Source organism: Corythoichthys intestinalis, chromosome 10 (genome assembly GCF_030265065.1).
Source record: "Corythoichthys intestinalis isolate RoL2023-P3 chromosome 10, ASM3026506v1, whole genome shotgun sequence".
NCBI classification, from domain to species: Eukaryota; Metazoa; Chordata; class Actinopteri; order Syngnathiformes; family Syngnathidae; genus Corythoichthys; species Corythoichthys intestinalis.
In genome coordinates this window covers 53,416,744-54,570,176 of record NC_080404.1, presented here as the reverse complement: position 1 = coordinate 54,570,176, position 1,153,433 = coordinate 53,416,744, and the positions used below count along the sequence as shown (strand labels likewise).

Below are 1,153,433 nucleotides of genomic sequence, written 5' to 3'. Positions count from 1 at the left end.
TGTCTATATGTCGCCACCCACCAAATTTGACACAAAATTGGCATTTGTTCATAGGTAAGTCACACTGGACTATAAGCTGCAGATATCTGAACATTTCTTGATAAAGTGAATATTTAATGGGGTGTCCTACTTTTTTCACATGACTGTATATCTTTATTTTTAAAAGGAAAAAAACAAAGTTAACGTTTACATAACACGTTTTCTCCTCCCTTATTTGGCCCTAATCCTCCGTCGTACGCAACACCGTTACGTGACTTAGGGAAAAAAAAAACGACTGGAGCCGAAATAGCGGTCGACACTCCGCCGTCGTAAAGTCGAAATCACGTAAGTCGGGTACGTGGTAACCCGGGGACTACCTGTACTTTACTCAAGTAAGAGTAGAGTTACGCCGACATATGATGACTCAAGTAGCAGAAAATTCACTCGAGTAGTCAAAGTCAAGTCAAAAAGTATTTGGTGAAAAGAATACTCAAATAATTAGTAAGTGTTTATAATCATTTACTTTGAAAATGTCATCAGCAGAGCGAATAAGATTAGCATGACTTTAAAACAAGATTACTCAATCACAAGTCAGAGTAGTCAATCCCCCCCCAAAAAATGTATTTGTTGAAAAGAATACTCACATATTCGGTCACCTGCGTTTGATTTATTTTCAAAACTGAAATGAGAAGCCAAACATTGTACTCATGTAATAGCAGCGTTACTTCCAAATAAAATCACTCAAGTAAAAATGCGTATCCATCCACAAATAGTAGTACAAGTAATAAAGTACAAGTACTGTAAATCAATATTATCAAGAGAGAAGCCATAAGATGTACTCAAGTAAGAGTAGTGTTACTTTCAAGTCTTACTCACATCAATGTAAAAGTAGTACGTACACAAGTACTAGTCAAAAAGTATTGGGTGAAAAAAATAATAACTGCTTTACTGACTCCAGTAAAGTCTTATGACATGACCTAGACAATAAATGAGAGTCAAATCATTTGATAAAAGAAAAGGAATGATTTACAGTGCCTTGCAAAAGTATTCGGCCCCCTTGAACCTTGCAACCTTTCGCCACATTTCAGGCTTCAAACATAAAGATATAAAATTTTAATTTTTTTGTCAAGAATCAACAACAAGTGGGGCACAATCGTGAAGTGGAACCAAATTTATTGGATAATTTAAACTTTTTTAACAAATAAAAACTGAAAAGTGGGGCGTGCAATATTATTCGGCCCCCTTGCGTTAATACTTTGTAGCGCCACCTTTTGCTCCAATTACAGCTGCAAGTCGCTTGGGGTATGTTTTTATCAGTTTTGCACATCGAGAGACTGACATTCTTGCCCATTCTTCCTTGCAAAACAGCTCGAGCTCAGTGAGGTTGGATGGAGAGTGTTTGTGAACAGCAGTCTTCAGCTCTTTCCACAGATTCTCCATTGGATTCAGGTCTGGACTTTGACTTGGCCATTCTAACACCTGGATACATTTATTTTTGAACCATTCCATAGAAGATTTGGCTTTATGTTTTGGATCATTGTCCTGTTGGAAGATAAATCTCCGTCCCAGTCTCAGGTCTTGTGCAGATACCAACAGGTTTTCTTTCAGAATGTTCCTGTATTTGGCTGCATCCATCTTCCCGTCAATTTTAACCAGCTTCCCTGTCCCTGCTGAAGAAAAGCAGGCCCAAACCATGATGCTGCCACCACCATGTTTGACAGTGGGGATGGTGTGTTCAGGGTGATGAGCGGTGTTGCTTTTACGCCAAACATATCGTTTTGCATTGTGGCCAAAAAGTTCAATTTTGGTTTCATCTGACCAGAGCACCTTCTTCCACATGTTTGGTGTGGCTTGTGGCAAACTTTAAACGAGACTTTTTATGGATATCTTTGAGAAATGGCTTTCTTCTTGCCACTCTTCCATAAAGGCCAGATTTGTGCAGTGTATGACTGATTGTTGTCCTATGGACAGACTCTCCCACCTCAGCTGTAGATCTCTGCAGTTCATCCAGAGTGATCATGGGCCTCTTGGCTGCATCTCTGATCAGTTTTCTCCTTGTTTGAGAAGAAAGTTTGGAAGGACGGCCGGGTCTTGGTAGATTTGCAGTGGTCTGATGCTCCTTCCATTTCAATATGATGGCTTGCACAGTGCTCCTTGAGATGTTTAAAGCTTGGGAAATCTTTTTGTATCCAAATCCAGCTTTAAACTTCTCCACAACAGTATCTCGGACCTGCCTGGTGTGTTCCTTGGTTTTCATAATGTTCTCTGCACTTTAAACAGAATCCTGAGACTATCACAGAGCAGGTGCATTTATACGGAGACTTGATTACACACAGGTGGATTCTATTTATCATCATCGGTCATTTAGGACAACATTGGATCATTCAGAGATCCTCACTGAACTTCTGGAGTGAGTTTGCTGCACTGAAAGTAAAAGGGCCGAATAATATTGCACGCCCCACTTTTCAGTTTTTTATTTGTTAAAAAAGTTTAAATTATCCAATAAATGTTGTTCCACTTCACGATTGTGTCCCACTTGTTGTTGATTCATGACAAAAAAATTAGATTTCATATCTTTATGTTTGAAGCCTGAAATGTGGCGAAAAGTTGCAAGATTCAAGGGGGCCCGAATACTTTTGCAAGGCACTGTAGATGACATTGAAGAGCAAAAAAATGAAGCCGTGTCAACACGATCGCTAACTGATGGCTGTCGTAACACAAGGTGGAATGGGGATTATCTTTAGAGGAATTTTATGTGTTGTGTAAAAATAAGGATACATTTTGTTGTTACCGGACAAGTCTGGCCAAGTGGAAGGCTTCTCAATGTTCCACAATTTGGTGCTCGAAAGAGGCTCAGAGAAGGACACCGCCCTTTCTTTCATGTCCACCTCAACTCGGATCCTCTGCACTTTGACAGGCGGATTCCATTCTCCATATTTGCCACTGGGCTTTTTGTATGTACCATACCTAAATCCAATGGTCCAACTAGCTAATTTCTCTGGCAAACAAGGGTCCACCCACACGACCCCAAATTCCCAGCCATTGTTGTTTCCCACCTCAACGTCCCACATGTGTCTTCCCGAGTCCAAAGCACCACCCAGCACACACCGCCGCATCTGGGGCCTCTCTGGATTCTTTTGACGCTGCTGCTGTACGTCTTCCCAACTCAGACTGTTCAGATCTTCAGACAGACTGATTCTTGGATTGGCCGTGTTGGGGTCCAGAATGACGGGACTGTAGGCGAGTGTCTCCTTCATCCGCTCCCACACCTTAAATTTGAGGTTGCCCACGTGTTTGGCTTTGTCCAGCAGACCTCCTGGCAGCAACTGCGGGTTTTCAGGCAGCTCCTGGATTCTGCTCATGGCAGTCTTGAACTTCTTCATGAAAGAAACATTGCCAGACGCCAGCTGCTCCTCAGTGCTTCTGATGAGATTCGAGAGAGCGGCCATTTGTCTGTCGAGAGCCGCCATCTTCTCCTTCATCGTGTGACTCTTCTTCTTCTCTTCCCCCCCTGACCGCAGCCAACCTGGCCTCCTCCTCGACATCGAGAAAGCGACGGAGCTCCTCAAAATCCTTCTTAATCTTGCGTTCGACATTCTCCCTCTGGACTTTGATGTACTCTGCTTGTTCATTGCAGTTTTCACGACAATCGTTGTAATCTTTGAGTCTTTCCTTGGCATTCTGCAGGCCTTTCTGGAGTTCCTCACGATGACCTTTCACAACTTCTTTGAGGGGCCGGAACTTGTGACCAATGTGGATTTCGGCATCTCTGCAGACGAGGCACACAAGCTCCCGGTGGTCCAAACAGAAGAGTTGAAGTTTCTCCTCATGCAAGCTGCAGATGTCTTCGGATTTGACTGAGGCTCGTGAAAGGTTCTCACACATATTCCTCAGTGCCAAGTTGGCAGGCGGATCCATGGAACTAAACTCTGTCCTACAGAGTGGACACGATCGTTCTCCTTTGTCCTTCCACTGCTGCAGACACGCACGGCAGAAGTTGTGACTGCACGGAAGAATGACAGGATCTTTGAAGATGTCCAGACAGGTGGGACATTGAAGATGGTCCTCCAGACGGTCACCTATTGTTTTAGAGCGCACAAGTTTGGAATGTCGAGCTGCAGTTGTTCTGCAAAACAAAAAGCATTCTTACCTACAATTCAAAAGGATTCTTTCATGTCCTCCCTCTATGTCCAAATGTGCACTTACTGAAGCTGGTCTCCAATTTGTAAAGAGCAACTTATATAACTTTGAAATGAAATATTACAGAAGCTTTACCCAGTGGTGACTAGCTCTAACCTTATGCTGGTGTCACACTAAAGTAGAGATCGCAAATGCGGTTTCATCTGACATTGAAGGGATGCTTCTGTTTTCAGAATGTCCAAAAGTCAACTCTGCTTTGCGATTTGCCATTCTTGGGGATTTTGGACACTTGGACTTGTGATCAAACCTTTATGATTTGCGGATTTTATGAAAAGTGAGATAAATACTGGAAGACAGAATGATATGTGATCAAAACCTTTATGGATTTATTCACTTATGGGTAAGGAGGAATTTGTACTTTGTAAGAGTAGCATGACTTCAAGTCAATTGAATAATTCGCTCGTGGCTGCTTGAAAACTCAGATTTTTTTCCCGGCATAACCTCATCTATATGAGCTATTACTGTTATTCAATAGGCTAATGCATGACCCATAATCTGCAAATCATCGATTTCCCTCTCCAGAAAAAAGGTCCTTCCGTGTTTCGGGCGTGGTTTCGGAGCTCGCCTTAGAGGAAACATCACTACTCTTGAGTATGATTCAAACTAGTAAAAAAAATCAGTTGCAGTGGACTATACGTTTCGAGGAAAATTGACTTTACGCTTTCTGCCATTAGTTGCCAAGGAGCTCAAACGAAGTGAATAGTTGCCAATAGTGACCGCGTTGACAGTTACGATTAAGAGTGGTGCTGCTAGTTCCACGATAAGTAGTCCTTTGCTTAGCGAGCTACTACACACGACAGTAGCATTTTAGCTCAACTATGACCGCTCGGTCAGCAACTTTAGTAGCATGTAGAAAGCCTTTCACTCACCGTTTAGGCTACTACTCTGCTCGCCGAAGTTCCTGTTAGTGACTTTAACATATGATGACTCAAGTGGCAGAAAATTCATTCAGGTACTGTACAAGTCGAAAAGTATTTGGTGAAACTGGTCTGACCACTTTAGAAGGGTGTGCCGAGTAATTAAGGTAATTTTTGGCAAAGTTTTTGGTGAGGCTCGCTTCATTTAGACATCAAAAATTCCAGGACGGTAGCTTATAAAAGTTGGATCAAGAATTTGGCAAAAACGTACGGTTCTCCAAAAGTTTGCAAAAAACTCGCCCATTCATTTCTAATGGGATGCCAATGACAGCCAAGTACATCCAAATTTCCCTTTCATTTTCAATAGCAGGAAAACAGGTTCTTGTGATTTTTGAGCCCTTACCATGACAGCCAACTGGCACCCAAGTAAGTCAATGCCATTGGCAGCCATGCACGTTCATGCCGTTGATGGCCAAGTACATCCAAATTTCCCGTTCATTTTCAATGGCTGAAAAACCTGTGTGGTTGTGATTTTTGACCAAAAACTTACCAATAGCGCCAATTGACATTTAATTGGCGCCCAAGTAAGTCGATGCCATTGATAGCCTTGTACGTTCAAATTTTCCGTTCTTTTTCAATGGCAGAAAAAGCCGTGTGGTTGTGATTTTTGACCAAAAACAGGAAGTGACATGATAGATCTGTATTTACCACAGCAAAGCCCCTTCGTAATTTCTCCAGAAATCGCAGTTTGTAGTGTTTGTACATTATTAGATGGGTATTTGAAAGGCAAAGGCCCATATAGTAAAATGTTTTAATTATTATTATTTTTGAATAGCGTGTCTTTTGCAAGCCGCACAGCCCAAAGTGTTGACCGATTGTCACCGTTCGAATATCAAAATAACCGGAATTTTTTCGTGGAGCAGGGCATTTTTGGAAAGAAAATAATAAATAAAATGATAAAATGATGTGCAAATGCCTGCATCTTCAAATGATGAAAATAATAACAGCCTATATCTTACCAATCTTGTAATCTCGTTGGGTCTTGTCTCCATTCCATGTCAGGTAGTCTAGGATGCACTGTTTGCATCCTGATTAGCGTCTGGCTAATACATGTTAGGTCCAACATAAAATTCCAAGCTCTTCTTCTTCCTCCAACTCTTCAAAAACTTGGATCTCCTCCCTTGCGCTCGATATATCGCTTATATTGCTGTTTGAATCATTGTTTGTACGGCAGCCGTATGGAGCGCTGCCATCGCTGTTCTCGGTGTGACGTATCACTTCCGGGTTCGTCCCCATTCAGGCTCAAACTTGGGAAACGCGATTATTTTGTCAAATACACAACATATAAATTATTTTTTCATGCTTTAGTTGTTGGACAATGTTTAATTACTTTAATTGTGACCCTATTTGGCATGTTATGAAATTACTTCACATTTCTGCTTTATGTCGGGTACGTCGTAAACCGGGGACTTCCTGTACTTTACTCAAGTAAGAGTAGCGTTACTTCAACATATGATGACTCAAGTAGCAGAAAATTCAGTCAAGTACTATGCAAGTCAAAAAATATTTGGTTAAAAGAATACTCAAGTAATTAGTAAGTGTTTGTAATCATTTATTTAGAAAATGTCATCAGTAGAGTGAATAAGAGTGGCATTACTTTAAAACATGACTCAATTACATTACATTACTCAATCACAAGTCATAGCTGTCAATCCCCCCAAAAAAAGTATTTCTTGAAAAGAATACTCAAGTACTCAGTCACCTGCGTTTGATTTACAGTATTTTTAAAACTTGAAATAAGAAGCCAAACATTGTACTCGAGAAGGAGCAGCGTTACTTCCAAATATGATCACTCAAGTAAAAGTACTTATCCATCCACAAAAAGTAGTACAAGTAATAAAGTAGAAGTACAAGTACTGTAAATCAGTGTTATCAAGAGAGACGCCATAAGATGTACTCAAGTAAGAGTAGAGTTACTTTCAAATATTACTCACATTAATGTAAAAGTAGGATGCAAACAAGTACAAGTCAAAAAGTATTGGGTAAAAAAAAAAATACCCAAGTACCGAGAAAGTGTTGATTATCATTTATTTTGAAAATTATGTCATCAGTAGAGTAGCCCAAAATGGTACTCAAGTAAGAGTAGCATTACTATTAAATAAGATGACTCAAGTACAAGTCAAAGCCATCAATCCAAATGATTTGTTGAAAAGAATACTCAAGTATTTAGTTATTTGTGTCTGATATATTTGTCCAACTTTAATGACAAGTCAAAAATTGTACTCGAGAAAGCATTAGTAAGCATTACTTTCAAATAAAAACACTCAAAGTACTTTTAAAATAAAGAATGATTGTAACACAAGTATTAAAGTCGTACAAATAAGTCAATTTTAACAAGAGTGGCCAAAAGTTGTACTCAAGTAAGAGTAGAATTCCGCCCAAATAATATTACTCACATGAAACTATAAGCTGTCTTCACACAAGTCAAAACGTATTGGAAGAAAAGAATACTCAAATGCTGAGTAACTGCTTCAAAATTTTGACTCCAGAAAAGTCTTATCACATGACCTGGTCGATAAGTGAGAGTCAAATCATTTGGAAAAAGAAAAGATATGATTTAGATGACATCAAAAAGCAAAAAGAATTACCTGTGTCAACATGATCGCTAACTGATGGCATTGGTAACAACAGGTGGAATGGGGATTATTTTTAGAGGACTTTTACGTGTTGTGTAAAACAAAGGATAGATTTTGGTGTTACCTGGCCAATTGGAATGCTCCTTAGTGTTCCACAATTCGGTGTTTGTAAGAGGTTCAGAGAAGGACAATGAGCTTTCATTCATGTCCACTGCAACTCGGATCGTCTGCACTTTGACAGGCGGATTCATCTCTACAGATTGGCCAGAGGCCGTTTTGTATTTCCCATCACAAAATCCAATGGACAAATTGCTCATTTTCTCTGGCAAACAAGGGTCCCCCCACGCGACCCCCACTGCCCAGTCATTGTTGTCTCCCACCGCAACGTCCCACACGTGTTTTTTCCCCGAGTCCAAACCAGCACCCAGTATACGCAACATTTTCTGGAATCTTTCTGGATTCTTTGGACGCTCCTGCTGTACGTCTTTCAGAGTAAGACTGCTCAGATCTTCAGACAGACTGATACTTGGATAGGCCGTGTTGGGGTCCAGAATGACTGGACTGTAGGCGAGCGTCTCCTTCATCCGCTCCCACACCTTGAACTTGAGGTTGCCCACGTGTTTGGCTTCGTCCAGCAGACCTCCCGGCAGCAGCTGCGGCTTTTCAGGCAGCTCCTGGATTCTGCTCATCGCAGTCTTGAGCTTCTTCATGAAAGAAACATGGCCAGACGCCAGCTGCTTCTCCGTGCTTCTGATGAGATTCGAGAGAGCGACCATTTGTCTGTCGAGAGCCACCATCTTCTCCTTCATCGTCTGACTCTTCTTCTTCTTTTCCTCCCTGACCGCAGCCAACCTGGCCTCCTCCTCGACGTCGAGGAAGCGATGGAGCTCCTCAAAATCCTTCTTAATCTTGCGTTCGACCTTCTCCCTCTGGGCTTTGATGTACTCTGCCTGTTCGTTGAAGTTCTTTCGACAGTCGTTGTAATCTTGGAGTCTTTCATTGGCCTTCTGCAGTCCTCTCTGGAGTTCCTCATGATGACCTTTCACAACTTCGTCGAGGGGCTGGAACGTGTGACCAATGTGGATTTCTTCATCTCTACAAACGAGGCACACAAGCTCCTGGTGGTCCAAACAGAAGAGTTGAAGTTTCTCCTCATGCAAGCTGCAGATGTCTTCTGATTTGACTGAGGCTCGTGAAACGTCCTCACAAAGATTCTTTAGTGTCAGGTTCAAAGGCAGCTCCATTGACCCAAACTTTGTCCAACAGACTGGACACGATCGTTCTCCTGCTCCCTTCCACTGCTGCAGACACGGACGGCAGACGTTGTGACTGCACGGAAGCATGACAGGATCTTCGAAGACGTCCAGACAGGTGGGACATTGAAGATGGTCCTCCAGACGTTCAGCCATTGTTTTAGAGAAGACGGTGATAGGCTCAGCGCACAAGTTCGGAATGTCGAGCTGCAGTTGTTCTGCAAAACAAAAAGCATTCTTACATAAAATACGAAAGGATTCTTTCATGTCCTCCCTCTAGGTCCAAAAGTGCCTTCCTGCTTACTGAAGCTGGGCTCCAATTTGTAAACAGTGACTTATATGACTTTGAAGTGAAATATTACAGAAGCGTTACCCTGTGGTGACTAGCTGGCGTCACACTAAAGTAGAGATCGCAAATGTGGTTTCATCCGACATTGAAGGGATGCTTATGTTTCCAGAATGTCCAAAAGTCAACTCTGCTTTGCTATTTGCTATTCTATGGGATTTTGGACAATTGGACTTGTGATCAAACCTTTATGATTTGCGGATTTTATGAGAAGTGAGATAAATACTGGAAGACAGAATTATTTGTGATTAAAACCTTTTAGGATTTATTCATTTATGGGTAAGGAGAAATTTGTACTTTGTAAGAGTAGCATGACTTCAAGTCAATTGAATAATTCACTCGTGGCTGCTTGAAAAGTCAGATTTTTTCCCCCCCAGCATTACCTCGTCTATATGAGCTATTACTATTATTCAATAGGCTAATGCATGACCAATAATCTGCAAATGATCGATTTCCCGCTCCAGACAAAAGGTCCTTCCGAGTTTCAGGGCGGTGTTTCGTAGCTCGCCTTACAGGAAACATCACTACTCTTGAATATGAGTCAAACTAGTCAAAAAAATCAGTTGCAGTGGAAAATTGACTTTACGCTTTCTGCCATTAGTCGCCAAGGAGCTCAAACGAAGTGAATAGTTGCCAATACTGACTGCATTGACAGTCACGATTAAGAGTGGTGCTGCTAGTTCCACGATAAGCAGCCCTTAGCTTAGCGAGCTACTACACACAATAGCAGCATTTTAGCTCAACTATGACCACTTGGTCAGCAACTTTAGTAGCATGTAGAAAGCCTTTCACTCACCGTTTAGGCTAATAATCCGCTCACCCAAGGTCCTGTTGGGGACTTCATCATATAATGACTCAAGTGGGAGAAAAGCCGTTCAAGTACTGTACAAGTCGAAAAGTATTTGGTGAAACTGGTCTGACCACTTTAGAAAGGTGTGCCGAGTAATGAAGGGACTTTTCGGCATAGTTATTTGTGAGGCTCGCTCTAGTTAGACATAAAAATTTCCCGGACGGTTGGTTATAAAAGTTACAGAATAGAATAAAACAGAATAAAAGATAAAAAATGTGGCAAAAACCTGCGGTTCTCCCAAAGTTTGCAAAATACTTTGCCCATTCTTTTCTAATGAGAGGCCATTGACAGCCAAGTACATCCAACTTTCCCTTTCATTTTTCATGGCAGGGAAACAGGTTCTTGTGATTTTTGACCACTTACCATAACAGCCAAATGGGGCCCAAGTAAGTCGATGCCATTGACAGCCATGCACGTCCATGCGACTGACGGCCTTGTACGTCAAAACCAATACAAAAACCAATACAGCCCATTGACATTGAATTGGCGCCCAAGTAAGTCAATGCCATTGACAGCCATGCACGTCCATGCCACTGACGGCCTTGTACGTCAAAATTTCCCATTCATTTTCAATAGCAGAAAAACCTGTGCGGTTGTGGTTTTTGACCAAAAACTTACCAATACAGCCCATTGACATTTAATTGGCGCCCAAGTAAGTCGATGCCATTGATAGCCTTGTACGTCCAAATTTCCCGTTCATTTTCAATTGCAGAAAAACCCGTGTGGTTGTAATTTTTGAGCAAAAACAGGAAATGACATGATAGATCTGTATTTACCACAGCAAAGCCCCTTTGTAATTTCTCCAGAAATCACAGTTTGTAGTGTTTATACATTATTAGATGGGTATTTGAAGGCAAAGGCCCATATAGTAAAATTTTTAATTTTTTTTTTTTTTTTTTGAATAGCGAGTCTTTGGCAAGCACAGCCCAAAGTGTTGACCGATTGTCACCGTTCGAATATCAAAGTAACCAGAATTTTTTTCGTGACGCAGGGCATTTTTTGAAAGATGCCCCAAAATTTTCCATTTGCCCGTAATTGTGGGTTTTTTGAAAAAAAAAAAAAAGAAACATTTTTTTTATCCAAAAAGCTACTTTTTTTTTTTTTTGACAAAATCACATCATTTATACATCAAAAAATCCAGGACGGTAAGGGGCATAAAAGTTTTATAAAAATACACAGCCCGTCCAAAATTTTCCAAAAACTTGCCCATTCATTTCTAATGGGTTGCCATTGACAACCATGTACGTGCAAATTTTCCAATTTTCAATGGCAGGAAAACATAGGTGGTTGTGATTTTGGACCGCTTACCATTACAGCCCATTTACATTCGACTGGGGCCCATGTACGTCCATGCCATTGACAGCCATGCAACAGGACGTATCCCTGAAACGTGCCCAAATCAACAGGAAATAACCTGATATCACCAGTAAGTGTCCCCGAAATGTCCCCACAACAGTAAGGGAACGCGTTGCTCTGTAATTCACTGCCAAGCCATTACAGTGGTGTTGTGTTGCGTTTGTGCGGGTTTGGGGGACTCGTCGAATTCCTTGGGTTTTCTCTTGGTTAGACAACAATGGCAACAGAGATGGAACGCTTGAATGTGGATCTTCAGGTCATCAACATTGAACAACAAATGTTGATGATCATACAAATGTTGAGGCGCAGGCAACCCAGAAGACTTTTGCGGAGGTGGTCTGTGCGTCAGTTGTTGCCGCACAGAGACTGGCAGTCACATTACGAATTTTAGCATCGGGTGGAAGCCAGCAACATGTGGCGGCTAGCTACAAACTGGCGTCGAGCAATGTTTCCATCGTTTTACCCGATTTCTTTGCCGTGTCCTACAACCAGCCAGTGGGAAGCCATAGCAGATTTCTGGCGGCTATGTGACTGCGTTGGAAGCCTTGATGGTAAACATGTTATCATAAAAACACAGAGGCACTCTCAATCAGTGATGATGTATCATGGGTGCAAACTGTCTGTTGTTAAAAATTAAACATCAAAACAACTCTTTTGACACAAAACCTGTGCTTTATTCTTCATATCCTTGATGATTTAAGTGCACCAACCAAAATTACAACATAAAGTGATAAAAACCTGGCAGATTTTGGCCGGCTGTGTCAACGCTTCGTTTGGCCATTCGCTTCCGAACACACACATACTTTTCTCTGAGCTTCTTCCATTTTTTATGCATTCGCTGGCCTTCGGCCCCGTATTTTTAGCAATCTCCTTCCACGAATTGCTTGCCATTCGGCAATCTTTAGCGTAGTCAGGATTTGGTGGAGGAGCAATTCAGGCGATGTTGGAGGGTCGTAAATCGGGTCTGCCTTGACGGCGTAGGTCTGCCGCAGAAGCATAACTCAGCCATAAGTCAAAAAGTATTGGGTGAAAAGACTACTCATGCCATGAGCAACTGCTTAAAATGTTGGATTTTTTCCCCAAAAACAATGGTTGAATAAACATTTGGCTCTCAAAGGCCAAACATTGCAACTTTCATGAAATTACAAGTAATAATAAAGACCACAGCATCCTGTCTCTCTATTCGCCTCCCTCTTTATGCACCAGCAGTAACACACACTTAGCCAGTTAGCTTAGCTTACTTGTGTTAATCTTACTTTAAAAAAGTAATTAATTCCAGTTACAAATTACTTCTCCCAAAAGGGAATTGCGTTAGTAACGCAGTTACCTGAATGTAAGAGTAATTAGTTACTTGGCAAAGTAACTGGTGTTAATTTTCATGTTTTTTTTCCTCAAAAAAAAAACAAAAAACAAGTCACACAATGTTAAGTGTAAAGGGTTTTTGGGACAATTGGCCCTAGCCCAATTCTCTACCCTAAACTTAACCAGACACAGGGGTATTGCGGATATTACAATAACTAAATAGTAACCTTTGCTATGTGTGGAAGGCACTTAATGTTGTGAATCAACCTCGAAAGTTGTTAAAATTACTCTAGTTCCCTTCTGTCTACTTTCGACAGATGTAAGTTTTAAACCGTTTCATCATTTGAAGATAGTTTTAAGCCAACATTTTAGTTAAAAACACTTATTTATTTATTTTTGATGTATTTATTTATTTTCCCTTCAGGCATGAACCCGAAAAGAAAAGGGCTGACGGAAGAAGCCGAAGCTTGTTGAAACCCGTCCCCAGGTAGGTTCGCTATGAAGTTTCTCTACAACAGAGCCTTTCTGAGAAGTATACTGCTTTAGATGGCGGCTGTTTACTAACACATCTAGTTCTTTACACGTGTTGCTAATGCCGCCGTGTCTGTCATTTGCATCTAGTTTTATATTATGTGATATCTACCGTAGCATCATGTGGGCGTAGTTTGTAGGCTATCGGCTACAGTCAGGTATTATTGGAGCCACCTAGCATCGCGTATGCAACGCCGTCACAACTCCTTTGCCTTCTCTCCACTCACGCTCTGCTCTCTCGTCTCCGTGAGTCCCTCTCTCTCGAACTATTCTCGTGTCATTCAACCAACATCGTAACGCATAGTAACGCATGCCTTTCCCGCCTCAGTAATGGTAACGGCGTTTGCCAAGATGAGAAAAGTAATTAGATTACTCACTAGTGAAAAAAAATAACGCCGTTAGTAACGCCGTTATATTCCAACGCCGTTATTAACAACACTGTTTGTAGGCTTGTCACCCGTCCTTTGAAAGAAGGAATTGTTCCGAATTGGCAAAGTTGTGTTCTGTATTGAACCAATACGGAATATACAGTATATAAATAGATATTGATATAAATTGACTTGCTCACGAGTGAGGGTAGGAGGGAGCGGGAGATCGACAGGCGGATCGGTGCGGCGTCTGCAGTAATGCGGACTCTGCACCGGTCCGTAGTGGTGAAGAAGAAGCTGAGCCGAAAGGCTAAGCTCTCGATTTACCAGTCGATCTACGTTCCTACCCTCACCTATGGTCACGAGTTGTGGGTCGTGACCGAAAGAACAAGATCGGCCAAAATGAGTTTTCTCCGCAGGGTGTCCGGGCTCTCCCTTAGAGGTGAGAAGCTCGGTCATCCGGGAGGGACTCGGTGTCGAGCCGCTACTCCTCCGCGTTGGGAGGAGCCAGCTGAGGTGGCTCGGGCATCTGGTTAGGATGCCTCCTGGACACCTCCCTGGAAAGGTGTTCCGGGCATGTCCCACCGGCGGGAGGCTCTGGGGAAGACCCAGGACACGCTGGAGAGACTATGTCTCTCGGCTGGCCTGGGAACGCCTTGGGATCCCGCCGGAAGAGCTGGTTGAAGTGGCTGGGGAGAAGGAAGTATGGGCTTCCCGGCTAAAACTGTTTCCCCCGCGACCTGACCTCGGAGCAAGCGGAAGATGATGGTATGGTGTGGTATGGTATAAATTAGGGGTGTCAAACGATTAAAATTTTTAATCGAGTTAATTACAGCTTAAAAATTAATTAATCGTAATTAATCGCAATTAATCGCAATTCAAACCATCTATAAAATATGCCATATTTTTCTGTAAATTATTGTTGGAATGGAAAGATGAGACACAAGATGGATATATACATTCAACATACGGTACATACAGTAAGTTCTGTATTTGTTTATTATAACAATAAATCAACAAGATGGCGTTACCATTATTAACATTCTGTTAAAGCGATCCATGGATAGAAAGACTTGTAGTTCTTAAAAGATAAATGTTAGTACAAGTTATAGAAATTTTATATTAAAACCCCTCTTAATGTTTTCGTTTTAGTAAAATTTGTAAAATTTTCAATCAAAAAATAAACTAAGCGCCCGCCATTTTTAAAGCCAATAATTACTTACACAATGTTCAATTGCTCATGGGTGCTGAAGCTTATAAAATCAGTCACACCAAAGCACCAGCAGAGGGCGTCAAAACTCTGAAAAACACAACAAGTACACATTTCATTGTGCTGTCATTTTAATGTTTGAGTGGGGCATGTGCGTTAATTGCGTCAAATATTTTAACGTGATTAATTAAAAAAAATAATTACTGCCCGTTAACGCGATAATTTTGACAGCCCTAGTATAAATAGCTACATTTCGATGCATTTTAGGAGTTTTGGGGATGTCCCTTTTTTCCCTCGCCATGGGCGGCAGAAGGGTGTCCCTTATTTTTCTTTCTGAAAGGTAGCAACCGTACTTTAAGAACAAGTCTCAAAATACTGCGGCATTTCTTTCAGTAAAAGACAATAAAAGTAAAGTAGACGAAGTGAATTTACCAGGGATTGTTGCTCCGGTCCAGCCCCCTTCCTCTGGACAGCAGTCCTGCTGTTGCAGCCTCAAACTCTTTGTGTTCGTTCACATGTTTCTTCATATCAGGTTCGAGGTATGGAAACTGATATTCCTCCACCTCTCGAAACTTTCAGGCCGCAAATCTTGCATTTAGCCATTGATTGTGATTGATGGAATTTCTATGCTGAAATATTTCCAGGCTGCCGCCATTTCTCCTGGTTTGTTTTGCCTCCATATGAAAAAGCTGCCCCGGCATTGGTTAAGAGGGGCTATTGGCCCGCTCTCATTGGTCTGTAGCAGGCCAATAGCGATAGCTGCAAGGCATGCAAAGTGATCACGTGTCATCACACAACACAGAGACAAAGTGAAGTGAGCGTCAGGAGGAAAAAAATGCTGCGGTCCAGTGTTATAATACTGGACCGGTAAATGGTATCGGCGCCCTGTTTGCTGGTACTCGTCGATAACGATACCACCATTTCATGCCGGATCGGGCCCCCCTGCCGATACTGGTATCGGTGCATCAGTAATTACTATTAAATAATGTAGCGTAAGCCAAAGTTGCGGAGAAAGTAGCGTTTCACATGTAGCTGCTAGTGCTAACAGTAGCACTATTTAGCTCAGCGACCTACTACGGAGCAGCACTTTTAGCTTCACAATGACCACTTGGTCAGCAACTGCGGTAACATGTCCAAAGCCTTTCAATCACAGTTTTGGCTTATACTCAGCTCGTCGACGGTTTCGTGAGAAACTTTGACATATGATGACACAAAATTCAGAAAATTCACTAAAGTACTGTCAAAGTCTAAAAGTATTTGGTGAAAAAAAATACTCAAGTAATTAGTAAGTGTTTATAATCATTTATTTTAAAAATGTCATCAGAAGAGTAGTCCAAAATTGTACTTGAGTAAGAGTAGCATTACTTTAAAACAAGATTACTCAATCACAAGTCAAAGTAGTAAAAAAAAAAAGACATTTGTTGAAAAGAATACTCCAGTACTAAATAATTGTAGCTGATTTTTTAAACTGTAATTGAGTTGAGGCCAAACATTGTATTTGAGTAAGAGTAGCATCACTTTCAAATAAATCACTCAAGTAAAGTCCTGATCCCCCCCCCCAAAATGACTGTAGTGCAAGTAATAATATAATACATGTAAATCAATGTTAACAAGAGAGTAGCCAAAAGGGGTACTCAAGTAAGAGTAGCATTACTTCCAAATATTACTCATATCCAACTAAAAGTAGGATGCACTCAAGTCAAAAAGTATTGGGAGAAAAGAATACTGAGTTACCGCTTGATTATTTTGACTCCAGTTAAGTCTTATCACATGATCTGGTCAATAAATGAGAGTGAAATCCAGAGGCGTAGCAAGGGTCCCCTGGGGCCCCAGGCAGCAAGCAATATGGGGCCCCTCTGAGTCATTGAGGGGGGGGGGGGGGTTGCGAGTGTGCGCTGCGTGGACGTGCGGTCATCTTGGCCAAAAAAGTGGCGAAAACTAAGCACTTTACACTGACTCATATGGATGTACTTACATTCGTTCATGGACGCAAACATTTTAACAGGTGGCCGTCCTTTGCTCGAAATGCGCACCTTACGGCTATTCTCGCTCCTAGAATACGCAGCGCTTGTGACCAGGGGTCGCGTTAACCGAATATTTTCCGTCGTTGACCGATTTTTTAAAACGGTGACGGAAAAAACTGTAGTCCATCCGTCATTTTGACCGGTTGCAATTCCCACCCCAGACCACAGGGTGGCGAGTGAGTTTATTTATTAGCTATTGTCTCTCTTGATGGATGACGTTGTTGGCCTTACTCTGAAAAATGTCAAGGCAACTGAGTGTCCAAAGTTTCTTCAAAAAGCCCCAAAACGACGATGGTGTTGATAAAAGAGGTGAAAAAACAGGGACTGCACAAGCGGGGGGCCTGCGCTTGTCAGTGACGTTCCTTATTCTCGCTATATGATTATACAACTTTAACATTTGTTAATAATACGCTCTGTGTGTAGTATCATCCATCGCTTTTCCTTTTTAAATGGGCACTTATAAGCGAACGCAAGAAGTAACAACGGGAACATTTTTAAACGGGCATTTCACGGGAGAGCATTTCGACTCTTAGGCCAATCATATAGCGAGAGCGAGTGGATAGTGAGGGGACCGCGCGCGGCTCTTAAGTGTCTCTGTCACGTGACTGTCGTAGCCGGTAACGCGGTCGGCCAAATGGACACACAAGTACGGAGGGTGAATTATGCCAAACAAAGGGTCACCACAATGTCATTATCATCATTTTAAAAATTTAATTGACAGGTAAAAATAGATCATGACCGGATTTTTATGACCCTGTCAGTCAAAATGACAGACAACGAAAAAGTCTAGCGCAACCTCTGCTTGTGACGTAGGACAATAACAGGACTGGTTGCTATGGAAACGTACGCATACCCAAGGAACTTTGCTAAAATTGCTAACACAATCGTTTATGATTATTTTAGATGCATCTATGTTTATCTTTCTTATAGAGCAGGGGTGCCCATTACGTCGATCGCGATCGACCAGTCGATCGCAACGCTAGTGTGGGTAGCTCGCGGCATCAAAAAAAATAAAATAAAATTTTTTTTTAATGTACATAGTTAATTATGTTATGTGAGCAAACATAATTTACCGTCCATTTTTTGTTTATAGTTTTTTAAATGTACACAGTTATTTTTGTTTTGTGAGCAACATAACCTCATATGTTGCTCACAAAGCATAATTACTGTAACTGTACATTTATTTTTTTTTCTTTTTTTAGTTCACCCTCCTCTCTTAAGGTAGATCGCGGGAGGTTGTCTCATTTAAAAGTAGATCTTGGAGCAAAAAACATTGAGCACCCCTGTTATAGAGCATTCGACGAGGAATATGATAGACCCATTAATAGAGTTTTTTTTGAAAAATCACCTTTTCTTTAAGTAGTCACATGAATAATGAGGCGGCCTGTGAAAATCAACATAAAACAACTCGGCAAGGACTTTCCAGAGAGTGCTTGGTGAGTCACTCTTTAAACAAGCATGTGGTATTAATAGCTGATGGGACTTTCTTAAACATGTATAATCTACATGACATGGTTAGCAGGGCCGGCCCAGCCTATACGCAGACTATGCAGCTGCTTAGGGGCCCTGACCACTAGGGGGGCCCCAATCTGGCAATTGTTTAATTTATTTTTATTTTTTTGTTTACTACAGTTTGTTTTATTTGACTTTTGAGAGTTTTGATATTTGATTACAAGCTTAAAAAAATAAAAGTTCTTCCTTAACTTCTTTCTTTCCTCTTTTAGAAAAAGGTTTGGCGCTATCTACTGTAAGTACTGACAATCATTTGGGGTGAGAAGTTTGAAGTATGCAGTGCAACAAAATCGGATTAATATACAAAATATGGACGTATGGTTTGGATTGCATGTATGGGTTTCACAGTACACTGTGACGAAATGGTGGGCCAAAAATTTGGGCCCCTTTGCATTATTTTGCTTAGGGCCCCCAAATGGCCTGATGGTTAGTGCTGATTGGGATTGATAGCAGAATCGTTAGATAACTGCCAAATGATTCCATGGTATTGAAACACTCCCTACACATGTCGCTACGACAGTGCAGTAAAGCTGCGTGTGCTAAATCTGTTGGCCCTCTGGGGGCCCCTGTTGGCTGGGGGCCCTAGGCAATTGCCTGGTTAGCCTAATGGGACGCGACGCCTCTGGTCAAATCATGTGGTTAAAGAAAAGGAATGATTGAAATGACATTAAAAAAGCAGAACATCAAGCCATGGCAACATGACCGCTAATCGATGGCAGTCGTAACACCAGGTTGAATGGGGATAATTTTTAGAGGAATTTTACTTTTTGTGAAAAAGGAAGGATACATTTGGAATTTTCTGAAAAAGTTTGAAATTGCCATAAAAGGGTCCCGAAAATTAAACAATGTGGTGTTTGTAAGAGGATCAGAGATGGAAATCGACATTCCCTTCACGCGCACTTCAAATCGGATCCTCTGTATTTTGAAAGGCGGATTCCATCCTCCATATTGGCCACCTGAGATTTTGTATTTACCATCCCTAAATCCAATGAAACAACTTTTCATTTTCTCTCTTACACAAGGGTCTCCCCACGCAAACCCCACTTCCCAGGCATTGCTGTCTCCCACCTCAACGTCCCATATGTGTCTTCCCGAGTCCAAAGCACCACCCAGCACAGACTCCTCCTTCTGGGACCTCTCTGGATTCTTTGGACGCTGCTGCTTTATGTCTTCCCAACTCAGACTGGTCAGATCTTCAGAGAGACTGATTCCTGGACATGCCGTGTTGGGGTCCAGAATGACTGGACTATAGGCGATCGTCTCCTTCATTCGCTCCCACACCTTGAATTTGAGGTTGCCCACGTGTTTGACTTCGTCCAGCAGACTCCCTGGCAGCAGCTGCTCCTTTTCAGGCAGCTCCTGGATTCTGCTCATCGCAGTCTTGAACTTCTTCATGAAAGAAACATTACCAGATGTCAGCTGCTCCTCAGTGCTTCTGATGACATCCAAGAGAGCGGCCTTTTGCTCTCCGAGAGACGCCATTTTCTCCTTCATCGTTTGACTCTTCTTCTTCTCTTCCTCCCTGACTGCAGCCAGCCTGGCCTCCTCTTCGACGTCAAGGTAGCGACGGAGCTCCTCAAAATCCTTCTTAATCTTGCGTTCGACATTCTCCCTCTGGACTTTGATGTACTCTGCCTGTTCATTGCAGTTCTCTCGACAGTCGTTGTAATCTTTGAGTCTTTCCTTGGCCTTCTGCAGGCCTTTCTGGAGTTTCTCACGATGACCTTTCACAACTTCTTTGAGGGGCCGGATCTTGTGACCAATGTGGATTTCTGCATCTCTGCAAATGAGGCACACAAGCTCCTGGTGGTCCAAACAGAACAGTTGAAATTTCTCCTCATGCAAGCTGCAGATGTCTTCTGACTTGACTGAGGCTCGTGAAAGGTTCTCACACATATTCCTCAATGCCAAGTTCAAAGGCGGATCCATCAAACTAAACTCTGTCCGACAGACTGGACACGATCGTTCTCCTGCGTCCTTCCACTGCTGCAGACACGCACGGCAGAAGTTGTGACTGCACGGAAGCATGACAGGGTCTTTGAAGATGTCCAGACAGGTGGGACATTGAAGATGGTCCTCCAGACGTTCAGCCATTGTTTTAGAGAAGACGGCGATTGGCTCAGCGCACAAGTTCGGAATGTCGAGCTGCGGTTGTTCTGCAAAACAAAAAGCATTCTTACATACAATTCAAAAGGATTCTTTGCTGTCCTCCCTCTAGGTCAAAAAGTGCACTTCCTGCTTACTGAAGCTGGGCTCCAATTTGTAAAGAGCAACTTATATGACTTTGAAGTGAAATTACAGAAGAGTTACCCTGAGGTGACGAGCTCTAACCTTAAAGCGGAAATGTGAAGTAAGGTTGGCCAACCACGTTTTTGAATAATATCAATGGCTAAACAATTATCAGCATTTTTTTTTTTTTTTTTTTTAACGCAACCCTTACAGATTCTTTGTTTAACCCATAGCAACGCCCCTGACAAGGAAAATGCTTCTCTTCAGCAATCTTCGGAAATGACGTCACACTGAGAAGTGCGAGGGAAGTCTGCCATAGAACAGTATTGTTTGTTGCATTGCTTCTCGGAAAGATGCCACGGCGGTGTGTGGCGATGTTTTGTTCTCACTCACACGAAAAGTTATATGTGTGGCCAAAGGATAGCAGGTAGGGTTGTTCTGATCATGTTTTTTTGCTCCCGATCCGATCCCGATCGTTTTAGTTCGAGTATCTGCCGATCCAGATATTTCTCGATCCGATTGCTTTTTTTTTGCTCCCGATTGAATTCCAGTCATTCCCGATAGTTTTTCCCGATCATATACATTTTGGCAATGCATTAAGAAAAAAATGAATAAAACTCAGACGAATATATACATTCAACATACAGTACATAAGTACTGTATTTGTTTATTATGACAATAAATCCTCAAGATGGCATTTACATTATTAACATTCTTTCTGTGAGAGGGATCCACGGATAGAAAGACTTGAAATTCTTAAAGGACATATGTGACTTTGTATATTGTGACTAAATATTGCCATCTAGTGGATTTTTATGAGCTTTCAGTAAATGATAATTCAGACATTTAAGTTCTGCCCAAATGCATGATGGGAAGTGCACCTATGGCTGTGCGTAGTGCAACCATTTGATATATCTTCTCTGCATTGTGAACTAACTTAAGGTGATAAGACAAAGAACAATTGCTACCTTGCTTCCCCACATTACTTCCCATGCAGTGGCGCCTCCAGAAATATTTCATAGGGGTGGTCAGATGGGGCCACTTAAAATCTTGGGGTGGCTAAAACTAAAAGCCATAATTTCTGGTTATCATTATATTATTGCAGTAAAAAGGTAAGGAGAAAACTATCAGAAGGACTTAAGGACACGGCTACTGATATACTTTGGTGTATTGTGTAATATTTGATGTTACTAATGATTGAATGTGCATGTTCATAACTGTCCAGTCAACATTTTGAATTCCGCAACAATTGTTTTATTGTATTATGTATATATTAGGCATAAGGTGTACATTTAACTAGGGCTGCCAAACGATTAAAAATTTTAATTGAGTTAATCACAGCTTAAAAATAATTAATCGTAATTAATCGCAATTTGAACTATCTCTAAAATGTGCCATATTTTTCTGCAAATTATTGTTGGAATGGAAAGATATGACAAGACGGATATATACATTCAACTTACTGTACATAAGTACTGTATTTGTTTATTATAACAGTAAATCCACAAGATGGCATTAACATTACTAACATTCTTTCTGTGAAAGGGATCCACGGATAGAAAGACTTGTAATTCTTAAAGCATAAATGGGAGTTTGTATATTGTGACTAAATGTTGCCATCTCGTGTATTTGTTGAGCCTTCAGTAAATGATACTGTAGCGACTTAACTGTTCTGCCCAAATGCATGATGGGAAGTGGTGCAACCATGACTGTGTGTGGTGGCTGCAAATGCTATATCTTCTCTGCGTTGGGTACACTAGAGGGTGTTAAGAAAAAATTCAACTCCTGTCATTCTTCCACACGTAGCTTCCCACAATATTTATGGTTGCTGCGGGAGAGATGACTAAGCTTTTGCCAATTAAAAGCTTGGCCCCAATTAATGCTTGTATCTACTCCACTCACTTGACACTGCCTCTTATCTCTGTATATAAGTAAAACGGCGCCATTGTAGGCTGTTTGCGGCAATGGGTGAATAAGTCGTATCGTGAATGTGTTAATTGCGATAAATATTTTCACGTGATTAATTTAAAAAAATTAATTACCGCCCGTCAATGCGATAAATTTGACAGCCCTACATTTAACAATTCAAAACAAATGCACTCATTTGGGATGAAATGCATAACTGATGCTCCAACAATCTAACGATATACTGGCAAGTGGGGTGGCCAGTGGGGTGGCCAACCAATTTATATGGCCACCCCCTGGTGGCGCCACTGTTCCCATGATATTTCTAATCGTAGGGAGGGGGATTGTAAGGCTTTAGCCAATTAAAAAAAGGCTTCAAAGGCTGCCAAAATTCACCCTACTCGTTATACGCTGCCTTTTATCTCTCTATATGGGTAAAATAGCGCCATTACAGTTTGAGCGCGACAATGCGAGAGTGGGGTTCGTGCAGCGCATGCATTAATTGCGTTAAATATTTTAACGTAATATATTTTTAATGAAATTAATTACCTCCGCTATCGGGATAAATTTAATAATCCTACCTTAAGCCTAAACTAAAGACTCTGGATGAGTGTGACATATTATGTTTGTAACATTAAATACAATTAGAAAACGATTTAATAAAAAAAAAAAAAAAAAAAAAAAAAATATATATATATATATATATATATTAAAAAAAGGCATGTCCGATATTTTTTTGCCGATTCGGATACTTTGAAAATGACGTGATCCGGACATCTCTAATAGCAGGGCACGTAAATGGACATCTTTCGTTCGCACTTCGATGCCTGCTCCCTTAACCGATCTGCTTATGATCAAGGATTTGCCAAAAAGTAAATGTGATTTTTGGATAGATGACTGATGACTTTGTCAAAGCAGAGCTGCCAACTGTTGTGGACTGAACCGTAGAAGCTAGCGACGTTAGCCAAAAGCTAACTCGTGGCAATCCCCGATCATAGTTGTTGTTGCGTTTGCTCAGTTAAGCGCGTTTAAATTGTGCTTCATCTACGATCTTGTCCGAAAGGGTTAATCCACTGTCAATCGGGAAAAGGGTGTGGATGTGCATATAAGCGGGTCGGCGTTGCGATAATTCACGGTCACGTTGCTGTAAGAGACACACACCGCCGGTGAGTTTGTGCACATTTATTTGTATTTGTATTATGTATTTCCACCTTCATGCTTCAAGCATTGCTTTGCATTTGTACGGTTCGGCATTCCTTTCATGGTGATCGCTTGATAGCCTTCTAGTTTGTATTTTACGAGAGCCACTGACAGGTGACAATTGACAACAAGCGTGTTGGTTTTAATTAGGGCTGTCAAACGATTAAAATTTTTAATCAAGTTAATTACAGCTTAAAAATTAATTAATCGTAATTAATCGCAATTAATCGCAATTCAAACCATCTAAAAAATATGCCATATTTTTCTGTAAATTATTGTTGGAATGGAAAGATAAGACACAAGATGCATATATACTTTCAACATACGGTACATAAGGACTGTATTTGTTTATTATAACAATAAATCAACAAGATGGCATTAACATTATTCACATTCTGTTAAAGCGATCCATGGATAGAAAGACTTGTAGTTCTTAAAAGAAAAATGTTAGTACAACTTATAGAAATGTTATATTAAAACCCCTCTTAATGTTTTCGTTTTAATAAAATTTGTAAAATTTTCAATCAAAAATTAAACTATTAGCCCGCCATTGTTGATGTCAATAATTACTTACACAATGCTCATGGGTGCTGAAGCCTATAAAATCAGTCGCACCCAAGCGCCAGCAGAGGGCGGCAAAACTTCATGAAACACAACAAGAGAGCGTTTCACTGTACTGTCATTTAAATCTGTCTGAGCAGGGCATCTGCGTTAATTGCGTCAAATATTTTAACGTGATTAATTTAAAAAATGAATTAACGCCCGTTAACGCGATAATTTTTCCAGCCCTATGTTTCAATGTCTGGCAGCGAATCAGCGAGCGTGCAGGTCACACAGTGAATCATGGGAAATGTAGTTTCGGGACAACACTGAAGTGGTGCTTTGTAATCTGTTCGCTTGTGTGAAAAAACTACATTTCCTCAAGACATTAAACACCACTTCCTGCTGAGAGCCCCAAACTGTGTTCGTACTGTGAGCTCCATGTGTTAATAAAGACACAAAGTTGTCCTGTGTTCGATACCTTTGTCAACAAAAAGCTCATAACAAGACACTATGCACGATCCGTTTAAGAGACGCTGGGAGTGGAGAGCTGTGAGTAATAGGAGGCGAGGGGAAGATGAGCGAGAAGCAAAACTTTGCGGTCGATTCCGGCGGCAGTTCGCTATTATTTTGTTTTCTTATTGTTGCCGCAATAAAGTGGAGAAAGCCATCAACGACTCATCTCCTTCTTTCCCCCCAACAATTTTATATTATTATTTCATATACACGAGAGCTGCCGGATCTGCCAAAATGAACATGAAGTCTGATTATTTTTTTTTAAACAATGTCATCAGATAGACAAAACCATAAAATGATGTGCAAATGCCTGCATCTTCAAATCATGAAAATAATAACAGCCTATATTTTATCAATCTTGTCATCTCGATGGGTCTTGTCCAGGGGTGAAAGTGGGCCAGAACGGTCAGGAACGCAGTTCCGGTATAAGATTCAGGGCCGGAATGCTGTTCCGGTGCACGGCGCTTTGATTCCGAAAATATGACGGCAACTGTCAAAATGCTATGTAAAAAAATTTATTAAATTAAAAAAATTTAAAAAGCTAAGCTGCCACACATGCATTTCATCTCCAAGACGAAAACAATCTACCAGCATCAGATTTACATACACAAGGGTTAACAACAAGCATAATAAAGTGCTTGTGTAGCGTAATCCGTTTCCACCAATATTTATTATTTATTTTATTACACGGGAGGAGGTTGGAGGGAGGGATGGAGGTTTCCTCAGCTGCTGCAGTTATCGGAGTCTGACGATGATGAGTCACATCAATGTGCAAATGCACGCAGGAAAACGCCCCTGGACTCATTTATCCGTTCAATTGGCTGACATACTGACATGTGATCAGCAGAGATAGTTAGCACTGATTGGTTCAAATGTGCATGTTTTCTGGAACAGCAAAAAAAAAAGGTTGTTGAATTGATGCGACAAAAAAAAGGGCAATGCAACATAAAATGGATCAAATCTTTAAAATCAACAAAAGAGTTGAGGTGGCTTATTTATCATAATTAGTTGTATTTGCTCAGATGGGGAGGTTCAGAACATCTTAGCTGTCAATGTGCACTTTGGACTTATATTTGTTCATTTATGTTAGGCTACTTATTCATTTCCTTATGATTTTAAAAAAAGTCAATGTTTGCGCAATCTTCAAAATATATTCCATTTCACTCTGCATAATTAAAGTAATTTGTACTTATTTTTTCTGAATGTCTTACTTTATCTTTATTATTTAAAAAAAAAACAAAAGTAAATGTTTACATTAATTTCAATTTTCATATACATCCTATGTTCTTAAGTAGTTAAAATTGAGATATGGCATTTATTATGTGAGGAAATGAGGGAAAATAAAAATTAGGAGATGAAGGTTGGGATTATTGCTGTTTTTGTTAGCTTTTATTTTGGAAATCGTTGAAAATACAATTTTGAATGAAAATCAGTTTTTGTATGTGTTATAGAAATAACTGTGCTAAAACAGTTTCCTTTGCATTTCAGTAGTTTAAGAGATTTGACACCCCAAAAGAAAATGAAAGAAAAAATTAATAAGTAAATAAAATTTCTGGCTCCGTGGCGACCTTCACGTCGGGGAGTTCCGGCAAGACATTCTTGCCCCTTTCACCCCTGGTCTTGTCTCTAGAGCTGTCCCGACTAGTCGACATAGTCGACGTCATCGATGACGTAAATCCGTCGACGAGCACAACATCCCGTCGACGGTTAATGAAGGGTTAAAAAAAAAATACATGCGTGGAAAGTTCAGAATGTCGGATGCTCTGTATGCAAGCGGGGAAAGCGGCACAAAGCCAAAAAAAGCGCACCAGAGTGTCCAAAACATTGACTTATTTCAAAGAAACAACAGAGGGTACTCTTCTGTCCTGTCTGTTCAATGCCAAGCTTGGCTGCACGTCGGCCGTGAATAAACACCTCAAGCGCCGTCACCGTTTGTAATTTTTTTTTTTTCATTTTTTGTACACCAGAGGGTACTGTCGCCTTACTGAATAATAATATTTCATTGACAATGGGCCTATAAGTGCTATTAGTATTGTCCTTATTGCTAACTGAAAGCTTTATTTCATGTTATGGTTTATTTTATGGTATAGAAAATTATATAAGGTTAAAAGGTCATAAATATATACAGTATATACAGTGATTGCACTCAAGGGAGAGATTGTCAATGATAAGGTAATAAATTAAGGTAAAGGCAATTCATTGATATATAAATAAGGTTTAAAAGGAAAAAGGTGAAAAGTTTTTGTTATTTCTAATTGTGTTGTTTTATTTGTGTGCACCATAGCTCTTACGGTGTGATTACATCAACGATGGAATAAAAGTTGTAAACCATCAGTTTAAGAGACCACCTTTTCAATCAGGGATGCTACACTAGTAAATTCTATCAACATTTGAACTAATTGTTTATTTGTGATTTTTTATTATTTATGTGTTTATTTGTACTTTAATAAATAATTTAAGTGTTCCAATATGTTTTTTGTGAATTGATAAGTATCAACAAAAATTTCATTGCTAAATTAGTAAACAAAAACTAAATTAAATTAAAACAATTTTTTTTTTTTTAATTATTAGATTAGTCGACTAATCGTAAAAATAGTCGGCTGACTAATCGGGAGAAAATTAGTCATTTGGGACAGCCCTACTTGTCTCCATTCCATGTCAGGTAGTCGAGGCACATTGTTTACATTCTGATTAGCGTCTGGCTAATACATGTTAGGTCCAACATGAAATTCCAACCTCCTCTTTTTCCTCCAACTTTTCAAAAACTTGGATCTCCTCCCTTGCGCTCGATCTATTGCTTATATCGCTGTTTGAAGGGCTTTGTATGGCGGCCGTATGTATGGCGCGCTGCCATCGCTGTTCTCGGTGTGACGTATCACTTCCGGGTTCGGCCCCTTTCAGGTTCGAACTTGGGAAACACGATTATTTTGTCAAATATACAACATATAAATTAGTTTTTCATGCTTTATTTGTTGGACAATGTTTAATTACTTTAATTGTGAACCTATTTGGCATGTTATGAAATCACTTCACATTTCTGCTTTGAGCTCGTATCTCACTAAAGTAGAGATCGCAATTGTGGTTTCGTCTGACATTGAAGGGATGCTTTTGTTTTCAGAATGTCCAAAAGTAAACTCTGCGATTCGCCATTCATGGGGATTTTGGACACTTGGACTTGTGATCAAACCTTTATGATTTGCTGATTTTATAAGAAGGCAGATATATACTGGAAGACAGAATGATTTGTGATCAAACCTCCGTGGATGCAGTATATTCATTTATGGGTAAGGAGAAATTTGTACTTTGTAAGAGTAGCATGACTTCAAGTCAATTGAATAATTCACTCGTGGCTGCTTGAAAACTCAGATTTCCCCCCCCCCGGCATAACCTCATCTATATGAGCTATTACTATTATTCAATAGGCTAATGCATGACCAATAATCTGCAAATCATTGATTTGCCCGCTCCAGAAAAAAGGTCCTTCTGAGTTTCGGGTGTGGTTTCGGAGCTCGCCTTAGAGGAAACATCACTACTCTTTAGTATGAGTCAAACTAGTCAAAAAAATCAGTTGCAGTGGACTATACGTTTCGAGGAAAATTGACTTTACGTTTTCTGCCATTAGTCGCCAAGGAGCTCAAACGAAGTGAATAATTGCCAAAACTCACAGAATTGACAGTCACGATTAACGGTGGTGCTGCTAGTTCTAAGATAAGCAGTCCTTAGCTTAGCGAACTACTACACACAATAGCAGCATTTTAGCTCAACTATGACCACTTGGTCAGCAACTTTAGTAGCATGTAGAACTCACCGTTTAGGCTAATACTCCGTTCGCCGAAGGTCCTGTTGGCGACTTCAACATATGATGACTCAAGCTGCAGAAAATTCATCCAAGTTCTGCACAAGTCAAAACGTATTTGGTGAAACTGGTCTGACCACTTTTGAAGCGTGTCGAGTCATGAAGGGACGAAGTTTGTGGTGAGGCTCGCTTCATTTAGACATAAAACATTCCAGGACGGTAGGTTATAAAAGTGGGATACAGAATTTGGCAAAAACCTACTGTTCTCCCAAAGTTTGCAAAAAAACTTGCCCATTCGTTTCTAATGGGATGTCACTGACAGCCAAGTACATCCAAATTTCCCTTTCATTTTCAATGGCAGGAAAACAGGTTCTGGTGATTTTTGACCACTTACCATGACAGCCAACTGGCGCCCAAGTAAGTCGATGCCATTGACAGCCATGCACATCCATGCCATTGATGATGATGTACAGTACGTCCAAATTTCCCCGTTCCTTTTCAATGGCAGAAAAACCTATGTGGTTGTGATTTTTGACCAAAAAGTACTATAATAGCCCATTGACATTTAACCAGCGCCCAAGTAAGTTGATGCCGTTGACAGCCATGCAACAGGATGTGTCCCCGAAATACGCCCAAATCAACAGGAAATAACCTGATATCACCAGTAGTAGCCCTTGAAGTGTCCCCACAACAGGAAGTGACCCGATATAAACAGGACGAGTTCCTCAAATGTCCCTAAATCAAAAAGAAGTGACCAGATATAAACAGCAAGTGTCCCCTAAATCAACAAGAAGTGACCTAATAGATCTGTATATACAACGGTAAAGCCCCATCGTAATTGTCAAGCCGAGATGACGAGGCATTCCCGGCTGCGGAGTTCAGGCAAAAACTTTATTCTCAAACACAGAGGTTCTTCTGCTTGCATGGCTTCTGCGTTGTGGTGATGGAGTAGCGACGGCATAGACCCTACGTCGTCAACGAGCATTCAAAGTTCTGCGTCAAGGGAACGTGTTGGTCTGTAATTCACCGCCAAGCCACTAGAGGGGTCTTTTGTTGTGTTTGTGAGGTTTTGGGGGGCTCTTTAAAAATTCCTTGGGTTTTCATTACAAGTCACTTCCTGTTGATTTTGGGTGACAGAACATGTCACATCAGTCTCATCTAAGCCTGTCGCAATATGCAATAATTCCATTTATCGCGCGATATATAAAAATGAAGGCGGTAATTTTTCCGCTGCGATTTATCGCCCCGCGTGCATGTGTGTGCGCGCGTGCGGCAGACGTGCTGTTAAAAGTTCGTTACCAACTGCGCAAAATGCATCTTCGTTCCAGGTCCGGCAGAAACTAGCGCCAGAGCCAATCGTTCCCATTATATCCTATTGTTCAACGTATACCGGCCGCGTCAGTGCTCCGGAGTGACTGTGGACCATCTATGGCGCGCCGGTGTTGTTGACGTGTGGGCGCTCCCGTCAGGAGTGACATTTCACGCGGGGCGGCTATTTTTCGGCACAACGCTGGATATTTACAACAAAGTCCTCCAAAACATTGTTACCGACTTGGCTGCTACGAATAACCTCACTTTGACAACGAACAGCTGAATGAAATTAAAAGTGCTGTGCTTCAAACTCGTCCTGTTTATGAAAGCCGTCATATGCTGGTGTAGTTATGAGCAGACGTGACTCCAGCGGCGCTTGCTAACTTTTTTTATGCGCGGTTGCGCGCACACACTAGATATCATGAAATGGCAAACTAGATGTACTACATCCCATGCCATTGGCTACGTGAGCCCAGAGTGATTATGGGACATGTAGTCCATATACTACATCGATGAATTCTAAACTTTCATTTGTCACATGAGGTTAAGAAGGCCAAATCAATCCATACCAGTGACTAAAGATAATGTTGCAAATATTGTTAATTCAGTACGTGACACAGATGGGATTCGGACCATAAATAGGATGTCTTGCTCATGTACTAAACCTGGCTGCTAAGAGAGCTGTAGCAATCAACGGTGTGCCCTGCCTCACTTTACAAACAGTAAAGATTGTTCTCAGCACTTTTATACAAATTTTTTTCATATCAGTAAGAAGTAAGCACGTAAATATTATGCACTAAAATGAATGTTTATATGATGGCAATTTAATTTTTGCTCGTTAGCAAAAAAAAAAACAAAAAAAACAAAAAAAGAAACAAAAAATACAATTGTTATTTTTTTTTTACAGAGCATTAAATGTATTGAATCGGATCGAAAATCGTATCCCCCGTATCAAAATTCGTACCGAACCGTGACTTAACTGTATCGTTGCATCCCTATGGAACACCATTGCAGAAGCTATGACGGGAAATGTTTTCATTTTCCTAAATGCTTAAGTTATTAAGTGCAATTTATTTATTTTTTTAAACACATTTTATTTATTCTGTGTTTCTGTGCAGTATCAATATTGTTGTTTTTTTACTTAAGAGGCAGGGTCTATTGTTTTTAGTTGTGATTTCTTAAAAAGTATATTTGAATTTAAGAGTAAATATTTATCGTGTTTAAATGGGTGTACTTGATCTATTAATATATACTGTATTCGCACTGTGTTATTGTAAATTGGTTAAAAAAAATTGGGGGGGGGGGGCGCAATAATATCGCATATCGCAATAATTTATGAGAATAATTATCGCACACTAAAATTTATTATCGCGACAGGCCTAGTCTCATCCTTTAATTTTGGGGTATTTTCAGTTCACCTCCTGTTGATTTAAGGTCATTTTCCCTCACTCGAACAAATCCCTGCGAGAATGTCAAGTTGGTCCTGACCTAGTTGGTGGGACTTCTTGGAGGGGGAAGATTTGGGGCCCAGTTCACACACACACAGGAAAAAATGTCTTTTAAAATAACTCTGGAGGATCTTGAGCTTCAATGAGGGCTTTAATCCAACCAGAGAAAAGGAGGAATTTTATTTCTGCTCAACATTCCAAACTTTCTGAATTGGCGGTGGCAAGGGGGGGGGGGGGGGGGAGGGGGGGTTGGGGCTGAGCTGGGCTTAGCTTCTGGCTAAGTTACATTTATGTAAATTGAGTCGTGGTTTACCCTATGTAATAATGAGACTTTTTTCTTGTAGTACCAGTGCAACTATAATCTCAGAGTCCTTTTTTTCCCCCTTCTCCTTTATTTGGCCCTAATCCTCCATTGTACTCAACACAGTTATGTGACTAAAAAAAAACAAAAAAAAAAACGACTGGGGTGGAATTGGTGGTCGAGACTCCGGCGTCATGAAGTCTGGTACGTTGTAACCCGGGGACTACCTGTACTTTACTCAAGTAAGAGTAGCGTTACTTCAACATATGATGACTCAAGTAGCAGAAAATTCACTCAAGTACTATGCAAGTCAAAATGTATTTGGTGAAAAGAATACTCAAGTAATTAGGAAGTGTTTATTTTGAAAATGTCATCAGTAGAACGAGTAAGAGTAGCATTACTGTAAAAAAATATTAGTCAATCCAAAAAAGTATTTGTTAAAACGAATACTCAAGTACTCGGTCACCTGTGTTTATTTATTTTTATAACTGAAATGAGAAGCCAAACATTGTACTCGAGTAAGAGCAGCGTTAATTCCAAATACAATCAGTCAAGTATTTATCTCTCCAAAAGTAGTCCAAGTAAATCAATGGTATCAAGAGAGAAGCCAAAAGTTTAACTCGAGTACGAGTAGTCTTACTTCCAAATATTACTCGAAATAAAAGTAGTATGCACACAAGTACAAGTAAAAAAGTATTGGGTAAAAATACTCAAGTCCCGAGCAAGTGTTGATTATCATTTATTTTGAAAATGATGTCATCAGTCGAGTCGCCCAAAATGGTACTCGAGTAATAGTGACGATTAAATAAGATTACTCAAGTCAAAGTCGTCAATCAAAATTATTTGTTGAAAAGAATACTCAAGTATTTAGTTATTTGTCTCAGATATATTTTTCCAAACTGTAAGAAGCCAAAAATTGTACTCGAGAAAGCATGAGTGAGCATTACTTTCAAATAAAAACACTCAAAGTACTTTTAAAATAAAAAATGATTGTCGTACAAGTATTAAAGTAGTACAAGTAAATCAATTAGAACAAGAGTGGCCAAAAGTTGTAATCAAGTAAGAGTAGAATTACGCACAAAAAATATAACTCACATGAAACTGAAAGCTGTCTTCACACAAGTCAAAAAGTTTTGGAAGAAAAAACATCAACTGAGTAACTGCTGAATTATTTTTTACTTAACTTGCTCCACTAAAGTCTTATCACCTGACTGGGCCAATAAGTGAGAGTCAATTCACTTGATAAAAGGAATAATTTAGATGACATTAGAGGCAAAAGAATCAAGCCGTGTCATGACATGACCGCTAACGGATGGCAGTCGTAACACCAGGTGGAATGAGGATTATTTTTCGAGGAATTGACATTTTGTGGAAAAGTAAGGATACATTTTGGTGTGACCGGAAAAGTCTGGCCAATTGGAAGGCTTCTTAGTGTTTGATGATTCGGTGTTCGTATGAGGTTCAGAGAAAACAAGTGACCTTTCGTTCATGTCCACTTCAACTCGGATCCTGTGCACATTGACAGGCGGCTTCCATTCTCCATAATCACAATTGAGAATTTTGTATTCCCCATCACAAAATCCAATGAACCAAGCGTTCATTTTCTCTGGCAAATAAGGGTCCCCCCACTTGATCCCTACTTTCCAGGCATTGTTGTCTCCCACCTCAACGTCCCACACGTGTCTTCCCGGGTCCAAAGCACCACCCAGCACACTCTTCCACTTGCGCCTCTCCGGATTCTTTGGAGGCTCCTGCTGTACGTCTTCCCAACTCAGGCTGGTCAGATCTTTGGACAGAATGTTGCCCACGTGTTTGTCTTCGTCCTGCAGACCTCCTGGCAGCAGCTGCGGCTTTTCAGGCAGCTCCTGGATTCTGCTCATGGCAGTCTTGAATTTCTTCATGAAAGAAACATTACCAGACACCAGATGCTCCTCAGTGCTCCTGATGACATCTGAGAGAACGGTCATTTGTTGGCCAAGAACTAATCTTCTCCTTCATGATGTGACTCTTCTTCTTCTCTTCCTCCCTGACCGCAGCCAACCAGGCATCCTCCTCGACATGAAGAAAATGCCGGAGCTCCTCAAAATTCTTCTTAATCTTGCGTTCGACCTTCTCCTTCTGGACTTTGACGTACTGTACCTGTTCATTGCAGTTCTCTCGACAGTCGTTGTAATCTTTGAGTCTTTCCCTGGCCTTCTGCAGGCCTTTCTGGAGTTCCTCATGATGAGCTTTCACAACTTCTTTGAGGGGCCGGAACGTATGACCAATGTGGATTTCGGCATCTCTGCAAACGAGACACACAAGCTCCTGGTGGTCCAAACAGAAGAGTTGAAATTTCTCCTCATGCAAGCTGCAGATGTCTTCGGACTTGACTGAGGCTCGTGAAAGGTTCTCACACAAATTCTTCAATGCCAAGTTTACAGGGGGATCCAGCGATCTAAACTCTGTCCTTCAAATTGGACACGATCTTTCTCCTTTGTCCTTCCAATGCTGCAGACAGGCACGGCAGAAGCTGTGACTGCACGGCAGCAGCATGACAGGATCTTTGAAGACGTCCAGACAGGTGGGACATTGAAGATGGTCCACCAGATGGTCAGCCATTGTTTTAGAGAAGACAGCAATTGGCTCAGCGCACAAGTGTGGAATGTCAAGCTGCAGTTCTGTAAAACAAAAAGCATTCTTACATACAATTCAAAAGGATTCTTTCTTGTCCTCCCTCTAGGTCCAAAAGTGCACTTCCTGCTTACTGAAGCTGGGTTCAAATTTGTAAAGAGCAGCTTTTATGACTTTGAAGGGAAATGTTCCAGGAGAGTTACCCTGAGGTTACTAGCTGTATCGTTAAGCTCGTGTCTCACTGAAGTAAAGATCGCAATTGTTGTTTCGTCTGGCATTGAAGGGATGCTTTTGTTTTCTGAATATCCAAAAGTAAACTCTGCTATTTGCCATTCTTGGGGATTTTGGACACTTGGACTTGTGATCAAACCTTTCTTGCTGATTTTATGAGAAGTGAAATAGTTACTAGAGGAGCCAAAATGACACGTGGATTACTGATCAAAACCTTTCATGGACTTTTTCCATTTAGGGGTAAAGACAAATTTGGACTCAAGTAAGAGTAGCATGACTTCAAAATAATATGTCTCAAGTCAAAGTCGTTGTCCAAATAATTCACTCATGGCTGCTTACAAAGTGCGATATTTTTCAGCATAATTTCATCTAAATGAGCCATTCCTATTATCCAATGAGCTAATACATGACAAATAATCTGCAAATCACAGATTTCCCGCTCCGGAAAAAAGGTCCTTCCGAGTTTTATGGCGGTGTTTCGGAGCTCGCCTTAGAGGAAACATCACTACTTTGGAGTGTGAGTCAAACTCGTTACAAAAAAAAAAAAAAAAAAGTCGCACTGTACGATATTTTTAGAGGAAATTTGACTTTAAAGAGCATACGACAGGAGAAAAAAAAGTCTTAAATGGCATTATTATGTGAATTGGAATCATATTTTGAGACGATTCGACTATATACAACAATTTAGCAAAGCGCAGATGACGAGAAATTAGTCTTTTAATCTGCCGGTTAGCCACGCCTACCATTATAGGGCTTTAGCGTCCCCAACAGGTGGATGACGTCAGCAGTAGACTGGGCTCATCGGTTTTACTATTCAGCCCATTGTGGGAATTATTCAGGACGAATAGAGCCGCAAAATGTCATTGTTTCAGTCTCTCTACTCCAATATTTTTACAGGATATTCTTTTTATCCAAGTATTTTTCCCCAATAGCTATATAAATGGCTTGAGAAGGACCAGTCAGCCCGTCGAGGGGGAACTATTCACAACGAGGAAAACGCGACTAAGAGAGCTGCAAAATGTCATTGTTTCTGTCTCTTTACTTCAATATTTTTACAGGATATTCTTTTTATCCAAGTATTTCCCCCCAATTGCTAAATAAATGGCATGGTCATGGCAAATAACAGTCTTGTGCTAAATGGAATATGAAATAATAAAAATGCATTTATTCAGGACGACATGGCAAAATTACTCCATAATGGTCAAAACTGTCGACTTCACCTTTACTGTCGCACCTCCCGAACGATATTTTATGACACCTAAATCAGACATATGTCATTTCCCTTCCCTGGCTTCGGAGAATGCAAACAAACCAAAAGGCGTGACAGCTAGCCGACATGCTAACCCGAAACGAGTGATGTTTCAAAGTCTTCGAAGCGGAAAATCACACAACTATCCTAGATTATTTGACATGACGACTGGGTTGTCGATTGTCATCGCGGATTGGCAAACCGCCCGGCGGAGAGCAATTTACAGTTCGTTCCCCGGTGGAGGGTGGCTGCAGTTGTTGTGCAGCTAACGTGCTGCTAATGTGCACGAGGAGAGCTTTTTACATGCCTATCAATGATCAAACGTAAGTAGTCCTTTATTTAAAGAAAGTTTGTAGTGTTTACTTTGTAATCGCTGTATTCTTATTTGACATAATACAAAACAAGATGTTTACTCACTTCCTCGTAAGTCCAATGGTCCCACAGTAAATATCCACAGTGAATGGGAACCTTTTGAAATTCCAAAAAGGCACATACGCCTCTCCCTCATCCAGAATGATTTTTCTGCAGCCGTTTGGCTGGCGTGATGCGAAAAATAAACGTATTAATCCGCAAAATCAGCTGAATCCTTCGTCCTCATACACAACAGTGCGGTGTATAGTGAGGAGGACGTCTTCTACTGTACACGTCACAGTGCCCTCCTCCTCAATGCAAGACCGAAGCCGGAAGTCACTCATTTTCATGGCGCGGGATTCAAAAAACTAAATAAATATAGCGATCGCTTCTACACACGTCCAAGCGGTCCATATCATTCAGGAGCATGAAATACCGCGTGTATTATGAAATAAACATACTTTTTCGTGTCACATGCACTTTAAGCTTTCTGCCATTAGTCGCCAAGTAGCTCAAACGAAGTGAATAGTTGCCAAAACTCCCGGCCTTGACAGTCACGATCAGGGGTGAAAGTGGGCCAGAACGGTCAGGAACGCAGTTCCGGTATAAGATTCAGGGCCAGAATGCTGTAGGGGTACACGGTGCTTTGATTCCGAAAATATGACGGCAACTGTCAAAACGCTATGTAAAAAAAATATATACAAAGTTGCCACACATGCATTTCATCTCCTCGAAGAAAACAATCTACCAACATCAGATTAGTTTAACATCTGATTAGTTCAAATGTGCATGTTTTCTGCAACAGCAAAAAAAAAAAAAGGATTAAAATCTTTAAGAGCAAGGAAAGAGTTGAGGAGGCTTATTTATCATATTTAGTTTTACTTGCTCAGGTTCAGAACAAGATGTTAACCCGGGAACTACAGTACCTGTACTTTACTCAAGTAAGAGTAGTGTTACATCAACATATCAAGTTGCAGAAAATTCACTCAAGTACCGTGCAAGTCAAAAAGTATTTGGTAAAAGGAATACTCAAGTAATTAGTAAGTTTTACAATTATTTATTTTGAAAATGCCATCAGTGGAGTAGCCCAAAGTGGTGTGCAAGTAAGAATAGCATTGCTTTAAAACAAGATTACTCACTCACAATTCAGTGTCAATCAAAAAAAAAAAAACAATTATTTGTTGAAAAGAATACTCAAGTACTCAGTCACCTGCATTTGATATATTTTTAAAACTGAAATGAGAACCCAAACATTGTAGTCAAGTAAGAGCAGCGTTACTTCCAAATAAAATCACTCAAGTAAAAGTACTTATCCATCCACAAATAGTCATACAAATACTGTAAATCGATATTATCAACAGAGAAGCCATAAGATGTACTCAAGTAATAGTAGTGTTACTTTCAAGTATTACTCACATCAATGTAAAATTAGTAAGGACACAAGTACAAGTCAAAAAGTATCGGGTGGAAAAAAATATTCAAGTACTGAGCAAGTGTTGATTTTTATTTTGAAAATAATGTCATCAGTAGAGTATGCCAAAATAGTACTCGAGTTAGAGTAGCATTACGATTAAATAAGATTTCTCAAGTACAGTGGGGCAAATAAGAATTTACTCAACCACTAATTGTGCAAGTTCCCCCACTTGAAAATATTAGAGAAGCCTGTAATTGTCAACATGGGTAAACCTCAACCAAGAGAGACAGAATGTGGAAAACAAACCCAGAAAATCACATTGTTTGATTTTTCAAGAATTTATTTGCAAATCATGGTGGAAAATAAGTATTTGGTCAATACCAAAAGTTCATCTCAATACTTTGTTATGTACCCTTTGTTGGCAATAAGGGAGGCCAAACGTTTTCTGTAACTCTTCACGAGCTTTTCACACACTGTTGCTGGTATTTTGGCCCATTCGTCCATGCAGATCTTCTCTAGAGCAGTGATGTTTTGGGGCTGTCGTTGGGCAACACGGACTTTCATGACCCTCCACGGATTTTCTATGGGGTTGAGATCTGGCGACTGGCTAGGCAACTCCAGGACCTTGAAATGCTTCTTACAAAGCCACTCCTCTGTTGCCCTGGCTATGTGTTTGGGATCATTGTCATGCTGAAAGACCCAGCCACGTCTCATCTTCAATGCCCTTTGCTGACGGAAGGAGATTTTCACTCAAAAAGTCTCGATACATGGCCCCATTCATTCTTTCCTTTACACAGCTCAGTTGTCCTGGTCCCTTTGCAGAAAAACAGCCCCAAAGCATGATGTTTCCACCCCCATGCTTCACAGTGGGTATGATGTTCTTCGGATGCAATTCAGTATTCTTTCTCCTCCAAACACGAGAACCTGTGTTTCTACCAAAAAGTTCTATTTTGGTTTCATCTGACCATAACACATTCTCCCAGACCTCTTCTGGATCATCCAAATGCTCTCTAGCGAACCGCAGACGGGCCTGGACGTGTACTTTCTTCAGCAGGGGGACACGTCTGGCAGTGCAGGATTTGAGTCCCTGGCAGCGCATTGTGTTACTACTAGTAGCCTTTGTTACTGTGGTCCCAGCTCTCTGTACGTCATTCACTAGGTCCCCCCGTGTGGTTCTGGGATTTTTGCTCACCGTTCTTGTTATCATTTTGACACCACGGGGTGAGATCTTGCATGGAGCCCCAGATCAAGGGAGATTTTCAGTGGTCTTGTATGTCTTCCATTTTCTAATAATTGCTCCCACAGTTGATTTCTTTACACCAAGCGTTTTACTTATTGCAGATTGAGTCTTTCCAGCCTGGTGCAGGTCTACAATTTTGTCTCTGGTGTCCTTCCACAGCTCCTTGGTCTTGGCCATAGTGGAGTTTGGAGTGTGACTGACTGAGGTTGTGGACAGGTGTCTTTTATATCGATAATAAGTTAAAACAGGTGCCATTCATACAGGTAACGAGTGGAGCCTCGTTAGACCTCTATGACAGCCAGAAATCCTGCTTGTTTGTAGGTGACCAAATACTTGTTTTCTTCTCTAATGTGGAAATAGATTCTTTAAAAATCAAACAATTTAATGTTCTGGGTTTTTTTTCACATTCTGTCTCTAATGTTTGAGCTTTACTCATGTAGACAATTACAGGCCTCTCCAATCTTTTCAACTAGGAGAAATTGCACAATTCGTGGTTGACTAAATACTTATTTGCCCCACTGTACAGGTCAAAGTCGTCAATCCAAACTGTTTGTTGAAAAGAATACTCTAGTTACGTCTAATGTATTTTTCAAACTGTAACGAGAAGCCAGACATTTTATTTGACTAAGAGTAGCATTACTTTCAAATGAAATCACTCAAAGTACTTATAAAATCCAAAAATGATTGTAGTACAAGTATGAAGGTAGTACAAGTAAATCAATGTTAACAAGAGAGGAGCAAAAAGTAAGAGTGGCATGACTGTATTTCCAAATATTACTCACATTAAACTAAAAGTTGTATTCACACAAGTATTGGAAGAAAAGAATACTCAAATGCGGAGTAACTGCTTCATTCTTTTGACTCCAGTAAAGACTTATCACATGACCTGGCCAATAGGTGAGGGTCAAATCATTTGGAAAAAAAGTGATTTAGATGACATTAAAAAGCAACACAAAAAAAATCAACCTGTGCCCACATGATTGCTAACTGATGGCAGTGGTAACACCAGGTGGAATGGGGATTATTTTTAGAGGAATTTTACTTTTTGTGTAAAAATAAGGATACATTTTGGTGTTACTATCAGACAAGCTTGGCCAATCGGAAGGCTTCTTAATATTCCACAATTCAGTGTTTGTAAGTGGTTCAGAGAAGGACAATGACCTTTCATTCATGTCCAGTTTGACTCGAATCCTCTGCACTTTGACAGGCGGATTCCACTCTGCATAATAATTGGCAGAGGGCTTTTTGTATATACCATCCCAAAATCCAATGAACCAACCAGTCATTTTCTCTGGCAAACAAGGGTCCCCATCCATGACCCCCACTTTCCAGGCATTGTTGTCTCCCACCTCAACGTCCCACACGTGTCTTCCCGAGTCCAAAGCACCACCCAGCACACACAGCCACTTCTGGAATCTCTCTGGATTCTTTGGACGCACCTGCTGAACTTTTTCCCAACTCAGACTGGTCAGATCTTCAGACAGACTGATTCTTGGATTGGCCGTGTTGGGGTCCAGAATGACGGGACTGTAGGCGAGCGTCTCCTTCATCTGCTCCCACACCTTGAATTTGAGGTTGCCCAAGTGTTTGGCTTCGTCCAGCAGACCTCCTGGCAACAGCTGCGGCTTTTCAGGCAGCTCCTGGATTCTGCTCATCGCAGTCTTGAACTTCTTCATGAAAGAAACATTGCCAGACGCCAGCTGCTCCTCAGTGCTTCTGATGACATCCATGAGAACGGTCATTTGTTGGCCCAGAACCACAATCTTCTCCTTCATGATCTCATTCTTCTTCTGCTCTTCCTCCCTTACCGCAGCCAACCTGGCCTCCTCCTCGACGTCGAGAAAGCACCGGAGCTCCTCAAAATCCTTCGTAATCTTGCGTTCGACCTTCTCCTTCTGGACTTTGATGTACTCTATCTGTTCATTGCAGTTCTCTCGACAGTCGTTGTAAATTTGGAGTCTTTCCTTGGCCTTCTGCAGGCCTTCCTGGAGTTCCTTATGATGACCTTTCACAATTTCTTTGAGGGGCCGGAACGTGTGACCAACATGGATTTCTGAGTCTCTGCAGATGATGCACACAATCTTCCGGTCGTCCAAACAGAAGAGTTTGAGTTCCTCTTGGTGCAAGCTGCAGATGTCTTCTGACTTGACTGAGGCTCGTGGAAGGTTCTCACACATATTCCGCAGTGCCAAGTTTACAGGGGGATCCAGCGATCTAAACTCTGTCCTACAGAGTGGACACGATCGTTGTCCTTTGTTCTTCCACTGCTGCAGACACGCACGGCAGAAGCTGTGACTGCACGGAAGAATGACAGGATCTTTGAAGATGTCCAGACAGATGGGACATTGAAGATGGTCCTCCAGACAGTCACCCATTGTTTTAGAGCGCACAAGTTTGGAGTGTCGAGCTGCAGTTGTTCTGCAAAACAAAAAGCATTCTTACATACAATTCAAAAGGATTCTTTCATGTCCTCCCTCTAGGTCCAAAAGTGCACTTCCTGCTTACTGAAGCTGGGCTCCAATTTGTAAAGAGCAACTTATAATACTTTGAAGTGAAATATTACAGAAGCTTTACCCAGTGGTGACTAGCTCTAAACCTATGCTGGTGTCACACTAAAGTAGAGATCGCAAATGTGGTTTCATCCGACATTGAAGGGATGCTTATGTTTTCAGAATGTCCAAAAGTCAACTCTGCTTTGCTATTTGCTATTCTTGGGGATTTTGGACACTTGGACTTGTGATCAAACCTTTACGATTTGCGGATTTCATGACAAGTGAGATAAATACTGAAAGACAGAATGATTAGTGATCAAAACTTTTATGGATTTATTCAGTTATGGGTAAGGAGAAATTTGTACTTTGTAAGAGTAGCATGACTTCAAGTCAATTGAATAATTCACTCGTGGCTGTTTGAAAACTCAGATTTTTTCCCCCTGGCATAACCTCATCTATATGAGCTATTAATAGTATTCAATAGGCTAATGCATGAGCAATGATCTGCAAATCATCGATTTCCCGCTCCAGGAAAAAGGTCCTTCCGAGTTTCAGGCGTGGTTTCGTAGCTCGTCTTACAGGAAACATCACTACTCACATGATTATAGTCCCTTAGTCTCCCTGAGTAAATGCATTCATCAAATCAATGAATGGATGTGCCAAGCTTTTCTCCAGTTAAATGTGGAGAAGACAGAGGTGATCATCTTTGGGCCAAAAAAGGAAAGGTCAAAGATAAGCAGGGAACTTAGCACAATGTCACTTACAGCTACAAATCAAGTCAGAAACCTGGGCGTAATTATTGACTCAGACCTGAAATTTGATAGCCATCTAAAGACCGTCACTAAATCCGCTTATTACCACCTAAAAAATATAACCAGAATTAAGGGGCTTCTGACACAACAAGACATGGAAAAACTTATGCATGCATTCATTTTCAGCAGATTGGACTACTGCAACGGTATATTTACAGGTCTTGATCAAAAATCAGTCAAGAAGCTGCAGCTAGTACAGAATGCTGCAGCCAGAGTCCTCACAAATACAAGGAAGCTGGACCACATTACACCGGTTTTGAAATCACTACACTGGCTTCCAGTGAGTCAAAGGATAGACTATAGAATACTGCCGCTCGTCTACAAAACACTTAATGGCCTTGGACCAAAATACATGCTTGACTTGTTAGATTCCTATGAGACATCCAGACCTCTAAGGTCGTCTGGAACCGGTCTTCTGCATGTTCCAAGAACCAGAACCAAGCAGGGTGAGGCAGCATTTAGTTATTATGCTCCTCACCTCTGGAACAAGTTACCCGAACCTCTGAAATATGCTCAAACTGTTAGCTCTTTTAAATCAGGGCTAAAAACGCTTTTGTTTAGCACTGCATATCCATAACTGTCTATAAATTTCAATCTACCTGCTTTCTATTCCACTTGTGCTCCATTGCTGATTTCAATCATTATTAGGAGTAGTAGTTTTTGTTTTATTATTGTATTTTTTATTTTATTTTATTTTTGTTTGTTTGTTTTATTTGTATTTATTTATTTTTATTCTGTGATTAAGTGCGATCTTTTGTCTTGGTGTTTACGTTGTATCGATTTAAATGTGATTTTTATGATCTTCGTGTGATGTAAAGCACTTTGAATTGCCTCGTGTTGAATTGTGCTATATAAATAAATTTGCCTTGCCTTGCCTACTCTTGAGTATGAGTCAAACTAGTCCAAAAAATCAGTTGCAGTGGACTATACGTTTCGAGGAAAATTGACTGTACGCTTTCTGCCATTCGTTGCCAAGGAGCTCAAACCAAGTGAATAGTTGCCAAAACTCACAGAATTGACAGTCACGACTAAGGGTGCTGCTGCTAGTTCTAAGATAAGCAGTCCTTAGCTTAGCGAGCTACTACACACAATAGCAGCATTTTAGCTCAACCATGACCACTTGGTCAGCAACTTTAGTAGCATGTAGAAAGCCTTTCACTCACCGTTTAGGCTACTACTCCGCTCGCCGAAGGTCCTGTTGGTGACTTCAACATATAATGACTCAAGTGGCAGAAAACTAATTCAAGTACTGTACAAGTGTTTGGTGAAACTGGTCTGACCACTTTAGAAGGATGTGCCGATAAATGAAGGGAGTTTTCGGCAAAGTTTGTGGTGAGGCTCGCTTCATTTAGACATCAAAAATTCCAGGACGGTAGATTATAAAGGTAGGATACAGAATTTGGCAAAAACCTACGGTTCTCCTTAAGTCTGCAAAAAACTGGCCCATTCATTTCTAATGGGATACCAATGACAGCCAAGTACATCCAAATTTCCCTTTCATTTTCAATAGGGGAGGCACAATATGTTGATGACCCCGAAACGCAGTGTCAGCAATAAAATTAAACTTACAAGAATATTGCTAATAATAGGTTGACAATGAGCGTTTTTTGTTTCGCATCATTCTTGAGGGGAATTCTAAATCAGGCTGCTTAGGCAATACTTTTCACCAAGATTGTCATCCATTGAATATGGTACGCCCGCCGGTGTCGTGCCAATGTAGTTACCCCAGTCAAAAATTGTATCCCCTGGGCGGAGCCATATGGAGGTAGATTTGTGTCTTTATTATTCAATCAAAAAAAAGTTGCTTAAATCAAAATATATATTTTCAACCTAGGGTCGGCCCAGCCTATACGCAGACTATGCAGCTGCTTAGGTCCCCTGACCACTAGGGGGCCCCCAATCTGGCAATTGTATATTATTATATATGTTTATTTATTAATTTATATTCTATTTTGTTTACTGCTGTTTGCTTTATTTGACTATTGTGAGTTTTGATACTTAATTTCAAGCTTAAAAAATAAAAGTTCTTCCTTAACCTCTTTTCCTCGTTTAGAAAAAGGTTTGGCGCTATCTACTGTAAGTACCGACAATCATTTGGGGTGAGAAGTTTGAAGTATGCAGTGCAACAAAATCTGATTAATATAAAAAAAAATATGGATGTATGGATTGAATTGCATTTATGGGTTTCACAGTACACTGTGACGAAATGGTGTGCCAAAAATATGGGGACCTTGGCATTATTTTGCTTAAGGCCCCCAAATGGCCTGGGCCGGTCCTGTTTCAACCAAAAAAAAGTCGCTTCAATTAAAAAAAAATGTTTGAATGCAAAAATAAATTTAAAACAAAAAAAAAATGCATGTGAAAGCTATTTTTCTTTGCTTTTTTTATTTATTTATTTATTTTTTCTTGAAGCAACTTTTATGATTGAAGTAATGTAGATTTCTGTTTGGGCCACATTTTGGCTTGGACATTTTGGTCTTTATTAATCAATCAAAAAATAAGTTGCTTCAAAAAAATAAATATTTTCAAAACAAAACAAAAAAAAAATCACCAAAAAAAAAAAAAATTCAATCATGGAAAAAGTTTTTGAATGCGAAAAAATATTTGAGATTGAAAAACACAATTTGAACACTTAGTTTTTGATTGAAAAAGTTTTCTTTGAAGCAATCCTTTTTGTGTTTGTGCCATATTATGAGTAGGACATTTGTGTCATTTAATCTCCCAAAAATATTTTCAATCAAATATTTTCAATCAAAGACAAAAATCATTTGAAAAATAAAATTGCCCTCCCCTATTTTTTTTTTTTTTTGTGTGTGAAAATTATATGCAAAGAAAATGACCGTCTCAGTTGCTAGTCACATGATCTGTTTGAAAAATAATTTTGACCCATTATAAAATTATATTTTTTGTGTTCATTTCATTTTTGTTGCAGTTTTATTGCAGTTTCATTACAGTTGAATGTCAATGGCTGTAATGGTAAGCAGTCCAAAATCACAGCGACCTGTGTTTTCCTGCCATTGAAAATGATTGGAAAATTTGCACGTACATGGGTGTCAATGGCAAACCATTAGAAATGAATGGGCAAGTTTTTGGAAAATTTTGGACGGACTGTATATTTTCATAAAACTTTTATGCTCCTTACCGTCCTGGAATTTTTGATGTGTAAATGATGTGATTTTGTCAAAAAAAAAAAAGTGGGACAAGTAGCTTTTTGAAAAAAAAAAAAAAAAAAGATAATAAAAATAATAAAAGTCAAACTCCGCCTATGTGTCCCCCGTATGGAAAATTGTACCGAACTGTGACTGTATCGTTGCATCCCTGTGGAACACCATAGCAGAGGCTATGAGGGGAAAAGTTTTCATTTGCCTAAATGCTTAAGTTATTAAGTGCAATTTTATTTTTTTCTCTTGAAAAACACATTTTATTTATTCTGTGTTTCTGTGCGGTATAAATATTGTTGTCTTTTACTTAAGAGGGTCTATTGTTTTTAGTTGTGTTGTGGCCTGTTGTGATGTTTTTAGTTTCTGAAAGTGATCCTCTAACTTAAATACATGTAGGCTCTAATAAACCACAATTGTTCTCTTGTACTAAAATATGTTGTTAGAAACACATAATATGTTAAATCAATGGCGATATTTTCTAATGTTTAGTCCATATTTTGACCGTTAGTTGGCGCCATGGTTTGCGGGCTCGCAGTGATGACGTCATTGGTATCTTTCGTGTTCAACAATTGCTTATTGCTGCCTAAACTCGCGAAGTAAAATGCCACGATGTGCTGCTTTTGGATGCAATTTCCAGTCAAAAGGTGGAATTATTATTTTTCGTGAATAAATGTGCATAAGTGGAAGCTTCTCCCCATTTTTGGTCCCTGTATGCAGTATCCCACCCACCAGGCGTTACAACTGGCGCCCGAACATTTTTCCTGGATCCTCAGTCAAGTAAGGGATCCATCTATTTTCTGGATCCCACGGTCCCACCGCGTCTGCAATATTGGTTTCGGATCTGTCCATTTTTTGGATTCGTCGGTCCTACAGCGGCTTTTCGGATCAGTCTATTTTGTGGAATCGACGGCCTGGTCGCGGCTACGATAGGGTGACCAAACATCCTCTTTTGCCCGGACAAGTCCTACTTTCACGTAGTATCTTCGTCGTCCGGGCAGGTTTTATAAATTCATAAAAATGTCCATTTTTTATGATTTTTCACGAGACCAATTTGAAGAGAATCCCTCCGGCCGCTGGGTGGCAGCAGTTGACATGGCTCCTACTAGAAGGGAGGGAAGGAGTAGTTCTTCTTGTTTTTGTTGGCAGTTTTACCCCTATCATTAGGCATTACCGCCATCTACTGGGTTGACGATTTGGCCACAACGCCTGCCCAGTTGTTAAGTTTTTTTTACGATAAATACGTATATAATGGCAACTGTTGACTTCTGTCGGAGCTTTAACTGTAAAATCCCGTTTGGCGTCGCATCGTTGCGCTGCCGATGATTGGAAACTTTTGTAGCAAAGTTTGATTTTTGCCTCAGCTAACTATCAGTAAGCTAATCCACGCTAGGATTTATGGGAAACGTAGTTTTGAACTGCTACGTTTGGAAACATACTGGTTGAATAGTTTGTCAGTTTTTTTTCGGTTATTGTTTGTGTGCAATCTAGAACATTGAATGAGAATATCAATTGAATGGGAATAACAATTTGTCAAGGACAATTGTCGCTATAGTAATTTATAAAAAATGTTTAGTTGGCACATAGCCTACTGTGTGTATGTGTATTGACTGGACTACATTTCCATGGGTCTTCATTATGTATATGTATATTTATATATAGAATGAAGGGGCACACTTTAAATATATTAAAGTGATATAGGCATCTTTGAGTGACTTAGTAAAATTCAAGTATCTTGAGGCCGGGCTGAGTGTCCTCTTTTTTGGAAATCAAAATATGGTCACCCTAGGCTACGACATTGTCATGGGATCGATCTAATTCCTGGATCTTCGAGTGAGTAAAAAACGCGGATTTGGATTACTATTGCTATCTTTTTTGTTGACTATTCTACGTGGGAGTTTTCCCCAAATCATACAAATTAATTAAAGCACTATGGCACGCTACAGTGACGACAGTGACTCTGACGTGGACCTGACAAAATTGTTGGAGTTCATCAGGGAACGCATGTTTGCGTACTGCTGGGCTCCCGAGTGAAGAGTGGTCAAGGTGGAAATATTATTTTTTGTGAATATATGTGCCTAAGTGGAAGCTTCTCCCCTTTTTGGTACTTTTATACACGTATCCTAGCTACCACGCTTTACAATGTACAAGACATGGATTACACAAGGTGGGCTCTTTGGCCTGTACTGTATGTAAAGCACACGACAGCTCTGGATGCTAACAATCTACATAATTATATTGGGATAAGTTTGAAAACGCAATATGCTTACCTTGAATATCTGCTAATAAAACCGGACAGCATACACTCTCGCTCCCAACCGGAGTTCCCAACAGGACTCTCTCGCATCACCAGTTTTGCCCAACTTTTGTCTCATCAGGTATTTGCTGCACGCATTTTTCCCTGAAGCTCGCCTTGTGAACGACCGACAGTGCTGTCCTGCTCTTCACTTTTCAGATCTGGTTCAAATAGGAAGGGTAGAACTGACAACATGTTGGGAAAGCTAACGAGTGACACGCTGGAATTTCGGCAACGGGACCGGTGACGTCACGAACTGCGACGTAAAAGGAATGGCGAGCTATCACTTAAAATAATTTTACAAACTTTATTAAAACAAAAACATTAAGAGGGGTTTAAATATCAAATTATTATAACTCATACTAACATTTATCTTTTAAGAATTACTTGTCTTAAAAATAGAGGATCCCTTTAAAAAGTATTTTTGAATTTAAGAGTAAATATTTATCGTGTTTAAATGGGTGTACTTGATCTATTAATATATACTGTATTCTCACTGTGTTATTGTAAATTGTTTTTTTTAAATTGGGGGGGGGGCACAATAATATCGCATATCGCAATAATTTATTAGATAAATTATCGCACACTAAAATTTGTTATCGCGACAGGCCTATGCGTTATAGGAAGAACTGCGTCAAAAGCAGATTTATCTGCTTTTCAGTGGTTTCTAAAAGGGGTTTGACCCACCCAAATTTGGGCTCCGTGGGGACCTTCATGTCAGGGAGTTCCAGCAAGAAATTCTAGCCTTCTTTCACCCTTGTATTTACCTCCATATATACTTGACAGCCAGCCATTCAAATGAAAGGGGTTTGCCTCGTCAAAGCGATGTTTGGAATTAACTGAGGCTCCGGAAGTGTGTCGCAACTCTCTTTCTACATGGCTCTTTTGGGCTAATGTAGCTGAAGAAACTGCTACTTTACGTAGCGCTTCGCCTCCGTTAAAATCCACAATATTGAAAACATCTTGTGTTTAGAATAAATAAGAAAATACTTATCTTTTATCTCTTCCACATCACATGATAATCAATCGATGTTTCTGTATTGATTGGCTTTATATTGATGCTTCGTCATAACTTCCAGGTAAGGTACATGTACGTAAAGTGAGTAGCGGTTTACCCTATGTAATAATACCACTTTTTTTTCTCGTGGTACCAGTACAACTTAAATCTAGTAGTCCTTCTTTCCCGCTTCTCTTTTATTTGGCCATAGTCCTCCGTCGTACTCAAAAACCATTACGTGACAAAAACAAACAAACAAAAAAAAACACGGCTGGAGCCGAAATAGCGTGACTCCGACGTCGTAAAGTTGAAATCACGAAAGTCGTGTACATGGTGACCTGGGAACTACCTGTACTTTACTCAAGTAAGAGTAGCGTTACTTCAACATACAGTGGGGAGAAAAAGTATTTGATACACTGCCGATTTTGCCGGTTTTCCCACTTGCAAAGCATTTAGAGGTCTGTAATTTGTATCATAAGTTCTCTTCAACTGTGAGGGACGGAATCTAATACAAAAAAACTGAAAATCACGTTGTATGATTTTGAAATAATAAATTTGCATTTAATTGCATGAAATAAGTATTTGATGCATTACAAAAAACGAACTTAATATTTGGTACAGAAACCTTTGTTTGCTATTACTGATACCAAACGTTTCCTGTAGTCCTTGACAAGGTTTGCACACACTGCAGCAGGGATTTTGGCCCACTCCTCCATGCAGATCTTCTCCAGAGCCTTCAGGTTTCGGGTCTGCTGCCGGGCAACACAGCTCCCTCCATAGATTTTCTATCGGGTTCAGATCTGGTGACTGGCTAGGCCAATCCAGGACCTTAAGATGCTTCTTACGGAGCCACTCTTTAGTTGCCTTGGCTGTGTGCTTTGGGTCATTGTCATGCTGGAAGACCCAGCCACGACCCATCTTCAGGGCTCTCACTGAAGGAAGGAGGTTGTCAGCCAAGATCTGGCGATACATAGCCCCATCCATCCTCCCCTCAATACGGTGCAGTCGTCCTGTACCCTTGGCAGAGAAGCAGCCCCCAAAAATGATGTTTCCTCCTCCATGTTTCACGGTTGGGATGGTGTTCTTGGGGTTGTACTCATCCTTCTTTTTCCTCCAAACACGACGAGCCGAGTTTAGACCAAAAAGTTCAATTTTGGTCTCATTCGACCACATGACCTTCTCCCATTGCTCTTCTGGATCATCCAGATGGTCAGTGGCAAACTTCAGACGTGTCTGGACATGCACTGGCTTCAGCAGCGGGACCTTGTAGGATTTTAATCCATGTCGGCGCAATGTGTTTCCGATGGTTTTCTTCGAGACTCTGGTTCCAGCTCTCTTCAGGTCATTGACCAGGTCCTGCCGTGTAGTTCTGGGCTGATCCCTCACCTTCCTCATGATCAGTGATGCCCCACTGGATGAGATCTTGCACGGAGCCCCAGAACGAGGCAGATTGACCGTCAACTTGAACTTCCATTTTCTTATAATCGCTCCAACAGTTGTTACCTTCTTACCAAGCTGCTTGCTTATTTTCCTTTAGCCCATCCCAGCCTTGTGCAGGTCTATTATTTTATCCCTGATGTCCTTACACAGCTCATTGTGGAGAGGTTGGAGTTTGTTTGTTTGAGCATGTGAACAGGTGTCTTTTATACAGGTAAAAAGTTAAACAGGTGCAGTTACTTCCAGTAATGAGTGGAGAACAGGAGGGGTTCTTAAAAAAGAAGAGCTGAAATATTTACTAGTTGGTAATGTATCAAATACTTATTACATGCAGTTAAATACAAATTTATTATTTAAAAATTATACAATGTGATTTTCTGGATTTTTGTATTAGATTCAGATTGATTCCCTCACAGTTGAAGAGAACTTATGATACAAATTACAGACCTCTACATGGCTGGCAAGTGGGAAAACCGGCAAAATCGGCAGTGTATCAAATACTTGTTCTCCCCACTGTAAGTGTGTGTGTATATGTATATAATTACAAACATACACACTTATATACAGTGCCTTGCAAAAGTATTCGGCCCCCTTGAATCTTGCAACCTTTCGCCACATTTCAGGCTTCAAACATAAAGATATAAAATTTTAATTTTTTGTCAAGAATCAACAACAAGTGGGACACAATCGTGAAGTGGAACAACATTTATTGGATAATTTAAACTTTTTTAACAAATAAAAAACTGAAAAGTGGGGCGTGCAATATTATTCGGCCCCCTTGCGTTAATACTTTGTAGCGCCACCTTTTGCTCCAATTACAGCTGCAAGTCGCTTGGGGTACGTTTCTATCAGTTTTGCACATCGAGAGACTGACATTCTTGCCCATTCTTCCTTGCAAAACAGCTCGAGCTCAGTGAGGTTGGATGGAGAGTGTTTGTGAACAGCAGTCTTCAGCTCTTTCCACGGATTCTCGATTGGATTCAGGTCTGGACTTTGACTTGGCCATTCTAACACCTGGATACGTTTATCTTTGAACTATTCCAATGTAGATCTGGCTTTATGTTTTGGATCATTGTCCTGTTGGAAGATAAATCTCCGTCCCAGTCTCAGGTCTTGTGCAGATACCAACAGGTTTTCTTCCAGAATGTTCCTGTATTTGGCTGCATCCATCTTCCCGTCAATTTGAACCATCTTCCCTGTCCCTGCTGAAGAAAAGCAGGCCCAAACCATGATGCTGCCACCACCATGTTTGACAGTGGGGATGGTGTGTTCAGGGCGATGAGCTGTGTTGCTTTTACGCCAAACATATGGTTTTGCATTGTGGCCAAAAAGTTCAATTTTGGTTTCATCTGACCAGAGCACCTTCTTCCACATGTTTGGTGTGTCTCCCAGGTGGCTTGAGGCAAACTTTAAGGGGCCGGGCCCGCTCTGAGAGACTGCTGTGCCCACCCTAGCCCGATTAAACTGTACTGTGTAATTAAAAAAAAAAATCTTCCACAAAAACACCCACACGGATAGGACAGCCCTCTATTCCAGTGTTTTTCAACCGATTGTGCCGCCGCCGTGAGAGATCGTCAGGTGTGCCGCGAGAAATGATCCAATGTCGCTTTTTTTAACATCGTCGGGCAAAGTTGCAGTAGAAAGGAAGGAGTAGGCAAAAAGTTCTTGGTTGTGTGCAGATGAGCGAGGCACAGCTCGTGTTGCGTTTAATAACTGCTCGGATTTCTAGCCATCAGCCACCTTGCTGTCCGCAACAATGTGGACCCCAGCACGTCTACTTTTCATCCTCTGACTAGTCAAGTGTCAATATACACAAAAGTGTCCTTTCCATTTTATCCATATATGACGACCGTCAATCCTCCCTCTGTGTTTTATCCCGACACATTATCGAGGACCGCGAGGTGGGTGATGGCTAGAAATCCGAGCAGTTCTTGAACGCGACACTAGCAGCTATCTAGCGCCATACACGTTTAAACGTCATCTCCAAATGAATGCCCGTCGCTTCAGAACTATTTTGTTCGCCTTCGTGAAAACAGAGAAATGGGCAACTTTTTTGAGAAAAACTACAAAGGTAAATAAGAAAGCCCTGAAAGCCAGTTACTTGGTTGCTAAATCCAAAAAGTCCCAAACTGTGGCAGAGACGTTAATACTACTGGCCTGCGAAGCCATTGTCAGCGAGATGACCAGCCCTGATGTGCTTAAAGACATTGCTCAAGTCGCCCTGTCTGATAATTCTAAGTTTTTCAAGCCTAACTGCAAAAAAATACAAATAAAAACAGAGAGGCACTGAGAGCTGTTGAAGAATATTCCTGCCAGTTTTTTGGCTTTGTGTTCATCTTAACAGGCTCAGGTTTCACACTGAGTAAGTATATATACTGAGAAATTATTTTAAATAATTAAATATACTGTACAGAAAGTAATTTTGGAGCATTTTGGTGTGGTGTGCCGCGAGATTTTTTCCAACGTAAAAACGTCCCGTGACTCAGAAAAGGTTGAAAAACACTGCTTTATTCATCCTATCTTAATCTGTAGTCGTTCAATTCAACCAATCTGAGCAGCTAATGAAGGCAATTTCTAGCACTGTGATTGGATAGGGATTGCTTCAGTTACAGAAATGGCGATTGAACGGCTCCTCCGTAGCTAATTTAAATATGAATGGACATCAGTGTTTTTTTTTCAAGAAACTAAAGCCGAACTCAAGCCATGACAAAGACGCGGCCGAAAGTCAACATGAACCGATAGCGCTGCCACCTCCTGCAGTTTCACTGACTGACACCATCATCAGAAAATATAACGGGTAAAAACGCCACTGTTCAGGCTAAATTTGCGTTGAAGAAGTGTGCCCCCCCCCAAAAATGAAATGCCCCCCCCCTGTAATTTCTTTCTGCAGCCGGGTCTGGTGACATCATAGCGAATTGGTATAATATTGTGCAGCATCTCCTGAGTCTATATTTTAGAATCTGCTCCATAAATAAGGAAATCATTTATCTTTTGGCTAATCTACATCACATTATAATCAATAGATGGCTTTATGTTGATGCTTCGTCGTAGCTCCCAGCTAAGTTACGTGTACCTTAAAGGGGATGTTGCGGCAAAGGGGGTGTGAGACATCAATAGAACCGTTATGCGCCAAGATAACAAATATTGATAAAGTTAACAAAAAAATCAATCACATTAATGAGCAATTATCGAAAATAGATCGAAAATGACGAACATTACCGAAAGTGTTTCGGAAACAGCCGAATGGGGCGGCGACGTCACGACAAGTGATTGAAAGTCGAGGCGGAGCTAGGTGCCATTGTTTTTTAACGATGAGAGAGTAGCGTTGGGGTTTGTTTTAGAGGTTAGATTTTGTGCCCGAACCCGAACCCGACCCGACCCGAATCGGGCCCACATTTTAAGCATTCACGTTCGGGTCAGGTCGGGTCGGGCCGCCATGCCGGACTAATAAATTATTTAAAAAAAAAAAAAAAATGGAGAGCAGGCTCTCTGTATTGCGCTTTTGCTTGTGCGTGTGCACGAACGCCGTGGCGCCGGCCGCACGGCAGAGGCGCCGCCCTCATTTTCATTTCCTTGTCAGAGAGGCGCGTCCATGTGAGAACAATATCCCACACACTCAGAAATATGTTTAACAAACTTTCCCAGCGTTATTTCGTTGTGTGAATGCTTTGATAATTCTCAAAAAATATGTAGATTATTTAAACATTAAGAAAACTTGCGTTTTTTTCTGCCAACTCGAAGAAATGAAAATAAATAGCTGCTGCTGCGTTTTTTCCGCGTCACTCAAAAAAAAAAAAAAAAAAAAAAATCGGGTTTTTCGGGCTCGGGCCTGCAAATCCAGTTAAGTGATCGAGCTCGGGCCGGGTCGGGCCTCAATACCAGCGGGCCGTGTCGGGTCGGGCTGGATTTTTTAGGCCCGAACTAGGCTCTAGTTTGTTTGACCAAAACATCACAACAATGGTTCAAAACTGCTGTGCTATGTGGTGTACAAATAGTTATTTATCGGAATATAGTATCCATGAGTTCCCGAACGCGAAAAAAAAAGCTGGACTACACAGAAAATGGGTAAAGTTCGTCCGTGCAAAGAGGGCTAATTTTCTAGACACAGCCTCCGGCACGCTTTTCTGTGGTGTGCATTTTCCAACTGAAAGCTTCTCGAACTATGGACAAGAGAAATCGGGTTTTGCTAAAAGATTGCTGCTCAAAGGAGATGCGGTGCCGACCATACAGGCACAGCCACCTAAATGTCCCAAGATATCAAGAGAGAGAACATGACTGGTAAAGGAGGCTAAAGCTAAGCAAAGGAAGGAGCAGCCAAGCTCGAAATGGCCAGAGTGAGTACTCTTTTATAATAAAAAAAAAATGTCACGCATTGGATACAGGACTCGACACATGTATAAATTATCGTTCGTAAAATATATAGAACAAATCCTCTGATCCCGTTCATATTTGTGTCTGTTGGCAGAGCCAAAAGCTATGATAGCGCAATAAATGATAATTATTCTATGCATTCCTTTATTTTGCAGTCACGGTGTATCAGCTTCACAAAAAGAAATGCAAAACAAATCATTGGTGTTTCCCACATGATCTGCTGCCGATGTTTCATCAGTGTCATTGCTCCCCTCAATGACCGTTTAATTACGCTGCATTGGCGTTCGTTTGGGCTCAAATTGGGAACCTAAAACACCGATTAAAGCTTTGTAACTCTCCTCGTCACCATTAGATGAACATTCGTTACGTCCTTCTACGTCGGATTCATTGCTGAAACTAGAAACGAAATTGTCTGCCATCATCGCCGCCATTCAGTATGAAAGCACTGAGCCTTTTTCTTGTTGAAGAAACAATTCTGAATTCTCTTTTATTGACAACGAGCGGTGTTTCTTCATGAGGGAACCTGGAATATGTGCAGGACGAACACAATGCATCAGCATAAACAGCTCAAAACACCCCTAATTCTCCCCACACTAGAAGGAATTATATAGACCCTACTCACCTACGTCACAAAATGGGCGTGTCGCTGTTTCCGGCCGCCATACTGTACCTCTTTTTCAGACCTATTCTCATTGTTTTCAATTAGTCGAGCAAGTTATAGAGCAATTCATGGAAGCCCCGGTGTTATCTGACGCTGTAAACTCATTGGATCCGTTGCATAAAAGGCGTTACGTGGAAAAGCTTCAGTTTATCCATTCGCCAGATCCGTATTTGATGCCTAAATCGATGTTTTTCGACCCGCTGGCTTCGCCTGACATCTGATACCCACACAAAATCAGCCTATTCTCACGAAAGTTTGAAAAACTTTAAGAGCTTGGAGGCTTATAAATGCTACGTTGCTGGTTAGGTGAAACACGTCCTCGTACACGAAAATTCGGCAGGAATCTTGTGCTCGGAAGGTGAGTTACGAAATTTTCAATTCAAAATCTTTTGTTCTTGCTAACATCCACTGTCAAGTCTAATGTATTTCATGTCATTTGTCAATGGAGCTAGGGCTTTTAATGTTTATATGGTTTAGCGATAGCACTAACTACATACATACGTGTATGTTGTCGGCGATTAGCCTAGCAATGATCTTAATTGTGGTTGTCAGCCCAAAACCCTCTAAATATATATTAAATGCATCTTACCAGATATAAAATGACTACTACATAATCTGTGGTAGTCGTTTGGAGCCCATTTTTCTCGTCGAATTGCAGCAGTCAATCGCGGCCTCCTCTTCGGGTCTCTCGGAATACGGTAAAAATTCAAGTCTCTCCGTCTATCTTCTCTGTTTTTGCAACCGACCGCCACACACGACTTCACCATTTTGAGTATTAATGTTGACGAGCAGTAAAACGTGCAATAATAGGAAGAATTTACGAAGCGCTAATGCATTTCTATGGCGAGTATGCGGACATCATGGCGCGGGGGCGTGGCTGTGACGTCACGTGAGTAGGGTCTATTGATGCAGACAGGCGCTGCCCCCCTAGTGGCCGGTGGCACTCTCTTCACTTGTCGTGACGTCACGCACACAATCTGCCAGATCTCGGGCGCCGGTCGTTTTAGCTTGACAATCGAGCCAAATTTCTCTCTTTTTCTTGCATGATATGAATACAAAAGGCATGCGTTTATGGATAAATGATGGAATATCAAAAATTTCCCAGGGCGCTACATCCCCTTTAAGTGCGTAGCGACTTACCCTATGGAATAACACCACTTTTTTTCTCGTAGTACCAGTGTGACTTTAATCTCGTAGTCCTTTTTTCTCCTTTATTTGGACCTAATCCTTCGTTGTACGCAACACTGTTACGTGACTTAAAAAAAACAAAACAAAAAAACGACTGGAGCCGAAATAGCGGTCGAGACTCCGCCGTCGGAAAGTCGAAATCACGCAAATCTGGTACGTCGTAACCCGGGGATTACCTGTTCTTTACTCAAGTGAGACTAGAGTTACGCCAACATGTGATGACTGAAGTTGCAGAAAATTCACTCAAGTACTATGCAAGTCAAAAAGTATTTGGTGAAAAGAATACTAAAGTAATTAGTAAGTGTTTATAATCATTTATTTTGAAAATGTCATCAGCAGAGCGAGTAAGAGTAGCATTACTTTAAAAACAAGATTACTCAATCACAATTCAGAGTAGTCAATCAACCCCCCAAAAAAAGCATTTGTTGAAGAGAATACTCACGTCCTCGGTCACCTGGGTTTGATTTATTTTTAAAACTGAAATGAGAAGCCAAACATTGTACTCTAGTAAGAGCAGCGTTACTTCAAAATAAAGTCAAGTACTTATCCATCCACAAATAGTAGTACAAGTACTGTAAATCAATATTATCAAGAGAGAAGCCATTAGATGTACTCAAGTAAGAGTAGTGTGACTTTCAAGTATTACTCACATAAATGTAAAAGTAGTACGTACACAAGTACTCGTCAAAAAGTATTGGGTGAAAAAAAAAACTCAATTAGCAAGCAAGTGTTGATAATCATTTATTTTGAAAATAATGTCATCAGTAAAAGCCCAAAATGGTACTTGAGTAAGAGTAGCATTACAATTAAATAAGACAACTCAAGTACAAGTCAAAATCATCAATCCAAATTATTTGTGAAAAAAGAATAATCTAGTTATTTGTGTCCGAGACGAGAAGCCAAACATTTTACTCGAGAAAGAGTGGCATTACTTTCAAATGAAATCAAAAAACTTAAAAAATCCAAAAATGATTGTAGTACAAGTATTAAAGTAGTATCAGTAAATCAATGTTAACAAGAGAGTCGCAAAAAGTAAGAGTAGCATTACTGTACTTCCAAATATTACTCACATTAAACTAAAAGTTGTATTCACACAAGTATTGGAATAAAAGAATACTTAGTAACTGCTTCATTATTTTGACTCCAGGAAAGTCTTATGACTTGACGTGGACAATTAAATGAGTGTCAAATCATTTGATAAAAGAAAAGGAATGATTTAGATGACATTGAAGAGCAAAAAAATGAAGCAGTGTCAAACACGATTGCTAACTGATGGCTGTCGTAACACAAGGTGGAATGGGGATTATCTTTAGAGGACTTTTATGTCCTGTACGAAAGTAAGGATACATTTTGTTGTTACCGGACAAGTCTGGCCAAGTGGAAGGCTTCTCAATGTTCCACAATTTGGTGCTCGAAAGAGGCTCAGAGAAGGACACCGCCCTTTCTTTCATGTCCACTTCAACTCGGATCCTCTGCACTTTGACAGGCGGATTCCATTCTCCATATTTGCCACTGGGGTTTTTGTATTCACCATCCCAAAATCCAATCAACAGACCAGTCATTTTCTCTGGCAAACAAGGGTCCCCTTCCATGATTCCCACACCCCAGTCATTGTTGTCTCCCACCTCAACGTCCCACACGTGTCTCGAGTCCAAAGCAGCACCCAGCACAGACCACCACGTCTGGAACCTCTCTGGATTCTTTGGACACTTCTGCTGTACGTCTTCCCAACTCAGACTGGTCAGATCTTCAGACAGACTGATTCCTGGATAGGCCGTGTTGGGGTCCAGAATGACGGGACTGTAGGCGAGCGTCTCCTTCATCCGCTCCCACACCTTGAATTTGAGGTTGCCCACGTGTTTGGCTTCGTCCAGCAGACCCCCTGGCAGCAGCTGCGGCTTTTCAGGCAGCTCCTGGATTCTGCTCATAGCAGTCTTGAACGTCTTCATGAAAGAAACATCGCTAGATGCCAGCTGCTCCTCAGTGCTTCTGATGACATCCGAGAGAACGGTCATTTGTTGGCCAAGAACCACAATCTTCTCCTTCATGATCTGACTCTTCTTCTGCTCTTCCTCCCTGACCGCAGCCAACCTGGCCTCCTCCTCGATGTCGAGGACGCGACGGAGATCATCAAAATCCTTCTTTATCTTGCGTTCGACATTCCCCTTTTGGACTTTGATGTAGTCTACTTGTTCATTGCAGTTTTCTCGACAGTCGTTGTAATCTTGGAGTCGTTCCTTGGCCTTCTGCAGGCCTTTCTGGAGTTCCTCATGATGACCTTTCACAACTTCTTTGAGGGGCCGGAACTTGTGACCAATGTGGATTTCTGCGTCTCTGCAGACGAGGCACACAAGCTCCTGGTGGTCCAAACAGAAGAGTTGAAGTTTCTCCTCATGCAAGCTGCAGACGTCTTCTGATTTGACTGAGGCTCGTGAAAGGTTCTCACACATATTCATCAGTGCCAAGTTGGAAGGCGGATCCATCGAACTAAACTCTGTCCGACAGACTGGACACGATCGTTCTCCTTTGTCCTTCCACTGCTGCAGACACGCACGGCAGAAGCTGTGACTGCACGGAAGAATGACAGGATCTTTGAAGATGTCCAGACAGTTGGGACATTGAAGATGTTCTTCCAGACGTCCAGCCATTGTTTTAGAGAAGACGGCGATTGGCTCGGCGCACAAGTTCGGAATGTCGAGCTGCAGTTTGTCTGCAAAACAAAAAAGCATTCTTACATACAGTACAATTCAAAAGGATTCTTTCATGTCCTCCCTCTAGGTCCAAAAGTGCACTTCCTGCTTACTGAAGCTGGGCTCCAATTTGTAAAGAGCAACTTTTATAACTTTGAATTCAAATATTACAGAAGCGTTACCCGGTGGTGACTAGCTCTAACCTTATGCTGGTGTCACACTAAAGTAGAGATTGCAAATGCGGTTTCATCTGACATTGAAGGGATGCCTACGTTTTCAGAATGTCCAATAGTCCTCTGCTTTGCTATTTGCTATTCTTGGGGATTTTGGACACTTGGACTTGTGATCAAACCTTTTTGATTTGCGGATTTCATGACAAGTGAGATAAATACTGAAAGACAGAATGATTAGTGATCAAAACTTTTAAGGAGTGATTCATTTATGGGTAAGGAGAAATTTGTACTTTGTAAGAGTAGCATGACTTCAAGTCAATTGAATAATTCACTCGTGGCTGTTTGAAAACTCAGATTTTTTCTCCCTGGCATAAACTCACCTGAGCTATTACTCGTATTCAATAAACTAATACATGACCAATAATCTGCAAATCATTGATTTCCCGCTCCAGAAAAAAGGTCCCTCCGAGTTTCGGGGCATGGTTTCAGAGCTTGCCTTAGAGCAGGGGTCTCAAACCGATTCCACAAAGGGCCGCAGTGGGTCCTGGTCTTTGTTCCAACAGATCCAAAACAGACAGTTCAACCAATGAGGTTTCTGCTAAAGTAAGCAGCACCTGACTGCAATTAACTGATTACACTTGTTTGAAACCAGATTGGTGAAAAGGGATTGTTCTCGTTTGGTTGGAATGAAATCCTGTACCCACTGCGGCCCTTTGAGGACCGGTTTGAGACCACTGCCTTAGAGGAAACATCACTACTCTCGAGTATGAGTCAAACAAAAAAAATCAGTTGCAGTGGAATATGTTTCGAGGATAAATGACTTTACGCTTTCTGCCATTAGTCGCCATGGAGCTCAAACCAAGTGAATAGTTGCCAAAACTCACAGAATTGACAGTCACGACTAAGGGTGGTGCTGCTAGTTCTAAGATAAGCAGTCCTTAGCTTAGCGAGCTACTACACACAATAGCAGCATTTTAGCTCAACTATGACCACTTGGTCAGCAACTTTAGTAGGATGTAGAAACCCTTTCACTCACCGTTTAGGCTAATACTGACTCAAGTGGTTGAAAATGAATTCAAGTACTGTACAAGTCGAAAAGTATTTGGTGAAACTGGTCTGACCACTTTAGAAGGGTGTGCCGAGTGATGAAGGGACTTTTCGGCAAAGTTTTTGGTCAAGCTCGCTTCATTTACACATAAAAAATTCCGGGACAGTAGGTTATAAAAGATACAGAATTTGGCAAAAACCTACAGTTCCTCCAAAATTTGCCAAAAACTTGCCCATTCATTTCTAATGGGATGCCACTGACAGCCAAGTACATCCAAATTTCCCTTTCATTTTCAATGGCAGGAAAACAGGTTCTTGTGATTTTTGAGCACTTACCATGACAGCCAACTGGCGCCCAAGTAAGTGGATGCCATTGACAGCCATGCACGTCCATGCCATTGATGAAGATGTACAGTCCGTCCAAATTTTCCCGTTCATTTTCAATGGCAGAAAAACCTATGTGTTTGTGGGTTTTGACCAAAAATGTACTATAACAGCCCATTGACATTTGGCTAGCGCCCAAGTAAGTTGATGCCATTGACAGCCATGCACGTCCATGCCTTTGATGGCCATGTACGTCCAAATTTCCTGTTCATTTTCAATGGCAGAAAAACCTGTATGGTTGTGATTTTTGACTAAAATCTTATCAATGCAGCCCATTGATATTCAACCGGCGCCTAAGTAAGTTGATGCCATTGGCAGCTATGCAACCGAACGTGTCCCCAAATCAACACAAAGTGACCTGGTATCAACAGGACGCGTCCCCCCAAAAAACAGGAAGTGACATCATTTGTATCTACCACAGCAAAGCCCCATCGTAATTTCTTCAGAAATTGCAGTTACTATTGTTTATACATTATTAGATAGGTCTTTGAAAGGCCAAGGCCCATATAGTAAATTTATTATTTTTATTTTGAATCGCGTTTCTTCGGCGCGCCACAAAGCCCAGTCTTTGACCGACTGTCACCGTTCGAATATCAAATTAGCCGGAATTTTTGCATCACGCAGAGAAATTTTCGAACAATGCCCCAAAATTTTCCGTTCACTTGTAAACTTTTTTTTTTTTTTTTTTCAAAAAGCTACTTGTCCAACAATTTTTTGACAAAATCACATAATTTACACATCAAAAATTCCAGGATGGTAAGGGGCAGAAATGTTTTATAAAAACCTCCAGTCCCCCCAAAATGTGCCAAAAACTTGCCCATTCATTTCTAATGGGTTTCCATGGACACCCATGTACGTCCAAATTTTCCAATCATTTTCAATGGCAGGAAAACATAGGTGGTTGTGATTCTGGACCGCTTACCATTACAGCCCATTGACATTCAACTGGGGCCCTTGTAAGTCAATGCTATTGACAGCCACGTACGTCCAAATTTACCACTCACTTTCAATGGTAGAAAAACCTGTGCGGTTGTGATTTTTGACCAATAACTTACCATTACAGCCCATTGACATTCAACTGGGGCCCGCCCATGTAAGTAGATGCCATTGACAGCCATGCAACAGGACGTGTCCCCGAAATGTGCCCAAATCAACTGGAAATAACCTGATATCACCAGGAATAGCCTTTGAAATGTCCCCACAACAGGAAGTGACCCGATATCAACAGAACGTGTTCCTCAAATGTCCCTAAATCAACAAGAAGAGACCTGATATAAACGACAAGTGTCCCCGAAATGTCCCCTAAAGCAACAAGAAGTGACCTGATAGATCTGTATCTCCCACAGCAAAGCCCCATCGTAATTGTCAAGCCGAGATGACGAGGCGGACTCGGATGCGGAGTTCAGGAAAAAAAAACCATCCCAAACACACAGGTTCTCCTGCTTGCATGGCTTCTGCGTTGAGGTGATGGACTAGCAACGGCGTAGACCCTACGTTGTCAACCAGCATACAAAGTTCTGCGTCAAGGGAACACGTTGGTCTGTAATTCACCACCAAGCCACTAGAGGGGTGTTGTGTTGTGTTTGTGTGGTTTTGGGGGACTCTTGTCAAATTCCTTGGGTTTTCAGGTTTTCATTACATTCCTGTTGAGTTTGAGTCGCTGCCTATTCATTCTCAGGTCACTTTCTGTTGATTTTGGGTTACACATGTCACATCAGTCACGTTCTTTAATTTTGGGGTATTTTGAGTTCACTTCCTGTTGAGTTAAGGTCATTTTCCCTTACTCGAAAGAATCCCTGCGAGACTGTCAAGTTGGTGCTGACCTGGTTGGCGGGAGTTCTTGGAGCGGGAAGATTTGAGGGCCCAATTCACACACACACACACACACACACACACACACACACACACACACACACACACACACACACACACACACACACACACACACAAGAAAAAATGTCTTTTAAAATAACTCTGGAGGATCTTGAGCTTCAGTGATGGCTTTAATCCAACCAGAGAAAAGGAGGAATGAATTTCTGCTCAACATTCAAAACTTCTGAATTGGTGGTGGCAAGAGGGGGCCGGTTGGGGCTGTGCTTGGCTTAGCTTCCGGTTAAGGTATATGTACTTAAATTGAGTAGCGGTTTACCCAATGTAATATTTAGTGTTGCACCGATACCATTTTTTGGGCCCGATACCGATACAGATACCTGGCTGTGCAGTATCGGCCGATACCATTCCGATACCACTCTGTTTGCAAAAGAAAATATATATATATACAGTGCCTTGCAAAAGTATTCGGCCCCCTTGAATCTTGCAACCTTTCGCCACATTTCAGGCTTCAAACATAAAGATATGAAATTTAATTTTTTTTTCAAGAATCAACAACAAGTGGGACACAATCGTGAGGTGGAACAACATTTATTGGATAATTTAAACTTTTTTAACAAATAAAAAACTGAAAAGTGGGGCGTGCAATATTATTCGGCCCCTTTACTTTCAGTGCAGCAAACTCACTCCAGAAGTTCAGTGAGGATCTCTGAATGATCCAATGTTGTCCTAAATGACCGATGATGATAAATAGAATCCACCTGTGTGTAATCAAGTCTCCGTATAAATGCACCTGCTCTGTGATAGTCTCAGGGTTCTGTTTAAAGTGCAGAGAGCATTATGAAAACCAAGGAACACACCAGGCAGGTCCGAGATACTGTTGTGGAGAAGTTTAAAGCCGGATTTGGATACAAAAAGATTTCCCAAGCTTTAAACATCTCAAGGAGCACTGTGCAAGCCATCATATTGAAATGGAAGGAGCATCAGACCACTGCTAATCTACCAAGACCCGGCCGTCCTTCCAAACTTTCTTCTCAAACTGATCAGAGGCCCATGATCACTCTGGATGAACTGCAGAGATCTACAGTTGAGGTGGGAGAGTCTGTCCATAGGACAACAATCAGTCGTACACTGCACAAATCTGGCCTTTATGGAAGAGTGGCAAGAAGAAAGTCATTTCTCAAAGATATCCATAAAAAGTCTCGTTCAAAGTTTGCCACAAGCCACCTGGGAGACACACCAAACATGTGGAAAAAGGTGCTCTGGTCAGATGAAACCAAAATTGAACTTTTTGGCCACAATGCAAAACGAAATGTTTGGCGTAAAAGAAACACAGCTCATCAACCTGAACACACCATCCCACTGTCAAACATGGTGATGGCAGCATCATGGTTTGGGCCTGCTTTTCTTCAGCAGGGACAGGGAAGATGGTTAAAATTGACGGGAAGATGGATGCAGCCAAATACAGGAACATTCTGGAAGAAAACCTGTTGGTATCTGCACAAGACCTGAGACTGGGACGGAGATTTATCTTCCAACAGGACAATGATCCAAAACATAAAGCCAAATCTACAATGGAATGGTTCAAAAATAAATGTATCCAGGTGTTAGAATGGCCAAGTCAAAGTCCAGACCTGAATCCAATCGAGAATCTGTGGAAAGAGCTGAAGACTGCTGTTCACAAACACTCTCCATCCAACCTCACTGAGCTCGAGCTGTTTTGCAAGGAAGAATGGGCAAGAATGTCAGTCTCTCGATGTGCAAAACTGATAGAAACACACCCCAAGCGACTTGCAGCTGTAATTGGAGCAAAAGGTGGCGCTACAAAGTATTAACGCAAGGGGGCCGAATAATATTGCACGCCCCACTTTTCAGTTTTTTATTTGTTAAAAAAGTTTAAATTATCCAATAAATTTTGTTCCTCTTCACGATTGTGTCCCACTTGTTGTTGATTCTTGACAAAAAATTAAAATTTTATATCTTTATGTTTGAAGCCTGAAATGTGGCGAAAGGTTGCAAGGTTCAAGGGGGCCGAATACTTTTGCAAGGCACTGTATATATAAGTGTGTGTGTGTGTGCGTGCGTATAACGGATGCAACGATACAGCTAAGTCACGGTTCGGTACGATTTTCGAAACAATTCAATACATTTAATGCTCTGAAACAGAAAATACAACTGTTATTATTTTTATTATTAATATTATTATTATTATTTTTTTTTTTTGCTAACAAGCAAAAATAACAGTGCCATCATATAAACAAGCATTTTAGTGCATAATATTTATGTGCTTACTTCTTACTGATCTGAAGAAAAATTTTGTATATAAGTGCTGAGAACAATTTTTACTGTTTGTAAAGTGGGTCACACTGTTGATTGCTGCAGCTCTCTTAGCAGCTATATTTAAACATCCTATTTGTGATCCGAGTCCATCTGTAACATGTACTGAATTAACAGTATTTGCAGCATTATCTATAGTCACTGGTATGGGTTGATTTGGCCTGCTTAACTTCCATTCTGTCATGGCGGTTTCTATTTAATCAATGTAGTCTATGGACTACGCGTCACTCTGGGCTCACGCAGCTAATGGCATGGGATCTAATATAGTACATCTAGATTGCTATTTGATGATGTCTAGTGTGCGCGCTGCGCCGCTTGAGTGTTTTCTGGCCACAGAAGTCACTTCTGCTCATTACTGCACAACACCAGCATATTACAATCGACTTTCATAAACAGGACGAGTTTGAAGTACGGCGCTCTTAATTTGCCACTCATTGTTCATCATGAATTCATGAGTTTGCTGAGTCTCCCACGGTCTTAAACTTTCTGATACCATCGGCACTACAACAGCAAACGTTAGCTTACGCGTGCTAATCGTTCGTGAATACCATGTTAAAGGAGCAGTGTAACATCGTGGGTATGCGTTGCAGTGTACAACCGTAATATTGAAGTCGAAGGTGTAAATTTCGTGTGGTAATTTCGAGACAAAGACATACAGATGTAATGATTTGGGAAGTTAGCTCACGTGGGGAGGACAGTAAATTTTGCGTTCAAATGATGCCAGTAGATGGTATCGTCGCCCTAAATGTTGGTACTCGTCGATACCGATACCACCAATTCGGGCCGGATCGGCCCCCCCTATCGGTATCGGTGCAACTTTAGTAATAATTCCACTTTTTTCTTGTAGTAACAGTGCAACTATAATCTCAGAGTGTTTTTTTTCCCTTCTCCTTTATTTGGCCCTAATCTTCCATTGTACTCAACACTGTTACATGACTTTTAAAAAAAAAAAAAAAAAAAAAAAAAGCCTGGGGCCAAATTGGTGGTTGAGACACCGGTGTCGTAGAGTCGAAATCACGGAAATCGGGTACATTGTAACCCGGGGACTACCTGTACTTTACTCAAGTAAGAGCAGTGATACTTCAACATATAATGACTCAAGTAGCAGAAAATTACTCAAGTACTATGCAAGTTAAAAAGTATTTGGTGAAAAGAATACTCAAGTGATTAGTAAGTGTTTATAATCGTTTATTTTGAAAATTTCATCAGTAGAGCGAGTAAGAGGAGCATTACTTTAAAACTAAATCACAAGTGAGAGTAGTCAATCCAAAAAAAATAAAAAAAAGTATTTGTTGAAAAGAATACTCAAGTACTCGGTCACCTGCGTTTGATTTATTTTTAAAACTGAAATGAGAAGCCAAACATTGTACTCGAGTAAGAGCAGCGTTACTTCCAAATATGATCACTCAAGTAAAAGTACTTATCCATCCACAAAAAGTAGTTCAAGTAATAAAGTAGAAGTACAAGTGCTGTAAATCACTGTTATCAAGAAAGAAGCCATAAGATGTACTCAAGTAAGAGTAGTGTTACTTTCAAGTATTACTCACATTAATGTAAAAGTAGTATGTATGGAGTCACAGGAGTGCCAAAATTCAAAATAAATAAATGAATAAATAAATATAAAGAGAAATATATATATATATATATATATAAATAAATGAATAGGTAAATAAATGAACGAATAAATAAATATAAAGAGAAATAGATATATAAATAAATAAAAATATAACGGTATACTTTGTCATTGACATTTACTTTTGGTCATTAACAACCACAAACGGAAAAAACAATGACAAGATTTTTCATTGACTTTTACTTTCTGTCATTGAACACCACAAATGGAAAAAACAATGACCATTTGTATTTTTTGCCTTTTCTGTTTGGCTTTTACATTGTCATGGTCACTTGTCGATCGCCTTTCCTCTTTGGGAATGTAAATGGCAAATGCGCAGAGAAACGGTCTGTCAATCAAATGACGTTGGGCGGGGCTTTCCAACCAGGAATAGTAGTCGATAACTGATTATTCCTAGTTTACCTGAAGGAAAGTGACGTCGGTTATCGAGTTGCTCGTGCGGTTTTTATGGAAAGGATAGATTGGATAGATATGGATATAGATAGACTTTTTACGTGATAGATTCAACGATAGAAATACATTTTTCTAGACCGGTAAAAAAAATACAGTGGGGAGAACAAGTATTTGATACACTGCCAATGGGAAAACAGAAAAGGCAAAGGCAAAAAATATAATTGTCATTGTTTTTACCGTTTGTGGTGTTCAATGACAAAGTAAAAGTCAATGAAAAATCTTGTCATTGTTTTTTCTGTTTGTGGTTGTTAATGACCAAAAGTAAATGTCAATGACAAAGTACACTGTTATATTTTTATTTATTTATATATTTATTTCTCTTTATATTTATTCATTTATTTACCTATTTATTTATTTATATATTTATTTATCTTTATATTTATTTATTCATTCATTTATTTATTTTTTAATTTTGGCACTCCTGTGACTGCATAAGTATGCACACAAGTACAAGTCAAAAAGTATTGGGTGAAAAAAAATAATACTCAAGTACTCAGCAAGTGTTGATCATCATTTATTTTGAAAATAATGTCATCATTAGAGTAGCACAAAATGGTACTCAAGTAAGAGTAGCATTACTATCAAACAAGATGACTCACGTACAAGTCAAAGTTGTCGATCCAAATTATTTGTTGAAAAGAAGACTCAAGTATTTAATTATTTGTCGCGGATATATTTTTCCAAACTGTAACGAGAAGCCAAAAATTGTACTCGAGAAAGCATGAGTGAGCATTACTTTCAAATAAAAACACTCAAAGTACTTTTAAAATAAAAAATGACTGTAGTACAAGTATTAAAGTAGTACAAGTAAATCAATTTTAACAAGAGTGGCCAAAAGTTGTACTCAAGTAAGCGTAGAATTACTTCCAAATAATATTACTCACATGAAACTAAAAGCTGTCTTCACGCAAGTCAAAAAGTTTTGGAAGAAAAAAATACGGAGTAACTGCTGAATTATTTTTTACTTAACTTGCTCCACTAAAGTCTTATCACCTGACCTGGCCAATAAGTGAGAGTCAAATCACTTGATAAAAGGAAGGATTTAGATGACATTAGAGGCAAAAGAATCAAGCTGTGTCAAATTAACTGCAAACTGATGGCAGTCGTAACACCAGGTGCAATGGGGTTTATTTTTAAAGGACTTTTATGCAGTGTCCAAAAGTAAGGATACATTTTGATGTTACCGGACAAGTCTGGCCAATCTTCTTCTGGCTTGTCAGTGTTCCACAATTCAGTGTTTGTAAGAGGTTCAGAGAAGGACACCGCCCTTTCTTTCATGTCCACCTCAACTCGGATCCTCTGCACTTTGACAGGCGGATTCCATTCTCCATAATCGCAACCGGGATGAATGTATTTACCATCCCTAAATTGAATGTACCAACCAGTCATAAGATCTGGCGAGCAAAGGTCCCCCCACAAAACCCCCACAGCCCAGTGATTGTTTTCTCCCACCTGGACATCCCACACGTGGCTTCCTGATTCCAAAGCACAACCTAGCACAGATAGCCCCTCCTGTGCCCTCTCTGGATTCTTTGGACGCTCCTGCTGTACGTCTACCCAACTCAGACTGGTCAGATCTTCAGACAGACTGATTCTTGGATTGGCCGTGTTGGGGTCCAGAATGACGGAACTGTAGGCGAGCGTCTCCTTCATCCGCTCCCACACCTTGAACTTGAGGTTGCCCACGTGTTTGGCTTGGTCCAGCAGACCACCTCGAAGCATCTCCAGTTTATCGGGGAGCTCTTGGATCCTGCTAAACACAGTCTTGAATTTATTCATCAAAGAATCATTGCCAGACGCCAGCTGCTCCTCAGTGCTTCTGATGACATCCGAGAGAGCGGCCGTTTGTTCGCCGAGAGCCGCCATCTTTTCCTTCATCGTTTGACTCTTGTTCTTCTCTTCCTCCCTGACTGCAGCCAACCTGGCCTCCTCCTCGTCGTCGAGAAAGCGATGGAGCTCCTCAAAATCCTCCGTAATCTTGCGTTCGACATTCTCCCTCTGGACTTTGATGTACTCTGCCTGTTCATTGCAGTTCTCTCGACAGTCGTCGTAATCTTGGAGTATTTCCTTGGCATATTCCACAACTTCTACAAGGGGCCGGAACTTGTGACCAACGTGGGTTTCTGCATCTCTGCAGATATGGCACACAAGCTCCAGGTGGTCCAAACAGATGAGTTTCAGTTTCTCTTTATGCAAGCTGCAATCGTCTTCTGACTTGACTAAGGCTTGTGAAAGGTTCTCACACATATTCTTCAGTGCCAAGTTCGGAGGCGGATCCATCGAACTAAACTCTGTCATACAGAGTGGACACAATCGTTCGCCTTTGTCCTTCCACAGCTGCAGACACGCACGGCAGAAGTTGTGACTGCGCGGCAGCAGCATGATCGGATCTTTGAAGACGTCCAGACAGGTGGGACATTGAAGATGGTTCTCCAGATGTTCAGCCATTGTCTTAAAATTGGAATTTGTCTCAGAGCACAAGTTCGGAATGTCGAGCTGCAGCTGCTCTGCAAAACGAAAAGCATTCTTAAACACAGTGCGTAAGGAGTGTTGCATGTCCTGCCTTACGGTCCGGGAGGGGTGGGTGGGGGGGGGGGGGGGGGGGGTAACTATACAGTGGGGCAAATTTAGCCAATTTAGTCAACCACCAATTGTGCTAGTTGTCCTACTTGAAAAGATTAGAGATGCCTGTAATTGTCAACATGGGTGAACCTCAACCATGAGAGACAGAATGTGGAAAAAAAACAGAAAATCGCATTGTTTGATTTTTAAAGAATTTATTTTAGGGCTGTCAAAATTATCGCGTTAACGAGCGGTAATTAATTTTTTTTAATTAATCCCGTTAAATATTTGACGCAATTAACGCACAAATGCCCTGCTCAAACATATTAAAATGGCAGCAGAGTGAAAGCTGTACTTGTTGTGTTTTTCGGAGTTTTGCCGCCCTCTGCTGGCGCTTGGGTGCGACTGACTTTATAGGCTTCAGCTCCCATGAGCATTGTGTAAGTAATTATTGACATCAACAATGGCGGGCTACTAGTTTAATTTTTGATTGAAAATTTTACAAATTTTATTAAAACGAAAACATGGAGGGGGTTTTAATATGAAATTTCTATAACTTGTACTAATATGTATTTTTTTTTTTTTTTTTACAACTACAAGTCTTTCTATCTATGGATCGCTTTAACAGAATGTTAATAATGGTATTGCCATATTGTTTATTTATTGTTATAATAAAGAAATACAGTACTTAAGTACCGTATGTTGAATGCATATATCCATCTTGTCTTATCTTTCCATTCCAACAATAATTTACAGAAAAATATGGCATATTTTATAGATGGTTTGAATTGCAATTAATTGCGATTAATTACAATTAATTTTTAAGCTGTAATTAACTCGATTAAAAATTTTAATCGTTTGACACCCCTAATTTATTTCCAAATTAGAGTGGAAAATAAGTATTTCAAAGAGGTCTAACTTCTTCTAACGAGGTCTAACGAGGCTCCATTCGTTACCTGTATTAATGGCAACTGTTTTAACTCATTATTGGTATAAGAGACACCTGTCAGTCACACTCCAAACTCCACTATGGCCAAGACCTTAGAGCTGTCGAAGGACACCAGAGACAAAATTGTAGACCTGCACCAGGCTGGGAAGACTGACTCTGCAATGGGTAAAACGCTTGGTGTAAAGCACTGGTGTCAAACTGACTCCATAAAGGGCCAAGTGGGTGCAGGTTTCCTTTCCAACCAATGAAGAGGACACCTTTTGACCAATCTGATCTCTTACGTGGGTAATCAGTTAAACTTTTGTCAGGCACTGCCTGTTTCAACAGAAAATTCATTGGTTAAACTGTTTGCCCGGTATCGGTTGGAACAAAATCCAGCACCCACTTGGCCCTTTGTGGAATTGGTTTGACTCTTATGTTGTAAAGAAATCAACTGTGGGAGCAATTATTAGAAAATGGAAGACATACAAGCAGTGTTGTTAATCTTACTGAAAAAAAGTAATTAATTATAGTTACAAATTACTTCTCCCAAAAAGTAATTGCGTTAGTAACTCAATTACCTGAATGTAAGAGTAATTAGTTACTTGGCAAAGTAATTGGTGATAATTACTTCTTTTTTTTTTTTTCCCTCAAAAAAAAATAAAATAAATAAATAAATAAATACAAACATTGGCCACACTATGTGAATTTTTTTGTGAAGGTTTTTGGTACAATTGGCCCGAGCCCAATTCTTTACCCTAATTTACCCTTTACCCTGAATCAACTGTTAAAAGTTGTTAAAATTGCTCCCATTATTGCATTAGTTCCCTTCTCTCTACTTTCGACATATGAAAGTTTTAAAACTGTTTCATCATTTAAAGATAGATTCAAGTCAAGATTTTGCCGATTTAGAAGTATTTTAGATAAAAAGTTACTTAGGTTCGCTAGGAAGGTTCTCTACAACAGAGCCGTCCTAAAAAGTCTACTGCTTTAAGATGGCGGCTGTCTACCAACGCATTTAGTGCCATGTCTGTCATTTTGCAACAACAACAAGAACGGTGAGCAAAAATCCCAGAACCACACGGGGGGGGGGGGGGACCTAGTGAATGATCTACAGAGAGCTGGGACCACAGTAACAAAGGCTACTATCAGTAACACAATGCGAGGCCAGGGACTCAAATCATGCACTGCCAGACGTGTCCCCTTGCTGAAGAAAGTACACGTCCAGGCCTATTTGCGGTTTGCTAGAGAGCATTTGGATGATCCAGAAAAGGACTGGGAGAATGTGTTATGGTCAGATGAAACCAAAATAGAACTTTTTGGTAGAAACTAGGGCTGTCAAAATTATCGCGTTAACGGGCGTTAATTAATTTTCTAAATTAATCCCGTTAAAAAATTTGACGCAATTAACGCACTTGGCCCAGCTCAGACATATTTAAATGACAGAGGAGTGAAAGGCCCACTTGTTAATTGTGTTTTGCGGAGTTTTGCTGCCCTCTGCTGGCGCTTGGGTGCGACTTATTTTATAGTGTAAGTAATTATTGCCATCAACAATGGCGGGCTACTAGTTTATTTTTTTTATTGAAAATTTTACACATTTTATTAAAACGAAAACATTAAGAGGGGTTTTAATATAAACTTTCTATAACTTAACTATAACTACAAGTCTTTCTATCCATGGATCACTTTAACAGAATGTTAATTACGTTAATGCCATCTTGTTGATTTATTGTTATAATAAACAAATACAGTCCTTAAGTACCGCATGCTGAATATATATATATCCATCTTGCGTCTTATCTTTCCATTCCAACGATAATTTACAGAAAAATATGGCATATTATATAGATGGTTTGAATTGCGATTAATTACGATTAATTAATTTTTAAGCTGTAATTAATTCGATTAAAATTTTTAATCGTTTGACAGCCCTAGTAGAAACACAGGTTCTCGTGTTTGGAGGAGAAAGAATACTGAATTGCATCCAAAGAAACCATACCCACTGTGAAGCATGGGGGTGGAAACATCATGCTTTGAAGCTATTTTTCTGCAAATGGACCAGGACGACTAATCTGTGTAAAGTAAAGAATGAATGGGGCCATGTATCGAGAGTGAAAATCTCCTGCCACCAGCAAGGGCATTGAAGATGAGACGTGGCTGGGTCTTTCAGCATGACAATGATCCCAAAGGCACAGCCAGGGCAACAAAGGAGTTGCTTTGTAAGAAGGATTTCAAGGTCCTGGAGTGGCCTATCCAGCCTCCAGATCTCAACCCCATAGAAAATCTGTGGTGGGAGTTCAAAGTCCGTATTGCCCAACGACAGCCCCAAAACATCACTGCTCTAGAGGAGATCTGCATGGAGGAATGGGCCAAAATACCAGAAATAGTGTCTGAAAAGCTTATGAAGAGTTACAGAAAACGTTTGGCCTCCGTTAGTGCCAACAAAGGGTACTTATGTATTTCCCCACTGTACTTGACAGCCAGCCATTCATATGAATGGGGTGCTCCTTTGTCGAATTGTAAAAGTAAAATTGTATAAAGGATCCCTTTGGGGGTGTCGCAACTTTCTCCACAGTAAACACTACAATTTGTCTTTAAATCAAGTATGACATAAAACATTGTATGTTCGAAATGTCAAGACTGGTGTGATTTGCTTTGAAGTTCTGACAAAAGTCCCAAAAAGACACTATCCTCCCATGAAACTTGGCGTTAACGTGTCCCTATTCAAAATAAATGATAAAAATAATTGCAATGCGATTTTTATACATGAATACACGCCTGGAAATGACATTTTAGAACAAAAGTCACGGCGGGCAAATGTCACTTACCTCCCTATCGAAATCCACACAGAAAAGGGCAGACCTAAGAAAGTGCTCCCAACTTCAAGGAGAAGGTGTCGCGTTAATAACTGACATCGAGGAAACAAACAACATACAAAGAGTTCCAACTTTGCAAGATGATCTGACGATATGGCGATACAACGATTATCGATACGTTGGTCAGGAAATCATTCTTGGATGTTCTACAAACAACTAATTAAGAGAAAAACAAGCTTCTAGTGTGCATTGGAATTAGTTTATCACTAGTAGACGTCCAATCCAGGCTAGGCTCGGCTTGGGGACGGATCTCCAGGATGTCCCATTGGGGATGATCCCAGGGTGTCTCAAAATGGGACACCCATGGTACTTCTTTTGTTTTAAAGGGTATGACAACACCTGGGGAAATTTTAATATTCCATCATATATCCATCAACGCATGCCTTTTGAATTCATATCATGCCACTTCGTGTAATTACTAGGGATGGGAATCTCTGGCATGAAGCCGATTCGATATGTATCTAGATACACAGGTTACGATTCGATTAAAAAAACGATATGTTTTTAAGGCCGAGCGATTCGATACGATTCGATACAGTTTAAGAACGATACGGTTCGATACAGAGTGAAAACGATACGATAGTAAACATTTGTTGTGTGTGTTCGAACAGTATTTTAAACATATAAAAAAAGACCACATTTCTAATAGCAAAATTAAACAACAAAATTTCATACCAATGTTATGTTTTATTTTTTTATGAAAAAAATGAATAAAAATAAGGCTTACTATATGACCGTCATTTTGTTGGATGGGATTGATAATAAAATAAAACTCCAGTGACAGACAACAATAAAGTGCAGTAAATCAATTAGTGTATTTCCTGGTGTTTTGAACACAAGAGGTAAGCAATTTAAGTGCAAACTTTCAACGTAAACATCTTACCAACAAAAAATATTAATTATATGCAGCAGCTCTAGAAAAAAAAGAATTAAACCTGCAGTGTTATCATAAATAAATAATAAATTGTGCTTCCACATTTTATTATTCCTCATCACTGTCCATATCTTTTTTGAAGGGTAGATTTTTTTCTTCAGGAAGATAAATTAATCCACATGCTAATGTTTAAGTAGACTGCGTTTCGTGGAGAAAAAATCTCTAAAGGGGCGTGCTGCCCTTTCCACCATTGTAGTGGGTTATTTTTCAGGGTTAAAAACTCACGATCCCTGTAACGCTCCTCACTTCACACTAGCTGTGTCTCATGCGAACAGATCTGGCTACCTTCCTCACTTCAAAGTCCTACTTTTGTATTTCCTGGGTGTGTTGAAAATCAATCGCTGCACGTTGCTGGCGTCGGTGCTCAAACTGTCCATTGTTTTAGCATGTTGCTTCGTTGCCACTACTAGTTTCGTTTTCGTTTTGGGCTGTGAAGAAAACGCTATGGAGCGTGCGTTACAGTGATTTTGTTAGCTCTCGCGTTGTGACACGCCCGTGACGATCGGGCAATGACGGCGACTAGTAGCGGTTCTGCCGAAATGCGTGGGAAGTAGAGGCAACCATTCCGTGAGTTGTGCTTGTCCATATTATAGCATGCGTGTGGTCTCAATCTAAGTGCGCTGTGTGGTGAATGACAGAAGCGCAGCAAGTGAAGTAAAAGCTAAATTATCATCTCATTAAGCAATGCATTGAACTAGGCATTGGAAGCCGATTCTTGTGCTCGCGATAGCCGAATTATAGCTCTACTATCGGTTCGTTGAATATTTAATGGCAAAAAATTACTGTCGAACGGTAACTTTACAGTCGATACAGCTGTATCTCTCACCTGTAAAACCGGATATCCGGTCGTATCGGTTTATCGTTCTCAAGCTTAGTAATTACACACATCGCAACACCAAGAAAATAATAGAAATTAGGTCGATTGTCAAGCTAAAAGGACCCGCCCCCGAGATGCCGGAAATCTAGCATATTGTGTGCGTGACGTCACTTTCGGGAAACAGCCAGCTCAGTGCTTAGTACTGAATGGCGGCGATGATGGCGGACAATTTTGTTTCTATTTGCAGCGACGAATCTGACGTAACGAACATTCTTCTAATGGTGAAGAGGAGAGTTATGAACCTTTCTTTGGTGTTTTGGGTTATCAATTTGAGCCCAAACGAAAGCCAATGCAGCCTAATGAAAGGATCATTGAGGGGAGCAATCACACTGATGAAACCCCGACAACAGTTCGTGTGGTAAACACCAAATGGTATGTTTTGCATTTCTTTTTGTGAAGCTGATACACCGTGACCGCAAAATAAAGTAATGTATAGAATAATTATCATTTAATATGCTATCATCGGTTTCGTACGGTGGCCGAGAGGTGTCAGGCGAAATGTAAAGTCCAAACACTTGGCAAACAGAAAAAAGCACGAACCCAAATTGCAAACGCTTTGCAAAAGAAAAAAGCACGAATGCAAACTGCCACAACACGATCCCCAATTCCTAAAGCGCGATTGCAAATTGGCAAAAGCACGAACCCCAATTGCAACAACACGACAGCAAATGGCTCGTAGCACGAATGCAAATTGTCACAACACGATCCCCAATTCCTAAAGTGCGATTGCAAATTGGCAAAAGCACGAACCCCAATTGCAACAACACGACAGCAAATTGCTCGTAGCACAAAAGCAAACGGCTGACAGCACAGCAGCAAAATCACGCAACACAACGGCAAGAGGATGACCCGGAAGTAAAAAAAAAAAAGAACGACACTTTATATGTGCTTTGTGACCATCTATAGACCCTACCCACGTGACGTCACAGCTCCGCTCTCCTGAATGGTACCGCCCACTTGTCCGTCAAAACATAGTGTTAACCTGTTACGGCTACGTACATTTCTCCTATTTACGGCGTGTTTTTCTGCTCCTTAACATTAATAATCAAAATGGTGAAGGCGTGTGTGGCTGTTGGTTGCACTAACAGAGAAGATGGAAGGAGAGACTTGAAGTTTTACCGTATTCCGAGGGATCCAAAGAGGAGAGCGAAATGGACGGCTGCAATTCGACGTGAAAACTGGGCACCAAAAAGTCACAACAGACTATGTAGTAGTCATTTTATATCCGGTAAGATGCATTTAAGATATACTTAGAGGGTTTTGGGCTGACAAATAACCACAATTAAGATCATTGCGAGGCTAATCGCCGACAACATACGACGTAGTACGACAGTTTCAAATTCAAGATGTTTGTGACTTCCCTTTCTTCCACCATCGTTATTTTTTGAATAATATTTAGCTGGTACCAAGTGAAAGAAACTGGCCTCGTCTACGGAGCTGACAAATAACCACAATTAAGATCATTGCGAGGCTAATCGCCGACAACATCCGACGTAGTACGACATAGTTTCAAATTCAAGATGTTTCTGACTTCCCTTTCTTCCACCATCGTTATTTTTTGAATTATATTTAGCTGGTACCAAGTGAAAGAAACTGGCCTCGTCTACGGGGCTGAAAAATAACCACAATTAAGATCATTGCTAGGCTAATCGCCGACAACATACACGTATGTATGTAGTGAGAGTGCTATCGCTAAACCATATAAACATTAAAAGCCTTAACTCCATTGACAAACGACATGAAATACATTAGACTTGACAGTGGATGTTAGCAATAACAAAAGATTTTGAATTGAAAATTTCGTGACTCACCTTTCCAAGCACAAGATAGATTCCTGCCGAACGAGGACCTGTTTCACCCAACCAGCAACGAAGTATTTATAAGCCTCCAAGCTCTTAAAGTTTTTCAAATTTTCGTGGGAATAGGCTGATTTAGTGTGGACAAGATAATTGTAAATATCTGCGTAGCAGATGTCAGGCAGACAGGGCGAAGACAGTGGGTCGAAAAACATCGATTTGGGCATCAAATATGGATCTGGCGACTGTATAGAACGAAGCTTTTCCTCATAACGCCTTTTATGCAACAGATCCAGTGAGTTTGCGGCATCAGAAAGCACCGGGTCTTCCATGAAATGCATTTTAAATTCCGCCATCAATTGAAAACAATGCTAGTACAGAGTCAAAATGACGGACAAGTGGGCGGAACCATACAGCGAGCACGTGGTTTTATGACGTTGGTGGGTAGGCTCTATACGGGCCTCCATGAAGTTGCCCCCCCCATCAGACGCAAATTTATATAAAATGATGTCAATCGTTTGTGCTGCAATGGTTTTGTTGATACAGTATTATGCTTTTATAGAGATATTAATTTCGAGTGGTGACGTCACTCGTAGCTTTTCCTCAGTTTAGCTCCCGCGGCTAATGGAGCGTACCAACTCTCTCAATAACAGGGGGGTGTCCTAAAAACTAGCTAGCACAAACGAATGGCACCACTTCAGAACCATTTTACTGTAAATGAGGGGCTTAGAGGGATGTCAGCACTCGAAATTAATATCTCAAGCCCCCAATTTACTGCAAAATGGACCCTAATTTGTGTTATGATCGTGCTAGTTATTATGACACCCCTCTGTTATTGAGTGAGTTGGTATGCTCCGTTAGCCGCGGGAGCTAAACTGAGGAAAAGCTACGAGTGACGCACAAACGATTAACATCATTTTTATATAAAATTGCGGGGTGGGGGCAACCTTCATGGAGGTCCGTATAGATGGTCACAAAGCACATTTAAAGTGTATAAAGTGTCGTCCTTTAAAAAAAAATTTTTTTTAACTTCCGGGTCATCCTCTTGCCGTTGTGTTGCGTGATTTTGCTGCTGTGCTGTGAGTCGTTTGCTGTTGTGCTACGAGCTATTTGCTGTCGTGTTGTGGCAGTTGGGATTCGTGCTTTTGCCAATTTGTAATCGCGGTTTAGGAAATGGGGATCGTGTTGTGACAGTTTGCATTTGTGCTGCGAGCCATTTTCTGTCATGTTGTGGCAGTTGGGATTCGTGCTTTTGCCAATTTGTAATCGCGCTTTAGGAATTGGGGATCGTGTTGTGGCAGTTTGCATTCGTGCTTTTTTCTTTTGCAAAGCGTTTGCAATTTGGGCTCGTGCTTGTGTCTATTTGCCGAGTGTTTGGAGTTTGCATTTCGCCTGACACCTCTGGGCCACCGTAGTTTCGCTCTGCCAACCGACACAAATATGAATGGGATTAGAGCAGGGGTCCCCAACCTTTTTTGCACCACGGACCGGTGTGATTTGGGTCTTTTTTTCACGGACCGGTGTCCTGTCAAATTTTGCACCCTTATGAAATTTTGCTCCCAAAGCTTTTGTGGCGGTGAAAAAAGCCCTCTTTTATATTCAGTTGGACTCTCAATGTTATCCAACGGTGCTAAAAAACTATTTACATCACAAAAATACATGTGCAACACGGAAATGGCGTAAATTAATGCGTAATGACACGGCGAAGTCGTTAAGTGAGAGGGCTACGTGCAGTTGTTGGGTGCGCCAAACATGGCAAACGTAAGTTAATATTCCTTTCTTTAAAGAAAGTTTGTAGTGTGTACTTAAGAATCGCTGCATTCGTGTTCCTTTTTAACGTTACGCGAGGGTGACCAAACGTCCTCTTTTGCCCGGACAAGTCCTACTTTCACGTAGTGTCCTCGTGGTCCGAGCGGGTTTTATAAATTCATAAAATGTCCGGTTTTTATGATTTTTTAAATGATTTTCCGCGGGACCAATTTGAAGAGTATCCCTCCGACCGCTGGGTGGCAGCAGTTGACATGGCTCCAACGAGAATGGAGGGAAGTAGTAGTTCTTCTTGTTTTTGTTGGCAGTTTACCCCTATCATGAGGCATTACCGCCATCTACTGGGTTGACGATTTGGCCACAAAGCCTGAAGTTTTTTTTAATTTTTTTTATGATAAATACGTATATAATGGCAACTGTTGACTTCTGTCGGAGCTTTGACTGTAAAATCCCGTTTGCTGTCGCATCGGCGCGCTGCCGATGATTGTAAACTTTTATAGCAAAGTTTGATTTTTGCCTCAGCTAGCTATCAGTAAGCTAAACCGCGCTAGGCATTATGGGAAACGTAGTTTTGAACTGCTACGTTTGGAAACATGCTGATTGAATAGTTTGTCAGTTTATTTCGGTTTTTGTTTGTGTGCAATCTAGAACATTGAATGAGAACATCAATTGAATGGGAATAACAATTTGTCAAGGACAATTGTCGTGATCGTAATTTATTAAAATGTTTAGTTGACACATAACCTACTGTGTGTATGGGTATTGACTGGACTACATTTCTATGGGTCTGCATTTTATATATAATGGGTCTGCATTTTATATATATATATATATATATATATATATATATATATATATATATATATATATATATATATATATTCGGGCTGTCAAACGATTAAAATTTTTAACCGAGTTAATTACAGCTTAAAAATTAATTAATCGCAATTCAAACCATCTATAAAATACGCCATATTTTTCTGTAAATTATATATATATTCTGTAAAATAAATTGTTGGAATGGAAAGATAAGACACAAGATGGATATATACATTCAACATACGGTGCGAAAGGACTGTAGTGGCCATTTCACTCTACTGTCATTTAAATCTGTCTATGCTGTCCTCACTCCGAAGCGTCTACTTTTTCCAAAGCTAGACGGCTAGTGAACGACGCCTTAATAATTACACTTCTTCCTTTTTCAACTGATTTATTAATTAAATGGCCTCAAACCATTGTCCTCTGTAGACCGTCGTAAAACTACAAAAAAAAGTACACAAGCATTGCATTAGCAACAACGTTAGCTTAGCACGCTATACAGGATCACTAAGCAAACAAAAAGCGTCTCATACAAAAAATATAACATTTCGCTTACTAACATAATATGTACATTCTTTACAACAACCATACTTACGGACAAATCTTGTCCAAGGATCATATAAGCACAACATTATCAGGCCGAGACGTCGTGCAGCCATAATGAACTGGAAAGAAAACATTTTGTGTTGGACAGCACAAAATGTCTTGCTGTAAAACTTAACAAAAGGCAGAATACTTTCTGAGCGGGACATGTGTGTTCATTGCGACAAATATTTTAACGTGATTAATTTAAAAAATTATTAGCGCGCGTTAACGCGATCATTTTGACAGCCCTAATATATATATATATATATATATATATTTTTTTTTTTTTTAATAAGTCATTTTTTTCTTTTTTTCCAAACTGCATTTTTCCATCCAGAGTGAGGGGGCACACTTTAAATATATTAAAGTGATATAGGCATCATTGAGTGAACTTCGAGTAAAATTCAAGTATCTTGAGACCAGGCTGAGGCTGGGCTGAGTGTCCTCTTTTTTAGAAATCAAAATATGGTCCCCGTACGTTACGCGCATGCTAACTTTGTCAGAACACCGGCAATGTGCGGCAGAAAAATACAGCAAATATAAAATAGCATTTGTTTTTAGCCCCGTCATGTTAAGTGCAGGGAAAAAATACAACTCACACGCTGTATCAGTGGGAGGGCTGAGTTTGTTTCGTTGAGACGAGATGGGAGAGTGAGAGAAGCTAGCATCACAAATACACGATGTTGGAAATTGTAGCACAGTTTTCTGCGCGCTCCTAGCGATGTCGGGATATTCCGAAATGATTTTAATCCAGAACTTCGGTAGAGTTGTTGTCGCAAATGTACGTTTAAGTTGCTGTGATTTGCGCTCTCTACAAGCTGATATTCCTGTTCCACAGACATGCTCGAATCACTCCATTTATTCACATACGGGTCACGAATTCACTCCTTCGCAGTTCGTGGGTCTTTTGTGATTGGGAAGAAGCATAAATTTTGTTTTCTTTGAGGTTGTAGGCACATCTTCTGGATCGTCAGGTTCCCTTTTCCCTGTAAAATTGCAAAATTAGCCCTCTTAGCACTGACGAACTTTACTCATTGTCTGCGTAGTACAGCTCTTTTTCTCGCGTTGGGGAACTCATGGGTACTACATTGCGACAAATGGCTATTTGTAAACCACATAGCATGACAGGTTTGATAAATTTTGGCGATTTTTTTTTGATAAAACACGAACGCAACTCTCTCGTCGATAAACAACGATGGCACCCGCCTCGAACTTTTGTTTCCTTGTTATGACGTCTCCGCCCCATTCGGCCGTTTCTGGAACACTTTCGGAAATGTTCGTCATTTTCGATCTATTTTCGATAGTTGCTCATTAATGTGATTGATTTTTTTTAGGGCTGTCAAATGATTAAAATTTTTAATTGAGTTAATTACAGCTTAAAAATTAATTAATCGCAATTAATCGCAATTCAAACCATCTATAAAATATGCCATATTTTTCTGTAAATTATATATATATTCTGTAAAATAAATTGTTGGAATGGAAAGATAAGACCCAAGATGGATATGTACAGTGGGGAGAACAAGTATTTGATACACTGCCAATGGGTTTTCTCAATGGCAGTGTATCAAATACTTGTTCTCCCCACTGTACATTCAACATACGGTACATAAGGACTGTCGTGGGCATTTCACTCTACTGTCATTTAAATCAGTCTATGCTGTCCTCACTCCGAAGCGTCTACTTTTTCCAAAGCAAGACAGCTAGTGAACGACGCCTTAATAATCAGACTTTTTCCTTTTTCATCTGATTTATTCATAAAATAGCCTCAAACCATTGTCCTCTTTAGACTGGAGTAAAACTACAAAGTACACAAGCATTGCATTAGCAACAACGTTAGCTTAGCACGCTATACAGGTTCACTAAACATAAACAAAAAGCGTCTCATACAAAAAATATAACATTTCGCTTACTAACATAATATGTACATTCTTTACAACAACCATACTTACGGACAAATCTTGTCCAAGGATCATATAAGCACAACTTTACAACGTAGGCGTCAGCCCGAGACGTCGTGCAGCCATATTGAACTGGTGAGAAAAAAATAAACCATGTCGCAAAGCGACCACAAGAGTTTGCTGTTCGACAGCACAAAAAGCCTTGCTGTAAAACTTACCGAAAGGCAGAATACTGTCTGAGCGGGACATATGCGTTAATTGCGTCAAATATTTTAACGTGATTAATTTAAAAAATTAATTACCGTGCGTTAACGCGATAATTTTGACAGCCCTAATTTTTTTGTTAACTTTATCAATATTTGTTATCTTGGCATATAACGGTTCTATTGATGTCTCACACCCCCTTTGCGTTTTCATACCCTTTCAAGTATTACTCACATCAATGCAAAAGTACAAGTCAAAAAGTATTGGGTGAAAAAAATTATCAAGTACCAAGCAAGTGTTGAAAGTCATTTATTTTGAAAATAATGTCATCAGTACAGTAGCCCAAAATGGTAGTCGAGCAATAGTAGCATTACGATTAAATAAAATTACTCAAGTACAAGTCAAAGTCGTCAATCCAAATTATTTGTGAAAAAATAATGTAGTTATTTGTGTGTGATATAGTTTTGTAACTGTAACGAGAAGCCAAACATTTTACTCGAGTAAGAGTAGCATTACTTTCAAATGAAATCAAAAAATGATTGTAGTACAATTATTAAAGTAATACAGGTAAATCAATGTTAACAAGAGAGTAGCAAAAAGTAAGAGTAGCATTACTGTACTTCCATTAAACTAAAAGTTGTATTCACCCAAGTCAAAAAAGTAATGGAAGAAAAGAATACTCAAATGCTGAGTAACTGCTTCATTCTTTTGACTCCAGTAAAGTCTTATGACATGACCTGGACAATAAATGAGAGTCAAATCATTTGATAAAAGAAAAGGAATGATTTAGATGACATTGAAAAGCAAAAAAATCAAGCCGTGTCAACACGATCGCTAACTGATGGCTGTCGTAACACAAGGTGGAAAGGGGATCAATTTTAGAGGACTTTTATGTCCTGTACGAAAGTAAGGATATATTTTGATGTTACCGGACAAGTCTGGCCAATCGGAAGGCTTCTCAGTGTTCCACAATTCGGTGTTCGAAAGAGGCTCAGAGAAGGACAGCTCCCTTTCTTTCACGTCCACTTCAACTCTTAGCCTCTGCACATTGACAAGCGGATACCATTCTCCGTAATTGCAATTGGGCTTGAAGTATTCCCCATCACAAAATCCAATAAACCAACTAGTCATTTCCTCTGGCAAACAAGGGTCCCCAATTATGAATCCCACTTCCCAGGCATTGTTGTCTCCCACCTCAACGTCCCACACGTGTCTTCCCGGGTCCAAAGCACCACCCAGCACACAGTTCCACTTTTGCCTCTCTGGATTCTTTGGATGCTCCTGCTGTACTTCTTCCAAACTCAGACTGCTCAGATCTTCAGACAGACTGATTCTTGGACCGGCCGTGTTGGGGTCCAGAATGACGGGACTGTAGGCGAGCGTCTCCTTCATCCGCTCCCACACCTTGAATTTGAGATTGCCCACGTGTTTGGCTTCGTCCAGCAGACCTCCTGGCAGCTTTTCAGGCAGCTCCTGGATTCTGCTCATCGCAGTCTTGAACTTCTTCATGACAAAAACATTGCCAGACGCTAGCTGCTCCTCACTGCTTCTGATGAGATCTGAGAGAGCGGCCGTTTGTTCGCCGTGAGCCGCCATCTTCTCCTTCATTGTTTGATTCTTCTTGGTCTCTTCCTCCCTTGCCGCAGCCAACCTGGCCTCCTCCTCGACGTCGAGAAAGCGACGGAGCTCCTCGAAATCCTTCTTAATCTTGCGTTCAACATTCTCCCTCTGGACTTTGATGTACTCTGCCTGTTTGTTGCAGTTCTCATGACAGTCGTTGTAATCTTGGAGTATTTCCTTGGCCTTCTGCAGTTCTTCCTGGAGTTCCTCATGATGACCTTTCACAATTTCTTCGAGGGGCCGGAACTTGTGACCAACGTGGATTTTTGCATCTCTGCAGATATGGCACACAAGCTCCAGGTGGTCCAAACAGAAGAGTTGAAGTTTCTCCTCATGCAAGCTGCACATGTCTTCTGACTTGACTGAGGCTCGTGAAAGGTTCTCACACATATTCCTCAGTGCCAAGTTGGGAGGCGGATCCCTCAAACTAAACCCTTTCCGACAGACTGGACACGATCGTTCTCCTGCGTCCTTCCACTGCTGCAGACATGCACGGAAGAAGTTGTGACTGCACGGCAGCAGCATGACAGGATCTTTGAAGACGTCCAGACCGGTGGGACATTGAAGATGGTTCTCCAGATGTTCAGCCATTGTCTTAGAGACGGAGTTTGTCTCAGAGCACAAGTTTGGAATGTTGAGCTGCAGCTGCTCTGCAAAACGAAAAGCATTCTTAAATACAATGCGTAAGGATTGTTGCATGTCCTGCCTTACGGTCCAAAAGGGTGGGGGATAACTATACAGTGGGGCAAATAAGTATTTAGTCAACCACCAATTGTGCAAGTTCTCCTACTTGAAAAGATCAGAGAGGCCTGTTATTGTCAACATGGGTAAACTTCAACCATGAGAGACAGAATGTGGAAAAAAAAAACAGAAAATCCCATTGTTTGATTTTTAAATAATTTGTTTTGGGTAAACTTCAACCATGAGAGACAGAATGTGGAAAAAAAACCCAGAAAAATCCCATCGTTTGATTTTTAAATAATTTGTTTCCGAATTAGAGTGGAAAATAAGTATTTGGTCACCTACAAACAAGCAAGATTTCTGGCTGTCAAAGAGGTCTAACTTCTAACGAGGCTCTTTTACCTGTATTAATGGCACCTGTTTAAACTCGTTATCGGTATAAAAGACACCTGTCCACAACCTCAGTCGGTCACACTCCAAACTCCACTATGGCCAAGACCAAAGAGCTGTCGAAGGACACCAGAGACAAAATTGTAGACCTGCACCAGGCTGGGAAGACTGAATCTGCAATAGGTCAAATGCTTGGTGTAAAGAAATCAACTGTGGGAGCAATTATTAGAAAATGGAAGACGTACAAAACAACTGATAATCTCCCTCGATCTGGGGCTCCGTGCAAGATCTCAACCCATGGCGTCAAAATGATAATGACAACGGGGAGCAAAAATCCCAGAACCACACGGGGGGACCGAGTGAATGACCTACAGAGAGCTGGGACCACAGTAACAAAGGCTACTATCAGTAACACAATGCGCCGCCAGGGACTCAAATCCTGCACTGCCAGACGTGTCCCCCTGCTGAAGAAAGTACACGTCCGGGCCCATCTGCAGTTCAGCATTTGGATCAGGGGTGGGCAAACCGGTCCTCGAGGGCCGCAGTGGGTCCTGGTCTTTGTTCCAACTGACCCAGCACAGATAGTATAACCAATGAGGTTTCAGCAGAAATGAGAAGCACCTGACTGGAATCAACTGATTGCACTTCTAAAACAGCTGATTGGTGAAAATGTGTCGTCTTAATGGGTTGCAACAAAAACCCGCACCCACTGCGGCCCTTTGTGGAATAGTGAAGCATGGGGTTGGAAACATGCTATGGGGCTGTTTTCCGGCAAAGGGACCAGGACGACTGATCTGTGTAAAATGGGGCCATGTATGGAGAGATTTTGAGTGAAAATCTCCTTCCATCAGCAAGGGCATTGAAGATGAGATGTGGCTGGGTCTTTCAGCATGACAATGATCCCAAACACACAGACAGGGCAACAAAGGAGTTGCTTTGTAAGAAGCATTTCAAAGTCCTGGAGTGGCCTAGGGGGATCTCAACCCCATAGAAAATCTGTGGGGGGAGTTGAAAGTCCGTGTTGCCCAACGACAGCCCCAAAACATCACTGCTCTAGAGGAGATTTGCATGGTGGAATGGGCCAAAATACCAGAAACTGTGTGTGAAAAGCTTGTGAAGAGTTACAGAAAATGTTTGGCCTCCGTTATTGCCAACTAGGCATGTGCCAGTTACCGGTTTCACGGTTTACCGTGGTATGAAAACGTCGCGGTTTCAAAACCACTAAAATTTTCCGTCTGACCTTAGTACGGTATTCGCTATTTTTCATGTGTCAAAAATGCAGGCAGAACCCAGAAGTGGCTTGGCGCGGCAGCACTCACCCCTCCCGTTTGTTGTTGTGTGTTAAAGTGACGCTATCGGCTAGACAGTCAGTGAACCCTAAAACAAATACTCCAAACATAAGGCGTACTTTTCTTCAATTTATTGACCTCTCAAATCGTGGTAAGTGGAATATACAAAATGAATACATTTAAAACGCTGTACAATTGTATTTTTCCATGTGTGAGTGGCTTCAACAGATTAGCACCATTAAAGTTCGCCAAAAACAAAGCACACATTTTCCTTTCAAATTCAATATACAAACTAACGAAAAGCTTACAAAGACGAATGTTAGCCTAGGCTTAGCAGGGAGAGAAACTTCGTCGAGTGTTATAGCCGCAGAGTGAGAAAACAAGCTTGATTCGCTTGAATGAAGAGAAAAAGGGGATAGCATCAAAGATGGCTAATTGCGAAAGATGCTCTTGCCCTAAGCACAAATCCACGTTCGCTGGATCAAGGAGAGGTCTCACTCCCAATGTTTTTTTTTGTTTGTTTGTTTAGATCAGACATGTTCAAAGTCCGGCCTGGGGGCCAAATGCGGCCCGTGGTCAAATTTCATCCGGCCCCCAGCCTCTGTCATAAAATCAATAACGTCTGGCCCGCACACAGAATTAATAAATTGGTCAGCAGTACTGCTACCAGCATATGAAGTAGCTTACACACTAAATGCTGCTTCTCATTTACCCACTAAAAGGCAGCAGCACTCTAAGCAATATTACCCCGTGTGACCCTTCCAATTTTCTAAAATGGCGATAATCAACAACAACAAAAAAAGAGTTGGCTTCAAGGATAGGTGGAAATTGGACTATTTCATCAGTAAAATATCCAACAACTGTGTCTGCCTCATTTGCAAAAAGACAGTCGCTGTTTTTAACCCTTTACATTTGATAAACCTAAAATTTCATGATTTTGAGAGTAATTGAGAATTTTGACATTTCTTTTTGGAAAAAAAAAAATAAAAATGATGCAACACGTGCATCTGCAGATTCCATGAGAAAAAAAACAGGATTTAGCTAGGGTTATAGAAACTACAGTGCTTATTACACATATTCATTTTGGCATTTCTTTTACAAATTTGGAAAGAAAGGTTTCATTACGACCTTATTTTTCAAATTTTGGGATTCTCTGATAATTGCTTCATGTTGCAGGTCTTTAAGGGTTGAAGAGTTCAATGTGAGGCGATATTACCAAACAAGATACGCTGAAATGTACGGTAAGATTACAGGGAAGATACGCAGCGAGAAATTGAAGCAACTTCAAGCTAGTTTAATTTCACAGCAGCAGTATTTCGCAAGAGCCCGTGAGTCAAATGAGAATGCCAAAAAGGCTACTTGCGAGATTGTTGAAATTATTAATTTAAAAATAAATGTAACACACAGAATGATTTGTTAAAATTTGCTTAAATATATTGTTCTACATCAGGGGTCGGCAACCTATGACACGCGTGTCAGCACTGGCACGCGAAGGGTTAACCAGTGACACGCGAGCGCATGGCAAAAAAACAAGAAAAAAGCGCCTTTTTACCTGAAATTCAGACATTTTCTGTTGCGCACCCTGTTATTTAAGCCACACACACATCCAAGGGAATTCCAGTGTAAAGCGACATGGGATTTACGTCAGTGCTTTCACGTATAAAAAGATGTCCCGCGAATGGAGCGGGTTGGACGCTTTCACAGACTTGTCCCGTATTGCGCTCTCTGTGCGGGAAGGGCCGCTGGCGCGAGTTTATAACCTCTGAGATTACGTCATTTTTGGTAGGCATCGGCTGTCACAATGTTGGTCATATCGTGTTTTATTCCAGAGTCAGCGTTCCCAACGTCGTAACTGCAGCCAATTCAATCTCATCAAGACTGTATTTAAGAGTGTTATTCCCCCACCAAGATCTGCACCTGCGGCTCCACACGGGCTGGTATGGGGCTAGATCAGTCTTCTAGCCCGCGCCTTCCTTGGGCACCACGAGAGCAAGCCTCTCTCTCCCCGGGGAAAGGCTCGCTCCTCGCGGCTCCACCCGGGCCCGCGCCCGAGCCTTTCGTGCGCACCGCAAGAGCCAGCCTCCCGGGGGCCGCGGCGGCTCCACCCTGGCCCGTGCCTCTCCCCGGGGAGAACAAGTGTCAAACGTCATTATGAGACAAAACATGAAAATTCATTCAAGGATGAGTCTGACAAGGCAGCGACATTAAAACGTGCATTGTCCAGGTACAGTAAACAAACACACCCTGAAAGCCTTTGTCACTGCTAAAAACACCGCCACTGAAGCAAGCTATCACTTTGCTCACTGCATTGCAAAGCAAGGAAAATCTGATGAAAAAAAGAAAAACTGATGGCGAATATATCAAAGAGGCGATCTTGTCAAGCTCAGAGGTTTTGGTTGATGGCTTGACTAACAAAGAGACACTCAAAAAAAAAAAGGATAAGCAGCTAAAAGTCACAAAGTACAACCCTGAAATCAAAGCTGAGCCAAGGAAAACAAGGCCAGGGATAACATTAAGGTAGGCATCTTTTAACTTTGTAATATAAAACAATATCTAAAATGCTGCATATAATTTACTGTTTAAGTTGATAGTGAACAACTAGCTAGTGAACTGTTGCACTTATTTTCAAGTTTTGACATTTTCTATAATATGCATTTATTTTTTAGTTAATTGAAAAAGAATGGTAGTTATACGATTTCAATATATGTTCATGTTGTTTTCTTTGGGGTATAATTACAGCTCTGTTGGATATAAAAAATTGGATGTGCGTCATTAATCTCGGTGTGGCACACTGATTGACAAGAAAATTTGAAAGTGGCACTCCACACCAAAAAGGTTGCTGACCCCTGTTCTACATAAAGGACGTCAGCCAAGGTCGGCCTCCCACATTTTTACCACACCAAATCTGGCCCCCTTCGCAAAAAGTTTGGACACCCCTGGTTTAGATGAAACCTTTCCACAACAATATTTACACTTTAAACTAACTTATACATTTTTTACTAACTTATTAACTTATGAATTCTTTGGTTTTTAACACATCGTCATGACATCATGTAGACTACAGCTGACACAATGGCTGAAAATGGCGAAACTTCAGTTGAGCTTTTCCACCCTCAAAAAAAAAGTCATGCAGTAGAATTTTTTAAATTTTTTATTCAGAAGTGTCTTTACTTTTTTATAGAAATTATTTTGTTCTTGCTCTAATCTTGAGCAACTTGAGCTGTGGCTGTGGGTATAGTCTATAACAGGGGTGGGCAATTAACTCCACAAAGGGCCGCAGTGGGTGCGGGTTTTTGTTGCAACCCATTAAGAGGACACCTTTTCACCAATCTGCTGTTTTACAAGTGCAATCAGTCGATTGCAGTCAGGTGCTTCTCATTTCTGCTGAAACCGCATTGGTTAAACTATCTGTGCTGGGTCAGTTGGAACAAAGACCAGGACCCACTGCGGCCCTCGAGGACCGGTTTGCCCACCCCTGGTCTATAAGTTAAATTTCTTTTAATTTTATTTAAATATTTTTTGATATTTTAACAATATATTCATGTTCCAATTTGCAACTATGTTCTGAAAAATTAAAAAAAATCCTGTTCAATGGAATTTTTTTTTTTTTTTAATCCCATACATCTCAAAATAACACATTTTGGAGCTATAATTGCAATACCGTGATACCGTGAAACTGCGGTATTTTTGCCCACGGTTATCGTACCGTCAAAATCTCACACCGGCACATGCCTATTGCCAACAAAAGGTACTTATTTGCCCCACTGTACTTGACAGCCAGCCATTCATATGAATAGGGTGCTCCTTTGTCGAATTGTAAAAGTAAAATTGTATAATGGATCCCTTTGGGGGTGTCGCAACTTTCTCCACGGCTTGTAACGATTCCACAGTAAACACTACATTTTGTCTTTAAAGCAAGGAAGACTTACATAAAACCTTGTATGTTTGAAATGACGATGTGATGTGCTTTGAAGTTCTGACAAAAGTCCCAAAAAGACACAATCCTCCCATGAAACTTAGCGTCAACAACGTGCCCCTATTTAAAATAAATGAAAAAAATAATTGCAATGCGATTTTTATACATGAATACACGCCTGGAAATGACATTTTAGAACAAAAGTCACGGCAGGCAAATGTCACTTACCTCCCTATCGAAATCCACACAGAAAAGGGCAGACTTAAGAAAGTGCACCCAACTTCAAGGAGAAGGTGTCGCGCTAATACCTGACATAGGGGAAACAAACAACATACAAAGAGTTCCAACTTTGCAGGATGATCTGACGATATGGCGATCAGTGTTGTTAATCTTACTGAAAAAAGTAATTAATTATAGTTACAAATTAATTCTCCCAAAAAGTAATTGCGTTAGTAACTCAATTACCTGAAAAAAAGAGTAATTAGTTACTTGGCAAAGTAATTGGTGATACTTTTTTTTTTTCTCAAAAAAAAAAAAAACAAAAAAAAAACATTGGCCACACTATGTGAAGTTTTTTGTACAATTGGCCCAATTTCATCATTTAAATATAGATTCAAGTCAAGATTTTGCCGATTTAGAAGTATTTTAGATAAAAAGTTACTTAGGTTCGCTAGGAAGGTTCTCTACAAAAGAGCCGTCCTAAAAAGTCTACTGCTTTAAGATGGCGGCTGTTTACTAACGCATCTAGTGCCGTGTCTGTCATTTTGCATCTAGTTATATCTATATACAGTACATGTGATATCTACCATATCTACCATAACATGCGGGCGTAGTTTGTAGGCTATCGGCTACAACAGGTATTATTGGAGCTACCTAGCGATGCATCGTGTTTGCTCGGCGTCACAACTTTCTTTACTCCTCCCCACTCCTGCTCTGCTCTGTCATCTCGGTGAGTCCGTCTCCCTCAGACTTTTCGACCAATATAATAACGCATAGTAACGCATGCCTTTCCGTCCTCAGTAACGGTAACGGCGTTGCCAAGATGAAAAAAAAGTAATTAATTAGATTACCCACTACTGAAAAAAATAGCGCCGTTAGTAACGCCGTTATATTGTAACGCCGTTATTAACAACACTGATGGCGATACAACAATTATTGATACAATGGTCAGAAAAGCATTCTAGGATGTTCTACAAACAACTAATTAGGAGAAAAACAAGCTTCTAGTATGAATTGGAATTAGTTTATCACTAGTAGACGTCCAATCCATTTGAACTGGGCAGACACAATGACCACAATCCATACTCCATGCCCCTGATTCAGTCCCTCTAAACCAGACATGTCCAAAGTCCGGCCCGTGGTCAAATTTCATCCGGCCCCCAGCCTCAGTCATAAAATCAATAACGTCTGGCCCGCACACAGACTTAATAAATTGGTCAGCAGTACTGCTAAGAGCATATGAAGTAGCTTACACACTAAATGCTGCTCCTCATTTACCCACTAAAAGGCAACAGCACTCTAAGCAACATTACCCCGTGTTGTACCCTTTATTCCCCATTTCTAAAATGGCGACAATCAACAACCAAAAAAAAAGAAAGTTGACTCTGAAGGCTGACGCTTCAAGGATAGGTGGAAATCGGACTACTGTATTCTCTAAAATATGCAACAACTGTGTCTGCGTCATTTGCGAAGAGACAGTCGCTGTTTTTAAGGAGTTCAATTTGAGGCGATATTACCAAACAAGACACGCAGACATGTACAACAAAATTACAGGGAAGATACGTAGCGAGAAATTGAAGCAACTTGAAACTAGTTTAATTTTACAGCAGCAGTATTTCGCAAGAGCCCGAGAGTCGAAAGAAAACGCCACAAAGGCTAGTTGCGAGATTGTTGAAATAATTAATTTAGGGCTGTCAAACGATTAAAATGTTTAATCGAGTTAATTACAGCTTAAAAATTAATTAATCGTAATCAATCGCAATTCAAATCATATATAAAATATGCCATATTTTTCTGTAAATTATTGTTGGAATGAAAAGATAAGACACAAGACGGATTTATACATTCAACATATCAATCAATCAATCAATCAATCAACTTTATTTGTATAGCACATTTAAAAATCCGCCAAGGAGACCAAAGTGCTTTACATAGCAAAACACAGCAAAATAAGTCACCTTTGAAAGATAAAACAAACACATAAAATAAAATAAATAAAAGACGAGGTCTTAAACTGTCATTGCACATTAAAAGCTGAAGAAAAATAAAATGTTTTAAGACGTGATTTAAAATCCGTAAGTGAGGGGGCCTGTCTAATAGTAAGTGGTAATTGGTTCCACAGCCTGGGCGCCATCACCGCAAATGCACGGTCACCCCTAAGCTTCAGCCTTGATCTTGGGACTACTAGAAGCAGGTGGTCAGCTGATCTGAGGGTTCTGGTTGGACTGTAAGGCTGAAGCAGTTCTGACAAATACGGTGGCGCAAGATTATTCAAACATTTAAAAACAAATAATAATATTTTAAAATGTATTCGGTAATGTACTGGGAGCCAGTGAAGAGATGCTAAAATTGGGGTGATATGTACACGCCTGCGGGTTCTAGTTAGGAGTCGAGCAGCAGAGTTTTGTACAAGTTGCAGACGGGCCAGTGCCGCCTGACCGACACCTGCATACAAAGAATTACCGTAATCCAGCCGAGTTGTGACAAAAGCATGAATCAATTTTTCCATATCAGAGCGTGAAACAATAGATTTCACCTTAGCAGTCTGGCGAAGCTGATAAAAACAGTCCCGAACAACACAGGAAATCTGCCTCTCAAATTTAAAATCAGCATCAAATTGGACCCCTAGATTTTTGACATAATTCTTAAGAAACGGAGACAATGAACCGAGGTCAACATTCAGGGAGGCCTGGCTACTCGGTTTGAACACCATGACTTCAGACTTACTGTCATTCAAACTTAAAAAATTACATGAGAGTCACGACTTTATATCGTTGAGGCATTCAATAAGTTGACAGAAAGTGCCATTCTGCGCCAATGGAAAATAGATCTGACAGTCATCAGCATACAAATGAAATGAAACACCATGTATTCTAAAAACAGAACCAAGAGGCAATAAATAAAGTGAAAATAAAAGAGGGCCGAGAACAGATCCCTGGGGAACCCCATGTGGAAGCGATGCCTTTTTGGACATGAAATTGCCCATTTTCACACAAAAACTCCGTTCATTTAGGTAAGACTTAAACCATTCAAGAGCGACACCTTGAATACCCACACTGTGTTCAAGACGAGAAATTAAAATCTGATGGTCTACGGTATCAAATGCTGCAGATAAATCTAAAAGAACTAAAACAACAAACTTGCCAGAGTCTGTTGCCAGAAGTATATCATTTGATACTCTTAAAAGTGCCGACTCAGTGCTGTGGAGGGATTTAAAACCAGACTGGAATGGTTCCGAAATCTGGTTTTCTTCAAGGAATGGTAGCAGCTGACTATAGATAACCTTTTCTAGTATTTTAGAGATGTATGGAAGATGAGAAATGGGCCTAAAATTTGAACAGAGGGTGGAGTCTAGGCCTCTTTTCTTCAATAAAGGTTCTACTACTGCATGCTTAAAGTCACATGGCAATGTGCCAGTAAGGAGACCACAGTTAATAATTTTTAAGACGTGTGGAGCAATGATGTCAAAAACCTCTTTAAATAAGCGAGGGGGAATTACATCGGAGGGGGAACCGGAGGGCTTTATATTACTAACAATGTTTTCGACCAAAGAAGAAGAAACATACTGTACATAAGGACTGTATTTGTTTATTATAACAATAAATCAACAAGAAGGCATTAACATTATTAACATTCAATTAAAGCGATCCATGGATAGAAAGACTTGTAGTTCTTAAAAGATAAATTTTAGTACAAGTTATAGAAATTTTATATTAAAACCCCTCTTAATGTTTTCGTTTTAAATAAAATTTGTAAAATTTTCAATCAAAACATAAACTAGTAGCTAGCCATTGTTGATGTCAATAATTGCACAATGCTCATGGTGCTGAAACCCATTAAATCAGTCGCAACCAAGCACCAGCAGAGGGCGACAAAACACCCAAAAACTAGGGCTGTCAAAATTATCGCGTTAACGGTCGTTAATTAATTTTTTTAATTAATCACGTTAAAATATTTGACGCAATTAACGAAGATTACCCGCTCAGACAGATTTAAATGACGGTACAGTGAAACACCACTTGTTAATTGTGTTTTATGGAGTTTTGCCGCCCTCTGCTGGCGCTTGGGTGCGACTGATTATATAGGCTTCAGCCATCCATGAGCATTGTGTAAGTAATTATTGACATCAACAATGGCGGGCTACTAGTTTATTTATTGATTGAAAATTTTACACATTTCATTTAAACGAAAACATTAAGAGGGGTTTTAATATAAAATTTCTATAAATTGCACTAAAATTTTTCTTTTAAGAACTACAAGTCTTTCTATCCATGGATCGCTTTAACAGAATGTTAATAATTTTAATGCCATCTTGTTGATTTATTGTTATAATAAACAAATACAGTCCTTATGTACCGTATGTTGAATGTATATATCCATCTTGTCTTGTCTTTCCATTCCAAAAATAATTTACAGAAAAATATGGCATATTTTATAGATGGTTTGAATTGCGATTAATTGTGATTAATTACGATTAATTAATTTTTAAGCTGTAATTAACTTGATTAAAAATGTTAATCGTTTGACAGCCCTACAAAAAACACAAGTAACAAGTGGACATGAAACTGTGCTGTCTTATTAATCTGTTTGAGTGGGGCATGTGCGTTAATTGCATCAAATATTTTAACGTGATTAATTGAAAAAAATTAATTACCGCCTCTTAACGCGATCATTTTGACAGCCCTAAATTAATTTAGAAAAATAAATAATAAAGCAAATGTGACACACAGAATGGCATTCTAAAATTTGCTTAAATATATTGTTCTACGTAAAGGACGTAAGCCAAGGTCGGCCCTCCACATTTTTACCACACCAAATCTGGCCCCCTTTGCAAAAAGTTTGGACACCCCTGCTCGAAACTAAAGGCACAATTCCTGCTTTACACTCAAATTACAGTTCTAAAACGCCTTTTTTTCTTCTTCAAAACAATGTACACATTTGGACCATTCTTTCTGTCGTTATGTGTGGAGTATAGGAGAAGTTCATTTGTGTAAAACGTGTCAAACTTCAAAAATAAATGTATTTAAATAAATGTAGCTTGACTTGAACTGACACAAACTGTCACAAGTCACGGAGGAGAGGCCAAATCGGCCATTGCTAGGGAATATTAGGAGTGTTTGTCTTGGAAAAGGCCAAGTCGGCCTCTGCTGGGTTTTCTAGTGTTAAAGGGCAACTGAAGAGCTTTTAGGATGAGCGCTTTACTCGGTTAAATTGGCCTGAATGCATCATTCGCAGATTTTTTTTTATAGTGTCATTATAAAATCGCAATACAATATTTGCAAGTCGACCCAACGCAAAAAAAATCGGTTTATTCATCAACTTTGAATATAGTGGAACTGAAGTTAAGAACTATTAAAAAGCATGTTTGCAGTTTTCTGGAAGTAGGCTGGAACGCTTTACCGTTCATTTTAAATGGGAAGATGACCTGAGATAGGATTAATTTGAGGGGGTGAGGGGGGGGACCGCTTTTCAATTGTTGTCTCTCGATATTTAATTGGTTTCCGGGGACACCACGCTTCCTAATCTAAACTTGTCCTTTTGTCGTTTTTTTTTTCACCCAGATGTTGTACTTCATGCACAAATCTATAATATTACCCCTGTAGTGTTAAGACTACTTTTACCAAACTAATTCCCCGTATGCCTTCAACAGAATGCAACATTAACCGTTAGACAAAACACAAAATGGTCGAAGGTCGCTTCAAGTCAACTTTCACCCGCCTTGAATTATGACCAAACGTCTTTTTACCTTTAGAAAGGGCTTCAGTTGACTCTTCCGCAGCCGCTCGTCCATCTCCCCGGTCGTCTGGGCCTATCACGTCGGGGTCACCAACTGTTGAAATTCGCCCCCCGGCCAAGACGCACGGAAACAGCGACAGCCAAAACAAGTGCCGCTCGGCCGATGCTGCCTCGCGTGCGCCAACCGCGAAGGCAGAACCCCGCGCGTTCTCTTCTTATTTTTAACCGTTTGTACTGACTCCATGTTCCAAAAGTTTGAAAAAGACTCGCAGGTTGACAATTTATTCGTCGACAATGGTCAAAAACAAGGCAAAAACAGACGGCGGAGGGACAATTCTGGATCCAAAACAAGGGTACATGTTTCCGAGCAGCAAAAATCTGTGTTATCTCAGTGTCCAGTCTTTTTAAAGTCCATGGTGAAGCGGGCCGTGCCGAAGGTGTGTCCGAAGGTGTGTCTGGGCGTTGCTTTTGGGTCTTCCTCTCTGTGGTCCGTTTTGGGCGGCTTAGGTTCGTGCGCGGATGGGACGCCCGCTATCAACTTTGCTGTCCGGGCTGTCTCTACTTGTTTTAGGACAAAGCGCTTTGTCCTTGGAGTTTGCTGGGAGAGCTGATTGCAAGAGTTGGTGCGTCAATCTTGTTTGTTACGCACGTGTTGGGCTTCTGCGATAAGACGGCATTGTGTATTTCTTCTATTTCTTCTCATTAAACACGATGTTAGATGATATGATGTTAGATGAATGTGTTAGACTAATGCAAACGATTATATGGTGTGTGCGATGACGGTACCATTTCCCTTCAGTTATAAACTTCAACTTTTTTCGTCTTTATGTCTCTTACAGTGATCGCCATTGAACTCTGAACCATCTGGTCCATGGGTCCACCCACACTCGGATGGCGACAAGTCCACCTGGAAAACCATTTGGATTCTCTGGACGCTTCTTCCTGGAATTCAATGAAGTCTTTTTCCGTGACGATGTGACAGCGAATGCCGACTTTAGGAGTCCGGACGTAGCGCCGACTTGAAACGCGCGCAGTCCGTCATGTCTTGGAAAAGGAACTACTTTGCAGCGGGTGGTAACGTGGCGACGCCAGGAGGCGGCGGTGCCGGTGATGGGACAACGGGCACGTTGACGCCTTGCACCATGACCTCCATCGCGGCCAGTAAAGGGCTGAGCAACGAGCCGGGACAAAACAGCTGCTTTTTGAATAGCGCCCTGCAGGTACATGCTCTATTAACTCATTCATGCCATTGATTAAGGGTTTGATAATATATCAAAAAGGTGATACAACCCCTCCCAAAAAGTATGGAATTACCAGTCTCGACCGAGCACTCACTCAGACATTTTATTATGTAGAACAAACTCAGATCAAAAGCTTGAAAAAAATAATGAATTAGTTCAAAATTGCAATTCTTTAGCATTCAGAAACACTAAAAGAAATGGATAAAAAACATTGTGGTGATCAGTAAATGTTACTTTTATACAACAAGTGCAGGGAAATATAGAATCACTTCTGAGGAAAAATATATGGAATCATAAGAAACAAACAAAGAAATAACAATCAAAACACATCTCTAGTTTTTAGTTGCACCACAGCTGGCTTTTATGAAAGCTTGCAGTCTCTGAGGCATGGACTTGATGAGTATTCTTTATCAATTTGGTGACAACTCTCTTTGAGGGTTGGGTTGAGATCTGGGTTATTTGCAGGCCATGACATTGACAGGATGAGTCTTTCTCCAAGGAATGCTTTAACAGTTTTAGTTCTGTGGCATCTTGGAAAAATGATTTAAATATCCCCAAACATATTTTCTATTGAAGGGATAAGAAAACTGTCCAAAATTTCAATGTAAAATTGTGCATTTAACCCCAGTGCCTTTGCCTGACATGCAGCCCTATAGAACCCACTCACATGACGTCACAACCACGCCTCCGTGCCATGTTGTCCGGATACTAGTCATGTTAATGCATTAGCGCTTCGTAAATTCCTCCTATTATGGCGTGTTTTTCTGCTCGTTAACATTAATAATCAAAATGGTGAAGTCGTGTGTGGCGGTCGGTTGCAAAAACAGAGAAGATAGACGGAGAGACTTGAATTTTTACCGTATTCCGAGAGACCCGAAGAGGAGACCGCGATTGACTGCTGCAATTCGACGAGAAAACTGGGCTCCAAACGACTACCACAGATTATGTAGTAGTCATTTTATATCTGGTAAGATGCATTTAATATATATTTAGAGGGTTTTGGGCTGACAACCACAATTAAGATCATTGCTAGGCTAATCGCCGACAACATACACGTATGTATGTAGTGAGTGCTATCGCTAAACCATATAAACATTAAAAGCCCTAGCTCCATTGACAAATGACATGAAATAGATTAGACTTGACAGTGGATGTTAGCAAGAACAAAAGATTTTGAATTGAAAATTTCGTAACTCACCTTCCGAGCACAAGATTCCTGCCGAATCTTCGTGTACGAGGACCTGTTTCACCCAACCAGCAACGTAGCATTTATAAGCCTCCAAGCTCTTAAAGTTTTTCAAACTTCCGTGAGAATAGGCTGATTTTGTGTGGACAAGATCGTTGTAAATATCAGGATATCAGATGACAGGCGAAGCCAGCGGGTCGAAAAACATCGATTTAGGCATCAAATACGGATCTGGTGAATGGATAAACTGAAGCTTTTCCACGTAACGCCTTTTATGCAACGGATCCAATGAGTTTACAGCGTCAGATAACACCGGGGCTTCCATGAATTGCTCTATAACTTGCTCGACTAATTGAAAACAATGAGAATAGGTCTGAAAAAGAGGAACAATATGGCGGCCGGAAACAGCGACACGCCCATTTTGTGACATAGGTGAGTAGGGTCTATAGAACCCACTCACATGACGTCACAACCACGCCTCCGCGCCATATTGTCCGTCAACTCGTCGTGTTTACGCATTACGGCTAAGTAAATTCCTCCTATTTATAGAGAAGATAGACGGAGAGACTTGAAGTTCTACCGTATTCCGATAGACCCGGAGAGGAGAGCGAGATGGACTGCTGCAATTCGACGAGAAAACTGGGCACCAAACGATCACCACAGATTATGTGGTAGTCATTTTATATCTGGTAAGATGCATTTAATATACAGTACTTTGCAAAAGTTTTAGGCAGGTGTGAAAAAAATGCTGTAAACTAAGAATGCTTTCAAAAATGGAAGTGTTAATAGTTTATTTTCATCAATTGACAAAATGCAGTGAATGAACAGAAGAGAAATCTAAATCAAATCAATATTTGGTGTGACCACCCTTTGCCTTCAAAACAGCATCAATTCTTCTAGGTACACTTGCACACAGTTTTTGAAGAAACTCGGCTGGTAGGTTGTTTCAAACATCTTGGAGAACTAACCACAGATCTTCTGTGGATGTAGGCTTCCTTAAATCCTTCTGTCTCTTCATGAAATCCCAGACAGACTCGATGATGTTGAGATCAGGGCTCTGTGGGGGCCATACCATCACTTCCAGGACTTCTTGTTCTTCTTAATGCTGAAGATAGTGCTTAATGACATTGGCTGTATGTTTGGGGTCGTTGTCATGCTGCAGAATAAATTTGGGGCCAATCATACATCTCCCTGATGGTATTGCATGATGGATAAGTATCTGCCTGCATTTCTCAGCATTGAGGACACCATTAATCCTGACCAAATCTCCAACTCCATCCATTTGCAGAAATGCAGCCCCAAACCTGCAAGGAACCTCCACCATGCTTCACTGTTGCCTGCTGACACTCATTATTGTACCGCTCTCCAGCCCTTCGGCGAACAAACTGCCTTCTGCTACAGCCAAATATTTCAAATTTTGACTCATCAATCCAGAACACCTGCTGCCATTTTTCTGCACCCCAGTTCCTATGTTTTCGTGCATAGTCGAGTCGCTTGGCCTTGTTTCCATGTCGGTATGGCTTTTTGGCTGCAACTCTTCCATGAAGACCACTTCTGGCCAGACTTCTCCGGACAGTAGATGGGTGTACCTGGGTCCCACTGGTTTCTGCCAGTTCTGAGCTGATGGCACTGCTGGTCAACTTCCGATTTCGAAGGGAAATAAGCTTGAGGTGTTTTTCATCTGCTGCACTAAGTTTCCTTGGCCGAGCACTACGTCTACGATCCTCAACGTTGCCCGTTTCTTTGTGCTTCTTCAAAAGAGCTTGAACAGCACATCTTGAAATCCCAGTCTGCTTTGAAATCTTTGTCTGGGAGAGACCTTGCTAATGCAGTATAACTTCCTTGTGTCTTGTTGCTGTGCTCAGTCTTGTCCTCAGTCACCTGACTATAATCCTACAAAATCCCTGACTCTGTGCAAGTGTACCTATAAGAATTGATGCTAGTTTGAAGGCAAAGGGTAGTAACTCCAAATATTGATTTAACTTAGATTTTTCTTTTGTTCACTCACTTTGCATTTTGTAAATTGATAAAAATAAACAATCATTGTTTATATTTTTGAAAGCATTCTTAGTTTACATCATTTTTTCACACCTGCCTAAAACTTTTGCACAGTACTGTATATTTAGAGGGTTTTGGGCTGACAACCACAATTAAGATCATTGCGAGGCTAATCGCCGACAACATACAGTTTCAAATTCAAGATGCTTATTTCTTCCGCCATCATTATTTTTTGAATAATATTTAGCTGGTACCAAGTGAAAAAAGCTGGCCTCGTCTATGGATCATCAGTTTAACAGGTGTTGGTGTTGTACTTGAATAGCGCTTTTCCATTGCCATCTACCTACTGGTGACGCAGCACCAGGAGCAATGTGGGATTCAGTATCTTGCTCAAGGATAATTAGGCGAGTTCATCAGGGTAGAGAATCGAACCCACAACCTCTGGGTTGGAGGACAGCTACTCTACCACTGAGCCACACCACCCTGTTGTGTCCAAACTTTGTGCAACGGGGGCCAGATTTGGTGAGGTAAAAATGCGGGGGGGCTACCTTGGCTGATTTACATAGAACAATATATTTAAACAAATTTTAACAAGCCCTTCTGTGTGTCACATTTGCTTTAATTTTTTTTTTTTTTTTTAATTCATAATTTCAACAATCTCGTCTTTGTGGCATTCTCTTTCGACACTCGGGCTCTTGCGAAATACTGCTGCTGTGAAATTAGCTTCAAGTTGCTTTAATTTCTCGCTGTGTATCTTCCCTGTAATGTTGTACATGTTAGCGTGTCTTGTTTGTTTATATCGCGTCACATCAAACTCTTTGAAAACAGCAACTGTCTCTTTGCAAATGAGGCAGACACAGTTGTTGCCTATTTTATTGAAGAAATAGTCCAATATCCACCTATCCTTGAAGCGTCGGCCATCGCAGTCAACTTTTTTTTTTTGATTGTCGCCATTTTAGAAATCACACAGGGTAATGTTGCTTAAGGCCGAGTTATACTTCCGCGTCAGACCTACGCCGTCAAGGAAGAATCAAGTTACGACCCTACGCCATAGCCTGACGCGCACCTCTCGATTTTTCTAACCTTCGCGTCGCGTAGAAAACGGACTGTGATTGGTCCGCTCAGACTGTTGTTTCCGGGCGAAAACACCGCCATTGTAGAATAGAATCAAACATTATTTTCTACACGCAAAAATGCACCAAGCCGACGGGAGTATCATCGAAGAGCAAGTCTCGTCAAGAAATTATTATTGTGACTGCCAAATGGCAAGGTCGGCGATCGAAAAAAAAAATAAATGGAAGAACCACCGAGACGTGGGTGGTCGGAATCGAGTGGCCACACGAAGCGGTGACACAGTCGGCCAAAAACTGCCAACTTTTTATCACTTTATGTCGTATTTTTGGTTGGTGCACTTCATCATTTACTGTGTACATATGTTTCAAGTATATGAAGAATAAAGCACAGATTTGGTGTCAAAAGAGTTGTTTTGATCTTTAATTTTCAATAACAGACAGTTCACACACACAATACATCATCACTGATTGAGAGTGCCTCGGTGCTTTTTATGATAACCTTAAAATCAAGCCTCCCAACGCAGTTTGGGAAGTTCCCTAGATGCCAGAAATCTGCTATGGCTTCCCACTGGCTGGTTGTAGGACACGGCAAACAAATCAGGCTGGAGGGCTTTGCAGACCTTGAACGCAGTGCTCGACGCCAGTTTGAAGCTAGCCGCCACAGCTAGCTCTCTCCACCCGAGTCTAAAACTCTCTGTGCGGCATCAAAAGTCGGCCAGACCGCCTCGAAACCGTCTTCTGCGTCGCCTGCCCGTCAACATTTGTATGTTCAATATTTATTCAGTGTTGATGAGCAGAATATTTACTTTCAAGAGTTCCATCTTGCATTGTTTATTTTTTCTCCGACTAGCGGAAGTAAACAAGCATGCCCCAAAACCGTACAAACATAACGCCACATCCCTCTAGTGGCTTGGCGGTGAATTACAGAGCAACGCGTTCCCTCACCGCAGAACTATCGAATGTCGAATGACGCCGTAGTCGCTACGCCGTCACCGCAACGCGGGAGTATAACTCAGGCTTTAGAGTGCTGCTCTTAATGTTTTTCAAAGTTTCGTAAGAATACGCTGAGTTTCTATGGACAAGATAGTTGTAAATATCAGGGTAGCAGATGTCAGGCAGAGACGGCGAAGACAGCGGGTCGAAAAATATCGATTTAGGCATCAAATATGGATCTGGCGAATGGATCGACCGAAGGTTTTCCACATAACGCCTTTTATGCAACACATCCAATGAGTTTACAGCGTCTGAAAGCACCGGGGCTTCCATGAATTGCACTATAAATTGCATAACAAATTGAAACCATTGAGAATACAGATGAGCAATGACGGCCAATGTGGTGGCCGGATACAGCGACATGTCATTGTGTGACGTTGGTGAGTGGGGTCTATATCATCAAGGGCTAAGGGAATTTTGATGTCTTCTTCAGGCAGTCATCTTTGTAAAGCTCACTGGAACTGCACCAAACAAAAGTTCCAGCATCATCACCTTGTCCAATGCAGATTCTTGACTTTGACTTTCATTGCTGAAAATACCCTTCATCCAGTCATTTACATTCCACGATTGCCTCTCCTTTGATCATTGCAGTCTTGTTCTTTTCTGTTTAATTGTCAATAATGGTTTCCTTTTAGCTTTCCTGTATGAAAATCCCATTTCCTTAAGGCGATTTTGCACAGTTCTGTCACATACCTTGACTTCAGCTTCCTCCCGTTTCTTCTTCATTTTTCTTGTTGTACATCTTATGTTTTCAAGACACATGGCCTTTAGTTGTTTGTCATGACGTTTGGATGTCTTCCTTGGTCTGCCGGTACGCTTAACTTTAACAACCTTGCCATGCTGTTTGTACTTGGTCCAGATTTTTGATACAGGTGATTGAACAGCCCACATCTTTGGCAACTATACACAATATGTGTAGCGTTTCCTTCTTCAAGAGCTTTGACAATCCTCTTCTTGGTCTCAAGAGACATCTCTTTTTTGGAGCCATGATTGGAGTCTCACTTCTATTGCAGAGAACTGTTGCTGACATGTTGCTGACATGTATCCTGATGTACTTTTCTGGACATCCACTTTTTGATAGGGTTTTCCCAGAGAGCCTCACGGTTTAGAGTCAAACGCCTTTGTTAGGTCGATGAAAACCATGTGTAGTGGTTGCTTTTGTTCCTTGCATTTCTCTTGTAATTATTGAGCCGTGAAGATCATGTTTGATGTGCCTCGGGCAGGATGGAAACCACATTGGGATTCAGGTAGGATTCCTTCAGTTGTTTGATGGAACCTCCTCAACAGAATGCGGGCAATGATCTTCCCAGTTGTGGAGAGGAGTAGGATGCCCCTGTAGTTTCCACAGCCTGCCTTGTCCACCTTTTTGAATAGGACGACAATGAGTGCATCTCTAAGATCTGCAGGTATTGCCTCCCTTTCCCACATTTTATTGATGAAGGCATGCATATGCCGAAGAAGGTTGTCCCCTCCGGCCTTCAGGATTTCAGTTGGAATTCCGTCAGGACCGGCAGCTTTGTTGTTTCGTAGCTTTGCGATGGCATCTTGAACCTTGTGAGTCATGAGTAATTCTTCTCAATTTCCTTTCTACTGAATTGTAGGTCCTTTGGCATTTAGACATTTTCCGCCGCAGCTTCCGCCAGCTGACGTCTCACAAGTGCATGGAGGACTCGTGCATCTTCTGCGCTCTGAAGGTGAAGACCCAGCCCGCTTCTTATTTTCCAAAGCCGACCCGAGCCCATGTTTTCCGTCCCCTCCAGAGCATCTTCGCTCAATTCCAGTACAGCAGTGACACGGTCCTGCCCTCGGATGCGCTCCGCAGCGCCCTGGCCAAGACGTTCCGGGATGAGCGGAGGTTCCAACTGGGCATCATGGACGACGCCGCCGAATGCTTTGTAAAATGCCCGACCGTTCCGTCTGAAGTCGGAGATGGCATGTGACGCGTGGCTTTGTTGCAGGAGAACATCTTGACAAGGATGCACTTCCACATCGCCGATGAGTCCGAGGAAGATGTCTGCACGGCCGGGCGTTGCATCCCGCACCGCAAGTTCGCCATGACGCTCTTTGAACAGGTAGGGCTGCTACAAACCGTCATTTTGACCGTTGACGAATTGCCTAATATTTTGACAATCGGTCGACTCATTTTCTCAGGTGATAGAAATGACGTGTTATGTACTGTTATAGCCAGGGGTGCACATACTGTAAGTGGTCGTGCATGCGGACTGGACGTAGACAAACGCGCTGGCCCTCAACAGCTTCCATGCGCTTTTGCGTACCGATGGCTGACCACTGTAATTGCGGAGGACACGAGAAAAGCACTTCTCAAAATGTCAAAGAGGCAGGCCCCACTGAGTAATTATTTTCGTGTTCCCCCAACCCCGTCAAAAGACAGACAGACGACAGCCACGTCACCGGAGCTACCGAAAAAAAGGACTTTTGCTGAAAAGTGGCTGCAGGAGGTACCATGGCTAAAAGCAAATGATGCTCGCACGGAAATGTAGTCCAAAATTTGCCGTGAGAATTCCAATGTCGCTGATAAGAGTAGGCATTTTATGCAGGGTCAAAGAATTTCAGCCATCCAAACGAAAAAAAACAGAGAGCATGTGGCAATTAAGCAAACTATCGATGCCAGACAGGACACCACTCGCCCTATGGACAAGTGGCGGAATAAAGTTAATGAAGAACAGCGCCATGCACTGACAAACGTGTTTTTGCCCACATTTCACAAAGCTAAACATGCACGTTCAATGAGCTCTTATGAGGAGGACATCCCACTTTTACAAAGGCTCGGAGTTAATGTGGGAGCCGCATAATGCCCTTTATTTTGATTTAGTGCTTTTATGTTTATTTCTTTGTCTTTACATTTCACTTCAAAGTAATAGCAATTTTGTTGTGTCAGTTGATAATCAAGCATTAATTGTTAATATAATTAATTAAAAGTAATTGGCTCTAAGTAAAGCTTGTAATCATAATCATAATCATAATCTTATCGCATCAGGCGGGTCGGCTCTCAAGCTCAATGAGGACCAAGTCACATTTCCAGGTCCTCCTCTGAGAACCTGGGCAAAAAAATATGTGCACCCCTGGTTATAGCAGTAAGTAAAGGTAAATTATTTGCATAGCACAATTCAACACAAGGTATTTTAATCAAAATAATTAAATAAATTATAATCATTATTGTTATGATTATGTAATAAAATTATTCTAACATTTTTTTATTTCATATTTATTTGTATTGATTTCTTTTATTCATTTTAATATTTAAAACATATACAAATTATTTTTTAAATTGTTTAAAATAATTGCCTTATAATTATTTTAGACATATTATTATTTTACATAAAAAATAAAGTAAATACAGTAAATAAAATAAAATGTAAATAAATATAATGATAAAATAAATATCATACAAATAAAATAATAGTATAAATAAATACAGTAAATAAAATAAAATAAAATAATAAGAAAAATAAAATAAATAAATGCATGTTGAGGTAATTATCGAGGTTTGATTGACAAAATATTTGCTTGATTGATTGATTGAATATTTGCTTGTGCTCATATATACCATAAATAATACATAATTGCTTTATTGATTGATTGAATATTTGCTTGTGCTCATATATACCATAAATAATACATATTGCCATATTTTTCTTACTAATATAACCAGTAAATGATTATTGCTTGCTATACCAGGTTGTAGTATAATGCTTAAGTGTTACAAAGAGTAAAAGAGGGTCGGGATGACAACTGCCTTACTTCATGGCCGCTTCATTGCGTAACTAGACCTTCCGAGGCATCTTCAGCACCTGGCGTCTGGACTTTTGTCTAGACCTTCAAGGACAATTTTCCATCCGAGGACACCTTCCATGGCCGCAGCGTTCCATAACTGAAGTGTCTGGATCATTTTTGACTGTTTACATGATTGTTTTGACTGTTTACATGATTGTTTACAATGAGCTCTTGCTTACACAAGTGTATTTACTTAGTTCCACCTACATGCACACACATATCCAATCGAAAACCACATGGGTGTCTCGAGCTAGCTCTCCCCTCCCTTAGGGCGGCATCCATCTTTGTTTAAGACAAACCCCTAAATAAAATACCAGGAGGGTTTTTTTCTTTAGATCAATTTTGGTGGCTCACGAGTCACATCTTGCTCTCCTTGGCCAAGAAAACTGAGTGTCTTCTCTCCTTATTTTTGGGTAATTTTACAATGTCTACCTAAGGATCTATTTTTGAACTTGACAATGCAGTAAAAAATAAAAATAAATAAATAAAATAATAAATAAATGCAGCAAATAAAATAAAAATAAATAAATACAATAATAAAATAAATGCAGCAAATAAAAATAAAAATACGTAAATCAATTAAATAAATGAATTGATTAATTAAAAATATAATAATAAAATAAATAAATACATTAAATAAAATAAGAATAAAACAATAATAAAATAAATAAACAAATAAAAGAAAAAATCATAATAATTGTACAAAATGAAAATGCAAAACAAAACATTTTCTGGTTTTTGTTCATTTCATAAAACGCCAAAACGGATTTTTTCCCCCTTTTTAATGAAAAAAAACTATATATATAAAAAAAAAAAACAACAACAAAAAGAATATTGACTGTTCTCTTTTTTAAATTTTAAAAATGTAAATTAAAACAATACAAAATGTTACAAATGTTAACCTCAAATAAATGAAAATATTTACTTTTTTTTTTTTTTTGGAGGGCGGTGGGGAGGGGGGGGTGTCAAAATGTCTCTAAATGATTCACTGACAGTCAAAATGTTCATTGGTTGCCACTGACGGCACTAGACGTCCAATCCGGGGCCGCTCCCAGTCTAAATGGATTGGACGTCTATCCCCGTCAATGGCGCTAAAGTATTTTCACTCACTGTCAGGCCTGATCTGTGTTGTGTTTGTGTGTGTCAGTGTGTGTGCAGCAGCTGCGGCGCCTCCTCGGACCCGTTGCCCTTCATTCAAATGGTCCATTACGTCTCCACCACCTCCCTGTGGTGAGTCCCAGCATGCATTGCTGCTTTCCGCAGTTCTCCTTTCGCACGGTCATAGCCCTAATTCCAAACGTATTCTGCAAGTTTGATGACTATCCCTTTATTCGTTCTTGAGTGATGTTAAACACAAACATGCAAACAAACTTCTGTGACCTTTGACATCATGACCTCAAAATGTAATTGCTTCTTCTATTTCATTTCCATTTTGTCCAATTGGTCTTCCGGTGATTGCACGTCTATAACTGTCAATGGCAACCTTAACGTGTATTTAAAAAAAAAAAAAAAAAGATTTTCAAGCTTTTATTTTGAACATTTGACTTTTCTTTTCTCCTGTTCCTCAGCAACCAGGCAGTGAAGATGCTGGAGTCCCGGCAGAACGCCACCCCGGGAATGTTCGGGGAGCTGCTCCGGAACGCCAGCATGGGCGATCTTCGTGATTGTCCCGTAAGTCACGGCGCGCGACTTCAAACACCCCCCTCCCCCAACTTCAAAATTTAATCTTAAGTCTCCTGTCCTTCAGAGTCAGTGCGGCCAGCAGCTACGGATGGCTCGCGTCCTCCTTAACAGTCCGGAGATTATCACCATCGGACTAGTGTGGGACTCCGACCACTCCGACCTGGCCGAGGATGTCATTCACACCCTGGGGACTTGCCTGCGCCTCGGAGACGTGAGTGCATAGAGTACTAGGGCCGCTTTCAGAAAAATGTATAGTTGCCCGATAAAAGCATTTCAAAATGATATTGGATAATTTTGACATCGGTGAGGAGGAGGAGAGTGAGAGCTAAGCTACATGCTAACATGAACTGAGCAGCTTTTCCAAGTCTCTTCCTTACCTTTCGAACACAAAAAATAGACTGTTCGAAGTAAGGACAGCATAATTCAAAATGAGGGAAAAAGTAGCGGCTTATATTCTGAAAATTATGGTAGTTTTGACACGTAGGGTTTCACGAGACTGACTTGGTGCGTGCTCCGTGCAGTTGTTTTACAGAGTAACAGAGGAGAAGGCTCGGCGGGCGGAGCTCTACCTGGTGGGCATGGTGTGCTACTACGGCCGCCACTACTCCACCTTCTTTTTCCAGACCAAAATACGACGTTGGATGTACTTTGACGACGCGCACGTCAAGGAGGTTTGCACTTTTAGTATTTGAATGACCCACCTTTTTTTTTTTTTTCATGCCGACTCGTCACATGACTTCTGGATAGGCAATGCTGATTTATTTGTAAAGCACATTTCTATCACATGAAAATCCGCAAGAAACTGTTGACAAATAGAATAAAAACTCAAATAAAACTAAAAAAACTTTGGACAACTCTATCATGTTCTGATTTTTTCCTTGTTTTTTTTTTTTCCTTCACAACTCTCTCCTGTCTGTTACATCTTCTTCTCCCGCTGGGGTCCAATGAAATTCCGTGTCCAACTCACCCGCAGCCGCTTGTGAAAATGCGGATTTCCTTCCATTGTTTTCGGGCCGAAGGTGTGGTCAGGACACTTTTTGCCCACACTGCAATCTCTTTCTCTTTGCGGGTTTCGCACACCGACGCATTTACAAGTTTGGTGGACATCCTGTTACATCTGGAGGTGTACATTTTTGGGTACCCGGAGGGAAACGGAAAAAGAATTGGAATAACAAATCAGGGAGAGGTTCGCTTTTGAAGGAAAAAAAAAACGAGCTGAGAGGAAGACGATAGTTTCTCTACGAAACGTACTTTTCGCTGCCGTGTGACGTTTTTCGGACAGTGCGTCTGGAGTGACGTGAGTGTGCTGACAACATTTCCTATGTCGTTCGTGTTTTGAACAGAATAGCCTTTTTTTGTCATTGTAGAGAGCACAACGAGATTTAAAGCTTCACCATAACCGGCAACACATAAAGCAAAAGTACAATTTGGCCAATTTTTATATATGTATTAGGGGTGTCAAACGATTAAAATTTTTAATCGAGTTAATTACAGCTTAGACATTAATTAATCGTAATTAATCGCAATTCAAACCATCTCTAAAGGAAAGATAAGACACAAGACGGATATATACATACAACATACTGTACATAAGTGCTGTATTTGTTTATTATAACAATAAATCCACAAACGGCATTATTAACATTCTTTCTGTTTAAGTGATCCATGGATAGTAAGACTTGCAGTTCATAAAAGATAAATGTTATAGTAATTTTATATTAAAACCCCTCTTCATATTTTCGTTTTAATAAAATTTGTACAATTTTCAATCAAAAGTAAAGTTAATATAATAATAAGAAGAATAAAAATAACAACAATAAGAATTGAGTGACCAAACTCTGAGTAATGCCAGTTCACTTTGCATTGTTGTTTAGTTGTATGAGAATAGGGCCTCATTACTACAGACTGAAGTGCTTTTCTTTTTGTGGACATTTTTTTGGGGGGAGATAGCAACATTATTTTTGTTGTGCTTTCACTAAATGATACTTCTATTTGTTGTTGCAGAAGCGTATGCCAATAAACGGTGCAGCCCAAAAAACGCCTGTGTCCACTCGCCTTTATAACAGCTATATCTCTGAGCATATCTTACCCAAAATACAACAAGAGACACATAATTGCCAGTAAAAGAAAGCAAACTTACCGAAATATGTGTGGAGCACAAAGCAACAGCATAAACGTCTCACAACTACTAATTCTCCCACTATTAGAAGGAATAACATTAGTATGGAACGGCGCTACGCTGCCCCCAAGCGGCCAGTGGCATTCTCTTCACTCTTAATGTCCATAAATGGCCTCATTGAAATCTGTTTGAGGCAATGCGAGAGCGGGTCATTCAGTGCATGCGTTGATTGCGTCAAATATTTTAACGTGATTAATTTAAAAAATTAATTAACGCCCGTTAACGCGATTAACGCCATTAACATTATGTATATATCAGGGGTCGCGTTAACCGGATATTTTCCGTCGTTGACCAGTTTTTTAAAACGGTGACGGAAAAAACTGAAATCCGTCCGTCATTTTGACAGGTTGCAATTCACACCCCAGACCACAGGGTGGCGAGTCAGCATATTAGCTATTGTCTCTCTTAATGCATGACGTCGTTGGCTCTTCTGTCAGAATATTGTAGCGTCACCGGGGTCTGGCGGCGGCACCGTGATTGACACATCAACGCGAGGTTCTTATTGGTGCACCCGGTGTGCCAGCGCGTCATCCAATCACCCAATCACATGACGTCACAACTCCGCCCCCCTGACCGGAGCCGCCATATTGTGTGTCAGCTTACCGCTACGTACATGCCTCCTATTACGGCGTGTTTTTCTGCTCGTTAATATTAATAATATAAATGGTGAAGTTGAGAGCGAGATGGACTGCTGTAATTCAACAAGAAGTCTGGGCACCAAACGATCACCACAGACTATGTAGTAGTCTTTTTATATCTGGTAAGATGCATTTAATATATATTTAAAAGATTTTGGGCTGACAACCACAATTAAGATCATTGTGTGACGTTGGTGATTGGGGTCTATATCGTTGCCTCTTTTTCTTTGGGGGCGGAGTTGTTGGTAAGCAGAGTAAAAAGGGAGAAAAATACCACGACTTCCGTGTCTAATTTTTCGCCGCCAAGCAAGTGTTACAATATTAATTAAAAATGAATGAAAACTAAATACTATTGAATATGTCATCATTATCATTTAAAAAATTTAAGTGACGGGTAAAAATAGACTATGACCGGATTTTTATGACCCTGTCAGTCAAAATGACAGACAACGAAAATGTCTAGCGCAACCTCTGGTATATATATACATATATATATATATATATATATATATATATATATATATATATATATATATATATATATATATATATATATATATATATATATATGCACATTAGGGCTGTCAAAATTATCGTGTTAACGGGCGTTAATTAATCTTTTAATTAATCACGTTAAAATATTTGACGCAATTAACATAGATGCCCCGCTCAGACAAATTTAAATGAGTCCAGTGAAACGCTAACTTGTTAATTGTGTTTTATGGAATTTTGCCGCCCTCTGCTGGCGCTAATAGGTTGTCCACAGGTCTCCTTAACTGATATTTATGAGAGGCGGGTTATGAGGAAGGCAAATGACATTCTTGACTGTGCCGATCACCCCCTGCATTGTTCATTTGAGGTTCTTCCTTCAGGCAGGAGATTCAGAGTCCCTTGTTTTAAGTCCAACAGGACAAAGAACTCCTTTTTATCAAGTGCGATTAGGCTGCTAAATTTGCACAATTCTCGGACTGAGAGGCAAAGCTGTTCATAGGATTTTTTAAGTTGTGGTCTTTTTCATTTTATGGGTATGTGTTATCTGTTGTTGTGAATCTGTGTGCTCACCTGCTGTAAGATAAGTTTCCCCTCCTTAGGCAAGGCAAGGCAAGGCAAAGTTATTTATATAGCACAATTCAACACAAGGCAATTCAAAGTGCTTTACATCACATGAAGACCATAAAAATCACATTTAAATCAACACAACGTAAAAACCAAGACAAAAGATCGCATTTAATCACAGAATAAAAATAAATAAATAAAAATAAAACAAAAATAAAAATAAAGCAAAAACTACCACTAATAATAATAATTGAAATCAGCAATGGAGATAAGCACAAGAGGAATAGAAGGCAGGTAGATTGAAATATATAGACAGTTATGGATATGCAGTGCTAAACAAAAGCATTTTTAGCCCTGATTTAAAGGAGCTAACAGTTTGAGTATACTTCAGACGTTCGGGTAACTTGTTCCAGAGGTGAGGAGCATAACAACTAAATGCTGCCTCACGCTGCTTGGTTCTTGTTCTTGGAACATGCAGAAGACCCGTTCCAGACGACCTTAGGGGTCTAGATGTCTCATAGGATTCTAACAAGTCAAGCATGTATTTTGGTCCAAGGCCATTAAGTGTTTTGTAGTATTTTATAGTCTATCCTTTGACTCACTGGAAGCCAGTGTAGCGATTTCAAAACCGGTGTAATGTGGTCCAGCTTCCTTGTATTTGTGAGGACTCTGGCTGCAGCATTCTGTACTAGCTGCAGCTTCCTGACTGATTTTTTTATCAAGACCTGTAAATATACCGTTGCAGTAGTCCAATCTGCTGAAAATGAATGCATGCATAAGTTTTTCCATGTCTTGTTGAGTCAGAAGGGGACAATAAACTTGAATAAACTTGGGTGCAACCGATTTTATAGGCTTCAGCACCCATGAGCATTGTGTAAGTAATTATTGACATCAACAATGGCGGGCTACTAGTTTATTTTTGGATTGAAAATTTTACAAATTTTATTAAAACGAAAACATTAAGAGGGGTTTTAATATAAAATTTCTATAACTTGTACTAACATTTTTCTTTTAAGAACTACAAGTCTTTCTATCCATGGATCGCTTTAACAGAATATTAATAATGTTAATGCCATCTTGTTGATTTATTGTTATAATAAACAAATACAGTCCTTATGTGCCGTATGTTGAATGTATATATCCATCTTGTGTCTTATCTTTCCATTCCAACAATAATTTACAGAAAAATATGGCATATTTTATAGATGGTTTGAATTGCGATTAATTACGATTAATTTTTAAGCTGTAATTAACTCGATTAAAAATTGGAATCGTTTGACAGCCCTAATATATATATATATATATATATATATAAACTTGCAGTCTACACATATTGGGAATAAAGTAAATAGCAACAACTACAGTGGTATGAAAAAGTATCTAAACCTTTTGGAATTTCTCACATTTCTTAATAAAATCACCATCAAATGTGATCTTTGTCAAAACCACACAGATGAAAAAGCAGTGTCTACTTTAACTAAAATCACCCAAACATTTATAGGTTTTCGTATTTTAATGAGGATAGCATGGGAACAATGACAGAAGGGGGGAAATAAGTAAGTAAACTCTCTGCCTAAGGAGACTTAAAGAGCAATTGAAAACAAATTTTTACCAAACAACTGAAGTCAGGTGCGTGCCCAATCACTAGTGAGTGGTTTAAAGCTGCCCTGTCCACTATGAAACACACACCTGGTAAGAATGGTCTTGCTGAGAAGCATTAACTGATGTGCGTCAGAGATGTCTGAAGACCTGCGATCAAGGATTGCTGATTTGTATAAAACTGGGAAAGGATACAAAACCATCTCTAAAAATCTGGATGTTCATCAATACAAATTACAGACCTCTACATGGCTTGCAAGTGGGAAAACCAGCAAAATCGGCAGTGTATCAAATACTTGTTCTCCCCACTGTACATGAAAACACATTTTTTATCTAGTGAATACAGACATACAGACACATATCTTCTGTCTGTCTGTCAGATCGGGCCCAAGTGGAAGGACGTAGTGTCGCGCTGCATCAAGGGCCACTACCAGCCTCTCCTGTTGCTCTACGCCGACCCCCGCGGCACGCCGGTGCCGGCCCAGGACCCAGCGCCGCGCCTCGGCCCAGAAACGCGCCGGCGCGTCGACAAGGCGTGCTACGACAGCGAGGACTCGGGTAACTACAACACGGCTAGGAGTCATAGTAGTACCACAGCCGCAGAACACCAGGTAACTAAACCGAGACTAGTTGGGGCTTTACTAGTATTTGTAGTAGTATCGTAGTACTGCTGAAGTGACATAGCCTAGCTGACGATTGCAAGTTGTCTGGGCAATTCCTTGACTTTCATGATTTATTACCATAATTTTGGGACTATAAGCCGCTACAGATAGACCCCGGGTTACAATGTACTTGACTCTTACGCAATTATGACACAAGAGTCTTGTCCACCATTTTGTCTCGTTTTTTTTTTTTTTTTTTCTAGTCGCATAAACAGTACCTTATTGTACCTCACAGTATTATTTTTTTTACTTTATTAATATGACGTGTTCTGTACTGACTAAACGTGAAGTTGTTGGGCTTGAAAGAAGGCAAACAATGCAATTGTACTTTTTGAAGCTTTTTACTTCCTTTTTTTGACAATTTATAAAACTGTAACACACATTTGTACACTTAGTCATCTGAAAAAATTAGGACACCCAATGGAAGCACGTGTGTTTTCTAACATATTTGGTCATATGGATGTTTATATTAGAGCTGTCAAAATTATCGCGTTAACGGGCGTTAATTAATTTTTTTAATCACGTTAAAATTAGGGCTGTCAAACGAATAAAATTTTTAATCGAGTTAATTACAGCTTAAAAATTAATTAATCGTAATTAATCGCAATTAATCGCAATTCAAACCATCTATATAATATGCCATATTTTTCTGTAAATTATTGTTGGAATGGAAGGATAAGACACAAGATGGATATATATATTCAACATGCGGTACATAAGGACTGTATTTGTTTATTACAACAATAAATCAACAAGATGGCATTAACATTATTAACATTCTGTTAAAGCGATCCATGGATAGAAACACTTGTAGTTCTTAAAAGAAAAATGTTAGTACAAGTTATAGAAATTTTATATTAAATCCCCTCTTAATGTTTTCGTTTTAATAAAATTTGTAAAATTTTCAATCAAAAAATAAACTAGTAGCCCGCCATTGTTGATGTCAATAATTACTTACACAATGCTCCTTGGTGCTGAAGCCTATAAAATCAGTCGCACCCAAGCGCCAGCAGAGGGCAGCAAAACTCCGCAAAACACAATTAACAAGTGGGCCTTTCACTCTACTGTCATTTAAATCTGTCTGAGCTGGGCAAGTGCGTTAATTGCGTCAAATATTTTAACGTGATTAATTTTAAAAATTAATTACCGTCCGTTAACGCGATAATTTTGACAGCTCTTGTTAAAATATTTTTAAAATATTTTACAGATTAAAATGACTGCAGAGTGTAATGTGCACTTGTTAATCGTGTTTTTGGGCGTTTTGTCGCCCTCTGCTGGCGCTTGGGTGCGACTGTGGGTTTCACCACTATGCACGAGTATTGTTTAATTATTGGCATCAACAATGGTGAGCTAGTAGTTTATTTTTGATTGAAAATTTTACAATTTTTATTAAAACGAAAACATTAAGAGGGGTTTTAATATAAAATTTCTATAACTTGTACTAACATTTATCTTTTAAGAACTACAAGTTTTTCTATCCATGGATCGCTTTAACTGAATGTTAATAATGTTAATGCCATCTTGTTGATTTATTGTTATAATAAACAAATACAGTACTTATGTACCGTATGTTGAATGTATATAACCGTCTTGTCTTATCTTTCGGTTCCAACAATAATTTCCCAAAAAATATGGCATATTTTAGAGATGGTTTGAATTGCGATTAATTTTTAAGCTGTAATTAACTCGATTAAAAATTTTAATCGTTTGACAGCCCTAGTTTATATACTATCAATTTTTAACAATCTTGAGAGATTCAAGTAATAGAACGAAACAAAACTGACAAAAAGATATTTTTTTATAACTTTCTGTAAAATGTCATTTTAAATAAATGTTTTCTGTTGAGGAATAAATTAGGACACCCCCCACATTTAATCCCGCTTAAAATGGCTAAAATCATACACAGGTGTATCACATCAGGTGCACATGATTAGAACATAATTACCCAGTGTTTTGAAGGAGGCTTGCCTTATTTTAACCTCACATCTAGTTTGATGTGCCCCTGACTGTTAAAGTGAGGGAAAACACCATGGTGAAAACAATGGAGCTGTCTGAGGCTTTCAGAAAGAAGATTGTAGATTCTTATGAGTCTGTTAAGGGAATTGAAAAGATCTCAAAAGAATATGATATCAGCCATTCCACTGTCTGGAAAATTGTCTACAAGTGAAGGACCTTCAAAAAAACTGCCAACATGCCCAGGTCTGGCCGTCCAAGCCAATTCACCCCAAGAGCAGACCGCAGTATGCTAAAAGAAGTCTCCAAAATTCTTAAAATGTCATCATGGGACCTGAAGCGAGCTCTTGCTACCGTTGATATGAAAGTGCATGCCTCAACAATCAGAAGGAGACTTCACAAGTTAAACCTTCTTGGCTGCCATTGATGATGCACGACGTCCAATCCCTTAGAACCTGGAGGGTTGGCAGCGATTGACGTTCAGCCTTCTACTATTGATAAACTCAGTGAAAGAAACTCCTTCAAAACAAAACATTCCAACAACACTTAAATTGAATGAAACCTCGAAGCAGCAAAATTCGAAACGTTTTTCTAATGGAATTCCTCGAGTTAACCCTTTAACACCTAAGCCTATTTTGGCCGAATTTGCATGCATTTGATGTTGCCTTTATATTTCACAGAAAAAATTGTTTACAATGGCCAAGTTGGGTCCCTTTTTTCAAGACACCTTGAACTTCATGTCCAAACTGTTGTTTTCTTCACTGACCAATTATAATCCACATTTTGGACCCAAAAAGACAAAAAAATCCCAAAATCTTTTTTCAAAATTTGTAATGTTGACGTCCCACTGACAACCAAACATGCTCGACCAACCGTTTTGAAGCTTGATCATATTTATTCAACTTGTTAGGATAAACATTCAATAGAAAAAATAAGATTGAATAGTTTTATGTTTGACAATTCAACACAAACAGCAGGTATGGTCATAGGCGTTTTTGGCCTTTACACATACTATGATCAAAACAGGTTATATACGATGCAAAATAGTGAGAAAAAAATTATATATATATATATATATATATATATATATATATATATATATATATAATCTAACACAAAAAGGGTTTGGAGGATATCTCTTTGTGAAGATAGGTGTTGTACCCATCACTTTATCAAAAGTATATACCTACATGCAATCAAGCTTCTCATACAAACATCTACATAAAAATTGAATAGTGAAGAAAAAATATATGTAACATTGAAAAAAAGTATTTAAAAAAATATTGACAAGTAGTTCAGTTCAATTCAAAATTTCCAGGCATGCGACCCAATATTTTTTATTTTATTTTATTATTATTTTTTTTTGCACACTCAATAAATATTGAACAGGTCACGGAGCTGCGTCACACACAATGTCACACAGCCTACTCTTCGCCGTTTGCGCGCTGCCGTCACCTCTATTCGCCGAGACGCCAACTCATGCAAAGAAAAAGACAACAAATACGGCTTATCTTCTTCCTTGAGTTAATGAAATAATGCATTAGCTTCCGCTAAATGTAGTTTTATATTCATTCTGCATGTTTCAAAGTCGCTCGCTCAATCCAACCGGCCGTTGCTTGCGTCGCATGCCTCCCTTTCATTAGTTGGCGCCTCGTTCGGAAATTTATTAAAAATGATCACATTCGGTTCATCCTTCTTGACATCAAAACGGCTCTTGGGATGTGTAGTCTTTTGTGCTGCTTTCGGTTTTGAAAAAGGACAAGAAATGATGGAAATATAGAAATATATACATGGTCCATGCAGTGTTTTAATGCATTTTTAGGAGTGCAATAAAACTATAAAACTTAAATGACATTATCTCCCGTTTTTCTTGGTCGATTGACTTCAAATAAAAACTGGTGTGGACATCAACTTCCGCACTTTCAAATGAGACCAACCAGCGGCGCGTGGGTGACGTAATTACAGCGTGACGAAGCTTCAAAGACGATATGCGTAAATGCGTCGCTGCCGACACGTTCGGTGTTAAAGGGTTAATCGATTAATCGTTGCAGCACTATCAGCGTGTGAGGATTTCTGTGAATACGTGCACATTGAGACAGCGTGTGTGCATGTTTTCATTGTGTGCGTGTAAACATTTCAATGTGTTCGCCGTAAACGGCCTCTCATAGCTTTGTCCGCTCAGGCCGCGAGCCGTCCATCTCCAGCGACACTCGCACAGACTCGTCCACGGAGAGCATCTCGTCCCGCCAGCCCACGGCCGCTCGTCGGCCCTCGGACCCTCCGACGACTTCCCGACGCTACGAGGGACCGTGCGGATCCTCGTTCTGCGGTCCGGAAGCCGTAGGTGTGACTTGACTTATTTTTGTTACGACGGTTATTTCTCAAAAGTATATGCGTTGTTGGTTACTTTTAATCGTGAAATTGTCCGACCATGACTTATTAACCAATATCTCAAGATTGTCCAAATCCAAAAAATCTGATATCAAACCAATATTTAGATTGTTATGTCCCCTCTGGATGCTTTAATAATGATAAATGTAACAACTTTTCCAAATAAAATAAACCCTCTGTTTAAAAAAAGAAAAAAAAAAAGAGAGACCAACTTCAAAAATTTTAACAACTTAAAATATGCCTTTTACTGGTCCCCGGCACACATCTATGGGTTCTCGATGGACCTACAGTTTCTCTTCATATAACAGCTTCATAGGTGCTGCGTGGGTGCCCCTGTGGTTTGGGCCTGCCCCCCTCTTAAGTTTGGGGGTGGCGGGTACAGTGCCCTCCCGGGCCGGCCCGGGCCACGTTTCCTTGCACTGAGTGCCTGGAGGGTGGGGCACTGGGGGTAGAATGGGGCTGAGGGTGGTCGGGGCCCTGGTGCTTCTCTCGCCCTGCAGTTGTTAGTTCTGGTGGGCAGGACCCCACGCACTCATCAATTTTGCACTGTAAATATCTTTCACCTCTAGCACCTACACACTCATTCATGTCTTTGGGGGGCGTACAGTCCCAGGGTAGCTCCTCCTTGATGTTAATGCATCATACACAGAGGATTTGGGGAGGCTGGGACCGGTTGGTGGGGTGGGGTGACGTAAAAGTTCCCTCCCCAGTGCAGGCCTCGCCAGTTCCTTACCTCTTTTAATGCACCACTTACATGATACTCCATTGAGGGGGCTTCGATGTGGAGCGTTGAGCTTTGCAGCGGGGAGGAACTTCCATGCGGCGGTCCCACTGCCCTCAACCGGGTTCTGTTTTTAATGCATAGACTGCAATACCCTCCCCACACAACCCCATCACGGTGCTGGGTAATGACTACCAGTCAGGGGCCTGGCAGCCACAGTAATAGAGTGGTAGGTGGGTCCAACACTTTTTCTCTATGGCGTGGCCCCCTCTTCGCCTGGCTGCTGGTTGCGGGGTTGGGGGAAGATCAAAGCTCTGGTCCCGCAGCGGCTTCTTGGCGCTCTCCAGCCTTGGGCGCAGGTCGCTGCCAGTGTGCCGGCGGGGTGTCACCCACTTCGGGTGGGGACCCTGTCCTGCCCCGGGTTTAGTTGGCCATGGGGGTCCCGTGGTGTGCCGTGTCGGTTGGGTGTTGCAGCGGCGGCTTGGGCACCGGGTGGCGGGGAGGAGGGGCGGTATAAGGGGCCGTGACGAGTCCCATCATCCCGTCCCTGAATTATTGGGGGCGCGGATAGTCCGGGGGACCACCGTAGGTCCCGGGGGAATGACAGCGGCCCCCTGGCTTGAGCTGCGGGAGGAGGGATGGGCTCCACCGTTTCACCCTCTCTGATTGTCTGGGGAGGGGCCGTGGACCTGGGGCGACCCCTGCACTGCATTTCCACTTCTCTGCAGGACTATCATACGGTCTGATGGTATTCATGCATGACTGGGTGCAATTAGACATATTCAAGTAGAGAAACTCCGTGCCAGGATTAGCGATCAAGCATCATAGAATAGGATGTCAACATACCACACCTATAAGGGATTTACACAATACTGGGTTCCACTTTGTGTGGGTTTCATTTGTGTATGCTCCACCCCAACTATTCGCTACGATATGTTTTGGTCTTTTGACATGTTGCCTCCCAATTGACACTTCCATTCCACAATTCCATGACTTCCTCTGGTCCTTCCCAGGAGAGACACTAAAAGAGCGTCGGGTTCCCCGCCCGTCCTTCTCCTCGCCCAGTGGCCGCCTCCGCGACTTGAAGGAAAGCATGAGCAACATTCTCCACAGCCGAGCCCTCTCCTCGTCCTCCCCTCTACCGGCCGCCGGGATCGTCCCCTCCTCCGAGCCCGACGGGGAATCCGAAGCGGGTTCTGCCTCGGCGAGGTGCCGCCCGTCTTGGAGGCCCCGCCGCGAGGCGCTCAACATCGACGGCGTCTTCGCACGACGCAGGCAGGGCGGCTACAGCCCGCTGGCCGCCCCTCCGACGGACCGCGGGGTGACCCCCGCCGCCGCGGAGGATGGGGGGGTCGCCGCTTTACCGACCCGGCGGGAGGGTACGCTTCCCGTCTTCGGAGAAGCGCCTTCGTCCCGACTGATCCAAAGAATGGAAAGCGGATACGAGAGCAGCGAGAGGAACGGCGGGAGCCCCGTCAGCCTGGAGCTCAACCGGTGAGAACCCTGACGTTCGTTCAGTCGCTAAAGTATATTGTCACACATTAGCTGAAATATGTGCTGTGACTTCAGACCGTCAGTGCCTTCATGGAAGAACACGAGATCCAAAAGCAGCGACGGTATTCTGAAGGAGGCCTTCTCGGCCTCTAGGGGGAGCCCCGGTACGACAAGCAGTTTTCTCTGACTTGAGGCTTCCCACTTGTATTCAATGCGTCCGCCTTGGTGAACAGTGCCCCCCGCGGGCCGCAGTGAGCTGGATGAGCTTCAGGAGGAGGTGCTGAAGAAGGCTCGGGAGGAGGAGAAACAGCGGAAGCAGGAGAAGGACAGGGAGGCCCGGCTCGGCTTCAACCCCAGACCCAGCAAGTACTTGGACCTGGACCAGCTACAAATCCAGGGTACGCTTTTGACTAACTCCCCTTTTAATCGTGGGTCATTTCCTGTTGATTTGGGGCAGTTTCTGGGTCATATCCTTCCTGTTTTTTTGGGGGGAGGGGACTGTAGATCTCTTCCTAGCGATTTGAGGGCACTTCCTATTAATTCTGGGTCACTTCCTGTTGATTTTGGGGCACTTTTGTTGTACTTTCGTTTCGATTTTGGGTCACTTGCTGTTGATTTTGGGCCGTTTCTGGGTCATTTCATTCCTGTTGTTTTTTTGTTTTTTTTGGGGGGGGCGGGGTAGGACTCTTGGTCACTTCCTGTTGATTTTAGGTCTCTTCCTGTTGATTTTGGAGCAACCCCAGGTCACTTCCTAAACATTTCAGGGCATTTCTTGTTTATTTTGGGTCACTTCCTGTTTATTTTAGGGCCCTTTTGAATAACTCCCCTTTTAATTGTGGGTCATTTCCTGTTGATTTTGGGCAGTTTCTGGGTTATATCCTCCCTGTTTTTTTTGGGGGGGGGGGGGGGACTGTAGATCTCTTACCAGCGATTTGAAGGCACTTCCTATTAATTTTGGGTCACTTCCTGTTGATTTTGGGGCACTTTTGTTGTACTTCCGTTTCGATTTTGGGTCACTTGCTGTTGATTTTGGGCCGTTTCTGGGTCATTTCATTCCTTTTGTTTTTTTTGGGGTGGTGGGAACTCTTGGTCACTTCCTGTTGATTTTAGGTCTCTTCCTGTTGATTTTGCGGCAACCCCAGGTCACTTCCTGTTGATTTCAGTGCATTTTCTATTAATTTCGGGTCACTTTCTTTTGGTTTTGGGGTTCTTTTGTATCCCTCCCTTTTGTTTTTGGGCAATTTCTGGGTCATTTCCTTCTTGTAGGTTTTTGTGAAACTCTTGGTCACTTCCTAGCAATTTCAGGACACTTCCTGTTGATTTTGGAGCAACCCCAGGTCACTTCCTAAACATTTCAGGGCATTTCCTGTTTTATTTTGGGTCACTTCCTGTTTATTTTAGGGTCCTTTTGAATAACTCCCCTTTTAATTGTGGGGCATTTCCTGTTGATTTTGGGCAGTTTCTGGGTTATATCCTTCCTGTTTTTTTTGGGGGGGGGGGCTGTAGATCTCTTACCAGCGATTTGAAGGCACTTCCTATTAATTTTGGGTCACTTCCTGTTGATTTTGGGGCACTTTTGTTGTACTTCCGTTTAGATTTTGGGTCACTTGCTGTTGATTTTGGGCCGTTTCTGGGTCATTTCATTCCTTGTGTTTTTTTTGGGGTGGGGGGAACTCTTGGTCACTTCCTGTTGATTTTGCGGCAACCCCAGGTCACTTCCTGTTGATTTCAGTGCATTTTCTATTAATTTCGGGTCACTTTCTTTTGGTTTTGTTTTTTTTTTGTATCCCTCACTTTTGTTTTTGGGCCATTTCTGGGTCATTTCCTTCCTGTAGGTTTTTGTGAAACTCTTGGTCACTTCCTAGCAATTTCAGGACACTTCCTGTTGATTTTGGAGCAACCCCAGGTCACTTCCTAAACATTTCAGGGCATTTCCTGTTTATTTTGGGTCACTTCCTGTTGATTTTGGTTCACATTAAAAACAACAGTATAAAACAAAAATCGGGTGTATCCCAAAAATAATTTGGCGGTCACAAATGTAAATGTTTATTTCCCTCTCTAGGTAAATGCGACAGTCTAGATCGGTGCCTGAAGGTGTCGGAGGCGGAGCTACTGTTGGACCAATCCGTGCGGCTGGAGCAAGCGCGCGAAGTCGCCGCCGCCCTCTCAGTGGTCAACGACGCAGTCTGTAAGATCCTCATCTTTAGTTTAGTATACTTATGAGGCTGCTTTAGCATTACCTTCAGTTTGTTTTGAAATAAATGGTGCCCTCTTGTGGCCACTACCGGCGTTTAAAAAAGCGGACAGACTCGTATTGTTTTATATTATTTTTATATTTCTACATATCATGTGTCATTTATTTTTTTAAATAAATCTCTTTGAGCTATTATTTCACACTCCTTTTATGGGCATTTATGGATCACTTCCTATCATGATTACAATATTTATAAATTATTTTTGTAAGCTGTTATGTTCAAACTCCTGTTCACATAATTGATCATCGCATTAGCATTTCCGTTTGTCTTCATTTGTCAAGTTGTTTTCTGCATCTTTTTTCTTTTCTGTTGTTCGCGTTGGCGCCGCGGCCGCGAGTAGCTAAGCTAGCGTCAGCCGGCGACGGCGTCTCGGGCGCTCACGGCCGACTGCAGCGCTGCCTGAGGAGAGCGCGCGGCCGGCAGCAGCAGCTATTGCTACTGCAACAGCAGCATCAACAACGGCAGCAGCCCAGGTACTCTAAAGTCTGATTGACCAATCAGGAGACGGCTTTAAAAACACGCAGGAAGTGAATTAGCGATGAGATGACATATGGCGGCGGTAGACAAATGTTCATACAAATGGATGGCAGCCAATCAGTTAAATCTATGAATTCATACGCAAACTTTGTCTGTCCCCGCAGTGAAAAGCCTGTCTCGCACCAAATACTTCTGACAAACACTTCCGACGAGCGATCGACTCTTCCCGCCCCGCCTCCTCCGCTTTCCCGCCTCGAACCTGACCCCGCCCCTCCAGCGCGGCGGTCCGGCAGCTTGGCCCCGCTCCCGTCCGAAATCCCCCAGCCGTCTGATTCCATTGCTACACCACCTGACTTGATGGAGGAAGAGCCTTTCCTCCCCGGACCCCCCGCCAGGAAGTGGTCCTGCTTACCATCGGACCCTCATGTCAATCAACCGATCGACTCCACCCTTGACCAAAACCTGGCTATACACCGCGCTAGCCGTCAAACTGGGACTTGTCCGAGGGGTGACGGAGCCATGCTGCCCGTTGAGCGCTGGGCACAAAATGTCAAGAGATACTACAACTCCCACAATGCAACGGCAGCGGCCGCGGGAGGAGGGGCGGAGCCTCCCGCCGAGGAGCTGTCGGAGCTGGACTCATTGTATCGGGCCAGCTTGCTGGCTCCCAGCATGCACTGCAACAACAAAACAGGTAAAAAATGCTAGATTCCTACCAAAATTTAAAAAAATAAATAATAATTAATTAATCAGTGACAAACTGGCGGCTCGGGGGCCAGATCCGGCCCGCTGCATTATATCGTATGGCCAGTGTTGTTTATGAAAATATATCATCGACTTGGACTGCAACTAACAAGTATTTTTTAGGGCTGTCAAATGATTAAAATATTTAATCGAGTTAATCACAGCTTAAAAATTAATTAATCGTAATTAATTGCAATTCAAACCATCTCTAAAATATGCCATATTTTTCTGTAAATTATTGTTGGAATGGAAAGATAAGACACAAGACGGATATTTACATTCAGCATACTGTACATAAGTACTGTATTTGTTTATTATAACAATAAATCAACAAGATGGCATTAACATGATTAACATTCTGTTAAAGTGATCCATGGATAGAAAGACTTGTAGTTCTTAAAAGATAAATGTGAGTACAAGTTATAGAAATTTTATATTAAAACTAGGGCTGTCAAAATTATCGCGTTAACGGGCATTAATTAATTTTTTTAATTAATCACGTTAAAATATTTGACGCAATTAACGCATGCACTGATTGACCCGCTCGCACATTGCCTCAAAAAGATTACAATGGGGCCATTTATGGACATTAAGACTGAAGAGATGCCACCGGCCGCTTGGGGGCAGCGCCGTTCCATACTTATGTTATTTCTACTAAACGTGGGAGAATTCGTAGTTGAGACGTTTATACTTTATTCACAATGCAATGCAAATTGCTATTTGTGCTCCACACATATTTCGGTAAGTTTTCTTTCTTTTAGTGGCAATTATGTGTCTCTTGTTGTATTTTGGGTAAGATATGTACAGATATATGCTATACAGTAAAGGCGAGTGGACACAGGCGTTCTTTGGACCGCGCCTTTTATTGGCATAAGCTTCGGCAACTCCTTCACAACAAACATAAGTATCGTTTAGTGAAAGCACAACAAAAATAATATTTCTATCTCTCCCAAAAAAAAATAATGTTCGCAAAAAGAAAAGCACTTCAGTCTATAGTAATGAGGCCCTATTCTGACAAACAGTTAAACAACAATGCAAAATGAACTGGCATTCCATATCAAAATAGCTATGCAAAATACACGTAAAACTTAGTCAGACTTTGGTCACTCTATTTTTGTTATGGTTATTTTTATTCTTCTTCTTATTATTATATTAACTCTACTTTTGATTGAAAATTTTACAAATTTTATTAAAACGAAAACATAAAGAGGGGTTTTAATATAAAATTACTATAACTTGTAACTATAACATTTATCTTTTAGGAACTACAAGTCTTTCTATCCGTGGATCACTTTAACTGAAAGAATGTTAATAATGCCATTTGTGGATTTATTGTTACAATAAACAAATACAGTACTTATGTAGAGTATGTTGTATGTATATATCCGTCTTGTATCATATCTTTCCATTCCAACAATAATTTACTGAAAAATATGGCATATTTTAGAGATGGTTTGAATTGCGATTAATTACGATTAATTAATTTTTAAGCTGTAATTAACTCGATTAAAAATTTTAATCGTTTGACAGCCCTAATTAAAACTAGCGATGTCCCGATCGATCGGCATCGTCCGATCACGTCATTTTCAAAGTATCGGAATCGGCAAAAAAATATCGGCCATGCCTTTTTAATTTTTTTTTATTTTTTAAATAAATCGTTTTCTAATTGTATTTAACGTTACAAACATAATATGTTACACTCATCCAGAGTCTTTAGTTTAGGCTTTAGGTAGGGTTATCAAATTTATCCCAATAACGGCGGTAATTAATTTTTTTTTTAAAAATGTATCACGTTAAAATATTTAATGCAATTAATGCATGCGCTGCAGGATCCACTCACACATTGTCGCGCTCAATCTGTAATGGCGCCGTTTTACCTGTATATAGAGCTAAAAGGCAGCGTAAAATGAGTAGAGTGAATTTTGGCAGCCTTTTGAGCCTTTTTTTAATTGGCTAAAGCCTTACAATCCCTCTCCCAATGATTAGAAATATCGTGGGAAGCAATGTGGGGAAAATAGATAGTAGAAGGTAGTAATTGATCTTTTTTCTTAACACCCTATGTTATTTTCCAACGCAGAGAAGATATATCAATTGGTACCACTACGCACAGTCATGGTTGCACTTCCCATCATGCATTTGGGCAGAACAGTTAAATGGCTACAGTATAATTTACTGAAAGCTCAACAAATACACTAGATGGCAATATTTAGTCACAATATACAAAGTCACATTTATCCTTTAAAAATTACAAGTCTTTCTATCAGTGGATCCCTCTCACAGAAAGAATGTTAATAATGTAAATGCCATCTTGAGGATTTATCGTCATAATAAACAAATACAGTACTTATGTACTGTATGTTGAATGTATATATTCGTCCGAGTTTTATTCATTTTTTTCTTAATGCATTGCCAAAATGTATATGATCGGGAAAAATTATCGGGAATGATTGGAATTGAATCGGGAGCAAAAAAAAAAAGCAATCGGATCAGGAAATATCAGGATCGGCAGGTACTAAAACTAAAACGATCGGGATCGGATCGGGAGAAAAAAAAACATGATCGGAACAACCCTATCAATTGCTCTTTAAGTCTTCTTAAGCAGAGGCTTCACTTACTTATTTTCCCCCTTATATCATTGTTTGCATGTTATCCTCATTAAAATATAAAAACCTTTAAATGTTTGGGTGGTTTTAGTTAAAGCAGACACTGCTTTTTCATCTGTCTGATTTTGACAATGATCAGATCACATTTGATGGTGATTTTATGCAGAAATGTGAGAAATTCTAAAAGAATCAGATACTTTTTCATAGCGCTGTACATACCTGAGAAATGTATAAAAAGAGACATTTGACATTGTTTCCTTGTTTTTAATGAAAAACAAAACAAAAAAATGCTAAATTTGAGGGGGTTGAGTCGAACGTTCATTCGCCCCCTTCCAGTTGAAATGGACATCTAGCACAGTCGGCGTCAAAATCTCAATTCCACTTTTAGCGAAGCTACCGAACTTGTTTTTGTTTCTGTTGTCACAGAAGTGAGGAGAATCCCGTCTGGGGCGCGACGTTCCAAAACGCCGACGGCAGAGATGGAGAGATGCGCCTACAGGATGCCTGTTACGCTCGCCCGCAAGGTTACCAGCCGTAAATGACGCCATTTGTGCCGTAAACGTGATGGAGAATAACTGGTAGCGTGGCTTTACCGCACGCTAGCAAGGAGACGACGATGACGGCGGCGACGCGGAGAGTTACAGCGCGGAAAACCTTCGACGCGTCACCCGAAATCTCGACTTGGGCCTCGCCCGCAACTTGGTAAGTCACGCGCTAGTCAAGCACGCGTCCTCAGTTATTCGTTCATATTTGACTCTCTTGAATATAGGAGATCTGTTCCCGTTCCTCTTCTACGCTCCCTCGTCCCGTCACCTCCTCTCCTTCGTCCGGTTATTTTCATCACGGCGTCCGGTCGCGTTTGGCACCTCCGCCAGTACACCATGTCACCTCGTCGACCTTAGGTAAACATCTCCTCTTCATCAGCATCATCATACTTCTCCACGCTAGCATTGACTTAACTCACTAGCTGCCATTAAAAAGAATATTATTTTAAATCAAATGACATGAAAGGACAAAACTGAACATCTTTTTTTATATTACTGTTTGAAATGTAATTCATAAAAAAAGCACAAAGTAAAATATTCTATTGTTGATTTAAATATTTGTTTTGTTTTGTTTTTATTTGATATTTTAAATAAAAAGCATAAAACTAATTTTAGTATTTGATATTATTTCATTCAAAAAAGGCAAAAAATTTAAATATTCTCTTGTTGATTTATGTTATGTTTTGTTTTATTTAATGTTTTAAATAAAATGACAAAACGGATCAATAATCTTTATTTTACAATTTGAAATTTCATTCATTAAAAAGGCAAAAAAAACATAATATTGTCTTGTTGATTTGTTTTTTTTTATTTAATACTTTAAATAAAATTACATAACAGGACAAAACTGATCAGTAATTTATTATTTTCTTATTAATTATTAAAAAAAAGGCCAAACAATGTAATATTATCTTGTCAATGTATTAGTTTTTAAATTTTACATAAAATTACATAAAAGGACAAAACTAATAAGTAATTATTATTATTATTAGGAGTAGTAGTATTTTTTTTATAATTATTTGAAATTCAATTATTTGAAAACGGTAAAAAAAATTAAAATATTCTCATGTCAATATATTTTATTGTTGATTTAAATATTTTTTTGTTTTGTTTTTATTTTAATTTTAAATAAAAAGCATAAAACCTGTTTTAATATTTGATATTTCATTCAAAAAAGGCAAAAAATTAAAATATTCTCTTGTTGATTTATGTTATGTTTTGTTTTTATGTAATGTTTTAAATAAAAGGATAAAACTGATCAATAATCTTTATTTTACTATTTGTAATTTCATTCATTAAAAAGGGCAAAAAAATATAATATTCTCTTGTTGATTTGTTTTTTTTTATTTGATACTTTAAATAAAATGACATAACAGGACAAAACTGATCAGTAATTTTTCTTTTTTAATTAATTATTAAAAAAGGCAAAAAAAAGGAATATTATCTTGTCAATGTATTAGTTTTTAAATTTTACATATAATTACATAAAAGGACAAAACTAATAATTATTATTAGCAGTAGTAGAAGTATTTTTTTTTAACAATTATTTGAAAGGCAAAAAAAAAATTAAAATATTCTCTTGTCAATTTATTCTTTTTGTTATATTTTTAAATAAAAGGACAAAACTAATCATTTGTTTTATTTTACTATTTGAAATTTAATTCATAAAAAAAGGGAAAAAAACAATAGTTATTAAGTTTTTTTGTTGTTTTTTGACATTTTCAATAAAATGACATAAAAGAACAAAACTGATTTTAGTATATGAAATCATTTCATTCAAAAAAGGCACACAAAAAAAAAATCTCTTGTTGATTTATATATATATTTTTAATTTAATATTTTAGATAAAAGGACAAAACGTATCAATAATCTTTATTTTACAATTTGAAATTCAATTCATTAAAAACGGCAAAAAATATAATATTCTCTTGTTGATTTTTTTTTTTTTTTTTTAAAATACCTTAAATAAAATTACAGGACAAAACTGATCCGTAATTTATTTTTTATTTTTTTTTATTAATTATTTGAAATTTAATACATTAAAAAGGCAAAAAAAAATGTAATATCTTGTCAATGTATTAGTTTTTAAATTTTACATAAAATTACATAAAAGTACAAAACTAATACGTAATTATTATTAGTACTAGTAGTAGTATTTTTTTAATAATTATTTGAAATTCAATTAATTGAAAAAGGCAAAAACATATTTATATATTCTCTTGTCAATTTATTCATTTGAAAAAAAAAATATTTTAAATTAAAGGACAAAACTAATGATTTGTTTTATTTTACTATTTGAAATTTAATTCATTAAAAAAATGAAAAAAAAACTAAAAGGACAAAATGGATCAATAATCTTTATTTTACTATTTGAAATTTCATTCATTAAAAAAGGCAACAAAAAAAAAAATTATTCGCTTGTTGATTTTTTTTTTTTAATATAAATAGAATTACATAAATGGACAAAACTGATCAGTAATTTATTTTATTTTTTTATTAATTATTTGAAATTTAATACATTAAAAAAGAAAATAATGTAATATTATCTTGTCAATGTATTAGTTTTTAAATTTCACATAAAATTACATAAAAGGACAAAACAAATTATTATTATTATTAGTAGTATTTTTTTAGAATTACTTGAAATTCAATTAATTGAAAAAGGCAAAAATTTTTAAAATATTCTCTTGTCAATTTATTGTTTTTTTTAAATATTTAAAATAAAAGGACAAAACTAATGATTTGTTTTATTTTACTATTTGAAATTTATTTCATAAAAAAAGAAAAAAACAATAATGTCTATTTATTTTTAATTTTTTTTAATTGATATTTTAAATGACATAAAAGGACAAAACTGATCAATCATCCTATTTTTATTTTACTATTCGAAATTCATAAAATTACAAAAAACAAATATTTATTTTTATTTTCATTTATTTCTTTTTTTTTCCAAAGCACAAAATTTACCTTTTTATTTTACTATTTTAGGTTTTTGCTTTTTTTATTATGAATTAAACAATCAAATATTCTCCTTTTAATTGGGCTGATTTGTTTTCTTTAATATTTTAAATTAAATGACAAAGTGCAAAATTATTAATTAATATATAATTTAAATTATTCATTATTTAAACGCATAAATAATCCCTTGTTTATTTTCCCACTGTCATTCTTCTTCTCTCGTTTGCCATTAGGTGACGGTTGGCGTTTCCGCGGTGATGAGGAGCACGTCGCCCCCCTGATTTACGGGACTCTACCTCGCGCTCCCCGCCGTTCGAACTCGACGTTCCCCGACGCCCCTCGCGGTCTTTACGCCACCACGTCGCGAGCGGGCCGCCTCTCCGCCGACGCCCGGTCTCCGCCCGACGGTGACCGGCGTGTTATCGCGGCCGCCACGTGCCCGCTGTGTCGCCGTCTCCCCTGCGAGCTGCCGCGTCCTTTCTGCCGTTCCTGCGCCGCTTTCGTGAGTCGCTACCGAACGCCACCGTGGCGGCATTTTCCACATGTGCCTGCGCCAGAGTTGCGTTCCTCTTCGTCTTCCTCGCCCGCGAAGAAGACAGACGGACGCTACTGTAGCGTGCAACACAAATAGATCTATATACGATATATATATAACATGCTAGATGTTAATGGTCCGAAAAAGTCTATTGCTGTCAATGGCGATCGATAAGCTAAATCCTGATGCTATTGTTCCAAAAAGTCCCAGCTAATGGCATGTTTTCTTCCTATAGCCTTTAACTTCACATATACTATATCCAAATATTCAGTAAATGAAAGTATATTCGCAAATATATGTATACGTATATGCACATTTGGATTGCGAGCTTAGCGATTTAGCTTCTTATTTTTCTTCATATTTAGTCAGTCTTCAGGTTTGGAATTGTGTTGGTTCTATTTTTGATGCTTATTTTTGTACTCGATAGAATTAATATGATTAAAGTATTTTAAAAATCTTTTTTTTCAGGTTGTTTTTCATTGCGCAAAATATGTCGAGGTATTATCAGCGACTTTACTGGTGGGAGCTTAGCATGTTAAGCTAAAGCTACCATAATATTACTTGTTCAATGGCGTTTCTTCCAAAATGGTGGAACCAGAAATGCCGCCAAATCAACAAAAAGTCACCCCGAAGTCCCCCGATATCAACAGGAAGTCCGGAATACCTCCAAATCAATTGGAAGTGACCCGATATCAACAAGGAGTGACTCTAGAATGCTTAAAAATCAACAGGAAGTGACCCAGGAATCCCGCAAAATCAACAGGAAGTGACCTAATGTACAGGACTTTATTTGTACATAAATATAATATTTAATATTTCAAAGGATTTGGCAGCATTTTTTTTTTTTTTTTTTTTACATAAGCTGCTCAGCAGATGAGAAAAGAACAGAATATTTTCATTGGTTTAGGTTGCTCACAATCTGAAGGGAATTAAACTGAAGAATTTTTTCGTTTTAAGTGTAATTTACTAAAATAAGAAACGTGTTATCCAAATTAAAATATATATTCTGAGATATTAAGTCGTTGCCTCGTATTGACGGTGCCGGACGTCCAATCGGTTTGGACTGGGAGAAGCGAAATGGATTGAACGTCTAGTGCCATCAACATGACAGTTTACTACCACTGTAGTTATAACCAAGGGTGCAAAGTAGTGCTGCGTGATATGGGGGGAAAAAAATCCTTTCACATTCATTTTTTACTATTAAGTTTAACAAAAAAGTTCCTTTACTCGCTTTCTTTTTTAATTGACCTGCCACAAATCTATCAAAAAGTACTGCCACCTAAAACTATCCAGGAAGTTGCAAACATTTGTTGAAATGTAAAGATATTTAATCATCAATTAATTTTGTTGTGCTAACTTGTAACACTGCTTTAAATTAAGTTAATATTAACTCGAAAACGCAATTTCTGGAGAAATTACTCTGGGTCTTGCTGTGTCAAGATACAGACCTTAGCCCCACCCAGGTATGTTTGGGGACATTTTCGGGGACAATATAAGGTCACTTTCTGTTGATTTGGGGACATTTGGGGGGGGTGTCCTGGTCATATCGGGTCATTTGGGGACATTTAGGGGGCAAGTCCTGGTCATAGGCCATTTGGGAATATTTTGGGGGGCATGTCCTAGTCATAACAGGTCATTTGGGGTCATGTCCTAGTAATATCAGGTCATTTGGGGACATATGGAGGCATGTTCTAGTCATATCAGGTCATTTGGGAACATTTGGGTGGCCTGTCCTCGTAAAATCAGATCATTTGGGGACATTTAGGGGGCGTTTCCTAGTCATATCAGGTCATTAGGGGACATTTGCGGGACATGTCTTAGTCATATCAGATCATTTTGGGACATTTAGGGGGCGAGTCCTGGTCATAGATCATTTGGGAATATTTTGGGGGACATGTCCTAGTCATAACAGGTCATTTCGGGACATTTGGGGGGCATGCACTAGTCATATCAGGTCATTTAAGGACATTTTGGGGGCGTGTCCTCGTAAAATCAGGTCATTAGGGGACATTTGCGGGACGTGTCTTAGTCATATCAGATCATTTTGGGACATTTAGGGGGCGAGTCCTGGTCATAGATCATTTGGGAATATTTTGGGGGACATGTCCTAGTCATAACAGGTCATTTCGGGACATTTGGGGGGCATGTACTAGTCATATCAGGTCATTTAAGGACATTTTGGGGGCGTGTCCTCGTAAAATCAGGTCATCTGGGGACATTTGGGGGCGTGTCCTAGTCATAGCAGGTCATTTGGGGCGTGTCCTAGTCATCAGGTCATGGGGAACATTTGGGGGGCGTGTCCAAGTCATAACAGGTCATTTGGGGACATTTGGGGGGGCGTGTCCTCGTAAAATCAGGTCATTTGGGGACATTTGGGGGGCGTGTCCTAGTCATATCAGGTTATTTGGGGATATTTGGGGGGCGTGTTCTAGTCATATCAGGTCATTTGGGGGCGTGTCCTAGTCATATCAGGTTATTTGGGAACATTTGGGGGGCTTGTCCTGGTCATACCAGGTAATTTGGGGACATTTAGGAGGCGTCTCCTAGTCATATCAGGTCATTAGGGGACATTTGCGGGACGTGTCTTAGTCATATCAGATCATTTTGGGACATTTGGGGGGCATGTCTCAATGCTCTGATGGTTGGTATACAGTGGGGAAAATAAGTATTTGGTCAACCACTAATCGGGCATGTTCTCCCACTTGAAAATATTAGAGAGGCCTCTAATTGTCAACATGGGTATGAGAGAGAGAATGTGAAAAAAAAACTGAAAATCACATTGTTTGATTTTTAAAGAATTTATTTGCAAATCATGGTGGAAAATAAGTATTTGGTCAATACCAAAAGTTCATCTCAATACTTGGTTATGTACCCTTTGTTGCCAAACGTTTTCTGTAACTCTTCACAAGCTTTTCACACACTGTTGCTGGTATTTTGGCCCATTCCTCCATGCAGATCTCCTGTAGAGCAGTGATGTCTTGGGGTTGTCGTGGGGCAACACGGACTTTCAACTCCCTCCACAAATTTTTTTATGGGGTTGAGATCTGGAGACTGGCTAGGCCACTCCAGGACCTTGAAATGCTTCTTACGAAGCCACTCCTTTGTTGCCCTGGCTGTGTGTTTGGGATCATTATCACACTGAAAGACCCAGCCACATCTCATCTTCAATGCCCTTGCTGATGGAAGGAGATTTTCACTCAAAATCTCTCGATACATGGCCCCATTCATACTTCCCTTTACACAGATCAGTCGTCCTGGTCCCTTTGCAGAAAAACAGCCCCAAAGCATGATGTTTCCACCCCCATGCTTCACAGTGGGTATGATGCAATTCAGTATTTTTTTTCCTCCAAACACAAGAACGTGTGTTTCTACCAAAAAGTTCTATTTTGGTTTCATCTGACCATTACACATTGTCCCAGTCCTCTTCTGGATCATTCAAATGCTCTCTAGCGAACCGCAGACGGGCCTGGACGTGTACTTTCTTCAGCAGGGGGACACGTCTGGCAGTGCAGGATTTGAGTCCCTGGCGCCGCATTGTGTTACTGATAGTAGCCTTTGTTACTGTGGTCCCAGCTCTCTGTACAATAGGTCATTCACTAGGTTCCCCCTGTGTGGTTCTGGGATTTTGGCTCACCGTTCTTGATATCATTTTGACGCCACGGGGTGAGGAGGGAGTTGAAAGTCCGTGTTGCCCAACGACAGCCCCAAAACATCACTGCTCTAGAGGAAATCTGCATGGAGGAATGGGCCAAAATACCAGCAACAGTGTGTGAAAAGCTTGTGAAGAGTTACAGAAAACGTTTGGCCTCCGTTATTGACAACAAAGGGTACATAACAAAGTATTGAGGTGAACTTTTGGTATTGACCAAATACTTATTTTCCACCATGATGTGCAAATAAATTATTTAAAAATCAAAGAATGTGATTTTCTTTTCTTTTTTTTTCTTCCACATTCTGTCTCTCATGGTTGAAGTTTACCCATGTTGACAATTACAGGCCTCTCTAATATTTTCAAGTGGGATTATTTGCCCCTCTGTATCTGGTCACGTCACGTTATTTTGAAGCATTTCAGGGTCACTTCCTGTCTATTTCAGGATCACTTGGGTTGGATATCAATAGGGGTGAATGCAAGTTTTTGTGCTTTTGAATGAATGTCGAATAGGGCCAGTGGAAATCAATGGGAGTTTTTGACCATTAAAATTGAATGTGGGACACCTCGAAGCTAACATGTCTATGGACTCCATCTGCTGGCCAAAATATGCATTGCAGGAAGAAGTGGCGGATGACAATTTCAATAGACATTGTTATATCAAATAGCACTAGTGGAAGGCAACAAATTACATTTACTCTTATTTGGTAACGAAGTAGGTATTCTGTAACGTACTTTTTGGAGTATTTTACATAAGTCTATTGAAGTTCATTTACTGAAATATATTTGAAAACGCTTCTGTTACAAAGTTAAACACAATAATAAATTCGTATCTGCGTGCCAGTATATAGTAGAAACCGTATTATGTCAAGAAAGGGGTTGCGCGTGGCCGCCATATTGGATGTGGCTCACCTTCACACAAGTCGTAAAAGTATGTAAGTAAGTATGTTGACTGGCGGTGATGACACAAAATCTACGGCTGCTACCGAGGGGCGCAACGTGCTAATTAGGGCGGCTAACATACAGTCGTTTACATTACATTGAGAGCAGCGCTCAGGTTTAGCAAAAAAACAAAATGAGTACCGTTACTATTGTGCTCAAAAGTGCAGCAGGGGCGAGAATGCAAAGGGGAATTTGCCATGTGGAATAATGGATTTTTGCCATGTGGCAAAGTTGATTTTGCCATTTGGCTTTTTTTGCCATGTTGCAAAATTGATTTTGCAATGTGGATTTTTTTTGCCACGTTGCAAAATGCATTTTGACATGTGGCATTTTTTTTTTGTATGTGGCAAAATGGATGCGTTGTTATGTGAAGTGTGTGGTCAAAAATCACAACCACACGTTTTTCTGCCATTTAAAACGAATGGAAAATTTGGACGTGCATAGCCGTCAATGGCATGGACGTGCATGGCCTGCAAAAATGCCACATACCCCCCAATATTCCACAACCCATAATCAATTTTGCCACATACTGTACCAATAAAAAATGCCACATGTCAAAAATACATTTTGCCACATGGCTAAAATAATGCCACAGGGCAAAGAAAAAAAGCAACATGGCAAAATTCATTTTGCCAAATGGCCAAAAAAATGCCACATGGCAAAATCAATTTTACCACACGGCCGAAAAAATGCCACATGGCAAAGAAAAAAATGCCATATAGCAAAATTCATTTTGCCACATGGCAAAAAACTGCCACATGGCAAAATCCATTTTGCCACATGGCAAAAAAATGCCACATGGCAAAATCCATTGCCACATGGCCCAAAAAATGCCAATTGGCAAAGAAAAAAATGCCACATGGCAAAAAAAATATGCCACATGGCAAAATCCATTTTGCCACGTGACAAATACCACTTTTGGTTCTCGCTCTTTTTTTGTCACGTCATTTTTCGAGTATATCATTGCACAACTACTTGAGTAAAATTTCATCGATCCAACAGTAGTTTTACTTGGGTAGATTTTTTGGGTACTTTTCCACCCCTGGTTATAACAGATTGGACATCTATTACCGTCAGTGGTAGCCAAATGCAAGCTGAAACCGTCACACATTTTGCATCATTCGCTCAGCCATTTTCCTTTTGGCTGTTGTCCAGTTGTGTCTTTTTTTGGGTGGGACGACCCGACCCTTAGGTGTCCCTCCGATTGCGACGTCCGTTTCTGGCGCTTCCTCGCTTCTTCTTCTCCTTGTCGGACATCATTTGGTAGAGCTTGTCCAGCTCTAGCGGGGCGTGGCTTCTCTCCAGCACGTCGGCGTTACTGAAGATGATCTTGAAGGTCCGGAGATGTTCCTCCAAGCCTCTCTTGAGGCGCGCCACCTCTGTCCGCAGCATCGCCGCTTCGTCGTCGTCATCCTTCATCTTCAACTTGAGCTCCTCCACGCTCTTTTCCAGCTTCCACAAGTCGCCGCCGTCGCCCCCGGGAGGTCGAGGGGACTCCCCGGAGGTTCTTGCTCCTCCTTGGCCGGCAAATTCGCGGTTCTTCGCCGTGTCGTCGGGCCACCGGGACGAAGGCTCGTCCGCTGAAAGCGCCTCTTCTGCCTCGCCTGTGAGGAGAAACGCAGTTAAGAGCGGTGTTTTATTCTGAAGGACAGAAAGTGTCTGAAAAGGAAGTACTGTAGTCAAAATGTTAAAGGCTGAACGATGTCTATGATGAGTTAGGCTAATGATAACTTGTGAATGGATGTCACTTCCTGTTGATACGGGGGGATTTTCAGGTCACTTCCTCTTAATTTCGGGGGCATTTCGGGTTCACTTCCTGTACATATTGGGTCACTTCTTGTTGATTTTGAGGATACAGAGGGTCACTTGCTGTCCATAACTGGTCACTTCCCTTCCTGTTGACATGAGGCGATTTTGAGGTCAATTCCTTTTAATTTGGTGGCATTTCAGGTTCACTTCCTGTATATATTGGGTCTCTTCCTGTTGATTTTGAAGCAATACAGGGTTACTTCCTGTTAATATCGGGACACTTCCTGTTGATATGGGGCATTTCGGGGTCACTTCCTGCAGATACAAGGTCACTTCCTTTTGATTTGGGGGTGTTTCGGGTTCTCTTGTTGTCCATATCGGGTCACTTCCTGTTGATCTGGGGGCATTTCAGGGTCACTTCCTGTTCATATTGGGTCACTTCCTGTTCACATTAGGTCATTTCTGTTGATTTGGGGGCAGTTCAGGGTCATTTGTGTTGATACTGGATGATTTCAGGGTCACTTCCTGTTCATATTGGGTCACTTCCTGATGATTTTGAGGCATAGTAGGGTCACTTCCTGTCAATATCGGGTCAGTTCCTGTTGAAATGGCGGCATTCCTGAGTCACTTCCTGTTGATATTGAGCCACTTCCCATTGATTTGGGGGCATTTCAGGGTAACTTCTGTTGATTTTGAGGCATATGAGAGTCAATTGATGTCCATATCGGGTCACTTCCTGTTGATATGAAGGGATTTTGAGGTCAATTCCTATTGATTTGGCGGCATTTCGGGTTCACTTCCTGTATATATTGGATCACTTCCTGTTGATTTTCAGGCATACTAGGGTCACTTCCTGTCAATATTGGTTCACTTCCAGTACATATTGGGTCACTTCCTGATGATTATGGGCATTTCAGGGTCACTTCCTGTCCATGTTAGGTCACTTCCTGTTGATTTGGGGCATTTCAGGGTCACTTCCTGTCACTATCGGGACACGTCCTGTTGATATGGGGTCAGTTCAGGGTCACTTCCTGTTCATATTGGGTCACTTCCTGTTGATGTTTGAGGCATAGTAAGGTCACTTGTCAACATCGGGTCACTTCCTGTTGATTATGATGCATTTCGGGTTCACTTCCTGTTCAGATTGGGTCAGTTCCTGTTGATTTAGGGGGGATTTCGGGTCACTTCCTATACATATTGGGCCTGTTGATTTTGAGGCAATCCAGGGTCACTTGCTGTCCATATCGGGTCACTTCCTGTTGACATGAGGCAATTTCGAGGTCCATTCCTGTTGATTTGGTAGCAGTTTGGGTTCACTTCCTGTACATATTGGGTCACTTTCTGTTGATATGGGGGGATTTCGGTCACTTCCTATTGATTTGGGGGTAGTTCAGGGTCACTTGCTGTTCATATTGGGTCACTTCCTGTCAATACTGGTCACTTCGTGTTGAAATGGCGGCATTTCGGAGTCACTTTCTGTTGATTAGGGGGCATTTTGGGTTCACTTCCTGTTCATATTGGGCCACTTCCCGTTGATTTGGGGGCATTTCAGCAACACTTCTGTTGATTTGGGGCATTTCAGGGTCACTTCCTGTCAATATCGAGTGACTTCCTATTTATATGGGGGATTTCGGGGTCACTTCCTGTTGATTTGGGGGCATTTTGAGTTCACTTCCTATACATATTGGGCTACTTCCTGTTGATTTTGGAGCAATCCAGGGTCATTTGCTGTCCACACCAAGTCACTTCCTGTTGATTTAGGGAGGATTTCGGGTCACTTCCTGTACATATTGGGTCACTTCCTGTTGATTTTGAGGCAATCCAGGGTCACTTGCTGTTGATATTGGGTTACTTCCTGTCAACATTGGGTCACTTTCTGTTGATATGGGGGGATTTTGGGGTAACTTCCTGTTGATTTGGGGACATCACAGGTTCACTTCCTGTGCATATTGGGTCACTACTTGTCGATATTGGATCACTTCCTGTTGATTTATGGGCATTTCAGGGTCACTTCCTATTCATATTGGATCACTTCCTGTTGATTAGGGGGCATTTTGGGTTCACTTCCTGTACATATTAGGTCACTGCCTGTCGATATTGGGCCACTTCCTGTTCATTTTGGGTCACTTCCTGTTGATATGAGGTGATTATAGGGTCACTTCCTGTACATATTGGGTCACTGCCTGTCGATATCGGTTCCTGTCAATATCGGGTCACTTCCTGTTGATTTGAGGGCGTCACGTGTTCACTTCCTGTACATATTGGGTCACTGCCTGTTCATTTCGGGTCACTTCCTGTTGATATGAGGGGATTATAGGGTCACTTCCTGTACATATTGGGTCACTGCCTGTCGATATCGGTTCCTGTCAATATCGGGTCACTTCCTATTGATATGGGGGGATTTCAGGGTCACTTCCTGTTGATTTGAGGGCGTCACGTGTTCACTTCCTGTGCATATCGGGTCACTGCCTGTCGATATCGGGTAACTTCCGGTTGATTTGTGGGCATTTCAGGATCACTTCCTGTTCATATTAGGTCACTTCATGTTGATTTGGGGGCAACTTCCTGTTCATACTGGGTCACTTCCTGTTCATTTAGGGGCATTTAGGATTAACTTCCTGTTGGTTGTGAGTCACTTGGGTTGGAAATCAATAGGAGCAAATTGAAGTTTTTGTGCTATTGTAATATATGGCAAATAGCTTTTGAATAGATGTCCACTCTTGTGACAGAAAGGGTGTGTTCAAGTTCATAACTCGTATAGCAAATAATAATTCTCCACACAAGAGATAAGCTTGGTTGTGCCTTTGAGGGGTGTGGTCTAGGCAGTGACATCATCAACTATGACTCTTAACTCCAACCTGTTCCTTGCTGGAGGCTCTGCCTTAGGCTCCTTATGTCCTCCCTGATCGCGGGGATGGAGTGCGCCTCCTGGTCGTGAACGGGCCACTCCAGGAACTCCAGGACCTCCTCGCCCAGCAGGATCTCCAGAACGTCGCTGTGGCGGATGGCGTCCTTCAGCAGCGAGTTGAAGGACGCCGATAGACGCTTCATCTCCATCTGCACACGTTTCACTTCTTCTGACGGCTCCCCGGCTGACGGGGGCGCGCCGTCTGACACCCGCTTGTCCTGCAGCTGGACGGACAGTAGACGCACGGCTTCCTCCAAGGTGCCCGTCCTTTCCTCTTTCGACGTGATCTGCTCCTCCAACTGCCAGAAAACAAAAAGGTCGGTGAAATAAGATTCAAGATCTAATGTATTGGACGTCATGGACATGGTAGAAGTGTGAAAAGACCTTCCATTGACTCTACCAACATGGCTTCAGGGCAGCCATGTTGGTAGGGGTGACGTCCCCATTAAAGCTGACATTAAGTTAAGGTCATAGCTAGCTTATTACATTCCAGGGTCACTTCCTGTTGTTATGGGGGATTTTCAGGGTCACTTCCTGTTCACATTGGGTTGCTTCCTATTTAATTTTAGGGCATTTTGAGGTCATTTCCTATTGATTTTGAGACATTTCGGTATCACTTCCTGTCTATATTGGGTAACTTCCTGTTGCTATTGGAGGACATGGGCTTACTTCCTGTGGATTTAAGGGAATGCATATTCATATTGTTCATATTGGGTCACTTCCTGTTGGTCTTGAGGCATTCCAGGGTCACTTCCTGTCCATATAGGGTCACTTCCTGTTTATTTAGGGGCATGTCAGGATCACTTCCTGTCAATATCGGGTCACTTCCTGTTGTTATGGGGGCTTTTCAGGGACACTTCCTGTTCATATTGGGTTACTTCCTGTTTAATTTTAGGGCATTTTGAGGTAATTTCCTGTTCATCTTGAGTCACTTCCTATTGATTTTGAGACATTTCAGTATCACTTCCTGTCTATATCGGGTCACTTCCTGTTGATATGGAGTCACTTCCTATTGCTTTTGAGACATTTCAGGGTCACTTCCTGTTGATATCACTTCCTGTTGATATGGAGTCACTTCCTATTGCTTTTGAGACATTTCAGGGTCACTTCCTGTTGATATGGAGGGACATAGGGTCACTTGCTGTTGATTTGGGGGGAGTTCGGGGTCACTTTCTGTTGATACCGGGGGATTTCAGGGTCACTCTGTTGATTTTGAGGCATTCCAGGGTCACTTCCTGTTGATAATGGATGATTTCAGGGTCAATTCCTGTTGAATTGGTGGCTTTTCAGGATCACTTCCTGTTCATATTGAGTCCCTTCTTGTTGATATGGGGGCAATTCGGGTTCACTTCCTTTTCATCTTGAATCACTTTGTATTGATTTTGAGACATTTTATAGACACTTCCTGTCGCTATTGGGTCACTTCCTGTTGATATTGGAGGACATGGGCTTACTTCCTGTGGATTTAAGGGAATGCATACTCATATTGTTCATATTGGGTCACTTCATGTTGGTCTTGAGGCATTCCAGGGTCACTTCCTGTCAATATCGGATCACTTCCTGTTTATTTAGAGGCATTTCAGGATTACTTCCTGTTGATTTTGCAGCATTTCTGGGTCACTTCCTGTTCATATTGAGTCACTTGTTGATATGAGGGCAATTCGGGTTCACTTCCTATTCCTCTTGAATCCCTTTGTATTGATTTGGAGACATTTTAGGGTCACTTTCTGTCGATATTGGGTCACTTCCTGTTGATATTGGAGGACATGGGCTTACTTCCTATGGATTTAAGGGAATGCATATTCATATTGTTCATATTGGGTCACTTCCTGTTGGTCTTGAGGCATTCCAGGGTCACTTCCTGTCCATATAGGGTCACTTCCTGTTTATTTAGGGGCATGTCAGGATCACTTCCTGTTGATTTTGAAGCATTTCTGGGTCACTTCCTATTGATATGGGGGGACATGGGGTCACTTCCTATTGATTTTGAGGCATTCCAGGGTCACTTCCTGTTGATGCTGAAGGATTTCAGGGTCACTTCCTGTTCATATTGGGTCACTTGTTGATTTGGGGGCATTTCGGGGTCACTTCCTGTTCACCTTGAATCACTTTTTGAGGATTTTGAGACATTTCAGGGTCACTTCCTGTTGATATCGGAGGACATTGGGTCACTTCCTTTGGATTTAGGGGAATTTTGTGATCACTTCCCATTTATATTGGGTCACTTCCTGTTGATTCTGAGGCAGTTCGGGGTCACTTCCTGTCAATATCGGATCACTTCCTGTTTATTTTGGGGCATTTCAGGATGACTTCCTGTTGATTTGGGGCAGTCCGGAATCACTTCTGTTGATATGGGGGCATTTCAGGGTCACTTTCTGTACATAGTGGGTCACCTCCCTCTGATTTTGAGGCTTTCCAAGGTCACTTCATGTCAATATAGGGTTGCTTCCTGTTTTGATTTTGGGGTATTTCAGCGTAAAGTCGTGTTGATTTCAGGGCATTTCCAGACATACAATCTTGGACATCTACTCGCGATGAACTCATTAAAATTCACTTGGCACTCAAATTTGCTAGCCGGCGTACCTGCTCTAGGCTAACGCGCACCGCTTCCATGGCTGCCTCCCGTTTGCTCGCCGCCCTCCGCGCCTCCTCCAAAATCAGACTCTGCTCATTTGCTAGCTCTGTCACATTAGCCACGCCCCTCTCCAGCTGGGCTAGTGCCTCGTCCAAATGCTGGCAGTCACACGACGAGGAGGCGTTCTTGTAGAGGGTGTTGTAGAGGTAGTCCACGTCGACGTCCATCTCGTGGAGGCGCTGGCCCTGGCGGCTCAGGTTGCCCGCCAGCTGCTCCACGCGGTCCAGAACCGCCACTTTGGCCGCCTCCACCTCCAGACCCGTCTCCATGAAACGCACCTGGCCGTCGCGCGCCACCTGCTTGATGCGCTCTCCCAGCCCCTGGTTCGCACGCCGCAGCCCCTCCAAACCGTCCGACGTCACCGCGAGCTCCTCCGCCAGGTTGTCCACCTGAAGCGGCGCAGAAATTCCAAAAGTCAAGATTTGTTGTGACCGTTATCATTTGTATTTTGCGCTGGTTCACCTTGACGGTGTTGTTGATCACCATCCTGTCCAGACGTTCGATGGCCTCCCAAATGGCGGTGGAGGAGGCGGAGCTCTGTGGCATTACGGGGTCCGCCTCCACTTCCTGGTCCTGTTGCTGTTCTTGCTCCATTTCCTGGTCCAGCTTGATCTCTGCCAGAGTGGCATTCATAGCTTGCAAACTAGCCTGAACAACAACATAAAGTCGAGGTAAGCAAAGGTCAGCTAACGCTTTCAAGAGGTGAGACCTGTAGGTACATTCCGATAAGATTTGTTATATAAAGATGATCTCACAAAATGGCGATTCATCAATAATCAAATACACAGTTCAAGAAATCAATCTACGATCTCTGATAAAATTAGTATGACCCCCCCCCCCCCCCCCTCCTCCAATGCCTGGGGGATATCCTCTCAGATCTGGACCTGGGCACCACTGAGCTCCTGGACAATTTGAAGATCAATCTGGCTCTACCAGATGGACCTGAACATAATGTCCCAGAGGTGCTCTATTGAGTTTAGGTCAGGCGAACGTGGGGGCCAGTCAATGTTATCAATTCCTTCTTCCTTCAGGATCTGCTTGCATACTCCAGCTACACTAGGTTGGACATTGTCGTGGACAACAAGGAACCCAAGTCCCGCTGCATAAGCACAGCTTTTGACAATGGCTCCAAGTATATCATCCCGATACCTAATAGCAATCAAGGTGCCATTATCTAACCGGTAGAGGTCTATGTGTCCTTCCTGGGATATGCCTCCCCTGAACATCACTCACCCACCACCAAACCGGTCATGCTGAATGATTTTGCAGGCAGCATAACGTTCTCCACGGCATCTCCGGACCCTTTCACGTCTGTCGCATGTGCTCAGGTTGAACCTGCTTTCATTGGTGAAGAGCAAAGAGCCAGTGGTGTAGTTATAAATTCCGGTGGTCTATGGCAAATGCCAATCGAGCTCGATGGTACTGCGTCTCTAAAGGACGTCGAGCCCTCAGGCCATCTTCATGGAGCCCGTTTCTGATTGTTTGGTCAGAAACATTCACACCAGTGGCCTACTGGAGGTCATTTTGTAGGGATCTGGCAGTGCTCATCCTGTTCCTCCTTGAACAAAGGAGAAGATGCCGATCCTGCTGAGGGTTTAAGGACCTTCTATGTCCCTGTCCAGCTCTCCTGGAGTAACTACCTCATCAGTATCTACCGCTTAGTCCGAGGTCGGGTTGCGGAGGCAGCAGCTTTAGCAGGGAAGCCCAGACTTCCCTCTCCCCAGTCAATTCAACTAGCTCCTCCGTCAGGATCCCAAGGCGTTCCAAGGCCAGCCGAGAGACATAGTCTCTCCAGCGTGTCCTGGGTCGTTCCCGGGGTCTCCCACTGGTGGGACATGCCCGGAACACCTCTCCAGGGAAGTGTCCAGGAGGCATCCGAACCAGATGCCCGGATGACCGAGCTTCTCACCCTATCTCTAAGGGAGAGGCCGGACACCCTGTGGCGAAAACGTATTTCTTGGGATCTTGTCCGTTCGGTCACGACCCACAGCTCATGACCATCGGTGAGGGTAGGAACGTAGATCAACTGGTAAATCGTGAGCTTCGCCTTTCGGCTCAGCTCCTTCTTCACCAGTACGGACCGGTGCAGAGTCCGCATGACTACAGACGCTGCACCGATCTGCCTGTCGATCTCCCTCTCCCTCCTACCATCACTTGTGAACAAGACCCCAAGATACTTGAACTCATCCACTTGGGGCAGGATCTCATCCCTGACCGGGGGAGGGCATGCCACCCTTTTCCGACTGAGGACCATGGTCTCAGATTTGGAGGTGCTGATCTTCATAACTACCTTTGTAACTACCTGTCTCCTGGAATCTCCTACAGCAATGGTCTTCAATCTGGTCCTCAAAGGCCCGCTGTGGGTGCAGGATTTCATTCCAGCCAAACAAGATTACTACACTTTTTCACCAATCTGGTGTTTTACAAGTGCAATCAGTTGATTGCAGTCAGGTGCTGCTTGTTTTAACGGAAACCTCATTGGTTCAACTATCTGTGCTGGATCGGCAGGAACAACAACCACAACCCAAAGCGGGCCTTTGAGGACCGAGTTGGAGACCACTGTCCTACAGGCTTCCAGGTTGCTCCTCAGACTGTCCAGGTAATGCTCTGGTCCAGATATGGGAGGATTGAATTCCTGGCCCATGTATTGATAATTGTTGTATCGCCATATCGTGAGATATCGAGGTGTGGTGGATGCAAGCTGTCTTTTTACCACTTCAACCTTCATTGTTCCTTATATCGCTAATCGTATTGTATCATGAGGTGCGCAGGGCTTCCCACCCCAAGTCACGCCCTTTAGGTTAACATAGAAGCTGTGTAGTTACCTGCAGCATCTTGTTGTGCCGCTTGATTTTAAGGTCCAAATCCGTCTTGAAGTTGCTGATGTTGAAATGGAGCATGGCACGTTGTGAGTGCAGCCTACTCTCCAGCTCCCTCCGAAGCTCAGCCACCTGCTGGGCACCACGCTCCACTTCGGCGTCCACTCGCTTCCGCCGCTCGGCTTCGTCTTCCTCCCGCCGGCGCCGGGCATCCTCCAGGCGAGCAGCGTCGCGGGCCAGTTCGTCCATCCGTTGTTCCAGCCGCTCCAACGAGCGGTTGAAGTGCTGCAGGGTGGGCTGCAGCTGCGACATCAGGAGCGCCACCGTGTGGGGGAGGGCTAGCGCCGCATCGGGATGGGACGCGGGTAGTCCTTGGTAGAGGTAAGGACATAAAACTGTCACTTGAGGGCTCAAATACTCACATGTCAACCTTTGCAAAGTGGACACTTTAAACTGGAGCTCTAAGGTGTGGAGCGGTGGCAGGAAGTCCTGGTGTCTAGGGAGCAGGCCGAGGGTCAAAATCAAACACCGTAGGTCGGCTGGTTTGTCCCTTACAAGCGTCAACCTGATTTACGCCACTGAGGCCGAGACTTCCTGTCCACGCGGGCGAACGCACAAGCGGCCTTTGTGTGCTTCTGACATGTTTTATGAAGCTAGAAACGGAAATACTGCGGTTTAGCCAAACAGGTTTTGCTAAGATTAGTGTGTAGCCTTCTCTGTTGGTAGGGGTTAGAATCCCACATCTGCAGTTTTAAAATGGTATAATAAAACAGGTTGTTCAGGATTAGGGTTGCCAACTGTCCCTTGAAAAACTGAATCGTCCTGTATTCAGAAACAAAAGTACACTTCGTCCCGAGCTTTCAACTGACACGTATAATAGCGAAACTCGAAAATAGTGTCTTATTTTTAGAACAAACAATACTGTTACGGTGCTTTACAAGAATATTCAGGGAAACTCTTCGCTCCCCTGTCCTACTTTTTGACCAATGAGCTGACAAAACAATGACACTCCGAAAAAAAAAAGGTGCTCAAGTCGTCATCATTAAAACATTTTTTCAAAACGCTACTTGTCCTACAATTTTTGACCAAATCGCATAACGTACAAATCAAATATTCAACTATGGTAATGGGCATAAAAGTTTTGAAGAATTGGGCAAAAATGTACAGTTTCCCAAGAATTCGCCAAAAACTGTCCAATTCATTTCTAATGGGATGCCATTGACAGCCATGTACGTCCAAATTTCCCATTCATTTTCAATAGCAGGAAAACAGTTTTTTGTTATTTTTGACCATTTATCATTACAGCCCACTGACATTTTGTGACCTAATGTCAACAGGACGTGTCCCCGTAATGTTCCTAAATTAAAAGAAAGTGACCTGATATCAACAGATGTGTCCCCCAAATGGATATCAACAGGACGTTGCCTTGAAATGTCCCCACACCAACAGGAAGTGACCTGATATCAACAGGACATGTCCCCCAAATGTTCCCAAATCACAGGAAGTGATCTGATATCAACAGGATGTGTCCTCCAAATGAATATCAACAGGACATGTCCCCCAAATGTCCCTAAATTAACAGGAACTGACCTGATATCGACCAGACCTGTCTCCAAAATGTCCCCAAATTAACAGGAAGTGACCTGATATCAACAGGACGTTGCCCTGAAAAGTCCCCAAACCAACAGGAAGTGAACTGATATCAACAGGACGTGCCCCCAAAATGTCCCAAATTAACAGAAAGTGACCTGATATCAACAGGACGTGTCCCCCAAATGGATATCAACTGGCCATGACCCCGAAATGTCCCTAAAGTAACAGGAAGTAAACTGATATCAACAGGACGTGTCTCCCAAATGTCCCCAAATCAACAGGAAGTTACCTGATATCAACAGGACGTGTCCCCCAAATGGATATCAAGAGGACATGTCTCCCAAATGTCCCCAAATTAACAGAAACTGACCTGATATCAACAGGACATGTCCCCCAAATGTCCCCAAATCAACAGGAAAGTTACCTGATATCAAAAGGACGTGTCCCCCAAATGGATATCTACAGGACATGTCCCCCAAATGTCCCTAAATTAACAGGAATTGTCCTGATATCGACCGGACCTGCCTCCAAAATGTCCCTAAATCAACAGAAGGTGACCTGATATCAACAGGACGTGTCCCCCAAATGGATATCAACAGGTCATATACCCGAAATGTCCCTGAAGTAACAGGAAGTGACCTGATATCAACAGGACGTTGCCCTGAAAAGTCCCCAAATCAACAGGAAGTGAACTGATATCAACAAGATGTGTCCCCAAAATGTCCCCAAATTAACAGAAGGTGACCTGATATCAACAGGATGTGTCCCCCAAATGGATATCAACAGCTCATTTCCCTGAAGTAACAGGAAGTGAACTGATAAAAAACAGGACGTGTCCCACAAATGTCCCCAAATCAACAGGAACTGACCTGATATAAACAGGACGTATCCCCCAAATGGATATCAACTGTTCATGTCCCCGAAATGTCCCTGAAGTAACAGGAAGTTAAACTGATATCCACAGGACGTGTCCCCGAAATGTCACCAAATCAACAGGAACTGACCTGATATCAACAGGACATGTCCACCAAATGGATATCAACAGGACATGTCCCTGAAATGTCTCCAAATCAACAGGAAGTGACCTGTTATCAACAGGACGTGTCCCAGAAATGTCCCCAAATTAAAACGAAGTGACCGGATTTCAACAGGACGTGTCCCCGAAATGTCCCCAAGTCAACAGAAAGTGACCTGATAGATTTGTATCTACCACACCAAAGCCCTTTCATAATTTCCCCAGAAATTGCAATTTTTAGTTGTGAATGAGAAGCTGCTAAATTGATTTTACCTGGTGAAATAAAGGTTATATACATACAAAATTGGTCAGAACTCTTGAGTGACTGCATTCACAGAAAATCTGAATCAAAGAGGATTTACTATCAAAAGCAAGAAGGGAGAAATAATAAGCAGATAACAAAAAAAAAAAACTCCCCTAAACGATGATGTCATACTTGCATTGTAGGTTAAGTCAAGGGTCAGAGAGACGGGTTATACAAGGAGCACAGGAAGTGATGTCATGCTGACCTGTCATTTATCTCCATGGCCATTGTGTATGCTCAAACACACACATGCTTTTCTTTGGCCGTGTCCACACGTAGCAAGGTATTTTGCAAAAAGAAGAACTTTTTTCTATGGTTTGGCCTATCATCCACACGCACATTTTGGGCATTGAAAACGAGGGTTCTTAAAAACGCCGACCAAAGTGAAGGTGTGTGAATTCTGCGTTTGTAGCGCAATCATATGGACACTAATAACCAAAGACTTAAATGTGGAAACATCACTGTCTGTACAAACTTTGTTCCTACATCACACATGAGACCAATGTTTACGTTTGGAGCCAACTTGGATACTTTCGCACAATATCAGTGTTTCTAAAACACCGAATGTCAAAATTCGACAAATTTTTGTGAATGAAATGTATCCATTATCTTCAAATACAACTTCAATTATGTATTTTTTTTCCCCAAAAAAGATGTTTAAATCATGAGATTCAAATTCTTTAAATTTCCCATTTTCAGTAAAGGCAAAGGAATTTCACAATAATATAGTTAAAAAATTGTTCAAAATTCTTAAGGCTCCGCTTTACAGCAACACTATGTAACTTATCAGTTTTGGTCGATTTTAGCGATGTCGGTGGACAAAAGCGGTAGTGTTTAGCTTTAAAGGGAACCACGGATAGAAGGACATGTAGTTCTTAAAAGATAAATGTTAGTACGCGTTATAATAATTTGATACTAAAATCCCTCTTAATGTTTTCATTTCAATAAAATTAGCAAAATTATTTTAACTAGTAGGTCGCCATTGTTGTTGACGTCGCAGAGCGGTGACGTCACATGGCAACGCTGCCGGTGTTCTGACAAATTTTGCACCCCATCAAAAATTGCAACTTTGCGGTTCTGCGCATGCGCGTAATATAAACAAAAATGGCTGCAAATGCAGCGGTTCCAAAGTAAACATTACAAACTTTCTTTGAAGAAAAAAATATGTACTTATGTTTGATAATGGACGGACATGTAAAAAAGTTCTCCTCAGACACATTCTGCCATGTTAGCTGCACACAACAATTTCACGCTGCTCTCTCACTTTTAATGTCTTCGCTGTGTTATTAAGCAGTAATTTTAGGGGTGTCAAACGATTAAAATTTTTAATTGAGTTAATTACAGCTTAGAAATTAATGAATCGCAATTCAAACCATCTATAAAATATGCCATATTTTTCTGTAAATTATTGTTGGAATGGAAAGATAAGACACAATATGGATACATACATTCAACATACGGTACATAAGTACTGTATTACTTTATTATAACAATAAATCAACAAGATGGCATTACCATTATTAACATTATGTTAAAGCGATCCATGGATAGAAAGACTTGTAGTTCTTAAAAGATAAATGTTAGTACAAGTTAGAGAAATTTTATATCAAAACCCCTCTTCATATTTTCGTTTTAATAAAATTTGTAAAATTTTCAATCAAAAAATAAACTAGTAGCCCGCCATTGTTGATGTCAATAATTACTTACACAATTCTCATGGCGGCTGAAGCCTATAAAATCAGTCGCACCCAAGCGCCAGCAGAGGGCGGCAAAACTCAGAAAAACACAACAAATATACCTTTCACTGTGCTCTCATTTAAATCTGTTTGAGCGGGGCATTTGTGCGTTAATTGCGTCAAATATTTTAACGGGATTAATTTAAAAAATTAATTACCGCTCGTTAACGGGATAATCTTGACAGCCCTAATTAATTTACGTCATATTCGTGTTGCACATGTATGTTTATGATGTAACTTGTTTATTTAGCTACTTTGGAAAACATTGAGAGTCCAACTGAATGTAAAAGACGGCTTATTCACCGCTACAAGAGCTTCGGTTGCAAACTCTGATGAGGGTACAAAATTTGTCAGAACACCGGGATTCCACGTGTCACTTTAGAAAAAAAAGTGTCATCCTTTAATTATGAAAGGTAGTGATTTAAATATGCCACAAAGTGTCAATGGCGAGTTTTAAATTATAATAGGGATCAAGCCAATGACGACGTTTTGTCCCTTGACTGACGAAGTAGTTTTCCTTTAATCCACAGTGGGGTACAAGGCAGAGAGAAAGGAGAGTGGCATAAGCTTCGGCAACTCCTTCACAACAAACATAAGTATCATGTACTAAAAATACAACAGAAATAATATTCATATCTCTCAAAAAATAATGTTCACAAAAACAAAAGTGCTTCAATCTGTATTAATTAGGCCCTATTCTCACACAGTTAAACAACAAAGCAAAGAGAACTGGCTTTCACAAATTCACAATCAAAATAGATATGCAAAATACACATAAAACTTACTCAGACTTTGGTCAAACTCTATTTAAACATTTTAGCAACTCGTTTAACTCAACAAATACACCAAACAACAATATTTAGTCACAAAATACAAACTATAATGCTGGGAGCCATTATCAGGAGTCTTGCTTGTTGTGAGTGCAACACTCAAATAAACGTAAATCACAATGGACCCGCACTAAACAGGAAACTACGGCGTCAGTTGAGGGACAAAATGCTCTAATTGGCTTGATCTCTTATTAATTTAAAGGGGAACTGAAGAGGTTTTCAGATTTCGCTCTTAAGTGTTTTACTCAGTTGAATTTTATTAAATGCGTCATTCGCTCTCTCAAAAAGTCACTTAAAAAAAAAATAATAATAATTGACCGCGTAGTTTTTGAGTTATGGCCATAGCAACACCATAGCAACGAGGGACGCGCCGTCCTGCCGACCCCTACCTCGTGACGTAACTTCCAGGAAGCCTCGCCACCACTCTGAACACGGAAATATAGCACCACGCCATCCTCGCCATATATTGCAAACATTTTTTGGGTTTTACTCGCGGGATTCGTCATGCCATCTCGATGTGTAGCGATATGAATTACTCACAGGAAGACTCGAGACTCTAGGAGTGGTCCAAAAAAAAACTTCTCCTGCAAAGGTTTGGACCGTTTTTGTTAGCATGCATACAGGTCCCCAATCGGCTCATTGTTTTCATCATTTCAGCCACGACAGCTTTGAAAACCTACAACAATGCAACCTTGGTTTTCCAAAGACGTAAGTAGAACATTAATGGCTTTTTTTTTTTTTTATAAACGAGGGAGACTCCTACTGCCAGTTTGTTGAAGTGCGACATTTTTTTTTTTTGCTGTTGGCCTGTCGTAAGTAGATAGGTTGGCTGACATGTCGTCTACTCATGTGATTTTATTACTATATCAATAGGTGTTATGTAAATTCAAATGTCCCCAGCACCAAATAGGTCCTTGGCTCGTTGTTTTTTTTATATTTCAACATCAAGGTCTGCCTATTTGAAGAGGGAACAATAGCATCAAATAGATGCTGGTATGACTGGGGCATTATTATTTGATCACCAAGAAATTATTATTAAATTAAAATTAGGATTCATCCAATATTTTCATTCTGCTGTGATTTTTTTTTTCCTCCAGGAAGCCAAACATAAAAAATTAAGTGGCGGAAACCCTCAGCACGATGAAAAAAGCGTTGCAAGTCAGTTGCCACCCAGTTTCCCAAAATCAAGAGAGAGTGGGTCGAGTCATATGATGACCGAAGTGATGCGGTGTCCAGCGATGACGACTGAAGAGATCCTATGAGGCCTGCCAGATGCTGAATTTCTTCCGTCTGCGACATCAGATGACGATGATTTAGGAGAAATAAATGTAGCAAATTTTGATGACATGAAATCATAAACTAGTCATATATACAGTACACATTTTTTAAAAGAAAAATCAAGTTACCTTCATATTTTAATGATAATGCATTATCTTTGTATAGAGAACACTTCATGCTACAGAAAAGAGTAAATTCATATTTCCCACTGCCATTATCATTTTTCAATGTTGCGCTAGTCCGTTGCTATCCTAACTTTGTGTTGCTTACTAAAATTATGCTCTTTGATGTGTGCCGTTTTGTGCTTGGTATAACATATTGTGTCACAATCTGACAACGAAAGCTAATGCTGATTCAACATAAACCTGGTATCATTATTGCGGCCTATTGAATATTTTTTCAGAATGTAATATAATTACAATATTTTATATAATAATAGAATACATTAAACAGTCAACAAAATGTGTCAATGTTGTTAACAATTTATGGTTTTATTTTTTTAAATGAAATTCATGCCCCTGTCAGTGCTTCAGCCTCTGCAAGTTTGGCTCTCACGTCTGGGATCTCCTGATGACACAGGCATACTCTTGGAAGGGTAATTACTTGATGGTTTACAGCAACACCTGGAAAATAAAATGGTTTTGTCATTTATTTTGAAATATCAATAACATTTAATTCATTTACCCACATTTGGGCTAGCTTTACCATATTTAGATCGGTAGGAGCTGTCCCATTACCTAATATCCAGTTTTAGCTATGTGTAGAGCATGGAAAAATATACAACCATGTAATCGCATTCTAATAAAAAAAATCACGATGCTGGACTTACCACTCACTCTCCCGTTCGTGAAGTGTCGAGCTGTCAATTGGCGTCATGACGCCATCTGCTGTGTCAAGTAAATCGCCGTCATCTGACGCCTCAGGTTCAAACATGTAGGGATTAATTGTAGTTCATCTTTCCTGGGAGCCTTTGCCATCGGTAGCGTCACGAAAGAGCGATCTTGAATGGTTACCTTTGGTGGAAATATCACTGACATCGTTGTTGCTGCTATGTTAGCTGTGGGTAGTCTTCTGTTGCCTACGTCACACTTCCGGGTTTGCGAAGGGACCATTAACGGAGTGCAAAAAAAATAAAAAAACGCAAATTATCCTTACAATTACGTGTTGATAATGTCATGGTTGTTTTGAGGAACTTGTCCCAAGTTTATATTCATAAAATTACACCAAAATCCGGAAAGGTCTTCAGTTCCTCTTTAAATCTCGCCATTGACTAGTGTTGTATCGGTCGCGAACGATTCGTTCTTTTTGAACGAATTGTTTGGGTGAACGAGACCGAACTAATCACCATCTGCACTGATTCGTTCTATGAAGTTGGTGGCGCTTGTTCGCTGCGTGGGAGGGCGTTGAGCAAGCGGCAGCGTCTTCTGACATCGCACACGACCAATCAGACGCCAGCCTCATCGCGGGCAGGGGAGGGAGCGGAAACAGAATCATGGCGTATGTCACTCATTTCCACGTGTGGCCAATAAGCAGCCAGCGTACAGGCAGGGGGGAAGACTGAGTTTTGTCACTTCCCGTTCAGTGATTCGGTCCTCCGGTTCCTGACCTAGCTTGCTGCTAACTTGACTTTCCAGTAATGACTATGCGGTGAACGAGTCATAAAATGAAAGGAAACGACTTTGTCACATATTTGTTAACGTGGAGCCTATCAAATGCTGCTCAAAAAGACAAAAACACCACACAAATCTAGCGAGCATGGTTTAGTGTTCTACTTTTCTCAACAGACTCGGGACTGTGCCTATGACGATATACTATCAAATTTACAGTAATTTAAAACACGCATAGCTACGAGGCAAGCAAAACCTGAGCTGCGGTCGCGTGACGGCAGTGAAGCGGGCAGAGAACTGTCACTATATGGAGGCTTCATGGCAGCGATATGTACCTCATATGTGCACAGAAAAAAAATAATATTTAGTATGATCACCATAATACTGATTTGCAATGAAACTGTATATACATGTCAATTTTTTCCGAGTGTTTTTTTTTTTTTTTTTCCGTGTCAGAGGGTGTCGGTTGGTTTGACAAATTATGTCAATCCGTCCATCATGTGCTACTCAAGCGCCCCAAAAACAAAGCGCGCGGACACGGGAGATGTCGCAATATGTCTACATTTTTCTTAACAGACTAATGAGAGTAGAAAGGCGAAATCATAAAGCAAACAATTATTTCTCGTCAGCATTTGACGATCTGAGATGCGGGGACGACAGGGGAGCTGACCGGATTATTTTATTTATTAATACCAGTGCAAAAATTCAAAACGATCATCTTAATAATAAAAAAACAAAAATACAACAGAGCGAGAGGTTAATATGATGTGTTGGCCGTTCCATAATTAGAAATTAAACTTTCGATTTATTTTTATTTTCGTGACAGCAGGCATGCCGCGTTGGCTGTTAGCAGCAGCATTGTATATGTGAGCAAGATCATGCTAAAGAAAGTCCGTGCGCCCCCTACCCCAAACCCCGACTTCCCCCTCAAAAGGAAAATGTTTAACCGTGTCCTAATTCGAAATGCAAGCACGAGCCATGACTTTGAGCCCATAGAACTAGGACAGACGACGCGGAAGTTCTCCCTCGCTTTTGCAGCAGCGGGAGGGAGACGAGGCTGTCTCTGAGAGCAGAATGATATCGCCTGTCACTCATTTCTGAAACTACGACGAGTGGTCAATGTGCAAGAGAGGGAGGGACCAAGCAATGTCACTTCCCGTTCAGTTATACTGCGAAGCGGTCTTTGGTGATTCGTTCGGCAACGTCACTTCCCGTTCACTAACCGAACGATTCATTTGGGTGGGGAGGGAGATGAGGGGGGCGAACGATTCGTTGAACGATTCGTTTGAACGAATCGTTTTACTGAACGAACCGGAATGGATTCGTTTACTCAAGTGAACGACAGATCCCGTCACTAGACACCTCGTGGTGTATTTAAATCACTGTGAGTGACACTGTGAAGTACTGCAGCGTACCATGTGACGTCACCGCCCTGCGACATCAACAACAAGGGCGAGCTACTAGTTCATTTTTTCAATTAAAATTTTACAAATTTTATTAAAACGAAAACGTTAAGAGGGGTTTCAATTAGGGCTGTCAAATTTATCGCGTTAACGGGCGTTAATTAATTTTTTAAATTAATCACGTTAAAATATTTGACGCAATTAACGAAGATGGCCCGCTCAGACAGATTTAAATGACAGTGCAGTGAAATGCTCACTTGTTGTGTCTATGGAGTTTTGCTGCCCTCTGCTGGCGCTTGGGTGCGACTGATTTTATAGGCTTCAGCTCCCATAAGCATTGTGTAAGTAATTATTGACATCAATGGCGGGCTACTAGTTTATTTTTTGATTGAAAATTTTACAAATTTTATTAAAACGTATAAAATTTCTATAACTTGTACTAACATTTTTTTTTTTTTTTTTTTTTTAAGAACTACGAGTCTTTCTATCCATGGATCGCTTTAACAGAATGTTAATAATGTTAATGCCATCTTGTTGATTTATTGTTATAATAAACAAATACAGTCCTTATGTACCGTATGTTGAATGTATATATCCATCTTGTGCCTTAGCTTTCCATTCCAACAATAATTTACAGAAAAATATGGCATATTTTATAGATGGTTTGAATTGCGATTAATTACGATTAATTAATTTTTACGCTGTAATTAACTCGATTAAAAATTTTAATCGTTTGACAGCCCTAGTTTCAATATCAAATTATTATAACTTGTACTAACATTTATCTTTTAAGAACTACATGTAGGTCTATCCGTGGATCCCTTTAAGGAAGACTGAGTTTCCCATGAGGACCAGCGCACACCCGCACAGTGTTGTAAAATCATGATCTCCCTGTCACCTACAGATGGATTAATTGACATTTCTGTTTCCAGCAGCTATGTGAAGGATGAGAAGGATGAATGGTGATAAGGTAATGAATACAGTTGTGGCTAAACAATAGCATATGACGGTTAGCAACCGTGTGGTTTAGTGTGGCTAATCCCCCCACCCCACCCGATCAAAGATGTAAACATTCAAACTCACCAAGACGCAGGTGCTCCTGATGCTCATGTTTCCTGGGTGGCACGTGGTCCTGTTTGTGGACAGGAATAGGATTCTGAGCGGTGTCCCGTTCCTGGACAAGGACTGGATACTGAATGTGGTCCTGGTTTGGGACGTGCCCGGTATGTTGAGTGGGGTCCCAGTTTGGTCTATAGACAGGATACTGAACGTGGTCTTGGTTTGGCACGTGTCCCGAATGCTGAGTGTGGTCCCGGTTTGGTACATGGACAGGATACTGAACGTGGTTCAAGTTCGGTACATGGATAGGATGCTGAAAATGGTCCTGGTTTAGAACATGTTCAGGATGATGATTGTGCTCCTGGCGGTGAACGTGGTCCTGGTTTGGCAAATGCACAGGATACGTTGCTTTACTGACATTGTGTGATGTGTTGACAGCCCCCTGGTGGTCATTCTGCTCTCTGTTCGGGTTTAGCTGATGCGGTAATATGCCTGAAACGAGTCAAAATTGAGATTTATTTGCAAGCAGAGTTACATCACATGTTGATTTTCCGTTCTCCTCACGACAGTGGCAATCAAAAGGCAAGAAATCGATAAAGTCAAGGTAATGCATTTACAGAAAGTTTGGCTGACACGGCTTTATTTGTTGGACTGAAGATTCTAGGATTGGGAACAAGTCTTTCAGGATGGTGCAGCAGCACGGGTAGTCGGGTACTACATTCAGGTTGTAGTTGACGCTGCTAGCAGGAGCTGACTTTCTAAGGATAGTAGGTAGGAATAGTCATACACTGCTCACAAGTTCTTCATTGCAAAGCAGAAGAGGAAGCGAAAACAAAGATTGTGAGACAGAGGGACGGATGGGAAACACGGGAATGTCTTTCTCTCTGCTGACAGTGCAAATTTGGTTTCTGTGAGTCAGCAACAGAATCATCCGGAATACACTACTACCCTACGTTAGTGACCTTTTGTGCGAGAAGGGGTCACAGATTCCGCTGTCAAGTGATGCGGATTCATCGCATTGACTTCCACTTTTATGGACGTTCAGACTGTTTGATGGAGGGATATGCGAGTGTGTTTCCACTTCCATGTCATCCCACTTCTGACAGTTGATTTTGTGATGGCTTGTACTAAGTCTTGCATGTTTTGAGGAACTCTTTAATGGAAAGGGGTATCAAAATCAGAAAGGATCTAGCTGACTCATGGTTTGGAGTTCCCCTGATTGTGTCTGGTGTCTCTCCAGGGCTGGTGACTTCATTCTGTCGGCTTGGCAGGAAGCGCTTTGAATCAGAGGTGTGGTGGGAGCAAGCTGTCACCTTCATTGTTCCTTTCCCCTCTCCACACAATGGTCAGAATGGCCGAGCAGTCCGCGGGGCTATGTTCTACTTTTTAGGCAAGGCATTAAGATTTTGATTGCTAAGCTTGACCAAGGGTACCTGTTCATGTTGCGAGATGCTGCTCAGCTCTATCGCAAAACCAATGCTTAAAGTGTATATGACACCTATACTATAGCGGGCATTAGGGGGCCGTGCCCGCCCTGAGGGACGGCTGTGCCCGCCCTAGCTCGATTAAACTGTACTGTGTAATTTATTTATTTATTTTTTTAAATCTTCCACAAACACACACACACACACACACGGGGAGAATGAACCCTATATTCCAGTGTTTTTCAATCGATTGTGCCGCCGCCGCGAGAAATTATCCAATGTTGCTTTTTTTTAACATCGTCGGGCAAAGTTGCAGTAGGAAGGAAGGAATGTGGAAAAAGTTCTCGGTTGTGTGCAGATGTGTCGTGTTGCGTTCAAGAACTGCTCGGATTTTTAGCCGTTAGCCACCTTGCTCTCCGTAACAATTTGGACCCCAGCACTTCTACTGTTCATTATTTGACTTGTCAAGTTTGCTCTCCGTAACAATGTGGACCCCAGCGCTTCTACTGTTCATTATTTGACTCGTCAAGTGTCGATATATACAAAAGTGTCCTTTCCATTTTATCCATATGTGACGACCGTTAATCCACCCTCTTTGTTTTATTCCAACACATTATCGAGGACAGCTAGGTGGGAGATACCTAGAAATCCGAGCAGTTCTTGAACGCGACACGAGTGGCTATCTAGCGGCATGGCGCCATACAAGCTTAAACTCACCTCCAAATGAACCCCCGTCGCTTCAGAACAAGTCGATGGATTATTTTGTACGCCTCCGTGAAAACACAGAGAAATGGGCAACTTTTTTTGAGGAAAACTACAAAGGTAAATAAGAACGCCCTGAAAGCCAGTTACTTTGTTGCTAAATCCCAAAAGTCCCAAACCGTGGCAGAGACGTTAATACTACCTGTCTGCAAAGCCATTGTCAGCGAGACGACCAGCCCTGATGTGCTTAAATGCATTGCTCAAGTCCCCTGTCTGATAGTTTTTCTGCCTAATTGCTAAACGTTTCACACTGAGTAAGTATAAATACTGAGAAATTATTTTATAATTAAATATACTATACAGAAAGTAATTTTGGAACATTTTGGTGTGGTGTGCCGCGAGATTTTTTCCAACGTAAAAACGTCCCGTGACTCAGAAAAGGTTGAAAAACACTGCTCTAGTCATCCTATCTTGATCTGTCGTCACAATCAGAGCAGCGAATGTAGGCAATTTCTAGCCAATCACAGATAAGGGGGGCGGGCTGAGTAGCCGGTGTTGTGCCGAAAAATAGCTGCCCCGCGTGAAATGTCCCCCACCCCTTTTTCTTACCAGTCGATGGACAGGGAAACGACTTTCTTATACCGTGAATATATGTATTATTTTACTCTGCTTGAACTAAATGTCATAACTGTGTGATTGTCATTGAGATATCGTGGTGAAAATCTGTAGACTAATACATTTCTGTTCAAAGATGGTTTTGTGGCCCAGTCCACGATTTGTTAGTAAAATAAAGTACTAGTATTTTGTCTAATTTATTTATTTAAAAGTGATTTTACAGTCGTAAATCCATTACTGTAACGAGTCCATGAAAACATTTGATGTTTTCACCTCAATAAAGCGTTATAAATAAGCGTTACCGTCAGGGGGGACATTTCACGCGGGGCGGCTATTTTTCGGCACAACACCTGCCATTGTGTACTGCGATTGGATAGGGATAGCTCCAGTTACAGAAATGGCGATTGAGCGGCTCCTCCGTTGCTAATTCAAATTGGAATGGACATCCGTGTTTTTTTTTCAAGAAACTAAAGACGAACTCAAGCCATGACAAAGACGCGGCCGAAAGTCAACATGAAGGGATAGCGCTGCCACCTCCTGCAGTTTCACTGACTGACACTATCATCAGAAAATATAACGGGTAAAAACGCCACTGTTACGGCTAAATTTACATTGAAGAAGTGTGCCCCCCCCCCAAAAATGTAATGCCCCCCCCTGTAATTTCTTTCTGCAGCCGGATCTGACTATAGCATTATTATTGTAATTAAACTCATATATTGAGACGATTCAACTATATGCAACAATTTGGCAAAGCACAGATGAGGAGAAATGCGTCTTTAAAGCTGCCGTTTAGCTCATCCTGTCATAATGGCGCTCAGGCGCCTCCTTCTTTGTGATGACGTCACTAGGTGAAGTGTTTAGCACAATTGAGGAGGAAGTGTTTTTCAGCAATTCTGGTTCAAGTGTCGATTTTTCAAACGATATTGTCGATCCAGAGGAAGTGTGTGACATACAGCCATATATGTTTGAGCCGCATTTGGAGGAGAAGGAAGATTCATAACGAGAAAAGGCGACAGAGACAACAAACACGAGGCTGATGACTAGGTGACAGGCTAACTCGAACCGAGCGGCTCTTCCAAGTATTTTCCTCGCCTTTTGAAAATGAAAAAATCGCATAATACTAACCCGACTCATGTCAAACTAGGCGGCGGGAGTGATTGCCTTCACCGATCGGCCAGCCTCCGGCGGCGAGCAAGTTTAGGCTCATCGTTTTGCTGCGGCCCCGGCAGGCAGGCAGTGCTCGTCGTCGGAGACGCAGAGGGGACGAATGCCGAAAATGGCGCATTCTCGGTGGACAAACCGGCCGACATCGAAGCGCGTGGTTGCCCGGGCCCAAGCTGGGTATAGCGCTCTCTAGGCGGCCAAACAAAGGGGGCCATGGGGGGTGGAAGTCTCGACATAATCAAGAACCGGAGACAAGAGCGGGGGGCTCCCCGGGGCCCAAACCGAGTATACTGCAATAGGTGGGTGTAACCAGTGTGTCTGTGCCACATCCGCATTCCGATCCCACCTTGACCGCAGGTTAACACTCGAACCTAACCCGCGTTCACTCGGCAGGCGGTCATACTAACCGCTAGGCCATAAGCTCGAGCTGAGCCGCGCACCCACATGAAGGCATCGGAGGGAAGGTTCTTCAATGCACACGAACCTGCGTGTACCCGTTACAATCACCCCCCAAAAATCTTTGCTGCCGATCCGGGTCACGGCACCATTGTAGCCGGTGTGTCCGCACCCGCGTTCTGTTCCCACCTCGCTCAGGTGAAGTCTCGAACCCACACCACACGACGCGTCCACTCGGCAGGCGGAAACACTAACCGCTAGGCCATAAGCTCGAGCTGACGGCCTACTCGCCAACACACCCACATGAATGCCTCGAAGGATTTTCCACGCACCGCTCACACACGCGGACCTGCGTGTACCCGTTACACGGGCACGACTTTATCGGCCGCCGACCATGGTATGCGACAAGCCGCCGGTTGTCGGCCGAGTGGCGTTCTCGCTGGACAGGGAGCATTGTCACCCACAAAATGCAAGGCACCTCATGAAAACATTTGCCATGATCCCAGTATTTGACATAACATAAAACACATAGCTTACTTGTCATCCATCCAATGGTCTCTTGATTGTAAGACTTCTTTTGCCAATTTTTCGCTGTGTACAAGATCTTTTGGATATCCAAAATATCTAAGACCACTCTCCCTGGTGTAGCAACAAAAGCCTGCAGCGCATTGGGCTGGTGTGACGCAAAAAATAAACAATCCGCAAAACCAGATGAAACTGCAGTACCTCTGCATACAATAATAATGGCTGTATTGTGAAGATGATTAGTCCGCTGACGTCACATTCGCCTTCTTCCTCAATCCAGGAAGTCGGTCATTTTCATGGCGCCTGATTAAAAAGAATTGAATAAATATATCGATCGCTTCAAGACACATCCAAGCGATCTATTTCATTCAGGAGCACAAAATACCTCGAGTATTATGAAATAAACATGCTTTCTGGTGTCAAGCACACTTTAAGATGCTGGCCTGTCATTGGTTGATAATGTCAGAGTGGTCAAAGACGCTACATTTGGGTCATTGTCCACACTGTAGGTAGGGTTTGAACACCACTCTTGACCAACATCTGACTTCTGATAGGTGGTCAAAAGCGTTTTAATCCACGAAATTGAGTGTCTACTCTGCTGTAGGTGCAGGATTTAATCCAACTTCTGACACTGTTCTTTAGGAATGGAGTGGTTTGTCAGGGAGACCTAAGCACATCTGTATGCTCAGTTATGCAAGAACCTTTATCAGTCAAATCTGACATCACCTTCCTGTTGTGATCACAAAGCTAAACACATGACAACCTTTTTCTTCTCTGGCCATCAGAAGGAACAAAATATTTTCATTGTATCACGAAAGAAACGTGGTGTCAGTGTGTAACGTAACGTAGCACATGCAGACACCTTTGGACCTCTACATCTGCTAGCGTGGGTCCCGGAGAGATCGGCCACGCCCCTAAAAGTGGATGTTTGGTTGACTTTAAATAAAATCATGAAAACAAAAATGCTCAGAGCCGTACGCTTCCACACCCATGTGTGCCGGATGCTGTTAAAAATATGCCTGGCCTCTTGTCAGGTTACTACAACCTTTAAATTCCTCTATCGGCTGTCAACTTTTGCCCGGAGGAAGGATGGGAGCTCAGTGACCTTGAGAGAGACAAGTGGCGGACATGGTTTTCCGAAACCTTCCTCCCACGGGGGCGTTTGGACCTTCTGGTGACCTGACGCTCACTTTCTGAACCGTTTAGCTTCCGCGCTTTCCTGGTATTCTCGGAACAATGCACGTGTGTTGCGGATCTGATTCTCCCCGTTCTTACTTACAAGATTAATCTCGTGACTAACCTGCCGAGTGTATCGTAGAAGCTGTGTGGAGATTTCCCGGTTCTGTCTGGACATTGGATCTACCGATTGAAGAGGTTTCCAAGTCAATCCGTGCGTCGGCAACTGTATGAACATATAAAAGTACAAACATAATAATGTGTGCCTGATAAAAACCGGACAGGAAATGGCTTTTATTTACGTCTGGCTCCATCCTCCTCCGGACTAGGACATAACATGGCTCTTTCCCACAAAACAAGTGAGCACTTATTTAAACTGCTTTTACGGGTCCTGAATAGACTCCATTAGGGGACACCAGGAGAAGAATTTTAAAAATAGATCCCAGTGGAAACAAAACTCTCTGTTTGGAGAGACTCTTTTAGCACAAAAACACAAGCAGAAAATAGAGTTCCTTGAATACTCTTGTTGTTTGTTCAGTTTCCTTCGTTCACATATCTTAAAACTAACTTCGAGTTTCGTTTCAATGAATTTCAAGTGAAATTAAAGACTTTTAAAGTGCATATGAAATGACAAAAAAATCTTAAATAGCATTATTATTGAAATTAAAATCATATTTTGAGACTATTCAACTATATACAACAATTTGGCAAAGCGCAGATGACAAGAAATGCATCGTTAAATCCAGTGTTGTCAGTAACGCGTTAACTTTCTTCACGAGTAATCTAACTAGTGCTGCAGCTATCGAATATTTTAGTAATCGAGTAATCGACGGAAAATTCTATCGATTAGTCGAGTAATCGGATAAAACAAATACATTTTTAGGTGAAGAGCAATTATAAATATACATGAGAAAACAAGACATTTCATCAAATCTTGAACCATTTTCAGTCAATCAGTGTCTTTATTTTCGATGCATATTGTTGAAAACCGCCAACAATTGCATCTCAGATGTAACTAGAATAAAAAAAAGACTAATTCACTGCTTTCACTCAAAAAACCTTTAGACCTTATTAAAATATATATATATATATATATACACCTAAAAATGCCTTTACGTTTGATAACACACATCACTTAAAAGTTAGGATTTTTTCCATCGTGTTTCAATTGAATTTCTATTTGTGTCAAACCATTTTTAGGTTCTAGTTAAGTTGTAAGTTAGTCTAAACTGTAAGTCCTGATAGGATTTTGAATCTTTGCAGTGTTCAAAATAAATGTATGATACAGGCTGTATTGGAGCACATTAGGGACTAGTATTACTTGGTGTTTTATCCAGCAATGACTACTGAGCTAAAATTGATAGTTAGCATTATTGAGTTTTTATTTTACATCATCACTCCACAACGCTATGTTATGTTAAAGCCTGTATGTAAGACACGTTAGCCACGCATCGAAAGTGGTCATAATTAATAGAAACCTAGCCCTCCGCAGGGCTAACGTTACGCAATTAACGCAGATGCCCCGCTCAGACAGATTTAAATGACAGTACAGTGAAACGCTCACTTGTTGTGTTTTATGGAGTTTTGCCGCCCTTTGCTGGCACTTGGGTGCGACTGATTTTATAGGCTTCAGCACTCATGAGCATTGTGTAAGTAATTATTGACATTAACAATGGCGGGCTACTAGTTTAATTTTTGATTGAAAATTTTACAAATTTTATTAAAACGAAAACATTAAGAGGGGTTTTAATATAAAATTTCTATAACTTGTACTAACATTTTTCTTTTAAGAACTACCCTCTATCCATGGATGGCTTTAACAGAATGTTAATAATGTTAATGCCATCTTGTTGATTTATTGTTATAACAAACAAATACAGTCCTTATGTACCGTATGTTGAATGTATATATCCGTCTTGTGTCTTATCTTTCCATTCCAACAATAATTTACAGAAAAATATGGCATATTTTATAGATGGTTTGAATTGCGATTAATTACGATTAATTAATTTTTAAGCTGTAATTAACTCGATTAAAAATTTTAATCGTTGGACAGCCCTAGTTTTTTAGCTTCTAATATTTTATTTTAATTCAAATAATATGGGACCTTAATGAAAAAAAAAGAGAAAAATCCAACCTTCAATACAAATGCATTCATTCAGTGGGGAAAAAATTCCACATGAAGAAAAAATGCTGAAAAGCACCTCATACCCACTGTGAAGTATGGGGGTGGGTCAGTGATGCTGTGGGTCTGTTTTTCTTCCAAAGGCCCTGGGAAGCTTGTTAGGGTGCATGGCATCATGAATGCTTTGAAATACCAGGACATTTTAAATCAAAATCTGTTGCCCTCCACCCAAAAGCTGAAGATGGGTCGTCACTGGGTCTTTCAGCAAGACAATGACCCTAAACATATGGCCAAATCTACACAGAAATGGTTCACCAGATACAAAATGAAGCTCCTCCCATGGCCATCTCAGTCCCCAGACCTTGTTTTGTTGGCAAAAGGGGGTTGTACAAAGTATTAACACCAGGGGTGCTAATAATTGTGACACACATGATTTGATGCTTAATATTTTTTTCTTTATGTGGGATTTTTCCCTCACTGAATGATTGCACTTGTATTGAAGGTTGGATTTTCTCTTTTTTTTCCATTAAGGTCCCATATTATTTGAATTAAAAAAATATATTAGAATCTAAGAAACTCATCTTTTTCAGGGGTGCCAATAATTATGGAGGGCACTGTATCTCCGTGCGTTGCAAACTTTACGCTGGCTGAAAAAGACTGTCGGCCGCAAAAAACTCTACATCCAATTCAACAAGGAAGCACTTGGAATTACAGCACAACGCGACGAAACTCGAAACAAAGCCTACAGGTAACAAGACAGCCAGCGCTTCTACAGTTTGTAACCAGCCTTTATGCGCATTTTATAGTCAGTTGCCTAAGCATGTTGATGACTCAAACAAAAGTCAAAAGTTTGGACACACCTAAACATTTTTACGTTTTTATTAGGGCTGTCAAAATTATCGCGTTAACGCGCGGTAATTAATTTTTTAAATTAATCACGTTAAAATATTTGACGCAATTAACGCACATGTCCAACTCAGACAGTATTCTGCCTTTTGGTAAGTTTTAAAGCAAGTTTTTTTGTGCTGTCTAACAGCGAACTCTTGTGGTCGCCTTGCGACATGGTTTATTGCTTTCTTGCCAGTTCAATATGGCTGCACGACGTCTCGGGCTGACGCCTACGTGGTAATGTTGTGCTTATATGATCCTTGGACAAGATTTGTCCGTAAGTATGGTTGTTGTAAAGAATGTAAATATTATGTTAGTAAGCGAAATGTTATATTTTTTGTATGAGACGCTTTTTGTTTATGTTTAGTGAACCTGTATAGCGTGCTAAGCTAACGTTGTTGCTAATGCAATGCTTGTGTACTTTTTTTGGGAGTTTTACTGGGGTCTAAAGAGGACAATGGTTTGAGGCCATTTTATTAATAAATTAGATGAAAAAGGAAGAAGTCTGATTATTAAGGCGTCGTTCACTAGCCGTCTAGCTTTGGAAGAAGTAGACGCTTCGGAGTGAGGACAGCATAGACAGATTTAAATGACAGTAGAGTGAAATGCCCACTACAGTCCTTATGTACTGTATGTTGAATATATATATCCATCTTGTGTCTTATCTTTCCATTCCAACAATTTATTTTACAGAATATATATATAATTTACGGAAAAATATGGCATATTTTATAGATGGTTTGAATTGCGATTAATTGCGATTAATTACGATTCATTAATTTTTAAGCTGTAATTAACTCGATTAAAAATTTTAATCGTTTGACAGCCCTAGTTTTTATATATTTTCACTAATATTGTAAATCTTTATGAGACAGGCGGCGATGAGGGAAAAGTTAACCCGGCTGTCGCCACTACAACAGCGTCATCTCTGTTAGTTATGTGTAAATAAATTGATACTTTGCTATCAAAAGCTCTATTTGTCTTGTTGTTTATGTTATTTTGTAAAAGGAAAACATTATTCAGATGTTTGGGATGTAACGAAAGCAAAAAATAGCTGTGTTAAAGTCAAAGTTATGTTTGTAAAAGCTCAATTTCTCTGTTTTTTCATCAGAAATTGGAAAATTGCTCAAACTAAGCTATTTTCTAATGCTGATTTCTCTTCTTTTCCTGCTGAAAGAATAGAGTATTTCTTTTGGAGGGATCCATGTTTATATACCTATGGAACAGAATTTTCTGTGGGCCTTGCAAAATCAGTCAAAATCCAGTAAAACGGCTGGGAGCGAAGGGCCTTGCTTCAGTGAAAATGGCTGGGAGTGAATGAGTTAAAACGTGTGCCATGATCCCAGTATTTGACATAACATAAAACACATAGCTTACTCACTTCCTCATCCGTCCAATGGTCCCTCAATTCCCGGATTTGTTTTCATACCACTCCCCCTGGTGTAGCAACAAAAGCCTGCAGCACATTGAGCTGGCGTGACGCGAAAAATAAACAAACCCGCAAAATCAGCTGAATCCAAAGTCCTTCTGCATGCAATAATATGGTTGTATAGTGGTGGATAAGATCTCATTCTCTGACGTCACATCCGCTTTCTTCCCTAACCCTAAACTCTGGCCAGAAGTCGCTCTTTTTCATGACGCGGGATTCAAAAAGTTGAATAAATACTGAATATCAATCGCTTTCACACACTTCCAAGCGGTCCATTACATTCAGTAAGATAAAATAAAGTGTAATATGCACTTTAAGGCACTTACAACAGATTCTGGGGCAAATTTCATGACCAACCTCGCAAAAAAATATCAATTTTAGTTAAAGATGTCCCGATCGATCGGCATCCCGGCACATCCATTCACGTCATTTTCAAAGTATCGGAATCGGCAGAAAAATATCGGACATGCCTTTTTTTAATATATATATATTTTTTTAAATTAAATCGTTTTCCAATTGTATTTAACGTTACAGACAAAATGTCTTACATTCATCCAGAGTCTTTAGTTTTGGCTTAAAGTAGGGCTATCAAATTTATCGCGTAAACGGCGGTAATTAATTTTTTAAAAATTAATCACGTTAAAATATTTAATGCAGTTAACACATGTGCTGCACGACCCACTCACGCATTGTCGCGTTCAATCTGTAATGGCGCCGTTTTACCTATATATAGAGCTAACAGGCAGCGTAAAATGAGTACAGAAAATTTTGGCAGTCTTTGGAGCCACTTTTTAATTGGCTAAAGCCTTAAAATCCCTCTCTCAACAATTAGAAATATCGTGGGAAGCAATGTGGGGAAGAACGGTAGTGGTTGATTCCTTTCTTAACACCCTATGTTACTTCTCAACGCAGAGAAGATATATCAGTTGGTGCCACTACGCACGGTCATGGTTGCACTTCCCATCAGGCATTTGGGCATAACAGTTAAATGGCTACAGTATCGTTTACTGAAAGCTCAACAAATACACTAGATGGTAATATTTAGTCACAATATACAAAGTCACATTTATCCTTTAAGAATTACAAGTCTTTCTATCCATGGATCCCTCTCACAGAAAGAATGTTAATAGTGTAAATGCCATCTTGAGGATTTATTGTCATAATAAACAAATACAGTACTTATGTATTGTATGTTGAATGTATATATTCGTCCGAGGTTTATTCATTTTTTTCTTAATGCATTGCCAAAATGTATATGATCGGGAAAAATTATCGGGAATGATTGGAATTGAATCGGGAGCAAAAAAAACAGCAATCGGATAGGGAAATATCGGGATCGGCAGATACTCAAACTAAAACTATCGGATCGAGAGCAAAAAAAAAACATGATTGGAACAACCCTACATAAAATAAATGCTAACTACATGTTTTTTTTTTTTTGTTTTGTTTTTTTGTTGCTTTTAACCAGGAATCAAGACTGTTTTACGTCGATAACTATAAAGAATTTGGGGATTTAAGCATTTATTCACAAGAATTTTTACCGGCAAAGATGAGTTTACATCAGGCGGCCGCTAGCTACATTTACTAACAGACTAGCATTGTACTTCGACATATGTACGTAAAATAAATGAATTTTCAACGAAAAAAGCTCTTTGTCTGTGATTCCACTCAGTCAGCTTTGACGGCCTCGCCAACAATTTTAATCCGAACCCTCATCGCATTGAAGAAATTTTTGTCCATGCAAACATACCCATTGTAAATGGCAGCGAACGAGTCAAGGAGTTTAGACAAGGTGGGTGTGGTTAGTGGGAGGAGTTTTGGTGGTGGGGAGGCAAGGACTGAGACTCAAATTTGCACTTACTCACTTTTTTTTAACCAGTGTCGAAAAGCCGTCAAAACAAGAAATGTAAGCAGAGAAAAGAACAGAACAAGTGAGATGAGATGAGAGCTAATGCTACATGCTAATGTCTAATGATCAACTCAAAGACAGATTTAATACTGCAGATCAGTCGTTTTAGAAATAAAACATCACACATGATCTAAAATGTTAATAATATAAATGCCATCTTGAGCATTTATTGTCATAATAAACAAATACAGTACTTATGTACTGTATGTTGAATGTATATATTCGTCCGAGTTTTATTCTTTTTTTTCTTAATGCATTGCCAAAATGTATATGATCGGGAATGATTGGAATTGAATCGGGAGCAAAAAAAAAAGCAATCGGATCGGGAAATATCGGGATCGGCAGATACTCAAACTAAAACGATCGGGAGCAAAAAAACATGATCGGAACAACCCTAATTTTAGTGCATTTTAGAGGATTTAAGATCATGTTGATGCCATGCTGGTGAGGTTGCTAAGTTACCTGTGTCATCACAGTTGTCTCCTCCGTGTCCGGGACAGCATCTCCACAACAGAGCTGTGATCACCTTCTGCTTCTGCTTATAGAGCGGACGAGTGGACAGCTTGTACCTGCATGCGTGTAATACATTTAGAGTAGTACCAAATACCCAAGAAAGCGATTGTTGTGGTCTCCTTACATGACCAAATGGCAGTCCGGCGTTCCGCTGGGACACGGACTTTGGGACTTGATGGTGTACTTCTCCGTCCCGCACGCCACCGCCATGCTCACCATTCGTTTCTGAACAAACGCGCACCAGTTCCTGGAAAAGCACGAAAACAACCCGTTTGTTAAAAACAATCGGCATGATATACCACGGTTATTATCGTTATGCTTATTATCTCAGCTCTTCTGGACGCAAATATTAACTCGAAATCTGCCAGAGACAACTCTTCAAATCTAAACAGGTGGAATGTTTGAACAGCTTCATGGTCCGCAATCCATATTTTTCTGTGCGCTCATGTCTTCCTGCTGCCTGTGGATAAATGACCGATGGAAAAACATGACTTCATACAACGCTTGGGACTTTGATTCCTCCATTGTTTCTTTCACTTCCTGTTGAAGGGGGGCCAGGACAAACTATCCCACACTACTACTGTGCGTACTGAGCATTTGTGTGGAAGAATTACGACAATTCAACGTCAAAATGATTGCAGCAAGATCGTTTAGGAGAGTTTCTAGCTAGCACAATAAGAATTGGAGGTTTGTGCTGACTCGGCATCAAAGCGGCGCCGCCTGCGTGATGAAAATTCTGATTAGAAGCTTCTCCCATTCTTGTTTGGACGCTCTCATGTGCCAGCTGGGAGCTTCAAACGACACGTTCATGCTTCACTGACAGGATCGAGATCAAACAGGTTGCTAGACTGAGATCTTGAAGCCATCTTCAATTCATTCAATATGAAACGGAACTATGGCAAATCAGAAGCGATCTAGATCAGAGATGATTGGTTTAGAAGAAGTCAAGATCGGAAACTGGTGTAATTGTACATGTGATCTGTATCAAAACCAATATTAAAATAGATCAAATGACAACTAATGTGAGTCCAATTCTATCTAAATCAGAACTACTGAAAATCAGACAGATTGTGGACAAGAAGTGATCTGGATCAGAACCAATATTACAACACTTCAAATGACAACTGATGTGAATCCAATTCTGATCCAGTTCTATCTAATCCAGAACTGCTGAAAATCAGTGGGACTGTGAGTTATAACTGATACGTGATCTGGATCAGAACCAATATTATGATACTACAAATGACAACTTATGTGAATTCCATCCTATCGAAATAAGAACTACTGAAAATCAGAAGGATTGTGAAAAAGAAGTGATCTGGATCAGAACCAATACTGTAATACTTTAAATGACAACTGATGTGAATCCAATTCTGAACCAGTTGTATCTGAATAAGAACTACCGAAAATAAGAATGATCATGAATAAGAAGAGATCTGGATCAGAACCAATATTATAATACTTCAGATGACAACTGATGTGAATCCAATTCTGGTCCAACTTAATCTAAATCAGAACTACTGAAAATCAGAAGGATTGTGAGTAAGAAGTGATCTGGATCAGAACCAATATTATAATACTTCAAATGACAACTGATGGGAATCCAATTCTGATTTATTTCTATCTAAATCAGAACTACTGACAATCAGAAGGATTGTAAGAAGTGAACTGGATCAGAAACAATATTATAATAGTTCAAATGACAACTGATGTGAATCCAAATCTATTTAAATCAGAACTACTGAAAATCAGAAGGATTGTGAGTATGAAGTGATCTGGATCAGAACCAGTTGTATAATACTTAATAAGACAACCGATGTGAATCCAATTCTTATCTAGTTCTATCTAAATCAGAAGGATTTTGAGTAAGAATTGATCTGGATCAAAAACAATATTATAATACTTCAGATGACAACTGATGTGAATCCAATTCTGGTCCAATTCTATCTAAATCGGGACTAGACTAAATCAGAAGGATTGTGAGTAAGAAGTGAGCTGGATCAGAACCAATTGTATAATATTTAATAAGACAACTGATGTGAATCCAATTCTGGTCCAATTCTATTTAAATCAGAAAAACTGAAAATCAGAAGGATTGTGAGTATGAAGTGATCTGGATCAGAACCAATTGTATAATACTTAATAAGACAACTGATGTGAATCCAATTCTGTTCTGGTTCTATCAAAATCAGAACTATTGACAATCAGAAGGATTGTGAGTAAGAAGTGATCTGTATAAGAACAATATCATAATACTTCAGATGACAACTGATGTGAATCCAATTATTTCCAAAACAGGACTACAGTAAATCAGAAGGATGGTGAGTAAGAAGTGATCTGGATCAGAATCAATTGTTTAATACTTAATAAGACAACTGATGTGAATCCAATTCTGGTCCGATTGTATCTAAATCAGAACTACTGAAAATCAGAAGGATCATGAGTAAGAAGTGATCTGGATCAGACCTAAAATTATAATACTTCAAATGACAACTGATGTGAATCCAATTATGATCCAATTCCAAAACTACTGAAAATCAGAAGGATTGTGAGTAAGACGTGGTCCAGATCAGAACCAATTGGATTAGAAGTAACCATGATCAGACACTGATGGGAATCAGAATCTGAAGTATTTTGTATTAGATCTGAATCCCGTCTGGATCAGAATCAATATCAGTGAGAACTGAGAAGATGTTCAATTGACCCCTGATGTAAACTCAACTATATTAAAGTCAGAAACAAAGTGCAAAATACGAATCTGATGGCTCTTTCATCAGTACTGATGTGAATCAGAACTAAAGTGAATCAGAAGAAATGGAGGACACGATCTCGATCAGAACCAGTTGGATCAGAAGTCAACAAGATCAGAAACTGATGGGAATTAGAATAGGAAGCAATTAGTAGCAGATCTGGATCTGGTCTGGATCACAATCAATATCAATGAGAAGAGGTTCCAATGACAACTGATGTAAATTCAGTTCCTTCAAAGTCAGAAGCAGTGATTTGACAGAACCAATGTAAATGAGAAGAAATTAAAGACGCGATCTAGATCAGAACCAATTGGATTAGAAGTTGTAACAGATGTGAACTGGGTTTTCTCTAAAATCCTAACGATGCCGGCGACCGTTGAAAATTGACTGCTGTTTTTTTTTTACTTTAGCCCACATTATGGATCAGAAAGAATCCACATAAGAACCCATTTGAATTTGGCTGCCATTGACGGTGATATATATCCAAACCTATTAGTACTAGGAAGTCTGACAGCGATAACACTGATGTGGCGACACATAAACCCCACCTGACTCGTATCTCCATCTCCGGGTCAACGAGTCTCCAGGGAGCCTTTGACCTCTCTTCACCCCTCATTATGGAAGTTGTCAATAAAGTTGATTTATGTTTGCGTTAGGGCACTAATGGAGGATTGTTTTGCCAAAAAGCCCTCGAGGGTCTTTCTGGGTTCGTCCGCGGTTCCTGAGTGAAGCGACGCCAAAGCACGACATCCGATTCTGGGTTTTAGTCGGGACAGCTGACGCAAAGTGACGCCCACGTCAACACATTTCAAATTACACTTCAAGTGACTGCGGGAAGATTCTTTATAGGTCGGGCTCGGTCTAATACCTGAAGCGGGGCTCGTAAAGCGTCGGTGTGGGTGGTTGAGCGTGAACAACATGCTGGCAGTCAAAGCGCAAAGACTTCCTGCTTCCTCTCGGGGAAGGCGCCTCAGGTTTGGAACGGGCCCGCACGGAGAGTATCAGACACAACGCAGACATTTTTATTAAACTTTTAGCATCTTTATGCGATGTATGTTGTACTGTTGTACAGTAGGGGGTGCCGAAACACAGCCTCTGACAGCAAAAACAGTTTAAAAATGGTCAATCATTAGCACGCTAGTTTCTAGGGATCAAGTGTTATAATTAACTAGTGTCCCCAAATCAACAGGAAATGACCAAATATCAATAGGACGTGTACCCCAAATGTCCCCGATTGCATTGACGCTTATGAAGGGTGATGCCATTGACGGCCATGGACGTCCAAACTTCCCATTCATTTCCAATGGAATTTAATGATGTTTTTTCATTCTATTGGTGCCAATATACTTGGATTCCATTGACATCTATGTAAGTCAATAACATTGACGTCCATGGGCATCCAAATTTTTTCCCATTCATTTTCAATGGCAAAAAAAAAAACAATGTCCCTAAATCAACAGTAAATAACCAGATATCAATAGGACATGCCCCCAAATGTTCCCAAATGACCTTATACGATCAGGCCATGCCCCCTAAATGTTCCCAAATGACCTGATTTGATCAGGCCACGCCCCCTAAATGTTCCCAAATGAATATGACAAGGCCACGCCCCCCAAATGTTCCCAAATGACCTGATATGAATAGGCCACGCCCCAAAATGTCCCTAAATGACCAGGCAATGCCCCCCAAATGTTTCCAAATGACCTGTAATGATCAGCCCACGCCCCATAAATGTCCTCAAATCAACAGAAAGTGACCTGATATTGTCCTCGAATTGTCCCCAAACCAACCTGGGCGGGGCTAACATCTGTATCTCCACACGGCAAAGACCAGAAGTAATTTCTCCATAAATTGCAGTTTCTAGTAGTGTTGTTCCGATCATGTTTTTTTGCTCCCGATCCGATAGTTTTAGTTTGAGTATCTGCCGATCCCGATATTTCCCGATCCGATTGCTTTTTTTTGCTCCCGATTCAATTCCAATCATTCCCGATAATTTTTCCCGATCATATATATTTTGGCAATGCATTAAGAAAAAAATGAATAAAACTCAGACCAATATATACATTCAACATACAGTACATAAGTACTGTATTTGTTTATTATGACAATAAATCCTCAAGATGGCATTTACATTATTATCATTCTTTCTGTGAGAGGGATCCACGGATAGAAAGACTTGTGACTTTGTATATTGTGACTAAATATTGCCATCTAGTGTATTTGTTGAGCTTTCAGTAAATGATACTGTGACCATCCCAAATGGGAAGTGGAACCATGACTGTGCGTCGTGCTAGCAATTGATATATCTTCTCTGCGTTGGGAAATAACTTAAGGTGTTAAGACAAAGATAAATTGCCCCCTTGCTTCCCCACACTGCTTCCCATTATATTTCTATTCATAGGGAGAGGGATTGCAAGGCTTTAGCCAATTAAAAAAAGGCTCCAAAGGCTGCCAAAATTCTCTCCACTCATATTGCGCTGCCTTTAATCTCTCTATATAGGTAAAACGCCGTCATTACAGGTTGAGCACGACAATGGGTGAGAGGGTCGTGCAGCGCATCCATTAATTGCATTAAATATTTTAACGTGGCACATTTTTTAATTAATTAATTGCCACCGATATTTTTGATAACCCTAACTTAAGCCTAAACTAAAGACTGTGGATGAGTGTAACATATTATATCGGTAACGTTAAATACAATTAGAAAACGATTTAATTAAAAAAAAAATATATATATATATTAAAAAAAGGCATGGCCGATATTTTTTTGCCGAATCCGATATTTTGAAAATGACGTGATCGGACCCGATTGATCGGCATTTCTAGTTTCTAGTAATTAACTAGGGATGCTGCAGGATTTTGACAAAGCACTACTTTTGTCTAAAAGAGGCTCCTCAACTCACGTCAACATAGTTTCATGGCAGCAAACACAACTGCTTCAGTGAAGGCGTTGTCAACGTACTCAACTCAACACACTTCAGGCTAGTTCCTTAATAACAAGATATGACAAGATTTCTGACAACTTTTGTGTAAATTAACCCTATCAGAGTGATGATGAGTGATGTCCAGGATCGATGTCCAATCATGTGGCGCCCAATAATCCTTCTTGTGTCAGTTGAAAGGATTTTATGACTAGTAGATGTCCAATCCATTTGAACTAGGAGGGTGGAACTTCTAACATCCTGATTGAGGATGTCCCTATGCCGATTTTTTTTTTTTTTTTTTAAACTTCCGATCCGATATTTTTCAAGATATGTTCTGCCGATAGCGATCCGATACCTATATTTTTAGACCAGTAAACCGAGCTCTGCTGGTACCTCCTCAACAATATTACACGATGCTCTGTTATTATCATTCATTTCTAAAGAGCAGTACACTTACTGAACGGACATATTTGCCGATTGGTTTGATCGGCAGTTGAAAAGCATGATGGTACTGAAAACACGCGACTTCTGGATCGGATACGATCTTGTCACCAAATCTGATACTTCAAAAATAGCTATATCAGGTGCTGATACTAAATTTGTGTATTGGATTGGGACTTCACGAAACATCCCTAATTGTAATCCGGATGCTGACAGTTTCCAAGATCCAAAGACCAAATCAAGTCCAAAGGTCTCAGTTTTTGGGACCAATCCATAAGTTCCTGGCACATCCTCAGAGCAAAATTTTGACACTCGATTAAACTCACCCACTTCGGGCCGGGTAGTTTCCCCCATCCTGCATGAGGGGGGTCTCCTCGGTGGCACCGACAACACCCGTCGCGTCCCCCCAATCTTCGTCCTCCTCCTGCTCCACTTCGGGGTCTCTGGCCCGGACGTCGCCGCAAGCGCTCAGTGGGAAGGCCAGAATAAGAAAGAGAATCCTGACGGTTGCCATGATCTCTCCTGAGTGAAGGAGTGGGGGCTCGCATGCCCGCCGCCTTTTTTAAAGCAAAGGAAGAGGGAGAGAGAGAGAGGGGAGGGGAGGCCACCCCCACGTTTCCCCTACAGGAAGCAACTTCACATCAAATCTTAGCGCTAACAATGATGAGACATTTTGCATCACTGGAACTAGTGTATTTTTGACCCATGATACTGATACCGAAACATGGGTGTGTTTGAAAAAATAAAAAATTTAAGTATTTCTGAATACTTACTTGACTGTAAAGTAATTATTCGCTGCCGCTGTCGTCAAGGGGCGTAGGTTTGGTCTCAATGTTGGTAGAGACAATATAACCGTAATCATAACGCACGCACACATTTTGCTGTGGACGGGACATTAATAAAACTAAACAGATTTGGTAAACGGCGGTCAGGGCTACATTCCTAAGCATCTTCCTACTCCGTAAGCAAGTTCACACAGTTTAATGTAATGGTAATGCTAAACTGTGATGCAGGTATGACTTTCAGTAGATAAAATAGTGGTGCGTTTCACAACAATTACATTTTACATTTCTTACAGCGGGCGTCGAATTGGTCCCCAGTGAGGTTGGACTCCGCCAAGGCTGCCCTTTGTCTCCGATTCTGTTCATAATTTTTATGGACAGAATTTCTAGGCGCGGCCGAAGCGTTAAGGGGGTCCGGTTTGGTAGCCTCAGAATTCCATCTCTGCTTTTTGCAGATGATGTGGTGCTGTTGGCTTCATCAAGCCATGAACTCTAACTCGCACTGGAGTGGTTCGCAGCCAAGTCCTCAGTCAGAAAGGGGTGGCGTGCCCTCTCCAGGTCGGGGATGAGATCCTGCCCCAAGTGGAGGAGTTCAAGTATCTTGGGGTCTTGTTCACGAGTCAGGGTAGGAGGGAGCGGGAGATTGACAGGCGGATCGGTGCAGCATCTGCAGTATTCCTGATTCTGCATCGGTCCGTAGTGGTGAAGAAGGAGCATAGCTGAAATTAGAAGCTTTCGTTTCACCAGTCGATCTACGTTCCTATCCAGAGGCGTAGCAAGGGTCCCAGGGGGCTCCAGGCAACATGGGGCCCTTCGAGCGTGTGCAAGTAAGGGGGACAGTTGGACTTAATAAAAGTCTAAATGATGCCTCGGTCTCATAGAGCGCTTTTTAGGACACTCAAAGTGCCCCCCCCCCCCCCCCCATTGCATTCTTCATAAAAGTGGCGAAAAACACTGACTCATATGAATGTACTTACATTTGTTCATGGACGCACACATTTTAACAGGTGGCCGTCCTCTGCTCGAAATGCGCACCTTACGCCTATTCTCGTGCCCAGAATACGCAGCGCTTGTGACGTAGGACAATAACAGGACTGATTGCTAAGGGAACGTACGCATACCCGAGGAACCTTGCTAAAAGGAGTAATAAAATTTCTAATAAAATCGTTTAGGATTATTTTAGATGCATATATGTTATATTTTTCTTATAGAGTATTCGACAAGGAATAGGACAGAGCCATTAATAGACTTTTTTGGAAAAATCACCATTTCTTTAAGTAGTCACATGAAAAATGAGGTGGCCTGTGAAAATCAATGTAAAACAACTGGGCAAGTTCTTTCCAGAGAGTACTTGGTGAGTCACTCTTTAAACAATCATGTGATATTAATACCTGATTGGACTTTCCTAAACATGTATAATCTACGTGACATAGTTAGTGCTGATTGGGATTGATAACAGAATCGTTAGATAATCTGCCAAATGATACAATGGTATTGAAACACTCCCTACACTTGGACAGTGCAGCAAAGCTGTGTGTGCTAAATCTTTTCCCCCCCTGCTGGCTGGGGGCCCTCGGCAATTGCCTGGTTTGCCTAATGGGATGAGACACCTCTGTTCATACCCTCACCTATGGTCACGAGCTGTGGAAAATTGTTGTTTCACCTATTGCTCAAGAAAAAAAAAGGATGAATAATTAATATAAATGAAAATATCAAATAATTGATATTTTAAATATAATTAAATATTTTTGTTTTTGAAAAAAATAATCTTGTAATATCATGCAAATTGTGTATAAAAAACAGGTAAATCCATTTTTGCGTTCCTTAAAAATCCTGCTTTAATCCGGTGAGATTATTACAGGTTTCCTACCCAATGTGATCTAATTCACAGGCACAAAATCAGGCATTTTTTGCCCAGAATCCAAAGATTCCTCGTTGATGTAAGCAGTCCCTCGCTATCGTTCTAGAGGTATTTCCTCCTCCACCTCCAAGGAAGTTCACCTCCTAGTTCCTTCCTCCTTGGCCAACCACACAAATCGCTGGCTCTATTTTCCTCTCGTTCCATCTTCAGCCTCTTCCTGTGCCGCGATAAGGACGGACAGGAAATCTACTCAGCAACTTCCTGTCACGTTCTGGATGGAGAGAAGCCATCGAAAGAAAGGTTCAACATCCTTTAGGCTTCACAGGTTACACACATCTTTGAGCTTATTTTTTTGCCTGGCATTGGTGGTTATAGACGTCCAATCCATTTGAAGTGGAAGAGCTGGCAGCGAATTAAGCATAAAATAAAAAAATGTTATAATAACTAATATTTGAGCACAAATTCAGAAGATTTGAGAAATTCCTTTCCTACTTTGAGGCTGTTTATTTGACTTCCGAGGATTGTTGCAGCCAAAGCCTCGAAGGGGGCTGAAGTGTCATGTGACTAGAAGAAGTCAAACAAGAAAGTAACAACCGATTTTTTTAGGTGATCATTTGGAGTGAATTCCATTATATAAACCAGATTTAAACATTTTAAGTGTCTTTTAGTGCTACAGCAACATCCAAACATCTCGACAGCAACTTTTCTTGCAACCTCACATCGTCTTTTTCCTACTTACAATGAAATAGAACGTAATTTATTTGTAATTTTAATTTGTACACGTAAGTAGTTTTTTGTTTTGTTGGGATGTGTGATAACAAAGAAGGTACTGTACTGCATTTTTAAATCGAAACAATGCCAAGGCTGCATTTTCAGTCTTTGGACAGTAGATGGCAGCATGTTCCTTTAAATACTGTCCAACAACGTCACACACTTAACCACGAACACACATAAATTGAGGATAAAAATTATCATGTCAGCGTAAAATCGACTATTAAGAGTTCAGATGTAACAGTGATGTTAATAAACAAGCACTAAGTCCGCTAAGATAATCAAATTTCCTGGAATTTGGGGGAAATTAGCAGGCGGCTCGAATAAAGGCATGGAGGTGTTTTTCCGGGTATGCGCAGTAAAGCTGCGCAGAAATACAATTGCTAGGAAAACATTGTCATTACCCGATCTTTAAAGATGATGCTGCTTTCACCCGCTAATTAGTCATTACGAGTGTGTTCTGTTCGTGTGCTTTTGTTGTCGAAGCAAAATAAAAAAAATCATACAAAACAAACAAACAAAACATTTCAAACAAAGACTTTTCGTTTGTTGCGAGGCCCAAACTGTTTTCGACACATTAATTTTTACTACAAGATATCTAAATACGTTTTTGTTACTGAACATTTTAGCAAATACTTGGTTAAAAAATAAGAGTTTATCAACGTTTAGATTACGTTATTGTGCTGAGAAAAAAAACTTGCAAATTGACTATACAGTAAATCTTCTTTAAAAACTTACCTTTCTTAGTACAATTCACCAGTCTAGTTCATCGCGTGCCGCTAATTTGAAAAGAAAAAGGTCCACCCATCAGGGAAATCATTATAAAATCCCAGTTCTCCGGTTGAAAATATATAGGGCTAAAAAAAATATTTTTTAGACTAATCTAGACCCATAAAAATACGATTTGAGGGGCGTTCAAATGCAATTTGCGACTCGGCATGTAATATTTCCTATAATTACGACACCACATGAATGCAGCATAATAAACGACAGGTGTACGGTGACAGAATCTACACTCGCGTACTAATGAAGTGGAAAAATACAATATATAATTTAGAAAGGTATGGATGAACATTTTTGGTCTAAAATAGCTTTTTAGGAAAGCAGAGTTTGGAACATGTTCAAATATTGATGAGAATTACAAATTACACGGGATTAAAGGAAAGAATTTGGGTATAAATAGTTGCTATGCAGAACTGGAACGGAAGGAGGCGGTAATGCTCCAGTATTTTGGCTGCCAACCGCCGTAAAGAAGAAGAGGAAGCTGTGCAGCAATACAACTAGGTAGGTGAGGTCTCGTGTTTTGGTAGTTACGTTCCAGCGGTTTCGATTTATCTCCGCCGTTCAACGCATCAAAAATTACAAGTAAGAAGCCTTTTTAAAAAAGCTTTTCTACCAATGCACAAAATAATACATCTGATTTTTTTTTTCTATATGCATGTTTTAAAGAACCGTCGAAAAAGTGAACGTTTGCTTAATCAGTCTGCTGTCTGATAGTTATGCATTGTTAACTTGAGGTCACGTAAGGACACGTCAAACATGTCTAATAAGTGAACATATTTGATTTAAAGTGCACAGTTTATTATTTTTTTACGTGAATATTTAGCTCAATCTGTGTCATGTGGGGGCAAAATTTGTTATTCACTTGCAGATGTGCATTCTAGTTGACTTTAAAAAGTTGATAAATGTTCAAAAGTTATTCACGCAAACTATTTGTGCATTTTTATTGTCACTTATTTGTCATGTTAATGCATGAAATGTAATGCAGTAAAATTCTGTCATATGCATTTTCTTTTGTGTTTTTTCCTGATTATGTAAGCAGAAACCAGTCACAATGACTAAGCAAAATCAGCACAATCAGATTAAAAAAAAAAAAAAAAATTTACATGTACACATTTTTTTTTCTTTAATGAAAGTTTAAGCATTCTAGGAGATATCACTCATTGCTCAAATCGCTTTTAAAAATGTCTGGAAGCATGATTGCAAGACCTGAATCTTCACGGATAAAATTTTCAATGACATGCACACTGTTTGCAGCAAGTGTGTAACTACATTTGTCAAATATTAGACAAGATTTTACACTTGCTGGATACGGATTCCAATAACAGCTTGCGCTTATTTGACCAGACAATGGGTTTTTTGTTTGTATTTGTAGAACACATAAAACACGGATCATGCTTGCATTTGCGTATGACTTTCATGTCAGCATGTCATGTAAACAAAAACATTTGTGTTGTAAATGTACTGAAGTGACATGGTATTTATGCTAACATGCTAATCGATAATCATAATCACACCTGCTTTTATTGTATTAGGTATTAAAGTAATACAAGCAATAAAAGAAGGTAGGCTACGTTTATGACTATTCATTTGCATTTTAGCAAAAATTACGATTTGCCTTCACTACATTTTCAACACAAATGTTTTTGTTAACATGACACGCTCACATGAAAGTCATACGTAAATGCAAGCATGATCCTTTCTGTTTGTCACAGACTTCATAATGATATTGACTGGTCAGTGTAGGGGGCCATCCCACAATCCGCTTCAGGTATTCGCAGTATGTCGCAGTGACACAGGCAGCGATCCAACGCCGGATTAAGGTTGAAAAAGTAGGAAAGCTGTACGGCATACAAACAGGAAGGATTGTCTCAGGAATGATTTGTTCGAGAACTCAAGGTATTTATTTATTTATTTTTTCACAAGACTTTTCAACGTAAAAAGGTCTCCGTTGTAAGGCTGCCACCACATTGACTAACACGCTAGCATCATACTTCGACATATTTACGTAAAATAAATGCTAACTGCATGTCTTTTTGTTGTTGTTTTTTTGCTTTTAACTAATAATCGAGACTGTTTTACGTTCATATCTGTAAAGAATTCAGGGATTTAAGCATTTATTCACAAGAATTTTTACCGGAAAGGTTCTGTTTACATAAGGTGGCCGCCACATTGACTAACAGAATAGCATCATACTTTGACATATTAAGGTAAAATAAATACTAACTGCACTTTTTTTTTTAAAAATTGTTTTCTTTTTTTTTTTGCTTTTAACCAAGAATCGAGACTGTTTTGTGTCCGTAGCTATAAAGAATTCAGGGATTTAAGCATTTATTCACAAGAATTTTCAATGAAGAAAGCTCATTGTCTGTGATTCCACCCGGTCAGCTCTGACGGCCATGCCAACATTGCAGGCCCTCTATTAATCGGCCCAGTGTCCCGTCAATATCATTATGAAGTCTATGTATTTGTGGAGGAAGAAGAAAAACGTTGTTTGGTCAAATAAGCGCAAGTTGTTATTGGAATCCATATCCAACAAGTGGAAAATCTTATCTGTCTCATACTTGACAAATGTAGTTACACAATTGCCGCAATTAGTGTGCGTGTCATTGAAAATTTTATCCGTGAAGATTCACATCTAACAACCGTGTTTTCGTGTTTTTCTGAATGGTAGTTCAGCAATATTTCCTAGAATGCTTAGGCTGTCATTAAAAAAAAAAAGGTGTTTAAAAAAAAAAAAAAAAAAAAAAAATTGCTAGCATGCAGGGAATGAATTCTGATTGTTCCTAGTTTTTGCCGAGTCATGGTGACTTGTTTCTGCTTACGTGATCAGAAATACGAATGAAAAGAATAGACTAGAATTGGTCTTTATTGTCATTGTCAGCAACAGAACATTGTGAACAACCAAATTGGACGTGGCACTCCAGTATAAACATATGTATTTGATAAATAAAATAAATAGAAGAATATACTGTATGCTTTAGAGCTATAAGTGCATAATTATAGCTTACTTACAATGTGATATGTACATGATGGAAAAAGTGACATGCTGTCCTAATTTTAGCAGCGTCATTTGTACAAAGAGTAAAATATGAATTAAAAAAAGAAGAAAAATTCTAATAAATAGAAAAGTGGTCCAAGTAATGTGCACGTTCAAGTTAAAAAGTGTTTCTTAGGAGTTCATAGTTTTTTTTTGTGTTTAAGGTAGCCAGGGAAATTGTATTTTTGCTAACATGTTAATCGATAAACCATAAAACTGCTTTTATTGCATTAGGTACTTAAGCAACACGAGCAATAAACGCAGGTATGTTTATGATTATCGATTAGCATGTTGGCAAAAATACAATTTCTCTTCAGCACACATAAACGAATGTTGAGGTTGGCCTGCATTTTTTCTCAACGGTGGAAACAAATTATTTTTGTAAATATTTTACCTTTGTCACTTACAAAGTTACAAAAAATAAACTAAAGGCCATTTGGGAAAATATTTTTATTTGATCTTTTTAAATAAAATTTAAAAAATGGAAACAAAAGTGAATAGTTTTTTTTCTCCCTTGTTTCTTATCCATTAAAATAGTATAAATATTAGAAATATAGAGAATATTTTTCCTTTTTTTTTATATATTGAAAATGTAACATAGGATAAAAACAAAGCAAAACTAAATAATAAGAGAATATTTAATACGAAGACACTCAAAAAAGAGCATTTGAATCATTATAGGCGAACAATTTCTCTTAACGATTCATTGACTGTCAAAATATTAGTTGATTTATTTGATATCAATCATCTGAGGTCACAAATTTGTTTTGTTTTCTAAAAAAATAAAACCGTAAAACCAATGCTGTACTTGTTTTAATAAAAAAAAAAAAAAAAGCCATAAAAAAATTTAAAAATACATGAATAATAAAAAATGTTTTTTCTCACTTTTTTGTTTTTTATTTTAAAAATGTAAAAAAAAAAAACATCCTAAATAAAAACAAAAAAAGTGGGAGGATATGGCAGCGAATGAACAAACATTACCGGTAGTTTGCTGCCATCCCTCTCAGTTCAAACGGATTGGACGTCTACGAGTGATAAACACATTTCAATTCACATCAGAAGAATAATTAGACGACGCATGATTGGACTTCTATCACTGTCAACGGCAGTAATAGAATGAATCTTTTCCCATTTCTTTACGTCCACTCGCTTTAGTGCTGTCCAGCAGGGTCGTCTTGGTAACGGGCGGCAACAAAGGCATCGGTAAAGCCATCGTGCAGGCCCTCTGCAAGGAGTTCCAAGGGGACGTCTACCTCACCGCCAGAGATGAGTGCGTCTTCTCGCGTGCCACTCAGGTGACCGCCACGAAATACTCACAGCTGTTTTTTCCTTTACACAGGGGGCGTGGCCAGGAGGCGGTAGCGTCCTTGAGCGCCGAGGGGTTAAAGGCCAATTTCCTCCAGCTGGACATCACCGACGTCACCAGCATCACCAGGGCGGCCGACTTCTTTAAACAAAAGTACGGCGGCGTGGACGTGCTAGTCAACAACGCTGGCATCGCTTTTAAAGGTACTGTAGAGATATTTGTTCCCGTACAGTAACGAAAATAAGTATTGATATTTTTTATTTATTTATTTATTTAATTTAATAAACCTGTCCTGTTCAGCTGTTTGACACAGAGAGTTGAAGTCTAAGTGTCCGGTTGGTCTAAACAGTTTTAATGTTTTCACATTGAGAGTATCACCTACTCCCAGCAAACAAGAAAAGAAAAATAATAACACACAACAACAAGAAATACATTAAACTTTTACACTAACTATGAATATGTTGGTGTGATTGTCAGCTAGATATATTTCCGGTTGACACTAGAGCTGGGAATCTTTGGGCACCTAACGATTCAATTACGATTACGATTCAGAGGCTCCGATTCGATTATAAAACGATTATTGATGCACCCCACTCCCTTTTTTTTAAATTTGTTTTGTACATTTGTTCCAAAATTGTTCAAAAATCCTCTCAGGCTAAACCAAATTACTATTTCAGTATCAAGTTAAAATATAGCAGTAAACAAATATACAAAAATAACAGTAAATAAAAAACTCCAGTCCCCATTCTATATCAGCAGCTTTAAACTACTTTCAATTAATTTAATGTTGTGAATCAACCGTTAAAGTTGTTAAAATTGCTCCTGTTATTCCATAATTTCTCTTTTGTCTACTTTCAACATGTTAAAGTTTTAAAACTATTTTAAAGATAGATTCAAGTCAATATTTTACCGATTTAGGAGTATTTTAGATAAAAAGTTAATTAGGTTCGCTTGGAAGGTTCGCAACAACAGCCTTGCAGGGAAGTGTACTGCTTTAAGATGGCGGCCGTTACTAACGTCCGCATCTAGTTTTTTGTAGATGTGCTGCTAACGATACCGAAGCTATAATGCATCTAGTCCTATATAAATGATATCTACCGTAACATAATGTAGCTTGTAGCAGCTTTTCGGCAGCGGTCAGGTATGTTGTTGGTTTTTTTTTAATCTCGTGGCATGAGTTGAGCTAGAGCCGTGAGTTGAGCATTGGCGTTACCCGAGGGGCCGGGTAATGAGAAGCATGATGTTTAGCTACTCTCGCTCCGTCTCTAATTGCGTACCGAAGACCGCACGGCGCGCTGAGTGTGTCGTACTTCTGCTTTACTTGGCATATTTCAATAATCGGAATTTGGATGTTTGTGAATCGTTCTCGAATCTTCCACGGCCGAATTGCGAATAATCTAAGAATCGGAAATTTTGCACACCTCTAGTTGACACCATGTGGGGCTCTGTTAACCAGGGAAAGAAGGGTGGGGGGAGTCTATGAGATAAGTGATTGGGAGGGGTGGAGTTTACACAAATCAGCTCTGTGATCTAGAAACCAGTAATCGTGTGAATCCCTTTACTGTAAGCCCGTTGGCAACCGACCGTACGTTGCCCCATCGCCAGTCCTGGCACCGAGGTCCCCCACCTGGGCGCGCCCAATCACATTCAGCCATGTGCGACCCCCACCAAACATGCAACAGCCACGTAGGCGAGCGCCTCCCTTGACTGTAAGCCCGTTGGCAACCGACCCTACGTTGCCCCATCGCCAATCCCGGCACCCGCGTCCCCATCAACCGGCCTTGAGGGATGGGAAAGGGGATGCACCACCAACCCCACGCCCACTTGAGAAAATCAATGTTAATATTTGGGACAGTAGCCTCTGATTACAATTACAGAGGTGAAATGTTTCCTGTAACTTTTCAACAGGTATGCACAGACTGCAGCAGGAATTTTGCACCACTGCTCCTCACAGCTCTTCTCTAGATCAGTCAGGTTTCTGGGCTGTCACTGAGAAATATTGAGTTTCTCCAAAGATTTTCCATTGGGTTTTGGTCTGGAGACTGGCTAGGCACCTCCAGAATCTTGATATGCTTTTTACAAAGCCAATCCTTGGTCATCCTGGCATGTTAGAAGATCCAATCATGACCCATTTTCAATGCCCTAACTTAAGGAAGGAGGTTAATCCCCTAAAATCTCACAATACATAGCCCTGGTTTTTAGAGCTGGGAATCTTTGGGCACCTAACGATTCGATTACGATTCAGAAGCTCCGATTCGATTATAAGATGATTATTGATGCACCCCCCTCCTTTTTTGTACATTAGTTCCAAAATTGTTCAAAAATCCTCTCAGGCTAAGCCAAACTACTATTTCAGTATCAAGTTAACATATAACAGTAAATAAATATACAAAAATAACAGTAAATAAAAAAACTCCAGTCCCCATTCTGAATCAGCAGCTTTAAACTACATTCAATTAATTTAATGTTGTGAATCAACTGTTACAGTTGTTAAAATTGCTCCAGTTATTCCATCATTTCCCTTCTGTCTACTTTTGTCAAAGTTTTTAAACTATTTCATCATTTAAAGATAGATTCAAGACACGATTCTGCCGATTTAGGAGTATTTTAGATAAAAAGTTAATTAGGTTTGCTACAACAGAGCCTTCTAGAGAGGCTGCTTTAAGATGGCGGCTGTTTACTTACGCCGGATAGTCTGTCATTTCGCATCTCTGTTCAATAATACATGTTCTAACACCGACGTCGTCTGTCTTTTGCATCTAGTTCTACATATATATGATATCTACTGTAGCTGTATGTTTGTTGCAACTAGCAACTGGCCGACTTTTTTTTTTTTTTTTTATCTAGCGGCATGAGTTGAACATGATATTTACTCTCTGTCCATTCCTCATTGATTCCCAAAGACCGCGCTGACTGTGTTTTACTTCCGCTATACCTGGTATAATTCAATAATCGGAATTTGGAAATTTGTGAATCGTTCTCGAGTCTTCCACGGCCGAATCGCGAATAATCTAAGAATCGGAAATTTTGCACGCCTCTACTGGTTATCCTCTCTTTAATACAGTGCAGTGGTCTAGTCCCAGAAAAACAGAAAAACGCACCCAAAGCATGATGGTACCGCACCCATGCTTCACAGTAGGGGTGGTGTTCTTAGGATGGTACTCACCGTTCTTCTTCCTCCAAACACTAGTGACTAGATTAAATCAGGAAGTGACGGCGACATGACCACTTCCTTTTCCCTAAACCAAAATCAATAGGAAATGACTTGTAAATGACACTAAATCAACAGGAAGTGACTAGTAATTGCCCCAAAAGGAAAAGGAAGTGACCCAAAATGAACTTATTGCCCAGCATTGACTGCCACTGGCGGCCATAGACGTCAAACGTTCTTGACCCATGTATCGATAATTGATATATCACCATATCGTGAGATCGTTATTTTGAGGTACCCAGGTTCCTGATGCTAACCACTTGCAATTTCCGTACTATCCTGTTTAGTGGCCGATACGACTCCCTTTGCCGTCCAGGCCGAAGTGACGCTGCGGACCAACTACTTCGCCACCCGGGACATGTTGACCCACTTCCTGCCTCTTATCAAAGCTGGAGGTGAGTGCAATATTAAGTCCTTGAATTGGCACCATTCAAACACCATTCGTCTCCTCCAGGCCGCGTGGTCAATGTGTCGAGCTTCGTCAGCGTGCGCAGCCTGAACATGTGCAGCCCGCAGCTACAAGAACGTTTCCGCAGCGAGGACATCACCGAGGAAGAGCTGACGGGGCTGATGGAGGATTTCGTGGCGCTCGCCAAGAAGGGCGAGCACAAGCTCAAGGGGTGGCCTGAGACCGCCTACGGGGTTTCCAAGATCGGCGTGACGGTACGACGCAAACACGTGGCCGCTGAGTTGCTGGACTCTAGTATCACCAGGCAGGGGGAAAAACATTAGCGTAGCGAGAAACCTACAAGTACGGAACAAAACGATTGGACAAAAGTATTGTGACACGTACAGAAAATGTTTTTTTTACATACGTTGCTAGAGCCTGCGACTCAGGTGCGACTTATACAACCCCTAGCAAAAAGTATGGAATCACCAGTCTCAGACGAGCACTCACTCAGACATTTTATCATTTAGAAGAAAGCTTGAAAAAAATAATGAATTAGTTGAAAAAGTGCAACTGTTTAAAATTCAGAAACACTAAAAGAAATGAATAAAAAACATTGTAGTGGTCAGTAAATGTTACTCTTTATAAAGCAAGTGCAGGGAAATATATATGGAATCACTCCTTTCTGAGGAAAAAAATATGGAATCATTAGAAACAAACAAAGAAATAACAATCAAAACACATCTCTAGTATTTAGTAGCACCACGTCTGGCTTTTATGACAGCTTGCAGTCTCTGAGGCATGGACTTGATGAGTATTCTTCATAAATTTGGTTCCAACTCTCTTTGATTGCAGCTGCCAGATCATCCTTGCTGTGGACAATTTTAAAGTAGGGTTGAAACCTGGACTATTTGCAGGCCATGACATTGACTGGATAAGTCTTTCTCCAAGGAATGCTTTAAGTTTTAGCTCTGTGGCAAGATGCATTGTCATCTTGGAAAATGACAAACATATATTCAATTGACGGGATAAGAAAGCTGTCTAAAATTTCAATGTAAACTTGTGCATTTATTGAAGATTTAACCACAGCCAGCTCCCCAGTGCCTTTGCCTGGCATGCAGCCCCATATAATCAAGGACTGCGGGAAGTTTGATGTTTTATTCAGGCAGTCATCTTTGTAAATCTCACTGGAACAGCACCAGACCAAAGTTCCAGCATCATCACCTTGTCAAGAGTCAAGAATCTCCATTGGAGTCCATGCCTCAGGGATTGCAAGCTGTCATAAAAGCCAGACGTGGTGCTACTAAATACTAGAGATATGTTTTGATTGTTATTTCTTTGTTTGTTTCTCATGACTCCATATTTTTTTCCTCAGAATGGAGAGATTCCATATACTGTATTTCCCTGCATTTGCTCTATAAAAGTAACATTTACTGACCAACACAGTCCTTTTCAGAAGTACTTTTCTAGTTCATGTTGCAACCTTATTTTGGAGTTGAACCTTATAAGGATTTGCGATTTTTTTTTTTTCTTCTTCTCCCTATGCTGTACTAATAATTAGTGTTGGGCATCGATGGGACCCGGTTCTAACACTCCAATGGTCCCGGAACCGTTCGAATTTTAAAATTTTGATTCCATGTTTCGATGCTCTGACCGCCGAGCGGAAAAAAATTGCTGCCAAAAACCACGAAGAAGCCACAAGAAGCGCGTGTTTGTGCACTGCAAGTTGATTATAACCATGGATACGGTGTGGCGGTGCTCAAAAGTTGGGCTGAACTTTACAAAAAAAAAGACCAGTCAGTTCACTGCAACATTTGCAACACAACTACAGTCCGTGACAAAAGTCTTGTCGCTTATCCATTTTATAAAAACAGTTACTAATAACCTGACTTTTAATTATTGAATTGGTTTTAGAAATGGCTCATATGAAAGCGAAGAACCTCCCAAATCATGTTGAATGTACAAAAATATTTTTTTCATTGAAAATTTATCATTTAATGAAGACAGAGGTCAAATTTTGGCAAGACAAAAGTTTTGTTGCCTACAGAAAGTAGTGTGAAAATTGAACAAAAAATGTACTTCAAATACAAAAATATGTTACATAACATAAGCGAATTAAGTAGTGGTGCTGTGAGATCCAAATTTGATATTTTGTATGACTTCCATGGGCTTGAAGGACTGCATCCACGCGGTTCGGCAAGGATTCATACAAGTCATCAGAAACCTCAAAAAAGCAGTATTGCATGCTTCCTAGAGTTCATCAGCATTCTTGGGTTTCGTCTTCCATGCTTCCTCTTTCATCCTGTTTATGTCTGGTGACTGAGCTGGCCAGTCCTGGAGGATCTTGATGTTCTTTGCCTTGAGGAACTGTGAGGTAGAGATTAAAGTATCCGATGGAGCACCATCCTGCTACAGAATTTGTCCCTTTTTATGGTTAGGAATGTTAGAGGCAGCTAAGATTTGTTGATATTTCAGACTATTTATGTTGCCGTCCACCCTGCAGATCTCTTGCACACCCCCATACTGGATGTAATCCCAGACCATGATTTTGTCAACACCAAACTTCACTGTTTTCTGAGTGAATCTCTGATCCATGCAGGCTCCAGTAGATCTCCTGCAATATTTGCGTAGACTGTGGTGTATTTCAATGGAAGATTCACCTGAAAAATCCACCTTTTGCCACAAAACAGTGAAGTTTGGTGGTGGCAAAATCATGGTCTGGGGTTACATCCAGTATGGGGGTGTGCGAGAGATCTGCAGGGTGGAAGGCAACATAAGTAGTCTGAAATATGAACAAATCTTAGCTGCTTCTTCCATTCCTAACCATAAAAAGGGACAGATTCTGCAGCAGGATGGTACCCCATCGCATACTTCAATCTCTACCTCAAAGTAAAGAAGATCAAGATCCTCCAGGACTGGCCAGCCCAGTCACCAGACATGAACAGGATGAAAGAGGAAGCATGGAAGACGAAACCCAAGAATGTTGATGAACTCTGGGAGGCATGCAAGACTGCTTTGTTAGATGTTCCTGATGACTTCATCAATATATTGTATGAATCCTTGCCGAACCGCATGGATGCAGTCCTTCAAGCCCATGGAAGTCATACAAAATATTAAAATTTGGATCTCACAGCCCCACTACTTACTTCACTGTTATGTTCTGTAACATATTTTTGTATGTGTATGTTGTTTGTATGTGATCGGGAGATCATTCTGTGTCTTAATTGATGTGTATCTGTGTGTTTATTTAGACTTTATCCATGATACATGCCAGGCGTCTTTCCAAGGAGAGGCCAAATGATAAGGTAAGGAGCTGGCATCCTCTGAAAGTCTCTAATATAGGGGTCAGCAACCTTAGATACTCAAAGGGCTGTTTTAAGTGTATCCCACCAAAAAATAAAATACCAGGAGCACCCCCAACACACACACAAACTTGAGTTAAATCCATAGTTTGCCTATTAGAGGCCAAATATTATATATTTTTTAAGAGCGGCCATGTTGGTAGGGGCGACGTTCCCATGAAAGTCAATGCACTGACATTGAAATGAAATTATAACTACCCTAATTTTCGGACTATGAACCTCCACATTTTGTCTTCATTTTGAACCCTGCGGCTTATAGTCCAGTGCGGCTTATTTGTTGATTTATTTGTGGTAATTGGTAACACTTGATGTGACTGCGGTGTCATAAGAGTGTCATAAGACTGTCATATTATGACACTATCATGGGCATTACTGAATGCTTATGACAGATGTCATTTAAGTCTCATCCGGCAAATTATGTCACTAACTCCAATTATCAGTTTGGATCTTCTATATCCATTCAAAAGTGAGATCATTTGCCGGATAACACTAAATGACATCTACTATAAGCATTCATTAATGTTAATGACAGTGTAATGTCATAATTATGATTGTCAAATGACAGTCTTACGGCGGCACTGTCAAAGTATTACCAAATAGCATAACTAGCAATTAATGAAACAAATGGAACAGTAACTGAAGAAATAATTAGCACAGAACATGAGTTTTGATTGTTATGTATATTAGGGCTGTCAAAATTATGGCGTTAACGGGCGGTAATTAATTTTTTAAATTAATCACGTTAAAATATTTGACGCAATTAACGCACATGCCCCGCTCACACAGACTAAAATGACAGTATAGTGTAATGTCCACTTATTACTTGTTTTTTGGTGTTTGGCTCCCTCTGCTGGCGCTTGGGTCCAACTGATTTTATGAGTTAGTACCATGAGTGAACATGCTGTAATTATTGACATCAACAATGGCGAGCTACTAGTTTATTGTCTGATTGAAAATTTTACAAATTTTAATAAAACGAAAACATTAAGAGGGGTTTTGATATAAAAATTCTATAACTTGTACTAACATTTATCTTTTAAGAACTACAAGTCTTTCTATCCATGGATCGCTTTAAGAGAATGTTAATAATGTTAATGCCATCTTGTTGATTTATTGTTATAATAAACAAATAAAGTACTTATTAGAGCAGGGCGGTAAACCGAAAATTTACAGTCACCGAAATTCTTAACGATGACCGACGTAATTTTGACCATGTCGGTAAATTCGGTAAATTAATAAAACAAGAAAATATAGTCTTTTCATCCCGCTTTGATTCTGTGTTGTTCGTCTATGTTCATTCCCCTTTAAGAAAGCAGTGAATGTGCTTACGTAGGGAGTCACGTGATCATCAGGAAGCCAATCAAATAAAAGCCCGGTAAGCTAACGCTAGCAGCTAACGCTACAAGCAAAACGTGATGGAGTGTGGCTTAAGGGAGGTTCACCAAACTTTCAACCGACATTTAGTAGACTCTTGGTGGCATCCAGACGGGCTTTCACCCGCTGTCCTCCTTTGTTCTCACGATTTCCGGAGATGGTGCTTTCAGTGCTTTCTACTGGTAGCCAGGCTAACGCTAGCTAGCGGCTAACGCTACAAATGAACGTAATGGAGTCGGATAGCGACTCTAACTTGTCGAAACGGCTGAACTTAATGAGTGGATTGGGCACGGACTGCATCTAGCAATTACTATGTGGCGTTATTTTGTATCTGTCTGTGTGTGATTCCTCTGATAGCTTTTGTGATGGTAAAGCATTCAGCATAAAGTACAATCCAACGGCAAAACTTATAATGACCGAGAAATGGCCCCGGCTATTTTTATTGTGCGTGCATTTATTAAAAAATGCACTGGGGGGAAAAAAACCCTTAAACCATAAAGTAAACACTTGTATTTAATAATTATGTCACAGCAGCCATTAACAATAAGTTGTCTTTTTGAAGTGTACTGTTCAAGCTGCAAGTCATTTGTGTTACAATTACATGTTTGCACAGGCATATTGATTTTGACAATGTACATTGTTCAAGTCATACACGCTGTTATAAATGTTCATACTTGAATTCTTTTTGCTTACAATACATTTTTATAAACTTAATGTTTAGACTGCATGTACAATTGTTAAATACAGTATATCAAATTGAATGCTGGTAAATAAATCAACAAGAAATAGTTAATCTGTATTTCATGCATTGATTCAGATTTTCAAATTATATAACAGTCCGCTTGGGCGAATTTATCGTCATTTATCGTTATCGAGATAAATCTGCTCAATTTATCGTGATACATGTTTAAGGCCATATCGCCCAGCCCTAGTACTTATGTACCGTATGTTGAATGTATATATCCGTCTTGTCTTATCTTTCCATTCCAACAATAATTTACAGAAAAATATGGCATATTTTATAGATGGTTTGAATTGCGATTAATTACGATTAATTAATTTTTAAGCTGTAATTAACTCGATAAAAAATTTTAATCGTTTGACAGCCCTAATTAATGTCTGTAGCGCTGCAATGAATGCTAGGAAGCATGTTGGACAACAACAGTGTTGACAGCAGGTGGCAGCAGAGATTGACTGTCTCCCCCAGGGGAGCAGTGATGGCCAAATGAATCAATGAAGCTTTGCAGCCAATTGGTTCAAAGCTTCATGGTGGTTCATTTGACAGTCGAATGATGCAACTGTCAAATAAAGTGTTACCGGTTAATATCTTTTGGTGTAAATATCCCATAATACAGTGAGGACAGCTGCGGCTTAGTCCAGTGTGGCTTATCTATGAACAAATGCTGTTTTCGTGTCAAATTTGGTGGGTGTGGCTTATAGTCAGGTGCGCCTGATAGTGCGAAAATTACAGTAGCTTATTTCTCAACAGATTATTTTATCAATGTCAAAGTATTTGTGATTTACTCAGTGCCTGCTGTTGATGGCGCGAGACGTCTAATCCAGGGGTTTTCAACCCAGTCCTCAAGGCACACTGTGGGTCCTGGTTTTTGTTCCAGCCGATCCAGCAGAGACAGTTGAACCAATGAGGCTTCTGCTAAAACAAGCCACACCTGACTGCAATCAACTGATTGCACTTGTAAAACACCAGATTGGGGAAAAAGTGTTGTCATCTTGTTTGGTAAGAATGAAATCCTGCACCCACAGTGTGCCTTAGTGGAATAGGTTGGGAACCCCTGGTAGATTGGACGTCCACTAGTGATAAACTTAATTCAGGTCACAACAGAAGAATGACTGGGTGTCTATCGTCGTCAATGGCACAAAGAGCCACATTCGGCTCTGGAGCCGCAGGTTGCAGACCCCCTGCTCTAACGTCATCGTATGAACTTCCCGACCAGATCCTAGTGAACGCGTGCTGTCCCGGCTGGGTGCGCACCGATATGGCAGGCCCGAAAGCCACCAAGTCTCCAGAGGAGGGCGCCGAGACGCCCGTCTACTTGGCCATGCTGCCCGCCGGCGCTTCTGAGCCTCACGGCAAGTTCGTGTCTGACAAAACAGTCCACAAATGGTGAAGTCCACGACGTTGCCCAAACCTCGTTGGATTGTTTTAAAGGGATTTTTTTTTTTTTTTAAGATTTGAAATACACTAACAATTTGCACATTTATTACCGACTATTTCTTGATTAACCCATCAATGCCTGAATTTACATTAAAATGGATTGGACATCGCCGTCTGAAATTAGAGCATTCATTGATTTTTACTTTCATTTTGACTGTTTAGCGTTGCCTTTTTTTGAGGACTTTGATGGATTTGTGGAGTGATTGATGTGAAAACTTTGTGAAATTCTTAAATAAAGTACAATTGAACTCAGTTTTGCTCCCGCTGCGCACCTGTTAGCGCGCATGTAAGCGTATGTTTTTCATGTGCCCAGTAATGCGGTGCATCTTGTGTGTATGTTACAGTGTATCACAAAAGTGAGTACACCCCTCGCATTTCTGCAGATATTTAAGTATATCTTTTCATGGGACAACACTGACTAATAGAGCTGAAACGAATACTCGAGCAACTCGAGTTTAAAAACTGATCCGAGTAGTTTTATTCACCTCGAGTAATCGTTTGACAGCTCTAAGCATCACGTTTTGCTCGGACTACTTTTAATGCGGCACAACGCGCTGATGTCACGTGCGTAGAGGAAGAAGCACAAAAAAAAAAAAAAAAAAAACTTACTGCAACCGACAGCCGCTACAAACGACGCCGACATTGCTAAATACTAGCCCGCATGATGCTACGTTGGCAGCAGATAGCGTCTGATGCGTCTCATAGAGATCACATGTATGTTGAACTAGATGCTAAATGACAGACTCGGCGGCGTTTGGGCAACGTTAGTAAAAGCCGCCATCTTAAAGCAGTAGAGCGCTAAGCGCCAATAAATAAGATTAGGGCTAGGTTTCTATTAATTATGACTACTGTCGATGCGTGGCTAACGTGTCTTACATACAGGCTTTAAGATAACATAGTGATGAGGGTGTAAAATCGTAATAATGCTATCATTTTTAGCTCAGTAGTCATTGCTGGATAAAACACCAAGTAGCACTGGTCCCTAATGTGCTCCAATAGAGCCTGTATCATACATTTATTTTGAACACTGCAAAAACTCAAAATCCTATCAGGACTTTCAGTTTAGACTAACTTAAAACTGAACTACAATTTAAAAATGGCTTGACACAAATAGAAATTCAATTGAAACACGTGGGAAAAAATCCCAACTTTTAAATGATGTGTGTTATCAAGCGTAACGGCATTTTTAGGTAAGATATATATATATATATATATATATATATATATATAATTTTTTTTTTTTTTTTTTTTTTTTTAATCAGATCTAAAAGTTTTTTGAGTGAAAGCAGTGAATTAGTCTTTTTTTTTGAAAATTATTCTAGTTACATCTGAGATGCAATTGTTGGCTGTTTTCAACAATATACATCGAAAATAAAGACATTGATTGAAAATGGTTCAAGATTAGATGAAATGTGTTGTTTTCTCATGTATATTTATAATTGCTCTTCACCTAAAATTATATTTGTTTTATCCGATTACTCGATTAATCGATAGAATTTTCAGTCGATTACTCGATTACTAAAATATTCGATAGCTGCAGCCCTACTGACTAAATGACACTTTGACACAATGAAAAGTAGTCTGTGTGCAGCTTATATAATAGTTAATTTATTTTCCCCTCAAAATAACTCAAAATTTAGCCATAAAAATCTAAACCCCTGTATTCGGCGTATTCGTATTTGACATAATACAAAAGATGTTTACTCACTTCCTCGTAAGTCCTATAGACCCTATCCACGTGACGTCACAACTCCACTCTCCTGAATGGTCCCGCCCAATTGTCCGTCAAAACATAGTGTTAACCTGTTACGGCTACGTACATACCTCCTATTTACGGCGTGTTTTTCTGCTCCTTAACATTAATAATCAAAATGGTGAATGCGTGTGTGGCTGTTGGTTGCACTAACAGAGAAGATGGAAGGAGAGACTTGAAGTTTTACCGTATTCCGAGGGATCCAAAGAGGAGAGCGAAATGGACGGCTGTAATTCGACGTGAAAACTGGGCACCAAAAAATCACAGACTATGTAGTAGTCATTTTATATCCGGTAAGATGCATTTAAGATATACTTAGAGGGTTTTGGGCTGACAAATAACCACAATTAAGATCATTGCTAGGCTAATCGCCGACAACATACACGTATGTATGTAGTGAGAGTGCTATCGCTAAACCATATAAACATTAAAAGCCTTAACTCCATTGACAAACAACAAATACATTAGACTTGACAGTGGATGTTAGCAATAACAAAGGATTTTGAATTGAAAATTTCGTAACTCACCTTTCCAAGCACAAGATAGATTCCTGCCGAATTTTCGTGGACGAGGACCTGTTTCACCCAACCAGCACGAAGTATTTATCAGCCTCCAAGCTCTTGAAGTTTTTCAAATTTTCGTGAGAATAGGCTGATTTTGTGTGGACAAGATAATTGTAAATATCAGCGTAGCAGATGTCAGGCAGACAGGGCGAAGACAGTGGGTCGAAAAACATCGATTTGAGCATCAAATATGGATCTGGCGACTGTATAGAACGAAGCTTTTCCACATAACGCCTTTTATGCAACACATCCAGTGAGTTTATGGCATCAGAAAGCACCGGGTCTTCCATGAAATGCATTTTAAATTCCTCGATCAATTGAAACCAATGCTAATACAGAGACAAAATGACGGACAAGTGGGCGGAACCATACAGCGAGCACGTGGTTTTGTGAGGTCGGTGGGTAGGGTCTATAGTCGGGCTTGTTTTGGTCAATATCCACGGTGAATGGGAACCTTTTTGAAACTCCAAAAAGGCGCATACGCCTCTCCCTCATAAAGCAAGATTTTTCTGCAGCCGTTTGGCTGGCGTGATGCGAAAAATAAACGTATTAATCCGCAAAATCAGGTGAATCCTTCGTCCTCATACACAACAGTACGCTGTATAGTGAAGAGGACGTCTTCTACCGTACACGTCACAGCGCCCTCCTCCTTAATGCAAGACCGAAGCCGGAAGTCACTCATTTTCATGGCGCGGGATTAAAAAAACTAAATAAATATAGCGATCGCTTCCGCACACATCCAAGCGGTCCATATCATTCAGGAGCATAAAATACTGTGTGTATTATGAAATAAACACGCTTTTTCGTGTCACATGCACTTTAAATTCATATATTGGAAAGTCTATTTTATGCAATGCCATTTTCGGCCACCGGGAGGGGCCAGCCCCCCCATTTCCGTATATGTTTATAAAATATATTATTCCCAAAATCTCATATTTAGCACACAGGCATTAAAAAAACAAATACACACCAGTAGAAGTTTTACAGCAGTGATTTCCCTGGCATTGAACGCATCGTCTGGAAATTTAATACCTAATTTTCCATTAAGACAATTTAAAACCTTCATTATGCGGATTTTAAATTTAGGACATTTTAAGACTTTTTAAGAACCCGCTTGAGGTTCCCACCCCTAATTTCAATATACAGTAATTCTGCTCTAATTCGAACCTGATTCAATTACACAAGAATATCATGTTTTTAACAGACTGCCATCAAATGCATCCAAAATGTCTTCCAAAAATAGTATCACATTGGGTGACATGTTTGTGTAGCGTTTGTTTTCCCCGTCTCTTAAAAAAAACCCACATGAAGTCAAAATGTCGAAAATGTCAGCGCAAATCTTATCACGTCGTGTGACATGTTGCTCCGGAGTGTCGACACAATGCGAGCCGCGTTGTCAACACAATGACAAGAAAACACAGAGTCCACTTTAGGAGAAGCTCAGCACTCCGGGAAAAAAAGCTTGTTGGCGAGAAAAGAAAAGTCAAGGAGCTTCCGACAAATGCCACAGAGGGCTTTTTTTCCCCGCCGCACAGAGGCAATAATAAAAAGGGACTGGTTAATATCGTGCGCTGTGACAGTTTTTTTTTTTTTTTTTTTAATGATAAAAGTTAGGAGGTAGTTGTTGACAAGCTAGGCTAACAAGCTAATAGGGGTGGGAACCCCTGGGGAGCTCACGACAACAATAATTTCAATGAGTTTATCGATAGCCCAATCGGTTTGAACCATCCCTCCCACTTCAAACCGATTGGACATCTACAGTCCCTGACAAAAGTCTTGTCGCTTATCCATTTTGTAGGAACAATTGCTAATAACTAGGGCTGTCAAAATTATCGCGTTAACGGGCGGTAATTAATTTTTTAAATTAATCACGTTAAAATATTTGACGCAATTAACGCACATGCCCCGCTCAAACAGATTAAAATGACAGCACAGTGTCATGTCCACTTGTTACTTGTTTTTTTGTCTCCCTCTGCTGGCGCTTTGGTGCGACTGATTTTATGGGTTTCAGCACAATGAGCATTGAGTAATTATTGAGAACAAGGGCGAGCTACTAGTTTATTTTTTGATTGAAAATGTTACAAAAAGTTTTAAAATGAGAACATTAAGAGACATTTTAATATGAAATTTCTATAACTTTTACAATTTTTAACAATTAATGTAACATGGAACAGTAACTGAAGAAATAATTAGCACAGAACATGAGTTTTGATTGTTATTTATTATAGGGATGTCAAAATTATCGCGTTAACGGGCGGTAATTAATTTTTAAAATTAATCACGTTCAAATATTTGACGCAATTAACGCACATGCCCCACTCAAACAGACTAAAATGACACTATAGTGTAATGTCCGCTTGTTAGTTGTTTTTTGGTGTTTGGCTCCCTCTGCTGGCGCTTGGGTCCGACTGATTTTATGGGTTTGTACCATGAGTGAACATGTTGTAATTATTGACATCAACAATGGCGAGTTACTAGTTTATTTTTTGATTGAAAATTTTACAAATTTTATTGAAACGAAAACATGAAGAAGGGTTTTAATATAAAATTTCTATAACTTGTACTAACATTTATCTTTTAAGAAATAAGTCTTTCTATCCATGGATCACTTTAACAGAATGTTAATAATGTTAATGCCATCTTGTTGATTTATTGTTATAATAAACAAATACAGTACTTATGTACAGTATGTTGAATTTATATAACCACCTTGTGTCTTATCTTTCCATTCCAACAATAATTTACAGAAAAATATGGCATATTTTATCGATGGTTTGAATTGCGATTAATTACAATTAATTTTTAAGCTGTGATTAACTCGATCAAACATTTTAATAGTTTGAATGCCCTACTAATAAGCTGACTTTTAATTATTCAATTGGTTTCAGAAATGGCTCATATGAAAGTTAAGACCCTCCCACATGACGTTGAATGTACAAAAATATATTTGTTTCACTGAAAAAAGATTTATCATTTAATGAAGACATAAAGGTCAAATTTTGGCAAGACAAAAGTTTTGTCGCCTACAGAAAGCAGTGTGAAAATTGAGCAAAAAATGTACTTCAAATCCAAAAATATCTTACATAAGCCAATTAAGTAGTGGTGCTGTGAGATCCAAATTTAATATTTTGTACGACTGCCGTGGGCTTTGGCAAGGATTCATGCAATTTATTGATGAAGTCATCAGGAACATCAAAGAAAGCAGTCTTGCATGCTTCCCAGAGTTCATTAACATTCTTGGGTTTCGTTTTCCATGCTTCCGCTTTCATCCTACCGCAGACATGCTCAATGATGTTCGAGTCTGGTGACCGGGCTGGCCAGTCCTGAAGGATCTCGATCTTCTTTGCCTTGAGGAATATGACGTATGCGATGGAGCACCATCCTGCTGCAGAATTTGTCCCTTTTTATGGATAGGAATGTAAGAGGCAGCTTAAGATTTGTTGATATTTCAGACTATTTATGTTGGCTTCCAAAATGGTCTGTAACCCAAGACCATGATTTCGTCACCGCCAAACTTCACTATTTTGTGGCAAAGGGTGGATTTTTCAGATGAATCTTCCATTGAATTACACCACAGTTGCTGCAAATATTGCAGGAGACCTACTGGAGCATGCATCGATGCGAGATTCGCTCAGAAAAGTTGTCCCTTTTTATGGTTCGAAATGTAAGAGGCAGCAAAGATTGGTTGATATTTCAGACCATTTATGTTGCCTTCCACCCTGCAGATCTCTCGCACACTCCCATACTGGATCTAACCCCAGACCGTGATTTTGCCACCACCAAACTTCACTGTTTTCTGAGTGCATCTCTGATCCACGCGGGCTCCAATAGGTCTCCTGCAATATTTGCGGCGACTGTGGTGTAATTCATTGGAAGATTCATCTGAAAAATTCACCTTTTGCCACAAAACAGTGAAGTTTGGTTGTGGTAAAATCATGGTCTGGGTTTACATCCAGTATGGGAGTGTGCGAGAGATCTGCAGGGTGGAAGGCAACATAAATAGTCTGAAATATCAACATATCTTAGCTGCCTCATACATTCCTAACCATAAAAAGGGAATAATTCTGCAGCAGTATGGTGCTCCATCGCATACTTCAATCTCTACCTCACAATTCGTCAAGGCAAAGAAGATCAAGATCCTCCAGGACTGGCCAGTCCAGTCACCAGACATAAACAGGATGAAAGAGGAAGCATGGAAGACGAAACCAAAGAATGTTGATGAACTCTGGGAGGCATGCAAGACTGCTTTCTTTGATGTCCCTGATGACTTCATCAATAATTTGTATGAATCCTTGCCAAAGCCCATGGAAGTCGTGCAAAATATTAAATTTGGATGTCACAGCACCACTACTTAATCTGCCTATGTTATGTAACATACAGTATTTGAAGTACATTTTTTGTTCAATTTTCACACTACTTTCTGTAGGCGACAAAACTTTTGTCTTGCCAAAATTTGACCTTTCCGTGAAACATATTTTTGTACATTCAACATCATTTGGGAGGGTCTTAGCTTTCATATGAGCCATTTCTGAAACCAATGGAAGAATTAAAAGTCAGGTTATAAGCAAGTGTTTCTACAAAATGTATAAGCGACTAGACTTTTGTCAGGGACTGTATGGCCGTCAGTGGCAACCAAAAGGTGAATATTTTGAAAGAAGTGGGTCAAGAGCCTGGTGGTATCGGCCTCACTGATACAGCATCCAGAGTGTTTGTTATTATGAATGGATTTACTCCTGCCGTGGACGGGTGTTAAATGGATCTTCCCGTGTAGATAATCCTAATTGGACAGCATGTGAGAGGAAATAATCGGATGAAGTGTCAAATGCCTGCCAACAACGGCGACATCATCTACATGACATCATGCAATGGCCTGCATCAGTGTTAGAATCACCATATTAATCGCAGGCGCGCACACACATACTTGCCAGAAATCTTATTTATGTGTACTAACATAAACTATATGTATAGGCATCTTCCATTTGTCTGTGTCAATCAAAGTGAAGGTTTAAGCCAGGGGTCATGAATTAAAAATACTCTGCGTCCGAAATTAATCTGGGTCCGGAAATATTTTTAATGCTTCTTTTTTTCCCAAAAATACAAACTTATTTCTACGTGGCCATGCTGATAATTACAACATTCAAAAATGTAAATAAAATATAAAAGGTGCATAAAACTAAAGTGATTTAATTGAATCATTAAATAGCAACATAAGACAAGTTCAAGACTTTTTTTTTTTTTTTTTAATTGTGGATGCTGACAGGGGAATTTGCTTTATTTTTTGACTGACCTCTTCTTTTTGCTTTACATCAACAAAGTTTCAGCAACTACACTCATACAATCTTTGACAATCGGTGCGTCACTGAAAGACTTTTTGTTTTGACCCAATAGCCACGCTATTCTGAGGGAGAATTCATTTGCGAGTTGCTGTGCAGTGAATAAATGAACCATGAGCCTTGAGGTGCGATCATATTGAGCCCTTAATTCCGCTATTTTTTGAGAACGGATGTCAGAGTTCATAGGGAAACTGCAAAAAAAACGGGCTTAGTCTCATAGTGCCTTTTCAAATTGACGCTTTTTACAAGCGCTACCGTCTCTGAATGAGTCTCAGATGAGGCATAGCGGTCTTGTGCTGCCGCCAGGTAAAATGAACAAAAATGTGTTGGTCCACTCCTCCTTAAACACTATGTTTTCAGCATCAATCTTGCGTAGTTTTGAGCACGCCATTTGCCGTACCTTTTCGCCTCTTCCTCCAACTTCATTCGGCTCAGTTTTTGGCTGTCACTCCGCGGAGTCTGGAAGCGAGTGTGAGACATGCTGTTCTAAAAATAACTTTCAAATGCTTCACTCCCATTGGCTGGCTCACGCGCGTCACCGCTAAGGTTTTTGTTTGTTGCCCGCCTCCACTCTGCAAACCCGCAGAAAAAAAGATTTTTGTTGTTGCAACGTGTATTAGTCCGGACAGCTTGAGATCTGGTCCAGATGGCTTGGGGGTCCGGAACCGGACCGAGGTCCGCGGTTCCGTGACCTCTGGTTTAAGCGATAGAAGCGGTCGCCCTGCTGATTGTATTAACGCTATATATAGTACATACAGTGCTGGCCAAAAGTATTGGCACCCCTGCAATTCTGTCAGATAATGCTCAGTTTTGCCCAAAAAATGATTGCAAATGCTTTGTTCGTAATATCTTTATTTATTTTGCTTGCAATGAAAAAACAAAAGACAATGGGGGAAAAAAAAAACAAAAAAACATCATTTTACACAAAGCTCCAAAAATTGGCCAAACAAAAAGTATTGGCACCCTTTGAAAAAATCACCTGTTACTTACCTGTGGCACATAAGAGGTGGTGGCAAGAACTAAATCACACTTGCAGCCAGTTAAAATGGATTAAAGTTGACTCAACCTGTCCTGTGTCCTTTTGTGTACCACATTGAGCATGGAAAAAAGAAAGAAGACCAAAGACCTGTCTGAGGACTTGAGAAGAAAATTTTGAGGAAGCATGGGCAATCTCAAGACTACAAGTCCATCTCCAAAGACCTGAATGTTCCTGTGTCTACCGTGCGCAGTGTCATCGATAAGTGTAAATCCCATGGCACTGTGGCTAACCTACCTATATGAGGACGGAAAGAAACATTGACGAGAGATTTCAATGAAAGTTGTGTGGATGGTGGATATAGAACCTCGACTAACGTCCAAACAAGTTCAAGCTGTCCTGTAGTCCGAGGGTACACCAGTGTCAACCTGTACTATCTGTCGGCGTCTGGGTGAAAAGGGACTCTATGGTAGGATACCCAGGAAGACCCCACTTCTGACCCGGAAACATAAAAAAGCCAGGAGTTTGCCAAAACTTACCTCAAACAACCATAAAACGTTTTGGAAGAATGTTCTCTGGTTAGATTAAACAAAAGTAGAGCGTTTTGGGAAAAGGCATTGACATAGAGTTTAGAGGGAAAACCCCGAGGCCTTCAAAGAAAAGAACACGGTCCCCACAGTCAAACATGGCGGAGGTTCCCTGGTGGTTTGGGCAGAGGCGTCGCATCCCATTAGGCAAACCAGGCAATTGCCTAGGGCCCCCCAGCCAGCAGGGGCCCCCGGAGGGCCAACAGATTTAGCACATGCAGCTTTACTGCACTGTCGCAGCGACAAGGGCCCTAAATTATTCTGCAAAATTTGTTGGTAATCTTCAAACTTCATAATGCCATGCACACGGTCAAGCAGTCCAGTGCCAGAGGTAGCGAAGCAACCCCAAAACATTAGGGAACCTCCGCCATGTTTGACTTTGGGGACCGTGTTCTTTTCTTTGAAGGTCTCGGTTTTTTTTTCTCTAAGCTCTATGTCGATGCCTTTTCCCAAAAAGCTCTACTTTTGTTTAGTCTAACCAGAGAACATTCTTCCTAAACGTTTTTGGCTGTCTGAGGTAAGTTTTGGCAAACTCCTGGCTTTTTTATGTCTCTGGGTCAGAAGTGGGGTCTTCCTGGGTATCCTACCATAGAGTCCCTTTTCACCCAGACGCCGACAGATAGTACAGGTTGACACTGGTGTACCCTCGGACTACAGGACAGCTTGAACTTGTTTGGACGTTAGTCGAGGTTCTATATCCACCATCCACACAACTTTCATTGAAATCTCTCGTCAATGTTTCTTTCCGTCCTCATATAGGTAGGTTAGCCACAGTGCCATGGGATTTACACTTATCGATGACACTGCGCACGGTAGACACAGGAACATTCAGGTCTTTGGAGATGGACTTGTAGCTTTGAGATTGCCAATGCTTCTTCACAATTTTGCTTCTCAAGTCCTCAGACAGTTCTTTGGTCTTCTTTCTTTTCTCCATCCTCAATTTGGTACATACAAGGACACAGGACAAAGGTTGAGTCAACATTAATCCATTTTAACTAGCTGCAAGTGTAATTTAGTTGTTGCCACTCCCTGTTATGTGCCACAGGTAAGTACCAGGTGCTGTTAATCACAGAAATTAGAGAAACATCACATTGTTTTTCAAAGGGTGCCAATACTTTTGTCCGGCCCAATTTTGGAGTTTTGTGTAAAATGATTTCATTTTTTTCCCATTCTCTTTTGCGTTTTTTCATTGCAAGCAAAATAAATGAAGATATTACTACCAAAGCATTTGTAAATGCAATCATTTTCTGAGAAAAACTGAGCTTTATCTGACAAAATTGCAGGGGTGCCAATACTTTTGGCCAGCATTGGATGTGTGTGTATGTATATATACTGTACATATACATGTATATATACACAACATGTATATATATACAACCTTCAGTAACCTTCCACAGCCATGAAGAAATAAGTTGAATTACCAGTTTAATAAAATGTTAGTTTGATCCTTTTTGGGAAAAGAAATCTTGGCCAAAATGTTCTATTATGAACTCATTGGCTGCCAAATGCCAGAAGAAAATGTCAGCTGACAGATGAAAAGTGAAACAATAAAAACGTGAAAAACAAACAAAAAATCCTCTGCAGACTCTTGCAGAGATGTCAAATGAGATCAGTCGACTTGACCCCACACTAACCCTTCGTAAGAACCCCCCCCTACCAACCGGCATGAATGACTATAACATCAGCACAGAACACTTGACAGCCAAGGCACAAACAAGCAAAGGGGGGTGTTATTTGTTGGGAAATGGCGCACTCTTGTGGACACTTGCGTTTTTTTAAAAAAAATTTAAAATCCTTGTGCCTAGTGTTGCACGATACCATGATTTTTAAAATCCAATTTTCTTGAGCATGTGCACCAACTTGTGGTATACTGAAAGTAGCGTGGTTTGGAAAAGCATTATTTTGCGTGGTGAAGCTTGGGATCCGGAAGTCCTCCGGGCAGAAGATACCTGACCAACATTTGGCGAGGATGCGAGCTCAGGTGGACCTTTTCGGCTTTCGCGTTGCATCTTGTCGCGGGCCACTCGGCACATATGTCGCATGAGCGGGGGGCCGCTTCCAGCGATGTCAGTGTAATGTTCCCTTCAAACCTAGAAAGCCATCGCATTAACTCACTGGCTGCCATTGATGGTGCTGGATGTCCAATCCATTTAAACTCGAAATAGATTGAAGATCGTGGCGCCATCAATTGGTTGCTGCAAAAACACTTCCATGTTACTCAAATCTTTAGCACACACACACAAAAATGTTGCAGTAGTTTGCCCTAGCTAACACAATGCCTTGCTGTGAGAACATATTCAATTTAAAAAAAATAATTCAAGTGTTTTTGTTTAGCTGCTGGAAAAAATCATTTCAGCGATAAGAGTGGCAAGAGTTGATTTCTTTCTCGTGTGTAGCTTGCAGGCAGTGAAGCCATGGTCTGTAAGTGGACTGGCATTGACTGGCAACAGTTCATTGATTGTCAAAATGTGACTTGACAGGGACCGGTTTGTTGTTAGTTCGCATGTCCTGACTTAAAAGAGCTCTGACACTAAACCAATGAGGTAGAAAATGAATGGACTTGATGCTGGTTAAAGATGCGCACTCTCTATTTTTTTTAGAATTGCGCGATATCGATCAAGAGGTCATAAATCATCCATCAACATGTTCATCTTTGACAGAGGCCAATATTTAAGAATGTCTTTTACATAACAGCACTACGAATACCGTGTCCTATATCAGTAGCTAGCATGCTAGATATCTAGATAGCCTGTATTGGCCCTATTGTCTTTTTCCAATATTTAACAGTTTTAGCGGGTGCATTGTCCTAAATCACGAAATAATAAATAATCAACATGTTTATATTTGACAGACGCAAGCCAAGAAACTTTTTTTTTTTTTTTTACATTAAATATCTTCAAAAATGTGTATCTATGTAAATTGTACAATATTTTAACAGTTTTAGTGGGTGATTTGTCTGAAATTGATCAAAGGGTCATAAATCGCCAATAAACATGTTCATCGTTGACAGACAATATTTAAGATTAGGCATGTCCGAAGTCCGGCCCGGGGGCCAAATGCGGCCCGTGGTCAAATTTCATCCGGCCCCCAGCCCCTGTCGTGAAATCAATAACGTCTGGCCCGCAGACAGATTTAATAAATAAATAAATAAAAACTACTGAAATGCAAAGAAAACTGTTTTGCTCAGTTATTTCTATAATACATACAAACACTGATTTTCATTCAAAATTGTATTTTTTTTCAACGATTTGCAAAATAAAAGTTAACAAAAACAGCTATAACTCCAACCTCCATCTCCTAATTTCTATTTTCCCTCATTTCCTCAGATACTACATGCCAAATCTCAATTTTAACTACTTAAAAACATAAGATGTACATTGATATTGAAGATAATGTGAACATTTACTTATTGTTGTGTTTTTTAATAATAAAGATATAAGTAACATACATTCAGAAAAAAAATATTATTATAAAATTATAAAATGTATTTATTATTATGCAGAGTGAAATGGAATATATTTTGAAGATCGCACAAACATTTACTTTTTGAAATCATAAGGAAATGAATAGGTAGCCTAACACAAATTAACAAATATAAGTCCAAAGTGCACATTGACAGCTAAAATGTTCTGAACCTCCCCATCAGAGCAAATAAAACAAAATATGATAAATAAGCCACCTTAGATCTTTCCTTGCTCTTAAAGATTTGATCCATTTTCTGTTGCATTGCCCTATTTTGTTTTTGTTTTTTTTGTTTTTTTGCTGTTTCAGAAAAAATACACATCTAAACCAATCAGAGCTAACTATCACTGGTGATCACATGTCAGTATTTTAGCCAATTAAAAGGATAAATGAGTCCAGGCGTTTTGCTTTGCTGCGTGGATTCGTCAGCAGCTGGGGAAACCTCCATGCCGTCCGTGGAATAAAATAAATAATAAATATTGGTGGAACCGGATTACCCGACACAGAACTTTATTATGCTTGTTGTTAGTACTTGTGTATGTAAATTTGATGTTGGTAGATTGTTTTCTTCTTGGAGATGAAATGCATGTGTGGCAGCTTTGTATTTTTCTTTTTTTACATAACGTTTTGACAGTTGCCGTCATATTTTCAGACTCAAAGCACCCTATACCGGAACAGCGTTCCTGCCCTGAATCTTATTCCGGAACTGCGTTCCAGCCCTGAATCTTATACCGAAACTGCGTTCCTGACCGTTCCCGCTCACTTTCACCCCTGACATTACCCCCATGCTAGATCGATCATAACTATCCATCCATCCATCCATCCATCCATCCATCCATCCATCCATCCATCCATCCATCCATCCATCCATCCATCCATCCATCCATCCATCCATCCATCCATCCATCCATCCATCCATCCATCCATCCATCCATCCATCCATCCATCCAACTTGCTAGCTAATTTACATCTTTAGCTAGTTATCTAAATCTATTTTTCAAGCTAACTAGCCAGCCAGCGATAGATAGATAGAGATAGCTATAGCCTTTAGATAACTAACAGGCTGGCTAGTTAGCTTTAAAAATAGATTTATAGATAGATAACTAGCTAAAGATGTAAAATAGCTAGCAAGTTAGACAGCTAGATAGCTAGATAAATTAAGATATAGATCATAAATCGTCAACATTTTCATGTTTGGCAGAAGCTAATATTTAAGATCGTCTTACACATAACAGCACTACAAAATACTGTGTCCTTTTTCAGTAGATAGATAGATAGATAGATAGATAAAGTTATAGTATAGATAACTAGCTAGCTTATTATCTATTTCTATCTTAGATAGATAGATGGATAAAGATACAGTGGATGTAAATAACTAGCTCGCTAGCCTGTTATCTATTTCTATCTTTAGATAGATAGATAGATAGATAGATAGATAGATAGATAGATAGATAGATAGATAGATAGATAGATAGATAGATAGATAGATGGATAACCTTTATTGTCCCATTCCAATATTCAAGTTTTAATGGATGATTTGTCTGAAAAAGATCAAGGGGTCATTTGTCAATGAACATGTTCATCTTTGACAGAAGCTAATTTTCGGATTGTCTTTTACATAGAAGCACTACAAATACTGTCCTTTTCAGCGAGATGTCCAGCAAATTAGCTATAGATGAAAACTAGCTAGAAAGTTAAGTAAATAGCTAGCTAGATAGATAAAGATAGCTAGATAGATAACTAGCCTTGACATGCCCATTTTTTTTTTACATCCTGTCGGGGCGAATTTGGATGGATTGATGGATGGATGGATGGATGATAGGCTTTATCTTCCCATTCCAGTATTTAACAGTTTTAGTGGGTGGGTTGTCCGAAATCAATCGTGGTGTCATAAATCTGCAAACATGTTTATCTTTGACAGATGAGAACTTTTAAACTAGCCTTTTCCATAATGCTAGCACTGAGAAATATGCTTTTTTATGTCATTTGTATATAAAATAACAGTTTTACTGTGTAGGTTATCCTGAATCAATCAATCAAGGGTCATAAATCAATCAACATATTTGTCTTTGAATGACTTAATTTTTAACTTTTTTTGTAATGTCATCACAAGAGAATGTTTTTCAATGCTAGTCTTGGGAGAGGTTTTTGTTCAGGGTTGACAGAGTAAAATATTGATCTTAACAGATGTCATAAATCAATTATTACAATTTTGACACAAACTATCCTTGCTAATGCTTTTTAAAAACGTGATTGTCTCAAATATATCTTAACGGTATATGGTCACAAATGCATTTTTGTCCACACACCTTTTTAAATAAAGCATTCAAACATAAAAAGATAACTTTACTTACTTGATAATCCTTTATCTATTTTTAAAAGTTGTGCAAGTTCGCTAATAATACTGCCATTTTTTTCTTCCCAGTAGAGTAATGACAAGCGCTTGTGTTCCCATAGTTTTAGGGATAGGGTTTATTTGTAGGACGTATTGGAAACCCGGAGGTGTTCCCTTCATATTTTGTGTGAATGTAAACATTACGTCACGCGGCAGACAGCAAATGTGCCTTTTTGTCGATGATGAAGTGGCGCGCTGGCTTTTTTCTCCTTCCCTCTGCTTGGCAAACTTCACACAGCCCGAGTTCTGTAATTGGAGCGCGGCGGCGCCGTTGAATGTCATTAAATGTCAGCGGCCTATAAATAGCCTTTCATTAGCAAAAGACAGCGACGCCATCAATCCGGCGGCAACGCAAATTTTCACTTGTGATGCTCGCTTTGCGTACGCGCCACAAAGTATACCATTCAAAGGAAGTACAGAACTCACTGGTTGCCATTGGTTCATTTGCCCCATAACGGATTGGACGTCTATTTCTGTGAATGGCACCGAAATATGAGCGTTCACAGCTAGCGCTTGCAATATAGGTGAATTGAACATCTGTTGTTGCCAATAGAAGCTAAAGCGTTATCTTGGCAATCTGGGGTCAATATTATGAATGATTTACTGTTGATTTTGGGGCATTTCCAGGTTATGTCCTGTTTATTTTGGATCACTTCCTGTTGGTTTTGGGACATATAACGCAAATATTTCGTCAACGAACAATTATTAATGACGATGACGAGACGATAACAAGCTAAAAACATGCCTTGGGAAACTAAAAGGTAACGACATGAATGCCAGTTTCGTCTGACGAGACCAGAACCTGACGAAAATGTGCCATAGTTTCTGTCACATGTTCACAATGTGTGTCATTTTATGTGTAGTTAGCCTGCATCGTAGCAGTGTCTAGTTGTGTCACTCATGTGACGTGCTGCACCCCCCCTCACTCACCCACTAGTGTCCTCTCTAGTCTCCTCTCTTGCTTGTTTTGAGACACACACTATAAGATTTGTCTTCTTAACACACTAAATATAACTCGTAATGTAACCACAAGCATCATACTCCACCAGGGAGCTTCTGCGAGGGGCAGTGGGACGGGCAGCGTGGTAGAACTACCATTCGGAGGTCCAACTGCCCTAAGCCGGGCTCTCATATTTGAATGCATACGTTGCACTACTACACTACTACTTCTCTTCAAATTGGTCCCGTGAAAAATCATTAAAAAAAAAAATCATGAACTTATGAAACCCAGCCGGACTCTCCGGAGAGCACGTGATAAGAGGACTTGTCCGGGAAAAAGAGGACGTTTGGTCACCCTAACCCAATGCGGTCCGTTTCTCATTGCGTCCCGAAGACCGCGCTGTGTATTAGTTCCGCTTTACTTGACATATTTCAATAATCGGAATTTGGATGTTTGTGAATCGTTCTCGAATCTTCCACGGCCGAATCGCTCAAGGATGTAATGACGGCTGGGCATGTTGTATCGTGGTTCTAAGTGTTGGATGGTGCTTCTTTACTCACGAGAGAAAATGGCTCGTCATCCAGAATGAATTCTTCGGCAATGACTCTTGTTATTCCCTGGGTTTTTGGACTGTCGGGTGTCAGTTTGTCACGCATAGCAAAAGTTTCTGCCAGTGTTAGTTGCGTAGGACCTTTCTTTTTGTCTTCGGTTTTCTTAACATACTCCTTATATTGTTTGTGGTGGTATTTCGCTAAACGCTTGATTAGGTTGGTTGTGTTAAAACTTCTTACAGCTTTACCACTACGCTTGACTTTATTGTGGCATATGTTGCACTCTGCCTCTTCGTCCTTTAAGGTGAAATGATCCCACACAGCTGACGTTTTTACCGATAAAGTCTCTCGGTAAATTGGGAGACGGTAATGTAAATATAGTGTGTTGAAGGTGTGCCGTAAAATGCGGACCGGATTTTGGGAAACCAAAGCAAAAACTGGAATGCATTATGTAAACGGTGCGCTGGAAAACGCGGACTGGACTTTTAAAAAAAACTGGATCAGAAGTCTGGATCGGAATTTTTCCGTGTTTTGATCCGATACCGATGCGCATTTTTTGCCCATATCGGCGTCCGATCCGATATTTCTCAAATACAAACTGCTCAGACCAGTCGGACACTCAGATTTCCATTCTTTGTGTCAAGCAGCTGAACAGGACAGGTTACAAAAAAATTGTTGGTCAATAATTAAACAACATCTTACCCTCAACGTCAAATATTAAGACTTACACAGTGAAGCTACAACATAAAGACATTTATTTCTTGTTTCAACACTCAAACAGCCAGGCCACAAGGTGGTGCCGCTTGTCAACCCACGTGGATGAAAAATCAAATGAAGAACAATCAGAAAATGTGCTTCCTTCCCTCCCCGTGACTTCACTTGGCGTGTCCTTGTCCGTTTTTGTCTCGTTCGTCGTACAAAACGGAGAAGAAAAAAAAAAAGACGTACATCATTCCTGTCATTGTTCTTCGACTTGGTCACTTTTTGAATTCCGTATATTTATATCCATATATCATATTTATATATATATATATTCATATATTCTTTGTACAGTGAAAACCAGCACGGCGCGACGGGTTATTTGGTATGTTTTTCGTCGTGTATTTTTTCCTTCCTTCCCGGCGGCCATTTTGCGTGTGTACAGAATTCCGTGTTTTCTTCATTCGGACGAGAGCGCTTTTTCCTGTGTGTTTATTGGTCCGGCTCTCTTAATAACTGAGTGTGCGTAGCTCCGCCCACGTTGAGGTCGAGGACGCAGACAATTTCTCTTGCTCGCGCCGGTCCGCCAACGGGGGCGGCGCGACCGTCCTCCGTCCGCCGCCTCGCCGAAACGCGTGGCCGCCTCGCTTCCAGCTCCTCGTGCCGGCGCTCTGGCGCCGAGCGCTCGCAGACTTCGTTCGATGACATCAATGTGGTTTGCATACAGGAAACCTCGTAATCGTGGCGACCCCGCACGGATGGGATGATGAGGACGGAGGCCGGGCGGCGTGAATCGCCGCCGCCGCATTGCATATTTGCCAGGACTTGGCGTCCGGGCTCCATCCGGCGAGGAGCTTCTTGATGGACGTAACTGTACAAGAATTAAAAAAAAAAAAAAGAAGGGGGTTAAACCGGCTGTTTCAAACTCAAGGACCAGATCTGACCCAGTGTCGGTTTCATCAACAATGACGATAACAAAAATATTTCGTCAACGAACAATTTTTTCATGACGATGACGAGATAAAAACGTGGCTTGCCAGTTTTCGTCTGACGAGACAACAACCAGACGAATGTGCCACAGTTTCTGTCATATGTTCACAATTTGACAGAAAAGCTTTGCCCAGGCACGGGGCTCTCCCACGGGCCCACTTTCGCCTGGCGCTCCCAGGAAAAAAATCTCAGCAGAAGCATCTTAGCATAAGACACTCTAAAACATAGGCAAAAAAAATCTTTGTTTCCCGAAAACGTTAAACTACAGGTAGTCCCCGGGTTACGAACGAGTTCCGTTCCTACGCTGGCAACATCACCCGAATTTCCGCGCAAGTCGGAATTTACCCTTTAAATCTCAAAATAACTACAAAAAGTCCAAAATTATAGTATTTTTCTTAATGATAAAGGATACACTGCTTTCTGGTGGCAAAGTTGGGTCCGGCTGGATTGTTGCCTTGTATGACTGAGAAGCAGACTCAGACATCTGACACTGATAAATGATAGCTGTGCTCTGGTTTGGCCCACATAAGGCTGTAAGTTGTTTTAGCTAATATATTTTTGTGCATGGATTTTTTTATTAAGTGTACACTTTGTGTGTGGAGTTACGTGTGAGCAATATCCGTCTTGTGTCTTATCTTTCCATTCCAACAATAATTTACAGAAAATATGGCATATTTTATACAGGCATGAAATTCGCCGTTTTGAAGTAAAAAAGGATGACCTACGTGAATCGTGTAGATCTGAGGAGAAAACTTTTAAGGGGGGTGGGGGGGGTCGGGTGTAGGCATGTGCCGGTGTAGGCGCACTATCCTGTTACCTTCACGGTTTACCATGCTATGAAAACGTCGCGGTTACAAAACCACTAAAAATTTCCGTCATACAGTAGTACATATAGCTCCCGTTAAGATCGCGTCAAGCTTGTGTATTTAACGGTAATATAAAAGCAGTGTTGTGAGTAATTTCCTCCACACCTTTCTCACCTTTTTAACCCCTGACCCATTTTCATGCCTGTTTATAGATGGTATGAATTGCGATTAATTACAATTAATTGATTTTTAAGCTGTAATTAACTCGCTTAAAAAATTTTAATCGTTTGACAGCCCTATTTTGAACATAGGTGAGTTGCGAGTTTCGCCTAATTTCCCGAACAAAAGTCCAATAGCATAAATGCTACAAATGCTAATGTAATTAAAATTATCTTAGCAAATTGCTCACATGTAACTCCACAAACTGTGACTGTAAACTTAATTACAAATGCATACACAAACATTTATTAGCTGAAACAACTTACAGCTTTATGTAGGCCAAACCAGAGTGAGCTATCCTTTATTTATGTCAGACGTCTGAGTATGCTCTTCAGTCATACAAGGCGACAGTCCAGCCAGACCCAACGCTGCCACCAGGGGGCAGTGTATCCTCCATCATTAAACAAAACACAATACTTTTTGGATAGTTATTTTAAGATTTATTTAAAGGGTTAGTTCCGATTTCAGGGTCCCCCCAGGATTGATAAATCTAAATTCAAGACTTTTAAGACCTTTTTAATGCCATTTCAACTGAAAATTAATACTTTTCTCGCACACATTATTTAGATAATATTGAATTATATTAAAAAAATAAAGCACTGAACATCAAATTTAACCTTAATTACTAAGTGTGTTTGACAAAAGAATGCACATATATTGAAGATACAATTAAAATACATTTAAATATAAGGTCTTTCAGAATTTTTTCCCCCAGGATAAAATGGATTTTACACTATTATTGTAAAGCAATTTCAGAAATGACATTTACAATAAAACAGGTTTCCCTTTTAAGAGGACCTAGTCAAGGTGGTAGGTAGGTGATTGTTAAGTTGGCCACCTTAACTGTAAAGTGCTTGCAATTGGCAGTGAAAGTAAAAAAAAAACAGCCACTAAATGGCAGTAGTTTACCATTAATTACCACAAAATAAAAAAGCTACACATGACCATTTCCCTTGGTAATTGTTTTTTTCTAATCACATTACAAGAAGTATAAAAAACACATGTTAATCCTTTGTTAGCTATTGAAGACATTTCTTTTAATTAGAGAAAATCCATACTCTTATTTAATCAAGAAAAACATTTAAATATACCAGGAGGTGTTTTATTATCACCTACATTATAATTTGCCTATCACCATGTCCAATAATAGACAGTGTCAACCGTGTTGTGTATCTGAGAGTGATGGTGAATCTACGACTCGGGTTTATCCATGCTAAGGCTAGTGCACCTGCCAATACCCCATTGAACATGGCTAACTCTTGAGTTAAAACTGCGAAATTCACATTCATTCGAAAGGCAAACCGTGCAGAAATACATTATTGCATCTAACACATTTTAATTGGAGAAATTGGAAACTTACTTTGAAATGTTAAGCAGGTCCACTGCCTTCGCATGACCCATAGCATCTGGATGCGACTTGGTCGCCGATCCAATACCTCACATGCTGGTCCAACTGTTTGGACTTGGTTGTCTTGTTGAGGCTTTCGTCGAACATAACAACTAAGGCATCTGAGCAGTTCCTTGCGTTAGCACACAGTACTGTGCGATTGCCTGCTGTTGATGCTAATGATGCTAACGGCGCGCACGCACGAGGTGCAGCGCATCTTAAAAATTCTACGCGTCATCTTGGATTAAAAAAAACAAACTTCATCACGGATATAATTTAGGTTGCACTGAAATGTTCTTGAAAATTAAAACCACTGTGAAAAAATTCCAGACTTACGACAGCTAATTTAATGCTTTTAATACCTTTAATCATGGAAAACTAAATTCAATGCTTTTTTTATACTTTTAATAACCCGCGGGTACCCTGGATTTACGCAGAAATTCGTTAGTAACCCAGGGACTACCTGTAGATCAAACTTGCGGTGTATTTTTATCAACAATAAAGTTGGCCCCCTGTCCGCACCAGTTCTAAACCAGCTGCTAGGGAGGCCCCGTTTATGCTCATCCCACCCGGGCCCTACTCACATTTCTTCCCCGACCGATTGGACGTCTAGCGCCGTCAACGGCACAGAAAGATGCTTATCCTCTGCCAAATCTCAAACGGCATCCTGGAAGCTCGTCGACGCTGAAAGGAAAACCTCGGCGGCTTTTCCGGTCTGGCGGCGCGGATCCCCGCGGAGATGACGCGGCCGATAAAGGAGGATGATGCTGACTGGCGAATGCTAATTCTCGAGATAACGCTCGCCGACAAATCCCGCGTGATGCGCCGTCAGATGGAAATCGCTGCGAGTTCACGCACCGGGGGAGACGTCGACGACGAGAGGCGCACTTGTGACGCTTTTATCTCTCGGGAAACTTATTACACACACGTGTGCAAACAATACACAAGATAGACAAGTACACGCTAGCACAAAGTTAACTTGTTCACGGCTGTCAATTTCAATGTAGTAGACGTCCGATCCGTTTGAAGTGGGAGGGTGGCAGCGAATGAACGAATTTTTGGGGCATTTCACATCCTGAAAAGGAAGTGACTCAAGAATGTCCCAACGGAATAGGAAGTGAATCATAACCAGTGTTGTTAATCTTACTTTAAAAAAGTAACTAATTAGTTACAAATTACTTCTCCCATAAAGTAATTGCGTTAGTAACTCAGTTACCTGAATGTAAAAGTAATTAGTTACTTGTCAAAGTAACTGGTGATCATTTTCTTTTCTTTTTTTAACCATTACAACAGTTACTCCCGAATCCTCCTGTCCAATCCACAAACAGACAATAATCCTAAACACACCACACAATGCGAAGTTTAAAGGGTTTTTGGGACAATTGGCCCTAGCCCAATTCTTTACCCTAAACTTAACTAGACACTGGGGTATTGCGGATATTGCAATAACTAGATAGTAACCTTTGCTATGTGTGGAAGTGATTTAATGTTCTGAATCAACCGTTAAAGTTGTTAAAGGGATCCTCTACTTTTTAAGACAAGTCATTCTTAAAAGATAAATGTTAGTATGAGTTATAATAATTTGATATTAAAACCCCTCTTAATGTTTTTGTTTTAATAAAGTTTGTAAAATTATTTTAAGTGATAGGTCGGCATTCTTGTTACGCCGCAGTGCGTGACATCACCGGGCCTCTTGCCGAAATTCCAGCGTGTCACTCGTTAGCTTTCCCAACATGTCGTTGGTTCTACCCTTCCTATTTGAACCAGATCTGAAAAGTGAGGAGCAGGACAGCACTGTCGGTCGTTCACAAGACGAGCTTCAGGGAAAAATGCGTGCAGTAAATACCTGATAAGACAAAAGTTGGGCAAAAGTCTCAATGACAACAGAGCGAGAGAGCGTATCTCACACAGTTAAACAACAATGCAAAGTGAACTGGCATTCCCATCAAAACAGATATGCAAAATACACATAAAACTTACTCAGACTTTTGATTCTTATTATTGTTATTTCTATTCTTCTTATTATTATATTAACTCTACTTTTGATTGAAATTTTTACAAATTTTATTAAAACGAAAACAGGAAGAGGGGTTTTAATATAAAATTACTATAACTTGTAACTGGAACATTTATCTTTTAAGAACTACAAGTCTTTCTATCCGTGGATCACGTTAACAGAAAGAATGTTAATAATGCCATTTGTGGATTTATTGTTATAATAAACAAATACAGTACTTACAGTATGTACCTTATGTATGTATATATCCGTGTTGTGTGTTATCTTTCCATTCCAACAATAATTTAAAGAATAATATGGCATATTTTAGAGATTGTTTGAATTGTGATTAATTATTTTTTAAGCTGTGATTAACTCGATTAAAAATTTAATCGTTTGACAGCCCTAATTTTTAAATAAAAGTGCAATTCTTTAGCTTAAATGCTATAAAATGCAATTTTTGTTGTTCTGTTTTACAATACACTTAACCAATCGTTCAAGCACGTTTCCACAAAAAAACAGCTAATCTATAATCTCAATTACTTAGCTTATGTTGGTCTTAACAGGGAGCAGCTAGATTCAGCCATGTTATGTTATGAGTTATGTCATACTCACTGTTGCCACTAGAGGGCAGTGTATCCACCCAAATCAATAAAACTAAATGCAAACACTTTCAAAACAAACCATCATAGCGCCACTTTAAACGAATACTCGAAGCAGCAAATTTAGATTTGATTCGTAGCTTTTTTTCTAATCGAATACTCGAGTTAATCGATTCATCGTTGCAGCCATAGATTAATCGACAACTCAAATAATCGATAGCTGCAGCCCTAAAGAGTACACATTGCACAGTATTGGCACATCATTTTCTTGAACTACCCGATACAATGACGTCATCTTTCTGTTACTGATACCGTCCTTACCCGTGTGGAGGTTCCGCCTCCCTTTCAGTAAGCTCCGCCTCTCGGAGGTGCTGATAGGCCAGACCGAAAGCCTTGGCGCATCCTCTCGAGATGGGCGGGGTCTTGCGGCCGCTCGACCAACGGGCCGCGAGACTCCTCTGCTCTACGCTGGGTGGCAAAAAAATGACAACAACTCTCAACGCAAAAGTTGAAAAGACTTGACGATGTTCTGTTTTTGTGTACACACGTGAGCTTCAGGCTGCTTCTGATTGGCATGAAGCTTGAGTCACACGCAGGAGGATGTTTACAATACTGCTGAGAGGAAAAAAAACAGCAGAGGATGAAAACCGATCATCATTTATATGAAGATGAATAAAATGATGATGAGAAGGAGGCGACCTGCTGCATTCTGATGTCGGCTTTGCAGTTTCTCTTGCCGTACAGGACGTTGGTGACATTTGTCGCGTAGTTTTCCCCGCTTCGACTTTCTTTCAAGTGAGCTTGAAGCTTCTCCCGTCGACGCCTGCGTGCACACAAAAATATAGTGAAGAAAGCGCGCAGAGAATTTACATCTATGAATTGACTATTGATTGTCCACGGTGATAGATGAACCATTTCGATATAGTCATGGGAAAAAATGTGTTTTCTAACATACAGCAACATATGTTGTGGAAGGCAACATAAATAGTCTGAAATATCAGCAAATCTTAGCTGCCTCTTACATTCCTAACCATAAAAAGGGACAAATTCTGCAGCAGGATGGTGCTCCATCGCATAGTTCAATCTCTACCTCAAAGTTCCTCAAGGCAAAGAAGATCAAGATCGTCCAGGACTGGCCAGCCCAGTCACCAGACATGAACATCATCGAGCATGTCTGGGGTAGGATGAAAGAGGAAGCATGGAAGACGAAACCCAAGAATGTTGATGAACTCTGGGAGGCATGCACGACTGCTTTCTTTAATGTTCCTGATGACGTCATTAATAAATTGTATGAATCCTTGCTGAAGTCCATGGAAGTCGTACAAAATATTAAATTTGGATCTCACAGCACCACTACTTAATTCGCTTATGTTATACAACATATTTTTGTATTTGAAGTACATTTTTTGTTCAATTTTCACACTACTTTCTGTAGGCGGCAAAACTTTTGTCTTGCCAAAATTTGACCTTTATGTCTTCACTAAATGATAAATCTTTTTTCAGTGGAATAAATGTATTTTTGTACAATCAACATCATTTGGGAGGGTCTTAGCTTTCATATGAGTCATTTCTGAAACCAATTGAATAATTTAAAGTCAGGTTATTAGCAATTCTTTCTACAAAATGGATAAGTGACAATATTTTTGTCAGGGACTATATTTGGACATATGGATATTTAAAATCAATTTTAACAATCTTGAGAGATTCAAGTAATACAACTAAACAATTAAAATTGAAAAAAAGATGTTTTTTTTATTTTTTTATAGCTGTTTAAATAAATGCAATTTCTGTTGTGCAATAAATTAGGACAACCCCCCACCCCCCCATTCAATCCCACTTAAAATAGCTAAAATCACACGCAGAGGTCTCACATCAAGTGCACATGATTAGAACATCATTACCCAGTGTTTTGTAGAAGGCTTGCCTTATTTAAACCTCAAATTTAGTTTGGCGTGCCCCTGACTGTTGAAGTGAGAGAAAACACCATGGTGAGGCCTTCAGAAAGAAGATTGCAGATGCTTATGAGTCTGGTAAGGGATTTCAAAAGATCTCAAAAGAATATAAAATCAGCCATTCCACTGTCCGGAAAATAGTTTAAAAGTGGAGGACATTCAAAACAACTGCCAACATGCCCAGGTCTGGCCGTCCAAGCAAGTTCACCCCGAGAGCAGACCGCAAGATGCTAAAAGAAGTCTCTAAAAACCCTAAAATGTCATCACGGGACCTACAGCAGGCTCTTGCTACTGTTGATGTGAAAGTGCATGCTTCTACGATCAGAAAGAGACTTCACAAGTTTTGCCTTCATGGGAAGAAACCTTTGCTCTCCAAGAAGAACATGAAGGCCAGACTGAAGTTTGCCAGAGTGAGTGTAGACAAAGACCAGGACTTCCGGAATAATGTTCTTTGGACAGACGGCTAAAATTGAATTATTTGGACACCAGAACAGAGGAGATGTTTGGCGTAAACCCAATACAGCATTCCAGGAAAAGAACCTCACACCAACTGTGAAGCATGGAGGTGGTTTGGGGATGCTTTGCTTCAGCAAGACCTGGCCAGCTCACCATCATAGACTCCAGCTGTTAGGTTTTGTGTTGGTTTTCTCCTAGTGTGACTTGTCCCTGTGATTGCCCATTGATTTCACCTGTTGTACCTCCTACTGTATCCCCAAACTGCATCCTCCTGTGCTCACCTGTTCCTCATTATGTCGTTACCCCTTGTCTGTGTGTGTGGATATAAGCTCCCAGTTTCTTTTCACTCCTTGGTGCGTCATTGTCTATGTCAATGTAGATGTCGAAGTCCTGTCCAAGCCCTCGTGTATTAGTCCTTCAGATAAAGTAAGTTTTGTTTGAACCTTGCCTTTTTGATCCCCAGTCCTTTTGGTTGTACTTTGTGCTTTTTGTTAGTTATAATTAAAACCTTGTTTGAGGTCTCTGTCACCTGCCTTGCATTATTGATTCCCTGCATTTGGGTCCACACAACCTGCCTGCCCACGCAGGGCACTGGGGATCAAAAAGGCAAGGTTCAAACAAAACTTACTTTATCGGAGGGACTAATACACGAGGGCTTGGACAGGACTTCGACATCTACATTGGCATGGACAATGACGCAACAAGGAATGAAAAGAAACTGGGAGCTTATATACACACACACACAGACAAGGGGTAACGACACAACGAGGAACAGGTGAGCACAGGAGGATGCAGATTGGAGGATACACTAGGAGGCACAACAGGTGAAATCAATGGGCAATCACAGGGACAAGTCACACTAGGAGAAAACCAACACAAAACCTATCGTGTATCAGAGGGTGCTTGAGGAACATCTGTGAAACTAAACCCTGCAACATGACAGTGACCCAAAACATACCAGTAAATCCCCCATGGACTGGCTAAAAAGGAAGAAATGGAGAGTGGTCGAGTCAAAGCCCGGATCTTAATCTCATTGAGATGCTGTGGAGTGACTTGAAACAGGCTGTGCATGAAAGAACCCCCTCAAACAACTCACAGCTGAAAGTATTCTGCGTTGAGGAGTGGGGCAAACTTTCTTCAGCCCGATGTCAAAGACTGGTAGATGGCTACGAAAAGCATCTAACTGAAGTTATTTCAGCCAATGGGGTTAACACTTGCTATAAGTTGGTAGGTTGTCCTAACTTTTTCTTCAGTTAGAATATGCATTTTTGTTGATATACTTGGTTTAATGAGTAAAACAATGTTATTTTTTGTTGTTTACCTGCAATTAAATCACTTTCTTTTCCAGAGATTAAAAACAAAAAACAAAAAAAAACAAGATCAGATATTGATATGGGAACATTTCTTTATGAAGGTGATAGTACCTTTTCTCGTAGGCACCGTCTAACTGTTTGCATTACTCTAACACACTTAATATAAAATAAATAGCACTTACTAACCATAGTTTAAGGAAAACAAGCAGAATATAGGGCATAAGAGATCAACAACACGTTCTTATCACGGAAGCCCAGCGCGTGGGTCATACTACTGACTGAGCAAGATTGACGCACCAAGTCGCAATCACTTCTCCCGGACAGTCCAGAACAAATGGCGGGACGCTCTGTCCCAACACAAGAAACACCAGAGAACGCCCGATAATCAACTGATAACATGACTGACAAGACTCCGAGAGCCCCTTTGATGCTGAGGTGGCAAAATCCACAACCCTCGTTGCCTGGACAACAATTACTCCTGAATCCTTCTGTCCAATCCACAAACAGACAATAATCCTAAACATACCATTCTTCCTGCCCACAGCCCGCCCCGCAGAACCCTCACTGAATGTTTAACTAATCGTGGTCATTTTTCTTGGGAACCTTTTGTTGACGTGTGATAGGGTTACTTTGCCTCCCCGCCCGAGTGTTTCTGTTTGGCCTTTCCGTTTTGATCGCTGTCGATCTGAATAAATTGTAAACTTGTTTTCGGTGAGGCTTCTTTAAACCTTTCAAAATCGAGTCAGTACAAAGGGTTAAGACTAAGGTGAACGCGCGGAGTTTGGGCTTCTGGCCGGATTGTCGGCCTCTCGCCAGCCTGGGACGTTGGAGCTGCGCCAGCGCATGTCCGGCAGTTCAGTTGGCGCGATTCCGGCAGTCTGGATAGAAGGTCAGATTCCTTCAATAATAAAGAACTGAATATTTCATGGAGTGTCCCAATTTTTTTAACATGACTGTATTGTCACACCCCTTATACACACACAAGTTCATCATGCATGTTTGTATGTTTAGCCGTCAACTGACTTGTTTCGGCAGTAGAGGGCGACACAAAGCACTCCCAGGAGGCCGATGGCCATGGCGATGGACGTGATTGACAGCAGCTGCCTTTGGTACACCTCCTTTTTCTCTGCACAGAAACATACGTATCACATCAGATCTCTCTCAGTACCATTAATGATAATAGACATCCAATCACGTGGTTCTTAAAAATAAACTAAAACTCTTTAAATGAGGTTGTCACTAGTAGACGTCCAATCCATTTGTAGTGGGAGGGATGGCTGCCACCCACATCCATGGATTGGACGTCTATGGCCATCAGTGGCAGCCAATGCAAGGTAATGAGGTCATTTTGATGTCATTTTCATTTTTTTTTTTTTTTTTACCTGTCATGTTCAGCTGTTTGACACGAAAAATGGAAGTCTAAGTGTCCCGTTGGTCTGAACAGTATTAATGTTTCACATTGAGAGTATGACATACTCCCATTGTGATCACTCAACATACCTCGTTTATTATGACAAAGCAGCGAACAGGAAGCAGTTATGGGGGAACAGAATAAAATAAAATAAACACAAAATAAAGAAAACAAACAAACAACAGGAAATACATTGAACGCCTACACTAACTATGGATATGCTGGTGCTATCGTTAGCAAGATGTATTTCCAGTAACACCGTGTGGGGGGCCTGCTGACCAGGGAAAGACGGGGATTGGGGTGTGGGGGAGTCAATAGGATAAGTGATTGGAAAGGGTGGATACTACACAAATCAGCTCTGTGATATAGAAACCAGTAATCGTGTGAATCCCTTGTGAGTGTAAGGCTGTCGGCAACCGACCCTACGCCACCCCATCGCTACTCCCGGCATGTGAGCCTCCAACCTGAGTGCGCCAGCCGCGTGCGAGCCCCACCAAACATTCGACAGCCACTCAGACAGGTGGAGGCAACATCCGAGGGCCCAGGGGTGGCCCAGGGGTGGCCCAGCGCAGCCCAGCAAAGGAGTCATCATCACCCCCTGGGATCCAGGGTGGTCCCTCAGGCCACCCGCATCCCTATCGACAGGCCTTTAGGAATGGGTAGAGGGGATGCACCACCAACCCCACGCCCACCTCCGCCCGCTCACTGGGCTAATGAGCCAAAGCCGCAGCCCCCCAGCCGACATGGCTACCCCACGGGACCCTCAACGGCCCACCAAGCCCAGGGCAGGGTCCCTGGCTGAAGCAGGTGACATCCAGCCGACACACCGGCGTTTAGCCAGCGACTCGCAACGGAGCGCAGGGTGGATACCCAGGCAGAGCAGAGAGGGGAAGGCGGAAGCAGGAGAACACAGAGGAGCTGCCGCGGGGCGACGTGAGATCGGAGCCTTGACCTCCCCCGTGACCAGCAGCCCAGGCAGAGGGGAGACCACGACCCGGGAGCCACGCCATAGAGAAAAAGTGTGGTTTCTTGTTGATTTTCGGTATTTCCTTTTGATTTTGGGGCATTGCGGGTCATTTCCTGTTGATTTTGGATTACTGAAAAGGAGGTGACTCAAGAATGTTCCCAGATGACTAGGAAGTGACTTCAAATCAACAGGAAGTCACCTGTAAATGCCCTACAATGAACAGGAAGTGACCTGTAAATACCCACAAGACTCAAATGCCATTTCAGTTCAGTTTTCAGTGCCATAGATGGCGCTGACGTCCAATCCAGTGAAAATGAATTCTCGCGCCGTCAATAACAGCTAGTGAGCTAACATAGACACTATTCTAATGAAAGATTTTGGTAGCAACCTGTTGTTTTTTTTTTTTCGTCTTCTATTTTTTATGTTAAACAGTGACCCTTTCCCACCTCAAATGAATTGGATGTTGAGAGCCAATAAGTTAAAGACTAAATTATAATTCTCCAATTTGGAGAAAAGACTCAAAGAAATATGAGAGCTTTTCAAGGCTCTGATGAAAAAAGAGGATTGCACATGTTGGCGGTTTCATCAAATGTCTCTCACAGCCGCCTCCTCCCTGTTCTGGCCGTCTCCATGGCGACTGCAGCACATTTGCATTGGATGGGACATGTCCAACACACACACACATACGCACACATAGGGCAATCTTACCCATGAACTCGATGCCCAGGTGGTCTGCGCAGAACGGTGGGGGATGAAAGAGGAGAGAGAAAGATTGGTTAGCATTATTAGCATGTAGCATCTGCATTACTACTTTTTCAGTTTGATTGTGTAGGTCATGTTTCCTCTGATTACAAACTTGAGCAGATTGAAAACAAACCCCAAAAAATTCTTTGGGAATATACATTTTTTGAGAGTAAAGATTAAAAAACAGCCTTCTACTTGTTTCTGGTGTTATGAAAGGAGATGAACAGAAAAATAACTTTTATTTTGAATGTTGTGTAGCTGTAACCAAGTGAATTCAGCAGTCAGTGCTTTGTGGGATCGTCAGGTGTGCAGTCGAGAGAGTTATTGCTCGTGTCGCGTTCAAGAACTGCTCTTTCTAGCCATTAGCCACCTTGTTGTCCACCACAATGTGTTGGAATAAAAAGCAGGGGGGGATTGACGGTCATCACAAATAGATAAAATGGAAATGACACGGTGCATATCGACACTTGACGAGTCTAATCAAATGATGAACAGTCGACGTGCTGGGGTCCACATTGTCGAGGACAGCAAGTTGGCTATAATTCCGAGCAGATCTTGAACGCAAGACGAGCAATTACCTCTCTCGCTCAGGGTTTCCCCTTCATATTAAGATTGTGGCGCACCGCCAGACCAAAACAAAGGCGGCCAAGCATTGCAAATGCGATTTTTTTAAAGGTTTAAAGTAAGGCTGTCAAAATTATCACGTTAACGGGCGGTATTTAATTTTTAAAATTAATCAAGTTACAATATTTGACGCAATTAACGCACATGCGCCGCTCAAACCGATTAAAATGACAGCAAAGTGCAATGCCAACTTGTTACTTGTGTTTTTTGGAGTTTTGTCGTCCTCTGCTGGCGCTTGGGTGCGACTGATTTTATGGGCTTAAGCACCCATGAGCATGGTGTAATTATTGACATCAACAATGGCGGGCTACGAGTTTATTTTTTGAAAATGTTACAAATTTTATAAAAACGAAAACATTAAGAGGGGTTTTAATATAAAATTTCTATAACTTGTACTAACATTTATCTTTTAAGAACTACAAGTCTTTCTGTCCATGGATCGCTTTAACAGAATCTTAATAATGTTAATGCCATCTTGTTGATTTATTGTTAAAATAAACAAATACAGTACTTATGTACCGTATGTTGAATGTATGTATCCATCTTGTGTCTTATATTTTATAGATGGTTTGAATTGCGATTAATTACGATTAATTTTTAAGCTGTGATTAACTCGATTAAAAATTTTAATCGTTTGACAGCCTTAGTTTAAAGATAAATTCTAATTTATAATTTGTATTATTTAACAATACATCTAAATCAGTAAGGTTAAGAACCCAACGAGTTACACAGGTGCATTCACCGAGCCCTTCGGAATTTAATTATAACGCCGTTTTTTAACAAATTCAAATCTTAGTAAGCTATCATCTAAGTGAATTCCTGTTCAAATTTCTTCTAGATTTCAAATTCACGCCAAATAATTATGAAAAATAATAATAAAATGAAATTCAACTCATTAAATTTCACACTGTTCCCACTATTTGTTTTCATGTCTAAAGTCTTCTGGACGACAATACTTGTTAGTCTTAGTCATATTTTAGTCTTCTCAAAATGTGTTTGTCTTTGTCTACACGAAAATTCAAGACTCATTTCGTCTAGCTGTAGTTGATGTTTAATAAAAATGTTTTCGTCTGTAAAATGAAAAAAAGAAAAAAAAGAAAAAAAAAAGAAACATCAGGACGCCGACGCAGAACTGTATGTTAAAAAAAAAGTTGTCTGAGAGTTTAAGAGGACGCGCACCATTAGCAATAGCCTGATGCTAATGCGAACGTGAATGCTATGCTAACACTACGAGTTATAGTGTGTGATGATCACTCTGCACAGAGTTTAAGAGGAGGCTTGCCGTTAACAATAGCCTGATGCTAGTGTGAACGTAAATGCTATGCTAATGCTATGAGTTACAAATAATGTGTGACGATCACTCATCACAGACAGTTTAAGAGGACAATCGCCGTTGACAATAGCCTGATGATGACGAGAACATGAAGCTATGCTAACGCTAGGAGTAACCTTTAGTGTGGGATGATGACTCAGCACAGACCTTAAAATGCTAAAGCAAAATTGCATATTCTCTCTTCTTGCCAAGAAAAGAAGACTACAACAAACATTCTTAATGTAAACGAGCCTCTAATTCATGGATTTTAGCTGTAAGAAAAGTGAATTTTGAAAGACATTTCTGATGAGAAAACCACGTTTTTTTTTCAAACTAAAAACATAGTATCTTAGCCATAAAGTTTTTTTCTTTGCAGAAAGCAAGGATTTGAAAAAAAAAAATATATGGCGGAAAACACAGACGAGACTGAAAAAGCAGTTTTTGCTCTTGCACTCCTCTTTAAAATTAACTGCTGTATTTTAAGCCAAAACAACTGTTGTTTTTGATAGAACAATATGTCTATATGCTGCCATAGTAGATTCGTGGCGCATTAAGCCTCCAAACTATTTTTAATTTGCCCGTTTTACCCTGAAAACCCCCGTTTACAGACGTCGCGCAACCGTTTTTGTTTCAACCCAGCCATGAAACGAAGGTAATCAATTAAATATTCATTATTCAAAATGTCTGTCATTTTTAGCTTAGAATCATTAATTGATGTCTAATATTTCGTTTAAAAAAAAAAAAAACTTAAAAAAAATTATTCACTCGCATGTTTTAAACTTTTAAACAAATGACGTCACAATGAAAATAATGGCGTCTGTAAAAAAAAAAAAAGTCACGCATATCTACCTCATAACTATCGCTTAATTGTATTTTTTTTGTTACTGTTGCATTTTCTCCGATATGTTAGATGATAAATAATCGATCCAAACAGAGAAAAAAAAAAAAGTTTAAAAGGGTAAATATATGAAAAAGAAAATCTCGACCACCCCTTGATGTCTGCAATTTCTGCATCGCGACCTTTGTTATATGACCATGTTTCACCCATAAAATCCCCCCAAAATCCAGCTGTGGCCATTCACAGCTGTGTCTTGACTCTCATTGATACATTGTACATGCAGTTTTTGGATCGAACCAAGGTAAGTATGCGATAATATCTCGTTAAAAGTCATGGCGTCTGTAATTCTGCTCTCGCGTGTTCTCACCTCCAGATAGGGTTTTGCTGTTTAGAAAACATGAAAAAAAAAAAAAAAAAAATCCCTCGCGTTCAAAATTTTTCTTCCCCCGAAAATTGAGATTTCAAGCTTTCCAATGATGTATCACACATGCATCTCAGACAATTTTGAAAGTTGGCCAAATTCGGAACTTCAGGTCACCTGAGTGTTTCCCGCCATATACAGTGAGGAGAACAAGTATTTGATACACTGCCAATTTAGCTGGTTTTCCCACTTGCAAGCCATGTAGAGGTCTGTAATTTGTATCATAAGTTCTCTTCAACTGTGAGGGACGGAATCTAATACAAAAAAACAGAAAATCACGTTGTATGATTTTTAAATAAATTTAAATTTGTATTTAACTGCATGAAATAAGTATTTGATACATTACCAACTAGTAAATATTTCGGCTCTTAGTTCTTTTTTAAGAACCCCTCCTGTTCTCCACTCATTACCGGAAGTAACTGCACCTGTTTGAACTTGTTACCTGTATAAAAGACACCTGTTCACATGCTCAAACAAACAAACTCCAACCTCTCCACAATGAGCTGTGTAAGGACATCAGGGATAAAATAATCGACCTGCACAAGGCTGGGATGGGCTACAGGAAAATAAGCAAGCAGCTTGGTGAAAAGGTAACAGGTGTTGGAGCGATTATTAGAAAATGGAAGAAGTTCAAGTTGACGGTCAATCTGCCTCGTTCTGTGGCTCCATGCAAGATCTCACCTCGTGTGGCATCACTGATCATGAGGAAGGTGAGGGATCAGAAGGATGAGTACAACCCCAAGAACACCATCCCAACCGTGAAACATGGAGGAGGATACATCATTTTTTGGGGCTACTTCTCTACCAAGGGTACAGGACGACTGCACCGTATTGATGGGAGGATGGATGGGGCTATGTATCGCCAGATCTTGGCTGACAACCTCCTTCCTTCAGTGAGAGCCCTGAAGATGGGTCGTGGCTGGGTCTTCCAGCATGACAACGACCCAAAGCACACAGCCAAGGCAACTAAAGAGTGGCTCCGTAAGAAGTATCTTAAGGTCCTGGAGTGGCCTAGCCAGTCACCAGATCTGAACCCGATAGAAAATCTATGGAGGGAGCTGAAAGTCCATGTTGCCCGGGAGCAGCCCCGAAACCTGAAGGCTCTGGAGAAGATCTGCATGGAGGAGTGGGCCAAAATCCCTGCTGCAGTGTGTGCAAACCTTGTCAAGGACTACAGGAAACGTTTGGTGTCTGTAATAGCAAACAAAGGTTTCTGTACCAAATATTAAGTTAGATTTTTGTGATGTATCAAATACTTATTTCATGCAATTAAATGCAAATTTATTATTTAAAAATCATACAACGTGATTTTCTGGATTTTTGTATTAGATTCCGTCCCTCACAGTTGAAGAGAACTTATGATACAAATTACAGACCTCTACATGCTTTGCAAGTGGGAAAACCAGCAAAATCGGCAGTGTATCAAATACTTGTTCTCCCCACTGTATATTTTGAAAGTCCCGTTTACTATCTGAAGCCAAAGTAGAGCCGATTAAAATCCAACCGATTTTGAGCGACGAAGGGCAAAGGAGAATGTTGTGGCTTTAATGTGAAAATCCGCGCTATCAGATGAGGCAAACATCTCATTTTTCACATCACGACTGCCCACCGAAAGTTGTAAACAACGCGCCGCGTCTGTTTTCCCGCCGATCGCCGGTCTTTTATCTGGCGTCCGACACATTCATTTAACGGGCTTCGGGTGGTCCGGCCGTCCGACCTTGACGGACGACCGCGTTGATCTCGGGGTTACAAACTCAATTTCCCGAGTCGGCTCGGTCGCTAGCCGGCGGCGCTAAAGGCGACGCGCATCCGTCAGGAGGGAACGAGACGGACGCCCCCACGCGCCGGACATACGTCGCCTTAAATAACAAGCGGAAGAAGAAAAATGACCTCCGCCAAGGCCAAACTTCTGCAAGCGTCTTCTAAATCAGTGGTTCTCAAAGTTCTCTGTTGGGTTTTCTGGAACTTAATTGTCATTTTCTGTTGATTTTGGATCACTTTCTGATGATTTTGGTTCCATTCATTTTGGGAAGTTTTTTTTCTGGTGGAAAATAATGACCACCAATTTTTTGCTTTCTTTTTTTCTTTAACCTCTTGAACTACTGAATATATGTTTTATGAGTATGCATGAACCCGCCATGACATATGGACAAAAATAGAAACCAAAAATTAATTTAAAAGTTTTTCAAAATGGCATTGAGTGAGTGCCCCACACCACAGACTTCATAATGTATTGAAATATGGGGCCTGCATTGTTGCCAAGGCCCTCAAAGCTGACCGAAAGGAATCACAAACAAAGAGCTTTTTTTGTTGAAAATTCTTGTGAATAAATGCTTAAATCCCTGAATTCTTTATAGATATGGACGTAAAAGTCTCGATTCTTGCTGAAAAGCAAACGGTGCAGTTAGCATATATTTTACGTAAATATTTAAAAGTACAATGCTAAGCTGTTAGTAAATGTAGCTAGAGGGCGCCTAATGTAAACAGAGCTTTTTTCGTTGAAAATTCTTGTGAATAAATGTTTAAATCCCTGAATTATTTATAGGTATGGATGTAAAACAATCTTGATTCTTAGTTAAAAGCCCCAAAAAAAACATGCAGTTAGCATTTATTTTAAGTAAATATGTCAAAGTACAATGCTAGCCTGATAGTAAATGTAGCTAGCGGCCGCCTTATGTAAACAGAGATTTTCCGGTGAAAATTCTTGTGAATAAATGCTTACATCCCAGAAATCTCTCAGAAGTCTCCGCGACCCTCGTGAGGAATAAGCGGCATGGAAAATGAATGAATGAATGAATGTAAAAGTACAATGCTAGTCTGTTCGTAAATGTAGCTAGCAGGTGCCTTATGTAAACAGAGATTTTCCGGTGAAAATTCTTGTGAATAAATGCTTACATCCCAGAAATCTTGACAGATATGGATGTAAAACAGTCTCGATTCTTGGTTAAAAACAGAAAGAAAAAAAAAACGTGCAGTTAGCATTTATTTTACGGTATGTCAAAGTACAATGCTAGTCTGTTAGTAAATGTAGCTAGCAGCCGCCTTACGTAGACAGAGCTTTTCTGGTGAAAATTCTTGTGAATAAATGTTTAAGTCCCTGAATTATTTATAGATATGGACGTAAAACAATCTTGATTCTTAGTTAAAAGCCAAAAAACCATGCAGTTAGCATTTATTTTACGGAACTATGTCAAAGTACAATGCTAGTCTGATAGTAAATGTAGCTAGCAGCCGCCTTACGTAGACAGAGCTTTTCTGGTGAAAATTCTTGTGAATAAATGTTTAAATTCCTAAATTATTTATAGATATGGGCGTAAAACAATCTTGATTCATAGTTAAAAGCCAAAAAAACCATGCAGTTAGCATTTATTTTACGTAAATATGTCAAAGTACAATGCTAGCCTGATAGTAAATGTAGCTAGCGGCCGCCTTATATAAACAGAGCTTTTCTGGTGAAAGATTCTTGTTAATAAATGCTTGAATCTCCGAATTCTTAATAGCTATGGACGTAAAACAGTTTCGATTCTTAGTTAAAACAAACAAAAAAAACCCTGCAGTTAGCATTTATTTTACTTAAATATGTAAAAGTACAATGCTAGTCTGTAAGTAAATGTAGCTAGCAGCCGCCTTATGTAGTAAGAGCTTTTCCGGTAAAAATTCTTGTGAATAAATGCTTAAATCCCCCAAATTTTAAAAGATATGGACGTAAAACAGTCTCGATTCTTGGTTAAAAGCAAAAAAAAAAAAAAAAAAAACCCAAAAAAACGTGCAGTTAACTTAGCATTTATTTTAAGTAAATATGTCAAAGTACAGTGCTAGTCTGTTAGTCGATGTAGCTAGCAGGCGCCTTATGTAAACAGAGCTTTTCCGGTGAAAAATTCTTGTGAATAAATGCTCAAACCTCCGAATTTTTAATAGCTATGGACGTAAAACAGTTTTGATTCTTGGTTAAAAAAAAAAAAAAAAAAAACCTGCAGTTGGCATTTATTTTACGTAAATATGTAAAAGTACAATGTTAGTAAATGTAGCTACCAAGTGCCTTATGTAAACAGAGATTTTCCGGTGAAAATTCTTGTGAATAAATGCTTGTATCCCAGAATTCTTGACAGATATGGATGTAAAACAGTCTCGATTCTTGGTTAAAAACAGAAAGAAAGAAAAAAAACGTGCAGTTAGCATTCATACACGGAACTATGTCAAAGTACAATGCTAGTCTGTAAGTAAATGTAGCTAGCAGCCGCCTTATGTAGACAGAGCTTTTCCGGTAAAAATTCTGATGAATAAATGCTTAAATCCCCAAATTTTTTAAAGATGTGGACGTAAAACAGCTTCGATTCTTGGTTAAAACAAAAAAACAACAACCTGCAGTTAGCATTTATTTTACGTAAATATGTAAAAGTACAATGCTAGCCTGATAGTAAATGTAGCTAGCGGCCGCCTCATGTAAACAGAGCTTTTCTGGTGAAAAATTCTTGTGAATAAATGCTTAAATCTCCGAATTCTTAATAGCTATGGACGTAAAACAGTTTTGATTCTTGGTTAAAACAAACAAACAAACAAACCTGCAGTTAGCATTTATTTTACGTAAATATGTACAAGTACAATGCTAGTCTGTTAGTAAATGTAGCTAGCAGCCGCCTTATGTAGACAGAGCTTTTCCGGTGAAAATTCTTGTGAATAAATGCTTAAATCCCTAAATTCTTTAAAGCTATAGACATAAAACAGTTTCGGTTCTTGGTTAAAATGCAAAAAAAAACGTGCAGTTAGCATTTATATTACATAAATATGTCGAAGCACAATGCTAGTCTGTTAGTGAATGTAGCTAGCGGCCACCTTATTGAAACAGCTTTTCTTCTGTGACTAAATGCTTAAATCCCCGAATTCTTTATAGATATGGATGTAAAACAGTCTCGATTCTTGGTTAAAAACAAAACAAACAAAAAAAAACGTGCAGTTAGCATTTATTTTATGTAAATATTGCAAACTATGAAGCCAATGCAGTAGCGGCCAATTTCTCCCATTGATTTTTTTCACAAGGTTTCAAAATGCATGCATCGTACGAAAATTATAATAATTACTTTGAACCCTCGAACAAATCACTCCTGAGACAATCCTTCCTGTTTGTATGCGGTACAGCTTTCGTACTTTTTCAAAAGAAATCCGGCGTTAGACCGCTGTGTGTGTTTGTGAATGACTCTTCTAGATGGTTCACTTACTAATTTTTCCCCCTTCTCTCATTGTTTGCATACAATACTCCTTAAAATATGAAAACTAGGGCTGTCAAACGATTAAAATTTTTAATCGAGTTAATTACAGCTTAAAAATTAATTAATCGCAATGAATCGCAATTCGAACCATCTATAAAATATGCCATATTTTTCTGTAAATTATTGTTGGAATTGAAAGATAAGACGCAAGATGGATATATACGTTCAACATACTGTACATAAGTACTTTATTTGTTTATTATAACAATAAATCAACAAGATGGCATTAACATTATTAACATTCTGTTAAAGCGATCCAGGGATAGAAAGACTTGTAGTTCTTAAAAGAAAAATGTTAGTACAAGTTATAGAAATTTTATATTAAAACCTCTCGTTATGTTTTCGTTTTAATGAAATTTGTAAAATTTTCAATCAAAAAATAAACTAGTAGCCCGCCATTGTTGATGTCAATAATTACTTACACAATGCTCATGGGTGCTGAAGCCTATAAAATCAGTCGCACCCAAGCACCAGCAGAGGGCGACAAAACTCCGAAAAACACACCAAGTACACATTTCACTGTGCTGTCATTTTAATCTCTTTGAGCGGGGCATTTGTGATTTAATTGCGTCAAATATTTTAACGTGATTAATTAAAAAAAAATAAATACCGCCCATTAACGCGATAATTTTGACAGCCCTAATGAAAACCTATAAATTGTTTGGGTGGTTTTAGTTAAATCAGACACCTTTTTTTCCATCTGTGTGATTTTGACAAAGATTTTGACATTTGATGGTGATTTTATGCAGAAATGTGAGAAATTCCAAAAGGTTCAGATACTTTTTCATACCACTGTGTATTTATCAGAAATAATCAAATACAATTATTTAAACTCACTGCCAATGACAGCAATAGACGTCGAATACATTTGCACCATCGCTGAAGCATAGAACAACATCCAGGTCTATTTTTTGTAGAAACCGCACTCACTTTTTTCTCAGTTTGATCGAGTGTCCAACACTTTTATTCAATAAAATAAGCAACAAAGTAAATATAGTCTCTCGCTAATTAACGCTAAAACTCGACATGCGCCAGATGCTCAGAGAAACACTTTCATTGGGAACACTGACTTTCAAAAAAATTCTCTTTACTTTTCACGGCCGCGTGCGCCAATTATGCCTTGGCATCCGCGAGCTGACTACCGCTCCAATTAATTTCATATACAAACATAATTCAGGAATGTTCCAAATCAAGGGGTGGCCAACTTTGGTGCTCGGGGGACAGCTTTAAATGCGAATGAGAACAGATTGCCAAGATCGTCCGGAGAAAGTTGGAGTTATGAGAGATTGCTGACTTTATTTTTTGATCGTACTTAGCGTTATCATGCGAAAATCCGATAAGGTTTTCCGTGTTATGTCAGAGATTTCACTTTACATCTCCCGGTTGGTCTACGTGACCTTAATTCGCTCAATGTTATCAGAAATTTCTCTATAGAAATTGCCCGCTCTGATGATGGATGGTGTTGCCAGCTCGCTTCGCGCCGAGTTAACGATGACATTTTGAGCTCATTGTGTCCTTGTTGGAGCGCTAATGGCAGCGATCTTAAAATGATAGAATCCTGAGAAAAAAAGTGGATAAATGTTTCAGTGTCATTGGTAGTGATTGACGTCCACTCTAATCGGACTGGAAAATCCTAGCAATATTGTTTGCCTGATGGGCCAAAACATGACATGGCAGCCAATGAGTTAATTGAGTTAGTGTGATATACAAATGTTTCGGGAATAATAGTCCATGAAATTCCCCAAATATTAGATATACCTCAATGCTAATGGACCTTTCACAAACTCCAACTCCTAAACACAAACACATATTAGCTGAAACAACTTACAGCCTTATTTGGGCCAGAGTGCAGCTACAGTCATGGACAAAATTATTGGCACTAGGGCTGTCCTAGACGACTAATTTCCTCCCGATTAGTCAGTCGACTATTTTTACGATGAGTCGACTAATCTAATAATTAATTTTTATTCATTTTTTTACTAATTTAATAATGAAATTTTTGTTGAAGCTTATTAATTCACAAAAAAACTAGGGCTGTCAAAATTACCGCATTAGCGAGCGGTAATTAATTTTTTAAATTAATCACGTTAAAATATTTGACGCAATTAACGCACATTCCCTGCTCAAACAGATTAAAATGACAGCACAGGGTCATGTGCAGTCATGTTACTTGTGTTTTTTGGAGTATTGTCGCCCTCTGCTGGTGCTTGGGTGCGACTGATTTTATGACCATGAGAATTGTGTAATTATTGACGTCAACAATGGCGACCTACTAGTTTATTTTTTGATTAAAAATTTTACAAATTTAATTAAAACGAAAACATTAAGAGGGGTTTTAATATAAATTTTTCATAACTTGTACTAACATTTATCTTTTAAGAACTACAAGTCTTTCTATCCATGGATCGCTTTAACAGAATGTTAATAATGTTAATGCTATCTTGTTGATTTATTGTTATAATAAACAAATACAGTACTTATGTACCGTATGTTAAATGTATATATCCGTCTTGTGTCTTATCTTTCCATTCCAACAATAATTTACAGAAAAATATGGCATATTTTATAGATGGTTTGAATTGCGATTAATTACGATTAATTAATTTTTAAGCTGCAATTAACTCGATTAAAAATTTTAATCATTTGACCCCCCTAATTTTTGTACATTCAACGTCATTTGGGAGGGTCTTAGCTTTCATACGAGCCATTTCTGAAACCAATTGAATAAATAAAAGTCAGGTTATTTGTAGGGCTGTCAAACGATTAAAATTTTTAATCGAGTTAATTACAGCTTATAAATTAATTAATCGCAATTAATCGCAATTCAAACCATCTATAAAATATGCCATTTTTTTGGTAAATTATTGTTGGAATGGAAAGATAAGACACAAAATGGATATATCCATTCAACATACGGTACATAAGTACTGTATTTGTTTTTTTTTGTAACAATAAATCTACAAGATAGCATTAATATTATTAACATTCTGTTAAAGCGATCCATGGATGGAAAGACTTGTAGTTCTTAAAAGATAAATGTTAGTACAAGTTATAAACAATTTATATTAAAACACCTCAATGTTTTAGTTTTAATAAAAATTGTAAAAATTCACTCAAAAAAATAAACTAGTAGCTCGCCATTGTTGATGTCAATAATTACACAATGCTCACCCATAAAATCAGTCGCACCCAAGCGCCAGCAGAGGGCGGCAAAACTCCATAAAACACAATTAACAAGTGGGCATTTCAGTGTACTGTCATTTAAATCTGTCTGAGCGGGGCATGTGCGTTAATTGCGTCAAATATTTTAACGTGATTAATTTAAAAAATAATTAGCGTCTGTTAATGTGATAATTTTGACAGCCCTAGTTATTAGCAATTGTTTCTACAAAATGGATTAGCGACAATACTTTTGTCAGGGAATGTATGGTTATTTTGAGATTTAGGGGTACTTAAAGGGTAATTCCGATTCATGTGGAAATTCGGGTGACGTCACCAGCATAGGAGCGGAACTTATTCGTAACTCAGGGACTACCTGTACTTATTTAAGCAAGATTCATTTCTATCTTTCCTTGGTGAGAACACTAATGAAACACAGAATTAATTTTGTTAGGTACGTTCAAGAGATGCATATGCATCGATTCATTTTTTTTTTTTTTTAAACACATTGGCGGCCTCTGACGGCAATAAACGCCCTCCCCCAGCATTCTTTCTTCTTATACTTTCTTCAAGTTGTTATCGTTGGCATCTCTCTTGCGTGAAAAAAAAAAAAGTGTGGTTGACAGCTGTAGCGTGAACAATCGTTCACGGGCTTTGAGCGCGTGAAGACGGCGAGATGCAAATGAAAAAGGAGCTGAAAAACAAAACGGAATCTCAATTCCGGTCTTTACATCGAGAGCGGCAACCTCTAAGGCGGGTTGAACGCCGCCTCACACGCTCGGCTTCCCGCCGTCGCGGCAGAGCGAGTCCCAATGACAGAAAAGTGCTTTCGGTCGGCTTTAAAGTTGTTTGGCCTGAGACTGATTGGTCAGATTATCAAAGAGAATTTTGGATGTACTCCGGGAGAGGCATTTGGTGTTTATTTTTCTTTCCTTTTGGTGTCTTTTTGTGCACTTTGGGGCCTTGAAGTGAGCCAGAGTGGCACTTTGCGGAATTTTAAAGCATTACAAACCGGAGCTAGCATTTTTCATTTGTTTGTTGGGAAGCTCCGATTTCGAACAAAAACATCTATGTACTTTTTACGACTCAAAATAAAACCTGGAACAACTGTATTTAATAGGTTCATTGCCAACATTGCCATCTATTGGTTAACTGGAGCAACTACATGTGACAAGTCCGCAATTAATCTACAATTAACTCTTTCGGCGCCATTGACGATAGAGGTCGGTACCGCACGATACGATTTGCGATGCAAGGCTCACGGTAACGATCTCACGATATGGCGATACAACAATTCGCTGCCATATTTCCCATTTCAAACGGATTGGACATCTATTTCCGCCAGTGGCTGCCAATCCAAGGCAATTTTGGAGCATCTCACGTCATTTCCTGTTGATTTTCGGTCACTTGATTTTGCTTTCGGGGCATTTTTAGGTCACTTCCTGTTCATCTGTCAGCTCCTGTTGATTTCAGGGTTATTTACGAGTCACTTCCTATTGATTTTAGCTCACTTCCTGTCCATATTGAGTCATTTCCAGGTCAGTTCCTGTATTTCGGTCACTTGCTATTGATTTCCGGGTAACTTCCGATTGATTTTGGGTCACTTTCTGTTGATTTTAGGACATTTCCGGATCAATTCCGATTGATTTCGGTCACTTTCTGTCAATTTTGGGGCATTTTGGGGTATTTTTCTGTTCATTGGTCACTACCTGTAGATTTCAGGGTATTTACGAGTTATTTCCGATTGATTTCGGGTCACTTTCTGTTGATTTTGGGTCATTTCCGGGTCTTTCTATAAATTGGTCACTTCCTATATTGCTCTTGGCTCACTTCCTGCACATATGGGGTCATTTCCGGGTCACTTCCTGTACATCGGTCACTTCCAAACGATTTTAGGGCATTTCCGGGTAACTTTCAATTGATTTTGGGTCACTTCCTAATGATTTTAGGGCATTTCCGGTTAGCTTCCGATCGATTCAGGATCGCTTTCTGTTGGTTTTGGGGCATTTCCGGGTATTTTTCTGTTCATTGGTCACTACCTGTTGATGTCAGGGTATTTAGGAGTTATTTCCGATTGATTTCGGGTCACTTTCTGTCGATGTTGGGTCATTTCCGGGTCTTTCAAAAAATTGGTCACTTCCTATTGATTTTAGGGCAATTCCGGGTAACTTCAGATTGATTTCGGGTCATTTTCTGCTAATTTTGGGGCATTTTCAGTTGTTTTTCTGTTCATTGGTCACTTCCTGTTGATTTCAGGGTATTTTTGAGTCACTTCCTATTGATTTTGGGTCACTTTCTGTCATTGTCGGGGCATTTCCGGGTCTTTTTCTATACATTGGTCACTTCCTTTTTATTTCAGGGCATTTCCGAGTAACTTCCTGTTATTTCGGGTCACTTCGTATTGATTTAAGAGCATTTCCGGATAACTTCCATTTGATTTCGGGTCACTTTCTGTCCATTTTTGGGCATTTATGGTGATTTTTTCTGTTCATTGGTCTCTCCCTGTTGATTTCAGTGTATTCACGAGTCACTTCCTATTGATTTTAAGGCATTTCCGGGTAACTTCCTGTACATCGGTCACTTCCTATTGATTTTAGGGCATTTCCAGGTAACTTGCTGTTGATTTCGGGTCACTTTCTTTTGATATCAGGGCATTTCCGGATAAATTCCGATTGATTTTGGGTAACTTTCTGTAGATTTTGGGGCTATATCAGGGTATTTTTCTGTTTATTGGTCACTTCCTGTTGATTTCAGGGTTATTTACGAGTCACTTCCTTTTGAATTTACTCACCTCATGTACATATTAGGTCATTTCCGGGTCACTTCCTGGACATCAAACACTTCCTATTGATTTTAGGGCATTTCCGGGTAACTTCGGGTCACTTTCTGTTGATTTGGGGTATTTACGGGTCTTTTTCTGTTCATTGGTCACTTCCTGTTGATTTGGAGTATTTGGGAGTCACTTTCTTTTGATTTTAGCTCACTTCTTGTACATATTGGGTCATTTCCTGTTGATTTTGGGGCATTTCTGGGTCACTTCCAGTTCATTCTCTCTTCCTATTGATTTTGGGGCATTTCCAGGTAACTTCCAATTGATTTCTGGTCACGTTCTGTTGATTTTGTGGTATTTACGAGTCACTTCCTATTGATTTTAGCTCACTCCCTGTACGTATCGGGTCATTTCCTGTTGGTTTTGGGTCATTTCCGGGTCACTTCCTGTACATCAGTCACTTCCTATTGATTTTAGGGTATTTCCGGATAAATTCCGATTGATTTCTGGTCACTTTCTGTCGATTTTGGGGCATTTCCGTGTATTTTTCTGTTCTTTGGTCACCACCTGTTGATTTCAGGGTTATTTAGGAGTCACTTCCTATTGATTTTAGCTCACTTCTTGTACATATTGGGTAATTTCCGGGTCACTTCCTATACATCGGTCACTTATCATTTTTTAGGGCGTTTCCGGGTCACTTCCTGTTGATTTCAGGTCACTTCCTATTGATTTTAGGGCATTTCCGGATAAGTTCCGATTGATTTCGGGTCACTTTCTGTCGAATTAGGGCATTTCCAGGTATTTTTATGTTCATCGGGCATTTCCTTTTGATTTCAAGTTATTTACGAGTCACTTCCTATTGATTACAGGTCACTTTCTGTCGATGTTGGGGCATTTCTGGGTCTTTTTTTGTACATCGGTCACTTCCTTTTGATTTCAGGGCATTTCCGAGTAACTTCTGATGGATTTCAGATAACTTTCTGTCAATTTTAGGGCATTTCCAGGTATCTTCCTATTGATTTCAGGTCACTTTCTGTTGATTTCTGGGTATTTACCAGTCACTTCCTATTGATTTCTGGTCACTTTCTGTCGATGTTGGGTCATTTATGGGTCTTTTTCTGTACATCAGACACTTCTTATTGGTTTTAGGGCATTTCTGGCTAACTTCCTGTTGATTTCGGGTCACTTTCTGTTGATTTTGGGGTATTTCCGGGTATTTATCCGTTCTTTGGTCACTTCCTGTTGATTTCAGGGTATTTATGAGCCACTTCCTTTTGATTTTTAGCTCACTCCCTGTACATATTGGATCATTTTCGGATATCTTTCTTTACATCGGTCACTTTCCTATAGATTTTAGGGCAATTCCCGGTAACTTCAGATTGATTTCGGGTCACTTTATGTTGATTTTGCGGAATTTCCGTGTCACTTTCTGTACATCGGTCACTTCCTATTGGTTTTAGGGCTTTTCCAGTTAACTTCCTGTTGATTTTGGGTCACTTTCTGTCAATTCTGGTGCATTTCTGGGTATTTTTCTGCTCATTGGTCACTTCCTGTTGATTATGGGGTATTTGGGAGTCACTTGCTATAAGATTTTAGCTCACGTCTTGTTCATATGGGATCATTTCTGGGACACTTCCAGTACTTGGTCTCGTCCTATTGATTTTAGGGCATTTCATGGTAACTTCCTATTGATTTCAGGTCACTTTCTGTTGATATTGGAGTATTTACGTGTCACTTCCTATTGATTTTAGGGTATTTCCGGACAACTTCTGATTGATTTCGGGTCCCTTTCTATCGATTTTGAGGCATTTCCGGGTATTTTTCTGTTCATTGGTCACTTCCTGTTGATTTCCGGGTTATTTACGAGTCACTTCCTATTGATTTCGGGTCACTTTCTGTCGATGTTGAGTCATTTCCGTTTTTTTTTCTGTCCATTGGTCACTTCCTGTTGACTTCAGGATTATTTACGAGTCACTTCCTATTGATTTTGGGTCCCTTTCTGTCAATTTTGGTGCAATGCTAGGTATTTTTCTGTTCATTGGTCACTTCCTGATGATTTCAGGGTTATTTACAAGTCATTTCTTATTGATTTTAGCTCACTTCCAGTACATATTGGGTCATTTCCTGGTCACTTCCTGCACATCGGTCACTTATTATTGATTTTAGGGCATTTCCGGACAACTTCCATTTGATTTCGGGTCACTTTCTGTCGATGTTGGGTCATTTCCGGGGTTTTTTTCTGTTCATTGGTCACTTCCTGTTGATTTTGGGGCATTGACGAGTCACTTCCTATTGGTTTTAGGTCACTTCCTCTAAATATTGGGTCATTTCTGGGTCACTTCCTGTACATCGGTCACTTCCTATTGATTTTAGGGTATTTCCGGGTAACTTCTGATTGATTTCAGATCACTCTCTGTGATTTTGGGGAATGTCTGGGTCTTTTACTGTACATTGGTCACCTCCTATTGATTTTAAGGCATTTCCTGGTAACTTTCAGTTAATTTCGGGTCACTTTCTGTTGATTTTGGGGCATTTATGTGTCACTTCCTCTTCGTCGGTCACTTCCTGTTGATTTTGGGGCATTTACGAGTCACTTCCTATTGGTTTTAGCTCACTTCCTGTACATACTGGCTCATTTTTTATTTATTTTTGGCATTTCCGTATCACTGTTCACCGGACACTTCCTGTTAATTACGGCTCACTTCCTGTTTTATTGGTCACTTTCTGTCAATTCAAGAGTAACTTTCTATTGATTTTGGCCTCACTTTCTATTGATTTGGGGTCACTTTATGTTGATTGTGGTGCATTTGCAGGTCACTCAGTGTTGATTTTGGGTCACTAAAAGGGAAGTGAAGCAAGAATGTCCCTGAATAAATAGGAAGTGATTCAAAATCAACAGGAAGTAAACTGTAAATGCCCTAAAATAAACCGGAAGTGAGATGTGAATTCCAAAAACACTGGCTTTGCATGCTCTGATTTCAGCGCTAATGGCGGCGCTAGATTTCCAAACCAGTCAAAATGAAATGGACGACCTTTTCCTTTTGGTGTATTTATAGGTCACTTCCTGTTCATCGGTCACTTCCTGTTGATTTTGGGGTTTTACAAGTCACTTCCTGTACATTTTGGGCCATTTCTTGTTGATTTTAGGGTAATTCGGGTAACTTCCAATTCTACAATCGACAATTGTACCATCAAAACGAGCTACGTAACTGAACTCATTACATAATGCAAATAAGGTTGCTTAAAAGTTGCTGGGGACAATTTGAGTATCCTGAAACGTTGGAAGTGTTATGTCCCTACTGTCCCTATGCAAACCTACGCCTTTGTTTGATATATTGTCCCACCCTTACTACTCACTGTTGTTGTTGTCACGTTAAATTGTTTTTCAATGTAATTCCTGTGAGCAGTACGCAGGATAAAAAAAAAAACCTAAAAAAATCCTGCATTGTCACTTTATTTTATGACATTTACTGAAAAATGGTCTCGGCAATGGGAAAAAAGTCAAAATGATGAATGAACAGTCAAGAAAAATGAATGGCTTTAATGATTCAAATGTTTCAGTCGTTGTATCTCAACGCTTAACTGATTTCATTTTCAATGTATTCCTGTTAAAAGTAAACGCCCGACTCAGCGGTTTTGTTCCCTGTTTGGCCTTGTCCTCATTCACCCCCAATTAGCCTTCCTCCGCACCCCCGATCCGCAGAGACTGATGAACTTTTCTCACACCTGATAGCGTGTCGATACGCGTTAGCCGACGAGCTGCGCGAGAAGTGCAAGGAACAGAGTTGTATCAGTGGCACGGAAGATTTCAAGAATGGAGGAATAATTTATATGATTTACATGAAAAGGTTATATAAGTATAAAATATTTATTTATATACCATGTTGGCCTGAATATAAGACGGCCCTGATTATAAGATGACCCCTCTTTTTCAAGACTCAAGTTTGAAGACTTTTTGAACACCAAATTTTCATACAGAAAATAATTAAAGTATATCCGAAACAAATGATTATAGCAATTAGGGCTGTCAAAATTATCGCATTAACGGGCGGTAATTAATTTTTTAAATTAATCACGTTAAAATATTGGATGCATTTAACGCACATGCCCCGCTCAAGCAGATCAAAATGACAGCACAGTGTCATGTGCACTTGTAACTTCTGTTTTTTGGGTGTTTTTTCGCCCTCTGCTGGCGCTTGGGTGCGACTGATTTTATGGGTTTCAGCACCATGAGCGTGGTGTAATTATTGACATCAACAATGGCGAGCTACTAGTTTATTTTTTGATTGAAAATTTTACAAATTTTATTAAAACGAAAACATTAAGAGGGGTTTTAATATTTATATATTTAAATATATATATTTAATCCTGAACAAAACCAAAAAAAAGTGGATAAATGTTTCAGTGTCATTGGTAGTGATTGATGTCCAATCTAATCGAACTGGGAAATCCTAGCAATATTGTTTGCCTGATGGGCTAAAACATGACATGGCAGCCAATGAGCCAATGGACCTTTCGCAAACTCTAACTCCTAAACACAAACACATATTAGCTGAAACAACTTACAGCCTTATTTGGGCCAAACCAGAGTGCAGCTACAGTCATGGACGAAATTATTGGCACTAGGGCTGTCCCAAACGACTCATTTCCTCCCGATTAGCCAGTCGACTATTTTTACGATGAGTCGACTAACCTAATAATTAATAAAAAAAAATTTTTTTTTTTAAAGTAATTTAATAGTGACATTTTTGTTGAAGCTTATTCATTCACAAAAAAAACTAGGGCTGTCAAAATTATCATGTTAATGGGCAGTGATTAATTTTTTAAATTAATCACGTTAAAATATTTGACGCAATTAACGCACATGCCCTGCTCAAACAGATTAAAATGACAGCACAAGGTCATGTGCAGTCATGTTACTTGTGTTTTTTGGAGTATTGTTGCCCTCTGCTGGCGCTTGGGTGCGACTGATTTCATGACCAAGAGAATTGTGTAATTATTAATGTCAACAATGGCGACCTACTAGTTTATTTTTTGACTAAAAATTTTACAAATTTTATTAAAACGAAAACATTAAGAGGGGTTTTAATATAAAATTTCTATAACTTGTACTAACATTTATCTTTTAAGAACAACAAGTCTTTCTATCCATGGATCGCTTTAACAGAATGTTAATGTTAATGCCATCTTGTTGATTTATTGTTATAATAGACAAATACAGTACTTATGTACAGTATGTTGAATGTATATATCCGTCTTGTGTCTTATCTTTCCATTCCAACGCTAATTTACAGAAAAATATGGCATATTTTATAGATGGTTTGAATTGAGATTAATTACGATTAATTAATTTTTAAGCTGTGATTAACTTGATTAAAAATTTTAATCGTTTGACAGCCCTAATAACAATATATTTGAGAGAAAAAGCATGTTATTTTGCCTCATTCAAATCTTAATATCTGAACATTTAAATATGTAAACTAAAGTGCAATCACATTCGTAAATGAATGGCTTCTGGTTTTTGAAATGTAAATAAACCAATCTATTGTGATAAAACAACAAAATTGCAATAACTGCATTAACCATCAAAGTGAAGTCTAACTGTAACTGTAGTCTTGAAACAAATCTGAATAAAGAAAAACATTGCAATAAAATAATGCAAACTCGTTAAACTTGAGAGTAGCTGAGATCTGTCATGACAGAACATTGCTTCAATGATATCTGGCGCCATCTAGCGTCGTGAATGGATATAATGTCTAGACCGCGAATATAAAATGACCCCCTCTTTTTCAGTGAAAAAAACACCGTCTTATATTCGGGCCAATACGGTATTTAAATTTATGATAATTATCATCAAGGACAGCCGTCCTATTTCGTGTCCTGTAGGCCAATGTGACGTCCCAACATGTGGACGGCAGGTTGCCCTACCCAAGATGGCTGCCAGCTACACAAAAAAAAAAGGAGCGCTTGTCGCCCTTCCTGAGATTATGATGGGCTTCCAATCATCCTCCTGCTGTGAATTGAAATGAGTTTATCGCGAGCAGACATCCAATTCGTCTGAATTGGAAGGGTTGGCCATAGACTTCCTAATAATGTTGACGGGACACATTCCCCAGACACTGCGCCACGCCTTCAAGTAGGGGGGCGTCCCACACTCCGCTTAAGTCGGTCTCAGTTATTCTCAAACACATGCAGCGTTCCAACGCAGGATTTAGGTTGAAAAAGTACAAAAGCTGTACCGCATACAAACAGGAAGGAGTGTCTCAGAATTGATTTGTTCGAGGATTCAAGGTAATTATTATATTTTTTGAACCATGCATGTATTGTGAAAAAAGTCACTGGGAAAAATTAACTGCTACGGCGTCATAATTCACAAAATCGCGGCTACTAGCTACATTCACTAACAGACTAGCATTGTACTTCGACATATTTTCGTAAAATAAATGCGAACTGCACTTTTTTTTGCTTTTAACCAAAAATCGAGACTGTTTTACGTCCATATCTACACAGAATTCGGGGATTTAAGCATTTATTCACAAGAATTTTCACCGGCAAAGCTGAGTTTACATCAGGCGGCCGCTAGCTACATTTTTAACAGACTAGCATTGTACTTCGACATATTTACGTAAAATAAAAGCTTACTGATTTTTTTTTTGTTGCTTTTAACCAAGAATCAAGATTGTTGTACGTCCATATCTATAAAGAATTCAAGGATTGAAGCATTTATTCACAAGAATTGTCACTGGAAAAGCTCTGTTTACTTCAGGCGACTACTATCTACATTCACTAACAGACTAGCATTTTACTTTGAGATATTTACATAATTAAAGATGTCCCGATCGATGCTGATCGATTGGGCCCGATCACGTTATTTTCAAAGTATCGGAATCGGCAAAAAAATATCGGACATGCCTTTTTTTAATATATATATTTTTTTAATGAAATCGTTTTCTAGTTCTATTTAACGTTACAGACAAAATGTCTTACACTCATCCATAGCATTTAGTTTTGGCTTAAAGTCGGGCTATCAAATTGATCGCGTTAATGGCGGTAATAAATTCTTAAAAAATGAATCACACTGAAATATTTAACGCAATTAACGCATGCGCTGCACGACCCACTCACGCATTATCGCGTTCAATCTATAATGGCGCCGTTTTACCTACATATAGAACTAAAAGGCAGCGTAAAATGAGTATAATTTTGGCAGTCTTTGGAGCCTTTTTTTAGTTGGCTAAAGCCTTAAAATCACTCTCTCAACAATTAGATATATCGTGGGAAGCAATGTGGGGAAGAAAGGTAGTAGTTGATCTTTTTCTTAACACCCTATGATATTTCACAACGCAGATAAGATATATCAATTGGTGCCACTATGCACAGTCATGGTTCCACTTCCCATCATGCATTTGGGCAGAACAGTTAAATGGCTACAGTATCATTCACTGAAAGCTCAACAAATACACTAGATAGCAAAATTTAGTCACAATATACAAAGTCACATTTATCCTTTAAGAATTACAAGTCTTTCTATCCGTGGATCCCTCTCACAGAGAGAATGTTAATAATGTAAATGCCATCTTGAGGATTTATTGTCATAATAAACAAACACAGTACTTATGTATAAAATGTATATGATCGGGAAAAATTATCGGGAATGATTGGAATTGAATCGGGAGCAAAAAAAAAAAAGCAATCGGATAGGGAAATATCGGGATTGGCAGATACTCAAACTAAAACTATCGGATCGAGAGCAAAAAAAACATGATCGGAACAACCCTACATAAAATAAATGCTAACTACACGTTTTTTTTTTTTTTTTTTGCTTTTAACCAGGAATCAAGACTGTTTTACGTCCATAACTAAAAAGAATTCGTGGATTTAAGCATTTATTCACAAGAATTTTTACCGGCAAAGATGAGTTTACATCAGGCGGCCGCTAGCTACATTTACTAACAGACTAGCATTGTACTTCGACATATGTACGTAAAATAAATGAATTTTCAATGAAAAAAAGCTCTTTGTCTGTGATTCCACTCAGTCAGCTTTGACGGCCTCGCCAACAATTTTAATCCGAACCCTCATCGGATTGAAGAAATTTTTGTCCATGCAAACATACGCATTGTAAATGGCAGCGAACGAGTCAAGGAGTTTCGACAAGGTGGGTGTGGTTAGTGGGAGGAGTTTTGGTGGTGGGGAGGCAAGGACTGAGACTCAAATTTGCACTTACCCACTTTTTTTTAACCAGTGTCGAAAAGCCATCAAAACAAGAAATGTAAGCAGAGAAAAGAACAGAAAAAGTGAGATGAGATGAGAGCTAATGCTACATGCTAATGTCTAATGATCAACTCAAAGACATATTTAATACTGCAGATCAGTCGTTTTAGAAATAAAACATCACACATGATCTCAAATCAAGTCGCGTTAAATATTTATGATCTGACAAAAATGTGTCGTTTTCACCGTTTCTGTGTTTTTATACTGTGTAGAGTAAGAATATACTATGACTCATTAATAGCGTGAGAGGATCAAAATCATAATTGTTATTAGTGCCGCAACGATTAATCGATTAAGTCGTGTAATTCCGATTAGAATAAGCTTCGAATCAAATTTTGCTGCTTCGAATATTCGTTTAGAGTGCCATTGTCATGGTTTATTTTGAAAGTGTTTGGATTTAGTTTTATGGATTTGGGTAGATACACTGTCCTCTATTGGCAACAGTGAATATGATATGCGCCCTGTTAAGACCAACATAAGGTAAATTGTTATTTGAACTAATACGCATGCTTGTTCATGCATTCGTATAAGGTATATTTAGCCATTTTTGTGGGAATATGTGTTTGAGTGAGTTAATGTAAAAAAAACAAAAAACAAGTGAGCATTTTTAGCATTAGCATAGCTAGCCGACTTTTGCTATGCAAGTTAGCCAATTGTTCTTTTGTAGTACTTAGATCCTAATTTCTTTATTTTTAATACCATTTGACTAATTTGAGGATATCAGGTATTTTATTCCTTTTAAAAAAAAAAAAAAAATGAAAGTGCAATTCTGCATAGTTTGAAGAAACACTCTGGAATTTTATTTTGAAAGTCCAATCTTAGCAAGCCTTTGTTTTACCCCCCTAAAATTTATTCTGCAACGCATTAAATGTTCCTAATCGGATTACTCGATTATTTGAATTTACTAGTTCATTAAAATAATCGATAGCTAAAAAAAAAAACAAAAATACTTAGCATTTATAGCATTCAAGCTAGCGGACTATTGCTATGCAAGTTAGCCAATTGTTCTTTTATTGTACTTAGGTTCTCATTTATTTTTATTTATTTTATACCATTTGAGGCTGAACTAAGATATTTAAATTTATTTTTAAATGAAAGTGCGATTCTGCATAGTTTAAAGAAACATTCTAGAATTTATTTTGAAAGTGCAATCTTCGCAAGCCTTTGTTTTACCTCCCTAAAATTTATTCTGCAACGCATTAAATGTTCCTAATCCGAACACTCAATTATTTGAACAAACTAGTTCATAGATTAATTGACTACTAAAATAATCAATAGCTAAAAAAAAGAAAAAAAAAAAGAAAAATAATCGATAGCTAAAAAAAAAAAAAAAATCCCTAGCATTTTTAGCATTTAAGATAGTGGAGTATTTCTTTTCAAGTTAGCCAAATGTTCTTTTATTGTACTTAGGTTCTCATTTATTTTTAATTGTTTTATACCGTTTGAAGCTAAACTCATATATTTAAATTTATTTTTAAATGAAAGTGCAATTCTGCATAGTTTGAAGAAACACTCTGGAAATCTATTTTGAAAGTGCAATCTTCGCAAGCCTTTGTTTTACCTCCCTAAAATGTATTCTGCAACCCATCAAATGTTCCTAATCCGATTACTCAATTATTCGAACAAACTAATTAATAGATTAATGGACTACTAAAATAATCGATACCTAAAAAAAAAAAAAAAAAACATAAAAATAAATGTTAGGATTTTTAGCATTTAAGCTAGTGGACTTTTGCTGTGCAAGTATGCCAATTGTTATTTGTTGTCGCCTATTTAGATGCTCATTTATTTATTTATTCATTTTTAACCTTTTGAGGCTAAGCTCAGGTATTTTATTTGTAAATGAAAGTTGTTATTGTTATTATTGACAAATTTGAGAGGATTTGAGAGGACGAACGGAAATGAAAATTTTGTTAGCAAAGAGTCGGCAGAGATGCTAATGACGATGCCCCGCTCGGATTCCTTTTTTGGACGTCGTGCAACATTTGATTATTCGGGAAATAGATTTTGATGAGTTTGTGCTACAAAATAAAATTCGACGTGTCGTTGCGTCTTACTTGGATCGGACAGGATGGAGTCGGTCTTGGGGAGGAACTGGTCGCAGCGGATGCCCTGGTAGCCTTCTCGACACCTGGTGGACAAAAAAAGACAGACATGACCGTTTTAATTTGGACGATTCTGGCATGTTCTGTTGCTTAGGGACATCCAATCCATTTGGACTGGGAGGTGATGGCACCGAATGTTCATCGCCGTCAATGGCGACATCAACACTGCTCTGAATTTCAATGAGTATATCACATCTAGACGTCCAAATTGTTTGAACTGGAAGGGTGGCAGCGAACGAACCCTCATCCCCGGGCCCCCCCTTAACCAACACATAATATCCAGACAGCTTTCTGATCAGATGCAACCCAAACCACTTAATCTGGCTTCTTCTGTAAGACCTTAGAAATTGCCCTGTATTGTATTTTCTGATAGTATTTCTTGAGACTCTGTTGTAGGTTGAATTATGATAGTCAAACAGTAAAATAATGGGAACCCCCCCCCAAAAAATCATGTGTTTTACAGTCACATGTTTTTCTGTTTAAAAATATTGTCTTGTTCCTCCTTAGCAAACTCATTGTCATTTATGTGCAGTACATGTCTGAACGCATGCATCCTTATATACAACATGTAATGTCTTCAATAAGAGATGAAGCACGCATTCATGCGTGGGAATGTTTTATGGTGATAACAACAAATGTAATATGGATTCCAGGTGGCGGGAACCTCCAGAAACAATACCATTTGTGATTAAAAAAAACAAAAAGAAAAAAAAAAGCTAAGCCTGTACCGCTCGTTGATTGACTACGAAGCACCAGTTCTTGATCTGTGAAGATGTTTACTGCGTATCAAAACGCCACAACGTATAACTAAAGTTCAAACATACAAAACAAGAAAACGCATGTACAGTATTACTAGGGTGACCATATTTTGATTTCCAAAAAAGAGGACACTCAGCCCGGCCTCAAGATACTTGAATTTTACTCGTAGTTCACTCAAAGATGTCTATATCACTGTAATATATTTAAAGTGCACCCCCTCACGCTGGATGGGAAAATGCAGTTTGAAAATTAAAATAAATAAATAAATAAAACAATGACTAAAATATAATATATATATAAATATATATATATATATATATATATATATATATATATTATATATATATATATATATATATATTAGGGGTGTCAAACGATTAAAATTTTTAATCGAGTTAATTACAGCTTAAAAATTAATTAATCGTAATTAATCGCAATTCAAACCATCTATAAAATATGCCATATTTTTCTGTAAATTATTGTTGGAATGGAAAGATAAGACACAAGATGGATATATACATTCAACATACAGTACATAAGTACTGTATTTCTTTATTATAACAATAAATCAACAAGATGGCATTACCATTATTAACATTCTGTTAAAGCGATCCATGGATAGAAAGACTTGTAGTTCTTAAAAGATAAATGTTAGTACAAGTTATAGAAATTTTATATTAAAACCCCTCTTCATGTTTTTGTTTTAATAAAATTTGTAAAATTTTCAATAAAAAAAAACAACAACTAGTAGCCTGCCATTGTTGATGTCAATAATTACTTACACAATGCTCATGGGTGCTGAAGCCTATAAAATCAGTCGCACCCAAGCGCCAGCAGAGGGCGGCAAAACTCAACACAACAAGTACACCATTCACTGTGCTGTCATTTCAATCTGTTTGAGCGGGGCATTATTGCGTTAATTGCGTCAAATATTTTAACCTGATTAATTTAAAAAATTAATTACCGCTCGTTAACGCGATGTATATATATATGTAATGCAGACCCATGGAAATGTAGTCCAGTCAATACACATTTTTAACATTTTTATAAATTTCTATCACGACAATTGTCCTTGACAAATTTTTCTTCCCATTCAATTGATATTCTCATTCAATGTTCTAGATTGCACAAAAACAATAACCGAAGTAAACTGACAAACAATTAAACCAGCATGTTTCCAAACATAGCAGTTCAAAACTACGTTTCCCATAATGCCTAGCGTGGTATAGCTTACTGATAGCTAGCTGAGGCAAAAATCAAACTTTGCTAGAAAAGTTTACAATCATCGGCAGCACAACGATGCGACACCAAATGGGATTTTACAGTCAAAGCTCCGACAGAAGTCAACAGTTGCCATTATTTACGTATTTATCATTAAAAATTTAACAACTGGGCGGGCGCTGTGGTCAAATTGTCAACCCAGTAGATGGCGGTAATGCCTCATGATAGGGGTAAACTGCCAACAAAAACAAGAACTACTCCTTCCCTCCCTTCTAGTAGGAGCCATGTCAACTGCTGCCACCCAGCGGCCGGAGGGATTGTCTTCAAATTGGTCCCGTGAAAAATCATAAAAACCGGACATTTTTATGAATTTATAAAACCCGCCTGGACGACGAGGATACGACGTGAAAGTAGGACTTGTCCGGGTAAAAGAGGACGTTTGGTCACCCTAAGTATTAAACTTTGTACAGGGTTAGCATTAGGGCTGCAGCTATTGATTATTTTAGTAGGCGATTAATCTGTCAAGTAGTTAGTTCGAATAATCGGCAGTGGTGGATAAAGTACTCCGTATTTTAGATGGGGCTTTGCAAGGCAAAGGCCCATAAAGTAAAATTCCTTTAAAAAAAAAAAAAAAAAAATTAAATACAAACAGTTTCACCGACCGTCACCGTTCGAATGTCAAAATGACCAGAGTTTTCACGCGATGCAGGGAATTTTTTGAACGACCCTCCCCAAATTTTCCGTTCACTCATTAACGTGAATTTTTTTTTTTTTTTTTTTTTTTTTTTTTTGAAAAGACAACATTTTTTCCTACAATTTTTGACCAAATGGCATAAAAAATTCCAGGGCGGTAAGGAGCATAAAAGTTGTATACAGAATTTGGCAAAAATGTACAGTTGCCCAAAATTCGCCAAAAACTGTCCCATTCATTTCTAATGGGATGCCATTGACAGCCATGTACGTCCAAATTTCCCATTCATTTTCAATGGCAGGAAAACATGGGTTCTTGTGATTTTTGACCATTTACCATGACACCTTATTGACATTTTGTGACCTGACATCAACAGGACGTGTCACCCAAATGAATATCAACAGGACCTGTTCCCCAAATGTCCCTAAATTAACAGGAAGTGACCTTATATCAAGAGAACGTGTTCCCAAAAATGTCCCAAATCTATAGGAAGTGTTGATTGATCTCCCACGGCAAAGCCCCATTGTAATTTCTCCAGAAATTGCAGTTTCTAGTTTACTTAAGTAAAAGTACAGCTACAGGTGCAAAAAATGATTTGTTAAAGTAAAATTATCTAAGAAAAAAATTGACTGAAGTACAAAAGTATTTGCTTTAAAATGTACTTTACAAGTAAAAAGTGAAAGCATTTCCTCCCAATGCAAAAATGTAATAGACGTGTGTGTGTGCATGTATATATAGATATCTATAACTTCTTCTAACAAGGTCTAGCTAGGCTTCACTCGTTACCTGTATTAATAGCACCTGTTTTAACTCATTATCGGTATAAAAGACACCTGTCCACAACCTCAGTCAGTCACACTCCAAACCCCACTATGGCCAAGACCAAAGAGCTGTCGAAGGACACCAGAGACAAAATTGTAGACCTGCACCAGGCTGGGAAGACTGAATCTGCAATAGGTAAAACTAAAGAAATCAACTGTTCAATTATTAGAAAATGGAAGACATACAAGACCACTGATAATGTCCCTCGATCTGGGGCTCCATGCAAGATCTCACCCCGTGGCGTCAAAATGATAACAAGAACGGTGAGCAAAAATCCCAGAACCACACGGGGGGACCTAGTGAATGACCTACAGAGAGCTGGGACCACAGTAACAAAGGCTACTATCAGTAACAACCAGGGACTCAAACCCTGCACTGCCAGATGTGTCCCCCCGCTGAAGAAAGTACACGTCCAAGCCCATCTGTGGTTTGCTAGAGAGCATTTGGATGATCCAGAAGAGGACTTTGAGAATGTATTATGATCAGATGAAACCAAAATAGAACTTTTTGGTAGAAACACAGGTTCTCGTGTTTGGACGAGAAAGAATACTGAATTGCGTCCGAAGAACACCATACCCACTGTGAAGCATGGGGGTGGAAACCTCATGCTTTGGGGCTGTTTTTCTGCAAACGGACCAGGACGACTGATCTGTGTAAAGGAAAGAATGAATGGGGCCATGTATCAAGAGATTTTGAGCGAAAATCTCCTTCCATCAGCAAGGGCATTGAAGATGAGACATGGCTGACCGTTCGTTCCGTTGAATCGATCGGGTTGCGGGTCTCACAAAATGCGCTACTGCCCTCCAGTGGCCAGTTTTATTGCTTTGAAATGGATTTTCAGCATTGTGCTTTGGAGCTAAGTTGCATCAAAACCTAGAGATATCTATTGTGAAAAAAAAACCCAAAAACAGACGTATAAATACGTCTTTGGGACACTGAAACAATTAAATATAGAACGTATTTATACGTTTTTGGGAGCAAATAAGTTCAAGTATCTAAGAAAAAAATTGACTCAAGTACAAAAGTACTAGCTTTAAAATTTACTTTATAAATAAAAAGTGAAAGTATTTTATCCCGATGCAAAAGTGTAATAGACGTGTAGATACATATACCACACCTGCCGGTAATTGCCTCATTAGGCAACACCTGATGAGGCAATTACAATCAAGGCACTTTCCCATAAAGACTCATGTCGTGGGAGCTACCCCGAGGGAGTGAGAGACTGGAGAGGCATTCCACAGCACGGCTGTGAAACCCAAGGACAAAGGTTTTGGTTCGTGTTGCTTTGTTGATTTTGTACCTTTTGCTTTTTGTGAAATAAATGTGGGCCACAAGAGCCCAGTGTGTTCGAAACCTCCACCTGCATTTCCTCCTTCTGACCTGGTATTTTACATTAAACACACATAAATACAGAAATCTGAGTCAATATTCAAAAAAAGAACCAGAAAATTTGTGCAGAATGACAAAAAAAAAAACAAGCAATAAAATTAACTGCACAGTAAACAGAAGCTTAACATACTCCAAATATTGCAACTATCAGGTACATACCGCCACCTACTGTGCACGAGTGTGGTGGTTTTTATCGGTCAATATCTTGTTCACCTGCCTAATCTTGTTTGTACTCGTGTTGCTGCCTCTAGTGCTCAGTTATGATATACTGAAGCTGCATGGGGTTTATCGATTGCACTGGAAACGAAATGAGAATCAATTCACAATTAGAACACAAACTAAAGTGACGTGAAATGCAGGAGACAATTTGAAAATAGTGGAATAAAAATTACAGATACCTGCTGTAAAATGTAATGAAGTACTAGGGCTGTCAAAATTATCGCGTTAACAGGCGGTAATTAATTTTTTAAATTAATCACGTTAAAATATTTGACGCAATTAACGCACATGCCCTGCTCAGATTAAAATGGCAGCAATGTAATGTCCGCTTGTTACTTGTTACCTGTTTTTTGTTGTTTGGCACCCTCTGCTGGCGCTTGGGTCCAAATGATTTTATGGGTTTGGGGAGTGAGCATGGTGTAATGCCATCAACAATGGCGAGCTACAAGTTTATTTTTTGATTGACATTTTTAGAAATTTTAATAAAACGAAAACATTAAGAGGGGTTTTAATATAAAATTTCTATAACTTGTACTAACATTTATCTTTTAAGAACTACAAGTTTTTCTATCCATGGATCGCTTGAAGAGAATGTTAATAATGTTAATGGCATCTTGTTGATTTATTGTTATAATAAACAAATACAGTACTTATGTACCGTATGTTGAATGTATATATCCGTCTTGAGTCTTATCTTTTCATTCAATAATTTACAGAAAAATGTGGCATATTTCATAGATGGTTTGAAATCCACCACTCCTAATTGGAGTAGGAACATTTAATGCGTTGCAAAATAAATTTTCAATGTAAAACAACGGCTTGATCAGGACTTGATTCTCAGATAAATGACGAGTATAATGCAGTTGGGCTGCTTCGGTCGGGTCAAAGTGTGCTGAGGTTTGAACCCGTGGACTTTGTGAATAAAACATGGCCGCCAACGCGTGTCTCGCAAGGCTTTCAAGGGAGCAAAGAGCTTTTTCAATTATTCAAAGGCGCTCCCGAAATTCCACCCCCCCCCAAAAAAAAAACTCACTTTACACACTTTTAGGTCATCGCCGAAGTTACGGTGACGGGATTTCTTTCACTATGCAATTTTTGGGGGGGGTCCCACAGTGCTGCCCAAAAGTATTGGCACCCGTGCAATTCTGTCAGATAATGCTCAATTTCTCTCAGAAAATGATTGCAATTACAAATGCTTTGGTAGTAATACCTTCATTTATTTTGCTTGCAATGAAAAAACACAAAAGAGAATGGGGAAAAAAAAAAAAAAATCATTATTATTTTACACAAAGCTCCAAAAATGGGCCGGACAAAAGTATTGGCACCCTAAGCTTAATACTGGGTAGTACAACCTTTAGCCACAGTGCCATGGGCTTTACACTTATTCAGGACACTGCGCACGGTAGACACAGGAACATTCAGGTCTTTGGAGAAATTGCCCATGCTTCCTCACAATTTTGCTTCTCAAGTCCTCAGACAGTTCTTTGGTCTTCTTTCTCTTCTCCATGTTCAATGTGGTACACACAAGGATACAGGACAGAGGTTGAGTCAACATTAATCCATTTTAACTGGCTGCAAGTGTGATTTAGTTATTGCCACCGCCTGTTATGTGCCACAGGTGCTGTTAATTACACAAATTAGAGAAGCATCACATGATTTTTCAAAGGGTGCCAATACTTTTGTCCGGCCCATTTTTGGAGTTTTGTGTAAAATGATCATGATTTAAAAATGTTTTCCATTCACTTTTGTTTTTTTTTTTTGTCATTGCAAGCAAAATAAATGAAGATATTACTACCAAAGCATTTTTAATTGCAATCATTTTCTGGGAGAAACTGAGTATTATGTGACAGAATTGCAGGGGTGCCAATACTTTTGGCCAGCACTGTAACTCAAAAGTTTAGAAACTCTACTTTAAGAACAATAACAATATATACATATTTTTTAAAATACAAAATTAAAAGAAATAAACTTTAATTTGGCTATTTCATATGTGTAAAAATTATGAAAATAAATACTGAAAAAAACAGTACTCACAGTATGTGTATAAATATTAAATGTATACTAGTATTATTTACTTGAAAAATTGTTTTAATTAAAAAAAAGATTCATTTTAAACTATTGTTTTAATATTTAAAAAAGGCCATGTTACATGGTTATCCAAAATATAGTAAAAATTACATAATTTTTAAAATGAAAAATATTTTAAGTCACTTATTGTTATTATAATTACTAGTACCATAGTCCCCAGGTTACGAATGAGTTCCATTCCTACGCTGGTGATGTAACCCAAATTTCTGGAATTAGTTGGAATTAACCCTTCAACTACCCCTAAATCTCAAAAGAACTATCCAAAAACTCCAAAAGTGCACTGCCCTCTGGTGGCAGTGTTGGGTCTGGCTGGACTGTCACCTTCTATGACTAAGGAGTAGACTCAGATGTCCGTCATAAAGGATAGCTCCTGAAGAAATCCGCCCCCCCGGCCAAGCTGCACGGAAACGGCGACAGCCGAACGGAAATGGTGCTCCGCTGCTCACCGCTTCCGTGCGCCAACCGGGAGGACGGATATTCCGCGCGTTCACCTCTTATGTTAACCCTTTGTACTGACTCCATGTTCCAAAAGTTTGAAGAAGACTCACCGAAAGCAGGTTTTACAATTTATTCATCGACAATAGTAAAAAAACAAGGCAAAAACAGCCGACAGAGGAACAATGTTAAATCCAAAACAAGGCTACATGGAAAAGTCTCCACGCAGCAAAATCTGTGTTATCTCAGTGTCCAGTGTTTTTTAAGTCCGTGGTGGAGTAGGCAGGGCCGAAGTTGTGGCTGAGTGTTGTTTCGGGGCCATCCCTCTGTGGCCGGTTTTGGGCGGGTAGGTTTGTCCTTGGATGGGACGTAGTTGCCACAGCGACCGACGCTGGTCTTGACGTCCCAAGCGCCTGCTATCAACTTTGTTATCCGGGCTGGCTCTACTTGTTTTAGGACAAAGCGCGCTGCTCTTTTGTCCTTGTTGGTGTTCGGGAGAACTGATTGCAAGAGTTGTTGCGTCAGTCTTGCTCGTGACGCACACGTTGGGCTTCTGTGATAAGATGGCGTTGTGTATCTATTCTGCTTCTTTTCATTAAACTATGGTGTGCTATTTATTTTATATTAGGTGTGTGTTAAAATGGTACAGTCCTACAGTAAATATGAGAAATGATACTATTCCCTGATTAATTATATTACGTGTGTTAGAGTAATGCAAACAGTTAGACGGTGCCTACGAGAAATGGTACCATTTTTCCATTTCCCCCTCATGAGCCCTGATAAGGTGATTTACTTTACTGTGTCCACGGGCATGGAGTGAAGTCTGCCTAAACTATAGTTAGATTAATGTGTTAGACTAATGCAAACAATTATATTAATGTGTTCGACTAATGCAAACAACTATATGGTGTGTGTGAGAACGATACCTATTCCCTTCACTCCGCTTGGATTTGGCCTACATCAGGCTGTCAGTTGTTTCAGCTAATATATTTTTGTGTATGCATTTGTATTTAAGTTTACAGCTACATTTTGTGGAGTTACGTGTGAGCGATTTGCTATGAGAATTGTAAATACGTTAGCATTCGTAGCATTTACACTAGCTGAAACTAGTTGTCAGGAAAATTGGGCTAATTTAATCTACTAAATTTGCAAATTAACCAGATTAGATGGACGTTTGAACACCAATTGTTTTGTGTCAAGTGTTTCAGGGCTTTGACAGGATACTATCAACAACACTGGGATAGACAATGACCGGACAATTTTCAGTAGAATACTCGATTACTAAAATATTCCATAGCTGCAGCCCTATTTAGTTGTACTACTGTTGAAAATAAATATTTCAAGAAATCAGTCATTCACAAAACACTGATTACCAAATGATAATTCGTCATAAATGTTGGTCTTTACACATTAAATAAACCAACAAACTGTAAGAAAAACGAGTTGACAGTACAAACTTTGTAAGAGGCCACAAAAATGTTTTTTTTCTTTTAGCGTTTCCATCCTCGAGTGCTTCCGACATGCGAGCAAGCATCTAAAACTGTATAAAAATATGCTCTGCATGAATAATAGATGATAGCACGGAAGACTTTTTAGTCTAGAAGGGAGGGGAAAAAACCCCTACAAAGTCTTTCTGGGAGGGCGGTGCTTCGTTTTAGGGAAAAAAAAAAAAACTAAACACATTTGCTTCATTCATTTACTCATCCGGAGTGTCTGGAAGTGAATGATCATGTTTTTGTGCCATTGACGGCGCTAAATTTTACTTCGGATGTTGAATGGATCGTATGTTGAGGTACCACTGTACATAACTGCTGGAAAACCTAGTCTAAATGTTAATATCTGATCATTTTGTTGGTCAAGATGGAGGCGCATAAAGAGAACAGAGGTCTTGTTTCACTCACCTGCGTGTCTATATAGGTTTGCTTTTCACTTTTGTCTTTGTCCAAGATGCTGTGTTACGCTGTTAGTTTGCCATTTATGTTCATTAGCCATGTTAAATGTGTTTTTCCTGTTAATCCAGCCTGTATTTCTCTTTTAAGAACAGTCCCCGGGTTACGAACGAATTCCATTCCTATGCTGGCGACGTAACCCGAATTTCCACTCAAGTTGGAATTAACCCTTTAAAAAAATAACTATCCAAAAAGTCCAAAAGTATTTTGACACAATTCTTGCTTTACACTTAAATTGCATTTTTTTTTTTTCAAAACAATGTAAACATTTGGGCCATTTTTTTCTGTTGTTGCGTGTGGAGTATAGGTGAAGCATATTTAAAACATGTATAAAAAAGTGTAAAACTTCATAAATAAATGTAGCTCGACTTGAACTGACACAAACTATCACATGAATAGTTCAACCGTGGTGTGTTCCCCTCCGTTCGGGCCGCACATCAACACAACGTATGTCTTGTGGTTGCATGTACATATGAATCGTTGCTGCCTTTCAGACAACGACTTGCGAATTCAAAAGCATTTGGGTCATTTTGGACACCTCTGGATTTCTTTGGAGGAGAGGCCAAATCGGCCATTGATTGGGAATATTACGAGAATTTGTTCAGGGAAAGGCTGAGTCGGCCTCAGTTGGGGTTTCCCCTTCAAAATAACTATCCAAAAAGTCTAAAAGTATTGTATTTTGTTTAATGATGGAGGATACACTGCCATCTTTTGGCAGCGTTGGGTCTGAATGGACTGTCGCCTCGTATGACTGAGAAGTGGTGTCGTTTTTGGCAGCCATTTTAATTTTCGTCTTAGTCTTTTGGACGAAAATACTAATAAATAAATAAATATATATCAACTGTTCAAAAGTTTGGGGTCGCTTTAATCCCAAACTTTTGAACCGGAGTGTACATAATGAAAAATTCCACATGATGCACTGCGGTTCAAAAGTTGGGGTCGCTTTGACTTGTAGTCATTTAAAAAAAAAATTCAAAAAAATTGTTCGTTGACGAAATATTTTCGTTATCGTCATCGTTGACGAAAACAACACTGCTGAGAAGCAGACTCAGACGTATTTATGGATAAAGGATTGCTGTGTTCTGGCCCTCATAAGGGTGTAAGTCGTTTCAGCCAATATACTGTAGGTATGTTTGTGTATGCATTTGTAACTTGAAACTGCAATTAAATTAGAAATTACAATGGACAATTCCTGTTGATTTGAGGACATTTCGGGGACACTTCCTGCTGATATGAGGTTACTTCCTGTTGATTTGGGGACATTTCAGGGACATGTCCTGGTGATATTAGGTCACTTCTTTTTGATTTGGGGACATTTTGGGACAGGTTTTATTGTTGCCATTGAAAATGAATGAGAAATTTGGACATCAATGGCATCGACTTACATATGTGTGCTAATGGAATCCAAGTACATTGGCATCAACAGAGTCGAAATATATGGCCGTCAATGGCATGGACGTGCATAGCCCTCATTGGCATCTGTGTACATGGGCATCAATGAAATGTAAATGTCATTGGGAATGAATAGGAAATTTGGACGTACATAGCCGTCAATTGCATGGACGTGCATGGCTGTCAATGGCATAGACTTACTTGGGCGTTAGGTGAATGTCAATGGGCTGTCAAGGTAAATGGTCAAAAATCACAAGGACCTTGTTTTTCTGCCATTGAAAATGAATGGGAAATTTGGAGTTTACAGCTAGTCCAATATGTATATGCAGTATATTAAATTTTGGCAACAAAACAACAAACAAACAAAAAAATATATTAAAATGCATTATTCATTGAAACATCCACCTTGAAAAACTTCTAAATTCATTCTAGGGCTGTCAAAATTATCGCGTTAACGGGCGGTAATCAATTTTTTCAATTAATCACGTTAAAATATTTGACGCAATTAACGCACATGCCCCGCTCAAACATTAAAATGACAGCACAGTGAAATGCGTACTTGTTGTGTTTTTCGGAGTTTTGTACCCCTCTGCTGGCGCTTGGGTGCGACTGATTTTATAGGCTTCAGCACACATGAGCATTGTGTAAGTAATTATTGGCATCAACAATGGCGGGCTGCTAGTTTATTTTTTGATTGAAATTTTTATCAATTTTATTAAAACCAAAACCTTAACAGGGGTTTTAATACAAAATTTCTATAACTTGTACGAACATTTATCTTTTAAGAACTACAAGTCTTTCTATCCATGGATTGCTTTAACAGAATGTTAATAATGGTAATGCCATCGTGTTGATTTATTGTTATAATAAACAAATACAGTACATATGTACCGTATGTTGAATGTATATATCCATCTTGTGTCTAATCTTTCCATTCCAACAATAATTTACAGAAAAATATGGCATATTTTAAAGATAGTTTGAATTGCGATTAATTGCGATTAATTACGATTAATTAATTTTTAAGCTGTAATTAACTCGATTAAAATTTTTAATCGTTTGACACCCCTAATTAATTCATAAAAGTGATTTACGGCCCAGGCAGAGCAGTTTAGTTTTGAAAAAAATGAAAATAAGAATGGCACATCTGGCTCTCTAAAGGTGCACGAAAGGGTCTTTGGGTCTCCTTTCCGTAAACATCTCCACCATAATGTAACACTGGCGTGTGATTTCCCCCGCGATGGCGTCCAGTCGATAACGCGGCTCAATAAATGTCCGGCAGATTGTTGTTCCCTGACGCAAGCTTCTACTGGTCTTTGATGTATTGTCGTGTTTACGCTTCCAACATCATAAAACCCTCAGACAAGATGCCAGATGATGCCTTGCTTGAAAATACTTTGGGAGACTGAAGACTAAGTGGCACCGATGACATGACAGGGGTTTCAAACTCAATGTATCCTGGGCTTAATTGTGATAGAAACAATATATTCCATTAAAAAATAAGTTTTAAATGTTAGAAAAAAAAAAAAAAAAACTGTTTCAAACTCTCGGCCTGGGGGCCAGATTCGGCCCGCCACATCATTTTGCGTGGTCCGCGGAAGTAAATGATGTGCATCGACTTCAGTGGAGGTTCTAGGATTCTTCTGAAACGGGCCAAGAAGGGGCCACATGTCGCTGCCATTTTTGTTCAGTGTTTGTGTTGGTCAACAAGGCAATACGCGGATTGCCCTGCAAGTGGTTATATGAACCAGTTAAGTTTGTAACAATGGCGTGCCGCACGAATGCTATTTTTAGACGGTACGTCGCCATCTTAACCCGGATGTGGGTCTACATAGACACGCCGTCGCATACAACTCATGCTATTACTCCTTTTTTCTGTCGGTAATCTTTCAAAAAAGAACATGCTGTGTAAACACTGCTGCTATGGAACTTGTAGAAACGACTCTAGACATTACGAAATATGAAGGATGTTTTCTTCATACGTTTCCCGAAGCCAAAAACTCGGAGGAAAAAATGTGAAGAATGGATCAAACCAGGGGTGAAAGTGGCTAGAATTTCTTGCCGGATCTCCCCGACGTGAAGGTCGCCATGGAGCCAGAAATTACATATATATATATATATATATATATATATAATTTTATTATTTTTTTCTGGTGGGGGGGGGGGGGGGGGGTCAAACCTCTTAAACTACTGAAATGCAGAGCAAACTGTTTTAGCAAAGTTATTTCTATCACACATACAAAAAGTGATTTTCATTTAAAATTGTATTTTTTCAATGATTTGCAAAATAAAAGTTAACAAAAACAGCAATAACCCCAACCTCCATCTCCTAATTTTCATTTTCCCTCATTTCCTCACATACTAAATGCCAAATCTCAATTACTACTAAAGAACGTAGGATGTATATTAAAATTGAAGTTAATGTAAATATTTACTTTTAAAAAAATACCGTATCGGCCTGAATATAAGACGGCCCTGATTATAAGACGACCCCCTCTTTTTCAAGACTGAAGTTTGAAAAAAGACTTTTTGAACACCAAATTAATTTTTATACAGAAAATAATTACAGTACATCTGAAACAAATGATTATAACAATATATTTGAGAGAAAAAGCATGTTATTTTGCCTCATTCAAATCTTAATATCTGAACATTTAAATATGTAAACTAAAGTGCAATCACATTCGTAAATGAATGGTTTCTGATTTTTGAAATGTAAATAAACCAATCTATTGTGATAAAACAACAAAATTGCAATAACTACATTAACCATCACAGTGAAGTCTAACTGTAACTGTAGTCTTGAAACAAATCTGAATAAGGAAAAACATTGCAATAAAATAATGCAAACTTGTTAAACTTGAGAGTGGCTGAGATTCTTCTTCGTGTCAGGGGTTCGCTTTGGCCTGGAGAGTCAAGTTCAGCATTCGCTTCAATGATATCTGGCGCCATCTAGCGTCGTGATTGGGTATAGCGTCTTCTAGACCCCGAATATAAGACGACCCCACTTTTTCGGTCTTGTTACAATGCATAAAACCACCATCTTATATTCGGGCCAATATGGTATATTGGTGGAAACTGATTACGCTACACAAGCACTTTATTATGCTTGTAAATCTGATGTTGGTAGAGTGTTTTCTTCTTGGAGATGAAAGGCATGTGTTGCAGCTTAGGTATTTTTTTATTTTTAAAAAATGTTGTTGTTTTTTTACATAGTGTTTTGACAGTTGCCGTCATATTTTCGGAATCAAAGCACAGTGTACCGGAACAGCATTCCGGCTCTGAATCTTATACTGGAACTGCGTTCTGGCCCTGAATCCGGAACTGCGTTCCTGACCGTTGTGGCCCACTTTCACCCCTGGATCAACCCGTGCGGATGTCAAAAGACCAGTTTAACGCCAGCATAGTGAAGCCATTCACCTTGAAAGGTGGAAAAGCGCTATATAAGTATAACACCAACCAACCAACCTTCATATGCAGTCAACATTTTGTTGAGGGCCATGGTCCAACAGAGGACGAAGAAGCCATTTTGATATTTGTACTCATTTTTTAGCGTGGCATTTTGCCGTGCTGCTTCTGTCTGGCAATGAATGACATGAAAAAAAATTATAATTTTATCTGATTGCTACGGTTGTTACCTTTTCTGTTGTAAAAAAACAACAACTTTATTAAGGGTGTTATTTGTTAATTGTTAAAAAAAAAATCAAACATTGTTAGAAACTTTCACAATGTTACTCATTACTGGAGTATTTTTTTTTACCAAATACTTTTTTTTACTTGTACTTGAGTACATTTTTTGGATGACTGCTTTTACTTTTACTTGAGTAATATTATTTTGAAGTAACGCTACTCTTACTTGAGTAAAATTTTGGGCTACTCGACCCACCTCCGCTAACTAACTAACTAACTAACTAACTAACTAACTAACTAACAACAATCCAATCCTGTTTTTTATTGAACGGCAAATGTCAACGATGCTTCCAAAGTCTTGTTAGAGCCTGACCTCTTCTAAAGGGAGGGGAGGCGAACTTGTCACCTTGTTTCCATTTAAAGTCTTACTTACCTTCTGTTCACACATAGTCTATTTTGATCTTTCTGTGTGAGGCTGTTATTTTCTAATTACAGTTCTTAGCCAATTAGCTATCTTGAAGGAGAACTGTCAACGTCTTTCACTAGTGTGTAGTCGTGCTAGATTTAATAAAGTACAAAAACACAGTGACTTTCATTTATTATAATGCTGTTGAAGGCACTATATGCATTGGTTAGAGTGGGGTTTGACAGGTTGGGGAGCCCTAAAATTAAGTATTGCGGATATCTGTACAGGTAGTCCCCAGGTTACGATATACAGTCCCTGACAAAAGTCTTGTCGCTTATCCATTTTGTAGAAACAATTGCTAATAACTAGGGCTGTCAAAATTATCGCGTTAACGCGCGGTAATTAAATTCTTTAAGTAATCACGTTAAAATATTTGACGCAATTAACGCACATGTCCCGCTCAGACAGGATTCTGCCTTTTGGTAAGTTTACAGCAAGGCTTTTTGTGCTGTCTAACAGCGAACTCTTGTGGTCGCTTTGCGACATGGTTTATTTTTTTCTTGCCAGTTCATTATGGCTGCATGACGTCTCGGGCTGACGCCTACGTTGTAATGTTGTGCTTATATGATCCTTGGACAAGATTTGTCCGGAAGTATGGTTGTTGTAAAGAATGTACATATTATGTTAGTAAGCGAAATGTTCTATTTTTTGTATGAGACGCTTTTTGTTTATGTTTAGTGAACCTGTATAACGTGCTAAGCTAACGTTGTTGCTAATGCAATGCTTGTGTACTTTTATTTTTGTAGTTTTATGACGGTCTAAAGAGGACAATGGTTTGAGGCTATTTTATTAATAAATCAGATTAAAAAGGAAGAAGTCTGATTATTAAGGCGTCGTTCACTAGCTGTCTAGCTTTGGAAAAAGTAGACGCTTCGGAGTGAGGACAGCATAGACAGATTTAAATGACAGTAGAGTGAAATGCCCACTACAGTCCTTATGTACCGTATGTTGAATGTACAGTGGGGAGAACAAGTATTTGATACACTATCAAATACTTGTTCTCCCCACTGTATATATCAGGGGTGGGCAAACTGGTCCTCGAGGGCCGCAGTGGGTCCTGGTCTTTGTTCCAACTGATTCAGCACAGACAGTTTAACCAACGAGGTTTCAGTGGAAACAAGAAGCACCTGACTGCAATCAACTGATTGTACTTGTAAGAAACCAGATTGGTGAAAGGCTGTCCTCATGATGGGTATGAACAAAAACCCGCACCCACTGCGGCCCTTTGTGGAATAGTTTGCCCACCCCTGGTATATATCCATCTTGTGTCTTATCTTTCCATTCCAACAATTTATTTTACAGAATATATATATAATTAAAAGAAAAATATGGCATATTTTATAGATTGTTTGAATTGCGATTAATTGCGATTAATTACGATTAATTAATTTTTAAGCTGTAATTAACTCGATTAAAAATTTTAATCGTTTGACAGCCCTACTAATAACTAGAGCTGGGAATCTTTGGGCACCTAACGATTCGATTACGATTCAGAGGCTCCGATTCGATTATAAAATGGTTATTGATGCACCCCCCTCCTTTTTTCTTTTTCTTTTTTTAATGTTTTGTACATTAGTTCCAAAATTGTTCAAAAATCCTCTCAGGCTAAACCAAATTACTATTTCAGTATCAAGTTAACATATAACAGTAAAAAAATATACAAAAATAACAGTAAATAAAAAACTCCCCATTCTGTATCAGCAGCTTTAAACTACATTCAATTAATTTAATGTTGTGAATCAACTGTTACAGTTGTTAATATTGCTCCCGTTATTCCATAATTTCCCTTCTGTCTACTTTTGTCAAAGTTTTAAAACCATTTATCATTTAAAGTGATCCTCTAACTTAAATACATGTAGCCTCTAATAAACCACATTTGTTCTTTTGTACTAAAATATGTTGTTAGAAACACATAAAATGTTAAATCAATGGCAATATTTTATAATATTTAGTACATATTTTGACCGTTAGTTGGCGCCATGGTTTGCGTGCTCGCAGTGATGACGTCATTGGGATCTTTCCAAATGTGTAGCGTGTTCAATAATTGCTTATTGCTGCCTAAACTCACAAAGTAAAATGCCACGATGCGCTGCTTTTGGATGCAATTTCCAGTCAAATGGAAATAAGGGGAGTGAAGTGAGTGGTCAAGGTGGAATTATTATTTTTTTGTGAATAAATGTGCATAAGTGGAAGCTTCTCCCCCTTTTTGGTCCCCGTATGCACGTATCCTACCCACCACGCGTTACAACTGGCGCCCGAACATTTTTCCTGGATCCTCAGTCAAGTAAGGGATCCGTCTATTTTCTGGATCCGACGGTCCCGCGTCTGCAATATTGGTTTCGGATCTGTCCATTTTTTTGATTCGTCGGTCCCACAGCGGCTTATCGGATCAGTCTATTTTGTGGAATCGACGGCTGCGACATTGCCATGGGATCGGTCTAATTCCTGGATCCTCGAGTGAGTAAACGCAGATTTGGATTACTATTGCTATCTTTTATGTTGACTATTCTTCGTGGGAGTTTTCACCAAATCATACTAAACAATTAAAGCACTATGGCACGCTACAGTGACGACAGTGACTCTGACGTGGACCTCACAACAATGTTGGAGTTCGTCAGGGAACGCGTGTTTGCGTACTGCTGAGCTCCCGAGTGAAGAGTGATCAAGGTGGAAATATTATTTTTTGTGAATAAATGTGCATAGTGGAAGCTTCTCCCCTTTTTGGTACTTAAACACATATCCTAGCTACCACGCGTTACAATGTACAAGACATGGATTACACAAGGTGTGCTCTTTGGCCTGTACTGTAAGCACACGACAGCTCTGGATGCTAACAATCTACATAATTATATTGGGATTAGTTTGAAAACGCAATATGCTTGCCTTGAATATCTGCTAATAAAACCGGAGTTCCAAACATCATACACTCTCGCATCACCAGTTTTGCCCAATTTTTGTCTTATCAGGTATTTGCTGCACGCATTTTTCCCTGAAGCTCGTCTTGTGAACGACCGACAGTGCTGTCCTGCTCTTCACTTTTTAGATCTGGTTCAAATAGGAAGGGTAGACCTGACGACATGTTGGGAAAGCTAACGAGTGACACGCTGGAATTTCGGCAACAGGACCAGTGACGTCACGCACTGCAACGTAACAAGAATGGCGACCTATCACTTAAAATAATTTTACAAACTTTATTAAAACAAAAACATCAAGAGGGGTTTAATATCAAATTATTATAACTCATACTAACATTTATCTTTTAAGAATTACTTGTCTTAAAAATAGAGGATCCCTTTAAAGATCGAGTCAAGACAAGATTTTGCCGATTTAGGAGTATTTTAGATGAAAAGTTAATTAGGTTCGCTACCAAGGAGCCTTCTAGAGAGGTCTACTGCTTTATGATGGCGGGTGTTTACTTACGCCGGAAAGTCTGTCATTTCGCATCTCTGTTCAATAATACATGTTCTAACACCGACGTCGTCTGTCATTTTGCATCCAGTTCTACATATATATGATATCTACTGGAGCCGTATGTTTGTAGCAGCTAGCAACTGGCCGTTGTTTGTAGCGGCTGTCAGCTTGCAGTCAGGTATGATTGTTTTTTTATCCAGCAGCATGAGTTGAACATGATATTTACTCTCGGTCCGTTCCTCATTGCGTCCCGAAGACTGTGTTTTACTTCCGCTTTACCTGGTATAATTCAATAATCGGAATTTGGATATTTGTGAATCGTTCTCGAATCTTCCACTGCCGAATCGTGAATAATCTAATAATCGGAAATTTCGCTTGCCTCTACTAATAACCTGACTTTTAATGATTCAATTGGTCTCAGAAATGGCTCATATGAAAGCTAAGACCCTTCCAAATGATGTTGAATGCACAAAAATATACTTGTTTCACTGAAAAAAAGAGTTATCATTTAATGAAGACCTAAAGGTCTTGTCACTAGGAACCGGTTCAGAATTAGAATCAGATTTCGATTCGCATCCCTACTGATATGTGCAGTCAAATTGCAAAAATGCCTCGATTTTCCCTCACGTGCGCGCCATCAATCACCCGTCAAGGTCGCTTTCGATGTCAAACGCGGGCTTTTTTTTTTTTTTTTTGTGTGCGACATCTTTGACATTGAGTGAAACAAACGAATGCACTATCGCCCCAGCGACTGACTTCTAGTACCTCCCGCGCGTCTCCATTTGTTCTCATTTTGCCTCCCGTTCACTCCGATTACCTGCGGCGTCTACGGGGGGGATTTTTTTTTTTTTTAATGTCGTGTCATCTACTTTTCCGTCCAGGTCCCCACGGGGCAATTTAAAGCGGCTGTCGCCTCCACGCCGTTTCCATGGCGACCCCCCCCACACTTGCCATTCCTTCGGCACCATCTCGCACGATGCGTGGGAGGTACGGGGGGGAACACACGGCATTGCTGGGGAGGACACGCGTGGCTGACGTGCAGCTCGTCTGTCAATTTCAGAATAAAAAGTTACTCAAAATGGGCCTCATGGAATATTTAAGGAGCAGAAATGAACTAAGATTGGATGCAAGACCGGTTTTGAATTCCAAGTGGGAACATGGCAATTTTTGTATCACAAAATTAGGAATACTAATGTAATTGATGTAGTGAGGGTGGCACAGTGAGCTAGTGGTTTGCATGTCTGTCTGGCACGCAAAAGCTCCTCAGTGCAGTGTAATGGGTTCCTATGTAAGACCTGCGATTGATTGGATATACAGTATTTACAGTGGGGCAAATAAGTATTTACTCAACCACCAATTGTGGAAGTTCGCCTACTTGAAAAGATTAGAGAGGCCTGTAATTGTCAACATGGGTAAACCTCAACCATGAGAGACAGAATGTGGAAAAAAAAAAAAAAAAAAACCTGAAAATCACAATGTTTGATTTTTTAAATAATTTATTTCCAAATTAGAGTGGAAAATAAGTATTTGGTCACCTACAAACATGCAAGATTTCTGGCTGTCAAAGAGGTCTAACTTCTTCTAACGAGGTCTAACGAGGCTCCACTCGTTATCTGTATTAATGGGACCCGTTTTAACTCATTATCGGTATAAAAGACACCTGTCCACAACCTCAGTCAGTCACACTTCAAACTCCACTATGGCCAAGACCAAAGAGTTGTCAAAGGACACCAGAGACAAAATTGTAGACCTGCACCAGGCTGGGAAGACTGAATCTGCAATAGGTAAAACGCTTGGTGTAAAGAAATCAACTGTTGGAACAATTATTAGAAAATGGAAGACATAAAAGACCACTGATAATCTCCCTCGATCTGGGGCCCCATGCAAGATCTCACCCCCTGGCGTCAAAATGATAACAAGAATGGTTAGCAAAAATCCCAGAACCACACAGGGGGACCTAGTGAATGACCTACAGAGAGCTGGGACCACAGTAACAAAGGCTACTATCAGTAACACAATGCGCCGCCAGGGACTCAAATTCTGCACTGCCAGAAGTGTCCCCCTGCTGAAGACAGTACACGTCAAGGCCCGTCTGCGGTTTGCTAGAGAGCATTTGGATGATCCAGAAGAGGACTGGGAGAATGTGTTTTGGTCAGATGAAACCAAAATAGAACTTTTTGGTAGAAACACAGGTTCTAGTGTTTGGAGGAGAAAGAATACTGAATTGCATCCGAAAAACACCATACCCACTGTGAAGCATGGGGGTGGAAACATCATGCTTTGGGGCTGTTTTTCTGCGAACGGACCAGGACAACTGATCTGTGTAAAGGAAAGAATGAATGGGGCCATGTATTGAGAAAATTTGAGTGAAAATCTCCTTCCATCAGCAAGGGCATTGAAGATGAGACGTGGCTGGGTCTTTCAGCATGACAATGATCCCAAACACACAGCCAGGCCAACAAAGGAGTGGCTTCGTAAGAAGCATTTCAAGGTCTTGGAGTGGCCTAGCCGGTCTCCAGATCTCAATCCCATAGAAAATCTGTGGAGGGAGTTGAAAGTCTGTGTTGCCCAACGACAGCCCCAAAACATCTCTGCTCTACTAAATAACATGTTTTCTTTAGGGCTGTCAAACGAAAATTTTTAATCGAGTTAATTACAGCTTAAAAATTAATTAATCGTAATTAATCGCAATTCAAACCATCTATAAAATACGCCATATTTTTCTGTAAATTATGGTTGGAACGAAAAGATAAGACACAAGACAGACATATACATTCAACATACAGTACATAAGTACTGTATTTGTCTATTATAACAATAAATCAACAAGATGGCATTAACATTATTAACATTCTCTTACAGCGATCCATGGATAGAAAGACTTGTAGTTCTTAAAAGATAAATGTTAGTCCATGTTATAGAAATTTTATCTTAAAACCCTTCTTAATGTTTTCGTTTTATTAAAATTTGTACAATTTTCAATCAAAAAATAAACTAGTAGCTCGCCATTGTTGAAGTCATTACACCATGCTCACTTCCCAAACCCATAAAATCATTTGAACCCAAGCGCCAGCAGAGGGCGCCAAACAACAAAAAACAAGTAACAAGCGGACATTACACTGCTGTCATTTTAATCTGAGCGGGGCATGTGCGTTAATTGCGTCAAATATTTTAACATGATTTATTAAAATAATCAATTACCGCCCGTTAACGCGATAATTTTGACAGCCCTAATTTTTTTTATTAGCTAAAACAAAAAGATCAATCATTCCAAAACTGAAAAAGCATCTCTTGAAAAAGTGCAAAAATAAATACTCACTCATTGTTTCAATGACTTCAGCCTTGGACTACAGCAAAATAAAAATTTCCTGATTCGAACACATAAAAAAGTGCAAGTAATACTACATTTGATTGTTGTCATCTCCTGTACATGCGTCATAACTTTCCTAGTCATAATCAATGATAACTTCTTTTTTTGTTTGACTTTTTTTTTTCCTGTAATGCCGGTTGTTGGTTTTGGTGCAATACTTCCTAGTGAACAGTTTTTTCGCAGGCCCCTCAAGACGATCGTCCAGTGTGTGTGGGGGGTGTAATTTTTCGCGGCTCCCTCCAGACAACCAGGCAGAGATTTTTTTAACACTTAAAGTGCATGTGACATGAAAAAGCATGTTTATTTCAAAATACACGCGGTATTTTATGCTCCTGAATGCTATGGACCGCTTGGATGTGTGTGGAAGCGATCGCTTTATTTATTTAGTTTTTTGAATCCCGCGCCATGAAAATGAGTGACTTCCGGCAACAGTCTCGAGTTGAGAAAGAGGGCGCTGTGACGTGTACGGATAAAGGCGTCCTCTTCACTATACAGCCGTACTGTTGTGTCCGAGGACTAAGGATTCAGCTAATTTTGCGGATTAATACGTTTATTTTTCGCATCACGCCAGCCAAACGGCTGCAGAAAAATCTTGCTGTATGAGGGAGAGGTGTGTGCGTCTTTTTGGAGTTTCAAAAGGTTCCCATTCACCGTGGATATTGGCCAAAACAAGCCCGACTACTTTGGGACCATAGGACTTACGAGGAAGTGAGTAAACATCTTGTTTTGTATTATGTCAAATACTGGGATCATTTTAATACGGAGGTGGCTTGCATTTTGTGGCTGACATGCTCCATGTAGCAAATACCCCCGCCGGGCGAGCACTATACTCGGCATTTGCACTCTTGGTGTGCCCGATGTTCTGTCAAATTTTCCACCCGATCAGAAATTGCAACTTTGTGTTAAAAATAGCCGCGAATACAGCGATTACAAAGTGAACACTACAAACTTTCTTAAAATAAAGGACTACTTATGTTTGATCATTGATAGGCATGTATAAAGCTCTCCTCATGCACATTAGCTGCACATTAGTGTAACATCCAGACGCGCCATCACACCATGTCATAGGGATTACTTGTCATATCGCGAGATTTGTGGGACGTACTTGCGTGATCCATCATGGCCGAGTAAACAGACCAAGCTCCATCCACGTTCCACTGTCTTTCTTTATTGGAATTAAACATCTTTAAGCCAAAGGGTAAAATATAACAGTTAGCTGCACAAGAACTGCAGCCACCCTCCTCTGGGGAACGAACTGTAAATTGCTCTCCGTCGGGCGGTTTGCCGATCCGCGAATACAATCGACAACCCAGTCGTCATGTCAAATAATCCGGGCTAGTTATGTGTGATTTTCCGCTTCGAAGGCTTTGAAACATCACTCAGTTCGGGTTAGCATGTCGGCTAGCTGTCACGCCTCTTGGTTTGTTTACATTCTCTGAAGCCGGGGAAGGGAAATGACATAAGCCCGATTTAGGTGTGATAAAATATCGTTCGGGAGGTGCGACAGTAAAGGTGAAGTCGACAGTTTTGATCATTATGGAGTAATTTTGCCATGTCGTCCTGAATAAGTGCATTTTTATTATTTCATATTCCATTTAGCACAAGACTGTTATTTGTCATGACCATGCCATTCATTTAGCAATTGGGGAAAATACTTGGATAAAAAGAATATCCTGTAAAAATATTGAAGAGACAGAAACAATGACATTTTGCAGCTATCTTCGTCACGTTTTCCTCGTTGTGAATAATTCCCCCTCGACGGGCTGACTGGTCCTACTCAAGCCATTTATTTAGCTATTGGGGAAAAATACTTTGATAAAAAGAATATCCTGTAAAAAATGGAGTAGAGAGACTGAAACAATGACATTTTGCGGCTCTCTTCATCGCGTTTTCCTCGTTCTGAATAATTACCCCTCATTGGGCTGGATAGTAAAACCAATGAGCCCATTCTCCCGCTGACGTCATCCACCTGTTGGGGACGCTAGAGCCCTATAGACCCTACTCACCTACGTCACAAAATGACGTGTCGCTGTATCCGGCCGCCATATTGTCCGTATTTTTTAGACTTATTCTCATTGTTTTCAATTAGTCGTGCAAGTTACAGAGCAATTCATGGAAGCCCCAGTGTTATCTGACGCTGTAAACTCATTGGATGCGTTGCATAAAAGGCGTTATTTGGAAAAGCTTCCGTTTATCCATTCGCCAGATCCATATTTGATGCCTAAATCGATGTTTTTCGACCCGCTGTCTCCGCCGTCTTTGCCTGACATCTGCTAGCTGCCCTGATATTTACAACTATCTTGTCCACACAAAATCAGCCTATTCTCATGAAAGTTTGAAAAACTTTAAGAGCTTGGAGGCTTATAAATACTTCGTTGCTGGTTGGGTGAAACAGGTCCTCGTCCACGAAAATTTGGCAGGAATCTATCTTGGAAAGGTGAGTTACGAAATTTTCAGTTCAAAATCTTTTGTTATTGCTAACATCCATTGTCAAGTCTAATGTATTTCATGTCGTTTGTCAATGGAGCTAGGGCTTTTAATGTTTATATGGTTTAGCGATAGCACTCTCACTACATACATATATAATATGTAATAAATATGAAGTGCGATAGCACTACTCCAGATTGTCCTCAGTTGAATTTATTTTTTGGCTTTTGACCTCAATAGTGAAATTGTAAATTAATTGTATGACAACTGTCTGATTATCCCCTTATAATTATATATTTTCAGGTAGTTCATTCACAACGTCTGAGTGTATGTTGTCGGCGATTAGCCTAGCAATGATCTTAATTGTGGTTGTCAGCCCAAAACCCTCTAAATATATATTAAATGCATCTTACCAGATATAAAATGACTACTACATAATCTGTGGTAGTCGTTTGGAGCCAAGTTTTCTCGTCGAATTGCAGCAGTCAATCTCGGTCTCCTCTCCGGGTCTCTCGAAATACGGTAAAACTTCAAGTCTCTCCGTCTATCTTCTTTGTTTTTGCAACCGACCGCCACACACGACTTCACCATTTTGATTATTAATGTTAAAGAGCAGAAAAACACGCCATAATAGGAGGAATTTACGAAGCGCTAATGCATTAACATGACGAGTATCCGGACAACATGGCGCGGGGGCGTGGCTGTGACATCACGTGAGTAGGGTCTATAATGGTAGGCGTGGCTAACCGGCAGATTAAAAGACTAATTTCTCGTCATGTGCGCTTTGCTACATTGTTGTATATAGCCGAATCATCTCAAAATATGATTGTAATTCACATAATAATGCTATTTAAGAATTTTTTTCTCATGCCGTAAGCTCTTTAAATACTATATGACAGCCCCGTGCATCACCTTTTGTTTGACCATCCCCTTACCCAACCACGCCCACTTTGCACCTGCAAACTGGGACGCTTAGGGGCGCGGGCCCAGGTGCGGTTGCACCCTCAGCACCCGCCTAAGTTCCGCCCCTGGACTGCTGCACTACTGAGTCCAGTGTGTTTTTTAACCATGCTTTATGGTCAGTCTATTCTTGTTTTGTAAATTTTGTCTCTAGTTTTTTTCTACACTTTTTTGTTATATTTATCATTATTTTTACTTTTAGATTTTAGTCTCTGGTCCCAATACCTCACTAGCTACCATTGACGGCGATAGACGTCCAATCCATTGGAATTGAAGAGGCCTGACAGCAACCATTAAATGCAGACCCACACATTTTGGCAGTCACATACACATTAAAGCAAACAAAAACTGACACACACGCCCACCCCTATATTGATGCAAAAACTGACACACACTGATATACACACATACACACAACGTCAAAACAGGAAAAAAACGCACACTGACTCACACATGATTGTCTTTGATGTTTTGTGTAGTGAGTGCATGCGTGCTGTTCTAATGGGATTTAAAAAAACAACAAATGTTGGAGGCTTACTGCAATGCATTGTGGGATTTTCAGCACAGAAGCTCCGAGCGCTCAACATGAATGATGTCATCGCTGACCCCAGTGGAGCGCCCCTACGCGTTACGTCATCCGCACGCACGCAAAAGGAGACTTGTTTTAAATACAAGATCACGTTCGTCACGAGCAGATGTCCAATCCATTTGACGTGAAAGGGTTGGCGGCCAAAGAACACCACCCACTTCAAACGGATCGGACGTCTACTAGTGATAATTCAATTTGCGGGTTTTTTTTCCGTAAGGGTATGTCTGTCAGTGTCCCATGTGTATTTTCAGTGTGCTTGTTTGCATACCTTCTATTATGTAAGATTGCACACAGAGCCAGGTCACACATGTATTGCTTAGCAAACACATCAGGTGAGGCTTTACGTAACATGCGCGCACACAGCACTGTCTGTACTTGATCTATATAGTGAAGTGGACAAACATCTCATTTTCATTCCATCACCTCCGCAAAGGCCACAAAGTGATCCGAATGGAAACTAGCATTTGCAGTTGGACACGTAGCTTTACGCAACCCTCAAGACAAACTCGACAGTAGTTGGGCGCAAGCGAGGCTAAACGGTGGACTGAAGTGCAACAAAATAAAAGCCGAGAGCAGCAGTGATGAACGCGACCTCACTCTAAGAGGAAGCTATTGCATTGATACGTGCCCACACACAATGAAAAATGTAGCCGGGTCCATCTGTCTAATGTAAGTGCTTCAATATTTGCGAGCAATTGGACACAATTTGGAAGGAGACGTTTGTCAGGAACAGGCGCCAATAACCAAAATGCATCTGATATGACTACTTCAAACTAAAATGGCTGACGACTTGTGTGCTTTCGGGCACGCTTCTTCGGAAAATTTTCATCAGCATGTCGCTAAATTAAACTGGCTTCAGTTCAAGTCCAAAATGCAGATATAATGACAGCTTCAAACTAAAATGGCTGACTTTGTGTGTCTTTTCAGGTACAGTGGGGCAAATAAGTATTTCGTCAACCACCAGTTGTGCAAGTTCTCCTACTTGAAAAGATTAGAGAGGCCTGTAATTGTCAACATGGGTAAACCTCAACAATGAGAGACAGAATGTGGGAAAAAAAGAAACAGAAAATCACATTGTTTGAGTTTGAAAGAATTTATTTGCTATTCATGGTGGAAAATAAGTATTTGTCCTAGTCATAACAGGTCATTTGGGGACATTTGGGGGGCATGTCCCAGTCATATCAGGTCATTTGGGGACATTTGGAGGCGTGCCCTAGTCATATCAGGTCATTTGGGAACATGGGGGGGGGGGGGGGGGGGGGCGTGTCCAAGTCATAACAGGTCATTTGGGTGGCGTGTCCTCGCAAAATCAGGTCATTTGGGGACATTTGGGGGGCGTGTCCTAGTCATATCAGGTCATTTGGGGACATTTGGGGTCGTGTCCTAGTCATCTGGTCATGTGGGAACATTTGGGGGGCATGTCCAAGTCATAACAGGTCATTTGGGGGGCATGTCCTTGTCATATCAGGTCATTTGGGGGGGGCGTGTCCAAGTCATAACAGGTCATTTGGGGACATTTGGGGGACGTGTCCTAGTCATATAAGGTCATTTGGGGACATTTGGGGGACGTGTCCTGGTGATATCAGGTCATTTGGGGACATTTGGGGGCGTGCCCTAGTCATCAGGTCATGTGGAAACATTTGGGGGGCGTGTCCAAGTCATAACAGGTCATTTGGGGACATTTGGGGGGCGTGTCCTAGTCATATCAGGTCATTTGGGGGGCGTGTCCTAGTTATATCAGGTCATTTGGGGGGCGTGTCCTAGTCATAACAGGTCATTTGGGGACATTTGGGGGGCGTGTCCTAGTCATATCGGGTCATTTGGGGGGCATGTCTCAATGCTCTGATGGTTGGTATACAGTGGGGCAAATAAGTATTTGGTCAACAACTAATTGTGCATGTTCTCCCACTTGAAAATACTAGAGAGGCCTGTGATTGTCAACATGGGTAAACCACAACCATGAGAGACAGAATGAGGGGGAAAAAAACAGAAAACCACATTGTTTGATTTTTAAAGAATTTATTTGCAAATCATGGTGGAAAATAAGTATTTGGTCAGTACTAAAAGTTAATCTCAAGACTTTGTTATGTACCCTTTGTTGGCAATAACAGAGGCCAGACATTTTCTGTAACTCTTCACAAGCTTTTCACACACTGTTGCTGGTATTTTGGCCCATTCCTCCATGCAGATCTCCTCTAGAGCAGTGATGTTTTGGGGCTGTCTTTGGGCAACACGGACTTTCAACTCCCTCCAAAGATTTTCGATGGGGTTGAGATCTGGAGACTGGCTAGGCCACTCCAGGACCTTGAAATGCTTTTTACGAAGCCACTCCTTTGTTGCCCTGGCTGTATGTTTGGTATCATTGTCATGTTGAAAGACCCACCCACATCTCATCTTCAATGCTCTCGCTGATGGAAGGAGATATTGACTCAAAATCTCTCGATACATGGCCCCATTCATTCTTTCCTTTACACAGATCAGTCGTCCTGGTCCCTTTGCAGAAAAACAGCCGCAAAGCATGATGTTTCCACCCCCATGCTTCACAGTGGGTATGGTGTTATTCGGATGCAATTCAGTATTCTTTCTCCTCCAAACACGAGAACCTGTGTTTCTACCAAAAAGTTCTATTTTGGTTTCATCTGAACATAACGCATTCTCCCAGTCCTCTTCTGGATCATCCAAATGTTCGCTAGCGAACCGCTGACGGGCCTGGACGTGTACTTTCTTCAGCAGGGGGACATCTGGCAGTGCAGGATTTGAGTCCCTGGCGGCGCATTGTGTATTCTGATAGTAGCTTTTGTTACTGTGGTCCCAGCTCTCCGTAGGTTATTCACTAGGTCCCCCCGTGTGGTTCTGGGATTTTTGCTCACTGTTCCTGTTATCATTTTGACGCCACGGGGTGAGATCTTGCATGGAGCTCCAGATCGAGGGAGATTATCAGTGGTCTTGTATGTCTTCCATTTTCTAATATAATTGCTCCCACAGTTGATTTCTTTAAACCAAGCGTTTTACCTCTTCAGTTTCAGTCTTCCCAGCCTGGTGCAGGTCTACAATTTTGTCTCTGGTGTCTTTCGACAGCTTTTTGGTCTTGGCCATAGTGGAGTTTGGAGTGTGACTGAGTGAGGTCGTGGACAGGTGTCTTTTATACCGATAATGAGTTAAAACAGGTGCCATTAATACAGGTAACGAGTGGAGCCTCGTTAGACCTCATTAGAAGAAGTTAGACCTCTTTGACAGCCAGAAATCTTGCTTGTTTGTAGGTGACCAAATACTTATTTTCCACTCTAATTTGGAAATAAATTATTTAAAAATCAAACAATGTGGTGTTCTGTTTTTTATCCACATTGTGTCTTTCATGGTTGAGGTTTACCCATGTTGACAATTACAGGCCTCTCTAATATTTTCAAGTAGGAGAACTTGCACAATTGGTGGTTGACTAAATACTTATTTGCCCCACTGTATATATATATAGGAAAGTCAATTACATGCAATGACACTCTTCGGCCACCAGGGGTGGCCTGGCCCTCCTTTAAACTCCGCTTATGACTTTAAGGCTCCCCTGATGCAGGTTTACGGTCAATAGTGTTTTTCCCCTAGGAGCAGGAGCCTTTCTACTCAAAAAAGATGTTTCCTGTTCCCAGCAGGGGGCGCCAGGCCAAATGGGTAATATTTCAGTCCTGTTGTGTTCAAGCTGGGATACCTCTCATACATGCCTGATATGAAAAACACTGAAACCATAGAACCAAAGACTCAACGTTGTTTGTGGGTTTGCGTTTTGTTCTGTTTCAGGCAAGGCATCATTTTTGTAGATCTGCTCATGACCGACATGTGCGCCGATTTTCATGCTGCTGAGTCAAACTGCCTGGCTGTATTTTCAAAAGAATCCAGGAGTGGCAAAAAGACTCCCATTCATCTATTTTGAGTCAATTATCTTAGCTATGTCAGCCCTTTGAAGCGAAAAGCAAACGTAACCCCGAAATGACTTGAACTCTGCTGACAAGATCTTAATTGTCTCGTTAATGGGACGTGCAGGATCAACATTCTCGCCGCTCTTGCTAACGAGCTAGCCGCCGGAGGCTACCGCGGGAGATTAGTGCACATTGGATGTAAAAATTGGGGGAAATGAGGTTGGCGGCAATGCGCGTTAACACTTTAATTAAACAATGGGCTAATCTGGTTAGTCTCACTCGTCCGACACGACCCGGGAAAACATTGACTGATGATCGTTATCGACGCCGGTGACACGGCGGATTAAAACCAGATTATTGCACTCCCGTGTTGGATTAGCGTGAGATTGGAACTCCTGACATCGACGATTTGAGATCAATTGTGTAAAATGGGCGTAATGTGCGTGTCAGCATGTTGATTTAGAAAGGACTCAAATTGTTGACATTTTTAGTTTGCATCTTGTGACAGCCCCGTTGAAAACGAATAGCCAACACAAGAGTGCGCTGCTAGCATACAGTAGGACAAATGAATGCCCTTCGTCCCTACGTCCATATCCATAAAGAATTCAGGGATTTAAGCATTTATTCACAAGAATTTTTGCCAGAAAAGCTCTGTTTACACCAGGGGGCCGCTAGCCTCATTCGCTAACAGAGTAGCATCGTACTTTGACAATATACATAAAATAAACGCTGTCCAAGAATCGAGACTGTTTTACATCCATGTCTATGAAAAATTCGGGGATTTAGGCATTTATTCATAAGAATTTTCGCAAGAAAAGCTCTGTTTACGCCAGGTGGCCGCTAGCCTCTTTCACTTACAGAGTACCATTGTACTTCGACAATACAGTATACGTAAAATAAACGCTAACTGCATGGTTTCCTGTGTAGAATGATTATAAAGGGCTATTATATTCTATAATAAATTGTGATTGTATATAGAATGTATTAATAATCTACTTACATATTATTTATAATTGATTCTGCATGTTTTCCTCAAGTATTATGTTCCTGATGTTAAATTGAGTGATTTATTAGCTGTTGAAAACTTGCAGTAAATTAAAAAAAAAAAAAAAAAAAAGTTGCTATTTTGGCTAAAAACTAATATGATATGTTAAGTATTGCTATTGATCCCGAAAATATAGGTGATTATCTTGGCATTCTTGTGTACTTAGTGTAAAATCTGAGACTTTTATAGCCATTTTAAGTTGTGTTATACTTATATAGAAAATAATTAATCTGGATTTTATAAGGGAACGACTTTGAATTTTTTGATGCCGCTGCTCATGGAGACTCATGTATGGCTGGCAGGGATTTTGGCCCCCATGAAAAGACATCACTTTGGGCTCCACCACCAGTGCCGGGACACACACACACACACACACATTTAGAGTATCAACTACGTAAGTTCCTGCATTCTGGTGAATCTTTACACACTAATTTGTGCATTTTCTGTATTAATTTAAGATGAAAATATATTTATGTAAACATACAGCGTATAGAGCAGTTATGAATCGACTGATTTCATCTATAAGAAATGTACTGAAGGCCATCATTTACAATCTAAATATATTTTTATTAGAAATATTCTCAAAGCACATACCATAATGAATGACTTAGAATAAATGTTTTGTTTTAACTATACTACAGTATACATTACAGTATACAACTGTTTTAGTATGACGAGCTTGCTAAGGGTTTGCCTGCTGTACTGATTAAATGTAAGCTAAAAGTGGGGCAAACACTAGCTAGCAAACAATTACAGTATTTCATTATGGAGTAGGCTTAGCCCCATCTGGAATCTAGTGATCTCCACTGTAGGCAACAGCTACAGCTCCGAAGCGAGGTCCCTTGTTACCAAACTAAATTCAATTGATGACAAACTAAATTCAATAAATTCTTGACAAACTGGATTCAAGCTGATTTTAAAAAAGAAAAATTCCACACCAACTTTCTATTAACATCTGGAGGATACCAAAAAATGGGAGTTCGCTCAACCAGTCTACATGTGTTTTGTGGATTTGGAGAAGGCGTTCGAGCGTGTGCCTAGTCCTGTGGAGGGTGCTCCGGGAGTACGGGGTACCGAGCCCCTTGGTAAGGGCTGTTCGGTCCCTGTACGACCGGTGTCAGAGTCTGGTCCGCATTGCCGGCAGTAAGTCGAATTCGTTCCCAGTGAGGATTGGACTCCGCCAAGGCTGCCCTTTGTCACCGATTCTGTTCATAATTTTTATGGACAGAATTTCTAGGCGCAGCCGAAGCGTTGAGGGGGTCCGGTTTGGTGGCCTCAGCATTGCATCTCTGCTTTTTGCAGATGATGTGGTGCTGTTGGCTTCATCAAGCCGGGACCTCCAACTCTCACTGGGGCAGTTTGCAGCCGAGTGTGAAGCGGTTGGGATGAAGATCAGCACCTCCAAATCCGAGACCATGGTCCTCAGCCGGAAAAGGGTGGCATGCCCTCTCCGGGTCGGGGATGAGATCCTGCCCCAAGTGGAGGAGTTCAAGTATCTTGGGGTCTTGTTCACGAGTGAGGGTAGGAGGGAGCGGGAGATTGACAGGCGGATCGGTGCAGCGTCTGCAGTCATGCGGACTCTGCACCGGTCCGTTGTGGTGAAGAAGGAGCTGAGCCAAAAGGCGAAGCTCTCGATTTACCGGTCGATCTACGTTCCTACCCTCACCTATGGTCACGAGCTGTGGGTCGTGACCGAAAGAACAAGATCCCGGATACAAGCGGCCGAAATGAGTTTCCTCCGCAGGGTGTCCGGGCTCTCCCTTAGAGATCGGGTGAGAAGCTCGGTCATCCGGGAGGGGCTTGGTGTCGAGCCGCTACTCCTCCGCGTTGAGAGGAGCCAGTTGAGGTGGCTCGGGCATCTGGTTCGGATGCCTCCTGGACGCCTCCCTGGAGAGGTGTTCCGGGCATGTCCCACCGGCGGGAGGCCCCGGGGTCGACCCAGGACACGCTGGAGAGACTATGTCGCTCGGCTGGCCTGGGAACGTCTTGGAATCCCGCCGGAGGAGCTGGCTGAAGTGGCTGGGGAGAGGGAAGTTTGGGCTTCCCTGCTAAGGCTGCTGCCCCCGCGACCCGACCCCGGAATAAGCGGAAGATAATGGATGGATGGATGGATACCAAAAAATGACGTCATTATTTGGAATTCATGTAGGTGAATGTCGCTCATTGAGGCCTGGAAAATCCCAAATTTCTTACGGAGTGAGCTGGTCCTCGCTTCGGAGCTAAGAAAACAGGTTAATTTTCAGCACTACACTGACACAAGACACCAACCTTCCTTTGTGAAGTACTTTGTCACATCCTGTTGGCTTTTTCTACCTATCTCCTGTTTTGCTTTGTTTTCTTTCCTCTTTTGAAAACCCGATTTTTGTTTTGAAAACATTTCTGCAGTAAATGGGCACCGCTGCTCCTGGTCTGATTGAAGTAAGGGAGGACCAAACCATTTAATGAAAATACGGGGGGGGGGGTCTGGCAATACATATGCTCTCTGGGTGTTTACTTTTTGCCAAAAACAAAACAAGAAAAATAAACCCTTCGTTTTATTCCTGTTAAAATTACAATGATTAATATTTAAATTTGCAAACCATTACCTAATGTTCTAATTTTCTTTGTGGGCCCCCATCAGGGCTTGGGCCCTTAGAATCAGTATCATTTTCCACCCCTATACGGCGCCCCTGTATATGGCTTAGGTAGGTGCCTGTTTTGGTTTTAGGTCGTTAGCAGCTTTGGTTTTGAAAATATTTGAAGTTTTTGAAAATTCTCGTGTCATGTCATTAGGTTATGAAATCTATGAGCTAACGCAAACTAATTAGCAATTTATTCATTTAAAAAAAACAAAAACTGCCCGTGTCTGTACGTTAGCCATTGCTAACACAGCAAGGCTCTATCGTGAGGCATTAATTCGCCGCTTGTTCGGCCTTGGTTAGCATTTTTACATACTTTTATTTGAGTATTGGCAACAACCGTAAATATTAATGATGCGTCTAGGGAGTGGAAAACGTAAGACTTTAAGAGGTAGGATAGATCATCTCCACCTGTTGTCTGCTAGCAGGAGAATTAGCGTGTAGTCGGGGCGCGTACTGATGACAAATGAGGAGATTAATTGGCAAACGAGCGCTATTAACGAGGCTGAGGCGGCTTTCCGCACATCAGCATGAAAGTGGATTAATTTCGTCTGAGGAGTGGAGAAGCCGCCGTGATGCTGAGGGGCTTAGCTTGGACGGCCCACCTTGTCTGGGTCGGCCACCCGCGAGCCATCAAATGGTGTTTGGCGTCTGCAGAGGGTGGCCTTTTTTATTTGCCAATATTAGCCAATCCACATCCAACTCAAAACAAAATCCAACATTCGCCGCAATATGTCCGCTTTAAGAGAATTCACACAAACTCCTGTTATTAAATATTCATCACGTTAGGTCACTTCCTGTCTTCGGCGGCGACAGAGAAGGCGAGAGCGAGCCGTTCCTGGTTCGCCCAAGGGGAACGCGACAGGCGTGACCTTGGCCAACCAGAACCTTCACCTCGTCTCCGCCGAGCGCTAAATATTCCCGGGAAGTGTCGAAGGCCGAGAGGGCCAGACGACTCGCGGGCGGCCGAGCATGACAATGATTCCCCGTTGCGCTACATTTTAAAACTTGCTCATATAGAGGAACAAACTTCACTAGTAGATGTCCAATTCATTTGAATTGGTAGCATATTAGCTTTAGCTTATTTGCAACCGACCCTCCAACTTTAAATGGATTGGACAACGTGTTAATCATTGGAGAATTGTTGTGCTTCTACAAGCCGATAAAATATTGAAAGGCTTTAATGTGAGCGCTCTTGTTCTAGCAAAACCTTGTTTGTTGCAAGAGTTTGCATTTAGTCTCGGCTAAATTATAAATGAATCAAGTCCAAGTGGGAGGAGAAGCGAATAATAGGATTTTTTTTTCATCGAGATGAGAACGCATTTGGGCAAAAAAGGTCCAATAGCAATGTTTCATCATTCGTGATGCTGCTCCACTGTCCGCTTCAAGCTTTAAGACAATTGCATTTCCGCAATCAGGAGTAGGACTATGGACGAACAAATAGGACATACCGTATTGGCCCGAATATAAGACGGCCCTGATTATAAGACAACCCCGGGCCTGTCGCAATATGCAATAATTCCATTTTTCGCACGATAAATAAAAATGAAGGCGATCATTTTTCCGCTGCGATTCATCGCCTCGCGCGCACACATGCTGTTAAAAGTTCGGATTCCTTGTTACTAACGGCGCAAAATGCATCTTTGTTCCAGGTCCGGCAAAAAAATAGCGCCGGGGCCAATCGTTCCCATTATATCCTATTGTTCAACGTATACCGGCCGCGTCAGTGCTTCGGATTGACTGCGAACCATCTCCGGCGTGCCGGTGTTGTTGACGTGTGGGCGCTTCCGTCAGGGGTGACATTTCACGCGGGGCGGCTATTTTTTGGCACAACACCGGATATTTGAGTGGCAAATTAAGAGCGCTATGCTTCTAACTCGTCGATTGTCATATGCTGGTGTTGTTCAGTAATGAGCAGACGTGACTTCTGTGGCGTTTGCTAACTTTTTTTAATGCGCGCACACACTAGATATCTTGTAATAGCAAACTAGATGTGCTACGTCCCATGCCATTGGCTACGTGAGTGATTATGGGACACGTAGTCCATATACTACATCGATGAATTATAAACCGCCATGACTGAATTGAAGTTAAGAAGGCCATACCAATCCATAGCAGTTACAATAGACCCCACTCACCAACATCACACAATGACGAGTCGCTGTATCCGGCCACCATATTGTCCGTCATTGTTTATCCGTATTCTCAATGGTTTCAATTTGTCGTGCAATTTATAGCGCAATTCATGGAAGCCCCGGTGATTTCAGACGCTGTAAACTCATTGGATGCATTGCATAAAAGGTGTTATGTGGAAAAGCTTCAGTCTATCCATTTGCCAGATACATATTTGATGCCTAAATCGATATTTTTCGACCCGTTGTCTTCGCCGTCTCTGCCTGACATCTGCTACCCTGATATCTACAACTATCTTGTCCACACAAAATCAGCCCAAAAGCAGCAATCTAAGCAACATTACCCCATGTGACCCTTTACTTCCAATTTTCTAAAATGGCGACAATCAATTAAAAAAAAAAGTTGACTGCGAAGGCCGACACTTCAAGGATAGTTGGATATTGGACTATTTCTTCAATAAAATAGCAAAAACTGTGTCTGCCTCGTTTGCAAAGAGACAGTCGCTGTTTTCAAAGAGTTCGATGTGACGCGATATTACCAAACAAGACACGCTAACATGTATAACATTACAGTGAAGATACGTAGCAAGAAATTAAAGCAACTTGAAGCTAGTTTAATTTCACAGCAGCAGTATTTCGCAAGAGCCCGAGTGTCGAAAGAGAACGCCAGAAAGACGAAATTGTTGAAATTATGAATTAAAAATAATAATAATAAAGCAAATCTGACACACAGAAGGGCTTGCTAAAATTTGTTTAAATATATTGTTCTATGTAAATCAACCAAATCTGGCCTCCTTTGCAAAAGGTTTGGGCACACCTGTTTAACTGATGATAGACGAGGCCAGCTTCTTTCACTTGGTACCAGCTAAATATTATTCAAAATGTAATGATGGTGGAAGAAATAAGCATCTTGAATTTGAAACTGTATGTTGTCGGCGATTAGCCTCGCAATGATCTTAATTGTGGTTGTCAGCCCCAAACCCTCTAAATATATATTAAATGCATCTTACCAGATATAAAATGACTACTACATAATCTGTGGTGATGGTTTGGTGCCCAGTTTTCTCGTCAATTGCAGCCGTCCATCTCGCTCTCCTCTACGGGTCTCTCGGAATACGGTAGAACTTCAAGTCTCTCCGTCTATCTTCTCTGTTACTGCAACCAACCGCCACACACGCCTTCACCATTTTGATTATTAATGTTAACGAGCTGAAAAACACGCCATCACAGGAGGAATTTACGTAGCGGCAATGCGTAAACACAACGAGCTGACCGACATAATGGCGAGGAGGCGTGGTTGTGACGTCATGTGAGTGGGGTCTATAAATAATGCTGGAAATATTGTTAATTCAGTACGTGACACCGATGGATTCGACCACAAATAGGAGGTCTTGCTCATGTCGTAAACCTACCTGCTAAGAGAGCTGTAGCAATCAACAGTGTGCCCCGCCTCACTTTAAAAACAGTAAAGATGGTTCTCAGCACTTTTATACAAAATTTCGTCAGATCAGTAAGAAGTAAGCACATAAATATTATGCATAAAAATGCATGTTTATATGATGGCAATATAATTTTTGCTCGTTAGCAAAAAAAAAAAAAAAAAACCCGAAACAAAACAAAAAATACAATTTATTTTATTTTATTTTTTTTCCAGAGCATTAATGTATTGAATCGGATCAAAAATTGTGTCCCCCGTATTGAAAATCATACTGAACCATGACTTAACTGTATCATTGCATCCCTATGGAACACCATTGCAGAAGCTATGAGGGGAAAAGTTTTCATTTGCCTAAATGCCTAAGTCATTAAGTGCAATTTTATTATTATTTTTTTTTTTCTTGAAAAACACATTTTACTTATTCTGTGTTTCTGTGCGGTATTAGTATTGTTGTCTTTTACTTAAGAGGCATGGTCTATTGTTTTTAGTTATGATTTCTTAAAAAGTATTTTTGAATTTAAGAGTAAATATTTATCGCGTTTAAATGGGTGTACTTGATCTATTAATATATGCTGTATTCTCACTGTGTTATTATTATATTATATTATATTATAAACTGTTTTTAAAAAATGTGTGTGGGGGGGGGCACAATGATATCGCATATCGCAATAATTTATGAGATAAATTATCGCACACTAAAATTTGTTATCGCGACAGGCCTACGACCCCCTCTTTTTCAAGACTCAAGTTTGAAAAAAGATTTTTTGAACACCAAACTAATTTTTATACAGAGAATAATTACAGTACATCCGAAACAAATCATTATAACAATATATTTGAGAGAAAAAACATGTTATTTTGCCTCATTCAAATCTTAATATCTGAACATTTAAATATGTAAACTAAAGTGCAATCACATTCGTCAATGAATGGCTTCTGGTTTTTTAAATGAATATAAACCAATCTACTGTGATGAAACAACAAAATTGCAATAACTGCATTAACCATCAAAGTAAGTTTAACTGTGACTGTCGTCTTGAAACACATCTAAATAAGGAAAAACATTGCAATAAAATAATGCAAACTAGTTAAACTTGAGAGTAGCTGAGATCTGTCATGACTAGAGGTGGGAATCTTTGGTTACCTAACGATTCGATTACGATTCAGAGGCTCTGATTCGATTATAAATCCCTGTCAATGTTTTGTACATTTGTTCCAAAATAGTTTAAAAAAATCCTATTACGCTAAACCAAACTAACATTTCAGTGTCAAGTTAACAGTTACAGTGCGGTAAATAAGTATTTAGTCAACCACTAATTGTTTGATTTTTAAAGGATTTAGTTGCAAATCATGGTGGAAAATAAGTATTTGATCAATACCAAAAGTTCATCTCAATACTTTGTTATGTACCCTTTGTTGGCAATAACGGAGGCCAAACGTTTTCTGTAACTCTTTACAAGCTTTTCACACACTATTGCTGGTATTTTGACCCATTCCTCCCAGACCTGTTAAGTTTCACGATTTGGTCGGGAGACTCCCGATTTTGACCCCAATGCTCACGCCTCACAATTACAAAGCCAAATCTCCCGATTTTCCAAAAATGTCAATTTTTTTTATTTTTTTTTACGTTTTTGTTTGTCACCGTTTTGTAACGATACCATTCGGCCCGATTCGGAAAGTGACCAACAACGAATAGCCTGGCCGTCTCCGACTTCCCTGCCCTCACTCCCCTTCAGAGCTGGAAAAGCCCAATCAATCATCTGACAGGGAGGGAAGAGGCGAAGCACCACCGACTTCCCAAGATGCTGGCACTAATAAACCGGCTTTTAGACTGGTTCAAGTCTTTATTTTGGAAGGAAGAGATGGAGCTGACCCTGGTCGGCCTCCAGTATTCGGGAAAAACGACGTTCGTCAACGTAATTGCCGTAAGTCTTACCTGCCAGCGATAGCTAACTAGCCTAATGCTAATAGCATTGGAGCTAATGATGGGAGAACGATGAGGAAGAAGTCGCTGCTTTACTCTGTGTTTTCGTGGATCAAACGTCATGGAATATTAAACCACTGCGGTCCTACCCCCACAATATATGAATTTAAGTGAGAAAGCATATCGTTACTTACTTGAAGTTTAATCATTTAGATTCGCTATTATGCTAAAGCTAAGGTGTATACTATACACTTTATTACATCATTATTACTGTGCTGAAACAAAAAATATAAAGTTTCAATTCTAGGTTACAATTCAATTAAAAAACTGCCATGACAAAGATACTTTTAAAAACAAATATGATTAATTTTCTAAATGATGTAATTAATGTTTTTAATCTTGCTGATTTAGTCTGACGAAACCCTAATTGGAGTGATGGTTGATGAAATGAAGAGGCTGCTGAGGAAGCTGATGTCCAAATTTGTGCAAATGGATGTGATCAGGAAAGCTGAGGATATCCTAGATGTTGATTACAGGAACAAGGAGAACTGGCATGACACAGGCAACATAGCAGTATCACATGATGCCAGACAATACATGGAGCAAGTTGAAGACTATCTCTGATGCCACCAAAAAGAGGTTCTTTGACAGTGTAGTTAATTTTTACACAAGTGTTGTGACCAAAATGAACTTGAAAAAAAATGGTTGCATTTTGTCTTAGCGATTGTCGTGCACGCGCGCGTCATCGGGGTTGGCAAACAGAAATCTCCCTAATTGCAATTTCTACAACTTAACAGGTATGTCCTCCATGCAGATCTCCTCTAGAGCAGTAATGTTTTGGGGCTGTTGTTGGGCAACACGGACTTTCCCTCCTCACCCCGTGGAGTCAAAATGTTAACAAGAACGGTGAGCAAAAATCCCAAAACCACACGGGGGCACCTAGTGAATGACCTACGGAGAGCTGGGACCACAGTAACAAAGGCTACTATCAGTAACACAATGCACCGCCAGGGACTCAAATCCTGCGTTGCCAGACGTGTCCCCCTGCTGAAGAAAGTACACGTCCAGGCCCGTCTGCAGTTCGTGAGAGAGCATTTGGATGATCCAAAAGAGGACTGGGAGAATGTGTTATGGTCAGATGAAAAAAAATAGAACTTTTTGATAGAAACACATAACCACAGTGGGTATGTTATGGTAAAAAATAATATACGATAATTATGGAGGGCACTGTATTTATGTCCAGCTCGGCTCTTTTACATCCGTTTAAAAAAGTGAGATAACTTGCTGGACACCCAAATCAAAAAAACTAAATGCAAACACTTTCAAAACAAACCATTACAACATCACTTTAATTAAACGGATACTCGAAGCAGCAAAAATTGAATTCAAATCTTATTTTCTAATCGAATACTCGAGTTTAGGGCTGCAGCTATCGATTATTTTAGTAGTCGATTGATCAATGAACTAGTTAGTTCTAATAATCGAGTAATCGGATAAGGAACATGAAAAATGAAAATACCTGAGCTGAGCCACAAACGGTGTAAATAAATAAAATGAATAAGGATCTATGTACAACAAAAGAAAAAATGGCTAACTTACATAGCAAGATTCGGCAAGTTTAAATGCTATAAAATGCTAACTTTTTAAAAATTTTTATTACAATGCTCCTAACAAATGGTTCAGACACATATTCCCACACACAAAAAAAAACAAAAAACGGCTAAATATACCTATAAACTAAATTACAAATGCATTAAAAAACAAGAGCTCAAACAAAAACTTAACTTACATTGGTCTGAACAGGGAGCAGTTGGATTGGGCCATGTGAAATGAGGCAGACCAGAGTGTAGTGTATCCACCCGAATCAATAAGATCAAATGCAAACACTTTCAAAATAAACCATAACAACGCCACTATAATTAAGCGAATACTCGAAGCAACAAAATTTAATTCGAATATTTTTTTTTTGTAATCGAATACTCGAGTTAATCGATTAATCGTTGCAGCACTACTCGAGTTGTTTGATTAATCATTGCAGCCCTACTTCATTCGCTGTCACACATCCCACTTCAAATGGATTGGACATCTACTAGTAATAATGTCATATTTGTTTGAGTTCTGTTCTTTTTTCCTATATTCAGCACCTGATTGAGCCAGATGGGTGTGGTAATGCGACACACCTGTGCTGCATTAGGAAAGCTTGATATTTAAGGAAGCCTGTCACCATCTGCAAGTGTCGGACTATTACATGCCAACCTGCTTGCTTACCGCTGTGTGCATCTCGAGTTCTACTTGCCATTTACGGTTGTATTCTTTGTTATCATATTGTTGTGCTAGTATTTTTGTTGGACTTTGCTGTCATTTAGTTTAGCCTTTTTCCGGCCCTTGCGCCTCCTCCTTAGTTTACTCGCCGACTAGGTTCGTGCCATTTTTATTTTGTATTTTGTCTCGCGTTTTCTGGCGTGCTCCCTTAGTTCTCATTTTGTAATAAATACGACAAACTTCCACCTCTGTGTTGGACCCATGCTTAACGGCTTGCCGTATCATAACAGAATAGTCCGACCACATGGATCCCACAGACTTGGAGGGTGTTTACAATGCTCTGGCTGGTCACGACCGCATGATCGGTAAACATGAGCAATCGTTGCGCGAATTAGTGCGTTTGATCGGTTCTTTAACCACAAGAATTGAAAACATGGCATCCCCTAAACAAACTAGTGCTACTAGTAATATGGCCGCGGCGTCTGAACAATCCACCCCACCGGCGTCATTTCGAGAGCCGGTACTGCCACACCCCTGTCGTTACGAAGGCGAGCCTGGCGCATGCCGACAATTTTTACACCAGTGCTCCCTCGTCTTCGATCAACAGCCATACACGTTTGCTAGTGACAGATCCCGGGTAGCGTACGCTATGAGTCTACTTACCGGTAGAGCAGCTACATGGGCCATGGCGGTAAGCAACACAAGGCCCGCGATCCGTAATTCATTTGAAACTTTTGAGGCGGAGTTCGTGACAGTTTTTGATCATCCGGTTAGAGGCAAGGAGGCAGCCAGCCGCCTGCTGGATTTTTTTCAGGGCAGTCTGTCCGCAGCTGACTACTCCGTTCAGTTCCGCATTTTGGCGGCGGAGTGCGGGTTTGGTGACGCAGCACTGTGTGGAATTTTTCGGCGAGGGCTGTCTTCTAAAATCAAAGATGAGCTGGCTTCCCGGGACGAATCTTCAAGTCTGGAGGAGCTGATTTCCTTATCAGTCTCTCTGGATGGTCGGCTGAAGGAACGCGAGAGGGAACGGGCCATGGAGCACCGGGGATATCCGTGGTCGTCGCCGAGGGGCTGCCCGACTGCCATCGGTGAGGACGGCTTCGTTGAGTCACCGGTCGTCCGGGCGCCGTCGCAGAGTCCGGGCTCGATGAGGGAGGAGTCCATGCGAATCGGCGGTGGGCGTCTCTCTGCAGCGGAGCGACGGGGACGGATGAGAGCAGGTGTGTGTCTGTACTGTGGTTTGCCGGGGCACCGTCTCGCCACCTGTGACGTGATCCCCTCGCGTCGACCTGGATCTGCTCCCCCTGGGGTTCGCCTTCCCCGAGGGGGGACAAGGTTCGTGCACGACAACATCCCATCAAGTGAGTCTCATCACGGAGAGTTAAAAGAACAAATAAAACCCCAGGATATTACGCGACTGCAATTACAGGGGGAGATGTCGCATGGTGGGGTTAATATTGGGATTACTGCTCTGATTGATTCAGGGGCAGATGATTGTTTTGTAGACCGGAGTGTTGTAGAAGCTCTCAAATGTCCTTTAATAAAGCTAGCTAGACCCAAAATGGTTTTGGACCTCGATGGGCGCTCCCTGGCGGACGTGAGGTTTATTACGGCGCCACTCAAAATTAGACTTTCGGGGAATCATTTTGAAATCCGTAGCTTTCTGGTTATGCCATGTAAATCGGCTCCAGTTGTGTTGGGGCTCTCCTGGTTAAAAGTGCACAACCCTAATATTGACTGGACCAAAACACAAATATTAACATGGAGTACATTTTGTTATTCGCACTGCTTGCGCTCTGCAAGTTTACTTCCTAGCCGAGCGCAGGCACCTACCGAGCCAGTTGATTTGGGGAATGTTCCGGCCGAATACCATGACCTCAAACAAGTTTTTAGCACGGAGTGTGCTAAGACACTGCCACCTCACCGTCCGTACGATTGTGCGATTGAATTGTTGCCTAACGCCCCGCTACCTAGCTCTAGATTGTACCAGGTCTCTAAACCAGAGCAAGAGGCGATGAGGGAATACATCTCCTCTTCCTTGGCTGCTGGCCTTATACGCCCTTCATCTTCTCCTTTGGGGGCGGGGTTTTTCTTTGTCGGCAAAAAAGATGGGGGCCTTAGGCCGTGCATCGACTACCAGGGTCTCAATGAGATTACAGTTAAAAACAAATATCCACTGCCGTTGTTAGATTCGGCTTTCGCCCCATTAAAATCGGCCACCATATTCACAAAATTGGATTTGCGCAGTGCTTACCACTTGGTCAGGATTCGTGAGGGAGATGAGTGGAAAACCGCCTTTAAAACCCCGCTCGGGCATTTTGAGTACCTTGTCATGCCTTTTGGCCTCACAAACGCACCTGCTGTATTCCAGTCTCTCATAAATGATGTATTGCGTGATATGTTAAACGTTTTCTGTTTTGTATACTTGGATGACATTTTAATTTTCTCAAGAAATGAGCAGGAACATTGCCAACATGTCCGCATGGTTCTACAAAGACTTCTCGAGAACAAATTATTTGTCAAGGCCGAGAAGTGCGAGTTTCACTGTGGGTCAATACAGTTTCTGGGTTTTGTAGTGGAAAAAGGAAAGCTCAGGCCTGATCCAGCTAAGATCCAGGCAGTGGCAGATTGGCCGACTCCCACGTCACGTAAACACTTACAAAGGTTTCTTGGGTTCGCCAACTTTTACAGACGTTTTATTCGAAATTACAGTATGAGGGCCGAGCCGCTTACTAGACTGACTTCGAACAAACGGCCCTTTGCATGGTCTTCTGCGGCTGAGGCCGCATTTGTAGGTCTAAAACGTGCATTTACGAGCTCACCTGTCCTAGTCCACGCTGATTCTGATCTTCCTTTTGTGGTCGAGGTTGATGCATCGAGTTCCGGAGTGGGGGCCATTCTATCCCAGAGGTCTACGGTTGACCAGAGACTGCACCCCTGCGCATACTACTCCCGCCGCCTCAGCCCTGCAGAAGCAAATTATGATGTCGGCAACCGGGAGCTGCTCGCTATCATACAGGCTTTGCAGGAATGGAGGCACTGGTTGGAGGGGACGGAAGAGCCGTTCCAAATACTCACGGACCACAAAAACTTGGAGTATCTTCGGGCTGCCAGGCGCCTCAACTCCCGCCAGGCCCGTTGGGCGTTGTTCCTGACCCGCTTTAACTTTGTGATCACTTACCGTCCAGGGTCGAGGAACGGGAAGCCCGACGCCCTGTCAAGGTTGTATGAACCATTGGAGGAGGGTCCTTCGGATGAGCCGGTGGTGCCAGAGAACCTGATCGTTGGAGCACTGCGGTGGGAGGTCGAGCGTCTGGTGGAGAAGGCCTTGCGGGGTGTAAGGGTGCCTGGAGGCTGTCCCGTTGGCAAGTTATTCGTACCAGACGCACAGCGCGCAGGAGTGCTTAAGTGGGGCCACATTTCGAAGTTTGCCTGTCACCCGGGCGTTTCCCGCACATACTTTCTTGTGTCACAGAGGTTCTGGTGGCCAGGCATGCGCAAGGACATCATGGACTATGTCTCCGCGTGTACCATCTGCGCTCGAGGCAAGGCAGTTCATCGGCCACCTGCGGGATTGCTGAATCCACTCCCTGTTCCATCTCGCCCCTGGTCTCATGTTGCACTGGACTTCATCACTGGTCTCCCACGATCCAGGGGCCATTCCGTCATCTTGACCGTGGTGGACAGGTTCTCAAAGATGGCACACTTCATCGCGCTCCCCAAATTGCCTTCAGCTCTAGAGACTGCTGACCTTTTAGTGACTCATGTATTTCGCACTCACGGCATTCCATGTGACCTTGTGTCGGATAGAGGACCACAATTCATCTCGCGGGTTTGGGGATCATTCTGCAAGGCCTTGGGTGCCACGTCAAGCCGGTCCTCTGGTTACCACCCGCAGTCGAATGGGCAGACGGAACGGGTCAACCAGGAGCTGGAGGCTGCCCTTCGCTGTGTTTGCCAACTGCATCCATCCTCCTGGTCATCACACCTCCCTTGGGTGGAGTATGCCCACAACACCCTCGTTTGCTCGGCCACAGGGAGGTCACCATTTATGACCGCATACGGGTTCCAGCCTCCGTTGTTCCCGTCCCAGGAAGCAGAGGTGGTTGTGCCTTCTGTCCAGGTCCACCTGCGGAGGGCCCATAAAGTCTGGAGGGACGCAAGGGCTGCACTGGTCCGCACAGCAGCCCGCAACCGACAGATTGCTGATCGCCACAGAAGGCCTGCTCCAGTCTATCAACCGGGCCAAATGGTCTGGTTATCGACGCGGGATTTGCACCTTGCGGGGACGTCCAAGAAGTTGGGCCCTAGGTTCGTGGGCCCTTTTGCTGTGGACTCGGTGGTGAACCCCGTCGCGGTCAGGCTGAAGCTTCCTAATTCAATGAAGATTCATCCAGTCTTCCACGTGTCTCTGCTCAAGCCAGTCTCCACCTGTCCCCTGAACCCTCCGCCAGTGCCTCCTCCTGCTCCTCGTGTGGTCGATGGTGGGCCAGTGTATACAGTACGTACCATACTTGATTCTAGGAGGCGGGGTAGGGGTGTGCAGTACCTGGTCGACTGGGAAGGTTATGGCCCTGAGGAACGCCAATGGGTCCCCCGCTCCTGGATCCTCGATCCGTCGCTTCTGCGGGATTTCCACTCCCTCCATCCCACGAAACCAGGTGGTCCGCCAGGGGGCGTCCGTTGAGGGGGGGGTTCTGTCATATTTGTTTGAGTTCTGTTCTTTTTTCCTATATTCAGCACCTGATTGAGCCAGATGGGTGTGGTAATGCGACACACCTGTGCTGCATTAGGAAAGCTTGATATTTAAGGAAGCCTGTCACCATCTGCAAGTGTCGGACTATTACATGCCAACCTGCTTGCTTACCGCTGTGTGCATCTCGAGTTCTACTTGCCATTTACGGTTGTATTCTTTGTTATCATATTGTTGTGCTAGTATTTTTGTTGGACTTTGCTGTCATTTAGTTTAGCCTTTTTCCGGCCCTTGCGCCTCCTCCTTAGTTTACTCGCCGACTAGGTTCGTGCCATTTTTATTTTGTATTTTGTCTCGCGTTTTCTGGCGTGCTCCCTTAGTTCTCATTTTGTAATAAATACGACAAACTTCCACCTCTGTGTTGGACCCATGCTTAACGGCTTGCCGTATCATAACAAATAAACTCATTCCAATTCACAGCAGAAGGCCTAGAAAAGCCCATTTTTTTTATTTTTTATTATTTTTTGTCTCAGGCCAGATTAATTTAATTAATTGTGGCATTACTGCGTATTTAGGAGTTCACCATTAGAGGGAAGCCTTCAGCCTGTATAGTACACTAGTCCTTAGCTACAAAACAGGATTACGTCAAATGTCAACACAAAATACTTTAAAAAAAGGTAATTCACGCCAATGATAATCCAATTTATTTGAATGACAAAACAATTGTTCAATCCATTTTAACCGTGAGGATTCATAACATTTACCTGAACTCCAAGATTAGCATCTCTTGACACGCGATTGGCTCGCCGTCTTTAAATATCGCCCGGTCACGTCTGGGCTCAATCTGCTACCGATCTCGCAGGTGTTGTGAAAAAGTGGTCGAGATGCAATCGGGCGAGATGTCGTCAATTAGCCGCGATGAATATTCAGCGCCGCTTTGCATCTATTTACACAAATCCGTCACGTAGATTTTCCTGGCGGAGCTTCCTCGCCGCTCGCCTCCGCGAGCCAATTTGGAAGCGACGGCGAGGCGCGCGCTTCCAGCCGTCGACGGCGCCGATAATGTCGGAATCTCGGCGATATACTTCATCCGTGGAATCAAACTGATTGTGGATTGGCGACGTCGTCATGCTAAAATAAGCATGCGGGGCGAGGTTGGACTGGAATTCTCACTTTTGATTAGCATTTGGCGTACGTCCGATTATTCTTTGCGAGAACTTGGACGGCGAGGAAACTGCAGTTTGTTGTTTTGAACACACTTTGACTTGAGACGTACAATCATTCTTCTGTTGTGAATTGAAACGAGTCTATTGCTTTGTAGACGTCCAATCCGTTTGAAGTGGGAGGGATGGCAGTGATGGCCGTCAGGGGCAGCCCATAGACTTCATAACCTATTGACATGACACGGCAAACGGGGCCGATTTGTAGGGAGCCTATTTTCAAAGCTTTAAATAGCACTTTAAATTCAGCTATTTTCAAAGAAAAAGCTGCTACCGACCTAAAACCAAAACAGGCACTTACCTTAGCCATATATGAGTCTCCACGAACAGCAGCATCAAAAAATTCAAAGTCGTTCCCTTATAAAATCCCAATTATTTTTTGTATAACACAACTTAAAATGGCTATAAAAGTCTCAGATTTTACAGTACATGCACAAAAAACCCCAAATGCAGAGATAATCACCTATATTTACAGGATCAATAGCAATATTGAACATATCATATCTTTAACATATCAAGTTTTTGACCAAATTTTTTTAAAAATTTACAGCATGTTTTCAATAGCTAATAAATCACTCAATTTAACATCAAAAACTTGAGAAAAACATGCAGAATCAATTATAAATAATTTGTAAATAGATTATTAATACATTCTATATACAATCACAACTTATTATAGAATAGAATAGCCCTTTATTATCATTATAGGCCTACATTATATACTGTTAGCGAATGAGGCTAGCGGTCACCTGACGTAAACAGAGCTTTTCTGGCGAATATTCTCGTGAATAAATGCTTAAATCCCCGAATTCTTCATAGACATGGACGTAAAACAGTTTCGATTCTTTGTTAAAAGGAAAGAAATCATGCAGTTAGCGTTTATTTTACGTATATTGTCGAAGTATCATGCTACTCTGTTAGCAAATGAGGCTAGCGGCCGCCTGGCGTAAACAGCTTTTCTGGCGAAAATTCTTGTGAATAAATGCTTAAATCCCCAATTCCTTATAGATATGGGCGTAAAACAGTCTTGATTCTTGGTTAAAAGCAAAGAAACCGAGCAGTTAGCGTTTATTTCCTGTATATTGTCGAAGTACAATGCTACTCTGTTAGCAGGATTCAAAATGCGGGAAAAAGTAGCGGTTTATAGTCCGAAAATTACGGTAATACATTGTGTCTGTAAATCTGACGTTAGCACATTGTTTTCTTGGAGATGCGTGTGTGGCAGCCTGACGTTTTTTTTTTTCTTAACGTGGAGGTTTGACAGTTGCCGTCATATTTTCGGGATCAAAGCTCCGTTCTGCCCCCAAATGTTATACCGGAACGGCGTACCGGATTGTTCCGGCCCACTTTCACCCCCGACTGTAGCTGTTGCAATTGGCTAATGACATCCCTATTTGAAATAAAACCACTGCCAGACATGCTAGCCCGTTAGCCGCGGACATTCCACTATGAAATATGACCCTTCTGTTGTTTACACACGTTAGCCTGAGTGTCGTTGCCGCAAAGTGGTGAGTTACGTCGGTGTCGTTGTTGTGTTTTCTCTTCGCGTGTGCGCGCTCATAAGATTCTCACCACAGGCCACCATGTGTGACTAATGCCTGCCAGCTAGCAGTTGACTGCACTCCAACACACAACATACACAAATGTAAAAATGTAAATGAGGCTAATTACAGTCAAAGTGATGATAGAGGCCGCGCGGAGGGGCGGATAGCTTACACGATGACGCGGTGGCGTTTAAACACTGCGGCGTTCAGAAAAAGAGACAGGGAGCTTCTAGTGACAAGATGTTAGAGATACAAGTGACTAGATGTAGGTAGGGTAGCCAAAATTTTTACCCAAGTAAGAGTAGCATTATTTCAAAATAATATTACTCAAGTAAAAGTAGTCATCTCAAAAAATTTACTCAAGTACAAGTAAAAAAGTATTTGGTGAAAAGAACAATCACAAAATAACTAACATTATGAGAAACAGTTTTTTTTTTCCCTCATTAATTAATGTGCATTAAAGAAAACGTGCATTAGTAAAATAATGAAACAACTTGATTCGTCTAGCTCATGTGCAGCTTCTTGTTTGAGTCCCTGCCAAATCAAATTGATGACGACTGTTTCAGGGTCATTGCTAAACTGTGGGTACAGATTACTAAATTGTGGGTACAGTTTAGTAAACGTTGGGTACAGTTTACTAAACTGTGGGTAATTATTACCAAACTGTGGGTTTATATTACTAAACAGTGGGTGCAGATTACTAGATTGTGGGCACAATTTAGTAAACGGTGGGTACAGTTTACTAAACTGTGAGTACAGATTACTAAACCGTGGGTAGATATGACTAAACCGTGGGTACAGATGACTAAATTGTGGGCACAGTTTAGTAAACGGTGGGTACAGTTTAGCAAACTGTGGGCACAGATTACTAAACCGTGGGCCCAGTTTAGTAAACTGCGGGCACAGTTTGGTAAACTGTGGGTACAGATTACTAAACCGTGGGTACAGATGACAAAACGGTGGGTACAGATTACTAAACTGTGGATACATATTACCAAACTGTGGGTAAATATTACTTAACAGTGGGTACAGATTACTAAATTGTGGGCACAGTTTTGTAAACTGTGGGTACAGATGACTAAAATGTGGGTAGAGATGACTAAACCATGGATACAGATAACTAAATTGTGGTTACAGATTACTAAATTATGTGCACAGTTGAGGAAATGGTAGATACAGTTTAGTAAACTGTGGGTACAGATTACTAATCCGTGGGTAGAGATAAATGAAACCTTGGGTACAGATGACTAAACCGTGGGTACAAATTACTATACTGGGGGTAAATATGACTAAACCGTGGGTACAGAACAGATTACTAAACAATGGGTACAATTTAGTAATCTGTGGGTAGAGATGACTAAACTGTGGGTATAGATTACTAAATTGTGGGCACAGTTTTGTACACTGTGGGTACAGATCATTAAACCGTGGGTAGAGATGACTAAACCGTGGGTACAGATTACCAAATTGTGGGCACAGTTTACCAAACTGTGGGTATACATTGCTTAACCGTGGGTACAGATGACTAAATTGTGGGTACAGATGACTAAATTGTGGGCACATTTTAGTAAACGGTGGGTACAGTTTAGTAAACTGTGGGTACAGATTACTAAACAGTGGGTAGAAATGACTAAACCGTGGGTACAAATTACTAAACTGTGGGTACAGATGACTAAACTGTGTCTACAGATGACTAAACGGTGAGCACGGATGAAAAAACTGTTAACTGTTAACTTTGGGTACAGATTACTAAACAGTGGGTACAGTTTAATAAACTGAGGTTACAGAACACTAAATTGTGGGTACAGGATACGAAACCCACAAATTACTACGCTGCAAAAACACTCCTCCTTAAATTTCCTTGTTTTCAATGTAGATCTACTAGAAATAAGTGAAATTATATGACAGTGGCGTGGACATGCATGGTCGTCAATGGCATGGACGTACATGACCATCAATAGCAAGGACCTACATACACTGTAGCTGTCAATGGAATTCGAGTACATTGGTATCAGTGGGTACAGTTTAATAAACTGAGGTTACAGAATACTAAATTGTGGGTACAGGATACGAAACTGTACCCACAAATTACTACGCTGCAAAAACACTCCTCCTTAAATGTCCTTGTTTTCAATGTAGATCTACTAGAAATAAGTGAAATTATATGACAGTGCATCATGTAAATGTTACTTACCTAGATTTCTTGAAATAAGAAAAATAGCTGAAAAAAAATAGCTGAAAATAAGTTTAACAGATTTATCTTAAGCAATAAATTAGTATGTCTAATCTTTAAAAAAAAAGCTTTGAAATGTCAAAATGTTTTTAATTGTGTGATATTATTCAAAACATTAGTTGAAAGCAAATGTCTCTTGATTAAAAGTGAAAAAATTACTAACTTTTAGATGTACGGGCTTAATAAGAACAAATAGTAATAATTACGTGAAATAAGTGGAATAATCTGACCCATAATCTTTTAACTAGTCTTTAACACTCAAACAATATGGAGAAAATTATTTGACTAGATTTAATTTAAATAATCTGATTAAGATATTATAAATTTGCAGTGTAAAACTCTGGGTACAGATTAGCTATGAAATGTATATTTTTCTACCCTGGCACCTGGGGGCGCTGTACCTCCCAAATGAGTCCCAATCGGCAGCATGTACCCGATACAGAATAATGACACCGATTTTTTTCTTAGGCTGTAAAGTTTGCTCAACATTTCCAGCTGTAAAAAGACATCCGAGCCCGAGAACTAGTTGGAAAGAAAAAAAAAGTTCAGAGACTGCAGCTTGGCCGCCGATATTTCCACTTTTATTTTCCATCTGTGGACGATTGCTCCTTTCGACTCTCCGCATTAGCTGCAAATCAGATTTTTTATTTGCCTCCACAAGCGGGCCAATCCCGGCTCCGGCGCACGCTCTGTTGTTTAAACCCTCATCATGGAGCAAACCCGTCAACGATTCCTCGCTTAACGACGAGCGCATGCAAACGGAAGCGCTTCGATAAAAGTGCGCCTGTGCGCGCGTGTCTTTACTGTCAAAGACGTCTTTGATCGCGGCGAGCATTAGCAGTCCGACGGCGGCGGTCAGGAAGCAGAAAAAGCTCTTTGAGTGAAACTTCCGCATACGCAGGTGGACGCCACGGAGAGAGGCTCCATTTGAATCCAAATACCTTAACACTTTCCCCAGTTTTCAATCTGAGGTCCCTCAAATGTAGCAAAATGTCTTTTTTTGACTTGGTCCATAGCAACATTTTTTTCAGAATAATATTCAGAAAATGCAATTTCTGGAGAAATTGTGATGGTAGCTTTGCGTTAGCAGGTAAACCCCTTGGGGTCACTTGCTGTTGATTTCAGGTCACTTTCTGTTGAGATTTTGACATACCTGGCCATCAATGACATGGACGTAAATAGCTGTCAATGGAATCCAAGTACAATGGCATCACTAGAATCGACATGCATGGCCGTCATTCGAGTGGATGTGCATGCCCGTCAATTGCAAGGATGTACATGGCTGTCAATGGCATGTACGTACATGGCAACAAATGGCATGGACGTACATCAGTGTCAATGGCATGGACGTACATGGCTGTCAATGGAATCCAAGTACATTGGCATCACTAGAATCGAAATGCATGGCGGTCATTGGCAAGGATGTACATGGTTGTCAGTGGCGTGGACGTACATGGCCGTCAATGGCATGGCCGTACATTGGTGTAAATAGCATGGACGTACATAGCTGTCAATGGAATCCAAGTACATTGGCATCACGAGAATCGACATGCATGGCCGTCATTGGCAAGGACGTACATGGCTGTCAATGACATGGATGTACATTGGTGTAAATAGCATGGACGTACTGTAAATGGCTGTCAATGGAATCCAAGTACATTGGCATCGATAGAATCGACATGCATGGCCGTTATTGGCAAGGACGTAGATGGCTGTCAATGGTGTGGACGTGCATGGCTGTCAATGGTGTGGACGTGCATGGCTGTCAATGGCATGGACCTACATCGCCATCAATGGCATGGACTTACATGGCCATCATTGGCAAGGACGTACATTGTTTCAATGGCATGGACGTACATAGCTGTGAATCCAAGTACATTGGCATATCTAGAATCGACATGTATGGCCATCATTAGCAATGACGTATATTGCTGTCAATGGCGTGGACGTGCATGGCTATCAATGGCATGGACGTACATGACCGTCAATGGTATGGACGTACATACACTGTAGCTGTCAATGAAATCCAAGTACATTGGTATTACTAGAATTGACATGAATCGCTGTCATTGGCCAGGACGTACATGGCTGTCAATGGCGTGGACATGCATGGCCGTCAATGGAATTGACGTACATGACCGTCAATGGCAAGGACGTACATGGCTGTCAATGGCAAGGACCTACATAGCTGTCGATGGCATGGACGTACATAGTCGTCAATGGCATGGACGTACATTGGTGTCAATGTCATGGACGTACATAGTCGTCAATGACGTGGACGTGCATGGCTGTCAATGGCATGGACATAAATCCAAACACATTGGCATCGCTAGAATCGACATGCATGGCCGTCATTGGCAAGGATGTACATGGCTGTCAATCGCGTGGACATGCATGGCTGTCAATGGCATTGACGTACATGACCGTGAATGGCAAGGACGTATATGGCTGTCAATGGCATGGACATAAATCCAAATACATTGGCATCGCTAGAATCGACATGCATGGCCGTCATTGGCAAGGACGTACATGGCAGTCAATGGCAAGGACATACATGGCTGCCAATGGCATGGTCGTGCATGGTTTTCAGTGGCATTCACTTACTCGGGTGCCAGTTGAGTGTCAATGGGCTGTAATGATAAGTTTTTGGTCAAAAATCACAACCACCCATGTTTTTCCGCCATTGAAAATGAAAGGGTAACTTTGGCCATTAGAAATGAATGGAAGGATGAACAAGGCCGTTAATGGTGTCCCACTAGAAACGAATGGGAAAATTTTCACTTCCTGTTGATTTAGGGGCATTTTTAGCACTTCCTGTACATTTCATGGTATCTACCTCTCATTTCCTATAGATTTTCGATCATTTTCTGTTGATTTTAGGGCATTTCTGGGGCACTTTGTTTTAATTGGTCACTTCCTGTTGATTTTGGGGCATTTTTCGGGTCACTTCCTGTGTACATTTTGGGGTATCTCAGTCTCGCTAGACTTGAAAGACACACACTGGCTGACACGAAGGGCGGCGGAAGCTCGCTGACAAAGAGGAGTTAGGGGCAAGAAGCAAAAAGAAAAAAAAAAGAAGCAGGGTGATGAAGGGCATATTGAACGTGCGACATCGATCGCTGCACTGCAGCAGAAATGGATGCCTGGCATCTTGCACGGATTCAATTAAAGTCTGATAATCAGCCTCGGCACACAGAGACCGCTATACATTTGCATACAATATATACAATGGAGACACTTGGAATGTTAATGCGGTGTGGGAAAAAAAAGGAACAGTCTTCTTGTCACTTATCCAGTCAATGATCACATTTGTTCATTCGTCCCTCCCAGACAAAATGGATTGGACGTCTAGTGCCATCACATATCTTTTAAAATATGAATACATATCGGAACAATTTCCCTTTTTATTCTTTTTATTTAAAATATTTTAAAAACAAACGTCCATTTGCCCCCTCCAAGTGAAAATAGATTTGACGTCCAGCGCTGTCAATGGCACTGGAAGGTGACCATCCCTAGCCAGTCCTCACAATTAAACACGCACAAACCAACGACTGCCTTTCCTACAATTTACGTCCAAATCCCATCATTTATACATCGAAAAATTAAGGTATCTAAAGAGTTCATACAGTTTCTGTTTAAAACGTACGGTTCATTCAAAATTTGCCAAAAACATACCCATTCATTTCTAATGGCCAAAATTTCCCATTGATTTCCAGTGGCCTGATTCGCCATTCATTTCAGTAGCAAAAAAAACAACCCAAGTGATCCGGTATCAACAGGAAGTGACCCTGAAATGCCTTCAAATCAACAGGATGTGACCCAATATTTACAGGAAGTGAATCCGAAATCCCCCCATACACACGGGAAGTGAAGCCGAAATGTCCCAAAATCAACATGAAGTGACCCAATATCTACAGGAAATAAACCTTACTTGTCCCCATATCAACAGAAAGTGATCAAATATGAACAGGAAGTGACTCTGGTATGACCCCATATGAACAGGAACTGACGCAATGCAAACAGGAAGTGAAGCCTGAATGCCCTAAATCAACATGAAATGACCCAAAATCAATAGGATGTGACCCTGAAATGCCCCCATAGGAACAGGAAATGATCCTGACCTGCCCCCATATCAACAGGAAGTGATCCAATATGAACAGGAAGTGACCCTGAAATGCCTCAAAATCAATAGGGAGTCACCTGACATCAACAGGAAGTGACCCCTTAGTGCTTCCATATCAACAGGAAATAACCTAATATGAACAGGAAGTGACCCTGAAATGCCCATATATGAACAGGAAGTAACCCAATATGAACAGAAAGTGACCCTGAAATACCCACATATTAAAAGGAAGTGACCCGATATGAACAGGAAGTGACCCAATATAAACAGGAAGTGACCTTAGAATGCCCACATATCAACAGGAAGTAACCCAATATGAACAGGAAGGGACCCTGAAATGCCCATATATTAACAGGAAGTGACCCAATATGAATAGGCAGGGACCTGAAATGCCCCTATATCAATAGCAAGTGGCCCAATATGAACAGTAAGTGATCCTGAAATGCCCATATATCAACAGGAAGTGACCTAATATGGACAGGAAGTGACCCTGAAATGCCAATATATCAACAGGAAGTGACCTAATATGGACAGGAAGTGACCCTCAAATGCCCATATATCAACAGGAAGTGACCCTCAAATGCCCATATATCAACATGAAGTGACCCGATATGAATAGGAACTGACCTTGAAATGCCTATATATCAACAGGAAGTGACCTAATATGGACAGGAAGTGACCCTGAAAAGCCCATATATCAGCAGGAAGTGACCTTATATGGACAGGAAGTGACCCTGAAATGCCCATATATCAACATGAAGTGACCCGATATGAATAGGAACTGACCTTGAAATGCCTATATATCAACAGGAAGTGACCTAATATGGACAGGAAGTGACCCTGAAAAGCCCATATATCAGCAGGAAGTGACCTTATATGGACAGGAAATGACCCTGAAATGCCCATATATCAACAGGAAGTGAACTAATATGAACAGGAAGTGACCCTAAAATGCCTCAAAATCAATAGAAAGTGACCTGATATCAACAGTAGTGACCCCTTAGTGCTTCCATATCAACAGGAAGTAACCCGATATGAACAGGAAGTGACCCTGAAATGCAACTATATTAACAGTAAGAGGCCCAATATTTACAGGAAGTGAGGCCAATATGCCCCACATTCAACAGAAACTGACCCTGAAATGGCCATATATCAATAGGAAGTGACCCAATATCTACAGGAAGTGACTCTGAGATGCCTCCAAATCAACAGGAACTGACCCGATGTATAAACCATGACAGCAAATTTCCCCATTTCCTCGTTGCTAACATTTTTTTTTTCACAAAAAAGGACACCCAAAGGCACGCTACAAAACCCAGCGCTGATTTTGTAGTCACTCGAGGTGATTGAAACCAACCGATTATTGCAGTCTTTGCAATTTACAAAAGAAACGTGACTCGCGACAGAGGCGCTATACAGTTAGCGCTGGCGTTTAGCGTACTAGTACCCATTGTCGCGCGCACTTATTTATGTTCGGCGTTGTCCTGCTTGTGGTGATGAAGTGGCGCATTAGCAGCCCCCTCGTCCCCAATGGCAGATTGAAGGCGCTATTGCAAAAGCTTTTATAGGCCTGTTAATCGCAGCTCAGTCCATACGACGTCCAAATGTGTAAATAGGACATTGATCTCCCTCCCTTCGTCTTCATTCCCTCCATCCGCCCTCCTCCATCCCTCAATCCTCCTCCGAGCTCGCCCTTCAATAAATATGACTAATGAATTAGTGATGAGACGAAATAGGCTTAGAGAGGCAATACTGGAAGTCAAGACAAGGAGAAAATCTGTTTTTTTTCTTTTCCGCTTAGATCCCTTCTATGTACATACATCAGATTAACAGAAAACAAGTAGGATGCGCAGTTTGGCTGCTATTGTTGCCGTTGAATTCATTTGAGACGCCTTCATTTCCAGTCATGTCGCCAATTCGCCCTTTTAATGCAGGAAGTGAAGCCGAAATCCCCCCAAGTAAACAGGAAGTGACCCAATATAAACAAAGTGAAGCTGAAATGCTCCAAAATCAACATAAAGTGACTCAATATCTACATGTAGTATCCCTGAAATGTCCCCAAATCAATAGGAAATGAACCAATATCTACAGGAAGTGACCCCGAAATGCCTCAAAAACAGGAAGTGACCCCAAAATCCCAATATATACAGCAAGTGATTCAATATAAACAGGAAGTGTCGCTGAAATGCCCCCAAATCAACAAGAAATGAACCAGTATCTACAGGAAGTCACCCAGTATATAAAGGAAGTGACCCTGAAATACCTCCATATCAACAGGAAGTGACCCGATATAGACAGGAAGTGAAGCTGAAATGACTCAAAATCAACATGAAGTTACCCAATATCTACAGGAAGTGTCCCTGAAATGCCCCCAAATCAACAGGAAAGGAACTTATATCTACAAGAAGTGACCCAATTTGTACAGGAAGTGACCCTGAAATCCCTCCATATAAACAGGAAGTGATTCAATATGAACAGGAAGTGTCGCTGAAATGCCCCCAAATCAACAGGAAATGAACCAGTATCTACAGGAAGTGACCCAGTATATAAAGGAAGTGACCTTGAAATGCCTCCATATCAACAGGAAGTGACCCAATATAGACAGAAGGTGAAGCTGAAATGACCCAAAATCAACATGAAGTTACCCAATGTATACAGGAAGTGTCCCTAAAATGCTCCCAAATAAACAGGAAATGAACCAATATATACAGGAAGTGACCCAATTTCTACAGGACGTGTCCCTGAAATGCCCCCAAATCAATAGGAAGTGACCCCGAAATCCCCATATAAACAGGAAGTGAAGCCGAATTGCCCTAAACTCAACACAAAGTGACCCAATAAATACAGGAAGTGACCCTGAAATCCCTCCATATAAACAGGAAGCGATTCAATATGAACAGGAAGTGTAGCTGAATTGCCCCCAAATCAACAGGAAATGAACCAGTATCTACAGGAAGTGACCCTGAAATGCCTCCATATCAACAGGAAGTGACCCAATATAGACAGGAAGTGAAGCTGAAATGACCCAAAATCAACATGAAGTTATCCAATATCTACAGGAAGTGTCCCTAATATGCACCCAAATCAACAGGAAATGAACCAATATCTACAGGAAGTGACCCAATTTGTACAGGAAGTGAAATGCCTGAAATGCCTCCATATCAACAGGAAGCGACCCAATATAAAAGGGGAGTGAAGTTGAAATACCCCACATTAAGTGACCCAATTTACACAGGAAGTGTCCCTGGAATGCCCCCAAATCTACAGGAAGTGACCCTGAAATACCTCAAAAACAGACACCGAAATCCCCATTCAAACAGGAGTTGAAGCCGAATTGCCCCAAAATCAACATGAAGTGACCCAATATATACAGGAAGTGACCCTGAAATCCCTCCATATAAACAGGAAGTGATTCAATAGAAACAGGAAGTGTAGCTGAAATGCCCCCAAATCAACAGGAAATGAACCAGTATCTACAGGAAGTGACCCAATATATACAGGAAGTGATCCAAAAATGCCTCCATATCAACAGGAGGTGACCCAAAATGAACAGGAAGTGTAGCTGAAATGCCCCCAAATCAACATGAAGTGACCCAATATCTACAGGAAGTGACCCGAAATCCCCATGCAAACAGGAAATGAAGCTGAGGAAGTGACCCTGAAATGCCTCCATATCAACAGGAAGTGACCCCAATATAGACAGGAAGTGAAGCTGAAATGACCCGAAATCAACATGATGTGACCCAATATCTACAGGAAGTGTCCCTGAAATGGCCCCTAATCAACAGGAAATGAACCAATATCTACAGGAAGTGACCCAAAAATGCCATCATATCAACAGGAAGTGACCCAATATGAACAGGAAGTGTAGCTGAAATGCCCCCAAATCAACATGAAGTGACCCAATATCTACAGGAAATGACCTGAAATCCCCATACAAACAGGAAATGAAGCCGAAATGCACCAAAATCTACAAGAAGTGACCCAATATATACAGGAAGTGCCCCTCCATGTCATCAGGAAGTGACCCAATATAAACAAGATGTGAAGTTCAAATAACCCAAAATCAACATTAGCTGACCCAATATCTACAGGAAGTGACCCCGAAATGCCTCAAAAACAGGAAGTGACCTGAGAATGCCTTAAAATCAACAGGAAGTGACCCCGAAATCTCCATATAAACAGGAAGTGAAGCCAAAATGCCCCAAAATCAAGATGAAGTGACCCAATATATACAGGAAGTGACCCAAAAATGTCTCCATATCAACAGGAAGTGACCCAATATAAACAGGAAGTGTAATTAAAATGCCCCAAAATCAAGATGAAGTGACCCAATATCTACAGGAAGTGAACCCAAAATCCCCCCATATAAACAGAAGGGGTAGCTGAAATGCCTCAAAATCAACATGAAGTGACCCAATATCTACAGAAGGTGTCCCTGAAATGCCCTCAAATCAACATGAAATGTGCCGATATCTACAGGAGCTTTACTCTGAAAGAACTGTTGTGTTTGATAGAACAATATGTTTATATGCTGCTATAGACCCTACCCACCTACGTCACAAAACCACGTGCTCGCTGTATGGTTCCGCCCACTTGTCTGTCATTTTGACTCTGTATTAGCATTGTTTTCAATTGATGGCGGAATTTAAAATGCATTTCATGGAAGACCCGGTGCTTTCTGATGCCGCAAACTCACTGGATCTGTTGCATAAAAGGCGTTATGAGGAAAAGCTTTGTTCTATACAGTCGCCAGATCCATATTTGATGCCCAAATCGATGTTTTTCGACCCACTGTCTTCGCCCTGTTTGCCTGACATCTGCTACGCAGATATTTACAATTATCTTGTCCACACAAAATCAGCCTATTCCCATGAAAATTTGAAAAACTTCAAGAGCTTGGAGGCTTATAAATACTTCGTTGCTGGTTGGGTGAAACAGGTCCTCGTTCGGCAGGAATCTATCTTGTGCTTGGAAAGGTGAGTTACGAAATTTTCAATTCAAAATCTTTTGTTATTGCTAACATCCACTGTCAAGTCTAATGTATTTCATGTCGTTTGTCAATGGAGTTAAGGCTTTTAATGTTTATATGGTTTAGCGATAGCACTCTCACTACATACATACGTGTATGTTGTCGGCGATTAGCCTAGCAATGATCTTAATTGTGGTTATTTGTCAGCCCCGTAGACGAGGCCAGTTTCTTTCACTTGGTACCAGCTAAATATTATTCAAAAAATAACGATGGTGGAAGAAAGGGAAGTCACAAACATCTTGAATTTGAAACTATGTCGTACTGCGTCGTATGTTGTCGGCGATTAGCCTCGCAATGATCTTAATTGTGGTTATTTGTCAGCCCAAAACCCTCTAAGTATATCTTAAATGCATCTTACCGGATATAAAATGACTACTACATAGTCTGTGGTGATTTTTTGGTGCCCAGTTTTCACGTCGAATTGCAGCCGTCCATTTCGCTCTCTTTGGATCCCTCGGAATACGGTAACACTTCAAGTCTCTCCTTCCATCTTCTCTGTTAGTGCAACCAACAGCCACACACGCCTTCACCATTTTGATTATTAATGTTAAGGAGCAGAAAAACATGCCGTAAATAGGAGAAATGTACGTAGCCGTAACAGGTTAACACTATGTTTTGACGGACAAGTGGGCGGTACCATTCAGGAGAGCGGAGTTGTGACGTCACGTGGGTAGGGTCTATAGCAGATTCATGGCGCAATAAGCACCCAAACTATTTTTTATTTGTCCGTTTTACCCTGAAAACCCGTTTACAGACATCACCCAGCATTTTTAGCTTAGAATTAGGGTTGTTCCGATCATGTTTTTTGCTCCCGATCCGATCCCGATCGTTTTAGTTTGAGTATCTGCCGATCCCGATACTTCCCGATCCGATTGTTGTTGTTTTTTTTTCATATACATTTTGGCAATGCATTAAGAAAAAAATGAATAAAACTCGGACGAATATATACATTCAACATACAGTACATAAGTACTGTATTTGTTTATTATGACAATAAATCCTCAAGATGGCATTTACATTATTAACATTCTTTCTGTGAAAGGGATCCACGGATAGAAAGACTTGTGACTTTGTATATTGTGACTAAATATTGCCATCTAGTTGTTGTTGAGCTTTCAGTAGATGATATTGTAGCCATGCCTAAATGCATGATGGGAAGTGAAACCATGACTGTGCGTAGGGCTACCAATTGATATATCTTCTCTGCGTTGGGAAATAACATTAGGTGTTAAGAAAAAGATCAATGGCTACTTTGCTTCCCCACATTGCTTCCCATTATATTTCTAATCGTAGGGAGAGGGATTGTAAGACTTTAGCCAATTAAAAAAGGGCTCCAAAGGCTGCCAAAATTCACTCTACTCATTTTACGCTCCCTTTTATCTCTCTATATAGGTAAAACAACGCCATTACAGATTGAGCGCGACAATGCGTGAGTGGGTCGTGCAGCGCATGCATTAATTGCGTTAAATATTTTAACGTCATACATTTAAAAAAAAAAAAACTTATCGCCGCTATCGGGATAAATCTGATAACCCTACCTTAAGCCTAAACCAAAGACTCTGGATGAGTGTAACATATCATGTCTGTAATGTTAAATACAATTAGAAAACAATTTAATTATAAAAAATATATATTTATTAAAAAAAGGCATGGCCGATATTTTTTTGCCGATTCCGATACTTTGAAAATGACGTGATCGGACATCTCTACTTAGAATCATTAATTGATCTAGCCATTAATATCTAAACCCCTGGCAACAAAAGTGAGTACACTTCTTAGAAACTACATCCCTACATGTCCAAATTGAGTACCGCTTGTCATTTTCCCTCCAAAATGTCATGTGACTCGTTAGTGTTACTAGGTCCAGGTGTGCTTAGGGAGCAAATGTGTTCAAATTTGTAGTGTAGCGCTCACACTCATACTGGTCACTGAAAGTTCCAACATGGCACCACATGGCAAAGAACTTTCAAAACACGTCCAGGCCATAACACATTCTCCCTGTCCTCTTCTGGATCATCCAAAAGCTCTCTAGACATATTGTTCTATTAAACGCAACAGTTGTTTTGGCTTAAAATACTCCCGTTTCTTTTAAAGAGGAGTGCAAGAGCAGAAACTGCTTTTTCAGTCTTGTCTGTGTTTTCTGCCATATAGGTTTTTCAAATGCTACATTCATAGCATTAGATCTCATGTGGGCCGGACCATTTTTTAAAAACTCACTGGCTGCCATTGACGACACTAGATATCCAATCCGTTTTGAGTGGGAGAAGCGAATGAACGTTCGTTTGCAGGTGTTTTGGTAAATGGAAGCCAAGGAGGAAAAAATGAGAAGAGCACAGCGCGAGTGAAGGTCAGAGAGTAATTAGCCGAGCTGTGTCCGAGCGAGGAGAGTGTCGGGCCTCGGGGATGAGAAGTGATTACACGCGACTCGCGGGGTAATTGAATTCTGGAGAAGGAAAAAAAGAATTTATCAGTGAACGGTATTCAAACACGTGCTGAAAAGATTCAATATGTTCAGCACACATCAAAGAAAAACACCTTCATTTCCCGTCATGTCACCAATTAAATAGAGCGCGATAACGAGTCGGAAAGCTACGCAACTTGGCTGGAATTGGGTAGTGAGGGAAAGCGTTTCAGTGCTTTGGATGGTGCTAGAAATCCAATTCTGGACGTCTTATGTGGTTATTGAGTTAATGAAGGCATGATGTACACTAGGTGTGTCAAACATACGGCCCGTGGGCCAGAAGTGGCCTGCAAGGGGGCGCCAATCCAGCCCGCGGGGTTGTTCTGCCTGATAGGCACATTGCAGCTCATTCATACTGTATGTACAGAATCACATGCTTTTATTTTGACATTGGCGTAGTAAAACCAGAGATTCTGGATGTGGTTGATTTGATCAAGTGCATGCACGGCTGATATTGGCTCACTTTTTTTGTTCACAGACACATTCGGTCATTTGCCCCCTCGCAGTCAAAATAAATTGGAAGTCTAGCGGCGTCAATAGCAGCCAATGAGTTATCCGATCCAATACCGAAAAACTACAACACTGCAAATTTATAAGATCCTTGGTCCTCCATTAGTACTAGGGATGGGAATTGATAGGATTTTTACGATTCCGATTCCATTATCGATATTGCTTAACGATTCGATTCTTTATCGATTCCCTTATCGATTCTCATTTGGGGAAAAAGAAGAACAAACGTTTTGATTGGCATCGAGTTTGTTTAATCAGAAGTCAAAACCTTACAAATAGGGTTGTTCCGATCATATTTTTTTGCTACCGATCCGATCGTTTTAGTTTGAGTATCTGCCGACCCCGATATTTCCCGATCCGATTGCTTTTTTTTGCTCCCGATTCAATTCCAATCATTCCCGATAATTTTTCCCAATCATATACATTTTGGCAATGCATTAAGAAAAAAATGAATAAAACTCGGACGAATATATACATTCAACATACACTACATAAGTACTGTATTTGTTTATTATGACAATAAATCCTCAAGATGGCATTTACATTATTAACATTCTTTCTGTGAGAGGGATCCACGGATAGAAAGACTTGTGACTGTATATTGTGACTAAATATTGCCATCTAGTGTATTTGTTGAGCTTTCAGTAAATGATACTGGAGCCATGCCCAAATGCATGATAGGAAGTGGAACCATGACTGTGCGTAGTGCTACCAATTGCTATATCTTCAATTGCTACCTTGCTTCCCCACATTGCTTCCCATGATATTTCTAATTGTAGGGAGAGGGATTGTAAGGCTTTAGCCAATTAAAAAAAGGCTCCAAAGGCTGCCAAAATTCACTCTACTCATTTTATGCTGCCTTTTATCTCTCTATATAAGTAAAACAGCGCCATTACAGATTGAGCGTGACAATGCGCGAGTGGGTCGTGCAGTGCATGCATTAATTGCGTTAAATATTTTAACGTGATACATTTTTTAAAAGATTAATTACCGCCGTTATCGGGATAAATTTGATAACCCTACTGTCAAGTTCAAAAATAGACCCTTAGGTAGACATTTGTAAAATTACCCAAAAATAAGGAGAGAAGACACTCAGTTTTCTTGGCCAACGAGAGCAAGGAGGGACTAGACAGAGAAATGCTAGATTACGCTGTACAGTCACCAAAATTGATCTAAAAAAAAAACCCCTCCTTGCTCTTTCTTTTATTAGGAGTTTGTCCTAACACAGAAGGGTGCCGCCCTAAAGGGAGGGGGGAAAGCAAGCTGGAGACACCCATGTGATTTTGGTTGGCTATGTGTGAGCATGTAGGTGGAACTAACTAAATACACGTGTGTAAGCAAGGGCACTAAGGTAAAGTGGTCAGAATGACCCAGACACTTCAGTTATGCAACGCTGCAGCCATGGAAGATGTCCTCGAATGGAAGATTGTTTTCGAAAGTCTAGACGAAAGTCCAGACGTAAGATGCTGAAGATGTCCTAGAAGGTCTAGTTACGCAATGTTGCGGCCATGAAGCAAGGCAGTTGTCACCCCGACCTTTTTTAACACTTTGATGCGTCTGGACAACAAGACAGTCACGACACAATATGCGTCTTTAGGAATCGTTAAGGCTTTTTCATTGTGATGTCGAGGCCTCGAAACACTAGGAACCAGTTCGGAATTGGAATCTGATTTCAATTCCCATCCCTAATTACTACCGACCTCTGATTACGAATAAACATGAAATAATGTTTATCTAATGAAAACCTACTTTCAAGCTGATTAAAGTTGCTTTGTGACAAGGGATACCGACGTCCCTGGTGAAGGTAACCGATTCAAATATAAGAAGCCCTCAGAATAGAAGGATAAAATACAGATACATTCAATGCATATCCGTGTTTACTCCTTCTATAGCGTCTGCGAGCCTTTGAAGTGCGGCCGCAATTATCCGGCTGAAGAAAAGTGAAATTCTTCCTCAATCAACATGTGAGCATGAGAATATCATTAACACGCCGTACGCATGTGCAATCATATTAATGAGCTGTTCTCGCTTTTAAGACCCACAAAGCCGACACGTGAATTTGTCAGCCTCGGGGCTGTTTTTTGCAGCCTGCCACGTGCGCCTGCGTTTCTGTGTGAGCGAGTGAAATTTCAAGAATTTTCACAACTTTCTGTTGGGATGAGCAGGAAATAATAGATATATAAGCTAAGCTAATAAATGTCGAACTAGATAATCTGCAGCAATGGTTCAACGCAAATAAATGATCTCTAAATCTTGATAAAAACAAACAAACAAAACAAAAACAAAAAATATATATATGCTATTTGGCTGAAAAGGTCTTGAGGAGCACTTAAACTTACAAATAAACCATGTGACAATACAGCGAGTTAGAAAACACAAAGTCTTAAGAGTAGACAACTTTTACCTGGATGCTGCTTTTTTCTTTTTGTTTTACAAATTTTAATTTTTAATTTGTTGTGTGTTAAACAAAGCTTACTGATGTTGTTTTACTGTAAATAGTTAAAAGCTTATAAATATACACAATCAGAGAAAAAATGTCAAAAAATGGCTCAGTGGCGCCCCCTGAAATTTTTAAAAAAGGCCTCTCCATTTAGGTTTTTTCAACGTAGAGCGATGAAATTTGGGGGGGTCGATACCTTGGGCTAAAATGCTTCAAAAAGTCTCTTGCACCCATATTCCAAACCCAACAGGAAATCGGGTATTTTGGATTGAATATTGAAAAACATGCCATTTTTGTCGAAAATCAGGGTGCACGTTTGAGACCATTGCGCCGAGGCAGTTAGTTGGATCCTCCTCAAAATTGGTGAGACTCTTCATGAGACATATGAGATGTTGAGTTATCAAAATGGTGAGTTTTCATTCACAGGCCTGACCTGGGCGGAGTACCAAAGTCGGGCTTATTTGGGGATTAGAGTTAGGGTTTAGGGTTAGGGCTTCTTCAGGGCCAATTAAAATGGCCAATTTGAAGTTCTGAACATGCTCGAAAACTCACTAAAATTTGCACATATCAAAATGGTGAGTTTTCATTCACGGGCTGACCTGTGCGGGGCGTTTTTTTTTTTTTTTTTTTGTGTTAGGGTTTAGGGTTCACACTCTGCTACTTCTTCTGTGGGAGAAAAAAAATACTATGTACTTTTCAATGACATATATTAGGGATAAAACTACTTCTGTGGGAGAAAAAAATACTATGTACTTTTCAATCAAATATATTAGGGATAAATTGGTTCATCTGATGACAGCAGTGAAGAACTGCTTTGACTCATTAAGGCTGTTGCTTCACACTCTGCTACTTCATCTGTAGGAGAAAAAAAAGATACGATGTATTTTTCAACGTGCCAAAGTCGATGAGGTGCCAAAGTCGGACATTTTTTTGACAAAACACCAAATTCAGAAAATGACTAATAACTCCCCCATACAACGTTCAATCTTTTTCATATTTGGCATGTACGTGATGTATCCCAGCCTGAACTCGACTTCATTGAAATATCACCCATTAGGGCTGGCGCCCCCTGCTGGGAACAGGAAATAGCTTTTTTACGAGACCGACTCCTCCTCGAAGGGAAAAAAACCTAATGACCCCCCCAAAAAATCACCAAAAAGAAATTGGAGAAATCAACACTGGACTCCCAAGGGCCCGTTGAGTCCTGCTCACAGGGCTAGTTATATTTATTTTTTTTATTATGAGGATCCTCACTGACACCGCTACTAAATTGATAGCAGTAAATTGCCATAGCAGAAAATTAAAATTTTCATCAGTGCCGACTGGGGTGGCAATTGAGGATTTTTTAAAAGTGGCAGTCCCCCCTACATACCACCCTAGTGAATCCTCCCCTGCTTAGAAAACCCCAAATATTTAAACCATAACTTAGACTTGAAACCCTACCTTAAGGAACGAAAAAAAACTCCCTCCCAGTAAAGCATAGTGAGAGTCCGCCTTTGACAATCTGATCTACGATCAACTTCCAAATGAGCGTCCGTTGGAATTCGCCCGCCGAGTGTCTCAATATTCACTCTTTCTTTCATTTGCTTCCACCTCCCGAAGCGTGCCGGCGCATCGCTCTCACTCTATTACAGTCAGAGATACGCACCCCAACCCCCCCACTCCGACCCCCCCACTGCTCCAGGCACAGATGGTGAAGAGGAAGATGAGGAGGGCCGTGGCGAGGAGGAAGAGGAAATGAGGAGGCCGGCCGCATGGGAACGCGCGAGGAGAGGCGGTAAATAGCAAGGAAAGACAGATTGACAAAAATATGCCAGCGGATTGAAGACAAGAAATTGACCGTTTGGTAGACCTGAAAGTGAATAACGTTTCAGTTCGTTAAGTGAAATAGCGTTTAGGGGTCAATTCCTGTGGATATCTGGTCACTTCCTGCTGATGTGGGGACATTTTGGGGTCACATCCTGTTGATATCAGGTCACTTAGGTTGGAAATCAATCGGAGTGAATGGAAGATTTTGTGCTATTGAAATGAATAAAAAATAGGGCCGTTGGGAATCAATGGGAAATTTTGCCCATTAGAAATGAATGGGTAAAATTTTGGCAAATTTTGGCTGAACTGTACGTTTTTAGCCAAAACTGAACTGTTGATGTCAGTTCACTTCCGGTTGAAATCGAGTCACTCCTTGTTCATTTGAGGGTGTTTCGGGGTCATTTCCTGTTGATATATGGTCACTTCCTGTTATTTTGGGGGTCGGGGTCACTTACTGTGGATATTGGGTCACGTGGGTTGGAAAATATTAGGAGTGAATGGAAGATTTTTTGTGCTATTGAAATGAAAAATAGGGCCATTGGGAATCAATGGGAAATTTTGCCCATTAGAAATGAATGGGTAAAATTTTGGCAAATTTTGGCTGAACTGTACGTTTTTAGCCAAAACTGAACTGTTGATGTCAGTTCACTTCCGGTTGAAATCGAGTCACTCCTTGTTCATTTGAGGGTGTTTCGGGGTCATTTCCTGTTGATATATGGTCACTTCCTGTTATTTTGGGGGTCGGGGTCACTTACTGTGGATATTGGGTCACGTGGGTTGGAAAATATTAGGAGTGAATGGAAGATTTTTTGTGCTATTGAAATGAAAAATAGGGCCATTGGGAATCAATGGGAAATTTTGCCCATTAGAAATGAATGGGTAAAATTTTGGCAAATTTTGGCCGAACTGTACGTTTTTAGCCAAAACTGAACTGTTGATGTCAGTTCACTTCCGGTTGAAATCGGGTCACTCCTTGTTCATTTGAGGGTGTTTCGGGGTCATTTCCTGTTGATATATGGTCACTTCCTGTTATTTTGGGGGTCGGGGTCACTTACTGTGGATATTGGGTCACGTGGGTTGGAAAATATTAGGAGTGAATGGAAGATTTTTTGTGCTATTGAAATGAAAAATAGGGCCATTGGGAATCAATGGGAAATTTTGCACATTAGAAATGAATGGGTAGATTTTTGGCGAATTTTGGCCGGACTGTACGTTTTTAGCCAAAACTGAATAAAACTTAACTGCACCTTAGCATCCTGAATTTTTTGATGAAGGGAATACTATCTTTTCTCATATTTACCGATTGACTGTTTGTATTACTCTAACACACCCAATATAATATAAATAGCACTTACAGCATAGTTTAAGGAAAACAAGCAGAATATACTGCATAAGAGACACATGACGCCTTCTTATCATGGAAGCCCAACGTGTTCGTCATTGAACTGACTGAGCAAGATTGACGCTGGCGAGGTAAGACACCTACAAGCCCACGTCTGCACCACCAACTCTCGCAATCAGTTCTCCCGGACAGCCCAGAACAAATGGCGGGACGTCCTGTCCCAACACAAGGAATGCCCGATATCCCACTGATAACATGACTGATAAGACTCCAAGAGCCCCTTTGACGCTGAGGTGGCAAAATCCACAACCCTCGTTGCCCTGACAACAGTAACCCCTGAATCCTCTTGTCCAATCCACAAACAGACAATAATCCTAAACAAAGCCCAAGCACACCCTTCTTCTGCCCACAGCCCGCCCCGCGAGAGTCTTAAAAAAGACTGAATGTTTAACTAATCATTGTCATTTTTCTCGGGAACCTTTTGTTGACTTGTGATATGGTGACCTTGGAATGAATCAGCCTCCTCACCTGAGTCTGTTTCTATTTTACTGTGCTATATGATTGCTGTCGACTTGTGTTTCAAAGCCTTTTTCCAGCTTTCAAAATGGAGTCAGTACAAGGGTTTAAGACTAAGGTGAATGCGCGGAGTTTGGCCTTTTGGCCGGATTGTCGGGATTTCGCCGGCCCGGGTCGTTGGAGCTGCGCCAGCGCGGTTTCGGCGGTTCGGCTGGCGTAATTCTGGCAATCTGGCTTACCTTCAATGTATGAATAAAAAGCAAAACAAAATAAACCTACAACTCTACTGAAAAATGCACAAGTACTTAGATGTATATCACTGTCAATGGGAGCTAATGAGTTAATAAGCGATGCTACATTATGACAATATCAAGACATTTTCTTCTCATTGGAAAATAAGTCTGGCACCAAAACAGAACCACACAGTCAAAATAGCACTAAAACATGATCTATCATGTCATGAAGAAACACCAATTTGCACTCACGGATGCCAAATCAATCCCTGAGAGGTGTCATGTTATGACGCTCCCTTTACGCACAAACAAAATCATTATGTTGCGTTCAATCCCCATGACAACGTGCGACATATGTGTGCATGTCACATGTATATTGCACATGAGCGTCATACATATGGAGATGTTTAAGTACATAGATATAAAAGGAACAGAGCATATACATGAAACAAAACAAGACTATCAGTCCTGAAATTCGGCTAAACGTGCCCTATAAACCAAAATGGGCGACTTAGAACAGAAACGTCAGATTTGTGAATTTGTGTTTTTCTTGTTCTAACATTCTTTAAGTCACAGTTTATGTGCAAAAATAGACAACACACCGTTTTTTGTAGGGGTTGACTCAGGTAGCAGTTAATATCAATACTACCATTTCCAATGTGGAATTACATACAGTTAATTGTAAACCGGACAGGTGGTCACCCTACTGAGAATGCTTGATTTTCTTTCTGTGCGCCAAATGAGCAACATTTCAAGACAGGTAGTTCCGTTCCTACCCTGGCGACATTACCCGAATTTTCACGCAAGTCGGAATTCACCCTCAAAAGTACCCCTAAATACCTCCTCAATCTCAAAATAACTATCCAAAAACATGTTTTATACATCAATGTACATACGTACATATGGCGGAAAACACAGAAAAGACTGAAAAAGCAGTTTCTGCTCTTGCAACCCTCTTTGAAATGAAAACTGCTGTATTTTAAGCCAAAAGAACTGTTGTGTTTGATTGAACAGTATGTCTATATGCTGCCATAGCAGATTCATGGCGCATTAAGTCCCCGAACTATTTTTAATTTGTCCGTTTTACCCTGGAAACCCCCATTTACAGACGCCGTGCAACAGCTTTTGTTTCAACCTAGCCACAAAAAAAGGTAAGTAATCGTATTATTATTCCAAATGTCTGTCATTTTTAGCTTAGAATCATTAATTGATGTCTAATATTTACGTAGCAGTGCGATACGTCCCCTCCTGCCGCAGCTCCAGCAAGGGGGCTGCCGTCATCCCCCGGGGACCCAGGGTCGTCCCCCGTCCCATTCGCGCCCCCCCAATAACCAACCTTCAGGTAAAGGATGAGGGGACGTGCCGCCGCCCCCCACCACGGTCCGCCCATCCGTCCCACCAGCCTGTACTGCAACTCCCCCCAAAAAACAGATATGAAAAAAAAAATCGGAATTGTGTATTAAGACCAGCAGTATGAACCTAGCCTTAGTGAAATTCAGCCATTTTTTTAGGCCCCGAAAAAGGCAATTAACTCATTTGCTCCCAAAAATGCATAAATACGTTCTAATTCTAATGGTTTGTGTCCAAAAGAGGTATTTATTAGGGCTGTCAAACGATTAAAATTTTTAATCGAGTTGATTACAGCTTAAAAATTCGTAATTAACCGCCATTCAAACCATCTATAAAATACGCCATATTTTTCTGTAAATTATTGTTGGAATGGGAAGGTAAGACACAAGACGGATATACTGTATATGTTCAACATACGGTACATAAGTACTGTAATTGTTTATTATAACAATAAATCAACAAGATGGCATTAACATTATTAACATTCTGTTAAAGCGATCCATGGATAGAAAAAATTGCAGTTCTTAAAAGATAAATGTTAGTACAAGTTATAGAAATTTTATATTAAAACCCCTCTTAATGTTTTCGTTTTAATAAAATTTGTAAAATTTTCAATCAAAAAATAAACTAGTAGCTCGCCATTGTTGATGTCAATAATTACACAATGCTCATTCATGGTGATGAAACTCATAAAATCAGTCGCACCCAAGCGCCAGCAGAGGGCGACAAAACACCAAAAACACAAGTAACAAGTGGACATGACACTGTGCTGTCATTTTATTCTGTTTGAGCGGGCCAAGTGTGTTAAATGCATCAAATATATTAACGTAATTAATTTTAAAAATTTATTACCCGTTAACGCGATCATTTTGACAGCCCTAGTATTTATATGTCTCTGGGACGTTTTTTTTCTACCACAAGAGACATCTCTAGGTTCTGATGCAACTTAGCTCCAAAGCACAATGCTGAAAATCAATATAACTGGCCACTGGAGGGCAGTAGTGCATTTGTTAAGACCCGCAACCCGACTCAATGGACGAACGGTGGGGCCGCACAGCCGGGGCGCCGGCGGAAGACGACAGAATGGACGTCCCGGATGCCAGGCGGCGGACGACTGAGCAGAACAACCGGGAGGACACCCGGGATGCCAGGCGCTGGACGACCGAGCAGAACGACCGGGACCACCGTTGCAGCGGACAATGCCGTTGAGTCCGTGCTACTCGCTGAGAAGAGCCCGCGCCGCCGTGCTCGGCCATTTGCGTCCCCCCACAACCCCCAGTGTCCCGCCACTCAGCCAGAAACGCACACGGCCAAACCAGTTCCCCCCCAGGAACACAAGTTCCCCAGGTGAACTTCGCCACGAGGCAGTGTTCACCACAAAAGAAAGACAAAAAAAAAATCCATCTTGATGAGACAGGCGGCGATGAGGGAAAAGTTTACCCCGGCTGTCGCGGACACAATAGCGTCATCTCCAGTGTTGTTAATCTTACTGAAAAAAGTAATTAATTATAGTTACAAATCACTTCTCCCAAAAAGTAATTGCGTGAGTAACTCAATTACCTGAATGTAAGAGTAATTAGTTACTTGGCAAAGTAATTGGTGATAATTACTTTTTTTTTTTTCCTCAAAAAAAAAACAAAAACAAAAAAACATTGGCCACACTATGTGAAGTTTTTTGTGAAGCTTTTTGGTATAATTGGCCCGAGCCCAATTCTTTACCCTAATTTACCCTTTACCCTGAATCAACTGTTAAAAGTTGTCAAAATTGCTCCCATTGTTGCATTAGTTCCCTTCTCTCTACTTTCGACATATGAAAGTTTTAAAACTGTTTCATCATTTAAAGATAGATTCAAGTCAAGATTTTGCCGATTTAGAAGTATTTTAGATAAAAAGTTACTTAGGTTCGCTAGGAAGGTTCTCTACAACAGAGCCGTCCTAAAAAGTCTGCTGCTTTAAGATGGCGACTGTCTACTAACGCATTTAGTGCCATGTCTGTCATTTTGCATCTAGTTATAGCTAAATACAGTACATGTGATAGCTACCATGTCTACCATATCTACCATAAAATGCGGGCGTAGTTTGTAGGCTATCGGCTACAACATGTATTATTGGAGCTACCTAGCATCGCGTTTGCTCGGCGTCACAACTTTCTTGCCTCCTCCCCACTCCTGCTCTGCTCTGTCGTCTCGGTGAGTCCGTCTCCCTCAGACTTTTCGACCAATATAGTAACGCATAGTAACGCATGCCTGTCCGTCCTCAGTAACGGTAACGGCGTTGCCAAGATGAGAAAAGTAATTAATTAGATTACCCACTACTGAAAAAAATAACGCCGTTATATTGTAACGCCATTATTAACAACACTGGTCATCTCTCAGTTCAATAGTTTAGTTATGTGTAAATAAATTGTTACTTTGCTATCAAAAGCTCTATTTGTCTTGTTGTTTAAGTTATTTTGTAGAAGGAAAACATTACACAGATGTTTGGGATGTCACAAAAGCAAAAAAATAGCTGTGTTAAAGTCAAAGTTATGTTTCAACTGTATGCTTTTACAAAAAGCTCAATTTCTCTGTTTTTTCATCAGAAATTGGAAAATTGCTCAAACTTAACTATTTTCTAATGCTGATTTCTAACAAAATGGAAAAAGATATGAACCAACTTTTGTCCTGCTGAAAGAAGAGAGTCTAATCTTTCTTTTTGCGGGTTCCATGTTTACCCTAATTTTCGGACTAAAAGCCGCTACTTTTTTCCCTCATTTTGAATCCTGCGGCTTGTAGTCCAGTGTGGCTTATTTGTTGATTTATTTGGGTTAATAGGTAACACTTTATTTAACAGAGGCGTCTGTCATAACTGTCATAAGAATATCATAACTATGACATGACACTATCATGGGCATTACTGAATGCTTATGACAGATGTCAATATGTGTCATGTGGCATATTATGTCACTAAATCCACTTATGTCCTGCTCAGATCTTTTACGTCCATTCAAAAGTGAGATAATTTGCTGGATGACACTAACTGACATCTATTATAAGCGTTCTTTAATGCTTACGACAGTGTCATGTAATAATTATGACTGTCTTATGACAGTATTATGGCACCACTATCCAAGAAAATGTTACCAAATACCATAACTAGCAATTAATGAAACAACTGGAACAGAAACTGAAGAAATAATTAGCACAGAACATGACTGTTATTTACATATGTAGCGCCGCCATGCATGCTAGGAGGAATGTTGGATGACAACAGTGTTGAGAGCAGGTGGCAGCAGAGGTTGACTGTCTACCGCAAGGAAGCAGTTATGGCCAAATGAAGCTTTTAGTGACAATAAGGCTTTGCAGCCAATTGTTTAAAAGCTTAATGGTGGGTTATTTGGTCTCATGACAGTCTTACGGTGCCATTGTCAAATGAAGTGTTAACAGTTAATATCTTTTGGTGTAAATATCCCATAATACAATGAGGACAACTGCGGCTTATAGTCCAGTGCGGCTTATCTATGAACAAATGCCGTTTTCATGTCAAATTTGGTGGCTGGCGGCTTATAGTCAGGTGCGCCTTATAGTCCAGAAATTACGGTATATAGCAATAGAACAGAATTTTCTGTGGGCCTTGCAAAATCAGTCAAAATCCCGTAAAACGACCGGGAGCGAAGGGGGTTACACCGGTGAAAATGGCTGGGAGTGAATGAGTTAATTCATATAAAGAATAATCATAAGTAATGCTCAAGTCCTGAAACTGCCAACGACTGTGAACTTATGGAAAAAAATAATAACATTAACTTTTAATTTCCACACAAACGCGGGTGTGTAAATCCAGTCAGAGGTTAACGAGCGGACTCGCTCGGCTAACTCGAGCCGCTCGGTCACCGCTTCCCTGTGGCGGTGCGAAAATGTAAAAAAATAAATAAATGTAATGTGATTTATTAGGGTGAGGAGGAATAGATAAACAGCTGGGGTGAAAAGAGTGGGGGCAAAAAAAAAATACATTTGTTGGTTCTTTGGCTCAACAGAGACAATTAGCGACGCGCTGAAGAGAGAAATGAGATTATTTGGCAAAGAGCAAATGTTTAAATGTACTTTGAAATACACTCGCGGGCTGCGATCACAAATTTTAGCATTCTTGCAATACTCTTTTAACTCACTAGAGGACCCTCCCGGTCAAAATGGATTGGACCTCTAGTGCCGTCAATGGTATTAACAGCCAGTCCTCGTAGTTAAAGTCAATCATTGTCGGTGGAAGCCAATGAGTTCATTTTGGCTCACTTTCTTGTAAATTTGGAGTACTTATGGGTCACTTCCTGTACATTTTGGATCATTTCCTGTTGACTTTAGGATGTTTCCGGGCCACTTCCTGTTCATTGGTCACTTCCTGTTCATTTTGGAGCATTTGTGGGTCAAACCCTGGACATTTTGGGGTATTGTAGTCGCAACTACTGTACAATTTGCGTCATTTCCTGTTGATTTTAGGGCATTTCTGGACCACTTCCTGTTCATTGGTCACTTCCTGATGATTTGGGGTCATTTCCTGTTGGTTTTGGGTCCCTTCCGGTTTATTTTGGGGTATTTTTTGGGTCAATCCCTTTACATTTTGGGGTATCCCCCACTTTCTGTAAAATTTGGATGATTTTTTGGTGATTTTAGGGCATTTCTGGGCCACTTCCTGTTCATTGGTCACTTCCTGTTCATTTCGGAGCATTTGTGGGTCAAACCCTGGACATTTTGGGGTATTGTAGTTCCAACTACTGTACAATTTGGGTCATTTCCTGTTGATTTTAGGGCATTTCCGGACCATTCATTGGTCACTTCCTGATGATTTTTAGTCATTTCTTGTTGGTTATGACACACTTCTTGTTTATTTTTGGGTATTTTGGGGGTCAATCCCTTTACATTTTGGGGTATCTCCCACATTCTGAAAAATTTGGATGATTTTCTGTTGATTTTAGGGCATTTCTGGGCCACTTCCTGTTCATTGGCACTTCCTGTTAGTTTTGGATCATTTCCTATCAATTTTAGGTTATTTGTTCTTGATTTTGGGGCATTTTTGGGTAACTCCTTGTACATTTTGGGGTTTCTCAGTTTGATATCTTGTACAATTTAGGTTATTTCCTGTTGATTTTAGGGTATTTCTGGGCCACTTCCTGTTCATTTTTCCGTTCCTGTAAATTTTAGGTCACTTCCTGTCGGTTTTTGGTTTACTTCATTTTGATTTTGGAGGATTTTCTGTTGATTTGTTTTTTTTTTTTTTGCATCACTCCCTGTACTTTTCGGGGTACCTCAGTCTCACTTCCTTTACATTTTTGGATCATTTCCGGTTGATTTTAGGGCATTTCTGGACCACTTCCTGTTCATTGGTCACTTCCTGAGGATTTTATGTCATTTCCTGTTGGGTTTTGAACACTTCTTGTTTATTTTGGGGTATTTTTTGGGTCAATCCCTTTACATTTTGTAAACTTTCCCACTTTCTGTAAAATTTGAATGATTTCCTGTTGATTTTAGGGTATTTCTGGGCCACTTCCTGTTCATTTGTCCCTTCCTGTAAATTTTAGGTCACTTCCTGTCGGTTTTTGGTTTACTTCCTTTTGATTTGGGGGGATTTTTGCATTGCTGCCTGTACATTTCGGGGTATCTCAGTCTCACTTCCTTTACATTTTTGGATCATTTCCGGTTGATTTTAGGGCATTTCTGGACCACTTCCTGTTCATTGGTCACTTCCTGAGGATTTTATGTCATTTCCTGTTGGTTTTGGAACCCTTCCTGTTTATTTTGGGGTATTTTTTGGGCCTATCCCTTTACATTTTGGGGTATCTCCCACTTTCTGTAAAATTTGGATGATTTTCTGTTGATTTTAGGGCATTTCTGGGCCACTTCCTGTTCATTGGTCACTTCCTGTTCATTTCGGAGCATTTGTGGGTCAAACCCTGGACATTTTGGGGTATTGTAGTTCTAACTACTGTACAATTTGAGTCATTTCCTGTTGATTTTAGGGCATTTCTGGACCATTCATTGGTCACTTCCTGATGATTTTAAGTCATTTCCTGTTTGTTATGACACCCTTCCTGTTCATTTTTGGGGTCAATCCCTTGAAATTTTGGGGGATCATTTCCTATCAATTTTGGGTTATTTCTTTTTGATTTCAGGGCATTTTTGGGTGACTCCTTGTACATTTTTGGGTATCTTAGTCTCATATCTTGTACAATTTAGGTTATTTCCTGTTGATTTTAGGGTGTTTCTGGGCCATTTCCTGTTCATTTGTCCCTTCCTGTAAATTTTGGGTCACTTCCTGTCGGTTTTTGGTTTACTTCCTTTTGATTTTGGGGGATTTTTGCATTACTGCCTGTACATTTCGGGGTATCTCAGTCTCACTTCCTTTAGATTTTTGGATCATTTCCAGTTGATTTTAGGGTATTTCTAGGCCACTTCCTGTTTGTTGGTCACTTCCTGTTGATTTTGCGTCATTTCCTGTCGATTTTGGGTCACTTCCTGTTAATCTTGGAGCATATTTGAGTCACGCCCTGTACATATTTGGGTATCTTAGTCTCATACTCTGTACATTTTTGGATCATTTCCAGTTGATTTTGGGGCATTTCCAGGGCACTTCTTGTTCATTGGTCACTTCCTGTAAATTTTGGGTCACTTCCTGTCGGTTTTTTGTTTACTTCCTTTTGATTTTGGGGAATTTTTGCATTACTGCCTGCAGATTTCGGGGTTTCTCAGTCTCAGTTCCTGTACATTTTTGGATCATTTCCGGTTGATTTGAGGGTATTTCTGGGCCACTTCCTGTTGATTTTGCGTCATTTCCTGTCGATTTTGGGTCACTTCCTGTTAATTTTGGGGCATATTTGAGTTACGCCCTGTACATATTTGGGTATCTTAGTCTCACACTGTTCATTTTTGGATCATTTCCAGTTGATTTTGGGGCATTTCCATGCCACTTCCTGTTCATTGGTAACTTCCTGTTAATTTTGGGTCACTTCCTGTCAGTTTTGGTTGACTTAAATATTTATTTTGGAGCATTTTTGCAACTCTGCCACTACATTTTGGGGTATGTCAGTCCCACTTTCTGTAAAATTTGGATCATTTTCTGTTGATTTTAGGGCATTTCTGGACCACTTCCTGTTCATTGGTCACTTCCAGATGATTTTGGGTAATTTCCTGTTGGTTTTGGATCACTTCCTGATGATTTTGGGTCATTTCCTGTCAATTTTGGATCACTTCCTGGTGGTTTCGGGGCATATTTGAGTCACACCATGTACATTTTTGGGTATCTTAAGTCTCACACTCTGTACATTTTTGGATTATTTCCAGTTGATTTTGGGGCATTTCCAGGCCACTTCCTGTTCATTGGCCACTTCCTATTAATTTTGGGTCATTTCCTATCGATTTTGGGTTATTTCCTGTTGATTTTTTATTTTTTTGCATCACTCCCTGTACATTTCGGGGTATCTCAGTCTCACTTCCTCTACATTTTTGGATCATTTCCGGTTGATTTTAGGGTATTTCTGGGCCACTTCCTGTTTGTTGGTCACTTCCTGTTGATTTTGCGTCATTTCCTGTCGATTTTGGGTCACTTCCTGTTAATTTTGGGGCATATTTGAGTCACGCCCTGTACATATTTGGGTATCTTAGTCTCACACTCTGTGCATTTTTGGATCATTTCCAGTTGATTTTGGGGCATTTCCAGGGCACTTCCTTTTCATTGGTCACTTCCTGTTAATTTTGGGTCACTTCCTGTCAGTTTTGGTTGACTTAAATATTTATTTTGGAGCTTTTTTTGCAACACTGCCACTACATTTTGGGGTATGTCAGTCCCACTTTCTGTAAAATTTGTTTTAGGGCATTTCTGGGCCACTTCCTGTTAATTCTGGATAATTTGCTATCAATTTTGGGATATTTCCTGTTGATTTCGGGGCATTTTTGGCTCACTCCCTGTACATTTTTGGGTGTCTCAGTCTCACTTCCTGTTCATTTTGGATCATTTCCAGTTGATTTTAGGGCATTTCCGGGCCACTTCCTGTTCATTGGTCACTTCCTGATGATTTTGGGTAAATTCCTGTTGGTCTTTGGGTCACTTCCTGTTGATTTTGGCGTATTTTTTGGGTCAATCCCTTTACATTTTGTGATATCTCCCACTTTCTGTAAAATTTGGACCATTTTCTATTGATTTTAGGGTATTTCTGGGCCACTTCCTTTTCATTGGTCACTTCCTGTTAATTTTGGATCATTTCCTATCGATTTTGGGTTATTTCTTCTAGATTTCGGGGCCCTTTTGGGTCACTCCCTGTACATTTTGGGGTATCTCAGTCTCACTTTATTTGGATCATTAAAATTCTTTATAGGTAATTTACGAGCCACTTTCTGTTCATTTGTCACTTCCTGTTGATTTTTGGTCGTTTCCTATCGATTTTGGCCCACTTTCTGTTGATTTCGGGGCATTTTTTGGTCACTCTCTCAACAATTTGGGGTATCTCGGTCCAACTTTCTGTTTATTTTGGATCATTTCCAGTTGATGTTCGGGTAGTTCTAGGCCTTTTCCTGTTCATTGGTCACTTCCTGATAATTTTGGGTCACTTCCTGTTGATTTCGGGGCATTTTTTGAACACTCCCTGTAGATTTATGGGTATCTCAGTCTCACATTCTATACATTTTGGGATAACTTCCAGTTGATTTTAGGGCAGTTCCGGGCCACTTCCTGTTCATTGGTGACTTCCTGTCGATTTTGGGTCACTTCCTGTTGATTTTGGGGCATTTTTTGAACACTCCCTGTACATTTATGGGTATCTCAGTCTCACACTCTATACATTTTGGTATAACTTCCAGTTGATTTTAGGGCAATTCCGGGTCACTGGCCTGTTCATTCCTGATAATTCTGGGTCATTTTTTGGGTCACTCTCTTTACATATTGGTCTTCCTGTAAATTTTGATCATTTTTAGTCGATTTTAGGGCATATGTGGGCAACTTCCCGTTGATTTGGGGTCAATTCCTGTTGGTTTTGGGTCACTTCTTTGTTTTTGTTAGGGAGGGGGGAGTGAATGTAAGTAAGCCAAGTGCAGTAGTGTACAAACAGGAGTACTCACTCAGCTCAACCAGTGTTGACAATGCTAGCAAACGATACGTTTCCACGGTAACAGAGGAAACCTTTTTTTGCCGGAATGGGCGCAATAGACCCTACCCACCGATGTCACAAAATCACGTGCTCGCTGTATTGTTCCGCCCCCTTGTCCGTCATTTTGTGTCTGTATTATCAATGGTCTCAATTGATCGAGCAATTTATAATGCATTTCATGGAAGACCCGGTGCTTTCGGATGCCGTAAACTCACTTGATGCGTTGCATAAAAGGCGTAATGTGGAAAAGCTTCAGTTTATCCATTCGCCAGATCCATATTTGATGCCTAAATCGATGTTTTTCGACCCGCTGTCTCCGCCGTATTTGCCTGACATCTGCTAGCTACCCTGATATGGACAACTGTCTTGTCCACACAAAATCAGCCTATTCTCACGAAAGTTTGAAAAACTTTAAGAGCTTGGAGGCTTATAAATACTTCGTTGCTGGTTGGGTGAAACAGGTCCTCGTCCACGAAAATTCGGCAGGAATCTATCTTGTGCTTGGAAAGGTGAGTTACGAAATTTTCAATTCAAAATCTTTTGTTCTTGCTAACATCCACTGTCAAGTCTAATGTATTTCATGTCGTTTGTCAATGGAGTTAGGGCTTTTAATGTTTATATGGTTTAGCGATAGCACTCTCACTACATACGTACGTGTATGTTGTCGGCGATCTTAATTGTGGTTGTCAGCCCAAAACCCTCTAAATATATATTAAATGCATCTTACCAGATATAAAATGACTACTACATAATCTGTGGTAATCGTTTGGAGCCCAGTTTTCTCGTCGAATTGCAGCAGCCCATCTCGCTCTCTCCTCTCCGGGTCTCTCGGAATCCGGTAGAACTTCAAGTCTCTCCGTCTATCTTCTCTGTTATTGCAACCGACCGCCACACACGCCTTCACCATTTTGATTATTAATGTTAACGAGCAGAAAAACACGCCGTAAATAGCAGGAATGTACGTAGCCGTAACAGGTCAACACGATGTGTTGACGGACAATTGGGCGGCACCAGTCAGGAGAGCGGAGTTGTGACGTCACGTGGGTAGGGTCTATAAAGAGTGACTAACATTCAGTCATGATCGCCCCCTGCTGGACTTTTGAGAAAAGCGCAGCGGGGCATCGCAGCCGCTGGCAGGAAATGGCGACTGAAAAGCTAATTTTCTGGCGTCAAGTCGCAATGACGAATCGCACGCCAAATCAAGCCACCGAGTCTATTTATCCCCATTAAAGCTTTTCATTGATCTCACGGCCGCAACCTGATTTGTCTCAATTTGTCTCCGCGATTATGTATCGATCCGCAGTCACGTAGAGCTGGTCGGGCTCTTTTTTTTCTTCTTTTCGCGTTCTCTCTTCAACAACACTTCAAACTTCAGCGGCGTCCAAATGTGTAAAAAATGTCGACACGGCTTCTGACTCGTTCTGGCGTGTTCTCGTTTCCTCTCGTGAATTGGATGTCACACAGCAGGAAAAAAAACGGAAAAAGACAGCAGACCTTTAACATGTGCCAGCTGAGCCTCAACAGCTCAGGTCCAGGATACGTTATGATCTACTAGTATATTGATTTTTTTTTATTGAATTCATGACAGAGTGTATATTATCACCAAACTAAAATGTTTAAAATAGATGCATATTTCATATTTAGGGTGGTAGTGTGAGAGCTCTATTGTAATGCAAAGGATTATAACTAATTAATCGTTAAAATGGCAAATTTGGAGACCTTAACATGCTTGAAAATTTACCAAAATTTGCACATACATGCAGCTTGGCATAAATTTCCATAATTTTGTGACCTTGTGAAATAAAATTAACCAAATGGCCCAGTGGCGCACTCTTGAAATTTTCAAAAAGGCCTCACCTATTAGGTTTTTTTTCAACGAAGAGCAATGAAATTTGAAGAGTCGATACCTAATTCAAAACTGCTCCAAAAAGTCTATGCACTCATATTCCAAATCCAACAGGAAATTGGGTATTTTGGATTGAATGTGAAAAAATATGCAGTTTTAGTCGATATGCAGGTGCACGTTTGAGACCTTGGCACTTAGGGAGTTAGTTGGACCCTCTTCAAAATTGGTGAGACTGTTAATGAGAAACAAGGTTTTCAGATAGTAAAATGGTGAGTTTTCATTTAGGGGCCTGATCTGTTTTTTGTTAATACCCCGAATTAAGTAAACGACTAATAACTACCTGATCCAAGGTCCAGTCTTTTTTATATCTAGCATGTATGAGAGGTATCCCAGAATGGACATGACTGCATTGAAATTAGTGCTGCAACGATTAATCGATTAACTCGAGCATTCGATTAGAAAAAGAAAGATTCGAATTAAATTTCGCTGCTTCGAGTATTCGTTTAATTATTGTGGCGTTGTCATGGTTTATTTTGAAAGTGTTTGCGATCTGTTTTATTGATTGGAGTGGATACACTGCCCTCTAGTCTGCCTCATTTCACATGGCTGAATCCAGCTGCTCCATGTTAAGACCAACAAAAGCTAAGTTTTTGTTTGCGCTAATGTTTTTTAACGCATTCGTAATTTAGTTTATGGGTATATATAGCCGTTTTTTGTGGGAATATGTGTCTGAACCATTTGTTAAGAGCATTGTTAATAAAAAAAAAAGTTAACGTTTTATAGCATTTAAGCTAGCGGACTTTTGCGATGTAAGTTAGCAAATTGTTCTTTTGTTGTACATAGATCCTTATGTAATTGTTTTTTTATACCGTTCGAGGCTCAGCTCAGGTATTTTAATTTTCTCTTAATAATAAAACTGGCCACTGGAGGGCAGTAGCGCATTTGGTAAGACTCGCAACCCGATTCAACGGAACGAACGGCTGGGCCGCACCACCGGCGGAAGACGACCGAATGGACGTCCAGGATGCCAGGCGAGGGAAGTCAGAGCAGGACGATCGGGTGGACGTCCGGGACGCCACGCAACGAACAACCAAGTGCGACAACCAGGAGGACGTGGAGGAAGATGCCAGGCGGCGGACGACCGAGCAGAACAACCGGGATGCCAGGCGCTGGATAACCGAGGAGAACAACCGGGACCACCGGTGCAGCGGATGATGCCGTTGAGTCCGTGCTGCTTGCCGAGCAGAGCCCGAGCTCGCGTCCCCCACGACCCTCCAGTGTCCCAAGACTGAGCCGGAAACGCGCACGGCCAAACCAGTTACCCCCCAGGAACACAACATACCACAAAAGAAAGACTCAAAAAAATCCATCTTGATGATGATGAGACAGGCGGTGATGAGGGAAAAGTTTACCTTGGCTGTCGCAGCCACAACAGCGTCATCTCTCAGTTCAATAGTTCAGTTATGTGTATATAAATTATTACTTTGCCGTCAAAAGCTCTATTTGTCTTGTTGTTCATGATATTTTGTTGAAGGACAACATTATTCAGATGTTTGGGATATCACAAAAGCAAAAAATTGCTCTGTTAAATTCCAAGTTTGCTTTTACAGAAAGCTCAATTTCTCTGTTTTTTCATCAGAAATTGGAAAATTGCTCAAACTAAGCCATTTTCTAATGCTGATTTCTAAAGAATGGAAAAAGGTATGGACTCCTGAAAGAAGAGAGTCTGTCTGATCTTTCTCTTGGTGGGTTCCATGTTTATATAGCAATAGAACAGAATTTTCTGTGGGCCTTGCAAAATCAGTCAAAATCATGTAAAACGGCCGGGAGCAAAGGGGGTTGCACCGGTGAAAATGGCTGGGAGTGAATGAGTTAAAAGGCTCTCAGATCGACCATACAGCATGTCGAAGCAGGCATATTTTAAATTCATATAAGACAAACAAGAAGCTCCCATGTGGAGGCAACAAAGATGTCAGTTATTGATTGCAATACACACATGGAAATCAATGCAAAAGGTGCCCGTGTTCTTTGTTCAGCTATCTCAGGTGCCTCGGTGTCCTCAAGACGACGTTGTCACCGTGGCAACAGATGTACGCAAGAACAGAACACCCCGCCTCACCTTCACCGCAGACCGCGCATAGTTTAAACTGGGGCATCGTTGGACTTTGCCTGACTCGAGTGCGGATTACGGCGCGAATAAAAGAGGCGGGCGCGTTTGAAGGCGTGCGCCGCATGCTTAAAAAAGCGGCAAGTCTGACCTCCGTGCGCTCGCGCCGCTGTGCTCAAAGTCAAATTGAGAGACATTTTGGGGAAAGCGGAAGAAAAAAGAATCTCAGTCTTACTTGCAGTGCTTGTGAGGTCCGCTGAGGGTCTCGATGACGAAGCATTCTCCGCCGTTCAGGCAGTAGGCCAAGTCCTTGTCGTGACACGGCTTGAAATGCTCCGAGCGCACAGGCGGCACTGTCGGGGACACTGAAACGCAACCAAACAAATACACACATGTCATCGTTAATTATTACAGATCATAAAAGTAGTTATCAGGCCACTTTCTGTGCAAAATTTACACACAAAAAGTTTGTCATGATAAGTAGTAGAGGTGCTGATAAAAGCATTTTAAAACATCAGTTTTGGGCCAATATGTGTGTTGCCTTTGAAGGGAATAGTATCTTTTCTCGTATTTACTGTTGGACTGTTTGTATTTGTGTAAAACACTCAATATAAAATAAATAGAGCCGCCAAAATTACCGCGTTAACGAGCGGTAATTAATTTTTCGAATTAATCACGTTAAAATATTTGACGCATTTAACGCACATGCCTCGCTCAAATAGATTAAAATGACAGCACAGTGTAATGTCTACTTCTTACTTGTGTTTTTTTGGTGTTTTGTTGCCCTCTGCTGGCGCTTGGGTGAGACTGATTTTATGGGTTTCAGCACCAATGAGCATTGTGTAATTATTGACATGAACCATGGCTAGCTACTAGTTTATTTTTTGATTCGAAAATTGCACAAATTTTATTAAGACGAAAACATTAAGAGGGGTTTTAATATAAAATTTCTATAACTTGTACTAACATTTATCTTTTAAGAACTACAAGTCTTTCTATCCATGGATCGCTTTAACAATGTTAATAATTAGGGCTGTCAAACAATTAAAAATTTTAATCGAGTTAATTACAGCTTAAAAATTGTAAATTGTAATTAATCGCAATTCAAACCATCTATAAAATATGCTGGAAAGATAAGACACAAGACGGATATATACATTCAACATACGGTACATAAGTACTGTAATTGTTTATTATAAAAATAAATCAACAAGATGGCATTAACATTATTAACATTCTCTTACAGCGATCCATTGATAGAAAGACATAGTTCTTAAAAGATAAATGTTAGTACAAGTTATAGAAATTTTATATTAAAACCCCTCTTAATGTTTTCGTTTTATTAAAATTTGTAAAATTTTCAATCAAAAAATAAACTAGTAGCTCGCCATTGCTGATGTCAATAATTACACTATGCTCACTCATTGTACTAACCCATAAAATCAGTTGGAAACACCACACTGTACTGTCATTTTAATCTGTTTGAGCGGGACATGTGCGTTAATTGCGTCAAATATTTTAACGTGATTAATTTAAAAAATTAATTACTGCCCGTTATTGCGATATTTTTGACAGCCCTATTAATAATAATAATGCCATCTTGTTGATTTATTGTTATAATAAACAAATACAGTACTTTATTGTCCGTCTTGTGTCTTATCTTTCCATTCCAACAATAATTTACAGAAAAATATGGCATATTTTATAGAAGGTTTGAATAGCGATTAATTACGATTAATTAATTCTTAAGCTGTAATTAACTCGATTAAAATTTTTTATCGTTTGACAGCTCTAAAAATAAATAACATTTATATCATAATTTAAGGAAAACAAGCAGAATATATTTGACGAAGGGCATAAGAGATACATGACACCTTCTCTGTCAAGTATTGCGGGCAGGCCGGTGGTGTGTGGACCCAAGTGCAGGGAAAAGGAAGCTGAGTCAGAATAGGCGGTGCAATAATGTTTTAATTAATGCCAACAGAAATACAAAGTACCAACAAAACAACTGGGAAATCCAAAAACCCTTAACAAACAAAAGTCAGGCTAAGAAATCAACTTACGTTTGAATCAGGATAATGAACATGAGGAACTGGGAAAAACGCTGACATGAACGTGTACATGCACAAGACTCAACAAAAATGGGGAGCTTATATAGACACAGACACGGGGTAACGAGTCAACGAGGAACAGGTGGGTGACACAGGAGGATGTAGGTTGGAGGATACCCTAGGAGCAGGTACACCGGGTGAAACCAATGGGCAATCAAAGGAATAAGGAATAACACTAGGAGGGGAAAAAACACCAAACCTAACATTCTCACCACGGAACGCGAGGGTCATGCAGCTGACTGAGCAAGACGGACGCTGACAACCAGGTAATAGGCAAGGCATCTACAAGCCCACGTCTGCAACACCAAATCCCACAATCAGCTCTTCAGGACAGTCCAGAACAAATGGCGGGATGTCCTGTCCCAACACAAGGAACACCGGAGAACGCCCGATATCCAACTGATAACACGATTGATAAGACTCCAAGCGTCCCTTTGACGCTGAAGTGGGCAAAATCTCCCACTGCGGTTCCCCAAGTAACGGTGACTCAGCAACTGTGACGCACAAACTAAACAGCCATAACTGCGATAAAAGATTATCCTAAACAACGGCCAAACACACCCTTCTTTTGCACCACTGCCCGCCTCACCAGAGCCTTTAAAAGACTGAATGCTTAACTAATTGTGGTCATTTTTCTGGAGAACTTTTTGTTGACTTGTGATATGATGACCCTGGAACCAGTCTTCCTCCTCGCCTGGGTCTGTTGCTGTTTTGACTTGTCGTTTGATCACTGACGACCTGAATAAATTGTCAACTTGTGTTTCGAAGCCTTTTTCCAGCTTTCAAAATGGAGTCACTACAGGCATTTAAGACTAAGGTGAATGCGTGGAGTTTGGCCTTTTGGCCGGGTTGTCAGGTCTCGCCGGCCCGGGTTGTTGGAGCTGCGCCAGCGCGGTTTTGGCCGTTCGGATGGCGTGATTCCGGCAATCTGGCTAAAAGGTCAGATTCCTTCACCTTCAAAGTGAATGTAGCAGCCTTCTGCCTTTGTTCAAGGGCTGGTCTCAGCTTAGCAAAGCAGTTACGCCCATTGACCATTAGATGTTTCCAAAATAAGATGCTTGGGATTTGTTATGTGCGATTAACATTTGCATTTATAGTGCAAAAATTAAATGAACAATAAGTGATTAAAAAATAATGAATTACCAACTCATTACATACCTCATTCACTGTACTGAAGCTATTTACCTTTGTTGTTGTTTTGAGCCAGAAGCATTGTGTAAACCATACGTGATATGGCAGTGCCTTATTGGCACTTTGCACTAGCGCTTGATCCAAAAAATTGATGTTTGCACTATTTTGATTTCAACAATAAATATAGTGGTGCAATATAAGCTTTTTTCCATAACTTCAGTTGAAGTTGTTCTCTGATTATTCACAGAATGTTTATTTGGAAAACCTTGAAGTTTTTACATTTATCATTATTAAACCTCCAGTGAGGCACACAATAAAATTAGCCATAATACGTTAAGTACACGACCGCATATATTGGTATCGGTTTGACATCGGATTTCTGCAGTTAGACAATGTCAGGATATCCGTTAAAAAGTCATTCTCGGACAACTCTTATAATTAGAAAATTTGCCTATTTCAATTAAAAGGCAGCTATTTGAGTATTTACTATTCAGATGTTAGATGTCGCATGTACTGTAAGCTAACATTAACATCAAAGTCAACATTTCGCTTCACGTGTTTCTTTCGAAAAGCTAATTATCTAAGATTTAGGTGAAAAGGAACGACCGATTCCTAAAGAACGGAAAAGTCTTCTTTTATTTATATTTGAACCAAAGAGTATGTTAGCTGCCATGGTGGAAATAGACGTTCAGTCCACCTAGAGGTTAAGGTTTGATTGTTCCTCCATGTCAGATAAAAACAAAAACAAAAAAAACAAAAATAACCAAAAGTGTTTTGCATTAAAAAGGCTAATTTGGCCATTACAACAACATAATTTTGCTTGAGCAGGACAGATTCCCACGGGAATACAATATTTGAGCACTGATATATAATACTGGCATTAGAGATATTTGATATTTTATTATTAAAACTCACAAATAAATCACGTTTTTTTGTTACTGTCCCAATACTTTTTCGCGTCCTCAAAATGGCCGCCGGTGATGTCATGTACACTCATGTCATTTGGCAACGCTGCGGCGTCTCCTTCGAAGCATTTCTAATTAGAGCACAAGAGAGGGAAATCCCTCCAGCTGCGGCGGCTCTGTCTAATTCCTGGATACTCGCCTCTGGTCGACACCGGCCTGCCATTCGTCGCACTCGCTCTGCTCTCGCTTCACAGACGGCGTGAGAGGAAAGCCTGGGAGGAGGCTAATGTCGAACATTGTGTCGGGACTGCCCCTGCGACAACTAGGGGTGCGAACTTCTGAGCACGTCACGATTAGGTTCGCAGCTATCGATTATTTTAGTAATCGATTAATCTATCAAAAAGTTAGTTTGAATAAACAAGTTAACAGATTAGGAACATTTAATGCGTTGCAGAATAAATTTTAGGAGATGTAAAACAAAGGCTTGTTAAGATTGCGCTTTCAAAAGTGCATGAACTCATTTGCTCCCAAGAACGTATAAATACCTTCTATTTTTAATTGTTTCAGTGTCCCAAAAACGTATTTATCCGTCTTTTATGTTTTGTTTGTTTTTTTTTAACAAGAGGCATCTCTAGGTTCTGTTGCTCCTAAACTGCAATGCACAAAGCTCAAAACTCATTTTAAAGCAATAAAACTGGCGACTGGAGGGCAGTAGAGCAGTTGGTAAGAACTCATCTCGGGCCAAGAAAGAAAGTGAAGAAAAATAGTCAGGAAACGGAAGTTGGAAGGATCTTGTAAACAGTGGCGGACTTGGCAATTTTGGGGCCTAAGGTGAACATATCCAGGGGCCCTCTTAATGGATCAGGGGTTAAAAAGGTGAGAAGCGTGTGGAGGAAATATGTTCCGGTACACTAGGGCTGTTCTAAACGACAACTTTTCTCCTGATTAGTCAGCCGACTAGTTTTACGATTAGTCGACTAATCTAATAATTTGCTTTTTTTTTTTTTTTTTTTTTTTTACTAATTTAGCAATGAAATTTTTGTTGACGCTTCACAAAACTATTTTGGAACACTTAAATTCTTTATTAAAGTAAAAATTATCATGTAAATAACAATAATTAATCACAAATAAAAAATGAGGTTAAATGCTGATAGCATTTACTAGTGCAAAAGAATCGAAAGTAAACATTCAGAACACTGACTTTGCCTTTCCAACATTATTCAAAACAATTCTTAAAAAAAATTCTAGCAGTATTATTATAGTATACTACTATATATAATAGTAGTATAATAATTATAATAATTACTGATTGCCAATCATATTTGTCATAGTGTTGTTTGAAAGCTATTCTTAGTGTAGAAACTGTATTCTGTAGCATTTACTCAACATATTATAATATTAATTCTGAAGTATGTGGGATTAACTCCAGAAATTGTTATTTATATGACGAACATGACGTGCTTTTATTTTGAAATGTTCACCGGAGGTATGTTCGCTAAATCGCTAACCAAAAGCTTTACACTCCGTAAAAAAACATTCTTCATCATTGCTTGAGGTGTCACTAATAGATTTTTTTTTTCGTTAGCAAATGCTGTATACCAGCTGTTGAGTGTTATTGTATGACTGATTGGAACTGTACTGCATTGTTTCGCCACAGGGTGTGCTGTCGTGTATTTTATTTTCGGTGTGAAGAAGAAGAAGAAGGAAGTTAAAAGAGACATTAGCGGCCTGTTCTCAACTTCTCCCTCGCTGCACTTTGGCTCTCATGGAGAGCACGTTCACTCATGTGTTCGAAATAAACGATAGCCGACGTGCAAAGTAGCAAGTGAGCTGTAAAAATAGCGAGTTTCGTGGCGTAAAAAACGCGGGAGACCTAAGTGAAGCTAACGAACAGCTAAGCGGAGCTAAGCGATGCTAAACGGAGCTAAGCGAAGCTAAACTGCGCTAAAGGAAGCTAAGCGACTGATACTCAGTCCGTCATCGTGAAACAGTCCATTGTAGTTCGTGTGTGTGTGTGTGTGTGTGGGGGGGGGGGGGTAGTTGGGGGTGCTGCTGGCTCCGGTTGCCCAAGCCCTTGCTCGTTGGGGCAAGGGCAGTTGGTTGGGGGCCCCCTACTGGTTGGGGGCCTAAGGCGATCGCTACTTCGCCTGAATAGTAGATCCGCCTATGCTTGTAAAGACGCATGAGAACTTGAGAAAAATGTGGAGAACGATCGGAAAAAAAAGGCAAACGACACTGGAGGAGTGTTTTGAAAAGAAAACGAAACCATCGTCAAAGATGGATTCAAAAAAATCTATCTTGATGAGACAGACGGTGACGGCCCAACAGCGTCAGGTTCCACACGCGTTCTGCGGAGCTCACGTTGCGTTACTCCTGAGCCCGAGCTTGAAACCAATGATGAAGATAATGAAAAAAGTGAGACCGTTTTTGATTCGGACTCATCAGATGACTGGGAGCCCCCTCATTCAACCGGGAGCAGCCGAGAGCCTTCCCCATTGTTATGTGCGCAAATAGTTCAACAGTTCAATAGTTTAGTTATGTGTAAATAAATTGTTACTTTGCTATTAAAAGCTCTATTTGTCTTGTTGTTTGTTATTTTGCAAAAGGAAAACATTATTCAGATGTTTGGGATGTCACAAAAGCAAAAAATAGCTGTGTTAAAGCCAAAGTTTGCTTTCACAAAAAGCTCAATTTCTCGTTTTTTTCATCAGAAATGGGGAAATTGCTCAAACTAAGTTATTTTCTAATGCTGATTTCTAAAGAATGGAAAAATATATGTGAACCAACTTTTTTTCTGCTGAAAGAAGAATGTCTAATCTTTCTTTTGGTGGGTGCCATGTTTATACTGTATAGCAATAGAACAGAATTTTCTGTGGGCCTTGCAAGATCAGTCAAAATCCAGTAAAACGGCTGGGAGCGAAGGGCCTTGCTGCGGAGAAAATGGCTGGGAGTGAATGAGTTAAATGCGAATACCAAAATAAAATTCCAGTGTTTCTTCAAACAATGCAATATTGCACTTTTATTTTAAAAAAATGCATGACAATACCTGAGTTCAGCCTGAAACGGTATAAAAAAAATTAATGAGGATCTATGTACAGGAAAAGAATGATTGGCTAACTTACATAGCAAAAGTCCGCTAGCTTAAATGCTATAAAATGCTAACTTTTTATTTTTTAACAAAGCTTTTAACAAATCGTTCAAACACATATTCCTACAAATAACTGTTCAATGTACTTCTAAATTAAATAACAATTGCATAATTAAACATATTAGCTCCAAAAAAAACAAAAAACAAAAAACAAAACATACCTTATGTAATCATAAGCGTTCAGGGAGCAGCTGGATTCAGTCATGTAAGATGACCAGAGGGCAGTGTATCTACCCAAATCAATAAAACTAAATGCAACACTTCAAAACAAACCATGACATCACTCTAAATGAATCCTCCAAGCTGCAAAATTTGATTCGAAGCTTATTTCTCATCAAATTACTCGAGTTAATCAATTAATTGTTGCAGCACTAGTGCAAATGTTGTTTTCTATTGGCATGCTAGCAAACCGCAATGAGTCCTGCTAGCTTAGTCACTCCGGAGCTCTGAAACTAACAAAAATGAGGATCTAAGTACAACAAAAGAACAATAGGCTAACTTGCATAGCAAAAGTCAGCTAGCTTAAATGCTATAAAATGCGGACTTTTTTTTAATGCTCTGAACACATAGTTTAACATATATCCCACAAAAAATTGCAAAAAATACTTCTAAACCAAATAACGAATGCATAAACAAACATATTAGCTCAAACAAAACATACCTTATGTTGGTCTTAACAGGGAGCAGCTGGATTCAGCTATATTAAATCATATTCACTGTTGCAACTAGAGGGCAGTAAATCAGTAAAACTAAATGCAAACACTTTCACAACAAACCATTACAACACCACTGTAAATGAACGAATCCTTGATTCGAGGCATTTTTCTAATCGAATTACTCGAGTTAATCCATTGTTGTATTGCCATATCATGAGGTCATCGTCAAATTGTACCCAGAGGTAAGTGATAGTCCTGTAAAGATGTAAGAATGTGGAACTATCCCTACTAGCTTTTGCTAGCTTGGAGTGAACCTCGAGAGAGGGCTACTATTGGTCCATATTAATGACACAGTTATAATGTTGGGATCTCCCTAATGGGGTCCCCTATTAACTGTATCTGGCTTTTAGGGAACCTCAAGAGACGGCTGCTCTTGGTACAAATCAAGGACACAATTAAAAAAAAAACACTTAGAGACATTGTAATTACATTTTAGTAGGGTAACCCTATGAGAGACGACAGCTATTGGCCCAATTGGGACAATGGGATTTACTGGGGCTGTTTTGAAGGCACCTTCAAAAGACGACTGCTATTGGTCGATATCGCTAACGCAATTAAAATCCCTTTAGTGATGTGTAGGATTAGGAAATCTCCGAGATTGGACCCTCCTACTAATTGTTGCTGATTAAAGGGGAACCCCAAGAAATGACAGTCATTGGTCCAAATCTGAGATTATCTTAAAATTGTCATTTCCGATGGTGTTGTCCGATATTAGCCGGCAACTGATAATACCAGCTGATTTAAGCAATTTAAAATTATATGAGATAATATTGGTCCAGGTTTTTTCATTGATGGGTTTTGGCTGATATGCTTCCTGCCTTTGAACAAGGGCTGGTCACGATTTAGCACAGCAGTTTTGCTAACTGACCATTAGATGTCCACAAACTAAGATGCTTAGGATTTGTTATGTGAGCAGACCAATTGTATTAGTGGTGCCAAATTAAAATGAACAACAAATGATTGGAGAATAATGAAGTATAAACATATTACATATAACTACTGTGTTACCAGAAATAAATAGTCAATAGGAAAACGAGAAAAGTAATAAAATACAAAAATCTGTGGACAAGCCCAGCAAAACGCATCTTAGGAATTGTCATTGGCATGTCCTGTGATTGCCTGCCTGTATTTGTAATGCTTTGGTCACCCCCTGGTGGCTCTTTGGGGTAACTACTGTAAACGTGATTTCGTTGTGAATGATTCCTTTAATTTAATGATGGGCATTTTGGCTCATTTCAATTATTATTAATCATATGGGACATTTATTTTCTAATATTTCAGTCGAAGTTTTCTCTTAATTTTCGCAGAATGTTTATTTCGTTATTTCGCAATGAGGAACGGAGCGAGAGTAGCTAAACATCATGCTTCTCATTACCCGGCCCCTCGGGTAATGCCAATGCTCAACTCACGGCTCTAGCTCAACTCTTGCCACGAGATGAAAAAACACAACAACATACCTGACTTCCAGTGTTGTTAATAACGGCGTTACAATATAACGGCGTTACTAACAGCGTTATTTTCTTCAGTAGTGGGTAATCTAATTAATTACTTTTCTCATCTTGGCAACGCCATTACCGTTACTGAGGACGGAAAGGCATGCGTTACTATGCGTTACTATATTGGTCGAAAAGTCTGAGGGAGACGGACTCATCGAGACGACAGAGCAGAGCAGGAGTAGGGAGGAGGCAAGAAAGTTGTGACGCCGAGCAAACGCGATGCTACGTAGCTCCAATAAAACATGTTGTAGCCGATAGCTAGTACAAACTACGCTCGCATGTTATGGTAGATATGGTAGACATGGTAGATATCACATGTACTGTACATAGATATAACTAGATGCAAAATGACATACATGGCACTAAATGCGTTAGTAGACAGCCGCCATCTTAAAGCAGTAGACTTTTTAGGACGGCTCTGTTGTAGAGAACCTTCTAAAAAATACTTCTAAATCGGCAAAATCTTGACTTGAATCCATCTTTAAATGATGAAACAGTTTTAAAATTTTCATATGTCGAAAGTAGAGAGAAGGGAACTAATGCAATAATGGGAGCAATTTTAATAACTTTTAACAGTTGATTCAGGGTAAAGGGTAAATCAGGGTAAAGAATTGGGCTCGGGCCAATTGTACCAAAAACCTTCACAAAAAACTTCACATAGTGTGGCCAATGTTTTTTTTTTTTTTTTTTGAGGAAAAAAAAAAAAAGTTATTATCACCAATTACTTTGCCAAGTAACTAATTACTATTACATTCAGATAATTGAGTTACTAACGCAGTTACTTTTTGGGAGAAGTAATTTGTAATTATAATTAATTACTTGTTTTCAGTAAGATTAACAACACTGCTAACTTCTGCCGACAGCTGCTACAAAGTACCACATAATGTTACGGTTTTATATAATTTATATAGGACTAGATACAATATAGATTCGGTAGCGTTAGCAGCACATCTACATAAAGCTAGATGCGAGCGTTAGTAAACGGCCGCCATCTTAAAGCAGTACACTTCCCTGCAAGGCTGTTGCAGCGAACCTTCCAAGCGAACCTAATTAACTTTTTAATCTAAAATACTCCTAAATCGGTAAAATATTGACTTGAATCTATCTTTAAGATAGTTTTAAAACTTTCACATGTCGAAAGTAGACAAAAGGGAAATTATGGAATAACGGGAGCAATTTTAACAACTTAACGGGTTATTCACAACATTAAATTAATTGAATGTAGTTTAAAACTGCTGATACAGAATCGGGACTGGAGTTTTTAATTTACTGTTATTTTTGTGTATTTGTATACTGTTATATGTTAACTTGATACTGAAATAGTAGTTTGGTTTAGCCTGAGAGTATTTTTGAACAATTTTGGAACTAATTTACAAAACATTAGGAAAAAAAAAAAAAAAAAAAAAGGAGGGGGGTGCATCAATAATCGTTTTATAATCAAATCCGAGCCTCTGAATCGTAATCGAATCGTTAGGTTCCCAAAGATTCCCAGCTCTAGAAACTACCCACATAAGGCCCCTGCTAACAGTTTCTGTCTTGTAGGTAACTTCAGATACAGCCTCTATTGCTACATATCAAACACAACTGCAATGACTTGTCGAAATTTGACATTAATGGCGGCAGGAAGGAAATGATTGGATTCCATTTGACGACTAGAAATCACTGCATCATTAGCTTATTTGGCATCAACTATTCATTTAAAGACATATTGGTTTGATGTCATATTTTTGAAAGAAACGCTCCTCCTTCGTCACGAGTTCTGGTTTGATCAACGTTCGACCGCCGCTGCCTTGAAAGTCCTGTGGGCAGACGTCAATCACCGTGCAGGAAAACTGTCCAATTTACCAGGAAGACTGACGGAAGACTGAGGCAACGGAGGGGATCGATAAAACATCCGAGCTGGCCCACGCTAGCTCGGGTTTCCCGGGGGAACCGTTCGGCGTGTATGCGGGAAGAAAATATACAGTAGCGCTTCACACAATCTCATCTCCATTCACACATTTCCTTCCAAGTGATTTCCAGAGTCAACATCATCCATTAAAGATTAAAAACATGCAGCACATTATCAGAGCGGAGGAAGGCCGACTTCTCAATGCGGGCGACTCTGTCAATCAACTTGAACGATATGCTTTTTTTATCTAATATCACCAAATTTTGCACATCTCAATACTTGAGCAAGACATTTTAGATTGTGATTGAAAAGCATGATTTGTTTAACTCATTGTCTGCCATTGACGCGTTACAATCTTTATTTCTCCTTTTGAGGCGCACAGCAGTGACGTTACACAACACCCCAGCCCATGTGACTGGCCATAGACATCATTACTATTGACGTGTCAATTCATCATCTTTGCACGTCGCCTCATTCGCTAACATCGTAGCATTGTTCTTCGTCAATATACGTAAAATAAATGCTATCTGCAGGGTTTCTTTGCTTTTAATCAAGAATCGAGACTGTTTTAGGTCCATATCTATGAAGAATTCGGGGATTTAAGCATTTATTCTCAAGAATTTTCGCCACCAAAACTTCATTTACGCCAAGCGGCCGCTAACCTCATTCGCTAACATAGTAGCATTATACTTCGTCAATGTACGTAAAATAAACGCTAACTGCATGGTTTCTTTGCTTTTAACCAAGAATCGAGACTGTTTTACGTCCATATCTGTGAAGAATTCGGGGATTTAAGCATTTATTCACAATAATTTTCGCCAGAAAAGCTCCTTTTACGTCAGGCAGCCGTTAGCCTCATTCGCTAACATAGTAGCATTGTACTCCGTCAATATACGTGAAATAAACGCTAACTGCACGGTTTCTTTGCTTTTAAGCAAGAATCGAAATTATTATTTGTCCATATCTATAAGGAATTCAAGGATTTAAGCATTTATTCACAAGAATTTTCACCACAAATTCTCTGTTTACGCCAGGCGGCCGCTAGCCTCATTCGCTAACATAGTAGCACTGTACTTCATCAATATAGGTAAAATAAGCGCTAACAGCACGGTTTCTTTGCTTTTAATTAAGAATCGAGACTGTTTTACGTCCATATCTATGAAGAATTCGGGGATTTGCGCATTTATTCACAAGAAATTTCGCCAGAAAAGCTTCTTTTACGTTAGGCAGCCGTTAGCCTCATTTGCTAACATAGTAGCATTGTACTTTGTCAGTATACATAAAATAAAAGCTAACTGCACGGTTTCTTTGCTTTTAACCAAGAATCAAGACCGTCTTACATCCATATATTTAAAGAATTCGGGGATTTAAGCATTTATTCACAAGAATTTTCGCCAGAAAAGCTCCTGTTACGCCAAGCGGCCGCTAGCCTCATTCGCTAACATAGTAGCATTGTACTTCATCAATATACATAAAATAACCGGTAACTGCACGGTTTATTTGCTTTTAACCAAGAATCGAGACTGTTCTACGTACATATCTATGAAGAATTCGGGGATTTAAGCATTTATTCACAAGAATTTCTGCCAGAAAAGCTCCTGTTACGCCAGACGGCCGCTAGCCTCATTCGCTAACAGTATATAGTGTATAATGATAATGAAGAGCTATTCTATTCTATAATAAGTCGTGATTGTCTATAGAACTTATTAATAATCTATTTACATATTATTTATAATTGATTCTTCATGTTTTCGTCAAATATTAAGCTTCTGATGTTAAATTGAGTGATTTATTAGCTGTTGAAAATTTGCAGTAAATTTTAAAAAAAAAAAGCCGCCAGCAGCCAGTTAAAATGGATTAAAGTTGACTCAACCTCTGTCCTGTGTCCTTAAGTGTACCACATTGAGCATGGAGATAAGAAAGAAGACCAAAGAACTGTCTGAGGGACTTGAGAAGCAAAATTGTGAGGTAGCATGGGCTATTTCAAGGCTACAATTCCATCTCTAAAGACCTGAACGTTCCTGTGTCTACCGTGCACAGTGTCATGGCTTTGTGGCTACCCTCCTTAGATGTGGACGGAAAAGAAACAAGAGAACATTCTTCCAAAACGTTTTGGCTTTTTTATGTCTCTGGGTCAGAAGTGTGGTCTTCCTGGGTAACCTACCATACAGTCCCTTTTCATTCTGACGCCAACGGATAGTACAGGTTGACAATGTTGTACCCTTGGACAGCTTGAACTTTGTTTGGATGTTAGCCGAGGTTCTTTATCCACAATCCGCACAATCTTTCCTTGAAATCTCTCATCAATTTTTCTTTTCCGTCTACATCTAGAAAGGTTAGCCACAGTGCCATGGACTTTACACTTATTGATGACACTGCGCACGGTAGACACAGGAACATTCAGGTCTTTGTCCTTGTTTTTTTCTCCATGCTCAATGTGGTACACACAAGGACACCGGACAGAGGTTGAATGAACTTTAATCCACTTTAACTGGCTGCAAGTGTGATTTAGTTATTGCCACCAACTGTTATGTGCCACAGGTGCTGTTAATTACACAAATTAGAGAAGCATCACATGATTTTTCAAAGGTTGCCAATACTTTTCTCCGGCTCATTTTTCAGAGTTTTGGTTTTAAATGATAATGATTTCATTTTTTTTTTTAATTCTCTTTTGTGTTTTTTTTCATCACAAGCAAAATAAATGAAGATATTACTACCAAAGCATTTGTAATTGCAATCATTTTCTGGGAGAATTTGAGCATTATCTGACAGAATTGCAGGGGTGTCAGTACTTTTGGCCAGCGCTGTAATATATGTTTTTAGATAGTTAGTTTGAGATTAAGGGGTATTTAGGGGTACTTAATGGGTTCATTCTGATTTACGCGGGAATTCGGGTTACGTCGCCAGTGTAGGAACTTGTTCTTAATCCGGAAACTACCCGTATTGTCACATTTCTACTTTAAGTAGGGCACTATTGTTATTTTCACCAGAAGCCATCCATATTGTAAACAAATAACCGCAACTGCAGTTTTATTTAGTAATATTTTTTTTAGCTTTTTTTTTTTTTTGGTTTATTCCCAACAGGCATGCCTACCGAATTCCAACCTGCCCACCAAATATAGTGTTTTGAAGCCAAACTAACGTTTCCGATTTTAAATATATTCCATTTTATTGCCTTTTTTTCTTCTGAAAATACCAATTTATTGGCCCTGCAGCGAGGTGACATCATCATCATCTTTTGAGACACACGCCGCCGTCCGGTCACTGGCGTTTGTCTGCATTTATTGTGCGCAGCCTGAGGGCGTCCACGCTCGTCGCCGCTTTATGGGTCCAGATGAGCCCGGAGCGCGCGTGTGTGTCACTGCTGAGCATCTGCATTGCAGAGGCTGCTGTGGATTATCAGAGTGTGCTGCCCCTTAGAGACCACCACACTCGCAGACACACACTGGTGTCATCTCACACATACGCGCATAACGCTGCGCGCCTCCTTAAATATGCCAATAAATGTATTATTCGCAATTGTTTACCGACGGTAATTGGTTGATTTATGATAGGGTTTATTCCGAGCTGTGTGTCACATTTACTGAATTACTGTATTGGGAAACATGTAGGAGCCGGTTTATGAGGCAAATAATAGCAAACATTTCAAGATTTAAAACATATTTGTGATTTATAATGCAAGGGCGTAGGTTTGGTCTCATCACTGATAGGGACGATATAACAGCATAACCTGCGTGTACATTTTTTGCTCGGGTTGGGACTTTAACAAGACCAAACTGATAGGGTGAATGGGGTTCAGGGCTTCATTTCTCATTAATATGAACCTAATTAATTAATTATTATTATTTTTTTAAACCTGTCCTGTTCAGCTGTTTAACACGGAGAATGGAAGTCTTAGTGTCCGGATGATCTGAACAGTTTTAATGTTTCAGATTGAGAGTATGACATACTTTCATTGTGATCATTCAACATACCTCATTTATTATGACAAAGCAGGAAGGGGTTATGGGGGAACAGAAGAAAAGAAACACAAGACAAGAAAGAAGAGAAACACAAACAACAACAAGAATTACATTGAAAGCCTACACTAACTATGAATATGTTGGTGCTATCGTCAGCTAGATGTATTTCCGGTTGACACCATGTGGGGGGCCTGTTGACCAGGGAAAGAAGGGGAGGGGGATGGAGGAGTCTATAAGCTAAGTGATTGGGGAGGTGGAGTGTACAGAAATCAGCTCTGTGATTTAAAAGCCAGTAATTGTGTGAATCCCTAGTGAGTGTAAGCCCATTGGCAACCGACCCTACGCCGCCCCACCACCAGGACCCCCACCCGAGCGCGCCCAATCACATCCAGCCGCGCGCGAGCCCCACCAGACACGCGACAGCCACGCAAACGAGCGGAGAATATCGCCAACCCTGGGCCACGGCCCCCACCCAGCCAGCCCGGGGAGGGCGGGCGGTTGGGTATGGAGGGGGCATCCCAGGGGGAGGGCGCAGCCCGTCCCTGCTCCCGCGGTCCAGCAAAGGAGCCATCGTCCCCCCCCGGGATCCAGGGTTGTACCCTGGGCCACCCGCGCCCCCATCAACCAGCCTTCAGGGATGGGACTAGGGGACGCACCCTGTTGAGTTAATTATCGAGGGTTGATTGAATATTTGCTTGATTGATTGAATATTTGCTTGTGCTCATACATACCTAATACATACATAATACATATTGCCATATTTTTTTCTTATTTGATATAACCAGTAAATGATTATTGCTTGCTATTCTAGGCCGTAGTATAATGTTTAAGTGTTACAAAGTGTTAAAAAGGGTCGGGGTGACAACTGCCTTGCTTCATGGCCGCAACATTGCGTAACTAGACCTTCTAGGACATCTTCAGCATCTTAGGTCTGGACTTTCGTCTAGACTTTCGAGGACAATCTTCCATTCGAGGACATCTTCCATGGCCGCAGCGTTGCATAACTGAAGTGTCTGGGTCATTCTGACCACTTTACCTAAGTGTCTTTGCTTACACACGAGTATTTAGTTAGTTCTACCCACATGCTCACACATAGCCAACCAAAATCACATGGGTGTCTCCAGCTTGCTTTCCCCCTCCCTTTAGGGCAGCACCCTTCTGTGTTAGGACAAACCCCTAATAAAAAGAGCCAAGAGTGTTTTTTCCTTAGATCAATTTTGGTGACTATACAGCGTAATCTAGCATTCCTCTGTCTAGTCCCTCCTTGCTCTCCTTGGCCAAGAATACTGAGTGTCTTCTCTCCTTATTTTTGGGTAATTGTACAAATGTCTACCTAAGGGTCTATTTTTGAACTTGACACACCCCCAACCCCACGCCCACCCCTGTCACAGCCCCAGCCCCCCAACCGGCACAACACGCCACGGGACCCCTGATGGCCCACCAAGCCCAGGGCAGGGCAGGGTCCCCCGCCGGAGCAGGCGACACCCAGGAGATACACCTTTACAGATACACATTTAGTGAGGACAGACCATGTCATTTTAATAAAGTAAAGTACAAACATAAGGTACTGCTAGGTACAACAAGGTACTGTTCATGGGGCAAAAAAAAAAAAAAAAAAATGACTGGAGACAGAATGACGGACGAGGCATAAAGTCGAAATTGCGTTAGTCAAGTAGGTCATAACCCAAGGGCTACCTGGCTACTGTTCTGCACGGGTTACACCACTACAGGAAAGGCACGCGTTGAAACCTCTTCAAGTCGTTCACGGTGGAAAATATTCAATTATATCTTATCTGATCCTCCCTCCTCTTTTGCAACGCATTAATAGCACTAAGAGACACTTATCGATAACATCTAGCATAATGAGTCACTCAGATGCCTGCTGCATGTTAAATAATTGTCTGTAGCTTTGAACGTCATGCAAACTACACGAAAAACAAAAATCCTTTGTATATTATATGAATTACCAATCTGACACGTTTTTTTATGCGCCACCCAGCCAACACCGTTTGACCTTTTTACAACGTTCTTACTTAGGGGCGTGCCAAAAATTCCCACGTTTACGGTTACGGAAAAAATGCCGGTTTTGCCCCATTCATTTGAATGGGCCAACTCATTTTCAGTGGGGGAAAAATTTGGGGAGAATCTGATTTTTAAAAACGCTTCTTGTCCTACAGTTTTTATCCAATTCCCATAAGCCATACATAAAAAATTTCAGGAAAGGCACACAAAAGTCCGCCCCCCAATTTTGCTGAAAACTTTCCCATTCATTATCAACAGCACGAAAATTTTCCATTCACTTTGATTGATTTGACAATGACCCTAAACATATGGCCAAATCTACACAGAAATGGTCCACCTGACACAAAATCAAGCTCCTCCCATGGCCACCTCAGTCCCCAGACCTTATTTTTTTGGCAAATGGGGGTTGTACAAAGTATTAACTCCAGGGGTGCTAATAATTGTGACACACATTATTTGATGTCAAATAATTTTTTCTTTATGTGGGATTTTTTCCCCCACTGAATGAATGCACTTGTATTGAAGGTTGGATTTTTCTCTTTTTTTCCCATTAAGGTCTCATATTATTTGAATTAAAAAAAAATATTAGAAGCTAAAAAACACATCTTTTTCAGGGGTGCCAATAATTATGGAGGGCACTGTATATACTTAAATATCTGCATAAATGCGAGTGGTGTACTCACTTTTGTGATACACTGTACAAAGTAATCACTTCACAGATACACTCTCATAAATAAAAGTAAAAGGTTTAATAAATAGGAGCTCGATTAAATGACTTCATTGAGTGGCCTTTGAAGGGTTAATAACCACAAAAATGTAACGTATGTAAAGGGCTTTGCAGACATTTTTTTTTTTTAAATTCCCGCTTGACGTATAGTACTATTCACTCTGTGAATTTCTTGTTTCTTTTTTTGTCCAATGGCAGAGTTACTCGGCGGACAAATCCCCGCTAATCCCCAGAGAAGGAAGTCATCCAAAGTTGAAAGTCTGAGGTGTCTAATGCTTCAATTAGCTCAATGACTCAGTCGGCACAAACATGAAACAAGAGCAGTCTTATGTCCCAATAAGGAATTTTAAAAAAAAGAAAATTGCGACCATACGTGCGCAGGTTGCACATTCCATCCGATTGTTTCCGTGCAGAGGATTTCGACGTAGCGTAATAAGAGCAGATTTGCCAAAGCTCCGCCGCAAAAAGTCCTCCATTATTCATGGCGGTTTGTTGTGCCGCAAAGCTACGGGATTTGGACGTGCTGACAAACAGCAGGTAAATTAGGCAGATGAGATAAAGGGTCCGAGGAGACCCTCGAAAAAGCATTTTTTTGTGTTTGACCTCCTGACACGGATCAAAAGGATTCCACGCGTGCACGGAACACAGATTCAAAGGCGACATTTACAACCGCCGCTTTAAAGTCATTTCCATTTCATGCCGTTTTGCCGGGAAATTGTACATAAGCCTATTTACATAAACATGCAATATGCACACAAAATAGCTGTATGCAATCAATACTCCATCAAAATTCGAAAAGGTACCAAATACATTGTGAAAAGTCGGACTGTAATTTCCCATGTGTAGTAGGGGTTTGCATTGTGATAATTTATTGAAATGGTTATACAGTGGGGCAAATAAGTATTTAGTCAACCACCAATTGTGCAAGTTCTCCTACTTGAAAAGATGAGAGAGGCCTGTAATTGTCAACATGGGTAGACCTCAACCATGAGAGACAGAATGTGGAAAAAAAAAACAGAAAATCACATTGTTCGATTTTTAAAGAATTTATTTCCAAATTAGAGTGGAAAATAAGTGTTTGGTCAACAATAAACAAGCAAGATTTCTGGCTGTCAAAGAGGTCTAACTTCTTCTAACGAGGTCTAACGAGGCTCCACTCGTTACCTGTATTAATGGCAACTGTTTTAACTCATTATCGGTGTAAAAGACACCTGTCCACAACCTCAGTCAGTCACACTCCAAACTCCACTATGGCCAAAACCAAAGAGCGGTCAAAGGACACTAAAGACAAAATTGTAGACCTGCACCAGTCTGGGAAGACTGAATCTGCAATAGGTGAAACTAAAGCCGATCGATCGGGTCCGATCACGTCATTTTCAAAGTATCGGAATCAGCAAAAAAATATCGGACATGCCTTTTTTTAATGTATATATATTTTTTAATTAAATCGTTTTCTAATTGTATTTAACGTTACAGACAAAATGTCTTACACTCATCCAGAGTTTTTAGTTTTGGCTTAAAGTACGGCAATCAAATTTATCGCGTTAACGGCGGTAATTATTTTTTTTAAATTAATCACGTTAAAAATATTTAACGCAATTAACGCATGCGCTGCACGACCCACTCACGCATTGTCGTGTTCAATCTATAATACCGCCTTTTTACCTATATATAGAGCTAAAAGGCAGCGTAAAATGAGTAGAGTGAATTTTGGCAGTCTTTGGAGCCTTTTTTTAATTGGCTAAAGCCTTACAATCCTTACCTCAACAATTACAAATATCGTGGGAAGCAATGTGGGGAAAAATTGTAGTAGTTGATCTTTTTCTTAACACCCTATGGTATTTCCCAACGCAGAGAAGATATATCAATTGGTGCCACTATGCACAGTCATGGTTGCACTTCCCATCATGCATTTGGGCAGAACAGTTAAATGGCTACAGTATCATTTACTGAAAGCGCAACAAATACACTAGATGGCAATACTTAGTCACAATATACAAAGTCACATTTATCCTTTAAGAATAACAGGTCTTTCTATCCGTGGATCCCTCTCACAGAAAGAATGTTAATAATGTAAATGAGGATTTATTTTCATAATAAACAAATACAGTACTTATGTACTGTTTGTTGAATGTATATATTCATCCGAGTTTTATTCATTTTTTTCTTAATGCATTGCCAAAATGCATATGATCGGGAAAAATTATCGGGAATGATTGGAGTTGAATCAGGAGCACAAAAAAAAGCAATCGGATTGGGAAATATCGGGATCGGCAGATACTCAAACTAAAACGATCAGGATTGGATCGGGAGCAAAAAAACATGATGGGAACAACCCTAGGTAAAACGTTTGGTGTAAAGAAATCAACTGTTCAATTATTAGAAAATGGAAGACATACAAGACCACTGATAATCTCCCTCGATCCGGGGCTCCATGCAAGATCTCAAGCCGTGGCGTCAAAATCATAACAAGAACTGTGAGAAAAAAATCCCTGAACCACACGGGGGGGGATCTAGTGAATGACCTACAGAGAGCTGGGACCACAGTAACAAAGGCTACTATCAGTAACACAATGCGCCGCCAGGGACTCAAATCCTGCACTGCCAGACGTGTCCCCCTGCTGAAGAAAGTACACGTCCAGGCCCGTCTGCGGATCGCTAGAGAGCATTTGGATGATCCAGAAGAGGACTGAGAGAATGTGTTATGGTCAGAGGAAACCAAAATAGAACTTTTTGGTAGAAACACAGGTTCTCGTGTTTGGAGGAGAAAGAATACTGAATTGCATCTGAAGAACACCATACCCACTGTGAAGCATAGGGGTGGAAACATCATGCTCTGGGGCTGTTTTTTAGCAAAGAGAACAGGACGACTGATCTGTGAAAAGGAAAGAATGAATGGGGCCATGTATCGAGAGATTTTGAGTGAAAATCTCCCTCCGTCAGCAAGGGCATTGAAGATGAGACATGGCTGGGTCTTTCAGCATGACAATGATCCCAAACACACAGCCAGGGCAACAAAGGAGTGGCTTCGTAATAAGGTCCTGGAGTGGCCTAGCCAGTGTCCAGATCTCAACCCCATAGAAAATCTGTGGAGGGAGTTGAAAGTCCATGTTGCCCAATGATAGCCCCAAAACATCACTGCTCAAGAGGAGATCTGCATGGAGGAATGGGCCAAAATAGCAGCAACAGTGTGTGAAAAGCTTGTGAAGAGTTACAGAAAACATTTGGCCTCCGTTATTGCCAACCAAGGGTACATAACAAAGTATTGAGATGAATTTTTGGTATTGACCAAATACTTATTTTCCACCATGATTTGCAAATAAGTTCTTTAAAAATCTAACAATGTTATTTTCAATTTTTTTCCCCCACATTCTGTCTCTCATGGTTGAAGTTTACCCATTTTGACAATTACAGGTCTCTCTAATATTTTCAAGTGGGAGAACTTGCACAATTAGTGGTTGACTAAATACTTATTTGCCCCACTGTATATCGTGATGCCGCCAAGAAAAAAAGGAGTCACTGTTTTAAAAAACAAACGTTACATGGGCTCCCTGCCGTTCTTCCACAGTGTCTTTAACTACGTAAGGTAGTGATTGAAATACACCGCAAGGTGTAAAAAGCGAGTTTTAAATTACTTAGAAATCAAGCCAATGAGTGTGTTTTGTCCCTCGACTGACGCCGTAGTTCCCCGTTTCCATTGTACTTTATAGTCATTTGAGTACTGGCTTCACAACATACGAGACCTCTGATAGTTTGTATATTGTGACTAAATATTGCCATCCAGTGTATTTGTTGAGCTAAACGAAATGTTTGAATAGAGTTTGACCAAAGTCTGAGTCAGTTTTATGTGTATTTTGCATAGCTATTTTGATTGGGAATGAACATTATTTTTTTTGAGAAATAGGAAAAATATTTTTGTTGTGCTTTCACTATAGGAAAAATATTTTTGTTGTGCTTTCACTAAATGATACTTATGTTTGTTGTGAAGGAGTTGCCGAAGCTTATGCCAATAAACGGCGCGGTCCAATGAACGCCTGTGTCCACTCGCCTTTCTCTGCCTCTTAGCTCTCAATGTGCAAAAAACAGCGTCATTAAAATCTGTTCAAGGCAATGCATGAGCGCGTCATTCCGTGCATGCGTTATATGCGTCAAATATTTAAACATGATTAACATGCTAAATTTGACAGCACTAGTTAAGACCAGGGGTGAAAGTGGACGGGAACGGAAAGGAACGCAGTTCCGGTATAAGATTCAGGGCCGGAACACAGTTCCGGTTTAAGATTCAGTGCATGTTTTCTGAAACAGCAAGGGAAAAAAAGGGCAATGCAACAGAAAATGGATCAAATCTTTAAGAGCAAGGAAAGAGCTAAGGTGGCCTATTTATCATATTTAGTTTTATTTGCTCTGATGGGGAGGTTCAGAACATCTTTGCTGTCAATGTGCACTTTGGATTTTTATTTATTCATTTAATTTAGGCTACTTATTCATTTCCTAATGATTTGAAAAAGTCAATGTTTGCGCAATCTTCAAAATATATTCCATTTCACTCTGCATAATATTACGTAAATCATTTGTACTTATTTTTCTGAATGTATGTTACTTATGTCTATTATTAAAAAAACTAAGTAAAAGTTTACATTAACTTAAATTTAAAAATACATCCTATGTTCTTAAGTAGTTAAAATTGAGATTTGGCATTTAGTATGTGAGGAAATGAGGGAAAATAAAAATTTGGAGATGGAGGTTGGGGTTAGAGCTGTTTTTGTTAACTTTTATCTTGCAAAACATTGAAAAAATACAATTTTGATAGAAAATCAGTTTTTGTATGTGTTACAGAAATAACTGACCAAAACAGTTTTCTTTGCATTTCAGTAGTTTTGACCCCCCCCCCCAAAAAATTTTTTTTTAAAATAAAATTTCTGGCTCCGTGGCGACCTTCACGTCGGGAAGTTCCGGCAAGAAATTCAAACCACTTTCACCCCTGGTTAAGACTAAGGTGAACGAGCGGAGTTTGGCCTTTTGGCCGGGTTGTCGGCATGTTGCCGGCCTCGGTCGTTGGACCTGTGCCAGCGCGGGTCCGGCGGCTTGGCTGGTGTGATTCCGGCAATCTGGCTAAGGGGTCAGATTCCTTCAGTCACAGGTAGTGACCCATAAGCCACTTCCTGTTGATTTTGACTTACAGAACAGGAAGTGACTCATAAACGCCCCCAAATCAACAGGATGTTTTGCATAAATGCCCCAAAATCAAATGAAGTACCTTGAGGTTCCCACACCTAATGTGGAGCACGCATTTTTTGTACCCCCCCCCCCCCCCCCTAACAAATATGCTGCTAATGATGTCACCAGACATCCAATCCATTTTTACTGGAAATGGATGTTTATGTGTTTGGCAAGCTAGTTAGCCCAACTGAACCGGCTATATTAGTCCCTTTTTTTGCCCTAACCCAGCAGGACACGTGACAGCCAAAATGGCGTGCGGAGGACGTGTTAGGGATGTTCTGCTTACGCGCCCGCTGACAGCACCGCACCCGAGGGGGCCGCCGCCGCCGAAAGAGGACATGCGCTCGTCACGCTTGCCGTGAAAGCTCCTAGCGACGCGCTTTCCGCCCCAACTTCAAATACACTCCATTTTTAATAAGACAGCCTGGATGAACTATGACTTAATACCATGAATCATTCAGAAAATGCAAACATTATTGAAGCCGGGAGCACAAAAGAAGACATTTTGACAGCATACGTCCCATCCGTTTCAACAACGAGGGCTGGCAGTCAATGATTGGACATCTAGCGCCTAGGGGTGGGAACATCTGAGTACCTCACGATACGATTTGCGATACAAAGCATGTCAAATGGAAGGAAACACATCCAAAACCTTCGTCCTTCTCAAACGGCTTTAATGTTATTTCACAAATGAAAGTATGAGCTGCCTTTGACGATGATAGACATCCATGCTAATGGCGGCCATGTACATCCATGCCGTCGGCGCCCTTGCACGTCCATTTGACGCCCATGCATTGTACTCAACTATGATTACTTGTACTTGTAACTTACAATTTATGTATTACTTGTGTGTAAAGTGATCACAAGTACGTGTACATGCGTGTATAAGTACTACAAGTACTTGTACTTATGTGTGCTTGTAATAAAAATAAAAAGTAGGTCTGTCAAACGATTAAAAATTTTAATTGAGGTAATTACAGCTTAAAAATTAATTAATCGCAATTAATCGCATTCATGCAGTCCCTCAAGCCCAAGTACCCTTTGTTGGCAATACCGGAGGCCAAACTTTTTCTGTAACTCTTCACAAGCTATTCACAAACTGTTGCTGGTATTTTGGCCCATTCCTCCATACAGATCTCCTCTCGAGCAGTGATGTTTTGGGGCTGTCGTTGGGCAACACGGACTTTCAACTTCCTCCACAGATTTTCTATGGGGTTGAGATCTGGAGACTTACTGGGCCACTCTAGGACCTTGAAATGCTTCGTACGAAGCCACTCCTTTGTTGCCCTGGCTGTGTGTTTGGGATCATTGTCATGCTGAAAGACCCAGCTACGTCTCATCTTCAATGCCCTTGCTGATGGAAGGAGATTTTCACTCAAAATCTCTCGATACATGGCCCCATTCATTCTTTCCTTTACACCAGGGGTCCCCAAACTTTTTCCTGTGAGGGCCACATAACCCTTCTCTTCTCTGATGAGGGGCCGGGGTCAGTTTGTAACAGAAAAAGTGTGACGATTGCAGGCGTGCCTAAATGTAAAAATGTATTGTTTTTCAGAAAGCCACAATCAATAACCCTTTCTGGATTCTTCACGGAACCAAAGTAAATAAAATAAAAATGATATAATATAATATAGTATAATATAATATAATATAATTAGGGCTGTCAAATTATTAAAATTTTTAAGCGAGTTAATCACAGCTTAAAAATTAATCGTAATTAATCGCAATTCAAACATCTCTAAAATATGCCTTATTTTTCTGTAAATTATTGTTGGAATGGAAAGATAAGACAAGACGGATATATACATTCAACATACTGTACATAAGTACTGTATTTGTTTATTATAACAATAAATCAACAAGATGGCATTAACATTAATATTCTGTCAAAGCAATCCCTGGATAGAAAGACTTGTAGTTCTTAAAAGATAGATTTTAGTACAAATTATAGAAATTTTATGTTAAAACCCCTCTTAATGTTTTCGTTTTAATAAAATTGGTAAAATTTTCAATAAAAAAAAATTAACTAGTAACTCACCATTGTTGATGTCAAGAATTACACAATGCTCATGGTGCATAAAATCAGTCGCACCCAAGCGCCAGCAGAGGGAGACAAAAAACACAAGTAACAAGTGGACATGACACTGCTGTCATTTTAATCTGTTTGAGCGGGGCATATGCGTTAATTGCGTCAAATATTTTAACGTGATTAATGAAAAAAATTAATTACCGCCCGTTAACGCGATAACTTTGACAGCCCTTAATATCATATCATATCATATCATATCATATCATATCATATCATATCATATCATCAGGGGTGCACATAATTTTTTTGCCCAGGTTCTCAGAGGAGGACCTGGAGATGTGACTTGGTCCTCATTGAGCTTGAGAGCCGACCCACCTGATGCGATAAATTTATGACAAGCTTTACTTAGAGCCAATTAACTTTGATTAATTATATTAACAGTTAATGCTTGATTAACATCAACTGGCACAACAAAATTGCCATTACTTTGAAGTGAAATGTAAAGAAATAAACATAAAAGCACCAATTCAAAATAAAGGGCATTATGCGGCTCCCACATTAACTCCAAGCCTTTTTAAAAGTGGGATGTCCTCCTCATAAGACCTCATTGAATGTGCATGTTTAGCTTTGTAAAATGCGAGCAAAAACACGTTTGTCAGTGCATGTCGCTGTTCATTACCTTTATTCCGCCCTATTCCGCCACATGTCCATAGGGCGAGTGGGGTCCTGTTTGACATCGATAGTTTGCTTAATTGCCACATGCTCTCTGTTTTTTTCGTGCTTTTCAAAGTTTGGATGGCTGAAATTTTTTGACCCTACATAAAATGCGTTGCTCTAATCGGCGACATTGGGATTCTCACGGCACATTTTGTACCGCATTTCCGTGCGAGCATCATTCGCCTCTAGCCATGGTACCTCCTGTAGCCACTTTTCAGCAAAAGTCCTTTTTTTCGGTAGCTCCGGTGACGTCTCTGTCGTCTGTCTGTCTTTTGACGGGGGTGGGGGAACACAGAAGTAATTACTCAGTGTGGCCTGCCTCATCGACATTTTGAGAAGTTATTTTCTCGTGTCCGCCGCAAATAGAGTGGTCAGCCATCGGTACGCAAAAGCGTATGGAAGCCGTTGAGGGCCAGCGTGTTTGTCTACGTCCAGTACGCATGTGCGGACCACTTATGTGCACCCCTGAATATAATATAATATAATATAATATAATAATACTGTATTAATTAAATAGATAATAACCAAATAACCATTGCTCAGTTCTTCACAGAAAAAAGCCAGGACATAAATAACTCTATTGAAAAAAAAAAAAAAAAAAAAAAAATTTTTTTTTTTTTTTTTACATTTTTTTTTTTGTTTTGTTCAGGGGGCCGGACCAAATGTGGCTGCGGGCCGTATCCGGCCCGCGGGCCGTAGTTTGGGGACCCCTGCTTTACACAGATCAGTCGTCCTGGTCCTTTTGCAGAAAAACAGCCGCAAAACATGATGTTTCCACCCCCATGCTGCACAGTGGGTATGGTGCAATTCAGTATTCTTTTTCCTCCAAACACAAGAACGACACATTCTCCCAATCCTCTTCTGGAATATCCAAATGCTCTCTAGCGAACCGCAGACGGGCCTGGACGTGTACTTTCTTCAGCAGGGGGACACATCTGGCAGTACAGGATTTGAGTCCCTGGCAGCGCATTATGTTACTGATAGTAGCTTTTGGTACTGTGGTCCCAGCTCTATGTAGGTCATTCACTAGGTCCCCCCGTGTGGTTCTGGGATTTTTGCTCACCGCTCTTGTCATCATTTTGACGCCACGGGGTGAGAAAGGAGTTGAAAGTCCGTGTTGCCCAACGACAGCCCCATAACATCACTGCTCTAGAGGAGATCTGCATGGAGGAATGGGTCAAAATACCAGCAACAGTGTGCGAAAAGCTTGTGAAGAGTTACAGAAAACGTTTGGCCTCCGTTATTGCCAACAAACGGGTACGTAACAAAGTACTGAGATGAAATTTTGGTATTGACCAAATACTTATTTTCCATTATGATTTGCAAATAAATTCTTTAAAAATCAAACAATGTGATTTTCTGTTTTTTTTTCCACATTCTGTCTCTCATGGTTGAGGTTTACCCATGTTGACAATTACAGGCCTCTAATATTTTCAAGTGGGAGAACTTGCACAATTAGTGGTTGACTAAGTACTTATTTGCCCCAGTGTAAATATCAGCTCAATTCAATGAGAATGAGAAATACATTTTGTCCCGGAGGAGCGTCTATTGTCTTGTAAGAGTGTTTTATTATACTACCACAGCAGTTACTCTGAACAATCCTTTATTTTGGTGTTCCCAGAATATTCCTATCTTTGTGGAGCAACACCTGCAGAGACGTCAGTCCGGTCGCGTGCTCGTCTTCCGTCAATCCATTTTCAACCGTGGGATTAAAAGCTGATTTGTTTGCGCTGGGAATTGCTTTGAAATGAGATGCAAATCTGCGCCGAGCGCCTCTCGCCGCCTTTAATATATTTCTACGCTTATAATGTCGTCTTATTCGGCGCTCGCTGCAGTAGAAGTAAAAATGAGTAACAGGTGAATGTAATCACTGTTATAACAAGGATTCTTTAGTTTTTTTCTTTCGTGGGCAGACGGTGGCGCCGACGCCGAAGGTCGGCTCGGCGGTCAGAAAGTAGCGAGGATGCTTAATCGCCTTTCGTCTTCTTCAGTCTTGTTTGCGGCTCGCCGGGATCAAAAGATGGACCTTGGCCGTGGGCAAAAATCAACGCCTGTTGGATGTCTCACAGTTGGACTCATTTAATTTATTCTCCTTCACTTATTAAAAGATGCACAAGTTGATTGGACTTCATTAAGGAGACCTCAAATCTAGGAACAGTTAATTGACGCTAGCGGAAAAAAAGAAAATCTATGACGGATGTTCGCGATAAGACATGGGATAGACTTCATCATGATATTGACGGGTCACATTCGCCAGACACTGCGCCACGCCTTCAAGTAGGGGGCCGTCCTACACTCTGCTTCAGTCGGTCGCAGTTATCCTCAAACACATGCAGCGATCCAACGCCGGATTTAGGTTGAAAAAGTACGAGAGCTGTACCGCATACAAAAAGGAAGGATTGTCTCAGGAGTGATTTGTTCGAGGATTCAAAGTAATTATTATTATATTTTTCGTACCATGCATGCATTTTGAAACGTTGTGAAAAAAAACCAATGGGAGAAATTAACCGCTACGGCATTGACGTCATAATTTGCAATATTTACGTCAAATAAATGCTAACTGCCCGGTTTTTTGCTTTTAATTAAGAATCGAGAACGTTTTATGTCCGTATCTATAAAGAATTCAGGGATTTAATCATTTATTCACAAAAATTTTAACGTAAAAAAGCTCTTTGTTGTGATAAAGCGGTGCCACAGTGGCTTAAAGACTAGCAGCACATTCGACATATTTATGTAAAATAAATGTTAACTACCTGTTTTTTTGCTTTAAACCAAGAATCGAGATTGTTTTACGTCCATATCTAGAAAAAAATCAGGGATTTAAGCATTTATTCCCATAAATTTTAATGTAAAAAGCTCTTTGTTGTGATAAGGCAGGGCCACAGTGGCTTAAAGACGAGCAGCACATTTGACATATTAATGTAAAATAAATGCTAACTGCCCGTTTTTTGGGTTTTAACCAAGAATCGAGACTGTTTTACGTCCATATCTAGAAAAAACTCTGGGATTTAAGCATTTATTCCCATAATTTTTAACGTAAAAAGCTCTTTGTTGTGATAAGGCGGGGCCACAGTGGCTTAAAGACTGGCAGCACATTCGACATATTTATGTAAAATACAGTGGGGAGAACAAGTATTTGATACACTGTCAATGGGTTTTCCACTGTAAATGCTAACTGCCCGTTTTTTTGCTTTTAACCAATAATCAAGACTGTTTTACGTCCATATCTATAAAGAATTGAGGGATTTAAGCATTTATTCCCAAAAATTTCAATGTAAAAAGATCTTTGTTGTAATAAGGCGGCGCCACAGTGCCTTAGACTAGCAGTAGATTCGACATATTCACGTAAAAAAAAATGCTAACTGCCCCTTTTTTTTTTTTTTTGCGTTTAACTAAAAATTGAGACTGTTTTACGTCCATATCTAGAAAAAAAATCAGGAATTTAAGCATTTATTCCCATAAATTTCAACGTAAAAAGATCTTTGTTGTAATAAGGCGGCGTTACACTGGCTTAAAGACTAGCAGCACTTTCGACATATATATATGTAAAATAAATGCTAACGCCCATTTTTTTTTTTTTTGCTTTTAACCAAGAATCGAGAAAGTTTTACGTCCATATCTATAAAGAATTCAGGTATTTAAGCATTTATTCCCAAAAATTTCAATGTAAAAAGCTCTTTGTTGTGATAAGGCGGCGCCACAGTGGCTTAAAGACTAGCAGCACAATTGACATATTTATGAAAAATAAATGCTAACTGCCCATTTTTTTTTTTTTTTTGCTTTTAACCAATAATTAAGACTGTTTTACGTCCATATCTATAAAGAATTGAAGGATTTAAGCATTTATTCCCAAAAATTTCAACGTAAAACGATCTTTGTTGTAATAAGGCGGCGCTACAGTGGCTTAAAGACTAGCAGCACATTCGACATATTTATGTAATGTGATAAATGATTGCCTATATAATGCTCATGTTTACCAGATTGTTTCTGGTGCCATCTGGAAAATATTACCATTATATAGCATTTAAGCTAGCAGACATTTGCTATATAAATTAGCCAATTGTTCCTTTGTTGTACTTAGATCCTCATTTATTTATTTTTTTTATATTGTTTGAGGCTAAGCTCAGGTGCTAGTTGAGTCCAAGATTAAAGTAAAGCTCAACTAAATCGATCTCTTAGAATTTTCAACATGCAAAAAAACTGCTGGTGTCTGATGCGCACCTGTGCTTAGCCTCAAACGATATTAAAAAAACAAATAAACGAGGATCTTACAAAAGAACAATTGGCTAACTAACTTGCATAGCAAAAGTCTGCTATCTTAAATGCTATATAATGCAAATGTTTACCAGATTGTTTCTGGTGCACAACAAATTGTTTCCCGTTGATTTTGGGCGACTGAAAAGTAAGGCTGCAACAACTAATCGATTATAATCGATCAACTAATTTCTCTGAAATGAGCCACATGGTCGGACGTCTATCACTTTCAATGGCAGTCAATGAGTAATATAAACACAATATGATACTGTGCGCGCGCCACGGCTGACTTCAGACTGCTTGATTAGTCGAGTTGCGCGCGCCCTCAATAATGCATGACCACTTACAAAAGTGGAGCAGGCAGGGGTCTTTGCCTCCATCTTAGCGCCTAGCATAGCATCCATTATGCACGCGTAATCACATGTAGACGTGGCCTCTGCGAGGCGAGCGTCCTAATTAGACGCAAAAAAATGCTAGCGGGAAAAATAAACACAACAAGCCGGTCACAACATCAGAGAGTTCACGATCATTCACGCTGGTTTTTTTTGTCTGTGATGATACATTAGCTTCTTGCTAAGACTGCGCTGAGACCAACCGCGTCGAACGAGGTGTAGAACATTATCGGATAGACTTGAAACTGCAACTTCTGGAGAAATTACTCTGGGTCTTTGCTGTGTCGAGATACAGATCTTAGCCCCACCCCGGTCTATTAATAGAATGGACAAACATGTCCGTCAATGGCATTAAACAAAGTAAAAGCCATTAGAAATGAACAGGAAATTTGGATGTCCATGGCCGTCAATGGCAGCATCCTTCATAAGTGTCAATGGAATCGGGGAAAGTTTGGGGCACATGTCCTATTGATATCTGGTCATTTCCTATTGATTTGGGGACATTGTTTTTTTCCCCCCATTGAAAATGAATGGGGAAAATTTTTGGACGTCTATGGCCATCAATGGCATCGACTTACGTAGGCGTCAATGGAATCCAAGTACATTAGCATCAAAAGATTTGACATACATGGCCGTCAATGGCATCACTGCAATGTAAATTCCATTTGAAGTGAATGGGAAATTTCCCATTAAAAATGAATGGGAAAGTTTTTGACAAATTTCCAGGGAACTGCAATTTTTTTTCCAAATTCTGTATTCAACTTTTGTGCCCCACACCGTCCCGGATTTTTGATGTACAAATTATGTAATTTGGTCTAATATTATAGGACTAGATACATTTTGGAACTTTTTTCCGTTCCGAAATATCGGCGTCTATGGGCGAACAGAATTTTTTTTTGGTGCTGTTTGAAAAATTACCTGCTTTGCACGAAAATTCTGGTCGTTTCGGTACTAGAACAGTGCCGCTCGGTCAAATGGTTCGGGCTGTGCGACGCGCCGTTTTTCCCATTAAAAATGAATGGGAAAGTTTTTGGCAAATTTCCAGGGAACTGTCATTTTTTTCCAAATTCTGTATACAACTTTTGTGCCCCTCACCGTCCCGGATTTTTGATGTACAAATTATGTAATTTGGTCAAATATTGTGGGACTAGATACATTTTGGAACTTTTTTTCGTTCTGAAAAACCGGCGTTTATGGGCGAATGGAAAATTTTTTGGTGCCGTTTGAAAAATTACCTGCTTTGCGCGAAAATTCCGGTCGTTTCGGTACTAGAACAGTGCCGATCGGAAATTTCCCATTAAAAATGAATTGGAAAAATTTGGGCAAATTCCAGGGAACTTTTTTCCAAAGTCTGTATACAACTTTTATGCCCCTCACTGTCCTGGAATTTTTGATGCCCAAAGTATGTGATTTGGTATAAAATTGTAGGACTAGATACATTTTGAAATATATATATATATATATTTTTTTTTTTCGAAAAATTTGTGAAAAATTGGCGTTTACAGGCGAACGGAAAATTTGACAAATAACGTTGAAGTTTTATTAACAACATGCAATTCTTGGGATTTGCTCAGTAAATGAATTTATGCATATCATTACTTTATTTTATACATTTTTAAAAAATGTTATTACATTATTTTCTATACACGAGAGGTGCCGGATCTGCCCAAATAAGTCCCGGAACACAGGGAGGCCAAAATCAAGAGGTGCCGGATCCTGTTCCGGCAGGATCCAGTACAAATTAACCCCTGCTTAATAGTAAATGAATGTAAATGTGTACGAACGAGATGTTTACTGAGCTAAACCTACCAATTCTGTCAAAAAATGATGGCCCTGGTGCCAAATTCACTGGTAAAAATGTGGAAGAACATACAAATGTTCAGTTAATAGATGCCTTGAGTGTCGAGGGATGAAAAAGACGAGCCGACCTGATCCATAGTTAGCTTTTTTATCGGCACCTTTTTCTTGTGTGCATTGCCTCACGCAACTGACAACATTCTCCTGTTTCAACAATCTATCCTTGACCACCACATGCCCTGTCTGTCTTATATATTATATTCTCTGGTTGTTTTACGTCGCTGACCGTTCTTGGGGGCTATTTACATTGCTATTTTTGTGTAGCGATCGCAAATGCTAGTTAGTGACAGCCAACGAACACTTTTAATTTTTTCATTAATAACAAATCTTATTTTCTATAATTTACTAACACTTTCCCCTTACTAAAGTAGTTTTTTTTACAACAGAAAAGGTAACAGTGGCAGTCAGATACCATTGTAAATTTTTTCAGGTCATTCATTGTCAGACAGAAGCAGCATGGCAAAAAGACACGCTGAAAAATATGTAAAAATATCAAAATGGTTTTCCTCTTCGTCCTCTGAAGGACCATCGCCCCAAACAAAATGTTTACTGCATATGAAATGTGAATGGCTTCACCTTGCTGGCGTTAAACTGGTCTTTTGGACTTATGCACAAGTTGATCCATTGTTCACATTTTTTCCTCCGAGTTTTTGGTTTCGGGAAATATATGAAGAAAACATCCTTCATATTTCGTAATGTCTAGAGTGGTTTCTACAAGTTCCATAGCAGCAGTGTTTGATCGGCATGTTCTTTTTGAAAAATTACTGGAGAAAACAAGCAGAAATAACATGGTTTGTATGTGAGGGCGTGTCCCACTTCCACCTTACGATGTCGACGTCACGGTCTAATAATAGCATTCATGCGGTACACTATTTAGATTGTCTTCACATATGGTGTCAGGATAGAATAGACCCTACTATTATTATGTGAATTATTTTCATTATGTTCAGACTTACGTTTTATCCCTTTTCACATGCTGAATGTGCCAGTCCATTTTTTTCCCCTCAAACGCACGTTTGATTGGCTGATGACTTGACCCCTCCACCCTCTCCTCCTACCACACAGATGCACACACACACTCACAAAACCCCGCCGACAAAAATGCAACAATGCCTCTTCCTCCACCCCCTTCGAAGAGGAGAGATAATAGAAGTTTTTTCGGCCAGCACAAGCCACCGTAAGTAATGTAAAAAGACGTCAATGTTGTGGAGGTGGGGGAAACATCACTAATTTTGCTACTAAAAGTCTGACCTGCGTTAGAGTTAGCATAGCATTAATCTGTGGGAATCTGCTAACTTGCAAAACTACTGCTGTCAGGCCAGCCTCCACAAGCAAGAAAAAACTCATCCCTCTTTTGGAGCATTGTTTGCATAATGTGCAATAATCGTTTATTCATTTGTTTGGTCTTAATGATGGTGTACATGTGCGTTATGCTGTTATATCGTCCCTACCAATGTTGAGACCAAACCTACGCCCTTGTTAAATCAACACTGAAAAATCTAAACTCTAATCTGTCAACTGTTGACAAATTTTAATCACGATTAATCTCATGATTTCCATAGTTGATTTGAGATTAATTACATTTTTACGGAGCCACCCAGTCATAACGGTTTGGACGTATAGCAGCCAATGAGTTCATAGATTGCAATACGGAGTCATAATTCATGCATGAAAGTGCTAATATTATGCTATTCTGTAATCCCATTTGCTCACAATTATTAAAGAAAATAACAAATATTAGCAGGCGAGCAGTTTTATCGGTTCAATTTCTACCTTCAGACTGATGTATTCAAACCTTAAACATGCGATTAAGTGAAAAGTGACTGCATATTCTCTGCTGCCTTTGCCCCACAAAAACACTTTTATTTTTATACTTTGGAGCGAGCACAGAGCAAGAGGTGCTGGACGCTCGGCGTTGTGTTAAAATCCCATATGGTGCCCAAGCAGGTGGTAGGCCAAACAGGCACTGACGTATTTACAGCATCTTTGTCTTTGCAAAGCTGTTAGTGAGTGCTGTGTACTAACTAGGGGTGGGAACACCTGGGTACCTCGCGATACGATACAGTTTTACAGTTTCTTTTACAGACGAAAACATTTTGAAATTTTCGTCGACTAAAACGAGACAAGACAAAAATATTTTGTAATGACTAAAATATGACTAAGACTAAAATACGGTGGCCAAGAGGTGTCAGGCAAAATGCAAAGTCCAAACACTTTGCAAATAGAAAAGCACGAACCCCAATTATAAACACTTTGCAAAAGAAAAAAAGCACGAATGCAAACTGCCACAACACGATCCCCAATTCCTAAAGTGCGATCGCAAATTGGCAAAAGCACGAACCCCAATTGCCACAACACAGTAGCAAATGGCTCGCAGCACGAATGCAAATTGCCACAACACAATCCCCAATTCCTAAAGCGCGATTGCAAATTGGCAAAAGCACGAAGGCCAATTTCCACAACACGACAGCAAATGGCTCGCAGCACGACCGCAAAAGGCTCGCAAGACAATTGCAAAGACGATGACCCAGAAGTTAAAAAATAATGATAATAATGAAAAAGACGTCACTTTGTATATTGCTATATGTGCTTTGTGACCATCTCTACGAGCCTCCGTAAAGTTGCCCCCCCATCAGACACAAATTTATATAGAAATGATGTTAATCGTTTGTGCTGCAGCAGTTTTGTAGATACATTATTATGCTTTTATTGAGATATTAATTTGGAGTGGGGACGTCACTCGTAGCTTTTTCTTAGCTTAGCTCCCGCAGCTAAGGGAGCATACCAACTCTCTCAATAATAGAGGGGTGTCCTAACAACTAGCACGAACAGAGCACAAAAAAATTCGGGTCCATTTTGCGGTAAATTGGGGGGCTTGAGATATTAGTTTTGAGTGATGATGTCACTCTAAGCCCCTCATTTACTGCAAATGGTTCCGAATTTGTGCCGTTCGTTTGTGCTAATTGTTAGACACCCCTCTGTTATGTTATGTTAATGGAGCGTACCAACTCTCTCCCTCTGTTATTTTAATGAAGCGTACCAACTCTCTCAGTAACAGAGGGGTGTCCTAACAACTAGCACAAACGAATGGCACCAATTCGGAACCATTTTGTAGTAAATGAGGGGCTTAGAGGCACATCATCACTCGAAACTAATATCTCAAGCCCCCCAATTTACCGCAAAATGGACCCGAATTTTTTTGTGCTCTGCTCGTGCTAGTTGTTAGGACACCCCTCTATTATTGCGAGAGTTGGTACGCTCCATTAGCTGCGGGAGCTAAGATAAGAAAAAGCCACGAGTGACGTCCCCACTCGAAATCAATATCTCAATAAAAGCATAATAATATATCTACAAAACCATTGCAAGACAAACGATTAACATCATGTTTATATAAATTTGCGTCTGATGGGGGGGGCAACTTTACGGAGGCCCGTAGAGATGGTCACAATTTTATAGCAATATACAAAGTGACGTCTTTTTTATTTACCGTATTTTTCGGACTATAAGTCGCAGTTTTTTTCATACTTTGGCTGGGGGTGCGACTTATACTCAGGAGCGACATGTGTGAAATTATTAACACATTTTTATATCATTTCACATGTTATTTTGGTGTTTTGGAGTGAAACTGATGGTTTGCTAAACTTGTTTAAATGTTCTTTATGCTATAGTTATCTGAATAACTCTTAATAGCTATGTTACGTTAACATACTGGCCACGTTCGCATTTTGTTGTTCATGCATCATGTAACATTATCATACTGTACACCTATTCAGCATATTGTTCTATATTGTATTTTTTATTTTAAATTGCCTTTAAAGATGAAATATCTGTTCTATGTGCTGGATTTTATCAAGTATATTTCCCCCAAACATGCGACTTATCCTCCAGTGCGACTTATATGTTTTTTTCCTCTTCATTGGGCATTTTATGGCTGGTGCGACTTATACTCAGGTGCGACTTATAGTCCGAAAAATACGGTAATTTATTTTTTAACTTCTGGGTCATCGTCTTTGCAATTGTCTTGCGAGCCTTTTGCAGTCGTGCTGCGAGCCATTTGCTGTCGTGTTGTGGCAATTGGCCTTCGTGCTTTTGCCAATTTGCGATCGCGCTTTAGGAATTGGGGATCGTGTTGTGGCAGTTTGCATTCGTGCTTTTTTTCTTTCGCAAAGCGTTTGCAATTGGGGTTCGTGCTTTTTCTATTTGCAAAGTGTTTGGACTTTGCATTTCGCCTGACATGTCTCGGCCACCGTACTAAAAAGTATTTTCGTCCAAAAGACTTTGACAAAAATCAAATGGGCTGCCTATAACAACACCGCTATGAGTTAAACGGGATTATTGGTAACACAGATTATCTACCAGGCCCACCGTGTGACAATGACGTGCATATGTCAGTCTTTCCTGAATTGGAATCCATTGATGCATTTTATAGGACAAGCTGGAAGCCGAGGAGGCCCGCCGAGACAACAAGAAGAAGAACAAGAGTATGGAAGCGCAATCGAGTGTGTGTGTGTGTGTGAATTAGTCACAGCGCTCTCCTCATCATGGCGGATTAGCGCGCGTGTGCCTGATTCGGCTTGTTTAATTGCGTCCGGCGGGAACGCCAGCCAGCCAATAATCGGGGCCCCCACCAGCGCCTCCGAGGTCCTCGTACTCAGACGGGGGCTTCCTTTTTAGAGGTGGCAAAAGTACAAGTACAGGCGCAATATTTGGAGAAATTGCTAGGAGGTGCTTTGCTCTGCAAGTTGGTAACTTTTTCCCAAATCCCATTGGAATTGAGGGCTACATATGATATTGACGGATATACAGCGTTCATACCTCTTTCCATGTCCAAATTCAAGCATTTTTTAAAGATTTTCAAGAGCAATTTGCCTTCTCATAAATACGTAAACATCTTCCAAAATGTTTTACCACTCCGGAGGTTGGAGAAATTTAGTTTGAAAGGTGCCGATTCTGAACTTCCCGGCGGCAGTGATCGTTTTGTGGTCAACTCTGAGAACGTCCAATAGCAGAGGTGCCGGCGTAGTGATAGCAAGCTGTTCGGTGGACGGAGAAACAAAAGTCACGGCCGAGGAAACCTTAATAAATGCGGTTTCTTGAAGTTTGTACACTGGAATAACATCTCTCACTCCTCGAATTGCTAAACTAAATGATATCTGGATGTACGTTTGTGTGGAACTGTTGTACACAACAACAAGAAAAAACTATCCTGTTCTTGCCAAAACTAGTAAACCATAGGCAGAGTTTGACTTTTGTGGGATGGGGGGGCAAACATATTTACTGTTTGACTGTTTGTATTACTCTAACACACCGATATAAAATAAATAGCATTTATATCATAATTGAAGAAAAACCGGCTGAACATATTTGACATCATGAACAGCTGGACTTGGAATGATTAGAACTTGCAGCGCCAAGACAACGGGCAGATAAGGACAGAAAGATACAGGACGCCTCCTGACCACGGAAGCCCAACGTATGCGTCATACAGCTGACGGAAAAATATTGACGCTGACAACCAGGTGATAGGCAAGACATCTACAAGCCCACGTCTACACCACCAAACCGCAATCAGCTCTTCCGGACAGTCCAGAACAAATGGTGGGACATCTTGTCTTACCACAACGGACATCTGATATAGAGGAAGCCGCGACCGAGAAGTGAACACTCAGCACTCACTTGGCGCTGAGGATGGCAAAATCCTTAACTCTCGCTGCCCTGACAACAGTAACGTCCGAATCCTCCTGTCCAATCCACAAACAGACAATAATCCTAAACAACGCCCAAACACACACTTCTTCCGGACCACAGCCCGTCACACCAGAGTCTTTATAAGACTGAATGTTTAACTAATCGTTGTCAACAATAGTTTCCCGGGAAAAATGACTTGTGATACGGTGACCCTGGATCCAGTTTGCCTGCTCGCCTGGGCCTCTGCTGTTTTGCCTTGCCATTTGATTGCTGTCGACCTGAAAAAATTGTCAAGTTGTGTTTCTAAGCCTTTTTCCAGCTTCCAAATTGGAGTCAGTACAAGGGGTTAAGACTAAGGTGAACGCGCGGAGTTTGGCCTTTTGGCTGGGTTGTCTGTTATCAGCTGGCCTGGGCCGTTGGAATTGCGCTAGCGCAGTTCTGGCGGTTCAGCTGGCATGATTCCGGCAATCTGGCTGAAAGGTCAGATTCCTTCACTATAAGCCGCCAACCACCAAATTTGACACAAAAACAACATTTGTTAAAAGATAAGCCTCAAGACTATATGCAGCAGCTGTCCTCATTGCATTTATGGGATATTTACACCAAAACATATTAACCGGTACACTTTATTTGACAGCAGCATCATAAGACTTTCATAGGACCAAATGAACCACCATGAAGCTTTGAACCAATTGGCTGCAAATAAATAAATGTTAGGACAAGTTATAAAAATTTTATATTATAACCCCTCTTAATGTTTTTGTTTTAATAAAATTTGTAAAATTTTCAATCAAAAAATAAACTAGTAGCTCACCATTGTTGATGTCAATAGTTACACAATGCTCACCCATAAAATCAGTCGCACCCAAGCGCCAGCAGAGGGGGACAAAACTCCAAAAAACACAAGTAACAAGTGGTCATTGCACTGTGCTGTCATTTTAATCTGTTTGAGCGGGGCATGTGCGCTAATTGCGTCAAATATTCTAACGTGATTAATTAAAAAAAAATAATTACCGCCTGTTAACAGGATGATTGTGACAGCCCTAGTTTTAATATTAAAAAATTCTATAACTTGTACTAACATTTATCTTTTAAGTCTTTCTATCTATGGATCGCTTTACCAGAATGTTAAAAGTGTTAAGGCCATCTTGTTGATTTATTGTTATAATAAAAAAAATACAGTACTTATGTACCGTATGTTGAATGTATATATCCATCTTGTTTCTTATCTTTCCATTTCAACAATAATTTACAGATAAATATGGCATATTTTATAGATGGTTTGAATTGCGATTAATTACGATTAATTAATTTTTAAGCTGTAATTAACTCGATTAAATGGTAAATGGTGTTACACTTATATAAAGATATAAGATAGATTCAAGTCAAAATTTTGCCGATTTAGGAGTACTTTAGATAAAAAGCGAATTAGGTTCGCTACAACAGAGCCTTCTAGAGAAGTGTACTGTTTTAAGATGGCGGCTGTTTACAATGCGGCAGCTACTAAACGGCATACGCGGAGTTTAAGGGGGGCAGGGGGGCCAGGCTCCCCTTGGTGGCCGAAAAGTGTCTTTGCATGTAATTGACTTTCCTATATATATATATAAATATATATATATAAGTTGTAAAGCAATGTTGAATGTATATATCCATCTTGTGTCTTATCTTTCCATTCCAACAATAATTTGCAGAAAAATATGGCATATTTTAGAGATGGTTTGAATTGCGATTAATTACGATTAATTAATTTTTAAGCTGTAATTAACTCGATTAAAAATTTGAATCGTTTGACAGCCCTATAATAAAGTAATCAGTAAATATACCATATTACTTTTATGAGGCGTAATCAGTAATTAAATGACTTTTTCAAGAAATCTTTGACAACACTGGATCCCGTCTAGACGTCTAGAGCCGCCAATGGCAGCCAATTAATGACAGCTTCTTTTCCCACCACCGTTTATTTACACGTCGCTAATTTACACAATCCGCGTGCACTTTCCAACCCGGAGCGCACTTGATCTCCCTTGAAAAATGTAGCGAGTCAGACTAGGCTTTTTCTTTTGAATTCAAGGTGAGGCACCGATACGTCTATTCAGCGGCGAGGACGGCGGGAAAAGAAAAGCCGCGCCGCCGCGGAAAATGATGAAAATGATTCAGCCAATGTTCTTTCCCTTCAGTCGTTTCGCTCGTTAACGAAGGCGGCGGCGGCTAAACGAGCGGAGAGGTCGACTCGCCTGAAAGGAGAGGTCGCGGCAATGGGAAGCGCTTGTTAGGTGGGTGGCGAGAAGCGCATGTATTGAAAAGTAAAACACATTTACTTGAAAGAAAAAGAAAAATCACTGTTTGCTTTCCCCTTTTTGATTGACACCGACAACTTTGGGCCAAACAAGTTGAGAGCCGTAACAAGTTGTGCTCATCAATTCTGTGTTTAGGTCTTTAAAAAATGTCTGACGTCAGCAGAGCGATCGGGGATAGAAGAGGGTGGGAAAAGTTTACAAGGTGCAGAGAGTCTCTTTTATGGTCAAACTTTTCATTTTGCCAAATAAAAACCATCGTGTAAAAAATAATATATATTTTCTGCGACTCTCTGCAGGGTCAGTTTGGACCGTAAAATAATTCTTTTGCAGGAATGCGGCACTGCTGTGCTCTGTGTGTGTGTGTGTGTGTGTGTGTTTGTGGATTTAACTCGCTCGAATTCATTTTGACCTGGGAGTGGTTTAAGACATGCTCATATCTCAAATTTTTGTTTGTATGTCAAGACAAGTACAGAAAAAGTATTGTACTTTGTACATTTGTCTACATTGAAGATTTCACTTGGATTAAAATGCATCATTTTCTAACCATGACATCCGATCAATGGTACATAATCATTCACTGTCAGCGTTATTTAATTGTATTGGACGTCCATCGCCGTCAATGGCAGAGCTCACAGATGTTCTAATAGAAAATGAGGCCTCAACTCGAACTACTTTTTGGAATTTGTTCTGCTTTTGGCCACCCAAAAAGTCCGTCCGTCCCTTTCATTTGATGGACGTACGTCTAATAATTGCAAAGCGCTTTTCACGCCACATCATTTGTATTTAATTGCCAATCATAAAATATGCATGGACTATAAAAACCACAAGCCGAATAGTTTGCGCGCGCGTGCAACAGTTGTTGGCTCACTAGCCTCGATAAGACATTATGAGGGAGGATTAGCGGATGTTTTAGCGCCTGTACTAGCAGGGATGCTAATACGCTGTTAGCCCACCCAAAATTGCCATTTGATTTTTAATACATACATAATCAAATATATATTTTTCAAATTGTGGTGTTATATTTATTATTTTACTTTATTAGAAATTTGTTTTTATTTAAATTTTTTGAATTTGTATTTATTCGTGTAAATTGTTTTTTATTTCAACATTTGAAATGTAAATATACGTCAAAACAAAACAAATTCAAACTACTTAAAGAAAAATAAAATAAATTTAAGGAATAACTCCTATAGAAAACTACAAATAAATGTAGAAATAAATAAAAATGGAAATGTATGAATCAATGTTAAACATATCCTGCAAGTTTGGTAATAATCCCTTTTTTTTGTTTTTTGTTCTTGAATTATCTTAAACACACACATATTTCTGACCTCTGTGACCTTTGACCTTATTCCCCCAAATTTAATCACCTCTTCTGTTTCATTTTGAAAACATATTCTAAAGGCTAGATCATAATCCTTTTATTTGTTCTGGAGTTAATTTCAACAAAAGGTTTTCTGTGACCTTGACCCTATGACCCCCAAAGTTGACTTCTTTTAATACTACAAACATGCTAAAAATTTGCTTTATTCATTCTTAGGTTATCTCAAACACATATTTCTGACCTCTGTGACCTTTGACCTTATTACCCTCAAATTTAATCACCTCCCTGTTTGATCTTGAAAATACATTCTGAAGGTTTGATAGAAAGCATTTAATCTATTCTTGAGTTATCTTAAATAGACTTCTGTGACCTTTGACCTTATTACCCCCAAATTTAATCACCTTTTCTGTTTCATCTTGAAAACATATTCTAAAGGTTAGATCATAATCCTTTTATTTGTTCTTGAGTTAATTTCAACAAAAGCTTTTCTGTGACCTTGACCTCATGACCCCCAAAGTTGACTTCTTTTAATACTACCAACATGCTAAAAATTTGCTTTATTCATTCTTAGGTTATCTCAAACACATATTTCTGACCTCTGTGACCTTTGACCTTATTACCCTCAAATTTAATCACCTCCCTGTTTGATCTTGAAAATACATTCTGAAGGTTTGATAGAAATCATTTTATCTATTCTTGAGTTATCTTATATAGACTTCTGTGACCTTTGACCTTATTACCCCCAAATTTAATCACCTCTTCTGTTTCATCTTGAAAACATATTCTAAAGGTTAGATCATAATCCTTTTGTTCTTGAGTTAATTTCAACAAAATCTTTTCTGTGACCTTGACCCCATTACCCCCAAAGTTGACTTCTTTTAATACTACAAACATGCTAAAAATTTTCTTTATTCATTCTTAGGTTATCTCAAACACATATTTCTGCCCTCTGTGATCTTTGACCTTATTACCCTCAAATTTAATCACCTCCCTGTTCGATCTTGAAAATACATTCTGAAGGTTTGATAGAAATCATTTTATCTATTCTTGAGTTATCTTAAACAGACTTCTGTGACCTTTGATTATTATTATTGTTATCATTACCCCAACGTTTAATGACCTCTCTTCATATTACAAAAATGCTGAAAGTTTGATTTATTCGTTTGAGAGTTATCTTAAACACAAACATATTTCTGACCTCTGTGACCCTTGACCTTATTACACTTATATTTAATCACCTCTTCTGTTTCATCTGAAAACATATTCTGAAGGTTTGATTTTAATCTTTTTATTTGTTTTTCAGTTATCTTGAACACAATGTTTTCTGTGACCTTTGACCCCATGACCCAACGTTTCATGGCCTCTTCGTTTTCGGATCAAAAACATGCTGAACGTTTGCTTGATTCCTTCTAGAGTTATTTCGACCAAACATATAGTTTTGCTCACTGTGAACTTTGACCTAATTACTTCAAATTTAGTCACCGCTTCGGTTTCATCTTGAAAATATATTCTGAAGATTTGATAATCTTTTTATCTATTCTTGAGTTGAGAATCTTCAACACAAAGACTTCGGTGACCTTTGACCCCAAAGTTTAACGACCTCTTCTTTTTCATAGTACAAACATGCTGGAAGTTTGCTTTATTCGTTCTTGAGTTTCGAGTTTTGAACTTGAAACACAACTATAGTTCTGACTTCTGTGATCTTTGACCTCCTGACCGCAAACTTTAATCACCTCTTCTGCTTCGTCTTGAAAACATATGCTGAAGGTTTGATAGTAATCTTTTAATTTGTTATTAAGTTAAACACAAACAAACACAAAGAATCGTGTGACCTTTGACCCCCCAACCTCAAAGTTGAGTGCCCCCTTACTTTTCATATTACAAGCATGATGAAAGTTTGATTTATTCGTTCTTGAGTTATTTTCACCACAAATATAGTTCAGACTACTGTGAACTTTAACCTCATGACCTCAAACTTTAACAACCTCTTCTGTTTCATATTACAAACATATCCTGCAAGTCCAATAATAACCGGACTATTTGTCCTTGCGTAATCTCGAACACAAACATGCGAAAGTTTGTCAAAAGTAGCCATAATCGGACTGGAAAAGTATTTAAGGGGAGTAAAATATTTGTAGTTGATGTCTGTGGTTTATTTCAGAAGCCGTTAGAGTGATGTCACCGGCAATCAGCCCCCATTTTGTCAGCGCATAACAATGATTTTCCGAAGAAGCTGCTGATGAAATATGAAAATCCTCCGAGTGTGAAGCGGTAATGAGAAGATGAAATGATTGAAGATGAAACACAATCCATCACGCCCAACCATGTTAAGAGTTTATTTATTTGCGCGAATGCTGAGCGAGCCAAATGCTGAAGCGCAGCCGTTATTCAAGCCAGTCAAACTCAATCAAAGGCGAACTTACCCGCGACGGCTGGAATATTGTTTTTCCGCGTCTTAAACGCTAATCGCTTGTGAAATATGACAAAGACTTTGGCCGAGTCAAAGAAAAGACGGGACGAACTACGGCAATCGTATTGCGTTCGAAGTTGATTGGACGTCTCTCTCCATCATTGGAAGCTTATGAGTTAGTGAAATTTCATAACGAGAGATTTTCGGAAAATTACAACTTTATTCTCCCAATTTGACCCTGGGTTACGAAAGAGTTCCGTTCCTACGCTTGTGACGTAACCCGGATTTCAGCGCAAGTCGGAATTAACCGTTTTAAAATTTTAAAATAACTACTCAAAAAGTCCAAAAGTATTGTATTTTGTTTAATGATGGAGGATACACTGCCATCTAATGGCAGAGTTGGGTCTGGCTGGACTGGTGCCTTGTATGACTCATGAGCAGACTCAGATGTGTGACATGTATAGCTGCGCTCTGGTTTGGCTCACATAAGGCTGTAAGTTGTTTCAGCTAATATATGTATGCATTTGTAATTAAGTTTAGAGTTACACTTTGTCGAGTCATGTGTGAGCGATAGGATACACTGCCCTCTGGTGGCAGCGTTGGGTCTGGCTGGACTTTTGTTCTGTATGACTCCGGAGCAGACTCAGATGTCTGACATGTATAAAGGATAGCTGCCCTCTGGTTTGGCTCACATAAGGCTGTAAGTTGTTTCAGCTAATATATGTTTGTGTTTGCATTTGTAATTAAGTTTAGAGCTGCAGTTTGCGAAGTCATGAGTGAGTGATTAGAAAAAAAAAAAAATGTTAACATTCAGAGCATTTTAGCTAGCTTTTTTTGTTTGCAAAGGGAAATGGTATTTTTGCTAGTATGCTAATCAATAATCATAAACATACCTGCTTTTATTGATGATATGTGAGCGATTGGAAATACGTTAGCATTCATAGCATTTAAGCCAGGGGATTTTTGTTTGCAAATGGAAATTGTATTTTTGCTAACAGGCCAATAGATAATCATAAACATACCTGCTTTTATTGATGACGATATCCATGATTATCGATTAGCATGTTAGCAAACATACCATTTCTGTTTGCAGAAAAAATTCACTAGCTTAAATGCTATGAATGCTAACGTATTTACAATTGCTCATACATCATCAATAAAAGCAGGTATGTTTATAAGGCTGTAAGTTGTTTCAGCTAATATATGTTTATGTATGCATTTGTAATTAAGTTTAGAGTTACACTTTGTCGAGTTATGTGTGAGCGATAGGATACAATGCTCTCTTGTGGCAGTTTTGGGTGAGGCTGGACTTTCGTTTTGTATGACTCCGGATGATAATCAGAACATACCTGCTTTTATTGATGATGTATGAGTGATTTTGGAAATACGTTAGCATTCATAGCATTCAAGCCAGGGGATTTTTGTTTGCAAAGGGAAATGGTATTTTTGCTAACAGGCTAATCGATAATCATAAACATACCTGCTTTTATTAATGATGTGTTAGCGATTTTATAAATAAGTTAGCATTCATAGCATTTAAGCTAGCGGATTTGTGTTTGCAAAGGGAAATGGTATTTTTGCTAACATGCTAATCGATAATCATAAACATACCTGCTTTTATTGATGATGATAACCATGATTAATTACAAATGCATACACAAACATATATGAGCTGAAACAACTTACAACCTTATCATAAACATACCTGCTTTTATTGATGTTGTGTGAGCGATTGTAAATATGTTAGCATTCATAGCATTTAAGATAGCGAATTTTTTCTGCAAACAGATAAGGTATGTTTGCTACCATGCTAATCGATAATCATGGATATCGTCATCAATAAAAGCAGGTATGTTTATGATTATCGATAAGCCTGTTAGCAATAATACCATATCCCTTTGCAAACAAAAATCCGCTAGCTTAAATACTGAACAATAAATAAATAATGAATCCTAACGAATTTACAATCGCTCACACAATCACTTCACAAACTGTAGCTCTAAACTTAATTACAAATGCATACACAAACGTATTTTAGCTGAAACAACTTACATATCATAAACATACCATATTTTTCGGACTATAAATCACAGTTTTTTTCCCCCATAGTTTGACAGAGGGTGCGTCTTATACTCTGGAGCGACTTATGTATGAAATTATTATATCATTGTTGCTTGCTAGCATGTTCTTTATTCTATAGTTATCTGAATAACTCTTATTAGCTATGTTACATTAACATACCAGGCAGGTTCTCAGTTCATTGTTTGTACGTCATGGAATGTTAGCATACCGTACACTTATTCAGCCTGTTGTTCTCTATTGTATTTCTATTTTAAATTTCTTTTCAAGATGATATGTCTATTCTTGGTGCTGGATTCTATCACATAAATTTCCCCCAAAATTCGACTTCGGTACGACTTAGAGATGTTTTTTTCCTTTTCATTGCGCATTTTTTGGCCGGTGCAACATATACTCAGGTGCGACTTATAGTCAAAAAATTATGGTACCCGCTTTTATTGATGATTATCGATTAGCATTAGGGCTGTCAAACGAGTTAATCACAGCTTAAAAATTAATTAATCGTAATTAATCGCAATTCAAACCATCTATAAAATATGCCATAATTTTCTGTAAATTATTGTTGGAATGGAAAGATAAGACACAAGACGGCTATATACATTCATCATACCGTACATGAGTACTGTATTTGTTTATTATAATAAATCAACAAGATGGCATTAACATTATTAACATTCTGTTAAAGCGATCCATGGATAGAAAGACTTGTAGTTCTTAAAAGATAAATGTTAGTACAAGTTATAGAAATTTTATATTAAAACCCCTCTTAATGTTTTCGTTTTAATAAAAATTGTAAAATTTTCAAACAAAAAATAAACCAGTAGCTCGCCATTGTTGATGTCAATAATTACACAATGCTCATGGTGCTGAAACCCATAAAATTAGTCGCACCCAAGCGCCAGCAGAGGGTGACAAAACACCAAAAAACACAAGTAACAAGCGGACATGACACTGTGCTGTCATTTTAAACTGTTTGAGCGGGGCATGTGCGTTAAATGTGTCAGATATTTTAACGTAATTAATTTAAAAAATTAATTACCGCCCGTTAATTTGATAATTTTGACAGCTCTAATTAGCATGTTTGCAAAAATACCCTTCAAAATCTTGTAACTTAACTTCTTTTATCTGTTTGAATAGGGAACATAGCTTTTTAAAAATTTTTTTTATTTCTAATACAATTGCTGTCACCGAACGATTTATTAAAAAAAAAAAAAAAATCAACAAAATTTGTGTTTTTTGCGTTTGCTTGATTGGATTCATGAAATTTCAGTTCATTTCAATTGATAAAATGAATTTGCTATGGATGAATCATGACAGAACCCAATAAGTCAATATTCCACATTTGGTTCTTGGCTAATTTCAAGATTGGATTGCGGTTATACTAGCCGGAGCCGAATCACTGGTGCAACAAAAAGTAGTGAGAAGCGAACAGCAAGGTTTGTCAGCGCCCCCCGGAGACCTCCACTACCAGTCTTGATGAATCCGAACTGTGTGATGAAAGTCCTCGTGAAGGTTAATCGTCAATCCATTCTCACTGGCGGCCTTCGCGGGAGGAAATCTCCCTTTATCCGTCATCCCCCTCCCCTCGGTCGACGTTCGCGTTGACTTTTTCCGCAAGAACTGATGTATTTGTGTTCTTCTCCGACCGGAGTGAAATGTCACCTGTCAAAAGCTGCTGTCAGACTTCTCCGCCGGCCAAATTCTGACAGGGATGTTTGTTCTGTGTGTATCGCGTCCGGTGCGTTTAAGTCGCCACGGGACAAATGAGCCTAGAAGAAGACGAGTGCGCACGTTTCCAGTGGATGGCGCGAGCTGGCCACGAATTTAACCAACGCCCTTGGGGGGCGAGAATCAGTGTTACGGCACTCGACTACTTGAGTAATATTTTGAAGTAATGCTACTCTTACCTGAGAAATTTTTTTGTCAACTCTACCTACCTCTAGTTGGGCGCGTGAAACGTTTTCGTCTTCCTGCAGGGGCGTAACAGAAAATAATTGAGAAGCACTGCCGCAAGGGAAGCTGAGCTTCCCCCAAAATATATAAAAATAAGTGATCAAATGTATACTGTTGTGCGTACATGTCATTTGAGAGACAGCGAAAACCAAAAGTGGTATTTGCCATGTGGCAAAATAGATTTTCCCATTGGGCTTTTTTTTTTTTTGCCATGTGGCAAAATGGATTTTGCCATGTGGCATTTTTTTTTGCCATGTGGTAAAATGGATTTTGCCATGTGGCATTTTTTTTTTTGCCATGTGGCATTTTTTTGCCATGGGGCAAAATGGATTTTTCCATGTCGCATTTTTTTTGCCATTGGGCAAAATAGATTTTTCCATGTGGCATTTTTTCGTTGCCATGTGGCATTTTTTCGTTGCCATGTGGCAAAATGGATATTGCCATTTGCCATTTTTTCTATGCCATGTGGCAAAATGGATTTTGCCATGTGGTATTTTTTTTTTGCCATGTGCCAAAATGGATTTTGCCACGTGGCATTTTTTTGCCATGTGCCAAAATGGATTTTGCCATGTGGCATTTTTTTTTTTTTTTTTTTGCCATGTGGCTTTTTTTGCTGTGTGGCAAAAAGGATTTTGCCAAGTGGCATTTTTTTCTTTGCCATGTGGCATTTTTTTGCCATGTGGCAAAATGGATTCTGCCAGGTGGCATTTTTTTTTTGCCATGTGGCATTTTTTTTGCTATGGGGCAAAATAGATTTTTCCATGTGGCATTTTTTTTGCCATGTGGCAAAATGGATTTTGCCATGTGGCATTTTTTTGGACATGTGGCATTTTTTTTGCAATGGGGCAAAATGGATTTTGCCATGTGTCATTTTTTTTGCCATGTGGTAAAATGGATTTTGCCATGTGGCATTTTTTTTGTCATGTGGCAAAATGGATTTTGCCATGTGGCATTTTTTTTTGGACATGTGGCATTTTTTTTGCAATGGGGCAAAATGGATTTTGCCATGTGTCATTTTTTTATTGCCATGGGGCATTTTTTGGGCATGAGGCAAAATTGATTTTGCTATGGCAATTAAAAAAATAAAAATAAATAAACAAATAAACACAATTATTTATCCTTATGTTTTATGATTTCTTTGTAATTTTATCATTTCTTATTTTAATCGTTAGGTGTAGCGTTTAGGGCCTTTCAATTTCCTTTTTATCTGTAGTAGGGCTACAGGTATCGATTATTTAAATTGTCGATTAATCCATCAACTAGTTAGTTCGAATAATCCAGTAATCAGATTAAGAACATTTAATGTCTAGCAGAATAGCAGTTTCCCATCATTCTTGAGGGGAAATCTAAATCAGGCTGTTTAGGGCAGCTATACTTTTCGCCAAGATTGTCATCCATTGAATATAGTACGCCCGCCAGGGGATACAATTTTTGATGGGGTTAACTACATTGGCAAGACACTGGTGGTGGCTCTGTTGTACAATTAGTGTCTTTAGTGGGGCGAATTAAAACTCGGCTCTCCATTTTGGTGGTGCTCTCTGGCGTTTCATGGTCCACATTTTCAATCCTTGGTTCTTGCTCAGTAGTTGTCGTTTTTAAAAGCTTAGGTTTGAAAAAATTACGTATATCCATCTTGCTTCTTTGGTCCTCGAGTGGATTTGGCTAAGCAAAGCAAATGACCATGTAAGGGGCTAGTCACATGATCTGTTCGAAAAATAATTTTGACCCATTATAAAAATATCTGGATTTGTTCAAGTCATTTATTTTTGTTGTTTGTTTTATTGCTTTACAACTTTTATAGACAATACTTTACCGGAAAACTATAAAATCATACAGTATATAAGAAAGTCAATCACATGCAATGACACTTTTCGGCCACCAGGGGGCCTTCCCCCCCTAAACTCTGCGTATGCTAAGCTTAGCCTCAAACGGCATAGAAAAAAAAAATAAATGAGAACTTAAGTACTACAAAAGAACAATTGGCTACCTTGCGTAGCAAAAGTCTGCTAGCTTAAAAGCTATAAAATGCTAAAAAAAAACTTTTTTAAAGCTCTTAACAAATTGTTTGAACACATATTCCCACAAAAAAACAGGTAAATATACTAGGGCTGTCAAAATTATCGTGTTAACGGGCGGTAATTAATTAAAAAAATTAATCACGTTAAAATATTTGACGCAATTACCGCACATGCCCCGCTCAAACAGATTACCGTAAATCTTGGACTATAAAGCGCACCTGACTATAAACCGCCATGGATTAAATTTGACACAAAAACGACATTTGTTCATAGATAAGATGCACTGGACTATAGGACGCAGTTGTCCTCACTGTATTATGGGATATTTAATCCCCAAAAATATTAATCGGTAACACTTTATCCGACAGCAGCATCATCATCAGACTGTCATAGGACCAAATGAACCAACATGAAGCTTTGAACCAATTGGCTGCAGAGCTTCATTGCTTCAAGAAATCTTCATTTGGCCATCACTTCTCTCTTGGGGGAGACGGTCAAACTCTGCTGCCACCTGCTGTCAACATTGTTGTCGACCAAAATGCCTCCTCGCCTGCATTGCAGCGCTGCTGATGTAAATAGCCATCAAAATTAATGTACTGTGCTATTTCTTCAGGTATTGTTCCAGTTGTTTCATTAATTGATAGTTTTGGTGTTTGGTAACACTTTATTTGACAATGGCACCATAAGACTGTCATAAGACAATCACAATTATGACACTGTCATGAGCATGAATAAATAATTATAACAGATGTCATTTAGTATCATCAGGCAAATTATCTCACTTTTGAATGGATGTAAAAGATCTCAGCTGGACATAATGACATAATATGCCGGATGACATTTAATGGCATTTGTCATAAGTATTCAGTAATGCCCATGATAGTGTCATGTCATAATAATAATGTCATACTTATGACGGTCTTATGACAGTCTTATGACGCCACCGTCAAATAAAGCGTTACCTATTAACCCAAATAAATCAACAAATAAGCCACAGTGGACTATAAGCCACAGGATTCTAAATGAGGGGAAAAAGTAGCGGCTTATAGTCCGAAAATTACAGTAAAATGACAGTACAGTGTAATGCCCGTTTGCTACTTGTTTTTTGGTGTTTGACGCCCTCTGCTGGCGCTTGTGTCCAACTGATTTTATGGGTTAGTACCATGAGTGAGCATGGTGTAATTATTAACATCGACAATGGCGGGCTACTAGTTTATTTTTTGATTGAAAATTTTACAAATTTTAATAAAACGAAAACATTAAGAGGGGTTTTAATATAACATTTCTATAACTTGTACTAACATTTATCTTTTAAGAACTACAAGTCTTTCTATCCATGGATCGCTTTAAGAGAATGTTAATAATGTTAACGCCATCTTGTTGATTTATTGTTATAATAAACAAATACAGTACTTATGTACCGTATGTTGAATGTATACATATCCGTCTTGTGTCTTATCTTTCCATTCCAACAATAATTTACAGAAAAATATGGCATATTTTATAGATGGTTTGAATTGCGATTAATTACGATTAATTAATTTTTAAGCTGTAATTAACTCAATTAAAAATAAACTAAATTACGAATGCATAAAAAAACTCTTTTAGCTCAAACAAAAACGTACCTCATGTTGGTCTTAACAGGGAGCAGCTGAATTCAGCCATGTTAAATGAGCTATGTCATATTCACTGTTCACCCAAATCAATAAAACTAAATGCAAACACTTTCAAAACAAACCATACGACGCCATTCTAATTAAACGATTACTTGAAGCAGCAAAGAATTACTCGAGTCAATTGATTAATCGTTGCAGCAGTAACTGTAGCACTTTTCTGTAAAACACTATTTTTTATGTAGTTATTTATTCCTCCATTGATTTATGTTTAGGAATATGGCGGTGAATGCTGTTGGCCCTCCCACTCAAATTGGATTGGACGTCTTGTGCCGGCAACGGCAGCCAATGAATTAAAAGCGAATCTCTGACTGCGAGGGTTCCTGACGCGTTAGACGTTGACGTGACGAGCCGGCGGCTTGGTGGATAGTCACGGCCCAAAGACTTCTAAACTAATGGACTGTTAGCCTAGAAGAAAGCTCTGCCCTCTAGGCGGAAAATGGCAGAAGGTGGAAGGAGGATGAAAGTGTCAAAATGGCTCTCGGGCCTCGGGGGAGTTTTAAAAAGTAGAAAATGTCCGTCTCTTTACAGACGGCGCTCTTATTACACTAGTGCAAACACTTCTCTCTACGCGCTTTTAAGTGTCTAATCCCATTGCTCTGATGTTCGTATTGCTTACAGCCCATAGGGGACGTATTTGCATGCTTTGCCGGCCTTGCTTTTTTGCCGTGATGGGATTTGACGTATGACACCGCCGAGATCCTACACTGTCCCGGTAACTCGATTTTCAATTGCAGAGTGTTTTTATACCGTTCGGGTCCACGTTGTAAAACCGACATAAAAAATTGTCCTGATTTTGAAAATAGCATCTTCCATCGCTGTTAAAGATCTTTGAAATCATGCTAGATTTCTGACTGGCCCGAAACATTATCTCACCATTCTATATTTGCAAACTATTATCATATCTGCTAGCATAATGCTAACATACCATGAGGGAACCTCGGACTCAGACCCGTGCCGACCATAAAGCAATTTAAGCAACCGCCTAAGGGCGCACCAGCGTCCAAAAAGGCGTCAAGAAAAATATTCAAATAATATCTGATGAAAGCAGTATTCAAAAAATTATACGAAACAATAAAACAAAAGAACAAAAAATAATTATTTAAACTCATAATAATGTTTATGTTTCAAGAACTACAAGTCTTTTTATCCGTGGATCCCTTTAAGTAAAAAATTAGAACAAACTGCGTCGCATACAGTGTTGTTTTTGGTAGCCCTTCTAATTTTCGTCTGAAGTGTTTCGGACAAAAATATTTCTTAATCTTAGTTAGGGTGACTACCTGTACGGTTTTAAGACAGACGCTTAACCTTTTGGGTGAGAGAAGCTCGGTCATCTGGGAGGGACTTGGAGTTGAGCCGCTACTCCTCCACGTTGAGAGAAGCCAGCTGAGATGGCTCGGGCATCTGGTTTGGATACCTCCCTGGAGCGGTGGAGGGAGGCCCAGGGGATGACCCAGGACACGCTGGAGAGACTATCTCTCAGCTGGCCCGGGAACGCCTTGGGATCCCGCCAGAGGAGCTGGTTGAAGTGGCTGGAGAGAGGGAAGCCCAGACTTCCCTGCTAAAGCTGCTGCCCCAGCGAACCGACCCCGACTTAAGCGGTAGATGATGGACGGACAGACGGACTCAGCCTTTTCAGTGATGTGTCTATCATCCGGCACAACCCATTAGCCGGACACTATTTGTCCAGCTTTTAAAGAAAATGAGCCACGGTTCAGTTTATGTGACGCAACTCAGTCTCACGGTTTTCCCAGCTGGTCTGTGATTGACCAAAAGGGCCATCGGTTAAAAACGTCCTTTATTATTCGTTCAATAAAATGTAAACAAAGCCCTTTGGTGGCAGCTTTGGGTCTGGCTGGACTGTCAACCTTGTATGACTGAACAGCAGACTCATCTGACATGGATAAAGAACAGCTTTGCTCTGGTTTGGCCCGCATAAGGCTGTAAATTGTTTCAGCTGATATATGTTTTGTGTATGCATTTGTAATTAAAGTTTAGAGCAGTGGTTCTTAACCTGGGTTCGATCGAACAGCAGGGGTTTGCTGTGTAATTCTTAGGGTTTTGGCGAAGGTAAAGAAACGGAGAGCCCTATTTTCGTACGCTATATAAATCTAGGCAAAGTGGCTTTTTGGACTACGTTTTGGACTGGTTTGCTCCTAATTTACAGGCTTAATTCATTTTCTTTTTTAAACTGCTAGTCCTCGATCTAATGGGAGGAGGAACTAGTTTGCTCAGTGGAAGGTTGACTCGCACTTGGTTAAGGGAATTACAACAGAGCAATGGGCAGCGTGGTCTAAAATTTTGACGTGTTTCTAAAACATGCAGTCAAAATGAGAAGAATTCCGAAAGGGAGTTTGCTAAATTATTAGCTTAGATAGCCTAGATATATTGCTTTTGAATTTGAAGACAATTGCTCTATTATCTAAATTCGAAGGGTTCGGTGAATCCACGTGTAAAACTTGTGGGGTTCGGTACCTTAAGCAAGGTTAAGAAACACTGGTTTAGAGCTACAGTTTGTGGAGTTACTATATGTGTGAGCGATTTGCGATGAAAATTGTAAATAAGTTAGCATTCTTAGCATTTAAGCTAGCGGACTTTTGTTAGCCAAATTGGGCTGATTTAATCTGCTAAATTTAAATATTGATCAGACGAGATGGACGTTTGAACACCAATTATTTTGTGTCAGGTGTTTTATTGTTAAAATATGTGTCGTTTTGAACATAAGTGTACATATATGTGTTAAAGCTTTACAAATTGTCAAAAGGAAGTAAAAAGTTTCAAAAAGCACATTGCCTTGTTTGCTGTCTGTTAAGCCGAACAACTTCACGTTTAGTTAATACATAAAGTAAAGTAAAAATTAAGATACTGTGAGGTACAATAAGGTACTGTTTATGCAACTGAAAAAAAAAACAAAAAACAACTGGAGACAAAATGGCAGAAGAGACTCCGGCGTTGTAAATTCGCAATCACGAAAGTGGAGTACGTCCTAACCCGGGGACTACCTGTATTGTCACATACCGATGAATAAGCTATCTTATGAATATGTTATGACCATTGCCTCTGATTGTGCACTAGCCTAGCGGGCATGTCCCACCGAGAGGGGGAATAGAAATATATAAATAAATAATAAAACACCAGAAGGGCGTGTTTGGGTGGCGCCACCACGGCGGACAAGCTGCAACGCTGCGGGCGGAGACAGCTGCGTTCAGGCGCTCACGTGGGCCCTCGCAGAGCAGCATTGCAGAAGGTACGCACACTAACGCTGAGGGAAGAAGCTCACCACAGGCACATTGCAGTCACCGCAGTTGAGTTAAGCTGAAATTTGTCATCGTGGCAGGATGCTCGCATTCATTGTCACGCTTGACTTTCAAAAAAAACTCACATGGGAATAGAGACGCTATGCTACCTTGACTTAGGAGTTTCATTAGTTCCGTCACCGGATTTAAAAATTCAAGGGAGTGTCTGCGTTGTAGCACAGATTTAGAAGCTCTTGTCTGTTTGAGTGTTGCACCGATATCATATTTTGGCTCCCGATTCTGTGTTATGATATAGATTGTTTGAAAATACTGTCTATATTTTTTCCTTTAATACTAAATTAAAAATTTGAAATACTCACTTGAATGTCAATGCTATCATGACTTGGTCTGATACTGCATAAATCATGTCTCCGACAGCGTTAGACGTCCAATCCAAGTGGGTGGGTTGGCAGCGAATAAACGAAAATTCATTTGGCGCTGACCTCCAACTCCATATGGGTTGGACATGTATGAGTGATAAACTCTATACCACTTGCCCATAAGATAATATATGTATTGCCATTTCTTTTCAAGGTCGTGAGAAATCAATTGTCGTATCTTCCAGGAATCATTGGACGTATGTATTTTATTCTTTGTTAAGTATTTGAACTGTGACATGTCGGTAAGTACCTGGATGGGGTCAAAGGTCAAGGTTAAAAGTGCGTGTGAGGCTAATAATAGCCTTGAAGTTCTGTGTTGAATTTTCCTTGTGGATAACTTCGTTAAGTTTAGAAGATATGTTATGGTAGTGGCTTAATATTTTTAGATTTTAGGTCAAATAGGGGCAAGGTCAAGAGGTCAGCAGTAATTCTAGTCAAGATTAGTCATAGACTTCATTACCTATTGACTCGACACTTCGTCATTCTTTGCGTAATGCCTTATCAGAGGGGGCCGAGCTCAATTTAGTACCGTAATTTCCCGAATATAACACGCACTTTTTTCCCCCCAAATCAACTGGTAAACTCATGGTGCGCATTATAAACGGGTACATGGATGGAGACAGAAATATATATGTATTACATATATATATAAACCGATTTTTTTTCATTGACACGGCCACGTTGTGTTGAAGAAACGTATGCGGCGACCCGTTGTCGACCATTACGGTACGTGACGTCACCGTTTTGTTTCGGTAATACTTCACTCTAATCGGCCGAATGATTTCGTCTGTGTTCAATTCTGCTTTTTTCACTCTTCATAAAGCACAGAATTTAGTTTCTTGAACTCATTTGAATCGACGTTTATTGCAGCTCCGCAATTCGGACCTTAACAAATGTAAGGACACACACTTCCTGTGTCCGTCAACTATATCGGTCCCTCGGGAAACTCAAACCCAAATAACAATAGTTCCTTTGGTTACTGTCGTGTTGACAGCTATGAGCTCTCACGGATTTCCGACTTACGTTCTCACATTCATTTTACCGTATCAATCCATGGAAGAAACATTTATTCATCATGAGGAAACGAGCAAGTTATACAGCAGCCTTTATAAGAAAAGTCACATCTGTTTTGTTTTCTCCTAGATTCTGGTAAGTTGGAGAAGTTGTCAAATCATATTATTACCGTAAATATTGTCAGTTCACGTTAATGTTTTGAACTACCAATGTGCTATGCTTGTGCTGTGTTTCACCAATCAGTAAAATGACATCTCTGTATCTGTACACAAGCTCTGTTTTCTTGTATTCTTCTATTTATTGGTGCTAAAATTAGGGTGCGCGTTATAAACGGGTACAATAATTTTCCCTAGATTTTACAAGTAAATTTGGGGTGCGCATTATACACGGGCGCGCCTTATATTCGGGAAATTACGGTAATAGCCGAAGATGGTAAATGCTCATGTCGGATTTAAGCTTGGATTTTTGTAGAACTACGAAAGCTGTACCGCATACAAACAGAAGGGATCGTCTCAGGAACGATTTGTTCGAGGATTTAAGGTAAATATGATATTTTTCGTACCATGCATGCATAAGCGGATTTTATGGGGGGGCCAGGGGGACCAGGCCCCCCCTGGTGTCCGAAAAGTGTCATTGCATGTAATTAACTTTCCTATAAATATATAAGAAGTTGAAAAGCAATAAAACTGCAACAAAAATGATTGAAATGAACAAAAATATACTTTTTATAATGGGTGCAAATTATTTTTCGAGCACCTTAGACGGTCATTTGCTTAGCATATAATTAAAAAAAAATAATTTTTTTGATAAAAAATATTTTAAAAAATTATTGGATTGAGGCAATTTTTTGGGGGGATTGAATGATTTAGACACAAATGTCCTAATCACAATATAACCCAAACACAAAAAGGATTGCTTCAACCAAAGAAAACGTTTTCAATGAAAACTTAAGTGTTCAAATGCAAATTTTTCAATCTCAAATATTTTTTCGCATTCAAAGTTTTTTTCTATGATTGAAATTTTTCTTTTTTTGATTGAAGAGATTTTCTTTTTTCAAATCTATATATATATATATATATATATATATATATTTTTTTTTTACAGATTTTATACTTATTTTTTCATTGAATAATATTGACCAAAATGTGGCCCAAAAACACATCAACATTACTTCAATCAAAAAAGTTGCTTCAAACAAAAAAAGTTGACTTCAATAAAAAAATCAAAGAAAAATAGCTTTCACATGCATTTTTTGGGGGGGGTTGAGTTTCAAATTTATATTTGCATTCAAACACTTTTTTAAAAAAAATTGAAGTGACATTTTTTTGGTTGAATAATAAAGACACAAATCTACCTCCATATGGCTCTGCCCAGGGGGATACAATTTTTGACTGGGGTAACTATATTGGCATGACACCGGCGGGCGTACCATATTCAATGTATGACAATCTTGGCGAAAAGTATTGCCTAAGCAGCCTGATTTAGAATTCCCCTCAAGAATGATGGGGAAAAAACACTAATTGTCAACTTATGATTATAAATATTCTTGTAAGTTAATTTTATTGCTGACACTACGTTTCGGGGTCATCAACATGTTGTGCCCCCCCTGCCCCAAAAGTAAAACTCCGCCTATGTATGCATGCGTGATTGAAGCATTTATTCGCAGGAATTTTCTTCTTTGTTTACTCACGGAGGCGGCTAATTTTCGTAACTGAAACGATAGTCGGCAATATTTACATGAAATAGATGCTACCTGCACATTTTTTTGCTTTTAACCAAGAATCGAGCCTGTTTTACGTCCATATCTATAAAGAATTCAGGGATTTAAGCATTTATTCACAAGAATTTTCGCCAGAGAATCTCTGTTTGCGCCAGGCGGCCACTAGCCTAATTCGCTAACAGAGTAACATTGTACTTTTACGTCCATAACGTCCATATATATATAAAGAATTCGGGGCTTTAAGCATTTACTCACAAGAATTTTCGCCAGAAAAGCTCTTTTTATGTCAGATGGCTGCTAGCCTCATTCGCTAACAGTATATAGTGTAGGCCTATAATGATTATAAAGGGCTATTCTATTCTATAATAAGTTATGATTGTATATAGAATTGATTAATAATCTATTTACATATTATTTATAATTGATTATGCATGTTTTCCTCTAGTATTAGGTTTCTGATGTTAATTTGAGTGATTTATAAGCTGTTGAAAATTTGCAGTAAAAAAAAAAAAAAAAAAAGAAGTTGCTATTTTAGTCAAAAACGAATATGTTAAATATTGCTATTGATCCTGAAAATATAGGTGATTATCTCTGCATTTGGAGATTTTTGTGCATCTAGTGTAAAATCTGAGACTTTTATAGACATTTTAAGGTGTGTTATACTTATATAAAAATAATCTGGATTTTATAAGGGTACGACTTTGAATTTTTTGATGTCGCTGCTCATGGAGACTTATACTGTATATGGCTAAGGTAGGTGGCTGTTTTGGTTTTAGGTCGGTAGCAGCTTTGGTTTTGAAAATATTTGAATTTGAAGTTTTTGAAAATAGGTCCCCTAATGACTTATTGGCTGCCAATGACAAAGATTGTGAACATTCCGTTCAGTTCAAATGGATTGGACGTCTATTAGTAATGAATGTATTTCAGTTCACAGGACAAAGATGATTGGATGCAGGGGTGGCGCTTTGGGTTGGCACCAGAGGTTGCGCTAGACTTTTTCGTTGTCTGTCATTTTGACTGACAGGGTCATAAAAATCCGGTCATAATCTATTTTTACCCGTCACTTAAATTTTTAAAATGATGATAATGACATTGTGGTGACCCTTTGTTTGGCATAATTCACCTTCCGTACTTGTGTGTCCATTTGGCCGAGCACGTTACCGGCTACGAGTCACGTGACAGAGACACTTAAGAACCGCGCGCGGTCCCCTCACTATCCACTCGCTCTCGCTATATGACTGGCCGAAGAGTCGAAATGCTCTCCCGTGAAATGCCTGTTTAAAAATGTTCCCGTTGTTACTTCTTGCGTTCGCTTATAAGTGCCCATTTAAAAAGGAAAAGCGATGGATGATACTACACACAGAGCGTATTATTAACAAATGTTAAAGTTGTATAATCATATAGCGAGAATAAGGAACGTCACTGACAAGCGCAGGCCCCCGCGAGTGGATAGTGAGGGGAATAGGATAGTGCGCCTACAGCTAACAAGACACTTAACATTGCATACCGCTTCAACATATTCAATTGTATTTAGTTTTCATTCATTTTAAATTAATATTCTGTCCGAACAAGCTTAACAGAGAATCCACACCGTGCCATCACACATCAAGCAGATGAATATGTAACTTTTTCTCCGCAGTGACAAAAACAGCTGACTGTGGCCCCAGTATGTAGGTAGCCTACCATATGTAGCATATGAAGCAATGAAATTAACAGTTCACCTGCTGTGGCCTGAACGTCGTCTCACACTTTCCTCCTGGTGCGCATCGACGTGAATTGCGTGCCCGCTTGTGCAGTCCCTGTTTTTTCATCTCTTTTATCAACACCATCGTCGTTTTGGGGCTTTTTGAAGAAACTTCAGACACTCAGTTGCCTTGACATTTTTCAGAGTAAGGCCAACGACGTCATGAATCAAGAGAGACAATAGCTAATTAATATGCTCACTCGCCACCCTGTGGTCTGGGGTGTGAATTGCAACCGGTCAAAATGACGGATGGACTTCAGTTTTTTCCGTCACCGTTTTAAAAAATCGGTCAACGACGGAAAATATTCGGTTAACGCGACCCCTGGTTGGCACCCAATGGGCCCTGGTTTGCAGGAGTAAATGGGGCGTGCTTGGGAGAGAGGAGGATCAAACAGAAAGGTAAGATGATGCACGGAGCTGTAAATAGTGTTTAAGTGTTAAAAATACACACATATACACGTGCACACACGCGTTTTTGAATGTCGCCCATTTTTAAGCGCAACGCTTTTTCCAGCCGCGCTTAAAAGAAGACGTGACGGCATGTCATTTAAGGTAACGCTGCCGCCTCATCTCATCTCTTCTCGTCTCACCGCGCGCGAAAACAACTCTCAGCCACGCAGCTGGGCGTAAAAAAGCTGCGAGTAAAGGATTAGCCGCTTAGCTCCACGACTGGAGGTGCGTTCAAAACTCTCCAGATGCGTCTCCTCTCACGCGTCGCGCAAATTAGGTCGCGACGACTCACGGCCCCTCCAGTCACGTTAGCTCAGCGTCATTTAAGTGAAAATATAAGCCGCTCTGGCCATGTCAGCAGATATAGAAACAAACGGCGAGCCAATGTGTTGAAGCGATCGTATGTCAAAGTACCACTTTATAGGTTGAAAAAGGTTTTTTTGATGTTAATAACATGGTCACCACCTGACACCTTGCTTGCTTGCTGAATAAGGCACTATAGGAACGGAAAAGTTAACTGTTGACAGGTGAGGCGTTAATACGGCGCAAAAACAAATTAGCAATTGTTTTCGCTACAAATTCTGATAATTATTAAATGGTTATTAAATATTTGCTTTTACCAATAAAGGCTCGTAATAAAGTATTGATTGCTATAATAGGATTAGAGCTGAAACGAATACTTGAGCAACTCGAGTAACTCGAGTTTAAAAACTGATCCGAGTAATTTTATTCACCTCGAGTAATCGTTTATTTTGACAGCTCTAAGCATCACGTTGTGCTCGGACTACGGGACAACGCGCTGATGTCACGTGCGTAGAGGAAGAAAAAAAAAGAAAAAAAAAAACTTACTGCAGCCAACCGCCGCTACAAACGACGCCGACGTTGCTAAATACTAGCCCGCACGATGCTACATTGGTAGCAGGTAGCGTCTGATGAGTCTCATAGAGATCACATGTATGTTGAACTAGATGCGAAATGACAGACTCGGCCGCGTCTGGGCAGCGTTAGTAAACAGCCACCAACTTAAAGCAGTAGAGCGCTAAGCGCTAATAAAGAGCGCTAAGCACTAATAAATAAGATTAACGTTACTGTCACTAGCTCACGTAACGTTAGCCTTGTGGAGGGCTAGGTTTCTATTAATTATGACCACTGTCGATGCGTGGCTAACGTGTCTTACATACAGGCTTTAACATAACATAGCGATGTGGAGTGATGAGGGTGTAAAATAAAAACTCAATAATGCTAACTATCAATTTTAGCTCAGTAGTCATTGCTGGATAAAACACCAAGTAGCACTGGTCCCTAATGTGCTCCAATACAGCCTGTATCATACATTTATTTTGAACACTGCAAAAACTCAAAATCCTATCAGGACTTACAGTTTAGACTAACTTAAAACTTAACTAGAACTTAAAAATGGCTTGTCACAAATAGAAATGCAATTGAAACACGTGGGAAAAAATCCTAACTTTTAAGTGATGTGTGTTATCAAGCGTAACGACATTTTTAGGTATGTATGTATACATATATATATATATATTAATAAGATCTAAAGGTTTTTTGAGTGTAAGCAGTGAATTAGTCTTTTATTTTTTATTCTAGTTACATCTGAGATGCAATTGTTGGCTGTTTTCAACAATATACATCGAAAATAAAGACATTGATTGACTGAAAATGGTTCAAGATTAGATGAAATGTCTTGTTTTCTCATGTATATATATATATATATATATATATATATATATATATATATATATACAGGGGTGCACATAATTTTTTTGCCCAGGTTCTCAGAGGAGGACCTGGAGATGCGACTTGGTCCTCATTGAGCTTCAGAGCCGACCCGCCTGATGCGATAAAATTATGACAAGCTTTACTTGGAGCCAATTACCTTAAATTAATTTTATTAACAATTAACACTTGATTAACATCAACTTGCACAACAAAATTGCCATTACTCTGAAGTGAAATGTAAAGACATATACAGGGGTACGCATATTTTTTTTTGCCTCCCACATTAACTCCAATCCTTTGGCGCTGTTCTTTATTAATTTTATTCCGCCACTTGTCCATAGGGCGAGTAGGGTCCTGTCTGGCATCGATAGTTTGCTTAATTGCCATTATGCTCTCTGTTTTTTTCGTGATTTTCAAAGTTTGGATGGCTGAAATTCTTTGACCCTACATAAAATGCGCTGCTCTTATCAGCGACATTGAGATTCCCACGGCAAGTTTAGCACCACATTTCCATGAGAGCATCATTTGCTTCTAGCCATGGTACCTCCTGCAGCCACTTTTCAGCAAAAGTCCTTTTTTTCGGTAGCTCTGGTGACATCTCTGTCGTCTGCAGTGTTGTTAATTTTACTTTAAAAAAAGTAATTAATTACAGTTACAAAGTACTTCTCCCAAAAAGTAATTGCGTTAGTAACTCAGTTACCTGAATGTAAGAGTAATTAGTTACTTGGAAAAGTAACTAGTGGTAATTTTTTTTTTCTCAAAAAAACAAAAAACAAAAACAGGTCACACAATGTGAAGTTTAAAGGGTTTGGGGGACAATTGGCCCTAGCCCAATTCTTTACCCTCCACTTAACTAGACACAAGGGTATTGCGATAACTAGATAGTAACCTTTGCTATGTGTGGAAGTCATTTAAAGTTGTGAATCAACCGTTAAAGTTGTTAAAATTGCTCCTGTTATTTCATTAGTTCCCTTCTGTCTACTTTAAACATGTGTAAGTTTTAAAACTGTTTCATCATTTAAAGATAGATTTAAGTTAAGATTTAACAATTGTTCAGACGCATATTCCAGCAAAAAATACTGCTAAATAAACCTATAGATTAAATTACGAATGCATTGAAAAAAACATTAGCTCAAACAAAAACTTGGCTTATGTTTGTCTTAACATGGAGCAGCTGGATTCAGCTATGTGAAATGAGGCAGACTAGAGGGCAGTGTATCCATCCAAATCACTAAATTAAAACACTTTCAAAATAATCCTTTACAATGCCACTTAAATTAAAGAATACGCGAAGCAGCAAAATTTAATTCGAATCTTTTTTTCTAATCGAATACTCGAGTTAATCGATTAATCGTTGCAGCACTATTGTATATAGAGTTTATTAATAATCTATGTACATATCATTTATAATTGAGTCTGCATGTTTTTCTCAAGTATTACGTTTCTGATGCTAAATTGATTGATTTAGCTGTTGAAAACTTGCAGTAAAAAAAAAAGTTGCTATTTTGGTCAAAAACTAATATGTTAAATATTGCTATTGATCCTTAAAATATGGGTGATTATCTCTGCATTTGGTGATTCTTGTGCATCTAGTTTAAAATCTGAGCCTTTTATAGCCATTTTAATTTTTGTTATACTCACTTAAAAACAATTAATCAGGATTTTATAAGGGAAGGACTTTGAATTTTTTTTTTATGCCACTGCTCATGGAGACTCATATATGGCTAAGGTAGGTGCCTGTTTTGGTTTTAGGTCAGTAGCAGCTTTTGTTTTGTAAATATTTGAAGTTTTTGAAAATAGGTCCCCTACGAATCGACCCCGTGCCATGTCAATAGGTTATGAAGTCTATGGCAATATTTACTAAAAGTAAGTGGAAGAATCTGACGCATTAATCTGTTAACTAGCCTTTAACACTCAAAACAAGATGGAGAAAATTATTCGACCAGATAAATTATCAGATTAAGACGTTATACTGTGAATTTGCAGTTCGAAAGTTAGGTTAAATCAATATAGATTTATTTTGCATTAATCATTTAGCTTATCAATTCGTTAGGTTCTTATTCGTGGGAAATGTAGCCCTGACCGCCCAATCTGTTTGGTCTTATTAATGTCCCATCCCCAGCGAAACGTGTACATGCAGGTTATCTTGTTACATTGTCCCTACCAATATTGAGACCAAACCTATGCCCTTGCTGTCTTTGTAGTAGCCTAGTAGTAGTACCTAAACTATCCAGCATGCGTGTGTTCTGCCATTGTACACACCAAATTTGGACCTAAACAGGTGTTTTTGGATAGTAGAAACAGAATAAGATCCTCAGCCGCCCCGGCTGTGAGTGAATCCCAGCCCCCCTGTACATGACAACACATGAACTGAACTTACCTGTTAGCGGTCAAGTAGTCCGGTCGCAATCCAGCGGAGCGCAAAAGAAGCAAAAGAGAAAACAGAAAGGGATGGTCAGTCAAACATCTGGAAGTAAACGACTTCCCATTTGCGCAACGGTGCATTAAATGGCAACGGAGCCAAACATCAACATAACAAAACACCCGCATGCAAAACATTTTTTTTTCAGAGGGGCGCCTCACGCTTCGACGTGCGCCGGAGAAGCTGTCAGAAAATATTGCTTCATGATACGCGCTCACGGGACGCATGCAAAGTAGCGCCATGACACGGATCCAATTGAGCAGTCATTCATTCATTATGCATGCGGCTCCTGGAGAGCGACTCGCAATCACCTTTACATTCAGTGCGCAACTTCTCACCGCCACTACTCCACTCTACATTTGCCCTTTCCGACATATTTGACAGTTCGCACGCTCATTTCCCTAATGTGCACGTTGCATTTATATCGTTTTCATTTACAATTTTCGGCTGTCACTCAACAAACTTGTCTTTACGAGCAGTCCGGGAAACACAAGTGGGATATTTCATAACAATGCGTGAGTAACGCTCTATTAAAATGTCGAAACAGAATGTTGGGAAAATTAGGACATCACCGTCAGTAGCAGCTGATGAGTTAAATGCAACACGGTATCGTATAAAATCATATCGTGACAGATAGGGTTGTTCTGATCATGTTTTTTTGCTCCCGATCCGATCCCGATCGTTTTAGTTTGAGTATCTGCCGAGCCCGATATTTCCCTATCCGATTGCTTTTATTTTGCTCCCTATTCAATTCCAATCATTCCCGAAAATGTTTCCCGATCATATACATTTTGGCAATGCATTAAGAAAAAAATGAATAAAACTCTGACGAATATATACATTCGACATACAGTACATAAGTACTGTATTTGTTTATCATGACAATAAATCCTCAAGATGGCATTTACATTATTAACATTCTTTCTGTGAGAGGGATCCACGGATAGAAAGACTTGTGACTTTGTATATTGTGACTAAATATTGCCATCTCGTGTATTTGTTGAGCTTTCAGTAAAGGATACTGTAGCCTGCCCAAATGCATGATGGGAAGTGGAACCATGACTGTGCGTAGTGCTACCAATTGATATATCTTCTCTGCGTTGGGCATTATTTAGGGGTGTCAAACGATTAAAATTTTTAATCGAGTTAATTACAGCTTAAAAATTAATTAATCGTAATTAATCGCAATTAATCGCAATTCAAACCATCTATAAAATATGCCATATTTTTCTGTAAATTATTGTTGGAATGGAAAGATAAGACCGAGATGGATATATACATTCAAAATACGGTGCATAAGAACTGTATTTCTTTATTATAACAATAAATCAACAAGATGGCATTACCATTATTAACACTCTGTTAAAGCGATCCATGGATAGAAAGACTTGTAGGTCTTAAAAGATAAATAAACATAATAAATATATAAATATATAAATAAATAAAATATATAAATATTTATAAAATTTTATAGAAAATAAATAAAAGATAATAACTAGTACAAGTTATAGAAATTTTATATTAAAACCCCTCTTCATGTTTTCGTTTTAATAAAATTTGTAAAATTTTCAATCAAAAAATAAACTAGTAGCCCGCCATTGTTGATGTCAATAATTATTTACACAATGCTCATGGATGCTGAAGCCTATAAAATCAGTCGCACCCAAGCGCCAGCAGAGGGCAGCAAAAGTCCGAAAAACACAACAAGTACACCTTTCACTTTGCTGTCCTTTTAATATGTTTGAGTGGGGCATTTGTGCGTTAATTGCGTCAAATATTTTAACGGGATTAATGTAAAAAATTAATTACCGCTCGTTAACGCGTTATTTTTGACAGCCCTAGCATTATTATAAGGTGATAAGAAAAAGATCATTTACTACCAATTAAAATAAGACTCCAAAGGCTGCCCAAATTATTTCTACTCATTTTGCACCTTTTATCTCTCTATATAGGTAACACGGCGCTATTACAGATTGAGCGCGACAATGCGTGGGTGGGTCATTAATTGTGTTAAATATTTTAACGTGATACATTAAAAAAAAAAAAAAATTACCGCCGTTATCGGGATAAATTTGATAACCCTACTTTAAGCCTAAACTAAAGACTCTGGATGAGTGTAACATATTGTGTTTGTAATGTTAAATACAATTAGAAAATATTTAATTAAAAAAATATATATATATTGAAAAAAAGGCATGGCCGATATTTTTTTGCCGATTCCGATACTTTGAAAATGACGTGATCGGACCTGATCGATTGGCATCCCGGACATCTCGAGTGACAGACTTTGTAATATCGGCAAATATTGCATCGCAAGGGCATAGGTTTGCATAGGGACGGTAGGGACATAACACTAACAACTTTTCAGGATGCTCAAATTGTCCCCACCAACTTTTAAGCGATCTTATTTGAATTTTACAATGAGTTCAGCTATAAACGTAATTTAGATTGTCTTCCCTTGTGTTGTTAGGATTAAAATGAGCCCTACCATTATTAAGTGAATGACTTATGTCAGGGGTGTCCAAACTTTTTGCAAAGGGGGCCAGATTGGGTGTGGCAAAAATGTGGGGGGCCGACCTTGGCTGAAGTCCTTTACGTTGAGCAATATACAGTATTTAAGCAAATTTTAGCAAGCCATTCTGTGTGTCACATTCACTTGATTATTATCTTATAATTAATCATTTCAACAATCTTGCAACTCTCCTTTGTGGCGTTCTCGCTCGACTCTCAGGCTCTTGCGAAATACTGCTGCTGTGAAATTAAACTAGCTTCAAGTTGCTTCAATTTCTCTCTGCCTATCTTCCCTATAATCTTGTCGTACATGTCAGCGTGTCTTGTTTGGTAATATCGCCTCACATTGAACTCAACAGTGACTGTCTCTTTGCAAACAAGGCAGACACAGTTGTTGCGTATTTTAGTGAAGAAATAGTCCAATTTCCATCTATCCTTGAAGCGTCGGCCGTCGCAGTCAACTTTCTTTTTTTTTGTTAGTTGTCGCCATTTTAGAAAATTGGAAGTAAAGGGTCACACGGGGTAACGTTGCTTAGAGTGCTGCTGCCTTTTAGTGGGTAAATGAGGAGCAGCATTTTGTGTTTAAGCTACTTCATATGCTGGTAGCAGTACTACTGACCAATTTATTAAGTCTGTGTGCGGGCCAGACGTTATTGATTTTATGACAGAAGCTGGGGGCCGGATGAAATTTGACCACGGGCCGCATTTGGCCCCCGGGCCGGACTTTGGATATGTCTGACTTATGTTATGCTCAGACTTATGTTCACCCATTTTCACTTGCTGAATGTGCCGGTCCATTTTTCCCACTCAAACACACGTTTCATTGGCTGATGACTAGAACACCCAATTTCACACAATCCCGACAGAAATACATGTCAATATGCCGCCTCCTCCGCCCCCTTTGAAGAGGAGGGATATTAGAAGAGGGTTTTTTTTTTTTCGGCCAGCAGCAGCCGCTTTAAGTACTGTAAAAATATGTCAATGTTGTCAGGGCCGGCCCAGGCCATTTGGGGGCCCTAAGCAAAATAATGCAAAAGGGCCCATAGTTTTGGCCCACCATTTTGTCACAGTTTACTGTGAAACCCGTACATGCAATCCAACCCATACGTCCATATTTTGTATATTAATCAGATTTTGTTGCTCTGCATACTTCAAACTTCTCACCCCAAATGATTGTCAGTATTTACAGTGGATAGCGCCAAACTTTTTTCTAAAAGAGGAAAGAAAGAAATTAAGGAAGAACTTTTTTTTTCAAGCTTGTAATCAAGTATCAAAACTCACAAAAGTCAAATAAAGCAAACTGTAGTCAAGAAAATAGAATATAAATTAAACAATTGCCAGATTGGGGCCCCCTAGTGGTCAGGGGCCCTAAGCAGCTGCATAGTCTGTGTATAGGCTGGGCCGGCCCTGATGTTGTGGAGGTGGGAAATATGCCACTAATTGCTACTGAAAGTCCAACCTGCATCAGAGTTTGCCTAACATTAAACAGCGTGACCTTGCTAACTTGTGAAACTAGAAAGCTGCTTAGAGGTGTCTTTCTATATGTTTTCTACTGTCAACTTTAATTAAACTGTGCATTTTGTGCATTTATTCATTGATTAAAATGTATTTATTTTCTACATCATTTTTAAAAAAAAGTATATTTGCAGCCTATGCACGTTTTTTTCACCCCCCCCCCCCCAAAAAAAAAAAAAAAAACACAAAAACACAACCACTGTAAATTTCTTTGAAATTAAGGAAGCATTGTGAAAAAAAATGACTCTCTCCCTATGAAAATGACTTTTTTTTTCATTTTAACGTAGTAACCAGCTATTTTTTTTTTTAGAAATGTATCCAATCTGTTTGGTCTTATTAATGTCCCGTCCCCAGCAAAAAGTTTACATGCAGGTTATGCTGTAATAGCGTCCCTACCAATGTTGAGACCAAACCTACGCCCTTGTTGCATCGGTATTGTCATGAAACTGGTGATTTGCAATGAAATTGGCAATTCCGCCCTTTTGCATAACACATGAGTGTAACAGATTTCTTGAGTACGCCTCATTATTTTGTCCTCTTTTTTCAATTCCAGCTTGTATTTCTGTCTCGCGGCAACACTGTTGTGAATTGTGTTGAGTGGATTTTCATGGCATCGCTTTAATATGCATGGCAATAATCATAGGTGGAGTTGACTTTTGGGGTAGCCTGCCTGGGATGTACCACCGACCGATAACTTAAGTGGCAGATCTGAACCAACCAATGGTTAAAGAGGGCTGGAATGAAAGATAGCACAGAAGCACAGATCATAACACCACAGGAGCAGGCCTTGAGAACCAGAGCAATAGAGGCTCAGATATACCACACCAGGGAGGATCCCAGGTGTAGGCTCTGCAAATAGGCCCCTGAAAAAGTCGAGCACATATCAACAAGGTGTAAGGCATTGGCAGGAAAAGAATACATGGAACGCAATAACCAAGTAGCTGGTATAGTGAACAGAAACATCTATGGAGAGTATGGACTGGAGACCCATAGATCTCAATGGGGAGCACCTCCCAAAGTGGTGGGAAATGATAGGGCTAAGATAACTGTGGGACTACCAGATGCAGACTGTTGGTTGTGGTCAACCAACTGGACGTCGTGCTCGTGGATAAGCAGCAAAGGACAGCCGTTCTGATCGATGTATCCATCCATCCAGCCATCATCTGCTGCTTAATCCAGGGTAAGATCGCGGCAGCAGCCCAGACTCCTCTCCCCAGCCACTTCAACCAGCTCCTCCGGCAGGATTCCAAGGTGTTCCCAGGCCAGCCGAGAGACATAGTCTCTCTAGCATGTCCTGGGTCATCCCCAGGGCCTCGCGCCGGTGGGACACGCCCGGAACACCTCTCCGGGGAGGCGTCCAGGGGGCATCCGAACAAAATGCCTGAGCCACCTGAGCTGGCTCCTCTCAATGCGGAGGAGTAGCGGCTCGACGGCGAGTCCCTCCCAGATGACCGAGCTTCTCACCCTATCTCTAAGGGAGAGCCTGGACACCCTGCGGAGGAAACTCATTTAGGCTGCTTGTATCCGGGCTCTTGTCCTTTCGGTCATGACCCACAGCTCGTGACCATAGGTGAGAGTAGGAACGCAGATCGACTGGTGAATCAAGAGCTTTGCCTTTTGGTTCAGCTCCTTCTTCACCACTACGGACGGCTGCACCGATCCGCCTGTTGTTCTCACTCGTGAACAAGACCCCAAGATACTTAAACTCCTCCACTTGGGGTAGGATCTCATCCCCGACCCGGAGAGGGCAAGCCACCCTTTTCCAACTGAGGACCATGGTCTCTGATTTGGAGGTGCTTATCTTCATCCCAACCGCTTCACACTCTGCTGCGAACCGCTCCAGTGAGAGTTGTCGGTCATGGCTTGATGAAGCCAACAGCAACACATCATCTGCAATAAGCAGAGATGTAATGCTGAGGCCACCAAACAAGACCTCCTCTACACTTCCCTGCAATCAATGTAGCCATCCCAAATGATGGCAATATTAGGAAAAAGAAACACGAGAAACTAGAGAAATACCATGGGCCCAAGGAAGAGCTGGAGAGAGCCTGGAAGGTGAACGCAACAGTGGTGCCCATTGTCATAGGAGCACTGGGGGTTTCCCCCACACTGGAAAAGTGGCTCCAGCAAATACCTGGAAAAACATCAGTCATATCCATCCAGAAGAGCGCAGTCCTAGGAACAGCAAAGATACTGCGCAGGACCCTCAAGCTGCCAGGCCTTTGAGAGGAGACCCGAGCTTGAGATGAACAGCTACCCACCCTACTAGGGGAGATGGGGGGTTTTGTGCTTGTACGCCACGTTCACTTACATCCTGTGCATCACATGGTGGCTAAGCCTCCCCCTGTTCTTAAAGCCTAGTGACGCCCCTGCAATAATGTATTCTGGCTATATGACGCAACACTCTTCTTTGGGTGTGTGAGATACTGTACGTTAGGATGCCACAAGTCGGAAATATATTCTGTGCATGTAAAAGTCAAAGGAATGAAGGAAAGTGGACAATCTTCCATTAATGGATGGAGAGTGCTCAAAATGATATGGTTTGCTGTTGTTTTTTTCTTCTTCTTGCTCCAGTTCTATTATTACCGCTGATGGGCTATAAAACTTACTTTTGTCTTTTGCGGCTCTCCGGAGCCAGATATGTTTTGCAGAAGTATCAAATCAATCAGACTTGTGCAATATGCCCACATTTTCACCAGCCTCGGATGCGAGGGGTGAAAATGTATGTCATTTTCAAATGGTACTTGTGCCATTTTTCATGCATAATACATCAGGGTTTCTACAGGTATCAGAAAATCTCATTTATTGCTTTTTAATGCCGCTCAAATTTTAAAAGTGCATATGACATGATGAAAAAAAAATCTTAAAATAGCATTATTATTGGAAATAAAATCATTATTTTCGGATTTAACTATATACAACAATGTGGCAAAGGGCAGATGACGAGAAATGCTTACAGACATAATATGTTACACTCATCCAGAGTCATTAGTTTAGGTTTAAGGTAGGGTTATCCAATTTATCCCGATGACGGCGGTAATTAATTTTTTAATAATGTAACACGTTAAAATATTTAACGCATTTAATGCATGCGCTGTACGACCCACTCAAAAATTGTCACACTCAACCTGTAATGGCGCCATTTTACCTATATAGAGAAATATAAGGCAGCGTAAAATGAGTAGAGTGAATTTTGGCAGCCTTTGGAGCCTATTTTTAATAAGCTAAAGCGTCACAATCCCTCTCTCTACGATTAGAAATATCATGGGAAGCAATGTGGGGAAGCAAGGTAGCAATTAATCTTTGTGTTAACACCTTATGTTATTTCCCAACGCAGAGAAGATATATCAATTGGTAGCACTACGCACGGTCACGGTTCCACTTCCCATCATGCATTTGGGCATGTCTACAGTATCATTTACTGAAAGCTCAACAAATACACTAGCTGGCAATATGTTTTAGCACAAACTTCATTGGTTAAACTGTCTGTGCTCGATCGGTAGGAACAAAAACCAGGACCCACAGCGGCCCTTGAGGACAGGTTTGGACACCCATGTTCTATAGCCTGTCCGTCCTGGGAGTGGATTTCTCCTGACTTTGGTTCTCCCCAAGGTTTCCCTTTTTTCCCATGGGATTTTTTGAGTTTTTCCTTGCCGTCATGGAGAGTCTAGGGATGGGGGATGCCCAGGACTTGAACTCATCTAATTCATCTACTGTATCTGATTGTGTATCATTTTGACTCTGGAAAGCCCTCTGAGACAGCCTTGTTGTGATATAGGGCTATACAAATAAAATTGGATTGTTCAAATACTTATTAGGAGCAGTACAATACAAATAAATTGTTTTTAAAAAAATTAAAAATCGTATTTGGAGGAGGAGGAAGAATCAAAACGAGAAAAAAAGCGACAGAGACAAAAACATGAGGCTAATGACTAGAGTAGACTGCAAAATGTCATTGTTTTTATCTCTCTACTCCAATATTTTTTTTTACAGGATATTCTTTGTCTCTAAGTATTTTATCGCCCAATTGCTATTTAAAATTGTATGGTCATAACAAATAACAGTCTTCTGCTAAATGGAATAAGACATATTACATATGCACTTTTTCCCCCAAAGTATAATAAAAAAAAACTAAAAAAAACAAAACAAAACTTTTGTATAGGGTGGAAAACACAGACAAGGCTGAAAAAGCAGTTTCTGCTCTTGCACCCCTCTTTAAAATACACTGCTGTATTATAAGCCAAAAGAACTGTTGCGTTTGATAGAACAATTTATCTATATGTTGCCATAGATGTTTCATGGCGGATTAAGTCCCAAACTATTTGTAATTCGTCCGTTTTACCCTGGACACCCCCGTTTACAGACACCGCGCAACCGCTTTTGTTTCAACCCAGCCATAAAAAGAAGGTAAGTAATTACATTCAATATTCGAAATGTCAATCATTTTGAACTTAGAATCATTGATGTCTAATATTTAGTTTAAAAATTAAGACTATATAAAATTATTCACTGGCATATTTTAAACTTTTAAACAAATTATCTCACTATGGAAAAAATAGTGTCTGTAATTAGGTCACTGATATCTACCTCATAACAATCGCTGAGTTGAATTTTTTTGTTCGTTTTGTTACTGTCGCATTTTCCCAGATATTTTAGATGATAAATAATCGATCCAAACAAAGAAAAAATGGGGGGGGGGGCTTTAAAAGGGTAAATATTTGAGAAAGAATATCTCGAACGCTCCTTGATGTCTGCGATTTCTGCATTGCGACCCTTGTTATATTACCGTGTTTCACCCATAAAATCCCCAAAAAGTCTGTGGCCAATCACAGCTGTGTCTTGACACTCGGTGAGACACGCTACATGGAGTTTTTGGATTGAAAAATATCTCGTTAAAATAATTGTGTCTTTAATTATGCTCTCTCATGCTCTCATCTTGGGTTAGTGTTTATTTCATTTAAAAAAATTTTTTTAAATGCCTTCCTGTTCAAAATTTTTCTTCCCCCAGAAAATTGAGATTTTAAGCTTTCCAATGATGTATCACACATGCATATAGAACAATTTTGAAATTAGGCCAAATTGGGGGTCTCAGAGCGGAACTTCAAGTCACCTGAGTGTTTTCCGCCATATTGTTTTTTAAGCCTTTCAAATGTAATAATTATTAAAAAAAAAAAAAAAAAATATATATATATATATATATATATATATATATATATATATATATATATATATATACTGGACTGTCTCAGAAAATTAGAATACACAATATTCTAATTTTTTGAGACAGTCCTGTGTATATATACAGGACTGTCTCAGGAAATTAGAATACACAATATTCTAATTTCCTGAGACAGTCAGGAAATTAGAATATTGTGTATTCTAATTTCCTGAGACAGTCCTGTATATATACACAGGACTGTCTCAAAAAATTAGAATATTCTGTATTCTAATTTTCTGAGACAGTCCAGTATATATATATATATATATTAGGGCTGTCAAAATTATCGCGTTAACGCGCGGTAATTAATTTTTTTTTTTTAATTAATCACGTTAAAATATTTGACACAATTAACGCACATGTCCCGCTCAGAAAGTAGTCTGCCTTTTGGTAAGTTTTACAGCAAGGCTTTTTTTGCTGTCCAACAGCGAACTCTTGTGGTCGCTTTGTGACATGGTTTATTATTTTCTTGCCAGTTCATGATGGCTGCACGACATCTCGGGCTGATAATGTTGTGCTTATATGATCCTTGGACAAGATTTGTCCGTAAGTATGGTTGTTGTAAAGAATGTACATATTATGTTAGTAAGCGAAATGTTATATTTTTTGTATGAGACGCTTTTTGTTTATGTTTAGTGAACCTGTATAGCGTGCTAAGCTAACGTTGTTGCTAATGCAATGCTTGTGTACTTTTATTTTGTAGTTTTACGACGGTCTAAAGAGGACAATGGTTTGAGGCCATTTTATTAATAAATCAGATGAAAAAGGAAGAAGTGTAATTATTAAGGCGTCGTTCACTAGCTGTCTAGCTTTGGAAAAAGTAGACGCTTCGGAGTGAGGACAGCATAGACAGATTTAAATGACAGTAGAGTGAAATGCCCACTACAGTCCTTATGTACCGTATGTTGAATGTATATATCCATCTTGTGTTTTATCTTTCCATTCCAACAATTTATTTTACAGAATATATATATAATTTACAGAAAAATATGGCATATTTTATAGATGGTTTGAATTGCGATTAATTGCGATTAATTAATTTTTAAGCTGTAATTAACTCGATTAAAAATTTTAATTGTTTGACAGCCCTAAATATATATGTATATACTGTATATATATGGTAAATGGTAAATATTGTTATACTTATATATATATATATATATATAAACATATATATTTTATTTTTTATTTTTTGAGTTTTAAACATGTTACTCTCCCACCGAATTATTTTTAAACAAGAATAAAGTAGAAAAATGCTCGTCTTTATTACATACTTCATTGAGTGAGTCCACTCAAGTCCGCTCAAGCTGCTTACACACAATGAGTTACCACATCAACTGTTAAACAAGTTAAACGATGATTGACGCATGCGGCACTTTGAAGTTTCGGCTTCCAAGCGTCACTGGCAAGATCAAACCTTAACGTCTGTCAGTGCACTGACTGAACATGAAAAGCAGCAGGAGGGAGAGTGAGACTAAGTGATCGGTTCGGGCAGCATTTATTTTTCTAATTGAAAAAAAAAATCCGCATGGACTGAGGGCATGAAGTTTGAAGCGCAAAGTAGCAAGGCATCACTGTACTGCATGAAGGTCAACACTGCCGACTTCTTAAACCTTCCGAACAGTATTTTATGCCACCGGAGTTAGTCCGGCTCTTATCATTTCCCAGCTGGCGACTCGGAGACTGAAGCGTGAGCACTAGGATACATGCTAACCTGAACTAAGCGGCTCTTCCAAGTCGCTTCCTCGCCTTTCGAACATGAAAAATCACACAAAACTACCCCAGCTCATGTCACACACGGCGGCAGGGGTAGATTGCATTCACCGATCAGCCAGCCCTCGGCGGCTAGCAAGTTTAGGCTCTTCGTTCTCACGGGGGCTCTAGGCGGGCAGGTGAAGAGGGCCAAGGGGGGGTGGACATCTTAACAAAATCAAGAACCAGAGACGAGACGGGCGCTCCCGCCTTTATCGGCTGGCTAACATGGTATGCGACAACCCGCCGGTCGTCGGCAATGGGAGGCGGGCACTCCTGCCTTCTCGGCGGACAAACCGACTAATTAAATCCCCGCTAACTTGAAGATTAAGCCTAATGTCAAAAAGTCAGACCTTCCTCTTTAAGTAGTCAATGAGGTCATGCTTTGTACCCACCCTTTTTTTAATCCCAAAATATCTTGAAAAATGACGTTTACACGATTAACATGAGCAAGGCAGAGGTTTGTTTGGTTTGAATCTCAGCTTCTGCTGCCTGCGGAGTACAAACGGCTGAAGATAATTAGAGCTTACCTTAGTATACGGACTAGCACACGCACACCGGGGGAGAGAAAAAATGTTGGCGCTGCAAGTCCAGCAGTGTTATTTAAGATTAATGGAAGCGCTTCTTTGTCCAAAACATGGCTGGAGTCGGCACATTTCCTCACGTCATTAGCGAAGGCGCAACACACAGGCTGTATGTAAATGTGAGACTATTTGATGTTCTTTTTTTCACCTTACATGTCTGGAAGTGCGATTGTGTGACTAATCTTGGATATTTTTCACATGCTGAAGGCATCTCCATTCTGAGAGCGGAAGCAAACCAACGGACAAATCGATGGATCTGGCGCTTGGGTGCGAACGTGGAAGAAACGGGAAGGATAGGTGGTCAATATTTTAGACTCAATTTTAGACATCTGACGGCTTTCAATCAGATTTAGGGTATTCTTATCTTTTAACTGTTGTGTTCAGTTGCTTAGACATGGAGAATAGGAATCTAAGTGTCATTATGGTTTGAACAGGGTTAATGTATCACATGGGAGTTAGATATTATACTCCCATTATGTTTTATTTACTCGGAGAAAGCAGCAAACTGGAAGGCTTTACGAAGGGACAGAAAGGAAGGAAGCAGACTGAAGAGAAGAACAAACATTCATTCATTCATTCATTTTCCATGCCGCTTATTCCTCACGAGGGTCGCGGAGGTGCTGGAGCCTATCCCAGCTAACTTCGGGCAGTAGGCAGGGGACACCCTGAATTGGTTGCCAGCCAATCGCAGGGCACAAGGAGACACACAACCATTCACGCACACACTCACACCTATGGACAATTTAGAGTGTTCAATCAGAAGAACAAACAACAATGAGAAAAACAATTTTACACACCTATGCTACTTATGAACATAGTGGTGTTCTCGTTAGCTAATTATATTTACCCTTGGACACCATGTGAGGGGCCTGATAACCCAGGAAAAACACCATGGAAGGTAAGTCAAAACCAGTGTAGATATTGAAAATATTTTGTCAATGAACACTTTTTTCATGACGATGACGAGACGATGATTAGCTAAAAATGTGTTTTAATAGATTAAAGACTAATTTATACTTCTGCGCCGCGGTGACAGAGTAGCGACGGCGTAGACCCTACGTCGTCAACGAGCATTCAAAGTTCTGCTTCAAGGGAACGCATTGCTCTGAAATTCACTGTTAAACCACTACAGGGTTGTTGTGTTGTGTTTGTACATTTTTAAGGGAACTTGTCGAATTCATTGAGTTTTCTTCCGGTTTGACAACAATGGCAACGGAAATAAAACGCTTGAATATGGATCTCCAGCTCATCAATGTTGAACAACAAATGTTGATCATACAAATGTTGAGGCGCAGGCCACGCAGAAGACTGTTGCGGAGGTGGTCTGTCCGACTGTTGATGCCGCACGGAGACTGGCAGTCTGATGGGGGAAAATATTATGTGATGCCTTAACATTAGCACATTATGCCTTTGTGATGTATGATTGCCTCTGTGACCTAGATTGTAACAACTTCTCCTTGTTTCACCTTGGGTTCCATAGTTAGGAGGGAATCTCACGAGATAACTTGTTTTGCATCATAGCATTGTTTTTTACGCGCTTGGGTTCCATAGTTAGGAGGGAATCTCACGAGATAACTTGTTTTGGACCCATAATATTTACCGCGGGGACAGAAAATCTGTTACCAGGACTGCACAACTTGTTGACCATGTGAGAAGCCCTTTTTCAAGGGGCTGAACCAAAAGTAGCTTTAATATTTGTCATTGGGCAAGGCACGCGCCGCCTGGGGGCGCGTTCCTACAAAAACCGGACATTTCCGAGCGACCCGTGAAGTCCGCTGGAGGATCACGTACGGATCGCTCAGCTTTGTTCCTTCGCCGTTTTACCGGAGCGTTGGCTCCCCGCTCATTTGTCACGGTAAGTGATTTTCATTGCTAAGGAACATCTTGTTGTGCTGTAACGGTAGCACGGGGATTCTGGGATTGACAAGCTAGATCTAGCGTCATCGTCACCACTTGTTTTGATGTGTGCATGCTTGCTGTTGTGGGATTGTAATCAATAAATCTCATTTATCCTGCATTTTCTAATCAATAAACATCGTATATTTCACAAAAGTGTGCCCGTTACTGACTCACTGCGAACCCGGAAATTTCGGAAAACGCATTACAAATTCAAGCCTTGGGTGGAACCCAGCAAGCTGTGGCGGCTAAAATTAAAATTAAACATCAAAACAACTATTTTTGACACCAAACATGTGCTTTATTCTTCATATATTTGAAGTGTAAATGTAAATAAGTCAAAGACTCACAACAAACATACAGTCCCTGACAAAAGTCTTGTCGCTTATCCATTTTGTAGAAACAATTGCTAATAACCTGACTTTTCACAATTCAATTGGTTTCAAAAATAGCTCATATGAAAGCTAAGACCCTCCCAAATGATGTTGAATGTACAAAAATATATTTGATTCCCTGAAAAAAGATTTATCATTCAATGAAGACAAAAAAGTCAAATTTGGGCAAGACAAAAGTTTTGTCGCCTACAGAAAGTAGTGTGAAAATTGAACAAAAAATGTACTTCAAATACAAAAAAAAAAGTTACATAACATAAGCGAATTAAATAGTGGTGCTGTGAGATCCAAATTTAATATTTTGTAAGAGGCAGCTAAGATTTGTTGATATTTCAGACTATTTATGTTGCCTTCCAACCCTGCAGATCTCTCGCACACCCCATACTGTATGTAACCCCAGACCATATTTTGCCACCACCAAACTTCAATGTTTTCTGAGTGAATCTCAGATCCATGCAGGCTCCAGTAGGTTTCCTGCAATATTTGCGGCGACTGTGGTGTAATTCAATGGAAGATTCATCTGAAAAATCCACCTTTTGCCACTTTTCCAGCGTCCATCCTTTTAACCGGCTGTGGGCCTTGGCAAATGCCACACAGTTTTTAACTGTCTGCACCCTGAGAAATCTGCAGGGTGAAATATCAACAAATCTTAGCTGCCTCTTACTTTCCTAACCATAAAAAGGGAAAAATTCTGCAGCAGGATGGTGCGCCATCGCATACTTCAATCTCCACCTCAAAGTTCCTCAAGGCAAAGAAGATCAAGATCCTCCAGGACTGGCCAGCCCAGTCACCAGACATGAACATCATTGAGCATGTATGGGGTAGGATGAAAGAGGAAGCATGGAAGACGAAACCCAAGAATGTTGATGAACTCTGGGAGGCACGCAAGACTGCGTTCTTTGATGTTCCTGATGACTTCATCAATGAATTGTATGAATCCTTGCCAAACCGCATGGATGCAGTCCTTCAAGCCCATGGAAGTCATACAAAATATTAAATTGGGATCTCACAGCACCACTACTTAATTCGCTTATGTGATGTAACATATTTTTGTATTTGAAGTACATTTTTTGTTCAATTTTCAAACTACTTTCTGGAGGCGACAAAACTTTTGTCTTGCCAAAATTTGACCTTTATGTCTTCATTAAATGATAAATCTTTTTTCAGGGAAACAAATATTATTTTTGTACATTTAACATCATTTGAGAGGGTCTTAGCTTTCATATGAGCCATTTCTGAAACCAATTGAATCATTAAAAGTCAGGTTATTAGCAATTGTTTCGTCAAAATGGATAAGCGACAAGACTTTTGTCAGGGACTGTATATTTGAAATATTTAATATAGGGCTGTCAAATTTAATTTAATTTTAAAATTTTTAATCGAGTTAATCACAGCTTAAAAATACTTAATCGTAGTTAATTGCAATTCAAACCATCTATAAAATATGCCATATTTTTCTGTAAATTATTGTTGGAATGGAAAGATGAGACACAAGACGGATATATACATTCAAAATACTGTACATAAGTACTTTATTTGTTTATTATCACAATAAATCAACAAGATGGCATTAACATTATTAACATTCTGTTAAAGTGATTCATGGATAGAAAGACTTGTAGTTCTTAAAAGATAAATGTTAGTACAAGTTATAGAAATTTTATATTAAAACCCCTCTTAATGTTTTCGTTTTAATAAAATTTGTCAAATTTTCAAACAAAAAATAAACTAGTAGCTCGCCATTGTTGATGTCAATAATTACACAATGTTCACTCATGGTACTAACCCATAAAATCAGTTGGACCCAAGCGCCAGCAGAGAGTGACAAAACACCAAAAAACGAGTGACAAATGGACATGACACTGTGCTGTCATTTTAATCTGTTTAAGAGGGGCATGTGCGTTAAATGCGTCACATATTTTAACATGATTAATTAAAAAAAATTAATTACCGCCCGTTAAGGCAATCATTTTGACAGCCCTAATTTAATATGTTAAAGTTTCCAATAGAGATGTCCTGATCGATCGATCGGGTCCGATCACGTCATTTTCACAGTATCAGAATCGGCAAAAAAATATCGGCCATGCCTTTTTTTAATATATATATATATTTTAATTAAATCGTTTTTTAAATGTATTTAATGTTACAGACATAATATGTTACACTCATTCAGAGTGTTTAGTTTAGGCTTAAGGTACCGATAACGGCGGTCATTAATTTTTAAAAAAATGTATCACGTTAAATATTTACCGCAATTAATGCATGCGTTGCACGACCCACTCACGCAATCTGTAATGGTGCCGTTTTACCCATTTAAAGAGATAAAAGGCAGCATAAAATGAGTAGAGTGCATTTTGGCAGCTTTTGGAGCCTTTTTTTAATAGGCTCAAGCCTTACAATCCCTCTCTCTACGATTAGAAATATCATGGGAAGCAATGTGGGGAAGCAAGGTAGCAATTGATCTTTTTCTTAACATCTTATGTTATTTCCCAACGCAGAGAAGAAATATCCATTGATAGCACTACGCACAGTCATAGATCCACTTCCCATCATGCATTTGGGTTGAATGGCTGCAGTATCATTTACTGAAAGCTCAACAAATACACTAGATCAGGGCCGGCCCAGGCCATTTGGGGGCCGTAAGCAAAATAATGCAAAGGGCCCTATATTTTTGGCCCACCATTTCGTCACAGTGTACTGTGAAACTCATACATGCATTCCAAGCCATACGTCCATATTTTGTATATTAATCAGATTTTTTTGCATTGCATACTCCAAACTTCTCACCCCAAATGATTGCCAGTTCTTACAGTATAGCGCCAAACTTTTTTCTAAAAGAGGAAAGAAAGAAGTGAAGGAAGAACTTTTATTTTTTTTAGGCTTGTAATCAAGTATCAAAACTCACAAAAGTCAAATAAAGCAAACTGTCGTAAACAAAATAGAATATAAATTAAACAATTGCCAGACTGGGGGCCCCCTAGTTGTCAGGGGCCCTAAGCAGCTGCATAGTCTGCGTATAGGCTGGGCCGGCTCTGCACTAGATGGCAATATTTTGTCACAATATACAAAGTCACAAGTCTTTCTATCTGTTGATCCCTCTCACAGAAAGAATGTTAATAATGTAAATGCCATCTTGAGGATTTACTGTCATAATAAACAAATACAGTACTTATGTACTGTATGTTGAATGTATATATTTGTCCGAGTTTTATTCATTTTTTTCTTAATGCATTGCCAAAATGTATATGATCGGGAAAAATTATCGGGAATGATTGAACCCTAGTTTCTAAGTATATATCGAGGAGAACGTAATATTTAATCAGACAATGATTTAAAAAAAAAAATATATGTGAATGTAAAGTAAAATAAATTAAGGGTCATTCAGGGACCCCTATGGTCTTGTGGCCCGGGACAACATACATGGTTGCCCCCCCCCCCCGTCGACGGGCTTGGTCACACCCCTACTCCCCACCTCCGCAACCGAAGAGCTGGCCCCGCCATCCAGAAAAGTGTGGGACCGACCTCCCGCCCTATTACTGTGGCTGATTAGGGTGTTTTTTGATTGAATTCTGTCATGTTAGTGCAGCGTTGTTAGACTCAAGGCCCTGGGATCAGATCATTTTGGTTCGCTGCAAAAAAATGACCATTACCGCTGACTTCATGCATTTTAGTTTACAAATTTAACACTTCTAACCATTTCTCAATTACAATTTACCTGGACTGAAAGCCATCTGTTCCTCTGTCGTTCTCACCTTGCTGCGACATAAATTCTTCACGTACTGTACGCGCGTCAACAAGTACCTGCAGGGTTGTTTTGTCCCTACAAGCTCATGCGATGTCATTACAAGTTGTTATTTCAAGACACGCTTTGGTGCTAGCGGGTCCTCGCTCATGTGCGATAGAAACAAATTGGAACTCCGCGCGCTAATCTTCCCTTCTGCCAGCGGTTCGCCAATAACCTCAAAGTCCTGATTCTTTTCCCGCAAAAATAATGGTCATAAAAAAGCGAAAACTTCAGAGGCGGCGCAGATCTGCGGGACAGTTGGTGGCATTTCGTCCTACTGCTGAGTGAGTCATATCCAAACAAAACATTTGACCTCAATGGGTACGCCAACATTTTCTGCACCTGTCCGTGATGGATAATTGCCAGATCAGTGAATAAAAATGATCTAAATTCTTTATTTATTTTTCTTTTAGCCTAGTAGCTGCTAGCCCTCCCAGTCCCAATGGAAAAAAATAACGACTTGAGACAAATTAGCGGACGAGACTCTAGCGTCGGGAGGTCAAAATCACGTAAGTCGGGTATGTCGTAGCCCGTGGACTACCTGTATATATTTTAAAGTACTGTAATTTTCGGACTATAAGGCGCATCTGACTATTAGCCGCCACCCACCAACTTTGTCATGAAAACAGCATTTGTTAATACATTGCTGGCCAAAAGTATTGGCACCCCTGCAATTCTGTCAGATAATCCTGAATTTCTCCCAGAAAATGATTGCAAATATAAAAGCTCTGGTAGTAATATCTTCATTTAATTTTGCTTGCAATGAAAAAACACAAAAGAGAATGAAAAAAAAAAAAAAAAATTAAATCATAATCATTTTACACAAAACTCCAAAAATGGGCCGGACTAAAGTATTGGCACCCTCAGCCCAATACATGGTAGCACAACCTTTTAGACCAGTGGTTATTGACCTTGCTAAAGGTATCTAACCCCATGAGTTTCACATGTGCATTCACCGAACCCTTTTAATAATGACGCTTTTTTTCTGCCAAATTCAAAAACAAAATTGCTCAGCTAGCAAGCAAAATTCCCACTGAAATATATTCAAATTTCAAATTTACTACAAAACAATTTAAGTGTTTTGACGTCGATTTTCATGTTGGAAAATGAAATTTCACCTTTACATTCTTTTATGGTATATGGTAAGACTTTGACATTGGCACCATAAGACTGTCATAAGACAATCATAACTATGACATGACACTGTCATGAGCACTAATGAATGCTTATAACCAGTGTTGGGAGTAACGCAGTTATAAATAACGCCATTACGTAACGGCGTTATTTTTTTCAGTAACGGGGTAATCTAACTAATTACTTTTTCCGCCGTTACAACGCCGTTACCGTTACTGACGGTCAAAAGCGGTGCATTACTTACTCTGAATAAATTGAAGAAACTACCAGCCGTGTCGAGTCGACTCTCTGCTCTGTTGATTTGTCATCCAAGACTTGGGGTGCGTTCAGGTTCCAGAATAGCGCACGTACTTCGGACTCCAAGCTGTTTGTCCCTGCTCATTCAATTAGACAATGCTTTCCAAAGTTTGGTAACGTTTCTGTGTTTGCTACACCTGATGCTAGCCTCGTTCCCATCTCCCACTGTCAGCCAGCAGTAATTCTGCTTCCATCTTGAGGACGGCAGACGCTTTGAAGGTGATGTGAATTGTCAGGAAACGAGCCTACCTGAATGCCCCTCGAGAGATGCGATGGAAGTGATTGTGGTTGGCTGAGGGTTAGAGTCACGTGTCGTGGTTAGCCAATCAGAGCCGGTGATTTCACAAGCAAACTGGAACAGCGCGTGCGGCAAACACACACACGCAAAACAGATGCACAGGGTCGGGATGGCAGAGCAGTCAGAAGAAAAATTGTCCTTTGAGAGGTGGAGATATAGACACTACTTCAAGTTTTTCAAAATTAAAGGAAAGAACCTGCATGTAATGTGTAATTTATGTCCCGGGGCAAAGCTTTTGTCGACATCTGTGGTAATCAATTCAAATCTGCTGAAGCACCTAACAAGTTAACTACCTGTCTGTTCTTCTGTATTCCACTGACTCGAATACCGCTCAGAAAATTTCAAATTCTTTGACATACAACAAGTTTTTTAAAGTAACGGAAATAGTTACTTTCCCTGGTAACTAGTTATTTACTATAGAGTAATTCAGTTACTAACTCAGTTACTTTTTGGAAGAAGTAGTGAGTAATGTAACTAATTACTTTTTTAAAGGAACGTGCCCAACACTGCTTATAACAGATGTCATTTAGTGTCATCCGGCAAATTTTGAATGGATGTAAAATATCAGAACTGTAAACAAATGGAGTGAGTGACATAATTTGCCAGATGACACTTCATGACATTTGTCATAAGCATTCAGTAATGCCTTTGATAGTGTCATGTCATAATTATGACGGTCTTATGACAGTCTTATGACGCCGCTGTCAAATAAAGTGTTACCTATGAAATAAATCAACAAATAAACCGCACTGGACTATAAACCGCAGGATTCAAAACGAGGGGAAAAAAGTAGCGGCTTAAATTCTGCAAATTACAATAAATCAATGCCATTGACTGCGCTAGACGTCCAATTCATTTGGACTGGAGGGGCGAATGTATGACAGTTCAATGGGTGCTAAAGTTCGGTTGGTGCGCACTGAGGAAAGATTGTGAGCTGGCCAACAAATGATAAATGCAGTGAGGATATCTCTGTCTGGTCCAGCGCGCACAAAGTGTCACACACACACAGCGGCGCAATGGCGGTTTGGATGTGAGAAAGCTGAAAGGTTAATTGGGACCTGAGGGGGCAGTCAGAGAGTTTCTCCCCAGCGGTTGACTGTTGTCATCGGTCCACTCAGAGACCCCCGCTGAGGGTTTTCGCTCCCTCCAAAGTGAAAAGTACATTTGAAATCGAAATTAAGTGGTTCAATCAGGAATGACGGCTGGCTCGTTAGGGAGAAAAAAAAGTGAAGAGCAGAACCATTGTGAAGATTGTCAGTCCTAGCGCTCCAGTGATCAATCACGTACAGTTTGCAGCATGTCAGTGGAATTTGTTTCTGTAATATTCATTTATTTTTGATTGTGTAATTGCAGTGATTGGTTTGATGTGTCTTTTATATTGGACTGAGCCATAGACTTCATTACCTATTGACGTGACACTTTGTCATTCTTTACAGAGGGGGCCAAGCGTCATTTAGTATAGTCAGGCGAAGACGGCACACGCTCATGTCTAAGCTGGATTCAAGCTTGGATTTTTGAAGAACTACGAAAGCTGTACCACATACAAACAGGAAGGATTGTCTCAGGAGTGATTTGTTCGAGGATTCAAGGTAAATATTATATTTTTCGTACTATGCATGCATATTGAAACGTTGCTCCCACTGTAGTCGGGCTTGTTTTGGCCAATATCCACGGGTAATAGGAACCTTTTGAAACTCCAAAAAGGCGCACACGCCTCTCCCTCATACAGCAAGATTTTTCTGCAGCTGTTTGGCTGGCGTAATGCGAAAAAAAAAACGTATTAATCCGCAAAATCAGCTGAATCCTTAGTCCTCATACACAACAGTGCGGCTGGAAAGTGAAGAGGACGCCTTCAACCGTACACGTCACAGCGCCCTCCTCCTCAATGTAAGACCGAAGCCGGAAGTCACTCATTTTCATGGTGCGGGATTCAAAAAACTAAATAAATATAGTAGGGCTGTCAAAATTATCGCGTTAACGCGCGGTAATTAATTTTTAAAATTAATCACGTTAAAATATTTGACGCAATTAACGCACATGTCCTGCTCAGACAGTATTCTGCCTTTTGGTAAGTTTTACAGGAAGGCTTTTTGTGCTGTCTAATAGCGAACTCTTGTGGTCGCTTTGCGACATGGTTTATTGTTGTCTTGCCAGTTCAATATGGCTGCACGACGTCTCGGGCTGACGCCTACGTTGTAATGTTGTGCTTATATGATCCTTGGACAAGATTTGTCCGTAAGTATGGTTGTTGTAAATAATGCACATATTATGTTAGTAAGCGAAATGTTATATTTTTTGTATGAGACGCTTTTTGTTTATGTTTTGTGAACCTGTATAGCGTGCTAAGCTAACGTTGTTGCTAATGCAATGCTTGTGTACTTTTTTTTTGTAGTTTTACGATGGTCTAATTATTATGGCGTCGTTCACTAGCTTTGGAAAAAGTAGACGCTTCGGAGTGAGGACAGCATAGACAGATTTAAATGACAGTAGAGTGAAATGCCCACTAAAGTCCTTAAGTACCGTATGTTGAATGTATATATCCATCTTGTGTCTTATCTTTCCATTCCAACAATTTATTTTACAGAATATATATATAATTTACAGAAAAATATGGCATATTTTATAAATGGTTTGAATTGCGATTAATTGCGATTAATTACGATTAATTAATCTTTAAGCTGTAATTAACTCGATTAAAAATTTTAATCGTTTGACAGCCCTAAAATATAGCCATCGCTTCCACACACATCCAAGAGGTCCATCTCATTCAGGAGCATAAAATACCGCGTGTATTATGAAATAAACATGCTTTTTCGTGTTTAAAGTGCCTGTGACACGAAAAAGGATGTTTATTTCATAATACACGCGGTATTTTATGCTCCTGAATGTTATGGACCGCTTGGATGCGTGTGGAAGCGATCGCTATATTTATTTAGTTTTTTGAATCCCGCGCCAGGAAAATGAGTGACTTCCGGCTTCGGTCTTGCATTGAGGAGGAGGGCGCTGTGATGTGTACGGTAGAAGACGTCCTCTTCACGCTACAGTGTACTGTTGTGTATGAGGACGAAGGATTCAGCTGATTTTGCGGATTAGCACGTTTATTTTTCGCATCACGCCAGCCAAACGGCTGCAGAAAAATCATTCTGTATGAGGGAGAGGTGTATGTGCCTTTTTGGAGTTTCAAAAGGTTCCCATTCACCGTGGATATTTACTGTGGGACCATTGGATTTACGAGGAAGTGAGTAAACATCTTGTTTTGTATTATGTCAAACACGAATACAGCGATTACAAAGTAAACACTACAAACTTCCTTTAAATGAAGGACTACTTACGTTTGATCATTGATAGGCATGTAAAAAGCTCTCCTAATGCTCATTAGCAGCAGCACGTTAGCTGCACAAAAACTCCAGCCACCCTCCTCCGGGGAACGAACTGTAAATTGCTCTCCGCCGGGCGGTTTGAAGATCCGCAAAGACTTTCGACAACCGGGTCGTCATGTCAAATAATCCAGGATAGCTATGTGTGATTTTCCGCTTTGAAACATCACTCGGTTCAGGTTAGCATGTCGGCTAGCTGTCACGCCTTCTGGTTTGTTTACATTCTCCGAAGCCGGGGAAGGGAAATGACATATGTCCGATTTAGGTGTTATAAAATATCGTTCGGGAGGTGCGACAGTAAAGGTGAAGTCGACAGTTCTGACCATTATCGAGTAATTTTGCCATGTCGTCCTGAATAAATGCATTTTTATTATTTCATATTCCATTCAGCACAAGACTGTTATTTGTCATGACCATGCCATTTATTTAGCAATTGGAGAAAATACTTGGATAAAAAGAATATCCTGTTAAAATATTGACATATATTGAAATATAACATTTTGCCACTCTCTTCGTCGCGTTTTCGTCGTTTTTGAATAATTCCCCCTCAATGGGCTGAATAGTAAAATCGATGAGCCCAGTCTACCGCTGACGTCATCCACCTCTTGGGGACGCTAAAGCTCTATAATGGTAGGCGTGGCTAACCGGTAGATTAAAAGACTAATTTCTCGTCATCTGTGCTTTGCTAAATTGTTGTATATAGTTGAATCGTCTCAAAATATAATTCTAATTCACATAATAATACCATTTAAGACTTTTTTTCTTGTGTCATATGCTCTTTAATGTCGTATACAGGCCCCCTGCGACACTAGTATGAGTGTAACACTAAGCAATACTAAAACTAGACCAGAATATTTTAGAGAAAAAAAGCAGCAAATCTACTCTAAAAATGAATCAAAAATGAACTGAATTGAGGAAAAAAATATCGGATTTGCTTCACTGACTTTAGTCAGAGAACACGTCGCAAATACAAAACCTGTGAATTTCCGTTGTCATTTTCACAATATTTTTTTTTTGCGCTATGTGCTATTTATGCAAACATACAACTTGCTAAAACTGTATTTGTGTTTTACATGAATATTCAATTATTTTGACTTAGTAATCTGGAGATTTGGCAGGTCCACACTCACTCTTGTTGACCCACTTTGCGAGTTCTTCCACAGCCGTAATTAGTGGGCTGATTAGCGGTTGTTTTTTTCCCTCAATAGTCAGCGTGTGGGAGGTCAATGATCTCACACACCATGAGGCTTCCAAGCAGAGAGCTGTGAGAATATTGAACATGAACAACAAGTTTGACTTTGGAGTTTTTTCTTCCTCTCTCAAATGAATAAATCATTTGGCGCTCAAGAAAACTGCTGCCGCTTGTTGTTTGTTGGATTGTTGGCAGCCCCCCGGGCCAAAAACACCCTCCAACGCTGTCAACCCTCAAAAAACCCCCGACAAACATCTGGTTTGATTCGTAAACGTCAAGCAAAAGGTGGAACTGGCGCTACGTCTTGCTATTTCTATAGAATGAAGTCCCGCTTTTTCCTGTTAGATGTTTTAAATACAGTACAGTTTATAGCAAGAAACTACTTTTACATTATTAACCCTTTATACGGCACTCATTCAAATAAAATGCCCCCCCCCCCCAAAAAAATCCACTTTAGAGTCGGGTTGTTCCGATCATGTTTTTTTGCTCCCGATCCGATCCCGATCGTTTTAGTTTGAGTATCTGCCGATCCCGATATTTCCCGATCCGATTGCTTTTTTTGCTCCCGATTCAATTCCAATCATTCCCGATAATTTTTCCCTATCATATACATTTTGGCAATGCATTAAGAAAAAAATGAATAAAACTCGGACGAATATATACATTCAACATACAGTACATAAGTACTGTATTTGTTTATTATGACAATAAATCCTCAAGATGGCATTTACATTATTAACATTCTTTCTGTGAGAGGGATCCACGAATAGAAAGACTTGTAATTCTTAAAGGACAAATGTGACTTTGCATATTGTGACTAAATATTGCCATAGTGTATTTGTTGAGCTTTCAGTAAATGATACTGTAGCCATGCCCAAATGCATGATGGGAAGTGGAACCATGACTGTGCGTAGTGCTACCAATTGATATATCTCCTCTGCGTAGGAAAATAACATAGGGTGTTAGGAAAAAGATCAATTACTACCTTGCTTCCCCACATTGCTTCCCACGATATTTCTAATCATAGGGAGAGGGATTGTAAGGCTTAGCCAATTAAAAAAAGGCTCCAAAGGCTTCCAATATTCACTCTACTCATTTTACGCTGCCTTTTAGGTCTCCATATAGGTAAAACGGCGCCATTACAGATTGAGCGCGACAATACATGAGTGGGTCGTGCAGCGCATGCATTAATTGTGTTAAATATTTTAACGTGATACATTAAAAAAAAACATAATTACCGCCATTATCGGGATAAATTGGATAACCCTACCTTAAGCCAAAACTAAAGACTCTGGATGAGTGTAACATGTTATGTCTGTAACGTTAAATACAATTAGAAAACAATTTAATTAAAAAAAAAAAAAAAATTAAAAAAAGGCATGTCCGATATTTTTTTGCCGATTCCGATACTTTGAAAATGACGTCATCGGACCTGGAACATCTCTACTTTAGAGTGTTATTAGATACCATAACCAACTCATTCTTGTGTTTTATTGATATTTTATTCATTATGGTCTGAACACCAACTAGCGATAGAGCCCTATTGGAATGCAAAGGATTATTATTATTTCTTCATGGCAAATGAAAATTGCCATTTTTGAGGCTGTAACATGCACAAAAACTCACCAAAATTTGCACATACATGCGGCTTGGCGTGAATTTCAATAATTTTGCAACTCTGCGAAAAAAACGTAACAAAATGGCTCAGTGGCGCCCACTTGAAATTTTCAAAAAGGCCTCTCCTATTAGGTGTTTTTCAGCGTAGAGCTATGAAATTTGGGGAGTAGATACCTTGTGCGAAACTGCTCCAAAAAGTCTCTTGCATCCACATTCCAAACCCAACAGGAAATCAGGTATTTTGGTTCAAATGTGAACTTTTTTTATCGATTTACAGGGAGCACATTTGAGACATTGGCACCTAGGGAGTTAGTTGGATCCTCCTCAAAATTGGTGAGACTGTTCATAAGACATACAGTGGGGCAAATAAGTATTTAGTCAACTACTAATTGTGCAGGTTCTCCCACTTAAAAATATTAGAGAGGCCTGTAATTGTCAACATGGGTAAACCTCAACCATGAGAGACAGAATGTGGAAAAAAAACCCAACAGAAAATCACATTGTTTGATTTTTAAAGAATTTATATGTACCCTTTGTTGGCAATAACGGAAGCCAAACGTTTTCTGTAACTCTTCACAAGCTTTCCACACGCTGTTGCGGGTATTTCGGCCCATTCCTCCATGCAGATCTACTCTAGAGCAGTGATGTTTTGGGGGTGTCGTTTGGCAACACGGACTTTCAACTCCCTCCACAGATTTTCTACGGAGTTGAGATCTGGAGACCGGCTAGGCCACTCCAGGACCTTGAAAGGCTTCTTACGAAGCCACTCCTTCGTTGCCCTGGCTGTTTGTTTGGGATCATTGTCCTGCTGAAGGACCCAGCCACGTCTCATCATCAATGCCCTTGCTGATGGGAGGAGATTTTCACTCAAAATCTCTCGATACATGGCCCCATTCATTCTTTCCTTTACACAGATCAGTCGTCCTAGTCCCTTTGCAGAAAAACAGCCCCAAAGCATGATGTTTGCACCCCATGCTTCACAGTGGGTATGGTGTTCTTCGGATGCAATTCAGTAGTCTTTCTCCTCCAAACACGAGAAACTGTGTTTCTACCAAATAGTTCTGTTTTGGTTTCATCTGACCACAACACATTCTCCCAGTCCTCTTCTGGATCATCCAAATGCTCTCTAGCGAACCGCAGACGGACCTGGACGTGTACTTTCTTCAGCAGGGGGACACGTCTGGCAGTGCAGGATTTGAGTCCCTGGCAGCGCATTGTGTTACTGATAGTAGCCTTCGTTGCTGTGGTTCCAGCTCTCTGTAGGCCATTTACTAGGTCCCCCCGTGTGGCTCTGGGATTTTTGCTCACCGTTCTTGTTATGATTTTGATGCCACGATGGGTGAGGAGGGAGCTGAAAGTCTGTGTTGCCCAACAACAGCCCCAAAACATCACTGCTCTAGAGGAGAGCTGCATGGAGGAATGGGTCAAAATACCAGCAAGAGTGTGTGAAAAGCTTGTGAAGAGTTACAGAAAACGTTTGGCCTCCGTTATTGCCAACAAAGTGTACATAACAAAGTATTGAGATGAACTTTTGGTATTGACCAAATACTTATTTTCCACCATGATTTGCAAATAAATTCTTTAAAAATCAAACTGTGATTTTCTGTTTTTTTTTCACATTCTGTCTCTCATGGTTGAGGTTTACCCATATTGGAAATTACAGGCTTCTCTAATATTTTCAAGTGGGAGAACTTGCACAATTAGTGGTTGACTAAATACTTATTTGCCTCACTGTATTAGCTGAAACTACTTACAACCTTATGCGGGCCAAACCAGATCGCAGCTATCCTTTAACGATTTCAGACATCTATATCTGCTCCTCAGGCCATACAAGTCCAGCCAGACCCAAAGCTGCCACCAGAGGGCAGTGTATACTGCATCATTAGACAAAATACAATACTTACGGACTTTTTGGAGGGTTATTTTGGGATTTGCAGGCACTCAAAGAGTTAATTTCAATTCACACGGAAATTATGGTTATGTCGCCAGCGTAGGAAATGAACTCGTTTATAACCTGGGGACGACCTGTACTAAGAAATAATGCGCCAAAGCCATGTAATATGTCGTCTTCCAGGTTTCCAAATGTATTAGATGTGTTAATTTCAATATGTTTTCACTAGTTTTATCAACACATAATACAGTTTCAGCTAGTTTGTTTGTAGGTAAATTTTATGTCTGCAATACAATTCAACACAAGGTAATTCAAACTGCTTTACATGACATGTAAGTGAATCTGCTTAGTCTAGTCACTCGCCTGATTTAACAGAGTCATCTCAGTCTGTAGTGTTTCCAGTGACTCTGCTGCCTGGAGTAAGTCAAACGAATGATCTGAATCCACTGACTCGAGTCGCTCACTCCAGTGTTTCCAGTGACTCGACTTGGTCAATTAGAGACGATCTGACTCCACTGAGTCCGCCAACATGAGTCACTACATCATTTCGGTCTGTGCCTGTGAGTCAAGTCAGTCGACCAAATCATCTGAGCGTGCGGTGTTTCCACTAAGTCTGTTGATGCGTGTCAGAGAAGCAAGTGACCTGAGTCAGCAGTGTCTGATTCATGTCAGTGAACCATATCTGCTGTTTCCAGTGAGCTCCCCAGACTGGAGTCAGTGAACCAAGTCTCATGGTTCGATGGCAATTGCGGGGAGACTTCTGAGTTGAGACGGCGAGCCAACTGAATTATCTCGGTCCATCGTGTTTCTGTTCAGTTTGTTGACTTGCGTGAGACACAGATTTTATTGGGTTCATCTCTGTCTAAAGTGTTTCTATTGAGTCCGCTAACTCCTCTAAGGCTACGTTCAGACTGCAGGCATACTGATTCAAATGGGATTCCTCCACAAATCTGATTTTTAGGGCTCGCCGTTCTCACTGTTTCTAACAAGTGTGCAAATCGGATCTGGGCCTGTTCAGACTGGGCCAAGTGATAGACACACCTGACAGGTTGCTGTGGCAACGAAGGCGTCATCCAGAATAGAGTGACGTCACGGAGAGTCAAATCCCATCTGAGCTGTTCATACTGAGAAGCATCTTGTCCATATCTGATATGAAACTACCTCTGTATGTTTCAATCAGTTTCTCCAGGGTCCCCCCAGGATTGATAAATCTAAATTCAAGACTTTTAAGACCTTTTTTAATGCCATTTCAACTGAAAATTAATACTTTTCTCGCACTCATTATTTAGATCAGATTGAATCATATTAAATAAATAAAGCACTGAACATCAAATTTAACCTCAATTACTAAGTGTGTTTGACAAAAGAATGCACATATATTGAAGATACAATTAAAACACATTTAAAGTAACATTATAAAGTCTGTCAGAATTTTTTTTAAACACACACACGCACACAATAGTTATGGACAAAAAGAGGAGGAGGACAGGACTCAGATCTTCCATCTTCTTTAACAGGTTAGCCGCTAGCGCACCTGCCAAGACCCCAGTGAACATGGCTAACTTTTGAGTTAAAACGGCGAAATTCACATTCATTCGAAAGGCTAACCGAAATGTTTAAACAGGTCCTCTGCCTTCGCATGACCCATAAACTGCAACCTAAAGTATCTGGATGTAACTTGAGCCCCTATCACATACTACAAAACAACGGGAATATCGCGGGACTTAACCGTGCAGCAGTTGTGCGTGAAAACAATTTCCCGTGTTGACTGACATGGGAAGCAGTGTGCGTGAAAGCAGGCGTTAAATTCCCAGGTCACAGCAGATGGCTGATGACTTAAATATGATAGCGGCGGCCTATGTAACTTCTTTCCTCTTCGCAGTAAGACGAAAAGCGGTAAACAAACATCGCAATTATAAACATAGCAAGCTGGAAACAGCTAAATTAAACTGAAAACATGTCCAAAATTAAAATGTCAATTATTATGTCGGGCCGGGCCAGGGTTCTTTCTTGCTAACTTTTTGAAAAAACTATATATTAACTATGTATGGATGATAAACTAAGGAATACTTGTTATAAAATAAATAATTTGGATAAAAAAAAGAAGGCGCTGTATGGTCATTGCAGAGCCAGAGCGTGCCTATACGCCCTTTTAAATCTTCCCCTCTGCGAGTCCGCAAAACCGCATCTGTTTATTTATATTTAACAAACTTTTCCAGCGTTATTTCGTTGTGTAAATACATTTATAATGATCATAAAAATATGTAGTCTATTTAAACATTAAGAAAATGTGCGGGGGTTTTTCTGCCAACTGAGAATTCGTTACAAAAGACATTATGTAGACATCGTCACAAATGTTATCACACAAAACACTGGTCGGGCTTTAATACCCGCGGACCAGGTTGGGTCGGGCTGGATTTTTTTAGGGCTGATTTTACCTCTATCTCAAAGTCTTGATGAGCTTAAATTCGCTGCAGTTACGATGTCGGGAATGCTCCCTCCGGAAAAAAAACACGATTTGACCAACATTATGTTTAACAAACTTTTCCAGCGTTATTCCATTGCGTAAATGCATTCATAATGATCATAAAAATATGTAGACTATTTAAACATTAAGAAAATTTGCGGTTTTTTTTTTCTGCCAACTGAAAATTCGTTACAAAAGACAGTTATGACATCGGGAACCCTCCCTCTGGAACAAAACGCAATATGACCAACATTGTGACAGCTGGTGCTGACCAAAAATGACGTAATATCCGAAACATCTCCAATGGACTCATCTGAAGTATATGAATGGTGGTCTGTTTTGGTGTTCAGAATCCACAATACTTCTGCCTGCAGGGTTTTTGTTCCACCGACAAACGGACGCATTCCCGATGCAGAAGTGGATGGATTCTCCGTTTTGCTGGCTGTGGTGGTTTGGCACGCACGAGTTGCATTTCGATTTGTAGTGCAGTGCATCGTAAAAATTCTATGCGTCATCTTCGTTATGGATTTTTAAAACAACAAACAAAAAAAAACCCGTCACGGATTTAATTTAGGTTGCACTGAGATGTTCTTGAAAATTAAGACCACGGTGAAAAAAATTCCAGATTTACAACAGCTAATTTAATACTTTTAATACCTTTAATAATGGAAAACTAAATTCAATGCTTTTTTAAATACTTTTAATAACCCGCGGGTACCCTGTTCTCAAAAATCAGATTTCCATGCATTGAGACTGTTCAGAATACAAAATCCAGTTTCAATCTGGTTGGCTAGAAATCGGCCTTAGAAACCTAGTGCTGTACGATATGATGATATTTCTCGCCAAAACGACATTTTACTCTTCTGTCGTCTTTATCACCACCAGACCTGTTCCTGCAGGGTACATTTTGGCCAGCAAATGGCATCCAATTTGCACTGACTTGCTAAATTGATGGGATTTCATTTGCCATAAAAATCGGTTTACCAATCTGCCTCAAGATATCACTTAATAGGCAGCTAATTGGCTCCCCCTGCCAACCATACGTCATTAATGCATGCAAGACAATTGAAATTTGCAACAATCCTCGCAGAAGACAGACAACACAAAAGCATAGGCAGGGTTTGACTTTTGTGGAAGGGCGAGGCAAAACATGTTAATGACCCCGAAATTCAGTGTCAGCAATAAAATTGACAAACAATATGCAGGTAGTCCCCAGGTTACGACATATTTGATTTCGACTTTACAATGCCGGAGTCTCGTCCACAATTTTGTCTCCAGTCGTTCAGCTTTATAGACATCAAACAGTTTTGCTTTTCGGTGCTTTTAACTGTACTTCCTTCACTTTTGACAATTTGTAAAGCTGTAACAAACATATGTACACTTTTGTTCAAAACGACACGCATTTTAACAACACGACACAAAAAAAATTGTGTTCAAACATCCATCTAGTCTGATCAATATGTACATTTAGTAGATAAACTCATTTGCTCTCAAAAACGTATAAATATGTTCTATTTTTAATTGTTTCAGTGTCCCAAAAACGTATTTATACGTCTTTTACGTTTTTTTTCACAAGAGACATCTCTAGGTTCTGATGCAACTTTGCTCCAAAGGGTAACGCTCAAAATCCATTTTAAAGCAATAAAACTGGCCACTGAAGGGCAGGAGCGCATTTGGTAAGGACCATGAAGGAAGTGAAGGAAGAGAAATAGGAAACGGAAGTTGGAAGAAGTAAGAAGCGTGAGAAAAATGTGGAGAACGATGTAAAACACAAGGCACATGCCCCACACAAGTTCCCTAGGTGAATTCTGTGATGAGGTAGTGGTCACTACACAGGTCCCCCCCAGAATTCACCCACACAGGACGCCAAGCGTAACCCGATTTAACGGAATGGTCGGGTTGCACACCCAGGGCAACAGCCGCGGCCACAACAGCGTCATCTCTCAGTTCAATAGTATAGTTATGTGTAAATTAGGGCTGCAGCTATCGATTATTTTAGAAGTCCATTAATCAATGAATTAGTTCGAATAATTGAGTAATCGGAAAAAGAACATGAAAAATTAAAATACCTAAGCTGAGCCTCAAACGGTATTAAAAATAAATAAATGAGGATCTATGTACAACAAAAGAACAATTGGCTAACTTACATGGCAAAAGTCCACTAGCTTAAATGCTATAAAATGCTAACCTTATGGCAAAAGTCCACTAGCTTAAATGCTATGAAATGCTAACCTTTTTTTTTCCCCAATGCTCTTAACAAATGGTTCAAACTCATATTACCGCAAAAACGGCTAAATATACATATAAACTAAATTACATTAAAAAACAGCCCAAAGAAAAACTTAGCTTATGTTGGTCTTAACAGGGAGCAGTTGGATTCAGCCATGTGAAATGAGGCAGACCAGAGGGCAATGTATCCACCCTTATCAAAACTAAATGTAAACACTTTCAAAGTAAAATATTAAAACGCCACTTTAATTAAACAACTACTCGAGGCAACACAATTTAATTTGAATATTTTTTTTTCTAATCGAATACTCGAGTTAATCGATTAATCGTTGCAACACTAGTGTAATTAAATTGTTACTTTGCTATCAAAAGCTCTATTTGGCTTGTTGTTTATGTTATTTAGTAGAAGGAAAACATTATTCAGATGTTTAGGATGTCCCAAAAGCAAAAAATAATTGTGTTAAAGTCAAAGTTATGTTTGAAATGTATGCTTTTACAAAAAGCTCAATTTCAGTTTTTTCACCAGAAATTTGAAAATTGCTCAAACTAAGCTATTTTCTAATGCTAATGTCTAAAGAATGGTAAAATATATGAACTATTTTTTTTCCTGCTGACAGAAGAGAGTCTAATCTTTCTTTTGGTGGGTTCCATGTTTATATAGCAATAGAATAGATTTTTCTAAGGGCCTTGCAAAATCAGTCAAAATCCAGTGAGACGGCCGGGAGCGAAGGGCCTTGCTCCGGTGAAAATGGCTGGGAGTGAATCAGTTAAATTAGCCTAATTTGCCTAACAAAAGTCCGCTACCTTAAATGCTATGAATGTTAATGTATTTATAATTCTTATAATAAATTGCTCACATGTAACGCCACAAACTACATACACAAACCTATATTAGCTGAAACAACTTACAGCCTTATGTGTACCAAACCAGAGCGCAGCTATCCTTTATCCATGTCAGACGAGAGTCTGCTCCTCAGTTATAAGGCTACAGTCCAGCCAGACCCAACACTGCCACTAGAGGGCAGTGCATCCTCCAACATTAAACAAAATACAATACCTTTGGACTTTATGGATAGTTATTTTCGGGTACTTAAAGGGTTAATCCTGATTTACGCGGAAATTCGGGTTGCGTCACCAGCGTAGGAACGGAACTCCTTCATAGCCTGGGGATATAACGTGAGCAATAAGTACTTTTGAGATTTAGTTTCCAACCATAGATCGTCCTACTCAAGATGGCCATCAACAACACACACCACCATCAATTGTTGCCGTTCCTAAGACGATGACTGGCATCCAATCCTCTGTCTGCTGTTAATTTCAATTAGTTTAGCACTAATGGACATTCAAACCATTTGAAGCAGGATTGGACGCCTGTCACCGTCAATGACAGATAAGGAGTTAAGCAGTGTCTGACCAAGCAATGATAGAAATTACTTTACAATCGATTATGCAGTAACTTATAATAATTAGTAGTTTAAAAAAAAAACCCAAAAAACAGCTATCCGTTGAAGGAATAGTATATTTTCTCGTATTTACTGTTTGACAGTTTGTATTACTCTAATGAACCCATTATAAAATAAATAGCATTTATATCCTAGTTAAAAGAAAACAAGCAGAATATATTTGACATAGGGCATAAGTGATACACGACGCCTTCTGACCATGGAAGCCCAATGCGTGCGTCAGAGCTGACTGAGCAAGATTGACACCGACTACCAGGTGATAGGCAAGAAATCTACAAGCCCACGTCTGCAACACCAAGTCCCGCAATCAGCGCTTCAGGACAGTCCAGAACAAATGGCGGGATGCCCTGTATTATCTCAACACCCGATAACAAAAAGAACTATAAGTTTGATAGCTCAGCGTCTCTCAGACGGTGAGGCGCGCCGAACCTCTCACCCCAGTTGCCTCATTAACCATGACCCAGCAACAGTGACACATGAACTTGACCGCCCAAATCTGCAACGGAAGAAGACCCAAACACACCTTTCTTCTGCCCACAGCCCACCCCGCAAGAGCCTTCAAAAAGACTGAATGTTTAATCGTTGTCATTATTTTCTCGGGAATCTTTTGTTGACTTGTCATATGGCGACCCTGGAACCAGTCTGCCTCCTCGCCTGGGTCTGTTGCTGTTTTGCCTTGCAGTTTGATCGCTGTTGACCTGACTAAATTGTCAACTTTTGTTTCTAAGCCTTTTTCCAGCTTTCAAAATGGAGTCAGTACAAGGGGTTAAGACGAATGTGAACGCGCGGAGTTTGGCCTTTTGGCCGGGTTGTCGGTGTCTTGCCGGCCCATGGGTCCGGCTGTTCAGCTGGCGTGATTCCAGCAATCTGGCTAAAAGGTCAGATTCCTTCACAGTACAGTATCAGAATCAGCTGATACCACGCAGTCGGCTTAAGTACCGGGACCCAAAAAATATATGGTCGGTGCAACACTACCAAGCATCATTTCCCGTGTTTGTGGGATTTCTCGCGGAAAAATAATTATAAATTGCTGGCGCATATTTTTCTGTCAGAGTGTCACGCGACGGTTGCCGACGGACAGAAACAATTTAGAATCACCCAAGTCCATCATTTATTTCACGCTTCTATTGTCCTCCTCGATTTCGAGAAATCTGCCCGGAGATTGATGATATCATTTCAGTACATTTATGAAACAACTTAGCATTTAGAGACAAACTTGTGCTTGAAAGTAAGAATTCAGTGGCTGAATGGTGAGGAAATACTTTAATTGGATTTGGTGTACAGTACAGAAAAATAAATTTGACTCGTTCACGGCATTACCTGTCCAATCATCTGGCGTCCATGAAATGAAATGAGTTTATCGCTAGTAGATGTCGTAGCAGTTTTAATTCACATCAGAAGGATGATTGGACGCCACATGATTTGACCCCTTTTGTGCATAGGTGGAGACCGTGCCCCCCCGGTAACCGAAAAATGTCATTGCATGTTATTGACTTTCCTTTCAGTCAATTTATAGGAGAAGTTCAGAATTTTTAACATAAGGCATAGACTTTAGAATGTATTGGCGGGACGCGGGACCGATTTATAGGGGGCATATCTCAGTCAAAGCAGACCGAGTGGAAAAACGAAAATTCTTGTGAATAAATGCTCAAATCCCTGAATTCTTTATGGATATGGACATAAAACATTCTCGGTTTTTGTTTAAAGCAAAAAAAAACAAAACAAAAAAAACGTGCAGTTAGCATTTATTTTACGTAAATATTGAGAACTATGATGCTAGTCAGTAAGCAAATTAGCGGCCGCCATATGTAAACAAAGAGCTTTTTGTGTTGAAAATTCTTGTGAATAAATGCTTAAATCCCTGAATTCTTTATAGATATGGACGTTAAACAGCCTCGATTCTTGGTTAAAAGCACACACAAAAAAAAAAATAAATAAAAAAAATAATTTGAGGTAAATATTGCGAACAACGATGCTAGTTAGTAAAGCAAATTAGCGGCCGCCATACAGTATGGAAATGAAATAGCTTTTTCCGTTAAATTTCTATTGAATAAATGCTTAAATCCCTGAATTCTTTATAAATATGGACGTAAAACAGTCTCAATTATTGGTTAAAAGCAATAAAACCGCGCAGGTAGCATTTATTTTACAGTATGTAAATATTACGAACTTTGATGCTAGTCGGTAAACAAATTAGCGGCCGCCATATGTAAATAAAGAGCTTTTTCTGTTAAAAATTGATGAGAATAAATGCTTCAATCCCTGTTTTCTTTATAGATATTGACGTAAAACAGTCTCAATTCTTGGTAAAATGCAAAAAAAAAAAAAAAAACGTGCAGTTAGCATTTATTTTACGGTACATAGATATTGCGAACTATGATGCTAGTCAGTAAGCAAATTAGCGGCCGCCATATGTAAACAAAGAGCTATTTCCATTGAAAATTCTTGCGAATAAATACTTGAATCCCTGAATTCTTGATAGCTTTGGACGTAAAACAATGTCGTTTCTTGGTTGAAAGCAAAAAAACCCCGTGCAGTTAGCATTTATTTTACGGTACGTAAATATTGCGAACTATGATGCTAGTCAGTAAGCAAATTAGCGGCCGCCATATGTGAACAAAGACCTTTTTCCGATGAAAATTTTTGTAAATAAATGCTTAAATCCCTGAATTCTTTATTGATATGGATGTAAAACAGTCTCAAATCTTGGTTAAAACAAACAAACAAACAAAAAAACTGGCAGTTAGCATTTATTTTACGTAAATATTGCGAACTATGATGCTTGTCAGCAAATTCGTGACCGCCGTATGTAAACAAAGAGCTTTCTGAGTTGAAAATTCTTGTGAATAAATGCTTAAATCCCTGAATTCTTTATAGATATGGACGTAAAACAGTCTCAATTCTTGGTTAAAAACAAACAAACAAACAAAAAAACGGGCAATTAACATTTATTTTACATAAAAATGTCAAATGTGCTGCTAGTCTTTAAGGCGGCCCCCTTAGTACAACCAAGAGCTTTTTCCGTTGAAAATTCTTGTGAATAAATGCTTTAATCCCTGAATTCTTTATAGATATGGACGTAAAACAGTCTCGATTCTTGGTTAATAGCAAAAAAACGAGCAGTTAGCAGTTATTTTACGTAAATATTGCGAAGTATAATGCCAATGCTGTAGCGGCTAATTTCTCCCATTGTTTTTTTTTTTCCACAACATTTCAAAATGCATGCACGGTACGAAAAATAATTACCTTGAATCCTCAAACAAATCACTCCCGAGACAATTTCCTGTTTTGTATGCAGTACAACTTTCATACTTTTTCAACCTAAATCCGGCGTTAGATCGCTGCATGTGACCGACTGCTAATAAATGAAGCGGAGTGTGGGACGGCCCCCTTCGGGAAGGCGTGACGCAGTGAATGGGGAATGTGTGTGTATTATGAAGTCTATGCATAAGGCTTAATCTTCGAGTTGGCAGGGATTTAATTAGTCGGTGGAGTTCAACAAATTCATTTTAGTGCCATATTGGTACGAGAACTAGTATCAGTTATATCAACTTTAACGCCATCTGGAGTTTTCTGCAGTTTCCTTGACATTTTTAATGACGATTCTTGGTAAAAACTGGGAATTTGATCTTAGTTTAAAGCTTTAACCGTGGGCAAAATTTCTGACCTGCTTCCATTTTTCCTATTTTTGGAAGCAAATTTAACCAAAGGACGATAAACAGTGTTTAAAATATTCAAACAATCAAGCAAATTGAATTCAATTGGACTTATTCTAAGGGCCGCCGCGCTTCGGTTTCAATTATTTACGCACTGATTAGCCAACATATGACGCCGTAATCAAGATTTATGACAACGCACGGCAGCCGTTTGCTTTGACAGAAGAGATATTAATACCAAGTTCTATACATCACATCGCACGTGACGCGTAGATGAATACAAACGAGGTCGACGGTGTTTCAACGCGCGTTTAAAAAGTCATAAATTCATTAGGGTGAGTAAGTTGAAGCGAAATTGCCGCTAATTTGAAGCGGATGCGCTCCGAAGGGATGCTCGTGTTTGCTGTCCGAGGGTGTATTCCCCGCGTTTAATTAATGACTCTTGCGCAGAATTGGTATTACCACCGACTAAGGCTATTCTCCAAACTAAAGCATCGTTTTCTGTACGATAAAATAAAGCATAACAGTGGCGGTTCTAGAAAAAATCTATAGCCGTCAATAGCAGACAATGAGTTAAGCAGTGTTTGACCAAGCCATGATAGTAATTACTCTACAGTCAAGTGAATATACAAGAAAACCATAGACCTCAAAGTTCCCCAAGGCAAAGAAGATCAAGATCCTCCAGGACTGGCCAGCCCAGTCACCAGACATGAACAGGATGAAAGAGGAAGCATGGAAGACGAAACCCAAGAATGTTGATGAACTCTGGGAGGCACGCAAGACTGCTTTCTTTGATGTTCCTGAAGACTTCATCAATTAATTGTATGAATCCTTGCCGAACTGGATGGATGCAGTCCTTCAAGCCCATGGAAGTCATACAAAATATTAAATTTGGATCTCACAGCACAACTACTTAATTTACTTATGTCATGTAACATATTTTTGTATTTGAAGTACATTTTTTGTCCAATTTTCACACTACTTTCTGTAGGCGAAAAAACATTTGTCTTACCATGTCTTCTCCATTTAATGATAAATATTTTTTCAGTGAAACAAATATTTTTGTACATTCAACATAATTTGGGAGAGTCTAAGATGAGCCATTTCTGAAACCAATTGAATAATTAAAAGTCAGGTTATTAGTAGAGATGTCTGATCATGTCATTTTCAAAGTAACGGAATCGGCAAAAAAATATCGGACATGCCTTTTTTTACATATTTTTTAATTAAAACGTTTTCTAATTGTATTTACCGTTACAGACATAATATGTTAGACTCATCCAGAGTCTTTAGTTTAGGCTTAAGGTAGGGTTATCAAATTTATTCCGATAATGGCGGTAATTAATTTTTAAAAAAATGTATCACGTTAAAATATTTAACGCAATTAATGCATGCGCTGCACGACCCACTCACTCATTCAATCTGTAATGGCGCCGTTTTACCTGTATAGAGAGCTAAAAGGCAGCATAAAATGAGTAGAGTGAATTTTGGCTGCCTTTGGAGCCTTTTTTTAATTGGCTAAAGCCTTTCAATCCCTCTCCCTACGATTAGAAATCTCGTGGGAAGCAATGTGGGGAAGAAAGGTTGTAATTGAAAATAAAGGTAATTAATTATAATTATTAGGGTTGTTCCGATCATGTTTTTTTGCTCCCTATCCGATCCCGATCATTTTAGTTTGAGTATCTGCCGATCCCGATATTTCCCGATCCGATTGCTTTTTTTTTGCTCCCGAGTCAATTCCAATCATTCACGATAATTTTTCCTGATGATATACCTTTTGGCAATGCATTAAGAAAAAAATGAATAAAACTCGGACGAATATATACTGTACATTCAACATACAGTAGATAAGTACTGTATCTGTTTATTATGACAATAAATCCTCAAGATGGCATTTACATTATTAACATTCTTTCTGTGAGTAGGATCCACGGATAGAAAGACTTGTAATTCTTAAAGGCCAGATGTGACTTTGTATGTTGTGACTAAATATTGCCATCTAGTGGATTTTTATGAGCTTTCAGTAAATGATAATTCAGGCACTTAACTTCTGCCCAAATGCATGATGGGAAGTGCACCCATGACTGTGCGTAGTGCTACCAATTGATATATCTTCTCTGCGTTGGGAATTAACATAAGGTGTTAAGACAAAGATCAAGTGCTATTTTGCTTCCTCACATTGTTTCCCATGATAATTCTAATTGTAGGGAGAGGGATTGTAAGGCTTTAGCCAACTAATAAAGGCTCCAAAGACTGCCAAAATTCACCCTACTCATTATACGTTGCCTTTTACCTCTCTATATGGGTAAAACAGCACCATTACAAATTGAGCACGACAATACGAGAGTGGGTCGTGCAGCGCACGCATTAATTTCATTAAATATGTTAACGTGACACATTTTTTAAAAAATCCATTACCGCCGCAGCAGGATAAATTTGATAACCCTACCTTAAGCCTAAACTAAAGACTCTGGATGAGTCTAACATATTATGTCTGTAACGGTAAGTACAATTAGAAAACGTTTTAATCAAAAAAATATATAAAAAAAAAGGCATGTCCGATATTTTTTAACCCTACCTTAAGCCTAAACTAAAGACTCTGGATGAGTGTAACATATTATGTTTGTAACCTTAAATACAATTAGAAAACGATTTAATTATATATATATATATATATATATATATTCCGATACTATGAAAATGACGTGAATGGACCCGATCGATCGGCATCGATCGAGACATCTCTAATAATTATTATTCAAAATGTCTGTTTTTAGATTAGAATAATTGGTCATAAAGTCATGGCGTCTGTAATTCTGTTCTCGCGCGCTCTCACCTCCTGTTTTCCGAAATTTCCGAGTTCGCGGTGAGTCAGCAACAAGCACACTTTTGCTCAATAGACAATGTTTATTGATTAGAAAATGCAGAATAAATGAGATTTATTGATTACAATCCCACAAGAGCAAGCAACAAGTACCAAAAACAAACACAACAAGGGTAACGATGACGCTAGATTGAGTGTGTCAATTCCAGAATCCCTGCGCTACCATTACAGCACAACCAGGTGTTCCTTAGCAATGAAAATCACTTACCGTGACAAATGAGCGGGGAGCCAACGCTCCGGTAAGGCGACGAAGGAACAAAGCCAGGCGATCCGTACGTGACCCCCTGGCGGACATCACTGGTCGCATGGTAATGCCCGGTTTTTGTAGTAACGCGCCACACGGGGGCAGAGACGGCCAACCTCCGCTCCCAGGCGGCGCGGCCCCATCCAATGACAAACATTAAAGCTACTTTTGGTTCAGCCCCTCCAAAAAGGGGCTTTTCTTTGCGTGGTTCCCAGCTTGTGCCGTCCGGTAGCAGATGTGTTGCCACGGTAAATATTCTGAGTGCAAAACAAGTTATCTTGTGAGATTCCCTCCTAACTATGGAACCCAGGCGTGTAAGAAACAATACTATGGTGCAAAACAAGTTATCTCGTGAGATTCCCTCCTAACTATGGAACCCAAGGTGAAAAACAATACTATGGTGTCGAAGTGACGGACAATCTAGGTCACAGAGGCAATCATACATCACAAAGGCATAATGTAATATTTTCCCCTATCACCTCCAGATAGGGTTTTTCTGTTTAAAAAACATAAAAAAAAAAAAAAAATGCCCTCCAGCTCAAAACTTTTCTTCCCCCAGACAATTGAGATTTTAAGCTTTTCAATGATATATCACACATGCATATCGGACAATTTCGAAAGTTGGCTAAATTGGGGGTCTCAGGGCGGAACTTCAATTCACCTGAGTGTTTTCCGCCATATACATGTGATACATCAACCCACCATTCCGCCATTCATCATTCCCTCCATCCATGAATCCTGCTATCTCTCAGCATTTAGAACCGACGTCAAAGATCACACCGGCTAGCCAATTAGCATGCGGCTCACGTGGCCCCCGTTAACGTGTCTGTGTGTGTTTTTAATGGCTGGATAATACAATAGTTTTTTTACGAGTGATCCCGGAGTGGCTAACACTGCTATTATTTCAATAAAAAGAAGCAATTTCAGGTGAACAAAGGCGATTCACCAGCGCAATCAGTTTAAGCGACGCCTGAAACGACCGAGCTGACATTTGTCGGTGATGGCGGCTGCTGCTGGTTAACTCTTGCAGTGCCATTGACGATAATAGAAGGACGTCAAAACACGGGACTGTTTTCCATCCTCTTGCTGTGAATTGAAATGAGTTTGTCACTAGTGGATGTCCAATCCATTTGATCCGAGAGGGCTAGTGCACATATCGATGCTTATATATTCATGGCTATTTCGTGGAGTCTATTAGAGGGACATGACTTATTCAGGCGAAGGTTTTGATTGAAGCTCCTTCTGTCTTCTCTTCCCACGGCTTTTACCTCCTCGACCCCGCCGGCTCCTCTCAGTCTCCGATTGGACGTGACAGATTAGATCCAATTCGGCTCGGGTGTTGACGAGAGGAAGGTTTTGACCTGCCGCGAACCGCTGATGAGGGAAGATTCGGGTCGCGGCTTCACATCCATAATGGATCGTGAAGGGGGGGGGGTGGATTATTGGGAGTTAATTCGGGACAACCTGGATCAGGATTCCTGTTGAGAACCTCTGAAACGGAGGGAACACGATGGATGTATACTAGTGGCGATTGCTTCAAGACCGCAATGCAGTACTTCTCAAATAGAGGGGCATAGAGAAATGCCGGGGGTGGCGCATGTGACCTGGGGGAGCATACTTTTTTCCGTACTAGAATAAAGTGAAATTGCACATCAGTGTTGTTTTCGTCAACGATAACGAAAATATTTCGTCATTGAAAAAATTTTTTCATGACGAGATGATGGCGAGCTAAAACGCGTCTTGGGAAACTAAAACATACCGAGCTGGATGCAAGTTTTCGTCTGACGAGACAAGAACAAGGTGAAAATTCGCCATACTTTCTGTCATAAGTTCACAATGTGTGAAATTTTCTTATCGTATGTGTAGTTAGCACGCATCGTAGCAGTTTTTATATTTATTTTTAGGGCTGTGATGTGGGAAAATATTACATTATGCTTTTGTGATGTACAGTATGATTGCTTCTGTGACATAGATTGTCTACTGTTTTTCACCTTGTTCCCATAGTTAGGAGATGCGCTTGACAATCTCACGAGATAACTTGTTTTGTACCATAGTATTGTTTTACTACACGCCTGGGTCCCATATTTAAACGCCTTGGTCCCATAGAGATAACTTGTTTTGCACCCATAATATTTACCATTTGTTGGCATCTGTTTTAGCACAGCTCATTTGTCCCATGTGAAAAGCCCTTTTTCAAGGGGACTGAACCAAAAGTAGCTTAAATGTTTGTGATTGGATGGGGCTGCACCGCTGGGGGGCGGAAGTTGGCCTCTCCGCCTCCGAGGGGTGCGTCCTTACAAAACTGGACATTTCCGGGCGACCCGTGAAGTCCGCCAGCGGGTCACGTACGGATTGCCTGGCTTTTGTCCTTTTGACGCTTTGCTGGCGTGTTGTTGGCTTCCCACTCGTTTGTCACGGTAAGCGATTTTCATTTCTAAGGGACAACTAGTTGTGCTGTAACGTAACGCAGGGATTCTGAGATTGACAAACTCAACTCTAGCATCATGTTACCATTTGTTTGCTTGTTTTTGATATCTGTTTGCTTGCTTTTGTGGGATTGTAATCAATAAATCTAATTTATTCTGCATTTTCTAATCAATAAACATCGTCTATTGAGCAAAAGTGTGCCTGTTACTGATTCACCGCGAACCTGGAAATTTCGGAAAACAGGCTGTCAAACGATTAAAATTTTTATTCGAGTTAATTACAGCTTAAAAATTAATTAATCGTAATCAATCACAGTTCAAACCAGCTATAAAATATGCCATATTTTTCTGTAAATTATTGTTGGAATGGAAAGATAAGACAAAAGATGGATAAATATTCAACATACGGTACATAAGTACTGTATTTGTACTGTATTTTTTTTATTATAACAATAAATCCACAAGATGGCATTAACACTATTAACATTCTGTTAAAGCGATCCATGGATAGAAAGACTTGTAGTTCTTAAAAGATAAATGTTAGTACAAGTTATACAAATTTTATATTAAAACCCCTCTTAATGTTTTCAATTTAATAACATTTGTAAAATTTTCAATCAAAAAATAAACTAGTAGCCCGCCATTGTTGATGTCAATAATTAGACAATGTTCATGGGTGCTGAAGCCCATAAAGTCAGTCGCACCCAAGCGCCAGCAGAGGGCGACAAACCTCCAAAAAACACAAGTAACAAGTGGACATTGCACTGCTGCTGTCATTTTAATCTGTTGGAGCGTTAATTGCGTCAAATATTTTAACGTGATTAATTTAAAAAAAACCGCCCATTAACGCGATAATTTTGACAGCCTTTTCAATGGCAGGAAAACATACACTAGGTTCTTATAATTTTTGACCATTAAACATGACAGCCCATTGACATTAAACTTGCGCCCAAGTAAGTCGATGCCATTGGTAGCCATGCATGTCCATGCTATTGACTGCCATGCACGTCCAAATTTCCTCATTCATTTCCAATGGCATTTACTTTGGATTGATGTCCATGTACACAGATGCCAATGAGGGCTATGCAGGACAATGCCATTAACGGTCATGTATGCTGATTCTATTGATGCCAATGTACTTGGATTCCATTGACGCATAAGTTGATGCCATTGACGACAATGCACGTCCAAAATTCCCATTCATTTTCAACGGCTGGAAAACATACACTAGGTCCTTGTGATTTTTGACAATTTACCATGACAGCCCATTGACATTAAACTGGCACCCAAGTAAGTTTATGCCATTGACAGCCATGCACGTCCATACCATTGACAGTCATGTACGTCCGAATTTCCCATTTATTTCGAATGGCATTTACATTGCATTGACGCCCAAGTACACAGATGCCAATGAGGTCTATGCACGTCCATGCCATTGACAGCCATGTATGTCGGTTCTATTGACGCCAATATATTTGGATTGCATTGCTTCATACAGTATGTAAGTCGATGTCATTGACGACAATGTACGTCCAAATTTCCCATTCATTCCCAATGGCATTAACGTTGGATTGATGCCCATGTACACGGATGCCAATTAGGGCTATGCAGGACAATGCAATTAACGGTCATGTATGCTGATTCAATTGATGCCAATGTACTTGGCTTCCATTGACGCATATGTAAGTCGATGCCATTGACGAAAATGTACGTCGAAATTTCCCATTCATTTTCAATGGCGGGAAAACAAACACTAGGTCCTTGTGATTTTTGACCATTTACCATGACAGCCCTTTGACATTCAACTGCCGCCCAAGTAAGTGGATGCCACCTACGGCCATGCACGTCCATGCCATTGACGGCCATGTACGTCCAAATTTCCCATTCATTTACAATTGCATTTACATTGCACTAACGCCCATGTACACAGATGCTAATCAGGGCTATGCACGTCCGTGCCATTGACGGCCATGTATGTCGATACTATTAATGCTGATGTACTTGGATTCCACTGACATATAAGTTGATGCCATTGACGACAATGCACGTCCAAAATTCCCATTCATTTTCAATGGCAGGAAAAATACACTACATCCTTGTCATTTTTAACCATTTACCGTGACAGCCCATTGACATTAAACTGGCGCCCAAGTAGGTCGATGCCATTGACGGCCATGCACGTCCAAATTTCCCATTCATTTCTAATTGCATTTACATTGCATTTATATCCATGAACACAAATGCCAATGAGGGCTATGCAAGTCCGTGCCATTGATGGCCATGTATGTCGATACTATTGATGCCAATGTACTTGGATTCCATTGACCCATAAGTTGATGCCATTGACGACAATGCACGTCTAAATTTACCATTCGTTTTCAATGGCGGGAAAACATACACTAGGTCCTTGTGATTTTTGACCATTTAGCGTGACACTCCATTGACATTAAACTGGCGCCCAAGTAAGTCGATGCCATTGACAGCATTCACGTCCATGCCATGTACGGCTATGTACGTCCAAATTTCTCATTCATTTCCAATGACATTTACTTTCCATTGATGCCCATGTACACAGATGCCAATAAGAGCTATGCACGTCCATGTATTTCGAGTCTAATGATGCCAATGTACTTGGATTCCATTGACGCGCATGTAAATCGATGCCATTGATGACAATGTACGTCCAAATTTCCCCATTCATTTTCAATGGCAATAAAAAAAACCTGTGTGCAAAAATCAACAGTAAGTGACCTGATATCAACAGGACATGTCCCCTAAATGTCTCCAAATCAACTGGGTGGGTCTGATCTACCACAGCAAATCCCCATAGTAATTTCTCCAGAAATTGCAGGTTCAAGTTTTAATATAAATTCACACCAGATTGCGGGCAAATTTCATAGAGGCATCATTGTTGCACAAGGTACTGTATGTCAAGAACCTGCTTTATTAAGTGTGGTAATTGCTTTTGCATATAAACTATTGTTTGTTGATGCTTTTAGTAAAATGACGTGTTTGCCTGATGGCAGCAGTTTCAAGTGCGAGTGTGGCAGCCAATGAGTTAAAAAGTCACATTTTAATGTTGGGCGGAATGACAAATGCCTTCCACTTCCTCTCGTCAGCACCGAGAGACGTCTGCTCTCACCTTCGCTCAAGGTGATCGATTAAAATATTTTTTTAAAGCTTTGGCCATCCTGCACGAGATGGATGAAGTCGACGTCGTGATCACGCATTCTAAAAACAGCCGATGTGGAGAACGTCTTATCTTGCAGTTTCTCCTGAAGGATTTTCTTGCGCTTATCTAAAAAGTCCAAATTGTTTGATTCTAATATGAACAGGTGCGTTGGGAAATTCGGCACGCCAAAGGTGCGCCGCGCTACTCCAGATGTTCGGGAAACTCATCGTGTTGTTGGAATGTAATGAGACACGCGCTCTCGTTGGAGAGTTAACAAGTCACATTGAATTTCCCAACGCACCTGTGAAGCTTCAAATGCCCAAATTGTTCATGGGAATATGATCAAAGCCACAAATTAGTATTTTGTCCACACATGATAGCAGTTTCCAAGACAGATAGCAGGTCAAATGTGCACAAAATGCTCATTTTTTGCCAAAAATCAGGTACAATGTGCGTAATTTCTGATTAGTATGACTATAAACATTTTTTCACATGCTAATTAACACTAAATACATGCTTGTCATATGCCTATTTTTAAAAAAAATCCATAAATAAACCACACATTTTATAGTCTGAAATAGGGATGTCCTGATCGCATATTTTTGAACCCGAGTCCGAGTCACCTGATTTTGAGAATCTGAGAAATTTGGACCTAGAATGCTGTTTTTGGATGGTAGAAAAAAAATAAGATCCTCAGCAGAATTCCAGCGCCTCTGTAAATGACAACACATGACTGAACTTACCTGTTAGCGGTCAAGTAGTCCGGCCACAATCCAACGGAGCACAAAAGAAGAAAAAGAGAAAACAGAAAGGGTAAGTCAAACATCTGGAAGTAAACGACTTCCCATTTGCGCAACGGTGCATTAAACAGCAACGGAGGACAACGTCAACATAACAAAACACTCGCATGCAAAACATTTTTTTTTCTCAGCGGGGCGCCTCACGCTTCGACGTCCTCCGGAGAAGCTGTCACAAAATATGGCTCCATGATACGCGCTCACTGGACGCATGCAAACTAGCGTTCTGACACGGACATAGGAGGCATTAATATGGCGCACAAACGAAATAGTGATTTTTTTCTTCACAAAACCCACGAAATGTTCTCAAATTAAATTTGAGGTCTTTCACTCGCTGGCATGAAATCCCTCCCCCCACCCCCTCAACCGAACTCGTTAGCGTTGACGAGTACAGGTGGGGGTTAGCCAAACTAAGCCACATGGTTGCTAACCGTCATATGCTATTGTTTAGCCACCACTCGATTCATCACCTCATTACTTTTCATCCTTAACCCTTAACTTATTTGCTCCCAAAAACGTATAAATATGTTCTATTTTTAATTTGTTCAGTGTCCCAAAGACGTATTTATACGTCTTTTACGTTTTTTTTTTTTTTTTTTTCCTCAAAAAAGACATCTCTGGGTTCAATTTAGCTCCAAAGCACAAAGCTGAAAATCCATTTTAAAGCCATAAAACTGGCCACTGGAGGGCAGCAGCGCATTTGGTAAGACCCGTAACCCGATTCAACGGCAATGAACAGCCAAGCCGCACGGCTGGGGACGTCTACTAATGATAAACTCATTTCAATTCACAGCAGAAGCTTGTTTTTCTGTTCATTAATTGTTTGTAGAATATCCTAGAATGGTTTCCTGACCAATCTATCGATAATCGTTGTATCGCAATATCGTCAGATCATCGTTATCGTGAGCTTTGTATTGCAAATTGTATCGTGTCGTGAGGTACCAAGAGGTTCGCCCATCCCAGTCCAAATGGATTGGACGTCCATTGCCGTCAATGAGTTAAAAAGTGACCTGAAAATACCCAACAATGAACATAAAGCAATCAAAAATCTCCAGGAATTGAGCCATGAGACAGCAAACTAAATTCCTCAAAAATCTATTCCTCCACTTATCCAAACTCATCTTTTTCTCTCATCCGCCCTCCTCCGAACTTGATTCAACCATCCGTTTCCGATCCGGCAAAATGAAAACCTCTGATAACGCGCGGCTCTGCATAGCGAGCGATTTCCCTCCTCGCCATTCGACTCACGTCCACGTGTCCGTTTTACGCGTGGATGGAAGCATTTAGAGCGGCGCCGACGCCACGTAACGAGAGGCTTTAAGTGCTATCAGGTCCGTGTCGAGCTCGGGCGATGTTCCACTTTACGGCGCCGAACTCCGCTGCCAAGTGGCCGGAGTGAATGATGACGCGTGGAGATATGCCAAAAAAAAAAAAAAATCCACTTTCATCCTTCCTTCTCATTACAAGAAACTGTGGTCACTCTTGTCCATAAGCTTCCTAGCTACAAAAAAAAAAAGATGACTCCTCAAATCCTTCCCGGTCGCCTGGCTGCAATTTGTCTATCTCATCTTCCCTGGTATGAGCGAGTGTATCGTTTCAACTGCCTTCTCATTCAATATGGTGGCCGTGCCCTTAATTCATTGTCTGAATTGATTGAATTTAATAGATGACAGTTGTGGTCAAAGGTTTACATACACTTGTGAAGAACATAATGTCATGGCTCTCTTGAGTTTCCAGTTATTTCTACAACTCTGATTTTTCTCCGATAGAGTGATTGGAACAGATACTTCTTTGCCACAAAAAACATTCATGAAGTGTGGTTCTTTTATGACTTTATTATGGGTTAACAGAAAAAGTGATCAAATCTGCTGGGTCAAAAATATACATACAGCAACACGAATTAGCAATTTCTTGTGAGTGATTATTGACTTGAACAATCATTGACTTGAACAAGTCAGGAAAGTCACTTGGAGCCATTTCAAAGCAGCTGCAGGTCCCAAGAGAAACAGTGCAAACAATTGTTTGCAAGTATAAAGTGCATGGCACTGTTTTGTCACTGCCACGATCAGGAAGAAAACGCAAGCTGCTTGCTGCTGAGAGAAAATTGGTCAGGAGGGTGAAGATTCAACCGAGAATCACCAAAAAGCAGATCTGCCAAGAATTAGAAGCTGCTGGAACACAGGTGTCAGTGTCCACAGTCAAGCGTGTTTTGCATCTCCATGGACTGAGAGGCTGCCGCGCAAGAAGGAAGCCCTTGCTCCAAAAGCGGCACCTTAAGGCTCGACTGAAGTTTGCTGCTGATCACATGGACAAAGATAAGACCTTCTGGAGGAAAGTTCTGTGGTCAGACGAAACAAAAATTGAGCTGTTTGGCCACAATGCCCAGCAATATGTTTGGAGGAGAAAAGGTGAGGCTTTTAACCCCAAGTACACCATGCTGTGGGGCTGTTTTGCTACCAATGGAACTGGTGCTTTTCAGAGAGTAAATGGGATAATGAAGAAGGAGGATTACCTTCAAATTCCTCAAGATAACCTAACATCATCAGCCCGAAGATTGGGTCTTGGGCGCAGTTGGGTCTTCCAACAGGACAATGACCCCAAACACACACCAAAAGTGGTAATGGAATGGCTAAATCAGGCTAGAATTAAGGTTTTCGAATGGCCTTCCCAAAACCCCATTGAGAACTTGTGAACAATGCTGAAGAAACAAGTCCATGTCAGAAAGCCGTCAAAATTAACTGAACTGCACCAATTCTGTCAGGAGGAGTGGTCAAAGATTCAACCAGAAGCTTGCCAGAAGCTTGTGGATGGCTACCAAAAGCACCTAATTGAAGTGAAAATGGCCAAGGGACATGTTACCAAATATTAGCGCTGCTGTATGTATATTTTTGACCCAGCAAATTTGATCACTTTTTTCTGTTCACCCATAATAAAGTCATAAAAGAACCAAACTTCATCAATGTTTTTTGTGACAAAGAAGTATCTGTTCCAATCACTCTATCAGAGAAAAATCAGAGTTGTAGAAATAACTGGAAACTCAAGAGAGCCATGACATTATGTTCTTCATAAGTGTATGTAAACTTTTGACCACAACTGTATCTATTTTCTAATAAAGTTGAACCAATAGTATTAGTATCATTATCCGGCACTTAATTGATGTCACCAGTATCGAGGAATACTAAGAAACTACAGCTGCGCAATATTATCCAGATTGTTGGAATTGCCCCCCCCCCCCAGCCAAGGCGCACGGAAACAGCGACAGCCGAACAAAGTGCCGCTCTGCCGATGCTGCCCCCGCGCTCGCCAACCGGGAAGGCGGAACTCCGCGCGTTCATCTCTGATATTAACCCTTTGTACTGACTCCATGTTCCAAAAGTTTGAAAAAGACTCGCCGAAAGCAGGTTGACAATTTATTCGTCGACAATGATCAAAAACAAGGCAAAAACAGACGACGGAGGGACAATTCTGGATCCAAAACAAGGCTACATGTTTCCGAGCAGCAAAATCTGTGTTATCTCAGTGTCCAGTGTTTTTAAGTCCGCGATGTAGTGGGCCGGCTGAAGGTGTGTCCGGGCGTTGCTTTGGGATCATCCCTCTCTGGCCGGTTTCGGGCTGTTTAGGTTCGTGCGTGGATGGGATGTGGTTGCCACAGCGACCGACGCTGGTCTTGACGTCCCAAGCACCTGCTATCAACTTTGTTATCTGGGCTGGCTCTACTTGTTGTCGGAGAAAGAGCGCTTTGTCCTTGCAGAACTGATTTGTAAGTTTTGGTGCGTCAATCTTGCTCGTGGCGCACACGTTGGGCTTCTATGATAAGATGGCGTTGTGTATTTATTCTGCTTCTTTTCATTAAACTATGGTGTGCTATCTATTCTACACTAGGTGTGTCAGAGCAGTACAGCCCCACAGTAAGTATAAGAAATGATACTATTCCCTGATTAATTGTATTCCGTATGTTCGAGTAATGCAAACAGTTAGACCAGTCATATCCAAAGTGCGGCCCGGGGGCCAAATGCGGCCCGTGGTCAAATTTCATCTGGCCCCCAGCATCTGTCATAAAATCAATAACGTCTGGCCCACACACAGACTTAATAAATTGGTCAACAGTACTGCTACCAGCATACAGTGGGGAGAACAAGTATTTGATACACAGTGTATCAAATACTTGTTCTCCCCACTGTACGTATGAAGTAGCTTACACACTAAATGCTGCTCCTCATTTATCCACTAAAAGGCAGCAACACTCTAAGTGTGACCCTTTATTTCCAATTTTCTAAAATGGCGACAATCAACAAAAAAAAGAAAGTTGACTGCGACGGCCAGCGCTTCAAGGATAGGTGAAAATTGGACTATTTTTTCACTAAAATAAGCAACAACTGTGTCTGCCTCATTTGCAAAGAGACAGTCGCTGTTTTTAAAGAGTTCAATGTGAGGCGATATTACCAAACAAGACACGCTGACATGTACGACAAGATTACAGGGAAGATACATAGCGAGAAATTGAAGCAACTTGAAGCTAGTTTAATTTTACAGCAGCAGTATTTCGCAAGAGCACGAGAGTCGAAAGAGAATGCCACAAAGGCTAGTTGCGAGATTGTTGAAATAAATAATTTAGGGCTGTCAAACGATTACAATTTTTAATCGAGTTAATCACAGCTTAAAAATTAATTAATCGTAATGAATCGCAATTCAAACCGTCTATAAAATATGCCATATTTTTCTGTAAAATATTGTTAGAATGGAAAGATAAGACGCAAGACGGATATATACATTCAACATACTGTACATAAGTACTGTATTTGTTTATTATAACAAATCAACAAGATGACATTAACATTAACATTCTGTTGAAGCGATCCATGGATAGAAAGACTTGTAGTTCTTAAAAGATAAATGTTAGTACAAGTTATAAAAATGTTATATTAAAACCCCTCTTAATGTTTTCGTTTTGATACAATTTGTAAAATTTTCAATCAAAAAATAAACTACTAGCTCGCCATTGTTGATGTCAAGAATTACACAATGCTCATGGTGCTGAAACCCATAAAATCAGTCGCACCCAAGCGCCAGCAGAAGGCGACAAAACACCAAAAAACACAAGTAACAAGTGGACATGACACTGTGCTGTCATTTTAATCTGTTTGAGCAGGGCATGTGCGTTAATTGTGTCAAATACTTTAACGTGATTAATTTAAAAAATAATAATAAAGCAAATGTGACACACAGAATGGCTTGCTAAAATTTGCTTAAATATATTCCTCTACGTAAAGTACGTCGGCCAAGGTCGGCCCTCCACACTTTTACCACACCAAATCCGGCCCCCTTTGCAAAACATTTGGACACCCCTGCTCTAGTCGAATAAAATCACCGGATCAGGTTTTAAACTTGAGTTATTCGAGTTGCTCGAGTATTCGTTTAAGTTCAGTTGTTTATGTGTGGACATGCTAGATGCATGGTGTTTTTGCTGGATGATCCTAATCGTGTCCATTGTCAATGGCAGCCAACAGGTTCGCAGAAAAAGAAAAGTTCGGAGCTTTAAAGGGCCATTCGTTGGTCGATCCATTCCAAATGGATTGCGCCGGCGGTCAGTGCGATGGGCCAGATATGGAACATATGAAAGCAAAATAGTGAGAAAGCAGACAAATGGCGAGTAAAGCGTTGCGGCCCGACCTGAAATGAATTTGTGCACTGGAGACGCGTTCCATTGTAGAGGCTTAAGAGAATTCCACACTTGAGTGCTCGCCGGCTTCGCATTTGGAATTGGATCATTAGGGACCGCCTCTTATCTACTAGCCAAAGCTTTAGTTTGCATTAAGGCGCCACGTGTACGTATGGACTTCGGGGATTGACGCGAGTTTAAATACGACGCTTGTCTGCAACTTTAACTACTTTTCTTTTGAGAGGACTGAATATTTTTTGTGGTCACAGACTTTCAAAAGTCAAAACATTGCGTAAAGTGGTTAGGTCGTGAAACCCAAACAAACGGGATTATATGTACTTAAGAACGTAAAGAAAAAAGGCTCCCCAATACCAGTCTACATAGTGTTGAACGATATTGGAAAAAACTGACACTGCGACTTTTTGGGGGTTTGCAATATATTGCAATATTATTGCTTTGCAATGCATCGCCACAATGAAAATAGGTAACACATAATAACTATCCGTTTTATTAGTTAATAGATCGCTAGTAAACTGTTGATAAATGATTTATTGTTGATTTGTAAAGGATTTGTTAACAGTTTGTTAAGCATTTACAGGGTGTTCTTAACCTGAAACACAATTTGTGTAGAAACGTTTCAAGTTTTTGTATGTAATGTTTGGCATTTCTATCTTTTCAGGTTAAGAAATGCCGTTCACTTCAAAAGAACAGGCATTTTGAAAAGGCATTTTGCAGGCAGCGCTCATGTTGCACATTTAAGGAAAATCTGCCATAGAACCAACAAATAATGGTACTTTTCTTTGTATATTTAACCAATAAAACTTATGACCTTCAACATAAAGTGTAGATAGTTTTATTAAGATCCATCAACTAGCATGGGCATTTAGAATAGAGTAAACCATATTGGAACACCCTGTAAATGCTTAACAAACTGTTTACAAATACTTCACAAATCAACAATAAATCATTTATCAACAGTTTCCTAATGATCTACTAACTAGTAAAACGGATAGTTATTATAAAGTGTTACCTGAAAATTAGGGTTGTTCCGATCATGTTTTTTTTGCTCCCGATCCGATCCCGATCGTTTTAGTTTGAGTATCTGCCGATCCCGATATTTCCCGAGCCGATTGCTTTTTTTGCTCCCGATTCAATTCCAATCATTCCCGATAATTTTTCCCGATCATATACATTTTGGCAATGCATTAAGAAAAAAATGAATAAAACTCGGACAAATATATACATTCAACGTACAGTACATAAGTACTGTATTTGTTATGACAATAAATCCTCAAGATGGCATTTACATTATTAACATTCTTTCTGTGAGAGAGATCCACGGATAGAAAGACTTGTGACTTTGTATATTGTGACTAAATTTTGCCATCTAGTGTATTTGTTGAGCTTTCAGTAAATGATACTGTAGCCATGCCCAAATGCATGATGGGAAGTGGAACCATGACCGTGCGTAGTGCTACCAATTGATCTATCTTCTCTGAGTTGGGAAATAATATAAGGTGTTAAGAAAAAGTTCACTTGCTCCTTGCTTCCCCACATTGTTTCCCATGATATTTCTAATCGTAGGGAGAGGGATTGTAAGGCTTAGCCAATTAAAAAAAGGCTCCAAAGGCTGCCAAAATTCACTCTACTCATTTTACGCCGCCTTTTATCTCTCTATATAGGTAAAACGGCGCCATTACAGATTGAGCGCGACAGTGCGTGAGTGGGTCGTGCAGTGCATGCATTAATTGCGTTAAATATTTTAACGTGATACATTTTTTAAAAAATGAATTACCGCCGTTATCGGGATGAATTTGATAACCTTACCTTAAGCCTAAACTAAAGACTCTGGATGAGTGTAACATATTATATGTGTAACGTTAAATACAATTAGAAAACGATTTAATTTAAAAAAAAAATATATATATATATATATATATATATTTAAAAAAAAGGCATGGCCGATATTTTTTTGCCGATTCCGATACTTTAAAAATGACGTGATCGGACCCGATCGATCAGCATCCCGATCGATTGGGACATCTCTAGTTATTAGCAATTGTTTCTACAAAATGGATAAGCATAAAGACTTGTCAGGGGCTGTAAATTAAAAGTAGGACAAAAGTAAAAAAATAAAATAAAATAAAAAATTAAGAGGTAAAGATGGAGCATAGCTATGGATCATGGTGTGTAAGAAAGAGTAAACAGGTGTGTTTTGAGTCTGGATTTGAAAAGTGGAACGGTAGATATATTGCAAGGATCAGGGGGTAGGGAGACCCAGAGCTGGAGGGCACAGTGACTAAAAGCTTTGGAACTGAAGGTGGAGAGACGGACACGGGGGACGGAAAGGTGGGGGATAGAGGAAGAGCGAAGTGAACGGAGAGGACTGTTATATAGTCCTACAGAAATGTGGAAATGCTCCGTGGAGGCCGCCCAGGTGGTCCCAGCACCCAGTACCGCCCCTGGCAGTCAAGGGGGGGAGGCAAGCGCGGCACACCCCTCCTGCAAACGGCGGGGGGGGGGACAAAAAAAAATAAATGTGATGGTTCACTTATTTTTTCCTCTTCTGTCATTGTTTGCATACTATCCTCATTAAAATATGAAAACCTATAAATGTTTGGGTGGTTTTAGTGAAAGCAGACACTGTTTTTTCATCTGTGCGATTTTGACATTTGATGGTGACTTTATGCAGAAATGTGAGAAATTCCAAAAGGTTCAAAAGGTACTTTTTCATACCACTGTAAGCCGCAGGATTCAAAATGAATGAAAAAAGTAGCGGCCTATAGTCAAAAAATTACTGTAAATATAGGAGCTGCATCAAAATTGTTAGTTTTATGCAGTTAAGGTTTAGGAGTAGGAGTAGCTTCCACACATAACAGTGACAAATTTTCTGTCCGTCCATCATTCCATCCAGAGTGTTCTGGTAGTTTTAGAAGACACTGTATTCTGTGTACACAGTGACGAAAAATGAAATTCTCATGAGGAAACACATACAAAATACGAAAGATCTATTCTGTGTGTGTGTGTGGGATGTATAAAAAGGATTGAGTGGCACATGCGAAGGGTCTACGTCTGCCCAGCATCAGTCCCACAAGGCTCCCTGCAGCACTGTCAGTTGAGAAGACACAACTTTTCTTGCAGAAAGTCATGAGAAACTAGGCTGACATTCAGCCTTTTTACTTTTTTAATTTTACAACTTTCCTACGACATTTCCGACAAGCGACGGAATTAAGCTTTTGATTCATTTCCTTTTTTATTTTAAATCCACTGCTTTTGAGAAATTGTCAACGTTCCAAACATTCCCAGAATTGTATTGTGTTTTAAAGCGGATTTTTTTCCTGAAATCTTCGTGTATTTGCTTGACATTTGCGTGCTTTTTCTTTGTCTAAGTTGGCGAGGCGGCCAAGCGGAGGTCTTCTTCGGGCCACGAGAGAGAACCGCAGAGGTTCAGGTAGGGATAAACACACCGTTTTTAAACATTAATACATTTTTAAGTAGCTTTTTCTGGCATATCGGCAAATATGACTCACGCTAATGCAATTTGACAGCAAAAACTAACACTTTTCTCTTGCATAAAACTTCTGGATAGCGTCTGCTGCTGAGCAACGTTAGCTTAGCGCCGTTGCGTTTATGACTCCTGAGGAAGAAAAAATTAATTAGATGACGATTACTGAGGATCAAGTGCTGTGATTTTATCCCCGAGCAAAACTTTTCACTTTGTCGCCAGCAGCTTGCAGATAATTAGATGTTTAGAATCTGCCAGTTAGTCAAGTTAGCCTAGCGTCTTCACTTTCTTTGTGACACTGCTTTAAACCTTTAACTCGTTGGACTCATCGGCTGCCATTGACGGCAGTATACGTCATTTAGCGCTGTCAATGGAATTTAAGGGGGTTACAAGAAATATTCCCCCACTTTTTTTTTTTTTTTGCATTTAAATCAACCAAAACAAAATACATGTTGGATATACAGTGGGGCAAATGAGTATTTAGTCAAACACCAATTGTGCAAGTTCTCCTACTTGAAAATATTAGAGAGGCCTGTAATTGTCAACATGGGTAAACCTCAACCACGAGAGACAGAATGTGGAAAAAAACAAACAAAAAACAATCACACTGTCTGATTTTTAAAGAATTTATTTCTAAATTAGAGTGGAAAATAAGTATTTGGTCACCTAAAAACAAGCAAGATTTCTGGCTGTCAAAAAGGTCTAACTTCTTCTAACGAGGGCTAACGAGGCTCCACTCGTTACGTGTATTAATGGCACCTGTTTTAACTCATTATCGGTATAAAAGACACCTGTCCACAACATCAGTCAGTCACACTCCAAACTCCACTATGGCCAAGACCAAAAAGCTTTCGAAGGACACCAGAGACAAAATTGTAGACCTGTACCGGGCTTGGAAGACTGAATCTGCAATAGGTAAAACGCTTGGTGTAAAGAAATCAACTGTGGGAGCAATTATTAGAAAATGGAAGACATAAAAGACCACTGATAATCTCCCTCGATCTGGGACTCCATGCAAGATCTCACTCCGTGGCGTCAAAATGATAACAAGAACGGTGAGAAAAAAATCCCAGAACCACAGGGGGGACCTAGTGAATGGCCTACAGAGAGCTGGGACCACAGTAACAAAGGCTACTATCAGTAACACAATGCGCCGCCAGGGACTCAAATCCTGCACTGCCACATGTGTCACCTTGCTTAAGCCAGTACACGTCCAGGCCCGTCTGCCGTTTGCTAGACAGCATTTGGATGATCCAGAAGAGGACTGGGAGAATGTGTTATGGTCAGATGAAACCAAAATAGAACTTTTTGGTAGAAACATAGGTTCTTGTGTTTGGAGGAGAAAGATTACTGAATTGCATTCGAAAAACACCATACCCACTGTGAAGCATGGGGGTGGAAACCTCATGCTTTGGGGCTGTTTTTTTGCAAAGGGACATGAACAACTGATCTGTGTAAAGGAAAGAATGAATGGGGCCATGTATCGAGAGATTTTGAGTGAAAATCTCCTTCCATCAGCAAGGGCATTGAAGATGAGACGTGGCTGGGTCTTTCAGCATGACAATGATCCCAAACACACAGCTGAGGCAACAAAGGAGTGGCTTCGTAAGAAGCATTTCAAGGTCCTGGAGTGGCCTAGCCAGTCTCCAGATCTCAACCCCATAGAAAATCCGCGGAGGGAGTTGAAAGTCCGTGTTGCTCAACGACAGCCCCAAAACATCACTGCTCTAGAGGAGATCTGCATGGAGGAATGGGCCAAAATACCGGCAATAGTGTGTGAAAAGCTTGTGAAGAGTTACAAAAAACGTTTGGCCTCCGTTATTGCCAACAAAGGGTACAAAACAAAGTATTGAGATGAACTTTTGGTATTGACCAAATACTTATTTTCCACCGTGATTTACAAATAAATTCTTTAAAAATCAAACAGTGTGATTTTCTGTTGTTTTTTTCTCACATTCTGTCTCTCATGGTTGTGAGAAAGTGGGAGAACTTGCACAATTGGTGGTTGACTAAATACTTATGAGCCCCACTGTATGTGTATATATTTTACTTTTTTTATTATTATTATTTTTTAATTTTAAAATAATAAGGACATTTATAGGGTTTCCTCCTAAAAAAAAGAATAATAAATGATTAAGTATGTTTAGAAAAAAAAAAAAAATGAAGAAAAATAGAATAAAAGCAGAAGGTGTTTTTCATTTTTTTTTCTCCCCCCCACAGATTTTTGTATTTCTTTGATTTTATTATAAAAATGTATATGGCGGAAAGCACTCAGGTGACTTGAAGTTCCGCTCTAGGACCCCCAATTGGGCCAAATTTCAAAATTGTCCCATATGCAGGGCCGGATGTATGGGGGGGCCGGGGTGGGCACGGGCCACCCAGACGTGAGTCGTGAGAAGAAAAGGACAAGCAAATGGCTGTAAGCAATCAATCGAGGAACAGTAAAAGAAGATGGTTCCGTGGACCATTCTTGCCATTGGGAACTTAAATCCAGGCACATTAACGTTTGCAGCCAACATTTTATTACTGGTGAGTAAACTTTAATCGATTTTTAATTTTTTTTTTCGCCAATTAGCTGCTAGGATTCAATAGACTAGGCAGTGGTTATTATTACCGTAACCGACAACTCGCAAAGCGTTATGTTTCTTTTGCCGTGAACTGCTCTGATCGGTCAATCGGTATATTATTGACCTGGTGGGAATTGGTTATTTTGCCGTGACGTGTTCATGGCTAAATAACGCTTGGATGCGAATTACCGGTTATGGCAGAAAGAATCACTCCGTATATACTACCAGTTTTCTTTGTACCAAACAGTACATATTCTACGTAATTGATAAAGGTCAACTTACTGGGTTACTTTATGAGGCAGTTGTAGATGTTTCCGAACTCCACTGCAGGCCATTCATTTGGATTGTTTATCCAGCTATCAGCTGCGACTTTGTATGGGCAGATTTGCAGGCCAATACACGCTAATTTTAAGTTGTATCGCCTCATCGCGTCTGTCGGCAGTGATTAGTGATAATAACAAGTCGTGTTTAAGACGTTTTTATGAAAAAAAGACGCAAAACACAGCTGAAATATATGAATTTCAGACATTTGTCTATGGATGTTTACCTGTGCGTGCCACCATCTAAAAATGATGACACTTTACTATGCGAGATGACTTCATCGGGACATCACGCTGACTGCGAGAATAAGTAGATAGATGAATGAAAGCAAAACAAAAAAACAAATAAACCCCCCAAAAGTTAATGCAGCCTCAACAGGACACAAGCCAGTGTACTACTTGTGCCGGTTCCAAGCCCGGAGAAATGGAGAGGGTAAAAAAAAAGCCTGCATTGGAGATGCCCCCTCAAGATTTCTTAGTGCCCACTCTGGTGGGTAAACCTAGGTCCGGGCCTGGTGTGATACGTCATTGGAAAGCTTAAAACCTCAATTTTCTGGGGGGAAAAAATTTGCGAAACCCTAACTGGAGGTGAGAGCATGAGAAAGCATTAGGGCTGTCAAATGATTAAAATTTTTAATCGAATTAATCACAGCTTAAAAATTAATTAATCGTAATTAATCGCAATTCAAACCATCTATAAAATATGCCATATTTTTCTGTAAATTATTGTTGGAATGGAAAGATAAGACACAAGACGGATATACACATTCAACATACTGTACATAAGTACTGTATTTGCTTATTATAACAATAAATCAACAAGATGGCATTAACATTAATATTCTGTAAAATCGACCCATGGATAGAAAGACTTGTTCTTAAAAGATAAATGTTAGTACAAGTTATAGAAATGTTATATTAAAACCCCTCTTCATGTTTTTGTTTTAATAAAATTTGTGTATATTTTTAATCAAAAAATAAACTAGTAGCTCGCCATTGTTGATGTCAATAATTACACAATTCTCATGGTGCTGAACCCATAAAATCAGTTGCACCCAAGCGCCAGCAGAGGCCGACAAAACTCCAGAACACAAGTAACAAGTGCATATGAGCCTGTGCTGTCATTTTAATCTGATTGAGCGGGGCATGTGCGTTAATTGCGTGAAATATTTTAACGTGATTAATTTTTTAAAAAATTAATTACCGCCTGTTAACGCGATTATTTTGACAGCCCTAGAAAGCATAATTAAAGATGCCATGATTATAACGAGATATTATCGCATGCTTACCTTGCCACACATATAAACCTATCTTAGCTTAGCCCTTTTTTCCCAATGTCAAATTAAAAAAACATTTTAATCAATGTTTTTTTTTGTTTTTTTTTTTTCAAATGTAATAATTGGCAACTAATCTATTAATAATTTTTAATCGATTAGTTCTTGCAGCCTTAATTATAACCACAAATAGTGGATGATATCAATCCAAAAGAACACAGTGAAACTTCTTGTTTACTCTTTCCATTTTTCGGGTGCTTTTTTTCCCCACTTTCAAACCTCTATGATTCCCTCCTGTTTACGCTCAATATCACCCCTTGAGAAACACTTTCAGATTAAATGACACTCGAGGCTCCACGGCGGGAATGCGGTGGGCTATCAGATCCACTTTTGATTGACTCCTGGCCACGCGACAGTTTTTTATTTTTTCTTCCACCACAACTTTGCCAGCAGCGCGCTGCAGCGGATTAGTTTCACTGCATCCTGCGCTGGGTGGTAATAATAGATGAGCGTGCGTGCGTTCGTGCACTCCCAGGTTTTTGTTTCCTGTGCATTGCTGGAGCCATCCATTATGCAGCGCGCCTTTTAGCGTCGCCGCGTTTTGGATGCGCGCGCGCGCCCAGAACGCGGCTGCCCAAGGGCCGCGGGTGCCAAGGAATGAGAGCTGAATACGCCAAGGAATAACACTCATCTTTGACAGGAGGAAAAAAAAAAAGTTGGAAAAACAAAAGTAAAAAAGATATTTACGGTGAGCTTACATTTATAAATATGTAAGTAATTATAGCAAAGTTTCCCCAGCTACTTCCACTTTACTTGCACATTTCTGCTCGTGGCATCCATTTTACACGTTCTCTAACCTAAAAAACAGTGGAGCAGGAGTGGCATCACTCATCAAAATTTATGTTCATGAAGGCAGCTGTGGTAACAAGACACCATGATGATTGTAATTAAAACGATGTTTAACCATTTAACACCGGATGTGTTGGCGGCGACAATTTTACCCATATCATCTTTGAATTCTCGTCATGCTATAATTACAGTGTATCACAAAAGTGAGTACACCCCTCGCATTTCTGCAGATAATTAAGTACTGTATTGGCCCGAATATAAGACTGAAAAAGAGGGGGTCGTCTTAAATTCGCGGTCTAGACATTATACCCTTTCATGACGCTAGATGGCGCCAGATATCATTGAAGCGATGTTCTGTCATGCCAGATCTCAGCTACTCTCCCCATTCACGACGCTAGATGGCGCCAGATATCATTGAAGCGATGTTCTGTCCTGACAAATATCAGCTACTCTCAAGTCTAACCAGTTTGCATTATTTTATTGCAATGTTTTCCCTTATTCAGATTTGTTTCAAGACTGCAGTTACAGTTAGACTTCACTTTGATGGTTAATGCAGTTATTGCAATTTTGTTGTTTTATCACAATAGATTGGTTTATTTACATTTCAAAAACCAGAAGTCATTGATTTACCAATGTGATTGCACTTTAGTTTACATTAGGGCTGTCAAACGATTAACATTTTTAATCGAGTTAATTACAGCTTAAAAATTAATTCATCGTAATTATTCGCAATTCAAACCATCTATAAAATATGCCATATTTATCTGTAAATTATTGTTGGAATGGAAAGATAAGACACAAGACTGATATATACATTCGACATACGGTACATAAGTACTGTATTTGTTTATTATAACAATAAATCAACAAGATGGCATTAACATTATTAACATTCTCTTAAAGCGATCCATGGATAGAAAAACTTGTAGTTCTTAAAAGATAAATGTTAGTACAAGTTATAGAAATTTTATATCAAAACCCCTCTTAATGTTTTCGTTTTATTAAAATCTGTAAAATTTTCAATCAAAAAATAAACTAGTAGCTCGCCATTGTTGATGTCAATTACACCATGCTCACTCCTCAAACCCATAAAATCATTTGGACCCAAGCGCCAGCAGAGGGCGCCAAACAACAAAAAACAAGTAACAAGCAGACATTACACTGCTGTCATTTTAATCTGAGCGGGGCATGTGCGTTAATTGCGTCAAATATTTTAACGTGATTAATTTAAAAAATTAATTACCGCCCATTAACGCGATAATTTTGACAGCCCTAGTTTACATATTTAAATGTTCAGATATAAAGATTTGAATGAGGCAAAATAACATGCTTTTTCTCTCAAATATGTGTTATAATCATTTGTTTCATATGTACTGTAATTATTTTCAGTATAAACATTAATTTGGTGTTCAAAAAGTTTTTTCAAGCTTGAGTCTTAAAAAAGAGGGGGTCGTCTTATAATCAGTGCCGTCTTATATTCGGGCCAATACGGTAGTTATAATGGATAGTTATTATAAAGTGTTACCTAATTTTTTTTTGGATGCAAATACTCCTGTTTTCTTGTCAAATTTGGTGGGTGTGGCTTATTGTCAAGTGCATCCTGAACTGGTTTATGGTGGCATTCAAGTCCAATTGAATAAAGCCCAGCCTGTAGCCATGAAGGACGCATGCGTGCATGCGGTATGTGTGCAAGCGCGATCGTGCGCGCACATGACAAGAAAGGTCTTAATTTGACTAGTGTGTCCTACACAGCTGTGATTGGAGGTACTTTGTCACATGTCTCCACTACCGCACAAGAGGAGGAAGAGGCGTTGGGGGGGGGGGGCGCCGAACTGTGCTGGCCCGAGGTCCAATTAAGCGCAGACACGGTGACAAAGCGCTAAAGTCTCAAGTTAATGGGACTGAGCTGACACCTTTAAATTGGGGAAAGAAAGGTGGACCAGCTAAGGCTTTTTCCTTCTTGAAAACAAAGCGGTTACAATGACATGTAACGTAAAATTCATTTTACTTTCGAAATCCTTCGCTGCCATTGACGGAGATAAACGTCAAATCATCATTCGATCGCTGTCAGCCTTGCCCGGTTCTCAAACTTTTTTGAAAAACAACAACAACAAAAAAACAACAAAAAAAAAAAAAAAACAAAGTCGACAAGGAAGCCACCAAAATAGAACAAGGCAGGAAGGAACATAAATCAATGCCGCTGAAGGCAACGTGTAACATTTTTAAGCACTGCAAATTTAGTAATTATCATGTTAATGAGATTAGGGCCGCAGCTATCGAATATTTTTGTAATCGAGTAATCGACTGAAAATTCTATCGATTAATCGAGTAATTGGATAAAACTTTTTTTTAGGTAAAGAGCAGTTATAAATATACATGAGAAAACAAGACATTTCATCTAATATTGAACTATTTTCAGTCAATCACTGTCTTTATTTTCGATGTACATGGTTGTAAACAGCCAATTGCCTCTCAGATGTGACTAGGGAAAAAAAAAAAAAAAAAAAAAAAAGACTAATTCACTGCTTTCACTCCAAAAACATTTAGATCTTATAATATATATACAGTTGTGGTCAAAAGTTTACATAAACTTGTGAAGAACATAATGTCATGGCTCTCTTAAGTTTCCAGTTATTTCTACAACTCTGATTTTTCTCTAATTGGTGATTGGAACTGATACTTCTTTGTCACAAAAAAACATTCATGAAGTTTGGTTCTTTTATGACTTTATTATGGGTGAACAGAAAAAAGTGATCAAATCTGCTGGGTCAAAAATATACATACAGCAGCGCTAATACTTGGTAACATGCCCCTTGGCCATTTTCACTTCAATTAGGCGCTTTTGGTAGCCATCCACAAGCTTCTGGCAAGCTTCTGGTTGAATCTTTTACCACTCCTCTTGACAGAATTGGTGCAGTTCAGTTAAATTTGATGGCTTTCTGACATGGACTTGTTTCTTTAGCATTGTCCACAAGTTCTCAATGGGGTTTAAGTCAGGACTTTGGAAAGGCCATTCCAAAACCTTAATTCTAGCCTGATTTAGCCATTCCATTACCACTTTTGATGTGTGTTTGGGGTTATTGTCCTGTTGGAACACCCAACTGCGCCCAAGACCCAATCTTCGGGCTGATGACGTTGGGTTGTCTTGAAGAATTTGAAGGTAATCCTCCTTCTTCATTATCCCATTTACTCTCTGTAAAGCACCAGTTCCATTGGCAGCAAAACAGCCCCACAGCATAATACCACCACCACCGTGCTTGACGGTAGGCATGGTGTACTTGGGGTTAAAGGCCTCACCTTTTCTCCTCCAAACATATTGCTGGGCATTGTGGCCAAACAGCTCGATTTTTGTTTTGTCTGACCACAGAACTTTCCTCCAGAAGGTCTTATCTTTGTCCATGTGATCAGCAGCAAACTTCAGTCGAGCCTTAAGGTGCCGCTTTTGGAGCAAGGGCTTCCTTCTTGCACGGCAAGAGAGGCAAAACACGCTTGACTGTGGACACTGACACTTGTGTTCCAGCAGCTTCTAATTCTTGGCAGGTCTGCTTTTTGGTGATTCTCGGTTGAATCTTCACCCTCCTGACAACTTTTCTCTCAGCAGCAGGTGATAGTTTGCGGTGACAAAACAGTGCCATGCACTTTATACTTACAAACAATTGTTAGCACTGTTGCTGTTGGGACCTGCAGCTGCTTTGAAATGGCTCCAAGTGACTTTCCTGACTTGTTCAAGTCAATGATTGCTCAAGTCAATAATCACTCACAAGACATTACTAATTCGTGTTGCTGTTTGTATATTTTTGACCCAGCAGATTTGATCACTTTTTCTGTTAACCCATAATAAAGTCATAAAAGAACCAAACTTCATGAATGTTTTTTGTGACAAAGAAGTATCTTTTCCAATCACTCTATCAGAGAAAAATCAGAGTTGTAGAAATAACTGGAAACTCAAGAGAGCCATGACATTATGTTCTTCACAAGTGTATGTAAACTTTTAACCACAACTGTATATATATCTTACCTAAAAAAGCCATTACCCTTGATAACACACATCACTTAAAAGTTAGCTGTTTCAATTAAATTTTCAATTGGGTCAAGCTATTTTTAAGTTCTAGGTAAGTTTTATGTTAGTCTAAACTGTAAGTCCTGATGATAGGATTTTGAGTTGTTGCAGTGATCAAAATAAATGTATTGTAACATATAGTATGAGGTTATAATATGGCAGGGATTTTTGCATGCGTTCCTGAATGCACCGCGTGACGTATGGTGGTGAGGGAGGTGCGGTAGAGCGAGAGCCGTGCCTTCCTGTTGTTGTTGTCATTCTGGCAGGTGCTTGTGCGCCGGGTACCGCAGACAGCAATCGTGTGTTGGTTGTTCCACAAGTTCCCAAAAAATAAATGATTGAAACCTAACGAAGCGGGTGACTCTTTGTCAACGTTACAGTATGATACCTGCTGTATTGGAGCACATTAGGGACCAGTGCTACTTGGTGTTTTATTTATCAATGACTACTGAGCTAAAATTGACATTATTATTAAGTTTTTATTTTACACCCTCACCACTCTACAGCGCTATGCTTTCACAGATTAAATAAAGCCTGTATGTAAGACACGTTAGCCGTGACAGTAACTTTAATCTTACTGCGCTGAGAGGTTTACTGCTTTAAAATGGCGGCTGTTTACTAACGCCGCTGACTCTGTCTTTCGCATCTAGTTCAACATACATGTGATATATAAGAGACGCTTCAGATGCTGCCACGGTAGTATCATGCGGGCTAGTTTTTAGCAATGTCAGCGCAGTTTGTAGCGGCTGTCGGCTGCAGTAAAGGTTTTTAATTTTTATTTTTTTATTTTTTTATTGCTTCTTCCTCTACGCGCATGACATCAGTGCGTTGTCCCGCATTAAAAGTAGTCCGGGCAAAACGTGATGCTTAGAGCGGACAAAATTAAACGATTCCTCGAGGTGAATAAAGTTACTCGGATCAGTTTTTAAACTCGAGTTACTCGAGTAGCTCGAGTATTCGTTTCAGCTCTAAATGAGATATATATAAAAGAAAACAATGATTTGTACATGTAAACATGCAAATGTCTTCACATTTTTGGATATTTTAAATTTATTTTTTAATTGAAAACAATAAGTTTGAAGCGCGAAGGATCACTGTACTTATACTGTCAGGTAAATAGGTATTTGAACACCCTGCGATTTACCAAGTTCTCCCACTTTAAAATGATGGGCGGGTTTGGAATTTTCATGGTAGGTGCTTGTCCACTGTGAGAGACAATCTACAAAAAAAAAAAAAAAAAAAAAAAAAAAATCCAGAAATTACATTGTACAATTTTTTAACCTTTTATTTGTATTATACTGCAGCAAATAAGCATTTGAACACATGTCTATTAGCTAGAATTGTAAGCCTCAAAGACCTGTTAGTCGCCTTTAAAAAGTCCACCAAATAAGTGGAGTGAAGGTGGACTTTTTGAGTCTGACTTCTTTACCTGTTTGAGGCAGTTAACTGCATATAAACACCTGTCCACCCCATACAATCAGGAAAACTAATTCTTAACCTGGTCGAGACCAAAGAGCTGTCCAAAGACACCAGAGACAGAATTGTAGACCTCTACAAGGTTGGACGGGATTATGGGGAAATTATTAGAAAATTGAAGCTAAACATGTCTGTCAATCTCCCTCGGACTGGGGCTCCATGCAAGATTTACCTCGTAGGGTCTCAATGGTCTAAGAATGGTGAGGGATAAGGCACAAAACTACACAGGAGAAGCTGGTCAATGACCTGAAAGGAGCTGGGACAACCAGTTCCAAGGTTACTGTTGGTAATACACTTAGTCATCAGGGTTTAAAATCATGTTCCCCTGCTTAAACCAGCACGCCCAGGCCCGTTTTAAGTTTGCCAATGACCACTTGGATGATCCAGAGAAGTCATGGGAGAAAGTCATGTGGTCATATAAGATCAATATGGAACTTTTGGGACTTAATTGCAATCATAGCGTTTGGAGAACGAATGATGTGTACCATCCCAAGAACACCATCCCTACTGTGAAGCATGGGGATTTTAGCATTAGGGCTGTCCCAAACGACTAATTTTCTCCCGATTAGTCAGCAGACAATTTTTACGATTAGTTTTTTTTTTTTTTTATCTAATTTTTGAAATTTTGACATTTTTGTGGATGCTTATTAATTCACAAAACCATTTTACATTGTGGAACACTTAAATTCTTCATTAAAGTACAAATAAACAAGTCAATAACAATAATAGATCACAAATAAACAATGAAGTCAAATGCTGATAACTTCAAATAGTGCAAAAGAATGGAATGTAAACAGATTCAGAACACTGACTTCGTCTTTCCAAGATGATTCAAAACAATTCTTAAAAAAGAATAATCTAGCATTCATATTATAGTATACTACTATATAGAATAGTATTATAATAACTATATTATTCATTGCCAATCAGATTTTTCATAAAGGGTGTCATTTTAAAGCTATTCTTAGTGTGGAATATGAATTATTTATATGACGAACATGACGTGCTTTTATTTTGAAATGTTCACCGGAAGTACGCTCGCTAAACTGCTAACCCTAAGCTTTACACTCCGCAAAAAAGTTTTCGTCATTGTATGTGACGTCAGTAATACATTTTTTCAATGCTTTTTGTAAGCTAAAGTAGGTGGTCTTTTTCCCCAATTACAGGAAACATTTGACCTCTGTAATTGTAATCAAAGGTTACTGTACCAAATATCAACATTGATTTTCTCAGGTGTTCAAATTCTTATTTGCAGCAGTATAATACAAATAAATTGTGGAAAAAAAAATCATACACTGTGATTTCTAGATTGTTTTTTCTTTAAATTGTCTTTCATAGCTGACAAGTACCTACCATGAAAATTTCAAATCAGCCCATCATTTCCAAGTGGGAGAACTTGCAAAATCGCAGGGTGTTCAAATACTTATTTTCCACACTATGTAGTTCTCATAATTATTTTAATAACATGGTCCTTCGCTGCTTTTTCTTTCTTTTCTCACATAAGCTGCATTTTGCTGCGATTATTAAGTGCAAGAGTTTCTTACTTACTAAATACTCTATGGACAAACATGCGTAGAATTGAATCAATGAATAGTGGCTTTCGCAAACAAAAGTGTCGCCTAGGGATTTTTCTTTTTTTTAGGCTGTTGATTGTTGAAGTAAAATGCTGCAAGCTATTTAACTGATCATCAATGAGAAGTTTATGATTCATGTTTTTGGTCGTGTTTTGTATCTTTGACCGTTATTGATAATCATCTGTCTGTTTATTAGTAGTTGACGTCCAATCCATGATCCGCCTCAATAGATTGGATTCCCTATCTTATGCTAAGCCAATACCGTAATTTTTGGACAATAATGTACTATTTTTTTCCCCTTCATTTTGAATCCTCTGGCTTATAGTCCAGTGCGGCTTTTTTGTTGATTATTTGGGTTAATGAGTAACACTTTATTTGACAGTGACAGCTGTCACTGTCATGGGCATTATTGAATACTTATGACAGATGTCATTAAGTTTCATTTATGTCATTAACTCCATTTATGTCCAGCTCAGATCTTTTACATCCATTCAAAAGTGAGATCATTTGCTGGTTGACACAAAATGACATCTGTCATTAGCATTCATTAATGCTCATTGCAGTGTTATGTGATAGTTATGACGGTCTTATGACAGCCTTATGGCAACACTGCCACTAATGGTGTTACCAAATACCAATACTAGCAATTAATGAAACAACTGGAACAATTACTGAAGAAAAAATAAGCATGGAACATGAATTTTGATTGTTATTTACATCTGTAGCACTGCAATGCATGCTAGGAGGCATGTTAGATGACAGCTGTTTACAGCTGGTTGCAGCAGAGGTTGACCGTCTCCTCCAAGGGAGCAGTGATGGCCAAATTAAGCTTCTTGAAGCAATGAAGCTTTGCGGATTCAAATGTTCTGTGCTAATTACTTCCTCAGTTACTGATCCAGTTGTTTCATCAATTGCTAGCTATTGTATTTAGCTATTGTATTTAGTAACACTTTATTTGACAGTGGCGCCATAAGGCTGTCATAAAACCGTCATAATTAGGACATGTCACTGTCATGGGCATTAATGAATGCTTATGACAGATGTCATTAAGTGTCAAATATGTCATTAACTCCTTTTATGTCCAGCTCAGATCTCACACACATCTCACACATCCATTCAAAAGTGAGATAATTTGCTGGTTGACACAAAATGACATCTGTCATTAGTATTCATTAATGCTCATTGCAGTGTCATGTGATAGTTATGACGGTCTTGAAGCACATGAAATTACTAAGGAAAAAATAAGCATGGAACATGAATTTTGATTGTTGTTTAAATCAGTAGCACTGCAATGCATGCTAACAGGCATGTTAGATGACAACAGTGTTTAAAGCAGGTTGCATCAGAGGATGATGGCCAAATGAAGCTTCTTGAAGCAATGAAGCTTTGCAGGTTCAAAGCTTCATGGTGGTTCATTTGATCTTATGACAACTTATGATGCCGCTGTCAAAATAAAGTGTACCGGTTCAAATTTTGGGGGGTAAATATCCCATAATACAGTGAGGAAAGCAGCAGCCTATAGTCCAGTGTGGCTTATTTGTTGATTTATTTGGCTTAATAAGTAAAACTTCTTTTGACACCGGCGTCATAAGACTGTCATAAGACACTATCATGGGCATAAATGAATGCTTAGGACAGACGTCATGAAGTATCATCTGGCAAATTATGTCACTCACTCCATTTATGTCCAGCTCATCTTTTACATCCATTCAAAAGTGAGATAATTTGCCGGATGACACAAAACGACATCTGTCATAAGTATTCATTAATGCTCATAGCGGTGATATGTGATAATTATGATGTTCTAATGACAGCCATATGGCACCACTGTCAAATAAAGTGTTACCAAATACCATAGCTAGCAACCAATGAAATAACTGGAACAGTAACTGAATAATTAGCGCAGAACATGAATTTTGATTGTTATTTACATCTGTAGCATTGCTATGCATGCTAGGAGGCATGTTGGACAACAACAGTGTTTGCAGCAGGTGGCAGCAAAGGTTGACTGTCTCCTCCAAGGGAGCAGTGATGGCCAAATGAAGCTTCTTGAAGCAATGAAACATTGCAACCAATTGGTTCAAAGCTTCATGGTGGTTCATTTGGTCTTATGACATCATATGATGCCGCTGTCAAAATAAAATGCTACTGGTTCCTCTTCCTCTTGTAATTTGCTGTCTGTCGAGTAGTTTTTGTGACACCCTGATTTTTCCAAAAGACATGAAGTGAGGTCGCCGAGCAGTGGTCGCCAACACCAGTGTTAGCTTATTGTATCTCCCGGCGATGTCCTTGTGACACGCGAAATGGCCTTGGTGCATCTTTTTTTCTTTTCATCCATAATTGATTTGTGTCACATCATGTGGACGGAATCAGCCAGTGGCCACTCTGTGGCGAGTGGAACATTTCTCCAAGATCTGGTGCCCGCTTGGGGAAGCGATGGCACGGTGGCAGTCTTTGTCTTTGCTGCTGTGGGGGAGCTTCCAGGCTTCTCTCGGCATCTCGGGGGGGCTGCGGTGCAATTTGAAGGAGAAACTTGGGGTTGAGCAAAGCGGGCCTTGGGATGTACTTGCCTTTGGATTTTAATGAGGACGGCCATGAAAATGATGACTGATAATCTTTTAATATACAGTTAAAGTGTGTCATTTGTGGTGTGGTTTTTCTTCATCCACAAGATGTTTGGTTTCAAACAAATATTGCAGAATGTTTGACAATTTTCACAATTTTCAGGCCTCGCTCATCTGTCGTGGTACCAACTTGAAAAAAAAAATCTTTTAAATGACCATAGAATTTGCACAATGAAGGTAACCTGGCGACCTCTAGTAACTAAAATCAATCATGTTTGGCGATAAGATCCAGGGATGCTACTAGTGGCATAAACTCGCATAAACAGTAGCTTGTTAAAATGTATTTAAGATTAAGATTACCATTTTAAGATTAAGATGACGTGTTCCATCTGGAAGGAGGACACCGGTGAGTTAGTGGGGGTGGCACGTCACATGAGTGACACAACCAGCCACTGCTACAATGAAGGCTAACTACTATACAATGTCAAACATTGTAAACGTGACGGACACTAGCGCATTTCCTCTTCGTTTTTGTCTCGTCAGACAAAAACTGCCATTCGTCTAGTTATGTTTTAGTCTCCTAAAAACAGGTTTTTAGCTCGTTATCGTCTCGGCGTCGTCATGAAAAATCTGTTCATTGACGAAATATTTTTGTTATAGCCACTGTTGACGAAAACAACATTGAAGTGTTGATTCTCGAGCTGAAATGATTTTTTCCCCCAGTAATTCCAGTTACTCGATTTCAAAAATTTATTGAGGAATTTTCTCTGGCTCGAGGAATCGTTTAATTTTGCTAGCGCTAAGCATGATGTTTTGCACGGGCAACTTTTAATGCGGCACATCGCGCTGACGTCGCGTGCATACAGGAAGAAGAGAGAGGCGGTGGATATATTTGATTTCAACTATGCATGAATATAGAGGTAACGACGAAGAAGCTGACGAAAGCGAAAAAAAAAAAGGCACCGAGAAAAAGCAGAAAATGTCGAAAGTGGGAAAATTTCAAGCTGGACACCAAGGCGAACACTGTTGCATGCATTCACGGTAAAACCGCTTGCATAACACTACAGTACGTATTCAATGCTTCAGCTCCACCGAAGGCACCCAGTTTACTCTGAGAGCGGAGGAACGATACTTCGGACAAAGTAAAATTATGTTAACGTGGCAATAATAGATAAGATTAACGTTACTGTACCTTGGTAAAGTAACGTTAGCCATGCAGGGGGCTAGGTTTCTATTAATCATGACTGCTATCGATACACGGTGCTTCTTTCACACAAGTGATGAGGGTGTAAAATAAAAAAATAATAAAGCTAACTGTCAATTTTAGCTCAGTAGTCATTAATGGATAAAACACCAAGTAGCACTGGTGCCTAATGTGCTTCAATACAGCAGGTATCATACATTTATTTTGAACACTGCAAAAACTCAAAATCCTATCAGGACCTACAATTTAGACCAGAGGTTCTTAACCTAAGGGGTTCAGTGAGTACATTCAAGGGGTTTGGCGAAGGGCCCTATTTTTGTACACTGACTAAATCTAGGCAAAGTGGTGTTTTAGACTAGGTTTTGGACTGGTTTGTCTCCAGTTTACGGGTTTTGTTTTATTTCTTTCAACTGCCAGCCCTCTATCAAATGAGATGAGAAACTGGTTTACTTAGTGGAAGGTTGACTGTCACTGGGTATGATAAGTACAGTACAACAGACCTACTGTCAGCGTGAACTCAAATTTTGAACTATTTTAAGACATACTTTCAAAATGTGACAATCTGAAGAATTTGCTTACCGTAATTTTCAGACTATAAGCTTCTACCTCTTTCCCCTCATTTTGAATCCTGCGGCTCATAGTCCAGTGCGGCTTACTTGTTGATTTATTTGGGTTAATAGGCAACACTTTCTTTGACAGCGGTGTCCTAAGACTGCTATAAGACTGTCATAACCATGACATGACATTATCATGGGCATTAATGACAACATGAATTATGTCACTAACTCAATTTATGTCCAGGTCAGATCTCTACATTCATTCAAAAGTGAGATCATTTGCCAGATGACACAAAATGACATCGGTCATAAGCATTCATTAATGCTCATGACAGTGTCATATAGGGATGGGAATCGAAATTCGATTCCAATTCGGAACCGGTTCCGAGTGTTTCGAGGCCTCGACATCACAATGAAAAAGCCTTAACGATCCCTTTAACGATTCCTAAAGACGCGTATTGCGTCGTGACGTGTCTTGTTGTCCAGACGCATCAAACTAGCATGGCGCCAACAACCACTCGCTCCAAAGTTTGACTACACTTCACCAGGAAAGAGTGTGAAAATGAAAGGTTACGACAGGTAAGCACGAGCATTGCAGCCATAAACATAACAATGACAGCACGTAGGTTCAAACGCTCGAAAATGTGTCTTCACTTCACGAGGAAAAATTACAACAAAGCGACTTGCAGTCATTGCAAGGTGGAGATAACTGCATCGGGAGGGAATACGACTGCGCTGTCCTCACAGAGAGGCTAAGGCTCAGTCCTGGCTATACAGCTAGCTAAACTCCCAAATGACGATGCAGAAGACGTTGGTATAATTTGCTGACTTTATTCAACCATCACTTGAAGAGTGACACTAAGAATAGAAATGAAACAAATCAATTTCGTCCCCAATAACAAACAGGTTTGCATCATCGTAAATCAGCGATGATTAGCTGCTAATAACAGTAATAACAAATGGTTAGCATTTGTTCGCTAGCATTAGCACATCGTTCAAACCACTACACAACTGGATTTAAGTGTCCGATCGCGAGTGGAAACACAAAAACACAAAAGATGATACATACAGGCGTTGCCTCTGTAGATATTAACATTAACAAAGAACGTAGGCTCGTAGAAGTGTTTCCCTCTCTCACTAACTCGCTCACTCGCTTGGATGCGGCATTTCTTCTTCGGGTGTAAGCGCGCTCTTCTCCACGTGAGCGCGTTCTTCTTCGCGTGAGGAAGCGCAAGGGCGCCCCCACTTGAGCTTGTAAGCGCCACAAAAACTAAAAGGCATGCATTTCAATGTAATGGTAAATAATACACGTTAACCTAGTAGTACCCAAACTGCGGCCCGCGGCCCAAATATGGCCCGCCTCCACATTAGGGCCGGCCATTTTTAATTTTTTTTTTTTCCTCAATCGTGTTATTTATTTCCTGGCCTTTTCCTTGAAGAATTCAGAGAGGGTTATTTGGTTATTATCTATTTAATTAATAGTGTTTTTTTATTATTAATTATTATTATTATTATATTATATTATTATTTTATTTACTTTTACTTTCATTCCGTGAAGAATCCAGAAAGGGTTATTTGATTGTGGCTTTCTGAAAAACAATAATTTTTTACATTTATGCACTTCTGCAATCGTCACACTTTTTCTGTTACAAACTGACCCCGGCCCCTCATCAGAGAAGGGAAAAGTTATGTGGCCCTCACAGGAAAAAGTTTGGGGACCCCTGCTTTAACACATATTGCCAAAGGCAGAACAACAACCTATCTGCCAATATATACCAACATTTTTTATTTCTATTAGATAAATGTTTCAGTAAAATGTTACACATTCTTGTGTATTTGCCACCTATTGCCACAGTTAACATTGAGGCTTTGGGCCTCTTTTGATCTCGTTGTGAGTTTGTAAGGTTGTGACTTCTGATTAAACAAACTCGATGCCAATCAAAACGTTTGTTCCTCTTTTTCCCCCAAATTAGAAACGATAAGAGAATCGATAAAGAATCGAATCGTTAAGTAATATCGATAATGGAATCGGAATCGTAAAAATCCTATCAATTCCCATCCCTAGTGTCATATCATAATTATGACTGTCTAATGACAGTCTGTCGAATAAAGTGTTACCAAATACCAGAACTAGCAATTAATGAAACAACTGGAACAGTAACTGAAGAAATAATTAGCACACAACATGAATTTTGATTGTTATTAACATCTGTAACGATGCAATGCATGTTAGGAGGCATGCTGGATTACAACAGTGTTGACATCAGAGGTTGACTGTCTCCCCTAATGGAGCAGTGATGGCCAAATGAAGCTTCTTGAAGCAAGGAAGCTTTGCAGCCAATTGGTTCAAAGCTTCATGGTGGTTCATTTTATCTTGCGACTGTCTTATGATGCCGCTGTCAAATATAGTGTTACCGCTTAATATCTTTTGGTGTAAATATCCAATAATACATTGAGGACAGCTACGGCTTATAGTCCAGTGTGGCTTACCTGTGAAGAAATGCCATTTTCGTGTCAAATTTGGTGGTTGCGGCTTATTGTCAGGTGCGCCCTATAGTCCGAAAATTACGGTAGTTATTAACTTTCTAGCTTCTATATAACAGGTTTAGATTTTTTTTTTTTTTTATGTGCTTTGTTATCTAATTCTGAAGTGTTCAGTGAATGCACATGTGAAACTCGTAGGGTTTGGTACATTTGGTAGATTCAGATATAGAATATTTATTGTCATTGTGACGAAAAGCACAACGAAACTTTGTTTGTAGCATCCATACAGCTAAGATATAATAAATACACTTAAGTACCAAGTGTTAACATTGACACAGTATTAGACATAAGTACAAAAGAAGACTCAACAGTCAACACTCAATCTGGTAAGGTTAAGAACCACTGATTTAGACTAACTAGAAATTTAACTAGAACCTAAAACAGCTTGACACAAATGGAAATTCAATTGAAACACGTGGGGAAAACACTTAACTTGTGATGAGTGTTATCTAGCATAATAACATTTTTAGGAAATAAAAAAAAAATATTTTTGAAATTTTTTTTATATGATCTTAAGTTTTTTTGAGTGAAAGCAGTGTTTTCTTTTTCCTAGTCACATCTGAGATGCAATTGTTATAAAAAAAAAAAAAAAAAAAAAAGTAGGGCTGTCAAAATGATCGCGCTAACGGGCGATAGTTATTTTTTTAAATTAATCACGTCAAAATATTTGACGCAATTAACGCACATGCCCCGCTCAAACAGATTCAAATGACAGTGTAATGTCTGATTGTTACTTGTTACTTGTTTTTTGTTGTTTGGCGCTCTCTGCTGGCACTTGGGTCCAAATGATTTTATGGGTTTGGGGAGTGAGCATGGTGTAATTACTGACATCAACAATGGCGGGCGAGGAAGTTTATTTTTTGATTGAAAATTTTACAAATTTTAATAAAACGAAAACACTAAGAGGGGGGTTTTAGTATAAAATTTCTATAACTTGTACTAACATTTATCTTTTAAGAACTACAAATTTTTCTATCCATGGATCGCTTTAAGAGAATGTTAATAATAATGCCATCTTGTTGATTTACTGTTCTAATAAACAAATACAGTACGTATGTACCGTATATTGAATGTATATATCCGTCTTGTGTCTTATCTTTTCATTCCAACAATAATTTACAGAAAAATATGGCTTATTTTATAGATGGTTTGAATTGCGATTAATTACGATTGATTAAAAATTTTAATCGTTTGACAGCCCTGGAAAAAAAGACATTGTCTAAAAATGATTCAATATTAGATGAATATCTTGTTTTTTCATGTATATTTATAATTTCTCTTAACCTAAAAAGCAGTTTTAGCCGATTACTCTATTAATCGATAGAATTTTCAGTCAAATACTCGATTACCAAAATATTCGATACCTGCAGCCTTAGCTCATTCGCCGCCATCCCTCCCGTTTCAAACGGATTGGACGTCTAGTAGTGATTAACTCATTCCAATTCACAGCAGAAGGATGAAAATAGCTTGTTTTTCTGTTTATTAGTTGCTTTGTAGCATATAAAAGTATGATTTCTTAATATTTTTGTACGGCCATATCGTTAGATCATCATTATCGCGAGCCTTGTATCGCAAATCGTATCGTGAGCTACCCAGAGGTTTTAAATTTTTCTTCATTTAACAAGGATCAAACTAGGTTTTAACTAGTTTGCTACTAAATTGTTAGTACATAAGACCGCCAAATTGTGAAGGCCTTATTATTTTTTTTGCCCCTGGACTTGGATGCAGCTTGCCAATAAAGTTTAATGAGCTACCATAAAACACAACTAATAACTCATAAACGGTTTGTAAATTCAGCCCCCAAAGCTAGTTTGACGTAGCACAATGCCATTTTGGTAGAACACATCTATCGTGCGTTGACCCAAAAAACAGTCTTTAGAAGCCATGGCCAAGAAAAGACGCATGAAGTTTCGCATTTTGTTTGAAATCCGCCATTTTAGGTAGACTTTTCTTCATTTCCAGCCCTCCTTCAAAGACAAACTTGTCCTAAATTAGACCAATGAAATCCTCGGTTTCATTAGTCTATGATGAAGTTGGCATTAGCACAACTACAGTACATCCAAAATGTGTGCTTTTCATGTGTAGCGACACGTGTGATTCCGTGTCTCCGTTAGCTTTTAATGAAGCCCTAGCGTCGACGATGCTAACGAGCAGGGCCAGAGGAACTGCGGGCATATTTTCCCCATCCGATTTTTTCCCCCTCTATTTGTGGCTCCTGTGAAAAATCTATTCTGGTCCTCACAATTGTCTCGCTTGTTCTCGCTTCCCTCCTTGGGGGTTTTCACACATGGCGCTCTCCTGCAGGCCCTCGCTCGCCTGGCTTCCCGCGGCTCTTTCGCTAATCGTCACCTCGCGAAAATACCGAAATTCTCCTCGAGGATGAGTCCTAACCTTTGCCGACGCCGCAACCTCCACGCTGACATTTTACAGCAGGCGGCGGTCGGTGTGTGTGTGTTGTTGTTTTTTATGCCTCTCTGAGCACGCGTGCAAAATAATTAATTTCCGCCAAAGAGTGTGATGGCGCGATGCTTCCTGTGCATCTTTTTTTCTCGCCCTTCATCCTTCCTCCGCGTCAACTTATTACGGGTGAAAAGTAATGGAATGTAAAAATATACAGGCAGAAAATATCTGCTAATAGATTAAGAAAATAGACAAAAATAAATGAACAACTCCGAGCAGGGGCGTCACTAGACTTAATACAATACTGGGCTGTCAAATTTATTGCATTAACGGGCAGTAATTATTTTTTTTGATTAATCATGTTAAAATATTTGACTCAATTAACGCATGCACGGAATGACCCGTTCATGCGTTGCCTCAAATAGTTTACGATGACGCCGTTTTAGCACATTGAGAGCCAAAGGCAGAGAAATGTGAGTTAGCACAGGCGTTCATCCGACCGCGCCTTTTATTGGCTTAAGCTTTGGCAGCCACTACTAACAGTCATGGTTGCCCAACTTCCCTTTATGCATTTGGGTGGAGCAAGAGACGATATTTTTCTTAGCACACCTAATTGAACACAAAGCAGAACATACTGTATACCATTTGCAGCCACCACTGACAGTCATAGTTGCCCAACATCATGCATTTGGGCGGAACAGTTAAGTCGCTACAGTATTATTTAGTGAGAGCACAACAAAAATAATATTCATATCTCTCAAAAAAAATAATGTTCACAAACAGAAAAGCGACATGGCTGAAAACAAAAATATTAAGAGGGGTTTTAATACAAAATTACTTATTTGTACTCAAATTTATCTTTGAAGAACTACGAGTCTTTCTATCCTTGGATCCCTTTAACAGAAAGAATGTTAATAATGTTATTGCCATCTTGTGGATTCATTTTCATTATAAACAAATACAGTACTTATGTACAGTATGTTGAATGTTTATGTCCGTTTTGTGTCTTATCTTTCCATTCCAACAATAAGTTACAGAAAAATATGGCATATTTTAGAGATGATTTGAATTGCAGCGCCGCATTCGACACGGTTGATCACAATATACTACTCAGCAGATTGGAACAGTGGGTAGGGCTTACTGACACTATTCTTCAGTGGTTCACATCCTATTTACATGATAGGGATTTCTTTGTGTCAATCGGAAACTATCAGTCAGAACGAACCAAATTCACGTGTGGAGTCCCTCAAGGGTCAATTCTTGGACCACTCTTATTTAACATCTATATGCTTCCGTTAGCTCAGATAATGAAACAGTATGACATCTATCACGCCTATGCAGATGACACACAACTGTACATTTCTGTGTCCCCACATGATTATAGTCCCTTAGTCTCCCTGAGTAAATGCATTCATCAAATCAATGAATAGATGTGCCAGAATTTTCTCCAGGTAAATGTGGAGAATGCAAGGCAAGGCAAGGCAAATTTATTTATATAGCACAATTCAACACAAGGCAATTCAAAGTGCTTTACATCACATGAAGACCATAAAAATCACATTTAAATCAACACAACGTAAAAACCAAGACAAAAGATCGCATTTAATCACAGAATAAAAATACATAAATAAAACAAAAACTACTACTAATAATAATAATGTGTAATGTGGTCCAGCTTCCGTGTATTTGTGAGGACTCTGGCTGCAGCATTCTGTACTAGCTGCAGCTTCCTGACTGATTTTTTATTTAGAAGACAGAGGTGATCATTTTTGGGCCAAAAAAGGAAAGGTCAAAGATAAGCAGGCAACTTAGCACAATGTCACTTACAGCTACAAATCAAGTCAGAAACCTTGGCATAATTATTGACTCAGACCTAAAATTTGATAGCCATCTAAAGTCCGTCACTAAATCCGCTTATTACCTCCTAACCACCTAAAAAATATAACCAGAATTAAGGGGCTTCTGACTCAACAAGACATGGAAAAACTTATGCATGCATTCATTTTCAGCAGATTGGACTATTGCAACGGTATATTTACAGGTCTTGATAAAAAAAAAAAAATCAGTCAGGAAGCTGCAGCTAGTACAGAATGCTGCAGCCAGAGTCCTCACAAATACAAGGAAGCTGGACCACATTACACCGGTTTTGAAATCGCTACACTGGCTTCCAGTGAGTCAAAGGATACAGTAGGCTATAAAATACTACTGCTCGTCTACAAAACACTTAATGGCCTTGGACCAAAATACATGCTTGACTTGTTAGATTCCTATGAGACATCTAGACCCCTAAGGTCGTCTGGGACCGGTCTTCTGCATGTTCCAAGAACAAGAACCAAGCAGGGTGAGGCAGCATTTAGTTATTATGCTCCTCACCTCTGGAACAAGTTACCTGAACGTCTGAAGTATGCTCAAACTGTTAGCTCTTTTAAATCAGGGCTAAAAACGCTTTTGTTTAGCACTGCATATCCATAACTGGCTATATATTTCAATCTACCTGCTTTCTATTTCTCTTCTGCTTATCTCCATTGCTGATTTCAATTATTATTATTAGTAGTAGTTTTTGTTATATTTTTGTTTTATTTTTATTTATTTATTTTTATTCTAGTTGTGATTAAATCTTTTAATCTTTTTAATCTTTTTCAATCTTTTGTCTTGGTTTTTACGTTGTATTGATTTAAATGTGATTTTTATGATCTTCATGTGATGTAAAGCACTTTGAATTGCCCTGTGTTGAATTGTGCTATATAAATAAATTTGCCTTGCCTTGCGATTATTACAATTAATTTTTAAGCTGTGATTAACTCGATTAAAAATTTTAATCGTTTGACAGCCCTACTATATAGAGGTAGTCCCTGGGTTACGAACGAATTCAGTTCCTATGCTGGTGACGGAACCCGAATTTCCACGTAAGTCGGAATTAACCACTTTTAGTACCTGTGACTCTCAAAATAACTTTCCAAAAAATCAAAAAGTATCATATTTTTTATAACTAGCAACTGCAATTTCCAGGGAAATTACAATGGGACTGTGCTGTGGTAGATAAAGATCTATCATGTCACTTCCTGTTGATTTGGGGACATTTCGGGGACACGTCCTGTTGATATCAGGTCACTTCCTGTTGATTTGGGGACATTTCGGAGACCCGTTCTGTTGCATGGTTGTCAATGTCATCGACTTACTTGTGCGCCAGTTGAATTTCAATGGGCTGTAATAGTACATTTTTGGTAAAAAATCACAACCACACAGCTTTTCCTGCCAAATTTAGATGTACATGGCTGTCAATTGCATGGACGTGCATGGCTGTCGCTGGCATCGACTTACGAAGGTGCTAGTTTAACTCATTTGCTCCCAAAAACGTACAAATACGTTCTATTTTTAAATGCTTCATTGTCTCAAAAACGTATTTATACGTCTTTTGCATTTTTTTTTTTTTTACATGAAGCATCTATAGCTTCCGATCTGAGAAAAAAAGAACAAAGCTCAAAACGCATTTTAAAGCAATAAAACTGGCCACTGGAGGGCAGTTGCGGATTTTGTAAGACCCGCAACCCGATTCAACAGCAGTGAACGGCCGAGTAGCACGGTCGGAGCGCTGGCGGCATGATGCCAGGTGCTGGACGAACGAGCAAAACGACTGGGACCACTAGTGCAGCGGGCTCACTGAGCAGAGACTAATAAATAATCCATCTTTGTGAGACAGACAACGATGGAGGAAAAGTTTACACGGCTGACGCGGCGACAACGGTGTCATCTCGGCGACAACAGCGTCATCTCTCAGTAGTCATGTGTAAATAAATTGTTACTTTGCCATTAAAAGCTCTGTTTGTCTTGTTCTTTATGATATTTTGTAAAAGGAAAACATTATTCAGATGTTCGGGATGTAACTAATGCAAAAAAATAGCTGTGTTAAAGTCAAAGTTATGTTTGAAATGTATGCGTTTATAAAAAGCTAATTTTCTCCATTTTTTCATCAGAAATTGGAAAATTGCTCAAACTAAGCTATTTTGTAATGCTGATTTGTAAAGAATGGAAAAAGATATGAACTTACTTTTTTTCCTGCTGAAAGAAGAGAGTAATCTTTTGGTGTGTTCAATGTTTATATAGCAATAGAACAGAATTTTCTATGGGCCTTGCAAAATCCAGTAAAACGGCGAAGGGCCTTGCTCTGGTGAAAATGACTGGAAGTGAATGAGATAATGTCAATGGGCTGTCATGGCAAACGGTCAAAAATCACAAAGACCTATGATTTCCTTGCCGTTGAAAATGAATGGGAAATTTGTACGTACATGGCTGTCAATGGCATCCCATTAGAAATGAATGGGAAAGTTTTTGGCAAATTTGGGGGGAACTGTAGCTTTCGCCAAATTCGGGTATACAACTTTTATACCCCTTACCGTCCTGGAATTTTTCATGTGTAAATTTTGTTATTTGGTCAAAAACTGTAGGACAAAGTAGCGTTTCGATTTTTTTTTCCTTTTAAAAAAAACCCTGTCTTTACAGGCTAATGGAAAATTTGGAGGGGGGTCGTTCAAAAAATTCTGTTTCGGCGAAAATTCCGGTCATTTCGATGTTTGAACTGTTCCGGTCGGTCAAACGGTTCGGGCTGTGCGGCGCGCCGAAGAAACGCCATTAAAAAAAAACAAAAAAGGAATTTTGCAATATGGGCCTTTGTCTTGCAAAGCCCCATTTAATGATGGAGGATACACTGCCCTCTGGTGGCAACGTTGGGTCCGGCTGGAACGTCTTGTCTGCCTTGCAAACTCTCTGACATGGATAAAGCACAGCTGCACTCTGGTTTTGCCCACATAAGGCTGTAAGTTGTTTCAGCTAATATATGTTTGTGTATGCATTTGTAGCATTTACGCTAGCTAACACCAAGTGTGTTGTGTCAAGTGTTTTATTGTTAAAATGAGTGTCGTTATGAACATAAATTACTACCACTACAATTGTCGTTAACAAATTGTTATTCCCACTCTATTATTGTTCTCTTTCAATGTTATGGATTGCACGTACACAATAACCGAAATAAACTAACAAACAATTCAACCAATATGTTTCAGAATACAGCAGTTCAAAACTACATTTCCCATAATGCCTTGTGCGGCTTACTCACTGGTAGCCATGGCAAAATCAAACATAGCTATAAAAATTTAATCAACGGCACCTCAACAATAAAACAACAAACTGGATTTTATGGATCACACCAATGCAAAGCTCCGACAGAAGTCGATAGTTTAGCAAATTTAGCAAGTGCACAAAAATACCGATAGCCTGTGAACTTCTGTCGTGACGAAGGTTTGTTTGTGAATGAGAATTGACCGTCGACGCCATGATAAAGTCACCCTGTGACAACGCAGGCATATGAAAATTTGTATCCAAAATAAAATAATCATATTTTTGACTTAATTACCGTAATTTTCAGACTAAGCCTATACTTTTTTCCCCCTCATTTTTAATACTGCATCTTATAGTCAAGTGCGACTTATTTGTTGATTTATGTGGGTTAATAAGTAACACTTTATTTGACAGCGGCGTCATAATTATGACACTATCATAGGCATAACTGAATGCTTATGCAAATTATGTCCAACTTCCTTTATGTCCAGCTCAGATCTTTTACCTCTATCTGTTATAGGCAATCATTAATGCTCATGACAGTGTCATGTCATAATTATGATTGTCTTATGGCGCCACTGTCAAGTAAAGTGTTACCAAAAACCATAACTAGCAATTAATGAAACAACTGAAACAGCAACTGAAGAAATAATTAGCAAGGAACATGAATTTTGATTGTTATTTACATCTGAATCGCTGCAAAGCATGCTAGGAGGCACATTGGATGACAACAGTGTTGACAGCAGGTGGCAGCAGAGGTTTATTGTCTCTCCCAAGGGAGCAGTGATTGCCAAACAAAGCTTTTTGAAGCAATGGAGCTTTGCAGACAATTGGTTCAAAGCTTCATGGTGGTTCATTTGGTCTTATGATGTCGCCTTCAAATAACGTGTTACCGGTTAGTATCTTTTGGGGTAAATATCCCATAATACAGTGAGGAAAGCTGCGGCCTATAGTCCAGTGCAGCTTATCTATGAACAAACACCGTTTTCGTGTCGGATTTGGTGGGTGGCGGCTTATGGTCAAGTGCGCCTTATAGTCCAAAAATTACTCTTTTAGGTATTCTATTCTATTCTATTCTATTCATTCATTTTCCATTCTGCTTTTCCTCACAAGGGTCGCAGAGGTCCCAGCTAACTACGGGCAGTAGGCAGGGTACACCCTGAACTGGTTGCCAACCAATCGCAGGGAACAAGGAGGCATACAACCATGCATGCACACACTCATACCTATGGTCAATTTAGAGTGTTCAATCAGCCTATCATGCATGTTTTTGGGATGTGGGAGGAAACCGGAGAAAACCCACACAGGCACAGGGAGAACATGCAAACTCCACACAGGAAGGCCAAAGCCCGGGATTGAACCCTTGATCTCAGAACTGTGATCTCGACAACTGTGAGGCGGACGTGCTAACCACTCAGCCACCGTGCCGTCTATTCTATTCTATTCTATTCTATTCTAGTATTCTGTTCAAGGCATCAGTCAGTTTCAACACATGCTAATTTGTCCAGTGAAAAACAATGAGAACCGGACATCTTCATGAATTTATAAAACCCAGCCGGACGCGCCTGACAGGATATTAAAAGTGGACATGTCCGGGCAAAAGAGGACGTTTGGTCACCCTAGAACAGGGGTGTCCAAACTTTTTGCAAAGGGGGCCAGATTTGGTGTGGTAAAAATGTGGGGGGCCGACCTTGGCTGTTACGTAGAACAATATATTTAAGCAAAATTTAGCAAGCCATTTGTCACATTTGCTTTATTATTTTTTTAATGAATAATTTCAACAATATCGCAACTAGCCTTTGCGTCGTTCTCTTTCTAATCTCGGGTTCTTGCGAAATACTACTGCTGTGAAATTAAACTAGCTTCAAGTTGCTTCAATTTCTCACCGCGTATCTTCCCTGTAATCATTTCATACATGTCGGCGTGTCTTGTTTGGTAATATCGCCTCACATTGAAATCTTTAAAAACAGCGACTGTCTCTTTGCAAATGAGGCAAGACACAGTTGTTGTGTATTTTAGTGAAGAAATAGTCCACCTATCCTTGAAGCGTCAGCCGTCACAGTCAACTTTTTTTTTGTTGATTGTCGCCATTTTAGAAAATTGGAAATAGAGGGTCACACGGAGTAATGTTGCTTAGCCCTTAAATACCTGCAATATGAGCAATTATCAGAGAATCCCAAAATTAGAAAAATAAGGTCCTAATGAAACCTTTTTTTTTCAAATTTGTGAAAAGAAAAGTCAAAATGAATATGTGTAATCAGCGCTCTAATATCTATAATCCATGCCTTTTTTTTCCTTATGGAACCTGCAGATGCATGTGTTGACTTGCATCCATCATTTTTTTTTCCCAAAAAGAAATGTAAAAATTCTAAATTAGTCTGAAAATCATGAAATTTTAGGTTTATCAAATGTGATACATTTGGCAATAAAGGGTTAAAGTGCTGCTGCCTTTTAGTGGGTAAATGAGGAGCAGCATTTCGTGTGTAAGCTACATTGTATGCTGGTTGCCGTATTGCTGACCAATTTATTAAGTCTGTGTGCGGGCCAGATGTTATTGATTTTATGACAGAGGCTGTGGGCCATATGAAATTTGTCCACAGGCCGCATTTGGCCCCCGGGCCGGACTTTGGACATGTCTGCCCTAGAAAAAGCTCTTGAGTAAGAGCCTCTCACTCAAATCGCATTTGTCATTGTATTCATAGCCAGTTAGCTAAAAGACTGCAGCTAATCTGCTGCTTCAATTTGTAACCAGAGTAGTTTACTGCATTTAACTGCCTGTTACGTAAAGAGTTGAACCATTTAAATTCACAAGTCATGGGAATAACTACCAGTTATAAAAGAAGTATAGACATAAAAAAGGGAAGAAATATCCTATGAGGTTAAGAGAAATTACCTGGGAGTATTTTAGAAGTCCAAAAGGATTGGACGTCCATAGTCGTCCATGGTAGTGAAACAAGCAAAGGCTGCCGGCAGCCTTTGAGACACACAAACACCGAGGAACGAGACGGAAAAAATCAGTGCAGTGGCGTACACGCTCGAGTAGCGACACCAGCCGAGCTCGGTCGTCATCGTCTTCATCACACTGGCTGAACACGCCACACGCAACAATCCATGCTCAGTGGAGTGAGCATCAAGCCCACACACATACATGTCCTACACTTTCAAACACAGTGATATTTTGATTCAAGAGTTGAGTTTGTTCAGTTACCAAGGTGGCAAGTTAATTTACATCATGAGTCCTAGCCTGTGGGATTATTTTGCAGCCCCTTATCTAATGACTCTTAATATTAAGCTGTCAGCGAGCCATCGCATCTCACATGGAGTGGACGTCTATGACCGTCAATGGCAGCCAAAGAGTTAAAAATTAAATTTGTTCTTCTTATGGCTTGGTGCAAGTTTGAACATAATGAAAATAATTTATTTAATAATGGTAGGGTCAATTCTATCCTTACAACATATGGGAAGACAATCTAAATTACCTGTATTATTGAAGTAATTACATAATTCATATAAGGTTGCTTAAAGGTTGGTGGGGACAATTTGAGCATCCTGAAAAGTTGCTAGTGTTATGTCCCTACCTATGCAAACCTCCGCCCTTGGTTAAAAGAAACACATGGGATTTTTTTTTTTAATTTTATCTTAGCAAGCCTTTGTTTTCACCTTCTAAAATTTATTCTGCAACGCATTAAATCTTCCTAACCCGATTACTTGATAATTCAAACTAACTGATATCGACTATTAAAATAGTCGATCGCTGTATAACTTACATGTAATGCAAATGACTAGTTGCCCCAAAAGTTTTTGGGAATAAAAGGTGAAATTTCAAACCGCTACTTGTCCTAAAATTTTTTTTGTCCAAATCATATCACTTATACATAAATTTTTTAAAAAAAAAAATCATTATACTTAGGGACATAAAAGTTCCAATCTAATTTCCGCAAAAAATGTAAAGTTTGGCCAAAATTTGCCAAAAATATACCCATTCATTTCTAATTGGCAAAATTTCCCATTGGCCCTCGTCGCCTGCCATTTAATTCAATAGCACAAAAACTTCCATTCGCTCCTATTGATTTCCAACCCGAGTGACCAAACACCAACAGGAAGATACCCTGAAAGGCCCCCAAATCAACTGGAAGTGACTCGATATCTACAGGAAGTAACCCGGAAATTCCTCAAAATCAATAGGAAGTGACCCAATATGTAAATAAAGTGAACCCAAAACATCCCCTAATAAATAGGAAGTGCCCCCAAAATCCCCCATATCAACAGGTGACCAGATATCTACAGGAAGTGAATCCGAAATGCCCCAACATCAACAGGAAGTGACCCAATAACTACAGGAAGTGACCATGAAATGCCTCAAAATCCCCTCATTTATATGTACATTAAAAAAGGCACAAAAGTTCTATACAGTTTGTGCTAAAAACGTACAGTTTGATCAAAATTTGCCAAAAATATACCCGTTCATTTCTAATTGGCAAAATTTCTTATTGGTTTCTAAAGGCCCTATTCGCCTCCCATTCCTCTCGAGAACAGAAAAACTTCCATTCACTCCTATTGATTTCCAAACCGAGTGACTAAATATGTACAGGAAGTGAATCCGAAATGCCCCAAAATCAACAGGAAATGACCCCGAAATCCCTCATATCAACAGGAAGTGACGCAATATGAAAAAGAAGTGAACCCGAAATGCCCCAAACTCAACAGGAAGTGACCCAGTAACTACAGGAAGTGACCCTGAAATGCCTCAAAATCCCCTCATTTATATGTACAGTACATTAAAAAAAGGCACAAAAGTTCTATACAGTTTGTGCTAAAAACGTACAGTTTGATCAAAATTTGCCCAAAATATACCCGTTCATTTCTAATTGGCAAAATTTCTTATTGGTTTTCTAAAGGCCCTATTCGCCTCCCATTCATCTCAAGAACACAAAAACCATTCACTCCTATTGATTTCCAAACCGAGTGACTAAATATGAACAGGAAGTGACCCTGAAATGCCCCCAAATCAACGGGAAGTGACCCTGAAATCCCCCATATCAACAAGAAGTGACCAGATATCTACAGGAAGGCCGAGATGCCTCAAAGTCAACAGGTAGTGACCCAACATACCAACCATCACAGCAAAGCTACCATCGCAATTTCTCCAGAAATGGCATTTTCCAGTTTATTTTTGTTGTTCCTGTGCTTCTGTACCAATAACTATATTAATCATTCATAAAATCAGCTGATTTCATAATCAGACTCAATGTGGATTTACCAAAACATCATCTTGCCAGGTGTCGGCGGAACAGTGCATTTATATTTACGTAGCCAAAACAAGAAAAACGGCAATCCTTGATTTCAACTTCCGGCTTTTAACCACCCGAATGCCGCAGAGACCTTTTGGAAAAGCGCACGCGCACACGCACTCACGCGCCGACAGACAGGGCGAGAAACACCTCGTTACACACGCTCAGATATTGTGACAAAAAGGAGAAGAGAATCAGGCGGCGAGAAACTTTGGAAAGTCCATTTGCATAATCTCTTCCTTTCAAGAGTGCGCCAATAATAAGCTGCGGCGCTATCTGCCGCTAAACCCTCGACGTGCGCGCGCGCGTTTGCTAGGCTCAGTGCTGTTAAGTTTCGTGTCCAAGCTGTTTATTTGACCAACAGATGCAGGATTTAAGAAAAAAAACAATACTGCGGTAACACCGTTAACCTCCATTTAGTGCCTCTGTGAAAATTCTGCACACTTGCTTAAGTCTTTTCTCGCCGGTTTTACAAAGACTGCCAACTGTTTTGAGTGAATTTGGAACCGAAAAATTCAATTATAGTGCAAACAAAGGAAATTTAATGCTTGCTCAAAACTAGGGTTGTGACAAAATAGCGAAACGGTGATATATCGTGATACTTTGTATCCCAAAAGGTTATCGATATGCTCCTGCAAGAATCGAGATATCATTTTAACTCATTTGCTCCCAAAAACGTATAAATACGTTCTATTTTTATTTGTTTCAGTGTCCCAAACACGTCTTTTGCGTTTTTTTGTTTGTTTTTTTTTCCCCAAAAAAGACATCTCTGGGTCGTGATTCAATGTAGCTACAAATCACTAAGCTGAAAATCCATTTTAAAGCAATAAAACTGGCCACTGGAGGGCCTGGAGCGCATTTGGTAAGACCCGCAACCCGATTCAACGGCAACGAACGGCCGGGCGGCACGGTCGGAGCGCCGGCGGAATGATGCCAGGCGGAACAACCGGTAGGACCCCCGGGATGCCATGTGCTGGACGACCGAGCAGAACGACCGGGACCACCAGTGCAGCGGACGATGCCGTTGAGTCTGTGCTGCTCGCGAGCAGAGCCTGCAGAGACTCAAAAAAATTCATCTTTATGAGACAGACGGCGATGAGGGAAAAGTTTAACCGGCTGTCGCGGCCAGAGCAGCGTCATCTTTCAGTTAGTTGTGTATAAATTAGGGCTGTCAAAATTATCGTGTTAACGGGTAGTAATTAGTTTTTTTAATTAATCACGTTAAAATATTTGACGCAATTAACGCACAAGCCCCGCTCAGACAGATTTAAATGACAGTAGAGTGAAATGCCCACTTGTTAATTGTGTTTTATGGAGTTTTGCCGCCCTCTGCTGGCGCTTGAGTGCGACTGATTTTATAGGCTTCAGCACCCATGAACATTGTGTAAGTAATTATTGACATAAACAATGGTGGGCTACTAGTTTATTTTTTGATTGAAGATTTTACAGATTTTATTAAAACAAAAACATTAAGAGGGGTTTTTAATATAAAATTCCTATAACTTGTACTAACATTTATCTTTTAAGAACTACAAATCTTTCTATCCATGGATCGCTTTAACAGAATGTTAATAATGTTAATGCCATCTTGTTGATTTATTGTTATAATAAACAAATACAGCACTTATGTACCGTATGCTGAATGTATATATCTGTCTTGTGTCTTATCTTTCCATTCCAACAATAATTTACAGAAAAATATGGCATATTTTATAGATGGTTTAAATTGCGATTAATTACGATTAATTAATTTTTAAGCTGTAATTAACTCGATTAAAAATCTTAATCGTTTGACAGCACTAGTATGAATAAATTGTTACTTTGCTATCAAAAGCTCTGTCTTGTTGTTTATCTTATTTTGTAAAAGGAAAACATTATTCAGATGTTTGGGATATAACTAAAGCAAAAAATAGCCGTGTATGAGTCAAAGTTATGTTTGAAATGTATGCTTTCACAAAATGCTCAATTTCTCCATGTTTTCATCAGAAATTGGAAAATTGCTCAAACTAAGCTATTTTCTAATACTGATTTCTACAGACTGGAAAAAGATATGAACTGTTTTTCTGCTGAAAGAAGAGAGTCTAATCTTTCTTTTGGTGGCTTCCATGTTTATATAGCAATAGAAGAGAATTTTCTGTGGGGCTTGCAAAATCAGTCAAAATCAAGTAAAACGGCCGGGCGTGAAGGTCCTTGGTCCGGTGAAAATGGCTGGAAGTGAATGATTAATCCATTGTCTGCTACTTTGGACCAGTTCTGGCCCAAAACTGGTTCCTGATCCGGCAAGCGACTCCCGAGTTTGAGCCATTGTTCAAAAAGACACTGAGGCGGATCCATTTCACGAAATTGGGCCGAAATTTGTAGTACATCGGGCCCATGTCTGCTCAAGAAATATTTTGCTAGATATTTTACTATACTCCACAGGAGAGCGGTGGGACGGGCGGCTGGTTAGAAATTCCATGCTGCGGTCCCACTGCCCCAAGCCAAGCTCTCATATTTTAATGCATACATTGCACTACCCTCCCCTTACAATTCCATCATGGTGCTGGGTAATGGCTGACAGCCAGGAACTTGGCAGCCACAGTAATAGGGTGGGTCCCATACTTTTTTTCTATGGTGGTGCATCCCCTCTTGCCATCCCTGAAGGCTGGTTGATGGGTGCGCGGGTGGCCCAAGGGACCACCCTGGATCCCGTGGGGGACTATGGCTCCTTTGCTGGGCTGCGGGAGGAGTGATGGGCTGTGCTGAACCCCCCCAACCACGGGCTGGCTGAGTGTGGGCCATGGCCCTGGGTTGGCGCCCACGTGGTGTCTCCGATTGTCTGCGTGGCTGTCGCGCACTTGGTGGGGCTCGCGTGTGGCTGGATGTGATAGGGCGCGCTCGGGTGGGGGGTCCCGGTGCTGGGATTGGCGATGGGGCGGCGTAGGGTCGGTCACCAACGGGCTTACACTCACAAGGGATTCACATGATTACTGGGTTCTACATAACAGAGCTGATTTGTGTACACTCTCCCCCTTTCAATCACTTAGCTTACTGACTCCCCCCCCCCCAGTCCCCCTCTTTCCCTGGTTTACAGGCCCCCCACATGGTGTCAACCGGAAATACATCTAGCTGACGTTTGCACCAACATATTAGTAGTTAGTGTAGACGTTCAATGTATTTCTTGTTGTTCTTTGTGTTTCTTTTCTTTCTTCGCTTGTGTTTTCTTCTGTTCCCCATAACCCCTTCCTGTTCGCTGCTTTGTCATAATAAACAAGGTATGTTGAATGATCACAATGGGAGTATGTCATTAAAGGGATCCTCTGTTTTTAAGACAAGTAATTCTTAAAAGATACATGTTAGTATGAATTATAATAATTTGATATTAAAAACCCTCTTAATGTTTTTGTTTTAATAACATTTGTAAAATTATTTTAAGTGATAGGTCGCCATTCTTGTTACGTCGCAGTGCGTGACGTCACTGGTCTCGTTGCCGAAATTCCAGCGTGTTTCCCAACATGTCGTCAGTTCTACCCTTCCTATTTGAACCAGATCTGAAAAGTGAAGAGCAGGACAGCACTGTCGGTCGTTCACAAGACGAGCTTCAGGGAAAAATGCGTCCAGCAAATACCTGATAAGACAAAAGTTGGGCAAAACTGGTGATGCGAGAGAGTCCTGTTGGGAAGTCCGGTTGGGAGCGAGAGTGTATGCTGTCCGGTTTTATTAGCAGATATTCAAGGTAAGCGTATTGTCTTTTCAAACTTATCCCAATATAATTATGTAGATTGTTAGCATCCAGAGCTGTCGTGTGCTTACAGTACAGGCCAAAGAGCACACCTTGTAAATCCATGTCTTGTACATTGTAACGTGTGGTAGCTAGGATACGTGTATAAAAGTACCAAAAAAGGGAGAAGCTTCCACTTATGCACATTTATTCACAAACATAATATTTCCACCTTGACCACTCTTCACTCGGGAGCTCAGCAGTACTCAAACACGTGACACGTTCCCTGACAAACTCAGTACATTGTTGTAAGGTCCACGTCAGAGTCACTGTCGTCACTGTAGCATGCCATAGTGCTTTAATTATTTAGTATGATTTAGGGAAAACTCCCACGAAGAATAGTCAACAAAAAAGATAGCAATAGTAATCCAAATCCGCGTTTTTTACTCACTCGAAGATCCAGGAATTAGACCGATACCATGGCAATGTCGCAGCCGGGATTAGGCCGTCGATTCCACACAAAAGACTGATCCGAAAAGCCACTGTGGGACCGACGAATCAAAAAATGGACAGATCAGAAACCAATATTGCAGACGCGGTGGGACCGTCGGATCCAGAAAATAGACGGATCCCTTACTTGACTGAGGATCCAGGAAAAATGTTCGGGCGCTAGTTGTAACGCGTGGTGGGTAGGATATGTGCATACAGGGACCAAAAAAGGGGAGAAGCTTCCACATATGCACATTTATTCACAAAAAATAATAATTCCACCTTGACCACTCACTTCACTCCCCTTGTTTCCATTTGACTGGAAATTTCATCCAAAAGCAGCACATCGTGGCATTTTACTTCGCGAGTTTAGGCAGCAATAAGCAATTGTTGAACACGCTATACATTTGGAAAGATACCAATTACGTCATCACTGCGAGCCCGCAAACCATGGCGCCAACTAACGGTCAAAATATGGACTGAATATTATAAAATCTTACCATTGATTTAACATTTTATGTGTTTCTAACAACATATTTTAGTACAAGAGAACAATTATGGTTTATTAGAGCCTACATGTATTTAAGTTAGAGGATCACTTTAAAACTGTTCTGACCAACCGGGCACTTAGACTTCCATTCTCTGTGTCAAAAATCTGAACAGGACAGGTTTAAAATATATATATATTTTGCTATCTGGGTGGCGTGTGGCCACAGAGTATACATCTGATGTTGCTCACAGTGGTCCTCAGTGTGCTCAGGGAGCTTGTGCGTCTGCTCAGACACATGAAAATTTTGAAAAAACCTTGGATGTGGGCTACACCCTGGACTGGTTTCCAGCCAATCGCAGTGTAATTTTTCACATTTTTTGAATGTATTTAAAATGTTATATTATTTTTTGCGATGTAAAAAACCTGCACGTCGCCCTAGCAGTTTGCATGTCTACTTTACAGTCTAGAGCCCCCGGGTTCTTATTATTATTGTCATCTGAGCGCATTTGGGGAAAAAAAAAAACAGCAAATGTGACATATTAAATATGTAACAGTTATAAACAGGCAGGTATAAATTTATGTACCTCTTTCAGGTGAAGTTTGTTCCACGCGAGTGACGGAGGAAAATACACAAACCGGTGTTTTGTGCTATAAAAATACTTGTCCTCGCCATCTGTGACACGGATTTTGTAAGTGCAGCTATTACTCTACTTTATCATCCTGCGTGTGCGCTAAGGTGTGCGTATGCGTGACGGAATCACAAACTCGAGAGGAACGGTTGTCCTCCAAGCGTTCGTACGAGACCTTTGTCCACAAAATGGAGGCGGGGAGGAACGCGAGGAAAATGCACGCCAAGCTTCGTGTATTCGGCTGTTCATCCTCAATTGAGAAGCTCTTTGATCACACATCAAACAGATAAACAACACAAAACACACACTCGGAAAACGGGACTCGGCGTTCCGAGAGGATGTGGGAGGGAGTGAGGACCGAAGATGCCACGGCAGATGGGACCAGAACATGATGAGTCGCGAGCGCGAATGTTGTACGCGACTCCGTTCGCTCGTGGTTAACTCATTGGCTGCCATTGATTTTCGTCTTTTTTTTTTTTTTCAATTAATACTATTTTCACGCACTAATGTATTATTCCAATGCTTTATGTATTGTTAAATTAAGGGATGAACTCATTAGCTGCCACTGACAGCCTCTAATGGATTGCACATCGACAAGTGATAAACTCATTTAAATTCACAGCAGAAGGAGCAGAAAATAAATAGGAACATTGCAGAAAAAACTACAATAAACATAAAAACAACTAAAAATAATGAAACATGAAAAATAATATTAAATATGTAATATATATTACAGTGGGGCAAATAAGTATTTAGTCAACCACTAATTGTGCAAGTTCTCCCACTTGAAAATATTAGAGAAGCCTGTAATTGTCAACATGGGTAAACCTCAACCATGAGAAACATAATATGAAAAAAAAAACAGAAAATGACATTGTTTGATTTTTAAAGAATTTATTTCCAAATTAGAGTGGAAAATAAGTGTTTGGTAACCTACAAACAAGCAAGATTTCTGGCTGTCAAAGAGGTCTAACTTCTTCTAACGAGGTCTAACGAGGCTCCACTCGTTACCTCTATTAATGGTACCTGTTTTAACTCATTATTGGTATAAAAGACACCTGTCCACAACCTCAGTCAGTCAGTCGCACTCCAAACTCCACTATGGCCAAGACCAAAGAGCTGTCGAAGGACACCAGAGACAAAATTATAGACCCGCATCAGGCTGGGAAGACTAAATCTGCAATAGGTGAAACATTTGGTGTAAAGAAATCAACTGTTGGAGCAATTATTAGAAAATGGAAGACAAACAAGACCACTGATAATCTGCCTCGATCTGGGGCTCCATGCAAGATTTCACCCCATGGTGTCAAAATGATGACAAGAACGGTGAGCAAAAATCCCAGAACCATACGGGGGGACCTAGTGAATGACCAACAGAGAGCTGGGACCACAGTAACAAAGGCTACTATCAGTAACACAATGGGCCGCCAGGGACTCAAATCCTGCACTGCCAGACGTGTCCCCCTGCTAAAGCCAGTACACATCTAGGCCCGTCTGCCGTTCACCAGAGAGTATTTGGATGATCCAGAAGAGGACTGGAAGAATGTGTTATGGTCAGATGAAACCAAAATAGAACTTTTTGGTAGAAACACGTTCTCGTGTTTGGAGGAGAAAGAATACTGAAGTGCATCCGAAGAACACAATACCCACTGTGAAGCATCGGGGTGGAAACATCATGCTTTGGGGCTGTTTTTTTGCAAAGGGACATGAACAACTGATCTGTGTAAAGGAAAGGATGAATGGGGCCATGTATCGAGAGATTTTGAGTGAAAATCTCCTTCCATTAGCAAGGGCATTGAAGAGGAGACGTGGCTGGGTCTTTCAGCATGACAATGATCCCAAACCCACAGCCAGGGCAACAAAGGAGTGACTTCGTGAGAAGCATTTCAAGGTCCTGGAGTGGCCTAGCCAGTCTCCAGATCACAAGCCCATAGAAAATCTGTGGAGGGAGTTGAAAGTCTGTGTTGTCCAACGAAAGCCCCAAAACATCACTGCTCTAGAGGAGATCTGCATGGAGGAATGGGCCAAAATACTAGCAACAGTGTGTGAAAAGCTTGTGAAGAGTGACAGAAAACGTTTGGCTTCTGTTATTGCCAAATAAGGGTACAAAACAAAGTATTGAGATGAACTTTTCGTATTGACCAAATACTTATTTTCCACCATGATTTACAAATAAATTCTTTAAAAATCAAACAATGTGATTTTCTGTTTTTTTCCCCATATTCTGTCTCTCATGGTTGAGGTTTACCCATTTTGACAATTACAGGCCTCTCTCATATTTTCAAGTGGGAGAACTTGCACAATTAGTGGTTGACTAAATACTTATTTGCCCACTGTATCTTGTTGACTAGTCTCTTCATCACTAGTCACCCAGTGTCCCTTTTCCCCCTCCCCTCTGGGGGAGGGGCTATTTTTCAGCCACAGCCGCCTGAATATCCTGCCCCATGGCTGGATGGACATCCTTGTTGAAATCCTTCTGCTAATACCCATCATCAGTCCTGGTGCATCTATAGCCTGTCGGTCCTGAGAGTGGATCTCTCTTGACTGTGGTTCTCCCCAAGGTTTCTCTTTTCCCACTGGTTTTTGGAGTTTTTCCTTGCCGCCATGGAGGGTCTAAGGATGGGGGATGCCCAGGACATGAACTCATCTAATTCATCTACTGCAAATATGTCCAAAGTCCGGCCTGGGGGCCAAATGCGGCCCGTAGTCAAATTTCATCCGGCCCCCAGCCTCTGTCATAAAATCAATAACGTTTGGCACGCACACAGACTTAATAAATTGGACACCAGTACTGCTACCAGCATATGAAGTAGCTTACACACTAAATGCTGCTCCTCCTCCTCATTTACCCACTAAAAGGCAGCAGCACTCTAAGCAACATTACCCCGTGTGACCCATTACTTCCATTTTCTAAAATGGCGACAATCAACAAAAAAAAAAAAAAAAAAAAAAAAAAAAAAAAAAAGTTGACTGCGACGGCCAACGCTTCAAGGATAGGTAGAAATTGGACTATTTCTTCACTAAAATATGCAACAGCTGTGTCTGCCTCATTTGCAAAGAGACAGTCGCTGTTTTTAAATAGTTAAATGTGAGGCGATATTACCAAACAAAACACGCTGACATGTACGAAAAGATTACAGCGAGAAATAGAAGCAACTTGTAGTTATTTTAATTTCACAGCAGCAGTACCGGTATTTCCCCGAGCCCGAGGGTCGAAAGGGAATGCCACACAGGCTAGTTGCGAGATTGTTGAAATTATTAATTAAAAAAAAAAAATAATGAAGCAAATGTGACAAACAGAATGGCTTACTAAAATTTGCTTAAATATATTGTTCTACGTAAAGGACATCAGCCAAGGTCGGCCCCCCACATTTTTACCACACCAAATCTGGCCCCCTTTGCAAAAATTTCGGACACCCCCAATCTACTGTATCTGACTGCGTACCATATTGACTCTGCAAAGCCCTCAGAGACAACCTTGTTGTGATATAAGTCTATACAAATAAAATTGAATTGAATGTCCCGTCTTTCTTGGGACTCATCCTCAGACTTGGCATAATTCACAGCTTCTACTCGCCTGCTAAGGACGGGAGGCTCTTCTACTGGCGTTCTACACCTCTTCTACCCCTGCCTTGTCATTGTGATGCCATTTTGTTGATGTAATTGTGAGGAAAAATTGATTATTCCAGCAGAGACGTGATATGAAACATCGTGGATGCAAGATGGCGGCCACTGACGTGAACCTCAACTCACTGACTTCAAGTTAGCTCAGGAAAACTCAGTTATCGTTGAAGATGTCCCGATCGAGTCAGATCACGTCATTTTCAAAGTATCGGAATCGGCAAAAAAATATCGGATATTTTTTAATATATATTTATATTTTTTAAAAATATTTTTTTAAATATATTTTTTACTAAAATCGTTTTCTAATTGTATTTAACGTTACAGACAAAATGTCTTACACTCATCCAGAGTCTTTAGTTTTGGCTTAAAGCAGGGCTATCAAATTAATCGCGTTACAGCGGTAATTAAGTTTTTTTAAATTAATCACGTTAAAATATTTGATGCAAATAATGCGTGCGCTGCACGACCCACTCACGCATTGTCGCGTTCAATCTATAATGGCGCCGTTCTACCTATATACATAGAGCTAAAAGGCAGCGTAAAATGAGTAGAGTGGATTTTGGCAGTCTTTGGAGCCTTTTTTTAATTGGCTAAAACCTTACAATCCCTCTCTTAATAATAAGAAATATCGTGGGAAGCAATGTGGGGAAGAAGAGTAGTAGTTGATCTTTTTCTTAACACCCTATGTTATTTCTCAACGCAGAGAAGATATATCAATTGGTGCCACTACGCACAGTCATGGTTCACTTCCCATCATGCATTTGGGCAGAACAGTTAAACGGCTACAGTATCATTTACTGAAAGCTCAACAAATACACTCGATGGCAATATTTAGTCACAATATAAAAAGTCACAGTTATCCTTTAAGGATTACAAGTCTTTCTATCCGTGGATCCCTTTCACAGAAAGAATGTTAATAATGTAAATGCCATCTTGAGGATTTATCGTCATAATAAACGAATACAGTACTTATGTACTGTATGTTGAATGTATATATTCGTCCGAGTTTTATTCATATTTTTCTTAATGCATTGCCAAAATGTATATGATCGGGAAAAATTATCGGGAATGATTGGAATTGAATCGGGTGCAAAAAAAAGCAATCGGATCGGGAAATATCAGGATCGGCAGATACTCAAACTAAAACGACTGGGATCGGATCGGGAGCAAAAAAACATGATCGGAACAACCCTAGTTATCATAAGACAGTGCTGCTATCGGAGTTGAATGAAAGTGCTACAATTCCTCTATATACTGGTTGCATACTGATTGTAGAGCGTAGAGTGTAAAGACTTTAAAAAATTAATGGAGATAAAATAGCTGATGAGACTCCGGCCTTGTAAAGTTGAAATCACGTAACTCGGGTAAATCATAAACCGGGGACTACCTGTATTTATATGGGATATTTATTTTCTAGAATGTTTCACAGAATGTTTATTTTATTTGGAAAACCTTGAAGTTGTTACATTTATCATTATTAAAGTGGGGCAGCACAACACAAGTAACAATAACACGTTAAGTGCACGACCGCACATATCGGTATTGGTTTGATATCGGGTTTTTGGAGTTGGACAATATCGGGATGTCGCTTAAAAAGTCATTATCGGATTTCCCAATAATTGTGAGTTTTGCCACATGTTAAGCACCACTAAAAGGCCAACTAAAAACATTATTCGTCAGCGTATGCATTACTCCCTGCTCACACTGAAGCAAGATTCCCATTCTTCCATTCATATGGGATTTGCATAATCATCATATTTTCCCCGAGAGGGAACAAACCAGCGTGGACTCTGACATTCTCGACATAATGTACGTGGAAAGGCACCCACACGCAAACACTAGGCAACGCTCCCGTCAAAAGCGCTTTTAATGAGCGGGATAATGTAGGCGGCTGCTTTTTGAAACTTCATCCCGCTCTCCCCCTTCGCCCCCTTTCAATCTAAATCCCTTTCTTCTGCCGCCTCTTCCCGCTCCTCTGGCGAGTGGTGGCGATTGGCTTTTTAATTGCTTTCTGAGTCACCTCCTTCCTCTTGAGGTGTGCAGGGAGGCCGCTAGGGGCGAGGGGGTACAGCACGCCCCCTGAGGATTCCACTATGGGGAAATACTGAATGCCTTGGAGGAAATTTTAACATTTTCATGGACGAATATAGCGGTTTTTCAAGCGATAGATATATTTATGCGCAAATGTGTCAACTCATTGGACTAAGAGTGATTGGAATTTGCAGCACCAAGACATGGGGCAGATAAGGGCATAATACTGGATGCCTGCTGACTACGGAAGCCCAACACGCACGTCATGCATCAGAATGAGCAAGACAATCAGGTGATGGCCAAGACATCTACAAGCCCACGCCTGGACCACCAAATCCTGCCATCAGCTCTTCTTGGGGCCTACAATGGAAACTCCAGAACAATGGTGGGACATCCTGTCTTGCCACAATAAACGCCTGATAACAAGAAGACTCCACGGTCGAGAATTTGAACACTCAGCGCTCCTTTTGCGCTGAGGCTGACAAAATCAACAACTCTGGTTGCCTTGGCAACAGTGACGCACAGGTTCCTCTGCCCAATAGCAAACAGATAACCCTAAAAAAACACCCAAACACACCCTTCTTCTGGACCACAGCCCGCCTCAACAGAGCCTTGAAAAGACTGAATGATCCTGCTAGTGCTGTCTTTTTCGGAAATCTTATATTTGACCTGTGATTTGGTGAACCTGGATCTTGCCTTCCTCTTCATCTGTGTGCTGTTTTTGTCTCGTTTTTTGAGTGCAGTCGACCTGGAATAAATTGTCAATTTGTGTTTGGAAGCCTTCTTTCAGCTTTTAAAATGGAGTCTGTACAACGAGATTAAAAAAAGGTGAACACGGGGTGTTGGGCCTTTTGGCCAGGTTGTTGAGATGCGCCGGCCTGGGTTGTTGGAATTGCACTAGCGCTCTTCGGCTGGCGTGATTCCGGCAATCTGTCTAACATATATCCATTATATATATATATATATATATATTATATACATATATATACATTAGGGCTGTCAAACGATTAAAATTTTTAATCGAGTTAATTACAGCTTAAAAATTAATTAATCGTAATTAATTGCAATTAATCGCAATTCAAACCATCTATAAAATATGCCATATTTTTCTGTAAATTATATATATATTCTGTAAAATAAATTGTTGGAATGGAAAGATAAGACACAAGATGGATATATACATTCAACATACGGTACATAAGGACTGTAGTGGGCATTTCACTCTACTGTCATTTAAATCTGTCTATGCTGTCCTCACTCCGAAGCGTCTACTTTTTCCAAAGCTAGACAGCTAGTGAACGACGATCATCTGATTTATTAATAAAATGGGCCCCAAACCATTGTCCTCTTTAGACCGTAGTGAAACTACAAAAAAAAAAAAGATTAGCAACAACGTTAGCTTAGCACGCTATACAGGTTCACTAAACAAACAAAAAGCGTCTCATACAAAAAATATAACATTTCACTTACTAACATAATATGTACATTCTTTACAACAACCATACTTACGGACAAATCTTGTCCAAGGATCATATAAGCACAACATTAAAACGTAGGCGTCAGCCCGATACGTTGTGCAGCCATATTGAACTGGCAAGAAAGCAATAAACCATGTCGCAAAGCGACCACAAGAGTTCGCTGTTAGACAGCACAAAAAAACCTTGCTATAAAACTTACCAAAAGGCAGAATACTGTCTGAGAGGGACATGTGCGTTAATTGCGTCAAATATTTTAACGTGATTAATTTAAAAAATTAATTACCGCGCGTTAACGCGATAATATTGACAGCCCTAATATACATATATATATGTATATATATATATACATATACATATATTGTACATACACACTATATATAAGTGTAACAGCATTCGTCAAGGTATAGGCATCACAGTTCGGTGCAGACAGCAACTGCGTTTCACAAAATAAATAAATAAATAGATAGATAATAATAAATCATTATTATTATTATCTATTTATTTATGTCAGAGTCAGTCCTCCTCCAATCCAAGGGGTGATATGGTAATGTGTCTCAACCAACAACTGATATTACAGCAACTACGTTTGAGCAAAAAAAAAAAAAAAAATTTATACAAATAATACAGTGATTCCTTGTTTTTCGTGGTTAATGGGGACCAGAACCCGCCGCAATATGTTAGAAACCGCGATGTAGCGCCCCCACAATTTTGTTATTTTTTTGTTTGTGTTCAATGTATTTATTCAGATTTAGCATTGGAAAGAGATACATATAAGACATGATTTTTCCACTTATTTCCCCAAAGTATAATAATAATTTAAAAAAAAGGATATATATTTTAATAAATGTTTTTTATGCACTTCAAATGTACTAATTATGATAAGTTTTAAACATGTTACTGTCCCACCAAATTATTTTCAAAGAATAAAGTACTGTAGTAGAAAAATGCCTTTATGAAATGCTTCACTGAGTGAGATCACTCAAATACTCACCTACACACATTGAGTTGCCACAGCAACTGTTTAACAAGTAAAACGATGATTGACGCATACGGCGCTTTGAAGTTAGTGGAGCAGAGCAAGGGCGGGAGGGAGGGAGAGAGAGTGAGACTGCGATCAGCTCGGGAAACCTCATCTGTATTTAATTTTTTTTTTTTTTCCATTTAAAAAATCCGCGATGGACTGAGGGCGCGAAGATTGAAGTGCAAAGTAGCGAGGGATCACTGTAATAGTAATATATGTCGGGGTTAGTCCTCCTCCAAACCAGGGGGCGATAGAGCTAAAGCGTCTAAACCAACAATATTATGGGAAAAAGAAAACAAACCAAAAAAGTTATAATTGATTAGTACTGGGAAAGTTATGGCGAATGTATACAGAGTGAGATCAATCAAATGCAGTATTACAATTTTTTAAGCGTATTTATATTTTCAAATCAGGAAATGTTTATTTTTCTATAGCACCAGGCTGATGTAGCTGAAACACCGAGTGAGTGATTTTAGCAATATTTCAAGACATGCTTTTTCAGTTTAGGAAAGATTTGCACATTTTATTTTAGCGAATACAAAAATATATCTTTTGTTGGTCCTGTATGTTCGTGAAAGGAAAATAAGTCTCTTTTTATTCCGAAAAAAAAATTAAGAAATGACACCTTACCTTCACCCCATATTAACACTACCATTGTGTGCAAATATGTTTTGTATCAATATAAAACTTAAATGTGGATCCACTACCATTTACTAGCATAATATGTACTTTTTTTTTGGGGGATCTAACCAACGCCATTTTGTGCACAAAACTTTTTCTGCGACAATAAAAACCAATTGCCATACCTCAAGCTCTCATGTCCAGTTACATTTAAAAGCATTTTCACCTTTTAACTGCATCTGTACTTGGGACTCAGTGTTGCCAAGTAACAGTAAGTTGAAGCTATCATTTAGCTGTATCGTTATGACGCATTAGTATCTTGGAAATAAATTTGAAAAGGAAGAGAACTAGAATAAGATAAAAGCAGACAAATAGAAAATGTTGACGAAGGCCAACAGAGCGCCTGGCCGCCCCCTCGCTCGCTAGTAGCGTTTCGCTTCCATGTCTGCCCAACAGTTTCTGAAAATTGTGCTCAAAAGGTCGCCTGAATACAATGAGAAGCATCTGAAAAATGCTGAAAGCATGTCAATGCGCATCAAGAGTTACAGACAAAAGACTCTCAGCTCAACTTTATTAATAGAGTGCTTATAAAACAATGGCCGTGACAAAGAGACGTTCTTAAATAAAATTAGAAGAGTTACACGATTCTGAACAACTTGTGAACACATTGTGCATGATGTCACTTGCACACGTTTGAACCGAAACAAAAAAACAGAATTTCAAAAACGCCTCATTTCATATACAGTCCCAGACTAAAGTCTTGTCGCTTATCCATTTTGTAGAAACAATTGCTAATAACCTGCCTTTTAATTATTCAATTGGTTTCAGAATGGGCTCATGTGAAAACTAAGGCTACGTTCATACTACAGGTCTTAATGCACCAATCCGATTTTTTCACGTTTTTCCGACTCGAGTCAGGCATTAACTTGACGGTCTGAACGTGACAAGTCGCATAGAACTGGACCATTTCAAATCCGATCTGGGTCACTTTCGTATGTGGTTCAAATCCGATCTGGGCCACATTTTTCCAGACTGTCGCGGCGGTCTGTACTGTCCACTCTCCCAAATCGGATTTCATGCAGCAATTACGTCATCAAATAGCGAGAGAGACGCTTACCGTAGCGATGCACCTGTGCGTTATTAGCGCCTAGCTTGCAGTGAACATGGCTTTTGAGGAAGGGCTGAGCTTGACAACAGTCATAAAAAATAAAAATGGGTTGAGGATAAGCCTGAGAATGCTCAGTTTTCTCTCTGCTCCAAGTGGGCAATATTTCAACATCGCCTACACGGCCGAGGTCGGGGAAAACTGCCCGTATGTGTGTGTGACGTGCACGGACCGTGCGTGCATGCTATCGATCCATATAAACTTTGAATATAAGCCTAAACGGGGATTATTTATGTCTGTTATTTGTGTCCTCCTTTTGAAAAGCAAAATATGATATCCCTGGAATGACGGATGACGTCTGTCATTTGTTTTGATGCTTCTGCGCATGCGGGTCGTCTTGCTCAGCGCGTGTCGGACCGCGAATTAGTGCGCATGCGTAATACTTGAACGGTCTCAATGGATAAAGGCAGTCTGAACGGGCACGCCAAAAAAACGGATATGACAAAAAATCGGATTCGTGCATTAAGACCTGTAGTATGAACGTAGCCTAAGACCCTCCCAAATGATGTTGAATGTACAAAAATATATTTGTTTGTCGTTGTTCAAAAGATTTATCATTTAATGAAGACATAAAGCTCAAATTATGGCAAGACAAAAGTTTTGTCACCTACAGAAAGCATTCTTTGGTTTCGTCTTCCATGCTTCCTCTTTCATGCTACCCCAGACATGCTCAATGATGTTCATGTCTGGTGACTGGGCTTCTTCTTTGCCTTGAGGAACTTTGAGGTAAAGATTGAAGTATGCGATGGAGCAACATCCTGCTGCAGAATTAGTCCCTTTTTATGGTTAGGAATAGGGATGGGAATTGGTACGATTTTTACGATTCCGATATCGATATTGCTTAACGATTCGATTCTTTATCGATTCTCTTATCGATTCTAATTTCGGAAAAAAGAAGAACAAACATTTTGATTGGCATTAAGTTTGTTTAATCAGAAGTCACAACCTTACAAACTCACAACGAGGTCAAAAGAGGCCCAAAGCCTCAATGTTAACTGTGGCAATAAGTGGCAAATGCACAAGAATGTGTAACATTTTACTGAAATATTTTTCTAATAGAAATAAAAAATATTGGTATATTTTGGCATATAGGTCGTTGTTCTGCCTTTGGCAATGTCCCCAAACTTTTTCCTGTGAGGGCCAAATAACTTTTCCCTTCTCTGTGAGAGGCCGGAGTCAGTTTGTAACAGAAAAAGTGTGACGATTGCAGGAGTGCGTAAATGTAAAAAAAATATTATTTTTCAGAAAGCCACAATCAAATAACCCTCTGTGGATTCTTCACGGAACAAAAGTAAATAAAATAAAAATAATAATAATATAATAATAAATAATAATAGCACTATTAATTAAATAGATAATAATCAAATAACCCTCTCTGAGTTATTCACTGAAAAAGGCCAGGAAATAAATAACACTACTGAGGGAGAAAAAAAAACAAAAAAAATTCTAAATGCTCTCTGGAATTGTTCAGGGGGCCGGACCAAATATGGAGCCGCGGGCCGTAGTTTGGGGACCCCTGTTTTTATTTACCAGTATATTGAAATGCATGCCTTTTAGTTTTTATGGTGCTTTCACGCTCAAGTGGTGGCGCCCTTGCACTTCCTCACGCAAAGAAGAGCGCTCTCACGATTTGTTTAATTTCTATTTTTAGTTTCAAGTGATGGTTGAATAAAGTCAGCAAATTATACCAACGTCTTCTGCATCGTCATTTGGGAGTTTAGCTAGCTGTATAGCCAGGACTGAGCAGTCTATTCCCTCCCGATGCAGTTATTTCCATCTCGCAATGACTGCAAGTCGCTTTGTTGTAATTTTTCCTCGTGAAGTGAAGATACATTTTCAATCGTTCGAACCTACGTGCTGTCATTGTTTTGTTTACAGCAGGAATGCTCGTGCTAAACCATTGTAACCTTTCATTTTCACCCTTTTTCCTGGTGAAGTGTAGCCAAACTTTGGAGCGAGTGGTTCTTGGCGCCATGCTAGTTTGATGCGTCTGGACAACAAGACACGTCACGACGCAATATGCGTCTTTAGGGATCCTTAAAGGGATCGTTAAGGCTTTTTCATTGTGATGTCGAGGCCTCGAAACACTGGGAACCGGTTCCGAATTGGAATCGGATTTCGATTCCCATCCCTAGTTAGGAATGTAAGAGGCAGCTAAGATTTGTTGATATTTCAGACTATTTATCTCTCAGGGTGCACACAATTAGAAAACCGTGCGGCATTTGCCAAGGCCCACAGCCTGTCAAAAGCATGGACGCTAGAAAAGTGGCAAAAGGTGGATTTTTCAGATGAATCTTCCATTGAATTACACCACAGTTGCCGCAAATATTGCAGGAGACTTACTGGAGCCCGCATGGATCCGAGATTCAAGTTTGGTGGTGGCAAAATCATGGTCTGCTTATGTCATGCTTATGACAAATTATCTCACTTTTGAATGGATGTAAAAGATCCGAACTGGACATAAATAGAGTTAGTGACATAATTTGCCGGGTGACAATGACATCTTGCATATGTATTCATTAAGGCAGTGTTTTTCAACCTTTTCTGTGTAACGGCACGTTTTTACATTGGAAAAAATCTCGCGGCACACCACAAACCAAAAATGTTCCAAAATTACTTTCTGTACAGTACAGTATATTTAATTATGAAATAATTTGTCAATATTTATACTTACTCAGTGTGAAACTTGAGCCTGTATGGATGAACACAAAGCCGATATCCTTGCAGGAATCTCTGTCAACAGCTCTTAGTCTCTGTTTTTATTTTTTTTATAGCAGTTAGGCTGGAAAAGCTCAGAATTGTCAGACGGGGACTTCAGAAATGTCTTTAATCGAAAGCATCTCACTGACAATGGCTTTGCAGGCAGGTAGTATTGCCTCTTTTTGGATTCAGCAACAAGTTTAGCAACAAGGTAACTGGCTTTGAGGGCTTTTTCATTTACCTTTTTAGTGTTTCTCAAAAAAGTCGCCTTTTATCTCTCTGTGTTTTCATGGAGGCGAACAAAATATTCAATTGACTTGGTCTGGAACGAGAACGAATGCAACTGCTCGCGTCACGTTCAAGAACTGCTCGGATTTTTAGCCATCAGCTACCTTACTGCCCTCAACAATGTGTTGAAATAAAACACAGGGGGAGGATTGTCGGTGTATATTGACACTTTACGACTCTAATCAAATGATGTACAGTAGACGCGCTGGGGTCCACGTTTTCGCAGACAGCAAGGTAGCTGATGGTTAAAATTCTGAGCAGTTCTTGAATGCCACACGACCAATACATTGCTCATTTGCACACGACCGCACGCTTCTACCTACTCCTCCTTTCCTACTGCAACTTGTAACGCGTGGTAAGTAGGATGCGTGCATAAAAGTAACAAAAAGGGGAGAAGCTTCCACTTTTATTCCACATTTATTTACAAAAAAAAAAAAAAATTAATTAAAAATGTCCTGATCGATCAGGTCCAATCACGTCGTTTTCAAAGTATCGGAATCGTCAAAAAAATATCGGACATGCCTTTTTTTAATATATATACATTTTTTATTGAAATTGTTTTCTAATTGTATTTAACGTTACAGAGAAAATGTCTTACACTCATCCAGATTAGTTTTGGCTTAAAGTAGGGCTATCAAATTTATTGCGTTAACGGCGGTAATTTTTTTTTTTAATTAATCACCTTAAATAATTGACGCATGCGCTGCACGATTCACTCATGCATTGTCGTGTTCAATCTATAAAGACGCCGTTTTACCTATAGATAGCGCTAAAAGGCAGCGTATAATGAGTAGAGAGAATTTTGACTGCCTTTGAAGCCATTTTTTATGTGGCTAAAGCCTTACAAAACCCCTCTCAGCAATTAAAAATATCGTGGGAGGCTATGTGAGGAAGAAAGGTAGTAGTTGATCCTTTTCTTAACAACCTATGTCCTTTCCCAACGCAGAGAAGATATATGAATTGGCGCCCCTACGCACAGTCATGGTTGCACTTCACATCATGCATTTGGGCAGAAGTTAAATGGCTGCAGTATCATTTACTGAAAGCTCAATAAATACACTAGATGGCAATATTTAGTCACAATATACGAAGTCACATTTATCCTTTAAGAATTACAAGTCTTTCTATCCGTGGATCCCTCTCACAGAAAGAATGTTAATCATGTAAATGCCATCTTGAGGATTTATTGTCATAATAAACAAATACAGTACTTATGTACTGTATGTGGAATGTATATATTGGTCCGAGTTTTATTCATTTTTTTCTTAATGCATTGCCAAAATGTGTATGATCAGGAAAAATTATCGGGAATGATTGGAATTGAATCGGGAGCAAAAAAAAAAAAATAAAAAAAAAAAAAAAAAGCAATCGGATCGGGAAATATCGGGATCAGCAGATACTCAAACTAAAACGATCGGGATCGGATCGGGAGCAAAAAACCATGATCGGAACAACCCTAACATAAATCCACCTCGACCACTTGTCACTCGGGAGCTCAGCGATTCGCACATACATGTTCGCAGAACTCCAACATAAAAGTAAGCAGCAACAGAAGAAGAACATATTGAATGTAAATAAAGCAGCGCCATCGCGTGGTGGATGTCGGGAGGAGCACCATTTAAGGAGGTGACTGTTACAAACTCCGCCCGACGACGTAAAAAAATAAAAATATTGGATAACTTTTCGCAGTACACCTGACGATCTCTCACGGCACACGAGTGTGCCCTGGCACACCGGTTGAAAAACACTGCATTAACACGAGAAAACCCAGCAGAGGCCGACTTGGCCTTTCTCAAGACAAATACTAATATTCCCAAGCAATGGCCGATTTGGAGTCTCTTCCGGAAAAACCCAGAAGTGGCCAAAATGACCCAAGTGCTTTTGAATTAGCAAGTCGTTGTCCGACAGACAGCAACCATTCATGTGTAAATGCAACCACTAGACATAAATTGTGGTAGTATGTGGCTCAAACGGAAGGGAACACACCACGGTTGCAGTTTTCATGTGATAGTTTGTCAGTTCAAGTGAAGCTACATTTATTTATGGAGTTTTACACTTTTTACACATTTTTTAAACTCACTTCTCCTATACTCCACGCACAAAAAACAAGAAAAAATGGCCCAAATGTGTAAATTGTTTTGGAAAAAAAAAAGTGTTTTAGAACGGCAGTTTGAATGTAAAGAGGAGTTGTGTCTATAGTTTAGAAGGACTGATTCAGGGGCATGGATCAATGATTTAAAATACACATTTGGGCTATTTTTTTCTGTTTTTGACTTTGGAGTATAGGGGAAGTGAGTTAAAAAAATGATTAAAAAAAAAAAAAAAAGGTGTAAAACTCCATAAGTAAATATTGCTTGACTTGAGCTGACACAAACTATCACATGAATTGTTCAACTGTGGTGTGTTCCCCTCCGTTTGGGCCGCATACCAACACAATGTATATCTAGTGGTTGCATTTCCATATGAACGGCTGTTGTCTGTTGGACAACGACTTACCAATGGCGTACTGCACGCAAGCTATTTTTAGACCTTGACGTCGCATCGTAAACCGGAAGTAAAGCCGAAGTGGGACATTATAGACCCGCCCTCGCTGAGACACAGCGTAATTTGTGCTACTTTTCACCGGTAATCTTTCAAAAACGAACATGCCGATCACGCATTGCTTTTTTGGAACTTGTAGAAACGACTCTGGACATTACGACACATGAAGGATGTTTTCTTCATACGTTTCCGGAAACAAAAACTCGGGAGGAAAAAATGTGAAGACCGAATCAACTTGCGCGGACTTTAACACCAGCTCGGTGAATCCATTCACATTTCATATGCAGTAAACATTATGTTGGGTTGGCATGGTCTTTCAGAGGACAAAGAAGTAAGCCATTTTTTTATTTTTAACTTTTTTTTTTTTTTGCGTAACGTTGTGCCGTACTGCTTCTGTCTGACAATGACCTGAAAAATGGTATCTGACTGCCACTGTTACCGTTTCTGCTATATATATATATATATATATATATATATATATATATATATATATATATATATAAAATTATTAAAAAACAACATTAGTAAGGGGGAAGTGTAAATAAATTATAGGAATAGGATGTATTATCATGAAAAAATTAAAAGTGTTCGTTGGCTGTCAGTGAGTAGCATTTGCGATCGCTACACAAAGCTAACTAAATTACCCTCCAAGAACGGTAAGAGACGTAGGACAACCAGAGGATATATAAGAAAGACGGGCTGATGGTAAAAGATAGCTTGTTGAAACAGGAGAATGTCATTGTCAGTCACGTCGATAAAAAAGCTAAAGCTATGCTGAGGTCGGCTCGTTTTTTTCGTCTTTTTCAGCCTTCGACACTAAAGCCATCTCTTAAACTGAACATTTTTATGTTCTTCCACATCTTTGCCAGTCAATTTGGCACCAGGCGCATCATTTTCGGAGAGAATTGGTAGGCTCAGCTCTGTAAACATCTCCTTCGTACACGATTTCTATTCATTTCCTATTGGGGACAAACAGTGGCTTGTCCCGACTTAGCAACAGTAGCTAATGTCATGAATATTAATGAGCGGAAGTGACGTGTTGCTTGCGGTACGCCATTCAAAAGCACTTGGGTGATTTTGGCCACCTCTGGGTTTTTCCGGGGGAAAGGCCATATCGGCCTTGCTCGGGAATATTAGGAGTACCAGAATTCTCCGGGACTTCTAGTGTTAAGGTACCCAGAGGTTCCCCCCCTACTAGGATTTGACAGGCGTGTCCAAACAATCCACCATACGAAAGGATAAGCTCATCTCTCAAATAAGTTGCATTTTGCGGAAGGAAAAAATAGAAACGTGGAAGGAATCCACGAAGGCAGCACGCTTTTGTCGTGAGCTTTGCCAGCAAATTGCCTGGACCTTATCTCCTCCCTGTGACGCCGTTCAGTCTTCCCGCACACACAAAACCAACACAAACGTTGAAAGAACACCCATTCCGATTGATCCGACACAATTATCGTCCATCACACTCAAACACGTGTTAACTGGTACATTATTCCGCTAAGCCGCGCTTTTGTTTCTCGCCTTTAAACGCTTTAATCTGCCGGTCGGCTTCAACATGCGTTCGACGGCGTTTTGCCTTTCAGAGATAACGCCGACCAAATCCCCATCGGTCAGCGTCGCTCTTTCATGTGACATCACTCGCTGGTTAACTGGCGGACACGCAATGTTTCTGACTTCGGCGGGAAGAGGAATAATGACATATTTGGGTGCAGCGGGGACGCGGCACCCCGGAGCAAGGTTGAGCGAAACTTTGCAGATAAGCCGTTAGCGATGGCACAGGTACTAAAACGCACAAAAAAACTTAGCGGAACCAATTTAGGCATGGCAATGCTAATTTAGAGGGGCAAAAATCAGGACAAAAACAAGTGGTACCTCTACTTACGAACGTTTCTTCAAACAAAATTTTCAGGTTACGATACACCTCAACGGGACAGTATTGCCTGTTGTTCTATTGTTGTAGCGTTTACTGAACGTAACACACTTATAACCCGTGGTCAAATGAGAGGAACCCTAAAATTAACGCACCCACGTAATCTAAGCATGACGGTAACTGCATTCCGACCGAGTTGACTTCCCTGTGTTTACGTTGTTCCCAACTCTTAAAAACAATCTCAACACTCTAAAATATATAACGCCACCATTGCTATCATTTAAAAATGAAATAAAGTTGGCTGATCTTAAAACGTCTCCATCTACAGTACATGTGCATTACGTGCACTGTCACATCAGTATGATATTATGTGATTCCCCTGAGCAATGGGTCGTTTTAGTAGATGGTTGGTTACAGTTCTCATTTTCGTGGTACTGTACATACACAAATCTGAAAGAGTACTGGCCAAAGTTGGTGAATATTAGTAGTGGGGTCCTCTGACTACTCCCATATTCAAAATGATGAATTTTCACTGTACAAATATTTAGAAATTTTGAACGTAAAGTCCTACATGTGGACTTTAATCAGGGTTACAGTTCTCATATTTGTGGCACTGTAAATCCACAAATCTGAAAGAGTACTCGCGAAGGTTGGTGAATCTTAGTACAGGACCTCCCTGACTACTCCCATACTCAAAATGACTGTTTTAGACCGTACAAATATTTAGAAAATTTGAATTAAAAGTCCTACATTTGGACTTTGATTTGGTTACAGGTTACAGTTCTTATTTTTGTGGTACTGTAAATCCACAATTTTGAATAAGGTCTGGCCAGGGTTGGTGAATATTAGTAGTGGAGTTCTCTGACTACTCCAATACTCACAATGATGGATTTTCATTGTACAAACATTGAGAAAATTTGAATTAAAAGTCCTACATGTGGACTTTAATCAGGTTACAGTTCTCATAATTGTGGCACTGTAAATCCACAAATCTAAAAGAGTACTGGCCAAGTTTGGTGAATCTTAGTAATGGAACTTCCTGACTACTCCCATACTTAAAAGGATGGATTTTTACTTTACAAATATTCATGAAATTTCAGTTAAAAGTCCTACATGTGGACTTTGATTTGGTTACAGCTCTATTTTTTTTTTGGGTACTGTAAATCCACAATTTTGAATACGTTCTGGCCACGGTTGGTGAATATAAGTAGTGGACCTCCCTGACTACTCCCATACTCAAAATGATGGATTTTCACTGTACAAATATTTAGAATATTTGAATTAAAAGTCCTTCATGTGGACTTTAATCAGGTTACAGTTCTCATATTTGTGGAACTGTAAATTCACAAATCTGAATGAGTACTGGCCAAGTTTGGTGAATCTTAGTAATGGAACTTCCTGACTACTCCCATACTCAAAAGGATGGATTTTTACTTTACAAATATTCATGAAATTTCAATTAAAAGTCCTACATGTGGACTTTGATCAGGTTACAGTTCTCATTTTTGTGGTACTGTAAAGTCACAAATATAAATATGTTCAGTCCAAGGTTGGTGAATATTGGTAGGAGACCTCTCTGAGTACTCCTATACTTAAAACTATGGATTTTTAATATACAAATATTTATGAAATATCAATTGAAAGTCCTACATGTGGACTTTGATCAGGTTACAGTTCTCATATTTGTGTCACTGTAAATCCACAAATCTGAAAGTGAACTCGCCAAGGTTGGCGAATCTTAATAGAGGACCTCCCTGACTACTCCCATACTCAAAATGATGATTTTTGACCGTACAAATATTTTAAAAATTTGAATTAAAAATCCTACATGTGGACTTTGATTTGGTTACAAGTTACCGTTCTCATTTTTGTGGTACTGTAAATCTACAATTTTGAATAAGTTCTGGCCAAGGTTGGTGAATATTAATAGTGGAGTTCTCTGACTACTCCAATACTCAAAATGATGGATTTTCACTGTACAAACATTGAGAAAATTTGAATTAAAAGTCCTACATGTGGACTTTAATCAGGTTACAGTTCTCATATTTGTGGCATTGTAAATCCATAAATCTAAAAGAGTACTGGCCAAGTTTTGTGAATCTTAGTAATGGACCTCTCTGACTACTCCCATGCTCAAAGGGATGGATTTTTACTGTACAAATATTATTTATGAAATTTCAATTAAAAGTCCTAAAAGTATCACACAAAAATACACACGGTCCCAGGCTTCAACTGGGACCGTGTGCTTTGGTCAGATGAGACCAAGATTTAGCTTTTTGGCAACAAACACTCTAAGTGGGTCTGGCGTGCCACGAAAGATGCACATGCTGAAAAGCACCTCATACGTACTGTGAAGTATGGGGGTGGGTCAGTGATGCTGTGGGGCTGTTTCGCTTCCAAAGGCCCTGGGAACCTTGTTAGGGTGCATGGCATCATGAATCCTTTGAAATACCAGGACATTTTAAATCAAAATTTGTTGCCCTCTGCCCGAAAGCTGAAGATGGGTCGTCACTGGGTCTTTCAGCAAAACAATGACCCTAAACATATGGCCAAATCTACACAGAAATGGTTCACCAGACACAAAATTAAGCTCCTCCCATGGCCATCTCAGTCCCCAGACATTGTTTTGTTGGCAAGAGGGTGTTGTACAAAGTATTAACACCAGGGGTGCTAATAATTGTGACACACATTATTTGATGTCAAATAATTTTTTCTTTATGTGGGATTTTTTTCCCCACTGAATGAATGCACTTGTATTAAAGGTTGGATTTTTCTCTTTTTTCCATTAAGGTCCCATATTATTTGAATTTAAAAAAAATTATGAGAAGCTAAAAAACACATCTTTTTCAGGGGTGCCAATAATTATGGAGGGCACTGTATATATTATGTTTGAAAATCTATTTATATATATAGTATTTCATGTAGGGCTGTCAAAATTATCGCGTTACCCGGCAGTAATTAATTTTTTAAATTAAGCCTTTAACACCTAAGCCTATTTTGGCCGAATATGCATGCATTTGATGTTGCCTTTATATTTCAAAGAAAATTTTGTTTACAATGGCCAAGTTGGGTCCCTTTTTTCAGGACACCTTGAAGTTCATGTCCAAACTGTTTTCTTCACTGACCAATTTTAATCCACACTTTGGACCAAAAAAGACAAAAAAATCCCAAAATCTTTTTTCAAAATTTGTAATGTTGACGTCCCACTGACAACCAAACATGCTCGACCGACCGTTTTAAAGCTTGATCATATTTATTCAACTTGTTGGGATACACATTCAATAGAAAAAAATAAGATTGAATAGTTTTATGTTTGACAATTCAACACAAACAGCAGGTATGGTCATAGGCGTTTTTTGGCCTTTACACATACTATGGTCAAAACAGGTTATATACAGTGCAAAATAGTGAGAAAAAAAATTATATATATCATCTAACACAAAGAGGGTTTGGAGGATATCTCTTTGTGAAGTTAGGTGTTGTACCCATCACCTTATCAAAAGTATATACCTACATGCAATCAAGCTTCTCGAACACACATCTACATAAAAATGGAAAAGATTATAATAACGAAAAAAAATATATAACATTGAAAAAAAGTATTTCAAAAAATATTGACAAGTAGTTCAGTTCAATTCAAAAATTTCAGGCATGCGACCCAATAAAGTTTTTTTTTTTGCGCACTCAATAAAGCTTGAACAGGTCACGGAGCTGAGTCACACACAACGTCACACAGCCTACTCTTTCGCCGTTTGCGCGCTGCCGTCACTCCTATTCGCTGAGACGCCGACTCATGCAAAGAAAAAGACAACAAATACGGCTCATCTTCTTCCTTGAGTTAATGAAATAATCCATTAGCTTGAGCTAAATGTAGTTTTATATTCATTCTGCACGTTTCAAAGTCGCTCGCTCAAACCAAGCGGCCGTTGCTTGCGTCGCATGTCTCCCTTTCATTAGTTGGCGCCTCGTTCGGAAATTTATTAATTATGATCACATTCGGTTTGTCCTTCTTGACATCAGAACGGCTCTTGGGATATGTAGTCTTTTGTGCTGCTTTCGGTTTTGAAAAAGGACAAGAAATGATGAAAATATGGAGATAGATACATGGTCCATGCAGCGTTTGAATGCATATTTATGAGTGCAATAAAACTATAAAACTCAAATGACATTATCTCCAGTTTTTCTTGGTCGATTGACTTCAAATAAAAACTGGTGTGGACATCAACTTCCGCACTTTCAAATTAGACCAACCAGCGGCACGTGGGTGACGTAATTACAGCGTGACGAAGCTTCAAAGATGATATGAGTAAACGCGTCGCTGCTGACACATTCGGTGTTAAAGGGTTAATCACGTTAAAATATTTGATGCATTTAACGCACATGCCCCGCTCAAACAGACTAAAATGACAGTACCCCACACTGTAATGTCCGCTTGTTACTTGTTTTTTGGCGTTTGTCGCCCTCTGCTGGCGTTTGGGTCCAACTGATTTTATGGGTTAGTACCATGAGTGAGCATGGTGTAATTATTGACATCAACAATGGCGAGCTACTAGTTTATTTTTTGATTCAAAATTTTTCAAACTTTATTAAAACGAAAACATTAAGAGGGGTTTTAATATACAATTTCTATAACTTGTACTAACATTTATCTTTTAAGAACTACAAGTCTTTCTATCCATGGATCGCTTTTAGAGAATGTTAATAATGTTAATGCCATCTTGTTGATTTATTGTTATAATAAACAAATATGGTACTTATGTACCGTATGTTGAATGTATATATCTGTCTTGTGTCTTATCTTTCCATTCCAACAATTATTTACAGAAAAATATGGCATATTTTATAGATGGCTTGAATTGCGATTAATTACGATTAATTAATTTTTAAGCTGTGATTAACTCGATTAAAAATTTTAATCGTTTGACAGTCCTAATTTCATGATGTCCTATTCGGTTCTCCATAAACTACCACATAGTTGCTATTTAAACAGTCATCATTGGTATTCCCTATTACATCTTGGCAATAAGCTAAATGATTTTAGTTGTATTGTTTTCAAAATGCAGTTATTGACAATCAATTGGAACCATAAATGATTGAAGAAATGTCCCCCCCCCCTTTTACTTCCTGTTTTTGTTCTACAACCAGTATTCAAACAGCCTTTTTTGTAAACAACTCACTTTGATTTCGTTCTACCGTGTGTTCCTGTCCATCTGGTTGTGTTGTTTGAACGGAAGGAGCACTTAACGGAGACTGTGTGGCTCTCCAAGTTAGCTTTTCGCACGCTTTGGCTTTGTGCGGCTTTTGCGTTTGTGCGTGTAGTAGAATGCACAAATAGCAGCAAATCTTCCAAGACAGTGGAAAAGGTTTCTTTTTACACCTGTCAGGCGAGCAGAGCATATGGTCGCCTCCAAATACATCGCCGCGGGCGGCGAAAAGTCGGGGGGGGGGGTCGTACCTGCGCGTGTACGCATGAGCTCATTGGTGGAGGTCAGCCAGACGAGCAGCAACGGACATCTGGTGGACGTCCTGAGGTGCTCACTGATGACCTCGATGTATGCGACGCACTTTTGACCTGAGGGTTCTTTAGGGGAGATTGTCCTTTGAGGACATGGTGGGAGGAAGAAACTTAACCTAAGAAGCGGACGTCATTGGGAAATGTTGTTTGTCAAGATATGACCTTGCGGAGTTGATTAGTTTCCTGCTTCAAGCGCCGCCCACAGTGATGAGAACTTTTATCGTCTTGCATGTTTGGCAAAATGTACACGGTTATGATTTAATATCAATCAGATAAAATCTCTAGTTGCCCCCTATACAGATTCAACGCCAGGTTTTTTCGTATCGGCCGATACTAGTGTTGTCCAATATTACTTGCTAACTGAGCAGACGTTTATTTTCAACATGGTCATATGCTATTGTTTAGCCACTACTAGATTCACTACGTCATTACTATTCATCCTTCAAACAGCCACTGGAAACAGAAATATTGTTCAATCCATCTGCAGGCGACCGGGAGATCGGGATTTTACGACACTGTGCAGGGGCGCTGGAAGTGTCACAGCAAGGGGTGCCGAGGGTCCTTTTTTAGTTTTTACTATCCAAAAACAGCCGTTTCGGTCCTTATTTGTTATACTCGCGCGTTTTCTCAATTCAAGGCGTGCACAACGGAAGTACGGTCCTTCTCAAAAAATTAGCATATTGTGATAATGTGATGATTGATTCATTACACACAACTGAAGTATTTGTTTTAATATCGATAATTTGGGCAAAAATGTCAAGAAAAAACAAAAATCCCCTTCTCAAAAATAAGCATATCATGAAAAGGTACTCTAAAGAAGCTACTAACCGAATCATCTGAATCAAGGAATTAACTCAAAACTCCTGCGAAAGATTCCTGAAGCTTTTAAAAACTCCGAGCCTGGTTCATTACTCAAAACCGCAATCATGGGCAAGACTGCCGACCACACTGCTGTCCAGAAGGCCATCATTGACACCCTCGAGCAAGAGGCTAAGACATAGAAGGAAATTTCTGAGTGAATGGGATGTTCCCAGAGTGCTGTATCAAGGCACCTCAGTGGGAAGGAAAAAGTGTGGCAGGAAACGCTGCACAACCAGAAGAGGTGACCGTACCCTGAGAAAGATTGTGGAGAAGGGCCGATTCCAGACCTTGGGGAGCTGCAGAAACAGTGGACTGAGTCTGGAGTAGAAGCATCCAGAGCCACCGTGCACAGGCGTGTGCTGGAAATTGGCGACAGGTGCCGCATTCCCCAGGTCAAGCCACTTTTGAACCTGAAACAGCGGCAGAAGCGCCTGACCTGGGCTACAGAGAAGCAGCACTGGACTGTTGTTCAGTTGTCCAAAGTACTTTTTTCAGATGAAATCCAATTTTGCGTGTCATTCGGAAATCAAGGTGCCAGAGTTTGGAGGAAGACTGGGGAGAAGAAAATGCCAAAATGTTTGATTTTTAAAGAATTTATTTGCAAATCATGGTGGAAAATAAGTATTTGGTCAATACCAAAAGTTCATCTCAATACTTTGTTATGTACCCTTTGTTGGCAATAATGGAGGCCAAACGTTTTCTGTAACTTTTCACAAGCTTTTCACACACTGTTGCTGGTATTTTGGCCCATTCCTCCATGCAGATCTCCTCTAGAGCAGTGATGTTTTGGGGCTGTCGTTGGGCAACACGGACTCCACAGATTTTCTATGGGGTTGAGATCTGGAGACTGGCTAGGCCACTCCAGGACCTTGAAATGATTCTTACGAAGCCACTTTTTTGTTGCTCTGGCTGTTCATTGTCATGCTGAAAGACCCAGCCACGTCTCATCTTCAATGCCTTTGCTGATGGAAGGAGATTTTCTCACAAAATCTCTCGATACATGGCCCCATTCATTCTTTCCTTTCCACAGATCAGTCGTCCTGGTCCCTTTGCAGAAAAACAGCCCCCAAAGCATGACGTTTCCACCCCCATGCTTCACAGTGGGTATGGTGTTCTTGCAATTCAGTATTCTTTCTCCTCCAAACACGAGAACCTGTGTTTCTACCAAAAAGTTCTATTTTGGTTTCATCTGACCATAACACATTCTCCCAGTCCTCTTCTGGATCATCCGAATGCTCTCTAGCGAACCGCAGACGGGGCTGGACGTGTACTGGCTTTCGCAGGGGGGGTACGTCTGGCAGTGCAGGATTTGAGTCCCTGGCGGCGCATTGTGTTACTGATAATAGCCTTTTTTACTGTAGTCCCAGCTCTCTGTAGGTCATTCACTAGGTCTCCCCGTGTGGTTCTGGGATTTTTGCTTACCGTTCTTTAGTGCTGCAACGATTAATCGATTAACTCGAGTATTCGTTAGGAAAAAAATATTCGAATTAAATTTTGCTGCTTCGAGTATTCGATTAATTCAAGTGACATTGTAATGGCTTATTTTGAAAGTGTTTGCATTTAGTTTTATTGATTTGGGTGGATACACTGCCTTCTAGTCTGCCTCAATTCACATGGCTGAATTCAGGTGCTCCCTGTTAACACCAACATAAGCAAAATTTTGTTTGAGCTATTTTTTTTAATTTTTTTTTAATGCATTCGTAATTTTGTTTATAGGTATATTTAGCCTATGTTTGTGGGAATATGTGTCTGAACCATTTGTTAAGAGCATTGTAAAAAAAGTTTGCATTTTATCGCATTTAAACTAGCGGACTTTTGCGATGTAAGTTAGCCAATTGTTCTTTTGTTGTACATAGAGCCTCATTAATTTTTCGTACCGTTTGAGGCTCAGCTCAGGTAATTTTTCATGTTCCTTATCCGATTACTCGATTATTCGAAGTAATGGTTTATCAATTAATCGACTACTAAAATAATCGATAGCTGCAGCCGTACCGTTCTTGTTATCATTTTGACGCCACGGGGTGAGATCTTGCATGGAGCCCCAGATCGAGAGATATCATCAGTGGTCTTGTATGTCTTCCATTTTCTAATAATTGCTCCCACAGTTGATTTCTTTACACCAAGATTGCAGATTCAGTCTTCCCAGCCTGGTGCAGGTCTACAATTTTGTCTCTGGTGTCCTTCGACAGCTCTTTGGTCTTGACCATAGTGGAGTTTGGAGTGTGACTGACTGAGGTTGTGGACAGGTGTCTTTTATACCGATAATGAGTTAAAATAGATGCTATCAATTAAGGTAACGAGTGGATCCTCGTTAGAAGTAGACCTCTTTGACAGCCAGAAATCTTGCTTGTTTGTAGGTGACCAAATACTTATTTTCCACTCTAATTTGGAAATAGATTCTTTAAAAATCAAATAATGTGATTTTCTATTTTTTTCCCTCCACATTCTGTCTCTCATGGTTGAGGTTTACCCATGTTGACAATTACAGGCCTCTCTCATCTTTTCAAGTAGCAGAACTTGCACAATTGGTGGTTGACTAAATACTTATTTGCCCCACTGTACCTCTGATATATTCCTTTCCTGTCTGCAGGTGAGTAAATAAACCACCTCTGTGAACGATCATCATCTCGCATACAAATAATAAATGAGTATTGACAGCAAATATACATGAAAGGACAGAGTTGATGTTTGATGAGCTATCAAGGTGAATTGACGGACAAGCTGCCGACTCATCAAAGTCATCACGCTATTGATTCACGGTCACAACCCGACTAATCGTCCTCTTCTTTGTCACAAAAAAATCAAATGCTTAAAGGTGTGACGTTTATCTCGTCGCTTCGGTTTTGAAGAAACCTGTTTATTTATTTAAGTTCGCCTGGCGGCTCGTCAACGTCACGTTCAATCAGGCGTTCCGACGGAAAAATATTCCCAGGTTACGTGACGGAACGAAGAAGCGAGTCACTGCATTTACAGAGACGAGAGATGCGAGGAGGTGGGCGGGAGGTCTCACTCTGCTTTCAAAGGCAAAAAAAAAAAAAAAAAAAAAAGCTTCAACATTTCGCTCGTCTCCTAGTTTATTTTCTCCATCCAACGTGTCATTCCGACTACGGCTTCCGAGAGCGTTTGCACTTTGTCACCGTAGTGCTGAGAGCACTTGGACTTTGTCGAGATGGGCTTTTAACTCCCGCCGTCGTGCTCACATATAAGACCGCCACAAAAATAACGCTTTCATTCATTTAAAGTGAGGCTACGTCGCTAGGAGGACATCGAATGACGTCAAGTTGTCGCTAGCAGAATATGAAATCTTCATCTAGTAGTGTCGTGTGGGTTGTCGGTCAGCAATTTTTAATGCTAGAGTCAACGTGACTCATGTCTATAATCCGACTGACTGTGAGAGGCTTACGATACCTATGGTCTTACGATATGGCGATACAATATCCATACAAGGGTCAGGAAATCATTTTAAGGTATTCTACAAAACAACTAACAGATAACGAGCTCTTTTCATCCGTCAATGAGTTCATCACGAGTATGAACGTTCATTCGCTGACACCCTCCCACTTCAACCGGATTGGACGTCTATGGCCGTCAGTGGCAGCCAATGCCAGGTACTGAGTTAAATTTGAACCAGAACCAAGGGTGTAGGTTTGCATAAGGACGGTAGGGACATAACTAGAGCTGAAACGAATACTGGAGCAACTCGAGTTTAAAAACTGATCCGAGTAATTTTATTCACCTCGAGGAATCGTTTAATTTTGCCAGCTCTAAGCATCACGTTTTGCCCGGACTACTTTTCATGCGGGACCAAGCGCTGACGTCACGTGGAAGAGGAAGAAGCAATATAAAACTGCGCCGACGTTACTAAAAACTACGCCCGCATGTTGCTACGGTGGTAGCAACATGTTAGCAGGTAGCGTCTGATGCGTGTCATAGATATCACATGTACGTAGAAGTAGATGTGAAATGACCAACTCGGCAGCGTTAATAAAACACCCGCCATCTTGAAGCAGTACACTTGTCAGCGCTCACAAATAAGATTAACGTTACTGTCACTCGCTCACGTAACGTTATCCCTGCGGAGGGCTAGGTTTCTATTCATTATGACCACTGTCGATGCATGGCTAACTCTTACATAAAGGCTTTATTTAATCTGTGAAAAATGCGCTGTAGAGTGATTAGGGTGTAAAATAAAAACTTAATAATGCTAACTGTCAATGGCATACCGCACGCAGGCTATTTCTAGACCGTGACGTCGCATCGTAAAGTGGAAGTAAAGCCGAAGTGGGACAGTATAGACCCGCCCTCGTATGGACACAAAAACTCGGGAGGAAAAAATGTGAAGACCGAATCAACTTGCGCGGACTTTAACACCAGTTCGGTCAATCCATTCACATTTCATATGCAGTAAACATTATGTTGGGTTGGCATGGTCTTTCAGAGGACAAAGAGGTAAACCATTTTTATATTTTCAACTTATTTTTTTAGCGTAACGGTGTGCCGTACTGCTTCTGTCTGACAATGAATGACCTGAAAAGAATTACAACGGTATCTGACTGCCACTGTTACCGTTTCTGTTATATACAAAAAAAAAAAACAACTTTAGTAAGGGGGAAGTGTAAATACATTTTTGGATTAAGATGTGTTTTCAATGAAAAAATTAAAAGTGTTCGTTGGCTGTCACTGAGTAGCATTTGCGATCGCTACACAAAGCTAACTAAATTACCCCCAAGGACGGTAAGAGACGTAGGAAAACCAGAGGATATATAAGAAAGACAGGGCTGATGGTAAAGGATAGCTTGTTGAAACAGGAGAATGTCATTGTCAGTCGCATCAATAAAAAAGCTAAAGCTATGCTTAGGTCGGCTCGTTTTTTTCGTCTTTTTCAGCCTTCGACACTAAAAACAATCTCTTTAACTGAACATTTTTATGTTCTTCCACATCTTTGCCAGTCAATTTGGCACCTGGCACATCATTTTCGGAGAGAATTGGTAGGTTTAGCGCTGTAAACATCTCCTTCGTACACGATTTCCATTCATTTCCTATTAGGGACAAAAGTAGCTAATGTCATGAATATTAATGAGCGGAAGTGACGTGTTGCTTGCGGTACGCCATTTTAGCTCAGTAGTCATTGCTGGATAAAAGACCAAGTAGCACTGGTGCCTAATGTGCTCCAATACAGCAAAGCATTTATTTTGAACACTGCAAAAACTCAAACTCCTTTCAGGACTTTAGACTAACTTAAAATTTAACTAGAATTTATAGCTTGACACAAGTGGAAATTCAATTGAAACACGTGGGAAAATCACCTAACATTTTTAGGTAAGCCTTTTTTTCTAAGATCTAAAACTTCTTTTAGTGAAAGCAGTGAATTAGTCTTTTTTTTAAAGTCACATTTGAGATGCAATTGTTGGCTGTTTTCAACAATGTACATCAAAAATAAAGACATTGATCGACTAAAAATGGCTCAATATTAGATGAAATGTCTTGTTTTCTCATCTATATTTATAAGTGGTCTTTACCTTTTTTTACGTAAAGAGCAATTATAAATATAGATGAGAAATTTTCGATTTCGATAAATCGATAGAATTTTCAGTCGATTACTCGATTACTAAAATATTCGATAGCTGCAGCCCTAGACATAACACATAACTTTTCAGGACGCCTAGTTTGTCCGCAACAACTTAAGCCACCTTATTCCTAGAGGTGGGAATCTTTGGGCACCTAACGATTCAATTACGATTCAGAGGCAACGATTCGATTATAAATCGATTATTGATGACACCCACAACCCCCCCAAGTTATTAGCTGCTTTCAATGTTTCGTACATTAGTTACAAAAATTGTACAAAAAGCCTCTCAGGCTAAAATAAACGACTATTTCAGTATCAAGTTAACAGTTCAAAACAGTAAATGAAAGATTCAAGTCCCCATTCTGTATCAGCAGCTTTAAACTACATTTAATTAATTTAATGTTGTGAATCAACCGTTAAAGTTGTTATAATTGCTTCCATTATTCCATAATTTCCCTTCTGTCTACTTTAGACATGTAAAAGTTTTAAAACTGTTTTAAAGATAGTTTCATGTTAAGATTTTGCCGATTTAGGAGTATTTTAGATAAAAAGTTAATTAAATTCGCTACAACAGAGCCTTCTAGAGAAGTCTCCTGCTTTAAGATGGCGGCTGTTTACCAACGCCGGCAAGTCTGACATTTCGCATCTACTTTTCAATACATGTGTTGCTAACGCCATTGAGTCTGTCATTTTGTATCTAGTTCTGTATTCATATGATATCCATTACCTACTGTAACATGATATGGACGTAGTTTGTAGCGGCTGTCGGCAGCAGTCAGGTATTATTGTTTTTTTTTTTTTTTTTTAATCTAGCGGCATGAGTTGAGCCAGGGCCGTGAGTTGAGCATTGTCATTAGCCGGGTAATGACATGCAAGATGTTTACTCTCAATATTGATACATTACGTTCTTTTTGTGCAAATGCAGAGAAAACTATTTCCAGTGGCGCCAGCAGGGGGTGGCCACGGCCACCCCTATAAATTGGTCGGCCACCCCACTGGCCACCCCTCTTGCCAGTATATAGTTAGATTGTTGCAGCATCAGTTATGCATTTCATCCCAAATGAATGCATTTATTTTGTTTTGGTAAATGTAGGGCTGTCAAATTTATCGCGTTAACGGGCAGAAATTAATTTTTTAAATAATCACGTGAAAATATTAATCGCAATTAACGCATTCGCGGAACGACTCACTTACGCATTGCCGCACACAGCCTACAATGGCGCCGTTTTACTTACAGTGCCCTCCATAATTATTGGCACCCCTGAAAAAGATGTGTTTTTTTAGCTTCTAATATATATATTTTTTAATTCAAATAATAGTATATTTATAGGAAGTCCCATGCAAGCATATGTGTCTCATGCTGTCACCTTGAGTGAACCAGGTGGCATTCAGGTCACATGACCACATGTATGCCTGGGAACTGTAGAGCACGGGGTGGGTGGCATCTGCTTATATGGGGTGTGTGTGGAAGTGTGTATTTTCCAATGTGCATGCGTGTATTTTTGTGTGTGTGCATTACAGTGTGATGTGCGCAGTCCTATGGGACCATCAGTCATCTGCAGCGTGGGGGCGGGGTTGCAAGTTGGGGGGAGTTGAAGGCTTGACGTGTAAATATCGTCACCTTGTGCATGCGTGTGCTCTGACTTTCACCTTCCCGCCGCACATATACTGTAGAATAGACTACAATAGAATTACAGTGATCCCTCGCTACATCGCGCTTCAAACTTTGCGCCCTCAGTCGATCGTGGATTAAAAAAAAAATTTTTTTTTAAAAGAAAAAACAAAACATCAAATATAGATGAGCTGTCCCGAGCCCAGGGGTTGCCAACCCAAAATGTTGAAAGAGCCATATTGGAGTAAAAAAACAAAACAAAACAAAAACGAAAAATATGTCTGGAGCCGCAAAAAAATAAAAGCCTTATAATGAAAGAAACCCATGCCATATGTACGGTGGCCGAGAGGTGTCAGGCGAAATGCAATGTCCAAACACTTTGCAAACAGAAAAAGCACGAACCCCAATTGCAAACCCTTTGCAAAAGATAAAAAAACACGAATGCAAACTGACACAACACGATCCCCAATTCCTAAAGCGCGATCGCAAACTGGCAAAAGCACGAACTCCAATTGCCACAGCACGGCAGCAAATGGCTCGCAGCACGAATTCAAATTGCCACAACACAATCTCCAATTCCTAAAGCGTGATTGCAAATTGGCAAACGCACGAACGCCAATTGCTACAACACGACAGCAAATGGCTCGCAGCACGACCGCAAAAAGCTCGCAAGACAATTGCAAAGACGATGACCCAGAAGTTAAAAAAAAATATAATAATAATAAAAAAGACACTTTGTATATTGCTATATGTGCTATGTGACCATCTCTACGGGCCTCCGTAAATTTGCCCCCCATCAGACGCAAATTTATAGAAAAATGATGTTAATCGTTTGTGCTGCAACGGTATTGTAGATACAGTATTATGCTTTTATTGAGATATTAATTACGAGTGGGGATGTCACTCGTAGCTTTTTCTTAGCTTAGCTCCCGCAGCTAATGGAGCGTACCAACTCTCTCAATAACAGAGGGGTGTCCTAACAAGGCTAGCACGAACGTAGCGCAAACAAATTTGGGTCCATTTTGCAGTAAGAGATATTAATTTCGAGTGATGACATCCCTCTAAGCCCACAATTTACTGCTTACTATACTTACTTACTATAATTACAGTTACAAATTACTTCTCCCAAAAAGTAATTGCGTTAGTAACTCAGTTACCTGAATGTAAGAGTAATTAGTTACTGTTTTTTCTAAAAAAAAACAAAAACAAAAACAAAAAAACGGTCACATAATGTGAAGTTTAAAGGGTTTTGGGGACAATTGGCCCTAGCCCAATTCTTTACCCTCCACTTAACTATACACAAGGGTATTGCGATAACTAGATAGTAACCTTTGCTATGTGTGGAAGTCATTTAAAGTTGTGAATCAACCGTTAAAGTTGTTAAAATTGACCCGTTATTGCATTAGTTCCCTTCTACTTTCAACATGTGTAAGTTTTAAAATGGTTTCATCATTTAAAGAGAGATTTAAGTCAAGATTTTGCCGATTTAGGAACATTTTAGATTAATAAAAAAAAAAAAAAAAACAGGTTCGCTAGGAAGGATCTCTACATCAGAGCCTTCCTGAGAGGTCTACTGCTTTAAGATGGCGGCTGTTTACTAACGCATGTAGTCCTTAAAACATGTTGCCTATGCAGCCGTGGCTGTCATTTGCATCTAGTTCTATAATATGTGATATCTACCATATCATGTGGGCGTAGTTTGTAGGCTATGGCTACAGTCAGGTATTATTGGAGCCACCTAGCATCGCGTTTGCAACGGCGTCTTCCCCACTCCTGCTCTGCTCTCTCGTCTCCGTCTCTCTCAGACTTTCTTTATTCAACCAACTTAGTAACGCATAGTAATGCACGCCTTTCCCGCCTCAGTAACGGTAACGGCGTTGCCAAGATGAGAAAAGTAATTAATTACATTACTCATTACTGAAAAAATAACGCCGTTAGTAACGCCGTTATATGCTAACGCTGTTATTAACAACACTGGTTAAGACTAAGGTGAATGCGCGGACTGCGGCCTTTTGGCGGGCTTGTCGGGGTCTTGCCGGCCCGGGTCGCTTGAGCTTGAACACCACTCCCAGTTTACACTAGATACAAGGACAATTGCACCTTACACATTACTTCGTGCTTTTTACTCCAAACCTTGTCTTATAGTTGCTTTAGGGGGAAAAAAAAAAAAAAAAATCAAAGTTATTCCGGCTCGCCTTTATGTTTCTGATAAAATGCCGCGTCAGGCAGAGAAGTCGGTCGACGCAGCATCGCGCTAACGAGTCCCATTCCGGCCCGTCACGTGATGCACAAGTTCAAATGATTTTTGGTTTTTTTTTTCTAAATATATTTAATCTTTTCACCAAAGTCGATTCAAGCTCGCCGTCATAAAGATTTCATGGCCCCGCTTTGATGTTCCTCTCGTCGGCTTGACTTTTTAATATTACGACAACTCTCGTCATAAATACTTAAAGTCGGCAATTATGGGTTTTATCTGCCGTTGGTATACGATGATGACATCATATGGTTGCTCGTATAACTCAATATTTGCCTGCGGTGTTTACGGTTTAAAAAAAAAAAAAAAAAGGAAATAGCAAGCCAGCGACAGGAAGTGGGCGAACGCGGTAAGAAAGGAGAAAAGAAAGAAGGAAACGACGCTAAGCGGCTTTGAGACAACATGGGGGAGGGGGAGAAGAAAAAGGGGGACTTAGTGGTGCCCAAATGGCTGCTAACCCATTTTAGTGGCCCACATAAACACAGCCAACACAGCACAAAGTGAAGAAATGATGTGGTGCGCGGCTAAACACCGTCACGCTGGTTCATTAAGAGTTGTAACATCTGGACGACGCAGCGATAAAGCGGACGCACATGCTTGCCATATGTCAATTCGTACCGGTGATAGAGTGGACTTTTGTGAGGTCATACAAACGTTATTGTCATATATTAGTATTATTTTTATGATATAGATATATACACTCACCGGCCACTTTATTAGTTACTGACTGTCCAACTGCTCGTTAACACTTAATTTCTAATCAGCCAATCACATGGCGGCAACTCAGTGCATTTAGGCATGTAGACATGTTTTAAGAGACAATTTCCTGCAGTTCACACCGAGCATCAGTATTGGGAAGAAAGGTGATTTGAGTGACTTTGAACGTGGCATGGTTGTTGGTGTCAGAAGGGCTGGTCTGAGTATTTCAGAAACTGCTGATCTACTGGGATTTTCACGCACAACCATCTCTAGGGTTTCCAGAGAATGGTCTGAAAAACAAAAAATATCCATTGAGCGGCAGTTCTGTGGGCGGAAATGCCTTGTTGAGGCCAGAGGTCAGAGGAGAATGGCCAGACTGGTTCGAGCTGATAGAAAGGCAACAGTGACTCAAATAACCACCCGTTACAACCAAGGTAGGCAGAAGAGCATCTCTGAACGCAGTATGTCGAACTTTGAGGCAGATGGGCTACAGCAGTACTTCTCAAATAGTGGGGTGCGCCCCCCTGGGGAGGCGCAGAGCGATGCCGGGGGGGCGCATGTGACCTTGGGGAACATGCTTTTTTTTTTTTTCTTCTTTTTTTTTTTACCGTACTGGAATAAAGTGTACTTGCACATCCACTCAGTGGGTGGCTCTCATTTTCAGAGTGCGCGCAGTATTTTTGAAGTAAGGAAGAGCACTCAGCACACACAGAAAACAGATATGAAGAGCAGTGTGCCGCCGCCGTTTTCGAAAGCCGTTTTCCGACCGGACTCACTCACGCAGCGACCCACTTTATTGTCCGGTTCTCACGTTGCCGCCCGAGAAGTGCCATTTTCGGCTTGGGATCGTCACGACGACCGCCCTCACCTACGGTTCTACCTCGGCCGCCGAGAATGCGCTTTTTTTGTGCCGTTTGCCTTTTAGCTTTGACTTTTAATACAGTGGGTGATGAGGAAAGACCACTGTTTACTGTGTCTAAAAATAGTTATAGCGGACAGCCAGAGGCCAAATCAATTAAGACGCCACTTAAAGACATTAGACTCCAATCTCATTGATAAGCCGCTCGATTGTTTTTCAGTGAAAACGTGCCGAATATTGCCAACAATCGTCCTGCTTTGTTAGTGTTATATCAGTAAACCAGTGAGCATTGTTAGCATGTTCATTGCAAAATAACTCCACACCACAAGGAAGTAAATACTGTGAGCAGCAAAAATAAAAACTGTCCTTATATCCAAGGACACTCTTTTTTTCTTTTATTCAGTTTTGTTTTTTCGGTCAAATTTTTTGGCATATTGTCCTCATGAGTTCATGTTTCTAATCAATTTTAATTTGTTATTATTTATTGATTTTATTACATTTTATTTTTCTGTATCAAATGGTCAAAAATGTACCTTGAGTGTATTTTTTACAGTTTGGATGTGACTTTTTAAATTCAGGCAAATTGATGCGCGTCAAGTCTTCTCTGCTACAAACGCAACAATGTTAATAAAGTTATACTTTATTATAAGTTGATCTATGTTACTTTTTTTCTTTATTAGAAAAAAAGGACAATGTTAGGCAGATGCGTATTTATAATTGTAATTTTATAGACAAATGATACTATTTACAGTGGCGGCAGAAAGTTTGGGGGGGGCGCGAAACATCTACGTCTTCCTTGGGGGGGCGTAACAGAAAATAATTGAGAAGCACTGGGCTACAGCAACAGAAGACCACGCCGGGTGCCGCTCCTTTCAGCTAAGAACAGGAAACTGAGGCTACAATTTGCACAAGCTCATCGAAATTGGACAATAGAAGATTGGAAAAACGTTGCCTGGTCTGAGGAGTCTCGATTTCTGCTGCAACATTCGGATGGTAGGGTCAGAATTTGGCGTCAACAACATGAAAGCATGGATCCATCCTGCCTTGTGTCAACGGTTCAGGCTGGTGGTGGTGGTGTAATGGTGTGAGGAATATTTTCTTGGCACTCTTTGGGCCCCTTGGTACCAATTGAGCATCGTTGGAACGCCACAGCCTACCTGAGTATTGTTGCTGACCATGTCCATCCCTTTATGACCACAATGTACCCAACTTCTGATGGCTACTTACAGCAGGATAATGCGCCATGTCATAAAGCTGGAATCATCTCAGACTGGTTTCTTGAACATGACAATGAGTTGACTGCACTGAAATGGCCTCCACAGTCACCAGATCTCAATCCAATAGAGCATCTTTGGGATGTGGTGGAACGGGAGATTTGCATCATGGATGTGCAGCTGATAAATCTGCACCAACTGTGTGATGCCATCATGTCAATATGGACCAAACTCTCTGAGGAATGCTTCCAGCACCTTGTTGAATCTATGCCATGCAGAATTTAGGCAGTTCTGAAGGCAAAAGGGGGTCCAACCAGTTACTAGCATGGTGTACCTAATAAAGTGGCAGGTGAGTGTATATATATTTTTTTAAGTAGCAGGAAGTAGGGGTGTAACGGTACACAATGTTTTTAATAATGAAGTTACTAATGGCGTTATTTTTTTCAATGGTGAGTAAGCTAATGAATTACTTTTCCCATCTTTCCAACGCTGTTACCGTTTCTGAGGATGTGAAGGGACGCGTTGGCGGCGTTACTATTTGGTTGAATGAACAGGGAGTTGTCCAATTTTGTCACAGCTGAGGGAGGAGGACCGAAAGGGTGGTGGCGCCGTTGCAAACGCGATGCTAGGTGGTTCGGAGCTTTAGCATAGCATTTGTGTTATCGTTAGCATTAGCATTTAGCTTGGAGAGCGTCATTTTAAACTCTCGGGCAATTAATTATTTGGGGCTTTGCATTGCAAAGGCGCAGATAGTACAATTCTTTTTTTTTTTTTTTTTTTTTTTTTTTTTTTTTTTTTTGAATGGTGTTTCTTCGGCGCAGCACAGCCCGAACTGTTTGACCTATCGGCACCGTCTGAATATCGAAACGACTTTTTCTAACAGCCCCGAAATAAAATGTTTTCACTGATTTTTCAAATTTAAAAAATCTATCTATAAATCTATAAAATGTATCTAGTCCTTCAACTTTTGACCAAATCACAAGATTTGGACATCAAAAATGCATAAAAGTTGTATACAGAATTTGGAAAAAATTTACCATTCCCCGGAAATTTGCCAAAACTTTCCCATTCATTTTTAATGGGACGCCAATGACAGCCACGTAAGTCCGAATTTCCCATTCATTTCTCATGACATTTACTTCAGTTCATGCCATTGACTGTTATATATCGGATTCCATTGACGCACATGTAAGTCGATGCCATTGCAGGGTACCCACGGGTTATTAAAAGTATTAAAAAAGCATTAAATTTAGTTTTCCATTATTAAATGGAATTTTTTCACCGTGGTTTTAATTTTGAAGAACATCTCAGTGCAACCTAAATTATATCCATGATGAAGTTTTTTTTTTTTTTTAAATCCATAACGAAGATGACGCGTAGAATTTTTACGATGCACTGCACTACAAATCATAATGCACCTCGTGCGTGCGCGCTGTTAGCATCATTAGCATCAACATCACAACAGCAGGCAATCGCACAGTACTGTGTGCTAACGTAAGGAACTGCTCAGATGCCTTAGTTGTTATGTTTGACGAAAGCCTCAACAAGACAACCAAATCCAAACAGTTGGACCAGCATGTGAGGTATTGGATCGGCGACCAAGTCGCATCCAGATACTTTGGGTCGCAGTTTATGGGTCATGTGAAGGCAGTGGACCTGCTTAACATTTCAAAGTAAGTTGCTAAGTATATTTCTCCAATTAAAATGTGTTAGATGCAATAATGTATTTATGGACGGTTTGCCTTTCGAATGAATGTGAATTTCGTAGTTTTAACTACAGAGTTAGCCATGTTCAATAGGGCATTGGCAGGTGCACTAGCCTTAGCATGGATAAACCGGAGTCGTAGATCCACCATCACCCTCAGATACACAACGCGGCTGACACTATTACTGGAACGAGTGCAGGGTAACGTTGATCTGAATAACATGGCATGGTGACAGGCAAATTATAATGTAGGTGATAGTAAAACACCTCCTGGTATATTTAGATGTTTTTCTTGACTGAATAAGAGTATGGATTAAGAAATGTCTTCAATAGCTAACAAAGGATTAACATGTGTTTTGTATACTTCTTGTAATGTGATTAGAAAAAAACAATTACCAAGGAAAATGGTCATGTGTAGCTTTTTTATTTTGTGGTAATTAATGGTAAACTACTGCCATTTAGTGGCTGTTTTTTAAACTTTCACTGCCAATTGCAAGATTTTCCCAAGCACTTTACAGTTAAGGTGACCAACTTGACAATCACCAGTTAAGGTGACCAACTTGACAATCACCAAGCTACCACCTTGACTAGGTCCTCTTAAAAGGGAAACCTGTTGTATTGCAAATGTAATTTCTGAAGTTGCTTTACAAAAATAGTCTAAAATCCATTTTATCCTGGAAAAAAAAAAACTGAAAGACCTTATATTTAAATGTGTTTTAATTGTATCTTCAGTACATGTGCATTCTTTTGTCATACACACTTAGTAATTGAGGTTAAATTTGATGTTCAGTGCTTTATTTTTTTTTAATATGATTCAATATTATCTAAATAATGGGTGCGAGAAAAGTATTAATTTTCAGTTGAAATGGCATTAAAAAAGGTCTTAAAAGTCTTGAATTTAGATTTAGCAATCCTGGGGGGACCCTGCATTGACGGCCATGGACGTCCAAATTTCTCATTCACTTCCAATGGAATTTACATTGCATTGATGCCATTGACGGCCATCTATGTCGATTCTATTGATGCCAATGTACTTGAATTCCATTGACGCATATGTAAGTCGATGCCATTGACGGCCATGGACGTCCAAATTTCTCATTCATTTTCAATGGCAAAAAAAATAAACTGTCCCTAAATGACCTGATATGACCAGGACATGTCCCCCAAAAGTCCCTAAATTACCTGATATGACCAGGAAATGTCCCCAAATAAACAGGAAGTGACCTGACATGATCAGGACATGTCCTGCATAGCATTTAAGTTTTTCAATTGGCTACAACTAAACATGGATGTCTATCACGGTCAACGGCAGTCAACGAGTTCCTGTGCGGTCAGTGTCAAAACGGCTCATTTTTAGAGCAGATCGTCTATTGGTTCAACTTTCAGCGGGCTCGTCATTACTGACGTGTGCAGCCACGATGAAATGATGGCTGATTGCAGTCACAAGCAATTTCCTCGCATCAGCGCCCAATCAGGATCTCCATCGCCGTACTTCCGCCCGGTGAAATGGAGTTCGGGTTTTTGTAAAGAAAAAAAAATAGAAAAGGAGCCGTCGCTTTTTTTCCCTCGGTGTCAGATAGGCGAGGATAAAGTGAAAGTTGTATTTAAATTACGTCAAGATTGCGTACATGCTAATACAGGGCAGTCATTATGAAATATTCATGGTTTCGGTATGTCTGTCCGTTTGATTGTGTTCAAAATAATAATCCCTTTATTTCATTCTTGAGTTGTCATCAGTGTCGCATTCATGAACACGTTATTTTGGGTGAACGTTAATTGAACGCGTCATGTTTCTGTCTCATGAACATTACGGTGAACACGTTCATTCTAGCGGTTTGAGCGAGATTCATGACCTCGTTCATGAGTTTAGAGTTTTTCCGACAAAACTGCAGATAAGGAGATAGGCTAAAAACACTATGGAAAACAAACCTTAATAGCAGAAAACTATCCAATCTGACAACTCGAACCTCTGACTTAAACACTATATAATAGCTTTGCACATCTTACCTTTATTTGAGACACTCCCTTCGTCCAAACACACCCCATTTACACCCGCAAACCGGGACATGGTTTGTATTATGAAACCGAGAAGCAGTGTTGTTTTTGGCATCCCTTTAAATTTTTGTCTGAGTCTTAGTCTCTTGGAGGAAAATACTTTTTAGTCTCATATTTTAGTCATTTTAAATTGTTTTCGTCTAGTTTTAGTCGATTAAATCTCTCAAATTTTGTCAACCACAGCCATCTCCCCAGTGCCTTTGCTTGACATGCAGCCCCATATCATCAAGGACTGAGGGAATTCTGACAAGGTGATGATGCTGGAACTTTGATTTGGTGCTGTTCCAGTGAGATTTACAGAGATGACTGCCTGAAGAAAACATCAAAATTCCCTCAGTCCTTGATGATATGAGGCTGCATGTCAGGCAAAGGCACTGGGGAGATGGCTGTGGTTAAATCTTCAATAAATGCACAAGTTTACATTGTAATTTTAGACAGCTTTCTTATCCCTTCAATTGAAAAAAAATGTTTGTCATTTTCCAAGATGACAATGCATCATGCCACAGAGCTAAAATCGTTAAAGCATTCCTTGGAGGAAGACTCATCCAGTCAATGTCATGGCCTGCAAATAGCCCGGATCGCAACCCTATTGAAAACCTGTGTTGGAAATTGAAAAAAATGGTCCACAGCAAGGCTCAGACCTGCAAGGATGAGCTGGCAACTGCAACCAAAGAGAGTTGACACCAAATTGATGAAGAATATTCATCAAGTCCATGCCTCAGAGCCTGCAAGCTGTCATAAAAGCCAGAGGTGGTGCTACTAAATACTAGAGATGTGTTTTGATTATTATTTCTTTCTTTGTTTCTCATGATTCCATATTTTTTTTCCCTCAGAATGGAGTGATTCCAAATATATTTCCCTGCACTTGCTCTATAAAAGTACCATTTACTGACCACCACAACAAACATTGTGGTGGTCAGTAAATGTTATTTATTCATTCCTTTTAGTGTTTATGAATGCTAAAGAGTTGCACTTTTGAACTAATTCATTATTTTTTCAAGCTTTTTATCAGAGTTTGTTCTACATGAGAAAATGTCTGAGTGAGTGCCAATATGGACCAAACTCTCTGAGGAATGCTTCCAGCACCTTGTTGATTATATGCGACGTAGAATTGAGGCAAAAGGGGTCCAACCCGGTACTAGCATGGTGTACTTAATAAAGTGGCCGGTGAGTGTATATATATTTTTTTAAGTAGCAGGAAGTAGGGGTGTAACGGTACACTATGTTTTTAATAACGAAGTTACTAACAGCCTTATTTTTTTCCAACGGTGAGTAAGCTAATCAATTACTTTTCCCATCTTTCCAGTCTGTTACCGTTACTGAGGATGTGAAGGGACGCTTCAGCGGCGTTACTATTTGGTTGAATGAACAGGGAGTTGTCCAATTTTGTCACAGCTGAGGGAGGAGGACCGAAAGGGGTGGTGGCGCCGTTGCAAACGCGATGCTAGGTGGCTCGGAGGTTTAGCATAGCATTTGTGTTATCGTTAGCATTAGCATTTAGCTTGGCAAGCGTCATTTTAAACTCTCAGGCAACTCTTTTTTTGCATACAGTTCGTGGCGTCAAGGTGGGTACAATTAATTATTTGGAGCTTTGCATTGCAAAGGCCCAGATAGTAAAATTCTTTTTTTTTTGTTTTTTTTTGGAATGGTGTTTCTTAGGCGTAGCACAGCCGGAACTGTTTGACCTATCGACACCGTTTGAATATCGAAACGGCTTTTTCGAACAACCCTGAAAAAAAAAAAAAATGTTTTCACTGATTTTTCAAATAAAAAAAAAAACATACCGTATCTAGTCCTTCAATTTTTGACCAAATCACATAATTTGGACATCAAAAATGCATAAAAGTTGTATACAGAATTTGGAAAAAAATGTACGGTTCCCCGGAAATTGGCCAAAAACTTTCCCATTCATTTTTAACGGGACGCCAATGACGGCCATGTACTGTAAGTCCGAATTTCCCATTCATTTCCCATGACATTTACTTCAGTTCATGCCATTGACTGTTATATATGTTGATTCTATTGATGCCAACGTAGTCGGATTCCATTGACGCACATGTAAGTCGATGCCATTGACGGCCATGGACGTCCAAATTTCTCATTCGCTTCCAATGGAATTTAAATTGCATTGATGCCATTGACGGCCATCTATGTCGATTCTATTGATGCCAATGTACTTGAATTCCATTGACGTCCAAATTTGTCATTCATTTTCAATGGCAAAAAAAAAAAAACTGTCCCTAAATGACCTGATATGACCAGGACATGTCCCCCAAAAGTCCCTAAATGACCTGATATGACCAGGCTAACCCCCCACCTCTACCGAGTGGGGTGGGGGATTAGCCACACGGTTGCTAACAATCATATGCTACTGTTTAGCCGCAACTGGATTCATTACCTTATTACTATCATCCTTCACGCAGCCGTTGGAAACAAATGTTGTTTAATTCATCCGGGAGATTGATTTTTGATTGATTAATGATTTTACGATTGATTTTATGGTAAACTTAGCACTGGTCCAAATGAGAGACGCAGTCTTCCTTATGGCAAAACACTACCGGTTTTGTCCATCGGAGTCGCTAAAATCGACCAAATCCAAAAAGTTACCAAGTGTTGCTTAAACTCATGCATTGCAGGTTCACATGATGAATTGAATTTGTTCATTTATATTTGGATCACTGATTGAAAAAACAGTCATAAATACATCAAAAAATAAATGTGCTGGATGTCTTTGTTCCATAATTACCCATTGGCAGCCAATGAACATTTGTTGATTGGTTGCCAGATCCTCCCAATTCTGAAGACTGTCGAAGGCAGCCAATGAGTTAACCAGTCAGAAAATAGGCAAAAATGAAGATAGTTTGGGCTTCCCTGCTGAAGCTGCTGCCCGCGCGACCTGACCTTGGATAAGCGGGAGAAAATGGATGGATGGAAGAATGGATGATTTATCTGCAAGATTAAACTTTATCCAAATCAACATATCTTGTCATAGGGTTTAGGATTGAAAATCTTGCATTTACGTACAAAAACCTACAACTCTCATGATGCCTCGAGCTTTTAATGGATTATCCTTTTGTTTGACAATATCTCCTCAGGAATGACTGATGAGTATCCCGCTTAAAATCAGGTGCTCTCCCAAAATCCCCCTTTCTCAAAGACCACTTCTAAATGCCGTCAACACGTCCGATCGCATCTCGCATCTTGACGTCATTGTGCGATAATTGGTCACTGCGCCGGGCTGGCGCATCCCGATAGGAACGAAGCGGGATGTCAGACCGCGTTTTTTCACCGGTCTCTAATTGATCGGGAACCCCGCCTGCGGCTACGAGAGTTTTGCTCCACGAGTCCTAAAGTTCGACTGTGCTTTGCGCGGAAATCGCGTGCGAATGCAGTGAGACGCTGTCAAGCGCTTGAATTTTTCCAAAAGAGAGTAAGTGAGGATAATAACATCCATTTTTCGAGGGAGCTTGTCCTCATTCGGGTCACGCAGGAGCATTACAGCACCCTGGATTTATCTCCAAACAATGGTATACTATGTAAAAAAACAGCGGACTGGTTGCTCGTCATCTGGGAAATCTGCAGTTGTTTAAGTGAACTTTTGTTCTTGTACGGTTTTTTTTTTATTTTAACTCATTCACTCCCAGCCATTTTCACCAGAGCAAGGTCCGTTTTACTGGATTTTGACTGATTTTGCAAGGCCCACAGAAAATTCTATTCTATTGTTATATAAACATGGAACCTAAAAGAAAGATTAAAATCTCTTCTTTTAGCAGGAAAAAAAATTGTATATCTTTTTCCATTCTTTAGAAATCATCATTAGAAAATAGCTTAGTTTGAGCAATTTTCCCAATTTTTGATGAAAAAACAGAAATGGAACTTTTTGTGAAAGCATACATTTCAAACATAACTGACTTTAGCACAGCTTTTTTTTGCTTTAGTTACATCCCAAACATTTGAATAATGTTTTCCTTTTACAAAATAACATAAACAACAAGACAAATAGCGCTTTTGATAGCAAAGTAACAATTTATTTACACATAACTAAACTATTGAACTGAGAGATGACGCTGTTGTAGCTTTAAACTTTTCCCTCATCGCCGCCTCATAAAGATGGATTTTTTTTTTAGTCTCTGCGGGGTCTGCTCGGCGAGCAGCACGGACTCAACAGAATCTTCCGCTGCACTGGTGGTCTCAGGCATTCTGTTCGGTCGTCCAGTGCCTGGCATCCCGGGCGTCCTCTAGGTTGTTGATGTTCTGGGGCTGTCGTTGGGCAAGACAGACTTTCAACTCCCTCCTCACCCCGTGGCGTCAAAATGATAAGTATGGTGAGCAAAAATCCCAGAACCACACGGGGGGACCTAGTGAATGACCTACAGAGAGCTGGGAGCAAAGTAACAAAGGCTACTATCAGTAACACAATGCGTCGCAAGGGACTCAAATCCTGCACTGCCAGACGTGTCCCCCTGCTGAAGAAAGTACACGTCCAGGCCCGTCTGCGGTTCGATAGAGAGCATTTGGATGATCCAGAAGAGGACTGGGAGAATGTGTTATGGTCAGATGAAACCAAAATGGAACTTTTTGGTGGAAACACAGGTTCTCTTGTTTGGAGGAAAAATAATACTGAATTGCACCATACCCACTGTGAAGCATGGGAGTGGAAACATCATGCTTTGGGGCTGTTTTTCTGCAAAGAGACCAGGACGACTGATCTGTGTAAAGGAAAGAATGAATGGGGCCATGTATCGAGAGATTTTGAGTGAAAATCTCCTTCCATCAGCAAGGGCATTGAAGATGAGACAGGGATGGGTCTTTCAGCATGACAATGATCCCAAACACACAGCCAGGGCAACAAAGGAGTGGCTTCGTAAGAAGCATTTCAAGGTCCTGGAGTGGCCTAGCCAGTCTAAAGGTCTCAAACCCATAGACAATCTGCAGAGGGAGTTGAAAGTCCGTGTTGCCCAACGACAGCCCCAAAACATCACTGCTCTAGAGGAGATCTGCATGGAGGAATGGGCCAAAATACCAGCGACAGCGTGTGAAAAGCTTGTTAACAGTTACAGAAAACGTTTGGCCTCCGTTATTGCCAACAAAGGGTACATAACAAAGTATTGAGATGAACTTTTGGTATTGACCAAATACTTTCTTTTCCACCATGATTTGCAAATAAATTATTTAAAAATCAAGCAATGTGATTTTCTGTTTTTCCCCCCCCCACATTCTGTCTCTCATGGTTGAGGTTTAACCATGTTGACAATTCCAGGCCTCTCTAATATTTTCAAGTGGGAGAACTTGCACAATTAGTGGTTGACTAAATACTTATTTGCCCCACTATATATATATATATATATATACATATATATGGGCTGTCAAAATTAACGCGTTAACGAGCGGTAATTAATTTTTTTAATCAATCCTGTTAAAATATTTGATGCAATTAACGCACAAATGCCCCGCTCAAACATATTAAAAGGACAGCAAAGTGAAAGGTGTACTTGTTGTGTTTTTCGGAGTTTTGCCGCCCTCTGCTGGCGCTTGGGTGCGACTGATTTCATAGGCTTCAGCACCCATTGTATAAGTATTTATTGACATCAACAATGGCGGGCTACTAGTTTATTTTTTGATTGAAAATTTTACAAATTTTATTAAAACGAAAACATGAAGAGAGGTTTTAATATAAAATTTCTATAACTTTTACTAGTTATTATCTTTTATTTATTTTCTATAAATTTTTATAAATGTTTATATATTTTATTTATTTATATATTCATATATTTATTATTTTTATTTATCTTTTAAGAACTACAAGTGTTTCTATCCATGGATCGCTTTAACAGAATGTTAATAATGGTAATGCCATCTTGTTGATTTATTGTTATAATAAAGAAATACAGTACTTATGTACCGTATGTTGAATGTATACATCCATCTCGGTCTTATCTTTCCATTCAAACAATAATTTACTGAAAAATATGGCATATTTTATGGATGGTTTGAATTGCGATTAATTGCGATTAATTACGATTAATTAATTTTTGAGCTGTAATTAACTCGATTAAAAAATTTAATCGTTTGACACCCCTTATATTTATATTTATATATATACACACACACATACATACACACACATTATTTTGCACTGTTGGTCTACTGTATATAACCTGTTTTGACCATCGTATGTGTAAAGGTTAAAAATGGCCATTCCTGATGGTTCTTTTGAATGATCAAATACAAAACCATCTAATTTTTTTCTGTTGAATGTTTTATTCTAACAAGTTGAATAAATGTCACACTTCAAAACGTTTCATTGAGCATGTTTGGTTGTCAATGGGACATAAATATTACAAATTTAGACCCCCAAAAATTGGGAGTTTTTTGTCTTTTTGGGTCCAAAATGTTGATTATAATTGGTCAGTGACGAAAACAACAGTTTGGACATGAAGGTTATGGTGTCCTGAAAAAAAAGGACCCACCCAGGCCTTTGTGAATATTTTTTTCTTTGCAATTTAAAGGCAACATCAAAGGCACGCAAAATAGGTCCAGGTGTTAAAGGGTTAAATAGATTGGCCGTCAACGGCAATGAAGGATGAGCATACAGTTTTCAAGACCACAAAAACGGATCAAAATAATTGCTAATAGCACGTTTTTTGTTTTCTGGGTGGGTTGAGTTGAATCACTAGAGCAGCGAGAATGTATCTTAATATAGCTCGATGCGATGATGACCGCGCACTAAAGTGAGTCTTACTTCCCGCGGAAATGCGCGTTCAAATTGTTCATGACTAATGCGCGTTTGCGCGTGTGCGCTATCCCGCGGACGCCTTATCAATTGATCCTCAAGTGACGATTGCGGCGCCAGGCGGCGGCCGCTTATCTGCTCTCGTCCTTATCTCGCCATCTGTTTTGAGAGCGTCCCGAGCGAGTGAGCGCCCGCATTATTATTGCAGGGAAGCACTCAGGCTGCAACCGCAGACAGAGCCGCCCCGCGTCGCCACCGAAGGCCAAGTCGGACAGGCCTCCTGCTTCTAATGTCGCTGCAGATGAAGTTCTTAGAGGAACCTCCTACCAATTTTCACTTGTAGGTTGATGAATTGATTCCTAGAAATGGATGATGCCCTTGAAAATTGCTAGATATTAAACTCTGACTTTATTGATTTTTTTGCTGCATATTCATTCAAGTCATTCACTGGCACTGAGAGCAGTAGACGTCAAATGCATTCAAACTGCAATGGCTGACAATGAATGCTCATGTTTCAGTACCACTTGACGGCGCTAGATATCCCAGCTTTGTGCTGGCGACGTACCCCGAATTTCCGAGTAAGTTGAGATTAACCCTTTAAGTACACCTAAATACCTCCCAAACATCAAAATAATGATCCAAAAACATGTATTATACGTGAAGGGGAAAAGATATCGTCATCGCACACACCATATAATTAGTCTAACACATATATAGTCTAACACATACATATGGTACAGGTTCTCGTAGGCACCATCTAACTGTTTGCATTACTCTAACACATGTAATATAATTAATCAGGAAATAGTATCATTTTCATATTTACGGTAGGACTACACTACTAATGTAAAATAAATAGCACACCATAGTTTAATGAGAAGAAATAGAAGAGATACACAATGCCGTCTTATCACAAGATTGACGCACCAATCTTGTAATCAGCTCTCCCAGCAAACTCCAAGGACAAAGCGCTTTGTCCTAAAACAAGTACAGCCAGCCCGGACAGCAAAGTTGATAGCGGGCGTCCCAATCCACGCACGAACCTAACCCGCCCGAAACCGGCCACAGAGGGGAAGACCCAAAAGCAACGCCCAGAAACGCCTTCGACATGGCCCGCTTCAGTAAAGACTTTAAAAAGAATGGACACTGAGATAACACAGATTTTTGCTGCTCGGAAACATGTAGCCTTGTTTTGGATCCAGAATTGTCCCTCCGTCGTCTGTTTTTGCCTTGTTTTTACCATTGTCGACGAATAAATTGTCAACCTGTTTTCGGTGAGTGTTCAAGCTTTTGAAACATGGAGTCATTACGAAGGGTTGAAATAATAAGAGGACGCGCGAGGTTCGGCCTTCCCGGCGGGCGCACGCGAGGCAGCGTCAGCCGAGCGGCACTTGTTTTGGCTGGTGCTGTTCCCGGGTGCGTCTGGGCCGGGGGGGCAAATTTCAAATTTCAATTCAATTGATATTCTCATTCAATGTTCTAGATTGCACACAGACAATAACCGAAATAAACTGACAATTCAACCAGCATGTTTACAAACGTAGCAGTTAAAAACTACGTTTCCCATAATGCCTAGCGTGGTTTAGCTTACTAATAGCTAGCTGAGGCAAAAATCAAACTTTGCTATAAAAGTTTACAATCATCGGCAGCGCAACGATGCGACACCAAACAGGATTTTACAGCCAAAACTCAGACAGGAGTCAACAGTTGCCATTATATTCGTATTTATCGTAAAAAAACTTCAGCCATTGTGGCCAAATCGTCAACCCAATAGATGGCGGTAATGCTTCATGATAGGGGTATACTGCCAAATAGAACAAGACAAACTCCTCCTTCCCTCCCTTCTAGTAGGAGCCATGTCAACTGCTGCCACCCAGCGGCCGGAATGATTCTCTTCAAATTGGTCCCTTGAAAAATCTTAAAACCCGGACATTTTTATGAATTTATAAAACCCGCCCGGACGACGAGGATACTATGAGAAAGTAGGACTTGTCCGGGCAAAAGAGGATGTTTGGTCACCCTGACGTTGGAGCTAAGTCCTAGCTAGACAGCGAGCCAAACTCCAACATGATGATGTCCGGCGTCTGTGTGGCCTGCTGACTTTATTCAGCTGCTCATGACATCAACACTTGCAGAATTAATTTAAAATAAAAATGACATTCAATCAGTCTCATCTTCAATAAAAGCAATACAAATTTGCGTTTAGAACTAGCTGCTGATACCGCAATAACCATCCACACAAATGATTAGCATGTATCAGTAAGCATCCGCTTATCAATAAAAAACAATCACATAAACTCAGCCCCAAGTATTCAACCACAATTGAAAACGCACAATAAGCAGCGCAAACGGTGTTATATACACAGGTGTTGCTTCTGTAGATGCTTCACAAGCAACAAATGTGTGTGCAGGCTAGCAGCTGTAATATTTCCCCTCTCTCGCACTTGGCTGTGCGACTTCTTCGTGGGAGCAAATGCGTTCTTACTCGCATGTGGAAGTATTACCTGCTCTATGCTTCCTGTGCAATAATAAAAGCATGCATCACAAAAGTCAAGATTACAAAAAAAAAAAATGAATTAAAAAAACGACTGGAGACACAATGGCGGACGAGACTAAAGTAAAGTCGAAATCACGTAAGTCGGGTACGTCGTAGCTCGGGGACTACCTGTATATATATTAGGGCAGCAGCTATCGAATATTTTAGTAATCCAGTAATCGACTGAAAATCCTATCGATTAATCGGATAAAACATTTTTTAGGTAAAGACCAATTATAAATATACATGAGAAAAAGACATTTCATCTAATATTGAACCATTTTCAGTCAATCAGTGTCCTTATTTTCGATGTACATTGTTGAAAACAGCCAACAACTGCCTCTCAGATGTGACTAGGAAAAAAAAAAAGACCAATTCACTGCTTTCACTCCAAAAACTTTTAGATCTTAGAAAAAATATATATATTTCTTACCTAAAAATGCCATTACGCTTGATAACACACATCACTTAAAAGTTAGGTGTTTTTCCCACGTATTTCAATTGAATTTCCATTTGTGTCAAGCCATTTTTAAGTTCTAGTTAAGTTTTAAGTTAGTCTAAACCAGTGGTGTCCAAACGTTTTGCAAAGGGGGCCAGATTTGGTGGGGTAAAAATGTGGGGGACCAACCTTGCCTGACGTCCTTAAAGTAGAACAATATATTTAAGCAAATTTTAGCAAGCCATTCTGTCTGTGACATTTGCTGTATTATTATTATTTTTTAATTAATTTCAACAATCTCGCAACTAGCCTTCGTGGTGTTCTTTATCGACTCTCGGGCTCTTGCGAAATGCTGCTACTGTAAAATTAAATTAGCTTCAAGTTGCTTCAATTTCTCGCTACGTGTCTTCCTTGTAATCTTGTCGTACACGTCAGCGTGTCTTGTTTGGTAATATTGCCTCACATTGAACTCTTTATAAACAGCAACTGTCTCTTTGCAAATGAGGCAGACACAATTGTTGTGTATTTTAGTGAAGAAATAGTCCAATTTCCACCTATCCTTGAAGCGTCAGCCGTCGCAGTCCATCCACTTTTTTTTTTGTTGATTGTCGCCATTTTAGAAAATTGGGAGTAAAGGGTTACACATGGGTAATGTTAAGAGTGTTGCTGCCTTTTACTGGGTAAATGAGGAGCAGCATTTAGTGTGTAAGTTACTTCATATGCTGGTAGCAGTACTGCTGACCAATTTATTAAGTCTGTGTGTGGGCCAGACGTTATTGATTTTATGACAGAGGCTAGGGGCCGGATGAAATTTGTCCACGGGCCGCATTTGGCCCCCGGGCCAGACTTTGGACATGTCTGGTCTAAACTGTAAGTCCTGATAGGATTTTGAGTTTTTGCAGTGTTCAAAATAAATGTATTGTAACATATCAGGTTCTAATATGGCGGGGATATTTTCATGCGTTCCTGAATGCACCGCGTGACGTGCGGTGGTGAGTAAGGTGCGGGAGAGCGAGAGACGTGCCTTCCTGTTGTTGTTGTCGTTCCACAAGTTCCCAGTAAAGAAATAATTGTAACCTAACGAAGCGGGTGACTCTTTGTCAACGTTACAGTATGATACCTGCTGTATTGGAGCACATTAGGGGCTAGTGCTACTTGGTGTTTTATCCAGCATTGACGATTGAGCTAAATGACAGTAAGCTTCATCATATTTTCAATTTACACCCTCATCACTCTACAGCGCTATGTTTCACAGATTAAATAAAGCCTGTATGTAAGACACGTTAGCCACGCATCGACAGTGGTCTTAATAGAAACCTAGCCCTCCGCAGCGCTAACGTTGCGTACGTGAGCGAGTGAGAGTAACGTTAATCTAATTTATTAGCGCTGAGAAGTGTACTGCTTTAAGATGGCAGCTGTTTACTAACACCGCTGACTCTGTCATTTCGCATCTAGTTCAACATACATGAGATATCTATGAGACGCATCAGATGCTAACTGCTACCACCGCATCATGTGGGCTAGTTTTTAGCAACGACGGCGTAGTTTGTAGCGGCTGTCGGCTGCAGAAAGTTTTTTTTTTTTATTGCTTCTTCCTCTACGCACGTGACATCAGCGCGTTTTCCCGCATTAAAAGTAGTCCGGGCAAAATGTGATGCTTAGAGCTGGGAAAATTAAACGATTCCTCGAGGTGAATAAAATTACTCGGATCAGTTTTTAAACTCGAGTTACTCGAGTTGCTCGAGTATTCGTTTCAGCTCTAATATATATATATCATTTAAAAAGAAGGTAAATGTATCCGTGCCATTGAAGGAATTAGGTGGGAGAGATGGGAGTACATTGGAATGATAAATATGTATGTACTGTAATTTTCTGACTCTAACCCGCTACTTTTTCCCCTTCATTTTGAATCCTGTGGCTTATAGTCCAGTGCGGTTATTTGTTGATCTATTTGAGTTAATAGGCAACACTTTATTTACCGGCGGCGTCATAAGACCGTCATAATGATGACACCATCATGGGCATAAATGTATGCTTATGACATATGTCATTAAGTCATTCACTCCCAGCCATTTTCACCAGAGCAAGGCCCTTCGCTCCCGGCCGTTTTTCTGGATTTTTACTCATTTTGCAAGGCCCACAGAAAATTCTGTTCTATTGCTATATAAACATGGAACCCACCAAAAGAAAGATTAGACTCTCTTCTTTCAGTAGGGAAAAAAAGTTCATATCTTTTCCCATTCTTTAGAAATCAGCATTAGAAAATAGCCTAGTTTGAGCAATTTTCCAATTTCTGATGAAAAAACGGAGAAAATGAGCTTTTTGTAAACGCATACATTTCAAACATAACTTTGACTTTAACAAAGCTAATTTTTGCATTAGTTATATCCCAAACATCTGAATAATGTTTTCCTTTTACAAAATACCATGAACAACCAGACAGAGAGCTTTTCATAGCAAAAGAAACAATTTATTCACACGACTACTGAGAGATGACGGTTTGTCGCCAAGATGACGCCGTTGTCGCCACGTCACCCGTGTAAACTTTTCCCTCATCATTGTCTGTCTCACAAAGATGGTTTATTTTTGCGTTTCTGCGGGGTCTGCTCGGCGAGCCGCTGCACTGGGGGTCCCACTCGTTTTGCTCGGTCGTCCAGCACCTGGCCCTCCAGCCGTCCTCTCGGTTGTTTTGTTCGGTCGGAGCGCCGCCTGGCATCATGCCGCCAGCGCTCCGACCATGCTGCCTGGCTGTTCACTGCTGTTGAATCGTCTTATAAAATGCGCTACTGCCCTCCAGTGTCCAGTTTTATTGCTTTAAAATGGGTTTGGAGCTTTGTTCTTTGTTTCTCAGAGCGGAAGCTATATATACTTCTGATAAAAAAATAAATAACGCAAAAGACGTATAAATACATTTTAGGGACAATGAAGCATTTAAAAATAGAACGTATTTAAACGTTTCTGGGAGCAAATGAGTTAAATGGTTAAATAATTTGCCAGCTCGGATCTTTTACATCCATTCAAAAGCGAGATCATTTTCCGAATGACACACAATGACATCTGTCATAAGCATTCATTAATGCTCATGGCAGTCATTTCATGATTATGATGTTCTTACGACAGTCTTATGGCACTACTATCAAATAAAGTGTTACCAAATACCATAACTAGCAATTAATGAAACAACTGGAACAGTAATTGAAGAAATAATTCTAAATTGTCCGTAGGTATGAGTGTGTGTGTGAATGGTTGTATGTCTCCTTGTGCCCTGCGATTGGCTGGCAACCAGTTCAGGGTGTCCCCTGCCTACTGCCTGTAGTTAGCTGGGATAGGCTCCAGCACCTCCGCGACCCTCGTGAGGAAAAGCGGCATGGAAAATGAATGAATGAATGAATGAGCACACAACATGAATTTTGATTGTTATTTACATCTGTAGCGCTGCCATGCATGCTAGGAGGTATGTTGGATGACAATAGTGTTGACAGCAGAAGTTGACCGTCTCCCCTAAGGGAACAGTGATGGCCAAATGAAGCTTCTTGAAGCAATGAATGGTGCTCCATTTAGTCCTATGACAGTCTTATGATGCCGCTGTCAAATAAATTGTTTCCGGTTAATATTTTTGGTGTAAATATCCCATAATACAGTGAGGACAGCTGCGGCTTATAGTCCAGTGCAGCTTATCTATGAGTAAATGCTGTTTTCATGTCAAATTTGGTGGGTGGCGGCTTATAGTCAGGTGCACCTTATAGTCCGAAAATTACGGTATATACACCATGTACTAATAGGGGAAAACTGTAAATATTATTTTGCATTTTTTAATATTTATTTTTTAAATTTGTTATCCCAATTTTATTTCAAAATAGTGTTAGAATTAAACTAGAGTTTGGAATAAAAAGGAAAAAAAAATCATTTAAATATTTTTCTATAATTGTTTTTAAGTAAATGTTTCATTGCAATTACTGACAATAAATGTCAAATCCATTTGGACTGGGAGTTCTGGCAGCGTCCATCAGGTAAGCAGCACCAATAGAAAACGCAAGTGCAGACTAAATGTTTTTCCGCTTCTGGCTCAAAAGTTCCACTGTCGCGTGAATCCCGGCAGACGGCTTGGACCGGACGCCGGGACAACGCGAGCTTGGCGGCGCCACCGTGGCTTGGAAGGCAGAGAAATTAACTCGCATTGGACTCACTCGTACTTGTGTGAAAAAGTTCCGGAGCGTCACTCGCTGTCTGGCAAAATGAATTCCGATGAGTTGGAAAGCTCCAGTTCAGATCAATTGGCTTAACGCAGTACTTCTCAAATAGTAGGGTGCATGTAACCTCGGGTCACATACTTTTTTGCCGACTAGAATAAAGTGTAATTGCACATTCACTCAACAGATGGCGGTGGTGCTCTCATTTTCAGAGTGTGCAGTATTTTTGAACCGAACAAGAGCACACAGCAAAGAGCACTGGAGATATGAATTTTAAAAGGTGATTTACGACCCACAAATTTGTTTGGTTCCCTTTTTTTTTTTTTAAACTGTGACTAATTTAATGTCAGTTTTATATATATTTTTAATTTGTGTTTTGCTTCTTGCTGTTTTTTTTTTTATATGATTCAAACATGAAAACTAAAATTTGCCTTGCCTTGCAAAGCCTTCCGACACATGTCTGGTTCTCACTTGAGCCAGTTGAGTTGGAAGTCGTCTTACTTTATGAAACGTTTAGCTTCCAAACACCTCATTAGATAAAATTTGCTACAAAGTAGAACAAAGCAACAGTTTAGTGTGTAAGTTTTTCCCACCCTGACAAAGACGAATAGACGGCGGTCCGTCATTCCGGGCCGGGCGCGGCAAATGCGACGAGTCTGGCGACCCGTCGGCGGCGGGGAGGCGCCGGCGTCGCTTGTGATGAATCGGCTCTCGACGGCGGGTCCGAGGCAAGATGGAGTGCCACAATTAAAATGTCTCTTGACAAATGAACTGGCGCGCTGGCAAAGTGCTCACATTTGTAATAAACGCTGGTGATGAATGGTCACCGAGTAGCATCACAAAAAGACTCCTGACCACAAACGCCAACAAGTCGTTTGGACAAGAAGCCGATATATCGATTCTGCTCCGATATAGCACACAATGCGGTTGAGAGGGCTCATGGTTAGAACGTCCACCTCACAATTTGGCACAACTCTTTCAGTGCCATCAGAGCATAGGTGAGCTAGGCAGTTGCCTAGGGTGCCATCTAATGATGGGGGAGCCAAATTGCTTTTGGGGAAATAAAGACATCCTGAAAAATTCCCATGCAATGTTTTCCAAACATTGTCTATCATATGAAATCAAGTACAATAGCCTACATATTAAAAATATTTGCCGTTTCTAACCTAGATTGGAATAGCCACCATTTATTTTGTGGCACTCACGAAGCAGGGTGAACAGTTCACGCTTACAGCATGTAAGCAGATCCACTTCATGTATAATGCCAAATAATCAAACTACCGATTTCAGAACTAAAATTATAACAACAACAAACCAAGTAGCCTAACTGACAATTAATGAAACAACTGGAACAGTAACTGAAGAAATAATTTGAACAAAACATGAACTTTGAACGATATTTACAGCGCTGCATTGCATGCTGGGAGGCATGAGGCAAGAGTGGCGATACGTTGTACGACAACAGTATTGACAACAGGTGGCGGCAGAGCTTTTCTCTCCAAGGGTAAGTGAGCGTTTACATTGAACAATGATGGCTAAATGAAGCATTGCAGCCAATTGATTCAAAGCTTCATGGTGGTTCATTTGCTATATGCAGCTATCAGATGGTCTTAAAACCCAAGAGGTGAACAATGTTAAGAATTCTATGGCTATTTGCTTTAGAAAATGATATGAATGTGCCTCTGTTGCTATATGGACAACATGTAACAAGTGGTATAAGTTTCAATTGTTTTTCTTTAATTTTATTTAGAAATAATAGCTGTCCCCCATTGCTTTGGCTTTAAACTGTACACCCTTTAAGTTTACAAAATTTACAATATAAAAAAAAAAGTTTTTGTCATTTTGGAGGGGCTGGGGGATCCTGGCTAGGAACGACTTCCATTCCTAGGCTGGCGACGTACCCTGAATTTCTGTGTAAATCGGAATGAACCCTTTTAGCACCCCTTAATCTAAAAATAACTATCCAAAAACTCAAAACGTATCGTATTTTGTTTAATGATGGAGGAAACACTGCCCTCTGGTGGCAGAGTTGGGTCTGGACTGTTGCCTTTTATGACTGAGGAGCAGACTCAGACGTCTGACATGGATAAAGGACAGCTGTGCTCTGGTTTGTCCCACTGAAGGGAAGTGATATTAAATAGCTGATATGTAATAACATATTAAAAGAATGAAACAATGAAATGTAATTGCTACAAGGATGTTAAGACTGTTTCTCTAAGCACAGGGACCCTTTTGACAAGAGACCACTTGGGACTCGGGATGGAGGTCAGGAGGGAGGTAGCAGCAAAAGGTCATCGGGCCAAAGGAAGGCCATTCACTTTGGAAGCTCCCTAGGACCAGAGGACAACAAAGACCAACAGTCTTCAGGCCGGATGACAACTTGGGGGTGTCCAGCAGTCCGGCAACATCGACAGCAGACGTCATCGATTATCATTCATCACATGTGACAATAATGACCGGGAATTCCATGGACATAATGACTCTAATCACATGAGCACACATCCTCAGTTCTTCACTCTCATGTATAAAATACTGGGCAAGCCGGAAAGACTTTGTCAGTCTACTCCGATCTTTTTTGGGCTAGGACCAGGAGTAGTTCACTGACCCAGTATGCTGTTTAGAACTCCTCTGTCAGTAACTTAGGGCAATAAATGGTTGACTTTGAACATGTCGTCGTTATTGGAGTCCTTTTACGAAAACGAACACACATGGAACCTTGAAAATTAATCGGTAAACAGGTAATTTAAAATACAGGTTCCTTTACCCACATAAGGTTGTAAGTTGTTTCAGCTAATATATGTTTGTGTATGCATTTGTAATTAAGTTTACAGCTACAGGCTGTGGAGTCACGTGTGAGCGATTTGCTGTGAGAATTGTAAATACGTTAGCATTCGTAGTATTTAAACTAGCGGCCTTTTGTTAGGCGAATTAGGCTAATTTGATCTACTAGATTTACATATTGCTCAGACTAGATGGAAGTTTTGAACATATTGTTTCGTGTCAAGTATTTTATTGTTAAAATGCATGTCGTTTTCAACATAAGTGTGCTACAGTTTTATAAATTATCAAAAGTAAAAAGCTTCAAAAAGCACAATTGCCTTCTTTGCTGTCTGTAAAGCTGAAAAACGTCTTGTTTAGTGAGGAAAGAACACGACATATTAATATTGTAAAGTAAAATAATAAGATACTGTGAGGCAGGGGCCCCATGAAAAGATATCACTTTTGGGCCCCACCAGTGCCGGAACACACACACACACATTTAGAGTATCAACTACGTAATTTCCTGCATTCTGGTGAATTTTTAGTTTCTTTACACACTAATTTGTGCATTTTCTGCATTAATTTAAGATGAAAATATATTTATGTCAACATACAGCGTATAGAGCAATAATGAATAGACTGATATCATCTATAAGACGCAGCAAGAGGAGTGAGTTGTGCCTGTTACAACAGGCAAGGGCAGAGACAACTGTTTTAGTATGAAGAGCTTGCTAGGGGTTTGCCTGCTGTACTGATTAAATGTAAGCTAAAAGTGGAGCTAACACTAGCTAGCAAACAATTACAGTATTTCATTATGGAGTAGGCTTAGCCCCATCTGGAAACTCGCGATCTCCACTATAGGCTACAGCGAGGTCCGTTGTTAACAAACTAAACTAAATTCAAATTCTTGACAAACTGGATTCAAGCCGATTTAAAAAAAAGAAAAATTCCACACCAACTTTCAAAATCTGTAGGATACAAAAAAAAAAAATGCCGTCATTATTTGGAATTCATGTTTTTGAAAATCCCGTATTTCTTAAAGAGTGAGCTGAGACCTTGTTTCGGAGCTTCGTAATAGACATCCCGAGGTTCCAGATGGGGCTGGAGTGGGCTAAGATAACAGGTTAATTTTTAGCTCTACACTGACACAAGACCTTTTCTATCCCTCTCCTGTTTTGCTTTCTTTTCTTTCCTCTTTTGATAACCCTATTTTTGTTTTGAAAAAATTTCTGGAGTACTGCACACTCTGAGTCACTGACTGGTGTAAATGCGCACCGCTGCTCCCGGTCTGATCGAAGGAAGGGCTGATCAAACCATTTAATGAAAAAAATACGGGGGTTGGGGGGCGGGGGGAATGGCTGGCAATACATATGCTTTCTTGGTGTTTACTTGCCAAAAACAAAACAAGAAGAAACCCTTCGTTTTATTCCTATTTAAATTATAACGATTAATATTTAAATTTGCAAACAATTAACTAATGTTCTAATTTTATTTATGGTCCCCATCAGGGCATGGGCCCTTAGAAATCGTATCACTTTTCACCCCTGTACGGCACCCCTGCTGTGAGGTACAATAAGGTACCCTTTATGAGACTTCCGCAGTCACCAGAGGACTCCGGATTGCCCCAAAATATACAGACAGTGACCAGAAACCAACAAGAATTGACCCGTAAGTACAAGAAAGTTACCCACAATTCAAAATTGATTCGACGTGATAGTGATAAACTCATTTAAATTCATAGCAAAAATATCAAATGCGCCGCAAGTTTAGATGTTTATCCTCACATTGAAAGACTTAAGAGCTAGAATTACTGTTTCACGCCCTCCGGGTGGGTGCCTTGTCCTACCACGGGCCAAGTTGCCGTGTCGGGTGGCTTGTGCGTTGGGTGGGCGGTTATTGTTGGGAGTGGGCGTGGGGGGCGGTGGCGCGTCCCCTTCATCCCTTCCCTGAAGGTGGACCACTCTGGGGCCCGGGGGGGTGACGGCAGCCCCCTTTCTGGAGCTGTGAGAGGAGGGACAAGCTGCCCTGGCTCACCAGTCCTGATTGGCTGGGGGCTGGCCGTTGCCCAGGGGTGGCCGCCGCACAGCATTTCCACTTGTCTGAAGGACAATCACACGTGTGATGGGATTCATGCATGACTATGTGCAATTAAACACACTCAAGAAGAGATAGGATAACCTCCGTCTAGTCAGGCTTTATTTCGTCCTGGGCCATGTGGCCCCCATGTAGTCTATGCATTCTATTCTACGTTCTATGTTGCTTTCCTTTCTTTCCAATCCTTTTGTTTTCCCCTGAATAAAGAGGGTTTCCATTACGACAACAAGGGGAGCAGCTACTAAATTCCACAAAAGCTGCATCGACTTTCTACGTGTTCTTTCTAGCCAAGCTAGGTGTACATAAACCTAGCTTAAAATCCATAGGCGGAGTTTGACTTCTGGGCCGGGGGGGGGCACAACATGTTGATGACCCCGAAACGCAGTGTCAGCAATAACATTAACTTACAAGAATATTTATAATAAAAAGTTGACAATGAGCGTTTTTTTGTTTCCCATCATTCTTGAGGGGATTTCTAAATCAGGCTGCTTAGGTAATACTTTTCGCCAAGATAGTCATTCATTGAATATGGTATGCCCGCCAGTGTCGTGCCAATGTAGTTACCCCAGTCAAAAATTGTATCCCCTGGGCGGAGCCATATGGAGGCAGATTTGTGTCTTTATTATTCAATCAAAAAAAAAAAAAAAGTTGCTTCAATAAAAATAAATACATAAATAAATAGTTCCTTCAATCAAAATATTTATTTAAAAAAAAAAAAAAAATGTGTTTGAATGCAAAAATAAATTTTGAAACTCAAAAAAATGCATGCGAAACTAATTTTCTTAGATTTTTTTTTTTGGGGGGGGGGGGGGGGGGGATAAAGTCAATGTTTTTTTTTTGCTACAAGCAACTTTTTTGATTGAAGTAATGTTGATTTGTGTTTGGGCCACATTTTGGCTAGGACATTTTTGTCATTATTCAATCAAAAAAAATAAGTTGCTTCAAAAATAATATATATTTTTTCAAAAAGAACATTTCAATCAAAAAAAAAAAAAAAAACATTCCAATGATGGTAAAAGTTTTTGAATGCGAAAATATATTTGATATTGAAAAATTAGCATTTGGACACTTAATTTTTCATTGAAAAAGTTTGATTGAAGCAATTCTTTTTGTGTTTGGGCCATATTGTGGCTAGGACATTTGTGTCTAAATCATTGAATCCCAAAAAAAGTTGCTTCAATCAAAAAAAAATATATATATATACTGTATATATTTTCAATCAAAGAAAAAAAAGTCATTTCGTTTTTTTTTTTATTTATATGCAAAGCAAATGACCGTCTAAATTGCTAGTCACATGAGCTGTTCGAAAAATAATTTTGACCCATTGTAATTTTATTTTGTTCATTTCATTCATTTTTATTGCAGTTTTATTGCTTTATAACTTTTCTCTATACAGGAAAGTCAATTACATGCAAGGACACTTTTCGGCCGCCAGGAGGGGCCTGACCCCACCCCCCCCCCCTTAAAATCCGTTTTTGTTCAAATCTAACATTTTTTTGGTCCGCAACAGATCTGGATGACGCCAGCCAGCCAGCGAGAACTATCACCGTCAAAGTTTTGGGCAGTGCCGACCTCACGACGACCTTTTCCACAGCTAGTTTTCACTGAGAGGAGGTGATTTTTCTGGTTTTGACGCAATTCCAGTAAAAAAAAAAAAAAGACATGCTGAAGGAAGGTTTAGCTTTTGATGTACAAATCAATGTGTATGAGATAAAAAGCGCGCAATGCAGGTTATGATGCTAAGTGTACATGAACCTAGCTTCAAATCTAGCATTAAGGAAAATAGACTTTGACGGACAATGTGTACATGTGTCGTGACCCATTTTTCTGTTGTTGTTTGGTTGTTTTCCCAAGTGTACTGCTGTTTCAGCCATTTTGTATTTTCTTCCTGACGTCAACAACTTCACCCGCGTAAGTCAACATTGTGCATACGTCATGCGCATCAACGTGTTTGCCGTCTGTTTGAATGTGTGTCCGTGTGTCGAAACATGTTTGATCACAGCAGTATGTTCAAGTGTATGAATGTGAGGTATTTGCTGTTGTGTTGTAACTAGCAAGAATGTGAAACATGATAATTCACCGCTAAATCCTGAGATAAATGCAGTCGTCCGTCCTCGACGCCACAATCTTTTATTCCCATTAAGCCGCAGGAATATTTCTTATCTCCAACACATCTCTCTAATTGCGACGCGCTTATCAACGGCCGACATCTTGTTAGCGCTAATTTCGACATGACGAGCCACGGCTTTAGCTCTAAGCACCTACCAAAACATGACGCGCGCTGAAGTAAAATATTATGATAGACAATAACCATGGTATCATTAAAAAAATAAAATAAAATAAAAAACATTTTTAATGAACCACAATGACACCAACCCACAAATTTAACATTTGCTAGCGCCGTTATGAAATAATAAGATGCTATAATTCAAATCGCCTCAGCTAGTCACTTGTCAGAATCGAGGCAGCCAGTGTCTGTGACCAATCTGATTGGATTATGAACTGATATGAAACATCCCTTCAACAAATGCAAATTCCCGTTTCATACGTCATATGTCACGTGATTGGAAGCAAGCTCCGGAGCAGTGGTTCAATATAAATGTACGTCATCGCATAGAATCCACCATCAGTTGAAAAGACAGCTCCCACAGACACTGCGCCACGCCTTCCCGTAGGGGGCCGGACACAGGCAGAAGTTGAGTTGGCTTTCACTGTGATAAACTCAAACACACGCGGCGTTCCAACACCAGATTTAAGTGGAAATAGGACGAAGGTTTTACTGCATACAAGCAGGTCTGAAGTGATTAGGACGAGGATTCAAGGTAATTATTATATTTTTCGCACCATGCATGCAATTTGAAACGTTGTGAATACAATGAAATGAATGGAAAAAATGTGCCTAACTTTAGCTTGAAATATTTGCGTAAAATGAATGATAACTGCCCGTTTTTTTTTTTTTTGTTTTTTTTTTTGAGTCCAGAGTGTTTTACGTTTATATCTATAGAAATTCTGCAATTTAAGCATTTATTTACAAGAATTTTCAATTTAGAAAGCTGTTTCGTGATGGCCGGCATGTGTGATTACACAATACCGTAACATTTGGTTGAAATATTTACGCAAAACGAATGATAACTTCCCGTTTTAACCAAGAATGTGGACCATTTTACGCTCATATCTGTAGAAATTCCGCGATTTAAGCATTCATTTACAAGAATTTTCTACTTAAAAAGCTCTGTTTCGAGACGGCCGCCATGTTGGATTACACAATAATGTAACTTTTGCTTGAAATATTTGCGTAAAACGATAACTGCCCGTTTTTTGCTTTTAATCAAGAATCTAGACTGTTTTACGTTCATATCTGTAAAAATTCCTCAATTTAAGCATTTATTTACAGGAATTTTCAACTTAAAAAGCTTTTTTTCGTAACGGCCGCCATGTTGGATTACACAAAAATATAGCTTTTGCTTGAAATATTAACGTAAAATGAACGATAACTGCCCGTTTTTTGCTTTTAACCAAGAATCTAGACTGTTTTACGTTCATATCTGTAGAAATTGCGCGATTTAAGCATTCATTTACAAGAATTTTGAACTTAAAAAGATGTTCCGTTGCGGCCGTCATGTTGGATTACACAATACCGTAACTTATGCTTGTAATATTTATGTAAAATGAACGATAACTGCCCGTTTTTTGCTTTTAACCAAGAATCTAGACTGTTTTACGTTCATATCTATAGAAATTCTGCGATTTAAGCATTTATTTACAAGAAATTTCAATTTAAAAATGTTTCGTTACCGCCACCATGTTGGATTACACAATACCATAACTTTAGCTTGAAGTATTTACAAAAAATGAATGATAACTGCCCGTTTTTTGCTTTTAACCAAGAATGTAGACCGTTACATTCATATCAAAAGAAATTCCGCGATTTAAGCATTTATTTAAAAGAAATTTCAACTTAAAAAGCTCCGTTTCGTGATGGCTGCCATGGTGGATTACACAATAATGTAACTTTTGCATGAAATATTGATGTAAAATGAATGATAACTGCCCGTTTTGTGCTTTTAACCAAGAATCTAGACCGTTTTACGTTCATATCTGTAGAAATTCCGCAATTAAAGCATTTATTTACAAGAAATTTCAACTTTAAAAGCTCTTTGTTTTGTGACGGCCACCATGTTGGATTTTATGTCTCTACACAATAGCGGAATTCAACCTAAATAAGTTGAGTATTGTGTGATTGTATAAGTGATTGCATATAGAAAAATGCTAATTTTGCTTTTGTTGGGTCAAATTAAGATGATTCTGCATGCTTTCCTCAAGTATAAAGTTTCTGATGTGAAAATTGATTGCTTTATTAGCTGTTGAAAACTTAAGTCGCCATTACAGGCAAAAACTTATATGTTAAATATCGCAATTGATCCTGAAAATATAGGTGATTATCTCTGCATTTGGTGATTTGTGTGCATCTACCTTAAAATTTGAGAATTGTATTGCCATTTTAAGTTTTGTTATACTTGTATAAAAAAATAATCGGGATTTTATTCGGGGACGACTATGAATTTTTTTATGTCGCTGCTCATGGAGACTCATATATGCCTAAGGGAGGTGCCTGTTTTGGTTTTAAGTCGCTAGCGGCTTTGGTTATGAAAATATTTGAGTTTTTTTATTTTTTTTATTTTATTTTATTTTTTTAAAATAGGCCACCCTACGGAGCGGCCCCGAGCCCCGTGTCCCGTCAACTGGTAGTGATGTCTATGTTCATCGGTTCGGAGCACGTTTCGATGATTTAGTTTCAAGCTGCCATCACAACAAATTAGCATAAATTAGCATTGTGGCTAATCTGCCACCAATCGATGACAAATTCAGACTCACCAGTTCACTTGGATGTAGTGGAGCACACGCACGAACAGGTTCCCAACACAAATAAAAAGGTCTGGTTCTATAAGTCATAAAAACAGCCTTTAAACAAGTTTGAAACCCACAATTGGTTGGATACATCAAAACTTGTTTGAGGCTACCCTGCAGCTGCTACTCCTTGGCTTTTCTCCCACAGGGCTAACGAGAGCTCAAGGCAGCTTATATAGTGCCTACATGACTGGTGATTGGCTAATTGGTATAATGTGGCTTGTCATGTGATGTGATGCATTCAGGGAGTGTGTGGAAAAACAAACATTGGCTAAAAATAGGGAATCTTAAACCATGTTACACCTATCACAGTTAAAGTTACGTGCATAAATTACCATGTTAAGGAGCCATGTGCAGATTCTGTATATGGAGTGAATAGAGTAATATGACCAGTGTTGTTAATCTTACTTTAAGTAATTAATTAGTTACAAATTACTTCTCCCAAAAAGTAATTGCGTTAGTAACTCAGTTAACTGAATGTAAGAGTAATTAGTTACTTGGCAAAATAACTGGTGATAATTTTCATGTTTTTTTTTTTTTTTTTCTAAAAAAAAAAAAAAAAAAAAAACAGGTCACACAATGTGAAGTTTAAAGGGTTTTTGGGACAATTTGCCCTCTCCCAATTCTTTACCCTAAACTTAACTAAACACAGGGGTACTGCGGATTTTACGATAACTAGCTAGTAACCTTTGCTATGTGTGGAAGTCATTTAATGTGACTTAACCGTTAAAGTTGTTAAAATTGCTCCCGTTATTGCATTAGTTCCCTTCTGTCTATTTTTGGCATGTGTAAGTTTTAAAACTGCTTCATCATTTAAAGATAGATTTAAGTTAAGTTTTGCCGATTCAGGAGCATTTTAGATCAAAAGTTACTTAGGTTCGCTAGAAAGGTTCTCTACAACAGAGCCTTCCTGAGAAGTCTACTGCTTTAATATGGCAGCTGTTTACTAATGCATCTAGTTCTTTATTATACATGTTGCTAAGGCCTCCGTGTCTCTCATTAGCATCTAGTTCTGTATATATGTGATATCTACCGAAGCATCGTGTGGGCGTAGCTTGTAGGCTATCGGCTACAGTCAGGTATTATTGGAGCCACCTAGCATAGTAGCATCGCATTTACAACGGTGTCACACTCCCTTGCCTCCTCCCTATTCCTGCTCTGCTCTCGTCTCCGTGAGTCCATCTTTTTCAGACTTTTCTCGCGTCAGTCAACCAGCATCGTAACGCACGCCTTTCCCGCCTCAGTAACGGTAAGGGCCTTGCCAAGATGAGAAAAGTAATCAAGGCAAGGCAAGGCAAATTTATTTATATAGCACAATTCAACACAAGGCAATTCAAAGTGCTTTACATCACATGAAGACCATAAAAATCACATTTAAATCAACACAACGTAAAAACCAAGACAAAAGATCGCATTTAATCACAGAATAAAAATAAATAAATAAAAATAAAACAAAAACTACTACTACTAATAATAATTGAAATCAGCAATGGAGATAAGCACAAGAGGAATAGAAAGCAGATAGATTGAAATATATAGACAGTTATGGATATGCAGTGCTAAACAAAAGCGTTTTTAGCCCTGATTTAAAGGAGCTAACAGTTTGAGCATACTTCAGACGTTCGGGTAACTTGTTCCAGAGGTGAGGAGCATAATAACTAAATGCTGCCTCACCCTGCTTGGTTCTTGTTCTTGGAACATGCAGAAGACCGGTTCCAGACGACCTTAGGGGTCTAGATGTCTCATAGGAATCTAACAAGTCAAGCATGTATTTTGGTCCAAGGCCATTAAGTGTTTTGTAGACGAGCAGTATTTTATAGTCTATCCTTTGACTCACTGGAAGCCAGTGTAGCGATTTCAAAACCGGTGTAATGTGGTCCAGCTTCCTTGTATTTGTGAGGACTCTGGCTGCAGCATTCTGTACTAGCTGCAGCTTCCTGACTGATTTTTTTTATCAAGACCTGTAAATATACCGTTGCAGTAGTCCAGTCTGCTGAAAATGAATGCATGCATAAGTTTTTCCATGTCTTGTTGAGTCAGAAGCCCCTTAACTCTGGTTATATTTTTTAGGTGGTAATAAGCGGAGTTAGTGACGGACTTTAGATGGCTATCAAATTTTAGGTCTGAGTCAATAATTACGCCAAGGTTTCTGACTTGATTTGTAGCTGTAAGTGACATTGTGCTAAGTTGGCTGCTTATCTTTGACCTTTCCTTTTTTGGCCCAAAAATGATCACCTCTGTCTTCTCCACATTTAACTGGAGAAAATTCTGGCACATCCATTCATTGATTTGATGAATGCATTTACTCAGGGAGACTAAGGGACTATAATCATGTGGGGACACAGAAATGTACAGTTGTGTGTCATCTGCATAGGCGTGATGGGAGATGTCATACTGTTCCATTATCTGAGCTAACGGAAGCATATAGATGTTAAATAAGAGTGGTCCAAGAATTGACCCTTGAGGGAGTCCACACGTGAATTTGGTTCGTTCTGACTGATAATTTCCGATTGACACAAAGAAATCCCTATCATGTAAATAGGATGTGAACCACTGAAGAATAGTGTCAGTAAGCCCTACCCACTGTTCCAATCTGCTGAGTAGTATGTTGTGATCAACCGTGTCAAATGCGGCGCTGAGATCCAATAGTAGCAGAACAGATGATTTGCCTGCATCGGTATTCCGACGAATATCATTTAGGACTTTGATAACCACGGTCTCGGTGCTGTGTTGTGGCCGAAATCCAGACTGAAATGAGTCAAAAAGATTGTTTTGCATCATAAAAGTCTGGATCTGTTCAAACACAACCCTTTCGATAATTTTCCCCAGGAATGTCAGATTTGATATTGGCCTGTAATTACTAATGGTTGAGGCATCCAGATTAGGTTTTTTTAGGAGAGGTTTTATTACTGCAGTTTTTAAAGTCTGGGGAAACTCTCCTGTTTGGAGGGAAGTATTTATAATCTGAAGTATGTCTGGGGCTATGCAATGAAAAACAGTTTTGAAAAAGTTTGAAGGAAGGATGTCAAGGCAGCATGTTGTGGGCTTTAATTTCGACACCATTTCTGTTAAAGTGGCATATTCCAAGAGGCTAAACTGTCTAAGATTGACGTGGGGGACATTTTGGGAGGCGTTTAGTGTAACATTTCAATTCAATCAATTAGATTACTCGCTACTGAAGAAAATAACGGTGTTAGTAACGCCGTTGAATTCTAACGCCGTTATTAAGAACACTGAATATGACCATATTAAATAGGCACATTTGTAAAGTATTTTAATTTTTTTTTTACCTGAGAAATTTAGACAGGGGCACGTGCCCAAGTGAAATATGTCTGGCGACGCTTATGAGCAACAGTACCCAGACTTACAATGCTTTCACATTCCAAGCCGCCGACCTAAAAAGAGAACCCCAAAAAAATGGTATTTTTGTGTCAAGTGAAGCAAGAAGTGCGCTACAACTCGCACCCAGCAGTTGTCCCGTTAAGACTTTGGCTGTTGAACCAGCTGGAGGACGTGCGTCAAGAGACCCACAAGAGCGCCGCAGCAACCGCCACGCATTATACACTACAGTACACGCTATACGCTACGAGTACACAACAAGCACTCCAGTGGAGGAGCGCTCGTCAGCGATCCCAAAGCGTGGCACGCCGCGGGACGAGGAACAGATGCCGAGACGCCGGGTGCTCGTTAGTAAATAAAACATGACCGAGCCCCCCCCAGGTAGAAAAATCAATGGGATTCTTGGGATTCTAGTTTTTTACACTAAGGCTTGATAAGTTGCAGAAGGTTGAAAAAGAGGAAAAATACTATCAGCTGAAGAGATGGAAATCAATAGGGTCAAGTGTAATTATCACCATGTTAGCATTGTGCTAACGTTGCTAAGTTATTGCTGTAGTTAAGCCCGCGAAGTCGAGGCTTAGCAGTGAACTAAGCCACAAGTGTGCTGATTGCTATTAAGAGAGGTCGCGACCTTTGACCCCAGGCTTATGTTGAAGATCGCAGCCTGGAAATTGAAAGGTTTTGACTTATTCGCTATGGTTGACGGTGATGAATGTCCAATTAATTTTCATGAATGATAGAGTTTCAGTGCTTGTTTTTTTTTTTTTAAATTAAAATGTCCATATGCTCTAAAGTTTTTTCTTCTTTTATTGAAAAAAAAAAATAATAATAATCTGTGCCTTTGATGGTAATGAACATCTGAGGGCTGCAATTGCAGTGAATGATCATGTTTCAGTGCCTATTAGAATTTCTTTTAAAAACATGTAAATTACAAGGTTTCAAAAAATTATACTTAGACAGTTTGTGCCATTGACAGCAATAGATGTCCAATCCTTTTGACAGGGAGATTTGGAAAGGAAAGCTCATTTTTAAGTGCCTTTTTACTCAGATTTAAAAGAAAACATAAAACCTAAACAAATACATTTTGAAATTAAAAGAAAAAATGACAAGTAGTTTCACCGGGGTAAGTAAATATGAAGTTATTATGATACAGTATAGTATAATTTAAAATTCTTTAATCATTTTTGCAATTTTTTAATAATAAAGTAAAGGTTTTCTTTTTAATAAAGGAATGACTCTGTGCCTATTTGGGAAAAAAAAATGATTAAAAGGTTTTGAAAAAAATTCTGATGACAAAAGGTTTGTGCCATTGACAGCAATAGATGTCACTCCTTAAAATTTCCACGAGAATACAGTTACTTCTCAGTATCGTCATCATCATCGCCACGTACTGTGCGTATGAAGAAAACATCTCTCATATGTCGTAATGTCAAGAGTCGTTTCTACAAGTTCCATAGCAGCAGTGTTTACTCGGCATATTCTTTTTTTTTTTTGAAAGATTACCGGGGAAAAAAAAGGACTAATAACATGAGTTGTATGTGAGGGCGTGTCTATGTTGACCCACTTCCAGGTTAAGATGGCGATGTACAGTCTAAAAATAGCATTTGTGCGGTACACTATTACCTTGACTCCTCGACTAAATAACTCTTGAGACACTCCTGCCTGCTTGTATGCAGTAAAACCTTTGTCCTATTTCCACTTAAATCCGGCGTTAGAACACACCGTGTGTTTGAGTTTATCACAGTGAAAGCCAACTCAGCTTCTGCCTGGGTACGGCCCCCTACGGGAAGGCATGACGAAATGTCTGTGGGAGCCGTCTTGTCAACTGATGGTGTAATAATCTATGGACCACCCACTACTAAATGTCCTAACTGTGCATTAAAAAACAAGATTTGGGAGCCTCTAATGCAGTGGTTCTGAACCTGGGTTCGATCGAACCCCAGCAGTTCGGTGAGTAAGTCTAAGGGGTTCGGCGAAGGTAAAGAAACGCGGAGCCCTGTTTTTGTACACTGATTAAATCTAGGCAAAGTGGCTTTTTAGACAAGGTTTTGGACTGGTTTGCTCCCAATTTACAGGCTTAATCCATTTCTGATATTCCTCGATCTAATGGGAGGCAGTGGCGCCTCCAGAAACTTTTCAAAGGGGTGGCCAGATGGGGCCACTTAAAATCTTGGGGTGGCCAAAACTAAAATCCATAATTTCAGGTTTTAATTATATTATTGCAGAAAAAAGGTCAGGGGAAAACTATCAGAAAGACTTAAGGACACGGCTACTGATATACTTTGGTGTATTGTGTAATATTTGATGTTACTAATGATTTAATGTGCATAGTCCATAACTGTCCAGTCAACATTTTGAGTTCCACAACAATTCTGTTTTATTGTGTTATGTACAGTATATATTTGGCATAAGGTGTACATTTAACTAGGGCTGTCAAACGATTAAAATTTTTAATCGAGTTAATCACATCTTAAAAATTAATTAATTGTAATTAATCGCAATTCAAATCATCTCTAAAATATGCCATATTTTTCTGTAAATTATTGTTGGAATGGAAAGAAAAGACAAGACTGATATATACATTCAACATACTGTACATAAGCACTGTATTTGTTTATTATAACAATAACTCCACAAGATGGCATTAACATTATTAACATTCTTTCTGTGAAAGGGATCCACGGATAGAAAGACTTGTAATTCTTAAAGGATAAATGAGAGTTTGTAGATTGTGACTAAATATTGCCATGCAGTGTATTTGTTGAGCTTTCAGTAAATGATACTGTAGCGACTTAACTGTTCTGCCCGAATGCATGATGGGAAGTCGTGCAACCATGACTGTGTGTGGTGGCTGCAAATAGTATAGCTTATCTGCGTTGGGTACACTACAGGGTGTTAAGAAAAAGATCAACTCATGTCATTCTTCCCCATGTCGCTTCCAACAATATTTATAGTTGTTGTGGGAAAGATGACAAAGCTTTTGCCAATTAAAAGCACGCCCCAATAAATGCTTGTATCTACTCCACACTGACTCTTATCGCTGTATATAAGTAAAACGGCGCCATTGTAGGCTGTTTGCGGCAATGCGTGAATGAGTGGTACCGCGAATGCGTTAATTGCGATATTTTCAAGTGATTACTTAAAAAAAAAAAAATTACCGCCCGTTAACGTGATAAATTTGACAGCCCTACATTTAACAAAACAAAATAAATGCATTCATTTGGGATGAAATGCATCACTGATGCTACAACAATCTAACGATATACTGGCAAGCGGGGTGGCCAGTGGTGTGGCAGACCAATTTATAGGGGTGGCCGTGGCCACCCCTGGCCACCCCCTGGTGGCGCCACTGATGGGAGGAGGAACTGGTTTGCTCAGTGGAAGGTTGACTTGCACTTGGTATGAGGGAATACAACAGACCAATGGGCAGTGTGGTCTCAAATTTTGACCTGTCTTCTAAAAATGTCATAATGAGAAGAATTTTGAACGGGGATTCCAGCCCCCCACCGGTGGCTGAAAAGTGTCATTGCATGTCATTGACTTTCCTATATATATATATATAAAAGTTGTAAATCATTAAAGCAAACAATAAAATGAAGTAAATGAACAAAAATCAAACAAAAAAAGATTTTTATAATGGGTCAAAATTATTTTTCAAACAGATCATGTGACTAGCACATTAGATGGTCATTTGCTTTGCATATTATCCAAAAAAAAAAAACATAGGAAAGGAGAATTTTATTTTTCAAATGATTTTTTTTCTTTGTTTGAAAATATTTTTTGGGGAATTTTTTACCTTTTTGTGTATTGAATGATTTAGACACAAATGTCCTACCCATAATATGGCCCAAAAACAAAACAGATTGCTAAAATCGAAGAAAACTTTTTCATTAAAAAAATTAAGTGTTCAAATGCAAATATTTGAGTCATAAATATGTTTTCACATTCAAAAACTTTTTTTTCTATGATTGAATTTTTTTTTTTTTTGTTTTTTTTTTTGAATGAAGTCCCTCGTGAGGAAAAGCGGCATGGAAAATGAATGAATGAATGAATGATTTTTTTGTTTGAAAATATATTTTTTTTGGTTTGAAGCAACTTATTTTTTGATTGAATAATAAAGACACATATGTCCTCGCCAAAATATGGCCCAAACGCAAAACAAAATTACTTCAATCAAAAAAGTTGCTTCAATTAAAAAAAAAAAAAAAAAAAAAAAATTACTTCAATCAAAACAAAAATTCAAAGAAAAATAGCTTTCAAATGCATTTTTTTTTAGTTTCTCATTTTTTTTGCATTCAAACTTTTTTTTTTTTTGATCGAATAATGAAGACACAAATGTACCTCCATATGGCTCAACCCAGGGGATACAGTTTTTGACTGAGCTAACTGCGTTGGCACGACACCGGCGGACATACCATATTCAATGGATGACGATCTTGGCAAAAAGTATTATCTAAGCAGCCTGATTTAGAATTCCCCTCAAGAATGATGGGAAACAAAAAAAATTCATTTTCAACTTATTTTTATACATATTCTTGTAAGTTAATTTTATTGCTGACACTGCATTTTGGGGTCATCAACATGTTGTGCCCCCCCCGGCCCAAAAGTCAAACTCCGCCTATGGTCTAGCACCGTCAATGGCAGCCAATGATTTCAATGAGTGCCTGGCAAAGGTTTAAAGGCAAAGCATAATGCAAAATGTGACATTTGAACGTCTAAAAGGGGAAGAGTAGGACGACTAATGCATCGTCGTTAGCTTCATACTCCAGAAGTAGAGAAACAAACAGAGGAGTAGGCGTGGGAAGATGGCGAATGTTAACTAGGTCATCTTGCAGTTCCTCTTCCTGATGCCTGTCCTTCTTTCTCGTCTGTCTGTCTATCCGTCCGTCGGCGTGCGTGCGTCTGGCGGGCTGCCTGGTTGTCGCGGCGATGCTAATGGCTGCCCATAAAACTTTAAAGCGCGTCAATAATTGAGGAACGAGCTCTCAACGGAAAACGTACGACGTCACGTGACGTCGCATCTTTTAGCAACCCAATCTATTGGACGTCTATTGCCGTCAATGGCAGCTAGCGAGTTAATTAGGGTATACGCGGCGCCGCTTTTTAAGTAATTAAGCTAGAATTAATCATTTATTTCGAGAGTAATTTAGCTTTAATTATTCTATTTGTGTCATGATTCAGCTGTAGGGCCTAGTTATGTTTAATTATGATCATATTTTAGGGTCATTTAGATATATTTTTATTAGCGAATAATTAGGCTGCGTAGGTCATTTAGACTTAATTACTATTATATCTTATGCTAATTTCCATCTGTCCAGCTATCATTTAGTGTTGATTATATAGTGTGTTGATGTAGCTAGTATATATTTCATCTTAATTTAGCGTAAATTCTGCTAGAATTTTCAGATAGTAAGCAACTTTAATGAGTTCGTGACATGATACCGCTCAATTATGCGAACAAAAAACAAAGCCATGAATTAAATGAGTATACCACTTGCAACATTTACTCCCGCCCTTTGCTTAGATGTACAGTCATTTGAATTATGGATGGTTGCAGGGGCGAGGGAGGGGGCGTGTCCTAAATTGAGTGAGGTTGCATCTATATTAGGATGGATAATGGCCTTTAAGATTCAAATCGTTATACTACACAGCATGTCGGCTACACAAATAAACCTCTTGTCCAGATATTTTATTACACGGGCTAGAAAGCCAGCTATTTTATAAACGTCGGATACCCGGTCTTTTGTAGCCGCCAGCTAACCGTGTAAAAATCTGAGCCAACGGAAGTGAAGTCATGGGGCACGCCATCGCCATTTTTTTGCATGGTATTACGGCGTCGTAAACAATGGAGGTGAATGGTACAGATGCGGCTTTACTGCTCCTCTTAGGGTTATGTGTGAATGTGAATTATTTTTATACTACAACTACCAAGGGTGGATCAGTTGATACAAATCACTTTTGTTACCAGAGAAGGATCATCTGGCTCTAATCAACATATCTTTTGTGAGCATCCTCATTAATCATTCCCATTCACACTCGCAAAACCACAGGGTTGGATCGCTCCAATTACCATCTTGAGTGTTTGCAGGGCAGGGCTGCCTTGGCTTTTCGGACAGTGGATCGCTCAGGCAGGCAATCGGGCGGACAACCTTTTTACTGTATGTTTTGATGCCCGATTCGACAAAATTGGGAAGATATCAGAGCAATTTTTTTTGCTGGGGATTTGAGGCAAAAACTAAACTTCACTATTTTGTGATAAAAAGGTGGATTTTTTTCAGATAATTCTTCCATTGAATTACACCACAGTCGCCGCAAATATTGCAGGAGACCTACTGGAGCCCGCATGGATCTGAGATTCACTCAGAAAACAGTGAAGTTTGGTGGTGGCAAAATCATGGTCTCGGGTTACATTCAGTATGGGGGTGTGCGAGAGATCTGCAGGGTGGAAGGCAACATAAATAGTCTGAAATATCAACAAATCTTAGCTGCCTTTTACATTGCTAACCATAAAAAGGGACAAATTCTGCAGCAGGATGGTGCTCCATCGCATACTTCAATCAAGATCCTCCAAGACTGGCCAGCCCAATCACCAGACATGAACATCATTGAGCATGTCTGGGGTAGGATGAAAGAGGAAGCATGGAAGACGAAACCCAAGAATGTTGATGAACTCTGGGAGGCATGCAAGACTGCTTTCTCTGATGTTCCCGATGACTTCATCAATAAATTGTATGAATCCTTGCCGAAGCCCATGGAAGTCATACAAAATATTAAATTTGGATCTCACAGCACCACTACTTAATTCGCTTATGTTATGTAACATATTTTTGTATTTAAAGTACATTTTTTTGTTCAATTTTCACACTACTTTCTGTAGGCGACAAAACCTTTGTCTTGCCAAAATTTGACCTTTATGTCTTCATTGAATGATAAATCTTTTTTCCAGTGAAACAAATATATTTTTGTACATTCAACATCATTTGGGAGGGTCTTCGCTTTCGTATGAGCCATTTCTGAAACCAATTGAATAATTAAAATCAGGTTATTAGCAATTGTTTCTACAAAATGGATAAGCGACAAGACTTTTGTCAGGGACTGTAGACTGTTGGTTAAAAGCAAAAAAACGGGCAGTTATCGTTCATTTTACGTATATATTTCAAGCTAATTAAGCTAATTCTCTCCATTGATTTAAAATAAGATACTGTGCAGTACAATAAGGTTCTGTTTACACAGCTTAAAAAATAGCAAACGAACAAAAAAAAAAAAAAAAAACACTGGAGACAAAGGCGGATAAGACTCCTGTATTGTAATGTCGAAATCGTGTAAGTCGGGTACGTCATAACTAGCGCTGTCAAAATTATCGCGTTAACGGGCGGTAATTACTTTTTAAAATTAATCACGTTAAAATATTTGACGCAATTAACGCACATGCCCCGCTCAAACAGATCAAAATGACAGCACAGTGCAATGCCAACTTGTTACTTGTGTTTTTTGTCTCTGTTTTTTATCGCCCTCTGCTGGCGCTTGGGTGCGACTGATTTTCTGGGCTTAAGCACCCATGAGCATTGTGTAATTATTGACATCAACAATGGTGGGTGTCAAGTTCAAAAATAGATCCTTAGGTAGACATTGTAAAATTACCCAAAAATAAGGAGAGAAGACACTCAGTTTTCTTGGCCAAGGAGGTCAAACATGTGACTCGTGAGCCACCAAGATTGATCTAAAGCACAAAAAACCTCCTTGGTATTTTATTTAGGGGTTTTCCCTGAACAAGATTGAGGCCGCCCTAAAGGGGGAGGGAAAAAGCAAGCTGGCGACACCCATGTGGTTTTCGATTGGATATGTGTGTGCATGTAGGTGGAATTAAGTGATACACGTGTGTGGAGCAAGAGCTTATGTAAACAATCAAAACAATCATATAAACAGTCAAAATAATATATAAACAGTCAAAATAATGCAGACACTTTTAGTTATGCAACTTTAAACAATCAGCAAAATAGTCCAAACACTTCCAGTTATGCACCGCTGTGGCCCTGGAAGATGTCCTCGGATGGAAAATTGTCCTCGAAGGGCTAGGCGAAAGTCCAAACCCTAGGTGCTGAGGATGCCTGGAAGGTCTAGTTACGCAACGACGCGGCCATGAAGCTAAGCAGTTGTCACCCCGACCCTCTTTTACTCTTTGTAACACTTAAGCATTATACTACAATCTGGTATAGCAAGCAATAATCATTTACTGGTTATATACGTAAGAAAAATATGGCAATATGTATTATTTATGGTATATATGAGCACAAGCAAATATTCACTCAACCAACCAAGCAAACATTTAATCAATCAAACCCCGATAATTATCTCAACAGTGGGCTACTAGTTTATTTTTTGATTGAAAATTTTACAAATTTTAATAAAATGAAAACATTAAGAGTGGTTTTAATATAAAATTTCTATAACTTGTACTAACATTTATCTTTCAACAACTATAAGTTTTTCTATCCATGGATCGCTTTAACAGGATGTTAATAATGTTAACGCCATCTTGTTGATTTATTGTAATGATAAACAAATACGGTACTTATGTACCGTATGTTGAATGTATATATCCATCTTGTGTCTTATCTTTCCATTCCAACAATAATTTACAGAAAAATATGGCATATTTTATAGATGGTTTGAATTGCGATTAGTTATAATTTTTAAGCTGAAATTAACTCGATTAAAAATTTTAATCGTTTGACAGCCCTAGTCAAAACCCGTTCATTCATTAAGATCTACAATGTTGTACTTTTCTGTTCCCTTTATTTATTTTTTAACAGTGTATATCACAATACTGTTTTGTCACACCGCTAGCCACTACTATTCACCCCGTGGGCAATGCCGAACTCCAATGACTGGCACCGTAGTTGACAGGCTGTCCTTTTTCTGCACGTCAAAGGTGAAATATGAATGAGCGCGACTGGGACAAGCGCGATGAAAATGGAATTCATAGAAGTTGAGAGTCGGGCTCAGTGACTCATTACGCAAAATCAACATTACACACACCAGGAAGGAAAAGGTCAATGTCCCAAATCTTCTTTTGAGATTGCTCATCCAACTGAAGAAGAAGCGAACGCACGTGTGCCAGTGCTGTGACGAATGCGAAGCCTCCCCGTCCCCGCGGAACAATTGATCACTTCCAGCAGTTTCTTCCTGAGGCGAGGAAAACGAACACAAATCTTCTCGAGCCTCCCAGCGAGCACGTTCGGACGCACCCGAGTGTCCGCACATCACAAATGATACTCTGCTTGGTGAACATTTTAACAGAATTCTAACAACGACAAGGGCGTAGGTTGGCATAGGGACGGTAGGGACATAACACTACCATCTTTATAGGATACCCAAATTGTCCCCACCAAATTTTAAGCAAATTTAATTGCATTATAGAATGACTTCAGTTATATAGGTAATTTAGATTGTCTACCCATATATTTTAAGGATAGAAATGACCCTACCATTATTAATTACAGTACTTTCATTATGTTCAGACTTTTTACTTGTTGAATGTGTGATGGGGGAAAATATTACATTATGATTTTGTGATGTATGATTGCTTCTGTGACATAGATTGTAACAACTTCTATTGTTTTTATGTCCGTGAACAACTTCTATTGTTTTTCACCTTGTTCCCATAGTTAGGAGACGCGCTTGAGTAGGGAATCTCACGAGATGACTTGTTTTGCACCATAGTACGCGCCTGAGTTCCATAGCTAGGATGGAATCTCACGAGATAACTTGTTTGGCACCCATAATATTTACCATTTGTTGCAGCACAGCTCATTTGTCCCATGTGAAAAGTCCTTTTTCAAGGGGGCTGAACCAAAAGTAGCTTTATTTTTGTCATTGGACGGGGCTGCGCCGCTCGGAGGCGGAAGTTGGCCTCTCCGCCTCCGAGAGGTGCGTCCTTACAAAAGCGGACGTTTCCGGGCGACCCGTGAAGTCCGCTGGTGGATTAAGCGTACGGATCGCCCAGCTTTGTCCTTTTGCCGCTTTACTGGAGTGTTGCTGGCTTCCCACTCATTTGTCACGGTAAGCGATTTTCATTGCTAAGGGGACAACTAGTTGTGCTGTAACGATAACGCGGGGATTCTGGGATTGACATACTCAAATCTAGCGTCACGTTACCATTGTTTTTGCTTGTTTTTGATACTTGTTGCTTGCTCTTGTGGGATTGTAATCAATAAATCTCATTTATTCTGCATTTTCTAATCAATAAACATCGTCTATTGAGCAAAAGTGTGCCTGTTATTGATTCACCGCGGACCTGGAAATTTCGGAAAACAATGTGCCAATCCATTTTTTCCCCTCAAACGCATGTTTGATTGACTGATGACTCCTCCGCCCCCTTCGAAGACGAGGGATATTAGAATTTTTTCCCCCGCCAATAGAAGCCACTGTAAGAAATGTAAAAAGTAGGGCTGTCAAAATTATCGCGTTAACGGGCGGTAATTAATTTTTTCAATTAATAACGTTAAAATATTTGACGCAATTAACGCACATGCCCCCCGCTCAAACAGATTAAAATGACAGTGTCATGTCCATTTGTTACTTGTGTTTTTTGGTGTTTTTTCGCCCTCTGCTGGCGCTTGGGTGCGGCTGATTTTATGGGTTTCAGCACCATCTATGAGCATTGTGTGATTATTGACATCAACAATGGCGAGCTACTAGTTTATTTTTTGTCTGAAAATTTTACAAATTTTATTAAAACGAAAACATTAAGAGGGGTTTTAATATAAAATTTCTATAACTTGTACTAACTAGGGCTGTCAAACAATTAAAATTTTTAATCGAGTTAATTACAGCTTAAAAATTAATTAATCGCAATTAATCGCAATTCAAACCATCTCTAAAATATGCCATATTTTTCTGTAAATTATTGTTGGAATGGAAAGATAAGACACACGACGGATATATACATACAACATACTGTACATAAGTACTGTATTTGTTTATTGTAACAATAAATCCACAAATGGCATTATTAACATTCTTTCTGTTAAAGTGATCCACGGATAGAAAGACTTGTAGTACTTAAAAGATAAATGTTATAGTTACAAGTTATAGTAATTTTTTTTTAAAACCCCTCTTCATGTTTTCGTTTTAATAAAATTTGTAAAATTTTCAATCAAAAGTAGAGTTGATATAATAATAAGAATAAAAATAACAATAAAAATAGAGTGACCAAAGTTTTACGTCTATTTGGCATAGCTATTTTGATATGGAATGCCAGTTCATTTTGCATTGTTGTTTAACTGTCTCAGAATAGGGCCTCATAACTATAGACTGAAGTGCTTTTCTTTTTGTGAACATTATTTTTTTTGGGAGAGATAGGAATTATTTTTGTTGTGCTTTCACTAAACAATACTTATGTTTGTTGTGAAGGAGTTGCCGAAGATTATGCCAATAAACGGTCCAAAGAACGCCTGTGTCCACTCGCCTTTACTGTATAACATATATATGTACATATCTTCCCCCAAAATACAACAAGAGACACATAATTGCCACTAAAAGAAAGAAAACTAACCGAAATATGTGTGGAGCACAAATAGCAATTTGCATTGCATTGTGAATACAGCATAAACGTCTCACAACTACTAATTCTCCCACATTTAGAAGAAATAACATGAGTATGGAACGGCGCTGCCCCCAAGCGGCCGGTGGCATTCTCTTCACTCTTAATGTCCATAAACGGCCTCATTGTAATCTGTTCAGTGTTGTTAATCTTACTGAAAAAAAGTAATTAATTATAGTTACAAATTACTTCTCCCAAAAAGTAATTGCGTTAGTAACTCAATTACCTGAATGTAAGAGTAATTAGTTACTTGGCAAAGTAATTGGTGATAATTACTTTTTTTTTTTTTTCCTCAAAAAAAAAACAAAAAAAACATTGGCCACACGATGTGAAGTTTTTTGTGAAGGTTTTTGGTACAATTGGCCCGAGCCCAATTCTTTACCCTAATTTACCCTTTACCCTGAATCAACTGTTAAAAGTTGTTAAAATTGCTCCCATTATTGCATTAGTTCCCTTCTCTCTACTTTCGACATATGAAAGTTTTAAAACTGTTTCATCATTTAAAGATAGATTCAAGTCAAGATTTTGCCGATTTAGAAGTATTTTAGATTAAAAGTTACTTAGGTTCGCTAGGAAGGTTCTCTACAACAGAGCCGTCCTAAAAAGTCTACTGCATTAAGATGGCGGCTGTCTACTAACTCATTTAGTGCCATGTCTGTCATTTTGCATCTAGTTATATCTATGTACAGTACATGTGATGTCTACCATATCTACCATAACATGCGGGCGTAGTTTGTAGGCTATCGGCTACAACATGTATTATTGGAGCTACCTAGCATCGCGTTTGCTCGGCGTCACAACTTTCTTGCCTCCTCCCTACTCCTGCTCTGCTCTGTCGTCTCGGTGAGTCTGTCTCCCTCAGACTTTTCGACCAATATAGTAACGCATAGTAACGCATGCCTTTCGGTCCTCAGTAACGGTAACGGCGTTGCCAAGACGAGAAAAGTAATTAATTAGATTACCCACTACTGAAAAAAATAACGCCGTTAGTAACGCCGTTATATTGTAACGTCGTTATTAACAACACTGAATCTGTTTGAGGCAATATGCGAGCGGGTCATTCAGTGCATGCGTTAATTGCGTCAAATATTTTAACGTGATTAATTTAAAAAAATAATTAACGCCCGTTAACGCGATAATTTTGACAGCCCTAGAGCCCAATACAGATTTATTTTGCATTATATATTTAGCTATTATTTAGTTCTGTTCATATAGGTGAGAAATGTAGCCCTTACCCCCGTCGACTCAATCGGTTTTGTCTTATTAATGTCTCGTCCCCAGCAAAAAGTGTACATGCAGGTTATGCTGCTATATCGTCCCTACCAATATTCAGACCAAACCTATGCTCTTGAACAAAGAGCAGCATGAATTTGCCAAAAAATCTTCTTTGATTGTATAAACCCTGGTGGCAGCTTGTAGATTTGCTCCGAGTTACCTAGCAACGTGAAATTTGGTCCAAATGTAAGTCTGCCGTTTAGCTCTGATAGTAGCAAACGTTGCATCAGCCGAAGCCATCTTCACTTTGCGCCTTCATCAATACTTGAGCAGCAGGTCAGTACCCAGCATCGACCTCGCCGCCGTCACGTGCGTGTTCTGGCACGCGAGGCAAACGCTGCGCTCGCCCATCATGCACCTCTTCCTTCGCACCTACACCTACTGTGTAAACAATTCCTTCTGCTTACACACATTGAGCCAAAATACCTCTCAATCCAAACATTCCGCTCGGCCCGGGGTACGAGCGGCGGGATTTAGTCATTTCCTCCGTGGAATAGAGGATAAAAAGCCTCCATCCTCTTTAATTGGTCGCACCTCAGATGGGATTGAGGGACTGGAGTGACTGCGCGCATACGCAAACACAACAGGATTCTTTTTCGAGATTTCAGGCGTAATGTGATTTAAATTAGGATTGGGCAAGGGGGATATTTAACCCTTTCAGGGATGGTGGTCCACACAATGGACAGCTATTCAAAAGCAGTGTTGATAACCTTACTTTAAAAAAATAATTAATAGAGATGTCTCGATCACGTCATTTTCAAAGTATCGGAATCGGCAAAAAAATATCGGCCATGCCTTTTTTAAAATATATATATATTTTTAAATTAAATCGTTTTCTAATTGTATTTAACGTTACAGACATAATATGTTACACCCACCCAGAGTCTTTAGTTTAGGCTTAAGGTAGGGTTATCAAATTTATCCCAATAACGGCGGTAATTAATTTTTTAAACAATGTATCACGTTAAAATATTTAACGTAATTAATGCATGTGCTGCACGACCCACTCACGCATTGTCGTGCTCAATCTGTAATGGCGCCGTTTTGCCTATATAGAGAGATAAAAGGCAGCGTAAAATGAGCAGAGTGAATTTTGGAAGCCTTTGGAGCCTTTTTTTAATTGGCTAAAGCCTTACAATCCCTCTGCCTACGATTAGAAATATCGTGGGAAGCAATGTGGGAAAGCAAGGTAGCAATTGATCTTTTTCTTAACACCTTAAATTATTTCCCAACGCACAGAAGATATATCAGTTGGTAGCACTACGCACAGTCATGGTTCCACTTCCCATCATGCATTTGGGCATGGCTACAGTATCATTTACTGAAATCTCAACAAATACACTAGATGGCAATATTTAGTCACAATTTACAAAGTCACAAGTCTTTCTATCCGTGGATCCCTCTCACAGAAAGAATGTTAATGATGTAAATGCCATCTTGAGGATTTATTGTCATAATAAACAAATACAGTACTTATGTACTGTATGTTGAATGTATATATTCGTCCGAGTTTTATTCATTTTTTTCTTAATGCATTGTCAAAATGTATATGATCGGGAAAAATTATCGGGAATGATTGGAATTGAATCGGGGGCAAAAAAAAAGCAACCGGATCGGGAAATATCGGGATCGGCAGATACTCAAACTAAAACGATCGGGATCAGATGGGGAGCAAAAAAACATGATCGGAACAACCCTAGTAATTAATTACAGTTACAAATTACTTCTCCCAAAAAGTAGTTGAATTAGTAACGCAGTTACCTGAATGTAAGAGTAATTAGTTACTTTATGTTTTTATGTAATTTATGTTTTTTTTTCCATCAATAAAATAAAAAAATAAAAAAATTGGGTCACTCAATGTGAAGTTTAAAGGGTTTTTTGGGACAATTGGCCCTAGCCCAATTCTTTACCCTAAACTTAACTAGACACAGGGGTATTACGGATATTGCGATAACCAGTGTTTTCAGTAACGCGTTAGTTAGTAACGGGTGACTATAATCTGATTACTTTTTTCAGTAACGAGTAATCTAACGCGTTCATTTCTCTACACCAGTAATCTGATTAAAGTTAGCTTCCTTAGCGGCTCTGCGTTACTATTTTTTCATTGCCTCATAACGTATTTAGAATGAAAAATATTGTAGTCATGTACGAAGAGCATTTTGAATAGAAAATGCTAAAATAAAAGGTTCCCGGTACGTGTTTCTATGACAACCTCTTAGCTATTTCCTGTTTTGGTCTCGCGTCACGTGTTGTGGGACTGAGGCGGGTGGACATTCGCGCCGAGTATTGAGACGTTGCGAGGGAATGTTGATCTGTGGATATCCATGAATGAAGCTGAGTATTTTTCCTTCATTCTGGAGGGTATCAGCAAAAGGTTGGACCCCCTACATGCGTGGCCGTTTCGTAGCTTTGCCGTAGCAACAACGGGCAGTCTACGCTCCAAGTTGGCAAGCTTTGTTTACATCATATGCGTGTTGCACATTCATGTCGTGAGGTGATGTGTTTGTTAAGCATCTGTGGCATGTGTTGTAAGTCCGACTGAGTGTAAAGTGCTTAGTTGCCGCCATGTTTTGTGGCCAAATTGACCGAGTGTGTGTTGAGAGGAGTACTTCCGGGTTGTTAATGTGCACGGCTGCATGCGCATCCGCCACCACCTTTGTGTTTATTGCACTGTACAATCCACTTGTGTGTTGTTGATTATTGTGCCGTCAGTTTGCATTGTTTTACATTGGCACTGATATGTTGTTAACCATAGCCCGAAATTCAGAAGTTTTGACATTAGGCTTAATTGTAGAGTTAGTGGGGTTTAATTGGTCGGTGGAGTTGGTTTCAACAAATTCCAAGCAGTTTGTCAGATATTAATGCCTCACTCAAGTTGGAAAAACATGAAAAAATCGGATTTGTGCATTAAGACCTGCAGTATGAACCAAGCCTTAGTGCCATATGAGTGCAACACTACAAAAAAAATTAATGTCCACTTGGGCGGGCCACTGCGTCCTCACCCCTCAAAACAACCCCACCCCCTGTCCCTCCTGCTTCTTCCGTCATTGGCTGACTCCACGGTACTCTTGGCGGTAAGCAAAACAATGTTCTAATCGTCCATCTGCTTTTACGACTGATCATTTGTTTCCATCTGCACACTTTGAAAAGAAATCAGCGGTACAGTGGCTTTACTTTCACTAAATTTAAAACTGCTTCTATAATAGCAATGCTTCACTAAATGACTTACGAAGTCAATATGTGTGCGCTAAATAGTAAACACGTCAAAGTGCCTTTTTTTTTTTTTTTTAAATAAATCTTTTGTCTACAAATTCTTGACCACAAACCAAGTGGAAAACATAACATTAGCTGGGTCATTCCGAGATGGTGATAAATTTCCTCTCCATCCGCTATAAGGGGCATATATTGCCTGCCACTGACTACAATAGACATTCAATTCATTTAAACTAGGGGTTCTGGCTCTAAATGGTCGTCTTTCAGTGTCATTGATGGCGAGAGACATTCTATTCAGTCAAAATGGATTGGAATAGTCAGGGGCGCTGAAAGTCACAGCAGGGGGTGCTGAGGACCATATTTTGTTTTCCCCATCCGTTTCGGTCAAAATTTTCTCCACACAACGCGTGCACAATGGCAGTACACACGCATGCTCGTTTACATACTACTACTAGGCTACTACAAAGAAAGCATTCTATTTCACCTACAGTGTGAGTTGGAGTTTTTGTATTGGAAATAAAAGTGCCCATGTATTATAAAGTAAATCGCCACAGCTATACGGCATAATGTCATACAAACACATTTGAAAACTAAAAGATCCAACTAGTCTCGGTTTAACACACACTTTTCACATAACTCAAATAAATTGAACACAAATATCCAACAGCACTCTGCACAGAGGCAACTCAACAGGAACAACTAACAATAATATGGCTACATTGCAAGCGTGTCTTATCTATTTGAAGTTCTCCACAGTCTAAACTTCCAGCTAACTTTTCCTCGCTGAGCCCTATTATAAATGATCATAAACCTTCATTTTCGACCTTGAATTGAATTTTAGAAAGTTTTTGTAAATGTTAATGCCTCTTCTGTCAATAGTCAGCTTTTCTGTTCCAATAGCACCTTATTCAACGTAACCTGGTAGCAAGCAAGGTGTCAGGTGGTGACCATGTGTGACCAACAACAAAACTGTTAGGAATCCTGCCCCCTGAGCCCTGCTCCTCCTCTTGTGTGAGTGTGTGTGTGTTTCTACTTTGATTGCAGCATTGGACAGATGGGTGGACCTAGGACCAGGTGCAGGTCATCATCATTTACGGCTTACTAAAACCAGTACCTGGCCTCACCTCATCGCCAGATCAACAACTCAGCTCAACGAGTTCGTGACTCCAGCCTCAGTCAGAAAACCTGAAAATCTGCTATTTAGCCATTTTTTTTTTTTGTTCCCTGGATCCTGTAAAACCTGCCTGCCTGAACACCTGCTTGCCCATCTGCTCACGCACTGCAAAGGCTCACCTGACTGTTTCGACACCTTCTACCAAACCTGTCAATAAATTGTTGTCACAGCCAGTTTTGCTTATTATCTCTGCGCTTGGGTCCCCCGTTCACTCAGAAACCAACAAAAACAATATGTTTTATTTGATTTGAGAAAAAAAAAAAAAACTTTTTCTTCCCAACACCAGCACCCCACTTTCCGCGCCACTTGGATTCATCCATTCGCCCCTCCCAGTCAAAATCTATAGGATGTCGAGCGCTGTCAATGCAAGCAAACGAGTTAAACTAAATGACACATCTAAGATAATTGGCTTTTGTTATAGTTAATGGGATTCAACACAAAAAAAATGCAAGCAAAATACAGGTTATTGTGTGAGTGTCCAATTACTCACATAAAGGGAAGAGTGGGGCTCTGTCAGACGCGTTGCATCCACGAAGACTCACGTGAGGCTGGGGCTGTCATCTGATGGCGTTCATGTGATCGCATGTATCATAAACGTTGTTTGATCACATGACTACTGCAGCCTAACTTTGACACTTTCCCATCCGCTCGAGCTCAACGGATAACACACGTTTGTCTACTACTGTATATAAATAAATATTTTGCAAAAGTGTGCTTGTGTAGAACTTAAATACAAAACCGAGTGGATCAAACATAAACATATAAAATATGATCGGAGGAAATACTAGCAGTCAACAGAAAATTGGCCTCCTCTCTTCCTACCTCAATCAAACCTTCCCAGGTGGTCACAGGTGATATTAATTAGGTGACAGAGTGGAAGTGACACACCCACTCCACTCCACACACACACACATACTGATTAACCCTTCGCAACACCAAAACAAGTAGTGCTCATATTTCTGCCTCTAACACAGGTAGTCCCCAGGTTACGAACGAGTTCCTACGCTGGCGACGTAAAAGTCGGCATTAATCCTTTAAAAACCCAACTATCCAAAAACATGTATTATATGTCATATTCCCGTATTGGCCCGAATATAAGACGGCCCTGATTATAAGACGACCCCCCCCCCCCCCTTTCAAGACTCAAGTTTGAAAAACGACTTTTTGAACACCAAATTATTTTTTATACAGAAAATAATTACAGTACATCTGAAACAAATGATTATAACAACATATTTGAGAGAAAAAGCATGTTATTTTGCCTCATTCAAATCTTAATATCTGAACATTTAAATATGTAAACTAAAGCACATTCACATTTGTAAATGAATGGCTTCTGGTTTTTGAAATGTAAATAAACCGATCGATTGTGATAAAACAACAAAATTGCAATTACTGCATTAACCATCAAAGTGAAGTCTAACTGTAACTGTAGTCCTGAAACAAATCTGAATAAGGAAAAACATTACAATAAAATAATGCAAACTGGTTAAACTTGAGAGTAGCTGAGATCTCTCATGACAGAACATCGCTTCAATGATATCTGGCGCCATCTAGTGTCGTGAATGGGTATAATGTCTAGAGCGCGAATATAAGACGACCCCCCCTTTTTCAGTCTTATTTCAATGCAAAAAAAAACCGTCTTATATTCGGGCCAATACGGTAATAAAATGATGTAAAACAATGAAATCGATAGATAGATATTACTTCACTCTGGTAAGTCCGATCACACCATAATTCTTCTTACAACTAACAATTATTAATTTACCACCGTAAAACTACTACTAAACACACTACTAGAAAATAAAATACAATAACGACAAAGAGCGCACAATAATGCTATAAAGTAAATCAATTAAGACATACTGTATTTGCTTACAAAAACATACCTCAATGGCTGCGCAATATTAGCCAGGGAAATAAGGTCCAAATCTTTGGCAATTCAACAAGGAAAACGGCAGCTGTTAGTGGCACCGGTCCAGTGGTAAAAAAGGAACGCTGCTCAATAAGCTAGTGGGCTAATAGCGAGCTAACTCTTGGCATCGCCGAGCCTGCGCAGTTTACAGTTTCTCTGCCTTCTTGAAATGTGAACTGGCGTTCACCCCACTTCCTAACGTGAAAGTAACGCTCGAAAAATAGCGCTGGCGTGATGTCAAACAAGTCCGAGTGCAACAAAGGAAAGCGGACAGCACATACACTGTGGTATAATGAAATATCAGTTATGCATAGCTGTACTGTAGAAATCAGCCATTTAGATTAATTGAACTGAATAAATAACTAAATTAAATGGCAAATAATATACGGTACTTACCACCAATGCTGAGAGGTGGCGGACGAGACACTGTTCCGTGACTTAATAAAAACCTGGCGGACGAGAAACGTCGTAAATTCGAAATCACATAGGTTGGGTACGTCGTAACCCGGGACTACCTACAGTATAAGTACAGTAAAACAAGTTCATATTGAACCGCCCGGCTCCTTCTACTAGCTCATTCCCAAACTACCAACAACAAGTGCAATTAATTAATCAGCCCCGAGACAATATAAAAAGATATGTAAGGTCCCATCCCAAGAATATCCATCCATCCATCCATCCATCCATCCATCCATCCATCCATCCATCCATCCATCCATCCATCCATCCATCCATCCATCCATCCATCCATCCATCCATCCATCCATCCATCCATCCATCCACTACGGCTTAATCTGGGATCAGGTCGCAGGGGTAGCAGCTTTAGCAGGGAAGCCCAGACTTCACTCTCCCCAGTCATTTCAAGCAGCTCCTCTAGCGGGGTACCAAGGAGTTTCCATGCCAGCCAAGAGATATAGTCTCTCCAGCTTGTCCTGGGTTGTCCCCGGGGCCTCACACCAGTAGGACATGCCCGGAACACCTCTCCAGGGAGGCGTCCAGGAGGCATCCAAATCAGATGTCCGAGCTACTTCAACTGGTGCCTCTCAACGCGCAGAATTAGCAGCTCGATGCAACCGTGACCGAGCTTCTCACCCTTTCTCTAAGGGAGAGGGTTTCCCCTACATATAAAAGATTGTGGTGCACCGCCACATCAAAATAAAAGCCACCACGCCTTGCAAAAGAAATGTTTTTTTTATTTTTTAAGCCTGTTTCAAACTAACGGAAGCCTAGTGTGAAGAGTTCAGCAGCAAACTATTCATTGTGTATTGCAATGTCCGTAACTAAACGCGGCCCCCTTAAGAGATGATCGGACTGGGGAGCTGTGACGCGAGCAGGAAAACTGGGAGAATGGGCAAGATAGCGTTCGCATCTCGCGGCAGCCTGTTGTTATTTTGTCATTGTTTTTCTTTATTATTGTTGCCACAATAAAGTGGGTAAGCCAATACTGACTCCTCGCCTTCTTCCCCCCATCAATATTCTTTTGGATCGGACTTTTCAGCAAAAGTGAGCGGTGGACCGCCGTCTTGGGCGGAACGGCAAGTTGGAATGAATTTGCGCCGAAAGGCGAGGCCCAAAATAGAGCGTTGAGAGCGCCGTCTCGCTAATGTCAACAACGCATTCAATAGCAGAGGGGCAGGCGTACTTATATCTGTGCTATCAGGCTGTTTCGGCAGACGGATATACGCAATCACAGCAGACGAAATGTTGATAAAGGCGCTTTTTTTCAAGTTTCGCGAGCTCCGGGACACTCAAAATGATTCTCATACCTCTCCTTGCTAAGCTAAATGGTACCTCGATGTGCATTTGTGTGGAAAAACCATTCACCTTCTCACCGAAACTAGTAGAACTCTTCACACGGCTATTAGAATTTCCCCATACTCCTTGAAATGGGTCCCCTAACAGAAGGGCTATTATTGTTGTGGTAATATAGTACATATTTGGGCCAAATAAAAGGAAAAAGAAGGACTACGAGATGTAAGTTGTACTATTGCTACGAGAAAAAAAGTACTATTACGTAGAGTAATGTAGCTGTAATCAGCTATACATTTTACGTACATGTACCGTAGCTGTGAGCTACGACATCAGCCTGGCTAATCAAATAGATCTTTGTTATGGTTCTTCTAGGAGGAAAAAAAACGGAGAAAAAACGTCATTTGTCATGATTTGATGCAATTTCGCCATGGCATGACATAGTGAGGCTGTCAGACTTCGATACAGCCCACCACCACAGCTTAAAAAAATCCTAGGGGAAATCCTGGGGGAACCTGGACACCCTGCGAAGGAAACTAATTTCAGCCGCTTGTATCTAGGAATATACCTAACAAATTTAATTCTGAGCCAATGAGATAAAAAATCACCTACCTACCTACCTACCTGAACAACCTAACACCTTGCAGTATTTACTGTAATTACTATCTCTCATGATCGTTAGCGTACAAACTGTACATGCACATAGCGACGTTGAAATCAACTGTGTGGAGGAGTTGAGTGCAGATGTACGGAGGAGGCAAGCAGAGGGATGAAAACTAGCGATGCGGGGGGTGGGGGGCAGCAGATGCGCTTCTAGCACATTGAACGAGCGGGTGGGCTCAGGCAAGGCAAGTGGCCGCGGCGGTTAAGCCTCTTACGTGCTATTCACATGACTTCGAGGGCATATCCGCAGCATGTGGAAGTAGCGACATGCTAAAGACGCACACACACAGGCCAGTGGGCGTCATGTGACGCATTAGCGTTGCCACAGACAACCCCAAACAATCTGCTGCCAAACACATCGAGCACATTAAAGACGCCGAGGCAGCTTAGCACAACACGGGGCGCTTCATTAGCAACACTGAGCAATGACAGATTCATTGGGATTCCGTTCTATTTTTATGATCATAGACTTCATAACCTATTGACATGACATGGGAAACGGGGCCGATTCGTAGGGGGCCTATTTTCAAAAACTTCAAACTCAAATATTTACAAAACCAAAGCTGCAACTGACCTAAAACCAAAACACGCACCAACTTAGCCATATACAGTGGGGCAAATAAGTATTTAGTCAACCACTAATTGTGCAAGTTCTCCCACTTGAAAATATTAGAGGCCAGTAATTTTCAACATGGTTAAACCTCAACCATGAGAGACAGAATGTGAAAAAAAAAAAACAGAAAATCACAGTTTTATTTTTAAAGAATTTATTTGCAAATCATGGTGAAAAATAAGTATTTGGTCTATACCAAAAGTTCATCTCAATACTTTGTTATGTACCCTTTGTTGGCAATAACAGAGGCCAAACGTTTTCTTTACAAGCTTTTCACACACTGTTGCTGGTATTTTGGCCCATTCCTCCATGCAGATGTCCTCTAGGGCAGTGATGTTTTGGGGCTGTCATTGGGCAGCACGGACTTTCAACTCCCTTCTCACCCCGTGGCGTCAAAATGATAACAAGAACGGGGAGCAAAAAACCCAGAACCACACGGGGGGACCTAGTTAATGACCTACAGAGAGCTGGGACCACAGTAACATAATGCGCCACCAGGGACTCAAATCCTGCACAGCCAGACGTGTCCCCCTGCTGAAGAAAGTACACGTCCAGGCCTGTCTGCGGTTCGCTAGAGAGCATTTGGATGATCCAGAAGAGGACTGGGAGAATGTGTTTTGGTCAGATGAAACCAAAATAGAACTTTTCGGTTGTTTGGAGGAAAAAGAATACTGAATTGCACCATACCCACTGTGAAGCATGGGGGTGGAAACATCATGCTTTAGGGCTGTTTTTCTGCAAAGGGACCAGGATGACTGATCTGTGTAAAGGAAAGAATGAATGGGGCCATGTATTGAGAGGATTTTAAGCGGCCATTATGGCCTCCCCCCCTTAAAATCCGCTTATGAACGTAGAGCGATGAAATTTGGAGCGTCAATACATTGTGCAAAACTGCTCCAAAAAGTCTCTTGCACCCATATTCCAAACCCAACAGGAAATCGGGTATTTTGGATTGAATTGGACATTTTTATCGATTAACAGGGTGCACATTTGAGACCTTGGTGCCTAGACTGTTAGTTGCATCCTCCTCAAAATGTTTGAGAATGTTCATAAGACATTTTAAGTTCTCAAAACTGTGAGTTTTCATTCACGGGTCTGACCTGGGCGTGTCAAAGTTGGCCATTTTTTTGGGGCAAAACACCAAAATCAGAAAATGACTAATAACTCCCTCATACAACGTTCAATCTTTTTCATATCAGACATTTATGTGAGGTATCCCAGCCTGAACACGACTGCATTAAAATATTTCTCATTAGGCCTGGCGCCCCCTAGTGGGAACAGGAAATGCCCTTTTTTACAAGACAGGCTCCTCTTCCAAGGGAACAAAAATCTATTGACCTCAAACCTGTTTCAGGGAAGCTTTAAGACATGTGTTCAGGTGCCTGATGAAAATTATTGAGGTTTTGTTGAAGTGGACGGGTCCAAACAAGAAAGTGATAACGACCATCGCCATTTCGTCTGGCAACAAATTCTGAACAGTCATAACATGGCAGACATACAACATATCTGCGCCAAACTTCCCGTGCTTCGTGAGAGTCGTACCCTTAGGGGTCATTTGCATCAACTCTGTAGCGCCAACTAGTGGCAACAGAAAGTCAGTCATTTTATTTATACATATCCAGTTCTTTTCAGGTTGGTCTCTGTAGTATCAAGACCTTTTGTACAATTACAATTTAAGGCCCATGTCCACACGTCTCTGTCTGTTGCCGTGACGACCCTTTGCTCGACATTAAAAGGAAGTAGGGATTTAGGCAGTTTATAGACCCACAAAATTTGGCACACTTGGTCGAATTAGCCCAATTAGAAGACTCATTTTGGTTTCGAATATGGGTGTGGCTGCACAGCTCAGTAGTGCCTCCTTTTTTGTAGGACTGTCTTCAGTAGGGGCTTTATAACCTAGGTGTGTGAATGTATTTGTAACCCCAAAAAAAGTGGCGAGTTCCGAGAAAGTTAGGTTCTCAGGAGATGATGAGAAGGAGACGATCTGCCACCACCCTGACCTGCGTGTCGTCCGAGTTGCGCTGAAGTGCGAGGGCCCGTTCAGTCATGCTTGCAGGACTAGTTGCCTTTTGTATCCTGAAATTTCTTTCGTAACAAGAGGCAATACTTTCCTGTTGAGGCGTGTCGTAACCTGAAAATTCCGTATGTAGAGACGTTCGTAGGTAGAGATACCACTGCCTGATTTTGGCTGACTACAAGATAGATGTTGAGTCAGTATGGCCTTCTGTGGCTGAATTTCACAATAGATGCTAGAGGTGGTGGGCACTTCTGAGTTAATGTGTCATCCTAGCTAATCAGAAGTAGCTAACTTGTAGATAATTGCTTGGAGAACCGAGAACCACTTTGCGCCTGCATCTAGCTAGCACTGATAACTATCATTATCCCAGATGGACGAGCCTCTTCGACCCATTTTCTCAGCTACACATCCCGTAATCATCCTCGCCCTAACACACCTGTTGCCGCCAGAGACAAAGCTGTCAGGCTATGACTTAGCATCCCGCCTCCGTCCTCCCGGAACGCCAGGGTGGATAGTGATGGATGGATGAGTGGACGGGTAGAGTGACGGATGGACGCCGGAGCTCAGCGCTCTCTCCTTTTCTCATCTTCCGAGTGGAGCTAATGGCCTGAAACCCGATCTAACGTCGACGTCCGCTTCCTGTCGTGCAGGAAGACCGAAAACTCGATCCCGGCTAGGAGAACGAGAAGACGTCTTGATGTGAGATGTAAGACAGGAACAAATAGACACTGTTAAAAAGAGAGGCCTGGCAAATATGTGGTGAATTACCGGCAACAGCATTATTTTTTAATGGCGGAAGTGTAAAATGTTTACAGGTAAATTGACAACAATTTAGGAAATGGAAGTACTACTATTATTATTTTTCAGTCACTTCCCATCAAGAGCAGGGAACTGAAAAAACAAAACTTCCAGAATAAATATCTGGACTTTATTAGCAAATTTAAATTGCAATATTTGAACATAACTTTTAAAAATTATATTAAAACACACAATAAATACAAACTTGGTAATCTCTTAACTAGCCAGGAATGCTAAAAAAAAAACATTTGTCTTGAGACCACTCAATATTATCTGTCTAAATAAACAAATTCAATATAACTGAAAAAACTTCTTAGGCGCGGAATAACAATAAATAAATAAATTGAGTTTTCCTCCGGTAAAACACTACTGCTTTTGTTTTCCTTTTGTCCACAAAACAGCCAAACTCAACCAAAAATGAAAGCTCCTTTGAAATGCTTTAAGACCACATAAATTACATAGAAATGAAAATTGCGGAGAAGGGGGTAAACCTCGGTTCACTATATTTCTAAGTTTAATGTTAACAGTAGAAAACACATACAGGAGGACACTTCTCCAAATCAGCTTCCTTCTAAAGTTTTGCAGGTTAGCAAATTACCACAGTTTAATGTTATGCTAACTCTGATGCAGGTTGGACTTTCGGTAGCAAAATTAGTGGTGTGTCCCCCACCTCCACAACATTGACGTCTTTTTACATTGTTGCACGGATGCGCGCCACGATCCCCCTCGTCCAGTCAGGACTCGAACCCGTGTGCCTGACGCAGCAGGCGAGTGCTCTGACCTCTAAGCCAAAAGGCCGGGCTAGCAGCTTTAGCTGCCAGCGCACCCACTTGAAGGCATTGGGAGGGAGGTTTCCACGTACGGCACACTACGGACCCACGTGTACCTGTTACACTCACCCCCCAAAACCTTCACTACCGATCTGGGTCACGGCACCAATGTACCGTTGTTTAGATTGAACCGGATCGTGATCCGTCAACCCCCTGTCCAGGTCAGGACTCGAACACGCGACGCATTCAGCACGGCAGGCGAGTTCTCTGACCGCTAAGCCAAAAGCCCGGGCGAGCAGCCTGAGCTGCCAGCGCACCCACTTGAAGGCATCGGGAGGGAGGTTTCCACGCACCGCACACTACAGACCCGCGTGTACCCGTTACACTACAGTAGCTGCTGCTGGCCGAAAAAAAAAAAAAAAAAAAAAAAAAAAAAAAACTTCTAAGCGACATGTTGTGTTTCTGTTGGGGCTGTTAGTGGCTGTGTGTGTGTAGTGTCAAGTCATCAGCCAATTAAAACGTGTGTTTGAGGTAAAAAAAAAAATGGACTGGCACATTCAGCAAGTGAAAAGGGTAAATTTAAGTCTGAAAATAATTTACTTAATAATGGTGGGGTCAATTCTATCCTTACAGCATATCGGAAGACAATCTAAATTACTGTACATTTATGACTGAACTCATTATACAGTGGTACCTCTACATACGAATTTAATTCGTTCCAGGACCTTGTTTGTAAGTCGAAATGGTCGTATGTCGAGCAGGATTTTCCCATAGGAATACATTATAATTCCATTAATTCGTTCCAAAGCCTAAAAACATACACTAAATTCTTAATAAATACTGCTGGCACTGTTACAAATGGCAATTAAACATAGAAAAACAAATAAGTTATAAATAAATAATTCAGAATAATATAATAATAAGAAGAATAATTAATAATTATTCCTGTAAATAATGTAACGAATCGGATTCTAATATGGCGGACACTTTTTACTGTCCCTGAACGCACCGCGAAGGTGACGTCTCAGTGAGATAGGTCGGTGCGGTAGAGATAATACTTTCGTTTTCTTGAGAGCGGTCAACTGCTTAAGACAATGGCCGTTTTGTGTTGGATAAGTTCTTAAATAAATGATAAAAACGTGACGAAGCTGGCGATTTCCTTGGCAATGTTACCACAATAATAATTGTCACCTTAACTTATAAATAGTGGCGAACGGTGGTCGGAAGAGGACAATGGAGCTGTATTGTTGAGCCAGTTCAGGGACGCGCACCCCAAGCTCATATTTTTCTATAACTTGCATCTTCATTTCAAAGGTAAGCATCACTTTTTCCCTTGTTTCTCCAACTGTATCAACTTTTTTTGAAAACTGTGTTGATTTCTCACACAAGAAAATCCACCGTGCGTTCGTTTGCAGTGCTGTCATGTCGTCGTATTTCGAGCAACTCGTCGGATGTAGAAACAAATGGCGGCTCAAATTTTACGTCGGATGTCGAAAAGATCGTGTGTCGAAGTGATCGTATGTAGAGGTACCACTGTATAATACAAATAAGGGTACTTAAAAGATGGTGGGGAAAATTTGGGCATCCAGAAAAATTGGTAGTGTTATGTCCCTACCGTCCCTATGAAAACCTACACCCTTGCTTCATATTGATTTTGGAGCATTTTCGGATAACTTCCTTGTTAACTCACTGGCTGCCATTGATGGCGCTAGATCTAATACAAATGATCAGATACAAATGATTATTTACGTCTTGACCACCAGGCATAAATTGAAGTTACACACACATATATACACACAGATATACAGTATATACAGACGTTCCTATACTTCTATCTATACGTTCCAGCCAGTGCTGCAATGATTAACCGATTAACTCAAGTAATTCGATTTGAAAAAAAGCTTCAAATCAAATTTTGCTGCTTTGATAATGTTTCATTAAAGTGGCGTTGTAAAGGTTTGTTTTGAAAGTGTTGCATTTAGTTTTATTGATTTGGGTGGAAACACTGCCCTCTAGTGGCAACAATGGACATGATATAACTCATCTATTATGAGTGAATCCAACTGTTCCCTGTTAAGACCAACATATGTTTAATAATAATACTAAGTTTTTGTTTGAGCTTATGTTTGTTTATGTATTCATAATTTAGTTTAGATGTATATTTAGCTGTTTTTTTGTGGAAATATGTGTTTGAAGAATTTATTAACTCATTCACTCCCAGCCATTTTCACCGGAGCAAGGCCCTTCGCTCCCGGCCGTTTTACTGGATTTTGACTGATTTTGCAAGGCCCAAAGAAAATTCTGTTCTATTGCTATAGGGTTTAGGTTAGGAACATGGAACCCACCAAAAGAAAGATTAGACTCTTTTCTTTCAGCAGGAAAAAAGTAAGTTCATATCTTTTTCCATTCTTTAAAAATCAGCATTAGAAAATAGCTTAGTTTGAGCAATTTTCCAATTTCTGATGAAAAAACTGAGAAAATTAGCTTTTTGTAAACGCATACATTTCAAACATGACTTTGACTTTAACAAAGATATTTTTTGCATTAGTTACATCCCAAACATCTGAATAATGTTTTCCTTTTACAAAATAACATAAACAACCAGACAAATAGAGCTTTTGATAGCAAAGTAACAATTTATTTACACATAACTAACTGAGACATGATGTTTGGTGGCCGCGACAGCGGGTTAAACTTTTTCCTCATCGCCGCCTGACTCGTAAAGATGGACTTTTTTTAGTCTTTTTTGTGTGCTGACCACTGCCTTGTTAGCCTGGGGAACTTGTGTTCCTGGGGGCGGGGGACTGGTTTGGCCGTGCGCATTTCTGTGCGGGACACTGGAGGGTGCGGGGGACTCGAGCGTCAAGCACGGCAGCGCGGGCTCTGCTCGGCGAGCAGCACGGGCTCAACTACGCTGTACTGGCTGAATCGGGTTGGGGGTCTTACCAAATGCGATACTGCCCTCCAGTGGCCAGTTTTATTGCTTTAAAATGGGTTTTGAGCTTTGTGCATTCTATCTTAGATACATGTGAACCTATTGATGCCGATTGTCAAAAAAAAACAACAACAAAAACGCAAAAGACATAAATATGTTTTTGGGACACTGAATCAATTAAAAATAGAACGTATTTATACGTTTTTGGGAGCAAAAGAAGAGCTTTGTAAAAAAAAAAAAAAAAAAGTTAGCATTTTATAGCATTTACGCTAGCGGACTTTTGCTTTGCAAGTTCAAAATCAAAGTGCAATTCCGCATAGTTTGAAGTTTAGAAAGAGCAACATTAGCAAGCCAAAGTAAATGTTATTACAAGCATAAACACTTGTTTCTTTCTTTTACATCTCCTAAAACTTATTCTGCAATGCATTAAATGTTCCTAATCCAAATACTCGATTATTCAAAGTAACTAATTGATAATCGATTACTTAATCGCTAGCTGTAGCCCTAGTTCCGACCCATGAGTGCCCTATGAAGGTTTAAGTTTGTTTAGAGCTTTCTCTGTCTTTTGCTCTTATCTGAAAAAGTATCCTCAACATAACCCTAACTGCTCTCCATAAACATATCTCATAACCCCTAATCCCCTGCCAAACCTGAACCTACCTAACCCTAACTCCTAAATCCTTAGTGATGTTGGCGGGATAGAAATCTACTCTAATTTAATCTGAGCGAGGATTACGGATGAGCTCTCTGTTGTCATCGCGACGAGGCCATCGTGCCAGTCCGAGTCATTTCCACGCCGCGTTACGGCGTGTCACCTGCGGGCGTACACGATGGCCGTCGGTGTGATACCCTCGTCAATAATGCAGAAACAAACCGCGGTCGCTCCGGCGCACGCATCCGTTCCGGTTTTCGGCATCGAACCGAGCACTGCTCACGACCTACTTCCAGTGAATTGTGAACACGCCGGAAGGAATGATGATTTAATTACGCCAGCTTGTACAGTGTTGAGCGACTCCGGAGCCGAGATGACAAATCGGACAAGACGGCGGCGCTTCTCGACCCTCGCCGAGAATCATCAGGTGGTGTCGCGGTCGCTAGTTTCTGCTTCGTCGCACTTTACTCAGTCTCTTTGGACTGCATGTTGTCGCGGTTCCATTCGGCGAATAACCCTTTCAGGAACATCCGTGAAGTTGGCCCCCATCAGACGCAAATATACGGCGGAAAACACTCAAGTGACTTGAAGTTCCGCTCTGAGACCCCCAATTTGGCCAAACTTCAAAATTGTCCTGTATGCATGTGTGATACATCATTGGAAAGCTTAAAATCTCAATTTTCTGGGGGAAGACAAATTTTGAACAGGAGGGCATTTAAAAAAAGATTTTTTTTAAAACAGCAAAACCCTATCTGGAGGTGAGAGCACGCGAGAGCAGAATTAAAGACGCCATGATTTTAACAAGATATTATCGTGTACTTATGTCTTTTCGATCAAAAAAAACTCCATGTAGCATGTATCACTGAGTGTCAAGACACAGCTGTGATTGGCCACAGCTGGACTTTTGGGGGATTTTATGGGTGAAACATGGTCATATAACAAGGGTCGCGATGCAGAAATCACAGACATAGAGGAGTGGTCGAGATTTTCATTTTCATATATTTACCCTTTTAAACATTTTTTTTTTCAGTTTTTCTTTGTTTGGATCGATCATCTAAAATATTGGGGAAAATGTGACTGTAACGAAAAAAAATACAATTAAGTTATGAGGTAGATATCTGACTTTTTTACAGACGGCATTTTTTTCATTGTGACATAATTTGTTTAAAAGGTAAAATATGCGAGTAATTTCTTTGAAGTCGTTTTTTTTTTTTTTTTTTTTTTAACTAAATATTAGACATCATTTAATGATTCTAAGCTAAAAATTACAGACATTTCGAATAATACCGTATTGGCCCGAATATGAGATTGTGTTTTCTGCATTGAAGTAAGATAAAAAAGAGGCGGTCTAGAGGTTTTATACCCATTCACGACGCTAGATGACACCAGATATCATTGAAGCGATGTTCTGTTATGACAGATAATTTTTTATATTTTACATGTTACATTTTTAAAGCTTTGTTTGCATATGGCGGCCGGCACATTGACTGACAGACTACCATTGTACTTTGACATATTTACATGAAATAAATGCTAACTACACTTTTTTTTTGCTTTTAACCAAGAATCGAGACTGTTTTGCATCCATATCTATAAAGAATCAGGGATTTAAGCATTTATTCACAAGAATTTTCAGCGAAAAAGCTCTGTTTACATATGGCGGCCACCACATTGACTGACAGACTACCATTGTACTTTGACATATTTACATGATATAAATGCTAACTGCTCTTTTTTTTTGCTTTTAACCAGGAATCGAGAATGTTTTGCATCCATATCGATAAAGAATTCAGGGATTTAAGCATTTATTGACAAGAATTTTCTTCGGAAAAGCTCTGTTTACATATGGCGGCCGCCACATTGGTTGACAGACTAGCATCGTACTTTGACATATTTACATGAAATAAATGCTAACTGCACCATTTTTTTTTTTGCTTTTAACCAAGAATTGAGACTGTCTTACGTCCATATCTATAAAGAATTCAGGGATTTAAGCATTTATAGACAAGAATTTTCACTGGAAAAGCTTTGTTTACATATGGCGGCCGCCACATTGACGGACAGACTAGCATCGTACTTTGACATATTTACATGAAATAAATGCTAACTGCACATTTTTTTTAATTGCTTTTAACCAAGAATCGAGACTGTCTTACGTCCATATCTATAAAGAATTCAGGGATTTAAGCATTTAGTCACAAAAAATTTCAACAAAAAACAGCTCTTTGTCTGTTATTCCACTCAGTCAGCTTTGACGGCCACGCCAACAATGCAGGCCCCCTATTAGTCGGCCCCGTGTCCCATCAATATCATTATGAAATCTATGACTAAATTTCTACTAGATTTAGGCTAGAAATTAGCAAATTAGGGATCATCCGATTGTTGCTGGCCTCCAAATCCAAATGGATTGGACGTCTATTGCCGTCAATGACAGCCAAATGATTTAAGAAATAACCGTGCTGACGTAAGAGTTTATTCATAAATGATCTATTTGACTTTTATCTGCGGTTCTGCACACGAACACGTAACCAGCTTGTTTTAAGCATGTTACAAGCATGTTGGCCTCATATCACGGCTCGATAACCAGCCCATGCTGAAAACACCCTGCGGCTTTTGAACTCGTCCTACGATCGCCGCTACTCGAGAGGAAACTTCTTCTGGCGGTACACACATGTAGCATGTGTTCATGAACTATTCAACATATGACATTCATGCACTATTCAAGCAGAAGAACATGCGTCACACTACGTGAAGCTAAAGTAGCATTTTAATAGAACAAACAAATGTGCTGTCTTAGCTTCCTTATGCTACTGCGCTAGCCCGCAAAGTGCCGAGAGCTGACGCGGCCAACGCCCTACAGCACATGACAGGTTCTTCTTCTTCTTCGACATCCATCAAGTCGGGCGGAGTGTAATGTAAATGTAAATGAAGTGAGTGGGCACGGATGAGGGAGAGTTGTTGGGGGTGCACAGATGGATGAGAGGCTGTTTTTCCCTTCATCTTGCCCAGTGGACAAATTTCCTCATCTCGCCCCCTCAATGTGATTCCTCTTCATCATTATTCCCACCCCCTCGCCATTGGCACTTGTAGTTTTTGAAGCTTTTTCCTTCCTTCACTTTTGACAATTTGTAAAGCTGTATCACGCATATGTACACATGTGTTCAAAATGACACACATTTTAACAATAAATCACCTGACACAAAACAATTGGTGGTCAAATGTCCATCTAGTGTGATCCAAATGAAAATTTAAGTGGATTAAATTAGGCTAATTTGCCTAGCAAAAGCCCGCTAGCTTAAATGCTACGAATTAGGGTTGTTCCGATCATTTTTTTTTGCTCCCGATCCGATTCCGATCGTTTTAGTTTGAGTATCTGCTGATCCTGATATTTCCCGATCCGATTGTTTGTTTTGCTCCCGATTCAATTCCAATCATTCCCGATAATTTTTCCCGATCATAGACATTTTGGCAATGCATTAAGAAAAAAATGAATAAAACTCGGACAAATATATACATTCAACATACAGTACATAAGTACTGTATTTTTTTATTATGACAATAAATCCTCAAGATGGCATTTACATTATTAACATGCTTTCTGTGAGAGGGATCCACGGATAGAAAGACTTGTGACTTTGTATATTGTGACTAAATATTGCCATCTAGTGTATTTGTTGAGCTTTTGTTGAGGGAAATAACATAAGGTGTTAAGAAAAAGATCAGTTGCTACCTTGCTTCCCCACATTGCTTCCCATGATATTTCTAATCGTAGGGAGAGGGATTATAAGGCTTTAGCCAATTAAAAAAAGGCTCCAAAGGCTGCCAAAATTCACTCTACTCATTTTACGCTGCCTTTTATCTCTCTATATAGGTAAAACGGTGACATTACAGATTGAGCGCGACAATGCATGAGTGGGTCGTGCAGTGCATGCATTAATTGCGTTAAATATTTTAACATGATACATTAAAAAAATTACCGTCGTTAACGGGATAAATTTGATAACCCTACCTTAAGCCTAAACTAAAGACTCTGGATGAGTGTAACATATTATGTCTGTAACGTTGAATACAATTAGAAAATGATTTAATTAAGAAATATATATATATTAAAAAAAAGGCATGGCCGATATTTCTTTGCCGATTACGATACTTTGAAAATGACGTGATCAGACCCGATCGATCGGGACATCTCTAGTTTTAATATAAAATTTCTATAACTTGTACAAACATTTATCTTTTAAGAACTTAAGAAGTCTTTCTATCCATGGATCGCTTTAACAGAATGTTAATAATGGTAATGCCATCTTGTTGATTTATTGTTATAATAAACAAATACAGTACTTATGAACCATATGTTGAATGTATATATCTATCTTGTGTCTCATCTTTCCATTCCAACAATAATTTACAGAAAAATATGGCAAATTTTATAGATGGTTTGAATTGCAATTAATTAATTTTTAAGCTGTAATTAACTCGATTAAAAATTTTAATCGTTTGAGACCCCTAATAAGGACATTATTCTAACTCGGTACAGAGACTGCACGACTGCACGAGAGTCAAATTAAGGCGTTCTGCCAGATACACAGACACCACATAGTGTCCCCATAACAAAAAGTGGAGGAATTTCAGTGACTCAAGATAAGGTAGTCATAACATGCCCTGAAAATCAGCTCTGTCGCAAAGACAGAACATTCCATTTGCTGACATACGCGAATGCTTTTGAATCTTGATTAGATCTGTAACAAATTTTGTACAATGGAACTGCTTAACTGGTCACTAAGTACTTTGGACAGGATTTGTAATAAAATAAATAAATAGAAAATACTGTACTTGTACCACAATGTGAAAAGCCTACTCTGTCATGCAATGATGTGCGTCCTTTGGTTTAATGGGGACGGGATTTAATAAGCCCAGGTTTCTCCCGTCAGCCCTTGTCTTTTCTTCGGGTTAATTTTATCACAATGCTATCTTGTAACTGTCAATGATACCGATGATGATGACAATAAACAATTTCCATATAAAGAAATATTTTTGTTTTCTGAGCTTCTGACATGTTAACTCATTGGCTGCCATTACCAGGGATAGACATCAAATCCATTTGAAGTGGGCGGGAGCTGCCACTTTCCAAGTTCAAATGGCTTGGACGTCTACAAGTGACAAACTCATTTCAATTCACAGCAGAAGGATGACTATACATCACATGATGGGATAGGTTCCTTCCTGCATGCTAATTTAAACTCGAGTCAAATCTTTGGCCTTCCTGCTCGTCGACTACAAAAAAAAAATGGAAGCAAAAAAACAAACAGGCATGTGTAACATGGTGACTTTTCCCAAATAAAGCTGCACGCTCTCACGCGTCTTTGTTGTTGCGCTCTCGCCGCCGCCGCCATCGGCCGGGAAAAACAAGCCGCCTCCCACAGAGAAGCTGGCAACCATCTTTGAAGCCAAAAATAGCACACGGAGCAGAGCGAGAGCGCCAGCCGCCGCCGCCGTCACGCGCCCGACGAAATCGCTCCCGCTGGGATTCGCGGAAGGCGGGAGGGGCCGCGCCCGCTACGTCGACGGACAGTTAATTAGGAACACCCCGGGCTCTTTTTCCCGCCATCGCTTCTTCAGCGAACACTTTTCTTTAATGAGCTGTGAAGACTTTCGCTCACGGCAAATATTTATTTCTCTTTTCAAATTATCGTGAGCGTTCCTCTGCTGAATCGAATCAGGCTTCTTAGACTCGTTCAGGATTTTTGACAGCGGGGAATCTATTGTAATCCCGTTTGCAGGAAAAAGTAGGGAGAAGTTTTTAGTCCTTTCATCTCTTTGGGTTAGAACACTATCATGGGGACCAGTATTTTGCGGCCCCCCATTTGACATCAAATTAGAACATTCGCGTTGCCCACATGTCTTTTATATGCATTTCATGTATTTAAATAATTTTAAACAAAATGAAATAATACATTGAAACATGTATTTGGGGGGGAAACCTATTGAAGCATATTGCTGCCACCCAATTCACTGACCTACCCCAAAAATGTAACGTGATAATTAAAATGTAAAAACGTGATACAATCATGTAAAAACGCGATAACTACATGTAAAAACGTGACAATTATCAGGTAATAACATGGTAATGATCATGTGAAAACCTGATAGTTATGTAAAAACTTTTTTTTTTTTGTAAAAATGTGATAACAATGGAAAAGGTGATAACACTGATGTAAAAACGTGATAACTTCATATAAAAATGTGCTATCGTGTAAAAACATGATAATTATAGTACAAACGTGATAATTATCATGTACAAACGTGGTTATTATGTAAAAACTGTGATACTATCATGTAAAAACGTAATAATGATGTAAAAACATGATTATGTAAAAACATGATAACCATCATGTAAAAATGCGATAGTTATCATGTAAAAACGCAATAATTATCATGTAAAAACATGATAATTATGTAAAAATGTGACAACTATCATATAAAATCTGATAGTTATGTAAAAAAACGGTAATTATGAAAAAAACGTGATAACTATGGAAAAACGTGATAACAATCATGTAAAAACGTGATTACTTGATGTAAAAATATGCTATCATGTAAAAACATAAATATAGAACAAGCGTGATAATTATCATATACAAATGTGGTAATTATCATGTAAAAACATGATACCATCATGTAAAAACGTGATACAATCACACCAAAAGATGATAAAATCATACAAAAACATTGTAATTATCATTTAAAAACGTGATAACTATCATGTAAAACTGTGATATTATGTAAAAACATGATGTAAAAACTTGATCATTGTGTAAAAATGTGACAACTATGTAAAAATGAGATAACCATGTAAAAATGTGCTATCATGTAAATGATAATCAGAGGACAAGCGTGAAAATTATCATGTCAAAACATGATAATGATGTAAAAACATTGTAATAATGTAAAACGTGATAACTATCATGTAAAAGGTGATACAATTATGTAAAAATGTGACAATTATCATGTAAAAACCTGGTAATTATTAAGAAAAAATGTCATAACTATGGAAAAACGTGATAAAAATCATGTAAAAACGTGATAACTTCATGTAAAAAAGTGCTATCATGTAAAAACATGATATAGAACAGGCGTGATAATTACTGTATTGGCCCGAATATAAGACGGCCCTGATTATAAGACGACCCCCTCTTTTTCAAGACTCAAATTTGAAGAAAAAATTTTTGAACACCAAATTAATTTTCATACAGAAAATAATTACAGTACATCCAAAACAAATGATTATAACAATATATTTGAGAGAAAAAGCATGTTATTTTGACTCATTCAAATCTTAGTATCTGAACATTTAAATATGTAAACTAAAGTGCAATCCCATTCGTAAATGAATGGCTTCTGGTGTTTGAAATGTAAATAAACCAATCTATTGTGATAAAGCAACAAAATTGCAATAACTGCATTAACCATCAAAGTGAAGTCTAACCGTAACTGTGGTCTTGAAACAAATCTGAATAAGGAAAAACACTGCAATAAAATAATGCAAACTGGTTAAACTTGAGAGAGCTGCGATCTGTCATGACAGAACATCGCTTCAATGATACCTGGTGCCATCTAGCATCGTGAATGGGGAGAGTAGCTGAGATCCATCATGACAGAATATCGCTTCACTGATATCTGGCGCCATCTAGCGTCCTGAATGGGTATAAAGTTTAGACCGCGACTATAAGACGACCCCCTCTTTTTCAGTCTTATTTCAATGCAAAAAACACCATCTTGTATTCGGGCCAATACGGTATATGCAAACGTGGTGAATATCATATAAAACTAATACTGTCATGTAAAAACGTGATTTAAAAACTTGGTCATTGTGTAAAAATGTGATAACTTCATGTAAAAATGTGCTATCATGTAAAAACACGATAATTATAGAACAAGCGTGATAATCATCATATACAAACGTGCTAATCATCATGTAAAAACGTGATACCATCGTGTAAAAACGTGATCGAATCATGTCAAAACTTGAGTTATCATGTAAAAACATGATATCAATTGAAAACGTGATAATTATCCAGAAACGTGATAAATATCATTTAAAAACATAACTATCATGTATAAACGTGATGTGAAAATGTGATAATTATGCGAAAAACATGATAACAATCAGGTAAAAAAGTGATAACTTTCATGTAAAAACATGATGATGACGGAAAAAAGTGATATCATATCATATACCAACATGATAATTATCATGTAAAAACGTGATACAATCATGTAAAAATGTGATAATTCATGTAAAAACGTAATACAATCATACAAAAACATGATACAATTATACAATAAACATGGTAATAATCATGTAAAAACTATCGTGTAAGAATGTGATAATTATGTAAAAACGTGATAACTATTATGTAAAACTGAAACAATCATGTAAAAACGAGATACTATCATGCAAACAAGTGATAATTATTCATTTAAAAAAATGATAACTACCATGTAAAAAACGTAATACTGGACATTTTTTTTGGGGGGGGGTGGCAGCAATACACTTCTGCAGAAACCAAACAATTATTTAAATACTACTAAATGAAAATAATCATTAAAAAATAATAATATAGATATAAGAAACGTTCATCCGCGCCCAGTCATAATGGGGCTTTGTTCATCCACCCCTCCCCTCCCAGTCAAAATGGATCGGACGTCTAAGCGCCGTCAATGGCAGCCAACTCGTTCAATGACACAGTATGGATTCTTGATGCAGTTCCTCCGATATCGCCATTGCGGGCCGACATTAACAACAAAATGGTGAGGCTAACCATCTGACGGAAATAAATTGTCATCACATGGGAATACTTCGGGGTCCTCCTTTTTAAGCGTGTTTGGAAATAAACGCAGCATCAGCATCATGTCGCTCTGCGGGCTAATTACTTTGTTTACTGCGGCCTAACGAGCAGACGGCGAGTTGAATCCTTAACGAACCCGCCGCCACCTTCCAGGTAAAAGTGACCTTGTCTGAAGGCCCCATCTGTCCTCTGTCAACGGCAAGCTAACGTTAGCGTAGCCTTTTCTTCTGCTGTAGTGTTTATATATAAAACATTATTTATTTCATTGTAAGTAAATTAAAAATGACACTATAATTAACGCGGGCACTTTAATTAAACCATCTAATCCAAGATAATTGAATAATTTGTGGGAAATTAACTGTGATTTTCTGACTATAAACCACACCTATTATTCTAACCGAACAACTTTAACAAGAAAAGGAAATCTGTGGGGGTGGGAGGTTATGTTCCGAAAATTACAGTACTTTTCTATTGATAACATAGTCGATGAAAGATCATCTCAATTTTTGCTAATGAAATGAAAATACCACCAAGTTAGCATTTAGCATTTACCGTATTTTTCGGACTATAAGTCGCAGTTTTTTTTTCATAGTTTGACTGGGGGTGCAACATATACTCAGGAGCGACTTATGTGTGAAATTATTAACACATTATTATATCATTTCACATGTTATTTTGGTGTTTTGGAGTAACACTGATGGTTTGGTAAACTTGTTAGCATGTCCTTTATGCTATAGTTATCTGAATAACTCTTAATAGCTATGTTACGTTAACATACCGGCCACGTTCGCATTTCGTCGTTCATGCATCATGTAACATTATCATACTGTACACACAGTCAGCATGTTGTTCTCTTTTGTATTTTCATTTTAAATTGTCTTTCAAGATGATATATCTGTTCTATGTGTTGGATTTTATTACTTAAATTTCCCCCAAAAATGCGATTTATACTCCGTTGCGACTTATGTTTTTTTCCTCTTCGTTGGGCATTTTATGACTGGTGCGACTTATACTCAGGTGCGACTTATAGTCCGAAAAATACGGTACCCAATTTGACGTCAAAGCAGTCAAGTCTGGTTAAACCAACACAATGTTCTCAATGATGACGCGAGCTCTTCGTCATCCACATTTGGGGTGTGGCAATAAATCGAAATGGTGATGTATCGCCATATTTTTTTTTTATCTCAAAAGGTTATCGATATGCTCCTCCACCTACATCATTGGGTGCTTACAGGTCACTTTTTGGTCATTTTAGAACATTTACAGGTCCCTCTCTGTTGAGTTTGAAACATTCCTTATTCATTTGGGGAGATTCTTGGGTCACTTGTCACGTCACGTGTTCTGTAACCCAAAATAATCCGGAAGTGAGCCATAAATTCCCCCCAATCAACAGATAGTGACCCTTGAATGCACCAAAATCAACACGAAGGGACCAAATATCAACAGCAAATTGCCTGAAATTGGTTGCTATTGATTTCTAATTAGTTTGAAGTGGGTGGGATGGCAGCGACATAACAAATAGTCATTCGCTGCCACCGTCCCAGCTCAAACGGATTGGACGTCTACTAGTGATAAACTCACTCCAATTCACACCTTTCTTTTTTGTTTATCAGTTGTTTTGTAGAATATCCTAGAATGAATTCCTGACCAATGTATCGTTAATCGCCGTGTGGCCATATCGTGAGCTTTGTATTGGAAATCATATCATATTGTGAGGTACCAGGAGGTTCCCACCCTTACTCTAAACAATAAAACACTTCACAATTAGTGTTCAAACGTCCATCTAGTCTGATCAATATGCAAATTTAGTATATTAAATTAGCCTAATTTGCCTAACAAAAATCTGCTAGTTTAAATGATTCGAATGCTAACGTATTGTGACTCTAACACATTCTAACGAATGCTAACTCTCATAGCAAATCGTTCACACGTAATTCCACAAACTGTAGCTGTAAACGTAACTACAAATGCATACACAAACATATATTAGCTGAAACAACTTACAGCCTTTAGTGGGCCAAACCAGAGCACAGCTATCCATTATCTATGTCAGACGTCTGAGTCTGCTTCTCAGTCATACAAGACAACAGCCAGACCCGACGCTGCCACCAGAGGGCAGTGTATCCTCCATCATTAAACAAAATATAATACTTTAGGACTTTTTGGATAGTTAGTTGGCGATTTATTTAAAGACTTAATTCTGACTTTCACAGATTACGTTGCCAGCGTAGGAACGGAACTCGTTCAGAACCTCGGGACTACCTGTATTTGTTTTTCTTCATTTGCGTTTTTAATGAACATTTTATTCATTAATAATTGTATTAATAAATAAAAATTCATTAAAACACAATAATAGCTAAAGTTGTCCGATATTATCAAGTAGCCAATAATATCGGCCGATAAAAGCATTTTAAAATGATATCGGATAATATCGATATCGGATTTTCATGATCGGTTTTGGGCAAATATGCATGTTGTCTTAAAAATTTGTACGAGGGTTGGTCACAGCTTATCACTGCAGTTTATGCTTATTGACCATGAGATGTCTCCAAAGACGCTTGGGATTTGTGCCTCTTTTGGGGCATCAAATTACAATTAGCCATAATATGTTAAGCCCACAATCGCATATATCGGTATCGGTTTGATCGGATTTTTGATTTGGACAATATCAGGATATTGCAAATCCGTTAAAAAGTCATTATCGGACAACTCTAATAATAATGAATGATTTAAAAAATGTATATCTGTAAGTTTGTCCATTTGTTTGTCTATCTGATTGTCTACAAAATAACTCAAGAATGAGTAAAAGGATTATTACCAAACTAGTTTGTAATCAAAAGCAGAGGGAAAAATTCATTTTGGGGTCATGAGGTCAAAGGTGCCAGAGGTCAGAAAAGGAATTTTGTGATAACTCCATAATTCATTAGTGAACTCAAATTTGCGGGGTAGGTGTCAAGAATGGGCTGAAGGTCACAGAGGTCAAAATTAGGGCTGTCAAATGATTACAATTTTTAATCGAGTTAATCACAGCTTAAAAATTAATCGTAATTAATCGCAATTCAAACCATCTCTAAAATATGCCATATTTTTCTGTAAATTATTGTTGGAATGGAAAGATAAGACACGAGACGGACATAAACATTCAACATACTGTACATAAGTACTGTATTTGTTTATTATCACAATAAATCCACATGATGGCATTAACATTATTAACATTCTTTCTGTTAAAGGGATCCACAGATAGAAAGACTTGTAGTTCTTACAAGATAAATTTGAGTACAAATTATTGTAATTTTATATTAAAACCCCTCTTAATGTTTTCGTTTTAATAAAATTTGTAAAATTTTCAATCACAAAATAAACGAATAGCTCGCCATTGTTGACATTGCCGAGCGGGACGTCACATGGGCTCCCTGCCGTCTTTGACTACGTAAGGTAGTGATTGAAATACACCACAAGGTGTCAATGGCGAGTTTTAAATTAATTAGAGATCTAGCAAAGGCAAGGTCTGAGTAAGTTTTATGTGTATTTTGCATAGCTATTTTGATTGGGAATGCCAGTTGTCTCTGCATTGAGCGCTTTTCTTTTTGTGAACATTATTTTTTTGAGAGATAGGAATATTATTTTTGTTGTGCTTCCACTAAATAATACTTTAAAAGACTTAACTGTTCTGCCAAAATGCATGATAGGAAGTTAGGCAACCATGACTGTCAGTGGTGGCTGCAAATGGTATACAGTATGTTTCGCGTGTTAAGAAATAAGATTGTTTCCTGTGAGAGATAGCATTATTTTTGTTGTGCTTTTACTAAATGATACTGTAGCGACTTAACTGTTCCGCACAAATGCATGATGGAAAGTTGGGTACCATGACCGTCAGTGGTGGCTGCAAATGGTATATGTTCTGGGTTGTGTTCAACAAAGCATGATGAGAAAAAGATCGTCTCCTGTCATTCTTCCCCACATCGCTCGCCACTTTAGTTATGTTTGTTGTGAAAGAGTTGCCAAAGTTTATGCCAGTAAAAGGCGCGGTCCAATGAACGCCTGAGTCCATTCGCATTTCTCTGCCTTTTCGCTTTCGATGTGCTATAACGGCGTCATTGTAAACTGTTTGAGGCAATGAATGAGCGGGTCATGCGTTAAATGCGTCATATATTTTAACATGATTAATTTAAAAAAGTAATTACCGCCCGTTAACGCGGTAAATTTTACAGCACTAGTATTAATTGATTAAAAAAATCATTAAAAAAATTCAATAGTGAATGATTTACAAAAATGTATATCTGTATGTTTGTCCATTTGTTTGTCTATATGATTGTCTACAAAATAACTCAAGAATGAGTAAAAGGATTATTACCAAACTAGTTTGTAATCAAAAACAGAGGGGGGAAATTCATTTAGAGGTCATGAGGTCAAAGGTCCCAGAGGTCAGAAAAGGAATTTTGTGATAACTCGATAATTGATTAGTGAACTCAAATTTGCAGGGTGAGTGTCAAGAATGGGTCGATGGTCACAGAGGTAAAAATGCTTTGAATTTGGCTGCTGAGGCTAAAATCTGCTCTGTGAGTGCTCCTAGTATCGTGAGATCATCGTTATCGTAAGCCTTGTATCTCAAATTGTATCATGAGCTACCCAGAGGTTCCCACCCCTATTTCACACACTCTCAAGGCATTCTGGGCCAATTTATCAGAAGGCCGCCTTGAATAATTCAACTCCTTTGCTGGATACTGACTATGTTTCTTTTCCTCTAACTTAATATTTCATTTTAGCCCTCCCACCCGCCCCTTCTGGACATTTAAGAGCCGTGAATCAAAGTGACAGACGCTGTCTCGTCTTCTTCCCACACTTTAGCCTTATCTCAAGACTCAAGTAATGTCATTGAGTCATTTGAGGCGTTCACTAGCTGCCTTTGACGGCGCTAGATGCCCAATCCGTTTGGAGTGGGAGGGATGGCAGCAAATGAACGAATGTTCCAATGCAATAGACGTCTATCACCGTCACGCGAGGAGTCTTCTGACAAGCATCAAAAACACGAATAAGCACAGGACTCCATCCCGTATTCCCTTTTATCGTGTCATCAGCTAGCATTTTCCTGAACTAAAATTGAATCTGTTTTGCAGCGCGCACGCTGTGACGCTGGTCGCCAAGAACACGTGCGCAGGGAGCGTCCAAACAAAGCCGCTTCTAGTGCGACACATGCCATAGCATGTTTAATGGATGAGGCTTCTGAATAAACCAGCGAGACTTAAACAAGCGTATATTCACTTAAGACAACAAACACTTACAGAATTTGACCCTGAACACATGTGACACATTTTAAATCGAGTCGGGAGTTCTAACGATATTGGGGCGGTGGGGGGGGGGTTAAGTTGTGGGGGTGGTATGGGGGTGTTGTTGAACAAAAATAGTGGAGGAAAATATTTTGTGGCCGAACATTTTTTTTTTCTTGACGATGACAAAACAAGCTAAAAACGTGTTCTGGGAGACTAAAACTTTTTTTTTTACTTATTTATTTCAAAGTCCGCTAGCTTATAGGCTATATAATGCAAATGTTTACAACAATTGGCTAACTTGCATCGCAAAGTTCTGCTAGCTTAAATCAGTGGTCTCCAACCCTATCCTTAAAGGTTTCATTCGAACCAGACAAATGACAACACTTTTTCACCAATCTGGTGTTTTACAAGTGCAATCAGTTGATTGCAATCGGGTGTTGCTTGTTTTAGTGCAAACCTCACTGGTTCAACGATCTGTGCTAGATTGGCAGCAACAAAAACCATGACCCACAGCGGGCCTTTGAGGACCGGGTTGGAGACCACTGGCTTAAATGCTATATAGCCTAATGCTAATGTTTACAACAATTGGCTAACTTGCATAGCAAACATCCGCTAGCTAAATGCTATATAATGCTAATGTTTACAACAATTGGCTAACTTGCATAGTAAAAGTCCACTAGCTTAAATGCCACATAATGCTAATGTTTACCAGAAAGTGTCTGGTGCGCACTAGACACAATCTGTAGCGCATCAGATTGCTTAAATTTATTTTACTTCTGGCGATGTGCCTTTAGGGGCTCCGTAACATTCTGTGAAAAATAAGAGAAGTACTTCAACTAAAGTTATGAAAAACTCAAAAATAATGTCCAATATAAACATCTGAATAAGCCAAAATGTCCATAATTTAATTAAAGTGATCATTCACAATAAATCACATTCACACTAGTTGGCCCAAAGAGCCACTAGGGGGTGCACAAAGCATGACCAGTACAGACAGGCAACCATAGGACATGCCAATGCAATGACAATTCCCATGATGCATTTTGTTGGGCTTTTAAACAGATTTTAATTATTTATTTATCTATTTAACCCTTTAAAGCCTGCAACATGAAGCCATTATCAGAGAATCCCAAAATGTTAAAACTAAGGTCCTAAGAAACATCAAAATGAATATATGTAACTAGCTAATTCCAGATTTTTTTTTCTCGTGGAACCTGCAGACGCATGTGTTGACTTGCATCCATCGTTTTTTTTTTTTTTTTTAAATAAATTTCAAAATTCTGGAGTCTCAAAATAATAAAATTCTAAGTGTATCAAATGTGATACATTAGGCTAGCTTGGCTACATTAGGGGTTAATTATTATAGTTGTTATTATTATAAGTTTTACTACTTTTCTTAGCGACTATTTCTTTCTGGCGACACAGAAGGTATATGTATTTTAAAATTCATTATTTTTCATTTCATTTGTGCACTATGAGTGATTAGGGTCTTTCCCTTAGTTAACAAATCCCAAGTATCTTACTTTAGACACATCTAGAGGTCATTTTAAGGAGAGCTGTTGTGCTAAACTGTCACCATTTTTTTTTTTTTTTTTTAAATCGTCCACGAAAATTGCTGGATCTTGTTAAAAACTAGTCACCATTTCCGATAATGAGAGACAATTAGAAGTGACAAATGGCGCCCAGTAGAATTTGTGCAATTCGAAGACTTGGCTTCTCCACCAAATAATTCTAAGCGACACAGATCCGCTTCAGTCACTGTAAATCACAGAATAAAACGCTTGGAATGCCACTTGGATTCCCACCTAGAATGCGTGTAAAAGGCATTTCATGCGCTGCCAATGCCCTGTCTTGAGGATTCCACCATCATTAGGAAACTAAATGGAAGCCAATGACAGGGTCTGGCAGTCCGGTCCTTTTCCAAATATGTGCCTTTTCATGTTTTCTTCCCAACTCAAGCCCAAGAAGACCTTTACAAAATTTCTAAATACCTCACAGACGGCGATGGACGTCCAACTGGGCGGCAGCGATCATTCACTTAAAATATATCCATGAAAATATTTTAGTAGTAACTCTCCAGAGCAGATAGTATGGTGTCGTTTCAGTGCCGTTGACGGCAATAGATGTCCAATTCACTTGGCGTCAAATTGATTGATGAAGAGAAAATATTATAATTGAATATATTATTTGTAAAATAAACCCCAAATTAAAAATTTATTAAGATAGTATTTTTAATAGTTATGAAATATTTTAAAGGAAAAAAATGAACTTTTTTTTTTTTTTTTTTACTAGTTATTAGAATTTCATTTAACTCAGTCACTACCAAAAACGTAAAACAACGTTGTTGATTACAGAGCCCATAAAAGAACATTGACGGAAATAAAATAAATTTAAACCATCTGTACCAGCCTGCGACCTTTGTGGATGGGCTGGTGACAGTTTAGCACAGAAACTCTGCTTATGTTGACCTCTAGATGGCTCTAAACTAAGATACATGGGATTTGTTAACTAAGGGAAAGACCCAAATCACTCATAGTGCACAAATAGAATCACCAATAAATGAAAAATAATGAAATTTAAAATGCATATAACTACTGTGTCACCAGAAAGAAATAGTCACTATGAAAAGTAGTAGAACACACAATTAAAATTTGTTCAAAAACCCAACAAAATGCATAATGGGTATTGTCAATGCATTGGCATGTCCTATGATTGCCTGTCTGTACTGGTCATGCTCTGTGCGCCCCCTAGTGGCTCTTTGGGCCAACTAGTGTGAACGTGATTTATTGTGAATGATCACTTTAATTAAATTATGGACATTCTGGCTTTATTTAAATTTTTACATTGGACATTATTTTGTCGTTTTTCATAAATTTAGTTGGAATACTTCTCTTATTTTTCACAAACTGTTACGGAGCCCCTAAAGGCACGTCGCCAGAAATAAAATAAATTTAACTAATCTGGCGCGTACCAGAAACAATCTGGTAAACATTAGCATTATATAGCATTTAAGCTAGCGGACTTTTGCTATGCAAGTTAGCCAATTGTTCTTTTGTAAGATCCTCATCTATTTATTTTTATATATCGTTTGAGGCTAAGCTCAAGCATGCATCGGCACTAGCAGTTTCGGTGTGCTAAAAATGATAATACAGGATTTAGTTGAGCTTTACTTAATCTTGGACTCAACTTGCGCCTGAGGTTAGCCTCAAATGACATAAAAAAAATAATAACTGAATGAGGATCTACACTACAACAAAGTACAACAAAAGAACAACTGGCTAAGTTGCATAGCAAAAGTCGGCTAGCTCAAATGCTATATAATGCTAAAGTTTACCAGATTGTTTCTTGTGCGCACTAGCACCTGATTGGGTAAATTTAATTTATTTCCGTCGATGTCCCTTTAGAGGCTCCGTAGTTTATAATGTTCAACTGCTCATAACTAAAGAAGGAAAAAGAGTAGAAACTAACATTTTATGACGAAAGATGGCAATCTAATCTTTCTTTTTGCATATTATGTTTTCATGGAGCCAAAGAATACAATATTCTGCCGTGCTTGAAAGAAGAATCATTTTAAAAATATGTATCTAAAATAAAAATAAACTTTTTTTATTTGATTAATTGGTATAAGTAGTTAGCTAGCTTAACTCTACCAACATTATATCCATTCACTCAGAATGAATTGGACTTTTATTGCCGTCTGTCAATGTTCATCCGAGATAGTTGGAAACATTTATTTATTTATTTATTTATTCATTCATTTTTGGAGTGACATTTTTAATAAATTACAGACAAAAACATTTTTAGTAAACGTGGACTAAAACTGCACGAAATTAGTCTTGCGTTTTCGTCAACAAAAACTAGATGAAGACAAACACATTTTGAGGTGAGTAAGATATGACTAAGACTAATGATTATTATCGTCCAAATGACTAGGACGGAAAAAAAAGGGCGGCCAAAGACAACACTGCTTTAAAGATAATGTTATGGTACATGTAGTTATCTAGCTTAACTCTTCCAACATTATTTCAATTCGCTCAGAATGAATTGGATGTCTAGTACCATCAAAAGGACCCTTTCAGATATCGTTAGGGTACATGTAGTTGGCTATCTTAACGCTACCAACATTATTTCCATTCGCTCAGAATGAATTTGACGTTTAGTGCTGCAAAGGCAGCCAATGAGTTTCAGAGCGTCCTATAAAGATAACGTAATGGTACATTTACAGTGATCCCTCACTTATAGCTGTTAATTGGGACCAGAACCGACTGCATAAAGTGAAAAATTGTGTAGTGTACCCCCCTCCCACACACACACAATTTTTAACATACATGTCTTTTTTGCAAAATATCAATAAGTGTATATAAAACCCTATACGCTGTCATTAGAACATTAAAGAATAGTTTGAAACGTAAATAAAATTATAAAAATTAAATAACATACTGAACATAAAATGATTTAAAAATAATATAAATAATACGTACTGTACATTCATTCTCTCACGTCTCGGCCAATCAGCTTGCGAGTCAGGATGGATCTCTGAGGAGGCGGATGCGGGCCAGCGAATCAGGTGGATTTTGAGTTGAGCGTGTTCTCCCTGCCTTTTGCTAGCGCACGGGCAACTTTCACGCCATATTTTCTCAATTTTGAATTTTTGATGTATATTTTTTTCTCAATTTTGAATTTTTGAGTTTTGAATTTTTTTAAATTCCCTTTGAAACGTGAAAAACAACATTTTACAAGCTAAAATAAAGACATTTTTTTCGACAAGCGGTGCCGATTAATGAGTTTCATGAACGCCCTGTAAAGATAACGTTTTGGTACATATAGTTAGCTAGCTTAACTCTTCCAATATAACTTCTATTCACTCATTTTATGTTAGCAAAATCAGTCTGAACATGCTAACCAAATTTTTTCTGACCATGAAAACTCCCCTTTGAAACTCCTAGCAAACAACGTTTTACAAGCTAAAATACTTTCCTTGACAAGCGGCGTCGATTAATGAGTTTCATGAACGCCCTTTAAAGAAAATGTTTTGGTACGTATAATTAGCTAGCTTAACTCTTTCAAAGTTATTTCCATCCACTCATTTTGTGCTAGCAAAATCAATCTGAACATGCTAACCAAATTAGCTTCTGGCCATGAAAATTCCCCCTTGAAACTCTTAGCAAAAGACGTTTCACACGCTAAAATAAATACTTTCATCGACAAGGGGCGTCGACTAATGAGTTTCATGAGCGCCCCTTAAAGTTAACATTTTAGTAAAAATACGCTATTGGCCCGAATATAAGACGGTGTTTTTTGCATTGAAATAAGACTGAAAAAGAGGGGGTCGTCTTATATTCGCGGTTTAGACGTTATACCCATTCACGACGCTAGATGGCGCCAGATATCATTGAAGCGATGTTCTGTCATGACAGATCTCAGCTACTCTTAAGTTTAACCAATTTGCATTATTTTATTGCAATGTTTTTCCTTATTCAGATTTGTTTCAAGACTGCAGTTACAGTTAGACTTTGATGGCTAACGCAGTTATTGCAATTTTGTTGTTTTATCACAATAGAATGGTTTATTTATATTTCAAAAACCAGAAGCCATTCATTTACGAATGTGATTGCACTTTAATTTACATATTTAAATGTTCAGATTTTAAGATTTGAATGAGGCAAATAAATACTTTCATCGACAATCGGCGCCGATTAATGAGTTTCGTGAGCACACTCTAAAGATAACTTTTAAGTACATATAGTTAGCTAGCCTAACTCTTCAAACATTATTTCCATTCACTCATTTTGTGCTAGCAAAATCAATCTGAATATGCTAACCAAATTAGCTTCTAGCCATGAAAATTCTCCATTGAAACTCCTACCAAACAACGTTTTACACGCTAAAATACAGAGTTTCCTCGACAAGCGGTGCCTATTAATACGTTAAATGAGTGCACTCTAAAGATGTTTTAGAACATATAGTTAGCTAGCTTAACTTTTTCAACATTATTTCCATTCACTCATTTTGTGCTAGCAAAATCAATCTGAACATGCTAACCAAATTAGCTTCTAGCTATGAAAACTACCCATTGAAACTCCTAGCAAGCAACGTCTTACAAGCTGAAACAAAGACTTCCCTTGACAATCCGCGCCGATTATTGAATTTCATGAGCGCACTCTAAAGATAACGTTTTAGTACATATAGTTATCAAGCCTAACTCTTCAAACATTATTTCTATTCACTCATTTTGTGCTAGCAAAATAAATCTGGACATGCTAACTAAATTAGCTTCTGGCCATGAAAATTCCCCTTTGAAACTCGTAGCAAACAACATTTTACACGCCAAATCAAGACTTTCCTCAACAAGCGGGAACGTTTACTGAGCATCGTGTTCCTAAAATGCATCCGACTGGTGACTGGTCCAGTCCAGTCTGTCGTACTCGTTCGCAGATGGCCGCTCATTGCGCACTTAATGAAAGCAGGCGTCCGGGCCAACGTGGCCATTGGGCAGCGTCGCGTACATCGCTCTTTAATGGGCATTAATGCGAAAATGATGGCCTTGGCGAACCAAAGCTGTATGTGGGTGGTGGCGGAAGCTACTGGGCGAGCCGCATGTAGAGCTTTTCCTCTGCATGAGGCAGAGGAGGAGTGACATTTTCCCAAGCATATCTATCAAGCCGCCTTAATGGTTTCCGTGCGCACTCGCCAGAAGAGGCACTTTTTTTTCCCAATGATTAATTAATAAATGAAAAGATGTTGATGAATGGCTTCCATTTCTCCTCCCGCTAATAAAAATGATACCATTTATTCCCGTCTTTCTAATTATCTGGCAGGGGGCGGAAAGCTTTGGGCGGCGGAATCTACGGAATTTTTCATTATCGGCCCCGTAAAGGCAAAGCGTGAGTACCTTGCCGCCGCTTCCATTTTTAAATGACATTTTTTTGTTGAATACTTTATGTCCAATTAGCGTTGCGTCGGCTAATTAATAAATGGTGAACGACTTGTAACAGGCGCCCCGCAATTCTTAGTCGGGGAAAATTAAAACAAAGTTAACTATGGACTGCGTGCGATTGATGTTTTAATCGCTGGATGGCAGTAATGTTAAGATTAGATGAAATAATGAGACAGAAATCAAGATTTTTTTTTTTTTTACAAAAAAAAAAATGTGAGTTAAAGGGGAAGTTCAGAATTTTTAACATTCAGTTTAATCTTCGAGTTTAATTCGTCAATGGAGTTGGTTTCAACAAATTCTGTGCAGTTTTTTAGTTATTTGTTAATGTCAGGGCTCCTGATTGGCTAAGCATAGACTTCACTATCAGTTGACGAGACACAGGGCTCGGGGCCAATCCGTAGGGGGCCTATATTAAAAAACTTAATTTAGATTATTTTCGAAACCAAAGCTACTAGCGGCCTAAAACCAAAACAGGCAACTCCCTTAGGCATATATGAGTCTCCATGAGCAGCAGCATCAAAAAATTCAAAGTCATTCCATAATAAAATCCTGATTTATTATTTTTAGATAAATATAACAAGTTTAAAATGGCTATAAAATACTCAGATTTTATGCACAAATCACCAAATGCAGAGATAATCACCTATATTTTCAGGATTAATAGCAATATTTAACATATAAGTTTTTGCCAGAAATAGCAACTTAATTTTTTTTTTTACAAAATCCAGCATGGCGGCCATCACAGAACAAAGACCTTTTTAAGTAGAAAATTCTTATAAATAAATTCTTGAATCACGCAATATCTATAGATATGCACATAAAACACTCTAGATTCTTGGTTAAAAGTAAAAAAAAAACAAAAAAAAAACGGGCAGTTATCGTTCATTTTATGTGAAAATTTCAAGCAAAAGTTACGGTATTGTGTATTCCAACATGGTGGTCATCACAAAACAAAGCTTTTTAAGTAGAAGATTTTTGTAAATAAATGCTTAAATCGAATAATTTCTATAGATATGAACGTAAAACAGTCAAGATTCTTGGTTAAAAGCAAAAAACGGGCAGTTATCGTTCATTTTACGTAAAAATTTAAAGCAAAAGTTACAGTATTGTGTAATACAACATGGCGGCCGTCACTAAAAAAAAAAAGCTAAGTTCAAAATTCTTGTAACTAAATGCTTAAATCATGCAATTTCCATCGATATGAACGTATAACAGTCTCGATTCTTGGTTAAAAGCAAAGAATCCGTGCAGTTAGCGTTTATTTTATGTACAAATGTCGAAGTACAATGCTACTCTGTTAGCGAATGAGGCTAGCTGCCGCCTGACGTAAACAGAGCTTTTCTGGCCAAAGTTAATGTGAATACTGTATATTTTCATCTTAAATTAATGCAGAAAATGAACAAATTAGGGTGTAAAGTATCACCAGAATGCAGGAAATTAAGTAGTTGATACTCTAAATGTATGTGTGTGTCCTGACACTGGTGGTGGGGCCCAAAGTGATATCTTTTCATGGGGCCCAAAATCCCTGGCAGCGCCCCTGTCTTCGAGTGACTATTACTAAATGAAGCTCAGCCCCCTATGGTAAGGCGTGACGCAAAGAACGATAAAGTGTCAGGTCAATAGAGTCTTGAAGTCTATGATGGAGGACTGACTACGAATGCTCATCTTTCAGTGCCATTGACGGCACTGGACGTCCAATCCATTTGGACTGGTAGGGCGCTCCGTCAGTGACGGCCTATACATTAACAAGGAACAATTCACTCTGAGCTTGACTGTGAACATTTTTTTCTCGCGATTTAGTTAATGACCGTGGATTTTTTTTTCTACCTCCTCCTGTGTCTCGCTCTCCTCAAATCTTGTTATGTACACTGCGTATCGACCGTATCTGCTGCAGCGATCGATGACGCGCTGACGCCACAAACAATTCGTCCTGCGTGATAAATATCTCCCGCCTGTTCCAAATGGGAGAGCTGGCCGGGTTTCCCTTCAGTTTGGGGGGGAAAAAAACTTGGAATCCATAATCCGGTCACACGTGCTGACCTTTATTGGACCATTACAACTTGACGATGCTTTCTCATCGGACACACAGTGGACATTATTAAGTCTCGCCTCGCGCCGCTAAGCGCGAGGAAGAGTCGTTTCTCGCTGTGGACTTCATTTAAATTCGTTCATGGCGCACCACCGTAATCCGGTTCAAGAAATAGTGAAAATTAAGGAGGGTCTTTTTAATTGCTTTGTTGTACCATTTAAAAATAGAATTGAACAGGAAATTATTTTTAAAAATGTAATGGTTGACCTCCAGCAGTTGTGATATAATAAAACAAAAGGAAGAGAAATTCACAGTTAATGTGCAAAAGACAACACACCCATTTATGTAGGGATGGGCTGAGGTAACAGTTAAAGTCAGGTGGTGCGGTAAGTAAGTAGCAAGCAGGGGCATAACTATGTTTTAAGAACAGGGGGGCTTAGCCCCCAGGAGATGTAAGTGAACGTAGCGTACAAGCACAAAACTCCACAAACAGCTAATATTCCACAGTCCCTGACAAAAGTCTTGTCGCTTATCCATTTTGTAGAAACAATTGCTAATAACTAGGGTTGTTCCGATCATGTTTTTTTGCTCCCGATCCGATCCCGATAGTTTTAGTTTGAGTATCTGCCGATCCTGATATTTCCCGATCCGATTGCTTTTTTTTTGCTCCCGATTCAATTCCAATCATTCCCGATAATTTTTCCCGATCATATACATTTTGGCAATGAGATAAAAATGAATAAAACTCGGACGAATATATACATTCAACATACAGTACATAAGTACTGTATTTGTTTATTATGACAATAAATCCTTAAGATGGCATTTACATTATTAACATTCTTTCTGTGAGAGGGATCCATGGATAGAAAGACTTGTGACTTTGTATATTGTGACTTAATATTGCCATCTAGTGTATTTGTTGAGCTTGCAGTAATTGATACTGTGGCCATGCCCAAATGCATGATGGGAAGTGGAACCATGACTGTGCTTAGTGCTACCAATTGATATATCTTCTCTGCGTTGGGAACTAACATAAGGTGTTAAGACAAAGATCAATTACTACCTTGCTTCCCCACATTGCTTCCCATGATATTTCTAATCGTAGGGAGAGGGATTGCAAAGCTTTAACCAATTAAAAAAAGGCTCCAAAGGCTGCCAAAATTCACTGTACTCATTTTATGCTGCTTTTTATCTCTATATAGGTAAAACGGCGCCACTACAGATTGAGCGCGACAATGCGTGAGTGGGTCGTGCAGCGCATGCATTAATTGCGTTAAATATTTTAACGTGATACATATTTTTAAAAATTAATTACCACCGTTATTGGTATAAATCTGATAACCCTACCTTAAGCCTAAACTAAAGACTATGGATGAGTGTTACATATTATGTCTGTAACGTTAAATACAATTAGAAAACGATTTAACTAAAAAATATACATATATTAAAAAAAGGCATGCTCGATATTGTTTTGCCGATTCTGATACTTTGAAAATGACTTGATCGGACCCGATCGATCGGGACATCTCTACTAATAACCTGACTTTTAATGATTCAATTGGTTTCAGAAATGGCTCATATGAAAGCTAAAACCCTCCCAAATGATGCTGAATGTACAAAAATATATTTGTTTCACTGAAAAAATTCTATCATTTTAATAAAGACATAAAGGTCAAATTTTGGTAAGACAAAAGTTTTGTCGCCTACAGAAAGTACTGTGAAAATTGAACAAAAAATGTACTTCAAATACAAAAATATGTGAACATAACATAAGCGAATTAAGTAGCGGTGCTGTGGGATCCAAATTCAATATTTTGTGTGACTTCCATGGGCTTCGGCAAGGATTCATACAATTTATTGATGAAGTCATGAGGAACATCAAAGAAAGCAGTCTTGCATAACTCCCAGAGTTCATCAACATTCTTGGGTTTCATCTTCCATGCTTCCACTTTCATCCTACCCCAGACATGCTCAATGATGTTCATATCTGGTGACTGGGCTGGCCAGTCCTGGAAGATTTTGATCTTGAAGTATGAGAATGAAGTATGCAATGGAGCACCATCCTGCTGCAGAATTTGTCCCTTTTTATGGTTAGGAATCTAAGAGGCAGCTAAGATTTGTTGATATTTCAGACTATTTATGTTTCCCTGCACCCTGCAGATCTCTCGCACACCCCCATACTGGATGTAACCCCAGACCATGATTTTGCCACCACCAAACTTCACTGTTTCCTGAGTGAATCCATGCGGGCTCCAGTAGGTCTCCTGCAATATTTGTGGTGACTATGGTGTAATTCAATGGAAGATTCATCTGAAAAATCCACCTTTTGCCACTTTTCCAGTGTCCATCCTTTTGACAGGCTGTGGGCCATTGCAAATGCCACACATTTTTTAAAAGTTGTCTACACCCTGAGAGATCTGCAGGGTGGAAGGCGACATAAATAGTCTGAAATGTCAACAAATCTGAGCTGCCTCTTACATTCCTAACCATAAAAAGGGACAAATTCTGCAGCAGGATGGTGCTCCATCGCATACTTCAATCTCAACCTCAAAGTGCCTCAAGGCAAAGAAGATGAAGATCCTCCAGGACTGGCCAGTCCAGTCACCAGACATGAACAGGATGAAAGAGGAAGCATGGAAGACGAAACCCAAGAATGTTGATCAACTCTGGGAGGCATGTAAGGCTGCTTTCTTTGATGTTCCTGATGACTTCATCAATAAATTGTATGAGTCCTTGCCGAATCCTGCTCCCCCCGGTGGCCAAAAAGTGTCATTGCATTTAACTGACTTTCCTATATATATAAAAGTTGTAAAGCAAGAAAACACACAACAAAAATGAATGAAATGAACAAAAAAACCCATAATTTTATAATGGGTAAAAATTATTTTTTGAACAAATAAAAAAATAGGGGAGGGAAATTTTATTTTTCAAATGATTTTTTTCTCTGATTGAAAATATTTTTTTATGATTGAAGCAAGTTTTTGGGGGATTGAATGATTTAGACACAAATGTCCTACCCATAATATGGCCCAAACACAAAAAGGATAGCTAAAATCAAAACTTTTTTAAAGTGAAAATGTATGTATTCAAATGCACATTTTTGAGTCTCAAATATTTTTTCGCGTTCAAAAACTTTCTTTCTATGATTGAATTTTTTCTTTTTTTTTTGTTTTTTTTTTGATTGAAGTGATTTTTCTTTTGAAAATATATTTTTTTTTGTATGAAGCAACTTATATTTTTGATTGAATAATAAAGACACAAATGTCCAAGCCAAAATGTGGCCCAAACACAAATCAACATTTCTTCAATCAAAAAAAACAAAAACAAATAAAAACAGCATTCAAATAAATTTTTTTGAATTTCAAATTTATTTTTGCACTCAAACACATTTTTTTGATTAAAGTGACTTTTTTTTAAATTGAAAATATATATTTTGATTGAAGCAACTTTTTTTGATTGAAGCAACTTTTTTGTTTTTGGATTGAATAATAAAGACACAAATCTCCTAGCCAAAATGTGGCCCAAACACAAATCAACATTTCTTCAATCAAAAAAAAAAAAAAAAAAAAAAAAAGCTTTCAAATAAATTTTTTTGAATTTCAAATTTATTTTTGCACTCAAACACATTTTTTTGATTGAAGTGACTTTTTTTTTTTTTTTAATTGAAAATATATATTTTGATTGAAGCAACTTTTTTTGATTGAAGCAACTTTTTTGTTTTTGGATTGAATAATAAAGACACAAATCTCCTAGCCAAAATGTGGCCCAAACACAAATCAACATTTCTTCAATCAAAAAAAAAAAAAAAAAAAAAAAGCTTTCAAATACTTTTTTTTTTATTTCAAATTTATTTTTACACTCAAACACATTTTTTTGATTAAAGTGACTTTTTTTATTGAAAATATATATTTTGATTGAAGCACCTTTTTTTTTTTTTGATTGAATAATAAAGACACAAATCTACCTCCATATGGCTCCACCCAGGGGAGACGATTTTTGACTGGGGTAACTACATTGGCACGACCCGGCAGGCGTACCATATTCAATCGATGACGATCTTGGCGAAAAGTATTGCCTCAGCAGCCTGATTTAGAATTCCCCCCAAGAATAATGGGAAACCAAAAAACGCTCATTTTCAACTTATTATTACAAGTATTCTTGTAAGTTAATTTTATTGCTGACACTGCGTTTCGGGGTCATCAACATGTTGTGCCCCATCTTCCTCCAAAAGTCAAACTCCGCCTATGCCATAAACGTCCAATCCCATTTGTTCATTCGCTTCCATACAGTCTCAATTACTCTCCAATTTTATCTCTGCTGAGTTTTTCCTCTAAAAAATATCAATGCTAACAGAGTCGCATCAGTTTACTTGACGGAGGCGAGGGACGCGTTTACTTCGGGCATCTGTCTGGGCACTCAAAGGACAAAAGGGTAACCTAATCCCGGCCGCTTCCTGTTGTTCCGACAAGCCCCCCTCATCCCCCCTGCCTTCGCATCTATTGCGAAGCGCCCCGTTGAGTTTGCGCCGCTCTCCTTCATCACCACCCTTGACAGAATTAGCCGTTAATGAGCAGAAAAGTTAATTTAGTTAAGAGACAATCAACAACGCAGACGCCGGCGTGGGTGCAACCTAATTAATCCTGGTAATAAAATACACGAAAAGCAATATTTTGTGAGTTTTTCAGGTTTGGTGTCCCGCCAAGCTCTCAGCACAAGATTTTGGGGACTACTGAAGGTAACAAATTTTGTTTTGGCGAACAGCCAAGGAAGCTGATCTTCTAAACCAGGGGTGTCAAATGTACAGCCCGCCAGGGGGTCCAATCTAGTCAGCGAGGTTGTTCTGCCTGACAGGCGTGTTGTAGCTCATTCATACTGTACTACTACATACAAAATCACATGCTTTTATTTTGACATTGGCACTATAAAACATTGAATTTGTGAATGAGTGCAATACAGCACTACTGCTACTACACTGCAAAAACACACCTATTCAAAACGAGTTAAATTCCCTTGTTTTCCGTGTAAATCTACCAGAAAAAAAGTGAAATTATGTGCCAGTGCTTTATTTTACTCAGATTTCTTGAAATAAGAAAAATTGCTCGCTGGAAATAAGCTTAAAAGATTTATATTAAGCAAAAAATTAATTAAAAATTAAATTAAAAATTATTTTTAAAGCAGCACTAGGTAATTTTTCAACCTACACTAGAACTACCAAGGGTGGATCAGTTGATACAAATCCCTTTTGGATCCAGAAAAGGGTCAGCTGACCCTAATCAGAATATATTTGTGAGCATTATGTCCTCATTAGTCATTCCCATTAGGGCTGCAGCTATCGATTATTTTAGTAGTCGATTAATCGATGAACTAGTTAGTTCAAATAATCAAGTAATCGGATAAGGAGCATGAAAAATTAAAATACCTGAGCTGAGCCTCAAACGGTATAAAAAATTTTTTTTAAATGAGGATCTATATACAAGAAAAGAACAATTGGCTAACTTACATAACCAAAATCCGCTAGCTTAAATGCTATAAAATGCCACCGTTTTTTTAGGGCTGTCAAAATTATCGCGTTAACGGGTGGTAATTAATTTTTAAATTAATCACGTTAAAATATTTGACGCAATTAACGCACAAATGCCCCGCTCAAACAGATTAAAATGACAGCACAGTGAAATGTGTACTTGTTGTGTTTTTCGGAGTTTTGTCGCCCTCTGCTGGCGCTTGGGTGCGACTGATTTTATAGGTTTCAGCACCCATGAGCATTGTGTAAGTAATTATTGACATCAACAATGGCGGGCTATTAGTTTATTTTTTTGATTGAAAATGTTACAAATTTTATTAAAACGAAAACATTAAGAGGGGTTTTAATATAAAATTTATATAACTTGTAATAACATTTTTCTTTTAAGAACTTCAAGTCTTTCTATCCATGGATCGCTTTAACAGAATGTTAATAATGGTAATGCCATCTTGTTGATTTATTGTTATAATAACAAATACAGTACTTATGTATTGGACCCGATCGATCGGGATGCCGATCGATCGGGTCCGATCACAACATTTTCAAAGTATCGGAATCGGTAAAAAAATACTGGCCATGCCTTTTTAAAAAAATTTTTTTTTTTTTTAATTGAATCGTTTTCTAATTGTATTTAATGTTACAGACATAATATGTTACACTCATCCAGAGTCTTTAGTTTAGGCTTAAGGTAGGGTTATCAAACTTATCCCGATAATGGCGGTAATTAATTTTTTAAAGAATGTATCACGTTAAAATATTTAACGCAATTAATGCATGCGTTGCACGACCCACTCACGCATTGTTGCGCTCCATCTGTAATGGCGCCGTTTTACCTATATAGAGATAGAGATATAATGAGTAGAGTGAATTTTGGCAGCCTTTGAAGCCTTTTTTTAATTGGCTAAAGCCTTACAATCCCTCTCCTACGATTAGAAATATCATGGGAAGCAATGTGGGGAAACAAGGTAGCAATTGATCTTCTTTTTAATCTCTTATGTTATTTCCCAACGCAGAGAAGATATACTGTATCAATTGGTAGCACTACGCACAGTCATGGTTCCACTTCCCATCATGCATTTGGGCTTTCATTTACTGAAAGCTCAACAAATACACTAGATGGCAATATTTAGTCACAATATACAAATCACAAGTCTTTCTATCCGTGGATCCCTCTCACAGAAAGAATGTTAATAATGTAAATGCCATCTTGAGGCTTTATTGTCATAATAAACAAATACAGTACTTATGTACTGTATGTTGAATGTATATATTCGTCCGAGTTTTATTCATTTTTTTCTTAATGCATTGCCAAAATGAATATGATCGGGAAAAATTATCGGGAATGGTTGGAATTAATTCGGGAGCAAAAAAAAAAAGCAATCGGATCGGGAAATATCGGGATCGGCAGATACTCAAACTAAAACGATCGGGATCGGATCAAAAAAAGCATGATAGGAAGAACCCTAGCTTGAATCAGATTTTGCTGCTTCGAGTATTCGTTTAATTAGAGTTGCATTGTAATGGTTTGTTTTAAAAGTGCTTGCATTTTGTTTTATTGACTTGGGTGGATACAATGCCCTCTAGTGGAAACAGTGAATATGACATAACTCGTTTAAACTGGCTGAATCCAGCTGCTCCCTGTTATGACCAACATAAGGCAAGTTTTTGTTTGAGCTATTGTTTTTTTTTTAATGCATTCGTAATTTAGTTTCTAGGTATATTTAGCCTTTTATGTGGGAATATATGTTTGAACGATTTATTAAGAGCATTATAAAACAACGTTAGCATTTTATGGCATATAAACTAGCGGACTTTTTGTATGCAAGTTAGCCAATTGTTCTTTTGTTGTACTTAGATCCTCAATTATTTATTTATATTTATGCCGTTTGAGTCTAAACTCAGGTATTTTAATTTATTTTTAAATGAAAGTGCAACACTCTATACTTTGAAGAAACACTCTGGGGAATTTTATTTTGTATTCGCATTTAATGTTCTTCTGAAAGCGCAATCTTCACAAGCCTTTGTTTTACGTCTTCTGAAATTTTATTCTGCGATGCATTAAATGTTCGGATAATCCAATTACTTGATTATTCGAACTAACTAGTTGAAAGATTAATCGACTACTAAATGGCGTACCGCACGCAGGCTATTTTTAGACCATGACGTCGCATATTAAAGCGGAAGTAAAGCCGAAGTGGGACATTATAGACCCGCCCTCGCATAGACCCGACGTAATTAGTGCTACTTTTTCCGGTAATCTTTCAAAAACGAGCATGCCGATCACGCATTGCTTTTTTGGAACTTGTAGAAACGACTCTAGACATTACGACACATGAAGGATGTTTTCTTCATACGTTTCCGGAAACCAAAAACTCGGGAGGAAAAAAATGTGAAGACTGAATCAACTTGCGCGGACTTTAACACCAGCTCGGCGAATCCATTCACGTTTCATATGCAGTAAACATTATGTTGGGTTGGCATGGTCTTTCAGAGGACAAAGAGGTAAGCCATTTTTATATTTTTAACTTATTTTTTTTGCGTAACGTTGTGCCGTACTGCCTCTGTCTGACAATGAATGACCTGAAAAGAATTACAATGGTATCTGACCGCCACTATATATATATATATATATAAAACCAACTTTAGTAAGGGGGAAGTGTAAATACATTATAGGATTAAGATGTGTTATCAATGAAAAAAATTAAAAGTGCTCGTTGGCTGTCACTGAGTAGCATTTGCGATCGCTACACAAAGCTAACTAAATTACCCCCAAGAACGGTAAGAGATGTAGGACAACCAGAGGATATATAAGAAAGACAGGGCTGATGGTAAAGGATAGCTTGTTGAAACAGGAGAATGTCATTGTCAGTCGCGTCGATAAAAAAGCTAAAGCTATGCTTAGGTCGGCTCATTTTTTTTTCGTCTTTTTCAGCCTTCAACACTAAAGCCATGTCTTTAACTGAACATGTTCTTCCACATCTTTGCCAGTCAATCTGGCAACAGGCACATCATTTTCGGAAAGAATTGGTAGGTTTAGCTCTGTAAACATCTCCTTCGTACACGATTTCCATTCATTTCCTTTTAGGGACAAACGGTGACTTGTCCCTACTTAGCAACAGTAGCTAATGTCATGAATATTAATGAGCGGAAGTGACGTGTTGCTTGCGGTACGCCATTAATCCGTAGTTACCGCCCTACTCAAAATCAATCGTCCAATCCAATTTCTTCATTCAATGCCATCCGTCCCATTTCACATGGATTGGACGTCTACTAGTGAGGAACTCATCGGAATTTACAGCATTCATCCGCATGAAAAAAAGTTTTGAAATGACAGTAGCTTAAAGTTAATTTGTGTGCTCCTTTGAGTGGCAGGCGAGTGATTGACTGAATTAAATGTCTTTTGTGACCCATGACAGAGCATTTATCAAGTCCAATTTAGTTGTATTCAAGTTAAACTACAAATGATTCTGTACGGTGTTAGCATTCACTCCGCTCCGCCGTCATTTGTTTGCACGACACACGCCGGAGGCATGCAGTGTAAACATCCTGACAGATTTGGGAGCGTTCACATCGGTTCAGATGCCCTAGCGGCGCTTGTCGATGTTATCGATCGAGAGCGGAAGGGTCGCCGCCTTTGGGAATGTCAGGAGTTCAAAGCGTGAGCCGTAGAGAAGTCTCAGCTCGTCATCCTCGACAGAAACGAGAAATAATCAGCGATCGTCGACTTCATCGGCTTATTATTATCTTAATAACGTTTTATAGGGTACTGATTGAACTCATTAGGCTGTCATTGACAACGATAGACGTCCAATCTATTTAGACAACATGACAATTCAATCCATTTGGATTGGGAGTGGCGATTTAACATTTCTTCATTCACCCATGACAGTCTAAATGAGTGCCAGTAGCAGAACAAATGTTGAACCGGGCATGTTTTGATGAGTAAAAAGAGGCCCCTTGAGTGGACCGTCCGACTGGGGAGAGAGTGGTTGCTAGTCGACACTTATTCCCAGGCCCCTCCACACTTTTTCAGCCCCCTAAATAACTTTGAGGAGGGTGGCAGGAACCCTGCTACAAAAAAACTTCCGCCTGTCTCCGTTCATTATAAAGATGGAAGTCGATGCGAAGCTTTAGTGCGAATTCTGCAAAGATGGCAGAGACAAAAAGTTTTGTCTATGGAGGAAAAAAAGGGAGGCTAAGAGGATATACAGAATAAACATTGGGCCAACTTTCACTCACTGGTCAGCGCTCACGAGTTCGGGTGGAGTGGGGAAGTTAGCCACAATAACCCCCACGGTTGCTAACCATATTATGCTATTGTTTAGCCATAACTTAGATTCAGTACCTTATTCCTATTCATCCTTCACACAGCTGCTGGAAACAGAAATGTTGTTTAATCCATCTGCAGGCGACCGGGAGATTGATTGATGATTTTACAACACTGTGCGGGTGTGCGCTGGTCCTCATGGGAAATGCAGTCTTCCTTAAGGCAAAACACTACCACTTTTGTCCACCGGTGTCGCTAATATAGACTAAAGCTGAAAAGTTAACAAGTGTTGCTTTAAATGAATTGGATATCTATCGTTGTCAATGGCAAACAATGAGTTAAATATTCATTCAGTCATTCATTTTCCATGCCGCTTTTTCCTCACGAGGGTCACGGAGGTGCTGGAGCCTATTCCAGCTAACAACGGGCAGTAGGCAGGGGACACCCTGAACTGGTTGCCAACCAATCGCAGGGCACAAGGAGACATACAACCATTCACGCACACACTCATACCTACGGACAATTTAGAGTGTTCAATCAGCCTACCATGCATGTTTTTGGGATGTGGGAGGAAACCGGAGTTCAGGAGGAAACCCACACAGGCACGGGGAGAACATACAAACTCCACACAGGAAGGCAGAAGCCCGGGATCGAACCCTTGCTCTCAGAACTGTGAGGCAGACGTGCTAACCAACCAGCCACTGTGCTGCCTGAGTTAAATATTACGAAAAAAAAAAAAAAAAAATCATGGATAAGTAGTCCCCGATTTACGACGTACTGGACTTATGCGATTTCCGGAGTCTTGAGTCTGGGTCATGAGGTCAAAGGTCCCAGAGGTCGGAAAACAAATTTTGTGACAACATGATAATTGATTAGTGAACTCAAATTTGCAGGGTAGTTAATAAGAAAGCGTCAAAGGTCACAGAGGTAAAATTGCTTTGAATTTGGCTGCTGAGGTCAAACTCTGCTCTCTCAGATTGCTCCAAACATGTTTTTAATCAGAAACAGAGGGATAGATTAATTTTGGGGTCCCAGAGGTCAGGAAAGGAATTTTGTGATAATTTGATAATTGATTCGTGAACTCAAATTTGCAGGGTAGCTAATAAGAAAGGGTCAAAGGTCATAGAGGAAGAAATGCTTTGAATTTGGCTGCTGAGGCTAAACTCTGCTCTCTCAGATTGCTCCAAACATGTTTTTAATCAGAAACAGAGGCGTAAATTAATTTTGGGGTCATGAGGTCAAAGGTCCCAGAGGTCAGAAAACAAATTTTGTAATAACTTCATAATTGATTAGTGAACTCAAATTTACAGGTTAGATAATAACGGATCAAAGGTCACATAGGTTAAAAATAGCTTTGAATTTGGCTGCTGAGGCTAAATTCTGCTCTCTCAGAGTGCTCCTGGTTTCAAGGTCCTTTTGAGGTTACCTAACAGTCACACTCAACTATTCCACTTCTTCCAGGTATCAGACAAAATCCACAGATGGCACCCAGGAGGTTTCATGCAAATCTTTAGTACAATTTTAGCCGAACAGCATTCTGAAACCAGTAAATGTGACTAATTAAGTCACTGGCTGCCATTGATTGCATTAGTATGGTGTCAGATCTCCTACTTCAAATGGATTGGGCATGTACTAGTGATAAACTCATCGTAATTCAGAACAGAAATATGATTGGACGCCACGTTACTGGATATCTATCATCATAAATGACACTGAACTGAACTGCAATTGTGAAAAAGAAGCTTAGTCAATTCACTTCAAGAAGCTACCAGACAGTCGCAAAATGGCACCCAGGAAGGTCAATTAAAAGCATTCCAGAATAAGAGTAAAATCACACATTGGAAGTAAAGACAACCCTGCATTCAAATCCCTGAAATACACAAAATAAGCTCTAAAGAATGACATTAATATTTGGAAATTCAAACAAATTCACCTCTTCTCATTCCAACATTCCACTTCTGCATCATACTTGAATATACAACCACCTGATATCACTGAGTCATTTCACGTCTGAGAGGTGCCAGACTATCCCAGGAAGCCCCTCAGGCGTTTTCCTTAAGGTCTGTTGTGGTCGCATTTCAGAATATGTTCAATATGTTTACCCGACTGTGAATAACTGTTAAAACGGAGTAACACCACACAAGATATGACTAAAGCATTTCATCTGTAAGGTACTCGACCAATCCGATGAAGCGTTTCAGAATAAAAGTACAAATCTGGAACGAGACCACCTAGGAAGTTTACAGCAAGTTGTTGTGTAACCAGCTTGACTTACGTGTTTTGTGTCGTCCGTGTCTGTGTGTGGCGGCGGTGGTGGTGACGGCCCCAGTGGTGGTACGTTCCGAAGTCCACATCTGCGTGGAGTCGTTGAGCACGGTCGGATTCGACGGAGACGGACTGGACGTGGCCTCCCCTTTCCTTTGGGTGGTCCGAGGCGGCGGAGTATAACCCGGCGGAACGCGTCCGTTCCGATGTCCGTGATTGCGAGGGGTCGCCAGGCTACCGGAGGCCCCGCCTGCCCTGGGGCTAGCGGTAGTGGTGGTGGTATCGCCAGATCGAGTTCTACCCTTCCCGACCGTGACGGTTTTGGGCGCTCGCTCGGCAGTGGGAGTGCTGGCGGCAGTGGTGGTTTCGGGTCCTTTGGGAATCCCGCTGGGTTTTGAGAGGAAAATTGGGTCCTGTCCTATCCGGTTGGCATCCACCAGGTCTGTGGGTACGTAATCCCGTACGGTCCCGACCACGATCCACTTCAGAAGCATCAGACTCAAACCCAGCCCGATGAACCCGATGAGAAGAGGAACTGCACAGAGCCACGTTTGCTGGCGGGGCCACAGGGCGCACCCCAATGGACCCTGGTGTCGGGCCGGCCCCTCGCCACGGGCCCCGGAGGCGCCCGAGGTCCCCGACGGTTCCGGTTCCTCCAAGATCACCGCGCCCGTCCCGGTGGCTCCGGAACCCTCACTCATCCTTCCCGGCCCTTCTTTACGACTCATTGGGGGTTAATCCTGCGTGTGTCACAAACATTCCGGACCAAGGCGGGGACGACGGGATTCGCTGATAATCCGCGCACGGAGAAGGCCAATCGGACAAGAGGAACATGCGTGGAGAGTGTGCGGCGCGCGGACAATCAGTCAGCCTCGGAATCCCGACCCGCGCTCAACTTGGGAAGAAAGCTCAGATGACGACGACCAGGGAGCAGACGGAAGGGTGGGAAGGTTTTGTATCCGTGCACGGGAGCGTGGCGCTGCAGCAAAAAAATTCCAAACCCGATCCCTACTTAGCATGCACGCGTACGCCTCACTGTGTCCCGCTTTGTGTGTGCGGAGAAAATATTAAATTCCCAGATGAGGGATCATCCGGCAGCTTCTGCCCTGTTAGGGTCCCGGAAATCTGTCTACCTGGGGACTCGGATTGTTCCGGAATTCCTGCTTTTATTCTATCTTCTTTTTAGATTCCTCAGCTTGTCCCGACAAAAAAAGCAACAATTCAGAGTGCAGAAGCGGCGCTGATGGGAGGCGGATGAGGAGGAGGAGAAGGGCAATGGGATGGAGGGGGGTGTTGTCACGCAGCGCTATCACAGGGCGGATTAATCCGCTAAAGCAACGCATGATCCCGCTTCCTTTGCGCAGCCGGCTTTGGATCGCATTTCCCTCCCGGATGGCCAACGATCCAGTGGGAACATTCCAGTGAAAAAAAAAGATGAAAAATCCCAATTTCCAGTTTCCCGAGGGCAAAGAGTCTCCGTTTCCGCCCTGCCGAGCCTCGGCGTCACACCGCGGTGGCCGGCGACATCCGAAGACGGGTCCGGTGGTCGGGATGCTGGCTAGAGCGCGCGGCAGCCGCCTAGAGAGGCAGAGGGCGAGTGAGGAGGGAGGATGCGGAGCGCGGAAGAGAGAGAGAGAAGGGGCAAGCGAGGGAGGCTGCACCTGCTGGATGGAGCTTGGAAATGTGCCCGCCTCTATATGTCAGCAGGCGAAAAAAAAAATCGGTCACCGAAATGGATTAAAATAATACAAAATGGAGCGTGCGGATGCATCGGGAAAATTAAGAGGGAGGGACAGCCGTGGATGGCGATAGACGTCCAATCCCCTAGAAGTGGGAGGGATGGCAGCAAGGTCGTAGGTTTGGTCTCATCATTGGTAGGGACGATATAACAGCATAGCGTAACCTGCATGTACACTTTTTGCTGGGGACGGGACATTAATAAGACCGAAAAGATTATTGAACATGGCTACATTTCTCACGAATATAAACCTAATTAATTGATAGGCTAAATAATCAAGGCAAAATACATCTGTATTGACTTATACCAGTGCTTCTCAATTAATTTCTGTTAGGCCCCCCCAAGGAAGACGTAAATGTTTCGCGCCCCCCCCCAAACTCTCCGCCTCCACTGAAAATAGTGTAATTTGTCTATAAAATTACAATTATAAGTAAACCTCTGCCTAAAATTGTGTCCTTTTTTTCTATTAAAGAAAAAATATGTAACAGATCAACTTATAATAAACTATAACTTTATTAACATTGTTTTGTTTGTAACAGAAAAGACTTAACGCGCAACAATTTGCCTGAGTTTAAAAGAAAGTCACATCCAAACAGTAAAAATACACTCAAGGTACAATTTTGACCATTTGATACTGAAAAATAAAATGAAATAAAATCAGTAAATAAAAACAAATTCAATTTGATTGGAAACATGAACTCATGAGGACAATATGCCAAAAAATTTGACCGAAAAAACAAAACAATAGAAGGAGGAAAAAACTGTCTTTGGACAGAAGGACAGTTTTTATTTTCACCGCTCATAGTATCACCTCCTTTGCAATAGTGTGGGGTTATTTTGCACTGTGCATGCTAACAATGCTCACTGGTTTACTGATATAACACTGACAAAGCGGGACGACTGTTGGCAATATTCGGCACGTTTTCGCTGAAAAATAATCAAGCGGCTTATCAATGAGATTGGGGTCTAATGTCTTTAAGTGGCGTCTTATTTGATTTGGCTTCCGGCTGTCCGCTATAATGATTTTTAGACACAGTAAACAGTGGTCTTTCCTCATCTCCCACTGTATTAAAAGTCAAAGCCAAAAGGCTAACGGCCCGAAAAATTCCGCATTCTCGGTGGCCAAGGGAGAACCGTAGGTGAGAGCGGTTGTCGTAACGATCCCAAACAGAAAATAGCACTTCTCAGGCGGTGACGTGAGAACTGGAGAAGACAGTGGGTCGCTGCGTGAGTCCGGCCGGAAAACGGCGCACAGCTCTTCACAGTTCATATCTCTTTTCTGTGTGCACTCTTGCTTAGGTCAAAAATACTGCGCGCACTCCGAAAATGAGAGTGCCACTGCCACCCACTGAGTGGATGTGTAAGTACACTTTATTGTAGTACGGCAAAAAAAAAAAAAAGCGCGTCCCACTATTTGAGAAGTACTGACTTATACTAACGTTCATATCTATTGATTCAGGTGATACACTGTTCCATTCAAAGCTTTGTTTTCAAAAACTACTAAACAAACAGTTTGAAAACTTCCAGTATAAATGGCTGGATTTAATTAGCAAATTTAGATTTCAATATTTGAACATAACTCAAATTATATTAGATTACACAATAAATACAAACTTGTTCATAATCTCTTAACTATCCAGGAATGCGCAAAATAAACAGATGTCTTAAGACCACTCAACATTGTTTAGAAATTAATATAACATACAGTGGGGCAAATAAGTATTTAGTCAACCAGTAATTGTGCAAGTTCTCCCACTTGAAAATATTAGAGAGTCCTGTAACTGTCAACATAGGTAAACCTTAACCATGAGAGACAGAATGTGGAAAAAAAACAGAAAATCACATTGTTTGATTTTGAAAGAATGTATTTGCAAGTCATGGTGGAAAATAAGTATTTGGTCAATACCAAAAGTTCATCTCAATACTTTGTTATGTACCCTTTGTTGGCAATAATGGAGGCCAAACATTTTCTGTAACTCTTCACAAGCTTTTCATATATTGTTGCTGGTATAGACCCTACCCACCGAAGTCACAAAATCACGTGATCGCTGTATTGTTCCGCCCCCTTGTCCGTCATTTTGTGTCTGTATTATCAATGGTCTCAATTGATCGAGCAATTTATAATGCATTTCATGGAAGACCTGGTGCTTTCGGATGCCGTAAACTCACTGGATGCGTTGCATAAAAGGCGTTATGTGGAAAAGCTTCAGTTTATCCATTCGCCAGATCCATATTTGATGCCTAAATCGATTTTTTTTCGACCCGCTGTCTTCGCCGTATTTGCCTGATATCTGCTAGCTACCCTGATATTTACAACTATCTTGTCCACACAAAATCAGCCTATTCTCACGAAAGTTTGAAAAACTTTAAGAGCTTGGAGGCTTATAAATACTTCGTTGCTGGTTGGGTGAAACAGGTCCTCGTTCACGAAAATTCGGCAGGAATCTATCTTGTGCTTGGAAAGGTGAGTTACGAAATTTTCAATTCAAAATCTTTTGTTCTTGCTAACATCCACTGTCAAGTCTAATGTATTTCATGTCATTTGTCAATGGAGCTAGGGCTTTTAATGTTTATATGGTTTAGCGATAGCACTCTCTCGACATACATACGTGTATGTTGTCGGCGATTAGCCTAGCAATGATCTTAATTGTGGTTGTCAGCCCCAAACCCTCTAAATATATATTAAATGCATCTTACCAGATATAAAATGACTACTACATAATCCGTGGTAATCGTTTGGAGCCCAGTTTTCTCGTCGAATTGCAGCAGCCCATCTCGCTCTCTCCTCTCCGGGTCTCTCGGAATCCGGTAGAACTACAAGTCTCTCCGTCTATCTTCTCTGTTTTTGCAACCGACCGCCGCACACGACTTCACCATTTTGATTATTAATGTTAACGAGCAGAAAAACACACCGTAAATAGGAGGAATGTACGTAGCCGTAACAGGTAAACACGATGTGTTGACGGACAATTGGGCGGCACCAGTCAGGAGGGCGGAGTTGTGACGTCACGTGGGTAGGGTCTATTTTGGCCCATTCATCCATGCAGATGTCCTCTAGAGCAGTGATGTTTTAGGGCTGTCGTTGGGTAACACGGACTTTCAACTCCCTCCTCACCTCGTGGCGTCAAAATGATAACAAGAACGGTGACAAAAATCCCAGAACCACACGGGGGGACATAGTGAATGACCTACAGAGAGCTGGGACCACAGTAACAAAGGCTACTATTAGTAACACAATGCGCCGCCAGGGACTCAAATCCTGCACTGCCAGACGTGTCCCCCTGCTGAAGAAAGTACATCTTCCAGGCCTGTCTGCGGTTCGTGAGAGAGCATTTCGATGATCCAGAAGAGGACTGGGAGAATGTGTTATTGTCAGATGAAACCAAAATAGAACTTTGGGTAGAAACACAGGTTCTCGTGTTTGGAGGAGAAAGAATACTGAATTGCATCTGAAGAACACCATACCCACCTTGAAGCATGGGCGTGGAAACATCATGCTTTGGGGCTGTTTTTCTGCAAAGGGACCAGGACGACTGATCCGTGTAAAGGAAAGAATGAATGGGGCCATGTATCGAAAGATTTTGAGTGAAAATCTCCTTCCATCAGCAAGGGCATTGAAGATGAGACGTGGCTGGGTCTTTCAGCATGCCAATGATCCCAAACACACAGCCAGGGAAACAAAGGAGTGGCTTCGTAAGAAGCATTTCAAGGTCCTGGAGTGGCCTAGCCAGTCTCCAGATCTCAACCCCATAGAAAATCTGTGTAGGGAGTTGAAAGTCCGTGTTGCCCAATGACAGCCCCAAAACATCACTGCTCAAGAGGAGATCTGCATGGAGGAATGGGCCAAAATAGCAGCAACAGTGTGTGAAAAGCTTGTGAAGAGTTATGGAAAACGTTTGGCCTCTGTTATTGCCAACAAAGGGTACATCACAAAGTATTGAGATGAACTTTTGGTATTGACCAAATACTTATTTTCCACCATGATTTGCAAATAAATTCTTTAAAAATCAAACGTGATTTTCTGTTTTTTTTTTTCCACATTCTGTCTCTCATGGTTGAGGTTTACCCATGTTTACAATTAAAGGCCTCTCTAATATTTCCAAGAGGGAGAACTTGCACAATTAGTGGTTGACTAAATACTTATTTGCCCCACTGTAAATCTCTGAATCTGAATCTTTTAGATGTTTTTTTTTTTCTTATTTAGAGGGTGTTATGAGGTATATAAAGGGTTAATTCCGATTTACACCAAAATCCAAGTTACATCGCCAGCGCAGGAATGGACTTCGTTCGTAAACCGGGGACGACCGGTATTAATATCATATGGTGTTGTCATGAAATTTGTGATTTACAACGCTTACATGCAGTTGAGCGATTGTGCAAAAGACATATAGGCCAAAAATAAATCAACTGTGTTACTTCACTCGTATGGGGAAGTAGGAAATATCTTCTTTGTGTGATATATTCCCACATATGATATCCATATCAGTAGCTGGAGGATAAAAGCAGGTCGTTTCAGTCAACCTCAACACTGTAGGATAATGGAGTGGAAGTGCTGTTGGAGCTATAGGGATTATTTTATTAGACTGCTTTTTATCTCTACATGTCATCTCTGTGTTATTTCACAATATAGGCGTCTGCGTAGAGCGTCTTATCTTTTAGTGCGTCATCCGTCTCATGATACAGGGTTAGATGGGGTCAAAACGCTCGCCATTAGGACACTAAACGTCTAATCTAGCATTAAATGATCATTTTTCAGTTGCAATGACGTTCATAATCGATCAAGCTACAAAAAATGAAACTTTTATTGGTGGATTTAGTATTTTCTACAATTACACAAACACCGATTGAGTGTACAGTGGGGCAAATAATTATTTGGTCAACCACTAATTGTGCAAGTTCTCCCACTTGAAAATATTAGAGAGACCTGTAATTGTAAACATGGGTAAACCTCAACCACGAGAGACAGAATGTGGGGAAAAAACCCAGAAAATCACATTGCTTGATTTTTAAAGAATTTATTTGCAAATCATGGTGGAAAATAAGTATTTGGTCAATACCAGAAGTTCATCTCAATACTTTGTTATGTATCTTTTGTTGGCAATAAGGGATGCCAAACGTTTTCTGTAACTCTTCACAAGCTTTTCACACACTGTTGCTGGTATTTTGGCCCATTCCTCCATGGAACTCTCCTCTAGAGGAGTGATGTTTTGGGGCTGTTGTTGGGCAACACGGACTTTCAACTCCCTCCACAGATTTTCTATGGGGTTGAGATCTGGAGACTGGCTAGGCCACTCCAGGACCTTGAAATGCTTCTCACGAAGCCACTCCTTTGTTGCCCTGGCTGTGTCTTTGGGATCATTGTCATGCTGAAAGAACCAGCCACGTCTCATCTTCAATGCCCTTGCTGATGGATGATTTTCACTCAAAATCTCTCAATACATGGCCCCATTCATTCTTTCCTTTACACAGATCAGTCGTCCTGGTCCCTTTGCAGAAAAACAGCCCCAAAGCATGATGTTTCCACCCCCATGCTTCACAGTGGGGATGGTGTTCTTCGGATGCAATTCAGTATTCTTTCTCCTCCAAACACGAGAACCTGTGTATCTACCAAAAAGTTCTATTTGACCATAACACATTCTCCCAGTCCTCTTCTGGATCATCCAAATGCTCACTAGCGAAACGCAGACGGGCCTGGGCGTGTACTTTCTTCAGCAGGGGGACACGTCCGGCAGTTTGTGTCTCTGGCTGTGCATTGTGTTACTAATAGTAGCCTTTGTTACTGTGGTCCCAGCTCTCTGTAGGTCCCTCCATGTGGTTCTGGGATTTTTGCTCACCGTTCTTGTTATCATTTTGACGCCACGGGGTGAGATCTTGCATGGAGCCCCAGATCGAGGGAGATTATCAGTGATCTCGTATGTCTTCCATTTTCTAATAATTGCTCCCACAGTTGATTTCTTTACACCAAGCATTTTACCTATTGCAGATTCAGTCTTCCGAGCCTGGTGCAGGTCTACAATTTTGTCTCTGGTGTCCTTCGACAGCTCTTTGGTCTTGGCCATAGTGGAGTTTGGAGTGTGACTGACTGAGATTGTGGACAGGTGTCTATTATAGTGATAATGAGTTAAAACAGGTGCCATTAATACAGGTAACGAGTGGAGCCTCGTTAGAAGAAGTTGGACCTCATAGACAACTAGAAATCTTGCTTGTTTGTAGGTGACCAAATACTTATCTTCCACTCTAATTTGGAAATAATTTCTTTAAAAATCAAACAATGTGATTTTCTGTTTTTTTCCCCACATTCTATCTCTCATGGTTGAGGTTTACTCATGTTGACAATTACAGGCCTCTCTGATCTTTTCAAGTAGGAGAACTTGCACAATTGGTGGTTGACTCAATACTTATTTGCCCCACTGTAAGCCATTTTGATATTTTTAACTTATTTTTTAGTGTAACGTTGTGCTGTGCTGCTTCTGTCTAACAATGAATGACCTGAAAAGAACTAAAATGATCTGACTGCCACTGTTACGTTTTCTGTTGTAAAAAAAAAAAAACACAACTTTAGTAAGAGGGAAGTGTAAATAAATTATAGAAATAAGATTTGTTATCAATGAAAAAATTAAAAGTGTTTGTTGGTTGTCACTGGGTAGCATTTGCGATCGCTACACAAAACAAACAATATAAATTAAGAACGATCAGAGACGTAGGACAACCAGAGCATATAATACAGTATATAAGAAAAACAGGGCTGGTTGTAAAGGATAGCTTGTTGAAACAGGAGAATGTCATTGTTAGTCAAGTAAGAAAAAGGTGTCGATAAAAAAGCTAAGGCTTTGCTTCGGTAGGCTCGTTTTTTTTCCGTCTTTTTCAGCCCTCGACACTCAAGCTATCTCTTTAACTGAACATTTTTATGTTCTTCCACATCTTTGCCAGTGAATTTGGCACCAGGGACATGATTTTCAGAGAGAATTGGTAGGTTTAGCTCTGTAAACATCTCCTTTGTACACGATTTCCATTCATTTCCTATCGGGGACAAATGGTTGCCTGTCCCCCCTTACCAACAGTAGCTAACGTCATGAATATTAATGAATGGAAGTGACGTGTTGCATGCGGTGCACCATTAACGTTGTTCTTTCTGAACCTGAAGTTTGGAGCTGAAATTTTCCGAGATGGTGCTGCCCATGTGTCGCTCAGGAAACCTGTCTATTAAACAGCCAGACGAGCTATTTTTATATTTTTTTGTGAATTGGAATGAGTTTATCACCTATACACATCACCTTTTTGTTATATTGTCACAACCCTGCTAGCGGACACAATGGTGCCTGACAAGGTACTTATTTTCTACTCTACTTTGGAAATAATTTCTCTCAAGGTTGAGGTTTACCCATGTTGACAATTACAGCCCTCTCTAATCTTTTCGAGTAGGAGAATTTGCACAATTAGTGGTTGACTAAATACTTATTTGCCCCACTTTAGATCAACATATTATTCTCATGAATACGTTCAAAAGGTAAACAAGTCGATGTGATAGCTTAGCGTTGTCGCTAACAAGCAGATTTAGTATTTTTATTTCAGTTCATTTTCTTTTCTTTGCACTTCATAAGACCCATATGTAATGTTTTAATAATATGCGTCAGCTTTATGATCTCATTGGTATTTTTATCTTACTATTTATGGATTTTCCTCGGCTAACGACTTTCACGAATTGCCTTTTAAAAACCGTTTTAATGAGTTCATTTTTCGCGTTGAAGACTCGAAGGAGTCGCCCTATTTATTATTTTTTTTCTGATAAATCGCCGCCTTGAAGTGCCTGAAAGCTTACCGGGCCAAAAGGTTTTGGATTTTAGAAAGCAACGAACATCACGATAAAAGCAACCATGACGGATACGTGAAATCTCTCAGCTTTTTTCTACCCGCTGCTCGTATTTTCTGCTCCGTTGGCACCACTTTACATTTATTGGAGCTTTTACATGAAGACGGATGAAGGAAATCTCAGGACGTTTGTCTCTTTTACTGCAAAGAGCCTTGAATCAAGGCTTCTATTTCCGTCTTTTCCAAAACACTTTGCAGCAAATCATCTCAAAATGTTTTCCGATGTTTTTTTTTCGCGAGGGCGCCAAGAGGCTATTCTTTTTTTTTTAAACATAAAAACACATTTTTGATGAGAGGGTTTAGAGTTTAGAGGGAATACAATATCAGTGTACTTATGTTGAGTGTTGTGGGCATTTTCAGCCCATTTTTGGGTGCTGAACGACCCCTAAAATGAATCCCAGGTCATTTAGATAATCTTCAAAATGTATTTTACTTTATTTTTAAGTATTGAAAGGTAATATGACATGACCAAAAAAAACATTACATAGCATTATTTTTGGAATTTAAAGTGCCTGTGACACCAAAAAGACGTTCTTGTGTGTACCATGATAAGATGTGTGAATAAACTGAAACTGAAGCTTTTTAGATTTCCAAAAGATCCTTGTTCTCCGCGATGGGCAAAACCAGTCCGACAACAGAGGAACCATTGGATGGACAAGGAAGTGAGTAAGGTTCGTGTTTTATATTATGTCAAATACTGGGATGATGGCAAATGTTTTAACCCCTTAATGCCTGAAACATGAAGCAATTGTCAGAGAATCCAAAAATTTGAAAATAAGGTCTTAATTAGGGTTGTTCCGATCATGTTTTTTTGCTCCCGAGCCGATCCCGATCGTTTTAGTTTGAGTATCTGCCGATCCCGATATTTCCTGATCCGATTGCTTTTTTTTTTGCTCCCGATTCAATTCCAATCATTCCCGATAATTTTTCCCGATCATGTACATTTTGGCAATGCGTTAAGAAAAAAATGAATATAACTCGGACGAATACATACCTTCAACAAACAGTACATAAGTACTGTATTTGTTTATTATGACAAAAAATCCTCAAGATGGCATTTACATTATTAACATTCTTTCTGTGAGAGGGATCCACGGATAGAAAGACTTGTAAAGACTTGTAATTCTTAAAGGATAAATGTGACTTTGTAAATTGTGACTAAATATTGCCATCTAGTGTATTTGTTGAGCTTTCAGTAAATGATACTGTAGCCATTTAACTGTTGTGCCCAAATGCATGATGGCAAGTGCACCCATGACTGTGCGTAGTGGTACCAATTGATATATCTTCTCTGCGTTGGGAAGTAACATAGGGTGTTAAGAAAAAGATCAATTACTACCTTCCTTCCCCACATTGCTTCCCACGATATTTTTTATCATAGGGAGAGGGATTGTAAGGCTTTAGCCAATTAAAAAAAGGCTCCAAAGGCTGCCAAAATTCACTCTACTCATTTTACGCTGCCGTTTAGTTCTATATACAGGTAAAACGGCGCCACAACAGATTGAATGCGACAATGTGTGAGTGGGTCGTCCAGCGCATGCGTTAATTGCGTTAAATATTTTAACGTGATAAATTTGTAAAAAAATTAATTACCGCCGTTAACGGGATAAATTTGATAACCCTACCTTAAGCCTAAACTAAAGACTCTGGATGAGTGTAACATATTATGTCTGTAACGTTAAATACAATTACAAAACTATTTAATTAAAATATATATATATTAAAGAAAGGCATGTCCGATATTTTTTTGCCCATTACGATACTTTGAAAATGACGTCATCGGACCCCATCGATCGGGTCTTAATAGAACTTTTTTTCTTCAAATTTGTTCAAAAATACAACAAAACTAATATGTGTAATAAGCGCTCTAACATCTATAACCCTTTCTAAATCCTGATTTTTTTTTTCTCATGGAACCTGCAGATGCATGCGTGGACTTCATTCATCATTTTTTTAGGGAAAGAAATGTCAAAATTCTAAATTTGAGTCCCAAAATTATGAAATTTTGTATCAAATGTGATACATCAGGCAATAAGGGGTGGTGGTTTTCGTTTTGTGGGCGATAATACGCCTCCTGTTTTGTTTACATTTTCAGCGTGTCCACCGGGGCGATGCAGAAGGACTAGCCGTAACTCGCCGTAATTTTGTCTCTGGTGTCCTTCGACAGCTCTTTGGTCTTGGCCATAGTGGAGTTTGGAGTGTGACTGACTGAGATTGTGGACAGGTGTCTTTTATACCGATAATGAGTTAAAACAGGTGTTATTAATACAGATAACGAGTGGAGCCTCTTTAGACCTTGTTAGACCTCGTTAGAAGAAGTTAGACCTCTTTGACAGCCAGAAATCTTGCTTGTTTGTAGGTGACCAAATACCTATTTTCCACTCTAATTTGCAAATAAATTCTTTAAAAATCAAATAATGTGATTTTCTGTTTTTTTTTTTTTTCCACATTCTGTCTCTCATGGTTGAGCTTTACCCATGTTGACAATTACACGCCTCTCTTATTTTTTCAAGTAGGAGAACTTGCACAATTGGTGGTTGACGAAATACTTATTTGCCCCACTGTATACGTTTTTGGGAGCAAATGAGTTAAATGCTATAAAACGTTAATGTTTTTTTTTCTTAAAACACTCTTAACAAATGGTTCAGACTAGGGTTGTTCGGATCATGTTTTTTTGCTCCCGATCTGATCCCGATCGTTTTAGTTTGAGTATCTGCCGATCCCGATATTTCCCGATCCGATTGCTTTTTTTTTTTTTGCTCGCGATTCAATTCCAATCATTCCCGATCATTTTTCCCGATCATATACATTTTGGCAATGCATTAAGAAAAAAATGAATAAAACTCGGACGAATATATACATTCAACATACAGTACATTAGTACTGTATTTGTTTATTATGACAATAAATCCTCAAGATGGCATTTACATTATTAACATTCTTTCTGTGAGAGGGATCCACGGATCGAAAGACTTGTAATTCTTAAAGGATAAATGTGACTTTGTATATTGTGACTAAATATTGCCATCTAGTGTATTTGTTGAGCTTTCAGTAAATGATACTGTAGCCATTTAACTGTTCTGCCCAAATGCATGATGGGAAGTGCAACCATGACTCTTCGTAGTGGTACCAATTGCTATATCTTCTCTGCATTGGGAAATAACATAGGGTGTTAAGAAAAAGATCAATTATTACCTTTCTTCCCCACATTGCTTCCCACGATATTTCTAATTGTAGGGAGAGGGATTTTAAGGCTTTAGCCAATTAAAAAAGCCTCCAAAGGCTGCCAAAATTCATTCTACTCACCTTACGCTGCCTTTTAGCTGTATATATAGGTAAAACGGCGCCATTACAGATTGAACGCGACAATGCATGAGTGGGTCGTGCAGCGCATGCGTTAATTGCGTTAACTATTTTAACGTGATAATTTTTTTTTTTTAAATTAATTACCGCCATTAACGGGATAAATTTGATAACACTACCTTAAGCCTAAACTAAAGACTCTGGATGAGTATAACATATTATGTCTGTAACGTTAAATACAATTAGAAAACGATTTAATTAAAATATATATATATTAAAAAAAGGCATGTCCGATATTTTTTTGTCGGTTCCGATACTTTGAAAATGACTTGATCCAACATCTCTAGTTCAGACACATTCCCACAAAAAAAAAGGCTAAATTACAAATGAATTAAAAAAAAACATTAGCACAATCAAAAACTTATATTATGTTGGTCTTAACATGGAGCAGCTGGATTGCAAACACTTTCAAAATAAACCATTACAATGCCACTTAAACGAATACTCGAAGCAGCAAAATTTAATTTGAATCTTTTTTCTTAATCGAATACTCGAGTTAATCGATTAACTGTTGCAGCACTAGTGGTCATAGATAAGGAAGATAATTGACAAGAATGGCATCATTGAAACTGGACATTTAGAGTCAAATCCTAAGTGAGAGTAGATCCATTTTCATTTAGATGGAAATGTGCACAATTACTGATTACCTCCAAATACTGTACACGGCTTGCAATGAAGGCTCTTCTTTTTCTTTCCCCTGACTGACAGTTTGCACTGGTGGCTTATGGGGCGAGTGGGCGAGCGACCCGTGTCCACGAACAGACACCGACTGTTTCCCACCTTCATTAGTAAGAGGCCGACATCGCCGGTCACCATGACAACCGGAAAAAGAACCGCTCATCGGTCGCGCAAACAAGCTGGATTCTACATTACATACATTTACGTGAGTTTGGCGGCGCCGTTTCTGTCTCGCTAATTAGTCGTCGTATTCGCTCGGGCTTGCTGATCGTCGTCCCCGACGGTTGTTAGCGACGACTACTAAAGTGCCGACGCCATTTCAGGAGAACGCTCGCTTGCAGATGTGCTCAAAAACTTTTTTATTTTCCTGTCGCTAAAGTTTTCCTTTGAAAAAAAAAAAAAGACAGACAGCGTTTAGTCTAAGCTGTTATTATTTCATATATCTTGTTGATTTGTCTGCTTAGAAAGGCAACAATTGGAGTCCCCTTAACAAAGGAGCTGCTGTCTTGGAGCGTGGATGCTAATGTATGCTAATTGCTGAACAAGGTTAAACAGAGATATCCAATTTATGCAGCACACAAAACATGCTAATATAAAATGTTACCTAACGGTCTTTTCACAATCAAATGCTAAAAACCTTTTATGTATCTTGTAAAATAACAGGGTTCGAAGGAGAACAGGCAGGCGGAGGTCGCGACAACCATAAGCGGATTTTATGGTGGCCGAAAAGTTTCATTGCATGTAACTGACTTTCCTATATATATAAAAGTTGTAAAGCAATAAAAATGCAACAAAAATGAATGAAATGAACAAAAAAATATATTTTTATAATGGGTCAAAATTACTTTTTTTAACAGATCATGTGTCTAGCAACTTAGACGTTCATTTGCTTTTCATATAATTTTCCCCAAAAAAATTGGGGAAGGGCAATTTTTTTTTTTTCAAAATGATTTTTGTTGAGGTAATTATCGAGGGTTGATTTATTAAATATTTGCTTATTGATTGAATATTTACTTGTGCTCATATATACCATAAATAATACATATTGCCATATTTTTCTTATTGATATAACCAGTAAATGATTATTGCTTGCTATACTAGGTTGTAGTATAATGTTTAAGTGTTACAAAGAGTAAAGAGGGTCGGGATGACAACTGCCTTGCTTCATGGCCGCATCATTGCGTAACTAGACCTTCCGAGACATTTTCAGCACCTGGCGTCTGGACTTTCGTCTAGACCTTCGAGGACAATTTTCCATTCGAGGACATCTTCCATGGCCGCAGCGTTGCATAATTGAAGTGTCTGGGTCATTTTGACCGTTGTTTACATGTGCCTTTGCTTACATACGTGTACTTAGTTCCACCTACATGCTCACATAGCCAACCAAAATCACATGGGTGTCTCCAGCTTGCTCCCCCCTCACTCAGGGCGGCACCCTTTTTGTGTTAGGACAAACCCCTAAATAAAAATAGCAAGGAGGGTTTTTCTTTAGATCAATTTTGGTGACTAGACAGCGTAATCTAGCATTCCTCTGGCTAGTCACTCTTTTGCTCTCCTTGGCCAAGAAAAATGAGTGTCTTCTCTCCTTATTTTTTGGGTAATTTTACAAATGTCTACCTAAGGGTCTATTTTTTAACTTGACAATTTTTTTCTTTGATTGGAAATATTTTGTTTGATTGAAGCAACTTTTTGGGGGATTAAATGATTTAGACACAAAAGTCCTACCCATGATATGGCCCAAACACAAGAAGGATCGCTTCAATCAAAGAAAGCTTTTCCAATGAAAAATTAAGTGTTCAAATGCAAATTTTTCAATCTCAAATATGTTTTCGCATTCAAAAACTTTTTCCATGATTGAAATTGTTTTGATTGGTGATTTTTCTTTTTGAAAATATATATTTTTTGAAGCAACTTATGTTTTGATTGAATAATAAAGACAAAAATGTCTTCGCCAAAATGTGGCATTACATTACTTCAATCAAAAAAGTTGCTTCAATTATAAAAAAAAAAAAAAAAAAACTTGACTTCAATCAAAACTAAAGCTGTCAAAATTATCGCGTTAACGGGCAGTAATTATTTTTTTTAAAGTAATCACATTAAAATATTTGACGCAATTAACGCACATGCCCCGCTCAGATTAAAATGACAGCACAGTGAAATTTGTACTTGTTGTGTTTTTCGGAGTTTTGCCGCCCTCTGCTGGCGCTTGGGTGCGACTGATTTTATAGGCTTCAGCACCCATGAGCATTGTGTAAGTAATTATTAACATCAACAATGGCGGGCTACTAGTTTATTTTTTGATTGAAAATTTTACAAATTTTATTAAAACGAAAACATGAAGAGGGGGTTTAATATAAAATTTCTATAACTTGTACTAACATTTATCTTTTAAGAACTACAAGTCTTTCTATCCATGGATCGCTTTAACAGAATGTTAATAATGGTAATGCCATCTTGCCATCATCGTTGATTTATTGTTATAATAAACAAATACAGTACTTATGTACCGTATGTTGAATGTATAAATTCATCTTGTGTCTTATCTTTCAATTCCAACAATAATTTACAGAAAAATATGGCATATTTTATAGATGGTTTGAATTGCGATTAGTTGCGATTAATTACGATTAATTAACTTTTAAGCTGTAATTAACTCGATTAAAAATTTTAATCGTTTGACACCCCTAATCAAAACAAAAAAAAATCAGTCAAAGAAAAATAGCTTTCACATGATTTTTTTGTAGTTTTTTTAAGTTTCAAATTTTGCATTCAAACACATTTTATTTTCATTGAAGCGACTTTTTTTTAGTTGTAAATATACATTTTGATTCAAGCAACTTTTTTTTTTTTTTTTTAATTGAAGCAAGTTTTTTTGATTGAATAATAAAGACACCTCCAAATGGCTCTGCCCAGGGGATACAGTTTTTGACTGGGGTAACTACATTGGCACGACACCGGCAGACGTACTATATTCAGTGGATGACGATCATGGCAAAAAGTTTTGCCTGAGCAGCCTGATTTAGAATTCCGCTCAAGAATGATGGAAAACAAAAAAACACTCATTTTCAACAAATATATATAATATTGAAAAAAAGTATTTAAAAAAATATTGACAAGTAGTTCAGTTCAATTCAAATTTTTCAGGCATGCGACCCAATAATTTTTTTTTTTTTTTTTTGCGCACTCAATAAAGCTTCTTCTTGAACAGATCACTGAGCTGCGTCACACACAACGTCACACAGCTTCCTCTTTCGCCGTTTGCGCGCTGCTGTCACTTCTACTCGCCGAGACGCCGACTCATCCCAAGAAAACAACGACAAATACGGCTCATCTTCTTCCTTGAGTTAATTTAATATTAGCTTGCGCTAAATGTAGTTTTAGATTAATTCTGCACGTTTCAAAGTCGCTCGCTCAAACCAACCGGCCGTTGCTTGCTTCGCATGCCTCCCTTTCAATAGTTGGCGTCTCGCTCGGAAATTTATTAAAAATGATCACATTCGGTTTGTCCTTCTTGACATCACAACGGCTCTTGGGATATGTAGTCTTTTGTGCTGCTTTCGGTTTTGAAAAACGACAACAAATGATGGAAATATGGAGATGGATACATGGTCCATGCAGCGTTTTAATGCATATTTATTACTGCAATAAAACTATAAAACTCAAATGACATTATCTCCCGTTTTTCTTGGCCGATTGACTTCAAATAAAAACTGGTGTGGACATCAACTTCTGCACTTTCAAACGAGACCAACCAGCGGCACTTGGGTGACGTAATTACAGCGTGACGAAGCTTCAAAGACGAAATGCGTAAACGCGTCGCTGCCGACACGTTCGGTGTTAAAGGGTTAAAGGGTGAATTCAGACTTAAGTGAAAATCCGGGTTACATCGCCAACTCAGGAACGGAACTCGTTCGTAAACCGGGGACTACCTGTATCAGCAAAATCAGAGATGGAATAGTCTGGAGCAATGAGCTACAATGTGCCGTGCCACGGGCCGAAATGAACCCCAGGCGGGCCGCTTCCGGCCCGCGGACCGTAGATTTGACACGTCTGGTATTGAGTATCATATAAAAGTAATAAATTAAAAACCCAGGGGAAAATTAAATGCATATGTGGCTGACAGGTCCAAGGAAGTTACTAGTTTCTAGTGACTTGCCTTTATGACAAATTATTGTAGTGATTTGTCTACAATTTTGAGTCAATAACTTAATGTGTTCCATTTTGGAAGGAGAACATCAAATGTGAAGCTTTGCGACTACTACTCAATTTCATTTAATGAGACACCCTTGACAGAGCTTTTGCTGAAATTGGATGTGAATGAATTTCAGTGAAAAACAGCACATTCGTTCCATGAGAGAATTTATAGAAGTGTTGATGATTAAGATGGTGCACAATTTCTTTCTAATTGGCTGTTGGAGTCATTTCTTTTTTTTTGTTGTTGTTGCTGCCTATTCTTGAAAATCTCATCAACTTTGGTGGATGTTTTTTTTCCCTGCAAAGTGTTATACATCAAGCAACACAAGTCATTTTCTTATACTTGATATACTTTACCCGTTAGCTGCTATTGAACGTCCATCTCCGTCAATCCGGCGTGAAGGCGTCTTAGCCAAACGGCGGGAAATGGCTGCCAGCGGCTATGAAGCTCAAGTGTAAAAAGTGTTCTAACGAGTGCGTAAAATGGTGGCTCGGCTGGGTGACACAAGGCTGTTGTAAATAAGGGGCTAGCTGATGCAACCTTGGTTAGACATCATATCTGCACAAGCAGTGGAACTTGCTACCAGAAACACTTAAGGACTTGAAAGACACAGACTTTAAAGCAAGGGTCTGTAATTTTTTTTCCCACCACAGACCGGTGTGATGTGGCAGAAAAATATGCAAATACAGTGGTATGAAAAAGTATCTGAACCATTTGGAATTCCTCACATTTCTGCATAAAATCACCATCAAATGTGATATAATCTTTGTCAAAATCACACAGATGAAAAAACAGTGCTTTAACTAAAACTACCCAAACATTCACAGGTTTTCATATTTTAATGAGGATAGCATGCAAACAATGATAGAAAGAGGAAAAATAAGAAGTGAAGCATTATATTTAATATTTTGCCTCCCGCCCCTCTTTGCCAGCAGTAATTTCAACCAGATGCTTCCTGTAGCTGCATATCAGTTTGGCCCATCGAAAAGGACTAATCTTGGCCCATTCTTCTCAACAAAACTGCTGTAGTTCAGTCAGATTCCTGGGATGTCTGGCATGAATCGCTGTTAAGTCATGCCACAGCATCTCAATGAGGTTCAAGTCTGAACTTTGACTTTGCCACTCTAGAACGTCTATTTTGTTCTTCTAAAACCATTCTGAAGTTGATTTACTTCTGTGTTTTGGATCATTGTCTTGTTGCAGCATTAAGCCTCTTTTTAGCTTCAACTGTTTGACGGACGGCCTCAGGTTTTCCTGCAAAACTTTTAAATTCATTCTTCCATTAATGATTGCAAGTTGTCCAGGCCCTGAGGCAGCAAAACAGCCCCAAATCATGATGCTTCCTCCATCATGCTTCACGGTGGGGATGAAGTGTTGATGTTGATGAGCGGTTCTATTTTCCCTCCACACATGACGTTCTGTGTTACTCCCAAACAATTAAACTTTGGTTTCATCAGTCGACAAAATATCTTGCCAAAACGTCTGTGGAGTGTCCAAGTGCCTTTTTGCTAACATTTAACGAGCAACAATGTTTTTTATTAGACATAGTGGCTTCCTCCGTGGAGTCCTCCTATAAACATTATTATTGGGCATAGCTCAGAGATATCGGACCGTGCCAGTGATTTCTGTAAGTCTTTAGCAGACACGCTAGGGTTCTTTTTTACCTCTCTGAGTATTCTGCGCTCAACTTTCGGCGTCATCTTTGGTGGACGGCCACTCATTGGGAGAGAAGCAACAGTGCCAAACTCTCTCCATTTGTAGACAACTTCTCTGCCTGTCAATTATTGAACATCCAGACTTTTCGAGATGGTTTTGTATCCTTTCCCAGCTTCATACAAATCAACAATCCTTGATCGCAGGTCTTCAGACGGCTCTTTGACTGAGCCATGATGCACATTAGACCATGCTTTTCATCTAAACAATTCTTACCAGGTGTGTGTTTTATAGTGGGCGGGGCAGCTTTAAACAACTCACCAGTGAGTGGCAACACAGCTGACTTTAATTGTTTTTGGTAAAAAATTGGTTTCAATTTTTCTTATGTCTCCTTAAGCAAAGGGTTCATTTACTTATTTTTCCCCCCTCTGTCATTGTTTGCATGCTATCCTCATTAAAATATGAAAACCTATATATGTTGGGGTGGTTTTAGTTGAAACAGACACTGTTTTTACATGTGTGTGATTTTGACAAAGATCAGATTACATTTGATGGTGATTCTATGCAAAATGTGACAAATTCTAAACGGTTCAGATACTTTTTCATACCGCTGTATATAAAATATCTCCACCAGCACTCCCAATGTTCCGCCCCTGGTCATGCGTCATTCTCAAGGACAAGTACACATAGATATAAAATAATAGCTGCTAGCACCAATTTCTATGACAAATCCTATCAAGTTTTATTATTATATCTATAGAGTAAACTAGCAGATTGGTGTGTCAATAGGCACAAGCCAGAATGCGGTCATTACTAAATTATTTATTATTTCTGTGCAGCCCGGACGCAAATGCGCCACAGAACGGTACCAGTCCCCGGCCCGCTGGTTGGGGATCCCTGCTTTATCAGTTCATGAATAGTAGTCAATTCTAACAATGTTTTGTTCAATGGTTATAGTTTATGGTGACAAATGAATGGCCCTAACCTCGGACTGGTTGCCAGACAATCACAAGACATGACCTAGATACAGGACTATCTCAGAAGAAGACATCAGAGGGTCCTCTCTCATCCCGAACAAAGGGACACCTCAGTGATGTATCCTCAAACTCGACAACACCTTCACATCATTGCGCTGTCATTCACCCCATCAGCACCAGTGCCAATTTTAGCTGCGACACCACCCACGTAAGATTGGTAAGTGACAGTGAAGAATAATTCCAGAGGAGCTCCCTAGCAATAGTGTGTCATTACTCCGTCGGGCACCATTGTTGCCGCTAGCAGGGTGTGACAATATAACAAAAAGGTGATGTGTATGGGTGATAAACTCATTCCAGTTCACAAAAATATATAAAAGTAGCTTGTCTTACTGTTTAATAGACAAGTTTCCTGAGCGACACATGGGCGGCGCCATCTTGGAAAATTTCCAAACTTCCGGTTTAGAAGGAACAACATGAATTGCGGTTGAAGTAAGCAGTGTGTTGACAAAGTTAAAACTGCAAAGTCAAACCAGAGGGACCCACGGAATCTCCAAAAATGGATTCAGCACGACGTAGATGAGACTCTGAGACTTTCTGTGCTGTGCGTGATCTCCTGGAAGCGCTTAGATACAGTGCCCTCCATAATTATTGGCACCCCTGAAAAAGATGTGTTTTTTAGCTTTCAAATATTTTTTTTTAATTCAAATAATATGGGACCTTAATGGAAAAAAAGAGAAAAATCCAAACTTCAGTACAAGTGCATTCATTCAGTAGGGAAAAAAATCCCACATAAAGTAAAAATGATTTGACATCAAATAATGTGTGTCACAATTATTAGCACCGCTGGTGTTAATATTTTGTACAACCTTTTTTTTGCCAACAAAACAAGGAGGAGCTTGATTTTGTGTCTGGTGAACCATTTCTGTGTAGATTTGGCCATATGTTTAGGGTCATTGTCTTGCTGAAAGACCCAGTGATGACCCATCTTCAGCTTTCGGGCAGAGGGCAACAGATTTACTTCACAGTGGGTATGAGGTGCTTTTCAGCATGCGCATCTTTCGTGGCACACCAGACCCACTTAGAGTGTTTGTTGCCAAAAAGCTCAATCTTGGTTTCACACAAAAATACACACGTTCCCAGGCTTCATCTGGGACCGTGTGCTTTGGTCAGATGAGACCAAGATTGAGCTTTTTGGCAACAAACACTCTAAGTGGGTCTGGTGTGCCACGAAAGATGCGCATGCTGAAAAGCAAGGGGTGCTAATAATTGTGACACACATTATTTGATGTCAAATATTTTTTTCTTTATGTGGAATTTTTTTCCCCACTGAATGAATGCACTTGTATTGAAGGTTGGATTTTTCTCTTTTTTTCCCATTAAGGTCCCATATTATTTGAAAAAAATATATAATATATATATATATATATATTAGAAGCTAAATAACACATCTTTTTCAGGGGTGCTAATAATTATGGAGGGCACTGTAAATGGTTTGAAGTAGAAGGTATTTAACAGCGTCCCGCTTCAAAGCGTTAGTGTGGATCTACCTCGCCATACGCCTTAAAGAGAGCAGATCAGACAAGAAGTTAAGGATGTGATTCAAACCTAAGGATATACCTAAAAGATTGTATGATTGTTCTTATCACTTCGTTGATCATTCGTGGACAAAATTGTAACAACCTGTCATCCTGTGTTGACGTAGGTTGTAGATTGATACGCCAACCAATTGAGTGAACAAAGTGAGGTGAAATTACAAATAATATTACATTTGCTGAATGCAGAAGGGCTGACATGAATTTTGTTGTTACAAGGAAATACTACAACAGGGGTCCCCAAACTACGGCCCACAGGCCGTATAAGGCACATGTGGTCCGGCCCCCTGAACAATTTTTTTTTTTTTTTTTTTTCAATAGTGCTATTTAGTTCCTGACTTTTTTCTGTGAAGAACCCAGAGAGGGTTATTTGGTTATTGTCTATTTCATTAGTAGTGTTATTATATTATATTATTATATTTTGGGCTGTCAAACGATTAAAATTTTTAATCGCGTTAATTGCAGCTTAAAAATTAATTAATCGTAATTATTCGCAATTCAAACCATCTATAAAATATGCCCTATTTTTCTGTAAATTATTGTTGGAATGGAAAATTAAGACACAAGACGGATGTATACATTCAACATACTGTACATAAGTACTGTATTTGTTTATTATAACAATAAATCAATAAGATGGCATTAACATTATTAACATTCTGTTAACGCGATCCATGGATAGAAAGACTTGTAGTTCTTAAAAGATAAATGTTAGTACACGTTATAGACATTCGATATTAAAACCCCTCTTAATGTTTTCGTTTTGATGAAAATTTGTAAAATTTTCAAACAAAAATTCAAACTAGAAGCTTGTCATTGTTGATGTCAATAATTACTCAATGCTCATGGTGCTGAAACCCATAAAATCAGTCCTACCCAAGCGCCAGCAGAGGGTGCCAAAACACCACAAAACACAAGTAACAAATGGACATGACACTGTGCTGTCATTTTAATCTGTTTGAGCGGGGCCTGTGCGTTAAATGCGTCAAATATTTTAACGTGATTAATTAAAAAAAATTAATTGCCGCCCGTTAACGCAATAATTTTGACAGCCCTATTTATTTTTTTTATTTTTATTTATTTATTATTTACTTTTGTTCCGTGAAGAATCCAGAAAAGGTTATCTGATTGTGGCTTTCTGAAAAACAATACAATTTTACATTTAGGCACTCCTGCAATTGTCACACTTTTTCTGTTACAAACTGACCCGGCTTCTCATCTGAGAAGGGAAAAGTTATGTGGCCCTCACAGGAAAAAGTTTGGGGACCCCTGTACTACAAGCTCTGTACACATAAACAAAAATAGTATCGTATAGTTGTCTTCCCTTGCCTAACAGCATTTTCCACCTGTAAACAAAGTAACAAAAAACTTGTAACACTTGCATTTATGCGTTGACATAATTGTGCCATCCTACATGTACTGATTAGCAACAGGCTAGCAGTCAAAGCAGTTCAGTAGTTGTAGTAAATAATATTAGAGATCATCATAATTACAATCATCATCAGAATAAAATTTCAAAGGCAACAATTCGTTTCATGCGCAAGATTTTAGCTTTAGTATTTTTGGAGCACCGGACACATGAAAATCCATGGATAGGGCATCATGCGGCATCATGGCTACAAACACACCCAGTCATTGTGGTGGCACAAGCATAGACGGATCTACTATTCAGGCGAAGTAGGCGATCGTCATAGGCCCCCAACCAGTAGGGGGCCACCAACCAGCTGCCCTTGCCCCAACGAGCAAGAGCTTGGGCCACCGGAGCCAGCAGCACCCCCAACTATTCATGTATAATTATGTCAGCATACCAAACAAACAAATAACAAAACAAAAACGAAAGCCATTTGAACGCAGCATTTATATTATCTCTCCCTCACACACACGCACTACAATGGACTGTTCCACGACGACGGAATGAGTATCAGTCGCTTAGCGTCATTTAGCACCGTTTAGCTTTGCTTAGTTCCGTTTAGCATCACTTAGCTGTGCGTTAGCTTCATTTAACTCTCCCGCGTTTTTCACGTCACTAAGCTCGCTATTTTTACAGCTAACTTGCTACTTTGCACATCGGCTATCGTTTATTTCGAACACATGAGCGAACATGCTCTCCATGAGAGCCAAAGTGCAGTGAGGTAGACGATGAGAACAGGCTGCTCATGCCTCTTTCAACTTTCTTCTTCACACCGAACATAAAATACACGACAGCACACCCTGTGGCGAAACAATGCAGTACAGTTCCAATCAGTCATACAATAACACTCAACAGCCGGTTAACAGCATTTGCTAATGAAAAAAAATTAAATCTATTTGTGACACCACAAGCGATGACGAAGAATGTTTTTTTTTACGGAGTGGAAAGCTTTCGGTTAGCGGTTTAGCAAACGTACCTTCGGTGAACATTTCAAAATAAAAGCACTTCATGTTCGTCATATAAATAACGATTTCTGGAGTTAATCCCACATACTTCAGAATTAACATTATAATACTTTGAGTAAATACCACAGAATACAGATTCGACAATAAGAATAGCTTTCAAATGACACTCTTTATGACAAATATGATTGGCAATGAATAATTATTATAATTATTATTAGAGATGTCGATCGGGTCCGATCACGTCATTTTCAAAGTATCGGAATCGGCAAAAAAATATCGGACATGCCTTTTTTAAATATATATATATATATTCTTTAATTAAATCGTTTTCTAAGTGTATTTAACGTTACAGACATAATATGTTACACTTATCCAGAGTATTTAGTTTAGACTTAAGGTAGGGTTATCATATTTATCCCGATGCCGGCGGTAATTAATTTTTTAAAAAATGTATCACGTTAAAATATTTAACGCAATTAATGAATGCGCTGCACGACCCACTCACGCATTGTCGCGCTCAATCTATAATGGCGCCATTTTACCTATATAGAGAGTTAAAAGGCAGGGGTGAGGAGGGAGTTGAAAGTCCGTGTTGCCCAACGACAGCCCCAAAACATCACTGCTCTAGAGGAGATCTGCATGGAGGAATGGGCCAAAATACTAGCAACAGGGTGTGAAAAGCTTGTGAAGAGTTACAGAAAACGATTGGCCTCCGTTATTGCCAACAAAGGGTACACAACAAAGTATTGAGGTTAAAGTTTTCCCGATCGATCGGGTCCGATCACGTCATTTTCAAAGTATCGTAATCGGCAAAAAAATATCAGACTTGCCTTTTTTAATTTTCTTTTCTTTTTTTTTAATCGTTTTGTAATTGTATTTAACTTTACAGACAAAATGTCTTACTCTCATCCAGAGTAGTTTTGGCTTAAAGTAGGGCTATCAAATTTATTGCGTTAACGGCGGCAATGGCTTAAGCATTACAATCCCTCTCCCTATGATTAGAATTATCGTGCGAAGCAATGTAGGGAAGCAAGGTAGTAATTGATCTTTTTCTTAACACCCTATTTTATTTCCCAACGCAGAGAAGATATATCAATTGGTAGCACTAAGCACAGTCATGGTTGCACTTCCCATCATGCATTTGGGCATGGCTACAGTATCATTTACTGAAAGCTCAACAAATACACTAGATGGCAATATTTAGTCACAATATACAAATTCACATGTATCCTTTAAGAATTACAAGTCTTTCTATCCGTGGATCCCTCTCACAGAAAGAATGTTAATAATGTATATGCCATCTTGAGGATTTATTGTCATAATAAACATATACAGTACTTATGTACTGTATGTTGAATGTATATATTCGTCTGAGTTTTATTCACTTTTTTCTTAATGCGTTGCCAAAATGTATATGATTGGGAAAAATTATCGGAAATGGTTGGAATTGAATCGAGAGCAAAAAAAAGCAGTCGGATCGGGAAATATCTGGATCGGTAGATACTCAAACTAAAACGATCGGGATCAGATCAGGAGCAAAAAAACATGATCGGAACAACCTTAATTATTATACTACTAATATATATAGTAGCATACTATAATAATAATGCTAGAATTTTTTTTTTTTTAAAGAATTGTTTTGAATAATTTTGGAAAGGGAAAGTCAGTGTTCTGAAGCTGTTTAATTTTCCATTCTTTTGCACTAGTAAATGCTATCAGCATTTAACCTCATTGTTTGTGATTAATTATTGTTATTTACATGATTATTTGTACTTTAATAAAGAATTTAAGTGTTCCAAAATGGTTTTGTGACTTAATAACCGTCAACAAAAATTTCTTTGCAAAATTAGTTAAAAAAAAAAAAAAAAAAGAAAATTATTAGATTAGCCGATTAATCGTAAAACTAGTCGGCTGACTAATCAGGAGAAAATTTGTCGTTTAGGTACCAGAACATATTTCCTCCACACCCTTCTCACCTTTTTAACCCCTGACCCATGAAGAGGGCCCCTTGATATGTTCGACTTAGGCCCCAAAATTGCCAAGTCTGCCACTGGGCACAAGCTTGGTTCCACATCTGCCTCCATGAACATGTTGTCCTCCCCTGTCGTGATGATGCCACATGGATGCGGTATTTCCAAATATGTCCAATCCATTTGAAGCACGAGGCTTGGCAGCGACAAATCAAACATGAACTCAATTCAAGGCAAAATTCTGAATAAATAACGAGAAACGTGTGTCTGCAGTGTGGCTGAAAGAAGCCACGATAACAACGTCGTGTTCCTGGGAGTCCTCGTTTGTCGCCGGCTGCCTTCAGGCGCCGACCTTTCGCTCCCAGGCTGTCACATTGTTCGAGGAAGAGATTGACCCCTGAACGGATACGTCAGAAAGATGAGCGCCCGCTTATGCTTTCCCGGGGACACTGTTGTCATACCATGTGGGATCAAAACACAACAAAATCCATCCATCTATCTGGGAGAAGATCTAAGAAAACCGGATTTTTCGAAAGCGTCCACACGGACACGGCCTCTGCGTGTCTCGAAAGAAATAGTTCTTCTTTTATCAAATGACTTTCTCCACTTTTTTTTGCTCCATTCAGCATAAAAAAACTATTTCATCAGCATCAGCACTAAAAGGAAAATGTCTTCAGCCTTTGAAAACATGGCAGTATGTGTGGGAGTGTCATTCCCCAAAAGGTTGCTCTGCTTCTTTTCCTAGTTTGTTGGCGTCTTCTAGCTGACCTTTTTTTTTTTTGGAGAGCGCCGTGTTGTCATCACTTCGTTGCTGATGAACGAACCAACTGCTGAATGAACCGCTCGTCTGTCAATTTCAGAGCACTTAGCATTTAGTTGTTTCGATATTAAATGGACTAATCTTTGCGGCGTTAGCTCGTTGGTCTGACAGTAAGGAAAATGGAATGTTATCATGAGGTATTAGAAGTGTTTAAAGTCCAGGCAGAATGTCATCTTTGTAGCGAGTGGGATTGGATGATAACCTTTCAGCTCGCAATCGTCTCTTCTCGTCTCTTTGTCGCTCCGCACTTAAAGACTCGCAGGCAAATCTCCCGCTTTAAGAGATACGCTCAGGCAGAAAGCCAAAAGGACACTCCCGACCGGAAGGAACGCTCAGACGGTGAACGCCGCTTTCAACAGATGTGACGCGAGGGTCAAAGTTTATTCCATTCTCTTTATAGCTTTTACATTTAAACCGACACGAGCGCGCCTGACTTGCATGGTTAATGAAATACGCATTGGCATTAATAACATGGCATTAATATTTTTGTTTCACTGCAGCGATCGAATATTTTAGTAATCGAGTAATCGACTGAAAATTCTATCGATTAATCGAGTAATCGGATAAAACAAATATATTTTTAGGTGAAGAGCAATTATAAATATACATGAGAAAACAAGACATTTCATCTAATCTTGAACCATTTTCAGTCAATCAATGTCTTTATTTTCGATGTATATTGTTGAAAACACCCAACAATTGCATCTCAGATGTAACTATAGTAAAATAAAAAAGACTAATTCACTGCTTTCACTCAAAAAACATTTAGATCTTATTAAAAAAAATATATACACACACACCAAAAAATGCTGTTACGCTTGATAACACACATCACTTAAAACAGGGGTCCCCAACGACCGGGCCGCAGATCGGTACCGGTCCGGGGCGCATTTGGTACCGGGCCGCGCAGAAATCATAAATAATTTATTAACGACTGCATTCTGGCCAATTGACTTTGGCCTGTGAGGCTTAACACACCAATATCCCTGTCTACTCTAGATATACAACTACAGGATTGGAGGTCGTCATCGAAATGCATTGATTGGGCTGTTAGCACTAAATCTCGTTTTGTATATCTATGCACGCTTGGACTCGATAACAACGTATGACGTAGGTCGTCGCCAATCACATTTCTTCCCGGAAATAATTAGCCCCCACACTAGAATGACTGGATAACAAACGTCTTTGGACAGACTTTTTACGGGAAAAAGGGAACCTAACGAGCCAGAAGATGTGCCTACAACCTCGAAGAAAACAAAATTTATGCTACTTCCCAATCACTTAAGACCCACGAACTGCGAAGGAGTGAATTCGTGACCCGTATGTGAATAAACCGAGTGATATTAGCATGTCTGTGCTACAGGAATGTCAGCTTGTAGAGATCGCAAATCACGGCGACCTTAAACGTACATTTGAGACAACAACTCTACCGAAGTTCTGGATTAAAGTCATTTTGCAATATCTTGACATCGCTACGAGCGCGCTGAAAACTGTGCTACAATTTTCAACATCGTGTAGTTGTGATGCTAGCTTCTCTCACTCTCCCATCTCGGGACCATCTCGTCTCAACGAAACAACTCGTCTCAACGAAACAAACTCAGGCCTCCCACCGATTCAGCGGGTGAGTTGTAGTTTTCCCTGCACTTAACACGACGGGGCTAAAAACAAATGCTATTTTATATTTGCTGTATTTTTCTGGCGCACATTGCCGGTGTTCTGACAAAGTTGGCATGCGCGTAACGTTAAAAAGGACCGCGAATGCAGCGATTCCAAAGTGCACACTACAAACTGTCTTTAAAGAAAGGAATATTAACTTACGTTTGCCATGTTAGGTGCACACAACAACTGCACGTAGCCCTCTCACTTAACGACTTCGCCGTCTCGTTAAGCATTAATTTACGCCATTTCCGTGTTGCACATGTATGCTTATGATGTAAATAGTTTTTTAGCACCATTGGATAACATTGAGAGTCCAACTGAATATTAAAGAGGGCTTTCTTCACCACCACAAAAGCTTTGGGAGCAAAATTTTATAAGGGTGCAAAATTTGACAGAACACCGGTCCGTGAAAAAAAGACCCAAATCACACCGGTCCGTGGTGCAAAAAAGGTTGGGGACCCTTGACTTAAAAGTTAGGATTTTTTCCCACGTGTTTCAATTGAATTTCTATTAATGTCAAGCCATGTTTAAGTTCTAGTTAAGTTTTAAGTTAGTCTAAACTGTAAGTCCTGATAGGATTTTGAGTTTTTGCAGTGTTCAAAATAAATGTATGATATGGGCTGTATTAGAGCACATTAGGGACCAGTGCTACTTGGTGTTTTATCCAGCAATGACTACTGAGCTAAAATTGATAGTTAGCATTATTGAGTTTTTATTTTACACCCTCATCACTCCACAACGCTATGTCATGTTAGAGCCTGTATGTAAGACACGTTAGCCATGCATCGAAAGTGGTCATAATTAATATAAACCTAGCCCTCGCTAGCCTTAGCCCTAGGCTAACAATACGTGGGCTCGTGACAGTAACGTTAATCTTATTTATTAGCGCTTAGCGCTCTTCATTAGCGCTCTACTACATTAAGATGGCGGCTGTTTACTAACGCTGCCCAGATGCGGCCGAGTCTGTCATTTCGCATCTCGTTTAACATACATGTGATCTCTATGAGACTCATCAGACCCTACTTGCTACCAACGTAGCATCGTGGGGGCAAGTATTTAGCAACGTCGACGTCGTTTGTAGCGGCTGTCGGCTGATGTAAGCTTTTTTTTTTTATTTTATTTTATTTTTTTTGGCGTCTTCCTCTACGCATGTGACATCAGCGCGTTGTCCCGCATTAAAAGTAGTCCGAGCAAAACGTGATGCTTAGAGCTGTCAAAATAAACGATTACTCGAGGCGAATAAAATTACTCGGATCAGTTTTTAAACTGGAGTTACTCGAGTTGCTCGAGTATTCGTTTCAGCTCTAATATTTTGTTTCACTGCAGCGACAAATGGTGCACGTGGCCAGTGGCGGAACAAATGTGAACAGGGCCTGGGTGCAATGAGCATATACAGTGGGGAAAGTAAGTATTTAGTCAACCACCAATTGTGCAAGTTCTCCTACTTGAAAATATTTTAGAGGCATGTAATCGTCAACATGGGTAAACCTCAACCATGAGAGACAGAAAATCACAATGTCTGATTTTTAAAGAATTTATTTCCAAATTAGAGTGGAAAATAAGTATTTGCTCACCTACAGACAAGCAAGATTTCTGGCTGTCAAAGAGGTCTAACTTCTTCTAACGAGGTCTAACTAGTCTCCACTCGTTACATGTATTAATGGCACCTGTTTTAACTCATTATCGGTATAAAAGACACTTGTCCACAACCTCAATCAGTCACACTCCAAACTCCACTATGGCCAAGACCAAAGAGCTGTCGAAAGACACCAGAGACAAAATTGTAGACCTGCACCAGGCTGGGAAGACTGAATCTGCAATAGGTAAAACGCTTGGTGTAAAGAAATCAACTGTGGGAGCAATTATTAGAAAATGGAAGACATACAAGACCTCTGATAATCTCCCTCGATCTGGGGCTCCATGCAAGATCTCACCCTGTGGCATCAAAATGATAAGAACGGTGAGCAAAAATCCTAGAACCACACGGGGGAACCTACTGAATGACCTACAGAGAGCTGGGGCCACAGTAACAAAGGCTACTATCAGTAACACAATGCGCCGCCAGGGACTCAAATCCTGCACTGCCAGACGTTTCCCCCTGCTGAAGAAAGTAAACGTCCAGGCCCGTCTGCGGTTCGCTAGAGAGCATTTGGATGATCCAGAAGAGGACTGGGAGAATGTGTTATGGTCAGATGAAACCAAAATACAACTTTTTGGTAGAAACACAGGTTCTCGTGTTTGGAGGAGAGAGAATACTGAATTGCATCCGAAGAACACCATACCCACTGTGAAGCATTGGGGTGGAAACATCATGCTTTGGGGCTGTTTTTCTGCAAAGGGACCAGGACGACTGATCTGTGTAAAGGAAAGAATGAATAGGGCCATATATCGAGAGATTTTGAGTGAAAATCTCCTTCCATCAGCAAGGGCATTGAAGATGAGACGTGGCTGGGTCTTTCAGCATGATAATGATGCCAAACACACAGCCAGGGCAACAAGGAGTGGCTTCGTTAGAAGCATTTCAAGGTCCTGTCGTGGCCTAGCCAGTCTCCAGATCTCAACCCCATAGAAAATCTTTGGAGGGAGTTGAAAGTCCGTGTTGCCCAATGACAGCCGCAAAACATCACTGCTCTAGAGGAGATCTGCATGGAGGAATGGGGCAAAATACCAGCAACAGTGTGTGAAAAGCTTGTGAAGAGTTACAGAAAACGCTTGGCCTCTGTTATTGCCAACAAAGGGTACATAACAAAGTATTGAGATGAACTTTTGGTATTGACGAAATACTTATTTTCCACCATGATTTGCAAATAAATTCTTTAAAAATCAAACAATGTGATTTTCTGGGGGGGGGGTTCCACATTCTGTCTCTCATGGTTGAGGTTTACCCATGTTGACAATTACAGGCCTCTCTAATATTTTCAGGTGGGAGAACTTGCACAATTAGTGGTTGACTAAATACTTATTTGCCCCACTGTAGCTACCCCGTGGGCAATTATTCGTGGGCCCCTCCAGACTTTCGAAGGCCCTTCAAGACGATTCTCCAGTGTGTGCAGTGGTGTTCCTAGCCTACATGGTGCCCTGGGTGACAAGACGCTTTGTCCCCCCACCCAAAAAAAGAAATAAACACACAAAAAGCAAAAATGGTTGACCCACAAAAAACTGCATGAGGTATACATAGCAAAACCCAACAACAAAACAGGTTTTGCTGGGAATGTTACATAAATTAACACTATCAAAGTAACTGTCAGAGCACAATACATACAGTGGGGCAAATAAGTATTTAGTCAACCAGCAATGGTGCGAGTTCTCCCACTTGGAAATATTAGAGACGCCTGGAATTGTCAACATAGGTAAACCTCAACCATGAGAGACAGAATGTGGAAAAAAAAACAACTGAAAATCACATTGTTTGATTTTTAAAGAATTTGCAAATCATGATGGAAAATAAGTATTTGGTCAATACCAAAAGTTCATCTCAATACTTTGTTATGTACCCTTTGTTGGCAATAACAGAGGCCAAACATTTTCTGGAATTCTTCACAAGCTTTTCACACACTGTTGCTGGTATTTTGGCCCATTCCTCCACGCAGAACTCCTCTAGAGCAGTGATGTTTTGGGGCTGTCGTTGGACAACAAGGACTTTCAACTCCATCCACAAATTTTCTTTGGGGTTGAGATCTGGAGACTGGCTAGGCCACTCCAGGACCTTGAAATGCTTCTTACGAAGCCACTCCTTTGTTACCCTGGCTGTGTGTTTGGGATCATTGTCATGCTGAAAGACCCAGCCATGTCTCATCTTCAATGCCCTTGATGATCAAGGAGATTTTCACTCAAAATCTCTCGATACATGGCCCCATTCATTCTTTCCTTTACACAGATCAGTCATCCTGGTCCCTTTGCAGAAAAACAGCCCCAAAGCATTATGTTTCCACCCCCATGCTTCACAGTGGGTATGGTGTTTTTTTTTTTTTTTTTTAAATTTTCATTTCAGGCAGTTACAGTCATCCTCACGAATTCAGTTCTTTGCTTTCAAGAAACACAGAGAAGAAGAAAAATAAACAACAACAAAAAACACAACAAAGAAACAAAAATAAACAAAACCAAAACAAATGCCTGAAAAGGAGTGGGACGAAGAAAACTTATTAAATCCCACCCCGAGTTCTCAATTATCATCAACATAAATGTTTTCCTGCAACCTGTTTTTTTTTTTTTTTTTTTTTTTAGTTACATAGTATACATTATTCCCCGACACATGTAACGGGAGGGCAGAACCCTCAAATGCCGAGTTGCCGTGTTCTTCGGATGCAATTCAGTATTCTTTCTCCTCCAAACACGAGAACCTGTGTTTCTACCAAAAAGTTCTATTTTAGTTTCATCTGACCATAACACATCCTCCCAGTCCTCTTCTGGATCATCCAAATGCTCTCTAGCGAACCGCAGACGGGCCTGGACGTGTACTGGCTTCAGCAGGGGGACACGTCTGGCAGTGCAGGATTTGAGTCCCTAGCGTTGCATTGTGTTACTGATAGTAGCCATTGTTATTGTGGTCCCAGCTCTCAGTAGGTCATTCACTAGGTCCCCCCGTGTGGTTCTGGGATTTTTGCTCACCGTTCTTGTTATCAGTTTGACGCCACGGGGTGAGGTCTTCATACCTAAATAACTTAATAACAAATGCACACAAAAACATATATTGGCTGAAACAACTTACAGCCCAAAACTGCCACCAGAGGGCAGTGGATCCTCCATCATTAAACAAAATACAATATTTCTGGACTTTTCGGATGGTGATTTGGAAATTTCTGGGTACTTAAAGGGTTCATTCCGACTTAGGCGGAAATTAGGGTTAGGTCGCCAGTGTAGGAATGAAACTCGTTCGTAACCCGGGAACGACCTGTATAGTGAGCATTTGCACACTATCTCCCTTCAAATCACTACATTCTCTGCTTTTATTAATTATTTTGATATGATGCTAACAGTCGTAAACGATAAAAAAACAAGCTTATTAACCGGCTGGTGAGTAAGCGTGTTTGTGGGGCGGACGGCGCTGCACATCACATAAGTGACACGACCAAAAACTGCTATGATGCATGCTAACTACACATATGATCACAGAATGTCACACATTGTGAACTAATGACGGAAACTTTGCCAGTTTTCATTTCGTTCTCGTCTCGTCAGACGAAAACTGGCATTCGTCTCCTTTGTTTTAGGGGCAGTTTACATGGCGACTCTGCGACACAAAGACGCAATGACTGTGTTGCGGAGTGGCCTTGCGTTCGTATGGTGTCGGCGAAGACGGAAGGCAAAGACGCAAATCTTGGAATCCAGCCTCCAAAGTGGCTTTGTCCGCATACATATCAAAAGCTCCCGCGGCGCGGTACGGCGCCGATAACGTCAAGCACTCGTACACTTCACCTAGGGCGTGCGCATAGGTGCTACTAAACATTAAAAACAGCAAATATAGCGGAACGTCCGCTTTAATTTACTGTTTTTATAATGTCTTTAATTTAAATATGTTAAATTTCCATTTTTGTGCCTTTTTGAACAAAAGAAAATGCCATTACTTGGAGTGGGCGGGCATGTTGTCTTCCGGGCAAGGCAGGTCAAAGTGCATCATTCGCTGTCACCTTGTAAATTTGCACTGCCCCCTAGGGCCTGGCATGAATACTACATCCTTTTCATGCGGAATTTTGACATTGTTCTAATGGAGACGGAACCATATAGATGCAAACATGAAATTTTTCGTCTTCTCGAAAGAGTCACCATGTAAACTGCCCCTTAGTCTCCTAAGACACATTTTTAAGGTCGTCACGTCATCGTCATGAAAAAAATATTTTTGTTATCATTGACCAAAACAACACAGTCTTGATTCTGGCGGGTGTTTTTTCCTCAAGTCCGAGTCGAGTCATCAGATTTGCCACTCGAGTCCAATTGTCTGCAAAAAGAGTTTTCTTCAACATCATTCAGACAAAGCAAAAATGATTTCTCTGCCCCACGGATACAAAACGGACAAATTAGCAGTCACCTTGAGACTCCCTCTCTAAAACTCCATAACCGAGTTAGAAACCTAGGGGTACATTTGGACTCAGCTCTGAATTTGAATGCACACGTTGAAGCTACTATATCAGCAGCTTTTTATCATTTAGCCAAAATCAAAGAAATATTGTCAAAAGCCGACTCGGGGAGACTAAGCCGTGCGTTTGTCTCCTGCAGGTTGAACGGCCTGCTCTCTAAGCTCTTTAAACAGAGACATGTCGAAGGCATTTGAACCTTTTTGAGCTCTGAGAACTTGAAGAGTGATCTCCTGCTGATGCCCTGTGTGAGGACAGTGAAGCTGCGTTTCATTTTTACGATGATACAATCTGGAACAGACTTCAAATAGACGTGAGACAGGTTTTTAAAAAGTTCTTGGCTGTATCCGAATACAGGTAGTCCCCGGGTAACGACGTGCTCAACTTACATGATTTCGACCTTACCTTTTTTTCACTCGCACAGTACCTAATTGGAACTCACAGTATCTTAATTTTTACTTTACTTTATTAGCATGATTTGTTCTGTCCTCACTAAACGTGACATTGTTAAGCTTGACAGCAAACAGCTTTTTGAAGCATATGTACACGTCTGTTCAAAACGACACGCATTTTAACAATAAAACACTCGACACAAAACGATTGGTATTCAGATGTCCATCAGGTCTGATAATTATGTAAATTTAGCAGATTAAATTAGCCTAATTTGCCTAAGAAAAGTCTGCTAGCTTATTATGCTACAAAGGCTAACGTTTTTACAATTCTTATAGCAAATCATGTAACTCCACAAACTGTAGCTGTAAGCTTAATTACAAGTGCACACACAAACATATATTAGCTGAAACAACTTACGGGCTGATGCGGGCCAAACCAGAGCAGAGCTATTCTATATCCATGTGAAATGTCTGGGTGCTCCTGTATGGAAGCATTATTGAATGACAGTTAGTCAGCCAGACCCAATGCTGCCACCAGAGGGCAGTGTATCCTCCACCATTAAACAAAACACAATACTTTCTGGGTAGTTTTTTTTTAAGGGTTAATTCCGACTTCTGAAATTCAGGTTACCTCGCCAGCGTAGGAACGGAACTCATTCATAACCTGGGGACTACTTGTATTGGTAAACAATTATATTTTTTTATCTGTATTTCTTTCATATTTAGAAAAAAAATATAGCCAATTACAGTGGGGCAAATAAGTATTTAGCCAACCACTAATTGTGCAAGTTCTCCCACTTGAAAATATTAGCGAGATCTGTAATTGTCAACATGGGTAAACCTCAACCATGAGAGACAGAATGTGGGGGGAAAAAAACAGAAAATGACATACTCCTGCGTCTAGTTAAGTTTAGGGTAAAGAATAGGGCTAGGGCCAATTGTCCCAAAACTCATTAAACTTCACATTGTGTGACCTGTTTTTTGTTGGGGTTTTTTTGAGGAAAAAAAAACATGAAAATTATCACCAGTTACTTTGCCAAGTAACTAATTACTCTTACATTCAGGTAACTGAGTTACTAACGCAATTACTTTTTGGGAGAAGTAATTTGTAACTGTAATTAATTACTTTTTTAAAGTAAGATTAACAACACTGCAAACGAAGGACAACATTTTTTGCCATTTTTAATCCAAATGAGTGGCTGGTTGAACTCAGATTGCGCAATCAAAGAATTGTAAATATCTCAAAAACGATAGCAGCACAAACGAAACTTTTCACAGCACAAACGTAGCACAAACAATTGACATCATTTTTATATACATTTGCGTGGTTTCATGTTTTATGTAAACTAGCATTTGCAGCAATGGAGAACAGCCCCAAGACCACATTTTGAACGTCTTCATCTTTTTCTCGACTCACAAAAGTCTCAATCTCTCCGTTAGCGTGATCTTAAATGCAGCGCAAGTGTGTACTCTTCTTGTATCACTGCACTATTTTCTTGTTTCGGGCCATTCACTGGCCATCATCAAGTATTTATGAATGTGTTGATCTACACAAACTCGCATACACGCACGCATTGTGGTCAGTAGGCGTGAGGAGGCGGTCAAATGGAAAGGACTTCAGTGAGTCCCGCTGTTAGTCAGGGGCCTCTGGGTCGCACCAGCCTGCCCCGCGGCTGCACGATTAATGTCCCCGCACAAACACACAGACAGAAATGCGGCTATTATTCAGCTACACACGCAGTCGGACAGTGGGTACAAGCCTCGTGTATGCGTCATCATTAAAGTGACATGAGAGAAAGTCTTAACGCACAAAATATGGCTTTTGTGTAGGCATGCGAAGAACCTTCGGTGAGTTTATGCTCACCCAGTTAGATGACGGATGCAATTAATACATGGAAATAAATAAAATGTTGATAGTAGAAGAGCATTCTGAGAGTGCAGATCTTTGCCTAAGCAATCATATCCTGCAATATTGATCAGAATCCCGTTCTTTGTTCTCGAATTATCTTGAACAAAAACATGATCATTTCAACAATTTAGCCCTGTGACCTTTCACCTTTAACCTCATGACCCTGTCAGGGAAATTCAAGTTTGAACTCCAAGACAAATGTTACCTCGATAGCTCGATTAGAGAAATGAATATGACCAACCAAAGATTGGCTGCTTCGAAGACTTTAAAACATGATTGGGCTGAAAACACAGACAAGACTGAAAAAGCAGTTACTGCTCTTGCACTCCTCTTTAAAAGAAACTGCTGTATTTTAAGCCAAAACAACTGTTGTGTTTGATAGAAAAATATGTCTATATCAGACATGTCCAAAGTCCGGCCCGGGGGCCAAATGCGGCCCGTGGTCAAATTTCATCTGGCCCCCAGCCTCTGTCATAAAATCAATAACATCTGGCCTGCACACAGACTTGATAAATTGGTCAGCAGTACTGCTACCAGCATATGAAGTAGCTTACACACTTAATTTACCCACTAAAAGGCAGCAGCACTCTAAGCAAAATTACCCCGTGTGACCCTTTACTTCCAATTTTCTAAAATGGCGACAATCAACAAAAAAAAAAAGAAAGTTGACTGCGACGGTCAACGCTTCAAGGATAGGTGGAAATTGGACTATTTGTTCACTGAAATACGCTACAACTGTGTCTGCCTCATTTGCAGAGACAGTCGCTGTTTTCAAAGAGTTCAATGTGAGGCGATATTACCAAACAAGACACGCTGACATGTACGACAAGATTACAGGGAAGATACACAGCGAGAAATTGAAGCAACTTGAAGCTAATTCAATTTCACAGCAGTATTTCGCAAGAGCCCGAGAGTCGAAAGAGAACGCCACAAAGGCTAGTTGCGAGATTGTTGAAATCAGCATTGGCCCGAATATAAGACTGTTTTTTGCATTGATATAAGACTGAAAAAGTGGGAGTCGTCTATATTCGGGGTCTAGACATTATACCCATTCACGACGCTAGATGGCGCCAGATATCATTGAAACGAATGCTGAGCTTGAGGAGTAATGTTCTGTCATGACTGATCTCAGCTACTCTTAAGTCTAACCAGTTTGCATTATTTTATTGTAATGTTTTTTCTTATTCAGTTTTGTTTCAAGACTACAGTTACAGTTAGACCTCACTTTGATGATTAATGCAGTTATTGCAATTTTGTTGTTTTATCACAATAGATTGGTTTATTTACATTTCAAAAACCAAAAGCCATGCATTTACGAATGTGATTGCACTTTAGTTTTTCGTATTTACATGTTCAGATATTAAGATTTGAATGAGGCAAAATAACATGTTTTTTCTCTCAAATATATTTTTATAATCATTTGTTTCAGATGTATTGTCATTATTTTCTGTATAAAATTTGAACATGTCATTATTTTCTGGATAAAAATTAATTTGGTGTCCAAAAAGTCTTTTTTCAAACTTGAATCTTGAAAAAGAGGCGTCTTATAATCAGGGCCGTCTTATATTCGGGCCAATACGGTAATTAAAAAATATTAAAGCAAATGTGACACACAGAATGGCTTGCTAAAATTTGCTTAATTTATATTGTTCTACGTAAAGAACGTCAGCCAAAGTCGGCCCCCCACATTTTTACCGCATCAAATCTGGCCACCTTTGCAAAAAGTTTGGACAACCCTGGTCTATATGCTGCCATAGCAGATTCATGGCGCATGAAGACCCCGAACTATTTTTCATTTGTCCGTTTTACCCTGAAAACATCCGTTTACAGATGTCGCACAACTGCTTTTGTTTTAACCCAGCCATAAAACGAAGGTAATTAATTATATCTATTATTCAAAATGTCTGTCGTTTTTAGCTTAGAATCATTAATTGATGTCTCATATTTCGTTTAAAAAAAAAAAAAAAAAACGACTTTAAAAAATTACTCACATATGTTAAACATTTAAACAAATTACGTCACAATGAAAAAAATGGCGTCTGTAAAAAAGTCACGGATATCTACCTCATAACTATCGCTAAGTTGTATTTTTTTTGTTACTGTCGCATTTTCTCCGATATGTTAGATGATAAATAATCGTTGCAAATGAAGAAAAATTGAAAAAATTTTCTTAAGGTTAAATACATGAAAAAGAACAGCTCGACCACTCCTTGATGTCTGCGATTTCTGTATCGCGACCTTTGTTATATTACCATGTTTCACCCATAAAATACCAAAAAATCCAGCTTTGGCCCTTCACAGCTGTGTCTTGACACTCAGTGATACATGCTACGTGGAGTTTTTGGATCAAAACAAGATAAGTACGCGATAATATCTCGTTAAAGTCATGGCGTCTGTAATTCTGCAGTCGCGTGTTCTCACCTCCAGATAGGGTTTGCTGTTTAAAAAAATGCCCTCGCGTTCAAAATTTTTCTTCCCCCAGAAAATTGAGATTTTAAGCTTTCCAATGATGTTTCACACATGCATATCGGACAATTTTGAAAGTTGTCCAAATTTGGGGTCTCGGAGTGGAACTTCAAGTCACCTGAGTGTTTTCCGCCATATATCAAGAGTATAAAATGATGTGATTCAGCCAGAAGTACAAAGAAGTACAATAGAGGCTGGACATTTATACCGTTGAAAGGGCATTACCCAAGGATGCTTACAGTGAAACGATACCTATGAAAACGAAAGTGAAACTTAAGTATCAACTATGGTGGTTTTCCATAACCTGAGTGTTTTCCGCCATATATCAAGAGTACAAAATGATGTGATTCAGCTAGAAGTACAAAGAAGTACAATAGAGGCTGGACATTTATACTTTTGAAAGGGCATTACCCAAGGATGCTTACAGTGAAACGATACCTATGAAAACGAAAGTGAAACTTAAGTATCAACTATGGTGGTTTTCCATAACCTGAGTGTTTTCCACCATATATCAAGAGTACAAAATGATGTGATTCAGCCAGAAGTACAAAGAAGTCCAATAGAGGCTGGACATTTATACCTTTGAAAGGGCATTACCCAAGGATGCTTACAGTGAAACAATACCTATGAAAACGAAAGTGAAACTTAAGTATCAACTATGGTGGTTTTCCATAACCTGAGTGTTTTCCGCCATATATCAAGAGTACAAAATGATGTGATTCAGCCAGAAGTACAAAGAAGTACAATAGAGGCTGGACATTTATACCTTTGAAAGGGCATTACCCAAGGATGCTTACAGTGAAACGATACATATAAAAACGAAAGTGAAACTTAAAGGGCAACTGAAGAGCTTTTCAGATTTCGCTCTTAAGTGTTTTACTCGGTTGAATTGTATTGAATGTGTCATTCGCTCTCTCAAAAAGTCACATTAAAAAAAATAATAATAATAATTGACCGCGTAGTTTTTGAGTTATGGCCATAGCAACACCATAGCAACGAGGGATGCGCCGTCCTGCCGACCCCTACCTCATGACGTAACTTCCACTCTGAACGCGGAAATATAGCACCACGCTATCCTCGCCATATATTGCAAACATTTCCTGGGTTTTACTCGCGGGATTCGTCATGCCATCTCGATGTGTAGTGATGAATTACTCACAGGAAGATTCGAGACTCTAGGAGTGGTCCCAAAACAACTTCTCCTGCAAAGGTTTGGACCGCTTTTGTTAGCATGCATACAGGTCCCCAATCGGCTCATTGTTTTCATCATTTCAGCCACGGCAGCTTTGAAAACCTACAACAATGCAACCTTGGTTTTGCAAAGACGTAAGTAGAACATTAATGGCTTTTTTTGATAGACGAGGAGGACTCCTACTGCCTGTTTGTTGAAGTGCGACATTTTTTTTTTTTTTTTTTGCTGTTGGCCTGTCATAAGTAGATAGGTTGGCTGACGTCATCTACTCGTGTGATTTTATTACTATATCAATAGGTGTTATGTAATTTCAAATGTCCCCAGCACCAAATAGGTCCTTGGCTCGTTTTTTATACTTTAACATCAAGGTCTGCCTATTTGAAGAGGGAACAATAGCATCAAATAGATGCTGCTATGACTGGGGCATTATTATTTGATCACCAAGAAATTATTATTAAATTAAAATTAGGATTCATCCAATATTTTCATGCTGCTGTGATTTTTTTTTTCTCCAGGAAGCCAAACATAAAAAATTAAGTGGCGGAAACCCTCAACACGATGAAACAAGCGTTGCAAGTCAGTTGCCACCCAGTTTCCCAAAATCAAGAGAGAGTGGGTCGAGTCATATGATGACCGAAGTGATGCGGTGTCCAGTGATGACGACTGAAGAGATCCTATGAGGCCTGCCAGATGCTGAATTACTTCCGTCTGCGACATCAGATGACGATGATTTAGGAGAAATAAATGTAGCAAATTTTGATGACATGAAATCATAAACTAGTCATATATACAGTACACATTTTTTAAAAGAAAAATCAAGTTACCTTCATATTTTAATGATAATGCATTATCTTTGTATAGAGAACACTTCATGCTACAGAAAAGAGTAAATACATATACATAAATCTGGTATCATTTATTATTGTGGCTTTTAAATATTTTTTCAGAATGTAATATAATTACAATACATTATATACCAATAGAATACATTAAACAGTCAACAAAATGTGTCAATGTTGTTAACAATTTATGGTTTTATTTTTTTAATGTAATTCATGCCCCTGTCAGTGCTTCAGCCTCCTCAAGTTTGGCGCTCACGTCTGGGATCTCCTGATGACACAGGCATACTCTTGGAAGGGTAATTACTTGACGGTTTACAGCAACACCTGGAAAATAAAATGGTTTTGTCATTTATTTTGAAATATCAATAACATATCATTCATTTAGCCACATTTGGGCTAGCTTTATCATATTTAGGTCGGTAGGAGCTGTCCTATTACCTAATATCCAGTTTTAGCTATGTGTAGAGCATTCATTTAGCCACATTTGGGCTAGCTTTATCATGTTTAGATCGGTAGGAGCTGTCCCATTACCTAATATCCAGTTTTAGCTATGTGTAGAGCATTCATTTAGCCACATTTGGGCTAGCTTTATCATATTTAGATCGGTAGGAGCTGTCCCATTACCTAATATCCAGTTTTAGCTATGTGTAGCGCATTCATTTTGCCACATTTGAGCTAGCTTTATCATATTTAGATCGGTAGGAGCTGTCCCATTACCTAATATCCAGTTTTAGCTATGTGTAGAGCATGGAAAAAATATACAACCATGTAATCGCATTCTGATAAAAAAAAATCACGATGCTGGACTTACCACTCACTCTCCCGTTCGTGAAGTGTCGAGCTTTCAATTGGCGTCATGACGCCATCAGCTGTGTCAAGTAAATCGGCGTCATCTGACGCCTCAGGTTCAAACATGTAGGGATTAATTGTAGTTCATCTTTCCTGGGAGCCTTTGCCATCGGTAGCGTCACGAAAGAGCGATCCTGAATGGTTACCTTTGGTGGAAATATCACTGACATCGTTGTTGCTGCTATACTAGCTGTGAGTAGTCTTCTGTTGCCTACGTCACACCTCCGGGTTTGCGAAGGGACCATTACCGGAGTGAAAAAAAACTAAAAAAAACGCAAATTATCCTTACAATTACGTGTTGATAATGTCATGGTTGTTTTGATGAACTTGTCCCAAGTTTATATTCATACAATTACACCAAAATCCGGAAAGGTCTTCAGTTGTCCTTTAAGTATCAACTATGGTGGTTTTCCGTAACCTGAGTGTTTTCCGCCATATATCAAGAGTACAAAATGATGCTATTCAGCCAGAAGTACAAAGAAGTACAATAGAGGCTGGACATTTATACCTTTGAAAGGGCATTACCCAAGGACGCTTACAGTGAAACGATACATATGAAAACGAAAGTGAAACTTAAGTATCAACTATGGTGGTTTTCCATAGGAAACATCTCCAGTAGGGGAAAAAAACACCTCAAGTTATGACCTTGAACACCGGCTCTGGCTAGAACGATGATGAGCTCAGTCTGACAAGCCACAGTCGCCCATTGTATTCATTCAGGGCATATTGGATAACACTGGAACATAACAGTCCATATTTGGGCATATTGTGATACAGTCTACAATAGTCAAGGCTATTGGAAGGGACACGCAAACAAGTTAATTTAACAATGATGCTCTATGCTACAATGTTGTCATGCAAGCATAACAAAAGCATACAAAATATGATGTACAGTGCCTTGCAAAAGTATTCAGCCCCCTTGAATCTTGCAACCTTTCGCCACATTTCAGGCTTCAAACATAAAGATATGAAATTTATTTTTTTTTGTCAAGAATCAACAACAAGTGGGACACAATCGTGAAGTGGAACAACATTTATTGGATAATTTAAACTTTTTTAACAAATAAAAAACTGAAAAGTGGGGCGTGCAATATTATTCGGCCCCTTTACTTTCAGTGCAGCAAACTCACTCCAGAAGTTCAGTGAGGATCTCTGAATGATCCAATGTTGTCCTAAATGACCGATGATGATAAATAGAATCCACCTGTGTGTAATCATGTCTCCGTATAAATCTACCTGCTCTGTGATAGTCTCAAGGTTCTGTTTAAAGTGCAGAGAGCATTATGAAAACCAAGGAACACACCAGGCAGGTCCGAGATACTGTTGTGGAGAAGTTTGACGCCGGATTTGGATACAAAAAGATTTCCCAAGCTTTAAACATCTCAAGGAGCACTGTGCAAGCCATCATATTGAAATGGAAGGAGCATCAGACCACTGCAAACCTTCCAAGACCCGGCCGTCCTTCCAAACTTTTTTCTCAAACAAGGAGAAAACTGATCAGAGATGCAGCCAAGAGGCCCATGATCACTCTGGATGAACTGCAGAGATCTACAGCTGAGGTGGGAGAGTCTGTCCATAGGACAACAATCAGTCGTACACTGCACAAATCTGGCCTTTACGGAAGAGTGGCAAGAAGAAAGCCATTTCTCAAAGATATCCATAAAAAGTCTCGTTTAAAGTTTGCCACAAGCCACCTGGGAGACACACCAAACATGTGGAAGAAGGTGCTCTGGTCAGATGAAACCAAAATTGAACTTTTTGGCCACAATGCAAAACGATATGTTTGGCGTAAAAGCAACACAGCTCATCATCCTGAACACACCATCCCCCTGTCAAACATGGTGGTGGCAGCATCATGATTTGGGCCTGCTTTTCTTCAGCAGGGACAGGGAAGATGGTTAAAATTGACGGGAAGATGGATGCAGCCAAATACAGGAACAAACCTGTTGGTATCCGCACAAGACCTGAGACTGAGACGGAGATTTATCTTCCAACAGGACAATGATCCAAAACATAAAGCCAAATCTACAATGGAATGGTTCAAAAATAAACGTATCCAGGTGTTAGAATGGCCAAGTCAAAGTCCAGACCTGAATCCAATCGAGAATCTGTGGAAAGAGCTGAAGACTGCTGTTCACAAACACTCTCCATCCAACCTCACTGAGCTCGAGCTGTTTTGCAAGGAAGAATAGGCAAGAATGTCAGTCTCTCGATGTGCAAAACTGATAGAAACATACCCCAAGCGACTTGCAGCTGTAATTGGAGCAAAAGGTGGCGCTACAAAGTATTAACGCAAGGGGGCCGAATAATATTGCACGCCCCACTTTTCAGTTTTTTATTTGTTAAAAAAGTTTAAATTATCCAATAAATTTTGTTCCACTTCACGATTGTGTCCCACTTGTTGTTGATTCTTGACAAAAATTTAAAATTTTATATCTTTATGTTTGAAGCCTGAAATGTGGCGAATTTGCAAGGTTCAAGGGGGCCGAATACTTTTGCAAGGCACTGTATAATGGTTGTGTTTTAAGCATGAATAAAATGCTCTCAGACCCCAAATCTTCCTTTTAAATCCGATCAAGACCCTTATCTTAAAATATTGAAGACGTCCCATCATGTGGCTCCTTTCATCATTTTGCTGTGAATTGAAATGAGCTGATCACGAATTGACGTCCAATCTGTTTGAAGTGGGAGGCTACTACCCCTCCCACTTCAAACGCATCGGACGTCTATGGCCGTCAGTGGGAGGCCATAGTTAATTTCAGAGCATTTCACGTCATTTCCTGTTGATTTTCAGTCACTTCCTTTACATTTTAGGCAGTGTTGTTTTCGTAAACAATGACGACAACGAAAATACTTGGTCGACGAACAATTTTTTCATGACGGTGACATCACGGTGACGCGCTGAAGACGTGTTTTGGGAGATAAAACATAATGAGACCGATGCCAGTTGTCGTCTGACGACACGAGAACGAGATGAAAATTCGCCATAGTTTCCATCATGAATTCGCAATGATTGATATTTTCTTATTGTAAACGCGAACGCGTTTAGCACAGTGACTCGGTGTCTTCTTAAACTGTTGAAAAACATTTTACATACAGGTGTGGCGTCCAGGTGAGTTTAATTAATTGCAAATAATGTGCTGTTTTCCTGCTTAGTGTGTATTATCATGAAAACGATGATAACCTTGTAGACTCTACAGTCCCTGACAAAAGTCTAATCCATTTTGTAGAAACAATTGCTAATAACCTGACTTTTAATGATTCAATTGGTTTCAGAAAATTGCTCATATGAAAGCTAAGACCCTCCCAAATGATGTTGAATGTACAAAAATATATTTGTTTATATTTGTTTCACTGAAAAAAGATTTATCATTTAATGAAGACAAAGGTGAAAATTTGGCCAGACAGAAGTTTTGGTGCCTACAGAAAGCAGTGTGAAAATTTAGCAAAAAATGTACTTCAACTACAAAAATATGTTACATAACATAAGCGAATTAAGTAGTGGTGCTGTGAGATTCAAATTTAATATTTTGTATGACTTCCATGGACTTCCAAATCTTAGCTGCCGCTTACATTCCTAACCATAAAAAGGGACAAATTCTGCGGCAGGATGGTGCTCCATCACATACTTCAAGGCAAAGAAGATCAAGATCCTCCAGGACTGGCACCAAACTTCACTGTTTTCTGAGTGAATCTCGGATCCATGCAGGCTCCAGTAGGTCTCCTGCAATATTTGCGGAGACTGTGGTGTAGGTCAATGGAAGATTCATCTGAAAAATCCACCTTTTGCCACAAAACTGTGAAGTTTGGTGGTGGCAAAATCATGGTCCAGGGTTACATCCAGTATGGGGGTGTGAGAGAGATCTGCAGGGTGGAAGGCAACATAAATAGTCTGAAATATCAACAAATCTTAGCTGCCTCTTACATTCCTAACCATAAAAATGGACAAATTCTGCAGCAGGATGGTGCTCCATCGCATACTTCAATCTCTACCTCAAAGTTCCTGAAGGCAAAGAAGATCAAGATCCTCCAGGACTGGCCAGCCCAATTATCAGACATGAACAGGATGAAAGAGGAAGCATGGAAGATGAAACCCAAGAATGTTGATGAACTCTGGGAGGCATGCAAGGCTGCTTTCTTTGATGTTCCTGATGACTTCATCAATAAATTGTATGAGTCCTTGCCGAAGCCCATGGAAGTCATACAAAATATTAAATTTGGATCTCGCAGCACCACTACTTAATTCGCTTATGGTATGTAACATATTTTTGTATTTGAAGTACATTTTTTGTTCAATCTTCAAAACTTTTTGTCTTGCCAAAATTTGACCTCTGTGTCTTCATTAAATAATAAATCTTTTTCAGTGAAACACATATATTTTTGTACATTCAACATCATTTGGGAGGGTCTTAGCTTTCATGAGCCATTTCTGAAACCAATTGAATAATTAAAAGTTATTAGCAATTGTTTCTACAAAATGGATAAGCGACAGTACTTTTGCCAGGGACTGTAGTATCGTGATACATCACCTTTTTGATGTATTGTCACATTCCTACTAGAAATACTGAAATAACCATATTTTAACGACCTATTTTACTATGTCTTGAATTTATCCGTTTCATTTTGGCACTCCCGGGTCTGCAACGCTACAAAAATGAAAGCTGAAGCAATCCAGAAAACCCAAATGGTCCATTAGTGCCAGCTCACATGCACACAACCAGTAACTATTTTCATCCCCTCCACAATAGTAATAAACTCAACAATCCCCATGCGATGCGTGCCATCCAAACACGTGCCATCCATAATTCCTTGACATTTATTCAAGATTACTCAATGGAAATGAGAGGGGGGGTGAATGACAAGAAATAATCTCAAGCGCAACTTGTCAGGCAAAGTCTGAGATATCTGATCAAAAACAGGCTTTTGAAGGACGCAAAATGAAACATTTGAAAGGATCAATTCTCGCTGAGTGAAAACTGAGGAGGCGTTGTCGCTATGGCAACAAGATATTTACTGCATGCGTGTGTGTGACCTCTGCTGTTTTCGCAAAGGTGAGGGACGGGCGTGTTCTTTTGATTACTTTTAGCATTTAAATCTTTTGCCACAAAGACATTTTCCTTTTTTCTTACCGACATAAAATATAAATGACCGTCTTTTAAGAAACTCATTATGCGTTTACCCTCAGGCTAATTGGGTAAAATTCCCCCGCTGTTGGTTCAGTTTTCATAAAAGTGCGTAAATATCTTCATCGTCTGACCGCTGAAACATTTGATAACCCAACCCTACGGGGGCGCCAAAACGAGACATATTTTCTGCACTGATTCTGCCTTAACAATAGAAACCCAGACATGACATCTGTGTTGATTTTGGCAGTCATTTTAATTTTCTTCGTAGTCTTTTTGGATGAAAATACGTGTTTGTTTTTGTCATATTTTAGTCATTTCAAAATGTGTTCGTCTTCATCTAATTTTAGTCAACAATTCTCAAAATTTTTTCGTCTATAAACTTTAAAAGTTTTAGTCCGTGAATAAATACTTAAAAGTTTCCGACAATTTCGAATGAACATTGACGAATGAGCACGTAATTGTAGAGTCTACAATTACAGCAGCAAGACTATTAGCAGGAACCAATAGAAGAGAGCACATCACCCCTGTGCTCCAGGCCCTTCAGTGTCTTCCAATCGAGTTTAGAATTAAATTTAAAATCCTCTTTCTTACATTTAAGACCATTAATGGGTTGGGGCCATCTTATCTCACCGATGCTCTGGTTCCATACCGCCCCAACAGAACACTCCGCTCTCAGAATGCAGGTCTACTGGTAGTTGCCAGGGTTTCTAAAAGTACTGTCGGAGCTAGAGCCTTTAGCCACCAAGCCCCTGTTTTATGGAATCAGATTCCAGCTAATATTAAAGAAGCTGAGACAGTCTGCGCATTTAAGATTAGATTAAAAACATTCGTATTCGACAAAGCTTATGGTCAGGTTAGTTGAAGTCGGAGTAGACTCACAGTTTAGTCTAAGCTGCACTAGAAGCTATAATGCTGGGGGAAGTACACCCACTGAGTTCTATCTCCTTTTTCTCACTCTACCTACCACTTGTCTTACTTTATTTCTATTTTCCAATGTTAATATCTAGTTGTCTAGTCTCTTCATCACTAGTCCCCTTTCCCCCCTCCCCTCTGGGGTGGGGCTATTTTTCAGCTGCAGCCTCCTGACTGTCCGGACCCCTGGCTGGATGGACGTCCTCGATGCTACCCCCGTCTTATCTGGCTAGATGTACCTCTTCTTATTCCTTTAATCCACTGCATCTTTACGGACTGTAACTTCGCCTGCTAATTCCCATTAGCAGTCCTGGTGCTTCCTGTCTATCCGTCCTGGGAGTGGATCTCTCCTGACTGTGGTACTCCCCAAGGTTTCTCATTTTCTCCCAAAGACTGTGGAGTTTTTGGAGTTTTTCCTTGCCGACATGGAGGGTCTAAGGATGGGGGATGCCCAGGACTTGAACTTTATTTATTCATTTTTGTTAGTTCATTTGCTGTTTCTGATTGTGTATCATATTGCCTCTGCAAAGCCCTTTGAGACAACCTTGTTGTGATTTAGGGCTATACAAATAAAATTGAATTGAATTGACAAAGACATCAACATCTTCGTGATGATAATCAGTGTTGGGCACGTTACTATAAAAAAGTAATTAGTTATAGTTACTCACTACTTCTTCTAAAAAGTAACTGAGTTAGTAACTGAATTACTCTATAGTAAAAGTAACTAGTTACCAGGGAAAGTAACTATTCCGTTACTTTTAAAAAGAAGTTGTTGTATGTCAAAGAATTTGAAATTTTCTGAGCAGTATTCGAGTCAGTTGAATAGAGAAGAACAGACAGGTAGTTGTGTTATAGAAGCTTGTAATATTTATTGCACCTCACCGGCAACAGATTTATCCTACACTTGAAGTGCAACAAAAATAAACAGATTCAAATTGCTTACCAAAGATGTCGACAAAAGCTTTGCCCCAGGACATAAATTACACTTTACATGCACGTTCTTTCCTTTAATTCTGACCAACTTGAAATAGTGTTTATATCTCCACCTCGTAAAGGACAAATTTGCCTCTGAATGCGCTGCCATCATATCCCTCTGCATCTGTTTTGTGTATGTGTTTACCGCACGAGCTGTTCCGGTTTGTGTGTGAAACACCAGCTCTGAAGTACTTCCTATTTTTTTTTTTTTTTGTTTTGTTTTCCCGGCCCTGAAGTACGTGCGCTATTAGGCTCCAGCGTTTACGTCACAGAATGGGGGATCACGTGAGACTTGACAACAACGCAGCCATATTGGAAGAAGGTCTGGGGTCGCGGTACATTAAACTTTAACTTGCCAGTTCGATAAAGAGACAAACTCGTTACTAAGGCGAAGAACAGATATGTGATCAAACTTAAGGATGTGAACAATGTTGACCCTTACGAGCAAGCCAAAGACAACTGGAGTAAAGATGTCGACGGGCTTCCACAATTACGCGAAATGGACGTTCTGCTGTATTTAGTGTTTGGTGTATGTTACTAAACTCATCAGCGATTCCGAAATTACAAATCGCTACAAAGCTACGAACAGTTTTGCTGCGGATGGGTGCAGGACCTGCACATTATGACCATATCAAACGGCAACACTATTTCAAGTCAAAATACTTGAAGAACAGTAGGCTACGTCTACTTGACGAGTTGTCTCAGGTTGCGAGAATTAGATTTAATTGATTAAACTCACTTTATATTGTTTACTACTGATTGTTATTTTATTATATTGTTTACTGTTTATTTTTTGTTGCACTTCAAGTGTAGGATAAATCTGTTGCTGGTGTGGTGCAATAAATATTTTAAGGTTCTATAACACAACTAACTACCTGTCTGTTCTTCTCTATTCAACTGACTCGAATACTGCTCAGAAAATTTCAAATTCTTTGACATACAACAACTTTTTAAAGTAACGGAAATAATTACTTTCCCTGGTAACTAGTTACTTTTACTATAGAGTAATTCAGTTACTAACTCAGTTACTTTTTGGAAGAAGTAGTGAGTAACTAAAACTAATTACTTTTTTAAAGTAACGTGCCCAACACTGGTGATCACACAACACAGAGTAGTGTAGTGAGCATCAGGAGAAAGAAGGCTGCGGTCAAAAGTTATAATATTGGACCAGAAAATGCAAGGGCATAGGTTTGGTCTTATTATTGGTAGGGATGATATAACAGCATAACCTGCATGTACACTTTTTGCTGGGGACGGGAAATTAATCAGACTAAACATATTTGGTGAATGGGGGCCAGGGCTACATTTCTCACCAATATGAACCTAATTAATTGCCAGTCTAAATGATTAATGCAAAATAAATCTGTATTGACCTATACTAACTTTCACACTGCAAATTTATAACGTCTTAATCTGATAATTTTTGTTAAATCTAGTCAAATAATTTTCTCCATCTTTTTTTTTTTTGAGTGTTAAAGGCTAGTTAACAGATTAATGCGTCAGATTATTCCACTTACTTTAAGTAAATATTACTATTTGTTTGTATTGAGCCTATACATCTAAAAGTTGGTCATTTTTCACCCAAAATCAAGAAAAAAAATTCTTTCAAATAATGTTTTGAACAACATTCTTGAATTAAGAACATTTCTGACAAGTTTTTCTTTTAGGATTAAATATACTGTACAAACATTTTGCTTAAACTCAGTCTGTTAAGCTAATTTTCAGATAGCTGTTTTTCTTAATTCAAGAAATCTCAGTGAGTAAAATCGACTTGAAGTGTAGCAGTAGCAAAATTAGTGGAGTGTTCCCCACCACAACATTGACGTCTTTTTACATTACTTACAGTGGCTGCTGCTGCTGGCGGGGAAAAAAAACTTCTAATATGCCTCGTCTTTGAAGAGGGCGGGGGAGACGGCATGTTGCATTTCTGTCGGGCTGTGAATGGGTGTGTGTGGGGGGGGTGTTCAACTCATCAGCCAATCAAACGTGCGCTTCAGGGGAAAAAATGGACTGGCACATTCAGCGAGTGAAAAGGGGTCAGTGTAAGTCTGAACATGATGAAAGTACTGTAATTCACTTAATAATGGTAGGATCAATTCTATCCTTACAACATACAGTGGGGCAAATAAGTATTTAGTCAATCATTAATTGTGCAAGTTCTCCCGCTTGAAAATATTAGAGAGGCCTGTAATTGTCAACATGGGTAAACCTCAACCATGAGAGACAGAATGTGGGGGGAAAAAAAGAAAATCACATTGTTTGATTTTTAAAAAATTCATTTTCAAATCATGGTGGAAAATAAGTATTTGGTCAATACCAAAAGTTCATCTCAATACTTTGTTATGTACCCTTTTTTGGCAATAACGGAGGCCAAACGTTTTCTGTAACTCTTCACAAGCTTTTCACAGACTGTTGCTGGTATTTTGGCCCATTCCTCCATGCAGATCTCTTCTAGAGCAGTGATGTTTTGGGGCTGTCGTTGGGCCACACAGACTTTCAGCTCCCTCCACAGATTTTCTATGGGGTTGATATCTGGAGACTGGCTAGGCCACTCCAGGACCTTGAAATGCTTCTTACGAAGCCACTCACAGTGGGTATGGTGTTCTTCGGATGCAATTCAGTATTCTTTCTCCTCCAATCACAAGAACCTGTGTTTCTCCCAAAAAGTTCTATTTTGGTTTCATCTGACCATAACACATTCTCCCAGTCCTCTTGTGGATCATCCAAATGCTCTCTAGCGAACCGCAGACGGGCCTGGACGTGTACTTTCTTCAACAGAGGGACACATCTGGCAGTGCAGGATTTGAGTCCCTGGCGGCGCATTGTTTTACTGATAGTAGCCTTTGTTACTGTGATCCCAGCTCTCTGTAGGTCATTCACTCGGTCCCCCCGTGTGGTTCTGGGATTTTTGCTTACTGTTCTTGTTATCATTTTGACGACATGGGGTGAGATCTTACATGGAGCCCCAGATCGAGGGAGATTATAACTGGTCTTGTATGGCTTCCATTTTCTAAAAATTGCTCCTACAGTTGATTTCTTTACACCAAGCGTTTTACCGCTTGCAGATTCAGTCTTCCCAGCCCGGTGCAGGTCTACAATTTTGTTTATGGTGTCCTTCGACAGCTCTTTGGTCCTGGCCATAGTGGATTTTATAGTGTGACTGACTGAGATTGTGGACAGGTGTATTTTATACCGATAATGAGTTAAAACAAGTACTATTAATACAGGTAACGAGTGGAGCCTCATTAGAAGAAGTTAGACCTCTTTGACAGTCAGAAATCCAGCTTTTTTGCAGGTGACCAAATACTTATTTTCCACTCTAATTTGGAAGTAAATTCTTTAAAAATCAAACAATGTGATTTTCTGCTTTTTTTCCCCACATTCTGTCTCTCATGGTTGAGGTTTACCCATGTTGACAATTACAGGCCTCTGTAATCTTTTCAAGTCGGAGAACTTGCACAATTGGAGGTTGACTCAATACTTATTTGCCCCACTGTATAGGAAGACAATCTAAATGACCTATATAACTGAAATCATTATATAATGCAAATAAGGTTGCTTAAAATTTGGTGGGGATAATTTGAGCATCCTGAAAAATTGCTAGTGTGATGTCCCAATCATCCCTATGCAAACCTGCGCCCTTGGGTAAATCGTATCGGCGTCCTATTTGTTGGAAATACCACCATTTTAGTGCTGCATTCCCCCCCGCCGATACTGGTATCGGTGCATCTTTAGTTTCAACGCCATTGACAGCGATGGACGCCCACACTCCCAGTCAAATTGGATTGGACGTCTAACGTTGTCAATGGCAGCCAATGAGACACATGAGTGCTTAATAAAGGCTTTAAAGCCTAATTATCCCACTTGACAATTTAATCAAAGGTCATTTGGTCACAAATATGAAACCTGATCAAGTCAGCATGGCAAATAAGCAATTGTTGACTGCACAAAATATCTTAATGCCGTTAATTACACACACACAGACTAATAGGAGGGTCCCCTGTGAGCAGAGCATATTAGCGTGAACTTAGCAGTAGGGTCGCCCATCTTGATAAAACTGTCGGTGGGTCGCTAATTCCTCGCTAATGCACAGCGGGCCATGCGGCAGGAGCTCTTTGTAACAAGGGCACAATTACGGAAAATAAGTACGTCTAAAAATTGGCGCTTTTTCCACGTGTCCTTATATGATCAAGTGCTGACATTTCAACAATATTACATAGCCAAGCACCGTCTCATTATGTCAAGACTGAACAATAACAATGGTGTGTCGTTTCAATGCTTGTGCCAATCAGCAAATTTATCTTTTGAGGAAAATGTCAAGTGGACAAAGAAAATCGAGCCTTGTCTGACGAGTTTAAAGAAAACTATTCATTAGGTCAGGTTAATCTCAATCTTTTAAGGCGAGTTTGTCTTTGTGTTCGTGTTTTATGGACACCGAAACGGCTGGGCGCATTTTGACGAAATTTTACACAGTTGTACTTTATGTGTCTGGGAGTGTTCTTGCATCATTCGCTGGTCAAAACTCATATTACAAAAAAAGAAAAGAAAAAATTAAATTGACCGCATAGTTTTTTAGTTACTGCCATAGCAACACACTAGCAACAAGGGGCGTGCCTCACTACCTGATGACGTAATTTACAGAAGACCTCGCAGGCACTCCAATACGGACGTATTGCACTACGCTATCATCGCCACCCATATGGAAAAGAAAGAAAAACATAGATAGATAGACAAACATGTCAGAGTTTATATCAATTCCAGTAATAGATCTTTATAATTCTTATACTACAACTTACTTTTGAAAGTAGCCAAAAAATCTAATTCTTCCTCTGCCCTTTATATCGGGAAGGTAATTGGAAAAAAAGTGATATTTATCCGATTAATTGTCAAATCCTCCAATTAATCAATTATTAAAATAATCGTTAGTTGCAGCCCTACTGTACACAGTGATGGAATAGCTACTGTCCTTCTAAAAAAATTAGCATATTGTGATAAAGTTCATTATTTTCTGTAATGTACTGATAAACATTAGACTTTCATATATTTTAGATTTATTACACACAACTGAATTAGTTCAAGCCTTGTATTGTTTTAATATTGATGATTTTGGCAAAAAGTCCGGAAAAAACAAAAATCCTATCTCGAAAAATTAGCATATCATGAAAAGGTACTCGAAAGAAGCTACTAACCTTATCATCTGAATCAACGAATGAACTAAAAACCCCTGCGAAAGATTCCTGAGGCTTTTAAAAACTCCCATCCTGGTTCATTACTCAAAACCGCAATCATGGGCAAGACTGCCGACCTGACTGCTGTCCAGAAGGCCATCATTGACACCTTCAAGCAAGATGCTAAGACACAGAAATTTCTGAGCGAATAGGCTGGTCCCAGAGTGCTGTATCAAGGCACCTCAGTGGGAAGTCTGTGGGAAGGAAAATGTGTGGCAGGAAACGCTTCACAACCAGAAGAGATGACCGCACCCTGAGAAAGATTGTGGAGAAGGGACGATTCCAGACCTTGGTGGACTTGCAGAAACAGTGGACTGAGTCTGGAGTAGAAACATCCAGAGCCACCGTGCACAGGCGTGTGCTGGAAATGGGCTACAGATGCCGCATTCCCCAGGTCAAGCCACTTTTTGAACCTGAAACGGCGGCAGAAGCGCCTGACCTGGGCTACAGAGAAGCAGCGCTGGACTGTTGCTCAGTGGTCCAAAGTACTTTTTTTAGATGAAAGCAAATTTTGCATGTCATTCAGAAATCAAGGTGCCAGAGTTTGGAGGAAGACTGTGGAGAAGGAAATGCCAAAATGCCTGAAGTCCAGTGTCAAGTACCCACAGTCAATGATGGTCTGGGATGTCAGCTGCTTAAGGGCATAGGTTTGGTCTCAACATTGGTAGGCACGATACAACAGCAGAACTTGCATGTACACTTTTTGCTCAGAATGGGACATTAATAAGACCAAACAAATTAGCTGAACGGGGGTCAGGGCTACATTTCTCACGAATATGAACTTAATTGATATGCTAAATCAGGGGTGCTCATTACGTCGATCGCAACGCTAGTGTGGGTAGCTCGCGGCATCCTCAAAAACAAAAAAAAGTTTTTTTTCTTTTTATGTACATAGTTTATTATGATTACTGTATCTTGTGTTGTGTGAACAACATTTGAGGTAATGCAGCACCCATTTCTCTGTAAGCAGCTTCTTAGCTCACGTTTTTCTGGTTCTATACTTTCCAGCAGAGTTCACCACATTTCACACAATTAACGTTAACAGTAGAAAACACAAACAGAAGGACACTTCTCTCTAAGCAGCTTCCTACTTAAGTTTTGCACGTTAGCAAGTTCACAGTTTAATATTATGCTAACTCTGATGCAGGTCGAACTTCAGGTAGCAAAATTATGGGAGTGTTTCAAACCTCCACAACGCTGGTATCTTTTTAAATTACTTACAGTGGCTGCTGCTGGCCGAAAAAAAAAAAAAAAACTTTCTAATATACCTCGTCTTCGAAGCAGGTGGAGGAGGCGGCATGTTGTCGACATGTATTCCTATCGGGGCTGTGTGAGTGTGATCATGCGTGTATGTGTCGGGGGTGGGTCAAGTCATCAGCCAATCAAACGTGTGTTTGAGGGGGGGATGGGGATGGAACCGGCACATTCAGCAAGTGAAAAGTGGTAAATGTAAGTTTGAACATAATGAAAACAATTCACTTGATAATGGTTTGGTCAGTTCTTTACTTAAAACATATGGGAAGACAATTTAAATCACATGTAGAACTAAACTCATTATACAATGCATATAAGGTTGCTTTAAGTTTGGTGGGGACAATTTTAGCCTCCTGAAAAGTTGGTAGTGTTATGTGCCTACCGTCCCTATGCAAACCTACGCCCTTGCAGCTGCTGGTGTTGGTCTACTATGTTTTATCAAGGGCATTGTCAATGCAGCTAGCTATCAGGAGATTTGGGAGCACTTCATGCCTCCATCTGTTGAAAAGCTATATGGAGATGAAGGTTTCATTTTTCAGCACGACCTGGCACCTGCTCACAGTGCCAAAATCACTCATCTTCCGTCGGCGCCCCGGTCGTGCGGCCCGGCCGTTCGTTGCCGTTAAATCGGGTTGCAGGTCTTACCAAATGCGCTACTGCCCTCCAGTGGCCAGTTTTATTGCTTTAAAATGGATTTTCAGCTTTGTGCTTTGGAGCTAAATTGAATCAGAACCCAGAGATGGCTCTTATTTAAAAAAAAACAAAACAAAACAAAAAAAACGTAAAAGTCGTAAAAATACGTCTTTGGGACACTGAAACAATTAAAAATAGAACATATTTATACGTTTTTGGGAGCAAATGAGTTAAAGATCCGTATAACCAAATATGATAGAAAACATACAGGCTTCCATAGGTTGTCTTAATTTTTTTTCACATGACTGTATATTCAGTATTTACTTTTTATTTCTTAGTACTTTTTAGTATAATTTTACGATTTTCACATTATAGCTGAATTTTCTATAGTTTTTCCTTTTTTATTATTACAGGTAGTTTCGGGTTACAACGTGCTCGATTTTATGACGGCTGTCTTGTCGTTTGTTTTTTTTCAAATGTTGACTTGTTTTGTGATTCATGCTTTTATTTTGGCGGAGGAAGCATAGAATAGGTTGTACTTCCGCATACGAGCGCATGTACGTACACATCGCACACTCGCACATATGTGCAGCCAAGTGAAGAGGTGACAACCTGTGCACTTATTTGTTGTTTGTGAAGCATCCAGAGGCGCCGACTGTATATTTTTGTACTGTTTATTGTGCGTTTTCAATTGTGGTCGAATACTTGGGGCGAGTTTATGTGATTGTTTTTGATGATGCTTGGATGCTAAGTGATACAAGCTAATCGTTTCTTAGTTTTGTATCAGCAGCTACTTATAAACGGAAATTTGAGTTGCTGTTACTGGAGATGGATTGAATTTAATTTTATTTTAATTTCATTCTGCAAGTGTTGATGTCATGAGCAGCCGAATAAAGTCGGCTAAACACACGGACATCTGACATCGTCATATCGGAGTTTAGCTAGCTAGGACTTAGTTTCAGCGTCTTGACGAAACAGTACAATGACAAAAATACATGTTTTTGGATAGTTTTTTTTTTTTTTTTTTTTTTTTTAATTTAGAGGGTGTTAGAGGTATTTAAAGGGTTAATTCCAACTTACATGGAAATCCGGGTTACATCGCCAGCGCAGGAACGGAATTCGTTCGTAAACCGGGTACTACTATAAGTATGTATTCTTCCAATGATTTATTCCTATTTGTTCAATGTCGAAATCACCTGACTGAATCCCATTTTTCTGGCACACGGTACGTGTTCTTTTCAAGGCGTTTTAAGCAAACAAAAGACTCGGAGACACACCAGCGCGCCGCCGGCTTCTGCCGTCGACTGCCCCGAGCGCAGAAAAAAACCCCGACGCCGTTAAAATGACCCACCTCAAGACTTTAGTACAAATTTCAGCACCAAGGGAAGCTTTTTAGACGGCCCTTAAAGGAAGCATGCTGCTTTTTCAAAACGTACAAAATGTAACTAAAACATGTGGGCCTGACTGAGCTGTCAATCAAAACATCGCCACAGGGCTCCAAAATCAGCTCTTTAATGGACATTTGAGTCCTTTAAAGAAACATCGGTCGGTTTTCAAACTTCTCACTGCAGGGAGAAGAAAAAAATACTTTAAAGCAGATTTCTTCACACACTATGTTTGTATATTTACGTGAAAAAAAAATCACGATGGTGAAATGCGCATTACAAAAATAAAATACAAACAATTATGATGAGTAAAAATGACCCAAAAGCAGGGAAAACTACAGGGACAGACAACAAGGCAGGGTGGCGATGAACTAAAAAGAAATTCCAATAATGACTAACAAAAACATAAAGTACAAACAAAAGGCATCAAAAACTTACTTAAAGACCAAATGTGAAGTAATTTCATAAAATGCCAAATAGGGTCACAATTAAAGTAATTAAACACTGTCCAACAAATAAAGCATGAAAAAATAATTTATATGTTGTATATTTGACAAAATAATCGCTTTTCCGAAGTTCGAGCCTGAAAGGGGACTAACCCGGAAGTGACACGTCACACCGAGAACAGCGATGACACCACTCCATATGGCCGCCATACAAAGCCTTTCAAACAATGATTCAAACAGCGATATAAGCGACAGATCAAGCGCCTGTGAGGAGATCCAAGTTTTTGAAGAGTTGGAGGAAGAGGAGGAGGTTGGAATTTTATGTTGGACCGTACATGTATTAGCCAGACGCTAATCAGGATGCAAACAATGTGCCCAGACTACCTGACATGGAATGGAGACAAGACCCATCGAGATTACAAGATTGGTAAGATATAGCCTGTTATTATTTTTATGATTTGAAGCATGTCACGTAAATAAACCACCTACTATTGCCTGGGGTAAAAGAAAAGTTTTGACGAATCCCCGACCGTGTTGTGGAATGAGCGGTGGAGGCTAGCGACGTTAGCGTTTGTTTGCCTGGCAAGTTTAGGCGAACACTTCCGCCTTCGGACCCTCTGACGGGGGCGGGGGTGTTCGCCGAGGCATGTCAGGTGGATAAACCACCCACTATTGCCTGTGATAAAAGAAAAGTTTTGACGAATCCCGATCGTGTTGTGGAATGAACGGTGGAGGCTAACGACATTAGCTTTTGTTTGCCTGACATGTTTCGGCGAACACTTCCGCTTTCGGACTGAAGGGAAAAGGTACCGTTCTCGCACACACCATATAATTGTTTGCATTAGTATAACACATTCATTTAACTATAGTTTAGGCAGACTCCACTCAGTGGCCTTGAACACAGTAAAGTGAATCACCTTATCGGCGCTCATGAGGGGGAAAAGGAAAAATGATACCGTTTCTCATAGGCACCGTCTAACTGTTTGCACTACTCGAACACACGTAATATAATCAATCAGGGAATAATATCATTTCTCATATTCACTGTAGGACTGCACTACTCTAACACACCTAATGTAAAATAAATAGCACACGATAGTTTAAAGAAATAGAATAGATACACAACGCCATCTTATCGCAGAAGCCCAAAACGTGTGCGCCACGAGCAAGATTGACGCACCAAACTCTGGCAATCAGTCCTGCCGACAAATGAACAAGTCTTAGTCCTAAAACAAGTAGTGCCAGCCCAGATAACAAAGTTGCTAGCAGGCGCTTGTGACATCAAGACCAGCGTCGGTCGCTGTGGCAACCACATCCCATCCACGCACGAACCTAAACAGCCCGAAACTGGCCACAGAGGGATGATCCCAAAGCAACGCCCGGACACACCTTCGGCCGGCCCACGGACTTAAAAAACACTGGACACTGAGATAAGACAGATTTGCTGCTCGGAAACATGTAGCCTTGTTTTGGATCCAAAATTGTCCCTCCGTCGTCTGTTTTTGCCTTGTTTTTGACCATTGTCGACAAATAAATTGTCAACCTGCTTTCGGCAAGTCTTTTTCAAACTTTTGGAACATGGACTCAGTACAAAGGGTTAAGATCAGAGATGAACGCGCGAAATTCCGCCTTCCCGGTTGGCGCGTGGGGAGGCAGCATCGGCAGAGCGGCACTTTGTTCAGCTGTCGCTGTTCTGAGCGGCTTGTCTGGGGAGGCGAATTTCAACAGGACCCTCTGACAGGGGCGAGGGTGTTCGCCGAAGCATGTCAGGTAAATAAACCACCGACTATTGCCTGGGATAAAAGAAAAGTTTTGACGAATTTATAAGTGTAGGCAAAATGAACTCAATACACCTATGATCAGGGATTGCCACGAGTTTGCTTCTGCTGTTTATTCCACAACACGATTAGGGTATTGCCTCGAGTTACCTTTCGGCTAGCGTCGCTACCTTCTTCTTGTTCATTCCACAAGAGTTGGCAGCACTGCTTTGACAAAGTCATCAGTCATCTACCCAAAAATCACACTTACTTTTTTGCAAATCCTTGATCATAAGCAGAGAACACTACTCGATGATGGCGTGAAATTCATTCACTTCGTGCGAACGAAAGATGTCCATTTACGTGCCCTGCTATCCTTTGGCCACTTATACAACTTTTCATTAAATTGAAAACAATACATCGCCACACACCGCCATGGCATCTTACCGAGAAGCAATACAACAATACTGTTCTATGGCGGACTTCCCTCTCAGTTCTCGTTGTGACGTCATTTCCGAAGATTGTCGAAGCATTTTCGTTGTCAAGGGCATTGCCATGGGTTAAACAAAGAATCTGGAAGGGTTGCGTAAAAAAAAAAAAAAAAAAAAAAAAAAAAAACGAAAATATGCTTATAATTGTTTAGCCATTGATATTATTCAAAAACATTGTTGGCCAACTTTACTTCACATTTGGTCTTTAAACAGAGGACTATTTAGCTGTGCGCTTTTCCGGCCGAGTCACGAGACACTAGTGAGTTATGAGCGGCCGAACACAGCAACACAGACTCAACAACATCATCCGCTACAACAGCTTGTTTTTCGGTTTATTAGTTGTTTTGTAGAATATCCTGGAATGATTTCCTGAAGAATGTATCGATAATTGTTGTATCGCCATAACGTAAGATCATCATTATCGTGACCCATGAATCGCAAATCGTATCGCGAGGTACACGGAGGTTCCCAGCTCTAACCATAGGCGGAGTTTATAGTAGTATAGTATAGTATAGTTATAGTATAGTTGACAATGAGGGTTTTTTGTTTCCCATCATTCTTGAGGGGAATTTAAAATCAGGCTGCTTGGGCAATACTTTTCGGTGTCGTGCCAATGTAGTTACCCCAGTCAAAAATTGTATCCCCTGGGCGGAGCCATATGGAGGTAGATTTGTGTCTTTATTATTCAACCCCAAGAAATGTCGCTTCAATTAAAAAAAAAAAAAAAAAAAAAAAGTGACTGCAAAAATAAATTTGAAACTCAAAACACTCCAAAAAAAAATTAATTGAAGCAACTTTTTTGATTGAAGTAATGTTCATTTGTTTTTGGGCCAAATTTTGGCTAGGACATTTTTGTTTTTAATTATTCAGTCAAAAAATAAGTTGCTGCAAAAAAATATGGATTTTAGAAAAAGAAAATCACCTAAATCAAAAAAAGAAAAATTTCAGTCATATGAAAAGTTTTTGAATGCGAAAAAAGTTTTCTTTGATTGAAGCAATCCTTTTTGTGTTTGGGCCATTTTATGATTAAGACATTTGTGTCTAAATCATTCAATCCCCCCAAAAAGTTGCTTCAAACAAAAAAAATTTTTTTACGGTCAAAGATAAAAAAGTTAAAAAGAAAAAGTTTTCAAAAAAAATTTTTTTTTTAATTATTTGCAAAGCAAATGACCATCAAAGGTGCTCGAAAAATAATTTTGACCCATTATAAAAATATATATTTCTGTTCATTTCATTCATTTTTGTTGCAGTTTTGTTGCTTTTCAACTTTTATATATATAAATAGGAAAGTCAATTACATGCAATGACACTTTTCGGACACCGGGGGGGGGGGCTGCCCCCCACCCCCATAAAATCCGCTTATGGCCCTAACCACAACACATACTCCCTACATATGCACGAGCTTGCAGTGACAGAATAGAATACAATTTTGAAATAATAAAAAAACACAAAACAATATGACAGACTGAAAAAGTTATTTAAACAGTGAAAAAGACATTTCTTTTGGGAAACATTTGCACATTTTTCCCAAGGGGCGAAGGGCCGCCCCTTCACCTGACAAGTCGCATTGCCTCATAGGAAAACACAACACAGGAAACCTAACTGAGCTTTGAAAACACGACAAATCCCACAGAATCGTCCAATTGTTTTCCCTGAGAAAATGAGCCAAATATGATCTTTTGTCGTGGATGCAAAACAACCGGTGTCATACTCTTTCCAATCCCTCCGGAAGGAACAAGAAAAATAACGAAGCTTTGCAAAGAAGCTGGCCACGCGAGAAAAATGTCGAGGATTAGCAGGAAGTTTGTCTTCCCGCGAGGACCTTCCAACTTGAAAGAAGCAGGAAGCGACGACGGGAATGGAAAAGCGGCAAAGTCTCCCGACGCTCTTACAGACAAACTCCTCGTTAGGGCTTTTCATTCATTCGTGAACTGACGCGTTAGCTTTGTTTTCCTGTCTTCGTCGCGGGATTTCTCCTCTCATCTTTCCTAATTTGTCCTCTACGTGACCTCCGTGCATCATTAAACTCTTTGAAAGAGTTTGTCACGAGTAGACGTTCAATCCGTTTGAACCGGGCGGATTGGCAACAAATGAGCATTCGCTCACTCGCTGCCAGGCTTCCTTTCGAACGGATCTATCGCCGTCAATGGCAGCCGATGAGTTCATCTGAATTGGATTGCAGATCAATTTAAGATTGGCTTTAGATTAATCTCAAATTGGTTGTGGTTTGACCTTGGGTTGGTTGCAGATTGATCTCAGATTGGTGGCAGATTCATCTGAGTGATCGCTGATTAATCTCGGAGCCACTGTAGACTACGGTAATCTAAATTTGTTAGGGATTCAGATCAGGTCGTCCATAGATTAATCTAAAATTGGTTATAGCCTATGACAATGATTGACGTCCAGCCATTCTTCTGCTGTGAATTGAATTTTTTTCGCAGGTATAATCCATTTGAACTGGGAGGATTGGAAGCGAATGAAAAATGGAAAAAAACAGACCTGCCAATTCCAACAGATTGGACGTTTATCGCTGTCCATGGCAGCCAATGAGTTCATCTCAGATTGATTGTAGATTAATCACAGATTGGATGTGGTTTACTTTCAAATCAGTCGCAGATTGAGCTCAGATTTACTGTAGATTAATCTAGAATCGGTCGCAGATCAATTTTGGATGGACGGCATTTCATACTCAGCTCGGCTGATTTGTTGGTTGGAGATGAACTCTTCCAGTGCCTTTGCCAGACGTCAAATCATTTTTCTGCTCTGAATTGAAATTGAGTATTGCGCTAGTGCAGTGGTTCTTAACTTGGGTGCGATCGAACCCCAGGCGTTCGGTGAGTAAGTCTAAAGGCTGAGTTATACTTCCGCGTCAGACCTGCGCCGTCAAGGAAGACCCGAGTTACGACCCTGCGCCGTAGCCTGACGCGCTCCTCTCGAATTTTCTAACCTTCGCGTCGCATAGACGCGTATGACGTGGTGGAAACGGACTATGATTGGTCCGCTCAGACTGTTGTTTCCGGTTCAGCGCGAAATCACCGTCATCCTCAAACATTAATTTTCTACACGCAAAAATGGACCAAGCCGACGAGAGTATCAACGAAAAGAGCAAGTACGACAACTTCCACAATGTCTCGTCAAGACATTATGAAGATTGTCAAATGGCAAGCAATTCGTGGGAGGAGATTGCTGAAAATATGGGGCTGGAGGTCAGCCAGCGATTGAATATTTAAAAAAAAAAAAAAAAAAAAAAGGAAGAACCACCGAGACAAATACAGCATGTGTGTGTTCGGAATCCAATGGCCACACGAAGCGGTGACCCAGTCGGCCAAAAACTGCCAGCTTTTAATCACTTTAGGTCGTATATGAAGAATAAAACACTAATTTTCAACAACAGACAGTTCACACACGATACATCATCACTGATTGAGAGTGCCTCGGTGCTTTTATGATAACGTTAACATCAAGGCTTCCCAAACAGTTTGGGAAGTTCAATAGACACCAGAAATCTGCTATGGCTTCCCACTGGCTGGTTGTAGGACACGGCAAACAAATCGGGCTGGAGGGCTTTGCAGACCTCGGACAAAACGCTGGACGCAGTGCTCGACGCCAATTTGAAGCTAGCCGCTACAGCTAGCTGGTTTGCACCCGAGGCTAGAACTCTCTATGCGGCATCAAAAGTTGGACAGGCTGCCTCGAAATCGTCTTCTGCGTCGCCTGCGCCTCAACATTTGTATGATCAACATTTATTCAATGTTGATGAGCTGAAGATCCACATTCAAGCGTTCCATCTTGCATTGTTTATTTTTTTCTCCGTTAAACTAGACAAGAGGAAGTCAACAAGCATGCCCCAAAACTGTACAAACATAACGCCACGCCCTTCTAGTGGCTAGGTGGTGAATTACAGAGCAACGCGTCACCTGGCCGGAGAACTATCACATGTCGAATGACACCGTAGTCGCTGCACCATCAATGCAACGCGGGAGTATAACTCAGGCTTAAGGGGTTCGGTGAAGGTGAAGTAATGCAGAGCCTTATTTTCGTACGCTGATTAAATCTAAGCAGAGTGGCTTTTTAGACCAGGTTTTGGACTGGTTTGCTCCCATTTTACAGGCTAAATCCATTTCTTTTCATTGCTAGTCCTCAATCTGATAGGAGGAGGGACTGGTTTGCTCAGTGGTTGACTAGCACCTGGTATGAGTGAATACAACAGTCTAAGGGGCAGCGTGGTCTCAAATTTGTACCTGTTGACAAAACATGCTGTCAAAATGATAAGACTTTTGAATGGGAATTTTCTAAATTATTAGCTTGCTAGGTTAGATAGGTCGGTTTTGAATTTGAAAATAATTGCTTTATTATCGAATTCCGAAGGGTTTGGTGAATCCACATGTGAAACTTGTGGGGTTCGGTACCTTTAGCAAGGTTAAGAACTAGGGTTGTTCCGATCATGTTTTTCCGCTCCCGATCCGATCGTTTTAGTTTGAGTATCTGCCGATCCCGATATTTCCCGATCCGATTGCTTTTTTTTGCTCCTGATTCAATTCCAATTATTTCCGATAATTTTTCCCGATCATATACATTTTGGCAATGCATTAAGAAAAAAATGAATAAAACTCAGACGAATATATACATTCAACATACAGTACATAAGTACTGTATTTGTTTATTATGACAATAAATCCTCAAGATGGCATTTACATTATTAACATTCTTTCTGTGAGAGGGATCCACGGATAGAAAGACTTGTGACTTTGTATATTGTGACTTAATATTGCCATCTAGTTTATTTGTTGAGTTTTCAGTAAATGATACTGTAGCCGTTTAACTGTTCTGCCCAAATGCATGATGGGAAGTGGAACCATGACTGTGCGTAGTGGTACCAATTGATATATTTTCTCTGCGTTGGGAAATAACATAAGGTGTTAAGAAAAAGATCAGTTGCTACCATGCTTCCCCACAATGCATCCAATGATATTTTTAATCGTAGGGAGAGGGATTGTAAGGCTTTAGCCAATTAAAAAAAGGCTCCAAAGGCTGCCAAAATTCACTCTACTCATTTTACGCTGCCTTTTATCTCTCTATATAGGTAAAACGGTGCCATTATAGATTGAGAGCGACAATGCGTGAGTGGGTCGTGCAGCACATGCATTAATTGCGTTAAATATTTTAATGTGATACATTTTTAAAAAATTAATTACCGCCTTTATTGGGATAAATTTGATAACCCTACCTTAAGCCTAAACTAAAGACTCTGGATAAGTGTAACATATTATGTTTGTAACGTTAAATACAATTAGAAAACGATTTAATTAAAAAAAAAAAAAATATATATATATATATATATATATATATATATATATATATTAAAGAAAGGCATGGCCGATATTTTTTGCTGATTTCGATACTTTGAAAATGACGTGATCGGACCCGATCGATCGGCATCTCTATTAAGAACCACCGCGCTAGTGTATTCCACTTGTACTAGGAGGACTGGCAACAAATGAACGTTTGTTCATTCTGTCAATGGCAGCTAATGAGTTTATCTCAATTTGGATGGAGATTAATTTCGGATTATTTTTAGATTAATCTCAGATTGGTTGCGGTTCATTTTAGAGTAGTCGCTGATTAACCCTTAGATCGACTGTAGACTCCAGTAATCCAAAATCTGGTTGGGATTCAACTCAGATCGTCAGCAGATTAATCGAAAACTGGTTGTAGACTAACTCTTTCAGTGCTTATGATGATGCTAGACATCCAGTTGTCCTTCTGCTGTGAATTGAAATTGTTCTTCACCCGTAGACGTCAAATCCGCTTGAACTAGGAGGGCTGAACGTTTGTTCATTCACTGCCAGACCTTCCCAGTTCAAATAGATTGGGTGATTTATATCGCTGTCAACGGCAGCCAATGAGTTTGATTGAAGATTAATGTCAGATTGATTGTGGTTCACTTTAAAATCGGTCACAAATTGAGCTCAGATTGGTTGTAGAATAATCTAAAATCAGTCGCAGGTTGATCTCAGATCGACTGTAGATTAATCGAAGATCAGTCGCAGATCAATTTTGAATCAACAGAATTTTATACTCAGCTTGGCTGGAGATTAATCTCAGGTTGGTTGTGGTTCGATTTTAGGTTGGTCGCAGATTGATCTCAGATTGGTGGCAGATTCATCTTGGATCGACTAAGGACTACGGTAATCCAAAATCTGTTTGGGATTCAGCTCAGATCGTTCGCATATAAATCTGAAATTGTTTGTAGAGGAACTCTTTCAGTGCCTATGGCTGTGCTAGACGTCCAATTGTCCTTCTGATGTGAATTGAAATAGTTCTTCACCCGTAGACGTCTAATCCGCTTGAACTAGGAGGGGGCTGAACGTTTGTTCATTCACGGCCAGACCGTGCCAGTTCAAATGGATTGGATGATTATTATTGCTGTCAATGAGTTCATCTCTGATTGATTGAAGATTAATCTCAGATTGGTTGTGATCTACTTTTAAAATTAGTCACAGATTGGTTGTAGAATAATCTAAAATCAGTCGCGGCTTGATCTCAGATCGACTGTAAATTAATCCAAGATCAGTAGCAGATCAATTTTGGATTGACCGCATTTTATACTAAACTCAGCCGGAGATTAGTCTCAGGTTGGTTGTGTTTCGATATTAGATTGGTCGCAGATTGATCTCAGATTGGTGGCAGCTTCATCTTGGATCGACTGTAGAATCCAGTATTCCAAAATCTGTTTATAATTTAACTCAGATTGTCCGCAGATTAATCTAACATTGGTTGTAGATGAACTCTTTCAGTGCCTATGACGATGCTAGACGTCCAATCGTCATTCTGCTGTGAATTGGATATTGTTCTTCACTCGTTGACTTCTAATCCGCTTGAACTACGAGGAATGAACGTTTATTCATTCGCTGCCAGACCTGGCAATTCAAATAGATTGGACGATTACTATCACTGTCAACAACAGCAAATAAATTCATGTCAGATTGATTGAAGATTAATCTCAGATTGGTTGCGGTTTAGTTTTAAACCAGTCGTAGATTGATCTCAGATCGACTGTAGATTAATTTAAAATCTGTCGCAGATCAGTTTTGGATCGACAGCATTTTATCCACAGCTCAGCTGGAGATTAATCTCAGGTTTTTTGTGGTTCGATTTTAGGTCGATCGCAGATTGATCTCAGATTGGTGGCAGATTCATCTTGGATCGACCATAGACTACTGTAACACAAAATATGTTTGGGATTCAGCTCAGATCATCCGAAGATTAATCTAAAATTGATTTTGGATGAACTCTTTCAGTGCATATGACGTTGCTAGATGTCCAATTGTCCTTCGGCTGGGAACTGAAATTGTTTTTCACTCTTAAGCTATGTCTACACTAGGACAGATAATTTTCTCCAGGGTATTTTGCCGAATATTTTTATACCTGTCCACACTTCGTTTAAGGTGTGTTTGAGGGCCTTCCCGCTTCTGCGAGGTACGCCTGCATTTGCGCAAACTACGCATGCGTAAAAAGGAGAAGCCTAATCTATTACGCATCGCCCGCGCGGTTTACCTCTGAACCGGAAACTCATTTCTTGCCTGCGTCAATTTTGAAATTTCTACACCTTCTAGACTGTCATTATTTTCTGATCACTGTTTTTTTCATGATCGCAATTGAACGCAACACCCAGGAGCGAGAGTGGAAGGAAGAGCATGCTCGGCTTTTACGAGCAGGTGCCGTGTTGTGATTGAAATAAATCTTTATAAAACAACGAAAGCCTGACATCATTACTTGGGATGTTACAATCGATGCTCAGTTGCGCTCTCACCACTTGGAAAATAACAAATAGAAGCATATGGTGTGGCTCTATGTATATTTCCTGGACTTTCCAGGACTGCTTGTGCATAAAAGTGGCGATCCTGGAAGTGGCAACAGTTTTGACTGGCAGAAATGTCTAAGAAAAAAAACTGATCGCGCACCTCTTTGACTGGGGGTACCACGCAGGTCACTTTTTAGGGTTCAATTTTCATCTGCGCATTTTTATATACAGTACTCATGTTCGTTCGGCATTGAGTTGGGAGGGGCCACCCCACAGCTGGTGACAACTCGGGAGACGAGCTCTGTTAAAAAAAAAAAAAAAAAAGGCTCATCTCCACCTCATCCGAGATAGGAGGACCCCAAATGGGCACTGAATTAAAGCATATTATTGAGAACGTAGTTTGAAGGTTCAAGAAAAATGTGTGGAAAAGAAAGGAGGAGCAGGAATGCCACGTCGTGATCGTCCGCGTCCATTGTTTATGATGCTGTCATGCCGCACTAAAAATAGCGACGGCATGACGTCCCTTCCTAAACATCCGAATGTTGTACGGAGACGCATATTAGGCGGTGTGTAGGCGGTGGGTAACATTACCCGCCTACATTGTCCGTCTAACAACTAATCCGGATAATAGGCATACTAGTGTAGCCAACATGCCGTATAGTCCAACTAATTACACATTTAAGGCCATTATCCGTCCTCATGCCTTAAACGTCTAATCCGCTTGAACTAGGAGGACTGGCAGTTCAAATAGATTGGATGATTATTATCAACCAATGAGCTCATCTCAGAGTGATTAAAGATTAATCTCAGATTGATTGTGGTTTACTTTAAAATCAGTCACAGACTGATCTCTGATTGTAGAATATTCAGTCGCAGATTGATCTCACATCGACTGTAGATTTATCTAAAATCGGCAGCAGATCAATATTGGATGAACGGCATTTTATTCTGAGCTCGGCTGGAGATTAATCTCAAATTGGTAGTAGATGAACTCTTTCATTGCCTTTGACGATATAGACGTCAAATCATCCTTCTGTTCTGAATTGAAATTTTTCTGCCTGTTCAAACAGTTTGGACGGTTATTGCTGTCAATAGCAGCGACTGAGGTCATCTCAGCTAGATTGTAGATTAATCTCAAATTGGTTGTGGTTCACTTTAAAATCGGTCTCAGATTGACTGCATCTTGATCTCAGTTCAGCTGTAGATTAATCTCAGGTTGGTGGTAGATCAACTATTTCAGTGTCACTGAGAATGAAAATGTCCAAATCATGTGTCTTTTCATTCTTCTGCTGTAATATGAACGGAGTTTTTTCACTCGTAGACGTACAATCCATTTTGAACTGGGAGGACTGGCAGCAAATAAACCAATTAAACTTGATTGGTTGTAGATGAGTGACAAATTGTTTTCCATTAAAGGCATAAATCTATCAATTTTCTCCGCCGCGTGATATGACATCTATCACTGTCCATGGCACTAAGTGCAACACTATAACATACTGTATGCACATAGCCAAGGAGCTTGACGCTCCAATCCATATCATTCGCACCACAACAACATATTGTTTCGTCTTTTTTATTAACCAAGAAAGAGCAATATTGATTTTTGCCACGCCAAATAAAAGAAGTCAAAGGTCAAATTTTGACACGCATATTGTCGCGTGAACATTCTGTACCGAGGGGTACGCTTCATTTTTTTTTTTTTTCCTTTTTCTTCCACGGCAGGCCGGAGCAAGAACCGTATTGATTTGGGATCAATCAGAAGCAAGACACTTGAAGGGCCCAAGGTCATATTGATGCGTGTGGGCCAGTAATGGTGTTCTATGCCTGCAGCAGCCCGCCGAGACAGCGGTCAGCACATCCGTCTCGCACTTCAGACCTTCTGGGTTGGAATTTCAAATTCAAATTGAGCAGAACCTCGCAAGAAAGGCCTACAGGTTGGCATGATTGCCTGTAAGGGTGAGCAGTTCATGTTCAACTATATTTACCTAGACATTAATGGCCGTCAAGTGCTTGGTTGGTCAATACAACCCTGACTCCATTATTTGTTCGTATGTTCCAACTATTCCAATCAATTTTGGGCTCTGGTATTAACTCGTTGACTGCCTCTAATGGTGACGGACGACCGATCCATTTTGACTGATTCCTGCTAGCCCCTCCCACTCACAAAGGATTGGATTTATAATGCTGTCAATGGAAATTAATGAGTTAACATACAGTGGGGCAAATAAGTATTTAGTCAACCACCAATTGTGCAAGTTCTCCTACTTGAAAAGATGAATGTAATTGTCAACATGGGTAAACCACAACCATGAGAGACAATGTGGAAAAAAAACAGATAATCACATTGTTTGATTTTTAAATAATTTATTTCCAAATTAGAGTGGATTAAAAGTATTATGTCACCTACAAACAAGCAAGATTTCTGGCTGTCAAAGAGGTCTAACTTCTTCTAACGAGGCTCCACTCGTTACCTGTATTAATGGCACCTGTTTTAACTCATTATCGGTATAAAAGACACCTGTCCACAATCTCAGTCAGTCACACTCCAAACTCCACTATGGCCAAGACCAAAGAGCTGTCGAAGGACACCAAAGACCTGCACCAGGCTGGGAAGACTGAATCTGCAATAGGTAAAACGCTTGGTGTAAAGAAATCAACTGTGGGAGCAATTATTAGAAAATGGAAGACATACAAGACCACCGATAATCTCCCTCGATCTGGGGCTCCATGCAAGATCAAGTAAAAATCCCAGAACCACACGGGGGGACCTAGTGAATGACCTTCAGAGAGCTGCGACCACAGTAACAAAGGCTACTATCATTAACACAATGTGCCGCCAGGGAGTCAAATCCTGCACTGCCAGATGTGTTCCCCTGCTGAAAAAAGTACACGTCCAGGCCCGTCTGTGGTTCGCTAGAGAGCATTTGGATGATCCAGAAGAGGACTGGGAGAATGTGTTATTGTCAGATGAAACCAAAATAGAACTTGTTGGTAGAAACATAGGTTCTCCTGTTTGGAGGAGAAAGAATACTGAACTGCATCCGAAGAACACCATACCCACTGTGAAGCATGAGGGTGGAAACATAATGCTTTGGGGCTGTTTTTCTGCAGAGGGACCAAGACAACTGATCTGTGTAAAGGAAAGAATGAATGGGGCCATGTATCGAGAGATTTTGAGTGAAAATCTCCTTCCATCAGCAAGGGCATTGAAGATGAGACGTGGCTGGGTCTTTCAGCATAACAATGATCCCAAACACACAGCCAGGGCAACAAAGGAGTGGCTTCGTAAGAGGCATTTCATGGTCCTGGAGTGGCCTAGCCAGTCTCCAGATCTCAACCCCATAGAAAATCTGTGGAAGGAGTTGAAAGTCCGAGTTGCCCAACAACAGCCCCAAAACATCACTGCTCGAGAGGAGATCTGCAGATCTGGGCCAAAATACCAGCAACAGTGTTTGAAAAGCTTGTGAAGAGTTACAGAAAACGTTTGGCCTCCGTTATTGCCAACAAAGGGTACATAACAAAGTATTGAGATGAACGTTTGGTATTGACCAAATACTTATTTTCCACCACGGTTTGCAAATAAATTCTTTAAAAATCAAACACTGTGATTTTCTGTTTTTTTGTCCACATTTTGTCTCTCATGGTTGAGGTTTACCCATGTTGACAATTACAGGCCTCTCTAATATTTTCAATTGGGAGAACTTGCAAAATTAGTGGTTGACTAAATACTTATTTGCCCCACTGTACTGTAAGTTGTTGCTGCTTGACACGGAGAACGGGAATCTGAGTTTCCTATTGGTCGGAACAGTTTTAATGTATAGCATGGGAATATGATTACTATGGATTACTGCAACTCCCTCTTCTTTGGCCTCCCTCAAAAGACCCTCAATTAACTCCAACAGGTCCAGAATTCAGCCGCTCGCATCATAATCCATGACCCATTTATCCACCACATCATTCCAGTTCTCCGCCAGCTCCCTTGGCTCCCAGTCCGGTTTTGCATCCAGTTCAAAGTTCAAGTCCTCATATTCAAGGCCATCCACAACCTTGCTCATTCATACTTGTCTGACCTCCTCCATACTACAACTCCCTTTCCTGGCACGGCCAGACTGTTCTCCCTGTATTTTTCAAACACCGGGAGAACAGTCTGGGACCCCAGCTCCTCATTGGCCTCTCGAGCCAGAATGATCCGTGCAATCAGATTTGTTTATTTGCGTGACGTGTTCTTAACGAGCAACGTCACTCTTGCGCATCGGAAGTCATCTCCACAACAACACAGATGGCGAACGGGAGAGCCCAGAATAGGTTCAAATCTGCGGGAAATGCAGTTTTAAATGACCAAAAACACATCGACACAAGTCATTGACAACGGTCTGTCTCGCGCTAGCCACAATAAATAAGCTTATCTGTTCTCTGCTCTCCTCGTATGTTTACTTCCTCGCGCTAGAGTTTCTTGTCGCTTTACCAACGTCACGTCTGCCTGTCGCTGATTGGTCCACTCCGCTGTCTGTTTGCTGCCCTGGGAATTTGATCCGTGGAACGGTCGCCAGACTCCATCGCTAGAACAGCAGTGAGTCTGGAGTTCCAGGCAAACAACTCCCTCCCGTGCCCTTAGGTCCTCCACCTCCTTACACCTGTCTGTCCCCCCCACTCGCCTCAGCACCATGGGAATTCACTACCACCCAACCTCAGGAACACCGACTCACTCCCCCTTTTCCAATCCAAACTCAAAACTCACCTGTTCAGACTCACCTATCCATTATAACTCCTAATTTCTTTGTGTTCTAGTTCTCTGCTAATTATGTTTATCTATTAGTATTTCTATTGCTTTAAACGTTCTACACTTAATTACCGTATTGGCCTGAATATAAGATGGCCCTGATTATAAGACGACCCCCTCTTTTTCAAGACTCAAGTTTGAAAAAAGACTTTTTGAACACCAAATTATTTTTTATACAGAAAATAATTACAGTACAGCCGAAACAAATGATTATAACAATATATTTAAGAGAAAAAGCATGTAATTTTGCCTCATTCAAATCTTAATATCTGAACATTTAAATATGTAAACTAAAGTGCAATCACATTCGTAAATGAATGGCTTCTGGTTTTTGAAATGTAAATAAACCAAACTATTGTGATAAAACAACAAAATTGCAATAACTGCATTAACCATCAAAGAGAAGTCTAACTGTAACTGTAGTCTTGAAACAAATCTGAATAAGGAAAAACACTGCAATAAAATAATGCAAACTGGTTAAACTTGAGAGTAGCTGAGATCTGTCATGACAGAACATCACTTCAATGATATCTGGCGCCATCTAGAATCATGAGTAGGTATAATGTCTAGACCTCGAATATAAGACGACCCCCACTTTTTCAGTCTTAGTTCAATGCAAAAAAACACCGTCTTATATTCGGACCAATACGTTATTTTTACTGTTTTTAGTCTTTAATTTGTTGAATTGTTTTCAAGTGATTTTACGGTGACCTTGAGTGCCAGAAAGGTGCCTTCAAATAAAATGTATTATTATTATTATATATTCCCATTGTGATTATTCATAGTTTTGTGTTTATTGGGGGAAAGCAGCAAGCAGAAAGTGGTTATGTTGGGAGAGAAATGATGATGGAAAAGGTTAGAGAATAGAAGAACAAACAACAACAAGAAATACATTCAACGCCTACACTAACTATGAATATGGTAGTGCGATCGATAGCTAATTGTATTTCCAGTTGACACCATGTGATGGCCTGATGACCGAGGAGAAAAAGGAGGGTGGGAAAGTCGGAAAGAGATGTGATTAGGTGGGTCGGACCGTACACAAATAAGCAATGTAGGGTGTAGAACCCAGTATTATGTGAATCACTTGTAAGTGCGGATATCCTGTTCTATGATAATCTTGGCACTGATGGTTTATCTACTTGAGTGTGTCTAATTGCACCCAGTCATGCGTGAATCCAATCAGACGTGTGTCCTGTGACAAGTGGAAATTAGGGTTGTTCCGATCATGTTTTTTTGCTCCCGATCCGATCCCGATCGTTTTAGTTTGAGTATCTGCCGAGCCCGATATTTCCCGATCCGATTGCTTTTTTTGCTCCCGATTCAATTCCAATCATTCCCGATAATTTTTTCCGATCATACATTTTGGCAATGCATTAAGAAAAAAATGGATAAAACTCGGATGAATATATACATTCAACATATAGTACATAAGTACTGTATTTGTTTATTATGACAATAAATCCTCAAGATGGCATTTACATTATTAACATTCTTTCTGTGAGAGGGATCCACGGATAGAAAGACTTGAGACTTTGTATATTGTGACTAAATATTGCCATCTAGTGTATTTGTTGAGCTTTCAGTAAATGATACTGTAGCCATGCCCAAATGCATGATGGGAAGTGGAACCATGACTGTGCGTAGTGCTACCAATGGATATATCTTCTCTGTGTTGGGAAATAACATAAGGTGTTAAGAAAATGATCAATTGCTACCTTGCTTCTCCACATTGCTTCCCATGATCTTTCTAATCGTAGGGAGAGGGATTGTAAGGCTTTAGCCAATTAAAAAAAGGCTCCAAAGGCTGCCAAAATTCACTCTACTCATTTTACGCTGCCTTTCTATGCTATCTCTCTATATAGGTAAAACGGAGCCATGACAGATGGAGCGCGACAATGCGTGAGTGGGTTGTGCAGCGCATGCATTAATTGTGTTAAATATTTTAACGTGATACATTAAAAAAAAAAAAAAAAAACTACCGCCATGATTGGGATATATTTAATAACCCTACCTTAAGCCTAAACTAAAGACTCTGGATGAGTGTAACATATTATGTCTGTAACGTTAAATACAATTAGAAAACGATTTAATTAAAAAATATACGTATATATATTAAAAAAAGGCATGGCCGATATTTTTTTGCCGATTCCGATACTTTGAAAATGACGTGATCGGACCCGATCGATTGGGACATCTCTAGTGGAAATGCTATGTTGGGGCCGCCCCAGGGCCACGGCCCCTCCACAGCCAATCGGGGGGGTGAGCCATCGCAGCCCATCCCTCCAGCAAGGGGGCCACCGTCATCCCTGCGGGATCCAGGATGGTCCTCCCGGTGACCCCCCCCCCACGCCTGCCCCTACCACCGCCACCCACCCGGCCCACCAGTCACCGCCACAACTGACACGGTACATCGCGGAACCACTAACGCCCACTAGACCCGGATCAGGAGAGGTTTCTACCCCCGATTGGGCGACACCCCCCCGACCCACCAGCACTTGGCCAGCAACCAGTGCCGGCGCCCAAGGAGAATACCTGGACAGAATAGAGAGGGGAAGGCTTCCGAGAAGCCCCGATCACCCCCGCAACCGGCAGCCAGGCAAAGAAGACGCCACGCCCCGTGAGCCACGCCATAGAGAAAAAGTGTGGGACCCACCTACAGCCCTATTACTGTGGCTGACAGGTCCCCGACTGGCAGCCATTACCCAGCATCATGATGAGATTGTGTCAGTAGGGTAGTGCAGTGTATTCATTAAAATAAGAGAGCCCGGCTGAGGGCAGTGGGACCGACGTATGGAAGTTCTTCCCAGTCACACATCCCAGCGCCCCTCACCGAAGCCCCCCTTGTGGAGTATAATGTATGTGGTGCGTTAAAAGAGGTGCGGGAATGGCGGGTCCTGCTGCGGGAAGGCAACTGTCGCGTCACAACTCAACCGGTCCCAGCCGCCCCACATCCTCGGTGCATGACGCATTTAAATCAATAGGGAGCCGACCCGGGACTGTATGGCCCTTTTCTGGCTCTCCCCGAAGACATGAATGAGTGTGTAGGTGCCAGAGGTGAAAGATATTTACAGTGCAAAAGCGATGAGTGCGTGAGTTAAGAGGCAGGCTCCCGCAGAACCATCCGCCGCAGGGCGAGAGAAGTACCAGGGCTCCGACCACCCCCCACGCCAGACTATGCCCACCAGCCCCCCCTACCCATGCACCCCAGTCAGCTGTATTCATTTCCAACCCTTCAAACACAGTAGAAAATAGGACGGCTGGTCACCGTCACAGATTGTTTTAGCGTGAAATGCTAATGCTAATTCCTATAAACATCATCTGGATTGCGTCTCGCTCTTATTTAAGCATGAGTCCGTCAAGGTCAGATGACTCGCATTTGTGCGTGCGCTGAGGCGTAACCATGGCAACCGCTGGTCATGTTCATACAGCTCGGCAGCTTCAGAAGTGCCTTCATTCTGAACGGAAAGTGCTTTATTTGTACATTACGGAGCGTGACATTTGCTCTCCTTTGTATTCAAACCTGAATAGGGAATGAATTGACATCTATGGAGTGGCCTTTTCTTTTGAAGAACTTGACTATATTGCGTCCTTCACTTGATTAACAAACTCTCCGCATTGAGGAGGGGGCGTCGATAGAGTACTCGGCTAGAACCGGAATTCGGAGGACACACCTGCAACGTTTGCGGAGAGACTGAATCATTATTGCGGGGATACTTCGAAAAGCAGGAAGCCACCCGGGAATAGTGGTGGGAAGTTTGGGAAACTCCGGATACCTCACAACACGAAACCATTTGAGATAACGATTATCTCACAATATAGTGATTCAACAGTTATCAATACATGGGTCAGGAAATCAACCTTTGATATTCTACGATACAAAACCTAAACTTTCAATCATCCTTCTGATTTGAATTTATACAAGTTTGATATTTGCCCTGATAAAAATGAAGCTGTACTTATGCTGCCTTCGTGTAATGTTGTAATTATAGTAAATACCACTTGTCGAGACGAAAATTGTATGTGAACGCCCCCTTAAGTCGTATTTTTTAAGAAGAGTTATCATTAATTTGTAATTTTTTTGACGCCACTCACCAGCATCATAAAGTAGTGTGCACATTTATAAAACTAATTTTTCAACCAAGTGGTTGCTAAAACTGACAGGGTTGTACTTGTCTTGACTGATTACAGTGCACACAATGCAAATGTGTGTGTAAGCAATAATCAATGGGCAAAGGAGATGATTTGTCTTTGAGCTTTGACCAACCTTTCTTTTGAATAGGAGAGGAAACCTCTGGGTAGCTCACGATACAATTTACTGTAGTGGTGCACGCAGGACCAGGAGGGGCAGTGTGGTTTTCGTCCTGGAACAGTGGATCAGCTCTATACCCTCAGCAGGGTTTCGGGAGTTTGCCCAACCGGTCTACATATGTTTTGTGGACTTGGACCTGGAGAAGGTGTTTGCCCATGTCTCCCGGGGAGTCATCCGCTTGGTCATCCGGGAGGGAGTCAGGGTCGAGCCGATACTCCTCCGCGCTGAAAGGAGCCAGTTGCGGTTGCTCGGGGATCTGGTTTGGAGAGGTGTTCTGGGCATGTCCCACCGGCGGGAGGTCCGGGGACGACCCAGGACACGCTGTAGAGACTATGTGTTTCGGCTGGCCTGGGAATGCCTTGAGTTCCCGCCAGAGGAGTTGGTTGAAGTGGCTGGGGAGAGGGCAGCCTGGGGTTCCTTGCGGTAGAGAGTGGATGGATGGTTGCGAAAACATCCAGTTACAAACAAAACATACCGTTTGCATTTTGATTCAATCTCTTCTAATTGTAGTAGATGAATTGAAAGCTAGGAATGTAACAATATAGAATTACTGGCCGAAACCGAATATTTAATAATAATAATAATACATTTTATTTCTAAAGCGCTTTTCAAACACACAAAGACGCTTCACAAGAGACATGGAATCACAGTACGATAAAAAGGTATTAAAAGGATAAAAAATTAAAAGCACAATAAAAAGAAGTAAAAATATGACAGCTAGGGGTTATGGTAGGTAAGAAAGAGTGAACAGGTGTGTTTTCAGTATAGATTTGAAAAGTGATAGAGTAGATATGCTGCAGAGATCAGGGTGTAGGGAGTTCCAGAGCTGGGGGGCGCAATGCCTAAAAGCTCTGGAACCAAAGGTGGAGAGGCGGACACGGGGGACGGAGAGGGGAAGAATAGTGGTAGAGCGAAGTGAACGGGTTGGATTGTTTAGACGGAGAAGATCGCAAAGGTAGGGAGGGGCCAGGGCATGGAGTATTTTGAAGGTGATGATGAGGATCTTGTAGTTGATTCTTTGTTTGACGGGAAGCCAGTGAAGTTGATGGAGGATGGGGGTGATGTGTTGTGTTGCGGGGGTTCGTGTGATGAGGCATGCTGCTGAGTTCTGGAGGAGCAGCAGTTTCTGGAGGGACTTGTTAGGGAGACCGAAGAGCAGTGAGTTGCAATAATCGAGCTGGGAGGTTATTAGATTACAGACCAGGGTGGAAGCGGTATGGCGGGTGAGAGAAGGGAGGAGGCGAGAAATGTTGCGAAAGTGGAAATAGGCTGATCTGGTGATGCTGTTGACATGTGACCGGAAGGAAAGTGTGCTGTCGAGGATGACACCCAGACTCTTAACCTGAGACGAAGGAAAGATCGGTAAATTGTTAATGGTGATAGAGAACTTATGGACATTAGAGAGCGTTGCGGTGCTACCAACTAAGAGGACTTCTGTTTTGGAGCTGTTAAGTAGGAGGAAGTTGGAGGAGAACCAGGAGTTAATGTCATCTAATCAGAGGGTGAGGGAGGAAGGTGGGAGGGAGGCGGTTGGTTTTGAGGATATGTAGAGCTGGGTGTCATCCGCGTAACAGTGAAAGTGAATGTTGTGTTTGCGGAAGATGGAACCGAGGGGTAGAATGTAGATGATGAAGAGGAGCGGCCCCAGGACAGAGCCCTGGGGCACGCCAGCGGAGACAGGGAGGGAACTGGATTGATTGGGGCCAAGTTTGACGAATTGTGTGCGGTTGGACAGGTAGGAAGTGAACCAGGAAAGGGGTGTGTGGGTGATACCAATGGAGGAGAATATTTGACACATTTGGCCGAAAAACAAAATACAATATTTTATATTTCATTTTACAAAATTCATATTATTTGTCAATAAATGCCATTTACATTGACCTTTATTTATTTTAAAATCAGGCGAAGATAAAATATGGTGCCTTCTCACAAGTTGCGTTTAAAAGACGAAAACCCATAATACATTTTTAGCTATTTTTTAACCAATAGTTTTCGGCGCCAGATTTTCGGTCACATCACTAGGCAGAGCCGAGCCGGAATTACATTTTAGCATACCGTGACACCCCTAGTATTTAGCTTAGCATGTTGGTCATGTTCTACTCCACAATGTCAACCCTCACGAGTGAAACCATTCGTCGACAAACATTTGCTAGCTTGTCTGACAGAGTGCACTTCCGCTCTCTGCCTGTCGGGGGCGTTGGCGCAAATAACAACTAGCCCTTCAATGTCACTGGCAATTTCCTGCAAGTTGACGCTCTGCTTTGCTGACAGACGCTGACTTTCCTGACGGCACTCTCGCCCCTTTTTTAAACTTAATGTATTCAAAGCGTGTCGAGCTGAACGTTATTCAAAGCAACACCAAAGGATAACAGTGACGTCCCCCAACTTCCGACTCGTTTCTCCCTCTGCAAAAAGCCGTGAAGAAGGCAGATTTAATATCACACAAGGTGAGTGACTTTGACTTCTCAGCTTCCAAAATGTTTCATGGGGAGAACAATTCACTTCTGTTCCGCTTGGCTGAATTTGTAAGGAAAATGGAGGGTGATGATTCAGCCAAATACTTACTGTCAGTCACACCAACTTGTAAATGTGTTATGAACACAAGGATAATCAGAATTACAGCACGCTCAAGATGGAGTAGAGTTGACATATTTGAATTTATTCATTGCCATTGATGGTGATGGACGTCCAATCCATTCGAACTTCATATGGATTGGACGTCTACCACCGTCAGAGGCACTGAATGAGTTTAGATACCAGTGTTGTCACTACGCGTTATTGTGATTACTTTCTTTCAGTAACAATCCAACGCGATCATTTTTCCCAAACCAGTAATCTGATTAAAGTTGGTTTCCATAGTGTCTGTGTGTTACTATGTCTGGGGTAGGATGAAAGAGGAAGCATGGAAGACGAAACCCAAGAATGTTGACGAACTCTGGGAGGTGTATGAATCCTTGCCGAACCGCATGGATGCAGTCCTTCAAGCCCATGGAAGTCATACAAAATATTAAATTTGAATCTCACAGCACCACTACTTAATTTGCTTGTTATGTAACATATTTTTGTATTTGAAGTACATTTTACGTTCAATTTTCACACTACTTTCTGTAGGCGACAAAACTTTTGTCTTGCCAAAATTTGACCTTTATGTCTTCATTAAATGATAAAATCTTTTTTCAGTGAAACATATATGTTTTTGTACATTCAACATAATTTGGGAGGGTCTTTGCTTTCATATGAGCCATTTCTGAAACCAATTGAATAATTAAAAGTCAGTTTATTAGCAATTGTTTGTACAAAATGGATAAGCGACAAGACTTTTGTCAGGGACTGTATGCGAGACCGTTTCGAAGCTTTGCCGTTGTGTTACTGATAGTAGCCTTTGTTACTGTGGTCCCAGCTCTCTGTAGGTCATTCACTAGGTCCCCCCATGTGGTTCTGGGATTTTTGCTCCCCGTTCTTGTTATTATTTTGACGCCACGGGGTCAGATCTTGCATGGAGCCCCAGATCGAGGGAGATTATCAGTGGTCTTGTATGTCTTCCCAGCTCTCTGTAGGTCATTCACTAGGTCCCCCCGTGTGGTTCTGGGATTTTTGCTCACCGTTCTTGTTATTATTTTGACGCCACGGGGTGAGGAGGAAGTTGAAAGTCCGTGTTGCCCAACGACAGCCCCAAAACATCACTGCTCCAGAGGAGATCTGCATGGAGGAATGGGCCAAAATACCAGCAACAGTGTGTGAAACGCTTGTGAAGAGTTACAGAAAACGTTTGGCCTCGTTATTGCCAACAACGGGTACCTACCAAAGTATTGAGATGAACTTTTGGTATAGACCAAATACTTATTTTCAACCATTATTTGCAAATAAATTCTTTAAAAATCAAACAATGTCATTTTCTGTTTTTTTTTCTTCTCCACATTCTGTCTCTCATGGTTGAGGTTTACCCATGTTGACAATTACAAGCTTCTCTAATATTTTCAAGTGGGAAAACTTGCACGATTAGTGGTTGACTAAATACTTATTTGCCCCAATGTATATTGGTGTGTTAAGGGGCACAGGCCATTCGGCCAGAATGCAGTCTTTAATAAAATATTTATTAATTCTGTGCGGCCCGGTAGCAAATGCGCCACAGACCGGTACCGGTCCGGCGGTTGGGGACCCTGGCTTAGTCTAACTACCCATTTTTCTCCAAATGTTACTCAAGTAAATGTAACACGTTACTACCCACCTCTGACTTCTTGAAGCGATAAATGATTTACTAAGCCGTCCTGACGAATCTATGCTTAAATGTTGTAAGAATAAAAATACAATCGCATCACAAAAGTCACTCTGATTCTTCTCTCACCCAGATTATGTTAGATTACAGTCAAGTATGATGGCCCACATTTAGTACCAAAAAAAAAAAAAGAATAGGATGATGGAAAAACAACACAAATGGAATACAAACAGAAATAATCCTTTATTTTGGCTGCTTTTATAACAATGCTTAAATCCTGCTAATGCTCTGTCTTCTGGAATATTCCGCTAAAACAAATGATGCAGTAGAACAGATGGCGAGTGTCGCATACTGTCGTTACTGGTAATAATTTATTGGCTGGTATTGATGGCGCTAAACGTCCAATCCATTGGACTGGGAGTCTCACTTAGAATGCAATGGACGTTTAGTGTCGTCAGTGGTAGCCAATGAGTTCAATAAGTGCGCTGACACATAGACTTCATAACCTATTGACATGACACAGGAAACGGGGCCGATTCGTAGCGGGCCTAGTTTAAAAAATTCAAATTCAAATATTTACAAAACCAAAGCTGCTACCGGCCTTAAACCAAAACAGGCACCTACCTTAGCAATATATTAGTCTCCATGAGCAGCGGCATCAAAATATTCAAAGTGGTTCCCTTATAAAATCCCGATTAATTATTTCCTACATAAGTATAACACAACTTAAAATGGCAGTAAAAGAGATTTTACACTAGATGCACAAAAAAAATCACCAAATGCAGATAATTACCTATATTTTCAGGCTCAGTAGCAGTTTTTGACCAAAATAGCACCTAAATTTTTTTTTCTTCAAGTATTCAACAGCTAATAAACCACTCAACATCAGAAACTTAATACTTGAGGAAAACATGCAGAATCAATCATAAATAATATGTAAATAGATAATTAAAAAATTCTATACACAATCACAACTTATTATAGAATAGAATATCCCTTTATTATCATTATACACTATATACTGTTAGCGAATAAGGCTAGCGGCCGCCTGGAGTAAAAGGAGCTTTTCTACTGAAAATGCTTGTGAATAAATACTTAAATCCCCGAATTCTTCATAGATATGGACGTAAAACAGTCTCGATTCTTGGTTAAAAGCAAAGAAACTGTATAGTTAGAGTTTATTTTACGTATATTGACGAAGTACCATGCTACTATGTTAGCGAATGAGGCTAGCGGCCGCCTGGCGTAAAAGGAGCTTTTCTACTGATAATTCTTGTGAATAGATGCTTAAATCCCCGAATTCTTCATAGACATGGATGTAAAACAGTCTCGATTCATGGTTAAAAGCAAAGAAACTGTAAAGTTAGGGTTTATTTTACGTATATTGACGAAGTACCATGCTACTACGTTAGCGAATGAGGCTAGCGGCCGCCTGGCGTAAAAGGAGCTTTTCTGGCGAACATTCTTGTGAATAAATGCTTAAATCCTTACTGTGGTCCCAGCTCTCTGTAGGTCATTCACTAGGTCCCCCCGTGTGGTTCTGGGATTTTTGCTCACCGTTCTTGTTATTATTTTGACGCCACGGGGTGCGATCTTGCATGGTTCCTCAGATCGAGGGAGATTATCAGTGGTCTTGTATGTCTTCTGTTTTCTAATAATTGCTCCCACAGTTGATTTCTTTACACCAAGCGTTTTACCTATTGCAGATTCAGTCTTCCCAGCCTGGAGCAGGTTTAAAATTTTGTCTTTGGTGTCCTTTGACAGCTCTTTGGTATTGGCGATAGTGGAGTTTGAAATGTGACTGACTGAGATTTTGGACAGGTGTCTTTTATACCGATAATAGGTTAAAACAGGTGACATTAATACAGGTAACGAGTGGAGCCTCGTTAGAAGAAGTTAGACCTCTTTGACAGCCGCCAGAAATCTTGGTTGTTTGTAGGTGACCAAATACTTATTTTTCACTCTAATTTGGAAATACTTTAAAAATCAAACAATGTGATTTTCTGTTTTCTTTTTTTCCACATTCTGTCTCTCATGGTTGAGGTTTACCCATGTTGACAATTACAGGCCTCTCTAATATTTTCAAGTAGGAGAACTTGCACAATTGGTGGTTGACTAAATACTTCATTGCCCCACTGTAAATGGGGAATTTCTCCACAGACTATCTGGTGCGCAACTCTACGGCTAGGTGTCCGACTTTTAAGATTTGGGGGCGTGGTTTTACGATAGGTCTATTCACAGCAGATGGATGATAACAGCTAGTTTTAGTTATTTTTGTAGAATATTATAGAATAATTTCCTGACCCATCAATAACTGTTAGTCTCATTTCAAATTTTTCTCATTTTCTGCTCAGGGCGGAGGTTAGCGTGCCTGGATTGTCACCCGGTGAATTACACTAGTAAATGTTCCCTCATTACGCGAGCGCGACGCTGAACAATTCTTCACGAGCAGAACGACAACGTGTAGGATGCAGAAACATGTCGAACGCCTCGACTGCAGTTTTCCCCCAAAGGCTCAGCTGTCAATCATCTTGTCAGCAGTCAATCCCACAAAGGCGCGCGACACACAATGAGGAGGTGGAAAAACACAATCAGAACAACCGCAAACAACTCAACGTACTTGCAGAAACGTGCGGAGAAACTCCATTAGAGCGGCCGAGGTGCACGCCGGGAAAATTGCCGTGATCTTTGGCAGGCGTGCAGGCTGGAAGAAGGAAAGCTTAAATGAAAGGTGAAAAGATTGAAGAGCAATGATTTGAAGTTGACTTTTTGGAAGTGTTGGGGAAAACCACAAAATGGGAAAGGAACAAAACGAAACAATTATATGGAATCTGTTTAAATAATCAAAAAGTATGGCGTGCTAAAACTACTCTTATAAGTATATTCATTTAAAGCAGGGGTCGGGAACCTATGGCTCGCGAGCCATATATGGCTCTTTTGATGGCCACACCTGGCTCGCAGACAAATCTAATTATTTAAAAAAAAAAAAAGCTTCGTTATACTCCTTTACACGTTGCGCAAAACGGCGACGATCCCCGGCGACTAGAAAGCCGGTTCGCAGTTATTTTAGTGGGAAAGTGGCAGACATACAGTATAGAGAACAAGTATTTGATACACTACCGATTTTGCTGGTTTTCCCACTTGCAAGCCATGTAGAGGTCTGTAATTTGTATCATAAGTTCTCTTCAACTGTGAGGGACGAAATCTAATACAAAAATCCAGAAAATCACATTGTATAATTTTTAAATAATGAATTTGTTTTTAACTGCATGACTGCTTTTTTAAGAACCCCTCCTGTTCTCCACTCATTACCGGAAGTAACTGCACCTGTTTGAACTTGTTACCTGTATAAAAGACACCTGTTCACATGCTCAAACAAACAAACTCCAACCTCTCCAGTGTAAGGACTTCAGGGATAAAATAACAGACCTGCACAAGGCTGGGATGGGCTACAGGAAAATAAGCAAGCAGCTTGGTAAGAAGGCATCTTGCTAATGCCACTGTGTCTGTCATTTGCATCTAGTTCTATAGTATGTGATATCCAACGTAGCATCATGTAGGCATAGTTTGTAGGCTATCGGCTACACTCAGGTATTATTGGAGCCACCTAGCATCGCGTTTGCAACGGCGTCCCCACTCCTGCTCTTCTCTCTCGTCTCCGTGAGTCCGTCTCTGTCAGGCTTTTCTCGGGTCATTCAAGCAACATAGTAACGCACGCCTTTCCCGCCTCAGTAACGGTAACGGCGTTCCCAAGATGAGAAAAGTAAAAAAATAACGCCGTTAGAAACTGTTATATTCTAACACCGTTATTAACAACACTGGTAAAAACACGTGACATGTGACAACACATCTGATTTTAAACGTTTTTTTTTCTTTCTTTTTTTTGTTTGGATTGATTATTTATCATCTAACATATTCGAGAAAATGAGAGTAACAAAAAAAAATAAATAAATTAAGCGATAGTTATGAGGTAGATATCTGTGACTTTTTTACTGACGCCATTTTTTTCATTGTGACGTAATTTGTTTAAAAAATATGCGAGTGAAAGATATTTTTAAGTTATTTTGTTTAAATGAAGTATTAGACATCAATTAATGATTCTAAGCTAAAAATGACAGACATATATATATATATATATATATATATATATATATATATATATATATATATATATATATATAATACAATATAACAATATAAATTAGGGCTGTCAAAATGATCGCGTTAACGGGCGGTAATTAATTTTTCTAATTAATCACGTGAAAATATTTGACGCAATTAACGCACATGTCCCGCTCAGACAGATTTAAATGTCAGTAGAGCGAAATGCCCACTTGTTAATTGTGTTTTATGGAGTTTTGCCGCCCTCTGCTGGCGCTTGGGTGCAACTGATTTTATAGGTTTCAGCACCCATGAGCATTGTGTAAGTAATTATTGACATCAACAATGGCGGGCTACTAGTTTATTTTTTGATTGAAAATTTTACAAATTTTATTAAAACGAAAACATTAAGAGGGGTTTTAATATAAAATTTCTATAACTTGTACTAACATTTGTCTTTTAAGGACTACAAGTCTTTCTATCCATGGATCGCTTTAACAGAATGTTAATAATGTTAATGCCATCTTGTTGAGTTATTGTTATAATAAACAAATACAGTCCTTATGTACCGTATGTCGAATGTATATATCCATCTTGTGTCTTATCTTTCCATTCCAACAATTTATTTTACAGAATATATATATAAAATGTACAGAAAAATATGGCATATTTTATAGATGGTTTGAATTGTGATTAATTGCGATTAATTACGATTAATTAATTTTTAAGCTGTAATTAACTCGATTAAAAATTTTAATCGTTTGACAGCCCTAATATAAATATAGTTAACTACCTTCGTTTTATGGCTGGGTTGAAACAAATAACTTGTACTAACATTTGTCTTTTAAGGACTACAAGTCTTTCTATCCATGGATCGCTTTAACAGAATGTTAATAATGTTAATGCCATCTTGTTGAGTTATTGTTATAATAAACAAATACAGTCCTTATGTACTGTATGTCGAATGTATATATCCATCTTGTGTCTTATTTTCCCATTCCAACAATTTATTATACAGAATATATATATAAAATGTACAGAAAAATATGGCATATTTTATAGATGGTTTGAATTGTGATTAATTGCGATTAATTACGATTAATTAATTTTTAAGCTGTAATTAACTCGATTAAAAATTTTAATCGTTTGACAGCCCTAGTATAAATATAGTTAACTACCTTCGTTTTATGGCTGGGTTGAAACAAAAGCGGTTGCGCGACGTCTGTAAACAGGGGTTTCCAGGGTAAAACGGACAAATTAAAAATAGTTCGGGGGCTTCATGCGCCATGAATCTGCTATGCCAGCATATAGAAATATTGTTCTATCAAACACAACAGTTGTTTTAGCTTAAAATACAGCAGTTTGTTTTAAAGAGGGGTGCAAGAGCAGAAACTGCTTTTTCAGACTTGTCTGTTTTCAACAATACACATCCAAAATAAAGACAGCGGTTGTCTAAAAATGGTTCAATATTAGGTGAAATGTCTTGTTTTCTTGTATATTTATAATTGCTCTTTACTTAAAACTAGGGTTGTTCCGATCATGTTTTTTTGCTCCCGATCAGATCGTTTTAGTTTGAGTATCTGCCGATCCCGATATTTCCCGATCCGATTGCTTTTTTTTTTTGCTCCCGATTCAATTCCAATCATTCCCGATAATTTTTCCTGATCGTATACATTTTGACAATGCATAAAGAAAAAAATGAATAAAACTCGGACGAATATATACATTCAACATACAGTACATAAGTACTGTATTTGTTTGTTATGACAATAAATCCTCAAGATGGCATTTATATTATTAACATTCTTTCTGTGAGAGGGATCCACGGATAGAAAGACTTGTGACTTTGTATATTGTGAGTTAATATTGCCATCTAGTGTATTTGTTGAGCTTTCAGTAAATGACCATGCCCAAATGCATGATGGGAAGTGGAACCATGACTGTGCGTAGTGCTACCAATTGATATATCTTCTCTGCGTTGGGAAATAACATAAGGTGTTAAGAAAAAGATCTATTGCTACCTTGCTTGCTTCTCCACATTGCTTTTCTTGATATTTTTAATCGCAGGGAGACGGATTGTAAGATTTTGGCCAATTGATAAAGGCTCCAAAGGCTGCTAAAGTTCGTTCTACTCATTTACACTGCCTTTTATTTCTCTATATAGTGGTATCTCTACATACAAAGTTACTTCGTACTAAGACCTTGTTTGTAAGTCAAAATGGACGTATGTTGAGCAGGATTTTCCCATAGGAATACATTTAAATTCCATTAATTCGTTCCACAGCCCAAAAACCTACACTAAATCCACAATAAATACTGCTGGTACAATTATTATAAATGGCAATTAAACATAGCAAAATAAATAAATTATGAATAAAAATCAGAATAATATAATAATGATAATAATAATATTAATAATAATAATAAAAATGCTTCCGTTAATAATGTAACAAATTGGATTCTAATGTTGCGGATACTTTTTGCTGTACCTGAATGCACCGCGGGGCTGACGTCACAGTGAGATAGGTCAGTGCGGTAGAGATAATACTTTCGTTTTCTTGAAAGCACAGTCAACTGCAGAGGGCAATGGGCGTTTTGTGTTGAATAAGTTCTTAAATAAATTATAAAAACGTGACAACTTTGGCGATGTTACCACAATAATAATTGTCACCTTAACTTATAAAGACTGGCGAATGGTGGTCGGAAGAGGACCGTGGAGCTGCATTGTTGAGCCAGCTCACGAATGCGCACCCCACGCTCATATTTTTCTATAATTTGCATCTTCATTTCAAAGGTAAGTATCACTTTTTTCCTTGTTTCACCAACTGTACCAACTTTTTGGAAACCTGTGTTGATTTCTCACACAAGAAAATCTGCCATGAGTTCGTTTGCAGTGCTGTCATGTCGTCGTATTTCGAGCATGTCGTCGGATGTAGAAACAAATGGCGCGTCAAATTTTACGTCGGATGTCAAAAAGATCGTGTGTCGAAGCGATCGTATGTCGAGGTACCACTGTATAGGTAAAACGGCACCATTACAGATTGAGCGCGAGAATGCGTGACTGGGTCGTGCAGTGTACTTGCGTTAAATATTTTAACATGATACATTTTTATATAGATTTATTACCGCCGTTATCGGGATAAATTTGATAACCCTACCTTAAGCCTAAACTCAAGACTCTGGATGAGTGTAACATATTATGTCTGTAACGTTAAATACAATTAGAAAACATTTAATTGAAAAATATATATATTAAAAAAAGGCATGGCCGATATTTTTTTTTTTTTTTTTTTGCCGATTCCGATACTTTGAAAATGACATGATCGGACCCGTCCGATCACATCATTTTCAAAGTCTCTTCCTAAAACTATGTTTTATCTGATTACTCAATTAATTGATGGAATTTTCAGTAGAATACTCAATAACTAAAATATTTGATAGCTGCGAATAAGTTGAATAGAAAAAAAAATATTGAACAAATCATTCATAATAACAATTCATCTGAGTGTATTCAACAACACACTTTTATATCCTTGCCTGTTGCAATGTGTTGCTCTTCATGAGACATTTTCATGCAGAACAACAAACAATAGACCTGAAAGCATTTTTGCTAGATGCATCATGGGACATTTTTCTTAATGTACTGAGCCTCGATGATCAACCGTGTCCCATAATACATTGTGAGATACTACATTATACCCTATATTCAGAGGCTACCTTAAGCTCACTAAACATCCCGACAGCACTAAAATATGGCCAACTGACAATAGAGCGCACTCGATGGCGGATAGGGAGCGATTTCAAACACAACAGCCCGGGCGTAATCTTCTCCGTCATCCTCGGCCGCCCCCGCCTAGAGGCCACAAAAGAGCCCATCTCCATCTCGGCGCACCTGCTTTCCCTCTCGCCTACCCTCTGATAACGTCGTCCCGGCGTGAAGGAAACATCTGATGATATCTGGCCAGAAAAGCGCCGTGTGACGGCGCAGATAAAGCACGCTTGTGTGCCGGGGAGCCCCGGAGCGCGCCGCCGAGGAAGATTATGAGGGGGGACTGTTAGCGTGAGAGGCTAATGGAGCAGGCTCGGTTTTATTCACTCATGTATCAAATGGAGCAAATGTTTGTTCCTAAGTATTTGGGCATAAATAATGGGACATAGACATGGAAATTAGAGTTTTTTTTTTAAATCATTTTAAAACGGTATCGGATAATATCCATTCTGAAGAATAAAATATGGAATCACTCCATTTTGAGTAGAAAATACAGACACACCCAGTCAATTTCCTTTTCCTTAATTAGGCCCCTGCCTCGGATTAGATCTGCTCGTTAGTCAGCAGTTAAAAACAGTGCAGTTATCCATAAACGGATTTTAACCCCCCCCGGTGGCCGAAAAGTGTCATTGCATGTAATTGACTTTGACTTGTAAAGCAATAAAACTGCAACAAAAGTGAATGAAATGAACAAAAAAAAACTTTTATAATGGGTTGAAATTATTTTCCGAAAACCTTGGATAGTCATTTGCTTTGCATATACAGTATACATACATATATATACATATGTATATATATATATATATATATATATATATGACGGCTTCCATGCGCTTTTGCGTACCGATGGCCGACCACTGTATTTGCGGCGGACACGAGAAAATAACTTCTCAAAATGTTGAAGAGGCAGGCCACACTGAGTAATTACTTCCGTGTTCCCCCACCCCCGTCAAAAGACAGACAGACGACAGAAACGTCGCCGGAGCTACCGAAAAAAAGGACTTTTGCTGAAAAGTGGCTACAGGAGGTACCATGGCTAGAAGCAAATGATGCTCGCACGGAAATGCGGTACAAAATGTGCAGTGAGAATCCCACTGTCGCCGATAAGAGCAGCACATTTTATGTAGGGTCAAAGAATTTCAGCCATCCAAACTTTGAAAAGCACGAAAAAAACAGAGAGCATGTGGCAATTAAGCAAACTATCGATGTCAAACAGGATCCCACTCGCCCTATGGACAAGTGGCGGAATAAAGGTAATGAACAGCGACATGCACTGACAAACGTGTTTTTGCTCGCATTTTACAAAGCTAAACATGCACGTTCAATGAGGTCTTATGAGGAGGATATCCCACTTTTAAAAAGGCTTGGAGTTAATGTGGGAGCCGCATAATGCCCTTTATTTTGAATTGGTGCTTCTTATTTCTTTACATTTCACTTCAAAGTAATGGCAATTTTGTTGTGCCAGTTGATGTTAATCAAGCATTAATTGTTAATATAATTAATTAAAGTTAATTGGCTCTAAGTAAAGCTTGTCATAAATTTATCGCATCAGGCGGGTCGGCTCTCAAGCTCAATGAGGACCAAGTCCCATCTCCAGGTCCTCCTATGAGAACCTGGGCAAAAAAAATATGTGCACCCCTGTATATAAGTGTAACACCAATTGACTTTGACTTGTAAAGCAATAAAACTGCAACAAAAGTTGATGAAATGAACAAAAAAAAACATATTTTATAATGGGTTGAATTATTTTGATTTTGAATTTATTGAGTTATTTTCCGAAAACGTTAGACAGTCATTTGCTTTGGATATACAGTATACAGTGGGGAGAACAAGTATTTGATACACTGCCGATTTTGCTGGTTTTCCCACTTGCAAGCCATGTAGAGGTCTGTAATTTGTATCATACGTTCTCTTCAACTTTGAGGGACGGAATCTAATACAAAATCCAGAAAATCACATTGTATCATTTTTAAATAATAAATTTGTATTTAACTGCATGAAATAAGTATTTGATACATTACCAACTAGTAAATACAGTATTTCGGCTCTTAGTTCTTTTTTTAAGAACCCCTCCTGTTCTCCACTCAATACAGGAAGTAACTGCACCTGTTTGAACTTGTTACCTGTATAAAAGACACCTGTTCACATGCTCAAACAAACAAACTCCAACCTCTCCACAATGGCCAAGACCAAAGAGCTGTGTAAGGACATCAGGGATAAAATAATAGACCTGCACAAGGCAGGGATGGGCAACAGGAAAATAAGCAAGCAGCTTGGTGAGAAAGTAACAACTGTTGGAGCGATTATTAGAAAATGGAAGAAGTTCAAGTCAACGGTCAATCTGCCTCGTTCTGGGGCTCCGTGCAAGATCTCACCTCGTGGGGCATCACTGATCATGAGGAAGGTGAGGGATCAGCCCAGAACTACACGGCAGGACCTGGTCAATGACCTGAAGAGAGCTGGAACCACAGTCTCGAAGAAAACCATCGGAAACACATTGCGCTGTCATGGATTAAAATCCTACAGCGCACGCAAGGTCCCGCTGCTGAAGCCAGTGCTTGTCCAGACACGTCTGAAGTTTGCCACTGACCATCTGGATGATCCAGAGGAGCAATGGGAGAAGGTCATGTGGTCGGATGAGACCAAAATTGAACTTTTTGGTCTAAACTCGGCTCGTCGTGTTGGAGGAAAAAGAAGGATGAGTACAACCCCAAGAACACCATCCCAACCGTGAAACATGGAGGAGGAAACATCATTTTTTGGGGCTGCTTCTCTGCCAAGGGTACAGGACGACTGCACCATATTGAGGGGAGGATGGATAGGGCTATGTATCGCCAGATCTTGGCTGACAACCTTCTTCCTTCAGTGAGAGCCCTGAAGATGGGTCCTGGCTGGGTCTTCCAGCATGACAACGACCCAAAGCACACAGCCAAGGACACTAAAGAGTGGCTCCGGAAGAAGCATCTTAAGGTCCTGGATTGGCCTAGCCAGTCACCAGATCTGAACCCCATAGAAAATCTATGGAGGGAGCTGAAGGTCCGTGTTGCCCGGCAGCAGCCCCGAAACCTGAAGGCTCTGGAGAAGATCTGCATGGAGGAGTGGGCCAAAATCCCTGCTGCAGTGTGTGCAAACCTTGTCAAGGACGACAGCAAATGTTTGTTATCTGTAATAGCAAACAAAGGTTTCTGTACCAAATATTAAGTTCGATTTTTGTGATGTATCAAATACTTATTTCATGCAATTAAATGCAAATTTATCATCTAAAAATCATGCAACGTGATTTTCTGGCGTGTGGTCTGGGCACTAACAGGCTGACCCCCCATCTCTTCAATCTCTGCAGCAATGCTGACAGCATTCCTGTAACGAGTCACATGACATTTTGGATGGAAAATGACAAGCAGTACTCAATTTGGACATTTAGAGTTTAGGGTACGTAGTTTCTATGGGGTGTACTCACTTTTGTTGCCAGGGGTTTAGATATTAATGGCTGTGTTTTTTAGTTATTTTGAGGAGGAAAATAAATTAACTCTATTATATAAGCTGCACACAGACTACTTTTTAATGTGTCAAAGTGTCAATTTGTCAGTGTTGTCCCATGAAAAGATATATTTAAATATCTGCAGAAATGCGAGGGGTGTACTCACTTTTGTGATACATTGTAAACACTCAGACAGCTTTTTTTACATATAGTTTATGGCTTCCAGGTGGGTAACTCATTGAAAATATTGACGCCTATATAGGTTGATACCATTGACGTCCATGGAAGTCCAAATTTTTTTCCATTCATTTTCAATGGGAATTTTTTTTTTCCCCCCAAATCAACAGAAAATGACCAGATATCAATAGGACGTGTCCTCCAAACTTCCCCAATTACATTGATGCTTATGAAGGGTGCCGCCATTGACGGCCATGGACGTCCAAATTTCCCATTCATTTCTAATGGCTGTAATCATGTTTTTTCATTCTATTGATGCCAATGTACTTGGATTCTATTGACGCCTATGTAAGTTGATACCATTGACGTCCAAATTTTTTCCCATTCATTTTCAATGGGAATCCCCCCCCCCCCCCCCAAATCAACAGAAAATGACTCGATATCAATAGGACGTGTCCCCCAAACGTCCCAGATTCCATTAACAATTATGAAGGGTGCCGCCATTGACGTCCATGGACGTCCAATTCTCCCAATCATTTCTAATGGCTTTTACTTTGTTTAGTGCCATTGACTGGCATTATGGTCCATTCTATTGATAGACCTGAGTGGGGCTAAGATCTGTATCTCCACAGAGGAAAGACCAAGGTGTAATTTCTCCCGAAATTGCAGTTTCTAGTTGAAAATAGTGTACATGTTCAGTAAACGTCGACTAAAACTAGGCGAAATTAGTCGAGTTTTTGTCCCCAAAAAAAAAAAAAAACTAGACAAACACATTTTGAGATGACTAAAAAAAGGTGGAAACTAAAAGGTGATCAGACACCACATGATTGGTTCAGTGGCATTGTAAGAAACAATTAAATTATTGCAGGAATGCGGGAAAGGTTTGTGTTGTGACAAAAGTGAAAGGAAAATGACAGCGGCTGCAAACATCCCCCCTGCTTGTTTGTTTGTTCACCAAAACAAAACATCAATCCATATTTATCTGCATGCAGCCCGAGGACTCCAAGGTGGAGGCGGAGGTGGAGTTACGTCACCCCGGAGCCGTGATTCACATGCCGTCCAACTCCTGCCCGGGCCAATTTTTTTCCTTCGGCGGATGGTATTCCGCACCGGAGCTTTGTTGTCTTGTTTTGCACACACGTACACTTATGTGGACATCATTTTGTATTAGCATTGCGCTTCTATACCGCGATTGAACGGCAACTACAAAACACTCTTGCATCATAACAATAACATGGATGGAGGGATAGATAGATATTTCAACTTCTTGCGTCTCACTGCTACAAATGTTTTACTATCGCAGATGACCGTCCGACTGAAAAAAAAAAAATAGGACTCGATTTGAAAAATTAATCTAATTCACGACTCTAGAATGAATTCATCTTAATTAAATCGCACAATAATATCTGTCACAAAAATCTACTTGAAAAATTAGATCTTAAACTTGAGCGACTGAAACAAATATACAGAGGTGCGAATATTGGTAATGATTACAGGGTACAGCTGCTTGACACAGAATGGGGAACTGAGTATCCTATTGGTCTGAACAGTCTTAATGTGTCACATGGGAGTATGATTTATACTCCAATTGTGATTTTCCCTTGTGTTTCATTTATTAGGAGAAAGCAGCGAGCAGGAAGGAGCTATAGACCCTACCCACGTGACGTCACAACTCCTTCCTCCTGACTGGTGCCGCCCAATTATCCGTCAACACATCATGTTTACCTGTTACGGCTACGTACATTCCTCCTATTTACGACGTGTTTTTCTGCTCGTTAACATTAATAATCAAAATGGTGAAGGCGTGTGTGGCGGTCGGTTGCAATAACAGAGAAGATAGACGGAGAAGACGGAGAGACTTGAAGTTCTACCGGATTCCGAGAGACCCGGAGAGAAGAGAGCGAGATGGGCTGCTGCAATTCGACGAGAAAACTGGGCTCCAAACGATTACCGCAGATTATGTAGTAGTCATTTTATATCTGGTAAGATGCATTTAATATATATTTAGAGGGTTTTGGGCTGCCAACCACAATTAAGATCATTGCTAGGCTAATCGCCGACAACATACACGTATGTATGTAGTGAGAGTGCTATCGCTAAACCATATAAACATAAAAGCCCTAACTCCAATGACAAACGACATGAAATACATTAGACTTGACAGTGGATGTTAGCAATAACAAAAGATTTTGAATTGAAAATTTCGCCTTTCCAAGCACAAGATAGATTCCTGCCGAATTTTCGTGGACGAGGACCTGTTTCACCCAACCAGCAACGAAGTATTTATAAGCCTCCAAGCTCTTAAAGTTTTTCAAACTTTCGTGAGAATAGGCTGATTTTGTGTGGACAAGATAGTTGTACATATCAGGGTAGCTAGCAGATGTCAGGCAAATACGGCAGAGACAGCGGGTCGAAAAACATCGATTTAGGCATCAAATATGGATCTGGCGAATGGATAAACTGAAGCTTTTCCACATAACGCCTTTTATGCAACGCATCAAGTGAGTTTACGGCATCCGAAAGCACCGGGTCTTCCATGAAATGCATTATAAATTGCTCGATCAATTGAGACCATTGATAATACAGACACAAAATGACGGACAAGGGGGCGGAACCATACAGCGAGCACGTGATTTTGTGACGTCGGTGGGTAGGGTCTATAGGGGAAAGAAAGTGGGACGAAAAAGGATGAAGGGACAGAAGAGAATAACAAACGACAACAAGAAAAACATTAAGCGCTTACACTAACTATGAATGTAGTAGTGTTATCGTTGGCTAACTGTATTTCCGGTGGACACCATGTGGGGGGCCTGATGACTAGGGATGGGAATTGATAGGATTTTTACGATTCCGATTCCACTATCGATATTGCTTAACGATTCGATTCTTTATCGATTCTCTTATCGATTCTAATTTGGGGGAAAAGAAGAACAAACGTTTTAATTGGCATCGAGTTTGTTTAATCAGAAGTCACAACCTTACAAACTCACAACGAGATCAAAAGACGCCCAAAGCCTCAATGTTAACTGTGGCAATAAGTGGCAAATACACAAGAATGTGTAACATTTTACTGAAACATTTATCTAATAGAAATAAAAAATATTGGTATATATTGGCAGATAGGTTGTTGTTCTGCCTTTGGCAATATGTGTCAAAGCAGGGGTCCCCAAACTTTTTCCTGTGAGGGCCACATAACTTTTCCCTTCTCTGACGAGGGGCCGGGGTCAGTTTGTAACAGAAAAAGTGTGACGATTGCAGAAGTGCATAAATGTAAAAAATTATTGTTTTTCAGAAAGCCACAATAAAAATAACCCTCTCTGGATTCTTCACGGAATGAAAGTAAATAAAATAAAAATAATAATATAATATAATAATAATAATAATTAATAATAAAAACACTATTAATTAAATAGATAATAACCAAATAACCCTCTCTGAATTCTTCAAGGAAAAGGCCAGGAAATAAATAACATGATTGAGGAAAAAAAAAAAAAAAATGGCCGGCCCAAATGTGGAGGCGGGCCGTGTTTGGGCCGCAGGCCGCAGTTTGGGGACTGCTGGGTTAACGTGTATTATTTACCATTACATCGAGATGCATGCCTTTTAGTTTTTGTGGCGCTTACACGCTCAAGTGGGGGCACCCTTGCGCTTCCTCACGCGAAGAAGAACGCGCTCACGTGAAAAAGAGCGCGCTTACACCCGAAGAAGAAATGCCGCATCCAAGCGAGTGAGCGAGTTAGTGAGAGAGGGAAACACTTCTACGAGCCTACGTTCTTTGTTAATGTTAATATCTACAGAGGCAACGCCTGTATGTATCATCTTTTGTGTTGTTGTTGCTGTGTTTCCACTCGCGATCGGACACTTAAATCCAGTTGTGTAGTGGTTTGAACGATGTGCTAATGCAAACGAATGCTAACCATTTGTTTTTACTGTTATTAGCAGCTAATCATCGCTGATTTACGTTGATGCAAACCTGTTTGTTATTGGGGACGAAATTGATTTGTTTCATTTCTATTTTTAGTTTCACTCTTCAAGTGATGGTTGAATAAAGTCAGCAAATTATACCAACGTCTTCTGCATCGTCATTTGGGAGTTTAGCTAGCTGTATAGCCAGGACTGAGCCTTAGCCTCTCTGTGGGGACAGCGCAGTCATATTCCCTCCCGATGCAGTTATCTCCACCTTGCAATGACTGCAAGTCGCTTTGTTGTAATTTTTCCTCGTGAAGTGAAGACACACTTTCGAGCGTTTGAACCTACGTGCTGTCATTGTTATGTTTATGGCTGCAATGCTCGTGCTTACCCGTCGTAACCTTTCATTTTCACACTCTTTCCTGGTGAAGTGTAGTCAAACTTTGGAGCGAGTGGTTCTTGGTGCCATGCTAGTTTGATGCGTCTGGACAACAAGACACGTCACGACGCAATACGCGTCTTTAGGAATCGTCAAAGGGATCGTTAAGGCTTTTTCATTGTGATTTCGAGGCCTCGAAACACTCGGAACCGGTTCCGAATTGGAATCGGATTTTGATTCCCATCCCTACTGATGACCGAGGAGAAAGAGGAGGAGTGGTGTCAAATAGATATGTGATTAGGCGGGGTGGGGCATACAGAAATCAGGAATGTGAGGTGTAGAACCCAGTATTATGTGAATCACTTGTAAGTGTGGATATGTTGACATACTATTCTATGCTGCCTGATCGCTATTCCTGGAACTGATAGCCTCTACTTCAGTGTGTCTAATTGGACCCAGTCATGCATGACTCCCATCAGACATGTGATAGTCCTGCAGACAAGTAGAAATGCTACGCGGGGGCCGCCCCAGGGCCACGGACCCTTACCAGCCATTTAGGGGGGGTGAGCCATTGCAGCCCATCCCTCGTCCCAAAGCTCCGGCAAAGGGGCTGCTGCAATCCCCCCGGGACCCAGGGTGGTCCCCGGACCATCTGCTCCCCCATTAACCGGCCTTCTGGGAAGGGATAAGGCAGTGGTGTCCAAACTTTTTGCAAAGGGGGCCAGATTTGGTGCGGTAAAAATGTGGGGGGCCGACCTTGGCTGACGACCTTTACGTAGAACAATATCTTAAAGCAAATTTTAGCAAGCCATTCTGTGTGTCACATTTGCTTTATTATTTTTTTTTTAATTAATAACTTCAACAATCTCGTAACTAGTCTTGTAGCTTTCTCTTTCGACTCTCGGGCCCTTGCGAAATACTGCTGCTGTGATACTAAACTAGCTTCAAGTTGCTCCAATTTCTCGCTGCATATCTTCCCTGTAATCGTCATTTCGTCCATGTCAGCGTGTCTTGTTTGGCATTATCACTCACATTGAACCCTTTAAAAACAGCGACGGTCTCTTTGCAAATGAGGCAGATACAGTAGTTGCGTATTTTAGTGAAGAAATAGTCCAATTTCCACCTATCCTTGAAGCGTCAGCCGTCGCAGTCAACTTTTTTTGATGATTGTCGCCATTTTAGAAAATTGGGAGTAAAGAGTCACACGGGGTAATGTTGCTTAGAGTGCTGCTGCCTTTTAGTGCGTAAATGAGGAGCAGCATTTAGTGTGTATGCTACTTCATATGCTGGTGGCAGTACTGCTTTGTCACAGTGTACTCTGAAACCCATACATGCAATCCAAGCCATACGTCCATATTTTGTATATTTATCAGATTGTGTTGCACTGCATACTTCAAACTTCTCACCCCAAATGATTGTCAGTACTTACAGTGGATAGCGCCAAACCCTTTTCTAAAAGAGGAAAAAAATCAAGTATCAAAACTCACAAAAGTCAAATAAAGCTAACTGTAGTAAACAAAATAGAATATAAATAAAACAATTGCAAGATTTGGGGCCCTCTAGTGGTCAGGGGGCCTAAGCAGCTGCATAGTCTGCGAATAGGCTGGGCCGGCCCTGCCCAGAATGGGCGACACCCCACCGGCACTCAGCTGGCGACCCATACCAGGGCCCAAGGAGGATATCCAGGTAGAGGAGAGAAGGGAAGGTGGAAGCAGGAGAGTGACGAGAAGCCGCTGCAGGGTGGCGGGGGATCGGAGCCCTGACGCCACCCCCGCAACAGGCGGCCCAGGTGAACAGGAGGCCCCAACCCAAAAGCCACGCCATAAAGAAAAGTATGGGACCCACTCACCCGACTGCTCCCTGACTGCTAGCCAATTCCCAGCACCACGATGGGATTGTGGTTTTTCCAGTACCTTTTAAACAACATTCCAAATGTTTAATTAATTAATTTAATACAATCAAATGGAAAAAAATAAAAATATCGACCATGGTTTTGGGTTACTCAAAAGGAAGGGACTCAAGAATGTTCCCAAATGAATAGGAAGTGACTCAAAACCAACAGAGAGTAACTTGTGAAAAAAAAAAAACAGCCCTAAAATGAACAGGAATTAACCTATAAATGCCCACTAGACTGGCTCTGGAATCTGTGGTTTCAGTGCCATTGACGGTGCTAGATGTCCAATCCAGTCAAAATGATATGGATGTCTAGCACCATCAGTGGCAGCAAGTGAGCTAACGTACACACTATTCTAATGGATGATTTTGGTAGCAATTTTTTTTTTCCTGGTTGGACTATATCGCTAACTTTTGGCCTACAAAATATTACGATACATCACCTTATTGTCACACCCCAACAACTAACCGGCGACCAGTTAAGGGTGTAGTCGCTCAAACTCCCTACCACCCTGGCAAGGATCAGCAGTGTTGAGAATGGATGGATGATTTCATACTTGCAGAGCAGCATGATATGAATGCAGAACCGCCGTATTTTGCAGAGCACAGTTTTGAACGCGTGTTGATGAATTCTGCTGCCGGCGTTGTAGCATCACCTTTTAAAATCGCATCAGCGTGGAAACAAACAGCTTGTGTCCTACAAGACACAATGTCAATGTTTTACACGTTTCATCACAGGATTTGGTCTCCTAATAAAGTCCAAGCGCATTGAGGATGTTTTGATGGGGGGCAAATGCTCAATGAAGGCCAGGACGGATGGATGGACGGACAGACGGGCGCGCCGCTTCACCTTGATGTAAGACGTTGCCTCGTAAATCTGGGGCTCATCCTTGTCTTCGGCAAGGTTGTTTTTCTTGGGGCTACGTCATATTTACAGTAATAGTCTTTAGGTTTTGACTTGATATTGGTAGCTAGATCTAGATAATACATTCTTACTAAGCTTGAGAAGGATAAACCGATACGACCGGATATCCAGTTTTACAGGTGAGAGATACAGATGTATCGATAGTAAAGTTACCATTCGACAGTAATTAGCCATTAAATATTCAACGAACCGATAGTAGAGATAGAATTCGGCTATCGCGAGCACAAGAAGCCTAGTTCAATGCATTGCTTAATATGATAATAATTTAGCTTTTACTTCACATGCTGCGCTTGTATCATTCACCACACAGCGCACATAGATCGAGACCGCACGCATGATATAATATGGACAAGCACTACTCACAGTCGTGGTTGCCTCAACTTCCCATGCATTTTGGCAGAACCGCTACTAGTCGCCGTCATTACCCGATCGTCACGGGCGTGTCATAACAACGCGAGAGCTAACGAAACCACTGTAACGCACGCTCCCTAGCATTTTCTTCAGAGCCCAAAACGAAACTAGTAGTGGCAACGAAGCAACATGCTTAAAAAATGGGCAGTGTGTTCACCGATGCCAGCGACGTGCAGCAATTGATTTTCAACGCACCCAGGAAAACAATAGTTGGACTTTGAAGTGATGAAGGCAGTCAGATCTGTTCGTATGGGACAGAGCTTGTGTGAAGTGTGGAGCAGTACAGAGATCGTGAGTTTTTAACCCTGAAAAATAACCCACTACTATAGTGGAAAGTGCGGCATAATGTTTCCACGAAGCGCAGTCTACTTAAACATGAACATGTGGATTAGTTGATCTTCCTCAAGAAAAATCTGCCCTTCAAAAAAGATTAAAAAAAACATCATTGGTATGAAATTTTGTTAATTTTGCTATATTAGAAATGTGGTCTTTTTCTATGTTTAAAATACTGTACAAACAAGCACAACAAATATTTACTATTTTATCGTTTTCACTCTATCGAACCGTATCGTTCTTACACTGTATCGAATCGTATTGAATCGCTCGGCCTTAAAAATGTATCGTTTTTTAATCGAATCATAACCTGTGTATCTGGATACATATCGAATCGGCTTCATGCCAGAGATTCCCAACCCTAATTATTACATATCTATGCTACCAATGAACATTGTGGCTGGTGCTATTGTTTGCTAACTATATTTACCATTGGATACCATGTGGGAGGCCTAATAATTGAGGATAATTGAGGATATTGAGGAGGGAAGGTGAGTTAAAAGAAGACATGATTAGGCAGGTTGGAGCATGCACAATATAGCAATGTGAGGTGGGGTACCCGGCACCCTGATGAGGTTATGTGGGAAGGTTTGCACATCCCATCACCCCTCGTCATAGCTCTCCCATGGAGTACAATGTATGAGGTGCGTTAAAAGACGTGCGGGAATGGCGGGACCGGCAGCTGGAAGGCTACTGTCACGTCTCCTCTCACCGAACCGACCCCAGCCGCCCCACACCCTCTGTGTATGATGCAGTCAAATCAAAGGGGAGCCGGCCCGGGACTGTACAGCCCCGTTCTGACTCTCCAAGAAATTCCTGAATGAGTGTGTAGGTGCCCAAAGTGAAGGATATTTACAGTGCAAGGTGAAGAAAGCATGAGTTAAGAGGCACCGCACGTTAGAACTTCCGGCCACAGAGCGAAAGAAGCGCCAGGGCCCCGACAACCCCCCGCCCCAGACCAACCCCAGCGCCCCCCACATAGCTACCCACATCCCTGCGTCGGCGGTCATTGGATAACTACCAGCCCCACGGACTGGGAGGATCCACCAACAACCCCGCCGATAGGGCGGCAGGAGGAAAATGAGACAGGCCAAGGAGACAGAGGTGCAACCCCCAGGTAGAGAGAGGTGCACGGTATGGTACTTGAATTTTAATGCATCACACACTGACTTTGTGGGATGGCTGGGACCTGTTGGGGGCGATATTACAGTTGCCTCCTCACAGCAGGCCCCGTCATTTTCACACCTTTTTTTAATGCACCACCATTTTAATGTATATATTACACTACCCTCCCCACACAATCCCAGTAGGCCAGTAAGTTGGTCCCACACTTTATCTCTATGGCATGGCTGCCAAGGCGTGGCCTCCTCTCTGCCAGGGCTGCAGGGTTGGGGGTTGTCAGGGCTCCGATCCCACGCCGCCCTGCAGCGGCTTCTCGGCACTCTCCTCCTTCCGCCCTCCCCTCTAGTTTTTGCTTGGGTATCCTCCCTGTGCTCCGGCGCAGGTCGCTGGTTGGGTGCCGGTGGGTCGGCTGGGTATCGCCTGCTCCGGGTGGGGATCCTGTCCTGGCCTGGGCTTAGCATGCCGTTTCATGCCCATTCAGTTAGGGGGCTGCGGCGGTCAGTTAGGGTTTAGGGTTCGCTTGGGTGGCTTATGGGCCGGGTGGGTGGTGCCGCGTCCCCTCATCCAATCCCTTGATGGGGGCGCGAATGGTCCTGGGGACCACCCTGGTTTCCGGGATATGACGGCAGCCCCCTTGCTTGGGGTTGCTGGAGGAGGGACGTACTGCTCTGGCTCTCCCCCCTGATTGGCTGGGGAAGGGCTGTCGCCCTGGGGCGGCTCCGGTGCGGCCGTCCACTCGTCTGCAGAACTATCACATGTCTGATGGGATGCACACATGACTAAGTGCAATTAGACACACTCAAGTAGAAAAACTGTGTCAGGATTAGCGATCAGGCAGCATAGAACTGGATGCCAACATATTCAAACTTACAAGGGATTCACACCACCTCAAATGGCTGATTTGTGTATACTTCACCCCTCCCAATTACATATCCTTCTGCCCCCCCCCCCCCCCAACATGGTATCAACCAGAAATATAACTAGCTGATGACAGCACCGACATATTCATAGTTAGTGTTGGCGTTCAATGTATTTCTTCTTGTTGTTTGTGCTTCTTTTGTCTCTTTTTTCTTCTGTCCCCCCACAACCCCATCCTGTTGGTTGCTTTTTCCTATTAAACGAGGCACATTAAAAGATCACAATGGAAGTATGTCAAACTGTTCAGACCAATCGGACATTCAGATTCCCATTCTCAGTGTCATGCAGCTGAACAGGACAAGTTCAAAAAGGAAAACAATTTAACAAGAGGCGCAAATACTTTTTGGGGATAGAACTGTTTTCTTCTTAAGTCTAAACAAGCAAAAAAAAAAAAAAAATCTTGAAGGTTCACAGCACCGTGCTTTTCCAAGACGGCGGCAATAAAAGCAACTTTTTAAAATATCTTTATTACTCGGCTTGAGACTTGATTTGCAGGGAGAGACTGAGCTTTAACAAGACAATTTGATCACAGAAAGTCACTATCTGCGACAACATCGAGATGAGCCTTTTTCTGCCTTCTGCTGCCTTTTGTTGCCTCAATTTCTGCCAGCTCGCTTTGCAAACACACACAAAAAGAAATAACACTTGAACACACTGGGAACTCGTTGTGTGCTTAGATAAGAAACTAGTCGCTTTCCTCCATTTGGATCAGAATACCAACAATAGTCAGACTGTATTAGGGCTGCAGCTATCGATTATTTAGGTAATCGATTTATTTATTGATTAATTAGTTTGAATAATCGAGTAATCAGATAACAAATAATTTAATGCATTGCAGAATACATTTAAAGATATGCAAAACAAACAAACAAACACATGTTTTTGCTTATAAAAACATTTATTTTGGCTTGCTCAGATTACACTTTTAAAAGAGCAATAAATGCAAATACAAAATAAAAATTCCTGAGTGTTTCTTCAAATTATGCAGAATTTCATCTTCATTTCACAAGAGCCAATAAATGCATTTAAAAATAAATTAAAATTCCTGATCGATTGCAAAATCAAACCAGAGCAACACACGGAATCGCCAAAAATGATTCAGCATGGCGTAGATGAGACTCCAAGACTTTCTGTGATCTGCGTGAACTCCTGGAAGCGCCTATACACTGCTGGCTAAAATTTTTGGCACCCCTGCAATTCCGTCAGATAATGCTCAATTTCTCCCAGAAAATCATTGCAATTACAGATGCTTTGGTAGTAATATCTTCATTGATTTTGCTTGCAATGAAAAAAAAACCCACAAAAGATAAAGAAAAAAAAAGGAAATTAAATGTTTATCATTTTCCACAAAACTCCAAAAATGGGCCAGACAAAAGTATTGGCACCCTCAGCTTAATACTTGGTAGCATAATCTTTAGACGAAATACCATAACTAACAACAATCGCTTCCGGTATCCATCATTGAGTTTCTTACAATGCTCTGCTGGAATTTCAAACCATTCTTCTTTGGCCAACTGCTCCAGGTCTCTGAGATTCGAAGGGTGTCTTCTCCAAACTGACATTTTCAGATCTCTCCACAGGTGTTCTATGGCAGGGGTCACCAACCTTTTTTGGGTCTTTTTTTCACGGACCGGTGTTCTGACAAATTTTGCAACCCGTAAAAAACTGCAACGATGCAGTTCTGCGCATGCGCGTAACAAACATAGCCACGAATGCAGCGATTCCAAAGTAAACACTACAAACTTTCTTTAAAGAAAGAAATATTATGTTTGATCATGGAAGGACATGTAGAAAAGTTCTCCTCAGATACATCCTGCCATGTTAGCTGCACACAACAACTGCACACCGCTCTCTCACCATTAACGACTTCGCCTTGTCGTTAAGCATTAATTAAGAAGCCCGCTTCACAAAGATACGATGTTGGAAATTGTAGCAAGGTTTTCAATGCTCTCGTAGCAATGTCAGGATATTTTGGAATTACTTTAATCCAGAACCTCGGTAGAGTTGTTATTGTCTCAAATGTATGTTTAAGGTCGCCGTCATTTGCGATCTCTACAAGCTGCTCCTCCTGTTGCACAGACATGCTCGAATCACTCGGTTTATTCCCAAACGGGTCACGAATCCACTCCTTCGCAGTTTGTGGGTCTTCGAAGTTGTAGGCTCATCTTCTGGCTCGTCAGGTGCCCTTTTCGCCGGACAAAAATATCTCCAAAGACGTCTGTTTTCCAGTTATCTCCGCTCATGTGGGGGGTAATTATTTCCGGGAACAAATGTGCTGCGCCCGCGGCCTAGTAATATGTTACTATCCAGGACAAGCGCACATAGCTATATTATATACACAAAACAAGATGTACTGCTAGCAGTCCAATCGATGGATTTCTATGATGACATTCTAATCCATCCTGTAGTATTATATCTAGAGTATTATATCACAGCTCAACAATTACAAGAGAAATGCAAAGAACAAAAGCAACCACAATACATGGCCTTCATCAACCTATCAAAGGTGTTTGACTCTGTAAACCGTGAGGCTCTCTGGAAAATCCTATCAAAAAGTGGATGTCCAGAAAACTACATCAGGATCTTGTGGCTCCTGCATGACAACATGTCGGCAACAGTTCTCTGCAGTGGAAGTGAGACTGAGCCTTTCAAGGTGGCAACTGGGGTCAAACAAGGATGTATTATTGTTTTCCTGTTTTCCATCTTCATTGCAGCCATTCTCCACCTAGTTAGTAACAGCTTACCCCCTGGAGTCCAGATCATTTACAGAACAGATGGCAAGCTTTTCAATCTTAATTCAGGCCAAGACGAAGATCTCCAATACATCCATCGTGGAACTGCAATACGCAGATGACGATGCCATCGTCGCCCACAAAGAGAAAGATCAACAGACCATACTTGATGCTTTTGCTAGAGCATACACGCTCCTAGGAATGGCCATGAATGTTAAAAAGACCAAGGTGCTCTATCAGCCTCAACAAGATTCCACCATAACCCCGCCAACAATAAAGATCGACAACACAGTCCTTGAAAATGTGGACCAGTTTTCCTACCTGGGACGCCACCTCTCCTCGAGCGCAGACATAGACTCTGAGGTGCACCATCGAATTTACTGTGCCGGAGGAGCCTTTGCAAAGCTCCGAAGAAGGGTCTTTGAAAATCCCGACCTGCTGGCAAGGACAAAAATCCTTGTCTACAAGGCTGTTATCATGCCTACACTTCTATACGGAGCAGAGACATGGACCACCTACAGCAGGCACGTAAAAGCTCTGGAGTCCTACCACCAGAGGTGCCTACGTAAAATCTTGCACATCACGTGGAACCAGAAGCGCACAAATGTCAGTGTACTCGAGGAGACAGCATTGGCACCACTGTCATTAAACATCAACTCAGATGGACCGGCCATGTTGTCCGAATGCCAGACACGTGGCTGCCCAAAGAGGTCCTTTATTCAGAGCTGCTGACTGGCCAGAGAGCTCCTGGAGGGCAGAAGAAGCGCTACAACAGGGGTGGGCAAACTATTCCACAAAGGGCCGCAGTGGGTGTGGGTTTTTGTTGCAACCCATTAAGAGGACACCTTTTCACCAATCTGCTGTTTTACACGTGTAATCAGTCGATTGCAGTCAGGTGCTTCTCATTTCTGCTGAAACCTCATTGGTTAAACTATGAAGGGAAAAGATACCGTCATCGCACACACCATATAATTGTTTGCATTAGTCCAACACATTCATCTAACTATTGTTTAAGCAGACTCCACTACATGCCCTTTGACACAGTAAAGTGAATCACCTTATCCGAGCTAATGAGGGCGAGATGAGAAAGAATGGTACAGGTTCTCGTAGGCAACGTCTAACTGTTTGCATTACTCTAACACACGTAATATAAGGATATATAAGGTAATATCAGGAAATAGTATCATTTTCATAACTACGGTACGACTGCACTACTAATATAAAATAAATAGCACACCGTAGTTTAATGAGAAGAAATAGAAGAGATACACAATGCCGTCTTATCACAGAAGCCCAACGCGTGCGTCACGAACAAGATTGACGCACCAACTCTTGCAATCAGCTCTGCCAGCAAACTCCAAGGACAAAGCGCTTTGTCCTAAAACAAGTACAACCAGCCCGGACGAAAAAGTTGATAGCGGGCGTCCCATCCGCGCACGAACCTAAGCCGCCCAAAACCGGCCACAGAGGGGAAGACCCAAAAGCAAAGCCCAGACACACCTTCGGACACACCTTCAGCACGGCCCGCTTCATCAAGGACTTTAAAAAGACTGGATACTGAGATAACACAGAATTTTGCTGCTCGGAAACATGTAGCCTTGTTTTGGATCCAGAATTGTCCCTCCGTCGTGTGTTTTTGCCGTGTTTTTTACCATTGTCGACGAATAATTTGTCAACCTGTTTTCGGTGAGTGTTCTTCAAACTTTTGAAACATGGAGTCAGTACAAAGGGTTAAAAATAAGAAGAGAACGCGCGGAAGTTCAGCCTTCCCGGTTGGCGCGCACGGAGGCAGCATCGGCAGAGCGGCACTTTGTTCGGCCGTCGCTGTTCCCGTGCGCCTTTGCCAGGGGGGCGAATTTCAACAACTAGCTGTGCTGGGTCAGTTGGAACAAAGACCAGGACCCACTGCGGCCCTCGAGGACCAGTTTGCCCACCCCTGTGCTACAAGGACAACATAAGAAACTGCCTCAAGCAGTTCAACACCAACAGCGCTTGCTGGGAAGACCTTGCCCAAAATAGGTCTGCATGGAGAGACAGTCTATGCAAGGGAGCCACACTCCATGAACCTCTGCCGGGCTGCCACAGTCAAAAGACAGCGCAGAAAGGAGAACACATCACCACCCCCAGTAACACATACAGTACCCATGCCCACACTGCAAAAAAGTCTGTGGTTCCAGAATTGGACTTTTCAGCCATCTCAGGACCCACAAATAACCACACACCCCCGAGGAGGACTATCATACTCGACTACAAGTGATCGCCGATGATGATGATTATATCTAGAGTAGACAGGGATATTGGTGTGTTAAACAGGCGCACAGGGTTAATTCGGCCAGAATGCGGTCGTTAATGAATTATTATTTCTGTGCGGCCCGGTAGCAAATGCGCCTCGGTCCGCGGCCCGGCAGATGGGGACCCCTGTTCTATGGGATTCAGGTCTGGACTCATTGGTGGCCACTTTAGAAGTCTCCACTGCTTTCTCTCAAACCATTTTCTAGTGCATTTTGAAATATGTTTTGGGTTGTTGTCCTGCTGGAAGACCCATGACCTCTGAGGGAGACCCAGCTTTCTCACACAGGGCCCTACATTACGCTGCAAAATTTGTTGGTAGTCTTAAGACTTTATAATGCCATGCACACAGTCAAGCAGTCCAGTGCCAGAGGTAGCAAAGCAACCCCAAAACATCAGGGAACCTCCGCTATGTTTGACTGTGGGGACCATTTTCTTTTCTTCGAAGGCCTCGTTTTTTTCGTGTAAACTTTATGTTATGTTATGTTTGCCTTTTCCCAAAAAGCTCTACTTTCCTCTCATCTGACAACCTTCTTGGCTTTCTCAGGTAAGTTTTGGCAAACTCCAGCCAGGCTTTTTTATGTCTCTGGATCAGAAGCGGGGCGTTCTTGGGTATTCTACCATAGAGTAGAATTTTCCTCCCTTTTCTGTCAGACGCCGACGGATAGTACGGGTTGACACTGTTGTACCCTCGGACTGTGGGTGGTGTGGGAAAATATTACGTGCACATTATAAATGTGACCTAGATGCCCTAACATTAGCTAGAAGGGATTCACACGAGATAACCCATAGTATTCCCATAGCTAGAAGGGATTCACACAAAATAACTTTTTTTGATTGTTTTATTCCCATACCTAGAAGGGATTCACACGAAATAACTTGGTTAGAAGGGATTCACACGAAATAGCTTGTTTTGAAGGGATTCACATGAGATAACTTGTTTTGCACCATAGTATTGTTTTGCTTACACGCCTGGGTCCCATAGACTCTCACGAGATAACTTGCTTTGACTTTAACTGCTGGGAGCCTCAACTGGGGTGATTCTCATACCCTTACGGGGGGGACTCTCATGATCTCGGGTGGTGTGTTTTCGTGGGAACGAGGAGTGGCCGCCCGCGCTCTCACGTCAGACGCGCCTATAAGAGTCGGGAGATTCCTCTGACTCCCTAAAGTCTGCTGGGGATCAGACGCGCGGGTCGCCCAGCTTTGTCCCTTTCGTCGCTTTTACTGGAGTGTTGACCTGGCTTCCCACTCTTTTGTCACGGTAAGCGATTTTCATTTCAAAGGGACACTCTGATGTGCTGTAACAGTAACGCGGGGGTGTGAGGTTGGAAAACTCAGACTTAGCGTGAGGTTACTACTTGCTGTGCTTGTTTTTGATACCTGTTTGCTAGCTCTCGTGGGATTGTAATCAATAAATCACATGTATTCTGCAATTGTCATAAATAAACATTGTCTATTGAGCAAAAATGTGCCCATTACTGATTCACCGCGAACCTGAAATTTCATACAACAGTGGGACAACTTCAACTTGTTTGGTCTGGAACTTGGTTAGTCGAGGTTCTTCATCCACCATTCGCACAATCTTTACAGGAGGGTACATATTTCAGTGACGACGATATATGTCCAATCCGTTTGAACTTGAAGGGTTGGCAGCGAATGAATGAATATTCATTTGCACATCTGTTATGAAAGTGAACGCGGCTTAGCCTAGTAAGAAATTCCATTGCTAGCGCTAGCGTTGCAATTCGGGCCGAATAAACATCTTGAAGAACTCCCACCGTGATGAATTACGTGGCGGTTATCATCCAAACACATTCAAGCGTGTTGACGTTATCTCAGCGGCCATTGTAAAAAATTGAAGGCGCAAAACGCATTGACATGCCGCTGCCGTGTTTACGCTCGTGTGTCGCATGTCGCGTGTTAAGTAGGTTTACGCGCTAAATAAAAGCAGCTGGCGGCCACTGAGCTGGAATCCGAGCAGACAAGCGTGTGCGTGCGGCCTTGTTTTGCTCGCATTGTTTTTTTTTCTTTCGTTTTCTTCATCTCGCAGCACCAACCCTTCCGCTCGACCCCCCCTCCTTTCCGCTACTTTCTTGTGTTCCCTGGTTACCAGTGTGAAGCATCTCTGTCTGCTGCTGGAATATGTTTGCGCACGCACACGGTGAGAAGAGATTTAAATGATGTGTGAATGCTTGAGGGATAAAGCGAGGTTGGGATGGGAGGAGAAATTTAGGCGAGGCAAAGCAGAGGCACGTACATACAGTGAAGAAAATAAGTATTTGTACACCCTGCTATTTTGCAATTTCTCCATCTTAGAAATTATAGAGGCATCTGAAATTTTCATTGTAGGTGCATGTCCACTGTGAGAGAAAGATTCTAAAAAGAAAAATCCAGAAATCACAATGCATGATTTTTTTTAACTATATATTTGTGTGATACTGCTGCAAATAAGTATGTGAACCCCTGTTGATCAGCTAGAATTCTGACCCTGAACTACCTGTTAGTCTGCTTATGAAAAGTCCACCTCCATTTCATGTATTATCCTGAATCAGATGCACTTGTTTGAGGTCGATATCTGCATAAAGACACCTGTCCACCCCATAGATTCGGTCAGACTCAAACTTGTAACATGGCCAAGACCAAAGAGCTGTCCAAAAACCTCCAAAAGGCTGGAAAGGGCTATTGAGCAATTGTCAAGCAGCTTGGTGACAAAAGGTCCACTGTTGAAGCAATTATTAGAAAATGGAAGCTCCATGTAAGATATCACCTCATGGGATCTCAGTGATCCTAAAAAAGGTGAGGAATCGGAATTACACGACAGGAGTTGGTGAATGAACTGAAAAGAGTTGGTACCACTGTTTCCAAGGTTACGGTTGGTAATACACTAAAGCCTAAGTTAAGTTTCTGCGTTGCACTGAGGGAGTAGCGATGGCTTAGAGCCTTAGACCCTACGTCATCAACGAGCATTCGAAGTTCTGTGTCAAGGGAACGCGTTGCTCTGTAATTCACCGTCAAGCCACAAGAGGGGGGTTGCGTTGTGCTTGTGCAATTTTGTGGGACTCTTGTCGAATTCCTTGAGTTTCCTTCTAGTTAGACAACAAAGGCAACGGAGGTGGAACGCTTGAATGTGGATCTTCAGCTAATCAACATTGAACAACAAATGTTGATCATACAAATGTTGAGAAGATGATGGTTGCGGCGGTGGTCTGTCCGACTGTTGATGCCGCACAGAGAACGGCAGTCACATTACGAATTTTAGCATCGGGTGGAAGCCAGCAAGCTGCATTGTCCAGCGTTTTTTCCGATTTCATTGCCGTGTCCTACAACAAGTCAGTGGGAAGCCATAGCAGATTTCTGGTGGCTATGGAACTTCCCAAACTGCATTGGAAGCTTTGATGGTAAACACGTTATCATAAAAGCACCGAGGCACTCTCAATCAGTGATGATGTAGCAAGTGTGTGAACTGTCTGTTGTAGAAACGTCCACCGCAGAAGCATAAACCAGCCTGAAGACGTCTTGGTTTGAAATCAAGCATTTCACGGAAGGTTCTACTGCTTTAACCAGCACGTCTTAAGTTTGCCTATGACCATTTGGATTATGCAGAGGAGTCATGGGAGCAAGTTTTGTGGTCAGATGAGAGTAAATTAGAACTTCTTGGTCATAATTCCACTAATCGCGTTTGGAGGAAGAAGAATGATGAGTACTATCCCAAGAACACCATCCCTACTGTGAAGCATGGAGGTGGTAGCATCATGCTTTGGGGGTGTTTTTCTGAGCACGGGACAGGACGAGTGTATTGTATTAAAGAGTGGATGATTGAAGCCCTGTATTGTGAGTTTTTGGGGAACAACCTCCTACTCTAAATCAGAGCATTGAAGATGGGTAGTGGCTGGGTCTTCCAACATGATAATGAGCCGAAGCACAAAGCCATGAAAACCAAGAAGTGGCTCCTTAAGAAGCATGTCAAGGTTTTAGCATGGCCTAACCAGTCTCCAGACCTAAACCCAATAGAAAATCTTTGGAGTGAGCTCAAACTATGTGTTTCTCAGCGACAGCTCAGAAACCTGACTGATCTAGAGAAAATCTGTGTGGAGGAGTGGGCGGAGATCTCTCATGCAGTGCATGTGTGCAAACCCAGACCTGTTAAGTTTCACGATTTGGTCGGGAGACTCCCGATTTTGACCCAATGCTCACGCCTCACGATTAGAAAGCCAAATCTCCCGATTTTCCAAAAATGTCAATTTTTTTTTTTTTTTTTTTACGTTTTTGTTTGTCACCGTTTTGTAACGATACAATTCGGCCCGATTCGGAAAGTGACCAACAACGAATAGCCTGGCCGTCTCCGACTTCCCTGCCCTCCCTCCCCTTCAGAGCTGGAAAAGCCCAACCAAACATCTGACAGGGAGGGAAGAGGCGAAGCACCACCGACTTCCCAAGATGCTGGCACTAATAAACCGGCTTTTAGACTGGTTCAAGTCTTTATTTTGGAAGGAAGAGATGGAGCTGACCCTGGTCGGCCTCCAGTATTCGGGAAAAACGACGTTCGTCAACGTAATTGCCGTAAGTCTTACCTGCCAGCGATAGCTAACTAGCCTAATGCTAATAGCATTAGAGCTAATGATGGGAGAACGATGACGAGGAAGAAGCCGCTGCTTTACTCTGTGTTTTCGTGGATCAAACATCATGGAATATTAAACCACATGAATTTAAGTGAGAAAGCGTATCGTTACTTACTTGAAGTTTAATCATTTAGATTCGCTAGTATGCTAAAGCTAAAGTGTATACTATACACTTTATTACATTATATTATTACTGTGCTGAAACAAAAAATATAAAGTTTCAATTCTAGGTTACAATTCAATTAAAAAACTGCCATGACAAAGATACTTTTAAAAACAAATATGATTAATTTTCTAAATGATGTAATTAATGTTTTTAGTCTTGCTGATTTAGTCTGACGAAACCCTAATTGGAGTGATGGTTGATGAGATGAAGAGGCTGCTGAGGAACCTGATGTCCAAATTTGTGCAAATGGATGTGATCAGGAAAGCTGAGGATATCCTAGATGTTGATTACAGGAACAAGGAGAACTGGCATGACACAGGCAACATAGCAGTATCACATGATGCCAGACAATACATGGAGCAAGTTGAAGACTATCTCTGATGCCACCAAAAAGAGGTTCTTTGACAGTGTAGTTAATTTTTACACAAGTGTTGTGACCAAAATGAACTTGAAAAAAAATGGTTGCATTTTGCCTTAGCGATTGTCGCGCGCGCGCGCGTCATCGGGGTTGGCAAACAGAAATCTCCCTATTTGCAATTTCTACAACTTAACAGGTATGCAAACCTGGTGGAAAAACTACGGGAAACGTTTGACCTCTGTAATTGCTAACAAAGGCTACTGTACCAAATACTAACATTCGTTGTCTCAAGTGTTCAAAAACTTATTTGCAGCCGTATCACACAAATAAATTGTTAAAGAAATCATACATTGTGATTTCAGGATTTTTCTTTTCAGATTATCTCTCTCACAGTTGACATGCACCTTCGATGAAAATTTCAGACCCCTCCATGATTTCTAAGTGGGCGAACTTAGCAGGGTGTTCAAATACTTATTTTCTTTACTGCACAAATGTGCCCTCTGTCTCGAGAAAAGAAATAGGAGGGAAAAAAAAGGAAATGGTGTCAAACGTTTGTCTGTTCCTCCTCCCTGTCAGGAAAAATAGCTTCATAAGATTTTGCTTTACTTACTTGCTTTATAGACGTTGGCAAATATGTGCAGTACACCACGACTTCAAGGAGACTCCAAAGTGTCTTAATCATGTTTCAGTCACTTGCTTTAGTCCAAATACTTCAAGGTTCAACAATGAAAGTGTGTTTTTCACGGTCTAATTTTGGCTAAAGTATTTGCATTTTCATGACAGTTTTTCACAAAATAAAAGCAATAATTTGTTGTGATTAGGGGTGCGATGATAAATCAAAAAGGTGATATATCGCAACACTTTGTAGCCCAAATGGTTATCGATATTCTCCCGCCATGATAGCGATACATCGTTTAAAAAGAAAAAAAAAAAGAAAAGCAACAGGTTACTACCAAAATCTTCAATAACAAAAGTGTCTATGTGAGCTGACTGGCTGCCATTTAGGGCGCTAGACGTCCAATTCATTTTGACTGGTCCTCCCTCTTGAAGGCATTGGGATGGAGGTTTTTGTGCACCGCACACAACGGACCTGCGTGCACCCGTTACACTCACCCCCGAAACCTTCACTGCTGTTCTGGGTCACGGCACCAATGTTACCAGTCTGCATGGAGCCACGCCGCATGCTGCATCAAGCATGACAGATGAGCCCGCTAACCACTATGCCAAAAGCCCAGGCTACCAGCTTTAGCTGCCAGCGCACCCATTTTCTCCCACTTATCTGAGGTCGGGTCACGGGGGGAAGCAACTTCAGTAGGGAAGCCCAGACTCCCCTCTCCTCAGCCACATCATTCAGCTCTTCTTTGTGGATACAAATGTGTCCCCAGGCCAGCCGGGAGAGGGTCTCCCCAGCGTGTCCTGGGTCGGCCACGCGGCCTCTTCCCAGTGGGACATGCCCGGAACACCTCACCAGGGAGGCGCCCCGGAGGCATCCTGATCAGATGCCCGAGCCACCCCATCTGGCTCCTCTCGATGCAAAGAAACAGCGGCTTTACTCCGAGCCCCACCCGGATGACCGAGCTTCTCACCTTATCTCTAAGGGAGAGCCTGGACACTCTACGGCGGAAACTCATTCGGGTATCCGGGATCTTGTGCTTTCGGTCACGACCCACAGCTCGTGACCATGGGTGAGTGTAGTAACACAGATTGACCGGTAATTCAAAAGCTTCGCCCTCTCCACCACAACAGACCGAGGTAGAGTCCGTATCACTGCAGACGCAGCACCGATCCGCCTGTCGATCTCCCGTACCATTTTCTCGTGAACAAGACTCCGAGATTCTTGAACTCCTCCACTTGTGGAAGAACCTTATCTCTGACCTGGAGAGGGCATTTCACCCTTTCCCGACTAAGGACCATGGTCTCAGATTTGGAGGTGCTGATTCTCATCCCGACTGCTTCACACTTGGCTGCGAACTGTTCCAACTGCGAAGAGTTGTAGGTCGCCTGATTAAGCCAACAGAACTACATCATCTGATAAAAGCAGAGATGCAATACTGAGGCCACCAAACCGGACCCACTCAACGCCTTGGCTGTGTCTAGATATTCTGTCCATAAAAGTTATGAGCAGAACCGATGACATAGGGCAACCTTGGTGGAGTCCAACTCTCACTGGAAACGGATCCGACTTACAACATGTCATGGCTTGAGTAAAGTTCTGTTCAGTTTGTGCCCTAGTGTTTCTTGTCCATGTGATTACCCATTGATTTCACCTGTTGTGGCCTGGTCATTGTGTCTTGACAAATCCACTGTCTCTTGTATAAACCACCTGAGGCTTATTGTCTGGTTATCCAATGTCTATATTTAAGTTCCCCATGTGCTGTTTTTGTTCTGTCATTGTCTATCTGAGTGTCTTTCAGAGCATCTATTCTGCGTCCAAGCCCTCGTGTTGATCCTTGCCCTAGTAAGTTAGTATTCCTGTTTTTTTGTTGTTGTTGATACTCCGGAGTTTTTTTAAACCTTGCCTTTTGATCCCCGGTCTTTTGTTGGTACTTTGTATTTTTTGTTATTTTTCATGAAAGTATTTTTGAATTTTCCGTTCTTGCCACCTTTTGTTTCCCTGTGTTTGGGTCCTCCAAGTCCCAGACACAACCGACTATGTGGACCAAACTCTGACACTGGTTATTGAAGGAAAAGAGTTGATTCTTCCATGTTACAGGTTGTTTTATTCTTATAACGAACAGGACATGATGACAAAGAATTCGGGAATAAAAAAGAACAAGGAATTTACACTTAAAGACAAACAATTAAAGACAAGACATATTGGTACCTGTTGACAAAGAAAAGTGCTTTTCCGCTTTTCAGCTCTGACCCTTTTTCAACCCCCCAGCCCTGACCAAATTACTTACAATGCTGAGCAGACAAAGCCTGTGCAAATATGGAAGAAAGAAATGTTACATCTTTCACATGATTATGTGAATAAATTATAATATATTTCTACATTATACAGGGACCAGACCCACCGTATCAGGGATTCCAACACACCATACGCCCGGAGCACCCCCCACAGGATTCCCCGGTGGACATGGTCGAAGCTCTTCTCCAAGTCCACAAAACACATGTAGACTGGTTGGGCAAACTCCCATCACCACCCTGCTAAGGGTACTGAGCTGATCCACTGTTCCGCGGCCAGTACGAAAACCACACTCCTCTTCCTGGTCCTGTGTGCACTTGTTACAGTAAATTGTGAGCTACCCAGAGGTTTCCATACCTATTCCAAATGAATGTTGGTCTTTGAGGAAAGCTCAAAGACAAATCATCTCCTTTGCCATTGATTATTGCTTATGCACACCCACACGTTTGCATTGTGTGCACTGTAATCAGCAGATAAACTGCAGCTGTTTAACAGCATCCAGATGTTCCAAGACTTTAGAGGAGCTTTGCTTCAGGCTGTTTGCTTTTTCCTCTTTTTCTCCCCGCTGTTTGCGACTCTGGCCTCACCCCCGTGTAACCCTCCTTAATCAGCCCCACCGCTGAGGAGCAAGGTGATTCTCTTCATTCAGCACTTTTCTCGTCCCCCTCCCACCTCCTCCTCTGCCCTTGCACACTCGCGCTGCTCTATTTTTTGCTCTGCGTGAAAGCGGGATGTTCTTTTCTTTTTTCCGGGAAGTCTGCCCTGCTCGCCGTCACCATTTTGTCTCAGCCAGAAGTCGACGGGTGTGCCACTGAGATCCATCAGCCTGCAGCGTGAGGAGAAGCTCAGAGACACATGAGCACTCAGAGTAGTCACAAAGAGGTTCTGAAGTGGATATATTTAGTTGCGGGAAAGTGGAGGCGCTATCCTAGCAAGTCTGAATTTAGAAACATTGCTGTAGTACCGAGTTGTGCCACAACATACCTGGCAGCACTGAGCTAATTGTTAGACAAGATTCAGTGTAAAAAAAAAAAGGCAAGAAAGCACTTATTAATTCACCTTAGCTCATTGCCTGCGACATAACCCCAGACATGACATTAATAAAAATAGATTAAATAACTCGTTCACACGTTCAAATAGTCCATGCGCACAAGCTAATACTTTGTGCACAGGAGCTACTTCTTTGTAGGCACGAGCTATGACTGTGTGAACGAACTAGTATTTCGTGCGTACGAATTATTTATTTTAATGCACAAAATTGGTACGATGAAGATCTTGCACCGTACGGGGTAAACATATTGTTGAAATTCGCCCCCCCGGCCCAGACGCACCCGTGGACAGCACCAACCAAAACAAGTGCCGCTCGGCTGACGCTGCCCCACGTGCGCCCGCCGGGAAGGCCGAATCTCCAAGTTTCAAAAGCTTGAAGAACACTCACCGAAACCAGGTTGACAATGTATTCGTCGACAATGTTAAAAACAAGGCAAAAACAGACGACGGGTGACAATTCTGGATCCAAAACAAGGCTATATGTTTCCGAGCAGAAAAAATCTGTGTTATGTCAGTGTCCAGTCTTTTTAAAGTCTTTGCCGAGGCGGGCCTTGTCGAAGGCGTGTATGGGCGTTGCTTTTGGGTCATCCCCTCTGTGGCCGGTTTTGGGCGGCTTAGGCTCGTGCGCGGATTGGGACGCCCGCTATCAACTTTGCTGTCCGGCTGGTTGTACTTGTTTTAGGACAAGGCGCTTTGTCCTTGGAGTTTGCTGGGAGAGCTGATTGCACGAGTTGGTGCGTTAATCTTGTGATAAGAGGGCATTGTGTATCTCTTGGTGTGCTATTTATTTTATATTAGTAGTACTACCGTACTACCGTGAATACGAAAATGATACTATTTCCTGATTAATTATATTACGTGTGTTAGACTAATGCAAACAGTTAGACGGTGCCTACGAAAACCTCTACCATATGTATGTGTTAGAATATATATGTGTTAGACTAATGGAAACAATTATATGGTGTGTGCGATGATGATATCTTTTCTCCTTCAATATCGAGCGCATCTTTACAGACTCACAAACTATCGCACCTGACATGCAAATGCAATAGCGATTCCCTCTTGGTTTGTTCATTTGGCATTATACTCTCATTCATTATTTCAGCTCATCACCAGCCTAAAATCCAATCATATCTTAGTCCATGTTTTAGCTTTAGCCGAAGGAACAAAGAAAGTGCGCTCGATGTGTTGACCCACATATCCCATACGGTGCTAGATCTACTTTGTGAGCTCCCTGTCACGATTTCTTGCACATGAAATAAACACTTGCTCACGAGGTAGTAGCCCTTGCGCATGAAGTACTAGTTCGTTCGCACGAAGTAATAGCCCGTGCCCACGAAGTAGTAGCCCGTGCGCATGAAGGAGTATCCCGTGCGCATGAAGTAGTAGCCTGTGCCCTCGAAGTAGTAGCCCATGCACACCAAGTAGTAGCGCTTGTGCACCAAGTAGTAGCCCTTGCCCACGAAGTAGTATCCATCCGTCCGTCCGTCCGTCCATCCATCCATCCATCCATCAAGCCCATACGTTTTCTCTAACTCTTCACAGGCTTTTCACACACTGTTGCTGGTATTTTGGCCCATTAATCCATGCAGATCTCCTCTAGAGCAGTGATGTTTTGGGGCTGTTGTTTGGCAACACGGACTTTCAACTCCCTCCTCAACCCGTGGCGTCAAAATGATAACGGTGAGGAAAATCCCAGAACCACACGAGGGGACTTAGTGAATGACCTACAGAGAGCTGGGACCACAGTAGCAAAGGCTACTATCAGTAACACAATGCGTCGCCAGGGACTCAAATCCTGCACTGCCAGACGTGTCCCCCTGCTGAAGAAAGTACACTTCCAGGCCCGTCTGCGGTTCGCTAGAGAGCATTTGGATGATCCATAATAGGACTGGACTGAATGTGTTATGGTTAGATGAAACCAAAATAGAACTTTTTGGTAGAAACATAGGTTGTCGTGTTTGGAGGAAAATTAATACTGAATTGCACCATACCCACTGTGAAGCATGGGGGTGGAAACATCATGCTTTGGGGCTATATTTCAGCATAGGGACCAGGACAACTGATCTGTGTAAAGGAAAGAATGAATGGGGCCATGTATCAAGAGATTTTGAGTGAAAATCTCCTTCCATCAGCAAGGGCATTGAAGATGAGACTTGGCTGGGTCTTTCAGCATGACAATGATCCCAAACACACAGCCAGGGCAACAAAGGAGTGGCTTCGTAAGAAGCATTTCAAGGTCCTGGAGTGGCCTAGCCAGTCTCCAGATCTCAACCCCATAGAAAATCGGTGGAGGGAGTTGAAAGTCCGTGTTACCCAACGACAGCCCCAAAACATTACTGCTCTCGAGGAGTTCTGCATGGAGAAATGGGTCAAAATACCAGCAACCGTGTGTGAAAAGCTTGTGAAGATTCACAGAAAACGTTTGGGCTACGTTATTGCCAACAAAGGGTACATAACAAAGTATTAAGATGAACTTTTGGTATTGACCAAATACTTATTTTCCGCCATGATTTGCAAATAAATTCTTTAAAAATCAAACAATGTGATTTTCTGGGGTTTTTCTTCCACATTCTGTCTCTCATGGTTGTGCTTTACCCATGTTGACAATTACAGGCCTCTCTAATATTTTCAAGTGGGAGAACTTGCACAATTTGTGGTTGATTAAATACTTATTTGCCCCACTGTAAGCCTAGACTTCCCTCTCCCAAGCTACTTCAACCAACTCCTCCGGCAGGATCCCAAGGCGTTTTCTGGCCAGCCGAGAAACATAGTCTCTCCAGCCTGTCCTTGGTGGTCCCCAGGGTCTCCAGTCGGTGGGACATGCCCGGAACACCTCTCCAGGGCGGTGTCCAGGAGGCATCCGAACCAGATGCCTGAGCCACCTATGCTGGCTCCTCTCAACGTGGATGAGTAGTGGCTTGACCCTGAGTCCCTCCTGGATGACCGAGCTTCTCGCCTTATCTGTAAGGGGGAGCCCGGACAGCCTATGAAGGAAACTCATTTCAGCCGCTTGTATCCGGGATCTTGTTCTTTCGGACCATATGTGAGGTTAGGAATGTAAATCGACTGGTAAATCGAGAGGTTCACCTACTGGCTCTGGTCCTTCTTCTCTTACAGAGTCCAAATCACTGCAGACACTGCACCAATCCGCCTGTCCTCTCTTGTAAACAAGACCCCAAGATACTTAAATTCCTCCACTTGGGGCAGGATCTCATCCCCGAACCTGAAAGGGCATGCCAACCTTTTTCTACTGAGGACCAAGGTCTCACACTTGGAGGTGCTGCTCTTCATCTCAACCACTTCACACTCGGCTGCAAACCGCTCCAGGGAGAGTTGGAGATAGCGGCTTGATGAAGCCAAAAGCACCACATCCTCTGCAAAAAGCAGTGCATCAGCAATGCTGATGCCATCAAGTAGTAGCCCGTGACAATTTGAGCGTGCGTTAATTTACAAGTTAATTTATTTTTTTCATTCATGTCATGTCTTTTGCTCTGTAGCTTGCAATAATGGCACTAGACGTGCAATCCACTTTGACTGGGAGGGGCGAATGAACAAAGACGTGTTAGTTTAAATGAATATGACATCCATCGTAGTCAGTGGCATTGGTCAAGAAAGATCTGGGGACGTCTTCAATACAATTAAGCAATTTTGTAACAATTTGCAATTGTAGGATATTGTTTTCATTCTCCTAAAGAGTGACTGAAACCCATCTAAGAATACTTGATTATCTCTGATTGGGGAAGTATTGATGACCTTTCCACCATGAAGGCTTGTGTACATCCACAGGAAGCGAGAGCTTACGCTATTGTCCAATAATCCGCCCACGCTGTGTTCGTTTCTCGTCCTTTGGGAATAATTTAAGACGGTAAGACCACCAGCAGCAACATTTTCCAGCTGACCTCTTCTCTACCGACTGTGCATTCCCAACATCTTCTGTTTATACCTACCTGGCAGCATTAGGCTTCATATCAGAAAATATTCAGAGTAATGATGCAAAAAAATGTTAACTCATTGGCTGCCATTGACAGCGCTAGAATCATTCAAAATGAATGGGTATGTTTTTGGCAAATTATGGCCATACTGTACGTTTTTGCAAAAACTGTATTGAACTTTTGTGCCCCTTAGCGTCCTGGATTTTTGGACGTAATTTGGACAACAGATTGTAGGACAAGTAGAGTTTTGAATTGTCACTAGGGTTGTTCCGATCATGTTTTTTTGCTCCCGATCCGATCCCGATCATTTTAGTTTGAGTATCTGCCAATCCCGATATTTCCCGATCTAATTACTTTTTTTTTGCTCCTGATTCAACTCCAATCATTCCCGATAATTTTTCCCGATCAAATACATTTTGGCAATGCATTAAGAAAAAAATGAATAAAACTCGGACGAATATATACATTCAAAATATATGGGGCATAACTGCTACCATTCCACTTCAAATGGATTGGATTTCTACTAGAGATAAACTCACAGCAAACGGAAAAAAAAAACCTTGTTTTTCTGTTAATCTATGTACATGTGTATTGTAAATTTGGAGAAGGTGTTCGACCGTGTCTCTCAGAGTACTGTGGGGGGGGGTGCTTCAGGGTACGGGGGGTTACGGGGTACACTAATAAGGGCTGTTCTGTCCCTGTACGACCAGTGTCAGAGTTTTGTCTGCATTGCCAGCCGTAAGTCGAATTCATTCCCAGTGAGCAGAGGCCTAGCAAGGGTGCCCGGGGGCCACAGGCAGCAAGCAACATGGGGCCCAACAAGGGGGACAGTTGGACTTGGAGCAATAGAAGAAAGAGTATCAATACAAAAATACCACTATCGGATGCGGAGGTATATACCTTTGTGTGAAATCAGTAGTCAGATTTGCCCTACGACCCACCAAATTCAAATTATTCCATAAAAACCACTGATTGGTGGACTACCGACCGAAATGAGTATTAAATTTGCTAATTAAAATGTTTAGGATTATTTTAGATGCATATATGTTATATTTTTCTTATAGCGTATTCGACGAGGAATACGATAGAGCCATTAATAGAATTTTTTGAAAAAAATCAACATTTGTTTAAGTAGTCACATGAATAATGATTTGGCCTGTGAAAATCAACATAAAACAACTCGGCAAGGACTATCAAGAGAGTACTTAGTGAGTCACTCTTTAAACAATTATGTGGTATTAATAGCTGATTGGACTTTCTTAAACATGTATAATCTACGTGACATGGTTAGTGCTGATTGGGATTGATAACAGAAACATTAGATAATCTGCCAAATGAGTCCATGGTATTGAAACACTACCTACACTTGTCGCTGCAACAGTGCAGTAAAGCTGCGTGTGCTAAATCTGTTGGCCCTCTTGGGGCCCCTGCTGGCTGGGGGCCCTAGGCAATTGCCTGGTTTGCCTAATGGGAGTCGACGCCTCTCCCAGTGAGGGTTGGACTCCGCCTAGGTGCAATGCCCTAAAATCAACAGGAGGTGACCCATAAATGTCCCGAAAGGAAAAGGAATGCTGCATTCAAGGAAGGTGGGAAGTCGGACTTATCCCACTCAGATGGTACCAGTTGCGACCTCAAAGTGTTCTAAGCGAATGTAAACAGCAAAGATGGCTAATCACGGACGCTAGTTGTTGGGACACCCCTCTGTTATGGAGAGAGTTGGTACGCTCCGTAAGCCACTAGAGTTGAATACTGAAAAGCTGCGAGTGATGTCATCACTCGAAATTAATATCTCAGTATCTATGAAACAATAGCAGCGGCCACAAACTTTCTTACAGCACAAACGAGCACAAATGTAGCATAAACAAACGGCACCATTTCGGGTCCATTTTGCAATAAATCAGGGGGTTGCGTTGACCTCAGATTGACCTATGAAGGAATTATATCGATCTTAAAAACGATAAAGCACAAACAAAACTTTTTAAAGCACAAACGTTGCACAAACGATTTACATCATTTTGATATAAATTTGCGTCTGAAGGGGGGGGCAACTTCACGGAGGTACTTTTGGTTGAAGCAGCCATTGTTAGCTGAATTTCGGGCCAACTTCTCCAAGGGAATTATGTATCCCACTCGTAAGCTGCTATCCGAGACAGGTGATTCTAAATTGTGAATCTAATATGGGCAAAGCACGGCGTCAGAGTCTCAAGAATATTTTCAGGATTGGCCTTGAAAGCCCAGCGCAAGGACTGTTCTGAGTTTAATTTCATTTGTTTTCTTTGGCTGAGGTCGGCAAAATTTGGGATGGTTACATTTGATTTATTTGTCATTGGGAATATTGTCGCTGCAACAAAGGACAAACACAAGAGAGTGCGTGAAGCGCTGCATACAAATAGAGAAGTAACTAAGCTTCTGGCAGGTATGTCCAGTGTAAATAGAAGATGTTTGGTAGGGAGTACAAAGACAAAGCCAAACCCCTCTACAGGCTTGACGGTGAATTAAAGAGCATACCTGTCAAGTTGTACGGTTTCGGCGTAATTTGTACAAGTGAGCACAGATTTTTAAACGCCGTACATTCAAAATCTGTACGTGTTTCGGGCATTACGTTTTTTTTTTCTCCGTTCGGATTTTGTCACAGTTTCGGCAACGAGACAATGTGCGTTACTACGTTGGTTGAATGACGTGAGAAAAGTTAGACACACGGAGAAAGAAGAGCGGAAGTGGGAAGGAGGGAAGAGAGTGTTGTGACGGCGTTGCGAACGCTATGCTAAGCTAGGTGGCTCCAATATTTCCTGACTGTAGCTGACAGCCTACAATCTACGCCTAGATATCAAATGCTTATAGAACTACATGCAAAATGACAGACTCGGCAGCGTAAGTAAACAACTGCCATCTTAAAGCAGTAGACTTCTCAGAAAGGCTCTGTTGAAGTGAATCTTACTAGTGAACCTAAGTAACTTTTTTATCTAAAATACTCCTAAATCGGCAAAATCTTGACTTGAATCTATCTTTAAATGATGAAACAGTTTAAAACTTTCACATGTCGAAAATAGAAGTGAACTAATGCAAAAATGAGAGCAATTTAAACAACTTTAACGGTTGATTCGCAACATTAAATGACTTCCAAACATCGCAAAGGTTACCATGTTTTTTCTTTTTCTAATCTTGTTTTTTTTTTTTTTTTTTTAATGGAAAAGATAATGATAAATGAAAGAAAACACCAGTTACTTTGCAAGTGAGCACTGATTTTTAAATTTGTATGCCGTACGTTCAAAATCTGTACGTTTTTCGTGCATTACGTTTTTTTTCTCCGCTCGGATTTTGTCCCCGTTTCGGCAACGAGACAATGCGTTACTATGCGTTTCTACGTTGGTTGAATGACACGAGAAAAGTCAGAGACACGGAGAGAGGGTAGTGGGAAAGAGGGAGTTGTGACGCCGTTGCAAACGCGATGCAAGGCTAGGTGGCTCCAGTAATACCTGACTGTAGCTGACAGCCTACAAACTACGCCCACATGATGCTACGCTGGATATCACATGTATATGAACAAGATTCGAAATAATACATTTGCCGGCGTTGGTAAAGAGCCGCCATCTTAAAGCCGTAGACTTCTCAGAAAGACTCTTTTGTAGTGAACCTTCCTAGCAAAGTAACCTTTTATCTAAAATACTCCTAAATCGGCAAACTCTTGACTTGAATCTATCTTTAAATGATGAAACAGTTTTAAAACTTGCACATGTTGAAAATAGAAGGCAACTAATGCAAAAATGGGAGCAATTTAACAATTTAATAACTTTAACGGCTGATTCACGACATTAAATGACTTCCAAATGTAGCAAAGGTTACCATGTTTTTTTTCTTTTTTTTTTTTTATTTATTTTTTTTTTTTTGGAAAAATTAAAAAGAAAACATGAAAGGTAACACCAGTTACCGTATTTTTCGGACTACAAGTCGCACCTGAATATAAGTCGCACCAGCCATAAAATGCCCAACGAAGAGAAAAAAAACATATAAGTCGCACTGGAGTATAAGTCGCATTTTTTGGGGGGATAAACTGCAACACATAGAACAGATATGTCATCTTGAAAGGCAATTTAATATAAAAATACAATAGAGAACGACATGCTGAATAAGTGTACAGTGCATGAAAAACGAAATGCGAATATACTGTCCTCACCAGGACGCTACGGCTCGGTCCTGGCTATACAGCGAGCTAAACTCCCAAATGACGATGCTTGACATCCTAATCAATTTCGTCCTCGATACCAAACAGGTTCGCATCAACGTAAATAAATGATAATTAAGTGCTGTTACAGCAGTTTGTTACATCGAGATTGGATTACTGTAACTCCCTACTTGAAGCTTGTCCTAAAAGTTCTCTAAAAGGTCTTCAGCTTGTCCAAAATGCAGCAGCAAGACTTTTAACAGGAACCAATAGAAGAGAGCACACCACCCCTGTGCTCCAGGCCCTTCACTGGCTTCCAGTCGAGTTTAGAATTAAATTTAAAATCCTCCTTCTTACATTTAAGACCATTAATGGGTTGGGGCCATCTTACCTCACCGATGCTGTAGTTCCATATCGCCCCAACAGAACACTCCGCTCTCAGAATGCAGGTGTACTGGTAGTTCCTAGGGTTTCTAAAAGTACTGTCGTAGCTAGAGCCTTTAGCCACCAAGCCCCTGTTTTATGGAATCAGCTTCCAGCTAATATTAAAGAAGCCGAGACAGTCTGCACATTTAAGATTAGATTAAAAACGTTCCTATTCGGGCGCGCGCTGGTGTCGTGGGCGGGTGGGGGGGCCGCGCGGGTGCCGGTCCGGGGCCGCGGCCCTTCCCCGGCCGGCCGGGGTGGGGTGGGGTGGAGTTGGGGTGGGGGCCGGGGGGTGCATGCGGCAGCCATGGTTCCCTCCCAGGTCCGCCCGGCCGGAGCCGCGTCTCCCTGTACCGGGTGCCGGGGAGGTGCCCTCTGGTGTCATGCCGCGCGCCCCTCCTGGCCCGGGGGTGGGTTGTGGGGGGCGCGCTTCCGTCCCCTTGGTCTGCTTCCGGCCCTGTCCGCCTCCCTGGGCCGCGGCGGCCGCTGCTGCCCCCCAGCCGGCGGGGTCGTTGGCGGGGCCTCTTGGGGCCCGCGGGGCCTTGGGTGAGGCTTGCTGTCCCTTGCCGGTGGGGTGGACGTCCCCTGGTCGCCGGCGCTTGGTGTGGCGCCTGCTCGGAGTGCGGGGTGGGTGCTCGGTGGGGGGGGGGGGGGGGGGGGGGGGGCGGTCGCGGAGGCGCCGTGGGTGGTCTGGCGCGGAGATTGATCGGGGCCCTGACGCCTCTTCTGCCCTGCGGCCGGTGGTTCTGGTGGACGGGGCGACGCCCGCGGGAGCCTGCCTCTTAACTCACGCACTTCTCACTTCGGCACTGTAAATATTTTTCACCTTGGCACTTACATGCTCATACACTTCTCCGGGGAGAGTTGGGACGGGGCTTTACAGTCCCGGCCCGGCTCCCCCCTGTTTTTAATGCACCACACACCAAGGTTGTGGGATGGTTGGGACCTGTTGGGGGTGGGGGTACCTCACGGCTGCCTCCTCACCACAGGCCCCGCCATCTCTGCACCTTTTTTAAATGCACCACACATCATACTCCACAGGAGAGCTCTGGCAAAGGGCGGTGGGACGGGCGGCTGGGCAGAAGCTCCATGCTGCGGTCCCACTGCCCCAAGCCAAGCTCTCCTATTTTAATGCATACATTTGCACTACCCTCCCCTCACACCCCCATCACGGTGCTGGGTGATGGCTGCCAGTCGGGAACCTGGCAGCCACAGTAATAGGGTGGTAGGTGGGTCCCACACTTTTTTATATGGCGTGGCTCCTGGGGTGTGGCCTCCCCTCTGCCTCTGCTGCCGGCCGCGGGAGTAGGTTGGGGGGTCGGGTCTCCGATCTTGCATCGCCCCGTGGCAGTTCCTGGGCGTTCTCCTGCCTCCGCCTTCCCCTCTCTTCTCTGGCTGGGCATCCGCCCTGCGCTCCGTCGCGGGTCGCTGACTGGGCGCCGGTGTATCAGCGGGGTGTCGCCTGCACCGGCGGGGGACCCTGCCTTGCCTGGGGCTTGGTGGGCCGCTGGGGGTCCCGTGGCGTGCCGTGCCGGTTGGGGGGCTGTGGCTCGTGGCCCGGGTGGGCGGGCGGGGGTGGGTGTAGGCGTGGGGTTGGTGGTGCGTCCCCTCCTGCCATCCCTGAAGGCCGGTTGATGGGTGCGCGGGTGGCCCGGGGGACCACCCTGGGTCCCGGGGGGGGGACGATGGCTCCTTTGCTGGGCTGCGGGAGGAGGGATGGGCTGCGCATGGCCCCCCGCCCCCGCCCTCCCTCCCTCCCTCCCCGGGCTGGCTGGGTGGGGGCTGTGGCCCTGGGTTGGCGCCCGCGCGGCTTCTCCGCCCGTCTGCGTGGCTGTCGCGCGCCCGGTGGGGCCTGCGTGCTGCTGGATGTGGTAGGGCATTCTCGGGTCGGGGGTCCCGGTGCCGGGATTGGCGATGCGGCGGCCTCGGGTTGGTCGCCAACGGGCTTACTCATAAGAGATTCACACGATTACTGGGTTCTAGATCACAGAACTGATTTGTGTACACTCTACCCCTTTCAATCACTTAGCTTATAGGCTTATAGACACCCCCACCCCCATTCTCCTCTTTCACTGGCCAATAGGCCCCCACATGGTGTAAACCGGAAATACATCTCGCTGACGATAGCACCAGCATATTAGTAACTAGTTTAGATGTTCAATGTATATCTAGTTGTTGTTTGTGTATGTGTTTCTTTTCCTTCTTCTCTTGTATTTCTTTTCTTCTGTCCCCCCATAATCCCTTCCTGTTCGCTGCTTTGTCATAATAAAAAGGTATTTTGAATGATCACAATGGGAGTATGTCAGACTCTCAATGTGAAACATTAAAACTGTTCAGAATCTGGGCACTTAGACTTCCATTCTCTGTGTCAAACAGCTGAACAGGACAGGTTTAAAAAAAAAAAAAAAAAAAAAAAAACGTTCCTATTCGACAAAGCTTATGGTCAGGCTAGTTGAAGTCGGAGTAGACTCAAAGTTTAGTCTAAGCTGCACTAGAAGCTATAAAGCTGGGGGAAGTACAGCCACTGAGTTCTATCTCCTTTTTCTCACTCTACCTACCACTTATCTTACTTTATTTCTATTTTCCAATGTTAATATCTAGTTGTCTAGTCTCTTCATCACTAGTCACCCGGTGTCCCCTTTCCCCCCTCCCCTCTGGGGAGGGGCTATTTTTCAGCTGCAGCCGACTGTCCGGACCCCTGGCTGGATGGACGTCCTCGTTGCTACCCCCGTCTCATCTGGCTAGATGGACCTCTTCTTGTTCCTTTACTCCACTGCTTTACGGACTGTAACTTCGCCTGCTAATTCCCATTAGCGGTCCTGGGGCTTCCTGTCTATCCGTCCTGGGAGTGGATCTCTCCTGACTGTGGTACTCCCCAAGGTTTCTCATTTTCTCCCAAAGACTCTGGAGTTTTTGGAGTTTTTCCTTGCCGACATGGAGGGTCTAAGGATGGGGGATACCCAGGACTTGAATTTATTTATTCATCTTTGTTGCTTCATTTGCTGTTTCTGACTGTGTATCATATTGCCTCTGCAAAGCCCTTTGAGACAACGTTGTTGTGATCCAGGGCTGTACAGTTAAAACTGAATTGAATTCAATGACACAAACGGTTAGCATGCGTTCGCTAGCATAAGCACATCCAGCACATTCAAACAACCACACAACTGGCTTTAAGTGTCCGATCGCGGGTGGAAAACACACAACAACAACAGAAAAGATGATACACACAGCCGTTGCCTCTGTAGAGATATTTTACAAGCATAAACAATGAACGTAGGTTCGCAGCCGTGTTTCTCTCTCGCTAACTCACCCACTCACTCAAGCTGCATAGCTGTCCGTCTTCTTATGGCGTGTGAGCAGTCTTCTTCACGTAAACAAGTGCAAGTGCGCCCTCACGTGGGCGTGAAAGCACCACAAACTAAAAGCATGCATTTCAATATAAAACAGTCAATGATACAATTGAACACACATTGCCAAAGGCAGAACGCGAACGTGGCCATAGCTATTAAGAGTTATTCAGATAACTATAGCATAAAGAACATGCTAACAAGTTTACAAAACCATCAGTGTCACTCCAAAACACCAAAATAACATGTGAAATGATATCATAATGTGTTAATAATTTCACACATAAATAAGTCTGAGTATAAGTCACACCCCCAGCCAAACTATGAAAAAAACTGCGACTTATAGTCCGAAAAATACGGAACTCTGCCAAGTAACGTATTGTGGCATAGTAATGTGGCAAAGTGGATTTTGGCTTGTGGCATTTATTTGGTACGTGGCAAAATTTATTTTGCCATGTGGCATTTTTTTGGCATGAGGCAAAATTTGATTTTGCCATGTGGCATTTTTTTTGCCATGTGGCAAAATGTAATTTGGCATGTGGCATTTTTTTGCCATGTGGCAAAATTGATTTTGCCATATGGCATTTTATTGCCATGTGGCAAAATGGATTTTGGCTTGTGGCATTTCTTTTTTTGTTATGTGGCAAAATTTGATTGTGCCATGTGCCATTTTTTTGTCCTGTGGCATTTTTTTGGCATGTAGCAAAATGTATTTCGGCATGTGCCATCATCTTTTCCATGCGGCTAAATTGATTTTGCTATGTGGCATTTTTATTGCCATGTGGCATTTTTCTTTGGTATGTGGCAAAACCGGTTTTGCCATGTGGCATTTCTTTTTGCCATGTGGCAAAATTGATCTTGCCATGTGGCGTTTTTGGGCATGTAACAAAATGGATTTTGGCATGTGGCACTTTTTTTGGTATGTGTTTTTTTTTTTTTTTGTATATGGCAAAAATATTGCAATGTGGCAACATTTTTTTGGGCATGTGGCTTAATGTACTGTATTTCGGCAAGTGGCATTATTTTTCTATATTTTTCTATATTTTTTTCCCAGGGGGCAAAAAGGATTTTGCCACGTGGCATTTTTTTTTTTGCCATGTGACAAAATTTATTTTGCCATGTGGCAAAATGTATTTTGACATGTGGCATTTTTTTCCCATGTGGCATTTTTCTTTGGTATGTGGCAAAATTGATTTTGCCATGTGGCTTTTTTTTCCATGTGGCAGTTTTTGGGCATGTGACAAAATGGATTTTGGCGTGTGCCATTTTTTTGTGGTATGTGGCATTTTTTTTTTTTTTTTTTTTTTGCCATGTGGCAAGATTTATTTTGGCATGTGGCAAAATGTATTTCAGCATGTGGCATTTTTTTTGCCATGTGGCATTTTTTTTTTTTTTTTTTTTTGCCATGTGGCATTTTTCTTTGGTATGTGGCAAAATTAATTTTGCCATGTGGCTTTTTTTTTCCATGTGGCATTTTTTTGCCATGTTGCAAAATTCATCTTGCCATGTGGTATTTTTTGGGCATTTGACAAAATTTATTTTTTGTAATACCACTTTTCGTTCTTGTTGTCTCTCCGGAAAGTTCGGTTAGCGCTGTGTAAATACTGAACCTTTTCAGAAAGTCATTTGCAAGTGTTGTTGCGAGGTAGCTCTCCAACCGGACCCTGGTCCGCTTGGTCAAATTTGAAAGCGACTTCATTTAAAGACTCTTACTGAATTTTTTAAGAGCTACGCTACTGGACATCTACCACCATCAATGGCACTGAAAAAGTTTGTTTGTCATAAGAATAATAAAAAAACAGCAGTAAGATGTGATGGCACAAATCCTTGAATGTGTCAAACGTCGGCGTGAAGGAATGCGAGAATATACGTGTGAAATATAAAAGCAAAAGATAACTGTCAATGACATTTTCCCTTCGACACGTCGCCATTGTTTACGCCTACTTAAATCACCAAATCACCATGGCAACCGCGCATTAAGCCGGGTGGAATTCTTCCAGTTGGAGCCCTGACGCGTTTTCCTAAAAATTGTCGATTAAACGACGAGGAACGATCGTGGCCCCTGTAGCATCCGATACAGTGGTGTCAAACGTGTGGCTCGCGGGCCAGAGGCAGCCAGCCACGGTGTCCAATTTTGCCCACATGGTAGTTCTGCCTGACAGGCATATTGTCTCCAATTCGTACAGCACATACAGAATCACATACAGTCATGTGAAAAAATTAGGACACCACATTAAATATTCAGTTTTTTACTAAGAAATGTTTAGATATCAATATCTGATCATGTTTTTCTTTATCTCTGGAAAAGAAATTGATTTAATCGCAGGTAAACAACAATAACATTGTTTCACTCATTAAACCAAATATATCAACAAAAATGCATATTCTAACTGATGAAAAAGTTAGGACACCCTACCACCTTTTGCTAGTTTTACCACTTTTCGCTGAAATAACTTGCTTTTTGTAGTCTTTGTCTTTGACATTGGTCTGAAGAAAGTTTGCCCCACTCCTCAACGCAGAATACTTTCAGCTGTGAGATGTTTTAGGGGTTTCTTGCATGTACAGCCCATTTCAAGTCACCCCACAGCATCTCAATGTGATTGAGATCTGTGCTTTGACTCGACCACTCTCAATTTCTTCCTTTTCAGCTAGTCCTTGGTGGATTTACTGGTATGTTTTGGGTCATTGTCATGTTGCAGGGTCCAGTTTTGCTTCAGCTTTAATTTTTGTCACAAATGATCTCAAATGTTCGTCAAGCACCCTCTGATACACGATAGAATTCATGGTGGATTTTATGATGGTGAGCTGGCCAGTTCCTGCTGTAGCAAAGCATCCCCAAACCACCTCCATGCTTCACAGTTGGTATGAGGTTCTTTTCGTGTCGAAAACATTAAGAGGGGTTTTAATATAAAATTTCTATAACTTGTACTAACATTTATCTTTTAAGAACTTCAAGTCTTTCTATCCATGGATCGCTTTAACAGAATGTTAATAATGTTAATGCCATCTTGTTGATTTATTGTTATAATAAAGAAATACAGTACTTATGTACCGCATGTTGAATGTATATATTCATCTTGTGTCTTATCTTTCCATTCCAACAATAATTTACAGAAAAATATGGCATATTTTATAAATGGTTTAAATTGAGATTAATTACGATTAATTTTTAAGCTGTAATTAACTCCATTAAAAATTTTAATCGTTTGACAGCCCTACTAAATACATATTTGCCCCACTGTACGCTTCGTCATTTTTTCCTCGTCTCCAGTGCTCTTTGCTGTGTGTTCTTGTTTGGTTCAAAAATACTGCGCACCCTCTGGAAATGAAGTGGCACTGCCACTTACTAAGTGGATGTACAATTACACTTTATGATAGTATGGCAAAAAAGTATGTGCCCTGAGGTCACATGCGGCCACCTGGGAGTGGCGCGCCCCACTATTTGAGAAGTACTGGTCTGTCGCCATTATTTGCACTGAAACATGAGCATTCACAACTATAAGTGAAAAATCTATCGATGTAGTTCATTTCATTTCAAGTCGCTGTCATTTTCTTAACAAAACCATTTTCTCGAAAACGCGCTCCCAGTGTGAGACCAGTTGAACAAAAAGCAAAGACTATTAGCGTCACAACGTCTCAATCTTGGCACAGTCGCCATCTCGTCGTCCTTTGTAAGGACGCGAGAGTGAAAGCGAGCATAGTGTGAATAGATGACGCCTGGTTGCAAATCGTCTCTGACACTTGTTCAATGTCAGCGGTGGGCCGAGCCAGCGGCGTTTTCTTTTAAATCAAGCTTTCGATATGGCTTTGCATTCACCGACCGAGACGTGCTTCCATTTGCCGTTGCTTTAAAAGCCGTCAGCTAACCTTGCGCCGGCTGTGCGCCTCCTTTCGTGGAAGGAAAAAAAAAAAAAAAACATGTTAGAATTTTCTATTTGCGCCGAGTCATTTTATGCTAATGGTGCATCGGGTGTCAAACGTGGCTAGAATACCGTTATCGAGAGAGCGGGTCACATTCGAGTGGCCTTGGCGCATTTGTGTGCGTTTTGTTCGGCTACTTAAGCATTTAGCGGCAGAGCGCCGATGATGATTTAAGGAGACCCGAGAATAAAAAGGCTGCTTTTTGTTGAATGCTCCAACTTCTTTACACTCCATTAGCACGGCCGGGTCAACACACACGCATGCAATTTGTCTCCATCTCATTTGAACAACAACTACTGCACTAGGTGGCTAACTGGATATAAAAATATTGAATACTGTATGTGGACAACTTTTGGAAGTAAAAAATGACAGTTTCATACTTTACTGTCAACCAACAAAAAACAATAAAATGACCAAAATATCATGCCTCTAATTCCAATTTGCCTGCTCCAGTGATCATCTCATTGAAATTCACAGCAGAAGGATGATTGCACGCCACACGATTGGACGTCAGTCATCATCTTGGGAAAGACGACAGCCTCACCTCTGTGATGTTGGCCTTCCATCAGACGCAAATTTATAGAATGATGATGTCATTCGTTTGTGCTAGGTTTGTGCTGAAAAAAAAATAGTTTGTGTTGTAATCGTTTTGAGATGAACAACTCTTTTATACAGTGGGGCAAATAAGTATTTAGTCAACCACCAATTGTGCAAGTTCTCCTACTTGAAAAGATTAGAGAGGCCTGTAATTGTCAACATGGTTAAACCTCAACCATGAGAGACAGAATGTGGAAAAAAAAAACTGAAAATCACATTGTTTGATTTTTAAAGAATTTATTTCCAAATAAGAGTGGAAAATAAGTATTTGGTCACCTACAAACAAGCAAGATTTCTGGCTGTGAAAGAGGTCTAACGAGGCTTCACTCGTTACCTGTATTATTGGCACCTGTTTTAACTCATTATCGGTGTAAAAGATACCTGTCCACAACTTCAGTCAGTCCCACTCCAAACTCCACTATGGCCAAGACCAAAGAGCTGTCGAAGGACACCAGAGACAAAATTGTAGACCTGCACCAGACTGGGAAGACTGAATCTGCAATAGGTAAAACGCTTGGTGTAAAGAAATCAACTGTGGGAGCAATTATCAGAAAATGGAAGTCATACAAGACCACTGATAATCTCCCTCGATCTGGGGCTCCATGCAAGATCTCAACCCATGGCGTCAAAATGATAACAAGAGCAGTGAGCAAAAATCCCAGAACCACACGGGGGGACCTAGTGAATGACCTACAGCAGGGATGTCCAAACTTTTAGCAAAGTGGGGCCAGATTTGGTGTGGTACAAATGTGGGGGCCCGACCTTGGCTAACGTCCTTTACGTAGAACAATATATTTTAGTAAGCCATTCTGTGTGTCACATTTGCTTCATTATTTTTTTAATTAATAATTTCAACAATCTCGCAACCCACCTTTGTGCTTTTCTCTTTCGACTCTTGGGCTCTCGCGAAATACAGCTACTGTGAAATTAAACTAGCTTCAAGTTGCTTCAATTTCTCACTATGTATCTTCCCTGTAATATTGTCGTACATGTCAGCGTGTCTTGTTTGGTAATATCGCCTCACATTGAACTCTTTAAAAACAGCGACTGTCTCTTTGCAAATGAGGCAGACACAGTTGCATATTTTAGTAAAGTTTAGAATTTCGAAAATTGGGATTAAAGGGACACACGGGGTAATGTTGCTTAGAGTGCTGCTGCCTTTTAGTGGGTAAACGAGGAGCAGCATTTAGTGTGTAAGCTACTTCATATGCTGGTAGCAGGACTGCTGACCAATTTATTAAGTCTGTGTGCAGGCCAGACGTTATTGATTTTATGACAGAGGCTGAGGGCCGGATGAAATTTGACCACGGGCCGCATTTGGCCCCCGGGCCGGACTTTAGACATGTCTGACCAACAGAGAGCTGGGACCACAGTAACAAAAGCTACTATCAGTAACACAATGTGCCGCCACGGACTCAAATCCTGCACTGCCAGACGTGTCCCCCTGCTGAAGAAAGTACACGTCCAGGCCCGTCTGCGGTTCGCTAGACAGCATTTGGATGATCCAGAAGAGGAGTGGGAGAATGTGTTATGGTCAGATGAAACCAAAATAGTACTTTTTGGTAGAAACACAGGTTCTCGTGTTTGGAGGAGAAAGAATACACAATTGCATCCGAAGAACACCGTGCCCACTGTGAAGCATGAGGGTAGAAACATCATGCTTTGGGGCTCTTTTTCTGTGAAGGTACCAGGACGACTGATCTGTGTAAAGGAAAGAATGAATGGGGCCATGTATCGAGAGATTTTGAGTGAAAATCTCCTTCCATCAGCAAGGGCATTGAAGATAAGACGTGGCTGGGTCTTTCAGCATGGCAATGATCCCAATTACACAGCCGGGGCAACAAAGGAGTGGCTTCGTAAGAAGCATTTCGAGGTCCTGCAGTGGCCTAGCCGGTCTCCAGATCTCAACCCCATAGAAAATCTGTGGAGGGAGTTAAAAGTCCGTGTTGCCCAACGACAGCCCCAAAACATCAATGCTCTAGAGGGGATCTGGGAGGAGAATGGGCCAAAATACCAGCAACAGTGTGTGAAAAGCTTGTGAAGAGTTACAGAAAACGTTTGGCCTCCGTTATTGCCAACAATGGGTACATAACAAAGTATTCAGATGAACTTTTGTTATTGACCAAATACTTTTCCACCACGTTTTGCAAATAAATTCTTTAAAAATCAAACAATGCGATTTTCTGTTTTTTTTTCCACATTCCATCTCTCATGGTTGAGGTTTACCCATGTTGACAATTACAGGCCTCTCTAATATTTTCAAGTGGGAGAACTTGCACAATTAGTGGTTGACTAAATACTTATTTGCCCCACTGTAAGTCAATCTGACATCAACCAGCCCCGTTTTCATTGAAAATGGCTAAAAATTGTGTCTGTCGTTTGTTCTACATTTTTGCTGGTATCGTTTTTGAGATATTAATTTCAAGTTATGTCGTCACGCAGCCCCTTCCCCCCTCATTTATTGCAAAATGGACCCGAAATGTTGCCATTCGTTTATGCTTCGTTTGTGCTAAAAAATGTCATTCGTGCTTTTATAGATATTATATACCATATTGGCCCGAATATAAGACAGTGTTTTTTGCATTGAAATAAGACTGAAAAAGTGGGGGTCGTCTTATATTCGCGGTCTAGACATTATACCCATATGCCTACAAACTGCGCCCACATGATATGGTAGTGAAGGGAAAAGGTACCGTTCTCGCACACACCATATAATTTTTTGCATTAGTATAACACATTCATTTAACTATAGTTTAGGCAGACTTCACCCAGTGGCCTTGAACACAGTAAAGTGAATCACCTTATCGGCGCTCATGAGGGGAAAAGGAAAAATGGTACCGTTTCTCGTAGGCACCGTCTAACTGTTTGCATTACTCGAACACACGTAACATAATCAATCAGGGAATAGTATCATTTCTAATATTTACTGTAGGACTGCACTACTCTAACACGCCTAATGTAAAATAAATAGCACACCATAGTTTAAAGAAACAGAATAGATACACAACGCCATCTTATCACAGAAGCCCAACGTGGACGCCACGAGCAAGATTGACGCACCAACTCTGGCAATCAGTCGTCCCGACAAACGAACAAGGACAAAGACCAGCGCGCTTTGTCCTAAAACAAGTAGTGCCAGCCCGGATAACAAAGTTGATAGCAGGCGCTTGTGACGTCAAGACCAGCGTTGGTCGCTGTGGCAACCACATCCCATTCACGCACGAACCTAAACAGCCCGAAACCGGCCAGAGAGGGACGATCCCAAAGCAACGCCCGGACACACCTTCGGCCGGCCCACAGACTTAAAAAACACTGGACACTGAGATAAGACAGATTTGCTGCTCGGAAACATCTGCTACGTAGCCTTGCTTTGGATTCAGCATTGTTCCCTCCGTCGTCTGTTTTTGCCTTGTTGTTGACCATTGTCGACGAATAAATTGTCAACCTGTTTTCGGTGAGTCTTCTTTAAACTTTTGAAATATGGAGTCAGTACAAAGGGTTAAAATAAGAAGAGAACGCGCGATGTTCCGCCTTCCGGGTTGGCGCACGCGAGGCAGCATCGGCCGAGCGGCACTTGTTTTGGCTGTCGCTGTTTCCGTGCAGCTTGGCTGGGGAATCGAATTTCAACAGTAGACATGGTAGATATCATATATACATAGAACTTGATGCGAAATGACAGACACGGCGGCGTTAGCAACATGTACAGAATAGGAACTAGATGCGTTAGTAAACAGCCGCCATCTTAAAGCAGTAGACTTCTTAGGAAGGCTCTGTTGTAGAGAACTTTCCTCGCGAACCTAAGTACTTTTCAAAATTTGGTGTTCAAAAAGTCTTTTTCAAACTTGAGTCTTGAAAAAGAGGGGGGGTCATCTTATAATCAGGGCCGTCTTATATCCGGGCCAATACGGTATATCGTTTCCATATGGGTAAGCACAACAATCATTTGCAGGATATAACCCACTTGAAAGTCAAAACATTTAGAGCTCAACTAAATATGCCCCGAGAGTCGCCTTTAAATGAAGTTCTTGCAGTTCTTTATAAGTCTAAAAATGTGTAGTGTTAAACTCTAATGACTTTGAACTTTTTTGAGTTGGAAAATCTAAAAGGCCCGAGAGGGATCTTTTAGTGTCAAACATTTGGAGAAGCCATCATTACGTATGATAATTTAATGATCAGCGTCTCCATTGTATTCTCGCTTCCTACTGGTTGCTATCTCAGCTCTCCATTTGATATTAGCGAGCGCGCCAGAAGATCCCTTAACGACCGTTCGTCTCCTCACGCGTTTTACAGGAATTCTACGAGAGGACGTCTTAGCCATTAGCGCAGAAACAACACCGCTGTGTCATAAAAACATCGACAACTTTGGGGAAGACGTTAAGAATGCATGAGCAGAGAGGTTTATTGACGATCAAAATAGATGACGATTCATTTGCTAATCGCTTGATTCATCACGGCAGCCCTCGTTTTCTTTGGTTGGTTCAGAGTGTTGAAAAGTTAGCAGGCAGTTTAGAGCTGAAACGAATACTCGAGCAACTCGAGTAACCCGAGTTTAAAAACTGATCCGAGTAATTTTATTCACCTCGAGGAATCGTTTAATTTTGCCAGCTCTAAGCATCCCGTTTTGCCCGGACTACTTTTAATGCGGGACAACGCGCTAACGTCACGTGCGTAGAGGAAGAAGCAATTTTTTAAAAAACTTTTTTTTAAATTACCACAGCCAACAGCCGCTGCAAACTACGCCGACGTTGCTAAAAAACTACGACCGCATGATGCTAGTTTGGTAGCAGGTAGTGTCCGATGCATCTCATAGATATCGCATGCATTTAGGACTAGATATTTAATGACAGACTCGGCCGCGTCTGGGCAGCGTTAGTAAACAGCCGCCATCTTTAAGCAGTAGACTTCTCATCGCTAATAAATATAACGTTACTGTCACATGCTCACGTAACATTAACACTTAGGAGGGCTAGGTTTCTATTGATTACGACCACTGTCGATGCGTGGCTAATGTGTCTTACATACAGGCTTTATTTAATCTGTAAAAACACAGCGCTGTAGAGTGATGAGCGTGTAAAATTAAAACATAATAAAGCTAACTGTCAGTTTTAGCTCAGTAGTCATTGCTGAGTAAATGTGCTCCAATACAGCAGGTATCATACATTTATTTTGAAAACTGCAAAAACTCAAAATACTACCAGTACTTACAGTTTAGACTAACTTAAAACTTAACTTAAAAATAGCTTGACACAAATGGAAACTAAATTGATACACGTGGGAAAAACACGTAGCTTTCAAGTGATGTGTGTTATCAAGGGTAATTACATTTTTCGGTAAGAAATATGTTATATATATATATATATATATATATATATATATATATATATATATATATATATATAAGGTCTAGAAGTTTTTTGAGCGAAAGCTGTGAATTTTTTTCTGTAGTCACATCTTAGATGCAATTGTTGGCTGTTTTCAACAATGTACATTGAAAATAAAGACATTGATTGACTGAAAATGGTTCAATATTGGATTAAATGTCTTTTTTTTTCATGTATATGTATAATTGCTAATTGGTCTTGACCTAAAAAAAAAAAAAAAGTTTTATCCGATTACTCGATTAATCGATAGAATTTTCAGTCGATTACTCGATTACTAAAATATTCGATAGCTGCAGCCCTAAGGCAGTTGTTCGGACAGCTCACTCCTTTTGTCAGTTGGTTAGTATGCTTCAATTCGGTTCGCAATAGATGGTCTTCCCGTCGCGGATTACACGGAGATGGGCGTTACAGAGCTCACCTCGCGCGAATATATAAAAAATGCGTAAAAGTGAACTACTGTTGTACTTTCATGACCATAGGCGGAGTTTGACTTTTGGGGCAGGGGGGGCACAACATGTTGATGACCCCGAAAGAATATTTATAATAATAAGTTGACAATGAGCGTTTTTTTCCCATCATTCTTGAGGGGAATTCTAAAACAGGTTGCTTAGGCAATACTTTTCGCCAAATATCGTCATCCATTGAATATGGTACGCCCGCCGGTGTCGTGCCAATGTAGTTACCCCAGTCAAAAATTGTATCCCCTGGGCGGAGCCATATGGAGGTAGATTTGTGTCTTTATTATTCAACCCAAAAAAAGGTTCGCTTCAATTTTAAAAAAAATGTGTTTGAATGCAAAAATAAATTTGAAATTCAAACAAAAAAGCATGTGAAAGCTACTTTTCTTTGGGGTTTTTTGGGGGGTTTTTTTAAATTATGATTTCTCATCTGACCAAAGCACATGGTCCCAGTTGAAGCCTGGGACCGTGTGTATTTTTTGTGTGAGACCAAGATTGAGCTTTTTGGCAACAAACACTCTAAGTGGGTCTGGCGTGCCACGAAAGATGCGCATGCTGAAAAGCACCTCATACCCACTGTGAAGTATGGGGGTGGGTCAGTGATGCTGTGGGGCTGTTTCGCTTCCAAAGGCCCTGGGAACCTTGTTAGGGTGCATGGCATCATGAATGCTTTGAAATACCAGGACATTTTAAATCAAAATCTGTTGCCCTCTGCCTGAAAGCTGAAGATGGGTCATCACTGGGTCTTTCAGCAAGACAATGACCCTAAACATATGGCCAAATCTACTCAGAAATGGTTCACCAGACACAAAATCAAACTCCTCCCATGGCCATCTCAGTCCCCAGACCTTGCTTTGTTGGCAAAAGGGGGTTGTACAAAGTATTAACACCAGGGGTGCTAATAATTGTGACACACATTATTTGATGTCAAATAATTTTTTCTTTATGTGGGATTTTTTCCCCACTGAATGAATGAACTTGTATTGAAGGTTGGATTTTTCTCTTTTTTTTCCATTAAGGTCCCATATTATTTGAATTAAAAAAAAATATTAGAAGCTAAAAAACACATCTTTTTCAAGGGTGCCAATAATTACGGAGGTCACTGTATTTACGTTGAATCCTCGAACAAATCACTCTCGAGACAATCCTTCCTGTTGGTATGCGGTACAGCTTTCGTAGTTCTTCAAAAATCCAAGCTTGAATCCAGCTTAGACATGAGCGTGTGCCGTCTTCGCCTGACTATATGTTGAGGTAATTATCGAGGGTTGATTGATTGAATATTTGCTTGATTGATTGAATATTTGCTTGTGCTCATATATACCATACATAATACATATTGCCATATTTTTTTATTGATATGACCAGTAAATGATTATTGCTTGCTATACTAGGTTGTGGTATAATGTTTAAGTGTTACAAATAGTAAAGAGGGTCGGGATGACAACTGCCTTGCTTCATGGCCATCATTGCGTAACGAGACCTTCCGGGACATCTTCCGCACCTGGCGTCTGGACTTTCGTCTAGACCTTCGAGGACAATTTTCCATTCGAGGACATCTTCCATGGCCGCAGCGTTGCATAACTGAAGTGTCTGGGTCATTCTGACCATTTTTTACCTGTGCCTTTGCTTACACACGTGTATTTAGTTAGTTCCACCTACATGCTCACACATAGCCAACCAAAATCACATGGGTGTCTCCAGCTTGCTTTCCCCCTCCCTTCAGGGCGGCACCCTTCTGTGTTAGGACAAACCCCTAATAAAAAGAGCAAAGAGGGTTTTTTCCTTAGATCAATTTTGGTGACTATACAGCGTAATCTAGCATTCCTCTGTCTAGTCCCTCTTTGCTCTCCTTGGCCAAGAAAACTAAGTGTCTTCTCTCCTTATTTTTGGGTAATTTTACAAATGTCTATCTAAGGGACACTATACTAAATGAAGCTCGGCCCCTCTGATAAGGTGTGACGCAAAGAAAGACGAAGTGTCACGTCAATAGGTAATGAAGTCTATGTCTGTGTATATGAAAAGATGACAATAAAGCTGACTTTGACTGTGTTATCATTAAACTGTGAACTTGCTAACCTGCAAAACTCAAGTAGGAAGCTGCTCAAAGAGAAGTGTCCTTCAGTTTGTGTTTTCTACCTTTAATGTTAATTAAACTGTGAGAAACGTAGTGAACGCTGATGGAAACTATAGAACCAGAAAAAACGTGAGCAAGAAGCTGCTTTGAGAGAGACGAGTGCTGCATGACCTCAAACAGTGTATCACAAAAGTGAGTACATCCCTCGCATTTCTGCAGATATTTAAGTATATCTTTTCATGGGACAACACTGACAAAATGAGACTTTGACACAATGAAAAGTAGTCCGTGTGCAGCTTATATAATACAGTTAATTAATTTTATTAACTCAAAATACAGCGATTAATATTAGGGTTGTTCCAATCATGTTTTTTTGCTCCCGATCCGATCGTTTTAGTTTGAGTATCTGCCGCTCCCGATATTTCCCGATCCGATTGCTTTTTTTTTTTGCTCCCGATTCAATTCCAATCATTCCCGATAATTTTTTTTCCCGATCATATACATTTTGGCAATGCATTAAGAAAAAAATGAATAAAACTCAGACGAATATATACATTCAACATACAATACATAAGTACTGTATTTGTTTATTATGACAATAAATCCTCAAGATGACATTTACATTATTAACATTCTTTCTGTGAAAGGGATCCACGGATAGAAAAACTTGTAATTCTTAAAGTATAAATGTGACTTTGTATATTGTGACTAAATATTGCCATCTAGTGTATTTGTTGAGCTTTCAGTAAATGATACTGTAGCCATGCCCAAATGCATGATGGGAAGTGCAACCATGACTGTGCGTCGTGGTACCAATTTATATATCTTCTCTGCGTTGGGAAATATTGTTAAATATTGTAACGTGATAAATGTAAAAAATATTATTTCTCGCCGTTAAAGCGATAAATTTGATAACCCTACCTTAATCTTAAAATAAAGACTCTGGAAGAGTGTAATACATTATGTCTGTAACGTTAAATACAATTAGAAAACAATTTAATTTAAAAAAGTATATATATTAAAAAAAGGCATGTCCGATATTTTTTTGCCGATTCCGATACTTTGAAAATGACGTGATCGGGATGCCGATCGATCGGGACATCTCTAATTAATATCTAAACCCCTGGCAACAAAAGTGAGTGCACCCCTTAGAAACTACATCCCTAAATGTCCAAATTGAGTACAGCCTTAGTGAAAGTTGTCAATATTAACATTCAACATGTCAACTGTCAATATTTTGTGTGGCCACCGCTATTATCCAGAACCACCTTTACTCTCCTGGGCATGGAGTTGACCAGAGCTTCACAGGTTGCCACTTGAATGCTCTTCCACTCCTCCATGACGACGTTGCGGAGCTGCCGGATATTTGAGACTTTGCGCACCTCTACCTTCCCCTTGGATCCCCCAAAGATGTTCTATTGGGTTCAAGTCTGGAGACATGCTTGGCCAGTCCATCACCTTTACCCTCAGCCAGTGGCGGACTTGGCAGTTTTGGGGCCAAAGGCCAACATATCCAGGGGCCCTCTTCATGGGTCAGGGTTTAAAAAGGTGAATGTGTTCCGGTACACTAGGGCTGTCCTAAACGACAGATTTTCTCCTGATTAGTCAGCCGATTAGTTTTACGATTAGTCAACTAATAATTTTCTCTTTTTTACTAATTTAGCAATGAATTTTTTCTTGATGCTTATTAATTCACAAAACCATTTTGGAACACTTAAATTCTTTATTAAAGTACAAATAATCATGTAAATAACAATAATTAATCACAAAGAGGTTAAATGCTGAACGCATGCTCTGCAGAACCCACTCACGCATTGTCGTGTTCAATATGTAATGGCGCCGTTTTACCTATATATAGAGCTAAAAGGCAGCGTAAAATGAATAGAGTGAATTTTGGCAGCCTTTGGAGCCTTTTTTTAATTGGCTAAAGGCTTACAATCACTCTCCCTACGATAAGAAATATTTTGGGAAGCAATGTGGGAAAGAAAGGTAGTAATTGATCTTTGTCTTAACACCCTATATTATTTCCCAACGCAGTGAAGATATATCAATTGGTACCACTGCACACAGTCATGGTTGCACTTCCCATCATGCATTTGGGCAGAAGTTAAATGGCTACAGTATCATTTACTGAAAGCTCAACAAATACACTAGATGCCAATATTTAGTCACAATTTACAAAGTCACATTTTTCCTTTAAGAATTACAAGTCTTTCTATCCATGGATCCCTCTCACAGAAAGAATGTTAATAATGTAAATGCCATCTTGAGGATTTATTGTCATAATAAACAAATACAGTACTTATGTACTGTATGTTGAATGTATATATTCGTCCGAGTTTTATTCATTTTTTTCTTAATGCATTGCCAAAATGTATATGACGGGAAAAAATATCGGCAATGATTGGAATTGAATCGGGAGCAAAAAAAAAAGCAATCGGATCAGGAAATATCGGGATAACTGACTTTGACACAGCTATTTTTTGCTTTTGTGACATCCCAAACATCTGAATAATGTTTTCCTTCTTAAAAATAACATAAACAGCAAGACAAATAGAGCTTTTGATAGCAAAGTAACAATTTATTTATACATAACTAAACTATTGAACTGAGAGATGACACTGTTGTGGCCGCGGCTGTTTCGGCAGACGGGGTATATTATTTCTTCATCACCACCTGTCTCACTCATCAAGATAGATTTTTTTTAATCTTTCTTGTGTAGTGACCATTACCTGATAACAGAATTCAACTAGGGAACTTGTGTGGGGCATGTGCCTTGTGTTTTTCATCGTTCTCCACATTTTTCTTATGCTTCTTACTTCTTCCTACGTTTCCTGACTATTTCTCTTCATTCATTTCCTATCATGGTCCGATATGTCGTCTTATCAAATGCGCTACTGCCATCCAGTGGCCAGTAGTATTGCTTTAAAATGTATTTTGAGCATTGTGCTTTGGAGCCAAGTTGCATCAGAACCTACAGATGTCTCTTGTGAAAAAAGTAAAAGACGTATAAACACGTTTTTGGGACACTGAAACAATGGCGTACCGCAAGCAACACGTCACTTCCGCTCATTAATATTCATGACATTAGCTACTGTTGCTAAGTAGGGACAAGCCACCGTTTGTCCCTAATAGGAAATGAATGGAAATCGTGTACGAAGGAGATGTTTACAGAGCTAAACCTACCTATTCTCTCCGAAAATGATGTGCCTGGTGCCAAATTCACTGGCAAAGATGTGGAAGAAGATAAAAATGTTCAGTCAAAGAGATGGCTTGAGTGTCGAAGGCTGAAAAAGACGAAAAAAACGAGCCGACCTAAGCATAGCTTTAGCTTTTTTATCGACGCGACTGACAATGACATTCTCCTGTTTCAACAAGCTATCCTTTACCATCAGCCCGTCTTTCTTATATATCCTCTGGTTGTCCTACATCTCTTACCGTTCTTGGGGGTAATTTAGTTAGCTTTGTGTAGCGATCGCAAATGCTACTCAGTGACAGACAACGAACACTTTTAATTTTTTCATTGATAACACATCTTAATTCTATCATTTATTTACACTTCCCTTACGAAAGGTTTTTTTTTTTTTTTTAATATATATAACAGAAACGGTAACAGTGGCAGTCAGATAACATTGTAATTTTTTTCAGGTCATTCATTGTCAGACAGAAGCAGTACGGCACAACGTTACGCAAAAAAAAAAAAAAAAAAGTTAAAAATATAAAAATGGCTTACATCTTTGTCCTCTGAAAGACCATGCCAACCCAACATAATGTTTACTGCATATGAAATGTGAATGGATTCACCGAGTTGGTGTTAAAGTCCGCGCAAGTTGATTCGGTCTTCACATTTTTTCCTCCCGAGTTTTTGGTTTCCGGAAACGCATGAAGAAAACATCCTTCATGTGTCGTAATGTCTAGAGTCGTTTCTACAAGTTCCAAAAAATCAATGCGTGATCGGCATTTTCGTTTTTGAAAGATTGCCGGAGAAAAGCAGCACAAATTACGTTGTGTCTATGCGAGGGCAGGTCTATAATGTCCCACTTCGGCTTTACTTCCGCTTTACGATGCGACGTCACGGTCTAAAAATAGCCTCCGTGTGATACGCCATTGAAAATAGATTGTATAATACGTTTTTGGGAGTAAATGAGTTAAAAGTCTTTCATGTCATTTTTGAAAACAACAGAAGTGAGACATTCTTCTTCTAGCTGCTAACAGAGTGAAATGATGCGCAATCCCTGCCCTTTGATATGTTAGAAAATGGTATGGAAGTGTCGCATGAGAATCCCACCCCGAGTATGTCCCCCCCCCCCCCCCCCCCCCAAAAGCAATTTGGCACCCCCTCCACTAGATGACACCCTAGGCAACCGCCTAACTTGCCATTGCCCAGGGTCAGCCCCAGTGGCGCCTCCAGAATTTTTTCATAGGGGTGGCCAGATGGGGCCACTTAAAATCTTGGGGTGGCCAAAACTAAAAGCCATAATTTCAGGTTTTCATTATATTGTCGCAGTAAAAAGGTCAGGCGAAAATTTAAGAAAGACTTAAGGACACGGCTACTGATATACTTTGGTCTATAGTGTAATATTTGATGTTACTAATGATTTAATGTGCTTAGTCCATTATTTTCCAGACAACATTTTGAGTTCCACAACAATTCTGTTTTATTGTGTTATGTATATATTAGGCATAAGGTGTACATTTAACTAGGGCTGTCAAATGATTAAAATTTTTAATCGAGTTAATCACAGCTTAAAAATTAATTAATCTAAATTAATCGCAATTCAAACCATCTCTAAAATATGCCATATTTTTCTGTAAATTATTGTTGGAATGGAAAGATAAGACAAGACGGATATATACATTCAACATCCTTTACATAAGTACTGTATTTGTTTATTGCAACAATAAATCCACAAAATGGCATTAACTTTATTAACATTCTTTCTGTGAAAGGGATCCACGGATAGAAAGACTTGTAATTCTTAAAGGATAAATGTGAGTTTGTATATTGTGACTAAATATTGCCATCTAATGTATTTGTTGAACTTTCAGTAAATTATACTGTAGCGACTTAACTGTTCTGCCCAAATGCATAATGGGAAGTGGCGCAACCATGACTGTGTGTGGTGGCTGCAAATGCTATATCTTCTCTGAGTTGGGTACACTTCAAGGTGTTAAGAAAAAGATCAACTCCTATCATTTTTCCCCATGTCGCTTCCCACAATATATATAGGTGCTGTGGGAGAGAGGAAAAAGCTTTTGCCAATTAAAAGCATGGCCCAAATGAATGCTTGTATCTACTCCACTCTGCCTCTTATCTCTGTATATAAGTAAAACGGCGCCATTGTAGGCTGTTTGCTGCAATGCGTGAATGAGTCGTACAGCGAATGCGTTAATTGCGATAAATATTTTCACGTCATTAATTTAAAAAAATTAATCACCGCCCATAACATCATAAATTTGACAGCCCTACATTTAACAAAACAAAATAAATGCATTCATTTGGGATGAAATGCATAACTGATGCTACAACAATCTAACGATATACTGGCAAGCGGGGTGGCCATTGGGGTGGCCAACCAATTTTTAGGGGTGGCCGTGGCCACCCCTGGCCACCCCCTGGGGGCGCCACTGGTCAGCCCTTCCACCGCGCAATTGCAAAAAAGTCTATATAGGGTCTGAGTGAAACCTTTGGAAAAAGCATACTTTTTTTTTAGTAGGTCATCAGGTATGCAATGTGTGTCTTGGTGGGGGAGGATAAAGATGAGGAGGGTTTGAAGAGGGGAAGTGAGCGATAATGCAATCGCCGTGCGCTGACCTTTGCACAAGGTAGTCCGTCAGCACCGCAGTCCATTTGGGTCGGCGGCGATGGCAAAAAAATGCAAGTTTGACACTTGGCGCCGTCTTTTTCACCACGTTATCGCCTGCCACCAGAGCGGACACGCCTTCCTCCTCGCCTTCCTCGTCTTCCTCCGGCGGGGCGTCATCATCCATCACGTGAAGCAGCTGTCTGCCCTTTCAGATGACACCCGCCATCCATCATATGTTGAATCTGGGCCACAAGAGCACACTGGAAGTTGATAGCGTCGCAGCGGTGTCGGCAGCTATGGGAGGGGCTATGACGGTCTGATAGTTGCTTGGTTGGTTCTGTCAGTCAGACAGACAGTCTTTTTTCTAGTTAGTTAATAATAATAACTAGTAGGGTTGTTCCGATCATGTTTTTTTGCTCCCGATCCGATCGTTTTAGTTTGAGTATCTGCCGATCCCGATATTTCCCGATCCGGTTGCTTTTTTTGCTCCCGATTCAATTCCAATCATTCCCGATAATTTTTCCCGATCATATACATTTTGGCAATGCATTAAGAAAAAAATGAATAAAACTCGGCCAAATATATACATTCAACATACAGTACATAAGTATTGTATTTGTTTATTATGACAATAAATCCTCAAGATGGCATTTACATTATTAACATTCTTTCTGTGAGAGGGATCCACGGATAGAAAGACTTGTAAGTCTTAAAGGATACATGTGAATTTGTACATTGTGACTAAATATTGCCATCTAGTGTATTTGTTGAGCTTTCAGTAAATGATACTGCAGCCATTCAACCCAAATGCATGATGGGGCACCATTTGATATATCTTCTCTGCGTTGGGAAAGAACACAGGGTGTTAAGAAAATGATCAATTACTACCTTTCTTCCCCATATTGCCTCCCTCGTTAATTTTAATTGCTGAGAAAGGGAATGTAAAGCTTCAGCCAAATAAAAAAGGCTCCAAAGGCTGTCAAAATACTCTCTACTCATTATACACTGCGTTTAGCTCTATACTGTATATTGGTAAAACGGCGCCTTTATAACTGAACGCGACAATGCGTGAGTGGGTCGTGCAGCGCATGCGTTAATTATTTGACGTGATTAATTACGAAAAAATTGATTACCGCCATTAACGCAATGTATTTGAAAGCTCTACTTTAAGCCAAAACTACTCTGGATGAGTGTAAGACATTTTGTCTGTAACGTTATATACAATTAGAAAACGATGAAAAAATATATATAGATATATATATACATATATATATATATACATATACATATACATATATACATATACATATACATATATATATATATATATATATATATATATATATATACATATATATATATATATAAAAGGCATGTCCGATATTTTTTTTTTTGCCGATTCCAATACTTTGAAAATGACGTGATCGGACCTGATCGGGACATCTTTAATAACTAGTGAAATTGTGTGTGGGATGCGTTGCGCTTCCTGTGAATTTTCAGTCACTTCATAAAACTTTTTAGGCATTTTTGGGTCACTTTCTAGTTAATTCATCGGCTGGAGGGTGCTACACGTCCAGTCCCTTTGGACAGGGATTGACCAATAAACAGTGACCCATGGAATGTTCATTCACCTTTCCCAGTCAGTTTCTATTCAATTGTCAAACTTGGTGACTATAGAGTCAAAAGACAGACACATTTTTGTTTTCGTCAATGATGAAGATAACGTAAATATTTCGTCGACGAACAATTTTTGACGAGATGATAACGAATTAAAAACGTGTCTTGGGAGACTAAAATGTAACAGGATGAATGCCAGTTTTCATCTGACGAGAACAAGACGAAAATGAGCCATGGTTTCCGTCATGTGCTAAGGATATGTGTCATTTTTGGATTGTATGTGTAGTAAGCCTCCATTGAAACAGTGTTTAGTTGTGTCACTCATGTGAGGTGCTGCACCCCCCCCCCCCCCCCCACCACCACCACCACTCAGCTCTCCTGGCTTGCTTGTTTTGAAACAGATGGAAAGATCTTGGCAAGACAGAAGATGCATTCTTACTTGAGCCTTTAAAGTGCATGTGATACGAAAAAGCATGTTTATTTCATAATACACACGGTATTATATGCTCCTGAATAATATGGACCGCTTGGATGTGTGTGGAAGCGATCGCTATATTTATTTAGTTTTTTGAATCCCGCGCCATGAAAATGAGTGACTTCCGGCAACAGTCTCGAGTTGAGAAAGAGGGCGCTCTGACGTGTACGGTAGAAGGAGTCCTCTTCACTGTACAGCCGTACTTTTGTGTATGAGAAGAACTAAGGATCCAGCTGATTTTGCGGATTAATACGTTTATTTTTCACATCACGCCAGCCAAACGGCTGCAGAAAAATGTTGCTGTATGAGGGAGAGGCGTGTGCGCCTTTTTGGAGTTTCAAAAGGTTCCCATTCACTGTGGATATTGGCCAAAACAAGCCCTACTACTGTGGGACCATGGGACTTACGAGAAAGTGAGTAAACATCTTGTTTTGTATTATGTCAAATACAGGGATCATTTTAATACGGAGGTGGCTTGCATTTTGTGGCTGACATGCTCCTTGTCGCACATCCCCCCCGCCGGGCGAGCACTATACTCGGCTTTTGCAATCTTGGTGTGCCCGATATTCTGTCAAATTTTCCACCTGATCAGAAATTGCAACTTTGTGTTAAAATTGCCGCGAATACAGCGATTACAAAGTAAACACTACAAACTTTCTTTAAATAAAAGGGCTACTTATGTTTGATCATTGATAGGCATGTAAAAAGCTCTCCTCATGCACATTAGCTGCACAACAACTGCAGCCGCCCTCCTCCCGGGAACGAGTTGTAAATTGCTCTCCGCCGGGCGGTTTGCCGATCGGCGAGGACAATCAACAACCCAGTCGTCATGTCAAATGATCTGGGCTAGTTATGTGTGATTTTCCGCTTCGAAGACTTTGAAACATCACTCGGTTCGGGTTAGCATGTCGGCTAGCTGTCACGCCTCTTGGTTTGTTTACCTTCTCCGAAGCCGGGGAAGGGAAATGACATAGCCCGATGTAGGTGTCATAAAATATCGTTCGGGAGGTGCGACAGTAAAGGTGAAGTCAACAGTTTTGACCATTTTGGAGTAACTTTGCCATGTCGTCCTGAATAAGTGCATTTTTATTTCATATTCCATTTAGCACAAGACTGTTATTTGTCTTGACCATGCCATTTATTTAGCAATTGGGGAAAAATACTTGGATAAAAAGAATATCCTGTAAAAATATTGAAGTAGAGACAGAAACAATGACATTTTGTTGCTCTCTTTGTCGCGCTTTCCTCGTTGTGAATAGTTCCCTCTGGACTGGCTGACTGGTCCTTCTCAAGCCATTTATTTAGCTATTGGGGAAAATACTTGGACAAAAAGAATAACCTGTAAAAATATTGGAGTAGAGAGACTGAAACAATGACATTTTGCGGCTCTCTTCGTCGCATTTTCCTCGTTCTGAATAATTCCCCCTCAATGGGCTGAATAGTAAAACCGATAAGCCCATTCTCCTGCTGGCGTCATCCACCTGTTGGGGATGCTAGAGCCCTATAATGGTAGGCGTGGCTAACCGGCAGATTAAAAGACTGATTTCTCATCATCTGCACTTTGCTAAATTGTTGTATATAGTTTAATCATCTCAAAATATGATTCTAATTCACATAATAATGCTATTTAAGACTTTTTTTCTCCTGTCGTATGCTCTTTAAAGGCCTGTGCTAAGTGATCATTACACACTAAATGTAACTCGTAGCATTAGCGTAGCATTCACATTAGCATTTAGCGTGGCGAGCATTGTCTTAAACTCGACATTTTTTTTTTTTTGCATCCAGTTCGTGGCGTCCAGACGGGTATCATTATTGAAATTAATGTAGTTTTTTCCCGCTGAGTATGTATTATTGTCCTTGTAGATGCTTCAATATGTGCTCATTTGTCGATCCAATTTTGAAATTGTTGGAAATCTTTACTTTTGGACTGAAAATTCAGAATTTTACAGACAAAAACATTTTGAGTAATCGTCGACTAAAACTAGACGAAATTTGAGTTTTCGGCAAAGGAAAATTGGACGAAGACGAACACATTTTGAAATGACTAAAATAAGACTAAGGGCTGCCAAAAACGACGCTGAGGCTGCAAATCATCTCAGGTCAAAGTCCATCACCTCCCAGGTCAAACGTGTTGAAAACAAACCATGGTAAGTCACGTATCAAATCACAGCCCAAGATGTGAGCTTTCGAGATTCATTATTTGTGTCATTATTTTGGCAAGAAACTAAAATTAGTTCAAATAATGGAGTAATCGGATTAGGAACATTTCATACGTTGCAGAATAAATTTAAAACAAAGGCTTACTAAGATTGCACTTTCAAAAGAATACAGAATAAAATCCCTGAGTGTTTCTTCAAACTGTGGATTGCAATTTCATTTGAAAATAAATTAAAATACCTGAGCTTAGCCTCAAACGTTACAAAAAATAAAAAATAAAATAAAAGAGGATCTAAGTACAACAAAAGAACAATTGGCTAACTTGCATAGCAAAAGTCGACTAGCTTAAATGCTATAAAATGCTTTTTTTTTTTTTTTTTTTTTTTTTTTTTTTTTTTTACAATGCTCTTAACAAATCGCTCAAACACATTCCCAAGAAAAACTTCTAAATACAGTGCTGTCCAAAAGTATTGGGACACCTGCAATTCTGTTAGATCATGGTCAATTTCTCTCAGAAAATGATTGCATTTACAAATGCTTTGGTAGTAATATCTTCATTTATTTTGCTTGCAATGAAAAAACACCAAAGAGAATGGGTAAAAAAATAAAATCATTAACAATTTACACAAAACTAAACAAAAATGTGCCGGACAAAAGTATTGGCACCCTTTGAAAAATCATGTGATGCTTCTCTAATTTGTGTAATTAACAGCACCTGTGGCACATAATAGGTGGTGGCAATAACTAAACCAAACTTGCAGCCAGTTAAAATGGATTAAAGTTGACTCGACCTCTGTCCTGTTTTCTTGAAAGAAAGAAGACCAAAGACCAGTGGCGCCTCCAGAATTTTTTCATAGGGGTGGCCGGATGGGGCCACTTAAAATCTTGGGGTGGCCAAAACTAAAAGCCATAATTTCAGGTTTTCATTATATTATTGCAGTAAAAATGTCAGGGGAAAACTACCAGAAAGACTTAAGGACACGGCTACTGATATACTTTGGTGTCTTGTGTAATATTTGATGTTACTAATGATTTAATGTGCATAGTCCATAACTGTCCAGTCAACATTTTGAGTTCCACAACAATTCTGTTTTATTGTGTTATGTATATATTAGGCATAAGGTGTACATTTAACTAGGGCTGTCAAACGATTAAAATTTTCCCTTTCAAAAAGATTCCATACTTTTTGAAAGGGTTGTACTCTTAGAAGTACATTTTTGTCGAAAAAGTTACTCAAGTAATTGTAACGGAGTAATTATAATGCATTACTACCCACCTATGCCCATAACTCAATAATCCCACCTCTCCCCCAGATATGCAAACACTCACATAAAATTGTAGGTTGACATTCACGTGACAACTCGACAAGCTTCCAGTCATGTTATGTGTCAACCTTTTAAACTCGGCGTCTTGGTCACGTGACTCTCATCCGCTCGTCACCGCAGGAAAGGTGATTAATTAAAGCAATTACAGCGATGACGGCTTCAATTATAGCGCTTATGAGCTTGGAGAGACAATGCCAGAGAGGTGCGCGGCCAAAGTAATGAAAAGGAGGAGGCCGGCGCCGCGCCGACAAGAAGAATTAATTACGTCTCGCTCGGTCCGCAGCTTCTGCCTGCAGCTGCGATTGCCGTCACGTGACTAGCCCGGTCTGGGTGCGCGCTACTCCTTTGTACGCATGCTAACGCCGCGTCAGTGTTTACACCGTTGCAATATTCATCAGCGTTGCTAACGGCAATGATGGGGCTCTCAAACTCACTTGGAATTTGCCCAAAATGGCAGGATTCCTGTTCAAATCGGTTTTTAAGGTGTTTTGTGTGCCTCATTGACAAAACTGCTTATTTTCAGTCGAATTTTCCAAGGATTCTCGAAATGATGATCACATTCTGATGTCCGTCTGTTGAGGACACCGCCTTCCGATTTGGGCTCATCTGGCAAAATATTCTACTTTCAAAATGGAATTTGTTCAAGCATCAGGGTGTTACATTTGGGGCACAGGTTTTGTCCTGTTATGATGGATAACCAGGGGTGAAAGTGGGCCAGAACGGTCAGGAACGCAGTTCCTTGTAATTTCATACAAGGAACTAAGAAGGAACTATTCACTATTCAAACTAAGAACTATTTTCTCCACTAGAGAGCAATCATGTTCTTTGGACGAATGATGCTTCATTTGAGTAATTAAAAAAAAAAAAAAAAATCCTCGCTGGAATTCAATATTTTATTTATATTTCTTTGGCTTAATGTGGTTATGTAATGTAATGTGCTTATGTAACGGGTTATTGTACAGTATAGTAATAACTAGGCCTGCAGCTATCGATTATTTTAGTAGTCGATTAATCAATGAACTAGTTAGTTCGAATAATCGAGTAATCGGATAAGGAACATAAAAATATAAAATACCTGACTTGACCCTCAAACGGTATAAAAATAAATAAATAAATGAGGATACATGTGAAACAAAAGAACAATTGGCTAACTTACATAGCAAAAGTCCGCTAGTTTAAATACTATGAAATGCCAATGTTGTTTTTACAATGCTCTCAACAAATAGTTCAAACACATATTTCCACAAAAAATGGCTAAATATACCTTAAACTAAAGTACGAATGCATTAAAAAACATTAGCTCAAACAAAAATCTAGCTTATGTTGGTCTTAACTGGGAGCAGCTGGATTCAGCCATGTGAAATGAGGCAGACCAGAGGGCAGTGTATCCACCCAAATCAATAAAACGAAATGCAAACACTTTCAAAACAAACCATTGCAACACCACTTTAATGAAGCGAATACTCGAGGTAGCCAAATTGAATTCGAATATTTTTTCTAATTGAATACTCCAGTTAATCGATTAATCGTTGCAGCACTAGTAATAACATTTCATATAGATTACTTTGTGCTTGGAACACAGGTGTCAAACCGATTCCAGAAAGGGCCAAGTGGGTGCTGGATTTTGTTCCAACAGAAACATAGCGGAGAGTTTAACCAATGAACTTCCTGCTGAAACAAGCAGCACCTGACAAAGTTTAACTGATTACACATGTAAAAGATCTAATTGGTGAAAAGGTGTCCTCTTCATTGGTTGGAAAGCAAACCTGCACCCACTTGGCCCTTTCTGGAATCGGTTTGACACCTGTGGCTTAGAATAAAAAATACCATTGTTTTAAAAAAAAAAAATCAAACATTGCAAGCAGTTACTCACAATGTTACTCATTACTTGAGAATTCTTTTCACCAAATTTTTTTTACTTGTACTTGAGTACTTTTTTTTTTTTTTTTTTAACTTGAGTTATATTATTTTGAAGTAGTGCTTCTGTAGTTAAATTTTTGGCTACTCTACCCACATCTCTGCTTTTACAGTGAAATATTGGAGAATGATTTCTTGACCAAAGTATCAATAACTGTTGCATCGCCACCAGACGAATTCCAAGGAAGTTTTGGCGTCGTGTGTCTTCGCTTCTCATCCCGGTTGCAATCCAGCTGACCGATCGGCAACTAAATGAAAGCTGTTTGTATTGCTTAGCTCTCTTTTTTATTGTTATGGATCACCAGGATCAATAGTGTTTAGGAGCCTATTAAAAGCGCTCGGTCGCCACCGAATGTAAACGTGACTCACGCTCAGAGGAAGCTCTAAAATGTCCTGCTGCATTTATTTATTATAATCATCACTTCGGATGACCAGACAAGATACAAGCCATCAATTGACTGTTTTTTTTTTCTTTGGCTTGTAACTTGACACACAGTGGAGAGGTGAAGTTCACAGATTGATAATCCACATTTCCAAATTTAACATGATTTTAAATTTCACAATTCCACATTTTACTGTGATCATCTTTACAACAAAAGATGCAAAATTTATGGTGAAAAGTTGAATCATTCAAGTCCAATGTATTTATCGTTAACATGAAAATTTTTTCCTCCTTGAAGTTGGCCCCCCATCAAATGCAAATTTATAGAAAAATTATGTCATTCGTTTGTGCTGGGTTTGTGCAGAATTCTTTTGTGTTTGTGCCGATATGGTTTTTGAGATTTTAATTTCGATTGATGACGGCGAGCAGCCCCCATTTACTGCAAAATGGTCCCAAAATGTTGCTATTCGTTTATGCTACGTTTGTGCTGTAAAAGTTTTTGTTTGTGCTGCTGCGGGCTTGATATACAGTTGTGGTCAAAAGTTTACATACACTTGTGAAGAACATAATGTCATAGCTCTCTTGAGTTTCCAGTTATTTCTACAACTCCGATTTTTCTCAGATGGAGTGATTGGAACAGATACTTCTTTGTCACAAAAAACATTCATGAAGTTTGGTTCTTTTATGACTTTATTATGGGTTAACAGAAAAAGTGATCAAATCTGCTGGGTCAAAAATATACATACATGGATCTGAAAAAGCGAATCATTGACTTGAACAAGTCAGGAAAGTCACTTGGAGCCATTTCAAAGCAGCTGCAGGTCCCAAGAGCAACAGTGCAAACAATTGTTTGTAAGTATAAAGTGCATGACACCGTTTTGTCACTGCCACGATCAGGAAGAAAACTCAAGCTATCACCTGCTGCTGAGAGAAAATTGGACAGGAGGGTGAAGATTCAACCGAGAATCACCAAAAAGCAGATCTGCCAAGAATGAGAAGCTGCTGGAACACAGGTGTCTGTGTCCACAGTCAAGCATGTTTTGCATCTCCATGGACTGAGAGGCTGCCGTTGCCCTTGCTCCATAAGCGGCACCTTAAGGCTTGACTGAAGTTTGCTGCTGATCACATGGACAAAGATAAGACCTTCTGGAGGAAAGTTCTGTGGTCAGACGAAACAAAAATCCAGCTGTTTGGCCACAATGCCCAGCAATATGTTTGGAGGAGAAAAGGTGAGGCCTTTAACCCCAAGTACACCATGCCTACCGTCAAGCACGGTGGTGGTAGTATTATGCTGCGGGGCTATTTTGGTGCCAATGGAACTGGTGCTTTACAGAGAGTAAATGGGATAATGAAGAAAGAGGATTACCTTCAAATTCTTCAAGATAACCTAACGTCAACAGCCCGAAGATTGGGTCTTGGACGCAGCTGGGTGTTCCAACAGGACAATGACCCCAAACACACATCAAAAGTGGTAATGGAATGGCTAAATCAGGCTAGAATTAAGGTTTTCGAATGGCCTTCCCAAAGTTCTGACTTAAACCCCATTGAGAACTTGTGGACAATGCTGAAGAAACAAGTCCATGTCAGAAAGCCATCAAATTTGACTGAACTGCACCAATTCTGTCAAGAGGAGTGGTCAAAGATTCAACCAGAAGCTTGCCAGAAGCTTGTGGATGGCTACCAAAAGCGCCTAATTGAAGTGAAAATGGCCAAGGGACATGTTTCCAAATATTAGCGCTGCTGTATGTATATTTTTGACCCAGCAGATTTGATCACTTTTTTCTGTTCACCCATAATAAAGTCATAAAAGAACCAAACTTCATGAATGTTTTTTTAACAAAGAAGTATCTGTTCCAATCACTCTATCAGAGAAAAATCAGAGTTGTAGAAATAACTGGAAACTCAAGAGAGCCATGACATTATGTTCTTCACAAGTATATGTAAACTTTTGACCACAACGGTATATTGAGATATTAAATTCGAGTGATGACGTGACTCGCAACCCCATTTACTGCAAAATGGACCCGAAGGGGTGCTATTAATTTGTGCTACGTTTGAGTTAGTTGTTGGGACACCCCTCTGTTATTGAGAGTTAGTTGGTTCGCTTCGTCGGCCATGACGGTTTTGCTACGATTTAAACTATATATATATTCAAACATGTTTCTTTAATTTAAAAAAAAAAAGGAAAAAAAGAGGGAGGGGACTTAAAGTGCCTGTGACACGAAAAAGCATGTTTATTTCATAATACACGCGGTATTTTATGCTCCTGAATGATATGGACCGCTTGGATGTGTGTGGAAGCGATCGCTATATTCATTTCGTTTTTTGAATTCCGCGCCATGAAAACGAGTGAATTCCGGCTTCGGTCTTGCATTGAGGAGGAGGGCGCTGTGACGTGTACGGGAGAAGGAGTCCTCTTCACTTTACAGCCGTACTGTTGTATGAGAAGGACCAAGGATTCAGCTGATTTTGCAGATTAATTTGTTTATTTTTCGCATCATGCCAGCCAAATGGCAGCAGAAGGCGTGTGCGCCTTTTTGGAGTTTCAAAAGGTTCCCATTCATCGTGGATATTAGCTAAAAACAAGCCCTACTACTGTGGGACCATGGGACTTAACGAGGAAGTGAGTAAACATCTTGTTTTGTATTATGTCAAATACTGGGATCATTTTAATACGGAGGTGGCTTGCATTTTGTGGCTAACATGCTCATTGTCCCCTTGGCCGACAACCGGCGGCTTGTCGCACATTCTCCCGCCGGACGAGCACTATACTCGGCTTTTTCCCCTCTTTATGTGCCCGGCGTTCTGTCAAATTTTCCACCCGATCAGAAATTGCAACTTTGTGTAAAATATAGCCGCAAATACAGCGATTACAAAGTAAACACAACAAACTTTCTTTAAATAAAGGACGACTGACGTTTGATCATTAATAGGCATGTAAAAAGCTCTTCTCATGCACATTAGCTGTACGTTAGCTGCACAATTGCAGCCGCCCTCCTCCGGGGAACGAGCTTTGAATTGCTCTTCCCCGTGCGGTTTGCCGATGGGCGAAGACAATCAACAACACAGTCGTCATGTCAAATGACCCGGGCTAGTTATGTGTGATTTTCCGCTTTGAAGACTTTGAAACATCACTCGGTTCGGGTTAGCATGTCGGCTAGCTGTCACGCCTCTTGGTTTGTTTACATTCTCCAAAGCCGGGGAAGGGAAATGACAAAAGCCCGATTTAGGTGTCATATCGTTCGGGAGGTGCGACAGTAAAGGTGAAGTCGACAGTTTTGACCATTATGGAGTAATTTTGCCATGTCGTCCTGAATAAGTGCATTTTTATTATTTCATATTCCATTTAGCACAAGACCATGCCATTTATTTAGCAATTTGGGGAAAATGTTTGGATAAAAAGAAAAATATTGAGGTAGAGAGACTGAAACAATGACATTTTGCGGCTCTCTTCATCGCGTTTTCCTCGTTGTGAATAATTCCCCCTCGACGGGCTTACTAGTCCTTCTCAAGCCATTTATTTAGCTATTGGGGAAAAATACTTGGATAAAAAGAATATCCTGTAAAAATATTGGAGTGGAGAGACTGAAACAATGACATTTTGCGGCTCTCTTCGTCGCGTTTTCCTCGTTCTGAATAATTCCCCCTCAATGGGCTGAATAGTAAAACCGATGAGCCCAGTCTCCCGCTGACGTCATCCACCTGTTGCGGACGCTAGAGCCCTATAATGGTAGGCGTGGCTAACCGGCAGATTAAAAGACTAATTTCTCGTCATCTGCGCGTTGCTAAATTGTTGTATATAGTCGAATCGTCTCAAAATATGATTCTAATTCACATAATAATGCTATTTATGACTTTTTTTCTCCCGCCGTATGCTCTTAAAGCATTTATAATTTCTTAGTTAAGGGACACATGCGCTGCACTTTACAATAAGGGTCTAAAAAGTATTCAGTAATGGTTAATAAATGTTAAGGGGGGAGAACTTAAGTATTTATAATGTCTTAGTTAAGGGACACTTGTGCTACACTTTACAAAAGGGGTCCAAAAAACATTCAGTAATGGTTAATAAAGGTTAAGGGGGGAGACCTTTGACCCACACCAAACTTCACTGTTTGGTGGCAAAAGGTGGATTTTTCAGATGAATATTCCATTGAATTACCTTGCGGGTGGAAGGCAACATATATAGTCAGAAATATCAACAAATCTGAGCTGTCTCTTACATTCCTAACCATAAAAAGGGACAAATGCTGCAGCTTCATCACATACTTCAATCTCTACCTCAAAGTTTTTCATGGCAAAGACGATCAAGATCCTCCAGGACTGACCAGCCCAGTCACCAGACATGATGAGGATGAAAGACGAAGCATGGAAGACGAAACCCAAGAATGTTGATGAACTCTGGGAGGCATGCGAGACTGCATTCTTTGATATTCCTGATGACTTCATCAATAAATTGTATGAATCCTTGCCGAAGCCCATGGAAGTCATACAAAATATTACATTTGGATCTCACAGCACCACTACTTAATTCGCTTATGTTATGTAACATATTTTTGTATTTGAACTATTTTTTGTTCAATTTTCACACTACTTTCTATAGGCGACAAAACTTTTGTCTTGCCAAAATTTGACCTTTACGTCTTCATTAAATGATACATCTTTTTTTCAGTGAAACAAAAATATTTTTTGTACATTCAACATCATTTGGGAGGGTCCTAGCTTTCATATGAGCCATTACTGAAACCAATTGAATAATTAAAAGTCAGGTTATTAGCAATTGTTTCTACTAAATGGATAAACGACAAAACTTTTGTCAGGGACTGTAGTTCTATATGCAGGTGATATCTAGGAGTAGATTGTAGGCCAGGGGTCCCCAAACATTTTCCTGTGAGTGCCACATAACTTTTTCCTTCTCTGATGAGGGGCCGGGTCAGTTTGTGACAGAAAAAGTGTGACAATTGCAGGAGTGCCTAAATGTAAAAATGTATTGTTTTTCAGAAAGCCACAATCAAATAACCCTTTCTGAATTCTTCACTGAACTAAAGTAAATAATATAATATAATATAATATAATATAATATAATATAATATAATATATATATATATATATACATATATATATATTATATATAATATAGGGCTGTCAAAATTAACTTAATTATTAAGTTAACGGGCGGTAATTGATTTTTTAAATTAATCACGTTAAAATATTTGACGCATTTAACGCACATGCCCTGCTCAAACAGATTAAAATGACAGAACAGTGTCATGTCCATTTGTTACTAGTGTTTTTTGCTGTTCTGCTGGCGCTTGGGTGCGACTGATTTTATGGGTTTCAAAATAATCGCGTTTCCAAAGTTCGAGCCTGAAAGAGGACGAACCCGGAAGTGATACGTCACACCGAGAACAGCGATGGCAGCGCTCCATGCGGCTGCCATACAAAGCCCTTCATACAATGATTCAAACAGCGATACAAGCGATAGATCGAGCGCAAGGGAGGATATCCAAGTTTTTGAAGAGTTGGAGGAAGAAGAGGAGGTTGGAATTTTATGTTGGACCTAACATGTATTAGCCTGACGCTAATTAGGATGCAAACAATGTGCCTAGACTACCTGATATGGAATGGAGACAAGACCCATCGAGATTATAAGATTGGTAAGATATAGGCTGTTGTTATTTTCATGATTTGAAGATGCAGGCATTTGCACATAATTTTATGTTTTTGTCTATCTGATAACATTGTTTAGAAAAAATAATCCCTCCCATCCCTCCTCCCGCAGCCCAGCAAAGGAGCCCTCGCCTCCCCCCGGAATCCAGGGTGGTCCCCCAGCCCACCTGCACGCCCATCTACCGGCCCTCGGGGATGGCAAGAGGGGACGCACCACGAACTGCACACCCGTCCCCAACCCCGTCCACCCACCCGGGCCACGAGCCACTGCCGCAGCCCCCCAGCCGACACGCCACGCCACGGGGCCCCCAGCGGCCCACCCAGGGCAGGGCAGGGTCCCCTGCCGTAGCAGGTAACATCCAGCCGATACACCGCCGCCCAGCCAGCGATCCGCGGCGGAGCACAGGGCGGATACCCAGTTAGAGAAGAGAGGGGAAGGCGGAGGCAGGAGAACGGCGTGGAGCCGCGTGGGGCGACGTGAGACCGGCGCCCCAACCTCCCCGCCCCCGACACCCCTTTCCCGATTGACAGTGGATTAACCCTTTCGGACAAGATCGTAGATGACGCACAATTTAAACACACTTAACCTAGCGAACGCAACAACAACTACGATCGGGGATTGCCACGAGTTAGCTTTCGGCTAACGTCGCTAGCTTCTACTGTTCATTCCACAACAGTTATAGCTCTGCTTTGACAAAGTCATCAGTCATCCATCCAAAAATCACACTTGCTTTTTGGCAAATACTTGATCATAAGCAGACCAGTTAAGGAAGCAGGCGTCTTTGAAGTGTTTGCAGCAGAGAACACGACTCGATGATGGCGTGAAATTCATTCGCTTAGTGCGAACAAAAGATGTCCATTTACGTGCCCTACTATCCTTCAGCCACTCATACAACTTTTCTTTAGATTGAGAACAATACATCGCCACACACCGCCGTGGCATCTTACCGAGAAGCAATGCAACAATACTGTGTGTATGGCGGACTTCCCTCGCAGTTCTCGGTGTGACGTCAATTCCGAAGATTTCCGAGGATTGTCGAAGAAAAGCATTTTCGTTGTCAAGGGCTTTGCGATGGGTTAAACAAAGAATCTGGATGGGTTGCGTTAAAAAAAAAAAAATAACGAAAATATGTTTAGAATTGTTTAGCCATTGATATTATTCAAAAACATGGTTGGCCAACCTCACTTCACATTTGGCCTTTTAAAGGCTAATGCAACATTGCATATTCTCTCTTGCCAAGATAAGAAAATAATTTGTACCTTGTGTGTTTCAACGCAAGTAAGCCTGGAGAGAAAACCGGTGGGTTGGGGTGTCGCAGCGTCACAAAATAAACAACCCCTGAATTGTCATGTTTCAGTGCCATTGACAACGTTCGACTTTCGTTCATTCGCCCTTCCCAGTCAAAATGGATTGGTACTTCTAGCGCCGTCAATGTTTTTTCCTGTGGGCTCAGCTGATGTAACTAAATTAGTATCACAGTAAAACAGATGAGCGAGTGCAGCTGTTGCATTAAGAGTACAGAAAAAAAAAAAAAAAAAATCCAGACTAAATATGAACGACTGCCCTCCGAGGCCTCCCGGACTCATTAACATTCAAGCAATCATATTTCCGTACCGTATTTATATATGCAATCTGTTGTCGGCCATCAGCGGTTCCAGTTAGTAAATATTTATAATCAATTGATTAAACGTGCAGCAAATGTTTTCATTTGATTTTTTATAGCGCTTGTCTGGCTCGGTGCTCACGGCTCGTTTTTCCCCTGAAAATCAATCAAGTGTAAATATGACAAATTGGAGCGTCATATTTACGCATGTGACGCTTGTAAACACGTCAGTTGGGCAGCTGCGTGCTCGGCCCTTTAAGAGCGGGCGGGGGCGCTCGCTCGCAGACGGATGTCGTCAAAATGGCCTCCGCCGGGACCGTGTACAGAAGGGTTGTCGAACACATTCTGCTTCGCGGGCAACATTATGGCAATTAGATGTCATATGGTGTGGTGGTCAGTTAATTTTTGGCCAAATAAGTTACCTCACTGGCTGCCATTAACGGTATTAGACGTCCAATCCATTTGGTTTGGGAGGGGAGAATGAAAGAAAAATCCAGCGCTGTCAGTAGCACTAAAATATGAGCTTTCACAGCCAGTCTTCCTAGTTTGATGATGGATGATGGGAAAGAATAAAAACGCTTATTTTCAACGTATTATTACAAATATTCGTGGCTGCAATATTCAGTCAAAAAGGATGCGGGGTCTACTTCTCCACAAGGTAAAACAGAAAAACACGTGCACTCACATACGCAAGCACCGCCACAGACATATAGCTGGGATGCCTGTTTGTACGAGCATGGGCTAAGCTACTATCCGAGCATATATCCCGTAAGTTAATTTTATTGCTGACAATGCATTTCGGGGTCATCAACATGTTTTGCCCCCCCCGCACACAAGTCAAACTCTGCATAGCCAAGATAACAAAAAACCAAAACAAAACTTACCAAGCAGGACCTTACACAAGTGTTTCACAAAAGTAGCCTGGAATGGGCACACGCTTACTCACCAGCTTGTGAATAAGCCTGGGAGTTGGGCAGGAGGAGGCACAGCACGACACATGAGTGACACGACCCAACACTGCTAAGATGCGTGCTAACTACACATACGATAAGAAAATATCACACGTTGTGAACTTATGACGGAAACTATGGCGAATTTTCATCTCATTCCCGTCTCGTCAGACGACAACTGGCATCCATATCGCTATGTTTTAGTCTCCCAGGACCAGTGTTGTCACAGATTACTTAAAAAAGTAATATAATTACTGATTACACCTCAAAAAGTAATCCAGTTACTTTACCGATTACTTTATTATCAAAGTAACTAAGTTACTTTAAAAGTAACTTATCAGTTACTTTTTACCAATTTTTCTCCTTTTGCTGCCTCAACATAAAAATGACAACAAAAAATGTCATCACATGTAGTGCTGCAGCTATCGATTAATTTAGTAGTCGATTAATCGATTAACTAGTTAGTTCGAATAATCGAGTAATCGGATAAGGAACATGAAAAATTAAAATACCTGAGCTGAGTCCCACACTGCATAAAAAAAATATTAAATGAGGATCTATGTACAACAAACGAAAAATTGGCTAACTTACATCACATAAATCCGCTAGCTTAAATGCTATAAAATGCTAATTTTTTAACATTTTTTTACATTGCTCTTAACAAATGGTTCAGACACATATTCCCACAAAAAACGTCTCAATATACCTATAAACTGAATTACAAATGCGTTAAAAAAATTAGCTCAAACAAAAACGTAGCTTAAGTTGGTCTTAACAGGGAGCAGTAGGATTCAGCCATGTAAAATGAGGCAGATCAGAGGGCAGTGTATCCACCCTAATCAATTAAACAAAATGCAAACACTTTCAAAATAAACCATGACAACACCACTTTAATTAAATGAATACTCGAAGCAACAAAATTTATTTGAATATTTTTTTCTAATCGAATACTCGAGTTAATCGATTAATCGTTGCAGCACTAATCATATGTAATTGAATTTTTCACATAAGGCTTAATCTTTTGAGTTAGCGGGGGTTTAATTAGTCGATGGAGTTGATTTCAACCACCATTGACTCGCGCTAGCTTAGCCACCCTGGAGCCCTGAAACTAACAAATAACTAACAAACTGCACGGAATTTGTTCAAATCAACTCCAACGACTTAATAAACCCCCGCTAACTCCAAGATAAAGGCTAATGTCAAAAATTCTGAACTTCCCCTTTAAAATAAAGACCTAGCTGTTAAAATATTGTCTATAAAAGTTAAAAGTACGAAAATTAATGAAATCAACAAGAATCCTACAACGTATTTCATAATGGGTCAAAATCATTTTTCGAGCAGATCATGTGACTACCACCTCTTTTGCTTTGCTAAGCCAAAACTACACCTGTGGAGGCAAGATGGATATTTAGAATTTCTGTAAACCTAAGCTTTTGAAACACAACCAACAACAATTGAGCTTAAACAGTTTTATATATATGTATACATACAGTATTGGCCAAAAGTTTGGCGACACCTCAAAGGTGGACACTTTGAAGAATGTAGAATATAAAACCTGTTTTCAGTTAGTTCACTTTTTTTGCCATTCCACATGTTCGTTCATAGTTTTGATGTGTTCAGAGAGGATTTACAATAGTAGTGAAAATATATAAAATGTAAAAATGTTTAGGTGTGTCCAAACTTTTGACTTTTGTTTCAGTCATCAACATGCTTTACCCCCAGCCCCACAAAAGTAAAACTCCACCTATGGTTACAAACACTGACAATAAAATGCGCATAAAGGCTGGTTACAAACTGTAGAAGTGCAGGCAGTCTTGGTACCTGTAGGCTTTGTTTGGAGTTTCGTCGCGTTGTGCTGTAATTCCAAGTGCTTCCTTGTTGAATTGGATGTAGAGTTTTTAGCGGCCGACAGTCTTTTTCAGCCAGCGTAAAGTTTGCAACGCACGGAGATATTTTTGTCATCTTGACTGGACAGAAATGTGAAGTAATGGCTGTATTTCCAGTGAGCAAAGGCATCCATTTGCTGTATATATCCTGCCTTTCACTGTTAGCCTCGCTGCCTCGCCAGAATGCTATGTTGTTGACGGCCATGGCAGACAGCGCTCACACAGCATCGTAATACACGTGACCCGTTTTTTTTTTTCCCTGATGAGAAATGCTCTTCGTACATGACTACAGTATTCTTCATTCTACATATATTATGAGGCAAAAACAAAATAGTAATGCACAGGCACTAGGGAAACTAACTTTAATCGGATTACTGGCTTGGAAAAATGAACGCGTTAGATTACTCGTTACTGAAGGAAGTAATCAGATGACAACACTGCCCAGGACAAATTTTTAGCTTGTCATTGTCATGAAAAAATTGTTCGTTGACGAAATATTTTCGTTATTGTCATCATTGACGAAAACAACACTATCAATCATTTTTGACTGGGCGAATGAACGAATGTGACTGTGGAGACAAAAGTGCGCCTAGTGGTTTCACGGCGCCAATGTCAAAATAAAAGTGTGTGATGCTGTATGTACAGAATAAATGAGCTAAAAACATGGGACCACCTCACGGGCTGAATTGGACCACCTGGTGGGCACTGTTGCTTCTCTCCCAAGGAATGGTCGTCCACCAAAGATGCCGAGACGTTCAGCGCAGAATACTGAGAGAGGTAAAAAAGAACCCTAGAGTGTCTGCTAAACTTACAGAAATCACTGGCACAGTCCAATATCTCAACTATATGTAAAACTATGGCCAAGATTGGTGTTCATGGGAGGGCTTCACGGAGGAAGCCACTGCTGTCTAAAAAAAGAAAATTGTTGCTCGTTTAATGTTCGCAAAAAGGCACTTGGACACTCTACAGAAGTTTTGGCAAAATATTTTGTGAACTGATGAAACCAAAGTTGAATTGTTTGGGAGTAATGCACAACGTCATGTGTAGCGGAAAAATGGAACAGCTCACCAACACCTCATCCTCACTGTGAAGCATAGTGGAGGGAGCATCATGATTTGGGGCTGTTTTGCTGCCTCAGGGCCTGGACAACTCGCAATCATTAATGGAAGAATGAATTCAAAAGTTTATCGGGATGTTTTGCAGGAAAACCTGAGGCCGTTCGTCAGACAGTTGAAGCTAAAAAGAGGATGGATGCTGCAAAAAGACAATGATCCAAAACACAGAAGTAAATCAACTTCAGAATAATTTCAGAAAAATAAAATACACCTTCTGGAGTGGCCAAGCCAAAGTCCAGACTTGAAACCCATTGAGATGCTGTGGCATGACTTAAAAACAGCGATTCATGCCAGACATCGCAGGAATCTGATTGAACTGCAGCAGTTTTATGAGAAGAATGGGCCAAGTTTAGTCCTGATCGATGTGCCAGACTGATCTGCAGCTACAGGAGTTTAGTTAATTATTTTCCCCCTTCTGTCATTGTTTGTATACTATCCTCATTAAAATATGAAAACCTATACATGTTTGGGTGGTTTCAGTTTCAGCAGACACTGTTTTTTCTTCTGTGTGGTTTTGACAAAGATCAGATCACATTTGATGGTGATTTTATACAGAAATGTGAAAAATTCCAAAAGGTTCAGATACCTTTTCAAACCACTGTAACTCTCTGGCTTATAGTGACAGCGATAGACGTCCAATCTGTTTCAGTTCAGTCTACCGCCGTCAATACTCCGACAAAAAGACACTGACGCGCACAAAGCCAGCACTTTTATCCTTCCTCGTTTGATCCATTGACTCAACGTCGGCCTCCTTGTGAGTCTTGTTTGCGCGGAAGATTTGAGTTTAGACGAAAAATACTCCCGACGCAGCCGTCGTTAATCCGTCAAACTGCCGCGGCAAAAATACAACAATGTGCTAGCATTCTTTTTGTTTTCGGTGGGGGATTGAGTTTTTCACCTTCAAATAGTTTGGATCTGACTGAAGACGCACGCGCACGTCAACGCGACAGCCCACAACATGCATTGTTTTGTTTGTCGTTTGCAAATTCCACTCACCTCATCTTTTCCTGTTCCTTCCTTGCGTGGACCCCCAGGTCAAGCTGCAAAAATTCGAGATTACCTGACATTGAAAATGAAATAGAATATTTATTACTATTATTATTATTTAACCTTTAAAAAATCTTGAATAAGCCCAAATAAAGCACCACTGATCATTTTTCATGAAAAAAACAACAAAAAACCCAGAAATTTACTATACTGTTGATAGTAATCTAAATTACCGTAATTTTTGCACTATAAGGCCCGCCTGACTATCAGCCGCCACCCACCAAATTTGACACGATAACGGCATATGTTCATACGTAAGCTGCACCGCACTACACACCAAAAGATATTAAGTGGTAACACTTTATTTGACAGCGGCATCATAAGACTGTCATAAGACCTAATGAACCACCATGAAGCTTTGAACCAATTGCAAAGCTTCATTGCTTCGTGAAGCTTCAATTTGGCCATCATTGTTCTCTTGGGGGAGACGGTAGACCTCTGCTGACACCTGCCGTCAACACTGTTGTTGTCCAACATGCCTCCTAGCATGTATTGCAGCGCTACAGATGTAAATAACAAATCAAAATTCATGTTCTGTGCTAATTAGTTCTTCAGTTACTGTTCTAGTTGTTTCATTCATTGCTAGTTATGGTATTAGGGAACACTTTATTTGACAGTAGCCCAATAAGGCTGTCATTAGACGATCATAATAAGGACATGACACTGCCACGAGCATTAATGAATGCTTATGACAGATGTTATTTTTAGGGCTGTCAAAATTATCGCGTTAACGGGCGGTAAATACTTTTTAAAAATTAATCACGTTAAAATATTTGACGTAATTAACGCACATGCCCCGCTCAAACAGATTAAAATGACAGCACAGTGCAATGCCAACTTGTTACTTGTGTTTTTTGGAGTTCTGTTGCCCTCTGCTGGCGCTTGGGTGCGACTGATTTTATGGGCTTAAGCACCCATGAGCATTGTGTAATTATTGACATCAACAATGGCGGGCTACTAGTTTATTTTTTGATTGAAAGTTTTACAAATTTCAGTAAAACGAAAACATTAAGAGGGGTTTTTATATAAAATTTCTGTAACTTGTACTAACATTTATCTTTTAATAACTGCAAGTCTTTCTATCCATGGATCGCTTAATAGAATGTTAATAATGTTAATGCCATCTTGTTGATTTATCGTTATAATAACTATACAGTGCTTATGTACCCAGAGGCGTAGCAAGGGTCCCCGGGGGCCCCAGGCAACAAGCAACATGGGGCCCTTCAAGCGTGTGCAAGTAATGGGGACAGTTAGACTTGGAGCAATAGAAGAAAGAGTAGCAACACAAAAATACCACTATCGGATGCGGAGGTATATACCTTTGTGTGAAATCAGTAGTCAGATTGGCCCTACGACCCACCAAATTCAAATTATTCCGTAAAAACCACTGATTGGTCGCTAACCGACCGAAATGAGTATTAAATTTGCTAATAAAATTGTTTAGGATTATTTTAGATGCATATATGTTATATTTTTCTTATAGAGTATTCGACGAGGAATACGATAGACCCATGAATAGACTTTTTGGGAAAAATCACCATTTCTTTAAGTAGTCACATCAATAATGAGGTGGTCTGTGAAAATCACCATTAAACAACCAGGCATGGACTTTCTAGAGACTACTTGATGAGTCACTCTGTTAACAATTATGTGGTATCAAAATCTGATTGAACTTACTTAAACATGTGTTTCCACGTGACATGGTTAGTGCTGGTTGGAATTGATAACAGAATCATTAGATAATCTGCCAAATGATTCCATGGTATTGAAACACTCCCTACACTTGTCGTTGTAACAGTGCAGTAAAACTGCGTGTGATAAATCTGTTGACCCTTTGGGGGCCCCCGCTGGCTGGGGGCCCTAGGCAGTTGCCTGATTTGCCTAATGGGACTGGACGCCTCTGTATGTACCATATGTTGAATGTATATATCCATCTTGTGTCTTATCTTTCCATTCCAACAGTAATTTACAGTAAAATATGCCATATTTTTCTTTATAGATGGTTTGAATTGGAATTAATTAAGATTAATTACGAATAATTAATTTTTAAGCTGTAATTAACTCGATTAAAAATTTCAATCGTTTAACAGCCCTAGTTATTTTGTGTCATCCGGCAAATTATCTCATTTTTGAACGGATGTAAAAGATCCGAGCTGGACGTAAATGGAGTTAGTGAAATAATTTGCCGGATGACGCTTCATGACATCTGTCATAAGCATTCATTAATGCCCATGATAATGTCATACCATAATTATGGCAGTCTTACGATGCAGCTCTCAAATAAAGTGTTACCTTTTTAACCAAATGACTCAACATATGAGCCGCAGGATTTAAAATTAGGGAAAAAAGTAGCGGTTTATAGTCCGAAAATTACGGTAATTTTTTTTTTTGTGTTCATAGATAGGTTTGACGCCAAAAACTATGTACGTGGACTTTGAGGGTGGCAGGTGAGGCAGTGATGCTCCACCCCCGGTGGCCGAAAAATGTCCTTACATGTAATTGACTTACCTATACAGGTAGTCCCCGGGTTACGTCATACTCGTCAAAAAATATATAATTAATGCCAATAATACGTGTTTCTGATAACATATTTTAGTAAAAGAGAACAAATGTGGCTTATTAGAGCCTACAAGTCTTTAAATCTGAGGTTCCCTTAAATGCTTTTTAAGGCCTGAATTTTGACATAATCCATTTAATGACTTTTCATGCTTTTTAATCACCCGCATAAACCCTGATGCAACATATGCTGTTCACACTACGTGACTGGACTTGCTTGTATATAGAAGCACTGTAAATACGTACGTGAGGAAAAGTCAAAATGGAGTCAATAAAGCCATTGAGCTTGAGGGAGTTGACATCTATGCCTTGTCTCCATTTAATGGTGAGAAAGACGCTGCCCCGCAGTGCGACGCGCACGCGCACCCGCACTCAGTTATCGCATTTGTGCAGAAATGACAGGCGCCCTGTGGCTTCGCTTCTGATTTATGAGATTGACACGAGCGCCGTCTGTGTTCTCCATCGTCTCGTCGTGCTCCACACTCTCTGATAGACACACTATCTCGGCTTCGCGCGCGCGTGTAAACCATGCTCGAGAAGAAGCCGCAGCTGTCAGGAGGGAGAAAAAGTGTCGTGAGGAGAGAATGAGATTGCTGGAACAGCTCCAGTAGACAAACAAGAACGCGACGCCGTGGAAACTGAAAACAAGCCGGAACGACAAAGGAGAGTCGGACAAAAAAAAAAAGGAAAACATTGCTGATAATATACATTTGCTAGCCGTTTGGCTGGAACAAATGTGATGCTAGCAAAAATTAAGGGGTGGGAACCTTTGCCCACCTGATGATATGATATGCTATACAATATGATAGCGATGATCTTACGATCTGGCGATACAAAAGTTATTCGTCCATGGGTCTTTAGAATCATTCTACAACATCCATCCATCCATCCATTATCTACTGCTGAATCCAGGGTGGGGTCGCGGAGGCTGCAGCTTTAGTAGGGAAGCCCAGACTTCCCTCTCCCCAGCCTCTTCAACCAAGTCCTCTGGCAGGATCCCAAGGCATTCCCAGGCCAGCCGAGAGACGTAGTCTTTCCAGCATGTCCTGGGTCGTCCCCAGGGCATCCCGCAGGTGGAACATGCCCGGAACACCTCTCCAGGAGGTATCTGAATCAGATGCCCGAGCCTACCCAACTGGCTCCTGTCAACGTTCAACCAACTTCTACGGTGGAATCCCAAGACGTTCCTAGGCCAGCCGAGAAAATGAGTCTCTCCAGCATGTCCTGGGTTGTACCCGGGGCATCCCGCCGATTGGACATGGTGGGAACACCTTTTCAGGAAAGAGTCCAGGAGGTATCCGACCCAGATTCCCGAGCCACCTCAAATGGCTCCTTCTCAATGCGGAGGAGGAGCGGCTCGACCCTGAGTTCCTCCCAGGTGACCGAGCTTCTCACCCTACCTTTAAGCAAGAGCCTGGGCACCCTGTGAAGGAAACTCATTTCAGCCGCTTGTATCTGGGATCTTGTTCTTTTGGTCACGACCCACAGTTCGTGACCATAAGTGAGGATAGGAACATACACTCACCGGCCACTTTATTAGGTACACCCGTCCAACTGATCGTTAACACTTAATTTCTAATCAGCCAATCACATGGCGGCAACTCAGTGCATTTAGGCATATAGACATGGCTTAAGACAATCTCCTGCAGTTCAAACCAAGCATCAGTATGGGGAAGAAAGGTGATTTGAGTGACTTTGAACGTGCCATGGTTGTTGGTGCCAGAAGGGCTGGTCTGAGTATTTCAGAAACTGCTGATCTACTGGGATATTCACACACAACCATCTCTAGGGTTTACAGAGAATGGTCTGAAAAAGAAAAAATATCCAGTGAGCGGCTGTTCTGTGGGCGGAAATGCCTTGTTGATGCCAGAGGTCAGAGGAGAATGGCCAGACTGGTTCGAGCTGATAGAAAGGCAACAGTGACTCAAATTACAACCAAGGTAGGCAGAAGAGCATCTCTGAACGCACAGTACGTCGAACTTTGAGGCAGATGGGCTACACCGGCAGAGGACCACGCCGGGTGCCACTCCTTTCAGCTAACACAGGAAACTGAGGCTACAATTTGCACAAGCTCATCGAAATTGGACAATAGAAGATTGGAAAAATGTTGCCAGGTCTGATGAGTCTCGACTTCTGCTGCAACATTCGGATGGTAGGGTCAGAATTTGGCGTCAACAACATGAAAGCATGGATCCATCCTGCCTTGTATCAACGGTTCAGGCTAGTGGTGGTGGTGTAATGGTGTGGGGAATATTTTCTTGGCACTCTTTGGGCCCCATGGTATCAATTGAGCATCGTTGGAATGCCACAGCCTACCTGAGTATTGTTGCTGACCATGTCCATCCCTTTATGACCACAATGTACCCAACTTCCGATGGCTACTTTCAGCAGGATAATGCGTCATGTCATAAAGCTGGAATCATCTCAGACTGGTTTCTTGAACATGACAATGAGTTCACTGTACTCAAATGGCCTCCACAGTCACCAGATCTCAATCCAATAGAGCATCTTTGGGATTTGGTGTAACGGGAGATTCGCATCATGGATGTGTAGCCGACAAATCTGCACCAACTGTGTGATGCCATCATGTCAATATGGACCAAACTCTCCGAGGAATGCTTCCAGCACCATGTTGAATCTATGCCACGAAGAATTGAGGCAGTTCTGAAGGCAAAAGGGGGTCCAACCTGTTACTAGCAAGGTGTACCTAATAAAGTGGCCGGTGAGTGTAGATCAACTGATAAATCGAGAGCCTTTTGGCTCAGCCCCTTCACCACAACGGACCGGTGCAGAGTCCACATCAATGCAGATGCTGCACCGATCTGCCTGTCGATCTCCCGCTGTCTCCTACCTTTACTCGTAAACAAGACCCTAAGATACTTGAACTCCTCCACTTGGGGCAGGATCTTATCCCGGACCCGAAGAGGGTACGCCACCCTTTTCAGACTGAGGACCATGGTCTCAGATTTGGAGGAACTGACCTTCATCCCAACCGCTTCACACTCACACAAAGCCTTGGGTTTTTGGGAAGTTTTGTCAGTATACAGGCATAAACCCATACCTTTCTCCTCTTCTTGTCAACAGGAAATCTGTGGAGACTCACATCACTCAAATTGCATCCAAAAGCAGCACATCATGGCATTTAATTTTGCCATTGATTTAACATTTAATGTGTTTCTAATGACATATTTTAGTACAAGAGAACAATTGTGGTTTATTAGAGCCTACAGGTCTTTAAAATCGAGGATCCTTCTAACTAATATCTGGCATTTTTGGCAATTCTAGCAATGAATGAGTTCGTTTTGGGGTGTTTTTGGTCAGGTTTGGGCTAACTTCCTGTTCAAAACAGGATCAGTAATTGGGGCTTCTGTGTATTTAACTGCGTTGCATGGGTGCCTTTGTAAGTGTTGCCAGCCTGCGGGGCTATTTGTGTTGATGTGGAGAGGAGGGCTGTATGTTGTCAGCGTGTTGGAAGGTGTGGGTGGGTGGACGTGTTTGTGTACGAGGCCACCTAACAAGGGTCATTAACACACACGTTGTCAGATTGAGTGATGAATGTTAGCATTAGCGTCTAATCAGCGGCGCCCCCGAAAGCAAGATGGCGTCCAATGCCGTGTTTGTGTTTGACATTATGCAAATGAGGCGGGCGACAACTCGTTAGCTTTTGCTCTTAATGAGCCAGCGGCTTTGGTTGACCTCATCAACAAAGGGAGAGTTTGACTTTTATTGCAGATTGATCGTTCCCGTTCCATTTTTTTCATTTCTTTTTACATTTATCGTGTGCTATTTTGGCTGTATGTTTTGAAGAGAGAAAATAAAATTCTATTTTTAATTTATTTGTACTGCAACTGGCTGGCAACCAGTTCAGGGTGTACCCTGCCTTCTGCCCGTTGTTAGCTGGGCTTCGGCACCCCTGTGACCATTGTGAGGATTAGCGGTTAAGAAGAAAGAATGAATGAATTTATTGATATTCTTGTTTTTTAATTAAAAAAAAAAATTACAGGAAACCAAAATGAGTAAAGAGCCAAACTGGCAAACTACATCTAATTTTAACGTGACCACACCAAAATAATATACCCTGCTGACCAAAAGTACTGGCACCCCTGCAATTCTGTCAGATAATGCTCAATTTCTCCCAGAAAATGATTGCAATTACAGATGCTTTGGTTGTAATATCGTCATTTATTTTACTTGCAATGAAAAAACAATGGGAAAAAAATAGATTATTTTTTTTAAAAATCTTTATTTTATCACTAATCTGTGATTATTAAGAGATATTTGTAAACAATAAAAAGCGGTCTGTAATTGAGTCAGAGCTAGGGAAGAATCGGGCGCATATAGAATACAATTATAGAATCAACAATACAAAAAAAGTGGACATTACAATGTTGATTAGGAAGAAAAATATTATTAATGTATAACGTAAAAAGGAGTGGTCCAAGGACCGACCCTTGCGGCACCCCATTTTTAATAGTAAGTGCACTTGATTGAACACCATCAGCAGCAACAGTTTGTATTCTGTCTGTAAGGTGGGACTTAAACCAGTTGAGGGCATTAACATTCAAGCCTATGGCCTGCAATTTATGAAGTAGAATTTTATGATCAACGGTATCGAATGCTTTTGAAAGATCAATGAAAAGAGCAGCACAGAACTGTTTATTATCAAGAAAGTAGACAATGTTATTTAGGACAGAGACTGTAGCTGTAATTGTACTGTGACCTGGGCGAAAACCGGACTGTTGCGGCTGAAGTATGTTAGATGAGTCAATAAAAGAACGTAGTTGAGAATTGATCAAAGAAGAAGATCAGAAGAATTTTGGCTAAAAACAGTAGCTTGGATATTGGACGGTAATTATTGAGGTCAGAGATGTCACCATTTTTATGTAGCGGGATTACAGTAGCAGTTTTCCAAGAGGTTGGGATGCCAGAAAGAAGGGTTTGGTTAAAAATGTGAGCTAAGTATTGACTGATAAAATGAGCACTTAATTGAAGAAGATATGGATCTAGATGATCTGCACCAGCATTTTTGGAAGCCTTCGCTTTTACTCAAAATTTAAAAAATATCGGAACTTTGAAATAAGGAGAACAAAAATTTGGGTTGAGAGTTGATTTGCGAATTAAGGGCTCCGTCCAGAGGGACGTTATGATGATTGCTTTGAGTTGACATGGAGTTGACATGGTCTTTATTGTCGTTGTCAACAACAGAACATTGTGAACAACGAAATTGGACGTGTAACTCCAGTATAAACAGATGAATTTGATAAATAAAATAAATAAATAAATAGAAAAATATATGCTCGAGAGCTATAAGTGCATAATTATAGCTTACTTAGAATGAAATATGTACAAAAATCATTATTGATTTTACACAAAACTCCAAAAATGGGCCAGACAAAAGTATTGGCACCCTTTGAAATATCATGTGACGCGTGTCTAATTTGTGTAATTAACAGCACCTGTTACTTACCTGTGGCACATAACAGGTGGTGGTAATAATTAATTCACACTTGCAGCCAGTTAAAATGTGTCCTTGTGTGCACCACATTGAGCATGGAGAAAAGAAGACGAAAGAACTGTATGAGGACTTGAGAAGCTAAATTCTGAGCAATCTCATGGCTACAAGTCCATCTCCAAAGACCTGAATGTTCCTGTGTCTACCGTGCGCAGCGTCATCAACAAGTGTAAAGCCCACGGCACTGTGGCCAACCTCCCTAGATGTGGTTGGAAAAGAAAACTTGATGAGAGATTTCAACGAAAGACTGTGCTGCTGGTGGATAAAGAACTTCGACTAAGATCCAAACAAGTTCAAGCTGCAGTCCGAGGGTACAACAGTGTGAACCTGTACTATCCATCTGATTGAAAAGGGACTCAATGGTAGGATACCCAGGAAGACCCCACTTCTGACCCAGACATAAAAAAGCCAGACTGGAGTTTACCAAAACTTACCTGAGAAAGCCAAAAACGTTTCGGAAGAAAGTTCTCTGGTCAATTGAGACAAAAGTAGAGCTTTTTGGGAATAGCAATCAACATAGAGTTTACAGGGGGAAAAAAACCAAGGCCTTCAAAGATAAGAACATGGTCCCCACAGTCAAACATGGCAGAGATTCCCTGATGTTTTGGGGTTGCTTTGCTGCCTCTGGCACTGGACTACTTAACCGTGTGCATGGCATTCATGAAGTCTGAAGACTACCAACAAATTTTGCAGCAATATGCTGGGCCCAGTGTGAGAAAGCTGGTTCTCCCTGAGAGGTCATGGGTCTTCCAACATGACAATAACCAAAAACACACTTCAAAAAGCAGTAGAAAATGGTTTGAGAAAAAGCACCGGAGACTTCTAAAGTGGTCAGCAATGAGTCCAGACCTGAATCCCATAGAACACCTTTGGAGGGACACAGGAGTGACCTGGAGCAGTTGACCAAAGAAGAATGGTCTAAAATTCCAGGAGAGCATTATATGAATCTTATTGATGGATACCGGAAGTTGTTGTCCGCAGTTATTTTGTCTTAAGGTTGTGCTACCAAGTATTAGGCTGAGGGTGCCAATACTTTTGTCCAGCCCATTTTTGGAGTTTTAAGTAAAATGTAGGGCTGTCAAACGATTAAAAATTTTAATCAAATTAATTACAGCTTAAAAATGAATTAATCGTAATTAATCGCAATTAATCGCAATTCAAACCATCTATAAAATATGCCATATTTTTCTGTAAATTATTGTTAGAATGGAAAGATAAGACACAAGATGGATATATACATTCAACATGCGGTACATAAGGACTGTATTTGTTTATTATAACAATAAAACAACAAGATGGCATTAACATTATTAACATTCTGTTAAAGCGATCCATGGATAGAAAGACTTGTAGTTCTTAAAAGATAAATGTTAGTAAAAGTTATAGAAATTTTATATTAAAACCCCTCTTAATGTTTTCGTTTTAATAAAATTTGTAAAAATTTCAATCAAAAAATAAACTAGTTGCCCGCCATTGTTGATGTCAATTACTTACACAATGCTCATGGGTGCTGAAGCCTAAAAAAATCAGTCGCACCCAAGCGCCATCAGAGGGCAGCAAAACTCCATAAAACACAATTAACAAGTGGGCAGTTCACTGTACTGTCATTTAAATCTGTCTGAGCGGGGCATGTGCGTTAATTGCATCAAATATTTTAACGTGATTAATTTAAAAAATTAATTACCACCCGTTAACGCGATAATTTTGACAGCCCTAGTAAAATGATGATGATTTAATTTGTTTTTTTTTCATTCTCTTCCGTGTTTTTTAGTCGCAAGCAAAATAAATGAAGATATTACTACCAAAGCATTTGTAATTGCAATCAATTTCTGGGAGAAATGGAATATTATCTGACAGAATTGCAGGGGTGCCAATACTTTTGGCCAGCACTGTAGGCGTATCCAGGAGTTCACACAGCCACGCACAGCACAGAAAGTCTCGGAGTCTCATCTACGTCGTGCTGAATCCATTTTTGCAGATTCTGTGGGTTCTAGTAGTTTGATTTGGCAGTTTAAAACTTTGTCTACATCAACCGCAATTCATGGAGTTCTGTCTAAACCCCAAGTCCGGAATTCAAAAACAGGAAAAAAGATCAATAATCTCTCATTTCTGGAGTCCTCGATGAAAGCGAAATATCTTTGTTGTAATTACTGTATTTTTTCCAATATAAGGCCCAGTTATTGATGAGATAATCTTGCACTTAGAATCCTTTAGTTTTTTCTAAAAATGGATTACAGTGCCTTGCAAAAGTATTCGGCCCCCTTGAACCTTGCGCCACATTTCAGGCTTCAAACATAAAGATATAAAATTTTAATTTTTTGTCAAGAATCAACAACAAGTGGGACACAATCATGAAGTGGAACAAAATTTATTGGACAATTTAAACTTTTTTAACAAATAAAAAACTGAAAAGTGGGGCGTGCAATATTATTCGGCCCCCTTGCGTTAATACTTTGTAGCGCCACCTTTTGCTCCAATTACAGCTGCAAGTCGCTTGGGGTATGTTTCTATCAGTTTTGCACATCGAGAGACTGACATTCTTGCCCATTCTTCCTTGCAAAACAGCTCGAGCTCGGTGAGGTTGGATGGAGAGTGTTTGTGAACAGCAGTCTTCAGCTCTTTCCACTGATTCTCGATTGGATTCAGGTCTGGACTTTGACTTGGCCATTCTAACACCTGGATACGTTTATTTTTGAACCATTCCATTGTAGATTTGGCTTTATGTTTTGGATCATTGTCCTGTTGGAAGATAAATCTCCGTCCCAGTCTCAGGTCTTGTGCAGATACCAAAAGGTTTTCTTCCAGAATGTTCCTGTATTTGGCTGCATCCATCTTCCCGTCAATTTTAACCATCTTCCCTGTCCCTGCTGAAGGAAAGCAGGCCCAAACCATGATGCTGCCACCACCATGTTTGACAGTGGGGATGGTGTGTTCAGGGTGATGAGCTGTGTTGCTTTTACGCTAAATATATCGTTTTGCATTGTGGCCAAAAAGTTCAATTTTGGTTTCATCTGACCAGAGCACCTTCTTCCACATGTTTGGTGTGTCTCCCAGGTGGCTTGTGGCAAACTTTAAACGAGACTTTTTATGGATATCTTTGAGAAATGGCTTTCTTCTTGCCACCCTTCCATAAAGGCCAGATTTGTGCAGTGTACAACTGATTGTTGTCCTATGGAGAGACTCTCCCACCTCAGCTGTAGATCTCTGCAGTTCATTCAGAGTGATCATGGGCCTCTTGGCTGCATCTCTGATCAGTTTTCTCCTTGTTTGAGAAGAAAGTTTGGAAGGACGGCCGGGTCTTGGTAGATTTGCAGTGGTCTGATGCTCCTTCCATTTCAATATGATGGCTTGCACAGTGCTCCTTGAGACGTTTAAAGCTTGGGAAATCTTTTTGTATCCAAATCCAGCTTTAAACTTCTCCAGAACAGTATCTCGGACCTGCCTGGTGTGTTCCTTGGTTTTCATAATGCTCTCTGCACTCTAAACAGAACCCTGGGACTATCACAGAGCAGGTGCATTTATACGGAGACTTGATTACACACAGGTGGATTCTATTTATCATCATCGGTCATTTAGAACAACATTGGATCATTCAGAGATCCTCACTGAACTTCTGGAGTGAGTTTGCTGCACTGAAAGTAAAGGGGCCGAATAATATTGCACGCCCCACTTTTCAGTTTTTTATTTGTTAAAAAAGTTTAAATTATCCAATAAATGTTGTTCCACTTCACGATTGTGTCCCACTTGTTGTTGATTCTTGACAAAAAAATTAAATTTCATATCTTTATGTTTGAAGCCTGAAATGTGGCGAAAGGTTGCAAGATTCAAGGGGGCCGAATACTTTTGCAAGGCACTGTATATATTGATTCGGCTTATGCTTAAATCATTGCCCACCATTTACGGTGGTAGACGTCCAATCCATTTTGACGTTTGGACGTTTACCGCCGTCAATGGCGGCAAAGATTTAACTCATTGACTTACGTGTCAGTTAAATTTGGTCCTTCTCTCTTTATATTTGGAACTGCTTATTGTTAAGATTCCTGGAATCTCCTGCTGGGATCATTTGTTTTGTTGTCTGGGATTTACACAAAGACATAACCGAAAGAAAAAATGGTTAGTGCTGACGATGCGGTGAAAACACAAAGCAGCTGAAAGCGTCTCCACAGGTCAAAGCTGAATAATTAACACGCACGCAGCTGGGAGCTTTTGTGTTGTTGTTTTTTCCCATTAACATGAAAACAAATGCAGTGCGTGCGCCGGACAAAAATGTCACCTTTTCTTTTCATATTATACGTATCGTAACTTGCGTGTGGGTAGCAGACACGCTAATGGAACTAATGGGCCCGAACGCTAAAGTACAATAAATACAGCCGTGCTGCCAATCAAATGAGTTTTAGAAGCGCAATAAAAGGAGAACGTCAGAGAATTTCCATGGGATTAAAGTGGTAAAGTGACATTTTATTCTGCTATAAAAGGATATTTTCACATACTGTCTAAAGACACGTTGGAATTTCTGGTTTAATTGAACGTGAAGGCTGAAGTGTTGACTGAAATCACAAGGAAGCGTGATGAATGGGATGAGAATTTTGAGTCATGTAGAAATGTGGAAACTAGGGAAGAACACAGTCAGGGCCGGCCCAGCCTATACGCAGACTATGCAGCTGTTTACGGCCCCTGACCACTAGGGGGCCCCCAATCTGGCAATTGTTTAATTTATATTCTATTTTGTTTACTACAGTTTGCTTTATTTGACTTTTGTGAGTTTTGATACTTGATTACAAGCTTAAAAAAATAAAAGTTCTTCCTTAACTTCTTTCTTTCCGCTTTTAGAAAAAGGTTTGGCACTATCTACTGTAAGTTCTGACACTCATTTGGGGTGAGAAGTTTGAAGTATACAGTGCAACAAAATCTGATTAATATTCAAAAGACGTATGGGTTGGATTGCATGTATGGGTTTCACAGTACACTGTGACGAAATGGTGGGCCAAAAATATGGGCCCCTTTGCATTATTTTGCTTAGGGCCCCGAAATGGCCTGGGCTGGCCCTGAATACAGTGGTATGAAAATGAATCTGAACCTTTTGGAATTTCTCACATTTCTGCAGAAAATAAACATCAAATGTGAACAGGTGAACAATTTTGTCTCTCGTGTCTTTGGACAACTCTTTGGTCTATTTATACTAGTCCTTCTCAAAAAATTAGCATATTGTGATGAAGTTCATTATTTAGATTCATTACACACAACTGAAGTACTTCAAGCCTTTTATTGTTTGAATATTGATGATTTTGGCAAAAAAGTCCAGAAAAAAACAAAAATCCCCATCTAAAAAAATTAGCATATTTCATCCGGCCAATACAAAAAAGTGTTTTTTAATACAAAAAAAGTCAACCTTAAATTAATTATATCAGCTATGCACTCAATACTTGGTCTGGAATCCTTTTGCAGAAATGCGGCGTGGCATGGAGGCAATCAGCCTGTGGCACTGCTGAGGCGTTATGGAGACACAGGATGCTTCGATAGCGGCCTTAAGCTCATCCACAGTGTCGGGTCTGGTGTCTCTCAACTTCCTCTTCACAATATCCCACAGATTCTCTGTGGGGTTCAGGTTAGGAGAGTTGCCAGGCCAATTGAGCACAGTAATGACATGGTCAGTAAACCATTTACCAGTGGTTTTGGCACTGTGAGCAGGTGCCAGGTCGTGCTGAAAAGTGAAATCTTCATCTCCATAAAGCTTTTCAGCAGATGGAAGCATAAAGTGCTCCAAAATCTCCTGATAGCTAGCTGCATTGACCCTGCCCTTGATAAAACACAGTAGACCAACACTAGCAGCTGACATGGCATCCAAGACCATCACTGACTGTGGGTACTTGACACTGGACTTCAGGCATTTTGGCAATTCCTTCTCCTCAGTTTTCCTCAAAACTCTGGCACCTTGATTTCTGAATGACATGCAAAATTTGCTTTCATCTGAAAAAAGTACTTTGGACCACTGAGCAACAGTCCAGTGCTGCTTCTCTGTAGCCCAGGTCAGGCGCTTCTGCCGCTGTTTCAGGTTCAAAAGTGGCTTGACCTGGGGAATGCGGCACCTGTAGCAAATTTCCAGCACACGCCTGTGCACAGTGGCTCTGGATGTTTCTACTCCAGACTCGGTCCAACGTTTCTGCAGGTCCCCCAAGGTCTGAAATCGGCCCTTTTCCACAATCTTTCTCAAGGTGCGGTCACCTCTTCCGGTTGTGCAGCGTTTCCTGCCACACTTTTTCCTTCCCACAGACTTCCCACTGAGGTGCCTTGATACAGCACTCTGGGACCAGCCTATTCGCTCAGAAATTTCTGTGTCTTAGCCTCTTGCTCGAGGGTGTCAGTGATGGCCTTCTGGACTGCAGTAAGGTCGGCAATCTTGCCCACGATTGCGGTTTTGAGTAATGAACCAGGCTGGGATTTTTTTAAAAAGCCTCAGGAATCTTTCGCAGGGGTGTCGAGTTAATTCGTTGATTCAGATGATTAGGTTAGTACACAGGTGTCAAACCGATTCCAGAAAGGGCCAAGTGGGTGCAGGTTTGCTTTCCAACCAATGAAGAGGACACCTTTTCACCAATCAGATCTTTTACATGTGTAATCAGTTAAACTTTGTCAGGTGCTGCTTGTTTCAGCAGGAAGTTCATTGGTTAAACTCTCTTCACGGAATCGGTTGGAACAAAATCCAGTACCCACTTGGCCCTTTCTGGAATTGGTTTGACACCTGTGGGTTAGTAGCTTCTTTAAAGTACCTTTGCATGATATGCTAATTTTTGGAGATAGGGATTTTTGTTTTTTTCTTGACTTTTTTGGCAAAAATCATCAATATTAAAACCATAAAAATCTTGAACTACTTCAGTTGTGTGTAATGAATCTAAACTATCTAAAATGAAAGTCTAATGCTTATCAGTACATTACAGAAAATAATACAGAAAACTTTATCATAATATGCAAATTTTTTGAGTATACACACATACAGTGGTATGAAAAAGTATCTGAACCTTTAGGAATTTCTCACATTTCTGCATAAAATCAATATCAAATGTGATCTGATCCTTGTCAAAATCACAAAGATGGAAAAAAAACAGTGCTTTAACTAAAACCACCTAAACACTTATTGGTTTCCATATTTTAATGAGGATAGCATGCAAACAATGACAGTAGGGGGAAAAATAAGTAAGTGAACCCTCTGCCTCAGGAGACTTAAAGAGCAATCGAAACCAATTTTTACCAAACAATTTAAGTCAGGTGAGTACCCAATCACTGATGAGTGGTTTAAAGCTGCCCTGCCCACTATAAAACCCACACCTGGTGCCACTTACAGTCCTGGAATTTTTTACAGTGGGGCATATAAGTATTTAGTCAACCACGTCTTGTGCAAGTTCTCCCACTTGAAAATATTAGAGAGGCCTGTAATTGTCAACATGGGTAAACCTCAACCATGACAGACAGAATGTGGAAAAAAATAAACCAGAAAATCACATTTTTGATTTTTAAAGAATTTATTTGCAAATCATGGTGGAAAATAAGTATTTGGTGTATACCAAAAGTTCATCTCAATACTTTGTTATGTACCCTTTGTTGGCAATAACGGAGGCCAAACGTTTTCTGTAACTCTTCACAATCTTTTCACACACTGTTGCTGGTATTTTGGCCCAATCCTCAATGCAGATCTCCTCTAGCGCAGTGATGTTTTGGAGCTGTCGTTGGGCAACACGGACTTTCAACTCCCTCCAAAGATTTTCTATCGGGTTGAGATCTGGAGGCTGGCTAGGCCACTCCAGGACCTTGAAATGCTTCTTACGAAGCCACTCCTTTGTTGCCCTGGCTGTGTGTTTGGGATCATTGTCATGCTGAAAGACCCAGCCACGTCTCATCTTCAATGCCATTGCTGATGGAAGGAGATTTTCACTCAAAATCTCTCGATACATGGCCCCATTCATTCTTTCCTTCACACAGATCAGTTGTTCTGGTCCCTTTGCAGAAAAACAGCCCCAAAGCATGATTTTTCCACCCCTTTGCTTCACAGTGGGTATGGTGTTCTTCGGCTGCAATTCAGTATTCTTTCTCCTCCAAACACGAGAACCTGTGTTTCTACCCAAACTTTTTATTTTGGTTTCATATGACCATAACACATTCTCACAGTCCTCTTCTGGATCATTCAAATGCTCTCTAGCGAACCGCAGACGGGCCTGGACGTGTACTGGCTTCAGCAGGGGGGCACGTCTGGCCGTGCAGGATTTGAGTCCCTGCCGGCGCATTGTGTTACTGATAGTAGCCTTTGTTACTGTGGTCCCAGCTCGCTGTAGTCCATTCACTAGGTCCCCCTGTGTGGTTTTGGGATTTCTGCTCACCGTTCTTGTTATCATTTTGACGCCACGGGGTGAGATCTTGCATGGAGCCCCAGATCGAGGGAGATTATCAGTGGTCTTGTATGTCTTCCATTTTCTAATAATTGCTCCCACAGTTGATTTCTTTACACCAAGCGATTTACCTATTGCAGATTCAGTCTCCCCAGCCTGGTGCAGGTCTACAATTTTGTCTCTGGTGTCCTTTGACAACTCTTTTGTCTTGGCCATAGTGAAGTTTCAAGTGTGACTGACTGAGGTTGTGGACAGGTGTCTTTTATACCGATAATGAGTTAAAACAGGTGGCATTAATACAGGTAACGAGTGGAGCCTCGTTAGACCTCGTTAAACCTCGTTAGAAGAAGTTGGACCTCTTTGACAGCCAGAAATCTTGCTTGTTTGTTGGTGACCAAATACTTATTTTCCACCCTAATTTGGAAATAAATTCTTTAAAAATCAAACAATGTGATTTTCTGTTTTTTTTCCACATTCTGTCTTACATGGTTGAAGTTTACCCAAAACTGAAGTTGACAATTACAGGCCTCTCTAATCTTTTCAAGTAGGAGAACTTGCACAATTGGTGGTTGACTAAATACTTATTTGCCCCGCTGTATGTGTAAATCATGTGATTTGGTGAAAAATTGTAGGACTAGATACATTTTGAAACCGGCATTTATGCACTTTAAATCATTCAAAAATCACCAAAATCAGACTTCAATTTTTCGCAGTCGTCAATCGCGATTGAATGATCGTCCATCCCTAATATTGTGCCATTTATAAAACTCTTTTTGTTATGATAAATCCGATTAAAACCATTTCTATTCACTTCAATTTCCAAAAAACGATTCGACTTTGATTTGAGCATTTCCATAACAAATCAACCTTGTGTCTCACAACAGAACCGACAGAAACCATATTTTTCCAGCTCTTCCATATGCAAAAAACATCTTCACCATGGCATAATCACGAAAATGTACTTAATAATGACACAGAGTCCCACTTGTAACAATAAGTACGGTATATCATAAATATATTGCCGCATGTGTCAGCTTTCTTGTGCCGTGCCTTCATCAGCGCAGCCACACGTGAACACGCCAATGAATAATAAGCTGCTCGCGCACCCGCTCATGAATATGGAAACGTATTACATTTAATCTAACTGCCGCAAACCCTCAAGACATACAATGCACATCATTTCGCATAATGTACAGAAATATAGTCCATATATTTTTGTGTTCGGAGGATTTTCCAAGAAGACACCTGACCTTCCGCCGTGTGATGACATTTTGTTTTGGCAGGAAGGATGAAACTACTTCAAAATTTGATATGATGCCCTCACGTGGTATACTGAGAAATACGACACCAACTGGAAAGTGTCAAAGGTCGAAAAGTGCTCGCATTGCGGCAAACGCGAATAACGTGCACATATAGACGTGATGGTAATACTCAATAGCAGAAAATCCCTTTTCTGCAGAAATTGTGTAGGAACGATTTCATTCTGGTTGAGAAACAATAGATTTTGAGGCATTTTTTGGGTCAGACACACGGAACCTTTAGTTAGAAAGAGGAAAAGTGTCAATTTTTGAGAAACTGATTGTCAAGTTCAAAATTAGACCCTTAGGTAGACATTTGTAAAATTACCCAAAAATAAGGAGAGAAGACACTCAGTTTTCTTGGTCAAGGAGAGCAAGGAGGGACTAGACAGTGAAATGCTGGATTACGCTGTATAGTCACCAAAATTGATCTAAAACTAAACTCCTTGCTCTTTCTTTTATTAGGGGCTTGTCCTAACACAGAAAGGTGCTGCCCTAAAGGGAGGGGGAAAGCAAGCTGGAGACACCCATGTGATTTTGGTTGGCTATGTGTGAGCATGTAGGTGGAACTAACTAAATACACATGTGTAAGCAAAGCCACTTAGGTAAAGTGGTCAGAATGACCCAGACACTTCAGTTATGCAACGCTGCGGCCATGGAAGATGTCCTCGAATGGAAAATGTCCTCGAAAGTCTAGACGAAAGTCTAGACGTAAGATGCTGAAGATGTCCCAGAAGGTCTAGTTACGCAATGTTGCAGCCATGAAGCAAGGCAGTTGTCACCCCGACCCTCTTTAACACTTTGTAACACTTAAACATTATACTACAGCCTAGTATAGCAAGCAATAATCATTTACTGGTTATATCAAATGAGAAAAAATATGGCAATATGTATTATGTATGTATTAGGTATATATGAGCACAAGCAAATATTCAATCAATCAAGCAAATATTCAATCAACGCTCGATAATTAACTCAAAACTGATTTACACATGTATAGTAGGGGTGTGACAATACAGGTAGTCCCTGGGTTACGAACGACTTCCGTTCCTACGCTGGCGATATAACCCGAATTATCCGCGTAAATAAGAATTATCCCTTTACATCAATCTAAAAAATAACTATCCAAAAAGTCCAAACGTATTTAACTCATTTGCTCCCAAAAACGTATAAATACTGAAGGGAAAAGGTACCGTTCTCGCACACACAATATAATTGTTTGCATTAGTATAACACATTCATTTAACTATAGTTTAGGCAGACTCCACTCAGTGGCCTTGAACACAGTAAAGTGAATCACCTTATCGGCGCTCATGAGGGGGAAAAGGAAAAATCGTACCGTTTCTCGTGGGCACCGTCTAACTGTTTGCATTACTCGAACACACGTAATATAATCAATCAGAGAATATTATCATTTCTCATATTAACTGTAGGACTGCACTACGCTAACACACCTAATGTAAAATAAATAGCACACCATAGTTTAAAGAAACAGAATAGATACACAACGCCGTCTTATCACAGACGCCCAAAACGTGTGCGCAACGAGCAAGATTGATGCACCAAACTCTGGCAATCAGTCCTCCCGACAAACGAACATGGACAAAGAGCAGCGCACTCTTTGTCCTAAAACAAGTAGTGCCAGCCCGGATAATAAAGTTGATAGCAGGCGCTTGCGACGTCAAGACCAGCGTCGGTCGCTGTGGCAACCACATCCCATACACGCACGAACCTAAACAGCCCGAAACCAGCCAGAGAGGGATGATCCCAAAGCAACGCCTGGACACACCTCCGGCCGGCCCACGGACTTAAAAAACACTGGACACTGAGATAAGACAGATTTTTGCTGCTAGGAAACATGTAGCCTTGTTTTGGATCTAGAATTGTCCCTCCGTCGTCTGTTTTTGCCTTGTTTTTGACCATTGTCGACGAATAAATTGTCAACCTGCTTTCGGCGAGTCTTTTTCAAACTTTTGGAACATGGAGTCAGTACAAAGGGGGAATATAAGAGATGAATGCGCGAAGTTCCGCCTATCCGGTTGGCGCGCGCGGAGGCAGCATCGGCAGAGCGGCACTTTGTTCAGCTGTCGCTGTTTCCGTGCGGCTTGTCTGGGGAAGCGAATTTCAACAATACGTTCTATTTTTTTCTATTTCGTTTTTATTTTATTTTTTTTTTTCTATTGGTATTCACAGACACTCGACACAGACGAAAGACGCTGGATATGTGGAGGATAGCTGGGGGAGATGGTGGCCGCTGTGTCTGACCACACTCGAAGTGGAACGATATCGAGGATGTTTTCTTTTTGGTGCGCTGCTGGCTTCTGCAAGGGATTGGAGATTCAAAACCGGAATGGCGATGCAACTTACTATGAAGCTGCGCAACCTTGAGATGAATGTTCGTCGGGAGGCAGCAAGGAATGAAAACTGCGACGAGGATTAAGTCGACGAAAGGGGGGTGGCGGACACGGCCTGCCATCGGTCCAGACTCTGACAATTGTCGTACAGGGACCGAACAGCCCTTACCAATGGCTCGGTACCCCGTACTCCCGGAGAACCCTCCACAGGACACCCAGAGGTTCACGGTCGAACGCCTTCTCCAAATCCACAAAACACATGTAGACTGGTTGAGCGAACTCCCATGCACCCCCGAGGATCCTGCCGAGGGTGTAGAGCTGGTCCACTGTTCCACGGCTGGGACAAAAACCACACTGCTCCTCCTGTACTGTTCATGCGACAATAAAAAAAATAAAAATAAAAAAAAACAACTGGAGACAAAATGGCGGAAGAGACCCCGGCGTCGTAAAGTCGAAATTGTGTAAATCGAGCACTTCATAACCCGGGAACTACCTGTAATGTCTACGTTAACTCACTGGATGCCATTGACGTCACTTCCTGTTCATTTTTGGGCATTTACAGGTTACTTCCTGTTGATTTTGAGCCACTTCTTTATATATTTAGAGACATTCTGGAGTCATTTCCTTTTCAGTAACCCAAAGTCAACAGGAAGCCACCTATAAATGCCTCGAAAAAAACAGGAAGTGACCCATAAATGCCCCAAAATGGACAGGAAGTGACCAAAAAACAAAAAATTACTGTGATTATTGGACTATTAGCCACTACTTTTTTCTCTCATTTTGAATCCTGTCAGCTTATAGTCCAGTGCGGCTTGTTTTTTATTTTTGGGGGGTTAATAGGTAACACTTTATTTGACAGCGGCGTCATGAGACTGCCATAAGACCGTCATTATTATGAGATGACACTATCATGGGCATTAATGAGTGCATATGACAGATATCATTAGTGTCGTCTGGCAAATTGTGTCACTGACTCCATTTACTGTATGTCCAGCTCGGATCTTTTACATCCATTCAGAAGTAAGTTAATTTGCCGGATGACACAAAATGATATCTGTCATAAGCCTTTATTAACGCTCATGGCAGTGTCATGTCATAATTATGATGGTCTTTTGACAGTCTTATGGCGCCACTATCAAATAAAGTGTTACCAAATAATTGGTAACACTTTACAATAAGGGTCCCTTAATTACCATTAGATAATGCATTTTTAGACAATAACTAATGTTTAAGTGACATTACAATAACTAATATTATTGCTTATCTAACATTAATACCTTACTTAAGGTTAGGTTAGCAGCACCCAAGGACTCACAGAGCAATGTTTCTCATTTTAAAATGACATAATCACTTACTATTACCAGTATACATTAATAACTATTTATTAATGCACTAATGGATATGTGAATTAATGCTAGGGTTAGGGTTTATATATTATACTTATTATAGATATTATAAACTAACCTTAAGTATGGTATTAGTTCACGTGACCGTACTACATAAGTATTACTTAACCTTAATTAACCATTACTGAATGTTTTTTGGACCCTTATTGTAAAGTGTAGCACACGTATCCCTTAATTAAGAAATTATAAATGCTTAAGTTCCCCCCTCTTAATATTTATTAACCATTACTGAATGCTTTTTGGACCCTTACTGTAAAGTGTAGCACTTGTGTCCCTTAACTAAGAAATTATAAATGCTTAAGTCCAGGGCCAGCGCAGCCTATAGACAGACTATGCAGCTGCTTAGGGCCCCTGACCACTAGGGGGGCCCCAATCTAGCGATTGTTTCATTTATATTCTACTTTGTTTACTACAGTTTGCTTTATTTGACTTTTGTGAGTTTTGATACTTGATTACAAGCGTAAAAAAAATAAAAGTTCTTCCTTAACTTCTTTCCTCGTTTAGAGAAAGGTTTGGCGCTATCTACTGTAAGTACTGACAATCATTTGGGGTGAGAAGTTTGAAGTATGCAGTGCAACAAAATCTGATTAATATACAAAATATGGACATATGGGTTGGCTTGCATGTATGGGTTTCACAGTACACTGTGACGAAATGGTGGGCCAAAAATATGGGCCCCTTTGCATTATTTTGCTTAGGGCCCCCAAATGGCCTGGGCCGGCCCTGCTTAAGTCCCCCCCTCCCCCCTTAACCTTTATCAACCATTACTGAATTCTTTTTGGACTCTTATTGTAAAGTGTAGCACATGTGTCCCTTAACCAAGAAATTATAAATGCTTAAGTTAACAAACCCTAACCCTAAACCCATATAGGCCTATATATAATTTTACCAAACTATTAGTTACTGTCTGGCTATGCATTAACTATTGCATTAACTCATGTTAATTAATATATTAATAAATGTTAGATAAGCAATTATATGAATTAATAACTAATGTTTAAGTAACATTACAATGTCTTAAAATGCATTAGCTAATTCATGCATTAACTCATGTTTATTAATATATTACTAAATGTTAGATAAGTGATTAAATGAATTATTGTCATGTTATTTAAACATGAGTTATTGTCTAAAAATGCATTAACTAATGTTAATTAATGGACCCTTATTGCAAAGTGTTACCAAACAATCAACCCAGAACATTAATTTTGATTGTTAATTAGATCTATAGTGCTGCAATGCATGCTCGGAGGCATGTTGGACGACAACAGTGTTGACAGCAGAGGTAGACCATCCCGCAAGAGAGTGGTGATGGCCAAATGAAGCTTTTTGAAGCTTTATAGCCAACTGGTTAATAAATTCATTGTGGTTAATTTGGTCTTATGACTATATGATGGGGCTGTCAAAAAAGTGTAAGACCTGTTAATATCTTATGGTGTAAAGATCCCATAATCCATTGAGGACAGCTGAAGCTTATAGTCCAGTGTGGCTTATCTATGAGCAAATAACGTTTTTGTGTTAAAGTTGGTGGGTTGTGTCTGATTGTCGTAGTTTTACTAAGCCATACTTTTTATTTTTACTTGACTAGATTCGTGAAAGAGTAACGCTACTCTTACTCCACTACTTTGGGCTACACTAGTCGTTACATTTTGCCTCTTTATTCTACATTTTACGACCAGTTTCACCAATGAGACGTCGCAAAAATAATCACATGACTTCATTATACCAATCAGACTCAAGCTTGCCGTTTTATGATCATGCTAGCCTGTTCAATCACGCGGCGTCTTTAAAGCACCGTAGGAAATTAAGTATTTGAGATAGAGCGCTGTAGCCAACATGACTCGAAAGCACAGATTTTAACCTCTTTCCCAAATTTTATTTGGCCCCGATTGACCGAGGAAAATTAGAGATATGATCCTTTTAATTCCATAATAGTATCTGTTTTTTCCACTAGACGGCACTCATGCTCTTTGGACGAATGATGCTTCATATCTGTACATTTTTTCTCTCCCAGAATTTATTGATTTTTTTTTTCTTCTTTTTTTTTTTCTTTCTTTGTTTTAATGTTGTTATGTCATAGGTTATAGTCAGGGGTGCACATATTTTTTTGCCCAGGTTCTCAGAGGAGGACCTGGAGATGTGACTTGGTCCTCAGTGAGTTTGAGAGCCGACCCGCCTGATGCGATAAAATTATGACAAGCTTTACTTAGAGCCAATTACCTTTAATTAATTATATTAACAATTAATGCTTGATTATCAACTGGCACAACAAAATTGCCATTACTTTGAAGTGAAATGTAAAGAAACAAACATAAAAGCACTAATTCAAAATAAATGCATGCGGACCACTTATGTGCACCCCTGGTTATCGTACAGTATAAGTCAGTTCATTTAGAAAATTAAAAAAATCTAACATCATAAACAGTCATTCACAATGTTACTCATTACTTGAATGTTACTTATTACTTGAGTATTCTTTTCACCGAATACTTTTTTACTGGTACTTGAGTACATTTTTTTGAATGACTACTTTTACTTGAATATTCACATTCACAGACACTCGAAGATGAAGGACGCATTTTCTGCGTCCTATATGGTATACTGGAGGCGGGTTTCAATAAGCTTCAGCTTCTCCCGTCTGCCATTTTCTTTCCGGGCTGAATTAATTGTAAACATATATAAATGATGTATGTTCGGATTTGTCATGCCTGAAGGGAAAATAAATAAATAAATAAATAATGTTAGTTAGAAGTAATGCTACTCTTACTTGAGTAAAATTTTGGCTACTCTACAATTACAGTTGAATACTAAATATTGATTTTTTGATTGCTTTTATTGGACTGCCTATATGAACTTGCCAAAAAATGATGGATTGGAAAGATTGGTAACAGATGGATTGAATTTATTGCAAGCTATTGACAATGATTGACTTCAAATTCACTTAAATTGGGAGGACCATCAGTGCTAGAAATCCAATCCATTCTGACTGGGACTCCCTTTGCCGTCAATAACAGCCAATGTGTTCATGTCAGGAAATTTTGGACCTGGGAAAAAAAAAAAAGGATTCGTGCGTTGGCGCAGCGGTGCAGATGGCGATTGCCTGATGCCTGACTCGATTGTGCCTCCACAGTGACGGAGGAGTCGGCCCCGGAGGAGGTTGCCATGGCGACAGCAGCCGGAGACCAGAAGAGAAGCGAGTGAAGCCCGCCTTCCGACACCCGATGCAACTTGATAATTGTCACATTATCGCTGGTGACAAGTTCCAGGAACGCGCGCGATCCGTTCAGAAAACAAAGTGGAGATTTAACACGTAGCGTGTTAATCAATGGCGGGATTAGCTACACGCATGAGGTAACAATGGCTAGAATGGATTGGCACAGGTGGCAGGTGAAAAGGACATTGTCTTAAAGCTTGCTAAATGCCACAGCTAAAGATTTAAAAGGAAGATAAGCAGGAATGGTAAACAAGACAAAGAATGGGATCGCTATCTTAACTCTTTCAGGGCCATTGACTGTGATAGATGTCCAATCATGTGACTTTTCAACCTTTTGCTGGGAATTTAAATTAGTTTGTTGCTACTGGACGTCCAATCAATTTGAACTGGAACACATTGGACCTCTATCGTCGTCAATGGCAGCCAATGAGTTGAACACACAAAACAAAAGACTTATGATCAGTGTGGGAATGTCACGTAGTAAAAGTACTTTGTTACTAGAGGTGAGAATCTTTGGGCACCTAACGATTCGATTACGATTCAGAGGCTACGATTCGATTATAAATCGATTATTGATGCTGACAAAAGTGTTGTCGCTTATCCATTTTGTAGAAACAATTGCTAATAACCTGACTTTTAATTATTCAATTGGTTTCAGAAATGGCTCATATGAAAGCTAAGACCCTCCCAAATGATGCTGAATGTACAAAAATATATTTGTTTCACTGAAAAATGATTTATTCAATGAGGACATAAAGGTCAAATTTTGGCAAGACATAAGTTTTGTCGCCTACAGAAAGTATTGTAAAAATTGAAAAAAAAAAAAAAAGTACTTTAAATACAAAAATTTTACATAACATAAGTGAATTAAGTAGTGGGGCTGTGAGATCCAAATTTAATATTTTGTATGACTTCCATGGGCTTGAAGGACTGCATTCATGCGGTTCGGCAAGGATTCATGCAATTTATTAATGAAGTCATCAGGAACATCAAAGAAAGCAATCTTGCATGCCTCCCAGAGTTCATCAACATTCTTGGGTTTCGTCTTCCATGCTTCCTCTTTCATCCTGTTCATGTCTGGTGACTGGGTTGGCCAGTCCTGGAGGATCTTGATCTTCTTTGCCTTGAGGAACTTTGAGGTACAGATTGAAGTATGCAATGGAGCACCATCCTGCTGCAGAATTTGTCCCTTTTTATGGTTAGGAATGTAAGAGGAAGCTAAGATTTGTTGATATTTCAGACTATTTATCTCTCAGGATGCAGACAATTAAAAAAATGTGTGCCATTTGTCAAGGCCCACAGCCTGTCAAAAGGATGGACGCTGGAAAAGTAGCAAAAGGTGGATTTTTCAGATGAATCTTCCATTGAATTACACCACAGTCGTCGCAAATATTGCAGGAGACCTACTGGAGCCCGCATGGATCCGAGATTCACTCAGAAAAAAGTTTGGTGGCAAAATCATGGTCTGGGGTTACATCCAGTTTGAGGGTGTGGGAGAGATCTGCAGGGTGGAAGGCAACATAAATAGTGTGAAATATCAACAAATCCTAGCTGGCTCTTACATTCCTAACCACAAAAAGGGACAAATTCTGCAGCAGGATGGTGCTCCATCGCATACTTCAATCAAGAACCTCATGGACTGGCCAGCCCAGTCACCAGACATGAACATCATTGAGCATGTCTGGGGTAGGATGAAAGAGGAAGCATGGAAGAAAAAACCCAAGAATGTTGATGAACTCTGGGAGGCATGCAAGACTGCTTTCTTTGACGTTCCTGATGATACTATCAATAAATTCATGATCAATAAATTGTATGAATCCTTGCCGAAGCCCATGGAAGTCATACAAAATATTAAATTTGGATCTCACAGCACCACTACTTAATTCTACTTAATTCGCTTATGTTATGTAACAAATTTTTGTATTTGAGGTACATTTTTTGTTCAATTTTCACACTACTTTCTGTAGGCGACAAAACTTTTGTCTTGCCAAAATTTGACCTTTATGTCTTCATTAAATGATATATCTTTTTTCAGTGAAACAAATATATTTTTGTACATTCATCATCATTTGGGAGGGTCTTAGCTTTCATATGAGCCTTTTCTGAAACCAATTGAATCATTAAAAGTCAGGTTATTCGCAATTGTTTCTATAAAATGGATAAGCGACATGACTTTAGTCAGGGACTATTATTATTCCAATTTTTATTCATAACTTATTTGTTTTGCTATGTGTAATTGATATTTGCAATAGTAACATCAGTATTTACTAAAACTTTAGGTTTTCGGGCTGTGGAACGAATTAAGGGAATTATAATGTATTCTTATGGGGAAATCCAGCTCGACATACGACAATTTGGACTTATAAACAAGGTCCTAGAACGAATTAAACTTTGTATGTAGAGGTATCACTCTAATTCCAAAAACTCTAAAACAATAATTTTTAAAACCTTCATGAGCTGACTCAGTGGGCCTTATTAGTTTTAGAGTGTTTCTTATAGTGGGGGGAGTGTTGAAGCCTTTAAAAAATGCCAATCATAAGTGAACGTTAACTTAGTCAAAGAGATACAAAAAAAGAAGCGATTCCCGGCAGCGGGAGAGCACTTAAGAAGAATACATCTTAACTTCGCACCCACCGCTTCTTGTTCCAGGTTGACGTGAACGACAGCGACGACCGCTTAATTACGACGGCGATGGTTTGGGAGCTCTCATTTTGACGCGGACGCCGGCGTTCTGTAAATGTCGGCGCGTCCAGTGGATCACAGCTAATTACTCGTGAAAGGCAAACTCATCAGCGCGATTAGCGCACAACTAATTACGGCAACCCCTGACAAAACTACACCGTGCGGGTAGTTTGTCAAAAGGCAGGTAAATTTGCTAATTGCGGTAAGTGACATTTTGGAATTTAGGACAAATTTGATCGAACCCCAATTAAGAATCACTGATCTGAATGGATAAAATTTAGGGCTGTCAAACGATTAGAATTTTTAATGGAGTTAATTACAGCTTAAGAATTAATTAATCGTAATTAATCGCAATTCAAACCATCTATAAAATATGCCATATTTTTCTGTAAATTATTGTTGGAATGGAAAGATATGACACAAGACGGATATATACATTCAACATACGGTACATAAGGACTGTATTTGTTTATCATAACAATAAATCAACAAGATGGCATAAACATGATTAACATTCTGTTAAAGCGATCCATGGATAGAGGGACTTGTAGTTTTTAAAAGAAAAATGTTAGTACAAGTTAAAGAAATTTTATATTAAAACTAGGGCTGTCAAAATTATCGCGTTAACGGGCGTTAATTAATTTTTTTAATTAATCACGTTAAAATATTTGACGCAATTAACGCACTAGGCCCGCTCAGACAGATTTAAATGTCAGTACAGTGAAAGGCCAACTTGTTAATTGTGTTTTATGGAGTTTTTCCGCCCTCTGCTGGCGCTTGGGTGTGACTTGCATATATTATGTGGCGTAATGTCGCCCTCTGCTGGCGATTCAGTGCAGCTGATTATTCGGGTTTCGGCGCGCTTTTCTGACGTGATTATATGTCGACGCGAACTCACACTAATAGACAGTGCTATTCAGACCAGCTAACGTCTGCATCCAGTATTCAGTGGCAGTTCTCATAGCCCCATCACACTGTTTGTGTCTAATACATGCATCGCTTGTGAGTTATAATCCTCCTTTGTTTATATTCATGAGCATTAGATAGTTATTGATGATGTGTATTTGAATTTGTTCACATATATGGTGAAATGCAGTGACATTGTTAGATGCTTGTGAGCTAATTGGCTAGTGCTACTGCTCAAATGGACACGTGTGTGTACATTTTATGTTATTTTGTGATTTATGCAAGTTATTGACACATTGCCTTGTTATTTTCAGTTTTACAAAAATACAAGAAACGTGCTCCTGTCAAAAAGAGATGACTTCAGTAAAGCCCATGCAACTTTGCCACACCGTCCGATTTCTTTTTGGAACTTATGTTCGCTATCTGTCAATTTGTGTACTCACACACATTGAGGACAGAATAGGGCTACTAGTTTATTTTTTGATTGAAAATTTTACAAATTTTATTAAAACGAAAACATTAAGAGGGGTTTTAATACAACATTTCTATAACTTGTACTAATATTAATCTTTTAAGAACTACAAGTCTTTCTATCCATGGATCACTTTAACAGAATGTTAATAATGTTAATGCCATCTTGTTGATTTATTGTTATAATAAACAAATACAGGCCTTATGTACCGTATGTTGAATGTATATATCCATCTTGTCTTATCTTTCCACTCCAACAATAATTTACAGAAAAATATGGCATATTTTATAGATGGTTTGAATTGCGATTAATTGCGATTAATTACGATTAATTTTTAAGCTGTAATTAACTCGATTAAAAATTTTAATCGTTTGACAGCCCTAATTAAAACCCCTTTTAATGTTTTCGTTTTAATAAAATTTTTTAAATTTTCAATCAAAAAACTAGTAGCCCACCATTGTTGATGTCAATAATTACTTACACAATGCTCATGGGTGCTGAAGCCTATAAAATCAGTCGCACCCAAGCAGAGGGCAGCAAAACTCCATAAAACACAACAAGTGAGCGTTTCACTGTACTGTCATTTAAATCTGTCTGAGCGGGGTGATTAATTTAAAAAATTAATTACACAAAATATTAACTCATTTGCTTCCAAAAACGTATGAATACGTTCTATTTTTAATTGTTTCAGTGACCCAAAAACTTATTTATACGTCTTTTACGTTTTTTCCCACAAGAGACATCTCTAGGTTCTGATGCAACTTTGCTCCAAAGCACAATGCTCAAAATCCATTTTAAAGCAATAAAACTGGCCACTGGAGGACAGTAGCGCATTTGGTAAGAACTCATTTTGGACCATGGATATATAGTGAAGAGAAATAGTCAGGAAATGGAAGTTGGAAGAAGTAAGAAAAAAAACTGTGGAGAACGATGTAAAACACAAGGCAAATGACACTGGAGGAGTATTTTGGAAAGAAAACGACACAATCGTCAAAGTGTAGCGGATGATGTTGTTGAGTCTTTGTTGCGCGTTGAGTAGAGTTCGCGTTGCCGTGTTCGGCCGCTCGTGTCTCTCGTGACTCTCTAGTGTCTCGTGACTCAGCCGGAAACGCGCACGGCTAAATTAGCCCCCCCCCCCAGAAACACAACATGCCCCACACAAGTTCGCTAGGTGAATTCTGTAATGAGGTAGTGGTCACTACAAAAGAAAGATTCAAAACAATCTATCTTGATGAGACAGGCAGTGATGAGGGAAAAGTTTACCCCGTCTGCCGAGACAGCCGCGGCCTCAAAGCGTCATCTCTCAGTTCAATAGTTTAGTTATGTGTAAATAAATTGTTACTTTGCTGTCAAAAGCTCTATTTGTCTTGTTGTTTATGTTATTTTGTAGAAGGAAAACATTATCCAGATGTTTGGGATGTCACAAAAGCAAAAAATAGCTGTGTTAAAGTCAAAGTTATGTTTGAAATGTATGCTTTTACAAAAAGCTCAATTTCTCAGTTTTTTCATCAGAAATTGGAAAATTGCTCTAACTAAGCTATTTTCTAATGCTGATATCTAAAGAATGGAAAAAGATTTGAACTAACTGTTTTTCCTGCTGAAAGAAGAGAGTCTAATCTTTCTTTTGGTGGGTTCCATGTTGATATAGCAATAGAACAAAATTTTCCATGGGCCTTGCAAAATCAGTCAAAATCCAGTAAAACCGCCAGGGATGAAGGGGAATGCTCTGGTGAAAATGGCTGGGAGTGAATGAGTTAAATGTGATGGTTCACCTCTGTCATTGTTTGCAAACTATCCTCATTAAAATATGAAAACCTATAAATTAGGGCTGTCAAAATTATCGCGTTAACGGGCGGTAATTAATTTTTTAAATTAATCACGTTAAAATATTTGACGCAATTAACGCACATGCCCCGTTCAAACAGATTAAAATGACAGTACAGTGTAATGCCCGCTTGTTACTTGTTTTTTGGTGTTTGGCGCCCTCTGCTGGCGCTTGGGTCCAACTGATTTTATGGGTTAGTACCATGAGTGAGCATGGTGTAATTATTGAGGTCAACAATGGCGAGCTACTAGTTTATTTTTTTGATTGAAAATTTTGAAAATTTTAATAAAACGAAAACATTAAGAGGGGTTTTAATACAAAATTTCTATAACTTGTACTAACATTTATCTTTTAAGAACTACAAGTCTTTCTATCCGTGGATCACTTTAAGAGAATGTTAATAATAATAATGCCATCTTGTTGATTAATTGTTATAATAAACAAATACAGTACTTATGTACCGTATGTTGAATGTATAAATCCGTCTTGTGTCTTATCTTTCCATTCCAACAATAATTTACAGAAAAATATGGCATATTTTATAGATGGTTTGAATTGCGATTAATTACGATTAATTGATTTTTAAGCTGTAATTAACTCGATTAAAAATGTTATTCATTTGACAGCCCTACTATAAATGTTTGGGTGGTTTAAATTAAAGCAGACACGTTTTTTTCATCTGTGTGATTTTGACAAAGATCAGATCACATTTGATGGTGATTTTATGTAGAAATGAGAGAAATTCCACAAGGTTCAGATACTTTCTCATTCCACTGTAGGTGAATTATCTTTCATTAATTCTCTGCTAGCCCTCCAACTTCATATGGATCGAACATTGACCGGAGATAAAACTCATTGAAATTCACAGCAGAGTGGTGATTGGACACCACACGATTGGACGTGGCATAAACCAACATTTTGTCTAAATCCGGAAGATAAGTTCAAAAGAAACAAGCTCCACGCGAGCCGACTGGTCGCCTTTCAACACCGACCGCATTTGTCGTCCTCTGCTCGTCTTTGAAGAAACCGATCAGAAGCCACTTTATTTTCCCCAAGCCCGACATGAGGCTGGCGAGACGACAAAACTCAAAGCTGCGGGTGCGCCGCTATTGATGTCTGACAGCGGGGAGTACTTAATGAGGCGGCCGCCATCATCATCACCCACCTCCCTGCGCTGGACTTGAGCGCCGGCCAAGGGTCAAGTTTGAACTTTTTAACTTCTGGATTTGGACGAAAGGACACTGTCACGTCCAATCATACGGCATCCAGTCATCCTTCTGCTGCAAACATTAGTAGCCGTCTAATCCATTTGAACTGAATTGAAACGTTCATCCTCTGACAACTGTACCACTCTAAATAGACTGCACGACTATTTTGACGTCAATGGCAGCCAATAGGGTTGTCAAAAAGAATGTATTGAAGACAAATATTTATGTTATTTAATGTTGTTAGTTTTTTTATTTATTCAATAGATGGGGCTTTGCAAGGCAAAGGCCGGGATACAGTGCCCTCCATAATTATTGGCACCCCTGGTTAAGATGTGTTTTTTAGCTTCTAATAATTTTTTTATTCAAATAATATGGGACCTTAATGGAAAAAAATTTAAAAAATCCAACCTTCAATACAAGTGCATTTATTCAGTGGGGAAAAAATCCCACATAAAGAAAAAATTATTTGACATCAAATAATGTGTGTCACAATTATTAGCACCCCTGGTGTTCATACTTTGTACAACCCCCTTTTGCCAACAAGACAAGGTCTGGGGACTGAGATGGTCACGGGAGGAGCTTGATTTTGTGTCTGGTGAACCATTTCTGTGTAAATTTGGCCGTATGTTTAGGGTTATTGTTTTGCTGAAAGACCCAGTGACGACCAATCTTCAGCTTTTGGGCAGAGGGCAACAGATTTGAATTTAAAATGTCCAGAATCACTGACCCGCCCCCATACTTCACAGTGGGTATGAGGTGCTTTTCAGCATGCACATCTTTCATGGCAAGCCAGACCCACTTAGGCTAGGTTCATACTACAGGTCTTATTGCACGAATCCGATTTTTTTGTAATATCTGTTTTTTTGTCGTGCCCGTTCAGACTGCCTTTGTCCATTGATACCATTCAAGTATTACGCATGCGCACTAATTCGCAGTCCGACACGCGCTGAGCAAGACGACCCGCATGCGCAGAAGCATCAAAACAAATGACCACACATGCTGGCTGTCATCCGTCATTCCAGGGATATCATATTTTGCTTTTTAAGAAGAGGACACAAATAACAGACATAAATAATTCCAGTTTAGGCTTATATTCAAAGTATATGGATTGATAGCATGCACGCACTGTCCGTGCATGTCACACACATACGGGCAGATTGCCCCGACTCTTGGCCGTGTAAGCAATGTTGAGATATTGCTTATATGGAGCAGAGAGAAAACCGATCATTCTCAGGATTATCCTCAACCCATTTTTATTTTTTTTTATGACTGTTGTCAAGTCTGACCCTTCCTAAAAAGCCATGTTCAAGGCATGCTAGGCGCTAATAACACACAGCTGTACCGCTTCCGTAGTGTCTCTCTTGCTTTTTGATGACGTAATTGCTGCATGAATTCCGATTTGAGAGACTGGACAGTACAGACCGCCGCGACAGTCTGGGAAAATGTGGCCCAGAACGGATTTGAACCACATATGAAAGTGACCCACATCCGATTTGAAATGGTCCAGTTCTATGCGAAAAAAAAAAAAAAAAAAAGAAGCCTCCCCATCTTCTAATAACTTGGACGTCTATTACAATCAAAGACAGTAAGTGTGCTGCTGCTAATTATTATCAGACGCCATCACCAGTATAGTCATTGATTGTTAGCACGTTAGCCTCACGCGGCGCCGCTAATTGACAGCTGGCGCAGCCATTGATTTTTTTTTTTTGTGGGTGATTCTGTTTTGTATGACAACTAATTGTTAATCGTCGTCACGGATACCAACATTGATTGTTAGCGTGTTAGCAGCAGGCGGTAATGGCTTGCTATTGTGTCTGCCGTCGCGGCTCAGGTGCGTTTACACCTTGACGGCTGATATTGTTCTTTTAATGAGTCAGTTTGGGATTTTTCCAGTGACACTAACAAGCACTAAGATTTATTAAAAGCGTGTGCGAAGGCCAAAACGTTCCATCAATGCTATGCCACTGCAGCTTGGGGAACTCTGGGTACCTCACGATACGTTGCGATTTGCGATACAAGGCCCGCGGTAACGATTATCTGACGAGATCACGATACAATGATTATCGATACATAAGTCATGATATCACTCCACAACTATCGTAATTTTCGCACTATAGGGCGCACCTGACTATAAGCCGCCACCCACCAAATTTGGCACAAAAACGGCATATGTTCATACATAAGCCGCAGCTGTCCTCAATATATAACGGGATATTTACACAAAATAAATCAACTGGTAAAACCAAATGAACCACCTTGAGCTTTGAACCATTTAGCTGCAAAGCTTCATTGCTTCAAGAAGCTTCATTTGGCCATCACTGCTCCCTTGGGGTGGACAGTCAACCTCTGCTGGCAAATGCTGTCAACACTGTTGTTGTCCAACATGCCTCCTATCATGCATTGCAACGCTCCAGATAACAATCAAAGTTCATGTTCTGTGCTAATTGTGTCTTCAGTTACTGTTCCATTTGTTTCATAATTCCTAGTTATGGTATTTGGTAACACTTTATTTGACAGTGGCGCCACAAGACTGTCAATCATAATTATTACATGACACTGTCTGGAGCATTAATAAATGCTTATAACCAGTGTTGTCAGTAACACATTACTAAGTAACGCATTACTGTAATCTGATTACTTTCGTTCAGTAACTAGTAATCTAACGCGTTCATTTTTCGAAGCCAGTAATCTGATTAAAGTTTGTTTCCTTAGTGTCCGTGCGTTAGTATTTTGTTTTTGCCTCATGATGTATGTAGAATAAAGTAGTCATGTATTTACCATGATTTGCAAATGAATTCTTTAAAAATCAAACAATGTGATTTTCTGTTTTTTTTTTTTTTTCTCCACATTCTGTCTCTCATGGTTGAGGTTTAACCATGTTGACAATTACAGGCCTCTCCAATATTTTCAAGTGAGAGAACTTGCACAATTAGCGGTTGACTAAATACTTATTTGCCCCACTGTATGTTTGAACGATTTGTTAAGACCATTGTAAAAAAAAAAAAAACAAAATAAAATAACTAGGGCTGTCAAAATGATCGTGTTAACGAGCGTTAATTATTTTTTTTTATTAATCACGTTAAAATATTTGACGCAATTAACGCACATGTCCCGCTCAGACAGATTTAAATGTCAGTAGAGTCAAATGCCCACTTGTTAATTGTGTTTTATGGAGTTTTGCTGCCCTCTGCTGGCGCTTGGGTGCGACTGATTTTATAGGCTTCTGCACTCATGAGCATTGTGTAAGTAATTATTGACATCAACAATGGCGGGCTACTAGTTTATTTTTTTATTTAAAATTTTACAAATTTTATTAAAACGAACACATTAAGAGGGGTTTTAATATAAAATTTCTATAACTTGTACAAATATTTTTCTTTTAAGAACTACAAGTCTTTCCATCCATGGATCGCTTTAACAGAATGTTAATAATGTTAATGCCATCTTGTTGATTTATTGTTATAATAAACAAATACAGTCCTTATGTACCGTATGTTGAATGTATATATCCATCTTGTGTCTTATCTTTCCATTCCAACAATAATTTACAGAAAAATACTGCATATTCTATAGATGGTTTGAATTGCGATTAATTGCGATTAATTACGATTACTTAATTTTTAGGCTGTAATTAACTCGATTAAAAATTTTAATCGTTTGACAGCCCTAAAAATAACGTAAGCATTTTATCGCATTTAAGCTTACAGACTTTTGCAATGCAATTTAACCTATTGTTCTCTTGTAGTACTTAGATCTTTATTTTTTTTTATACCATTTTGCTCAGGTATTTTATTTTTAAATGTTGGAAGAAACACTTGGGAATTTATTTTGTATCCGTATTTAATGCACTTTTGAAAGTACAATCTTGAAATGTTCCTAATCCGATCACTCGACTATTTGAACCAACTAGTTGATAGATTAATCGACTGCTAAAATGATCGATAGCTGCAGTCCAAACTACGACTCTGAGTAAACAACACAACATAAACAAGTCCAGCAAACTCAAAACACAGTCACTTAGATTCCCATTTTCGGTTTCTAAGCAGCTGAACAGTTAAAAAAAAAAAAAAAGAAAGAAAAGGACACACAAAAAAATAATTCAATAGATCAGGAGAAAAGAAATATGAAAATTCAGTGTCTTTTCCTCAAGGTGGCGCCGCAGCAAAGACATGTTGCTATCTAACCAGAGGGGTAAAACGACGTTGGTGCGATATGCAAATGAGACGAGTGTGAAGGCGGCGAAACATCAAAAGCTGAGCGATAGCGCAGGCTTTACCAAGACTTAAAAAAAAAAAAAAAATGGATTGATCCGAGATATGAGTTCTGCTTAGATAACGCCTCGCTTAGCTAAAACCTTGAAATAAGTTTGGATCTCGCCGAAGCAAGAAGTTCCACTTAGTCTCTGCATATAGAAACCTATAGAAGGATTCTATGCAAATGCTAATCATTCGTCATCAAACGCACGCTTGGAATTTGCATAACACCGTGGTATTATGTGTTATGATTTGCATAAATCATACCATCCGACAATCGATGAGAAGAAAGCTCAACTTGATGTCTTTTCATGCAGTGCTGCCTTGAGATTAGAGCTGCGACAATGTATCGCTATTAGGGGTGCGGCAATATAAAACGAAAAGGTTGTATATTTGTAGACCAAAAGATTATCGATATGCTCCCACCAGGAATCGATACAGTGGGGCAAATAAGTATTTAGTCAACCACTAATTCTGCAAGTTCTCCCACTTGAAAATATTAGAGAGGCCTGTAATTGTCAACATGGGTAAACCTCAACCATGAGAGACCCCAGAACATCACAGTTTGATTTTTAAAGAGTTTTTTTGCAAATCATGGTGGAAAAAAAGTATTTGGTCAATACCAAAAGTTCATCTCAATACTTTGTTATGAACCTTTTGTTGGCAATAACGAAGGCCAAATGTTTTCTGTAACTCTTCACAAGCTTTTCACACACTGTTGCTGGTATTTTGGCCCATTCCTCCATGCAGATCTCCTCTAGAGCAGTGATGTTCTGGGGCTGTCGTTGGGCAACACGGACTTTCAACTCCCTCCACAGATTTTCATTGGGGTTGAGATCTGGAGGCTGGCTAGGTTACTCCAGGACCTTGAAATGCTTCTTACGAAGCCACTCCTTTGTTTCCCTGGCTGTGTGTTAAGGATCATTGTCATGCTGAAAGACCCAGCCACGTCTCATCTTCAATGGCCTTGCTGATGGAAGGAGATTTTCACTCAAAATCTCTCGATACATGGCCCCATTCATTCTCTCCTTTACACAAATCAGTCGTCCTGGTCCCTTTGCAGAAAAACAGCCCCAAAGCATGATGTTTCCACCCCCATGCTTCACAGTGGGTATGGTGTTCTTCAGATGCAATTCAGTACTCTTTCTCCTTCAAACAGGAGAACCTGTGTTTCTACCAAAAAGTTCTATTTTGGTTTCACCTGACCATAACACATTCTCCCAGTCCTCTTCTGGATCATCCATATGCGCTTTAGCGAACCGCAGACGGGCCTGGACGTGTACTGGCTTCAGCAGGGGGACACATCTGGCAGTGCAGGATTTGAGTCCCTGGCGGCGCATTGTGTTACTAATAGTAGCCTTTGTTACTGTGGTCCCAGCTCTCTGTAAGTCATTCACTAGGTCCCCCCGTGTGGGTCTGGGATTTTTGCGCACCGTTCTTGTTATCATTTTGACGCCACGGGGTGAGATCTTGCCTGGAGCTCCAGATCGAGGGAGATTATCAGTGGTCGTCAATGTCTTCCATTTTCGAATAATTTCTCCCACAGTTGATTTCTTTACACCAAGCGTTTTACCTATTGCAGATTCAGTCTTCCCACCGTGGTGCAGGTCTACAATTTTGTCTCTGGTGTCATTCGACAGCTCTTTGGTCCCGGCCATAGTGGAGTTAGTGACTGACTGAGGTTGTGGACAGGTGTCTTTTATACAGATAATGAGTTAAAACAGGTGCCATTAATACAGGTAACGAGTGGAGCCTCGTTAGACCTCGTGAGAAGAAGTTAGACCTCTGTGACAGCCAGAAATCATGCTTGTTTGTAGGTGATGAAATACTTATTTTCCACTCTAATTTGGAAATAAATTCTAGCCCCCCCCCCCCCCTTTTTAAAAAGGGGGACCACCACACCGGTCTGCCAATCCAGAGGCACTGTCCCCGATGTCCACGCGATGTTGTAGAGGTGTGGCAGCCACGACAGCCCCACAACATCCAGAGCCTTTAGGAACTCTAACCCTAACCCCGGGTTCTTAGCACCGAGGAGCTTTCCAACCACCTCAGTGACTTCAACCCCAGAGATCGAATAGCCCACCTCTGAGTCCCCAGACTCTGCTTCCTCAAAGGAAGGCGCGCCGGTGGAATTGAGGAGGGCTACGAAGTATTCTCCCCACCGACTCATGACATCCCGAGTCGAGGTCAGCAGTAAACCATCTTCACTATAAACAGTGTTAATGGTGCACTGCTTTCCTCTCCTCAGACGTCGGATGGTGGACCAGAATTTCCTAGAAGCCGTCCGGAAGTTGTTTTCCATGGCCTTGCCGGACTCCTCCCATGTCCGAGTTTTTGCCTCAGCAACCAGAATTTCCTCGAAGCCGTCCAGAAGTCGTTTTCCATGGCCTTGCCAAACTCCTCCCATGTCCGAGTTTCTGCCTCGACTACCGCAGAAGCCGCAGTCCGCTTGGCCATCCGGTACCCGTCAGCTGCCTCCGGAGTCCCACAGGCCAAAAAGGCCCTGTAGGCCTCCTTCTTCAGCTTGACGGCATCCCTTACCACTGGTGTCCACCAGCGGGTTCGGGGATTGCCGCCAAGACAGGCAAACAGCCACAGCTCCGATCGGCCGCCTCAACAATGGTGGTGCGGAACATGGCCCAGTCGGACTCAATGTCCCCCACCTCCCCGTGACAAGGGAGAAGTTCTGCCAGAGGTGGGTGTTGAAACTCTTTCTGACAGGATTCTGACAGACATTCCCAGCAGACCCTCACAATACGTTTGGGCCTGCCAGGTCTGGCCAGCATCTTCCCCCGCCATTGAAGCCAACACACCACAAGGTGGTGATCAGTTGACAGCTCCGCCCCTCTCTTTACCCGAGTGTCCAAAACATGCGACGGCAAGTCCGATGACACGATTACAAAGTCAATCATCGAACTGCGGCCTAGGGTGTCCTGGTGCCAAGTGCACATATGGACACCCCTATGTTTGAACATGGTGTTCGTTATGGACAAACCGTGACGAGCACAGAAGTCCAATAACAGAACACCACTCGGGTTCTGATCAGGGGGGCCGTTCCTCCCAATCACGCCCCTCCAGGTCTCACTGTCATTGCCCACGTCAGCGTTGAAGTCCCCCAGGAGAACGAGGGAGTCCCCAGAGGCGGCGCTCTCCAACACACCCTCCAAGGACTCCAAAAAGGGTGGGTACGCTGAGCTGCTGTTTGGTGTATAAGTGCAAACAACAGTCAGAAACCGTCCCCCCACCCGAAGGCGGAGGGAGGCTACCCTCTCGTCTACCGGGGTAAACCCCAACGTCAGGCGCCAAGCCGGGGGCCAATAAGTATGCCCACACCTGCTCACCATGGGCAACTTCAGAGTGGAAGAGAGTCCAACCCCTCTCGAGAGGATTGGTACCAGAACCCAAGCTGTGTGTGGAGGAGAGTCCAACTATTTCTAGTCGGAACTTCTCTGCCTCACACACCAGCTCGGGCTCCTTCCCTACCAGAGAGGTGACATTCCATGGCCCAAGAGTTAGCTTCTGCAGCTGGGGGTCGGACCGCCAAGGCCCCCGCCTTTGGCTGCCGCCAAACTGGATATCACCATTGAAATCAATTGGAGCTAGCATCTATTTTTTAATATCTATGTGCGCTTGGCCTCGATAATGACGTAGGCGCATCAGATTTTTTTCTCGTAAATAATAAGCCCACATGCTCGCGAAGTTAACTGATAAACAGACGTCTTTGGACAGCTTTTTACGGGAAAAAAGCCACATGACGAGTCAGAAGAGGAGCTTACGTCAAAAAAAGGTTAAATAGGTTGATTCAGCATCTGATGAGTTTCCTTTTCCCTTCACTTAACGTTCGTTTTTAGCCCCATCGCGTTATTTTATATTTACTGTATTTTTCTGCCACACATTACCGGTCTGTGAATAAAAAAGGCCCACATCACACCGGTCAGTAGGGCAAAAAAGGTTGTGTACCACTGCTCTAAACAATTAATCAATTGTCAAAAATAGCTGCCGATTAATTAGTGGATTCATCGTCATTTAAACCTTGAGTTCATTTTGTGTCGGCACGTTTCACACGGAAAAGCGACATCATAATAAACCATGTTCCTTCATCTGGCTTCAGTGTTTCGCAGTGTAAAGCTGAGAAAAGCCCTTTCATTCCTTGCCGGGTGTCGACAAACCTCGCCGTCCCAGATAGCAAACAGGAAGCCGTGATCACCTCCTTTGAAAAGCAGCCCCCTCGCTGCGCGTTTATCATTAGCGCATTAGCACAAGTGGAAATGTAATCGTCTCACAAAAGGCAGCGTAGGCCAATCAGGCGGCAATTAAAAAGGCGGCCGTGATTATTCGGCGTACTTTTTTTCTGGGCATCTGCGTGCTTTGTGTCGGCGTCAAACATTTGCGCACGTCGCGGCCCCCCCTCGCGGGCCAATAAGCTCAACTAAATGAACCATTGATCGGACACAAAGCGCTTCGTGGACGTGAATACGAATGACGATGGCGACAAATATGCTTCAAATAAACAAACTGAATACGCGGGGGAGGCTAATACCACTGTCCAATCATCCTTATGCTATGAATTTAAATGAACTCCAACTCGTAAACAAAGCCATGATCTCATCATCTGGACTTCCCCATGTTCTTTAAAGAAATAGTACATTGGATTAAGAGTACAGTGGGGAGAACAAGTATTTGATACACTGCCGATATTGCCGGTTTTCCCACTTGCAAAGCATGTAGAGGTCTGTAATTTGTATCATAAGTTCTCTTCAACTGTGAGGGACGGAATCTAATACAAAAAACCAGAAAATTACGTTGTATGATTTTTAAATAATACATTTGCATTTAATTGCATGAAATAAGTATTTGATACATCACAAAAATCGAACTTAATATTTGGTACAGAAACCTTTGTTTGCTATTACAGATACCAAACGTTTCCTGAAGTCCTTGACAAGGTTTGCACACACTGCAGCAGGGATTTTGGGCCACTCCTCCATGCAGATCTTCTCCAGAGCCTTCAGGTTTCGGGGCTGCTGCCGGGCAACACAGACTTTCAGCTCCCTCCATAGATTTTCTATCGGGTTCAGATCTGGTGACTGGCTAGGCCACTCCAGGACCTTAAGATGCTTCTTACGGAGCCACTCTTTAGTTGCCTTGGCTGTGTGCTTTGAGTCGTTGTCATGCTGGAAGACCCATCTTCAGGGCTCCCACTGAAGGAAGGAGGTTGTCAGCCAAGATCTGGCGATACATAGCCCCATCCATCTTCCCCTCAATACGGTGCAGTCGTCCTGTACCCTTGGCAGAGTAGAAGCCCCGAAAAATGATGTTTCCTCCTCCATGTTTCACGGTTGAGATGGTGTTCTTGGGGTTGTACTCATCCTTCTTTTTCCTCCAAACACGACGAGCCGAGTTTAGACCAAAAAGTTCAATTTTGGTCTCATCCGACCACATGACCTTCTCCCATTGCTCCTCTGGATCATCCAGATGGTCAGTGGCAAACTTCAGACGTGTCTGGACATGCACTGGCTTCAGCAGCGGGACCTTGCGTGCGATGTAGCATATTAATCCATGACGGCGCAATGTGTTTCTGATGGTTTTCTTCGAGACTGTGGTTCCAGCACTCTTCAGGTCATTGACCAGGTCCTGCCGTGTAGTTCTGGGCTGATCCCTCACCTTCCTCATGATCAGTGATGCCCCACGAGGTGAGATCTTGCATGGAGCCCCGGAACGAGGCAGATTGACCATCAACTTGAACTTCTTCCATTTTCTAATAATCGCTCCAACAGTTGTTACCTTCTCACCAAGCTGCTTATTTTCCTGCAGCCCATCCCAGCCTTGTGCAGGTCTATTATTTTATCCCTGATGTCCTTACACAGCTCTTTGGTCTTGGCCATTGTGGAGAGGTTGGAGTTTGTTTGTTTGAGCATGTGAACAGGTGTCTTTTATACAGGTAACAAGTTCAAACAGGTGCAGTCACTTCCGGTAATGAGTGGAGAACAGGAGGGGTTATTAGAAAAGAACTACAAGCCGAAATATTTACTAGTTGGTAATGTATCAAATACTTATTTCATGCAGTTAAATACAAATTTATTATTTAAAAATTATACAATGTGATTTTCTGGATTTTTGTATTAGATTCCGTCCCTCGCAGTCGAAGAGAACTTATGATACAAATTACAGACCTCTACATGGCTTGCAAGTGGGAAAACCAGCAAAATCGGCAGTGTATCAAATACTTGCTCTCCCCACTGTATAACGTGTATTGGTATTCGTCCCGTATCGTCACAGTACGAGCATCAAGGTTCGGTGCACGGAGTCAGACGGCGACTACATCTTGAGATAGAAAAGTTAATAATACACATTGGAGTTAATCCTCCTTTACTCCAGGTGGTGGTAGAGGTAATGCAGCTAAACCAATAACCGACATCAGGGGAAAATTCAATTCAATTCAATTTTCAATTCAAATTTATTTGTCTAGCCCTACAACAAGGTTGTCTCAAAGGGCTTTGCAGAGGCAATGTGATACACAGTTAGAAACAGCAGATGAAATAAATAGAGATGAAATGAATAAAGGTCAAGTCCTGGGCATCCCCCATCCTTCGACCCTCTATGTCGGCAAGGAAAAACTCCCAAACGGGAGAAATGAGAAACCTTGGGGAGTACCACAGTCAGAAGAGATCCACTCCCAGGACGGATAGACAGGATGAACCAGGACTGCTAATGGGAATTAGCAGACGGAGTTACAGTTTGTAAAGATGTAATAGTGTAAGGGAACAAGAAGAGGTCCATCTAGCCAGATGAGACGGGGGGCAACGAGGACATCCATCCAGCCAGTGGTCCAGATAGTCAGGAAGGCTGCAGCTAGGGGACACCGGGTGACTAGTGATGAAGTGACGAGTCAACTAGATATTAAAATTAGAAAATAGAAATAAAGTAAGACAAGAGGTAGGTAGAGTAAGAAAAAGGAGATAGGACTCAGTGGCTGCACTTCCCCCAGCATTATAGCTCCTAGTGCAGCTTAGACTGAACTGTGAGTCTAGTCCGGTTTCAACTAGCCTGACCATAAGCTTTGTCGAATAGGAACGTTTTTAGTCTAATCTTAAATGTACAGACTGGCTCGGCTTCTTTAATACTAGCTGAAAGCTGATGAATGAATGAATGAATGAATGAATGAATGAATGAATGAATGAATGAATAATTTTATTGTCATCATCATCGGTATCATTGACAATCATTGACAATTACAAAATGTGATATCATTTACCCGAAGGAACCGAAGAAGAAGACAAAGGCGGACGGGAGGAAGCAAATGCTTATTAGTTTCCCATAACCCATACAACTAAAGACGCACATTCAGGCATGGAACATACATCAAAACTGTAAAATAACACAGTCAACAATCTGGGTTTAGTAACTAAGCGTCCAGTCAAACAGCTCAATTAATTTCAGGGCGTACAAGGTTATGGCTTTGTCATGTCCCTGACATTTTTGCATCTGTTTGCTGTGGGAACATTTTGTTGTGGCTATGTGTGTGGCAAAAGTCATTATGTGTTATCACAGCTTGTGTGAGTAGCGACTCAAAATGCTTTTCTTATAAGTCTCTTGCAACAATTGGCGCACACAAAGATCACTGTAACAGTTTCATCAGACATGAATGTATGAGGAAAATCAAACAATATGTTGTACATATTTTATCCCAAGATTAATGTCTCCACAACGAAAAACATGCTTATTATTCGTTTTATACAGTATCTTTTCCATATACTCAGTAAACTAGACATTTGAATCAGGAGCTCGGTAGACACAGCAGATAATTATGTTTTTAAAGTCAGAGCCTTTGTTATCTTTAGTAGATAATCCTTAATGTGTTCAAGATTCTTGTCGAGACTCCTGTCGTTGATAAGTTTCAGCTCACCGTCCCCATCCACGAGTTGTTATACTGGTCCGCTGTGTAGTATTTACAGTTATCCAGCTACTGTAGAAGTTGTGGTCCAGAACTATGGTTTCAGATGTCATCATTAATTTTCAAGTGAGGTCAGCTGATCAAGACTCTTAACAGCTTTAATCTTCATATCTTGCATCTTGACAAGGATTCTGCAATCCGAGACCCAGGTGTTGGCTATTTTCCCAGCTTTCTTGAGTTGACGTGCTTTTCTTGCAATTTCGGCATTTCGGTGAGTCAAGTTGTCATTCAAAAAAATCTTCGACCCTTTCAGGTGGCGGCGCTGGTTAAGCAGGGCAGTCTTGGTCTTGTGGTCTGCCAGCTTCATGAGCACCGTCGCCGGTCCTCTCTCCCCAGATGGGAGCAGAAGGCAGCGACGGATGTCCAGCGGTTCCATGTTTATTCCATACTCTTTCAGCTTAGCAATTGCCAGTTGCGCCACTGTGTCACCTGGGCTAGGCGTCAGTTTTAATCCAGAAATGATGAGCTCATTTGCGCGTTGGCACTGGTCGAGATCGTCAGCAGAAATTTCCAGCCTCTTGATGCGAACATCTCTCTCCTCGACCGCCTGCTTGAGTTTTTCGTTTTCAGCGCGAATTAAATGGAGCTCTCTGACGATTTGTTGATTCTAGTTTTGAATCAAGCCAGTCAAGGAGACCTCCAACTTCTGTATGGAGGATTTTATTTCATCCAAGTCTCCAGGTTTCAAATTCTTTGGAGCCATACTGGGAGTCGAGCTTGCTGGCCCTGAGTGCTTATCGGTTAAGATAAGAGAGTGCTTCAGGAGCTCAGAGAGTGCATCTGTACACTGATTCCATAAAACAGGAGTTTGGTGGCTAAAGGCTCTAGCTCCGACTGTACTTTTAGAAACCCTGAGAACTACCAGTAGACCTACATTCTCAGGATGGAGTGTTCTGTTGGGGCGGTATGGAACCAGAACATCGGTGAGATAAGCTGGCCCTAACCCATTAATGGTCTTAAATGTAAGAAGGAGGATTTTAGATTTAATTCTAAACTCGACTGGAAGCCATTGAAGGGCCTGGAGCACAGGGGTGATGTGCACTCTTCTATTAGTTCCTTTTAAAAGTCTTGCTGCTGCGTTCTGGACTAGCTGAAGACATTTTAGAGAACTTTGTGTGGCAAATGCCACACGTTTTTTTAATTGTCTTTTGTTTAATGCTGGTTCCTGGCACTGATCGACCATGGAGGCCATTTCTAGACAGAATTCGACAGACTGTTCTGGTTGACACAGGGACTTTTTGTGACCAGGTCTCGTGGAGCTCTGCTGCAGTGGAAAAAGATCAAGATCTTCCAGGACTGGCCAGCCCAGTCACCAGACATGAACATCATTGGGCATGTCCTTGCCGAACCGCATGGATGCAGTCTTTCAAGCCCATGGAAGTCTATGAAATATTAAATTTGGATCTCACAGCATCACTACTTCATTCGCTTAAGTAACATATTTTTGTATTTAAAGTACATTTTTTGTTCATTTTTCACACTACTTTCTGTAGGCAACAAAACTTTCGTCTTGCCTTTATTCATTTCATCTCTATTTATTTCATCTGCTGTTTCTAACTGTGTATCACATTGCCTCTGCAAAGCCCTTTGAGTAAAGATGTCCCGATCGATCGGGATGCCGATCGATCGGGTCCGATCACGTCATTTTCAAAGTATCGGAATCGGCAATATCGGACATGCCTTTTTTAATTAAAGATATATTTTTTATTTAAATCGTTTTCTAATTGTATTTAACATTACAGACAAAATGTCGTAAACTCATCCAGAGTAGTTTCGGCTTAAAGTAGGGCTATCACATTTATTGCGTTAACGGCGGTAATTAAATTTTTTAATTAATCACGTTAAATAATTAATGCATGCACTGCACGACCCACTCACGCATTGTCGCGTTCAATCTATAAAGACGCTGTTTTACCTATAATTAGCGCCAAAAGGCAGCGTATAATGAGTAGAGAGAATTTTGACAGCCTTTGAAGCCATTTTTTATGTGGCTAAAGCCATACAATACCTCTCTCAGCAATTAAAAATAACTTGGGAGGCATTGTGGGGAAGAAAGGTAGTAGTTGATCATTTTCTTAACACCCTGTTTTCTTTCCCAATGCAGAGAAGATATATCAATTGGTGCCCCTACGCACAGTCATGGTTGCACTTCCCATCATGCATTTGGGCAAAAGTTAAATGGCTGCAGTATCATTGACTGAAAGCTCAACAAATACACTAGATGGCAATATTTAGTCACAATATACAAAGTCAAATTTATCCTTTAAGAATTACAAGTCTTTCTATCCGTGGATCCCTCTCACAGAAAGAATGTAAATAATGTAAATGCCATCTTGAGGATTTATTGTCATAATAAATACAGTACTTATGTACTGTATGTTGAATGTATATATTCGTCCGAGTTTCATTCATTTTTTTCTTAATGCATTGCCAAAATGTATATGATCGGGAAAAATTATCGGGAATGACTGGAATTGAATCGGGAGCAAAAAAAAAAAGCAATCGGATCGGAAAATATCGGGATCGGCAGATACTCAAACTAAAACGATCGGGATCGGATCGGGAGCAAAAAAACATGATTGGAACAACCCTAATTAAAAGTCAGGTTAATAGCAGTTGTTTATACAAAATGGATAAGCGACAAGACTTTTGTCAGGGACCGTAGAAGAGACGATATAAAAATTCTCTAAAAAAATTCTCTCATTATTGTGGCATTTAACAAAATTAAAGAATTTTGGTAGACCTGACAGACTGATTTGATTTCAGACAATAAGACAAAAACAAAATGCGTGTTTTTCCCACAGCGTATGGCAACTTTAGCTTCAACTGTAGGTATTCTAAAGAAGAACTCATTGCCAGCCATTGATCACGAGAGACAGCTAGTTCGTTTAAACTTGAAAGGACTGGAGGAATTGACGAACATTCGTTCGCCCCTCCAAGTCGAAATGGATTGGACGTCTAGCGCCGCCAACGGCAGCCATTGAGCAAACAAGGAACTGACCTAAAAAAGCTACCGCATAGTATCCTGAGGTATTGTTTTTGTTTGGAGTAAAAGGTTGATCTGACCAGTGTAACGCAAGCTAACGCGACACACCGAGCATGAAATGACTCCATGACATTTCTCCAGATGAAATCAATACGGACGAGCGATACTCGCATATCCAAAGTGGAAAGTAGAGCGGGTCGCCCTCCTGACTTTTTTATAGTTTTGTTTTTTAAACGCCTTCCATCATTCACGCCAGAGCGCTCGGCGCTAAAGCGCTTAGACGACGCCATCCTTCCTCGCCCGTCAAGTGCCATTATCCTGAGTCATTAATTGATTTGTGTCATTAAACACACAAAAGAGCGGCGCATTAGCTACGGGGGCGCCAAAATGACAGGCGAATACATTTTGCTTTGGAAAGAATGGCCTTAGCGGTTTTAGCTTAGCAACATGCTATTAAGAACGAAGACATTTCAATTACAGATGAGCATTTAGATACATAACTCATAACTCTAAAAGTTTGTGAATTGAGATGAGTAGTTATCCTATGATGTCTTTTAACAGATAACCCGATATCCGATACCGGTATACCTAACATATTATGGCTAATTGTATTGTGATCCAACTGGAAGCTTTAATAATTATAATGCTCAACAAATCCAAAGCATCTGAGTTTGGAGACATCTAATGGTTAATAAGCAGGGTAACCAAACATTTTACCCAAGTAAGAGTTACTTTTAAATAATATTACTCAAGCAAAATCCCAAAATTTACTCAAGCACATAAAGTATTAATTGAAAATAATACTATACTCAAGTAATGAGTAACATTGTGAGTAACTGCTTACAATGTCTGATTAAAAAAAAAAAAAAAAAAAAAAAAAACGGTCTATTTTTTTCCTCTGACTGTTATTATACTGTACTATAGCCCAGTGGTCGCCAACCTTTTTTGCACCACAGAGAGGTGTCGTGCCAACGTAGGTATCCCCTCTAAAAAGTGTTTCCCTTGGCAGCGGGAGTACGCATGCATTCAGGGACGGTGGAGCCACAGCACTGCGCTTAATTTGACTGATTTCAGTGTTTTGATGTTGTAGTAATCTACGAGGTTTTGCAACATGGCCAATCCACCAAAAACACGTTTTTCTTTCGTAAGATGTAACATACTGTAGAATGTTGTTATGATGATCTGTATCAAGATGGCTCGATTAGTTCACCCTGGAAAGCACATCCTTGTTTGGAAATACCATTTCTAGGACTGGGGGGTTGGGATTTACAGTGGTATGAAAAAGTATCTGAACCTTTTAGAATTTCTCATATTTCTGCGTAAAATCACCATCAAATGTGATCTGACCTTTGTCAAAAACACACAGATGAAAAAACAGTGTCTGCTTTTACTAAAATCACTCAAACATTTAAAGGTTTTCATGGGGGGGTGGGGGGCAGTGATGCTGTGGGGCTGTTTTGCTTCCAAAGGCCCTGGGAACCTTGTTAGGGTGCATGGCATCATGAATGCTTTGAAATACCAGGACATTTTAAATCAAAATCTGTTGCCCTCTGCCCGAAAGCCGAAGACAGGTCGTCACTGGGTCTTTCAGCAAGACAATGACCCTAAACATATGGGCAAATCTACACAGAAATGGTTCACCAGACACAAAATCAAGCTCCTCCCATGGCCATCTCAGTCCCTAGACCTTGTTTTGTTGGCAAAAGGGGGTTGTACAAAGTATTAACACCAGGGGTGCTAATAATTGTGACACATATTATTTGATGTCAAATAATTTTTTCTTTATGTGGGATTTTTTCCCCACTGAATGAATGCACTTGTATTGAAGGTTGGATTTTTCTGTTTTTTTCCATTAAGGTCCCATACTATTTGAATTAAAAAAAAAAAAAAATTAGAAGCTAAAAAACACATCTTTTTCAGGGGTGCCAATAAATATGTAGGGCACTGTATTTTAATGAGGATAGCATGCAAACAATGACGGGGGGGGGGGGGGGGGGGGGCTAAGAAAGTGAACCCTCTGCTTCAGGAGACTTAAGGTGGAATTGAAACCAATTTTTACCAAACGATTTAAGACAGTCATGTGCCCAATCACTGATGAGTGGCTTAAAAAGCTGCCCTGCCCACTATAAAACACACACCTGGTAAGGCAAGGCAAGTCAAGGCAAATTTATTTATATAGCACATTTCAACACAAGGCAATTCAAAGTGTACATCACATGAAGCTCATAAAAATCACATTAAATCAGAATTGTCTTGATGAGAAGCATTGTTTGATGTGCATCATGGCTCGTTCGAAAGAACTGTCTGAAGAACTCCGATAAAAGATTGTTGATTTGTATAAAGCTGGGAAAGGATACCAAACCATCTGTAAAAGTCTGGATGTTCATCAATCGACAGTCAGAGAAGGTGTCTACAAATGGAGAGAGTTTGGCGCTGTTGCTTTTCTCTCCAGGAGTGGCCGTCCACCAAAGATGGCGGCAAGATTTCAGCGCAGGATACTCAGAAAGGTAAAAAAAATAACCCTAGTGTCTGCTAAAGACTTACAGAAATCACTGGCTCAGTCCAATACCTCTGTGCACACGTCAATTATATGTAAAACTATGGCCAAGAACATTGTTCATGGGAGGACTCCACTACTGTCTAAAAAAAAAAAAAAAAAAAAAAAAAAAACATTGCTGCTCGTTTAATGTTCGCAAAAAGGTACTTGGACACTCCACAGAAGTTTTGCCAAATATTTTGTGGACTGATGAAACCAAAGTTGAATTGTTTGAGAGTAACACACAATGTCATGTGTGGAGGAAAAATGGAGCAGCTCACCAACATCAACACCTGGACAACTTGCAATCATTAATAGAAGAATGAATTCAAAAGTTCATCAGGATGTTTTGCAGGAAAACCAGAGGGAGGCAGTCTGTCAGACAGTTGAAGCTAAAAAGAGGATTGATGCTGCAACAAGACAATGATCCAAAACACAGAAGTAAATCAACTTCAGAATGGTTTCAGAAGACCAAAATACACGTTTTGGAGTGATCAAGTCAAAGTCCAGACTTGAATCACAATGAGATGCTGTGGCATGACCAAAAGAAAGCGATTCATGCCAGACATCCCAGGAATCTGACTGAAGTGCAGCCATTTTGTAGAGAAGAATAGGCCGAGATTAGGCCGGATTGATGTGCCAGACTGATCTGCAGCTACAGGAAGCGTCTGGTTGAAGTCATTGCTGCCAAGGGGGGGGGGGGGGGGGGGGCACAAAATATTAAATGTGATGGTTCACTTACTTATTTTTTTCCCTTCTGTCATTGTTTGCATACTATCCTCATTAAAGTATAAAAACCTATAAATGTTTTGCTGGTTTTGATTAAAGCCGACAGTCTTTTCATCTGTGTGGTTTTGACAAAGATCAAATCATATTTGATGGGGATTTAGTGCAGGAATATGAGAAATTCCAAAAGGTTCAGGTACATTTTCATAATGCTGTATACCACACACAGTACACAGCAGCTAAAGTTACTGATTATATTGACTCACATTGGTCTGCTATAGGTGTGCAAACACCCCAGTAATGGCGGCCAACCACTAAAGGGCAACATACGCAAATATCTACTCATACAGTGGGGCAAATAAGTATTTAGTCAACCACTAATTGTGCAAGTTCTTCCACTTGAAAATATTAGAGAGGCCTGTAATTGTCAACATGGTTAAACCTCAACCATGAGAGACAGAATGTGGAAAAAAAAAAACAAAAAAAAACTGAAAATCACATTGTTTGATTTTTAAAGAATGTATTTGCAAATCATGGTGGAAAATAAGACTGGCTAGGCCACTCCAGAACCTTGAAATGCTTCTTAAGAAGCCACTCCTTTGTTGCCCTTACTGTATGTTTGGGATCATTGTCATGCTGAAAGACCCAGCCACGTCTCATCTTAAATGCCCTTGCTGATGGAAGGAAATTTTCACTCAAAATCTTTCGATACATGGCCCCATTCATTCTTTCCTTTACACAGATCAGTCGTCCTGGTCCCTTTGCAGAAAAACAGCCCCAAAGCATGATGTTTCCACCCCCATGCTTCGCAGCGGGTATGGTGCAATTCAGTATTCTTTTTCCTTCGAACAAGAGAACCTGTGTTTCTACCAAAAAGTACTATTTTGGTTTCATCTGACCATAACACATTCTCCCAGTCCTCTTCTGGATCATCCAAATGCTCTCTAGCGAACTGCAGACGGGCCTGGTTATTGTACTTTCTTCAGCAGGGGGACACGTCTGGCAATGCAGGATTTGACTCCCTGGCCTTTGTAACTGTGGTGCCAGCTCTCTGTAGGTCATTCACTAGGTCCCCCCATGTGGTTCTGGGATTTTTGCTCCCCGTTCTTGTTATCATTTTGAAGCCACGGGGTGAGGAGGGAGTTGAAAGTCCGTGTTGCCCAACAACAGGCCCAAAACATCACTGCTCTAGAGGAGATCTGCACGGAGGAATGGGCCAAAATACCAGCAACAGTGTGTGAAAAGCTTGTAAAGAGTTACAGAAAACGTCTGGCCACCGTTATTGCCAACAAAGGGTACAAAACAAAGTATTGAGATGAACTTTTGGTATAGACCAAATACTTATTTTCCACCATGATTTGCAAATAAATTCTTTCAAAATCAAACAATGTGATCTTCTGGGGTTTTTTCCACATTGTCTGTCATGGTTGAGGTTTACCCATGTTGACAATTACAGGCCTCTCTAATATTTTCAAGTGGGAGAACTTGCACAATTAGTGGTTGATTAAATACTGATTTGCCCCACTGTATTAGTCAAGAGGCACAGGCCAGATTGAGGTCGTTAACAAATTATTCATTATTTCTAAAAAAGTGCCGACTCTCGTGTAGCCCAAAGTAGCGGCGTAAGAGTAGTGTTTTTTTCACAAATCTACTCAAGTAAAAGTATTGTGTGGTAAAACTACTCTAAGGCTACGTTCATACTACAGGTCTTAATGCACGAATCCGATTTTTCGTGTTTTTCCGACTCGAGTGAGGCATTAACTTGACGGTCTAAACGTGACGAGTCGCTTAGAACTGGACCATTTCAAATCCGATCTGGGTCACTTTCGTATGTGGTTCAAATCTGATCTGGGCCACATTTTTCCAGACTGTCGCGGCGGTCTCTACTGTCCAGTCTCTCAAATCGGAATTCATGCAGCAATTACGTCATCAAAAAGCGAGAGAGACGCCACGGTAGTGGTGCAGCTGTGTGTTATTAGCGCCTAGCTTGCCTTGAACACGGCTTTTTAGGAAGGGTCGGACTTGACAACAGTCATAAAAAAAATTCAAATGGGTTGAGGATAAGCCTGAGAATGATCGGTTTTCTGTCTGCTCCATATAAGCAATATTTCAACATTGCTTACACGGCCGAGAGTCGGGGAAAACTGCGTGTGCGTGCATGCTATCGATCCATGTACTTTGAATATAAGCCTAAACTGGGATTATTTATGTCTGATATTTGTGTCCTCTCAGTCTGGAAAAATGTGGCCCAGATCGGATTTGAAATGGTCCAGTTCTATGCGACTTGTCACGTTCAGACTGTCAAGTTAATGCCCCACTCGAGTCAGAATAGCACGAAAAAATCAGATTCGTGCATTAAGACCTGTAGTATGAACGTAGCCTATGATATCCCAGGAATGACGGATGACAGCCAGCATGTGCGATCATTTGTTTTGATGCTTCTGCGCATGCGGGTCGTCTTGCTCAGCGCTTGTCGGACTGCGAATTAGTGCGCATGCGTAATACTTGAATGGTCTCAATGGACAAAGGCAGTCTGAACAGGCAAGCCAAAAAAACAGATATGACAAAAATTCGGATTCGTGCATTAAGACCTGTAGTATGAACGTAGCCTAAGAAGTACATTTTTCTCAAAAGGTTACTCAAGTAAATGTGATGGAGTAAATGTAACATGTTGCTACCAACCCTTGTCAATAAGCATACTGTTACTGCTGTGCTAAGCTGTGACCAGCCCTTGTACAAAGGCAGGCTTCTACATTCACTTTGGAAGTAACACACATACTGCCACATACTGGTTTGAAATTATCCGATATCATTTTCAAATGCTTTTATCGACTGATTTTATCAGCTATCCGATAATATCAGACAACTCTGGAGATCAGCTTATCACTAGCAGGCAACCAATCCATTTTATGTGGCAGCAAATGAACATTCTTTCATTTGATGCCAACCCTCTCACTTCTAATAAATTTGACGTCTATACGCTGTCAATACCGGCCAGTCAGTTAAGAGTGTATAGTTTCCACCAAGCACACAAAAGCCGAACACTGAGCAAGTTGATCCGTTTGACGGTATTTCAGTTCAAGGTTGTTTTCTCACGATGCTTCATCCATTAGCTCCCCTCGGGCAGCGGACAACCTCACAGAGGCCGACCATTAGCCGTAACCCTCGGCGGTTCAAAGGCCGTGACCGAGCAACCCGCACCGATAAAGTTGACGCCTGCGAGCTCGCACGCTACCAGTGTTCATGCTGCCTTCGTTTGGTGTCTTAATTATGGTAAATACCACTTGTCGAGTGGAAAATTGCATGTGAACACCCTCTCAAGTCGTATTCTCTATTGAAGAACTGGGATTTTATTATGATACCTGAGTTTCCGAGATGGCTGTACCTTTTACTTTTCAAAATGGTGAAGTGCAAATAAGAAATTGTGAATGTAAGAAACTATAGTTGATGTTTTTTTTTTCAGGAAGATTTATTGTCAATTAGAGCATTTATTATTATTTTTTTTTTTTTTATGCCAGCATAATAATATAAAACCTCAGATTTTTTTGAACCAAGTGTTTGCTAAAATGTTCAGTTACAAACAAACAAAACTTGATGCATTTGTTGTTGTAGATGAATTCACAGTCATAGACGTCATAATCTATTGACCTGACACTTCGTCGTTCTTTGCGTCACGCCTTGTCATAGGGAGCCGAGCTTCATTTAGTAATAGCCGAAGATGGCACACGCTCATGTCGGATTTAAGCTTGGATTTTTGAAGAACTACAAAAGCTGTACCGCATACAAACAGGAAGCATTGTCTCAGGAGTGAGTTGTTCGAGGATTCAAGGTAAATATAATATTTTTCGTACCATGCATGCATTTTGAAACGTTGTGAAAAAAATCAATGAGAGAATGGGAACCGCTACGGCATAGGCGTCATTCTTCGACATATATACGTAAAATAGATGCGTAACTGCCCGGTTCTTTGCTCTTTCAACAAGACAGTTTTACATCCATATCTATAAAGAATTCAGTGATTTAAGCATTTACTGTATTCACAAGAATTTTGAACGGAAAAAGCCACTGTGGCAGCCCCCTTATCATAACAGACTAGCATCATTCTTCGACAGATTTAAGTAAATTGAAAATGCCCTTTTTTTTTTTTTTTTTTTTTTTTGCTTTTAACCATGAATCGAGACTGTTTTACATCCATATCTATAGAGAATTCACGGATTTAAGCACTTTTGACAGTTTGTAAAGCTGTAACACGCATTTGCAGACATATGTTCAAAATGACATGCATTTTAACAATAAAACACTTGACACAAAACAATTGGTGTTTAAATGTCCATCTAGTCTGATCAATATGTAAATTTAGTAGATTCAATTAGCCTAATTTACCAAGCAAAAGTCATCTAGCTTAAATGCTACGAATGCTGACATATCACCTTCTCATAGCAAATCGCTCACACGTAACTCCACAAACTGTTGCTGTAAACTTATTTACAAATGCATACATAGGCATATATTAGCTGAAACAACTTACAGCCTTATGAGGGCCAAACCAGGGTACAGCTATCCTTTATCCATGGCCAGGGGCTTAGGTTTGGTCTCAACATTAGTAGGGATGATATAACAGAATAATCTGTATGTACACTTTTAGCTCGGGATGAAACATTAATAAGACCAAACAGACTGGGTGAACGGGGGGCAGGGCTACATACAGTTTGGACTTTCAGTAGCAAAATTAGTGGTGTGTTTCTCAGCTCCACAACATTGGTGCCTTTTATAATTACATACAGGGGCTGCTGCTGGCTGAAAAAAAACTGAAGAAAAATATCCCTCCTCTTTGAAGGGGGCGGAGGAGGCAGCATGTTGTCGACATGTATTTCTGTCGGGGCTGTGTAAGTGTGAACGTGCATGTGAGAGTCGGGGCTGGGTCAGGTCATCACCCAATCAAACGTGCGTTTGAGAGGGGGAAAAAATGGACCAGCGCATTCAGCAAGTGAAAAGGGGTAAATGTAAGTCTGAACATAATGAAAATAATTAACTTAATAATGGAAGGGTCAATTCTATCCTTACAACATATAGGAATACAGTCTAAATTACCTGTACAACTGAACTTATTATATAATGCATATAAGGTTGCTTAAAGGTTGGTGGGGACAATTTGAGCATCCTGAAAAGTATGTAGTGATATATCTCTACCGTCCCTATGCAAACCTATGCCCTTCCCCATGGCGACAGTCCAGCCAGAGTCTGGCAGGTTGGGTCTGGCTGCCAGACCCAACGCTGCCACCAGAGGGCAGTGTATTCTCCATCATTAAACAAAACCGATTTACCGCCAGCGTAGGAACAGAACTCGTTTGTAATCTGGGGGCTAACTGTATTATGTTCAATTAAACCTACTTAGAAGCCACGATTTGTATGTAAAAAAAAGTTGTCCGAGTTTTAAACATCCTCGAGAGTTGCTGACCAGAAAAGTCAAGTGGCTTTGCTTTAGACTGTCCAGTGTTTTGAGAAGACTCTCGTAATTCTGAAGCTAACGCTAACATGAACACGAATGTTACGCTAAAGCTAGGAGTTACATTTAGCATCTGATGATCACTCAGCACAGACCTTCAAAGGCCAAAGCAACATTGCATATTCTCTCATGCCAAGATAAGAAACCTCAACGTTGTTCCAAACAAGCAAGATGGAGCACAGCCCAGCTTAAGATACATACTCCGGTGAGAAGGGAAAGACGCATCACATCTCACATGAGTGACCCGACCCAAACACTCCCATAAAGCAAGCTGACATACTCCACTTACAATATAAAAATGTCACGCATTGTTAACATATGACAGAAACGTCGCATTCTCGTCTAGTTGTCATCTCATCAGACGAAAACTGGCATTCATCTTGTTATGTTCTAGTCTCCCAAGCTACGTTTTTAGCTCGTCATCATCACGTCATGAAAAAATATTTTCGTTATCATTATTGTTGATGAAAACAACACTGGTAAGAACAGATCATTTTTAAAGGAACTCTGGTCCACTGATCTACTAGCAATGGCAGCCAATTAGCACTGTACGTCATGAACTACTTATGTTGAGAGAAATGTTGGGAGAAATGCTTTGTATTCATAAATGTGTCCTCAGTTGATGTTGAAATAATATGTCAATAATAAAAAGCAATAGGAAGATTATCTCTTTGCCACAAGATGGCAAGATGGGACGTAATAGTCTAAAGTGCTATTTTTATTATGTCATTTTTGTTAGACTTTGATTACCTTGATTTGTGGGATTGCCTGTGAAGACAGCAATGAGAGAGGATGTATTCGCATGTCGGGGGAAATTAAACACTCCAAGTTTTGGCTGAAAGAAAACTTATTCTCCGTCAATTATTCCTATGAATGCAATGTTAAGCTGCAATCACGAGAGCGTGCTCACGAACTGGTGATTAGCAGAAAAAGCTAACAAGCAACATGGATCCACGAGGAACAAGTAGGTTGCCTCGACTGGCATTTGACGGAGATGAAGCTAAATATGAACTCTGGGAAACTAAAATGCTGGGACATTTTCATCTAATCGGGCTAACGAACATCTACTAGGTAGCATTGATCATTATCAGTACACTCCAACAACTGTGCACGATGAACACCAGGGGACAATCGCTCTTGCCAAAAATCCTGTAAACAGACAGAGATGCAAGCACGTAGACATAAAATATAATTATATTAGATCTACTGTGACTCAGGGAAGAGTAACATTGACGTATTGTCCAACGGATGACATAACTGATATTGTTGTTAAAATTGAATAAGATTGATAGTGTTATTTTTGGAATTTGAAATGTAAAAGTTCATTCGTTTGTTAAAAAGGGCATCATCATGAGAACAAGTGGGGGTGTTGAGAGAAATGTTGGGAGAAATGTTTTGTATTCATAAATGTGTCCTCAATTGATGTTGGAATAATGTTCCTATTGCTTTTTTATTATTGACATATTATTTCTTTTCGCCACAAGATGGCAGGATGTGACTTAATTGTCTAAAGTGCTACTTTTATTACGTCATTTTTGTTAGATTTTGATTACTTAGATTTGTGGGATTACCTGTGAAGACAGCAATGAGAGAGGATGTATCCGCATGTCAGGGGAAATTAAACACGCCGAGTTTTGGCTGAGAGAAAACTTATTCTCCGTCAATTATTCCTACGAAGGCAAAGGTTAAGCTGCAACCACGACAGCGTGCTCATGGACTGCTGATCAGCGGACAAAGCTAACAAGCAACATGGATCCACGAGGAACAAGTAGGTTGCCTTGACTGGCATTTGACGGAGATGAAGCTAAATATGAACTCTGGGAAACTAAAATGTTGGAACATTTTCATCTAATCGGGCTAAAAACAACTACTAGGTAACATTGATCATTATCAGTCCACTCCAACAACTGTACACGATGACAACCAGGGGACAATCGCTCTTGCCAAAAATCCTGTTAACAAACAGAGATGCAAGCACGTAGACATAAAATATAATTTTATTAGATCTACTGTGAATCAGGGAAGAGTAACATTGGCGTATTGTCCAGCTGATATCATGACAAAACATGTAATAAAGTTGAAATTAAAAGTTTGATAGTGTTAGTTTTGGAATTTGAAATGTAAAAGTTCATTTGTTTGTTAAAAAGGGCAACATGATGAGAGCAAGTGGGGGTGTTGAGAGAAATGTTGGGAGAAATGTTTTCTATTCATAAATGTGTCCTCAGTTGATGTTGGAATAATGTTCCTATTGCTTTTTATTATTGACATATCTTTTCGCCACAAGATGGCAGGATGGGACTTAATTGTCAAAAGTGCTACTTTTACTACGTCATTTTTGTTAGACTTCAGCAATGAGAGAGGATGTATCCGCATGTCGGTGGAAATTAAACACGCCGAGTTTTGGCTGAAAGAAAACGTATTCTCCGTCAATTATTCCTACGAATGCAGCGTTAAGCTGCAACCATGACAGCGTGCTCATGGACTGCTGATTAGCGGAAAAAGCTAACAAGCAACATGGATCCACGAGGAACAAGTAGGTTGCCTTGACTAGCATTTGACGGAGATGAAGCTAAATATGAACTCTGGGAAACTAAAATGTAGAGGCATTTTCATCTAATTGGGCTAAAGAACAACTACTAGGTAGCATTGATCATTATCAGTACACTCCAACAACTGTACACGATGACAACCAGAGGACAATCGCTCTTGCCAAAAATCCTCTTAACAGACCGATGCAAGCACGTAGACATAAAATATCATTTTATTAGATATACTGTGAATCAAGGGAAGAGTAACATTGACGTATTGTCCAGCTGATATCATGACAAAACCTGTAACAAAGTTAAAATTGAATAAGTTTGATAGTGTTATTTTTGGGATTTGAAATGTAAAAGTTCATTTGTTTGTTAAAAAGGGCATCATCATGAGAACAAGTGGGGGTGTTGAGAGAAATGTTGGGAGAAATGTTTTGTATACATTAATGTGCCCTCAGTTGATTTTGAAATAATGTTCCTATTGCTTTTTATTATTGACTTATTATCTTTTCGCCACAAGATGGCAGGATGGGACATAATTGTCTAAAGTGCTACTCTAATATACATTTTTTTCCCCCTACGAATGCAACGTTAAGCTGCAACCACTTCAACAACTTGCATGCCAATTTGCATTTTGTGTACCTAATAAAGTGGCGTGTCAGAAGCGTTCACTTTGACACACGGGCCGTGCGTACGCACAAATCGTAATTAAAGAGCTCGGGATTACAATAACAAAGCGGTCCAGGGATTAGCCGGCGCGCTCGTCGCGGGCCCTCCAAATTCGCTTTTTTGTTTGCTCTTTAAATTCAATTACAAGAGTAAGCTTTCATGACTTTGTAGGGATTTTTTTTTGCACCCCCTCCTGACGGACACACGCCGGCTTTGATGGCGCCTCTGATCGACTTCATGAAACCAGTAAAGCCGTGAAAAAGACAAAATTAATACTCTAATAAAGCGGCGCTATCAAACCGGCCTTTTTTTCCCCGGGGCGTCGGAGTGAGAGACCGGCCGATCCTCCCACGGAAACGCTCCAATAACACGCAGCTGGAAAAGAATGCCGCTCGAAAAGAAGCGCTACGTTGGCGGGCGGCTCTCTTTTGTCATGCTCACGTTCGCGCTCGAACAGCCTGAAGGCCAACGCGGTCCATTCTTCTTGTGGACTAGTTGGCAGCCAATGTTCTGGAGGCATTTTACAGTACTCTCCTTCAATATCGTTTGTGTACACAACCAGAGTTTCAAACTTGTGGAAATCAGCAGTCACTGTTTTCAACTTGCATAAAACTTGTTAAAGTTTGTAATAAAAGAGTATCAAACTTAACAAGAATTTCTCAGTACACAAATCAGACAAAAGTCTTGTTCATTCAAATTCTAAAAGTAACAGTGCTTTGTGAGCATCTCTACGGACATCCATGAAGCTGTCAACCACACCCCCTATCAAACGCAAATTTATATGAAAATGATGTCAATCGTTTGTGCTGTAAAAAAAGAAAAGAAAATGTCATTTATGCTGCAATGTTTATAGATGTTGAAATATGGTGGAAAACAGACAAGGATGAAAAAGCAGTTTCTGCTCTTGCACCCCTCTTTAAAATAAACTGCTGTATTTTAAGCCAAAACAACTGTTGTGTTTGACTGAACAATACAGTGGGGCAAATAAGTATTTAGTCAACCACTAATTGTGCAAGTTCTCCCACTTGGAAATATTAGAGAGGCCTGTAATTGTCAACATGGGTAAACCTCAACCATGAGAGACAGAATGTGGGGGGGGGGGGGGGGGGGACAGAAAATCACATTGTTTGATTTTTAAAGAATTTATTTGCAAATCATGGTGGAAAATAAGCATTTGGTCAATACCAAAAGTTCATCTCAATACTTTGTTATGTACACTTTGTTGGCAATAACGGAGGCCAAACGTTTTCTGTAACTCTTCACAAGCTTTTCACACACTGTTGCTGGCATTTTGGCCCGTTCCTCCATGCAGATCTCTGTTTTGGGGCTGTCGTTGGGCAACACGGACTTTCAACTCCCTCCACAGATTTTCTATGGGGTTGAGATCTGGAGACTGGCTAGGCCACTTCAGGACCTTGAAATGCTTCTTACGAAGCCACTTCTTTGTTTCCCTGGCTGTGAGTTTGGGATCATTGGCATGCTGAAAGACCCAGCCACGTCTCATCTTCAATGCTCTTCCTGATGGAAGGAGATTTCACTCAACATCTCTCGATACATGGCCCCATTCATTCTTTCCTTTACACAGATCAGTTTTCCTGGTCCTTTTGCCGAAAAACAGCCCCAAAGCATGATGTTCTTCTGATGCAATTCAGTATTCAGTATTCTTTCTCCTCCAAACATGACAACCTGTGTTTCCACCCAAAAAGTTCTATTTTGGTTTCATCTGACCATCACACATTCCTCTTATGGATCATCCAAATGCTCTCTAGCGAACCGTAGACGGACCTGGACGTGTACTGGCTTCAGCAGGGGGACACGTCTGGCAGTGCAGGATTTGAGTGCCTGGTGGCACATTCTGTTACTGATAGTAGCCTTTGTTACTGTGGTCCCAGCTCTCTGTAGGTCATCCACTAGGTCGCCCCGTGTGGTTATGGGATTTTTGCTCATCATTCTTGTTATCATTTTGACGCCACGGGGTGATATCTTGCATGGAGCCCCAGATTGAGGGTTATTATCAGTGGTCTTGTATGTCTTCCTTTTTCTAATAATTGCTCCCACAATTGATTTCTTTACACCAAGCGTTTTACCTATTGCAAATTCACTCTACCCAGCATGGTGCAGGTCTACAATTTTGTCTCTGGTGCCCTTCGACAGCTCTTTGGTCTTGGCCATAGTCGAGTTTGGAGTATGACTGACTGAGGTTGTGGACAGGTGTCTTTTATACATATAAGGAGTTAAAACAGGTACCATTAATACAGGTAACAAGAGGAGCCTTGTTAGACCTCGTTAGAAGAAGTTAGACCTCTTTGACAGCCAGAAATCTTGCTTGTTTGTAGGTGACCAAATACTTATTTTCCACTCTAATTTGCTAATAAATTCTTTAAAAATCAAACAATGTGATTGTCTGTGTTTTTTTCCACATTCTGTGTCTAATGGTTGAGGTTTACCCATGTTGACAATTACAGGCCTCTCTAATATTTTCAAGTAGGAGAACTTGCACAATTGGTGGTTGACTAAATACTTATTTGCCCCACTGTATCTCAAATGAAACCATGACTCTGTTGACGTCATCCTCCTGTTAAGGACGCCAGAGCCTGATAATGGTAGGCGTGGCTAAACAGCAGATTAAAAGACAGATTTTTCGTCATCTGCGTTTAGCCAAATTGTTGTATATATTCGAATCGTCTCAAAATATAATTCTAATTCACATAATAATGCTATTTAAGACCTTTTTTATCCTGTCATAGGCACTTTAAAGGGTTAAGTAAAAAAAATAAATTAAAAAAATCAAACGTGAGTGGGAGTAATTATGACTGGGACCGGGAGTAATCGCGGGGATTACTTGTAATGGCGCCCCCTGTCGTCTCGCGCCAATATGCGGCGCAGTTGCTGCTCATCGTGTAGTTGCGCCACAGCCAGCGATAGACGTCCAATACCATTTCTCCCTAAGGATTGGACATCGATCGCCGTCAATGGCAGCCAGTGAGTTAAGGATTTGTTGAGGGCAACCCCGACTAAGTGACTTTGACAGCCCAACTTTTCTTTGTTTACAGAACAAATAAAGCTGTGTAAACTTTGATTAAAGCTACAGAAGCCTTGGACTCTGAGCGGGTCCATTCCATTTCACTAATGGCGCCCACGACAAAGTCATCACGAGCTGTCGACTCCAGTCCGACCGTTTGGACACTTTTTGTGTGTTTTTCCAAAGCGTACAAAATCCATTTAGCGCGGCCGGAAGAAAAACACCGGCGCGGGTTCGCGTCCCAAAAGAGTTTTCCGCGAGGGCAGAAACATTTGTAACATTGTCGGTCGTAAGTAAGAGTTGTTTTAAGCTGCGGTCGGTCGGCGCACGCGCCACCGCTAATAAAGTGTGCAGCCCGGCCGGCCGGCTCCACCGCAGCAGTTAGAAGAATAGAAACTCATTAATTATTGACGTCCTCGGCATTACGGGGCCACCAGGAACAACAGTGCTGGGACCGCACAATTGGACGAAATAAAGCTTTTTCCCATTTGATACGACAGCTCGAGACAAAAGCAGCAAAACACTTATTGAACGTGGCTGGCGTCGTGGGAGATTAAAAAAAAAACTAAGTCAGATAAATATTTTACTCAGTGGCTGCCTTTGACGGCACTAGACGTTCAATCCGTTTAGACTAGTACTTCTCAAATACAGTCCCTGACAAAAGTCACATTTCCATTTTGTAGAAACAATTGCTAATAACCTGCCTTTGAATTATTCAATTGGTTTCAGAAATGGCTCATATGAAAGCTAAGACCCTCCCATATGATGTTGAATGTACAAAAATCTATTTGTTTCACTGCAAAAAGATTTATCATTTAATGAAGACATAGAGGTCAAATTTTGGCAAGACAAAAGTTTTGTCGCCTACAGAAAGTAGTGTGAAAATTGAACAAAAAATGTACTTCAAATACAAAAATATATTACATAACATAAGCGAATTAAGTAGTGGTGCTGTGAGATCCAAATTTAATATTTTGTATGACTTCCATGGGCTTCGGCAAGGATGCATACAATTTATTGATGAAGTTATCAGAAACATCAAAGAAAGCAGTCTTGCATGCCTCCCAGAGTTCATCAACATTCTTGGGTTTCGTCTTCCATGCTTCCTCTTTCATCCTACCCCAGACATGCTCAATGATGTTCATGTCTGGTGACTGGGCTGGCCAGTCCTGGAGAATCTTGATGTTTTTTTGCCTTGAGGTACTTTGTGGTAGAGATTGAAGTATGCGATGGACCACCATCCTGCTGCAGAATTTGTCCCTTTTTATGGCTAGGAATAGGGTTGTTCCGATCGTGTTTTTTTGCTCCCGATCCGATCCCGATCGTTTTAGTTTGAGTATCTGCCGATCCCGATATTTCCCGATACGATTGCTTGTTTTTGCTCCTGATTCAATTCCAATCATTCCCGATAATTTTTTCCAATCATATACATTTTGGCAATGCATTAAGAAAAAAATGAATAAAACTCGGATGAATATATACATTTAGCATACAGTACATAAGTACTGTATTTGTTTATTATGACAATAAATCCTCAAGATGGCATTTACATTATTAACATTCTTTCTGTGAGAGGGATCCACGGATAGAAAGACTTGTGACTTTGTATATTGTGACTAAATATTGCCATCTAGTGTATTTGTTGAGCTTTCAGTAAATGATACTGTGGCCATGCCCAAATGCATGATGGGAAGTGGAACCATGACTGCGCATAGTGTTACCAATTGATATATCTTCTCTGCGTTGGGAAATAACATAAGGTGTTAAGAAAAAGATCAATTGCTACCTTGCTTCCCCACATTGCTTCCCATGATATTTCTAATCATAGGGAGAGGGATTGTAAGGCTTTAGCCAATTAAAAAATGGCTCCAAAGGCTGTCAAAATTCACTCTACTCATTTTACGTTGCCTTTTATCTCTCTATATAGGTAAAACGGCGCCATTACAGATTGAGTGCGACAATGCGTGAGCGGGTCCTGCAGTGCATGCATTACTTGTGTTAAATATTTTAACGTGATACATTTTTTTAAAAATTAATTACCGCCGTTATCGGGATAAATTTGATAACCCTACCTTAAGCCTAAACTAAAGACTCTGGATGAGTGTAACATATTATATCTGTAACGTTAAATACAATTAGAAAACGATTTAATTTAAAAATATATATATATATTTATATATATATATATAAATATATATATTTAAAAAAGGCATGACCGATATTTTTTTGCCGATTCCGATACCTTGAAAATGACGTGATCGGACCTGATCGATCGGGACATCTCTAGTTAGGAATGTAAGAGGCAGCTAAGATTTGTTGATATTTCAGACTATTTATCTCTCAGGGTGCAGACAATTCAAAAACCGTGTGGCGTTTGCCAAGGCCCACAGCCTGTCAAAAGGATGGATGCTGGAAAAGAGGCAAAAGGTGGATTTTTCAGAGGAATCTTCCATTGAACCACACCACAGTCGCCGCAAATATTGCAGGAGACCTACTGGAGCCCGCATGGATCCGAGATTCACTCAGAAAACAGTTAAGTTTGCTGGTTACATCATTACCAAAACTATGGTCTGGGGTTACATCCAGTATGGGGGGGGTTGAGATCTGCAGGGTGGCAAAAAAAAACTTTTTCTTGTTTATCTTTTATGTAGCTACATCGCATTTATTTTTTTAAAGGAGAAAAAAAGGGTAAACATTACACAATTTTTTTGTATATTTTTTAAATAATAAAAAAAAAATCTTGTTTATCTTTTATATAGCTACATTGCATTTATTTATTTTATTAAAGGAGGGAAAAAAATGGTAAACATTTTTTTTATGTTTAATAATCCGGTGCTTCACTTTAAAAACACAAAGACAAAAAAGTTATAACTACCCTCTTGATTTTATTTTTTTCTAATGAATTCTTTAAAAAACACAATATTAAAATATAAGGTCAAAGGCCACCGAGTACAGAAAAAGGAATTTTGCGATAACTTGATCACGGATTAACCTTTTTAACTCACATTAGGTCAGGAAGGTGATAAGAGCGACAGGTGTAAGATACTGCCCACTCCACCGAATATGGCATTGCTTTGAATTTGGCTGCTTTGGCAGAAGATCTCTGCCATGTTTTCTTTTTATCTTAAATTAATCCATGCATCCAACAATATTTATTTTGGGCATTGATTTGTTATGACATGACATCCTTCTGCTGCGAATTAGTTTGTCACTCATAGATGTGTATCACCATCAGCGTCAGCCCCCATTTCCTTCTCCTATCGTTTGCCTCCGAATGAACTCAAGTTCAGTCTTCTCTTTACTTGTCTATTATCTTTTATTCATGAAGTGTTATTTTTTCCCCCAAAAAATAACACCCACCTATTGGTTTACTTATATCTTCCCCTCGTGGTCCTACAGTCCACGCAGACGTGAAAATCTACAAAGATAAATTCCGCTGGTCGAATGCATTTTTTTTATTTGTCAGACTTGATGAATTCGCTCAATCCCAAATGCCAAAAAGTCACATGACAACATTGTTCTTCCCTCTTCCTTTGTGGCTTCCGTGTCTATTCCTGATGATGATGATGATGACACAATTGTGCCTCTTCCTGAGTAAATGAGAACATGCATTTGCGTCATCCTTTCTTTCCCTTCTTCATAAACACAAAGACGCTTCTTTAATGTCTCCCTTTCCGGAGGCTTGATATTTTCCTGGGTTTCTAAAAGTTCCCTCATTAGCATTCAGGTGCCACAACAAACGGTGTTTTCTTTCAAACCAAACCGCCCAATATTAATCCTGTCTAACAAGAATGAAAAATAATGCAGAGAAAGATCCGGATAGCAAAGTTGACATCTGATCACCCGCAGAGGTGGGCGGTAACCATGGGCGGAAATTAAGGGGGGGCAAGAGGAGCAGTGCACCCCGGTAGCTGAAAAATGTCATTGCATGTAACTCACTTTCCTATTAACGAATTCAATGGGGAAGCAGAGACTTCATACTATATTGACGTGACACATTCCCCCATTCACTGCGTTACGCTTTCCGAAGGGGGCCGTCCCCACTCCGCTTCATTTATTAGCAATCGGTCACATGCACTAACGCCGGATTTAGGTTGAAAAAGTATGAACGCTGTATTGGATACAAACAGGACGGATTGTCTCAGGAGTGATTTGTTGAAGGATTCACGGTCATTATTATATATTTCGTACCATGCACGCATTTTGAAATGTTGTGAAAAAAAAAAATCAATGGGAGAAATTAGCCGCGACGGCATTGGCATTACACTTTGCAATATTTACGTAAAAAGACTGCCAACAGCAGGTTTTTGTTTTTGTGTTTTGATTTTAACCAAGAATCGAGACTGTTTTACGTCTATATCTATAACGAATTCAGGGACGTCAGCATTTTTCACAAGAATTATCAACGGAAAAAGCTCTTTGTTTACATAGGGCGGTCGCTAATTTGCTTAGTGACTAGCATCATAGTTCGCAATATTTACGTAAAATAAATGCTAACTGCCCGTTTTTTTTTTTTTGTTTTTAACCAAGAATCGAGACTGTTTCACATCCTTATCTGTAAAGAATTCAGGGATTTAAGTATTTATTCACACAAATTCTCAACGGAAAAAGCTCTTTGTTTACACATGGCGACAGCTAATTTGCTTAGTGACTAGCATCATAGTTTGCAATATTTACGTAAAATAAATGCTAACTGCCCGTTTTTTTTTCTTTTAACCAAGAATCGAGACTGTTTTACGTCCATATCTGTAAAGAATTCAGCGATTTAAGTACTTATTTACACGAATTCTCAACGGAAAAAGCTCTTTGTTTACACATGGCGACCGCTAATTTGCTTACTGACTAGCATCATAGTTCGCAATGTTTACGTAAATTAAATGCTAACTGCAGTTTGGTTTTGCTTTTAACCAAGAATGGAGACTGTTTTACGTCCATATCTATAAAGAATTCAGGGATTTAAGCATTTATTCACAAGAGTACTCAACGGAAAAAGCTCTTTGTTTACATATGACGGCCGCTGATTTGATTACTGACTAGCATCATAGTTCACAATATTTACGTAGAAAATGCTAACTGCACAGTTTATTTGCTTTTAATCAAGAATCAAGACTGTTTTACGTCCATATCTATAGAATTCAGGAATTTAAGCATTTATTCACAAGAATTTTCAACGGAAAAAGCTTTTTGTTTACATATGGTGGCAGCTCATTTGCTTCCTGACTAGCATCATAGTTTGTAATATTTACGTAAAATAAATGTCAACTGCACTTTTTTTTTTTTTTTTTTGCTTTTAACCAAGAATGGAGACTGTTTTACATCCATATCTATAAAAAATCAGGGGTTTAAGCATTTATTCACAAGAACTTTCAACGGAAAAAGCTCTTTGTTTACATAAGGCGGCCGCTGATTTGCTTACTGACTAGCATCATAGTTCGCAATATTTACGTAAAATAAATGCTAACTGCCCGTTTTTTTTTTTCTTTTAACCAAGAATCGAGACTGTTTTACGTCCATATCTATAAAGAATTCAGGGATTTAAGTATTTATTTACACAAATTCTCAACGGAAAAAGCTCTTTGTTTACACATGGCGACCTCTAATTTGCTTACTGACTAGCATCATAGTTCGCAATATTTACGTAAATTAAATGCTAACTGCAGTTTGGTTTTGCTTTTAACCAAGAATGGAGGCTGTTTTACGTCCATATCTATAAAGAATTCAGGGATTTAAGCATTTATTCACAAGAATTTTAAACGGAAAAAGCTGTTTGTTTACATATGGTGGCAGCTCATTTGCTTCCTGACTAGCATCATAGTTCGCAATATTTACGTAAAATAAATGCTAACTGCATGGTTTTTTGTTGTTGTTGCTTTTAACCAAGAATCGAGACTGTTTTACGTCCATATCAATAACGAATTCAGGGATTTAAGCATTTATTCACAAGAGTACTCAACGGAAGAAAGCTCTGTTTACATATAACAGCCGCTGATTTGCTTACTGACTAGCATCATAGTTTACAATATTTACGTAAAATAAATGCTAACTGCACTTTTTTTTTTTTTTTTTTTGCTTTTAACCAAGAATGGAGACTGTTTTACATCCATATCTATAAACATTCAGGGATTTAAGCATTTATTCACAAGTACTTTGAACGGAAAAAGCTCATTGTTTACATAAGGCAGCCGCTGATTTGCTTACTGACTAGCGTCATAGTTCGCAATATTTACGTAAAAAAAAGGCTAACTGCACAGTTTTTTTGCTTTTAATCAAAAATCGAGACTGTTTTACGTCCATATCTACAAAGAATTCTGGGATTTAAGCATTTATTCGCAAGAATTTTCAACGGAAAAAGCACTTTGTGATATGGCGGCCGCTAATTTGCTTACCGACTATCATCATAGTACGTAATATTTACGTAAAATAAATGCTAACTGCAGTTTTTTTTTTTGCTTTTAATCAAGAATCGAGACTGTTTAACGTCCATATCTATAAAGAATTCAGGGATTTAAGCATTTATTCACAGGGAATGTTCAACGGAAAATGCTCTTTGTCCGTGATATGGCGGCTACTAATTTGCTTACTGGCTAGCATCATAGTTCGCAATATTTACATAAAATAAATGCTAACTGCACTGTTTTTTTGCTTTTAAGCAAGAATCCAGACTGTTTTACGTCAATATCTGTAAAGAATTGATGAATTTAAGCATTTATGCAAAAATGCAGGCCCCCTATCAATTGGCCCTGCGTCCTGTGATATAAGTTATATTATGATACATTATGAAGTCTATGAGGAAGTTCAGTATTTTTGATATACGACTTCATCTTTGAGTTAGTGGGGGTTTAATTAGTCGATTCGTTGATTTCAACAAGTTCCATGCAAAAGAAAGAAAAACACAAACAACAACAAGAAATACATTGAACGCCTACACTAACTTTGAATATGTTGGTGCTATCGTCAGCTAGATGTATTTCCGGTTGACACCATGTGGGGGGCCTGTTGACTAGGGAAAGAAGGGGAGGGGGCTGGGGGAGTCTATAAGCTAAGTGATTGGGAGGGGTGTAGTGTACACAAATCAGCTTTGTTATCTAGAAACCAGTAATCATGTGAATCCCTTGTGAGTGTAAGCCCGTCGGCAACCGACCCTACACCGCTCCATCGCCAATCCCGGCACCGGGGCCTCCCACCCGTGCACGCCCAATCACCTCCAGCAGCGCGCGAGCCCCACAAAATACGCGACAGCCACAGAGACGAGCCACGGCCCCCACCCAGCCAGCCTGGGGAGGGAGGGGGTCAGGAGTGTGGGGTAGCCAGCGTAGCCCATCCCTCCTCCCGCAGCCCAGCAAAGGAGCCATTGTCACCCCGCATCCACCGGCCTTCAGGGATGGGAAGAGTGGACACACCACCAATCCCACAATCTCACCCTCAGGGGAGAGCCGGGCCGGGACTGTATGGCCCTGTGTTTAAGTGTTAAAATAGTCACTTGGCTGGTTGCTTGGAGGGCCCGTGAAAAAATTTCCACTTGACCAATAATTGGAGGGTCCCGTTTATGCTTATCGCAGCTTGGCCCTGTTCGCGTTTGTTCCGCCACTGTCATGGGTGAAAATGAGATACCTGCTTTTTCTTTGGAAAAAAATGATATACTGTAATTATGTAACATTACTTGTCAAGAGTTATAGAACAGAAAATAGCGTGAACTGATGAGTTGTCTCAGCTCAAAAATAATCGGTCGCTGCACATGGTTTCAATAACCTAGCGTCAACGGCAGTGAAACATGATCATTGACTAGCAATGCTAAGCCGTTCAGGAGTCGGAAAGTGAACTGCAGCAACCTTTGTTTGGATCCCGGCAGATCCTTTGAGACGTTGGCGAGCATCCGTGTTGTTAAATTCGGAGCTTCGCAGATCGTGTCGGCCGCCGCGCGAGCAGACGTTCGCCGCTCTGACCGGAATGATAACGAGGCAAGGAGCGAGCCGAGTACTCCTCGTCAATGCGCTACACCTACCGACCGTCTTTATTTCCGCACGGCTTTTCATCTAGAAAGAGAATAAAAGGGAGAGATGATATGCGCCGAGCGCTAAACGATGCCGAAAGCCCGGGCGCCTTTCATGTCGACGCGACTCGACGCGGTTGTGTTAGAAAACACCTTCCTTTGTGGTAAATCTGCAAAATTAGCTCGAAACTTGGATGGAATAAATGAGCTGGCGTGGGCGAAAATGCTGGCAATTTCTCATCGCCCATCTGTCTAGTATCACTGCTTCTGACTGACATTCATTTGGAAAAATTCCCAAGTCTGACTTTTTTAAAGTTTACACTCTTGATTTTGCACAAAATGGCTTCATATCAAATTTCCAGATATGAGTCATGGAGTTTTGGATTCAACTCTTTCCGGGCCACTGATGTTGACAGAAACCTAGCATAGCAGAAGAGTGTCAATCTTTCTTCTTCCTTTGGATGAATCGGAAAATAAATGGTTGTTTGAGTGCTATAAAAATAAAATAAAACTTTAGGGCGTCCCCATCCTTTTTTCCCAGCAGCAGTGATGCAGGACGTGGGAGACAAGGGTGATACAGCACCCCCTGGTGTTGGGGAGAAAAATAGTGTGTTTTGGTTGATTTTTTTTTCTTTTTTTAAAAAATACACAATTTCCAAACAGGAAAGGGTTAGTTTTCGACGGCATTAAATTTAATTGCCTTCTCGTTGGCTGAGGCGACCCATGCAGCCTGTCAGCTGCTCCTCTAAGCCAGTGCTTCTCAATTATTTTCCGTTACGCCCCCCCCCAAGAAGATGTAAACGTTTCGCGCCCCCCTCACAACTCTCTGCTGCCACTATAATTTGTATTATTTGCCTATAAATTATTAATATACTCCTGCATAATATTGTGCTCATTTTATTATTAAAGAAAAAATATATAGCTCAACTTACAATAAAGTACTTAAATGACTGAAAGTGCATCACTTTGCCTGAATTAAAAGAAAAAAAAAAAGTCACATCCAATCTGTAAAAATACATTCACGGTACATTTTTTGACCATCTAGTAGTGAAAAATAAATGTTAATAAAATCAATTAATAAATACTAATAAATTCAAATAACAATTTAACCGTAAAAACAAAAAATAATCACAATCAATAAATACTAATAAATTCAAATAACCATTTAACCGTAAAAACAAAAAATAATCGAACAAAAACAACAGTGTCATTGGACAGTGGGACCGTTTTTATTTTTGCTATTTTGTACTGAGCAACTTGGTATGCCACCTTATAGGACGCTAACACAGCTCGCTGGTTTACTGATGTAACAATGCGAAACAAAGCGGGACGATTGTTGCCAATATTCGGCATGTCTTGGCTGAAAAAAAAAAAGGCTTATCAGTGTGAGTGGGGTCTAATGCTTTTCAGTGTTGTCCGTTGCTAACATTTTTAGACACAGACAGGTCTTTTCTCATCTCCCACTGTATTAAAAGTCAAAGCCAAACGCTACATACGCTTAGTCATATTTCCTCGTCTTAGCCCGTCATATCTCCAGTGCTCTTTGCTGTGTGCTTGTGTTTTGTTCAAAAATACTGCGCACACTTTGAAAATGATACATTATTCTAGTATGGTAGAAAACTATGTTCCCCGAGGTCACATGCGTCACCCCTGGCATCACTCTGCGCCCCCCTAGGGGGGCCCGCCCCACTATTTGAGAAGTACTGCTCTATGCAGTTGTGAAAAGGATTTTTCCCCATATCTCTCCAAATAAATGACGAATCAAAAATTGCACTTTATACAGAATTTCCCCCCTGTGTAAACTAGGAGTAATCAGCTATCGACTTCTATTCCTGTTTGGAAAGCCCCTCCCATCGCCATTTGATTGACAGACCATTCCTTTCGGTAAAAGCAAAGGCAAAGACAATGTCAAGTGAAATAGAAAAGGCAAAGAAAAAAAAATTGCCATTGATTTTTCCGTTTGTGTATTTCAATGAAAAAAGTAAAAGTAAATGTCAAAAATTGCTATTGGTTTTTTTTTCTATTCAGGATTTTCAATGACAAAAAGTAAACGTCAATGACAAATGATACTTTTATAATTTCATTTATTTCTCTTCAGATTTATTTATTTCTACCATTTATTGTTGAATTTTGGCACGCCTGTGTGTCCTTTAGTGTTGCAACGATCATGGTGTAAAAATAAAATGGGCATTAAATGATTGAAAAATAATGAATTAAATACTCATTAAGGTGGAAAAGCGCTATATAAGTATAACACCATTTACCGTAAGTACTATGTTACCAGAGAGAAATAGTCACTAAGGAAAGTAATAAAATACAAAAATATGTGCAATAACCCAGCAAAATGCATCCTGGGACTTGTCATTGCATTGGCATGTCCTGCCAGCCAATGATTGCCTGCCTGTATTTGTAATGCTTTGGTCGCCCTCAAGTGGCTCTTTGGGGTAACTACAGTAAACGTGATTTTATTGTGAATGATTCCTTTTATTTGATGATGGACATTTTGGCTCAACGTAAATTTATATTATTTATACGGGACATTTATTTTTTATAACTTAAGTTGAAGTTGTTCTATTTTTCATAGAATGCTTATTTCATTTGGAAAACCCAGAAGTTGTTACATTTATCATTATTAAAGCATACTGTGGGGCATTACAATACAATGAGCACTAACACGTGAAGTTTACGACCACATAAATCGGTATCTGTTTGATATCAGTATCGGATTTTTAAGTTGGACAATATCGGGATATCAGTTAAAGAGTCATTATCGGACAAATCTAATATATTCACAAACTATAGAATGCAATGTGAAATTGCGTGTGGATGCGTTACTATCCCATGAGTCAATTCCTGGAGATTTTGGGTCATTTCCTATTCATTTTGGGTCATTTTCAGATCACTTCGTTGGTAGTTCATCGCTGCCATTGACGGTGCAAGATGTCCAATACATTTGGACTAGAGATGTCCCGATCCGATATTTGGATCAGATCGGACGCCGATATGGGCAAAAAAATGCGCATCGGTATCGGATCGGAACACGGAAAAATTCCGATCCAGACTTCTGATCCAGTTTTTTTTTTTCTGAAAGTCCAGTCCGGGTTTTCCAGCGCACCGATTTACATAATCCATTCCCGTTTTTGCTTCGGTTTCCCTAAAATCCGGTCCGCATTTTACGGCACACCTTCAACACACTACATTTACATTACCTTTCTCCCAATTTACCGAGAGACTTTATCGGTAAAAATGTCAGCTGCGTGGGATCATTTCACCTTAAAGGACGACAAAGACGATGCGGCAGAGTGCAACATATGCCACAATAAAGTCAAGCGTAGTGGTAATGCTGTAAGAAGTTTTAATACAACCAACCTAATCAAGCATTTAGCGAAATACCACCACAAACAATATGAGGAGTATGTTAAGAAAACCGAAGACCATAAGAAAGGTCCTACGCAACTTAACACTGGGAGAAACCTTTGCTATGCGTGACAATCCGGCACTCGACAGTCCCAAAGCCCAGGAAATAACAAGAGTCATTGTCGAAGAATTCATTCTGGATGACGAGCCAATATCTCACGTGAGTAAAGACGCACCATCCAACACTTAGAACCACGGTACAACATTCCCAGCCGTCATTACATCCTTGAGCGATTCGGCCGTGGAAGATTCGAGAACGATTCACAAACATCCAAATTCCGATTATTGAAATATGTCAAGTAAAGCGGAACGGATACACAGCGCGGTCTTCGGGACGCAATGAGAAACGGACCGCATTGCGTCCCGAAAGTAAACAAAATGCTTGTCATAGACCCGGGTAATGCCAATGCTCAACTCACGGCTTTAGCTCAACTCATGCTGCTGGATAAAAAACACAAGAATACCTGACTGCTGCTGACAGCCGCTACATACTACGTCAACGTCGTTTTACTGGAGATAATAGATATCATATGTATATAGAACTAGATGCTACACGACAGACTGGACTGCGTTAGCAACATTGAAGTATTGAAAACCAGATGCGTTAGTAAACAGCCGCCATCTTAAAGCTGAAGACTTTCCTAGTAGGCTGTTGTGAACCTTCCAAGCGAACCTAATTAACTTTTTATCTAAAATACTCCTTAATCGGCAAAATCTTGACTTGAATGTATCTTCAAAACAGTTTTAAAACTTTCACATGTCGAAAGTAGACAGAAGGGAAATTATGGAATAACGGGAGCAATTTTAACAACTTTAACAGTTGATTCGCAAAATTAAATGAATTTAATGTAGTTTAAAGCTGCTGATACAGAATGAGGACTTGAGTATTTTATTTACTGTTTTAAAATGTTCACTTGATACTGAAATAGTTGTTTATTTAAACCAGAGAGGCTTTTTATACAATTTTTTGTAACTAATGCACGAAACATTAAAAGCATCTGAAGTTTGGGGGGATTTGTGGGATTTTCCACTAAGGTTGTTGGTGTGTTTTGCTTTTTTAAGACAGTTTACAATATTATTTGCACGTTTTACTGACTGACTATGCCATTTCTGTTTGTTATTTATAATGTTTTGTGTTTGTCACTGAATAAACAGGTCAGTTTCTTGTTACCAACCGTTGTGTGTTATTCAAACTCACCTAATTCAGCTGGCTAGTTGTTATCAAGAGTACTAAAACCTTTTTCAACATGAGTCTGACAACTAAGTAAGGAGGCTAAATAACTTTAAACTTTAACACATGCTCAGATAGGTCGGTATCGGCTAGTATCGGTATCGGATCGGAAGTGCAAAAACCTGGATCAGGACATCCCTAATTTGGACAGTCGAACGCTGTCAATGGCAGCCAATGAGTGGCCTGTAAAGCGCTAAGGACAATTTAGCTCACACTTCATGTGACAAAGCAAGCAGCCTAGTCTGTAACCGGACGCAGAATCATTTGTAATTGCTTTAAGACCTCCAAGTACTCTTTTTTGCGGGCAAATTGATGCAAGCGCGACTGAGAAAGGCGAGCGATTGTGTTGTGATTGCAGGAAAAACAGACTCCTTGTGAGCTATTCACTCAAAATGAAAGCATTTTCTCCAGATGGGAACTTATTTGAATGTAAATTATGGATCATTTGAAAGGGGTTTGAGGTCCAAAGTGATCCATTATGTTGCTGATTGATTGAGTCAGAGAGATACCCGTGAAGGAGCTTTTTGTTCCGGGACGGCTAATGATGTTGTCGTCGCACACCCGTGTCTATTTATGTCTGTTTTGCACGGCGAGAGGGGTTTTGTTTAACACTGTTTATCTGCCATGAAAGATGGTCGAAACGAGCCGGGCGCCGCCGTCTCCCGGCGGGGATCGATAGCGACGTGGCAAGGTTGCGTTTGCGCTTACGTAGGTCGATACCGCGTGAGTCGTGATAAGTGTCCTTTAGCGAAGTGATGTGGCGTTTTGGTCATCAATACCAAAAACCGGAACCGCTGACCAAATCATTTTGTGGCATCTTCAAGCATTTTACGCAACACTTTTGCTACTATTGTTGACATTTTAGCTTGTTGATAACGTATAGCAGATCAGATGTGTATGGATGTGCCATCCCGGAAAGAACAGATTTATATCCTCATACGAAAGAGTCTAAGATCGGATTTGAAAAAAATAACTGGACTGTTGGCACTGCATGAAAAAATCTGACACAAATTGGAGTGAGCATAGCCTTAGTTAGCAGAGTGCTTATTGTTGTTCCTTAAAACCAGTTAGTCTAGTAGCCCAAAATAAGCAGACAAAAGAGGGTTTGTTTATTTTTGTGAGCTAGGTTTAAGCATTAACACCGCACTTTGATTTGAGAAAAGAAGTATGTGCAACTAAAGGCGGAAAGCTAACCTTTACTGGCTAATTCGTAACCTACATGCAACACAGGCACCAATAAGTCCGTAGAATGGGAACACATGCCATCTAAAAAATCTACCCAGATAGCAAAATATAACTGGAGCGGACATGAACCAGATGTACTGCAAATTTCGACCCATTTTTGTAAAACGAATCCGCCCCAGTTTCTTTTTGAACAATGGGCCAAACTCAGTAGGGATTCACTTGCCAGTTTTGGGCCAGAACTGGTCCAAACTAGCAGACACGACATTAATGTACAAATGTTCCCGAATCTGGGCCAGGTTTGTATTAAAACCGTTTTCAGTATTACATTTGTTGTCCATTTTGTTTAATGCGCCATACTGTAATGTGTTAAGTAATATGTAGTGCTGTCAAAATTATCGTGTTAACGGGCAGTAATTAATTTTTTAAATTAATCACGTTAAAATATTTGACGCATTTAACGCACATGCCCCGCTCAAACAGATTAAAATGACAGCTCAGTGTCATGTCCAATGTTACTTGTGTTTTTTGGTGTTTTGTCACCCTCTTCTGACGCTTGGGTGCGACTAATTTTATAGGTTTCAGCACCCATGAGCATTGTGTAATTATTGAGATCAACAATGGCGAGCTACTAGTTTATATTTTGTTTGAAAATTTTACAAATTTTATTAAACAAAAACATTAAGAGGGGTTTTAATACAAGATTTCTATAACTTGTACTAACATTTATCTTTTAAGAACTCCAAGTCTTTCCATTCATGGATAGCTTTAACAGAATGTTAATAATGTTAATGCCATCTTGTTGATTTATTGTTTGATATACAAATACAGTACTTATGTACAGTATGTTGAATGTATATACCCGTCTTGTGTCTTATCTTTCCATTCCAACAATAATTTACAGAAAAATATGGCATATTTTATAGATGGTTTGAATTGTGATTAATTACGATTAATTCATTTTTAAGCTGTGATTAACTCGATTAAAAAGTTTAATCGTTTGACAGCCCTAGTAATATACATATAAAATTCTTTGTTAGCTGAAAGTCACGTAGGTGAGTTGTTGATCTGGCGATGATGTGAGGCCAAGGACCGTTTTAAGGAAGCTGCTGACGATGATCAGCAGCACCTGGTCCCAGGCTCACCCATCTGTGGAATCAAGGCAGTGACACAAATACACAACCACAAGGAGGAGGGGTTCAGTTTGAATAATCAAATTCAAACATTGAAACATTTACATCAACTCAGAGTACATGTTTTCTTTCTCCAGAAGTTATTATGCAACAAGTTTTGAATTACTTAACATGCAGACATGGCAGATCACTTGAATACACCGGCCATTTAATTCATGCTTGATTGAATAAATTGTTTAGCAGTCAAGAAGGCTAGTTTCATACTGCAGGTCTTAGATTTTTTCGTGTTTTTCCGACTCGAGCGAGGCATTCACTTGACGGTCTGAACGGGACAAGTTGCATAGACGTGGACGATCTGGGTCACTTTCCTACATGGTTTAAATCCGATCTGGGGCACATTTTTCCAGAATCTCGCAGCTGTCTGAACTGTCAAGTCTCCCAAATCGGAATTCATGCAGCAATTACGTCATCGAAGAGCGAGAGAGACCGGGCGCTCCGGTAGCGGTGCAGCTGGGGTTAGCGCCTAGCTTGCCTTGAACACGGCTTTTGGGGAAGGGTCGGGCTTGACAACAGTCAAAAAATAAATAAAAATGGGTTGAGGATAAGCCTGAGAATGATCGGTTTTCTCTCTGTTCTATATCAACATTATTTCAAGATTGCTTACACGGCCGGGAGTCGGGGCAAACTGTCCGTATGTGTGTGTGTGTCATGCACGGACAGTGCGTGCATGCTATCAATCCATATAAATTGTGAATTAGTGCGCATGCGTAACACCTGAACGGGCTCAATGGACAAAGGCAGTCTGAACGAGCACGCCAAAAAAAAAAAGATATAACAAAAAATTGGATTTGGCCATTACGACCTGCGGTATGAACCTAGCCGAAGTGACCTCAAAACGCAATTATGACTTTGAATAAAGCACTTACCATAAAAATATTTTGACATCGAGATGGCGTGTCCTGACTCCTGTGCGTTCTCCTGTTTAGTGTCGCTGCGGATGCCCACCTTCAGGGTGCACGCTGTTGTGACTTCACACGTCGACCGTGAAATTTCAGTTTTTTTAGCACATCCGGTCAGCACGGTCCACCCCGAACCAGTGCGTAACTCATCATTTGGACTGTCAGACTGAAGATCCTGGCCGCATCTGGCGCATTGTCGTTCAGCGGGCGTGATTGCTATGTGGATCTGGCAAGCTGACGCCGCATCCGGCGCATTGTAACCTGTGATCGGGGTGCCATTGATGGCTAAAGACGTCTACTCCATTTAGACTGGAAACATTCATTCATTCAAAGAGCATACGGCAGGAGAAAAAAGTCTTAAATAGCGTTATTATGTGAATTAGAATCATATTTTGAGACTATATACAACAATTTAGCAAAGCGCAGATGACGAGATATTAGTCTTTTAATTTGCCGGTTAGCCACGCCTACCATTATAGGGCTCAAGCGTACCCAACAGGTGGATGACGTCAGCGGGAGACTGGGCTCATCGGTTTTACTATACAGTCCATTGAGGGGGAATAATTCAGAACGAGGAAAACGCGACGAAGAGATCTTTCAAAATGTAATTGTTTCTGTCTCTTTACTTCAATATTATTACAGGATATTCTTTTTATCCAAGTTCTTTTCCCCAATAGCTAAATAAATGGCTTGAGAAGGACCAGTCAGCCCGTCGAGGGGGAACTATTCACAACAAGGAAAACGCGATGAAGAGATCTTTCAAAATGTAATTATTTCTGTCTCTTTACTTCAATATTTTTACAGGATTTTGTTTTTATCCAAGTATTTTCCCCAAATGCTAAATAAATGGCATGGTCATGACAAATAACAGTCTTGTGCTAAATGGAATAGGAAGTCATAAAAATGCACTCAATCAGGGCGACATGGCAAAATTACTCCATAATGGTCAAAACTGTCGACTTCACCTTTACTGTCGCACCTCCCGAACGATATTTTATGACACTTAAATCGGACATATGTCATTTCCCTTCCCCGGCTTCGGAGAATGTAAACAAACCAAGAGGCGTGACAGCTAGCCGACATGCTAACCCGAACCGAGTGATGTTTCAAAGTCTTCGAAGCGGAAAATCACACGTAACTAGCCCGGATTATTTGACATGACGATTGTCTTTGCGGATCGGCAAACCGCCCGGCAGAGAGCAATTTACAGCTCCTTCCCCAGAGGAGGGCGGCTGCAGTTGTTGTGCAGCTAACGTGCAGCTAATGTGCATGAGGGGAGCTTTTTACATGCCTATCAATGATCAAACGTAAGTAGTCCTTTATTTAAAAAAAGTTTGTAGTGTTTACTTTTTAATCGCTGTATTCTTATTTGACATAATACAAAACAAGATGTTTACTCACTTCCTCGTAAGTCCAATGGTCCCACAGTAGTAGGGCTTGTTTTGGCCAATATCCACGGTGAATGGGAACCTTTTGAAACTCCAAAAAGGCGCACACGCCTCTCCCTCATACAGTAAGATTTTTCTGCAGCCGTTTGGCTGGCGTGATGCGAAAAATAAACGTATTAATCCGAAAAATCAGATGAATCCTTAGTCCTCAGACATAACAATACGGCTGTATAGTGAAAAGGGCGCCTTCACCCGTACACGACACAGCGCCCTACTCCTCAATGCAAAACCGAATCCGGAAGTCACTCATTTTCATGGCGCGGGATTCAAAAAACTAAATAAATATAGCGATCACTTCCACACACATCCAAGTGGTCCATATCATTCAGGACCATAAAATACCGCGTGTATTATGAAATAAACATGCTTTTTCGTGTCACATGCACTTTAAAATAAGAGCATTCTCAGCCAGTCTTTCCGATTTTCGGGGGATTTACAGGTCACTTTTTGTTGATTTTGGAGCATTCAGAGGTCACTCCCTGTTGAATTTTGAGTAACTGCCTATTCCTTCTTTGGTCATTTCCTGTATAATAACCCAAAATCAAAAGGAAATGACCCAAAATGCTCAAAAATTAAAAGGAAGTGACCCAGAAATGCACCGTCAATGGCACTGAAACCATAACATTCACAGCCAGTCTTTTGTGGGCATTTACAGGTCACTTCTGATTCATTTTAAGGCATTTACAGGTTACTTTCAATTGATTTTGAGTCACTTCCTATTTATTTGGGGGAGATTCTTTAGTCGTGCCATTTTCAGTAACCCAAAATCATCAGGAAGTTATCCGTGAATGCCCCCAAATCAACGGAAAGTGACAAAAAAATCAACTTCAAATGACTTGAACGTTAGCTTAGTTTGAGAATCTCTGAAAGAAAGCATGACAATCATCTTTACTACTGTATGTTAGAATGTAAACCAGACCAAACTGAACACAGAAGTAAGCATTGCTTGTCCCTGTCGCAGTTTAGTTTGATTCAAGTGTCTGGTGAAAGGGGGAGAACAAGCAATAGTGAACACAAATCACTTGGAAGTGGATGTAAAAAGGCGGATTATGGGATACGGATGCTGCCGGGCAACACTTGAAATGATCCAGACCTTTGAGAGGGAACGTTGTGGGAATGGCCTCGGGCGAGCAGGCATCAGGGCAAGCGTGGGGGGTTTGATTGGTCTCAATCGGCTTCTGGTGGACAGCCATTCGAGGCGGAACGTCATTAAACGTGGCAGAGAGGGAGCAAAGAGAATTTTCACGCCGCGGTTTTGACACGGCGCCACGCTCAAAGGTTTACTTCGGAGCCCGTCGGGGGCCTTCAGTTCAATCGCTTATCGAAAAAAAATAAATATATAAAATATGACGATGTCGATGCTAGGTGTGACACGCAAACGGGAATATCATCACTCTCCTATCGTCCGGGGAAGAATAAACAACCGCGGCGGCGATCGATGGTTGCCACGGCGACACGGCTTGAGCACAGGGACGCAAACACCTGCTGTCCGTTGGGAGTCGAAATCAATAGGGATGGTGAGGGGGAATAAACCGGCAAAGTTTGGGGATCAGCTGTGAAGGCTCATCTTTCGGTGCCGTTGACAGTGCTAGAAGTCCAATCCACTTGGACTGGAATTTGTTGAGCTAATAGACATCCAATCAAAAATATTTGTTTTTTTCTAGGGCTGTCAAATTTATCGCGTTAACGGGCAGTAATTAACGTTTTGAATTAATCACGTTAAAATATTTAACGCAATTAATGCATACGTGGAACGATCCACTTACGCATTGCCGCAAATAGACTATAAAGGCGCTGTTTTGCGTATGTACAGATTTAAAAGGCAGCGTCAAGTGGGTAGAGTAGATAGGGGAAGACTGACAGGAGTTTCTGTTACTTAACACCCTGTATTGCTCCCAACGCAGAGAAGATATACTATTTGCAGCCACCACACACAGTCATGGTTACACCACTTCGCATCATGCATTTGGGCAGAACAGTTAAGTCGCTACAGTACCATTTACTGAAAGCTCAACAAATACACTACATGGCAATATTTAGTCACAATATACAAACTCATATTTATCCTGTAAGAATTACAAGTCTTTCTATCCGTGGATCCCTTTCACAGAAAGAATGTTAATGTTAATGCCATCTTGTGGATTTATTGTTGTAATAAACAAATACAGTACTTATGTACAGTATGCTGAATGTATATATCCTAGGGCTGTCAAACGATTAAAATTTTTAATCGAGTTAATTACAGCTTAAAAATTAATTAATCGTAATTAATCGCAATTCAAACCATCAATAAAATATGCCATATTTTTCTGTAAAATATTGTTGAATGGAGAGATAAGACACAAGACGGATATATACATACAACATACGGTACATAAGTACTGCATTTGTTTATTATAACAATACATCAACAAGATGGCATTAACATTATTAACATTCTCTTAAAGCCATCCATGGATGGAAAGACTTGTAGTTCTTAAAAGATAAATGTTAGTGCAAGTTATAGAAATTTTATATTAAAACCCCTCTTAATGTTTTCGTTTTATTGAAATTTGTAAAATTTTCAATCAAAAAATGAACTAGTAGCTCGCCATTGTTGATGTCAATAATTACACCATGCTCACTCATCGTACTAACCCATAAAATCAGTTGGACCCAATCGCCAGCAGAGGGCACCAAACACCAAAAAACAAGTACCAAGCAGACATTACAGTGTACTGTCCTTTTAGTCTGTTTGAGCAGTTAATTGCGTCAAATATTTTAACGTGATTAATTTTAAAAAATGAATTACCGCCCGTTAACGCGATAATTTTGACAGCCCTAATATATCCGTCTTGTCTCATCTTTCCATTCCAACAATAATTTACAGAAAAATATTGCATATTTTAGAGATGGTTTGAATTGCGATTACTTACGATTAATTTTTAAGCTGTGATTAACTCGATTAAAAATTTTAATCGTTTGACAGCCCTAGTTTTTTTTTAACTGCTGCAGAAAACTAAATTACTATATTTTTTAAAAGCTTTACTGGGGGCCATAACCAGTTTATGGAGGGGGGTTGTACAAAACTACTACTACTACTAATAATAATAATAAGTACTGGAGTTGTCTGAGAATCACTTATTAACCTTCCATTCAATGTCTTCCTCTTACTCCGCGGTCAGCAGCCTTAGCAGGGAAGCCCAGACTTCCCTCTCCCCAGCCACTTCCACCAGCTCCTCTGCCGGGATCCCAAGGCGTTCCCAAGACAGCTGAGAAACATAGTTTCTCCAGCGTGTTCTGCGTCGTCCATGGGGCTTCCCGCCAGTGGGACATGCCCGTAACACCTCTCCAAAGAAGCGTCCAGGAGGCATCTGAACCAGATGCCCGAGCCACCTTAGCTAGCTCTTCTCGACGCAGAGGAGTAGCGGCTCGACCCTGAGTCCCTCTCAGGTGACCAAACTTACACCCCATCTCTAAGAGAGAGCCCGGACACTGCGGAGGAAACTCATTTCGGCCACTTGTATCCAGGATCTTGTTCTTTCAGTCACAACCCACAGCTCATGACCGTAGGTGAGGATAGGAACGTCGATCGATTGGTAAATCGAGAGCTTCGACTTTTGCCTCAGCTCCCTCTTCACCACAACAGACCTGTGCAGAGTCCGCATCACTGCAGACGCTGCATCGATCTGCCTGTCGATCTACCGCTCTCTCCTACCCTCACTCGTGAACAAGACTCAAACTCCTCCACTTGGGGCAGGATCTCATCCCCAACTCGGAGAGGGCATGCCACCCTTTTACAACTAAGGACATTGGTCTCTGATTTGGAGGTTCATCCCAACTGCTTCACACTCTGCTGCGAAACGCTCCAGTGAGAGTTGGAGATCATTGCAATGCCGTAGCGGTTACGTTTCAAACTGCATGCATGGTACGAAAAGTATAATGATTACCTTTAGAGATGTCCCGATTGATCGGCATCCCGATCGATCGGGTCCGATCACGTCATTTTCAAAGTATCGGAATCGGCAAAAAATTATCGGACATGCCTTTTTTTAATATATATTTTTTTTTTAATTAAATCGTTTTCTAATTGTATTTAACGTTACAGACATAATATGTTACACTCATCCAGAGTCTTTAGTTTAGGCTTAAGGTAGGGTTATCAAATTTATCCCGACAAAGGCGGTAATTAATTTTTTTTTAAATGTATCACGTTAAAATATTTAACACAATTAATGCATGCGCTGCACGACCCACTCACGTATTGCCGCGCTCAATCTGTAATGGCGCCGTTTTACCTATATAGAGAGCTAAAAGGCAGCGTAAAATGAGTAGAGTGAATTTTGGCAGCCTTTTGGAACCTTGTTTTAATTGGCTAAAGCCTTACAATCCCTCTCCCTACAATTAGAAATATCGTAGGAAGCAATGTGGGGAAGCAAGGTAGCAATTGATCTTTTTCTTAACACCTTATGTTATTTCCCAATGCAGAGAAGATATATCAATTGGTACCACTACGCACAGTCATGGTTCCACTTCCCATCATGCATTTGGGCATGGCTACAGTATCATTTACTGAAAGCTCAACAAATACACTAGATGGCAATATTTAGTCACAATATACAAAGTCACAAGTCTTTCTATCCGTGGATCCCTCTCACAGAAAGAATGTTAATAATGTAAATGCCATCTTGAGGATTTATTGTCATAATAAACAAATACAGTACTTATATACTGTATGTTGAATGTATATATTCGTCCGAGTTTTATTCATTTTTTTCTTAATGCATTGCCAAAATGTATATGATCGGGAAAAATTATCGGTAATGATTGGAATTGAATCGGGAGCAAAAAAAAAAGCAATCAGATTGGGAAATATCGGGATCGATACGCAAACAAACACGATCGGGATCGGATCGGGAGCAAAAAACATGATCGGAACAACCCTAGTTATTAGCAATTGTTCCTACAAAATGGATAAGCAACAAGACTTTTGTCAGGGACTGTATGTGTGGTCAATGTCAAAACAGTTTGTTTTCATGTATTGCTATGAATTACAGCTAATCAGTTGAATTCCCCCACAGACTGTTGCACTCTCACTCGGAGTTTCCCTATAACCTGGAGAAGTGGCAGAGGAAGGCGCGTACACACTGAGCGACGGCGGCCGCTAATCCCGTTAGCCCGCTAATCGGCGTCGACGCGCGGTCCAGACAGGCGATGCGCGGCTAACGGCGTCGGCCTGCCGGGAGGGGGGCCGCGGATCCATTACCCATTATCATCTCGGGGCTCTCCGGGATTAATGCGGATCAAGCGAGGGAGCGGCGGAGAAAGGAAAAGAATAACGACTTAGCCTCATATCCCGTTGGCTTTCCGCCAGACCGTCCCGCTCGCCGCGCGGTTATTAGGCCCACGGAAAAGCCGTCCTCGCCGCGCTCTTCACTGTGACGGTAATTGAAAAGTAGATGAAGTCGCTTAATGTGTTTGCTGTCAGGGAAAAAAAAGGACTCCTGTGGCGGATACGATCTCTCTGAGCTCTTCAGAGTGCAAACGGGATTTCCCAGAAGAAGCTACGGCACGCGGTCAAAAGTAGCGATCGATCAGCCGATGGATCAATTAGAGCTTGCGCCATTAGTTGCTTTTCTGATGATTGACTGCATGTACGAGGGGCAGAAAAGAGGATGAAGTCCACGTGGAAATTTCCAACTGGGCAAGACCAGGCATCAACTGCCACTTGAGTTTTTGGGATTACAGTGGGGCAAATAAGTATCTAGTCAACCACTAATTGTGCAAGTTCCACTTGAAAATATGAGAGAGGCCTGTAATTGTCAACAAGGTTAAACTTCAACCATGAGAGACAGAATGTGGGGGAAAAACCCCAGAAAATCACATTGTTTGATTTTTAAAGAATTTATTGCAAATCATGGTGGAAAATAAGTATTTGGTCAATCCCAAAAGTTCATCTCAATACTTTGTTATTGTTGAAATTCCCCTACCCAGACAAGCCGCACGGAAACAGCGACAGCTGAACAAAGTGCCGCCCTGCCGATGCTGCCTCCGCGCGCTCCAATCGGGAAGGAGGAACTTTGCGCGTCCACCTCTGATATTAACCCTTTGTACTGACTCCATGTTCCAAAAGTTTGAAAAAGACTCGCCGACACCAGGTTGACAATTTATTCGTCGACAATGGTCAAAAACAAGGCAAAAACAGACGACAGAGGGGCAATTCTGGATCCAAAACAAGGCTACATGTTTCCGAGCAGCAAAATCTGTCTTATCTCAGTGTCCGGTGTTTTTTAAGTCCGTGGGCCGGCCGAAGGTGTGTCCAGGCGTTGCTTTGGGATCATCCCTCTCTGGCCGGTTTCGGGCTGTTTAGGTTCGTGCGTGGATGGGATGTGGTTACCACAGCGACCGGCGCTGGTCTTGACGTCACAAGCGCCTGATATCAACTTTGTTATCCGGGCTGGCACTATTTGTTTTAGGACAAAGCGCGCTGGTCTTTGTCCTTGTTCGTTTGTCGGGAGAACTGATTGCCAGAGTTTGGTGCATCAATCTTGCTCGTGGCGCACACGTTTTGGGCTTCTGTGATAAGATGGCGTTGTGTATCTATTCTGTTTCTTTAAACTATGGTGTGCTATTTATTTTACATTAGGTGTGTCAGAGTAGTGCAGTCCTACAGTGAAAATGAAAAATAATACTATTCCCTGATTGATCATATAACATGTGTTCGACTAATGAAAACAGTTAGACGGTGCCTACGAGAAATGGTACCATTTTTCCTTTTCCCCCTCATGAGCGCCGATAAGGTGATTCACTTTACTGTGTTCAAGGCCACTGAGTGGAGTTTGCCTAAACTATAGTTAAATGAATGTGTTATACTAATGCAAACAATTATATGGTGTGTGCGAGAACGGTACCTTTTCCCTTCATTATGTACCTTTTGTTGGGAATAACGGAGGCCAAACGTTTTCTGTAACTCTTCACAAGCTTTTCACACACTGTTGCTGGTAATTTGGCCCATTCCTCCATGCAGATCTCCTCTAGAGCAGTGATGTTTTGGGGATGTCGTTGGGCAACACCGACTTTCAACTCCCTCCGCAGATTTTCTATGGGGTTGAGACCTGGAGACTGGCTAGGCCACTCCAGGACCTTGAAATGCTTCTTACGAAGCAACTTCTTTGTTGCCCTGGCTGTGTGTTTGGGATCACTGTCATGCTGAAAGACCCAGCCACGTCTCATCTTCAATGCCCTTGTTGATGGAAGGAGATTTTTACTCATAATCTCTCGATACATGGCCCCATTCATTCTTTCCTTTACACAGATCAGTCGTCCTGGTCCCTTTGCAGAAAAACAGCCCCAAAGCATGATGTTTCCACTATCATGCTTCACAGTGGGTATGGTGCAATTCAGTATTCTTTTTCCTCCAAACAAGAGAACCTGTGTTTCTACCAAAAAGTTCTATTTTGGTTTCATCAGACCGAAACACATTCTCCCAGTCCTCTTCTGGATCATCCAAATTCTACCGAGTGAACCGCAGACGGGCCTGGACGTGTACTTTCTTCAGCAGGGGGACATGTCTGGCAGTGCAGGATTTGAGTCCCTGGCGGCGCACTGTGTTACTGATAGTAGCCTTTGTTACTGTGGTTCCAGCTCTCTGTAGGTCATTCAGTCGGTCGCCCCGTGTGGTTCTGGGATTTTTGCTTCTTGTTATCATTTTGACGACACGGGGTGAGGAGGGCGTTGAAAGTCCGTGTTGCCCAACGACAGCCCAAAAAACATCACTGCTCTAGAGGAGATCTGCATGGAGGAATGGGCCAAAATACCAGCAACAGTGTGTGAAAAGCTTGTGAAGAGTTACAGAAAACGTTAGGCCTCCGTTATTGCCATCAAAAAGGGTACATAACAAAGTATTGAGATGAACTTTTGGTATTGACCAAATATTTATTTTCCACCATGATTTGCAAATAAATTATTTAAAAATCAAACAATGTGATTTTCTGTTGTTTTTTTTTTCACATTCTGTCTCTCATGGTTGAGGTTTACCCATGTTGACAATTACAGGCCTCTCTAATATTTTCAAGTGGGAGAACTTGCACAATTAGTGGTTGACTAAATTCTTATTTGCCCCACTGTACTTGTAGGTGGCACAAGAAAAGCAAAGATTGATGATTCACCCGAGATCACGAATCTGGAATAAGTCAACCCCACACTCTGTTTGAGTACACTTTCATTGATTCCTCTGTTTGTGTGTCTTTTCAATTTCCTGAACATTCCTTCAGCTTCAGCGGTGTTAGCTCTACTCACACATTTACTCCTCCTCTACAGTGCATCTAATGGTGCAAATAAGTCACAGTTGGAAAATGAAGCATCCCTGTCCAACGGTGACAGGTCCCGCTTTTCTTTAATCTGCCTGTCCCTACAAGGTGCTGAGCTAAACCAAATCAAACTGGGTACAAATGTTTTCATGTGAAGATGTCCTTCTGCTGTGAGCTGAAATGAGCTTATCAAGAGTAGACGTTGTGGTTAGTTCCACAGGTGTCAGACGGCGACCTCATCAGAAACACCACGAAAAGCACAGGAATCATCAGCACCTTGGAAAGCGACTCCCCAGAGAGGCCACCACTAGAAGTGCAACAATTCATCGATAACTAATCGATTAGCAAATTAATCGACAACTATTTTGATAACCAATTAATCATTTAGGAACTTTTTCACCTTAAACTTGCCAAATTTCTTGAAATTATAACATACACAGTGGGGCAAATACGTATTTAGTCAACCACTAATTGTGCAAGTTCTCCTACTTGAAAATATTATAGAGGCCTGTAATTGTCAACACAGGTAAATCTCAACCATGAGAGACAGAATGTGGGGAAAAAAAACCCCAGAAAAAACACATTTTTTGATTTTTAAAGAATTTATTTGCAAATTATGGTGGAAAATAAGTATTCGGTCAATACCAAAAGTTCATCTCAATACTTTGTTATGTACCCTTTGTTGGCCAAAACGGAGGCCAAACGTTTTCTGTAACTCTTCACAAGCTTTTCACACACCGTTGCTGGTATTTTGGCCCATTCCTCCATGCAGATCTCCTCCAGAGCAGTGATGTTTTGGGGCTGTCATTGGGCAACACGGACTTTCAACTCCCTCCTCACCCCGTGGCGTCAAAATGATAACAAGAACGGTGAGTAAAAATCACAGAACCACATGGGGCAACCTAGTGAATGACCTACAGAGAGCTGGGACCATAGTAACAAAGGCTACTATCAGTAACACAATGCGCCAACGGGGACTCAAATCCTGCACTGCCAGATGTGTCCCCCTGCTTAGGAAAGTACACGTCCAGGCCCGTCTGCGGTTCGCTAGAGAGCATTTGGATGATCCAGGAGAGGACTGGGAGATTGTGTTATGATCAGATGAAACCAAAATAGAACTTTTTGGTAGAAATACAGGTTCTCATGTTTGGAGGAAAAAGAATACTGAATTGCACCATACCCACTGTGAAGCATGGGGGTGGAAACATCATGCTTTGGGGCTGTTTTTCTGCAAAGGGACCAGGACGACTGATCTGTGTAAAGGAAAGAATGAATGGGGGAATGTATCGAGAGATTTGGAATGAAAATCTCCTTCCATCAGCAAGGGCATTGAAGATGAGACGTGGCTGGGTCTTTCAGCATGACAATGATCCCAAACACACAGCCAGGGCAACAAAGGATTGGCTCCGTAAGAAGCATTTCAAGGTCCTAGAGTGGCCTAGCCAGTCTCCAGATCTCAAGCCCAGAGAAAAACTGTGGAGGGAGTTGAAAATCCGTGTTGCCCAACGACAGCCCCAAAACATCACTGCTCTAGAGGAGATCTGCATGGAGGAATGGGCCAAATTACCAGCAACAGTGTGTGAAAAGCTTGTGAAGAGTTACAGAAAACATTTGGCCTCCGTTATTGCCAACAAAGAGTACATAACAAAGTATTGAGATGAACTTTTGGTATTGACCAAATACATTTTTTCCACATTGATTTGCAAATAAATTCTTTAAAAATCAAACAATGTGATTTTCTGTTTTCTTTTTTTCCACATTCTGTCTCTCATGGTTGAGGTTTACCCATGTTGAAAATTACAGGCCTCTCTAGTATTTTCAAGTGGGAGAACTTGCACAATTAGTGGTTGACTAAAAACTTATTTGCCCCACTGTATATGGCGGAAAACACAGACAAGACTGAAAAAGCAGTTTCTGCTCTTGCACTCCTATTTAAAAGAAACTGCTGTATTTTAAGCCAAAACAACTGTTGTGTTTGACAGACCAATAAGTCTATATGCTGCCATAGCAGATTAATTGCGCATGAAGCCCCCGAACTTTTTTAAATGTGTCCGTTTTACCTTGGAAACCCCCGTTTACAGATGTCGCGCAACCGCTTTTGTTTCTACCCAGCCACAAAAAGAAGGCAAGTAATCGTATTTATTATTCGAAATGTCTGTCATTTTTAGCTTAGAATCATTAATTGATGTCTAATATTTAGTTAAAAAAAAAAAAACTTTAAAAAATTATTCACTCGCGTATTTTTAACTTTCAATGAAAAAATTGGCATCTCTAAAAAAAAGTCACAGATTTCTACCTCATAACTATCGCTTAATTGTATTTTATTTCATTACTGTCGCATTTTCCCCAATATTTTAGATGATAAATATTCGATCCAAACAAAGAAAAATTGAAAAATAACGTTTAAAAGGGTAAATACATGAAAAAGAAAATCTCAACCACTCCTTGATGTCTGCGATTTCTGCATCACGACCCTTGTTATATGACCATGTTTCAAATCCAGCTGTGGCCATTTACAGCTGTGTCTTGACACTCAGTGATACATGCTATATGGAGTTTTTGGATTGAATCAAGGTAAGTACGCGATAATATCTCGTAAAAGTTGTGGCGTCTGTAATTCTGCTCTCGCGTGCTCTCACCTCCAGATAGGGTTTTGCTGTTGTTATTTAAAAAAAAAAAAAAAAAAATCTTCCTCCAGAAAATTGAGATTTTAAGCTTTCCAATGATGTATCACTCATGCATATCAGACAATTTTGAAAATTGGGGTTCTCAGAGTGGAACTTCAAGTCACCTGAGTGAAAGACTGAAAAAGCAGTTTCTGCGCTTGCACTCCTCTTTAAAATAAACTGCTGTATTTTTTGCCAAAACAACTGTTGTGTTTGATAAAACAATATGTCTATATGCTGCCATAGCAGATTCATGGCGCTTGAAGCCCCCGAATTATTTTTAATTTGTCCGTTTTACCCTGGAAACCCCAGTTTATAGACGTCGCGCAACCGCTTTTGTTTCAACCCAGCCATATAACGAAGGTAATTATATTTATTTTTCAAAATGTCTGTCGTTTTTAGCTTAGAATCATTAATTGATGTCTCATATTTCGTTTAAGAAAAAAAAAGCGACTTTAGAATATTATTCACTCACATATTAATAACTTTTAAACAAATTACATCACAATGAAAAAAATGGCGTCTGTAAAAAAAGTCACGCGTATCTACCTCATAACTATCGCTTAATTGAATTTTTTTTTTGTTACTGTTGCATTTTCTCCAATATGTTAACTGATAATCGATCTAAACAAAGAAAAAATGAAAAATAACGTTTAAAAGGGTAAATATATGAAAAAGATCATCTCGACCACTTCTTGCTGTCTGCGATTTCTGCATCTCCACCCTTGTTATATGGCCATGTTTCACCCATAAAATCCCCCAAAAATCTGGTTGTGGCCATTCACAGCTGTGTCTTGACACTCAGTGATACATGCTACACGAGTTGTTGGATTGAAACAAGGTAAGTACGCGATAATATCTCGTCAAAGTCATGGCGTCTGTAATTCTGCTCTCGCGTGCTCTCACTTCCAGATAGGGTTTTGCTGTTTATTTATTTTTCTTTTTTAAGTGCCCTCCTGTTCAAAAATGTTCTTCCCTCAGAAAATTGAGATTTTAAGTTTTCCAATGATGTATCACACATGCATATCGGACAATTTTGAAAATTGGGCGTCTCAAAAAGGAACTTCAAGTCACCTGACAGACAAGACTGAAAAAGCAGTTTCTGCTCTTGCACTCCTCTTTAAAAGAAACTGCTGTATTTTAAGCCAAAACAACTGTTGTGTTTGATAGAACAATATGTCTATATGATGCCATAGCAGATTCATGGTGCATTAAGCCCCCAAACTATTTTTACATACATACATAAGTGTACATATGTGTGCAACATTTTTACAAATTGTCAAAAGTGAAGGAAGGAAAAAGCTTCAAAAACCACAATTGCCTTATTTGCTGTCTGTCAAGCATTTCGTGAGGACAGAAAACGTCACGTTAATAAAGTCATAGACTTTAAAAATCTATTGACCTGACATATTTTTTTGCGTCATGCCTTATCAGAGGGGGCCGAGCTTCATTTAGTAATAGCCGAAGACGGCACACTCTCATGATTGGATTTAACTACGAAAGTATACCGCGTACAAACAGGAAGGATTGTCTCCGGAGTGATTTGTTCGAGGATTCAAGGTATATATTATATTTTTTGTACCGTGCATGCGTGATTGAAGCATTTCTTTGCAGGAATTTTCTTCTTTGTTTACACATTGAGGCGGCTAATTTTCGTAACTGACTAGCCTCATAGTTGGCAATATTTACGTGAAATAAATGCTACCTGCACGGTTTCTTTGCTTTTAACCAAGAATCGAGACTATTTTACATCCATATCTATTAAGAATTCAGGGATTTAAGCATTTATTCACAAGAATATTCGCCGGAAAAGCTCCTTTTACGCCAGGCGAACGCTAGCCGCAGTCGCTGACATAGTAGCATGGTACTATGTCAGCGAAAAATAAACGCTAACTGTACGTTTTTTTGCTTTTAACCAAAAATCGAGACTTTTTTACCTCCATATCTATGAAGAATTCTGGGATTTAAGCATTTAATCACAAGAATTTTCGCCAGAAAAGCGCCTTTTACGCCAAGCGGCCGCTAGCCTCATTCACTAACATAGTAGCATGGTACTTCGTCAATATACGTAAAATAAACGCTAACTGTACGGTTTCTTTGCTTTCAACCAAGAATCGAGACTGTTTTACGTCCATATCTATGAAGAATTCCGGGATTTAAGCATTTATTCACAAGAATTTTTGCCAGAAATGCTTCTTGTACGCCAGGCGGCCGCTAGCTTCATTCTCTAACATACTGTAGTAGCATGGTACTTTGTCAATATAACGTAAAATAACCGCTAACTGTACGTTTTTTTTTTTTTTTTTTCTTTTAACCAAGAATCGATACTTTTTACCTCCATATCTATGAAGAATTCTGGGATTCAAGCATTTATTCACAAGAATTTTTGCCAGAAAAACTCCTTTTAAGCCAGGCAGCCGCTAGCCTCATTTGCTAACATAGCAGCATGGTACTTTGTCAATATACGTAAAATAAACAATAAATGTGCGGTTTCTTTGATTTCAGCCAAGAATTGATACTGTTATACGTCCATATCTATGAAGAATTCCAGGATTTAAGCATTTATTCACAAGAATTTTTGTGAGAAAAGCTCCTTTTACGCCAGGTGGCCGCTAGCCTCATTCGATAACATCATAGCATGCTACTTCGTCAATATACAAAAAATAAACGCTAACTGTACGGTTTCTTTGCTTTTAACCAAGAATCGAGACTGTTTTACGTCCATATCTGTGAAGAATTTGGGGATTTAAGCATTTATTCACAAGAATTTTCGCCAGAAAAGCGGTAACTATGCCAAGCGGGCGCTAGCCTCATTCGCTAACATAGTAGCATGGTACTTCGTCAATATACGTAAAATAAACAATAACTGTACGGTTTATTTGATATTAACCAAGAATCGAGACTGTTTTACGTCCATATCTATGAAGAATTCAGGGATTTAAGCATTTATTCACAAGAATTTTTGCCAGAAAAGCTCTGTTTACGCCAGGCGGCCGCTAGCCTCATTTGCTAACATAGTAGCATGGTACTTCAATAAATATACGTAAAATAAACAATAACTGTACGGTTTCTTTGATTTTAACCAAGAATTGAGACTGTTTTACGCCCATATCTATGAAGAATTCAGGGATTTAAGCATTTAATCACAAGCATTTTAGCCAGAAAAGCGCCTTTTACGCCAGGCGGCCGCTAGCCTCATTCACTAACATAGTACCATGGTACTTTGTCAATATACGTAAAATAAACCATATTTGTACGGTTTCTTTGATTTTAACCAAGAATTGATACTGTTATATGTCCATATCTATGAAGAACTCCAGGATTTAAGCATTTATTTAAAAGGAATTTTTGCCAGAAAAGCTACTTTTTACGCCAGGCGGCCACTAGCCTCATTCGCTAACAGTATATAGTGTATAATGATAATAACGGGATATTTTAATCTATATTAAGTCGTGATTGTATACAGAATTTATTAATGATCTATTTACATATCATTTATGATTGATTCTACATGTTTTCCTCAAGTATTAAGTTTCTAATTTTAAATTGAGTGATTTATTAGCTGTTGCAGTAAATAAAAAAATAAAAAAAGTTGCTATTTTGGTCAAAAACTTGTACGTTAAATATTTGGTGATTTTTGTGCATCTAGTGTAAAATCTGAGACTTTTACAGCCATTTTAAATTGTGTTATACATATAGAAAATAATTAATCGGGATTTTATAAGGGAACGACTTTGAATTTTTTGATGCCGCTGCTCATGGAGACTCATATATGGCTAAAGTAGGTGCCTGTTTTGGTTTTAGGTCGGTCGCAGCTTCGGTTTTGTAAATATTTGAAGTTTTTGAAAATAGGCCCCCTACAAATCGGCCCCGTTTCCAGTGTCATGTCAATAGGTTATGAAGTCTATGATAAAGTTGTTAATAAGATACTGTGTGGTACAATAGGTACTGATTACGCAGCAAAAAAAAACAAAAAACGAGTGGACTCATGGGCTGCCACTGACACCCGATCAATTTGAAGTGGGAGGTTTGGCAACATATTGCAACATCCACAGCTGAAGAACGAGCCAGACATTTGGCCATTTGTCATAAACGGCACACGGACAGACATTTCACCATCAGATTCCTGCAAAGAATTTCCACAAGGACGGCGGATATCCAATGCGGCTTCCCAGGCACGGCCGGGGGGCCGGGGGGCCGGGAAGCGGCTGCGGCTGTGCTCGGCGTGCTAATTTAGCCGCGCACTTGTGAGAAAATGGCGAGCGCCGGTCACGTGGCAACGCGATGAAGAAGGAGAGGGAGTTGAAGGCGGCGCCGTGTCGCTTATTAAAGATGAATATGTTACATGTGACGCACTCTCAGATTTATCATTTGGATGTTGCTCTGCACTCACAGTAGATGTGTGCTTGTTAGTGTGTGTGCGTTTCTTGGACGTGCTTGTTTTCCACAAAGCAGCCATCCTCAAACCTACATAACGCAACACTGCCATCTATGGGAGTACTCTTAAGCCACAAAACATCAGCTATGGTTTGAAGATGTTAGATTTTACTCTCGGAATTAAACAGGCACTTTTCCCAATAGTATATTTTAATAAAACATTTAAAAAAGGAAAAGGTCAATTGAGCCACAAAATCATCATGGATTGAAACTGTTTGTTTGTTTTGCCATTACAGTGATAGCATTTGCTCACAAAAATGTTCCACTGGGTTTGGAGATCTACGTTAGTCACTAAAAGGTGAAAAACGGCAACTGGAGAAAGAATAACACACACCCCAAAAAATATTCTATTCTCACTTACACTGGAAGAGCACATGTAAATGTTCTTGTGCGCTATGAGATGATAAAACAGGGCAACTACACTATAAAAAAAAAATAATTTGGTGGGTAGTAATTATTACATTAACTATATATATATATATATATATATATATATATATATATATATATATATATATATATATATATTAGGGTTGTTCCAATCAAGTTTTTTGCTCCCGATCCGATCCCGATCGTTTTAGTTTGAGTATCTGCCGATCCCGATATTTCCCGATCCGATTGCTTTTTTTTTGCTCCCGATTCAATTCCAATCATTCCCGATAATTTTTCCCGATTATATACATTTTGGCAATGCGTTAAGAAAAAAATGAATAAAACTCGGATGAATATATACCTTCAACATACAGTACATAAGTACTGTATTTGTTTATTATGACAATAAATCCTCAAGATGACTTTTACATTATTAACATTCTTTCTGTGAGAGGGATCCACGGATAGAAAGACTTGTAATTCTTAAAGGACAAATGTGACTTTGTATATTGTGACTAAATATTGTCATCTAGTGAATTTGTTGAGCTTTCAGTAAATAATACTGTAGCCATGCCCAAATGCATGATGGGAAGTGGCACCATGACTGTGCGTAGTGCTACCAATTGATATATCTTCTCTGCGTTGGGAAATAATATAGCGTGTTAAGAAAAACACTGCTTCCTGCGATATTTCGAATCGTAGGGAGAGGGATTGTAAGGCTTTAGCCAATTAGAAAAAGGCTCCAAAGGCTTCTAAAATTCACTCTACTCATTTTACGCTGCCTTTAGGCTCTCTAGATAGGTAAAACGGCACCATTACAGATTGAACGTGACAATGCGTGAGAGGGTCGTGCAGCGCATGCATTAATTGCGTTAAAAATTTTAATGTGATATATTTTTTTAAAAATAATTACCGCCATTCACGGGATAAATTTGATAACCCTACCTTAAGCCAAAACTAAAGACTCTGGATGAGTGTAACATATTATGTCTGTAACGTTAAATACAATTACAAAACGATTTAATTAAAAAATATATATATATTTAAAAAAGGCATGTCCGATATTTTTTTGCCGATTCCGATACTTTGAAAATGACATGATCGGACCCGACCGATCGACATCTCTAATATATATATATATACATATACATATATATATATATGTAATTATATACCGTAATTTCCCGAATATAAGGCGCACCCGTGTATAATGCGCACCCCAAATTTACTTGTAAAATCTAGGGGAAATTATTGTACCCGTTTATAACGCGCACCCTAATTTTAGAAGAAAACAGAGCTTGTGTACAGATACAGAGATGTCATTTTACTGACTGGTGAAACACAGCACAAGCATAGCACATTGGTAGTTCAAAACATTACCGTAAACTGACAATATTTACGGTAATAATATGATTTGACAACTTCTCCAACTTACCAGAATCTAGGAGAAAACAAAACAGATGTGACTTTTCTTTTAAAGGCTGCTGTATAACTTGCTCGTTTCCTCATGATGAATAAATGTTTCTTCCATGGATTGATACGGTAAAATAAAAGTGAGAACGTAAGTCGGGAATCCGTGAGAGCTCATAGCTGTCAACACGACAGTAACAAAAGGAACTATTGTTATTTGGGTTTGAGTTTCCCGAGGGACCGATATAGTTGACGGACATAGGAAGTGTGTGTCCTTACATTTGTTATGGTCCGAATTGCGGAGCTGCAATAAACATCGACTCAAATGAGTTCAAGAAACTAAATTCTGCGCTTTATGAAGAGTGAAAAAAGCAGAATTTAACACAGACGAAATCATTCGGCCGATTAGAGTGAAGTATTACCGAAACAAAACGGTGACGTCACGTACCGTCATGGTCGGCAACGGGTCGCCGCATACATTTCTTCAACACAACGTGGCCGTGTCAATGAAAAAAAAACGGTTTATATATATATGTAATCCATATATATTTCTGTCTCCATCCATGTACCCGTTTATAATGCGCACCATGAGTTTACAAGTTGATTTTGGGGAAAAAAAGTGCGCGTTATATTCGGGAAATTACGGTATATATATATGTATATATATATATATATATATATATATATATATATATATATATAATTATATAAGTTGTATAAATTATACTAAAAGTATTTAGCTAAGCAAGTGAACTATATTAAATTGGTTAAAATTAATTTCTCTTTACCTAATTTTAATCAGTAAAAACTTGAACAAATAAGATGATTTCCAGCCAAAAATATTAGGTGCGTGCTCAAGGCTGCGCATGCGCCAACGCGACTTCTTTGAAACTGAAAGGAGGACCGTTTGATTCGGCGGGACACTACAACTTGGATGGCATCGTACTATAGCAGGTAACTTTGAACTTATTGTTGCTTTTAAAACGGACAATGTGAAAACATTAACAAGCCTGTCATATTGCATGTCCCTATGGTAAAGTTCTTCAGAGCATAAACACAGAAAAAACACAGAAAATCACATTGTTTGATTTATAAGAATTTATTTGCAAATCATGGTGGAAAATAAGTATTTGGTCAATACCAAAAGTTCATCTCAATACTTTGTTATGTACCCTTTGTTGGCAATAACAGAGGCCAAACGTTTTCTGTAATTCTTCACAAGCTTTTCACACACTGTTGCTGGTATTTGGGCCCAATCCTCCATGCAGATATCCTCTAGAGCAGTGATATTTTGGGGCTGTCGTTGGGCAACACCGACTTTCAACTCCCTCCTCACCCCGTGGCGTCAAAATGATAAGAACGGTGAGCAAAAATCCCAGAACCGCACGGGGGGATCTAGTGAATGACCTACAGAGAGCTGGGACCACAGTAACAAAGGCTACTATCAGTAACACAATGCACCGCCAGGGACTCAAATCCTGCACTGCCAGACGTGTTCCCATGCTGAAACCAGTACACGTCCAGGCCCGTCTGCGGTTCACTAGAGAGCATTTGGATGATATAGAAGAGGACTGGGAGAATGTGTTATGGTCAGATGAAACCAAAATAGAACTTTTTGGTAGAAACACAGGTTCTCTTGTTTGGAGGAAAAAGAATACTGAATTGCACCATACCCACTGTGAAGCATGGGGGTGGAAACATCATGCTTTGGGGCTGTTTTTCTGCAAAGGGACCAGGACGACTGATCTGTGTGAAGGAAAGAATGAATGGGGCCATGTATCGAGAGATTTTGAGTGAAAATCTCCTTCCATCAGCGAGGGCATTGAAGATGAGACGTGGCTGGGTCTTTCAGCATGCCAATGATCCCAAACACACAGCCAGGGAAACAAAGAAGTGGCTTCGTACGAAGCATTTCAAGGTCCTGGAGTGGCCTAGCCTGTCTCCAGGTCTCAACCCCATAGAAAATCTGCGGAGGGAGTTGAAAGTCCGTGTTGCCCAACGGCAGCCCCAAAACATCACTGCTCTAGAGGAGATCTGCATGGAGGAATGGGCCAAAATACCAGCAACAGTGTGTGAAAAGCTTGTGAAGAGTTACAGAAAACCTTTGGCCTCCATTATTGTCAACAAAGGGTACATAACAAAGTATTGAGATGAAATTTTGGTATTGACCAAATACTTATTTTTTACTATGATTCGCAAATAAATTCTTTAAAAATCAAACAATGTGATTTTCTGTTTTCTTTTTTTCCACATTCTGTCTCTCATGGTTGAGGTTTACCCATGTTGACAATTACAGGCCTCTCTAATATTTTCAAGTGGGAGAACTTGCACAATTAGTGGTTGACTAAATACTTCTTTGCCCCACTGTATACTCAAGTAATGAATAACATTGTGAGTAACTGCTTTTTTTTTTTTTTTTTGGGGGGGGGGGGGGTAGTTTGTTCTCTCAGCACAAACTTATCTATATGAAATGTTGTTATAATGATACTGTACAATAACTCATTACATAACCACATTAAGCCAAAGAAATAAATTGAGGATAAGCTTGAGAAAAAAAAAAATCATTGAATTCTGGCAAGAGAGAAAAAAAAAAAGACAGAAATGAAGCATTATTCATCCAAAGAGCATGAGTGCCCTGCCCTCTAGTGGAGGAATTTTGTCTAAAGGGTGTGCAATCAAGTATTATGCTGAGGGTGCCAATACTTTTGTCCGGCCCATTTTTGGACTTTTGTGGAAAATGATAGTGATTAATTTTTTTTTTGTTCATTCTCTTTTGTATCTTTTCATTGCAAGCAAAATAAAGGAAGATATTACTACCGAAGCATTCGTAATTGCAATCATTTTCTGGGAGAAATTGAGCATTATCTGACAGAATTGCAGGGGTGCCAATACTTTTGGCCAGCAGTGTAGGCGCATTCTGATGATGCTATGTAGACTTAACTCATTTGATCCCAAAAACGAATGAATATGTTCAATTTGGAATTGTTTCAATGTCCCAAAGACATATTTATACGTCTTTTACGTTTTTTGTTTTTTTTCACAAAAGACATCTCTAGGTTCTGATGCAACTTGGCTTCAAAGCACAATGCTGAAAATCCATTTCAAAGCAATAAAACTGGCCACTGGAGGGCAGTAGCGCATTTGGTAAGACCCGCAACCTGACAGAACGAACGGCCGGGCCGCACGGCCGGGGCCAGGTAAGACGACTGAATAGACGACCAGGAAGCCAGGCGGCGGACGACCGAGCTGAACAACCGGGAGGACGCCCGGCATGCCAGGCGCTGGACGACCGAGCAGAACGACCGGGACCACCAGTGCAGCGGACGATGCCGTTGAGTCTGTGCTGCTTGCTGTGCCGCCGTGCTTGTCCGCTCGCGTCCCCCTCTACCTTCCAGTGTCCCACGACTCAGCCGGAAATGCGCACGGTCAAACCAGCCCCCCCAGGAACACACAAAGCCCCACAAGATTGCCGAGGTGAACTCCGCCACGAGGCAGTGGTCACCACAAAAGAAAGACCAAAAAAAAAAAATATCCATCTTGATGATACAGGCAGCGATGAGGGAAAAGTTTACCCCACAACAGCGTCATCTCTCAGTTCAATAGTTTAGTTATGTGTAAATAAATAGTTACTTTGCCATCAAAAGCTCTATTTGCCTTGTTGTTTATGTTATTTTGTAGAAGGAAAACATTATTCAGATGTTTGGGATGTCACAAAAGCAAAAAATAGCTGTGTTAAAGTCAAAGTTGTTTGAAATGTATGTTTTTACAAAATCTCAATTTATCTTCTTTTTCATCAGAAATAGGAACATTTGTCACACTAAGCTTTTTTTTTAATGCTGATTTCTAAAGAATGGAAAAATATATGAACTTTTTGTCCTGCTGAAAGAAGAGAGTCTAATCTTTCTTTTGGTGGGTTCCATGTTTATTTAGCAAAATCTTTTTTCAAAAATGGGCCTTGCCATACCTGTTAAGTTGTAGAAATTGCAAATAGGGAGATTTCTGTTTGCTAATCCCAATGACGCGCGCGCGCGCGCGCGCGCGCGACAATCACTAAGACAAAATGCAACCATTTTTTTTCAAGTTCATTTTGGTCACAACACTTGTGTAAAAATTAACTACACTGTCAAAGAACCTCTTTTTGGTGGCATCAGAGATAGTCTTCAACTTGCTGCATGTATTGTCTGGCATCATGTGATACTGCTATGTTGCCTGTGTCATGCCAGTTCTCCTTGTTCCTGTAATCAACATCTAGGATATCCTCAGCTTTCCTGATCACATCCATTTGCACAAATTTGGACATCAGCTTCCTCAGCAGCCTCTTCATCTCATCAACCATCACTCCAGTTAGGGTTTCGTGAGACTAAATCAGCAAGATTAAAAACATTAATTACATCATTTAGAAAATTAACCATATTTGTTTTTAAAAGTATCTTTGTCATGGCAGTTTTTTAATTGAATTGTAACCTAGAATTGAAACTTTATATTTTTTGTTTCAGCACAGTAATAATGATATAATGTAATAAAGTGTATAGTATACACTTTAGCTTTAGCACAATAGCGAATCTAAATGATTAAACTTCAAGTAAGTAACAATACGCTTTCTCACTTAAATTCATATATTGTGGGGGTAGGACCGCAGTGGTTTAATATTCCATGATGTTTGATCCACGAAAACACAGAGTAAAGCAGCGACTTCTTCCTCGTCATCGTTCTCCCATCATTAGCTCTAATGCTATTAGCATTAGGCTAGTTAGCTATCGCTGGCAGGTAAGACTTTCAATTCAATTCAATTCAATTCAATTTTATTTGTATAGCCCTCAATCACAACAGAAGTCTCAAAGGGCTTTACAGAGGCAATATGATACACAATTAGAAATGAAGCAACAAAGATGAATAGATGCAGTTCAAGTCCTGGGTATCCCCTATCCTTAAGACCCTCCATGCCGGCAAGGAAAAACTCCAAAAACTCTGGAGTCAATTGGGAGAAAAATGAGAAACCTTGGGGAGTACCACAGTCAGGAGAGATCCACTCCCAGGACGGATAGACAGGAACCCCAGAACGGCTAATGGGAATTAGCAAGCGAAATTATAGTCCGTAAAAATACAGTGGAGTGAAGGTGCAAGAAGAAGTCCCTCTAGTCAGATGAGACGGGGGTAGCAGCGAGGACGTCTATCCAGCCAGGGGTCCGGACAGTCAGGAGGCTGCAGCTGAAAAATAGCCCCTCCCCAGAGGGGAGGGGGGAAAGGGGACACCGGGTGACTAGTGATGAAGAGACTAGACAACTAGATATTAACATTGGAAAATAGAAATAAAGTAAGACAAGTGGTAGGTAGAGTAAGTACTTACGGCAATTACGTTGACGAACGTCGTTTTTCCCGAATACTGGAGGCCGACCAGGGTCAGCTCCATCTCTTCCTTCCAAAATAAAGACTTGAACCAGTCTAAAAGCCGGTTTATTAGTGCCAGCATCTTGGAAAGTCGGTGGTGCTTCGCCTCTTCCCTCCCTGTCAGATTTATGGGTTGGGCTTTTCCAGCTCTGAAGGGGAGGGAGGGCAGGGAAGTCGGAGACGGCCAGGCTATTCGTTGTTGGTCACTTTCCGAATCGGGCCGAATGGTATCGTTACAAAACGGTGACAAACAAAAACGTTAAAATTTTTTTTAAAAATTGACATTTTTGGAAAATCGGGAGATTTGGCTTTCTAATCGTGAGGCGTGAGCATTGGGGTCAAAATCGGGAGTCTCCCGACCAAATCGTGAAACTTAACAGGTCTGCCTTGCAAAATCCGTCAAAATCCAGTAAAACGGCCGGGAGCGAAGGCGGCTGCACCAGTGAAAATGGCTGGGAGTGAATGAGTTAAAACTCCAAAGTGTTCTATTTATTTTTACCGGTATACATTTGTCAAAAACTGCTGCTTTTTCATGTAAACAACTCTTACTTTGCCACTAGAAATGGTATTTTTGCAGGAAAAAATAGCAGTCGCCTCCAGACAAGAGCTCATCCAGTTATCCTTCGCTAAGGCGGCGCGCCACATTTCCCCGACAGCAATTCGGTGACGCGCTGACCTGCGATCCATCTCGGCCGAGGGGAGTTATTCCACCCGCTTTTTCATCGGCACTCGCTCGCCTCCTCGTCCGCCCGCTCGATGTCGGTTAATGAACAGCATCTTTATGAAGGCGTCAGCTGCCTGCGCTTGGCACACTGCTCTAATTGCAAGTAATGCTTATTGGCCACGGCGCTGATTTATTGAGCCGGAGATGAGTGCTGTGTATCAGCAAAGGCGCAAGATAGAAGGGGGGAGGCGGGGCGGGAACACAGCAGGTGGGTGCTAGAACAAGATGGTGGAAGGCGGGCGGGCAGGTGTTCTCGATGTGAGAGAAAAGACCGATCAGGGAGAGATTTGGCCCGCCCGCTGGGTCTCTCGTGGCTTCGACATTGAGTTTCTTCCTTCAGTCGCCATGTGACAAACACGGTGCGGATTCGCCAGAGTGAAGAAGCTGCTTAACAACAAGTGCTTCGGGGTATTTGAAGGAGGGTTGAAAAGTATTTGAGAACGGGAGGCGGACAAAGAATACAGTCATCCCGCTGCCATTGTAATTCAAACGATTCAAAAACTAGGAATGTGTGTGGGGTCGGTGTTGGGGCCCAAATTGTTTATTTTGTATATTAATGACATTTGCAATGTGTCTAAGTCAGGGGTGTCCAGATTTGGTGTGGTAAAAATGTGGGGGGCCAACCTTGGCTGACGTCCTTTACGCAGAACAATGTATTTAAGCAAATTTTAGCAAGCTATTCTGTGTGTTACATTTGCTTTATTTATTTCTTTAATTAATAACTTAATCTCGCAACTAGCCTTTGTGGTGTTCTCTTTCGACTCTCAGGTTCTTGCGAAATACTTCTGCTGTGAAATTAAACTAGCTTCAAGTTGCTTCAATTTCTCGCTGCGTATCTTTCCGGTAATCTTGTCGTACATGTCAGCATGTCTCGTTTGGTAATATCGCTCCACATTGAACTCTTTAAAAACAGCGACTGTCTCTTTGCAAATGAGGCAGATACAGTTGTTGTGTACAGGGCTGGCCCAGGCCATTTGGGGGCCCTAAGCAAAATAATGCAAAGGGGCCCATATTTTTGGCCCACCATTTCGTCACAGTGTACTGTGAAACCCATACATGCAATCCAACCCATACGTCCATATTTTGTAAATTAATCCGATTTTGTTGCACTGCATACTTCAAACTTCTCACCCCAAATGATTGTCAGAACTTACAGTAGATAGCGCCAAACCTTTTTCTAAAAGAGGAAATAAAGAAGTTAAGGAAGGACTTTTATTTTTTTGAGCTTGTGATCAAGTATCAAAACTCACAAAAGTCAAATAAAGCAAACTGTAGTAAACAAAATAGAATATAAATTAAACAATTGCCAAATTGGGAGCCCCCTAGTGGTCAGGGGCCCTAAGCAGCTGCATAGTCTGTGTATAGGCTGGGCCGGCCCTGGTTGTGTGATTGAGTAGTTTACAGCATCCATACTGCATTGTATGGCCAATATGTCAAATAAAAGTATCGATGCTTGGCGGGAGCATATCGATAACCGATCGTGTTGCAAAATATCGCGATATATCGGTGTATCGAGATATTGTCATACTCTTATTTGAAACCGCAACGTTTTCATACCATGGTAAACCGTGACACCGGTAACCGGCACATGCCTACTCCCCCCCCCCCCCCCCCCCCCCCCCTTAAAAAGTTTCTCCTCGGATCTACACAGTTCACGTAGGTCACCCTTTTTTACTTCAAAACGGCGAATTTCGCCGAAAGGTGAGAGATTTTCATGCCTGCTTATCTTTCCATTCCGACAATAATTTACAGAAAAATTTGGCATATTTTAGAGATGGTTTGAATTGCAACTAATTACGATTAACTCATACACTTCCATTCATTTTCACCGGAGCAAGGCCCTTTACTGAATTTTGACTGATTTTGCAAGGCCCACAGAAAATTCTGTTGTACTGCTATACAAACATGGAACCCACCAAAAGAAAGATTAGACTCTCTTCTTTCAGCAGGAAAAAAACGTAAGTTAATATCTTTTCCATTCTTTAGAAATCAGCATCAGAATAAAAGCTTACTTTGAGCAATTTTCCAATTCCTGATGAAGAAAACAGAGAAATTGAGCTTTTTGAGAAAACATACATTTCAAACATAACTTTGACTTTAACACAGCTATTTTTTGCTTTAGTTACATCCCAAACATCTGAAAATGTTTTCCTTTTATGAAATAACATAAACAACAAGACAAATAGAGCTTTTGATATCAAAGTAACAATTTATTTACACATAACAAACTGAAAGATGACGCTATTGTGGCTGCGAAGCCGGTTAAACTTTTCCCTCATTGTGCCTGTCTCAAAAAGATTAATTTTTTTGAGTGTCTACGGGCTTGCGAGCAGCACGGACTCAATGGCATCTAGTGGTCCCAGTCGTTCTGCTCGGTCGTCCAGTGCCTGCTGTCCTACCAGTTGTTCTGCTCGGTCGTCCGCAGCATGGCATCCATTTGGTCATCTTCTGCCTTTGTCCGCTAAAGACTTACAGAAATCACTTGCACAGTCCAATATCTCTGTGCTCACATCAACTATATGTAAACTATGGCCAAGAATAGTGTTCATGGGAGGACTCCACAGAGGAAGCCACTGCTGTCTAAAAAAACATTGCTCCTCGTTTAAAAAGTCACTTGGAAACTCCATCGAATTTATGGCAAAATATTGTGTGGAGTGATGAAACCAAAGTAGAATTGTTTCGAAGTAACACACAATGTCATGTGTGGAGGAAAATTGGAACACCTCACCAACATCAACACCTCATCCCCACTGTGAAGCATGGTGGAGAGAGCATCATATTTTGAGGCTGTTTTGCTACCTCAGGGCCTGGACAACTTGCAATCATAAATGGAAGAACAAATTCAAAAGTTTGTTTTACAGGAAACCCTGAGGCCATCTGTCTGACAGTTGAAGCTAAAAAGAGGATGGATGCTGTAACAAGACAATAATCCAAAACACAGAAGTAAATCAACTTCAGAATGGTTTCAGAAGAACAAAATACATGTTCTGGAGAGGCCAAGTCAAAGTCCAGACTTAAACCTCATTGGGATGCTGTGGCATGACCTAAAGATAGAGATTCATGCCAGACCTTTCAGGAATTTGACTGAACTACAGCAGTTTTGCAGAGAAGAATGAGCCAAGAATAGTCTTGATCAATGTGCCAGACTTATCTGCAGCTACAGGAAGCGTCTGGTTGAAGTTATTACTGCCAAAGGGGGGGCACAAAATATTAAATGTGATGGTTCACAAAATAAACTACAAGACAAATAGAGCTTTTGATAGCAAAGTAGCAATGTATTTACACATAACTTAGATGACGCTGTTGTGGCCGCGATAGCCGGGTTAACTTTTCCCTCATCGCCGCCTGTCTCATAAAGACGGATTTTTTGGAGCCTCTGCGGGGTCTGCTCGGCGAGCAGCACGGACTCAACAACACCGTCCGTTGCATTGGTGGTCCCGGTCGTTCTGCTCGGTCGTCCAGCGCCTGGCATCCCGGGGGTCCTCTTGGTTTTTCTGCTTGGTCGTCAGCCGCCTGGCATTCTTCCGCCGGCGTGTGCCCCGGCCGTTCATTGCCGTTGAATCTGGTTGCAAGTCTTACCAAATGCGCTACTGCCCTCCGGTGGCCAGTTTTATTGCTTTAAAATGGATTTTCAGCTTTGTGCTTTGGAGCTCAGTTGAATCAGAACCCAGAGATGACACTGAAACAATTAAAAATAGAACCTATTTATACGTTTTGGGGAGCAAATGAATTAATTACCGTTAATTAATTTTAAAATTGGGATTAAGTCGATTAAAATTTTTAATCGTTTGACAGCCCTACAAAAAAAAAACAATCATTTTCACCAGTGATCGGATCAGGACATCCCTGTTAAAACATCACAGAAAACAAAGGAAGATTCAAAGTAGTACTTGGTCATGTATTCTTTATCCTCTGCGCAGAATGACTAATTCTTCCCCTCATCAAAGGTCACGAGCTGTGGGTCGTGACCGAAAGAACAAGATCCCAGATACAAGCGGCCAAAATGAGTTTCCTCCACTTAGAAATAGGGTGAAAAACTCGGAGTAGAGAAAACTGTATTATGGATTATGATACCTCCTGCACGCCTCTCTAGCGAAGTGTTCTGGGCACATCCTACTGGGAGTAGGACTCGGGGTCAAACCAGAAAAGACGCAACTGGCTTTGAATGCTCTTCTTTCAGGGATCCAGTGAAACGGATTGACCATCGCGAATGTTGATCTTATCAGTTCATTGAGTACCTTCATGTTTATTTAGCATAAAAATGGCATTAACATTCATCCAAACTGCTTGTTTTTTTTACACCCGCACGGAGCCCATTTGGATTTTTATTCCACATGCGGTCGCTGCCAAGTCACGTTGTCAGAACGACATAAAAATAAAGGCTAGAGAGCGGCGTCGGTAATTGTGTTGATCAGCGGGAAAGTGTCGCACATGGCGGTTGTTAGTTGGAGACGGACAGACAGACCAGCAGATGGCCAAACAAACATTGGGCGGCCGCGGGGCCCGTTCGCACTGAGCTGACGACAACTGGAGCGTTTCCACGCCGATAAATAAACTGCGTGTGCTCCTGAAACACACAAATGTGGACACAATTCCCCCCAAAAAAGAGAGACAAACAAAACAAACTGTCGCTACTTCATGAACAGACTGTCATGTCTACTTTGGATTTACATAGACTCTTTGTGACACTGTTCATCAATATCAATTCGCCCAAATTTGCAGTCAACTTTGATTTGTTACTGTGAGTTTTGATATCTCGATGTTGAAAACAGGAACTGAAAAATTAAATGTGACGATATATTGAAAAGGTGATATTTCACGATACTTTGTAGCCCAAAATCAATATGCTCCCGCTAAAAATCGATATGGCGGAAAACACAGACAAGACTGAAAAAGCAGTTTCTGCTCTTGCACTCCTCTTTAAAAGAAACTGCTGTATTTTAAGCCAAAAGAACTGTTGTGTTTGATAGAACAATATGTTTATATGCTGCCATTGCAGATTCATGGCGCATAAAGCCCCCCAACTATTTTCAATTCGTCCGTTTTACCCTGGAAACCCCCGTTTACAGAACTTTGAACAACCGCTTTTGTTACAACCCAGCCATAAAACGAAGGTAATTAATTATCATTACTATTCAAAATGTCTGTCGTTTTTAGCTTAGAAGCATTAATTGATACCTCATATTTCTAGGGTTAGAGCTATCGATTATTTTATTAGTCGATTAATCGATGAACTATTTAGTTCGAATAATCGAATGAGGACCATAAAAATTTTAAAATACGTGAGCTGAGCCTCAAACTGTATAAAAAAATAAATGAATGAGGATCCATGTACAAAAAAAGAACAATTGACAAACTTAGAAAGCAAAAGTTAGCTAGCTTATATGCTATTATATGCTAACTTTTTTTTTACAATGCTCTTAACAAATGGTTCAGACTAGGGTTGTTTCGATCATGTTTTTTTGCTCCCAATCCGATCCCGATCGTTTTAGTTTGAGTATCTGCACATCCCGATATTTCCCGATCAGATTGCTTTTCTTTGCTCCCGATTCAATTCCATTCCCGATATTTTTTCCCGATCACATACATTTTGGCAATGCATTAAGAAAAAAATGACTTGGACGAATACATACATTCAACATACAGTACGTAAGTACTGTATTTGTTTATTATGACAATAAATCCTCAAGATGGCATTTACATTATTAACATTCTTTCTGTGAGAGGGATCCACGGATAGAAAGACTTGTGCCTTGTATATTTTGACTAAATATTGCCATCTAGTGTATTTGTTGAGCTTTCAGTAAATGATACTGTAGCCATGCCCATATGCTTGATGGGAAGTGGAACCATGACTGTGCTTAGTGCTACCAAATGATATATGTTCTCTGCGTTGGGAAATAACATAAGGTGTTAAGAAAAAGATCAATTGCTACCTTACTTCCCCACATTGCTTCCCATGATATTTCTAATCGTAAGGAGAGGGATTGTAAGGCTTTAGCCAATTAAAAAAAGGCTCCAAAGGCTGCCAAAGTTCACTCTACTCATTTTACGCTGCCTTTTATCTCTCTATATAGGTAAAACGGCGCCATTAAAGATTGAGCAGGACAATGCGTGAGTGGGTCGTGCAGTGCATGCATTGCGCTAAATATTTTAACGTGATACATTTTTTTAAAAATTAATTACCGCCGTTACCGGGATAAATTTGATAACCCTACCTTAAGCCTCAACTAAAGACTCTGGATGAGTGTAACATATTATGTCTGTAACGTTAAATACATTTAGAAAACAATTTAGTAAAAAATATATATACTGTATATATTAAAAAAAGGCATGGCCAATATTTCGATGCCGATACTTTGAAAATGACGTGATCGGATCCGATTGATCGGGATGCCGATCGATCGGGACATCTCTAGTTCAGACACATATTCCCACAACAAAGGGCTAAATATACCTATAAACTTAAATACGAATGCATTAAAAAAAAAAAATAGCACATAACAAAAAATATTGATGTAAAGAGACAGAAACAATGACATTTTGCAGCTTTCTTCGTCGCGTTTCCTCGTTGTGAATAGTTCCCCCTCGACGGGCTGACTGGTCCTTGTCAAGCAATTTTTTTAGCTATTGGGGAAAAATACTTGGATAAAAAGAATATCCTGTAAAAATATTGGAGTACAGAGACTGAAACAATGACATTTTGCGGCTCTCTTCGTCGCGTTTTCCTCATTCTGAATAATTCCCCCTCAATGGGCTGAATAGTAAAACCGATGAGCCGTCTACCGCTGACGTCATCCACCTGTTGGGGACGCGAAAGCCCTAAAATGGTAGGCGTGGCTAACCAGCAGATTAAAAGACTAATTTTTCGTCATCTGCGCTTTGCTAAATTGTTGTATATAGTCGAATCGTCTCAAAATATGATTCTAATTCACATAATAATGCCATTTAAGACTTTTTTTCTCATGTTGTATGCTCTTTAAAATACAGCAGCTGATTTTAAAGAGGGGTGCAAGAGCAGAAACTGCTTTTTCAGCCTTGTCTGTTTTTCCGCCATATATCGTTTTGCAGCCAAAGAGCTGATCGATCAAACTAATTTCTTGCATTCCTTCTTCATATGTATTCATAAACACAATAATTTGTGATTCTGCCAACATGCCATTTGGTGGCGCGTGTAACAAGTGCGCGCAACCCATACACCGAAGAAAAACGTAATGCTTTTTATATCTCTCTATATTACTTACCTTTACAAGCTTATTGTAAGCGGTGCGCTTCTTTCATAATAAACAATAAATTCACGCAGTTATTTTCAAGTAAGCGCCTTGATTTAATTGCTAATGACTGGATGCAAGTGCGTCGCTGGAGGCTGTGTGCTTTAGCAGGCTACAAACACTAGTTATTAATTGCCTCGTCAAACGCCAGCCGTCTGGAACGAGATCGCTTATCACAAAATAGCGCAACTTTGAAAGCCGGTCTTTGAAATGTGATTTGCTGATATAACGTAGTAGAGCCGTTTGTGAAAAAAATTCTGCTGAGCTTGATTTTTATGCTAATTACAACTAAAATTGGGGCATGATTCCACAATGGCAGTACGTTTCGTCCCTAAAAGCTTACCTGCTTACAATGTAGTCGTAATTAGAAAATGGAGGTTTTGTTGTGATAAAATAAAAAATAAAATGAGATAAATTTTGGAATTCACCTTGGGGGTGGGAACCTCTAGATACGTCACGATACCATAATATTTGCGATACAGGGCTCATGATAAAAATCTCAGAAAAGTGGGATACAACAATTAGCAATACATGGGTCAGGAAATAACAGGGTTTCCCTAACATAGAAAAGATTGTGGCACACCGCCACACCAAAATAAAAGCCGCCATGCATTGCAAATTCGATTTTTTTTTTTTTTAAAGATTTAAAGATACATTCTAATTTGTTATAATTTGTATAATTTAAAATGTCTAATAGAATATATATATCATAGACTTCATAATATATTCACAGGACACGGGGCCAATTAATGCTGTAGCAGTAAATAACACGTAATAATATATATATATATATATATATATATATATATTAGGGCTAAAAATAACATTTTTAACCGAGTTAATTACAGCTTAAAAATTAGTTAATCGTAATTAATCGCAATTAATCGCAATTCAAACCATCTATAAAATATGCCATATTTTTCTGTAAATTATATATATATATTCTGTAAAATAAATTGTTGGAATGGAAAGATAAGACACAAGATGGATATATACATTCAACATACGGTACATAAGGACTGTAGTGGGCATTTCACTCTATTGTCATTTAAATATGTCTATGCTGTCCTCACTCCGAAGCGTCTATTTTTTCCAAAGCTAGACAGCTAATGAACGACGCCTTAATAATCAGACTTCTTCCTTTTTCATCTGATTTATTAATAAAATGGCCTCAAACCATTGTCCTCTTTAGACCGTCGTAAAACTACAAAAAAAAAGTACACAAGCATTGCATTAGCAACAACGTTAGCTTAGCACGCTATACAGGTTCACTAAACATAAACAAAAAGCGTCTCATACAAAAAATATAACATTTCGCTTACTAACATAATATGTAAATTCTTTACAACAACCATACTTACGAACAAATCTTGTCCAAGGATCATATAAGCACAACATTACAACGTAGGCGTCAGCCCGAGACGTCGTGCAGCCTTATTGAACTGGCAAGAAAACAATAAACCATGTCGCAAAGCGACCACAAGAGTTCGCTGTTAGACAGCACAAAAAGCCTTGCTGTAAAACTTACCAAAAGGCAGAATACTGTCTGAGCGGGACATGAGCGTTAATTGCGTCAAATATTTTAACGTGATTAATTTAAAAAATTAATTACCGCCCGTTAACGCGATAATTTTGACAGCCCTAATATATATCACATAATAATACTATTTAAGATGTTTTCTATGCTGTCGCAGGCACTTTAAGCCTATGTTGGCCGCAGTCTCTAACGGCTAACAGCCTCACACAGCATAGTAATACACGTGACCCGTTTTTTTTTTTTTGTCCTCCGATTAGAAAACGTTACATGTGGTGTCACTCCCATACAAAAGAGCAATATTTCTATTCGAAATGCTCTTCATACATGGCCTCAGTATTCTTCATGCTACATACATTATGAGGCAATAACAAAATAGTAACGCACAGGCACTAAGGGAACTACTGTAATCAGATTACTGGTTTGGAAAAATGAATGCGTTAGATTCCTTGTTACTGAAAGTAATTAGATGACAGTAACGCATTAGTGACAACACTGTGTTCAATTTGTCATTGAAAAGTAGACACATTTAACTTTTTCCTTCTCAAGTCATTGTCTATTTTTAAAATATTGCCCGGGTTAGCATTAGCATGTGAGTCACGCGCATACAAAACAGTGTCGTGAACGTCAGCTCGCATTAAACTCGCTCCGAAAAAAAAAAACCCCCAGCAAAGTCAAGAAAAAGTGAAAAGGTGCTCTTGTGAGAGCAGACGCCTCGGTGAACACATCAGGGCGTCACTTTCAAATGTCAGCCTTGTCTTTGGATCACGTCCTAGTCTCAACAAACAAACGCACGCTCGCAGTCGCACACAACTGACGCTCTTATTAGCTCTTTTTTTGTGTGTTTTCTGGCTCGGCTCAGCAGAGGGAAAAGTTCACGAGCAAGACGACTTCCTCCGCCTCACTGCTCACTCGTGTTACCGAGGCATGAGGAAATGGAGCATGTCACCCTTCAGTAACATGCGCAAATCTGTCAACACGTACAAAACCACACATTTGAACACATTGGCTGCCAGCTAAGAATGTTTGTTACTTCGTTGCCAAATCTCCAAGTTCAAATGTACTGGATGCCTATCGTCGTCAATGGCAGTCAATGAGAAGCAGGTTGGTTTAACGTAATATCACAATATTTGATATGTTCAATCATTTTCAACAAAAGTACAGGTTTACAGATGATTAAAATGTTAATTTTTGGTATTTTCTCATATTAATATTGGGTATTTTATGAAGGTTAACTAAATATTTTTGTATTAGAGGACAATATACAGTATCAATATTCATAATTTTACATCATTAGAATGAATAGAAATGACTTTCGAATTCACATGAAATAACGAGTACTATTTTTTTCAGACTATAAGTCACACCTGTACGGTGGCCGAGAGGTGTCAGGCGAAATGCAAAGTCCAAACACTTTGCAAATAGAAAAAAAGCACGAACCCAAGTTACAAACGCTTTGCAAAAGAAAAAAGCACGAATGCAAACTCCTACAACACGATCCCCAATTCCTAAAGCGCGATTGCAAATTGGCAAAAGCACGAACCCCAATTACCACAACACGACAGCAAATGGCTCGTAGCACGAATGCAAAGTGCCACAACACGATCCCCAATTCCTAAAGCGCGATTGCAAATTGGCAAAAGCACGAATCCCAACTGCCACAACAAGACAGCAAATAGCTCGTAGCACAACAGCAAACGGCTCACAGCACAGCAGCAAAATCACGCAACACAACCGCAAGAGGATGACCCGGAAGTTTAAAAAAAAAAAATTTTTTTTTAAAAAAGGACGACACTTTATGCACTTTATATGTGCTTTGTGACCATCTATACAGACCTCCATCAAGTTGCCCCACCCCGCAAATTTATATAAAAATGTTGTAAATCGGTTTTGTTGATACAGTATTATGCTTTTATTGAGATATTAATTTTGAGTGGTGACATCACTCGTAGCTTTTCCTCAGTTTAGCTCCCGCGGCTAATGGAGCGTACCAACTCTCTCAATAACAGAGGGGTGTCCTAATAACTAGCCAATCATCACACAAATTTGGGTCTATTTTGCAGTAAATTGGGGGGCTTGAGATATTGATTTCGAGTGATGACGTCCCTCTAAGCCCCTCATTTACTGCAAAATGTGTTATGATCATGCTAGTTATTAGGACACCCTTCTGTTATTGAGAGAGTTGGTACGCTCCATTAGCCACGGGAGCTTAATTGAGGAAAAGCTACGAGTGACGTCCCCACTCGAAATTAATATCTCAATAAAAGCATAATACTGTATCTACAAAACCGTTGGAGCACAAACGATTAAGATTATTTTTACATAAATTTGCGGGGTGGGGGCAACTTCATGGAGGTCCGTATAGATGGTCACAAAGCACATTTAAAGTATATAAAGTGTTGTCCTTTTTCTTTTTTTTTTTTTTAAACTTCCGGGTCATCCTTTTGCCGCTGTGTTGCGTGATTTTGCTGCTGTACTGTGAGCTGTTTGCTGTTGTGCTACGAGCCATTTGCTGTCGTGTTGTGGCAATTAGGGTTCGTGCTTTTGCCAATTTGCAATCACACTTTAGGAATTGGGGATCGTGTTGTGGCAGTTTGCATTCGTGCTGCGAGCCATTTGCTGTGGTGTTGTGGCAATTAGGGTTCGTGCTTTTGCCAATTTGCAATCGCACTTTAGGAATTGGGGATCGTGTTGTGACAATTTGCATTCGTGCTACGAGCCATTTGCTGTCGTGTTGTTACAATTGGGGTTCGTGCTTTTGCCAATTTGCAATAGCGCTTTAGGAATTGGGGATCGTGTTGTGGCAGTTTGCATTCGTGCTTTTTTCTTTTGCAAAGCGTTTGTAATTTGGGTTCATGCTTTTTTTCTATTTGCAAAGTGTTTGGGCTTTGCATTTCGCCTGACACCTCTCGGCCACCGTACACCTGAGTATAATGAGGAAAATAAGTATTTGAACACCATGCGATTTTGCAAGTTCTCCCTCTTAGAAATGGTGGGCGGGTTTGAAATTTTCATGGTAGGTGCTTGTTTACTGTGAGAGACAATCTAAAAAAAATCCCAAAATCACAGTGTATGATTTTTACAATTTATTTGTATTATGCAGCTGCAAATAAGAATTTGAACCCCTAAGAAAATCAATGTTAATATTTGGTACATTAGCCTTTGATTACAATGACAGCAGCAGGGATTTAGCACCACTGCTCCACACAGATCTTCTCAAGATCAATCAGGTTTCTGGGCTGCCACTGAGAAACACGGAGTTTTAGCTTCCTCCTAAGGTTTTCTATTGGATTTAGGTCTGGAGACTGGCGAGGCCCCTCCAGAACCTTGATGTGCTTTTGACGAAGCCAGTCCTTGGTTCTTCTGGCGGTCTGCTTCGGAACATTGTCATGTTGCACGACCCAATCACAACCCAGTTTCAATGCTCTAACTGAGGGAAGGAGGTTATTCCCCAAAATCTCTCAATGCATGGCCCTGGTCATCCTCTCCTTAACTCATTTGCTCCCAAAAACATATATATATACGTTTTATTTTTAATTGTTTCAGTTTTAATTGTTCACATTTTTTTTCATAAGAGACATCTCTAGGTTCAGATGCAACTTAGCTCCAAAGCACAATGCTGAAAATTCATTTTAAAGCAATAAAACTGGCCACTGGAGGGCAGTAGCGCATTCGGTAAGACCCGCAACCCGATTCAACGGAACGAACGGCCGGGGCGCCGGCGGAAGACGACCAAATGGACGACCAGGAGGACGTCCAGGACGCCAGGCACGGGAAGTCCGAGCAGGATGACCGGAGGACATCCGGGATACCAGGCGACAAACGACCAAGTGCGACAACCAGGAGGACGTCCAGGATGCCAGGCGGCGGATGACCGAGCAGAACAACCGGGAGGACGCCCGGGATGCTAGGCGCTGGACGACCGAGCAGAACGACAAGGACAACTAGTGCAGCGGACGATACCGTTGAGTCCGTGCTGCTCGCCGAGCAGAGCCCGCGCCACCGTGCTCGTCAGCTCGCGTCCCTCGCTACCCTCCAGTGTCCCGCGACTCAGCTGGAAACGTGCATGGCCAAATCAGTCCCCCCCCAGGAACACAACATGCCCCACACAAATCCCCAGGCGAACTCTGCCACGAGGCAGTGGTCACCACACAAAAAAAAAAAAGACTAAAAAAAATCTATCTTGATAAGACAGGCGGCGATGAGGGAAAAGTTTACCCCAGCTGTCACGGTGGCCACAACAGCGTCATCTCTCAGTTCAATAGTTTAGTTATGTGTCAATAAATTGTTACTTTGCTATCAAAAGCTCTATTTGTCTTGTTGTTTATGTTATTTTGTAAAAGGAAAACATTATTCCGATGTTTGGTATGTAATTAAAGCAAAAAGTAGCTGTGTTAAAGTCAAAGTTAATCTTGGAATGTATGCTTTTACAAAAAGCTCAATTTCTCTGTTTTTTCATCAGAAATCGGAAAATTGCTCAAACTAAGCTATTTTCTAATGCTGATTTCTAAAGAATGGAAAAAGAAATGAACTAACTTTTTTTCCTGCTGAGAGAGGAGAGTCTAATCTTTCTTTTGGTTTGTTCCCTGTTTATATAGCAATAGAACAGAATTTTCCGTGGGCCTTGCAAAATCAGTCGAAATCCAGTGAAACGGCCAGGAGGGAAGGGGGTGCCACCGGGGAAAATGCCTGGGAGTGAATGAGTTAATACTAAGCTAGTCCCTTATGCAGAAAAACACCTGCAAAGCATGATACTACAACCACCATGCTTCACAGTAGGGATGGTGTTCTTGGGATGGTACTCATGAGTCTTCTTCCTCCAAACACAATGAGTGGAATTAAGACTAAAAAGTTCCATTTTGATCTCATACGACCGCAAGATTTTCTTTCATGATTCCTCTGGATCATCCAAATGGTATTTGCCAGACTTAAAACGGGCCTTGAGGTGTGCTGGTTTAGGCAAGGGAACCTTGCGTGATGTCTTAGTGTATTACCAAGAGTAACCTTGGAAATGATGGTCCCAGCTCCTTTCAGGTCATTGACCAGCTCCTGTTGTGTAGTTTTTTGGCTGATTCCTCATCATTCTCAGGATCATTGAGACCCTACGAGGTAGATCTTGCATGGAGCCCCAGTCCAAGGGAGATTGACAGTCATGCTTAGCTTCTTCTATTTTCTAATAATTGCTCCAATGGTGGATCTTATATCACCAAGCTGCTTGGCAATTGCCCCGTAACCCTGTCTAGCCTTTAAGAGGTCTAAAACTCTGGTGTCTTTGGACAGCTCTTTGGTATTGGCTATGTTAGGAATTTGAGTCTTCCTGATTGTATGGGGTGGACAGGTGTTTATATGTAGCTAACCACCTCAAACAGGTCAAAAAGTCAGACTCAAAAAGTCCACCTCCACCCCACTTTTTGCAGCAGTACAATACATATAATTTGTGAAAAAAAAATCATACACTGTGATTTCTGGATTCATTTACCCTTAGAATGTTTCTCACAGTGGACAAGCACCTACCATGAAAATTTCAAACCCGTCCATCATTTCTATGTGGGAGAACTTGCAAAATTACAAGGTGTTCAAATACTTCCTTTCCAGAGGAGTCATCGAAGAAAGTCATGTGGTCATATGAGATTAAAATGGAAACTTAATTCCACTCACTGTGTTTGGAGGAAGAAGAATGATGAGTACCATCCCAAGAACACCATCCCTACTGTGAAGCATGGTGGTTGTAGCATCATGCTTTGCGGGTGTTTTTCTGCGTATGGGACAAGATGACTGCTCTGTATTAAGGAGAGGATGACCAGGGCTATGTTAGTATGTTATTGTGAGATTTGGGGGGATAACCTCCTTCCCTTAGTTAGAGCATTGAAACTGGGTCATGCAACATGACAATGGCCCGAAGCAGACCGCCAGAAGAACCAAGGACTGGCTTCGTCAAAAGTATATCTGTTACGTCCGCGAATGCGGAAATAAGGTTGGACCAAGCAGCAGACAACAAGCGAGGATGGCGTTCAAGGGTTTATTAATAACAAACGAAAAACAACACGCGATTGCGGAAAGGCAGAAAAACAAAAAGGGTCCGTGACAGTAGGTCGACGGGGCTCGGTAATACAAGGGTTTATTAAGCACTAACGAAAAACAACACGCGATTGCGGAAAGGCAGAAAAACAAAAAGGGTCCGTGACAGTAGGTCGACGGGGCTCAATAATGCAAACTCGAGGGTAACTGAGACAATAGGCAGATAGCCGGTAAATACAAATTCTCAAATACCTGCACAAGGTAGAGATACGCCAAAGAGCAGCACAACAAACAAAATCCTAGGCAGGAATACGCGAGAGTAATGAGGCAATAGTGCGAAAATGCAATGGCGATCAGCAAGCAATATCTCGGCAGCTTTCTTCGGGATCAGCCGTGCTTAAATGCTGTGTTGATGAGCCGCATTGAGTGCAGGTGCGACGTCAGGAACGCCCCCCACAATGAGCTCTGTAACAAAACATAATCTAACCAGCAGCAGAACGTCACAATATCAAGGTTCTGGAGGTTCCTAGCCAGTTGCCAGACCTAAACCCAATTGAAAACCTTTGGAAAAAGCTCAAACTCTGTGTTTCTCAGTGACAGTGCTGAAACCTGATTGATCTAGAGAAGAACTGTGTGCAGCAGTGGTGCAAAATCCCTGCTGCAGACCTCTGTAATTGTAATCAAAGGCTACTCTACTCTACCAAATATTAACATTTATTTTCTCAAGTGTTCAAATTCTTATTTGCAGCAGTATAATACAAATCATACACTGTGATTTCTGGAAATTTTTTTAGATTGTCTCTCACAATGGACAAGCACCACCATGAAAATGTCAAACCCGCCCATCATTTCTAAGTGGAAGAACTTGCAAATCGCAAGGTGTTCAAATACTTATTTTCCTCACTAAAAATCATATCAGCAAAAAAAATTACCAATGAAGAGAAAAACAAAAAACATAAGTCGCATTGGGCTATAAGATGCATTTTTGGGTGGAATTTATTTGATAAAATCCAACACCAAGAACTGACATGTCATACACATAATATAATATAATACCGGTAATGTGTTAATAATTTTACACATTAATTGCTCCAGAGTATAGGTTGCACCTTCGACCATATATATGGCGGAAAACACTTAATTGACTTGAAGTTCCGCTCTGAGACCCCCAATTTGGCCAAATTTCAAAATTGTCGTATATGCATGTGTGATACATCATTTGAAAGCTTAAAATCTCCATTTTCTGGGGGAAGAAAAATTTTGAACAGGAGGGCATTTAAATTTAAAAAAAAAAAATTTTTTTTTTTTTTAAACAGCGCAACCCTATCTGGAGGTTAGAGCACGCGAGAGCAGAATTACAGACGCCACGACTTTAACGAGATTTTTTCGCGTACTTGTTTCGATCCAAAAACTTCATGCAGCATGTAGCATGTATCACTGAGTGTCAAGACACAGCTGTGAATGGCCACAGATGGGTTTTTGGGGGATTTTATGGGTGAAACATGGTAATATAACAAGGGTCGCGATGCAGAAATCGCAGGCATCAAGGAGTGGTCGAGATTTTCTTTTTCATATATTTAGCCTTTTAAACATATTTTTTCAATTTTTCTTTGTTTGGATCGATTATTTATCATCTAAAATATTGGGGAAAATGCGACAGTAACAAAAAAAAAAACAACAAACAATTAAGCGATAGTTATGAGGTAGATATCCGTGACTTTTTTACAGACGCCAATTTTTTCATTGTGACGTAATTTGTTCAAAAGTTTAAAATATGCAAGTGAATAATTTTTAAAATTATCATTATTTTTTAACAAAATATTAGACATCAATTAATGATTCTAAGCTAAAAATGACAGACATTTTGAATAATAAATAATTAATTACCTTCGTTTTGTGGCTGGGTTGAAACAAAAGCGGTTGCGCGACATCTGTAAACGGGGGTTTCCAGGGTAAAACGGAAAAATTAAAAATAGTTCGGGGGCTTATTGCACCATGAATGTGCTATGGCAGCATATAGACATATTGTGCTATCAAACACAACAGTTCTTTTGGCTTAAAATACAGCAGTTTATTTTTAAGAGGGGTCCATTAGCAGAAACTGCTTTTTCAGCCTTGTCTGTGTTTTCCGCCATATAAAAAAAACTGTGACTTATAGTCTGAAAAATATGGTCGCTCTTTCTCCCAATTAAAAAAACATAATGTATGATGATAGTGTACACATCAACAAGAACAACTGCACAAAAATCATTTCCGGAGAGAGGAATAAAGCTACATTTTAATGGCCTATCATCACCTTTCTGTGTCCTGGTTTTGATGCACTAATAGGAAAGCCTCCCCTATAAACCAACAGAGCTGAAAAGCACCACAAACTTTTAATAAAAATCAACACGTTCACCCCTGGCCCGAGATTATAAAGGAGGATTTATCATCCGGCTGAGTGTTGGATAAAAACTTCAATAAACTTCCGTGAAATTATTCTTCCTGGGGCGACTCCAATATTGTCCCTAAGCATAGAAATATATTGAAATGAATCAAGAGTCCAGATTACTTTTACTGAGGTACCATCAGACTGCGCGATTCATCGGTTTTATTTATTGTCACTTTCTTTTTTCATTACTTGTTCATTGCTTACACTAACATGGCAGGGATTAGAGTGGAGCAAATAATTCTGTGCAGTTTGTTAATTATTTGTTAGTTTCAGGGCTCCGGAGTGCAGTGTTGTTAATAACGGCGTTAGAATATAACAGCGTTAGTAACCGCGTTATTTTGCTCAGTACTTAGTAATCTAATTAATTACTTTTCTCATCTTGGCAACGACGTTACCGTTACTGAGGCGGGAAAGACGTGCGTTACTATGTTGGTTGACTGACGCGAGAAAAATCTGAGAAAGACGCACTCACGGAGACAAGAGAGCAGAGCAAGAGTGGGGAGGAGGCAAGGGAGTGTGACGCTGTTGCAAACGCGATGCTACTATGCTAGGTGGCTCCAATAATACCTGACTGTAGCCGATAGCCTACAAACTACGCCCACTTGATGCTTCGGTAGATATCACATATATGCAGAACTAGATGCAAATGACAGACACGGCGGCATTAGCAACATATATAATAAAGAACTAGATGCGTTAGTAAATAGCCGCCATCTTAAAGCAGTAGACTTCTCAGGAAGGCTCTGTTGTAGAGAACCTTTCTAGCGAACCTAAGTAACTAAAATGCTCCTAAATCAGCAAAACTTAACTTAAATGAATCTATCTTTAAATGATGAAACAGTTTTAAAACTTACATATGTCAAAAATAGATGGAAGGGAACTAATGCAATAACGGGAGCAATTTTAACAACTTTAACGATTGATGCACATTAAATGACTTCCACCCATAGCAAAGGTCATTATCTAGTTATCGCAATAGCCGCAATACCCATGTGTCTAGTTAAGTTTAGGGTAAAGAGTTTAATAACTTTATACTTAAAAAAATAATAATAACCCACACTAGTGATTGCACGAGTCATCGGTTATTATAATGCGTATAAAGTGGTATGAAAAAGTATCTGAACCTTTTGGCAGTTTCTCATAAAATCACCATCAAATGTGATCTGATCTTTGTCAAAATAACACGGATGAAAAAAACAGTGTCTGCTTTAACTAAAACCACCTAAACATATATAGGTTTTCATATTTTAAAGAGGATAGTATGCAAACAATGACAGAAGGTGGAAAAATAAGTAAGTGAGCCATCACATTTAATATTTTGTGCCCCCCTTTGGCAGCAATAACTTCAACTAGTCGCTTCTTGTAGCTGCAAAATCAGTCTGGCACATCGATCAAGACTATTCTTGGCCTATTCTTCTCTACAAAACTGCTGTAGTTCAGTCAAATTCCTGAAAGGTCTGGCATGAATCTCTATCTTAAGGTCATGCCACAGCATCTCAATGGGATTCAAGTCTGGACTTTGACTTGGCCACTCCAGAACATGTATTTTGTTCTTCTGAAACCATTCTGAAGTGGATTTACTTCTGTGTTACGGATCATTGTCTTGTTACAGCATCCATCCTCTTTTTAGCTTCAACTGTCAGACAGATGGCCTCAGGTTTTCCTGTAAAACAAACTTTTGAATTCATACTTCCATTTATGATTGCAAGTTGTCCAGGCCCTGAAGCAGCAAAACAGCCCCAAATTATGATGCTCTCTCCACCATGCTTCACAGTGGGGATGAGGTGTTGAAGTTGGTGAGCTGTTCCAATTTTCCTCCACACATAACATTGTGTGTTACTCCGAAACAATTCAACTTTGGTTTCATCACGCCACAAAATATTTAGCCAAAACGTCTATGGAGTGTCTAAGTGACTTTTTGCGAACATTAAACGAGCAGCAATGTTTTTTTAGACAGCATTGGCTTCCTCCGTGGAGTCCTCCCATGAACATCATTCTTGGCGATAGTTTACATATAGTTGATGTGTGCACAGAGATATTGGACTGTGCAAGTGATTTCTGTAAGTCTTTAGCGGACACTCTAGTGTTCTTTGTTACCTCCCTGAGTATTCTGCGCTGAAGTCTTGGCGTCATGTTTGGTGGACGGCCACTCCTTGGGAGAGAAGCAACAGTGCCAAACTCTCCCCATTTGTAGACAACAACTCTGACTGTCGACTGATGAACATCCAGACTTTTAAAGATGGTTTTGTATCCTTTCCCAGCTTTATACAAACCAACAATCCTTGATCACAGGTCTTCAGACAGCTCTTTTGACAGAGCCATGATGAAGATCAGACAATGCTTCTCATCAAGACAATTCTTACCAGGTGTGTGTTTTATAGTGGGCAGTGCAGCTTTAAACCACTCATCAGTAATTGGGTACACACCGCACTTAAAATTGGTTTCAATTGCTCTTTTAGTCTCCTTAGGCAGAGGGTTCACTGACTCATTTCCCCCCATCTGTCATTGTTTGCATGCCATCCTCATTAAAATATGAACACCTATAAATGTTTATGTGGTTTTAGTCATAGCAGCCCTTTTTTCCATCTGTGTGATTTTGACAAAGATCAGATCACATTTGATGGTGATTTTATGCAGAAATGTGAGAAATTCAACAAGGTTTAGATACTTTTCATACCACTGAAAACTGTATGTTGTTTTTTTTATTGGCATGCTAGCAAACCCCATTGACTGGCGCTAGCTTAGCCACTCCAGAGCCCTGAAACTAATAAATGACAAACTGCACGGAATTTGTTGAAACCAACTCCACCGACTAAATAAACACCCACTAACTGGAAGTTAGTTAGTTGGAATCTGACAATCATGAACATTTCTGAATGAGGTGGGAATGGAAGCTAAGTAACCCTAAGCTAGGAACCTACCTGTGCGTAAAGCAAGCCTCGCTTCATTACGTAGTTCCTTTTAATATAAAATAATCTCGTCTGTGACTCAAATTTCAAATAAATACTGGGTTTAATATGAAAAAAGTTCAACGCCGCTGACAGAAATGTATGCACCATGACATGCAGTCACACATTTAAGCTAAAATGATAACTAGGGCTGCAGCTATCGATTATTTTAGTAGTCGATTAAGCGATGAACTAGTAAGTTTGAATAATCGAGTAATCGGATAAGTACCATGACAAATTAAAATGCCTGAGCTGGGCCTCAAACGGTATTTAAAAAAATAAATAATTGAGGATAAATGTACATCAAAAGAACATTTGGCTAACTTACATAGCAAAAGTACGCTAGCTTAAATGCTATAAAATGCTAACTTTTTTTTTTTTTTTTTTTACAATGCTCTTAACAAATTGTTCACACATATTCCCACAAAAAAGGGCTAAATATATCTATAAATTAATTTACAAATGTATTAAAAAACATGAGCTCAAACAAAAACTTACGTAGTTACGTTGGTCTTAGCAGGGAGTTGGATTCAGCCATGTGAAATGAGGCAGACCAGAGGGCAGTGTATCCACCCTCATCAATAAAACTGTAAGATAAGTTGTATGCCAAATATATTTTGCCAGTTTGCTCTCCCACAGCTATTATACGCGCACTCCCAAGCTATTATGAAGAATACAGTTTTAGCCCATAATCATGTGCTTACCGGTGATTGCTCACATTCTGCTGATAAGTAGATACACACATATATGTTGATTCATCACACAACGTCTCAGTACTTTTCCACCAAGCTACAGTACTTTGAGTGCAAATGTGTGTTCAAAACAAAGATATCTTGCCTGCTCAGGAGTGTGACTTTTATTTCAATCAAGACCGTGATTGTTCAATCAATGACTAGAATAAAGAATTTGCCCGCCACGTTGGACAAGTGTTGTAACTGTATTCCGCCCATCAACAAGCCCTCAATAAAAGTTAGCAGCGCGGGAGAGTTCAGAGAGAGACTCTGATGAGACAGCATTGGTCGCGGAACATGTCTCCTGGCTCTCTCAACCTGCAGGTTGAAAAATGTCAACTCTCTGACTCTGTCTCACTTTATGCCCTGCCTTTTGTCAGCTTGCCTTGGGTAAATAACTAAGTTAAAGAACGAGTCTTAGACCCAACAAAAACTAAATGCAAACACTTTCAAAACAAACCATTACAACGCCACTTTAGTTGAACGAATACTCGATGCAACAAAATTTAATTCGAATATTTTTTCGAATCGAATACTCGAGTTAATCGATTAATCGTTGCAGAACCGGCTGCAGAAAGAAATTACAGGGGGGGCATTACATTTTTTTTGGGGGGGGGGCACTCTTCTTCAACGTAAATTTAGCCGTAACAGTGGCGTTTTTACCCGTTATATTTCCTGATGATAGTGTCAGTCAGTGTAACTGCAGGAGGTGGCAGCGCTATCCCTTCATGTTGACTTTCGGCCGCGTCTTTGTCATGGCTTGAGTTCGTCTTTAGTTTCTTGAAAAAAACACGTATGTCCATTCCAATTTGAATTAGCAACGGAGGAGCCGCTCAATCGCCATTTCTGTAACCGGAGCAATCCCTATCCAATTGCAGTACCCAATGGCCGGCTACTCAGCCCGCCCCCCCTTATCTGTGATTGGCTAGAAATTGCCTACATTCGCTGCTCAGATTGGTTGAATTGAATGAGGACCGATCAAGATAGGATGACTAGAGCAGTGTTTTTCAACCTTTTCTGAGTCACGGGACGTTTTTACGTTGGAAAATATCTCGCGGCACACCACACCAAAATGTTCCAAAACTACTTTCTGTACAGTATATTTAATTATAAAATAATTTCTCAGTATTTGTACTTAGTGTGAAACGTTTAGCAATTAGGCTTGAAAAACTATCAGACAGGGGACTTGAGCAATGTCTTTAAGCACATCAGTGCTGGTCATCTCGCTGACAATGGCTTTGCAGGCAGGTAGTATTAATGTCTCTGCCACAGTTTGGGACTTTGGGGATTTAGCAACAAAGTAACTGGCTTTCAGGGCTTTCTTATTTAACTTTGTAGTTTTTCTCAAAAAAGTTGCCCATTTCTCTGTGTTTTCACAAAGGCGTACAAAATAGTCCATCGACTTGTTCTGAAGCGACAGGCGTTCATTTGGAGATGACGTTTAAGCTTGTATGGCGCCATGGCGCTAGATAGCCGCTCGTGTCGCGTTCAATAACTGCTTGGTTTTCTAGCCCTCTCCCACCTTGCTGTCCTCAATAATGTGTTGGAATAAAACAAAGAGGGAGGATCAACGGTCGTCACATATGGATAAAATGAAAAGGACACTTTTGTGTATATCGACACTTGACGAGTCAAATAATGAACAGTAGACGTGCTGGGGTCCACATTGTTGCGGAGAGCAAGGTGGCTGATGGCTAGAAATCCGAGCAGCTCCTGAACACAACACGACTCGTCTGCACACAAACGAGAACTTTTTGCCTACTCCTTCCTTCCTACTGCAACTTTGCCCGAAGATGTTAAAAAAAAAGCAACATTGGATAATTTCTCGCGGCACACCTGACGATCTCTCACGGCGGCGGCACAATCGGTTGAAAAACACTGGAATGTAGGGTTCATCCTCTCCGTGTATGTTTTTGTGGAAGATTAAAAAAAATTACACAATTCAGTTTAATCAAGCTAGGGCGGGCACGGCCGTCCCTCAGGGCGGGCACGGCCCCCTAATGCCCGCCCATGCCGCCGGGTCTGAATCGTTGCAGCACTAATGATAACAAAAGAAATCTTTTGTTACAATTCCTTTGGATGATTATATCGCGATTCTATTAATCTACTATTCTATCATTATTTGAAAATAATAATAAACAACAAACCCTCCAACCACTTTACCAATCAAAGCGGATTGGACGTTTCTCGCTGCCAATGTTTTTTTTTTATTAATATTCAGTACAGGTAGGCTCAACGAGCATGCAATTAGCCCCGTTTATGCACACGATCCATATCGACGACACGTCGAGGAGACAAAGAAGATCCATCGAGCAAAACAGCGCAAACACGGCTTTTTGTTTGTTTTTCCCCGACAAACACCAAATACTGTGATTTTTCTTCCATTTGCGAAACGAGAGTAACTCCACAAAACAACCATTTGCCATTGCAGAGGCGTGAATGAATTAAAACAAAAAAGGAAAAAAAAGACAAGTGGCGACCTGTTGTCTGTTGCGGAGCAGATTGATGCGGCTAATGCGCGCTAAAAGCTTTCCACGGCTCTCCTCTCCGTGAAACATTTGCCCGGCTCATGTTTGAATGAAGACGTCTAAATTATGCCGCTTGTGCGCCCGCATACAAAGCGCGCGCCTAATGCCTCTTGCGCTTCGCCTTCACCCCGCATTTCCATACCTGAGAACACCCAAAGTGACTTACGGCTTTAATTTGCTCCTTTTATTCCAGCCTAAATGAATGCGACTTGAAGAAAGCCATCCCGGCTCGTAAACTTGACAAAGTGGCTTCGCTTCCCGGCTCAAATCATCCATTTTTTTTTTTTTTTTTTTTTCTTGTTTAATTGAATTTGCTTACGTTGCGTTTGGTCAATATTGAACAATTATTTTAACATGTTTTGGCCTTTCTCAGTCTTTTGTTCTTATTGTCTCCTTAAAAATATAGGTGGGGGGGGGCAATGGCGCCCCCAGGGGGTGGCCAGGGGTGGCCATGGCCACCCCTATAAATTTGTTGGCCACCCCGCTGGCCACCCCGCTTGCCAGTATATCGTTAGATTGTTGTAGCATCAGTTATGCATTTCATCCCAAATGCAAATCTGCCAGGACCTGCTTTTCCCCAGTAATTATTTTGTTTTGTTAAATGTACACCTTATGCCTAATATATACATAACACAATAAGACAGAATTGTTGTGGAACTCAAAATGTTGACTGGACAGTGTAACCTGAAAATGTGGCTTTTAGGGGTAGTTTACATGGCGACTCTGCGACACAAAGACGCAATAACTGAGTTGTGGACTCGCCTGGTGTGCATATGTTGTCGGTGAAGACGAAAAATTCTGAATCCTGCCTCCAAAGTGGAAGAATCCGGTTGTAGGGGGCTTCCTCGGCATGCATATCAAAGGCTCTTGCGGCGCAACACTGCGCCGTAACGTCAGCACTCATACACGTCACATTTTAATAATATTTTTAAATTAAATATGTTCAACGTTTCAATTTTTTTGCCTTTTTGAACAAAAAAAAAATGACATTGCTTCGAGTTGGCGGGCATATTTTTTTCCAGGCTGAGGGAGCTTGGTGGGGTCAAAGTGCATCATTCTCTGTCGCCCTGTAAATCTGCACTGCCCCCTAGGGTCTGGCATGAATACTACATCGTTTTCATGCGTAATTGCGACATTGTTCAAATGGAGACGCCAATGCAAATTTGAAATTTTTCGTATTCTCGTAGAGTCACCATGTAAACGGCACTTTAGTTTTGGTGTGCCACCCCAAAATTTTAAGTGGCCCCATCCGGCCACCCCTATGAAAAATTTCTGGAGGCGCCACTGGGGGGGGGGATCGGAGAAAGTAATCTACGACAGAGTATTAAGGCAAAATCAAATAAAATAAAGAAGGACGACGAGATCGTCCTACTGTTAGCACTAGAAAAAAAACTCGTATTATTACGTAGGGCTAATGTAGCTGAATAAGCAGCTACATACAGTAGTATGAAAACGTATCTGAGCCTTTTGGAATTTCTCACATTTCTGCATAAAATCACCATCAAATGTGATCCGATCTTTGTCAAAATCACACAGATGAAACAACAGTATCTACTTTAACTAAAACCACCCCAAAATGTATAGGTTTTCGTATTTTAATGAGGATAGTATGCAAACAATGACAGAAGGCGGAAAAATAAGTAAGTGAACCATCACATTTAACTCATTCACTCCCAGCCGTTTTCACCGGAGCAAGACCCTTCGCTCCCGGCCGTTTTACTGGATTTTGACTGATTTTGCAAGGCCCAAAGAAAATTCTGTTCTATTGCTATATAAACATGGAAGATTAGAAAGAAAGATACTCTCTTTTCAGCAGGAAAAAAAGTAAGTTCACTCATATCTTTTTCCATTCTTTAGAAATCAGCACTAGAAAATAGCTTAGTTTGAGCAATTTTCCAATTTCAGTTGAAAAAACCGAGAAATTGAGATTTTTGTGAAAGCATACATTTCAAACATAATTTTGACTTTAACACAGCGACTTTTTGCTTTAATTACATACCAAACATCTGAATAATATTTTCCTTTTACAAAATAACATAAACAACAAGACAAATAGAACTTTTGATAGCAAAGTAAAAATTTATTTACACATAACTTAGATGATGCTGTTGTGGCTGTGACTTTTCCCTCATTGCCGCCTGTCTCATGAAGATGGATTTTTTTGAGTCTCTGTGAGATCTGCTCGGCGAGCAGCACGGACTCAACGACATCCTCCGCTGCACTGGTGGTCCCGGTCGTTCTGCTCGTGCGTCCAGCGCCTGGCATCCCGGGCGTCCTCTCGGTTGTTTTGCTCGGTCGTCCGCCGCCTGGCATCCTTCCGTCGGCGCCCCAGCCGTGCTGCCCGGCCGTTCGTTGCTGTTGAATCGGGTTGCGGGTCTTACCAAATGCGCAACTGCCTTCCAGTGGCCCGTTGTTTTATTGCTTCAAAATAGATTTTCAGCTTTGTGCTTTGGAACTCAGTTGAATCAGAACCCAGAGATGTCTCTTATGAATAAAAACGTAAAAAAACGTATAAATACGTCTTTGGGACACTGAAACAATTGAAAATAGAACGTATTTATACGTTTTTGGGAGCAAATTAGTTAATATTTCGTGGCCCCTCCTTTCTCAGCAATAACTTCAATCAGATGCTTCCTGCAGCTGCAGATCATTCTGGCACATCGATCAGGACTAATCTTGACCCATTCTTCTCTGGCTGTTTAAATTATTATAAGTTTTTTAAAATGCTCTCCTGTTCCAAATTTTTCTACCCCAAGAAAATTGACATTTTAAGCTTTCCAATGATGTGTCACACGTGCATATCGGACACTTTTGAAATTTGGCCAAACTGGGGGTCCCAGAGCAGAACTTCAAGTCACCTGAGTTTTTTACAACGGTATCGGATTTTCGGAGTTGGATAATATCGGGATATCGGTTAAAAAGTAATTATCGGACAACTCTAAATAAAACTGTTCAGACCATAAAGACACTCAGACTCTTATCTATTATAACATGATGTGTTAAAAAAAAAAAAAAACATACCATATTGGCCCGAATACAAGACAGTGTTTTTTTGCATTGAAATAAGACTGAAAAAGTGAGAGTCGTCTTATATTCGGGGTCTAGACATTATACCCATTCACGACGCTAGATGGCGCCAGATATCATTGAACTTAAGGAGTAATGTTCTGTCATGACTAGGGCTGTCAAACGATTAAAATTTTTAATCGAGTTAATTACAGCTTAAAAATTAATTAATCGCAATTAATCGCAATTCAAACCATCTATAAAATATGCCATATTTTTCTGTAAATTATATATATATTCTGTAAAATAAATTGTTGGAATGGAAAGATAAGACACAAGATGGATATATACAGTGGGGAGAACAAGTATTTGATACATTGCCAAAGGGAAAACCCATTGGCAGTGTATCAAATACTTGTTCTCCGCACTGTACATTCAACATACGGTACATAAGGACTGTCGTGGGCCTTTCACTCTACTGTCATTTAAATCTGTCTATGCTGTCCTCACTCCAAAGCGTCTACTTTTTCCAAAGTTAGACAGCTAGTGAACGACTCCTTAATAATCACACTTCTTCCTTTTTCATCTGATTTATTAATAAAATAGCCTCAAACCATTGTCCTCTTTAGACCGACGTAAAACTACAAAAATAAAAGTACACAAGCATTGCATTAGCAACAACGTTAGCTTAGCACGCTATACAGGTTCACTAAACATAAACAAAAAGCGTCTCATACAAAAAATAGAACATTTCGCTTACTAACATAATATGTACATTCTTTACAACAACCATACTTACGGACAAATCTTGTCCAAGGATCATATAAGCACAACATTACAACGTAGGCGTCAGCCCGAGACGTCGTGCAGCCATATTGAACTGGCAAGAAAAAAATAAACCATGTCGCAAAGCGACCACAGGAGTTCGCTGTTAGACAGCACAAGAAGCCTTGCTGTAAACTTACCAAAAGAGGAATACTGTCTGAGCGGGACATGTGCGTTAATTGCGTCAAATATTTTAACGTGATTAATTTAAAAAATTAATTACCGCGCGTTAACGCGATAATTTTGACAGCCCTAGTCATGACAGATCTAGCTACACTCAAGTTTAACCAGATTTTATTGCACTGTTTTTCCTTATTCAGATTTGTTTCAGACTACAGTTACAGTTAGACCTCACTTTGATGGTTAATGCAGTTATTGCAATTTTGTTGTTTTATCACAATTGATTGGTTTATTTACATTTCAAAAACCAGAAGCCATTCATTTACGAATGTGATTGCACTTTAGTTTACATATTTAAATGTTCAGATATTAAGATTTGAATGAGACAAAATAACATGCTTTTTCTCTCAAATTTATTGTTACAATCATTTGTTTCAGATGTACTGTAATTATTTTCTACATAAAAATTAATTTGGTGTTCAAAAAGTCTTTTTTCAAACTTCAGTCTTGAAAAAGATGGGGCCGTCTTATATTCGGGCCAATACGGTATTATAAAACATGGAACACCATAAATGTTGCTCTGATTCTAAGGCAGCAAGTGCTTGTTATGCCGCTAACCAGCTCGCTCATTTGACACGGAGGGAACAAAGACGACACTTTGATCCTTCTGTCAATCCGAAGCCTACCAGGCAGTAAAAATGATTGACCGTTTCAGCAGCTCAATGCAAGGAAGTCAATTTACACTCAAGAATCTCCTTCAGCTCGGAAGAAAAAGAAAATTGGGGGAGGACAAGTGATAAACAAAGAGCATACAAAGCCATTTGCATCTAGTAAATATTTGATCCATTAATAGCTTGCGCCATCTGCTGCGTACTCGGAGCGCCGCTGCGTGCCCTTGTAATTCACCGCAGGCTCATCTGGATTATTTACTCCCAGCCATTAACCACTCGTTTATGCCTCTCACGTTCTACGGGATTTATGAAAGAAAGAACGGAAATAATTAACATTAGCATTTGCAGACAGGCTTTCCAGTCAAAATGGATTGAACATCAAGCGCCGTCAATGGCAGCCACTGAGTTAGTACTAGGGGTGGAAACCTCTGGGTACCTCACGATAGAATACGATTTGCGATACAAGGCTCACGATAACGATGATCTCAGCAGTTATCGATACATGGGTCACAAAATCATTCAACAATATTTTATTATACAAATAATAAACATAAAATTAGTGATGCACGATAATACAATTTTCAACCGATATCGATAACCGATATTTCCTGCCCCTACCACCCGATAACCGATAATGTCACGCCGATAATTCTATTCAAATATGTATGTAAAATTTTAAAGTATACAAAGATCAAATGTTACTGTGCAAAAATGTAATTTAGTGCTGTTACGTCCGCGAATGCGGAAATAAGGTTGGACCAAGCAGCAGACAACAAGCGAGGATGGCGTTCAAGGGTTTATTAATAACAAACGAAAAACAACACGCGATTGCGGAAAGGCAGAAAAACAAAAAGGGTCCGTGACAGTAGGTCGACGGGGCTCGGTAATACAAGGGTTTATTAAGCACTAACGAAAAACAACACGCGATTGCGGAAAGGCAGAAAAACAAAAAGGGTCCGTGACAGTAGGTCGACGGGGCTCAATAATGCAAACTCGAGGGTAACTGAGACAATAGGCAGATAGCCGGTAAATACAAATTCTCAAATACCTGCACAAGGTAGAGATACGCCGAAGAGCAGCACAACAAACAAAATCCTAGGCAGGAATACGCGAGAGTAACGAGGCAATAGTGCGAAAATGCAATGGCGATCAGCAAGCAATATCTCGGCAGCTTTCTTCGGGATCAGCCGTGCTTAAATGCTGTGTTGATGAGCCGCATTGAGTGCAGGTGCGACGTTAGGAACGCCCCCCACAATGAGCTCTGTAACAAAACATAATCTAACCAGCAGCAGAACGTCACAGTACCCCCCCCTCAAAGGGAGCCCCCTGGCGACCCACCTGGCTTCCCGGGACAGCGCGTGTGAAAATCACGGATGACCGAGGGATCCAGGATCCAGGAGCGGGGAACCCATTGGCGTTCTTCAGGACCGTAGCCCTCCCAATCGACCAGATACTGAACACCCCTGCCCCTCCTCCTGGAGTCTAAAATTGACCTCACAGTGTAAACAGGGTCCCCATCGAGGAGACGCGGAGGTGGAGGTGGTGGTTCCGGAGGGCAAAGCGGGCTGGAGGAGACCGGCTTCAGCAGGGAGACGTGGAAAACGGGATGGACACTGAGGGATGGAGGCAGCGCGAGTCTCACAGCCACCGGATTGACAACCTTATCTACCTTATACGGTCCGATGAAGCGGGGACCCAGCTTCTTTGAGACCCCAGCAATGTTCAAGTCCTTGGTTGAAAGCCAGACCTCCTGGCCCGGCTGATATTGGGGGGCTGGTCGTCGATGACGATCCGCCAACTGCTGGTTGCGCTCTGCCGTTCTTGAAAGCGCTGCACGGGCATCCCTCCAGACCCTATGGGCTCTTCGCAGGTGGTGCTGCACCGAGGGTATGGAGACGCTTGACTCCTGGGTAGGGAACACAGGGGGCTGGTAGCCGTATGCGGTCTTGAAAGGCGACATACCTGTGGCAGTGCTGACGAGCGTGTTGTGCGCGTACTCCACCCAAGGGATATGGGTGGACCAGGAAGACGGGTGCTGGTGGCAGACGCACCGAAGAGCAGCGGTGAGGTCTTGGTTTGCCCGCTCAGTCTGGCCGTTAGTTTGAGGGTGGTATCCTGACGACAGGCTTGCAGTAGCCCCAATTGCTTTGCAGAATGCCTTCCACACTCGTGACACGAACTGAGGACCCCTGTCGGATACCAAGTCAGTAGGAATGCCATGGATTCTGAACACGTGATTCACGAGTAAGTTCGCAGTCTGTAGTGAAGAAGGCAGCTTGGGAAGAGGAATGAAGTGGGCCATCTTCGAGAACCGGTCAACAACTGTCAGCACCACCGTCTTTCCCTGAGACACCGGGAGCCCAGAGACGAAATCCAAGGCGATGTGGGACCATGGACGGGACGGAATTGGTAGTGGTCGCAGGAGGCCGGAGGGAGCACGATGGGACGCCTTGCTGCGGGCACAGACAGAGCAGGCGAGAACAAACGCTCGGATGTCCATGTTCATCCCAGGCCACCAAAACTTCTGGGAGATCAGGAACTGAGTCCGAGAGACCCCTGGGTGACAGGCCACTCTGGAGGCGTGTCCCCATTGTAGTACCTCCGACCTGAGGTCTTGAGACACAAACAGTCTGTCCTTGGGGCACCCGACTGGTATGACCCCATCTTGCAACGAGTCTGTGACTTTCCTCTCCACCTCCCATTGAAGAGCGCCCACCACACGGACCGCAGGCACAATGGGTTCCGGAACAGATTCGTAGGTGACTGGACTGAAGACCCTGGACAAGGCATCTGGCTTAGTATTGCGAGACCCAGGGCGGTATGTGATGGTGAAGTTGAAACGGGTGAGAAACAGGGCCCAGCGGGCTTGACGTGAGTTCAGGCGTTGGGCTGCCCTGATGTACGCCAGGTTCTTGTGGTCCGTGAAGATCTCGAAGGGCAACGACGTCCCTTCCAGCCAGTGCCTCCATACCTGAAGTGCCAAAACGATGGCTAGCAGCTCTCTGTTCCCAACGTCATAGTTTCGTTCGGCAGGACTGAGGCGACGTGAGAAGAAGGCACAGGGGTGAACCCTCTGGTCGACTGGGGAACGCTGTGACAGAACCGCCCCCACTCCTGAATCCGAGGCATCCACCTCTACAATAAACGGCAAATCAGAGTTAGGGTGAACTAGTACAGGGGCACAAGTAAAAGAACGTTTAAGCGCTGTAAACGCGGCCTCAGCCCCTGGGGTCCATCGGAACGGAACTTTTATGGATGTAAGCCTTGTCAAAGGTTCAGCCTTCTGACTGTAGTTGCGGATGAAGCGCCTATAGAAGTTGGCAAACCCAAGGAACCTTTGCAAGTGCTTCCTTGATGTCGGAGAAGGCCACTCGACCACAGCTTGTATTTTAGCTGGATCTGCCTTTAACTGGCCCTTCTCCACAACGAACCCCAGAAACTGGACCGACTGTGCATGGAACTTGCACTTTTCGGCTTTCACGTACAACCGGTTCTCAAGTAGCCTTTGTAGGACCAGCCGAACATGCTGCTTGTGTTCGTCAAGGTTTCTGGAAAAAATAAGAATATCGTCTAGGTAAATGAAACAAAACCGGCCGATCATGTCCCTGAGCACGTCATTAACCAAATTCTGAAAAACAGCTGGCGCATTAGTGAGTCCGAATGGCATGACTAAGTACTCGAAATGGCCAATGGATGTGTTAAACGCCGTCTTCCATTCATCCCCCTCCCTAATCCTCACCAAATGGTAAGCATTGCGCAAGTCTAGAGTGGTAAAAACGGACGCAGCTTGTAAAGGCGCGAACGCCGAGTCCAGGAGAGGTAGAGGGTATTTGTTCTTGACGGTTATGTCGTTCAGACCTCTGTAGTCCACGCACGGGCGGAGGGTCTTATCTTTCTTATCGATAAAGAAAAAGCCTGCCCCGACAGGGGATTTGGATGGTCGGATTAGCCCGGCTGCAAGGGACGACGTTATGTATTCATTCAGGGCCTCCTGCTCAGGTTTCGACACCTGATACAGCCGAGAGGAGGGCAATTTAGAATTCGGAATCAAATCGATGGAACAATCATAGGGGCGATGTGGTGGAAGAGACTTAGCTAGGTCCTTGCTAAAGACCAGCTTGAGGTCGTGGTATTCAAGAGGCACCAACGACAAGTCTACCTGTTCCGGCTCACGCGGCACAGACGTCCCCGGGGAATACGAGGCCGCGCGCAAGCAATGCGAGTGACAATGAACACTCCAATTGTTTATCCTAGGGACCTCCCAGTCAATGTCTGGGTTATGTTGCTTCAGCCATGTTAAACCAAGAACAACTGGAGCCAACTTGGTTGGCATAACAAAAAACGGTCGATGCTCGACATGGTTACCGGACACAGACAGCGTTAGAATCTCTGTTTCGTGGGTTATGGTGGATATCAAGTCCCCGTTAAGATCCCGCACCTCCCGGGGGTCCTTTAATTTAATTAAGGCACCACCAAGCGAGTCAACGACAGAATAGTCCACGAAGCAGTCATCAGCTCCCGAATCGACTAACACAGTTACCTTACAGCTGCGTTCTTTCCCCGTAATAATACCGGGCAACTGTAGTCTTGTGTTCTTGAGCTTTTCAGCCGTCTTTGTGGCTGTGTGCGGGTACTCACATTGTCCCGGAGGAGTACCACTGGATGGAGACTGCATCGCTGCGTGGCCACTTTCAGACGTAGGTACCTGGGCAAGATGGCCGCCGCAGCCAGCCCGGGGTTTCGTTGGACAGGAAGCGACGTGATGGCCGGGTTCCCCGCAGTACAGGCAGAGCCGTGATGCCATGCGTCGGCTGCGCTCCCTTGCAGTGAGTCTCTTCCCGCCGAGCTGCATGGGCTCCTCGTTGGACGTAGACTGCCATCCAGGATCAGAGGAGGGAAGAGACGACGGATTGGAGACCCCCATGCGCGCCGCTGGGGCAGCCCTCCCGATGACGGCACTTGTCGAACCGCTGCGCCACTCCAAGCCTCTCTCGCGCTCCCGCTCGCGAAGTCGATTGTCCAAACGTACAGAAAGACCAATAAGGTCCTCCAGATCCCCTGCTTCATCGCGGGCAGCCAGTTCATCTTTCACCAGCGGATTTAGCCCCCTCCGGAAGATACTGCATAAAGCCGCGTCGTCAAAGCCGCTCTCTGCAGCGAGGATGCGGAAAGAGACAGAATAGTCTGCGACAGAAAGTTTTCCCTGAGTCAGGTCTAGCAGGCGACTGCCAGCTTCTTTACCCCGAATGGGATGATCGAAAACCTTCCTCATTTCCTCCACGAAACCAGGAAAGGTGTTCCGAATCTCGGGGTACTGATTGCTGATCGCCATGGACCACGCTGCCGCTTTACCGGTTAGGAGGCTCATAACGAACGCGACTCTGGATCTATCGGAGGAGTACGTGAGGGGCTGTTGGTCAAAAACCAGGGAACACTGATGCAAAAACTGGCCGCACGAACCAGGTTCCCCACCATAGCGGGCCGGGTGAGGAATGTTTGGCTCACGCAATGAAGTGGCAACCGGAGCAGATGGCGCAGCGAGGGGACCGTGCGTCGACGCCGCGGTCGCAGGTGAAACGGGACGGTAAGCGCAAACCTGATCCACCCGTGCCTCCAGAGAGCACATATTAGCGGTAAGGGCTCTTATAGCCGACATAATCTCATGCAAAACACGATCGTGCGGGCTAGCGTGCTGTCCTGGCTCGCCGTCTGCTTGGTCCATTGTTATGGCCGAGATATTCTGTTACGTCCGCGAATGCGGAAATAAGGTTGGACCAAGCAGCAGACAACAAGCGAGGATGGCGTTCAAGGGTTTATTAATAACAAACGAAAAACAACACGCGATTGCGGAAAGGCAGAAAAACAAAAAGGGTCCGTGACAGTAGGTCGACGGGGCTCGGTAATACAAGGGTTTATTAAGCACTAACGAAAAACAACACGCGATTGCGGAAAGGCAGAAAAACAAAAAGGGTCCGTGACAGTAGGTCGACGGGGCTCAATAATGCAAACTCGAGGGTAACTGAGACAATAGGCAGATAGCCGGTAAATACAAATTCTCAAATACCTGCACAAGGTAGAGATACGCCGAAGAGCAGCACAACAAACAAAATCCTAGGCAGGAATACGCGAGAGTAACGAGGCAATAGTGCGAAAATGCAATGGCGATCAGCAAGCAATATCTCGGCAGCTTTCTTCGGGATCAGCCGTGCTTAAATGCTGTGTTGATGAGCCGCATTGAGTGCAGGTGCGACGTCAGGAACGCCCCCCACAATGAGCTCTGTAACAAAACATAATCTAACCAGCAGCAGAACGTCACAAGTGCTATCTTTTGAATCATCAAATGTGAACAAGTAGTAAATTCCAAACACTAAACAATGGCAATGACGTTGTGTAATGGTAAGCTTTTGGCAACAATTACTTAGAGAGTAAACACCCAAGTTGCACAAAAATGCCTTTAAAAGTAAGCCATTCCTAACATATATCACATTACTACACTGCAAAAACACCTCCTTAAAACTAGCAGAATTGGACAAAACTGTTGATTGCGCACATTTGGAGGCTAAATCAAGTATATAATTATCGGATATCATTATCGGTTGAATTTCGTTTTATCTGGATTATCTGTGTGACGTCATAATTGCCCTTATCGGCCAATAATTATCGGTGACCGATATTATCGTGCATCTCTACATAAAATGCCATAAAGCTATAAAATGCTTTTTTAAAAAATGCTCTTCAATGGTTCAAACACATATTCCCACAAAAAACGGCTAAATATTTCTATAAACTAAATTGCCAATGCATTAAGAAAAATATTAGCTCAAACAAAAACTTAGCTTACGTTGGTCTTAACAGGGACCGGATGGATTCAGCCATGTGAAATGAGTTATATCATATTCACAGTTGCCACTAGACGGCAGAGCATCCACCCAAATCAATAAAACTAAATGCAAACACCTTCAAAACAAACCATTACAACGCCACAAACGAATACTCGAAGCAGCAAAATTTAATTTTCTTTTTTCAAATTGAATTACTCCAGTTAATCGATTAATCGTTTCAGCACTACTATGATTAATCTATTACTTAAATAACTGGTATCTGCAGCCCTAAAAACATCTATACTAAACATTGTCAAATGTTAACATGGCTACATTTAGGCTAATAGAAAAAGACAATGTACTAACCACTTTGGCCTGCAATAAAGAAATGGTAGTCTTCGCCAGAATGCAAAATTGCACTTAACTCATTTGCTCCCAAAAACGTATAAATACATGTTATTTTCAATCGTTTCAGTGTCCCAAAACTCTTCTGATTCATCAACTGTATCTGACTGTATCGGATTGACTCTGTAAAGCCCTCTGAGACAACTTTGTTATGATATAGGGCTATACAAATAAAATTGAATTTAAATGAATAGAATATCCTCGTTAAAACATGAAAACCTATAAATGTTTGGGTGGTTTTAGTTAAAGCAGACAGTTTTTTCATCTGTGTGATTTTGACCAGGCTCAGATCACATTTGATGGTGATTTTATGCAGAAATGTGAGAAATTCCCAAAGGTTTCGATACTTTTTCATAGTACTGTAATTGGATTCATTACCTCATTATTATTCCTTCACACATCCGCTGGAAACAGAAATGTATTTCAATTAATCTGCAGGCAACTGGAAAATGAGAATTTTCAGACACTGTGCGCTGGTTCTTATGGGAAACGCAGTCTTCATTAAGGCAAGACACTACAGCTTTTTTTTCCAACTGCGTTGCTAAAATCGACCAAAACTGAAAAGTTACCTAGTGTTGCTTTAAATTGCATGTTTTAAGGTTTCAATCACTATGAATAGAATCATTTTCTTCCATCATTCTTGGTTTTATTGGATTGTTTAACTGCCATGTTCATTTACGCCTCCCAGCCAAAATGGATTGGACATCTAGCGGTGTCAATAGCAGACAAATTTTGGTGTTTTTGAAGTGTCGTAACCAGCTAATTTCCAAAGAAGTTCTTGATTGCTAGTTCACTCTACCTGCGAACATCCTTGTTATTTAAACAGTGCAGTTTGGCAGTGATGTTACGAATTAAAAGCCTGTTAAACACGGTTCCCGCGTTCATTCCGTCCGACACCATTTTCACACGACTCCCACAAAAGCTCTCTTAAGGGGCCGTAAAATGTGTTTACAACACTGACAAACGCGGAATAGTAATTAAAAACAGCTCATGGATGTTATTGGCCGTTCTGAAATTTGGCCCCTTGGATGGCTAGCCTGCGTCGCTAACTCAGTTTACGTGCATATAAAATACATTTCAGTCAACTGATGGGAAGCGAATTGATTATGTGGATGTTGACGCAAGCTTGTTTTGACAGGAACACTGCATAAAAATGGTGGGGGAGACAAAAAGCTACCTTTTTTGAACAACACTTTAAAGGGAACCTTGTAGGCTGTAATAAGCCAAAATTGTTCGCTTTTACTGCAATACGTTATTAGAAACACATATATTATTGCCATTTATTTGAAAATCTATAATATTTAGTACATGTTTTGACCTACGGAGGGATGTTTTACGCGCGCAGTGCCCGCTGGGGGTGATGACGCAGTTGGGCTGGACTGGGAGAATAGCGGTGCTAGCTTGCAAGCAAAGCTAGTATGATGACTGTCATGATTTTGCCACATTCTGCTCCTGGTCAGATTGTTTTGTTACAGAGATGTGTGCGGAGTTCTCAACCTCATACCTGCATCCATTTCCAGCTCATCAGGAGTGTTTTAAACCGATCCTAGGCGGCTTGCTAAGATATTGACCTCCTGCCATTTGATAGTTTGTATATGCATTCTTTGCTAGTTGCATCATTGCCTTGTATTTTTTTTCGTTTGTCTGCTTCTCACCACGGTTTTCCATCGAGTTTTTTTTTTTTTTTTTAAAGTCTTATTGATTCCGACCTACAGTCCCTCACAAAAGTCTTGTCACTAATCCATTTTGTAGAAACAATTGCTAATAACCTGACTTTTAATTATTTAATTGGTTTCAGAAATGTCTCATATGAAAGCTAAGACCCTCCCAAAAAATGTTGAATGTATAAAAATATATTTGTTTCACTGAAAAAAGATTTATCAATTAATGACGACATAAAGGTCAAATTTTGGAAAGACAAATGTTTTGTCGCCTAAAGTAGTGTGAAAATTGAACAAAAAATGTACTTCAAATACAAAAATATGTTACATAACATAAGTGAACTAAGTAGTAGTGCTGTGAGATCCAAATTTAATATTTTGTATGACTTCCATGTGCTTGAAGGACTGCATCCATGCGTTTCGGCAAGGATTCATACAATTTATTGATGAAGTCATCAGGAACATCAAAGAAAACAGTATTGCATGCCTCCCTGAGTTCATTAACATTCTTGGGTTTCGTCTTCCATGCTTCCTCTTACATCCTGTTCATGTCTGGTGACAGGGCTGGCCAGTCCTGGAAGATCTTGATCTTCTTTGCCTTAAGGAACTTTGAGGTAGAGATTGAAGTATGCGATGGAGCACCATCCTCCAAGGGTTTAATTGCAAACAAAAAATTACACGCGATCGCGGGATAGTAGAAATAACAGTGACAGCAGGTCGACGGAGCTCAATACTACAAACTCGAAGGTTACCCAAGACGATAGGCAGCGAGCTAAAAAGCCAAAATAAAAACACTCAAATACCTGCACAGGGTAGATGTTACAAAGGAGTGCAGCACACTAACAGAAAAAAAACCCCAATGCAGGGGCATAACAAGCAAATGTAGCGAGACGATGGTGCGAGATGTCAAATGGCGATCAGCAAAGCAAATATCTCGGCAGCTCTCCGAGCTCACCCGTGCTTAAATGCTGCGTTGATGAGCCCGCATTGGATTCAGGTGCAACGTCAGGAACGCCCCCACTAACAGCCCAGCAACAAAACACAATCTAACCAGCAGCAGAATGTGACAATAATTTCATGAAAGTTGCACTGTTTGGCCTTTGAGAGGTTTAAAAGAAGTTTACTCAGTTCATTCAGAGTTTATTATTATGAACTTATTTTTACTTTCTTACTGTTGGGCTAGTATTATACTTTGTACTAGTCTTTTTCCTATTTTGCAAAGGTAAGCAACAGCCTGACAAAGACTTGATAGCAATGATTTCACATCCAATTATGTAGCGCTTTGGGGGAGAAAAAAAAAATTCTATATATATAAACGGGGTGGTATCGGTATGGTATCGGTATCGGCCGATACTGCACAGCCAGGTATCGGTATCGGGGCCAAAAAATGGTATCGGTGCAACACTAGTTGCGATTGCTCTATAAGGAAAATCATGACTTTAACGTCACGTGGAAGTATAGTCCTTTGGGCGCTTGTCTGTTGCACGGGAAACCTGGGTTCGAATCCCACTGTATACCTTTTGCTGCTCGTTTTGTGAAATATCGAAAGTCCTACTCATCACTTTTCTGCTTGGGTTCAAATTGGAAGGGCAGAGCCGATAACATGTTTATGTAGCTAACGACTGACACTGTGAAGGTGCGGCAGCGCCACCTAGTGACGTCACTACCCAGAGTGCATTGCATCATCCACAACAATGGCGACCTACTAGTTAAACTAACTTTTCAAATTTTATAAAAACGAAAAAATTAAGAGGGGGTTGAATATCAAATTATTATAACTCATCCTAACATTTATCTTTGAAGAAACAGAAGTCTTTCTGTCAGTGGTTCCCTTTAAAATAAGTGAATAAATTGGCATATACAGTAATTTACCGATTGTTATCTTGTCAAAACCTGCTCTGATCTCAAATCCAAAGTTAAGACTATGCATAGCAATCTGTTTGGCATTATATTGATTTATTGAGTTCATTTTATGGCATTTCACATCATTTCCTGCTGCTTTTCGGTCACCTCCTTTTCCTTTTGGGGCATTTACAGGTCACTTCCTGTTGATTTTAGGTTCATGAAAAGGAAGTGACTCAAGAATGTCCCCAAATGAACAGGAAGTAATTGTACATACCCTAAAATGAACAGGAAGTGACCTGTAAATGGCCACAAATGACTAGCTTTGAATGCTTTGGTTTCAATGCCATTGACAGCGCTCGACGTCCAATACAGTCAAAATAAATTGGATGTCTAGAGCCGTCAATGACAGCCAGCGAGCTAACGTAGACACTTTTTCGAATGGTAGCAATTTTGCTAGCAACCTGTTGGTTCCTTTTTTATTTTTATTTTTTTAACATAATCTCTTTCGCAAAACTTGGTAAATTAAATTTGTCATGTTCAGGTTGTTGCTGCTGAGGATCCAAAGCTTAGTTTTGTTTCTTCATTCATAATTTTAAGATTTTATACCGGGTTGAAGAAGAAGGCGGATGTGACGTGGGTGAATTAGATCATCACCACTATCCATCTATACTATTGTATGCAGAAGGACTGCGGATTCGCTGATTTTATGTGTCATGCCAGCCCAATGCGGTGCAGGCTTTTGTTGCTTCACCTTTTGAGTAGGGTTGTTCCGATCATGTTTTTTTGCTCCCGATCCGATCCCGATCATTCCCGATAATTTTTCCCGATCATATACATTTTGGCAATGCATTAAAAAAAAAATGAATAAAACTCGGATGAATATACAGTACATAAGTACTGTGTTTATTATGACAATAAATCCTCGAGATGGCATTTACATTATTAACAGTCTTTCTGTGAGAGGGATCCACGGATAGAAAGACTTGTAATTCTTAAAGGATAAATGTGACTTTGTATATTGTGACTAAATATTGCCATGTAGTGTATTTGTTGAGCTTTCAGTAAATGATACTGTAGCCATTTAACTGTTCTGCCCAAATGCATGATGGGAAGTGCAACCATGACTGTGCGTAGTGGCACCAATTGATATATCTTCTCTGCATTGGGAAGTAACATAGGGTGTTAAGAAAAAGATCAACTACTACCTTGCTTCAGCACATTGCTTCCCACGATATTTCTAATTGGTGAGAGAAGGATTGTAAGGCTTTAGCTAATTAACAAAAGGCTCTAAAGACTGCCAAAATTCACTCTACTCATTTTACGCTGCCTTTTAGCTCTATATACCTGTATAGGTAAAACGGTGCCATTATAGTTTGAACGCGACAATGCGTGAGTAGGTCGTGCAGCGCATGCGTTAAATATTTTAACGTGATTAATTTAAATAAATTACCGCCGTTAACGCGATAAATTTGATAGCCCTACTTTATGCCAAAACTAAAGACTCTGGATGAGTGTAAGACATTTTGTCTGTAACGTTAAATATAATTAGAAAACGATTTAATTAAAAAATATACAGTATATATATTAAAAAAACGGCATGTCCGATATTTTTTTGCCGATTCCGATACTTTGAAAATGATGTGATTGGACCCGACATCTTTACTTTTGGGGTTTCCAAAAGATCGTATTCACCGCGAAGAATGGGCAAAACAGGTCCGGCAATCGAAGGACCATTAGACGGACGAGGAAGTGAGTAAACTACGTGTTTTATATTTCGTTTTCCTCATGGCTCAGGATTAAAAAAGTTGAATAAATATAACGTTTCCGATATCGATCGCTCCCACTTCATTTAGAAGCATGAGATACTAAACGACCGACATTTGAGAACACGAACGACACTTACAAAGCCTTTTGGTGTCGCTGTGAATGGCTTTAGAACTAACCGTGTTGAGTGTATCTGTCATATCCGAGCACGCGGCACTTCGCTCTGATTTGACGGGATAAAAGTTGCGGGAAAACAAACACGCCAGCACAGAGCAAAGGGAAAAAGTTCAGCGGCGGCGCCAAGAAAACGATGACAAGTCTCCGGGGCGGCCAGAATCAAAGGCAAAGAGACAATCGCGAGCAGTAACGAGCACAACGGTTTCTGTTAAAAGCCTCAATTATTGAGGCGGCTGCTGATTGTCACGCATCTATAATAGATGCCATCACCTTCTATTATTCAAGCGCTGCGAGCGAGCGACGGCGTCACCGCCGAGATGTTTGCTTTCGTGCTGACATATGGCTTCAAAGCAGCCGGCTGGCGCTGATAATACGGGTTGACAGCACCACCATCAGGACTTTTTATTTGCCGTCATTCAATGAAACACAATGGCTGCCGATGAGTGTTAAAGTGCTGATTTTAATCAATTTTATACTGGATGAAATGCTTTGATGATAATTCAGGATTGAGTAAATACACAAACACACGCACACACACATAAAGGGTCAGGACCTTAAGCGTAAAATTATACAATTTTAAATTTAGCAGGATAGATTTAATTCTAGTATATTTTGTATTACAAATACACTCTATATATATATATATTATATAACTCAAATATGTACCTAATTAATGGCCTTTTGTGTAAAAATAGTATATTATTATAACCAAAAAAATCGGGCCGGACGGTTCTACCAATGAGGTGTCAAGGGTTGCAGCTATCGATTATCTTAGTAGTCGATCAATCTATCAATTAGTTACTTATATTGTGAATATTGACAACTGTATACAGTATATATATATATATATACATATATATATATATATTGTATTCTATATATTGACAATTGAATATTGAATATTTACTTACAGTATATATTAGGCCTGAACGATATATCGTTTAAACATCGCCATCGCGATGTGCGCATGCGCAATAGTCCCATCGCAAGGACGTGCGATAGTTTTTTCATTTCATTTTTTTAAATCCACAAACGTTTGTTTTGAGCAAGGAGCGAGAAAGAGAGTGCACAGTCTCTCATTCTCTCCAGCTCGCAGGAATCGGCTCCTCCCCCTCCCCCTCCCCTGCTAGAGCGGAGTGGAGGGAGGAGGGGCCGAACAGCAGAGCGGAGGGAGGAGGGGCCGTTTTCAAAGTGAAAGCAAGCAATCAAGCAGCACGTTGAATAGGGAAGACTGTCTCCAAAAGGAGTTTTGGAAGTATTTTGGCTATCGACAAGAATATAAGGAACAAAAAACAGCCCTGTTGACAGTGCCTCGCCATGGTTGCCTCAACAAGAAGTAATCCGTCGAACATGTGGGACCATTTAAAACGCAGGTATCTATGCATTCCTGCTACGAGCTTCCCATCAGAGGCTTTTTAGTACAGGTGGGAACATTGTTACGTGCCAACGTTGTTGTCTCAAGCCTGCAATGGTGGATAAACTAATAGTCTTGGCCAAAAACCTATGAGACCCAGTTGAGAATTGCTGAGCAAGGAAGGTGGACGATATGCAGACAAATACATACATTTGGGAGTTAAAATGGTTCTGTTATTCATCAGTTATTTGCTGTTATTCAGTTCAATTATTTACAAGTTCAATTGAGTTTCTGTTTCTTTTATATTTAAATTAACTGTAAATCGTATTTTTCAAATAACTATAGTACAGCTGCACATAAAGTTTTGATACTTAATATTTTTAAAATATTTTTACAACTTTGTTGCAGTTTTGCAGTTCTATATTGTTATATTTTGTGTAAACAACTCAGGGGACTAATGCACTTGCACTTTTATTTGACAGATTTAATATTTAAGTTCAAATATGTTGACAACTTTATTGTTTTACTGAGGTTCTTATTTATTGTTATAGTTTGTGAACAACTCTTATTTGTCATATTTAATATTTTTGTTCAAATATGTTTACAACTTTGTTGTTATTTTACCGAAGTTGTTATTTATTGTTATATTTTGTCAAAAACTCAGGGGACGAATGCACATGCTCTTTTATTTGTCATTTAATGTATTTGCTGCTGTTGAAGTGTCAAATATTGTGTTCAAGAAATTATCTATTTTGTGCAGACATGGCTTCCTGGATCCCTTCATAATAATACAGCAATCTTAATCATTCACAAATGAAACGGTATTATATGAATACACTGTGGTCACGGTGTGTCATGCAAAGTATTTCCAAACAGCTATTCAAGTCATCTAGTGAATATTTCTTTAAATTTTTTATTTTTTTTTTTTATTTTTATTTTTTTTTTTATTATCGCAATATAATATCGCAATATATTGCACACCTAAAAAAAAATCGCAACAATAGTTTTTTCCAATATCGTTCAGGCCTAGTATATATTGAATAATTGAGTAATAAGATTAGGAACATTTGATACGTTAGCGAATCAATTTTAGGAGATGTAAAACAAAGGCTTGCTAAGACTGCACTTTCAAAAGAGCATTAAATGCGAATTCAAAATAAAATTCCCGAGTATTTCTTCAAGCTATGCAGACTTGCACTTTCATTTAAAAAATAAATTTGAACAACCTGAGTTAAGCCTCAAACATGCATTCATAAAAATCAATAAATGAGGATCCAGGTATACAAAAAAGTCCGCTAGCTTAAATGCTATAAAAAGCTAACTTTTTTTGCAGTTCTCTTAACAAATCGTTCAAACACATATTCAAGTGTGATTAATAACTTTTTATATAAGTATAATAAAACATATATACTGTATACTTATTTATAAAATTCTCAGATTTTACACTAGATACACAAAAATCACCAAATGCAGAGACAATCACCTAAATTTTCAGGATCAAAAGCAATATTTAACATATATAGGTTTTTGCCCAAAATAGCAACTTAAATTTTTTTCAACAGCTAATACATCACTCAATTTTATCATAAGAAACTTAATATTTGAGGGAACACATGCAGAATCAATTATAAATAGTTTATAGATTAATAATAAATTCTATATGCAATCACAACTTATTATACAATAGAATAGCCCTTTATTGTCATTATACAGTTCATAGATATGGACGTAAAACAGTCTTGATTCTTGTTTAAAAGCAAAAAACAAACAAACGTGCATTTGGCATTTATTTTACATAAATATGTCTAAGTACAATGCTACTTTGTTAGCAAATGAGGCTAGCGGCCACCTGACGTAAACAGAGCTTTCCTGGTGAAAATTCTTATGAATAAAGAGTTGAATCCCCGAATTCTTCATAGATATGGACCTAAAACTGTCTTCATTCTTGGTTAAAAGCAAAAAAAATAAATGTGCATTTAGCGTTCATTTTACATAAATATGTCTAAGTACAATGCTACTCTGTTAGCAAATGAGGCTAGCGGTCGCCTGACGTAAAAAGAGCTTTTCTGGCGAAACTTCTTGTGAATAAATAGTTAAATACCCGAAATCTTAATAGATATGGACGTAAAACAGTCTCGATTCTGTGTTAAAAGCACAAAAAAAAAAAAAAAAAAAAAAAAACCCTGCATTTAGCATTTATTTTACATAAATATGTCTAAGTACAATGCTACTCTGTTAGCAAATGAGGCTAGCGGCCACCTGACGTAAACAGAGCTTTTCTGGTGAAAATTATTGTGAATAAATGCTTAAATCCCCGAATTCTTCATAGATATGGACGTAAAACTGTCTCGATTCTTGGTTATAAGCAAACATAACATGCATTTAGCATTTATTTTACGTAAATATAGCTGAGTACAATGCTACTCTGTTAGTGAATGAGGCTAGTGGCCGCCTGATGTAAACAGAGCTTTCATGGTGAAAATTCTTGTGAATAAATGCTTAAATCCCCGAATTCTTCATAGATATGGACGTAAAAGTCTCGATTTTTTGTTAAAAGAGCAAAAAACCGGGCAGTTAGGCATCTATTTTACATATACACATGCCGAAGAATGACGCCAATGCCGTAGCGGTTCCCACTCTCTCATTGATTTTTTCACAACGTTTCAAAAATGCATGCGTGGTACAAAAAATATAATACTTACCTTGAATCCTCGAACAAATCACTCCTGAGACAACCCATCCTGTTTGTATGCGGTAGAGCTTTCGTTGTTTAAAAATCCAAGCTTGAATCCAGCTTAGACATGAGTGTGGGCAGTCTTCGGCTGACTATAACTAAATTTAGCTTCAAGCTCAGCCCCCTATGGTAAGGCATGACGCAAAGAACGATGAAGTGTCATGTCAATAGGTAATGAAGTCTATGATATAGAACATAAACGAGGTGGCCTGACACTCGGTTTTGATTTTTTCACATCTCCACGATCCAGCCCGTCCCAGGGCCGGGGTGCAATCACACCGCCAGCACCCCCTCGGTACTGCCCCTGCTCATAATATGGCTCCTAGCACATTTCACTATTCAACCCTCATTACTGCCAACGAGCATCACCTGCACGGACACACCTGCTAGATTATCACTGATCTCATAAATATTCCAGAGCTTGACTTCTGCATATTGGCCAATCTGATAAACTTTGCTCCCAAAGCTTGAGTAAATAAATTCACTGACAGGGTTAAGTTTAGTTCTGCTGGACAACCTACTTCAACGCACGATGGCAACTAAAAGAACATTGGCTTTTCTGTGCTTGCTGGCAGGTAATTTTAACACTCGATGTGTATTGTTTGTACATTTATCCCGATACCAATGTTTTTGTTTTCATTCCGACAGTGTTTGCTCACTCATGCCAAGTTGTTCAAACAAAAAACTGCAGCACTCAATTGGTGGATGACCTAAAGGCGAATCTAAAGGTACTTCTTCATAAAGTGTAATCATGTCATTTGGACACAATGTTCGAGAAACATCTTTGTTCTTGTTTGGCCAATTTTGTGTAAATTTACACAGCTTCCAAGGGTTATGGCTGGAACAAACTGCACAGTAGCTGCTGACATAATTTCAAAAGTGGTGCATGACTGCACTGTGTTTGCTTATTTCTATTGACTCTAATAAAATCTAGCACCATAGCAAATGGTGGGCTGTAGAGACGAGTCAAAAAATATACTCCCTTGGACTGAAAGGTTCTAAAGACCGCAAATGAGAAATGCTTTCATTTTTATAAAAATATTGTACAAAATATAGATGTCTAAGGTTTCTGGGTGTGTTCCTGACATTGAACACCAGGTGGCAGTAGAATGCAACATAAACCCTGAACAGAAGGCCGGTTTGCTAGTCCACATGAGGAGTCTCACGCAAATGCTGCACACAAACCAGCTGCAAGGTAAAAACTATAAAACCAATTTTTTTTTTTTTTTTCTTTTTAACAAGAACATTTTGGATCCCTCCAAAATGCGCACACATACACACATTCTCAAATGTCTGATGGTTAACTGTCCTTACCATTCAGAATGCAAAGGAGCCGAGCCTGTGAATTGCACTCAACCTGAGGTTCCCCAAAACGGAGGTTTGGCATGTGCTACGGTGGCCCAGAAGCGCTTCTGCAAACCGCTATGCAACCATGTAAGTGCCACACAAATAAGTTTAACCAACAGGCATCTTTTAGGCCTCCCTTGAGCAAGGGGGTAGGTTTGGTCTCAATACTGGTAGTAGATATAACTGCATTCTCACAGTCGGACATCCGGGCATTAATGGCGACACCAGCCACAACAAAGCGTCGCCATATTGAAATGGGGGCAAAACACAAGTCACAAGCAGTTGCTCTGTCGTGCATTGTAGTACAAACGCGTTGAACTTTTGTCTTATTTGCGGTCTTTTTTAATTTTTTTCCGTCCAAATGACTAAAAGTTGCCGTGTTGCGGGTGGTAACGCAAGGAAGAGTTCGGAGGCGCATTTGAAGTTCTTAATTCTTCCTCGTGAGAAGAAAAGGACAAGCAATTGGCTGAAAGCAATCAATCAAGGAACTGTAAAAGACAGTTCCGTGGACCAGGCACATTTACGTTTGCAGTAAACTTTAATCTTTTTTTTTTTTTTTTTTTCTCCTCCAATTACCTGCTAGGATTCAATAGACTAGGCAGTGGTTATGATTACCGGAACCGACAACTCTCAAAGTTATTTTTCTTTTGCCGTGAACTGCTCCGATCGGTCAGTCGGTATATTATTGGTCTGGTGGGAATTGGTTATTTTGCCGTGACATGTTCACGGCTAAATAACGCTTGGAGGCGAATTACCGGTTACGGCAGGAATAATTACTCCGTATATACTACCAGTTTTCATAGTTCCACACAGTACAAATTCCACGTAATTGATAAAGGTCAACTTACTGCGTGACTTTATGAGTTAGATGTTTCCGAACTCCACTGGAGGCAATTCCTTTGGCTTGTTTATCCAGCTATCAGCTGCGACTTTGTATGGGCAGATTTGCAGGCCAATACACTCTAATTTTAAGTTGCATCGCCTCCTGTCGGCTGTGACTCGTGATAATAAGTCATGTTTAAGACATTTTTATGAAAAAAGACTCAAAACACAGCTGAATTTCAGACAACGTTTGTCTACGGATGTTTACCTGTACGTGCCCCAATCTCAAAATGGCGACACGTTGCTATGCAAGATGACGTCATCGTGACATCACGCCGACTGCGAGAATAACCTGCATGTACACCTTTTTGATGGTGACGGGATATTAATAAGACAATCAGATTATTGAACAGGGGTCAAGGCTACATTTCATAATATGAACCGAATGAATTGATAGATTAAATGATCAATGCAAAATCTGCATTGATTTTATACTAAATTTCATGTGTATTGGTTCAGGTGTTCAGACATTTGATTCAAACCTTTTGTTTCAAAAACTACTAAAACATTTTGAAGTGCAAGTCTGGTTTAGGGTTAACCCTTTATTAAAAAAAAAAATAAAAAACAGGGCGCCATCAAGAATGGCCCCACTTCTGGGGGACACTGGACCACCCCTAGACTAAAACTAAAGTATTGTAATACAAGTGATTTGGGGGAAATTTTCATTTTATTTTTATAAAAACGCTAGGTAACTTTTCAACCATTGTAATGCTATGTGTAATTGCCATATGTAATAGTACCAGCAGTATTTAAGGCTATAGTGTAGGTTTTCAGGCTATGGAACAAATTAATGGTGGTATAATGTATTCTTATGGGAAAATCGTTTTCGGCATACGACCATTTCGACTTGCAAACACGGTCCTGCACGAATTAACTTCATATGTAGAGGTACGAGAATTAAGTCAGTCCTGCTAAATTTAAAATTGTATAATTTAACCACTAAAGCAACACTAGGTAACTTTTCAACCTTTTTATAAAAATATTTTCATAACATTTATGATATGTTGACTGACAACTAGTTAAATGACTTCTTTTATACTTTGGGGGTCTTTCACCGGTGCTAATTCGAGGAGGGTGGAGTAATGCCACACAAAAAACTACAAATGTGCTGACTGCTTTACGGCATAAGTCACTTCCCCATTCATTATAAAGACTGAAGTTGATGCGAACGTTTTCGCGCGAATTCCGCAAAGAGAACGAAAGGGACAAAAAAAGCTACCAGGATTAAAGGATACTATAGAATAAACATTTGCCCTGCTTTCACTCGCTAGCGGGGTGGGGTAGGCCACATGGCTGCTTACTGGCATATGCTATTGTTTAGCCACAACTGGATTCAAAACCTTATTACTATTCAGCCTTCACACAGCCTCTGGAAAGAAATGTCATTTAATCCTTCTGCAGGTGTCCGGGAGATCTATTCACGACACTGTGCGGGTGTGCACTAGTCTTGATGGGAAACGCAGTCTTCATTAAGGCAAAATGCTACCGCTTTTGTCCACTGGTGTCGCTAAAATCCACCAAAACGGAAAAGTTAACAAGTGTTGCTTCAATAAAGAGACTTTCATTGCCTGGCTCTGCCAGACTATTCTCCACTGAGAGAAATAGTCTGGGAACCATCCCATTAACGGCCTTTTCGAGCAGATACAACATCAATCGACAAATCAGATTAGTTTATTTGCGTGACGTGTTCTTCATGAGCAACGTCACTCTTGCGCGTCGAAAGTCGTCTCTTCAACAACACAGATGGTGAACGGCAGAGCCGAGAAGATGTACCAGTCCACGGTAAAATCAGTTTTAAATGACCAAAAACACATCGACACGAGTCATTGACAACAGTCTGTCTCGCGCTAGCCATGTTGAATAAACTCCGCTCTCTTCGTATGTTTACTTCCGCGCGCAAGTCCCTCGTCCTGCCGTCGCCATATTACTAACGTCACGTCTGCCCGTCGCTGATTGGTCCACTCCACTGTCTGTTTGCTGTGGCTTGCTCCGCCCTGGAAATTGTATCCGAGTGAATGGTGGCCAGACTTAATAGCTGGAACAGCGGTGAGTCTGGTGTACCAGGCAAGGACTTTCACTCTGAAGCCACCGCATTGCATTATGGTAATGCACATGATGCAATGATACAAATGATGGATGGCTAGCTTGACTTCATTGTTCTTTGTGGAGGCTGGCCTGACTGCAGTAGTTTTGCAGGCTAGCAAATATACAAAGTTTAATGTTATGGTAACACTGATACAGGTCGGAATTTCAGTAGCAAAACTAGTGTTGTTCCCCCCCTCAACATTGATGTATTTTTAGATTACTAACAATGGCAGCTGATGGTCAAAACCTGTAATATCCCTCCTATTCGAAGGGGGCAGAGGAGGCGGCATGTTGTCTACATGAATCTGTCGAGGCTGTGTGTCTGTTAGGGGGGTGGAAATGGACCAGCACATTCAGCAAGTGAAAAGTCTGAAAATAATTTGCTTAATAATGGGTCTATTCTAGTCTTCCCATATGTTGTAAGGATATCTAAATTGCCTACACTATACAACGCAAATAAGGTTGCCAAAAGTTGCAAGTGTTATGTCCCAATGCAAACCTACTCTTGCCCTCAGGGTTATGACTTTGCCTTCCTGAGAAGAAGCAGAGTGTTTGAAGAGTGCAGTGCATCAACGGGTTTCAAGTGGAGTACGCAGTACATTGGTGGAAACAAGCTAGCTGTCTGTTCCGGTAAGTCCAGTCTGGTAATTCTTTGACTACAGTTTAGTACGATTGCTGTTTTTTGTGGTGTAGAATCGAATTTACAAGTATCGGGCGTCAAGACTGCGTACTTTGCCGAAGATGCAGACTGTTTGAACACAAAGCGGCGCGGACAGAGAAACAGCAGCATCCTTCAAGACTTTGTAACGGAGCTCAAGAAACACAGCGGGGTAGATGAAGTACAGTCGTCGTGTCTGCTATGTGGTTGAGCGTTCAAATAATGCAACATCATTTTGTGAGAAAATAAATTCGAAATGAAAGTTTCCAGAAATGTGTGGAAATCCTTTTAAGACAATCTGACCTTAACTACGCATCATGTTCTTGTGATTATTTTAACATTTAATTCATAATCTGTGTATTTGTCACGTGACTGTGCTACATTGGCCTTGTTCAGACTGGCAGCAAAAATGATTTGTAGCCCATCCACATTGAAACTGAATGGCTTCTGTAGTCAGGGGAGCCAAAATGATTTTTGCCAGACAATCCACATAAAGGAGTTTCATGTCAGATATGGACGATGCTTGTGACATCATTATGCTCTGACTCCTTCGTTGCCACAGCAACCTGTCAGGTGCGTCAAAAATGTGACCCAGTCTGAGCAGTCCCAGATCTGATTTGGACACTTGGTAAAAATGGCCTTAATCAAATTTGAGGAAGAATCCCCTTAGAATTTAGATGCCTGCAATCTCTACTCAGTCTTTGAAAATGAAATGGAATTACACAGACTGCACACTAGAGGACAGCAGAGCACCACACAAAATTGACAGGATTAACATAAAGACATTCCAATTTGACATTTTTCAGATCATTTTGAATTACATTAACTCGTTCAGTGCCATTCATGATAGACGTCCAATCTATTTGACCTGAAAGGCTTGGCAGCTAACATTCACCTGCTGCCACCCATCCCAGTTCAAATGGATTGAACATCTATAGCCGTCAATGGTAGCCAATGAGTTCATGACTACCTGAGTTTTAAATGTTGTTTTCGGTGCAAAAATCATAACTTGGGATTATTTACCAACAGATGGTACGCTTTTGTTGTCTTTAATGGGAAAAAGGAGGAATATGGCTCAGAACTGTGAATTATCTTGCCTAAACTGAGGGCCATCATAAAGTTTCAAAACTAGTTTGTGCATAGGAATACAACTTATTTCATCCCACCTAAGTAACAATGTACATGTAGGATTAAAGTGTTTGGGTTTGTCATTGAGTATTCCCGCATGAACATGTCGACTTGCCTCTTAATCCACAGCAACAATGCGCCGCTTCTAATGCTGCTCTCCACCCGAGAGGCTGTCCACTTTCTACGACAAACACAAAGGACAACATGACTAAAGGTCTAAAAATAAGTGCTGGTGTGGTGAACGGTACCGTGACGCGGGTAAAGATGACTACCGTACACCGCTGGCCAAAAGTACTGGCCCCCCTGCAATTATGTCCGATAATGCTCAATTTCTCCCAGAAAATGAGTTACAATTTCAAATGCTTTGGTGGTAATATCTTCATTTTGCTCGTAACGAAAAAAGAATAGGAAAATTAAATCATGATCGTTTTTACACAAACTCCAAAAATGGGCTGGACAAAAGTATTTGCACCATTTCAAAAAATATGATCCCTCTCTAATTTGTGCAATTAATAGCACCTGTTACTTACCCGTGGCACAAAAACAGGTGGTGGCAATAACTAAATCACACTTGCTGCCAGTTAAAATGGATTGAAGTTGACTCAACCTCTGTCCTTGTGTCTACCACATTGAGCATGGAGAAAAGACCAAAGAACTGTATGAGGACTTGAGAAGCAAAATTGTGAGGAAGCATGGGCAATCTCAAGGCTACAAGTCCACCTCCAAAGACCTGAATGTTCCTGTGTCAACTATGCCCAGTGTCAATAAGTGTAAAGCCCATGGCACTGTGGCCAACCTCCCTAGATTTGGACGGAAAAGAAAAATTGACAGATTTAAACGAAAGATTTTGCGGATGGTGGATAAAGAACTTCGACTAACTTCCAAACAATTTCAAGCTGTCTTGCAGTCCGAGGGTACAACAGTGTCAACGCGTACTCTCCGTCGGCGTCTGAATGAAACAGAACTCTTATAGTGGGATACCCAGGAAGACCACACTTCTGACCCAGAGATATAAAAAAGCCAGGCTGGAGTTTGTGAGAAAGCCAAAAACGTTTTACAACATAAGAGTTTACAGGGGGAAAAAACGAGCCCCTCAAAGAAAAGAACATGGTCCCCACAGTCAAACATGGCGGAGGTTCCCTGATGTTTTAAGGTTGCTTTGCTGCCTCTGGCACTGGACTACTTGACCGTGTGCATGCCATGAAGTCTGAAGACTACCAAGCCTTGCAGCATAATATAGGGCCCAGTGTGAGAAAGCTGGGTCTCCCTCAGAGGACAATGACCCAAAACACACTTGCAAAAACACTAGAAAATGGTTTGAGAGAACGCACTGGAGACTTCTGAAGTGGCCAGCAATGAGTCAAGACCTGAATCCCATAGAACACTTGTGGAGAGATCTGAAAATGGCAGTTTGGAGAAGGAACCCCTCAAATCTGAGACCTGGAGCAGTAGGCCAAAGACAAATGGTGTAAAATTCCAGCAGAGCATTGTAAGAAACTCATTGATGAATACCGGAAGCGGTTGTTTATTAGGCTGAAGGTACCACTGCCAATTTTTGGAGTTTTGTGTAAAATGATAATCCCCCCCCCCCAATTCTCTCATTTCTTCATTGCAAGCAAAATACATGAAGATATTACTCCCAAAGCATTTGTAATTGCAATCATTTTCTGGGAGAAATTGAGAATTATCTGACAGAATTACAGGGGTGCCAATACTTTTGGCCAGCAATGTACAGTGCTTCACAATCTGCATTAGTCGGATCCCGGCTCTTATGACGGAGATGACATCACAGCCTACTTACACCCTGGAGGTATTGTACTTCCATCTTGAGGGTCTCCAGCAGAAGCTCCATGTCTCTATCTTCGTACTTCTCCAGCTCTTTCTTAAGCCTGGATGAACATAAAGGGGAGCTGAACACTCTTGACGTCCATGAGGAAGGATGGGAAAAGTGTGAAAGGGCAGGATGAACGTGACATTTTAACACATTGACAGCAATGGACATCCCATCCATATTGACTGGGAGGGGCTGGCAGCAATCATTTATACTACCAGTCGAAATGGAAGGGTCAAAGGCAGTTTACACAAAATAATAAAACTCCCCATCTATTGTCATTGCCTCAGTTGCACCTCTGAGCAACCCTCAGTGACTGACTAAAAATGTCACCAACAGAGGAACCTGTTTTCACATGCCTTAATTTACTGGTAGAGTACATGGACTGAGCAATGTGAGATTAAATGTGATTAATTGGGTTATGTATAGCAGTGGTCCCAAACCACTGGGCCGCGTACCGGTCTGAGGTGCATTTGCTACCAGGCCGCAGAGAAATAATTAACGACTGCAATCTGGCCTGTGGCTCTTGACACATCAATATGCCTGTCTACTCTATAGATCCGGAGTCCTCAATTAGCGGACCGCGGTCCACAACTGGACCATGGCACACCTCTCTGCGGAACCAGTTCATATCTTTTTCCATTCTTTAGAAATAAGCATTAGAAAATAGCTTAGTTTGTGCAATTTTCTAATTTCTAATGAAAAAAAACAGTGAAATTGAGCTTTTTGTAAACGCATACATTTCAAACATAACTTTGACTTTAACACAGCTATTTTTTGCTCTAGTTACATCCCAAACATCTGAGTGTTTTCCTTTTACAAAATAAACAAGACAAATAGAGCTTTTGATAGAAAAGTAACAATTTTAGGGTTGTAGCTATCGAATATTTTAGTAATCGACTGAAAATTCTATTAATCGAGTAATCGGATAAAACATTTTTAGGTGAAGAGCAATTATAAATATGCATGAGAAAACAAGACATTTCATCTAATAATGAACCATTTTCAGTCAATTAATGTCTTTATTTTCGATGTACATTGTTGAAAACAGCCAACAATTGCATCTCAGATGTAACCAATTCACTGCTTTCACTCAAAAAACAATCTTATAAAACAAATATATATTTCTTACCTAAAAATGCCATTACGCTTGATAACACACATCACTTAAAAGTTAGGTGAAAAGGTGTTTTTCCACGCGTTTCAATTGAATTTCTATTTGTGTCAAGCTATTTTAAAGTTCTAGTTAATTTTTAAATTACTCTAAACTGTAAGTCCTGATGGGATTTTGAGTTTTTGCAATGTTCAAAATAAATGTATGATACCTGCTGTATTGGAGCACATTAGTGACCAGTGCTACTTGGTGTTTTATCCAGCAATGACTACTGAGCTAAAATTGAGAGTCAGCATTATTAAGTATTTTAGACCCTCATCACTCTACAGCGCTATGTTTTCACAGATTAAATAAAGCCTGGGTGTAAGACACGTTAGCCACGCATCGACAGTGGTCATAATTAATAGAAACCTAGCCCTCCGCAGGGCTAACGTTACGTGAGCGAGTGACAGTAACGTTAATCTTATTTATTAGCACTTACAAGTCTACTGCTTTAAAATGGCGGCTGTTTACTAACGCCGCTGACTCTGTCATTTCGCATCTAGTTCAACATACGTGATTTCTAAGAGATGCATCAGACGCTACCTGCTACCACTGTAGCATCATGCGGGCTAGTTTTTAGCAACGTCTGCGTCGTTTTTTCTTTTTATTGCTTCTTCCTCTACGCACGTGACATCAGCGCGTTGTCCTGCATTAAAAGTAGTGTGGGCAAAACGTGATGCTTAGAGCTGTCAAAATTAAACGATTACTCGAGGTGAATAAAATTACTCGGATCAGTTTTTAAACTCGAGTTACTCGAGTATTCGTTTCAGCTCTAAACAATTTATTTACACATAACAGAGATGACGCTGTTGTGGCCGCGACGGACGGGGTAAACTTTTCCCTCATCGCCGCCTGTCTCAAAGATTTTTTTTTTTGAGTCTCTGCGGGGTCTGCTCGGCAAGCAGGATTTTTTTAGTCTTTCCAGCACGGACTCAACGGCGTCGTCCGCTGCAATGGTGGTCCCAGTCGTTCTGCTTGGTCGTCCAGCGCCTGGCATCCCGGTTGTTCTGCTTGGTCGTCCGCCGCCTGGCATCCTGGACGTCCATTCAGTCGTCTTCCACCTGCGCCCCGGCCATGCAGCCCGCCGTTCATTCCGTTGTATCGGGTTGGGGTCTTACCAAATGCGCTACTGCCCTCTAGCGACCAGTTTTATTGCTTTAAAATGGATTTTCAGCTTTGTGCTTTGGAGCTAATTTGAATCAGAACCTAGAGATGTGAGATTATTTTGGAAAACGTAAAAGACGTATAAATACGTGTTTGGGACACTGAAACAATTAAAAATAGAACGAATTAAAACGTTTTTGGGAGTAAAGGCCAAAATGAGCCCAAATTTCAGACTTGTATAAGGATTAATCCAAGCAAAACAACCGTTGCTAGGTGTACTGCCCGCAGCACACAACCAACAGCAGCTCATGTTACTGTTTACATTGACTGACTCTAGGCTGCTTAAGGTGTGTAAACATCCCAGTAATAGCAGCCAACCACTAGAGGGCGACATACACAAATCTCTAGTCAGATTAGTTGAATTTTGTTGTTACTTTAACAGACTGTTTGGCAATACTGCTGCGCGTTGCCAACTACTGGACGGAAGTTGAAGTGCATTAATTATTTACACCAAAACGTGTAATTTTTCCTATTTTTTAAAACCCCTGAAATATATATATATATATTAGGGCTGTCAAAATTATCGCGTTAACGAGCGGTAATTTTTTAAATTAATCACATTAAAATATTTGACGAAATTAACGCACATGTCCCGCTCAGACATATTAAAATGACAGTAGAGTGAAATGCCCACTTGTTAATTGTGTTTTATGGAGTTTTGCCGCCCTCTGCTGGCGCTTGGGTGCAACTGATTTTATAGGCTTCAGCACCCATGAGCATTGTCTATGTAATTATTGACATCAACAATGGCGGGCTACTAGTTTATTTTTTGATTGAAAACAAATTTTATTAAAACAAAAACATTAAAAGGGGTTTTAATATAAAAATTCTATAACTTGTACTAACATTTATCTTTTAAGAACTACAGGTCTTTCTATCCATGGATCGCTTAAACAGAATGTTAATAATGTTAATGCCATCTTGTTGATTTATTGTTATAATAAACAAATACAGTCCTTATGTACCGCATGTTGAATGAATATATCCATCTTGTGTCTTATCTTTCCATTCCAACAATTTATTTTACGTAATTTATATATAATTTACCAAAAATATGGCATATTTTATAGACGGTTTGAATTGCGATTAATTACGATTAATTAATTTCTAAGCTGTAATTAACTCGATTAAAAATTTTAATCGTTTGACAGCCCTAATTTATACATATATACAGTAAATTTTAAGATGTATAAATAAAAATGTTATTATAAGGCTCAACAAAGAGGATTTGGACCATTTTTAAGTCAACAATGTTTCTTATTGAATAACTGACTGGTTAACATTGATTGCGATAAGCATCCAAGCCCAATAAACTCTGTTCATTTGCCGCTAGCCCTGCAAGTTCAAATGAATTGGAACGTCTACCTGTGACAAACTCATCACAATATTTGGAAGAATGAAAAGAACCACATGACTTGACGTCTATCACCATCAGTGGCACCGAAAGAATTGAAATAAAATCAAGATGATTGTATTCTATTTTGTCCGCGTAATTTCACGCGCCAGCAAATGTTCGAAGGCTATATGGCACGTTACACCTCTATCTTTTCAATTGAAAAGTCCTGAAACACTTGGACAACGGAGACAAAATGCCATTTTTGCAAAGGGCAGCCCTTGTGTTTGTTTTCAGGGGCTAAAAAATAACAGGGTTGTGTTCCGGGAAATAAGAATGAAACACTTAAGATGGCAATTTTCCATTGTTTATCTAACATTCGTGTACATTAGTTGTGTCTCGTGTTGCCCCTAAATCCTGTTTATGCTTTTGTGTGGGGAAAACAAAGTGCACGCGGAAGACTTTTTGAAACGACTTCTGCACTCATTCATATTGACACGCATTCAATTTCCACCAGTCGATACGCGGGGGTAAAATATGCCTCTTAAAGAGACAGCGTGGCCGGGCCGGAGCCGGGATTGATGGCTGGTGATCATAAGAATGAGCCCAGGCACATCCTCAGTACTTCCTGAGGGCCAATAAGGCCGTGGGGGAGCTAATGAAGCGCCCGCATTTAATGAGGCTGATGGATGAACGGGCCACGCTAAGCACACGCATGATTTAGGGTCAGCTCGGGGGTGGCCGGGGGGCTCGACGAAAGCCGATGGCCTGACAAAGACACAATGCAAATAGCCTCGTTTGGTGTTTGCACGGCAACGAGGACATTTTGATATTGTTATGAACAAAAGAGCAATTATTTACCGATACAGTAAATACATTTCATTAGAGCTGCAGCTATCGATTATTTTGGTTGTAGATTAATCTTTCAACTAGTTAGCTCAAATAATCGAGTAATCCGTTTAGGAACATTTAATACAGGCGTCCCCAAACTTTTTCCTGTGAGGGCCACATAACTGGTGAGGGGCCGGGGTCAGTTTGTAACAAAAAAAGTGTGACGATGGCAGGAGTGCCTAAATGTAAAAATTTATTGTTTTTCCGAAAGCCACTATCAAATAACCCTTTCTGGATTCTTCACAGAACAAAAGTAAATTAAAAAAAAATAATTATTATAATTAGAGATGATGCCGATCGATCGGGTCCCATCATGTCATTTTCAAAGTATCGGAATCGGCAAAAAAATATCGGACATGCATTTTTTTAAATATATTTTTAAAATAAATCGTTTTCTAATTGTATTTAACTCTTATTCCAAAAACACCACTTTTTATTAGAGATGTCGATCGATCAAGATGCCAATCGATCGGGTCCGATCACGTCATTTTCAAAGTATTGGAATCGGCAAAAAAATATCGGACATGCCTTTTTTGAATACATATATATATATATATATATATATATATATATATATATACATATATATTTTTTTTTATTAAATCGTTTTCTAATTATGTTTAACGTTACAGACATAATATGTTACACTCATCCAGAGTCTTTAGGCTTGAGGTAGGGCTATCAAATTTATCCCGTTAACGGCGGTAATTAATTTTTTAAAAAATTTATCACGTTAAAATATTTAACGCGATTAATGCATGTGCTGCACGGCCCACTCACGCATTGCCGCGTTCAATCTGTGATGGTGCCGTTTTACCTATATATTTTAAGAGTTAAAAGGCAGCGTAATATGAGTAGAGTGAATTTTGGCAGCCTTTGGAGCCTTTTTTTAATTGGCTAAAGCCTTACATTCTCTCTCCCTACGATTGGAAATATCGTGGGAAGCAATGTGGGGAAGAAAGATAGTAATAGATCTTTTTCTTAACACCCTATGTTATTTCCCAACGCAGAGAAGATAAATCAATTGGTACCACTACGCACTGTCATGGGTGCATTTCCCATCATGCATTTGGGCAGAACAGATGGCTACAGTATCATTTACTGAAAGCTCAACAAATACACTAGATGGCAATATTTAGTCACAATATACAAAGTCACATTCATCCTTTAAGAATTACAAGCTTTTCTATCCGTGGATCCCTCTCACAGAAAGAATGTTAATAATGTAAATGCCATCTTGAGGATTTATTGTCATAATAAACAAATACAGTACTTATGTACTGTATGTTCAATGTATATATTCGTCCGAGTTTTATTCATTTTTTTCTTAATGCATTGCCAAAATGTATATGATCGGGAAAAATTATCGGGAATGATTGGAAATGAATTTGGAACCAAAAAAAAAAAAAAAAAACAATGAGTTCAAATGCTGATAGAATTAACTAGTGTAGCATCACGATTGAAAAGGTGGTCTCTTAAACTGATGGTTTACAACTTTTATTCCATCCTTGATGTAATCACACCGTAAGAGCTACGGTGCGCACAAATAAAACAACACAATTCGAAATTAACAAAAACTTTTCACCTTTTTCCTTTTAAACCTTATTTATATATCAATGAATTGCCTTTACCTTAATGTATTACCTTATCATTGACAATCTCTCCCTTGAGGGCAATCACTGTATATACTGTATATATTCATGACCTTTTAACCTTATATAATTTTCTATACCATAAAATAAACCATAACATGAAATAAACCTTTAAGTTAGCATTAAGGACAATACTAATAGCACTTATAGGCCCATTGTAAATGAAACATTATTATTCAGTAAGGCGACAGCACCCTCTGATGTACAAAAGATGAAAAAAAAAAAAACAACTGGGTGACGGCATTTGAGGTGTTTATTCACGGCCGACGTGCAGCCAAGCTTGGCATTGAAGAGACAGGACAGAAGAGTGTACCCTCCATTGTTTCTTTGAAATATGTCAATGTTTTGGACACTCTGGTGCGGTTTTTTTGGCTTTGTGCCGCTTTCCCCGCTTGCATACAGAGCATCCGACATTCTGAACTTTCCACGCTTATATTTTTTTCAACCCTTCATTAACCGTCGACGGGATGTTGTGCTCGTCGACGGATTTACGTCATCGATGACGTCGACTATGTCGACTAGTCGGGACAGCTCTAAAAAGACGTATAAATACGTTTTTAGGACACAAATAATTAAAAATAGAACATATTTATATGTTTTTTAGAGAAAATGAGTTTTAAAAAAAAAAATCAATGAAAACACCTGAGCCTAGCCTCAAAGGGCATAAAAAAAAAAAAAAAAACAATTGGCTAACTTGCATAGCAAAAGTCCGATTTTGGTAGCAACTTGTTGGTTCCTTTTTTTTTTCTTTTTTTTTAACATTGACACCTTTTTAAAACGATATCTCAGTTCTTGGCATGAGAGTATCGATAACCTTTTGGGATGCAAAGTATCACAATACATCACCATTTCGATATTTTGTCACACCCCTAATATCTAAGGTACAGCAGTTATGGTAGATACGATACAGTGGTTGCAATCTCTTAGGAATATCGATGCATGCCGTACAAATAATATTAAAAAAATATACAACTAGCAAAGTGCAACCTTAAACAAAAAGCAGCAATAACTCCAATCTAGAAAACACAAACATGAGGATAAGATGGTGAATCTTGGGAATGACAAGTAATAGTCATTAGTGCTGCAACGATTAATCGATAATCTGGTAATTGATTAGAAATAAAGATTTGAATTTATTTAAACGAAAACTCGAAGCAGGAAAATTTAAGTGGCGTTGTAATGGTTTACTTTGAAAGTGTTTGCATTTAGTTTTCTTGATTTAGGTGGATCCACTGCCCTATTGTCTGCCTCATTTTACATGGGTGAATCCAGCTGCTCCCTGTTAAGACCAACATTGGCTTTTGTTTGAGCTACAGTTTTTTTCTTTTTTTTTTAATGCATTCGTAATTTAGTTTATAGGTATAGTTAGCTGTTTTTTGTGGGGATATGTGTCCAAACCATTTGTTAAGAGCATTGTAAAAAAAAGTTAGCATTTTATAGCATTTAAGCTAGCGGACTTTTGCTATGTAAATTAGCCAATTGTTCTTTTGTTGTACAAAGATCTTCATTTATTTACTTTTTTATTACTGTTTGAGGCTGAGATCAGATATTTTAAATTTTACTGTTCCTTATCCGATCACTTGATTATTCGAACGAACTAATTCATCGATTAATCGACTACTAAAATAATCGATAGCTGCAGCCCTAGTAGTCGTAAGTCATTGGCCGGCATTAACGGCGCTAGACGTCCAGTTCGTTTTGACTGGAACAAATCTTCATTCGCCCCTCCCAATCAAAATGGATTGGACGTCTGGTGCCGTCAATGGCACAGAAACATGATTAATTAGTGTCAGCCAAATGGATTGGATATCTATCACTGTCAGTGGTGATCGATGGTTTTATATATGTACAGTATAAGTAATAGTGCCTGGAAATCTGGTAATATTATAAAGCCTCATATAAACAATACAAAGAACAATAAATGTACGTAACACTGATTTTACAGTACATAATGTGATGTTATTGCACTGTATTTTTTCCACAGGTAGGATTGGTGTACATTTGTACTGTAAAATAAAAGCAGCGGTATTAGCAATAAGAGGCTTCCTTTGTTCCCGTAAGTTTATTGATTTTCTGTCCTTATTGAAATAAAGGTGCATCAACCTGCTGGAGCATCCAGAGGCAGCGGCGGTCATGCTCATTCAGCGCTAACCCAAAGTGACCAGTAACATCATGTTCTGGAAGTTGTTCTCCATTTTTAGCTCATGAAACAGTGCCTGTGATGCTAAAACCTCCCTCCTGGTCGGAGTTGCTGGTAAACAATCATGTTTCAGTGCCATGGCAACAGCACTACTTCCCAAGTGAACCTAATTAAATTAACCTTCCCTGAACTTTCGCAATCTTTTAGATCAGGGGTGTCAAACATACAGCCCGCGTGCCAGAATCGGCCCGGCAGGGGTCCAATAAGCCCCATTCAGTGATGTCACTCAACTGCCGATAAAAAAAAAGTTTTTCTTAAGTTTTAAACATGTTCCTGTCCCACCGTGCCACCTCATAAATGTGAATGACTATTAAGCATTTTTCTACAATGTTATTGTTTGTCTTTATTAAATGCTTCATTGAGTGAGTCCACTCAAATCCACTCACGCTGCTGAGAACAGCCTCTTACTTACACAATGAGTTGCCACAGCACACTACCGCTAGTGTGTAACAAGTTATACTATGATTGACACTAGGGGTGTGACAAAATATCGAAATGGTTATATATCGTGATACTTTGTATCCCAAAAAGTTATCGATAGGGTTGTTCCGATCATGTTTTTTTCCCTCCCGATCCGATCGTTTTAGTTTGAGTATTTGCCGATCCCGATATTTCCCGATCCGATTGCTTTTTTTTGCTCGCGATTCAATTCCAATCGTTCCCGATAATTTTTCCCGATCATATACATTTTGGCAATGCATTAAGGAAAAAATGAATAAAACTCAGACGAATATATACATTCAACATACAGTACATAAGTACTGTATTTGTTTATTATGACAATAAATCCTCAAGATGGCATTTACATTATTAACATTCTTTCTGTGAGAGGGATCCACGGATAGAAAGACTTGTGACTTTGTATATTGTGACTAAATATTGCCATCTAGTGTATTTGTTGAGCTTTCAGTAAATGATACTGTAGCCCTGTCCAAATGCATGATGGGAAGTGGAACCATGACTGTGCGTAGCTCTACCAATTGATATATCTTCTCTGCGTTGGGAAATAACATAAGGTTTTAAGAAAAAGATCAATTGCTACCTTGCTTCCCCACATTGCTTCCCATGATATTTCTAATCGTGGGAGGAGGGATTGTAAGGCTTTAGCCAATTAAAAAAAGGCTCAAAGGCTGCCATAATTCACTCTACTCATTTAACGCTGCCTTTTATCTCTCTATATAGGTAAAACGGCGTGATTACAGATTGAGCGCGACAATGCGTGAGTTGATCGCGCAGCGCATGCATTAATTGCGTTAAATATTTTAACGTGATACATTTTTTTAAAAAATTACCGCCGTTATCGGGATAAATTTGATAACTCTACCTTAAGCCTAAAATTAAGACTCTGGATGAGTGTAACATATTATGTCTGTAACGTTAAATACAATTAGAAAACGCTTTAATAAAAAACAAAAATATATATATATATATATTAAAAAAAGGATGGCCGATATTTTTTTGCCGATTCCGATACTTTGAAAATGACATGATCGGACCTGATCGATCAGCATCCCGATCGATCGGGACATCTCTAGTTATCGATATGCTCCTGCCAAGACTCGAGATATCGTTTTGAAAAGGTGTCAATGTCTAAAAAAAATAAATCAAAATGAACCAACAAGTTGCTACCAAAATCTTCCACCATAATAGTGTCTCAGTTAACTCTCAGGGTTCATTGACGGTGCTCGACGCCCAATCCATTTAGACTGGTAACATTCGTTCATTCGAAACCAGAGCATTCACAGTCATTCTGTCCGATTTTCAGGGCATTTAAAGGTCACTTGCTGTTCATTTTAGGGCATTTCCAGGTCATTTTTTGTTGAGTTTGAGTCACTGCCTATTCATTTGGGTGATTCCCAGGTCATTTCCTGTTCTGTAACTCAAAATAAACAGGAAGAGACCCATAAAATACCCCAAAATCAACAGGAAGTAACTGAAAATGAACAGGTAAATGACCCAAAATTACCTCATTGCCCGGCATTGGCCACCACTACCGGCCATAGACATTCAATCCGTTTGAAGTGGGAGGGTGGCAGCGAATGAACGAATGTTATTTTCCACCATGATTCCCAAGTTCAAATGGATTGGACATTTACTAATGATAAACTCATTCCAATTCACAGCAGAAGCTTGTTTTTCTGTTTATTAGTTGTTTGTAGAATATTCTCGAATGATTTCCTGACCAATGTATCGATAATCGTTGTATCGTCAGATCATCGTTATCGTGAGCTTTGTATCGCAAATCGTATCGTGAGGTACCAGGAGGTTCCCACTCCTAATAGAGCTGAAACGAATACTCGAGCAACTCGAGTTTAAAAACTGATCCAAGTAATTTTATTCACCTCGAGTAATCGTTTATTTTGACAGCTCTTAGCATCACGTTTTGCTCCGACTACTTTTAATGCAGGACAATGCGCTGATGACACGTGCGTAAAGGAAGAAGATGACAGTCAGCGGCGTTAGTAAACAGCCGCCATCTTAATGCAGTAGAGCACTAAGCGCTAATAAATAAGATTAACGTTACTGTCACTAGCTCACGTAAGGTTAGCCCTGCGGAGGGCAAGGTTTCTATTAATTATGACCACTGTCGATGCGTGGCTAACGTGTCTTACATACAGGCTTTAACATAACATAGCGTTGTAGAGTGATGAGGATGTAAAATAAATACTTAATATCAATTTTAGCTCAGTAGTCATTGCTGGATAAAACACCAAATAGCACTGGTCCCTAATGTGCTCCAATACAGCCTGCATCATACATTTATTTTGAACACTGCAAAAACTCAAAATCCTATCAGGACTTACAGTTTAGACCAACTTAAAACTAGAACTTAAAAATAGCTTGACACAAATAGAAATTCAATTCAAACACGTGGGAAAAACACCTTTTCGCCTAACTTTTCAGTGATGTGTGTTATCAAGCGTAATGGCATTTTTATGTATATATATATTTTTTTTTTAATAAGATCTAAAAGTTTTTTGAGTGAAAGCAGTGAATTAGTCTTTTTTTTAATTCTAGTTACCCCTGAGATGCAATTGTTGGCTGTTTTCAACAATGTACATCAAAAATAAAGACATTGATTGACTGAAAATGGTTCAATATTAGATGAAATGTCTTGTTTTCTCATGTATATTCATAATTGCGCTTCACCTAAAAATATATATGTATTTTTTTTCCGATTACTCGATTAATCGATAGTTTTCAGTCGATTACTCGATTAATAAAATATTCGATAGCTGCAGCCCTATAATAGACACATCTGTGCCTTTAATCGTAGCGCTACAGAGCCTTCACTCCAGATCAAAGCTACAAACCTGTCAATCATCGTCAACCTTAAGTAGCAAACTCTAGCTGCCTGCTGACCAAGAAAAGCAGCAGACGGGAGTGTGAGAGGCTGTACCAGCAAGAATCAGAAAAACAAATATATGGTTTTAATTAAAAACCCGATCCTTTTCACCCGATTCTGATTGTAGCTGCAGGCATTTGCATTCATGTTGAATACTTCATCCATTTGACATGTTAACCGGAAGTGCGCGCTACGTCGCTAACCGCAAGCTTTACACTTTTGTGGAGAGAGCAGTTGCGGTCGGGTTTCTCACGCATGTGATGTGCACTGTACATTCTATTTTTCTCGTCGTTGACGATGGTGTGAATGAGCAAGTTTCATGCAAATTTCACGCATTACCTTTGACTGAGAGGAGTGCGTTTGTGAAGAATGCAATTGGTTGAATACAGGCTAAAGTGATTAGTGCAACTTTGCATTGTACGGCAATTCTGTCAGATAATGTTCAATTTCTCCCAGAAAACGATTGCAATTACAAATGCTTTGGTAGTAATATCTTCCTTTATTTTGCTTGCGATGAAAAAACACAAAAGTGAATGGAGAAAAAAAATAATAAATCATTATATTTTTACACAAAACTCCAAAAATGGACCGGACAAAAAGTATTGGCACCCTTTGAAAAATCATGTGACGCTTCTCGAATGTGTAAAAACAGTACCTGTTACCTAACTGTCGCACATAACAGGTAGTGGCAATAACTAAATCCCACTTGCAGCCAGTTAAAATGGATTAAAGTTGACTCAACCTTTGTCCTGTATTCTTGTGTGTACCACATTGAGCATTAAGAAAAGAAAGATGCCCAAAGAACTGTTTGAGGACTTGCAAAGCAAAATTGTGAGGACGCATGGGCAATCTCAAGGCTACAAGTCCATCTCCAAAGACCTTAATGTTCCTGTGTCTCCCGTGCACAGTGTAATCAATAAGTGTAAAGCCCATGGCACTGTGTCTTACCTCCCTAGATGTAGACGGACAAGAAAAATTGACGACAAATTTCAACGAAAGATTGTGCGGATGGTGAATAAAAAACCTCGACTGACATCCAAACAAGCTCAAGCTGTCCAGCAGTCTGAGGGTACAACAGTGTCAACCCATACTATCCATTGGTATCTGAATGAAAAGGGACTCTATGGTAGGATACCCAGGAAGACTCCACTTCTGACCCAGAGACATAAAAAGACAGGCTGGAGTTTGCCAAAACTTACCTGAGAAAGCCAAAAACATTTTGGAAGAATGTTCTCTGGTCAGATGAGACACAAGTAGAGCTTTTTGGGAAAAGGCATCAACATAGCGTTTACAGGAAAAAAAAAAAAAAAACGAGGCCTTCAAAGAAAAGGACACGGTCCCCACAGTCAAACATGAAGGAGGTTCCCTGATGCTTTGGGGTTGCTTTGCTATCTCTGGCACTGGACTGTTTGACCGTGTGCATGGCATTATAAGTCTGACGACGACCAACATATTTTGAAGCATAATCTAGGGCTCAGTGTGAGAAAGCTGGGTCTCCCTCAGAGGTCATGGGTCTTCCAGCAGGACAATGACCCAAAAAAAACTCTTCAAAAAGCACTAGAAAATGGTTTGAGAAACCACTGGATACTTCTAAAGTGGCCAGAAATGAGTCCAGATCCCATAGAACACCTGTGGAGAGATCTGAAAATGGCAGTGTGGAGATGGCACCCTTCAAATTTCAGAGACCTGGAGCAGTTGGCCAAAACAGAATGGTCTAAAACTCCAGCAGAGCATTCTAAGAAACTCAGTGGATGGATACAGGAAGTGGTTCTTCGTAGTTATTTTGTCAAAAGGTTGTGCTACCAAGTATTAGGCTGAGGGTGCAAATACTTTTGTCCGACCCATTTTTGGATTTTTGTGTAAAATGATCATGATTTAATGTTTTTTTTCCATTCTCGTTAGCATTTTTTCCATTGCAAGCAAAATAAAGGAAATTACTACTACCAAAGCATTTTTAATTGCAATCATTTTCTGGGAAAAATTTAGCATTATCTGACAGAATTGCATGGGTGCCAGTACTTTTGGCCAGCACTTTATTTTGCCAGTAGCGTTTTTGCTGCTATGCTAAAGTTGTACATATTTAATATATGTTTTAAGTTTGAACCTAGTTCTATGGTGTTCTGGCGTGCTGAAGAGCAATAAACATCTGTGAATTGAACTGAAGCCTCCTTTGCAGTTAATGAGCGGTATACCGATCCTCTGAAAAATGGCGCGATCGGCCCGATTTCCGATCACGTGATCAGATCGGGATATCCCTATTACAAAGTGACCAAAAGTTGGCTGTAAATGCTCATATTCTAGCCTTACTGACGGTGCTAGGCGTCCAATTCATTTTGACTAGAAGGCCAATCATTGGCCTATCATAAACTGGTCTGGCCCACAAGAGATTGACTTGCCATGAATGTCACCTGCAAGCCAGTGTGAGTTGAACACCCGTTTTAGATGTCTTTCACCACCAAAGGCAGACAATTAGAGAGTTAGCAAGTGTAGCTAGCATATTTTCAAACTAAACCAGAGATTCCTGGCAAAGAAAGCAAGAAGTAATAAACTTCAGCCGAGGCATATTTCAAACAGAATGGGCTGTGATCTTGAATTCCTTGTAAAAAAAAAAAAAAAAAAAAAAGGTCCTCTCTCTCCTCTCGGGGTGTTTGTTTCCTAAAAAAAACGCCGGTCAGACATCTCGCCAGCAGTCTCCATCGCTCTTCCGATGTTAAATACACTTAAAAGCCGAGGCAGCAAATCCATCCTTGGAAGACAAACTCAAGTTAGCTCGGTTCCTGCTGGCATCCTGCTGGCCCAATGTCCTTTTGGAGCAATGTTAAAAAGCCCATTTGGTGTAATTAACTTGTCAGAGCGCCGAGGCCCCCGCCGTTAAGGTTGTCGGCTTTTTGACGATGACTGAATAAGGAGGCGGTCAGGTTGAAGCTCTTAGCCCGAATCCCACGAAATACATGACACATTTAAATATAACTAAGCATAAAGTTACCCCTCAAGGAATGAATGAAACTTTTAACCCTTCACTGGATACCTATTCAAAAGTTGTTTTCCCCTATATTTCGGGTTTCAAACTCAATTTACAGTGGGGCAAATAAGTATTTAGTCAACCACTAATTGTGCAAGTTTTCCCACTTGAAAATATGAGAGAGGCCTGTAATTGTTAACATGGGTAAACCTCAACCATGAGAGACGGAATGTGGAAAAAAAAAAAGAAAATCACATTGTTTGATTTTTAAAGAATTTATCTGCAAATCATGGTTGAAAATAAGTACTTGGTCAATACCAAACGTTCATCTTAAAACTTTGTTATGTACCCTTTGTTGGCAATAACGGAGGCCAAACGTTTTCCGTAACTCTTCACAAGCTTTTCACACACTGTTGCTGGTATTTTGACCCATTCCTCCATCCAGATCTCCTCTAGAGCAGTGATGTTTTGGGGCTGTCGTTGGGCAACACGGACTTTCAACTCCCTCCTCATTCCGTGGCCTCAAAATGATAACAAGAATGGTGAGCAACAAATCCCAGAACCACACGGGGGGGGACTTAGTGAATTACCTACAGAGAGCTGGGACCACAGTAACAAAAGCTACTATCAGTAACACAATGTGCCGCCAGGGACTCCAATCCTGCACTGCCAGACGTGTCCCCCTGCTGAAGAAAGTACACGTCCAGGCCCGGCTGCGGTTCGCTAGAGAGTATTTGGATGATCCAGAAGAGGACTGGGAGAATGTGTTATGGTCAGATGAAACCAAAACAGAACTTTTTGGTAGAAACGCAGGTTCTCATGTTTGGAGGAAAAAGAATACTGAATTGCACCATACCCACTGTGAAGCATGGGGGTGGAAACATCATGCTTTGGGGCTGTTTTTCTGCAAAGCGACCAGGACGACTGATCTGTGTAAATATAGAATGAATGGGGCCATGTATCGAGAGATTTTGAGTGAAAATCTCCTTCCATCAGCAAGGGCATTGAAGATGAGACGTGGCTGGGTCTTTCAGCATGACAATGATCCCAAACACACAGCCAGGGTAACAAAGGAGTGGCATTGTAAGAAGCATTTTAAGGTCATGGAGTGGCCAAGCCAGTCTCCCGATCTCAACCCCATAGAAAATCTGTGGAGGGAGTTGAAAGTCCGTGTTGCCCAACGACAGCCCCAAAACATCACTCACTGCTCTAGAGGAGATCTGCATGCAGGAATGGGCCAAAATACCAGCAACAGTGTGTAAAAAGCTTGTGAAGAGTTACAGAAAACGTTTGGCCTCCATTATTGCCAACAAAGGGTACATAAAAAAAGGCTTGAGATGAACTTTTGGTATTGACCAAAAGCTTATTTTCCACCATGATTTGCAAATAAAGTCTTTAAAAATCAAACAATGTGATTTTCTGTTTTTTTTCCACATTCTGTCTCGCATGGTTGAGGTTTACCCATGTTGACAATTACAGGCCTCTCTAATATTTTCACGTGGGAGAACTTGCACAATTAGTGGTTGACTAAATACTTATTTGCCCCACTGTATATTTCCACTGGAAATAATGGACTCCAGGATGTCGCTAATTCACTTTGGTTTACTAGTAATAGACCGTTTAACTCAGTCTGAATGGATTGGACGTCTACTGCTGTCAATGACACTGAAAATGAACCGTTATTTGAACACCCACCTTATGACGTCGCTGTCGGTGAAAGGTTTCTGATGGGCAGCGTGACTTTCGGCCTGCAATGCCGCTGTCGTTTCCTTGGCCTCGTTCAGCTGGCGCTGAACATCTAAACGACGATTCAGGATTCAACATTTTGATTTCCACATCATTTGCTATCGGTATTTCACCTGCGTGGATGCTTTTGAGGGCCTGCAACTCAAGATGGAGACTTTTCTTCTGTGTCAGCAAACCACTCATGTAGAGGTTGTCTTGGATCATTTCCTCCATTTCTGATTTAAAAAGTGAGAAGAAAATGGAGCGGCCGGAGCTGACAGGAACATTTGAGACGTTTCGTAACTGACCTTTGCGCAAGGAGTCCGCCTCTGTGATCAGGTTGAGGACCTCCCTGTGCGTTGGACTGCATGTCCCAGGGCAGAGACTGAATTCACTGTTGAAGCTGGAGATCTCCCGCGAGAACTCTCGCTCCTCGTCTTTAAACGCAGTTTTCATCTCAGCCTGGTGTGTGAGGTCAGACCATGAGGAGATACCGACGCTTTGAACCTATCAGATGATAGGAACCCACCAGCTGTCGTTGAAGGTCAGTCTTATCGCCGAGGAGCTCTTCGGTTCGCTTGGATATCTGCTCCTTACATTTTTTCATTAAGTTCAGCTGAAGTTCTACTGCAGACAGCTGCTGGTCCTTATGAAGAATCCCACATGAGAAGGTAAAAAAGAGATTCAAAAAATGCAACTTTTTTTTGTCAATGGCATTGAAACAGGATCATTGACACGTTTGTTGATTAATGGTGGCAGCAGGTAAATTTCATCTTCCATGAAGTCTCCCATCTTTTAGATTAAGACTAGGACAAGGTTGAGGACTAGACTGGGACTGGTATAGTATAGTCTATACTATTCTAAAGGATGTGAAAGTTTAGAATGGGACTAAAACTAGACTAGGAATAGACTGGGACTATAATAGACTAGACTCAACCAGAATGGACTGGGACTGGTCGAGTCTAGTCTAGTCTTAAGTCTATAGATGGGGTATATTCTACAGAATGGGAAAGTTTAGTCTAGACCTGGACCAGAACCATACCAGACAGGGAATGTCTAATCTAGTATATGCTAAAGGATCAGAAAGTTTAGTCTAGATTGTAACAGACTAGACTAGATTGGATGGGACTGATCTAGTCTATTCTAAAGGATGGGAAAGTTTAGTCTAGACTGGGACTGGAACTAGGGACTATACTAGACCAGACTAGACTGGGACTTGTGTTGTCTAGTCTATTTTAAAGGATGGGAAAGTTTAGACTAGACTTGGACCAGGACAAGACCAGACCAGACCAGCCTGGGACTAGTCTAATCTAGTATATTCTAAAGGATCAGAAAGTTTAGCCTAGACTGGGACTAAGACCAATACTAGGACAGACTAGACTAGATTGGATTGGACTGGTATAGTCTATCCTAAAGGATTGGAAAGTTTAGTCTAGACTGGGACTAAGACTTAGACTAGGACAGACTACACCAGATTGGATGGGACTGATATAGTCCACTCTAAAGGATGGGAACTAGACTGGGACTATACCAGACCAGATTAGACTGGGACTGGTCTAGTCTAGTCTATTCTAAAGGATGGGGAAAGTTTAGTCTAGACCTGGACCAGGACAGACCACACCAGCCTGGGACTAGTCTCATCTGAAATATTCTAAAGGATCTGAAAGTCTAGACTGGGACTAAGACTTAGACTAGGACAGACTACACCAGATTGGATGGGATTGATATAGTCTACTCTAAAGGATGGGAAAGTTTAAACTGGGACTGGAACTAGGAGTAGGACTGGGACTATACTAGACTGGCATTGGTCGAGTCTATTTTAAAGGATGGGAGAGTTTAGTCTAGACCTGGACCAGCACCAGACCAGACCAGCCTGGGACTAGTTTAATCTACTATATTATAAAGGATCAGAAAGTTTAGACTAGACGGGGACTAAGACTAGGACAGACTAGACTAGATCGGATGGAACTGGTCTAGTCTATTCTAAAGGATGGGAAAGTTTAGTCTCGACTCGGACAGGATCTCTGAGTAAGACTGGGATTATGTCTAGACTAGACTGGGACGAGTCTAGTCCAGTCTGTTTTAAAGGATCGGAAAGTTTAGTCTAGACTGGGACTTGGACTAAGACTAGGACAAACTACACTGGGTGGGAATGGTCTAATCCATTCCTGAGGATGGGAAACTTTAGTCTAGACTGGGACTGGGACTAGAAAAGCCTTTATTGTTATTGTACAGAGTACAACGAGATATCTTGCCGTTTGTCACCTTTCATGAAGAGAACGGTGTCTTCTACCAGACCATGTACACATTTCATTATTGACCTATGCCATCCTGTCAGATTCTAAATCAATAAAGCTCTCTACTTGATGAAATCATCTGTGAAAACGCATTGAGTAGCGGAGAAAGTGATGACCGCTAACTTTTGCAGACGAGCCGGTTGAAAGCCGCCGCACAGAAAGAACTAAGTGCCGGTGTCTGATCGTAACTCAAGGTGATGGTGTTTATTCCCCTCACATGGTGTGATTACACTGCCCGCCACAGAAGCAATTCAATAGAACAAGTGTTGTTTTCTTTAAGGGGCTCTTCAAAGTTTTGTCAGGTCAACTTTCCTGGACTATCACAGACGAAAGCCATTTTATCTGCTTATATGGTCAGGCCGGTGGCGAGTAATACATTTTCACACCATGATTGGAGGACCTCCGGTATAGAATAATTAGCAAACATGAGCGCAGTGCCAGAATCCCTGATCCGAGGATGTCTTTGTGCCAGCTTTAAAAAGGAAAAAAAGTTATCTTATCTTTTGAATGTGTAAATATGTCACTTTTCGTTTATTGTATTTTGTTTTGTGAAGCTCCTCTAACCCATTGTCTGCCATTTACAAATGTAATCATGCCAACACAGCTCACATTAGCCATAATCTCGAGATATGGCGATGCAACAATTATCGATACGTAGGTCAGGATATCATTCCAGGATATTCTACAAAACAACTAGTAAACAGAAAAACAAGCTTTTTTCATCCTTATACTGTGAATTGGATTGAGTTTATCACTATTTGTCGTCCAATCCGTCCTGCTTGAAACACATTGGATCTCTATGGCAGTCAGTGGAAGCCAATGCCAGTTAATTTTGGGGCATTTCAAGTCATTTCCTGTTGATTTTCAGTCATTTACTGGTCACTTCCTATTGATTTTGGGGCATTTACGGGTCACTTCCTGTTGTTTTGGGGTTACTGAAAATGACGTGATGCAAGAATTTCTCCAAATAAAGAAGTGGCTTAAAATTAGGGCTGCAGCTATCAAATCTTTTAGTAATTGAGTATTCTACTGAATATTCCATTGATTACTTGAGTAATCGGACTAGTGCTGCAACGATTAATCGATGAACTCAAGTATTCGATGAGAAAAAAATATTCAAATTCAATTTTGCTGCTTCGAGTATTCGTTTAATTAAAGTGGTGTTGTAATGGTTTGTTTTGAAAGTGTTTGCCTTTAGTTTTATTGATTTGGGTTGATACACCGCCCTGTAGTCTGCCTCATTCACATGGCTGAATCCATTTACTCCCTGTTAAGACCAACTTAAGCTGAGTTCTTGTTTGAGCTAATGTTTTTGTTCATGCATTCATAATTTAGTTTAAAGGTATATTTAGCCAGTTTTTGTAGGAATATGTGTCTGAACCATTTGTTTAGAGCATTGTATAAAAAAAAAAATTTTTTTTAAAGTAAGTATTTTTATAGCATTTAAGCTAGCGGACTTTTACAATGTAAGTTAGCCAATTGTTCTTTTGCTGTACCTAGATTCTTATTTATTTATGTTCTATACCATTTAAGGCTCAGCTAAGGTATTTTAATTTATGTTCCTTATCTGATTGTTCGATTATTCGAACTAAGTAGTTCATCGATTACTCGACTACTAAAATAATCGATAGCTGCAGCCCTAAATCGGACATAACATTTCTACATAACATAACATTTTTAGGGAAAGAGCAATTATAAATATACATGAGAAAACAAGACATTTCACTTCATATTGAACCCTTTTTGGACAATCAATGTCTTTATGTATGTACATTGTTGAAAACAGCCAACAATTTCATCTCAGATGTGACTAGAAAAAAACCCACAACAAATTCACTGCTTTCAAAACTTAACAGTTTAAATTATCGTGATTATTAGCTTTTCGATATATTATCACACCCCCAATAGGTGTGTGTGTGTGTGTGTGTGTGTGTGTGTGTGTGTGTGTGTGTGTATATATATATATATATATATATATATATATATATATATATATATATTAGGGCTGTCAAAATTATCACGTTAACGGGCGTTAATTAATTTTTTAAATTAATCACGTTAAAATATTTGACGCAATTAACGCAGATGCCTCTGCTCAGACAGATTTAAATGACGGTACAGTGAAACGCTCACTTGTTAATTGTGTTTCATGGAGTTTTGCCGCCCTCTGCTGGCGCTTGGGTGCGACTGATTTTATAGGCTTCAGCAACCATGAGCATTGTGTCAGTAATTATTGACATCAACAATGGCTGGCTACGAGTTTATTTTTTGATTAAAAAATTTACAAATTGTATTAAAACGAAAACATTAAGAGGGGTTTTAATATAAAATTTCTATAACTTGTACTAACATTTTTCTTTTAAGAACTACAAGTCTTTCGACCCATGGATCGCTTTAACAGAATGTTAATGTTGATGCCATCTTGTTGATTTATTGTTATAATAAACAAATACAGTCCTTATGTACCATATGTTGAATGTATATATCCATCTTGTGTCTTATCTTTCCATTCCAACAAAAATTTACAGAAAAATATGGCATACCATATTTTATAGATGGTTTGAATTGCGATTAATTTTAATCATTTGACAGCCCTAATATATATATATATATATATTAGGCCTGTCAAACGATTAAAATTTTTAATCGAGTTAATTACAGTTCAAAATTTAATTAATCGTAATTAATCGCAATTAATAGCAATTCAAACCATCTATAAAATGCCATATTTTTCTGTAAATTATATATATATTCTGTAAAATAAATTGTTGGAATGGAAAGATAAAACACAATATGGATATATACATTCAACATACGGTACATAAGGACTGTAGTGGGCATTTCACTCTACTGTCATTTAAAGCTGTCTATGCTGTCCGTCTACTTTTTTCAAAGCTAGACAGCTAGTGAACGACGCCTTAATAATCAGACTTCTTCGTTTTTCATCTGATTTATTAATAAAATGGCCTCAAACCATTGTCCTCTTTAGACCGTCGTAAAACTACAAAATAAAAGTACACAAGCATTGCATTAGCAACAACGTTAGCTTAGCACGCTATACAGGTTCACTAAACATAAACAAAAAGCGTCTCATACAAAAAATATAGCATTTCGCTTACTAACATAATATGTACATTCTTTACAACAACCATACTTACGGACAAATCTTGTCCAAGGATCATATAAGCACAACATTATCAGCCCGAGACGTCGTGCAGCCATAATGAACTGGCAAGAAAATAATAAACCATGTCGCAAAGCAACCACAAGAGTTCGCTGTTGGACTGCAAAAAAAGCCTTGCTGTAAAACTTACCAAAAGGCTGAATACTTTCTGAGCGGGACATGTGCGTTAATTGCGTCAAATATTTTAACGTGATTAATTAGAAAAATTAATTACCGCGCGTTAACGCGATAATTTTGACAGCCCTAATATATATATATATATATATATATATATATATATATATGCAGTGGATGTCCATCCCTATCAATGACACTGAAACACGATTATCTGAAACAGGCAGGTGACAAACACGCCGTCTTGACGCACGTTACTAGATTCGTTGGCTAATGTTATCCGGTGGAAATTAGCCATTGATCTGACGCCGGGTGCTCGCCATCGATCCGCCGCCGTGCTCATCTAACAAACGGGAGCGATTAAGTGATTTAGATCATAAAGCGGACCAGATGGTCAATATACCGATAAGCCTGACTTCTGCCGATGCGTCACTCGACACTCATACTTCATGACTGTTCATTGAGTGACACTTTACGTTTATTAGCACATTTCGTAGGGAAAAAGTGGAATGCAGAAAGAAAATCGAGGATTAAAACATCCAAGTTAGATGCAGATAAATATCCATTCACCTTCATTTCAAGTTCTTGAGTGGTCATCTGGTAGTTTTCCGTTAGAACTTTCAACTGAGTTTTGCATTTGGTTATGGCTGTTCTCACTGTGACACACATCAAAAATGTCATGAAAGACATGGTAGAAGACTAAAGATGTCATATGAGTGATAATACAGAAATAAAAATACATGACTCGCCTTCTTTTAACTTTTCAGACTGCTCACTCAAGTGTTGTTCTTCAAAGAGGAATTGGTGAATGGGTTGGCCCAAACTCATGGTGGATGTGAGGAGTGCTACAGAAACAAAAAGACATAAAAAGGTTAACGTGACAGGTTAACTGTAGGTCACAGTACATTCTTAACTAGAGGTGGGAACCTCTGGGTACCTCGCGATACGATACGATTTGCGATACAAGGCTCACGATAACGACGATCTCGCAATATGGCGATACAACAATTATCGACACATGGGCCAGGAAATCATTATACAATGTTTCACTATACAAGTAATAAAGAGGAAAAAAAGCTTTTCTCACCCTTCTTCTCTCAATTGAGTTTATTGGACGTCTCTGGCGTTATATTATAATAATTTTGGGGCATTTCAGGTCATTTGCTGTTGATTTTCAGTTATTTCCTGTTGATTTCCGGGAATATATTAGTCACTATGTGTTGATTTTGGGTTATAGAATAGAAAGTGACCTGGGAAGGAATAGGCAGGGACTCAAATTCAACGCCCCGAAATTCAGAAGACTGGCTGCGATTGGTCCGATTTCGGACAGTGACACCTTTTCACAACGATATATCGATTCTTGGCAGGAACATAATGATAACCTTTTTGGATACAAAGTATCACGATACATCACCATTTTCGATATTTTGTCACATCTTTACATTTGACAGAGAATTCAATTTGGACATTTTTGCATACTCTACACTGCTGGCCAAAAGTATTGGCACCCCTGCAATTTTGTCAGATAATGTTCAATTCTCCCAGAAAATGATCGCAAGTATTTATTATTATTATTATTATTTATTTATCTTGCTTGCAATGAAAAAACACAAAAGATAATGGGAAAAAAATTAAATCATTATTATTTTACACAAAACTCTGAAAATGGGCCGGACAAAAGTATTGGCAGTTTGGCACCCTTTGAAAAATCATGTGATGCTTCTCTAATTTGTGTAATTAACAGCACCTGTAACCTACCTGTGACACATAACAGGCAATGGCAATAATCACACTTGCAGCCAGTTAAAATGGATTAAAGTTGACTCAACCTCTGTCATCTGTCCTTGTGTGTACCACATTGAGCATGAAGAAAAGAAAGAAGACCAAAGAACTGTCTGAGGACTTGAGAAGCACAATTGTGAGGAAGCATGGGCATTCTCAAGGCTACAAGTCCAACTCCAAAGACCTGAATGTTCCTGTGTTTACCGTGCGCATTTTCATCAATAAGTGTAAAGCCCATGACACTGTGGCTAACCTCCCTAGATGAGGACGGAAAAGAAAAATTGACGAGATATTTCAACGAAAGATTGTGCAGATGGTGGATAAAGAACCTCGACTAACATCAAAAAAAGCTCAAGCTGTCCTGCAGTTCGAGGGTACAAGAGTGTCAACCCGTACTATCCGTCGGCGTCTGAATGAAAAGGGACTCTATGGTAGGATAGAACAATAGAAAGAACACGGTCCCCACAGTCAAACATCGCGGAGGTTCCCTGATGTTTTGGGGTTGCTTTGCTGCCTCTGGCATTGGACTGCTTGACCATGTGCTTTGCATTATGAAGTCTGAAGACTAACAACAAATTATGCAGCATAATGTAGAGCCCAGTGTGACAAAGTTGGGTGTCCCTCAGAAGTCATGGGTCTTCCAGCAGCACAATAACCCAAAACACACTTCAAAAAGCACTAGAAAATGGTTTGAGAGAAAGCACAGGAGACCTCTAAAGTGGCCAGCAATGAGTCCAGACTTGAATCCAATAGAACACCTATGGACAGATTTGAAAATGGCAGTTTGGAGAAGGGACCCTTCAAATCTCAGAAACCTGGAGCAATTGCCCAAAGAAGAATGGTCTAAAATTCCAGCAGAGCATTGCAAGAAACTCATTGATTTTGGCCAGCAGTGTAAGTAAACTTAATCACTTTGTGATTGTCTGAATACGGAAATGTTGTATCGAGATATGATAATTGATTGCAAAAGTATGTTTTTGCACGACTAAAGGTCTCAAGAAGTTTGTTGTCATGGGGAAAATTTGATTTTTCACAACAGTTAATGGTCATCGAGGATATTTCTGCATTTTCTCCGTTAACTCAATGGCTGCCATTGACGGCGCTAGGCATCCAATCCATTTGAAGAGGGTAGGTTGGCAGCAAATGAACAAACATTTGATAAACTAATTGGTAGTAATGTGCATATTGGCCAGAGAACAAAGTTTTGTTTTTTTTTTTGCTGCCGTTGACGGCGTTAAACGTCTACTAGCTTTAATATAGTTTTTTAGACCCACACATAATAAAATTAACATTTAATTTTGGATTTTTAATTTATGTAGTACCAAAAATTGTATTGAGTATTTAGTATCCATATGGAGTTAAAATTTTAAGTATCGTGACAACAGTACTTTTTGATGAACATAAACATCAATGACCAGGAAACTCATTTTTAACACAATACCAATGATAGATTTTCATGGCATTCTGCCAAATCCTGATAATGATTTTATATATAACTACAAATGCCTCTTTACGGGGATATATTTACTAATTGTCCATTCCCTCCTGTTTGTGCCTATATTTTTTTTTTTTTTTTTTTTAACCAGAGCCAAGTATCCTACGCGACAGTACCTTTCCACCTAATTAACTCATTTGACCATTGACAGCGATAGATGTCCAATCCATTTAAGGTGGTCACTGGTCACTCTTTCAGTTCAAATGGATTGGACGTTTACTTGTGGTAAACTTAGGGTGACCAAACGTCCTCTTTTGCCCGGACAAGTCCTACTTTCACGTAGTACCCTCGTGGTCCGGGCGGGTTTTATAAATTCATAAAAATGTCCGGTTTTTATGATTTTTCACGGGACCAATTTGGAGAGAATCCCTCCGGCCGCTGGGTGGCAGCGCCTGCCTGCGATGACATGGCTCCTAGTAGTAGGGAGGGAAGTAGTAGTTCTTCTTGTTTTTGTTGGCAGTTTACCCCTTTCATGAGGCATTACCGCCATCTACTGGGTTGACGATTTGGCCACAACGCCTGAAGTTTTTTTTAGATAAATACGTATATAATGGCAACTGTTGACTTCTGTCGGAGCTTTGACTGTAAAATCCCGTTCGGTGTCACATCGTTGCACTGCCGATGATTGTAAACTTTTATCGCAAAGTTTGATTTTTGCCTCAGCTAGCTATCAGTAAGCTAAACCGCGCTAGGCATTATGGGAAAAGTAGTTTTTAACTGCTACGTTTGGAAACATGCTGGTTGAATAGTTTGTCAGTTTATTTCGGTTTTTGTTTGTGTGCAATCTAGAACATTGAATGAGAATATCAATTGAATGGGAATAACAATTTGTCAAGGACAATTGTCTTGATGGTAATTTATAAAAATGTTTAGGTGGCACATAGCCTACTGTGTTTATGTGTATTGACTGGACTACATTTCTATGGGTCTGCATTATATATTATACGTGTGTGTGTGTGTGTATATATATATATATATATATATATATATATATATATGTGTTTTTTTTTTTGTTTTTTTTTTTTTTAAGTCATTATTTATTTATTTATTTTCAAACTGCATTTTTCCATCCAGAGTGAGGGGGCACACTTTAAATATATTAAAGTGATATAGGCATCTTTGAGTGAACTTCGAGTAAAAGTCAAGTATCTTGAGGCCGGGCTGAGTGTCCTCTTTTTTGGAAATCAAAATATGATCACCCCAGGTAAACTCATTTAAATTCAAAGCAGGATGATTGGACACCACACGATTGGACATCTATGATTGTCAATGGCAGTGAAAGACTTACAAATAAATACATCTTTAATGTAGTCTTTTTTTCTGCGTTTACAAACCTTTTTAATGATATGGAGGGAAAAAAGATACGAATTATGAAGTTTATGAATATGTGAAATATTTTCACCTGTTTTATAGTTTGGGATTTTGTGACAGTAATGTTGATTCTTCTAATATCACTGTAATCTATTTAACTCACGCCAGTTTGCCTACATGTAGTTAAAATAAGACTTGTTTTGTGTGTATGAAAGCAAATTCCTTAACGTATTCACAGAGCCAATCTACTTGACAGCTAGCTTATCCAGGCTCTAGAGTGAAAACTCAAAAACGAGCAAAATTGACCGAAAAACTTCGACAGTTTTCGCTGATAAAGTCCGAACAACTTAAGGTAAGTCATTAAATGGCTGTAAAAGAGTGTTTACCCTGATGTTACCTTCTTTCGAGAATTCGAGTTGATTTGAGGAAATGCTACAAACAAAAATGCTAGCGTTTCAATTTGGGGGTCTCAGAGTGATGACGTGAACAAGTGGGAAAATAAAAAAGACTGGTTGAGTTTCGTGTTGTGCTGTTGGCGTCAAAATAAAAAGCATACGATTTCGCCCAAAAGAGCATAACTCTTCTAGTTTATGTGTCTGACGAAGTGTTTTGCATCCACCCACACGGTCAACTATTAGCCATGTCAAAGCAGGTCTCTCGGTGTCTGAAGCTGACAACACACACATGCAATATATATATATATTTAAAACAGATACGACATTTAAGGTAGCCCGATAATCACTAAAACGCTAAGAAGGTGTTTTTTTTCTGTCTCATTTTAACTGTCATAAACGTGTAAAAGAAACGTGACTTACCGCAGCCAACTTGAATTTGCCAATTAATGCATATAAGACACAATTACAATTAGGTATAGCTGTGCTGGACACATACGTAATACAGTAATGGAATCTCATTGGCTACTTTTGACGGCGCTAGACGTCCAATCTATTTTGACTCGATCGAATGATCGCTGTCAGCTTCTCAGTCAAATTAAGTTGAACGTGTATCGCCGTCAGGGGCGCAACTACAGTACTGTGCAAAAGTTTTAGGCAGGTGTGAAAAAATGCTGTAAACTAAGAATGCTTTCAAAAATAGAAGTGTTAATAGTTTATTTTCATCAATTAACAAAATACAGTGAATGAACAGAAGAGAAATCTAAATCAAATCAATATTTGGTGTGACCACCCTTTGCCTTCAAAACAGCATCAATTCTTCTAGGTACACTTGCACACAATTTTTGAAGGAACTCGGCTGGTAGGTTGTTCCAAACATCTTGGAGAACTAACCACAGATCTTCTATGGATGTAGGCTTCCTCAAATCCTTCTGTCTCTTCATGACAGACTCGATGATGTTGAGATCAGGGCTCTGTGGGGGCCATGCCATCACTTCCAGGGCTTATTGTTCTTCTTTACGCTGAAGATAGTTCTTAATGACATTGGCTGTATGTTTGGGGTCGTTGTCATGCTGCAGAATAAATTAGGGATTTTTCTTTTGTTCACTCACTTTGTATTTTGTAAATTGATAAAAATAAACAATCATTGTTTATATTTTTGAAAGCATTCTTAGTTTACATCATTTTTTCACACCTGCCTAAAACTTTTGCACAGTACTGTACATATTCTTGTTATGGTATGCGAAATGAAAAATGGCGCCCCCCACCCACTCACCCAGCAGAGACACACACACTTTTTTGGTGGCATCTTTGCTGTTTTTTTTTGTTTGTTTTTTTTAACTGTGTTAGTGATATGACTGCCACTAACGATTACCGTAATTTTCGGACTATAAGCCGCTACTTTTTTCCTTCGTTTTGAATCATGCGGCTTATAGTCCAGTGTGGCTTATTTGTTGATTTATATGGTGTTGAAATTCGCCTCCCCAGCCAAGCCGCACGGAAACAGCGACAGCCAAACAAAGTGCCGCTCTGACGATGCTGCCTCGCCCGCGTCAACCGGGAAGGCAGAATTTCGCGTGTTCATCTCTGATGTTAACCCTTTGTACTGACTCCATGTTCCAAAAGTTTGAAAAAGACTCGCCGAAAGCAGGTTGACAATTTATTCGTCGACAATGGTCAAAAACAAGGCAAAAACAGACGATGGAGGGACAATTCTGGATCCAAAACAAGGCTACATGTTTCCAAGCAGCAAAAATCTGTGTTATCTCAGTGTCCAGTGTTTTTAAGTCTGTGATGTAGTGGGCCGGCTGAAGGTGTGTCCGGGCGTTGCTTTGGGATCATCCCTCTCTGGCCGGTTTCGGGCTGTTTAGGTTCGTGTGTGGATGGGATGTGGTTTCCACAGCGACCGACATTGGTCTTGACGTCCCAAGCGCCTGCTATCAACTTTGTTATCCGGGCTGGCTCTACTTGTTGTCGGACAAAGAGCGCTTTGTCTTTGCAGAACTGATTTGCAAGTTTTGGTGCATCATACACACGTTGGGCTTCTATGATAAGATGGCATTGTGTATTTATTCTTCTTCGAGAAATGGTACCATTTTCCTTTTCCCCCTCAGGAGCCCCGATAAGGTGATTAACTTTACTGTGTCAAGGGCACTGAGTGAAGTCTGCCTAAACTATAGTTAGATAAATGTGTTAGACTAATGCAAACAATAATATGGTGTGTGTGAGAACGGTACCTTTTCCCTTCAATGGGCTAATACAACTCTTAGCAAAAAGTATGCCAACACCAGTCTCAGACGAGCACTCACTCAGAGATTTTATCATATAGAACAAACTCAGATAAAAAGCTTGAAATAATAATAATAATGAATTAGTTCAAAAGTGTAACCTTTTTAGCATTCAGAAACACCAAAAGAAATTAATACAAAACATTGTTGTGGTCAGTAAATGTTAACTCATTCACTCCGGTGCAACCCCCTTCGCTCCGGGCCGTTTTACTGGATTTTGACTGATTTAGCAAGGCCCACAGAAAATTCTGTTCTATTGCTATATAAACATGGAACCCACCAAAACAAAGAACAGACTCTCTTCTTTCAGCAGGAAAAAATAGGACATATATTTATATAGGAAAGTGAATTACATGCAATGACACTTTTCGGCCTCCAGGGGGGCCTGTACCCCCCCCCCCCCCCCCCCTTAAAATCCGTTTATGATTGTGCCCCCCCTGCCCCAAAAGTCAAACTCCACCTATGGTGATGCCATACTTTTTGCTAAGGGATGTATATCTGCATTTACTACTGGTAGTCATTTCCTTAGCAGATGCTGTACTTAAAACCACCAACAGATGGAGCCAGTGTCCTCTATGTTTCACACAGTTTTGGACGCGTGTAATTTGCACTCTATATGCTCTCTATATATACATATTGACCTTGTTATGAATACTGCTCGCTATATATCATGTTTACCATATGACGTGCATCTTTATGGTTTGTAATCTAACAGGACTCAGTGTAAAGATGTCCAATTACAACCCAAAAATAACAACCCAGCATCAAATCCTTGTTAAAAATACAACTATAGCGTGTGTTTAGTTTTAATAGGTTTGCAAATGAGGTCGATGCTTGTGAGGGAACTTAATGAAACACTTCATAAATGCTGCGAATGGTGCTTTCGAGAGTATAGCTATGGGGGAAAAAAAGAAAAGGGGGGGAAAAAACAATGGTTATTTTCATTACGAGTACTGTTGGGACCGCGCCGCTCATTAAAGATAAATATGTATTTGCGCTCGTAATACGGCCACTGCGTGCAGGCTGTTTCTTGTTCTCATCTGGCGCCTTCTTCTTCTTCGTTGTCTTCTCGTGTGCAAGCATTGGTGGTGGTGGTGGTGGCGCACTTGAGGGGGAAGCTGGCGCGCGCTTGCTGCTCAATGCGCCACTTGGTCAGACGCGAGCATCCCGCCGGACGAGCACTAGGACTCACTGAGCTTCTCCAACGGTACTTGCGACCAACAAGTACAGAAAAGGGTTTTTTGTAGTTGTTTGGGTTTTTTTTTTCTCTTTAATGTGTCGCAATGGAATTCCTTCCCGTGGATTTAAAGTGAAGACAACTTTGCGCATTTTCTTCCAACGGGGCTTCTGTGGCGCGTAAGGAAAGAATGATGCTCGCTGGACTCTGGCTTCTTCTGCCGCTTTTAGGTACCGGTATATGTTCATGTTTTTGGGGGGTTTTATTTGGGAGGGGCGGTTTTGTCCGTGTGAGGGTTCAAAGTGCGACGTCAGAAGCAGAAAATGTGACAGGAGCTTTCGCTTTGTAGATAATGTTGAGAATCAACTTTTCGCCAAAGTTTTAAATGCAAGTTGGGAAAAATTGCATGAATTTGTGTTCTCGAATATTTAAATAATTCAAGTGCAATTTGAATTTTGAAAAGGTTTCCTGTATCGTGATACTGCTACTCGGAGGTGTTTCTAATATTTCGACCGTTTGACGCAGCCACACAAGCTCATGACAAACAAAACATAAGCAAAAATGGTTTAATGGGCAAAACAAAACACGAATATAGTGATAATATGAAGAAATCATTTTTAGTATATTGAGCCTTTTAGGGGACGATAACCAAATCGTAAACAGTGCAAATATATGCATTGTTTTGTGTAATAATACGCAAAAAAGTAGACTTTTGTCGAAAATTGTAAATCAAACATTGAAAAAATCTATGTTTACATAGGACTGGGAATTGTATTTAATGTTTTTAAATGTTAATTTAAAAAACACTATAAGTATAAGCCTTGCTATACAAAATGTATAATCAGAGAACCAGTATAGTGATACATGGTGACATTAATGAAAAGAAATTTCATGTATACTAGCTAAAAGAGTTAACCCACATATCTAAGAGACTTTCTACAATACTTTATTAAAAAAAAATAGATAATTTCAGGTATAAACATGACAATTATTATTTCTTTCCAGAATTGTATAGTGATGCTGTGATACCTCATGTTGTCATCACAATGAAGAAATGTTTCTAATTTGACTTTATAGGGGGAAAAAAAACCTTTTTCTTTCGATAATGTACACTGCTGGCCAAAAATTTTGGCACCCCTGTAATTCTGTCAGATAATGCTCAATTTCTCCCAGAAAATGATTGCAATTACAAATGCTTTGGTAGTAATATCTTTATTTATTTTGCTTGCAATGAAAAAACACAAAAGAGGATGGGGGAAAAAATCATGATCATTTTACACAAAACTCAGAAAATGGGCTGGACAAAAGTATTGGCACCCTTTGAAAAATCATGTGATGCTTCTCTAATTTGTGTAATTAACAGCACCTGTTACTTACTTGTGGCACATAACAGGTGGTGGCAATAACTAAATCACACTTGCAGCCAGTTAAAATGGATTCAAGTTGACTCAACCTCTGTCCTGTGTCCTTGTGTGTACCACATTGAGCACGGAGAAAAGAAAGAAGTCCAAAGAAGTGTCTGAGGACTTGAGAAGCAAAATTGTGAAGAAGCATGGGAAATCTCAAGGCTACAAGTCCATCTCCAAAGACCTGAATGTTTCTGTGTCTACCGTGCGCAGTGTCATCAATAAGTGTAAAGTTCATGGCACTGTGGCCAACCTCACTAGATGTGGACCGATGGTGGACAGAACCTCGACTAACATCCAGACAAGTTCAAGCTGTCCTGGAGTCCGAGGGTACAACAGTGTCAACCCGTACTATCCATCGGCGTCTATATAAAAAGGGACTCTATTGTAGGATACCCAGGAAGACCACACTTCTGACATAAAAAAGCCAGGCTGGAGTTTGCCAAAACTTACCTGAGAAAGCCCAAAACGTTTTAGAAGAATGTTCTCTGGTTAGATGAGACAAAGGTCGAGCTTTTTGGGAAAAGGCATCAACATAGAGTTTGCAGGGAAAAAACAAGGCCTTCAAAGAAAAGAACACGGTCCCCACAGTCGATTATGGCAGAGGTTCCCTGATGTTTTGGGGTTGCTTGTGATTGTACAGCTCAGATCTTATACATCCATTCAAAAGTGAGATAATTTTCCGGATGACAGGAGATGACATCCGTCATAAACCTTCATTAATGTTCATGGCAGTGTCATTTCATAATTATGATGGTCTTATGACAGTCTTGTGGCGCTTATGCTAAATGAAGTGTTACCAAATACCATAAGGAGCAATTAATGAAACAACTGGAACAGTAACTGAAGCACAGAACATGAACTTTGATTTGTTATTTACATCTGGAGTGCTGCAATGCATGCTAGGAGGCATGCTGTTGGACGACAACAGTGATGACAGCAGGTGGCAGCAGACGTTGACGGTCTCCACCAAGGTAGCAGTAATGGCCAAATGAAGCTTCTTGAAGCAATGAAGTAGTGCTGCAATGATTAATCGATTACCTCGAGTATTCGATTAGAAAAAAAAGATTCGAATTAAATTTTGCTGATTCGAGTATTCGTTTGATTATTGTGACATTGCAATGGTTTATTTTGAAAGTGTTTGCATTGTTTTATTGATTTAAGTGATGCACTGCCCTCTAGTCTGCCTCATTTTACATGGGTGAATCCAGCTGCTCCATGTTAAGACCAACATAAGCTAAGTTTTTGTTTGAGCTAATGTTTTTTTTTTAATGCATTCATAATTTAGTTTATTAGTATATTTAGCCTGAACCATTTGTTAAGAGCATTGTTAAAAAATAAAAAGTTAGCGTTTTATAGCATTTAAGCTAGCGGACTTTTGCTATGTAAGTTAGCCAATTGTTCTTTTGTTAAACATAGATCCTTATTTAATTTTTTTATACCGTTTGAGGCTTAGCTCAGGTATATTAATTTTTCATGTTCCTTATCCAATTACTCGATTAATTGACAAACTAGTTCATCTATTAATCGACTCCTAAAATAATCGATAGCTGCAGCCCTACAATGAAGCTTTTCAGCCAATTGGTTCAAAGCTTCATGGTGATTCATTTGGTCTTGTCGCAGTCTTATGATGCCGCTGTCAAAACAAGCGTTACTAGTAATATCTCTCAGTGTGAATATCCCATGATACACTGAGGACAGCTGCGGCTTATAGTCCAGTGCGGCTTATCTATGAACAAATGTCGTTTTTGTGTCAAACTTGTTGAGTGGTGGCTAAAAGTCAGGTGCGCCTTTTGGTCCAAAAATTACGGTAAATGTTTTGGCACCATCTTGCGGTGATCTTTTTTGTGGCCTGTGCGAATTTTCGCTACTATAATTTTCACGTAAATTCGTGAGCCGACTAAAAAAAAAAAAACCTGCCCTTTGACCTTTCCAGATGTGCTGCATGGGGCCGAAGAGGGCGGGCGGACATCGCGCATGGACTGCGTACGGGCCAGCGAGCAGTGCCTGAAGGAGACGGCGTGCAGCAGCAAATACCGCACCTCGCGGCAGTGCGGCACGGGCAAGGAGGGAAACTTTAGCGCCGTGGCGCGGCACGAAGCGCAGAAAGAGTGCCGCGGAGCCGTGGACGCGCTCAAGCAGAGCCCGCTCTACAACTGCCGTTGCAAGAGGGGCATGAAGAAGGAGAAGAACTGCCTGCGCATCTACTGGGGCATCTACCAGACCTTACAAGGTAGCATTGATGTTTTGGGCTTTTCAATATTCGTCTTGGTCTTTTGGATGATAATACTTTAGGGTTGTTCCGATCATGTTTTTTTGCTTCCGATCCCGATATTTCCCGATCTGATTGCTTTTTTTTGCTCCCGATTCAATTCCAATCATTCCCGATAATTTTTCCCGATCATATACATTTTGGCAATGCATTAAGAAAAAAATGAATAAAACTCGGACAAATATATACATTCAACATACAGTTCATAAGTACTGTATTTGTTTATTATGACAATAAATCCTCAAGATGGCATTTACATTATTAACATTCTTTCTGTGAGATGGATCCACGGATAGAAAGACTTGTGACTTTGTATATTGTGACTAAATATTGCCATCTAGTGTATTTGTTGAGCTTTCAGTAAATTATACAGTAGCCATGCCCAAATGCATGATGGGAAGTGGAACCATGACTGTGCGTAGTGCTACCAATTGATATATCTTCTCTGTGTTGGGAAATAACATAGGGTGTTCAGAAAAAGATCAGTTGCTGCCTTGCTTCCCCACATTGCTTCCCATGATATTTCCAATCGTAGGGAGAGGGATTGTAAGGCTTTAGCCAATTAAAAAAAGAGCTCCAAAGGCTGCCAAAATTCACTCTACTCATTTTATGCTGCCTTCTACCTCTCTATAAAGGTAAAACGGCGCCATTACAGATTCAGCGCGACATTGCGTGAGTGGGTCGTGCAACACATGCATTAATTGCGTTAAATATTTTAACGTGATACATTTAAAAAAATAAATAAATTACCGCCGTTATCGGGATAAATTTGATAACCCTACCTTAAGTCTAAACTAAAGACTCTGGATGAGTGTAACCTATTATGTCTGTAACGTTAAATACAATTAGAAAACGATTTAATTTAAAATATATATATATATATATATATATATATATATTAGAAAAAGGCATGGCCAATATTTTTTTGTCGATTCAGATACTTTGAAAATGACATGATCGAACCCGATCGATCGGGACATCTCTATTTATTGGTATTAGTCATAATTTTAGTCATCGTCTAGTTTTTGTTGATGAAAACATTTCATCTAGTTTTAATCATGGACTTCACTATGAATTTACTAGGAGCGGGAACCTCTTGGTACTTCACGATACGATACGATTTACGATGCAAAGCTCACGATAACGATATGGCGATACACCGATTATCAATACATTGGTCAGGAAATCATTCTAGGATTTTCTACAAACAACTAATAAACAGAAAAACAAGTTTGTGCTATGAATTGGAATGAGTTTATCACTAGTAGACGTCCAATTCATTTGAACTAGGAGGGTGTTCATTCGCTGCCATCCCTCCCACTTCAAACGGCTTGAACGTCTATGGCCGTCAGTGGCAGCCAATGCCAGGCAATGAGGTCATTTTGGGCCATTTAAGATCATTTACCTGTTGATTTTCAGTTACTTGCTGTTGATTTTGGGGTATTTTATGGGTCACTTCCTGTTTATTTTGAGTTACAGAACTGGACGTGACCTGGGAATCAACCAAATGAATAGGCAGTGACTCAAACGCAACAGGAAATGACCTGTAAATGCCCTAAAATGAACAGCAAATGACCTGTAAATGCCCCGAAAATCGGACCGAATGACTGTGAATGCTCTGGTTTCGAATGAACGAACGTTCCCAGTCTAAATGGATTAGACGTCGAGCACCGTCGATGGCAGCCTTAGAGTTAACTGAGACACTGTTACGGTGGAAGATTTTGGTAGCAGCTTAATGGTTCCTTTTTTTGTTGTTTTTTGTTGTTGTTTTTTTTAAAACATTGACACCTTTTTAAAATGATATCTCGATTCTTGACAGAAGCATATCGATAAGCTTTTGGAATACAAAGTATCACGATATATCACCATTTCGATATTTTGTCACACCCCTAGAATTGACGGAAACGGGGCGTGGGGCCGCTCTGTAGGGGCCTATTTTCAAAAACTTAAAATTCCAATATTTTTAAAACACGAGCGACCTAAAACCAAAACAGGCACCTCCCTTATGTCAGGCCGAGATGACGAGGCCGACTCAGCTGCAGAGGTTCAGGCATAAACTTTATTTTGAAAACAGAGGTTCTTCTGCTGACATGCGGGATAAGAAAAACAAACAAAAAACAAAAAGCGCTCCAACAGAGGAATGAATCAGGATGACTATGATCAAAAGTTCAAACAAAAAGGCACTCCAAAAGGGATAAAAGTCAAGAACACAAAACGCTCCAAATGGAGGAAAAAGTCAAAATGGCTAGGATCAAAACTGTTCAAACACAAAGCGCTCCAAATGGAGGATAATATACAGGATAACTATGATAGACTATGGCGAGAGGCTGACGTGACTGACCTGGGAAGAAAGACACTTCTGCACAAGACAGGGGAACTAGGGCATTATATACACACAAGGTAATGAGGAACAGGTGGAAACAATAGGTGATTAGTTGGCAAGAGGAAGGGCAAGTACGCGACTATGAAGAGGGTGAAGCCTTCAAAATAAAACAGGAAGCGACGTGGCATGACACCTTAGGCATATATGAGTCTCCATAAGCAGCGACATAAAAAAATTCAAAAGTTGTTCCCTAATAAAATCCCGATTTTTTTTTTTTTTTTTTTAGATAAGTATAACAAAATATAACATAAATACAATAATATAAAATATGAAATACTCAGATTTCACACTAGATGCATAAAAATCACCAAATACAGAGATACCCACCTATATTTTCAGGATCAATAGCAATATTTAACAAATCATATAGGTTTTGTCCTGAAATAGCAACTTTCATTTTTTTTTCTGCAATTTTGACATATGTTTTCAACAGCTACTAAATCACTAAATTTTCACATCAGAAAGCATGCAGAATCCTCTTAATTTTCCTCAACAAAAGCAGATTTTGCATTTTTATCTATACAATCACAACTTATTAAGGTTAAATTCCGTTGTCACTAATGCCTCAGCACGTCTATCTGGCCCTCGTCATTTTTAGATTTAATTATTACATGAAATAAAACACATAAAAGCCGGATTTTTATTTGTATGGACACAGAAACTACTTTTTGATTTTACTTTAAACTGGCAGTTGGCCAAAAAACAAATAAACCAGAAAACAAATCTTACCGTGTGTGCAAGCCTGCATGGAGACTGGCGACGAAACACTAGTGAGTCGGAAATGGGAGGATGGGTGCAGCATTTCACGAGAGACAAAACCATACAGTGCTACGATGCAAGCTAACAACACATAAAATCTCACACATTGTCAATATGTGACGGAAACTATTGCGCATTTTCATCTCGTTCTCGTCAGGCAAAAACTGGCATACGTCTCATTATGTTTTTGTCTCCCAAAACACGTTTTTAGCTCGTTAGCTTCTCGCCATCGTCGTGAAAAAAGTGTTCGTTGACGAAATATTTTCGTTGTCATCATCGTTGACACTGTTGGGAAGCCCTTTTAATCTTTGTTTTAGTCTTTTGGACGATGCTTATTAGTCTTCGTCTAGTTTTAGTCGACGTAATCTCATATAAATTTCATCTAGTTTTAGTCGACAGTCACTTGAAATGTTTTTGTCAGTAAAATTCAAATGTTTTAGTCCAAAAACAAATAAAGTTTTCCAACGACAGGTCGTCCCCCGTTTACGAACGAGTTCCGTTCCTGCACTGGCTACAGTTGTGGTCAAAAGTTTACATACACTTGTGAAGAACATAATGTCATGGCTCTCTTGAGTTTCCAGTTATTGCTACAACTCTTGATTTTTCTCTGATAGAGTGATTGGAACACTTCTTTGTCACAAAAACATTCATGAAGTTTGGTTCTTTTATGACTTTATTATGGGTGAGCAGAAAAAAGTGATCAAATCTGCTGGGTCAAAAATATACGTACAGCAGCGCTAATATTTGGTAACATGTCCCTTGGCCATTTTCACTTCAATTAGGCGCTTTTGGTAGCCATCCACAAGCTTCTGGTTGAATCTTTGACCACTCCTCTTGACAGAATTGGTGCAGTTCAGTTAAATTTGATGGCTTTCTGACATGGACTTGTTTCTTCAGCATTGTCCACAAGTTCTCAATGGGGACTTTGGGAAGGCCATTCGAAAACCTTAATTCTAGCCTGATTTAGCCATTCCATTACCACTTTTGATGTGTGTTTGGGGTCATTGTCCTGTTGGAACACCCAACTGCGCCCAAGACCCAATCTTTGGGCTGATGACATTAGGTTATCTTGAAGAATTTGAAGGTAATCCTCCTTCTTCATTATCCCATTTATTCTCTGTAAAGCACCATTTCCATTGGCAGCAAAACAGCCCCACAGCATAATACTACCACCACCGTGCTTGACGGCAGGCATGGTGTACTTGGGGTTAAAGGCCTCACCTTTTCTCCTCCAAACATATTGCTGGGCATTGTGGCCAAACAGCTCGATTTTTGTTTCGTCTGACCACAGAACTTTCATCCAGAAGGTCTTATCTTTGTCCATGTGATCAGCAGCAAACTTCAGTCGAGCCTTAAGGTGCCGCTTTTGGAGCAAGGGCTTCCTTCTTGCAGTCAGTCCATGGAGATGCAAAACATGCTCGACTGTGGACACTGACACCTGTGTTCCAGCAGCTTCTAATTCTTGGCAGATCTGCTTTTTGGTGATTCTCGGTTGAATCTTCACCCTCCTGACCAATTTTCTCTCAGCAGCAGGTGATAGCTTGTGTTTTCTTCCTGATCGTGGCAGTGACAAAACAGTGCCATGCACTTTATACTTACAAACAATTGTTTGCACTGTTGCTCTTGGGACCTGCAGCTGCTTTGAAATGGCTCCAAGTGACTTTCCTGACTTGTTCAAGTCAATGATTCGCCAAAATTGCAATTCGTGTCGCTGTATGTAAATTTTTGACACAGCAGATTTGATCACTTTTTCTGTTAACCCATAATAAAGTCATAAAAGAACCAAACTTCATGAATGCTTTTTGTGACAAAGAAGTATCTGTTCCAATCAATCTATCGGAGAAAAATCAGAGTTGTAGAAATAACTGGAAACTCAAGAGAGCCATGACATTATGTTCTTCACAAGTGTATGTAAACTTTTGACCACAACTGTATGTAACGCGGATTTCTGTGTAAGTCGGAATTAACCCTTTACTTACCTTAAAACACCCTCTAAGTAAAAAACTATCCAAAAACATGTATTATACATCATTGTACTGTCCTTGTCAAGACGTTGGAGCTAAGTCCTAGCTTGACAGTGAGCTAAGCTCCGAAATGACTATGTCGGACATCCGCGTGGTTTGCTGACATCAACACTTGCAGAATGAAACTAAAATCAAAATAAATTAAACCAGTCCCATCTTCACTAAGAGCAATTCAAGTTTGCGTTTCCATGTAGCTGCTGATACAGCAATAACAAACGATTATCATGTATCAGTTAGTGATTATCAATGTCAGTGATTAAAACAAGAGAAAGAGAGAGTTCACTGCTACAGTCGGGTTGGGTTGTTGAATTATTAATATTACAAAATGTCGAGAGTTAGATTGTCTTTTGTGTTATTAGATCCAGTGTGCCTCCGTCAGAAGCGGGTCAATGAAGCCAATTGCATTGTTTGTATTCTTTCTTGATGAGACGTTAGTACTTAGCACGGAGCGCTAAGCTAGTTAGCGATTATGCTCATCAGTGTCCTAAGTGTCCGTTTGTACGGTGATTTGGAGAAGCATATTAGCACTTGACTTATTGTGAGATAGTAAAGTTGATTGAAGAAACCACGCACATAAACCCATTTATATAACAGCTCAGAGTCTCAACACAAACTCCCTTTCAAACTGTAAATTGTCATACAAGAGAGTGTGCTTTGAAATTGGATTTTGTCTTCATTGTTACTTAAAACATGCTTAAAACAACTTTAAGTCAAACTGTGAAGGTAATTGAAAAAAGTGACATTCATCCAATTAATTGATGAATCGTTTATTTAATGGCAATCGATTATAAAAATAATCGTTAGTTGCAGCCCTACTGGGCAAGACTGTCCTTCACTTCTAACTTGAAGCACTTGAGCAACATATGCGTCGGTGTCATTAGCTGCCGAATAGAAGAGTTAGATGTAGCTCTAATTAAATGAATTATACATACACATTTGCATAATGTACCTCATGGGAAAATGACTTGGCCTTTTTGTCCTTTTTCAAATTCATGTATGAGTTATCGTCTACATCAGCTAGGCAACATGACACATTGTTACCCACTCAAGTCTTCTGACCGTGTCAATATGACACAGCTTACTCATCTCAATGACTCATGGCAGCTTTTTAAACCACAAACGTCACCTCTTTTGTCCCTTTGGGACCGCTGTAGCCTCTCTTGTAGCGGGCTAGATTAGACAGAATGTCAGCATCTATGTGTCAGAATATCAGACACATCATAGAACTGCGAGAGATGTACAAGTTCAGTGTTTTTTTTTTTTTTCTTGTATTGCCGTCTGGGAATTCCTTTATTTCTCCTGATACCAGAATGCTTGGAAACTGTTTTTTTTTGGTTCCTCAATTTCACCAATATTAACTCATTGTTGATTATTTGCTGTTAGCATATCCCAGTCAAAATTAATTGGACATCCATAGCTGTCAGTGGGTGTTTTTAATACATATACAGAGTGCCCCCAAAAAACGGGAACTTTTTAACAATCCAATGAAACCAGGAGAGATGGAGGAAAAACTATTTTCTTCATAGTAGGGCTTACACTAACGATTATTTTTATAATTGTTGAATCTTATGATTAATTAAACGATTAATCGAAACATCAGATAAATGTCACATTTTTCAATGACCTTCACAATTTAACTTGAAGTTGTTTTAAGTATGTTGAAAGTCACGATAAAGAGAAAATAGTTGGCCATTTCCTTCAAAAGAATATTGTATCACAACTTCCTGACTTAACTGTCGTCTACAACTGTACTGTTTTAAGTACATAAAACTTGTTTAAGTTTTAATTAAAAGGTCTGAGTATGAAACATAAAAACAGTACGAAACATAAAAAGAATTTATCAGTACAGAAATCAGTAAAAAGTCGTTCACTGTTCACTGTTTTGTGGTAAAAGGTGGATTTATTAGATGAATCTTCCATTGAATTACACCACAGTCGTCGCAAATATTGAAGGAGACCTACTGGAACTCAGAAAACAGTGAAGTTTGGTGGTGGCAAAATCATGGTCTGGGGTTACATCTAGTATGGGGGTGTGCGAGAGATCTGCAGGGTGGAAGGCAACATAAATAGCCTCAAATATCAACAAATCTTAACTGCCTCTTACATTCCTAACCATAAAAAGGGACAAATTCTGCCGCAGGATGGTGCTCCATCGCCTACTACAATCTCTACCTCAAAGTTCCTCCAGGCAAAGAAGATCAAGATTCTCCAGGACTGGCCGGCCCAGTCACCAGACATGAACAGGATGAAAGAGGAAGCATGGAAGACGAAACCCAAGAATGTTGATGAATTCCGGGAGGCATGCAAGACTGCTTTCCTTGATGTTCCTGATGACTTCATCAATAAATTGTATGAATCCTCGCCGAACCGCATGGATGCAGTCCTTCAAGCCCATGGAAGTCATACAAAATATTAAATGTGGATCTCACAGCACCACTACTTAATTTGCTTATGTTATGTAACATATTTTTGTATTTGAAGTTTTGTTTTTTGTTCAATTTTCATACTACTTTCTGTCGGCGACAAAACTTTTGTCTTGCCAAAATTTGACCTTTGTGTCTTCATTAAATGATAAATCTTTTTTCAGTGAAACAAATATATTTTTGTACATTCAACATCATTTGGGAGGGTCTTAGATTTCATCTGAGCCATTTCTGGAACCAATTGAATTATTAAAAGTCAGGTTATTAGCAATTGTTTCTACAAAATGGATAAGCGACAAGACTTTTGTCAGGGACTGTATTTAATCGATTAGTTATTGCAGCCTTACTATACAGCAGGGGTATCCAACTCCGGTGCTCGAGAGCCCCTATTCAGCTTGTTTTCCATGTCTCCCTCCTTGTATTTATTTATTTCATATATTTTTTATTTTTTAAATTGACGTTCTTTAAATGGCGTCCTCCTGTTCGAATGCGTTCTTGAAATCTGCTGTTCACCACTGCTAAAAGATTTTTTTTCGCTAGGACTCGGCCTTTCGACATGGCTCACTATCGACTACCCTTATTACACAAGAAGACAGCCACATATCTTATTTTAAGGAGTAGAAGAAATTGTAATAGTGTTGTAAAGAGCTTTATTAGTTTCTGTGAGAAGGGAATAGTTTTTTTGTTTTTGTTGTTGTGAACTACAATTTCACATAAACGTCCATCAAGATAACATTTAGCCTAATATTTTCAAAGTATTTCCTATGATTTTTCGTCCCAAACTTCAAGAAAGCGCGGGGGTGGGGCGGGCGTGGGGTTGGTGGTGGTCCCCTATTCCCATCCCTGAGGGCCGGTTGATGGGAGCACGGGTGGCCCGGGGGACACCCTGGATCTCGAGGGGGGGTGACGATGGCTCCTTTGCTGGGCTGTGGGAGGAGAAAGCTGCCCCCCCCCCCCCCCCCCCCCCCGCTTTTTCTCCGCTCGTCTGAGTGGCTGTCGCGTGTTTGGCGGGGCTCGCATGCGGCTGGATGATGCGATTGGGCGCACTTGGATAGGGGGGTCCCGGTGCCGGAACTGGCGGTTGGGCGGCACAGGGTCGGTTGCCAACAGGCTTACACTCACAAAGGATTCACTCGATTACTATATTCTAGATCACAGAGCTGATTTGTGTACACTCTACCCCTCCCAATCACTTAGCTTATAGACTTCCCCTCCCCCCTCCCCTTCTTTCCCAGCTCAACAGGCCCCCCACACGGTGTCAACCGGCAATCTAGCCGACGATAGCACCAACATATCAATAGTTAGTGTAGGCGTTGAATGTATTTCTTCTTGTTGTTTGTGTTTCTTTTTCTTTCTTGTGTTTCTTTTCTTCTGTCACCCCATAACCCCTTCCTGTTCGCTGCTGTGTCATAATAAACAAGATATGTTTAATGATCACAATGGGAGTAAGTTATATTCTCAATGTGAAACATTAAAACTGTTCAGACCAACCGGACACTTAGACTTCCATTCTCCGTGTCAAACAGCTGAACAGGACAGGTTGGGGAAAAAAAACAACAAAAAAAAGCATTTATCAAGGTTTCCTCGGCCGTGACGTGTGCGTCTCTGTCCACTGAACGGCACGCTGAACTATAGGGCACGCTCAGAGTTTGCCACAAAACTGCCACCGGGAACGCACTTTCGCAGGGGGTTTCAGAATCAGCACCTTTCATACGAAATTTCTTGAGCCTCTGGTGTCGTAGAATATTTTGGAAAAGTTTGCGTACTAGTGAGAAAGGACCATACAGTATATTATTTGTGCTTCAACGTAAAAAAACAAAAAACTAAAAAAACAATGCCCTAACGTTTAAAAGGTTCTGGAAGAAATTCAACCCTCTTATTCCAAAAACACCACTTTTTATTAGAGAATTCGATCGATCGGGTACGATCACGTCATTTTCAAAGTATTGGAATCGGCAAAAAAATATTGGACATGCCTTTTTTGAATATATATATATATATATATATGTATATATATATATTTTTTTATTAAATTGTTTTCTAATGGTACTTAACGTTACAGACATAATATGTTACACTCTTCCAGAGTCTTTAGTTTAAGCTTAAGGTAGGGCTATCAAATTTATCGCGTTAACGGCGAGAATTAATATTTTTTACATTAATGACGTTACAATATTTAACGCGATTAACGCATGCGCTGCACAACCCACTCACGCATTGTTGCGTTCAATCTATAATGACGCCGTCTTACCCATACAGTATATAGAGCTAAAAGGCAGCGTAAAATGAGTAGAGTGAATTATGGCAGCCTATGGAGCCTTGTTTTAATGGCTAAAGCCTTACAATCCCTCGCCCAACAATTAGAATAATCGTGGGAAGCAATGTGGGGAAGAAAGATAGTAGTTGATCTTTTTCTTAACACCCTGTGTTATTTCCCAACGTAGAGAAGATATATCAATTGGTACCACGACGCACAGTCATGGTTGCACTTCCCATCATGCATTTGGGCAGAAGTCAAATGGCTACAGTATCATTTACTGAAAGCTCAACAAATACACTAGATGGCAATATTTAGTCACAATATACAAAGTCACATTTATCCTTTAAGAATTACAAGTCTTTCTATCCGTGGTTCCCTCCCACAGAAAGAATGTTAATAATGTAAATGCCATCTTGAGGATTTATTGTCATAATAAACAAATACAGTACTTATGTACTGTATGTTGAATGTTTATATTCGTCCGAGTTTAATTCATTTTTTTCTTACTGCATTGCCAAAATGTATATGATCGGGAAAAATTATCGGGAATGATTGGAATTGAATCTTGAGCAAAAAAAAAAAAAAGCAATCTGATCGGGAAATATCGGGATTGGCAGATACTCAAACTAAAACGATCGGGATCGGATCGGGAGCAAAAAAAACATGATCGGAACAACCCTACTTTTTATTGTTAATATCAGTCGTAGGAAATCAAATTTTTTTTATTTTTTATTTTTTTTATGGCTGGTGGTGTTCATGTAAGGGAATATTTGGTCCTTGGGTTCAAAAAGGTTGAAAAACACTGGGCTAGCAGGGGTACTGTATGTGCTCGTGCAGGAGGGGGCAGGGCGCCGCAGAGGGGGGCCATCCTGGCCTGCGAGGCCACTTCCACTTGCTGACCAACCTGCCTAATCAAGCGTGAGGCTGCGGGGCAGCGGGGCTATCGACTGACCCAAATAACGACGTCACACGCGAGACGCTACGCTCATAAACAAGTTAACGACGTGCCAATAAACGGACAAGACACGTCTACGACTGTCACAAATCACGTGATTCCCGCTGCCAAAATGTATTTTGTGGCAAGGAAGTAAAGACACATGGTTTTGCGAATGGTAAACGTGACGCACGCAAACTTGCGGTTTATTCGGTGGCAGAGTAAAGCAAAGAAGAACCCGGCTGAGAACTGGCACTGATAGATGACTTTTTTTGGAAGCTGTCAGTGGCCTAGGTTGGGTGCGCTAGGTTCAAAGCTAAGGTATTATAGTAAACTAGACAATGTTTTTTCTGGAGAAATTGTTTGGGGATGCTTTGCTCTCTCTCATGGGTCGCTTCCTGTAGATTTTTGGTCAATTCCTATTCATTTTGAGGCATTTTCAGATCACTTCCTTGTTAAATCATTCGCTGCTGTTGACGGCAGGGGCGGAACTGAGAGAGGGTGCGACCAGGGCCATGTAAAGAGGTTTATGACACTCTGTGTTCCGGCTACGGGTGGTCACGTGGTTCATGTAGGGCGTGTGCAGAGGTTGCGTTAGACTTTTTCGTTGTCTGTCATTTTGACTGACAGGGTCATAAAAATCCGGTCATAATCTATTTTTACCCGTCACTTAAATTTTTAAAATGACGATATCTTGATGCAGTCACTATATGTGTATACCAGATGTTGCGCTATACTTTTTCGTTGTCTGCCATTTTGACTGACAGGGTCATAAAAATCCGGTCATAATCTATTTTTACCCGTCACTTAAATTTTTAAAATGATAATAATGACATATTCAATAGTATTTAGTTTTCATTCATTTTTAATTAATATTATGTCCGAACAAGCTTAACAGAGAATCCACACCGTGCCATCACACATCAAGCAGATGAATATGTAACTTTTTCTCCGCAGTGACAAAAACAGCTGACTGTGGCCCCAGTAGGTAGGCTACATATGGAACAATGAAATTAACAGTTCACCTGCTGTGGCCTGAACGCTGTCTCACACCTTCCTTTCACCTCTTTTATCAACACCATCGTTGTTTTGGGGCTTTTTGAAGAAACTTCGGACACTCAGTTGCCTTTTATTTTTTTGACATTTTTCCGAGTAAGGCCAACGACGTCATGCATCAAGAGAGACAATAGCAAATTAATATGCTCACTCGCCACCCTGTGGTCTGGGGTGTGAATTGCAACCTGTCAAAATGACAGATGGACTTCAGTTTTTTCCGTCACCGTTTTAAAAAACCGGTTAACGACGGAAAATATTCGGTTAACGCGACCCCTGGTGTATACACAATAATACAAAAATACTTTATAATATAAAGTAACTAACATTAGTGCAGTCATGGATTACAGTAAGCAGGCCAGTACTGTGTTTCCATATATATTTTTATTATATTATGTATATACAGGATATATATATATATATAAAAAAATTTTTTTTCCCCCAAGTGGGACCTTCCATGATCCTAATACATTTAATAATAATAAAATATTGTATAATTCCATTATATGTATATTTTTATGTATTTATTTATTTATTTATTATTATTATTAAATAAAAATGCACGTTGATCCAATTTTTTTTAAAAAAATCGTTAGAAAGTTGTATGAACTTACAATCCGCTAGCTTGTTGTTTCCTGTTGTCTTCCAAAATACACCTGGGTGACGGCGCGTCAAGTGTTCGTTCATAGCCGACGTGCTACCGTGGTATGCGAGTACAGCTTAGCAAAAAGAGTACACACAGTGGTGGCACCCTCCATATTTTCCTTGAAATAATTGCAGGGTCTGGCTAGTCTGGTCCGCTTTTTTGGCTTTATGCCGCTTTCACCGTGTTACCAATTCTGCCCTTCTTGGTAATTGGCGGCGTTTTCAACTGCTCGCCACAGTGAGGAGTGAACCGGCGATTAACTTGATTGGTTGTCATCCTTCACTGCATCAGTCCCTCTTTTTTCACCTCTTTTATCAACACCATCGTCGTTTTGGGGCTTTTTGAAGAAACTTCGGACACTAAGTTGCCTTGACATTTTTCCGAGTAAGGCCAACGATGTCATGCATCAAGAGAGACAATAGCTAATTAATATGCTCACTCGCCACCCTGTGGTCTGGGGTGTTAATTGCAACCTGTCAAAATGACAGATGGACTTCAGTTTTTTCCGTCACTGTTGTAAAAAAACGGTCAACGACGGAAAATATTCGGTTAACGCGACCCCTGGGCGTGAGTACCGTATTTTTCGGACTATACTTCGCACCTGAGTATAAGTCGCACCAGCCCAAAAATGCGCAATGAAAAGGAAAAAAACATATAAGTCGCACCGGAGTAGAGATGTCGCCGATCGATCAGGTCCGATCACGTCATTTTCAAAGTATCGGAATCAGCAAAAAAATATCGGCCATGCCTTTTTTTAATATATATATATATATATATTTTTTTATTAAATCATTTTATAATTGTATTTAACGTTACAGACATAATATGTTACACTCACCCAGTCTTTAGTTTAGGCTTAAGGTAGGGTTATCAAATTTATCCCAATCACGGCAGTAATTAATTTTATAAAAAATGTATCACGTTAAAATTTTGAACGCAATTAATGCATGCGCTGTACGACCCACTCACGCGTTGTCGCGCTCAATCTGTAATGGCACCGTTTTACCTATCTAGAGAGATAAAAGGCAGCGTAAAATGAATAGAGTGAAACTTGGCAGCCTTTGAGCCTTTTTTTAATTGTCTAAAGCCTTACAATCCCTCTCCCTACGATTAGAAATATCGTGGGAAGCAATGTGGGGAAGCAAGGTAGTAATTGATCTTTTTCTTAACACCTTATGTTATTTCCCAATGCAGAGAAGATATATCAATTGATAGCACTACGCACAATCATGGTTCCACTTCCCATCATGCATTTAGCCATGGCTACAGTATCATTTACTGAAAGCTCAACAAATACACTAGATGGCAATATTTAGTCACAATCAGAGGTTGCGCTAGACTTTTTCGTAGTCTGTCATTTTGACTGACAGGGTCATAAAAATCCGGTCAGAATCTATTTTTACCCGTCACTTAAATTTTTAAAATGACTATATCTTGATGCAGTCACTATATGTACAGTACTGTGCAAAAGTTTTAGGCAGGACACCTGCCTAAAACTTTTGCACAATACTGTATATATATTTTTTTTCATTTTTAAATTTATTAGGATCATGGAAGCTTCCACTTGGGGAAAATATATACATACAGTATATCCTGTATATACATAATATAGTAAAAATATACAGTAATGTGCAAAAGTTTTAGGCAGGTGTCCTGCCTAAAACTTTTGCACATTACTGTATATACACAATAATACAATAATACTTTATAATATAAAGTAACTAACATTAGTGCAGTCATGGATTACAGTAAGCAGGCCAGTACTGTGTTTCCATATATATTTTTATTATATTTTGTATATACGGGATATGTATATATATATTTTTCTTTCCCCCAAGTGGGACCTTCCATGATCGTAATACATTTAATAATAATAAAATATTATATAATTCCATTATATATATATATATATTTTTTTTTTTTCAAATTTATTATTATTATTAAATAAAAATGCACGTTGATCCAATTTTTTAAAAAGATCGTTAGAAAGTTGTATAAACTTACAATCCGCTAACTTGTTGTTTCCTGTTGTCTTCCAAAATACACCTGGGTGACGGCGCGTCAAGTGTTCGTTCATAGCCGACGTGCTACCGTGGTATGCGAGTACAGTTTAGCAAAAAGAGTACACACAGTGGTGGCACCCTCCATATTTTCCTTGAAATAATTGCAGGCTCTGGCTAGTCTGGTCCGCTTTTTTGGCTTTATGCCACTTTCACCGTGTCACCAATTCTGTCCTTCTTGGTAATTGGCGGCGTTTTCAACTGCTCGCCGCAGTGAGGAGTGAACCGGCGATTCACTTGATTGGTTGTCATCCTTCACTGCATCAGTCCCTCTTTTTTCACCTCTTTTATCAACACCATCGTCGTTTTGGGGCTTTTTGAAGAAACTTCGGATACTAAGTTGCCTTGACATTTTTCCGAGTAAGGCCAACGATGTCATGCATCAAGAGAGACAATAGCTAATTAATATGCTCACTCGCCACCCTGTGGTCTGGGGTGTTAATTGCAACCTGTCAAAATGACAGATGGACTTCAGTTTTTTCCGTCACTGTTGTAAAAAAACGGTCAACGACGGAAAATATTCGGTTAACGCGACCCCTGGTCACAATATACAAAGTCACAAGTCTTTCTATCCGTGGATCCCTCTCACAGAAAGAATGTTAATAATGTAAATGCCATCTTGAGGATTTATTGTCATAATAAATACAGTACTTATGTACTGCATGTTGAATGCATATATTCGTCCGAGTTTTATTCTTTTTTTTCTGAATGGATTGCCAAAATGTATATGATCGGGAAAAATTATCGGGAATGATTGGAACTGAATCGGGAGCAAAAAAAGCAATCGGATCAGGATATATCGGGATCGGCAGATACTCAAACTAAAACGATCGGGATTGGATCGGGAGCAAAAAAACATGATCGGAACAACCCTACGAGAGTATGAGTCGCATTTTGGGGGGTAAATTTATTTGATAGAATCCAGCACCAAGAACAGACATGTCATCTTGAAAGGCAATTAAAATACAATAGAGAACAACAGGCTGAACAGGTGTGTGGTATGCTAACATTACATGACGTTTGAAGTCAGATCGGGCCCCACCCGACCGAACCGCGGGTATTAAAGCCCGACGTGGCCCGAGCCCGATCAATTAACTTGATTTGCTGCCGAGCCCGAAAAAACTCGAAATGTATGTTTTATTTGTAGGCACGAGCCCGGAAAAAGAAAAAAAAAAAAAAAGTTTTATTTGTGAGGACTCAGGAGAAAGAGGAAATGCGGGAATGCGATGCCTGGTTGCATTTTGTGTGATCACGTTTGTGACGATGCCGGTGCACATATGCATGGTGATAACAAATTAATGCCTGTCTAACGAATTCTCCCATCTAAACAAGACTGTAAGATTGCAATGTTTTTCCTTATTCAGATTTGTTTCATGACTACAGTTACAGTTAGACCTCACTTTGATGGTTATTGCAGTTATTGCAATTTTGTTTTTTTATCACAATAGATTTGTTTATTTACATTTCAAAAACCAGAAGCCATTCATTTACGAATGTGATTGCATGTGAATGTGATTGATATTAAGATTTGAATGAGGCAAAATAACATGCTTTTTCTCTCAAAGATATTGTTATAATCATTTGTTTTAGATGTACTGTAATTATTTTCTGTATAAAAATTAATTTGGTGTTCAAAAAGTCTTTTTTCAAACTTGAATCTTGAAAAAGAGGGGGTCATCTTATAATCAGGGACGGCTTATATTCGGGCCAATACCAATAGACGTCTGTCACAATGTTTTCCCATTTCCACTTTTGTCGCCATCTAACTTGACGTTCTATTTGTCAGGTAACGACTTTTTGGAGGATTCTCCTTATGAGCCTGTCAACAGCCGCTTGTCGGACATTTTCCGCCTGGCACCCATCATTGGTGAGTTTTCCCGCACCGGTCTGAGAGCCTCCTGTAGTTTCTCCGGCGTTTCTCCAAATCCTTTCCCTTATCATCTCTACCTCCTCCTATTTTTCTTCACTGCTTCCCTAACCCATGGACGTAACCCCCCCCCCCCCCATAGTGGAGCTTAAGCAAGATAAGATGAAGATAGCAGCATTGTAGTGCTAGTCAGATAGGTCAACAAAGTATATGTATATGCAAATGCAAACAGCTGGATGATGTAAAGTGACTAGCATTAAATGGGTTAACCATAATTAGCATTGCAACATTTGGAGCTATGACGTTTATATCAGTCGTTGCTGCAAGCACCTCAGTGAAGTTGGCCCCCCCATCAGACGCACATGTATACAAAAAGGATGTCAATGATTTGTGCTACGTTTGTGCGGTAAAAAGTTTTCTTTGTGCTGCAAACATTTTTGTGATATTGAGATAACAATTTCAAGTGATGTTGAGTGATAGTAGTCGATTCTAACATAGTTACCCCCAGATGGCGATCTTCTGATATCCTTCACTGGTCTTTCTGACAAGGCACTGTTACAGCTGCAGGCTAAGATCGACATATCAAAGACTCGCGGAATGAAACGAGGCGCGAAGCCTCCAAGACTGGCCTAAAAACAACAACAATGCTTCTCCTACTCGCTGCGGTGACATCATGTCGTGGGTGGCAAGAGGATCAAACGACACCAAAATGCAAGAGGCCACATGCACAATTTTAGCTCATTGACAAACACATCATGACAAATCTTACCGCACACCAGAAAAGTGAAAGCTCATTGGCTAGCTGCTATTGACGGCAATACACGTCAGGTTTTAACAATAAAACACTTGACACAAAACAGCTGGTGTTCAAAGGTCCATCTATTCTGATCAATAAGTAAATTTTGTAGATTAAAAGCCTAATTTACCTAACAAAAGTCTGCTAGCTCAAATTAGGGTGACCATATTTTGATTTCCAAAAAAGAGGACACTCGGCCCGGCCTCGAGATACTTGAATTTTACTCGAAGATCACTCAAAGATGCGAATATCTCCCACTTTTTTTTTACTCAACAGGCTTTATTCTTCCTAAAAAAATAATTAAAAATTAAAAAAAAAATACCCCCCCCAAAAAAAAGAATAATTATTAAAAAAAAATAATATAATGCAGACTCATGGAAATGTAGTCCAGTTAATACACACATGGTTGGCTATGTGCCAACTCAACATTTTTTAAAATTACGATCACGACAATTGTCGTTGACAAAATGTTATTCCCACTCAATTTCTATTCTCATACAATGTCTAAATTGTACGCAAACAATAACTGAAATAAACTGACAAGCGATTCAACCAGCATGTTTCCAAACGCAGCAGTTCAAAACTACATTGCCCATAATGCCTAGCGCAGCTGGGCTCACTGATTGCTACCCTATTAGCGAATACGGGAGCCAAGGCAAAATCAGACTTTGCTATAAAAGTTTACTACCATCGGCAGCGCAAAGATGCGACAACAAACGAGATTTTACAGATTACACCAGTACAAATCTCCGACAGAAGTCAACAGTTGCCATTAAATACGTATTTATCGTAAAAAAAAAAAAAACTCATAAGCAACACAGCTATTTAGCTATACTAGCATTCAACCACTAACTAACGCAGAACAATTACAAGACTCATACAATATACTGCATCTCTGTGTACATATATAACCCTATGTACAACAGAAGACACGTGATCGACATTAACAGGAGAAACTTACAAAAAGGTGTATGGAGCCACGTCTTTTAGGTCTTTTGGTCACCTTAGCTTAAATGCTACAAATGCTAACATATTTCCAATTCTCATAGCAAATCGCTCACACGTAACTCCACAAACTGTAGCTCTAAACTTAATGACAAATGCATACACAAACATATATTAGCTGAAACAACTTACAGCATTTTGTGGGCCAAACCAGAGCACAGCTGTCCCTTTATCCATGTCAGATGAGTCTGCCCCTCAGTCATACGAGGCGACTGTCCCGACAGACCCAACGCTGCCACCAGATGGCAGTGTATCCTCCATCATTAAACAAATATAATACTTTTAGACTTTTGGGATCGTTATTTTGGGGTACTTAAAGGGTTAATTCCAACTTACGTTGGATCGTTATTTTGGGGTACTTAAAGGGTAAATTCCGACTTACACAGAAATTCGGTTTGCGTAACCCTACTCAAGATTTAAAAGAGTTCTCAGTTGACATATCATCGCAAATGGTATGAAAATCTTTTATAAAGGTTGAAAGGTTACCTTGTGTTGCTTGAAATTACACATCTGTAAATTATACAGTTACATAGTTACCTAGTACTAGTAGTCCAACTTCACTCCACTTGTACTTTTTGCACACTTCCAACTAAAACGTAAAGCCCAGAAAATACCATGATTTCATACCTGAACCGATGAACCGACTATCAGAATAATCCTACCTGGCATATTAACTGACTGACTCTGAGCCCTGGCACATTTCAAATGACGTGAGGCGGCTGGGCCAAAGAGCCTTTTAAAGGAAAATGTCTGCTGAAGAAGTATGATGAGAAAAATGTCGGAGTCAGGTGAAAAAGTGACATAATGGAACATCTGGGTAGCCGCCAGACTTTGGCGAGAAACAGATGAGATTTGCATTAGGGATTCCTAAAAGTGCCACTTAGAAACATTCCCGCTGTTTTTTCTCCCCGTCGTTTATTTGCAAGCGAGAAGGCAAGAGTAGCATCTGGGAACCTGCAGAACAAAAGTTTGTGTCTGCTACCATTGACGGCGCTAGATGTCCAATGCATTTAAAGCTTGAGGGTGGCAGGATTGGGTGTCTATTAGTATCAAACACTTTGAAATTCACAGCAGAAAGATGATTGTACAAAGGGCCGGAGCTTAGAGGGGTGCAGCTGTGCCCAGGCCTAAAAGGGGTATGATTGGGCTAGGGGAGGGTCAAACAGAAAGGTAAGATGATACGCAGTGCTGTAATAGTTTAGGGCTGCAGCTAACGATTATTTAAGCAATCGATTATGCCATCAATTAATTAGTTTGATGAATCGAGTAATTGGATAACAAACATTAAATGCTTTGCAGGATAATTTTTTGAGATGTAAAACAAAGAAGTTTACGCTTGCAATAACATTACATTTGACCTGTGCATCCATTGGCACCAGGATTGCACATTCAAAAGTAAGCCGCTTATCCTCACAAGGGTTACGAGGGTGGTAGAGCCAATCCCAGCTAACTATGGCGGGGTACACCTTGAATCGGTTGCCAGCCAATCGCAACGCACAAGGAGATGAACAACCATTTGCACACACATTCATACCTAGGGACAATTTAGAGTGTTCAATCAGCCTACCATGCGTGTTTTTGGGATACACAAACATACACTCACCGGCCACTTTATTAGGTACACCTGTCCATTTAGGCATGTAGACATGGTTTAAGAAAATCTCCTGCAGTTCAAACCGAGCATCAGTATGGGGAAGAAAGGTGATTTGAGTGACTTTGAACGTGCCATGGTTGTTGGTGCCAGAAGAGCTGGTCTGAGTATTTCAGAAACTGCTGATCTACTGGGATTTTCACGCACAACCATCTCTAGGGTTAGAATGGTCCGAAAAGGAAAAAAATCCAGCGAGCAGCAGTTTTGTGGGCGGAAATGCCTTGTTAATGCCAGAGGTCAGAGGAGAATGGCCAGACTGCTTCGAGCAGATAGAAAGGCAACAGTGACTCAAATAACCACCAGTTACAACCAAGGTAGGCAGAAGAGCATCTCTGAACGCACAGTACGTCGAACTTTGAGGCAGATGGGCTACAGCAGCAGAAGACCACACCGGGTGCCGCTCCTTTCAGCTAAGAACAGGAAACTGAGGCTACAATTTGCACAAGCGCATTGAAATTGGACAATAGAAGATTGGAAAAACGTTGCCTGGTCTGATGAGTCTCGATTTCTGCTGCGACATTCGGATGGTAGGGTCAGAATTTGGCGTCAACAACATGAAAGCATGGATCCATCCTGCCTTGTATCAACGTTTCAGGCTGGTGGTGGTGTAATGGTGTGGGGAATATTTTCTTGGCACTCTTTGGGCCCCTTGGTACCAATTCAGCATCGTTGGAACGCCACAGCCTACCTGAGTACTGTTGCCGACTATGTCCATCCCTTTATGACCACAATGTACCCAATTTCTGATGGCTACTTTCAGCAGGATAATGCGCCATATCATAAGGCTGGAATCATCTCAGACTGTTTTCTTGAACATGACAATGAGTTCACTGTACTCAAATGGCCTCCACAGTCACCAGATCTCATACCAATAGAGCATCTTGGGATGTGGTGGAACGGGAGATTAGCATCATGGATGTGCAGCCAACAAATCTGCACCAACTGTGTGATGCCATCATGTCACTATGGACCATACTCTCTGAGGAATGCTTCCAGCACCTTGTTGAATCTATGCCATGAAGAATTGAGGCAGTTCTGAAGGCAAAAGGGGGTCTAACCCGTTACTAGCATGGTGTACCTAATAAAATGGTCGGTGAGTGCATATTAGCTGAAACAACTTACATCCTTATGTGCTCCAAACCAGAGCGCAGCTGTCCTTTATCCATGTCAGACGAGTCTGCTCCTCAGTCATACAAGGCAACAGTCCAGTCAGACCCAACGCTGTCACCATACGGCAGTGGATCAGCCATCATTAAACAAAATACAATACTTCTGGACTTTTTGAATACTTATTTTGGGATTTAAGGGTTTAAATTCGGATTACGTCCCCAGCGTAGGAACGGAACTCGTTCGTAACCCGGGGCGACTACCTGTTTTTCACAGGAGCAATATATGCATTTAAAAATAAATTGAAATACCCAAGCGTAAACAATAAAACGGTATGAAAAATAAATGAGGATCCAAGTACAAAACATTTTAATGAAAACTACTTTAATCTATTAAAGAAAAAACATTTATTGATTTGCTACTCATTATGCTTATCAGTTATTTAAAATACACCTGTTCTGTCTTAACTAAAAAATCTGACGTTATTCAGCAGACAATTTGTGGTTCCTGATGTGACTTCCTTCACTTTTTCCACATTTTTTTTTTTTTTTTTTGTAAAGCTGGAACACAAAAGACTATTTCGACAAAAAACGTTTAACACAAAACATTTGGAGCTTAAATGTCTAGTTAGTCGAATTGATATGTGAATTTAGTCTAATAAATTAATCTAACTTGCATAGCAAAAGTTCACTAGCTTAAATGCTATAAAATATATATTAAATGCTATTTTTTTATACTCCCTTGACAAATCATTCTAACACATATTCCAGCCAAAAACTGCTCAATATAGCTCAAAACTAAATTACGAATACATAAAGAAAACATATTAGCTCAAACAAAAACATACTTAGGCCCTATGTTGTCCTTAACAGGGAGCAGCTGCTCTTCAGTTATAGTTATGTCATATTCACAGTTGTCACCAGAGGGCAGTGAATCTTCCCAAATCAATGAAATTAAATACAACACTTTCAAAACAAACCTTTGCAACGCTCTAATTAAACAATTAATCTAAGCAGCAAAATTCAATTTGAAGCTTTTTTTTTCGAATCAAATTACTCAATTTAATTGATTAATCATTGCAGCACTACTATAGTGGTAAAATATCTCACCCCAAAACAAGTTTTCCATTTGAACTTGCCCCCCTTTACACACACAAACTACACAATTGTCTTGAGGTGGGTCCTGCAAATAATTGTCAACTAGCAACCCCCCTTCCACTCCCCCGTCAGAAGGAACACTCGGGGGGCCCGTTTTTACTCATCTCAGCCGCCACTGATTGGACACCACGATTGGACGTCTCTCTTTGTCAATGGCACCGAAAGAGTTCATTAAAAGTAGCTCCAATCTCCGTCCATTTGCGACATCGCTTATCCTTCACAGGCGTGCCAGAGCCTTGTACGTAGTAATATGGATTATAGTACTAGTATATAGTAAAATACCTTTTTTTTTTTTTTTAATGGCATTTCTTTGAAACAACCGGAATTTTCGCGCGACGCAGGGGCTTTTTCGAACAACCGCCCCAAATTTTACGTTCACCCGTAAACGCTGATTTTTCGGAATTTTTTTTTTTTTTTTGTCAAAATGTATCCAGTCCTACAATAAAATAACCAAACCACTTAACATCAAAAATTCTGGGACTGTGAGGTTCATAAAAGTTGTATACAGAATTTGGGAAAAACGTACGGTTCCCCAAAAATTTTCCGAAAATTTATTTGCCCATTCATTTCTAATCTGATGCCATTGAAAGCCTTTTAGTCCAAATTTCCTATTCATTTCCGATGCCATTTACTTTGCATTGACGCCCAAATACACAAATGCCACTGTCGGCCATGTACTGTATGTCAATTCTATTGATGCCAAGATACTTGGACTCCATTGACGCAATATGTAAGTCGATGCCATTGATGGCCATTGACGTCCAAATTTCCCATTCATTTCCAATGGAATTTGCATTGCATTGACTCCCATGTACACAAATGCCATCGACGGCCATGTATGTCGATTCTATTGATGCCAATGCACTTGGATTCCATTGAAGCATATGTAAGTCGATGCCATTGACGGTCATGTACGTCCAAATTTCCCATTCATTTCCAATGGCATTTGCATTGCATTGACGCCCATGTGCACAAATGCCATTGATGGCCATGTATGTCGATTCTATTGATGCCAATGTACTTGGATTCCATTGACGCATATGTAAGTCGATGCCATTGACGGCCGTGTACGTCCAAATTTCCCATTCATTTCCAATGGCATTTGCATTGCATTGACGCCCATGTGCACAAATGCCATTGACGGCCATGTATGTCGATTCTATTAATGACTATGTACTCGGGTTTCATTGACGCATATTTAAGTGGATGCCATTGACGGCCATGTACGTCCAAATTTCCCTTACTTTTCCAATGGCATTAACAGTGCACTGACGCCCATGTAGCCGATGTATGTCCATTCTATTGATGCCAATGTACTTGGATTCCATTGATGCATATGTAAGTCGATGCCATTGACGGCCGTGTACGTCCAAATTTCCCATTCATTTCCAATGGCATTTGCATTGCATTGACTCCCATGTACACAAATGCCATTGATGGCCATGTATGTCGATTCTATTGATGCCAATGTACTTGGATTTCATTGACGCATATGTAAGTGGATGCCATTGACGGTTATGTACGTCCAAATTTCCCTTACATTTTCAATGGCATTAACAATGCACTGACGCCCATGTAGCCAATGTATGTCCATTCTATTGATGCCAATGTACTCGGATTCCATTGAAGCATATGTAAGTCGATGCCATTGACGGCCATGTACATCCAAATTTCCCATTCATTTCCAATGGCATTTGCATTGCATTGACTCCCATGTACACAAATGCCACTGGCGGCCATGTATGTCGATTCTATTGATGCCAATGTACTTGGATTCCATTGAAGCATATGTAAGTCGATGCAATTGACGGCCATGTACGTCCAAATTTCCCATTCATTTTCAAGGGCATTTGAATTGCATTCGTGAGGAATAAGCGGCATGGAAAATGAATGAATGAATGAATGACCTGATATCACCAGGACATGTCCCAGAAATGTCCTCAAATCAGCAAGAAGTTACCTGATATCAATAGGACATCTCCCCAAATGAACAGGATGTGACCTGATATTGTCCCAGAAATGTCCCCAAATCAACCTGGGCGGGGCTAAGATCTCCCCACAGCAAAGCCCCATAGTAATTTCTCCAGAAATAGCAGTTTCTTAGTTAAACTAAATAGTTAATAAATCAAATTAAATAGAAATTAAAAAGTACACCTTTGTGATTAAAACAGTGATTGATTAGCATTTTAAATTAAAAAAATTAAATATACATTAAAAACATTTCAGTATTTTTTTTTAAAATAATCAAACATGTTGTCCGTTATTCTTTGTTTTATAATAATTAACTGATAAGTGTGAATTAAAATGACTTTAGTGAGAATAAATAAAATGCAAGCAAATAGTTTTAAATAGGGTTGTTCCGATCATGTTTTTTTGCTCCCGATCCGATCCCGAACGTTTTAGTTTGAGTATCTGCCGATCCCGATATTTCCCGATCCGATTGCTTTTTTTTTTTGGTCCCGATTCAATTCCAATCATTCCGATAATTTTTCCCGATCATATACATTTTGGCAATGCATTAAGAAAAAAATGAATAAAACTCGGACGAATATGTACATTCGACATACAGTACATAAGTACTGAATTAGTTTAGTATGACAATAAATCCTCAAGATGGCTTTTACATTATTAACATTCTTTCTGTGAGAGGGATCTACAGATTGAAAGACTTGTGACTTTGTATATTGTGACTAAATATTGCCATTTAGTGTATTTGTTGAGCTTTCAGTAAATGATACTGTAGTCATGCCCAAATGCATGATGGGAAGTGGAACCATGACTGTGTGTAGTGCTACCAATTGATATATTTTCTCTGCGTTGGCAAATAAGATAAGGTGTTAAGACAAAGATCATTTCCTACCTTGCTTCCCCACATTGCTTCCCATGATATTTCTAATCGTAGGGAGAGGGATTGTAAGGTTTTAGCCAATTAATAATAGGCTCCAAAGGCTGCCAAAATTCACTCTACTCATTTTACGCTGCCTTTTATCTCTCTATATAGGTAAAACGGCGCCATTACAGATTGAGCGCGACAATGCGTGAGTGGGTCGTGCAGCGCATGCATTAATTGCGTTAAATATTTTAATGTGATACATTTTTTTAAAAATTAATTAGCGCCATTATTAGGAGAAATTTGATAACCCTACCTTAAGCCTAAACTAAAGACTCTGAAAGAGTGAAACATATTATGTCTGTAACGTTAAATACAATTAGAAAATGATTTAATTAAAAAAAAAAAAAAAATATATATATATATATATATATATATATATATATATATATATATATATATATATATATTAAAAAAAAAGGCATGGCCGATATTTTTTTGCTGATTCCGATACTTTGAAAATGACGTGATCGGGACATCTCTAGTTTTAAACAGTAATAAAATCTAAATTTCAAATTAAAATGGCTATAAATTTTATTTGGTTTCAATCCACTCATGGAATAATAACCTCATTTTGTAATTTTTGTGTTTGTGATTTAATGGTATTTATTAGAGTACATAGTGTGTTTAGCTATTTTTTGGGGTGTGGATGCTAACCAATTAACAAATTGACGTGAATGTCGGAATGAATGGAACAGGGGCGGAGCTTAGGGGGGTGTTAGGGGTGCGAGTGGGTCTCTAGGGGGCCCCGTTTGCAGGTGTAAAGGGGTTGGGTTGGGTGACAAGAGAGTCAAAAACAAAGGTAAAATGATGCGCGGGTTTTTTTTTGGGCTATGATATAGTGGAGGGGCTCACGTCATGAGTAGGTGCCAGCGAGTCATAAATCACTCATCTCTCCCCCTATCAATTCAAGGGGCCCGATGGTACTCATTGCACCCGGGCCCTGTTCACATTTCTTCCCCCACCGGAATGGAAGTTTGTCAACTTGTGACGATGCCCTCCGACCCCATGAGCATAAACCCTCCGGATGGATGACTTAATAAATCCATTGTAATCAGCCAATCAATTTAAAGAACATATGTAGCCCCCACGGCACTGCCAGCGTTCGGATTAGTCCCATTCCCGCCTGTGCCGGGGAGCAATTTCTTTTCCAAGCCGCGTGTTTGACAAGCATCCCTGCAGTAATTACAAAGCGTTTGCTTCCCTGGCTTGTTAGGGATCCCACCGCCCCACCCCCCTCGTTCGCCGACTGTGTGTTTAAGTGTGTTTGTCTCGCCCCCTCGCTCACACTTCAAACGCTCGTCGTCTTCCTTCGCGGAAACATCTGCCGCCGCTGGCTGCGGAGGTAGTACTGCTTGAAAAGTGGAAAATACGATTGGCAAATTCGTAGACTGCTTGCTTGTATGTGAATGCAGCTCACAGCATCCAGATGAACGGGAGCGACGTTAACTCCTTGAGTGCAGTCGATGATAACTGACCTCCAATCGTGTGGCGGTCCAGTCTTACTTCTCCTATGAATTGAATTAGGGCTGCAGCTATTGATTATTTTAGTATTCGATTAATCTATCAACTAGTTAGTTCGAATAATTTAGTAATTGGATTAGGAACATTTAATGTGTTGCAGAATCAATTTTGTAAAACCAAGGCTTGCTAAGATTACACTTTCAAAATAAAATTCGCGAGTGTTTCTTCAATCTATGCAGAGTTGCACTTTTATATTAAAATACCTGACCTTAGCCTCACACATAGATAACATCAAAAAATTAATAAATGAGGATCTAAGTATAACAACAGAACAGTTGACTAATTTGCATAGCAAAAGTCCCCTAGGTTAAATGCTATAAAATGCTAACGTTTTTGACAATGCTCTTAACAAATCGTTCAAACACATAATCCTGCAAAAAAATGGCTAATATACCCATAAACTAAATTTCGAATACATAAAAAACATACTAGCTCAAACAAAAACTTACCTTATGTTGGTCTTAATAGGGAGCAGCTGGATTCACTTATATTAAATATGTTATATCATAGTCACTCCTCCCACTAGAGGGTAGTATACCCACCCAAATCTAAATGCAAACACTTTCAAAACAAACCATTACAACATCATTCTAATTAAACGAATACTTGAAGCAGCAAAATTTGATTCAACACTATTTCCTCTACTCCCCTTAGTCGGGTGGGTTGGAGGGGGTTTAGCCACACCAAGCCACACGGTTGCTAACTCTCATGCGCTATTGTTTAGCTACAATTGGATGCTTTACCTTATTACTATTCATCCTTCACACAGTCGCTGGAAACAGAAATGTCATTTAATCCATCTGCAGGTAACCGGGAGATTGTGATTTTACAACACTGTGCGGGTGTGCGCCTCCTTACGGCAATACACTACCGCTTTTGTCTACCGGTGTCACTAAAATCGACCAAAACTGAAAAGTTACCTAGTGTTTACTATTCATTTACTGGAAAGTCAATTGCATGCAATGACATTTTTCGGCCACCGAGGGGCACTGCTAGCCCTGCCTGCCCTCAAACACCACCTATGCTGGGAGTGGCCAATGAATAGATGCCATTGTACAAGGCCCACTCAAACTGTCTCCCGTCTAACCTACAAGCTCAATTCCAACTGAGGGAATCGAATTACGGCCTAAGAGGAATCAGATTGTTTTCCTATCGGACAGTTAGGACAACCTTAAAATCTTTCTCGGTTACAAACATTGGGGCTCGCCTATGGAATACATGTGACTCAGCGCTTACGAGTATAGAATCATTTAGTTACTTCAAAAAGATCTATAAGGAAACCATTCTGAGTCGCTACTCGAACCAAAATAACACATAACTGTACTTGCACACACACAACCACAACAAAATGTTCCCACAACAAAAAAAGATGATTGAATGTCAGGGACAGAGACCAAGTCATAACATTGTACGACTTGAAGATATGCTCTGTAGCAAACTCAGATCACTAATCTACTAGTGTAAGTACCTGCTGTGTGATTTTAACGATCGTTCGAAATGGAGCTGCTTGACTGGACGATGAGCACTGGACAGAATTTTCTCAACAACGCGACCTACACCTAACCAACGGCACCTACACAAATCGACCATGGCAATCAATAACTTTTCGGAAGACAGTATAAGTGAAAAAGAAAAAAAACAAAAACAAAAAACGAAAAAGAAAAGCTCATGTAATGTGATGTATCCAACCCTACCATGTTAGACTGTGTGGCTGGCTGTAGGGGGACGGGTATTGATAAGCATATGCTTCTCCCGTCTGCCTTTGTCTTTCTTCGTTTTTTTCTTTCTTTGGGCAAATCATATCACATTTTGTAACTGTCATTGATACCGATGATGATGACAATAAACATTTCATTCATTCATTGATGAGGTAGACATCCAATTAGTGCTGCAATGAATAATCAATTAACTCAAGAATTAGAGGCGTGCGAAATTTCGGATTCTTAGATTATTCGCGATTCGGCCGTGGAAGATTCGAGAACGATTCACAAATATCCAAATTCCAATTATTGAATTATACCAGGTAAAGCGGAAGTAAAACACAGTCAGCGCGGTCTTTGGGACGCAATGAGGCACGGACCGAGAGTAAATATCATGTTCAACTCATGCCGCTAGATAAAAAAAACAATCATACCTGACTGCGGCCGACAGCCGCTACAAATAACGCCCAGTTGCTAGTTGCTACAAACATACGGCTACAGTAGATATCATATATATGTAGAACTAGATGCAATATGACAGACGATGTCGGTGTTTGAAGATGTATTATTGAACAGAGATGAGAAATGACAGACTTTCCGGCGTAAGTAAACAGCCGCCATCTTAAAGCAGTAGACCTCTCTAGAAGGCTCTGTTGTAGCGGACTTAATTAACTTTTTATCTAAAATACTTCTAAATCTGCAGAATCTTGTCTTGAATCTATCTTTAAATGATGAAATAGTTTTAAAACTTTGACAAAAGTAGACAGAAGGGAAATTATGGAATAACGGGAGCAATTTTAACAACTGTAACAGCTGATTCACAACATGAAATTAATTGAATGTAGATTAAAGCTGCTGATTCAGAATGGGGACTGGAGTTTTTTATTTACTGTTATTTTTGTATATTTGTTTAGTGTTATATGTTAACTTGATACTGAAATAGTAGTTTGGTTTAGCCTGAGAGGATTTTTGAACAATTTTGGAACTAATGTAGAAAACATTAAAAAAAAATTTTTTAAAGGAGGGGGGTGCATCAATAATTGTTTTATAATCGAATTGGAGCCTCTGAGTCGTAATCGTAATCGAATCGTTAGGTGCCCAAAGATTCCCAGCTCTATCAAATATTCAATTAGAAAAAAAGATTTGAATTAAATTTTGCTGCTTCGAGTATTCGTTCAATTAAAGTGGTATGTAATGGTTTGTTTTGAAAGTGTTTACATTTAGTTTTATTGATTTGGGTGGATACACTGCCCTCAAGTCTGCCTCATTTTACATGGCCGAATCCAGCTGCTCCCTGTTAAGACCAACATAAGCTAGGTTTTTGTTTGAGCAAATGATTTTTTTAGTGCATTCGTAATTTATTTTAAAGGCATATTTAGCCAATTTTTGTGGGAATATGTGTCTGGACCATTTGTCAAAAATAGCGTTTAAGCTATCGAACTTTTGCTACGTAAATTAGCCAATTGTTCTTTTGTTGTACATACTGTAGATCCTAGATCCTTATTTTATTTCATTTTTTTATACCGTTTGAGGCTCAGCTCAGGTATTTTAATTTCTTTTATGTGCTTTTTCGGATTACTCGATTATTTGAACTAACTAGATAATCGATTAATCGACTACGAAAATAAGCCATAGCTGCAGCCCTACATCCAATCATGAGTTTTTCACCAGTAGCCGTCCAATCCATTTGAAGTGGGAGGCTGACAGCAAACAAACATTCTTTCATTCGCTGCCATCCCTCCCACTTTAAATGGATTGGACGTCTAGCACCGTCAATGGCAGCCAATGAGCTAACAAGACCATCCAAATAACCTCCATTACTCTTAAGAGTAGTGCAAAATCAATTTACCACGTGACGACTAATTTTAGTGGCGCAAAAACGAATAAATAACTACGTATCAATACTTCTGCAATCAAATATCATATCCGGATACAACCTTTCACAAGCGATAGTTGGATACTTTTGACAACTCTATGATAAACTGACAACAAATTTGCGTAGTACTATTTTAAAAGTCGACGTTTTCACCAAATTTGTGAAGTAGACATTGTTTATTTGTTTGGTGGGCTGTATAAAATGTTTGGGTGTTGGGTTGCTAACCCCCCCAGGCCTTTGACATTTGTGTATTATGGCCTGCCAATGTGTGGAGATAAGAACGTGTGTGTGTGCGCTCATGGTAGATAAGTCAAGAAGGGAATGCGGAGGAGTTCCAGAGGTAGAAACAGGATTTATTTTGCCGTGAAGGAGCATCTCGCCTGATCTTTATTTTTATTTATTTTTCAAATTCACACTTGACAACATGGTGAGCCTCTGATATGCTTCTAGGAAGCTCACCTTAGCAACTTACGCCTTTTGAAGTTGACAGCATCGCTCTTCCTGTCTATTTCCATGTCGCTGTGTCGTATGGATGAATTTTCTGAAGCAGTGCTTATCAAAGTCTGGCACGAGTACAACAGGCGCTACGTGGGCGCCCTCTAGTTGTACGCATTTTGGGGACACGTGTTGTTAATATCGGGTTACTTCCTGTTGGTTTAGGGACATCTCAGGGACACCTCCTGTTGATTTGGGAATATTCTTTGGACACTTCCAGTTGATATCAGGTCACTTCCTGTTGATTTGGGGACATTTCGGGTGGACACGTCCTGTTGATATCAGGTCACTTGCTATTGATTTTGGGACATTTTAGGAATACGTCATGATGATATCAGGTTATTTGCTGTATATTTGGGGACATTTCAAGGACACGTCCTGTTGATATCAGGTCACTTCCTGTTGATTTGGGGACATTTCGGGGACACGTCCTGTTGATATCATGTTACTTCCTTGGTTTGGGGACATTTCAGGGAGAAGTCCTGTTGATATCATGTCACTCCCTGTTAATTTGGGGACATTTTGGGGACACGTCATGTTGATATCAGGTCGCTTCCTGTTGATTTGGGGACATCTCGGGGACACGTCCTGTTGATATCATGTTACTTCCTTGATTTGGGGACATTTCAGGGAGAAGTCCTGTTGATATCATGTCACTCCTTGTTGATTTGGGGACATTTCTTTGACCCTTCCTGTTGATTTGGGGACATTTCTTGGACAATTCCTGTTGATATCATGTCACTTACATTTGATTTGGGGACATTTCAGGGAGACGTCCTGTTCAAATCAGGTTGCTTCCTGTTAATTTGGGGACATTTCGAAGACACGTCCTGTTCAAAACAGGCTACTTCCTGTTGATTTGGGGACATTTCAGGGACACTTCCTGTTGATATCATGTCACTTCCTTTTGATTTGGGGACGTTTCCAGGAGATATCCTATTCAAATCAGGTCACTTCCTGTTGGTTTGGGGACATTTCGGAAACACGTCCTGTTGATATCTGTTCACTTTCTGTTGATTTGGGGACATTTTGAAGACAAGTCCTGTTGATGTGGGGACATTTCGACGACAAGTCCTGTTGATTTGGGGACATTTCTTGGACACCTTCTGTTCATATTATGTCACTTCCTGTTGATTTAGGGGGCTTTTCGATTCGAATTGATTTAGCATCTATAACGCTTGATTGTATTTAATTAGCTTGTACAAAATGTGCGTTGATTGTTGATCCGTTGGGTGTTTTGACACAAAAAAACATCGCAAACACTTAAAGAAGTCACCTGGGTGCTCCTCTAAATGACGGCGAAGTGAACACATTATTTCAGGTTTTTTAAGAGGGAATTGGCTGCTATTAAACTAGAAAATGAGTTCCTATGTTTTAGCGAGACAGCTAAAAGTGGCAAAAAAAATCGAAAGGCTCCCAAATGGTTTGATGAGGTTGAGCACCATCAGAACTTGAGATCTTGATGGACTCGCTGAGCCGTGAAAGGTGAGATGTTCACGCGCCGCCGTGGCTTCCGGCTGACCAACTCATTGATTTTCACCTTCCGTCCTCATCGTCACTTCCAAGAAAAGAGTCAATTCCTTGAAGCTGCCGTGACATGCTTTCGCTAAGTTACAGTTGATTAGAATTGCTGTCAATGGCAGCCAATCAGATGAAAAATATCACTTGTTCTTCCTCTGGCCCTCCGACCAATAGGTTTATTGCTAGTAAACGTCCAATCCATTTGAAGTGGGAGGGTGCCAGTGCCGTCACGAGAGGCTGAATGAATGAATGCTTTATTTTGGACTTTAGCCAGAAGAGAGAAAATAAAACAAACAGAAAAGCAATTTGAAAATCAGACAAAACCAATAAGACACTTAACATAACAGCATTAGTCAAGAGAATAATAACAGAATTTATTCACTATGCTCAAAATGGAGAAGGATGATTTGCTTAATAAAACCAATGCCCCTTTTCCATTTCTCAGTCTGTCATATTACTAGTGCTCATATTAACAAAAGACACTAGAAAATGTGTCAGTCACTTTGCGTTGATTTTGAGGCATCTTGGACTTTCTGTAGATGTTGGGTCACTTCCTGTTGATTTTGGGGGTATTTCAGGGTGGCTTGTTGTTGATTTTGAGGCATTTCATGGTCAATTTGTTTTTATTTTGGGGCATTTCAGGGTCATTTTCTGTTCATATGGGGGCATTTAAGGGTCACGTCCTGTTGATTTTGAGGCATCTCGGACTGCGTGTAGATGTTGGGTCACTTACAGTCGATTTGTGGGCATTTTAGGGTCACTTTCTGTTTATTTTGGGGCACTTCAGGGTCACTTTCTGTTGATTTTGAGGCATCTCGGACTTCCTGTAGCTGTCTGGTCAATTCCTGTTGATTTGGGGGCATTTCAAGGTCACTTTGTGTTGATTTGGGGGCATTTCAAGGTCACTTTCTATTGATTTTGGTGTACTCCAGGGTGGCTTGCTGTGGATTTTGAGGCATTTAAAGGTCATTTTATGTTCATTTGGGGGCATTTAAGGGTCAGTTCCTGTTGGTTTTGAGGCATCACAGACTGCTTGTAGATGTTGGGTCACTTACGGTTAATTTTGGGGCATTTTAGAGTCGCTTTTTGTTCATTTTGGGGCATTTTAGAGTCACTTTCTGGTGATTTGGGGGCACTTCAGGGTCACTTCCGGTTGATTATGAGGGATCTCCAACTTCCCGTAGCTGTTGGGTCAATTCCTGTTGATTTGGGGGCATTTCAAGGTCACTTTGTGTTGACTTGGGGCCATTTCAAGGTCACTTTCTGTTGATTTTGGGGTATTCCAGGATGGCTTGCTGTGGATTTTGAGGCATTTAAAGGTCATTTTCTTTTCATTTGGGGGCACTTAAGGGTCAGTTCCTGTTGGTTTTGAGGCATTTTAGGGTCACTTTCTGGTGATTTGGGGGCACTTCAGGGTCACTTCCGGTTGATTTTGAGGGATCTCCGACTTCCTGTAGCTGTCGGGTCAATTCTTGTTGATTTGGGGGCATTTCAAGGTCACTTTCTGTTGATTTCGGGGGCATTTCAGGGTCACTTTCTGTTAATTTGGGGGTATTTCAGGGTCACCATATGTTGATTTGGGGGGCATTTCAGGGTCACTTGCTGATGATTTTGAGGCATTTCAGGGTCAATTTGGCTAGGTTCATACTACAGGTCTTAATGCACGAATCCGATTTTATGTCATATCCGTTTTTTTGGCGTGCCCGTTCATACTGCCTTTATCCATTGAGACCGTTCAAGTATTACGCATGCGCACTAATTCGCAGTCCGACACCCGCTAAGCAAGAAGACCCGCATGCGCAGAACCATCAAAACAAATGACAGACGTCATCCGTCATTCCAGGGATATCATATTTTGCTTTTCAAAAGGTGGACACAAATAACAGACATAAATAATCCCCGTTTAGGCAAATATTCAAAGTTTATATGGATCGATAGCATGCACGCACTGTCCGTGCACGTCACACACACATACGGGCAGTTTGTCCCGACTCTCGGCCGTGGAGGCAATGTTGAAATATTGCTCACTTGGAACAGAGAGAAAACTGAGCATTCTCAGGCTTATCCTCAACCCATTTTTATTTTTTATGACTGTTGTCAAGCTCAGCTCTTCCTCAAAAGCCGTGTTCACTGCAAGCTAGGCGCTAATAACGCACAGGTGCATCGCTACGGTAACGACTCTCTCGCTATTTGATGACGTAATTGCTGCATTAAATCCGATTTGCGGGACAGGACAGTACAGACCGCCGCGACAGTCTGGGAAAATGTGGCCCAGATCGGATTTAGACCACATACGAAAGTGACCCAGATCGGATTTGAAATGGTCCCGTTCTATGCGACTTGTCACGTTCAGACCGTCAAGTTAATGCCTCACTCGAGTCGGAAAAACACGAAAAAATCGGATGCGTGCATTAAGACCTGTAGTATGAACGTAGCCTTTGTGTTGATTTTGTGGCATTTCAGGGTCATTTTGTGTTCATTTGGGGGCATTTAAGGGTCACTTCCTGTTGATTTTGAGGCATCTCGGACTTCCTGTAGCTTTCTGGTCAATTCCTGTGGATTTGGGGGCATTTCAAGGTAACTTTCTGTTGATTTTGAGCTATTCCAGGGTGGCTTGCTGTGGATTTTGTGGCATTTAAAGGTCATTTTCTGTTCATTTGGGGGCATTTAAGGGTCAGTTCCTGTTGGTTTTGAGGCATCACAGACTGCTTGTAGATGTCGGGTCACTTACAGTTATTTTTGGGGCATTTTAGAGTCGCTTTTTGTTCATTTTGGGGCATTTTAGAGTCACTTTCTGGTGATTTGGGGGCACTTCAGGTTCATTTCCGGTTGATTTTGAGCGATCTCCAACTTCCTGTAGCTGTCGGGTCAATTCCTGTTGGTTTGGGGGCCTTTCAAGGTCACTTTGTGCTGATTTGGGATCATTTCAAGGTCACTTTCTGTTGATTTCGGGGGCATTTCAGGGTCAATTTCTGTTGATTTAGGGGCATCTCTGACTTCCTGTATATGTCAGGTCACTTTCTGTTGATTTTGGGGCATATCAGGGTCACTTTCTGTTGATTGGGGGTATTTCAGGGTCATCATATGTTGATTTGGGGGGCATTTCAGGGTCACTTGCTGATGATTTTGAGGCATGGCAGACTGATTGTATATGTCTGGTCACTTTCTGTTGATTTAGGTGCATGTCAGGGTCACTTTCTGGTGATCTGGGGGTACCTCAGGGTCACTTCCGGTTGATTTTGAGGGATCTTCAACTTCCTGTAGCTGTCGGGTCAATTCTTGTTGATTTGGGGGCATTTCAAGGTCACTTTGTGTTGATTTGGGGCATTTCAAGGTCACTATGTGTTGATTTCGGGGGCATTTCAGGGTCAATTTCTGTTGATTTAGGGCAGACATGTCCAAAGTCCGGCCCGGGGGCCAAATGCGGCCCTTGGTCAAATTTCATCCGGCCCCCAGCCTCTGTCATAAAATCAATAACGTCTGGCCCGCACACACACTTAATAAATTGGTCAGCAGTACTGCTACCAGCATATGAACTAACCTACACACTAAATGCTGCTCCTCATTTACCCACTAAAAGGCAGCAGGACTCTAAGCAACATTACCCTGTGTGACTCTTTACTCCCGATTTTCTAAAATGGTGACAATCAACCAAAAAAACAGTTGACTGCGACGACCGACACTTCAAGGATAGGTGGAAATTGGACTATTTCTTCACTAAAATACGCAACAACTGTGTCTGCCTCATTTGCAAAGAGACAGTCACTGTTTTTAAAGCGTTCAATTTGAGGCGATATTACCAAACAAGACACATTGACATGTATGACAAGATTACAGGGAAGATACGCATCGAGAAATTGAAGCAACTTGAAGCTAGTTTAATTTTACAGCAGCAGTATTTCACAAGAGCCCAAGAGTCGAAAGAGAACGCCACAAAGGTTAGTTGCGAGATTGTTGAAATTATTAATTGAAAAAAAGATAATAAAGCAAATGTGACACAAGGAATGGCTTGCTAAAATTTGCTTAAATATATTGTTCTACGTAAAGAACGTCAGCCAAGGTCGGCCCCCCACATTTTTACCACACCAAATCTGGCCCCCTTTGCAAAACGTTTGGACACCCCTGATTTAGGGGCATCTCTGACTTCCTGTATATGTCAGGTCACTTTCTGTTGATTATGGGGCATTTCAGGGTCACTTTCTGTTGATTTGGGGGTATTTCAGGGTCACCATATGTTGATTTGAGGGGCATTTCAGAGTCACTTGCTAATGATTTTGAGGCATGGCAGACTTCCTGTATATGTCTGATCACTTTCTGTTGATTTAGGGGCATTTCAGGGTAGCTAACTGTTGATATGTGAGCATTTCAGGGTCACTTTTTGTTGATTTGGGGACATTTCAGGGTCACTTTCTGTTGATTTTGGGGCATTTCAGGGTCACTGACTGTAGATTTGGGGGTCTTTCAGAGTCACTTGCTGTTGATTTTGAGGCATCTCGGACTTCTTGTAGCAGTCATGTCACTTTCTGTTGATTTGGGGCATTTCAGGGTCCCTTTCTGTTGATTTAGGGGCATTTCAGGGTAGCTTACTGTTGATTTGTGAGCATCTCAGGGTCACTTTCTATTGATTTGGGGACATTTCAGGGTCACTTTCTGTTGATTTTGGGGCACTTCAGGGTCACTTACTGTAGATTTGGGGGTCTTTCAGGGTCACTTGCTGTTGATTTTGAGGCATCTCGGACTTGTCGGGTCACTTTCTGCTGATTTGGTGGCATTTCAGGGTCACTTCTTGTTGATTTTGAGCAATGTCTGACTTCCTGTATATGTCGGGTAACTTCCTGTTGATTCTGTGGTATTTCAGGGTCACTTTCTGTTGATTTGGAAGTATTTCAGGGTCACCTTGTATTGATTTGGGGGCATTTCAGGGTCACTTTCTGTTTATTTGTGGTCATTTCAGGGTCACTTTGTGTTGATTTGGGGCATTTCGGGGTCACTTCCTGTTGATTTTGAGGCCTCTCGGACTTCCTGCATATGCCGGGTCACTTTCTGTTGATTTGGGGGCATTTCAGGGTCACTTCTTGTTGATTTTGAGGCATCTCTGACTTCCTGTATATGTCAGGTCACTTTCTGTTGATTTGGGGTCATTTCAGGGTCACTTTCTGTTGAATTGGGGGGTATGTCAGGGTCACCATATGTTGATTTGGGGGCATTTCAGGGTCACTTGCTGATGATTTTGAGGCATGGCAGACTTCCAGTATACGTCTGGTCAATTTCTGTTGATTTTGGGCATTTCAGGGTCACTTTCTGTTGATTTAGGGGCATATCAGGGTCGCTCTCTGTTGATTTTGAGGCATCTCAGACTTCCTGTATATGTCGGGTCACTTCCTGTTGATTTTTTGGCATTTCAGGGTCATTTTCGGTTGATTTTGATGTATCTCGGACTTCCTATAGCTGTCGGGTCAGTTTCTGTTAATTTGGGGCATTGCAGGGTCACTTTGTGTTGATTTCAGGGCATTTCAGGGTCACTTTGTGATGATTTGTGACATTTCATGGTAATTTCCAGTTGATTTTGAGGCATCTTAGACTTCCTGTAAATGATGGGTCACTTTCTTTTGATTTGGGGGCATCTCAGGGTCACTTTGCGTTTATTTGGGGCATTTTAGGGTTACTTTCTGTTGATTTTGGGGTATTTCAGAGTCACTTCCTGTTGATTTTGTGGCATCTCGGACTTCCTGTAGATGTCGGGTCACCTCCTGTTGATCTCCGGGCATTTCAGGGCCACTTTCTGTTGATTTAGGGGCATTTCGGGGTCACTTTCTGTTGATTTTTGAGGCATCTTGGACTTCCTGTAGCTTTCAGGTCACTTCCCGTTGCTTCCAGGGCATTGCAGGGTCAGCAGTAAGCAGTTATTCAGTTATTCACAATGTTACTCATTTCTTGAGTATTCTTTTCAACAAATACTTTTTAGCTTGAGTAAATTTTGGACGACTACTTTCACTTGAGTGAAATTATTTAGAAGTAGCGCTACTCTTACTTGAGTAAAATTTTTGGCTACTCAACCAACCTCTGTAGAAATTCAATTCAGTCATACGCGCTTTCCAACGGGTGTCCTCTGAACCAACTTTCTTTTGATATATTTTTTGTGTATGATATGATCTGAGTCAAAGCGTCGTCGCCGCAGAAGTCCGGCTTTTTTCATTCCCCTTGTGTCCCGATCGATAGCTCGCCGTGTTAGATTGGAAACTTGACGACGCGTCTACAAGAATCTATTGATTTTGCTCTCTTTTTCTTCTTTTCTCCGCGCTGGCGGAAGCTTCCAAAGCGCCAATGTTCAGCTAGGGCCCGCCACGGACGTTTTTTCTGAGGCGGCGGCCTATCGGCATACGCTCGCGCTGACCTCGTCTTTTTTTTCTCTTTCTTTTTTGGCGTACGGGCCGCCATGCGGCACTGAGGCAGGAGAGGAGGCGTCAGCAGATTCGCGGTGAGATGAAGATTTAACACAGCGGTTGGGAACTGGCAGGTCGCGGACACTTTAGAAAGCAGAGTTTGTTATACTGCCAGATGTTTTTTGACTGATCTTTTGAGACTTACAGAGGGGATGATGGAAGCTAAATTTAATGTAAGGCAGAGTGGACTCTCTGCTTTAACTCATTGGCTGCCATGGACGGCATTAGACTAAACTGTAAAACTGTAAAAAAATTTCCATCATAACGTTCCTAAGGTATTAGTTCTTTAGTATGTCCCAAAAATGCATGGAGATATCCCTCGCTTGCAGCTGAAAGGCTCAACCCTCCCCAACCGGTTGTTGCTCAGTGTCAGTGAATCAGCTGTGCTACACAATGGCTGGAGGAGATGAAACTCCTGAACATTTTCCCCCATCAAAAAAAACAAAATGGCTGGTATAGGAATACTTTAGCTACAGAAAAGTTACAGATGGCTGCGGCTTAGAGGAGGAGGGCTAACTGACATGTAAAACATGGGTGGCTGCCGAGCAGGCAATACCTCCAATATGATTTCACATTCATACAAAATTAAAGGTTGGTAAACTCTGTCATGAGCGTTTCCCACCAGCTACGGGAGTTAACTCCAGCGTATTTAGTGTGTCTAACGGTGGTAAAACGTGTTTTTTTTCTCTCTGGCAACTGTGTGTTGAGAAAGTGTGTGGGTATAACGTAAACCAGATACATGTCCTATACATGCTTTCTAAGGAAAATAATTCAATTATTTTTGTTCTGATGGTAAGAACTTTTAGCTGTGAATACCGTGAAACCGTGATATTTTGGCTTAAAGTGATCATACCGTCAGAATATCATACCGGCCCCGGCACATACTTAGTGGCAAAATGGATTTTGGTATGTGTCCGTTTTTTTGGTATGTGGCAAAATGGATATCGGTATATGGCATTTTTATTTGGTATGTGGCATTTTTTTTTATATGTGGCAAAATGGATTTTGGTATGTTTTTGTTTTTTTTTTTTATATGTAGCATATTTTGTTATGTGGCAAACTGTTTTTTTTTTTTTTTTTTTTTTTTTTTTTTTAACATGTAGCATATTTTGTTATGTGGCAAAATGGATTTTGGTACATGGCATTTTTATTTGGTATGTGGCATTTTTTTTTTTTTGTTATTGATATGTGGCAAAATGGATTTTGATATGTGGCATTTTTTTTGGGAATATGTGTGGGGGGGGTTGTATGTGGCGATATGGATTTTGGTATGTGGCATTCTTATTTGGTATGTGGCAAAATGGACTTCGGTATGTGGCATTTTTATTTGGTATGTGGCATTTTTTTCTTGATATGTGGCAAAATGGATTTTGGTATGTTTTTTGTTTTTTTTTAATATGTAGCATTTTTTGTTACGTGGCAAAATGGATTTTGGTATGTGGCATTCTTATTTGGTATGCGGCATTTAAAAAAAATTTTTTTGGGGTATGTGGCAAAATGGATTTCGATATGCGGCATTTTGTTTTTTGAATATGTGGTGGGGTTTTTTTTGTATGTGGCAAAATTGATTTTGGTATGTGGCATTCTTATTTGGTATGTGGCAGTTTTTTGGGGGGGTATGTGGTAAAATGGATTTTGGTACATGGCATTTTTATTTGGTATGTGGCATTTTTTTTATGTGACAAAATAGATTTTGGTGTGTTTTTTTTTTAATATGTAACATTTTCTTTGTCATGTGGCAAAATGGATTTTGGTATGTGGCATTCTTATTTGGTGTGTGGCAAAATGGACTTCGGTATGTGGCATTTTTATTTGGTATGTGGCATTTTTTTCTTGATACGTGGCAAAATGGATTTTGGTATGTTTTTTTGTTTTTTTTAATATATAGCATTTTTTGTTATGTGGCAAAATGGATTTTGGTATGTGGCATTCTTATTTGGTATGCGGCATTTAAAAAAACAATTTTTGGGGGGTATGTGGCAAAATGGATTTCGATATGCGGCATTTTTTTTTAATATGTGGTGGAGGGTTTTTTTGTATGTGGCAAAATGGATTTTGGTATGTGGCATTCTTATTTGGTATGTGGCATTTTTTGGGGGGGTATGTGGTAAAATGGATTTTGGTACATGGCATTTTTATTTGGTAAGTGGCAGTTTTTTGGGGGGGTATGTGGTAAAATGGATTTTGGTACATGGCATTTTTATTTGGTATGTGGCATTTTTTTGGTATGTGACAAAATAGATTTTGGTGTGTTTTTTTTTTAAATATGTAACATTTTTTTTGTCATGTGGCAAAATGGATTTTGGGACATGGCATTTTTATTTAGTATGTGGCATTTTTTTTGGTATGTGGCAAAATGGATTTTGGTATGCGGCATTTTTTTTTTTTTAACATGTGGCTTTGTTTTTGCTATGTGGCAAAATGGATTTTGGTATATGGCATTTTTTGGGGGGACGGGGGGTATGTGGCAAAATGGATTTGGGTATGTGGTATTTTTTCATATGTGGCATTTTTGTGTATGTGGCAAAATGGATTTTGGTATATGTCATTTTATTTGGTATTTGGCATTTGGAGGAGTGGCAAAATGGATTTATGTATGTGGCTTTTTTTTTTTTAAATTTGGTATGTGGCAAAATGGATTTTGGTATATGGCACTCTTGTTTGGTGTGTGGTATTTTTATTCGGTATGTGGCATTTTTTTTTCTTGGTATGTGGCAATATGGATTTTGGTATGTGGCATTCTTATTTGGTATGCGGCATTTAAAAAAACAATTTTTTGGGGGTATGTGGCAAAATGGATTTCGATATGCGGCATTTTTTTTTAATATGTGGTGGAGGGTTTTTTTGTATGTGGCAAAATGGATTTTGGTATGTGGCATTCTTATTTGGTATGTGGCATTTTTTGGGGGGGTATGTGGTAAAATGGATTTTGGTACATGGCATTTTTATTTGGTAAGTGGCAGTTTTTTGGGGGGGTATGTGGTAAAATGGATTTTGGTACATGGCATTTTTATTTGGTATGTGGCATTTTTTTGGTATGTGACAAAATAGATTTTGGTGTTTTTTTTTTTTAAATATGTAACATTTTTTTTGTCATGTGGCAAAATGGATTTTGGGACATGGCATTTTTATTTAGTATGTGGCATTTTTTTTGGTATGTGGCAAAATGGATTTTGGTATGCGGCATTTTTTTTTTTTTAACATGTGGCTTTGTTTTTGCTATGTGGCAAAATGGATTTTGGTATATGGCATTTTTTGGGGGGACGGGGGGTATGTGGCAAAATGGATTTGGGTATGTGGTATTTTTTCATATGTGGCATTTTTGTGTATGTGGCAAAATGGATTTTGGTATATGTCATTTTATTTGGTATTTGGCATTTGGAGGAGTGGCAAAATGGATTTATGTATGTGGCTTTTTTTTTTTTAAATTTGGTATGTGGCAAAATGGATTTTGGTATATGGCACTCTTGTTTGGTGTGTGGTATTTTTATTCGGTATGTGGCATTTTTTTTTCTTGGTATGTGGCAAAATGGATTTTGGTATATGGCATTTTTATTGGGTATGTGGCATTTTTTTGTATGTGGCGAAATGGCTTTTTTTTTTTTTTTTTTTTTTGTATATGGCATTTTTGCAAGCAATGCACGTCCACGCCATTGACAGCTATGCACGTCCAAATTTTCCATTCATTTTGAATGGGAGAAAAAAGTGTGGTTGTGGTTTTTGACCATACACTTACCATAACAGTGCATTAACATTCAACTGGTACCCACGTAAGGCCATACCATTGACGGCTATGCACGTCCAAATTTTCCATGTTTTCATTTTGCCACATTAAAAAAATGCCATATACCCAAAGCCATTTTGCCTCATACCAAAAAAGTGCAACATACAAAAATCCATTGTGCCACATACCAAAAAAAAAGTGCCACATACCAAAAGCCATTTTGCCACATACAAAAAAAAAATCCACATACCAAAAGCCAAACCAAATTTTGCCAGATACCAAATATCACTTTTCATTCTCGCTGTCTCACCAAAAAGGCATGTTTTTTGAAAAGTAACATTTCAAAACGTTACATGTCCGACAACTTTTGTCAAAATCGTTAATACATCAAAAAACAGGAAGCTAAGGGGCACATAGGTTCCATACAGTTTTTGCTAAAAATGTACAGTTCGGCCAAAATTTGCCAAAAACATACCGACTCATTTCTACTGGCCAAAATTTCCATTTCATTTTCAATGGTCTTTTTCACCATTCACTTCAATAACAAAAAAGACCCCGAAAGCTCTGCATTTCAACAGGAAGTGACCCAATATGAGCAGGAAGTGAAGCCAAAATACCCCAAAATAAACGGGAAGTGACCCAGTACACCAGCTATGACAACAAAGCAAACGATTTCCAGAAATTTCATTGTCTAGTTTATTTTTTACTTCTTTGTTTTTGAATTTAAAAAAAATATATATACTGTATATATATATATTTTTTTTATTTCTTAAAAATTTAAATTAACATTTTTGAAATATTTCTGTCATCCTGGATTTTTCATTGATCATCCATTCTGTTTTTTCGACATCACTCCTTTCATCCTTTACTAATGAGTTTTACATCATTGGCTACTATTAAATGTTTAATGTTCATTCGCCTTTTCCCAGTCCGTATGGATTTGACATCTGTCGCCGTCAATGGCGCTGAAACACAGTCTTTCAACGCCAGCAATCCCAAACTCATGACCTCTTCACAATTTTTTTTTTGCTATGACTTGCAAGCCGAAATTTGAGATACAAGCGACATACACAAAATTAGCATCGCATTAGCGCTAGAAGCAAAAACGACATTATCCGCAAGGTTTTAGCGAGCCAAATTGTTGGCCTCATCTCGGTCCAGACCTCCGGTCTCTGCGGCGCACTTGCCCGTTTCCTCATGAAGTCGTCCATCATCGATCGGTCGGGCTCTGTTGCCATGGAGATGTTTACCGCCGCAGTCAGGAGAAGTGAAGCAATGCGCCATGTCGGCGAATTATTACCAGCAGGTATTAAAAGCGTTATTATCCACTTGAAATGCTTTAGCCCATCAGACTCTAATTTAAGGAAAAGCTCATGAAAGTGTCTACGGATGGAATTACTTTGGAAATGACTTCTTTTACTCTTGGTTGGAAGGCTTTGCGGAAGATCTCTGGAGATTTACAGTCCTCCTGAAATTGCTTTGTTTCTTTGTTGTTATTACTCCCTTGCCAAATGAATCTCTCCCATAAGCAAAAACTCGGAATATTTTGCAGATCCTGGCGTAAATGGACTGCTGATCGTTTGATTGCCGCTAGCCCCTTTCAGGCAAATATTATCAAATGTTTAGCTAAATTTGAATTACCAACATGGAATTTGGAGTGCGCTTCTGTCATAAGTCGGGGGCGGTAACCTCTGGGTAACTCTTTCTGAAGTGAAGTGAAGTGAATTGGAATGAATTTATGATTAGTACAACCCCGAGCAAAAAGTATGGAATCACCAGTCTCGGACGAGCACTCACTCAGACATTTTATCATGTAGAACAAACTCAGATAACACGCTTGAAAAAATAATGAATTAGTTCAAAAGTGCAACTATTTAGCATCCAGAAACACTAAAAGAAATGAATAAAAAAACATTGTGGTGGTCAGTTAATGTTAATTTTATAGAGCAAGTGCAGGGAAATATATATGGAAGTACTCCATTCTGAGGAAAAAAATATGGAATCAATAGAAACAAACAAAGAAATAACAATCAAAGCACATCTCTGTTATTTAGTAGCACCACCTATGGCTTTTATTACAGCTTACAGTCTTTGATGGACTTGATGAGTATTCTTCATCAATTTGGTGCCAATTCTCTTTGATTGCAGTTGCCAGATCCTCCTTGCAGGTCGGAGCCTTGCTTTGGACCAATTTTTTTTTCAATTTCCGCCACAAGTTATCAATAGGGTTGAGATCTGGGCTATTTGTAGGCCATGACATTGACTGGATGAGTCTTTCTCCAAGAAATACTTTAACAGTTTTAGCTCTGTGTCATGATGCATTGTCATCTTGGAAAATGACATATTTTACATTGAAGGGATACGAAAGCTGTCTAAAATTTCAATATAAACGTGTGCATTTATTAAAGATTTAACCCCAGTGCCTATGGCGGACATGCATCCCCATATCATCAAGGACTGAGCAGGCATGCAAACTGGTTAGGGGTGAAAAAGGTTACAAAGTAACATCGACACACGGAAAAGTGCATTTCATAGTGCAACCAGAGACATCTCGAATTAAACACAGTAAATAATAATTTAACATATACAAGTCTAAATCTCTCCTCCTGAAATCAGAAATAAGACGCATTAAATAGCAAATTATACAAAATCTAAATTATAAAATATACAGTATGTCCCATTTGCATTAAGCAGAGAACAGCTGTACAGTTTAAAATATGAATTTACAGGTACAGTATAAATTCCATTCACTTAACTATTATGTGTTAGATAGACAGACAGACAGACAGACAGACAGATAGACAGACAGACAAGCATACATTTCAAACATAACTTTGACTTTAACACAGCTATTTTTTGCTTTAGTTACATCCCAAAAATCTGAATAATGTTTTCCTTTTACAAAACAAGATAAACAACAAGACAAATACAGCTTTTAATAGCAAAGTAACAATTTATTTACACATAACTAACTGAAAGATGAAGGTGCTCCGGCCATAACAGCTGGTTAAACTTTTCCCTCATCGCCGTCTGTCTCATAAAGATGAATTTTTTTGAGTCCCTGTGGGCTCTGCTCGCGAGCAGCACGGACTCAAAGGCATCGTCCACTGCACTAGTGGTCCTGGTCGTTCTGCTCGGTCGTCCGCCGCCTGGCATCCATTCGGTCGTCTTCCGCTGGCGCCCTGCCGTGCGGCTTGGCCGTTCGTTGCTGTTGAATCGGGTTGCGGTTCTTACCAAATGTGCTACTGCCCTACAGTGGCCAGTTTTATTGCTTTAAAATGGGTTTTCAGCTTTGTGCTTTGGAGCTAAATTGAATCAGAACCCAGGGATGTCTTTTTTGAAAAAAAGAAAAAAAAACAACGTAAAAGACATATAAATACGTCTTTGGGACACTGAAACAATTAAAAATAGAACGTATTTATACGTTTTTTAAGGGGAAGCTCAAAGTGTGTCCACCTGTGAGTGCTTTGTGAGCTGCTCGTCAGGGTAAGAAACTAGAGTGCCAGAAGTCAACTCTGCAAAAACAAGTGGCTACAGTGTATCACAAAAGTGAGTACACCCCTCGCATTTCTGATTATTTTAGTAGTCGATTAATCGATGAACTAGTTAGTTCGAATAATCGAGTAATCGGATAAGGAACACGAAAAATTAAAATACCTGAGTTGAGCTTCAAACGGTATAAATGAGAATCTATGTACAACAAAAGGACAGTCGGCTAACTTTCAAAGTAAAAGTCTCCTAGCTTAAATGCTATAAAATGCTAACTTTTTTTTTTTTTTTTTTTTGCAATGCTCTTAACAAATGGTTCAGACACATATTCCCACAAACAACGGCTAAATATACTTATAAACTAAATTACGAATGCATTTAAAAAAAAAAAAAAAAAAAAACATTAGCTCAAACAAAAACTTTTCTTATGATAGTCTTAACAGGGAGCAGCTGGATTCACTCATGTGAAAGGAGGCAGACCAGAGGGAAGTGTATGCACCCAAATCAATAAAACTTAATGCAAACACTTTCAAAATAAACCATTATAACACCACTTTAATTAAACGAGTACTCGAAGCAGCAACAATTAATTAGAATCTTTTTTTCATAATCGAATACTCGAGTTAATCGATTAATCGTTGTAGCACTAGTATTATGGCACCACTGTCGAATAAAGTGTTACAGGATACCAGAGCTAGCAATTAATGACACAACTGGAACAGCAACTGAAGAAATAATTAGCAAAGAACATGAGTTTTGATTGTTATTTACATCTGTAGCGCTGCAATGCATGCTAGGAGGCATGTTGTATGACAGCAGTGTTAACAGCAGGTAGTAGCAGAAGTTGACTGTCTACCCCAAGGGAGCAGGGATGGCCAAATAAACTTTCTTGAAGCAATGAAGCTTTGCAGCCAATTGGTTCAAAGCTTCATGGTGGTTCATTTGGTTTTATGACAGTTGTATTATGCCGTTTTCAAATAAACTGTTACCGGTTAACCCTTAGATGCACAAGTTACTGGACCCTACACTCTTCCATAAGTGGGTCAAACATGACACATATTAGAACTAATGTGTTTTTATGCCATTTTGGTGAAGAATAATCACTTGTATATTAATTAGTATGATATTTAGGGCCACACAAGAATGATTTCATGCTTGAAATATCTTTATGATTCAATTAACATGTTTTGGGGGAAAAAAAAAAAAAAAAACAGCAATAGACTTCATCCTTCCTTGTTTTTTATCATCAGTGATGAAGAGCTCCCATGCATCTTTTTGGTGAGACAGCGGTGCTAAGCCGATTTCTGAGGATATTGTGGCTCTGTGTTCTGCCCTGGGTGGGAGGTCATTCTCTCGAGTAAGAGCCCTACCAACTCATTCTGTTGGCCATGATTTGGATACTTTCTTCTTCAGAGGACACATAAGTGGAATCTTATGAGTCATATTGATCCTGTTCAGTTGGATTTCCAGGTGGACAACTGCCACTGCCACCTGGACAATAGTCTGGGTCCTCATCATCAGAAATTTCGGACACTTGAGTCCAACCCCGTCACTGCCTCTTCACATCTGTAGGACCATTTCAGCTGTAAATCTAGCACAAATCCAATTTTTTCGTGTTTTTCCGACTCAAATGAACGGGAAAAGTCGCATAAAAGTGGACCATTTTCAAAAATTCAATCCAGGTCACTTTGGTATGTGGCTAAAATCTAGGGGTGCACGATATCCATTTTTTGAAACCGATACCGATATCAATAACTTCCTGCTCCTCAAGGCCGATACCGATACGATAAACGATAATATATATATAATTTTTCAATGTATATTCACCTGAGTTTTGAACACCTGTAGGTCAAAACTCAGGTTGATTCTGTTTAGATTTGCCTTCGACCGAACCAGAATTTTCATGATAACATGAACATTATTATATTGAACAAAACAAAGTAACAAAACTTTGCACACTGGAAAAACAGGAGTGCAAACAAACGCACAAATCCCAATCCGACACCGTGCCAAAAATATTATTAATAGGGCCGATAATATATTATGTTATGATAATTATCGTGCACCACTACTAAAATCCCAACCGGGCCACATTTTTCTAGAATATGGCTGCGGTCCGAACTGTCAACTCCCCCAAATTGGAATTCATGCAGCAATTAACACCAGCAAAGAGACAGGGTGCTACGGTAGCGGTGCAGCTGTGCATTAGCGTTAGCGCCTAGCTTGAACGCGGCTTTTGAGGAAGGAACGGGGTCGACTGCAGTCATAAAAAAAAATAAATAAAAGGGTTGAGAATAAGCCTGACAATGCTCGGTTTTCTCTCTGTTCCAAAGCTCCTGCGCATGCAGGCCAGTTTGCTCAGCGCATCTCGGACTGCGAATTAGAGCACATGTGTGATACTTGAACAGGCTCAAAGGACAAAGGCAGTCTGAACTGTTACGCCAAAAAAAACATATGACAAAAAATCGGAATTGTGCTTTAGGACCTGCGGTATGAACCTAGCCGCAGTTAGCTAGCTAGTTCTGAAGCAGGTTAATTTGTTGATAAATAACAATAAAGAGTCACACACAAAATACTATATGGACATAATAATTACAATACACGTATCAGCTCTTGCTGTGTAAGATAATCTTCTTAAGGGATGTCACTTTTTACATATCTAGTCTGTGTGGTCCACGGTAAATTTAGTCCTGACAGCCAAAGTTGATCAGAATGAAAGATTCCCATTGGATTCCATAGAAAATGCATGTGGGTCATTTTTGACCCACTTGTGGAAGCTTAGGGTATTAATAAAAAAATGATAATTTCTTCAAAAGCTCATCAAAAATTTGAATGGCATTATATCAAAAACATGTTTTATGAGGAATACCTGGAATATGAATTGATAACAATTTTTCATTCATAAGATATTTCAAGAAAACAACCTCACCTGGTCATTTTTGACCCACTTATGCATCTAAGGCTTCATATCTTTTGGTGTAAATATCCCATAATACAGTGAGGGCAGCTGCGGCTTATACTCCAGTGTGGCTTATCTATGGACAAATGCAGTTTTCGTGTAAAAAATTTAGTGGGTGGCGGCTTAAAGTCAGGTGCGCCTTATAGACCAAAAATTATGATACTCAATTATTTGAACTAATTGATGGATTCATCGATTACTTAAAGAATCGATAGCCGCAGCCCTTTCACTTTCCTTAATATGTCCCCTCAAAGAGAAATAATGCAGTGTGAGTTTCTTCACAAAGAACTACAAGAAATACTGGAGTTTCATTTGTTGTTTACGGTAAAGTGACAAGCCAACGTGTTTAATCAAAGACCAGCCACTCGCTGTCCACTCTAAAGGAAATTCCATTAAGAGCAAAGCTTCCTAAGGCTGACACTTTAATCCCGCCGGCCGACAGCTCGGAAAGCCGGGCCGGCGTCGACTTTACGCACCTGCTCGTCGGGGATAGTCGCCACTCCGACAGGCGCAATCATTCCTAACGCAGCGGGAACTATGCAAATACGGTCTAGTGGTTTCCCCTTCCCATATTGACTGCCAAGGGTGACGCCTTTTGGGGTGAGGCAATTTATTGTTGCCCCTAAAATGACACACGCACACAGGTCTGTTTATCGCGATCATGACAATAGACAGGGTCGTTCCTGACCAATTTGGTACTCAAGGCAACATATTTGCAGGTGCCCCCCCCCCCCCAACAATAGCTATATTCATCACAAATATTTAAACACTCACACTGTACTTCTTTTTCACTTGCAGTTTGTGTACTGGACTTGGCAGGCTTGGACTCGGTGCTGATGTGCATAAGGTGTAGGGTTGGGCATCATTTGAAATTGAACGATTCCGATTCCATGTTTCGATTCCGGTTCCGAATGATTCTAGATTCCGATTCTTTTAAGAGGCAGGGTCAATAAATGAATAAATTAATAAATAAAGGCAGGGTAAAAAAAATTGCATAGTTTATATTTATGTGTTCTCGATGATTTTTTTTTTAAATTATATGAACTTCTCCCAGGGCTATTTTTAACCCTTTAACACCTAAGCCTATTTTGGCCGAATTTGCATGCATTTGATGTTGCCTTTATATTTCAAAGATAAAAATGTTTACAATGGCCAAGTTGGCTCCCTTTTGTCAGGACACCTTGAGCTTTATGTTCAAACTGTTGTTTTCTTCACTGACCAATTATAATCTACATTTTGGACCCAAAAAGACAAAAAAATCCCAAAATCATTTTTTCTAAATTTGAAATGTTGATGTCCCATTGACAAGCAAACATGCTCGACCAACCGTTTTGAAGCTTGATAGTATTTATTCAACTTGTTAGGATAAACATGCAATAGAAAAAAATAAGATTGAATAGTTTTATGTTTGACAATTCAACACAAACATGGTCATAGGCGTTTTTGGCCTTTACACATACTATGGTCAAAACAGGTTATATACAGTGCAAAATAGTGAGAAAAAAGATTATATATATATATATATCATCTAACAAAAAAAGGGTTTGGAGGATATATCTTTGTGAAGTTAGGTGTTGTACACATCACCTTATCAAAAGTATATACGTACTGTACATGCAATCAAGCTTCTCGAACACCCATCTACATAAAATTGAAAAGATTATAGTGAATAAAAAATATATATAACATTGAAAAAAAGTTACTGCCCATAGGTGGCTGGGATAGGCTCTAGCACCTCCGCGGCCCTCGTGAGGAAAAAAGCGGCATGGAAAATGAATGAATGAATGAATTGAAAAAAAGTATTTAAAAAAATATTGACAAGTAGTTGAGTTCAATTCAATCTTTTCAGGCATGCGACCCAAAAAAGTTTTTTTTTTTTCGTTTTTTTTTTTTGCGCACTCAATAAAGCTTCTTCCTGAACAGGTCACAGAGCTGCATAACACACAATGTCACAAGGCCTACTTTTTCGCCGTTTGCGCGCTGCTGTCACTTCTACTCGCCGAGACGGCGGCTCATCCAAAGAAAACAACGACAAATACGGCTCATCTTCTTCCTTGAGTTAATGAAATAATGCATTAGCTTGCACTAAATGTAGTTTTAGATTCATTCTGCTCGTTTCTAAGTCGCTCGCTCAAACCAACCGGCCGTTGCTTGCTTCGCATGCCTCACTTACATTAGTTGGCACCTCACTCGGAAATTTATTAAAAATGATCACATTCGGTTCGTCCTTCTTGACATCACAGCGGCTCTTGGGATATGTAGTCTTTTGTGCTGCTTTCGGTTTTGAGAAAGGACAAGAAATGATGGAAATATGGAGATAGATACATGATCCATGCAGCGTTTTAATGCATATTTATGAGTGCAATAAAAATATAAAATTCAAATGACATTATCTCCCGTTTTTCCTGGTCGATTGACTTCAAATAAAAACTGGTGTGGACATCAACTTCCGCACTTTCAAACGAGACCAACCAGCGGCACGTGGGTGATGTAATTACAGCGTGACGAAGCTTCAAAGACGATATGCGTAAACGCGTCGCTGCCGACACGTTCGGTGTTAAAGGGTTAACTTGTACATAAATATCAGTTTTTGAACTTGAATGTGAGAGGTTTTTATCCACAGGAGTGCACTTTCGCAAAGATCTTTATTTTCCAGCAGCTTACGGAGAAAAATTTTACCGTATTTCCCGGACTATAAGTCGCAGTTTTTTTTCATAGTTTGGCTGGGGGTGCGACTTATATGTGAAATTATTTACACATGATGATATCATTTCACATGTTATTTTGGTGTTTTTGAGTGACACTGATGGTTTGGTAAACTTGTTAGCATGTTCTTTATGCTATAGTTATCGGAATAACTCTTAATAGCTATGGCCACCTTCGCGTTTTGCCTTTGGCAATGTGTGTTCAATTGTATTATTGACTTTTTTTATATTGAAATGCATGCTATTAGTTTGTGGCGCTTTCCCACCCAAGTGGGGGCGCACTCGCACTTGTTTACGCGAAGAAGAGCGCTCACTCGCCAGAAGAAGACTGACAGCTACGCAGCGTCTCTCAGTGAGTGGGCGAGAGAGAAAGAGAAACTCGGCTGCAAACCTATGTTCATTGTTTATGCTTGTAAAATATCTCTACAGAGGCAATGCCTGTGTGTATCATCTTTTCAGTTGTTGTGGTGTGTTTTCCACCCGCGATCGGACACTTCGAGCCAGTTGTGTGGTTGTTTGAACGATGTGCTAATGCTAGCGAACTAGATATGTCCGATAGGTCCGATCACGTCATTTTCAAAGTATCGGAATTGGCAAAAGAATATCGGACATGCCTTTTTTTAATATTTATATATTTTTTAATTAAATTGTTTTCTAATTGTATTTGTTAGAGACATAATATGTTACACTCATCCAGAGTCTTTAGTTTAGGCTTAAGGTAGGGTTATCAAATTTATCCCGTTAACGGCGGTAATTTATTTTAAAAAAAATTTATTACGTTAAAATATTTAACGCAATTAACGCATGCGCTGCACGACCCACTCACGCATTGTCGCGTTCAATCTGTAATGGTGCCGTTTTACCTATATATAGAGCTATAAGGCAGCGTAAAATGAGTAGAGTGAATTTTGGCAGCCTTTGGAGCCTTTTTTTAATTGGCTAAAGCCTTACAGTCCCTCTCCCTACGATTAGAAATATCGTGGGAAGCAATGTGGGGAAACAAGGTAGCAATTGATCTTTTTCTTGACTGCTTATGTTATTTCCCAACGCAGAGAAGATATATCAATTGGTAGCACTACGCACAGTCATGGTTCCACTTCCCATCATGCATTTGGGCATGGCTACAGTATAATTTACTGAAAGCTCAACAAATACACTAGATGGCAATATTTAGTCACAATATACAAAGTCACATTTATCCTTTAAGAATTACAAGTCTTTCTATCCGTGGATCCCTCTCACAGAAAGAATGTTAATAATGTAAATGCCATCTTGAGGATTTATTGTCATAATAAACAAATACAGTACTTATGTACTGTATGTTGAATGTATACGTATATTCGTCCGAGTTTTATTCATTTTTTTCTTAATGCATTGCCAAAATGTATATGATCGGGAAAAATTATCGGGAATGATTGGAATTGAATCGGGAACAAAAAAAAAAAAAAAAAAAAGCAGTCGGATCGTGAAATATCGGGATCGGCAGATACTCAAACTAAAATGATCGGGATCGGATCAGGAGCAAAAAAACATGATCGGAACAACGCTATAGCGAACGCATGCTAAACGTTTGTGTCATTGCTGTAATAGCACCTAATTATCATTTATCTACGTTGATGTGAACCTGTTTGGTATCGAGGACAAAATGAATTCAGCAAATTATGCGGCCGTCCAGCATCGTCATGTGGGAGTTTAGCTCGCTGTATAGCCAGGACTGAGCCGTAGCGTCCTGGTGAGGACAGTATATTTGCATTTCGTTGTTCATGCATCATGTAACATCATATTGTACACTTATTCAGCATGTTGTTCTCTGTTGTATTTATATATTAAATTGCCTTTCAAAATGACATATTTGTTTATGTGTTGGATTTTATCTAGTAAATTTCCCCCCAAAATGCAACTTATACTCCAGTGCGAATTATATATGTTTTTTTTCCTCCTCGTTGGGCATTTTATGGCTGGTGCGACTTATACTCAGGTGCGACGTATAGTCCAAAAAATACGGTCCATGCTTTCTTTTACCAGACATGTACCTTACCTGGGAACTACGACAAAGCATTAGTATAAATTCTTCTCTTCATTATAATTTGATGATCTTTTAATACTGTTGATTTTTAACGGAGACGGCAATGTGCTTCTTAAAATATGAAGCTTCTGATGTAGGCTTTAAAGCAGTGGTCCCCAAACTACGGCCCCTCCACATTTGGTCCGGCCCCCTGAACTTTTTTTTTTTTTTTTTTCAATAGTGTTATTGAAGAACGCAGGGAGGGTTATTTGGTTATTATCTATTTAATTAATAGTGTTATTATATTATATAATATTATATTTAGGGCTGCAGCTATCGATTATTTTAGTAGTCAATTAATTGATGAACTACTTTGTTTGAATAATCGAGTAATCGGATAAGGAACATTAACAAATTTAAATAACTGAGCCGAGCCTCAAACAGTATAAAAAAAATTAATGAATGTGGATCTATGTACAACAAAAGAACAATTGGCTAACTTACATTGTAAAAGTCCGATAGCTTAAATGCTGTAAAATGCGAATGTTTTTGTTTTTTACCATGCTCTTAACAAATGGTTCGAACACATATGCCCACAAAAAACGGCTAAATAAACCTATAACTAAATTACAAATGCTTTAAAAAAAAAAAAAAAAAAAAAAAAAAAAAAAAAAACCCTAAGCTCAAACAAAAACTTAGCTTATGTTGGTCTAAACAGGGACCGGACTGGATTCAGCTATGTGAAATGAGGCAGGCTAGAGGGCAGTGTATCCAGCCAAATCAATACAACTAAATGCAAACACTTTCAAAACAAACCATTACAACGCCACTTTAATTAAACGATTACTCGAAGCAGCAAAATTGAATTCGAATATTTTTTCCTAATCGAATACTCGAGTTAATCAATTAATCGTTGCAGCACTAATTATATTTAGGGCTGTCAAAATTATCGCGTTAACGGGCGGTAATTATTATTTTAAATTAATCACGTTAAAATATTTGACGCAATTCACGCACATGCCCCGCTCAGACAGATTTAAATGACAGCATAGTGAAACTTGTTAATTGTGTTTTGTGGAGTTTTGCTGCCCTCTGCTGGCGCTTGTGTGTGACTGATTTTATAGGCTTCAGCACCCATGAGCATTGTGTAAGTAATTATTGACATCAACAATGGCGGGCTACTAGTTTATTTTTTGATTGAAAATTTTACAAATTTTATTAAAACGAAAAAATTAAGAAGGGTTTTAATATAAAATTTCTATAACTTGTACTAACATTTATCTTTTAAGAACTACAAGTCTTTCTATCCATGAATTGCTTTAACAGAATGTTAATAATGTTAATGCTATCTTGTTGATTTATTGTTATAATAAACAAATACAGTCCTTATGTACTGCATGTTGAATATATATATCCATCTTGTGTCTTAATCTTTCCATTCCAACAATAATTTACAGAAAAATATGGCATATTTTATAGATGGTTTGAATTGCGATTAATTGCGATTAATTACGATTAATTAATTTTTAAGCTGTAATTAACTGTGATATCTACCGTAGCCAGACGTAATAATACTAGTTATAATTAGGGTTGTTCCGATCATGTTTTTTTGCTCCCGATCCGATCCCGATCGTTTTAGTTTGAGTATCTGACGATCCCGATATTTCCCGATCCGATTGCTTTTTTTTGCTCCCGATTCAATTCCAATCAATCCCGATAATTTTTCCCGATCATATACATTTTGGCAATGCATTATGAAAAAAAATGAATAAAACTCGGACGAATATATACATTCAACATACAGTACATAAGTACTGTATTTGTTTATTATGACAATAAATCCTCAAGATGGCATTTACATTATTAACATTCTTTCTGTGAGAGGGATCCACGGATAGAAAGACTTGTGACTTTGTATATTGTGACTAAATATTGCCATCTAGTGTATTTGTTGAGCTTTCAGTAAATGGTATTGTAGCCATGCCCAAATGCATTATGGGAAGTGGAACCATGATGGCGTAGTGCTACCAATTGATATATGTTCTCTGCATTGGGAAATAACATAAGGTGTTAAGAAAAAGATCAATTGCTACGTTGCTTCCCTACTTTGCATTCCATGATATTTCCAATCATAGGGAGAGGGATTGTAAGGCTTTAGCCAATTAAATAAAGGCTCCAAAGGCTGCCAAAATTTACTGTACTCATTTTACGCTGACTATTATCTCTCTTTGTAAAGGTAGGTAAAACGGCGCCATTACAGATTGAGCGCGACAATGCGTGAGTGCGTCGTGCAGCGCATGCATTAATTGCGTTAAATATTTTAACGTGATACATTTTTTTTTAAATTAATTACCGCCGTTATCGGGATAAATTTGATAACCCTACCTTAAGCCTAAACTAAAGACTCTGGATGAGTGTAACATAATATGTCTGTAACGTTAAATACAATTAGAAAACGATTTAATAAAAAAAAAATAATATATATATATATATATATATATATTAAAAAAAGGCATGGCCGATATTTATTTGCCGATTCCGATCATTTGAAAATGATGTGATCGGATCCGGGATTGGAATGCCGATCGATCGGGACATCTCTAGTTATAATAATAGTGAGATTAGAGACTGTGGTGAAATTACCGCATCACAGAAAACAGTGAAACTGGCAGAAGGTGCATTAGAAAAAGGATTTCATTATTATTTAAATACTTATTACTTTGCGTATTGTTGTTCTTTTGTTTAATCGTCTTGTATAATTTTTTTGAATACTGCTATCATCAAATCGCCTTATGGACTGCACGGGTCTGACAATAGACAGGTGAAATGTTATAAAGTTTCATACCGTTTTGGTGTAATGTACAGCAGTATATTGAAAACAATCGTTACTGCTTGGAAACAATTTTATGCTTCACTTCCTCTCACTTTTGAGGTCTGTGTTTCACAAAATGTGCAAAAGTCTACATTTGTGTCTCCACCAACAGCTTACTTTCCTTTGTTACTGTGAGTGATTTTCACCGTACCGTCAGCGTGCGCGACAAAGTTAATTGCGCGTATTTGCATGCGCGGCAGAGCGACGGCGGGCGGCCGACCCGTCGGAGCTGGCGGCGGGCCACCTCCCGCCGATTGGAGCTGTCAGCCGCGTTTATTAATGATGACAAATGGCCCCGCAGCCTCGCGGCCAATCAAAGGTCTCTCGGAGGGGCTCGCCGTAGACTAAATGATTTTCTTGGCCGGCGGTCCGACCGGCGACCCGGCCGCGCAGCTGGATGCCGCCTTTGTGACGCGCGAAAGTGATGAATTACCGGGCCTGCTGACAGGTGGAGCCGCGGGGGAGGTTGACAAAAACTGCAACGGGTTTGACCTTGACGAGGAATTAAAACACAAATTGAGAACTAATACCTTCTCATTAACTCATTGGTCGCCAAAGACAGCGCTAGACGTAGATTCAGTGGCGATTGGTCGAAGCAGGGACGTCCAGATCACTTATTTTTGCACCCGAGTCGGGGTCCGAGTCACCTGATTTTGAGAATCTGCCAATACAGACTGCCGATCCGATACCGGATTTTATATTTATTTATGGTGGAAAACACAGACAAGACTGAAAAAGCAGTTTCTGCTCTTGCACTCCTTTTTAAAAGAAACTGCTGTATTTTAAGCCAAAACAACAGTTGTGTTTGATAAAACAATATGTCTATATACTGCCATAGCAGATTCATGGCTCATCAAGCCCCCGAACTATTTTTAATTTGTCCGTGTTACCCTGGAAACCCCCGTTTACAGACGTCGCGCAACCGCTTTTGTTTCAACCCAGCCAGAAAACGAATGTGAGTAATAATATTTATTAATTAAAATGTCTGTCGTTTTTAGCCTAGAATCGTTAATTGCTGTCTAATATTTCGTTAAAAAAAAAAAAAACGAAATATATATTTCGTCTTGTTCTTGTCTCGTCTCATTATGTTTTAGTCTCCCAAGACATGTTTTTAGCTTGTTATCGTCTCGTCATCGTCCTGAATAAAATTGTTCGTAGCAATGATCATGTTTCAGTGAATTGACGCCGATCAATGTTCAATCGGGTCTGGCAACGATCGGCGTCACAGTTGTTGAATTCTTATAAACGATTAGTCAATGTCGCTACATTTGTTTCCTTGCAAATCAAGGTAAAAACCCCACAATTTGGGTCACTTGTATCTCAAGACCGCAACATACAGTGGGGCAAATAAGTATTTAGTCAACCACTAATTGTGCAAGTTCTCCCTCTTGAAAATATTAGAGAGGCCTGTAATTGTCAACATGGGTAAACCTCAACCATGAGAGACAGAATGTGGGGAAAAAAACAGAAAATCACAGTTTGATTTTTAAGAATTTATTTGCAAACCATGGTGTAAAATAAGTATTTGGTGAATACCAAAAGTTCATCTCAATACTTTGTTATGTACCCTTTGTTGGCAATAACGGAGGCCAAACACAAGCTTTTCACACACTGTTGCTGGTATTTTGGCCCATTCCTCCATGCAGATCTCCTCTAGAGCAGTGATGTTTTGGGGCTGTCGTTTAGCAACACGGACTTTCAACTCCCTCCACAGATTTTCTATGGGGTTGAGATCTGGAGACTGGCTAGGCCACTCCAGGACCTTGAAATGCTTCTTACGAAGCCACTCCTTTGTTGCCCTGGCTGTGTGTTTGGGATCATTGTCATGCTGAAATACCCAGCCACGTCTCATCTTCAATGCCCTTGCTGATGGAAGGAGATTTTCACTCAAAATCTCTCGATACATGGCGCCATTCATTCTTTCCTTTACACAGATCAGTCGTCCTGGTCTCTTAGCAGAAAAACAGCCCAAAGCATGATGTTTCCACCCCCATGCTTCACAGTGGGTATGGTGTTCTTCAGATGCAATTCAGTATTCTTTATCCTCCAAACACAAGGACCTGTGTTTCTACCAAAAAGTTATATTTGGGTTTCATCTGACCATAACACATTCTCCCAGTCCTCTTCTGGATCATCCAAATGCTCTCTAGCGAACCGCAGACTGGCCTGGACGTGTACTTGCTTCAGCAGGGCGACACGTCTGGCAGTGCAGGATTTGAGTCCCTGGCGGCGCATTATGTTACTGATAGTAGCCTTTGCTCCTGTGGTCCCAGCTCTCTGTAGGTCATTCACTAGGTCCCCCCATGTGGTTCTGGGATTTTTGCTCACTGTTCTTGTTATCATTTTGACGCCACGGGGTGAGATCTTGCATGGAGCCCCAGATCGAGGGAGATTATCAGTGGTCTTGTATGTCTTCCATTTTCTAATAATTGCTCACACATTTGATTTCTTTACACCAAGCGTTTTACCTATTGCAGATTCAGTCTTCCCAGCCTGGTGCAGGTCTACAATTTTGTCTCCGGTTGGACTTTGGAGTGTGACTGACTGAGATTGTGGACAGGTGTATTTTATACCGATAATGAGTTAAAACAGGTGCCATTAATACAGGTGAAGAGTGGAGCCTTATTAGACCTCGTTGGAAGAAGTTAGACCTCTTTGACAGCCAGAAATCTTGCTTGTTTATAGGTGACCAACTACGTAATAAATAATAATGCTTATACTATATACTAATAGTACTTAATAAATTCTTTAAAAATCAAACGATGTGATTTTCTGTTTTTTTTCCACATTCTGTCTCTCATGGTTGAGGTTTACCAATGTTGACAATTACAGGCCTTGACTAAATACTTATTTGCCCGACTTAAATATCTGCAGAAATGCGAGGGGTGTACTCACTTTTGTGATACACTGTATATTTTACCGATGTATATCGACAGTCACGAGGTAACGAGTGGAGCCTTGTTAGACCTTGTTAGAAGAAGTTAGACCTCTTTGACAGCCAGAAATCTTGCTTGTTTGTAGGTGAACAAATACTTATTTTCCACTCTAATTTGGAAATAAATTCTTTAAAAAGCAAACAATGTGATTTTCTGGTTTTTTTCCACATTCTGTCTCTCATGGTTGAGCTTTACCCATGTTGACAATTACAGGCCTCTCCAATCTTTTCAAGTAGGAGAACTTGCACAATTGGTGGTTGACTAAATACTTATTTGCCCAACTGTACATACTGTAAATTATTGAATTATGTAACCATTGTATTCAGTGGCTTTCATTGACAGCAATAGACAGCAATGGAGCTGAAACATGTTCACTAGCAATCGATATTTTGAAACTAATTTGTTTTTTTTCCCCCATGAAATTAGGTTAAAAAAACAAAACTCAAATCACCTCATTTAGATGAATACAAGCAGACTTTGGTGTCTTCGTTTACTCGCTAGCGTGCTAAATGAGGCTATTGATACATAGATTTGCATATGTTTCATCTACAAGCGCCCCCTTAACTAAAAAATCCATAACCGCGCGCCCCCAATTTGCCAGGCGGCACGGGGAAGCTTCTATTCCGGGCTCCTCGTTTGGTCAGCGCGCCCCATCGATCGGCTCAGCTCGCCAACAATTGTCGTCTTTTCAGACAGTAATCGAGGAAAACAACCCTCCCGCTTGTAGCCCTTTTGTGCTCCGTTTTAGAGGAAATTTTTCACCGCCTAGCAGATCGTTTAGATTGTTTGCAAAGATGAAAGAGAAGCAGTATACAAAGATGTTGCTGTCTGGCTTCAGGCTACTAAAAGTCACGTTAGTCAAGATCAGTACTGATCTGCTTTTTTTTTTTGCATCTGTGATATTAGCTTTGCATTTAATGCTAAAGCTACTATGTATAATATTTCCGTTTTTGTCCCACATTTTTTGTCCAAATCAGATGTTGATACATCCAAAAATTCAGAACTCTGAGGGGTACAAAAGCTCTCTACAGTTTTTGCTAAAAACGTACGGTTCAGCCAAAATCTGCCCAAAAAAAATACCCATTCATTTCTAATGGTCAAAATTTCCCATTCATTTCCAATAGCTCTGTTCGTCATTAATTTCAATGGTACAAAAACTTCCAGACTGTTCTTGATTTTCAACCCAAGTGACCCGATATCAACAGGAAGTGCTCACGAAATGCACCAAATCAACAGGAAGTGACACAATATGAACAGGAAGTGACCCTGAAATGCCCGCAAATCTACAGGATGTCACCCGATATGTACAGCAAGTCAAAGATGCCTTAAAATCATCAGGATGTGACCCGATTTACCAACCATCATAGCAAAGCTATCATCGCAATACCTCCAGAAATCACATTTTATAGCTAGATGGGAGCTTTGAAAGGCAAAGCCCATCTAATAAAATTCCTCAACTTTATTTCCGCATTTTAATCTCCAAACCGTTTGACCGACTGGCACCGTTCAAATATCAAAATGAATGGGCCCTAAAAATTTACCGTTTGCCCGTAAACGTGGGTTTAAAAAAAAAAATTCTAAACGAAAAATGTTGCAGTTTTTGACCAAATCACATAATTTACACATAAATTCCAGGACGGTAAGGGGCATAAAAATAGTACACAGAATTTGCCAAAAACTTAAGGTTCCTCCAAAATTTGCCCATTCATTTCTAATGGAATGCCATCGACAGCCATGCATGTCCAAATTTCCCATTCATTTTCAATGGTGGGAAAACATAGGTTCTCGTGATTTTTGACCACTTACCATGTGAGTCAACTGCCGCCATGCACGTCCATGCCGTTGACACCAATGTACGTCCAAGCCATTTACCATAATGGAAGTCAAAATTTCAACAGGAAATGACCTGATATCAACAGGATGCGTCCCCGAAATTTCCCCAAATCAATATCACCAGGACGCGTCCCTGAAATGTCCCCAAATCAAACGGAGTTTGACCAGATATCTACAGGAAGTGTCCCCGAAATGTCCCGTAATCAACAGGAAATGACTCCAAAATCAACTAGGTGGTTCCTAGATCTGTTTCTACCACAGCAAATTTCTTCAAAAATTGCAGTTTCCAGCAAATTTCTCCAGAAATTGAAGTTTCTAGTTATGAATGTGATTTCAAGGAAAAACACAAAAACATTAATACTGTACATTCGATTTTTGTGTTCCTGCATTCCACAAACTCTGTAAATGACTGACAATGGAAAAAAATTGTACGTACGCCCTAGGGGCGGGCTCAAAACGTCACTCACTTCATTCTTTTTTATTATGATTAAGCTAGTCCTTACTAATTTGTTGTACCGATACCATTTTTTTGAGTCCCGATATCGATTCCGCTATGTGGTATCGGCTGATGCTGCTACTGTACCGATACTACGTTACGCAGGATCCCCTGGGCCCATTTTTTTTTTTTTTTTCCAGGACTGATTTTTATTTGTCTGGAAAAATCTTTATTTGCACAATTGTTAGATGTAACGTTTGGTCGACATTTTTTAAAGTTTTGTCTTCGTCTTAGATTGGCTGGTTTCATGGATTCAGGATTTTCTTGTAGAGCATTTTTCTATTTGTAAAAGGTTAATGAAACTCATCAAAAGTCCCCTTCTCCCTACTAAACCCACTTAGCAAAATGTGAGTCAGCTTCCCAGTTTTTGTTTGGCTTTCCACTCCTTCTTCTCGAAACCTCCTCGGCCCCCTCTGGCCTCCCCTTGACTTCTGGGCTCAGGGTCCCTGAACCGACCGCATTTCTTGCAGAGGGTGCCGAACCACGGAGCGGATCAGCCACATTGTCGCCGACGAGGGGGGGCGGCCGGGCCCGGGGCCCTAAGCTGGGCCGGGGTGGGGCCTTCTCAACAGACCTGCAGGACCCCAGTAGAAACAGGAGGGCCCACCCCAATTGGGCCATATTGGGTAACTGTGTGTGTGCATGCATGCGTTTGTATTTCAACTAAGTTAAAATCAAAGCAACACTAGGTTTTCAACTAACTTTTCAACCTTTATAAAATATGTATAATGCTATATATGTAATGCTGGTGCGTACTCCTCCAAAAGTTTTTATCTTTAGGATATGTCTAATAGATGTTCATCAATGTGCACTATCCCTATAGAATAGAATAGAATAGAATAGAATAGAATAGAATAGAATAGAATAGAATAGAATAGCCCTTTATTGTCATTATACAGTTGTACAATGAAATTGTGGAGCATCTCCCTTTATAGTGCAGGACAAGTAAAAATCTCAAAAGTGACTTGCAAGTATGAAAATATAAAATCTAAATAAATATAAAATGTTTATGAGGTAGTCCTATGTTCAGGCAGTGCAAATAATCGAAGTGAAGTAGCAGCAGTTGACAGTGAAGGCATTGAATATTGCACGTTAATATTGAACATAAATAAGTATTGCACATAGAATATATGTGCATAGAAGTGAAGTTGCAGCAGTTTGACAGCGAAGGCACTGAATATTGCACGTAGTAAGTATTGCACATATTGCATGTAATGAATATTGGACATTGGGTGATGTGGTGTTACATGTGGGAGTTCAGGGTGGAGATGGCTTTAGCTAAGAAAATGTTTCTCTGTCTGTTAGTTCTTGCTTTTACCTATAGCAGGGGTCACCAAACCGGTCCTCGAGGACCGCTGTGGGCCCTGGTTTTTGTTCATACCGATCGAGCACAGACCTTTTAACCAATGTGGTTTGTACTAAAACAAGCAGCACCTGACTGCAATCAACTGATTACACTTATAAAACACCAGAATGGTGAAAAGGTGTGGTCTTAGTTTGGAGACCACTGACCTATAGCGTCTCCCAGAGGGAAGCCGTTCAAACAACTGGAAACCAGGATGTGAGCTCTCCTTGAGGATATTTAGAGCTCTGATGAGGCACCCTGAGGAGTAGATGTCCATCAGGGAGGGGAGAGGACAGCCAATGATCCTCTGCACTGCCTTGACTGTCCTTTGAAGCCTCTCCCTGTCTGCAACAGTGCAGCTCCCGTACCAGGTGGAAATGCAGTATGTTAGCAGGCTCTCAATGGATGAGTGGTAGAAGGTCAGCAGCACCTTCCTATCCAGCTTGTTCTTCCTGAGGACTCACAGGAAGTGCAGATGCATCTGAGCCTTCTTTATGATAGCTGTTATGTTTGTTGTCCATGAGAGGTCATCTGAGATGTACAGGGGCGGCGGATCGGAACTGTTCCTTCTGAAGTCCATGATGACCTCATTGGTTTTGGTGGTGTTCAGGGTCAGGTTATTGTCTGAGCACCAGGCTGATAGTTTTTGGACTTCCTGTCTGTAGTCTGCCTCATCTCCGTGTGAAATCAGTCCAACCACTGTGGTGTCATCAGCAAACTTGACGATGGTGTTGCTCCTGTGGATTGGACTGCAGTCGTAGGTTTAGAGGCAGTACAAGAGGGGGCTCAGCACACAGACCTGTGGTGAGCCGGTGCTCAGTGTGCGGGCGGAAGAATGGTGGGGCCAAGTCTCACAGTCTGGGGTCTGTTCGACAAGAAGTCTTTAGTCCAGGAGCATGTGAGGAGGGGAGGCCCAGGATGTCCAGCTGTGTAATGAAAATGTCCGGGTTGATGGTGTTAAACGCAGAACTACAATCCACAAGAAGCATCCTAGCATAGCTCTGCTGCTGTTCCAGGTGACTCAGCACAGCGTGCAGATCTGTGGTGATGGCTTCGTCTGGGGATCTGTTCGCCCGGTATGCGAACTGGTGAGGGTCGAGTGTGGGTGGGGGAGACTATCAGTGATGTGCCGGAGTACCAGCCGTCCAAAGCACTTCATAATTATTGGGCTGAGGGCAACAGGGCGGTAGTCATTTGGGCCGGATACTGGTGTCTTTTTAGGAACGGGGATGATGATAGCGGATTTCAGGCAGGTTGGGATAACTGCTTGGGACAGGGAGAGGTTGAACATCCTGCAGAAGATGTGGGACATCTGTTCAGCACATGCTCTTAGTACTTTCCCTGGTACTCCCTCCGGCCCAACCTTCCTGGGGTTCACTGACTGTAGGACATGCCTCACATGAGGCTCCTCTATGGTGAATCGGAGGGTGCTGGGTCCTGAGAGGGGTGGAGTGGGTGAGTGTCGCTGTGGTGATTCAAACCAGGCAAAGAAGCAGTTCAGCTCCTCCTTCAGCGACTTGCCCAGGTTTCCTGGTGTAATGTCCAAGCCCCTGAAGTTGGTGATGTCCTGCAGGCCCCTCCACACCTGTTGCTGTTGACGTGGGACTCTATTTTCCTCCTGTTGTCAACTTTAGCCTTTTTGATTCCCTTATTCAAGTCAGCGCGAGCTGACTTGAATAAGGGAATAAGGGTGATGCTGTAGAGAGCACGGTCTCCTGACCTGAAGGCAGATTCGCGGGCTTTGAGGAGGGAGCGGACCTGGATGGTCATCCTAGCCTGGAACTCCAGACTCACCGCTGTTCCAGCTATAGAGTCTGCGACCCAGCTCCTTATTGGCCTCTCGAGCCTGAACGAAATCGTCCGTGCAATCAGATTTGTTTATTTGCGTGACGTGTTCTTAACGAGCAACGTCAATCTTGCGCGTCGGAAGTTGTCTCCACAACAACACAGATAGCGGACGGGAGAGCCGAGAATATGTTCCTATCCGCGCTAAATTCAGTTTTAAATGACCAAAAACACATTGAGTCGCTAAAACCAACAGTCTGTCTCGCGCTAGCCATGTTGAATAAAGTTCTCCGTTCTGCGCTCTCCTCGTATGTTTACGTCCTTGCGCTAGAGTTTCTTGTCCCTTTACCAACGTCACGTCCGCCAATCGCTGATTGGTCTGTTTGCTGTGGCTTTCTCCGCCGTGGGCATTTGATCCGTGGAACAGTTGCCAGACTCTTATAGCTGGAACAGCGGTGAGTCTAAAGTTCCAGGCTATGGTCATCAGTGTTGTCAGTAACGCGTTAGTTAGTAACGCATTAGTAACGAGTAATCTAACGCGTTCATTTTTCTACACCAGTAATCTGATTAAAGTTAGTTTCCTTAGTGTCTCTGCATTACTATTTTTTCATTGCCTCATAACGTATGTAGAATGAAGAATATTGTAGTCATGTATGAAGAGCATTTTGAATAGAAAATGTTAAAATAAAAGGTTTCCGGTACGTGTTTCCATGACAACCTCTTAGCTATTTTCTGTTTTGGTCTCGCGTCACATGTGTTGTGGGACTGAAGGCGTGGGCCAAGCGGGTGGACATTCGAGCCGAGTGTTGAGACGTTGCGAGGGAATGTTGATCTGTGGATATCCATAAATGAAGGTGAGGATTTTTCCTTCATTCTGGAGGGTATCAGCAAAAGGTTGGACCCCCTACATGCGCGGCCGTTTCGTAGCTTTGCTGTAGCAACGACGGGCAGTCATCGCTCCAAGTTGGCAAGCTTTGTTTACATCATATGCGTGTTGCACATTTATGCCGTGAGGTGATGTGTTCGTTTAGCATCTGTGGGATGTATTGTAAGTCCGATTGAGTGTAAAGTGCTTAGTTGCCACCACGTTTTGTGGCCAAATTGACCGCGTGTGTGTTGAAAGGAGTACTTCCTGGTTGTGCACGCGCATCCGCGCCCGCCACCACCTTTGCAATTTTGTCCTGTCAGTTTGCATTGTTTTACATTGGCACTGATATGCTTTTAACCGTAACCTGAAATTCAGAGGTTTTGACATTAGGCTTAATCTTAGAGTTAGCGGGGTTTAATTGGTCGGTGGAGTTGATTTCAACAAATTCCAAGCAGTTTGTCAGATATTTGTTAGTTTCAGGGCTCCGGAGTGGCTAAGCTAGTGCGAAATTCTGATATTCCCCTTTAAATTCAATCATCGGAAAGTCAATTACATGTGATGAAGTTTTTCTGTTGTCATTTTTATGTTGAGGCAGCAAAGGGAGAAAAATGGGTAAAAAGTAACTGATAGATTAGTTTTAGGGTTGTTCCGATCATGTTTTTTGCTCCCGATCCGATCCCGATCTCGTTTTAGTTTGAGTATCTGCCGATCCCGATATTTCCCGATCCGATTGCTTTACATTTTGGCAATGCATTAAGAAAAAAATGAATAAAACTCGGACGAATATATACATTCAACATACAGTACATAAGTACTGTATTTGTTTATTATGACAATAAATCCTCAATATGGCATTTACAGTATTAACATTCTTTCTGTGAGAGGGATCCACGGATAGAAAGACTTGTATTTCCTAAAGGATAAATGTGACTTTGTATATTGTGACTAAATATTGCCATCTAGTGTATTTGTTGAGCTTTCAGTAAATTATACTGTAGCCATGCCCAAATGCATGATGGGAAGTGGAACCATGACTGTTCGTAGTGCTACCAATTGATATATCTTCTCCGCATTGGGAAATAAATTAAGGTGTTAAGAAAAATATCATTTGCTACCTTGCTTCCCCACATTGCTTCTCATGATATTTCTAATTGTAGGGAGAGGGATTGTAAGGCTTTAGCCAATCAAAAAAAGGCTCCAAAGGCTGCCAAAATTCACTCTACTCATTTTACACTGCCTTTTATCTCTCTATATAGGTAAAACGGCGCCATTACAGATTGAGCGCGACAATGCGTGGGTGGGTCGTGCAGCGCATGCATTAATTGCGTTAAATATTTTAACGTGATACATTTTTTAAAAAATTAATTACCGCCGTTATCGGGATAAATTTGATAACCCTACCTTAAGCCAAACTAAAGACTCTGGATGAGTGTAACATATTATGTTTGTAACGTTAAATACAATTAGAAAACGATTTAATTAAAAAAAAAAAATATATATATATATATATATATATATATATATATATATATATATATTAGAAAAAAGCATGGCCGATATTTTTTTGCCGAATCTGATACTTTGAAAATGACGTGATCGTATCCCGATCGATCGGGACATCTCTAATTAACTAAAGTAACTAGATTACTTTTTCGAGGTGTAATCAGTAATCAGTAATTAAATGACTTTTTCAAGTAATCTGTGACAACACTGATGGTCATCCAGGGTTTCTGGTTTGGGAAGACCTTGAAGGTTTTTTCCACAGCCACAGTTCCTATACAGGACTTAATGTAGGAACTGTGGCTATAAATAAGCTACTATTCGCTCCCTTAACCGATACTGCAAAAGACTGATTCGATGTCTACAAATAAGCTCACTCCTGCAACATATTTAATTGTGGGGGTTGCGGTCTTTTGTTAAAACAAGCATCATATTGATTGATAGAAAGAGGCTTAGGTCAGAGCTAATTAACGATCTGTGCTCCCGTCATCCGAGTCATCGGCAGCGGACGTCAGAGCCGTCCCCGCAGCAGATGCGCTCCAGCCCAGGAGAAAAGATGGATGGACCGAAGGGACGTGACAAATTTCTGACATTCCCGCTGTGGCGTTGGGCCATTTCCATTTTAAAGGGCAGGGCTTTTTAAGCTCCTCGCAAGCAGGCCTAAGACCTGATGGAGATGCTATCGTCTTAATCGAGTTTGCAGGGCTGACGGTGGACAGTGGGAAAATCGGTTTTAACTAAGGACGGAATTTTTGGGAGTGCAACTTGTGTAAAAGTACATCCAACAAACTGTAACACACGATTCTATAACCCTAACTTCACCCTTTGAGAAAAGAATACCGATCAAATGCTCAATCATGTCAATTTCTGAATCGGATTTTTCAGCATTGGATGAAAAACAGATCTGAATTGCAGGTCACTTGGCTTTTCTGCACTCCCAACTTTTAATCACTTTTTACCGTACATGGCGTGATTGACGCGATAAATGCCTTTCACCGCCCGACTGTTGGCAGCGCTCGCGTCTCCTCCGGGACGGCGGCATCCAGATTAATTAAAAAGGAATCCCCGCGTCCTCCGACAGGAATAAGGAAGCGGCCGACGGCTTAGCGCTAAACCCCGCCTTTCCCCTAAAATCATCATCAAAAAGCCATCCTGGCAGTAATTGATGATTGCAGCACGCCCCGAAGAGGATTTTCAATAAATGAAATGGATTGGCCGCGTTTGCTTTTCACGCCGCGCGGTGTGATTGTCACTTTTCCCTGGCTTACGCCCGCAAGAAGTGTCCACTGTTTAATATCGGCTCGTGTTTTTATTGGGGTTTTATAGCCTTTTTGTGTGCCGGAGGAAGCAGGTTAGCGTACAGGAAGAAAAAAAATATACAAACAGGATTTATGAGAGTAGATGTGAGAATTTGATGCAATTTTTCTTCATTGATTGCCAGAGTTCTTTCATTGAGACGAGAAAAGCTAAATCTAAAGCTAATTTTCTTTTTATATTTGTGTATCATGCAATGCCCTAGTATGTGTGCTTAGAAGTTGAATTACCGTAAGTTTTGTACTATAAGTCGTAGAGGCGTGCAAAATTTCCGATTCTTAGATTATTCGCGATTCGGCTGTGGAAGATTCGAGAACGATTCACAAACATCCAAATTCCGATTATTGAATTGTACCAGGTAAAGCGGAAATAAAACACAGTGAGCGCGGTCTTCGGGACGCAATGAGGAACGGACCGAGAGTAAATATCATGAGCAGCTAAGGCCGCTAGGTAAAAAAAAAAAAAACAATAATACCTGACTGCGGTTGTTAGGCGCTACAAACAGCGTCCAGTTGCTAGTTGCTACAAACATACGGCAACATACAGCTATGGTAGATGTCACATATATCTAGACTAGATGTGAAATGACAGACTTTCGCGCGCTAGTAAACAGGCGCCATCTTAAAGCAGTAGACTTCTCTAGAAGGCACTGTTGAAGAGAACCTAATTACTTTTTATCTAAAATACCCCTAAATCTGCAAAATCTTGACTTGAATCTATCTTTAAATGATGAAACAGTTTTAAAACTTTCACATGTCGAAAGTAGACAGAAGGGAACTAATGCAAAAACGACAGCAATTTGAACAACTTTAACGGTTGATTCACAACATTAAATTAATTGAATGTAGTTTAAAGCTGCTGATACAGAATGGGGACTTGAGTATTTTATTTACTGTTTTTAACCGGTAACTTAATACTAAAATAGTAGTTTGGTTTATTTAGCCTGAGAGGATTTTTGAACAATTTTGGAACAAATTTACAAAACATAAAAAAAAAAAAAAAAAAAGAAAATGGGGGGAGGGGGGCGTCAATAATCGATTTATAATTGAATCGGAGTCTCTGAATCGTAATCGTAATCGAATCGATAGGTGCCCAAAGATTCCCACCTCTAATAAGTCGATTATAACACCTTATTTGACAGGGGCATATTAAGACTGTCATAATCATGACATGACACTGTCATGGGCATTAATGAATGCTTATGACTGATTATCTTATTAACTCCATTTATGCCCAGCTCGGATCTTTTACATCCACTCAAAAGTGAGAAAATTTGCCGGGTGACAATAAATGACATCCGCCGGAAGCATTCATTAATGCTCATGGAAGTGTCATGTCATAATTATGATGGTCTTATGACATTATGATGGCGCCACCGTCAAATAAAGTCTTACCAAATACCATAACTAGCAATTAATGAAAAAAACTGGAGCAGTACCTGGAGAAATAATTTGCACAGAACATGAATTAGAACCCGAGCACCAAGTGTGCGAGAGCCCTATTATAATGCAAAGGATTATGATTCTTTCAATTTGGAGGTCTTTGCTTAAATTTCGATAATTTTGCACTGTTGCGAAAATGTAACAAAATGGCTCAGTGGCGCCCCCTGTAAGTTTTCAAAAAGGCCTCTCCTATTAGGTTTTTTCAACGTAGAGTGATGAAATTTGGGGAGTCTATACGTTGTGCAAAACTGCTCCAAAAAGTCTCATTCACCCATATTCCAAACCCAACAGGTAAATGGGTATTTTGGATTGAATGTGAATTTTTTATCGATTTACTGGGTGCACATTTGCGACCTTGGCACCTGGGGAGTTAGTTGGATCCCACTCAAAATTCGTGAGACTGTTCATGAGACATATGAGATCCTAAGTTATCAAAATAGTGAGTTTTCATTCACGGGCCTGACCTGAGCGGGGTGCCAAAGTCAGCCATTTTTTTGGCAACACGCAAAATTCAGTAAATGACTAATAACTTCCTGATACAAGGTGCGGTCTTTTTCATATCTGGCATGTGTGTGCGGTATCCCAGTCTCAACACGACTGCATTGAAATATTACCCATTAGGCCTGGTGCCCCCTGTTGGGAAAAGGAAACGCCCTTTTTTTTTTTACTAGAAAGACTCCTCCTCCAAGGGAAAAAAAATCAATTGACCTCAAACCTGCATTAGGGGAGCCTTATGACATGTGTTCAGGTGCCCGGTGAAATTTATTCAGGTTTTGTTGAAGCAGAGGGGTCCAAACAGGTAAGTGAAAATGACCTTCGCCATTTTGTCTTGCCACAAATTTTGAATAGTCATAACTTGGCAGATATACAACATATATGTGCCAAACTTTCCATGCTTGGTAAGAGTTGTACACTGAAGGGTCTTGTCGGACTCATTTGCATCAACTCTGCAGCGCCAACTAGTGGCAACAAAAAGTCACTTGTTTTATATATGTACATGTCCAGTTCTTTTCAGTTTGGTCATTGTAGTAACAGGACCTTTTGTAATACTACATTTTAAGGCCCATGTCCACATGTCTCTGTCTGTTGCCGTGATCACCATTTGTTCACCAGTGAAAGAAGGTAGATTTTTATGGCACATAGTCAGCTTATAGAGCCACAGAATTTGGCACACTTGGTCAAAATGGCCCACTTAGAAGATTAATTTTGATTTTGAATTAGCACGTGGCTGCACAGCTTAGTAGTGCCTCCTTTTTTGTAGGACCCTCTTCAATAGGGGTTTTTCCTCCTAGGTGTGTGAATGTATTTCTAATCCCCCAAAAAAGAGGTCGGTTTTCAGTTAGGTTCTCATGACAAGATGAGGGCAAGAGTTGCAGCAAACTTCGAGAGCCCGTTCAGTCCTGCTTGCAGGCGTAGTTTTTAATTGTTATTTACATCTGTATGGCTGCAATGCATGTTAGGAGGCATGTTGGACGACAATAGTGTTTAAAGCAGGTGGCAGCAGAGGTTGTCTGTCTCCCTGGCTTTGCAGCGAATTGGTTCAAAGCTTCATGGTGGTTCATTTGGTGTTATGACAGTCTTATGATGCTGCTGTCAAATAAAGTCTTTCCGGTGATCTTTTGGTGTAAATATCCCATAATACAGTGAGTACAGCTGCACCTTATATTCCAGTGAGGCTTATCTATGAACAAATGCCCATTTTCGTGTTCAGTTGGTGGGTGGCGGCTTATAGTCAGATGTGCCTTATAGTCCGAAAATTACGGTATCTGAATAGTTTTTTTTTTTTTTTGGGGGGGGGGGGGGGGGGGTGATAGTAGGGTTGTCCCTTGAAAAACAGGATTGTGCCGTGTTCAGAAAAAAAAGTACACTTTGTCCCTTATTGAGCTTTCAAGGGACACGTATTATCATAAAACTCAAAAATAGTGTCTCATTTGTAGTACCAATGAATACTGGTATGGTTCTTTACAATTCGGCGGGGTGTTGTCCACTCCGTGTAGGGGCCCTGTGCTCGCCCAGGCCTAGTGGGCCTTCTTAACTCATTCACTCCCAGGCATTTTCACCAGTGCAACCCCCTTCGCTGCCGGCCGTTTTACTGGATTTTGACTGATTTTGAAAGGCCCACAGAATATTCTGATCTATTGATATATAAACATGGAACCCACCAATAGAAAGATTAGACTCTCTTCTTTCAGCAGGAAAAAAAAGTTGAAAAGTAGAAATCAGCATTCGAAAATAGCTTAGTTTGAGCAATTTTCCAATTTCTGATGAAAAAATTGAGAAATTGAGCTTTTTGTGAAAGCATACATTTCAAACATAACTTTGACTTTGACACAGCTATTTTTTGCTTTAGTTACATCACAAACATCTGAATAATGTTTTCCTTTTACAAAATTACATAAACAACGAGACAAATAGAGCTTTTGATAGCAAAGTAACAATTTATTTACACATAACTAACTGAGAGATGACACTGTTGTTGCGGCGACAGCCATGTAACTTTTCCTTCATCGCCGCCTGTCTCATAAAGATGGATTTTTTTTAGTCTCTACGGGGTCTGCTCAGGGAGCATCACGGACTCAACGACATCGTCCGCTGCACTGGTGGTCCTGGTCGTCCAGCGCCTGGCATCCCGGGCGTCCTCTCGGTTGTCCTGCTCGGTCGTCTGCCGCCTGGCATCCTTCCGCCAGCTGCCTGGCCGTTGAATCAGGTTGCGGGTCTTACCAAATGCTCTACTGCCCTCCAGTGTCCAGTTTTATTGCTTTAAAATGGATTTTCAGCTTTGTGCTTTGGAGCTCAGTTGAATCAGAACCCAGAGATGTCTCTTATGAAAACCAAAAAACGTAAAAGACGTATAAATACGTTTTTGGGACATTGAAACAATTAAAAATAGAACGTATTTATACGTTTTTGGGAGCAAATTAGTTAATGGTAAGCATGACCTTTTTATGTTTTTCACCACCCGCACTAACCTTCTTGAGACCCGTGTCGATTTCTCTCAAAAAAATCCGCCCTACGTCTGTATTGCGGGAAAACAAATTGCGACACTGTCATAAATCGTCATATTTCGAGCATGTGGTCATATGCCGAGACCAATGATGAGTCAAACTTTACGTTAGCTGTCGAAAGGATCGTATGAGGACGCACCACTGTATGAAAAAAAAAATAATAATAATAATGAATGTATTTGTATGTATGTATTTGCCACTCCCAGTCAAAAGGGATTGGACGTCTCACTCCTCCAATGGCAGTAAATGAGTTAACACTCAAACAAAGGAAGCACATCCACAATCTAACGTCTTTAAACCATTTAAAGTATTTTTATTTTACATTTTTTACAAACTTTGGAAGTTATTATTTGTATGATTAGAGGCGTAGGTGAAAAAGCTTCCCAAAGACGACAAGCCATTCTGTTTCAAGCGCTGCCAGGCGGCGTGGCCGACTTCCATCCGCACGCCAACAACACCCGAGTGCATTCATTAAAACAACGCCTTCTTTCATCCAGCTTTTCTCATCTTGCTTATTTCCGCATGCTTCCCTTGCATTATCATATGTGCACTTGACACGTTATTCTGCAGCAAATTGCTTCTTTTTGTTGTTACAATTATTAGTCTGCCCTTTTTTTTTTTTTTTTGCCAATCTAAAACCTCTTAAGTTTTGGAAAAGAATTTTTAATTGTTCAGTACTGATTCACCCTAACCCTAAATCAACCTTTTATCAAATGATACTGAAACTACTCAAACTACCCAATGTTGAAATTCACCTCCCCAGACAAGCCGCACGGAAACAGCGACAGCTGAACAAAGTGCCACTCTGCCGATGCTGCCTCCGCGCGCGCCAACCGGGAAGGCGGAACTTCGCGCGTTCTCTTCTTATTTTAACCCTTTCTACTGACTCCATGTTTCAAAAGTTTGAAGAAGACTCCCCGAAACCAGGTTGACAATTTATTCGTCGACAACGGTCAAAAACAAGGCAAAAACAGACTACGGAGGGACAATTCTGGATCCAAAACAAGGCTACATAGCAAATGTTTCCGAGCAACAAAATCTGTCTTATCTCGGTGTCCAGTGTTTTTTAAGTCTGTGGGCCGGCTGAAGGTGTGTCCAGGCATTGCTTTGGGATCATGGCCGGTTTCGGGCTGTTTAGGTTCGTGCGTGGATGGGATGTGGTTGCCACAGCGACCCCTGGTCTTGACGTCACAAGCGCCTGTTATCAACTTTGTTATCCGAGCTGGCACTACTTGTTTTAGGACAAAGCGCGCTGGTCTTTTTCCTTGTTCGTTTGTCGGGAGGACTGATTGCCAGAGTTGGTGCGTCAGTCTTGCTCGCAGCGCACATTTTTGGGCTTCTGTGATAAGATGGCGTTGTGTATCTATTCTGTTTCTTTAAACTATGGTGTGCTATTTATTTTACATTAGGTGTGTTAGAGTAGTGCAGTCCTACAGTGAATATGAGAAATGATACTATTCCCTGATTGATTATATTACGTGTGTTCGAGTAATGCAGTTAGACGGTGCCTACGAGAAACGTTACCATTTTTCCTTTTCCCCCTCATGAGCGCCGATAAGGTGATTCACTTTACTGTGTCAAGGGAACTGAGTGAAGTCTGCCTAAACTATAGTTAGATGAATGTGTTAGACTAATGCAAACAATAATATGGTGTGTGCGAGAACAGTACCTTTTCCCTTCACCAACTACAGGTAGTCCCCAGATTACGATGTACTCGATTTTCGTGATTTTTTGAGTTTACGACGCCGGAGTCTTATCTGCCATGTTGTCTCCAGTTGTTTGTTTTTGTTTTGTACCTTATTGTACCTTACAGTATCTTATTTTTAACTTTGCTTACTAATATATCGTGTTCTGTCCTCATTAAACGCGAAGTTGTTCAGCTTGACAGACAGCAAACAAGGCAATTGCGGTTTTTGAAGCTTTTGACTTCCTTCACTTTTGACAATTTGTAAAGCTGCAACACACGTACGAACGCTTATATTCAAAACGACACAAGTTATAACAATGAACAAACAATTTTGTTTTTTTGTTGTTGTTGTTTTTGCCAAAAAAGGAAATCTAGCAACCGTTTTTTTCCATGTGAAGTTATTACTTTGCATTACCCAAATACATGTATACGCAAGTACACATACAGTGCTGGGTAAAAGTATCGGCAACCCTGCAATTCTGTCAGATAATGCTCAATTTCTCCCAGACAATGGTTGCAATTTAAATGTGAATATTTTCATTTATTTTGCTTGCAATGAAAAAACAGATAAGAGAACGAAAAAGGTTTTTAAATCAAATATGATTTTACACAAAACTCCAAAAATGGGCCGAACAAATGTATTGGCACCCTCAGCCTAATACTTGGTAGCACAACCTTTAGACAAAATAACTGCAAACAACCGATTCTTACAATACTCTGCTGGAACTTTAGACCATTCTTTTTTGGCCAACTGCTCCAGGTCTCTGAGATTTGAAAGGTGCCATTTTCAGATCTCTCCACAGGTGTTCTATGGGATTTAGGTCTGGTGGCCACTTTAGAAGTTGCCAGTGCTTTCGCTCAAACCATTTTCTAGTGCTTTTTGAAGTGTGTTTTCGGTCATTTTCCTGCTGGAAGACCCATGACCTCTAATGGAGAGCCAGCTTTCTCACACTGGACCGTATATTATGCTGCAAAATTTGTTGGTAGTCTTCAGACGTCAAAATGCCATGCAAACGGTCAAGCAGTCCAGTCCCAGAGGAAGCAAAGCAACTCCAAAACATCGGAGCCTCCGCCATGTTTGACTGTGGGGACGGCGTTCTCTTCTTTAAAGGCCTCGTTTTTTCCCCTGTAAACTTGCTGCCTTTTCCCAAAAAGCTCTACTTTTGTCTCATCTGACTAGAGAACATTCTTCCAAAACGTTTTTGGCTTTCTCGGGTACGTTTTGGCAAACCCCAGCGTGGCTTTTTTATGTCTCTGGGTCAGACGTGGGGTCTTCCTGGGTATCCTACCATAGAGTCCCTTTTCGTACTATCCGTTCGCCGATGGATAGTACGGGTTGACACTGTTGTACCCTCGGACTGCAGGACAGCTTGACCTTGTTGGGATGTTTGTCGAGGTTCTTTATCCACCATCTTTTCTCAATTTTTCTTTTCCGTCCACATCTAGGGAGGTTAGCCACAGTGCCATGGGCTTTACACTTATTGATGACACTGCGCACGGTAGACACGGGAACATTCAGGTCTTTGGAGGTGGATTTGTAGCCTTGAGATTGCCCATGCTTCCTCACAATTTTGCTTCTCAAGTCCTTAGACAGTTTTTGGTCTTCTTTCTTTTCTCCATGCTCAATGTGGTACACAAAAGGCCACAGGACAGAGGTTTAGTCAAATTTAATCCATTTTAACTGGCTGCAAGTGTGATTTAGTTATCGCCACCACTTGTTATGTGGCAGAGGAAACAGGTGCGGTAATTACACAAATTAGAGAAGCATCACGTGATTTTTCAAAGGGTGCCAATACTTTTGTCCATCCCATTTTTGGAGTTTTGTGTAAAATGATAATGATTTAACTTTTTTCCCATTCTCTTTTGTGTTTTTTCATTGCAAGCAAAATCAATGAAGATATTACTACCAACGCATTTGTAATTGCAATCATTTTCTGGGAGAAATTGAGCATTATCTGACAGAATTCCAGGGGTGCTAATTAGGGCTGTCAAAATTATCGCGTTAACGGGCGGTAATTAATTTATTAATTAATCATGTTAAAATATTTGACGCAATTAACGGACATGCCCCGCTTAAACAGATTAAAATGACAGCACTGTAATGTCCGCTTGTTACTTGTTTTTTGATGTTTGGCGCCCTGTGCTGGCGCTTGGGCCCAAATAATTTTATGGGTTTGAGCACAATGAGTGAGCATGGTGTAATTATTGACATCAACAATGGCAAGCTACTGGTTTATTTTTTGATTGAAAATTTTACAGATTTTAATAAAACGAAAACATTAAGAGGGGTTTTAATATAACATTTCTATAACTTGTACTAACATTTATCTTTTAAGAACTACAAGTCTTTCTATCCATGGATCGCTTTAACAGAATGTTATTATTTTTAATGCCATTTTGTTGATTTATTGTTATAATAAACAAATAGAGTACTTATGTACCGTATGTTGAATGTATGTATCCATCTTGTGTCTTATCTTTCCATTACAACAATAATTTACAGATATATATAGCATATTTTATAGATGGTTTGAATTGCGATTAATTACGATTACCGGTAATTAATTTTTAAGCTGTAATTAACTCGATTAAAAGTTTTAATCGTTTGACACCCCTAATAAATACGTCTTCGGGACACTGAAACAATTAAAAATAGAACGTATTTATACGTTTTTGGGAGCAAATGAGTGGACAGGTGTGCTGTAAAATGATTCCCTGATCCTGTTATTATTTTTAATGCCATTTTGTTGATTTATTGTTATAATAAACAAATATAGTACTTATGTACCGTATGTTGAATGTATATATCCTTCTTGTGTCTCATCTTTCCATTCCAACAATAATTTACAGAAAAATATGGCATATTTTATAGATGGTTTGAATTGCGATTAATTACGATTAATTAATTTTTAAGCTGTAATTAACTCGATTAAAAATTTTAATCGTTTGACAGCCCTAGCGCTAATACTTTTGGCCGGCAGTGTATGTGTGCCCCCGTATAGTGGGGGCTGAAATGTCAAATAGGGGGAGAAAAAAAAAGATATTCAAGACAGTTTTGCACTTTGAATTATTGTTTGTGTGTATGTTTATGTATTAAAATCTTACATAAAGATGATTGACTGGGCCGGGTGAATGAATGTTTCCCTCCCAGTCAAAATGAATTGGACGGCTAGTGCCCTATTAAGTGTTAAATTTGTTTTGAGCTTTCACGGTCTTTCGTTCTTAAAGTCCTTAAAAAAGAAGCGAGGACAAAACAAATGGTGAAAAAAAAAATCATAAATCAAACATTGGGTGTAAAACATGATCTATCTAGGCCTAGGTTTCCAGGGACACGGCACATCTTCGCCATCTGCCCGACATCTTTCTGGAAATTTGTCAAGTGTGCGGCACGCTCGGTCTACCTTCTCCTCGATAAACGTCTTGACGGCATCTGGACGCCGTCCAGCCGATTAATGGAGCGCGAGTGCTGAGCTCGGCTTTTTCCGCCGGCGAGAAACGGCGGCTTTTCGCGGGTTAAGGCGCAGATTTGTCTCAATCCCAAAATGAGGGGAAAACATACAATTTCATTTTTTAACATTATTACTTACATTTTTAAAGATATAAATTCTTAATGCTCTACATAGCGCTGTAATGTTATTTCATAAATTAACTCAATTAACTTAATTGACAGTGGGGGTGTGACAATACAGGTAGTCCCCAGGTTACGAACGAGTTCCGTCCCTACACTGGGGACGTAAACCAAATGTCTGTTTAAGTCGGAATTAACCCTTTAAAAACACTAAAATAACTATCGAAAAGGTCCAAAAGTATTGTATTTTGTTGAATGATGGAGGATACACTGCCCTCTGGTGGCAGTGTTGAGTCCGGCCCGACTGTCGGGACTGTTACAAATGCATACAATTTTAGCTTAAACACTGGCAGTGCCGTTTTTTTTTGTTTTGTTTTTTTCGGCTATCAAGAAAGACCAGAAGGGCGTCAGATGACACAGATACCAAACTGACTGCTTGGCTTTATCAAACAATAGACCACTCAAACAAGCAATCAAGCAGACCACCCCTCTACACACTCCTAGGTTTGAAAGGCGGGTTTCAGTCTGGATAGCTGCAATTAGCATCTTGAATATTTGCAAATCCAGGGCTTCCTTGGCTTTCTCAAGCACGGAAGAACACGGAGATGGCCAGTTGCCTTGTTCTACAATATGATTGACATGGCAACACTGAATGCATATCATATCATATGCGTATCAGGCATGCACCGGAAGTCAAGAGAGACGGTTGGATTTCTTGGTGGGTCTTGCAAAGGAATTGGCTCACTCTCATGTGGGCGCAAAGAGGACGCAGAAGGAAAAATATCTTCGGCTACAACCTCCAACACCTAGCCCGGGGAAAGGGCAAAATGTTATACTGTATGTCACCACATAAAAAATATTTTGTTTTGTTTTTTTATTACACCATCCCTTGTATACACCGTATTGGCCCGAATATAAGACGGCCCCATCTTTTTCAAGACTCAAGTTTGAAAAAAGACTTTTTGAACACCAAATTCATTTTCATACAGAAAATAATTACAGTACATCTGAAACAAATGATTATAACAATATATTTGAGACAAAAAGCATGTTATTTTGCCTCATTCAAATGTTAATATCTGAACATTTAAATACATAAAGTGCAATCACATCCGTAAAGGAATGGCTTCTGGTTTTTGAAATGTAAATAAACCAATCTATTGTGATGAAACAACAAAATTGCAATAACTGCATTAACGATCAAAGTGAAGTCTAACTGTAACTGTAGTCTTGAAACTAATCTGAATAAGGAAAAACATTTCAATAAAATAACGCAAACTGGTTAAACTTGAGAGTCGCTGAGATCTGTCATGAAAGAACATCGCTTCAATGATATCTGGCGCCATCTAGAGTCGTGAATGGGTATAATGTCTAGACCGCGAATATAAGACGACTCCCACATTTTCAGTCTTATTTCAATGCAAAAAACACTGTCTTATATTCGGGCCAATACGGTAGTTTCTTTTGTTGTCTTTTTCACATGTTTCTTTATCTTTACCTCTTTTTGTGCAAAACATGACTTCATCAGCCACGCGTCATCAGCAATATGACAATTATAGCTCCATACATATAAGAAACAGTGCAACTAAATATTCAGAGAGATTGAGACAGCTGTTCTTTCTCAATGCTGTAACATCAGACAGTCCTCTGCAACAAATCCCTAGCAAAATTAAGTGCTTTGATATCTTCCCAATTTTGTCAAATCGTGCACAATTTGACCACATTAGACATCCATACTGAGCAGTTACCAAACACTAAAACTAGGTTTGTCAAAAAATATCGTGTTAACGGGCGGTAAGTTTTTTTTTTTTAATTAATCACGTTAAAATATTTGACTCATTTAACGCTGAAGGAGAAAAGATATCGTCATCGCACACACCATATAATTGTTTGCATTAGTCTAACACATATATAGTCTAACACATACATATGGTACAGGTTTTCATAGGCACCGTCTAACTGTTTGCATTAGTCTAACACACGTAATATAATTAATCAGGAAATAGTATCATTTTCATATTTACGGTAGGACTACACTACTAATATAAAATAAATAGCACACCATAGTTTAATGAGAAGAAATAGAAGAGATACACAATGCCGTCTTATCACAAGATTGACGCACCAACTCGTGCAATCAGCTATCCCAGCAAACTCCAAGGACAAAGCGCCTTGTCCTAAAACAAGTACAACCAGCCCGGACAGCAAAGTTGATAGCGGGCGTCCCAATCCGCGCACGAACCTAAGCCGCCCAAAACCGGCCACAGAGGGGATGACCCAAAGCAACGCCCAGAAACGCCTTCGACAAGGCCCGCCTCAGCAAAGACTTTAAAAAGAGTGGACACTGAAATAACACAGATTTTTCTGCTTGGAAACATATAGCCTTATTTGGATCCAGAACTGTCCCTCCGTCGTCTGTTTTTGCATTGTTTTTACCATTGTCGACGAATAAATTGTCAACCTGTTTTCGGTGAGTGTTCTTCAAGCTTTTGAAACATGGAGTTAGTACAAAGGGTTAAAATAAGAGGACGCGCGAGATTCGGCCTTCCCGGCGGGCGCACGCGGAGCAGCGTCAGCCGAGCGGCAATTGATTTGGCTGGTGCTGTTCTCGGGTGCGTCTGGGCCGGGGGGGGGCGAATTTCAACAACGCACATGCCTCGCTCAAGCAGATTAAAATGACAGTACAGTTTAATGTCCGCTTGTTACTTGTTTTTTGGTGTTTGGCGCCCTCTGCTGGCGCTTGGGTCCAACTGATTTTATGGGTTAATACCATGAGTGAGCATGGTGTAATTATTGACATCAACAATGGTGAGCTACTAGCTTATTTTTTGATTGAAAATTTTACAAATTTTAATAAAAAGAAAACATTAAGAGGGGTTTTAATATAAAATTTCTATAACTTGTACTAACATTTATCTTTTAAATACTACAAGTCTTTCTGTCCATGGATCGCTTTAAGAGAACGTTAATAATGTTAATGCCATCTTGTTGATTTATTGTTATAATAAACAAATACAGTAATTATGTACCGTATGTTGAATGTATATATCCGTCTTGCGTCTTATCTTTCCATTCCAATTATAATTTACAGAAAAATATGGCATATTTTATAGATGGTTTGAATTGCGATTAATTAATTTTTAAGCTGTAATTAACTCGATTAAAAATTTTAATCGTTTGACAGCCCTAACTAAAACATACAGTAAAAAGGTTGTCCGCCCGATTGCCTGCCTGAGCGGTCCACTGTCCGACAATGCCAATGCAACCCTGCCCTGCAAACACTCAAGATGCTAATTGGAGCAATCTAACCCTGTGATTTTGCGAGTGTGAATGGGAATGACTAATGAAGACCTCAATGCTTGAAAAAGATATGCTGATTAGAGTCAGATGACCCTTCTCTTGGTATAAAAATGATTTGTATCAACTGATCCACCCTTGGTAGTTCTAGTTAAACAACTTAGAGCCTTATATGGGCCAAACCAGAGCGCAGCTGTCCTTTATCGATGTCAGACAAGTCTGTGCTTCAGTTATACAAGGCGACAGTCAAGCCAGACCCAACGCCGCCACCAGAGGGCAGTGTATCCTTCATCAGGAAACAGAATACAATTCTTTTGGACTTTTTGGATAGTTATTTTGAGATTTTGTCAGATTTAGTTTACTATTGGGTTTTGACTGAGAGGCCCTGGCAGTGACTCAAAATCAGGCTTGTGTGCGCATGTATGCGTGGAGGCAATAGTGAGTGCAACTAATGTTAGTGTCTACACAGCAGCTCTCATAGCATATCAAGTAGCCACAAATTGAGTGTGTCATGGAAAATGAACTCCCGCGTGCGGTTACTGACTTTGTTTGACTCCTTGGCCCGCTCAGTTCACATTGCCAGCCAGCCGCAAATCCAATTTTGCATGTCTAACTTGTATTCATTTCATTGAGTCTCAAAAGTGAAGATCTTATTGAAGCGCTAACTATGTTGACTATTTGGCTACTGTCTTTTTGTTCCTCTCCGAATCCTTGTGCTATTTATTCAAATGTTCATGAGCAGAGGTTGCGCTAGACTTTTTCGTTGTGTCATATTGACTGACAGGGTCATAAAAATCCGGTCATAATCTAGTTTTACCCGTCACTTAAATTTTTAAAATGATAATAATGTCATATTCAATAGTATTTAGTTTTCATTCATTTTTAATTAATATTCTGTCCGAACAAGCTTAACAGAGAATCCACACCGTGCCATCACACATCAAGCAGATGAATATGTAACTTTTTCTCCGCAGTGACAAAAACAGCTGACTGTGGCCCCAGTCGGTAGGCTGCATATGGAACAATGAAATTAACAGTTCACCTGCTGTGGCCTGAACGCAGTCTCACACCTTCCTCCTTGCTGCCGCTTGCTCGCTCAGTAGTTGCCGAGGGCTGATTGCTTGTTTGTCCTTCATCATCGACTGCATCAGTCCCTCTTTTATCAACACCATCGTTGTTTTGGGGCTATATGAAGAAACTTCGGACACTCAGTTGCTTTGACATTTTTCTGCAGTAAGGCCAACGACGTTATGCATCAAGAGAGACAAGAGCTAATTAATATGCTCACTCGCCACCCTGTGGTCTGGGGTGTGAATTGCAACCTGTCAAAATGACGGATGGACTTCAGTTTTTTCAGTCACCGTTTTAAAAAACCGGTCAACGACGGAAAATATTCGGTTAACGCGACCCCTGTTCATGAGAGGGGGGAAACGTTGAGTAGCTGACGATATGATAAGATTTGCAATACAAGACTCACGATAATGATGACTTCAGGATGTGGCGATACAACACTTTAGTGATCTTCATTCTTCTGCTGTGAATTGGAATGAGTTTATCGCTAGTAGATAGAGCTGGGAATCTTTGGGCACCTAACGATTCGATTACGATTCAGAGGCTCCGATTCGATTATAAAACGATTATTGATGCACCCCCCTCCTTTTTTTTTTTTTTTTTTTTAAATGTTTTGTACATTAGTTCCAAAATTGTTCAAAAATCCTCTCAGGCTAAACCAAACTACTATTTCAGTATCAAGTTAACATATAACAATAAACAAATATACAAAAATAACAGTAAATAAAAAAACTCCAGTCCCCATTCTGTATCAGCAGCTTTAAACTACATTCAATTAATTTAATGTTGTGAATCAGCTGTTACAGTTGTTAAAATTGCTCCCGTTATTCCATAATTTCCCTTCTGTCTACTTTTGTCAAAGTTTTAAAACTATTTCATCATTTAAAGATACATTCAAGACAAGATTCTGCCGATATGGGAGTATTTTAGATAAAAAGTTAATTAGGTTCGCTACAACAGAGCCTTCTAGAGAGGTCTACTGCTTTAAGATGGCGGCTGTTTACTTACGCCGGAAAGTCTGTCATTTCGCATCTCCGTTCAATAATACATGTTCTAACACCGACGTCGTCTGCCATTTTCAATCTAGTTCAGTACTTCTCAAATAGTGGGGCGATGCCGGGGGGGGGGGGGGGGGGGCGCATGTGACCTCAGGGAACATGCTTTTTTTTTTTTTTTTTCCCGTACCAAAATAAAGTGTACTTGCACATCCACTCAGTGGGTGGCAGTGGCGCTCTCATTTTCAAAGTGCGCGCAGTATTTTTGAAGTAAGCAAGAGCACACAGAAGCGAGATATGAAGAGCTGTGCGCCATTTTCGAAAGCCGTTTTTCGGCCGGACTCACTCAGCGACCCACTGTCTTCTCCGGTTCTCACGTGTCCGCGAGAAATGCCATTTTCGGCTTGGGATCGTCACGACGACCGCCCTACGGTTCTTCCTCGGCCGCTGAGAATGCGCTTTTTTCGGGCCGTTTGCCTTTTGGCTTTGACATTTAATACAGTGGTAGATGAGGAAAGACCGCTGTTACTGTGTCTAAAAATGATTATAGCGGACAGCTGGAAGCCAAATCAATTAAGACGCCACTTAAAGACATTAGACCCCAATCTCATTGATAAGCCGCTTGGCTGTTTTTCAGCGAAAACGTGCCGAATATTGCCAACAATCGTCCCGCTTTGTCAGTGTTATATTAGTAAACCAGTGAGCACTGTTAGCATGCTCAGTGCTACTGTCCTGTCCAAAAACACTTTTTTTCTTTTTTTTTTTTTCTTCTATTCAGTTTTGTTTTTTCGGTCAAATTTTTTGGCATATTGTCCTCATAAGTTAATGTTTGTAATCAATTTGAATTTGTTATTATTTACTGATTTTATTTTTCAGTATTAAATGGTCAAAAATGTACCTTGAGTGTATTTTTACAGTTTGGATGTGACTTTTTAATTCAGGCAAATATATGCGCGTTAAATCTTTTCTGTTACAAACAAAACAATGTTAATAAAGTTATACTTTATAAGTAAGTTGATCTCTGTTATTTTCTCTAATAGAAAAAAGGACACAATGTGAGGCAGAGGCGTACTTATAACAGTAATATTATAGACAAATGATACTATTTACAGTGGCGGCAGAGTTTGGGGGGGCGCGAAACATTTACGTCTTCCTTGGAGGGGCGTAACAGAAAATAATTGAGAAGTACTGATCTAGTTCTACATATATATGATATCTACCGAAGCCGTATGTTTGTAGCAACTAGCAACTAGCGGCTGTCGGCCGCAGTCAGGTATGATTGTTTTTTATCTAGCGGCATGAGTTGAACATGATATTTACTCTCGGTCCGTTCCTCATTGGGTCCCAAAGACCGCGCTGACTGTGTTTTACTTCCGCTTTACCTGGTATAATTCAATAATCGGAATTTGGATGTTTGTGAATCGTTCCATTCGAATCGCAAATAATCTAAGAATCGGAAATTTCGGACGCCTCTACTAGGAGATGGACATCAGTGGCAGCCAGTGCCAGGCAATGAGTTAAATTTGAGTTAATTTTTGTGGCTTTCACGTCATTTCCTGTTTATTTTTGGTCACTTTTCCATTAGGGCATTTATCATTTTGGGTTACTGATCATGAAGTGACTCGGGGGTTTATGTGGGTCATTAAAAAGCGTTAAAAGGATGGATTTGTCAAAATTCAGGCCTTAAAAAGCATTAAAAAGCAACATCCAAAACTATCTAAATTGGCATTCAAATATATATTATATGAATTGAATTTAAAATACAGGTCGAGTTCTGTTCCTACGCTGGTGACGTAACCCGAATTTCCGCCTAAGTTGGAATTAACTCATTTGCTCCCCAAAATGTATAAATACGTTCTATTTTTGTTTCAGTGTCCCAAAGACGTATTTATCCATTACGTTTTTTTTTTCCCCCAAAAAAGACATCTCTGGGTTCTGATTCAATTTAGCTCCAAAGCACAAAGCTGAAAATCTATTTTGAAAGCAATAAAACTGGCCACTGGAGGGCAGTAGCACGTTTAGTAAGACCGCAACCCGATTCAACGGCAACGAACGGCCAAGCAAAATAAAAGCATGCATCACAAAACAAAAGAACATTATTTACATTATTTATTTATATTATATTTTGTATATATATATATATATATATATATATATATATATATATATATATATATATATATATATATATATATATATATATATATATGATATTATTATAATGTTATAAATAAATAATAACATTATAATCAAATACGCAACGACTGGAGACAAAACGGCGGACGAGATTCCGGCGTCGAAATCACGCCACTATGGTACAATAACCCGGGGACTACTTGTATGAATTCAAATCTACCAGTTTTTTTTTTTTTTTTTTAACATATCATTTAGACAGTGGTTCTCACTGTGTGGTCCAACTACCATCAGGGGAATGCAAGCTCCTTCTTGTGGTACACCATATATGCATTTATTCATTCATTCATTCATTCAATATTCAAACTTTTCACTTTGGTCAAAATGGACTGAATGTTTTGTGCCGTCAATTGCGGCCAATTAAAGTGCCTTAGCAAATGATTGCTATTATATATATTTTGCTCCCCGCTGAGCTTTTCATCACTCTCGTTTTTAGCGACTCGTCAAACTGGGCGGCAATTATGATCACGTGATCACTTCAGTCAACTGGTCGCTCAGCGTCCGTTTATGCGCAACTCCCTGCCTGCATGTTTTATTTTTAGCCTTCGCTGGTTTCATGTTCTTCTTTGTATTAATGAGTTCAAAGCATTTCCATAATGCCAACAATACAGTCCAACAGGTGTGTGTTCTTGTTCATTAGGGCCAGAGATGCTTCACTAGAAGTCCAAACACAAATATTTTGTACAACACAATCTTGTTAACTCTTTCACTGCTAGCGCTGGCAAAAGAGGGCTGTCACCATTAATTGACTCGTCAATTAGCAATTCAAACGTCATCTATTTTGATAGGTAATCAACTATTTAGACATTGTAGACCTTAAAGGAAGAAAGACTTGTGGTTCTTAAAAGATAAATGTTAGTATGAGTTGAAATAATTTGCTATTAAAACCCCTCTTGATGTTTTCGTTTTTATACAATCTGTAAAATTAGAAAAACTTATTGGTCGCCATTGTTGTTGACATCGCATGGCGGTGACGCCACTTTCTTTTATTCGCATCGCTTGCAAATTCTTTAATCCAGCGAGTTTTCATGTTTGATGTGTCGCCTTATAACCGCAATTTTTGCATTGCGGAGAAGACTGTCAATGTTTTATAGCAGACTAAAGTGATTCGTACATTGTCTTTTTTCCATCAGCCTCAATTTAGCAATGCTAACTAGAGATGTCCCGATCGATCACGTCATTTTCAAAGTATCGGAATCGGCAAAAAAATATCGGCCATGCCTTTTACATATATATATATATTAGGGCTGTCAAAATTATCGCGTTAACGCGCGGTAACTAATTTTTTTAATCAATCACGTTAAAATATTTGACGCAATTAACGCACATGTCCCGCCCAGACAGTATTCTGCCTTTTGGTAAGTTTTACAGCAAGGCTTTTTGCGCTGTCTAACAGCGAACTCTTGTGGTCGCTTTGCGACATGGTTTATTTTTTTTCTTGCCAGTTCAATATGGCTGCACGACGTCTCGGGCTGACGCCTACGTTGTAATGTTGTGCTTATATGATCCTTGGACAAGATTTGTCCGTAAGCATGGTTGTTGTAAAGAATGTACATATTATGTTAGTAAGCGAAATGTTCTATTTTTTGTATGAGACGCTTTTTGTTTATGTTTAGTGAACCTGTCTAGTGTGCTAAGCTAACGTTGTTGCTAATGCAATGCTTGTGTACTTTTTTTTTGTAGTTTTATGACGGTCTAAAGAGGACAATGGTTTGAGGCTATTTTATTAATAAATCAGATGAAAAAGGAAGAAGTCTGATTATTAAGGCGTCACTAGCTGTCTAGCTTTGGAAAAAGTAGACGCTTCTGAGTGTGGACAGCATAGACAGATTTAAATGACAGTAGAGTGAAATGCCCACTACAGTCCTTATGTACCGTATGTTGAATGTATATATCCATCTTGTGTCTTATCTTTCCATTCCAACAATTTATTTTACAGAATATATATATATAATTTACAGAAAAATATGGCATATTTTATAGATGGTTTGAATTGCGATTAATTGCGATTAATTACGATTAATTAATTTTTAAGCTGTAATTAACTCGATTAAAAATTTTAATCGTTTGACAGCCCTAATATATATATATATATATATATATGTATTTTTTTTTTTCTTCTTTTTTTTAAATTTTTTTTTTGGTAATTAAATCATTTTCTAATTGTATTTAACGTTACAGACATAATATGTTACTCATCCAGAGTCTTTAGTTTAGGCTTAAGGTAGGGTTATTAAAAATACCCCGATAACGGCGGCAATTAATTTATCAAAAAATGTTTCACGTTAAAATAATTAACGTAATTAATGTATGCGCTGGACGACCCTCTCACTCATTGTGGCGCACAATCTGTAATGACGCCGTTTTACCTATATAGAGAGATAAAAGGCAGCGCTAAATCAGTAGAGTGAATTAAGGCAGCCTTTGGAACCTTTCTTCAATTGGCTAAAGCCTTGCAATCCCTCTCCCTATGAGTAGCTATATCATGGGAAGCAACGTGGGGAAGCAAGGTGGCTATTGACCTTTGTCTTAACACCTTAAGTTATGTCCCAAAGCAGAGAAGATATATCCATTGGTAGCATGACGCACAGTCATGGTTACACTTCCCATCATGGTTCATCTTCCCATCATGCATTTGGGTTGAATGGCTGCAGTATCATTTACTGAAAGCTCAACAAATACACTAGATGGCAATATTTAGTCACAATTTACAAAGTCACAAGTCTTTCTATCCGTGGATCCCTCTCACAGAAAGAATGTTAATAATGTAAATGCTATCTTGAGGATTTATTGTCATAATAAACAAATACAGTACTTATGTACTGTATGTTGAGTGTATATATATTTTTATTTTATTCATTTTTTTCTTAATGCATTGCCAAAATGTATATGATCGGGAAAAATTATCGGGAATGATTGGAATTGAATCGGGAGCAAAAAAAAGCAATCGGATCGGGAAATATCGGGATCGGCAAATACTCAAACTAAAACGATCGGGATCGGATCGGCAGCAAAAAAACATGATCGGAACAACCCTAATGCTAACGCTTTACAATGTTTAATGTAGAAGTGTTTCCTTATTTTGTATGTCCAAACTTTAATTCCACGGTGTGTTGATGGCCAATAAACATCTGTGAAAGCTACTGGAGTCTCATACGTAATCAACGCGCACGTGTGCCGAGTGCACGCACATATGTATGCACGCACGCACGCGGCGATAAATCGCAGCCGGGAAAATTACCGCCCTCATTTTTATTTATCGTTCGATAATTTGACTTATTGCATATTGGACAGGCTTAGTTAAATCCAATCGTAAGTAAATCCAAGCTTAAATCCGACATGAGCGTGTGCCATCTTCGGCAATTACTAAATGAAGCTCGGCCCCCTCTGATAATGCAAAGAATGACGAAGTGTCAGGTCAATAGATTTTTGAAGTCTATGGCCCGTTTGATCATCTGACCGGATTGTCTCCGTAAACTCTGCCACCTGCTGCATCGCAAAGGCAAACGGCAAATGGACGTCTGCCAAAAAAAGCCACGCTCTCGCTTCGTTCCGCTGCTTGAGTGCAATTAGTCAACTCTTTTAATGACATCGGAGTGGCTTGTTTAGCCGAGAAAAAAACACTCACGGGAGGATCAAGTGTTCTTTTGTAAAAACGTGTCGCCGCCATGTGTTTCGATCAAAATGTAGTGGGGATTCGTTTTGATGCCTCTCAGATGATTCTTCATTTTAAACACTCGTCTTTCCCCATTAAAATGAGGGAAAAGTGCATTCGTGCGTGCAAAAAATATTCAGTGTTTTTTGGTAAACAAATAAGCACTCTAAAAAGGGTGACGCCTGTAACAAGGTTATTATCATTAACAACAATAAACGAGCTGATTAAGAATTAGATTGGCAAAAAAAAAAAAAATCTGTTAACGGAAATAAATGAAAAAAATACTTTTAAAGAGGACGCAATAATTGAAACCGTAATATGTGTTCATTAAACGTAGTAACACATTACTCACAGTTCAGACACTAAACCCATCGTGATCCCAGTAGTATTTAGAAACATTAAAATGATACCAAATTCATCGTTCGTTTGAACTCAGATTTTTCAGGAAACAGAAAATGTATGAATTTGTTTATGGAATTGTGAACATATTAAGGATCAATTTTAGTCTCATTAATAATGACTTTGGTCATGTTGTTTTTTTTTAATCCCATTCCCGACAAATACCTTAAAGTAGGAACAACTAAAACTAAAAATAAATCTACACTACAACTGAGATTAAAATAAAATACACATTTCAAGAAAAAAAAAAAAGGTATTAATCTAGCAAATCCACCCGAAAATGTATTTTGTACTAACTGAACTAGACAGCCACACCTATGTCGAGAACATATGTCGTGTTTGTAGTACATGTACATGTGTGTACTTTAAGTGCATTACTGTACTTGTACTACACGTGCATGCATGTACTTGTACTTCACGCACATACGTGTACTTGTAGCACACGTATACGCGTGTACATGCACTTCAAGTAAATGTGTGTACTTGTATTACACGTACACACGTGTACTTGTACGACACATACATGCCTGTATTTGCACTTGAAGTACATACGTGTACTTATACTAAACATGCACGTGTGTACTTGTAGTACACGTGCACGTGTGTACTTGTACTCCACTTGCACGCGTTTACTTGTACTACATGTACACGCCTGTACTTGCACTTAAACGCGTGTACATGTACTACACATGCATGCGTGTACTTGTAGTACACGTGCACGTGTGTACTTGTACTACACTTGCACGCGTGTACTTGTACTTAAAGTACACATGTGTACTTGTACTACAAGTGTGTTCTTGTACTACACGTGTTTGCGTGTGCTTGTATCGACATGCTTGCGTGTGCTTGTACTACAAGTACATGCGTGTGCCTGTACTCCACGTGCACGCGTGTGCCTGTCCTATAAGCGTACGCGTGTACCTGTACTACACGTGCACGCGTGTACTTGTAGTACAGGTGCACGCGTGTACCTGTGCTACACGTGCACATGTGTACTTGTACTACACTTACAAGCGTGTACTTGTACTACACGTACACGCCTGTACTTGCACTTATAGTACACGTGTGTACCTTAAGTACAAGTGTGTTCACGTACTACAGATGCATGCATGTACTTGTATTACGATTGTGTACCTGTACTACACGTGCATGCGTGTGCTTGTATAGACATGCTTGCATGTGCCTGTACTCCACGTGCACGCGTGTGCCTGTACTACAAGTGCACGCGTGTGCCTGTACTACTTGTGCATGCGTGTGCCTGTACTACTTGTGCATGCGTGTGCCTGTACTACACATGCACGCGTGTGCCCGTACTACACGTGCACGCGTGTGCCCGTACTACAAGTGCACGCGTGTACCTGTACCACTGTTGCAAGCGTGTACCTGTACCATGCTCTACCACAACTGCACGCTTGTACCTACACCACAACTGCACGCGTGTACTCTAACCACAACTGCACACGTGTACTTTTACCACAACTGCATGCGTGTACTTGTACTACACGCGCACGCATGTACTTGTACTATACGTTCGTGCATTTTCTTGTACTACAAGTGTGTACTTGTAATATAAGTACATGTGTGTACTTTAATTCCAAGTATGTGTTTACATGTCATTTTGTATATTTTTATGAAAAAATGTAGAACTAAATAAAAGTAAACAATAATGAAAAATCCCACTTTGGTCACTATAATGATGGAGATACTGTAAGTGATTCTGAGCCGAGGTGGCTTTTTAATTTTTTTAATTTTTTTATTTTTTTTTAATATCATTATTAATCAATTTTTGGGGGAAAAATAAACTTATAAATTCACAAAATTCTGCGATTGGCTGGCAACCAGTTCAAGGTGTACCCTGCCTACTGCCCATAGTTAGCTGGGATAGGCTCCAGCACCTCCGCAACCCTTCGTGAGGAAAAAGCGTCATGGAAAATGAATGAATGAATTCACAAAATTGAATTAAAAGCACAATTTTCATGATTAAAAACAGAAACACACTCGGGGCCTAGCCATTTTGATTGGGATAGGCCAATGAATTTAACTAATAATAATAATAATAATAATAATAATAATAATAAACTCTTGGTTTTACACTATATCATTTCACCAGATAAAAAGACATCTTTTCTCCTACAAGTTTCACATTCCATTCTCCCTCTGGGGGTTAGAAAAACGTTCCCGCGAACCCGCCATCTGCATATTCTCGAGTGCGTCACGGCAAACAAGGGACGACGACGCGCGTCTTAGTCAAAGGCCGCCGGAGTCACGCCGAGACGCTAATCCGGTATAAAAATGTGGAGGAAAGCGGAGGAGGTGCAGGAAGCGGGGAAAGAAAGGCGCTCAGAGAACATATGGAGCGTGGAATTCAGCTACAAAGCGTGACAATGAATTGGAACGTAGGTCAGATATTTGCATTAACTGAGCGAAATGCAGATTTACAAGTTGTGCTGGGTAATAATTCCTATCGTCTTAATTTCCTACTATTCTCAAGTCGTTTTTCAGCCCGTTAAAGTTGTTATTGTTTTGATTCTGTGTTTACAACAGATGGCCCGACCGCCCTCCCTGCACTTATGTCTACGTCCAGGCTGCCACAACACTTTAGGCTTCGTAAACTAAAATTGCAGAAATAAGAATATGCATATACTGTATGTACATCGTGCATTTGTAATTGTACTCCAAGCACGTGTATTTTATTGTACTCAACTATCGCTACTTGTACTACAAGTGCGCGTACTAGCGTGCACGAGTATGTGTTCTTGCGTATACAAGTACGTGTATTTGCGTGTGTATGTATTTGCGTATACATGTAGTGGCGTGTATGTGCACTTTTATATACGTTTACTTGCGTGTATGTGTACTTGTGTATTCGTATACGTGTACTTGCACATACAAGTACGCCCACTTGTTTTTATGTGAACTTGTGTATAAAAGTACGTGTACTTTCATGAATGTGTACTTTCGTGTATGTAAACTTGCGTAAACATGTAGTTGTGATTATTTGTATTTGTGTATACAAGTACGTGTACTTGTGTGTGTATACTTGCATATGGCGGAAAACTCAGACAAGCCTGAAAAAGCAGTTTCGGCTCTTACACTCCTCCTTAGAAGAAACGGCTGTATTTTAAGCCAAAACAACTGTTGTGTTTGATAGAACAATATGTCTATATGGTGCCATAGCAGATTCATGGCTCATTAAGCCCTCGAACTATTTTTAATTTGTCCGTTTTACCCTGGAAGCCCTCAATTACAGACGTCGAGCAACCGCTTTTGTTTCAACCCAGCCATAAAAAGAAGGTAAGTAATTGTATGTATTATTCAAAATGTCTGTCATTTTTAGCTTAGAATCATTAATTGATGTCTAATATTTCGTGTTTTTTTTTTTTAAATACACTTTAAAAAATTATTCACTCGCATGTTTTGAACTTTTAAACAAATGACGTCACAATGAAAAAATTGGCGTCTATAAAAAAGTCACAGCTATCTACCTCATAACTATCGCTTAATTGTATTTTTTTTTGTTACTGTCGCATTTTCTCCAATATGTTAGATGATAAATAATCGATCCAAACGAAGGAAAATTGAAAGAAAAAAAAAAGTTTAAAAGGGTAAATATATGAAAAAGAAAATCTTGACCACTCGTTGACTTACTTGTGTATGGCGGAAAACACTCAGGTGACTTGAAGTTTCGCTCTGAGACACCCAATTTAGCCAACTTTCAAAATTTTCCGATATGCATGTTTGATACATCATTGAAAAGCTTAAAATCTCAATTTTCTGGGGGAAGAAATTTTTTGAACAGGAGGGCATTTTTTTTTAAAAAAAATTAGAAACAGTACAAAAGGTGTTATATACAGTACAGGTTGCCTCTATAGATGCTTCACAAGCAACAGTTGTTCAGCTTTACAAACAAACAAGGCAATTGTGCTTTTTGAAGCTTTTGACAATTTGTAAAAGTGTAACGCACATATGTACACGTATGTTCATAATGACACACATTTCAACAATGAAACACTTGACACAAACCAATTGTGTTCAAACATCCATCTAGTCTATCAATATGTAAATTCAGTAGATGAAATTAGCCTAATTTTCCTCACAAATACCTGCTAGCTTAAATGCTACGAATGCTTACGTATTTACAATTCTCATAGCAAATCGCTCACACGGAATGCCACAAACTGTAGCTCTAAACTGGAATTTCAAATACATACAGCGGAAAACACTCAGGTGACTTGAAGTTCCGCTCTGAGACCCCCAATTTAGCCAAATTTCAAAATTGTCCTATATGCATGTCTGATACGTCATTGGAAAGCTTAAAATCTCAATTTATGGGGGGAAGAAAATTTTTGAACAGGAGGGCATTTTTTAAGAAAATGTTTTTTAAACAGCAAAACCCTATCTGGAGGTGAGAGCACGCGACAACAGAATTACTGACGCCATGACTTTAACGAGATATTATCGCGTACTTACGTTGTTTCGATCTAAAAACTCCATGTAGCATGAATCACCAAGTGTCAAGACACAGCTGTGAATGGCCACAGCTGGATTTTATGGGTGAAACATGGTCATATAACAAGGGTCCCGATGCAGAAATTGCAGAAATCAAGGAGTGGTTGAGATTTTCTTTTTCATATGGTTACCCTTTTAAACCTTTTTTTTTTCCAATTTTTCTTTGTTTGGATCGATTATTTATCATCTTACATATCAGAGAAAATGCGACAGTAACAAAAAAAAAAATACAATTAAGCGATAGTTATGAGGTAGATATCTGTGACTTTTTTACAGACGCCATTTCTTTCATTGCGACATAACTTGTTTAAAAGTTTGCAATATGTGAGCGAATCATTTTTCAAAGTCGTTTTTTTTTTCGCAATATGAGACATCTATTAATGATTCTAAGCTAAAAACGACTGAAATTAATTAATTACCTTCGTTTTATGGCTGGGTTGAAACAAAAGCAGTGGTAAGACATCTGTAAATGGGGGTTTTCAGGGTAAAACGGTCAAATTAAAAATAGTATGGGGGCTTAATGCGCCATGAATCTGCTATGGCAGAATAACAACATATTGTTCTATCAAACACAACAGTTGTTTTGGCATAAAATAGAGCTGTTTCTTTTAAAGAGGAGTGCAAGAGCAGAAACTGCTTTTTAGTCTTGTCTGTTTTCTGCCGTACACAAGTACATGTACTTGCGTGTACGTGCACTTGTGTTTACAAGTACGTACTTTTGTGTACATGTACTTGAATATCCGTGTATGTGTACTTGCGTATATAAGGACTTGGATTACAAGTACGTGCGTCTACCATACTTGCATGTGTATTTTCGTATACGTGTACTTGCGATTATGTATACTTCTGTATATGTGTACTTGCATATGGTGGAAAACACTCAGGTGACTTGAAGTTTCGCTCTGAGACCCCCAATTTGCCAATTTTCAAAATCGGCCGATATGCATTTGTGATAAGTCATTGGAAAGCTTAAAATCTCCATTTTCTGGGGGAAGAAAAATTTTGAACAGGAGGGCATTTAAATTTTTTTTTTTTTTTTCGAAACAGCAAAACCCTAACTTGAGGCGAGAGCACGCGAGAGCAGAATTAAAGACGCCACGATTTTAACGAGATATTATCGCGTACCTACCTTGTTTCAATCCAAAAACTCCATGTAACATGTATCACCGAGTGTCAAGACAAAGCTGAGAATGGCCACAGCCAGATTTTTGGGGGATTTTATGGGTGAAACATGGTGATATAACAAGGGTCGCGATGCAGAAATCGCAGACAACAAAGAGTGGTTGAGATTTTCTTTTTCATATGGTTACCCTTTTAAACGTTATTTTTCTATTTGTCTTTGTTTGGATCGATTTCTTATCATCTAACATATCGGGGAAAATGCGACAGTAACCAAAAAAAATACAATTAAGTGATAGTTTTGAGGTAAATATCTGTGACTTTTTTATAGACGCCATTTTTTTCATTGTGACGTAATTTGTTTAAAAGTTTAAAATATGCGAGAGAATGATTTTTTTTAAGTTTTTTTTTTTTAAACGAAATATTAGACATCAATTCATGGTTCTAAGCTAAAAATGACAGACATTTTGAATAATAAATATTATCAATTACCTTCGTTTTATGGCTGGTTTGAAACAAAAGCTGTTGCGCGACGTCTGTAAACGGGGGTTTTCAGGGTAAAACGGACAAATTAAAAATAGTTCGGGGGGCTTCATGCGCCATGAATCTGCTATGGCAGCATATAGACATATTGTTCAATCAAACACAACAGTTTTTTTGGCTTAAAATACTGCAGTTTCTTTCAAAGAGGAGTGCAAGAGCAGAAACTTGTCTGTGTTTTCCGCCATACACAAGTATGTGTACTTGCGATTATGTAGTGAGTGTGTATATAATGCCCCATATTCTGATAGAAGATTGTTACCTTTCAAAAAGTGACATCCCATTTCATTCTGACTCTTGTTTTGTCGATTTTCACGAATGGCAAATGTTTGGTCACGACTACTTTGACTTTGCACTTGGAAAGAAAATTACATTTTTTTTTCCCTCTACTTCCCCGCTCACTTTTTAAGCTGCGAGTACATTTCAACCTTCACTTCCCCAAGTTAAGACGCACCCGCGCCGGCCGCTTTGCATGCAAATCTCTCAAGTTTAAGCACGAGCGGCCCCTTCACGCCCCTCTTTCGACGTTCGGTCGCAGAAGCTCCGGTTCAGCTCGTTGACCTTTCCTTTGTGGCGCCGTCTGTCGGACAATCTCCGACGCCTTTCGGCCTCACCTCCGTTAATGCGCACGCTCAGATTTGTGTTACGATGTGCGATAAAAGATAATCCTTTAACGGAGGTCAAATTAATCACCCGGACTTACGGCGAGAGGAAAATGGAAGGAGGAAGACATGAAAAAGCTTTTCGGCGATATGAAAACGGCGCTTTTGTTTGCATTAATCACATTCGGAGTTTATTAACTTGTTCGCTGCCGGTCAAAATGGATTGGACTTCTACTGCTGTCAATGTCAGTGAATAACAAATCCACCAAATTTTACAGTTTGGTGTAACTACCCATCTGCTTAAAAACTCACCTTGTATTTTTTTGGAATCGTTGCGAAAAACCGTAAAAAGATGGTTTACAATTTGAGGTATGAGTTCTGAGTACGTGTACTCCCTCTAGTGGTACACAAAAGAATTAGATGTTCAAACGACACTTTTTTAAATCCACAACAGTACAGGTAGTCCCCAGGTTATGAACAAGTTCCGTTCCTTGTCTGGCGATGTAACTTGAATTTCTGTTCAAGTCGGAATTAAGCCTTTAAGTACCTCTAAATACAAAATAACTGTCCAAAACAGTGGTTCTTAACCATGCTAAAGGTACCGTACCCCACAAGTTTCACATGTGGATTCACCAAACCCTTCGGAATTAGATAATAAAGCAATTTTTTTTCAAAATCAAAACCGTTATACCTAAGCTAGCAAGCTAATAATTTAGTAAATTTGCATCAAAAGTTCTTCTCATTTCGACAGCATGAATTATAAAAACAGGTCAAAATTTGAGACCACGCTGTCCATGGTCTGTTGTATTCCCTCATACCAAGTGCGAGTCAACCTTCCACTGGGCAAACCAGTTCCTCCTCCCATCAGATCAAGGAGTTAAAAGAAATTCATTAAGCCTGTAAATGGGGAGCGAACCTGTCCAAAACCTCGTCTAAAAAGCCATTTTGCCTAGATCTAATCAACATACGAAAAAAGGGCTTTACGTTTCTTTATCTTCGCCAAATCCCTTAGACCAGGGGTGTCCAAACTTTTTGCAAAGGGGGCCAGATTTGGTGTGGTAAAAATGTGGGGGGCCGACCTTGGTTGACGTCCTTTACGTAGAACAATATATTTAAGAGAATTTTAGCAAGCCATTCTCTGTGTCACATTTGCTTTATTATTTTTTTAAATTAATAATATCAACAATCTCGCAACTAGCCTTTGTGGCGTTCTCTTTCGATTCTCGGGTTCTTGCGAAATACTGCTGCTGTGAACTTAAACTAGCTTCAAGTTGCTTTAATTTTTCGCTACGTATCTTCCCTGTAATCTTGTCGTACATGTCAGCGTCTCTTGTTTAGTAATATCGCCTCACATTGAACTCTTTAAAAACAGCGACTGTCTCTTTGCAAATGAGGCAGACACAGTTGTTGCGTATTTTAGTGAAGAAATAGTCCAATTTCCACCTATCCCTGAAGCGTCAGCCGTCGCAGTCAACTTTCTTTTTTGTGTTGATTGACAGAGGCTGGGGGCCGGATGAAATTTGACCAGGGGCCGCATTTGGCCCCCGGGCTGGACTTTGGACATGTCTGCCTTAGACTTACTCTCCGAACCCCTGGGGTTCGATCTAACCCAGGTTAAGAACCACTGGTCCAAAACCATGTATTAAATGTCATATCAATAAGATAAGTAAAAAGTAAGACACTGTGAGGTTCGTTGTGTTATATACCATCATATTAAATGACTATTCGGGCTTTAAAAAGAATAAATAAATACATTTGGGCTTTACTCGGGAGTTAGTTGCTTTGCTGAGAGAAAAGGGCACTGTGGAAAGAGTAGGGAGGCGAGAGAGGGGGATATCATGGCCGCTCAGGTCACCTCTCAATGCGAGCCCGCCGTCCAAACTAAGAAAAAAAAAACGGATTGGGACACACAAGAGGAGTCGGCGCCTGTGGAGAACCAGCAGTGGCAGCAGCAGAATGAGAACCAGGAAGTGGGAAGTCCGAAAAACCAGAGTAGAACCAGAGGTTGGGGCAGGCGTCATGATGCTCCCAAGCCGAAAAGGGCGCTTCTCTGGCAGACACATGAGAACCAGAGATGACAGTGGGTGGCTACTTGAGCCCAGTCCGCTTTGTCGGCGGTCAAAGGAAAACCGAAGGTCGGGGCGGGCGTCATGACGCTCCCAAGCCGAAAAGGGCGCTCATCGGGTGGACACATGAGAACCGGAGATGACAGCGGGTGGAACCTGACGCCATCAGGAACTGTAGGACGGCGGTGACGCTGCTGGGGGAGGAGGCATGGCAAGAGCTACGTACTGTTTACACGACTAAAAAAAATACAAAAATAACACGACTGGAGACAGAATGGTGGACGAGACTTCGGCATTGTAAAGTCCAAATCGCATGAGTCGGGTAACCCGGGGACTACCTGTACATTTATCAAGTACAGTTCACTTGAAACTACAGGAGATTCACACTGAATGTTTTAGAATGGTTAGTATCTATGCTATCTTAACCCTACACGTGTAGATATCAGGGACTGTACCTCTGGACTGGCAGACCAGGATGATGGTGCCCCTTTTTAAAAAGGGGGACCGGAGGGTGTGTTCCACTCATAGGGGGATCACACTCCTCAGCCTCCCTGGGAAGGTCTACTCAGGGGTACTTGAGAGGAGGATCCATCGGAAAGTCGAATCTCAGATTCAGGAGTGTGGTTTCCATCCTGGCCGTGGAACAGTGGCTGAGCTCTATACCCTCAGCAGGTTTCTTGGGGGGGGGGGGGGTCTTGGGAGTTCACACAACAAATCTACATGTGTTTTGTGGACTTAGAGAAGGCGTTCGACTGTGTCCCTCGGGAAATCCTGTGGGGGGTGCTCAGGGAGTATGGGGTATCCCTGATATGAGAGATCTGGTCCCTGTATGACTGGTGTCAGAGTTTGGTCCGTGTATCCGGTAGTAAGTTGGATCCGTTTCCAGTAAGGGTTGGCTTCCTTATGTCACCGGTTCTGTTCATAACGTTTATGGACAGAATATGTAGGTGCAGCCAAGGCGTTGAGGGGTGCCGGTTTGGTGGCGTCAGTATTACATCTCTGCTTTTTGCAGATGATGCAGTTTTGTTGGCTTCATTGAGCTATGACCTTCAACTCCCACTGGAACGGTTCGTAGCCTAGTGTGAAGCGGTCAGGATGAGAATCAGAACCTCTAAATCTGAGACCATGGTCCTCAGCCGGGAAAAGGTGGAATGCCCTCTCCGGGTCAGGGATGAGGTCGTTCCCCAAGTGGAGGAGTTTAGGTGTCTCAGGGTCTTGTTCTCGAGTGAGGGAAAAATGAAACGGGAGATCAACAGCAGTGTGTCACAGCATCGTCTAGGTCAGGGGTGTCAAAGTCCGCTCCTCGATAACACCTATCCAGCTTGTTTTCCATTTCTCCCTCTTCCAACCCACCTGAATCAAATAATCACGATCATTATTAGGCTCCGGCAGAGCTTGCTGATGAGCTGATCATTTGATTCACGTGCGTTAAAGGACGAAGACATGGAAAACAAGCTGGATAGGGGCTCTCAAGGAAAGGACTTGGGCACCCCGGTTCTAGGTGATGCAGACTCTGCATCGGTCCGTCGTGGTGAGGTGAGCCGAAAGGCAAAGCTGTCTATTTACTGGTCCGTCTACGTTCCTACCCTCACCTATGGTCATAAGCTGTGGGTCGTGACCTAAAGAACAAGATCCCAGCTGAAATGAGTTTCCTCCGTATGGTGTCAGGACTCTCCCTCAGAGATAAGGTGAGAAACTCGGTCATCCGGGAGGGGCTCAGAGTAGAGCCACTGCTCCTCCACATTGAGAGGAGCCAGATGAGGGGGCTCGGGCATCTGATTAGGATTCCTCCCTGGATAAGTATGTCCCACAGGGAGGAGGCTGCGGGGTCAACCCAAGACACATAGTCTTCCAGCTGGCCAAGGATCATCCAGGAAGAGCTGGATGGAGTTGTTAGGAAGCAGGAAGTCTGGCCTTCTCTGCTGAAGCCGCTGCCCCCGCGACCCGACCTCAGATAAGCGGGATAAAATTGATAGATGGATGATGGATATCTTAACCATTTATATAACACTCATTTCACTAATTTGCTGCAATTGATGGCACTAGAGGTCCAATTCATTTGGACTGTGAGTGGCGAATGAAATAATATCAATGGCACTCAAACATGAACATTGAACATCTCCTAATTTGTGAAGAAGATTTTGACAGGTTTCCCACAACAGTGCAAAACATAGCTTGTTTTTTCTCTTTTAACTCATTCACTCCCAGCCATTTTCACCAGAGCAAGGCCATTCGCTCCCGGCTGTTTTACTGGATTTTGACTGATTTTGCAAGGCCCACGGAAAATTCTGTTCAATTTCTATATAAGCATGGAACCCGCCAAAAGAAAGATTAGACTCTCTTCTTTTAGCAGAAGAAAATGTCATATCTTTTTCCATTCTTTAGAAATCAGCATTAGAAAATAGCTTATTTTGAGCAATTTTCCAATTTCTGATGAAAAAACAGAAATTGAGCTTTTTGTGAAAGCATTTCAAACATAACTTTGACTTTAACAAAGCTATTTTTTGCTTTAGTTACATCCCAAACATCTGAATAATGTTTTATTTTTACAAAATAACAGAAACAACAAGACAAATAGAACTTTTGATAGCAAAGTAACAATTTATTTACACATAACTAACTGAAAGATGACGCTATTGAGGCCGCGACAGCCGGGTAAACTTTTCCCTCATCGTTGCCTGTCTCAAAAAGATGAATTTTTTGAGTCTCTGCGTGCTCTGCTCGCGAGCAGCATGGACTCAACGGCAGCTAGTGGTCCTGGTCGTTCTGCTCGGTCGTCCAGCGCCTGGCATCCATTCGGTCGTCTTCCGCCTGCGCCCCTCGTTGCCGTTGAATAGGGTTGCAGGTCTTATCAAATGCGCTAGTGCCCTCCAGTGGCCAGTTTTATTGCTTTAAAATGGATTTTCAGCTTTGTGCTTTGGAGCTAAATTGAATCACGACCCAGAGATGTTGTTTTATGGAAAAACAAAAAAAAACATAAAAGACGTATAAATACTAGGGTTGTCAAAATAATCGCGTTAACGGGCGGTAATTAATTTTTTAATTAATCACGTTAAAATATTTGACGCAATTAACGCACAAATGCCCCACTCAAACAGATTAAAATGACAGCAAAGTGAAATGTGTAGTTGTTGTGTTTTTTTGAGTTTTATCGCCCTCTGCTGGAATTTGGGTGCGACTGATTTTATAGACTTCAGCACCCATGAGCATTGGTTAGGTAAGTAATTATTGACATCAACAATGGCGGGCTGCTAGTTTATTTTTTGATTGAAAATTTTACAAATTTCAATAAAACGAAAACATTAAGAGGGGTTATAATATAAAATTTCTATAACTTGTACTAACATTTATCTTTTAAGAACTACAAGTCTTTCTATCCATGGATCGCTTTAACAGAATGTTATTATTTTTAATGCCATTGTGTTGATTTATTGTTATAATAAACAAATAGAGTACTTATGTACCGTATGTTGAATGTATGTATCCATCTTGTGTCTTATCTTTCCATTCCAACAATAATTTACAGATATATATAGCATATTTTATAGATGGTTTGAATTGCGATTAATTACGATTACCGGTAATTAATTTTTAAGCTGTAATTAACTCGATTAAAAGTTTTAATCGTTTGACACCCCTAATAAATACGTCTTCGGGACACTGAAACAATTAAAAATAGAACGTATTTATACGTTTTTGGGAGCAAATGAGTGGACAGGTGTACTGTAAAATGATTCCCTGACCCATGTATCGATAATTGTTACCATATTGTGAGATAATAGTTACCGCGATCACAAATCATATCCTATATGGTGTGGTACTTAGAGCTTCCCGCTCCCTGTGTATAGCACCAGATTACCTTTGCGTGAAAGCAGCTTCTTTGCCCGTTCTAGGCTTTGCTTGATTGAGAAACATCTGAGGAAAGCATCTTAAAGCTGCATTTCCTGAAATCTGCAAGCTCAACGACGCGGCGCGAACACTGACTGGACGGTCGCACGAAGGTGTTCTAAAAGCACCCCCGTCACTTTGTTTATCTTAGCTAACATCTTTTATAACGTGGGAAGACGTAGGCCGCTCCGGCAGGACATCTGGACCGCGTCTGGAGGACAGAAGCGCCGTCAGCCCGCAGGATTCATCAAGCTTCTAATGGGCCAGCTCCAGTACTGAAATGGAGCAATTAGATTAGGACGCGCATCTGTCGTCGCTTTAGAAGAGAGAGAAAAAAAACTCGGATTTGTGGGTAAATGCCAGCCAGGAGCCTTCAGGTGCTGCCTGTTTACACGACGTGCACTTTGTTTAAGTCACTGTCGACATTCGCGTGCGTGCGGGAGGCGCGTTTGACGAAATCCAGACCCGTGCTGAAAAGTTATTGCGAGTATAGGTGGCAGCAAGTCACAACCACGGGGTGATGGAGGATTCACAGAGACAAATATTTACTAAGTTTTATGGAAAATTATGAGATGAAAAGACGATTAAAATTTTCTAGGCCTGTCAGACAATTAAAATTTTTAATCGAGTAATGATTCGAGTTAATCACAGCTTAAAAATTAATTAATCGTAATTAATCGCAATTCAAACCATCTATAAAATATGCCATATTTTTCTGTAAATTATTGTTGGACTGGAAAGATAAGACACAAGACGGATGTATACATTCAACGTACTGTACATAAGTACTGTATTTGTTTATTATAACAATAAATCAACAAGATGGCATTAACAGGATTAACATTCTGTTAAAGCGATCCATGGATAGAAAGACTTGTAGTTCTTAAAAGATAAATGTTACTGCAAGTTATAGAAATGTTATATTAAAACCCCTCTTAATGTTTTCGTTTTAATAAAATTTGTAAAATTTTCAATCAAAAAATAAACTAGTAGCTTGCCATTGTTGAAGTCAATAATTACACAATTCTCATGATGCTGAAACCCATAAAATCAGTCGAACCCAAGCACTAGCAGAGGGCGACAAAACACCAAAAAACACAAGTAACATGTGGACATGACACTGTGCTGTCATTTTAATCTGTTTGAGCGGGGCATGTGCATTAAATGCAACAAATATTTTAACGTGATTAATGAAAAAAATTAATTACTGCCCGTTAACACGATAATTTTGACAGCCCTAAAATTTTCCCAATACTATTTTTGCAAGACTCGTTTTTTCACTCATTAGTTTGACCGGTCGACGCCGTTCGAATATCAAAACGACTGGAATTTTCACGCAACACAGGGAATCGGATCGACCCCGAAAAATTTCCCGTTTGCCCGTAAACACCGATTTTTCACAAGTTTTTTGAAAAAAAAAAACACATTTTCAAAATGTATCTGGTGCTATAATTTTTTGACCAAATCACATAATTTGGACATCAGAAATTCCGGGACGGTGAGGGGCATAAGAGTTGTAAACAGAATTTGGAAAAAATTTACGGTTCCCTTGAAATTTGCCAAAAACTTTCCCATTCATTTTTCATGGCAAAAAAATTAATGTCCCCAAATCAACAGGATATTACCAGATATCAATAGGTGGTGTCCCTCAAATGTCCCATTGACGCATATGGAAGTTGATGCCATTGACGGCCATGGACGTCCAAATTTCCCATTCATTTTCAATGGCATTTACTTTGTTTAATGCCATTGACGGCCATGTTTGTCAATTCTATTGATGCCAATGTACTTGGATCCCGTTGACGCAACTGCAAGTCGATGCCATTGACGACCATGGACGTCCAAATTACCCATTCATTTTCAATGGCAAAAAACAAATGTCCCCAAATCAACAGGAAGTGACCTGATATGACCAGGACACGCCCCCCAAATATCGCCAATTGACCTGATATGACTAGGACACGCCCAACCATTTGTCCCCAAATGACCTGATATGACTAGGATACACCTCCCAAATATGCCCAAATGACCTGATATGACCAGGCCACGCCCCCCAAATGTCCACAAATGACCTAATATGACCAGGCCACGCCCCCAATGTCCCCAAATGACCTGATATAACCAGGACACGCCCCCCAAATGTCCCCAAATTACCTGATATGACCAGAACGCCCCCAAATGTCCCCAAATGACCTGATATAACTAGGACACGCCCCCCAAATGTCCCCAAATGACCTGATATGACCAGGATGTGTCTCCCAAATGTCCCCAAATCATTTTTTTTTTTTACATTTCGGTTTTTCAGTTTGCCATAATTTTCGGGATACTTTTTTTTTCAGGGTTTTCCTGGTTTATCGATTTTTTGGGGTGAACGAATGAATGAATTGGAGGCATGTGACGAAATGAAATAGCAGGCTGAATCCAGCCTTGAGTTTGAAGTCTGTGTGGTAATAGAAATAGCTGATGTATCTGTCACGTGAAAAACTAATTCTGCTGCGCCAACTCGGCTGCCATTGACAGCTCTAGACGTCCAATCTTTAAAGAGGAAGTTCAGAAGTGACATTAGGCTTAATCTTTGAATTAGCGGGGGTTCAACAAAGTTATTTGTTAGAGCGCTTTCACGCTAGCGCTGTTTGGTCGTTTTTAAACAGACCAGAGTTCTTTTTCTCAGATAGTCCGCTTCGTTTTGTAAATGTGAACACGCATCCGAACTCTGCTTCGAACCAAAGAAATGAACTCGGGTCCGCTCAAAAATCGTGGTTCTCAGTCCGCTTCAAGCGCACCCTGCTTCGCTTGTAAGTGCAACCGAGCAGAGTGCGCTTTTGCTACTTTATGTGCTGGCTGTGACGCTTGTAAACGACAGGGTTTGAAGGAAGGACAGGCAGGCGGAGGTTGCAACCACGCTGGTTTTTAATCAACAAAAATCAAAAGTACAAAATCAACGAGCGAAAAACAAACCTCCCATCTTGCAGGATCACGGCTGCGTAGTACCCCAAGTCACACAGGCGCTTTAATCAACAAAAATCAAAATTACAAAATCAACGAGCGAAAAACAAACCTTCCATCTTGCAGGATCATGGCTGTGTGGTACCCCAAGTCACACAGGCGTGGAATCGCTCTCACTTTCGTGACTTAAAGCTGTGGAAGGCCTCTAGTCTCTTTTTTCGGGTAGCTCCCAACAACCTCTTCATAGCCCGTGGGTGCCGAGCCCCTGTGGCGAGCCCTGTGGTGCTGGGGCGCCACACACCCCCTTAGACGGAAACTGGAGTCGCTCTCGTCTCTCACGGTGGAGGGCGGCGGCTTCTTCCAGGTGCCACTCTCGTCTGTCGCGCCAGCTCCTTCTGGGGACCGCTCTGCGCTCTCTACGGCCGTCGTGCCTGTTCCTTCCAGGGGACCGCTGTGCGCTCTCTTCGGCCATCACGCCGGCTCCTTTCGGGAGCCGATCTGCGATCTCTCCAGCTGTTGCGCCGGCTCCTTCCGGGGGGCCGCTCTGTGCTCTTTGGCTGCGTCCTCCGGAGGCGCCCTCTGTCTCGGTCGGTGGCGGTTATCTCCAGGCCTCTCTCTGCTCGCTCCCTCGGCGGTGACTTAAAGAGTCGCCGTATGCCTCAGGTGCGCGTATGTGCACCAGCGACATGCATGCCTCTGTCGCACTTTGTCCTTCGCCTCGGGTCTTCAGGCAGCAGGGGACTAGCGTGCCCGCATTCTCCACCAGTATAAACGACGGGGTTGGAAGGAAGGACAAGTAGGCAGAGTTTGCGATCACGCTGGGCCTTTGTCGTCCGTTTTTAATTTTTAAAAAAATCAAAAGTACAAAACCAGCAAGCGAAAAAATCGAAATCTTCTGTCTTGGGTGATCACGGCAAGCCGTGGAATGCCTCTAGTGTCTGTTTTTGAGGTAGCCCTCAGCTACCTCTTTAAGGCAATTGCCTCATCAGACGACACCTGTTGAAGCAATCGCCCGCAGGTGGATTGGTCGCTTCCAAGGGGTGTTGCCATCCGTGGTGCAGAGCCCCTGTGGCGAGCCCTGTGGCGAGCCCTGTGGCGCAGGGACGACACACGCTACACGCAGGGCATCCTTGGAAGCGGAAGTACAGCACGCACGCTATTCAAAATCAACAATGGCAAGACGACAAATGGTTAACCATGGCCAAATGTTGTTTTGCTGCACTAAGCAGTTGCATTTGATACATAGAATCGGGTTCTAATGTGGTGGTTGTGTTTTGCATGCTGTTCCTGAACAGGCCATGTGACAGTGACCGAGACTGGCGACAATTTGACAGTCCAAAAAAATCACTAAAGTGAGAGCGATTGCACACCTGTGTGACTTGGGGTACATCGTGGTTTCCTTTCATGGTTTAAATTTCCCCTATGCATTTTTTATATACTCCAGTTTGCTCAGCATCGAGTCAGGAGGGAGCAAACCTGCCGCTGGCCGAGCGTCGATTTTTATGCTACATTACGTAAAGTGTCACAGCACCACGCTGTAACGCTAAGGGTTGAGCCTAATGTCAAAAATCCTGAACTTCCACATTAATGGATGGATGCTGTTCAACCATTTGGCATTCCGAGCCGCCGCTGTTTGTTTTCAGTGGTGTCATGCGATACGGACGTGTTTGAGTGTGTTTTATGCGTTCCTGGAGCAAATATCCCTTCTGTCCTGCGTATCCTCCGCTGTAATGCTTGTGTAATGAATATCCATAGAGCACAGGCAGGCAGGCAGGCATCTGGACAAGACGCTCACACACAAATACACACTAAACATCCGCACTACAACATTGGCGCACGGAATATACAGATGTGTCGCATGTACGACACACTTGCATATTAATGCCGTGTTCCATTTAAAGCAATCAAGCCAGTCACGCACACAACTAATCTAGCGGGTCAAGTGGTGGTTAGTGGTTGCTATGGCAACCAGAGGAAGAATGCCTCTTTGTGCGAGGTTAGCGCTTCAGCTTAGTGGTATAAAGTTGACTTTAACCCGAGGATCAAATGATCCTTACCCGTTCAAATGAATTTTACATATCTAACCCAGCTAACTACCGGCAGTAGGCGGGGTACGCCCTGAATTGGTTGCCAGGCGATTGCAGGGCACAATGAGACAAACAACCATTTATGCTTGCGCACAATTTAGAGTATTCAACTAACCTACCGTTCATGATTTGGGGATGTGCTAATCACTCTATCACCGTGTCACCATTGTTTTAATATTTAACTACTTTTAATATGTAATTGATATATGACATTGAATATGTAATTGTCGTGCAACACGAGTTCTCTTCAGTTTGACACCCCAAAAATATATTTTTCCGGAAAAAAAATGCTAGTTGTCTTACACTTTTTGTCCAAATCACATAATTTATACATAAAAAAACTAAGGAAGCTAAGGGGCACAAAAGTTGTAAACTGTTTTAGCCCAACACGTACAGTATGGCCAAAATGTGCCAAAAGCATACCCATTCATTTCTAATTCGCAAATTTCCCATTCATTTCCAATGGCCCTATTTGCCCGCCATTCATCTCGATGACACAAAAACTTCCATTCACTTCTATTGACTCAATATCAACAGGAAGTAACTCTTAAATTCTCCAAAATAAACAGGAAGTGACCTGATATCAATAGGAAGTGACCGCGAAATGAGCCAAGATCGACAGGAAGTGACCACCGAAATGACCACAGATCAACAGAAAGTGCCCGATATGAAGAAAATGGGACTCTGAAATTCCCCCTAATCAACAGGAAGTGACCCGATATCTAGAGGAAGTCCGAGATGCCTCAAAATCAACAGGAAGTGACCTGAACACTACAGGAAGTGGCCCCCAAATGTCCCGGAATCAGCAGGAAGTGACCCGATATGAACAAAGAGTGATCCTGAAATGCCCTTAAATCAACAGGAAGTGATCCAATATCGAGTGAAAGTCCGAGAGGCCTCAAAATCCACAGGAAGAGACGCAATAACATCAGGAAGTGACCCCTAAATGTCCCCTAAATCAACAAGAAGTGACCTGATATCTAGAGTAAGTCAGAGATGCCTTAAAATCAACAGGAAGTGACCCGATAACAACAAAAAGGGACCCCGAAATGTCCCTAAATCACCAGGAAATGACCCGATATACCAACCATATCAGTAAAGCGACCATCACAATTTCTGTAGAAATTGCGTATTGTAGCTTTATTAAATATGTTGGTTTTTACCATCTCTATTTGTCATTTTATTTTGTATTAAATTTTCATAACTAGCAATTTGCAATATTTTATTTACATAAAGGGATTTTTTTTCATACAAAGTCTATAAAGAAAACTCACGGTTCAATTCAATTGTGCATCTTTCACTGTCAATGGCAATGCTAAACTTTATTTTAAATTTTAAACGTTAAACTTATTTTTTATTTTACTTTACAAGATTACATAGCATTTAAGCCAGCGGACTTTTGCTATGCAAGTTAGCCAATTGTTGCATTGTTGCAATTGGCTAACTTGCATATCAAAAGTCCACAAGCTTAAATGCTATGCTAACGTGCATACCATAGCAAAACTCCACTGGGTTAAATTCTATATAATGCTAATGTTAACAACAATTGGCTAACTTGCATAGCAAAAGTCAGCTAGCTTAAATGCTATGCAATGCTAGTATTTACAATAATTGGCTAATTTGCATAGCAAAAGTCCGTTAGCGTAAATGCTATACAATGCTAAAATTTACAACAGTTGGCTAAGTTGCATAGCAAACGTCTGCTAGCTTAAATGCTATATAATGATAACGTCTAAAACAATTAGCTAACTTGCGTAGCAAAAGTCCTCTAGCTTAAATGCTATATAATGCTAATGTTTACAACAATTGGCTAACTTGCATATCAGTAGTCCACTAGCTTAAATGATATATAATGCTAATGTTTACAACAGTTGGCTAACTTGCATAGCAAAAGTCCGCTAGCTTAATGCTATATAATGCAAATATTTGCAACAATTGGCTAACATTCATGGCAAAATTCCGAGAAACAATCAAGTGCGCACAAGAAACTATCTGGTAAACATTAGCATTATATAGCATTTAAGCTACCAGACTTTTGCTATGCAAGTTAGCCAATTGTTGCATTGTTGCAATTATTTCAAGAAACACTCAGGTATATATTTGCATGTAATGCTATTTGTAAAGTGCAATTGTAGCAGTCAAAATCAATGTTATTGTAGCCATAAACACTATTTTCTTTGTTTTGCATTTCTTAAAATGTATTCTGCTTTGTTTGTAATCTGATCACTCAATTGCACAAACTAATTAATTTATAGATTGAAGGAATCTGACCTTTTCGCCAGACTGCTTGAATCATGCCAGCCGAACCGCGCTCCAACGACCCGGCCAGATACTAACAACCTGGCCAAAAGGCCAAACTCCACGCATTCACCTTAGTCTTAACCTCTTGTACTGACTCCATTTTAAAATCTTAAAAAAGGCTTTGAAACACAAGTTGACTATTTATTCAGGTCAACAGCGATCAAACGGCAAGGTAAAACAGCGACAGACCCAGGCGATGGGCTGACTGGTTCCAGGGTCGCCATATCACAAGTCAACAAAAGATTCCTGAGGACAAATGACAAACGATTAGTTAAACATTCAGTCTTTTTGAAGGCTGTCGCGGGGCGGGCTGTGGGCAGAAGAAGGGTGTTTTTGGGTCTTCTGTTGCTGATTTGGGCGGTCAAGTTCGTGTGTCACCGTTGCTGGGTCATGGTTAATGAGGCAACTGAGATGGGAGGTTCACCGCTCTTCACCGTCTGAGAGGTGCCGAGCTATCAAACTTTTCAAAGTTAGTATCAAAGTTCTTTTTGTTATCGGGTGTTGTGGTAGTACAGGATGTCCCGCCATTTGTTCTGGACTATCTTGAAGAGCTGATTGCGAGATTTTGTATTGCAGACGTGGACTTGTGGATGTCTTGCTTATCACCTGGTAGTCAGCGTCAATCTTTCTCAGTCAGCTGCCTGACACACGCGTTGTGCTTCTGTTATCAGAAGGCGTCATGTATCTCTTATGCCCTATGTCAATTATATTCTGCTTGTTTTACTTAACCTATTTATTTTATATTGGGTGTGTTACAGTAATACAAACAGTCAAACAGTAAATACGAGAAAAGATAATTTCCGTCAAGATTAATCAAATACCTAAATAATCGATAGCTGCAGCCCAATATACAAGATTTGAGAATATTTTGATTTTGCTTACAAGTTGATGCTAAATCATGTTGAGAAAGTTCATTAATATTCAACATTAAATAGTATGAATAAATACCAATAAAAACATATAGTAAATATAATATTAATAATGCATATAATTTTATACATGATGCAAATTAGGGACAACTGTAATCTTTTTTTTTTTAAGCGTCCGTTAGCCATTTTGTGTTGTAGCATTTAGCTTTGTAGCTTAGCGATAAAAAGTTGTCCGAGTGAACATTTAGCAGTCAACCTGGCGTCTGATTGACGTAAATGAATCAAGACAAAGTGCTTCTCGAGGTCTGGCAGACTTTTCATCCGAGTCATTCAAAGCTCGTTAACCGGACTCTCGCGGCATTTGCGGGCGGGTGCAAAGTAAAAGCCGCCGAGTGCTGATTGAGCGAGCGGGCCAAACGGAAGGAGGAGGCCGCCGTGATTTGCTTGAGTGCTTTCTATTTGGCTTTGATCGACAGGCAAGGTTGGACATGCTGCCGCAAGAGACTTAGAAGACAAGACGTTGGAAAAATGGACGAGGGGGCGAAATAACGTCCCGAGGCTAATGTTTTAGAGCTAAGAATAAAAGAAGTACAACTCAGGAAAGAACTGTGTTGGACTTTGAAAAAAGCTACTTTTCTTTCTTGTATTAATACGAGAAAAAAAATCGAACTACAACCCACGAGAATGAATGTCGAATTAGTAGTACGAGAATATTAAATCGTATTATTACGTAGAGCTAATGTAGCTGACTATGCAGCTAGGTAGCGCGTTGCCGCTTCTGTTAAAATCCACAATATTGAAAGCATCTTTTGTTTTAGAATCGCTTTAACAAATGAGGAAATCCTAAATATTTTTCTTAATATACATCAAATTATAATCAATAGAAGGATTTACACTAATGCTTCGTTTTTAGTACGCTTTGCATGTACGCTTTTGACTTCCTTCACTTCTGACAATTTGTAAAGCTGGTCAAAACGACACTCATTTTAACAATAAAACACTCGACACAAAACGATTGGTGTTCAAACATCCATTTAGTGTGATCAATATGTAAATTGAATAGATTAAATTAGCTTAATTTGCATCACAAAAGCCCGCTAGCGCAAATGCTATGCATGCTTACGTATTTACGATTCATATAGCAAATCTCTCACACGTAATTCCACAACTGTAGCTGTAAACTTACAATTACAATTAATTTGTAATATTACAAATGCATACACAAACATATATTAGCTGAAACAACTTACAGCCTGATGTGGGCCAAACCAGAGCACAGCTGTCCTTTATCCATGTGATATGTCTAAGTTCTCCTGTATGGAAGCATTATTGAACGACAGTCCAGCCAGACCCAACGCCGCCATCCTCCACCATTAAACAAAATACAATACTTTTGGACTTTTTGGGTCGTTATTTTGAATTTTTAAAGTCACCAGTGTAGGGATGGAACTCGTTCGTAACCCGGCGACTACCTGTACCTTTAAATACTCATCTGAAATTACAACCAGTGACATCAGCAACGAACAAATGCTATGCTAGGACGCGAAGAGTCAGGTCAAACACACGCCATAAAGAACTTAAACTTTATGTCAATGTCAGTATTAGGATCGTTTTCACAGGTTTAAACCAGAATTACATTCATTAACTTGAAATCCCTTTCTGAAAATGTTTCTCCTGATTTCCATCGCCGCGCTAACGTAGTTATGCAAAAGCTTGTAACAGGAGAACCGAAGTGATTTTCAAAATAAAGCGTGTAAAAGAACCATTTGTTTTTGACATTCTATTTCGGACAACTTCTGGCGAATAGTGCGTAAATAATGAGCTACAGTAATTTTCGGGCTATATGACACACCTGACTATAAGCCGCCACCCACCAAATTTGATACGAAAAAGACATTTGTTCATGGATAAGCGCACTAGGACTATAAGCCGCAGCTGCCCTCACTGGATTATGGGATATTTACACCAAAAGATATTAACCGGTATCACTTTATTTGACAGTCGCATCATAAGAATGTCATAAAACCAAATTAACCACCATGAAAGTGCCTGTGACACGAAAAAGCATGTTTATTTCATAATACACGCGTTATTTTAAGCTCCTGAATAAAATGGACCGCTTGGATGTGTGTGGAAGCGATCGCTATTTTTATTTAATTTTTTTTAATCACGCGCCATGAAAATGAGTGACTTCCAAGTAAATACTACAAACTTAAATAAAGGACTACTTACGTTTGATCATGGATGGTCATGTAAAAAGCTCTCCTCATACACATTAGCTGCACATGTTAGCTGCACAACAACTGCAGCCGCCCTCCTCCACTGAGTCTCGCTGTTTATGACTTCGCTGTGTAGTAAAGCATTATTTTGCCATATTCGTGTTGACCATTTGGCAGCTACACGCTCCTCCGACGTCGGCCGGTTTGTTCATCGGTCATTGTACAGCTGCTTCCCCGGCGAGCTCTGCTGTCCTTAGTAGTAGGGGAACGAGCTGTGAATTGCTCTCCGCCGGGCGGGTTGCCCATCGGCGAACACAATCGACAACCCAGTCGTCATGTGAAATGATCCGGGCTAGTTATGTGTCATTTTCCGCTTCGAAGACTTTGAAACATCACTCGGTTCGGGTTAGCATGTCGGCTAGCTGTCACGCCTCTTGGTTTGTTTACATTCTCCGAAGCAGGGGAAGGGAAATGACATAAGCCTGATTTAGGTGGCATAAAATATCGTTCAGGAGGTGCGACAGTAAAGGTGAAGTTGACAGTTTTGACCACTATGGAGTAATTTTGCCATGTCGTCCTGAATAAATGCATTTTTATTATTTCATATTCCATTTAGCACAAGACTGTTATTTGTCATCACCATGCCATTTATATAGCTATTGGGGAAAAATATTTGAATAAAAAGAATATCCTGTAAAAATATTGGAGTAGAAAGACTGAAACAATGACATTTTGCAGCTCTCTTCATCGCGTTTTCCTCGTTGTGAATAATTCCCCCTCAATGGGCTACATACTAAATCAGATGAAATCGTGACTCCGCTGACGTCATCCACCTGTTGGGGACGCTATAATGGTAGGCGTGGCTAACAGGCAAATTAAAAAACAAATGTCTCGTCATCTGCGCTTTGCTAAATTGTTGTATATACTCGAATCGTCTCAAAATATGATTCTAATTAACACGATAATCCTATTTAAGACTTTTTTTCTCCTGTCGTACGCACTTAAGCTTTGCAGTCAATTGGTTCATTGTAGAGCTGAAACGAATACTCGAGCAACTCGAGTTTAAAAAATGATCCGAGTAATTTTATTCACCTCGAGTAATCGTTTATTTTGACAGCTCTAAGCATCACGTTTTGCTCGGACTACTTTTAATGCGGGACAATGCGCTAATGTCACGTGCGGAGAGGAAGAAGGGGAAAAAAAAATAAATTACTGCAGCCGATAGCCGCTACAAACGACGCCGACATTCCTAAATACTAGCCCGCACGATGCTACGTAGGTAGCAGGTAGCGTCTGATGCGTCTCATAGAGATCACATGTATGTTGAACTAGATGCGAAATGATAGACTCGACCACGTCTGGGCATCGTTAGTAAACAGCCGCCATCTTAAAGCAGTAGAGCGCTAAGTGCTAATAAAGAGCGCTAAGCGCTTATAAATAAGATTAACGTTACTGTCACTACTAGCTCACGTAACGTTAGCCCAGCAGAGGGCTAGATTTCTATTAATTATGACCACTGTCGATGCGTGGCTAACGTGTCTTACATACAGGCTTTAACATAACATAGTATTGTGGAGTGATGAGGGTGTAAGATAAAAACTTAATAATGCTAACTATCAATTTTAGCTCAGTAGTCATTGCTGGATAATACACCAAGTAGCACTGGTCCTAATGTGCTCCAATTCAGCCTGTATCATACATTTATTTTGAACACTGCAAAAACTCAAAATCCTATCAGGATTTACAGTTTAGACTAACTTAAAACTTAACTAGAACTTAGAAATGGCTTGACACAAATAGAAATTCAATTGAAACACGTGGGAAAAATTCTTAACTTTTAAGTGATGTGTCTTATCAAGCGTAACGTCATTTTTTCAGGTAAGATATATATATACAGTATATGTATATATATATTTTTTTAATAAGATCTAAAAGTTTTTTGAGTGAAAGCAGTGAATTAGTCTTTTTTTTAATTCTAGTTACATCTGAGATGCAATTGTTGGCTGTTTTCAACAATATACGTACATCAAAAATAAAGACACTGACTGAAAATGGTTCAAGATTAGATAAAATGTCGTTTTCTCATGTATATTTATAATTGCTCTTCACCTAAAGATATATTTGTTTTATCCGATTACTCGATTAATCGAGAGAATTTACAGTCGATTACTCGATTACTAAAATATTCGATAGCTGCAGCCCTAGTTCATTGCTTCAAAAAGCTGCATTTGGCCATCAAAGCTCCCTTTGGGGGAGACAGACAACCTCTACTGCCACCTGCTGTCAACACTGTTTTCGTCCAACATGCCTCCTAGCATGCATTGCAGCGCTACAGATGAAAATAACAATCAAAAATGTTCTGTGCTAATTATTTCTTCAGTTACTGTTCCATTTATTTCATTAATTGCTAGTTATGGTATTCGGTAACACTTTATTAGAGAGTGGTACTATAAGACTGTCGTAAGACCATTATAATAATGACATGACATTTCCATGAGCATTAATGAATGCTTACGGCAGATGTCATTTTGTGAGTTCCGGCAAATTACCTGTGACATCCGAGCTGGACATAAAAGGAGTTAGTGACATAATTTGCCAGACAGCACTTAATGACATAAGCATCTGTCATGAGCATTCTTTATGAAGCGCATAAGATGATACTCAAGATTTTCTCTTTATTTATCGACACACGCAAAAGAAAGATAATGTCAAAGAGTCCAAATTTGTCTGCATTCAATGTCATCATTTGCACTTTATTGTTATTGGAACGCAGTCGTGGATATAGATCCATCGCAGAGTTGCTAATTGGAACGCGATGCTCCACTATTGATTATTTGACGCTCAAATCAATGAGCAGACTGATTGAATCAGAAATGTGTACATCATTAAAGACAATCGCGTCGGCGTACCAAACCCCGTTTGTATCTAATGTTCATTGACACGTCGATCCAGCTGTTTTTGAGAACATCCAATGTGTCCGATTTTCAGCGCCAACGTAAAGTGCAGTGGTGCTGCTATAAAAAGAAGGCAAATTGCAGCATTTATCTCCATTTACAGTTTCAAACAGACCTTGTGCTTTTGTTCATCTTGCGGGAAAGCATCAGATATTTTCATTTAGGAGTCGGTAGTCATAAAGGTCAGAGAACGCCAGCGCGTGTCGCTGAACATTTGTGCATGTTCCATTCAATGCCCCCTCCCTAAAGCAATATTTACGATAGCAGCCGCTGCCTGGCCAACAGTTATAGAAAAGGGACTTTTTCATGTCTTGCTTTTCAAATACAAGCAGCAGTATGGTCTGGCGTTGCTCAGGTTGGTCTAACGCAGACATGTCCAAAGTCCGGCCCGGGGGCCAAATGCGGCCCCTGGTCAAATTTCATCCGGCCCCCAGCCTCTGTCATAAAATCAATGACGTCTGGCCCGCACACAGACTTAATAAATTGGTCAGCAGTAGTGCTACCAGCATATGAAGTAGCTCACACACTAAATGCTGCTCCTCATTTACCCACTAAAAGGCAGCAGCACTCTAAGCAACATTACCCCATGTGACCCTTAACTCCCAATTGTCTAAAATGGTGACAATCAACACAAAAAAGAAAGTTGACCGCGACGGCTGACGCTTCAGGGATAGGTGGAAATTGGACTATTTCTTCACTAAAATACGCAACAACTGTGTCTGCCTCATTTGCAAAGAGACAGTCGCTGTTCTTGAAGAGTTCAATGTGAGGCGATATTACTAAACAAGAGACGCTGACATGTACGACAAGATTACAGGGACGATACGTAGCGAGAAATTAAAGCAACTTGAAGCTAGTTTAATTTCACAGCAGCAGTATTTCGCAAGAACCCGAGAATCGAAAGAGAACGCCACAAAGGCTAGTTGCGAGATTGTTGATATTATTAATTTAAAAAAATAATAAAGCAAATGTGACACAGAGAATGGCTTGCTAAAATTTGCTTAAATATATTGTTCTACGTAAAGGACGTCAACCAAGGTCGGCCCCCCACATTTTTACCACACCAAATCTGGTTTGGACACCCCTGGTCTAACGTGAATCGTGCTAGAGTACAGTATTGGCCCGAATGTAAGACGGTGTTTTTTGCATTGAAATAAGACTGAAAAAGTGGGGGTCGTCTTATATTCGCGGTCTAGATATTATACCCATTCACAACACTAGATGGCGCCAGACATCATTGAAGCGATGTTCTGTAATGACAAATCTCAGCTACTCTCAGGTTTAACCAGTTTGCATTATTTTATTGTATTGTATTGTATTTTATTTTATTTATCTTATTAAGTTTAAATGGTCGTGTGTCGAGCGGGATGTTCCCATCAGAAAACATTATACAGGTAGGCCCCGGGTTCCGACTTTATAATTCATGTCTTTGGATAGTTATTTTGAAATTTAGGGCATATTTGTGGGTACTTAAAAGTGTTACATGCGATTTACGCGGAAATACGGTTACGTCGCCAGAATAGGAATGGAACTCATTCGTAACCCAGGAACTACCTGTAATTCGATCAATTCGTTCCACAGCCCAAAAATCTATGAAAATTCCTTAATAAATATTGCTGGTATAATTACAAATAACAATTAAAAATGGCAAAGCAATTATATTATCAATACAAATCGTTATAATAATAATAATTAGGGCTGTCAAACGCTTAAAATTTTTAATCGAATTAATTACAGCTTAAAAATTAATTAATCGTAATTAATCGCAATTAATGGCAATTCAAACCATCTATAAAATATGCCATATTTTTCTGTAAATTATTGTTGGAATGGAAAGATAAGAAACAAGATGGATATATACATTCAACATACGGCACATACGGACTGTATTTGTTTATTATAACAATAAATCAACAAAATGGCATTAACATTATTAACATTCTGTTAAAGCGATCCATGGATAGAAAGACTTGTAATTCTTAAAAGATAAATGTTAGTACAAGTTATAGAAATTTTATATTAGAACCCCTCTTAATGTTTTCGTTTTATGTACCGCTTGTTAACGCGATAATTTTGACAGCCCTAATAATAATGTAACAAATTGGGTTCTAATGTAGCGGTTGTGTTTTGCATGCTCTTCCTGAACGCACCATGTGAATGAGAGAGAGAGAGAGAGAGAGAGAGAGAGAGAGAGAGAGAGGTGCGGTAGAGTGGGGTGTTTTTACTTTTTTTCATGTTGTTTTTAGCGTCGGCTATGGCGGACAGTAGTTTTGTTGTGTCTCACGGAAAACTGGAGAGATCACATGTCTCTCGGTTGGCCTGGGAACACCTTGGGATCCCTCCGGTGGAGCTGGTTTAAGTGGCTGGGGAGAGGGAAGTCTGGCCTTCCCTGCTAAAGCTGCTGCCCCTGCAACCCGACCCTGGATTAAGCGGTAGTTAATGGATGGATATAAATTGCTAGATTTTCAAACGACTTGTAAACATGAGGCAGTAGATGAACTACGTAGAACCTAAATTTTTTAACATCCTGCGTGAATCATAGCCATGTTAATAAGGTTTGTTAGAAACCAAACTGTTTGTCTTTTGAGATTTTAACTGAGGTAAAAATTAGGGCTGTCAAAATTATCGCGTTAACAGGCGGTAATTAATTTTTTTTAATTAATCACGTTAAAATATTTGACGCAATTAACGCACATGCCCTGCTCAGACAGATTTAAATGACAGTACAGTGAAATGCCCGCTTGTTAATTGTGTTTTATGGAGTTTTGCCGCCCTCTGCTGGCGCTTGGGTGCGACTGATTTTATAGGCTTCAGCACCCATGAGCATTGTGTAATTAATTATTGACATTAACAATGGCGGGCTTCTAGTTTATTTTTTGATTGAAAATTTTACAAATTTTATTAAAACGAAAACATTAAAAGGGTTTTAATATAAAATTTCTATAACTTGTACTAACATTTATCTTTTAAGAACTACAAGTCTTTCTATCCATGGATCGCTTTAACAGAATTTTAATAATGTTAATGCCATCTTGTTGATTTATTGTTATAATAAACAAATACAGTCCTTATGTACCGTATGTTGAATGTATATATCCATCTTGTGTCTTATCTTTCCATTCCAACAATAATTTACAGAAAAATATGGCATATTTTATAGATGGTTTGAATTGCGATTAATTGCGATTAATTAAGAATAATTTATTTTTAAGCTGTAATTAACTCAATTAAAAATTTTAATCGTTTGACAGCCCTAGTAAAAATATTAGCCAGTTGCCAACACCGCCGACTCCGATTTTGCAATCTACTTCTCTATTGAAGGAATCTGACGTTTTAGCTAGATTGCCAGAATCACCGCAGCAGAACCGCCGGAATCGCGCTAGCGCAATTCCAACGACTCGGGCTTGCGGTTACTCCAACAACCCAGCCAAAAGGCCAAACCCCGCGCGTTCCCCTTAGTTTTAAACACTTGTATTAACTCCATTTTAAAAGCTGGAAAAAGGCTTCGAAACACAAGTTGACAATTTATTCCAAGTCGGCAGCAATCATTCAGCACAGAGAGACCCAGGCGAGGAGGCAAACTAGATCCAGAGTCACCATATTACAAGTCAACAAAAGATTCCCGAGAAAAATGACAACAATTAAACAATTAGTCTTTAAAATGCTCTGGTGAGGTGGGCTGTGGTCCGGATGATGGGTGGTTTTGGGCGTTGTTTCGAATTATTCTCTGTGCGGATTAGGCAGGAGGGTTTCAGGTGTTACAGTTGTCACGGCAACGCGAGTTGAGGATTTTGCCACCTCAGCACCACGTGAGTGCTGAGTGTCAACTTTTCAGTTGCGGGTTCCTCATTATCAGATGTTCCTTATGGCAAGACAAGATATCCCGCTATTTGTTCTGGACTGTCCAGAGCTGATTGCGGGATTTGGTATTGCAGACGTAGGCTGGTAGATGTCTTGCCTATCACCTGCTTGTCAGCTGCATGACGCGTGCGTTAGGCTTCCGTGGTCAGAAGACATCCTGTATCTGTTCTGCCCTCTATCTGCCCATTGTCTTGGCACTGCATATTCTAATCAAGTCCAACTGTTCATAATATCGAACATATTCTGCTTGTTTATCTTCCACTATTATATAAATTCTATTTATTTTATATTGGGTGTGTTAAGAGTAATACAGTCAAACAGTAAATATGAGAAAAGATACTATTCCCTGATTGATACTATTAAGTGTGTTAGAGTAATACAAACAAACAGTAAATACAAGAAAAGATCGTATTCACTTCACTATATACAGGTTATGTGTAACTACAACCATATCCTTCAATATCTTGACCAAAATACAGAACTTGAATACATAACTTGGACCGGCAATGCTGACACGCACATTGTGAGCAGAGCGGTCGTTTCATAGGAGTACAATCCCCTCGCCGACCGTTCAATGGCCTTCAATATATCCCGCCGACATGCTCCAATATCTCCCAACTCGACTGGCGCGCTCCCACAGTGGATGTGAAGCCGTCTGGCGAGAAGACGGATGCGTACGTTGCGATTCCAAGCAGTATGCGGAAACTGGCACCTTTATTTGCACTCTTTTATCCTGAAACATGACAATCATATGAGCATTACAACACTTCTCTTAGGGAAAAAAAACAAACATTATTTTGGTGAAAATACTTGAAAGCATACAAATAATCTCATAAATTGACTACTTTTTAAAATTTTGTTGAGTGAATTGTTTTTTTTTTCTAGTTATAGATTAACCCAATTGATTAAGGGTGTGCCCTGCCTGCTGCTTATAGTTAGCTGGGACAGGATCCAGCACCCCCGCGACCCTTGGGAGGATAAGCGGCACGGAGGTTAAATGAGTGACTTGATTAACCCTTTATAATGCACTCTAACTGGCTGACATTAGTGGCGCTAGCATCCAATCAAATTGTGGGATTTCAAGACCGATTTAGGCCCTCAAAGTAAGGTTTCCAGTCAGTCTTAATGTGTTATACGACCAGGACACGCCCCCCAAATATCCCCAAATGACCTGATATGACCAGGACATGCCCCCCAAATATCCCCAAATGACGTGTATGACTAGGACACGCCCCCCAAATGTCCCCAAATGACCTGATATGACCAGGACACGACCCCCAAATGTCCCCAAATGACCTGATGTGACCAGGACGTGTCCCCCAAATGTCCCCAAATCAACAGGAAGTGACCTGATATCGTCCCCTACATGTCCCCAATGACCTGATATGACCAGGACACGCCCGCTAAATGTCCCCAAATGACCTGATATGAATAGGACACGCCCCCCAAATGTCCCCAAATGACCTGATATGAATAGGACACGCCCCCCAAATGTCCCCAAATGACCTGATATGACTAGGACACGCCCCCCAAATGTCCTCAAATGATCTGATATGACCAGGACACGTGCCCCAAATGTCCTCAAATGATCTGATATGACCAGGACACGTGCCCCAAATGTCCCCAAATGATCTGATGTGACCAGGACGTGTCCCCCAAATGTCCCCAAATCAACAGGAAGTGACCTGATATTGTCCCCTACATCTCCCCAATGACCTGGTATGACCAGGACACGCCCTCTGAATGTCCCAAATGACCTGATATGACTAGGACACGCCCCCCAAATGTCCCCAAATGACCTGATATGACCAGGACACGCCCCCCAAATATCCCCAAATGACCTGATATGACCAGGACACGTCCCCTAAATGTCCTCAAATGACCTGATATGACCAGGACACATCCCCCAAATGTCCCCAAATGATCTGATGTGACCAGGACACGTCCCCCAAATGTCCCCAAATGATCTGATGTGACCAGGACACGCCCCCCAAATATCCCCAAATGACCTGATATGACCAGGACACGTCCCCTAAATGTCCTCAAATGACCTGATATGACCAGGACACGTCCCCCAAATGTCCCCAAATGATCTGATGTGACCAGGACACGTCCCCCAAATGTCCCCAAATGATCTGATGTGACCAGGACGTATCCCCCAAATGTCCCCAAATCAACAGGAAGTGACCTGATATTGTCCCTTACATGTCCCCAATGACCTGATATGACCAGGACACGCCCTCCAAATGTCCCCAAATGACCTGATATGACTAGGACACGCCCCCCAAATGTCCCCAAATGACCTGATATGACCAGGACACGCCCGCTAAATGTCCCCAAATGACCTGATATGACAAGGACACGCCCCCCAAATGTCCCTAAATGACCGGATATAACTAGGACACGCCCCCCAAATGTCCCCAAATTACCTGATATGACCAGGACACGTCCCCAAATTTAAAATTCAAGTTCAGAGCTACAGTTTGTAGAGTTACATGTGAGCGAATTGCTACGAGAATTGTAAATACGTTAGCATTTGTAGCATTTAAGCTAGCGGACTTTTGTTAGGCAAATTAGGCTGATTTCATCCACTGAATTTACATATTGATAGACTAGATGGAAATTTGAACACCAATTGGTTTGTGTCAAGTGTTTCATTGTTAAAACATGTGTCGTTTTGAACATAAGTGTACATATGTGTGTTATGCCTTTACAAATTGTCAAAAGCTTCAAAAAGCACAATTGCCTTGTTTGCCATCTGTAAAGCTTAACAAATGTTGCTTGTGAAGCATCCATAGAGGCAACACCTGTGTATAACACCTTTTTAACTGCTTATTGTGCGTTTTCAATTGTGGTCGAATACTTGGGGCGAGTTTATGTGATTGTTTTTGATGATGTGCGGACGCTAACTGATACATACTGATTGTTTGTGTGGATTGTTATTGCTGTATCAGCAGCTTGTTATAAACGCAAATTTGAATTGCTGTCATTGAAGATGAAACTGATTTAATTTCATCTTTATTTTCGTTTCATTTTTCAAGTGTCTGATGTCATGAGCAGCTGAATAGTCAGCAAACCACACGGATGTCTGACATTTCAGAGCTTCGCTCGCTCTCTAGCTAGGACTTAGCTCCAACGTCTTGGCGAGGACGGTACGATGATGTATAATACATGTTTTTGGGTAGTTATTTTGAGATTTGGGTGGAATACAGGGGTATATAAATGTGTGTGTTCGAGCAGCTTTGATTGTATGTATATGGTTATTTTGAGATTCGGGGGGTATTTAAGGGTACTTAAAGGGTTAATTTCGACTTACGCAGAAATTCGGGTTGCGTCGCCAGCGTACTCATTCATAATCCGGGGACTACCTGTATTTCAAAATTGTTTGGTTAGGGCCCAAAACGAGACTTGAAATTGGCTTCCTTTTTTCATTTTTTGTGTGTGTTAGGTTGGATAGTCCAGCAAAAAAAAAAAAAAAAAAAAAAAATCCTCCTTGTGTTTTTGTCTCTTATTGTTGCGAGGCGGCAAAGCTCAATAAAGTGCGAAGAGGAAAAAATGTTGTGGCCCGTGAACACTGTAGGGATCAATTACTGCAAATGTGACTTATGCTGTTCGCCGCCGTGCAGTGGCGAAATTGCACTGGGACGCTCTTGATTGACGACGCACAAAGTCGGGACCCCCAAGCCCGACTGCGCACGCATTTCTTTTTTAACTCACTGATCCATTTGAAGTGGGAGACCTCGCTCCTCACTATCAAAAACTGATCGGACATTTACTAGTGATAAACTAGTGACGGCGGTTTGACACAAGTAGACGTCCGACCCATTGGAACTAGGAGGGGTGGCAGCAGGAAACAGGAGACGCGCTAATCGATTGTGTCTGCATCGGAAACGTAAGCCACTGGGGGGGTCCCGGCTCCCCCGACCAGACGTCCAGATGGCCCCCGGTCACAACCCCCGCTGCATGCATGCATGTGTGTGAGCGCTGATGCCATCTGCACCGCAGTTCATCACATAATTGTACCAAAGCAGAGGGCGCTGTTATCGAAAACTACAATTGAGTCTTTAATCGTCAACAACATGTTGGATAAGGCCGCCACTAATCGATGATGAAATTAATAGTCAACCAGTTTAGAGACATTAATGAACTATGGGCTGAATAGTAAAACCGATGAGCCCAGTCTCCCGCTGACGTCATCCACCTGTTGGGGACGCTAAAGCCCTATAATGGTAGGCGTGGCTAACCAGCAGATTAAAAGACTAATTTCTCGTCATCTGCGCCTTGCTAAATTGTTTTATATAGTCGAATCGTCTCAAAATATGATTCTAATTCACATAATAATGCTATTTAAGACTTTTTTTCTCATGTCGTATGCTGTTTAAGTTACGCCCAATTTGTGTGGAACATGTATGTTTATAATGTTACTTGTTTATTTAGCACCTATGGATAAGATTGAGAATCCAATTGAATGTAAAAGAGGGCTTGTTCACCACCACAACAGATTTGGGAGCAAAATATTATAAGTTTTGTTAATTTTGTTGTAAATTAGCGTCTTTAGTGGGGCAAATTGAAACTCCACTCACCATTTTGGCGGTGCTCTCTGGCTTTTCATGGTCCACATTTTCAATCCTTGGTTCTTGCTCATTAGTTGTTGTCACTTTTGAAAGCTTAGGTTTGAAAAAATTAAGTATATCCATCTTGCCTCTTCATTCCTCAGGTGGTTTTGGCTAAGCAAAGCAAATGACAAGCAAATGACTGTCTAAGGTGCTAGTTGTATTATTTTGTATTTGTGGGTTTCTTGAATAAAACAACTTACTGAAAGGGTTGATGACGTTTTTTACTGACAGATCTAACTGTCCACTGGCGAGCTTTTTATCAGCTGTCTTGAGCTCGCTGCATATCTCTGACTTCCGTGTGCTGTGACGAGCAGACATTACTAATCGAACGTGCAGATACGATTTGCTCATATCATTACAATAGTCACATGATCTGTTCGAAAAATAATTTTGACCCATTATAACAATTTTTTGTCCATTTCATTCATTTTTGTTGTTTGTTTTATTGCTTTACAACTTTTATAGACAATATTTTACCGGAAGAAAAAATAATTGGAAAATCATATACGGGAAGACAATTAAAGATGTCATCCCGATCGATCGGGTCCGATCACGTCATTTTCAAAGTATCGGAATCGGCAAAAAATATCGGACATGCCTTTTTTATATATATGTATTTTTTGTTGTTGTTGTTTTTTTTTTGTTTTTTTTTTTTAATTTAAATCGTTTTCTAATTGTATATAACGTTACAGACAAAATGTCTTACACTCATCCAGAGTAGTTTTGGCTTAAAGTAGGGCTATCAAATTTATTGCGTTAACGGCGGTAATTATTTTTTCTTAATTAATCACGTTAAATAATTAACGCATGCGGTGCACGACCCAATCACGTATTGTCGCGTTCAGTCAATAAAGGTGCCGTTTTACCAATATATAGAGCTAAACGCAGCGTGTAATGAGTAGAGAGAATTTTGACAGCCTTTGACAGCTTGTTTTATTTGGCTAAAGCCTTACATTCCCTCTCTCAGCAATTAAAATTAACGTGGGAGGCAATGTGGAGAACTAAGGTAGGAGTTGATCATTTTCTTAACACCCTATTTTCTTTCCCAACGCAGAGAAGATATATCAATTGGTGCCCCTATGCACAGTCATGGTTGCACTTCCCATCATGCATCTGGGTTGAATGGCTGCAGTATCATTTACTGAAAGCTCAACAAATAGATGGCAATATTTAGTCACAATATACAAAGTCACATTTATCCTTTAAGAATTACAAGTCTTTCTATCCGTGGATCCCTCTCACAGAAAGAATGTTAATAATGTAAATGCCATCTTGAGGATTTATTGTCATAATAAACAAATACAGTACTTATGTACTGTATGTTGAATGTATATATTCGTCCGAGTTTTATTCATTTTTTTCTTAATGCATTGCCAAAATGTATACGATCGGGAAAAATTTTCGGGAATGATTGGAATTGAATCTGGAGCAAAAAAAAAAGCAATCGGATCGGGAAATATCGGGATCGGCATATACTCAAACTAAAACGATCGGGATCGGATCAGGAGCAAAAAAACATGATCGGAACAACCCTACATACAATGACACCCCCCTGCCCCCCCCTTAAAATTCACTTATGGTCACGAGTGACACAACCAGACATTGCTAACTACACATAAAATGTCATACATTGTGAACATGTGACGGAAACTATTGCGCATTTTCGAAAACTGGCATGCGTCTCGTTATGTTTTAGTCTCCCAAAACACATTTTGCTTGTTGTCGTCGTGTTTGTTGATGAAATATTTTCATTGTCGTCATCGTTGACGAAAACTTCACTGTGTTGGACGATTCCCTTTCTTAGCTTAGCACGTGTCTACCGCGATTACTAGCACGACAGCGTTTCGGTCACGTGATTTTAACCCCAATTTTCTCAATAGCATCACGTCACAACCCGACAAACTCCCTTAATCTTCCACTGTTTGTGAAGAAGCATCAGCCAAAGCCTTTGTTTGACACTTTCCCTCAACGGGGGTTCCGTTCTGTCCCGTCACGTCCCGCGGGGGGGCGTACCGGCGCAGATTGGCTATCGATTGTTTCTTCCCGAACGATCCGCGCTTCCCTTCTCACCGAAACAGCAAGCTCTCTCCGAGGAGCCGCCGGAGGAGGAATCGATGCGAAATTGTGTCTCGTCACATCACCGGCGTCCGCCGAGAGCCGTGAAGATGACGGGGAGCCGGCGGGCCTCCTTCTCCCTCGTTAAATTTGCTCCTTTCGGCGGAGTCGGGGGCACTTAGACGTGAAGAGCTTCTCGGGAAAGTTTTCGCTGCTAAATTAAGCAGTTGTTTTTGTTGTTAAGAAAGAAAAACATCCTCTCTAAAAGCTCTAGAGTATAAACAAGAAATATAGGGAATTTTTTTCACGTGTAGGAGACATCGAGTACTTTTTCACTGTCATTGACGACGTTAGACGTCCAGTCATCTTTCTGCTGTGAATTTCAATGAGTTTATCACTCATATATGTCCAATCCATTTGAACAGGGAGGGTTGGCAGTAAGGCTGACACATGAAGGAATCTGACCTTTCAGCCAGATTGCTGGAATCCCGCCAGTCGAACCACCGGAACTGCGCTAGCACAATTCCAACAACCCGGGCCAGCGGAACCCTGACAACCCGGCCAAAAGGCCAAACTCTGCGCGTACACCTTAGTTTTAACCCCTTGTACGGACTCCATTTTAAAAGCTGGAAAAAGGCTTCGAAAAACCAGTTGACAATTTATTCCAAGTCGACAGCAATCAGACAGCAAGGCAAAGCAGCAAATACATCAGAATGAAAAAGTATCTGAACCTTTTGAAATTTCTCACATTTCTGCATAAAATCACCATAAAATGTGGGCTGATCTTTGTCAAAATCACACAGATGAAAAAACTGCCTGCACTAAAACCACCCAAACATTTACAGGTTTTCATATTTTAATGAGGATATTATGCAAACAATGACAGAAGGGGGAGAAAAAAGTAAGTGAACCCTCTTCTAAGGAGACTCAAAGAGGAATTAAAACCAATTTTTACCAAACACTATAAGTCAGGTGTATGCCCCTATCACTGATTAGTGGTTTAAAGTTGCCCATGCCCACTATAAAACACACACCTGGTAAGAATTGTCTTGATAAGAAGCATTGTCTGATGTGCATCATGGCTCGGTCAAAAGAGCTGAGTGAACGATCATATTTAATATTTTGTGCCCCCCCCCCCCCTTTGGCAGCAATAACTTCAAACAGACACTTCCTGTAGCTGCAGATCAGTCTGGCTCAATCAATCAGGACTCATCTTAGCCCATTCTTCTCTACAGAAATGCTGTAGTTCAGTCAAACTCTGGCATGAATCGCCGTCTTTAGGTCATGCCACAGCATCTCAATGGGGTTCAAGTCTGGACTTTGACTTGGCAACTCCAGAACGTGTATTTTGTCCTTCTGAAACTATTCTGAAGATCATTTACTTCTGTGTTTTGGATCATTGTCTTGTTGCAGCATCCATCCTCTTTTTAGCTTCAACTGTCTGACAGACGGCTCAGGTTTTCCTCTAAAACATCTTGATAAACTTTTGAATTCATTCTTACATTAATGACTGCATGTTGTCCAGGCCCTGAGGCAGCAGAACAGCCACAAATCATGATCCTCCCTCCACCATGCTTCACGGTGGGGATGAGATGTTGATGTTGGTGAGCTGTTCCATTTTTCCTCCACACATGACATTGTGTGTTACTCGCAAACACTTCAACTTTGGTTTCATCAGTCCACAAAATATTTTGCCAAAAGTTCTGTGGAGTGTCCAAGTGCTTTTTTGCGAACATTGAACGAGCAACAACGTTTTTTTTTAGACAGCAGTGGCTTCCTCCGTGGAGTCCTCCCATGAACACCATTCTTGGCCATAGTTTTACATATAGTTGAGATATTGGACAGTGCCAGTGATTTCTGTAAGTCTTTAGCTAACACTCTAGGGTTCTTTTTTACCTCTCTGAGTATTCTGCGCTGAACTCTTGGCATCATCTTTGGTGGACGGCCACTCCTTGGGAGAGACGCAACAGTGCCAAACTCTTCATTTGTAGACAACTTCTTTGACTGTCGATTGATGAACATCCTGACTTTTAGAAATGGTTTTGTATCCTTTACAAACTTTATACAAATCAACAATCTTTGATCGCAGGTCTTCAGACAGCTCTTTTGACTGAGCCATGATGCACATCAGACAATGCTTCTCATCAAGAAAATTCTTACCAGGTGTGTGTTTTATAGTGGGCAGGGCAGCTTTAAAACACTAATCAGTGATTGGGCACACACCTGACGTCAATTGTTTGGTAAAAATTGGTTTCCATTGTTCTTTGTCTCCTTAGGCAGAGGGTTCACTTACTTATTTTCCCCCCTTCTGTCATTGTTTGCATGCTATCCTCATTAAAATATGAAAACCTACAAATGTTTGGGTGGTTTGAGTTAAAGCAGACACTTGTTTTACATCTGTGTGATTTTGACAAAGATCAGATCACATTTGATGGGGATTTTATGCAGAAATGTGAGAAATTTCAAAAGGTTTAGACACTTTTTCATACCACTGTAGACCCAAACGAGGAGGAAAGCAGGGTCACCATATCACAAGTCAACAAAAGATTCCCGAGAAAAATGACAACAATTAGTTAACGTTCAGTCTTTTAAAGGCCCTGGTAAGGCGGACTGTGGTCCGGAAGAAGAGTGTGTTTGGGGGTTGTTTAGGATTATTGTCTGTTGTGGATTGGACAGGAGAATTCGGGCATTACGGTTGTCAGGGTAACGAGAGTTAATGATTTTGCTATCCTCAGCGCCATGTGAGTGCTGAGTGTTCACTTCTCGGTCGCAGGTTCTTCTTGTTGTCAGGCGTTCCTTGTTGCAAAACAGGATGTCCCGCCATTTGTTCTGGACCAGGGGTGCCCAATCCCGGTCCTCGAGAGCCCCTATCCAGCTTGTTTTCTGTATCTCCCCCTTTAACACACCTGAATCAAATGATCAGCTCATCAGCAAGCTCTGCAGCAGCCTGATAACAAACCTGATTAATTGATTAAGGTGTGTTAGAGGAGGGAGACATGGAAAACAAGCTGGATAGGGGCTCTCGAAGACCGTACTTGGGCACTCCTGTTCTGGACTGTCCAGAAGAGCTAACTGCAAGATGTGGTGGTGCAGACGTGTGCGTGTAAATGTCTTGTCTATCACCTGCTTGTCAGCATCAATCTCGCTCAGTCAGATGTTTGACGCACACGTTGGGTCAGAAGGCATCCTGTATCTCTTATGCCCTTATCTGCCCGTTGTCTTGGTGCTGCAATTTCCAATCATTCCAAGTCCAGAATATCAAATATATCCTGCTTGGTTTTCTTAAACTATGATAGAAATCCTTTTTATTTTATTTGGGTGTGTTAGAGTAATACAGTCAAACAGTAAATATGGGAAATTCCCTTCACGGAACTAATCGATTAAAATTTAGTGCTGTCAAATTTATTGTGTTAACGGGCGGTGATTAATTTTTTAAAGATTTAATCACGTTAAAATATTTGACGCATTTAACGCATGCGCGGAATGACCCACTCATGCATTGCCTCAAACAGATTACAATGACGCCATGTTTTGCCTGAGCTAAGAGGCAGAGAACTGCGAGTGGACCGCGCCGTTTATTGGCATAAGCTTTGGCAACTCTTTCACAGCAAACATACCTATTGTGGCATGCGACGTGGAGAAGGATGACAGTAGATCAGGGGTCAGCAACAAACATAAGCAGTAGGTGATCTTTTCCTAAACATGATTTATTGAACACAACGCAGAACATATACCATTTGCAGCCACCACTGACAGTCATGGTTGCCCAACTTCCCATTATGCATTTGGGCGGAACAGTTAAGTCGCTACATTATCATTTAGTGAAAGCACAGCAAAAATAATAGTCCTATCTCTCAAAAAAATAATGTTCACAAAAAGAAAAGCGCTCAATGTAAAGAGAAAAGGCATTCCCAATCAAAATAGACTTTGCCTTGGCTAGATCTCTAATTGATTTAAGACTCGCCATTGACACCTTGTGGTGTATTTCAATCACTACCTCACGTAGTTAAAGACACTGTGGAATATAAAATGAGTATAACTTGTACTGCCATTATCTTTCAAGAACTACAAGTCTTTCTATCCGTAGATCCCTTTAACAGAAAGAATGTTAATAATGTTAATGCCATCTTGTGGATTCATTGTTATAATAAACAAAAACAGTACTTATGTACAGTATGTTGAATGTAATTTTAATTTTAATCGTTTGACAGCCCTAAAATTAATATTATATTATTATACTTATTTCTTACCTAAAAATGTCATTACGCTTGATATCACACATCACTTAAAAGCTTGATGTATTTGCCATATGTTTCAATTGAATTTCTATTTGTGTCAAGCTAATTGATGAAAAAGGGTAGGGTTGCATACAACTTCAATCATTCATCGAATGAATTGGACATCACTCGCCGTCAATGGCACTGCAATTCTGCCCAAAAAAAAGATAGGTCAGAGCTGAAACAACTGATTTTTTTTTTTTTCAAAATTGTTGCCCCGGGTAATGAGTCCACTAGCACGTGGTAAAGCTCAATCCCTTCCCCCTCTCTGTTGGACTAGTTCTGATCCCTCTACCCCCTACGTGGGCCCGTTTGAAGTATTGCGTCTCATTAGCACACTTTTGAATCGAGTTCACAGCACGCCAGATGTTTGTCACGCCGACTCTCCCTCCCCTCCACTCAATTAGACGAAAAACACTCCCTTCGCTCCGTTTCGGGCAACGGGAGCGGCCGTTACAGGTCGAACATCGGGATTTAGCGCGGGCCGTCGTACGTCCGGGAACATACTAGCACGGTTTTGTCTTGAGGCGGAGTTTTGAGCAGTCTGGTGCGCTTGTGTGGGCAGGTGAGCCGGCGGTGGCCCGGGAGAACAACTGCCTGAACGCGGCCAAGGCCTGCAACTTGAACGACACCTGCAAAAAGTACCGCTCGGCCTACATCAGCCCGTGCACCAGCCGCGTTTCCACTGCTGAAGTCTGCAACAAAAGGAAGTGCCACAAGGCCCTCAGGCAGTTTTTTGACAAGGTAAGTACTAGAGATGTCCCGATCAATCGGGTCCGATCACGTCATTTTCAAAGTATCGGAATCGGCAAAAAAATATCGGCCATGCCTTTTTTTAATGTATATATTTTTTAATTAAATCGTTTTCTAACTGTATTTAACGTTACAGACATAATATGTTACACTCATCCAGAGTCTTTAGTTTAGGCTTAAGGTAGGGTTATCAAATTTATCCTGATAACGGCGGTAATTAATTAAAAAAAAAAAAAAAAAGTATCACGTTAAAATATTTAACGCAATTAATGCATGCGCTGCACGATCCACAAACATATTGTCGCGCTCAATCAGTAATGACGCCGTTTTACCTATATAGAGAGATAAAAGGCAGCGTAAAATGAGTAGAGTGAATTATGGCAGCCTGTGAGCCTTTTTTTTAATTGGCTAAAGCCTTACAATCCCTCTTCCCACGATTAGAAATATCATGGGAAGCAATGTGGGGAAGCAAGATAGCAATTGATCTTTTTCTTAACACCTTATGGTATTTCCCAACGCAGAGAAGATATAGCAATTGGTAGCACGACGCACAGTCATGGTTCCACTTCCCATCATGCCTTTGGGCATGGCTACAGTATCATTTAATGAAAGCTCAACAAATATTTAGTCACAATATACAAAGTCACAAGTCTTTCTATCCGTGGATCCCTTTCACAGAAAGAATGTTAATAATGTAAATGCCATCTTGAGGATTTATTGTCATAACAAACAAATACAGTACTTATGTACTGTATGTTGAATGTATATATTCGTCTGAGTTTTATTCATTTTTTTCTTAATGCATTGCCAAAATGTATATGATCGGGAAAATTTATCGGGAATGATTGGAATTGAATCGGGAGCAAAAAAAAAAAAAAGCAATCGGATCGGTAAATATCGGGATCGGCAGATCCTCAAACTAAAACGATCGGATTGGGAGCAAAAAAACATGATCGGAACAACCCTAATATTTATTATTCAAAATGTCATTTTTAGCTTAGGATCATTAATTGATGTCTAATATTTCGTTAAAAAAAAAAAAAAAAAAAAACGACTTAAAAAAAAAAAGTATTGACTCCCATATTTTAAACTTTTAAACAAATTAAGTCACAATGAAAAAAATTGTGTCTGTGAAAAAAGTCACGGATATCTACCTCATAACTATCGCTTAATTGAATTTTTTTGTTACTGTCGCATGTTCTCTGATATGTTGGATGATAAATAATCGATCAAAACAAAGACAAATAGAAAGAAAAAAAAAAAACGTATAAAAGTGTAAATATATGAAAAAGAAAATCTTGGCCACTCCTTGATGTCTGCCATTTTTCTATCGCGACCCTTGTTATATTACCATGTTTCACCCATAAAATCCCCCAAAAATCCAGCTGTGGCCATTTATAGCTGTGTCTTGACACTCAGTGATCCATGCTACATGGAGTTTTTGGATCAAAACAAGGTAAGTACGCGATAATATCTTGTTAAAGTCATGGCGTCTGTAATTCTGCTCTCGTGTGCTCTCACCTCCAGATAGGGTTTTGCTGTTTAATATACAGTATATATATTTTTAAATGCCCTCCTGTTCAAAATTTTCCTTCCCCCAGAAAATTGAGATTTTAAGCTTTCCAATGATGTATCACACATGCATATCGGACAATTTTGAAATTTGGCCAAATTGGGGGTCTCAGAGCGGAACTTCAAATTAGCTGAGTGTTTTCCGCCATATGCAACTGCCTTTTTTCCCATGTAATTCTTAGGTGTTGCAGAACTAATTGACGCATTACACATTTGTTACAGCTATGTTTAATAATGATGAACTCACCGGTTGCCATTGACGGCACTTAAACGTCCAATCCATATGAACTGGAAGAGCTTCGTTCATTTGCTGCCAACCCTCCCACTTCAAATGGATTAGACGTCAACTAGTGATGACCTTTCGGAAATCACAGCAGAAGCACGAAAAGAGCCACAGGATTAGCCGTCTATTATCGTCAACGGCACTGAAAGAATTAACAGAGGAGTTAATCTCGAGATTTAGTTCGAAATTAGCATCTCGCGACAAATTTGGGCTTATTCTGGAAAGACTCATTTTTCTCGTCGTCCACATCAGGTTCCTCCAAAGTACAGCTACGGAATGCTGTTCTGCTCGTGCCCGCTGAGCGACCAGACGGCGTGCTCGGAACGCCGGCGGCAGACCATCGTGCCCGTCTGCTCCTACGAGGAAAAACAAAAGCCCAACTGTCTGGAGCTGCAGGCCTCCTGCAAGACCAACTACATCTGCAGGTGAGTCGCCGCAAACATGAAAACTAAAAGTACTCAGATATTAAACACAAACCCCACCGTTTCCTTTGTTTCAGCCAAATAAAAATAAATCTACCGAAATGACTGCGGTGAACATCAACGCATTTTGCTAATGACGCCGGGCTAATTGAGTGATGGGTACATGACATCATCTCCAAATCCTGTGTGTTAGTCAGTCTCGGGAGCCCGCAGCTTGTAGCTCGACAAAATTCAATTGAAGCATCATAAATGAACTCCATTTGGACAGCGGCATCGGATTACATCACACACACTGACTGACTACGCATTAAAGTCCCACTATCACGTTTTTTCCACACTAATTAAATGAATAAAACTCGGACGAATATATACATTCGACATACAGTACATAAGTACTGCATTTACATTATTAACATTCTTTCTGTGAGAGGGATCCATGGATAGAAAGACTTATAATTCTTAAAGGATAAATGTGACTTTGTATATTGTGACTAAATATTGCCATCTAGTGTATTTGTTGAGCTTTCAGTAAATGATACTGTAGCCATTTAACTGTTCTGCCCAAATGCATGATGGGAAGGGCAACCATGACTGTGCGTAGTACCAATTGATATATCTTCTCTGCGTTGGGAAATAACAGGGTGTTAAGAAAAAGATCAACTACTACCTTTCTTCACCTCATTGCTTCCCACGATACTTCTAATTGTTGAGAGAGGGATAGTAAGGCTTTAGCCAATTAAAAAAAAGCTCCAAAGGCTGCCAAAATTCACTCTTCTCATTTTACGCTGCCTTTTAGCTCTATATATAGGTAAAACGGCACCATTATAGATTGGACACGACAATGCGTGAGTGGGTCGTGCAGCGCATGCATTAATTGCGTTAAATATTTTAACGTGATTCATTAAAAAAAAATAATTACCGCCGTTAACGCGATAAATTTGATAGCCCTACTCTAAGCCAAAACTAAAGACTCTGGATGAGTGTAAGACATTTTGTCTGTAACGTTAACGTTGTCTGTAACTGTAATGTTAAAAATACAATTAGAATATATTATACACACACATATGTATATATATATATATATATATATATATATATATATATATATATATATATATATATATATATATATATAGTATAAATCCGCTTATGGTTGTGCCCCCCCTGCCCCAAAAGTTAAAAGATAAAATAACCCTTAAGATTATAAAGAAAGCAAGTTTTTTTTCAACTAGCATCAGCATAAATCTGCGTTTTTGATTAAGAAAAAAATGAGCACTTAAATTTGCCTTTTTTGGAAGTTGCGTTTTGACAGCCATTTTCAAAGGGCCAAAAATATTAACGGGGATGTGTTAAACATCAAGATTTTTTTTCAATGGGTAAAGTTTGGTCCAATCATCTCCCTGAAGTGGGGATAGCAACTAAATCGAGTGTATTTATTGGTTTAGAGACGCGAACGTGTCATGTCCTTCAGCAGCATGCTTAGGTCTGAAGTGGTTAATTACAAATGCATACACAAACATATATTAGCTGAAACAACTTACAACCATATGTGGGCCAAACCAGAGCTCAGCTGTTCTTTATCGATGTCAGATGTGAGCCTGCTCCTCAGTCATAAGGCGACAGGCCAGCTAGACCCATCGTTGCCACCAGAGGGCAGTGTATCCACCATCATTGAACAAAATACAATACTTTTTGGGGGGTTACTTAAAGGGTTCATTCCGATTTACGCGGAAATTCGGTCTATGTCTCCAGCGTAGGAACGGAACTCGTTCGTAACCCAGGGACTACCTGTATTGAAATTTTGCAATAGAAATAATTTTTGTTACGGCGTGTCTCTACATCGCTGAAACCGAAACTGAAAGAGTTTAAACAAACAATCACATGAAGTGAACTAACGGGAAATTTCTGGCCACATTTCAGGTCGCGCCTGGCCGACTTCTTTGCCAACTGCCAGTCGGAAGCGCGCTCGCTGTCTGGCTGCCTGAAGGAAAACTACGCAGACTGCCTGCTGGCCTACTCGGGCCTCATCGGTGAGCTGACGTTAAGCTAATTTTTGTCAAGGGAGTCGCTCATAATGCTTTCGAGTGAAGTGAGCAAAAAAATCGTAATATCCCTCACACTCAAATACTCGCACACAAACTAGTGTTTCTTTACATATATTTATATTAGCGCTGTCAAACAATTAAAATTTTTAATCGAGTTAATTACAGCTTAAAAATTAATTAAACGTAATAAATCGCAATTCAAACCATCTATAAAATATGCCATATTTTTCCGTAAATTATTGTTGGAATGGAAAGATAAGACACAAGATGGATATATACATTCAACATATGCTACATAAGGACTGTATTTGTTTAATATAACAATAAATCAACAAGATGGCATTAACATTATTAACATTCTGTTAAAGCGGTCCATGGATAGAAAGACTTGTAGTTCTTAAAAGAAAAATGTTAGTACAAGTTATAGAAATTTTATATTAAAACCCTTCTTAATGTTTTCGTTTAAAAAAAAAAATACAATAAACTAGTAGCCCGCCATTGTTGATGTCAATAATTACTTACACAATGCTCATTCATGGGTGCTGAAGCCTATAAAATCAGTCACACCTAAGCACCAGCAGAGGGCGGTAAAACTCCATAACAACAAGTGAGCGTTTCACTGTTCTGTCATTTAAATCTGTCTGAGCGGGAAATCTGCGTTAATTGCGTCAAATACTTTAACGTGATTAATTTAAAAAATTCATTAACGCCCGTTAACGCGATAATTTTGACAGCCCTAATCTATATACATTTTATACAACATATATTTTGTTATTTAAAAACATTTAAAAAATAACTATTTTTGGCCTGCTGAAATGGGCGTTGTATTTTTATAATGTGTTTTTTGATCAGTTGAATAGCAATCTACAATATTTGGGTCCCCGTGGGGTCCTAAAATTTCTTAGTCTTACGTTATCCGAAATTTTAAGAGGACGATCGCTGTTAGCGTTAGCCTAATGCTAACGTGACAGAAACTATATCGCATTTTCATATCGTTCTCGTTCTCAAATGAAAACTGACATCCGTCTCGTTATGTTTTAGTCTCCCAAAACACGTTTTTAGCTAGTTATCGTCTCGTCATCGCCATGAAAAAAGTCTTTGTTGACGAAATATTTCCGTTGTTGTCATAGATGACGAAAACAACACTGTTTTCAAGTTCATTAAGTTTCTCAGGTGGGCGTGAAATTGCTTAGTGATTTTTTCCGACATTCATTACTGATTTATTGGCATTGGCATTCAATTCAATGAAACCTGTTTTGAACACAGCTTTTTTTCCGATCAGTGCCAAAATTATTTACCACAAACACCTCTTACAGAATCACCTTCGCTTAATATTCAGCCTTGTTGTTTTGTAGACCTTTAAAAAAATCCCAAATGTCTTCAATTTCACTCGATGAACTTGTAAGAACCCTGATTATACTTGACATTATTAAATCACTCCATTTTTGCCAGACTTTCTGCTGTATTTAATTTAAAGAACATTGTCCTGCTCCTTGTGGTATATGCATACAGACACCCTGGAGGCAGTATTGAGTCTTTCCATTAAAAACCCTAACCTAAATCAATATGGGATCATTTTCTAATGAATTGAAAATTCATTGAACAATCATGTTTCACATTCCCTCTCCCAGTCAAAATGAACTGGACGACTATCGCCATCAATGGCAGCCAATGAGTTAAGGGGAAAACGTGCGGGAAAAAAACTCAATAAAGTCCCACTTGTGCTTCCAATTTTGATCTCATTGGCTGCCATAAGTCTTTATTTTGCTGAATCGTGAAACACGAGTCAGCGAACCAAGATTATGTCCTTATGGTGACCCCTTGCTAGCCCCTCTTTTGCTAAACAAGTGCGCACTCTCACATTGTAGCCCCCCCGCGCCTCCCCAAACAAAAGGCTATAGGTTGCTGGAGCCTGGCCAGCAGCCTGTTGGGGGAGAGAAGAATCACTGAATGAAGCAATTTACTTGCCGTGGCTTCTTCACTCCCCCTCCGCACTCCACTTCCTGCACGCTGACAATATCAATGCACTAACACTGCTGTTATTCATCACCAACACAGTAGAATTGTCGGGAAAGGGAGAGAGGGACTCTCCGTTGACAAGAAGTCTTCAATCTCAAAGTTTATCCAACACGAAGTGTTTCTTATCATCCTTCATGTTCAATGTTCGTCTTCTCTAGATGTATTGGACAATTGTGTGTTACTAGTTTTCTCGGACTACTTTTTTTTCCTGTTTCAACAAAAGAGCCTTCACATTGTTACAAAATGACCAAGAAATCCATATCGCTCACAATAAGGCTACATTAGAACATTAAAACACGATATCTGCAAGCAAAAAAAGCTAGGTTTACCTTAATCTTAAGAGATTTACAGTGTATCACAAAAATGAGTACACCCCTCACATTTCTGCAGATGTTTAAGCATATCTTTTCATGGGACAACACTGACAAAATGACACTTTGACACAACGAAAAGTAGTCTGTGTGCAGCTTATATGATAGGGTTAATTTATTTCCCCCTTAAAATTACTCAAAATATAGCCGTTGATATCTAAAACCCTGGCAATAAAAGTGAGTACACCGCATAGAAAGTACGTACTAGGGATGTCCCGGTCCAGGTTTTTGCACTTCCGATCCGATACCGATATTATTTTGCACTTCCGATCCGATACCGATGCTGGCTGTCAAGTTCAAAAATAGACCCTTAAGTAGACATTTGTAAAATTACCCCAAAATAAGGAGAGAAGACACTCAGTTTTCTTGGCCAAGGAGAGCAAAGAGGGACTAAGACAGAGGAATGCTAGATTACGCTGTCTAGTCACCAAAATTGATCTAAGGAAAAACCCTCCTTGCTCTTTTTATTTAGGGGTTTGTCCTAACACAGAAAGGGTGCCGCCCTGAAGGGAGGGGGAAGCAAGCTGGAGACACCCATGTGATTTTGGTTGGCTATGTGTGAGCATGTAGGTGGAACTAACTAAATACATGTGTGTCAGCAAGGCCACAGGTAAAGAGGTCAAAATGACCCAGAAACTTCAGTTATGCAACGCTGCGGCCATGGAAGATGTCCTCGAATGGAAAATTGTCCTCGAAAGTCTAGACGAAAGTCTAGACGTCAGGTGCTGAAGACGTCCCGGAAGGTCTAGTTACGCAGTGATGCGGCCATGAAGCAAGGCAGTTGTCATCCCGACCCTTTTTAACACTTTGTAACACTTAAACATTATACCTAGTATAGCAAGCAATAATCATTTACTGGTTATATCAAATAAGAAAAAACATGGCAATATGTATTATGTATGGCATATATAAGCACAAGCAAATATTCAATCAATCAAGCAAATATTGAATCAATTAAGCAAATATTCAATCAACCCTCGATAATTACCTCAACACTGGCCGATACCGATACCGACCTATCTGAGCATGTGTTAAAGTTTAAAGTTATTTAGCCTCCTCACTTAGTTGTCAGACTCATGTTAAAAAAGGTTTTAGCACTCTTGATAACAACTAACCAGCTGAATTAGGTGAGTATGAATAACACACAATGGTTGGTAACAAGAAACTGACCTGTGTGACAAACACAAAACATTATAAATAACAAACAGAAATGGCATAGTCAGTCAGTAAAACGTGCAAATAATATTGTAAACTGTCTTAAAAAAGCAAAACACACCAACAACCTCAGTGGAAAATCCCCCAAATCCCCCAGGCTATTAGATGCTTTTAATGTTTCGTGCATTAGTTACAAAAATTGTATAAAAAGCCTCTCAGGTTTAAATAAACGACTATTTCAGTATCAAGTTAACATTTTAAAACAGTAAATAAAATACTCAAGTCCCCATTCTGTATCAGCAGCTTTAAACTACATTCAATTCATTTAATTTTGCGAATCAACTGTTAAAGTTGTTGAAATTGCTCCCATTGTTCCATAATTTCACTTCTGTCTACTTTTGACATGTGAAAGTTTTAAAACTGTTTTGAAGATAGATTCAAGTCAAGATTTTGCCAATTTAGGAGTATTTTAGATAAAAAGTTAATTAGGTTCGCTTGGAAGGTTCACAACAGCCTACTAGGGAAGTCTTCTGCTTTAAGATGGCGGCTGTTTACTAACGCATCTGGTTTTCAATACTTCAATGTTGGTAACGCAGTCGAGTCTGGCGTGTAGCATCTAGTTCTATATACATATGATATCTATTATCTCCAGTAAAACGACGTTGACGTAGTTTGTAGCGGCTGTCAGCAGCAGTCAGGTATTCTTGTGTTTTTTTATCCAGCGGCATGAGTTGAGCTAAAGCCGTGAGTTGAGCACTGGCATTACCCGGTTCTATGACAAGCATCATGTTTACTTTCGGGACGCAATGCGGTCAGTTTCTCATTGCGTCCCGAAGACCGCGCTGTGTATTAGTTCCGCTTTACTTGACATATTTCAATAATCGGAATTTGGATGTTTGTGAATCGTTCTTGAATCTTCCACTGCCGAATCGCTCAAGGATGTAATGACGGGCATGTTGTACCGTGGTTCTAAGTGTTGGATGGTGCGTCTTTTCTCACGTGAGATAATGGCTCGTCATCCAGAATGAATTCTTCGGCAATGACTCTTGTTATTCCCTGGGTTTTGGGACTGTCGAGTGCCAGTTTGTCACGCATAGCAAAAGTTTCTCCCAGTGTTAGTTGCGTAGGACATTTCTTTTTGTCTTCGTTTTTTTTTAACATACTCCTCATATTGTTTGTGGTGGTATTTCGCTAAATGCTTGATTAGGTTGGTTGTATTAAAACTTCTTACAGCTTTACCACTACGCTTGACTTTATTGTGGCATATGTTGCACTCTGCCTCGTCTTTGTCGTCCTTTAAGGTGAAATGATCCCACACAGCTGACATTTTTACCGATAAAGTCTCTCGGTAAATTGGGAGACGGTAATGTAAATGTAGCGTGTTGAAGGTGTGCCGTAAAATGCGGACCGGATTTTAGGGAAACCGAAGCAAAAACTGGAATGGATTATGTAAATCGGTGCGCTGGAAAACCTGGACCGGACTTATTAAAAAAAAAAGCTGGATCGGAAGTCTGGATCGGAATTTTTCCTTGTTCCAATCCCATACCGATGCGCATTTTTTGCCCATATCGGCGTCTGATCCGATCCAAATATCGGATCGGGACATCTCTACTACGTACATCCCTAAATGTCCAAATTGAGTACCGCTTGTCATTTTCCCTCCAAAATGTCATGTGGAGGAAGCCCCTTCTGAAGATGGTACACAAGAAAGCCCACAAACTGTTTACTGAAGACATGTCAACAAAACACATGGATTACTGGAACCATGTCCTATGGTCTGATGAGACGGGTGGGCTTTCTTGTGTACCGTCTGCAGAAGAGGCTTCCTCCTGGGGTGACAGCCATGCACACCAATTTGATGTAGAGTACAGCGTATGGTCTGAGCACTAACAGGTTAACTCCCCACCTCTTCAATCTCTGCAGCAATGCTGACAGCACTCCTGTAACGAGTCACATGACATTTTGGAGGGAAAATGACAAGCAGTACTCAATTTGGACATTTAGGGATGTACGTAGTTCCCATGCGGTCTACTCACTTTTGTTGCCAGGGATTTAGATATTAATGGCTATGTTTTTAGTTATTTTGAGGGGAAAATAAATGAACTCTATTGTCTAAGCTGCACACAAACTACTTTTCATTGTGTCAAATGCAGTGTTGTTAATCTTACTGAAAAAAAGTAATTAATTATAGTTACAAATTACTTCTCCCAAAAAGTAATTGCGTTAGTAACTCAATTACCTGAATGTAAGAGTAATTAGTTACTTGGCAAAGTAATTGGTGATAATTACTTTTTTTTTTCCCTCAAAAAAAAAAAAAAAAAAAAAAAAAAACATTGGCCACATTATGTGAAGTTTTTTGTGAAGGTATTTGGTAAAACTGGCCCGAGCCCAATTCTTTACCCTAATTTACCCTTTACCCTGAATCAACTGTTAAAAGTTGTTAAAATTGCTCCCATTATTGCATTAGTTCCCTTCTCTCTACTTTCGACATATGAAAGTTTTAAAACTGTTTCATCATTTAAAGATAGATTCAAGTCAAGATTTTGCCGATTTAGAAGTATTTTAGATAAAAAGTTACTTGGGTTCGCTAGGAAGGTTCTCTTCAACAGAGCCGTCCTAAAAAGTACTGCTTTAAGATGGCGCTGTCTACTAACGCATTTAGTGCAATGTCTGTCATTTTGCATCTAGTTATATCTATATACAGTACATATGATATCTACCATGTCTACCATATCTACCATAACATGCGGGCGTAGTTTGTAGGCTATCGGCTACAACATGTATTATTGGAGCTACCTAGCATCGCGTTTGCTCGGCGTCACAACTTTCTAGCCTCCTCCCCACTCCTGCTCTGCTCTGTCGTCTCGGTGAGTCCGTCTCCCTCAGACTTTTCGACCAATATAGTAACGCATAGTAACGCATGCCTTTCCGTCCTCAGTAACGGTAACGGCGTTGCCAAGATGAGAAAAGTAATTAATTAGATTACCCACTACTGAAAAAAATAACGCCGTTAGTAATGCCGTTATATTGTAACGCCGTTATTAACAACACTGGTCAAATGTGTCATTTTGTCAGTGTTGTCTCATGAAAAGATACACTTAAATGTCTGCAGAAATGCGAGGGGTGTACTCACTTTTGTGATACACTGTACATCCCTAAATGTCAAAATTGAGTACTGACTCCTGAGTAATAATTATGTAAGAAATATTTAAATTATAAAATTATAAAAATTAAATATGTTTAAAATTATAAATAGTTTTATATTAAATTGACCGACGGCCGTTAACTGGAATCGTCGCAGAATATCGCAACACTGTCCAAAGAATCGATAATGTATTATACCATCATGAAATTTTTGCCACCCCTCAAAAAGTTACTGCCCCCCCCTCCACTCCATAAATATTTTTTTCTAGATCTGCCCCTGCAAAAAGGCTCCAATATGCCAAAAAATAAAAACACTGCACTCAAAAAATAAATAAAATAAATTAAACCTCGGACTTAAAGACTTGCAAGTTATAATAAGCCAAAATTGTTATTAGAAACACATATATTATTGCCATTTATTTAAAAATAAATAATATTTAGTACATATTTTGACCTCCGGAGGGCGCCATGTTTTACGCGCGCAATGCATGCTGGGGGTGATGCGGTTGGGCTGGACTGGGAGAATATCTTTGCTAGCTCGCAAGCGAATTTAGTATGACGACTGTCATGATTTTGTCACATTCTGCTGCTGGTCAGATTGTTTTGTTACAGAGCTGTGGGATAAGTTCCCAGCGTTGAACCTGCATCCAATTCCAGCTCACCAGTAATGTCTTTAAATCCATCCTAGGCGACTTGCCGAGATATTGACTTGCTGCCATTTGACAGCCATTGGTATATCCCTTCGTTGCTAGTTGCATCATTGCCTTGTTTTTTGTTTTTTTTCTGTCCCTCACCGCGGTTTTCCCTCTGTCACGGACCCTTTCTGTGTCTCCTTTTTCGTAATCGCGTATTTTTTTGTGTGTTAACCCTTTCACGCAAGTGCTATATTACTGTGGTCTGCTTGCTGTCTGAAGTTAGCCGCGCTTTCTAATTCCGTGGTCAAGCCAGCTGCACTTTCTTTTGAGTTGTGTCACACAGAAATATACTCCTGTGGTCAGTAGCATGGAAAATGTTTGCCTGGCACGGCCAGACTCTTCTCCCTGTATTTTTCAAACACTGAGAGAATAGTCTGGGATCCAGCCCATTAACGGCCTCTCGAGCAAGTACAAAATCAATCGTCAAATCAGATTCGTTTATTTGCGTGACGTGTTCTTAACGAGCAACGTCACTCTTCCGCGTCGGAAGTCGTCTCCACAACAACAGAGATGGCAAACAGGAGAGCCGAGAATATGTTCCAATCCACGGTAAATCAGTTTTAAATTACCAAAAACTATAGATGCGATCGATCGGGTCCGATCACGTCATTTTCAAAGTATCGGAATCGGCAAAAAAATATCGGCCATGCCTTTTTTTAATATATATATTTTTTTTAATTAAATCGTTTTCTAATTGTATTTAACATTACAGACATAATATGTTACACTCATCCAGAGTCTTTAGTTTAGGCTTAAGGTAGGGTTATCAAATATATCCAGATAATGGCGGTAATTAATTCATTTAAAAATGTATCACGTTAAAATATTTAACGCAATTAATGCCTGCGTTGCACGACCCACTCACGCATTGTCGCGCTCAATCTGTAATGGCGCCGTTTTAGCCATATAGAGAGATAAAAGGCAGCGTAAAATGAGTAGAGTGAATTTTGGCAGTCTTTGGAGCCTCTTTTTAATTGGCTAAAGCCTTGCAATCCCTCTCCCTATGATTAACTATATCATGGGACGCAATGTGGGGAAGCAAGGTAGCAATTGATCTTTTTCTTAACACCTTATGTTATTTCCCAACGCAGAGAAGATATATCAATTGGCATCACTACGCACAGTCATGGTTTCACTTCCCATCATGCATTTGGCCAGAACAGTTAAATGGCTACAGTATCATTTACTGAAAGGTCAACAAATACACTAGATGGCAATATTTAGTCACAATATACAAAGTCACAAGTCTTTCTATCTGTGGATCCCTCTCACAGAAAGAATGTTAATAATGTAAATGCCATCTTGAGGATTTGTCATAATAAACAAATACAGTACTTATGTACTGTATGTTGAATGTATATATTCGTCCGAGTTTTATCCATTTTTTTCTTAATGCATTTCCAAAATGTATATGATCGGGAAAAATTATCGTGAATGATTGGAATTGAATCGGGAGCAAAAAAAAGCAATCGGATCGGGAAATATTGGGATCGGCAGATACTCCAACTAAAACGATCGGGATCGGATCGGGTGCAAAAAAACATGATCGGAACAACCCTAATTAAAACACATCGACACAGGTCACTGACAACAGTCTGTCTCGTGCTAGCCATGTTGAATAAACTCCGCTCTCCTCATATGTTTACTTCCGCCCGCAAGTCCCTCGTCGCGTTTCTAACATCATATCCGCCCGTCGCTGATTGGTCCACTCCGCTGTCTGTTTGCTGTGGCCTGCTCCGCCCTGGAAATTTTATTCGCTTAATGGTGGCCAGACCAGGCTAGGAAAATGTTGCTTCGAATCCCGCTGGAGACCTTTATTTAATTGCTTTTGCTGCTCGTTTTGTGAAATAGCGACAGTGCTGTCCTGCTCATCAATTTTCCACTCGGGTTAAAATTGGAAGGGCAGAACCGACGACATATTTATGTAGCTAAAGAGTGACGCTGTGGAAGCCCGGCAGCGCCCCCCAGTGACATCACCGCCCAGAGAGCATTGTGTCGTCAACAACAATGGCGACAGACCCAGATAGTGGTATTCTGTTTGTTTGTTTTTTTTGAATGGGATTTCTTCGGAATTTTCACGCGACGCAGGGAATTTTTCAAACCACCCCGAAAAATGTTCCGTTCGCCCATAAACGCTGATTTTTAACAAATTTTTTCGAAGAAAAAAAAAATCAAAATGTATCTAGTCCTACAATATTTGACCAAATCACATAATTTGGACACCAAAAATTCGATGAGGGGCATACAAGTTGTATACAGAATTTGGAAAAAATGTACGGTTCCCCGGAAATTTGCCAAAAACTTTCCCATTCATTTTTAATGGGATGCAATTTTCAAATTTCCCATTCACTTACAATGGAATTTACATTGCATTGATGCCATTGACCGCGATGTATGTCGAATCTATTGATGCCAATGTACTTGGATTCCACTGACGCATAAGTAAGTCGATGCAATTGACAGCCATGGATGTCCAAATTTCCCATTCATTTCCAATGGCATTACCATTGCATTGGACCAATTTAGACAGATGCAATTGACGGCCAAGTATGTAAATTATATTGATGCCAATGTTCTTGGATTCCATTCATGCATATGGATGTCGATGCCAGTGACAGCCATGGATGTCCAAATTTCCCATTCATTTTCAATGGCATTTACTTTGTTTAATATCATTGACGGCCATTTTTGTCGATTTCTATTGATGCCAATAGACTTGGATTTCATTGACGCAATTGTAAGTCAATGCCATTGAAGGCAATGGACGTCCAAATTACCCATTCATTTTCAATGGCAAAAAAACAAGCGTCCCCAAATCAACAGGAAATGACCAGATATGACTAGGACACGCCCCCCAAATGTCCCCAAATGACCTGATATGACCAGGACACGCACCCCCAAATGTCCACAAATGACATTGATATTACCTGATATTGTCCCCGAAAGGTCCCTAAACCGACCTGGGCGGGGCTAAGATCTGTATCTCCACACAGCAAAGACCCAGAGTAATTTCTCCAGAAATTGCAGTTTCTAGTTAAACTAATTTTACAAATTGTAACAAAAACATTAAAAGGGGTTTTACTATCAAATTATTATAATTCATTCTAACATATACCTTTTAACAATTACATGTCTTTCTATCCGTGGTACCCTTTAACCCATTAAAAACAACTACAGTTGCTTACAAAACGGTTGCAACATGCCATTAAAGCGCTATGTGGGCAGCGCAAAGGTCTCAGTTTTGACATAATTATCCATCCCAAATATTTAATCCTCTCTCACATTTCAATGCCATTTTTATGACCTAACCTATTTTTTCTTTGTCGGCACGGCAGGCACAGTGATGACGCCCAACTACCTTCGCTCGCCCAAGATCAGCGTGTCTCCGTACTGCGACTGCAGCAACAGCGGCAACAGCAAAGACGAGTGCGAAAAGCTGGTCACCTTCTTCACCGACAATACGTGCCTGCGTGAGTCGACTCTTGCTTTTGCCCAACAATGGCTTCCACGCTGCGGGATGCCATCATGTTTCCATACCAACAGGGGACGAGAATTTCAATTCAACTCAATTGGAGACTATTATTTCAATGGACCAAATAGAAAAACAGTTAAGAAAGAGAATAATGGTCCGGGGAGAAAAAATCCAAAACCGCACTGGTGTTTATGCTTTTTTTTGTTGTTGTTGTTTTTTGGGGGGAAAATTGCTATTATTTGAATGAGAAGTCCTTGAAAAATATGAAGGCTGTGGATGTAATATGGTATATAAGGCTAGATATTATACTCGCGTTGTACACCAACGGATGTTGTCACTTGTCGGCCATCTTAATGCTTTATTGTGACTGACTCAGTCATTCATTCATTTTCAGAGTCGCTTATCCTTACGAGGGTGGTGGGGGTGCTGTAGCCTATCCGAGCTAACTATGTGGAGGAGGCAGAGTACACCATGATTCGGTTGCTAGTCTATCGCAGGGCACAAGGAGAGGAACAACCCTTCACGGGCACACTCATACCAAGGGACCATTTAGAGTTTTCCATGCATGTACAGTGATATGAAAAAGTATCTGAACCTTTTGGAATTTCTCACATTTCTGCATAAAATCACTATCAAATGCCCTCTGATCTTTGTCAAAATCACACAGATGTAAAACAGCGTCTGCTTTAACTAAAAGCACCCAAACATTTATAGGTTTTCATATTTTAATGAGGATAGCATGCAAACAATGACAAAAGGGGGAAAAATAAGTAAGTGAACCCTCTTCCAAGCAGACTCAAAGAGGAATTGAAACCATATTTTACCAAACACTATAAGTCAGGTGTGTGCCCAATCACTGATGAGTGGTTTAAAGTTGCCCATGCCCACTATAAAACACACACCTGGTAAGAATTGTCTTGATAAGAAGCATTGTCTGATGTGCATCATGGCTCAGTCAAAAGAGCTGTCTGAAGACCTGCGATCAAGGATTGTTGATTTGTATAACACTGGGAAAGGATACAAAACCATCTCTAGAAGTCTGGATGTTTATCAATGGACAGTCAGAGATGTTGTCTACAAATGGAGAGAGTTTGGCACTGTTGCTTCTCTCCCAAGGAGTGGCCGTCCACCAGAGATGATGCCAAGAGTTCAGCGCAGAATACTCAGAGAAGTAAAAAGAACCCTAGAGTGTCTGCTAACGACTTACAGAAATCACTGGCACAGTTCAATATCTCTGTGCACACATCAACTATATGCAAAAACTATGGCCATGAATGGTGTTCATTGGAGGACTCCACGGAGGAAGCTGTCTTTAAAAAACATGGTTGCTCGTTTTATGTTCGCAAAAAGGCACTTGGACAGTCCACAGACGTTTTGGCAAAATATTTTGAAACTGATGAAGCCAAAGTTGAATTGTTTGGGAGTAACACACAGTGTCATGTGTAGAGGAAAAATGGAACAGCTCACCAACAACAACACCTTATCCCCACCTTGAAGCATGGTGGAGGGAGCTTCATGATTTTGGGCTGTTTTGCTTCCTCAGGGCCTGGACAACTTGCAATCAATTAATGTAAGAATTAATTCAAAAGTTTAACAGGATGTTTTGCAGGAAAACCTGAGGCCGTCTGTCAGACAGTTGAAGCTAAAAAAGAGGATGGATGCAGCAACATGACAATGGTCATAAAACACAGAAGTAAATCAACTTCATAATTGTTTCAGAAGAACAAAATGCACGTTCTGGAGTGGCCAAGTCAAAGTCCAGACTTGAACCCTATTTGCATGACCTAAAGATAGCGATTCACACCAGACATCCCAGGAATCTGAACTACAGCAGTTTTGTTGAGAAGAATGGGCCAAGATTAGTCATGATCAATGTGCCTGACTGATCTGCAGCTACAGGAAGCGTCTGGTTGATGTTATTGCTGCCAAAAGGGGGGCAACTAAATCATAAATGTGATGGTTCACTTACTTATTTTTCCCCCTTCTGTCATTGTTTGCATACTATCCTCATTGATGGTTTTAGTTAAAGCAGACACTGTTTTTTCATCTGTGTGATTTTTACAAAGATCAGATCACATTTGATGGTGATTTTATGCAGAAATGTGAGAAATTCCAAAAGGTTCCAATACTTTTTTATACCACTGTATTTGCGACTTGGGATGAAACCGGAGTACCCAGAGAAAAACCAAACTGAACATGCAAACCCCACGCAGCAAGGCTGGAACCCAGGATTGAACCTTTGATCTCAGATCACATTTAGGGTCATACCAAATTTGATGCCTTCATGCAGTATATGGAAGCCAGATTGAAATTATAATTTCTTATACAGTGAAGAAAATATGTCTTTGAACACCCTGCTATTTTGCAAGTCCTCCCACTTAAAAATGACAGAGGAGTCTGAAATTATAATGGAAAAAGAAAAATCCAGAAATCACTGCACGATTTTTTTTAACGATTTATTTGTGTGATACAGCCACCTGTTTAAATTTTATTTGTATTGTTGAGAGAAATAACTACTGCCTTTAAAATGGTTAATGTTTTCGCACTTTCTTATAAAAATAAATAAATAAAAAAGAAGCTTAAGGGCAGCTTTTTGTTGTATGGGCATGTTTCCATCGTTCTTGTTGAATCATCAGGATATTTTGAATAAATAATGGACAAAAAATATGTTTGTCTACTTTATTAATTAGTAATGTATGAGGCATTGATAATCGTGATAACCGTGATCATCGCCAATACCGTGATTATCGTTCAAGAATCGAATCGTAGCCCCCTGAATTGTAATCGAATCGAATCGTGGGGTGCCTAAGATGGCACACACCTAAGGAGTGGAATTGGACTTTTCATAGGCGGACTAACAGGTCTTTCAGGGTCAGAATTCTAGCTGAGAGACAGGTGGTCAAATACTTATTTGCAGCTGTATCACACCAATAAATCGTTAAAAAATCATGCAGTGTGATTTTTGGGGATTTTTCTTTTTCGATTATCCCTCTCCAGTGCTTAATTTGTAAATCATAAGGTGCCGGAACGCAAAGTACATATGACAGCGCAGGGATCACTAGACACGCACAGGTCCCGGAACACAGGCAAAAACTGCTGTCAAAAACAACACGCAAATGCCCACTTGCCATACTGTGGGACTTACAAGCCTCAATTTTAGATAGTATCCATGGTATAAATGCTATGACAACAATTTACAATTATTACCTGACCAGCTGCTGCCACGGTAGTAGCCTTCTGCTTGGCTGGCTCCCCGTGAATCTGGCTACCTGCTGCGGCATTAGCCTCCTGCTGCACCTGCTTCCCTGTTCGCCGGCTGTGGCTTTTTTGACTCGTTTTGAATCTTCCTTTTTTTGAAAGAAAAACTGTAAATTCAATTGCCTTTTTGGCATGTTGAAATAATGTTTAATCCGATTCCTGGCTGCGTGCTTTCCAGATGCTGCCCAAGTTTTTTTTTTTTTTTTTTTTTTTTTTTATGTCAGTGAGGGGGGCGTAATTTGTCATCACCAAATCTCCGACTCTTTCAAATGACGTTTTTTTTTTTTTTTTTTTTTTTTTTTTAATAAACAGTATACAATCCTTAGGATTTTTTTCTGTGAATGAATTTATGCACATTATTATTTTTTTAATGAATTTAAAAAAAAAAAACTTTTTTATATAATATTATGGGCTCTTATTGGTGCGCCAGCACGACGCTCCGATTGGTGGACTGCATAGCCGCCCGCCAGTGACTTGTTGTTTGTTTTGCATTAGGGTGGCGGAAAGAAGAATAAAATGAGGGGGTAAAAAGCGTCAAGGTTCCTGTGTTATTTTCGCTGCCAAGCTTTCACCTAGCAAGTGTTACAATTTAAAACAACTGTTTTCTGTTAAGCCCAAATGCTCGATGAAAAGTTTGGGCAACCATGACTTTAGAGTGGTGGTTGGTTTCCAGTGTTATTTAATGTGTGCTCCGTGCATCATATTACTGCAAGTCGTGGCGTAATGTACTGAAGAGGGCGCCAGCATTGAAGGAGACGATTGTCGCTTTACGCTCTCCTCTAAAACACCCGGCATATTATTATCGTGAATAATTACACTCAAAAGGTGCCTGAATGGACCAAATAAGTCCCGGAAAACGTGGAGTCTAAAATCAAGAGGTACCGGAACATGTTCCGGCATGTTCCGGCACAAATTAACCCCTGTCTCTCTCACTGTGGATGCACCTACGATAAAAATTTCAGAACCCTCCATGATTTCTAAGTGGGAGAACATGAAAATAGCAGGGTGTTAAAATACTTATTATGTTTACTATATGCATATGTTGGAGGTATTTTAGTGGAGGATACCACTCAATTTACATCTGCTACAATAGAGCCTGCTAGAGATATCCCTCGTTGCAAGATGGCCGCCAGTTACTGACACCGCCGACTTTTGTCTTAAGGCAACTAGCCTTAATGTACAAAACATAAAATATCTACAATGTGTATATATTTTTGGTAATAGACCGCATTTTGGCTCTCGTCCTAGCAACTCATATCAGGTTGTCATGGCGACGACTTCTTGAATGTCCTTGTGGAGTCTTTATTTCAGTTTTTCCCCTCTTCTTTCTTCCCGCAATTCTATTCCCGCTCGTCCAATCGCCTCTCATTAAGCTTCCTCAACGGTAACCGGATCTGACACCAACCTAACCGCAAAGAAAAAGTCCGCAAGATGAGCGGTCCGGGACGCTTTGTTCGTGACTTATTATTGGATGTCAGGCCGGAAACGGGACGGTTTTCATTTGGCAGGAGAGCATGATTACTTTTGTCTTTGTTGTAGCCAGGTACAGTGAGAAGCTGTAATGGACTCTCGAGATTCGACGTACAGTCGTCAGCGGATGTTTCTGCTTGCTGAATTGCAAAACAAGGCAGGCGATAAGCACGCTCGCTAAGTACGCGGTCTCTCTGTTTTAATTGAGCCCTCAGCCCGCAAGCCATCAACTTTTATTTCCGAACAGGGACCACACAAACGAGCTCCTGATTGACGTTTCGAAATGCCAGCTCGGAAGAAAGAAAATACAAAATCACGGATGCGTAGTGTTGCAAAAATTCGGGATCAGGTTGTTACGTGATTGATTTCTGTCATGAACATTAATGAATGCTTATGACAGATGTCGTGAAGTGTCCTAACCCTAACACAGTTCCTCAACTCTAAACCCAACCTAGTTGCTTGGGTCCAAACTAAATGAAAAAGTGCCACTAAAAAGGTAAAAGTTTGTTTTTGCTAAGATTACAGGCTATATTCAAAATCTCCAATTTTACGTCTGAGTTATGCAGAAAATATGCAGAAAATATTTGTTAAACGTTATTTCTTTATCTTTCAGATCAAACTACGTCTATAAAATAAGGAGGAAATGTACATATAAAGCATTAGGAAGTACAACGATTAAGAAAAGTGGAAAATCGAATTTCAAAGTCGTGACCACAAACCACAACTTTTTGGGAAACAATAGTGTTTTTAAATGTCAATGCGACGACACAAACTAGGAAATACCACTTAGTACTACAACCCCTAGCAAAAAGTATGGAATCACCAGTCTCGGACGAGCACTCAGGAGTCCAGAATCTGCATTGGACAATGTGTCAAGAGTCAAGAATCTGCATTGGACTAGATGATGATGCTGGAACTTTTATTTGGTGCCGTTCCAGTGAGATTTACAGAGATGACTGCCTGAAGAAGACATCGAAATTCCCTCATTCCTTGATGATATGGGGCTGCATGTCAGGCAAAGGCCCTGGGGAGATGGCTGTGGGTAAATCTTCAATAAATGCACAAGTGTACATTGAAATTTTAGACTGCTTTCATATCCCTTCAATTGAAAATATGTTTGTCATTTTCCAAGATGACAATGCATCATGCCACAGAGCTAAAACTGTTAAATCATTCCTTGGAGAATGAGTCATCCAGTTAATGTCATGGCCTGCAAATAGTCCAGATCTCAACCCTATTGATAAACTGTGGTGGAAATTGAAAAAAAACGGCCCACATCAATGCTCCGACCAGCAAGTATGATCTGGCAACTGCAATCAAAAGAGAGTTGAGACCAAATTGTCACTCATCAAGTCCATGCCTCAGGGACTGCAAGCTGTTATAAAAGCCAGAGAGGTGGTGCTACTAAATACTAGAGATCTGTTTTGATTTTTTATTTCTTTGTTTGTTTCTGATGATTCCATATTATTTTCCTCAGAATGGAGTGATTCCAAATATATTTCCCTGCACTAGCTCTATAAATTTAACATTTACTGACCACCACAATGTTTTTTATTAATTTCTTTTAGTGTTTCTGAATGCTAAAGAGTTGCACTTTTGAACTAATTCATTATTTTTTCAAGCTTTTTATCTGAGTTTGTTCTACATGATAAAATGCCTGAGTGAGTGCTCGTCCGAGACTGGTGAGTCCATACTTTTTGCCAGGGTTTGTAGACATGTGCCAAGTACCGGTTTAAAGGTATACGGTGGTATGAAAACGTCAAAGTTTCAAAACCGCAAAAAATTTCCGTCTTACCGTCCCAAAAGTATTAGCTATTTTTTTATGTCCCAAAGATGCATGGAGACACTGTTGCTCAGTATCAGTAAGTCAGCTGTGTAACACGATGGCTGGAGGAGGTGAAACTCCTGAACTTTTTTCCTCATCGAAGAAAACAAAATCGCTGGTATGGGAATACTTTGGCTACAGAAAAGTTACAGACGGCCGCGGCTTCGAGGAAGAGGGCCAACCGACATATAAAACATGTTTGCAGAGGGTGGCTACTGAGGAGGCAATACCTCCAATATGATTTTGCATTTATAATAGGGCTGTCAAACTATTAAAATCTTTCATCGAGTTAATTACAGCTTACAAATTAATTAATCGTAATTGATCGCAATTCAAACCATCTATAAAATATGCCATATTTTTCTGTAAATTATTGTTGGAATGTAAAGATAAGACACCAGATGGATATATATATTCAACATGCGGTACATAAGGACTGTATTTGTTTATTATGACAATAAATCAACAAGATGGCATTAACATTATTAACATTCTCTTAAAGCAATCCATGGATAGAAAGACTTGTAGTTCTTAAAAGATAAATGTTAGTAAGAGTTATAGAAATTTTATATCAAACCCCCTCTTAATGTTTTAGTTTTATTAAAATTTGTAAAATTTTCAATCAAAAAATAAACTAGTAGCTCTCCATTGTTGATGTCAATAACCATGCTCACTCATGGTACTTACCCATAAAATCAGTTGGACCCAAGCGCCAGCAGAGGGCGCCAAACACCAAAAAACAAGTAACAAGCGGACATAACACTGCACTGTCATTTTAATCTGTTTGAGCGGGGCATGTGCGTTAATTGCGTGAAATATTTTAACGTGATTAATTTTAAAAATTAATTACTAATTAATTAATTAATGATTAATTATTACAATAATTTTGTAATTAATTATTACAATAATTTTGACAGCCCTAATTTATACAAAATTAAAAGTTTGTAACCACTGTCATTTCCCACCAGTTAAGAGAGTTAACTCCAGCACGTTTAGTGTGTCTAGCGGTGGTAAAATGTGTTGGTTTTTTCTCTCCAGTAACTGTCTGTGTTGAGAAAGAGTGTGTGTATTATGTAAACATGATACGAGTCATACACACGTGCTTTTTATGGAAAATAATTATTTTTTTTCGATGCTAATAATGTTGAGCTGTTGCTGTGGGTTTAGCCTCACCCAAAGGACTGCATTTATTTCAATTGTATTTAGAATATTCTGTTTTTTAAATTTATTTATTTATTTTAACTTTTACAATTTAACAATTTGCTATTATGTTTTGAAAAATAAAAATCCGGTTCAATGGAAAGACGTGATTTTTGTTTTGTTTTTATTAAACCAAGATATCTAAATGTAACACATTTTAGAGCTATAATTGCAATACCGTGATACTGTGAAACTGTGATATTTTGGCTTAAGGTTATTATACTGTCAGAATATCATACCGGCACATGCCTACGTTAAAACCCGGGAATAAAATACAGGTAGTCCCTGTCACTGGCGACGTAACCCGTATATCCGCGTGGAGTAGAAAGCTTCAAAAAGTTCACGTTTAGTGAGGACAGAACACGTCATATTAATCAAGTAAAGTAAAAAATAAGACACTATGGGATACAATAAGGTACCGTTTAAGCGACAAAAAAAAAACAAAAAAACTGAAGACAAAAAGGAGGATGAGACACCGGCATCGTAAAGTCGAAATCACATAAACTGAGTACGTTGTAACCCGGGGACTACCTATATGGGTGTAACGGCACCCACAAGTCACGGTTCGGTACAGGTTTGGTACAACAGGAAAAAAAAGCTGTTTTCATCACAGCATTTGAAATTTTAAAGTTGTGCAAAAACAGACAACACAGCCGTTTTTGCAGGGCTCGACTGAGGTAACCGTTAAAGTACGGTAGCACTCGACAGCTTGGTAACTTTTTCATCAAAATAATATACAGGTAGTCCCCAGGTTACGAACAAGTTCCGTTCCTACGCTGGCGACGTAACCCGAATTTCCACGTTAGTCATAATTTACCCTTTAAGTACCCCTAAATACCCCCTAAATTTCAAGATTACTGTCCAAAAACATGTATTATACGTCATTGTACTGTCCCCGCCACGATGTTGGATCTAAGTCCCAGCTAGACAGCGTGATAAGCTCTGAAATGTTGATGGCAAACGTCCGTATGGATTGCTGACTTTACTCAGCTGCTCATGACAGCAACACTTGAACTAAAACAAAAATGAAATTAAATCAGTTTCCTCTTCAATAACAGCAATTCGAATTTGCGTTTACAACTAGCTGCTAATACAGCAATAACAATCCACACATCCGCACGTCATCAAAAACAATCACATAAACTCGCCCCAACTATTCGACAACAATTGAAAACTCACAATAAACAGTACAAATTGTGTTATAAACAAGTGTTACCTCTGTGGATGCTTCACAAGCAACAAATGTACACGCAGGCTTGCAGCTGTAATCTTTCCCCTCTCTCTTTCACTCGGCTACCTGACTTCTCCGTGGGCGCAAATGTGCTCTTCTTCGTGTGTGCGCGTGCGCGCTTCTTGCCAGATCTCACTTTTGAATGGATGTCGGAGTTGGACATGAATGAAGTTCGTGACAACATTTTCCAGATGACACTAGCGACGTCGGTGGACAAATGCGGTAGTGTTTTGCCTTGAGGAAGACGGCGTGTCTCCTCCACTTGTGATCGATATAAGCAGGCTCCAGCCGATTATGTACACGTTTTGGTTATGTCATTCTCTAACTGCATATTGGTCTGACTATAATGTCTATATTTTCTCAAACGGGAAAAATTTGATTGACACTCTGTGGTCCGCCTGAGTCCTTTGAGGACGTCTGGATCCCTTTTTTGGTATATGTTAAAAGCACAGAATGTCGTCTTTGTGTGAATGTTTGAAATTTGCCCCAAATATATGTGAATATAGTTTTTCTTGATCTATGCCTTTTTCCCTTTTAAAGGGGAACAATAATCATATAGTTTTTTGGAGATATGTGCCTTGGGTCATGGGGGGGTTGAGGTTTTTTTGGGGGGTTTTTTTTGTTGTTGTTTTTTTGGTGAGAGTTTCTTCTTTCAATTGATTTGGGGGTTTTTTTGTGTGAGTTTTTTGGTTTCATATGTTAAAAAAGGAAAAAAATGCTCAAATGTTCATTCATTATGTCAAGAGACATATCTGACCAATAAATAAAGTTTTCAAAAAAAAAAAAAAAAAAAAGAAAGACAGCGTTTCCTATTAGCACTAGCGCTGCGTTTCCCATGAGGACCAGAACACACCTGCACAGTGTAGTAAAATCATCAGTCAATCAAAAATCAATCTCCCGGTCGCCTGGAGATGGATTAAATAACATTTCTGTTTCCAGCGACTGTGTAAAGGATGAATAATAATTAGGTAATTAATCCAGTTTTGGCTAAACAATAGCATATGATGGTTATCAACCGTCTAGCTTAGTGTGGCTAACCAACCCCCAGCCGAAATCGTCAGCGCGGCTTGTCATGCCAGCGAGTGAAATTCAGGTCAATGTTTATTCTGTATTGCCTGGTAGCCTCCCTTTTTTCCTCCTCAGACAAAACTTTTTTGTCTCTTTTTGTTGCTCTGCCATCTTTACAGAATTCACGCTAAAGCGTTCGTATCGACTTTCGTCTTTATGAATGGGAAAAGGGGGAAGTGTTGTATGGCATAAAGCAGCCAGCACATTTGTAGTTTTTTTTTTGTGTGAGGCAAGGTTCCTGCCACCCTCCTCAAAGTCAATTCGTGCCGGTGAAAGCGATACAGACTCCTTCAAGCTATAAAAGAGGTGTCATTCAACTAGTTGTCAGTCGACGTATTATCACAAATGTAATGAAAATATTTTAGAAACATTGAAAAGTTACCTGTGTTGCTTTAATGACATCTGTCATAAGCATTCATTAATGCCCATGACAGTGTCATGTCATAATTATGACCGTCTAATGACAGTCTTATGACACCACTGTCAAATAAAGTGTGACCTATTTTTCTTCCATCACTGTTGTTTTTTGATGGATTGTTAAAATGTTTGTTTTTTTGGGTCACCCTATACATAGAAATGGCACCCAAACCGTCCAAGATGTCTGACAAAATGTCATAAACCCTAACCCGTGACAGGTGGTTGTTTTTCGTGTCGGCAGGTAACGCCATCCAGGCCTTCGGGAACGGCACGGACATGAGCGTGTGGCAGCCCCCGTCTCCCGGCCAAACCACCACCGCCGTCACGTCGCCGCGCCAACGCCACCCCAACAACCACGTGGACAACCACATCGAGAGCGACCCCAGAATATACCACTTCTGCGGAAGTCTGCAGGTTTGCATCGAGAATAATTCGCTAGCCGAAATGTTTGATAAAGAAATGAAAACCAACAATACACTTAATCAAAGTCACTAAAAAAAGTCGGCTAAAATTCCAAACTAGGCCTGTTGGCACGTAGAGGCAGCGTTCCCACCAGCGGGAATTGAGCTGGCGCGGCTGATGAAACGGACTCGCGGTCAGCGGCAATCGTGCCTCCGGGCAGGAAGTCAGTCAGTGTGTTGGCACACAAAACCAACACAATACGGCCTCAACTCATTGAAGTCATTGGCTGCTGCCATTGACGGCACTAGAAAAATGGATCGGACGTCTCGTGCTGTCAGTGGCACTGAAACATCAATGGCATTGCGTTAATGCCCTAACGTAGCCGTTTGGTAAACAAATAGTCTTTTAACGGCATAATCTAACATTGATTTGTGAACCAATTTCTTGGCCGAATGTTGCAAAAATGTAGGAAAATACTGTCTTCTGTCACCAAATATAGTGTTTTAATAGCCAAACATAGCCTTTTGGTGAGCAAATATTGTGTTTTAATAGCATAATGTAACCTTTTGTGGGCAAATATAGTGTTTTAAGAGCCGAATACAGCCTTTTTTTGTGAGCAAACATTGTTTTTAAATAGGCCAATACAGCCTTTTTGTGAGCAAACATTGTTTTAATAGTATAATGTAACCTTTCGTGAGCAAACACAGTTTTTTAATAGCCTGAAAGTACTGTTTTTGTGAGCAAAACGTGTGGTTTAATAGGCAAATATAGCCTTTTTGTGAGTAAATATCAAGATTTGATAGCATAATGTAACCTTTCATGTGCGACTATATTGTTTTAATAGCCAAATATAGCCTTTTTGTGAGCAAACATTGTTTTTTAAGTAGCCAAATATAGCCTTTTTGTGAGCAAATATTGTGTTTCAATAGCATAATGTAATCTTTTATGGGCAAAAAAAATGTTTGAATATCCAAATATAGCCTTTTTGTGAGGAGATATCGTGTTTTATGACAAATATAGTCTTTTTGTGAGCAAACACTGTTTTCAAAGTACTGTAATTTTCGCACTATAAGGCGCACCTGACTATAAGCCGCCACCCACCAAATTTGAGACGAAAACTGCATTTGTTCATAGATAAGCCGCACTGGACTATAAGCCGCAGCTGTCGTCACTTTATTATGAGATAGTTACACCAAAAGATATCATCCGGTAACACTTCATTTGACAGCGGCATCATATGACCAAATGAACCACCATGAACCTTTGAAGCGTCATTGCTTCAAGAAGCTTTATTTGGCCATCACTGCTCCCTTGAGAGAGACAATCAACCTCTGCTGCCACCTGCTGTCCACACTGTAGTCATCAAACATGCCTCCTAGCATGCATTGCAGCGCTACAGATGTAAATAACAAAATCAAAATTCATGTTCTGTGCTAATTACTTCTTCAGTTACAATCCAGTTTTTTCATTAATTGCTAGTTATGGTATTTTGTAACTTTATTTGACAGTGGCGCCATAAGACAATCATAATTATGACATAACACTGTCATAAGCAATCGTGAATGCCTATAACGGATGGAATTTTGTGTTATCCGGCAAATTAGCTCACTTTTGAATGTCACAATTATGACGGTCTTATGATGCCGCTGTCATATAAAGTGTTACCTATTAACTCAAAAAAATCAAAAAATAAGCCGCATTGGACTATAAGCCGCAGGATTCAAAGTGAAGGACAAAAGTAGCGGCTAATAGTCCGAAATTTACGGGTAGCCAAATACAGTCTTTATATGAGAAAATGTTGTTTCAATAGTATAACGTAACCTTTTGTGAGCAAATATAGTGTTTTAATAGCCAAATATAGCCTTTTTGTTCACAAACATAGTGTTTAATTAGCTGAATATAATCTTATTGTGAGCAAATACTGTGTTTTAATAGCATAATGTAACCTTTTGTGAGCAAATATAGTGTTTTGATGGCCTGAAAGTAGGGTTTTTGTGAGCAAAATTTGTGTTAATTAGCCAAATGTAGCCTTTTTCTGAGGAAATATCGTGCTTTAATAGCATGACGTAACCTTCCGTGAGCAATTATAGCGTTTGAATAGCGAAATATAGCCTTTTTGTGAGCAAAAACTGTGTTTTTAATCAGCCAAATATAGCATTTTTGAGGGCAAATATAGTGTTTTGGTAGCCAAATGTAGGCTTTTTGTGAGCAAACATTGTTTATTCAATAACCATAAATAGCCTTTTTGCAAACAAATATTGTTGTAATAGCATGACGTAACTTTTTGTGGGCAAATATACTGTTATACTAGCCAAATGTAGCCTTTTTGTGAGTAAATATTTTGATTTAATAGCATAATGTAACCTTTCGTGAGCAACTATAATGTTTGAATAGCCAAATTAGCCTTTTGTTGAGCAAATATAGTGTTTTATTAGCTAAATAGTCTTTTTGCGAGCAAACATTGGTTTTTAAGTAGCCAAATATAGCCTTTTTGTGAGTAAATATCATTGTGTGATAGCATAATGTAACTTTTCATGAGCGACTGTATTGTTTTAATAGCCAAATATAGCCTTTTTGTGAGCAAACATTGTTTTTTAAGTAGCCAAATATAGCCTTTTTGTGAGCAAATATTGTGTTTCAATAGCATAATGTAACCTTTTGTGGGCAAATAAAATGTTTTAATATCCAAATATAGCCTTTTTGTGAGGAGATATAGTGTTTTATGACATAAATATAGTCTTTTTGTGAGCAAACACTGTTTTCAAAGTAGCCAAATAGTCTTTATGTGAGACAAAATTGTTTCAATAGTATAACGTAACCTTTCGTGAGCAAATATAGTGTTTTAATAGCCAAATATAGCCCTTTTGTTCACAAATATAGTGTTTAATTAGCTGAATATAATCTTATTGTGAGCAAATACTGAGTTTTAATGGCATAATGTAACCTTTCGTGAGCAAATATAGTGTTTTGATGGCCGAAAATAGGGTTTTTGTTAGCAAAATTTGTGTTAATTAGCCAAATGTAGCCTTTTTCTGAGTAAATATCGTGCTTTAATAGCATGACGTAACCTTCCGTGAGCAATTATAGCCTTTGAATAGCGAAATGTAGCCTTTTTGTGTGCAAAAACTGTTTTTTTAATTAGCCAAATATAACATTTTTGAGGGCAAATATAGTGTTTTGGTAGCCAAATGTAGCCTTTTTGTGAGCAAACATTGGTTTTTATTCATTCATTCATTCATTTTCCATGCCGCTGTTTCCTCACGAGGGTCGCGGAGGTGCTGGAGCCTATCCCAGCTAACAATGGGCAGTAGGCAGGGGACACCCTGAACTGGTTGCCAGCCAATCACAGGGCACAAGGAGACATATAACCATTCACGCACACACTCATACCTACGGACAATTTAGAGTGTTCAATCAGCCTACCATGCATGTTTTTGGGATGTGGGAGGAAACCGGAGTCCCCGGAGGAAACCCACGCAGGCACGGGGAGAACATGCAAACTCCACACAGGATGGCCGAAGCCCGGGATTGAACCCTTGATCTCAGAACTGTGAGGCAGACGTGCTAACCACTCAGCCACCGTGCCGCACATTGTTTTTTAAATAACTATAAATAGCCTTTTTGCAAGCAAATATTCTTTTAATAGCATGACGTAACTTTTTTGGGCAAATATCGTGTTTTATTAGCTAGTCTTTTTGTGAGCAAACATTGTTTTTTTATGTCGCCAAATATAGCATTTTTGTAAGCAAATATTGTGGTTCAATAATATAACGTAACCTTTTGTGGGCAAATATAGTAATTTTTAATCGCCAAATATAGCCTTTTTGTGAGCAAATACTAGCATTTTGTTAGCTAAATATAGTCTTATTGTGAGCAAATATAGTGTTTTAATAACCAAATATAGCCTTTTTTGTGAGCAAATTTAGGGTTTTAACAACCAACATAGCCTTTTTGTAAGCAAACATGGTGTTTTATTAGTCAAATATAGTGTTTTTGTGAGCTACCATTGTTTTTTTAATGGCCATATATAGCATTATTGTGAGCAAATATTGTGTTTCAATAGCATAACGTAACCTTTTGTGGGCAAATATAGTGTTTTATTAGCCAAATATAGCCTTTTTGTTAGCAAATATAGTGTTTTATTAGGCAAATATGGTCTTTTTGTCAGCAAACATTGTGTTTTAATAGTATAACGTGACCTTTTGTTGGCAAATATAGTGTTTTATTAGCCAAATATAGCCTTTTTGTGAGCACAAATCATGTTTTAGTAGCATAATGTAACCTTCCGTGAGCAAATAAGTGTTTTAATGGCCTAAAAGTAACACTTTTGTGAGCAATTACAATATTTTAATAGTATAATGTAACCTTTTGAGAGAAAATATTGTGTTTTAATAGCCAAATATATACTTTTTGTGAGCCAGTACAGTATTTTATTAGCTAAACATAGCATTTTTGTGACCAATCATTGTTTTTTAAGTGCCTAAAAATAGCTTCTTTTTTTTTGTGAGAAAATATTGTGTTTTAATAGCATTATGTAACCTTTTGTGAGCAAACATAGTGTTTCATTAGCCAGATATAGCCTTTTTGTGAGCAAACATTGTTTTTTTGTCGCCAAATATAGCCTTTTTGTGAGCAAATATTATGATTTAATAGCATAATGTAACCTTCCGTGAGCAAACATAGTTTTTTAATGGCCTGAAAGTAACGCTTTTGTGAGCAATTACAATATTTTAATGGCATAATGTAACCTTTTGTGTTTTAATAGACAAATAAAGCCTTTTTGTTAGCAAATATAGTGTTTTATTAGGCAAATATGGTCTTTTTGTCAGCAAACATTGTGTTTTAATAGTATAATGTGACCTTTTTGTGAGCACAAATCATGTTTTAATAGCATAATGTAACCTTCCATGAGCAAATAAGTGTTCTAATGGCCTAAAAGTAACACTTTTGTGAGCAATTACAATAACACTTTTGTGAGCAATTACAATATTTTAATAGCATAATGTAATCTTTGGAGAGAAAATATTGTGTTTTAATAGCCAAATATATACTTTTTTGTGAGCCAGTACAGTGTTTTATTAGCTAAACATAGCATTTTTGTGACCAATCATTGTTTTTTAAGTAGCTAAATATAGCTTTTTTTGTGAGGAAATATTGTGCTTTAACAGCATTACGTAACCTTTTGTGGACAATTATAGTGTTCTAATAGCCAAATATAGCCTTTTGTGAGCAAATATAGTGTTTAATTAGCCAGATGTAGCCTTTTTGTGAGCAAACATTGTTTTTTTATTCGCCAAATATAGCTTTTTTTGTTAGCAAATATCATGATTTAATAGCATAATGTAACCTTCCGTGAGCAAATATAGTGTTTTAATGGCCTGAAAGTAACGCTTTTGTGAGCAATTACAATATTTTAATGGCATAATGTAACCTTTTGTGTTCTAATAGACAAATAAAGCCTTTTTGTGAGCAAACGTTGTTTTTCAATAGCATAATATAACCTTTTGTTCGCAAATGTAGTGTTTTAATAGTCAAATATTGCCTTTTGTGAGCACAAATTGTGTTTTAATAGCATAATGCAACCTTTCGTGAGCAAATATAATATTTCAATGGCCTGAAAGTAGCTTTTTTTGTAAGCAAAGAGTGTTTTGATGCTAAATGTAGACGTCTTATTTATAAAAAAATTAGGGCTGTCAAAATTATCGCGTTAACGGGCGTTAATTAATTTTTTTAGTTAATCACGTTAAAATATTTGACGCAATTAACGCAGATGCCCCGCTCAGAGAGTTTTAAATGACAGTACACATTGAAACGCTCACTTGTTGTGTTTTATGGAGTTTTGCCGCCCTCTGCTGGCGCTTAGGTGCGACTGATTTTATAGGCATCCATGAGCATTGAGTAAGTAATTATTGACATCAACAATGGCGGGCTACTAGTTTATTTTTTGATTGAAAATTTTACAAATGTTATTAAAACGAAAACATTAAGAGGGGTTTTAATCTATAATTTCTCTAACTTGTACTAACATTTTTCTATTAAGAACTACAAGTCTTTCTATCCATGGATCGCTTTAACAGAATGTTAATAATGTTAATGCCATCTTGTTGATTTATTGTTATAATAAACAAAAAGTCCTTATGTACCGTATGTTGAATGTATATATCCATCTTGTGTCTTATCTTTCCATTTCAACAATAATTTACAGAAAAATATTGCATATTTTATACATGGTTTGAATTGCGATTAATTACGATTAATTAATTTTTAAGCTGTAATTAACTCGATTAAAAATTTTAATCGTTTGACAGCCCTAAAAAAAATATGTTTTGAAGGCAGCATGTAGCATTTTTGGGTTAACAAATACATTTTAATGGCCTAACATAGCCTTTTTGTGAGCAAATGTCATGTTTTAATAGCATAGTGTGGCCTTTATCTGAGCAAATCTAGTGTTTTAATGGCCCAGTGTAGCCCTTTTTGTAAAAAAGCGTTTTAATCCACGAGCCTAGTGATACGGAAGGTGAATGAATAATGTTCAAATGACTATGTAGCTAACTACACTTCTGTTTTACGTTCCTTTTTCTCTGAGGTCGTTTTATGTTACACTTCCTATTTATCTGTAGTGTTCTTAATTCCCGCGCCACTTCCCATTGGTGACAGTTTATGTTGTTAAATATTTATTTTCCATGAGTTCTTTTCACGTAATCATTTGAAGTTGCAAGTTAATTGCAATAGTTTGCAAAGAAATAGTCCCAGGGACATTTGTAGCCACGTTATTGATTGCAAAGTTGATTTGCTGAGTAATCAGCGTTGGCGGTTTTTGATTTGGTGGCACCGCAGGCTGCTCTCCTGATGACACAATTTTTAATAAGAGGACAAAATGACTTTTCAAGCGTTCAGCGCACATCGCGGCGGCATTGCTTTTGGAACTTTGGAGCTTTCATTGCAGGTAAAAAGGATTTTGTAAGTTGACCCTTCAGATCGAATATGAAATGATGAAAATGTGAATCATAAAAAAAAAAAAGATTTACGTGGCTTATTTGCAATTCAAAGAGAAGTAAACAAGAGGAAGAGGAGGAAATGTATTCCTACCCTGCGTTTGCTCCGGTTCTGTCTAATACCTGGATGAACGCAAAAGTCACATTAGCATGGGTCGCATTTCCATTTCCAGAATAAAAACGCCTCAAGCTATGCGCACGCAGGCCTTTGGTATTGAGGTGATGCTTTTAAAAAATGCTCATGAAAGAAGACAGAAAATGCTCAGCACACAAACAAAAGGATTTTAAAACTTTTTGTTATCGTGATGTGAAAATAAAGCAGAAGTTCATTTCGTCAATTGCTCTATGCGAGAATTCTTGAGATTCGACACATGTAGCGGTTGCTATGGCCGTTACTGTCATTTCTCATTAAACGTATGAAAAAAAAAAATCAAAATGCTGGTTGCGTATTACATGTAGGTTCAATATTTTTGAAAAGTAATATGCTCGAGAAGTCATGTTAGTAGCCTACTACATGGTGTTTTATAAGCCTGATGGGTCGCCATGCTTCTCTCGCTTGGCTTAAACAATGTCAGAAAAATATTCTGAAAAGTATAAATATTTTTAAAAGTATTTTAACAGTGTCTGGTGATACGTTTGAAAGCGCAATGGTGAAACCTTATGGTCGATACGTGAACAAACACTATTTGCTCACAAAACGTTTAAATTTGGCTCTAATATATATATACTAAGGGTGTAACGGTACATGTATCCGTATTGAACCTTTTCGTTTCGGGGTCCTCGGTTCGGAACGGAGGCGTACTGAACGAGTTTCTAACGTAATGTAACCCTTACTTTTCGAGGCTGTGAGTCGATCGGGTTACAGTTTCTTTGTGTAGATTATATTTACTCTGTCTTCTCTACTATAATGAGGACCAACATAGTAGGACAGTTAAGAAACGTCAACCGCGCGACAACGTGGCCGCCGCGAGAACGCAGTGAAACGCGGGCGTTAAAGTCAGTCAGCCAATGCACACCAGTCGCAGTTCGGCCGCGTGTTAGACGCGTCCCAGAAGCGGCTCAACGCGACGCACGAAAACGGCAGAGTTGATTATTTGACGAGAGACGCGGCCCTCCTGCATCAATACTACTACCGGTAGCTAGGATCGGGCCGGAAGTCACTGGTGTAAAAATACGGTGGATCCGGTCGATTTTCAAACTAAAATGCAATCGTAACCTACTTTTTGAGTCCATCAGATCTCTTGAGTGGTAGATCGGGGCACAGTTGACTTGTCTTTGTTGATTTACTGCTGTCTTCTCTGCCATAATAATAACCAACACGGCCCCGTGTTCAATACAGAATCCTCCTACCACAACAAAATAAGTAGGAACTTATATTCACATAGGAACTAAAGTTATACAACATAAAATAGACAATATAAATGAATACTACATCACATTTGTAAAATGTGAAAAGGGTGGAAAAGCCGGAAAAGGGTGGCATGCCCTCTCCGGGTCGGGGATGAGATCCTGCCCCAAGTGGAGGAGTTCAAGTATCTTGGGGTCTTGTTCACGAGTGAGGGTGGGAGAGAGCGGGAGATTGACAGGCGGATCGGTGCAGCGTCTGCAGTGATGCGGACTCTGCACCGGTCCGTTGTGGTGAAGAAGGAGCTGAGCCAAAAGGCGAAGCTCTCGATTTACCAGTCGATCTACGTTCCTACCCTCACCTATGGTCACGAGCTGTGGGTCGTGACCGAAAGAACAAGATCCCGGATACAAGCGGCCGAAATGAGTTTCTTCCGCAGGGTGTCCGGGCTCTCCCTTAGAGATAGGGTGAGAAGCTCGGTCATCCGGGAGGGGCTTGGTGTCGAGCCGCTACTCCTCCGCGTTGAGAGGAGCCAGTTGTGGTGGGTCGGGCATCTGGTTCGGATGCCTCCTGGACGCCTCCCTGGAGAGGTGTTCCGGGCATGTCCCACCGGCAGGAGGCCCCGGGGTCGACCCAGGACACGCTGGAGACACTATGTCACTCGGCTGGCCTGGGAACACCTTGGAATCCCGCTGGAGGAGCTGGCTGAAGTGGCTGGGGAGAGGGAAGTCTGGGCTTCCCTGCTAAAGCTGCTGCCCCCGCGACCCGACCCCGAACTAAGCGGAAGATAATGGATGGATGGATGGATTTGTAAAATATAAACACATAACAAATTTGGCAACAAACACTCTAATACGCCATTCCCACTGGCCAAAAAACCTGTGTCAACCCACTAACAATCAGCTTTTGGTGGCAGTGGGAAAGGTGCAGCGACCCGCCTCGACCCATGTCAATCAACCCGCCAAGCGACCGCGTTAAAATCACCTCGGCTCTGATCGCCATGTCAGCCAACAGTCAACACGCTAATCTACGTGGTGACGTAGGCTAGTACGTGATGCGTCATAACAAAAAACAAAAACCATGTGCTCTAGCCCGGATCCACATACGGCGAACAGTCGGTGTAGCAGCTTTAGCAATAGCCATAACAGATGAAACAAAGGCTCTTCTCCTCCTTCTGTGACATACAAGTCCTTTCAATTTCAAGCCAAAATTCACGTCGCCTACGTTGTCTCAGCACAAGCAGAGTGTTGATCCTTTGCTGCATTTCGACCATTTTGAGGGCAGTAAAAAGCATGAAAACAGAGAACACAAACGGAAAGGAGGCTTCTATGTTGCTTTGCATTGTTTACTTCTTTGAACTGAATGAATTCGGTCGCACTTGTCGAAGCGCATCTTAGCGTGGTGACGTCACGAACCTTATGCACGGCTGAGGAGGGGTGGGGGAGTTACACGGGTGGAAAAAAAAAAAAGACACGGCTTTTTTTTTGTCAATGGGAAAGGTGCCAAATGCCAATTGCTAGTGGGTTGCATCGGCTTGGAAAAACGCGCATTGACCCACTAGTTTCAGTGGGAAAGGGGCATTAGTGGGTCTGGAATGCCACGAAAGATGCTCATGCTGAAAAGCACCTCATACCCACTGTGAAGTATGGGGGTGGGTCAGTGATGCTGTGGGGCTGTTTCGCTTCCAAAGGCCCTGGGAACCTTGTTAGGGTGCATGGCATCATGAATGCTTTGAAATACCAGGACATTTTAAATCAAAATCTGTTGCTCTCTGCCTGAAAGCTGAAGATGGGTCGTCACTGGGTCTTTCAGCAAGACAATGACTCTAAACATATAACCAAATCTACACAGAAATGGTTCACCAGACACAAAATCAAGCTCCTCACATGGCCATCTCAGTCCCCAGATCTTGTTTTGTTGGCAAAAGGGGGTTGTACAAAGTATTAACACCAGGGGTGCTAATAATTGTGACACACATTATTTGATGTCAAATATTTTTTTCTTTATGTGGGATTTTTTCCCCACTAAATGAGTGCACTTGTATTGAAGGTTGGATTTTTCTCATTTTTTCCATTAAGGTCCCATATCATTTGAATTTTTTTTTTTTAATTATTAGAAGCTAAAAACACATCTTTTTCAGGGGTGCCAATAATTATGGAGGGCACTGTATATATACATAATGTGTGTGTCTGTATTTGGTCATAAATATGGTTACATCAGAACGTATGTTCATTCATCCCTCCTAGTCTAAACGGATTGGACGTCTCGTGCCATCTATGGCAGCCAATGTGTTAAACAGTTATATTGGCTCACAAAAATACTACGTTTAGCCATGAAAACACTATTTTTGCTCAAAGAAGGTTACTTTAGTCCATGAAAACACTGCATTTTCCCACCAAAAAATGATTTATTTTTTTTTAATTGTTGCTATGGTGCTTCAATTGCTGAACTCATTCATTGACATAGAGTTCAACGTGTTGACAGTGCATGTTTTTCAACAGGCTCAGAAGTTGAAGTCCAACTCCAGCGTCGACAGCATCTTCTGCGTGGTGAGTCGTTTCTCCGTCATCTTCCTACGCGTCGCAGCGTGCGAGGTCACAAGGCAAGTCAGAGTCACGTGACCCGGACGACGAGGCCGCTTAAAGTTCAGGCGAAATGTCAGCTTGAACAGTCGGTGACATTTCAAGCCACCCCGTTAGCTCGCAGCTTCATTAGCTCACGCTAACACATGCGAGGTTGCAAGTTTTGCGCGCTGGCATTTGCCGCAAATAAAAACAACCTTTGGATGTGCCGTCAAAGCGCACAAATCCGTTGAAGCGGCTTTAGCGTCGGCCGACTTGCCTTTCGACGCTGCTCCGAATTTTGCATGAGTGAACGTTTTCATAGACACGCTAACAGAAAGTCAGTGGCAATCTTTGAGATGATAAATTAGGGAGAAAATAAACCAATAGAGAACATTTTATATTTTAATAGCATAATAGCATAGTAACCTCAGTCTCTTCTCTATGAGCGTCAAAGGCAGCCAATGAATGAATTCCCCTTACGGCAAGATTTTTTTTTGCCGGTTTCCCTCAGGACCCGCAGATGGATGGTCCGAGCACATCCAACGCCATTGTGAGGAATTCATCCGGCGACCGCCGACCCGTCGCGCTGACATCTCTGCTGCCCCCGCTGCTATTGTTGTGGTACTGCGGCCGCAGTTTCAAATCCACGCTCGGTGACTTGTAGCCTCGCGCCGGAAAATGTCAGACTGACGAAACAAATTTATAAGAAAAAACATATATGTTAAAAAAAAAAAAAAAAAAAAAGAAATAATGTGAACTTGTTTCCTTCCTTCTCGGTATATCCTCACTGTATGACTTCCCTCCGGATCGCTCTTAATTCTTTTTTTTTTTTCTTTTTACGTTGTGATGGACTTTTTTGATGTACTTTGTGTTCTATGCGTTGGTGAAATAATACGGGAATTCTGATTAGTGTTGCACTGATACGGCACTAAAAAAATAACGTGCCGATGCTGCGCAATATGTACTTTTCCAAATCTAATTCGCAACTGCTGCCCTACCTAAAATGGCCGCCAGCTACGCACACCGCTATAAAAAATGGAGTACTTGTCACCCTTCCCAATCATTACGGAAGAATATTGCTGCCACCCCAAATGAAAAAAAAAAATCCAATATTACGTTCTTTCATCTTGTCACGTGACATGATAGTATCTTAAATGATAATTAATATGTGCTTATGTGAAAATGGTCATGCTTTAACGTGATTGTTATCACATTTTTGCATGATAGTTATCACGTTTCTACATGCTATCATGATTTTACATGATACTACAATCCATATATATATATATATATATATATATATATATATACATGCACATATATATATATATAAATGAACTAAAGTCATGATAACTATCATGTAATACTAATCACGTAAAAACATGAAAATTTTCACATGAGCACGTAATAATTATCATGTAAAACCGTGAGAACTATCTTGTATAGCCAGTGGCGCCACCAGGGGGTGGCCAGGGGTGGCCACGGCCACCCCTATAAATTGGTTGGCCACCCCACTGGCCACCCCGCTTGCCAGTATATCATTAGATTGTTGTAGCATCAGTTATGCATTTCATCCCAAATTAATGCATTTATTTTGTTTTTGTTTTTTTAATGCAGGGCTGTCAAATTTACTGCGTTAACGGGTGGTAATGAATTTTTTTTAATGAATCACGTAAAAATATTTACAAGCATTCATTGGGGCCATGCTTTTAATTGGCAAAAGCTTTGTCATCTCCCCCACAGCAACTATAAATATTGTGGGAAGCGACGTGGGGAAGAATGACAGGAGTTGATCTTTTTCTTAATACCATGTAGTGTACCCAACGCAGAGAAGATATAGCATTTGCTGCTACCACACACAGTCATGGTTACACCACTTTCCGTCATGCATTTGGGCAGAACAGTTAAGTCGCTAAGATATCATTTACTAAAAGCTGAACAAATACACTAGATGGCAATATTTAGTCACAATATACAAACTCACATTTATCCTTTAAGAATTACAAGTCTTTCTATCCGTGGATCCCTTTCACAGAAAGAATGTTAATAATGTTAATGCCATCTTGTGGATTTATTGTTATTATAAACAAATACAGTACTTATGTACAGTATGTTGAATGTATATATCTGTCTCGTTTTATCTTTCCATTCCAACAATAATTTACAGAAAAATATGGCACATTTTAGAGATGGTTTGAATTGCGATTAATTATGATTAATTAATTTTTAAGCTGTGATTAACTCGATTAATAATTTTAATCGTTTGACAGCCTTAGTTAAATGTACACCTTATGCCTGATATATACATAACACGATAAAACAGAATTGTTATGGAACTCAAAAATTTTGACTGGACAGTTATGGACTATGCACATTAAATCATTAGTAACATCAAATATTACGCAATAGACTAATGTATATCAGTAGCCGTGTCCTTAAGTCTTTCTGATAGTTTTCCCCTGACTTTTTTACTGCAATAATATAATGAAAACCTGAAATTATGGCTTTTAGTTTTGGCCACCCCAAGATTTTAAGTGGCCCCATCTGGCCACCCCATGAAAAATTTCTGGAGGCGCCACTGTGTATAGCGTAAAAATAATCATGTAAAATGTGATTATTATCATATAAAAGCATAAGTATCATGTAAAAACAGTCATCATGTAAAAAATGTGATGAATGTCATGCAAATCTTGATACGATCATGTCAAAATGTGATAACGATCATGGCATAATGTGATGCTATCATATTATACCAACGTGTTTCTATCATGTAAAAACGTGATAATTATCATGTAAAAACGTGATGCTATCATGTAAAAATGAGATAATTAGCATGTAAAAAAAACATGTATCTCAAGTATCAAGATTTACATAAGTTATCATGAGACGATATGTAAAAACAAAAATTATCATGTAAAAATGTATCATTTAAAAACATAACTATCATGTGTAACTGTAAAAATGTGATACTATCAAATAAAAATGTGATACCATCATGTAAAAATGTGATAATTAGCATGTCATAACGGGATGGTTACCATGTAAAAACGTGATAACTATCATGTAAAAATGTGATACTATCATGTAAAAAAAAAAATTTGTGATAACTATCATGTAAATCTTGATTCTTTCATGTAAAAATGTGTTACTATTATGTGATAATTACCATGTAAAAATGTGATAACTATCATGCAAACACGTGACAACTATCATATAAAAACGTGATAATTACATGTGAAAACGTGATAATTACCATGTAAAAAAACGCGATAAGTGATGCTATCATGTAAAAACGTGATACTATCATGTAAAAAAAAAACGTGATATCATGTAAATCTTGATACTTTCATGTACAAATGTGGCACTAACATGTAAAAATGTTTTACTATTATGTAAAAATGTGATAACTATCATGAAAATGCGTGATAACTATCATATAAAAACATGATAAAGCATCATGTAAAAATGTGATGCTATCATATACCAACGTGTTGTTATCATATCAAAACATGATAATTACCATGTAAAAACGTGATCGTTACCATGTAAAAACGTGATGCTCTCATGTAAAAACGAGATAATTAGCATGTAAATCTTGATACTTTCATGTAAAAATCTGATATTACTATGTAAAAACGAGATAATTACCATGTAAAAACGTGATAACTATCATGTAAAAAATGTGAAAACAATCATGTAAAAATGTGACCCCAAACTTTTTTATGGGTGGCAGCAATACACTTCCATACAACCTTTTGCTGTGAATTAGTTAATGACTCATAGATGTCCAATCCATTTGAAGTGAGAGGGTGGCAGCGAAGGAACATTTGTATAGCTCTGTCATCGTAGTCAATGAGGTAAAAAAAAAAAAAATCCCTCCCACCAATTAGTTTATCACTGGTAGATACGTCAATGGCAGACAATGAGTTAAGCAATGATAGCAATGATTTAGTTATGTAGCACTAAATTTAAAAAATGTATCAGCACATCGGCCAGCTGTCGGAATCAGCCAAAAAATGGTATCGGTGCAACACTACTTCTGATTAGTCGACCCGATACGTGAAAAACAAACGAAAAGTCCGGTTGATGCCGACGATCTTTTAATTTCCGTTTGTTGACAGTTTTACGGACAGAGAAGCTTAAATGGTAACGCGAACGTCCCAGAAAGCGCACGATTCATCCATTATCTCTATAGCGCTTAGCCTCACGAGGGTTGCCAGATTTGAAATGCAGGAAGTCTGCATTTTGTTTTGAAGTAGCCGTTTTAGGCTCATTTCCATTTCTGAGTTTTGGGAAAATTCAGCCCCTGACGCCAATTTATCTTGGCAACCTGAAATTATGTGGACATGTTTCATGATTAGACCCACAAAAAAGTCTCAAGAGACAAAACCTGAAACAAAAACACATTTTCCCACCTTTAACTGAATATTTTACTTGGGTTTTTGCTCGTGGGCCTTGTGGCAACGTTTCACGACGAGATGTGACGCATGCATTTTTATTTTTATTTTTTAAATATCATTTTGGTCAACTTGGCTCATCAAGCAAATAAATGTACTCAAAGCATTTCAACGTCAGAACCGTGTTATTAAGTATTTGGAGGGATTTGATCTCATTTCTGCAAACCAGGGGTGTCAAACATCATTTTGTGAAGCTCATGAAAGTAAACCATGTGCAAAGACTTATGGGGGTGCCGTTTTTAAAGCAGCACATGCTGAAAATGACGACATTTTCTCACATTTAGCGCCACACATTGTTTAAAATGGTGTGAAATTTTTAGTCACTTTTTTTTTTTGCACATTTACAACATTATTTGGCAACTTATTTATTTTTAAATAAGAAGTTTTGTACCTGATTGTTTAAATCCAGAACTAAATATTTAATTTAAATCTTAAATTTATATCCTAAATCCTAAATGTTAAATCAGGAAACGGTCGGAACTAAATATTTAGCTTAATATGCAAATGCACATATCTGGAGACCGAAAGTAACAAAATAAAAGCTGGTGGAGCAGCTTAGACTTTGTTTACGTTGCTTGAAAATAAATGAAACCTACTCAACGGTGGCAGTCTGCTCTTGGACATGAGTCATTGTGATAATAACAATATATAGGAAAAATAAATATTTAGGAGAAACTATTTAAAGAGTATTTTGTGTGCTCCAGCTTTTATTTTGTTACTTCCGGTCTCCAGTCATGTGAATTTGTATATTAAGCTAAATATTTAGTTCCAACCGTTTCCAGATTTAGCATTAAGGATATAAATTTAAGATTTAAATTAAATATTTAGTTCTGGATTCAAACATTCAGGTCCAAAATTTCTTATTTAAAAATGAATATTTAAGTTGCTAAATAATGCTGTAAATGTGCCAAAAAAAAAAAACAAAAAAAAAAGGTGACTAAAAATTTCACACGTTTTAAACACTATGTAGCGCTAAATGTGAGAAAACTTTGTCGTAATTTTCAGTGTATTCTGCTTTACAAACGGCCCCCCATATAGACTTCACGTTTTTCCCTAAAATATAATTTACGTAAAATTTCTGTAGTCCAAAAATCAGAGAATATTTCCATATTTACTGCTTATTCTTCTGTTTTTCAACGAACGTTCATGTCAAACTGGATTGGACGTCTAGCGCCGTCAATGGCAGCAATGAGCTAAATATTTACATGAGTTGGCCAACATAACGGCCCTCGGTAGCAAACTATAACTACAATCTAGCCCGTGACAGAATTGAATTTGACACTCCTGCTGAAAATGACACGTTAGCTTGGACATTTTTGTTTGCGTGGTTGCTAAAGCTAGCACGAAAGTTAGCACCATGAAAGTTATTTACGTTACCTGAACGAGGGAAACATTAAAACTTGTTCAGAACCATTATTGGATATATTAGCCTTGAACATTAGCCGCCCACTGAATGTTTTTGGTCATATTTGCTGCTAAAATAAGCTAAGATACGCTGATAGACGAGAGCAGGAATAGCTAGCCTCGTTATAAATGTAACAACAGCAACAAGTCGCATGTGGTCAGAAT

The 1,153,433-nt window shown here is 40.1% G+C and overlaps 13 protein-coding genes, 1 long non-coding RNA gene and 1 pseudogene across 23 annotated transcripts; 5 read left to right on the top strand and 10 right to left on the bottom strand.

Annotated features, from left to right (window-relative positions):
* Nucleotides 1–2,675: 2,675 nt before the first annotated feature.
* Nucleotides 2,676–7,696, bottom strand: LOC130922675 (E3 ubiquitin-protein ligase TRIM35-like; annotated as a pseudogene).
* A 5-nt stretch (nt 7,697–7,701) lies between these two features.
* Nucleotides 7,702–9,081, bottom strand: LOC130922674 (E3 ubiquitin-protein ligase TRIM35-like). The gene has a single exon (XM_057847587.1). The coding sequence runs from the start codon at nt 9,079–9,081 to the stop codon at nt 7,702–7,704; it is 1,380 nt and encodes a 459-aa protein (XP_057703570.1).
* A 4,119-nt stretch (nt 9,082–13,200) lies between these two features.
* Nucleotides 13,201–131,524, top strand: LOC130923342 (inactive ubiquitin carboxyl-terminal hydrolase 54-like). Of its 2 annotated transcripts, XM_057848989.1 has the most exons (21): nt 13,201–13,266; nt 96,667–97,047; nt 103,920–104,012; nt 104,079–104,213; nt 104,277–104,390; nt 107,261–107,343; nt 107,682–107,784; nt 107,861–108,007; nt 108,318–108,467; nt 113,649–113,826; nt 118,066–118,227; nt 120,009–120,489; nt 120,565–120,653; nt 120,723–120,887; nt 122,552–122,677; nt 123,085–123,217; nt 123,386–123,915; nt 126,995–127,092; nt 127,172–127,270; nt 127,338–127,470; nt 130,305–131,524. In XM_057848989.1, the coding sequence occupies exons 2-21, from the start codon at nt 96,868–96,870 to the stop codon at nt 130,700–130,702; spliced, it is 3,597 nt and encodes a 1,198-aa protein (XP_057704972.1). In that variant the 5' UTR covers nt 13,201–13,266; nt 96,667–96,867; the 3' UTR covers nt 130,703–131,524. The 2 variants fall into 2 exon arrangements, with proteins under 2 accessions (XP_057704972.1, XP_057704971.1); XM_057848988.1 differs by having other exon boundaries at nt 103,920–104,213.
* On the bottom strand, nt 19,130–20,518 carry LOC130922672 (E3 ubiquitin-protein ligase TRIM35-like). Its single transcript, XM_057847586.1, has one exon. It carries the CDS (start codon nt 20,516–20,518, stop codon nt 19,130–19,132), a length of 1,389 nt encoding a protein of 462 aa, XP_057703569.1.
* LOC130922671 (E3 ubiquitin-protein ligase TRIM35-like) lies at nt 39,742–41,143 on the bottom strand. The gene has a single exon (XM_057847585.1). The coding sequence runs from the start codon at nt 41,141–41,143 to the stop codon at nt 39,752–39,754; it is 1,392 nt and encodes a 463-aa protein (XP_057703568.1). The 3' UTR covers nt 39,742–39,751.
* LOC130922670 (uncharacterized) lies at nt 56,944–73,452 on the bottom strand. Its single transcript, XM_057847584.1, has 3 exons — nt 73,046–73,452; nt 67,809–69,234; nt 56,944–58,910 (listed from the first exon to the last, which is right to left on the bottom strand). The coding sequence occupies exons 2-3, from the start codon at nt 69,173–69,175 to the stop codon at nt 57,446–57,448; spliced, it is 2,832 nt and encodes a 943-aa protein (XP_057703567.1). The 5' UTR covers nt 69,176–69,234; nt 73,046–73,452; the 3' UTR covers nt 56,944–57,445.
* LOC130923345 (E3 ubiquitin-protein ligase TRIM39-like) lies at nt 81,860–106,262 on the bottom strand. Of its 3 annotated transcripts, none has more exons than XM_057848994.1 (3): nt 106,081–106,262; nt 90,101–90,180; nt 81,860–84,246 (listed from the first exon to the last, which is right to left on the bottom strand). In XM_057848994.1, the coding sequence occupies exon 3, from the start codon at nt 84,185–84,187 to the stop codon at nt 82,811–82,813; it is 1,377 nt and encodes a 458-aa protein (XP_057704977.1). In that variant the 5' UTR covers nt 84,188–84,246; nt 90,101–90,180; nt 106,081–106,262; the 3' UTR covers nt 81,860–82,810. The 3 variants fall into 3 exon arrangements, with proteins under 3 accessions (XP_057704977.1, XP_057704978.1, XP_057704979.1); XM_057848995.1 differs by having other exon boundaries at nt 81,860–84,241; XM_057848996.1 differs by lacking the exons at nt 90,101–90,180; nt 106,081–106,262 and adding an exon at nt 84,680–84,701.
* A 2,981-nt stretch (nt 131,525–134,505) lies between the features above and the next one.
* On the bottom strand, nt 134,506–175,659 carry LOC130923343 (multimerin-2-like). Of its 2 annotated transcripts, XM_057848990.1 has the most exons (10): nt 175,441–175,659; nt 169,124–169,246; nt 168,949–169,055; nt 162,260–162,361; nt 156,158–156,625; nt 145,315–145,679; nt 142,952–143,137; nt 142,438–142,878; nt 139,805–140,153; nt 134,508–136,801 (listed from the first exon to the last, which is right to left on the bottom strand). In XM_057848990.1, the coding sequence occupies exons 1-10, from the start codon at nt 175,626–175,628 to the stop codon at nt 136,386–136,388; spliced, it is 2,745 nt and encodes a 914-aa protein (XP_057704973.1). In that variant the 5' UTR covers nt 175,629–175,659; the 3' UTR covers nt 134,508–136,385. The 2 variants fall into 2 exon arrangements, with proteins under 2 accessions (XP_057704974.1, XP_057704973.1); XM_057848991.1 differs by lacking the exon at nt 162,260–162,361 and having other exon boundaries at nt 134,506–136,801.
* Nucleotides 151,047–153,608, top strand: LOC130923347 (uncharacterized). The gene is made up of 3 exons (XR_009064692.1): nt 151,047–151,378; nt 151,444–151,494; nt 151,884–153,608. It is a non-coding gene; the product is annotated as an uncharacterized LOC130923347 (long non-coding RNA).
* A 4,091-nt stretch (nt 175,660–179,750) lies between the features above and the next one.
* Nucleotides 179,751–194,417, top strand: cbr1 (carbonyl reductase 1). Its single transcript, XM_057848997.1, has 7 exons — nt 179,751–179,893; nt 183,504–183,618; nt 183,688–183,857; nt 187,153–187,260; nt 187,320–187,528; nt 190,505–190,558; nt 193,945–194,417. Coding segments are annotated over exons 1-7 (831 nt in total). The 5' UTR covers nt 179,751–179,892; the 3' UTR covers nt 194,119–194,417.
* A 16,152-nt stretch (nt 194,418–210,569) lies between these two features.
* LOC130923344 (pro-neuregulin-3, membrane-bound isoform) lies at nt 210,570–738,344 on the bottom strand. Of its 2 annotated transcripts, XM_057848992.1 has the most exons (10): nt 738,321–738,344; nt 621,802–623,369; nt 332,983–333,112; nt 248,990–249,063; nt 224,232–224,255; nt 222,169–222,271; nt 218,124–218,247; nt 217,972–218,039; nt 217,746–217,892; nt 210,570–212,295 (listed from the first exon to the last, which is right to left on the bottom strand). In XM_057848992.1, the coding sequence occupies exons 2-10, from the start codon at nt 622,517–622,519 to the stop codon at nt 211,917–211,919; spliced, it is 1,767 nt and encodes a 588-aa protein (XP_057704975.1). In that variant the 5' UTR covers nt 622,520–623,369; nt 738,321–738,344; the 3' UTR covers nt 210,570–211,916. The 2 variants fall into 2 exon arrangements, with proteins under 2 accessions (XP_057704975.1, XP_057704976.1); XM_057848993.1 differs by lacking the exon at nt 738,321–738,344 and having other exon boundaries at nt 210,571–212,295; nt 217,972–218,036; nt 621,802–623,409.
* A 186,992-nt stretch (nt 738,345–925,336) lies between these two features.
* On the bottom strand, nt 925,337–925,958 carry LOC130922669 (protein LDOC1-like). Its single transcript, XM_057847582.1, has 2 exons — nt 925,500–925,958; nt 925,337–925,420 (listed from the first exon to the last, which is right to left on the bottom strand). The coding sequence occupies exons 1-2, from the start codon at nt 925,956–925,958 to the stop codon at nt 925,337–925,339; spliced, it is 543 nt and encodes a 180-aa protein (XP_057703565.1).
* An 11,448-nt stretch (nt 925,959–937,406) lies between these two features.
* si:ch1073-126c3.2 (uncharacterized protein LOC555816 homolog) lies at nt 937,407–942,231 on the top strand. Its single transcript, XM_057849071.1, has 6 exons — nt 937,407–937,572; nt 937,646–937,725; nt 938,096–938,192; nt 938,319–938,431; nt 941,827–941,941; nt 942,005–942,231. Exons 1-6 carry the CDS (start codon nt 937,530–937,532, stop codon nt 942,178–942,180), a joined length of 624 nt encoding a protein of 207 aa, XP_057705054.1. The 5' UTR covers nt 937,407–937,529; the 3' UTR covers nt 942,181–942,231.
* A 358-nt stretch (nt 942,232–942,589) lies between these two features.
* On the bottom strand, nt 942,590–972,506 carry ccdc172 (coiled-coil domain containing 172). Of its 3 annotated transcripts, none has more exons than XM_057847832.1 (9): nt 972,356–972,506; nt 967,702–967,797; nt 967,523–967,608; nt 961,887–962,003; nt 961,666–961,819; nt 961,492–961,593; nt 961,328–961,430; nt 944,899–944,986; nt 942,590–943,278 (listed from the first exon to the last, which is right to left on the bottom strand). In XM_057847832.1, exons 2-9 carry the CDS (start codon nt 967,778–967,780, stop codon nt 943,243–943,245), a joined length of 765 nt encoding a protein of 254 aa, XP_057703815.1. In that variant the 5' UTR covers nt 967,781–967,797; nt 972,356–972,506; the 3' UTR covers nt 942,590–943,242. The 3 variants fall into 3 exon arrangements, with proteins under 3 accessions (XP_057703815.1, XP_057703816.1, XP_057703814.1); XM_057847833.1 differs by lacking the exon at nt 972,356–972,506 and adding an exon at nt 971,927–971,993; XM_057847831.1 differs by lacking the exon at nt 972,356–972,506 and adding an exon at nt 971,938–972,023 and having other exon boundaries at nt 942,591–943,278.
* Nucleotides 971,783–1,152,768, top strand: gfra1a (gdnf family receptor alpha 1a). 3 transcript variants are annotated; one of them, XM_057847829.1, is made up of 11 exons: nt 971,783–971,892; nt 978,740–979,036; nt 995,404–995,484; nt 1,041,139–1,041,294; nt 1,110,267–1,110,445; nt 1,112,562–1,112,734; nt 1,114,652–1,114,761; nt 1,125,496–1,125,630; nt 1,136,343–1,136,515; nt 1,147,345–1,147,392; nt 1,147,919–1,152,768. In XM_057847829.1, the coding sequence occupies exons 2-11, from the start codon at nt 978,781–978,783 to the stop codon at nt 1,148,069–1,148,071; spliced, it is 1,464 nt and encodes a 487-aa protein (XP_057703812.1). In that variant the 5' UTR covers nt 971,783–971,892; nt 978,740–978,780; the 3' UTR covers nt 1,148,072–1,152,768. The 3 variants fall into 3 exon arrangements, with proteins under 3 accessions (XP_057703812.1, XP_057703811.1, XP_057703813.1); XM_057847828.1 differs by lacking the exon at nt 971,783–971,892 and adding an exon at nt 975,345–975,627; XM_057847830.1 differs by lacking the exons at nt 971,783–971,892; nt 1,041,139–1,041,294 and adding an exon at nt 975,346–975,627.
* Nucleotides 1,152,769–1,153,433: the final 665 nt, after the last annotated feature.

Excerpts from the sequence above, each read along its gene's own strand:
- LOC130922674 (XM_057847587.1), bottom strand. The coding sequence starts at position 9,081 with ATGGCTGAACGTCTGGAGGACCATCTTCAATGTCCCACCTGTCTGGAC.
- LOC130922672 (XM_057847586.1), bottom strand. The coding sequence starts at position 20,518 with ATGGCTGAACGTCTGGAGGACCATCTTCAATGTCCCACCTGTCTGGAC.
- LOC130922671 (XM_057847585.1), bottom strand. The coding sequence starts at position 41,143 with ATGGGTGACTGTCTGGAGGACCATCTTCAATGTCCCATCTGTCTGGAC.
- LOC130922670 (XM_057847584.1), bottom strand. The coding sequence starts at position 69,175 with ATGGCTGAACATCTGGAGAACCATCTTCAATGTCCCACCTGTCTGGAC. Across the intron at positions 58,911-67,808 it reads GCCATCAGTTTGCAGTTAAT|AATGCTTTTTTGTTTTGCAG; the intron begins TTGACACAGCTT and ends ACTGTATGTAAG.
- LOC130923345 (XM_057848994.1), bottom strand. The coding sequence starts at position 84,187 with ATGGCTGAACATCTGGAGAACCATCTTCAATGTCCCACCGGTCTGGAC.
- LOC130923342 (XM_057848988.1), top strand. The coding sequence starts at position 96,868 with ATGTCTTGGAAAAGGAACTACTTTGCAGCGGGTGGTAACGTGGCGACG. Across the intron at positions 108,468-113,648 it reads ACGACGCGCACGTCAAGGAG|ATCGGGCCCAAGTGGAAGGA; the intron begins GTTTGCACTTTT and ends TCTGTCTGTCAG. Across the intron at positions 120,490-120,564 it reads GTCAGCCTGGAGCTCAACCG|ACCGTCAGTGCCTTCATGGA; the intron begins GTGAGAACCCTG and ends CTGTGACTTCAG.
- LOC130923343 (XM_057848990.1), bottom strand. The coding sequence starts at position 175,628 with ATGGCAACCGTCAGGATTCTCTTTCTTATTCTGGCCTTCCCACTGAGC. Across the intron at positions 169,056-169,123 it reads CCGGACTGCCATTTGGTCAT|GTACAAGCTGTCCACTCGTC; the intron begins GTAAGGAGACCA and ends ACACGCATGCAG. Across the intron at positions 156,626-162,259 it reads TTCTACGATACACTCGGCAG|GCATATTACCGCATCAGCTA; the intron begins GTTAGTCACGAG and ends GACTCGTTTCAG.
- cbr1 (XM_057848997.1), top strand. Across the intron at positions 183,619-183,687 it reads TACCTCACCGCCAGAGATGA|GGGGCGTGGCCAGGAGGCGG; the intron begins GTGCGTCTTCTC and ends TCCTTTACACAG. Across the intron at positions 187,261-187,319 it reads GCCTCTTATCAAAGCTGGAG|GCCGCGTGGTCAATGTGTCG; the intron begins GTGAGTGCAATA and ends CGTCTCCTCCAG.
- LOC130923344 (XM_057848992.1), bottom strand. The coding sequence starts at position 622,519 with ATGAGTCGTAAAGAAGGGCCGGGAAGGATGAGTGAGGGTTCCGGAGCC. Across the intron at positions 224,256-248,989 it reads CTCCATCCTGTCCGATCCAA|ACCACCTGGGCATCGAGTTC; the intron begins GTAAGACGCAAC and ends CGTTCTGCGCAG. Across the intron at positions 222,272-224,231 it reads CCTGGGCATCGAGTTCATGG|AGAAAAAGGAGGTGTACCAA; the intron begins GTAAGATTGCCC and ends GTTTCTGTGCAG.
- LOC130922669 (XM_057847582.1), bottom strand. The coding sequence starts at position 925,958 with ATGGACCAAGCAGACGGCGAGCCAGGACAGCACGCTAGCCCGCACGAT. Across the intron at positions 925,421-925,499 it reads TCGTGGAGGAAATGAGGAAG|ACTATTCTGTCTCTTTCCGC; the intron begins GTTTTCGATCAT and ends TTTCTGTCGCAG.
- si:ch1073-126c3.2 (XM_057849071.1), top strand. The coding sequence starts at position 937,530 with ATGGCAACTAAAAGAACATTGGCTTTTCTGTGCTTGCTGGCAG. Across the intron at positions 937,726-938,095 it reads ACCTAAAGGCGAATCTAAAG|GTGGCAGTAGAATGCAACAT; the intron begins GTACTTCTTCAT and ends ATTGAACACCAG. Across the intron at positions 941,942-942,004 it reads CAAGCTAGCTGTCTGTTCCG|AATCGAATTTACAAGTATCG; the intron begins GTAAGTCCAGTC and ends TTTGTGGTGTAG.
- ccdc172 (XM_057847832.1), bottom strand. The coding sequence starts at position 967,780 with ATGAGTTTGGGCCAACCCATTCACCAATTCCTCTTTGAAGAACAACAC. Across the intron at positions 961,594-961,665 it reads GGCGGACTCCTTGCGCAAAG|AAATGGAGGAAATGATCCAA; the intron begins GTCAGTTACGAA and ends TTTTTAAATCAG. Across the intron at positions 943,279-944,898 it reads AAGTACAATACCTCCAGGGT|AAAGTGGACAGCCTCTCGGG; the intron begins GTAAGTAGGCTG and ends TGTTTGTCGTAG.
- gfra1a (XM_057847828.1), top strand. The coding sequence starts at position 975,588 with ATGATGCTCGCTGGACTCTGGCTTCTTCTGCCGCTTTTAG. Across the intron at positions 1,114,762-1,125,495 it reads GGCCTACTCGGGCCTCATCG|GCACAGTGATGACGCCCAAC; the intron begins GTGAGCTGACGT and ends TCGGCACGGCAG. Across the intron at positions 1,136,516-1,147,344 it reads ACTTCTGCGGAAGTCTGCAG|GCTCAGAAGTTGAAGTCCAA; the intron begins GTTTGCATCGAG and ends GTTTTTCAACAG.